The sequence below is a fragment of the Triturus cristatus genome, chromosome 6, assembly GCF_964204655.1.
Source record: "Triturus cristatus chromosome 6, aTriCri1.1, whole genome shotgun sequence".
NCBI classification, from domain to species: domain Eukaryota; kingdom Metazoa; phylum Chordata; class Amphibia; order Caudata; family Salamandridae; genus Triturus; species Triturus cristatus.
This window is the reverse complement of record NC_140589.1, coordinates 905,069,175-906,222,607: the sequence shown is the minus strand read 5'-3', so window position 1 is coordinate 906,222,607 and position 1,153,433 is coordinate 905,069,175. Positions and strand designations below refer to the sequence as shown.

At 43.8% G+C, this 1,153,433-nt stretch overlaps 1 protein-coding gene and 2 pseudogenes across 2 annotated transcripts; 1 reads left to right on the top strand and 2 right to left on the bottom strand.

The window, feature by feature from the left end:
• Window positions 1–242,048: 242,048 nt before the first annotated feature.
• On the bottom strand, window positions 242,049–1,003,498 carry MOXD1 (monooxygenase DBH like 1). Of its 2 annotated transcripts, XM_085609290.1 has the most exons (12): window positions 1,003,110–1,003,497; window positions 647,438–647,584; window positions 619,068–619,235; window positions 618,414–618,497; window positions 407,279–407,458; window positions 374,862–374,964; window positions 371,543–371,709; window positions 355,630–355,821; window positions 350,212–350,271; window positions 343,974–344,116; window positions 330,188–330,356; window positions 242,049–242,334 (listed from the first exon to the last, which is right to left on the bottom strand). In XM_085609290.1, the coding sequence occupies exons 1-12, from the start codon at window positions 1,003,398–1,003,400 to the stop codon at window positions 242,155–242,157; spliced, it is 1,884 nt and encodes a 627-aa protein (XP_085465416.1). In that variant the 5' UTR covers window positions 1,003,401–1,003,497; the 3' UTR covers window positions 242,049–242,154. The 2 variants fall into 2 exon arrangements, with proteins under 2 accessions (XP_085465416.1, XP_085465417.1); XM_085609291.1 differs by lacking the exon at window positions 350,212–350,271 and having other exon boundaries at window positions 1,003,110–1,003,498.
• On the top strand, window positions 726,653–728,368 carry LOC146820780 (18S ribosomal RNA; annotated as a pseudogene).
• Window positions 1,003,499–1,041,900: 38,402 nt separating the features above from the next.
• Window positions 1,041,901–1,042,170, bottom strand: LOC146820778 (small ubiquitin-related modifier 3 pseudogene; annotated as a pseudogene).
• Between the last annotated feature and the right edge of the window lie 111,263 nt (window positions 1,042,171–1,153,433).

Sequence of the window (1,153,433 nt, the reverse complement as noted above, 5' to 3'; positions counted from 1 at the left end):
AGAGCGGTAGCCCAGTCACCTCAAAGGCCACCAGGAGAGAAACTAAACGAAGTCTGTGGTTCTGCCCGCTACCGAGTCTCTTGAAGGTGATGGAAGCGCCCGACATGAAGATGATGGAAGCAACCGGACGTCCGAAGATCCACTACAAAAACCCAAAGACTGACCGAATGCACAGCTTAAAGACTATTGCACTTTTCATTACCCTTCTCTTTTGCCTTCTCCTCGTGGTCACCTTCTGGATCATGGAGGAGGGCACACCCGCTCATAAGATATTGCTGACCACCGTTCAACCTACCACCACGAAAGAACACCATCTGATCTCACTTTCACCCCAACTCCGAGAAAGGCGTTAGGAGTTCTGGAATAACTCTTTTGTGCAGTTGCTCCACCAACACAATCTTGCTGCCAACGCCACTAATTGCTGGATCTGTGGATTGCTACCACATGCCACTGGACACTCTATCCCTTTCATCCCTTCACCTTTTTCTGTCCATGGTTCCTGCCTCGCCTGGCTAATCCTCCTGCAAGAAAGCTACAAGGACAATGCCACTTCCGGCAGAACCATGTCACACTTCTACCATGGGTTCTGGCTGAACAAAACTGGAAGAACTTCTGCCCTCTTCTGCCCTCTGAGATCGAACACTTCCTTTCACATGGACATCCCTGCCAAAGAACGAGTTGAAATGCAAGTGTTCAACAACCCAGCCAGACCCACCTTCTCTTACCTCCGGAAACAGACGGCCGCCACCCTAACAGTGGCCCTGTCCGTCATCAACATCACTGGATTTGTGTGCCTCGAAGGCCTGGGGGCGCAGCTGGTGGGCCACAGCTCCTGCCTCATCACCCGAACATTGGACTCAGTTGACCCACCCTCCTTTGTTGCCTCCCCGAATATGTACTTCGTCTGTGGTACTAAGGCCTACACCTGGCTTCCGAAAGGTTGGGGAGGCACCTGCTACATCGCCTTTGTCCTTCCTCCGACATATGTGGCTCCAGCAAACCATCACCGACAGAAGCGGGCCAAAGACATTGTGCAAGCCGACTCCGCCGGAGCACAGTTCATGGACGCAGTGAAAGGCCTTGTTCCACTCTGGGGTCCAATGGCAAACAGCCGTGCCATCCGCCACTTAACCCAGGCAGTCGAAACGGCGATGAACATTACGGCTGGCGCCCTCGCCAACAACACCGCCGAGCTCCAGGCCGTCCGCTTAGTGGCCCTTCAGAACCGCCTCGTTCTAGATGTGGTTCTGGCTGATCGTGGAGGAGCATGCCGCATCATTGGGTCCAGCTGTTGTACCTACGTACCGGATAACTCACCCTCAGTCTACAAAGCAATTGAACACCTCCACAGACTGTCCGCAGAGGTCCATCAAGAGCAAGAAGAATGGTCACTGGGGAGTTGGTTTTGGGACACTATTAAAAGTTGGGGATGGAGGCTGTTTCCATTTATCCTCATACCAATTGTGATGCTATGTGGATGTTGCTTGGGGATTCAGTGTCTGCCACCTTTATGTTCGCTTTTTATGAACTGCATCTGCCCTAAGACTTTGGACTTTGAAACAGAGCGAATGAAAGCTCTGTATGAGGTGGAAGTTCGGAGTATTATGGGGATAGATCCGAACTAGACAAGCTGGCGAGATATGTTAAAAGGGAGGACTGTGGAAATTTAGCTTGTAACTGAACATTATCTGCGCCATCTTGCCTCTCCCCAGCGCCACGCACAGCGAATGCACGGCCGCCATTTTAGGCACCCCACTCTCTCCCCGCTCATTCTCGATCGCCAGCGCTTTCCCCTGGCGCTGCGAGCATCCCCCGCGCGCCGGCCACCCCCGCTCTCTCATACACGGGCCATAAACCCTCTCATTCAGCGCGACCCTGCCATGGGACCACATCCCACACCTGACCGACATCCCATACATGGTCATGCCCCTCTTTGATAAACCCCCTTCCTCTGCGCCCCATTGTCCGAACCGATCCCAGGCCATCACCTAGCCCTGCGGATGCAGTTTATTGCTCCTACTGTAAGGGAAACACCCCACATCAAAGGGATTACAGTGGATCAAAGCCCCTACCCCCTGAGACCCGGCCGGTTGCACACACCCCCGGGAATTGGCGGAATATCCAGCTGCGTGATAGCCATCTCCTACTGTGGGTGGGGTGGGGACTTCTACTGTAGATATGTGTGGGAACGAGCTTGAAGTGGGGGTTCCAAGGAATGTCTTTCCGTACATCAAAGCCTCAACAAGAATGTACCATATGTAATAAAGCAATAAACCTGTGTATAAGAGACCAGGTCTCAGAGATGCAGTTAGAGCACCTCGTGACGATACCTTGCTGTCTGATCTGATGTGTTCTGCTCCGACGGAATAAAACTTTGTTTCCTGCCTTCCAGTCTCCGGCGCCTGCCTCTTTCATTGGTAAATTATCGAGTGGTATGAGAGGCGATTACCGCCGGGCAATACTTGAAAGGTTATCGACTGAAACTGCCGTTACCATTTAACAGAGCTACCTCTGCGATATCATCAGTGTGAAGAAAATTGAAGTCAAGGGTACGTATGCATTTTGGGCTAAATGTGGGCGTGGTACAGCTCGATAGCGTTTGCACCACAGCCAAACCAAACGTCCGTGCTTGTTTTGATATTAACCGTGGTGGGCGTGATTGCCATCGCTGTTGCTACCATCACAGACGCAAATTATTTCAGTTTTTGGGACCAATGACATCATCAAAGTGTGACATAAATATGATGCGGCACAGCCCAACCCTGCAATGACGCTGTTTTGGAGCAGAGGCACCTTGTGCAAATATTGATATATCTGCCCCTCCCCCCAGAGATCTTTCTTATCCCCTCTACCCAAGCACGCGGAAATCATTTGTGAAACAGCTATTGTAATGTTCTCAGCACCATTAGTGAGATGTGCAGTGGCCCTAAGTACAGTACTGAAGCACCCACAATGGCCATATTTGCACCCTACCCTGCTGTACATCAGTCCTGACACACGTGCAGAGTTAGCAGACATAGGTGTAATATGAGAATTACACCTTTTTCTGCCTCATAATGAATTCGAGGGTCTCAGCACGGAGGCTCTCATGTTACTCTTCAACAACAAAGTCCAGCATGGAACTGTGCTAAGCCCTACCTACTCGTAAAATTGCTAATGGACTAAACATGTCTGAAGTTTGCTTTTACTCTCCAGTGAGTTAACACTTCCAAATACCGGAGGGGCTCACTCGGCCTTTCATTTTTCTGATGTCGACTACATTCGAACCACTTGGGAAAGTAATAATAACTTGGGCTTTCCTCTGCATTGATATAATTCACCTACAATTTTCATTTAGCATTAAAGTTGCTGTGTTGCATTGCATCAGGAAGCGAGTTGTCCAGGGGCATAGCTACTAAGGTATGGTCTTTTTTCTCTACCCCCATGAGCTGACACAGTTTTGGCTGCCTTGCACCATAGGGCAAGAGTGTCTGTGTGAGCTGTAGTATACTGGGCAGGTACTCTTTCAGTAAAATTATTATGTTTAGATATAGAGTTAAAATGTTTTCTAACTTGTATATGCGCTGCATATTACAGCACATATGCAAATTTAGAAAAAAGGTGAAAGAATAAAACTTTTCTCACACGTTACACCTGCCTCCAGGTAAATCCTTTTTTAGTATATAAGGTTTTGCATCAAACACCATGGGTGGTGGGTGCTGATGGGAATGTGCGCGTACCACTCATGGGGGCATATTTATAACGAGGCGATAAAAAATTATCGCCGTTTTCGGCCGAAAAGCGGCGATAATTTTATCGCTATATTAGCAAGGTCACGCTAACGCGTGAAACCTTGCTTTAGCGTGGGGATTTCTAACGCCCAGCTTTGCATCTCTAATGAGATGCAAAGTGGGCGTTCCTGACCTGACATGATAGGAGAAATGTCGCTAAGCGACATTTCTCCTATCATCAAGCCCCACGCTATGAAGCATAGCGTCAGGAAAAGTAGCGATAACACCTGTTATTGCTACTTTCCTAACACCTACTTCAGGACTGACTTAGCCATGATATCCTATGGAAGGAGGATATCATGGCTAAATTTGTGAGGCCCTATCAGCTATTGTGAGATTATCGCTGGGTTTCCAGCGATAATCTCACGTTAGCCAGTTAGCGTGAGGATTTTTATCGCTATTGAGATAAGCGTTGCTAATAGCACACTATCTCAGCGATAAAAATTCACGCTAGCCGGCGATAATTATCCTAGCGCTAAGTGCTCTTTGCGATAATTATCGCCGGTTGTTGTTGATAAGCCCCATGGTACCCGTCACTGACGCAAAGTAGTGTAAAGTAACGCATTGTGCTACTTTGCATTACTTAGGGCTACAGTAAGTAAGTACTAAAAGACCATTTTGCACCATTTTCTGTCTTTTTTTGGGATACAAACCTGGCGCAAAGTGTTAGCACATCTGAGCAGTGTCTCATCTCTCTCTCGCAAATGAGTGTGTTAATCAACTTTTATTTCAGACGTTTTTCCTTCCATATTGTTGGTACATTCACTGGTCATGTGGACGTATTAAAACTCAAAGTATAACAGCTAAATAACGTACAGTACAGAACACTGCAAACTCCACAAATACACGTTTATAATGAAAAACAATAGGATATATACGTGTCATTTTCAATGGAGAATTGGAGGTTCTCAATAATTTATAATTTTCGTGACAATGAGGGTTTCTAAAGCTCATTAGCACTGCTACATTGGTCTAGTCATGGTAGGATTTAAAGACCCTTTTATATGATGAATTGGGCCTCCTCTTCCCCACTTATTTATGAAGGTCACATAACAAATGGTTCCCTTAATTTCACAATATATCCATAACATTTCAAGCAGTTGGTAGGTTGCAAGACAACTTTGCCTGGTCACTGTTACCACACTTGGGGGCATAATATCAAGCCAGGCGATAAAATTATCGTTGCTTTGGCGGCTGAAATCTGCCGCTAAAACGGCGATAATGGGCTTGATAATATGCTCTATGGAATTCCAATTGAAGCCCATGTTAGATGTCCTTCACATCTAACATGGGCTTCAATTGGAATTCCATAGAGCATATTATCAAGCCCATTATCGCCGTTTTAGCGGCAGTTTTCTGCCGCTAAAGCAGCGATAATTTTATCGCCTGGCTTGATAATATACCCCATGGCCATTTTACAACATCCCCAAGTTAGCTCATATTAAAAAAAATCCACTTGCCAAATTTAGCACCATTTACAAGGTTTGCATAGCACCCAGCTATTGGCTGTTTCTCATAATGTACCAGCTACCACTTTGCAATGTCCATTGTTCTCCAGGTAGAAAACTTTGCAAAATGTTGCAATGTAAAACATATACTCACTTTGTGAATTCCATAAAACACAATCAGCATACAATCAAGTACCATAATGCCTTTCCCATTTTAAGTTCCATAATGCAATATTTAGCACAGTTTTCTACCAAAGCTTAATTTGTGCCGGGTTGCTGGTGTTCGGCAGTCGGCACAGGCACTTAATTCATACACTGGCATCTATGTGCAGCAGTCCACCACATGGTGGCACTGTCTGTCTATTTTTGAGCAGACCACACCAGATTAACAAATATGCATTAAAAAACATAACTAGTGCATCTAAGCCATTTGTACAGCTTTGGGTGATCTGGAATTGTCCAAACTCTCAAGCGTCTCATTTATGGGTTTTTTGCCAAAGGGCAGCACAGCAGGCCTTGCTTCTGCACTGCCCGATGGCACAAGAAAAGGGCAGGAATGCGCCGTATTTATTAGATATGGCGCATTCCTGTCCTGTTCCAATACGTCGGGGCAAAATGGGCTGCCGTGCTCCAAAGCAGGCACCTTTGCACCATGGTGCAAGGGTGCCTGCATTGCGGGGATGATTATTTTTGTGCAGAAAGGGAACCTTCCTGCACAAAAACAATCACAAGAGGCTTTTCCTCTTTCTATGTGGGCTGTTGAATGTAGCACACATAGAAAGAGGAAAATGAGGAGAAATAAAGATATTTATCCTCGTTGTGTCTCCCTGTGGAGGCGTAAGTTTTTGGCGCGTAAATCCGAAGCAGTGTCAAAAACCAATGTATGTTGCTGGAAATGCCCCCAGCAACACCCATAGAACACCCCTTTCATGCAGTTTTCTGTGTGATAGGGGCACATAGTTATAAGGCAATGAAAAGCAACGTAACATGGCTTTAAGTGGCTGTTGGACTTGGCCCTTTTTGCAGCAGGGTCATCCCTAAACTTTTTGCCTTTCTCCTAGCCTTTTTTCTGACATGGTGTTGGTGATTTTAGGACTCTGGGCACTTTAGCAATGCTGTTCAGTGTAAAGTGTGTATGCTCTCTGTGATAAAAATGGTAAGATTGGTCTACACCTGTTTGGCCTATTTAATTCACCTGTCAGTCCCTTGTAAAGTGGTATCTCATATACCACGGGCTGGTAAATTAAATGCTTCTGGTGGGCTTGCAGCGCTGATTGCGCCTCCCACCAAAGTAGCCTTTCAAACCTATCTCAGGCCTCTGCCATTGCAGGGCCTGTGCCCACAGTGTTACTGCCGCTGTGACGTGGCACCTAACGTGTGTGCCATGTCTGTGACCCCCCTTTTACTACATGTCAGTCACCCCTAAGGTAGGTCCTAGCTAGCCCTATGGGCAGGGCGCATTGTAGGTTAAAGATAGGACATGTACCTTAAGTGTGTGACATGTCCTGATAGTGACAAACAGCCATTTTGGTTTCTCACTACTGTGGGGCTGCCCTCCCATAGGAATGCTTTGGGGTTTCCCTGATAAGTGTTTCCGTGGTAATTCCTGACATGAAAGGAGCAGCGTGGTCAAGTTTAGTATATTTGGAATGGTAATAATAAATGCTGCGCAATGGTGTGCGCAGATTTATTATAACTATTTTAGAAATGCCACTTTTAGAAGTTGGTATTTCTGTGTGCTATGTGCCTGCCTGCCTGATGTGAATTGCATGTCTGGCTTCTGAGTGACAGGGGCTGGTGAGGTGTGTGTGGCTTCAGGAGGGGCAGGGTGAGTCAGCACTAGGCTGAATGGGACATCTGCATTTGGAGTAGTGGAGGAGCAGTCCCCTGTACCTGAATAGGTCTGTGCCTAGACTGTACAATGCTGGCTCCGCCCCCTTGTGGTGTGTCTGATGGCGAGCCCCCACCTGACAAAGGGGAAGAGGAGCCTGGTAAACAAAGTTCTCCAATTCGCCCCTGAACCCGTTTTTGCTGGTTCCCCCAAGCCCTGAGCCAGGGCAGACAAAGCCTAGATGTGATATAAATATAGGGGCTGTGACCCCTTGAATGGTGTGCTGTTCCTGTGCTGAGGGGGCCTCCTGCAGCTGGGCTCCAGGAGGAACTGCCACAAGTGTCTGCCTCCCTGCTGGAGGGCCCTGTAAGCTGGCCTGCCTGTGCCCAGCCTTGAGCCCCTGGAACTTTGCTGGTTGGAGCTTTGCTGGTTGGAGCTGTGGCTCCTAGCGCCTCGTGAGCGCTATATTTTAATTTGCCCAAAAGAAGAGCGTGGGATTCGCAGCGCGGAGCTACAGCCCTTTTAGAGGAAATCCCAACATGGGGATTCCCCTGCATTTGCTGTTTTCTTCGGCGGGAGCCCACTCCGCATTTTTCCAAGCCAAGCGGGAGCCTACCCCACTTTATGAATATTTTAGGGGCGGGCCCACCCCGTATTGTGATGCCTTTTGAGCGGGTGCCCACCCCACTTTATGCTTTTATTTTTAAGGGGGCTGCCCACCCCGCATTGCGGCCAATGAAAGAGCCGCAGGCCCAACCCGTAAGCCAGACAGAGTCTGCCTGACAAGGGGCGGGGCTTAAGGAGCCGTCCGTCGGAGCAGGGAGAGCAAGTCCCACCTGCCGCAGGAGCCGTCCGGACCCTCGCGGGCTCCCCTGCGAAGTCCCGTGTCTCAGGAGAGGGACCGGGTGAAGGCAAAGTGAAGGGGGAGCCTCGCGGAAGAGCGAGGCCACGACCAGAGGAGAGCCCAGAGAGTCAAGTGAATGAGGGCTTGGCTTTGTACCCTGTCGGTGCTTGATATCCTGAGGCCCGCAAGAGAGCGGGCCGCTCTAATGTTGGGGGGAAATTTTGTTAAGACAGCCCCAGAGCGGGGCCCCAGCGCACCACACCGTGTTTCCTGCGCAGCTGCACTGCCGAAGCAGGCAGCTGCACCAAAGGGGCACTTTTGTTGTCAGAGAGTCCCAGAGAGGGGCTCAGGTGGCACAGTGGTGTCAGTTCTGATTTATTTACCCACAGCTGCACCGCCATAGCAGGCAGCTGCAACGGTTGGCCTTATTTGTTGGTAGAGCCCCAGTGGAGGCCCAGAGCGCACAGTGAGTGCCAGTGCCCATAGTTACCTGCACAGCTGCTAGCTGCAGTGCAATTAGCGGCAGCTGCAACGTTTAGGTCAGAGCAGTTTGAGGAGTCCCAGTGGGGACCCAGGAGGTACAGTGGTGTCAACGCAATTGCGCACTTTGATTCTGCTGCAGTGGCAGCCAGCCCTGACATTTTGGACATAGGGCATTTGAGCCCTATGTCCAACTGTCTTTGACAGTTCACCCAAAGAAGAATTTGAGGCTGATCTACTTGGAACTAGTGCTGATGTTTTACATTCCAATCTCAGGCAGGGCAGGTTGTCTGCACAATTCTTACTAGTCAAACCCATCTCATATTTTGAACCTTACTTGGATGTTGTACAACCCCAGTTGGCAAAAACGTTTAACATGAAATTTCAATATGATATTCTCCAAATTAGATCTTACACATCGAGGTGGAAAAAAGAATGTCACTGGAGATAACTGGATAATATGCACCTTTAATACCAAACAAAATTTAGCTCCCATTTTAATGTTCTGCCCAACTAATGCCAATTTTGGAAGGAAATGGATTCACCCTATATATTCCAATATGGGGTTTAGGCAATACTTAGACTCATAAAGAGTTTTAAAAACTGATTCCTACCGGCATATAGTTTTCAGCTTAAGCAGGTATCTATTTGCAGTTGGGCTACGGCATAGGGAGAGTGTTCCAAAATTTTAAGGAGCATTGTATTTTTAGCGAGCGGTAGAAAATCATAGGGGCATATTTGCAAGAGCTTATCGCCACAGGTATGTCACTTTTTGTGATGTTCCTGTGCTGTTAAACTTTTTCCTTATTTACAAGGTTGCGTTATGTCACTTAACATGCCTTAACATCACCTTGTAAATAAGGCCCAAAGGAGCGGACAATGGGTGTTGCTATGGGCGTTGTGCCACAACACCCATTGATTTTTACTCTGCCCCTATTTACAAGGGTGGCATAAATATGGGTCAGCGCCACAATTAAGATCAGTGAAAACCAGGTCTTAACATGGCGAAATGAGGAGAAATGTTTGATTTCTCCTCGTTTTTGCTGTTTCTAAGTGTGCTGCATTGTGCAGCACACAAGAAACAGCAAATCGCCATGAATGAATTACACCCTAACTGAAGATGGATTTTTATTAGATTTATAATAGGGTAGTGTATACATGTTATGATGGACTTCTTTTAACCCTTTGGGTGCTCATGATGGAATGGTTCCGTCATGAGCACCAGTTCTCCTGTGCTCATGACGGAATCATTCCGTCATGATTACAGGCAAGGAAAATCACTCTGCTGCAGACAGCAGAGGGATTTTCCAATATTTTGTTTACTTTGGGAGGTGGGGAAAGCTTCCCCCACCTCCCGAGGCCTGTTAGGGGTTTTCTTTAGGTAATGGGCGGAGGACTGTGCCTTCTTAATGAGTGTCTTGTAGGTGGAATAATTTCCAAAGTTCATTGGCTGGTTTCAAATCCGACGTGTTTATTTTTTCACGCAGAGAACAAAAGACAGCCGACACGTGTTTCACCCATTTGGCACAACGTCTGGGGGCTTTTTCAAGGCTGATTGAGTACAGAGAAATCATAAAATCATAGGTTAAGGCAAGGGTTCAAGTGATCGGACAGTGAGAATATTTGGACAATAGTTAAAGTGTGAGGGGCAGTGAGAATATGTTACAACAAAGTAGTGGTAAGTGAAGGAAAAATAGGAGAGAAGAGGGAAGAATCCAGGAAGAGGAGAGAAAGGGGAAAGGTGGGAAATAAGTCAAAATACAAACAAAAACATGAGAAATAAAACAGGGAATTTTTCATGTTCCATAATTCCACATATTCCCTTAAACCCATAGGACCATAATGGTGTGTCGAGTTCCAGTCGCATCATCGTAATAAATACACATTCAAATATGCACTAGATGTAAGACATTTAGGGATACATTGCAGCTTAAAGGTACTAAAATTCATCATAGAACTCCAGGTGTTACTTTGCACGGAGAGAACAGAGCATTTAAACATCTAATAATAGACATATGAGACAAAAGACAGCCTGAAAGGTTAAAGTCACCTGATAGCGTAACATTATTACACAAACATCACAATAGCAACAAATGATATGTAGAAACAGGCATGTACGAAAGAAATTGTACATATGCTATAGCAGTAACAGCCAAAGATGGGGGAATCAATAGTGTAAAATAAGATTATGTTGCTATGTTATAAAGCACAGTGCTTACCAGAGGGGCGTGACTGGTAATCCAGTTCCTAGAACAAAAAACATGGCAAAGCAATAGTGAAATTCACATTATTTCGATCGATTAATCATATGTACGTGCTGCAGTCAGCGCTGGAATAGTATTGGTGGTGGGAACACAGGGGTGCACACATTAGGTCTCTGGTATTAAAAGAGGGGTACAACCGTTATGTCTCGAGTGTGTAAGGAAAAAGAAACCAATCTACGGCAGGCGGTGAGAAAATCCCTATCAGTCTTCAGTGATGTAGTAAAGCGGGGGTGCGGGTAATGACTACAAAGATTAACTTATCAGGGCAGCAAACGTTAAACAAACACGTCGCAAAGACATTACTTCTTGCAATGGCAGTTTTAGTCACGTCTGGGGAATAACAACTGGACTAAAGTAACATTGCGAGTGCTCGAAAGCAGGTTTAAATTACATGGCTGAAATGCGGTCTTACCTTGATTAAGCAGTACAGCGGTTGCTGCGTTCCCAGGAACAGAGTGAGTTCCGGAACGGGCCGCAGTCTGTTAGGGGTTTTCATTGTAATGATGATCGCGCGCATGGTGCGCTGTCGTTATTACAATGAAAACGAAACTGAAACTTAGTTTCAGTTTCATAGTTTCGGTGCTTGTGGGGCTATCTCAGCCCCCTGAGCACCGAAACACATGGGAGAGGTATTGTTCCCCTTTCCAATGGTACCCTTCCCTAGTGGTTCCCTGCTTGGGGACCACCCCAGGAGGGTGATCCCTAAGCAGGGATCCACCCACTAGCACCAGGTAGGGGGGAGCGGCCCCTTGGGCAAGGGTCTTTGCTCCCCAAATAGATTGTGGCTATATAGTCTTTCTCCCGCCCCTGGAGAGCAGATGGGAGCAGTAGCCCCCAATCTGCCCCCGGGGGCAGAAAGCACCCTAGACGCCAGGGATTCTTTTTTTATAGTCCAGGGGTGGGAGCTGCCCAGAATGGGCATCCCATTGCCCCAACCCTACCCCGCAAAGAAGGCAAAAGACTTTCTGCCACCCCAGGAGGCAGAAGGGGGCAATAGCCCCTGATATTTCCTGCCAGGGGGGGGCAGAAAGCCCACTAGGTACCAGGGATTTTTTGTTTTTTTTATACATAGGGGTGGGGGCTGCCCAGAATGGGCATGCCAATGCCCCCACCCCAAAACAAATGGTACAGTCTTTCTGCCACCAACCTGGGAGGCAGATGGAGCAATAGCCCCTTATCCGCCCCTTCCCAGGAGAATACAGGATGGGGTGACTTGTCTGGCTCGCACTAGGTTCTGTTACCCAGAATTCCTTGCAAACTTCAACCTTTGTGAAAAAAACTCATTTTCCTCACATTTCTGTGGTGGAAAGTTCTGGAATCTGCGTGGATCCACAAAATTCCACCCACCCCACATTTTTCCCAAAGTCTTCCAAGAAAATGGTACCTCACTTGTGTGGGTATGCCTAGTGCCCGCGACAGGAAACAGCCGAAATTGTAACGTGGACACACCACATTTTCACATTGAAAACTGACCCTTTTTTGCAAAGTGCCTAGCTGTGTAGATTTTGAACCCTAGCTCTGCCAGCACCTAGCAAGACTGAGGAAACCTATACAGTTTGGAGAACTAGACACCCAAGGGAATCCAGGATGGGGTGACTTCTCTGGCTCTCACCAGGTTCTGGTACACAAAGTCCCTCGCAAACCTCAAACTTTAAAAAAACAAACACATTTTCCTCACATTTTTATGATGGAAAGTTCTGGAATCGGCTTGGATACACAAATGTCATACTACCTTGAGTTTACCCAGGTTTCCCGATAGAAATTGTACCTTACTTGCATGTGTGGGTCAAGTAGCCGCGACAGACAAGGACCCAAAACATATTGTAAAAAGATCAAAATTACCTATCACAAAACAATCTGCTTTTGCAAGGGGGCTCACATGAGTTTTTGGTTCAGGGCTTCGCGGCCATCTTGGGAAACCCAACAAACCCACACATTTCTGAAAACTAGACACCCAGGGGAGTCCAGCGAGGTATAGCTTGCATGGATCCCCCAAAGTTTTCCTACCCAGAATCCCCTGCAAACCTCACATTTAGCTGAAAAAATAAGGATTGCTTTTAAGGGCATAATAATTTACCACATATTTCAGTAATTGGTGGGATTGAACAGGGAAGATTCTGCTCTCTTCAATAGCTTAGAAAGAAGCAATATCAATAACTTTATCTGATGTAATGTCGTTTTTTTAATAGTGGTTTCATTACTTCTCTTTTGTAATGAGGCAGCTATTTTTCTGGGGGAGCAAGAACTAGAGCTGTTTAGATCATTATTAGAGAAGGCATAGACCCACTTTGGGCTGTATTTCAAATAAGGCGTACTGTCCTTGTTTGCACCATGACACACTTTCAAATTGGTTCACTGGGCACAGTTGGGCCCAGTGTGCTCTATTACTAATAAAGGATGGGAACGAGGGGAAACCCAATATACCCTTGGAAGCTTGGGCAGTTAAGTCAACGAGTAAAAGGTGCCTACAAGGGATTTTGTTTAGAAATTATTACTTTTAGTGTAGTATACATATAATTACTTGGTGATTAGATGTATACATTCATGATCTGCAGGTTAATTTGTACATCCTCTTTCATGATGTTTTGCTGGATTAATTTCCTTTGATTGTACCCTTCCGAATTGTATTTATATAAAATGTTGTACTTTTTGAAATAAGATATTCCCGTGTTTTTTTAATATTCTTTTTCTATTCATTGAGTGTTCACATTTTCTCAATTCGACGTATGTTCTGATTGTTCAAAGGCTCAGGACCTAATTAGGCTGAATTACCAAGTAATTATGTGTATAGTACACTAAAAGTAATCATTTCTAAACAAAATCCCTTGTAGGCACCTCTTACTCACTATTACTGATAGGCACTGCCACCACAAGGGCTGCAAACTTATGCTTGCCCTGAGCGCAGCACATTAGTGAAAGAAAGAACACCTGCTTGAAACAGCCACTCCATCTTTCACTGTATTGGCAGCACCTCCCAGCACTTCAAAGTGGGGACAGAGTTTCCCTGGTAGGTGGTTGCAGTGAGTGACTGCGCATACATGCAGGGGGTGCCTTGGGGCCTGTGGGATCCCCTCCTACCTTCCAGGGGGCTGCCCTCAGCTAGTGCATTGACTGAGCACTACCTTTTTGTGGTGCATAGCCAGTGCACCTTCTTACAGCTTGTTTTCCTCCACAAAACACCGTACAGTACCAGAGGCAAAGTGTTCCCTCATTTGTGTGGGGCTGCACCACTATGAAAATCAGGAAACACTCTCTTAAGATAGCACCTGTGCTGTATGTGTGCTGGCACTGTCTGTATTAAAGAAAGTGCTGCACAAGCATTGGCGCCCCATTGTGTAATACTATTGTAACCCAGATAGACAAAACAATGGGTGCACATGCCTGTTGCACCTCTGGGAAACTGTATGCAACATTGCTCCAGGATGGTGAAAAGGATACCACCTCAGTAGTGGTAGGACGGGGTAGTGGGTAGGGTTGTATGACAGTAGCATGCATGACTGAACCGCACGTGCCTCTACAATGTGGTCCCAACCGCAAATGCCTCTTAACCACGCATTCTTTTACTATGCAAGCCTTTACCATGCATGCCTTTATCACGCTATTTTGTTTTATAAGGCATGATTGGCAAAGGGATATGTGTGGTAAAGATCATCATTACACCGACCCTGACTGCCCCGCCATAAGCCCTAAAATCCTACCAAAAACGACCCTGATCCAGCCCCCCCGAGCCTTAAAACTTACCCCTCCTTGCCCTTTAAACTACCCCTACCCCTTCCCCCACCCTGAGGCCTAAAACGCTGCACCCCTTTAAAACCAACCCCAATCCTAAAAACTTCCCCACAAACCCAGCCCAAGCCCTTAGAACTACCTGACCCCTTAACCCCACCTGATCCCTAAAAACCTGCCCCTTTTAAAAACTACCCTGACCCCCCCACCCTGAGCCCTAAAACCGCCCCCACCCCTAGAAACTACCCCCCACCCAAATGCAGCCCCACTAAACTGTCTGCGTCCGGAGCTTCCTGTTCCAATGCTTCTGCCTTCTCTCCCCACCCATCCGGATGCTAGATCGATATCTGCCTTAACCATACATATGCGTGGTTAAGGCATACGCGTGGTTCAAGCAATTGCTGTTACGCTTGCAGGAAAATGGCACGCGTGACTCAGCCCGCGTTGTAAAGGCTGTTTCCCAGTGGGTAACATGCCAGTGGAATGCTGGTGAGCTGAAAAGTAGGAATTGTAAAATTATGCATCTCTCTTCTTTCTGTCTCATTTTTCCTTGGAAATTTAGCCTATCAGCTATCCCCTGATTCCTCTGGATTTCTCAGAAATTTTAGTTGACCATCACAGGTGATTATGCTGTTGTGCTTTCAGGCACAAAGTTCATGGGGCAGATTTACTAAAATGTTGTGCAACGCAAAGCAACAACTTTGGCTGCGCAAAGGGAAAACACAGCACAGAGAGCTATCTGGCCATATTATAATTAACTTAGGAAAGGACACAAGACCTATTTCAGGTTTTCACTGCACATGGGATGTTCTTAAAATGAGTATGCAAAGGTTGCTTTGATGGCACAAATGGAAAACGCAAGGTGCTCTGGCTTCAAGAACAGCTATAGGAGACATTTTAAATAGATGCTGATTAAACATAAGCATTTAGGGAAAGGGTATGGAAATCCAAAGAATGTTAAAAACCACCATACTTACCCCATAAATGGACTTAATGCTGGGAGTTCGAACGAACATAACCCTTTAGTTTTTAGCCATACCACTGCGAATGCCTTCCAGGTAAGCTACCATTTTTGCATATGGCAGCTAAGCCCCTGGATGGCATTCAGCAGGGCAGTCTGGCCTACAGGAATGCTCCAGAGGAGGTCAATAGCCTCCTCATTCAGCGTACCTGAGGAGACGGGAGCAGGGAGTAGGTGCCTGCAGCAAAGGAGATCCCAGTCATTTAAGTGCCCCTGGGTGAGCCAACTGGGGGGGAGGGGCAAGAGGGAAGGTGGAGATGTTACTCTGGTGGCGAGCAAGGCTGCAGGTATAACTTGAGCAGTAGGGTCCACCACCAGCAGGGAGTGCTCGCTGAAAGAGGCCTTAGAAGAAGATGTAGTGTCACTGGTGGCCTCTGTCGTACTCCCCTCCCCCTCTAGGCCACTGTGTCCCTCGGTGTTGGTACCAGAACCATTGTGGCCACATGCTTCCCCACCTATGTTGGCACCTTCTCCTTCACCTTCCCCGGATGATGCTGAAAGACATATACAATGGTGTTATTGTATCTGTGTAAACATAACAGATCATTAACTTTCACCACAAAACAGTCACCAAGTTGTCAGATAAACCTGCTGCAAGCCTCTTATACTTCGGTTCTACATTAGCATAAGAACATGCATGTAGGCAAAATTTTAAGAAGACACTTGGTCACAGTTATGTCATTCCCCACGATAGCTCCTACATCATGTATGATGTTGTCTCTTATCCATTGTTATGTCTCGTCAGGATGGTTGGCTTTTCTTGTACAGATTAGTGAACTTATGTCACCAAAAAGGATATACACCAATAACACCTTTGTACTGAGTGTTCACTATGCCTTAAAATCTGCATACGTATCATCATCAATAAGTCAAATATGACTTAATGTTTACCAACATATTCTTTAATGTTGTACCAATATTGGCACAAACTGAAAGCAGGTTACAATTGTTTGGACATTTCATGATGGTAACTCTCACGTCAAGTCTGTGAAGTATATGTCAAGAAGGCCTGAGCTCATGGAGTTCTGCACTGCGGAATTCTTTGTAGCACCCAAAAAACTTGGCAAAACTCTGCAGAATTCCGTGAGCAGGTCAATTTGTGCTACATTTCTTACATTCTGCAATGCGACGCACGTTCTCGCACTCAAAATCGCACGCGAATGCCACCATGAGGAGAAATGCTGCTTGAGGATGCAACCGCAGTCACTAGCACTATCTCACGCTCATTGTCTTCAGAAAAAGGAAGCCAGGTATTGCAGGTGCAGCCTAAAGCTGTGCTAGCGGCCAACAAGTCTCACCGGCACTCGCGGGTGGCTGAAAAATCTCGCCGTCACACACAAGTGCTGGGCAAGACTCTTGGCGCTCTCCAGCATGCGTTGAAACCCAGCTCAAGCGTGCCTACCGAAAATAAATTCCGCTACGAGGCGAAATGTGGAATTTATCGTGACCTCTGCATTCTCCTCGGACTGCGGAGCTACTGAATTCCTCAAATTCCATGAGCAGAGCGGAATTTTATGCCCAGGCCTAATGTCAAGTGTCAACATTGTTTCATTAATTCTGTACTGCAGTAGCTTAACAATGTATTACATACTATCAAAATACCTATACTGTTGAAGACAGTCTGAAAGTAGTATTTGGGGGGATTGACAAATAACTACTGAAACATAATGAAATACATAGCCCTTGTAACATTTCTAATACACTTCAGTACAGAGCAAAAGCATCTTCACATTTGACTTCTAAATATCTGTAGGTATTTGAACCTTGTTGTATCTTTGTGAAATATTTCACTAAATCTGCTGGCTTTCACAGTTAAAAAATTGTATAACATCACACTAATCATTAGATACAATGAATCATATACGATATTTATGTCAAAGATTGAAATGTCAATCATAATAATGCATTTCAACATTTGCCTAATGAGTCATGAGTTTGGCCTGAATCTGAGATTTCCTGATGGAATACTCATACACATATGTTGTGGAAGCGGTGAGCTGCCATTTTGATTTTGATTGTTAGTGGTCGGAGGCTAGACTATTTAGCCAGCACGCCGCTGGCGCGCCAAAGGCGCGCTTGAGGCAAGCCCGTCTGCGCCCGTCCTGGCCATTTATCCTTGGATATCATGAGTTACACCAAAGAAGAGCTATGCAGACTGAATCCTGGTAAGGGAAGGCAGAGTTGCCCCTCTATCCCCTTAAAGGCAGCTGACAAAGGCATGGAAAGTATTTGCCCCAGATGCCGGCTACACCTCCCCCGCGTCCTTGACCTGCCAGCTTCTGGCCTAGGTGTCAGACCAGCCAAGAAGTCTAATGCTATCGATGCAGGTTCCTTAAAATGTATTTTACTAAATGCTAGATCCTTAATTAAACATAGCACAGAATGTGTGCTATTACTGGAGGAACTTGAGATAAAGTTGGCCTTTATCACAGAGTCATGTACAGATAGTGCATCTGGACCAGATCTAGTAAAGGCAACTCCCCCAGGTTTTCATTGTTACACACTGGATAGGCCACAGGGGGAAGGCTATCAGTCATCTACCATGACTCAGTGGAATCCAATTTTTTCGCTGCCTCCAACACTTCCTGCGAGGCGTTAGCTTTTAGTATTCATTCAGCATACTACTGGACCTTGAAAGGTATACTACTTTACCGCCCACCTGCCCTAAAAGTGGATTTCTGGATACAATAGGCACCATGCTTGAGGAAGGGCTATGCCTAGACTCTTATACAGTACTGGGTGACTTTAACTTTTATCTGGAATTCCCCCTGGATCCTAATACCGATTGACTGGGGAAAATTATGGGGGCTGGAGACCTCAAGCAGTTGGTGAAGGCCCCGACCCACGAAAAAGAACATACCCTGGATGGGATATATTCTAATAACCGCAACTTAGTTTGCACCTCATTTCTCCCGCTTTCGTAGTCCGATCACGGTGCTAATCAATTTGAAGTGAACAGTCACAGGGGCCACTTAGCCAGTATAAAACCAAACCAGGAGATTGCAACTAGGGCCTGGGGAAGACTGGACACTAAGAAACTTAAAAATTCTCTGAGGTGTTCAATGTGCCCTTTTCCGCTGGGAGTGGAAGAGGTCACAGTAGCCTATACTCAATCGCTAGGCACAACTTGCAACCATCTAGCCCCTGAAAAAAAGTGGACTCCTAAACGGGCTCAATCTTCAGCACCCTGATACTCTGATGAGCTTAGAGCTAAAAAACTGGCCTGTAAGCAATTGGAGCGGACATGGTGTAAAAGGTATGCAGATGCGGATAAGGAAAGTTATAAACACTGCATTCCCACTTATATGCAGCTTTTACTAGAAGCCCAAAAAATGTTTTTCACAACGCAAATAGCATTAGCCAAATCTAATTCGAAGGAACTTTTTAAAACCATTTAAAAATTGTCCACCCCAAATGCTCCTCAGAGTCAGGCCAATCCAGAATTTTGTGATAAACTTGCTGACTTTTTTAAACAAAAAGTAGAAATCATTTTCACCTCATTCACCCAAGCTAACAAAAAGGCACAGGTGCGCTCACATACTAATGGACTGGACAGTCCTTGCCCTTCACCGGTACTAGAACAATTCAAACCCCTAGGGATACCAGAAACGATTAATGTTCTGAATTCGATCTGCTCAGGAGCCCCTAACGATCTGTGCCCTGTGTGGGTTACTAAGCAAATTACAGAAGTGATCGGAACAGCACTTACACCCCTGCTGAATGCCATTTTCACTTCTGGCTTTTTCCCCAAAATATGGAAGAAGGCCTCTGTTCTTCCCCTGCTGAAGAAACAGCCTCTGGATCCTAAAGATCCTAACAACTACAGGCCAATCTCACGGCTCCCATTCCCTGCCAAAATTGTGGAAAAGGCCATGAACAACCAAGCAAAACCAAAGGAAATGATGGACGGAGTGTTGAACATTGCAAGCACTCACCCCCAGTCAACTTATCTGGGTTTAATCCATCACCGTTCTTTAGCCCACTCTGCCACCCCAGTTCAGACATGGCCATATGCAAATCAGTCTGACCCTGTGCCTCATGGGAACAGTCCAGCCCGAACTGCCAAGCCATGTCTTCCCTGGACCGGAAACAAGCTTCCTAGGACCGGTTTCTGGCATTTCAGCCGTCTTCAGCCAGGCTTGCTTGAATCCAGTGGCAAAGTGAGCAAGGGACTCACGTCTGAGCATACCCTGCCAACTTATGGCGAACAAAGCAAAACCAAAGGAAATGATGGACGGAGTGTTGAACATTGCAAGCACTGACCCCCAGTCAACTGATCTGGGTTTAATACATCACCGTTCTTTAGCCCACTCTGCCACCCCAGTTCAGACATGGCCATATGCAAATCAGTCTGACCCTGTGCCTCATGGGAACAGTCCAGCCCGAACTTGTGTTTTTTTGTTGTTTTTTTTGGCATTTTTTTTGGCATGAACAACCAACTCAGCGCATTTCTTCAGTCTAACAACTCTCTGAACCAATCACAATAAGGGTTTAGAGCAGACCACAGCACGGAGTTGGCCCTACTGAAATCCACGGAGGAGATTGGAGAGGCCGTAGACAAGGGAGGCAATGCCATACTGATCCTGCTGGATCTGTCTGCGGCCTTCGACACGGTCCATCACAAAGTGTTGATGAAACGGTTGTCTGATATTGGAGTCGAAGGTCAAGCATGGGAACTCATGAAATCAGTTTTATCTGCTAGGTCACAAACTGTGGATCTGGATGGTAATATATCCAAACCGTTTTCACTTCCATGTGGGGTGCCACAGGGCTTATCACTCAGCCCAACACTCTTCAATATCTATGTGGCACCCTTGGCAGGAGTCATTAGATCCTTTGGCTTCCAACTCACCTCCTACGCTGATGACACTCAAATAGTGTTGTCACTGACTGAGGGTGGGGAAAAGGAAACAGGGGCACGTTTCCATGACTGTATGGGTGCCATCTTGGGCTGGATGTCCTCCAACTGTCTAAAATTAAACTCTAGTAAGACCGAGGTCATGAAGTTTGGGAATAATCCTCGTGTGTGGACACCTGAATGGTGGCCGGAAGACCTTGGTTCTTGCCCCATACCCACAAGGAAAGCAAAAAACCTTGGGGTATGGGAAGACAATAAACTCACCATGGGTGACCAAATAAGTATGGTGATCTCAGCTTGCTTTGTGGTCCTAAAAATCATAAGAAAAATTAAGTTTTTCCAGAGCGAAAGCAGTCTCAAGACAGTGGTAACGGCCCTCATAGTGTCGCTCTTGGACTACTGCAATAGCCTATATCTTAATGCCCAAAAGCAACATATCAATTGGCTCCAACTAGCTCAAAATGCAGCTGCCAGATTGTTGTCAGGAACTTCGAAATTTGTCTCCGTAAAAGAGGAGCTCAGGCAATTGCACTGGCTCCCGGTTAAACAAAGAACACGCTATGCACCGTTTTTAAGGCCATTAATGGAGCAGGACCCGAGTTCCTTAGGCGTAAATTCCAATGGTATGTCCCTGGAAGATTGCTACGGTCCACTGGAGCTAAACAAGTTCAAGTTCCCACATTTAAAAGAGTCAATTGGGGAGGCAGGAGTTTTATCACTTGTGCCTCTAGGGTGTAGAACGAGCTATCTTTTCATCTCAGGAATGCCCCGGTTCTCCTCTCCTTCAGGAAGGGGTTGAAGACATGGCTCTTCTCCCAGTAGCATATGCTCTAGTTTTCCCAGTAGCCAGTGCTTAGCGCCAGGACACCCCAGGATAACCGTGTGCTCTACAAGTGCGATTAACATAACATAACATTCCAAAATACATTCAAGTTTCACATTTTACTCCATCATTGATTGTTCATCTGGATATGACAAAGAACATTGAGGAATGGTTTGGGGTATTTGGTACTCTATCACCATTGTGTACACATTCCTATATGTGTGTCATCAAAATTGTATGCCTATCTCAATTATTTGGCCAAAAGCAGACTGCCTTATACACAGTAGTAAGACATCATGCAAATCTGTCACTGTTTAACATGTATGAAACAGTACTTCTGATGCAGAACACATTCTGGATATGTCTTGATACCAACATGTGGCCATCATTTCTGCAGTCACTAGTCATGTTGGATCACATGCTCACTCTGGTTTGTGTAAAATCCCAACGTACCTATGTGACAGTTGGTGCTTCCACTGTATCATAAGCGTCTAGTATGCTATGTCACCTGAAATAGGGCTAACATGACATCATCCACATCAGTGAAGGAGCATCACACCTGCCAGTTGCCTGTTTTTTACATCTGTCCCTAATAATATCAAACAACATGATGTATATGTGTAGTTTAGGCAGTCAAGTTTCTGCTCAGAACAGTCCATTGGTCGGGGGCAGTAATTAGGTGGGATCATTATCCAAAAACAATAGACAAAACACATCATCATACACCTTGTACAAAACGTACACTTTCAAGAACTCTTCGTTGGACATGGATCACCCTCAATGTTGATGGCAAAAATCCTGGTTGTAACAAAAAATGGGTCATGTAACATGTGTAACTTACCCCCTTGTTGCTGCCATTGGGCCCTCAACTGCCCATCAAGCTCCGGATAGGCCACCGTAAGAATGCGGGCCATTAGGGATGTCAGGGTGCGGCGCACGCCCCTCACACATTGGGACCACTTCCTGAGCTGGACCTCTGTGATTTTCCCCGTCCAGCATCTTAGGACCTTCCAAATATTGTGGCAATGGAAGCTGCACCGCCTGTAGACCCTCAAAGTCCGCAACTTCCTGGTGATTGCCTTCCAAATGTTGTGCTTCTGATGGGCGTTAACCTGTATGGAAACATGAAAGGAAAGAACAAACAATGGTAGTGAGACTTTGTGTTTGTCTGTTTAACTGTCAGAGAATTGTCTACAGCTATCAGTAGCATAACCCATAACATATAACATGTGTATTGTCACAGGCTGACCTAAACCAATATCCTCATACACACTTCAATAGTGACCTGTTGCCCATCCTCAAGCCATGTCATGGTCTAAACACACAAATCCAGGCCTGTGACATCATCTAGCCCAGGGGCTGGTGCATATTCTGTGATGTGACCTACTTTTGATCAGTGCTAAAGATTGTGAACAACTGAAGGCTAAATATTAATGATAATGGCACAGTAAATAACAGCAACTGTGAATGTGGAGCCTGAAGTTTGGACATGACATTCTTTGAAAATGCGAGTCAATTGAAAAGAAGAGTTAACTCAAGAAGTCAGGGAACTCTCTCTTTCAACTGTAGCCCATTTAAAAGCATCCAGGGGCATATGTTAAGCACACCTCAAATTTTAACCTGAAAAGCATTTATGATCTTGACAGCTCTAACTCAGTGTATTAGTTGTATGACCCCGTGACTCAGACACAGCCTGGCCCATCATTCTAAATGAGCATTGCTCAATGACAGGCCTTGCTATCTGCAGCCTGATGATCATAATGTCAAAATAACACTGCCTTTCCTCAACTTTTACATTAAAAGACTAACCTTGTGCCTATCCAATACGGACCTCAAAGCTGTCTGCTACTCTGAAGGAGTCTGGGAGCTACTGGGAGCACCCAAACTACATTTTGGAGAGCCCTAATGTAGGCTGAGTGATTTGTGGGACTCTACACATAGCTACCATCATTTGCAATTGTTTCTACACAGCAAATACATATCTCCAGGTGTAAAGATTATATGATGTTTTACCATTTACTCTGATGTTATTTGGCAACTTATCACAAGTACATCAAACATATACATGCATAGCACTCTCCATACACACCAATTTGAATCTAGGGCTTTAAACACACAACACAAATTGATGGTTTTGTATATTTGATATTAGAGAGTGCATACAAACCCCTGATATCATTGTCCTATGTAAGGACCACATCATGTGACACTAAACATCAATCACTACACTTCACTCTGGGACTCAAATGGACATTGTAGCCTGTGCAAATGGTAAATAGCCAGTTAGACAGATTCACATATATATGTCAGACATGTACCTGCTCCTCTGGTAAGCCATAGAGATGGCCATGCAAGGAAAGGTCCTCCTATGTCAGCAACTTCACCTCCTTTGGTATGAAGACAGGGGCCCTCTCCCCTGCTGAACCTGACATGGTTGTTCCCAGAGGTCCAAAACAGCAGCAAAGAGGAGGAGGTCTTGTTAGCAGCAGCGTTAGGAGGCAAGTGAGCTTCTTTTCTAACAGCCCTATACATGTATGTGATGTACTTGATCATCATCAGAGATGGACACAGCCATCGACCTTCTACCATTACGTTCACCAAATTTAGCCAATGGATGTTTCCATTGTGGAGTTTATTGCCCGCTGTGCAGTCAACTACCGTCGTCGCTGTCTGATTTCAAATGCCACCTGCCATTTTAATACTTTAAACTACTGTGTTAGTGACTGTAAAGTGTGTTACCACCATTCCAAATGGGGGCTAGTTTGTTCAAATAATAACATTTGATGAACACTTATTTTTGGAAAATATACTTTTATGTGTAGTGTGTTACTGTGCCGAAACACAATATCAGCGCAGTGTTATGTACACCTCAGTTGATGGTATTTTCAGAGTAAAAAAGCAAAAATAAAATGAAAATGTGTAAATAATACATTTGTAGTGGATTTTTTACACATTTATTTTTCAGAGTCATATCAATAACATAAATGTCATATGTGATGTTTAAAGGACAAGAATCAAATGCTGCTTCTAAAACTACATAACTTTTGTGTTCCTCATCAAATATGTTGCTGTGAATAAGGAAAACACGTTTCACATATTTCTCCTATGCAGACATATGAACCCTGGGAGAGTCAGATGTCAGCCTCCTGTGTACCTCCCATTTCCAGACATTGCCACCATGGAAGAAAGGGAAATAATCAAGAAGTTCAGGTTGAATATGCAAACTATGCTGGATTTGTGTCATCAGCTGGAGCCAGATGTACTGCCTCACAGCAGAAATTTCACATCTATTACACCAATTGTCACAATCATGTCTGTACTTTATTTTGTGGACACAGGATCCTTCCAAAACACTGTGGTAGTATCTAGTAGTAGTTCACAACCAACTTTCAGTGATGTGCTACAAGAAGTTCTATCTTCAATGATGAAGCACATCAACAGCACATCCAGTTTCCACAGCAGCAGGGTTTAGCCAATGTGAATGGTGACTTCTATGGTTTGGGTCGCCTACCACATGTGGTTGGAGCAATTGATGGCACACACATTTTATTAGTGCCACCACATACCAGAAAACAGGTCTATCAGAATTGAAAGAACTTTCATTTAATCAATGTGCACATTGTTTGCTTACAAGCTCACAAGCATCTGTGCCCATTTCCCCGGCTCTGCCCATGATTCCTTTGTACTATGGAACAGCCCCATCCCCCCTACAAATGTCTCAACTTGAACCTGAGAGGGCCCGTGTTGTTGGTCAGTACAATCTTTCATAATATTGTTTGGGGTATTGCTAGTTGCAAAATCTGGAACTGTGTTGAATTCTTGTAAGCCTTTTTTGTCTTTAATCTAGGAGACTCGACTTATCCCAACTGACCATGGTTTTTGGGACCACTGAGGAATCCAAAAACTCCAGGGGAAGTCCGCTTCAACAAGGCTCATGGGTGAACATGGTGGCCAGTGGAGAGGGCTTTTGGGCTCCTAAAGGCCAGGTTTCATTGTCTGGATAAAAATGGGGGAGCACTCCTCTACTTACCCGGTAAGGTGTGCCAAATCACCGTGGCCTGCTGCATGCTCCATGACATCACCCTGCAACGGGACATCCCTTACATTGCATGAAGAGTCTCTGGTTGAGGATCCTGATATGCCAAATAAAGATGATAGTAGTGAAGAGGAAAAAATTGACTTACGTCTAGATGTCGTTGACAACTTCTTCTCATGAGTATAAGTATATCTTTACATGTCATGTCTTTCACTATTATACCAACTATTGATGCGGTGATGAGAGAAATATGTAGTGGTACTTTGTTGGGAGTGGCAAGTTCAGGGAAAATCAGGCCAAAGGTGTTTGCAGATCAAAGTGTATACATTTTGACTACTGTGTTCACTTACATTGGTTCTTCCTGATTGTTTTGAGAAACTATGTCCTCCAAAAGTTGCCTTTGTAATGTGGCCATCATGTTCTGTGAGATTAGTAATGTTTTTTTATTCATCTGTTTAGGTTCATTGACAATGTCATCTTCCTTTGGACATCTCAGATTTGTAACATTTGCAGGTATATGGTGCTGTTTCCAAGTACAAAGGGAACCTAGGTTGATCCTGAGAAAGACAGACACAGACTTTGGATGTATAAATCTTGAACCAAGGCAACTTGCACTGTGATCGAATGGGAGATTTGAAGATTACATTGGACTTGTTCTCTGTTGTGTATTGGCACTAAAGCAATATGTGTTACATAATTTGCTCAAAACACTTGTGGTAGTGGAGCCAAGTAATGATACTCTCTCTTCACATTGGTCAAATCCTCAATGTGTGTAAAGTGTATGTGGATGTTGCTGTGTCACATCATTGTAGGACATACTTCTTGAGTCAAACCACTGAAACATGGTTTTGACATTCCACCAGATACTGGAACAGTGGTTTGTAATGATCCTGTGTCTACAAAATGTAGTGCTGCTGTGGGTTTGTCTCTTGGTGTTATTGATGTGGGATTCCTTATTTGAGTCAGAAGATCTGGCTACAGCTGATGACATGAATCAATGATAATTTGCCTATGCTATCTTATTGTTTTGTACATATCCCCTTCTTCCATGTTGGCAAGGCCTTGAACTGGAAATGTGCAAACTGTCACTGAGTATTAGTGAAATGTATGGATTGTTATGTTAGTGCAAATGTTGACAGACAAGTATTGGTCAAATGGGATAAACAGGTAGTTCATGATTGATTGGTTTGACATATTTTGTGAGTCATATTTGGGAACTTGAAAGAAACTATACCCAAATTGTCTTTGTTGACACAATCCTTTGATGATTTTTTTATTGACAGGTTATGCTGCAATAAAACAAATGCATTGATAGAGTTGAAATATACAACACCAGTATATGACTTTTTGACTTATACATTTATGGTACCAAACATGAAGAAATTTAAGAGGGTGAACATATCGAAAGCAAAACAAAAAGTGAAGAAGTCAGTCATGGTGAAGGAGCCCAAAATACTACTTCCATCAGAAAGGCAAATGTGTTCAGAAATAATCCACAGAGTAAATGGTAGGCACACACTGAAGGAAATTAGGATTTAGGTTTTTTGCTGGTGGTGGCAGAGGTCTTGCCATCCTCACCTCCTAGTGATCTGCGGGGTTATCCCCTGCCGCAGGAGGGGACAGGGATCCACAGCTGCAAGGTATAGGGGGGCAGCAGGTAGTTCTTCCGGTGGCAGGGCCTCCCTTTCTGTGGCTGTGGCTGATGTAGATGGCTCAGATGTTATAGGACTGCATGAAGGGGTAGATGGTGCTGGGAAAGCTCTGCACATGTGGGTGTAAATGTCCTGCAACGCCCCAATCAGGGAGCCCATATTATAGTTATGGGCCATCATCTGGTGGTTGTGCTGCCTCTGCAGCTGTTTCATGTTCCACCGCTCTGTGAGTACCTGGCCCATCATGTCTTGGGACGGATGATAGGCTCCCAGGACTTGGTCTATGGTGGTCTGGGTGTCAGTGACCCCAGTGGACTCAGTATTCTGGCCCACAAACACCCTTTGACGACCCCTAATCCCACTACCATGTGTCCTTGGCCCAGTGTGCTTCATCCGACTGGGTCCTGGGTGAGCTGCAGGTGGTGTGGTCTCTACATCACCCGGGACTAGGGGACACACGATCGGTGTCACAATGGGAGGGACACAGGAAGTGGAGTCTTTAGGTTGCTGAGGTGTCAGAGCTGGGCTGGGAGGTCTCCGTATGGTTGCAGGGAGTGTCACTGCAGCTGTCTGTCCAGACTGAACAGATGTACCAGACTCCTGAAGTGCTTTCCTCACTGAAACCTTGATCCTGGGCTGGAGTGGAGGTTCCTTCAGTGGCTGGAACCTTCCCATGTGCCCGGCCAGTTTGACCTAGAGAGAAATGGTGAACATTCTAGTTAGTTAAAGTGTGTATTGTACATTCAATTATTTTGAGACAAACAATGTAGATACCTAAAAGACAAAATAGGTAGAGATTATTGTGATGATAGCTTCCAGTGGTATTGAACATAATACCTGAACGTTTATCAGTTTCAAATAGTACAACCTCTAATCAGCAGGTAATAAGATATCCTGAAATGTTCATGAAGTGATTAGGAAGTATACATGACATCTCCTGACCATTCAGTTGAACTCAATTGAGAGGTGAAATGTGTAATTGACAATTCTAAGGCCTAGCTGACAGCAAAACTGAAATTTCCACTACTTGGAAATATGTTTTGCATTAGTCATCATGTGAACAGTGCAGTGCCAATTTTTGCAAGTACCACTTATATTCAGCATAGTCATCTGCATACATAACACATTTTGTGTAAACACAGTTTTATTAGTGAAACTCATGACATCAATACAATTGGTTGAGTGGAACAGAACAACATTCATTATACAACACAACATATTTTCATTAGAGAGCATTGAATAGAGATTGATCACTACATTACAGTTTACCATGTGGTGAAATCTGTTAGGAAAGAGAGAATGAGCAACATGACATAGCAATAGTCTTTAGAGAAACATAAACAGAGAATCATGGTAGTTATAGTCACCATGACTGACAAATTTCCCTCAGTACAGTGTGGATTTTTGGGGCCTCGCATTGTGCATAAAATTAAACATAAGTTATTCATAACCACAAGGTGATAAAAGAAAGGGGATAAAGGGACAGGAGACAGGGAGAATGAAAAACAAAAAACCTAACTTCACTGGCAGAGCCTTTTGATCAAAAGTTGTTGTGGACCTAGAATGGCAAAGGATCGTGGTCTGAAATGGGGTGTGCTTTATAGTGTGTTGTGCAGGTGTTTTCATTTGGCCAATTGACATCAGGTGTGTTCCGGTAGCAACCATCCAATGGCCACAGTGATGGTGCATTTTTGAGCGCGTACCGTGAAGGACTCACTCCGCCTGGGAGCCGTAGCTAGTATAGCGCCAGCACAACTGTGAAAACTATATCGGCTCAGCAGGAAAACGCTGCCCTGACACCGCATTGGCAGCAGTGTCCTGCAACCGCAGCAGGAAACCGTCTGTCAACACGGACGGTGAGGCAGCCTGCATACATCCAAATTCGGCAGGTGAAAGACCGACGACTTGGCAGAGTACTAGGAACCGCCACCACGGCGGGACGGCAGTAAGACCTCCAAGATTAAGATCAGGCCCAAAGTTATTGGAGAGGCAATAATGACTCTGCTTCATATGTGACAGCCATAGAATATCACACTAAGGCCCTAATTATGATGTCGGTCAGAGTTGCCTCTGACCGACACCGTTTTGGTGAGGGACTGCCCGACTGTAGTTCGGGAGGTTCTGCACACCTGATTACAATGCAACCGCACTGTGTGTTTGGGAAAATCCCTGCACCGTGTATTGCCTGCCACACAGTGCAGGGATTTTCAGAGGACATCATAGGTGCCCCTGGGGCCCAGATTCAGAGGGCCAGGCGGGGGGGGGGGGGAGATGGCCCCTCTAGGGGGCTTTAATGTCACTTTCCGACAGCCTTTCCATGTCAGAAAGCTCAAAATGGAAAGGCTGTCGGAAACTGACATAATATGTACAACTAACATATCTTTGCACCATAGTGCAAGGGTGTGAACATGATGTCTAGCTTAGTTTTTGTAATGGAAGGCTATCCTTCCAGTTAAAAGTCAAATACTAAGTCAAACTTTAAAACATTTCTGACATTAAATGAGTGCTGTACAGTGCAGCACACATACAATGTGTGATATGTTAGGGGAAACAAATACACTTCTTCTACTCAACATGTGCCTCAAAGAGGTTATTTTCTTTACACAGACTAGTGCTGGGAATATTTCTAGATCTGGCTTTACATCAAAATCCATTGGTGGTGTGTTGTAACACCTAAATGCCATCCAAGGCATGCTCCTTGAGGCAAAGTAGCGCAAAGCACCACAAAACCTGGTTGTTTTTCATCCATCTAGCGCACTATATGTATGTATGCCGCACCCTTGTTCCCGGGTTTTTCAGAAACAGATTACGCCTGGCTGTCTTTCCATCTAGCTAGCATCACTTTCCCTGGTCTCCCGTCGCTAGCGCTGGGACGCCCCGATGTTGGGGTAGCCAAGCGATATATAAGCACAGCTAACATAACATACCAGAACAATGTCCTATTTGCCTTACTTTGAAGGCAAATTTCTGGGGCAAAACATGTTGCCTATACCTTGTGCCACTCTACGTCTCTTTGAGTGACTTTGCCTTGGTAGTAACTATTGATAAATCTGCTCCTTGGTATTTTCAAATTTGTGCAAATGCATATGTGGGGCAGTTAAAAAGGGCAAGAAATTGAGTTCATATGCTAACAATTCTGTGTGAGAAATCTACCCACCATTTCAGAGAACCTTGGGAGAACTGTGTTTTTGTAGGTATGTCAAGTTTTGTGCCAGTCCATCGATGTGGGTGGGGGTTAAAGTTAGAGGTTTAAGGGGCAATAAAATGTTCATTTGCTTAAAACTTTAGCATTGGACGATGAATCTGCATCAAATGTGGTAGCGAATGGCAGGTTAACCTCACCAACGGACAGGCCAAGTGTTATCATCCCTCCTAAGAGTTATGTACTGCCAGGAAAGGAAAGAGAGCTTGGCAGAACTGAATTAACTGCAGTTGTAGTGCGATTAAAATGCACACATTTGGAATGAGTAATATCATTAAAACGTCTATCCTATGAATGATAGCATTTGCCGTAGATTTTTGAAACTTGAAATTGAAATAGGGAGAAATCACTAGGATCTGTATAACATTCTAGAATGGTTCCTGGGGTGGGAAAACTCTGCAAAGGCCAATTTCTGTGGTGGGCTTTGGCTACCTAGCTTTAAGTGTATTCGGGATTGTGATGTATTCACGCAGTGGCACATGTGAACTTGAAAAATGAACAATTTGTGGTTTGAAGGCTGGTTTTAATTAAAGAGAACATCCCATTCATACAACCTCTGTTTTAACGTTGAACATGTCCACAATTTCAGTAAGAAACAACTCTTCTAATAATGTTTGGAGAGAAAACATCTTAAAAGTATGTGCAAACTAAAAAGGTTTTCTAAGCGAAACATTGAACTTTGAAACTTTGCCAATAAAAAGATATTATGAAGATGGCGGGCGAATGTTAGTGGGTGTATAAAAAACAATTATAATATAGAGAGTTTTCCAGAATGGGCGCTTTTGAATTCCTTAAATCTAAGCCAGTCAGTCAGTATTTCTTTATTCGATGAATAAAACATCATAAAAGCACATAAATACATAGTTAAAATACAATTAAATCATGTCGAAATCCTGACTGTTACAACACATTTAAAAGAGTAAAGAAACTCGTCAATACATTTCATTTACAATAATAAAATCGAATATACAATATCATAATACAAAAACTATAATAAAGACAAATATGCTTGAAATGTGGTAAGATCATACTACCCACTTTCCGATTTGTCTAGTGCCAATAGTATCAAATCTAGCCCAAAGGGCTATATTGTTAAGAGCCCTCTATCCTGTTGGGTAAGTTGGGACTTAAGTCTCCTTATTCGTATCAACCATGCTCTTCCAATGAATTTGGCTACGCAACATACCATCAAGGTGGAAGACGTATCAGTACAAAGGACCCGCAGCGCCATTACATGGCATCTGAGGCCCAATTGTTTACATAAGGGTTTTAACCAAATCCTCCTCGGCACCTTGTATGCTGGACAAGCAAACATAAGGTGTGCTACAGATTCTAAAGGAGCTGCACAGCACGGACAAGCCTTAGAAGAGCCACATGGGTTGTTCCACCCAGAGGTGAATGCATTTACTGGGAGGATCCCAAACCTAACTTTTAAATACAGTGATCTATCCAAGGGTTTCTCAATAAAATCAAGAAGTGGTTCAAGTACCCTAGACCATTTGAACTCTAGGAATCGCTCAGTAAGAGCACCCCCTGTACCTCTACTAGAGGTCTCCCGCTGCACCCAATCCCAATACAGCTTCTTAATAACTAGCTTGGGTGGAGGGGTTTGGCTCCTCCATAGATCACTCAAACTCAAAAGGCCAACCATCTGTCTCAGGTTACACAGCCACTTAATCCTATTACCTCTATCGAGTAGGATAAGATCATCTAGAGCGGCTGCATAATTTTGGAGCTCTTCAGTTCTTCTCAGTCGCACCCAGAAAAGTAAAGGGCGAAGGCGCACTAATTCTTTAAGGGGGCGCCTGCCCATGTCTAGACGTAAAGGGATTAATGGAGTGGAGACTGGTAATGCTACAAGATCCCTCAGGAACTTGTTTTCTGAAGTGGTTATCTCCGAGATGTTCTCAAACCGCCATAATTCAGAACCATAGAGTGCAGATGGCAAAACCTGTCCTTCATAAATTGCGAGGATAGGTGTCACTGGTTTGCTCATAGACGCCCTATGTTCTCGCAAAACCGCCCCAGCTACTCTTTTGAAGTTTAGTAGCATTTTAGCCAGATGGTCTTTCCAGGTCATCCGGCTATTCACCCTAACCCCCAAATACTCAAAACTATCCACCATCTCCAAGAGTTCACCATTTAACATGAGGGAGTTCTTAAATCTTTTGGGTGGCGCGAGGGCCATTAGCTTAGTTTTGGAGGTATTGATTGTGAGACCCCTATCCTTACAGAACTCACTAAAGCGATTCAAAAGCTTTTGGAGTCCTGCTGGGGTTTTCGAGATCAAGATGGTGTCATCCGCGAAGAGAAGAGTAGGGTTTTTTTCCCCGGCCAGGGATGGTGCATCCGCCGGCTCTTCCCTCAGATAATCCACCACACCATTCACAAATAGGGAAAATAGAGTCGGCGCCATAACACATCCCTGGCGAACTCCTCTCCTCACGGGCACCCTCTCCGTCAGTTGTCCCTGAGTGCCCCATCTGATCCTCGCATAATTACCCTCGTGGAGTCTCACAATGAAATCCAATAATGGGACCGGGAAGCCCATCTTTTCCAGGGTTTCCCACAACCTTGCTCGAGATACCAGGTCGAACGCCATCCTGAGGTCTATGAAAGCCAGATAAAGGCTACCTCGATTAATTGTCACCGACTTACAATAGATCGCAAGGAGGCGGAAGACCTGGTCCATCGTGCCCACTTTTTTCCGGAACCCGGCCTGGAAATGGGAAAGCACCTGTTCCTCCTCCATCCATGCGCCTACCCTCAAGACGATGACCCTGCCAACCACTTTCTGGATCACGTCAATCAGACTGATCGGTCTGTAGTTAGCAGGGTCATCTCTATCACCTTTTTTGTATACTGTGATCACCTCAGCACCCCTCCACGAGTCTGGGATGCGGTGCCCCCTGGCAATTAAATTAATTATCAATGCAATGACTGAAGCCCAGGTTGTGGGATCTTCCAAAAGGAGATCCCCAGGTATACCATCTTGACCGGCGGCCTTCCTCGGGGTCAGGTGTTTTATAGCCAATACTACTTCCGAAGGCAAGAACGGTTCCACTGGCGCCGTAATGGAAAAAGCCGGTCTGGCTGGATCAGAAGGGGAGGATCTGGTTGCCTCCAATCCGCCATATATATTTGAAAAATGGGAATACCATTGTTGGCTGGTAATATGATTCACAAGTACAGGTTGGTTACCCTGTCTAGCCTTGTTGATGAGATCCCAAAACAATGAGGCATTTTTCCTTTCGGAGGCACTTTTGAGATCCTGCCAATACTGTTCTTCCCAGTCTTTTTTTGCTCGTATTTGTTCTTTTGCATATTCCTTCCTTGCAACTCTAATTAGGGGTTGATTCTTTTTGCGCAGGGCTACAGTTAACTCACGTCTTTTAGCCCGGCACTTTACAGAGTACCAAGGGTTACTAGGTTTGGGGGTTATTTTTTTTCGAGCACGAGATTAAAAAATAGTTGCCCACTTCCTCGATAGCCTTTTTATACATCTGAGGAAGAAGCGACTCATGAGCATCCCCTGTTTCTGGGTCTAATCCCATCAATTCACAAGTCAGGTCTTCAATATGAGCCCTGATATTAACCAGTTTCTCTGGGTCGGAGCTAATCTTCTCTCATTTCAGCCTCCGATTTCCATTATATGGGACCACCTCGTTTGTTTGCCTCGGATGAGTTGGCTCAATACTACTTTTTAATTTGCTCCACCCTAACTTCAGACTCAGTGGGTTATGATCACTGTCCTGCGAAGGAACCACCTCCATATCCACTAAGTCACACCACATAGTGATGTCCAGTAAAATGTAATCAATTCGGGACGGGCCATTAAGTCTATTAAACGTCATGGCCCCATCCCGATCAGAGGATGATCTACCATTCAATGCTCTTAATTTGAAATCAACAGTAAGAGCATTAATCTGCAGAGCCTTAGTTGTCCATTTCCTGATTGGAGGTAGTGACAAGGTAGGGATAGACCAATTTGCATCCTCCTCCGCTGTGCCCAGAAGGTCATCCCTGCTTAGGGGTTCAAATGTACAATTGAAATCCCCACCCACAAGGAATTTAGATGATGGGGGGCAGTTACCTAAGGCCTGCTCTAAGAGCATAAAGGTTTTTGATGTTTTATCTCCCTGGATCCCTCTATCATAAACATTAAATAATTCCACTCGGCTGTCTTTTGTCTGGCCTACGATTGTTAGATGTTGGATGTCCTCACTTTCCAGATCATGAGCAGAAACCTTCCAATTTAATTCTACTTTTATCCATACATGTAATCCCCTGGCTGGTCTGCCCTTACCACCGCTGTGAGCGGGTAGCCAAAAGGTTACATACCCCGATTTAAAAACGGGGGATAAACTCCATGTTTCCTGGAACATGCATACGTCATATTTTTCAATAAAGTTGTGCCATTCTGGGAGGGCCAACTTTTTCCTCAGACCTGCTATGTTCCAAGAAACTAAATGTATGATCTTTTTATTGTTGGAGGGCAGGGTGATGGGGACTTCTTTGCTACCACCCACTTCTCGCGGTTCCAGGGCATTGGGAATTTGGAAGTTCACTGTAGGGATTAGGGAATAACCCCCTCCGTCCATACGGACCGAAGATGCACAATCCAGACCTGAAGGATCCGCAGGGGCCTTAATCCCATTAGGCAATTCTTTAGCCTTACCATGAGTCACCAGCCCTTTTCCCATTAGCCTGGATGCACTAGGGCTATCCCCCCATTCCTTCCCAATCCTTAAACATCAATCACAATCATCCATACCCGAGAACATATCGAACCTGTTCCTTGTCTCCAGGGGTGTAAAAGGCCTCAAGTACTCCTTTCGCTGATTATTATGCCTAGAATATCTAGGAGGGATCACGTTCCAACCTTGGGGGTCAGATAGCATATTCCTGCCATAGGGTATTGTCGGAATACTTAATTTTGCTTTACCCTTATTCATATGGTGGGATGGAGGGAAAACCAGGGATCTCGGGTAAAAATAAGTTAAAGCTCGAGGGCTGATACAACTGTCACTCACTCCCGGGGGCCAATTTATTATGTAGTCAACCACACCCGGGTCTCTAAAATTGATCAGGACGATATCTCCCTCAACATCTTTACATCTACCACCTATCCAGGGAAGGCGCCTAACGTGTAATATCTCCCCATTAAAATTGTTGTTTATTGGTCTATGTGTACTTAGCCAGTGTACAATTTTGTTTTTCAGCTGGTAAAAACCTTCTCTCTTATTTTCCGCTAACACGGGAACCCCCGTTAAGACCACCACCAGAGGCACTGCTTCAGGGGGTAAATCTACTTGTGGCCCGTGATTCCCCATACTACCATAATGTCTAGAACTTCCCTGCTCCTGCCTCATAGACTCCTTAGCAGCCATAGCATTCCCTTCCACTGACTCAGTAATAGACTTACTGATTGGATGTTTCCCTATCATAGGGGGCCCCTGTCTATGTAAATCAGGCAACGGCTGGTTTAAGTTCTGTAAGAGATTTATACCAGCTTGGGGGTGTTCCTTGGGAGCGTGGGTGGGGGGGGTCCTAGCATGAGTAGTGTTCCTATGTGCTTGGACCCTTTCCGGACTGGTCATTTTACTCAGGATAGACTCTATGCCCTCCAGCCTCTGCTCCAATTTCTTCAAACTATTGGTAATAGGTAAAATAAGGGTGCTAAACAGCTCTCCCAATTTGGTACACAGTGATGTAGATGAAGCGTCCGGCTCTGCTAGAACCTCGGAGGTCAGGTGGATTTCAGAGTCGGTCACGGCCAAATCAGAGTCCGCAAAAGGATGGAATGGACTCAGATTTGGTCTATTGACTGGTCCAGCCGCCGGCTTTGTAACAGCACTATTTGTAGCTGTAGTGTGGCGCCCAAAATCATAATGGGTGAGTTTTGTTGATTTAGCCTGGCCCAGCCGCTCCTTACGTCTTATTTTCCTCGGGGGCGGGCCATAGATTTTACCCTTATCCAATTTCTTATGCTTTTTCGCTATTAATTTACCACGAGTAGGCAACAGTTTTTTAGGTACCATAGGGCTAATTATAGCATTAGAGAGGGCAGTATCACTAATATCATATACTTCGGGGGCACAGTTTACAGGAGAACAATTACGTAATAGCAAGGGCACACTGTCCTGAGAGAAAGTAGCATCACTAACCCTGCTATTACCAACAGCGCCCAAAGGTTCTTCAATAATACTGACTTCTACAGTCCTACGCTTCATATTTTCAACGGAGCGACGGCGCTCAGTCCTACGCTCATCCAAAGAAAGGTCCCTCTTTTCCTCCCTGGCGACCTTCCTGAAATACATATCCAGAGGGCCATGAGGCAAACCCCCCGGCTTTTCCCCACTCACTTTGTCAGGGCTCTGGGCCATAGGTACGATAATATCCCACAATAAGGTAGGCAGCGTAACGCTTAACGGGCGTACATAACCAAGCCCTGCCCGGCCTCAATCGGTCTCAGAGGGCCTTAGAGGGCCCGCCCTTTGCCCGGGCTTAGCCCGGCGCCCGCCCGCGCGCGTCCCGCCACGCGGAGGGAGCAAGGGTCTTTTATGCGCCTCCGGGCGCGTAGGTCTCGTCGTGGGGCGCCGGGGCACTTGGGGGATATAGTTTTCACCGCCTCCGGGCCGCAGGATGTGATGGCGGCAGCGGGAAGTCAGAGCCCAGCGAGGGAGCACCAGCAAAACCTCCGGTAAGGGAGGAGGGCAATAGCAACAGCCCCGATCACACAGCAGGTCACAATGGCAGGTTTCTCGATTGCAAGCACAATCACACTGAAAGAGAAATATCACAGACTATGTGAAGGTTTGGAATCCAGTCACCTGTGAAGATCTCTCATTATAGAGAATAAACATTTGAACGTGGATGTTAAGAAGCAAAATTGTTTAGACTTTTTTTTAAATTCCAATGATGCCTAAATAGGATAGTAAAACAATTTTTACTCCCGAATGCCGGCAGCAGGTACTTTGTCCATATGGATGCTAAACTCTCATAGGCGGTGTGGTCTTTCAGACGGGCACTTGGGTTTTATGTCAGATATGCGAGAAAAAGGAGGCGAGGCCATTGTGTTTTTTTAAACACTAACAGGAAGAAGTTCATAAGGTTTGATTCTGTTGGTGGGCTGAATGATGACGCTTGAAATCTAAGCTCAAGGTATTGGTTATGGCCACACTAAAATCTGCCTAGTCCAACACATATAATTTTAGAAGTGGTGTATTGTGCAAAATTGTGCTTAATAAACAAGACAACCTTTAGCTAACTTTAATGAGCTATATGATCAAAATGTTCGAAAAGCTGTATTTTGTAAAGGCTTGCAAAATGGCTCCTTCTCGTAAATGCCTCGTGTTTAAAAATGTAGAATAAATATTTTGGTGTTAAGTCCTTCACTGTTAGTGCGTCTAAAATAAAAAAAAATCTATTTACTTGACTATTATAAAAATATTTCAATATACACTCTCTCTTCGTACTTTTTCTTCAGTACTAACATCTGCACTTCTAGAGAACATAAAATTAAAATAAAAAAAGAGCTTTAATACATTGGCTGTGTGAACGTCCATGGCATTACAGTGCCATGTGCCCGATAGACCACAACGTTCTCGCTAGGCTGCCAGGAAACATAATATTTCACAACAGGGTCTCTGATCTTCGAACACATAATGCCACACCACCTGAACATGTGCCACAAAGCACAGCTGTGCCCTAGGTGGAGAATAGGCTGTTACAGTTCACAGTTACTGGCCTGAAAATGAACTCTGGCAAGATCAAACACATTGGGCAGGCTGACCAGGCATTTCCTTTGATGTCATTGTTGTTGCTGGCGGGTTTACATATTTGCAAGAATTAGCCGAAAGGATAGGCGTGGAGCACAGTAGATTTCTGTGGGGAGAATTTAGAGGAAAGCAAATCTCATTGATCTGCTGTAGACTTTTTGTATTCATTAATGTTAAAAACACTGAAACATCATAATCTCTATTCCGTGTTTTATTAATCCTAAACAGATTTAGCAAACTTTGATCTTCGGATAATTTCCTTCACACAGAGGCCAGTGACATCATTTGAGCTTGTGTGCATGTGGATCAAAATCACTTTTAGCCCTTCAAGCAACTCTTTCAGCAGCCATGTCTTTTTTAATTGCAGTTTGAGAGGCCTCACGAGAAGGTAACCGTAACAGATTGAACTGTGTCACCTATTATAGCTTTATACCCCACTCTACCAGGCTAACATTAAAGGCCCGCTCCAGCGATAAAACCCAGAGTTTAAGGCGAGGGCCTATAATGAGGAAGCAGGCCTATAATGGCCAATAAAGTCCAGCTACAGTCGGCTATAAAGCTATTAGAACTTTCCACCCCATGAGGGTGGAACTTTCTAATTGTGAAAACAAAGACATCGGAGACAAAAGGGGATCGAAATCCCATGCTGCTCAAAAGTTTTTGCTTCACAGCTCTTTGTGAAAGTTCAACTGTTAACAGCCACACGCAGGGCCACAACTTTTAGTTATTGATCATTCACAGCAAGAGCTGTGAAAGCAGGATGTCAGAACTGACTCTGCCCGGCTCGGATAAACCGCTTATGTGTAGTTCAGCCAAGCCAGTGTTGGTGCCCGGAAGCGTGCGCTCTCTCTCTCTCTCTCTCCATTACCACTACTCTAACCACAATGGGCCCTCCTACGATTAGAGTAAACTCTTGACCATCTTCTTCTGATGCGTTCTCATGACTATCTAATCCTGAGATGACGGTCCTCCGATGGATCTTGTTCCGCTGCTAGGAGGGATGGAATTTAGGGTTCCCAGACACATCTGTCAGCTGCCCAATGAGAACCATTAATTGACAGTCAACTCACCAAAAAGTGCCATATTAAATCTTTCCCAATTGCATAGTTTCAAGAGACAATAAATAGGACACAGTACAAGTCTCAAGCAAGTAAAGTTTTGTTAGATGTTTGTAATAAAGGTTCAAAATTCATTATAAAGTGTACTCTCTTTATCAATTCCGTTAAAAATATCACAGCTTTAATTAAAGCACCCAGCGTTTGGGTAAGGATGTTTCTAGATCCACTTACAGAGTTACAAAGTCCTGCCACCCATAAGGCAGAAGGATGGTTCTCCAAACTAACAGAGTTGATCCTATCAGGCTAGGGGGATGTAAAAGTTAAAAGTATTTAAGGGCAAGTCCATTTAGCATTAAGCTATAAGCAATAAGAGAAAAGATCTGGTTCGGCAAGAAAGATCTCAGTCCATCTGCTACTGAATGTAGCATCCAAAGATAGTCCAAAACCAAAGCATGGTTTGATACCTCAAAATCAGTGAGAACAAAAAGTTTGTCAGCATCATACAAAGTCTGTGCCTCAAAGTTCCAGATAAAATGACTTGTTGTAAAAAAAAAAAAGGGGAAAAGAAACCAAAACAAATGCACTCAACAAGCAAAATAACGCAACTGGTGTTCATGTAAAGCGCTCTCAAACCCGATACCTTTAGGTCAAGTACGCGCTGTATAAAACTCCGTAAATAAATAAATAACTCATTGACTGTTTGTACAAGTCAATCTTGTTTATCTAATTGATGTTAATTTGATCACTATGATATTATATGAGTAGAACACTCTTTTGAGTGGCTTCAGGTAGTGCATGCAGAGTCTAAGACTCACGTCCTAGTTAATGTGTTACTTTTTGTAAAGGGGGTGGGCTGAACCCCCTCACTGGATGCACACCGCAACGATTACTGTGTAACAATTCATAACCGGTCGATTCTTTTGTACTAGTTTGAGTGCAATATTGGCTGTTTGCTTTCCTTTGTTTCACAATTTTCTAAAACTGGCATTTTCAAAATAGTGATTTAAAATCTAACTATAATAATTAGGTTGGCTTTTAAATTCCTATTACAATGAGTGCTTGAGTCATTTTTCTGCATAGTCCCAAACTAAAGGTATGACTTATACGGATTTTTAATGTAACCTACTGCTTTTCTATGGGAACACCAGCCTTGCTGTAGTTACAACAAGTTTGGAGGTTTTTCACTGCCTGGACATGTACGATGTAAGTTCATTTGTCCTACTTTTTAACTACCATGAACTCTATGCTGCTGTCTATGCTCTACAGCTGTTTTGTTTTATGCCATAGTGCACAGTTCATTATCATCATGATAGTGTTATTCTTGTATTGTCGTACAGGGGTTGAGCAATAGGTCACCTAGGTGCCGGATGCAATTGCACATCATTCAAGTAAGAGAACTTACACTCCATTTCCTCTTGTGTTATCTAGGCAGAGGTTTGTGCCAACTCTTTAGCATAGCCAAAGGTAACTCATTTCTTTACTTCCCTAACAGTACCAAAACCACTACAAGCGAACATGTTAGAGCTCTGATACAAGTATGCCAATGCAATTGTTTAGACTCGTGCTGATGTAATTTCCGTTTGCTAATGTGACAGATGTAGGTATAGTGCTGTACTTTTTTTTTGAGGACCTAAAGTGCTTTCCAGACAGTCAGCTGATTGGTTGGCCGAAACCAGTCCTAGGATGCTTGGTTCCAGTCCAGGGAGGACCTGGCTTGGCATTTCGGGCTGGACTGTTCCCATGAGGCACAGGGTCAAGACTGATTTGCATATGGCTGGGTTCAAACTGGAATGGCATGGTGAGCAAAAAAACGATGGATTTAGGCCCAGATCTCTGTACTGGGGTGAATGTATGACAATGTTCTGCATTCTGTCCATCAACTGTTGTTTTTGCAGCTGATTGGTTTATACATCTGTAGTCTTGGAGTAGCATAAGTGTATTGGTTGAAGTGTAGTTTATTATTCTTGAGTTTCGGTTTTATTCTTGATCTCCGGAAAGTGTGGTCCAGACTTGGCGCCTTTCTCCTAAACTGGAAGCCAGAAGTCTGCTGTATTTTAAATTCACCATGTGGTCAACTATTTATCATCATAATGGCTGTATGTACCTTAAGAGCAGGAATCTTTGGGGGAAATCTTTAGCGTATATTGCACCAAAGCCTTCGCATAATGGCTTATAATTGATTATTTTGAGGCGCTGAGCATGACGCAGCCTATTTGATGTGACTGCTATGTGTGGTACCTGACTATCATGTACAAAATAAAATTTGGCCATAATATTTTGGTCAAAATATTTGAACTGCAAAAATATTGAGGAACTTAATTTTCAAAGAAAGTATGTAATTTTATTTATTTTTGTCAATAATTTAGAACTTTAAATTATTGACTTCTAAACTATTGTGTTATTTTATATAGGTATATTTTTATTTAAATTTTTTAATTGTTTTCAATGAATACGATTGTTTTGATATATGTTATTGTTTCTTATTTGGTTAAGGGTATTTCCTTCTACATTTGTGTATTTGATTTGAAGAACAAATATTTTACTTTGTACAATAATTAGGGTGTGTTTTTATTAAAAGTATATATGTGAGCCACAAATATTAAAAATATATTTATTAAATACATTTTGTTTCAACAACAGCCTGCCTCTTTTCCAAAACGTATATCATTTCTGTTACCCTACTGTAAGAACAATAAGCCCCTCAACACTGAATGTATACATTTTTTCTCAATATTCATTGGATTAGAGAATAGTAAAAGGGGTCCCCATTTGATTAATGCACTTATCCTACACTTTTTCAGGTAGTATACTTACCTTCATTTAATTTGCACTTTCTGACAAATTTATAAGACTGAAGCATGAACGCTTAGGCTTACATTTACTAAGGCGTTGGGCCAGTAGTGATGGACTGCAAAGCAGCGCATGCTATTTATTATCTAATGCAAAATGTGCTTTGTGCTTGAATGGTGAACTTTTCACAGTGCAGATCCCACTTTATGCCCCCATGTGCCGCTTTGTGTTAATGGGACATTACTGGAGTGGATCAATGTAAGCACCATTAGGTTTTGACACAAATTCCATTCCTCTAAATCCTCACTTTGCATCGAAAACTAATGCCTACCTGAAGCACACACAAACAAGGGAAAATGTCATAATTTCTCCAAAAAAGAAACAAAGAAATGCAGGTACGCTGTAGTGCACAGCACGCATCCAGTACGAAGGAACCTTTTGAGCTTGCCTACACTTAGGAATTTATACTGGAATAACAAGCCACCAGTGCAGATCCTTGGCTTAACAGCACACACTCACCTGTGCACGAGGCACTAGGCCGGGCATTGTGCAAGGCAACCTGTTTGCATTCCACTGCAGGGGTTAGCACCAGCAGCAGGTCAATCTCCCTTGCCTAATGCAGCATACATACTTTTGGATGCCGTGCTGCATTGCATGCCAAATGATTAAATCTGGGCCTAAATCTCACCCAGTTTCTTTATGTACTTTGTCAAATTTTAGTTGGATTGGGGTAGAATAGGAAATCACACCCCTCTAATTTGATTCTGGGATAGCAACCCTCAGGCAGAATCCCTTATAATCAGCATTTTCTTGGCCACACATTACAGATTAAGGTACAATATACAATATACAAAATAATGCATGAACAAAACAAGCTTACATCTTCTATCCCATCTATTTTTAGTTCAGTGCGGTTGGTGATCTTTCAAAAGGTTGGATGTGAATACTGTGCTTAACTGCACTGAATGAGTGGGTGTATTGAGACAGCCTCACTCTCGCTTAAAGAGTTCAAAGAAAGTTACCAAAATCAAAGTGCATTATGCAGGGAAAAATTACCCAAATAAATGAGCAATTGCCAATTATATTTAATTAAGTACAGTAGAATCTCCCCTCTCGTCTACTTTCTCGTTTTCATATACTATATTTCTAAAATGGCAATCTACCACATGATACGGTTGTAAATTTACCTGCAACAGTGAGAAACTGTAATGTTTCACAGGTCTCACAATGTCGGCACTATACAGCAGAGCTATTACTCAGAGACATTTTATAAAAGCTTACACTAATTTATTGCTTTGGGCTACATAAAGATAATTAGGTCAAAAAAATTGCAATTTAGAATAAACCGAGTCTTGGTGTAACTGCCACAGTATTAAAAATATGATCTGTTCGAGCATGGACATAATGAAGCAGTACCATCAATAATGGCACTGAATCATCAGACACATATCATCCTAAATGTGTTGGAAAAACCAGTGATTTTGCCCCTGTATCTGTTTTTTCCTCTGAAGACCCATTTGTTATCCCCTAAAAATAACACTCATTAGTCACTGAAAATACACTCATTCGTTTTTTGAAACTTTATTTGTTAACACGAGCTTGCTTTGTTAATATACTTTTAAAGTGTTCTCAAACACTGGCTTTACATTTTTTTTTTATAGATAAACGAATTGTTCCCAAGTGTCATCTTGTCATATTCTGTACATACACTTGTTTGGTCCATAAATATCAGCTTTTTAATTGTATTATGGCACTCCATGTCAAGATACACACAAGTACCCATCATATATCAGTCATTGCCATCACGTGCTGCAGGTGCCCCTCTTACGGTTCTTCAGTTCCTTTTAGATACCAGTCATGCTATGATGTGTTCATTTCCCCAAATTCCATCCATGTCAAAATATGTCCCCACACTCATTATGCCCGCCACTGCATGACATGCCCCTTTTCTCCCATGAGCCAGCGTTTAAATGTAATTTAGATTTTTTCTTCTGTCAGCCATCCAGTAATGTGCCTATATTCCTCATATGCCATACATACTAAGATGCACCTATTTCCATCGTGTGTATCCCTTTTCCTTTCATATACCAGCATTTCCTGAAGTCGGATTTTCCCCACATGCCATCTGTGACATGATGCAATATTTTCTTCACCATGACAACCATGTAACAATGTGCCCTTGTTCCAATGCCCCTTACTTTAACAGCAGTCCCTTCTTGCTGGAAAATGGCTCTCTCTGAAGTGTCGCCCCAAACATTTTGACTTCCTGCGCCTCTTTTTCTGGCCTAATTTAGTTGGGTTTAGGACTCTGAGCATTTTACCACTGGTCACGGTGCTAAAGTGCATGTATTCTCTCCTCTAAACATGGTAATATTGTCTTATAACCAATTGGGATAATTTATTTACTTATAAATCCCTATTAAAGTGCACTACATGTGCCCAGGGCCTGTAAATTAAATGTGTCCATCATTCCCTTTGCGTCCATCATCCCCTTTGGTATCATTTTGTTTGCCCTTAGTTGGCAGGGTATGCGCAGACGTGGGTCCCTTGCTCACTTTGCCACTGGATTCAAGATAGCCTGGCTGATGAGGGTTATGAACCCAAAACCGGTCCCAGGATGCTTGTTTCTGGTCCAGGGAAGACATGGCTTGGCAGTTCGGGCTGGACTGTTCCCATGAGGCACAGGGTCAGACTGATTTGCCAATGGCCATGTCTGAACTGGGGTGGTGGAGTGAGCTAAAGAATGATGATGGATTAAACCCAGATCAGTTGACTGGGGGTGAGTGTTTGATTTGCTCAAGCGCTCCGTCCATCATCCCCTTTGGAATCGCTTTGTTCGCCCTTAGTTGGCAGGGTATGCCCAGACGTGGGTCCCTTGCTCACTTTGACACTGGATTCAGGATAGCCTGGCTGATGAGGGTTATGAACCCGAAACCGGTCCCAGGATGCTTGTTTCCGGTCCAGGGAAGAAATGGCTTGGCAGTTCGGGCTGGACTGTTCCCATGAGGCACAGGGTCAGACTGATTTGCATACGGCCATGTCTGAACTGGGGTGGTGGAGTGAGCTAAAGAATGATGATGGATTAAACCCAGATCAGTTGACCGGGTGTGAGTGTTTGATTTGCTCAAGTGCTCCGTCCATCATCCCCTTTGGTATCGCTTTGTTCGCCCTTAGTTGGCAGGGTATGCCCAGACGTGGGTCCCTTGCTCACTTAGCCACTGGATTCAAGATAGCCTGGCTGATGAGGGTTATGAACCCGAAACCGGTCCTAGGATGCTTGTTTCCGGTCCAGGGAAGACATGGCTTGGCAGTTCGGGCTGGACTGTTCCCAGGAGGCACAGGGTCAGACTGATTTGCATACGGCCATGTCTGAACTGGGGTGGTGGAGTGAGCTAAAGAATGATGATGGATTAAACTCAGAACAGTTGACTGGGGTGAGTGTTTGATTTGCTCAAGCGCTCCGTCCATCATACCCTTTGGTATCGCTTTGTTCACCCTTAGTTGGCAGGGTATGCCCAGACGTGGGTCCCTTGCTCACTTTGCCACTGGATTCAAGATAGCCTGGCTGATGAGGGTTATGAACCCGAAACCGGTCCCAGGATGCTTGTTTCCGGTCCAGGGAAGACATGGCTTGGCAGTTCGGGCTGGACTGTTCCCATGAGGCACAGGGTCAGACTGATTTGCATACGGCCATGTCTGAACTGGGGTGGTGGAGTGAGCTAAAGAATGGTGATGGATTAAACCCAGATCAGTTGACTGGGGGCGAGTGTTTGATTTGCTCAAGCGCTCCGTCCATCATCCCCTTTGGTATCGACTAGTGGGACTACGGCACTGATTGTGACACCCACTCAGGTAGCCCCTTAACCATGTCTCTGGCCTGCCACTGCAGAGCCTGTGTATGCAATTTTAAACTGTCATGTCGACTGGCAAGTTAAACCTCTTGCCTTGTCTAAACCTTCCTTTTTAATACATACAAGTCATCCCTAAGATAGGCTCTGAACAGCATGAGGGCAGTTTGCAGTGTATTTAAAAAGTAGGACAAGAGCTTTTAAGTTTGGTTTTCCTGGTAGTGAAAAACTCTTACATTTGTTTTTCACTACTGCAAGGCCTATCTCACCCATAGGATAACATTGGGATTACCTTATTACATCTTTTAAGTGTAATTCCCAATTGTGAATTGTGAAGAGATAGACTTTTCAAGTTAGGTGTCACTGGACTCACAATTTTAAATCACAACTTATGGTGAAGTTCGATTTTAAATTATAGTGTAGCAAATGGCACTTTTAGAGAGTTAGTATTTACTTACTTTAGCCATGTGGTGCCTGCTACCCGTCTCTGTTCAGTCTGGTTTGTGTATTCCTTCTAGTCATTCACACACAAAGGAAGCTTTGATGTGTCTAATGGATTTACCCGGTAGAATGGGAGGAAGTAGCTGACACAGCCTCACACTTCCACATAAATAGGCGGTACCCTGCCCACACACAAAGGGCTGCATATCTCCCATGTAGTAAGTCTGGAGGCAGGGCAAGATGGGAGACTTCCATGAACTTGAAAGGCATCTTTGAAGTCTCCCCCTCTTCAAAGGCACAGCTGGGTATAAGTGCTGGACCTCTGACACCATATCTTCAGTACACTTTTGGACCTATGACTACTCTACCAAGAAGAGGAACGGTTGTGCTGTTCAAAGAACTGACAATTTACTGTACTGCTGCTTTAATGGACTTCAGCCTTGCTGTGCTCTTGCCTTGTTGAGCTGCGTGCTGCCTGCTGTTCTTCTCTCTGGGTGAGAAGGACCGGACCTGCATCACTTGAATCCAGAGTAACTTGAGGGGTTGCTGGCTTGCCTCCTGTTCCAAGTCACATGATTAAAATACTTCAACTACCTGCATCTGGACTCTACAAACTGTGAGTCTGCCCTGCCAAGTGGTGCCACCCCAGACCTGGTCACTTGGATGTGAGGCGTAAAGTAATTCTAAACCAGAACCCATGCATCTCCTCCTTGGAACTGGCACATTTTCACCTTTGCATGATTTGGAGCCGGCGTAGCTTCACCTTTGCGTGGATCTGAATCTGTGCATCCTCGTCGAAGTATGGAATGGAGCTGGCGCATCACACTCAGTACCAGCAAATCTCCTTCAGAATCAATGCATCACCTGCAGCGTCAGAAGTAGCCACACATCACCTTCAAACTGATGCCTCGCACTTGAAACCAATGCATCGCCAATATGCAGGGTCTTAGACTAGCTGTACTTCAAGAGAGTCATGCCATGAGGGATGCCAAATAATATACATAAAGATTGACCATTTTCATCCATGAACTAATCTCAATTTAGCAGGATACTGTAAAGTGACTTCAGCCTTACTGGCAGCGAAATTAAAATAGTTTGTTTCCCAATGTAAGAATAATTCATGCTATACCTTATCTTGAAGAGTCCCTCTTCTGTATCTCGCCCACCACTGTTCATGGCTGAATAACAGACAGAATTTCCAGGCAATTCCATTACCCCCTGCAAAAAGACCTGAAAGGAGTAGTGCAGAGATATCAGCCAATAATTTGAAAACTGTGCACTCTTTATGAGTTTTTGATCCTTGCCAAGATATCATCAGCTTTAGAAATGGATCACGGAGATTCTGCTCCTATTCAACATTATGCAGACGTCATCTGCACATTCTGAAAACCCACTCTCACTGTGGCCCGTCCGACACAAGTAGGGTTATAGTCTGTACTTCCCAAATGCACTGAATGACAGTAATCAACAAACCAGTAAAAGGACTAATAGTGAACAAACACTGTGACAATAACTTTTGTATTATAAGAATAATTCAATTATTTAGGAGTAAATCAAATCAAAAAATCAAATCAAAAACGAGCTTTATTCGATTTTGGACATTAAAATTTTAAATGCAAACATATTAAAAAATACATCATCATATTTTACATTTATAGTTCATCGGCGCACTACTTTCCTGAATAGATTCGTATAAATTCATAATATGCATGTAAACATTCTGTGATTCCCTGGGTGGTCTAACTCACACTAATTAATTCCAACCCAATTACGTCTCTCGAGATTTAGTTATTGAGACCTTTCCTGGTCCTCAATACGCTCTTTAAAAAACCCACCATAGAGCCAGTACAGTAACAATTACCCAACATCTGTAAGTACACAAAGGCAGGGCGACATTGCCTCCATCCTCCCGGTCTTAAAAGTGGTACTGGCCATCTATGCCTTTCACTAGTGTAAAACTTACAGAATAAAACCACGTGCATTGTACTTTGTGACGAGATATTATCACAGGGACATTGGCAGAGTTCCCTTGACCAGTCGTTGGTGGCAAGGTAAGTAATCATGTGATGAAAGGTCCCAACCCTAAATCTTGTCAGAAGGTATCTATCATATCCTCCTGAGACGTATAACAAATATGGTTGGATAGTGCACGTACTATTAATTAGTTGGTGTTTAACCACCATAGGTTTGTTCAACTCCAGGGTTAACCTGTTTCTTTCTAGATGAGTCATGCATGATTTTTTAAACTCCTTCCTATTAATAAGATTCATACTGTCAGGTGAGATAAAATATTCTGGATGACCAATGTCCTGCATAAAATTTTCAACGTATTTCAGCCACATAAAATTTTGCGGGCATTGTCTAGTCTCATTGCGTCCCTTATTATTTCCCTATTAAGGTCCGTGCTATCTGTAGTCCAAATTCTATGCCATAGCAGTACCGGCTGGGCCTTAATGAGATCAGAGATGTATGCATCTCCTAGCTCAGAATAACAGTTAAAAACCGGTGCACTATTTGGGACGGCTAAAAGAAACCTTAAAAAAACATTTTCCATGCGTTGAATTGATGTGCAATCTTGAAATCCCCAAATGCCTGCCCCATAAATAACTATGCTCACGCACTTTGCTTGATAAATCCTTAGCAAGATTTCAGGTGGCCTTTTTCCTAACTTGTTTGTAAAATGTATGAGCCGCAATGGACTTCATAAAAAGTAAGGACCTAGCCTTAACAACTGAAGCCCAGGAGCCGGTTCTATCAAATAGGACACCCAGATAGCTAAATGAGGTGATAGATTCCACCTTGCTCCTGCCCGAAAGCTTCTATTCTTGTATTTCGCTTTCCCACATGACATCACAAAGCTTTTCTTTGCGTTCAGTTTTAAACCGAGCCTATCCATAAATGTGACGTAAAAGGAGAGGGCCCTTTGTAAACCACCTGAGTGCGGGCCATAAGCACCGCATCATCGGCGTAAAGGAGAGAGGCTATCGGGCGTGTGTATACAATTGGTGGATCCCTAGTGTGTGACAACAACTTCTGTTCAAAGGCTTTGGTATATAGAGAGAACAGGAGTGGTGCCAAAACAAAAACCTGCCTTACGCCCGGCTCTATTCTAAATGGGGCGGTACACTCACCCTCTATACCATAGCGAACCTTTGCAGTGGCTCCAAGATATAGCTGTCTTAAAAACTGAATTAAAACAGGATCAACTTTCAGTTCATTAGGAACACCCCACAGCTTATTATGTGCTACGCAATCAAAAGCAGCTGTGAGGTCGACGAAGGCCAAATAGAATTTCCAGTGGCAGAGTAAAATGAGAATGCAAGTGAAAAGAAAAGCTCCTATTTATGTGCTGAGTACAATCTTGGATTTGGAACGAATGTCAGGCTGACCAGTAGCATGCAGCAGCAGTGGTAATGTGGCACTAGCAAACATTTCCCCTTGCAGAGTATCACTGAGGTATGTGCTGGTGTGAGAAGCAATATCCACATCTTTGGGAATGATTCCATGTTTATCCGTTGCACCTCTTTTTATGAACATATTAATAAAATGTAGTCTTTTCGAACAAATTTATTACAGTGCCATTATTTAACACCTTTAATAACGTTTCATTATTTACCAAATTTGTAAATGAACGTGACAAATTTTAAGACTTTGATGGAATGCATGGCATTTTCTCAAGCTGTGATTACATACTCAAACACAAATATGTACACATATACGCACACATACGCACACACACACACGCACACACACACACAGACACACAGACATACACATGTTCCAATCCTTGTGGGGACACTGGGCCAGATTCACAAAGGTAAACTTAGCCCTTCGGTCTAAACTTACGACTTTGGGAATCCACAAGGGGCATTTACGATTTCTATCTTTATATCTGCATTGTGGCCGCTCCTATCCCCGTGTGCAGACATAAATATAGTACTCCTAAATGCCTTTGTGAATTCCCAAAGTCGGAATCTTAGATGTTCGGTCTAAGTTTACACCAAATGTCTAAGTTTACCTTTGTGAATCAGGTCCTATGTTTGGACACCTGCCGTGTGGGTTCTAATCTTTCCTAATGTTTTAAAAATATTCCAATTACAGAATAATGTTAAGAAAAAAAATCATAATAATCATAATACAAAATCCTGTGCCAAATGTGCAAATATGTTGTTATTTAATCATTCACACAGAACCATCCATGTGGGGACTTGAATGTGTGTTACCATCTTTGAGGGGACTTGCTGCAGTATATGCTATTCAGTATAGTCATAGGCATATGGATAAATGTATATTTTATCAGCAATATTTATTTAGTTGTCAAATTTTTTATAGCGCGAACATGACCCTATTGGGTATCAGAGCACTTTTAAGAGTATAATTGAGCATCTAACATGATCATCTATATAAATGGAAGTAAAATGCCTTGAGCATACATAATTTACTATGCTTATTCTCAAAGAAGGTCATCAAGAAAAGGCCAGGAAACATAAAAGTGTCACAGGTACACTCAGTATACATAAAGGAGATAGCTTAGGGTAAAAACGTGTTCATCAGAAATTATTTTACTTCTTTTTTGAATGACCCGGTAGATGAAATTAGGCGAACATCGTTGGCAGAGAGTTCTATATCTTTGGTGCTACACCCGAGAAAGCTCTGTATCCAGTTTTCTTTTTATGGAACCAATATTGTTTCAGTAGCAGGGATCTCGCACTTCGAGACTGTCTGCAACCCCTGATTTTTCTAGTTTTTGGGCCAAATATCTGGAGGTATTGAAATGTTGAAATGTAGGGCTTGTGTGTCATGCATGCTATCTTTAGTTGAATTTGTGCCGCATAAGGGAGCCAGTTCAGGGGTTTTAGGGTGGGGAAGATGTTTGTTTTGTTTGTACCGGAGTCAAGTCTGGTGGCAGCATTGGGGGAGGCTCTTAGAGGGGCCAGTTTGTATCTAGGTAGGCCACATAGAGGAGGAGAATTAAGTAGGAATTCGGTTTTGGTGGCGTTGAGCATGGGATGATTGTCGGTGAGCCAAAGATGAGTATTTTGTAGAATAGAGTTGAGGGATATGATGTCATCTGGGGAGGAGATTTTGAGATACAATCGCGTGTCATCAGCATACTTGTGATAATGAATGTTAGCAGATTTTAAGTAATCTGCTAGTGGTTCCAAGAATGTAGTGAAGAGAATAAGTAAGAGGGTGGATCCCTGTGGAACATCCAGTGTGACTAAGGAAGGTTTCGATAGTGATTGGTTCATCTTGACTCTTTGGGCTCTGTTGTGGAGGTATGATGCTAACCATGGCAATACAACCCCTGATATGCCCATCCTTCATTCAAGTAGACAATAAACTGTCATGTTTAACAGTGTCAAAGGCAGATGATAGGTCAAGTAGTATCAGAAGGCATGATTCATTTGAATCCAACATTTTTAGTATGTCATCCACCATATGAGTGAGTGCTGATTCAGTGCTGTGACCATGACAGAAGCCTGACTGGTGTTGGTCGAGGAGTAGGAAATTGTCTATATTGTTATAGACTTGGATCTGTACACATTTTTCCAGGGGTTTCGCCAGAGTGGGAATGTTGGAGATAGGATGGTAGTTTTGGGGATCTGAGCAATCAGCATTAGGTTTTTTTAAAGTGGGGATTACCTGACCTACTTTTAGACATTCAGGTATGGTGCCTTGACGTAGGAAGGTGTTTACAATCTTGGACCATAGTGGGAGGATCATGGATTTTATCTTTTTGAAGATAGTCAGAGGTAGAGGGTCAATGAAGTGATTAGAAGGATTTAAGGATGGAAGGATTTTGAAGTCATTAATTTATGTGAAATTATGTCAGGAGGCGTTGTTTTTGGGGAGCTGCCTGGGAGGATAACTCCGTTCACGAGTCTGGATGGAGCATGGAAAGATGAATGGAGTAGCCGGGAGTAGTACCTTTGCTGATTGGAGTTCATTCTTGATATTTGTAGTTTTCTTCAGGAAGAAGGCAGCCATTTCTTCACAATTTGGGAGAGGGATGGCTCCCGTATTAAGCGGATTTGATATATTGTGTAATTGTTGTTTGATGATTTCAAATTGTTTTTTGGGTCATTTTTTTGCTTGGTCAAGTTAAATTTTTAAAAAGTTAGCTTTAGCTTTTCTTATCCTTCTGTTGTATGTGTTCCTTGCTGATCTTAAGCTTTTTAGGAGTTCCAAGGAGGGAGAGGATCTCCAAGCTCGTTCAGCTGATCTTAGAATGCGTCTTTCTGAGTTCAAGTTGTCATTGAACCACGCTTGTAGACTTTAGTGGATGTATTCTTTTTTTGAGGGGTAGCGAACAAGTCAAGAGCTTCCACTATGGTAGTGTGGTAGAAATCTGTGTGGTCATGGATATCTTCCATGTCAGCCTGAGGGATCAAGGTGATGTTACAGTGGTTGGATAAGTCGTTAAGGTTTATGTCTCATAGATTTCTTTTCCATTGCTGTATTTTCTTCGGTTGTGCTGTCTTTGGGGTCACCCTTAAATCGCTGCGGAAAGTGATTCGGTAATGGTCGGTCCAATCACAGGGGCTAATGGATTCCAATGTGATGTTATCTGTCTTTGAAATGATAAGATCCAAAGTCTTGCCCTTGATGTGAGTCGGGCTGTCGCAGATTTGGGTCAGCTGAAGGTCTTATATAAAAGACCAAGCTGTTCACTGCCTGGTCCGTCGGGTCGTTCCAGTGTAGGTTAAAGTGTCCGAGGAAAATCTGGGAAACATGAGAGTTATTATTGGTTGGGATGGTCTCCATGATTTGTTCGATGAATGGCAGATTGTCACCGGGCGGGTGGTAGAAGGTGTGTAGCTTACAACTGAGCTTATTATTGCTAGTGATGTTGATGCCCAGATATTCACATTCAGACAGGATGATTGTTTCTGCATGAGACACTGCAAGAGTGTTGCGGTATATGCAAGCTATCCCCCCACTGGATTTCTTGGGTATATCTAGTCAAATGATCTTATGACTAGGGGGGACTAGTAGGTCTATGATAGGGTGAGATGAACTGTTTAACCAAGTTTCTGTGAGGATAGCAATGTCAAATTTGTGTGTAAGCATGATATCGTAAATATCGACCGTATGTTTCTTTGCTGATCTGCAATTGAGGAGCATACATTTCAGTTGGTTATTGGTATGTGGCGAGGCTTCCTGCAATAAGTTGATGCGCTTGAGGTTATCCTTGTTTACAGTTCTCTGTTTGTAGCTAGGTTCTCGGAAAGTGTTAGCCTGGGTGGTTTGAATTTGATCCATCGTGGCCTTGTTGGTATATTTTTTGGTGGGGTAGGTGAGGAGGAGGTCGTGGATATCCATGTCAGATAAATCTTTGCTCAACCCCACAGGTTGGGAGGAGGCAAGGGGAAAGGTTTTGTTTTCAGAACAAGATTGTGAGTGTGAGGAATGTGGTACGGTGGTGTATCTGTTTGGGGTTGGTCTGAGTCCTCGTGGTAGTATTGGGTCTATGAGTGAGCCATAGCTCAGAAGTGATGGATGTGAGTCTAAGTAGAGATTCCTTGAGATGGAGCAAGCGTCGAGGGATCTCGTTAAAGAGTGTCTCCCAATAGGTATGCATACAAGTATTTGTTGTAGGCTGGAAGGCGTGTTCCAAGTGTGATTGGCAGTCACTCTAGGGTTCCATGTGAGGGGAGAGACAATATGAGAGATCTGGTTGAATGTAGAGGCTATTGATGGGAGTCTGGGGTACTTGTAAATTGGGGTAGTTTTGTCAGAGGCCTGGCTGAGTATTAATGTGTTGCGCCGCGGCCAGGGCGACTGACTCCGGAATCTGGGGATCACGGTTCGATCCCCGGCGCCGGTGACAGATTAGCCCAGCACCATGTGACTCTGGGCAATAGCTTGCTTAATCTTCCTGACGGCCCCCAGCGCCTAGATACTCTTACGGGTGATTGTTCGCGCTTTACAAATGTGGATTATTAGGGGATGGGTTGTAGTCCGACTGATTAAGGGTTGGTCAGGGGACCTGGGGGACTCAGGTTAGATGAGTGAATGGATATAGGTTTCGTTAAATGGGTCACACAGATATAGAATGGAGTACATGTGGTTGCATCACTGGAGGGCACAGGAGAAGGAAGAGAGAGCTCATGTGAGGGAAAGGGTCGCATGTTGGTGGGACCTGTGCTTGCCCTAATAGTGGCAAGGGGGGCCAAAGCGATGGTTTTATACAAGTAACTTCATAATCTTCATAATTCAGTGGCTGCATGTATTCTATGGGTACAGAATAGATGGATTATTTTAATAATGTGCCAGAAAATATCATATATTTGGATTTCAGACAGGAATGTAAAACTTTATGTAACTCTTTGCTTAGCGCTCAAAGTTTTAGGAAATATGTAGTGGTGGGCATAACTTGTATAATTTGCTCTAGTGTAATTATGTGAGATTTTGTGGAGTTATGTCAGGATCGTATTTGAGTATTTAGCACAATTTTCTTAGTGCAAAACTCACCCTCACATCCAAAATGGACCTGAGGATATATTTTACACTAAGAAAATGCAATAGAACATGAACAGCAGCAGCCACTAGCCACTCAAACCAGCTAAATTCATTGTTCCTGTTCTCCTGCTGTAGGCTTTCTGAGCCATACTACCCATAAGTACGCCAACAGGCAAAATGGTGTGATTTTTGGTAATGCTGTGTCAAAAAAGTAGCACAAAATTACTCAGATTGCTCCACATAGTTACAAATGCACATGTGCCTAGAGATAATGGACTAACACATGGAAAAATTAAATGATGGAATCAATCAATGTGTTCTAGTAGAACTGAGTGTGATTAAATTACTTTATGTCAAAGTAGATATTAGTTCATATGTCCTAAGTAATAACATGATGATACCCACATAAGTCATATGTGATCATAGTAAGATCATAGACTCTTCAGAGACTTTGGGGCATATTCTCAAGAACGTGTGATAACCATTGCAAAAAACATAGCAGTCCATCGCTGGAATTTTACGCCGTGTTAACCAGGTATCCACAACATGGCGGTACCATGCAATAGTCACCAGATAACGCGTCAATTGAGCGCGATAAAATCAATGCCACGCCGCAAAAATGCGAAACGCGAATACAATAAGTCCTGCGATGAGGCCAATCGTTGTACAAAAAGCACCAAAAACCAGTGACTGGCCTGCAAATCCCACGTGTCTGTCTGAAAAATGCAACATAAAAGCAGAGTAAACAAACGGTGAGATGACAACCTGCGAGCACAACCCCACAGCTGTGACGCAGAACAAATGACCATTGTCCAAACCAGATAGGCATTACCCCACAAACAGCCACAATGCACATAGACATGTATCCAGTATGTAACCTGCGCCAATGCGGAAACAAACATGGTACATACTGTGAAACCGCATCTCCCCCTCACATTGCAGAGGGACATGCAACACCCCCTGCAAACTGGCTGGAGATCAGTAGGTTTTTATTTGAAGAGCGTAAGTCGCGGGAGGGAGCATACCACTGTATCTTTGTGGCAATGAAGGCCGGACCAGAACCCGAGAGGGCTTTGTAGATGGTGCAGCCCAACTTGAAGAGGCAGCGTTGGGCCACCGGGAGCCAATGGATGCTCTTCAATAAAGGTCTTACGTGATGGTGCTTAGGTTGACCATAAATAAGTCTGGCCGCTTGATTCTGAGCCAATTGAAGTCGACATAATTGGTATGCAGGAATACCAACATGCAAAGAGTTTGCGTAATCAATACGCGACATTACCAGTGCGAGGACAACTTGAATCAGAGCCTTAGTGGTCAAGAATCTGCAGATTTTCCGGATTCTCCACAGATGAAAGAAACAAACGGAGACCACTGAGCTGATCTAGGCCTTCATAGTGAGATCATCACTAATCATGATTCCCAAACTTTTGAACGAGCTCACAGGGCAAGGGGGACACCCTAGTAATGGAGGCCAAAAGTTAGAACTCCGAGGATTGGATAAGCCACCAGCAAGAATAAGCTCAGTTTTATCGGGATTTAATTTGAGCTGGTTGGCATTCATCCAATTACTAATAAAATTCATTGTGGATTGAAAACTAGCCATCGATGATGGGGAGGTATCGATCTTGAACACTAACTGAAGATCGTCAGCATAGTTGAAAGTTACAACCTCTCTCTCTCGGAGGGCCAGAATCAGGGGAAAAATGTACAAATTAAACAAGAGAGGTGAGAGGGAAGAGCCCTGTGGGACCCCGCAGGTCAGTATTCTCTTCTCAGCAGAAAAGTTGGCAAGACGGACTGCTTGGAACCGATTGCTGAGAAAAGAGGAGACCCACTTCAATGCCAGACCCTGGATCCTGGCATAGCCGACACGGCCGATCAGCAAGTGATGGTCGACCGTGTCAAAGGCGGCCGACAGATCCAGGAGCACCAGGGATTGAGTGGAGCCCTGGTCGGCCCCCCTCTTAATTCATCTAGGGCGGCCAAGATGACTGACTCAGTAGAGTGGGCCGGTCTAAATCCAGCTTGATGTGAATCAAAGTAGTGTGAATGCTCTATTAAAGAGCTAAAGCAATTAGCAACGTGGGCTTCCTCAGGTAAGGCAACAGAGATATGTGGCGGTAGTTGCTAGGTATCGAGGGATCAGCACTCGTTTTTTTCAGGATAGGAACAACTTCCGCGCTTTTGAATAAGTTGGGAACCACTCCTTGGGTAAGGGAATTGTTAAGAAGCTACAAAGGGGGATCTGGGCAGTGTAAAAAAACTTCTTGAAGAATATGGGGAGGACAGCTATCTGTAGGGGAACCGGATCTGACTTTTTTAAGTAAAGCAAAAAAGGCATCTTGGGTGATGTGAGGGATTTGGTCTAAATAAGTTGGGTTGGTCTGCGCGCATTGGGAATCCACAGGCATAGTGACCTTGGGAATGCTTGTTTTGATAGTGGCAATTTTATCAATAAAAAATGTATTAAGGGAATCACATAAGAATTGTGATGGGGTGGGTTTAGCAGTGACACGATCTGGTTTGACAAGTTCTTCTACTATAGAGAAGATGCCCTTAGCTTTGTTAGATGATTTAAGAATTTTTGAAGAAAAGTATTCTGCTTTGGTCAGGAGGATAGTGATTTTATAATCTCTAAGTGCAGATTCAAAAATGGCCTTTTTATCAGGACAATAGTTGCGTCTCCACTTGCGCTCAGTTTGACGCAGAGCCAGTTTCTTTGTCTTAAGCTCATCAGAAAACCAGCATTGAGCATCATGGAGTCTCTTACTTTTGATTTTCTTCAAAGGGGCTACGCTATCTCTGGCAGATTCTAGCCAGGCATTAATGCTTTCAGCCTGGATGTGGGGGGATTCCTCCCGAACGATAGGAGCTGAGGCGATTAGTGAGGAGCAGAATTCAGTGATGTCCACCCGACTCCAGTTTCTGCCCATAATATTACCCGAAGAAGGAATTATATTAGGGGAAGTATTAGGAATAAAAAAAGTGATGAAATGATGATCTGACGAAGTACAAGGGGAAATTAATAAATGGGAGATTTCCAGGTTGGATGTCCAAACCTGGTCTAAGGTGTGCCCCTTTATGTGAGTGGCTACCTTTACATGCTGGGTGCAATTCATTTCCATTAGAAGGTCGGTAAGTTCAACAGAACCTGGCTTTGCCATGCATCGTTGGGCAAGAAATTAAAATCTCCAATTATCAGAATTCTAGCATGGTTGACAAACAATTCGGCATTTGCATCACCCAGTAACTGTCGAAATGAAGACATGTGGAGTGGAGGTCTATAGGGTAGAACACATATAAAAGATGAGTGATGAGATTCAAATTTAAGTACGAGGCTATCAGCTGAGGAGATACCTAATGTAGCTAAAGAGGTGAATTTATGTTTCTGTGATATCACAGCTGCAACTCCTCCTCCAGCTTTGCCTGCAGGTCTATTAGCCTGGAGTATATAATGGTTGTCTGGGATTGCTGCAAGAATGTCTGGGCTGGATTCTGACGTTAGCCTTGTTTCGGATAGAAGAAATATATCTGGGTTGTCCACATCTAAGAGATAAAAGATCTCAAGCTGATGCTTCACCATTGAGCGGGTGTTAAGATAGAAAAATTGAGAGTCCCACCTGCACCTCATGTGTGGAGGTAATAGATGTTTGTAACTGCTCACCATTGTTAGAAAGTTCCTGGCTCGATGGTTTATGGGAAATTTCATGGTAAGAGTCTCAGTTGGACCGGATCCCGCACTTAACTAATTTACGCAAGGTAAGAGGATCAATATCCCAATTTCTCTGCAGCGGCTTTATTTCGGACGCCGAGTAGCATAAAAAATGGGCATAGTGTAAGGCCCCTGGTCCAGGTCGGGCGCGGATGGGCGCAGACGGGCTTGCCTTAGACGCGCCTTTGGCGCGCCTTTGTCACGCCCGCTGCGCGCGTTCGCTGCACGTCCGTTCCGTCATCCGGCTATGTAGGGGGTGCAGCGGGAAAGACTAGCCTGCTCACCACCCGGAAGTGCCTATCTTCCCAGGAAGTGAGTATAAGGGGTATAGTGCAGGGAAACGCTCTCCGTACAATCGCCACTTGCCGCGACGGACCGTGGTGGAAAGTAAAGTGCAGTATATTGCGGTGAGTGAGAGTACACGTGGCAATAGACAGTCAATAAAAACAAATCAATATTTAAAGATAAGAACACGTAGCAGCAATCAGTTTTTTAAATGACAGGTAGCAGCAATCAGTTTTTAAAAGAGTGCAACGCCTAACAGCACATAGCATTAAATTAAAACAATTCTCTGGCAGTCCACGCACATAGTGGTCCTACCGCTTCAGAACCATGATGAGTAGCTCCATGGCATCTGTTGTTCTTCAGGTGTGGCTGTGGGGTGGGCTCCCTTTTGTGGTGCCAGCTGCCGTCCGACTTTACACCATGTCAGAGCAGGTGTTAATTTCCTGCTGCTAACTCGCTTTATCGCTTGTTTCGCGATCTTATCGCCCATGTGGCTGGTCGTTGAGAATGTTACGAAGTGGTGTTGTCGCGGCTTTTTGCTCGGGAACGCCTACTCTGCATCTCATTAGCGCTAGTTGCCGGGGTCATCTGTGGTGATGTTTTTTGCGTATGCTATCGCAGGTAAACTGGTGCTATGGGCTGTTGGCACCAGCTTGTGAATTGGGTGATACATTTATCGCAACTTTGGCTGTGATAAAGTGCTGTTAACTCGGGGATAGCTCCTTGAGAATATGGCCCTGGGTTTACTACCAAGATGGAAGTCCCCCACAGAGGTAGAATGAATAGATAATGATGTTCAAGTCCTCACAGAGATAGTTTATGATTTTCAGAATGTTCATGTCCTAACAGAAATGGTGTACGAAAGTAATCTTGGTGAAGTTTCCACAGAGATACTGTGTGATTATATCAATATTCAAGTCCCCTCAGAGATGGTATGTAGTTATTGGGATATTTAAGTCCCCACAGAGATAGTGTGTGGTTACTGGATGTTCAGGTTCCCACAGAGATAGTGTGTCGTTACTGGGCCAGTGTTTGGCTATTGGGTTGTTCAAGACCTCACAGAGATGGTCTGTGAAGGTAAACATGTTTAAGTACCTTCCTAGTTAGTGTGTAAATATAATGTTTAAACCTCCACATAGATAGTGTGTGTGAACATAATAATGCACAAGTCTTCACTGAGTTATTGCATGATTATAGCCATATGTAAGCCTCCTCGTGGTGTCTGATTATAGTGATGTTCAAGTCCCTATCGAGCATACTGTGTGTGGAGATTATCATGGTCAAGCCCATACAGTATCTGTGTGTAAAGATAATAGTGTTAAGTCTCCACAGAGATAGCGTTACCTTATAGTGTTGTACAAGTCTCCACAGAGATATTATTTGATTATATTGATTTTCAAGCTCCCACAGTGATAGTGTGTGTTTAATGGGATGTCCCAGTCCCCACACCATGTTTAATTTCAGCAGGTAGTTGCAGGTGGGGGTCAACCGACACTCACTTTTGGGGACTGAAACTTATTTTTCCTAATTCAATGTGGAACCAGAGCAAGAATGTGTAAAACACAGGCGACGGAAAGAAGGAGGAAGAGAAAGGTGGAAAAACCATAACAGATGGAGAAAGCAGGGGTCCACAAAAGTGAGATAAGAAGGCATGGTGGTGGATTAAAGAGGCTTGATGTGGATACAAGACTACACCGCTTTCATATGTGGCACGCCGACATTCAGTAACGCTGGCTGCTGTACCCTCTTAGCAAAACTTTAGGCCTTTGCACTTATTCATTTACAAATTAAGAACTGACACAAATACACACACACGTTCCTCCCCACCACCACCATGCATTCTAAAAACCAGCACTCCTCCTGTATCTCTAATTTAGGTCAAACAAACTTTACAAGCCTAAGGTGGGCATTGGCTACCAGTTATTATTTGAAAAACTCACAAAATTACAAATGGTAATTAGACTAATCATCTTTACTGGAATATTTTTGGCAGTTTGATCTAAAACATTTTATTTGCATCTGGATACAAGGTACTTGAGGTGAACCAGGATAAATACTGAGGATCCCGTGTCAATAATTCACCATCAGTGGCTTAGCCATAAATAGTGCAGCAGGTGTGGTGTTCACCAGATCTCTGATGTGCGAGACACCTTCACTACCCCAACTAGGCTGTCCTTTACTAACTATCCAGGATCTAGAGGGTTACATTTTTGTTGCATTAGAGCAATGGTAACGATGGTCAGGAAATGTCATACACTTTCTGTTTTGTAAAATGAAAATGTTTTAGTTAAGTGAATTAGATCATTTGGGTATAAGCTATTTTTTGTGGGTCACATGAGTCTATCCTTTTCATTGTAGATTCCACCTTTTTTTAATCACAAAATTAGTTCATTCATGAAGGTCCTTGGGCCCAATTCACAGAACTAACTTAAGACAAAATCCTAAACTTACTACCATTTTGGTATTCACAGAAGGCACTTACTCATATTGGTATTCACAGAAGGCACTTACTCATTTCGGTATTCACAGAAGTTAGGAGTCCTAACTTTAGGACTCCTAAACTGAGAACAATTCTAACTTTAAGACTTTCGGTATTCACAGAAAGCATTTAGGAGTCCTAAAGTTAGGAGTCCTAACTTTACTACTCCTAAACTGAGAAAAATCCTAACTTTAAGACTTTCGGTATTCACAGAAGGCCTTTAGGAGTCCTAAAGTTAGGAGTCCTAACTTTACTACTCCTAAACTGAGAAAAATCCTAACTTTAAGACTTTCGGTATTCGCAGAAGGCATTTAGGAGTCCTAAAGTTAGAAGTCCTTACTTTAATACTCCTAAACTGAGAAAAATCCTAACTTTAAGACTTTCAGTATTCACAGAAGGCATTTAGGACTCCTAAAGTTAGGACTCCTAAATTCTGTGGATACCGAAATGACTAAGCGCCTTCTGTGAATACCAAAATGAGTAAGTACCTTCTGTGAATACCAAAATGGTAGTAAGTTTAGGATTTTGTCTTAAGTTAGTTCTGTGAATCGGCCCCCTTGTGTTTCTAAACAGTTACTAAACCTACATTGTGCAAGAGAAAGTCCTCGGTGACATAGTTAACAATGCTCAATTATGCTGCAACCACTAAGAATTATAAAGTGGACTTGCAAAATTAATTCTTTATTTCCATCGAAGATTCAGCACCTGGAATGACACTATGTCAGCCTGTTGAGGGATCAGGTGTAAGACTGGCAATGTGGCTTGAAGACAGAGCAGAATGAAGATTGTAGCCTAATCCTATACATATCAATTCACAGCATATATCACTACATTGGGAACGTACATAATGGAGCAACAGTGGTCAAATCATGGAAAGATATAGGAAGAAAGTCAGCTGCAGGTGCCGACTGCAGGGGCTTGAAGGAACATGGATCACCACCTGCACTCTCACCACTATGTTTTTATTCATGGACAAACTACCTTGGATGGCAATAGTTAACCTAGTTTTAGTTACACGTTGGACTGATGCCTCAAAATGCTGTAGAAAATTATTTGCTGAAGTACACAAAAAAGTGATGGATGGAATGCTTGAATTAAACTCTAATTATCTGGGCTGCATCCCAGCTCACTTTTATTTAGCACGCCATGCCACCTAAGCTTCGACCCAGTCATATGCAAATCAGTCTTGACTCCAATAAGAACAGTCCAATCTGAACGGCCAGGGCAGGTCCTCCCTGAACCAAAATGCAAGCAGATCAAGTGGATTTTGCCCTGATTGGAGCTCATCAGTTGTGTGGAGCTTGTTTCTAGTGCCGGTGAACATGGAGCTCACATCTGGACATACCCGTCTCATTTATGGTGTAATCTGTAGTATACAAAAAAGTGATGGATGGAATGCTTGCATTTATCTCTACCACTAGAAATTACTCAAGATACATCTAAGTCCACCATTATTTTGCACATGGTTTGGACCTACCCATATGCAAATCGATTTTGACTCTGCTCCAATAAGAACACTTTAGCCTGAACATCCAGGCCAGGTCCTCTCTGAATCAGAAGAGAAACAGCACAATAGTGGTATCCTCCTGATTGGGCTCAGCATTTGTGTGCAGCTTGATTCCAGTGACACTGTGAGCATCGTACCCACTCCTGGACAAACCCGTCTCACTTATGGCACTGAAATTAAGTATATAAAAAGGGATGGATGGACTGCTTAAATTAATGATTGACCAGTCCTCGCCCTCTAAAACCTTCGTTTGATAGAGGGCGGGCATACACTTGACGACAAGGATGCACTTTCTAAATGGTTAAGTGGGGGCCCGTGAGATTGTGAGTGAGGTTAAAAATCATTATAGTGGTCAAAAGTGATTTTAATGTGAATGACAACTATATGATATTAAAAATATGTGTGACGGTGTATAGGGTTTCAATGTCCCCTAACCGTCCTATGTGTGGTCAACATGTTTCTGCCATAATGGCCCTATCGGGTCCGCGGCATTCATCAGGACCAAAGTATGGGTGAGGGCTCCGTTCTTACCATATGTCGGTAAGATACTACCACCGCGTGAGTGTGGCATAGGCCACACTTCACTTCCTATGGTGCTTCCAAAGGTGAAGCCCTAATCGGTCGGACAACTTGTCCGCTCCGCTCCAGGCTCCCGGTAACCGGGAGCCTGGAGCGGACGCGTAGGATACTGGCATTTTCTGCCACTTGTTACAAGGTTAATTAACAGTGGATCTCCACAAGTCCCTCCTTCCCCCCTTGGGACAAGTTGTCCATCCCTTGCTGAGTGATTACGAATCCAGACCCCCACTGTCAAAGGAAGAAGGTGTCACTGGCAGGGAGACACCAAGAACTGGTTTGGACAGGGGTCAGTGCCTCCCTGAACACAAAGACTTCAAAGACATTTAAGGGTATAACTATGAGAGCTGAAACCCCTAGACTTTGGAATTGAACTGTTCAAGACTGTAAAGGATTGAAACTACTTTGTGGTCAAGAGAAACCTCTTCCAAGGAAGAAACAGCTGAAGAGACTGAAGGAAAGAACTGGCCCTTGTTGTGTGTTCTGGGACTGGCCTGCAGTTTGCTAATTTAACCAAGGAGAGGCTAGGGGACTTTGCTGTGTGCTGTGTCCCACTGCTTGAAAGGACTTTGCTGTGTGCTGTGTCCTGAAGTAACTTATCCCCAAGGGCCCAAGGAGAGTTGGCTCCCTGTTGTGGAAACTCAGGAACACAAAAGTTTTCAGGTGTGTCCCAGCGCTCTGTGTGCATGTGCTTTTTGCAGCCTGATACCCTCGTAAGAATTGCCCTGTGATCGTGGGCACCTGGAGTCCAAGCGAGTCTCAGCGACGCTGTGTGCGTGTGCTTTATGCAGCCTGAGCCCTTCGTGAGGATTGTCCTGTGATCGTGTGCACCTGGAGTCCAAGTGAATCTCAGCGACGCTGTATGCGTGTGCTTCGTGCAGCCTGAGACCTTTGTGAGGATTGTCCTGTGACCGTGCACACAAGAAGGTCAAGTGTGTCTCAGCGATGCTGTGTGCGTGTGCTTTTTGCAGCCTGAGACCCTCGTAAGAATTGCCCTGTGATCGTGGGTGCCAGGAGTCCAAGTGAGTGTCAGCGACCCTGTGTGCGTGGGCTTCGTGCAACCTGAGACCTTCGTGAGGGTTGCCCTGTGATCGTGTATACCCGGAACTCAAGTGAGTCTCAGCGACTCTGTGTGCATGTGCTTCTTGCAGCCTGAGACCTTCGTTAGGATTGCCCTGTGATCGTATGCACCCCGAACTCAAGTGAGTCTCATCGACGGTGTGTGCGTGTGCTTAGTGCAGCATGAGACCTTCGTGAGGATTGCCCTGTGACCCTGCACACCCGAAGCTCAAGGGAGTCTCAGCGACGCTGTGTGCTTGTGTCCTGTTGCAGCCTGAGATATTCGTTATCGCCATTGGCCCGGAATCAACCACGTCACATTGGAGGCCCATGTCGCGAGAGGCGGAGAGGAGAGCGAGGTCGCACCCCCTAGTAACATGTGTCGGCGCCTGAGGCGGGGTGCAGGCTCAGAGAGAGACGCTCTTGGCCTCTCCCCTTCTTGCAACGCGAGCCTCTGTTCCAGCTTGTATCGCGGCCCATACATACCCAGGAGTGGCAGTACTGGGGCCCGAGTGTGGAGCTGCACTGAGGTTTACACCATACCCATGTTGGGGGCATTTGTTGGCAGAAGCTGATAGCGAGTCAGTACGAGTGGCAGAGAGACCGTCTGAAGCACCGTGACCGGTGCCGAAGTGCCTTGCACATTACATTGTTTCTGCATTACGAACTGCCTGATTGTAGCCTTGTGCATTGCATTGTGTTTCTGCATAACAAAATGCCTGATTGTACCATTACACATTGCATTCGTTTGCATAACGAACTACCTGATTGTTGCATTACGCATTGCATTATTTCTGCATAACGAACTACCTGATTGTTGCATTACGTATTGCATTATTTTGGCATTACGAATTGCTTGATTGTTGCATAACGAACTGCATTATTTTTACATTGCTAAGTGCCTGATTCTTGCATTACGAACTGCAAAGCATTGCATTAGGACTGCATTGGATCATCTGGAATTGCTCATTAATACCGCCAGAGCCTACAAGGGCTGGCTGGCCTAATAACCGGCCAGGAGGAATATTACAGATACGCATTTATTGGATTTTTATCGTGTGGTCTCATCATATATCTTTTTATATAAACTTACACTTGTTTTCTATTAAACTCGTGTGGAGTCCTTTTGTGGTGTCATCATTGGGTCACTGCGAGCATGGTTGCAAATACTTTACATATTTGCCTTGAAGATAAGCCTGGCTGCTCGTGCCAAGCTAGCGAGGGGGTGAGCAGGGGCTATCTGAGAAGGTGTCGTTCCTTTCCCTGACGTGGAAGCGAGGGTCCCTACTTGGCCTAAGGTACCTACCTCAGCCAACTAGAGAATCCTGGTTCTAATAGTGTTTTAATAGAATTACTATTCATATCAGACAACATATATGGAAATTAGTGGACCTGACAATCTTGGCATGGTTTCCCCCAAACGTTTTCACTTCGTTCCTCCTGTTTTTGCTGCCCTTTAGACTCTGTGCACTTTATCACTGCTTTCAAATGCTAATGCGTTGGGATCTGTCCACAGAACATGGTAACATTGCGTTATATCAAATTTGCACAGTTAATTTACTTGTTAGCTCCTAGTAAAGTGGTACTACATGTATCCAGGGCCTGAAAACTAAATCTACTTGTGGGTCTGCAGCACTGATTGCGCCACTTACTTAAGTAAACTTTTAAACAGATCTCAGGCCTGCCATTGCAGCCTATGTATACAGTTTTAATCTGCCATTTGGATCTCGTAAAACAAAAAAATTGCCAAGCCTACCCCTCTATTTTTAATGCATATAGATCACCCCTAGGGTAGGACCTAAACTGCCCATAGGTCCGGGTGCAGTGTATTTAATAAGTTAGGAATGTACTTTTAAGCTTTACATGTCCTGGTAGCAAAAAACGTTTGAATTTGTTTTTCACTACTGCACGGCCTATCTCCCATAAGATAAAATTGACGTTACTTTATTACTTGAGAGCAAGTAAGAATGCCGAGTTTGGTGTCCGAATTGTAATTTAAAAGCTTATTTAATGGTTAAGTCGGATTTAAAATCACAATTCCGAAAACATCACTTTTAGAAAGTAGGCATTTTCTTGCCCCAATCATTTGGTGGCTGCAGACTGTGTATTGGGTCGCATGACTATGTGCAGCTGGCAGTTGGTCTTTGTGTATTGATCCCAGACAGTGAGACAACAGGGGAATAGGTGTTGGCAGGATGGGGCACCTTTTACTTGATTAGGGGGTGGAGAATTGCTCACCACTAAGTCTTGCACATCACAAAGCCTCTGCCTCAGCACACTCACAATGGGTTAAAACACAAGTCTTTTCTGCGCACAGACAAGCTGCGGCCATGGCTGAGAGGCAGGTATTTCCAAGCACCTCTGGGGTTGGAACCCTATAGACATGTTACCTACTTCAAAGCTGCCACCAAGGATAGATAGTGGACTCTCAGACTGAACTCTTCAGTACACCCCTGGAACTGAGGAAGACTCAAAGGACTGCAGTGCTGCTCTGCTGCAAGAAGAACTGCTATTCTGCTGCCCTGCTGACTGTGAAGGGAGACTGGAACTGCACTCCTCATCCCAGGCTGAAGTGAATCCAAGGGTCAGCTGACTGCGCTCCTGTTCAGACATACAGGGGCATTATAAGCTCCAGAACCCTCCATGCATCTGCTCAGCTAACCTGATGCCTGTACCTGCAACGGGACCTGACTGAACTCTGCTGAAGAGAGTTCCTGATCCCCAAGAGGTGCCCCTCAGGTCCTGGACCCTTGGTGTGGCATCAGTTGAGCTCCTTCTCCAAAAACAGCAGAAATCCTGACGTGTTTGGGCTTTTCACAGCCATGAGTGGGCCTGTTTGCACCACAATCTTGCTGCCTTTGTTGACCACCAACACAAAGCTCTGGTGAACCTGACTCTTCACGCCACAGTGATCACCAGCGAGGACCGGTAACATGAGAAGGACCCTTCACGCTACAGCTTGGACAGCCTGTGGTGACCGCCAACACGAATATCCAGCTATGACCATCCAGATGACAGGATCTACAGATCTACAGCTACAGCGATGACTGCCCGTGACACTCAGCCTTCTCTTCGTACTGCAGCAACAACCATCCACAACACTCTCTTTGCGATGGACTTCAAAACTCTTCTCGCTGGTCTCTAGAAGGTAACATTTTCAGCGGGACTAACCTGATATTTGTGTCGTTTTAGTGTTAAATAATTTATCACATTTTACTCTAATGTTCTAAACTGGTATGGGATTTTGCTTGTGTTGTGTTTGTACTTTGTTAGTGTTTGAAGTGCTGCATAAATACTATACACATTGGGCCATATGCATGAACTCATTTTCCCATAGACACAGAATGAGCAAAACCCTTTGATGCATCTGGCTCATTGCCTCTAAGTTAAGCCTGGCTGCTTTTGTGCCAAGCTACCAGAAGGTTAAGCAAAAGTTCATTTGGGGTGTGCTTGTTTTTCACCATAACAGAAATTGTGGTTGCTGCTTGAGCAGGGTTCCACCCCCCTTAACCAGTAACTCAATTCCCTACTGAAATCTAAAACACTTAAAAGAGTTCATTATGAAAACTGTTTTTGTGAATGACCAAAAATGAGAAACTATCAAATGGTTGGTCAGAAAGAATATGAAAAATGCACACAAAGGCTTCCAAAGAATACAAAAAAGAGCAGCTGTAACTAATTGTAGTTTTCAAAAATGGAAGTAATGAAAAGGAAATGTGTAATACACAGTTAACTGTCCCTTTGGCTTTTTTTAGGTCTGGGTTTTAACTGCACAGCAGTCAAATAGACCTATTGTTAACAGTTTACATAGAGTGGGCATTAGGTCTGCCTTTTTCAACTGTTGGCTTTCTTCAACCAACTTCTTTCAGACATCGGCTTGAGACTTTGTCAGTCAAGTCGTTACTCAGCCCAGTGGAATACTCATCTCTCACCTAATGAATCCTCCTGTTTTGACATATCCCCACCTTCACTCAAGTGCTCGCAATGAACTGCATGAGGGACTACTTGACTATGGTAGCCTTCTCTGTATGCTTCTGCTTGTTCCATCCTGTGTGTCTAATATGGAAAGTTTCAGGGTGTTAGCAAATGAAACCTAGACCTATTAACTTTGACAAAACTTATCTACCATGACCCTAACCAGAGACAAAAATGGATGTCAAAGAAGATAAAGAAGAAAACATGAAAGGGATAGGAACAGGGTGCAGAGAAATTAGTGCTTGAGAGAAAAATGAGGGAAAGGCCCACTCAGGAGTGGGTGCAGAGGTGCCCTTTAGTTGAAAAAAACAAGGGATTAGTAAAAGAGATTCGAAGTGATAAGAGGTTAAAAAGCAAAGCAAAATAGAGTTATGCTGGCGAACATAAAAGATGGGGCATTCATTCAAAGTCCTCAAACAAAAGATAAAAAGAGGAGGGGGGGACTAAAAAAAGAGGTGTGGGGAAAAAAGGGGTCCATAGGGTCTCTTTCTGAGGAATGGAAGAACTAAAGGCAAGTGACAGATTTTGATTTTTTCACTCTTCCTCCCCACCTACCCTTTGAGGTTAATGCGTTATGAACCAGCATTTTCCAAATAACCCAACAACTCAGAATTGTGCATCTAAATCACATCTGATACATAATCTGATGATTTCCATTCCTGTCTCTGGACAAATACATCCCCTGGTTGCACACAAAAAAAATACTCTGAAGGGTAAAATGTATCATTCTTTAGCTGGTAAATAGAATTATCTGAAATAAAATGTTGGGTTTTATCCAGCCATGTCTGTAACCATTCAATATGGAGAGAGACAGGGCTGTGAAGTGATTGCGCCAGCATTTATCTTAATGCATATTTCAGTCATTGGTTTGCCTTTTAGACTTAATTTAATCAAAACCTTTGCCAAAAGTTACCCATCCAACCTCTCTCTTCTGGAACAAGAACATTCAAAACGAGTAATCATGTTCTGCCCTCCGAAATAATTATAACTCAATACAACAGGCTCACTTCAATGAAACATAGTTTTGCCAAATTATAATTACTAGACCCCAGAAAAAACATGACTAATGTCTACTTCTCACAAATGATCATTCACAAAACTGCTTTTCCAGTAGCCACATCTGGTCTTCTGGCAACTGAATTCGGGAGAGGCTGCATACTGCTAGGGTGTGTTTCTGTAGAAACTAAACAACAAGTCGTGCTCTCGCTTGTGGCTTTAATTAATCTACGATATTGTTGAATCGAATTCAGACGTCTTAAGTAAAAGACGTAAGTAGTGCCAGACATCAAACTGAAGCAAAATCTGTATTGTGAGAGGTGCCAATTCAATAATGAAATACTGTATAGGACTGTACATTTCATATAGTGCTTCATACTCCTCCTGACAGTATCAAGGCGCTCGCTTCCATTTGCATCCGTATCCTGGGTTTCCTGAATCTGGTGCTGGGTTGAAACAATATGTATGCCTTCATCTTGCAACCTCAAGAAAATGGATGTACACAGTTACAAAGGCCCAGATTTACTTACATTTTTTGCCGTGGCAGTCTGATGCAAGCTGGTTTTTGAGCTTTACTTGTTTCAAACACGTTTTGTTCTAGCTCAAAGCCTGTTTCGCATTGGAAAGTGGCTTTGAAGCAATGGAAAGCATCTTTTTGTGTAGTTTGTGTCACCAGCAGGGACATGTTAAGGATTTCGAGGGCTCTGAGCTAATCCTATTTTGGGGGCCCATGTTCGAACCAGCTCTGTAAGTATGATTCAGTTTCAGCTCTGCCATGCTTTCTTTGCCCATTGCACAGGCACACTGGTCCAAATTATAAATCTGTTTACAACAGTTCACTAATATTATTGCATTTAATCTTTGTGACCCTCTCCTACCGCTCAAATGTGAGGCCCTGTTTTCAGCTTAACCAAGCTTTTTTTTACAGATGCTGCATGGTTTTGAAAAACAAAACATTTTTCTGCAAAATGACAGTAATAGACTCCCAAACAGCACTCACACTAAAAATAAATTAAAGGAAAATGGTATTTAAAACAATCTGTTTAAGAATTATTCAAGGTCATCAGGACAAGACTATCTACAAAACAATGCTAGCTCTATGGAGGGATGGCTGTGTGCCAGGGCCCACTTTACCCATGCCTTAAAACGTCTCTGGTCACTGGGCAGTTCCATGGATGATGTATGGGTGTTCCCATGCAACCACCCATGTGTTTTGAAGCAAATCTTTGTCTACTACCATTAGTAAACAGGGATTTGTGCCCCAAAATTACACCTCCCCAGAGCATGAGTAAAGTTGAAGCATAACCTAAATGTCTCCAGACTTTGGATGTGTATCCATTGTACAGCACACATACAAAGTGGGGAAAGTTGTAAAGTATGTCAAAGCATAGTGTTTTGTGATAGAAGGGCACCCTTCTAGTCGGGCCGGCTTTAGGGCAGTGCGTCCTATGTAGTCGAACTGAGCGCTGACCTGGAGGGGGCACTGACCTGAGGTGGGCGCGTTGTGTTTGGCAATAACTTACTTTAAAAGCAGCTGATGCACAGTTCCTTGTGCCTCCATATTTCAGGCACCAATTAAAATATCAAGATAACTCTTGTGATTAATGATCCTGCTGTAGAGAGAGGGATTGGAGTTTTGTCTAGTGGCAGTTTTGATTCACCATAAAGTAGTGCAGAGGGTTAATATGCCTGCTGCAAAGAACAAATCTGTATTTAATGTGGATAGCTCAGTGGATTCGTAAAGCCAGCCGTTACCAGAGCCTTAAAACAAATTTTGGGGCATATTATCAAGCACGGCGTTAAAATTATCGCCCCTGTAGCGGCAGAAAACTGCAGCTAAAGCGGCGATAATGGGCTTGATAATATGCCGCAGAGAATTCCAATAGAAGCCCAGGTTGACACCAGAACATGGGCTTCTATGGGAATTCTGAAGGGCATATTATCAAGCCCATTATCGGCGCTTTAGCGGCAGTTTTCTGCCGCTAAAGCGGCGATAATTTTAATGCCGTTTCTTGATAATATCCCCCGAAATGTGTGCGAGAGAGGGGCTGTGGAGGGATGAGGGAGGGTAGCGAGGCAGTGACGTAACGATGATTGAGGGGGCCCACCTCCAAGGGACGTGGAGGGGCCCCCTCCGGACTCTTTCTGGAGCTCCCAGGCCGAAGTGCAGTGCTGAGGGGGCCCCCTGGAGCTTGGCCCCCCCTCACTGCAGGGGGATGCGGGGGCCTGTGTTATGCCCCTGTAGCAAGGGTATCTGAGGAGGAGGTCATGGGGGTGTGTGATAAAAAAGAATGTTGCACCGGGCCCCACCGGCGCTAAAGCCAGCCTTGCTTCCAGTACAAAGCCTATGATATACATCACGCAAACACCCATGGGCTATGGAGCCAGGGCGTGGGAGAGGTGCAAGGAAGCTGAAAGTGTGGCAACACCACAGGAGAGAGCAACAGCACTATATTCTAGCAGATATGACTCTGTACTGCAGCCTCCCGTTAATGCAATGCACGCAGCAACTTTGGTTGCTGTGCTACATAGGGTTACTTTTTAGTACATTTATATCATAATTCCCACAAGTTGTGCAGCAACAGTGCAAACTCCACAAGAACCTGCAAGTTTGCCTTGAGCAACTAATCAAAGGATTGATTCAGTATTAAGATCATGCCGATGGGTGCCAGTGGGGGCCATTGGCACTGTTTTTTGCAACAAGACTTATTTTAAATCATATGCCATTGACCTAAAGCACGAGTGAGATAATTAGTATAGTGAGAAGGAAGACGGAAGATAGGAAAGCACTGACAAGGAACGGAAGAGATGAAAAACAACCTTAGAAAGTGAGATGAAGAGATAGGAAAGACAGGCTATTCAGGTTCATATTCTGCCACCACGGTCTTTGGCTGTGCCCACATAGGAGTCCTAAGAAAAGTTTGGGCCCCTGCAGTTATGTTATTTATTTCTTGATTTTTAATGAAGCACAGAATGCAATAGGTGAAACAAGTTATTTTGCAAATATGTTTTTAATGGCATTCAACATTTATTTGCTGCGTGTTGCTTTTAGTTAGAAGAATAATACTACAGTATTTTAATATTTGTCTTTATTATGGCTCATTTTCTGTACTTGTCCTATAGGTTCTACACGGCATTGCACATGCTATTTTTAGGCCTCGCTTACGCAGCGCGCATACGCTGCATAGGAGGAGACCGTTTGAAATCGATTCGCTTTTTCTGTCAAAAACGTGCACGCATTACATTGCTTTCAATGGCAACGTGTGCACGTTTGCCGATTCCCTTGCGGGAGCGAGCTTTGAAACCATCTGTTTGGTTTCCTATTTCAAAGGCCTTGTCACGTTCACATTGTGGCTGCGTGTGTCCTCCCCTCCACAAGAGTGCGCGTCGCTTTCACTTTCGCGCAGCCGCACTTCCACCGCTCGCTGCATCGAACCGTTTATCTGTGGCTCTGCTCCGTTTTCAGAAGCAGAGCCACGAACAGGGAACAAACTGCACAATTCCCCTGATAAAATAAATTTTACTATGTCAAAACCGAAAGCCTGCCCTGTGCGCTTGAATGGGCGGATATAGCCCCAACGCATTCGCGCCCGCCTTCGGTCAGACACCATCACGAATAGGTTACTGTGAACTTCCATGCGCCCTCTGCTTAAACCTCCGCCTGCTCTTCCACTGGGGTTGCAGCTAGGAGCATGCGGAGTCCGTGATGTTAGCATGTACCCCAGCAAACGCAGGTAAGTGCCATGGGAACAGAAATTAGGATGTTGCGCATGCTCAGTAAAAGCCGGCAAACAGTAGCACTGCTTTGTGAGGCAATAAAATCTGCCCATCTCTGCTACCTGAGATAGTGTCCATAAGGACATTTTAAAAGTGTGCGAGGGACATCTTAAAAGTGTGTGTGGGGTCTCTACAGTCTTTGATTGCCTGTTGACCGAGCATAGGGACATCTTAAAAGAGCGTGTGGGGCCTCCTTTACAGTCTTTGATATACTCATATAGAATGCACACATTTTAAGCAGTCTCCCTCGTGTAGTCTCTCCCCCACATTCCTATTGCCTGACTGCTTGTCCCTATCCCTGCCTCTCGCTCGCCTGTGTGCTTCTCTCCATTGCTTCCACTAGCCTCCACCTTTTGTGCTGCTTTCCCCATTTCTAGTGCTGCTTTCGCTCCTGCCACCCCCTGTTGCTTTTTACGCCCCAGCCTTTCCCGTTGCTTCTGCATGCCCACCTGCCCCCGTGTTGCTTCAGCGTTCGTCCTCTCCCTCATGCCCCCATGTTGCTTTGGCGTTTGCCCACTAATGTCCTCCATGTTGGTCTGATGTTCCCACCACCATCCGTGATGCTGCTTCCACTCCCTATGTCTGAAAACATGCGTTTGCTTGTTGTTATTTTCTTTTTAGTTACTAATTCAACTCGGATTAGAAGGGAAAAAGAAAAAAAAAGCACCTGTAACCTATTCTAGATGCGCATGCATGTTGTGGGCAACTGCATCAAAGGCTTTTTTTTTTTTACTTTTGTTGCGTGGTGGATGCTGTACAACTTGGCTAAAAACCATTGGCAAAGCCAACAGGTCACAAATGCGAGACCTATTGGCTTTGCCAATGCTTGTTTTAATTTTTGTGAAGAATCTAAAGCAAAAGTTTCCCAAATTCCCCTCCCCTGTCCTGCCGGACTATCCTCGTTGTTCAGTACTTTTCCCAGCTACTCAGCCTATTCCTGAAGAATTGCATAAACTAATTAGCTACACAAAACAGTTTTATTTGCGCCTAGAATTGTACAGAAGAATAGGATGTACAGTGTCGTCTTGTTACTCAAACAGTGTAGACAGAGCACCACCTTTCGTGACAGATTTCCGAAAGAGCACAAGTGTGCCAAAAAGTACAAGTTCTTTTTTCCTCATTCCCAGTTTTGATGTCCTGCTTTTGTACTAATTGAAAAATAGTTATTTTCAGAACCGCTGATACTGGTTTAAAAATAAAAAAATTAGATGTCTGCCGTGTGCATGTCTTTTATATTTCTATAGCACAATAGTATGCTACAGCAGTCTATTCTTAATAATAAAAAGTAAGTCTATTGTTGTAAGTAGAAATTAAACACTTGTAACAATAGATTTGCCTTACATTTATAAAGATTTTGTATTAGGTCTACATTATTTTTTTAATGCAGACCTTATAGAGAAATTACACTTCTACTTATAAACCAACAAAAAACATTTTTTCTGTTAGTTTAGGATGAATGATGATTCAATGCAACAGAATGCACTGTCTTGCATTGCTTTACATCAAGCGGGTGTTCCTTCGGTGTAGTAGGGGATTCCCAATCATCCACTAATCAATTTTGAAGACCTTTGCACAACGAAGGCTGTAGGAAGTAGAAGCTTGCCCACTTTATGGCGCTTGGGTGTAGTGAGTGACGGGCCTCTCTGTGAAGACTTCTGAACAGGGCAAAGGGTGTGTGTATAGTATAGGGGCTTGACCATGTAATGGGGCTTGGGTGTGGCGATGGAAGAGCTCTGTGCAGAGCAAAACGTGTTCGTAGTAGGGGTTTGCCCGTATAATGGGACTTCAGTGTGTTGAGGGACTGGCCTCTGCGTGATGAGCTCTGTATAGGGCAAAGGCTGTGCGTAGTAGGGCCTTGCCCACATAATAGTGAGTGACTGACATCTGTATGAAGAGCTCTGCGCAGGGTGAAAGTTGTGTCTAGTGGGGGTTTGGCCACCTAATTGGGCTTTAGTGTCATAAGTGACTTGTCTCTCCATGACCACCTTTGTACTGTGCAAAGACTGTCCATAGTAGAGGCTTGCTCATGATATGGGGCTTGAATGTTTTGAGGGACTTCCCTCTCCGTAAAGTGCTGTCCACATGCAAGTCTCAAAACATAGGCATTTGCCTATGTTAGGAGACTTGCATGTGGTGGAGACTGGCCACCCAGTGAAAAGATCTGGACTGGGGAAATGGTAAGCACAGTAAGTACTTCCCCACACAATGGGACCTAGTTGTGGTGAGGGACTGGCTTCTTTGTGAAAACCTCTGCACAGAGTAAAGGTTTTGCATAGTAAGAGTATGCCTGTGCAATGGACTTGGGTGTGATGAGAAACTTGCCTCTTCGTGAAGAGCTCTGTAGAGAGTGACGGGTTGCATAATAGGGGCTTAGTTAGTTAGTTAGTGGACTTGGGTGTGGTGATGGACTGGCCTCTCCACGAAGACCTCAGTGCAAGGTGAACGCTGTGTATTGTAGGGGCTTGCCCAACAGGGCAAAAGTTCTGCATAGTAGGGACCGCCCACATAATGGAAATGTAATGTGGTGAGGGCTAGCCTCTGTATGAAGAGCTCTGTACAGGGTGAAAGCTGTGCATAGTAAGGGCTTGGCCATGTAACAGGACTTGAGTGTACTGACATACTGGCTTTTGGGTGAAGAGATCTACAGGGTGAAGGCTCTGCATAGCAGAAGCTTAGCCACACAATGTACCTTGAGTGTGCCTCTCCGTGAAGAGCAAAGCCTGCACGTGGGGGAACTTTCCCTCATAATGGGGCTTTGGTGTGGTGAGGGTCAAGTTCTCTACAGGGAAATGGCTGGGCGTTGTAGGGCCTTGACCACATAACAGGGCTTTGGTGTGGTGAGGGACTGGACCCTGTGTGAAGAGTTCTGTAAAAGGCAAACGTTGTGTGTAGTAAGTGCTTGACCATGTAATGGGGCTTGGATGTGGTGAAGGACTGATGTCTGTGTGACAAGCTCAGTACAAGGCAAAGGCTGTTTGTAGTTGGAGCTTGCCCATTGGAGTTTGGATGTGCCAAGGGACTGCTCTCTGTGTGAAGATCTCTGTGCAGGGGGAAGACTGTTAATAGTCGGGGACTGCCCACTTACTGTGGAGGCTTCAATGTGGTGAGAGACTGGTCCCTGCATGACAACGTCAGTATAGGGAAAAGGCTGTGCATAGTAGGGCCTTGCCCGCATAATATGTATTGGGAGTGGTGAGGGACTGGCCTCTGCATGGAAAGCTCTTTATAGGGCAAAAGCTGTGCATCTTGGGGCTTGATCACTTAACGTGACCTGAGTGTGATGAGTGACAGGCGCATCATGTGCATAGTAGGGTCTTGACCGCGTAAACGGGCTTGGGTGTGGCAAGGAACTGCATAAAGAGCTCCGCCAAGGGTTGTATTGTATGGCATGGCCATCTAATTGGTTTTAAATTTCTTGAGCCGAACAGTGTGTACAGTTGGGGTTAGCAATATTCTGGCGGCGAGCGCGGTTCGTATGAGCACATAGGTTTTTTCTAAGTCTTTACTTTACTGTGTAGATTATTCGTTTTAGTTAAGCTGTACCGGCCCAACTGATGCCATGTAGCTTTCTCTTTATAGAGTCAATACAGCATTCACCTTTAGGAGATGGACTTTTTTTACTCAACATTTGAAGAGTCGCCCGTTTAAGTGCAACTCTTGGGAAGGACATAAATACACCGGGATAGGCGTCCTGCCTCATTTAATCAGGTATGTACATTTCTGGGTCCCCGTGTTTATGCATCCACAACATTATTTCCCCTCCTTTCAGGCACTAACATGGTCTCATTCGCTTTTTAGAAGACTGAGTACCGCTGTGATTTTTCTAACACGTGACATTTATCCTACCGGACACCTATTGTGAGGGCTCTAGGTAAGGCAGAATTAGTCCTTCCTTAGTATTATTTTTGTCATTTTCTCAGGCTCTCACTACTCACGGTCTTCTCTTTATCATCTCTCCTCTTCTAACAGAATATACATTATCATTAAAAGACACTGTTGAGTGTAGTGGCCCTCCCCATTGATATAACGCTTGCATCAATACAGTTTGTAAGTACCCTCCAGCAAACATCACATACTGATAAGTGGTACTCACTCATTGGCACAGGGTTATCGTATTGTGGCCTCTTTCTTCATTCTTTTGGTTTGGGGTCTTTCCTGGCCACACATTATGTAACAAGGTGATTGGTGCACTCGTCTTTCTTGCTGCTTTTTATTATTTTGTTAATACTATGGTTGTTATTTCTTAACAATATCTCTCATAGAAAGTATGGGGCGATTTACACTCTAGCTGGGTGACTGTCACATGGTCTGGTGTCTCTGGCTTTGGCTCTTTTTGACAGTCACTTTAGTGATTTTATATGTCTGTCTAGCATTAAGGTTCAATCGATCCAAATGTTCCAGTGTATGGGCTATTAATATACGCTTTTTTATACGTTTTAGGTATCCCCTGGGTTTACTGCGATTCTTTGGTATCTTCCTAGGTCCTGGGGAAGGTGGCTGTACTACCCCTTATAAGCCACCGAAACACGAGTCGACCTATATTGTTCAGATGCTGCTGAACACATCTATCTTACATGGTCGTGGAGACTTTGTAATCTACTGTCTCCCTTGTATACAGATATATTTGTTTGTAAATGTTGTATGAGTCTGTATGAGTTTGGATGGTTTTGTTTGTGTATGGATGAACATTTCTCTTTTGTAATGTTTCTCACTCAGCGGTTATTTGCTTAAAAATGTATTACATTTACTCTTAAATTTCATGTAGGAATCTTTGTTCATTTACATGTATATTTATATAAAATTCGTTTTTTTAAAAAAAGAAAAAGCAATGACATTTTTGATACATATATTCTCAATGTTAAAAAAGAAGTTAAACAACTATGATAAAATCAAATTTATCTCATTAATCTTGGTGATGCTATTATATTGTTGTTAAGCTCATGCTGAATGTTGTTCTATATTTATGAAAGTAATATAGGTCACGAGGGAGTTCTTTATTGCGTGCTTTGAATTTCCCCTCTTCTCCCTGACCTCAAATTATCTTCTCTAGAGGGGTCCCCCTTTCTTTGCATATACAGTTGGGGTTAGGTCACCTAATAGGGCTTGAGCAATAGATTGTCTTGTGAAGCATTATTGTAGTGTCCATGTCTAGTTTCAATCTAGATTATCAAAAATTATATTGCAGTTTTCTAAAAGTGTATGTTACTAATAGTCTATATATCAGAGGCAGGTTGCCCTTAGGAGTGCCAGGGCATTGACCCACTATGCACGGTGCAAAGGAGCTGTCACATATGTGAAAGTAGTCATTTATACTTTCACTTGCAACTTTAGACAGGTCACACTCGCTGGATGGTGGAGAAATGGGCTGCTCCAGGCATGATGATTGGCAGCCAACCTGCCTGTCACTGTGATGAAGTGCGCATGTCAAACTGGTGTTACTTTAGTCACAGACAACACAACATGAGTACTTCAGCTCTCCTAACTAGCGCGGTCAGTGAGCCAGGAGGCTTTGTGTGAGTGCTGAGTCTGCCTGCTCTAACCAATCCGGGTGCTGTTGTCATACTGTTCACTTATACCAACTTTATGAAAGCAGCATAGTAATTGGGTTAGATGACGGACTACATAGGGGCAGTGTGAAGGCCTTGGCAACACTGTTTTATACTGTGGAGCAGACAGACACAGACAGACACAGCCCCCGCGGGCCCTCTGCTCTCACAATTGCAACAGAGTGGAGCATGGATTTAAATGGGATGAGGAAAGTGTGCTAACACTGGCTCCCGCTTTGAAATAACAGACTTTCTCAGAAGCTGGGCCTGAAAAGGTAATGTGGTCCCCCTTTCTCCTTACAGGGTATGCTTTGCTGGTTTGGAGATTGTTAATATACACACCAGGCTTTTGACATGTGTCTGTCCATTCCATTAGGTAATCCACCTCTAGCACCAGTTAAGGTAATCCTCATAAATGGGACATCCGATTTAGGCTGCAATTATTCCTACTTTTAAGCAGGGTTACTTATTTCTCCTAAATACACACAAGATATTCCCAGATTCTGTGTTTCATTGTAATTCAGTTGCCTCTCTGTAGACTCTCTTGCTCTTCCGGCTGCATTGAAATGTCTTACTTCACTTCAGCTTCACAGTTAAGGGCTTGAGAAGCACTGTGGTGAAGTTATTTCCATTTTCGTTTCATTTGTTATTCTTTGTGACAGATTAAATGCTTTTTCTTCCTTTACATGTACGCCGCACAGGTGCATTGGCACCTCAGCTGCCAGGGCCATACTGGGAACAGAAACCAACCCTGGCAGATTGCTGCTCTATTGGTCCTGGGAGTGGGGGGGCAGCGAAAAGCACCCCTCCCGCTTTTGTTACAGGGGGGCGATGTTGCAGAATTGCTGCAAAACCCACCCCTCCGGCCCACCTGGGAATGCTCGGTACCCGCTACGGCCACTCCGGCCTTGTCATCTGCCCAGTGTCCACCCATGAATACACCGGCTTGCTTGTGTGAGAAATAGAGACTCAAATGCTGCCTACTTGCTTGCTTGACAGTATCTGTAACAGCTTAGAGGAATGCTAGCTATAGGTTAAGGGTGATGAGAATGCACTTCGAGATGGATAACACAACATCGCTACATTGCTCCATAGAGACAATTCAATAGATGAATGGCATTAATATTGCTGATACTGCCTCAACTGTTGAGGCATTGCCGCCTGCCTAGTGAACAAAGGTGTGTGATGAGACCCTTGAAATGTCCTGTGGGAAGTGTCAATCCTGAAATGAGCACATATTCACATGGAAGGAAACTGCCATGAAAAAGGGACGTAGGTGAGGAGGAAGAGAGAGTCACCACTAGCCCTGGGCAAAACAATTTCTGCAAACGCTGAAATACCGAAAAGTCAGAGGGGCACATTTACAAAAAAATGTCGGAGAGTGGAGCTCCGCCAAAATCAGCAGATTTTTTAAACGCTGGGATATACCGTATTCACAATAATACGGTGCACCCCTGTGTTTTCCCTAGTGCTGGTGAAAAAAAACTGCCTAGCGCCAACTCAGTCACCCTGTTGCCATGTTGCAAGGGTGCCTGCACTGCAGGGGCTATTGTTTATGTGCATGAACAATAATTCGTGGCAATTTGCACTTTCGATATGGAAAGAGCATAAAACAAGGAGAAATAATGATTTCTCCCTGTATCACCATTCTAACGCGGTGTAATCCATGATGTTATAATGGTGCTGTTTTTATCGCTGTCTCAGCTTTGTAAATCTGGGGCAGCGTGAAAAAGCAATTGGTTTTTGTAGTGGCACGCCCACAGCAACACCCATTGCATGCCTCTTTGCCACAGAGGACTGCAGAGGAAAAGGGCATATTTACCAGGTGGCATTAAGCCACGTTAAGTGGCTTAGTGCCACCTTGTAAATATTGAAAATGGCACTACACCACTGGAGCGTCAAAAAAAGTGATGCTCCGGTGGCGAAAAGGGCTTGTAAATATGCCCCAGAGTTTGTAAATTGTGGTGAAAGGGTTTGGTGGCGACAGATGGAAAGCGTGTGAGAGATATAGTAAGCAACAGCTGTATGTTCACTGCTGCTCTTGTCTGGATCTTTTCAGAGAAACCTGTGTCTGCATTTCAGGGCTTGTAAAAGAAGTGTTATTTATTACAAGCACCTGTGTCTGTCTAGCACTGCCATCGGAGGAGATTTAGTCTAACCTGCTGACTTTGGAACTTGGTGACCCAGTCTGATTCCTGCCCACAGCATTGCACCTCACATTCCTAGTGCTTAAGCGTTTGTTGCAAAAAACTGAGATTCAAAAGTAAAATTACAGCTTCCATTAATGCCTTAACACTTTCAAAAGTCACCAGTCGCCACTGCAACATATCAACTTATTGAAAATACCTGAAGAGGTTTTTGTGGTATTCTCAGACTGTTTTATTTCAAAGAGTAGATTTGGAAACTAATTATAAGAACCCATTCACGCTTAGAACATGCTATATTTCAAAGAAAATGTTGTCATCCTTGAACTATAGAAAAGATATTCATTTGGACTTAAGAACTCCCCAAATGATCTATGCATGCAGGGCAACAGCAGATATTTCACATAGCTATCTGTCATTCATTACTCTCTCTACGTTTACTAAACCTCTGATTTCTAAAATTAAATACGCTACGCGCTGGGGGTCCGCACCGTACCTACGGGGGTGGGGGTACGCGCCGTACATACATGGGTGGGGGTCCGCACCGTACCTACGGGGGTGGGGGTACGCGCCGTACATACACAGGTGGGGGTACGCGCCGTACCGACAGGGGGCTGGGGTGGTACGGCGTGTCCTTCCGCGGGGGGCTGGGGGGACGGTGCGTCCATCCGCGGGTGGGGCTGGGGGGGACGGCGCGTACCGGGCCCCCTATTCCGCTCGCATCGCGGCGTACTCCGCTTTTCCGGCACTTTTTGGGTGCCGTAAAAATATTGCCGTCTGGACTGCTGTCGGTACGAATCGTACTTGCTGGGAAGTTAAAACATGCCTAACTCCGTCCGGACGTCACGTCCGCGGTGTCCCGGATCACATTCGTATGTATTTTGCAGTCGGTCGGTGTTTTTTCCGACTCGTACGGAAATGGTGTTTCCGTGCGAATTGTACTTGTAAGTTTGTATGGTGTTTTTACCGGGTACGAGTCGGACGGAGAAAACGCTCCGACCGACGGTTCGTACCCGGTTTTTCCAGGATCGGAATCGGCCCCTCTATTGGGAATTTACAGAATTTTGTGTCACATCAATGCAAATGTCGACACTTTCACATGCATTACAGAATGAGACTCAAGTTTCTCTCTGCACATTGTAGTCAGAAGAGTTGACAGTGCTTTGGATAGGTTATCGGAGTTTTCATCAATTTTCTTAGTAAGCGGAGGTACGTGAAAAGGACATTTACAACTACATTACAATAACAGTTTCCTCCAGATAATGTTTGAAAATTGGGAGCCTACCATGTCCTTTACCCCTTCTGCTATTACCACTTTCTTCTGCTGTTGCTTAGTAACATTTCTCCTGTCCTCCGACGTTTGTTTGAAACAGATTACAAGTGTTTCATTAATTGGGTAATGACTCAGATGAGTGGTGCACATACTTCTCAAGCAACTGTACTCCAATACACGGCTGCATATATTTTCTTTGATCTCATCAAAATGTAGAAGGTACAGCCCTGAAAGTGACCTAACTCATGATAGTGAAACAAAAGTCATACCCTTTTCGAAACTTTATTGACCTATATTTATCATTGCTGCATCCAGACCTAATCCTTGTGTTTTGTGAATAAGGACAGGTTAGGCCAAACATAACATACCTAGTGATCTTTCACTAGTAGAAAACAGGTTCTGCACCTATGTGTATGTTTTGGTTGTTGTATATGGTAAAATATGACCAAAGCAGATTTATATTTCATAAGGTGCAATTATTAAACCCTCCTCAACATTCAAATTATGTTGAAAAATAGTTCCGCAATTATTGCTAAGGGTTAGAATTTTTTCTAAACCAGCTATACATGACAGATATTTCTCTGGTCTATCATCTTATTGGATTTGAGCGCAGCCTTTGACGCGGTCTTGCATTCCATTTTGGTGAATCATCTTGAAGCCTCAGGAATTGGAGGTGTGGCCTTGCAGGGCTGATCTCTTGTTTGGAGGATCGCTTCTTTCAAGTTTTTTCACACTCCTCGAAATCTAACTCAGTAGCCTTAACATCAGGAGTACCGCTGGGCTCGATCCTGAGTCCTCTACTTTTCATCTTTACGTTTGCCCTTTGGCGAACATTGCGGAAATATCTGGGTTGACCATCTTCTCTCACGCAGATGATAAGTTTAGGTGTGTCAAATTAGAAGCCAAACAGGGTCCCTGTTGGTTGATTGTCATTGATCCAGCAAATGTATACAGACAATTTAGCTAGAGTCAGGTGGGGCACAGGAGTGGAGACTGCTGGAGACATCCTAATTAAGGCGAGGTGTTTGCAAGAGATGTGTCCTGGCACCAACACTCTTGCCACTATTTATTAATGGGTGTATTTCCTATCTCTTGGACACTGAGAACGACTCCCCTAAAATGGCTGAGTCAAAAGTTCCGGGTCTGCTTTTTGCGGATGATACACTTTTCCTTTACAAAACTGTTAAAGTCTTGAATACCCTTTTGGGGAAGTTTAGTATCTTCTGCAGGAGCACTGCCTGGAAATAAACAATAGTTAAACCAATTAAATTGTCTTCAGCCATCGGAAGAAAGTTAGGGAAAACGTAGTCCTAGAAGGTGTCAGGTTGGAATGGGTTGCAGAATTTGAAAATCTAGGGGTGACATCTAATGATTACACAGCCTGCCCAGATTTCGAAAGGTACAATGATTGTAAAATTTAGAGCTGGGTCCATTGTCAGGTTTGCCAACAGGGCATCTTCGTATCCCATTTCACCAGCATTGGAAATATATTAGGCCCAAGCTTGTCGGGCAGCACTATACGTGACTAACCTCTGGGGCTATTGTAATCTTGACCCATCAGTGAGAATCTTTTAATCAAAACCTTTCTTAGACTCATAAAAAGTTTCCCTTTACTCCCTGTAGGAAGTTGGCTTTTTATATGGTATACCAAAAAGAGATATACAGTGCATAGAGTCCATGTATTCTCTCACTAGTTGACAGGGGCTGCTCTAGCAATCACAAGATGCTGTTCTACGGGGTAGGGTGGCAGAGCAGCCTTAGGCTTATCAGAGAAGAGTGTTAGTCATCCGCTGCACGCACACAGAAAATAAATGGTACAAACAACTCAATAAGGAGCTCCACATCGATTTATAAAAATACACCTAGCTTTATACCATTTTAGGCACCAAGATCATAAACATCAGGTAAGTACTTTTTAAAATAACAGGTTTGAAGAAAACAGGTTTTTGATACATTAAATCATAATTGAAGCACTTTGCGGCAATGCTAACATAGTAAGTAAACATGAGCTGCAGACAGTCACTTAACAATGACTTACATGACCCTTCCCCAGGACTTAAGGTGAGTATGGGGCAAGTTCCAAGGCAAAACCAACATGTCATTTCGGGAGGCACTGGAGTGTCCGGGGAGTGTCCAGGTGCCTTTTTCAGAGTCAGTTGATTTTGATTTCAAATTGTAATCGAAGAACTTCATGGTAACGTTAACCTCTAGAACAAAAACATGTATTGCATTTGGGTACTCAACAGCTACTTACAGGACCAATCTTCTGCACTTAAGGTGTGTATGGGGCAAGGTCCAAACCAGCACGAACAGTTTACTTCCAGCAGCACTGGGGCAGCCAGGTGGAGAGGTGACTTATAGCGTTGGGTACTCCATTCAAGTCTACGGAGATCGGTCCTTCAGAAAACAGGCTGCAGGCTCTGACTGGGGGACCAGTCAGGCTGAACCCACAAGGGGGCTTCGCAATGCTCAGGGATATGGGGACACCATTGGTCCTCTTCGCCAGGGGTGGTGGGTGAAGAGGTGTTTTTAGGCATTGGACTTTCGTCACTGGGAGCACTTGCAGTAGAGGGGGCCTGCAAACAGAGGTTGCAGACACAGTTGGAAGTCCACAGTGGGGAAGTCCAAGGTGGGCTTTGTCTCTGAGGGCCAGGGGACGACGCAGGTGCCATTGGCCCACTTCAGCTCAGGCTAGGAAGCACGGGTGCAGAGGTGCTTTGTGGCGTTGGTTTTGTTCGGTTTAGGTGTCTCACAGTCTTATTTGGGGTGCCTCCAAGATGCATTGAAGCAGCTCTGCTGCTCCACGGGGGTCACTGGTTCCTTGTTGAAGGCAGGCAGGCCTCCCAGGATTTGAAGACACAGCAGCTGAAGGACTAGACTACTTATGGCATACTCTGTTGGGAACAGCTGACAGGCTAGTGGGGCTGGGTTAGTTGCTTCTTCAACAGTCTGTGCTTTTGCAATTCTTCAATGTCCTTCTTCGTAGGTTGGCAGGAATCTGATTTCCTGGTGTCAGGACTCCCCTAAAACCTTAATTTAGGGGTGTTAGGGGAGTGAAGGGTCGTAGCCAATGGGTTGCTTACCCCTGGGTTGCTACGTCCCCTATATGATCACTTCCTGGGGGAAGTGGGCGTAACCCTGTCCCACAGATTCTAAATTTGTCATCACCAAGATGGTCACATCTGAAAAGTCGCATCCACTTCAGGCAGCCCAATTTAGGGGTAGTACTCGCCTGAGGGTGGACACACCTATCTTGCATAGCTAATTTTCCCACCTGTCCAGGTGCCAAAGGGCTCTGGACAAAGGGGGACAGTTTCCTCTGAAAGAAGCAAGATTTGCATTCCAAAGGCGGTAGGCCTCTCTGAAGCTCCTCGGACCTGGAATGCTATTCCACAGGTAATCTAATGGGTGTGGGTGCAAAGCACCCTCCCTCTTGAACTGACTTGGTTTATAGGCCAATGAGAGCAAATGTCCTCACCCTTGGGGGTCAGAATCCTGCCTCTAGTTACTGGTAGGCTTTCAGGGGGCACCTCTAAGGTGCCCTATGTGTGCACGTATTACTAAAACCAACACTGCCTTCAGTGTGGGTTTATGAATACAAGATGTTTGATACAAAAGATTCTTATTTTCAGTGAAGCCATCATGTAGCTAGGAAACTTGTTTTCGCATTGCCCAGCACATGCTTTGAAAATGGCTTCCCTTATCACTTGTACTGGCAGTAATGGAACTGACCAGCATGGGGGCATATCTGCTCTTGCAGTTATGCCCTCATATGTAGTATAATGCACCCTGCTGTAGGCTGGTAAGGTCTGCTGAAGGGGTGACTTACTCATACTGTGGCAGTGTCGGCAGGCAGGGCACACAGGCTGTGTGCCACATTGTTTTTTCACTTTTGTCTGCACCAAGAAATGCAGCCTGCAGTGACAGTTTACGTAAGTGTGGTGAGGGGTCCATTAGGGTGGCGCAATTTGAGCTGCAGCCATTGGGGACCCTCTTTGCTATTTCAGGCCCTAGCTACCAGGGGTACCATTTACAAGAGACTTACAGAGGGTACTGAAGGCATCACCAATTGGGGGAAACACTTGCACAGTTTTCAGAAAGAGACCTGGCACTGGGGACTTGGTTAGCAGGAAATCAGTGCACATCCAGTCGAAATCACATCACATACCAGGCAAAAAGTGTGGAGTGACCATGTCGAAAAGGGCACTTTCCTGCACTCCTGTTAAGGCTCGATCTAAATCTCAGACAGATTTCCGATGCAGCCTGTTTAAAACCTGTCCTTTATTGGGTCAGGTTGTGGACGACAGAGGACCTGACCCCATATAGATGTTGTTTTAACAAGATACTGGATAACCAGCTAGCACCAACAATCCCTTGGGTATATCATGTAAAAACCTGATTCACTAGGCTAGGATTGATCAAATATTGGCTGCACCCTGCATCAATTCCAGAAAGTGCTAGAGAAACCGTCAAATTAGGCTACTGGGAAGCTAACCTCAGCTCAAGAACTTAAGTTGTTCCAAACTGGCAGTCTTACAGATTCCTATCTGACCTTTAAAAGAAGTCCTCAGTTTGAAGATTGTTTGGTCTATGTAGATGTCCCACTGCCAAGAACTTTGTTTATTAAATTTAGGTTAGGGATTCTGCTAACTGCCTCTTTTACAAACTCTTGGAATAAGAAATATACATCCACCAATTTTTGTCCCATGGGTTGTGATGCTGTTGAAAGTAAACCTCTTTTATTCATTTTCTGTGTTTAAGCTAAGCAGCGTGCGTGCTAGATAGCCCATCTTTGCTGGCTTCTTGGGTTAGATGACTGCATAATACACTAAGATTATGCAAGTCAGATAATATTGGCATTATAGTATACTTAATTTCCAATTTTTTTCATTTTATTTGGCACATTCGAGCAAGGTCTGTGGGGAAAATATACAATCACAAGGGCTTTTATGTGTAGTTTTATGTTCTACAAGAATTCTATTCTATTTGCCTTTTTATTGCACTGTGCACTTTAACCTTACTTATGATAGCTATTAGTTTTCTTAGCCACCTTAAATGTGCTAGTAGCTTAGACTTTCCAGATTGTTATGCTATGGTGGATTTATACCGCGCACAAATACTCAAGAGTGTACTGGCGCGTGAAATAACCATGACCTGGTGAAGCGAAGAATTTACAACGGCTGCTTGAAGAGGAAGGTTTTAAGTTGCTTTTTAAAAAGTCTGAGGTCCTGAGTGTTCCGTAATTCCAGGGGCAGGGAGGCCCATGCCGTAGCTGCTTTAACGGAAAGGGACTGACCCCCCAGCCGCGTTCTGCAGAATCGTGGGATCGCCATCCGTCATTGGGTTGCAGAGCGCAACGATCTGTTGGGGACATAGAAAGCAAAGTGCTTCCTGATGTACATTGGTCCAAGACCGTGCAGAACTCTATACGCCAGGGTGAGGGCTTTAAATTGCATTCTCTGGGCCACAGGAAGCCAATGCAGATCTAGTAAATGCTATCTTATGCTAGATCTTCCAGAGATCTTAAACAGAAGTCTAGCCGCGGCATTCTGTATAGTCTGTAGTTTTTTTGCAGATATCCAGGAATAACATTATACAGAGCATTGGCATAATCTATGCAGGAGAGAATGAGAGCACGGGCGACCATTTCCTTGGCCGGCCTCGGAAGCAGGGAGAAGAACCTTCTTAATGACTTAAGAGTGCCAAAGCAAACTCCGGTGAGTTTCTTAATTTGCACCGAAAACCGCAGGTCTTCTCCAAACCAGACCCCCAAGTTCTTTGCTGGAGCACCCTCTCAGTTGGGTCGAGGGAAGTCTGGAGGCCACAAAGTTTCTCTGAAGGCAGACGGAATCTGACCATTCAGAAGGACCTCCAACTTGTCCTAGTTGCATTTCAGTTGGGCATGGGCCAACCACTTAAACACAGATGAGAGACAATTTCTGTCGACAGGTCGGAGTCCTTCCAGGTAAATAGGAGCTGGGTGTCATCAGCATAGGCAATTATTTTTGCAAATAGGCAATTATTGTTTAGTGGACCTTTTTGAAGCCAACAGCAAGGCATTCTCTTTAAGGTCTTTGCTTTTCTGTTTTTTCTCTCCAGTTTCAAGGTATCGTAATGGTAATGGATTCACTATGCTCTTAACTGATTCTATTTATTTGTACTGTTTGGATTTGCAATTTAAATATTATTTATCTTGTTCTTTATATGTACTTTAAAAATGATTTTGATGTGTACTTTAATGGTTCTATGAACCAAAATAAAGTTATTATTGATTCATTAATTGATTGATTAAGTTCTATATACCACAACAACATCTGCTTTGACAGGCCTGGTGTTTACTGTAGAGATGGAATCCATTCCACATCAAGGAATGTTCCAGTTCTACTGTCGAGATATATCTATAAGGGTGCACAAGGAACTATTAACACAAAGGCTTTTTTCAGAGCCACCCTATGACCCAATATTTTCTATATAATTGTATTAGTCCAGCAGGACCAAAGAGGGGGAAACACATTTTTATAGGTGTTCAGCTAGTCCCATAGGACTGATTTTACACACCAACATTTATTAATCCCCTACCTCACACTCAAAGGACAAAGCCTGTATGTGATAGGGCCTTCCCACACAATGGGAATTCGGTGTATTGAGGGAATGCCCTCTCTGTGAAGATCTCTCTACAGGGAGAAGAATCTGCAGAGCAGGGGCTTGGCCACCTGATTGGGTTGGATTTCTGGAGGGAGTGGGCTCTTCATCAAGACTTCTATACAAGTCAAAGGATATGTGTATTAGAGACTTGGCAGCCTAATGGTCTTGAATATCTGAAGGCAGTTGGCTCTCCACCAAGACTGCTGTACAGGGTGAAGGATACATATAGTAGAGGCATTCTCACCTAATAGGGCTTGAGTTTCTCGAAGGAGTAGGCTCTATGTTAAGACTTCTGCACAAGGAAAAGTGTGTGCATAGTAGGGGCCAGCTAAGAACGCCTGGGTTTGTGGAGGGAGTGCATTCTACATGAACAATTTAGTACAAGGCGCAGAGTGTGTGTAGTATGGGCTTGGCCACTTAATGTGACATGAGTTTCTGGAGGGACTGGGATCCAATGAACACTTTTGTACAATATCCAGATTGTGCATAGTAGGGGCTTGGTCACTCACATCTCATTGATTACACCTGAGAGATCACCAACCAACAAAAAAGTCTGGTACAGAGTGAGGAGTGTTTGCAGCAGGGGCTCGCCCATCTAATATGGGTATAGGTATAGTGAGGGAATGCGCTTTCTGTAAGAACTTCTGTAGAAAGCAAAGGTGTATGGCTGAACAAATTTACATCAAATCACAAATAGTACACTTTCCGGGTAAAGATCAAGCTTTCTGCCAAATGTGTTACTGTGTTCAGCTGTTTTTCTGTATTGCTGTTCCAGACTCCTTATGGAAATTGGCAAGAGAAAAAGTATTTTAGGCCTCCTACCCCCTTTTTTAGTTCTATATTTTAAAAGATAACACCGAAACTTTCCAGGATGGAACTGCAGTGGATTACCTTTTCTTTGTGAAGTTTTGTGAAGATTTATCAAACATCTCCAAAGTTATTGGTGAAAAAACTGAAAGTCTGACTAAACTATAGCTTTACAGTTGTGTTACACTTACATATCTAAATATTCACTTAAATAAACAATTATTAATGTGAAATAATAGTAAGGTGAAGATTTTAGTTAAAATGTTACTTTTCAAACTGAAAAAACACTGAAATTCACCACTTACAGTTAACTGAATTAACTAACCATGAACAGTGTTGACATCAATAATGTAATTTTTGATGTAATCAAATAGTGATGGATAGATTGCTTAAATGAATTTCAGCCACTGGTAAAATCTAGGGGTCATATCACAGCCCAGACTGCTCCACTATCATTACTTGCGCTTGCTTCCTGTAAGTGCTCCCAGGCCTTCTCTCTTAGATGTGATTTCCTTAAATTTACTACACGCTTTTATTCAGCTCTACATTTTTGAAAGTCTGTGGAGCTTCTTGGCAGTTTGTGTATTTCCTCCTTCAATCTTTTAAGTGCTTTAGAACACAGTGAATGCAACCCCCCCCCCCCTTCTCCTTCTGTTTAGCCTTCTTTCCGGCAACAAGAAGACCCTTCTTAATACACTGTGTCACTGGAACCAAGCTATAATGTGACGTCACGTGTACCAGCCATTTGCAAACTTGTCTCTCCATCACACACAACTTTAGGGTATACCACACCCTACCAACAGCCACTCTTTAGTACTCAAAGCATCCAGTTATGAAGTGCACCGACCAGAGAGCGCCCTCTTCAGCACTACACATATGCCACTTCTTATCCCATTCATCAAGTCTCTGCCACCATGTTTTTTTGGTCAGGGCTGAGGGCTGGACACTTGGACACCCCTATGGACAATGCTGGATACTTAAACAGCAGCATTACTTCTATAAATTATCATCATTGCTTGATGCCTTCCATCCATGTAAGCCGCATATTAATGAGAGGTGGGGCATGTAGCCTCGCTCTCTTGCATCCCTGCACTCCAGGCCAATACAGGCCACTGTGATTACCAGCGCATAGTGGATCACGAGCTGGCCTGGGCTGGGATTGCTCTTCCAGTGCTAGGTTGGCAGTGGTAGCATCTTGGTAACGGTTGGCCAACAATACTCCACCCGATGAGGAACTCCGCAGAATTTGGGGAGTTTTTCAGTCACTCCGCGGAATTTCTCGGAGTGAAACTCTGCGAGTTCCGCCCACCCCTGCTAACTATAACATCACTTCAACTTTATATTTTTTCCAGTGGATTTCTCAGGTTTTTTTTAATTATAAAATGAAATATTATAACCATACCTAACTATAACATACTTTTATTTATTTTTTTCTGAGAATTTCAGTTGGCATAGCTAACTAAGCCTATCCTGTGCTACGCATGGCTGGATGCAGGACTTGGCCTGCAGCCATGTCCTGTGCCCAACCCATGTGGGGGGCCGACCCCCTGCAGAACATGGTCTTTGGCTGTGTGCATTGTAGGTTGGCCATGCCTTCCCCTGTCACTCCACAGGCACATGACTTTGGGCCATAAGTAGAGTTGGGTTAGCTACAGGGTTAGGTCTGCGAACAGGCCTTGTGCCCAACTTCCTACAGGTGGGCAAGATCCTGTTGGTGTTATCTTTGTGAACTGCTCTGGTAACCGCTATACTACTGCGAGATAGCACAAGGGCCACACTGAGTGCTGCACTAGTGCAGCAGTACCAAAGTGCCATGAAAAACAAATATATATTTTATTTGACCCCATGGGATGTCCTTCTGAGCCCCTCAGCAACAAGGGCCAGGGGGTTTGCGTACCTTCCCTTGTCATCTAATTTCTTACTTTTATTTTTATTCTGTACAACATGGGGCCTGAGTCCTGAAGTCATAGAATGGCAGCCTCAAATTTCTCTTCTCATTGCATTCAGCCAATAATATTGAATGTTTTGAGCTCACAACACCACAGTACTTGGAGTTAGTTCCGCAGTTATACTCCGCAGTTATACTGCATCTCTATATTCATAAATATTGCACCTTCATTTTTCAAAAACTGCTAAATGGATTTACATCAAACACAAAATGTAGGCTTTTTTTGTAAAGATCTATCTTCCTTGACAAGTTTAGTGTAATTCTGTTTAACTCTTTTGATGCTGTTTAATCTTCCTATGGGAAATTGCATGGGGAAAATATATTTTGTGACCCCTCTTTGCTTGACTTCCCACTTGACAGATCACCCCAAAATATATCGCACAGCATCTGAGTTGGCTTCACCTGTTTGATGGAAAGATTCAAGAAAATTCATCAAATGGTGCCAAAGTTATTAGCAAACCAAAAAATCCGTATTCTCTGGAAACATGTTCCTAACTATACCTACACAGTGGCACAGTGGGATGAAAGCTGTGTGGCAGGTGCAGCAGAAGTACCTCAGGTCATGTGCAGTCAGAGAGTGGGCTACTATGGGGGGTTGTGAAAAGAGCCTGGCTGGAGCCTAGGCACTCAAACCAACCAGCCTCTCTGCAACATAGTGGGGTTGGGCCTATAGCCTGCTGAAGGACTGGCCCTGCATCCAACCCCTGCAAAGCATGGCTGAAAGACTGCACAGCAGAGAGTTGGTTAGTTGTGGTGGGTTTGGGACCACAACATTTTGTAATCTTTTGTTTCATAAAACTTTATTCGGCTATCAAAAACAGCCATAACATAGAATATCACAGTTAAAACTATTAAAATCTGTTTTGATATGATTCATACAATGATAATTATGAAATTCATTTGCTGTGCTATTATATAATACTTTTCATCACGTTGATAGATTTCAAAATAAATAGGGCAACATTATAACATACCTAAGGTTCATTTAGAGTCACCAGATATTTGATTGCTACTTTATGTGATCTAATATTCTGTGCAACAAGCATAGGTTTAGGATTAAAAAAACTAAAATTCTGATAACATTTACAGAACAATTGAAAGTGCAATGTGCTTTGTTTGCTTTGGTCGTCACAAGGGCAAATAGCCATATCGGTTGGACGGGACTTCATAGTTGGAAAAGCAACTAGATGGTGCAAAATGCCACAACTCATTCTTACCAACACAAAACAATGCTGACTATTAGTCACATATGATAAATAGCTATTTCCTCCCTCCTTCAAGTTCAGAGACTTGTAAAAGGCAACTGTTGATATGTTCCTATCGTTCATCGATCGTTGATCCAGTCTATACTGAAGAAAGTTTTCTTTAATTCTCCTCTTAGTTCGTGCTAATACCTTTATAGGATCTGACCAGATAAATACATTTAATAACCCAGCGAGGGAGGAGATAATAAACAGTAGAAAAGGGATACTTAGTGCATCATTCAAGGTTAAACAATCTGAAATAATTTTTACAGTAAAACCAGTTTCTTCCTTTGCCCATAATGAAGCCCACCATAACAGTGGTCTGGCTAATAGAAAATCCTCTTAACACTGTAGTCCGACCTCATGATGTAAGATAGTATTTGATACAGTGGAAGGTATGATTAATAAACATTTTAAAAAGCTGTTTTCTTCTACTTGCAGGGCTGTGCTATTTGCATAACCCCAGAGACCTGCCCAATATAGGGCTGTAGTCACTCCTAAATAGCTACGATTTTGTTAGTTGGTCGGTTCCCTAATTTTGAGGAGACATTAAAAATCCCTTGCGATGCCTTCCTCATTTTAGCTCTAATGTTTAAAACATGTTGTGAGCATGAGCAATTGACCGCAAATAAAATACCCAAATAACAAAACAAGTTCACTGAAACAATTTGGGTATTATCAATAAAAAATGATTGACAGGATTTATGCTTAATCCAACAGACCATGGTAAATGTATTAGATTTTTTAATTACCATTTTCTTTGGAGTCATAAAATCTGCGAAAACATAAATCAGTCTCTGGAGGCCAACTGGGATTTGTGCTATTAATACCGCATCATTGTCATATAACAATAGAGGTATTGGGTGACCAGCCGCCAGTGGGCCATCTGCCTGGACCGACTGCAGGTAATTATCCACCCCATTGATAAAAAGGGAAAATAATATTGGTGCTAGCACACACCCTTGCCAAATATACCTCACCCCACTTTAAATTTGGTCGAACATTCCCCCTGGGGGCCAAATAGGACTTGACTAGTTGGATTTTCATAAAGATGGGAGAGAAACCCAATGATTAGCCCGGGTGCACCCAGGGAGTTCAGAGTTGACCAAAGTAAGTTATGGTCGACCAGATCGAAGGCGCCACTTAAATCGGCAAAGCATAAATAAAGTGCGTCTGCCTTAGCCCTAGTATATTTACCAATTGATAGCTCTAAATTGAGACACTGTGCGTCACGTTTACGTTACAAATGTAACTAAAAGCTGGTACAAAGCATTAGTAAATCTGGGCTTATATTTGTATGTTGCACAACACTGTGCCAAAGAATGCTAAATTTGCAGATTAAAATATACTAACAGAATTTAACTTTAAAGACACTAACATAACAACCAACATAAATTTTTTCTCAATTTTTTTTAACCAAGACAGAAGGTTCATCTGAACTTCTGAACTTGGATCCAAAATGGCGAGCAACTACTAGTTCTTCCCAAACTCTGTAATTTTGCCCCCCCCCCCCCATGGCTATTATTCTGCAACACTTGGTGTAGCACATTCCAATAGGCCAAACAGAGGATTGACATACATCTTTGTTATCAGGACTTTTGGTGGTACAGAGTCTCCGTGTTGCACACAAGGTCAGTCACCTGAGGTAGAAGCCTTCTCCTCCTCTTCTTCACATCTTTGTTTGGCAGCCACGAGTTGACTTGTATGTCATGCTCTAGGATGTTTCATCATCCCTCAATCAATCAATCAATCAGGGAATTGTAAGCGCTCTGCTCACCCGTGAGGGTCTCAAGGCGCTGAGGGGGAGGTCCTAGATCAGTCTAGCCGAAGAGCCAGGTCTTGAGGGTCTTCCTGAAGGAGTTCAGGGAGGGGACTCGTTCTAGGTCTTGGCTGCAAGGTGGGAGAAGGGTTTTCTGCCTGCTCTGGCTCTGTGGATGCGCGTGGTATCGGCCAGTGCTAGGTTGAAGGTTTCTTTTGGGTACGTGGAAGTTGATTCTGTCGTTGAGGTGTTTGGGTCTGTTGTGGTGTAGGCATTTGTAGGCATTAGTGAGGATTTTGAAGGTGAATCTTTTCTCCATGGGGTAGGTACTGGGTGATGTGTTCATGCCGGGGGATTCCGAGGACGAGTCTGGTGGTGGTGTTCTGTATTGTCTAGAGTTTGCAGAGTAGGGAATTTTTGATGATGACGTAGAGTGCATTTCCGTAGTCCAGTCTGCTGGTGATGAGTGTGTGGGTGACTGTCTTCCTTGACTTAGGGGTGATCCACTTGAAGGTCTTGCGGAGGATGAGGAGGGTGTTGAAGCAGCTGGAGGTGACTGCGTTGATCTGGCGGGTCGTGGTGAGTGATGAGTTGAGTACGATGCCGAGGTTCTTGGGGTGGTCTGAGGGGGTATGTGGGCTTCCAAGGGCGGTCAGCCACCATGTGCTGTCCCATGCTGATGGGGTGGTGCCAAGGATGAGGACCTCTGTCTTCTTGGCATTGAGCTTTAGGCAGCTGTTGGTCATCCAGACTGCAATATCTTGCATTCCTTTCTGGAAGTTGAGTTTAGCGGTGGTGGGATCTCTGGTGAGGGAGAGGATGAGTTAGGTGTTGAGGCTGTGTTGTCGGATGATGGCTGCGAGGGGGGCCATGTAGATGTTGATGAGGGTCGAGCTCAGTGATGACCCCTGTGGGACTCCGCAGGTGAGTTTAGTGGGGTCGGAGAGGAAGGGTGGCAGCGTGATCCTTTGGCTTCTTCCGGTGATGAATGATCCGATCCAGTCCAGGGCTGTTCCTTGTATGCCTGCATCGTGTAGTCTGGTGGCTAGTGTGCGGTGGGAGACGGTGTCAAAGGCCGCTGATAGGTCGAGTAGGATGAGGGCTGCAGAGTGGCCTTGGTCCAGGAGGGTGCGGATGTCATTTGTAGCAGCGAGTAAGGCGGCCTCTGGGCTGTGTTGCTTCGGAATCCTGATTGGACGGGTCGAGGACAGTGTTCTCTTCGATGAATCGTGTTAGTTCCCTCTTGACTGTTTTCTCAGTGACTTTGGCAGCAAAGGGGAGGAGTGAGATGGGCCGATAGTTCTTGAGGTCGGTGGGGTCAGCCATGGGCTTCTTGAGCAGAGGCCTGACTTCTGCACGCTTCCAGTCATCTGGGAAGGTGCCTGTATTGAAGGTGATGTTGATGCTGCATTCTAGTTCGGGTGCATTGGCGGATGTGGTAGACTTTGGTAGGTGTGAGGGGGCAGGGGTCGGTGGGGGCCCTGAGTGGATGCCTTTCATGGTCAAGGCGGTGTCATCAGCCGTGATTGGTGTCCAGTTGGAGATGATGGGCTGGCTGGTGTCTCTGGGAGGCAGAGGGCCATCTGTGGCACCTGGTGGATGGTTGACAAAGTTGTCGTAGAGGTTTTTGATCTTGAGGTGGAAGTAGGTTCCAAGCTTGTCGCAGAGGTCTAGGGATGGGGTGATGTCTGTGGCTTTGCTGCATGGGTTGTTGAATTCTTGAATGACGCTAAAAAGTTCTTTGAGGTTGGTGGAGTTGGCGAGGATTTTGTTGTTGATGAAGTTCCTCTTGGTGGCTCTGATTTGGTTGTGGTAGTCTGTCATGGCGTCCTTGTTGGTGGTGTGGTTTTCGGCTGTCTTGGTGTTTCTCCAGTTCTTCTACAGGCGTCTGCAGGTGTGCCTAGCTTCTTGGAGGGCGTTGGTGAACCAGGCGGCTTTCCTGGGGTGGTGTCTGTCGGGGTTGCGTAGCGGGCAAGCTCGTCTGCGGAGTTGGTGATCCAGGTGTGGAGTTCTCTGGCTGCGTTGTTTGCATCAGATGACCAGGTGTGGTTGTCTCGGGTGAGGGTGGAGTTGAGTTGCTCGTCGGTAACCTTGCTCCAGTTCCTTTGTGGTGGGCGTGGGGCTGGTTTGGGTGACGAAGTGTACGTAGTAGTGGTCGGTCCGTGGTGGTTGCATTGTGTGGCTGAAATGGACATTGTTTCCTGCCGCGAAGATGGGATCGAGGGTGTGTCCTGCTCTGTGGGTCGGTGTGTTGACAAGTTGTTTAAGTCCGATGCTGGCGAGTTTGTCACGAAGGGTGGTGGTGTTGGGGTCATTGGGTTTGTCGAGATGGAAGTTCAGGCCTCCAATAAGTATGTAGTTTGTTGAGGCGATGGCGTAGGGTGCTATGAAGTTGGTGATGGTGGTGGGGAAGTGGGTCCGAGGGCCGGGGGTCTGTAGAAGATGGTTCCTCGGAGTGTGGGTTTGGGGGTGGTTTGGATTTGGAAGTGCAGATTTTCGGCAGAGGTGAAGGTATTGCTGGAGGTGTCGAGGCAGAGGGTGCGTCTGTGGACGATGGCGAGGCCCCCTCTGGGGTGGTTGGGGCGGTCTTGCCTCTGGATCTTGTATCTGTCTTGGAGGGCGGTATTGATGTTGGGGGCGGAGAATGCAGTGGTCCAGGTCTCTTTGAAGAAGGTGATGTTGGGTGAGAGGGAATCGAGTAGGTTCCAGATTTCCATGGCATGTTTGTGTACGGAGCGTACATTGAGGAGGATGCATTTAAGGGTGTCGCCGGTGTTGGAGGCCGGCGTGTCGGTAAGGGTCTGTCGGCAGTGGAGGCAGGAGAACTGGCCGTGGGTCGTGTTCGGCCTAAACGAATGCCAAACAAATGCTACTTGTAAGAACCTCAGCTGAAGTCCTTGACGCACAGGTTACCTTTACAGAAACTTACTTCTCACTAGCCGGTATTGTAAAGAATTGCCAGTGGTTTTAATCTGACATGGTTGTTGTGGGCTCCTCCTACGACTGAGACTTTTGACTGCATCTCTTCTCCAGAAGACATGTTTTTGTTTCGTTAAATATCCCCGAAAAAGGAAGGCCCTGACAAATAGCACAGGACAGGGCACAGAATTTTAAGCCTTCAAGTGCAAGTCAAAGATCAAGGGTTGGAAACTTCCGCAAACTGCATTAATATAGTCATTTCAACCAATAAGATGTGTAAGTTATTGGTACCATCTACAATGTTAGGTACAGTGGTACCGCTGCACTTAAAAATGCATAAATATTGCAAATGATTACTAGAGATCTTGATTATTTGTGCCTGTGCGGAAACCTTCTGCCTCAAACCTAAAATACAATGGGGCATATTCACGAGGAAGTGGCGGTGAGAGGCATTAGCCTCCTTGGCTTAACGCCTCTCACCGCCACTTCGGTAACGCCAGGCTGCACCCTATTCTCAAAAATGTGGCGCCAATGCAGGCACCCTTGCACCAGAGTGCAAGAGTGTCTGAGAGCAGGGAGATTTGTTTATGTACAGGAAGGTGTCCCTTCCTGCACATAAACAAACCTAAAATGCTGTTTAGTAACTTACATGTGTGCTGCTTCATGCACACAGGTAAGTTACAAAACAGCATTTTTTAAAAGGTCTGTTTATGTAAAGGAAGGAACACCTTCCTGTACATAAACAAACCATGGCATTTTGCTATTTCCATGTGTGCTGCACAAGGCAGCACACATGGAAATAGCAAAATTGAGGCGAAATTAAGCAGTTCTCCTCGTTTCGCCACCTTAAGACCGAGATTTTTCTGGTCTTAAGTTCGGCGCTGCCACCTATTATCGCCCCCCCCCTTGATAATAGGTCGCAGCGTTGAATTCAGTGAGTGTTGCAGTTCTACGCCCAACGCAACATCCACTGCATGCCCCCTTTCACGCTAGGTTTAGCGTGAAAGGGGCCCTATTCTCAAGGCAGCGTTAAGCCAAACTTGGCTTTAAGCCACATTAAGTAGGTTAATGCTACAGTACCGTAGCACCTTACGTGACATTAAAAAAAAATGAAAGCAAGCATTTAATTGGCCAGAAAGTAATAATTGTTAAAACTGGCTCACAGGCTGTAGAAAATAACTGGAAAAATGTCTTGCATACCATTTGCCATTGCTAATTGACACATGCAGCTGGAAAACTTTAGAATCCAGTCATCAGACCATCAAATTTAAACCAGCATCAAGCAGTGCGTGCACTGGTCCCGATTAACATCACCATCTAAGGATGTGGATGTAATTGTGGTGCCTCCAACATCCTCGGCACAACCATAGAATAGGGCCGAGAAAGATTCAATCATGTGGAAATGTTTTACCCATCCACCAGGATTTTTATTTTTATGTCCATTCTGTTACTTGTACCTTGTGCAGTCAGGTGCTGTATTGAGGAAAGTCAGGCATTAAAGTCAGGCACTATTCCATGGGGACAAATGGAATGTCGAAGCATCAACCAAACCACATGGCTCAGGCTGAGATGGAGAAGCAAAGAAAAGAAGATCATGAAGAAGAGGAAAATGCATCACCTGAGATTATACAGGAGGCAGAAGAAGAGGATGACCCTTTCATGCAGTACTACACACCATACTGCACTATGTGTAAAAATAAAACAAGAGCTTTTTCTAAAGCTCTACAACTGCATATGAAGGAAAAATACATGGACTTATGCAAATCTGTCCAAAAATAAAACAATACAAAAGCCAAAATTAAAATGTTTACATTTAAGGCAATGGTTTAAAAAAATGCAGATAAAAATGTTTACCAAGATAGGAAAAAAAATGATTGTCTATAGAGTGTGTCATTTATCAAATTCCGGATAAGAAAACAAATTACAAAATTGTTAAAGAAAAAAAAAATGAATGTCAACAGGCAAAGACCTGTGTAAACCTATATCTTCACAGAGCTAGTGGCACTATACAGAATGGGTATGGTTGATTGCCTGTAAAGAATTAGAAGCAGTTAGAGAAAGGAGCCCTGACTCTGTTTGCTAAGCTCAGTGCACATAGACTTGGGCTGTGCAGCATGGTAGTCGCCTACTTTACAATGCTTATACACATCTGAAAACAATCACTGAAAAAAGAAAGGTTAAAGCAATGTTATAGTTAGGTATAGAAATAGGAATAAGACATTAACTTACATTAAAAAAACAAAAAAAAAGTAATTCACTGGAAGAAAACAAACAAATGTTATAGTAATCTCACAGTTAGGTATGGTAAAAAGACTATGGGGCAGATTTATGACGACTGGCGCATCCCTGCATATCAGCAGGGATGCGCCAGTTATTATGCGCCACAGCTGCGCCACCATGGATGCGCCGCATTTATAATGCGGCGCGCACCATGGGGCAAAAACGGCACAGATGCGTGACGCATCTGTGCCGAAAAGTGGCGCATTGCTGGAGTTGCGTCGCAAGCGCGACGCAGCTCCAGCAATGAACCGGGGAGGCCCTATCTCTACAATGCTGCGTCAATCCTTACGCCTGCTTCAAGCAGGCGCAGGGTTTTGACGCAGCATGGGCCTAAAAGTGACTGAGTGAAATCTTGTAGATTTCACTCAGCCACTTTTAGGAGGCGTTCCTGCGCCGGAACGCCCCCACCTGCCCTGGAACGCCTACATGTGGCGCAGGGCTTTACAACGTGACGCATCTAGGAGATGCGTCACGTTTGTAAATACCCCGCACCATGGTGCAGGATTTGCGCCGCTGCTGCGTCACAAAAGTGACGCAACGGCGGCGTAAATGAGGCGCAAGTCAAACATAAATCTGCCCCAATATCTTTCAGGACAAAAACCCAGAGATTCATAAAAAAAAACAACAAAAAAGACCAAAGGTTAAAGAGGCATTATAGTTAGGTGGCGAAGTCACACAAGACATAATATATAAAAAACTAAAAACCATTGAAATTCATCGCTTATAGTTCAGTGAGCTAACTCTAACTTGTGCCCCTATCATGCACTGCATATGACCTCACATGTTACATCACTTATGATATTATAAATGACATCATGGATGATATCACTGATGGTATCTAAAATGTCGTCTTTGAGTGGAGTTGGAGAAATAAACCACGGAGGCACATCAAATTGTGTAAAAGAGAGAAGGTGATCGAGACAGTGTGCCTGGGGTATTGATTGGCACCCTAGAACCAATTCAAGTGTACTCATGTGCAAATAAAGGCATGTGGGTGCACTCATTCCTGTTAGGTGTCATTTATTTCACCCTACACATGGAATGCCTTGATCGAAGGGGAAATTACAAGTGTAGGTGTGTGATGTTTGCAGTATGACTGAATGTGTTAATGATGAGTGAGCCATGTGTTTGTAGATGAATATTACATTCAATTTGCAAATTTGGTTGTGGTATCAGGGTGGTGAACAGTGATGTCTCCAGATGGTATATGCTGATAATCTATTAGTACACCATTCATTATTGATTTGACACTGTCCAACCACTGTGCTGCAGTAATCAAAGTAACAGGTGGATTGTGAGGTTACTAGCTGGCCACACACCTGCAAACATAACACCTGAAAATTGGCCCACCAAGGAAACCTAGATAGTGTCATAGGGGTTTATTTACAGGCCCATTGCGCTGCGTCACTTTTTTTTAAGCATTGGCTACACAGTGTGCGTGCCAATATTTACAAGGCCACATAATGTCACCCTGTGTGCCTTTCCATGGCCTTGTAAATATGGGCCCCTTTCACGCATTACTCTGCGTGAAAGGACCGTTCCATGGGTGTTGCCATGGGTGTTCCTACGCAACATCCATGGAAATGGAACCTGACACATTCCCAGATTTAGAAAGTGTTGTAAACCTGGTAATGCGTCAGAATCCTTTGCTGAGTGGTGCAACGAGGAGAAATACATTTTTTCTTCTAATTTTTTGCTCTCTCTATGTGTGCTGCATTCTGCAAAAAATCAGCAAAACGCTATTAATGATTGTTTTTGCACAAGAAGGTGTCCCTTCCTCTCAACAACAATCCTCCCTGCAATGCAGGCACCCTTGCACCATGGCGCAAGTGTGTCTGCGTTGGCGCACGGCTGCTGTTTGTGAGCCTGCACAGGGGAGAAGGACAGGATTGCGCCACATCTTGTAGATACGGTGCATTCCTGCCCTTCTATTTTGACGCACAGCAGGAAGGCTTGCTGCGCTGCTGTGCGTCAAAATATAGTAAATGAGATCCACAGTTCATGAGTTATTTCAACCCGTAAACCCTGCCGGATGGCAATGTCACAACATGTAAACAACCTGCAATGATCTTGCAGCCTGCATCTGGGCAGCACTGTGTGTCTAGTCCTACAGGCTCCTAGCCATGCTGTGCGAAGTGATATACAGCACAGAACCCTGCACAGGAGTAAGGGAGCCTCCTTGAGAATGCACACTTTAAACTCTCCTCAGGGAAAAACATGTTTCTAATCGAGAACGCCCTTTCCCATATCCCCCAGCAAATGTAGGGTGATCCGTTTCCCTTTCCATCCTGGAAGGAGAGCTACTCCAGTCCTCGACTGAAATAAATCTCAGACCATTTCACTGGAACAGGTGAAAGACCCATTTGGGAATGCCCCAAACTCCAATGGAAACCATGCTTTGGATCTCCCCTTCCCACCCCTTGAGTGGGTTGGACCTTTTTCATGGCCTCAGCACTCATGACAGAGGGCACCACTGTATTTACACATGCCTGTAAGCCCTAGCTGAATCCTCAGCAGATGTAAAAAGGTGTTTTGGTTAAATGTGTACAGCTTGATTCACCTTTGTGAATGGCGCCCATATGCTTATGTGTCACGGGTTTTTATGATAAGCGAAGCTGCTATTTCTGTTCTTCAGCTCCATACTTTCTGGTTTGTGATAAACGCATTCATTGCCTAATGCTGACATCTTTACTATTCATTTTTAAGGATACATTTTGCCAAACGTTGTAAAATTGTTTGTTATCATTCATCCCATCCTTACACCAAGAATGTCTCATTGAAAACACAGTTATGTAAAGATAATCCTACACTGTCCCTCAGTGGTCGTATGTGGTAAGACAACTTGTATCATGCAATATAACTTAGTTGAAGGGTGATATATTATTGAATGGTAATATTTTGCTTTTAGTTTTACATATCTTATATCACAAAAGAAATTATGTTGACAGAAAACAATATTACATGGAATTTAAACATTATTGAATGTATTCATTAATTCTGTTGAGTTTTGATGAGGCCAAACATTTCCTGTAAAAAATAAACGCCCTCTCATAGGCTTTGTCGAACGTCACATTTTGAAGTTAAATAAACTCTGAAATCAGTTAGTACAAATTCAGCCTGACAGACAGGCAATTGCAAACGATCGGTGACCTCAATATTCAGCAGCACGGGCAGCCGGTTCCGAAAAATGTAATCCTTTATACTTATGTTTTTACAGCTTAATGTCTGTTCCCTGTTTATGCCTTTTTAGAAATGTTGCTGGTCGCACTACGGACATATTTATGACCCATTTTGTGTCGCGTTTGCACCACGCAGCGTGGTACATATGTTACGCAAACCTTAAGTGAGATTTATGAAGTCACACAAGGCCACTTTGCGTGGCCCTGAGCAGCTCCATAAATCTTGAGTAAAGCAACGCAGCACACATTGTTGCACTGCCTTACTCTGGCCTAGGAAAGGTATTCGATTGGCGTTGCATGGGTGTTCCCATGCTACTCCCATGTATTTAGATGCATTCTCAGATTTACCAGAATTGGTAAACCTGAGAATGTACCGAAAAGATACATCTCTCCAGGTGAGAAGTGACAAGGAGAAATATCTTTATTTCTGCTCATTACTTTTTCTGTATTCAGCAGCACACATAAAAAGAAGTAAATGCCTCAGGGGAATGTTTTGGTGCAGGAAGGTGCCCCTTCCTGCACAAAACAATACTGCTTGCAACAGAGGCACCCTAGGCGTTAGGCTGGCAAAAGGGTGCCAGAGCAGGGAAAAATGCAAGGCTGTGTCATATTGACCTAAATACTACACATTCCTGCCTTTTCTCTATCACACAGTGCAGCAAGGTGACTTGCTGTGCTGCATGACAATTTCATAAATATGTCCAGACATCTGTAAATAAGCATACTCTTTTCTAAATAGATTTAGGCAGAGATGCACCACTCCACAGTTACCACGCATGTTTGTGTCATTCCCCACATGCCTACCCTCTTTTTTCTTCCATGTGTGATAAATGCACACACAGAGTGAAGACTGTGCCAGGATATTGAAATGTTCACGTAAGCACCTCCTTCTTTCATTTCAGGCCAACCCTGGAAACCATCAAAACCCATCCTAGCGATGATGAAGATTACATCTATATCCCATTGCATGATGCCGAATAATGGTCTCCATTCCCTTGCAGATGAGAGCTGCGTGGGTTAAGTGGAAGGGAAAAACTAGCTATGGTGAGTGCTTTGGAACAGGGATCTGGTCCAGTATAGGTACATTGCTAAACAGCCAACCTGTGAAAGGGGTATGGCCGGGGGTTTAATAGGGGTTGCTGTACTCTTTAAGAAAGGAAATCATACACAAAAGCAAACTATGAAGCTCAATGTATACTGTACAGCCTCACCAGCCCACCATGGGTTCTGTGAAGTTACTTGTTCTAGAATAGAACTTTGAGAATGCACTGTGGAGGATGGTTCTGTTGGTGGCAGTTACAAACTAGACGTTGGTGGCTGAGTTTAAAAAAAGGCCTTCTCTGCTTAAACCTGCTCCGAGTTTGACTTTGCATTATCACACCAAGCCTTTACAATAATATGTTATGTTATGTGTATTTCTAAAGTGCACTGTCATCTGGGAGGGTATCCTGGCATTTAGTTGGGAGTGCCATCGAAGGAGGGTGCAGCAGTGCAGTCTCTTTCCCGATCCAAGATGTCGCACCCACAGATACCCTGATCCTGAGATGGCAAGGATTTTTTAACACACTTGCTTAGACAGAGCAAACTGTACAAAGTTTGAGGAATACTTCAGGCTGAAATTTGCCAAATTTACTAAACCCTTAATTGTGGCACATGGTTGTAGAAGACCATGTTTTGCGAAATAACGTTATCAAGTTATCAGTCACTGGAAATTGTATAGAAATATTTGGGAATTATCTCTGCTTGCGGCTTTACTAAGTACTCTGTTAGTGATAAACTACAACCTTGCACCACATTACAGTGGGGTATTATCACTGCTAAATGCCCGTTGCCAGAGCTACAATAAGTTTAAAGACATTTTGTGAGGTATGGTATGCTGCAATGGACTGTATTGAACATTAGACTCAATGATGACTGACTGTTGTGATGACAAATCTACTATGGAACTCCTGACACTGTAAATAACCTGAGTTTCACTTGTTCTTCATTTCAGCATTGGCTGGTTGTGATTGGATGAGTTACAACAGGAGGAATGCACAGCTAGGACTGTATTGTACAAAGAGGCCCTGGGGGCACAACTGGGGTGTGCCCCACTTCTTGCACACCACATAACACTTTGATATTACAGAAGAGGTTGCAGACTTGAGCAGTCATTTAAGGAAATATGGATAACATCGGCACAAATTTAGCACATCCACAAACCCTTGTGGTCTTGTCCCAGATTACATGTGGGCTTTACCCCATGCAGATAAAGAAATCCTTTGCTTCATCGCCATCTTACAGACATGGGTAGAGAGGAAAAGAGGCTACTAGGTGGTGCACTGACATAGAAGTGGTGCACAGTCTGTATACCCCACAAAAGTGCCCCTTGTGCTGGGTGTATGGGGGTGCCAGAGACCTCCCAACTTCTGCCTGCAGGTAGGTGCAGTCACTCATTCACTCACGGTCAAGGGAATCCCAGCCCTCCCACTCCCTTTGTCAGGTTAGGCCAGATGCCTTAGTGAAGAACAGACCAATGTCTTGTAAGAGCCAGTCAGCCTTTCACTAATGCATACGTTTGAACCTTAGCTCTGAACAATGCATTGGCTGTAATAGAGTGCACTGCATCCTTCTACATCTAGAGCACCCAGTTAATGGAGCACTGAGGTGCAGAGTGAGACAATAAACCCTGGGGCATATTTATTTAAAAAGTCACGCAGTGCAACACAGCAAGTCACCTTGCTGTGCTGCGCACTGTGACAGGGTAAGGCCAGGAATGTGCTGTATTCAATAGAATGCTGAAAGAGTGAATGTGTTGTATGCAAGATTGTTTTTGTGCAGTTAGGGGCCTCTTCCTGCACAACAACAATTGTGAGAGGCATGTCCCTCTTTCTATGTGTGCCTCAGAATACAGCACACATAGAAAGGGGAACTAACAAGGAGAAATTCATATATTTCTCCTCGTTACGCCTCCCCTGAGAAAGTGTACCTTTTTGGCGCATTACAGGGCGTATCACTTTTGGTAAACATGGGAATACATCAAAAACCATGGGAGTTGTGTGGGCCCACCTTCCCAGGGCAGAGTAAAGGCAACACAGCGATTTGCATTGTATTGCGTTACTTCAGATTTATGAAGCCACTCAGGGCCTCCAAGGTGGCCCTGCGTGGCTTCATAAATCACATTTTGGGCTTGTATCGTACTTGCACCACATTGTTTGGTGAAAGCACAATGCAACCTCTTTCATAAATATGCCCCCCTGTCTGTAACATGACCCCTGATGAAATTGCCAATCCGGCAGAATTGGCTATGGTTGGAGATGTAAGGGTGAGTGTCAATTTTACCTCTCCTTAACCTCGATCAAACTCTACTGTCCCTACCTTTTAGGAGGCTGAACAAGAGGGGAAAATGTCATACTCCAAGAGGAACCTTAGATCCTGTTGTCACACCAAGGAACATAGCCCACTGCATCGCCATGATCTTCGATGCACAACAAAGCATTCAATGTTTATGATAGTGGAGATGAGCCCCTCCTCTTGATATTCGCGAAGCATTTTTTTATCATGATTAAGCACAGCCTGAATTATGGGTCTTTACAAATTCCTTGAAATGTATCCTGTACATTGTCAAGCACACACTCAGGTACCACATTAACGTGTTTTTTCAGTGGCTTGGAAATTACAGGTATAGGAGGGCCCAAGAGGAGCAACCCATCCTCCCTGCACAGTGTTTCTACCAGACCTCCTCTCATCTGACCTGACTGTCAGTTCATCATACACCACAGCAAGGGGACCAGAACAGGCCAGTTAAATGCATGGGAGTCATTCTTATGTGAAGAATTCAAACTTCACAGCACAATTACATATAACAAGCACATACAACTCTGCGCCCTTGAACAATACACTTTCAAGGGGTAAACGTAGTTTGCCCTATACAAGTTGCATAACAAAAAGAGACACTTGAACACTAAGGTATGAGACCCTAAAAGCTTGGAAAGCTTCAAATGTAAAATGTAAAATATTACCCATTCTGGATGCTATATTGCAAAGGGCTATTTTTTGTTTCATGCAATTTCACGAAATAAGGTTAAATAAACAGAAATATTGTAAAATTCACAAATTTTATTAACGTTCCGTTTGTAACAAAAAAACTTGCCTTGCCCGAATACTACACCAAAAACTGAACAGAAAAGGATCAAACCATGCAATGGTCCATCCTCTCAGAAAAATACAGCATTTTAAAGAGAAATTCACATTTTAATAGCACTCAGTTGTGGAAATCCATCTCAAGACTTATAGCTGACAGATGGTAAAACAATAGAATAATAAGAATTTCAATAGGACTTTAAAGTGGGGATGTGAGAGTGAACGTTCTCGAATCAAGGGGGCTTATGTACAAGGGTCTGTGCCACCGGAGCGTCAATTTTTTTGGACACTCTGGTAGCCAAGCCTCTCAATTGGAGCTATGAGGCGACGCAAAGCCCACCCCTCCTTGATTTTGTTTGGCCTCATAGATATGGAAAGACACCACAAAGGTTTGCATTGCCTTACTAAGCATCAAGGAGGTGTTCCAGGGGCATTGCGGTGTGTGTTCCTATTCAACACCTATCGATTTTGTCGCTGATCCATATTCACAAAATCACGTAAACCTGAGGCAGAGGCAAAACCTTTCGTCTCCCCAGTTCAGGCGTAATGAGGACAAATATATTAATTTCTCCTTGTTTTGTCCATTGCATTCTGCAGCACACATAGAACGAGGAAAATTCCTCCATGGATAGTTTTTGTGCAAGATGTTTCACCTGCCTGCACTAAAACAATCTTGCCAACAATGCAGACACCCTTGCACCATGGTGCAAGAGTGACTGCATTGGTGCTAGGCACTAAATTGTGCACCGACCGACAATAATGCACTGTATCTCGTACATATGGTGCATTTCTGTCCTTTCAAATTGGTGTTGGGCAGTGCAGCAAAATGAGATGAATTGAGGCACTACACTACACCAATTCTTTGTAAATATGCCCCTAAATGCCATAGCAGTAAAACATCAGTATACCATTGTAACTATTTTAAAGGTACTGGTGGAATTTGTCACATTGATTTAGGATTTGTGATGTAAGCATGTTTTTGGTTTAAAATGTTAATTACATTTCTGACACAAGTCACAGAAGACGTTGCACACCAGGCATTAGCATTTACATTTAATGCAGAACTCAACCGTGAGCCAATGGCGAAACAACTGTGCCTCTATGACAAACCATGGACACCTTTCTCCAGAAATCAGCTGAACACATGCATTCTATCTTATTTGAAGTTTTTGAAGATCCTCCTTTTTCCTACCCATTTACAGGTGGCTCTCTTAGGGTCTTCTTTTCAGTTTGACAGTAATCTGCTCATCAGGGTGGTGGAGGGCACTCCCTTTGCCATCCTGATGGACCACTGTGAGTCAAAGTTTAAGATGACAGCACTCCCAGCGCTGATTTATGTACCTTGAAGGAAACGTTGTCATGGAAGTTTCCATTCAAAGTACAGTACAATAATTTTGGGGAGGGCCACCATCGGTTTTGGTAACCTTCCAACAAACCTTTAAACTTTTTTTGTTTAAAAAAAAAAATAATCAATCTTAAAGTGGGGTTTACTTTTGAAAAAACGAAAACCTAATGACCTGCGCAGCTTGTGAGCTTCCTAACAGAATGTTGGGTAGATTATTGTGTTTTTATTTTTCTCACCGCAAGGCAGTGATAGAAAGAAAAAAGGACATTATACCTTCCAACAAGGTAGGTGTATTACCTGGGTGGAAGCTTTCCGACAATGAGCTAATGAGCTAACGGGGGCTCAGTCAGCGGAAAATGTATGGTACGCCTGTATCAAAATGAGGTTGGTGGACCCAAAAGTTTGGCAGAGAGGGTACTCCCATCGCATTTGCAATGGACTACCATCTCCACAGAACTCTAAATAATGCCCTAAGTCTAGAAGGTAATTGACCATTGAACATACAGAGAGAAAATATAGATGTTACAACGTGTGGTAAAAACCACGCATACCATTACATCGCATGCGCTTTTACAATGCATGCGATGTAATGACTATCCACGTCGTTGTGAGGAAACTGAGGCTGTTTCCTCACAGCGACAGGGACTTCTGACGACGCAGGAAGCAGGAACCGGGAGCAGAGACGGCGACGCTGGAACCACGAGAAAAGAGGTAAGGCTGATTGTGCTTAGGGTAGGGGTAGTGGTTTAGGGTAGGGTAGTGTAGTGTATTGTAGGGGTTGGAGTAGTGTGGGTAGTGTAGTAGTGTTTTAGGGTTTAGGGTAGTGTAGGGGTGGGAGTAGTGTGGGTAGTGTTGTAGTGTTTTAGGGTTTAGGATAGTGTAAGAGTGGGAGTAGTGTGGGTAGTGTTGTAGTGTAGCAGTGTTTTAGGGTTTAGGGTAGTGTAGGGGTGGGAGTAGTGTGGGTAGTGTAGTAGTGTTTTAGGGTTTAGGGTAGTGTAGGGGTGGGAGTAGTGTGGGTAGTGTTGTAGTGTTTTAGGGTTTAGGATAGTGTAAGAGTGGGAGTAGTGTGGTTAGTGTTGTAGTGTAGCAGTGTTTTAGGGTTTAGGGTAGTGTAGGGGTGGGAGTAGTGTGGGTAGTGTAGTAGTGTTTTAGGGTTAGGAGTAGTGTAGGGGTAGGAGTAGTGTGTTGTGCAGGTGTAGGGGTAGGGTTGTCACTTACCTTGCATACTTTTACCACGAAAATAGCTTTACCACACATACCTTTGCGTTGTAACGGCATGCGTGGTAAAGGCATACTTGTGGTAAAAGTATGCAGTGTAATGACATGCGATGTCATTGACATCGCGTAGTAATACCCGCGTTGTAATGGCACGCGTGGTATTAGTATGCGATGTGATTACATACATCCGCACAGGCACCACCTCCATTGTAGGGAATTAGTGTTCGACCGCTGCTGCATGGGCGCCTTGAGCCTGCAGGAGGCAGCGGTCTTCCCCCGGACATAATCACTCTGACCGCAGGTATTGTAATCCGGCTTTCGGACTGATGCCCTGGATGTCAGATGGACCCCCACCGATGGCCTGTGAGTGGCGGTCCTTCCAACATCAAAATGAGAGCCTACGTTTGGACTGTAGCAGAAAAAAGATTAATGCTGGACATTTAACCCAACTTCTTGCTCCTTTATTCTTCAGACAAATGGCAAAGTCCTGTTGAATGAAGATTTTCTACTTAGGGCATGAGTTATGTACTGTCACACTTTCCTGTTCTTGCTGCAAGACACCCGAAAAGAACTTGGCTAAACAATGTGTTATTACTGTCTGCTTTGGGCCTATTCCTATTCTATATAGTTATAGGAGAGAAGTCAGCTAAGGAGTTAACACGCGCACTATTATCTATAGAGTCTTTGGTGATAGCAAACTCTGCTGCTGCATGAAGAAGCAGCTGAGGTAGTAAAGAAATATCATAACCTGCAGTATGCCCTGGGTCCTTCGCATGTGCAGTCCACACTGCAAATGAAGTTTATTTGATATTGTTGTGCTGTGTCTATGGGATTTTCTGTTGATTGGAACAGCAGCACAAGGACACTAGTCATCAAATGTTACCTTTTATGTGGGTGGACCTTTGTTTATTAGAAAGCAGTGTGGGGACTCTCTTCATCCTCATGACACTTTACCGGTGTGTTCTGTGCAGTGTGCAAAATCCAAGTGCATTTTCTGTCTTGGAGTAAAGAATGATCACAGCTCAATATGCTTCTAGTAAATGCTGTCAAAATGGTTTATTCGGGTGATGCTGTGTCAAACCTTTTTTGACACCAAATGTTTCAAGTTTCATTTTGACAGGGAGGAGGTAGTAAAGAATTTTGAACTAGGTGATTCTGAGGCTGACTCATGAACACAACTTACGTCAATGAGCAGGCTCAGAATGGGTCTAAACACTTGTTGTTCTTGAAATTCCACTGTCTTAATCACATACTACTAAACACAGAATGATTACCGTCTATTCATGTATATAAATTGTATTGTGTACAGCTCATACACTAACACATAGGGCTCGATTCACAAAAGTAACCTGAGACAAAATCCTAACTTTACGACTTTTGGTATTCACAAAGGGCATTTAGGAGTAGTAAAGTTAGGATTTTGTCTCAGTTAAACTTAAGTTTTGGTCTTAAGTTAAACTTAAGACCAAAACTTAAGTTTAACTGAGACAAAATCCTAACTTTACGACTTTCGCTATTCACAAAGGGCATTTAGGAGTAGTAAAGTTACGATTTTGTCTCAGTTAAACTTAAGTTTTACCTAAGTTAAACTTAAGACCAGAAATTAAGTTTAACTGAGACAATATTCCCAACTTTACTACTCCTAAATGCCCTTTGTGAATACCGAAAGTCGTAAAGTTAGGACTTTGTCTCAGATTATGTTTGTGAATCGGGCCCATACATTTTCTTAGTTAATGTAGGCTTTTAAAACATAACAGTGCGGTCACACCAAAACCAGTGCAAAGGCTCCTTCTGAGCTTGCACATGGGCACCACAGACGTTTAAGATATGATCCCTGATACTTTTACATAAGAAGATTCCGCTTCTACAAGGTAGGCTTTTTATGACATGACCATGTTAACCTAACAAAATCAGTTTTTGGGGCAATTTTTAAAGAGAGGACATTTATTTTGGAGACATCTATATGCACAGTGATTTGTGTCGCCACAATCCTGATAAATAAGCTTTCAGAAAGCAAAAATCTTGCTCAATAAATTAAGAAGTCATAATGGAGGTACATAAGCTCTACTTAGCACCTCTCTGGACCAAAATCTTAAACAGCTCCTTGAGTACCAGAGTCATACCTGACTGCCTCAAAGTTGACCATGTCACGCCATTACAAAAAAAACGGGCCTAGACACCAGTGATCTGAACAACTACAGACCCGTCCCCAATCTCCCTCTCCTTGCCAAAACCCTGAAAAGATGCATTCTCCTTCAACTGACTCAACACATGGAAAGCATCAACCTTCTGGACCTGAATCCAATCGGGTTTCAGAAAAGGTTGCCGCACTGAGACAGCGATCCTTAATGTCATAGATGATATACACAAGTGTCTCGATACAGACCAATGCTGCCTACTCATACTCCTAGACCTATCGGCAGGCTTCGACAGTGTGGACCACAAACTACTCATTAAAGTACTCCAAGAAAGGTTGGGAGTCGAAGAGGTGGTCTCACTCTGGTTCGCCTCCTTTCTCCAGAACCGCACCCAAAGAATCAAAATCAGAATCTTCTCGTTGGACCTTCAGCCAGTCAGCAGAGGATCAAGGATCAATTCTCTCCCAGCAACTTTTCAACATCTACATGGAACCTCTCACCACCAAATTAAAAAAATCCAACATCCACTTCCACCTCTATGCTGACAACACCCAGATCTATCTCGAAACCTCCTCTATTGATGACATTCAGAAACTCAACGACACTCTAACGGAAGTACAACACTGGCTTTCTCTAAATCACCTAAAACTCAACAAAGACAAAACGGAAATCCTCCTCATTTCCAACAAAAAGGAGAACCCCCAAGTCTTAGTAGGGCTAAAAGCAATCGATGCTCTGAAAGGCAATCTCACCTTGGCTGACTCTGTAAAATCACTGGGAATCACCCTGGACCCAAAATTAGACATAGTCAAAAACATCAAGAACACAGCAAAGAGCGCTTTCCTTAACCTGAAACTAATAAACAAAATAAAACCCTTCATCCCGCCGAACGACCTCAAACAATCTACTCAAGCTCTGGTGCTATCTAGACTAGAATACGGGAATGTAACCCTCTCAGGCACAGCAAAGTCACACTTAGCGCCCCTTAGATCAACCCTTAACGCAGGAGCAAGAATGGTCACAGGAATCAAGAAATTCGAACACATCCCGCCCGCACTCAGAGACCTAAAATGGCTCCCAGTGGAAATGCGTGCCAACTTCAGAACTGCCTGCCTCACGTACAAAGCCCTCCACACAGGGAAATCCACCTACCTGGCCTCCAAACTCGAGAAGGCTGGTCAGACAAGGAGCCTCAGGAGTACCAGCACTCTACTCCTCTTCCCTCAGAAAGCTCATAAACAAAAAAAACGCATGCCGATCCTTCTCCGGAAATGCACCCAAAATCTTGAACTCCATCCCAGTCCATATCAGGACCACCCCCTCCTTTCCAAAATTCAAAGGCAGCTCAAAGACCTCTTCCTCAATTGTTCTCTCCTAAAAGGATAGCTGCCGCCTAAACGCACAATGCTTGCACGCTGCAGCACACAGACACTTCGACATTAAGTCCTTTACCTCACTACACTCCCAACCCCTTCCCATCCCCCTCCCGTAGGAAGGAGGCATGGCTCGAGTCTCTGTGCACTCCACCACGAGAATATTTTGACTTCCTTGCTTCTACTGATGCACTAAGCGCAAAGACTTCCGATACGCCATGAATCATCTCGTTTACTATTGCTATAACGTATGATTTCACCGATTGCAAACTGTTGTAAGCCAGCGCTATATAAAACCCTGAAATAAATAAATAAATCTTGTGCTGGACTGTCAGGGATTACCACTATTAAAGCAAATTATACATGCTCAGATGTGCCATGCTCCATCACACATACATTTTGATATCTCCAGTGCAAGGTCAAATTTGCACCATAACTAAGAATACTTAGCTGCATGGAGGCAACAGTACCATTACTCAATAATTTTGAGTGTGTGATTTGTATTTGTACATGCTTGTTCAGATTTACCCCTTCCCTCATTCATCATCAGTTCATGCCTCATATTTGCACCAAGACTAACTAATCTTCAATACTTGCTCGGATTTGCAGTATCTCTAATAACCACTGATTGCTGATATGTGCATGGATGTAATAAGGTGAAAGTGACGCAAATGGGTTGAGTGTAAAAGGTAAAGAAAAACAGCACAAGGTGAAAATGTGGAGGTCTGGTCTCTGTGAAAGACTCGCAAATGACCTGTTTATGAAGCCACCCTTGTCGGCTTCTGGGACCAGAAAATTATCAATCATTCCAGTGCCCCTCCATGGAGTTCCATGCACTGCACAACAGCACTGAGTACATCATTCAGAAGCTTCCCCAAATGTTCTGTGTATTTCTCACTATTTTCAGTCCCTTAGTTCAGGTTGTCTGGCATCTCCAGCTCCCAGGATTGCAGCTCCACAAATAAAGCATGAAGTGCCAATGTGCTTGCACTGGGGCCATGCTTTCTGGAGCAGCAGGCACAGCTGCCTCTTGGTATGAAAACCTTCCTCATTGTAATAGGCTGCAGCAATAATGTCACAGCAGAGTGTCAATCTTAGATGAGAGGATTCCCATAAGTAGTACTCAGCAGATTTCTGGATGATATTTCTGGGGTTGTGGTGTGTGCATACAGTCTCCTCCAGGACTGCAGTACTCAGAGAATCTGGGGCCTATTTACGAAAAAGTCACACCGTGCAGCACAGCAAGTCACCTTGCTGTGCATCACTGCGTGACAGGGAAAGGGCAGGAATGCACCGTATTTAAGGCAGTAGGGCATGTTCCTGTTTTTTTCCCTTTTAGCAGCTTAGACCCAGCACAGGCTCTGTTGCACCATGGTGCAAGGGTACCTGCATTGCATGCTGTATTGTTTTTGTGCAAGAAGGGTCACCTTCCTGCACAAAAAACAATCATCAGAGGCATATTCCTCTGAGGATTGTGCTACAGAAGAAGAAGTAACGAGGAGAAATAAAGATATTTCTCCTCGATACGCCTTTATTGGGAAGATGTATTTTTTTGAAGAATTCCCAGGTCTACCAGTTCTGATAATTCTGGGAATGTGCCAAAACCAATGGAGTTGCATGGGAACATCCACACAACTCCCATTGAACACATTCCCAGGGCAGAGTAAGACAGCACAGCGAATATCTCTGCATTACCGCACTCCAGATGTATGGAGCCACTAAGGGCCATGAAACGCAGCTTTGCGTGGCGTCATCACGTGGGACAAACGCAATGCAAACCATCTCATAATTAGGCCCCTCAGTGCATAAAGCAAGGAATAAGGGTCACTTGCAGTGTGGCCAGGCCTTTCAAAGCAGCAGGGATGATCCTCAGCTGCGGTAGCGTGAGCGGGAATGATCCAGTTATTAAAGGCAATTAAATTCAGTGAGATATTCCCAGATGACTACTGCATCAGTTTCATGATGTGCTGGCGATCTTGAAATATGCCGGCTGGCTATGCCAGCCAGCAGGCAGGATAAATACAGAAAACAACAGTAGTATTCTAGCAGAACCCTGAGCCACTGAGCATGGATCCCACCTGCTGGCCTCTAGGGGCCCGATTCACAGAACTAACTTAAGACAAAATCCTAAACTTACTACCATTTATGTATTCACAAAAGGCACTTACTCATTTTGGTATTCACAGAAGGCACTTACTCATTTCGGTATTCACAGAAGTTAGGAGTCCTAACTTTAGGACTCCTAAATGCCTTCTGTGAATACCGAAAGTCTTAAAATTAGGATTTTTCTCAGTTTAGTAGTAGTAAAGTAAAGGCCCATATGTTTGAAAGCAGAAATTAGTCGCAAACGCTGCGAATCGCAAAAAGCAGCGTTTGCGACTGATTTTTCGCAATTCCACATGTATGACACACATATTTAGAGAAAACGTAGAAATCGCTAAATTAGCGATTTCTTAGGCTGCGAAACAAGATTTTAGCGAATTTCCTTGCGATTTCTTAAATTGCGATTTCGCAACCTAGCGAAATTCGCTAAAAGGATATCGCAAAATAAGAATTCGCTGACACATGTATGAAAAAATTGCAAATTGTGAATTCTCGAAATTCGCAAATTAAGAAATCGCTATTAACACCAATTGCATGCAGGTGGTAAACTGGTGCAAGGTACTTAAACCACCCCACAATGCAACAGACCCACCCACAATGGCAGCAATGTTCGTGATAGCCAGGAGGCTGCGTATTCGGGCTCTTGCACAGAGGAGAATGAGACAGGAATGTATATTCAGACTGCGCATCACTCTGTTCCAGCACACGGAAGAGGACATCTATGACAAGTACAGGCTGCACCCACAGACCATAATGGACCTGATTGAGGAGCTGAAACCCTACTTGGAACACCCTACACGCAGGACACAAACAATTCCCACACATGTGCAGGTCCTGTGCTCCCTGCCCCTCCTGGCGTCAGGGAGTTTCCAACGGGTAATAGCGGAGGTTGGTGGGGTGTCACAGAGTGCACTTTCGCGCTTTCTCCATGCCTTTCTAGATGCAATGCTACAGAGGCTATCACATCACATATACTTCCCCACCACCCAACAGGCATTACAGCAAACAAAACTGGACTTCTACCAGATTGCACGTTTCCCCCACGTCATTGGCTGCATCGATGGGACCCATTTGGCCATCACACCCCCATCAGCAACTGAATATGTCTACAGAAATCGGAAATGCTACCATTCCCTCAATATACAGATTGTGTGCAACACAAAGTATATCATCACAGACATCGTACCCAAATACCCCGGCAGTACACATGACTCTTTCATCTTCAGACACAGTGGAATACACAGACGTCTGAGTACTGGAGAGTTTGGGGAGGGGTACCTGCTAGGTAAATTCATGGCACACATCAAGACATCCACTACATCACTTGAGGGGGGGGGACATTGACTTACCTATTGTGTTTGTCCATGCAGGTGACAGTGCCTATGCAGTGCGCGACTTCATCCTGACCCCATATCTGGATCCTGCAAATGCAAGTGAGAGGAGCTACAACAGGGCACACAGATCTACACGCTGCGTCATTGAGCGTACCTTTGGAATCCTGAAGAGCCGCTTCAGGTGCCTGCATAAAAGTGGAGGCGCACTGCAATACAGCCCTGAGACCTGCTGTAAAATCGTGGCAAGCTGTGCAATGCTACATAACATGGCAATGAGGAAAGGCACCACAATTGATGTGACCGATACAGACACATCGGATGACGAGCGCCCTGCTCCCCCTGCCAGACCTGCAGCAGGAGTTCGGGCAGCTGCTGGACGCCAGAGATGGACAGAGATCACACAAAACTACTTCTAGGTGAGTAATGATGAAATGAGACAACAAAGCTTGATGATGTGTGAAGTGTTTATTCACACTTCACATTAAAGAAATAGTAGATGTCCCCAGCACATGTTGTGCACACAGTGCAGGTAAGGCACAAGTAACTGTGCAAACAGCATTGTAGGGTTCATTCACCCGTGTTGCAGTAAGTGTCACCGCACATGTTCACCTCCTTCGGTGACGTCCAGGCTGAGTGCCCCCCATGGTGTTCCCTTGTCCTGCGCCCTGTCTGCCACTGCGTCGTCTTTCCCCTGGCAAGGTGGGAGAGACGCTGCTCCGACTTGAGATGTCCTCACTGTCGGCAGAGGCCATGAGTGCGCTGCCACCAGCATTGGCCGTCTGCAGCGGCTCCACAGCAGTGGTAACCTGCGCAAGTCCTTGGGCTATGTCCTGGCAGCAGTGCGCCATCTCGACCTGCATAGTTACGCTTCTGCGTGTGAGGGTGCTGGTGGTGGTGCAGAGGCGGTTCATGGCCTTCGTGTAGTTGTGGAGGCGTGCATTGGCACGTCGGCCAGCCCTGTCATTTGGCGGCTTGGTTTTGCCTCAAAGTGTCACAGAGCTCACGGATCGCCCCTGCCATGGCCATGAAGCCCTCCCCCATGTTCTTCTGCTCATTGTGTATGCGGCATAGCTGCCTATTTATTGATCTCAGGGCTTTGCTTTGCAGGCGCTGTTCCTGCAGCATGCTCTGTTCCAGGCCTGAGAACACGGATCCTTCTGCTTCAGTCGCAGTGCTGCTCCTGGGCCTTGATCTGCATGTGTCCTGTGGTCTACTCCTTGGCCTTTGTGTGTCATGAATGGGCATGTGTGACACACCCTGACCCCTCTCTCCTGTCGGTGTCATCCCCTGTGGCAGGTAATTCGTCCTCAAATGGAGGCAGTGGGGGCACCTGTGCGCGCTTCCTGCACTGGATTGGCTGCTGCTCAGTGTCATCACTGGAGTCCGTAGGGTGTGCAGGCTCCTCTCCCTCTGCGCTGTCTTCTTGTGCCCTGGAATGTGCTGTGGATGTAAAGGGGACTACATGAGTTTGTGTTATTGTCTGCATGTGGCAATCAATAAAGTTCCTACAGTTTTTTTTGGCTAGCCTCTGACACTGTATCATTCACTTATCCCCAACCCACATGTTGCATTTTTGTCTCATGGACACACTGTCAGACACAGTACTACGAGTCCCATGATGCATTGCTGGGTGTGCTGTAAGACCTGGGCTGGAATGACATTTTGGGAGTTTACTATGCGCATTTGGGGAAGTGTGCGTGGGATGGGGAGGAGTGCAGATTGATTTTGCATGCATCTTACCTTGACTGCTGGATGCAGGGTCGGAGCTGTCTATGTCAGCCACACCACCAACGCTCTCAGGCAGGAGAGTAGACTCCACAAGCTCCTCATGGGGTGTTGGCTGCTCTGCAGTGGATGGTCCTCCTCCAGTCTGATTTGCGTCCTTCAGTCTGGCTGCCACCCTCTCCTTGGACCTCTGGCGCATGTCGTACCACCGCTTGCGCAGCTCTTCGATGGTACGTGTGGTGACTCCCACTGCATTCACCTTATTCTGTATTTCTAGCCAGATTTTCCTCTTCCTCGCCTCTGGGACACGCAGTGCCTTCTTGCCGAAGAGGAGCTCATGGCTGCAGCCCATCTCCTCAATGAGGACCTCCTGCTCCTTTTCTGAGAACTTATGCTTTCTCTTCCTTTTCTCTGCATCCTTGCCCTGCTGTTGTTTGGTGGAATCCATTGCTGGTTGCACTGTCCTGGGATGCCTCCTCACACTCCCCAAGCAGCCTCTGGGTGTGGCTCAGGTGAGCAGGTGCAGGAAATCACTCCAGTTTCCTGTTTGTGATGTCATCAGGCTGCACCTGGATTGCAGATTCCCGTTTTTGCGATTTCTTAATTAGCGAATGTTGCTATTAAGAAATCGCAAAACGGGTGTCTGAGAATAATTTGCGATTTTTAAGTAATCGCAATATATTTGCGATTAATTTTTTACATCCCGCTTAGCGAATCTCAATTTGCGAATTGCAAAATATCGCAAATTAGGATTCGCTAAAAGGGAGTTTGATACATATGCCCCAAGGACTCCTAATTTTAGGACTCCTAAATGCCTTCTGTGAATACCGAAAGTCTTAAAATTAGGATTTTTCGCTATTTAGTAGTAGTAAAGTTAGGACTCTTAACTTTAGGACTCCTAAATGCCTTCTGTGAATAATGAAAGTCTTAAAATTAGGATTTTTCTCAGTTTTGGAGTAGTAAAGTTAGGAGTCCTAACTTTACTACTACTACTAAACTGGGAAAAATCCTAATTTTAAGACTTTCGATATTAACAGGAGGCATTTAGGAGTCCTAAAGTTAGGAGTCCTAACTTTACTATTCCTAAACTGAGAAAAATCCTCATTTTAAGACTTTCGGTATTCACAGAAGGGATTTAGGAGTCCTAAAGTTGGGACTCCTAACTTCTGTGAATACCGAAATGAGTAAGTGCCTTCTGTGAATGCCAAAATGAGTAAGTGCCTTCTGTGAATACCAAAATGGTAGTAAGTTTAGGATTTTGTCTTAAGTTAGTTCTGTGAATCGGACCCTAGGTGTATCGTTCATCCATAAGCCTCTGTGGGTTCCCCAGTAGTGCCTGGCCAGTGGCAGTCATAAGCTAGAATGCTCGAGAGGGCCTCCTTAGTTCAATCACCACTGAAAAATGTAAACAAACAACAAATTTGCACCATCCACCACTTTTCCAACCACAGGGACCATTTCTAGTTCCTTAAAAAACAACTGGGAGGGAGCTTCATGACCCTTACCCCTAGGTCGACCTGAGTACAAACTTGGGCTTGGCATATATAGGTACCCAAATGCCATCAGGAATCTTTGCTTTGATGATGTGGACATTCAAATGCTCTCTGCGTTTCCCGGCCACTATCTTGTCAGCTATAAAAACACAGGCTCACTGTAACCTGGATTATCTGCTGTACCTCCTAGGAAAGCGTACGGAATTTCAACTTTTTTCTATATTTAACCCACTTCTCTTGCCCTGGGCAGTTGTTACTTTTGACATCTACAATTGCTGGGAGATATCAAATAATGCAGCAGCCACTGTTGCTCTTTTTAAATGGACAACGCTTTTCACTATAAATTACCCCAATTATTGTTCCACAAAATGAGCTGCCTCCCTGCAAAGCTTCTGATCAGTTTTACAGCATGCAGGTATGGGGCGCAGGATGAGGGGAATAAGGATTCCCACTTGCACTTACAATTTAACATATGATATTTTGAAGTACACGGGTTATAGTCTCGAAAAATAAAATGGATTAAAATGTGAATTAATTCATTGTTAGCAGGAACCTCTTATCAATATCAAATGTGCATTGTACAGGCGTTTGGGGACAAACCATTCACGTCCAGGGTACGGTTCTACTTTCATTGGTTATGACACCTTTACTAGTTTGGGTACATGAAATATATGTTGTGTAATCAGAGATGATTGCTTAACAAAAATCTCTAAAAGTTTCTGAGGAGTTACTGGAAATTCACATCTCTTTTAGTTAGCAGCTTCAGACAATTGATGTGAATGAAAGCTCCGTCTTGGACCATCATCCACCTTTTAAGTTGCCACAGCGTGCGCCCCAGCCCCAATGGCTTGTGTTGGATTCCACCACTGTCATCCTTAGGGTAGTCATTCCCCAACGTTTCGCCTGCTTACCTCCACTATTTGCTGTATCTTTTTATTGGCCTTAAGAGTCTGAGCACTTTACCACTGCTGACCAGTGCTAAAGGGCATATGCCTCTCCCCTAAAACATGTTGACATTGCTGTATACCTGATTGGCATATTTAGTTTTCTTATAAGTCCCTTATAAAGTGGTATACCATATACCCAGGGCAGTAATTTAAATGCAACTAGTGGGCCTGCAGCACTGATTGTGCTAACCAAACAAGTAGCCTTTCAAACCTGTCTCAGGCCTGCCATTGCAAGACCTGTGTGTGCAGTTTATTGCCATTACAACTTGGCATTTAAAAACACTTGCCAAGTCTTAAACTACCATTTTTATTATACATAGGTCACCCTAAGGTAGTCCCTAGGTAGCCCTATGGGCAGAGTGCTGTTTAACTAAAAGGTAGGACAAGCACTTTTAAATTGTACATGTCCTAGTACTGACAAACAGCTTAATTGTGTTTTTCACTGCTGTGAGGCCTAATCCTCTCATAGGCAGACATTTTAAGCTGTAATTCCTGACTAAAAAGGAGTAGCTATATTAAGCTTCATATCTTTGGAATGATCATGATAAATCCTCGTTAGTGGTAAAGTTGGATTTGACATTACTATTTTAGAAATACCACTTTTAGAAAGTGGACATTACTCTGCTCTAAACTGTGTTCTTTGTGCCTGCAGTATGTCTCCAATACAGATCTGGACTGGTTGACAGCTAGAATTTGTGCATTCCCTCTAGACAGCCACAAACTCAGGAAGGTGAGGCTCATCTGCATTCAGAGTACTCATCTGCATTCTGATGGGTCTTCCTTGGCAGGGAGGATTGAAATGGGCTGACACTTACACTTCAATAGGTAGTGACAAAGCACAATAAAGGGTAGGTGGTATATAGAGTAGCACATCAATTATCAAACAGTATGTTATTTCAAATTATATATTACCAACAATCAGTATAGGTGCCACTCAAGGTAATCACAAACAAAAACAACCCACTAGGTCACCACACACTTCAATGCTAATCTTAACAAAACAACTGTACCTTGGCACTCTCTAAGTTTTTTTGTCACAATTTCGAAAAGTATAATGAGTTTATAATTCATCAATATAGAAAAATTCCTGCAAAAAATCAATTTAATACCAGCCAACGCTGTTACATTCCAATTGTGGAGACTTAATCGTCAAGATGCAAGGCAGAGACAAATATGTTACATAGGTGTTAATTTTTGCTAATAGTCCCACGGAGGTCCTATTCGTATAACCTCCCAGTCGTCAACGATGGAAACAGCCGACACGTGTTTCGTTACGATTGTAATTTCTTCAAGGCTGCGAAAAATGCGAAATAGTACGATATTTGTAAAGAACAACAATTAAGCATACAAGTGTTACCATATATGAGATCATCCAAATGTGATCCGCCTTACTAGCCCACAAAGAAAATTCTACAAAACGTATAGAAACCAATCGTGTAGAGCCAGTCACCACAAAAGAATTACACACAGGTATTTAAAGGAAAGCCAGACATAGAATCCGTACCACCACCCAGTGACACGTCATGCCCACGTGTGGATTTTAAAACCTAGTCAAAGTGCAAAGAAAGTAAGAAGTGCGACAAAGTAGTGTGAAAGATACAGAAAACCACGCTAACAGAACTAGCAATAGATCAATAGAAAGGTCCATATAGACCAAAAAGTCTCAAATTAAATGAGGCTAAGTTAGGTAAAATTCCCAAGCTACTATATGTGCACCATCCCTAGCCATAATTACCTTATACGTCCGAAAAAGTTGTTCCAAATAATTTTGGATTGTCCCATATGCACAAAAATCCTGAAATTAGCGTAGCAGTAAAGGAGGAAGCTGAAAAACGAAAAAGTGAGGGAATAAGTGTAAACATACCTTAATTGTATAATAAAAGCCTAAAAAATTGTAAAAAGGAGGGACACCATGGCCCTAATTCTGAAACAGTAGGCCCCTTACATCTGTTTGGCGTCGATCACCAGCCAGTCGGATAGTAAATGCAAAGTAGAGAGCAGAAGGGTTATTTTTCAGCATTTGTCCTTCCCAAAGTAAGTATGTGCTACCTATCACTGCCAATGACAGAGAGAAAATTGAATTAAGACATGTAAAGAGTGCCCTATGAAAGCAAAAAACTACAACTCCATTATATTACTAGATATGTGTAGAATAGGCAATAGGATCATACCCTTTAACATAGTTGAAATAAAGAGAGAAAATTCCTTCCCATCCCCCTCCCGTAGGAAGGAGGCGCTGCTCGAGTCTCTGTGCACTCCACCACGAGAATATGTTGACTTCCTTGCTTCTAATGATGCACTATGCGCAAAGACTTCCGATACGCCATGAATCATCTCGTTTAATATTACTATACCGTATGATTTCACCATTTGCAAACTGTTGTAAAGCACTCCGATAACTTTGGGTCTGGCCAGCACTATATAAAACCCTGAAATAAATAAATAAATCTTGTGCTGGACTGTCAGGGATTACCACTATTAAAGCAAATTATACATGCTCAGATGTGCCATGCTCCATCACACATACATTTTGAATTCAAGCTTAGATTTACACCCTGATATCTCCAGTGCAAGGTCAAATTTGCACCATAACTAAGAATACTTAGCTGCATGGAGGCAACAGTACCATCACTCAATAATTTTGAGTGTGTGATTTGTATTTGTACATGCTTGTTCAGATTTACCCCTTCCCTCATTCATCATCAGTTCATGCCTCATATTTGCACCAAGACTAACTCATCTTCAATACTTGCCCGGATTTGCAGTATCTCTAATAACCACTGATTGCTGATATGTGCATGGATGTAATAAGGTGAAAGTGACGCAAAGGGGTTGAGTGTAAAAGGTAAAGAAAAACAGCACAAGGTGAAAATGAGGAGGTCTGGTCTCTGTGAAAGACTCGCAAATGACCTGTTTATGAAGCCACCCTTGTCGGCTTCTGGGACCAGAAAATTATCAATCATTCCAGTGCCCCTCCATGGAGTTCCATGCACTGCACAACAGCACTGAGTACATCATTCAGAAGCTTCCCCAAATGTTCTGTGTATTTCTCACTATTTTCAGTCCCGTAGTTCAGATTGTCTGGCATCTCCAGCTCCCAGGATTGCAGCTCCACAAATAAAGCATGAAATGCCAATGTGCTTGCATTGGGGCCATGCTTTCTGGACTAGTTAGGACTCTTAACTTTAGGACTCACAAATGCCTTCTGTGAATAATGAAAGTCTTAAAATTAGGATTTTCCTCAGTTTAGGAGTAGTAAAGTTAGGAGTCCTAACTTTACTACTACTAAACTGAGAAAAATCCTAATTTTAAGACTTTCAATATTCACAGAGGGGAACAACCTTTACAACGCAACTTTTACAACGCACTACCATTACAACGAAACTGTTACAACGCAAGTGGATTTACAACGCATGCCATTACAACGCAAGTCTTTACATCGACTTGCGCTAGATGGCGTGCTAACATTGCAAATAGTGTAGTTTACTATCCCAACACCCTCCCTACTGTTAAGTGGACTGGAGTTGGAATAGTAAATTACACTTTTCTAATGTTAGCACGCCATCTAGTGCAAGTCGATGTAAAGACTTGCGTTGTAATGGCATGCGTTGTAAATCCACTTGTGTTGTAACAGTTTTGTTGTAACAGCATGCGTTGTAACAGCACGCGTTCTAACGTCATACATCCATTCACAGAAGGCATTTAGGAGTCCTAAAGTTAGGAGTCCTAACTTTACTACTCCTAAACTGAGAAAAATCCTAATTTTAAGACGTTCGGTGTTCACAGAAGGGATTTAGGAGTCCTAAAGTTAGGACTCCTAACTTCTGTGAATACCGAAATGAGTAAGTGCCTTGTGTGAATACCAAAATGAGTAATTGCCTTCTGTGAATACCAAAATGGTAGTAAGTTTAGGATTTTGTCTTAAGTTAGTTCTGTGAATCGGGCCCTAGGTGTATCGTTCATCCATAAACCTGTGTGGTCCCCAGTAGTGCCTGGCCAGTGGCAGTCATAAGCTAGAATGCTAGAGAGGGCGTCCTTAGTTCAATCACCACTGAAAAATGTAAACAAACAAAAACTTTGCACCATCCACCACTTTTCCAACCCCAGGGACCATTTCTTGTTCCTTAAAAAACAACTGGGAGGGAGCTTCATGACCCTTACCCCTAGGTCGACCTGAGTACAAACTTGGGCTTGGCATATATAGGTACCCAAATGCCATCAGGAATCTTTGCTTGGATGATGTGGACATTCAAATGCTCTCTGTGTTTCCCGGCCACTATCTTGTCAGCTATAAAAACACAGGCTCACTGTAACCTGGATTATCTGCTGTACCTCCTAGGAAAGCGTACGGAATTTCAACTTTTTTCTATATTTAACCCACTTCTCTTGCCCTGGGCAGTTGTTACTTTTGACATCTACAATTGCTGGGAGATATCAAATAATGCTGCAGCCACTGTTTCTCTTTTTAAATGGACAACTCTTTTCACTATAAATTACCCCAATTATTGTTCTAAAAAATGAGCTGCCTCCCTGCAAAGCTTCTGATCAGTTTTACAGCATGCAGGTATGGGGCGCAGGATGAGAGGAATATGTATTCCCACTTGCACTTAAAATTTAACATATGAATTTTGAAGTACACGGGTTATGGTCTCGAAAAATAAAATGGATTAAAATGTGAATTAATTCATTGTTAGCAGGAACCTCTTATCAATATCAAATGTGCATTGTACAGGCGTTTGGGGACAAACCATTCACGTCCAGGGTACGGTTCTACTTTCATTGGTTATGACACCTTTACTAGTTTGGGTACATGAAATATATGTTGTGTAATCAGAGATGATTGCTTAACAAAAATCTCTAAAAGTTTCTGAGGAGTTACTGGAAATTCACATCTCTTTTAGTTAGCAGCTTCAGACAATTGATGTGAATGAAAGCTCCGTCTTGGACCATCATCCACCTTTTAAGTTGCCACAGCGTGCGCCCCAGCCCCAATGGCTTGTGTTGGATTCCACCACTGTCATCCTTAGGGTAGTCATTCCCCAACGTTTCGCCTGCTTACCGCCACTATTTGCTGTATCTTTTTATTGGCCTTAAGAGTCTGAGCACTTTACCACTGCTGACCAGTGCTAAAGTGCATGTGCCTCTCCCCTAAAACATGTTGACATTTCTGTATACCTGATTGGCATATTTAGTTTTCTTATAAGTCCCTTGTAAAGTGGTATACCATATACCCAGGGCAGTAATTTAAATGCAACTAGTGGGCCTGCAGCACTGATTGTGCTAACCAAACAAGTAGCCTTTCAAACCTGTCTCAGGCCTGCCATTGCAAGACCTGTGTGTGCAGTGTATTGCCATTACAACTTGGCATTTAAAAACACTTGCCAAGTCTTAAACTACCATTTTTATTATACATAGGTCACCCTAAGGTAGGCCCTAGGTAGCCCTATGGGAAGAGTACTGTTTAACTAAAAGGTAGGACAAGCACTTTAAATGTACATGTCCTAGTACTGACAAACAGCTTAATTGTGTTTTTCACTGCTGTGAGGCCTAATCCTCTCATAGGCAGACATTTTAAGCTGTAATTCCTGACTAAAAAGGAGTAGCTATATTATGCTTCATATCTTTGGAATGATAATGATAAATCCTCGTTAGTGGTAAAGTTGGATTTGACATTACTATTTTAGAAATACCACTTTTAGAAAGTGGACATTACTCTGCTCTAAACTGTGTTCTTTGTGCCTGCAGTCTGTCTCCAATACAGATCTGGACTGGTTGACAGCTAGAATTTGTGCATTCCCTCTAGACAGCCACAAACTCAGGAAGGTGAGGCTCATCTGCATTCAGAGCACTCATCTGCATTCTGATGGGTCTTCCTTGGCAGGGAGGATTGAAATGGGCTGACACTTACACTTCAATAGGTAGTGACAAAGCACAATAAAGGGTAGGTGGTATATAGAGTAGCACATCAATTATCAAACAGTATGTTATTTCAAATTATACATTACCAACAATCAGTATAGGTGCCACTCAAGGTAATCACAAACAAAAACAACCCACTACCAAGGGTGTCACCACACACTTCAATGCTAATCTTAACAAAACAACTGTACCTTGGCACTCTCTAAGTTTTTTTGTCGCAATTTCGAAAAGTATAATCAGTTTATAATTCAACAATATAGAAAAATTCCTGCAAAAAATCAATTTAATACCAGCTAACGCTGTTGCATTCCAATTGTGGAGACTTAATCGTCAAGATGCAAGGCAGAGACAAATATGTTACATAGGTGTTAATTTTTGCTAATAGCCCCACGGAGGTCCTATTCGTATAACCTCCCAGTTGTCAACGATGGAAACAGCCGACATGTGTTTAGTTACGATTGTAATTTCTTCAAGGCTGCGAAAAATGCGAAATAGTACAGATATTTGTAAAGAACAACAATTAAGCATACAAGTGTTACCATATATGAGATCATCCAAATATGATCCGCCTTACTAGCCCACAAAGAAAATTCTACAAAACGTATAGAAACCAATCGTGTAGAGCCAGTCACCACAAAAAAATTACACACAGGTATTTAAAGGAAAGCCAGACATAGAATCCGTACCACCACCCAGTGACAGGTCATGCCCACGTGTGGATTTCAAAACCTAGTCAAAGTGCAAAGAAAGTAAGAAGTGCGCCAAAGTAGTGTGAAAGATACAGAAAACCACGCTAACAGAACTAGCAATAGATCAATAGAAAGGTCTATATAGACCAAAAAGTCTCAAATTAAATTAGGCTAAGTTACGTAAAATTCCCAAGCTACTATATGTGCACCATCCCTAGCTATAATTACCTTATACGTCCGAAAAAGTTGTTCCAAATAATTTTGGATTGTCCCATATGCACAAAAATCCTAAAATTAGCGTAGCAGTAAAGGAGGAAGCTGAAAAACGAAAAACTGAGGGAATAAGTGTAAACATACCTTAATTGTATAATAAAAGCCTAAAAAATTCTAAAAAGGAGGGATACCATGGCCCTAATTCTGTAACAGTAGGCCCCTTACATCTGTTTGGCGTCGATCACCAGCCAGTCGAATAGTAAATGCAAAGTAGAGAGCAGAAGGGTTATTTTTCAGCATTTGTCCTTCCCAAAGTAAGTATGTGCTACCTATCACTGCCAATGACAGAGAGAAAATTGAATTAAGACATGTAAAGAGTGCCCTATGAAAGTAAAAAACTACAACTCCATTATATTACTAGATATGTGTAGAATAGGCAATAGGATCATACCCTTTAACATAGTTGAAATAAAGAGAGAAAATTCCTCTTGATACAGGCAAAGGGCCACATAAGCGTCAAAGTTGCATACGCTTATCCACACGTACCACTGTCCATTACAACGTGGTCAACAAAGAAAACACGCATAGTGTGTGTCCTATTCCATATAGTTGGCAAGGGTATCGCAAAATTCAATATTCATGTGATGGTCCTGAATAACAAAAAATAGGGAAGGTAGAATAACACAGGCAATCCAATAGTGTTAAGATTATGATTCAACGGGATTCAACGTGTCCCCAAATGTCACTACTTTCAGTAGAGATAATATTTAGTCTTAAAAGCATTATAAATACTGTCAGATAATTTTAATACATAGAATGTAGCTATAAAGGTCCTCAAAGTATCGAAAAGCAAAGAAAAAAGTAGAAAGTAGTAGCCAGAAGCACGAAATCTATAGACAAAATTGAGATGTTACAGGAAACATAGTTAGTCCTGTAATAGTACCTGTAGAAGAGTAGGATCTGCTTCACATGGTTACCCCCACTTTTTGCTGCTGTAACACTGTTTTTCGACTTTAGTCTGGCTGGGACCCTGTTATTCAGGGCCCCAGCCTAGCTGCTTCCTCTCTAAATTGATTCCATGTACTTTAGGTACACTCCAGATTGGATTCTGGGGTACCCTTGTGAGTCCCTAGTATATGGTAAACTATGAACCCGGGGCATAGGTACCCCAGGGGCCTACCAAGAGCTGAAGCATGTATTATTCCACCCCTGGAAAGCCCTCCAAAATGACACCACAGGTCTGCTACTGCAGCCTGGGTAAGGTGGTGCATGCACCCCTTACTGAGGTATAGGTGCACTATACCTCACCTATCACTGCACATAGAAACCTATCAGTCACCCCTATGGCAGGCCGTATCAATCCTGAAGGCAGGGTGCTTGGTTATATGTGAGAGGGTGCCCAGGCATGAGCTGAGCCCCTCTGCAGCCTTCAAAATCTCTTCTCCGGGGTTGTCAGTGGTGCAGCCTGACCATATACATTATAACCAAACGGTAAATGCTAACTTTGGACTGGCTGCATGGAAACATGTTGTGTTGGAATCATACCCCCACACCAGTAACTGGTGTGGGAGTTTGATCCCACCCTTCTAGAGGGAGACATGACAGCACCAGTATACCCGGTACCAACTTAAAAGAGCCCTGGATTCACAAAATGGATGCTGCTGCCACAGACACAGGTCTGGCCTCCTGCTGCTGACTGAAACTCTGGTAGGGGAGGCCTGGACAATAGGTTTCCTGTCACAGGGAGGACTAACCACCTCCCAGACAGGCTGGTGTGTATTGGGGCTGGGTGGGAGCACTCTCAGAGTGCTTTGAAGCCCTGCACTGGGGGCACATTTCCAGCCCCTGCTCTGGTGCGAAACTGGACAAAGGAAATGGGTGTAGCCACCCCGCTTTCCAAACCCTCCATAGGTGGGTCCCCTGAGTTAGTCCAACCCCTTTCTTAGGTATAAGTAAGGAACCCCTGGCAACAGGACTTTATATATCCCTGGACGAAACTCTGCAAATGAATCCTGGAACTTCGACGCTCTACTAATGACTAGAGGACTGAAGAAATCTCTCTTGGGGTCAAGGAGTGACTCCCCTGCTTTGCAGGCTTCAATGAACCATTTTGCCGGTCTGCATCTCTGAAGCTCCCGACGGACTACGAAGTATCTGCAGCCCAGGAAGAGGATTTCCAGACTTCTCAGAGGTCAACCCGAGTCCCCTGCAAAGCTGAGACCCTCAGCCCTCGTGTGTAATGTGGAACCGGAACTCCTGGTCACCATGCACATTTACAAGTGGATTGACTTCTCGACGTCTCTTGAAGTCGTACTTGGGGTTACTTGTAGCTCCTACCTCGAGCAGATAATCCACCAAAGATTGTTGGCCTAGTCACCCCTAGTGACCCGTGGGCTGCCATTTTGTGTTTCCTCTTGAAGTCCCTTTGCGATCCCTGGTCTGTCGACTGGTGGGTCCCTGCAAAGGCAACTCTGATTTTCCTTGGGCTACCCTGGTTGCTCCAAATGTGCCCTGAGTCCCCACCACGTGGTGAGTCCCTCAGACCTTGCTGGTCTCCACCGAAGCATCTTTCTCCTTTCTGCGTGGGTTGCTGTTGCCAAGGCTTGTTGTGTCCAATCCGGGCACCAACACTGCAGCACTCGACATCCTTTGTGGGATAGTTAGAATCCAGCTCCCGGTCATCCTCGATGCCTCCTGGTCCTCGTAGCTGAAGAGTCAAGCTTCACCTTCTTCACCTGAAACACCCGACATCAGTGGGCATTCGCCTATCGTGCTCCTGGTCACTGGCTAGTGACCCAGACTCTGTCCCCTCTGCTTTCAGGTTCTTCTTGACTTCGATCCAGGCTTGGATCTCTTTGGACACTTTGCATCTTCCCGGCAGCAGCACTTCTTTGACAGCTCCCATTGAAAACAACGACGCGACCTGACACCAATTGACACCTATGCACCCGGCTTCCCTGGGTGAGGTAACTCGAGTACTCCGGTGCTCCCGTGGGTGTTGACCCTAGAACTTCCTAAGTCCAAAAGGGTTTGGTCCTAAGTCATTTCTAAGTGTCCCTAATCTTTAAAAATCTAAACGTGACTTCGCCCATAGAAGCTAACGGGAGCTCGCGGCTGTGTTCTCACGCTGCACACGGCCCCGTGAGTCCCCTGTGTCACTAACTTGGGTGGTTCCTTGAGGTCCCAGTGATTCTACAGGCTCTAGGTCTTGTGTCTAGTTCAGTCGTGGTTCTTATACCACTATTTTAGTATATGGTTTGGCTCGCCCCTAGGGCCTGATGTGTATTTGTGCTATTCTACTGTACTATTTGAAGTGTAACTTATGTGTTTAGACCTCTAGCCTCATAAAGAGACTAGTAGGGTGTGTTTAGAAATAAATACATATATTTTATATATATATACCTGGTGTGGTTGTCTTTCATTTAGCCCTCAAGAGATTATAGACTGGTAAAACTATGGCTGCTCTCCATAGCTACCACTAGGATAGCTTTTAATAAAGGTTGTCTTTAACCTATCATCAATAAGGGGTTGTTTGGACTGGTGCAAGGTGCCCACTATAAGTAGTGGACAGCATATACCAGGCCAACTTCTCACAGTACCCCAATCTCCTACTATGTCGTGAAAAAGGTACATGTTGCAATAGTCAAAATATACGAAGGCCAGTATGAACATGACCTGTATTTCACTTCCGAATTGTCAAAGCGGAAAAAGTAAAAGATGGAGAGTACCTAAGTCCGTTATACTCAAAGCTCCGTTTTACGATAAGTGTAAAGCAAAGGATGCAAAAATCTGCCTGGCCATGTGAACAGTCATATACTTACTTCTCAGTCACGTGTGAACGACAGGGCTATGATATGTCCCTCTAGAAAGAAAAAACAGAATAGACAAGAGAAGCCGCCAGGATAGGTGAACCTAGAGCGGGAACTTGAACGAGTCCATATTATTATGTGAGCTATCTAACAATATAAATCTCTTTTCCCTTAACTGATCCCGGCGCAATCACCGTAGTCCGGCGGTAGTGTCCCCGGTTAGGCAAACAATCAGTGTGACGGCCAGTGCACTAAATATATATAGTTAAGTCTCCATGTTGGTAAATACCGGGGCGGGTTCGCGCCAAAAATGTGAGATCGACCCCTAACGGAAGAAGTACCGGGATAATGGCAAACCCATAGCTAAACTTGGAAGATGGGCTAATAGGTTCCGGGTAACGAGAAACGACGGCCATATTGGAATGGTAATGTTTTGCTACAGAAATAATAGGAAACAGAGAAACCCGTAAATATTTACCAAATCGCTAATTGTCATTATTTGAAAGGGCTAAAAATTCCATTATTGTGGAGAACCCTCAAGGTTCCAAAGTACATAGTCATTGTCACTAATAAGTTATAAAAATACTATGAAAGGAAAGCCTAATGGTTCTTAAATCGTCCGATACGGAAAAATAGTAAGTGCCACAATCATACAGAGCAATAGTGTGAAAGAAGACAGACACCCCATAGGTGAAAGGCCAGTTTTGCATTGAATGTCATACTTCAAAACATTCCTCATGCTCCATATCTCCAGTTAAAGCACAATATTCATAATAATAGTCAATGCAACTTTGAGACAATGTTTTAGGTGTACAGCATCAAATCATTATCCATATCTCACAGTTAGAGCACAATATTGATATTACTGGTCAATGCCACTTTGAAACAATGTTTTAGGTTTACAGCATCAAATAATGTACTTGCATGGGTAAAAGAACCAACATATTTTTTTATCCTCATAAGTCAGTTATAAAATTGGCCATACATAAATCTTTTTGTCTATAGCGCAGAGTTTTGTCACATCAGTGCCACTTTGAGACAATATTTTAGGTTTACAGCATCAAATCATGTACTCGCATGGATAAAAGCACCAGCATTTTTAACCTCCAAATGTCAGTTGTGAAATTGGACATGCTTGAATCCTCCTGTCCATAGTGCAGAGTTTATGTGTCACATCAGTCCATTTTAGATAACACAGATAAAAATCACAGGCAGAGTCAGAACATGAGAAACAGTTAACATGAAAAGAACTTCCTTAACAGTTGTCTAAGAACCTACTCAATTAGCAAGGAATACATGCAGCTCCCTATCAATATTCACGCCCATCTCTATTGCACAAAGACACAGAATCCACTGGGTTTCTGCTCTTCTGAGTGCCTGTGTCCTATCCCCACCCCTGGGATTATTGCGTACTTGAGCAATTCCATGAGAAGTTACACTTGCCAGATTTAAGTTCGGATGGCAAGTGTTGAAATGAACTGCTAGAGGATAGCTTGTATCAGTATTCCGTATAGCTTGCATATGGTCTTGTATCCTTTCCTTGTGAGGACGTATCGTGCTCTCAATATATACTAGTCCGCATTGGCAACAAATACAGTAAACTACATATTTAGTGGTACAGTTTATGAATTGTTGAATATGGTACATGGTGGTGGTATTGTATCTGAATTCCTTGATTCTGTTATATGCGAATGGACACATATTACACTGGGTGCAACTGTAAAAACCTCTTGGTTTGTCTGGTAGTCATGTACTCCTTTGTGGTTTGGGTGGAAGATAGCTGGAGCAAAGAATGTCTCTAAGGATCTTACCTCTCCTATGGACTATTCTCGGTTTTTGGGTGATGTGTTTCACCAAAGATCTATCCATGGTAAGGAGATGCCAATGTTTGAGTACAATTTTATAGATGGCATGACTATGAGTGTTATAGCCTGTTACAAAACTAAGTTTATCCTTATGTTTCTTCTGATCTCTGCTATTCTTCTTTTTCAATAACGTGTGTCTAGTCGTTTTCATATTCTGTTTTCCAGATCTGTTGAGGACTGATGATGTGTAACCTCTAGTCTTAAAACTTTCCTCTAGAATATCTAGTTCTGAAAGAAAAATACTATCCTCATTGCAATTCCTCCTTAATCGAGATATTTCGCCTAGCGGGATGGCATTGACCTGTGTATTGGGATGGGCACTGGAAGCATGTAATATTGAATTACATGCTGTAGGTTTCCTGTACAGTCCAGACATTATCTTATTATCCTCAATGTAGATCACCACATCCAGAAACTCTATTTCTGATTTACTGAAACTAGAAGTGAATCTAAGATTATAACTATTGTCATTAAGATAGTCAGTTAGGTTTGCAAACTCCGATTTATTACCTGCCCAAATGAAGAAAATATCATCATATAGCGGCCCCAATAGACAATCTGTCCTGTAATTTGCGGGGGACCATTAGGCCACATATGTTTCGCTTCAAATCTGCCCATGTACAAATTGGCAGACAATGGTGAAAATTTAGAGCCCATCGCTACACCCATCGATTGCTTATACCATGTGCCCTGATGTAAAAAGACATTATTCTCTTACACTATGCGGGTGAGATCTAGCACCATTTCTGTGTGTTCAAAAAGAGCAGCATCCATTAGAGATAGTGGGGTATATTCACAAGAACATGTGATATCTACCGCAAGAGTAGCGCAACGCAACTTTCAATATCGCAGCCCATCACTGGAAAATAACCCCTTGTCTACGTGGAATTCACAACAAGGCGGTAACATGCGATAGACACCAGATAACGCGTCAAATGACAGCATCAAAATCAACACCATGCCGCAAAAATGCGAAACGCGAACGCGGAAATTCATGTGATGAGGCCAATCGCGGCACAAAAAGTAGGGAAAACCAGCAACAGGCCTGCAAATCCCGCACGTCTTACGGGAAAATGCACCATAAAAACCACAGAAACAACACACCAGAAACAAGCCTAAGCACGGAACAACATGGATGCACCGTTACCCAGCGCAGAGGACAACGTGAACCCCACAACCCCCACAGACCAACGGGAACAGGGAAGGCCAACTAGAAAAGGGAGAGGAAGATGTGGTGCAGACCACAGGAAAACAAAACCCGCTTCACGGAGGTGACAGAACACATCCAGCAATTGACCCACAAGCAGACTACGATGAATGCAGCCGGGGTGTCGAGGAGGCCAACGGAGAAGGCCATGAGGCACCGGCAGAACGTGACTACCTAAACCAGGTACAAACCCCCTGCCAACAGGAAGGCAGCAACGGCGACAGGAGGTGGCAGTCCAGCGCCACAGGAGGAGCTGGAGGAAACCCAGGCCACAGTCATCAGTGTGGAGATGGTGCAAGGAGTAGGGAGTACGGACGCAGCTCGAGAGGACCTGGCAACATCAACAGGGAAAGTAATGGACAGGGACTGGGTGGCAGGGGGGAGATGGGCACAATGACACACATGCACAACGAGGCGTAGCACACTGCACACCCACAATTAACCAGGATCATGACCCACATCCCCTTGGCACACTGCAGCACACACACATAGCAAGAACAGCACACCCACATCGACAACAACGTGGTACAATGCACATAGCCGACATTGCAGAACAGATGACACAACTGGCTCCGCACATGCACAGAAACTTCCTACCACATCTGACAGAGCAGGAAACTGTGAAATGGAAATGTACGCGTACGATCTCACATCCGTCATGTAGTCCAAATTTACACTGTCCCGCAGAAGAATCCAGCACCTCACAAACAGTCACAATGTACATTGCCAAACAGTCTGCATGTAAGCCAGAACAATGCGCCAACATACATGTCAACACAATGTCAACATGCATCTCCCCTTCACATTGCAGAGGGGCACACAACTCCTCCAGCAGAGCCCAGAAAGCAACACTTCTGTGATGCTGGAGAGTACCATCACACCTTCGACACCGATGCCCTACAACAGCCTATGGATATCCCACGCAAACCACCACCAGGACCAGGGCAGACAAGCTACTTAGAGGAGAACACAGCCCCTGCAAAAGACCACACAGCAGGAAGCACACCCAAGCACAGCTGCTCCATGACACTTCACCCACCCACACATGGCACCCCAATTCTATGTGTCAGCATGCCAAAAGGAGGTGGCCGAACAGGTGTGGGTGGGGTCCCAATCCCAACCCATGGAAGGCAAACTAGATCACATATGTTGGTGTCTATTACCCTTCAGGGACCACCTTCACCCCACTAAGGAGACCCACACTGCCATAGACACATGCAGATGCACATTCACAGTACATAACCATGCCCAGGGGCACTCACATATCAGTCACACACCCATGTTGGTGTGGCGTACGACAGCCCTGGCTACTCCCCTTACGAATTGAGTGGGTGACGATATAGCTACCTGTCCAAGCTCCAACCCGCTGCCTTCGGTGACATGTCGGCATCCGATGTACACAGCACACTGTAATGTCCTAGGGCCCAGGGCCCTCATGCATACAACAAGACCCCAAGTACACACGTAGATATCATGTCGAACTGGCTAGGGGCACGTGCACCCGGCCCCTTTATTGGCAGGGCCACATTTACAGTGACGCCTCTGCTGGATGTGTGTGGGGTGAGTGTAAGCCAGTCCGCACAGAATGCTTGGTGCTGGCAACAACTTGAAAATTGGACACCAGTGCAATGGAAACAGAAAACACATGCATGTCAACTGCACAGCAACATGGTGGGAGCCGGAGTAAGGACAGAGGTCCCCCAATATTCAGTCAGGAGGTTCCGTGAGTTGCAGTGCACTGAGGTAGGGGCACTAGAGATGAGCGCGCTCATGTGTAGGAATTGCTAGGATTGTGTCCCTTCAGGTTAGTCCTGATGCAAATGTAGTGGGGTGTGTTACACCTGCATCAACTTCCTCATCACACCCCAGGTCTCCCACACTGCCTGAGGTGATAGTTGCGTCCGCAGTCCACAGCGCAATACCCAGTAATGGTTCCGGGTGTGTGGCTTGACTACCACCTCCAGTCTGCATACCTGCCTTGGGGATGTTGCCTCCTGTCCTCTCATTGTCTGTGCCATCTCCCGTACGCACACTTGACAAATCTTCCCCATCATATTCCCAGGTCTTCCCCACTGCATGAGGACATAGCTGCCCAAAATCTCCACAGTACAAAACTCAATGACTAACGGACAATGGCTTGCAGTGCACTGGTACCTGGAGTGCTGAGGAGGGTAGCAGGCCAATGATGGCATCCACAACAGGTCTGAGCAACTCCATAGGTCTGTCAGGACCACCGTATCAACTCTGGCAGATGGCGTTTGAAGGTGGCCCTTGCGGTGGTGGCGTGTGCCTCCTGCGGTGAGTAAAGGAAACAGTGGTTCTGTCGGGTATAAAAGCTATTTCTTATGTGAAAATTCAATTACAGATAGGTTAAAAGCATTCATATTTCACTTTAGTTCAAGGAACACACACAGGACAACAACGTAAAGGGTAATTATGGTATTTTTATATAAATTGCGTCATTTATAAATACCCAAAATTTATCAAAGCTGTCAAACACAAGGTGAAATACAAAGTGATACGTGACCAAGTAATATATAGTGCTCAGTGATAGAGTAAGTGCATGATATGGCTCTCCATCAACAAAAGAATCACGTTCAGGCTCCTCACACAAAGCACTCCACAACGCCGGACCCGAATACCTCAACAGACGCCTCACGTTCTACACTCCAACCCGACAGCTCCGCTCCGCCACCCCTGCCCTCGCCGCCATCCCACGGATCCGCAGAACCACCGCTGGAGGAAGATCGTTCTCCTACCTTGCTGCCAAGACATGGAACTCCCTCCCCGCCCACCTACGTCTGACCCAGGACCACATCACCTTCAGGAGACACCTCAAGACCTGGCTGTTCGAGCAGTAGCAGCACCGCCCTGCCTCCCCCCAGCGCCTTGAGACCCTCACGGGTGAGTAGCGCGCTCTATACATTTCTTGATTGATTGATTGATATGTACAGGGTGACTTAAATATGTACAAGGGAACAAAAGGCCAGACAGGATGGGAACAAATGACTTTGCCGCCTAAGCGAATTAGTTCTTGTGCGCAAAGCCTTGATCTGGACCAGAGAATGTCGTCGACGTTTCAACCCAAGAACAGCATTCAATATGCGGGCACCTCCGCACTCATGCGTCGTTCCTAGGCATTGGTCTTGATGGCGTGTAAACGTTGTGACTCAACACCGAGCCTCCACGTTGGCCTGCGGATATACCTGTCATTACATAATGGACGTGCGCGTGTGCGCAGCCTTCAGGGGAGCAGCAGTTTAATGCTAGCTCAGCTGGTCGCTAAGCAACCAACTTGTTGAATGATTCAGAATGCGTGGAATGTGTAAAGAACGTCTGGCTCATAGCTATTGGCAATTCGGGGTTCTTATAGTGATAGTGAATACATAATACTGGAACATGCACAGTTACACATAAAAAGTCTAAATCATTTACTGGCACATGCATCAAGCAAAAATCAACTCGCAAAAATACCGAATCGCTAAAATCAGCCATTAGCGAGTGGCAAAAAACGAATCCCAATGCATCAACACCAATAGCGAAAAAATAAAGAATCGCTAAATAATTGCCCGGTAAAATAAAGAATCGCAAAATAATTGCCCAGTAAAATAAAGAATCGCAAAATAAAAAATCAGAAATACCGAAATCACAAATAGCATCTGGCATTAGCTAATCACAAATAAAGAATCGCTAATGAATGCATCAAAAGTCGCAAATAATGAAAATCCCAAAAATCGCTATTTTGCATGAGCAGATTAAGGGGAATCAGAACCAGGAGGTAAAGTTGCAAAAAAAAATGTTTGAAAAAAAATCCCAAGTGTGCCACAGATGCAATCAATCAGAAAGCCATTGAAATTGGGCAAGGAAACCCTGTTTGCTTTCACAAAATGGCAGCCCTCTACGTGCTTGCAAGGAGGATGAAAATAAATGCAGCATCACAGCGATGGAGAAGGATCCAGGAGAGAGTATTCAGAGTGCGCATCACATTGCTTGGCCAAAATGAGGATGAGGTATACGACAAGTACCGTCTCAATCGTGCAATGATAATGCGCCTAATTGCAGACCTGGAACCACTACTGCAGCACCAGACACGTCGGACAAATGCCATTCCTGCGCACGTCCAGGTCCTATGCAGCCTGCACCTACTGGCGTCTGGACGTTTCCAGGGGGTCATAGCAGCAGCGGGAGGCGTATCACAAAGCGCACTATCACGCTTCTTCCGTAAATTCATTGATGCCATGCTGACAATGATACATACCCACATCAGCTTCCCCACAACCCCCCAGCAGTTGGACCACACCAAACAGGAATTCTACCCGGTGGCCCAATTCCCCCATGTCATTGGATGCTTTGACTGCATGCATGTCCCCATCTGTCCACCCTCAGCCAATGAGTACATCTTCCATAACCGGAAGTCCTATCACTCCATCAACGTGCAGGTCGTGTGCGATGCCAAGCACATCATCACGGACATAGTGGCACAATTTCCAGGGAGCACACACGACTCCTACATATTCAGACACAGTGGCATCCACAGGCGTCTGCTCAATGGAGAATTCGGAGAGGGACTCCTGCTTGGTACGTACACATACCTCTTTATAACATCAACATCACACATGTATCATCATGACTGACGCTAAGCCTTTGCTTCCATCCTGTAGGTGACAGTGCATATGCCCTGCGGGAATATATCCTCACCCCCTACATCAACCCAGCAACACCACAGGAGCAACGCTACAACGCGGCCCACATAAGCACCAGAAATGTGATTGAGAGGACATTCGGGATTCTGAAGAGTCGCTTCCGTATCTTACATTAGACTGGTGGTGCCTTGCAATATAAACCAGACACCTGCTGCAGGATTGTAGCAGTATGTGCCATGCTGCACAACATTGCAACCAGAAGGGGGATACCCATACAAGTGGACAGGAATGACAACTACCGGGATGACCAACCACCCGCACAACACTGACAGGCACACGTTCCAAACACAGCTGAGGGTCAAAGGAGGCGGACATACATCACACAGCATCATTTCTGAGCCAGGTAAGAATGAGCCATGACGATATCATTAGTAGTGCCACTGTTTAATTCACAGGAGCACTGATGTATGTAATGTCACACAGAAATGCTAATTAGACTTCCCCCACACATTGTGGCCAAAAACATGATCGTTGGAGTCACGGGAGCGCAAAAGCAAAGTCAAAGTGGGCCATGGTTACCCCACCATGGTCAGGGATGCAGGACAGAATGTCTAGTGGCGCTTCCCACGAACGCCCAGCCTCCTATCGCGTGTCTCCTCCACCTCACCATGCTGTGTCTCTTTGGCTGTGGAGCAGCGCGAACTGCGCCTCCTGGTGCAGGTCTCCATCACCGAGACGCTGCTTACACTTGAAGCAGCTTCACTGCCATCCTCCCCTCCCAAGTTGCTGCCACTGAATGTCCCTGACTGCAAATGTTCCACTGCAGTGGTCACCTGGCCTAAGGCCTTCGCCACGTCACCACAGTAATGTCCGAGGTCCACCTGCAGTGACACGGAGCAGCGGGACAACACAGCAGTGCTGTTGCAGAGCTTGGTGATGGCCCTGGTCGATGCTGTGGAACGGAGCAAGTTCTATCTATGCCTCCGGCGCTCGCTGTGTTGTCCTGCTCGGATGGCACTTGTGAGCTCCTGGAGGTTTTCACTTATTTCCTTATTGCCCTCTGCCACAACTGTGGTCATGTGCCGCACTGCGTCAGTCAGAATGCACATATGTTTTGCGAGACGTGAAATGCTGAGATTCATTGTCCCCATGTGTCTCCCCGGCAGGCGCTGAACACGCAGCATCTGAGCCTCGACTCCACCATAAATGTTCCTTGCCTGGTCAGCTCCCTCTGCAGTACTGCGCAGGGACCTGAGCCGCTGAGTGACTCTGCCACGTGCTGGTGGTGGTGCTGGCGGTGTGACACCTGTAGGACTTGGGCCAGTTGTGGTTGCAGGACTCGGGCATACATCCATCACCTGCATGGAGGGGACTTGTGCCCTGCGTCTTGTTGTTTTTGTCGCAGGTGTTGGTGGTGGTGGTGGTGGTGGTATTGTTGCTGGCGGATGTGGGGATTGACCCTCCTGCGGAGTGTCGCCATCGGAATCAGCCGGTGTTTCAGAGATGATGAGGCGCTCACTATCATCCGAATCCCCAGGAGATGCATCTGTGTATGAAACAGTGCATGGTTAGTTATTTTAGTGACTACATCTTTTGGTCATTCTGCATTTATGTTCTACAATGAATTACATTATTTGACTCTATGTTGGGCCTGTACTGCTGATCTATTTTTTTTGCTATTATGACTATACATGCACACTTTGCTGACATGACTACGACTCCCATGATGCAATACTGATGTGAGGGCATATGTGTTATGCACTTCTGCCTGCACACTGTGATTGAGCTGGGGGGATGGGGATGGGTATGCGATACGCAGAGTATGGGCGCAGGCATGCATCTTACCTTGTTCAGTGGTGGCTGCGCCGGAGGTGTCCATCTGCGTAACTCCCACAACCGCCTCTGGCTCAATGGTCCCCTCGACGAGCTCCTCCAGGGCAGTGTTTGCTGGTACTGTGGATGGCCCCCTCCTGTGCCAGCTGCCTCCTTGACCCTTTCTGAAATTCTCTCCTTGGCCCTCTTCCTGAGGTCATACCACCTCTTCTTTAGGTCATCGATGCTGCGGTGCGTCACTCCCACGGCATTCACCCTCTCCCTGATGCGAAGCCAAATTCTCCTCTTCTCTTCTTCGGGTACCTTGAGGGACAGCTTGCCAAACAGCTTGTCATGCTTGCTGCTCACCCCCTCAATCAAGTGCTCCAGTTCCCTGTCAGAGAACTTTCTTTTCCTCTTTCTGGGCGTGTCTGCAGTGCCTGGTGCATCCTTGTCCATCCTGGATGAGGGTAGGGTGGATGGTTTCAGAGAGGGGATTCTCTTGTCTCAGCCTGTGTGCTCTGCCTCCTCCTGTGTGCTCCTCAGGCCAGTGAATGAGGGTGGGGAAGCTTGACTTCCTGGTAGTGATGTCATCAGCCCGCTCCTGGAGCGACCCGTTTTTTGCGATTTCGCTATTAGCGAATTCGCTATTACCGAATTCGGTAATACCAAACTCGCTAATTGCTATTCGGTATTTACTGTACTCGCTATTGTGTAATCGGTAATTATTAGCGATTTTTAAGGAATCGCTGATAATTGCCGAATCTGTTCATGCATTCCGAAAAGCGATTCCTTATTACCGATTCTTTATTTCTCGCTAATAAGGATTCTCTTTTCGGGATGTTGATGCATGTGCACCTTAATTCCTAAAATGCTCATATGTTATGGAGACGGAAACAATAAAGATAAAACGGCTGTTTAAACCAGAAGTCATGCCTCTCAGTTGCACAGTTTGTCTGGGCAGAGCGTTCATGTAATTCTGTAGGTAAAGATAATCGGTGCTTATCCCAAAAGTGTCATACAACATTACACAGTTTACTGAAAATACATGTCTGATTTACATGCCGGGCACTTTAAAGTCATGCATATGTGGAACACCAGTGCCTTACCTACAGTGTCATGTGACAATATAGACTTAAAATACAAATTACATCATGATAGTACCTATCTGGTTGGGCCATATTGTACTGGTCTACATATCTGGTACTTATGTGACATGATGTTCTCTTTAGCGGACTGACCTAGTTGGAATTGTACAGACAACTGTATGGGAAACAAAACATGTAAGATCCAAGTTGCATGTGTTATGTGGCTGTACATGTCTGATTCAACCTAGTGGGAGTATGTTACAGTAGCTCTGCAAATTGAAGTCTCCTCAAGCTCATTAAGCCCCTCAACAACTGTATTGAGAGAATGGATCCATCTACATTCTTTGAGGTTGAGCGTCTTTGATAGGGACCCACCTCTTGGGTGTAGGCAGATTTTTTTGATCAGCCACCATCGTATACTGTCTGGGGGATGATTATGTGTCAAAAAGTGATCCACTAGAGGGGCCCCCTGCACCCGGCACCTTACCCTACTCATATGTTGAAGTATCCTTGTTTTTACTTTCTGGGTGGTCTGTCCCACATATCATTGACCTCAAGGGCAACGTATGGTGTATATCACGTTGGTGCTATTGCAATTCAAAAAATGTGGTAGCTTATATGTCTTGTTGTTATGTGTGAAAGTGGATCCTTCATCCGTCAAGGGGCACGCTTTACAATGGCCACATTTGTGATGTCCACTTATCGGTGGTAAGCCCAGATGGCTTCTGAGATCCAGTGGCTTGGGAGGTTCTAGGTATTCCCTTACCACATTGTCTTTGATGTTCCTGCCCCTTTTGAAAGCAAATATTGGATCTCGGTGGTGTTCAATTCACTCACAACCAGGTTCCAATACTTTTTTACAACCTTTTTAATCTCGTTGCTTTTGCTGTTGAATGTTGTAACACATACGAACACATACGATGTTATCTGTCTTGGTCGATTTTTGTTTCACCTGTAGTAGCTGATCACGAGGACAGTACCATGCACGTTTGCAGGCACGTTACAATAGTCCTGTTGGGTAACCTCTCTCTTTCAGACGATTCATCAGAGTTTCAGTTTCTTTAAAGAAGTCTATCCTTCGTGTGCAGTTCTTCCTCAGTCTGAGGTACTGGCCGTATGGTAAATTGTCTCTCAGACTACACGGGTGGTGTGATTCGTACTTGAGCAATGTGTTTCTTTCGGTGGATTTTCGATACAGGTCACAAAACAAGAGGCCTTCCTCTAGTCGGAATGTTAAGTCCAAGAAATCAATTGCCTTAATATTGCTGGTCATGGTGAACTGGATATCCTGCGGTGAGGCCACGTCCGGGCCGGTCAGGACTCGATTTGGTGTGTGAGCCCTGGTGGGACGCTGTTGGGCCCGGAGGCTGCGTACATCGCAGGGCCACGGAGAAATGGCGTTGATGACCCCAAGGCCAATGCTTCAGGTGCCAACCATTATCTCAGAAGAAGGGGTCCCGGACCTGACAAGTACTGAGTTAGTGGCCCCGGATGTACATCGGCCAGCACAGGCACCCAGCCACGGGACGGTGACTTGCGGTGCAGTTAGATGGGCTATCCGACCTGAGGGGTCACCATCAATGTCCGAGGTGTATGTTGCGGAGGGTTTCGGGGACAGTGGAAGGTGTCCTCCAGGGCGTGATGCCGAAAAGTTTGATTTTATCCGGAAGAAGCAAATGGAGAAGTGGAATGCGACTGCCTCGTTGCCACCACCAATTCTATATCAGCTACATGAGGATGAAAACTGACCCCTAGTCCATAGACTCAGACACCACCAAAGTTCAAACAGAGAGTGTCCATGATTGTCGGGGAACAGACTTAGTGGCACCGGGGCTGAGAGGGGATGCTGTTTGCGATTATGCCAGTACACTGATATGAACTCAGCCATTGCAAAATGAAGAGTCTGTTACCTACTGGACTGCAGTGTGGGCCGGAGGCAGCGGTCAGCAGCGGCCCACAGTCACGTGTCGTTGGCTGGCGAGGCACAGAGTTATTGACACAAGGGCAGTTGTCGGTAGTGTTCAATCACCTCCGTAACGATGATCTTGTTCCCTCCGGACTACAGCGCGTCATCCTCTTATGCCACTCCGTGCGCACGATGACATGTATTTTGCCTTTTGAATAACTGATGTTCAGTTCGAAATCTGTGACCCACTCATGCGCAGCATAGGCCGAGGGCAGTAGTCCGCGTAGGGCCACAGACACGTGTGGTTGTGATGCCATGCACAGACTTGTTGGCACCACATCGAAGTGAGTATAGTAACTTGTCCTATGCCTTAAATGGTGTTCACTGCCATGGTGTAATCAAGACTCAGTTCCAAATGTGTGACCTACCTGACCGTGGTGTAGGCCTGAGGCAGCAGTCAGCACGGGCTGTTCACCGAGTGTCGCCGGCATAGGTTGGATGGCCCCACCGACCTGCGTAGTTCAGGTTCAGTGGCACCACGTGTTGCAGGCTGGCGTTGAACAGGGTTAGTGGCACCAGGTGTCCCCGGCTGGCATTAAACAGGGTTAGTGGCACCAGGTGTTACCGGATGGCGTTGAACAGGGTTAGTGGCACCACGTGTCGCAAGAAGCCCATATGGAACTATGCCTCACTGATTGAGTGGGGCCTGCTGGTGTTGCCGCTTTCCCAGATTTGGGGTCACTGCCAATCATGACTCAGGAAAACAGTTTCACACATGGGACCTACTGGGCCGAGGAGTAGGCCTGAGGCGGCAGTAGAGTACGTCAACGAAAAAGGACTAAAGCAGGCCCATGTTGTGGAGGCCATGATGATCTGAGGAGGCTGCCATGGTTGTGGGACTCAGACCTGGAGCTTGCGCTGGAACGTGGTGGGCCCTCCTTGACACGCGCCGGTTTCGGCAGGTGATCAGTGAGGCCTGGCTGCGCAAGGGCAGGCCTGATGGGTTCGTGGTCCAGCGTGCCCGGGTCCAGCAGCCACACAGCTTCGCAGGCAACTACGCTCTAGAGGACGGTGTCAGCCTCATGGCAGGGTGACAGGTGCCGCCCTGGCAGATACGCTGGGCTTTCCAGAAGAGGACCACACCCAGGGCAACGTGCTTTTTATTCACACCCCTACGCTGGCGTGGCGTACGCCGGGCCATCCCACTCCGGTCACGCTTAGGGGGGTGTAACGGGCAAGATTTCCGTGAGGTTCCCCACTGGCTGTGGTGACATGGTTGCGTCCACTGCCCACTGCCCACTACACTCCATTCACCAGAGGTGTATGTCACCATTGATATGGGTGTGTGCTGTATACTGCGGTCTGTCCAGCACATCTCCGCCACTCTTGGCATTTTGTACTTTCCCAATCATGGTACTACTGCATCCTTCACACATGCCTGTTTGCCACCTCTCCCCACATTCGGATGTTGTGTGGCTGAGTTGCCATGCCATTGATGGCTCATGTTCACGGCTTGGCCAGGTAACCATTGTGAGTTGTTCTGTCGTGTCTGGTGGGTGGGCATGTTGTTGTGCATGTTGGTTGTGATTTTGTGACGTGTGCATTGCCAGAGTTGTGATTTGCATGTTTGTGGAGTTGAGGTGAGTGGGGTGTTCATTTGGAACTTGCCAAGGTGCTGTGCATTTCCCTTGGTGCCATCCTGGGGATGCTGGTTACTGATGGACTGTCGGAGGATGGAGGAATCATGCACACTGGCTGTGTATTTGAAAGCGACATTGTTGGAGGTTCCACGGTGTTCTATTGTTGCCTGCACATTGGGGTGGGACGTGTGCTTTCTGTTGCGGTGATTGTGAGCTGTGTCACCAGGGGGCACAGGTGGGACATGTGTGTTGTGGATTGCCCCCAACACGTGCATGCATCCTGCTATGGTGTATAGGCCTTGCTTGGTCTCCAGCATGACCTGTGCATTGTGTTGGACGTATGGGGACTGGGGTACCAGAGTGATGGTGATGTCCAGGACAGATGTGAGGGACTTGAATGTGGCTGGCAGTGAGACTCCTCCGACTCTGGCGGGTGTTGGTTGGGGGTTCCAGGGGCCAACAGGTGCAGCCAAGCCAGCAGCTTGGTGTCGGGTGGGATGTTGGTTGTCCTCTGTGTTGGTGCTGTAGGCCTGTTGGGCAATAATGGTCGGGATGCGTGGGATGGTTGTCCCTTTCAGCCTGTGGTGGACGGTGACATTGTCAGAGCTTGGGTCTGTGCGGCTGGTACGCTTCCTGGGGATCCTCTGTCTTTGTCTGTGCTGCGTCTGTGGTGGTCCGGGGGGTTTCCGGGTGTGGTTTGTGGTCCTGGGGTGGTGTTGGTGGATGTTGTGTCCCTCTTGGGTGTCCGGGCCGCATGATGGGTGGCTCCATGGCATCTGTTCCCTTCTGATGTGGCCCTGGGCTGTGCTCCCTTTTGTTGTGCAGGCAGCCGTCTGACTTTACACCAGGGCAGAGCAGGTGTAGATTTCCTGGTGCTAACGCGCCTTATCGCTTGTTTTGTGTTTTTATCGCAGTTCTGTCTGGTCATTGAGAATGTTGAGGTGTGATGTTGTCGTGGCTTTTGGCACGGGAACGCCCACTCTACATCTCATTAGCGATAGTTGCGGGGGGCCTCTGTGGCGATGTTTTTTGTGGCTGCTATCGCGGGTAAACTGGTGCTGTGGGTTGTTGACATCAGCTTGTGAATAGGACGATAGATTTATCGCAACTTTGGCTGCAAAAAAGTGCCATTGACTTGGCGATAGTTCCTTATGAATATGCCCCAGTGTGTCTTGCAAGGCCTGTAATCCTTGTTCTACAGGTATGCTAATGTAAAGGGAACACACATCTAATGTGGCAAAAGCAAGTTCCTCCGTCCACTCTATGTCTGCTAGTTTATTCAGAAGGTCATCCGTGTCCCTGAGGTACGATGGAAGATTAAGTACCAAGGGCTGTAAAAAGATGGCAATGTACTCTGACAAATGTTCCGTCGGTGACCCAATACCAGAGACTGTCGGTCTCCCGGGAGGAAACGTGCCTGTCTTATGGAGTGCTGAGGTACAGTTGTTTGGTTAAGATTAGCACAGGAGTTCTCTGGTACTTCTGTGTGGTGACACCCTTGGTAGTGGGGTGTTTTTGTTTGTGATTACCTTGAGTGGCACCTATACTGATTGTTGGTAATAGATAAATTACCGAGAGCACCATGTATTTATGTGCTCCCTAATATCGATAAGACAGGCTCCTTTCCTCCCGGGAGACCGATAGTCTCTGGTATTGGGTTACCGACGGGATGTTGGTTGTCCGCTGTGTTGGTGCCGTAGGCCTATTAGGCGATGATGTTCAGGATGCGTAGGATGGTTGTCCCTTTCAGCCTGTAGTGGACGGTGACATTATCAGATGTTGGGTCTGTGAGGCTGGTGCGTTTCCTGGGGGTCTGCTGTCTTTGTCTGCGCTGCCTCTGTGGTTGTCCGGGGGGGGGGAGGTCCGGGTGTGGGGTGGTGTTGTGGCCCTCTTGGGTGTCCGGGCCACATGATGAGTGGCTCCATTGCATCTGTTGCCCTTCCGATGTGGCCCTGGGCTGGTCTCCCTTTTGTGGTGCTGACTGCCATCCGACTTAACACCAGTTCAGAGCAGGTGTAGATTTCCTGTTGCTAATACCCCTTATCGCCGGTTTTGTGTTTTTATCACCGATCTGGCTGGTCCGTGAGAATGTTGAGGAGTGGCGTTGTCGCGGCTTTTGGCATTGGAACGCCTACTCAGCAACTCATTAGCGATAGTTGCGGGGATCCTCTGTGGCAATGATTTTTCCGGCTGCTATTGTGGGTGAACTGGTGCTGTGGGCTGTTAGCATCAGTAATTTATCACGACTTTGGCTGCAATAAAGTGCCGTTAATTCGCCGATAGCTCCTTGTGAATATGGCCCTAAGCTGTGAAAGATATTATAGCTATATGACAATGGGGCGACCCGAAACACTACTGTACCTGGGTAAAGTACCGTACAGTGAGAAAAGGTCACAGTAGAAGTATATTCTGTGAGACATAAAATTTGAATAATTCAAGCATCCAAGTGATGCTTGAATTATTCAAATTTTATATCTCGCAGAATATACTTCTACTGTGACCTTTTCTCACTGTACTGTGAAAGATATAAGCATGTTGAAGGACAGGCCATATAAAATTGCATATTGTGATATTTCTGCTTGTAAAGGTGTTAGCAATTTGTAGACAAAATGTGGTGAAAAGTCCACTGTTTCGCTACTATTTTTCAAAAATCCCTCGAGAGGGTAAGCCCCAATAACTCCTGGGGAAATTAAGACTTACGACTGCTAACACAAAACGATTGGGATATTTCACTGCTGTCCCTTCAGAACCTTTGGATTTTAAGTCAATTTTTTGTGAAATTTGTGCTTTAAAATGTACTATTTGGCCCTATTTTGTTTCAAACTTTTTCTGGAGGTAACTCCCTCCCCTACCCTGATGCAACCTATAAATTTGCACTCGCGAGCAAGGTCCTGTTTGAGGCAGGAAATGATTCTCCACCACATAAATAGTTCAGGAGTCATTGCTTTTGCCTTTGAGCTAGCACCTGTAACGGTGGGTGACATCCACGGGGTAGTGGGCAGTACCAGTGTTGGAAGTGGGCTGCCCCAGCATCCGCAGAGGTCGATGTCCTTCTAAGAAAATTTTGGGCAACATCTCTTGTTTTTTGTTACAATTCAAAACATTGACCTGCAGCCTCTCATTTCACTTTCCTTGATTTCTCCTGAATCTCTCTACCCAAAGGTACTTAAATGATCGTCCTACGAGTGTTTCGAAATGATAGTCTGATTACCAATTCTGTACACGTAACACTTATAAATAGAGCATACAGCAAGATATATTTGTGCTTGACTGTGGTGAATCTGTTTTTTTTTGTTTTTGGACTTTTACGATATGAAGAAAAAATAATATTTTTTTTTCGTTTTTGTCATTTCTGCATTTGTGGACATTTTAATGCTAGGGAATTTTTTTTTCCTGATAGAGTGTAAATTGACACTGTGAATTTATGTATTTTTTTCAGATCGAAAGTGGCAAGATGCACCTCTGTAGCTGAAGATATACATGGAAGAGGTGTGCACTATTTAGTTTAAAGTCACAAAATACCGTTTAAAAATCATTGCAAAAAGCAGCAGCACAGAAAAAACTATCTACTGTGTACTGTTAACTTCTCGTTCAGTTTTACTAGCCTATGTGAGGGACGCACGTACGGCTTCTGCTGCCTGGGCTGAACCTGTTTTGTGTGACTCAGGGCAAACCTGTACTGCGCTGTGTGAGCCTGGGGCGTGGTCAGATAAGTCACACTCACACAAACCTGCTACAGGCAGTCTTGTTCTTTAGTGCATGCAGGCAAGAGCTGGAATAAACAGTGCGAGTCCTGTCGATCAGCTGTGTTTACCCAGACAGAGGGGATACACACACCACGACCGAGGAAGCCGCAGCAGTTGCACTGGAATGGGCTCACAGTCTATAACAAACTGCCTGTGGGTCCCCCCGTGACGGGGGAATCCTGTTACACAGGATAGAGAAAGTCTAACGTTTGCATTTAGTACACAGATGCTAAAACAACTGACGTAGATCACAGTAGCTTGAAAACCTTGAACCTGACAGAGTGGTCTGGGCTATTCGCACCACAGCCTTGAAATCATCCAAAACACGGAAGTGTTCGTGTTCGTAGCCCCCAGCACTACATGTGCACTCGTCGTTTCCCATTCAGAAAAAAAAGTTTAAGGGAAGAAACGAGATGTGCCTTATGAAAGAAGTACAGGGCATATCATCAAGGGCCGGCGTTAAAATTATCGCCGCTTTTGCTTCCGTTTTTGGACGAAAAGGGGCGATAATTTTATCACCCTATCAGCATGGACACAATAACGCGTGAGTCCATGCTTCAGCGCCCTTTCTCTTTTTGCCTCGCCTCGCATCGCTAATGAGATGCGAGGTAGGCATTCCCGTGAGAAATACAGTGATAATGATCGCTAACTGAGGATTTCCCTATCACCAAGGGAAGTGCTAACCGGCCTAGCGACATTTAATGTAGCGCTAACTGGCAATATCGCCGGTTCCTTACGCCTGCTAATTTTTTGACTTAGGCGTGTGTAACATGGGAGGTGGATCGTCATGCTGAGTCCACATCTCCCTATCACTAATGTTTTTGCTTTCGCCTTTTTTTTATCGCAGGTAATCCTGTGATATTGTCCCTTATCGCCGCTATTGCCGGGATTTCTATCGCCTCGGCGATGCGGGTTGGTGATAGTGCGCTCACCGGGAGATAGAATACGGCGATAGGCGGCGTTATTTTTCTGCACGCTAAACACGCCAGCGATAATTATCGCTGGCCGTTGATATGTCCCTATATTTTCAGCATAATCACGTGTTTTCCGTTTGTATTAAAAGAGATAACAGCTTCTTGTTTAGCTTTCTGTTATCATCAACCCACATGCATGCTAATTTGTATTTCAAGAGCCATTTCAACATTATTTTACTATTTTAAAGGCATTCGCTCTCTACAGTGGTGAATAATTTGATACGCAGTAGTCCACACATATTGTCTTATGGACAAAAAATATAGCTTGCGGTATGAATTGCATTCATCTGGCCGTTGATATGTCCCTATATTTTCAGCATAATCACGTGTTTTCCGTTTGTATTAAAAGAGATAACAGCTTCTTGTTTAGCTTTCTGTTATCATCAACCCACATGCATGCTAATTTGTATTTCAAGAGCCATTTCAACATTATTTTACTATTTTAAAGGCATTCGCTCTCTACAGTGGTGAATAATTTGATACGCAGTAGTCCACACATATTGTCTTATGGACAAAAAATATAGCTTGCGGTATGAATTGCATTCATCATTTAGCAAGGTTTGCAACAGTTAATTTACCTTACAGCAAATAATTTACGTTCTGGTGTGATAAAAAGAGGACGAGGCCTGATATACAAAGTGATTTTCTGGTCGCAAAGGTCAACTTTGAGTGTCCACAAGAGGAAAATGTTGTTTTAAATGCACAACTTGCCAATTGTGATTTGGTACCCAGTTTGGGTTTCAGACTAAGAGGCCGAATATGATGCACCCCGTAAAGGCTCATTCAGGGCCGCACCGTAATGGTCTTCTCTGTTTCCTTCCCGACCGCCTCATTGTGATGGAGACGGTTGGAAAGGAAACCGGTCGATCATTATGGCTGCCTTTCGACGGGCTCGGGGAGCCCGTCCACCAGTTGGAACCCGGCTAGTAATCTCAAGGACGAGCCTTTCCACCCTTGAGGTTACAATGCACAGTTTCCGACATGGGGGCAGATTTACAATTCCTAGCGCATCCCTGCTGATTTGCAGGGATGCGCCAGGAAACTTGCGACACGCATTACAATCCTTACACCACCACGGATGCACCGCATTTACAATGCAGTGTGCCATGGTGCAAGGTAATGCAGATGTGTGTCGCATCTGCCGGCGTAAGGTTGGCACAGTGCTGGAGTTGTGTCGCGGCGCGACACAACTCCAGCACTGTTCCAACCCAGCCAATCTGCAACATGGTGCGTCAAGACTTACGCCTGCTTCAAGCAGACGTAAGGTTTTGACGCAGTGCCGTTGGAAAAGTGACTGAGTGAAATCTTGCAGATTTCACTCAGGCAGTTTTCTGAGGCAGTCCTGCAACGGAACGCCCACCCTGCGCCGGAACGCCCACATGAAACCTGACGCAGGTTTCATGTGGCGCAGGGCTTTACAACGTGACGCATCTCCCCAGATGCGTCACGTTGTAATTCCGTCACAGCATGGCGCTAGCTTCACACCGCCACTGCGTCACAGAAGTGACGCAACGGCGGCGCAACAGTGGCGCAAGGGGCTTATAAATCTGCCCCATGTTTTCCATGCCGCTCTGTCCGACATGAAAACCATGTCGGAAAGCGTGTTTGGGGGCCCCCGGCAGTGCCCCCTTTGGTGCACGAAAGCAAAAGACACACAGCTGATGGACGGAATGCAGAACAAATCAATCTTTACCCTGTGATTCATGGGAACAGTCCAGCCCAAACTGCCAAGCCAAGTCCCCCCTGGACCAGAAACAATGATCCTAGAACCAGTTTCGGGGTTTCACCTCTCATCAGCCAGGATAGCTTGAATTCAGTGGCACAGTGAGCCCGGAAACCACATCTAGGCATACCCAGCGCACTTAGGGCGAGAAAGCAAAAGATACACAGTTGATGGATGGAATGCAGAACAAATCAAAACCTTTACCCCCAGTCAAGAGATCTGGGTTAAATCCATCATTATTTTGCTCACCATGCCACCTCAGTTTAGACCTGACCATATGCAAATCAGTCTTGACCCTGTGCCTCATGGGAACAGTCCAGTCAGAACTGCCAAGCCAGGTACTCCCTGGACCAGCAGCAAGCATCCTAGGATTGGTTTCGGGGTTTCAACCCACATCAGCCAGGGAAGCTTGAATCCAGTGGCACAGTGAGCCTGGCACCCATGTCTGGGCATCCCTGGCGCACTTGGGGTGAGAAAGGAAAAGACACCCAGTTGATGGACGGAATGTAGACCAAATCAAAACACTCACGCTCAGTCAAGAGATCTTGGTTAAATCTATCATTCTTTTGCTCACCATGCCACACCAGTTTAGCCCTGGCCATATGTAAATCAGTCTTGATCCTGTGCCTCATGGGAACAGTCCCATGAGAGGACATTTGCAAAAGATTTAGGCCAAGATCTCTGTAATGGGGTGAATGTATGACATTGTTCTGCATTCTGTCCATCAACTGTTGTTTTTGCATTTGTCACAATGAGAGGACATTTGGCATCCTAAAGGACACTTCAAATGTCTGTACAAGAGTGGTGGAGCCCTCCAGTACCGTCCTCAAACACGTTCAAAATCATAGCTACAAGTGCAATGTTGTATAATCTTGCTAATATTAGGGGTCTACACAATCTGGAGATTAAATCAGATTCTGATCATGAGGATAGAATACCACAAATACACAACAAACAGGATGACTCTCATGCTGCTGAGGGTAAGGAACATCATACTGAGATCACTACTAATTATTTTTAAAGTAAGTCAAAAGGGAATATTGGAAATTAATCAATGCCACATTTGATGATGGTTTTGAATCAAAATGTTCCTTTTATTCAGGATTCATTTTCTTTTTGTGTTGAAAGATCGAGAAATATACATCAGGAACGACCTTTTTCACAATTCTTTTGTGTTTTTCATGAAGCAAACATGATAAGAAGTGAAATGCATATGAAATTACAGCAAACAGAGTAGTGTGTTCTTCTACCTCTGCTTGCAGTGCTTATCTCAGCAGTGCCTGGTTGTTCAGTATCACTATCATCTGTACTAGAAGTATGTTGGCATGAGCGACTAAGATTTGATACATCAGGCACAGAGAGACAACTTAAGCTTGATGCCTATACACTGGTTTGAATGTTTTGGAATCAGATGTAACCTGCACTAAGCCACAAGCTACATCACTACAGCAGTGACCCATCTGAGTTTCAATGTTAACAGTGCACCTAGATAAACTGCCAGTAGAATGTGCCAGTTGGTGGATCGGCTTAATGTACCAAACCTCACCATGTGCTGGTGATGACCACTCCTTTGTGTTGAGTGGTCCTGTTGCTTTGTTGTAACAAGTTTACCTATAGATTAGGTGAGTCTTGCAGAGTTGGTATTCATCATCATCTGATCATTGTCAACTGTTTTCCTAAAACTCTCTTGCCCATTGAGCAACTGTGACAGCACAGAGAGCTTGGAGGCCTCTTACAGTCCAAAGAATTGAGATGTTGCTGAATCATTTTCCTCAGCAAGGAGACTTGCATTATGAGAATTGCTGGGGCACGACAACACCTCTGCAAAAACCTTCAACACATCTGTCTGTCGCTCAAAGATGTTGCTGTGCTTCCTCTGGCTGGGGTTAGTTTATCTCTTAATTCTGGGAAATCAGGGAGTGGGGAAACTGTAGCTCTTCTGGTTGCTACTTTCCCTGTCTGTGTGGCAGGTATGTCTGTGGATTGCTCAATTTCACAAGGACTATCATCTGTGCCATCTTGCTTTGTTTCACGCTCTATCTGTTGTGATACATCTGAGAAAAATATATGGTTGCACTTTATTATACTTTTTTTTGTTTTACAAGAAAATAAAAGATTTTATGCAACTCTAATTTCACTTCTCTCATTGTTGACGACGTTTAATGACAATGTTTTTAAGAGCAAACTATTTTACATGTGTTTTTATTACTATTATTAAAGATTTTTAGCGCAAGCAGCTACCCACATGAGGTTACCTGGGACTTGGAGACCAATGGGGTGTGACCAGTGTCCATTAACTCAATACATCCAGATCTTCAACTGTTTCTCAAAAGAATTCAGTGAAGTACAGCTTTTCAAGATTTGCGATAGGTCATTCCATTGCTTAGGGCCCTGGTAGGCAAAGGACCGGCATCCCATACAAGTCCATTTGACTCTCGCAACTGTGCATAAGAGAGATTTCTGGAGAGTAGGCCACGAGCTGGTAGACAAAGGTCTCACCATTCCATGGAGTTATGAGGGGCCAGATCCTGATCTATCTCTTTGCACAAAGTGCAGGGCTTTAAATTGGATCTGTTTCTCCACCTTAAGCCAGTGCAACTCTTTCAGAAGAAAGGAGGCTGGCGCACTCTTTGGGAGTCTGTAGAGCAGCCTGGCTGCTGAGTTTTGGACTACTTGCAGCCTTTTTAAAGAGGCGTTGTCCGCTCCCAAATTGAGTACATTGCTGAAGTTCAATCTAGTTCGGATAAGTGCCTGAATGACTGTCTTTTGGGCTGAAGATGGAAGAATCCACTGGATCTTCCACATCCATTTCAGGATGGCAAAACAGGTTGTAGCCACCCTCACAGCCTGTGGCTTTATGGACAGCTTTTTGTCCAGCAGGAAGCCATGGTTCTCCACCTTTGTTCCGGGAAAGCTTCCAGGTATTGAGGCCAGTGCAGCAGGACCCATAGGGTGGATGGGCTCTTTCTCAGCACCAGTACCTCGGTGTTTTATCCATTAAGTTTAAGAGAATTTGTATTTATCCATGAGGCAACCCCTGACAGACAGGAATTCATGGCCTTGGAGTTATGGTCCTGAGCAGAAGACAAACATAAGATGAGTTGTGTGTCATTTATATATACATATAATATAAGGTCAGGCTGAAGTTCTTGACCAGGTTATCCAGAGGTCAGACATAGATATTGAATAAGGCCAGACTTAAGGATGGACCTTCAGGAACCCCTGACGTAAGGGCATATCATGTAGAGGAGGCATTCGCTGAGGAGTCTTGGACAGTTAGGTCACTCAGGAATATGTGTTTCTCTACATATGATAAATTATTGATTATTATCGTTACTGCAACTCCCATGATGCTTTTGAAAGCTCAAACAACCATTAAAATTGAGTGACTTTTCTGATAAACATTAATGAAATATCTGTATTTCTTATGCTATCATGATATAATGAAAATCTTACGAAATCTCACCTTTAAATGTAGATGGTGGATCGGAGGTATCTATGTTCGACAACCCAACAACACTTTCCGGCTGAATTGTTGCCTCAATCATGGTTCATATGGGTCTGGGTGATGGCTGCTGGGATGGTCCTCTGCCTGTCCCACATGCCTCTGCCAAATGATTTTCTACCTTCTCTATTGTACGCGACCTTAGGTCATACCATCATATCTCGATTTCTGGGATGGTATGTTGCGTCATACCAAAATAATTGAATTCCCCAAGATGTCATACCAGATTAGATTTTTTGGTGTTTCTGGCATAGGGAAAAAGCTCTCATCAAACAGCTCCTCGTTATGGCCAACACACTCCTCGGTGAGAATCTCCAGCTCCTTCTCTAAAAACTTACGCTTGCACTTGCTAGCTGCAAGGTCTTTATCTGCCTTTTCCTTGGACATATTTATAGTTGTTTGCAGCCAAAGATTTGTACTCCTACAACAGCACTCATGTCCTTTGTGTTACAGAACACTAGGAGGGGCATGCATTTTAACACTGTCTCATAGTGATGTCATAATAATGTTCTCAAAAAGTGACTTATACAGATTCACAGATTTTGATATTCCCTATTAGGAAATCACAAAATAGCGAATACAACTCTTACTGAATCACAAACTGTGGAAAGAGAACTTTCATACAGTGTCATTAGCGATTTCCTAATAGCACTTCAGATGGAATTGCTATTTGGAAATTGCTAAGCAAAACCTACGTACATCTGGCCCTATAAGAGCAATCCTGCTCTCCAAGGTCCAATTTACTAACACTTTGCACTGCGTTTCCAGCACAAAAGTGATGCAAACTCAGCTCAAAATGTTATGTTGGGATTTACTTTTCAATGCAATTCCTGATTTTTGTTGGAAAGTTACCTTAAGTAACTCAAAGTAGGACCATGGGCTGCTTTGCTCTACTTTGAATCAAGGTGATGTTCCATGGGTGGCACATGTGCGCTCCCATGCAACTACCCAGGGATTTCGATGCAAAGCCCTATCTACTAACATTGATGGGCATGGATTTGCATCAAAAACATTATGTCAAAAAATGAATCCTTTTTGAGGCAGACACAAATAAGTGGCAAGTTTTAAAACTCTCCAGATTTTTCCAACCTCACATGTGTGCTGCACTATACAGCACACATATAAAGTGGGAAAAGCATTTCTGTGCTTTGGAAAGGTACCCATCATCACTAAACAGCAGAAGCACAAAGGGATGGTAAAGGAGAGGGAACATCCCCACAACTGTGATAAGTAAAGGGAAAAGCTTTCTCCTCTGGAAATAGTGTTTTTTCATAGAGAAACAAAATAAAAGTGAAACAGTTGACGTGAATCTATCTTTTCTACATGTAAACAGTCAAGAGAATCTGATCTGTGACAGTTTGGGAATATGAGGAGAATACTTGCACGTCTTTGTGAATTCCAGGAAAGCCAGCTATGTGCACAAAATGTAAATATAGACTACATTTTTGACTCTTCTGCTGCAGCTTTGTGAATGACGGACACTTTTGATTAAAAGGACGTATGCTTGGGGTGACAGAGCAGAGCAATTCATTAACCATTCTTTAACAGGTAATGCTCAATGTAGAAGACACTGTATCAATTTCATTTTGATAGTGAACGATATTGGTGATTATGATCTACTGATATACAAGCAAGAGTTGACTGTAAGAGTATGAAGTTCAAGAGGCGGTTATGTATATTCAATTTTACTATAGCTAACCATAATGCCACTTTAACCTTTGTTTTTATCAGTAAATTACAGGTTTTTTATCATCATGTTCAGCCAACTCCCCCAGTGAGCACAGCTTTTGGTCAGGCACTCAGAAGTTGGGGGTGTTTGAAGCTGGGCCTGGCATCTGGTTATGTCCCACTCTCAACCCCACCACGGGCAACCATTCCTCATTGCCCATGGCTTTTGCCATTGTGCTGAGTGTAGGCCTCAGGGCCAGGTATCCTGCCTGGCCTCACAGCCAATCCCACTGCAGCAGCTAATGCCCCACTGAGCAAGACCTTTTGCTGTGTGCAGGTGGGAATGTCTGTAGGCCCTGGCCCTGGCCAGACCTGCAACCAACCCAAAGGGAGCCACCTAACCCTTGCTGTGCATGGCATTTGGTTGTGATTAGTGGGGGTTGGATGCAAGCCTTGACCTCTGGCCATTCTGTGAATATGACAAAAGGGTGACACAACTCAGTGCCATCTTATTCGAATAAAAGCTGAAAAACTTCAAATAAATAACAATAGGCAAACTATAGTAAATTTTTTTTTAAAATGGGTTTTATTTTTGGCGTAGAAATTATAGTTAGTGCTGTACAAAGCTGAAAAGTAGACACACTTTCTTTAAATTCCCAAATATCGTTCTCTTTAATGTCAGAATAAAACCTGATATGCTGAGTGGTACGTGGTTACATCAGTAGCAGCAGCCTGTCAGTTAAATCCCCAGTGTTCCTATGCAGCTTCACCACAGTGTTCTAATGAACAACTAGCACACTAAAATTCAGCATGAATGGCAAAAGTGTTTCACACCTTAATGTTATCTTGATAGAATCAAAGCAGTAAAACTGAATGTGTTTCCTACAGCGGATGCTGCAGTAATGAAGAAATGAGGGATTTCTTTTTCATGGAAATTATGGTTAGTGCTTTAGAAAGCTAAAATGAGGATACAATTTCTTTAAATTCTCAAATATCTTCTTCAACACAGTCAGAAAGAAAGTCTGGTGTGCTAATTGAAACATACTTGCGCCACCAGCAGCAGACGGTTCATTCCATGTGGTTCTACTGCAGCTTCTCCAAAATGTTCTAATGTGCAACCACAGTGCTAATATTCTGTATTTATGACAAAAGTGTGATAAAACTAAATATCATCTTGATGGACTCAAAACTGTAAAACTGAAAGCATTTCCTTTAGAAAGGAAAGAAATGAGGCCTCTCATTTGGTCACTGAAATTACGGTTAGTACTCTAGACTGGTAAAATAATTAAATATTTTCTATAACACCTCAAATATCTTCCTCATCAATGTCAGAATAAAAGTCTAGAACGCTGACTGAAACATGTACTTCCAACAGAAGCTGCAGGCTGTCATTTGATTCTATATCTGGACTGGAGGCTTCAGATTATGGATTCTCTACTTTGCTTTATTTAACAGCAGCCATGTAAAAACACATACAGTAAACCACAGAAATGTCCAGAAAAAACTACAAAGTCCAGTTCCTTCAATTAACACATATGTCATAGAAGAACGTCCCATAACCACTCAATCTGCACAGAAGCCAGGCTATAAACCGGTTAGGCATCATTCTTTGCTGCTCGGCAGCCATGTTAAGTACTTTCCTCATCTTTCCTCATATCTTTAACATATTTTCATGAATTGTGTGATTAAGGCTAGTTGGTGTTACTTGCCTGTATCCTAAACGTTTATGTTTCACAATGTTTAGCCCTTGCACCCATGTGGACTGCTCTCTGTGGTAACACTTTTGAGACCTCATTTAGGAGGAATTGGGGTGAGGCAGCACTGCAAGTCTTCTTGATACACTGCCCTACGTCAATGTGAAAGAGCAGGAATGCACCATATTTGTAAAATATGGTGCATTCCTGTCCTTTTCCCTGCACAGGTGCACAATTTGATGCGAGGTGCCAAAGTAGCCACCCTTGCAAATGTACCGCCGTTGTAGGCAGGATTGTTTTTGTGCAGGAAGAGGCACCTTCATGCTCAAAAACAATCCCAAGAGGCGTTTTCCTCTCCCTATGTGTGCTGCAGCATGCAGCACACATGGAAAGAGGAAACAACTAGGAGAAATTAAAATATTTCTCCTTGTTACGCCTGCTCTGGGGAAGCATAAGGTTTTAGCGCTGCCCCAGGTTTATATGATGCAGTAAATCTGGGGCAGGTAGGTAAAGGACTATAACAAGTAGATAAATATCCAAAGTGATATATATCCGATGTAAATCATACAATGTAACCACTTCAGTACTAATCATATAGACACAGACCTTAATTAGAAAAATACTTTTATTTCTTCATTAAATGATGTTTTTTATGTAATATTCATTATGGGTTTGATATAACGTGCAATACTAAATTATATATGACAATATATACAAAATGTGATAAAGTTAATCCAAAAGTATAGAGAGAAATATACACACTATGTATACATCACAGAACAACAACACAAAATAGACATATAAATCATAATAGACACAATGCGGTAGATGAGAATCTGGGGCAGGATCATAGGACTACAACATCCACATTGCCCCTTTTTATATATATATTTTTTTTACTATCACCGCTTAACCCCATTAATAAAGGGACAACTTGGGTAAGTTAGGGATTTTTATGTTAATGTAAAAAAAAAACTAACATTAAAAATAAATTGCATTCTAAATGCTCCCTGGAATATGGTCAAGCCCACTCTGAACTTTAAGAGTCAGAGTGAACCCAATGATGAAGCATGCCACTACTAGAGTGGGTGAGGGTCATAAAGAAAAAAAGAGATTTTTCCTTTTGCCACCTCTGCGTGCGGTGGAAGTACAAATTAACCTTTTCCTCTTACCTTGACCATTCCCCATTTGTTGAGAGGATACCCTTTTTGTATTAGAAGTTATGTGGCAATGCCCATTGGGAAGTCCATGGAATGCCACCTTGATGCAAAGTAAGGCAATGCAGCGACTCGGGCTACTATATCGTATTCCAAATCTATGAGGACATGAAAAGCCATGCAGGGTGGCTTTGCGTCACCTCATAGATATGATTGAGAGGCTTGCACTGCTGGAGCATCATAAAAAGTGATGTTTTGGTGGCACATGCTTCCCATAAATAAGACTCTGAGGGGCATATGTATGAGGAAGTGGTGGAGTGAGGCTTTAACGCCTCACTCCACCACTTCAGAAACGCAACGCCGCACCATATTAACAAGGATATGGTGCAGCCTTGCGTTTCATCCTGCGCTGGGGCTACACTTAGCAGCTTCCATGTGTGCTGCACAGGGCAGCACACATGGAAAAAGCAAAAATGAGGAGAAATAATGCATTTCTCCTCGTTTCACCAACTTAAGACCAGGTTTTACCTAGTCTTAATTTTGGCGTTGCCTCCCATGTAGGCTGCCCTTGTACATATGGGGCAGCGTCAAAACCAATGGGTGTTGGGGTGGAATGCCCACTGCAACACTCACTGCCCGCCCCTTTCACGCTAACCATAGCATGAAGGGGGGCCTTATTTACAAGGCAGGGTTAAGCCCCAAAAAAGTGGCTTAATGCTGCCTTGTAAATAAGGCTAAGCCCCTATCTCCCCCACGTCAGAAAAAGTGCAATTGTGGTGGCGATAAGGGCTTGTACATATATCCTCCAGAGTTTCATTTTATCCCTGGCTGGGATGCACGCTCCCGCCCATGCCACCGCCATATTGGGAGCTCCTGATATTGGCAGCAGACGAGTACACAGTTTCTCCACCTGTGGAAATGAGCCTTTTTAGGGGCCCACCGGTGCAGGGGTTCACCCTTATCTGTCCACTGGTTCTTTAAACCAACAAAGTAGAGATTGGCATGGAAGCTGGAATATCAAATAGCAAGTTTATTATTCTCTCATGTGTGGGACTACATCAATACAGCACCCTCAGGCACTGTAGGAGGTAGTCCATAGAATACAGAAACCAAGGGTCTTACATACCCTGTTTACAGCTGAGTAAGCATGGACACTCAAAGGGGAGGTACAGGCATACACAGGAATAGCTATTGACTAACATGGACAGAAAGAAACCACTTTATCAGCAGAGTGGGAGGAGAAACAGAACAGCTTACATCAGTTGGAATAGCCTGACAGTTACATTCTAAAACAGGTGCATTCTAGCAGCTACAGGCCTTTCTGAGCATAATTGCTCTTGCTCAATACTGAAGGAGTTAACTACAATTGATGACTCAAGCAGAATAGAAAGGCAAGCAACAGTGAAGGCGGGAGAAGCACTTGGCTAACACATGGCTAACAAAATGGACGCCACAACCAAAAATGGCTTCAGCTCATGCTAACAGATTATCTGCGATTTCCACACTCCTTCACCTCTCGCATTTAGAGGACAGCGGCTGCCCTAAATAATTCTCCTCTGCACTTCTTCATTTCACATCCCTCAGGAACTAGTGCTCTCTATTCCTGTCACCCCGCCCGAAACTCATCGAGAGTCCAACCCCCATTGAAGCCTGGCCCCACCTTCCATATTCCTGCTGGGCCGATCCTCGCCTGGAGGCTAACCTATTCCAGGTGAGATGCCCTCTTAAGGCTTTATATAATACCTTTAACCCTTGGACGCCCATGGGGCTGCAACAATTATTGATTCAGGCTTGACCTGTGGGTAGACTTCCTCACTTCTCTCCTCCCCTTCTTTTCAGGTGGTGCTCCATCCAGCCCTCTGGATCAAAATTGCAGAAACCTAAAGCCGATGGGCCCGATTCACAGAACTAACTTAAGACAAAATCCTAAACTTACTACCATTTTGGTATTCACAGAAGGCACTTACTCATTTTGGTATTCACAGAAGGCACTTACTCATTTCGGTATTCACAGAAGTTAGGAGTCCTAACTTTAGAACTCCTAAATGCCTTCTGTGAATACCGAAAGTCTTAAAATTAGGATTTTTCTCAGTTTAGTAGTAGTATAGTTAGGACTCCTAACTTTAGGACTCCTAAATGCCTTCTGTGAATACCGAAAGTCTTAAAATTAGGATTTTTCTCAATTTAGTAGTCCTAAGTTTAGGACTCCTAACTTTAGGACTCCTAAATGCCTTCTGTGAATACCGAAAGCCTTAAAATTAGGATTTTTCTCAGTTTAGTAGTAGTATAGTTAGGACTCCTAACTTTAGGACTCCTAAATGCCTTCTGTGAATACCGAAAGTCTTAAAATTAGGATTTTTCTCAATTTAGTAGTCCTAAATTTAGATTTAGGACTACTACATTGAGAAAAATCCTAATTTTAAGACTTTCGGTATTCACAGAAGGGATTTAGGAGTCCTAAAGTTAGGAGTCCTAACTATACTACTACTAAACTCAGAAAAATCCTAATTTTAAGACTTTCGGTATTCACAGAAGGCATTTAGGAGTCCTAAAGTTAGGACTCCTAACTTCTGTGAATACCGAAATGAGTAAGTGCCTTCTGTGAATACCAAAATGAGTAAGTGCCTTCTGTGAATACCAAAATGGTAGTAAGTTTAGGATTTTGTCTTAAGTTAGTTCTGTGAATCGGGCCCACATTGTTTAGTGCAGAGAATTCCAAACTTTTCAGTATGGAGGCCACATCATACATTTTCTAAATATTCATGAACCGAAGAAAACCTATTTTATAAACACGTTAATACATTTAAATGAATGATTAAAGATTTAGCCGCAGGGGTTATTATATTAGAAGCAACTCTTCCATAGGTCTTGTGCGGCCTCCTAGGTTATTTTCTATGATCTCTTTTGCACTGACATTTTACACTGCATGCACTCAAAATAATGACAGCAGCACAGAGTACTGAGCAAGAACAATGGTGGACAAAAATAAAGCCAAAAACAAAAGCCAGCAAAAAACATAGAAATAAATCAAAACTATCAAAGCAAGTGCTAGAAGATTATTACATGCTGTAGAAAAAGATGCCAAGGAGGGCTGGAAAAATAAAATCATTGAAAATGTAGCTACTGGTGTCTTTCATCCCTCTCATTGCACAACAGCCATGACTAAGCCATGCATTATCCCTGTCATCACTTCAGCATTCTCCTAAGTGGCCATTGCCTTTGGACAATCATCCATTACCATCTTTAGTGGTTTTCCAGCTTTGGCTGCTACTTAGTGGCCCCAACACTGAGCACACAAGCTTTTGTATGGGGGCAACAGCATATTATGACACCAAGATCATGGAACAATGGGGATGGTTTATCCTGCCAAAGTAGAGCTGTCAGTCCCTTTAGCAGGACCTTCAGTGATCACAAGATTCCCACCAACTCATTAGGGTCGTCGCTCCATCTCTGCTGATCGGCCATCCATGCAGGCTCCTGTTCCATACATGCCAACCCTCCCGATTCAGGCGAGAGACTACTGATTTCAAGGCTAGTCTCACGCCTCCTGATTCTTGCATCCAAACACCCGATTCCTCTGCAGGCTTCAGCTGACAGGAACTGGTATTGTGAGACTCTGAGTATGTACTGCCAGTTATCTGCTCCTGCAGGCGAGTGCACAACATTTTTGTCGCACTCTCTCTTTATGCCATAGTGCTACTGACAGGTAGGGTATGTTTTCATTTAAATTATCTGATCCTGCAGCAGCACACTTGCAAGTCCCATGCATGCCAAGAGACCTGATTCAGGCCTCAATAGAAGTCAATGGAGAAAATTACATTCTCCCGACTATTTTTTTTAACCTCCCTTTTCCCTTTTTTAAAATGTTGGCATGTATGTGTCTCCAGCTCTTACAAATGGATTCTGGATGTCACACTGACCTCCAGGAGCTGCAAGACAGACTTCATGTCCAGGACCCCCCTGACGAAGAGAGGCCACAGCATGAAGAGATTTTGGCCACAACTTAACCCTTCCCTCTTCTGACCCCATCTGGTGTCAGTGGGTAAAAGGCATATGAATACGGTCAAACTGGTCTCTAAAATACAGCCAGTGGGCCACATCAGGCCCGCAACAAGATTTTAACTGGCACGCAGCAACTTGAAATATTTTAAAATCTCTAGGCCCTAAACTCTAAAATATTTCTCAGGTGTTAATGAATAGTGATCCTGAAATACTATGTGGAAAATCATCCATTATACAACTATAAATTAAATTGTCAAAAATCACAAGAAGTTAAATCTATTGACAACCATCCTTAGTGGGTAAAGGTATTTATGAAAATGAAGTGTTAACCCCAAAGATTTGATGCCGCTGGAAAGCTGGCACCTCCATTGTTTTTACATGAAACAAAATCTTAGGTGCAGTACGTTGACTTCTAAGTCTGTAGTGGCACATACTGGGTAAACTATTAATGTGTATTTTTGAGTCCCTTTTTGTTCCTCTTTCAGTACTCAGTAAACTGATACCAAGAGAGGGTGTGCGAGTGCCAGAGCCCACCAGACTTGTACATGTCAATATTTTAGAAGAGAAAAGTGGAGGATTTTGAAACAATAATCGGGACACTGTATTTCTTCCATTGACTTCTTTTGAGGCATGAATCTGGTCAATTGGCTGATGAGTGGAACTTGCAAATGTGCTGCTGCAGGAACGTATACCAGAAATGTAAATATACTTTTTAGGTCTTGCCTTGCGTTGCAGCGCTTTGCGATGCATGCAGTATATACTGTAGTGTGGAAGCTTTGTGGAAGCTCCGCCCACTCTCTGCCCATTGGCTTTTGTCTTAAATGCTGCCTTCTGATTGGTTTGAGGCTTGTTAGTCCCTCCTCATTCATCATATGTATACTTCCACGGCTATTGGCCCCTTTACTCCTAACACTATGGAGCAGATTATCAAGCCAGGCGATAAAATTATCACCGCTTTAGCGGCAGAAAACTGGCGCTAAAGCGGCGATAATGAGCTTGATAATATGCTCTATGGAATTCCAATTGAAGCCCATGTTAGATGTGAAGGACATCTAACATGGGCTTCAATTGGAATTCCATAGAGCATATTATCAAGCCCATTATCGCCGTTTTAGCGGCAGTTTTCTGCCGCTAAAGCAGTGATCATTTTATCGCCTGGCTTAATAATATGCCCCTATTTTCTTCCCTGGCCATCTCTTGTTTTTCATGTTTAATTTGTTTAATCTTTTCATACTAGTTTGGCCTTGCCAGTGCTTTTTTGGCTTTGAAAATGTATTTTCGTTTTGTAGGAGTCCAAGCAGCTCCGACACGCTCCTACAAACTGCACGCTTCAGATTGCTTTCCGTCGTCAGGCAGCTGTTTCTTCATGGATATAGTATTCTTGTGACAGCGCATCGTAGAAGTCACAGTGTAGCTGGTATTTCTCTTTATCTCGGAAATACCATCTTTTTTACGATTATGTGTTCTAGTCCGAGCTGTTGTGTTTGTGTAGATGATCTGCCGATTTTTATTATGGAAAGAGGCGTTTCGTTTTACAATCATTCGATCCTGGGTAGATTGTTCTGTGTTAAAGGAAGTGCGTGCAACCAAAAATGTATTTTTTCTTTGGAGAGGCCCTGCACCTCCCGGCACGCTGATACCCACTGCTCGTTGTTACTGTGCGCCATGCTGCAGCGCTCACTATTGTAAGAAGGGATACACTTTATGCAAATAAATGAATAATCAAAAGCAGAATGATTTGCTCTGGAATTTCCGTAGCATAATTAGTAATTCTGAGGAAGGGCCCACTGACTTGGCGAAATATTTTGGCTATGAAAGTAAAATCTGAAAGTATATACATAAAAGAAGAGCTTATCTGCTCGTTTTAAATCAGATAAGCTGCAGAGATGAAAGCGATTTAAAACTGGAAGGAGAGGAGAGGAGATGTATTACTGCCATTGTCAGAATGACAAAGTCTTTAAAGATATTAAATTATCGTTCTGCTGCCCCTAAATTGGAAAAAAAAGTCTAGACTTGGGTTCTGCTTCCTACAAATTAATTACAACATGTTAGTGTTTTGTCACAGAGAGAGGAATGTATTGTCACTCCCAAGTTGAAGCCGCTTCGAGCTCTGTTTTGTGTGATGCATCATTTGCATAACAATGTTGATTTAACTACATGCTTGTAAAAGGTTCTCTATTGCGAGTGCCGGAATTCACACCAATGTCATCTTCTCTTATTGAGTCCCTCCCTACTCCCTGCCGGTGCTCTCTGCTCACGTTTCCTATCAGTGCAAATTTTCACCTTTCCCACCAGTACCAGCTTTTTAGGTCTCACCTGAGCCAGCGCATGTGCTGCACGACGAGGCTTCTAGTAGGGACTTCCAGCTAACACATCTTTTCCTTGTGTTTTTTTTTTCAGCCCACATTTGATTGGCCATTTGTGTAAGGCTTTCACAAAAAAAAGCACGCAAATGGCCAAAGGCTCGGGTATGTCCTCCTTATCTCTAAATGTCCCCTCCCATGGCCTAGGGGTCTGGGGATCGCACAGGGTGCTATCTGTTCTGGCACCTGCATTCCTTACAGCGCATACTCCCGGGCTTGTCTAATGAGCTTTCACTTGTTAGGTCTCGCCTGAGACGGCGCTTTAGCGCTGCTCTGGCGAGACTTATAGTAAGCGACTTTTGGAAGTGGAAACGAGTGCATTTCAGGCCGCCAACTACAGTGCATGTGCTCCAGGCGCGCGCACCATTTGGCAGCCTGAAAGCATTCGTTTTCTTTCACTTTCGCGGCCGCTTTGATGTTTGATCGCGATTGCGATCACTTTCACTTTCGCGGCCGCTTGTTCTTCTTAGATGTTATATTTTCCCTTGTACTCGGCTGCAGTTGATTTATTTTTTACATAGCGCCAAGAAACTACTGGGAAATTATTAAAACCGCCTGCCACTTTTGCCGGAGGAATGCTCGCAACTGCCATTATTTACCCCAGACCTCTCACTTCCGGGTGAAACGCTTCTCCGCTGATAGCTTAAAGCGCTTCATCCGTGCTCTGGTGCCGCTACAGTGCGCGTGTTGGTGTGCACACGGTTCACTTCATACGGCCAGTGCAGACCAGCCTGTGCTCTTGGTGTTGTGCAAAGAACCATCACCTTGCCCCTCCCCCGCCCCACAGCGCATCAGACAGCATTTTATGTGCCTGCGTATGCACAGCACGTCGTGTTTTTGTATAATACATTTTATTTATATAAGTACTGCAGATGACATTATGTGCAGTGCTTCGTGCCATTGACAACTTAACTTTCTTGTCTAAGGGGAGCACGTGCCAGTGGAGCGCGCATCTCACAGAGCGCCCGAGCTGGGCTCGGCTCTGCGGTTCACTAGGACACGCCCCAGATTTAGTATTTTATACTTGTATCCCTTATCAATAAATCTACGCAACTGTGGCTCGGAAGACACTGCTAGTGAACGGCCAGCAGTACAGTACTGCAACAGCTCTAAAAGTGCAACAAGGATGTGCACAAGAGCTGTGCAAACAACCGGACCAAACTGCTTGGAGGGCAGGTAAAAAGCGCTTCACCCAGGATGGTGCTGTGCAAGCGCACTCTGCCCTCACATCTTTTTTTGTGCACGGCATGCACTGCACGCCCTATGTGTCTGGACCTGCGATGAGTGTGCACAAGTATGAAAGTCACCTGGTTTAACTATAAGACCCGCACAATGTGTATAAGCACCCTCACAAACTAAATTACGACTTAACATCTTACCCATCAGTTATTATTATCCAGCTCAGTGTCGATCGTGCTCTCAGATGTGAGGCGCTTCATGTGCACTCGGCACTGTGCAGTGCGGTGCCCTCAGTGCATGAATGAGTTCACTTGCCGCTGCTCTGTGAGCTGAGGAAGTTGAAAGGAGAGAGTGCCCAAACCAACTCTCCCATTCCCCTCGGACCCCAGCGCCATCCCAAAAAAAAAACCAAGCATTTGCAATGCAATAGGTCTCGCAGTTACACGAGTTAAAGCTATTGGCATTGTAAATGCCAATGCCAATAGGCATTGTTATTTGCAATGTCAATAGCTCAAACTCGCGTAAATGCGAGACCTAATGCATTGCAAATGCTTGTTTTTAAATTGTTTCCTGCTCGTCGCCCCGTTCTTTGCAGTGACTCACAGTGGGTGACCTCTGAACTTTGAGTTGCCTCGTTTTATTAGACTGCAGACATTCTTTAACGTTGTCTCGGAATTCTGTCTGCTGTACCAATTTAAAAGGAGCATCTTTAAAGAATGTACCATGTAATTCTTTGAAATAGAATCGCTGTAGCCAATTTTAAAGAGTTACAGAATGGTGACGTAAGAGCTGGCACAGAGGGGACCAGCTTTGCTTAAGTCGTGGCTTTCATGCTGCTTTTTAGCTGTAAAAAGCTAAATGCAACAAACAAACAGCAAAGTAACGCCGCTCACTCACTAATAAACAGCACTGTGTTTGTTCACTAGGTGTGCCGATGTGGCAGACGTGTTTGCTGCTCCTCTTGTTCCGTGTTCAGTTGTGCAGGATTTCTTTTTCTGCTTTCTCCTTCTTAATCATTACTCACCACAAATGGCTTTGGAGCACCGTCTTTATGTTTGTCATGTGAACGTTTCATGCTCCAAACTCCGCTCCTTATTTGTTCATTTATCGCCTTGCCATTTGGTTTTGTTTATTTAGGGAGCCATTTTGTGTTTAATTTGCTTATAAGAACATGCATGTGGCATGCCTTTCGTATGTGATAATGTACGCTGACTGCTGCACTGGTGTTGTGATACAGTCCTTAGACCATATGACTTGTAGTAAGACGTTCCATAGTCCAAAACTCCAACACCTCCTCTGACGTTATGTGTTGTGGTGGCCAGACTATTATTCTTTCTGTGGTCCATTTGACACAACTTATACATTTTATTTTGTTCTTTTTTTCAACTGAGATTGTGGACCTGTTGCCAAATCGAAACTTCCCATCCCGGGGGGTTCACTCAGGCTTTCATCCTTTTGAAGTTGATAAGACTCAATGCAACATACACTCCAAATACCACTCAGTGCCACATAATTACACACCAGATAATTACACTCTACTGAATGCAACATACACTCCACACAAAACCACTCCGTGCCACATAATTATATGCTCTATAATTACACTGCACTCAATACAACATACACTCCAAATACCACTCAGTGCCACATAATTACCCACCACATAATTACACTTTACTGAATGCAACATACACTCCACACAATACCACTCAGTGCCACATAATTATTTGCTACATAATTACACTGCACTCAATGCAACATACACTCCACATACTACCACTCAGTGCCACATAATTACGCGCCACATAACTACACTTTACTAAATACAACATACACTCCCCATAATACCACTCAGTGCCACATAATTACATGCCACATAATTGCACTCTACTCAATGCAACATAAATGCACTCAGTACCACATAATTACATGTCACATAATTACACTCAATTCAATGCAACATAAATACACTCCACATAATACCACTCAGTGCCATATAATTAAACACCACATACTTACACTCTACTCAATGCAACATAAATACACTGCACATATTACCACACAGTGCCACATAATTATATGCTACATAATTACACTGCACTCAATGCAACATACACTCCAAAAAGCACTGTGTTTGTTTGCTAGGTGTGCCGGTGTGGCAGACGTGTTCGCGGCTCCTTTTGTTCCGTGTTCAGTTGTGCAGGATTTCTGTTTCTGCTTTTTCCTTCTTAATCATTACCCACCACAAATGACTTTGGCGCACCGATTTTATGTTTGTTATGTGAAAGTTTCATGCTCCAAACTCCGCTCCTTATTTGTTCATTTATCTGCTTGCCATTTGGTTTTGTTTATTTAGGGAGCTATTTTTGGGTTTAATTCGCTTATAAGAACATGTATGTAACATGTCTTTCTTATGTGATAATGTACGCTGACTGCTGCACTAGTGTTGTGATACAGTCCTTAGACCATAAGACTTGTAGTAAGACGTTCCATAGTCCAAAACTCCAACACCTCCTCTGACGTTATGTGATATGGTGGCCAGATTATTATTCTTTCTGTGGTCCATTTGGCACAATTTATACATTTTGTTGTTGTTCTTTTTTCCAACTGAGATTGGGGGCCTGTTGCCAAATCGAAAATTCCCATCCCGGGTGCGTCACTCAGCCTTTCATTCTTTTCAAATTGATAAGACTCAATATAATACCACTCAGTGCCACATAATTACACGGGGAACAGCCATTACAACGCGGTTTTTACCACGCACAGCTTTTACATCGCATGCGTTACAACGCATGCGATGTTACAATGCAATGCCATTACAATGCAAGTCTTTACATCGACTTGCGCTAGATGGCGTGCTAACATTACAAATAGTGTAGTTTACTATCCCAACACCTTCCCTACTGTTAAGTGGACTGGAGTTGGAATAGTAAATTACACTTTTCTAATGTTAGCACGCCATCTAGCGCAAGTCGATGTAAAGACTTGCGTTGTAATGGCATAGCGTTGTAACATCGCATGTGTTGTAACGCATGCGATGTAACTGCACGCGTTGTACTGACACTCGTTGTAATGTCATACATCCTAATTACACGTCACATAGTTACACTCTACTGAATACAACATACACTCCCCATAATACCACTCAGTGTCACATAATTACACGCCACATAATTACACTCTACTGAATACAGCATACACTCCCCATAATACCACTCAGTGCCATATAATTACATGCCACATAATTACACTCTACTCAATGCAACATGAATACACTCAACATAATACCACTCAGTGACACATAATTATGCCACATAATTACACTCTACTGAATACAACATACACTCCCCATAATACCACTCAGTGCCACATAATTGCACGCCACATACTTACACTCTACTCAATGCAACATAAATACTCTCCACTTAATACCACACAGTTCCACATAATTATATGCTACATAATTACACTACACTCAATGTAACATACACTGCAAATACCACCCAGTGCCACATAATTACCTGCGACATAATTGCACTCTACTTAATGCAACATACACTCCACACAATACCACTCAGTGCCACATAACTATTTACTACATAATTACACTGCACTCAATGCCATATACACTCCACAAAATACCACTCAGTGACACATTATTACACACCACATAATTACACGCTACTGAATACAACATACACTCCCCATAATACCACTCAGTGCCACATAATTACACACCACATAATTACACACTACTTAATGCAACACAAATACACTCCACATAGTACCACACAGTGCCACATAATTATATGCTACATAATTACACTGCACTCAATGCCACATACACTCCAAATACCACTCAGTGCCACATAATTACACACCCCATAATTACACTCTACTGAATGCAACATACACTCCACAAAATACCACTCAGTGCCACATAATTATATGCTGCATGATTACACTGCACTCAATGCAACATACACTCCAAATAATACCACTCAGTGCCACATAATTACACGCCACATATTTACACTCTACTGAACTGCAACATACACTCCACACAATACCACTCAGTGCCACATAATTCCACGCCACATATTTACACTTTACTCAATGTAACATAAATACACTCAACATAATACCACTCAGTGACACATTATTACACACCACACAATTACACACTACTGAATACAACATACACTCCCCATAATACCACTCAGTGCCACATAATTACATGCCTCATAATGACACACTACTCAATGCAACATAAATATACTCCACATAATACCACACAGTGCCACATAATTATATGCTACATAATTACACTGCACTCAATGCAACATACATACACTCCATATAATACCACTCAGTGCCACATAATTCCATGCCACATATTTACACTTTACTCAATGCAACATAAATACACTCAATATAATACCACTCAATACCACATAATTACACATCACATAATTACACTACATTCAATGCAACATAAATACACTCCACATAATACCACTCAGTGCCATATAATTACACGCCACATACTTACACTCTAGTCAGTACAACATAAATACACTCCACATAATACCACACAGTGCCACATAATTGTATGCTACATAATTACACTGCATTCAATGCAACATACACTCCAAATAATACCACACAGTGCCACATAATTACAGGCCACATAATTACACTCTACTGAATGCAACATACACTCCACACAATACCACTCCGTGCCACATAATTCTATGCTACATAATTATACTGCACTCAATGCAACATACACTCCAAATATTACCACTCAGTGCCACATAATTACATGCCACATAATTACACTCTACTCAATGTAACATACATACACTCCACATAATACCACTCAGTACCACATAATCATACGTCACAATTACACTCTATTCAATGCAACATAAATACACTCCACATAATACCCCTCAGTGCCACATAATTACACACCACATAATTACACACTACTCAATGCAACATAAATACACTCCACATAATACCACACAGTGCCACATAATTATATGCTACATAATTACACTGCACTCAATGCCACATACACTCCAAATACCTCTCAGTGCCACATAATTACACATCCCATAATTACACTCTACTGAATGCAACACACACTCCACAAAATACCACTCAGTGCCACATAATTATAAGCTACATAATTACACTGCACTCAATGCAACATACACTCCAAATATTACCGCTCAGTGCCACATAATTACACGCCACATATTTACACTCTACTGAACTGCAACATACACTCCACACAATACCACTCAGTGCCACATAATTCCACCCCACATATTTACACTTTACTCAATGCAACATAAATACACTCAACATAATACCACTCAGTGACACATTATTACACACCACATAATTACACGCTACTGAATACAACATACACTCCCCATAATACCACTCAGTGCCACATAATTACACTCTACTCAATGCAACATAAATACACTCCACATGCCAGTCAGTACCACATAATTATATGCCACAAAATTACACTCTACTCAATGCAACATAAATACACTCCACAAAATACCACTCAGCGCCACATATTAATACGCCACATAATTGCTCTTTACTCAATGCAACATAAATACACTCCACATAAATGCACTCTATGCCACATACCACCAATCAACATAATGCGCTCCACATCATGACACAATTTCACTATACATAATTTCACTCAACCACACACTCCAGGCCACACAGTCCAACTCCACACATTTCCAATACACACCACATAATTAATTACACACCAAACAACATATTTCAACTCCACCACTCCACAATCCACAACGAACCTCCAATCCACACAATATAGTGTCACCACCTGAACACCAAACATCATTCACCACCACAATTTTGCATCATCGCACCACCTAAGCATCACGTAAGTCTGCCCTTGGAATCTGGCATCTGTTGATTCTCCCCTAGTGTCCGTCCGCTGCTCGTGTTCTAATTAAATTACTGTTTTCCAACCTCCACTCCCCTGTTATTTTTGTCCCGCACCCCCATAAGAAAAAAAATTATAACAAACAAGCATGAGAACAGGCAGGAGGAAGTTGCCAGCAGTGCAAGTACAAAAAATCTAGAAGACATTTTTTATGTTAAAATCTTTTTTTTTTTTTTTTTTAAACATCTTTTTGTTTATTAAAGAAAGGGCAAAACAGATTCATACCTGTATACACATATTACAGTTGGTTGGTACAGTTTCTTATTATCATGGTACATGTCTCTGTTACAGTTATTACATGATGGCTCACACCTGACATCCCTCCTACGCGGCCGCCTCTTCTCCCCCTTTCAGCTCAGGTGTTCCTCACTCGGTACCTCCGGTGGTTCACAGATAAAACCCCTGTACTTATTCCAGGCTCCCCACACCCTCCCCCACTTCTGGGGACAGCCCCGGTTAACATATGCAGCCTTCTCCGCCACCATGGCCTCGTCCATGTCCCCACACCAGTCACCAATCGTTGGAAAGCATCTGGAGCACCACAGTCTAGCTATATTCCTCCTGGCAACCATCATACCCAAAGTCGCCCAGTTTTGTGCCGGGTGAGTTAAATCGTTAGGTTCCCATATATTTAACAAACATCTTTTAGGCTCTGGTGCCACCGACACCTCTCCCGTCTGCGAAATGGTCCTCATCACTGCCACCCAGTACGTCATGATCTTCGGACATTGCCATAGAGTGTGGTAAAACGTACCTTCCTCCCCGCACTCCCTCAGGCAATACGGATGGAGGGCATTCCCTATTCTATGCAAGGTTAATCTAGTGTAGTATACCCGGTGCAATATCTTCAATTGTATTAGTCTTAATCTCGAAGGTATTGCAACTTCCTGCGGTGATGAGAGTGCCGCCTGCCAGTCTGTGTTGTCGAGTTCCCCTAGTTCCACGGACCATTTGTCCTTCAGTGCCGGCGTTGGGTCCGGTAGGTTATTAACTAATTTACGGTAAGTAAAAGAGGTGGCCTTTTTCATCATGTAGTCAGTTAGAAGCCTATCTTCTAAGGGGGATGCCTCTGGTAATGTGGTGTTTGGCGGTATAACCGCGTGCAAAGCATTTCTAATCTGCATATACCTAAATCGTTCAGAGGGTGCGAGTTCATATTGTTCTTGTAGGCGCTCAAATGCAATCACCCCGCCCTTAACCCACAGGTCACCTACTGTTGAGATTCCTATTACATCCCAGTTATTGAATTCCTTGCTTTTTCTGAGTCTTCCCAGCCGCCGTGTATCCCAGAGTGGGGTAAGCTGTGTGATCACCCCCTGCCATCCCAATTTTTTCTGTGCCTAGTACCATATGTCCACTGTGTGTGCCGTCGGGCCAATCAGTGGGTTATCTCGTTTTCGATTGTATAAGGCCGCCATGACACCTCCGTCTCCTAGCACATATCTGTCCGCTTGAAACGCAGGGTCGGTCTGCGGGGCGTGAATCCATTGATTGATGATTTTCAACTGTGCAGCCCAGCAGTACCGTTGTATGTTGGGAAGTGCTATACCCCCATCATACCAGCTCTTAACCAGTTTGTCCATTGCAATACGCACTGGCTTGTTTCCCCATAGTAGACTAGATACCTCAGTCGCTATCATTTTAAAATAACTCGCCGGAACCGGAAATGGAGTGTTTTCCAAGGCATAGAGAAACCGTGGGAGCGCCATCATTTTAAAGAGTGCTGCCTTCCCAAGCAGCGTCAACGGCAATGTATGCCAGTGCTTTGTGTCCTGTTTTAGCCGGTCTAGGGGGGGCAGTAACATTTTTGTAAAGAATTCTTCAGACCTAGGCGTCACATAGATGCCCAAGTATTTGAAGCCCTCAGTCGTGACCAGGAGATCGCATTCTTTAGGAAGGCACGGTGGCGGCCCAGACAGCACAAACAAAACCGATTTAGAGCAATTAATAGTATAGCCAGACACTCTCCCATAATTTTCACAGACGTTCAGAAGCACCATAATGGAACGCCTCGGGGAGGCCAGATACAACAAAACGTCGTCTGCGTACAAGGAGATACGGTCCTCCCATCCCGTCGCCCACTTGAGTCCCCTGATGGTCGGTTCCCACCTGATCAATGCTGCCAGCGGCTCTAACACAAGGACAAACAACAAGGGGGACAAGGGGCATCCCTGGCGAGTACCGCGTCCTGGCTGGAAGTCCTCTGACATGTGACCATTAGCGGTAACATGTGCTAGTGGTTTCGAGTATAACAGGTGCACCCATGCACAAATTTAGGACCGAAGTCTAGATGCCAAAGGACCGCAAATAGGAAGGACCATTCCACCATATCAAATGCCATACGGGCATCCAATGTTAAATAACAGCTGCTTCTTGGATGTAGAGTATACAGGCTATCATCCCATGAAGGTGCCTCAGGTTAAGAGCCGTATTGCGACCTGGCATAAATCCCGATTGATCTGGGTGTATTAGGGCCGTCATATGCGGGGTCAGGCGAGTTGCCAAAAGTTTGGCGAGTATTTTAGCTTCCGCATTAATCAATGAGATTGGGCGATATGAGGCATAGTCCTCAGGAGGTTTCCCAGGTTTAGGAATAACCACTATGGTGGCCGTTATTTGGTCCTGCGGGAGCTCTCCTACATCTAAACTTTCCGTATACATTTTTAACAGGTGGGGGGAGAGTGTTCCCGCCATCCTCTTATAATGCTCGATAGGTATGCCGTTAGGCCCTATCGCCTTCCCCGTCTGCAAAGACTCAATTGCTAACTGTAGTTCTTCTGTCGTGAGGTCAGCTTCGAGCTTGCTGACCGCCTCTGGTGTTAATGTGGGCATTTTGATGTCTTTGAGATAGGCTTGTGCCTCCTCAATCGTGTTGATTGACGAAGATGTGTAAACCTGGGCAAAGTAACTGACCAGTCCGGCTACAATTTCTTGTGGGTCCGAGATCACTACCCCTTCTCTAGTTTTTATCAGAGCTATCCAGCTCCTTGCTTTTTCTTTTTTGTCGAGCCAGGCCAAGAGTTTACCTGCCTTATCCCCAATTTCGTATATTTTATGTTGTGTAGCCTTTAATTTGGACCTCGCCATCTTTTAAATACTCCCTGTACTCCTGCTGTTGAACACACAGGGACCGGGACGTTTCTTGCGTCGAGTGCTGTGTATAGCGTTCCTCAGCCTGATGCAAACTCGATTCTATGTCACATAATACCTGTCGCTTCTCGCGTTTATGACCTATTATGGATGCAATGGCTTGCCCGCGAATGACAGTCTTATATGCCTCCCTAAAATCTTTTTTTAATCAGGTTTTTCAGTTGTATATAATGTCGTCTTCTTTGTATAAAGGTAACAAAAATGCTTAACACTTTTTATTATAACTTTTCAACATAATGCACAGCAGCCACAATGCTCTCTACAACATAGCCAAAAGTTCTGGCTAAACACAAAAGTTCCCAAAGGCAAGACCTATTGGCTATGCCAATGCTTGTTACACTACTCACCAGGCCAGCTTCACACGTTGCCCATCAAAGTGAGCTCTTCAAACTGCCCAACAGTGCCTTCTCTTCACCACAGCATTAGGGTGAACTTCCCACATTGACTAGTTAACCAGTACCAGATCCTTACAACGTCTGCTTCTCATATAGAGCGTCTGCTTCTCACAATGAGCACCAGTGTCTATTTCTCGTACATCTCACTAGTGCAAGTTACCAACACTTCAAATCATTGCCAGCTCTTCACTCTCTGCGCACTGCCGCCGCTGTGCAATCTTCATGCAGTCAAGGGTGCCAGCTTCTCATACTGTCCACCTGTGCTAACTCCCTACACTGCTTACCAATGTGAATTTCTCACACTGCACCCTACTGTTTACACATCATAATGCCTCTCACTGCCAGCCCCTCAGGCTATTATTTATTTTATTTATTATGTTATCTATTTTTTATTATAAAGCATGTAATCACTCTTCTCTAAGCGCTTGATATCAGCAAACACAGCTACAGTTAAACATCCAAGATCACATTGAGTAAAAAGCTGGGTTTTAAGGGCATTATAAAATTGAAGTAGGTTTTGTTCTTTCTTTAAAGCAATTGGCAAAGAGTTTCGGAGATTAGGGGCAGGGCCATAGATTTAAAAAACTCTGCCTCCCCACTTCTGTACATTGAAACTGAGAATTGCAGAAGTAAGAGAACTCTGGCATATCACAGGGGCATATTATCAACAAACGGCGTTAAAATTATTGCCGCTTTAGCAGCAGAAAATTGCCGCTAAAGCGGCGATGATGGGCTTGATAATATGCCCTTGGGGATTTCAATAGAAGCCCATGTTCTGGTGTCAACATGGGCTTCTATTGGAATTCTCAAGGGCATATTATCAAGCCCATTATCAACGCTTTAGCTGCAGTTTTCAGCAGTTAAGCGGCGATAATTTTATCGCTGGGCTTGATAATATGCCCCTTAGTTCTTCTCGAGTTGGACAGTGTACCTTTATCTTTTTGTTAGAAAGGTGAGGAGGGAGCCGTGATATACTCTGAACATAAGACAAAACATTTTGAACTCAATCCTTGTTAGGTCGAGGCTAGAGCCAGCGTGCATGCGCTGCTCTGCGAGACTTGTAGGGAATAGAAGCCCCGGCCCCTCTCCGTCCATGTTTGCCATTAGCTTGTGTCATTGTCTGTCCTAAATGCTGGCTTCTGATTCGAAAATAGGCTTGTTAGTCCCTCCTTAGTACCGCCATGTCTTCATTTGTCACCTCCAATGGTGACTGGCCCTTTTACTTTAGTTGTTACACGGTACCTGTTATTTAGTCTTTAAGCATTTTTTTCTTCAACCAGTATCTCTTACTGCAGGCACGATGTGCTTTGGTGCCTTCTTTACAACCCCGCCCTCCCTCCTGTTGACGTGGCTTCTTTATACCCCCGCCCTTCCTCCCGTTGTCTGTGCCTTACCCCCCCACCTGTCCTCCCTCCCGCCCTCCGTCCCTCCCGTTATCCTTGATGCACCATTTGCAACGTAAAGGTCTCACATTGTCGCGAGTTTGAGCTATTGGCATTGTAAATGACAATGCCTTCTATTTATGTTTTTGTTTTTTAAACATAAATAAAACTCATTGTCATATACAATGCCAATAGCTTAAACTCACTTAAATGCGAGACCTATTGCATTGCAAGTGCCTGTTTTCCTTACCTGTCAGGAGCACAGATAAAACGCTATGACAGTCAGAGAGAGAGAGTGACAAAATGTTGTGTGCTGGTCTACAGCAGCAGGGTACTGGCAGTGCATACTCCGAGCCACATAAGTCTAGGCCCTATTGGCTGAAGCCTACTGAGGAATCGTGTTTTTAGGTCTCGGCTGCGAAGGCTGCGCTTGCGCAGTCTCGCTCCGAGATTTAATGACTTGGAGAAGAGGGGCTTGAACCCGCCCCTCTTCTCCCCTGTTCTCCATTGGCTGGCCTCTTGAATGCTGGCCAGCCATTGGAGAAGAGGTCAGTCATTCAGATTAGGCCCCGTCCTTTTCGGATCGGGGGGCGTGTTTTTTGCAAGAAGTCTCAAGGAGGAGACAACAGCAAAACACGCCCCCGAATCCGAAAACGACGCTGCCTTTCTCCGAGGCATTTCTGCTCTGCCTCGGAGAAAGGCGCACTGCTAGGGCCGCTTCGGAGTGACTCTTTGTGTTTTAATTTCCTAGGGGATCAACACCCCAGACTTCCATTCTAGTGATAACTTCTACGTCGCATACGTGACTCTTGTGACCGGACTATGTGTATTAAGTTTGAATTCTTGGGCGGCAGGAGAATGCTATCTACGATGTGGCTTCGCACTATATGATAACTAGTAAGTGGGGGGTTTTGTACTAGGGGTGAGCAATGGTTTGAGCTTGAACTATGACCAAGATGAACGTGCTACTCGGAGGAAAGGAGTTTGATTTTATTTATATTTTTTGTACAATATTGCCCATGCTCCCATTTTATTAATATGAGAAATTTATGTGTGCCATTACGAGTAAAATTGTTTGTTACTTTTTCCATTCGGGCACCTTATCATGGGTGGGGGGCCTTTTTTTTTTTTACCGATGGCGATCCCTTTGGACATGCGTTTGTGCTCTACATACTTATTTCGGAGTTTAAATTGACCGCGTAGGTATAATTTTTGTATCGTTTTTCCCGTGACATATAGACAAATGTCGGTACTAATAAAGACAGGGCATTTTTGGGCTATATATCTACCAATGTCTTTGTTAAAATGTCTCTGTTAAATGCAAAGTCACATCTTTATGTATAATGGCGCTCTTGCAAATGCGAAGGCTAAATCGAAATGAAACGCTCATTTTATCAGACCTATGCAGGCTAAGAGTAAATACGGGTGCTTCGTTATTTCCCCCCCAGAATATTATACAAACTTATAGATACAGGGGCAGATTTATGACGACTGGCGCATCCCTGCATATCAGCAGGGATGCGCCAGTTATTATGCGCCACAGCTGCGCCACCATGGATGCGCCGCATTTATAATGCGGCGCACCATGGGGCAAAAACGGCACAGATGTGTGACGCATCTGTGCCGAAAAGTGGCGCATTGCTGGAGTTGCGTCGCAAGCGCGACGCAGCTCCAGCAATGATCTGGGGGGCCCTATCTGTACAATGCTGCATCAATCCTTACGCCTGCTTCAAGCAGGCGCAGGGTTTTGACGCAGCATGGGCCTAAAAGTGACTGAGTGAAATCTTGTAGATTTCACTCAGCCACTTTTAGGAGGCGTTCCTGCGCCGGAACGCCCCCACCTGCCCTGGAACGCCTACATGTGGCGCAGGGCTTTACAACGTGACGCATCTGGGAGATGCGTCACGTTTGTAAATACCCCGCACCATGGCGCAGGATTTGCGCCGCTGCTGCGTCACAAAAGTGACGCAACGGCGGCGTAAATGAGGCGCAAGTGCAACATAAATCTGCCCCAGAGTATTTAATAATCTTGCATAAAAGGCAAAAATGGGACATATTTTCAATAGTATTTGACTGTGTTTTTTTTATCGATTTGAGTCCAAAGTCTTTTTTCCAATTGTGATATGTTTGAAGAATGCCATTTGCAAGATGGCTGCTTTATTCTTATGTAGTCTGAGGCGGAAGTCCACTTTCTGTCTCTTTAATTCTGATCAAAACAGATCATCGGAGCAGTCTTAAAACATGTTTTACATTATTACGCCAACGCTCGGGTACGAAAAACGCACCTCGAACAGTCAGCACAGTGTGAACGATTTTGCAGTGGTACTGACAATACCCTTAAAACAAGCATTTACAATGCAATGGTCTCGGCATTGGTAAAGTTAGAGCTATTGGCATTGCTCATGACAATGCTGTTTCTTTAAATTTTTTAAAAACAAAAACATAAACAAAAATAATGTCATGAGCAATGCCAATAGTTCTAACTTTACCAATGCCGAGACCATTGCATTGTAAATGCTTGTTGTATATAGAAAGAGGGAGACTGGAGACTAACCATGAAATCGATCGTCTCCCACCTAAATCGGGAGAGTTGGCATGTATGACTAGAGCCAAATTTCGGCGGGGGGGGGGGGGGTGGGCTGAAAAAGATTTCGGGGGTGGGGTGCTAAGTCTTCCAGCCATAGGCAGAGTGGCTGTAAGAAGGGGCGAAAACACAAAAATAGCCTCATTAACGAGTAAATGGTCTTTTAAAGACCTGTGAAGTACTCGGGTGCAGCTGCAATTAGACGGACGCCAGCCCGCGAGGCTGTCTCAGCCGGGCTGACACACATGACGGGGGGGGGGAGGCGGGGGGGGGCTGAAGCCCGGTCAGCCCAATGGGTGTTGCGCGCCTGCGATAGGCATATCTGTCTCTGGGTGAGGCTTGCTGTCATCTAATTTAGGACTGAGACAAGAACGACTGGAACTCAAAGCAACGAAGAGTACCAGTAAGTAATCATGACACGATCCTTCACAATTTACTGTTTTCCCACAAAAATTAGCTTGTACGAAGTGCAGCTTTGCTTGGGGAGGGACGCGATTGATATGTGGTGTGTCTCTGCCACCTAGTGGGCAATATTATTATAACAGAGCAAAAACTTGAACTGAATTTGCATGACGTTTGAAACATAGCATGGACATCAAGAAATACCACGACATTCAAATGGAAGTCCATACAAGTTTAGAAAGTCCATAGATTAAAGCTTCGTAGTACTGCTTCAATTGTATAGTTTTATTGATGAAAGGAAAGTTTTGTAATCTTCTGTACATTTCGTTTTGAAACAGACTGCCTTCAGTAGATTCGGTATTGGATAAGAGCAGACATGTGTTTAATCACGAAATGACTTTTTCAAGGCTGTAAAATCATATATGAATACATAACAATCAGAAATGTGAGGAAAACAGAGACAAACTTCATAAGTATACGTGCAACTCTATGGAAGCATGCTGTACCAGTGCTGAATAGGATGTATGTGATGACATGTTCTTGCATGAAACTCATCATAGAACATATGTTGTTGGTGATGAGGATAGAGATGCAATCCATCATGGGAAAATATCCAAAGTGCAAACCGTAAGATAAGAGGAAGAAAGTAATGAAAGAAATCAGAAAGGAGAGAGAGCAAAAGTTGTCTAAACTCCATGCTGAAACGCAGTACATGCCATCAAGTGAAAGATATAGTTATGTGATAAGTGTTAAGAGAGTGTTAGAAATTGACACAAACCAACCTAACAGTAGGTACAGTCCCTTGTCAACACAAAGTCTCCAATGAAAATAAACTTGTTGTAAGGGAACGTTTTTAAGGATGAGCCATTGTTGGAATAGAATTGCTTTAGCCGAATTCTCTATGCATTGTATGTCTTCAGTTAGCATTCGCGGCACCATTTTATATTCAGTCGCCATTTTAAGCTATGATCGAAACTGACTTCTGTCTCTCTCTCTGCGTCTGCTCTAGCTGAAAACGGCTGTGATAGTTTTTGTTTCTCCATGGTTGAGCTTCACTGTACTCATGAATACACTGTCTTTAGAAGTACATACCTTTCCCATTAGATAGGTCTGCTCCCACCCTTAGAGCGGCGGGTACAGGCAGAGTGACCTTGGTGCTGAGATAGCATGTACTCGGTCTCAGGACTTAGACCCCTCCTTCTGTACCTCCTTTGTTCAGCAGCTACCAACTGGAAATTTCCAGTGAGCGCCTGTCTTATTGGTTCTGAACTGTATATCATGTATCACTATGCTTGCTGAAGTTAGTCCCTCTGCAGCAATCCAAGGAGGCTTGTCAGACCAGACTCCACTCAAGTGTACCTGAAATAAAATCTCTTTGGTTTGTATTCTCTACTGTCTGATCGACTCTTCAATTGTGTGGAAGGCTGAAAGGTGGTCGGGAGTGACCCGGGTGACCCTAATTGGGTCACTTCCTTCACCATGCAGGAAAAATGCTGGTTTCAATATATCAATGCGAATCAAGTATCAACTGAAAAACAATTGATCATACCATATCGTTATATAGTCGAATTTTGTTCCCCAGAGTAGGGTCCAAGGAAATATAAGATATGACTAGCATGTGGTCCTTGAATCCGTGAGGCAATATTTGTCAGGCTCTGCAGCTCAAGGTGAGTCCATATCCCTATTGTAAGAGATCTAGAAGTAAAATATATGACTAGTAACAGATTCAAAATGTCAGTGTTTAGATAGCAGAAAAGAACAAATAACTAGTCAAAAAAGAAAAGTAGAACGACCCCAATTTTATTTTGTGACAAGTATAAATTCACTACAACATATAGGATAAGCCTGTCACCAAAAAATGCCTATCTAGGAGTGTAATCTTGAACAGAAAAGTTGTAGTAGCACAAATGAGTAACTATGTACATTTTCATCATAAGTTGAAGGAAAAGGAGGGAGAGAGGGCATAACGTTACAGCCATGCACTATGGTGAGACAGAACAAGCTGTCAAGTATGAAACCCTCAGTATTTACCTGAAATATGTCAGTTGGTAGCTGTATGGTAAAATCGTAAGAAAATGGCCAGTGAAGAAGCACAATATAGGTAGAACTACTCCAATTTTATTTTATGGCAAGTAAAAATTCACTACAACATATAGGATAAGCCTGTCACGAAAAAAATCCTATCCAGGATTTTAATCTTGAATAGAAATGTTGAATAGTACAAATGAGTAACTATCTAAATTTTCTTAAGTTTAGAAGAAAGTAGGGGCATATTAAAAAGTCGGCACTATAAAATTATTGCCGCTTTTGCGGCCGTTTTCCACTGAAAAGCGGCGATAATTTTATCGCTTTATCAGCAAGGTCACTCTATCACGTGAATCCTTGCCTTAGCACCCTTTCCCGTAACGCCCACCTTTGGATCTCTAATGAAATGAAAAGTGGGCGTTCATTCACAAAATAACTAGAGAAATGTCGCTAACCGACATTTCTCCAATTATCAATGGGCACGCTAACAAGCATAGCAATAAGAAAAGTAGCGCTAACCGCGGTTATCGCTACTTTCCTTACGCCTGCTTTTAGTTTGACTTAGCCATGATATCCAATGGAAGGTGGATATCATGCTTAAGTATGCCCTGCCCTATCAACAAGATATCGCCAAACCTTGTGCGATTATCGCTGGATTTCCAGCGATAATCGCTCATTTGGCAGCTTGCACCAGGAATTTTATCGCTTTTGAGATAAGCGTTGCTGATAGCACGCTATCTCAGTGATAAAATTCCGCGATAGCCGGCGATGATTATCGCCGGTTGTTGCTGATATGCCCCATAGAGAGAGAGGACATAGTGTTACAGTCGTCAGAATAACTTCTCCCTATTAGAGTTACCTGTATTAGGGTGAGACAGAACAAGTTATCAGGTATCAAACCCTCTTTATTTACCGACGATCTGTGAGTTAGTAGCTGGATGGTACAATCTTAAGAGAAAATGGCCAGTCAAGAAATAGAATATATAAAATCTATATAAGACCACTGATTACAAGTGAGCATGAGGTCTCTTACTGTAAGGACCGTGTGAAAAGTCATATGGCCTAGAACATACTGTGTCTGATAGATCGGGTGGGAACTGAGTATAGTTCCTTCTTACATGAATGAGTAATGAAATAGTGAGGTGAACTTGAATAAACTCATTTATTCATGGTAGTGATAAAAAGGAAGTACATTACCCAGAAGACCGTATACAGGTGTGAAGGTCGACGTGTCAATGGAAGTGTTAGTGTTAGGTAGAGACCATAATAAGCTCCTACCTATGATGTTAGAAATCTAAAAATTTGTAAAAATAGGAACTTAATTTTGTATCATACAATGTCCTACATGCACCCAATCATAGCCCCAGATGTAACTAATGGAAGTATGCCTTAGCATCTATGCGATTGGAATGGAGATGGAAAAGAACTGTTGTTTTACAGTGATCGTAAAACATAGGACTGTAACTTGACTTTATATATGCACAGATCCTATGTGTGCTCAATATAAGGTTCCGCAGATGTGCAAATTGGTTCTACAAAGGAAGTAGGGTAGCCACCATACACTTCTTTTATCAGGAATTTCCAGAGAACTCTCTCTACAGTTATCCTGAGCACCCACAGTTCAAAATTGTCCAGTGATAAACGTATCCATGATACACTGTAGTCATTTCTTTCTCCTTTTTCCCTTTTTTATTCAGTTCCAAGCACTTCTACACATATAATTATGCTTTTAGATGTAGCCTTCATACATAAGCATATTCACAGATGTAGCTAACATGTGTGTCGTCACTGTGGCAGGTTTGCCATCCTCAGGGCTACGTACACAGGCAAACATCATATATAACTATCCTATAAAGAGGAATGTGAATCCTTTTTCTAAATACATCATAAGCCCGAATTAAGTATATAACACCAGAGCCAATTCACAAATTAAAAACAATACATAAAGCCAAGTGCAGCCGTATTCAGTTTTCCTGGCGGTATGATCGGGAGTCTCAGGTTGTTAATAGGGAAGCTACAAAAGAAAGTGTAAACATGCACATATTAACCAAACTACTCCAAAATAATGAGTCCAAATCCAAAGGAACATGCATGTATCACTCATAGCACATGCATTATTTTATCCAAGTAGTCAAACACACAAAAATCACACAGATCCTTCACACCTATTTTAGATATGTACCCAATCAATGTGAGCCCTTGGGGCAATAATTCCCCATGGCACACAGCCATAGTAAATGTACCCAGAAATCTTTCCGTTTTTTAAATTTGCCATTGTTGTAATCTTCTTATGATAACTTTGTATACTACAAAATCTCTCTATTCTTAGTTTATTTTCATACCATATATACTCTTAGTTATGTTGCTGAGCCCTGTGTTTGGACAAATATCATGTATGTATTTTTCTGGAATCAATACTTCAAGATGGTCGAATGTTAAATATCTACGTTGCTGACGGTCTCTTACGGCAGTCCTTTCTCGCTTTCTATTAACGTACGACATTTTAAATGACTTCTTACATGGCACCTGTTTTATTTTTAGGGTTCAGCTGCACAGCGCTAACATTGTGCTTGTGAAATCTACTGTATTCAATATAAATATTAAAAGGGGCTTACATCCCACCCCCTTGCTTTTCATTGGTTCCTGTGCTTACCACTTACATTTCCTCCATTTTTATTTGATGCAGCATACTGTTTCCTGTTGTTCCATATGTTGTTCCTCCTGTGCTTCTCTTAGCAGTTTCCCATCGCCAAAGTACAGTTTCCATCTGCTTTTGAAGCACTTTTTTATGTTTTGCCTGTTCCTCCCATCCTCTGTTTCTTTGTGCCCTTTTTGTCACTGGCCCTTCCTCTGTCCCTCCCCCTCCCATCCACTAATCCTGCCTGTCCTCAATGGCCACGTCTCTCTCCCTCAGCCCCTACTCTCTCCCCTGTACCTCTGTAGACTGGGACATGCTAGCACCTGTCCGGCCCAGGCTGGCAGTGCCCCTCTGCCCCCTGCCACAGCCTGGCCTCTTCCTTCGAACAAACCTACAGCAGCGCAACACATTTCCTGGTTATTGTGTTCTGGTGAGGTAAGCGTCGGGCATGCAGGGGGAAGGATGGGGCAGGAGAGTTGCCAAAGTTCAGGCAGAGTCTGGCCCAGGATCGGAGGGAGGGCAGCGGGCAGTCTCTGCAGAGGTAGGTGATCGACTCTGGCGTGGAGTACTGCAGACTTTAAAGTATGGTATCGGCTGTGAGTGACCCGGTGCCCAAGGTGCATGTCTACACTGGAGTCTCGGTGTGCTGTGGAGTTGGATAGTCCACTCGTTTGTCATGAGCTGTGCTTTTTGTTCTTGGCTGAGGGGGCTTACTTTAACACTATTTGTGTTGGGTGTACTTGAATGATTCTTGTACGGTCATAGGACCAGATGTAGGTTGCTAAATAGCGAGCACTAACGCTGAAATTCGCAGAATTTTTGCATTTGCGACCGCTAATAAACCATGTGAAATGTAGAGGCAGACACACCGAATCGCTAATTAAGGAATCGCTAAAACAACGGAAAACAACTAACGATTCCTTATGTAGTGAAAATGCCACACCGACTCACTATTTAGCGATTAGAAAAATAAGGAATCACTAAAAAAATTCGCTAAGCAATGTACATAAACTCACTATTACCGAATCCTTAGAAAATCGCAAATTAAGAGTCGCAAATTACCACGAACTCAAAGCAGGTGGTAACCAGGTGCACAGCATATAAACAGCCCCAGAATGCATCAGCCTGAACACAATGGCGACCCTCTATGTCATTGCAAGGCGGTTACGGATACGAGCTGCAGCACAAAGGATCTGGAGACAACAGGAACGCGTATGAAGATTGCGCATCACCTTATTCCAACTCAAAGAGGCTGAAATCCATGAGAGTTACAGGCTTCACCCAAACACCATCCTGGACCTGATACGGGATCTGCACCCAATCCTGGAGCACCAGACACCAAGGGCGCACGCAACACCTCCACCTGTACAGGTACTCTGTTGCCTGCACCTACTGGCATCTGGCAGTTACCAGGGAGTAATAGCTGCGGCAGGTGGAGTCCCACAGAGTTGCCTGTCACGTTTCTTCAATACATTCCTGGATCCCAAATTCGCAAAGATATCCTGTTGGTCACTACCGAAGCAAGAGAACAGGGCTACATTACCAAGAAGGAATTCAAATTTCTTAATGATGACAACCCTAGGACCCCGGTTCTCTACACCATACCAAAAATACATAAGAGTACCACCAATCCCCCTGGCCGTCCTATACTGTCAGGTTGTGGTTCAGTGTTGGAGCCTATAGGCTCATATATAGATCATTTCATTAGAGACTTTGTCCCTTTACAAGACACATACGTGAAAGACACAATGTACATGATAAATCTAGTAGACGGCATGCCTTTTAAGCTAGGGAGTTTCCTACTAGCCACCCTGGACATAAGCTCACTTTAAACTAACATACCTCAGGTAGAGAGAATAGAGGTCATAGAGAGTCTCCTAGAGAAAAGACCCAGGCCAATACAGGTGCCAACCATTTTCATCATTAGTTTACTAGGCATCGCCCTATAGAGCAACTATTTCATTTCAGAAGGTCACTACTACCAACAGTGCTCTGGTACAAGTATGGGAGCAATTTTTTAGCCTAATCTGGCGAACATCTACATGGACCACGTTGATCATAAGTTCGCCCTCAAAGACAACAATATGTACCGCTCCAACATCAAATGTTGGAAGCGATACATCGACAACATCTTCGTTATTTGGACAGGCACTGACACAGATTTCAATAACTTTGTAACTCATCTGAACACTGTCCAGACGCATCTCATATTCACATCCACCACACATGAGTCTACCATAGCGTTTCTAGATCTTAACATTAATCATGAGAACGGGGCACTTTACACTTCCCTTCACAGAAAGATCACGGAAAGGAACACGTTGCTATCATACCGTAGCCACCATCCACGGGCGCTTAGAAACGGCCTGCCATTTGGGCAGTTTCTCAGAATCCGCCGCAACTGTACTCATAAAGCGGACTACATGAGGGAAGCAGAGATACTTAGAGTCAAAATAGTTAACAGAGGCTACCCTAACAGACTAGTAAAGAGATCACTCAAACGGGCCTGGTATTGTCCAAGGGAAGAACTACTGAAAGCCAAAGAGAAACCAGACATGGAGAAAATAGTATGCGTCGCAACTTTCGGAACGCACACAAACCAAGTACGCAACCTCATAACAAGAAACTGGAGCATTATCAGGAGTATAGACCCGACTTTTGAAACACCGCTCTTTGCCTATAAGAGAGGGAAAAACATAAAAGACCATCTCATAAGATCCGCTACTGACAAAAAAGTGAACTCAACCAATACTCTTACCAGCACATGGGGCCTACCCAGAATTAAAGGACACCATAAGTGTGGCAATTGCGTGTCCTGCGAGTTCACATTCAACACCTCTACTTTTGAACATGGCAACCTCAAACACACCCTAGAAAGCTTTTCTAATTGCAATACACAGAATGTCGTGTACTGCATTTGGTGCCCGTGTAACCTTCCGTACATAGGCCAGACTCAACAACCTGTCAAGGCTAGGATTAGCCAGCATCGCAGTCGCATTCGCAGATCTGTTCCAAATGCCCCCCTGGTATCTCACTATAATGAGAAAAACCACACTGCCGACGAACTAAAATGGCAAGTCATTGACATTGCCTCCCTACCAGAGAGAGGAGGTGACATAACAAATATACTGCAGCACACTGAATGCAGATGGATAGACAGGGTCAATTCGATTGAAGAGGGCCTCCATTCCGCAGAAGAATGGAGAGGCTATGTAACAACACTACATTAAGACACACGCACCATCTGTGCACCACCTGTCCGTTGTCTAACCCATGAACGTTTCTGTAACTTAGCACTCCCTCAGCAGCCATACACCACAACCTTGTGCACACTACCCACGCAACAGCTCATACTCCACTCACACGCTGTTCATCCGAGGCAAGTAATGTACCCACGTTGAATTCACTCTGATATCAGTTGCGGTGACACCTTTCGTACATTACACACGTTGGCGTGTGCCCTACTTCTCAAACTATGCATAACAACATTCTCATTTTAATGGATATGCTTGCTCCACGAAGAAGTGTCAATACATAGAATGTGAGCATGAATCATCCGAACAGGGGTTTATGACAGATGCAAAGTTTATAACTGATGTATATTATGTATAATGTGGAACATGTCGATATCTCACGATGTAACTACTATCCTGCCACATGTCGTTCTGTCATAAACACAATGATCTGCATCTAATGTCCCGTCAAAACAGGGCATAGGCAGGCACCGTATATACATTTACAACACACCCCTCAGGTGTATTCCTGAGATACCTGCATTACCCAATCATACGATGCTCTGCCGTAGTGTAACAACGGACTGGCAGCACATTACACAATTAAGCTCGGCATCACCCTTTCGCGTTCACTTCCGTTATACTATGTGCACACTAATCACGTATACATACACTGCACCCCCACCGGAGACAGATCAATTGTTCCCAAAGCAGACCTCCTCCGCTACGGAGGCAAATCTGCTTTCAGTATTCATGACATCAGTACACCGATCACCGGATCGCACGGTGAAACGGCGCTCTACACCACTTCCTGCCGTTAGGCAGGCAGGGAAGGCGGGAATCACTGTTTATAACTCAGTGCACAGTCAGCGCTCGGTGTCATCGCACCAGTAGTCCATTCCTAGACTGCAGCAGATCCAGGCAGCAGCAGCGCTATATGAAGAGATTCGTCCGCTTGTCTCTTCCCAAGTAAGTAGCTGCGCACACTGCTCGTTACTGCTATTCCCTCTCCCATACACTCCACCCACCCACCTACAATACCTGACAGAAACTCCTTCATTTTTGCAGTAATTCACTCGCGGTACTACCACATAGAGTACCCCTGAAAATACTGCTATATTGAACAAAGCTCCATTATGGGAAGCACTTCGCTACGGCTGTAGCAAGGCATTTGAAGAGCCCACCGGCCTATCCATATCCTTAAGAGCCGGCCTTCCTCACCGTGAGGTTATCTTCAAGTTTCAATCATCCTTCACCACTATGACTGTATCTAATAAGTTAGTGATTCGTCTTCACACATTCACGCAGCGCTAATAATCAACCATTGCTTTTCCTCCTTTTGAACCCACCATTGAAGAACCCGGTCGGGTCCTCACGTGAGTTCTCTTTTTTCACTTTTCACTGAGGCACTTCACGTTCACAAAGGCTGCGCCCTTTTCACAATCCAGGTAACTACCTTCAATTGAAGTCCTTTGCCATAGTTTCTCGCATCTGTGCCGGTATATGGGCCTTATGCTAACCTTCAATTAATTTATTTTAGATGTCCCTACATCGTTAGTCCTGAAGAGACCCAACATTCAAAGGTCAAAACGCCGTTGACAAGCACACAGAACAGACCATCACCCAGCTTGTATCACTGTATACCTAGGCTGTTGAAAAAAGTGTATTTGAATGGTCGTTTTTTACAACTTATGGAAACCCTTTACATAATAATTCACCTTGTACAGTCACTTTTTGGTTCCAACTTTCACTTGGGGACACTATGCACAAAGTTTTACGCTTTTGACTTAAAGAAGTGTATATACTGTTTGCTGTGTTTTTTATAAAATACTATATTGAGTAAACTGTGTAGAAATTTTATTTTGCCCTCTGACATTACCAGGTCCTTTACACACCTATTGCGATTGTGCATATTCATTGCTTAAATCATTTTCCTATTATTCACTGGAACCACTGTTTTCCGATATATTTGTTGCAAAGGATGCCACACTATATCCAATTCCCCAGCACACAGGCAGAACTGCATAAGACAAAGATGGACTTTTATCAGAAGGCCCAGTTCCCACATGTCATAGGGTGCATTGACGGGACACATATACCAATCTGCCCCCCCTCTGCAACTGAGTACATCTACCGCAACTGCAAATCCAGACATTCAATCAATGTACAGGTTATATGTGATGCTTCTCACATCATCACCAACGTAGTTGCAAAATTCCCAGGGAGCATGCATGATTCCTACATCTTCAGGAACAGTGGGATCTATACCCGTCTTGTTGGGGGTGAATTTGGAGAAGGCTACCTGCTAGGTAAATCCATGTGACACACCCTGAAGAATACATTTGATGCAACGATTGCTGACTGTGAATAATTTTCCTTTCTTTTACACTTAGGTGATAGCGCATATGCGGTGCGTGCTTTCATCCTGACTCCATAGCTCAACCCATCTACCCCAAGTGAAAGGAGATATAATGTGGCACATAAATCTACGCGCAATGTGGTGGAGCGTACATTTGGACTCCTCAAAAGCAGGTTCCACTGCCTCCACAAAAGTGGAGGTGCATGGCAGTACCAGCCCCTGATCTACTGCAAAATAATAGCTACATGTGCCATGCTGCATAACCTTGCCACAAAGAGGGGGACACCTGTGGAAATCAGTGAATCAGATGATGAGGATGAGGAATGTCCCCAGCCACAGCACAGCGCTGCAGGTGTCACAACTGCACCAGATGGGAGACAGAGACGGGCAGAGATCACACACAACTATTTCTGAGTAAGTAATGAGACAAAGCTAGTAACTGCAATTGTGTGACGGTATTCAATTGACCTTCAGTCAGGCAATTGGACAGCACACCGCAACTCTATGATGGCCTCACAGTGCCTGGTCAAGCCAAACATGGCATAGTCACTCCACCATGCAACATCCCTAGTCCCATCATTGTGTCAAATGGGTTACGTCACCCACCACACAATGGAATGTGATGGCAGTGCTTATCTTCTGCGCCCACGCGCAGCACTGCTGCGTTCAGCAGGCACACTGTCCTTTCCAGTGCTGTGTCCTGTGGCTCATCATTGCCTACCACTGCGCCTCCTGGTCTCCTGTAATGGGGGGGTGAAGCTGCTGCGGCTTGTTGCCTCCTCACTCTCATCCCCATCCCCCGATCCTGTGGCAGCAATTTGGTTGGTCTGAAGCACCTCCAAGGCACTGGTGACTGTTACCAACCCCTGAGTGACATTACGGCTGCACTTGGCCATCTCCAATTGCATGGGCACCGAGCGCCTGCTGAGGACATGGGAGGCATTGCACGGCCTGTTAACTGCCTTAGTGTACCCTTCCAGTCTATGTCTGTCCCTGCGCCTTGCACCACGGTCGCTATCAATCTTGCTGCATAGCAGCCTAACAGCATCAGGCATCTCCCTTATGCCCTCAGCCACGGTGTTGTTGAGGCAGTATATGGCCTCCTTCATGTCGTTAATGTTTTTATTGCTTGCCACCATCTGGCGTTGCATTGCCCTCATTGTTTTGCCTTGCAGGCGCTGCACTTTAAGCATCTTCCCCTCCAGACCAGAGAAGACACTGGACTCCTCTGCATCAGGACTGTGAGCCCTTTGTCGGCGTCTTCGTGCACCTGTGTTGCCAACCTCCATGGGGGACTGTGTTACAGATGTGTGCACATCATCATCCTGTGGGGTCTGTTGTGCTCCCTGGCTCTCATCCTCTGTGCCCTCCATCTCCTGGAGGCTACCCACTGTATACCTCCTGGCTCATGGTGGTGGTGGTGATGGTGGTGTGACTTCAGCAGGTGACTGATTGGACATCCTCCTCCAGTGTGTTTTGCTCCCTGGAAGCCTCTTCTGCAGCCTGTCGCGATGTTTTGCCTGTGGATACAGGATGTACTATTACTCACTTGTCTGGCAGCATTTGCCTACAAATAAATGTCATGACTGCCAATCTAGCTGTCTGTCCCCGCTTGCTTATCTATTTATGTGTGTGACATGCATATGCCTTTTGTGGACTGACTTATATGCTATTAGTTGATAGGGACTACATCTCCCATGATGCATTGCTGATTTTAGGCAAAACATGGTCTGGAGTGGGATTCATGCAGGTGGATTGGGGTTAGGGAGGGGGGCACAGCATGCTGTGCATGCATCTTACCTTGTCTGTTGGACCCTGTGGCAGAACTGTCCACACCTCCTATGCCACTGACGCTCTCCTGCTGGAGGGTGGACTCCACCATTTGTTCCAATGCATTCGGTGCAGGCGCTGTTGATGTCCCCCACCTGTCTTTCTTGCTTGTTTGAGCCGTTCGGCCGCCCTCTCCTTGGCACATTTCTGGAGATCGTACCAGCGCTTCTTGAGGTCCTCTGTTGAGTGATGGGTGACGCCGATGGCATTGATTTTCTGCTGGATCACTAGCCAAATCTTCCGTTTTTGTGACTCAGGGATGTGCAGGGATTTTTAACCGAAGAGCTGGTCGTGATCCTTCACCACCTCCTCTAATAGGACCTCCAACTCCCTCTCACTGAACTTGTGTTTACGCTTTCTATCTCCAGCATCCTTCCCCTTCTCCTGTGAATCCATGGTTCTGTATTGGTGTATCAGCTTGGTGGTAGCTGTGCAGCTCCTGTGCTTTCGCTCCTGCTCCCTGCCTCTCCAACAGCTTCAGGATCAGTGTAGCTGCATGGGTGAGGATTCGGTATTTTTAATAGCGAATTTTATCAAATCGCTAACTTTTAGCGATTTTTTATCTACATCGCATATAACGAGTTCTTAATAGCGAATCGGTAAATTTTGATTCTAAGAACTCGTTATTTCGATTTTACCTACATCGGGCCCATAATGTTTCGGGCATTGCCTGCAGCTGCAAGCAGTCTCTGCAAATTCTCTCTGGAAGAAGTCTCACTAGAATGTGCTTCGGAGTCACCACTTTCAGTGTCCTCATGCTCACCCCCTACTTGTGCATCACCAGTCATTCTATGTATTTCTTTCTCCCCTTCCCCAGAGAGCCGTTTTCCAAATGTAAGAAGAAAACGCTAATGGAAACAGTGAGTGTGGTGCGACTGGCAGCTCTTTGCAAATAAGGCCCATAGAACTGCTGTTTTGTGTCCTTCACACTCCCATCTGGCCTTTTGTTTTTTGGTGTTTAAATACAACTGCCTGATACTGCAAAGGACACTTTCAGAACAAGATGAGAGGAATTCTGTGACTATACTCAGTGCTCTTACACAGGGATCATATAGTGGTTAACAAAATCTTTAAGTGAAATTTCTGAGCCAAACTTGCAAGGTTGAATCGGTGGACTGTCTTCATTACTGACACGTAGAGGTGGCCGAGCCACTGAAAGCTCGAGCCTAAAGTCGGGCTCAGCTAGAGGTCCTGTTGAAACTTCTAGCCCATAACGAGCCAAGCTTTTATGTGGTTTCTGCCTGACACCCGCCATCTGTTCCTTTACTCAGGTTGTGGTGTTGGGGCCAGTTCTGCCAACTTTGAAAGTGGGGGAACCAGGTTTGTGTCTTGACGCTGGTACAAAATCCAGTGATTCTGGGCAAATTGACTAATCTCCCGATGCCTATAAGCTTTGGGAGTAATGTAACATCTGGCGCACATGTAAAGCCCTACCATGAGATGAGTTCACGCTATGTAAAAACTGCAAATTAATGCACAAAGATATAAAAAACAAATTCTTATCATAACGAAAGACAAAAAGATAATAATTTCCTAGCTGATTTGTACAAAGTGAAACCAAAACACCTGTTCATGGGTACATAAAAAACATAGTAGAACAATCTACTAACTGCTCTTGTCCATGTTTTTTAAAATGAAACTTAAAACCAATTTATTGAGTTCTTTAAACATTAGTACACAGTTTTCCACATTCTTGCCCATATTTACGAAGGGTTGCATACATCATCGTGTGGTGCTGCATCCACAAGCTTTTAGAATTGTAAGTAAATTGACACAATGTTTTATGTCATTTTGTTCCATGTGAAAAACTCAGCAAATATCCCCCTCGATTTCAAGCCAGATATTTGAATGTACTAGCATGAAAACGGTGTACAGAAAAAGAGTCTGAGTCTTGCACATACTCTGTGGCTGGTTTTATTATACATGCCTGCTGAGTAAACTACTTGGCAGTAGTGGTATTTTATTTGCAACTCTATATACAAATGTATATGTGGGTACAGTATAATATATAGAAAACCCTAGAAATATTTTGGATTGGTGCTCTATTGCAATCAAACACCCTATTACCCGAGTTGCAAAGTCATATCGAACCACTATGTTCTATGTGTACCAAAACTCAAAAGTTACCACAGCACTCAAATGGAAGGCCATACAAATTTAGAAAGTCCATAGATTAAAGATTTGTAGTCCTGCTTCAATTGTATATGTTTATTGAAGAAAGGTAAGTTCTGTAACATTCCGTACACTCAGTTTTGGAACACCCAATCGTATATTCAATATTGGATAACAACCAACACGTGTTTCGTCACAAAGTGACTTGTTCAAGGCTGTAAAATCATATATGAATACATACCAATCAGAAGCATGAGTAAAACAGAGGCAAACGTAATAAGAAAACACGTATCAAGACACGAAGCTTGCTAGACCAGTGCTGAATAGGAAGTATGTGATACCCAATATACAAAAGAGGGTCCCTATAAGGCGAATATGTAAGGGGAAAACCAGGGGAAAAACAACAAAATATACAACAATCAACCCCTTACCCAAATTATTAAAATCCTACATACATTGATAAAAAAGTGTGTCACAGAAAAGCAGTTGATTTTTTTGTTTTTAATTTTTTATTATCAAGCAGTTAATTTTTTTGTTTTTAATTTTTTATTATCAAATGATACAATTCTAATATCTATCTTTTACTTATTTTAGATAGAGATATGTTGTAAATCACATACATTGAATTCAATTTATACAGTATTGTTTGGAATTCATCTCAGACAATGGAGCCCCAATCTAATAGGGAGAGAACCAACACAATTCGGTACATGTCTCCAAAGCAAACATTAACAACTAAACAAAAGGAGAAAACATATAATAAAAAATAACAATATAACAGAAAACTAACAGAATTACAATACACTCAAACTAAGGGCAAAATAACAGTTCACACAACATATTTCAAATATACAATACACAACCAACATAATTGCGCAAGGAACCTGTTGTCAATCCCTCAATCCACCCCCACATACATTATCCATCAAGTAGTAGGCACTGGCTCTGTCTCTGACCTGATAGGTCTGGCCCCAGTGGAATGCTGGCTAACGATCTGGACCAATCCAGAATTGGTACTGAACCGAGAGATTGCCCAAAATTGGGTATCCTTGGAGAGGGCAAGCAGCATCCCGTGGCTACAATATGTAAACATTATTTTAAAGAAACTAGGGCACCCGAGCTCTTTGATTCTCCAGAAAACATTAGGAACGAGGATATTGCATGGGTTAAAAAAAAAATGTAACATGGTATTTTTAAAGAGAGAGGCAAGTGAGATAACGAAACCCATGGTGAGAGCATACCTCCTTTTAAAAACATCTCCAGAACCCTATCTAAAAATTGTCACTAAGCCTTATCATTGTTTTCTTTAAATCAGATTCCGTCTTAACTTTTTACATTGTCTACTGGCCAAACCGCAGGATTGGAGTAGTGTGAGCGATCTTGGCCCATGTACATGTGATAATTTCTCCACCCAGGACACTATGCACTTTACAATGTTTTCTGATCATTTTAGCGACATGGGTAGAAAGTATTTAGTACCTATTTAAATTGGAAAAGGCTTTACTCAGGTCAGACCAGCACTATTATACCTGCAGATGCTGTATGACCCCTGGGAGACTTTTAATATTGCAAGTTTTTTAGTTGTCGCTGCTAGGCAAAGGAACAGAAGGCACATTATGTTTAGTACTCCGGTTGCTTCTTTATGAACAGATGAACTTTGTTTTAATGCTTGCCTTTCTACCTGAGGGGTCTCACTGTACAACATGTATATTGCTAATGGTCGAAGCTCGTTTTAATTGTCTTTTTATAAACCTGGTGATGAAATGTTTTATGGTGCCTAAGATTATTCATGACATTTTTGTTGTTGTGGTATAAGTTGTACGCAGTGTACTTTTATGGTTTTTACTAACCAAATAAAGTGGTTTTGACTGACTGACTGACTACGAAACGAAATCTCCTTCTTCCTCAGTTTCTCATAAATATGTTTCAAAAACAAAATCCTTATCTTTCAGAAAATGGAGTGCTGGCAGTGCATGTATTGGGCAAATACAAAGGAACAACTATATGCTGTGTCCCTTCAGTCCAGCGGGTAGCTGTATAATTAGAGAAAATCTGTGGATTGCACATCTAGAAATAACAAATGGGTTTCTTTTTTCTTTTCGTTTATTTATTAGTTTTCCTTCACATAACATACATCTTTAATGGAAATGTATGTGTTTCATAATACTCCTTAAACAGCACTCTCTACTCACCTTCCTTGCTGCTTATCATTCTATATTTAATCTGAGAGGACTGTAAAACAGGGTTCTGAGCATCAGAGATAAGGTTGACACCTTTTTCTGAGAAAAATGGTGGCATTTGCTGATGTTTTTAACTAATGAAATGATGAATGTAAGAATTGGGTTAATGGTTGAAGGGAGTGGAAGGCTCAATCAGGAAGCAACCTCAATCCTTCTTAGGATGAACCACAAAAGTCACTAAATTAACCTGTGCTTAACCCTTTGACAGCCTGCACTAAACAGCCAGGCTTAACTTAATGTGTAAAGTATTTACGCAGTACACAAACAGAAATAAAGTGAAAACACAACAAATGACAAATCCCAAACCAATTTAGATAAATAGAGTACATTTTGATCAATAAAATGATACCAGAAAGACAAAAATTCAAAAACTAGAGCCAGAGATATTTTAATTGTAAAGTTGTAGGTGAAAATAATGGCTAAAAGCACAAAGAGCCACTCACAGTAATTTTTTTTTTAAACAGACTTTTATTGCATTTTAAGAAACATTCGCCTATATCTCATTGTTCACATTATAAGCATAAATGGATTCCCTTATATATCCAAACAGTTCGGAACATGTGAAACTCAGGATATTGAATCGCACACCATCTTCTGAACCTCTTAGCAGCAAAAGGAGAAATGTTCAGTCCAATCCCACATAGGCCCACAGTTCTTGTTGCAGCAAAGCCATGCGAATCATATAAATTGGAATAAATCTCCTCGACGTAGTATACTGCAGTTACTGCTTAACAAATAACCACCCTCATCCCCCCTAAGTTACCCCCTTCCAACCTTCATCCCTTTAAACTACCCCTCCCACCCCCAGGCATGTCGCTAATTCATCAAGTCTTATGTGCATAGATATTGGATAAACTAACAGCAGGTAATGTACTTCATATTAGCTAGGCCGCCCCGTCTGTAAAATTGCGTGTGATGCACATCATGTCAACCAGTTCAGGTACTCAGTCAGCAATCTGGACTAGTAGCGTTATTGAGTGGTCAAATCCTCAAGGGTTGGCCTACCCCATCTGGATCTGGAGTGTCATCATTAATAGGTTGTTTCAATAATTCTACTAGGGCCACCCATGCCCTTGCTGCTTCCAACGTCTTTTCATTCCCAGTCCTTTGGGACATTTGCAGTCGGAAGGTCCCTTCACATTCTGCCCATTTCACGAGTTCCCTCGTCCATCGTGATATGCTAGGGTCATTTTTCGCCTTCCAGTGACTAGTGAGTTCTCTCTTAGCGAGCACCAACCCCAAGTCTATGAACTTACTTGTGACTTTATTTCTAGGGCTGTGGGGAAACCAAGGCAGTAAACAACACCCTGGCATCATTGCTATGTCTCTCTCCATCGTGTCCACTTGGCCATTTATCACTCCCCTCTTCAGAACTCTCCCAAGTGCGGACAGTCCCAAAACCTGTGTAAAAACCCCGCTCCCATTAGGTTACATCTCGGACAGCTAGTATGGGCATCAAAATATTCGTTAATCCTACTCGGGGTAATATACGCCCTGGGCAGGACGTAAAATTTAATCAACTGGAATCGCACATTTCTAGTGCTCTTCCAGGCCCTTTTAACTAATTCTCCCCATGGTTTTTCATCTATGGTCTCTCCTAGGTTGTCCTCCCATTTAAGACGTAGAGCTGTTAGGGGTCGATGCACCTCTTGCGTGAGGCATCCATAAAGGCAAGTGACTGCCTTAAAAGTTCCAGCAGCCATCACTATATACTGATAACCCAGTGATTTCTGGGGTTCCACCATCCCCCCTCTCCAATGTTTTCTGATGGCTGCTGTCAGGGCGGCGTGCAATAGGAAGTCCCCTCTAGGGTGGTCTTACCACTCTAATAGATAATTAAAAGGGAGCAAGGTATTGTCCTTGTATAGATCCTCTATCGTGGAGATTCCCATTTCCCTCCATGTCTGCAGTCTATGCCAATCACCACCATGCGGTAGAGCTGTACATACTTCCAGTAGAATGTCTGGTGCATATGGGGATTTTATCTGTGCCCGTCTGAGTGATCTATTCCAACACTTGCCTACCATCCGTAAGTCTGAGGGGATTGTTCTATCTTTCAGGGGTAATCGTAGTAGTACCCGAGCTAGTAGCCGTAAGCTTGAGTCTGGCCTCTGGGTTCTTCTACATTTCGGAGATGCCCTGCCATCCATTTCTTAAACCATTGTAACTGTGCTGCATGATAATAGGCTTCAACATCTGGGACGGCAAATCCTCCCTCTGCTCTGGGTCTCATCAGTGTAGTAAGGGCCACTCGTCGCCGTCCAGTGCCCCATAAGTACCCCGTAACCATTGTATTAATTTAAGCAAAAGTTTTGTGTGGGATCCATGTGGGAAGAGTCCCAAAATAGAACAGTTTTGGCAGAGTAACCATTTTTAACAACGCTACTCTACCTGCTACAGAGAGAGGAAGGGATCCCCATAACTCCAGGTTGTTTTTAGTGCTGCATTTGGCGCGTCCTATGTTGCCCTCAAACAGATCTACAGGGTCATGATAGATCTGGACTCCTAGGTAAGGTAGACATCTATTCTCCCAGGATACTTCTTCCGTTGTCAGGGGTCCAACCCTCCCCGGGAGGGCCGGAAATAGGCACGACTTGGCCCAATTCACTCTAAGTCCCGCTATTCTTCCTAAGACACCCAGGAGGGCTTTGGCGCCTCGCAGGGCCTCACCTGAGTTGGCCAGGAACATCAGAGATCATCAGCGTATAGTGCTATATATTGAAGCTGCCCTGTCACCTCCGAGAGCCAATCACAGTCATATGGCCGCACTCGACAAGTCACAAATTTAGGCCAACCTCAATGGATCGTGGGGATGAGATAAAGGGAACAGATTAGCCCCACAGTGGTCACCTTCTCAAGTCTGGCACGAATAATTCATTTTGCATTGGAGGAGGCTGCGAGAAGGAGGTCGAGAGTCTCTGATGGTTGCTGCATAAGTGTGAAGGGCAGGTCAAGTGGCTTGACTGGCTATCACTGTAACACAATGAGCCGGTCAGGTGTTGTGGACGGTTGTTGCTGTAGCTTCGTATTAGTGGTCACCTTGGGCTATCGTTGCCATAGCGCAAAGTACAGCCTTCGTGTTGCTGGTCATCACTGGTGGTAGCTGTTGGTGTGAAAAGCAGGTCTCACCAGAGCTTCGAATTGGCAGTCATCACGGGTGACAGAGTCTTGGCGCAAACTGGCCTGTTAGCAGTGGCGAATAGTGCAAACTTCAAGATTTTCACCTTTACTTTCAGGACGAGCTTCCACTGATACTAGTATAGGGTCCAGGACTGGGGAAAGGCACCTCCTAGGGATCAGGACTCACTTCAGCAGAGGCATGCAGCTGGGCTCAGGCAGATCTAGTTGCAGGTCCATGCACGTCCAGATGCATGAAGTAAATTTTGCAGTTGCAGGGAGGCCTCAGAAGCTTGTTGTGTCCCTGTAGCTCACACAGAAGGTCAGGCAACTGACACCTGAAGTCATTCTGAGTAGCTTGGGAGGAAGGCAAGCAGTTTTAATCTCCCGGTTCAGACAGCAAGGTAGTACTTCCAACAGCAGGGCATTATCCTGGCAGCAAGGCAGTCCTTCCTCTGAATCTTCCATAGGCCCAGAAGTGTTTTAATTAGTGACTCTGGTGGTCCAATATTTATATCTCGTGCCAGCCTTTGTGTGGGGGATTCCCTCACCTACCCACAACACTGGTTCTTGAAAGTTCTTCCCCTTTTCCTGGTCAAGGTTGCAAACTCTCTGGGTTAAGGCAGGCTTGTTTTCAAGTTCCTTTGTGTGTGCTGTATCCTGGGTACAGTCCTTTTCTATTCGTGCTGTCAGGATGGCACATCCTATCCACAGCTAAGCCTCTTTTGTGTTACTGTCTGGAAGCGATACACAAACTTCAACAGCAGAGCTATTCACAGTCATGTTACTCAGGACAGTGACAGAAGGTGTAGTTTGGTCGAGACGTTGGGATCCAGAGACCGGCACGAGGCTTTTACACTCGTTGAGAGGGAAAGAAAAGAATCTCTTGATTGAAGTGAGATCGAGACATTGTCAGCAATCTATGGGACTGAAATAATTCTACCCCATCAGTTCCTTACCTGAAAGAGAAAACAGAAACGTTTCAATTTATAAAGATTCCAATTTCTCTAAACTTGACCCTAGCTAACACAGGATTACAGGCCGGCAGAATCATTGGTCAATTCCTATACGATCCCGCTGAATGACGTTTGTCCTGAGACACGAGTGTGCAAGGATCCTTTGAGCATCTACTGTTTTAGACGTACCACTCAACTTATAAGATTGCACGTATACTCCACGGGCGATTGTAATATTTGTCCTGAAGAAGGTGGTCCTTTATTTCGTGACTTCCACCGAAACGCGTCGACGCAAGTCTTAGAAGGCAGACTATAGATTGTAGTGACATCTGTTTTCCGAATAATTAAGTATCTGTATAATTGTCTGGGAGAATAGTTGATCCGGATATTATGTCTTCCTGTTCTAGTGGATAAGAAAACATCTTTCTTACATTTTCTCCCCACGTTTTTTACTGTTGAATATCTGTGGTATTGAACATCAATTTGTGTTTTTAACTTTTTTAACTTTGTTTTATAATTTTTGTTATTGTGTCAAAATATATTGCTATATTTTAATAAAATACATGGATTCTATTCATATGAATATCTGATTGGATCCAGACTCTGGTGTCTTGTTCTGGTGACTGATTGGTTCTATATGTGAAGTAGTGTTTGAAGTTTGTATGTGCCAAAAAGGGAGATTTTTCTCTTGACATGAAAATGCCAATTTTCTAAAAGTTCAATTTCAGAATTATAACTTAATATCTGACTTCACCATTAAAGAGGATTTTAAATTATAATCCATTTGAGTGCAAACAGCATATCTCAATCTGCTCCCAATCTGAATGTAGCATTTATTACATTTAATAAGGTAACCCGGTGTTAGTCAAGGGGAGAGATAGGACTTACAACAGTGAAAACGACTTTAGGAGCTTTTCACTGCCAAAATATGTAAAACTTAAGTACCCGTATCCCACTTTTTAAATTCAAAGCACCCTGCCCTATGAGTCTTTTGGACCTACCATAGGCTGACTTATAATTATTAAACAAGAAGGGTTGGAACTGGCAAAACATTTATTTGCCAGGTCAAAATGGCAGTTTAAAACTGTACTACAGGCTGCTGTGGCAGACTTGAGAGTTGTTTTAAATGTTAACTTTAGTGGCTACTTAAGTGCTTCTGCCCATTAGTAGCATTTAATTGAAAGGCCCTGGGTACATCTTGTACCATATACTAGGAATTTACAAGCAAATTAAATGTAGCAATCAAGGAGAAGCCAACTGTAACATGTTTTAGGGAGAGAGGACAAGAACTTTACCAATGGTTAGCAGGGAGACCGTGTGCAGAGTCTTAATGCCAACAATAATGGGTTCAGCAGAAGAAGGCTAGAAGCTGGGGTGACCCTGCATAATGGGCCAGGTTTAACACTGAACCTTGACGTGAGTATGGTCCTGGACTTGTCTTGGACCTGGTGGGTCATGTAAAGTTCCATCGCTACAAGCTACCCCAGATCCTTGCACTAACATCCCGGCCATGTGTGTATGAATGTGTGTGTCCTGATTTCTGCCAGGTGTTGATAAGGACATCACCTGACAGTAAGCTCTGGAGGAAAACCTGCCTTCCTCTCCTGCAACCCTTGAAGAATCTTCCCTTGAAAAGGAGGGAGGAGGTGATTACAAGTTGGGCAGGAGAAGTCAACCCCAGTGTGGTGAATCTGTCTAACAGAGAGTCTTGAGAGTGTGACTGGTGTGCTCCAGGTTCGCATACAGTCACTATTGCTGAAGCGAAGGATCTGCAGCACTCCCGAAGGGTGACCAAGTGGATAGCCCTATCAAGACCTGCTGTCACAGCATGACATTTACCCAAGTGTGCCCGAGTGGATTCTGCCTCTGCAGAATTCCGACTTGCCCCAAATATGCCCTAGTGGTTTGTGCAGTGAAAGAAGAGACTACGACCAAGCCTGTAACACTGCTAAAGTGTGCCTGAATTAACTGTGTAGGTTGCTGGACTGGAGCAAATGCACAACATGTACGTGGGTGGACTACGCCACTGTAAGGGAAGCTGCTGCCTTGAGGCACCAGCCCTGTGTGCCCATGAGATTGTACAGCTGCCCAAGCCACTGACTGGAAGTACACCAGATCAAACTACACAACTGCTCTGAACTTTGAATACTCTTGAAGAGGTTCAACTGTTGCCATCCAGACCGGAGATCATTAGCAGACAGCATTACCGCCTCTATGCCAGGAGTCTCAATGACATGAACTACAGACTTACTAAGTCATCCATGTGCAGGAGGCCTGACTGAGACCCATAAGACTCAGTCTGCAGCCAACACAATGTGCATAGAAGAGGACCACTGACCAAAGCCATCTGCACTCCTGACATTCGTGGACTCTGTCATGTGACCCTGTGTCTATTACCAGGACTTGAACTGAAGGCTGACTTGTACATGGCTAACATGTCTTCTCACCAGGAGGATGGAACACAACGGATTTTTGGTAAGCTGGGTCATAGCCTACCTGGAATCATCTACAGTGGTGTAACAATACTTGAGGGGGCCCAACTGAAAAGTAAATGAAGGGGCCCCCTTATAGACTCGCTCATGCCAGGGTACTGTGATGAATCCCCACACAGCAGGGGCTGTGGCGGCCTATGTTATGCCACTGATGGCATAACTGGTGGAGTGGTGTGGCTCACTGGTTAGAAGCGGCAGACCCGGAAGCAGAAGTCGGCCCGGGACCAGGGTTCGATTCCCGACACGGCAGGGTCTTGGACCAAGGTCTCTCGCCTTGGTGCCCACTCTAACCATGGATACCACTCAGCAACTCTGGGCAATAGCTTGCTTAATCTCCACTTACGGCCCCATCAGCGCCGGGGATGCTTGTCTTCACCTTGGAGATGCCCTGTAGGGACCATCTCACAGGGAAAGCCAGGATGGGTTCCCCAGCAGCACTCAGCGCCGGGACACTCTTGGGAGTAGCCGCGCGCTCAACAAATACCCAATAACATAACTGATCATCTATTTACTGAGCTATTAAGACTGAGTGCATGAGGGAAAGCTGAACCTGTGTCTGAAACCCACTTGAAGCTAAAGGTGGTGGAGGAGTAAGCTCACGGGGCATCCCCACCAAAGGACAGTGGCTTTGCACCAGAGACTCTCAGTACCCAAACTTTTGTAGTGTTTAGTATCGCGTTTTATCGTATATTCAGATACTTCTCTTTTATAAGATAAGCACTGGCTGGACAATCAAGTTATTATGCTGATGGGTATCTGTTGAGTGCTAATGTTATTGTAGTTGCACACTGAACTCCTTGGGAAGCTAGCGACTGTTTGCCTTCTCTATGACTAAAAGTCCAGAACTGAAGGGGTTGTACTTTGCCCAGTTGGCAAAGTCATTGAAGAATGGGTCCCAGTCCCTACGACTGTGATCCAGTAGCCCTTGCTTACCTCATTGACCTGTAAATGGCACTTGACCTTTAACCACAAACTATTTCAGGATATGATGTATGCTTCTGCACTTGGAAATATTACCAAAATCTGGAAATGTCAACATGGTCTAGCTGTACTCCCTCTTGCAGCTGCCAGCTGGCATGAGATGCAAGAGTCAAGTAAGGTAAAGGTAGCCTCCTTGTCATGTGAACTGGTGGCTTTGGGCACATCAGTATCATGAACTGTAGTCACAGTTTGTTATCTAAGTTACACCATGATTACGTCAGTTATGCTCTTTCTAGGCCTGAACTCCTCATCATAGTGAATCCATGCAAAACATCCAAGTGTTATACTGCCCATTCTTATCATGTCCATGTACATTACTCTCTGGTGACTAATCACAAATGATGATGGACTAGATGGGGAATGCCATTTAAGTGCCTATATTGATTGCCACTTTCGGGCACGTGCCAGCTCTGTCTCCTCAGCCTCGGAAGCCCTCCTTTCATCTGGTCTCTATATGCAACAACTTGTTAATGTCATTATTTTTATGTGCCTAGCGTTTTTCTTTGGTATCTTCAGTTTCTAGGGGGTCAGGTAACCCATATAAGATAGCTTGACTGTCCTGTCCATCTCTGACACTTTGTCGTTCGTATAATCCTCACTCCCTGCCTTTGCATTTGCCTTCACACTATCTCTTGCGTCCCTAACGGATGTAATTCTCCCTGTGCTGTATCCCGTCACCACTACCTTGTTCATTCTTGCTGCTTCAGAACCACTACCATCCCCTCTGTTTGAGCTGCCATTGGCATGGTGCGTCATTAAGTCCCAGACTCCCTTCAGCTCCTTGAAATCTGCCATGCTCTGCAACTGCATCCCAATCCTTCTTCCATTCACATATACCACACATTCTGCACAAGTGGCGCTTCTGGAGCCATAATCTTCGCCCTGATAAAGCAGGAACATTTCGCTTAAAATGTGTCATAATTTACACTAGACATTAACATGAAAATGCTTGAAAATGAAATATGGGGAAATGTGCCTTTTCTTAAACTTACACATTAACCTACATCATGATTTTATTCGTAGTAAGCACTCATTTCTATTGCAATTACATTTCTAGCTCAGACTAGGCTATATATACCTTTCATCTTTCTATCTTTCAGTTAAATATTTTCTTTAATAAACACATGTTTTTAGGAAATGTTGAACTATGCAAAACTATATTGATAAATGATTCACACTTTACTTGCTTAATCATGCCATCTCTGTAGAATGTTCTGAAATGTATTTCTTATTTTCCTAAGCTACATGTTCTCATCATATTTAATGATTCTAGCTGCCACATATTCACAATACTGAATACTGGCTAGTGTATTAAACAAAAATGCTTACATGAAAATGTGAATCTTATGACTTAATTTCGTAGGTTGCAACTAGAATATTTCTGCTTAGAATAGTTCATTGTTACACAGTGGAATACTGAATAGCTAATAGCTTAAAGTGCTGGGTTCTCGTGGGAACTCAGAGTGAGTCTAACGCACATGAATGTTTAGCAATTATGTTGACACTTGTAGATAGCCACTTGCCATCTTCTTACATTTATCGTGGGAATGAAGGAAGAAGCAGCATACCATCAGCCAACCCTTCCTCATTGGCTTAAGATGACCTAACACCAGCATGGATTGTTACATGTGTTTTTGTGTTTATAATATATATGTTCCTAATTAGATGTAGGAGAGTGCTAAGCCGACTGGTCCAGGCTATTCTTCTGGGGCCATGTTTACTTTTCCTTTGCACCTTTTGCCCTATTCACTGTGAGCTATTGGTGACGGTGAATTTGTTTGCCTACCATTTCATCGGTGTCTATGGGGCATATTTACAAGGAACAGGGAAAATTAACGCTAAGGGCGCTTAGCGTTAATTTTTTTAACGCACGTTATCGCTGGATAATATCGCCTGGTTATCGCGTTATCAACAACGCTAACCGCCGAGGTGATAAAAAATCCAGCGATAGCGGCATTTTGGGAGGTTATCGCTGGTAATGCAGTGATAAAACAACAAGGATAGGGATATCCTTGTTGATAGCCCATGGTGGATTTAGCCATGTAAGCCACCTCCCATTGGATTACATGGCTAAGTCTGAAAATTAGCAGACGTAAAAAAAGCAGCGTTAACCGTGTTTAGCGCTGCTTTTTTTTGTCTCTAACAGGGTTAGCGTGAAGCTTGATAATAGGAGAAATGTCGCTTAGCGACATTCCTCCTATTATTCTGCTCTGGAATGCCCACTTTGCATCTCATTAGAGATGCAAAGGGAAGCGTAATGAAAAAGGGTGCTAACATGCGATTTTGTATGTTAGCACCCTGTTGTTGATAGAGCAATATTATTATCTCCGCTTCTTTGACTTTTAAAGCCAAAAAAGCGGAGATAAAGCCCTTGTTAATATGCCCCTATGTTTTTATCCAGTGGTAATGGCTACTGCTGTCACTATTTTCTTAGCTTAATTTGAAAAGCTGTTACTGGGCTATTAGAGAGAAGAGACAGGGATGAGTTTCTAGAACTACTCGTCATGAGTAGTTTGACATCAATCTGATTCTATTTAAATGCTCCTTTAAATCTTGCTCTTTTCCAAAAAGACTCTTCATGGGTTCTGGTAGCTTAGGATCTGCTTGAGTAGAATGGGGACTTATTTTTCCTTTATGGAAGACACTGTTATTTTCTTGATTGACTCTAACCATGATTTTCTTGATATTTCTGTAAACTGATTCATCTGATTTAATAATTTAAATAAAGAGATATAGAATATACTAAACTTTTATTGATAAATTTCAAACATATCCAAAACTCTCATTATTGCACAAACTAAATAAGTAAATTGATGAGGTTTATTGAGATGTTTTAGATTTATGCTCCATTCTAAAATAGTGGCAAAGATCCATTTGCCTGGAGAAGAAAATGGTGCAGATTCGGAATCCACTCGTGTAAGGTAAGGGTTAAACAAATTAAATTAAAACGTTTTCGTACCAGCATCCCCATGCACCAATTGGCCTCATACTCATACTCTGAGTGTTCTCAAATCCACATTTGGCTCTTTGACCTCCAGTGTTGCTTATCCCCAACCGCTCAGCTCTCATCTGTTTACCCCACGGACAGCTACCACTTACCCGATGGTGACTCCTCATTGCTCCTCCACTGACTGGCACAAGTCACCCTCTGCCTTCCTTAGACCTCCATTGTGTATACAGAATCTGACTGCATTGGTTGAAGTTACGACCTTCTACTGTAGCCCAAAATTCTGACCTTCCTGTCCAGCCCGGACAGTGCATACCTCCTTTGTCGACCCATAGCAGTCTGTTTCATTATCTTCTAGACTACGAAGCCCATCCTCTTGCATCATAGACATACACATGCTGAATTGTGTGTGGATCTCCCTCTACAGTCCAAGCTAGTGACCCGTCTGTCGCAGGTCCTTGGCCCCATCCCTGTACCACCTCCACTGCTATTCAGAAATAATGCATGTGCTACACCATCCTGCAGGCACCCTGTTGGCCCAAAAACAGTCTATAATGCCCTGAGCATTGTGGACTTTTGCTGTTGCTCTTCTTGTGACAGGAGGAGGTGCCCTTTCCTCCTTCATCCTCTCTATCATCAACCAGTTACCTGTCCGTTACAGACCACCTCAAAACATTGCGTCAAGGCTATCCATCCAAGTAAATCTGCCCCTCTGGTCAGGGATCCTGGAGGGAATACCCCTTCAGTCTGCCCCTATGTTGTCTGCTGTGCATTGCATCTCACGTCACTCAACCTGGGATGCAGCTGAATTCGAGAACGCACCACTACCACTGCAGACCCTGTCCTGCCTTAGTATACTTGTCCAAGTTCTGCCATAGCCATGCTGCCTCGGCTCCCTAAGCACCCTTGTCACAAACCACCATAACCGGGTCAGTGTCAGGGGGATTCCATGTCCTCTTAGCTGTCACTCCTATGTGTAGCTACTCACTCCTCAGTGCTTTGCGCCCTTACCCTAAATGGGGTTCTGCTGGTAGCACAGATTCCTGTCTCTGGACTGCCATGAAATATTCCTATACGTACTTGGAACTCAGAGAACATGGCAGGACTGGCTGGGGAGACAGTGGTGCCAATTACGATCCGGTAAAAAAAATTCCCGTACGACTCGTATCCGGTCTTTTTACCGTACGAATCGTACAAGTGCCGTACAAACTGGTAATCACGATTCGCATGGTAAAAAGTCCATACGAACCGCCTTGGGAATTATTCCCCACACGTCCTCGGGTCGGAAAATGTGTCCGACACGTCCTCGGACGATTTACCGTACAAACGTGAAAAGCGAAGTCCGACCGGGGAATCACGATCCGTCCCGGGCGTCCGAATGTACAACCTTATGGTTAAAAGACCGTCCGCACCGAACTCCAATAGCAACCATGGAGACGTCCAAACAGGTGCCCGGTACGCGCCGTACCCCCCCCCCAGCCCCCGCATGTACGCGCCGTTCCCCCCCCAGCCCCCGCATGTACGTGCCGTACCCCCCCCACCCCCCGCATGTACGCGCCGTACCCCCCCGTGTATGTACACCCGAGTAGGTGTCGAACCCTCCCGTGTATGTACACCCGAGTACGTGTCGAACTGTACGTGTCGAACCCCCCGTGTATGTACACCCGAGTACGTGTCGAACCCCCCCGTGTATGTACACCCGAGTACGTGTCGAACTGTACGTGGGGGTACGCACCGTACATACACGGGTGGGGGTACGACTCGAACGTACACGGGTGTACATACACGGGGGGTTCGACACGTACTCGGGTGTACATACACGGGGGGGTTCGACACGTACTCGGGTGTACATACACGGGGGGTTCGACACGTACTCGGGTGTACATACACGGGGGGGTTCGACACGTACAGTTCGACACGTACTCGGGTGTACATACACGGGGGGGTTCGACACGTACTCGGGTGTACATACACGGGGGGTTCGACACGTACTCGGGTGTACATACACGGGGGGGTACGGCGTGTACATGCGGGGGCTGGGGGGGGTACGGCGCGTACATGCGGGGGCTTGGGGGGTACGGCGCGTACATGCGGGGGCTGGGGGGGGGTACGGCGCTTACCGGGCCACCTACTCTGGTCGTTTCGCGCCGTACTTCGCTTTTCCGGCACTTTTTGGGTGCCGTAAAAATATTGCCGTCCGGACTGCTGTCGGTTCGAATCGTAATTCCTGGGTCGTGAAACGCGGCCTGAGAGCGTCCCGACGTCACGTCGGCGCATTCCCCGGATCCCATTTGTATGTATCTTTTCATCGGTCAGTGTTTTGTACGACTCGTACGGAAATGGTGTTTCCGTGCGAATCGTACTTGCATGTTTGTAAAGTTTTACGACCGGGTACGAGTCGGACGGAAAAAAGCCTCCGTCCGACGGTTCGTACCCGGTTTTTGGCGGATCGTAATCGGCACCAGTGTCTCCACTACCTGAGTCGATTTGTGAACATTTGGCATATTATAAATTACCTCTTAAGTCTTCTACATTCACTTAGCTCTCCATAAACCAGTCTCTTCGTCTGATCTTTTCTCCTTCATTGTTTCTTTGCTGTCCTCATAGCTTTGACTTGGCAATCTCCTATTTTCTATATACTGTATCTCTTTAGCCTCTCTTATCTCCTCTTTTAACCTCTCATCACACCCATTCCATGGATTTCAAAAGGTTTAGAAATCGATTTTTACTTTCCTACCTTTATGCTTTAACTTCACAAATCTATCTTTCTTTGTCTTTCTGCTGTGCAACTACAGATGTTACTTATTTTCTACCTCCTTAACTCTATAAAAACACAAACTATCTTCTTTCCTCCGTTTGTATGTTTCATTCTCCAACTTCTATTAGATTCTCCCTTCATGTTAACTCTCTCCTCTCCCCACATCCTTGATGTGATATCCACTTCTTACATTTCACTCTCTAATCATTCTTCTTCCATTGCCCTCACATAAGACCTTCAATAAGTCTGAAGCCGTAAAGATCACTTCCTTCTCCTTTTCTTACCATCAATATGTTTTTACATCTTTTCAATCCTTGACAACTGATCATCCTTTTTGGTTGGTCTTCTGCCTACATTTGATACCAACTTCGGTATTTATTACATTGAGCAGTGCCAGCTCTAGGGCGGTGTGACCGGTGCCACTGCACCGGGCACTGACTTCAGGTGGGGCCACCCTGTTTGCAAGTAGAGCATGGCTTTAAAAGCACCTGTTACCGCTTTCCTTGCCTTCAGTAATTTTCAGGCGACAATAAAAATGTCAAGATAACTCCGGTGATTAACGTTCTTCCTGGAGAGAGCTCAGAGTTTTGTCTAGTGGAAGTTTTAACTCATCAGAGCAGAGGGTTAATATGCCTGCTGCCACGGACGTGTACCATGCAGATCACAAAGTGCATATAATGTAAATAGGTCTGTGGGTTACTTCTGGTATTCGAGAGATCCTTTTGTTGTTTGCAGTTTATAGGTTAAAATCCTAATATAGAACAGTGAGCTATTAACCAGCATCAAAGAGCTGCATGCAAACTGCAAGGAATAGTTTAGAGTGTTATGATTATTTCCCGTTTTTCATTATCCTATTGTTGCAAAAAGGGTTTATTTGGGTATAAATCAATTGTTATTAATAAAGAAAACCCTAAACCAAGGTGGTACGTTTTACATTCTGATTTTGTGCTTCTCCAGACCATGCACTCTTAAACTATACTGCAAACAAGTATGTATGACATGACTTTTCACCTCGTAGTCCTCTGTCTTATGTATGTCGTATGGTGTAAAGTGCTCTTACATGCTACACTGGTATAAGTGGTGCTATAAAACAAATTAAATGTATCTGAGAGAGAGTGGTTATGGAGAATTGAGGGGCACTGTTAAAGGGTGGTAGTGTGGACATCTGTGGCAGAGGTGGAGGACACCAACACACATTATCCCACTTGGCGCCACCAGTACTAAAGTCAGCCCTTACATTTAGCAACTGGGTTCTTTTCAGTAATCTTTCTATTGTTGATTTCTCCCCTGCTTTTCCATCCCCTCAACAGCTTCCTTTGTCTTTCTTCTCCTATGGACCATCAAATGCTCTTGCATGGCCTCTGCTCTGCTTTCCAATGTCTGTGAGTCGTTTCTCGCCCCCTGCCAGCCCCCCATGTTTTCAATTCTGTTCCTCCTATACCTACCACCCTCCACTTCTAAACTTTGGAACTCACATCCTTTTCATATTCACTGTGCTCAGTTGATGAATTTGCTATATAAATGTAATAATATTCAAAAATAAACATGCATTGACAGCGCCAGTAGTCCCAGCTTAAATAAGCAGCAGTCATCCATGACTGTATTTGCATCTTAGCTCACTAAAGCCAGAACTATTGGCTTTGGTCGTAACGGTGGTGGTGTTAATACTTCGATCTCATCAGAAGGATGAGGAACACCTTCACATATTGTTCTAGCTGATTCCTTCACTTACTATATCTTATTGTTTATCATTAATCCACTGTAAAGCAATTTATAAGAATATGGACATTTTGTCAATCGTGACAAAATAAATTTGAAGATTTACATTATGGTTCCATTCTTTATTCTATAAATCCTGAGGAGGAGGGAACTTCCTTTGAAGCATGTGTTGGCTGTGCTTATGAAACTTTTTTGAATAAAAAGATTTCTGAAAAAGATAAATCTATGGAATGCTGTGAATTTATGATAAACTTGGAGATATAATAAGTGGGGGAATGAACTAGGACAAGATTTGAAGGCGTACCTCTTTCTGATTAAATTAAAGTATTACTAAACCAGCGGGGACTGGTTTGGAGGGGACGGTGCCGGGCTACAGATCACTAATCATAACTCAGTGTCCCTGCAGTGGTAGTAACGTTGGTGATAATGATGTTGGTAATAGTGACGGCAATGGTGGTGATATGGTGGCAGTAATGCTAGTTATAGTGGTGGTGGCAATGCTGTTGGTGATAATGATGGACGAGGTGGTGGTAATAGTCATTGTATTGATTGTGCTGGTGGCAGTAGCGATGATGGTAATGCTGGTGGTTATGCTGGTGGTGCTGATTGTAAAGCTGGTGGTAATACTGATGGTGATAATAGTGTTGTATTTAATTTTGGTGAAGATGATGGTAATGTTGATGATGCAATGGTGGTGGTAGTGGTAATAATAGTGGTGGCATTAATAGAAGTAGGAGTAAGTGTGCTGAAAATGGTAGTGGTTGTGCTAATGGAGGTAATACTGTGTTATTGATGCCAATGATGCTGGTGGTAGCAATGATGTGAGTATGGTAGGATTGTTGGTAATGATGGTTGTAATGGTGGTGGTGGTGGTAATGGGGTGAAAATGGTGATCTTGGTAGTGGTGGTAGTGGTGGTGGTAATGGTAGTGGTGCAAGTGCCAGTAATGGAGATGAGAAAGGTTGTGGTGTTAGTGATGGTACTGGTAATTTTGATGGTAGCAGTTGTAATTATGTTGGGTGTTAACGATAATGGTAATAATGGACATGGTGGGTGGCGATGGCGGCGGTGGTAGTGGTAGTGGTTGTGCTTGCGGTAGGGGTGATATTAATGTGGTGGTAATGCCAATGGTGTTGTTCATGGTAGTAATGATGGTGATGTTGACAATGGTGAGAGTGGAAGTGGCGGTGATAATGGTGGTGTTAGTAGGGTGGTAATGTGAGTGTTAATGGTTGTGGTGTTAATGATGGTGAAAATGCAGTAATATCAGTGGTTATGGTGGAAGTGGTAATTGTGCTAGTGATAATGATATTAATTGCTCAATATGCAACAACAACACAGCTGCTGGCTGCACTGAAATTGATGGAGTGGCCCAAAAGCAGAAGAGCAACAGTAAGAATCCGAGTGGGATTCAGCTGGACCTGGGTGCACAATGCAGGAGCATCATGTGAGTTGCAGAAAGCGAGGAGGGGAGGAGTCATCATGCTTTGTACACAGGAGCCCAAAAAGACCTCGGTGGAGGAGAAGAATGTGACCCAAAGAAGCTGCCTGGCACCCTTAAAGGGTGCACAGTGGAATGACAGCAGACAGGCAGAATCATTGTAAGATTGAGCTGGAGCTATGATCTCATACGACAGCCTTTGTAGGGTAAGACTATTCTGAGCTGTGAAAAATAAAAACAATTAAGCCATTTTAACATCTGGCTCGCGTCCCAAGAAAAACATCAAAAAAGCATACAACTACTCTCACAACAATGGGAGGGAGTTCTAAGGGGCATGGCCAACTGCACAAGGGCAGGGTAGTAGCTCGTGGGAAATTTCAGCCAGGTGTTTAATAGGAACCTACTTGCAGGACAAATGCCGAACTGATTTGTGAATGGGTTGAGGAAAAGAAAAGAAAGTCTTGTGGGAATTATCAAGAGCAATCCAGGCAATATTGCATGTTGGAGAATGGCACTGCACTATGTACCAATGCAACAAGAGAAACCTGTTGAATTTGTGTGAACAGTGAACAAATGTGACAAGCAGGAGGAAGGTGATGACCAAGGCACTAACACTGCAAACAAAAGTTGACATAACTCACAGTTGCTTATTAACTTTTGAGAGAATGCAGAAAATTCAGAGATTCGGATGATGTATAGGTTATATCTTAGTGGTGGCCTGAACGATCTGGTGCTTAATTATGTGATTAAATCAAGGAATATCCCCACAGCAAGTCTTCCAGATGTAGGGTCTAATATAGATTTGGATCGAAAGGGAACATCCTCTAATTTCAGAAGGAAATATTAAATCTAGAAAATAATTCATCAGTTGGATTTCCTTCACCAGAAGTGTAGGATTAGAATTAGTAACACCAGCACTCCATCCAGAATTGTATTTATTTTCTATTAAAACTCAACTCTAACACCGGCCCATAAAGGTTGGCAGTGAATAGTGATAACACAAGTGGTTATGAGGGATTTGGTATAGTAAAATCTCAGAGAAACAGTTTCCCATATCTTATGAACTGGAAGGAGATAATTGGTATTTTAGATGGACTTTCATATTGACAATGAACACTTTAGGGGGGAGGAGAGCAGAGAAACTTCTGTTCGGGGGACATTATAAACATTATCACTAGGCACTTAATCACAGTTCATAAATAAGGTGAAGGAAATAAAAAGGGGTAATGTGCCCATTCTCTTTTGGACTCAAACAGTACCTCTTTGAGGAACCTAGGGGCATATTATCAAGCACGGCGTTAAACTTATCCCCGCTTTAGCGGCAGAAAACTACTGCTAAAGCGGCGATAATGGGCTTGATAATATGCCCTTGAGAATTCCCATAGAAGCCCATGTTGTGGTGTCAACATGGGCTTCTATTGGAATTCTCCAGGGCATATTATCAAGCCCATTATCGCCGCTTTAGCTGCAGTTTTCTGCCGCTAAAGCGGCGAAAATTTTAACGCCATGCTTGATAATATGCCCCCCAATACTTGCTGAAAGCAAGCTGTGATTTCATGTGAGAAAGTGACACACACACATATCCAAAACCACACACACACTATGACTTTAACGCATAGTCACCCTAATACTATTTGTAGAGAGAAGATATGTTTATTCACATTTAGTTTTACTATAACGCTTGTAGGATTTAATTTCAAAATGGGTTTCATCTTTATTTATGGATGTCAACATTTTATTTTTAGTGAAGTTTAAATGCTATTGAAAACTATGTTCTGTTTCCTTTTTTCCCATGTGAAGAAATGTTTTCATTTCTTTGTTATCATTGTTAAATGTTGTTTTTCGTGAATATCAAATTCAACAGACTCCTGCAGTATGCAAGCTAGTCCATGTATCTTGTTACATATAGTGTACGTTTGAAGGATGCAGAGAAGCAAATATTATGAGAAACTTAGAGAGCCTATTGAGTATGTAATTGTATCATTTTGCTTTAACAGGATTGGATAGTCTTTTGTGAGCTGTGTGTGGTTGTGTAATGTTAGAGATTGTGCTTTTAGAAAAGAACAGAAGATATTAGAGTACTCTCTCAAAGAGAGGACTGACTTTTCCTGTGTCCTTCCCTTTGAGGTGATCCCATGCTAGTTCGTCCTCTGCTTCATAAGATTTGATCTATTTTGATTGCTTATTAATGGAAGCATACACATTCTGATTATAAATTGCTGCTAACCTGTTTTATACCTTCTATAACCCATCAACAGTTAATAAATCTTCATGGTTTGACGCTAAAATGTACTCTGTCCGTTTTGTGAAGCCTAATGTGTGTAGGAAGGTGGAATCTGACTGCATGGTTACCTCCACTTTTTTCCTGGTGTTTTGCTTGTTTTTCACTTTAATCTGACTGGGATCCTGCTAATCGGGACCCCAGTATATCTGCTTTCTCCCTATATTGGTTTTTCATGTACTTTAGGTACACTCCAGATTGGATTCTGGGGTACCCTTATGAGACCATTCAAAATGACACAACAGGTCTGCTACAGCAGCCTGTGTAAGGTGGTGCATGCACCCCTTACTTAGTTATAGGTTCACTTTATCTACTCCATATCACTGCACATATAAACCTATCAGTCACCCCTATGGCAGGCCTTATCAATCCTGAAGGCAGGGTGCTGGTTTTTATGTGAGAGGGTGCTCCTGCATGAGGGGAGGTATGATTCCACCCTCCTAGAGGGAGAAATATGACAACACCGGTACACCCGGTGCCAGCTTTCTTGACCCTGTCATCACAAAATGGATGCTGCCAGCCACAGACATGAGTCTGCCCTCCTGCTGCTGGATGAAACTCCGGTGGGGGAAGGCTGTACAATAGGTTTCCTGTCACAGGGAGGTGCCACCACCTTTCAGACAGGATTTAGTGTATTGAGGCTGGGTGGGTGCACTTTGAGAGTGCCTTGATGTCTGCACTGGGGGCATATTTGGTGTCCCTGTGCATAGTCCAACTCAAACCGGTTGCAGGAGCCATTTGCTCCTGCTCTGGCATGAAACTGGACAAAAAACATGGGTTTAACCACCCCTCTGTCCTGACCCTCCCATAAGTGGGTCCCCAGAGTTTGTCCCTCCCCTTCCTTGGGTATAAAGTAGGAACCCCTGACTACAGGACTTGAGATTTACCTGGATGAAACTCTGCTACAGAAACCAAGTACTTCAACTATCTGCACTACGCTGGATGACTGAAGAATCTCCCTTGGAGTAAAGGAGTTACTCCCCTGCAAGGCAGGCACCTGAAATGCATCTGACCGGTTTGCATCTCCGAAGCTCCTGAGGACTCCGAAGATTTCTGCAACAGAGGAGGTGGGTTCCCTAGGTCTCTGAGGTTGATTTGTGCTCTCAGCAATTCTGAGGCCTGTATCCCTCATGGGGACCGTGCAACCCAAACCCCTGTGTACAGCATACATTTGCAGCAGCATATGCTTTTTGGCGACCCCTGAGGCTGTGCTTTGGGCTACTTGTAGTCCTGACCCGAGCAGTATTTTCACTGAAGAATTCCAGCCTACACTCCACGAGTGTTCGGTGGGCTTGTATTTTGTGATTCAGCTCAAGGTCCCTTTGCGATCCTTGGTCCGTCAACCTGTGGGTCCCTGTAAAGGTAACTTTGACTTTCCGTGGGCTTTACTGGTTTCTCCAGATGTGCCCCGACTCTCCATAGCTTGGAGAGTCCCCAGGACCTTGTTGGTCCTCATCAAAGCATCTTTCCTCTGACCGCATGGGTTACAGTTGCCAAGACTTGTTGGTGTTCAATCCGGACACTGACCCCCCCAGCACTGGACATCCTCCGTGGGACAGCTCATCTCTGGACTTTGGTCATCGTAGACGTCTCCTGGTCCCCTTGGCTGCAGAGTCAAGCTTCACCTGTTCTCACCTGAAACACCCAACATTGGTGGGCATTCGTCTATCGTTCCCCTGGTCACTGTGAAGTGACCCAGACTCTGTCCCCTCTGCTTTCGGGTTCTTCTCAGCTCCGATCCAGGATTGGATCACACTGGACACATTTTTTATCTTCCCGGCAGCAGCACTTCTTCGCATCACGCCATTGAAATCAACAAGCGTTTCTGACACCACCTGACCCCTATACACCCGGCTCCTCAGGGATAGGTAACACGGGTACCTCGGTACTCTCAAGGGTGCTGGCCTTAGAACCTTCTATGTTCCAAAGGATTTCTTGAAGTCCTCTCCTAAGTGTTCTTAATCTTTAAAATTCCAACCGCGACTTTCCCATAGAGTTGTACGGAGCTCGCGTCTGTGTTCTCACACTGCACCCGTCCTCCGCGGGTCCCCTGTGTCACTACCTTGGGTGGTTCCTTGGGGTTACAGTGATTCTACGTGCTCTAGGCACTGTGTCTAGTCAAGTCGTGGTTGTTATACCACTTTCTTAGTATATGGTTTGGTCTCCCCGAGGGGCCCGCTGTGTATTGTGCTATTTACTGTTGTTCTAGTGCTTTAATATTGTGTGCCTTGTTCTCTAATCTCATAAAGAGATAAGTAGAGAGTGTTTAGCGATAAATACATATATTTTATATATACCTTGTGTGGTTCTCCTTTCATATGGTCATTCAGGAGGTTATAATCTGGTAAACCAAGCTGCTTTACATTCCTTCGAGACTTAGCCTGAAGGCTGCTCTCCATAGTTACCACTAGGATAGCTTTCAATAAAGGTTGTCTTTAACCTAATCATCAATAAGGGTCGTTTGGACTGGTGCAAGGTGCCCACTTTAACTAGTGGACAGCATATACCAGGCCAACTTCTCACATTGGTGTGTAAGCGGTTGGGATTCAAGCTTGCTATTGTTTTACCAGATAATCTCATTGGGTGACTAACTGAAAACCACTAAAGGTACTAGGTACATATAAATCAAGACTAGAATAAAGTAAGCTCTACTGAACTTAGAGTTGGGTAAGTCAAGGGTCTAGCACACCCTTTCTCCAACTCAAGAGTTTAGTAGCTCCCACTAGGTTAGGTAGGTGCCTACACCACATAACACTAGTATGTCTTCTAGGCCAGGAGCCAATGGCTCCTTGCTAGCTAAGTATGACCATCTCTAATTTCAAGAATTGAGAAATATGTGTGCATCTAGAAAGTTGAGGATAGGGAGAATCCCAGGAACTCAACGCCTCATAGAGGCTTTGCTTGTAGATAACCTCAGAAAGACCCCAGGGTCTGACGAGGCAGGCAAGTTGGGTGGGACAGCAGAGTAGGAAAGGTCAGGAAGTGAAAACATCTATGACCTGGACTCTGATGCTGGCCAGGAGGATCAAAATGATTCTAACCTGGACAATCCAATTCTTCCTGAAGGTGAGTTAGAAGGCCTCAGTGGCCCCCTCTTTACTACCCCACCCAGAAGAGTTTACCAAGAAGATCAAGATCTCCTTCTCAGGAATCTAATCATTCTGGTACTTCTGTAGGGACCTCTGTTTCTCATAGGACCTTTGCTTCTCATAAAAGGGAGTCCTCTTATGAGAAGAAGTGCCAACTGCTTGAGTTTGAGAGAGCTAATCTCAGGATCAAGAGAGAACAATTGGCCTTAGATAGGGAATCCCTGGAGCTTCAGAGAGCTTTCAAAAAGTTGGGGCTAGAGCTCCATGGTGGCAGCAACAGTGTCCCTAGAGGTAGAGAACATACTCATGACCATAGGAACCTGAACAAGATTGTCCCTCCCTACCAGAGTGGGGATGACATCCACAAATGGATAACTGCACTGGAGAGGGCCTGTAAAGTACAGAGGGTCCCTCAGGAGCCGTGGGCAGCAATCTTTTGGCTCTCCTTTGCAGACAAAGATAGAGACAAGTTCCTCACTGTTAGAGAAGAAGATACTGATAATTACAAAGTTTTGTAGAGTACTCTGATTGATGGGTTTAGCTTAACCACTGAACAATACAGGATTAAGTTCAGAGATACCCAAAAGGCACAGACTCAAGACTGGGTTGACTTTGTAGATTGTGCTACTAAGGCTCTAGAAGGTTGGATACATGGCAGCAAGGTGTGTGACTTTTTAGGATTGTAGAATTTGCTTATGAGGGAGCAGATCCTTAATAATTGTCAAAACCAGTTTTTACACCAGTACCTGGTGGACTCTGATCTGACCTCACCCCAAGAAATGGGAAAGATGTCAGACAAATGGGTCAGAACCAGGGTAAAGCCAAAGAATCAGGGTGGTGACCAGAAGAAAGATTAGTCCAAGAACCAAGTGAAAGGTGGGGATAAATCAAAAGATAAATCACTACAGGTCCCTAAAAGTCCTCTTCTGGGGGTGGGTCCCAAACTCCTTCCTCCCCTGAAAAGAAACCTTATTGCCATTTTCCAAAGGGTTTGCTTGAAGTCCTCTCCTAAGTGTCTTTATGGTTTAAGTGTTTTATTGATTGCAATTCGAAAACAGAGCCACCTGGAAGTAGAGCTGGAGATCAGAGACTCCCAGCCCTCCGTCCTCCGGAGCAAGCGTCACTAGTGCCCGTCACATTCGTGGTTTCCGACCGTTCCAGATAAACTGGGCTAAGTCGGATTGCGTCTGACGAATCCATCCCGCAGGCGGCCGCAGAGGTATAGTGTGAAAAAGATAAAGGATCTGTGGTAGAATGGTCATTTTGACTGCTGCAATTTTGCCTAGCCATGATAGGGGGTAGTGTTTCCACTGGCCAAGCTCTTGGCGAATCTTCCGGCGCAGTATCGCATAATTAGTATTATCCACCGCAGGGAGGGAGGGAGCCAGCTGAATCCCCAGGTACGGGATTGTTTCCGTCACCCATTGGATGGGGAGCAGGGTTTGTAAATATTCCCGGGTGGGACGTGACAAAGATAGGTCTAGGGCCATGGATTTATCAGCATTCACCTTAAATCCAGCAGCCCGGGCAAAGGCGTCCAGCTCCGCTAAGCAAGCCGGCAGTGCGCCCCTCGGCCCTGCAAATGATATTAGCACATCATCTGCGTATAAGCTAATCGTATGGACATAGCCCCAAAATTTGATCCCCATGACCTCCGGATTCTGCCGCATTCGCTGAGCTAGAGGCTCCATATAGAGGGCAAAGAGAATGGGCGACAGCGGGCACCCCTGTCTCGTGCCTCTTTCAATATGGAATCGGGAGGATGTGTAGCCATTCACGCGGACCGTAGCTGTGGGAAATTTATAGCAGTTAAGTACATATGTGCGAAATCGTTCCCCCATCCCCACTCTGTCTAACACCTGCTCCAAATAGGGCCAGTGCACGCGGTCAAATGCATTTTCAGCATCTATGGCTAGCATCATGTATTCCCCCGGGACCCGGGTAGCCTTCTCGATAAGGTGTAAGATCCGTTTAGTATTATCCGATGTTTGCCGTTCAGGGATGAACTCGGCTTGGTCCGGGTCGATGAGTCTGGGCACATGGGGGCCAAGACGAGCAGCAAGAATCCCCGTGTACAATTTAAAATCTATATTGAGGAGGGATATTGGGCGATATGCTCCGCAGCGAGATCTATCCTTCCCGGGCTTGGGGATCACCGCTATAGAGGCCTCTAGGAGATCACCTGGTATCGCCCCCTGATCGGCAAAGGAGTTAAACAGCCTGGTGAGAATAGAAGCGAGAAAGGTGCAAAACTTTTTGTAAAAAATAGCGGAGAAGCCGTCCGGACCGGGGGCGTACATTTGCAGCAGCATATGCTTTTTGGCGACCCCTGAGGCTGTGCTTTGGGCTACTTGTAGTCCTGACCCGAGCAGTATTTTCACTGAAGAATTCCAGCCTACACTCCACGAGTGTTCCGTGGGCTTGTATTTTGTGATTCAGCTCAAGGTCCCTTTGCGATCCTTGGTCCGTCAACCTGTGGGTCCCTGTAAAGGTAACTTTGACTTTCCGTGGGCTTTACTGGTTTCTCCAGATGTGCCCCGACTCTCCATAGCTTGGAGAGTCCCCAGGACCTTGTTGGTCCTCATCAAAGCATCTTTCCTCTGACCGCATGGGTTACAGTTGCCAAGACTTGTTGGTGTTCAATCAACGTAGCCCCAAAATTTGATCCCCATGAGTGACCTCCGGATTCTGCCGCATTCGCTGAGCTAGAGGCTCCATATAGAGGGCAAAGAGAATGGGCGACAGCGGGCACCCCTGTCTCGTGCCTCTTTCAATATGGAATCGGGAGGATGTGTAGCCATTCACGCGGACCGTAGCTGTGGGAAATTTATAGCAGTTAAGTACATATGTGCGAAATCGTTCCCCCATCCCCACTCTGTCTAACACCTGCTCCAAATAGGGCCAGTGCACGCGGTCAAATGCATTTTCAGCATCTATGGCTAGCATCATGTATTCCCCCGGGACCCGGGTAGCCTTCTCGATAAGGTGTAAGATCCGTTTAGTATTATCCGATGTTTGCCGTTCAGGGATGAAATCGGCAAAGGAGTTAAACAGCCTGGTGAGAATAGAAGCGAGAAAGGTGCAAAACGTTTTGTAAAAAATAGCGGAGAAGCCGTCCGGACCGGGGGCTTTCCCCAGCTTGAGACGAGATGTAGCGGCTATGACCTCCTCCGTCTGAATGTCCCTGTCAAGGTGGTCAGCCTGAGCCTTTGTCAGAGCAGGCAGGGTAACAGAATACAGGAAGGCCGTCCCCTCAGAATTGTCTAACGAGGTCCCCGCGTAGAGAGTGGCATAAAAGTCGCAGAATGTTTCCGCTATAGCGCTATCTTCAGACACGCATGTGCCATCCGTACGGGTGATCTCCTTGACCCAGTGTTGGCGGACCTCCCTCAATTTATGTGCGAGGAGGCGCCCGCCTCTGTCCCCTCCAGCATAGTATGCATGCTTCAATCGCAGCACCACAAATTCCGCCCTATCTTGATCAAGCGCCACTAGCTGGTGGCGTGCGGCTTTAAGCTGTTGCCACACCCTCAGGGCTCCCATCCTCTGGTGCATCTGCTCCAGCTCTCGAGTCTGTTGTGTGAGCTCATCCCTTTTAAGCCTGCGCTCCCTATTGTCAGCCACCGAGACCGCGATGAACTCCCCCCTGATGACTGCTTTCAATGCCGCCCATTGTGTAGCAAGTGTGGTGTCCGGGTTTGCGTTGTGTGAAAGGTAGTCTTCAATGGCGTGCTGTATGCGCTTAACAACATCCTCTTGATGTAAGAGGGTGTCCCTGAGCCGCCATACCCTAGCCAGCCATGATAGGGGTGGAAGGGTGAGGGTGGCAAGTACTGGAGCGTGATCCGACAGGGAGGCCACCCCTATATCGACGGTTGTCGTGAGTACGCGCACTGGAGCAGATGCTAAGAAATGGTCCAGTCTAGCATAGGTCTTGTGTGCATTGGAGTAAAATGAGTATTCCCTGTCCAGGGGGTGAAAGCTACGCCAGAGGTCGCACAGCCCCAGGTCATGTAAACGCGTAAGCCCCTCGGCTGAGAGTGCCACCGATTGGTAAGTGCGTCGGCTGGATCTGTCCTTACTATTATCGAAGACCAGGTTCAAGTCGCCCCCTAGAATGATATTGCGGTCTGTCGTGGCAGTGGCTTCGGCTAGGGCAGAGTGCAGGAACCGTTCCTGGCCTTCATTCGGAGCGTACAAGGAACCAATAGTGAATGTCAGTCCTCCCAAGGCGAAGTGGTATGTCAAGAGCCTCCCCTTAATCTCAGCCACCTTATGCAGGACCTCCCCCCGAAACTTCTGAGCCACCAAGATCGCCACCCCAGCTGTTTTAGTAGGGCCAGAGGAGAAGAATTGAGTGGGGAATTTCCGGGATCGGAGACGGTGGCAATCTCTCGCCAGAAGGTGGGTTTCTTGTAGAAGGCAGAGATCTGCTTGTGAGTTTTCTAGACATGACAAAACTGCCCTGCGCTTCACTGGGTTATTGAGACCCCGTACATTAAGGGTTAGGATCCTAAGTGTGGTGGGAGGCATGTTTGTTATCTGGCAGAATCCAGAGCATCAAGGATGTGCCATGTATGGTGTCGCCAGCGGGCAGGGTGGTCAGCCGACCAAGGCTCGCGCGGGCGCAAGGGGTCATTCTAATCCTAGAGGAAAAGTGGACGTGGAGCACCGAATTCCCCCCCCCAAAACATCCCCAAAACAACCCCGCAGAAAGAACAGTCTCCCATAGTCCATCACTCGTCAGTGATCGGTAAAAAGGCATTGGGGTATGTCCACCAACGGTGAAAAGGAAGCCCCCCCTCCCGCCAACGATCTGGACATTAGTAAAACAGGCAATCGGTTATAGATAGCATCTGAAGTCATCCAGGGTTGGAGCTAGATAGTTCTGCGGAGACAGCCTCTTGAGCCGACCTCTGGCCTTTCGTGATTTCCGCAGCCGGGGGCTTCCTGGGACGACGCCTGCAGCCCTGCTGGCGCCAGCGGGGCCTGGAGTCATCAGTCTCTGCCTTGGGACCTTCCTCTCCACTCTCCGCGTCCGGGAGGTCCACACCCAATAGTTTGCAAGCCTCGGAAAAGGAGCGTAGCTGGTACAGTTTATTATCTTTGTGACAAACCAACCTAAATGGATGGCCCCAACTGTAGGGAATATTGTGCTGTTGGAGATGTAGAGTGACAGGCTTGAAGATTCGTCTCTTTTGCAATGTGAAAGCGGATAAGTCCTGATACAGCACTGGCGTCTGGTCACGAAACTTCAGAGGATGCATTTGAAGTGCTTTTTGGAGAATAGCTTCTTTGGTGCGATAGTCCTGGACACAGACAAAAATGTCTGATGGAGGAGCCATCGGTGCTCTAGGAGGGCCCACTCTATGCGCATGATCCACACGCAACTCAGTCTCCGGGGGCCTGCCCAAAATGTGATTAAAGGGTTCCCTCGTGTAGGTGAATAGGTCTTTCAAGGCGTCATCCACTTTTACACCTCTGATCCGGATATTATGCAACGGGAGCGGTTTTCCAAGTCCTCAAGGTGGGTTTGAAGGTCAACTTGTTGGTCATGGAGGATGATGATCTCTTGCTGTAGCGCCGAAATCTCCGTATCCCTCCGTCGCTCTTCCCCTTCAAGTCAGCGACCCGTTCTTCAATGCAATCCATGTCGCGCCGGACCTCCTTTAACTCTGAGGTGAACTCCTGTGTGAGTGTGTGGATATCTTTCCTAAGTGTCTTTAATCTTTAAAATTCCAACCGTGTCTTTACCATAGAGTTGTACGGAGCTCGCGTCTGTGTTCTCACACTGCACCCGTCCTCCGTGGGTCCCCTGTGTCACTACCTTGGGTGATTTCTTGGGGTCTCAGCGATTCTACGTGCTCTAGGCACTGTGTCTAGTCAAGTCATGGTTGTTATACCACTTTCTTAGTATATGGTTTGGTCTCCTTCTGGGGCCCACTGTGTATTGTGCTATTTACTGTTATTCTAGTTCTTTAATATTGTGTGCCTTGTTCTCTAATCTCATAAAGAGGTTAGTAGAGAGTGTTTAGTAATAAATACATATATTTTATATATACCTTGTGTGGTTCTCCTTTCATTTCGTCATTCAGGAGGTTATAATCTGGTAAACCAAGCTGCTTGACATTCCTTCGAGATTTGGCCTGAAGTCTGCTCTCCATAGCTACCACTAGGAGAGCTTTCAATAAAGGTTTTCTTTAACCTAATCATCAATAAGGGTCGTTTGGACTGGTGGAAGGTGCCCACTTTAACCAGTGGACAGCATATACCAGGACAACTTCTCACAATGTGCTCCATATATTATTTGATGTATTGAATTGCCGACCAGGCTCAAGTTTGGAGCACCAAATTCCTTAGGGGATTGACACAGCTCCTGTTTCATCTAGAGAAGTGCTTTGTATTTCTTGATTTGGCATAAGATTTACTAAGTTTCCATGCAATGCAGTGCAGTAACCAAAGTTGCTGTGCTGTGTTGCGTGAAAGAACGAGAGCAGAGGAGCATTATATTTACCAACATATAGTGCTATTGCTTGCTCCTTTAGACCTAGCGCACTTAAGGCTGCCTTTTACATACTTTGTTCCAATTTTACACCTGCCTCAAAGAATAGTAGTTATTTTAAACAAACCCATGCCTCCCAATGTTAGTAGATAGGGATGTGTACTGATATTGAATGGATTTGTGAGAAAAACACAAAGTTGGTTGCATGGGAATGCCAATGTACCACCCACGGCACAAACCTTGATGCAAAGTAGTGCAAAGTAGTGCCTAGCGCTAGTTTGCATTACTTTAGGGCTAGATTGTACTTGAAAGTAACTCCCAACACAATATATTGTGCTCTCTCATCAATTTGATGCAAATCTAGTTTGACATGGAGAGACTGCCTCAAACATGTCCACCTCTCTCCCTGTGCAGGTTGTATGCGTGCAGGCGCCCAAACTTGAACTGCACCATGTCAACTCAGAATGCATGCACTGACCTTCACTACACCCTCTAAGGATGTAAGGTTATGAAAGCATATTGATGCTAGCAATTTATGTAGCAGATAGGATTCCTGGGTGATAGTGAAGGATAGTCATGCTAGGCTGCAGACATTGAACACCATAAACTGCCTTGGGTTTAGCCATACTATCCCGAAAGCTCACAGATGCAGATGGCAGGAGCAGTCAGCAGCGATGCATGAGATTTAATGGTCTATACAGTTTAAAATCACCTAAGCATGTAAGACATTGAGCACTCCGACATGGATGATAGACGCAGTGTTGGAAGTGCAATTCCAGGGCCAGAAGCAATGGTAGAGAATAATGAAGCCAGGAATCTATATAATAATTAATAATCATAATTTCTATTTCTAAAGCGCGAGTATATCACCCCCTTAAGGGTTTCAAGACGATGGGGGCTGTCGGGGAGATTAAGTCAGCTATTGCCCAGAGTCACGTGGTTCTGAGCTGAGCTGCTACCGGTGCCACTGATCGAACCGCGAACCCTGCGCTCCCGAGTCAGCCGCTCTGGCCGTTGCACTGCTCCAGCATGGAGTGCAAAATCCCTCCCTCCGTCACAGACCAAAAATCTCACAAACATACACTATCCATACATTCGCTGGTGGGGCCCATAACACAAACATTCACTCACCATCAATCTGTGTTTCTTAGAAGGCGAATATCTTCCAAACGCTGGCATGAAAGGAAATACCACTTTTTACCCTAATGAGTGACAAATCTATTCAACCTTCTGATACTCATTAGGCCCTTAACTTCACCTTTAGTATTCCTCTCATAAATCAGGATGGATCAGTTAGTTGCAGGTTTAGATTGATTTCTAATTCTCTAATTAACCTTTTCGTTAACACATTTTCAATTAATAAACAACCCAACTCATTTCTGTAGTTATTCAATTTCAATCTTTATCTAAATAATGCAAATTAAATTGTTCATTTAATCAAGTTGCCATTCATATTTACCTATTCTGGCTAATTGTCGTCCTCTATGTCAAATCTGGCAGTCTCGCAAATCTATGCCAATCAAATTTAGTAAATTCAGTTCATCAGGAGTTTGGGCATTAATTCAGTCCGTCAAAGATTCAAGGAAACAGCTTTCCTGCAGTGTCACCGTCCTCTCCGTCAGCATAACGTCAGGAAATCGAGAAAGGCCAGAAACGAACCCGCACCAACCTCTCTATTCTACCATAATTTATAGTAAAATCATTGACAAATTGTAGCAAAAACGGGTCTTCAAATGTTCTGATTGGTCAATCAAAATCATCTGACAGGATTCCCACCAAAATAATGTCTCTGAGGTCATTATTCTTGCTTGTTCCGGTTATTAGAAGCACATTATTGTTTTTTCTGAAAAGCTGGCTTGCTTCTCGGGATAACCTTGAAGGGTACAGTCTGGTTAGGGTCATGACGAGGCCACTGTAGCTGGCATCAGCGCAGGCGCACTTCACCCAAGCCTCGTTCAGCGTCGACAGTCGGATTAAGTACCAGAGGCAGCCATTATGTGGCAGGCCCAAATGGTCAACTTAAGCAAAGGAAACACAAAACGTAATTAATACATAGAAATGACTAATTAATTGTTATTCCCTCACTAATACCCATTTGTGTGTGTATTTATCTAGCAATAAGCAACACTCAAGCGAGTTTATACTTACAAATCAAAGCACAAATCACGAATGCATCACAAAAGTGACATATATCATGCAATATTCTAATTGTCTATCATTAATATGCATACAGAATTTAGTATATGATTTAATAAAGTCATGCAAAGCAATCCCACGTGTAATTCAGTCATTAATAAGGTTGATTAGTTATTTCCACTTCAATCCATTAATTTGATTATAATTAATTAATTAATCTAATTAATAAACATGCAAATGGGGTGGGTATACACATTGTTTGCATTACCCGCTCCAGCAGCACCACACCTAGAAAGAAAGAGCACAAGGGACTCAAGTGAGAATAACCATGCCAATGAGTCGGCAGGCACATGACCTGCACAGCAAAAGTGAAAACAAAAGGGCACACTCTTCTTTTGGCGATTCTGCCTTGTCTTCCACTGAGTCTGCCAGCAGGGCTGCTTCATCAATAACCTCCAGTGATGTTATAGTACCGCCAGTGCAGACATTTACATCTCCTCCCATTCGCACATGCCTCTTACCTCCCCACACCAGCTCCTCCTTCGGCTGTTTCTGGTAGTGTGAGACCTCCTCACTCCTCTCCACTGACACCCCTTCTGTCCTTATGCAGGTTACATTGGACTTACGTGGGGCCAGTAAAACGCCTGTTCGTTTGAGAGTAAGCATGAGTTTTGTATGATTGGAGGTGGTAATCAAGACATTCTGAGGTAGGGTGACCAGAATTTGAAAGTCAAAAACCGTGACATTTCACAAAAATAGAAGAAGGACTACAATTTTACTTAAAGAGAGTGCACAGGATGATAGCTCCTCAGCAGAGATTGATAGAACAGGCAGTAAGAACATATATAGAATGCAATTTTTAAACCCAGTAGCTTGCCTGTTAATTAAATTGCTTTCTTGAAACAATTGCTAACTATCCCTGCTTTGTAAAACATAAAAAGCACCTCCTGCCGTTTTCAGTCGACCCCTCTCTAAAAACCGGGACATGAGCTAAATTTTCTGAAATCTGCCAGGACAGCTGGTGAAAACCTGACCGTCCAGGAAGCCTCGTCACCCTATTCTGAGGTGTCTCACTACTACCTTTATTCTTGACTGTATGTCGTATCCTTTCCACTATCCCCCGGACTCGTGAAAGCATTGGACAAGACCTTAGCCCATGCCTATGGGCTTAAGATACCGGGCGCGACCTTAAGGCTTGACTTGCTCTCACATCCCCTGTCTACACAGCAATGTCTTTTGGGTCTGGGTGAAGGACACTGCCTTCCTCCATATCGTCAGCCCACTGTACCTCCAGCAGATTCCGCGGACCATGGTTTCCAGCACAAAGCATGTTTTCCAATGGGCTCTTACAAAAGCGTGTGACCTTTGGCACATCCTGAGCCTAGAACTCAGCTCACTGGTCTGTGATTTTTTTTTTAAATTTCAGAAATGACTCCCTCGAGGTGTGAAGTGTTTTTGTAATACACCCAGTGGTCGAAGTGGGTGGGATCGGCAGGGCACGGCATGCCCCTACTTCTTTAAGGGCATATTATCAAGCCAGGCGATAAAATTATCGTCGCTTTAGCGGCAGAAAACTGCCACTAAAACGGCGATAATGGGCTTGGTAATATGCTCTATGGAATTCCCATAGAAGCCCATGTTAGATGTGAAGGACATCTAACATGGGCTTCAATTGGGATTCCATAGAGCATATTATCAAGCCCATTATCGCAGTTTTAGCGGAAGTTTTCTGCCGCTAAAGTGGCGATAATGTTATCGCCTGGCTTGATAATATGCCCCTTAATTTCATAGAGTGTGTTCCCCTACCTTCTTATTTTAAACATGCCTCCCTGACGGTAGACATCACCAAGACCGATAGTTAAGGCTCGGCTTTTGGGGACTGGAGGAACGGGCAGCGAAGGCAAAGGACTCTGTCTTTTCCTTCATGCCCAGTGAAGACAAGGACAGTGCCCAGTTCTCCTGCCGCTCTCTTTGTTCCCTCTCTTTGTGTCTCGCTCCTCCTCATTTAGTGAAAACCGAGACTTCAAGAAACAGGTATTATGTTCTCTTTGCTCCTTTCACTAATTTGCTCCACTGTGAAATGGATCCAAAACAGAAAAACACCTTTGCTGGAAACGAAGTCTTTTTCTGACATTTTTCAATTTCTGCATGCAGCCTCAGGGTGGAGAGAAAAAAAATATTCAAAATATAAAAATTAACTAACTAAAGCAAGACAGAGTGGTGGCAAGGTGGCTAGATTGTTTTATTCACAACTAAACACATTAGCACCACTTCACAGTGTTTGCCAGTGAAGCGCTGTTGGAAAACGAGGCAGTATCTCTGAGGCCTGCACAAATAACATGACTGCATTTGTCCTTCATTGGGAACCAAACACCCAATTGTAGCGCCTGGCTCTCAGAGGGTAGCGTTGCAGAGCAGTCTGAGGCTTACTCAAGGGAGGTGGTGTGGGCTAGTAATCGCCATTTGCAGGTGCGCAGAAATAACACTCAATAATTGATTGTCCAGTCTGTACTTTGCTTTATAAAAGTAAGAGTACATTTATTAAACACACACACTACTCAATACTATGCACCAATTTACAAATATACATAAGCTGTTGGAATTACTTTGTGACATTGCATAACATCTCCACCCCTCCCTCAGAGGGGTGGGGTCTAGTACCACCACTCCCATGTATGCACATCATCTTGTCCCCAAATGCAGGTAGTTGAACCTAACCTGGAGCGAGGGCCCTGCGTACTGGCATCATCCCAGCGGAGACCCACCCCGTTACCTCAACAAGCATTTAAAATAGGCAAACCTGCCCTGGTGACACACAACCCTGACTGAGCATTTCCTACTGACTATGAAGTATACACCTCTACATCTTAAGGGCTAGCAGTCTGGGTTCTTCACCAAAGCGCAGCAGCAAGAATACATGTTTAGGCATCACTTGAGAATGGCAGTACTCATCACATTTGTGGATCATTAGAATGCATTGCAATTACAGCCCCTAAAGGCATCACATATGAATCACAGGATTGCACATATACAGCCAGACACCCTAGCAGGAATGTCTGGCATCATAACCCGACTTTGCTTATGACATCACCTTACACAGATATTCCACATTACACATGTGACCTCCACTCCCTCGAAAAGAAATAACATTTGTAAATGCAGTTCTGGTGCAATTACACCTCTTCACTTCCAGGGGATGCCTTTCTTCATACATTTCCAACTCAACATTTCACTCCTTGAGACAGTCATTATAGCACTTCTCACTCCACTTCCAGCTGCAGAACAAAAGTTCCATCCCAAAAAGAGTTAACATGCTGGCTGAGCCCTTGAGAGGTTATCTCTTCAGTGTCCCCAGTGACTTAGGTGGGACTCCCATTTTCATGCTGGGGGGGAGACTGCGCTTCTCCAGCAGCTACCCCTGCACCTAGGCACTCACTTGGTGGCGACCCCATTCTCCTGGGACCACCACAAACAGAGAAACAGCAGTTTTTCCCTTGCAGGCTGGTTCAGACCTGCAAGGCATTATGGGCGATTCCTGGTTTTCAGTGAATATTATAACAACGGCTCTCCCGCTGCGTCGGGGAGAGCTGCGATTTGTACCTCTGGCCGCTGCTTCCCTCGTTGGAGGGTCCGGTCCCACCCGGACCCCTAGGTGAGTGTTTAGGCTCGGGGAGCCCACCCCCGGCCGCTCTTTCTGTTTTTCGGGGCCCGGTCCCAACCAGACCTCTCGCACCTCTTCTGTTCCTCTTGGGGGTCGCGGTCCCAGCTGGGACCCCCGCATGCCCTCACTTTGGAGGGCAGCCCGGGAGCTCACCCCCAGCTGCCCCCGCCGGCTCCCCATCTGGCCAGCACCCTTGTGTGCTGCCGCAGGAGCCAGCCATGCAGTTCTTGTGGCGGGCAGACGTGCAGACGTGCAGGTCTTTGCCGGCTCCTCCGGCCTTCGTTGGACATCGAGGGAGTGCGACGGCACTCCCCCCATGCCTGCCACCACCTCGGGGCCCAGAGATGGGGTCCCGGGCCCCCTCGCCAGCTTCACCGGGAGCGCACTAGCGCTCCCCGACTTACCTCATCTGCGGGGGCTAGGGTGGGCTCCTGGCACCCTGCGCAAACCTCCTTCTCTTCTTCGGGGCCCGGGGATGGGGTCCCGGGTCCCTTGGGCACATTTTTGCAGGGCGGCGCGGCGGCGCTTCCCTGACTTTCATCTTCGCGGGGCGGCGCGACAGCGCTCCCCCTCCTCCTTTCTCACACTAGGTCTGGAGTTGGGATCCCGGGACCCTCCCCCTGCAACTCTTCACGGGGAGCACACAGGCCTCCCCAGCTTCATTTTCGGCGGGGTCCAGGGTGGGCTCCTGGCACCCCGTGGGAGCACATTCTTCACGGGAAGCGCGACGGCACTCCCCGCCTTTACTTCTGTTGGGGACCACCCCCGGGATCTGACCCTCCCCGAGGGCACATCATGGACCGGCGGCAGAGCTCCAGTCGCTTCGTCGTCGGTCCTTCCAGAGGACAAAAGTCGCCTACCTTCTGGGGGGCATATCTCAGCCCCCAGGGGTCCGATCTTCGCGATCTTGGCCTCTTCTTGCGTCTGGTGGTGCTCCCCAGCCACTGGGAGCACTCTCTTTTGCCCTCTGGGTCTCTGAGAGGGGAATTCAGCAGGGAGCTATCTTCACTGGCTCCCTGCTCCAGCCTTTCGCCTAGCTCTCCTCCTGGGCCTCTCTTTTCCCTGCGCAGAGGCCCCTGCTTCTGCGCACTGGTCCTGGTCTCTTTTCCTGGCGCTGTTCAGGATCCTGGGACAGTCAGGGGGTTCCTCCTTCCAACTGCCCATCGCGCCAGGCTCCAGCACCTTCTGCCTCAGAGAGAGAGCTCCTCTTCCTGTGCAAGATGTTTTAAGGATTTGGGGAGGGGGCTGGCAGGAAGTCTCTGATTGCCCTATCACACAGCGACACATCACTTCTCTGCCCCTGCTCCCTCCTTCCTGCGCAGGGCTCTGGGTTGGTTCAAGATGGAGTTGTCCAGGGTCTCCTGCCACATGGTCTCTGAAAGCCCCTTTCCCCCTCGCTGCCTTCCCTCCAGAGCGGCCTGGTGCCTGGCACCAGGTGTCAGCTACTGATGGATGAACCTGTAGCTCCACCCATCTTCTCTACTTGGAGTGGAGGCCCTTGCCCTTGGAATGCTTGTTGTGCTGGGCTGGGCCTCTGAGGCCACGGCTTGCAGAGAAAGGTCATTAATTCAGCCTGGCAGGGTGAGCCCCCAGCCAGGCCTTGGTGATGAGCTGACTCAGAGAAATATACCATTTCTGAATGACCCAAAAGCAGTACAAATATGACTTTGGACTCTGCAGAATACTTCTTCTCACACCCGTTACAGTGGACTTTAGTGCGTGTCTGGAATTTGTAGGCCTTAGGAAAGTGACACTAGCCCAAGGGCTCCATTTCCCCATAGGGGAATAATGAAGTGAAAAACACAGTAAGACACACTGGGGCAGATTTATGTTGCACTTGCGCCTCATTTACGCCGCCGTTGCGTCACTTTTGTGATGCAGCAGCGGCGCAAATCCTGCGCCATGGTGCGGGGTATTTACAAACGTGATGCATCTCCCAGATGCGTCACGTTGTAAAGCCCTGCGCCACATGTAGGCGTTCCAGGGCAGGTGGGGGCGTTCCGGCGCAGGAACGCCTCCTAAAAGCGGCTGAGTGAAATCTACAAGATTTCACTCAGTCACTTTTAGGCCCATGCTGCGTCAAAACCCTGCGCCTGCTTGAAGCAGGCGTAAGGATTGACGCAGCATTGTACAGATAGGGCCCCCCAGATCATTGCTGGAGCTGCGTCGCGCTTGCGACGCAACTCCAGCAATGTGCCACTTTTCGGCACAGATGCGTCACGCATCTGTGCCGTTTTTGCCCCATGGTGCGCCGCATTATAAATGTGGCGCATCCATGGTGGCGCAGCTGTGGCGCATAATAACTGGCGCATCCCTGCTGATATGCAGGGATGCGCCAGTCGTCATAAATCTGCCCCACTGACTTTCCCTGGCATGTTTCTTCCCAGTGTATAAAGCCTATTCCATGTCACCACCCAATTCTGCATAAGTCCTGCCACACCAGCCTATCTGTACCTGCTCCTTGGCTGCGCACGCCAAGAATCTCCCCTGCGCAGCCCCTACCCATGTGCACACGCATGTACACATGTGTCTGCATGTAACCAGCCTGTGCCCCTTACTCCAGCTGCTGCGCAGCGGCCTAGTCAAGCTAGGGGGACACCAGTAAAATCCACATGCAGTCTCTTTCATCATGAGTTCACTGGGGGTGAGTCCCAACTTATGAGGCTCTCCCACAATGAAAGCTCAACAAATGGATCTCCAAAAAGCGGAAACTCCGGGAGACTCAGAGTGTCAGAACCACCCTCTAACACACGCCGTGCCCAGCTGATTCCTACAGGGAAGAAATAGCCACTCTACATGGGTATTCTTCCCACAGTCAGCGATAACTAGTTATAAGGGGTTCTGACCAGACCCCCCTTACTCACCAGTGATTCGCTTAGACCACCTACTACTCCCATCCATGAAATCTCCACCCATGACAGGGATCCCAGACTACCCTGAAAACCCTCTGGGCTCTAGATTAGATACTTCTAGGTCACTCATGGTCTACATGGACTCAGCCTAACTAGGCCCACCTTTTCCCTTGGGCATGCAACACTATGCCTACCACTTCTCTGGACAAGGGTACAGTGCCTCAGCACCGATGGAGTCTTCTGGGACAGGTCAACTCCCATCCACGGGGTCACCAGCTAGTCTCCCCTCCGGAGTTTGTTCCAATCAGTACCCTCTCTCCATTTGGTCCTTGCACCCCAAATATGCAACCTCTCTGGACTCTCACCCTCAGCCTGCCACTGGGGTTATTCTGCTGTCACCACCCTTTCGGGATGACTGTCTTCCCTGAAGAAAGCACAGCCACTCATGCTTTTCCCACACAGAAAAGCTCCATCGGACACTGGCCTGACTAGTACCTCAGACCAGCCTCACTACCACACTGGCGGTGCCAGGGAGGAACATTGAGGGTGCCTTGTCAGACATCCTACAGCTCATTCCCCCGTCAGTAGTTCCACATGGAAACTACCCCTGGAACCTAGACCCCTTTCTTGTTCTCCGCTGCGAGAACAGGGCCTTTGCACCCTTCCCACCGAGAGGCACGCTCTCCTCCCAGAGTACCCTTAGAGAGTCTGTGGGCCCAGAGTTAGCTACACCAAGGTCCACCTCTCATGGCTCTCCCCGGTCTCCCTGCAGCGCCTTGGAAATCCATCCAGGGACCCACATGATCCCTGGATGGCCGGCACTACCCCTTCTGAAGAGCAGGTTCCCTTCACTTAAGATAGGCCCCACCTGCCTTCAGGGTAGTACTACCACACTCAGCCAGGGACCCTAAAGATCCCGGCTAGGCCTGCACCTCCCTCCTCTGAAGAACAGGGTCCCTTCACTTAAGATAGGCCCCACCTGTCTTCAGGGCGGTACTACCTCCATCAGCCAGGGACCCTAAAGATCCCGGCTAGGCCTGCACCACCCCCTTGGAAAACACAGGGTCCCTTCACTTAAGATGGGCCCCACCTGTTCCATAGTGGTACTACCTTGCAGAAGTCCGCCTTCTGCCTCGAGCTGGGGAACACCCTCCTGCTTCCTGTCCTGGGAAAAAGTCCCCTAGGACCTACCTGACTGGTCACCAGCCAGGCATCGCCCCAGCCACTACCTCAGGTTCACCACACAAGCTCCCAGGTGACATCCTAGCTCGAGAAGTATCCCACCTTTGGGGTCACCCACCACCATGGGCCACCCCGGGGTAACCACCTACCGGACCCTGATACCTCAGGGTCCAACACTAACCCTTCATTTGGAATCTGGGAGCACATCACCCCCACTCAGATTTCCACTGTTTAGTTACCTAGCCCACCTAGTGTACCAAAGGGGTACCACTACACACCCTAGCTCAAGAACTACCCTGGGGTTTGGGGCCACTCCCTACCAGGGCCCACCCCTGGGTTGCTCACCTCCCCCACCAGATAACCTGGGGGGCCTGCTGGACCCACAATTCTACCACACCCTCCTCCCACCGTGGGAAAAGTTTCTTGGGGGTCCCCCACCATGGGAACCCCTGGGGTGTTACTACCCGGGGGAAAGAAACCTCCCCCCCACCCTTCCAGTGGTTTTGGCCTGCACCAATGGCAAGAAAACTTTCAGCGGGGGAAGGATATCTGGGTCCCCTTCTTTGGAAACCCTCCCTGTCCTTAACCAAGCACAGGAACCTCCCAGGACCCCTACCTCTCCTGTCCCCCCCTAAAGGTCAATCCACCCCTACACCCCCATCTGTGATGTAGGTATCAGTTGCTGTCTCTATCTCTTGAGGAGACACCCTCCTCTTGCAGGTGTAGTGTATTTAGGGTTAGGGTTCAAAGGTGTACAATATGGCTTAGAACATGTGTATGTTATCATTTCCTGGAAAGCACCATCCCGCCAGAACACGATAATCAACATAACTCAGTCATATCAATACAGTTTACATTTAAACCATAATATCTTCACATGAAATATATGTGCGCTGGGCTTTCCTTTCCCATACTTTTAGTTCACATAACCAAAACTTTGAGTCTTGCGCTCTTCCATTTGCTCATTACCGCATAGGTAATGTGTGGCAAAACGGGACTTATCAAATGCTATGAATGCGCACCAGAATGGGATACTATGTTTCTCGCCAGTAGACACCAATGTTGGAAAATGAGGCAGTATCTGTGAGGCCTGCACAAATAACATGACTACATTTGTCCTTCACTGGGAACCAAACACCCGATTGTAGTGCCTGACTCTCAGAGGGTAGCGTTGCAGAGCAGTCTGAGGCTTACTCAAGGGAGGTGGTGTGGGCTAGTAACCGCCATTTGCAGCTGTGCAGAAATAACACTCAATAATTGATTGTCCAGTCTGTACTTTGCTTTATAAAAGTAAGAGTACATTTATTAAACACAGACACTACTCAGTACTATGCACCAATTTACAAACATACATAAGCTGTTGGAAGTAATTTGTGACATTGCATAACATCTCCACCCCTCCCGCAGGGGGATGGGGTTTAGTACCACCACTCCCATGTATGCACATCATCTTCCCCCAAATGCAGGTAGTTGAACCTAACCTGGAGCAAGGCCCTGCGCACTGGCATCATCCCAGCGGCGACCCACCCCGTTACCTCAACAAGCATTTAAAATAGGTACACCTGCCCTGGTGACACACAAGTCTGACTGCGCATTTCCTACTGACCATGAAGTGTACACCTCTACATCTAAAGGGCTAGCAGTCTGGGTTCTTCACCTAAGCGCATCAGCAAGAATACATGTTTAGGCATCACTTGAGAATGGCAGTACTCATTTGTGGATCATTAGAATGCATTGCAATTACAGCCCCTAAAGGCATCACAAAGGAATCACAGGATTACGCAAATACAGGAAGACACCCTAGCAGGAATGTCTGGCATCATAACCCCACTTTGATTATGACATCACCTTACACAGGTACTCCACATTACAGCTGTGACATCCAGTCCCTCTAAAAGAAATAATGTTAGTAAATGCAGGTCTGGTGCAATTACACCTATTCACCACCAGGGTATGCCCTTCACCAGACATCTCCAACTCAGCAGCTGTAGAACAAAAGATCCAGACCAAGAAGAGTTAACGTGCCGGCTTAGCCCTTGAGGGGTTATCTCGTCAGTGTTCCCAGTGACTTAGGGGGGGGGACTTCCACTTTCGTGCTGGGGGAGTCTGCGCTTCTCCAGCAGCTCCCCCTGCATCTTGGCACTCACTTTGTGGTGACCCAGTTCTCCTGGGGCCACCACAAACAGAGAAACAGCGTTTTTTCCCTTGCAGGCCGGTTCAGACCTGCAAGTCATTATGGCCGATTCCTGGTTATCAGTGAATATTATAACAGTGGCTCTCCCGCTATGTCGGGGAGAGCCGCGATGTGTGCCTCCGGCCGCTGCTTCCCTCGATGGGGGGTCCGGTCCCACCCGGACCCCCAGGTGAGTGTTTAGGCTCAAGGAGCCCACCCCCGCCGCTCTTTCTGTTTTTTCCAGTCCCACCCGAGCCCCTCACACCTCTTCTGTTCCTTTTGGGGGTCACAGTCCCACCCGGGACCCCCGTATGCCCTCACATTGGAGGGCAGCCCTGGGAGCCCACCCCGGCTGTCCCCGCTGGCTCCCCGTCTGACAAGCACCCTTGTGTGCTGCCGGGGGAGCCTGCCACGCAGTTCTGGTCTGCCCGTTTAGGCGGGCAGACGCGCAGGTCTTCGCTGGCTCCTCCGGCCTTCGCTGGACATCGGGGTAGTGCGACGGCACTCCCTTCCACGCCTGCCATCATCTTGGGGCCTGGAGATGCGGTCCCGGGCCCCCTTGCCAGCTTCACGGGAAGCACTCCGGCGCTCCACGACTTGCCTCTTCTGCGGGGGCCAGGGTGGGCTCCTGGCATCCCGCGCGAACCTCCTCCTCTTCTTCGGGCCCGGCTTCTTCTGTTTTCTTGTCTTTCTTTGAACAACATTGTTTTCCCTGGGTGGGAAAGTTCACTAATCCTAGAGATACTGAAATACCTGCTTGATGGATGAATTGTAAAACAAAATGTGTACAGCGACTGTATGTTCACGAATGTGGTCTTTTTAAACTATACTGCTTACCTTTTGTAAGGATATAAGCAATGGGCACTGAAACGGGTCCGTTCTGGTCCATGTAGTCATGGCCTTAACCTTTCAGGCAAAAGCACTCACTAATTTCTGAATAACAAGTGTAAAAAGAAAAAGGTAACCACGTTGTTCCTGCTTACATTTCACATGCTTTACTTAATCTTGCATTACCTATGAGTGTTTGCTTTTACTAGGATGTTGTAAAAAAAATGTAGGCAGCATATTGCTCTTGTCTAGTGCGTAATTTGAATTGAGTCACATCCAAATGTTCATAGCGGGTCAGTGCAGTGCAAGTTTCTCTCAGTGGGGCAGTATGGTGTTAAGGGGGGGTGAGAATGAGGCACTATGGTCAGAGCTGCAGAATTTGGAACTGGGGAACCAGGTTAAGCCTTCATGATCAGTCCACCAGACCACTCCACCTGAGGGAGCACATTCCCATGCTAGACCTTAGAAGGCCCCAAAAGATCTTAAAAGCTCTGGTGTCTTAGCACCAGCAGGTGGACCCTAGCAGTGGAAAGTGTGGGTTAACCTTGAAGGCCTGTAGACCACAATTCATTCTGAAGTTCACCTCCAGTCTTGCAGGCAGGCCTATGAAGCAGCACACCATAGAGTGACAGTGACTCTGTCACTGAGGTCACAGGACCCTTGAGCAGGGTGGCTTTAGGGCAGTGCGACCGCACCAGGCGCTGACCAGCCGCAGTCTGTGCAGGTAACAGAGGTTGGGCAGAGTGGCCGGGTAAGGGGGATTTCGAGGGACGATGCGGAGGGAAAATTAAATAAATAATACATTTTCCATCGGGATCGTCCCGTGAAATCCCCCCTTACCTGGCCCCACTGCTGTTACCTGCACTGACCGCGGCTGGCGCTGACTTCAGGTGCGGTGCGTCATGTTTGCAAGTATAATATGGTTTTAAAAGCACTTGCTGCCTCCTTCCTGACCTCCAACAATTTTCGGCAACAATAAAAATGTCATGATAACTCCAGTGCTTAATGTTCTAAGGAGAGAGAGATGGTGTTTTATCTAGTGGACGTTTTGACTCATTGAAAGGAAGCGCAGAGGGTTAATGTGCCTGCTGCTAAAAACATATACCATGCAGATCACAAACTGCACATAATATAAATAGGTCAGTGGGTTACTGCTTTTGTCAGAGTGACCCTATTATTACTTGCAGTTAATAAGTTAAAATCCTAACATAGAACAGTGAGCTATTAACTGTCTTTCGTTGTGGATGGCATACGGGGCCCATGTTTCCGGAATTTTAAACAACATTGCGCGGGCTTATCATAGCCGGTGGCTAACTTTACTCACTATGGTGGAATTAAAGACCCCAACGAAAACTACTACTTAGAAGATAAAATGAAGATTATTACAACGGACAAATCTCTAAGACAACACAGTCGAGTGCCCTGGGCCGTATACACATTGGAAAAACGTTCAATCTTTGCTTAAATTTAGAATACTTGCTGGAGACACATTTTTCCAATACAAGTCTAGTTGATACAACTTCTATACAAACAGTTCTCATGAAATAGAGAGAACATGTCTACAATAAGCGGATAACGAATGCCGCACTTTCTGAATTTGTAGTGCTCTGTTGGAAAGGAAAGAAACAAAATACTATTGGGAAACACTAACGTCTGAACGGGATATAGAAATTCGAAATATGTGAACAAAGCCCTGAGGAAGTCACAAGATGTGACGAAACACGTGTCGGCTGTTACCCATTGGGACCAAGACCCTGAGATTACGAATCTTTATCTTATGAACTGTCGATCAGAAGTATATGTACTTAGGGAACCTTGATTTTCTCTTGGTCTTCTTTAGAATTGTGATTCTCTTTTGCAAAAAGTCTTTCTAAATTAAATTATTTTTGATACATATTTTTGTGAGAACCTCAATCTGCTTTGTAGCCAGTGTTATATTGATGACACATTATGTTTGTCTCTTTGGTTAATAACCAATATGAATAATAGCTGTTACGTTTGAGTGCCTGGATATTTCTATCTAATCTTGCTTATCACGGGGATTGCATTGCATGATCTGCATAATCTCGCACCTAGGTAGTAAGGTGCATTCCTATCCCGAGTGGCACCGTAATGATATGGTTGTTCCTGCTGTATTGAAAATATTATATGACAATTGTTACTGAATACCTAATCTGATCACATTAGCCTTGTTGAGGTGCGCCATACTTGACATTACTACCGTTTAATTTATTGAAGCTATTAACTGTCATGTAAGAGCTGCATGCAAGCTGCAAGGTATAAATTAGAGTGTCAGGTTTGTTCCCCAGTCTTTGATTATCCTAATGTTGCAAAAAAAAGGTTCATTTGGGTGGAAATCAATTCTGATTATTAAAGAGAACCCCCCACCATGGTATTACATTTTAAATTCTGAGTTTCTGTTTCTCCAGACCAATCACTATTAAACTATGCTGCCTACTAGAATGGTTGTCATGTGACTCCTACACCCTGTAGTCCTTTGTCTTATGTAACATTTCCTATACAGTGATTTACACACTTATGATTGATTGTCTCTGTGTAATATGTGTGATGTAAAGTGCTCTGACACCCTACACTGGTATTAGTGGTGCTGTACATTTTCTGATACTTTATTATTTTGACATTTTTACACATGCTAACAGTCTCTGCAAAAATGTTTTCTTATTAGTACCAGTGGAAGATACAACTGCAGCAGTGAGAAAGGTGACCAGTCAACCTTTGCAAAGGGCCCTCCCCTTCACAGCAGCACAAGTCAAATTTTTCGTAACTTTTGATCCGTTTGAGCTATAAAAAATGTATTAGTTAAAATCGTCAGATTATGAAGCAGATGATGTATTATGTGGCAAATATGGCAGAGCCATAATTATGTGGAAAACATTTGCAAACTAGGATATTTTGCCATTCATGTTTGAACTGCTCTTGTGGAAAAAGGGAGAAGTGCTAACTCCATGGCTGGGAGACAAATGGCTTGTGATTCCACTTTTAAGGATATTTAGGACATTCTGTGATTGAAAACGTATCCCACTTTGTGAATGTATTTTAATGTCAATAACTCATATTAAACCTCAGATAAATAAACATGTGTATCCATTGGTTAATTTAAATTAATTTAATAAGCTGTAACCGGATAGTGAAATGGCAAACAAATACTACAAATTGGGCTATTTTGGTCTTTCTGCCATGCCTCTGACTCCGCTCACTGACTAAATCCACAGGTTTTTCCCGCCCTCAGTTCCCCTACTTCGACTACTGAATACACCCAGCCCGTGACCTTCGTCTCCTGTGTCTCTGTCCTGTTATTTCTTGCCTCAGTTAAAGAACTGTAATGGGCTATTCTGTATTCACACATAAAATTACCAGGTTTAGAAGAGTGGCCAATTACTCATGGATCAGAATGTGGCCATCTGCCTTTAGGACAGGAAACTTGGTATGGTAATTGGTCTGTGACAAAAGCAGCTAGTGTAGAGCTGAATCATTTTTTATACAATAACTTGTTTTAGTCCAGCAAGTCATTTTTTTCGTTTATTAAAAATTATTTAAGAGCATCAGTGCAATCATATCACACACAACTTGCATGTAATAAAGAACACTCTGTCGCGAAATACATCATATTAATTACAGAAAGAGGAAATTCCACCCAATGGTAGTCACTGTGATGCATATAGTGAAAATCAGATGAACAGAGAGACTGTGACATGAACTGGAGGGCGAGGAGAGCGTTGATGAAGACGGGCACACTGCCGCTGCTTGTTCATAAGGCTTGACATCCGGAGGCGAAACCAGCATTCCTTGGATCTGCAAAGAAACGCATATTGATACCGTGAGATGGACAGTGTCTGTTCATTCATCTAGTCTGGCTCCGAGATACCAGACAGAAAACTGATTCATGGCTTAATATCCCGACGTGAGCAAATCGACTCACTCATTTTAGACTTGACAAGCAGATGAACTTCAAGTAGTGAAAAGAATGAGGCAGACACAACCCGAGACACTTTATGAGCCCCTTGCGCAACTTTTGCGTCACTTTTAATATGGGAAAAGTGACGCAAAAGTGGCGCAAGGGGCTCATAAATCTGTGAGGGCTTATTTACAAGCCCCTTGCGCCGCCTGCACGTCACTTTTTGCCATATTAAAAGTGACGCACCGGCGGCGCAAGGGGCTTGTAAATAAGCCCCTGTGACGGCTTGTTCTTCTCGGGGATTTCTGTGTTGCTCAGAGCAGCATATAAAATGAGCAGATCTACGTGTTTTACTTCGCACGTTGAGCACTTGAAATATTAATTAGTTTATCTATTTATTGATGTATTTTTTTTTCTTTTCTATTTTCATAAAGCGCTACTCTACCTGAAAGGTGTCAGTGGGCTGTAAAGAGAACAGCATAGAGATGTGTGGCATCACTTTTAGAGACCTGGCATATACACAATATAAGTACAGTGAAAAGCAAGTGATAACAGCTCATTGGCATCACCGGCCGCATCAAAGACTAGCGCATAAGACATGAATCAATAGGACTAGAAATGACCACAGCAGCCTGTCAGGGGTGGTTCCTCTGCTATGGCAGGAGAGTGTCGCTCCACTGCTGAAATGCAGCAGTGAGGAGAAAAATAAAATGACAAAATACTATTTTATTGTAATTTTATTTTTTCTTCTAGTTCGCCGAGCCGAGGGCGGAGCCAGGCCGCAGCATCACACAGCAGGGCGAGGAGGAGTGGTAGGCACTAAAAGTGTGCATGCCGGCATGCTGACATACGCACTTGAATATGTCCAGGCTGTTCCGTGGAGCTATCCTAGTGCTCAGGGGCCAGTAGCGGCCCGTGGTGGGAGTGCTGCTGGGCGCTGACGTGGGGCGGGGGAGGGGCAGGGTGGGGGGTAGTAAACTACAGATTATGGCTGATTAGAGGTAAGTATTCGTTTTATTTATTTATATGCTTACTTACCTCTAATCAGCCATAATCTGTAGTTTACTACCCCCGACCCTGCCCCTCCCCCGCCCCACGTCAGCGCCCAGCAGCACTCCCACCACGGGCTGCTACTGTTAGGGGCAGAGGCTCCCAGACCCTGCTGGATCACAAAACCGTCCCGCTCCGCCCATTCACAGCGCTTCTCTCATGCTGGGAGAAGCGCTGAGAATAGGTGGGGTCTGGGAAACTGTGTCCATGGGAATTATAGTGCCAGGATGGGAGCAGAGGAGCAGCGCGGGAGCAGAAGATACGGCAGCCGGTAGGAAAGGTGCATTTATATTTTTATTATTATATTTTTTTTTTAACCACCCCCCCCCCCTTGGATTGGCAGCCCTAAATTCGCAGAGTATGCCCAGACATGGGTCCCTTAATCACTTTGCCACTGGATTCAAGCTAGCCTGGCTGATGAGGGCTGTTAGCCCAAAACCGGTCTCAGGATGCTTGTTTCCGGTCCAGGGAAGACATGGCTTGGCAATTCGGGCTGGACTGTTCCCATGAGGCACAGGGTCAAGACTGCTTTGCATATAGCTGTGTCTGAACTAGGGTGGCGAAGTGAGCTAAAGTACGATGATGGATTCAACCCAGATCTGTGACTGGGGGTGAGTGCCTGAAAAGTTTCAGTGCTCCGTCCATCATCTCCTTGTGTTTGCTTTGCTCGCCCTAAGTTGGCAGAGTATGCCCAGGCGTGGGTCCCTTGCTCACTTTGGCACTGGACTCAAGATAGCTGTGTCTGAACTGGGGTGGCGAAATGAGCTAAAGAATGATGATGGATTCAACCCAGATTAGTGACTGGGGGTGAGTGTCTGGAAAGTTTCAGCGCTCCACCCATCATCTCCTTGTGTTTGTCTCTCTTTGATGCAGTGCAGTACAGAAAATGGGATTGATGTACTGTGTTGCATGAAAAAAAGTATGTTTGGTCTAGGGGTCAATCCCTATGTAGCCAAGATCAAAAACCTCACAACAGAGTTGAAAGGGAGCATCATGGCTATTTTTCTTCTGGAGCATGACTTTTTTCTATTCCAGAGGCCTATTTATTTTTGTGGCTTACATAGAGCTGATATGGCACAATGGCATTAGAGCAATGAACAGGAGATACACATGTTGTAAATTATTAATGCATTGAGCAAGAGACAAATTGGAGTTATATTGTCCCACAAGCTTCCTAAGACTGAGGGTGAAATTGAACTACTGGTGTTCACTTACACACTCCATATACATTAAATTGTCAGAAAATTCCTCATAGTGTGGTTCTCAAAGGGAAGGTGCTCACTCCACACCCACAGTACACCCTAAGGTGTAATATTACAACAACAAAAATTCCTTAAGCACACACAGAACATTTCCAAAAACAGTCCTCAAGATACAGAATTCAATGATGTCACTTGTCCCGTCTTTATTATCACAGTGGACACTGCTAATACGTGTTTCGTGATCGGGCATCTTGCCCCATGACTTCCTCTGGGCTAGAACAAAACAGAACCTCTATTTTATATGGACCACCTCATGTTTCTAACAAAATCTTAACACCCTGTGACTTGACAAATATATGTTTATTTAATGTGTTGTAATGATTCGTACAAACCCATGCTCCATTTCATAATGTTCAAGTTAAAAAAGACAATCGCTAATAAAATCAATATTCACTAAAGATACTAATACCACTAGAACATGTGAACTATACCATAACCAGTGTGATGTGCATCTCACTTATATCTCCACCATAACTCTTACCAAAGTAAATCTTGCTCATCAGACATTGGGTAAACTACCAAGAATTACATGCATTATTTGTGCCACATGCTCATTGCCCCTCCATCCAAGTCAAGTCTGTTAAGTGAGTAGCTCCTTTTCACCCCCAGTCATTTGAAGCTTGAGGACTATTTTTGGGAAGGACTCTATGTACTGCATGTGCTTAAGGATTGTTTGTTGGTGTAATGCCCGACAGTTTGTCAATCAATGGGAAACGTGTGCCCTTATACTAGAAATTCTAGTGTGGGTACTTTCTGAAGAGTAAGCAAGCACAGCCTCCACAGGTAAAAGCAGTGGGGCGATGCGGCGAGCGCAAGGTAAGTGGTTTTATGAATTCTTTTGTTTAATTTTACCTATCCCGTCGTCTGTCCACATCCCCCCAACCCCACCCCCCGCCCCACGTCTCTTATCTGTGCCAGCCGGGCCGGAGTGTAAGGGTTCACAAAAAGATCATGAGGGAAGAGGTTGGATGGACCCCTCTGAAGGTGTGCAAAGTGTGGAGTAGGGTCCAGACAGAATCAGATCTCAAGAGTACTCGGTAGGACTGCAGAAAGAGGAGAAGTATGTGGAAGATTGGATGAGCAGGATTGAGGTGCTGGGGTATGGATGGCAACCTGTTGACTCAGGTAGGTTGTGTGATGTCAGAAAATAAGTTGGGTGCGCAGACGAGGGCTGGGGTTAGATGAGTTTAGCAAAGAAGATAAATCTAGAAAGTTGGGGAGGGGTTGTAAAAGAGATGCTCAGTCATCAAATCGGTTTCATAGTCCGTATAGACAAAGAACAGACAAAGGGCCTGACTACAAGTAAACATTCTATTTATTGCACCTGATATATAATGATACCCTGGGGTTCATTATTTATTGGGTCCAATAAGTAGCACATATTACAAGTTTCTCACGGATGGGCCACATGTACAAAGTAGCGTGTTTGCAATTTCATAATAACAAATTTTAGCAATTCACTATTAGGAAATCGCAAACTGCAATGCACAATAGTGTGTTTGTCACTGTTAACAATTCACAGTGGCTGTCAAATAGACCTGCCTCATCAATATTCATGAGGCAGGTTGCAATTTGCAACCCGTTGTGAATACTACAATCACAGGGATGGAGGCCTGCTGGGGTCAGCAGCTCACCATGTCTGTGATTGCTTTTTAGGTCGAGCCTAGAGCCAGTGCGAGACTTATTGTGGAGGAGTAGGTGACTAGAAGCTCCACCCACTCTCTGCCCATATTTGCTATTGCCTTGTGTCATTATCTGTCCTAAATGCTAGCTTCTGATTCGTCAATAGGCTTGCTAGTCCCTTCTTAGTACCACCTTCTCTTCATTTGTCACCTCCCATGGCGAATGACCCCTTTACTTTGGTTGTTACATGGTAAATGTTATTTAGACTGTGAGCACTATTTTTTTAATGAGGTTCCCCTACTGCTTAGGTGCCTTCTTTACTCCCCCCTCCCTCTCGTTGTTGTTCCTTGCCCCGACCTCCCTCCTGTTGTCCATGCCTCATCCCTCCTGCCCTCACATTGTCCGTGCCATCTCCCCACCGCCCGCCCTCCCTCCCGTTGTTCCTGCCTTCTCCCCTCTGCCCACCCTCCCTCCCGTTGCCGTGATGCCTACCAGTTGCAATGCAATAGGTCTCGCGTAAATGCGAGACCTATTGCATTGCAAATGCTTGTTAAATTATAAAAAAAAGACATAACAACATAACAATGAAAAGCTACCTTTTCATTTTTTAAGAGTAGGCAGTGGTCCTTGAGACCACTGCCTGAGGACCACTGCCTGCTCTTAAAAATGTTAGCGCCCACATTGCCCTGGGAACCCTTCCCATTTGTGAGTGGTTTACCACCAACTTGAAGTTGGTGGTAACTGCTAATGTTTCGCAACCGCATTACCGGTCACAGAACTTTTCGACATGCCAGCGTGACTCACTATTAGGAAGGAATGCCCTTAACAGGCTCCTTCCTAAAAGCAACTCGCAAACACTAGTTTGCGAGTAAGTAATAGGTTACAGACTTGCAAAATAGGGTTGGTACATGGCAAAAAGCATTTTACCGGTCTCAATTGGCCTGATGGGTCATTTGTGAGTCGTATAATGCTTTGTATTTGGATTGGCCCCAAAATCAGAATGGAACGGTAAATACCTATGCTTTTCCCTGTTAAACTTCGGTAGGCTTGACCTACAGAAATTTAAGGAATGTTGCAGTATTTAATGCATCCGATGCTTAATAGATGAGTTAAATACCTTCAAACTCGTAATTCAGATCCATGCATAAACAGTGGTTTACATATAGGTCAGAATTTAGCGAGCAGCTTCTAATCAATGCCAAAGTTGAGGACACTCTTCCAGTGGCACAAATATACTTGCATAGACACCATCAGTAAGGAGAGGGCAAGATGCCCGAAAAAAACCTCTTAACATCTGTAGGCAGAAGCGCAGCAGATGTAGGTTGCAATCCATACACACCAGTAAAATTTTGTTTGCAGAAAAGATTAGAAGTACAGGAGAAATGGATCTATGCTCACCAGGGGCGGCTCCTCCGATAAGGAGGAGGAGCATCGCCCCACGGCTCTTTGAGCAGGAAAAATAAAATGATAATAACATAGTTATTATCATTTCATTTTTCGCAGGTTCGGGGCTGGGTTAGGGTGGGGCTGGAGGCACAAAGGAGATGAGTGGTTTGCACACTCCAAGTAAGCTTGACTGCTTGGCCGGCCTTCCTGGCCCGGTCAAACAGTCATGCACACTAAGCATGTTCCCTACCAGGCTGCATTACGCAGCCTGGTAGGGAACATGCCCAGGCCCTCAGTCCCCATCTGAGCGCCGAACCACGGCACTCAGACCAAACGTAGCACTGCAGTGCAGCGTTGTGATTGGCTATGGTGAGCTTTGGTGCTTCCTGGTTCAGGAGAAACGAAGGAGAGACGTGGCCGGGAGACGATGTAATTGGTATTTTTTTATTTTAATTGTATTTTGTTCCCCTGCACACCCCCTCCCCTCCCCTGCCTCTCCACCCTTATTCCCTAACAGCCGCTACTATGCTCATGCTTTCCTTTGATTACTCTGATAACTGCTCCACTCATACTGTGTAGTCGGTTAGAAAACATAGGGGAAATGTTAATTCTTGCTACCAGCAATAGCTTGGGTTTTCAGTGGTTCCCTGGTGGAATTTAAAACGTTGACGTGGTCTCTGACCACTAACTGAAGCATGAATTACAATATACCCATTGTTTTTGTGTGCAAACTGTGATTCAAGACAAATGTATCTGCCACCTGTGGCGCTGGTTTGATTCACAGCTTACCAGAGACCATTAAGCCTTTCCAGTTTAAAGCAAGAAAAAAAGTTAAAGAGCCAAAATGCCACGCTCACCCCTTTCTGACCCTTTAAAATAAAGAAATATACAGCTGTGGAAAGTATGGTACTCAAAACCTCTGGAGTATCCCGAGAGGACCAGTTCTCCTTTGTAGCCAAGTTCTGTAAATTATCATCGTGTATAAATCATAGATATTGATGCAGTGCTGAATTTGAGCTAGTAGTTGCCAGTGGCGGATATTGGCCCTCATATTTGCGGACCAGCACTTATTTTTTCTCATCAAACATTTCCTGAGAGCAAGACGGTAAGTAAGTAAGTAAGTAAAATGTTATTGTATGATTAATTAAAATCTTTCAATTAGAACACTCTTTAATACACACCCTTTAAAACATAGCAAATGAGTCTAAAATTCATAATAATCTATTCAAGCAGTTTCTTCAAATACTAACACAGAAAAATACATTATAAACATCAATACAGACCAGCGATTTACTAAAACGTTAAGAAAAACATACTATTTTTACTAGCCTTTAAAACTTTGTTACTTATGTGCAAATGTATCTGCATAGTGCAAAGATTTTTATCCCTAGCTATTTACTATTTCCAAATTTTACTGAACTTAACTCACAGCATCAAGTTTCTTTTTTACAAGTATCACACATTTGGTAAAATTAGAATTCATTATAATGTCCTTTGTCCGAAAACAAGCTACCATTGCATGTCTACATGTGCGAACACCTCTGACAATGAAACCATTTTTCAAATATCGCTTTCTTTCTGCCGCCATTACTGCAAACATGCAAACCAAATGAATAATGTTTTCCTCCCCTAAATTACATAATCTGCAGGGGGTTGGCGTAGAGGATCTCAGCCAAGGCATTGCATGTTCTAAGCCTGGCAAGTTGCCGAATCTTGCTTTCATAAATATATTTTGAGGTTGTGCCGACCATGGTATTTCTAGATATGGTTGCACTTTTAGACTCGTACATTCATTCACTGTCATCTATGCATGCGACCGCTTAATAAACAGTTCCTTGTCCTTCAAAAGAGATAGATGTTTTACTGATTTATTATTTTCTTAAAAGATACATGAGTTAGAGACATTTCCCAGATCTTAAGAATTGATAATTCTTTCAAAGCCATCTGGAGATATTTATAAAAGGATGACTTTTGATTCCCTTGCATCTCTTGCCACAGTAAACAGCACTTTGGATTATTAATTTTAGTTTTAATTTGTTTCCAGGTCTTTACATATTGACCCATCCTTGCAGAAGCCAAATTCCAGCCTGATCTGCACAGGCGATGAGTTGGGAGGGAAGTCGTAACAAATATTTAAAACATTTTGTGATAACATTTTTTAATAATGTAGAGTACATACCACAGAGAACTTCAGTTCCATAGGTGAGGCTGGGGAGTAATTTTGCTTTTATTACTTTTAGCAATGGGACATAAGTTTGACCACCCAAAGAGCTGTAAAGTAAACGAAAGGCCCCGTGTAAACTATTGCCTCTTTTTTTCATCTCTGTTTTCTGGTGTAAAAAAGATCCATTTTCATCAAACAATATTCCAAGGTATTTATAGCATTGCACCTTTTCCAGCTGTCGCTTTTGCAGATACCCTTTATATTTACTGTTCTTCATTACCTTATTGCTGACTTCCATTACTTTAGTTTTGGTTTCTTTAATTATCATTTTATTCTCAATTGAATATTTTGCTGTTTTGTTTATTAATCGCTGCAACCCTATCCTTGTTTGACTTCGTCGGCATATAATAAATTTGATATTTGTTTATCTGCCATCTTCGGAGAGTGTCCAACATTTCCGTGAGATCAGACGAAAATAAGTTAAATAAATACGGTGTTAAAACACAACCTTGCTTTGGACCTTGGGATGTATCGATTTTCCTAGAAAGCCTTGTGCCGTTGCCTAATCGAACCCGAGTCCAGGTCTCAGTATATAACAATTGAATTGCTTTGAAAAGGCCAGGGCTGATACCATAGTGATGCAATTTCCTCCATAAGATTTGCCTGTCCAATGTCCACAAAATCAATGGCGGATTTAAAATCCTCAAAACATAAATATAATGGCTGTTTTTTCGTTTTATATTTTTCCATTAGAGTACCCAGTATTAAAATGTTTATTGAGGTCCCTTGGCCTTGTACAAAACCTGATTGGTTCGGAGGAATTAAGAGCTTGTCTGTTGCCTAATCTATTAACTCTCTTTACGGAGAATTGATGCAAAAAGCTTAGCTTCTATAGCTTGTAGCGTAATTAGTTGGTTGGTAGTGACCAATCACCACTTTTATAAATAGGTGAAATTTTAGAACCCTTCCAGGACTCAGGTATGATCCTTAATTGGAAATCTTGGTTGAATACTGGTGTTAGATAACATGACCAATATAATGCTTTCACCTTATAAAACACGTCTGGAATCCCATTGGATCTCTGTTTCTCAATGAGATTGCATACCTGGCTTTCTGTTACAATTATATCAGCATTCTTATTTACCTCTGCATCGCATATGCTCTTAATAATGGTTGACGCGTACCAAATTAGTGAGGCCTAATAAGAGTTAGGCCTTTAGAGTGACATGTGTATTTTGCTCTGTCAAATCAGGAAGTGATTTTTATGGTCTTTTTATCTGTATATACTCCTTTTTTTAAAAATTCTATTTTTATATTGTCACATGCTGTATAATGATGGACTTTTATTGATTATTGATGAATTAATTATGTTCATACTTTTATGATATTTTTATATCGAATAAAGTGTGTTATACCAATAATGGACTTCATACCCGTACCTGGATTGTGATTTAAATGTGCATCTATAAATATCACCCATTCTGTTTCAGCAATTGTCGAGGAGGTAGATTTCCAACTAGCTCTATTTAGTTTATTAACTAGTACCTAGAAATCTCTTGTGTTACTCCTTTTACAAGTATATAAAGCTTTTGCCCATAGCTCTTGTTTTGCTTGCATTTTGTCTCTCCAGGTTAATTTCCTTACATCTGCATTCATCCTTTTAAGTTTTTCACGATAGATTCGATTGCCTGGGTGCTTCTTCACCAGTCTTAGGGTTCTATTGCGCTATGTTTTTAATAGATGACATTCAGCAGATATTTTGACCATTGCCAGTGGTTATTTTTCCTGTTGCCCTTTATTACCATCTTTTTTGGGTCTGAGTTGAGATTAGTTTCGTTGTAAAAAGGGACCATTTTTGAATAGCGTTGGAGAAGTCTCCTTCAAAATATGTCTCCGCATTGCTTGTGCACTGGTTACGAATGAATCTTTAGTATTTTCGGACCAATAACGTTTCTTGCAATTTACTGTTGTTGTGTCTCCCGGAAGTGCCCTGTATTTTTCATGTCTAATACCATTTAAGTTTAACTCTATTATTTGTTGATTGTGATCACTCCTGCCTGTTCCACCTATCTGATAAAAAAGATTTTTTTCAAATAAGTCCAATGATGCTATTGTGTAATCTAGCCTGGACTTGATATAGCCTGCTTGATACGTCCAGGCTGGTGGGGAGTCTTGCTGAAAACACCCGTTTAGCACCCTTACGCCTATGGTTTCTAAACTTTTTAAAGAAATTCTTACCAGATTTTTTTTTCTTTTCTTCCTTACTATCCATTATAGCTGGAAGGTTAGGGATTGACCAGAAATGGTTCTGTTGTTGTATTCCGTCATCTCTAGCATAAAACCGCAACAGGTTCATGTTAAAGTCACCCGTAATGATGATCTCAGGTTGAATATCATTATCCAATTGCTGGGGTATTACATCAAGGGGACAGAACAAAGAAGAGGATGATGGAAAAAATGTATGTGGGGAGAAAACAGGACCCTGCAAGCTGGGCCAAATTTAGGATGGTGCGACTGGTGCAGCTGCACCTGGTGATGAGTTCAGAGTGTTTGGAAAAATCTTATGGGTGTATAATCACCTGCTGAAGAGTACCTTGTGTGTCCAGCTATTTTAGGCAGCAATAAACATGTCAAGATAACTCCTGATGGAGTTAGATCAGAGTTTTGTTTAATGGCAGTTTTGACTCATCATAAAGTAGCGCAGAGACTTAATATGCCTGCTGTAAAGAACGTGTTCCATGCGAACTGTATTTTATGTGGATAGCTCAGTGGATTACTGCTTTTGTCACATATACCTTTTGTTTTAGAAATTCATAAATGACAATCCTGTGATTTATGAACTGGCGTCAAAGAGCTGCATGCAAACTGCATATTATCGGTTAGGACATTATTTGTCTCCCCATTCTTACATTATCTATTCCTAATGGGGCAAAAAAGGGTTTATTTGGGTAGATATACATTCTTATTACTAAAGCCAACCCTAACCAGCGCTTTTAAGAAAATTTCTGACCATCATCCACATAAGTGTCAACCATACCAAAACCCAAATCACATCCAAGCTTGCCCTCAATACAAGGTAGCAATAACTGGAACTGCACTGGAAGCTGCAATGTATCATGGCATTCACCACTCACATTGGTTTGCATGAATGCAAGTGTCTTAGTTTCTGGGCTTTCTTGGCCACAGAAATCTTTCAAATTGCTCTATGTGAAACCGCTGTGTTCGTGACAACTTTACAATGGTGGCAGTAGAAAATGTCAACTGCTCATCTCAAATAAGAGTACCCACATTTACAATGTCAATGTAACTAGAAACAATAGTAGTAAAAAAGGGTGCTACCTCATCCTGCACTCGGCTACCACCGAGTGCCTCCAGAGTGAGAGGAAGACCAACATTCATATAATGAACGAGATTCGTTGGAAGCACACCAAATGTTGGCGATGCATAAAAGCTGTGATTTATGGTAATTAATAGAGAATACCAGACAGTATTACAAACAGTTATGTTTATTGCATCAGAACAGGCATTCAGTAATCCTAGTAGATGTAATAATACAGTTCCATGAGTGGTTTCCAAATATTGTGAAAATCAATCGAACAAGCATCAACTACAGCCAACATGTGTTTCCTAACAGAGGACTTTTTCAAGGCTAATGGTACTGATAGAGGATAAAGTACAGTCCAAGAATGGTTGAAGAACAGTCGGAATATCACTGAATAGCCATTCATTGTAAGAAAGAGCCCTCTTTTTGCATGGTTGCCCCCACGTTTTGCTAAACTGCTGATGTACTTTGACTGAGTGTGCCCTGGGCTCCTGCCAGACAGGTACACAAGGCCTATGTTTTTCCCTAAACTGCATTAAAAACAAAATTCAATTGCCACTCTTTGGCCACAGGTCAGTCTCTTGTAAATGACACCACAGGTACCAAGGGCACTGGGGCCAGGAAAGGCCTCTAAAGCTGCAGCACTTATTGTGCCACCCTTAGGGGCCCTGTACCTTTACACACACACACTGCCTTTGCAGGCTGCATGTTGTAGTGCAGAACAAAGTGAAAAGTCAACATGGCACACATTCCTGGGTGCCATGCCTACAACCCACTGCCCTTGCATAGGTGAGCCACCCTTCTAGCTGGGTGTACTATACCAGTGATGAGGGTACAGGTGCATGAGCCCTGTACTCCTACAGTGTCTAAACCAATTCTTAGACATTATAAGTGCAGTAATGCCATTAAGAGTATATGGTGCTGAAAGTTTGTCATTACGAACTCCACAGCATTATAATGGCTTTACTGAAAACTGATGCTAGTGTGGGATTTAATGAAAAATGCGCTCCGAGGGCATCTTAGAGATGCCTCCTGAAAAAAGACCTAACACTAGTGTCCAGGCTGAGTGGCTGCTCGCCAGCTGCCACCACCAGACATGTTTCTGGACGCCTGTGTCGACAGCCTACTGCTCTCAGGGGTCTGGAACAATGCACATCCTGGGCCGAGGTGCCAAGCCTCCTCCCCAGGATGGGCAGTGTCCACAAAGGGGAAACTTCAAAGGCTTTCTGTCATTGTGATCTACCCCAGGCCTTTGCTGCTTCCAGCAACTAGCCCCAGCCGGTTCTGACCCCCCACTTTGGGTGGGAGAATCGGCGGGAAAACCAAGTGAGGAATGGAGGTGTGCCCACCTTTGCCAACCCCACCCCTCAGGTGGGGGAGGCGAGGTGAAGCACAACTCTCAGTCCTCACCATCTTGTAGATGGGGGGACCCAGCCAACCAGAATGAGGCATATGGCCCCCTCCCACTGGAGCGTGGCATAATAGGGGGTGTAGCCACCCTAAGGAAGAGACTCATTGGTCCCAACCTTTACCCACTTGTAATATCCCTAAATCTAGTATTTAGGGGCAACCCTGAACCTTGCCTCCTCAGACAAGAATCGACAAGAAGAAGAGAAGAAGAAGGACTGAAGAACTAAGAAGAGGAGGACGCTCACTGACTTGGCCCCAGCCCAACCAGCCGGTCCCCACCTCGAACCTGGTCCAGCGAAATCCCACTGTGTCCTGAAGACAGCAACCTCAAGAACCCGGAACAACTGCCCTGCCTTCCAAACCAAAGACTTTGTCTCCTTTGAGCACCGGATTTGCTCACCAACAGACTCAGGGCCCAGCCAAAACCATGAGTCTGCACCACTCTGCATCCGCTGTCTACTGCCCGAGTTTGAGTGGCCCAACACCACAAGGTGGTCTCCTCGGCGATCCTGACCTTAGGTTTGATGATCTCTGACCTGCCTCGACCCTCCATACGACACCTGCAGTTTCTTTCTGGAAGACCCCCACGATCGCGACCGGAGCTGGTAAGAAAACCTGACACCTAAGGACAATCCTGCACCTGAAGTCCCACAGCCTTGGGTGGCCCAACCAACGGTGTCCCAGCATCCCCAGGCATCCCACCTTACCTCTCCAACTGGTGGTCACCTCCAGAAGATCTTCATCTCGAGCCTGCAGTCTTTGCTGCAACCGGAGAATCCCCATGGAAAACCACAGGGCACCCAACGCCAAACTAGCACCCTGCACCCAGCGGCCACTGTGGTGTACTTTGGGTGCTAACTCAGATTCCTCTTTGCCCTGAGCCTAATACCAGGAGTGTTGCTCCCACAACCTCGTGGCCTGCTCGTGAGCAGCCACCAACCGGAGGCCCCCTATCCCCCATTGGATTATGTTGGGCCTCCGCACTCTGCACCCGGCCGCCCTAGTGCCGCTGAGGGTGCTTTGAGAGTGCATCCATGGCCCTGGGGGAACCCTGGTTCTAACATCAGAATACCAACTACCACAAACTCGTACTTACCTGCAAACCGTTAACTTCATTTTTCCCCATGGGAATACATTGACTGTTTTTCCTTGAAAACTGCCATGTGTGGAGTTGGTTTGTATGGAACATTCAAAAACTGTCTATGTACTAAAAGTGAATTACTTACCTTTTGTCTAGGGGATATCTCAGTGTGATATCTAGGCATATCACACTGATTAGAAAAAGTAATCTAAAAAGTAACGTACATAGTAATCTGAAAAGTAATTTTGAAACAGTGATCTACCTGTAATTTATTCAACTGCATTTGAACCTGCATTAGATTGTAAAGCATTGCATACGATTTTCCCAAGCATTTATTTCACTTAACTGCGCCAGGCTTGGCTTGGTTCTAAGATATGAAATAACTTCATTATATTTTTGATACAAACCAATTGGTCTGAGTTCACTCTTTGAGTGTGTGACATCATTTGCTGTCTGAGTGTGTACAACAAATGCTTAACACTATACTCTGATAAAACCTTACTGCTCTCCCACAGTACCACAATTAGAGAGTAAGGTGCTATTCACCTTTACCTCTGCCTACACCTTTGGGGTTCCACTGGGCTCTGTTTACACTATACCTCATTTTGGTATAGTATAGACACAGCCAGCTTCCTACACACATTGACTGTAGAGTGTGCGCATTTGCAAAAAAACAGTCCAATCACTTCAGCTTATGGTGAAGCAACTGATGTAAGGTAGGGTAGTGCAGGACATCAGTATGGTAGCCTCTGTCTAAAATACTTTTCAGTCAAATGTTTTTCATTTGACATCTGTGTCAGTGGGTGACTGGCAGCCATGCGGTTTCCCGTCCCATGAAGCCCATCATGCAATGTACAGAAGGAGGAAGGACCATGGAGTAACTAACTTCTTCCAAGTCTACATACTAAGGTATACAGTAGGCCTGGATGGTGAACCCCACTCCGTTCGCAGAGTTTCTGGAGTTTTCCACTTTCCACGGAGCACGTGGAGTTCTGAAAAACTCTGCGTCAATGCTAGATCACCTTCCAGCGAGATTTCTCAACACGAGCAGTTGCGGATAGTTGCTACTACTCGCATTGGGCAACCTTCAGTTCATGTTGAGGAAGCTGCCTCTCTAGTAGAACTTATATTTGAGCAACAGAAAGAAGCAGCACCCATTTGCGCTGCACATGGTGAAACTCGCACTGATTTTACATTGCGGGACAAACACCTGGTGCTAAAAACCAGCGTGAATGGCACGATGTAATTCACTCTGCCCCTTGCAGAACTCCGCGTAGTGAGGTAGAATTTTTTTGTCACTTAACTCTTCCTAAGCCTAGTTTCCAGCTTCCTTAGCCTGGTCAAGAGCAGCTTCTGGTTTATCCTGGAGTTGGCAAGCTTCCTCCACTCCAGAAGGACCACACCAACATAAGCACGCAAAGATGTTGGGAAGCAAAGCCTCACGGGTCTTGAGTGTCATCAAAGCTTGTTGAACACAGAGCAACAGCCTATTTCTAGTGCAGGCTGACACCAAACTTGTGAACCATACCAACCCAGTGGGTGTCCGTCAGTCCATAGATGTGCGCCTGGCACAACATTTGCTGTGGGAAATAACAGGGATGCTGGCACCACCATGGGATAGCTTTATTTCCAGATGGAATGGGGAGCTTTGTTAATTGCATTGGGTGGATAAGTATTTCACATTGTACATCACATTCTCCCTTTCCAGGGAACCAAAGACAAAACTGTAGATATTAATATTCAATTATGCATTATTGAAGCCCCCAGTACACTTCTATGCTGACATGACGCCTATCAAACAGAACTAACAGCGTAGTGGAGAGCAAGTAAACTACTTCTTCTGTAAGGAAGGTAGTAAGACCTTTCAGCACTTGCTAGGCCAGTTCTCTGGGTAGGCTCAACATCAAGTTGATGATTCATGTGATGAATATTGTCACTGTTTTGAGAAGCACAGGAACCATGTACTACTGCCAGGAAACAGAATTGGAAAGTACCCTTTCTTTACTCATTGACTTTCAGGAGGTAACAAAGAGATACCTTGAATAAGAGATAAAACTCACATTTATATTGAGACTATCTTAATAGAGAGATAGATTATATCTAAGTTTAAGAAATGTTATGTGCTTAATAAAATATCTGAATGCATAGCTAATTACTGTGTAAGTGAACTGTGCCAAGCAGGGGAAATGTGAGCATTTGACAAGAAATACAGTTCCAATTAACATGAGACTATAGTGAGCATAGCATCTCAGCTGCAGTGTTCTAAGAGTGCACAGTTCAATTACTGCTTCAGTGTTCAACAACCTGGGATTCTCAGCACTGCCAGACAAGTCAACATGTGCACTATCCGTAGTACCCCGGGGCGTAAAGAAGGGCAGTGACAATTTGGGGGATAGCAAGTCTTGGTGTGTGCATTGGCACATGACATTCACAAGTGCACCAGCACAGGGAGGAGAGAAACAAAAAGATACCATAGTTGATACATCATTGTTCTGCTCTCTCCCTTTCATGCAATGCACCCCAGCAACTTTTGTTGCTATGCAGCGTTGCGTGAAAACTTAGTAAATCTCCCCCTCCATGTCCTTTAATGTGGCCAATGGAATCTTAGGTGCGGAAAGATGATCGACTGAAACAGATCTTCAGAAACATCAGGAGACATAGGGGCATATTTACAATGAAATGTCGGAGCGTGGAGCTGCACCAAACTTGGCAGCACCAAGCTCCAACATTTCAAGAATGCACGGATGCGCCATATTTACAACAATACGGTGCACCCCTATGTTTTCCTTAGCACTGGCACTAAAATTAGCTGCCTAGCACCAACAGAGGCACCCTTGCACCATTGTGGAAGGGTGCCTGCATTGCAGGGAATTATTTTTTATGTGCAGGAAGGTGTCCCTTTAAACACAAAAACAATCAATAATGGTGGTTTGTGACTACTATGTGTGCTGCATTCTGCAGCACATATAGAAGTAGCAAATCAACATTATTTAAGGATTGTTTATATGCAGGAAAGGACACCTTACTGCACATAAACAATCATTAATGGCGTTTGCTCTTTCTATGTGTGCTGCAGAATGCAGCTAACATTGAAAGAGCAAAACGAGGAGAAATTAAAGTATTTCTCTTCATTTCAGCATTCTAAAGCCTGCTATTGCATGGCGTTAGTTTTTGGCAGGGCCTCAGATTTACAGATCCTTGGAAATCACTGGCAGCATGAAAAAGCAATGGATGTTACATTGGAACGTCCATAGCAACACCCATTGCGCTCCCCTTTCACACAAAGTGATGTGTGTAAAGTAACCCTGGATGGGTAACTCCGCTCTGCCAGCTGAGTTTGCAGAGATTTTCCAACTCCGCGCTCCGTGGCGAATGCGGAGTAGGCAAAAACTCTGCTTCTGTGGCGGAGCGGAGTTAACCACTCCCTCCCCCCTCCCAAAGACTTTAAAAATGTAAAAGAAGCCACTTACCTGTTGTCTGCGGCCTCCCCTGCCTGGCCACTCTCCATCCTGCTCCTCGCAGCCTTCTGTAATTAAAAAAACACTAGGTTGTACGTTTTACGCGCGTACACACGCACATCAGATGTACAACGTAGTGTTTTTATAATTACAGAAGGGAACGCGAGGACCGAGGAGCAGGATGAAGAACTGCCAGGCAGGGGAGGCGGCAGACAACAGGTAAGTAGCTACTTTTCCATTTTTAAAGACTTTGGGAGGGGGTAGGGAGCGTAGCGTATTTCCACTGAGTTTTTTTTAACCTCCAGGAAATACACATAAAGGCACTAAGCCCCCTATGCCTAGGGTTAGTGTAAAGGGGCTGGATTTACAAGGCGGTGTTCAGCCACAAAAAGGGGGAGAAGGGCATAGCACCACCAGAACGTCACTGAAAGTGACATTCTGGTGGTGCTGTCCCCTTATAAATATATCCCATATTAAGAAAAGCAACAGCACAGAAAATAAAGGCCAGTATTGGCTGGGGCTTTGTGATAAATGTGCAGTTGTTTAACTAGAAGGTTTCAAGAATGACAGTCAGTAAAAGGCCTAAGTTATCCTTAACCTCTTCCATGCTCATGACGTCTCCCGGCCGTCATGAGTCACGATGGGCGTGTGCGGACGACTGCCGGGAGACGTCATGACCATGCCCACGATTGGAATGTCAGCACTGCGGTAGCGCTGCGGCGGACTTTGCGCCGCAGCGAAGAGGTTAAATGTGTACAATGTGGGCTTCAAAATTCTGAATGAACTGGTTTTGAGTCTGGCGTATTTGGGAAGGCTGTAGTAGTGGATGCTTACTCAGTCTAACCTGGAAGATATCCAAGGAAGGGTAGCAGTTTATGACATGCAGATAAAATCAAACATAATATTTATCTCAGGGTTGTGTGTGCAAAGACAGCATGACAACATCAGTTTAGCTGCTTTACATTTCTAAGGCAATCCCTGGTTAAAAACGATCCCTAATTTTGGAGGACATATACAGAGGCAGAGCTCAGTTAGGGGTGATAGAGCAGAGATTTCATCTAATGAATTTTATGACAGATGTAATGATTAAGACAACTTTTACATTAATGATGACTAATGTGTGAGAAGAACTTTTTCCAATAAGGTGTGCGCATGCGCACGCGTGCACCTATGTTACCTGTAGCGCACAGAGCTCTGTGTGGAGCGTGCCCACACACAGCACATTCCGCAAGAGTGTTCGCTCCGCTGCTTTTAAAAAGTGAGCATATGGCCATGGCCATGTCTGAACTGGGGTGGTGTGGTGAGCAAAATAACGATGGATTAAACCCAGATCTGTGACTGGGGGTGAATGTTTTGCCAATGTGCAACATTCCGTCCATCATTTTCTGTGTTTTGCTGTTTGCCCTATGTGGGAAGGGTATGCCTAGACGTGGGTCCCATGCTCACTACGCCACTGGAGTCAAGCTATCCTGGCTGCAGAGGGGTGAAACCCCGAAACCGGTCCTAGGATGCTTGATTCTGGTCCAGGGAAGACATGGCTTGGCAGTTCGGGCTGGACTGATTTGCATATGGCCATGTCTGAACTGGGGTGGTGTGGTGACCAAAATAACGATGGATTAAACCCAGATCTGTGACTGGGGGTGAATGTTTTGCCAATGTGCAACATTCCGTCCATCATCTTGTGTGTTTTGCTGCTTAAAAACTGAGCGGCGTGAAAAATGGGTGTTTCCTGGGAGAGCGGCGGAATAGACTGCCTTCAATAGAAGACGAGGGAGCGGAAGGTAAGTCTTGGGCACTTGCTTTCTTCTTTTACATGTAGAGCCCAGCTGCAGCACATACCGTGTGCTTTTGTTTAAGTATTCATGTTAATTGCAGCACCGTCACGAGCTGCGATTAACATGAATAGTTTAAACAAAAGAACACAATCTGCCCACAGCCGCGCTTAGGTAACAAAAGAAATTCAGCAAGTCTACAAACAATGCGTGTAAAGCTCACGCCGTGTATGTAAACTTGCTGAATTTCCCTTCTTAAAAGAGCTGGGCTGCGGGGTGATTGTGTGACTTTGTTAAAGTTTTCAGGTTAATTGCAGCTCCACACGGGTGCTACGATTAAGCTGAACAATCACTCCGAAGCTGTGCTCTATTAAGAACAGAAATGCAGCAACTCTACAAACACGGCGTGTGAAGCACACTTTGTGTTTGTAGACTTGCTGAATTTCACTTCTTAATAGAGCGCAGCTGTGGGGTGATTTAACATTTTTAAACATTTCTGTGCTTGGCATAGTGTGCTACCCGACTTGTATTTTCCTGTTTCCGTCATTGCATCCAGATATATGATACAACAAGTAACATCATACCAAAAAAGACGGACTAATGGCTAAGTGGTTGCTAGTTGCATAAGATAAATATGCAGCAACTATGGCTTCTATAAATTAAATCCATCTGAATTTGAAAACAGCAAAACTATCCAGCCATCTTTCTAGTTGTGATGAGGCTGCCAATGACAGAGACTTGCTTGAGTGTCTGTTATGGTCACGCTGGTAGTACAGTTTTAACAACCCCTTTGGACAAAATGTGACATTTTAACAAGAAGCAGTTTGACTGTTAATGAGATTCCCTTTTTTATACTTGCATATATTAGGGCGTAAGGGGGGATCTTCTCTACAAAACTCAGCTCTGAAGTTCATCAGGTTAAGCAGACAGTGGCGTAACGAAAGTTTAAGGGGCCCCCCCTGCAATGTACACAGAGGGGCCCCTGCTCTGGACTTTATCCAGAGTGCTCAGACCCGAGAGCTGTGCTGAGGGGGCCCCCTGCAGCTGGGGGGCCTGGGGGCATGTGTTACACCCCTGTAAGCAGACTGTCTTGTGATAGGAGCTTGTCAGACATCTAGTAGTGTAGTTTCCGTACTGTGGTTGGGACAGAAAAGTGACTGATGGTAATTCAACAGTTGGCTTGCTTCTAAATATTGTTCAAATTGTAGGGTGATTATTCTTTCCAGGTTTAATGGGGTCAGAGGAAGGAAGAAAGGGGAAATGTATGTGGTATTTCTCTATTTTTTAATGTAGGTGCTCATTAAGGCAAGTCTGAAGAATAGACGAGATGAACCTAGACCCAGTGAGACACTGATGATGGTAACAGTAGTCTCGAACATTGGAGGAGCAGAGTGTTTTTTAGGGTTAATTCTTGTTCTATTATTGTCTTGAGAAACTGACATCTAGAAAGAGTGTGTTTTCTATGCATGATGAGCTGTGACCTGAGCATTCCACGGGACTAGGTGATGTACCAGTGCAGTGATGGTGCAGGTTTTCACAGATCTCTTGTCAGCGTTGTAACGTTGGTCTAAGTTTGTATTTTTTTCAAGAATTTGAAAGTTGCATAGCAGTTCAGTTATCACTTTCTCACCTATAAAAGCCTCTAAGTGCACTGCCCACTCTATGTCATCCAGTTTCACTTCATCTGAAAGTTTACTTGTTAATTGCAGCTCCAGACGGGCACTGTGATTAACCTGAAAACTATAACAAAGGCACACAATCACCTTGCAGCTGCGCACTATTAAGAAAAGAAATGCAGCAACTAAACAAACATGGCATGTAAAGCACAGGCCGGATTTGTAGACTTGCTGAATTTCTCTTCTTAAGAGAGCTGGGCTGCAGGGTGATTGTGTGACTTTGTAAACTTTTCTGTGCTTGGCATAGTGTGTCCCAGACATGTATTTTCCTTTTTCTGTCACTGCATCCAGATATATGATACAAGTAACATCATACCTACAAGTCAGACTATTGGCTTTGTCAGTGATTGTTAGTTGCATATGATAATTAAGCAGCAACTAAGGCTTGTTTATAATATTGAAAAAGTTTCCACTTAAAGCCCTGGTGACACCACAACAATGTTGCTGTCCTTGAGTTTCAAAAAGAGAAGGGAAGCAAGTGTTAGTGAAGGGAATACTCCTGACAAATGGATCAGCCATTTACACACTTGCAGCTGCCATCTGCTCAGACCTGCATCTTGGCAAGATTAAAAATCTTGGCAAGGTCTAACCAGCCTTCCACCCTTCTTATTTCATTCAGGTGAGCACAGTTACATAGAGCAAGCATTTAGAAATGACAAGATGGCAAAAAAAGCTCCTTATAGAACCCCCCAACGTCGATATGCAGAGACACTACTTCTGAAGCATTGTCATACGTCAGTGGCTGTCTTCTCTGACATATCTTTTGTCCTTTTTTCTTTCACTACCCAGCTGTTTTCGCCATCTCCTTCTCTTCTTTTTCTTCTTCCTCATATCAGTCCCGCTCCACGTTTACCCACTTTCCCCTTCTCCCCAATCCCATTCTTGTCTCCATTTCCCTCTCGCTGCCTGTTCTTTGTTCTCTCTCTTACTGGTTTTCCATTCTCCGTTCTCCCTCCCAGTTCTCCAAAGCCTCTGGCTGCCTTTCTCTTTCCATCCCTCTCTTACCAATTTCTCCATGACCCCCTTCTCCATTTCTCCTCTTTGTGCCCTGACTTTTTTCTACTTTGTTCCTCTCTCCCCCTTTCTCCGCCACTAAATCCTATTTCTCACTAATCTCTTCTCCTTTTCCTTCAGGCTGCTATGTTACAATTTTGAAAACACATACCACTATCCCTGAATATTAGATGGAAGCACATTTAGAATTTGGACCAGTGTGCCTCTGCAGTGTCGGTGATCTAGCCAAAAAGGACATGAAAAAGCTGAAATTGGATCATAAATCCAAAGCTGTTCTGATCATGGTCCCCAGAAATAAGTTTGGCCCAGGGCCCTCAAAATCCTTAAGATGGCCCTGTGCATTTGTTAAAGTTTTCGTGTTAATCGCAGCACTCATCAAGACCCACTCAATCACTAATGTCGTTCTCCAAGCAGAAATCCTAGTAAAATGCAGGTCGTATCGTCCCTTCTTGCCATGTACTAATAATATTGTAAATTAACTTGTCAAAACTCATAAATTACCAGACCGGAGGGGCCAACTCTACAAGTGAGCTCTTCCTTTCAGCTTGGCTCTGGAGGCTGTTCCATCTTTTTATATCCTGACTCTCTCTCTGTAGAGATTACTGTGCAACCTCCTCTGCTCTCCCAATAGTCATGCATGAGGGCAGGCAGTGGTGTGCAAATAAATATAATTGCTGCTATGCGTAACTAGTGAGTTCCTGTTGGCAAATGGACACATTCACATGACGCCAATGTCACATGATGCTGCCGGCTCGGGCTGCGTGACTCTCAGCAGCAATATGCAGGCAGCCCACGTCAAGCGGAGAAGGCAGATCGCAAGTTTTCTGGTACCACATTGTACAATTTAGTTCACCCACTAAGTGTACATGTCCTATTCATTGTTTGTAACTCTTAGAGCCCTTGCTAACAAACTTGTCTTCGAGTGCAGGTTTGCAGTCTGTATGGTATTTGAATTTGAATGGTCAGGGGTGAGTACCCACAAAGACAAGGAAATTCTGTTTACGTTCCTCATTGGATTGGGGGTTGCTGGGTAAATAGATTCACAATCTGCATCCCTTTTCTTTTGCAGGTTTGTATGACTGTACTACGAATACAATTGCACAGGCAGAACAAACAGGTAATTGTTCGGTAGAGTTAAAATGGTGCATCTTGTACATTGTAGTATAACAACATACCTTACCCATGATTTCTTCTGTTACAGGTTTCACAGACAGCACCACAATCATTTAAACGGGCATACATGAGTATAAGCAGAACAAACAGGTAATTGTTTGGTAGAGTTAAAATTGTGCATCTTGTACATTGTAGTATAACAACATACCTTACCCATGTTTTCTTCTGTTACTGGTTTCGCAGACAGCACCACAGACATTTAAACGGGCATACGTGAGTACAAGCAGGACAAGCAGGTAATTGTTTGGTAGAGTTAAACTGGTGCATCTTGTACGTTGTAGTATAACAACATACCTTACCCGTGTTTTCTTCCGTTTCAGGTTTCGCAGACAGCACCACACACATTTAAACAGGCATACGTGAGTACAAGCAGAACAAACAGGTAATTGTTTGGGAGAATTAAACTGGTGTATCTTGTACATTGTAGTATAACCACATACCTTACCCGTGTTTTTTTCTATTGCAGGTTTTGCAGACAGTGCCCCAATCATTTGAACGGGCATACGTGAGTACAAGCAGAAGAGGTAATTGTTTTAGGAGAGTTGCCTTATGGTGCACATGGTATATTGCTGTATCACAATGTGCTGTAACAATCTTTAATTCTATTGCAGGCTTTACAGACCGTGCAACATATATGTTTGGAAGAGCAGTGCAGAGAACAGAAAATTCCAGGTAATTACACTCTACGTTTTGCCGGTGATGCCTCAGTACTATGCGACAGATAGCATTGTTATGTTATGTTATGTTAGGTAATTTTATAGAGCGCACAACTGCCCCAGCAAAGGGACGTCCCAGCGCTAACAGCAACAAAAGGCAACTGACAGAAAAAGAAACCCATAATAACAAAGAATGAAGACTGATAAACTAAAAAAAATCAGTTGACAAACAAAACAGGAGAGAACTGCAAGAGAGGCCTATAGTGAAGGGAAAAGATGAGTCTTGAGAGCCTTATGGAAAGCCAGATAATTATCTATGCTTCTGATGGGCTCGGGGAGGGCGTTTCAGAGTTTAGCTGCCCGTGAGCGGAAAGAACGACCATCGGCGCGAACTCTCCTAACCTGGGAACAACCACCAGGTGATGGCCCATCGAGCGTAGATGGCGGGTGGGGTTGTAGGAAGAGTGCAGGCCGGCTAGCATGCCAGGGGAGGAAGAATTCAAGATCCTGAAATCAATACAAAGTAATCGGCGCATAGCACTAGAAGTAGAGCAGAATCTAGGCATGCCAAGAAGAGTTCTGGCAGCTGCATTTTGGACCCTCTGCAGTCTCATAATCTCTGACTTGTTAGCCCCCAAGTAGAGTGAGTTGGCATAGTCCAGTCTCAACAGGATGGATGCCTGGACAATCACCTGCCTGGTGGAAGGATAAGAAAACAACAGCAGAGGTTCGAGTCCGCGTAGAATGCCAAAAGACGTTGCCGCCACCTTCTTGGTTTGGGTCTGAAAGTTAAGAGCCGAATCGACCCAAACACCTAGGTTTTTCACCACCCGTTCGGTGGCGGGTGCACAACCCAAGGTAGCAGGCCACCAACGTTTGCTCCACAGCTCTGGATCTTTCCCTACCAGCATGACCTCAGACTTGCTGGCATTGAGCTGGAGGCAGTTAGCAGTCATCCACCCCGCGACCTCTGCAAGACCACTCCAAAACTTAACAGCGTCATGTAGACCGTCGTCGGAGAGTGCAGCTACCATCTGCGTATCATCTGCATTTGATACTATTGTCAGCCCACCGCTCTTGGCCACTGCAGCTAGAGGCTGAACATACAGATTAAAGAGCATTGGACTCAATGATGAGCCCTGCGGCACTCCCTGTTTTATAGCGTGGACTCTGGAGGTGAAAGGGGGGGCCAACACCTGGAAGGTCCTTTCCGAAAGAAAGGAAGCGAACCAGCCTCCTCCAACCTCTGCAATGCCAGCCTCCTCCAACCTCTGCAACAAGATCTGGTGAGAGACCGTATCAAACGCGGCACTGAGATCCAATAAGATCAGTGCCGAAGTACGTCCCTCATCCAGTGCTGCCCACAGATGTTCGGTCTCCGCTAAGAGCGAAGACTCTGTGCTAAGAACCGGGCGAAAACCGCACTGGGAGGAGTCAAGTATGTAATTCTCCTCCAGAAAGCCTGACAAGATGGAGTTTATATAGGCTTCGGAGATCTTAGTGGCCCATAGCAAAAGGGAAATAGGACGGAAATTCTCAGGTTTAGCTGAGTCAAGGGTGGGTTTCTTTAATAAAGAAACCACCCTGGCCTGCTTCCAAGTCCTAGGGACCGTAACCATAGACAGGGACATGTTAATAACCTGGCCCAGAGGTGTAAGAAGCACAGGTAGCAGTCTTATAAGTTGGTCAGGCTACATGGAAACTGTATGAGAGCTGGATTTAACATTGCTGCATAGTACACGCACCACATCCTCAGTGATTGGTGGGAAGGCGGTGAGCGTATCGGAGGAGGGGGGTGAACCCCCAGAGCCCGAGCCCATAGCCACCTGAGGAAAGGTCTTGTAGATGTTTTCCACCTTGTTGATAAAGAAAGAGACGAGAGCCTCACATTTCTCATTGGACTTGATAGAGGAAACACCGTGTGCCCCAGCCCTTTTAAGATCTTAAGTATAGAGAAGATTCTCTTGGTAGGGTTTTTGCTGTTCCTAATCTCTTCAGCATAGTAGGCTGCCCGTTCTTTCTGAACGGCCCTATGATATTTCTTCGTGGCTGACTGATAACATCGCTTCAAGATAGGGTCGAAATCTTGTCTCCACGCCCACTCCATCCTCTTAAAGGCTTTACGCATATTAGCGAGTTTGTCGTTGTACCAAGGATTGATTTCGCACTACGACACATAGCTCGTTTAACAGGGATAAGTTCGTCCAGAGGGCGAGATAGCCAATCTGATAACGCTTTGTCGGCAGCATCTTGGTCAGCCGGCAGGCTGGGCATGCTGGAGGAGAAGATGGTGCAAAGATGGTAAAAATGTAATTTGTGCCAGGGGTGTCGGAGTGAGAATTCATGAGCACAGGCATCAACTTTTGCCATGTTCTTTTATTTTGCAAGCTTTGTGGCACAGCAGGATAAAACCGGTTTGCATAAAAATGTTCAAGCGCAAAGCTGTAACTTCTGCAGAGTGCGGTGCTTCACCACAAAGGAAGAAATGTTGCCTTGTATTCAAGGAAGAGTGGATGAAAGAAATTGTGGAGGCACAGACATCACGAAGCAAGGTTTGCGTGCAACTTGGGGAACTATTTCATTACAGTCCAGAGGTGGGCTTGACTTGCAAAGCATGTGCCGAAGCCAAGATTGTTGGGGACTTTTCTACAGGGAAGAAATGGAGTGTTGGCTGGAAACTGGATTACATGAAACGCCATCTAATTAGCAAAGTTCACGAGTCTGCCTTGGTGATATTGAGAGACAGAAGTGTTGCTGCCAGGTTTGGTTTTGGAGTGCGGACAATGCTGACAGAAACTGCCACTGACAAAGCAAACAGAATGGAAGTGGTTGAATGACAAAGATCCCTGCCTGAGGAGATAAAGATTCTCATCAACAGCGTGTTGCTGGTAGGCAAGATGAATACTTCAATGTTGTCTGTCCAGGACATCCATGACCACCTAGCTTTGTATGTGAAGATACAAGACAGCTGGAGGAGTAAGAAGTATGCTTTTGAGTTCCATAAGGCCATCAATAGCGTGATACAATGTGAAGCTATGACAGAACTTTGTAACGCTTTGTATCACACATTGATAATTGATGAGAGCACAGATATTTCTGTTACAAAAATGCTCATCCTGTACAAGTTCTAACCTGTAACATCAGCAGAGCACAAAACACTGTTTGGGGGCATAGTGAAGCTGGTTAGTTGTAATGCTAAGGCTATCACTACTGCTGTGAAATAATTATATGCTGCCAATGAACTGGACCTTATGAAAATGGTGATGTACACATCCGATGGTGCGTCTGGGATGCTGGGTAAGAATAATGGTGATGCTACTCGCCTCAAACAATCCATTTCTCATCTATTTGAGAAGCATTGTGTCGTCCATCGAGAAGATTTGGGAGTTGATGATGCCTGGAAGAGGATTCCAATGATTAAAGTGATGGAGACATTATTGAGGACTGTCTAAACTGTGTTCTCCAGATCTCCTGCAAGGAATTCCAAGCTGGATGAAATCGCATCCGTCACTGAATGTGAAGTGGTCTCTTTTCGACCATTGAATGAAGTCCGATGACTTTCAAGGCATTTTGCAGTTGGTGCACTAATTCAGATTTACGAGGCTGTTCTAAAGTACTTTGAGCATGAGAAAGTTGAGGAGAATAATCCAGTTGTTAAATGTTGTTACAAAAAGCTATCGGACTCAAACTACCATATTTCCCTTGCAGTACTTAATGACATTCTGGGTGAATTTGCATCTTTGTGCAATCTGTTCCAAAAAAGTTCTTTGACTACTGTTGAAGCTGTACAGTATGCAAGAGCAAAGATTGGCCAAATTAAGGAACAGTATTTGGGCAACACTGTCTTTTGGAGCAGCACAGTGAGAGATCCGATGGTGTGGTACGAGGAAAGGCAAGAGTTTGACAGTGGGCTTGTTTTGTCTTTTGTTTCCCTTCTTTGTAAGCACATGCAAGAAAGGTTCCCGGAAGATGAACTGAAAGAATGGGCAAGTTTTTAATTCCAGGCAATTTCAACACAATCACATTTTGATTTTGGGACTGAGAATGTACAAAGACTTGTTGAAAAGTATAACAATATCTTGGCCGTGGGTGATTGTGAAACACCGGAAGATGTTGTTCGACAATATAAATATGTGGTGGAGGAACATGTAAAGGGTGGGTTATTTACCACCTTTCAAGACATGGTTAATTTCACTGTATGCAATGCTGCTCAGTATAGTGTGATGTCTCAGCTTGTTGATGTCTGCGCAACATTTCAAGCATCTAGAGCAGATTGTGAACGAGGATTCAGCCTCATGAACACCATCAAGAGTAAATCGAGAAATAGACTAGAGCAGAAGCATTTGGATATGCTGATGAGGACAAAGTCCTACCTCCTGAATGGGAAAGTTGATCTCGACAGAGTTTATCAGCACTGCAAAAATGGCAAGGATCGACGTGAGAAGCAACCATGTCACGCATCTAGGTATGGCACCTCTCCCACAGTTCATGTTTTCCTGGATGTCACATATTTCACAAACTATCTCTGACGGGATAGCCCAACATTAATAGTAGCTTGCGCATCAAATTGTAAATATGTTATGTAATTTTGTAACTTATTGTAATCTTGTATTGACTCTCAACATTTGGCCACCCAATGAACTGTGCTCCAGTTAAGAATCTTTAGTAAACTTTTATGATGGTACCATCGTTTGAGTCTTGTGCTTTTCGAAACCTGAAATGAACTTACCTGTGTAACCAATATATGTCATGGCGTGTGTATCCAAATTGCAAATCTGCCTTAAGCCCCTTAACATGGTGCTGTATGTGTGGAAATGCACCATCTTTTCAGTCTTTTAAGCAAATGTTTGGAGTGATATATGGCACTGCGCACATGCGCGGTCAGGTTCCTGGCGCACATAGCCATGGCTGCAGTGCACAGAGACTCTACACTGCTGCACACAGAGGAAAGAAATTAGAGGGAACATTGGTGATAAGTTCCATGTGATAGTCATGCTCACACACTATCCCTCACACACGTATTTAAACCTGCACATGTGTTCAAGCCAGTGGCATAAAACAAAATGGTGGCGCCCCCTTGCAGAATGTGATGAGGGGCTCCCGACTCTCCCATTTCTTCCAGCTATTCTTTGGCCTTGGGCTTTGAAGGGTTGGAGGCCCATGGAGGGTCAGGCCCTCCTGTGCTGCCGTGGCTGCACGGACCTGCGGCACGTCCCTGGCTCACGCAGATATTCCTAAATGCAGAAAAGCATTTAGTCAGGCATGCTACACACACACACTTAACATCCGTCTCTCCCAAATAGACAGCAGTATCAATGTTTTTTAAATTACTTCCTTAGACCCCTACTCTCACTTCCGATTATCTCATCACGCAGTAAATCTTCCAGTTCCACAGTTATTCTAACTCCAGAGACAGGAAAATAATTACATGCTGGAAAGATGGCTGCAGGCAGCACCAGTCATTTTGAACTAGCGACCTACATTGACCAATATTAGAATAAGTGAAGTTTCCACAGCATAATGTCTTTGTTTCAACTACGTGTTAATCGTATTGTGTTAATACAATTGTGCATTTAAGCGTAAACCCTATTTCAGTCCAAATGATAACCATTTGTGAGGCATACTCTAGAAATGGAAATGTATTAGCACTTTACTTTATTCCCACTCTGAGGGCATTTAATGTATAAATGTGCGAAGAATGACGTTTTCCAGGGATTTAAACATAATTCACACTGACCACATCCATATGTTTGCAACAGACACATAGCCTAGTGAACGATTCCTCAGGTTCGAACCATGTGGCTTGCAGGTTTCTCGAGGAACTTAATAATGACAGAAGAAACCTACTCAGACATCTAACTACAAATTGAACCTGTGACATACAGGTTACAGGATGCACTACACAGAAGACACGTTAGCATTGCTACTCCACTGTATGAATTTGGCAAACAATGGCATAAAAACAAGTGCAAATATGTGTATGGGCACAAATATGGGTATACTGTGTGTGTTTGGTCAAGGCTTGGAGCAAAAGTGGCCCACTAGTAGCTGCAGAGCAATGAAGGGCCTGTGGTGCTCGATGGATGCTGGTGCTTGGATGCTCACAGGTCAGTGAAGCAGAGAGGAGGGAGTCCAGGGCCTTGTGAGGACTGGCAGCGTGGCTCTTGAGGAAAAATAGAGGTTACATAGAAATGGGACTGGTGGTTTCATGAGTTGCACAGTGAGGCTCTGAAGGTTAACCGAGGTGTTTTGCATATATCTTATGTTTAGGGGAGAGTGTCTGAAAGCCATTTGAGGTACATTTCATGGCAAGGTGATAGGCTGTAAGAGCACAAGGAGGAGGTCTCAGGATTCTGGAGGCTGTGTAGGTGAGCCTTTGGCTGTCTCTATTTTAGACTATAATTGCTGACGTCTATTTGCGGATCTCTTAGGTTGGAAGATGGTCGCTATGGAGTGTCTAAGAGGCTATGAGGGGCAGATGAGTATGTATTGGAGCGAACTAAGGGAATGCAAGCCTACAGTCTGCAGTGGTAAATTGAGGGGTCTCTTGCAGCTGACTGAGGTGACTGAGTGCAGATTGTGGAACTCCGCGGGCCTGTAGATAAGAGGATAGATTACCTTTCAAGGGACTGTCGTGGCAGACAGGTTTTCTGGGAAAAGACAGGGACTTCTCCGGCAGGCTTGTGTCCCACATTCTGAGTCCAGTCCTGCCCCCACCTCCCTCCAGAATACACTGCCGGGTCTCAGATTAGACCACAGCACTTACACGCTCCTCGGCACACATTGTCATTGACAGACGGGCACTGATGCAGCAGTGAGGGTCTGTCCCCCACCTCACCCACCTGTATACCCTTTGGATAGAGAATGCGGCATTAGGCCCTAAATCCTAAACTGGCTTTTGTTTCCCTTACTATATGAATTTGGTTGGAGAGGTAAGAAAGCTTGTGATACTGGTTCTCGTTCATACAGTACCTGTTTTGCAAGTTGTTTCAATGCTATGGCAAACTTAGCTGCACCAGGTAATGTTAGGACGGTTAGAGTTGGATATGCGGCAATGAATATCAAATATCTTCTGCTCTTTATATCTCACAAAACACTCCTCTTTACCTGAAACGAAATGCCGACTGTATTCAAGGTTCACAGTTACACATTTTATCAGGTTTCTTGGTTTGAGGATGAGGGTAATTTCTATTTTGTTTTTTAACTCAAGTGTGCTCGGCATTAAAAAGATTGAGTGTTTGGTTCTTATTTTCTTCCAGGCTTGCATTTATCAAATTTACCAGTAGGAGGTGGTGTTAGCACTTTAAAACAATATTAAAATATATAAGACGTTACTTTCGGGTGGCGGAGTATGCCCCGATCGACTGGCCTCGCTCGGGCTGCATGGTATTAGACCTTGAGAAGGCCTTCGATTCACTGGCTTGGAATTTCCTCTTCTCCGTTCTGGCCCGTTTTGGAGTCGGACCCTACTTCCTTAGTTTGGTGCGACTGCTATACCACGATCCGTCAGTCCGGGTTTGAACGGGCCGTTTGTCTCAGATCCAATCCGGGTATTGCGTGGGACCCAGCAGTGGTGCCCGTTGTCCCCTCTTTTGTTCGCGTTGGCAGTGGAGCCGCTGGCGGTCCACATTTGCACTCACGTTGACATGGGGATTCCACTGGGAGATGGCACCCACACCATTTCGCTGTACGCAGATGACCTTCTGATATATGCTCGAGATCTTCATAACATCCCCTCCACACTTGACCAAGCCCTCAACCATTTTGCACGTGCTTCGGGACTGCGAGTCAATGCAGTGAAATCTATACTTTCGCCTTTTTTTGAAGGAGACTCCTGATCCGGGATATGTGCTGGGGGGGGACCCCCGTAGCCTGGTGCGTGGACCCTTTCCTCTATTTGGGGATCTGAGTTTATTGTACTAGAACTGACCTTTTCGATGGGAACATACTCTGGGTCACCACGGCGATTCGGTCACAGATGGGTTTCTGGAAGACACTTCCATTGGTGATCTCCGGGAGGATTGCCCTTATCAAAATGGTAGTCCTTCCCCACCTTCTCTACTTCTTTGCCGCTCTACTCCTTATCATCTCCCCCCCCCCATTCTCCAGGAAATGGGAAAAGGTTGTGCGAGAGTTTATATGGGGAGCATCACACCACAGAGTGTCTATGGGAAACCTTTACTTACCTACCGAATTGGGTGACCTAGCAGTACCTAACTTTGAGCATTACTACTTAGCTTCCTAGCTGCAATGGGTGGCCAGGTGGCTATCATCCCGTTATTTACCAGACACGGCTTCTTTACAGCCCACACTGACACAGGGTAGCCTTTTACAAATTTTTCATCCTTGCTCCAAGTCCAAACCCCCAACACACTTCTACTTAACGTAGCATACAGGTGCTTCCATAGGAGTCTTTTTCTTACTAGAACCACCGTCCCATACGCACCAGCTATCCCATTGTTGGGAACTCCACGAGGGGGCACCTACACGACTGTAGCTGAGTTACAACACTGGGCCTCGGAGGGAATACAGGACGTGGGAGACCTTTTCCAGGATGGCTCCCTCATCCCATACCAGGAACTCATGGTGGAGGGGAACCTGCGCCCTGGGCAGTTTCTACTACATAGAACAATTATAGCCTCGTTAGCGTCTAAATGAGGTACACTCACTCAGGATCCTCCCATACACCACACATTGCAATTCCTTCACGTGATGGGGACAGGAAGACACCTGACGCACTGGCTCGCATCTTCCATCAGACAACACACGTAGGCTGGCCTCACTCAGCTTTGGCATCATTGGGAGGGGGCCCTGGGGAGGGCAATCACGGAGAGAGAGTGGACTGTTGTTCGAAGCAGCCCGACATACATTCTGCGTAATCAGTGGTTCAAACAAATTAAATTCTTCGTGCTGCATTGGGCTTACCTTACCCCAGCTCAAATCAACAGGTACTTCCTCCGCGTAGACGCCGCCTGCCCATATGCTCTGGCATTGTTCAGTCTTAAAGGAGTACTGGAGCAATGTGACAGTCACCCTGACAACTTGCACCATCCGAGCCATTCCGCCAAGTTGGGAAGCCCATGTATTACACCTCTTTAGCAGAAACAAAAAATATAGAGCTGCCACACGATTTCTCTATCTGGGTCTAATAACAGCCAAACAATTGCTCACCAAGCGATGGAAATCCACTCTGTCGCCTCCCCCACTTGCCTGGCGCCGATCCCTGCTTAATTGGGCTAAGGCGGAGGGGGTGGCGCTACGTAGGGAGGACCTACTTGGCATCTGTAAATTCCCCCTAGCGCCTCAGTAGGGCACAATGGATTCCAAGCTCCAAAAATTGGTCACTAACACAGGGGACCCGAATACGTTATCTGGGGCTGGCACCCAGGGTGCATCCCCACTAGCGGGGGTGTTGAATACCACTGACCTCCAGACTGGCTTGACTCTCCTGTTTCAGAACTTCATTGCCACTGGGTCCTGACAGCCCTGGCTCCCCCTGCTACACTAGATGCGGCAGCAGGTCTCAAGCGACTCCCTTCCTTGACTTAAGTTGTCCTCATTTTGTTGTACCCTATGTCCCCAGTTTGGTTCGAACTGCACTCTATCTGAACTGTTTTCATGCCACTCGGTAGCGAGACTCATCAGTACTGACCCGCCTTGCCTATGGATGCTATCTCATGATTTCTTGTGGTCGTGGTGAGCTGCTCATCTCTCTCTCCCTTTGCTGTTGGGTATTGCACATTATGCTGTTTGCAATCACTTTCCTTTTCTTTCTTTCCCGATGCATGAGCACTGCTCTGACTGCATGCTTAAAATGTGCAAAAATGTTAATAAGAAGACTTAAACAAAAGAAAAGAACAATATTCAAATATATATCATGTGACCAGATTCACGTCTGGGCTACAAATGGAGTACATCTTTCTTTGAAATCACAAATTATGTATTGGTCCTTGCAATGCCTGAATGTGGTTCCTGTGCTCTCTACACCTCATTGCAGTTTATAGTGAGTGTAGACATCCAGAAAGCAATTTCTTTTGCACAAAGTAAAGCAGAGAAATGCTCTACAAATCAGAGAGTGGGGATTATTACAAAAGTGCAACACATTCTTAAAAGATAATAATGTAATACTGAGATGAACGCAAGCAAAATCATGAACCCCTAAAGACTGACTTATTTAGAACAACCTTCCAAAGTGTTCTGCATAAAGATAAAATACCTTAAAACTAAAGTACAACTAAAGTAAAGCGAAGATAAAACTTATCTAGCAGAAAACAACAAATCCTCCATTTTTGGGGTTGCAAGGTAGGAAAATGGATTTGCATCAGTAATGTGGGGTGGCGCCGCTGCATGGGCAAGATGGCGGCGGCGTTCTAGACCACTGTGAGATGCTCCTCTAACCAGCACTGATTATGATCGACTGAGGGGTGTATTCTCCGATTTTAGAAGAGAAATAAAATTGAAAATAGAACCATAAGCGCAATGAACTTTCTAAAAACTATGCTGAGACTTCCTAACTAGCCCTGAGGGGGAGAAACGCCGTGGGATTATCGCAAGCCTGATGGAGTGGGTCGGTTCGTCGGTTACAGCCCCACAAGACGAAAGCACCGCCCTGTTACTTCGCACTCGCACTCGCTCTCACCTGCGTGTCCTGGCGTCGTTGATCGGCTTTGTGGTGCTGAGAGCTATCGGACACTCGCAGCTGGTCAGAACCCGCACTGGAACCCCTGTCATTGCTGCCGATCTACAAGACGCTAAAGCGAGTGCACAGATCCTTCCCAGCTCTCTGGACACGGCGCGGGTGGATTACGGCAGCACAATGGCACCGAAGAACGCCGCAGCAGTGGCCGCCTCTAAAACTCGGGCAGCAAAGCAGGCTCTTAGAGATCGGGAGCTGGCGTTGAAGCGCGGCGAGCTCATCGACCCAGAAAGACCTGGCTGCTTGGATTCACCTCCCGTGAAACCGGCAAAATCATCTAAACAATTGCCGCTTACTCCTGGACCCGCCCCTCAGTGATGGAGCTTTTACAAAAAACGCCTGGTGCTCCCTCCCCCGCTCACTTACCTGCAACCACGGGAGTGATATCACTGGATCAGAGTGTGCTGCCTGGAGGTGGTGCTCTCGAGCAAACCCAGCGAGAGAAAGCTGCAGCGAAGTCAACCGAAGCAGAACCGGTAAGCTCTATACCGGGCAGTTTAGGGAGTGAGGGGAGCATCCATCTGCAAACGGGAGGACAAATGATTGAAAACCTTGAAGGTAGGGATGCACAAGGTTTATGTCTCTCATCAGTGGACACTGTATCTCCTGCTGTTTCTGCTGAATTTACAGATGCTGCGGTAGCCTCAACACAACCGCCAGTGACCTCCTCCTCCAATCAAGGGGGCACCACTGGCTTGCCTCTGACCGGTGTCGCACCAAACACTTCTAAAAATATTGTGCATCGGGTTCTGGGCCCTAGTGTGAAGGCTTGTAAGGCTAATGCCGCTTCTGACTCATTCGATACAGATAGAGACCCGTCGGATTTCTATTCAATATCTGAAGGTCTGAAAGACCGTAGATGGTCACAAGACTCAGACTTGGACTCAGAAGTCAACACTGGTTTTGACACTAGTGCAACTGAAAGTGATCATGACCCAGCTCAGGGACAGTCTAGGGAAAGCAGGAGATCTGTGCTGCGGAAAAAAAGGAGTCATCTCGGAGCTTCAGGGCTAGCACGGGATTATTCCCCAGCATCATTTTCAAACCCGCAGGATCATACCTCTATATCCCATCCTGATTTGTCCGTCACTGACCCGCAAAGCACTACATTATCTTCTGTGATGGACACAGTACTGCAGGCTATTGCCTCCCATCGGGAACAGACCTCCAGGGATGGTCGTAGAGCACAATTAGCCCTTCATACAGTTCAGGGTGTTGTCCGAAAACTTTCAAAAACAGTTGCAGCTTCCAATATGAGACTGACGGAGATCGAAGATCGAATAGTGACGAACGAAGCTGAAGTCACGGTGATTCAGGAAAAAGTGGAGGCTCACGGAGCTGAGTTGAAAGACGTTAGGTGGAAGCTGGAGGAAATGGAAAACCGCCTTCGTCGCAATAATCTCCGCGTACTTGGAATACCGGAAAAAATCGAGGGCGACGATATACGCTCCTTCATAATTCAACTATTCAAGGACACATTCCCCGAGCTTGCATCCTGGAATTGGGATTTGGAAGTTCAACGCGCTCACAGAATCCCACTTACTTTAAAGACCTCATCACAAGGGGGATACCCTCGTGCAGTTTTGGTTTTTTTTGGAAATTTTCTACTCCGTCAGGCTATTGCTGAGAAAGCAAGACCTGAAGCTCGGCGCAGCAGAGGTGCTATCTCTTACTTTGTGAGGCCTGATTTTTGCCACACTACTGTGGAGAGGAGATGGTGTCTCCGCCAATTGATCAAACCTTTTCAGGAAAAAAAAGCTCAGGTGTATCTCAACAATCCTGCTAAGCTTAAAGTCATCCATAATGGTCAGGCTAAATTTTTCTCCTCAAATATTAAAGCCAAGGAATTTTTAGATAGCCTGCCCTGAAGCTTTAAGCGTTTCTGTTCTCTTTTTTGCTTGTAATTGAATAATTATATATCAGTAAATGCTGAGCTTAGGAGTGTAGAATGGGTTAGGTTGCTTGTTTTTTTTTTTCTCCTCTCTTCTTTCATCTTTTTGCTCTTCTGCACTATGTTTGCACCTACTCGGCCTTAGTGGTCTTCATTTTTTATGTGTATCTTTGCTGGTGCTGGTTAGGGAATATCTCTCCATCACCACAGACTCCTCCGGAGTCTAAATGCCCTGGTGGTTGGTGTCTGGGGAGGGGGGGACCGGGGGGAGGGGAGGGAGGGAAAAGCATAAAAATTAGCAATTTCATGCAAATAAGTTAATCTCAAGTTTTTTGTATATTGAATATATAATACATTGTAGCTATAAGAGAGAACCAGATTATGAACTCTGTTCTGTTTCTTATATAGCTTTCTGTTTTTTGACATTCAGTTTGGGGAATTTTTTTTTTTTCCTGTTTTTTAGATGGGGAGAGTAAAACTTTGTAGTTGGAATATCGCGGGTCTTAATGACAGAAATAAAAGGGCACAATTATTTCAACTATTACGGCAGGACCCTGTTGCTATCCTATGCTTACAGGAGACGCACATTATAGACTGTGATAAAGAACTCTTAAATATTCCAGGGTATAATGTTATTATAGCCACCTCACAAACATCTAAAACACGAGGGGTTGCTATTCTTGCAAAGTTTATAATTGGCGATCCTAGTCGTACATTGGCCGATAAACATGGCAGATGGGCTATAGCTCAATTGAAATCCGGTCTTGTAATCTGCGCAATTTATGGCTCAAATCAGGATGATCCCCTACTTTTTAGAGATCTAGAGCTTGAACTGGCCTCTTGGTCTGGTTCTCTTATTTTATGCGGGGATTTTAACATTGCCGTAGGGAGGCGTTTTCATATTCAATCATCCGTAAATTATAAAGGACGTAAGCCTAGGGTATATAGGGCCTTATGCCAATTGATGGATAGTCATAATTTACTGGATGTTTGGGGGTTAAGGAAGGAAAATGATGATGGATTTACTTATTTCTCATATCCACACAACAAGTACGTCCGCATTGATTATATTATGTCATCACTAGAGGACTCGCTTTTGCTAGATATAATTAAATCCCCCAAAACGATTTCAGACCACAACGCACTTACCCTTATTTTTGATTTGCCAAGCTGTGAGAAGTCGAAAATGCAATGGTCCTTTGATAGAAAGCTACTAGTTAACCACCAATATATAGCCCATATAACATCATGGGCCCAGGAATTTTTCGACTGCAATCAGTTTAGCGCTTCTAGACTGATTGTATGGGACTGTTTTAAAGCAGCATTAAGGGGGGAGACTATTGCGTTTGTTGCTAATCGCAAAAAGGTAGAGGATAACATTAATATGAACCTAATGCGCGAATTGGCTAATCTCGAGACTTATCATGCAGCCCAGATACAACAGGGAGCTCCAACCCTTGATACTCTTCAAAAAATACTTGTATTAAAAGCTGAAATTAACAGTACTTTAATTTGAAAAGCCGTAGAAATATATGAAGCCAATAAAAGTAAATTATATGAATCTGGAGAGAATGTAGGCAGATATCTAGCCCTTCGAACACGACAAAAACAATCTCAAAATAATCAAGCGGATTGAGTATGAGGGCCAGGAATATTCCTCCTCACAGGATATTGTGGAGGTATTCCGAAAATACTATCAAAAACTATATCATAGCGATAATTCATTTCCTGATGGTGCCATAAAAACTTTTCTTAATAACTGGTTACCGGACCAAGATTTTAATTCCTCGGTTGACGAACTAGTCAAAGAAGATCTCGAAAGAGAAATTTCAATCTCAGAGCTGGAGATTCCACTCTCGGATCTTGCAAACGGCAAAGCAGTAGGCCCGGACAAAATTCCCCTCGATCTGTATAAGGTGTTAGGTAAACAAATACTCCCCTATTTACTGGACCTGTTTCTGGGGGTTCAGTATCATTCACTCCCTCCTGAATCCTGGAAACATACCAATATAGCTATCTTTGTGAAAAAAGGTAAACCCCCGCATCTCCCATCCTCTTACAGACCCATATCTCTAATAAACTCCGACTCAAAACTCTATGCCAAGATCCTAGCTAATCGGTTGAGTGGGATTGTCGAACGTCTTGTCTCCCCGTGGCAGCATGGTTTCATCCCTGGTAGGGGTACTACGGATCATACACGGAGAGCCATCACCCTATTTGACATCATGGGCAGCACGGGGGGGGGGAGATGTCGATGATCCTTCTCGATGCTGAGAAGGCTTTTGACCGTGTTTCATGGAGCTTTCTCTGGAGTTTCCTGGAATCTAATAACTTCGGGAATAAGTTTATTAGAGCTATAAAGACCTTATATATAGATCCTAAGGCAAAGGTCTCCATTTGTGGTCTTGAGTCGGAGTTTGTTGAGATACAGAGGGGTACGAGGCAGGGCTGTCCCTGCTCTCCTATATTATTTGCTTTATATATTAACCCCTTAATTCTCAAATTGCTTTCCTCACCCGGTATTCGGCCTGTTGATATTGGTGTGTTTTCAACGAAGGTTTTGGCGTATGCCGATGACGTGGCTGTCTTAACAACAAATCCTGCTGACGCAGTTCATGAAATCGAACTAATTACCCAGGCCTTTGGTATCTTTTCAGGTTACTCCCTTAATAGGGATAAAACAATGGTTCTCTGTACAAACAACACGGTTTTTGACAGCCCCCTTAGAGTGAAGCAAGCCACCTACTTAGGTGTCTGCCTCTCTTCTGATGTCAGGGAAATTGACCATCTTAATTATACCTCCCTGATTAATAAAATAAAGACTGACCTCAGGAGAGTAGATAATTTACATCTTTCTATAATTGGCAGGGCTAATTATCTAAAAATGAATATCTTTCCAAGGATACTCTACTTGTTTCGAGCAATTCCGATCTTGCCTGGAGGTAGTATTATTAAGATCATTGATTCCTCCATGTCCAAATTCATCTGGAGCTTCGGAAAGATCAGAAGAGCCCTACCTTTTTTAACTCTACCTCAGGAGAGGGGCGGGCTAGGCATCCCCAGCCTAACATTATACTTATGGGCAACACTTCTTCAACATATGGCCCCATTACTCAGTCATAAATCAACCACCTCACATATTATGGAATCTTTTATCCCTTCCATTTATGAGCTGAGTCTTGGGACTAAATGCCAAGGCCTATTCTTAAGGCAGGTTGAACCATTATACTATAAACAAATTAAGTTAAAGGTAGTCACGGATGCTTGGAAGGTATGGAAATCTGTATCTAAATATTTAGTAATTCCAAAATTCACAAAATATACCCCCTTATGGCGTAGCTCCATTATTTCTATTAGTCTTAATGATTCTACCGCCCGCAGGTGGGAATCCTTAGGTATTAATACAGTGGGCGACTTTCTCGGCCAGGATATTACTTCGTCTTTTGGATGGCTGCAGCAGAAATTTACTATCCCAACCACTGATTTTCTGAAATACCTTCAGGTGTCAACAAGCATTCATAAGTGTATTCCTAGAATTAAATTGGATAATATCAATTTGCTTTCTATTATTGGTAAACGCTCTACTAGAATCGGCACTCTTTATCAATTGTTGATCTAAAACACTGCAGATGATGTAGAGCGGGTCGAGCAGGCTTGGGCCACAAGGTTAATTAATCCAAATGTTGATATTGATCTCTGCCTGGCCCTTTCATCTAAACTTTTTATTGCATCAAATCTCAAAGCCCAATACTATAGAGTTCTTTATAACCTTTATTTCACGCCTGCAAAGTTATTTTCCTGGGGCTTACGGGCTGATGATAGCTGTCCGAGATGTAGCCAACCCCAAGCGAACTTAATCCATATGTTCGCGGATTGCCCCAAACTAGGTGTATTAAAGACTACGTTTATGGGATTCTGGGCTCAGGTATTTGGTCATGATATCCAAGACTCAGTAACTCTTTATTTAATGGGACATGATGACTCTCTTGGTCACAGTATTGAAGAACAAAGGATCCTTTTTTTGGGCACTGCTATTTTTCGTATTATTTTAGCTGCGCGGTGGAAGGACCCTGAATTACCTACCTTTCAGATGTGGCTTAGCCGTCTCTTGGCAACATATAAACAGGAGCTTTTAATATATAGCTCCAGAGGTACAAAAACTAGGCTTTTTTGGATTCAGATTTGGGCTCCTATTTCCAAATGGTATTTAAAACATAGGCTTAATGACATATTTCCCTCGAACTGAATGATGTATTCTATTCTTGTTTCCTTTTTTTTCTCTCTTTGTTTTTTTTTTTTTTTAGAACCAGTCAAAGTTAAGTATACCTGATGGGTTTTATATTGATGTAAATCGTATGTATGATTCTCTATATCAGATTTATCATTGTTTTTGTTTTGTATGAATTTTGCTCAATAAAAAAAAAAATAAAAAAAAAAAAAGGAAAATGGATTTGCAATGCAATAGGTCTCGCATTAGGTTAGGTTTGAGCTATCAGCGTTGCAAATAATAATGTTTGTTAGATTTATTTTTTGTTCAACCAGCAGTAGCATGAGTAAGAAAAGAAATTCCACAAAGCGAGGAAAGGGTGTAGTACCACAGGCTGTTACTTGGTGACCCTGTGGAGTTGTAAAGGGACCTTTATTAGCCACATAAGGTACTGCACCCTTGCCTTGCTTCGCGGAATGTATGTTATTACCTATGCTACTGCTGGAATATTTAAAAAAGTAAATAAATCTAACAAACATTTTCATTTGCAACACCAATAGCTCAAACTGTCACTAATATGTAAGACCTATTGAATTGAAAATGCTTGTTTTCTCCTTCCAGTGAGCACGGCTTCCAGGGAGAAGAGGAAGATAAATAGAGCAGAGTGGCCAGTCCCAGTGGAAGATAAAAGATAGGAATGTGTGGGGAGTGAACAGGGGCAGCCGGGAAGGAGGGAGAGGAAGTGGAGGGAGGCACTAGGGGGCAGATTTACAAGCCCCTTGCGCCTCTTTTACGCCACCGTTGTGTCACTTTTGTGCCGCAGCGGCGGCGCAAAACCAGCGCCATGCTGCGGGGTATTTACAACGTGACGCATCTGGGAGATACGTCACGTTGTAAAGCCCTGCACCAGAAGTAGGCGTTCCTGCGCAGGGGGGGCGTTCCGTCGCAGGAACGCCTCCTAAAAGTGGCTGAGTGAAATCTACAAGATTTCACTCAGTCTCTTTTGAGCCTATGCTGCGTCAAAACCTGTGCCTGCTTGAAGCAGGCGTAAGGATTGACGCAGCATTTCAAAGATAGGGCACCCCGGAGCCTTGCCGGAGCTGCGTTGAGCTTGCGACACAACTCCAGCAATGCGCCACCTTTACGGCACAGATGCGTCGCGCATCTGTCCGTTTTTGCCCCATGGTGCGCCGCATTGTAAATGCGGCGCATCCATGGTGGCGGAGCCGTGACGCACAATAAATGGCGCATCCCTGCTGAAATGCAGGGATGTGCCAGTTATTGTAAATCTGCCCCTGGGTGTTAACTGGGGCTGGGATGGGGAGCAGCACAAAGCAGTGGAGGTTAATCATTTATAGTGAGAGCAGGAGGGCTGGTGGTGAGCTAGGGGCTGGTTTAGTTATGTAAGGCAGACAGGGCGCCTGTCAGTGGCTTGATTGATCAAGGCGCACTGATGATTTTTCGAGTAAAGCCTGTTTGGGATAATTAGGTTAAGGGCTAGATTGGAGATAGATTGAGGCATGGTTTGGCTGTGGGGGCTGGTAGGTCTGTGGATTAGACTGGAAACGGGGATGCATGGTTGGCGAGATTAGGACACAATTAGGTTGTAAAGGGAGTGTTGTTTCAAAATGGGGCTAAATACTGTTCATAAATACTCTTACTTCCTTAAAATGGTGACATGGGGGAGTAATATTTATTTTTGGAAATAGCAGCAAGGGAAGAATGCTTGGGAAATGGGGTTATGGATGGAGAGACAGCTGACCCTTGGTCTGGTGGCAAAGCTTTGTTTTTAGAAGAATCTGCATTTTGCCATTCACTCGACCGTGCGGAGGAATTGAATGGGTGTAGGAAGAAGATTAAAGCGCTGCCTTGGGTAAATCTGCAGCAGCGGTGAGGCGCTAGACAGAAGTGTTTATATAAAGGCCTGTGGGTGCATTGTTTACATTACGAAGACAGGCAGGGACTGACCTTGTGAGCTCTGTGGTAGCTGGCTGACAGAACAGGGGTCAGTTCTAGGCTAAGATAGCTGTGTCTATATTTTTTCAACAAGAGCCAAAATGCAGCTGGACTCTCAGAACTGGAATTTTCACAAACGTAACTGCAAAGTTGAATGATAGAAACCCCGTGCAAATTTGGTGAAACCGTAATCGTGTCAAGTGAAAGATGAAGTAACACCCCGTGTTGTACTCCCAGGTTTCGCGGGTGGAGGTGACCGGTGTTATAGTGACTTCTAGGAGGGGAACATACCAGTAGTGTAGCCAGTGTATCATAGGTCCTCTCGAAAAGAAATAACTGCCCCTGGCTGATGTTTGAATTATAAATTACAGTCTTACTCAGAGTTCAGTGGGCACTTCAATAGGGTGACCAGATTCTCAAAACAAAAAACGGGGACAGGTCATAGACATAGAAGTAGGACTAAGGTTTGCCGTAACCATCGACATAAAAGTAGGACTATTTGACAGCTGTCATAGACATAGAAAAAGGACTACAAGGACAGCTCCCTCCGCAGACCGAGATGAAGCATTACAGACGATATTAGTTTTTGTCATACCTCATGTGGGCTACATAATGACAGAGATTGTCATCAGACTTGCAATTATACATCTTGGAAGATCATGAGGGGCCTAATTCAGAGTCCTGCGGTTAGGGTACTTCATCAGAAACTTGACTGACTACCTTGTCTGCAAAACCCTCTGCTTGCCCACTCTATTTTGATTAGGGTAGGCTGCCTGCGCTCCAATGGCATTGCCCCTTCAGGCTCTGCTCACGGAAATTTCACTTCGACCGCCCAGCAGAGTATGGGCAGTTAGAGTAAAGGCATCAGACGGTCTCAATTATTTCGAGTGAACAATATGATGTGCCCTTCTTTCCGTCCATCACTGCCCAATAGAAACTAGTGGTCACAAACAGAAAAACAAATAATCATACCCAACACCAAGATATAAAACACTCAGGGTGTGGGGGCATTTTTGTATTGTTTAGAATAATCTTCCACTTTAGAAGTTTGTTTTGAATAAACAAATATGTTTGGAGCGCGGTCATCAGAAACATGGCGGGCATGCACCAAACTTTTTGAGCAACAAAGATCACTGCAGGGCTGAAGGTGTTCTCTTGATAAGGTGTCAGGCCAGACTGATGGAGGCAATGACCGATGGCTGCCACGTCATGATGACATAGGTTACGCTGCGTGAACAAAGAGAAGGGAAATCCCGAGAGAAAATGTCTCTCTTCAAAGGATTTCCCTTCCTGCTACAGGGCTCACCAGGCGCACAACACCCATTGAACTCAAAGGGCTTCAGCCCCCCCCCCCCCCTCGTGTGTGGCAGCCCGGGATGAGACCGCTTCCCGGGCATGCCAGAGCACTTCACAGGTCTTTAAAAAGACCATTTGCATTTAATGAGGCCTCGCTGTTGTTTCACCCCTTCTAAGAGCCCCTGCAGCTCCACTCTGCCTAGATTCAGCCCCCCCACCCCCGAAATCAGCGCCACTCTGCCTACTGTTTAAAGATTCAGCCCCCCCCCCCAGAAATTTTTGCTTAGCCCCCCCCCCCCGAAATTTGGCTCTAGTTGCGCCTCTGGCGCTCACCACAGTGAAGTCACACGCAGTGAAAACAGAGCATGCGCGCGGAACAGTAAAAAACCGGGACATTTCTATGTTTAACCCGGACACTGTTCTAAAACGGGGACATTTGACTCACTTGGAGAGAAGTGTCGGGACACGGGGACACTTCTCTAAAAACGGGGACCGTCCGGGGAAAACCGGGACGTCTGGTCACCCTACACTTCAAGCCTGTGGGCCCCGGTGCCACTCTACCTGCTCCACTAGTGTCAAATACACCTCTGGAAACACCTGGATATCAGCGGACCCTAGTTGCAACTTTGCAATGCCGACACCTTGCAGCGCGACCACACAAGCGGCAATGAAAGTGAATGCAGCGCTGACACTCACAGTCCAGTGCATGCCTCCCTTTTTAGGCATGGCTGCAGCACAGTGGTGTGCAAACTCCGCCCCTGTTGTTCCCTCATGATGCCCCAGGGGCGGCCCACATAATGGATGGAGACCCGGGAATGCGTATGCACACACACTTTTAGGCTTCCGGTAAGTTTAGCACCTCATCTCACGCGCGCACAAACAGTAGCATTGCTCAACCAGAGATGGCCATCTGGTATTTCCGTTTGCTCATTGATATGTGAAACACTAAAATAAAACTGAGAATAAATTAAAACAAGCATTTGCAATGCAATCGGTCTCGCCTTTGGGACCTTATATGTATTTAGCTATGCAGCACATTAGCCTGGGTGCTGAAACATCTACTGTTCTTTAACATGGAGGGAAAGTGAGCACCAAACTGCGTGACATGCCAGGCATGGGAACACATGGAGAGAAATATTGCCTTTCAGCGGGAAATGGTATTCTAAAGCTCTGTTTTTAATATAAAATCAGGGCCTTCGCTGGTAATATCACTAAAAATACAAGATTTGAAAAAAATATTATTGTCTATGTGTGCTTGTGGAAGACAATTTCTATGGACTGAAATCTAGCGAATGCCAAAGTGATTCTGGTATTTTACTGACCTCTGCTGGTCGTTTTCTATCACGAAAGTTAAATAGAGGCAGTTGCCAGAAAAATTCAAAAAGAAAGTTCCTCAGCAGAAAGCAATTCTGGTATCTTACTGACCTCTGCTGGTCGTTTTCTATCAAGACAATTAAATAGAGGAATTGAACAGAAAAAAGTCCCTAAGCGGAAGCAGACAAGTCCTAGGGCTGATCTCCAGAGCACATAAAGTACATAAAGATATAAGTATATAATAAGTATATACTAAACTATATACTAGAGGTCTCGAATGCTCTACCTAAAAAGAGTCCCGTAAATAAGATAAACATTTTTTAACAATTACATGCGATGGATAGAAAATTGTATGCATGCATATTTTCATTATAGAAAATACTTGCATCAAATCCTTGTTCTAGTGTGTACGTGATAATAATGCGGTGGAGCCGTTATGCCCGAATGTGAAAGTCACTGTGCACTTGCAGGGGGTGATAAGTACCTAGTCTCTCCACGGAAATTCAAGCTCATTAAGCATAAAGTAACTCACAGTGGAGCTCTTCTGGAGAATGCATAGTGCAGGGAATGCTGACAATGCAGACATTCTCCCCCAGTCAAGAGATCTGGGTTAAATCCATCGTTCTTTTGCCCACTACGCCACCCCAGTTCAGACATGCAAATCAGTCTTGACCCTGTGCCACATGGGAGCATTCCGTCCATCATTTGTTTGTTGTAACGCTTTTCGCCCTAAGTAGGATGGGTATTCCCAGACGTGGGACCCGTGCTCACTACGCCACTGGAGTCAAGCTATCCTGGCTGATGACGGCTGATAGCCAGAAACCGGTCCTAGGATGCTTGATTCCGGTCCAGGGAAGACATGGCTTGGCAGTTCAGGCTGGACTGTTTCCATGAGGCACAGGGTCAAGACTGATTTGCATATGGCCATGTCTAAACTGGGGTGGTGTAGTGGGCAAAAGAACGATGGATTTAACCCAGATCTCTTGACTGGGGGAGAATGTCTGCATTGTCAGCATTCCGTCCATCAATTGTTTGTTGTAACGCTTTTCGCCCTAAGTGGGATGGGTATTCCCAGACGTGGGACCCGTGCTCACTACGCCACTGGAGTCAAGCTATCCTGGCTGATGACGGCTGATAGCCAGAAACCGGTCCTAGGATGCTTGATTCCGGTCCAGGGAAGACATGGATTGGCAGTTCGGGCTGGACTGTTCCCATGAGGCACAGGGTCAAGACTGATTTGCATATGGCCATGTCTAAACTGAGGTGGCGTAGTGGGCAAAAGAACGATGGATTTAACCCAGATCTCTTGACTGGGGGAGAATGTCTGCATTGTCAGCATTCCGTCCATCAATTGTTTGTTGTAACGGATTCATATCTGTGACATGGAGAGCACCAGAGCAGTGGATAAAGAAAGGGGTGGGAGATTCCATCAGAGAAGATGGCAGTTGTGCTCTGAGTACCCCTTCCTTTCCTCGTACTGTTTGTTTTCACTGATGGGTAATATAAGTACTATGATTGGTCTAACTTGTACATGTGATAAAGCATTTCATGACATTCCTCATTAGTCTTCAGTTCTATGCCAACCTGTAGTTTACCGCAAGCGTTGCCATGCGAGACGTCATTGTAAAAGTGAAGGTCGCACTTTTTTTTCCAAATGACGGAATTTTTCGAATATGGTGCTGTGGCGGGACCCAGCCAGTGGAAGCCAAACAGGTAGGAAAAAGCGGTGCCCTGTATCCCAAACCATCCCACATTGACGCACTGGGGACACAGCTCCCCAGGGGGCAGGATGGCGAGTGCCATTGGAGATGCTGGAACTCACAAACACTACCCTGAAGCCACACTGACCCATAATACACACTCATGCCCCCCTCTTTGCCCCATTAAACACCCAGGACACATTGCTAGCAAGAACCTACTACATGCACAGTGCACTGCAAAAAACTAACATTACAAGTGAACAAGGGTCGCCTGGGGCAAAGTAAACAAACACCGCAGTGAGACTTCCAGCTGCATATCTCAGCCCGGCTGTAACGAGAGTGTTAACCTTGAGCATCAGAGAAAATAAACATCACGTCCCCATTTTCTGGCCACACTGCACATTGGGACTGCGTGCGCGTCTCTGCTCCCAAGCACTCACTGGTCACACTACACGTAGGGAGGGACTGTGTGCGTGACGCTGCTTGCTCTCGCGCAATACTCCGTGGGAGTGAACTTCCCAGAAAGGGTGGGACATGCACCTACCAATAGCCATTTGCAGGCTACCATTTTAGAATGACGCACACCAAAGCCAATCCTAAGAGTGGGAGGAGTCAGATCTCCAAAGTATATATAACAGATCACCTACAGTGCAAGCACTGTTTAGGCTCGACCTGAAAAATGAATTTTAATAAATTAAAGTGTTTAAATTAAAATGTGTGCCACTTTCATAAACATTCCTCAGAGGAAGCTGCTTGCTGGTTACGTCTCCTTTGATATTGATCTTACAATTACATTTATTAATTATTTTTGGCAGTTTTCCCTTTTTTGTGTTATGTCTGCCTTGCACTCGTCCAAATTGTGTATCCAAAAGTTTGTACCTCCTTATTATATACTGAAAATCTGCTCCAAGCAGCTGGGAAATGTCAGCATGAGGAAGTGTGAATCGACTTGAGGAAAGGGATGGGGGCATCAATATGGGCATCTAGGTTGAGAGGAGCCCCAGGCCTGGCTTAGGGTAGAGTTGTCTGCTTCTCTCGTAGGCAGAGATGGGGCATTGGCCAAAATGTAGCTCTGTCCACTGCCCCAGCCCCTCTCCTGCCATGATTTTACCAGGTGTGGATCTGCATTTGGTAAAACTAGGTCTTCTATTTTCTGACATGGTATTTTCCAGCAGACTATTTATAGTAAAGCAAAGTGATCTTCTCAGGCAAATATAGCTTTACCGGGAATACCCATTTGCCATCAGTAGCACAGCTAGTGTGTTATAGCTCCTTGCACACGGAAGCAAATTGCTCCCCTGGTTGCTGTTTGAATTGCAAGATATACCAGTAATCAGGGTTCAGTGCGTGCCTCATGCCTCTGGGCCCCTGGTACCACTGCAACTGCTGCACCAATGAAAGGTATGTGCCTGTTTGTCATACTCATAATGAGAACGTTTGAGATTTTGGATGATAGTGTGGTGTGGGTGTAAGAAGAGCGTTTATTTGCATGCCCAACCGAGTACCAGAATACCTGTAATTAGAAAGAATTTGACTGGTATTGCTGAAAATGTTACCTTTTTTAAATGGTAAGCACTTAGATGAATAACATGCCTAGAGTCATAACAATAAGCAGCTGTTATGTGAAAACCGCAGCGATGCCCTGGAAGCATATGAACCTGCTGAAAGTTACTTTATGCCAGGAAACGGAGGGTGTGTTTGATGTCACACTCCAAGTGGCCAAGGGCATGTCCAGACGTGAGTCCTTTGCACACTGCGCTGCCGGAACCAGGCTGCACAAGACAGAAGAGGCGCATTCAGGCTTGAACTGGACTTGGGTTGCTTATGTTTTAGCTCAGAGAGGATCTGGTTTGGCAGTTCAGGCTAAACTGTTTCTATTGGAGCAGGAACAAGACTGATTTGCATATGGCTGGGTCTAATCTGAGGAGGCATGGTGGCCAAAAAATAAAATCGATGGATTGGAATCCTACCTGAGCAGTTGCTAGTAGTTAGACCTATTACAAGCCTTCCTCCTGTCACCTTTTGTGTGGTTGGTGTAATGCTCTAATTGGCCATGGGTCCTCCCAGACATGGGTCACTTGTTCACTGTGCCACTGGAGGCAAGCTACACCCAACTCAAAAAGCCCAATTAGGTTGAAACTTGTCTTAGTTTGTTTGCATTTGGAGAGGGCCTGGCTTGGTAGTTTTGGATGGACTGTTCCTTTTGGAGCAGGAAGAAGCCTGATTTGGTTAGGACTGCGTTTAGTCTGGGGTGACATGGTGGGGAAAAGAACGATGGGTTGGAATGCTGCCACAAGTGATCTCAAGTGGTTAGATTTATTGCAAGCATCCTCCAATCACCTTTGGTGTGTTTGATGTAACACCTTCTAGTGACCACCGTTCACTGAGATCAAGCTACACCCAACTGAAGAGCCCCAATAAGGGAAAAGCCGGTCTTGGGTTGCTTGTGTCTGGTTCAGAGAGGACCTGTCTTGGCATTTCAGGTTGGATTGTTCCCACTCGGACATAACCAAGACTGGTTTGCATATAGCTGAATCTAATCTGAGGCAGCATGGTGGATAACAGAATGATGGGTTGGAAGGCTGCCCTAAACTATTGCCATTCCCTCTGTCATCTTTTGTTTGTAAGAGGAAGAAATATGTCTAACAAATGTGCATTCAGAGCATTGCTAGACTCATTTGAGTTCTGAATCTTATATTAATCATACATATGTGAAAATGATTTGTGTGAATTTTAACAAACAATTGTAGAGCTGCTCAACAGTAACTAAATATGAGTCTGGTGTTGCTGACGGAATTGCTGGGGCTGGAATTACTGATTATGGGTAGTTAGTTTAGAATGGGGAATAACATGCAGACTGTGTTAAATAACATTCCTTTTCAGCTCTCATTTACCACCTGATTTGAGTAGTAGTGTCAAGTGGGAGAGGAGTAGTGCTTCATTTGAGCCAGTAGTTGCTGGTGGGGGCCACCAGCACTCATTTTTGGGCAATTACTTTTATCTTGTTAGACATATCCTGAAAGCAAGAGAGGGAAAAACACACATAGGTACAAAGGAGGGACAGAAAGATGGAATGAACATTACCAAGGGAGGAAGCAAGAACCTGCAAGAGAGAAATAAAGGGGAAGGCTGTATCTGGAAGTGGATTAAAGAGGCCTGAGGTGTATTTAGGACTACGCAGCCTTGGGTTTCAGGCACTGATATTTAATAGTGCCAGCCGGGGGCTTCTGAGCAGAGCTTTGGGCGCCGGCACTCATTATTTTACAAATACAGCACTGGAGAGGGGGATCGTTGCAGGTGGTTGGGGCAAGGAAGTCAAGGGCAAGGTAGGCTGGTGCCAGGAGGAGTGGCCCTTCCATACTCCCTCTGCACTATAGGAGAGAGTCAAGAGTGGGCCAGGCTGCAATTAGCACCTTCCTCATTTATATTCGATTTGACTTGATGACTTATATGACCAGTAAAATCGGACCTGGTTTTCCCACACCTGATAAATTCAGATGCAGAACAGCCCTCTGTATTTGAGAGGTAAGACACCCAGGGATACTGCTGGGTTTGACTCATAATTATGCCTTCAGTCTTATAGCTCAGCATTTGAAGAGCGATCCATAGTTTGCTCAGTGACACGCCTTATTTACTTCAAGGTTTTCCATCAATATAATTTTCACATGTTTTCCAGCAGTATCCAGCTCTTGGAGGAGATAACTATCTGGGTAAATATGAACAAGTTAATTCACACAACACCGCCCAAGTGCTTAATTTTTAGCTGGTGGTTTTCGGTGCCCGCACTTAATCATCAACACCATCGCTTTTCAGGAGAACCAGTTAAGGAAGTTTATTTGCGGGGAGATTTGGTGATTGGCCCGGAATCACAGGATGTTGAGCCGAGGCAGAGACTCTGGGCCATATTATCAAGAATGGCGATAACATTATCGCCGCTTTAGCGGCAGGAAACTGCCGCTAAAGCGGCATTAAGGGGCTTGATAATTTGCCTTAGAGAATTCCAATAGAAGCCCAGGTTCTGGTGGGAAAGACCACAAACCTGGGCTTCTATTGGAATTCTCTAGGGCATATTATCAAGCCCCTTATTGCCGCTTTAGCGGCAGTTTCATGCCGCTAAAGCGGTGATAATGTTATCGCCGTTGTTGATAATATGGCCCCCGAACTTCGGGGCATATTATCAAGCACGGCGTTAAAATTATCGCCGCTTTAGCGGCAGAAAACTACTGCTAAAGCGGCGATATTGGGCTTGATAATATGCCCTTGTGAATTCCAATAGAAGCCCATGTTGACACCAGAACATGGGCTTCTATGGGAATTCTCACGGGCATATTATCAAGCCCATTATTGCCGCTTTAGCGGCGATAATTTTAACGCTGTTTCTTGATAATATGCCCCTTCATTCTACAGCTCCGATGTCGACAACTCTGGCCGCTCTCCCCGCTTTCATGGTTGTTTGTTAGTTCTACTCAAGGCGGCGCTAAAAGGAGGAATGGGTTGATGCAAGCTGCATTTTTTTTTACAAATTAACCACTGACCGGCCTATAGTTCAAGCACATGATTGCTGGCTTTGAGATGAAGTAGGTCATGTTCTATACCCTGCGTAAATACAACATCAAGTAGGATTAAATTAAAAGCGGAGGATGTTGCAAATCATTTTAGTGTATTATTATGCCCCTACCCTTGTTAGGAAAGGCTTGTCATCTGCGAATACACACCTTGATAAACACATGATCAGAAATAATTACTGGCACAATACTCATTATAGAAATCCCACTTTCCAGGGCATTTTTTTCCGGTTCACAAAAACAATACTTAATTCGTTGTTGTGACATGCTTGCCTGAAAAGGTGAGGTGAAAGGGACTTTCCGAGGTGCTAATTAAAAAGGAAAACAATGCTATAGTCATGTTGAAAGCTCTCCACCGCAGTGAAATGTCACCTAAACCGAACACTCTTCGTAGCTGATGTTTATAGTTCATTTGATTTTCCTGGATAATTAAAAAAAAAGCGCGCCTTGAGTTTCACAATAGGCGCAGGTTTAGCTTTAACACATTTGTTTAGTATTTAGTGGTATTTCTATATACCTTAGTGATTTCGTGTGAGAAGCTGCATTATTGCAAAATTGTAAAATTATAACACTTTGGCATGACAGAAGATTGGCAGGAGTATGGCAGACAGTGTATATTGTCTTTGTACTTGTATTCACATCTCTTGTTTCAAGAGCATACATTTTTAGGTCGAGCCTACAGCGCTTTGTGGACAGGGCCGACTGGGAGCTAAAACCGGCCCTGGCAAAGTGCTCGGCCGGCCCCCTTCGGGGGTAGGGGGTGCGACCGAGCTGTTTGCCATGGCCGGTTTCGGGCTTTTTTGTTACAGGGCCGATATTGCAGCTATGCTGCAAAACCGTCCCTGAAACAAAAATGGCCCCCAGGGGCCCGAATCCGGCCCCCACCCTAGCGGCCCACGGGGAAACGCCTTGTGCACGCGACGGCCAGTCCAGTCCTGTTTGTGGAGTCTGACTTCTCCCATGCTTTGGATTGGCTTTTGTCTGTGTCATTTAAACATCGTAGCCTCCAAATGGCTAAAGGCTGGTGAATGTCCCACCTTTATTTTAAAGTTAATTCCGAGCAGCAGTACGTACGCTGCTTGCGTGCTTTCATCTTGTTATTTCAACATTGCCTTCTGTGCACCGATCTTGACTGCTGTGCTCGGTTCGCTGGCCTTGCGGTTGGCCCCACCCTCCAACCCTTCATGGGCTCTGCCACTTCCACAGGGAATGCCTGGGATTGCTTCTACGAACACAGGCTTTACTTTCCAATTCTATGACCGTTTCGGCAGTGGTGAAGTTGCTTGTTACAATCCTGCCTCTATTCACTGCTTGTGAGGTTACAGAGGAAGCCAAGGACAAAATATAATTTTATGACTTCATTTGTTCTCAAAATACAAAAGAAATATGGATAAATACCAATAAGATGGCCAAAAACGAAATATGGATAAATACAGATGGAAATGGTACAAAACAACAATAAAACTGGGACCCCTATTTATAACATTAGGGCATCACATGGAGTCTGTTGCATTAGGAATAAAATCCACAAATTAGCACATTTCCCTGTACATGAATCACCATAGGCATATTACTACAACCTCATCTCAGGTGATAGGGCACCTCACTCCTGTGCTCCTATTAAGTACTATTCAGTAGGTTTCCCAATATTTTGGTGAAAGGGACACCTGCACACCTATCACAGGAATTATAGTTATTTGTCTGGTGTTGAGGAAGCAACCATGTGTATCTTAATCCTGGCCCTTCAGGACCGGAAAGTCAGCGTCTCCTGGCCCCTCGGCGCCGCCTCCAGGTATTTACCAACTCAGGGCTGGGGGGCACACACTGCCAACTCAAGCTGGAGGCCCTGTTTGGACTTCTTAGTGCTGAGGGTCAGCCAAGGCAGCTTCCTGCATCCATGCGGTTCAGCTGCGACCCCAACACAATCAGGAGAATGCCCCAGGACAGGATGTGGGCACACCTACACTGCGAAACAAGCGGGGAGACCTTCCACGGTCTCCTGCCTGCCACTTAGAGCAATGTGCAGCTGCCCGCAAAGAAGCATGGGACACTCGCACCTCTCAGCAGCGGTGTTGGCTCCTGCGCTGGGGTTTCTGGGATTCCCGGTGGGCGAGGCAAGGCTGCGTGATGTCAGTGGCAGCTTCCCCAGGGGCCATGGCGACTCTCTCGGCCCCTCATGAAGCTCTATGCATTGGCAGCGGAGCCCTCTTCTCTGGTTTTAGCCCACCTGGTGGGGTTTCCATGACACTGCAGAGATCAGCATCCACTATATGCTGGACTCCTGTTGGGAAAACAAGCTCTCACCACGCGCTGGGTAAGATAAACTGCTCCTCCCACGCTTAAACATAAAAGGGGGAAGAACAGTCCAGTACTTCTCCTGCTCCAGACAGGAGCAGCTACCTCAGGCCATCCACCCCACACACATTAGGGGCAGCACTCCTCACACAGTTCTCCAACCCTCCTTTCAGGCAGGTTCCTTTTTGACCCAACAAGGATTTCTCCTGAAGTCTTTTATATCCCTGAGACTTCCAACAGGAGCTCAGCACAGAAGCCCTTGGAGGTTCTTCAAAAGCAGGATACCACAGTAAGGCAAAAAGAGCCAGACATTTCCCCCCTCCACAGACAGAAGCAGCAACTGCAGGCCAATGCACATCTCACATAGAAAAGGCAACGCTCCTCACACAGTCCTTCCACTTTTCTTCTTGGCAGGGTCCTCTTGTTTCCTGAAGTAATCTAAAGTCTTGGGGTTTTAGGTCCAATATTTATACCCCATTTTGTCATTGTTCTGTTTGTCATACGCAAACCCCCTTTGGCTAAACGCACATATAATAATCCACACATACACTAGGGGCCTTATGTCATCAATATGAAAACAATGAATATAGAAACCACTGGATCAAGTAATCAAATGGACAATACAGATTTATTCAATATACTTTTATATGGTATAATATACAGAATTTAGGTTAAAAACATGTGCAAAAATTCACAATCCCTTTCTGAATACATTTAATAATTACAATATTGCAAGACCTTAAAAAGGTTTTTTGTAACCTACTAACTTAAAAACACACAAATATCCCATAGCAGCAACAATACAGAATTGGAAGAACAGGCAGGAAAATGGTTCCTAGTCATAGAAAAGACCACTAACTCTTGCATGGATCAAAAACACAATTTTACTGTATATTGAGAGCTTTTTGTCTTATTGCATCCTCAATAATGATTGTCCACATAGATTTGTAGTGGGCCTTCTTTATCAGAGCATCAACGCGTTTCGGTGGGTGCTATATTTATGACCATCACCTTCTTCAGGAAAAACACAATAGCTCCCAGTAACACACATTGTTCTCTTTGTGTCAGCGTCTGTGAGCTCAGTCCAAACCAGGCCTGTCCTCCCTGGTCCAGTATGACCACAGGGGGTGGAGACAGCATTTTGCAAAGGAGCCACAGACTATTCAGATACTAGTGAAACTCCTCCTACCTCTCTAAATGCAGACAAGGCCTCTTCAGCCTAGCGATGAGTCACCCAGGCAAGGCAGGACACAACTCAACCACTCTGTGACTGTCAAGAGTGAATGAACATCCCCAGCTCCTGTCACTCCAAAACCAGGCGCTGAATACACAAACAGTCAGAGGCACACAGAATGGTAAAGGAAGAAAATGCCCACTTTCTAAAAGTGGCATATTCAAACAGACAATTTAAAAATCACCTTTACTAAAAGGTGCGCTAGTAAATTGAGTTCAGAGAGCATAAACTCAATTATTCCATCTTGTCCCTATTGAAAGCTAAAAAGACGGGTTTGACGGCATGCACTCCTGTTTATATTCTTTTTATCCTGAACTTTTATTCCATTTTGAAATAGATTGCGTGCTAGCCCGGAAATCGTGGTTTGCCCTGTGCCACGAAGGTAATGATATCTATCAGAAAGAGGGCGACGTCTCACCCCAACCGGACGCACAGCATACATGAAGCATAACGCTGATGCCAAAGTAACCATTATCACGATTTTTATTCGAATTTCTTCAAGCTTAGTCAATTTCATCCATAGTATTTCTCGTCACATGAGAGACATCTTATGTATTTAAATCCTTGTCAACTGCAAACATGCCAATCCTGGCCTTATTTTGTAGCGCGGTACATAAGTATTGCCCATTCATTAATCCAAATCACCCAATGCATTTCGGGCCTCCATTCGGCCCTTCGTCAGGGGTACTCTACAATTTAAAAAACATGATTATCAGAACGTGACTTTAAATCAATACACCGCATTTATATCTATGTTGAATTGTAGTACTTATACTCTGTACACATTAACGTTTTCCCGCTAAACGTAACCCTGAAGTTACCCCTGAATTGATGCCCACACCCACCTAAACACTACCCACATTCAAACCCTTCAATTTATATCCCCATATTCTAAATATGGAACTGTATAAGATTAACGTTTGGTGTCATCACAGGGTGGGCGAGGCAGCTAAGATTGATGTGTAGCACGGGAGAAGAGTAGATGAACGAGTCAGACAAACAATGCGCAGTTACACTTCAGGTGGGCAGTTACACTTCAGGTGGGCAGTAGCAAGGGATTGTGGGACATGTAGTCGATTAGTCTTCCGTCCTAACACAGAGGGAGACATAGGGTTAACGAAGAAAGCTACGAAAAGGAGGAGGGTCACAATCGAGCACAGGTGATAAAAACACAGATTCAGGGAAGCATGCAACACACGGAGGTTTGCGTTTGAACCGAGTGGCGTTCATGGAGGTTGATTCACAAGGTAAAAGCTTTGGGTGATTAGGCTTGCTTTTGAAGGGGTGTTTTGCGACTGGATGGGGATATAAATTGAAGGGTTTGAATGTGGGTAGTGTTTAGGTGGGTGTGGGCATCAATTCAGGGGTAACTTCAGGGTTACGTTTAGCGGGAAAACGTTAATGTGTACAGAGTATAAGTACTACAATTCAACATAGATATAAATGCGGTGTATTGATTTAAAGTCACGTTCTGATAATCATGTTTTTTAAATTGTAGAGTACCCCTGACGAAGGGCCGAATGGAGGCCCGAAATGTATTGGGTGATTTGGATTAATGAATGGGCAATACTTATGTACCGCGCTACAAAATAAGGCCAGGATTGGCATGTTTGCAGTTGACAAGGATTTAAATACATAAGATGTCTCTCATGTGACGAGAAATACTATGGATGAAATTGACTAAGCTTGAAGAAATTCGAATAAAAATCGTGATAATGGTTACTTTGGCATCAGCGTTATGCTTCATGTATGCTGTGCGTCCGGTTGGGGTGAGACGTCGCCCTCTTTCTGATAGATATCATTACCTTCGTGGCACAGGGCAAACCACGATTTCCGGGCTAGCACGCAATCTATTTCAAAATGGAATAAAAGTTCAGGATAAAAAGAATATAAACAGGAGTGCATGCCGTCAAACCCGTCTTTTTTGCAATTATTACTATTTGCCCTGCGACGAATTGCACCCATTACCAACAGATAAGAAGAAAATGAATTTTACGTCACAAGAGAGACTGGACAATAGATCTTGTTCCCAAACAGTGTTCCTTTGAACTGTGCAATTTTTAAGCTAAGTGAACTGTGTTTAAATTCAGTACGGACCGATTAATAATCATGTTGATGCGCGCACGATGTATGAGCACAATTGTTGATGCATATTCTAAATATGGAACTGTATAAGATTAACGTTTGGTGTCATCACAGGGTGGGCGGGGCAGCTAGGATTGATGTGTAGCACGGGAGAAGAGTAGATGAACGAGTCAGACAAACAATGCGCAGTTACACTTCAGGTGGGCAGTTACACTTCAGGTGGGCAGTAGCAAGGGATTGTGGGACATGTAGTCGATTAGTCTTCCGTCCTAACACAGAGGGAGACATAGGGTTAACGAAGAAAGCTACGAAAAGGAGGAGGGTCACAATCGAGCACAGGTGATAAAAACACAGATTCAGGGAAGCATGCAACACACGGAGGTTTGCGTTTGAACCGAGTGGCGTTCATGGAGGTTGATTCACAAGGTAAAAGCTTGGGGTGATTAGGCTTGCTTTTGAAGGGGTGTTTTGCGACTGGATGGGGATATAAATTGAAGGGTTTGAATGTGGGTAGTGTTTAGGTGGGTGTGGGCATCAATTCAGGGGTAACTTCAGGGTTACGTTTAGCGGGAAAACGTTAATGTGTACAGAGTATAAGTACTACAATTCAACATAGATATAAATGCGGTGTATTGATTTAAAGTCACGTTCTGATAATCATGTTTTTTAAATTGTAGAGTACCCCTGACGAAGGGCCGAATGGAGGCCCGAAATGCATTGGGTGATTTGGATTAATGAATGGGCAATACTTATGTACCACGCTACAAAATAAGGCCAGGATTGGCATGTTTGCAGTTGACAAGGATTTAAATACATAAGATGTCTCTCATGTGACGAGAAATACTATGGATGAAATTGACTAAGCTTGAAGAAATTCGAATAAAAATCGTGATAATGGTTACTTTGGCATCAGCGTTATGCTTCATGTATGCTGTGCGTCCGGTTGGGGTGAGACGTCGCCCTCTTTCTGATAGATACCTATTGAAAGCTACACATGTAAAATGTTAGAGTGCAGCCCCAATGATAGCCCAGGGAACAAACAGCCTTTCAATAGTGAAAAACGGAATACACAGTATTTCACTATCAGGACATGTCACTCACACCAGTACATGTCCTACATTTAAATACACTCTACCCTGCTCATGGGGGTACGTTGGGCCTACCATTGGGGTGCCTTACATGTAAGAAAAGAGAAGGAAGCGCCTGGCAAGTGGGTGCACTTGCTGGTTCAACATGGCAGTTTCTAACTGTGCACGCATACACTACAGGGGCAGGTCTGAGATACATTTACAGGACTCCTCATGTGGGTGGCACAACCAGTGCTGCTGCTTGTCCCCCAGGTTGCTTGCTGGTAGATCGGCCCACGCTATTCAGCTGTCCACTGGTTGAGACTGGCCACGGCACCAGCTTTCTTGCTGGGCGGAGAAATGGCCCCGCCGAAGACTGTGGCGAGAGGGACGTGCATGGCTCGCGGTCCTGTAAACCCTGGAGGAGGCTCGGTGGCGGTAGGAGCTGAGGAATCATCAATGGCAGCACAGAGGACGAACACTCCAAGAGGTGCCTCAAGAGAAGGTAAGTCACTGCTGAAGTTGCTGCAGTCTGGCAAAGCTGACGACTTGTTCACAGCCGGCGAGTTATCAGAGCAGTCAGAGGGGGATATAATTGTTGAAGTACTGCTGGAGGCCAGCGGGCCAAGTAAATTTTGGTGACAGACAAAATGAGTGCTACTATGTTGGGCCTACAGGTCCTGTGCGGGATCTAAACTGTCCGGGGTCAATAGGCTGTCTGCATAAAGCATAACAAACCAAGGATACAATGTATTCACTTGAATCGCTGCCTGAGATTGGGAACATTGTTGCATGCAAAACCGGCTGTAGTGGCTGTGAAGAATAGGAGGAAATTGGCACAGGGTATCGGTGGGAGAAGGCAGCATCTAAATAGTTTGTTGGATATGAAGGGGATAACGTGGATGCTGGTGCATTACTTCTAATACTAACTACTCAGCACAGTCGGCGCTGTAGGATTCACCTTAAATCAGTGAAGGGTCACAGGGGATATGAGGTGTATGTCAAACAACAAGGAGCTCCAGGGGGAAAGAAAAAGATTGGGCCGCCCCCCACTCAAATCATAATACAACACACAAGACCCAATCTATTGTACGGTCTTTTTATATATATTTTTACTTTGTGAGCAGGAATAAGAGAGCACTTTCTTCTTCACCAATCTCCCTTAATTAAACATGGGAGTATAGTCCCAACTCACAATGACCGTATACTTAAAACCAGAACCATACCCAAAGTTAACAGTCACTGGGTTCCCAAACAAGATTTTCAAAATACTCATGAACTCACAGGTGTATAGACCTACATCCCTGTGTTACCAAGTGAAAAAATAAGAAATGGAAAAAGTGCAGGTAACAAGGTAGCACCTCACGTGCGCAACACCAGAGCGAGCATGCTGGTTAAATTTCACCGGTTATGCCCATGTTTATCATCATAGGTTGCAACCTTGTAAAATAAAAATGTAAAATATAAACAAACAGGTGTCCAGAAAATAGTGAACTTGGTGAAAATATGTGAAACCATCACACACTTCAACCTCGCTTTATTTAAAATTGATATAGACCCACCGCAACCATTCTTTATTCACAGCTCAATGGAATATTCAAATTAAAAACATACTGCATGATAGCAGACCAATTAAAGTTGGGCCAACATACGAGGTGTATGCCAAATGAACAATAGCTCCGCATTAACCAATGCGACACACTCTAAGCTGGCTCCACCCCTGGTGACTGACAAACCAGGAACGGATGCCCTGTTGGGATCCAGTTTATCTAGTTTATCTTCAGTGAAAAAGAAAGGGAGACCTAAGCCGACAAAGGTTTGGAAGAAAACTTATGAATTGTATGGTACCCACCAACATAACGCAATTTCACAAAGTAAAGCTACTTCAGAGGTTAGACCTCTGCGCAAGTGGGTCCAATCGAAGAGGGAAGTAAAATCACTGATTACTCAGCTTTCAGGTGCAGGTCTGGCATGCAGCTCAGAAACAAGGCAGATAGTTGGCACCAGCCTGGATTCATCAGCGCCCACATAGGCTTGCCGTCGACATCCCCTCCATTTAGTGGGAGGGAGGAGGCTAATGAGAGACAGTGTTCTAAAAACACACTGGACGGTAATGAGCCATTGCTCTCCCTAATCTTTCAGGCCCTACAGCCTGGAAGCACAAGAACACTATGTGCAGGCTAGGGCAGATAATTTATGTATTCAGCAGGCACTAAATGAAGTAACGTGTAAGGTTGGTGCATTAACAAAGACATATCTGAATAACAACAAAGGGTCGCTGATACAGAAGAGACCACTATTCTAACAGCCAGACCGGTACACATGCATGATGCTCAGATACTTGCCATGCAGAGTAAGATAAAGGACTTGGAGAACCAGCAACACCATAATAATTTAAGGCTGCTTGGGGTCCCTGAAAGCAAGGAGGGATCTGATCCCCACGCAAATGTGGTCCAGTTATTTCTAAGGGCTAGGGGGGTTTTGGGAGGGGATGTAGAGGAATATGTCAACAGGGGCGCACACCAGCGCTCAGGTCGGATGGTAGTGAACTGTACTAGAGAATATAGTATTCAAAGTAGGATGAGTAGGTACATAGGTCATGATGGTAAATTGATTATTTTAGGCTCGATTTTTGGAGGCACAAAGCAACTCCTCCTATAGAGCTGATTAGATGTATGGCCTAGAATGTATCAGGCATAAACAACGGAGTTATGAGGCAACTAGTCTGGGAAGAATTTAAAATGTATAGACCTCAGATCGTTCTCCTTACAGAGACACATCTAGCCAACAAAGACTGTGGTCTTTTCAAACATCTGCAGTACCAAAAAATTGTATGTACAACTCAAAGTGCCTCCATAAGGGGAAGAGCTATATTAGCGGACCCGAAATTTGACTATAGAACTATCAAGGTCTCAGAAGATCAGCGAGGAAGATGGGCATTGGTGCAGCTTGAGATAAAGGGTATGAAATATCTGTTTTGCTCAAGATACGGCCCTAATGTTGATTATCCCACTGTTTTTGACTTCTTAAATTTAGAATTGTTAGATTGGCAGCGGGAGCGTTTGAGTATGGTGTACTTTATTTGTGTCGCAAATTATTCTATTGATTCAACGAGCCCAGCCGCCACTTCTAGAATGGGGAAGGTTAGGGCTGCAATTTTAAAAATGGGGAGGTTGCATTGCATAAGGGATGCTTGGCGGGTACTTCACCCAAAGATCCCAGGTTATATGTACTATTCTGCTCCACATAGGCAATATTTTAGAATTGACATGGCCTGTGTTTCGGATAATATAATGCTATCTGCGGATATGAAAGTGAGCCGCAGGATTACTTCTGACCATAACCCCATCTTATTGTCCTTTCACGTCGAAGCCGATCATAAGGCGGTTAGGCCTTTTTCATTTCCACGTTATTTACTTACGAACAGTAAGTACTTAGCAGTTATTAATAAAAGCCTAGAGGACTTCTTTACAGATAATGTTGGGACGGCCTCCTCTTTAATTGTTTAGGATGCAATGAATGCGTTCATAAGGGGGGTTACCCAACAGTATATCTGGCAGCAAAACAAAGAGAGGAATGCTTTATGCAGAGCTGCTCTCCAAGCACTTTTTGCTGTTGAATTACACCACGCAGATGCAGTCCGGTGAGGTGCTAACGACCAGAATCAGCTGTATATCTCCTTATTAGATGCAAGGATGGCCATGATTAGGTTGTTAAGGGAGAAAACAGCTGTGAGCTATAATAAGCACTGGTCCATACAATATGAATATGGAGATCAAATTGGGAGGGTGCTTGCCCATGAGGTAGCAGACAACAGAGCTAAAGCTCAGATAAAGGTATTTTGCATACACACCCGCAGGCAATAGTTGAGCAATTCTCTACTTTTTATCAAAAATTGTATGCGCAAACTACACTACCAGATGAGAAAGGTTTGCAGCAGTATCTCAAGGGCAGCTCCTACTTTTGAGGGAGGAAGACTCAGTCTTATTGGAATATGAACTTACGCACCACAAAATAACCAAGACAATACCTAGCCTACCCTCTAGTAAGGCTGCTGGTGAGGATTCCATACCAGCCAAGTTTTATAAAACTTTCAAGAGCATTATTTTCCCACCTCTGGTGGAGGTTATACAATATATAGGGTCTAGCAGGAGGGTCCCTGAATCTTGAAATATGACACATATAGTATTTTTCCCCAAAAAAGACAAGCCACCAGAGGAGTGCGGTTCTTATTGACCGATTTCTCTCATTAAGTAAGATGCTTAGATTTTTTACTAAAATTGTGGCTACTCGCCTGGCCCCAATAATGCCCGGATTGGTATCCAGTCAGCAGCATGGCTTCATCCAGGGTAGAGAGATTACTGCTCATGTCAATACTGCAGTTGTGGCTTTTGATCTAGCTTGGAAGTTAGCAGTGAGTCTGGGCATGGTCCTATTAGATGCCGAAAAGGCTTTTGACCAGGTTGCTTGGAACTATTTTTGGGCTACCCTTGCAGCATTTGGTTTGAGAAGGAGATTTAGCCAAGCTCTGTATAGTAAACCTCAAGCCAAACTACTCTATGCTAGCTTACAATCACCACCTTTTCCAATATTAAGTGGTACCAGGCAGGAATAAACCTTATTGAAGATGAAGCAAGTAAATTTGGCCTTTTTTCAGGCTACAAGTTAAATGTCAAAAAGACACAAGTGCTTCTCAACTTCCTGCCTGACAGAACTATAGTGGGTGTTTGCCCTGTAGTCACGTACCTAGGGGTGCGTATTTCGTCGCAGATAGAACGTGTACCTGCATTAAACTACGAACCCTTGGTGGAAGCTACAACTAAATGATTGAAAAGCTATCATAAGCTCCCAATTGGTATAGTGGAGAGGTGCAATATTATAAAAATGAAAGTACTCCCAAAGTTTCTATACTTATTCCGGTCGATCCCCCTTTGTGTGTTCCAACTTCTTTTTCAGGAAGCCAGAAGGGGTGTTACACGGCTTTATTTGGGGCTATAAAAAAGCACGACAGGCAATAGACTTATTAAACCTTCCATTTAATCAGGGCGGGTTAGATTTTCAGGATTTAAAAATGTATCAATGGGCAGCATTTGTGGGGCGTCTTTGCAGTCTCCTGGATCCTGAAACACAAATTTTTTGTCATTGCTTGGTCTTGGGGTCGGACTGTCCAATATTTCTATACAAAGCCAATTACCCTAATTATTTCAAACAGGTTCGGTTTAAGATCATCAGGGACAGCGTACACATATGGCGAGCAATTCTTACTAAATGTGCTTTATCACTTTTCCATGACAAACTTCCATTATGGGGCAATCCCATGCTTCCAGAGGTATTTCAGGATACAATTTGCAGATGGTGGGCTAGGTATGGAATTCATTGTCTGGGGCATTTGGATGATCACAGCGGCTTTAGTACATTTGAAAACCTACAGCTTCTTTTCAATCTCCCTGGTCATATCAGTCAGTCAGTCAAAAACACTTTATTCGATTAATTAAAATCATAAAAGTACAGAATTCATACATAATAAAAAGGCAGTCAAAGACATAAAATGTACCAGCATAATTACAACAAATCCACACAAATAGAGATACCATACCTAAGAACAGACGTTAGAAAGTTGCTCCAGGGTTGCACAGATTAGGATTTTTTTTTGATTTGCAGCGCATAGCTGCCACCAGGAAATTTGCCACACTAAATATAATACGAGTACTACTCAACTGCTGAAGAAATAGCAGGGCAGGTATAACTTGTAAAAAGCCGGCTTCCTTCAAAATTGAGAGCAGATATTTTTTCCGGCTTGCAGAATAGAACTTGCAAAACATAATAAATTGCAAAGTGTCTTGGGATGAAAAATCATCACAGTGGTATGGCCTACTACATTCAGGCCTACCCCAGGACGGATAGAAGCCAAGTGAGTAGTGGATCAAATTAAATCTAAATCTCAACAGTAAAAATCTATGGAATGGGTTGGAAACAGTACTCAAATAAGGTTCCAGCGAGGGAGATAAGAGGAGCATAAAATGCGCTCTAACCCTAGGTTTTAAGAGTTCTCTTTCTTCGCGATCCAATTTGACCCTATCTAAAAAACACTACTTGATCCAAGCTATGTCAGCCTTGACAATATGTGATGGAGACACAAAGAGCTCAGGGCGCCCAAGACGAGAGAGCTCCGCTCTGATGTACTCCAGCCAGGGTATTCTTTTAGCATAGTCCAAGGCTAGAATGTCGTTAAGAATCAGATGGTTAAGAGTGATTTCCTGATTTAACCAGGTTTTCACCCAACACAACAATGGGGCCATCTTCAGCTTATCCGTGACATAGCCCAGACCAACCTCCGCATGGATAGAAAAAACAGGGGTCGATTGGGGAATTGAGTGCAAATGTCTCAAGAATCTATTTTCAACTACTTGGATCATATCCTGCGTAGCATAACCCCACAAAGCCGCGCCATAAGTGGCGATAGCCAGGCTTTTCGAAGAATAGACTTTCAACAGGGCCTCCATTGGTCTTGCCCCCAATCTTTTAGCAAAACTCAGCAACGCAGATGTAGACCTAGCTACAGAGTTACGTTTGAGCTGGATTTGCGGGCCCCAGGTACCATTCTCGTCAAAGAGGACTCCCTGATAGCAGAACACCTTTACTCTAGTAATCTCTTCCCCGTTACAAAATAAAGATCTAGATTTAAGCTTTTTACTCTGTTTCCCCACCACCATAAAAAGGGATTTCTTTATGTTCACCTTAAGGTCTAAGGCAGCCATAAAGGCACCAAAGGCATCCAACAATCTCTGAAGCCCCACAGCTGTGCGGGCCAACAAGACAGCGTCATCCGCGTATAGAAGAACCGGTACAACTAGGTCCCCTACACGCGGCGCGTCTGCCCTCAGGACCCCCAGGGACCTTTCCAGGCCGTTAATATAAATAGTAAATAGGAGTGGGGCAAGGATACACCCCTGCCTCACTCCTCTCTCTGACCTAAAGTGCTTAGTGCATTTCCCCCTGGTCATATGTTTTTTAAATATCTTCATATTAGGGACTATTTTCTGAAACATCGAGCCTTAACAGCAGTCTAGCTCTGACATATGGAAGTGCTTGCATGGGGAGAAGCCGAAATCAGCAATTAGTATTATGTATCAATGCCTTGGCAAGTTTAGACAGAATGGTTGTGAAAAGCTAGCCTCACGATGGAGTAAGACCCTGGGGATAAATGTTACTCCTATAATCATTGATCAGGCACTATGAACTATACACTGATCAATCCATTCTGTTAATTTAAGATCACAGCAGTTCCGTACAATTTGTATGCTATAGTTCACCCCGGAGAAGATTGCTAGCTGGGCTCAGGGGGGTCAAGGAGGGGACTGGAATAAATGCCCAAAATGTGGGGTGTATGCTGCAAACATCGTACACAAGTTTGCCACTTGTCCAGAGCTAGAAACATTTTGGCAGAAGATAAGCCATGCTATGAGGCTACGCTTGGGGACAGAGTCCCCTCCTATAGTCATGGAAATTATGTTGGGCTATAAAGAAGAAAGCCATGGATTGAGACGTCTTATCACAATCTTATTGGTTGCTGCCTGACTTACTATAGCCAGGGCTTGGATTTCTCCTAAATCTCCTTCTATCATTGAATGGTACAGAGAAGGAAACTTATGAAATTGAGAAAGCCCTAGCTCAGGCAAGAGGTGCTCTCTCCCTGATGAAAATTGATGCTATATGGGGGAGCTTATTATTAGATATGTAAGATTGATAGACTAGATAGGGGGATTGAGTAGAATGTAATTGGAGAGGAGCCTTCTGGAATTTGGGATTTAGATGTAGCCTTAAGTTTATTATTATTATTTTCAATTTTATTGTCCTACTTATGTTTATATATGTGTTTGTGATGTACTTCTATTGAGTTTTTTTATATGTTATAAGACACTTTAAAAATAAGTTGTAATGAAGCTCCCTTGTTGGCAATAAAAAAAAAAATTAAAAAAAGAAACTGTATCTTTCTGTCTTCACTTGATTGGTTGGCTGCTTGATAAATTACACGTTACTGATAATGTTAGAATCCTGTTGTTTTAAGAATGTGTTAGCAGTGTTTAGATTCAGATTCCTTCAGACTCTCCCTCTCTCACACTAGAGATTCAGATTCCTTTCTGCCTGCCTTTAGATTAAGAATCCTTTCACTTCCTTTAGAATCAGATTCTCTAATTCCCTCCATTAGAAAAAATGCCTTGTACAGCCTTTCAGAGGCTTTCTGGCAGGATCACACTTTTATAATTTCTCTAACTTTTCCCTAGATTAGCAGTATAGGGAGTTCCCCTTTATGGGAAAATGGATTGGCTCCAGCCTATTTAAGACACCTTAATAATAGTTTGTCATTCCTCTTATGATTTGGAATGGTTTTGATTATATTTTGACTAATGCATTCATGTATTGGCTGTAGAATTACAGTTAATCCTGATGAATGAAGTTTGAAACTTTGCAAATCTTTTAATAAACCTTTATGATTTTGAACTTAAACATTTTGTCTTCCTTGTGGGTCGAAATGTGGTTTGTGTTATTGAAATGTACTGAATTTGATGTCAGCCTCAGTAGGAGCTAAAAACTAATCGAACGGCACTTATTGAAGCATAATTTGCATGGAGCAAAGTGATCTAACAGCCATCGGGTATCTTAAATGAGTTAGTTCTCCCTATACCAACATCATCAGGACAGGTCTTTCACTTCTGTTCAAACCTTCAAGGCTTTGGAAAGTAACTGTGCAATCTCATTAAAAATACCAGTAGATGTTTACAGTAAACAAAACACAAGGCATATTGGTGATAACTACGCTGCATTCCCTAGTAATCCAGTTTTATATGCCCCATTGGGGAGGCACATTAGAAACAGTTTTGTTATTCTTCTATGTTTGCTCCTTCCAGTATGGGAATTGAGAGCCAGTGGGAGCTGTATCTTCAACTTGTAGTCTCTGCTTCCATTGTAAAGACATGATAATTCATGTGTTATATGGTTGCCCGTTTATTTTTAGGGCAGCTAAGAATTCCTCAAGTCGCTGATGAAAAAATATAATATGTGTCATGCTTAGTGGTCAAGACTTGATAATGACCAGTAAGTGAGAAACATTTTTAGGCACTGTTTAAAAACTCTTAGTTGAGCCTACAATGACTACACTCTATTATTATTTGTAATATGCTTTTTACCTTTGGATTTCATAATTACAAGATTTTAGGATGTTTGTGAGTAAAGACTGTATTGCTCCTCATTTTTTTTTTCACCTTTGACAAGGTTTTATTAACCAATCAGTAAACCTTTTTTTTACCTTCGTAAAATACACTGAGTGGGGTCTTCAACAATTTTAATATACTTTGCATATTTACAGTTCCTAAGGTAGATATCACACTTGACCAACCACATTTCTCAAATTCAACATGTTGCATCTTATAAGTAAACTTTACAAAGCAATACTGAACTTGAAAGACTGGTTCCACTAATCAGGTTTTATGAACAATGTTCCTCACATTAGATAAGGGGAAATGTTTTTGTGGGTGATATAGTACCGTTCTGTCAAATTCAGTGTTGTGGACTGTTTGATCACATTGACAGGAATGCTGGAGAACTTTGTCTACATGACTAATCAAGGGCCCTGTCTTTCCCTTATAAACTCTATTTATTCCGAGCCAGTTCTCATCTCCAGGTATTTCACTCACCATTGGGGTTGATTAATACAAACTTTTACCCCCTGCATTAAGGATCGCTCATCCCCATGTTCTAGCAGTGGCGGCACATTCTCTATGGTGGAAGAGCGTGCCCCCCTCTCTGCCAACAGCTAAAAAAACAGCTTTATAATAATTTTTTTCTCCCGGGTGAGTCTTGGGGGCAGGGCCATAGGGGCGGGGGGAGATGGCAGTCACGGAGGGAGAGTGGTGAGCACTGTGATTCAGTGCGCATGACCGTTTGGCCAGCCGTCTCAGGCCAGCTAAAGTGCTATGCGCACTGAAAATCTCTGCAATTCCAGATGCATTGATGGGTTTTAGACAGCAGTTACAGGTTTCCAGTGTCCCTGGGTGCACAAATCAAGGGCGCTCAGTCCAATCCTGATGCTGCTCTCATGAACAAGAGCAGGGTCTGGATTGGCCTCAGGAATGTTAGGAGTCAGTGCTGGCGAGGAGGAGAAGGAGAAGAAAGGTGATGCGGCAGCGCAGCAGGACGAGCAGGTAAGTTATTTTTTATTTTTGAATTGTGTTTTGTTGTCATTAGTCGAGCCTGCCACTTAACGCGGACACCAGCCGCTACGGTATTCTTGGGTGACCTCTTATCGCTAGTTAATCAAGAGCCTAATCCAAATGCACGATTTCCAATCAAACTGTAGTAATTCTACTTAGGACTAAGAAGTATGTATCTCCTATCGACCACCCTTACATTATTGTTTGACAAATCCATGATAATTATAACAGGTATTTTACGCATGGCTGTCTGGCTGGATAATGATTCAAATTCTACATGTTTCCTTTGTGAGCTTCAATAAATACGGACAATAACCCTGCTGCTTTTGACAAATATTGGGTGGTGGGTGCAACTCCTAGATAGATTATCATAAGGGGCTATTCTCAGGTCTGATCATGGCAAGCCAGTTATCCACTATTGTGGGATGCAAGGCTGTTAGAACCTTTTGCAGGGCGTGGATCAACTTATTTTGCAGTATTAAAAAAGATCTTCCAGGGACAGAGAAAACAAAGCCGCTCCAGTATCCGGTGCCATGCAGTGATATGGCCTTCTTTAACTGCCTTTTCAGTTAGAAACAGTCATGCTTGCTTTTAAAACTTTGAATTAATTTTTCATGAGGATGAGAGGACTTGGAGAGTTGCAGGTCTTGGGGCAAATACCCCCCGCCTACCCATTAACACAGGCAACTAGAACACATAAAAAATGCAGTATTTTGTTTTTTCCAAACAAGGCAGATCATTGTATTGGCTGCTTATATCTGAAAGGATGAGGTTTAAAACAGACTGTGTTGTGTTCTAAGACATTAACATAGAAGCTTCCTAGACACATCCCCACACAGGATGTGTGCATATATATATATATTCCACCCTATATGATTATACCTCCAATTTCAACTGGTCACTGTGGGGGAGCTGCCACTGTGTACTTAACTGTAAACCAATGTGATGGACCTGGTATGAATTTATGTGGGGCTGTAATGCCACTGTATTAACTGCCTGATCCAATAGATCTACCAAATCCAATCACGCATTAAGATGAGTCTTATGACCTGGGTACCGAAGAGTTTAAGTGAAGTGTAAATAAAGCACAGTTGGGAAGTAAAAGACTAAAACAAGATGATGGATGAAGCTCTCTGTAGCATTCAACCTTCTTCCGCTTGGTGTGCAGATGGTAGGTGTTGTTCTCCCTCTTCTGCCTAAGATACAATTTTCACCTCACAATAAAGTAGTCTTTTGTGACTGTAGGAGGTCAAACTGAGAATGTCCTCTCTAAGTCCCAATTCAGTACTGGAAATGGACATGAATAGCTAGTGAGGGACAGCGCTGACTATGTACACAGTTACCTTCTCCCCAACTTCTCACATTGAACCTAACTCTACTAGAACATGAGTGCGATGTCAATGTGCTAGCACCGCTATCTCTTCTTCCATGATCATTTGAACCAACCACTGCTGCTTTAAAAAAATAGTTTTCCATTTCAGAAAACATTGAGGGAAGCGAACAGTTGTTCCCTGGAACACTGCCTACTCTCACCAAGACTGCTGGCAAACAATTCATTTTACAAATGAGTTACTCTATTCTCCAAGGTCAAGGTGTCTGTAATAGATCAATAGTTTGCAACTGCAATTAGGAATGCAAACCATTAATAAATATCACTGTGACCCGCAATTTGGAGAAGAGCCCCCTAACTGTCACCTAGAATAGATTGCAAAATCTATTTTGCGAGTTCCAACTTGGAAAACTGGTTTCGTTCATAGAAAACTCTTTTGCAGCTACAAACCCCGTGATTTTGTGCATTGCAGGATCTGCAACCACAAAACGGCTTAGTATATCAAGGCCTAAAAGTTCCAATAGCTGTTACTTGCCGACATTTTTGCAGACTATCCATTAAACAAGTTGTATATGTTTGGGTTTCTTAAATCAATTGCAACTAATGGAAGTAGCGTACTCATGGTATGATATACTGCCTTAACATTGATATTGTGGACTTTAAGGTATTAAGGAAGAAACTGTCATTTGCAAAGTGCTAATTCTGGCTTGTCCAACGTACCATCCTCGGGTCAGCAGTCCCTAGATGCACTTTATCCAGTCTATTGTCCCTTTACCATCTATTTTTATTTATATATATATTTTATGCGAGCTCAGACGGCCAAGCTGTGATCAGACAGCCAGAATGCACATACTACAATGTCTTTGGGAGTCTGTGTGCCCATCAGGGGTCGGAGGAAAAATAATTAACCATGTTCCCTCTGATTTAACCACTGCATTCAAACTTACAGATACAGTGCTCCAATGGTCACCTACCTGCTCGATAACGAAACGCACCTGCACAGAAGAGCTCACAGTCTCAAAAAGATTCTATAAGTATTTTACCCCAAAATGAACTTCTCACACGGCTGAGTTGCAGGACCACTCGCTGAGTTATTTTTATTGCAAAATGCAGCTATCAAATTGTTGCATGAGGGGCTGGAGCCTCTTTTGAATATTTGCATTGTTTTTCACATACCAATACAACTATCATGATACTTTCATATTCCCCCTTCCAAAAAAGTCATAAAGATGATCCATGTTCTTTATTGGTTTGTCAATCGATGGTTGTTTCTTGCCCCAAAAGACACACTGAAAGGGTTTCACAAGCTACTAGCCATCAAATGACTTCTGAGTCAAAACGATGAGATCATTAACTATTGTTTTGATGTTTGCAGAGACAACTGCTTCAAAATACAAGTGTTTGAGCTCCTTGTTGTTGGAGTCAGGAAACTTGTTTCTCTCTGAAACTTAAAAATAAGACTTCTTCAGCATTAAACCAGTCCGTAACATAATTCTTTCTCGGTCAGTACATTATCCCTTGAATAGATAAACTGGTCTAAACCTACAGTGATGTTCCCTGGTCTGTCTCCAAAACCAATCCCAGTGTATGATGTTAGGGCTTAATTTATATCATGGCATAATGAACACTGATCCTCATAACTGACAGGAACAGAACTTCTGCAGGTTTAGAATTGTTCCAGTAATGGCTAACTAAGCCTGCAGTTTATATCCTCATTAAAAGGTTTATTTCAGTGCCAGCTGGGAAAAGATCCTCTTTTGACATTTGATATTTCTGGAAATTCCACCAGATTTTGCAAAATCCACCAACAAAAACAACTATGTTGGCTGAGCTCACACCAGTATTTTGTCCACCTATCTGATTAAATGGAGATCCCCAAAAATGACAGCATCAACAAGTTCAAAACCCTCCTTGGAAAATTGTTTCCTCTGGATAGCTCTTGTTAAAATCTTTTATTTCATACAAACATCCGCAAAGTTAATCAAGATTGTCCGAGGCAGCTTTGAATTTGGAAAAGGTTACGCCGGTACTTGTTGGGCACGTGTAATGGTGAGATCTCCTGAGTATTCTGGCAATACATTTTTCTTTATAAAGGTCTCAATCCATTTCAACATTTGTGATCCCTCGCACCCTTTCCTACTAAGAGCAGGTTTGAATGATGAGAATAGTTTTCTAACTCTTCAATCTTATTTTCAAGTAATATATTTTGTTTCTCTGCTATAGGAGCTTGTTGCTGCATGGAACTCATCTGGTCCTCCAGATGTGAAATTCTTGACTCTGCCTCTTGTATTCTTGCTGGCATACTTCCCAATGCTTCCTCAATCTTAGACAAATACTCGTGAAGAGATGCTATTTCACTAGCTTGAGTCATCTTTAATTCTCTAATTTGTTCCAGTATGAGATTCAGCATCGTTTTGATATCCCACTGGACAATTCTCTCCTGCCCTTTCTGTTTTGTTTGTAGCATCTCTTTGAGATCCGCTTGCTCCAGCATGCTCTGTTCTTGCTGCTGTTGTGCAATCATAGCAATATTAGGAGGGTCCTCCCAAGACAGAGCTTCCATTGATGTTGAGGGCTGCACAATGTTGGGGTTTTCACTCAGTTGTACCATGTGTTTTGTACTTATCAAGGGGATCTGAGTTGTTATAATTTTCTTTAGCTCAGCAACTGCCAGGCTTTCCTGCAAGGCTTTAGTAGGAGTTTTTGCCTTAACAAAAAGCAGGAAATCTTTCATCCTATCCAGTCTGGCGGGGGCTTCTTTCATTATTTGTTCCTGAGCACTCACATGGAATTCCTCTTCCCCCTCACTGTTAGGGGTTGGGTTGTTCACCTAATTTGCAGCGTTGCCCCTTTGCTCCCCCAGTACCAGTGCTGCTTGCTCATCTATCAGCCCCCTAGGTGTCCCAACATCCGCATTGTTTTCAGGAATTTCCTCCTCGGAGCTTGGGGAGCCCTTTGCTGAGCTCTGTTGACTTTTTTAACTTCACTCTGCCCTTGCTACAGCTGGGGTTTTCAGTTGTGCTGTATGGGTTTTGGATTTCTGTGCCATATCCATATTTACCATAAACTTTGCTATTTTTGAGTTCTTCCCCATTTGTTTCCTTTCGTTTTCGTTTTTTCCTTTCCCTCTCTTCTCCCCCTTTTTCCTCTGGTTATTTAACTTATGAAAAAAGAAAAAATTACAGAATGGAGGAGAAGAAAAGCAACCAGCGACCTACACCTAGTCAGCTTTTATTTCCCCATTTCTATACCTTCATGCTGCATTTTTTCAGACTTGTCCACTGTGGCAGCACGGCGTACAAAGAAATTTGTAAAGCTACTCCTACTTTTTAAGGCACAGGGCTCACAGGCGGCTATAGCCCAACCGTCGAAATTAAGAGTCCTGATCAATGGAAAATGTCATATATTTTCTAGCTTAGATGAAGCTCAAGAGATGCTACAGACTATCACAAAGTAATTGAATTAGGACAGGACAGAAGGACTTACCAGATAACGTAAAAGGGCTTAGCTCTTTTCTTTTTTTTTGTTTTACAGGGGGCGGGTGGGGGGGTGTACTCGGCAGTCAACTGGGTGCAAAACCATGGCACCCCAAAAGGGTTGGTACCATCTTGAGAGGGGCATTGTGGGCCATTCCTCTCTCAATGGGGGAGATCAAGGTGGCTTCTTTAGGGGAGCATATTGTAAGAGGGTTTGGGGGATGGGGCACGGTGGAGGGTGGTGTTTTTTCACAAAAAAAGAAAATAAGCAGAATTTTAGCTAATAACAGAATACAGAAAATAAATTGTGAGAAGTCCTTTAAGACTCTGTGAGAAAATCAATATAAAAGATATGGGGTCTAAAATTATAGTATTATCCTGTAATGTCCATGGTGTAGCCAACAAACGAAAATATGGAGAATTGATTAGGTGGCTAACATCTTTCTCCCCACAGGTTGTAATGTTACAAGAGACTCACTTTAAATCTAACACGCCAAATCTTTTTGTCCCAAAATACTATCATGCGGCCAATTTTGCGTCTGCCCGACTCGCAGTGAGGGGGTAGCGATAAATTTGGGGAAAGGGATTGATCGGGAAGACACCCAAGTTAGAAGGGACACCAATGGCAGATGGATCTGGATAACCACTCAAGTTGATGCCAAGACGATCAACCTAGTGAGCTATTATGCCCTGGTAACTGACGATACAAAAGCAATTCTCCAGATAAGCGAGCTGGCCATGGGAACAATAGGACCCATAGTTATAGGTTGGGACTTTAACTTTATTTAACACTTGGCCAAAGATACTTCAAACAAAACAAAGAAACAATAAAAGCCTCACACAAAGAAAGTAATAGATTTACTGAAAAGAGAGTATCACGATTGATCCTTGGCATAGCATCAATTTTGAATCTTCCCAAAATACATGTTATTGACAGCAATTCAAATCCGCTGCACATATAGAATTCTTTTTATTCTCTCGTACGCTTAAGTGTCTGGGTTCTGAAACAAGGGCTAATGCCTTTTCTGACCATTCATTGGTTAGTATTGATATCAAAGTTGGGGTGAGTATGAGAGAGAGGCCCAGGTGGCTGATGGACCGTCTCTTCTTTCTAATCAGCAATGGGTATCAGATATACGCAAATTTATAGATAACTTTTTTCAGACTAACAAGGGCGCTGAATCTCTTTTTTTGTTTTGGGGAGCCTTTAATGCCACAATTTGGGGACAGATGAGAGCTTCTGTATCTCCTCACTTTAAAAAACGGCAGGCAGATATAGCTCAATTGCAGTCCACAGTTGACAACTTATTACAGCTTAGTAATGGAAGGATGGGATTACATAATATCAGCAGGTAATTAGAGAAAGCGAAATATGAGTTAAGAGAGTTTTTTATTTTAGAAGAAATCCAGAGTTCACGGTTACACCAACACCGGGTTTATGAGGAAAGCCAGTTGGTATTGAAGTTTCTTGCCCATTCAACTAGAATTAAACAGGAAAAAGCAACAATCAGGGAGTTGGTGGAACCACAGACAGGTGCGCTGGTCATGAATAAGGATAGGATAGCTAAGATTTTCTTGCAGCATTATAATTATTTATATGCGGCAAAATATACAGTCTCAAATGAGTCCATATCCTCTTATTTTCATTCTCTAAATCTTCCACAATTAACGACTGCACAAATTGAAGAGTTAGATGCAGATATAGCAGCAGCAGAAGTCAGCTTACCATTTCTACATTATCAAGTGGCAAGGCATCAAGAATTATGGCTTTCCAATAGAATTTTACAAAATCTTTATGAAGGAGTTAGCTCCCTTTTTGGTCCAGCTCTTCAACACAATAAAAAAAGGGGGAGATATTCCATTTGATTTTAAAGAGCCGACTATAGTTTAGAAAGGCAAGAACCCGAAAGATGTTAATGCGTACAGACCGATAAGCTTATTAAATGCGGGCTATAAAACCTAATGAAAATATGGGCGAGGCGTGTGTCACCTATAGCTCAGAGCCTAATACATAGGGACCAGACAGGTTTTATTGCCAACAGAATGATGTCTTCAACTACAACTTTTTTAATACATGCACTTAACAATTTTAAAATCAACCAGACATCTGCAGTCATAAGGATGGTAGACGCCGAAAAGGCATTTAACCTAGTTAATTGGGATGCTCTTTTTATGCCCTTACTAAGTTTGGATTTCCTTCGGAGTTTACTAACATGCTCTATAGAGTATATTATGGTGTCAAGTCTAGCAGGAGTTGTTAAAAAAAATAGAGGGACGCAGCAGGGGTGCCCCCGTCACTAATAATATTTACTTTTTTTATTGAAACTTTAGCTATTAGTATTAGGGCCAATAGGGGCGTGGAGCCACCAATTCTGGGAACGCCTGAATTAAAGCTATTTACGGATGATATAGTACTCTATCTCAGGCCAGAAAGAGAAAACCTTGAAGAATTATTGGTAGAATTTGATCATTTTCAAGCAATAGGGGATATAAAATCAATCATAGCAAGACAGACATGCTTGTATTTAATACCCAGCATAGCGTATTTCCTCTAAATCTTCAGCCACAGCCATTGCACATTCAACCAATTCGCTATCTAGGGGTTAGAGTGACAAACCCATATGAAGAACTTTATAGACTTCACAACGAACCAACATGGAGTAAAATCAAGGAATTGTTGGATAGATGGACATTTCTCCCTCTTACATTGATAGGACGTGTAGTATTGATCAAGATGTCTATTTTACCGTCATTGATTTTTCTCTTTTCTAATATTGCAATTAAAATTAACAGGGTATATTATAAGGAACTAGAAACACTTTTTAGGGGACGCTAGGTGGCGCACTAGCGAATGGTCGCCTTCGTGTAAGGCTCCCGCAGTCCGGCGACATTTATCCTTCATAAACTCCTTAAATGGCGACCCGGAGGGCTGCAATCACACCCATCGAATACCTGAGAGGTCCGGTGCTGGCTGTCCAAGTTATGGCTTGCTAGCCACTACAGTGGGGAAGATACGAGCTTCGGAAGCCCTGGCGACCTGTGCGGCTGGAGAACAAGAGACGGCCTGCTGGGGACGCCTACCAGGCGAGATCGGGGCTGCAATAACTGCCGCAGGCCGCAGACGGGCGAAGGGCGTGAAGCGGACTCCGAAGACCGGCGCTGGTGAGGAGAACGGCGCGAGCCCCCCCCCGTCAAAGGCATTACCAGAGAGACAGGCGGAGACCCTTCCCCCCCCCCCTCCATCGGAGACGTGGTAGCGGAAGACTAGCTGTGGGTGGCAGCTGAGGGCACCCCGGCTGACTGCGAGCTGCGGGGGGGAAGCAGACATTGGCAGAAGGACCGGGTGGGCTGAGAAGGGGCCCCACTCCGGCTCACCTCTCAGGCGGACCTGCAGCGATGCACAGAGGCCAAGACGGAGCACGAGTAGGCGGTGGAGGGTACCGCTGACGTCCGTATCGCTGCCGGGGGGGGTCAGGAGGCAGCGCTGGTCAACTAAGTGATGCCTCTACCCGGGCTGTACTGCCGGTAAGGGGGAGCCGCTCGCTGGGACAGGAGGGCTGTGGGTCCTTAGAGGCCGCCTGCACGGCGCTTCCCGCTGCATGAGACTACCTACCAGCTGGAGCTGGGTATTGGCGCGAAGGGGCACAGCAGTGGCGGATCACATACCCTGCCTCTGGAGAGGAGACTGCGCCACGCGCGAGGTCGCTGGTGGGGGCCACCGACTGGACCGGCCTGGGCACTGGAGTTGCTGCCGTCGGGGGAAAGCTGAGGCCTGACGCGGGGACACATCTGGGGGTTGGTTCCGGCACTGGCGAGGTGCCCCCGTCTCCCCCTTGCACGAGCCTTCTGATTGAAGCGGGCCTGAATCTGAGGCGGAGGCGACTGTCGAGCGGCCGGTGTGACGTCCTGTCCTGCCGGCAGATCGCGATGGGCAAGACGGACGCGAGACAGCCCAAGCTGTCGTTTGAAACCGGCAAAAAGGGGACTAAACCTTTGGAAGCGCCGCACGTCCTGAATGGAGCGAATGGAGCTGCGGGGGACTCCTCGGCTGCGTCGGCGGACCTGCAGGAGGTGCTGCGTGAGATGCGCCAGGGATTCGCGACGATCGCTGACAAAGTGGATAGGATATCGTCGAGAATGGATGCAGTGGTGCATAAATTAGATGCGCACGAGGAGCGACTGAAGGGTGCGGAACAACAGATATCGGACACAGAGGACACTGTTTCGCAGCACACCTCGCAGCTCATCAGAATGGATAACCTGCTGCGCATCATAGCGTCCAAGAACGAGGATTTGGAGGCGAGAAGCAGGCGCAACAACGTTCGCATCATAGGGATACCGGAGACGACCAATGTGGGCAAAATGGAGGAGTATGTGGAAAGGATGCTACGCACAGCGATTGGTTCGGATGTATTCTCTCCCCACTTTATAGTGGAGAGGGCACACCGCTCCCTGGGCCCTAGACCGAAACCGGGAGCGACTCCCAGGCCCATCATTGCCCGGTTACTGAACTACCGGGATCGGGATGCGGCTCTGAGAGCAGCGAGGGGCACACGGTCTCTCTCTTATGAGGGCAACTCATTCACAATGTTTCCGGATTTCACACCAATAGTCCAGGAGGAGCGCAGGAAATTCATGGCGGTGAAGGCCAAGCTGCGGACACTGCAACTGGACTACGCACTACTCTACCCAGCGAGACTGCGGGTCACATACCAAGGCCGCCAGCGGTTTTTCACGACTCCGCAGCAGGTGGAGGACTTCCTCAAACACTACAAACGTGCCCACAAACCGGGTGCGGAGGTGGACGATGAGCAGGTACCGCTACCAGGGGAGAGGCTGGATGGCGAACTGTAAGTAGAGCAGATGAACAATATACACTGTCCTCTGGGGCGAGTAAGTGAATTGTTAAACCACTTGATGCGGACACGGCATTGGACTGGGTACTCCGTATCCCTCTTCAGGGCTGCGGGGAGGGGAGACATGGGGGGACCGCGGAGAGGGTTGCAGTTTTGCACGAGATGTTTGTAGAGAATATAGATGTGTTTCCTCCATAAGTTGTGAATTGCGGTGGGGCTGGGTTAGCACTCTAGGGTTGCCAAAGCTTATAACGCCGGACACCCCCTCTGGGTCCTCGAGTCAGACTACCATATTGGTGGGAGACTGGAGTAGATGAGGGGGAATTAGTGGTGCCACCTAGACGGATTCCCCGAAGGGAAATACCCGAGAATTCATGGGGAGCTATGGGAACTGTTTTCGCCCTTGTTCGGGGGGTAATTGGGGGAGGGATGGGGAGGGGACATGGCTGGCAGGTTGGGGTTTGCTTCAGTGGGTGGGGGGAGGGAGTGGGGGGGGCGTTGGGGAGAGGTGTGTTCGGAGTTTGAGGTTGGGGGAGGGAGGATTGGAGGTGGAGGGGGTATTTCGTTCATGGAGAGTACTTGGGACGGAGTGGTTGAGGATGCCTGTGCTGCTTGCCCTTTTGGGGTTGCTGCTGGTGCTGCGGTGGTGTGACTGGCTGATTACACAAATGCATGTGAAGGAGCGGTGCTGGGAGTTGGGATGCTGCCAGGAGAGTGGGTGTGGGCCGAAAGATGACTGAGACGACCAGGAGAGAACGGATCACGGTGCTCTCGTGGAATGTTCGGGGCTTAAATGACGCTAGAAAATGCAGAAAAGTGTTGGCTTATCTAGAACAGCACCATGTACAGATCGCATTGTTGCAGGAGACACATCTAGCCCCCCGACCGCACTATACGCTGGCTGGTAGATGGGCGGTGGTCCGCAGTTTTTCGTCCTACTCAGGGTATGCTAGGGGGGTTGCGATTTGGATCAAAAAGACGGTACGTTTTGTGAAGCTTGGTGAGCGCGTGGACACGGAGGGAAGATTTGTGATGCTATGGGGCAGGCTGGGCACCGACACCATCACGATCATGAACTGTTACGGCCCTAATGTCGACTCGCCGACGTTTTTCACACAGTTATGGGGACAGATGCTCCACATTGGCTCTATGCACATTTTATGGGGAGGCGATTTTAATGTGGCGCTGGCCCCGGGATTAGACAGATCGGATGGCAGTTATCACTACAATAGGAAAGCGCGAGATGCGCTGGCAGGTATCTTGGAGGAAGGGAACTTAATAGATAGCTGGCGGTTCGTACACAGTGGGTTGCGGGAGGGCACGCATTTTACAGCGTTTGCTAACTCATGGGCTAGACTGGATTATTGTTTCGTGTCCCGGGGCATAGCGGTAGACTTGGGGAAGGTTGTGCACCTACCTCGGACGTACTTGGATCATTGCCCGGTCCTTGTCCAGATAGCACTCCCGGGGTATGGGGGGGTGGCCGCAAGATGGCGTATGCAGCCCACGGCCCTTTTGGACCCTCTATTTCAAGCAGAGCTGGGGGAGGAGATTGCAGAGTTTTTTCCCCGCAATAAAGATTCGGTGGATAGTGTGGAAACCATCTGGGAGGCATTTAAAGTGACGGTCAGGGGCTACTATATTGCGAAGAGCTTTGAGGTCTTGAAAGATATACGAAAAACGCTTGCGAAACTAGAAGAGGAACTTAAAGGGTTGGAGACCAGGATGAACCAGGGGCCAATGGCTCCCCTCCATGGGGAATTCAGGGAACGTCTTACACAGTATGAAAGAGAGGCGGATAGGGAGGCTCGATTCTGTGGCAAATATTGGCAGGCTCGCAGATTCTGCGAGGGGGAGCGACCAGGGCGCGCACTAGCGGAAGTTACTCGGCCGCCGCGTTACAAGACACACATATTGGAGATATGCACGTCGGAAGGGGTTACAAGTCGTGATACCAAGGGTATTTTGGAGCAATTCACTGCACATTATAAAGATCTTTACACGGCACGCAGCGTGGGCGAGGTGGATTTTGGGGGGTTTCTCGATGATGTTGCACTGTGCTGGTTGAGTGATGACCACAGACAGTTTCTAGGGGCACCGTTCGAATTGGATGAAAATGGGAAGCCATTATGTCTCTTAGCAACGGTAAGGCGTCGGGCCTGGACGGGCTGCCGGCGGAATTTTATAAAAGCTACATTGATATTATGGCCCCTGTACTCAAGGAGGTCTACGAGGAGTCTCTGGAAGTGGGAGTGTTGCCTGGGTCCATGAGAGAGGTGTTGATCACCTCGTTGTTGAAACCGGGCAAGGACCCTACTGACTGCGATGCGTATAGGCCGCTCTCACTGTTAAACTGCGACGCTAAAATATTGGCGAAGGTGCTCGCCAATAGATTATCGCTACTGATGCCCAAAATAGCCCTCCCAGACCAATCCGGGTTTATCCCGGGGCGATCCACGGCCAATAACTTGCGTACTCTTTTCTCCCTGATGCATACTATAGCGCCGGAGTTGCCTGTGGCTGCTATATTTCTCGATGCTACCAAAGCATTTGACTCCGTGGAGTGGAACTATCTATTTGCTATTCTGTATAGGATGGGGTTTCCGAAAATATTTGTTGCCTGGGTGCGATTGCTGTATACGGACCCGAAAGCGAGAGTCTTAATCAATGGGGAAATGTCGCGCCCGATTTCATTGACCAGAGGCACCAGACAGGGGTGCCCACTGTCCCCGTTGTTATTCGCTATTGCGATTGAGCCATTGGCCTACCGTATTCGACAACTACACAAGCAAAGCGCTTTTAAATGCATCCAACGTCAGATAGACGTGTCATTGTATGCTGATGACTTGACTTTGTATGTGGTGGATACGCTGGCGCATCTCAACCCATTGCTTCGGGAGTTCTTGGTTTTTGGCCGGATATCCGGGGTACAAATTAATTGGCAGAAGTCGCAGTTCTTTCCCCTGACCCCTGCGGTGCGCCGCTTCTCACTGGATTATCCACTCGATTGGTGTGATTCCGATTTGCGGTATTTGGGGATACAGATATCTAAGAATAGGGAGGAGACCCTGCGTTTAAATTATGGTACGACCATCGCTAAGCTAACAGATGATGTGACACGATGGATTTCCCTGCCTTTCACCATGGCTGGGAGGGCCTCACTTATTAAAATGGTAGTGTTGCCTCGGTTTTTATATTTGTTTCAGAATGTCCCTTACTATCCGGGTGCTTTTTTCTTCCGTACACTCCGCACGGAATTGATAAGATTGTTCCGGGCTGGAAAGCAGCCTCGATTAGCATGGTCCATTATTACCCAGCCCTATGGGAAAGGGGGATTTGATGTCCCTGACTTTTTGGCCTACTACATTAGCACTCAGGCCCACTTCGCGTAACACTGGTTTGCGCCTACGCCATTTATGCCGCAGCTGGCTGTGGAGGACTGGATTGTTCGGCCGCTGCCACTGATGGGCATTATCTACGGTCCAACCAAGGTGCTCGACACTCCAGCTGCAACGGTCACGTGCACGTTGGATGCGTGGCAGCGGATCCTCCGCAAAATTGCGCTCCCGTTTTTATACGCGCCAAAATTGCCACTAGCTTATCAACCAGATCTATCCCTGTTGCGGGAGAAGGGGTTCCAGGAGATGTGCGCTGGTCTGGGGGTTAGCTCCTGGGGAGACCTTTTCCTGGATGGGCGGTTTAAGACGAGGGAGCAGTGGTTCCATGGGGTTCAGCACACCCCGTTGGAGGTCTTTTATTATCTTCGGCTGAGGCAGGGACTGAGGGCCATCCTTCCGCACTTTCCAGAGGAGCCTGTAGTGGTGTTGCCTCTACAAGTGGTACTCACGTCAGAGGATGGCAAACATCTGGTCTCCCACTTGTACCGAAGTATTCGAGAGCATAGTGGTGGCGGGGAATGCAGAGCGCTCAGACAGTGGAGTGCGGATCTAGGGAGGGACATAACGGAAGCGCAGTGGGCGTACTGCTGCGGGATGACCTCACAGATAGCAGCTAGCTGCAGATTACGAATGATTCATTATAAGTTCCTGCAGCGAATGTACTACACGCCTGCGAGGAAGCTGCGGTTTCGCTTGGCAGAGGATGACAGGTGTGAGCGTTGTCGCATGGAGGGGGCGGATTTTTTACACTTGTCATGGCTGTGTCCGGCGGTGGCGGAATATTGGACACAGGTCCACAAGGCACTGACGGTCATGATAGGAGACACGGTTGACTGTGATCCGCTAATGATGCTGTTGGGCTATACCATGAGTCTGCCTAAGGCGCATCGGAAATTTGGGGATATCGCACTTTTGATGGCGAAACGGAGAGTTGCTTGTCGGTGGGGGAGGGGCCGTGCGCCGAAGTTTAAGGAGTGGATCGCCGACCTACTACACTGTCAGGAACAGAGTCTACTATACGCAGAAACACAACCAGCGCGTAATAGGGCCAAGGACATTTGGGACCCGTTCAGAGCATATTTAGCGGCTGAGGGCACTTCAGGGCTGGACGGAACTCGGGAGGCGGGCGGGGCGAGCCCGGGGACCGCTGTGTGCTGGGCGAGATAGTGTGGTTTGGATTCGATGGGATGACCGGCTTGGGTGGAGGACGACTGTTGACAGGGTGGGCTGTGCTTCTAGCGGAGGACCTTACAGCTGCGAGATGAGAGACACTGCTGCGGAGATGGCTTGGTGTGCTGACCAGTATGGAGACGCTCTAGGAGTGGAGGAGGGGAGGTCTCCTTACGCGGCTGTGGCAGGAGGAACGCTGGCATGATGGTCCGGTATGTGAGGGAGAATGGCTAGGTGGTGGTGATTGTGGACGCACGGCTGGCAGGGAGGCCTTTCCTTGCGACTCAATACTGGGGTCGCTGTGGCGGGAGCTGCGGAAGAGTGTATTGCCACAGGACATGTTCACTCGGACTAGGGGGAGAGCACTGCTATGTATCATGCATAACTATGACGAAGGTGCCTTCCAGGTGCCAGTAGACTATTGAACGGATTTCCATTAGACGGACTCTGCCGGCCCTGCACAGGGTAGACATGCGAGATTAAGCTAAGTGCACCTGTACGACCCCGAGCTTAGTAGGCACAGGACTGAACTGATGCAGGAGATGAGTTGTAGCTTCTCGTCACCGGGCCTCCGGGCTGTCGGACAAATGGCTGTGTACCTTACAGATGATGGCTAGAAATGTGATGGACAACAGCCGGCCCGAGGGGTTGTAGGCGTGAGGCTGTAATGTTGATGTACTCTCTCAAATAAAGGTTTTTGAAAATGTAAAAAAAAAAACAAAACAAAAAAAACTAGAAACACTTTTTAGGCGATTTATCTGGAATAAAAGAGCTCCTAGATTTAAATTTCCAATACTTTAAATGGATATAAGTCAGGGTGGATTGGCATTACCCAACATGTATTCTGATTTTGAAGCTGCCCTTTCAGCTAGAACAGTTTGGATCTCAGATGATGTGGGAACACATGATCATTTTTTTATTGAAAAGATGTTCCAGGAGTAGGGGAGTCCGCTACCGGCTTTTTTAAAGACTGCAAAGCTTCCAAAAAGACAAGATATAAGGTTCTCCAGGAATATTCCATCCGACTTCAACCATATTATGCCATATGGGGACAATTCTCAGGATATAGATATAGATTGTATTGTATTGTATGCGGAACTTATAGAGCGCAACTATCACCCAATGGGTATCTTGGCGCTAGTACGTAAATCCTCAACATGCGGTGGGGGGAAAGACAATATGGACTAGCAGCGACTCCTGAGTACCTTAAACTCTAGGAAACAACCATGTTTTGAACTTTTTCCTAAACTGTAGCAGATCAGTCATCTGTCTATATTCCAAAGGAATGCTGTTCCAGAGTTTGGCCGCAGCCGAGCTAAACGCTCTTCCTCCTGATCTAACTCTTTGAGTTCTCGGGACGTTCACCAAACAGGCAGGGGCTGATCGAAGGCACCTTGATGGTATGTACCATGTGAAGAACCCCTGAAGAGGTCTGGGTCCCAGGCCATGAAGGGCCTTAAAAACCAAACACAGGGACTTGAACTGAACCCGCTGCAGTATGGGTAGCCAATGAAGTCCTGCCAGTGCTAATGACCCAGACGAGCGGCGAGGTTTCATCAGTGCCAACTTAGCTGCCACAGTTTGGACTCTTTGGAGGCGCTCAATCAAAAATTTTGGGGCCTCAAATAATAGGGCATTACAATAATCAAGCCTACTAAGGATGATGCTACCAACGACCAGCGCCCTGGTCGTCTTTGGCAGTAACAGAAGAATTTTCCTTTAATCAGGGAAAAACAGTTTCCCACCACCTTATTAACCCACATTTCCATGGTCAGATGCGCATCCAGCATCACTTCCAAATTGCGTACTGTTCCAACTGGAATTTGAACAGATGTAGTTGGGGGAGGCCAAAAGTTATACGGAAAAGGAGGGGGGACCTTCCCCACACCACAGTATAAGACTTCCGTCTTATCTGAATTAAATTGGAGTTAATTATTTCTTAACCATTGGGCAGTATCCTGCATGCAGTCATGATAGGATGCCAAGGAGATCGACTGTTCTGTATACTGTTGGGTATCATCGGCATAGTTCACAACTGTCACACCATGCGCTTTCATGACTCCTATCAAAGGTCTCATGTAGATATTAAAAAGAATAGGGCTTATAGACGATCCCTGAGGGACGCCATGGTGGATATTAACATTTTTAGACTCGTACAGAGGAAGAAAAACTGCCTGACTTCTGTCAGAGAGATAAGATCGAAACCACTCCCGAACTACCCCTGACACCCCAACCTCTTCCAATCTAGTCAGCAAGATACAGTGATCCACTGTGTCTAATGCGGCAGACAGGTAAAGTAAAACTAAAATACCTGATTGTCCCCTGTCTGCCCGTAGTCGAAGATCGTCTAACACGGTCACTAGAGAAGTCTCAGTTCCATGGCCTGGTCTAAAGCCAAACTGAACATCATCCAGTCTAGAGTTAGATTTCAGGAACTGAGACAAGGAATTACTTGCCAGCTGTTCAATGATTTTGATCGGGTATGGTAGGAGAGAGGTAGGTCTATAATTCCCCATACATGCCGGATCCCGAGTCGTTTTTTTTAAGAGCGGTGTAACCATAGCCCGTTTCCAACAGGCTGGTACCAGACCATAAGTTAAGGAGTGGTTGCAGATCTGGCGCAGAATAGGAAAAAGCTCAGAACCCAACTTCTTCCAGATCTTATGAGGAAGAGGATCTAAAGGAGACCCTGAGGATACACTCATGGCAATTTTGTTGAATACTTCTTCCGAGGGGAGCTCAAAAGCACTCAGGGAGGACAAATGACCTACCTCTACCCTGGTGTCCCACCCTAAGTCACGTATCTTATTACATTCACGTGTGATTCCTTCTTTCTTGGAGACATTATTCCTATTCAGTCCATCAACGATGTTACTAATTTTCTCCATAAAGGAGGTTGCTAGACTATCACACAGAGCCTGACTTGGTGTAATTTTAGATTGAGTACACTCTGGGGCGGTCATATCTTTTACAGTTTTAAAGATTGCTCTAGAGTCATTCTTGGAGTGTAAAATAGTGTTGGCAAAATAATTAGATTTGGCCACATTAATTTCCTTCTTGTATTCTGCCATAGTGGCCTTCCAAGAGGCTCTGTCCTCATCCAGATAAGACTTCCTCCAATTCCGCTCAGCCTTTGGGCAGGTCAGTTTTAATCCTTTCAAGTGATCATTATACCAGCAAGCCGACTGCCTACCAGTCTTTTTACAATCTTTAATAGGAGCAATCAGGTCAAGCATACTTTGGATCTGATCGCAAAGATCCAAATAGATATGTTCTATCTATATCAAAGGCCTGATCCACAGAGAAGGTTAAGGAAAAATCAGTCTTCTTTTCAGATATCTCCAATTAGGTGAATGCCAGGCCTTTGGGTTACAAATTCCCAAAAATCATACGAGGTACTGGTATATGAATGGATTTGAAGAATTAGGACATTTTCTGATAGTAAGCAGTATTATTTCCTGGCAGAACATCCAAGGAAGATTCGGCAGTTGTTGCAAGCTGTTTTATTTTGGATTTCTGCAGATCGTGCATTTTATTAAAAAATGTAATATGCCAACGAGCTCCATCTCTTCACCAACACCAACTGCTCTTTTTAAGATGAGGATATCTGCAGATCGTACATTTTATTAAAAAATGTAATATGCCAACGAGCTCCATCTCTTCACCAACACCAACTGCTCTTTTTAAGATGAGAATTAAGGGAATAGGAAATGGGTATAGGCTATTAAGAAGTCAAACAGAATGTCTCCTGACAAATACATTTCTGGAGAAGATATCCTTGACTGCCCAGTGTACTTTTTCAGAAATAGAATGGCAGATGATTTCAAAATTAGGAAATTCAGCTTTAAGAGCTGCAAATTACAAGAGAATTTCTTTTTTAGCTCGCTTAATGGCATACTATACCCCTAGAGCCCTGTCAAAAACGTACCAGGAGGTGGAAGATCGTTGTTTTCGATGTAATCAGTTTGGGAGCGGAGACTCGCTCCATATTTTTCTTTACCTGCCCTGGGATTAAAAAAATTTGGGAACAAGTGTTTGAAGCCTTGAGCAGGGGGCTAAACATACAGATATAACCTGATGTAGGGGTAGCACTATTTGGGCTTAACACCCAGAGGCAATGCCAATTTATGAGAAAAGGCGCTGATGTATTTATAACTATAACGTCTTTAGTTGCTCGCTCCTTGATCCTCCAGGATTGGAGGACTAATAGAACAACAACTTATCAGGAATGGTATAATTAAGTAATTGAAACACAAAAGTTTGCGTAAGTATATACTAGCAGGGTGGGGGGCCTTAAAAGTTTTGCCGCTTTCTGGCAATTTATGATAAAGATCTGGAACTGCATGTCAGGACCTTCTCCCAAAACAATAAATATTATTTTCTCTAAAATGCGCACAAGCACATTATAGGATATAATCGTACAGAATTGATAGCTGCTAAATTTTCGATCTTTGCACTTTAAGTATTACATATTCTATAAATGCAGTTATGCACATTTGCACTTTAACTATAACATACTCAAGGGTGGGACTTATACATATATGCACTTTCTAGATATATTTAGGATTAGATGCATTATCGAAATTATAATGATGAAAAAGATTGTATCGGATTGCGTAATTTATTTACATGTTTTTATAACTTATAATACACAAGACACTAAAGGTAAGAGAGGTCTGATAAATGAATTGGAGGTCTATTTCTATTGTATTGCAATTCCAACTGGCTTATCTAATAGTGTATGTATACTCTGCTATTTTATTGAAATATTTGGATAAGCCTCTTTTTGAAGCTGAAATAACCATGACAAATTAGATGTATCTGTTTTATCTACTTATTTCAATAAAAAAAAAACAAGTTCAAAACCCAGTCGCAGGGTAAACTATATTTCACAAGCTAATATCTAAATCATAATGGCATGCTCCTGTCTCAAGGTACTGTTACATACCTCTTCTCATGAAATGAATAAAGACCCTTGTTTCTTTAAAATTCAGTATCTATCCAGATTAACTCATTAATTTAGTCCACTGATGAGAGAGAGATTTACAAACCTAACCAAGGACCACCTAATGCATTTCCTTTTCCGCCAGTTGTAATGCAAAAGTCTGTCTATTTGCCTGCTTCAAAACTTCCAGAAAACTCTCAGGACTTCCCACTAAACTTGTAGATGTTAGCAGTTTGTAAGGGAATCATTATTTTAATTCAGTGTTATTTGATGCAAAATAAAAAGCTTTCTTGTTAGAACACTGTCCAAACTCTCATGATTGTAAAGTTGCAATTAGGGCCTGATTAGAAGTTTGGTGGTCAATCCTGAGGTGGAGGTGGATTGGTGGTCAGGGACCATTCACCAGTGGTCCGACCGCCTTATTAAAAGTACGGCTGTTGGACCGTTTTGGAAGCGCAGCAACTCTCAGGGAACCGTGTTGCAGCATTCATTTATCCATTCAATTATTAGTTATAGAGGTCATGTACACAAACTAGCTTATTTTATGACTGAGGATATATTTAGTACATTTAATGTGTGACTGTCCGAATAAACGAACTTGAAAGTGTTATTTGAAGACGTACTGAAGTATTATGGTGTATGAATACTGTATTGGCTGAAGCCCTGGAATGACCATGTGGATCAGGACTAGGGAGTTTGCCTTACTGTAACCTACTATTGTGATGCAACAGATACCTTATGAATAACAGTAGGCAGCAGAATCAAAGTAAGATTTATAAAAAGCAAATATTACATCATAAAGTATAAAATGCAAGTTCGAAATCCTGGAATTAGAAATGCAAAAATGCTTCTTGTGAGTCTTATTGAACTTCTTACCCAAACTTTATTTTTTACATATGCAGTTATTCATAAGATCAGCATCCTAAGAGTATCACTTCAATGCCCTACTGATGCCAATGAGGACACTAGTATCTCTATTTTAAAATAAATCTGAATTGAATGCAGACTTACCGACCATTCTTCACTCTCATGCTTTGAGCATCTCACATTTACTGGCACACGGAGGATTCTCTCGTTAAATGACATTCCTTTCTTTTTAGTCCATTGGAAGGTGTTCATTGCCTCTACAAATGTTAGATTGTTATATCTTTTTGGACTCTTGATAAGAAAAGGCCACGTTCTAAATGGAAAGAAAATCAAGAAAGAAACATATGATGATTAAAAAAACAATATAGCCTTTCTTCTGTCCATCACTTAACCATACTGATGTATGTTTTGCTGTCAGATGTGGAGAAGTAATTCATGAATCTAGTGGAATACTGAAGGAGAGTTGTAGAGTCTAAATCTGAAACTGATAAAAATCTTTAGAGACACTACGTGTGGATTAGTGAAGAAATTGAACATCAGGTGAAGCGAATTTTGGCTTCCTAGACTTTAGATTGGCAACGTAAGAGAAAGCTGTGTATACACGTTGATCAGAGTAATTTGGACCAGTTATTTTTAGGGAAGAGCGAATGTGATCAGGGCCGGACTGACTGTAGTGGGCATTGGTCGTTTTCATGGTGGGACAGTTTTGGACCGGTGGGGACCGTTTTTGGTACAGGGGGGCGGTTTTGCAGCAGTGCTGCAATATCACCCCCTGTATCAAAAGCAGCAACGGTGTTTCCCAACAGCACCAGTCCCAAACCCCCCTCCCCCCATGGCTGGTCTGACTTAATTGCATGGCTGTTTTGCGTTCTAAGCCAGCCCTGAATGTGAACCTATTTTCGATGTGAGGGCGATGAATGATCTATTCTTGGAGGAACAGGGTCCTGTGATTCCTGGAGTGTACTTTATTTGTGGACAGAAAACATATTTTAAATTGGCCAATGGATGGCACGATACATGTTATCCTGGTATAGTTTTCCCGATGATTTACCATGTGGAACAATTTAATGATCCTGTATGGGAATCGAGACCTAGAATTACACGAGGTGCTAGTGCAGAGGAAGAAGAAGGACATATTTTTGGTGCCATAATCCCATCAGTAGGATGAATTCTGAATGGTCTGAATATTAGAAAGCTGCCTATCATTGTGGATAATTTGGCTACCAGTACTGCAAATTCTTTATTACTTTTAAATGCTGAGATGGTTATGACAAGGTCTATGGTTTTGCAAAACTGACTTGCGCTAGACCTTTTACCCACAAAAGAGGGTGGAGTCTGCAGGATGTTAAAGGCTCAACAATGCTGTACTTACATTCCATAAGAAAATAAGGATCTAGAGAAATATATTCGGAATATATTGGGGTTTATAAACGATTTGACAGTGTCAGAAGTTAAAGGTACTTAGGCAGCGATTGGAAGTATATTTGCTTTAATAGGCAAGTGGTTTGGAAGCTTGGGAAATGGAATTCTGGATGCAATTTTGAAATCTCTTTTGATAATTGCCGTTCTGTGATATTCCTACTTATGATCTTTAAAGGATACAAGTATGCAGAAGTTAGACAGAGAGTGAAGAGGAAGCGAGTGGATGTAGAGTTAGAGGAGAGTCAAAGTAAGTGTTATGATGGCAGGAAACACCTGGAATTCTCTAGACAAAAGATGCTCAAGGCCACAAGGTTTTAGATGGTCCATCTAATTTAATCTGACTGTAATTTGTGTTGGTTTGATTCGCCACCAGATGGGGGACTGGAACAGCATCATTTTGGCTGCACCCTTTCATGTTTGACCAGGCAGTACATACATGTACATAGATTTTCACACCTGACATCATGTTCTCATGTGATGTAAACTTTATTAATGTTATGTGTTGCACTAACAGTACAGAAAGTGCATTCACTGTGCAATCTCAACATATAGATGTGTGTGCATAAGTAATGTTTTCATTACATTAACATCGAATTGCAATCCTAATATATATCTGCACTTGAGTAGTTTGAATAACATTGTTAACTCCTACATCATCATGTATTCATTTGAACAGTACTCTGCATCTGTATTTTACTGTATACATATTTATAATCATGCATTTAAACATGTATTGAGATGCTTGCATGTTAACATGTCCAAAGACCCTAAGCATTTGGATTTCTTAACATTTAACCTTCAACGTGAATGTTTGCTTTGCATGCAATGCTTTTCCCTTCTCTGCAGCATGCAGTTGTGTGATTACGAATAGAAAAAGGAGCATTGTGTGAAAGAGATAGTGAGGTTTGGGAGGAGTACTTTTGGCAAGGACGAGAAGCCTTAACGAATAATGGGAGGGCTACTGTTTGTACAGAATTGGGAGCCAGGAGGAATCCAAGGATCTTCTGATGTGCCGACCAAAGAAAATGAGTTTCAAGAGTAGTTGCCCAGTTTTACTGTGTGAAGGTGGAAAATAATGAGACACAGGTTTCTTGAATGTTCTTTTGGGGGGTTAAATTGGAGATTACACTTTAGCTAGATTCAGATTCCCTTTTAGACTATGAGAGGCACAGCCCTCTTGGCAATATCTCTGTTGTGTGGCTTCATGCTATACAATATTCCTTTCTTTTTTAGAGAACTTCTAAAGACGTTCTGCTTTGCTGACACCTTTCTCTTTTCATGGATCTAATTCGGGTTACACCATTCAGTATTATTTAGAGTAGATTTAGATTAGGAGATTTAGATTTTCCTCATGCATAGGAAGAGGACCACAAATCATATACTGATCATCAAATCCTTCTTTCTGATACTATGGATCTTGATTACTGAATTTTTTGTATGTTTTATGTTGCTATGGCTAAACTTCATTCATCATTTTGGCTTGCCTGTAGTAATCTTGTATTTTTACAATATATTCCTCATACTTGTGAATATCAACCTGGTTTTAAATTTGCACTAAATCCATACTTAATCCCATCTTCAAAATCAGAATTTTACTGTGTAGCCAAATGGGTTACGCTGTAATTGTTAAATTGTAATTGATCCTAATTCTTGTAATGCCACAGGCACCTAGAAAGTTCTATTGCAAGGAGCAAGGAAGAAGGAGCCCAAATAATATGTGTTAGCCAAACTGTACTCTTGATAAAGTATTTTCTTTGGCAAGAAGCCAAAAGCATCAATACTGTGTTCGACCTCTGGGGAAGTATCATGATGCCTTTTTTGCACAGATCCCTACTGCGCCCGTGCGACAGCACAGCACATAAAACAGGGTCATGATACAGCCCCAGACCAGTCTGCTCAATAACTTTCACCTGGCAAATGTTAACCAAGAATCCAATCTCATCTGTCCATAATTTATGCAAAATGTGTACCACATCTTCCAGCAATCCGAACAATCTGAACATAACTGGTGATCATTTATGATTTGCATTTTATGTAATCCATATTTCATCTAACAGTTTACACATCAGAAAAGCTCAGCACAAGCACCTATTAACTCAAAAGGAAACATTCCATGGGAAGGCCATTTTTTTTAATTTTCTTGTGACCCAATCAGAATAGATTCACTTGTCAAATGCTAATCGATTTTGTTCTTTTTTTCATTCGTTGCTCTTCGTTTAATAAATGAATCAGCATAAGTGGCTCAAATGTGTTTTTTATGTAACAGCCATAGATGATTTTTGCACAATATAAAAAATCTATGACCCTGCCGTTTGGAATGTGTCAGTATGGCTGAGACAAAGATCTTCAGATAAACAGTCAGTTGATACTGTAGCTTCCAGGAAAAGAAATATATTATAGAAAAATGTCCTTCATGTTCTTGAAAAGACTTTGAAGCACTGAAATTGAGCGTCCAACATTCTTCCAGTAAAACAAGAAACATGCTTGAATTGAGTCACAATGAACAAGCTTGAATAATGCCTTTTAAAAACGACTGTCCTGCCTAGGGCAGAAGAAAAGCCAAGTGCATTGAAAACATTCCGGCCTGTCAGGGTAGAAAGAATTATTTAATAGAAAGAATTATTTAATTTAAGAATTCACTTATACTGCGGGATAAGGCAACTGTGACAGAAAAGTTAAGCAATAACTTTTGTTGCGTTCATCTTCTTTCTAACGCATGTATGTCATATAGCGTTTGAAGCTGAAGTTTTGCCCTTTCTTTGACCTGTAAATAATATCTGGTATTACTACACAACTCAAAAGTAGGGGCATATTTATGAGAGGCTTGCATCATGTTTGCACCATGCAAAGTGGTACATTCATGACACAAGCCTGTAAGTCAGATTTATGAAGCCACATTGCGTGGCTTTGAATGGTTTCCTAAATCTGGAGTGAGGCAATGCAGAGCAAATTTCTGCGTTACCTTACCCTGCGAAAAGGTGCCGTTCTTGGGGCATTGTGGTGGGTGTTCCCATGCAAATCATATGATTTTTGACGCAGTCCCAGATTCACCAAACTTGGTAAACCTGGAAATGTGGAAAAAATTGTGCCTCCCCAGGTGAGGAGTAAAAATGTGAAATATCTTTATTTCTCTTTGTTTTTCCTCTTTCTATGGGGCACATTTATGAATATAATGGCACAGGCCAGTGCAGCAAGTCACTTTGCAGCGCTGCCCTGTGTCACTGGGAAAGTTGCAGGAATGCACCTTATTTTGGCAAACAGTCTATTCCTGTTCTTTCCACCTGCATTGGTGCCATTTCGGCAGCCTAGCACCAATGTAGGCACCCTTGTACCATGACGCAAGGGTGCCTGTGTTGTAGGCAGGATTGTTTTTGTGCAGGAAGGTACAAGCCATAGAGGCATTTTATGCATTTTACTCTTTTTATATATGCTACAGAATGCAACACTGTCTACCGCCCTGCGTCACTATTTACAAAAATGTGCCCCATAATTTATCAACCTCACGCAAACATCAATTGCAAGGGCGTAACTCACTGAGCTATCCCACCAGATAGTACACCAAATGGGTTACTAAGAAACGAGGCATAGGGCATGGTGTTTGTGCTCCATTTAACACACCTGCCTCTAAGAAACACTGACTCCCTCCAGGGGCCTCAATACAGATTAACTATGCACTCTGACAGGAAAGTAGGAGATTTTAGAAAGAAAATCTGAGAATTTATTTACCCGTTGACTTCTTTTGAAGCAGAGGCAATTTCAGGCAGCAAACAGCTGAAGTAAACAGCTAAAATGAAGTGATTTTTAGCTTCAAAAGTTGGGTGTGAATCGGGTCTATGGACGTCATTAGGGGTCGCCAGGGGTCGCAGCTGCGACCCCTGGCTTGCCCCTTGCAACCCCTGACACTTCTTCTGTTACCCCTGGCATCAAAGGTGGAAAAATCAGTGCCAGGAACACAGTGGTAGCTCATCGTTATAGATGTTGGTTGGGGCTCTAATTCCTTTATTTTTCTCAAATTTTTATTGCTCCAATAGTAAATAATGAAACATTCAGTATTGGTGTAATAAGAATTGGAGTGCAATAAGTTGGAGTATGATCTTCCCTGGCAGTTGAGATATGAAAAATTATTTAAAAATGTATATTGTGTGAGAGCTTGCAGATGAGTGTGACTGGGTATGTATGTATAAGCTAGTCTGTGTGAGTAAAATTGAAGGTCAAAGGGCGAGTGATGTCACTTCCTCTACCCCAGTCTTTTTATTTTTTCAAAGCACATTTTATTAGATTTGCTGCCACGGTATGGCTCAGGGGGACCGGACTCATTTACAATACGTCTCTCAGTCATTGACATGGCAGTATTTCCTATGCTTTGACCAAGCAGTAATGCAATGAAAGAAGGAAAAATACAAATCAACAACTTCACTATATGCGCTTTAACCCTCCAGTGCCCCCCATGCCTACCCAGCCCACAGCCCACAGTCCGCCGTACACTTGAGTTATGAAGCAGCATGTGTGCCAGGCCATATTTTTGAATTTCAGACTCTATATGCATGTCCACAGAGGCAATAGGCTCAAGAGTCAAACTTCGGCTGTCTGCCCTCTGCTGACAGATTTTGGGATGTTTCTGTGGCATCCCCTTGCTTGAAATACAGGTACCTCTAGGTCCATACAGAAATCAATACCCTTCTTCCAAACTACCAACAAGGGCTGAGTCTCGGCCTTCCAAAGTCTTGCATGTCTCGCTTAGCAAATGTAAGACCGAGAAATAGCTAGTACCTTTGTATCTGTTGCCACCTAACCTTTCAGTGCTATGTAATAATAGTAGTTTTGGGGACACAGGAATATCCCAAGCCAGAACCTCGGCCAGACATGCCACAACCCCCCTCCAGAACCGAACAAGAGTTCTTCAGGCCCATACTGTATGTAAGAAGGTGTCATCTCCATCACCACACCGCAGACAAACGGGGGAATTAACAAGACCCATTCTACACTGCTTATGTCGGGTAAAGTAGACACAATGTAATTATTTAAATTTAATCAGTTGCAGGCAAGAGGATATTGCAGCCCCTCACAGGGACTCCACTGCCTCTGTCCAATCATCGTCATTGATTTCCTCCATATTCCTCTGCCACGCCTCCCGAAGGGCATCCAATGTGATGACCCTATTTGTGATTAGAGATTGGTAGATATTTGTTATTTGATGGCCACCAAGGACTTCCATTAGGAGTTTACCCTCTAACTGGCTAAAATCTGGAAGGGCTGACAGACTGTTGATATACGGGATTAAGGCGTGATGGAATTGTAGGTATTTATAAAATTGGCTGCGGGGCATTGAGAATTTGCATTGAAGTTCCTGGAACGATTTAGGGATAAGGCTGCGCATCATGTCTCCTAAAGAAGAAATTCCAATGTGATCCTATCCCTGAAAGTTCCGCAGACCCACCACTTGGGGAGGAAATCTGTTCTGCCACAACATCTCCCACGTAAGTTGACCCCACCATCCCATTCCTGCGAAAAGACTGCAACCATATCAGGATCACCACTCTTGCTGCCAGGTGGAGGGATCTCACATCTGATCTACTATATAGACACTCGTAAAGGGATAGATCTCCCATCAAGCAGCATTCAACTGCATATGCAGGGCCATTTCTGGGGCTTTACCACGATTTGTTAAGCATCTGTAGGTTTGAGGTCGCATGGCAAGACTAAAGGTCTGCTGCTGCAATGCCTCCACAGTATGTAGATTGAAAGTATGTTCGTAGAGCCACCCGGGAGGTTCCACACTAAGCCAGTATCGCACTGATCTGATAAAGGAGGCGGGGAAGGTATACCATCCTGAAGATGGCAGAGTGGCAATAGAGGGACATGGGCAAATAGGACCTCAATCTAACCTCAGGCCTCACACATTCTGTCAGAGGGTCCATATTGCGATCCCAGGAGATCGACTGACTCAACAAAAGACACCAAGGCACTGCAGACCATCCACTGCTAAGAACAAATCTGCCGGACCCGTGCTATCACCCGACGACCCCTGAAGCGGCCATAATAATGACTTGCCGATGTTCATATATAATCCCGATGTTTCCCCAAACACCTGCATTATTCGTAGGATCCTGAGGACTGATACAGCGCAATGCGGTCTCAGACTAAGGCATCAATTCTAACCCATGCAGCCAGTGGCTCCATGGCCACAGCTAATAAAAGAGGGGACAGGGGCATCTGATGGGGAAGGGGGGGGAGACTGAGTCCGCCACACACACAGAAGCCATGGGGTCCCTGCATAGCAAGTGAATGTATGAAAGAAAGTGAGGGCCCATATCATGTCGCCATAGAAGTGCAAATAGGTATGTCCAACTAACTGTGTCAAATGCCTTATCTATATCTGTTAAGAGTAAGGCTGCTTTACATCCCAGGCGATCCACGGTTGCTATAGCGTTTTGAGCCCGAAGGATGTTGTGATGCATAGCACGATGGGGCATAAAGCCGGCCTAAACAGGATGTACCAAGTCAGCCATGTGGGGCAACAATCTATTGGCTAGGGCGTTTGCCAACAGCTTGGCCTCTATATTTAAGAGGGAGATTGGATGATATGAGGAATGAAATTCTGGGGGGGCGACCTAGTTTAGGAAACACCACTATCTCAGCGTCTCGCCAGTCCGGGAGCATGTATGTTTCCAGGTAATGACTCATGTCCAGGTAATGACTACCCAGCAGCGGCATATATGCGCTAAAATAATTTGCTGGGAAACTCATTTGGGCCTGGGGCTTGTGCCAGGTGCAGCCCGGACACAGCTGTAGACAGGGCTTCGACTGTAAAGGAGGCCTCTAGCGACGCCCTAGCCACAGCTGACAAAGCCTTCGGGGTAGATCATCTAAAAAATTAGCGACGTCAAGACATCCCTATTTGCGTACAGGGCCTGATAAAAGCCTGCACAGCTTTTGGCCAACGCACTTGGTTTGGTGAACATCGTGGCATGATTGTCACAAATTGCAATGCCCTGAACTGGCATCAGATCGTTCTGAAACAAAGGGTGTAATATTTTCCCCAGACTTATCCCCAATTGATAGATCCTGCTATGAGAGGCTAGCCATGCACACTTAGCCTCTTCCAGCATAATCTTTTGCTACCGCTGTGAGCGTGGTCCTACTGTCGGCGTGCCTGTCCCTCTTCCTCCTCCCTCCCATGTCTCTCCACTTCCAAAATTTGGGTTTCAATACCCCTGGCATTTTGGGGAATTGACATCCATGTTGGTATGTATGGATTAACGGCGGCCCATTCCGGAGCATAGGTTCGCACTGCATGAGCGTACTCCTGCAATGCAGTACTACTGGTCAGGGCCTGAATGGCAATTTTACCCATTTCAAAGCGCTGGAAACATCGGAGACTGGTTTTTTAAACTAAACGGATGCCACTGAGTCCAGCTCCATATTTATGGCAGCAGGTATAATGCGAGCATAAGGAGCGAGAGGGAGCGAGAGAGAGAGAGAAAGAGAGAGACAGAAACGGAGCATGAGAATGAATTGAAGGAGAGCAGAAGGAAGTAGGGGCAGGTTTGGAAAATTTTACCAAGACTACTTTTGGTACCAGTTTGACCCTTACAGTGACAATCGTACAAAAATATAGTGGATATTTCGGTCTTTTAAGAGAGTGGTGTGTAAAGCTGAAAACTGTCAAAATGTGTGTACTCGTGACAATTTGTGCTATATATATCCTTTTTTCTCATAAAAATTGATTAGGCAATACTATGAAGAAAATGGCTAGTGTTCTTTGGCTTTGCAATACCATTGTGCGTAGAAAAGCTCTGTAAATTTGCAAAGAAAAACTATACACACATTTCCCATCACAGAACTGTATTGCAAACATACAGGTTCACTTCTCCAGTTCTCTAGGTTTGGCAAAGAAAGGACCATACTACACACATGAAAAAAAAACATTATGTGGCTGAGGGTGAACAAAACTGTGAATTGTTGCTAAATTTTGAACAGTGAAAATCGTGAATTTCACCAAACTAGACTAGTGGACGAAATATATATACAGAAGCCTATGATGTGATTCTGTGACTAGTGGACGAAATATATATACAGAAGCCTATGATGTGATTCTGTGATTTCCCATCTATCATTCCATGTATTACAGACTTCCTTTTATCGCTTCATGACCCACAAAATCGAAAATGATCCTCTGAAAAAATTGGCACAATTTTGCTGCTAGTGTACTGTGCCTCAGTTGCGGCTCGCATTACGTGGGTGGGGAGTTTGGTTGGGGTTGTCTTGCAGGGGTTCGCGCAGGGGGGATAAAAAAAATGTACCTTACTGGGTCCCACGCCGCCTCCACTCCTGGCAGGGTTGCTTGTTTTTCTGCTGCTTTCCTGCTCAGCATCAGAAAGCAGGCAGCCTCCCTCCCCTCCCCTAAGCCAATCGCAATGCTGCAATGGCAACGCTGTGAATGGTGGGGACAGGGCCCAGATGGCCATTTTCTCTATGCATGCAGCCTACATAGAGAAAATGCAGAGTGCGCATAACTAGTTTGGTCGGCCCCAGAGAGCCGACCAAACAGTCAGGGCCCACAGCATTGGGCAAGCCACTCCTTCCCGACCCGCCTGCCCTCAACCAGGCATACCCTTCTGCTTTCTCCCAGCGCGAGAGGCAGAAACATAAAATGGTATTTAAAATATAATTTTATGTTTCTTCTTCTCGCGCTGCGAGAAAGCAGTGGGTACCGCTCTGCACCCTGATGGAGGAGCCGCCCCTGCTCTGCATCAAATTGAAATTGCAACCAGTCGATATAACAGGAAGTGTTTTGCACCGGGCAAAAATGGAAGAACATATTTTAAAACCCTGTGCAAGAAACCCCAGTAAAAAGCAAAACAACATGATGTTGCTCTATTTTTAGGTCAAAGAATGATTATGTCTCAAACGCAGAACCAATTTTTTATGATATGAACAATAAAAAGTGTGAATGAATTTTATCATGGTGCAAACTGTTTGCTCTGTTTCCTTTTACGAAGCAAAAAAAGTGGTACAAATGGATTTGTCTTGTGTTTTTTGGTTGCATCAGTGCAAAGTTTCTTTGGCCCAAACTCTGGTTATTCTAAACGTGTTAACCTCTCTCTGCAGGATTGTGTTAACAATTTGAGTGACCACAAAGAAAAAAACACAACCCCTGCAGGCTAAGTCTCGTGCTGCACAATCTTGCCAGTTCCAACCTCAATCCCAACTTAGTACCTCATTACGATGTCGGGCGGGCATCTTTTCGGTGAGGGACCACCCGACCATAGGTGCCGTCACAACCTTCAATTTTTCAATGGGAGCTTATGCGGCAGGCCGAAACCACCTTCAGCACAAGCTCGCATTGAAAGAATTATGTTTTTGCACATCCCTGCACCATGTGGCAGGCACCGCAAGCTGCCGGCCACACTTTGCAGGTATGTGAAGGGAGGCACAGTAGCTGCCCCCCAGGGCTACAACCAGAGGCCCAGGGGGGCCCCCAAAGGCACTTTCCAACAGCAGTTTCATGTCGGAAAGGCCAACATGGAACTGCTGTCGGAAAGTGCCACTATAATTTCAATGGTGGAAACGCCGTTCGTTAGGGATTATAAGACCCTTCGACTGGCCGGTGGAACCCAGTCGGAATACCCAGCAGGTTTAAAGTCCAACCGCCATCTCCGTAATACAGCGGTCAGAGTTTAAACCTAAGATCTCGGTTGGAAAGGTCGGAGGCTTTCTAGCCAACATCTAAATAAGGCCTTAAATGTCTTTTTGTAGGCTGCAGGCATATCACCCTGTAATAAATATTTCCTGTTTTTCACTAAAATACCTACTGAGTCATTTAGCAGTGCAAGATGTATGATATAAACTTACAGCACACATGCTTCAAAGTATTTATCAAATCAAACATGTTTTTGGTTCTAATTTATGTTAGCTGGTTAGGCTGTAACGTGTATTTTCTTTACCTCTGATTCTTGCTCCCTGTTCTAGAATATTACTACCATAGATTCACACATGAAACAAGGATGCAAATGTAAAGGGCCAGTGTTGGGAATGAAAAGAAGGTTCCCTCTAATTGGGAATTTAGTGCAGGAGCAAAACTAGGCTGCAACATGAGGAGCAGAGTCAAAGAATTATGCCTAAGCAATATTGGTTATTTATAAACTGAAATAAAGAAATTGAAAATATCCCTGATTGTAAACCTCTCTGTACTACTTAATTGCTCACATACACGCTGTATTATCTGTTAATTTGGATGAGTAAGGCAACTCCCAAGACTAGGGCTAGGACAGAAAATAATAAAAGTAACTCCACCCGCTGCAAATTGGGTAAGGAAAGATATGGCACATAGTTGGAAAGCCCCCCTGTGGCTCATTCTGTATGCCGCCTGTGTGTGGGACTTCCACTCCAAAGGCATGAACATCCTATCTAGCCTATTAGCCACTACTAGTGTTTTGAGGGGTATTTGGCAATGAACATTGATTGATAGTGCATTTAGCACTCGCATGAACAGAAGAAGGACAGAGTTGGATAAATGTAACTTAGGGAAGGTACGTGTGCCAACGCTATTGAGGGTCAGGTGGTAGTTGAATTACTTTCAATAGTAGAACTCCACCATCTGTCACAACCCACCCAAAAGGGCAAGATACCACGTGACACACCCACCCCTTGCTGAATTGTGTGCTCAGTGCCACCTACCATCGACTGCACAGTGCTGTTTGCTACTGTATCCTTATATACAGATGCCCATAACAGAAGCTATATATTTGGCCCACCTTCCAGCCCTTACCTGGCTCCTCTTGTACAGAGCTATGTGTATCCAGCTTTTTCATGGTAAAAATATAGGACACCTCTGGGATTTAACACATTTGCTGGAGAGGTCTATTTGCCATCTCTGATGACTACTTTGACTCATCAAGCAGGAAGTTCAATTGGATAATGTAATATGTAGGTCACGTATTTGTTGCAGAATTCCTTAAGCTACTTGCAGGCCATAAATTGTAATCCTGGTACTATGTCTCAGTGAGTTATGTCTCCACTCCAAACAGGTACATGCAATCTGCAAGGCAAAATCTTAAAAATCTCCTAGTGTTTAACTCAGCCTCTCATTATTTTGAGTTTGCTAGTGGGTTATTTTAAAGTACCAATTCAGTTCTAATTGTGTGCTATACATTATTATTATTAGTGCAAGTACAAAGACAAACATACCTGGCATTCCATTTTAATATTCATAAGTAACATGATCTTACACAACTTTCAATGTTATACTCTGCCTTTCCTCCCTTATCTTCAACTATAATAGAATCTGACTAACCATCTTCGTGCCTGTTTTTCCTACACCATATCCAAGCTGAGCTCTTGTTTTAATTCACTTGCAGTGTGTAAAGTGAATTCATTTAACCCTGTATTTCTCTAAGTTAGAGCCTGATTTTAAAAAAATGTACATCGCTGATACAGCAGGGTTTGTCTGTTTCTGACTCTGAGCTGTGCTGTCTAAAAGAATGCCCCTACTCGGAGACATAGCGTGTTAAAGGAATTCACATCCTCATTTATGGGAATTTGGCGTAGGGCAACACAGCAAGGCACTGTGCTGCCCTACACCAAAGTAAAAGGCCTAAGAATGCACCTTATTTATACAAAACGATGCATTCCTGTCCCTTCTCCCTGCACTGGCGCCGTTTCGGCAGCCTAACGCAAACGTAGGCACACTTGTACCATGGTGCAAGGGTCTCTCCTTTGCATGCAGAATTGTTTTTGTGCAGGAAGGGACATCTTCCTGTAAAAAAGCAATCCTAAGAGGCGTGTTCCTCTTTCTATTTGTGCTGCAGAATTCAACACACAATGAAAGAGGAAATGACAAGGAGAAATAAACATTTTCCTCCTCGTTACGCCTCACCTCGGGAGGCAAACAGATTTGGTGCTTCTCCAGGTCTACATCATTTTGTAAATCTGGGGCAGTGTCAAAATCCATGGGTGTTGTGTGGGAAAACCCACCATAGGGCACATGGAGTAAGCTGACACAGCGATTTGCACTGCGTTGCCTTACTCAAGATTTATGAGACCACTCAAAGCCACGCAGCGTGGCTTGTGGTTTCATAAATCGATTGAGAGCCCTATGTCATGCATGTACCACTTTGCGCGGTGCAAGAGTGATTCCGGACTCTCATAAATAAGCCCCTTAGTTTACACGCTTCAGGTGTATAGAAACAAGTGCTCGTCTCTGCGCTGTGGCAGCGCAGTCTATCATGCTGTGAACCGCAGGTCTGCCAAATTTCTTACCGCTCTTAGAGCTGTATAGGGCTGCGCCTGTGCTCATTATTAAATGTTCTAAACCATTACATTGCACTAGCACGTTTCTCCATGCCGTTTGTCAATGTAGGCCTTTGTATTTGACAAACAAGCTTTGAGCCAAATCCATAATGCAAAAAAGCATACCAAGAAAGCCAGCTACTAGGAAAGCCAGCTACTGAAGACACAACTGCACTACATACATTTAAGCGTAATGCTTCATGCTTGTGTTACTTACACGACTGGTTTATATATTGTTTTCACTCCAATAAACTGGAGTTGTTCTGTTATCTCGGGGATACTTTCACAGCGTGCTAGGTTTATTCTTGGGTAATACATTAAGTAGGAGAGGCACATTTCATCTCTCGTGCTCAGTCCACCCTAGAAATGAGAAAATATTGTTGCTTAGAATCCATAAAATAGAAAACACTGTGCACATTATTGTCTTTAAACAGGCAAATATGTCACATTAATTCATGCAATTTGAAAATCAGTAAGGAAATTTAAAAAAAATGCTATACACCGGTAAAAAATCATAACGCCTGATTAAATACATTTTTTAAATTTGACTCATTACAATGTCAGGCGAAAAGCCACCTCCTGACATTCCGATTGACCTAGACCGTGTCGAAACCCTTCCAACCGACTCGGTCAGTTTACAATCTGACCAACCAATTACAATGTTTGCAGTCGGAGTGTAAACCGCACTGTCTTTCGGAATCGGTTCCGACCGGCTCTCAGAGAATTTGTGTCTGTCGGATTCGCATCATACAGCTCTACAGACTGTGTTTCCGACTGAGCTATTTCGATGTCGGTTTTTAACAGCCTTTCCAAGTCGGCCTGTCCGACATGAAAAGGCTGTTGGAAAGTGACTTTTGGGGCTCCTAGCAGGGCCCCCTTCATCCTGTGTCTTAAAGTTGTTGGCCGAGGGGGTACCTAAGGTACCGCCCTGTAAAGCCCTGCACTGTGTGGCAGGCACCATGGGGTGCCTGCTACAGGGTGCAGAGTTTTCTGCACATCCCCTATTTCCCCATAGGAGCCTGTGTTGTTGAGCGGAACATGGGCTCCCATTGGAGTCAATGGTAATCTGACCAAACAGTGTTCGGTCACATCGTAATCGGTTGGACGGAACTGCTGACTGTGAGTCGGTCGGTCCCAAATCCAAGTTGGTGTCAGGCGGAAACTTTCCGCCCAACATCGTAATGAGGCCCTTAGTTGAAATGTTTATATCATGAAGCTATGCATATCATTTAGGTGGTTACAAAATGAAGATATTGCTAGCTTGCAAGACATCCTACAATGGTTTAATTGGTCTGAGGGTGCATTCACAGTTTTCAAGAAAAGGAGAGTTCAGAAAAGGATGTTCTATATGATGAGAGGGAGTTGGCTGAGTCTAACCTTAGGCAAACATAAGGTGACTAGGAGATTTCCGTGAGAACAGATAGGTAGTAATTGGTTAAAAACTATGCTTTCAGCCTCTAGTTAATAAAGGTGTTAGCCTGAGGAGAGAGGATACACTCCTGTTGTGTGCAGTGACTGAGGTCCTTGAAGCTCCAAACCATCTGACTTATATAAGTGAACTGGTGCAACAACTAGGCAAAAACAATAGTGTTATAAATAAAGAACTTATAGCATCCGTAGTAGTTTTTAAATTTGCAAATCTACTCAATTCAGAGAAACATTAGATCACAAATAATTCATAGGAATGCTCTCCAAAAAACTTTGGACTGAGTCACCTTTTTGCTTCTCAAAACTTCCAGCAGAGCAAGGCTGGAATCTTTAGCGAGACAGGGCTCTGTGAGGGAGGATACCATGCTTGGAATGCTCTGTTTAACACATTTTCAGCACAGTAAAAAGCTGCAAACTGATTTCCTCACCCACCTTATTGTTACCCTTCCTGTTCAAGCCTCAGTGCCTTGTTCCAGTCCTCCAAAAATGACTAAGTTCCATTTTAATGTGAAGTGCTGAGACATTTCCTCCTGGTTTGTTCTACTGCACTCAGGCAGGCTTCTAGGCACTGGGTCTCTCTTCAGCCAGGGTGTCTGTTTCTCTCATCTTCTGAGCCTCTTTGAGTAACAAGCTTCTCTGCTCTTTTGTTTTGTTGGAACAGGCAATCATGAATACAGCCACCTGACCTTTAGAGAGCAGTTCCTGTCAGAGGGTGTCAGGAACATTCAGGGGATTCTAAGTCTTCTTTTGTCCAGTATGGCTTGTCTCTTCAGGTGCAGTCCTCTCATGTCCATGGATGCTCTTAGTGACTGGAGAATTTTCTCTGTCGAATCCTTTCTACTTTCTTAATCTATGCTCACCTCCTTTTACAGAATATCCATTATGTAAAGATTACCATATCTCCTAAATCCAAAATGACTTACCCTTTTTTTAATCAAAGTGTCTCTGGGACTCTCCTGAACCACTTTACTATTTGGATGAAGTCTCAGCCTTCTGTCAGGACCAACAACATTGTCCTATGGAGGGCAGGGTCACTAACTTCCAGAAAGTAAGGTGTATTGAGTAGCCAAACTAGTTCTAACCCAGTTTAGGCTCAGGTAGCACACTTTTATAAGTTGCTGTTTTTACTAAATTTTCAAAAAATAGTTTTCACCAATAATTTAGATTTTCAAATGCAAGCAGAAAATAACCTTAATTTATTTTGCTGCCATTTACCCATGCCAAGATATGTATTTTGATTATATCTGGACTTGTTCATGGGGGATGTAGCTGAAGCTATGCTCTACAGGATGCCCGTGGCACTGAATTGTCACTTTTTATGATGCTCTGGGTACACATGCCTGTCAATTTTATATATTATATATGTATATATATATTTCTGTTAGGGTCCTCAATCAATCCACCAATAACAGAAATAAGGAGCGGCACACCAGTAGACTGCACAAAAGATTTATTGTGCACCAAATTTAAGACGACGCGTTTCTGCGTATAGCCTTTTTCGAGTAACATTGATACAGCACATTCCCTTAGAAACAGAAAGCAATGCTCATGGAAACTAAAAAAAAAACTTCCATGTACATACTTCACGTTAGTGACCAGAAAACATTTTGGTATTATGTCGTTTCATGGATAAATTCAATACCTATGATTTCTTAAACAATGTGATCGCATCCAATATATTTACAAAACAATTTAAGAATCATTGCAGTAAACTTAATAATGTGGCATAAATAATTCACAGTTCTACAATAAAGTTGAGTAAAATTACGAAACATTACATAATTACCAAATGATAATTCAAGCGGGAATCCCTGAGCTACCGTAAATTAATGCTGCATGTAGAATGTAATGCGTTATGCCTAAATACGTGCACTTGATTTGTCATTTTGTGCACGATTGGATGCATGAATAGAGTTAATTCAAAAATTGTTTTCTGTTAATTTACTTCTAACAATATTCCATGTTGGCATCTCCCAGACTGAGATATAGTCATCTTATATGTCGACAATGATTGGAGGAACCTATGGGACCATGATTATCAAATCATTTAAAAGTAGTAAAATGACTTCTAGTGATGAAGGATAACTGGAAAATCCATTCAGTAATTCTAAAGCTAAAATCTCATCATCAACGAATCGTCAACAGACGGTATGGTCATCTACAACTATGTGTCGCATCCTCTCCTATTCAATATGACATAAGAAGCAATTTAATCTTATTGTCTGTCCCAAATGCCCACTATGTATTATCGACAGAGCAATAAACCCACAATCCTGAGTAATGTACTCTTATACCTGTGACTATAAGTGATAGTGTTCTAATTCAAGGGAAAAGGCCGAATATAGGTGCATTAAGTGAAAGTGAATGGGAAACTTTGTACAATGTGTGATAAGCCTGAGACCACGTTGACTACGGGGAAGTTTAAAAATAGTAATTACGGAGGAGTAGCGACCGTCTAAAGCATGAAATGAATGATTTTACCTGCTGTGGAGTGCGTCGCTGAAAGGCAGAGCAATTGGTATAAATAAGCAAACAGCGGCTTCAGTCGTAGTGGGCGCACCACCTAGTCAATGAGGAAGTAGCCATGGGAGAGAGGGCCGTGTGAACAGGAACCTTCCTAAGTTCATGGCACAGCAGGAAGCTGAATGGAAGGAAGCAATTCAATCCGGGGCTCACTGGAGAGCCTTATAGCGCACAGCAAATCGAAAAGGTCGCTGTGAATCCTCACACAGTAAGGTGACGAAATGCGGGACCCACTGAGGGTAATAAACTATTTTTAAACTTTCCCCGTATTCAACAATGATGCTACAAAGTAACTACAAATCCCAACAGGCAGAAGAAAAAGCAAACAGCTTTGAAACGCGTCGCCGAAAGGCAGTAATTACGGAGGAGTAGCGACCTTCAAAAGTATGAAATGAATGATTGGTATAAATATATATATATATATATATATATATATATATATATATATATATATATATATATATATATATATATATATATATATATATATATATATATATATATCACAAAATTCGAAATTCCTGCTACTTCCACTCGGCAGCGGCGAAGAAGGAAACTCGGACCCCGCTGGACATCAGGTCAGATGTTATTTATTATATATATATATATGTTTGTGCGTACCCAGTGGGTAGTTATAGTAAGGCCAGCATTTTCATAAAGGTGCTCTTTTGTGCCTAATTTCTGCATGGAAAGTTTTGAGGTGATGGTGCATTCACTTCCAATATACTAATTAATGCACAGCATCTAATATGACTACAAGATATTTGACATGTCCACAAAGTAATATAAGACAGGAGGATAATTTACGAGGGACAGAAGGGAGCCCATGCTCATATTGCACTGTCTCATGTGGAGATAATGACCCCAGTGCTTTCTTAATAAGAATAAATATTTGTTTAAGTCAAATAGGGCTCAATCCAGTTTAAAATACCTTTCAACACACCAGAAATCTCCTCATTTTAGCACCATTCCATAATTTATAGGTACACTTAAAGTTCCACATCAGTGTATCTCAGTGCCCAGGCTTAGAATCAGTTTGGACTAATGAGTCTCGATAGTGTTGCATAAAGTGATTAGCCATAAGGCCCACTTTGTTACAGTTTTTAATTGCTCTTATATGTTGCAGAATCTTATTACAAAAATGTTGATCGTTCTTCCAACATACAGCTTTCCACATTTGTACTCAGGTACAAATATTAAATAGTTTGGGCCCGATTCACAAAGTTAAAGTTAGGCCAAAATTCCAACTTTACTACTTTTTGGTATTCCGAAAGAGTAGTAACTAATAATAACTTTATGACTCGTAATGTGTAATTTTACTACTAGTTACTTACCTTTGTGAATACCAAAAAGTAGTAAACTTAGACTGAAGAAGTGAAGTTAAACATAAGTCTAAATGTACTTCTTTTTTGTATTCGTAAACGTAAGTTGCTACTTGTAACTTTACTACTAGTAATTTTACTAGTAGTAACATTACTACTGATAAATTTACTACTAGTAAAGTTACTAGTCGTAACTTACGTTTGTGAATACCGAAAAGTGGAAAAGTTCCACTTTTAGTCTTAGTTAGACTTTTGGTTTAATTTTAACCTTTGTTAATCGTGTCCTCTGTGTTACAAGTTATCTTGTAATATATGGTGATTGCCTGTCCCCTTAAAAGGTTTATAGCTTTTTCAATTTTGTCCATACTGGCAGGCTTTGCAAGTGTTACATTTGGTTACAAATTTCCACTTTCCATGCGTGAATCACTTCCAAATTCTGAATTTAAAAAACTTTGTGTTAAAATATTACCCAAGGATATTGTTTTTCAGAAAGTTATTCTTGGATTCAGGCCTAAATATTTCCGTCGATGTTGATCATGTTCCAAGATATGCCAGTTCTTTTCTAGGATCTTTCAAATGTTTGTTTGTGCTTGATTACAATTCAAGAATAATATGTGAGTGCGCATAGATAGCTAGATAGCTAGATAGATAGATATAGTACAAATATATTAGCTTTGTAACATGAATCTGCTTTAGAAACTTTAACATTATTTTATTGATCTAAAATTATTATATATATATTATACACACTTATGCACAATCCTAATGATTGCATGTTGGAGGTGATCCCACCAGTTTTATCTGTGACCACCTTGTGTGTCCCCAAAAAAATCCCTCCTAGAGACACTGAGGATACAAACAAATAAATTAAAACAACCCAGTTTTGGACAAACATGAAAAAGCAAACAAGGCTGATATCAGCCATGTTTTACTCCAGTTTTGGAAACTGCCTTTGTGATCTCTCAGGTTACGGGTTGCAAAGGCAGAGTCAGGAGTCACAAAGAGCAAGTCAGAGTTCACAGCTATGACACCTGGCAATACCTAAATAACATCCATGCAAGCATCCGTTTTCCTTTAGGGAGTAATTGTGTAAATGCTCCCAGGTGTGAAATCCTTGAAAAATGTATACATTGGAAAATGCAAAATGCCCATCATTTCTCGAAATAAATGTCTCAATCTTACCCATGTCATGGATGTTCGACCTTTAGTGTTGTATCGACATTCAGTTATTAGGTTGTCACCCTGCAAAGAAAATATAAAGACTATAAGTCAGGAAGCACATTAAGTATATCATTTTAATTTTAAATAAAATATATAGTTTTCTGATATTACCTCATACAGTAGGATCACTACAGCACTCGTTATGTGCTGGATGTTTGTATAGCACCTGTTTATCCCTGAGGTCATCTTGGTGCTGAATACCAGATGTTTATTACTACCTAACTCAGTGGTACTCATTTTATCAACCTTGGAAGGTTGAAAATCTGAGTGGACCCATCAGGATTAAAACCTGTGATGATGAGGTGAAACAAAGGTTCGAGGAGTGAAGGGTCGCAGGACCCATCATAAGACATGAAATGAGTTGGTAAATTTTCATTTTATTTCTAAGACATATGTTATTTGTTTACCTCAATGCAGTGTATGCCACTGTTGGTTAACCATCATTTCCCTTTTCTCGAGGAGTTAATATAGCCTTATAGCCTACCGTAGCGGGCTATATGGCAAATAAAGGCCCACTCGCTTGTTAAACGCCTGAGCTGAATGGGAGAGCCTTTAACAAAGAAGTGGGCCTTTAATGGCTGGAATAGCCCAACTATGATGGGCTATAAGGCGACTAGAACATACCGGCACTAGAGGGCAGAATGTTCTAACAAGTAAAACAAAGGCCTCAGTGAGCCAGCGGGGATTTAAATTCCCACGGGCTCCATAAGGCTTTTGTTCACAGCAACAGCTGTGAACGACAAACATTGGAATGTTGGCGCTCCAGGCTTTTACCAGCGATTAGAAGCCTGGTGCACTCCATTGCCTTCAATGGGGCTCCCAAAATTACAATGTTCTAATAGCTGTTAAATTCTTGTAACTGTATTTTAGACGTGGGCCTGAAACAGTTTTTGGGTGCATTGTGAGGTAAATTGGTAATAGCCATTTTCACTCAATAGCATGTCAGCCTAAAAGGTATTTACATTTTTCCTCCTAGTGCTACATCAACCTGTGTACATTTGAGCCAACTGTCACCGATTTCTTCATGTACCTTTGCCACATTTTCAGGAATCTTTGAAAGCAGACAAACAGCAGGAATGAATACCTACCCTACATGCCTTTTAGTTGTCTTAGTAAATATTACAATTTCCTAGAGGTTTGTTGACATTATGGGCAGCATGTCATAAACTTATGATGTATTTGTTTGTATCACCGTATGGTTATAGCACGTATATGCAGGCAGGGTTCTATTAGAATGTCACTGCTTGGCATCTCTCTAGGAGATATCTGGTAAGAGCATGAATCATATCTCAAATAAGGATGAAGGGGCATTCATTGCCCTTCTACATGCATGGAGTCTCCCTCCAGAAGGTAAGAATGCAGTTATTCAAATAATACATACGGCTGATAGAAAGGGCTTGCACCATGACACAAGAAAGAGGTCAGGCTAATGTATGTAAATAAAATAACATCCACGACCCATGACCATGATGAAACTTAACTGTGGTTAGGATCTCTTTTGAGAGTTATCATTCTCTTGTTGAAAATGTTATAATAGCTCCATTACCTTTCATTTATGAATGTTTTCCCTTTACCTTACATTTATAATATTCCCTTTTCTTCAATCTCATTTTTTTATGATTTGGGAGTCTCTTTAAACCTGGACCTTTAAATCAATTATGGTTATTACTCTTGATGTTCCATCATACTGCTTGATATCATCTAATAGAGATACACAGAGCAGCAGCATACATCAGTCGTTCTATGGCATGTAGGAAAGACATTATTAACCTCGCACAAACATTCTGTAATGTGTCAATTACTCATCACTAATATTCTTTCCTCTGAGTTCTCTTCTTCCTCATCATAGACCTTACTCTATATGGATAAATGTAGAGTAGCATGAAAGGCATTGCTTCTTGACCTTTAAAATATTTGCCCATCTACCTGACTTGGGTATGTTAAAAACTGATATCTCACCAAAGAAAGCTTGTTCAATAAATTCAAGCAGCATAAATAAAGAAGGAAGGCAATGGCAGCACAAGAGTGATGTGATGGAGAAATGCAATTTCTAAAAGGGGAAAAAGAGAGACTAAAGCAGTACCCTTTTGTATTGTCCTTGTTTCTGGCTACAGTCTTTAACTTGGGAGGCTATACCATAAAAGTGTATAATCTTCAACTAAAAAAACATGACAGTTAACCCACATGTAATGGAAAGAAGTGGCAACACTTAAGATTAACAGGCACATCAGATTCTAAATTCATTGAAATCTTCACCAGATCCATAGACCGCATCTCAGTGGTGAAAACAGCAAATCATATGGACCAAGTTGAAGTACATCATTGAAGCAATATGAAATCAGCATGTAGTCTGGCAGCAAAATGCAGGAGGGAATACAATGCACATCAGGATGACATATACTCCACCAGCGGTAATATCCTGCAGAGGTGATAATGATGGCTGTGATTTATATTTATATAGAGATCACTGCTATCTCTTCTGCCTCTGGTACTAGTTTGAGACTTACACTGACCAAACCAACACACTTTTCAGCTGTTTGAATGGCACAATAGCAGACATACAGCCAAAGTTAGGTTGATTCCAAAACCTAGTGGCATGAAAGGAGAAGGAACAGCCCCCAATAAAATATTTGTGAATTTAGGAGGTAATAAACAGATCAGAGTTTCCAGAAGGCAGGAATTGGGTGGGCTATAAGGAAACAGCCAATTTTACAGATACATATGGTGTTATTCACAAGGGTAACTTACACTTGCAAGGAATCAACACGTAAGTTTACTCTTATACTTTTCAGTAACTTTATAACTTTTGTCTATTCATTATTTAAAGTTACTAAAAAGTGTAGATTTAGATATCTCTGCTCCCTGAAACAGTTGGTGGAGCCATGAGTATAAGTTACTAATGCCAAAAAGGAGCAGTATTAAGTCCAGCACCACACATGGCCAGCCACTGGTAATGCAATATCCTCCCATAGAAAATAATGGAGACAGGGATTTAATATAGAACCACATTGAAAAAATACATTGATCTTACCATTGTCCTGGTGGTGGAGAAAGCTGCTTACAAAAGAAAAGTTAGTAACAGTAACTTTAATATATTAGCCTAATTTTGAATAAATATTTAATGAATTTAAATATTTTAAATTGAAATTAATTTTAAAAGTTTGAAAACAAATCCGACCTAAAGTAATATGTTTCTTTTTACTATTATGTTTTAAAAATAATAAAAGGTCATGCATAGAAATCATTTTAAAATACATTGAACTTCCTTCTTTAGTTACATTTATTTTTAAATTATAAAACGTTATTAAAATATTTGATCATAAATTAACATTTATTTTCATTTATATACAATTTTCTAACATAAGATTACATTTATATATTTTTTTTAAGTTCGGATAAACAAATTAATCTTAAACTTATTTGCTACAGGGTTTTTATTTTAAGTCCATGTGTGGCACTGGACGTAATCCAGGGTCATTTTTCTCCGTAGTAACTTTACACTCATAAGTCTGATTCAGGGGGTGCAGACAAGTAAGTTTATACTGTTAAGAAAATTTACACTCGGAAATGGTGAATAGCCAAAAGTAGTAAATAGACTACAAAGACCATGAGTGAATTTATATGTGTATATTTTTTCACATATAAATGTACTTTTGTAAATAGGCCCCATGAGAGGTGGAGATTTACACTCGTAGATTTGTGAATTGCATTTTGTAGTGAGTACAAATACTGTAGTACTATTTTATGTACTACAGAATGTAGTTTGCGAATAAGTGTGTTTCACAGCTTTTACAAAGATTGAGGTGTAAAACCATGGCAGTGATAGGAAACCAATGCAATGGGTACGTGTCTATACATCTGAATGTGAATATTCATTTACAAACAAAAGTGGCATATTCTAGTTTCCCAAAATGGTATGTGAAAGAAATTGAATTACTGGTTGTGGGAGTTGTAAGCCTACCCTCTCAAAGGGAGTGCCAATGAAAGGTAATGGGGCCAGGGGATCTTTCAACCTTTTCCTTGTCTTCCCACTGGCCAGGCAGGTGGGACAGGACCTACAGAATGCATCTGAGGCCATCTTTATTCTGGGCCAATAGAAGTGGGCAACATGCCTGATGAAGGGCTTGGCTTACTCGATGTCCTGCCAGGGGTATGACTTGAGCCAAACTCAGTAGAAAGGTTCTGTAACAGTGGGAGACCATCATCACATGGGCTGCCTGTGTGTGCAGTTTAAACTGCACACCTAGGCTCTGCAGTGGCAGACCTGAGACATGTTTAAAGGGCTACATAAGTGGGTGGCACAATCAGTGATGCAGGCCCACTCGTGGCTTTTAATTTACTGGGCCTGGGTACATGCAGTGCCACTTTACTAGGAACGTATAAGTAAATTATATATGCCAATTAGGGTTAAGCTAATATTGTTGTGCTTTAAAGAATGAGCACATGCACTTTAGCACTGGTTAGCTGTGGTAAAGTGCTCACAGTCTTAAGACCAGCTAAAACGAGATCAGTAAAAATGGAGGAGGAAGGCAGAAACGAGTGGCGGAAGACCACCCTAAGGCTGACAAGGCTTACAGTATGCTTTAAGCACACATATCTAAATAAGTTAAAATGCTTACATTTGCTCCGTAAGATTTAAGCTACAAAAAAAACGAAATACTTGTGTTTGAAGGGAATTTTGCAATCAAGCTTGTTAACCTTTATCCAATTTGCATGGTCTTTTGATCACACATGACCTTTGGAATAGTGCTGAGAGAATGCCTGGACAAAATAAATATCTTTGAGTACATGCTCAAAGTAAACCTCAGGGTGATTTTAAAGAGAATCCCTTCAACGTGTGTGCCAACTTGGCAGTAAACGAAAGTTGCAATCACCTAGCTTCAGGAGATAACTAAATCAAGAAGAAGGCTTATCTAATGTCTGCGCCTTTAAAAAAGTAGAAAAGACATTATCAAAAAGTTTTCACAAAACGTCTTGGGTTGAAATTGGTAACTGTTATATTGAAATCAGCGGTTGCTCATTCATTAAGGCAAGCTGGATTTCTCAAAAGGATCCTGAGATTTCTGACATAAGGGAAGGGAGGTAAATCGGTTTAGTAGCTGGGCCTGTTGGATTAGTGTGGTAATGCAGCCACTGCATGAATTTGCGTTTGACACTGTAGTCGCTTCAACTCGAAAAAATGATGAGAATGTTAGCATAACCCATCTTTTAAATTAAATTCCATGAATTATTTTTAAATAATTTTAAAAAGAATATTAATATAGATAGTTTGAAGTTCTTGAAGACTTCCTGAGCTCTATCAGAAATAAGAATTCGATCACTTTTAAAAAAATGAAGCGTCAGTTTTAGCGAAATTTGTAATTAAATAAAGATTCCTACAGGCAATATCGTCCGTTCCTCTCCTAGATGTTGGAACTCCTGGAAGTTGAAATCAAACTCGCTGTCGAAGGCAAGCATCTTTTGTTCTTCTCCGTTTCGAAAATGGCGCGTCATGATCGCTTCCCCTGCAAGGTGGGCATGCAGCAAAACAGCAAACACGTGGATCCCACTCGGCCTCTCGCTACCCAGGGCCTGTTTGAGAAAAGAAAATGATTAGCGAGTAATCACCCAGGTCCAAAGCAGAACTTTAGGGTCACTTGGAGCATCTTTCAACAAGAATAATGAATGTCCTTATAGTATATAGTAGGACCTTCAATAGTTAGATACAACCCTGCACTTTATTTACTATAAGAGCCGATTACTCATATCAAAACTATTCTCCTGAATCATTTTACTGACATCATAATACTTCTTTTAATCATTGTGGCACTCACTTATTACCTGCTACCTCCTCTGTTGTCCATTTTGGGTCTGGCTGACATGAAAAGGAAAGGGCAGGAGTTTGCGGTAATTAACATCATGGGGCATATTCCTGTTCTTTTCGAGCCCTGGCGCACTCTTGACTGCCTAGCACCAACACAACCACCCTAGCATCATGGTGGTAGCATGCCTGACTTTTAGGCAGGATTGTTTTGTGTAGGAAGGAACACCTTCCTGCATAAAAACAATCTTGAGAGGTATTTTCCTCTTCCGATGTGTGCTGCAGAATGCAGCACACGTATGGAGTGGAAATAATTAGGAGAAATTAAGATATTTCTCCTTGTTATGCCTCACCTGAGGAGGTGTAGCATTTCGAGACATTTCCAAGTCTACCACTAATGGTAAATCTGGGAATGCACCACAAATGCTTCACACAGGGAACCCCTCCCTGGGGTGGAGTAACGCAAGGCAGTGATTTTCACTGCCTTGCATTACTCTAGATATGTCGATCCATGTAGAACCATGCAACGTGGCCTTGCGTGGCTTGATAAATCTGTCTTACGTTTATGCCTCCCTTGTGCCCCCTTGCGTGGCTCATAGATGTCACAAAACATTAATAAATCTGGCCCTCAATGATTAACATCTTGATTTTGTGAATAAGAGTTAATTTAATTTTTAAAGATCAAGCTGCACTTATGAAGGCAGAAAATCTGCAACTTTTGTCTATTTTGCACCAAGTTTGGGTTTGGTGATGGGAAGAAAAAATTAAGGGAGAGGGCAAAATTCTTCTAATAATTTCAATGTGGGGGGGTGACAAGAAATTTTCTGCACCGAGTACCACCTGACCTTTCCACGCCACTGCTTTTATGTCCCTGTGCCTCAGATCAGGAGGCCGGCAGTCTATCCCTTTGAGTCATGCTGGGATCCTGGGTTCAAGATGAAGTTGCAGGTTCAGTTCTATTTCCTCAGGCAAGAGGGCAGCAGGTCCACGCAACAGGGCAGCAATTCATTTAGAGCAGCAGTCCAGCAGAGTGGCAGTCCTTGTAGCAGCACAGAAGTCTTCTTCCTGGCAGAATATCCACAGGTCCAGAACTGTTTTTATCCCCCAATCGTGCCTTCGAAGTAGGGTAGAAGTTTCTAGAGATTTCCTTTTGAAGTCCCCAGGCATCCTGCCTTCCCAGTCCTGGCTCCAGACTAACATAACTACGGGGGGTATGCAGCCCTCTGGGTAGAGGCAGGACATGCCATATTAAGTGTAAGTGGGGCTGGCCCCATCTCCTTCCTCCCATCCTGCCAGTGGTGGCCTATTCAGGCATACCTAAGCTCCCTATTGTGTGTGAGTGTCCAGGTGGAATACGCAAAGCCCAACTGTCAGATACATCCAGTTACGGGGCACTGGATCAGGCTACAAGCACAAAATGGCGAAGGCAGGAAAATACCAAGTTGGCATTACAATTTAAAATCTGACTTCACCATACGTTAGGATATTAAAATGTGATTCTAGAGACATCAAACAACATGAACTGATTTCCTATTCTATTTGGAAATTACACTTATAGAATGCAATAAGGTAACTCCAATGTTATCCTATGGGATAAGAAGGCCTTGTAGTTGTGAAAAACACATTTATGAGTCTTTCACTACCAGGACATGCAAAACTTAAAATTGCATGTCCTTCTTTTTAAGTACATTGCACCCTGCCCTCTGAGCTGTCCAGGGCCTACCCTACGGGTGGTTTAAATGCATTAAAAAGCAAGGTTTGAGCCTGGCAAAAGGTTTATTTTGCAGGTCAAACGGAAGCTTAAAACTGCACACACATGTACTACAATGGCAGGCCTGAGACATGTTTAAAGGGCTACTTAAGTGGGTGGCACAAACATTGCTGCAGCCCCACTAGTAGCATTTAATTTACAGGCCATGGGCACATGTAGTGCCACTTTACTAGGGACTTAGAAATAAATTAAATATGCCAATTGTCTATAAGCCAATGTTACAATGTTCAGAAGGGAGAACAAGCACTTTAATAATGGTTAGCAGTAGTAAAGTGCACAGAGTTCTAAGGCCAGGAAAATGGTCAGTGAAAATGATGAAGGAAGGCAAAAAGTTTGGAAGAACACCACCTTAAGGCTCTCAGGTCTAACACCTACCCATTGGGGAATTAATGCAAAAGGGGGAGGGGCAGTATCATATTTCATGTGGCATCCCCCTAACAATTTTATGACAGTTCCCAGTTTTTATCTGAAATGATCTCCTAAAGCCTTATTCTTATTCTTAATGCACTGTTACAGAAATATAAAAAAAAGTGTAGTGGCCTTAATGCCTTCATGCATCCAACAATGTACAACAGACATAAACCTGGTCCTGTGGATAGTTCATTTATGTGTTTTATGTTTGTAAATTATATGAAACTGATTTACTAAAGGTTTTACCAGGCTTAAAATGGTCAATAGATAATTTTTTGGTTGTAGTTCGTATGAAAAGAAAGGAAGCACCATATTTGAAAGCATAGAAAGATATATATTTATATGGATATATGAATAGCATTCCAAAGTCGGAGAAGATGCAGTGTCTACAGAGTTTTCTTTTAGCATTCTTCTATGGTAGATATCAGATAGTCTACACACATTTAAATATAGATCTCATGGAGTAGGAAAGTTCTATACTAATACCAATACTAAAATGAATTTTAATTATGATAGATATGTGTTTAAAGTTGTTTTAACGTGTACGTTTAGTATGCCACATTTTAAAACCTTCAGGTGTAGATCTTCATGGGAGACCGATCCCAAATAAATGTGTATTTGATCTGGCTCTTTCTGCATGATCACCCCAGATTTTTGCCTTCTTGTGCCTTCCTGTGCTGAAGCCATTTTTTTGTCTTTTGGGATTCTGTGCACTTTTTCCATGCTATTCAGTGGTAAAGTGCTTGTGCTCTCCCTTTTAAAACATGGTAACATTGGACTACAACTGACTGGTACATTTAATTTACTTGTAACTCCCCAGTATGTTGTATTACATGTACTCAGGGCCTGAAATTGAACGATGCTACTGGGCTGCAGCACTCATTGTTTCACCCATTACGGTAGCCTCTTAAAACAAGTCTCACCCCTGCCACTGCAGCCTGTAATGCGGTTTCATACTGTCATTTAGACCTGACAAGTACACTTTTAGCCAGGCCTAAACCTTCCTTCTTAATACTTATAAGTCACCCCTAAAGTAGGTCCTACAGTCTCACAGGCTCGGGTGCATGGTATTTAAAAGGTATGACATATGTGTTTAAATTATACATGTCCTGACAGTAAAAAATCTCTTTAAGAAGTATTCCATTGGTGTAAGGTGCTGTCTCTCCCTTGGACCAGTGTTCTCCACTGTCAGTCCTGGAGGGTTGGATCCATTCCAAATCTTTAGGATAGCAACATTTATCAAACTGTCTATATGCAAATATTCTGGCATGGATCAAGCCCTCCAGGATCGACATTGGAGAACTAACATTTGGTTACCTTGTTACACTTATTAATTGATAGCTTCAGTTTGAAACAGCTAGAGAAAAGGTTCTTCTACTCAAATGAATTGTAATTAAAATTCTCTTTAATGGCAAAGTCGAATTTAAAGTTAGAATTCCAAAAATGTCACTTTAAGAAAATTGACAGTTTGTTTGTGCAAACCAAATGTGTCTTTCTGCCTGCGTCAAGGGTCACATGACTGTTAACGGCTCTTCTGAGTGGACTGCTTCCAGACATAGCGACAAATGAAGACCAGGTGTGGAAGCAAAGGGTCTTCTTGACAGGATGCCCTGACTACACTTCAAGGGACCCTACCTGTAGCACACACAAAGGAACCTGACACCATGCCTGCCTTTGCTTTTTTCTCCTATACAGTTTGGTGGCAAGCCCTGAGGAAAGGGTAGAACTGACCAGAAGCATTATAGGGAGTAGGCCATGGAATGCCTTCACACAAAGGCTGATACCAGGTATAAAAGCGGTGAGTCTAAAAGTGGCAACTACAGTACCTCTCATCAGAACACTCCTCGACCTGTGGAAGATTCTGATGAAGGACTGCCCTTCTGTCTCCATGAAGAATTTTGGACCTGCTTGCCTTGAACCCCGGCCCTCAAGAAGTGACTCCAGGGGTCAGTTGGCTGTCCGTGAGCTACAGGGACACAACAAGCTTCCAGAGGACCTGTCTGAGCACCGCTGCTGGCCTTTGCTGGAGTGAGTCCTGATCTCCAAAATGTTCCTCCAAGGTACTGGGCCCTTGGCTGGCATCAGAGTGTACTTCTCCTGAAGAACAGATGAAGATATTGAACTTTTGGGCTCCTCCCAACCGCCCTGTGACCTCTTTGTGCTGAGAATCAGCCGCTTACAATGCCCGCTAGTGTAAAGCTTCAGAGAGACCTGCACTTTGCACCGACAGCACAGGACGAATCGACCGCGCGATTACTGCATACCTGAAGAGATCTCAGGACTGCATTAATTCCCAATTTTAGTAAAGAGGAAATCAAAATGTTGTAGTAGAAATACATTTTTGTTCTTTTTTGAACTCAGAGGGACATTCTACTTAGTTGAAAATATCAGTTAAAACATACCATTTTAAATTAACAAAACCATAGATATTCAACAGCTATCTTGAATAACTCCAACTTTTGCCCTAAAGTACAGCACAGTGCTGTCATCAATGATGTCATTTCAAATGGTGCATTGATGTTATAAATGATGTCATATAAGATGCATTGAGTTATGTAATATGTGAGGTAATAGCAGTGCATGGCACGGGCATAAGGTATAGTTAGTTTAGCGCAAAAGTTGGAGTTACTTGAGATAACTGTTGAGTTTTGTTAATTTTAAATGGTATATTTTAACTGACATTTTTACCTAAGTAGAAAGTCCCTTTGAGCTTTGGTTTTTTTTGGTGAAATTCTAAGATTTTTTTTTAATGTAAAGTAAGATATTATTGCAATTCCTATCTATAACATCACTTTAAGCGTTGTTTTTTTCAGTGAATTTCTATGTTTTTCACATGTAAGGTAAGATGTCCAATGATGCCCATGGCAAGTCCAGGCCTGCGGGTGCGCATGACTCACTATGTCTAGTAAAAAGCAGTGGGCCTTTTGACTTTATCAAGGGGCCAGCACATGAACAAATATAAAGTAGACATATTGGTTTGGTCAAAAGTCACCAATAACTATAATCAAATGTACATATTAAAATTCACAAAAGGCAATGTTTGATAATAAGGAGTCAAAATATTTTCAATAACAAAGAAACAATAAACAGATTTTTCAGTTTTTTGTAACAAAACATTCATGCCACAAAGTTCAGCTTTAGTACAAAGCTCAAGGGGTCTCTGCAATCCAGTTGAACAACATACAGCTCCAAGAGTGCTTTAAAAAACATATGGTAAGCTCATCTAGGGTCATAGATTCATCGACCCAGGAGACTTACTGTGTTCTTTTTTTAAATGCTGACATGGGGCTTTTGTGCTCCCTGCTGCCTTCCAGAATATTAAAGAAATGTTTGGTGGTACCCCTGCCCCTTCTAGGGGCACCACCAGGAGGACAGGAACAAAACATAGTAGTAAAAGCACTCATAGGCCATTATGTGGCATTCCTAGCCTGGATCAGTGAATAATAAGTGAGAGATCCTGCCACTAATTTGTTATTCTTGGCTTTGTTTTTTATTATGGCTCCCCAGCAAGTACACGTTGTGGGTGTTGGTGGGAGACGGACATTTAAATTTTACCATGTGTACCCCGCTGCCCACCCGGGGCATCCACACTTTTTAATTTTTTTAATTTAAGTTGCGGGCTGAGGGGGACCCTAAAGGGCCCCTGTAGCCCCTGCCAGCTCCCCAGCCAGCACCCATAGAGGGTGCAGGCAAAAGTCAGCAAATATTTTTCCTGTGGGTTCCCTGGTGCCCACCAGGGGCACCTGCAATCAAAAAATTGTTGGTTACGTCTCGGGGAGCACCAAGGACCCTACAGTCACTCATCCAGGTGCAAGCAGGCAGCATCTGGTGCTTTGCTCCCTTTGGACGGGATCAACTTTTTTCAAAAGGGATCTGTATCATATGGCTCTGCAGGGTATTGCGTACTTTCCATCTGATCCAATGAAGCTTTCAGTGCACAACTGGAGTCTGGGGTGCTCCGCATCACTCAGCGTCAAATCTAGTGAAGCTTTGTGTCGATCCAATGAAGGTTTCAGCTATGCAGTGAGGCTCAGCCTCACTTCACATTGGATCTGTTGGAACCTTCAGTTAGACACAGAGAAGTATTCTCTGACTACATCTAAATGTCCATGACCTTGAAGACAGCACTTGGGAGGCAGGACTCACTCTTACAGAATCCAGCAGAGGGGTCCAGTTGGGCCCGGTGAGCTGGCAAGCAGGAGAGGCCACTGGAAGCTTGTTGTGTCCCTGTAGCTCTAAGAAGAGGTAAGTCAGCTGACCACAGGAGTCACTTCCACGGTCCTGGATTCAAGGCAATCATGTCCAGTTTTCCTTCTTCTGATAATAGAGCAATCCTCCTTTTGAATCTTACAAAGTCCAGAAATGCTCTGATGAGAGGTTTAGGGGTTGCCACTTTTATGCCCTGCACCAACCTGTGGGTCAGGGATGTCTAACCCTAAAATTGGTGCTGGTTATTTCTTCTCTTTCCCCTGGGTTTGGCTGCAGTTTATCTAGTGGAGCAAAGGTCAGGCAGGTACAGGTGTGAGCTGCATGTGCCAGTGACAGTGCAAGTATGATCTGAAGTCAGGTAAGGCAGGGTACATCCCTCGGGCCTCTCTTTGAATCCAAGGAAGGAGCAAGGTATAGCCCAGAGGCTGTACTGCTTAGGAGAGGAACACAATTCCCCACACCCAAAGCCCTTTGTCAAATTTCTGAAAGAAATACACATGACTCAACAGGAGTACTGTTAACAGTCATGTGACTAGGTTTTAGGCAGGAAAATGTACACTTTCTAAATGTGGGATTTTTCAAAATATTAATTTCAAATCCAACTTCACCCTTAAACACCTTTTGAAATTACAACTAAATCAGTGGAGGAAGTATTTTTTCTAGCTAGGCTAGCCTTGCCACAGTGAAAAAAGACTTGGAGGGCTTCTCCACAATGGAACATGTAAAACGTAAGTGCACATGTTCTACTTTTTACATATCATGCACCCTGCCTATGAGATGTTAGGGAATACCTTAAGGGATACTATTTAAAAAGGAAGGTTTAGGCATGGCAAAAGGATTACCTTGCCAGGTGGGCATGGTAGCTTAAAACGGCACTACATGCTGCAGTGGCAGGCCTTCGTTAGATTTTACAATGCTAGTGGGTGCACAATGAGTGTGCAGCCCAGTTGTAGCATTTGATTTACAGGCCCCATACATATAATACCATTTATTATGGATTTATACATAAATTAAATGTGCTAAATAGCCGTATACCAATTTTAACATGTTTGGAAGAAAGAGTAGAAACAATATATCACTGGTTAGCAGGAGTAGATTGTGCAGAGCCTAAAGCAAACAGAGATGAGTTCAGTAAAAAAACAGTAAGTGAAGGCAAAAATCTTGGGGAATGCATACAAAAGTACAAAAGATAATTATTCATGTATATTATCGCAACTCCTCTGATAATCCAAAAGGACGTCAGGCGCTCAGAATGCGTGTAAATAAAGTTATGATTATCTCAGGACGTGTTTCGACAAAAAGTTGCCTTTGTCAACATAGTCGGTGCCTATTAGACCTGGCATTTCTTGGTGTGATTACCCCTGACCTTTTGCCTCTACCTCCTCTATTTTTGATGCTGTGATGGATTTCGTTTTACTGGCTTAGATGCTTTGGGCACTTTGCCACTGCTGATCAGTGTCAAAGTGCAAGTGCTCCCTGTGTAAAGTGTAATGGTAATTGGTTGTCCATGATTGGTATGTTTGCCTTACTAGTAAAGTCCCTAGTAAAGTGCCCTATGTATGCCAGGGCTAGTAATGCAAATGCTACTAGTGGGCCTGCAGCACTAATTGTGCCACCCACACAAGTAGCCCTAAAGAGAGAACTCAGGCCTGCCACTGCAATGCCTGCACTCAGTTTGTTAAACTGCCATGTTGTCCGGACAAGTGCACCCACTTGCCAGGCCTTACCCTTCCCTTTTTATGCACATCAGACACCCCTATGGTAGGTCCAAGGTACCCCCTGGGCAGGGTGCAGTGTATGTGAAAGGGAGGACATATACTGATGTGTGTACCATGTCCTGGCAGTGAAATACTCTCCATTTCGTTTTTCACTGTTGCAAGGCCATCTTGCCCATAGGACAGAATGGGGAGGCTGTGTAATATGTGTCCAGCCTATATTTCCATAGGCTTAAGATGGAGAGGTGAAGTTTAGTGTGCCTGAACTCACAATTTAATAACCCATCTTTTTGTGAAGGTGGTTTTGCATTGTGTGTTTAGAAACTACTCTTTTAGAAGTGGCTGGGGTTTTGTGTTCTAATATTTCTGTGTGTCTCTGCCTGGTTGTGGATTGACTGTCTGGATTTGAATGTGATAGGCTCTGGGGAATGTCTTGACCCAGGGGAGGAGGTGAGACAGCAAGAGGATGACCTGCATCTGTAGTGTAGGGGGGAGGAGTAGCCCCTGGAGGTGAAGAAGCCTGGGCTTCAGCCATAAAACAATGGCTCCAACCCCTGCTGAGTGATTAAGGATCCAGACCCCCACTTTCAAAGGAAGAAGGTGTCACTGGCAGGGCGACACCCAGAACTGGTTTGGACAGGGGTCAGTGCCCCCTGATCAAAAAAAAACTTCAAAGACATTTAGGGGTATGACTATGAGAGCTGAAACCCCTGAACGTTGGAATTGGACTGATCAAGACTGAAAAGGATTGAAACTACTTCGTGGTCAAGAGGAACCTCTGCCAAGGAAGAAACAGCTGAATAGACTGAAGGAAAGGACTGCCCCTTGCTGTGTGTTCTGGGGCTGGCCTGCAGTTTGCTGCTTTAACCAAGGAGAGGCTAAAGGGACTCTGTGCTGTGTCCCCCTGCTTGAAAGGACTTTGCTGTGCTGTGTCCTGATGTAACTTAACCCCAAGGGCCAGAGGAGAGCTGGCTCCCTGTGGCGGAAACTCAGGAACACAAAAGTTTCCAGAAGTGTCTCAGCGGCGCTGTGTGCGTGTGCTTTGTGCAGCCTGACACCTTCGTAAGTAGTGCCCTGTGATCGTGGGCACCTGGAGTCCAAGCGAGTCTCAGCGACGCTGTGTGCGTGGGCTTTTTGCAGCCTGAGGCCTTCGTGAGGATTGTCCTGTGATCGTGTGCATACGGAGTACAAGTGAATCTCAGCGACGCTGTGTGCCTGTGCTTCGTGCAGCCTGAGACCTTTATGAGGTTTGACCTGTGACTGTGCACACCAGAAGTTCAAGTGTGTCTCAGTGACGCTGTGTGCGTGTGCTTTTTGCAGCCTGATACCCTCGTAAGAATTGCCCTGTGATCGTGGGCACCAGGAGTCCAAGTGAGTCTCAGCGACGCTGTGTGCATGTGCTTCGTGCAACCTGAAACCTTCATGAGGATTGCCCTGTGATCGTTTGCACCCGGAACTCAAGTGAGTCTCAGCGGCGCTGTGTGGGTGTGCTTCGTGCAGCCTGAGACCTTCATGAGGATTGCCCTGTGATCGTGTGCACCCTGAACTCAAGTGAGTCTCAGCGACGCTGTGTGCATGTGCTTCTTGCAGCCTGAGACCTTCGTGAGGATTGCCCTGTGACTGTGCACACCCGAAGCTCAAGAGAGTCTCAGCGACGCTGTGTGCGTGTGCCCTGATGCAGCCTGAGATCTTCGTTATCGCCATTGGCCTGGAAGCAACCAACTCGCATTGGAGGCCCAAATTGTGAGAGGCGGAGAGGAGAGTGAGGTCGCATCCCCCCAGGTAACGTGTGTCGCCGCCTGGGGCGGGTTGTGGGCTCGGAGAGAGATGCTCTCAGCCTCACCCCTTCTTGCAGTGCGAGCCTCTGTTTCGGCTTGTATCACGGCCCGTACATGCCAAGGAGTGGTAGTACCGGGCCCGGAGTATGGAGCTGCACTGTGTTTACAACATACCCGTGTTGGGGACATATGTTGGTGAAGGCTGACAGCGAGGCAGTACGAGTGGCAGAGAGACCGTCTGAAGCACCGTGATCGGTGCCGAAGTGCCTTGCGCATTGCATTGTTTCTGCATTACGAACTGCCTGATTGTTGCCTTGCGCATTGCATTGTGTTTTCTGCATAACTAACTGCCGGATTGTTGCATTACGCATTGCATTATTTCTGCATATCGAACTGCCGGATTGTTGCATTACGTATTGCATTCGTTTGCATAACGAACTGCCTGATTGTTGCATTACGCATTGCATTAGATAGCATAACGAACTACCTTACTGTTGCATTACACATTGCATTATTTTGGCATTACGAATCGCTTGATTGTTGCATAACGAACTGCATTATTTTTACATTGCAAAGTGCCTGATTCTTGCATTACGAACTGCATAGCATTGCATTAGGACTGCATTGGATCATCTAGAATTACTTATTAATACCGCCAGAACCTACAAGGACTGGCTGGCCTGATACCGGCAAGGAGGAATATTACAGATACGCATATGTTGGATTTTTATTGTGTGGTCTCATCGTATATCTTTTTATATAAACTTATACTTGTTTTTCTATGAAACTTGAGTGGATTCCTTTTGTGGTGTCATCATTGGGTCACTGAGAGCGTGGTTGCAAATACTTTACACATTTGCCTTGAAGATAAGCCTGGCTGCTCGTGCCAAGCTACCGAGGGGGTGAGCAGGGGCTATCTGAGAAGGTATCCTTCCTTTCCCTGACGTGGAAGCGAGGGTAACTACTTGGCCTAAGGTACCTACATCAGCCAACTATGGAATCCCCGTTCTAACAGTGCCATTTTGCTTTCATGTTTTATAATCACATGTGATAAATGTCACCATAGACATAAAGATGGAATTATATACATTTGTCAAAAAGTACGTAGAAAATCATGATATAATAACATGTTGTCACAGTACATATGCTTAAATTCAGCATACCTTCATGTTGCGGGGCCTCGCATATGAGTATATGATGTTACAAAGCAAATAATTACAATGCATGCTTTTACAATGCGATTTTTACATCGCAACTACCATTACATCGCATGTTTTTACAACGCATGCCATTACCACGTATTTTTTAAAACTACCATTACAACCCATACCATTACAATGCACACCATTACAACGCATAATACTTTTACGGCAACAGTAGGGTAAGTGTTGGATAGTGTAGGGGTAAAAATTACTATTCCTACTCCAGTGAGTGCAACAGTAGGGTAAGTGTTGGATAGTGTAGGGGTAAAAATTGCTATTCCCACTCCAGTTAGTGCAACAGTAGAGAAAGTGTTGGATAGCGTAGGGTTAAAAATTACTATTCCCATCACCCCAAAACTCATACCCATCCTAAAACTAAAAAAATCTCCATTACTTAGCTGATAATGCGTTGTAATAGCATGCATGGTAATGGTATGCATTGTAATGGCATGCGTTGTAGTGACATGCGTTGTAATGGCATGTGTTGTTATGGCATGTGATGTAGAGGCAGTTGTGTTGTAACAGTTGCATTGTAAAAGCAGGGTGATGTAATGACTGCGTTGTAATGGATGTTTCCCCTCGCATACAGTTCTCAGTGTTCGGGAGGCTACCCACAAAACATAATGATATGGATGGATTCACGAGTTAGGCACATGTGTACTGGTGCTCCTGTAGGCTCATACATAGAAAGGTAAATGTCAATTTCAAGTATATATTTACGCACTGCATCGTAGTTGATTTCACGTGCCATGCATAGATGTATATACATTACCTAGTGGCGGTCGTCACTAGGTAGTTATAGTCAGGATTGTATTTCTATAGGAAAAGTGTTTTTTTTCTGCTGCTAATATCCTTGTCACAATTTGATGAATCTCCATGAAACTTTCCAAAAAGGTGCTAGTTTTAACTAGTTTGTGCATGGAAAGATGCGGGGTGACCATTAAGTGGGGGCTAAGTAAAAACAGGAGGTTGTAAAACACAAAATATCCATACAATTTCCATAGAAGACTTTAAGACAGACTACCGCAAAAACTACTGAATGGAATTACAGAAAATTTGGCATGAAGCTAGATCTTGGTCCGCAGATTGTGATGTTTGTAATTTGGTGTAAATTCATTCAGTAGTTTTTGATAAATTAAGGATCAAAAAAAATATATATATCTGGAGGGTTGGGACCACAAGAGGATCAAGTGACTTTTGCATGAGAGCCAATTTAGAAATGGAATATTCTGATTGGCCGAGGAAGCTTTATTTCCCTTAGGCCAGACTCCTGCATGAGTGAGTGCTCTGATTGCCTGCCAACATGAGAAAAATGTTACTGGCAGCCATTACAGGACTCAGAGACTTAATCCCCCTGTGCTGAACATGTTAATAAATATAGATATATAAGGGGACAGGATATGGTCACCCTGACACCCTAAATCCCATGGAAGGGACCCAGAGGGACCCTCCCCGGGGCTAAAAGCAAAGAAAATTTGGCAAAAATTGCTGCAATCCCACAGGACTCCCGTGAGATTCCCAAAAAACTTGCGGCAGAGAAGTATTTATTAGGTTTATACGCCTAAAGAGCCCATCCCTGGGGATGCATTCATAAAGGGGAGGGGGCTGCTTGGCCCCCATCCCCAAGCCATATGAGTCCAAAGGAAGACCAACCCCAGGGCTAAAATGTGCATATTTGGGAAAGGGGGTCTGCTGAGACTCCAGAGGTCCTGGGAAGCCCAATCTCCTAGTCCAATTTAATTTATACAGGGAGGGGACCACATGACCCCCCTTCTTGAGCATCCAGAGGCCCCAGTGAGCCCACGTCTGGGGTTGGAATTAGTTTACATGGGGAGGGGGGCTATGCGGCTCCCCCTTCCTGAGCCTCTAAAGACCCCAGGGAGCCCACATGCAGGGCTGACATTTTACAAAATGGGGATGGGGGCTGCCCTGACCACCTCCCTGAGCCATTAATTGGCCCTGGGGACCCCACCCTCCGGGCCAGCTCACAAGCATGTCCTGGAGAGCCCACCGCTGAGACATCGGGGTTTACCAGCCCACACCAGCATGGGCAGGAAACCTGTGTTTGCTTCCTCTTGGGGGGGAGCAATTTTGAAAATTCCCACCAAGTGGGAGCAAACAAAAAGCCTGATCTGAGATGTCATGAGCTCTGAAAATGCTCCCACCCACAGACATCAGATTTTTGATTAGTTTTTCTGCACGCACTGAATCACGCAGGGAAACAGATCAAAACATTGCTCCTGTTTGGAGAGAGCAGCATTAGCACCTGCTCCCTGTGGACAGGAGCAATGCTGGTTCCCACTGCATGCAGTGAGCCGGATGGGGCCACAGGGGCCTTGTGGCTCCCCCTGCAGCCCCAAATAAGTATATAGCTTGTGCCCTGGGTGGGCTCCAGGCCACCCACCTTCAAAAAATGTGTGCCCTGGGGGATGGGGCTGATAGTGGCTTGGTATAGGGGCTGTGCAACCCCAGCTCTCATTAATTTTTAGAAACAGCCCTAGGGGATGGGGTAGAAACAGCCCTAGCGGATGGGGGTCTTCAGGGCCTAAGAATGCTTCGGGAAGGGAGCTGTCCAGCTTCCCTCATCTTTATGTAAACGAGTAGCCCTGGAGGATGTGGTCCACAAGGCCTAACAAAGCTCAGGGGGGCACATGGCCCCCTCCCCTTTATTGAAATGAGTGGCCCTGGGGAAGAGGTCCCTAGGACCTAACACGGCTAATGGAGGGGGACAACGTGACTTCCTTCTCTTTATTTTTAGAATGGCCCTAGGGGATGTGGTTCTCAGTGCCTAACAAGGATTGGTGAGTGGGGATGCATAGGCTCCCTCTCCTTTATTGAAATCAGTGGCTCTGGGGGATGTGTTCCCTAGGGCTTAATAAGGCTCAAGGAGGGGAGCCGTATGGCTCCCTCCCCTTTATTTTTAGTAATGGCCCTGGGGTATGGGGGCTCAGGGAGAGGGGTCACACAGCCCCCATCCCCTTTAAAATATATATGGCCTTTGGGGATGGGATCCCCAGGGCCATAATAGGTTTGGGCAGGTGGGTCACACGTCACCCTCCCCTCTAAGAAAAAGGGCATGGGTGATGGAGTATCCGGTGCCAGGCCACGGCCGAAGGCCCTGCACAACTTGGGGATGGTTGCATGCGATCAATCCCTGCTACGCATGACGGAAGGCCCTTTGCAGTGTGAGGTTGGCTCCCTTTGCAGGGGTTGGCTGCCTTTACGGGGATTAGACGCAGGGTTGGTATTACATATGGTAATTAATAAAAAACCCTTGAAATTCACTGAAAAATTCAAAGGTTAAAGTAACATTATAGTTAGGTGTGATAAAAAGACCTGTTTTTGTTTAAAAGAAAACCTTAGAAATTCACTGAAAAAAAACAAAGCTTAAAGTAATGTTATAGTTAGGTGAATTTATCAGTGACAACATTAACATTTTGAACTAAAATAAAACACATAAATTCACAAGTTATAGTTAGCAGAGCTATCTATAACTTTTGCCCCTGCCATGCACTGCTTATGCCCTGACATATGACATCACTCATGACATGTTCTATCATATCATTTATGACATCACTTATGTGGATTTGTATTAGAATGCCCATCCCCAACGCCTCCTAAGACTTCCCTTAACCACAGTAATTTTCAGTGACTAGTCTCCATTTTAACACCACGCCCTAGGTCCCTCCCATATTTACTACAAAGTAGGACAATTATGTGTTTGGAGTTCTCCACCACTGTGGAAGAGAGCTCCAGAAAGAAAAGAAAAGAGAGGCAATGGGGAGGTCTCCTGCCATGAGTTAGTGAACAGCATTCTGTAGTACTTCTGTAGTACTACTTTATGCACTACAAAATGCACTTTGTGAATCAGGCCTCACATGCATGAAGCGCTTCTGGAGTTGCTGCATTACTTCCATTTGGAAGAGCTTGCTGAAGAAAGAGAGGATGCAAAATTCCCTGGTGTCAGCCATAATCTCTTTCAATGAAATGTTCGGAGTCCTTTATAACTGCTCAGATGACAAATGATGCACCGATGACTGACACATTGGTGGGAGCAAAGGAATAAATATATTTGCTGATGAGCCTCACATGACAAGCCTTAAGAAGAACTGACGATGACTAAAGCAAAGTAGCACTAAATTCAGAAAGATATTTTACAGCCATGCAGGAGGCACATTACATTTGTTTTGCCCTCATATTATTAAATTTCAGTCACTAAGAGTTCTGTAATGTTGAGATCTAGTTGAAGAATTATTTTCTTTGTTTGCTTTTTTGTTCTTTTAATCATTCGAACAAGGTGTACTTATTCAAACCAGCCATGAAACACACCCAGCCAGCTTTCACGTTTTCTTGCACACCCTGTACCAATCAAAAGTGAATCCATTGCTTTACATAGTTACTCCTACCTCTTCCAGGCACTCCATCGTGCAGTGACCTTCTGAGTGGAAGGAAGGCATGCCTGGCGGGATCATATGATGGAGGCTGACCCACACACCAGTCTCTATGACCCCTGCGTCGTGTTTTCTCAAGTGTGAGGTGTAAAACAATCGAAGTCCAGAGCTGTCAGTCAATCCTGTGAATAGAGAACACCATGACGTGCACAGACGTAAAACATACAGGACGCCAATAAAACTCAACCGGAAGGAGCTCATTAGACAAGTTTACACATTCAATGGGAGTGAGAGGCAGAGACCACACTGTGGCTGAGACAGCTGCTCCCTTTTCTGGAGCAGTAGCATATCAACTATACTGAAGTGAGGATCCCTGTGAGACAACAATATCAAACAGCCCAGTACATTTTGGTGGTGAGCCCCCCATCTCCTGGAGCCAAAACCCTGCTTTGATGAACGCCATTCATTTGTGTAGCAAATGACGCATCGCATTATCACTCCCACTGTTAGATGGGACTGCTGTAACTAAGCAGGGACCGTGCAGCAATTATTTCAGGTCAGCAAACACTCTGGGGCATATTTACATGCCCCTTGCGCCGCCAGTGTGTCACTTTTTGTGACGCACCGGCGGGGCAACCTTGTAATATTTACAAGGACAGGTAAAGACACCCTGCACGGCTTTTCATGTCCTTGTAAATATGGCCCCTACTCACGCAACACTTTGCGTGACAGGGGTGTGCATGGGTGTTGCTGTGGGTGTTTCCAAGCAACACCCATGTAGTCTGCTGCATTTCCAGATTTTCGAGAAATCGAAAACCTGGAAATGCGTCAGAATGTTACGCCACCCCAGGGGAGGCGTAGCGAGGTGCAACAAGGAGAAATGGTCACATTTCTCCTTGCTTTTTCCTCTTCCTATGCATGCTGCATTCCACAGCACAAATAGGAAGAGGAAAAGACCTCCTGTGATTGTTCTTGGGCAGGAAGGTGTTCCTTCTTGCACAAAAATATCTCCCTGCAATGCAGGCATCCTTGCATCATGGAGCAAAGGTGCCAACGTCAGTGCATGACATCCAACTGTGCGCCAGCGCAGGGGAAAGCACAGGGATGCATCATATTTTTGTAAATATGACACATCCCTGTGTTTTGAAATTGCTGCAGCACAGCATAAGGGCTTTCTTGTAAATAAGGCCCTCAGTCTCCCCTAGGTATGTCATCACATATTGATAACATCTACAAAAGTGCTTTCTTGATTCCTCCTTTCTCAGAATCTTCTTACAGCACTGCCCAAAGCTGCGGTTTCCATTCCCTTAGAAATCAAAAACAAATATGGATACACTTGATGCTAATGAATTACAGTTTAATCTCTAACCTTTCTTAACCAACCAGGGCACTGGTAAAACAACTGCAGGTATAAGTTGAGTCCACTGACATGTTGTACCTTTTGCAAGAGGGGTTCTGGTCTCAGTGAGGTGCTGAATTAGTTTTTGCAGCAATAATGCATGGCTACCATATACTGGTTGATAAAGACATTGTATCAGGGCTCTGGTCCTTTTGCCTCCATCAGCGCCTTTCAAGAACGTCCACAGTAACACTGTAGTGTCTACATGTGGGTACATTATGGTCTATTAAGGTCAGACAAATGGCATAGAGCAGAAGTTATCTATTTTTGTCGTGCACATTCAGAATGTCGCTCTAGTGACTCTTCGTTGAGATCCATTTCAAAAGCACGGCATAGTGTCAGACGTTTTGGCCTATCTCCACTTACTACTAGAGTTTATTTACACTCCTTGGTGGTTAATTTTTGTTTCACCCATATTGTTTTGGAAATTAAACAGTTGCTTATCCTCAGTTGCCCAGCTCCATTAAAGATTTCCTATTGTCCTTAGAGAGAATAACGGGTCAAAACATTCTCCAATTACAATCCAACAATGGTCGAGATGCTGGTCATAGGTAGGTTTGGGACACATATTCAAACTCTATGGTCATCATCCTTAGAGACCTGCTCTTAGGCAGCCCAAGTAGTCAAGGACCCCACTATGTCACCAATATCACGATGCCAATCAGTCAAAGGAACAGGGCTTGGGCATGTGCAGCATATACATGGGTGCGTACAGACTGACTACACATGGCTGTGAAGAACAGGTAATCAACATGCCGTCCTGCCAATGAGTGTCTGGCTTCCTGTTAATTAGGACTACAGCCAAGTCAGAAAGTTCCAGAGCTTTAACTTTGCAGTGGCAAGCTCGCCAGCATTCCCAGCTAATATCATGCTGTTGTACTTGACTGAACATCATGGAATTCATTCTCACAGTGAAACCTTCCACTTTAGGCTAAAATCTAGTAAATTGAGGCCACAAGTGTGGAATATTCAATAATGGAAGATTCATCACGTATGATGCTAGTTATTCTTAAATCAATTGAGTGCCCTTGTTTTTGGCTCAGAGTGTCTAAATTCTCTCTTCAAGGTCTATATGTTTTATAAGTAACTTTTAACCAGACTATTAAAGTGTTGTGTTCTAGGGGCAGGATTAGATGGATTGAGCCTGGTTGCCCTCTTGCATTTATATGTGTAAAAATGGGCAGGAGTTGCCCTTTGCATTTTATTATTAGAAGTGTCCTATGCGTCCATGCTAGTTAGCAAAGGCATATTTTGTGTAATCTACACTGAATAAGTACACTGTAATACCTATAGGGCCAGCAACATATTTTTACAACCCTTTGAGTATTTTGAGATCCGCAGTAACCCTCCACACCTGTGGTGTTCCAACTAGTGAATCCAACTGCTCTGGAATTGGGAGTGTAATTACCTGGTAAACCCTGAGGATCCCACTTGTAATCCTTGGTATCTCCACCTCCTCCAGAGTTACCAATGCCCATAGTATTGGCAACTCTGGGGGATGGATTTAAAGGGGGCATAATGGTGACGTCATAATGGACCTTCAGGGTACAAGACCTACAGTGAAGCACTTTGGCAGACAAAAACTATGCTTATACCAAACTACATTTTAACAAACTGTACCTTTCTTGTAAAAAAAAATCACATCCTTTCAGTAAGATGTGGGCAAAATATATTTATGCTATTAAATAAAGTCCAATTGTAGCACCGTACATAATATCGTCAAAAAGTGCACAAAAGGAGAGCTACATCGATCAATCTATGCAGCTGCTCAATATTTGGGTAACAGAGGTGGCAAGCACATTACCACCATGACAAAAATACTTATAGGTCTTTCATCTATTTTTAATTTTGTTTTTTAGAAGGACAGATTTCAGTTTTCAAGACCAAACATCAAGTTATGATACAATTATATATAGTTTCTGTAAATGCACTTACCTTCCTGAAATGTTGGATTATCGTAATGCACTTCCATAAGGACATACTTTGGGTCTGTTGATGAACCAATGGATAGACCAACATGTGGAGGATATGTAAAACCCTGGCAATGAGATATACAATTGTGCTTTAAAGATGTATTACTGCATTCAAGTTTGAGTTATTTTGTTGAAGAAGAATAATAACGTTGTTCAATTAATACCAACAGCAGTGTGCGAGTATAAAAAAATCATTTTTTGAATATTTCATTCTGAAGTTATTTATATTTGAAAATAATAGAAGAGAAAACTTCTATATGGTGAGAACCGAAGGCTTTGAATGTGAAGCCTCCATGATGGCATGAAAGCACTGCAGGGTTTCTTCATATTCCTGTAATTCTACCTCTGAAAATTGATCAGCAGATCCCTTATATTTCACAGTACCGTCTGCAGAAACTGATGAAGATCTATGCATTTTCGGAGACATATTTATATCAGTCTAACATTAACACATTGACGTTCATTCCCTAAAAAAGGAAATCATGTATATAGGAGATTCAAAATCCAATTATTAAATTTTAAAATCTAGGGAATGCGCATTGAAGTAAAAAGAAGAAAATACTTGTTAAAATCAGCTCTTACTCTGCAAATGTTGTCTGAACATTAGGTTTCTTGCTACAATCCTGTATGACAATTGTTTTCCCTTTCTTTGTTTTGTCGTGCTTTGTTTTTGAAAACCTAATAAAAACCTTTTGAACTAAAAAAACAGCTCTTACAGTTTTCAGGGTTTCTAGCCAAAAGAATGAATTTTGATATCAAGGAAGCAATAACTCAAATCTATAGGTATAGATGGTGCCAATCATCAAATGTTCAAAGGAACTCATTATGAGTCTGGCATAATGGAATTATTTCATGGAATTCTGCTCTACCTGATTTGAAGTAGGTTGGTTGTCCAACACACCCGGTTTGTCTAGATATGGGAAAACCATCTCTAATTTTACGCTGCAGTAATTCCTCAAGGTAAACTTGCATGAGACTTTGGTGCAACAGCAAGCACACCTCTTTTCCTTTTATTTTTTTCTTCTTCAAATAGTGCATACAATGTTCCCTGCTGGAAATCAGCCATACTTTACGACCTGTACTCCCCCCAACCCCCTTGCCCACACCCCCATCCCACTGAGAGGTCCCTGCGTACATTTACCACCTGCTCAGAGCAGGTATCAAATTTACAATATTAAAACCCATTGAATTGGAAATTCCTGTTTGTTTTATGACCCGAGTAATCAGTCCACAGAGTAATTCCTTATTCCATGGGGATTAACCTGTAACTTGGCACAGTACTGGGGTGAATTACCAGCATCTAATGGTAACATTGCATGTGCTTATACCATGGCCCCAGTACTGTGAAACTGGGAATGGGGCCAAAGCTCAATGTCGATGAGATGCTGGAAAACCTCCCCTAGAGACAACAAATTCGAAGGCACGAGAAAACACTCTGGGGCGCCCATCAGGAGGATTGTTCACTTTAGTATCAGCAATGATAGCGAGGGGTGTAAACCGCCGTGGCCCACACAGGTACGAGTTGTGTGTGTGGGGGGGGGGGGATTTCACCAGACTACAACGAGGGAAAAATAATTATTTATGTATTTTTCCCTCATGGTTTGTCGAAAGCTCCCCAACCCGGCCCCACCGCTCTTAGCTGCACGGGCCACTCCTGGGTGTAAAGCAACTCCCCTCAATATGTAGCTGGTTGCAGATATGCAAAGTAGATCTCTATCATGATTCGACCCAGACATACTATCTTATTGTGGTGAGTGTGTAAGTGCATGGAGGGAGGAGATCATATAATGAGTTTGAAGAGAATTGCCCTTTAGACGATATGCTAAATTGTATGTATGATAATTGCACTGAAATAATGTTGATAAGTGGAGAATTTAATGCAAGAATTGATCGAAATAATATCCTGTATAATTAACTACACTATGCCTATAATATCACAAAAGCAGTATATCCGGTCACTAGTTGCTCGAAGTTAGATATGTTATGGCTAAAGGTGATGCAAACTCTAGGATTTATGTGTATGTTCGGGCTTTTCCCAGCAGACGAACAATCAGCCCAAACCTTCCAGATAGGAGCACAAAAATGTCTGATTGATTACATATTTGTGCCAATATGGTATTTCTATTTAGTTGCCGGATTTCGAGTACTTATAGTTGATGGAAGTGAGCAGCGGCTCCTGGAATCATGTTTTCAGCAGAGGTCCGCTGGGAAAAGGGACAAGATCCTGATAGCAGATATTAGTTGTCTAAGAATGTTAACTATCAGAATAGAGGAATTAGATCTGGAACTGCTTGGAAAACTTCAAGTCAGTGGAAAGTGGAAGAACAGAAATCAAAGAGCTCAGAGGTTGTGAATTCTTATAATGGGCTACTTACTGAAGTTATCAAATGTATAACAACTGAATGTAGGAAGACTTCTACGATGACCATAAATGAATTCAAATGGCAATTAATTAAAAAAACGTGGTTAACTTGGAATGTCAAAAACTGTAGGGTAAGCTAAGGATGCTTGAGAGGCTAGGTAACTTGAGTTTAGGAAGAACACGTGGACAGGGAATTACATGGATTATGGATAGGTGATAAATACATGAAGAGAGAAAAAAGGGTTTATTATAACCTAAAATCGAAAAACACCGCCATGAAATAGATTTCATTGTATCAGAAGAAGCATGGATAAATCAACTAGAAGACACCTACGCAAATGGCTATACAGCATCTCCGTGAGGTACCTATGACGTGGATAAGGAGCTCTTAAAAGGTATAACCATTAAATCCACGAAGGTTGTCCCTCTCCAACAAGAATGGTAGCACTGGATAATCTTGGTTGGGGTTGGGGGGGGTGAGAGCCTTCATAGGCTATATAGAGGAATAACTTTAACAGATGTGATGCCTGAAAGATGGAAGGGTGCAATCTTTAAATCTATTCATAAAAAGAACCATCCTCAGACCCCAAGAATTATAGAATTATGCACTTTTCTGCACTTGGCTATTGGGGCCTTCTGTGCTTCTCTGTACATGCCATGCTGACTATGACTGAACTTTCCGTAAGGCCTTCACCTTCCTCGAAAGCCCTGTACTGGCCTGAGTGACACTTTGACTCCACATCCGGCAAATGTTGACTGCTTCACTTCAACTGAGGAAAGCGTGGCATGCACAAGTTGTTTGCTGGACCGCGGCAAACTCTGAGGGGGAGCACTCTTATTACTTCGGGTTGCAGAGTCTCTAAATTGTAGCCAGTTGTAGCGTCCTCCCCAGCCTGGTAGAATGCAAATGACCATGCCACACATGGATCTCTATAGTGCTCGTCTTTATTTTTCAGAGTGCAACAGTTAACTAACTAACGCATTGCGTCATTAAGTTCATTAACCCCTTTGCCGCAGCACGAATTCCGCTGCGGCGCTGGGGGTTTCGGGGTCAGCGCGGCGCCGCCATGCTCGTGACGGAACCACTCCGTCATGAGCCACGGGCGCGCTGTGCTCATGACGGAGTGGTTCCGTCACGACTCCGCCCACTTGCATTGATCGCCCGCACAGGCGGGGAATCAGTGCCGCGTGGGCGGAGCGGCCGCCAACGGCCACAGCATGACAGAACCACTCCGTCATGAGCACACGGCGCCCATGGCTCATGACGGAGTGGTTCCGTCATGAGCAGGGAAGGGGTTAACACAGCCAGACATACATATATGATTACGTCATTTCCACAGAGTCCATCAGGGAACAGAAGGGTCCAGCTATACACATGTACAATACAAAACACGGATGACCTTCTTAAACACTTCTACTGAGGGTACACTTTATGTTATCTGGTAGTATGCTGTAGATGCAGTGGTGGTCATGTGCATCCACAAAGTGAGAGGAATTTTACCTTACTTTGAGCTTTCATCAATATCTGCGTGCCACAGGACCATCCTGTATTTCACTTGGTGATAGTTCTAGTCCCACTTTCATGCCAGGTTGGAATTCCTGAATAATTAATTAGATGAACAGTGCATGTGTAATAATCTGCAGGTGAGAGACAGTCAGAAACTGGTCTTTATGAGAAAGTGTTTCCCTATGGAGCATTTATTTAATGATATAAATGGAGGGGATGTGGCCTAAGGGCTAATGCTACCAACTCTGTAATTTGGGAACCATGTTCAAGACCCGCTGTCTGTTTAACATCCTAGGATGCTGGGCAAATCACTTAATCTTCCTGCGCAGAAGATATGAATCTGCCCTTGTGTATAATAATCTGGTGCTCAAAAAAAGCACTTCAATTGGGCAGTGATCGTGCTATATAAAACTGCTAAAAAATGTGTGGCAGAGATGCCCTCACTCAGTTAACAACTTCCATTTGAAGAGCAGATAGTTTGATTGTGCTCCGCAAGTTTGTTTAGAGTATGCCAGAGCTTGAACCTTGTACCCCAAGGGATGTAACAATATAGTTTTACCATCTGAAGCGGTCCAAACACCCTGAAAAAGCAGACGGAAACAGCCTTTGAGGGCCGCAAGCAGGGACCCTGTTCTCTGTGGGCCACTGCTAAGTGGCCCTGGAGCACATGTATTGCCCCACCACACATACATGCACTGTGTCCCAGGCACTGCATGGTGCCTGGCACATGATGCATGGATGTGCACAACGTGCTTTCTTTCTATTGCAGCTTGAGCTGAGGCCCTTTCCTGGGCCGCAGCAAAGGCTGCAGCAGACAAAATCCACTCTCTGATCATCTGCACAGTGGACTTGTTAGAACCGGCGGTCTTTAGTTGGCAGAGGTATACACTTCTGACAAATAGGGACCCACCTTCTCTAGTCAGGGCAAGGGGATTACACACTCAGATAACCCCTGCTCACCCCCTTGGTAGCTTGGCAGAGCAGACAGGCTTATCTCAGAGGCAGTGTGTTAAGCATCTATGACCACATACAGTAATAAAGTGAATACACTACAAATGGACACAACCCAGGAGTTATTATAAAAATAGTATTTTTATATAAGGCTTAGCACAAGACCAAATAACGACAAAAATATACCACAATCTTAATAAATATTCTTTGGAAGGAAAAATAATAGTTCAGGTAAAGTTTCTTCTTAGGAAATAGTTCCTTAGCAACAAAAGTAAGTATTCTTCTGAAAACACAGTTCTTGGCAACAATGTGACCCCCACAGGAGTCACACGACGTTGAGTTTACGATATTCCCAAGGTTCGGTGTCGACCGCGAGGAGCGCTACGTCGAGCCTGGAGTTGCAACAGACCCCACAAACACAGTACCTTTGGAATGAAGAAAACGATGATCCATGGCATCGAGAGGTCGGCGTCGAGGGATCGGCGTTGATCGTGCCTCGGATTCGGGGTGATCCGCAGCGGCGTCGAGAGATGTCGGGCCGGAGCAGCGCTCACGGCGTCGAGAAGGGCGTCGCGTCGATGCGATCAGCAGCGGCGTCGAGACGGGGTCGCTTGGAGCTGGAGCCAAACTCACTACTCACTGGCTCACTGGCGTCGAGACAGGGTCACTTGCAGCTGGAGCCGAACTCACTACTCACTGGCGTCGCTACTGGCGTCGATCGGGCCCGGCGGCCGGCGTCGAAGGCTCGTAACACTGGAGCCGTTACTCACGATGTCGAGCTGGATTCGGCGGCGTCCGGCGACGTCGAGACTGCAGATTTCCCCTGTGTACTGGAAACAACACGTTCTAGCAACTAGTAATCCAGCAGAGGGTGAAGTCCTTTGGCCCTGTGACTTCAACAGGAGGCTGGCACTCTTACAGCCCTTGGAGATTTTCTTGCAAGCTTGAGAGTACACACCAAGTTCCTCTCTCCTTGCCCCTTGGTAAAAATAAAGAAGCAGCTTCAGGTTCCCCCCAGCAAACAGCACACTGGCAGAAGGGGGAGGCAAGTCCTTGCATCAGCAGGCTTCTTGTCCTTGGTAGAGGTTTCTTTGTCAGAAGTGATCTAAGTTCTTTGGTTCAGGGGTCCTTCTTTTATACCCCTTTTCTGCTTTGTTCCCTTTGTCCAAGCAGGGAAATTCCCCCATCCTAGGTTTGTTGTGGGTGTTGCCAGGCCGAGGCACCTGGCCTATTCACTGAGCAGGGCAGGGTCATCAGCCGCCCAGCAGGAGGTGGAGCCTGTATTGTCACTGGCAGGGGCAGGGCTATCAGTCGCCCGGCAGGAGGTGGAGCCAGCATTGTGTCAGGCAGGGCAGGCTATCACGGACTACTCTTCCCCCACTCTAAGTGTAGATGCCTCATTCACCCCACACTGACTCATTCAGACCTCTGGAGCCACCCAGCCCCTGACACACTCACCAAACCAGCAGAGACCGGTGGATAGTTGGACATGAAAATAGCCACTTTCTAAAAGTGCTATTTTCAAACACAGAATTTAAAAACCATCCATCCTAAAGGGTGTGTTATTAAATTCTGAGTTCAGGGATACTAAACTCGACCTGCCACCATGCTCCCTGAGTCAGATAGATTATAATGGAGTTAATAATCAGTCTGCCCATTCTGGCCTATGGGAGGCAGGTAGCCCTTCAATAGTGAAAAACGAAAATTGCTGTAATTCACTATTAGGTCATGCCACACACATCAGGGCATGACCTACCTTTTACCAACAATGAACCCAGCCCTAGGGCCTACCATAGAGGTGTCTGAAATGTGGCAAAGTGAAGGTTTTAGAGACTAGCAAGTAGGTTTCCTTGCCAAGTCGACATGGCAGTCAGGGACTGCATGCAGGCTCTGCGATGGCAGGCCTGGGACACATTTTATAAGCTGCTTCTGTGGGTGGCACAACCAGTGCTGCAAGCCCACCAGCAGCAGTTAACTTACATGCCCTTGGCACACGCGGTACACTAGACTAGGGTCTGAACAGTAAGTCAACCAAGCCAATCATGGTAACACCAATCAATGTATCAATTTAACATAGGGAGCACTTGCACTGTGGCACTGATCAGCAGTGGCACAGTGCCCATAGCAATATTCCAGCAAAAACATCGTAAACAGAGGAGGCCAACAGAAAAAAATGGAGGAGAGACTCATGCCAATGATGCCAGGTCTAACACGTGTCCCCTCCAGCTGAAATGTGGGGAGAACTACCCTTCACCCAGGGAGTCCTCATCACTAAGGCGGAAAAATCTGGACAGACCATCAGCATTGGCGTGATCTGTACCAGGGCGGTGTTCCACCGTAAAGTCCATCCCCTGTAGGGAAATGGACCACCTCAACAGCTTTGGGTTTTCACCCCTCATCTGCATTAACCATCTGAGGGGCCTGTGGTCTGTCTGAACCCGGAAGTGAGTCCCAAACAGGTAGGGTCTTAGCTTATTTAGCGCCCAGACCACAGCAAATGCCTCACGCTCTATTGCACTCCACCTCTGTTCCCTGGGAAGTAACCTCCGGCTGATGTAGGCTACAGGTAAGTCTCGGCCCTCCTCATTTATCTGTGCTAGAACAGCCCCCACACCATGCTCTGAAGTGTCCGTCTGGACAATGAACTCTTTGGAAAAGTTGGGCGCCTGGAGGACCGGTGCTGTACACATAGCAGTTTTCAGGGTGTCAAAGGCTTTCTGACAGGTGTCAGTCCAGATCACAAGTCTTGGCTGCTTCCTGGAAGTCAGCGAGGTCAAGGGGTGCACAATGTTGCCATACCCCTTGACAAACCTCCTGTAGTAACATGTGAGACCCAAGAAGGCTCTCACCGGAGTCTGGGTTTTGGGCGGTTCCCAAGCCAGGATGGTATCTATCTTGGGTTGCAGGGGGGCCACCTTGCCGCTCCCTACTTGGTGCCCCAAGTACACCACTGAACCCTGCCCAATCTGGCACTTACTGGCCTTGATTGTGAGGCCTGCTCTGCGCAGGGCCAACAACACTTCCTGGAGGTGGCGCAAGTGTTCCTCCCAGCTGGCGCTGAACACTGCTATGTCGTCCAGGTAGGCGGCGCTGAAATCCTCCAGTCCAGCCAATACCTGGTTGACCAACCTCTGGAATGTGGCAGGGGCATTCTTCATCCCAAAGGGCATAACCCGGAACTGGTAGTGCCCATCTGGTGTGGAGAATGCAGACCTCTCTTTTGCCCCATCGGTCAAGGCGATCTGCCAGTACCCAGACGTTAGATCAAACGTATTAAGGTACCGGGCAGCCCCCAACCGATCTATGAGCTCATCAGCTCTAGGGATGGGGTGCGCGTCAGTCTTGGTGACCGAATTGAGTCCTCGGTAATCCACACAGAACCAAAGTTCTGGTGAAGCACCAGGCACTGCAGCCTTTGGGACCAAGACCACTGGGCTGGCCCAAGGACTGCTAGAGGACTCAACCACCCCTAGGGCAAACATCTTGGACACCTCCTCCTTGATGTATGCTCTGACCTTGTCAGTCACCCTGTAGGCCTTGTGCCTCACAGGAGTGCTGTCCCCGGTGTCCACATCGTGGACACACCACTGAGTTACACCAGGGATTAAGGAGAACAGATCAGGGAATTGTCCCAGCAGATGGCGACAATCTTGCTGCTGCTCAGGGGTCAGTGTGTCAGAGAGGACAACACCATCCACTGACCCATCTTGCTCTTTTGCACACAGGAGTTCAGGAAGAGGCTCACTCTCCTCCTCCATTCCAGCATCTGTGGCTAGGAGCATGCCCACTTCGGACCTTTCTAAGTGGGGCTTTAACCGGTTGACATGCAGGACCCTCAAGGGGTTCCTGGGAGACTTCAAGTCCACCAAGTAGGTGACATCGCTCTTTTTCTCCACAACCTCAAATGGTCCAGTCCACCTGTCCTTGAGCGCACAAGGTTCTACAGGGGCCATGACCCAAACTTTCTGACCAGCTTGAAGCTCAACCAGAGTGGCATTCTGGTCGTACCACTGCTTCATCTCTTCCTGGCTGGCCTCCAGATTTGCCTGAGCAAGATCTCTGAAGCGCCGAGTCTGATTCCTAAAGGCCGGCATGTAACTGTATACATCCTGGGGAGGTTTCCTGGGAGATTGCTCCCAGCCTTCTTTGACCAGACTCAAAGGCCCTCTTACCAGGTGTCCATACAAAAGCTCAAAGGGACTGAACCCAAGAGACATTTGTGGCACCTCACGGTAAGCAAGCAGCAGGCATGGTAAGAGGACATCCCATTTACGCCTCATTGGTTCTTCAAGACCCATAATCATGCCTTTTAGGGTCCAGTTGAATCTCTCAACCAGCCCATTACCTTGAGGGTGGTAAGGAGTGGTAAACTTGTAGGTTACCCCACACTCCTTCCACAGAGACTTCATATAATTAGAAATGAAGTTGGTGCCCCGGTCTGACACCACCTCTCTGGGGAACCCCATGCGGGAGAAAACACCCATCAGTGCCCGTCCCACCACGGGGGACGTCACTGTGCGGAGAGGGATGGCTTCCGGGTACCGGGTGGCATGGTCCACCAAGACCAGGATAAACCTGTTGCCCATGACTGTCTTGGGGTCCAGTGGCCCCACAATGTCAATCCCCACTCGCTCAAAGGGGGTACTGACTACGGGAATAGGTTGGAGGGGAGCCTTCTGCTTCCGCCCACTTTTCCCACTTGCCTGGCAAGTTTGGCAGGTCCTACAATGGATGTCTGAATCCCTTCTCATCTGGGGCCAATAAAAATGGGTGACAAGCCTGTCATAGGTCTTGTCCTGCCCCAGATGTCCAGCTAATGGAAGGTCATGAGCCAACCCCAGTAGGAAGGCTCTGAAGCTCTGGGGTACCACCAGCACACGGGCTGACCCAGGCTCAGCAGCCTTAGGCTCGCTATACAGGAGGTCGTTCTCCCAGTAAATCCAATGTGATCCTGACTGATCACCTGTCGTTTGGGCTGAGGCCTGCTGCCTCATACCCACAAGAGAAGGGCACACTTTCTGTTCAGCACAAAATTCCCCCCTGGAGGGACCACCATCCTGCTGCCAATGGGTCAGCTCGGGCAGGTCTCCCAGTTCGGCCACTTGTTCCCCTGTAGGTTCCAGGGCATCCCCCTCAGGGTCTGCTCCCTCCTGGACCGTGGGAACGATGGGGGATGGTTTCCCGCGCCCCCTGCCTCTTCTCTTCATGGTTGGGTCCTGGGCCATACTTTCAGGCTCCAGGACCCCATCAACACCCTTACTAGCTGACATGGACCGTGTGGTCGCACACACCCACTCCGGCAGACCCAACATTTCCAGATGCGCTTTTCGCTCCACCTTAGCCCAAGGGGAGTCCTCCAAATCATTGCCCAGGAGACAATCAACAGGCATGGCGTGCCTCACAGCATCCTGAAGAGTACCTGAAACCCCCCCCACTCAAAAGGAACTTGAGCTACCTCACACTTACTCTGTGAGTTGTCAGCAGCTACAACGGGGTAGAATGCATGAGGGACCACCTGCTCTCTGGACACCAAGTGACACTTGACAGCTGTCACACTTGCTCCGGTGTCTCTGAGAGCTTCCACCCTATGGCCATTAATGGTCACCCACTGCCTATATTTCTTAGTGTTATTAGGCAGAGGGGTTGGAGGGACCATTTCCACGTCTCCTAAAGAGACCAGGGATATTTCTGCGGTACCCCACCCACCGGGGGCACCCATCTCGCTCCCTCCCAGGGCTACATTCGCTACCTGACGGGGGGGTGCACATGGTGGTGCATTCGAATCCTTCATGGGACACTGGGGATCATTATAACGGTGTCCCACCTGCTTACAAACGTAGCAGGTCATTGGGCCCCTGGGAACAGGTTTACCTGTCGGGACCTCTGGCTTCTTTACAGGGGGAGGCTGGGAACCCTTCCCTTGGTTCCCTTGGGGATTACTTTGGGGCCCTTTCTGAAACTCCCTCTGTTTACCCCTGTCCCCCCCACTCTTCTGCTGGGGACCCTGCCCACCTTTGGCTGAGTCTCCCACTGGACCCTTGTGGACCCTGGTACTGACCCAGCGGTCTGCCTCCTCAGAAAGTTTTCTAGGGTTAGATATCTTGCTATCAATAAGGTGCTGGCGTAGCTCTGGAAAACAGTTATCCCATGCAAACAAATCATAAAGAGCATCATAACTATCCACCTTGCTACCCTTTACCCAACCATCCATGGCTCGGCAAAAAAGGACACATATTCAACCCACGTAGTACAAGGAAACTTCTTACATTCTCTAAAGGCTTGTCGGTACTTTTCTGGAGTTAAGCCATACCTTAACATTAAAGTATCTTTCATATGAGTATAAGACATCCTTTCCTCAGCACGCATGTCCAACAAGGTATCTCTCCCTTCATTGACAAAGCGACCCCACAACCCTGCTCCCCAATCTTTCTCAGGGACCCGGTGGGCCAACAATGCTAACTCATATGCTTTGAACCATTGACCAATATCCTCATTTCTACTGTAATCTTTTATCACATCTTTGGGAAAATAAAACCTACTGTCTGCAGGCACAGATGGAGTGCTGCCACCAGAGGGATTCAACTCTAAACTCTTAGTTTTAAGCTCCATCTCCCTCAACATCTTCTCACGTTCAAACGCTAATTTCTCTCTTTCAAAATCTAATCTTTTGCTCTCCATTTCAGCTTCTCTCTTGCTTCTTGCATTCTCTAACTCCAACTGCCCTCCTAATTTAAGTTTTGCCATCTCTAACTTGTACTCCCTCTCCTTCTCCCTGTCTTCCAACTCTTCAGGAGAAAGGCTCTTAGAGGAAACACTGCTGCCGGGAGATGCCACGTGCCCATTCATGGCCTCTTCCTCTTCCGGTACCACCCCCGGATAAGAGGGATTTCTGGCCTCTAACCAGGCCTTCAGCACTTTAAGGAAGTCCTCTCTCACTCTGAGACCTGTGGTAGGGACTTTAAACTGCTTGCAAAATTGCTCTAGCTCCTTTTTCTTGTACTTATTTATCAATTTTTTATCAAATTCCTCCACAACAATAACAGCAGGGGTAGCAGCTCCGGCATCCTCTATGGTCAAAACTGGCAGTGTTTAAAAAATAAGCTCCAGGAAAGCGGAGAACAAAAATAGAAGATCCTACCAAAACAGATTGTGGCTGCGCTATGGTCTGCTTTCACTATGTAGCGTACACTAATCACTGCACATGAGTCATAAATGCAAAGTTCAATCCTCACCGCTAACCACCAAGGTTAGAACCAGCGGTCTCTAGTTGGCAGAGGTATACACTTCTGACAAATAGGGACCCACCTTCTCTAGTCAGGGCAAGGGGATTACACACTCAGATAACCCCTGCTCACCCCCTTGGTAGCTTGGCAGAGCAGACAGGCTTATCTCAGAGGCAGTGTGTTAAGCATCTATGACCACATACAGTAATAAAGGGAATACACTACAAATGGACACAACCCAGGAGTTATTATAAAAATAGTATTTTTATATAAGGCTTAGCACAAGACCAAATAACGACAAAAATATACCACAATCTTAATAAATACTCTTTGGAAGGAAAAATAATAGTTTCGTCTTAGGAAATAGTTCCTTAGCAACAAAAGTAAGTATTCTTCTGAAAACACAGTTTTTGGCAACAATGTGACCCCCACAGGAGTCACACGACATCGAGTTTACGATATTCCCAAGGTTCGGCGTCGACCGCGAGGAGCACTACGTCGAGCCTGGAGTTGCAACAGACCCCACAAACACAGTACCTTTGGAATGAAGAAAACGATGATCCATGGCGTCGAGAGGTCGGCGTCGAGGGATCGGCGTCGATCGTGCCTCGGATTCGGGGTGATCCGCAGCGGCGTCGAGAGGTGTCGGGCCGGAGCAGCGCTCACGGCGTCGAGAAGGGCGTCACGTCGATGCGATCAGCAGCGGCGTCGAGACGGGGTCGCTTGGAGCTGGAGCCAAACTCACTACTCACTGGCGTCGATACCGGCGTCGAGACGGGGTCACTTGCAGCTGGAGCCGAACTCACTACTCACTGGCGTCGCTACTGGCGTCGATCGGGCCCGGCGGCCGGCGTCGAAGGCTCGTAACACTGGAGCCGTTACTCACGAACACAGTACCTTTGGAATGAAGAGAACGATGATCCACGGCGTCGAGGGGTCGGCGTCGATCGTGCCTCGGATTCGGGGCGATCCGCAGTGGCGCCGAAAGGTGTCGGGCCGGAGCAGCGCTCACGGCGTCGAGAAGGGCGTCGCGTCGATGCGATCAGCAGCGGCGTCGAGACGGGGTCGCTTGGAGCTGGAGCCGAACTCACTACTCACTGGCGTCGATACCGGCGTCGAGACGGGGTCACTTGGAGCTGGAGCCGAACTCACTACTCACTGGCGTCGCTACTGGCGTTGATCGGGCCCGGCGGCCGGCGTCGAAGGCTCGTAACACTGGAGCCGTTACTCACGATGTCGAGCTGGATTCGGCGGCGTCCGGCGACGTCGAGACTGCAGATTTCCCCTGTGTACTGGAAACAACATGTTCCAGCAACTAGTAATCCAGCAGAGGGTGAAGTCCTTTGGCCCTGTGACTTCAACAGGAGGCTGGCACTCTTCCAGCCCTTGGAGATTTTCTTGCAAGCTTGAGAGTACACACCAAGTTCCTCTCTCCTTGTCCCTTGGCAAAAATAAAGAAGCAGCTTCAGGTTCCCCCCAGCAAACAGCACACTGGCAGAAGGGGGAGGCAAGTCCTTGGATCAGCAGGCTTCTTGTCCTTGGTAGAGGTTTCCTTGTCAGAAGTGATCTAAGTTCTTTGGTTCAGGGGTCCTTCTTTTATACCCCTTTTCTGCTTTGTTCCCTTTGTCCAAGCAGGGAAACTCCCCCCATCCTAGGTTTGTTGTGGGTGTTGCCAGGCCGAGGCACCTGGCCTATTCACTGAGCAGGGCAGGGTCATCAGTCACCCGGCAGGAAGTGGAGCCAGCATTGTGTCAGGCAGGGCAGGCTATCAGGGACTACTCTTCCCCCACACTGACTCATTCAGACCTCTGGAGCCACCCAGCCCCTGACACACACACCAAACCAGCAGAGACCGGTGGATAGTTGGACAAGAAAATAGCCACTTTCTAAAAGGGCTATTTTCAAACACAGAATTTAAAAACCATCCATCCTAAAGGGTGTGTTATTAAATTCTGAGTTCAGGGATACTAAACTCGACCTGCTACCATGCTCCCTGAGTCAGATAGATTATAATGGAGTTAATAATCAGTCTGCCCATTCTGGCCTATGGGAGGCAGGTAGCCCTTCAATAGTGAAAAACGAAAATGGCTGTAATTCACTATTAGGTCATGCCACACACATCAGGGCATGACCTACCTTTTACCAACAATACACCCAGCCCTAGGGCCTACCATAGCGGTGTCTGAAATGTGGCAAGTAGGTTTCCTTGCCAAGTCAACATGGCAGTCAGGGACTGCACGCAGGCTCTGCGATGGCAGGCCTGGGACACATTTTATAAGCTGCTTCTGTGGGTGGCACAACCAGTGCTGCAAGCCCACCAGCAGCAGTTAAATTACATGCCCTTGGCACACGCGGTGCACTAGACTAGGGTCTGAACAGTAAGTCAACCAAGCCAATCATGGTAACACCAATCAATGTATCAATTTAACATAGGGAGCACTTGCACTGTGGCACTGATCAGCAGTGGCACACTGCCCAAAGCAATATTCCAGCAACAACATCTTAAACAGAGGAGGCCAAAAGAAAAAAATGGAGGAGAGACTCATGCCAATGATCCCAGGTCTTACAGGACTCATCCTGATTCGGAAGATGGGACTGCGGACTCGTTGTCGGGTGGTCTCCTGCCTGCTGTGATGGCGGTCGGCTGTCTGACCAACCGCCAACGTAATGAGGGCCTTAGGGGCATATCAGCAACACCTGGCAATAATTATCGCTCAGCGCTCTTAGCGTGTGGATAATTATCGCTGGGTAACGTGGATTTTTATCGCTGAGATAGCGTGCTATTAGCAACGCTTATCTCCTCAACGATAAAAATCCTCACGTTAACTGCCTAACGTGAGATTATCGCTGGAAACTCAGCGATAATCTCACGTAGTTTATCGTTAGCTTGCTGATAGGGACTCACAAACTTAGCCATGATATCCACCTTCCATATGATATCATGGCTAAGTCAGTCCTGAAGCAGGCCTAAGGAAAGTAGCGATAACAGAGGTTATCCCCACTTCTCCTGACGCTATGCTTCATAGCGTGGGGCTTGACGATAGGAGAAATGTCGCCTAGCGACATTTCTCCTGTCATGTTAGGTCAGGAACGCCCACTTTGCATCTCATTAGAGATGCAAAGTGGGCGTTACAAATCCCTACGCTAAAGCAAGGTTTCACACGTTAGCGTGGCCTTGCTAATTAGGCGATAAAATTATCGCCGTTTTTCGGCCGAAAACGGCTGCAAAAGCGGCGATAATTTTTTATCGCCAGCTTGTAAATATGCCCCTTCGTTTTTTCTGCAGATCACTTTCTATCATTTTATCTCTTTTTCTTGTCTTTTCTTTTACACAATTTTTATCTCTGTGAGACATTTGCCTGTGAAATTATACGTAGTTTCCCAGTAGAAATGTACTGAGACAGTACATGTGGCATTTTTTTTGCCAATTTCGCCCTTGATGTTGTGATGTGTATATGAATAGAGTGAGTGCTTATTAGACCTATTTTAATTTAGTGAATCCCAATACAAAAAAGGAATTTTTTCACTCATAAACTGAAAGATTAATATGGGGACTAAGAATATATTTATGTGTGCTAAGTGAAATCACAGTGCTTTCCAATATTTCAGTCATCAAAGCATCTCTGCACTATCCCGGTTATTCTGTTAAATGTATTTAACTAATCAGATTAGTTTGCTCTTTCTCTCGGTGTTCACTTTGAGGCCCTAAATAAATTTAATTTGATGTATGTCTGATTTCACACATATAAGAACAACGGTGCACATTAAGAGACTGTGTAAGGGTTAGTAAGGACAGTGCCATGGGTTCTAAAGGGACTGCAAGGGGTGGTGAATTCTGCCACAACCAATCCGTAATTAACTTCCAAGCACATTGCCCCAGAACCCAAACTAAGCCCATAAAAACAATAAGTATGTCCTGCTACCACTCTGTCACAGAGAAGGCTAGACAGAATACTATAGATAGCCATTCAAATATGTATGTCAAAAAACAAGAATCCAGCATTCAGAGTGGGTCGCTGGCCAATCTTATTAACAGTGATAGATTCCATGTGGTGATCAAAATGAAACCAGATTTTTGTTTTTATTTTTATGATTGTATAGAGCTTTTGTATTGAATGGATAGATTTGCAATTCATACATTTCTGAAGGATCCTTACTGTTTTTTCGTTGACACCAGCAGAACCCTCAAAATATTTTAAATCAACTACCTTAATTTACCCCCATCTACTCAATATTACAGCCTATTTTGACACACTTTTTATTTTCTAGTATTTGAGTGCATTACCAAGCAGTTTACAGTAGGAACATGTTACTAATTCCCTAAATAATTAATATTAAAAGTAAAATTGTAAGCAATTGGGTTATTAGTTGAGAAGTATGAGAGAACTAAGCTCAGTTCTTGCCGGGTGAATCACAAAAGCCACTAAATAAACCTGTCCTTAACCCTCTAATAACTTGACACAAAAGCAGTCAGGCTTATTTTAGAGGAAATGTGTAAAGTATGTATGCAGCACACAAAAATTAGTAAGGTGAAAACAGCACACTAGTAAAATCTCAAAACAAAGTAGAAGAATAGTGTAAAATGTTATAAATAAAATGACAACAAAAAATCCTATAAGCGAAACCAAAGTTATGAGTTTCTATAATTTTCAGTGGAAATAGCACCAAAATCACAAAGAGGCACTCACAGGTAGCTAGTCACGCTGGACCAGATCAAAGTCATAAGTTCAGCCGAACGCGATGGATTGCAGGCCGGATACAGGAAGCAGGTGCATCCCAGTGAAGACTTTACCTTCCAAAAGTTCAAGTCCATATGAGGAGCCTCAGCTAGAGCTTTGATTTTGTGGGAACTCGAGAAGATCACTGCCGGTGCAGGGAGCAGGCCATTGCTGGAGCTTTGTGTTGGTGGAAGATGCAGTCAGTCGCTGTTTGGCGTGAAGAGCAGGCTGTCGTTGGAACCTTCACGTTGGAGGGAGATGCAGCAACAGTTGCTGATGTGAGAAGCCCATTCACAGGCATGAAGACCCTAAACTTCTGTATTTTTATCTGGAGCATGCTTTTGAAGCAGGAAGAGTGCACTCTTATATCAGTCAAAGGAGCAGGACATATGGGGCACATCTTGGGGATCAAGACTCACTCCAGCAGAGGCCAGCAGCAGGGCTTAGACAGGTCCAAATGCTTCTGGTCAGATTGGCAGTTGCAGGGAAATCCTATGGAAGCGTATTGTGTCCCTGTAGCTAAAACAGGAGGCTAGCGTACCCATAGAGTCATGTCTGGGGATCCTGATTTCAAGGCATGCAGGTCCAGACACCAGGGCACTCCTTCTTCCGAGCCGTATACAGGTCCAGGAGTGCTCTCATGAGAGGTTGTGGGGAGCCATTCTTATGCCCAGTGTCAGTCTGTGGGCAGAGGAGGTGATTCCTTTTTCTAACCTTCTTTTCCTGGGTTTGACTCCAATCTGTCTAGGGAGATAAAGGCAAGCAGGCCTAGATGTGAGCTGCATTTGTTAGTGGCAGGGCCGGCAGCTTCAGAAGTTAGGATGAGGGTGGGCACAACCCTTAGACTACCCTTTGAAGCTCAGGAAGGGTTGAGTACAACCTCCTAGGCCTTCTTGTTCAGGAGGGAATAACCCTGCCCTACATCCAAGGCCCTTTTGTTCCCATATCTGGGAGGAATATGCAACTACCTCAGGAACGCTATTCACAATCGTGTAACCCTGAATGGCAGAAAGCACATTTGGTTTAGGTAGGAAAATGGCAACTTTGTTGAAGTGGCATTTTCAGAATGGTAACTTAAAATCGGACTTTACAATTAAGGAGGATTTAAAATTACAATTCAAATCAGTGGAAGAAGTATTTCTCCATCAGCTCCAAAACGGAAGTTAGAACTTCTTAAGTACAATAAAGTAACCCAGTGCTATTCTATGTGATAGATAGACTTAATATAATGAAAATCCCGTACACGTTTTCTACTTTTAGATACCATGCACCCTGCCTAAGGAGTAACTTATAAGTATTAAAAACAAACTTTCATGCCTTGCAAAAGGTTTATTTTACCAGGCTGAAATGGCAGTACCGGCTCCAGTGACAGGTTTGAGACATGTTTTATAGTGCTGCTTTATTAGATGGCACAATGAGCACTGCAGCCCACTAGCATTTAATTTTCAGGCCCTGGGTACAAGTGGTACCATAAACTAATGTCTGATAGGTAGGTTAAATTTACCAATCTGGTGCATACCAATTTTTCAATGTTTTCAAGGGAGTGCACAAGCACTGAACCACTGATTAGCTTGGGTAAAGTGCATGAAGTCCTAAAAGCCAACAAAAACGGGGCCAGTAAAAAGAGGAAGAAATCTATGGTCCAACATTAATAATATTGGGGCCAGTCAGTATTTTCTTTTTTAAGAATTCCCTTTTTATGGTTTTTTAGAACTCATGATTAAAAAAGTTGTTTGGATCATTTTAAGGCTGCATGCTCAAATCCATATTGAGTATAAAACTCTAAAATAAGTATTAACGTGGATCTACATTTATGAAAGCTGTAGCTCATCAAATATTTATCTAATGTGGAGCCTGCCAGGATGAAGTCTAAATTTTTGTGGTCATGGACACAACATGTCCATAAATCAGATGGCGCATGAGTTTTCTAAATTATTACATTAGTCGAGTATTTGTAGAGAGATATTTTGCCTAACATCAAAATGTTATTCTAATAAGAGTCAGATATAATATGAATGTGTGGCTGTCCCTCATAACTCACTAAGGTTGTTAACCCTCTTATCCTTCCTTCGCCTCAACCTGTCTTGCAGTGCTTTACACCTTTGTTTCCTCCACAGGAGTTATTAGTTATGCAAATATTATTGCACGTAACCATTTCCTGGAAATAATAGCGTAATGGATTTTTTTCCATTGGCACAATTTAGTTTTTTACAATCTTAATGTGGCTTTTCATGATTGGAAAGTTAATGCACCTGGTTCAGCAACACATATGAATTTTTAAAATCCTATTATATTTTCTCCTAACCTAATCTAATAACTGAATGGATTCTTTTCCTGACCAGAATGGAAATGTTTGTGCTTTAAACTGCTTTTATTCCACATGATCTCAGTTTTTCAATTTCAAATATTTGGTTAAATCATTACTTTTATTCTTTTCTCATTTCAGTGACAAGTAGCATGTATAATAGGCACACGAATGACACATCTTCAAACAGTTATAAATGAGCTTACTCGTAGTGTCTGACAGAGTCCCCTTTTAGTAAGCATTCATTATTTTCACAGTAGAAAGGGGATTGTTAATCCTGCCCCATTCCAATTCTTTGCAATTAGCATGGTCAGGGAAGAACGATCAAACCTCAAATGTTGCCTCGCTTGCAATTTTCCCTGTGGTCCGTTTTTAAGATTTGGGTGAACACAAATCCTGCAAGGCCACAATACAAAAAACAGGCAGGGACAACCTAGTGTGTTCTCTCGCTTTCTTACACACCAGAAGGTATACTATGTAATGTCTACCACTTGTCCAACATGAGCCTCTCTACTGAGTGAACCTGAAGGGGGAAGCTTTGAATTATTTATAAAACTAATGAATGGATGTATTGTTTTTTAAATTGCATTACATTTTCAGATTTTAATCTTTCTGTTTAGGTAATGTATAATAATCATGTGCAGCTGTGTGCTTCTAATGAATGAAGCCTTTTACATAGTCTCGCAGGCCACCATGTGTTTTGGATCACATGTGTGTATTTTTCTTTTTTTTAATGCTTCACCCAACTGTACAACATATTGCATTTCTAGTTGTTCTGAGATATTCTTGATCTATTTTCCTTAATTGTCATAATTCCAAGAATATAGAGTGTAGAGTAGGTGCACTCTAGCACATACAACACAAAATAGAGTTACAATTCCTAAATCTTCGTACATATCGATCATAAATCTTTATTTCAGCGAGTTGCCGTAAATTAACATAATAAAAACACAGACTAAAGGCTCGAGTACAATGCAGTTTGGAAATCATTCCGACCGAATCGGTTTGGGAATGGTTCCTGACCGACCCAGGTCGGGAGAGTCCGACCGACCGATTCCGATGTCTCCGGATGTTTCCAGATACGATTCAGTCAGACTTTCATTGACTTCAATGGGAGCCTATGCTACGACTAGGCCTGGGCTAAAATTCTGTTCCGGTCGCGGAAATTGCGATATTTTGACATTTTCGCGTTCCGCGGAAAGCGCGAAAATGTCTAAATTTTCGCATTCCGCAGCTTAGCGATAATTTGTTTCTTGCTCGCGCTGTAAAATAATACATTCTCGCGTGCGCGCGATCGCCTTACCTGAATCCCCGCGTTTGCCGACAAGTTTTCCCGATCCGGTCGCGTTCTCCATGAGATGTTGGATTGTTGGTAGCCATTTGTGCTGTCTCGCGACAGTTCGCGCCCGCAGTGACGTCATTTGTCGCGCGATCACGTCTTTCTTCTCGCGATCATGCACCACGAGACAACTGAAAACAAGATGGCCGCGCCCGCGAGCAACCACATGGGTAAGTTGGCGAGCCGCGACCATGCAGAAAATATCGCGAACGGGCGGGAAAAGCACTTCCGCATCTTTGCGATATTTCCGCATGTTTGCGGAGATTTTTAACATTTTCGCGATAATTTGCAAAAGTGAATTTCGCAAATTCCGCCCACCCAAATGCATAGGCTCCCATTGAAGAAAGAGGTGGCTGAGGAAAATAGGGCACCCTGTGGCGGGCATCCACTGGTGCCTGCCACACTGTGCATGGCTGGTAAGGGGGGATCCATGGGTACCCACACAGGCCCGATTGGGAGGGCTCCAGGGGCAGGGGGGCCTGCTACATGCCCTTAAAGTCTGATTCCGACTGGTGATTCAAGTCGGACGGCGCGATTTGGAACAGCAGTCCGAATCCAGCATCGTAATCGGTCGTTCGGAAACGCGGCCCGTAGAGATGTATGAGTCTGCTTCCAACTGCTCGGTCATTCCGAATGCCATCGGGTTTGGATTAAGATATTACTAACGCCTAACTCACATTGTAATTGGTTGGTCGGAAGCCTTTTCGATTCGGTCTGAAAGATACGTTCCCTATCTGATTCGGATGGAGAAAATGCCGTTAGGAGGCCTTCCAAACCGCATCGTACTCTGGCCCTAAATTGATAAAATCTTTACAACAGGTAAAGCAAAAATACAATAAATATTTTTTAAATAAAACCATAAAATTCATACATTAAAAGTTTCATCTTGTTAAGACAAATATAAGATTTGTGCAGATTCCATTATAATGCTACTAGAATCTTGATTTGTACCCTCGTTCTAATAAAATGCGGTAATTCTTGATAAAATAAAATGTTTAGTGCACATGCATTACTTCAGTAGTGCCAGATTCTATTTGCTGGATCCTCAGCTTCCGCCTTTTTCTCCACATCATCAGCAAATACCGAGAGACTGCAAAGACAATGCATTGCCTGGTGTCAAATTTCAAAATTATTAATACCTTCTTATGTCACTTAACACCTAAGTTTCGGCACATTGGTATAATCCATTTTTTTCCTGCCTCTCGAATAGGCTGAGCAGAAAGATAAGGCATGTGGGCAGAAAGATAAGGCATGTCCAACTCTTTCCTTGGACACTCCACAGGAGGGACTGGGCCAGTCTGCTGTCCTAAAGTGGCGTGCCCGCGGAGCAGTAATTGATAGAAGTGGGAGGGTCCCATATCGAAATTGGAAAAAGAACTTCCTGGCAGCTACAGATTCAATCTTGTCTAAAAACCGCTCTTCTTTAAATTCATCCTTCATCATAATGAAGATGTCAGTTAGAGAACCTAATTTACACTGCCCCTGCATGAATCTCTTTTGTACTGCCAGTCATTACTCTTAATGGATAGTTTAGTGGTCACACAGACCTCCCTGGGGGCAGCCCATATTCTCTCACTCCTGATCATTATGAGTGGCTCTTTTACATACTTAATCCAGAGAATGTTACCTGATCACGAGTTGCGGAGAACTTCTTCTTGGACCTGTCGATAAGAGCATAACTCAAGGGTGGTCCAGATCCTTCTCCAATACAGGATAGGTCTCACTCTAATCCCATAGTAGATTGGTCTGAGACCCATGTCTAGCCTGAGAGGAGCAAGGTGGTAATAATAAGGAGATCTATCAGTTGGCACAGATATCGATTTTCAACTGCCACCAGGGCAGTCACATTCTGGTACAACCATAGCTCCGCACCATGTAGAGCTGTTCCTATGGCCTGATGGTTTAAAATTTGGAGTGCCAGGGAAATAGGGTGGAATTGATTTCCTCGATGCTTTTTCAACATTCCTCTGGTGGATTGTTCAAGTTTAATCCTATGCTGTACGATGTCAGTAAGCCAGTCGAGGTGCTCTGTTAATCTGATCCCTGGATATTAGAAGGTATGCACATGTACCAAAAGGGTCCCCTTCAATGTGGGATTAGATCTTGTGGAATGGTAGGGATTTAATACCATGTACTTAGTTTTCCCTACTTAATTTCCAAGCCCCTCTGTCTGCAGAAGCAATCAAAGTGATTTAGAGTTTTTTGCAACTTCATTGGTGATTTAGAGAGTAAAAACATATCATCTGCAATTATAAGTGCAGGGACCTTAGTGCTTGCCAGACTTGGGGCATTCTTCTCACATTGGTCCAGGTAGGCTACCAGGTTATTGGTAAATAATGTAAATAGAGCGGGGGCAAGAACACAGCCCTGACTATCCCATCTATTAACATGGAATGGGTCAGACAATTTGCTCTGTTGGCAACATCTGATCTGTGCAGAATTGTGTTTGTGAAGGCTAATAATAAGATCCATGAGATAGTTGTGAACCTTTACATCTGCTAGCACCTGCTAGAGTGTGGCTCTAGGCACTAGGTCAAATGCAGACCATAGCTCTACGAAGACAACATAGAGACGACCATCCCCTTGAACTACTGTTTTCCAAAATAAAAGTAGGAGTCGGAACACTTGATCTATAGTGGCAGTGCATTCTCGGGAAACCAGCTTGCAAGGGGGTCAATATCTCATTTAGAGTCAACCACTCTTGCAGCCTATTGAAAATACTTCTATTAAACAACTTTTGGGAGCTATCTATAAGGTTTATGGGCCTATAGTTTGTCGGGGCGAATAAGAAACCTTTTTGTAAATCGGTATTATTTCTGCCCCTGTCCAAGATACAGGGCTGCGTGCCCCTTTCATGATGGCATTTAAATACAACGTGAAGTAAAGGCTCCAAATATCAATCTCATCTACTTACAAGTCACTCGGGATCTTATCTAGCCCTGGTGCTTTATTAAGAGCGATCTTCTTAATTGCATTATTTATTTCCAGGGTTGAAATAAGGGGGATCACCGCACATTCACTCACACCAATCGTTTTTGCTGTTTTTGGGCCTAGTAGACCATTTTGACGGACGTTAAAATCTGCCATGTAGAATACAAGCTGGAAAAGAGTGAAACAGGGCTGCAGTATGATTCTTGATGGAGCAATACTCCTCTCGACTACCATTGGACACAATATTGCAAAAGGATCGAATGTCCCCACCTTTGGCCACGGCCAACAATACTTCCCATTTCCCACACTCTCAAGCTCTTTTTGCTTCTTTGACAGTGTTTTTGTACACCGCCCTCATGCCTATTATCAGCATAATATCTTGCTGCTTTATTTCATCAGTGAATGCAGCCCTGGTTGCATTCTTTATTATATCAGTTGATGGGACTTTTCCTACCTACGGCCTGTACATCTAATTATGTATGTTGCTAATCCTTTCTAAGGTTTCCATTTGGTCTAGTACCAGATCGAAGAGAAGCAAACCCCTAATGCTTTTGGCAACTTGTCTATTAATCGCCACAACTAGCTCTTTGGACTGAGTCATTACACTCCACTTAACTCTGCACCAAGTACTAGTCAGTCTAGCTCAATGCAGTTAGCTTGGCTAATGCGAGCAGAAATCCCAAGAGCAAAGATTAGAGCATTGTGATCCCTATCTTGTCGGAGTATTGCGGCCATGCTAATTAAGTTTGATGACATCCTTACATCCACCAGTATATAATCAATAAGGCTAGTACCTTGGATGCAGTTGGAGGTGTGATTTCCCTCCCTATTTGAAATAGTTCTGCAGTTACAGGCTCGTAGACCCTGATTAAGTGTTAGTGCATTTAATTCAAGTTCTGGGGGACCATTTCTTAATGGGGGTATTACCAATTCTGTTATTGACCACACTCTATATTCCTTATGGGTGACAGCTTCACTATTAGCATCAAGGGGTTCGAATTGACAATTAATGTCACCACCTATGACTTTTAATACCTCAAACGGTAGTGTTGCTAAGTGGGAGTTCAGTAACTCTAAAACTGGGGATTCAGCTTTATTCCTGGCAGATCTGCAATACACATTGTAAATGTTGGAAACTACATTCTGACGGAATGCCAAACTTGTACACAGAATATCAGGAGAACCCTTCTTCATCTCCTTAGCCACACAAGTAAACACGGTACTAACCCATATCGTAAGTCTCCCGAAGGGCCTGCCCTTTCCCGTTGTTAGAGCTTCCTGGTTGAAGTTAACAAAGCCTGTATGAAACACAGGTTTTAAAGACCGAGTCTATTGAAAGAGACAAAGGTCATACTTGCCTATAAATTGACACCAATATAGGGAGTTTAGTTTGCATACTAGCCCCGCTACGTTCCATGAACCTAGCTTAGTAGGGGTAGATATGTTACTTATGACAGGATGCCATAATTTCCTGGACAGGGTGGCATGCCCCAGTCCTCTATTGTTTTAACCACAGTGGGTATAGTAGCACTGTCCCTAGATGTCTATCCCCCATGCTGTTAGTGAGACCACATCGAGGCTTTGGTATTAAGTTGTGACTAGAATCTTCTCATTGATTTTGCTTTTCTGACCCTGTGGTGGCTATTTTCTGCTCATACCCAGACAACTCTATGGAGTGATTAGTGGCCCCTCAGACCACGCCAAGAACCTCGGCATCGTACTCGACTCATCACTCACCATGAACCGACAGGTCAACGCCGTCACCTCCAGCTGCTTCATCACCATCTGCATCCTCCGCAAGACCTTCAAGTGGATCCCCCATGAGTCAAGGAAGACAGTCACCCACGCACTCATCCCCAGCAGACTGGACTATCGAAACGCGCACTATGCCGGTATCAATAAGTCCCTACTCCGCAAACTCCAAACAATACAGAACACCACCGTCAGACTCGTCCTCTGCCTACCCCGACACGAACACATCAGCCAACACCTACGAAGTCTCCACTGGCTCCCCGTGGAGAAAAGAGTCACTTTCAAAATCCTTACTCACGCCTACAAATCCCTACACAACAACAGATCCAAATACCTCAACGACAGACCCAACTTCCACGTACCCAAAATAAACCTCCGATCTTCCAACCTCGCATTGGCCGAAACCCCGTGTATCCACAGAGCCAGAGCAGGCGGTAGATCCTTCTCTCACATTGCAGCCAAGACCTGGAACGAGCTACCGGCAGACATGAGACGCACACCCTCTCTGAACACCTTCAGGAAGACCCTCAAGACCTGGCTCTTCGGCTAAACAGATCTGCGGACCACCCTCTCAGTGCCTTGAGACCCTCACGGGTGAGTAGCACACTTGCAATTCCCTGATTGATTGATAGATTGTTAGTAGCCCTGCTTCTGCTCTTCTTGTGATACTAACATATTCAAGCCTAGTCCGGGACCTAATTGTTTGTGCACATTTTACTTTGCAAACACAATGATTAACATCAGTCTGCTGTACCTTCCCAACACCCTGATAAGAAGTACCTCCAATACCATTCTCCACTATGCTGACATTAAATGTGAAAATCTGGGAATCACAGATATCACAGGTGAGACAGTCCACACCTGCTAGAACACCGAAACAGTTGGAGATGGTGACTCTGTATACATCATGATTACTTAAGGGAGTGTGGTGACACAACAAGGTACAAATGGTAGACAGACTCTTTGTTTCTGCAAAGTAGAGTCCAGCCGGGAATAGTAGCTTGGTTTATAAAAATAGCCTAATGGCATTAAATTAGTACTTGGCACCGGCTATCCAATTGCTCAGTTCACCAAAGAGTAGGGTCTGCACTACCAGTGGTAGATCTAAAACTAATGATGACACAGTCACTTAAGTGGTCCACCTGCCCTGGTCCAATCCATCCCACCCTACGAGTCAGTAGGATCATATTTGCCAGAATAAAAGGAAAAGTCCTTATACCATGTGAGCAAGTTCAGTGTTTTATTGGTGAGTTCTTCATAAGATTCCCTCTGGTCCTCACGCAGAGAGGGGACTCAAGTTTATATTGTCAAATAAGGGCAAGATGCAGGTGGAAGATTGATCACAGGATGGATGTAACTTTGGGGAGGTCCCCTAGCTCCAGTATTTCCTAAGGAAGTAACTTTGCAACTTTTTGACCCCACATGATGGCTGACGTTTTTACCTTGAGGTGGACAGAGGTTACAGGCAGTTGCGACTCCGACTGAAAATGGATTAGATGGACTGGTTGATGGCTATCTAAATTGGTACTGGTAAGTACTGCAAACCTATGACAGATGGGGGACATCGACTAGGAATACGACCCTGGCTAGGCCAAGGGGCCACCCTTAAGACTTGAGTAGCTAGAGTCTGGAATTGCTTTACATCATTAAGTCCTTGATCAATGCTGTCAGGCAGTCTATAACAGGAGAAGCCTCTGCTAGTAGGATTTCCTTAATTTTAACAAGGCAATCCTCCAACAATTGTATAGCCCAAAGCGTTTTAGAAGTGGTCTCTCCTTCTTTGACCTTCTCAGGTAATAAAGATGACTGTACTAAGACAGTAGGCGTAGGGGGGAGATTGGTTTGGCTAGCAACCAGCATGGGACTGTTTCGTTCTGTCCGCCTGAACAGTTTAGCAATCATAGCTGGCTGTGGATAGTTTGCAGGAGAAAATGGATTAGCAACTTGGACCTGTCCAATATTCACTTGGGAAGAGGCAGTAGATGATGATCCCATCATGTTTGTTTATAAGGGGCTACATTTTATGCCAGATATCATGCCCGAACCAACAGACAGTCTCCTCTCTGTTAGTTCAAATTCGGTGGATATAACAGAACGTAACATCATTTCTATTGAGGCATTTTTAGGAGGAGGGGTTGAAATAGAGAACCCTCCTACAACTTTTCTCTTGCCCATTTGTATGCTAGAATGATTGAGGCACACAAATATACTTTAAAACATTACCTCCAAGATCTTAGGCCAAAGAGGGGATGCCCTGCCCAGCCTACTCCAGGCTCCAACAGGCACAGGCCTGCATGCATCCCACACAGCTGGAGTAAGCACAGCGCTTTGTAGCACCTTCCACTGTCAGGTACTACTCCCCTGCACATGGTGTTTCTAGGACCTTTGTTCCAACGTCCCCCAAAAAGTGGCAACAACAGGTGCAGTGTCCCGCACAGCGGGTGTGAGCCGGTGCTTTGTAGCACCTTCCGCTGTCAAACACTCCTCACTTGCATGAGGTGCTTCTGGGACCTGTGGCCCTAAGTTCCCCAAGGCTGCAGCGGTGGTGTGGTGTTGTGTGCAGTGAGAAGGAACGTGGTGCTGTGTAGCAACTTCTGCTAGGAAATACTCACCCCCTGCACAAGGTGCTTCTGGGACGTGCAGTCCTAAGTCTCCCAAGGCTGCAGCAACAGCAGGGGCAGTGTCCCTTTCCTAAGTCATTTAAAGGAATATATTAGGTGTGTTCACAGTATTAGTGATTATTTGGTCCGTCTCTTGACATATTGGCTAACCCATTTTAAGTATTAATCATAATGATCTTATCTGTTCAATATAAGTGTTTATGAACCACAATATATGCTTTCCTGATGACTTTTAGTGTGTGTGTTAATAGTGTTTCATAGGTTTTGTAATGTTACCTTATTTCAGGCATTTTCAATAAACTGATTACTTTGAATGCTATGACATACAGCACCTTATCAATCCGTTGATTCGCTCATGATTTTCACTATAAGAAATTGACCACTTACCTAATGGGCACTTTATCTGCTTAGTGCACTGTTTGCAGCGGTCCATTTTTGATGCATGAATAATATTATTTTGCTTGTTTTTTCTGATTTCAATGGCGAAATATATAATTTAAATCCTGGCCATTAGGAGAGTACACAGTGGTTTATTTCAGTGAACACCTCAGACACAGCTGTGCAACCATCCGAGACGTTCTCCTCAACTGACCCAGGCGCTTAATATAGAACGTCCTGGCATCAACATTCTAAATACATCACCAGGCCCGAAGACAAAGGGTGCTCTGGCCAAACCATTTAGAGAACAGAGAAAGGGGACAGGGAAAGGTAAGCGGAAGGGAAAGAAGAATGCAAGGAAGATACCACACATCCCCCTCCTTTAGAACTGAAAGCTCTCATCCTGTGAGAAAAAGTAAACCAAAGGAGTAGAGTGAGAAGACAGAAAGTCACAATATGAAAAATGCATACTCATTTGTAAAACAAAATTAACAGTAACAATTTAAGTAGTCGTTACCACAAAATCCTTAAGATAGCCTGGACGGCATATTTTCCTTCCACTTGACCTGAAAGAATTCTCAGCACCCCCTCGGTTGGTTGTGAGTGGGCTACTACCTCTCTCACAAGCTTCATTGCTGCAACTTTCCTGGGTGATCACTACTTTTTCAGGAATAGTACATTTAGCAACTCTTCCCATGTTCCAAATTCTCCCTTCGTCATTTTTTACAGCATTTTTAAAGAGTTTCACAATTCTCATAAGTTCAGTAAATTTCGACCAACTTGTTCTTCCAGTGGGAGCTTTGGCTCTAACTACATCACCTATTTTAAAATGTATCTCTTTAGCTCGCCCCTCTGTCCTAATTGTACCATGACTGCACCTAATCCTTTTGAACTGGCATCTGTTGTTATTACGGTGTGTCTGCCTGGTACGAATGCTTTCAAATTTGGGGCAGTAGCTAACGCAGTCTTGGTGTCCTCAAATTCTTCCTGACAGCTCTCACTCCCAAAAACTTGCACTCCATTCTTCATTAGAGCTCGAATGTGGTATGTGCATTTAGCAAAGTTCTGTACAAATTTGCTGTAAAATTCTAACATTCCTAAAAAAGACTTAACCTCCTCTTTATTTTTTGGAGTGGATAGATTCATGATGGAATTTTTAAGTTCTTCCTTGGGTAGAATGCCTTCCGCTGAAGTGTTAATCTCAAATTAAGTTTTTTATTGTTGTGAATACTCAGATATTCATTAAAAAGATTTTCACTTCCCTGAAGCACCTGAGGCATATAACTAAGAATCTCTGCAAGTATCGAAATAGGCTATACTGTTGTCAAAGTGATGGTGACTATGCTACCTGCTCTTCCAACTGACCAATAAAAGGTTAGAAAGGGTGGAGCAATATGATACCCATTACCTGCATCTACAGCCATAATTTCATATTGACTATAAAGTCTATATATGATATTGAGAATTCCACAATATCCAGTGATATCTAGTTATGGTAAAGGGTAAAGGGTATGCGATCTGCTTCCTTTGAAGTGTTAAAATGCAAATGGTCTCCCCTCACTCTTAATGTATATGTGAAAACCCATAACATGAACAGTTTCCCTTATATATATAGTTGTAGATGGGTAATTGTGAATAAGAGGGGTGTTTCTGGCTGAGGGGTTATGGGTTACATCAAACAGACAACAAGTGTATAGCTTGAGATGTCTCTGATGTCACTTAGTGCTCCAAGGTGAAAAACATCCCATTTATTCACAGTTACACATACACATTGTTTTGAGGAGTCATGGGGAACCACACTCAACATGACCTCACCATCATCAGCCACTAAATGCCATGTTTTATAAACATTGATAATTGGATCTGAAATCCTACCACACACCCGACCTACCCTCTTGCCCTCACTCCTCTTCCACAATTAAAACTTTCAAACTATAGCGAATGTCCAGTCAGACTTTCCCACCACCCTTTGCCTTACTCACCCCGTCTCTTCCTGACAATTTCAACATTAGGGTAGTATTTAGATTTTTGCAAACAGGGTACTCAGTCTACCCACTCTATTTAGAATGAGGTGCATCGCCATGTTTGCATTAGCGAAGTCTCCCTGACTTGCCAAATGACATTTAGAAATTGGTTAAAGTACCTTAGACTGTCAGCACTATAAAAGTCAGACATTCTTGTGAAATATATGATGCTACAACGCAAATAATTACAATGCATGCCTTTACAGCAAGGTTTTTACATCGCAACTACCTTTACAATGCATGATTTTACAGCGCATGCCATTACAACGCATTTTTAGAAACTACCTTCACAACGCATTCTATTACAACACATACCATTACAACGCATAATACTTTTAGGGTAACAGTGGGGTAAGTTTTGGATAGTGTAGGGGTAAAATTACTATTCCTACTTCAGTGAGTGCAACAGTAGGGTAAGTGTTGGATAGTGTAGGGGTAAAAATTACTATTACCACTCCAGTGAATGCAACAGTAGGGTAAGGGTTGGATAGTGTAGGGGTACAAATTACTATTCCCATGTACCCCCAAACCCATTCCCACCCTAAAACACTTACCTTATAATGTGTTGTAATAGCATGCGTTGTAATGGTAATGGTATGCTTTGTAATGGCATGCATTGTAGTGACATGCGTTGTAATGCCTGCGTTGTAATGGCATGCGATGTAAATGCAGTTGCGTTGTAATGACTGTGTTGTAAAGGAATTGTGTTGTAATGACTGCATTGTAATTGTTGTTTCCCATTCTGGTGTACTTTTTTTTCCTGTTTGGGGCTGCCAGGGAAAGCATGGCTGTCCCAAACAGGAAAGTAAAAGGTGAAAAGAGAAAATTCACAATAGACATCAATTTTTGATTTTCAAAAGAAAAAAAACCTTTAAGAAGTTTTTCTTTGAAGAACCATACACTTTGCAGAGTGGCCCCATTAAACGTGGTGGCCACTCAGCAAACTTCTGTGGTGGCTCTGCTGAAGGTATCTCCATTCCCCTGTTAAAAAAAATGCATTTCAAATTGTCAGGGTTAAGGTTTAGAAAGTTGAGTTGAGAAGATTGGAAAGGCAAGTTTTCAGAATGCAAACATCATCAAATAAGGCCACTCAGTGGTTCCATTTGGAAAGTAAGCAAAGTAGTAGCCACAATGTAACTTTTAGGAACACCACAAGGGATACTGGATCCGAAGTGAAAACACCCAGCCTCACAAGCTCTTTGTGGTTGATTTGCAAAGATTTGGAACAACTGAGAACATTTCCTTTGAAACCCACATGATTTTGCAGAGGGAGAATTAGCTTCTAAAAAACTGCATTTAGATCAACAAAAGCCACAACACAAGGCTTCAACTTTTTAAATGATGGCGTATCATCTTAACTTTTCAGCATTGCTGAAGCCCTTGCAAAAACCAGATTGATGTTAGGTTGTCTACAACTGTAATTACTTGATGTGAAACACACTTCTCTAACACTTTGCTTTACTAATACCCCTACAACTTTTTGGCCCAATGGGAATTAAATGGGAGTGGTAGTGCCAGCATAGAAAACATCCAATATCCAATATTTCTTTAACTGGGCCTACAAGGCATTATTGATAAATAACCTAATAGCACTGTTTCCCACCTTTAGTTTTGCTGTACATAGGAGTTGATAATGACAAGAAAATAAGTTTAGATTTTATTGGAATGGACCCAGTGTCTTGTATGATATGGAGCATTAGCATTAATGTATAAGGTTTTGCAGGGGTTTTGGAGAAGCTCATATCTAAAAGATATAATCCAAGACAATGTACGTAACCAAAAATATGCAATATGTAAAAGATTGCTTTGGAAAGAACACCTGCATGAACCATATCAATTGAAAGTTAACCTTCATTTTAGTTAGAACTGCATAAACTCATAAAATCGATTTAGATTCAGTGTGGCAAACAGTCGCTGGCGGTAAGAGCGCAGGGGTGCGGGGTGGGAAGTTAACAACCACAGAATAGGTCAAATACAATTTTAAAAAAGAAAAACACTTATCTTGTGCTTGCCACATTGCCGACTCTCAAGGTAAGTGTTTTTATTTTTTTATTTAATTTCCCTATTCTGTCATCTGTTGACTTCCCCCACCCGCCCCACCCTGGCCCAGCCCTACCGGCCCACTGCTCTTACCTGCACCAGATGCGGCTGGTGGCATCATGTAATTTCAGTTTTTTTTTTAAATAGTTGTGAAGTATTGATAGTTACACAAATGATAGTGCTGAACATACAACATCATTATTTTGAAATGAAACAGTTGAGTCCTACCTCTCCTCCAATGGCCCAGGCAAATAACACTGTTTCACAGTAAAGGAAGGCATCTGGCATATTTGGATGGTAGCACTCATGACCATAGTCCAGCAGTGTATCATTCAGGGTCTGACCGCACTCATACAGCAAAATATGGTGCACCAGATTTTCATGGCCTTGTTGTATTACTGGCTCTACCTAGTGAAAAAATAAAATTCAGACAGAGCTATAATGGCATAATATCAGCATATAATATTACAATAATTTGTAACAAGTAAGCCATATTGAAATAATACTACAACATTTTGGGCCAGATGTATGACCCTTCCTTTTTGTGAGTGACAAATTGCGTCGTTTTGTGATTTGCAATTTGTGACTCTCAAAATAGAATGTACAACAGTGTCTCAGACACTATTTGCAATTACTAATGTAGTCACAAATTACCTGCCTCAGCAATATTCATGAGGCAGGTCTCAATGTGCGACCCATTGGGAATGGTTAGCACTCGCAGGGACGGTGGCCTGCTGGGATCAGCAGACTACCACGTCTGTGACTGCTTTTTAAATAAAGCAGTCTTATTTTTAAATGCTGCCCATTTTTCTTAAAGGAAAACAGGGTGCATTTAAAAGAGAAAGAAGAAACGTTTCTGTTTCATTTTTTAGGAGCAGGCAGTGGTCCGGGGGACCACTGCCTGATCTTAAAAAATATTTTTGCATACATTCACAAAGGGTAATGGGTCCCCTCAGGACACCTTCATGGTTGTAACATACCATCTACTTGAACTAGGTGGTAAACCGCGAGTGATTTGCAACAGCAAATGCGGTCACAAAACAATGAAACATACCATTTAGACTCACTATTGGGAAGTGGCGCCCTTGGCACGTCTCCTCCTAATAGCGACTAACAAACGCTAATTTGCAAGTCACGACTTGCAAAATAGCGTTTGTGCTTTCCGCCACCGTTTTAGTGGTAGCAAATGAGCCGCTATCCCATTTGCGACCGCAAAAAACGGTCCTACGTCTGGCCCTTTGTGTGTTACCCATTGCATTGTAGGTTATATATCTAGCATCTGTGGGCCTGGTTCACAAAGGTAAACATATCCTTTTGTGTAAGTTTACTATTGTTGTGGTATTCACAAGCTACAAGTTTAATTTTACCAATAGTAATTTTATGATGGCAGAGAGTCCACAGTCAGGGTGGAGAACTCTGCACATAAAATATAGAGCAGACCTATCTTTTTATGAGTAGAGTCACTGCACAAAAGTGTAATTCCACCTTTGTGACTCAAGCCCTGTGTATTTTCTCCAGTTACATCATATCAGGATTTTTTTGTACAGTGACAGGAAAGGTGAACAACATGTGACAGACTGTCACACTGTGAATTAGTACAGGGGCTCAATCTACATCTCTTTTCAACGTTATGCACCAATTAGATTGCATTTATAACATTCTTGTGGCAACATGGTCAAAAGTTCCACTATTCGGTAAGGCCCAAAAACCTTGAAATAAACTTCTTTTCATGATTGATTTTTATCGAACTTTTTCAAAGCAGAAATGTTGGATCCTAATATTTATATTTCAATTGGCCAGTGTGTTTATGCACTAAATGTGCACATGAATTTCCACCCAAGGCTTGGCCTCAAAGGGTAAATAACCAGGTATGTGTACCTTTAATCTCCCTTGTTGTCACCCTCCACCATTGCCTCTCATCTCTCCATAGCCCCTCTCTCACATGTATTTCATTTGTTTTATAGCGCCTCTCACACCAGTGCAGGGTGTCTGAGCATGAATCATATTTGTGTACATCAGGGTATAGAACATTTTGCATAGAACAAACAGAACTACAAGGTGTAATATTCACATGTCATGCATATTGGTAGGCATTTTTTAAGAGTCCTTGGTCTGGGGAAGCACAAACTCAGGATTCAGAACGTAGCACAGTGGTTATGGTTGATTTTACTAATAAGAATTGATTTCTACCCAAACTAACCCTTCTTAGAAACAAATGAATAATGAAAGACTGGGGAAAAAACCTAAATTTCTAACCTCGATTGCAATTGTAACTTATGATCTGCACAGTCATAAAAGATTCTCTGTGACAAAAGCAGTAACCCACTGAGATACGCACATAAAATACTGTTATGAGATCTAAATAGTACACGCTCTTTGGCATATTAACCCTCTGTGCTACATTAGATGAGTCAAAACCGCCATTAGACAAACCTCAAATCTATTTTCCAGCAAGGAACATTAATCACCAGAATTATCCTGGCACTTTTATTGTTGTCTGAAAATTATTGGATATAAAAGGAACACTGCAGTGTTTTTAAAACTGTTGCACTTCTTCTAAACCGGCCCCCAGTAACAAAAGCACCAACACACTCTTCAAACCTCCTGGGGAAACACCCAATGGCTTGTACGGCCAGTCAGGCCTCGAATATATGACATTAAAATGATAGAGACCTAATTACAAGTCTGGCGGTAAAAGGAACACCAAACTCATGGTGGCACGGCAGTGGTCAACCACCACATTACGACTTGGGACCGTTGCGGCTGCCAGGAAACTGCCATTCCCTGGCATCGGAGTGGGGTTCTTGAGGCCGCAATATGCTTGGACAGACTACCGAAGTCCAGCCAAGCATATTATGAGTTTCCTCTCTGCCACGGTTTTCATGGCTATTGAACTGCCATGAAAACTGTGGCAGAGATGAAACAAAAGGGGGGCCTACAGGGCATGCTTGTGCCTCATACCATTTGAATGCACTTAGGAGGGCACAGCATGTGCCCCCCTGTGTGCATGCACCTCAGTTCATGCACAGCATGGACATTACAGTCCATGCCATGCAGGAACCTTGTGTAGCGTTCCCATTGCGGTGCCTTTTTTAAAGGTGCCACCGCCTTTGAAAGAGACACCGCTGTGGGATTGCCATGCCGCCGTCCCACCAGACCACTTTTGAGTCATAACTTGGCGTGCGGGTGGCAGTGAGACTCAGTGATGCAGGAGCATGGCATGGTGGCCTGCCGGCTCCCGCACCGCCGAAACTCATAATCAGGCCCTATGTCATGTAGTATGGACACAAGTAGCTTATCTGACAATGAGAGAAATTTGTTTTCCATGATGTGAGTTGTCATTATTTCAAAATGGAGAGGAAAATAAGTGGGCAAGATCTGCAATTTCCTCTTCAAAATTTAGAGTGGTTTACAGAAGGTATATTTTATGAACTCAATAAAAACCCAACCCCCTGGCACGCTCATTTTTAACACTGTAGTCAGATTGCAATAATGAAGTACCAACACAAGTATATTAAATAATAATTCCCTGTGAACAATTGAAAAATAAATAGTTTCTAGTCAAGCGTTAATTTGCTTCCACAAGAAATTGTTGTGGCTCCAAAATGTGCTAACTATGCTAGCTTCCAAGGTTAATTGCTGGATGAATAGTAACCTTCTTAAAATGAGAAAGAAGCGGGGGGGCTTTTGGACATAAGTGGATTTGTTCTAATGAGACAACAGGCCAATGGTTAGTTGGTGATGATGTTAGTAGCATAAGTGAAGTTGGTGATAGTAATGGTGGTGGTGATAATAGTGGTGATAGTGGTAATTGGGAAGATGCTGGTAGTGATAGTACTGGTAATCATAGTCTCATTGGTAAGAGTGTCAGTGGGGATGACAGTGGTATTATTGGGGATGGAGTGATAGTGGAGATGGTGATAGTGATGGAGGTAACAGACGTGGTGTATACTAATAGTGGATATGATGGTAATTGTGGTGGTGATGCTGTTGATAGTAGGGGTAAAAACAATAAGGTGATGGATGGAATGCTTGCCTTAATCTCAGCCACTGGCAATCGCTCAGGCTGCATTCCAATCCATCATTTTTCATGCACCGTGCTACCTCGGTTAGGACCCAGCCATATGCATAGCAGTCTTGACTCTGATTCTCATGGGAACAGTCCAGCCAGAACTGCCAGGCCAGCTCCTCCCTGAACCAGAATAAAAAACATCCTAGTGCTGGTTTCGTAGATATTAGGGCTCTTCAGCCAGGTGTAGCTTGGTTCCAGTGGCACGGTGAGCCTGGTAAGGGTAGCAGCAGCTGTGGTGGTGATAGAAGTGGTGGTAGAGGCGGTGGCTATGTTGATCATCACGGTTGTGGTGATAGTGTTGGTGGTGGGGATAATGACACCAATGGCAATGGTGTTGGTGCATTTGGTGATAGTGGAGGTGACAGTGTAGTTGTAGTGGTAATAGTGGTGACAAGTATTTGACGGTGGTAGTACATATGATAGCAATGAGAGTGGTGAAGATGGAGATAGTATTGAGAGGGATGTGGTAGTGATGTTGGTGATGTGGATAGTGGTGATTAGAGTGGTGATGATGGTAGTAATTGTAATAATAGTGTTGATGCTCACCGTTGGAAGAAATTAGAAGACTGGCAGACATATTTGAGGAGCTGCTGGGTGCTCAACATTGGAATAAAGACCGTATGCAAGCATATTGGATGAGCTTCTGGTTGTTGGTTGTGCACAGAAGTCAATGAGTCATGGTAACAAAAAGGGCAAGGCTGAGCAGGAGCCACTGTGAGCCAACTGAATCCCTAACAAGAAGTGCAGAGTAGATTGATGTAGACTTTTTTTCTTAGCAGTGACTGTTCCTACCAGATACAGGAGAAACTAAGGATTCACAATGCTATCACTCACACTGTCTGGCAAGCCACACATCTAATGGTTGTCCTTTAGGCTCACACAATCAAACCAACAGATGTCTGAATGTGGCTGATCCAGTTTCCCAGTTTATGACTCATGTGCTGTGGGCTAAACTAAAGTGTGAATGACGCTCCAACAGAGCAGTCGATGGAGTATGATGACCCAAACCCCATTCTGTATATAGTATAGCTAAAATGCACTCTTTTTGAGATGACAATAAGCTAGTGAAAAGCAAAAGCTGCCACAGGAAGACCTAAAAAGGCAAGATTCTAACTCCGCATAGCATAGCCTGTGATTTCCTCTAAAGATTTGTTGTGGCTCTACCATTACTGTGCCCCAAAATCTCTACAGTTCACCTTAGTTCTCTGAGAAGTGTATGTAAATTGTTCTGCAACAAATACAATACAGCTCAACAAGTATCTCTCAATCAATCCTTCAACCAGCAACGAAAATCACTTTCTATGAAATGTTCATCGTTCAAGAACAAACAGTTAAGAAACTTCTACCTTCTTTTAAAAACTAGCTCTCAATAGACACATTCAATGCAAATGCTATCAACTAAGGACTTGCCACCCCAGCATGTGCTATCACTAGCTTATCAGCAAGACTCTACTCATAGGGATTTTTCTCATAACTTTAAATCTGCTGTAATCTTTCTGAAAAGATGACTGCTAATTCTAATTGTCTGACTAACTAGAGACCCAATTACATTTTCGCATACAAAGCAAATTCGTTAAAATTCTATTGACCAGATGCTTCTATGCTCAACTGGAAAACATCTGATCTGAGTGAGTTTTAATACGGATTCTTTTTGTGCAGTCAAAAAAAGAATCTCTATTTAACACCCGAGAGGAGCTCCTCTAATGTGAAGACCAAGGCCAGGCCTAAATGCCATTTTCACTGGATCTGACATGAACATTTAGCAACATCAAACAAAAATTGTTGATTGAATAAATTTCAACTTTTATTGCCCTAATGGGGAGTGGCCTAGCCTGGTTCATAAACTCTCTCAAGAATTGCATACAACATTTTAAACTGTGCACTTTTTTCTCACAAACCTCCATCATCTGTGGTGTTCCCCAAAGATTGTCACTTTTCCTGATAGTCCTGAGAATGATCTCTCAGGCCAGCATTCTGGAAGCCCGCCATGATTTCCATGATTTCAATGTCTACCTGAAGCTGGACGAGGGTACGGGAAACCACTATAAAGTAGCTAAGTGCTTCATTCTGAAATGCACATGTATACAGATGCAAAATTTCCACACTAGAATTACCAATACCGTGGTGATTGTTATTTCTAAAAGCGAAGAAATAACTCATCATTCTGAGTTGTATCCTTCCTAAGAAGACTTTCTGGAATGGGGAATTACTTTGAGAATGTATGTTCACTTATTTTCTGCAGTAATTCCTCATTTTCAGATTATTATCAATCCTACCTGCCCCTTTCATCTGCTTTGAGCAAGTAAAAAATGTCTGGAAGAGCGATGGAACATCTGCAGTGCAGTTTAGTGTTAATGGTCCTTTAGTATTGGCTTTTAGCAGCCCAATCAGGATTTTCTCCCACAATTTAAAACAAAAGCCTTCTCATCTAAAATACATCTAGCCCCAGGTGTATGTCAATTGGCTATGCCCCAGTTGTCAGAAAACAAATACATTGTTCAGAGGTCCAGTGACGATTCACCATTTCTGTTCAATTGGTCCACTTCCATAGGATTTCGACTGGTACCAGTGATGTAGGTGCATAACCTAGAAATAAACATTGACTGTAAATTCGTTCTTAAATCAACCTTAGCAAACAATTCAATTTCTTAGACCGCAAGGAAAACTTTCTTTCTTCAAATCCCTTGCAGAATTGCCTTGACATTAGCAATTGTGATTTCTAGACTTGGCTATTGCAATTTCTTTTACACCAGACTCCCTAAAAAGGATCTTCCATATATCCTGAAAGTACAGAATCTGATAATTTTGTTCATAATTTTTTCAGAGAGGACATGACAGATCTGAAAATGATCCATCATCGCCTTGTCAAGGAACAATCAGAGTTCATCACCCACCAGGTGATTCATACCCACACAGAGAATACTTTGAAGGACTGCCACTCAAAACAAACAAATCATTCATGCAGTCAGAATTAAATATTTTAAAGACAAATAGAGATCCCTACATGTTGGCAGCTACCCATCAATGATGTTTGGCCACAAAAGGAAAAACACTCAATGAAAAATGTTTAAGTGCATCCATAAAAAGAACAAAGACGTTTCATAAATGTCCGAATATATTTTCAGCCTGACATGATTCCGGCCACAAAGCCGGCAGTATGCTTACCAGCAAACATGCTTAAAAGACCTTACTCAACAGAACAGCAGGTGGATAGATGAATATTTCCATCAGCAATTATGCTCCGGTCCACCTCCCACACTGCACCCTTGGCCATGAGTTCAAGCAAAGTCTAATTAAACATGATCATACTAGGGAGCCATCTTGACTCATGTAAATGATAAAAAAAAGTACTTTTGATTAAGATCTCTGGAAAGAAAAGGCAAGGACGAATTGTAGTCAAAGGGAGAGTCACTTGACATCAGTGGTCAATATCATTAGTACAATGAAAAAACAATGTCACATGAATAGTTAGAGAAGATTGATGTCCAGCCTACTTGTGGCAGGAGGACATCTGGTAACTTATAAAACACACTACATTAACAGCATGTAGACACGTACTCCTATTATTATTACCAGAGGCATATGACAACATTTTCATAGCTTGCATTTTGAGATGTCACCCTTGCCAAGCAATTTTTGAAAGGCTTCAATTAACAACCACTGATGAATCTGATAACCACTGTTAGTGCAATGTCAATATTTTTAAACATTGTGGTGGCTGGTGTACTTGCAGCCCACCGCAAAAACCAAAGGAAATGATGGACGGAGTGTTTAACATTGCAAGCACTTACCCCCAGTCAACTGATCTGGATTTAATCCATCACATTTCTTTAGCCCACTCTGCCACCCCAGTTCAGACATGGCCATATGCAAATCAGTTTGACCCTGTGCCTCATGAGAACAGTCCAGCCCGAACTGCCAAGCCATGTCTTCCCTGGACCAGAAACAAGCTTCCTAGGACCGGTTTCTGGCATTTCAGCCGTCTTCAGCCAGGCTTGCTTGAATCCAGTGGCAAAGTGAGCAAGGGACTCACGTCTGAGCATACCCTGCCCACTTATGACAAACAAAGCAAAAACCAACGGAAATGATGGACGGAGTGTTGAACATTGCAAGCACTTACCCCCAGTCAACTGATCTGGGTTTAATCCATCACATTTCTTTAGCCCACTCTGCCACCCCAGTTCAGACATGGCCATATGCAAATCAATCTGACCCTGTGCCTCATGAGAACAGTCCAGCCCGAACTGCCAAGCCATGTCTTCCCTGGACCGGAAACAAGCTTCCTAGGACCGGTTTCTGGCATTTCAGCCCTCTTCAGCCAGGCTTGCTTGAATCCAGTGGCAAAGTGAGCAAGGGACTCACGTCTGAGCATACCCTGCCAACTTAAGCGCAAACTAAGCAAAATCCAAAGGAAATGTTGGACGGAGTGTTTAACATTGCAAGCACTCACCCCCAGTCAACTGATTTGGGTTTAATCCATCACATTTCTTTAGCCCACTCTGCCACCCCAGTTCAGACATGGCCATATGCAAATCAGTCTGACCCTGTGCCTCATGGGAACAGTCCAACCCGAACTGCCAAGCCATGTTTTCCCTGGACCGGAAACAAGCTCCCTAGGACCGGTTTCTGGCATTTCAGCCATTTTCAGCCAGGCTTGCTTGAATCCAGTGCCAAAGTGAGCAAGGGACTCACGTCTGAGCATACCCTGCCAACTTATGGCGAACAAAGCAAAAACCAAAGGAAATGATGGACGGAGTGTTTAACATTGTAAGCACTCACCCCCAGTCAACTGATCTGGGTTTAATCCATCACATTTCTTTAGCCCACTCTGCCACCCCAGTTCAGACATGGCCATATACAAATCAGTCTGACCCTGTGCCTCATGGGAACAGTCCAGCCCGAACTGGCAAGCCATGTTTTCCCTGGACCGGAAACAAGCTTCCTAGGACCGGTTTCTGGCATTTCAGCCGTCTTCAGCCAGGCTTGCTTGAATCCAGTGGCAAAGTGAGCAAATGACTCACGTCTGAGCATACCCTGCCAATTTATGTCGAACAAAGCAAAACCAAAGGAAATGATTGACGGAGTGTTACCATTGCAAGCACTCACCCCCAGTCAACTTATCTGGGTTTAATCCATCATATTTCTTTAGCCCACTCTGCCACCCCAATTCAGACGTGGCCATATGCAAATCAGTCTGACCCTGTGCCTCATGGGAACAGTCCAGCCCGAACTGCCAAGCCATGTCTTCCCTGGATCGGAAACAAGCTTCCTAGGACCGGTTTCTGGCATTTCAGCCGTCTTCAGCCAGGCTTGCTTGAATCCAGTGGCAAAGTCATTTCCTTTGGTTTTTGCTTTGTTCGCCATAAGTTGGCAGGGTATGCTCAGACGTGAGTCCCTTGCTCGCTTTGCCACTGGATTCAAGCAAACCTGGCTGAAGACGGCTGAAATGCCAGAAACCGGTCCTAGGAAGCTTGTTTCCGGTCCAGGGAAGACATGGCTTAGCAGTTCGGGCTGGACTGTTCCCATGAGGCACAGGGTCAGACTGATTTGCATATGGCCATGTCTAAACTGGGGTGGCAGAGTGGGCTAAAGAACGGTGATGGATTAAACCCAGATCAGTTGACTGGGTGTGAGTGCTTGCAATGTTCAACACTCCGTCCATCATTTCCTTTGGTTTTTGGTTTGTTCGCCATAAGTTGGCAGGGTATGCTCAGACGTGAGTCCCTTGCTCGCTTTGCCACTGGATTCAAGCAAGCCTGGCTGAAGACGGCTGAAATGCCCGAAACCGGTCCTAGGAAGCTTGTTTCGGGTCCAGGGAAGACATGGCTTGGCAGTTCGGGCTGGACTGTTCTCATGAGGCACAGGGTCAGACTGATTTGCATATGGTCATGTCTGAACTGGGGTGGCAGAGTGGGCTAAAGAACGGTGATGGATTAAACCCAGATCAGTTGACTGGGGGTGAGTGCTTGCAATGTTCAACACTCCGTCCATCATTTCCTTTGGTTTTTGCTTTGTTTGTCATAAGTGGGCAGGGTATGCTCAGACGTGAGTCCCTTGCTTGCTTTGCCACTGGATTCAAGCAATCCTGGCTGAAGACGGCTGAAATGCCAGAAACCGGTCCTAGGAAGCTTGTTTCCGGTCCAGGGAAGACATGGCTTGGCAGTTCGGGCTGGACCGTTCCCATGAGGCACAGGGTCAGACTGATTTGCATATGGCCATGTCTGAACTGGGGTGGCAGAGTGAGCTAAAGAACGGTGATGGATTAAACCCAGATCAGTTGACTGGGGGTGAGTGCTTGCAATGTTCAACACTCCGTCCATCATTTCCTTTTGTTTTTGTACTTGCAGCCCACCACCAGCTGAACCACCACCTCCTTTGTGCTGACATACTCTATATCCTTGCTGAAGCCGCAGCCCCTACCAGTAAGTGAAGTGGATGTTCAAACTTTCTCTCTGCTAGTATTCACCATCCTCTCTCAATAGCTCCTCAAGTATGTCTCCCACAACCTTCTAAAAATATGTAAGGTATCAGCCCTGAAGGAAAGAGGACGGAAAGGCTGCCAGTGATTTTACAGCTCCTCTCTTCTGCCGAATCAATTGCCCAACAAGTCTGCTACTGCTTCTGACATACATATTTGAGGGGCCCTTTGTTTAAAGATCATCTTCTTTCAGTCGTAGTAAGTGGATCCCTTGCTCTGCGTAATACGGTTGAGTGTGGAGCCTGAGTCCTTGTTTGGAGGCATTGGGCAGGAAAACCAAGTATAGGTCCTTTTATGAGTTCTGCGTGAAGATAGGAGGGCAAAATAAAGTGCTTCAAAAGACACAATTGTGTGCCGCAAAATTTCCACTTTTGGTACTGCAAAATTTGCTAGTCCACAACGTAATATACGGGGGAGTCATTTGGGGCATAGGTGTAAACACATATCTATAAGCACACGGACAGATGGTTCTGGACATTAACGAGACTAAAATAAAAAGAGTTTTATAAGTTCATGGGAATCCTCTGTGCACACCACTAGACACGCTTCGGCCAGAAGATTTCCAAAAGCATGGCACGGAGAAAACTGTCAGATATGTGAATCAGCATAAAGAGTCATATAGAATGGCGAAATGAAATGGTCTCGGTGAAACATACCAGCACAGGCTAAAAAGGCAGCACATAAAGGAGGACAGTGATTTCAAGCGAGAGCCAGTGATTTCAATCTTGGAGAAATACACTGATTTGACATGGTTTCATGAAGAGGTGTTTATTCTTTGCTTACCTGCCCACACTCATGCCCTATGCAACTTTGGAGTATCCAACAGTAAAAGATATCTTAGGGAAAAGAAAAACTTTAAGGGGCATAGCTTCAGGGGGCGTTTCGGGTGAGACACTCCCCAAATACATCCATTCTGGGCTTGATAATTGAGTCTGGGGACCCTTGTCAGGTCTGTTATCTTAGTGTTGGTTTATCTCCACGTGAGCCAAGAATGGAAGACAAAACAGAGACTTTTTATGTAAATGTGAGAGAGAGAAAGAAAGAGATACCCATCTGGTGGCTGAATTTAAAAATGTAAAACCAGATAACCTGGTTTCCCTGCTTGCCCAAATTGTATGACCCTAGACAAATATTTTATTTCACAGAGCCGCTTTTTTATTTATTATCACATATGAGTGCACTTTTAAATACTTCAGGGTGTGGGATATGTAATCACCTCATATTTTATTTAATCAAATATAATGTTGCTCCAACTATAATAAGAATCTAGGCCACGTTTAGGGTATACGTGATTACTGACTTGCTTCTTAATTCACTAATAACATTGGGATGAGCCAACAACGTTTCTAAAAACTATCACTTTTCATAAATGTCTTTCAATGCAGTGATAGAAACTGATGTTCTAAGGTGAAATGCATTCATATGTTAAAGAAATACACTTTTTAAAAATGTTCTGATGAGATTGTATCATGCTTTTACATTATGGTTGCTGCACAATATAGATCCCAAATGCTTTCATTATTTGGCTGATTCATCGACTGCTGGAGCCAACCAGACCTATGGCTTAGATCTGGCTTAGCCTGCATTTTTAATTTGCCTTCGTGCCCTCTTCTATTTCCAACTCACTCTTAGTACATGGAGCAATCAGTCACTTGATAAAATGATTTGTAAAAGGTGAGATCTAGAAACATGGAGCCTTGCCCATATGCAGAGATTTGCAAATGTTACTATCAGTGGGGCATATTTTCTAGGACGGCGATAAATAAACGCAAAGCGCGCTTGTTTATTTATCGCCATCTATCGCAAGAATTTATCGCCCTGGTAACGCGTTATTAACAACGCGTTACTCCAGGGCGATAATATTCCAGGGAAATGGGCCAACATCGCTAGAAAACCAGTGATGTTGCACGCAAAATGGAGATAGCCTTGATGATACAACCCTGTGGTCGTATCACCATAACCCACCTCCCATGTTAGCTATGCCTTAGTCAGGAATTTAACAGACGTTAAATTCCTGCATTAAGGCATAGTTAACGGGATTTAAAATATCGCTACCCCTCGTTGATGATATCACGAATGTGGGGTAGCGATATTTTCCCATGGTGTTTTGTCAGGCACGCCTCCTTTGCATCTCATTAGAGATGCAAAGTGAGGCGTGAACAAAATGGGAGCTGAAGCAACGATACACGCGCTAGCGTGTCCTTGCAAATTATGCAGTAGAATTATCGCCGCTTTTCGGCCAAAAAAGCGGCGATAATTATGTCACCAGCCCTTGATGATATGCCCCAGGATCTCTTGTAGCAAAAATGAAGAATAGTGCACACAGTGAAAAAATATATAAAACAAGTGATCCCAAGGCAGTGACTCCGGGCCATCGTGTTGTATGTGACCATAGAGATGAATTGCCAGGGAGAACTACCAGTCCCAGGTAGGTTGGGCAGGTGCATAGCTTCGGCGGGTGTGGTTGGGATGTGACACCCTTCAAATGCATTCTTGTTTTGTTAGTTGAATCTGAGGGTCCTGACTTGGATCTGTTGTGTCGGTGTCAGTTTTGCTTGTCGCTCTCATTTCACTAAAAAGTTTTAACTTGTTAATTTTTTGTATCGCAAGCTTAAATGTATATTGTGACACGTTTACCCAACATGTACACCTATAGAAGTACTCATTGAATGGGTGCTAATGTACTATGTTTTGGAATTCACACACATTGGCAGTAATGGGCTTGACAGGTACACCAGTCTCAACTTTTCAGGCATACTACTGGCAATCAGACACTCAAAAATTGATAGGATTAAGGCTTGCAAATAATGTAACCTGTGGCAATTGCTCAGGTAGAATTCCAATGCATTGTTTTTTTCACCCACTGTGCCACTTTACACAGAAGCCCACTTAAGGCAATTCACTAGAGGCCCTGCTCATGGTGTAAACAGTCCATCCTGAATTCTGGTCATCTCATTACTCCACCCTGGAGCCCCTACATTTTTAAGTAGGGAAATCTGAGATTCACTTTGCCGGAATCTCACTAAACTATGCCCTGCATACATTTAATAACTGCAGAAGATTTACATATGAATACTCTAAAGCAATACCTGCGTGGAGCTCCATATTTTGCTGTGAATTAATCAAAAATGTAAATACATGTGGATTATCTAGAGATACGTGTTTGGATTTGCATGTGTTGCTGTACATTAATAAAAAATGTAAACAAATAAACTAATCCGATTAATGGGAATTAATGTTAGGTAAAAGATGGGCCTACTTTCAAAAGAAGAGGTGTTATCACACGAAACGGAGACAGGAATGGAAAATCAGACCCCCAGGGGACAGGAAATGCTGCTTGCTTGGATAGGCAAAGGAAGGCACTTAGGGGCATATCAACAACAACCGGCGATAATTATCGCTAAGCGCACTTAGCGCTAGGATAATTATCGCCGGCTAGGGTTGATTTTTATCGCTGAGATAGCGTGCTATTAGCAGCGCTTATCTCAATAGCGATAAAAATCCTCACGCTAAGTGGCTAACGTGAGATTATCGCTGGAAACCCGGCGATAATCTCACGTTAGCTTGTTGATAGGGACAGACAAATTTAGCCATGATATCCTCCTTCCATAGGATATCATGGCTAAGTCAGAAAAATACCAGACGTTAAAAAGCAGCGTTAACCACGGTTAGCGCTGCTTTTTTTGTCTCTAACAGGGTTAGCGATATTCTTGATAATAGGAGAAATGTCGCTTAGCGACATTTCTCCTATTATTTTACTCTGGAACGCCCCCTTGCATCTCATTAGAGATGCAAGGGGAAGCGTAGAGTAAATGGGTGCTAACATGCAAATTTGCATGTTAGCACCCTGTTGTTGATAGGGTGCTACTTTTATCTCTGCTTTTTTGGCTTTTAAAGCCAAAAAAGCAGAGATAAAGCCCTTGTTGATATGCCCCTCAGTGTGTCTGGAACAGATACACAAACTAGAGGGGAACTAGAGGAGAAGATTTATGACACTCATGCAGTAAATCAACTTTGCAGGGATGCAACAAAGTTACTTTTTAGCATGTATTATATTGCCTTCTGCCTGCATTTCTATTTGTAGCCACAAATACTGACAACTTTCATATTGTGGCATTTGTGGTTGGCTTTGAAACTTAAGGCTCTGGATTTTCTTTGTGGATTATCCAATTGTTACAGTCTCGGCATTCTAAATCCGCCTTTGGAAATGTTTTTGTTTCACAGGGGTTTAAGGAAATTGCTTGGTAAACCGAAAGAGCTGTTTAAATTAACTTAGTGATATAACCTCAACAGAAACAAATGCAAAATATCCTTCAACTCTTAGGGGGAGGAAGGGTGCTCTTTATATACCTGAATATCCAAGCCAGGGAATGTTTCCTTTGACAATCCTACAAAGATGTGCATAGTTCCTCTATACAATAAGGTCAACTCTAAATTATTCCTAATGAATCACGAGTAACTGAAATTTTAAAACTAATGCAAATTATTCTTTTGATACCGATTTGATAAAGATGAACTTTCAACAGGAAAGTTTAATAAATGGAAAAAAAGAGTTGAAGTCAGTACGAGCAATAACTCCTCACTAATTGTTTTTCATTATTTCCCTCATCATTTCAGCCACAAAGACATTTTTATTGTCTTTCCCTTGTGATTGATTGATTGAAAGAATCTTTATTTGATTATACATCATAATCATAAAAGATAAAAACATGGAAAGCCACATAAATACATTAAAAAACGTTAAAAGATACAAGTAACCATATTTACCTCAGATCATATATTCTAGCAGTTAAAAACAGAGCACCCTAAAACGAGGAAAATGCAATCTATAAAAAAAATGAGATTAGAATATACCAGATAGGATTATTAGGAATTCATAATTTTGTTCCAGAATAAAGCACCTTTAAATAAGAAGAGGCAGCCAACATCACAGCATAGTCTTGTAATAACTGTAGATGTAAAAAGGCTGCACGGAACTGCCGAAACACCCTGGTTTTTAGAAGTGGTTTTAGATACCTTTTGCGTAGAAAATGATAAAATCTGCATAATAAAATCAAGTGTATAAAGGTTTGAGGGGAACAACCATCGAAGGGGCATACCAGGATTGTATGGGGATCAAACTAGCCCAAGGGCCTTTTCTTTCTTTAAATTGAGTCATTCTTGCCCGCTCATCCCACCTCAACCTCCTCAACTTCCCCTGCTGCTCACTTACCTATATTACATTTTAAGTTTGGATTAATTCCATTCAGACTTATTGTAATGCCTTAGGGCCTCAGGATAATGAGAACAGTTGATCAACAGTAGGCAAGGGAAAACAAAGTACCCTTGCTATGTGCAAGCAGTCTTCGGCCGCAGCAGGGGTGTATATGTTTTGCAAAACATTTCAATCACGACAGTAGATGAGAGATCAGTTGTGGTGTCATGTTAGCTGTTCCCTATATTAAGGAGTGGATAATTTATTTCTGAGGATGTTATGATGTAATGGAATGTAAGAAGTATTATGATTTCAAGACGAACAGGATGAGAACATCTGTAAAGGTGGAATTTGTCTATGAGGCTGAGGCATCACATTATAAACTTCATCTTTTATATTTGGATTCATATTATCTGAAGAGCGCAATCTTGGCGAAGACTGGAGATGGATCTCAAGATGACCCAAGATCCTTTTAGTTCATTCAAAGTATTTTATTATATGACACCTAAACACTCATGTATTACTTTAGGCAGATAGCACTACAGGGAGCCTTGTCTCCTGCTGACATAGGCCTGTAAGATATCCAAACTTTGGAGAAAAATAGCTTATCCACAAATGCAATTTATGATTAAGTGTACTATGTTTTTGTGTGGATCCTCTTAAGGAAGCAGCTGAGGACCTAACTGTGCTTACGTTGAACTGCTTTTAAAGAAGCCTCTTTGTCTCTCTGCCACATGTTTATTCATGCAATAATCTAATAGGCACTCCTACAGCTGTTTGTTAATATTATTACACAGGTAGAGCATGTGGTGTTACCTAAACACTCTCAGACTTTGGTGCAAATTCATCATTTCTGAGGCATTCTTGGTCATGCTCAGAACATGCACACAGTGATGTCATATGCACAGGAGTGCATGATTTGAAATCAAGAGATGTCACCCCAGTACAGCTGCATTCAGAAGAGTGTGGAACTCGAACTCAAGCGACATCAAGCGTGAACAGGAGTGGTGAACTCAAAAAAGTTTGGGAACATAAAGCACTGGAAGGAAAACATGGGTATTTACCGTCTGAAGGTAGCTTCTGTGATGAGAGATAATACAAGCTATACCTCTTAAAATCTAAAATGTACAATCAGGAGTCATGCAGTTGGGTAGTTTGATGAAACTAGACCTTATGTTAATGAATTTGAGAGAAAATACTATTTCTGCTCCATTGTTCTTGAGAAACGTTCTTCCCATGTTGACTTATGTTCTCAAGTTATCACGCACATGTACAAATTGAATTAGATTATAATTTTTATAGCTTGGAAACAACTGCAAACTCAGGAAACTGCAGTCTATGATTCTTTAGAAAGATACAGGATGTACTTGTAACTGAGATGTCTGGAATTCAGCGGCGGCTCGCCGAGGGAGTGCTGCGGGGTGGCGAGTCGGGGGAGGGGTAGGGTGGGGGGTAGTAAACTCCGGCATACGGCCGAAAGGAGTTAAGTAAATAAATAGTCAAATAAAACAATTTACATCGCGGGCGCTGCATCGCAGATTTGGCTTTGCAGCACGCGCAATGTAAATTATTTTATTTAATGATTTATTTACTTAACACTGTTCGGCCGTATGCCGGAGTTTACTACCCCTCACCCTGCCCCTCTCCCGCCCGCCTCACCACCCTGCAGCACTCCCTCGGCGAGCCGCCACTGCTGGAATTACATTGGGTCAAGGAATCTAGAGTGGGGGAACAGACAGTTGAGAACAGCCTCGCACCTGGAAAGGAATAGGAGTTCGATGTAGATGTGGATGCTTGCCCTCTAGTAAACCACTTAATTTACTCAGCATGTGTCCTGTCATCTCTACAAGTTGGTGGCGAGTGGCTTACCTGCTTCGTGCTGTGTCCTCCTACTGTGTTCCACCAGTCATGGTTGGTTCTCTTGCATCTGGCAGATCAAAGTGGCCTACCTGTGGTTCTGGTGGTGATAGCAAACAGAGTCTGCAGAACTGCTGGATGTGACGGTTCAAGAACTGGGAGGTACTCCATTGACCTGAGCCTGCATGTGCTGTTTTCCCCATAAATCATAAGTTTCTATACAGGCTATGCACCACCTTGGGCCAGGAGCACAGAAAGTAAGCTCCTGTGACTGCATACATCCTTGCACTGTACTGGCTATGTGACACCTTGGTCCTCTAGCACCTCTCTAGAGCTCCTGTGACCGAGCACATCTGTTGCCATTTTGCGAATGCATTGGGACCTCTTGTGAGGTCACATGGCATGCTCTTATGTCTCAGTCTTCTTGGATTGGACCGCGACACAGTGATAAGCAAATCTTTATGAAGCGTATTACTTTGTGTAACACATGGGGCTCTTTTCCTTGATCAAAGTCTTGTGATACAAACACTTCCGTAAAGCTTCCCTTCTGTTTATTACAGTGACACCAAGTCTACCTGGTGAAGCATGTTAATTTCTGCATCCACACATCTTAATATTACTATTCCTGACTGGCTTAACTATAATCACTGCAATTGTTCTACTTATAGTGATGTGTGACCAAACCATTAATCTCACACTCCTGCTACCTTTTCTTCCATTTCCAGGTGAGCGGCAGATGAAACGGCCAGAATGGAAGGAGTACATCCTTAATTACATATCAACTATAGAAGAGGAAGGTACTGAGGACTTCATTCCATTGAAGAAAAATAACATTTTACTACATAGTCTTGGTCCAGACGTTTGCGCCTCTACAGCCAAATGGAAAAGAAAACTAGAACTGAGGGATAAATTGATGTTTTAAAACATGCTGGGGCAGACATGGACAATTAGTCTGAATGTGCAGCTATAGATAGGTGCAATTTTTCAGCAGAAACAAGGTAATTCTGATACTGTGGAGGACTCTATGTATCTGCTCCTAAGATGATAGCTATTTCATGTAAATTTGGAGCCTTACATGAGACCAGATCATTATGCACATAAAAAATCTTAACACTCAAGAGAGGCTACGTGTGACTGAAGATTCTTCACACAAAGAGGTTGTAGCTATAGTGAAAAAAGCAGTAATGTCAAAGTGATATGCCAAAGTAGTTATCAACAATTCTTCTTTCTGGGAAGGACTCTGGAATTGTTTGTAAGGTCTTAGGGGTCCCTTCTAAGAGTGGGAATTAGAATTGGAAACCAAAGGTTTCAACCGCACATGGTCAGAATAGTAAGTTGGGTAGCAACAAATGTCCTAATTGTTATAGAAATGGTAACAAGGAACACTTGGAAAGAAATAAAGACTGTCCTGCTAGTAGGTGGAAATGCTCTTATTGTAGAGTGATAGGCCGCTTTGATAAAGTGTGTAGGAAAAAAGGTACAAATCAAAATGTCAAGTATTTAACAGGAGAGCCTGGCTCTGAGCAGTCTGATGTAGCAATGGGAGATGAAGGAGATTTGAGCATTGATTTCCCCATACTACACTTAGACCGGAAATCTAAAGACAAACTTGCATGCCAGATGTATTTGTAGTGGATTCTGGATCACCTTATACTGTTGTTGACAAGATGGTTTTGGCAGACAAATTTGCTAATGTTTTAGGGGCTAATGTGTTTTCTTTAGACATTCATCCTCTGACATTCACAGGGGAAAGATTCCCGTGATAGAATATAGAACCTTGAGCTTTACACTTAAGCGTAGAAGAACAGTAGGAAAGTTGTGTGTGGCAGAAAGAGGACTTTCGATCTTAGGTTGAATAGACCAAAGAGCCTTGGGTATTACCTTGGATCTGAACAGTAAGGAACAGTCACTGTTGTTAACTGATTCGGAAACAGGAACCGAAGGAATTTCCTAATGTATTTTTGGGTGCATTGTGGAAACTCAAGGGATTCTCCCATCAAATCATACTTAAGGGGGATGTCAAATCAGTTAGTCACAAAAAAAGGAGTATACCGTTGAGTGTGAGAGAGAAAGTTGCTAATGAATAGTAGAAATTGGAGTGTAATGGAATCATTGCTGCAGTGGAGTGTGCAGAATAGCTGGTACGCCTCATAGTCACTATGAAAGCTAATGGACAAACAAGATTATGCATAGATCTGAGCGAACTGAACAAAAACATTGTGGTAGATAAGTTTCCTTTGTCAAACAATAATGGAATGCTGCATGAGACAAGGGCATGAAATGGGTTTCTGCAATCGATTTGACTTCTGAATATCATCAGATACCGCTCAATCCAGCTAGTAAGAATGCTACTGACTTTGTCACCCCATTTGGATGTTACAGATTTGTGAGCGTGCTGGTTGGCTTGACTTCAGTGGCAGCTGTTTTCCAAAAACTCATGCATAATTTGTTTAAGGATCTTAAGGAGATAACTTATTTTCAGGATGACATATTGGTCATGGGTAGAGATATGTTGGAGTGTGATCGACATTGAGAACTGTTTTGAGGAGGTTGGGTAATGAAGGGATGACTGCTGAATGGAGGAAATATAAATTTGTAATGAATTATGTTATGTACTTGGGACATGAAGTTAGTGAAGCCAGAATTTCTCCTTCTCCTGAAAAGGAAATTATTAAGCTCATAAGGGATGCCCATGCACCTACTTGGAAGAATGAAGTAAAATCCTTCATAGGTATGCTGGAGTTTTACTCCAAGTTTGTGAGGAACTTTGCAGAAAAGAGGTTTGGTTTAAGATAGGTATTCAAGATTAGGCCAAGGATTCATGTGGTACAAAAAGGGGGTGGTGATGGACGGAGCATCAGAACCAATCAAACACTCACACCCAGTCAACAGATATGGGTTTGATCCATCACCGTTCTTTAGCCCACTCTGCCACCCCAGTTCAGACATGGCCATATGCAAATCAGTCTGACCCTGTGCCTCATGGGAACAGTCCAGCAAGGATTCATGTGGAGCATGGATTTGCAGATGGATTTTGAGAGTATTAAAAGGAAGATTTGTACTTTTGTTTCTTTACAAGGTTCTGATTTATCTGCCTGAAGTATATTTACTATGGATGGGTGTAGGAAAGGTCCTGGGGAGGTTATACCACAGATTTCAGAAACTGGTTTAGAGTACACGTGTCATCCGCCTCTCGGTCTTTATCACCTAGAGAAGAGAAATATTCTGTGATAAAGAGTGAAATGCTGGCATGTGTCTGGGCTGTGGAGAAATGTAAACAGTACCTCCTATGGGGTACAAAATTCACATTGCGCATTTATCATAGTTCACTGATTAAAGTTTTGATTCCAGAAGGCACCATTAAGCCCACTCCCTACATTGCCAGTATGTCCTTAAAGCTTATAGACTACACTTATGACATTGAGGGGCAGATTTACAAGCCCCCTGCGACACTTTTGTGCCGCCATTGCGTCACTTTTGTGATGCAGCAGCGGTGTAAAAAATGTGCCCAATTTACAACGTGACGCATTTAGGGAGTTGTCACATTGTAAAGCCCTGCATCACATTATACCTGCGTCAGGTATAATGTATGCAGGGTAGACGTTCCCACACAGGAAAGCTTCGTAAAAGTGACGTAGTGAAATCTACAAGATTTCACTGCGTCACTTCCAGGATGCCACTGTGTGAAAACCTTTCGCCTGCTTGAAGCAGGTGTAAGGAATGACGCAATGTAATGGGAATAGGCCTCAGAATACATTGCTGGAGTTGCATCGTGCTTGTGACACGACTCCAGCAATGCATGACTTTTGCTCCAGCGGATGCGTCAGAATTTCTGACGCATCTGTCAATCCTTGCGGCATGGTGCGCCGTATTGTAAATACGGCGCATTCATGGTGGCGCAAGGGTATCGCAGGCTGGCGCAGAGAAAGTGATGCATCTCTACAGATGCATCACTTTCCTGTAAATCTGCCCCGGGTAATAAAAATAGTGCAGCAGCTTACCTGAGTAGGTCACAAGTGTCCTTACTGGAAGCTAGTTTAAGTGAATAGGACACATACTGTTTAGCGGTGGTGAATGATGATTATAATGCTATCGTCAAGGAAAACTGGAAAGCAGGATACAGAAGCGAGCGAGGTTGTTGTGGGGTGAAGATGTATGTCATACATGACTAGCCTAGAAAAAGTAAGCTAAAAGGCGAATGTAAGATGTTTTTCGAGATTAAGTATGAGCTATCTGATAAAGGATTTATCTTGAAGGAACATAGGGTAGTACCTCCTAACCTTCTTAGGTATACATTTCTGTGTAATAAGCATGAAAGACACATGGCCATAGTAAAATCGAAACAAGGGTGAAATCCTTGAATTTGTCGCCTGTGATAGATTCTGGTATGGAGAGATTGGTAAGATCTTGTGAGAAGTGCATTAATTCAAATAAATCTCTGTCAGTGTTAAAGGCTTCCATTGGGCCTTATGCAATGTCCTAATGATTCATGGGAGATGTTGGCTTTAGATATCCTTGGTCCTATTCTTGATTCCACGGGGATACCCGAGGTACAGTCTTTTCCTGCTGGACATGTATTTTAAATGGCATGACATTGATATTCAAACCAAGATTGATTTTGCAATGGTTGTTTCTTACCTTGAGAGAGAGTTCTTAACAGAAGGGACCGCCAAGTCACTATTAAGATATAATGGTCCTCCGTTCACAGCTGAACAAGTTCTTATAAGAAATAGAGTTAAACCTAAACACACTTCAATATTTCCCCCTGAGGTGAATGGTATTGTAGAGCACTTTAAGAGAGTGATAATGGGATTATTGAGGCTGCCAATATTGCTGTGAAGGAATGGGAATAGGAACTATACAAACTTATTTGGACTTACAGAATGACTCCAATCCTAACAGGTACAGTCCTTTCTGGATACAGAGTGCAAGAAAGCCATTCCCTAAGAACCTTAGAGTACATTGTCTCCTTCTGTAATGGGTAGCCCTGTGGAAGCGAAGAGGATTTATAAGGATTATTATGACAGGAAACTGAGTCTGAGTGAAGATGGGGCTCAAAACAAGCAAGGGATGTAGTAAATTTACAAAACTTTCGCAAATAATCAAAGTATATTCACGTTCTTCCAAACCTAGTGATGGTAAAGTGTGGCATTTTTGGTAGCTGTCTAGATTCAATAAAATACTGTCTTGGAATCAGGCTGGAAGGAATTATACTGTTCCAAACGAAAAATTGGTTGTGGGATGAGAGTGACATGGGGAAGTCCTGTTCCGATTTCGACTACTGGCAATGGAATAGTAAGGGAAAATGATGTGCCAAGTGATGGTGATGGTGTGGAGGAAGCAACTGATCAAAATTGGGAGTGTGCTGGAAACAAGTTCTGGTAAATCTATGAGCTTGATTCTTAACTCTGGAAGGGTAATTGTTCTGCCTGGGAAGCTGAAAGTACTATTGGCAGAGTGAATCTAATATAACCATTATTGAACATGAACTATAGTACTCCAATGTAATCATCAATGTATTTACACTGTATTGTTATTTATTTAGTTCTGTTAATTTATTGCATTTATTGTTGTAAGGGGCAAGAAAAGTGGTGTCTGGAATTCCAGTTGCCATGGGCGTGGGGATTCTGGAGTGGGCATAGACCGGCAGTTGTGAAGAAGCAGGAGTTGGATGTAGACGTGGATGCTTGCACTTCAGTGAGCCACTTCATTTACTCTACATGTCTCCTGTCATCTCTACAGGAACCTCTAGTTTACAAGTATTATAGGGTGCAGAGTTAAGCTGAGTTGGACAGGAGGCTTGTAGGGTCTTGTCAGACATCGGTAGCAAAGAGGTGTTATTTTCAGATAACTTTTGTACATCTGAGTTTTTTTTGTTTGTTAGCTACATGTCTTCTTGTGGTGATGTAATGGTGACATATACCAAGTGTTGAAAGTTGCTTTCTCGGGGTGCAAGTTAATTAAATCATAATATGCAGACTGTGACATCTCCACCGTTTTTCCTCACTTCGCTCAGAGAACCAACTCTAAAGTGGGCAAAGTGAATAAAAGGTTTCATGCCCCTCTATTTGAGACCTCTTTGAGTGCTGAGGAAAAAAAGTATTTTTTATTACAGTGTTTAGGCTCTCAGGGGCAAGGGGTCTTCGACCATCTCCCAGAATTAACAAGTGCAGAGGCTCATATGCTAAGTGAATATGATGTCTGCGTGAGGAAATTGGACTTACACTATCAATGATCCGCCTGTTTTGCCAAGGGGACAGTTTGTGGAAGTAGCCATGACAGTTGAAAACCGTTTGGCTGTGAGATTGAGATGTCATTTTCCTGGAGTATTTTGTGATCATCTAGGTTGCAGAGAAAGTTATGTGTACACATTTTGCTACAAGATCGATCAGTAGCGAAAGTATGAAGAGTTACTGGGATACCCATCACCGTGATGCAAGCAATGTCAACGAACCATACATAACTGCAGAGTATATAGAAGAGAAAGGTAAGTAGAGGGTAATCTTTACATATGACATAGTAGTATTTGTACTTTATGAGCACAAATACATAGGTATATCAACATTTATTTCAGGTCTTTCTGTGTTTCTGTCATCACTTAGCACCTCAACTGGTGAAGATCATAAAGAAATACTGGGGAAAAACACAAATAATTTGGATTGTGAAAATATTCATAAATACTGCACATGGCCAACTGTTTCCTCATCTAATCAATGATATTAATAAATGTCATGTAAAGAGTCATAATAATTCTAAGTAGATTCTTTCAAATACCATCAACCAGGCCACATAAGGATATAGGTACTGAATGATGTAACTGCTACTCTACAATACCTTTCTACCTTTCTTTAAAGGGTTGTAGTGGAAGACAACATTTAGTATGTAGAATTAGTAGGGTAAGAGCGTTGCAGAATTTTGGGCAGTCTGCGCTAAAATATGAGTTCCATCAAACATTCTGTCCACCCTGTGTTGTTTTTTAAATATATTGTGTTATAGCCTGAAACTGTGGTTTCTCCACGATGGAATATAATGGCACACCAATACAAGTTTGACTGGTAAATGACATTTGTGTAGCTGTGAAGTTAGAAATCAAGTTACTGATTTTCTAGTTATCATTACATTTTTGTTACCATAGCTAAACAAAGCGAAGACACTAATTGTGATCTACAGTTTGGACAAAAATCTGATTTGTAATCTGGGATTGGTAGATATAGAAATCTTTCAAATTCTGTTATTGTAGATGTTAAATACAAGAATTTTAAACATTCACGTTCCCAAAAGTAGCTTATACCAAAAATGTCAATATTAGGCTGAGTTTCAGTAGCAATTTTTTGTAGAACAACCATACAGAATGCCTGAGCATTTTGCTGTTGATTAATTGAGAACTGAACAGCACCTATGCACATCTTTAACACATTCTGAGTGGCATATGTGCTTGTGTGAGAGAATTAGGGCATGACGAGCAGTCAAGATGTTAGAGAGAGGAAGATGAGCCAGTTGGTATAGTTGTTCTTTCACAGATGGTAAGTACAGAAGTAGATTTACAATAACATTAATTAATAAACTGATATCCTGTTATTTTTATGTTATGAGGTTTTTGTTTTTTTCCTACCTTGCTTGTCACTCCTCAGTGGCATCCAGTTCCTGCTTGTTCCAACCTGATCCAGTTGCCACCTTTTGACCAAATGACACAGCTGCTGCCTGGGTTTTCCCACATAGTTTTATCCCACTTACTATACATCCCACCAACAGAAGCCCCGCTCACCCAAAGACCTACTTAATGCATGCCACAGCCCAATCACATTAATAGGCACCTGAGCGCCTACCTTGCCACTTGCCATTGGGCTCAAGTTCCTGCTTGTTCTAGCATGATCCAGTTGCCACCTTTTGACCAAGTGACACCTATGCTGCCTGTTTTTCTCCCACTCACCGTTTTTCCCACCAACAGAATCTGTGCCCAACCTAGGACCTACTTGATGCAGGCCGCAGTGTGACAGCACAGCAGTCTTGCGCAATGGGTGTGCCAAATGTGCTGCAAAGGCAAGCCTATCTATGCCCATTCACACTTGAACCATTCCCAGTACCAGGAACCCTGGTCCTACAACCATCCAATGCAACACCACAGCAGCAGCCACCACCAGAGCCACGGAAAGCCACCACTACTCCTCACCATCCTCCACCATCTCAACAAAACACCCCAGCACCTGTTGCAATTTCACCTGCGACACCTCACACACTGACACCACCAGGTCCAGACAACCGACGCACACCACCACCCCCCACACCAACTGTCTGTCATGCTCTTCAATGTCCAGTCCCTCGGGAAACACTCCACTGAATTCTGGGACCTCCTCAACAGCAACACAGCTGACCTTCTCTTTCTGACCAAAACATGGCTCAACCCAGCCTTCAACCCGGACATCACTGTAGCCATCCCGCCTGCCTACAAAATCATACACCAGGACCAAACCCACATACCAGGTGGAGGACTCATGATCATCTACAAAACACGATTGTCAGCAACACCTCCACAAACTTGGACACCAACCTCATGGAACCCCTCCACTTCAAAATACAAACAGACTACAATAATGCTACCCTTAAAGGGAAACCTTGTCTAACATCCCCCAGGTCTCCGAGTGGAATTCTGCAACCACATTGCAGAATTCATCTCTCCCCTCTTCATCAGATTGACCAACTACATCCTCTTCAGGGGCCTCAATGTTCACCTGGAAGACACCACAGACCCTAATTCCATGGCCCTCCTTGACGGCCTCAGCAACCTCAGACTCACCCAGCTCATCCATGGACCAACCCACAAAGGAGGCAACACCCTTGACTCTATTTTCTCCTCCAAACACAATCACCACCATTCACAAAACCCCACTCACATGGTCCGACCACTACATCATACATTTCAAGATATCCACCCATCAAGCCACTCCATCAGAAAAAACTCAAAGCATCATCAAGACACTGGGTCAAACTATCCAAAGAATACTGGACCAAGGCCCTAGAGGAATGCCCACCCAACCACTTTGGGAGCTGCGATGTTGACACCAAGCTATTCAATCAAGGGCTCACCGTCTGCATCAACCTCACCACTCTCACCAGAAACATGACCTACAAAAACAACAAACAACCCAGCTGCTACACAAATGACTCTAGGGAGTCCAAGCATCACTGCAAACAAAAATTGAGACTTGACAAAAACACCAACGCAAAATACACATACAAAGCCGTCCTCAACCTCTACGACCAACAACTATGAGATGCAAGAAAAGGCCCTAACTCTCAGGCTCGATGCCACCTCAAATAACAGCAAAGAACTCTTCACCATCGGCAAGGAGTTCTCTAATCCTGCAACTGCCAACAATGACATCATCCTAACACAAGCACTCTGCAATGACATCTTAAACTTCTTTGAACAGAAGATTGCCAAGATCTACAACACATTTGACCCACAGCATATCGATAGGGACTCCCCCAACCAGCTGGACACCTCTTTCATCTCCAAGCAACAGCTAAGCAACTGGAAGCCACTCTCAAACAAAGAAACCACCGCCCAGATGAATACCATCCACTGATCAGCTCTATCAATCCCATTACCCCCACTACATGTACAACATTGGAAGAATCATCCACACCCCCATGCTCACCGCTATCATCAACACTACCACCTTCCTGTCTTGCTAGAAAAATGCAGAAGTCAACATTTTATTGAAGAAACCAACAGCGGACCCCAACACCCTCAGCAACTACAGACTCATCTCCTCCTGCCATTTCCAGCTAACGTCATGGAGAAAGCCATCTCCCAGACCACCTAGAACTCCATCAGCTCCTAAACAGCTCTCAATCAGACTTTTGCACCAACCACAGCACAGAGATGGCTCTCACTGTGGCCACAAATAACATCAGAAGCATCCTCGGCCGAGGAGAAATGGCCACACTCATCCTCCTCACCCTTTCCGCTGCTTTCAATATGGTCTCCCACATGTCACTCATCAGAAAGCTTCAGCACTTGAGTATCGGTGGACCGGCCCTCAAGTGAATATCCTCCTTCCTCTTAGAGAGAACTCAATGGGTTAAACTTTGCCCCTACAACTCAGAACCCAATAAATGAATCTGCGGAGTCTCTCATGAATTGTCGGTCAGCCCAACACTTTTCAATATCTAGATGACTCCCCACAGGGACATCATCAGAGCCCACTGCATCAACATAGTATCCTACACTGAAGACACACAGCTCATCCTCTCCCCTACTGACTCAAACAGCACAGCCAGAGCAAACTTCACCAACTTCATGAGCAACAGTGTTGCTTGGATGAAAAACAACTGCGTCCAGCTCAACACAGAAAATTACAAAGTCATAATCTTCGGCAACCACAACTCCGCCCTGGATGCCTCTTGGTGGCCCGCCAAACATGTCCCCCCACCCACCCATGCAGTCCATACCAAGAACCTCAGGATCATTATGTACATGAACCTCTACATGAGCAGACTGATCAACACAGTCTTCTCATCATTCTTTCACATCCTGTGAATGCTACACAAGAGTTTCAAGCGGATCCCACTAAACAACAGATGAACGGTCACCCAGGCTCTTATCAAAAGTTGACTTAATTACGGAAATGTCCTTGGAATCCTAACCCATGTCTCCAGACCACCCAGAACACTGCCAGACTCATCCTGAGCATCCCATTAAATAACCACATCTCTCCACACCTCAACAATCTCCACTGGCTCCCAGTCCCAGGAAAGATATAAGTGCAGGCTACTCACACACACCTAGAAAGCTCTAAGCAGCCTTGTTCCAACTTAACCTCAACCTCCTCCTCAACTTTTACCAACCCACCAGACACCTTCAATCTATGTTTCAAGCAAGAGCACACCTCTCTCACATCAAGAATATCAGAAGTGGAGGATACTACTTCTCATCCCTCATAGCCAAGACCTGTAATAACCTCACAAAACACCTTTAAAAAAAACCCTCCCTCCCTCATAGACTTCTGGAGGAACCTCAAGACATAGCTATTCCAAACTAAGCAGGCATGATCTCCTCTTCCCCCCTCAGGCCTGCCCTACTCAGCACTCGAATACCCTCAGAGGTGATTAGCTGTGTGTCGCTTAACATAACAAGGTTCTTTATATGGGTTGATCTTCACACTATCCTCATATCCCAGTAGGAAATAAATGTGGATAACATCCGGCTTATAGAGTTTTTTTCCTAGATACTAACTGAATGCTCACTTGTGTGTCTCATTTTATAGAGTTCATAAGCATCACCCATCGCATCTCTAGAGCGTAGTGTGTGTATAGGTTAATGTTCATATAGTTGTTCACTATCTGATAAACACAAATAACATCTCTTTCTTCCACAATGAGAAAAATAGCTCATTTTCTCCATGCTACTCTGTCTTTATTTTGTGTTTTTTAAAGAAGATCAATTTTTGGGGGGATTTTTGGTAATGAATTCTTCTGCAGCAAATGCATATTTTATTTGGTATTTCCGAAATAGTTTCTTGAAATGCCAGAATATCCATTTTATAACTCTATAAGTTAAGTAATAGAATTTGTGATGGACTATGAGTGTAGACAACATCTGGGTAGTTATAATTTTCACAAACTGAATCAAAATATTTTGATTGTATGTAGTCTGTAATAGAGTTACCATCAATTGGATTTGAGCGAAGCAGAGCATAATTACGTTGTTCCAATTATATTGCTGGTCCTATGACAAGATGTAATGTGGGTAGAAGTTTTTTTCTTTTTTTTTTATAGTGGAATGATTTGTGGAGAGCATTTTATTATGATGGAAAGTTGAATTGCACATCTCATTTCTTGAAGGCTAGTAATGTCCATGAATACACAATTATCTACATTTTGTAGTATTTTTCATTTACTTTCGGATTTGTAATTGCTTATATACCATCAGAAATGTCCTCAGTTACTGAATAGAAATATTTTCAATGTTACACGTGGAAGTTTTTCATTGTTCTTTTGCCTTTAAAATCTTCTTCAGATAGACTTGTCATTAATTTAGTTTTTTCTTGGCCTACACAGTAGCCTGTAACACTTCATAACAACGTCCTTCGAATGCCACAGATAGGACCCAATTAGTGTATTGATGGTAAGTCTCTTGATGAAGAAATGGTTCCATGCTAGATTTCCTCTGAAAATATTGCAAAAGTTTATTGTTGTTAGTTGTTTGTCATGAAGCTTACGCATTTTATAGTTTCCAATTGAACATTCCTGGCTTTTGATGCGATTCATAATATAAATGAATAATTTTCTTTTTCCATGAAAGCTTTCTCAACAATGTGATGAACGTATTCTTTCTGTATGAGTTTGTATGTCTTTTTCCTTGCAAATGGACTTTCTCACACTAAATCAGCAAGTACATATATTTTACATTGTTTTGATATAATATTCCTAATTGTGTCCCTTCTTGTACAACTGTGTAATGTGATAAAATGCTCCTTTTGTATTTTGCAGTTATGATCAGCGGACATATATCTTGTGTTTAAAACCTTTTTGTCAGTAATATGCTTCTCATCAATAATATGGTAATCAGAAACAGGCAGACATTTTGCAAGAGGCTTACCCGTACTCTTTTTCTTTCATGCACATTCCATGCATATTTCCTTTTTTCTTTGTTATCTGTTTTTGCCTTATCTCTCTTGAGAAAAATTTCATTTTTATTTTTTCACGGTAATGTTTGGTAGGCGTTATCAGAATTTCTAGGAAACCTGTTGATGAAAAGAAATAGGAGTTTTGTTAATATTATTATTTTGAATTAAACACTCCCCTTGTTGTTGTAGTATAAATTAGCAATTTGACTTGCTACCACTACTATGTAGAATTATTTATCTCTAGTATTTCCAAATAATGTGCAGCAAATGTCAACTTTTTAATAGTTATTCCAATATTTATCTCTGGAAAGCCAGTTAGGGTGTATTCTAACAGTCACCACAGTGGTTATGGATATATTAGGGTCATTTAGTAGTATTGGGCTGTTTGTAGCCCACTTAGTCTTATACTCCAAATAGATTATGTGTTTCTTGTTTATTGTATTACTTGTCTATGTTTCTATTTGTCTTTGCTTTCATCTGATCACTGAATTTGTGTAATAGAGGTAACCCATGTTTGTGATGTAGTGAGATGAAATAAAGAATGCGAGAAATGTGTTGCATTTCACTCCTGTTTGTATTGGTTGGCATTATCATTTGACCAGAAATCTGTGTGTCAATGGTGTACTGTGTGATATATTATATATATATGCAGTATATTTTATTTCTTAGTATGTGTGCTTCTTTAGTTATTACTGGGCTATGTTAGCAGTCCTAAAAAAGGAAAAACAATTATTGTGTTTGTTTCAAATGTGTGAAATGTTATGTTGTATCCAATTGGTGAGTCGTCAACCCCAGGAGATATATATATATATCTGTTTCAAAGGTGAGTGTTTCATAAAGCTTTATGTGAGTGTGTAACAAATCTGGTTTGTGTTTGGGTTGTCAGAAACATTTTCGCTTTTCCAGCCTAGGAGTATGGTAAAAGACGAGGTTTTGAAACTGATTTTGGTTTAAAAGAAGTACATATCACATGGATTGGTGAAAGAGACATGAGATGTATTGACCTCCTGACTCTACCAATATCTGTTAGTGCTTGTGACCATCCGCAGTTGATGATCATCCATTGTGGAGGAAATTATATAGGCCACCTAACCGGTGTTACAATTGAAACAGAGATGAAAACCACTTTTGAGTGTTTAATAAGTATGCTTACAAAAACGCATTTTGGTTTTTCAAACAGTTGTCAGAGGCAAAAATGGAAGTACTCAACTATAAATGCTACAAAGTTAGAAAAACATCAAGATACGTGAACAGGACTATGCCAGCATTCCTTAAAGATCATGGAATGCCTTCAATTTAACACTTGAATATTCATTTTTCTAACCCACTACTGTATTGTGCCGATGGTTTCCGTTCACAGCCCATGGCAACAATATGTTTCTGTCCATCATTAAAAAAAATGGCTTTTACATATCTAACTGCACATTTTTCACATGAAACCAAAGCCTTTTTCAAGAACCATCGTAGAATATATGTAATTCATGAAGAATAATGTGTAAACTTTTTGTTTAATGGTTGTTATGGTATTGCTGTACCACCTATCTATTTCTGTGGTACTACCACGGTAGTCCTTGATGTATTTATTTTCTAACTACACATTTAAAAGGCCATAGCTCATCCACTAGTAATGTATCTAGGGCATATTTTTTGTAACAGAAAAGGAAGGTGCACCAGTAAGAAGTCCAAACTTGACAGGAAGTCCTTTAATTTTCTTTGATTCTTTTAAATTGTTTTAAAAATCAGCCAACGCGTTTCATTCTTAACACAAGAACTTATTCAGGGCTGAAACAAGCAACACACAAATAAATAGACATCACTACATATAAAAGGCACATATACAAATAACCTGGACATAACAACACACAAAACCTAAGCATTAAAAAAAATATATATATAAAGACACAACAGGCACAATATTTATATGGACAAAGAACAATAGAAGTATATACAAAACACACAACATATATAATTTTAATATAAAACCGGACAGAAGACAGTGCAATATCCATATTTATCAGAAATTTTAAAAAACAGATCTGGGAGCTTGGAATGTTGCAGAGCAGAGTGGCATAGAGTGGAATGGCGTACAGTAGAATAGTGTACAGTGGGGTGCCAAAAAGTGAAGAGCCATACAGTAGAGCAGAGTATGGTGGAATGGTGTACAGTAGAATAACGTTAAGTGTTACTGGTGTACACTCTAGTGACATTGAGTGGAATGGTATATAGTTGGAATAGCGCACAGTATAATGGTGTACAATGGAGTGTCATATAGTGGAATAGGGTGGAGTGTAATAGGGTAGAGTGGAGTGGCAAAGAATTGACTGATGTATAGTGTAATAGGAAACAGTGGATTGTCACAGAGTGGAGTGGCTTACAGTGCAGTGGCGTAGACTGGAGTGGCATAGATTAGAGTGGCATATAGTGGAGTGCGGTAGAGTTGAGTGGCATCAAGTGGAGCAGCATAGAGTGTAATAGCATGGAGTGTCTTACAATTGAGTTGAGTACAGTGGAATAGTATAGTGTAGTATCATACAATGAAGTGGCTTAGACTGGCATGTCATACAGTTGAGCAGTATGCATTGGAATAGTGTACAGTGGAGTGGTGTAAAGTGCACTGGCATACACTACGTATGTTACAGTAGAGTGGTGCACAGTGAAATAGCTTATAGTAGAATGGCGTACAGTAGAGTGGCATAGACTGGAGTGTTGCACAGTGTAGTACAGTACAGTGGAGTGGCGTACAGTGGAGGGGAGTAGAGTGAAACAGCGTACAGTGGAGTGTTGTAGAGTGGAGTGGCGTACTGTAGAATAGAGTATAGTGGAGTGGCAAATAGTGGAGTGTGGTAGAATGGAAGAGCTTACAGTGGAGTAGCATAGAGTGCAGTGGTGTAGAATGGAGTGGTGCACATTGGAGTGAGGTATAGTGTAGTGCCATTGTATAAAGTGGATTTTCATGGAGTGGAGTGGCACAGAATGCAAAAGTGTACAGTGGTGTGTCATACAGTAGAGTGTCGTAAAGTGTAGTGCGATAGATTGAAATTACATATACTGGAGAGGCATAGAATGGAATGACTTAGAGTGTAGTGGCGTAGAGTGGAATAGCGTGGAGGGAAGTGGCACAAATGGAGTTGCATGCAGTTGAATAGAATAGACTGGAATACCATAAATGGGATTAGGGTAGGGTGGAATAGCTTAGAGTATACTGGCTTAGAGCGGAGTGGCATAGACTGGAGTGGCATAGAGTACAGTAGAGTGGCGTAAAGTGGAGTGGGGTTACAGTAAGTTGGCTTATAGTGAAATGGCATATAGTTCATTGGGGTACAGTGAAGTGGCTTAGAGTAAAGTGGCATACAGTGGAGTGCTCTGGAACTGGCTGGTGGAGTATTGTAGGGTAGAATACCGTACAGTGAAGTGTTGTAGAGTGGAGCAGAGTAAAGTATAGTGGGGTAGACTGTAGTGGCGTACAGTGTAATAGCATGCTGTGGAGTGGTTAGAGTGGAGTGTTCTGAAGTGGAGTGGCATACAGTGGATTCGCATAGAGTGCAGTGGCATAGAGTGGAGAGGCATACAGTGGAGTAGAGTATAGTGGAGTGACTTAGAGTGGAATAACATTGAGTATTACTGGCGTACAGTCTAGTGATGTGGAGCGGAGTAGCATATGATGAAATAGCAAACAGTAGAGTGCCATACAATGGAGTGTCGTACAGTGGAATAGTGTAGAATGCATTACGGTATAGTGGATTGTCAAAGAATGGGTGGCATATACTGAAGTGGTGTACAGTGCATTGGCATAGACTGGAGTGGCATTGATTGGAGTGGCGTAGCGTTGCTTTGAGTGCAATGGCATAGAGTGGAGTGACATATAGTGGAGTGCATACAGTGGAATAGTGTATATTAGAGTGCTGTAGAGTGGGGTTATTATAGAGTGGAATGGCATAGAGTGGAGTGCCGTACAATGGTGTGGAGTAAAGTGAAATAATGTAGAGTGTGTTGGCGTATAATGTAGTAGTGCATAGTGGAGTGGTGTAGGCTGGAGTGTCGTACAGTTGAGCAGCATATAATAAAATAGCATACAGTGGAGTAAAGTGCAGTGGCATGAACTGGAGTGTGTTAGAGTGGAGTGCTGTAGAGTAGAATAACATAGAGTAGAGTGCCGTTCAGTGGAGTTGCACAGATTAGAGTGGCGTACAGTCGAGTGTTATATAGTGGAGTGGTGGTGAGTGCAGTGAGGTACACTGTAGTGGCATAGAGTAGAATTTCGCTATTCCATTTGAGGTTGAAATTGGCCCACAGGATTATAGTATGATCAAACCTAGGCCTCAGAAACGTAGAGACTGGAAGATGTTTACGCAGGAAAACTTTAAATCCGCTCTACTTAAAGAATCCCCGCTTCCCAGTGATACTTTGTTTAAAGCTTGGGCTGATTATGAAAAATGGATGTCTAGGGCTTTGGACATAGTAGCGCCATGGACACTCAAGTCCCCTGCCAGGAAAACTAAGACCGCTCCCTGGTTTTCTAAAGAACTTAAAGAAGCTAAAGCTAAATGTAAAAATACTGAACGTAATTGGAGGAAAAACTACAATTCTGAGGATAAGCTGAATTACAAAAGAGAACTAAAATCATATTACAAACTTGTAAGAGCAGCCAAAGGCGCTCATTTCAAAGAACGTATTGAATCGGCGAAAAATCCTACTAAGGAACTTTTCCAAAGAGCTTACGGTTCCTACTAGACTAGAGGCCCAAGATATCTACTCTAATGAATTATGTGATGATATCGCAGATTTTTTGGAAATAAAGTGGATTTAATACACGCCACCTTTACAGGTAGCATGCCGACTAAATATTCGGTAGTGAGAAATGATGCTGCTACCATGCCTCATCTGACATGCTTTAGAGTTCCTGAGAGGCTAGATTTGCTTACCATCGTTAATGGCATTCAGACCGGTTCTCCCCTTGATGTGATCTCTCCTAATCGCTGTAAGGGAATATTTGACTGCATGATTGAGCAGATTGAACACTTGACTTCCTTATCTTTTCAGGAATGCCATGTGCCTAACGCATGGAAAACGGCACAGGTTATACCCCTGAAAAAGAAATCCAATATTCACATTTCCCAGTTACAAAATCTTCGCCCTATTTCTCTCCTCCCCTTTTGTGGGAAAGTTGTGGAGAAGGTAGTAAACAGTCAACTCATGCAGTTCATTGAAGAGAACTCTCTTCTCCACTCCACACAGTCAGGGTTTAGAACAGGTCACTCTACAGAGTCGGCGGTTCTCTTCTCCACTGAATGTTTGAGACAACTTGCTGATGAGGGGCAGACGGCAGCGTTGGTTCTATTAGATCTTAGTGCAGCTTTTGACACCGTGCTGCACTCGATGCCGCTGTCTCGCCTCTCAGACTTGGGAGTTGAAGGACCAGCCCTGAAATGGGTAGAATCTTTTTTAGAAAACAGGAGTTTTCAGGTACACTGCCCTCCGTATAAATCGACTCTTCGCAAGTTGAGACATGGGGTGCCACAGGGCTCAAGTCTGAGCCCCATGCTGTTTAACCTTTACATGGAGCCCCTAGCACATATTGTGGATGCTTTTGGTGTGGATATCGTCACTTATGCTGACGATACCCAACTAATAATTAAACTTACCAACAATCAGGCAGAGGATGCCATAAACTTCTCCGACTGCAGGCGGTCCGTAGCAGAGTGGATGAACAACAACTGCCTACGCCTTAATGGCGATAAAACAGAACTGTTGGTGGTTGGAAAATCCCCCTCTGCCTGGTCCCAGGCTTGGTGGCCATCAGAATTAGGTGCGATCCCCGTCCAGGCAGACTCCGTTAGAAATCTAGGAATTTGGCTGGATGCGGAGCTTTCTTTCAAACAACAGATCAGTAAAATTACGGGAAAATGTTTTGGAATATTAAAAACACTTCGGAAAGTTCTCACGCTGCTCCCTATTAGTGCCAGGAAAACATTGATTCATGCCCTAGTCACTCCACACTTGGACTACGGTAATGCTCTTCTCCTAGGCCTAAGCAGTGCGTCCAAAATGCTGCCGCCCGCCTGGTACTCAATCTTCCTCGCAGGGCTTCTGGAAAAACGGCATTACGGAAACTTCACTGGCTCCCTATTGAAGAGCGCATCAAGTTTAAAGCACTTTGCTTGCCCATCGCATTGCCCAGGGAAAAGGTCCAGGTTACCTGCGAAATCTTCTTATTATCCATCGCCCTACTCGTAACCTGAGATCTGCTGGAGTGATGCTGTTCCAGCTTCCTCGCGTACGCAGGACCAGGATGGGAGGTAGCTCCTTTCGCCTTCTAGTGAGTAGGCACTGGAACAACCTCCCTCTTGACTTGCGCATGGAACCCTCCGAAACTAGATATAGACTTAAGCTAAAAACTTACCTTTTCCCATGTCAATAATTTTCTCTTTCTAGCCTAGGTTCTATTTTAGTTCCGGTCCTCAGCCTTTCAGGGAGGCATTAGCATTTCTTAGCGCGGGGACACACCATTTTGAGTGTAACCAGGTGCTCTATAAGTGGTTTTATTATTATTATTATTAGTGTGGACTGGAGTAGAGTACACTGTGGAGTGTTGCAGAGTGGATCCAGGTACTATGTAGTGAGAGTGGTATAGGGTAGAATAATGTTGACGGTTACTGGCATACAGTGTAGAGAAATAAAGTGTAGTGGCAAATAGTGCAATGGCATATAGTACAAAGCCATAGAATGAAGTGCTGTGAAGTAGAATAAGCTAGAGTGTAGTTGAGTAGAGTGGATTGGAGTGGAGTGGAGTGCTGGAGAGTGGAGTGGTGTAGAATGGAGTGATGTACAGTGTAATAGCATGCAGTGCATTGTCGTAGAGTAGAGTAGCATATAGTGGAGTGGAGTAGAATGTAATGGGAGTAGAGTGGCATAGAGTTCAGTGGTGCACAGTGGAGTGGCGTACATTGGAATAGTGTAAATTAAAGCGCTGTGGAGTGGCATAAAGTGTAATGGCATAGAGTGAAGTGTTGTACAGTGGAGTTGTGTACTGTGGAATAGTGTAGAACGTACTGGCATATAGTGTAGTAGTGTACAGCGAAGTAGCATAGACTGGAGTATCACACCGTTAAGTAGCAGTCAGTGGAATAACATTCAGTGGCGTGGTGTGCAGTGCAGTGTGGTACACTGGAGTGTGTTAGAGTAAAGTGGTAGACAGTGGAATAGTATAGAGGAGAGTGGCTTAATATGGAGTGGCCTACAGTGTAAGAGCATACACTGGAGTTGGGTAGAGTGGAGTGGCAATGAGTGCGGAGGTGTAGAGTGTTATAGCATAGAGAAGGGTGGCATAGAGTATGGTGGAGTACAGTGAAGTAGAACAGAGTAGAATGGAATACAGAGGAGTGAGATACAGTGGAGTGACAGTGGAATAGCATATGCTGGAGTGTTGTGGAGCGGAGTGGCATACAGTCTAATGGCGTAGAGTGGAGCGATGTAGAGTGGAGCATGGTACAGTGTAGGTGGGTAGGGTGTAGTAGGGCACAGTGTAATAGCGTACTGTGGAGTGAGGTAGAGTGGAGTGTTTTGGAGTGGAATGGTGTACAGTGATATAGCGTAGAATATAGTGGTGTAGAGTGGAGTGCCATACTGTCGAGTAGCATACAGAAGAGTGATATATATTGAAATAACAATTAGTGTTGTTGGACTACAGTGTAGTGACAAAGAGTGGAGTAGCATAAAGTGGAATAGCGTAGAGTGTATTACGGTAGAGTGGATAGTTATAGAGTAGGGTGGTGTAGAGTGTGGTGCAATGGAATGAAGTCATGTACAGTATAATGGTGTACAGTGGATTGTTATAAAGTGATGTGGTGTATAGTGGAGTACTGTACAGCGGAGTGGTGTGAAGTGCAGTGACATACAAAGGAATAGCATACAGGTCAGTGGAGTACACTGAAGTGGCATACAGTGGAGTGCCATAGAGAAGAAGAGCATAGAGTGTGGTGTCCTTGAGTGAAGTTGTGCAAAGTGGAATAGCATAGAGTAGAATTGCGTAAAGGTGATGGCATGCACTTGAGTGTCATAGAATGATTCAGAATGAGGAAAAGAGAATCCCAACTCATTATAAAGCTTGAAACCCTTCATCCTATGGGTCTGAAGCAGCACAAGGAACTCAGTATACACCTTCACAATGAATGATCAGGTTATTTTGCTACTCCGGTTGTTACTTGTGTTTTGTATTAGAAATCTTTCCTCTGCCTCTCTCTGTGATGGTGTACTTACATTCTTTAATGGGTTTTATCTTCTGTGTATTTCTCTTACAGGAGGAAAGTAAGGTGTACTCCTGGACATGCACACTACAGAACGTATGGGTTCCCCTTCCCCTACACTTTTCTTCATTACAAGTCACGGTGATGATGCACTTCAGATAAGAATATTACACTTTATTTGGTTAGGTTTATGTTTTGCACTTTGGGCGCCATTATTTGACAGCATCATTTGTGGACAATTTATGCCCTTGATTTAGCCTGGGGATATTTATTTACATTATTTTTATCATTACATATTGACCTCAATCTGCACAGTGACATTCTGTGGATTATATCCCTTTTCTTTAATGTGTGAAGAATTCTGGCACCCAACTGTACTGCGAGCACAGCTTCACTACTTATGTAGCCAACTCTGGCTTGATTCTTTCAGTTGTTAATGTCGAGTTTGAGCACACTGTGATGCAGACCACACAACATTGGAACTTCCACTATCCATTGCCCACTTGGGCATGATTAACTGTACTTTATGTTTTTGCTGATTAATTGACACATACTTTTTGTGAATATATGTTGACAGCACTGTGCGTTGTGTACCATTCTGTTAGAATGTTTATATCTGATATGTGTTGCCTTGATACCTTTGCCCATGGAGACTCTACAGCCTTTATGATCACAATTACATATAGTGCACTGCATTGCATTTAATTTAATTTTACTTTATTTTCTACGGCCCACTTAGGCAGGACCATGGTTCAGTTGTGCACTTTCTACTACCATGGTATTTATTTGTATCCATATGTTTCCCCTCTAGACCTACGATCATGGGTAGGAACTAATAAACCCCTTTGTGCATGTTTTTTACAGTTAACTCCTTCACACATTACTTATTCCATTGGCGCACTGATTTCTGGTCACGTGATAATGTCAACCAATAAAAACATATATTAAAAGTGAAATACAGTACTTAACACTTCTCTCATTCGTTAATTCTTCTAACTAAATCACAAACACAGGCCAGGTCTAATACACACATAGAGTGATAAAAAGACAAATAGGAACATAGATAAGTAAAACAAACAACACGTAACGCACAGTCTTATTGGAAAATAAGAATAAGTGGGCTAATAACACAACCCAATACTACTAAATACCTCTGGTGGCTCTTGGAATACAACCTAACTGGATTTCCAGACATACATTTTGAAAAAAACCTTAAAAATAGGCTTTGGCTACACATTATTTGGAAGTGTGAGAGGTAAATAATGCTACATAGTAGTGGTAGCAAGTCCAATTGCTAATTGCTAATTTATACTACAACAAGGGCAGTGTTTAATTCAAAATAATAATATCAATAATATCAACAATACTTTATCTTTCTTCTTTTCATCAATATATTTCCTAGAAATTTAGAATATGCCCACCAAACATTGTGAAAAATTAAAAATGAAATTATACTCAGGAGTGATAAGGCACAAACTGATCACACAGGAAAATAAAAATATGAACGGAAGAAAAAGAGTACTGTTAAGCCTATTACAACAAATCTGCCTGTTTCTGATGACAACATTATAAGAAGTATGTTAGTGACGAAAAGGTTCTCAACACAAGCTATATGGGTGCTAACCTTCTAGGCAAAACAAAAAAGGAAATATCATCACATTACACAGTTGAACATGAAGGGACACCATTAGGTATATTATACAAAAACAATTTAAATGTATGTACTTGCTTATTCAGTACGAAACAATACCTTTGAAAGGAAACAGACAGACAAACTCATACAGAAACAATATGTTCATCATATTGTTGAGAAAGCTTTCATTGTAAAAAGAAAATTGTTCATTGATATTATGACTCTCAGCAAAAGACTGGTGCATACTATTGAAAACAATAAAATACATAGGCTACGTAACAAACAACTAACATCAATAAACCATTGCAATATCTTTGAGGAAATTGGAGACATACATCCAGTACAGAACCATACTTTCATCAAGAGACTTACCATCAATACATTAATTGAGTTCTGGCTGTGACATATGAAGGACTTTATTACGTTCAAGAGACTTACCATCAATACATTAATTGAGTTCTGGCTGTGACATATGAAGGACTTTATTACAAAGTGTTACATGATACTGTAGTAGGCATAGAAGAAAAATATAATGACTATCTGAAGAAGGTTTTGAGAACAAAAGGAGAAAAAAAACTGTTTATTTGTGGAATTGCACTTCAGTGTGGAACATAAAAAATATTTCCATTCATAAACTGAGGATATTTCTGATATTTCAGCAATCAAAAATCCAAAAGAAATAAAAGCGACTACACAATTTAGACAATTACCCACTCAGGAGCATTACGGGCCTACAATGACATTCTTTCAGATGCCTTCAAAATGAGATGTATAATTTAACGTTCCCTCATATTAAAATGCTCTCCACACATCATTCCACTATAAGAAAACTGGTATGCACATTATACTCTGTGAGAGTATCAGTAATAGAATTGGAACAACTTAAGTATGCTCTACTTCACTCAAATCCAACTGAAATTCTATTACAGACTGAATATATTCGAAACTCTTGATGCATCTTGCGAAAATTATAACTGTTCAGATGTTGTCTACACTGACAGTCCATCACAAAATCTATTACTCAAATTACAGACTTATAAAATGGATATTCTGTAATTTCAAGAAACCATTTCTGAAATACTAAATAAAATATGCATTTGCAGCAGAAGAACCTATTATGAAGAAACACCCACAAAAGATTGATTTGTTTCAGAAAAACACAAAATGAAGACAGAGTAGTGATGAAAAATGTAACTATATTTTGAATTAGGAAAAAAGATTTGATGTTTCTAATTATCAGATGGTATGCACTTACTGCCTAGGAAAACTTCACCATAACTTCATGCTGTCATGTACAATTCATAACAATTTAGAAAATTCTCTAATACCATTAGAACTGAGGACACTTAATTTATATGAAAATATTTTAATCCAAACTGTACATCCTTTTCAAAACATTATTGGAATGCAAACATAATCTTGCAAATTTCAACCTCATGACTTAATACATTCACTGAAAGGAAAAGTGGTTTTCCTTCCATTGGATTTCCATAAAAACGCGAAGGCTTTTGTAGTAGAACACAAATTAGAAGAACCTTTACTTGTATTAGTCAACGGAGTGCCTACAGAAGAAAAAACAATTTGGCAAGAATTAATAAGTTTTGACAAAGTTCAAAAAGCAATATCATACCTTAATAAAAACAATATCACTATAAAAATGTAAAGGTTGGTTATTTTATCTCTTCTACTAACTTACGGTCTACACATAAAAAAATATTTGTGCAATTTGAAAAGATTAATATTGAATACCTTGAACAAATATATTAACATTACAGTATGAGTCCACTACATTCTAGAGGTATGATTGGTGATGCTTTAGAACTCTATCAAATGAGACAAGCTAGAGGACATCCAGTTATATCTGAATACAAACTCTGGGAGCCAGATGTTTACCACATTTATTTCCCACTGAAAAAGGAGGATGATATGATGATTGTCCTGTTCAAATTTCTTCTTCTAAATACCGAGTTACAAGATTTGATTCTGAGGACCCACACTTTAGCCAATATATTACTTACATAGTATTGTATGAATAGGAACTGGCTGTTACTTCTTATGCTATTGCTCATGTGATGCGAACTGGAACTGAGGTTACGAACATAATTACTAAATATTTTGTGAAAAGGTGCAAAGCAATGACAGAAATCTAAAACATACCTTGATCAATATTATGGCATGTCAGAGAGGAATCAATGAATATTGCTTTTGAAAAAATGTAGAATAGAATTTATGAACAGAAACGTTAACCTGTGCTGAATACCTCTGGGACAACTTATATACATTTCTACTTGAAGCAAATGCTAATCTTCCAAACATTTCCTGAAAGACAACAAGGGAATTATGTTCTTTAGATCCTGCAAATATTTGCAGATTTTTCAAACAGAAATTCTAAAATATGCTTAACTCCTTAACTACAAGAACAGAAATCCCCTCAGAGAAGAACCTGATTTCTTTTGGAGAAAAGAAGATCAAGCATTTGGACAAAAGAGTATCAAGCTAAATTTGCTCTTTATATTTATATGCTTTTATAGATTAAAGACGCACTTGAATTTTTATATGAATCTGATGAATCAGTTCTGCTTTTTTAACAATATGTCACTTGTGAGATCCTTAGTAAATCAAAATACTGTTTGAGCAAGTTGTAAAATTTTAGTCACCTAAATATGGAAAATACTGCATAAGAAAATTTTGAAACAGATCAAAACATTACTCTAAATGTTGTTTTGGGGTCCCAAGACCAATTTTACAAAGAGGGCAAGTCAACAAATATATGTCACCTTTTAGACATGCCGTTACAGGAATGTCTCCAAAAAATACATATAATCTGAAAAGATAACAAGCATTACAAGAGATCAATGACTGACTACAATCCTACATATTCAGAATGATAACATGGGAATACCATTTGTTGCTGAAAATTCTATAGCTGTAGCACATTATGTACTTCCTATATTAATAAGGCAGAGAAAAATGGTATGTAGGAAATATGGGAAGAAATATCTGCTGAACAATTTTTAACCAAAAGGCTATGCCAATTTAGCCTTCAAATGTGCTCTGATCGAGAGGCCAGTAGCTATGAAGTATGTGACCATTTTAACTCTTCATGTTTATACATTAAATCTCGTGGAATTAGTTGGTTTAGCCTAGGATTGACATTCACATAACAAAGAGTTCTGAGTAGGGTACCTGAAATTGAATATCTGGCAAATCTTGATCTGGTTAACAAATGCCATTGTAAAAACCAGTCCATTGGACACTTATTACTCAAATAGAAGCCCTTTGTTATAAGCTTTGGCCCTGATTCACAAAGGTAAAGTTAGACCAAAAGTCTAACTTAGACCAAAAGTCTAACTTTACTACTTTTCGGTATTCACAAATGTAAGTTACTATTGCTAAACATATTAGTAGTAAAGTTACTGGTAATAAAGTTAGTACTTGTAAAATTACTAGCAGCAAAGCTACTAGTAGTAACTTACCTTTGTGAATACCAATCAATCACTACGACTTTATTCGACAGTTCTGTCATAAAAGCTTGCAAAAAACATCTAGCACCAATTTTACAAACGAATATGATAAAAATGAGACAATAAATACAATTATTTACATAATAAAAAACTTGTAAAAAGATATTAAATGGAAGACTTTTGTCGAATAATACTTAAAACGGTCTGGGTACAAACCCTCAGACCAACACTGTTATATAAAATGCGATACATACTATGAAATACCTCCGCGTCCCCAAAATTCTCAACTGAAAACAGCTATCTCTTACAACATGGGTAGATGTTGCTTTAGGGCCTTGGCTCGAATGGACCATGCCCAACCTAAAAACGTAGCCAATGCTATAGCAATGTGGGGGAACGGGTCTGTTCGGAGAACTCTAAGTGCTTCCTCGTGCTTTCTGAAACCCAATGATCTACATATAGGGATAACCCATACCCTTCGAGGTCCAATATAGATGGGACAGAAGAACAGGAGATGACTTAAAGATTCCTTGATGTCTGGACACCATGGGCATTCTTCTTTTGGGGATCCGACCCAGCTACTTGTAAATGACCTTAAAGGGAGGGTGCTAGCCCTCAACTGGAAATATAATTTCCTATCGTGGGGTTTCGTGATCACATCCCAGTATTTTTCTAATGCCGGTCTTTGCTTAAATTCTAAAAATTGGCCTGTTAGGTATCTTGTTGATCTACTCGTGCAAGCCTCTGCCATTACCCAATCCCAATACATGTTCTTCAGGATTTTATTTGATGGGAAAACTGAATTTTGAGGATCATTCCACAATTCACTCAGACTCATCTTCACAAGAAGCGATCTAATCTCTTTTAACCAATAGATTTTGTGGAAGGTATCGGCCACCATTACATCCTTGAGACCATTGGTGTATTGTTCTAGCTCTTCTGTGCACCATAGTCTTCGCCAATATAATAGTGGCCGAAGTTTTGCAAAGTCGCTTACAGCCTTCCTACCCAAATCTAACCGAAGGGGGTGCATTGGGGTAGTCACTGGGACTCCAACCACTTTACGTAGAAATTAGTTCTCTACCGCGGTCAGTTGGTTCAAATTTGCGAATCCCCAAAGCTCTGCTCCATAAAGAACAGAGCTCAAAACCTTTAGCCCGTATATTTCTAACACCGGGGCAACGGGCTTTGTACTAGAGGTTTTAAATTTCCCCAGAAGCGCCCCCACCTGTTGTTTAAATTTAAGAGTAGTCAGACTGAGTACCAATAAGTAGGAAACTCAGACTTAAGGTTACTACTTCAGTCTAAGTTTACTACTTTTAGTATTCACAAAGGTATGTCAGTATGAGTTACATTACTATAAGTAAACTTACTACTAGTAATGTTGCTACTAATAAACTTACTACTAGAAACATTATTATTAGTAAAGTTACTAGTAGTAACTTCCCTTTGTGATAACCGAAAAAGTTAGACTTTTGTGCTGTTACACTTTTTATCTAGCTTTACCTTTGTGAATCAGGCCCTCCAGCTCTATATGAAGCTGCTCAATTCTATATTTATCTAAATAAAATAGCGGAAGATATCAATGCTGGAAATTTTAAAGTTCCAAGGACAAATGGATGTTTAAGACATCATTCAAAACCTACACTCATTAATCACTGAGTTGTGAGACTGGAGAAAACAATTATTCTACTACTTGGCACTTCTAGAGCTTTTAAGTCTTTGGAGTAAAGAAGAAGGACCCTTTAACTCCTATGAAACTGTTTTTCACGCATTTAAACATAACATTACACAACCACAATTTCATACATACTTAGAAATGCTGGAACAAGAGATATCAGAAGTGAGACAAATTAATGAAGAACTATTACTATATACTGCATCAAGTAATACCCGTTCCACTTTTATAACTGTAGACTCATTTGGACAACCAAGAACTGATAGTAAGGCTACTGCTGCGATGGATGAGGTTGAAATTACAATGGGTCAAGTTTAAAAGGATATAGAAAATATTGAAGATATAGGATCAAAATTAAATTCAGAGCAATTTCAAATATACAAACAAATTCAGCAGTCTCTAGATAATGGACTTCAACATGAACATGAATTATATCAATGTAGTCATTTTAAACTTACTTTACAAGCTGGAAGTTGCAAAAGGTTCCTTATCAAAGTAATAACTGCTTACATCCATAAACCTACAAATTAAAACTTATTCTGCATAGTTACTGCTCTAACTGGCCATAAATAATGGGGGGTTTGATCCAATAAGGCCTATCTGTTGGGAGGGATCTAGCTGAAATGGCACCACATTTATATCTCCCACATTGCCATCAATCCATTTCTAATCTTAAAACACAAAATCCACTTAAATCCAGTGTGTTAGGAATGAATCTAATTGTTTACTTTCCATTCATTTTTATCAAGAAACTTTTTTCATTTTGCCATTGGTAACTTCATCTGCAGTATATGTACATAATCAAATCTAATAAGTCAAACCACAATTATTTGAAAACCTTGTATACAAAACTGATATGCAAAAAAGGAAACGAGAAAAAGTCTTAACAATTACAGATGACGAGTTTAGCATGATCCAAAATTCTCGTGAGAAATGTGAAGATGTCCAGTGTTCAAATTATTTTAAGTTCACTACATCTCATGTGCTACCCCTCTGAGTTTTTAAACAGTTCACATTTCTGACGCAAATCCTTTCCTTTTACCATCCAAATGACTCTTTGATAATGTGGTTCTTTTTTGAAGGGGGTTCTCTGCATGGCAAATTCAAGCCTGATATATAACAGCTCACCCACGCGTCGGGAATGGGAACTGTCGAAAAACTCGTGTATGGTCAAGATTGACGTTTACACCCTGATGATGACCTCGACATAAAAGCGCATGTATCCCCGATCCTCACAGAGGTCAAAAACGTGTTGGCACGAGATCTGGGGAAGAATTTGGAGATCTTCCCCATTACATAAGTGCAATATATCACTTGTGGGTATAAAACAGAGATAAAATGCATTTAGAACAAAACAGAATTTATAACAAAAGAAGGAATCTGAAAAATGCTCTTTCATCCCCAGAGGGGAAACACATGAGGTGTAGTGAACTGAAAACTGTTGTTTCCCCAGTTTTTCATGGTAACTACAAAATGTTGATAATCTCCACCTGTTCAAGTATTAAGGGCCTGATTATGATGGCGGGGAGACTGCCACTGACAGGCTGTTGATGGTGGTCTGCCCACCATCGTAACCAACTTTACTGCCCGCCATACTATGATGGCGGGCAGATGTGTGGTGGTTGTAAAGACTGACCACCACGCATCCGATGGGCTCCTTGAGCCTGCCGGTGTGGCGGAGGGGCTCGTAGTCCCTACAATGTGGCACCGTCGTAGGGATTACGATATCCCTTTCCGCCTGACTCTTCATGCCAGTTAACCTGCCTTGAACAGGCAGGCAGAAAGGGAGTTTGGGGGCCAGTAGTTAGCATCCCCTTACCCACTGGCCCCCAGACACGGGACCCGGGGTCACCTATGGTCTGCCCTACATCTACCATAACAATATGGCAGGCACTGCATGGTGCCTGCCACGCAGTGCAGGGACATGTAAATTGTCCCTTTTTTTAATTGTGATAGGTGCTGCAGTTAGCAGCACCTGCCACAATGCAAAACATAGGCAATGCCACTGCTTAGGTGGCGGTCGCATTGTAATTCCTACTGTGGGACTGCCGCCTTGTAGGCAGGCGGTCCCAAATACAAAACAATGGCGGACGGACTTCAGTCCGTCCGCCAATGTAATCAGCCCCTAAGTGATGGCTTAAGTAATGTTTTGTTACTTCTGTCTGAGAAACACAGACACTCCCGAAATAAATGGTGATATACCTATATATTTGTCTTGATTATGTATAAATCCTAATATTTTAAATTTCAAACTTACCTTCCACTTACCTTTCTTTGCTATTTACTCTGCAGTGACATATGTAAGTTACCTGTGAAAGTTTATTATTGGTATCAGCTCTGTATTACTTGAAATATTTGGGTGGTTCCGAAAAGAACCATTTCTATTCTTCTTTTCTGATTCTTTAAATGTCTTTAAAATGTTTTCAACCAAACAAAATCACATTTGAAAGTAGCAAAAAACAAATGCAAGGGAGGGGGAAAAAACTAAGGATTTTGTGGAGGGCAGACGTGGCCAATAAAATGTTGCCTAACTCTATCACCCATTACTATCACTTTGTGGCATAGGAGACAGTAAGTTGCAGTATTTCCATACTGCTCCGGTATGTCCCTGTCTTGTTTCAACCTGTGCACGGGTATCGCACTACCAGCAGAAGGGACAGAACATACATCTAATGTAGTTGCTGAGGGTGCTGAAGCTGCTGAAGTGGAAGGTGCTGCTGAGGTGACCTGACTTCCCACAGATAAACTTTTCACAGCCAACTCTTCCAACAATTTTTGCCGCCTTCTTTGAGCATGCCCCCATCTTGAGGAGTGCATGGACACCAGATGCTTCTTCATTACAGTGGTCGCAAATGAATATTGATGCCTGGCACCTCTTGAAATTACCTTTGGCACAGGTTGCAAATAACCAGTTGAGCATTAACTTTCTTCTCCCCTAGTGGCAGTGCAAAAAAACTGCAAGACCACCAACTCACAAAGCCTCTTCCTCCTATTGTCCTGTTCATCATCTGCTGCCAGTACTTCAACCTCTTCTTCTCTCTCCTCCTGTCCCTCTTGATGCCCAGGATCCTACTGCTAAATGATCCCAAATAGCAAATGACAGGACACCTATGAAGATGTTAGAACTTCTCACGAATACACCATCACCTTACAGATTCTCACTTAATATGATGAGTAAGGGAAATAAACTTCCTGTTTACTCTGACTGGTTATGTTTCTAGCCAATCACTATCTTTTTTACAATTGATAATTACCACAGTTGTTCATCTGTAGATTCTAGGTTGTACTGCGGTACTGATTAAATATTTTTTTTAACTTGCATTCTTTTACAATTACTAGACACTGACATTGAAAGAGCACTATTACACACCTAAACTTCCAATATTACATTACATGCAGATATGAAACACACACCTTTAAAAAGAAAAGTGAACGTTTATTTGGGCTAGATATTTAGACCAAAAACGGACAAATTAATAGCACAATACCATATCAGCTGCCCAACTGATTAACATAACATTTTCAAAGTTACTTTCCATCACACTTTATAGTATAACATTGTGTCACTGTAGAAATCATATATATCAAACACTGTGATAACTTACTAAGGATTTCATATACAAAACACATTTAAAACCTATAGAAACCATCATTATATCTATAAAAAGCAATGAAATTCCATTAAAAAAAAGTATAGGAAAAGGTTATATTTAGGAGGCCATGTTTTATTCTTTCTATACAAGCCAACTTAAACTATACAAACAATTGCAATTCTAAAGGTATAGTTAGAACTAAAATTTACAAATTATGCACCACCTTAAAATTAATATAAATCATAAATCTAACTTACATGCATAATTCTGCACAGCCTTCAAACAACTAAACTTAGAGCTCCAACATACACAGTCTGCTGACCGCATTGCAGGGAGGCCCCCTCCAGTTTCATTACGCCAGTGGCTAAATAACTATAACTCGTCACTCTACCATGCACTGTGTCACACAAATTATGTCAAAGAATGTGTCATAGTGTTGCTATGAATGTTATGATATCACATATTATAAGTTATGTAATATCCAAGGCTATAACTAGTGCATGGAGAAGGCGTGAGTTATGGTTAATGTAGTCAGCTGAGTGAGGTCAGTAGACTGTGTACAGAGGCGGCCTACTTACAGTAATTTGAAGTTGGTGCATAAATTATAAATTTAAGTTATAACTTGGGTGTGTATAGAAAGAATAAAGTATGACATAATAACTATAACTTCTCCCTAACCTTTGTTTTTTTCATGGATATAGTTATATAGAGATATATAAAAATATACAGATATAGAAAAATAATGTATACATTATATACATATAAATTATATAATTGTTTATTTAATAATGTATATAAATATATTAAAATAAACATGTATATTTTTTAACAATATATTTGATATTTAATATATATGTTATATATAAATATGAATGTGTTTATTTATAATATATAGAAATATGAATATATATATATATATATATTATATATACAATTCTGTATTTGTATGTTATACTATATAATATATATATCACACATACATATATATATTATATATATATATATACATATATATACACCTTGATATAAATTGAGAAATTATCATGTCAAAGTATATATCTTTATATTTAAAAAAAACTATTTATTAATATGTCAATATATGCATGTATATGTTTTATGGGTGTAGATGTATTTATTAGTCATCATAACACACATTACATAAATAAATGATTATATATGTGTGTGTGTGTGTGTATATATATATATGTGTATATGTGATCAACTCCCCTGTGAGGGATTAAATGCGTCACGGCTGCTGCACTATTCTGGGAGTTTGAATAAACTGCAGTTGACGAGCCACGGTGGTTCACGCTCTTTCTTTCTGCCCTGTGAAGACTGGCTGAATGGGAAGGAGTCTATTTGGATATATAAATAGATATATATAGATATATATAGATATATAGATATAGATATATATATATAGATATATAGATTATCTACTGGCAGTCGCCAGTAGATAGTTATAGTTAGGACCTGTTTTCCATAGGAAATCCACAACATTCTATTGGGAATTTCTTTGGCGCCGATTGACGAATCTTCGCGAAATTCTCCAAACTTTTGGCCAGCTCCGCTCCGCTCCTACCCTAAAAGTTTTGTGGTGATTCGTCAAGCGGGAGCCGAGAAAAAAGGGGGGTCCCAAAACACGTTTTCCCCATGCAATTTCCCATAGGATCTGTTGTCGCAGCTACAGCCCGAACCGCTGAACGGAATGACACCAAATTTGGCAAAGAGGTAGTCCTCAGTTCGGACTCGTGCCTTTTGCATATTTGGTGTGAATCTGTTCAGTAGTTTCTGAGAAAATTAGGGTAAAAAAGTTAGCGATATCTATGGCCGCGGAGGATCCGCGAACCCTACCCGCACCGTACGCGAACCCTCCCCGAACCGAGTGCGCACCCTCCCGATCACGTGCTGAATGCTAATTGGCTGTCGAGCGTCTCTCTACATTCGAAACCTGGAACTGTTGGCGGCCATTTTCTGCCTCGGTAGAAGCGAGGCTGAAGAAGCAAGGGGAATAAGTACGTAAAACATATAAAGGGGGCAGAGTGGGAATACTCTGACCCTCTAGAGGTGCTTAGGGGGTCCCAGAAGGACCCCCTGGGGCCCCCCTTTTAAAAAAAAAAAAGCGGCGAAATGCGTGCACGGTGCGCGCATCCTATCGCGTTGGATGCACGGATTCTCTCGCGGTGGGTGCACGGATCCACGGCAACAATTTTTGAAAAACGACAAGAAATCATTGGTTGTATAACAACTTTCTACACTGAAAGGTAGGGTGTATATTTTTGTTTTTTGAAGGTATGATTGTTATTGGTTAACAAAAACAGATTGTAAGGAACATTATATATGATAAGCTGATATGTTGAAAAGTCAAGCACACTTCCTATCTTGTGTAGGAACATTGTGCGCTGAACTTGTGACCTATGAGCTCAGTGCAGTGTTCCATGACCTGTTTCTATGGTAACAGGCAGAAGGAAGATTGGGGGAAGGGTTGAAATGTATTTCAGTTGGAAAGGGTTGAAATGTTTAACCAATAGAAATGTGTGTTTGCTTTTGAGTTTATGTGCGAAGGATTGTGATTTGATGTTTACATGTATATGTGTGGAAAATGAAAGGAAACTTTTCCATTCTTTGCTTTTGCTGAGAGGTGCACAGTGCAGAGGATATGTAAAAGAAAATATGGTGAGTGATTGATATACTCCTTAATCTACAAAAGAACTTGAAAGATGAGTTATTTAATTGTGAGGGGATGTATGTGGACTATTTTGATTTTAATCAGACTAATGTATTTTTCCTGCTAAAGTTTAGGGAGTACTTTTTTTCTCTACAATGTGTGTGCATGTAGAAACCATTCTGTGATTGGCATTTGTGTTTTTCATGTGTTTGTAGACAGATAACTGTGCAGTTTTTATATTTTGGTAGAATTAGAAACCAGTCATTGTTTATGAATTTGTGAAATGAGTTATGTTATTTTTCTATACTAAAATGTAGTACTACTTCTAGATGAAGAAATGTGTTTTCATATAGTGCAAGGGATAGTGTTGTTTGTCTAGAATCACACAGTGAGTCTGTGTGCATTTGGGAACCACTGTGAGAGAAGCATTTGGTAATATCGTGTATTTGCTGAGAGAAAACTGTTTTAAAACCTGTCATGTTGTCAAGTATTAGTAGCATTAGAAGCCAGTCTTTGCTTATGTGTTGATTAAATGAGTCAGGCATTGACACTAAAGAGCAGTCGTGAAATATGTAGATTGTGTGCAGTTCCTTTATCACTTCCAGTGTTGTGAATGAGTTTTGGTAAACTCCTAGGGATACTGGTGCTTGTCTAGAATCACACTGTGAGTCTTTGTGCATTTGGGAACCACTGTGAAAGAAGCGTTTGGTAACATTGTGTATTTGCTTACAGAAAATTGTTTTAAAACTTGTCATGTTGTCAAGTTTTAGTAGCATTAGAAGCCAGTCATTGCTTATGCGTGGATTATCTATTGATTAAATGAGTCAGGCATTGACACTAAAGTGCAGTCGTGAAATATGTAGATTGTGTGCAGTTCCCTTATCACTTCCAGTGTAGTGAATGAGTTTTGGTAAACTCCTAGGAATACTGGTGCGTGTCTAGAATCACACTGTGAGTCTTTGTGCATTTGGGAACCACTGTGAGAGAAGCGTTTGGTAACATCGTGTATTTGCTGAGAGAAAACTGTTTTAAAACCTGTCATGTTGTCAAGTTTTAGTAGCATTAGAAGCCAGTCATTGCTTATGCATTGATTATGTGTTGATTAAATGAGTCAGGCATTGACACTAAAGTGCAGTCGTGAAATATGTAGATTGTGTGCAGTTCCCTTATCACTTCCAGTGTAGTGAATGAGTTTTGGTAAACTCCTAGGAATACTGGTGCGTGTCTAGAATCACACTGTGAGTCTTTGTGCATTTGGGAACCACTGTGAGAGAAGCGTTTGGTAACATCGTGTATTTGCTGAGAGAAAACTGTTTTAAAACCTCTCATGTTGTCAAGTTTTAGTAGCATTAGAAGCCAGTCTTTGCTTATGTGTTGATTAAATGAGTCAGGCATTGACACTAAAGAGCAGTTGTGAAATATGTAGATTGTGTGCAGTTCCCTTATCACTTCCAGTGTTGTGAATGAGTTTTGGTAAACTCCTAGGGATACTGGTGATTGTCTAGAATCACACTGTGAGTCTTTGTGCATTTGGGAACCACTGTGAAAGAAGCGTTTGGTAACATTGTGTATTTGGTGACAGAAAACTGTTTTAAAACTTGTCATGTTGTCAAGTTTTAGTAGCATTAGAAGCCAGTCTTTGCTTATGTGTTGATTAAATGAGTCAGGCATTGACACTAAAGAGCAGTCGTGAAATATGTAGATTGTGTGCAGTTCCCTTACCACTTCCACTGTAGTGAATGAGTTTTGGTAAACTCCTAGGAATACTGGTGCTTGTCTAGAATCACACTGTGAGTCTTTGTGCATTTGGGAACCACTGTGAGAGAAGCGTTTGGTAACATCGTGTATTTGCTGAGAGAAAACTGTTTTAAAACCTGTCATGTTGTCAAGTTTTAGTAGCATTAGAAGCCAGTCATTGCTTATGCATTGATTATGTGTTGATTAAATGAGTCAGGCATTGACACTAAAGTGCAGTCGTGAAATATGTAGATTGTGTGCAGTTCCCTTATCACTTCCAGTGTAGTGAATGAGTTTTGGTAAACTCCTAGGAATACTGGTGCTTGTCTAGAATCACACTGTGAGTCTTTGTGCATTTGGGAACCACTGTGAGAGAAGCGTTTGGTAACATCGTGTATTTGCTGAGAGAAAACTGTTTTAAAACCTGTCATGTTGTCAAGTTTTAGTAGCATTAGAAGCCAGTCTTTGCTTATGTGTTGATTAAATGAGTCAGGCATTGACACTAAAGAGCAGTCGTGAAATATGTAGATTGTGTGCAGTTCCCTTACCACTTCCACTGTAGTGAATGAGTTTTGGTAAGCTGCTAGGGATAGTGTTGTTTGTCTAGAATCCCACTGTGAGTCTGTGTGTATTTGGGAACCACTGTGAGAGAAGTGTTTGGTAACATCGTGTATTTGCTGACAGATAAGTGTTGTAAAACATTTCATGTTGTCAAGTTTTAGTAGCATTAGAAGACAGTTATGGCTTATGCTTTCATTATATGAGTCAGGCATTGACAGTAAATTGCAGTTGTGAAATATGTAGATTGCGTGCAGATTCCTTACCACTTGCACTGTAGTGAATGAGTTTTGGTAAGCTCATAGGGATAGTGGTGCTTGTCTAGAATCATACTGTGAGTTAGTGTGTATTTGGGATCACTGTGAGAGAATCATTTGGTAACATCGTGTATTTGCTGACAGATAACTGTTTTAAAATCTGTCATGTTGAGAAGTTTTAGTAGCATTAGAATCCACTCTTTGCTTATATGTTGATTAAATGAGTCATGCTTTGACACTGATGTGCTGTACTTAAATATGTAGATTGTGTGCAGTACCATTAACTATTCCAGACTAGTGAATGAGTTTTGGTAAACTCCTAGGATAGTGTTGCTTGTCTAAAATCACACTGTGAGTCTGTGTGCATTTGGGTAAGGATTGTGAGAGAAGCATTTGGTAATATTGTGTATTTGCTGACAGATAAGTGTTTTAAAACCAGTCAGGTTGTCAAGTTTTAGTAGCATTAGAAGCCAGTCTTTGCTTATGTGTTGATTAAATGAGTCAGGCATTGACACAAAAGTGCAGTCATGAAATATGAAGATTGTGTGCAGTTCGCTTTCCATTTCCACAGTAGTGAATGATTTTTGTTAAACTCCTAGGTATAGTGGTTGTTGTCTAGAATTACACTGTGAGTCTGTGTGCATTTGATAACCACTGTGAGAGAAGCATTTGGTAACATCGTGTATTTGCTGACAGATAACTAATTTAAAACCTCTCATGTTGTCAAGTTTTAGTAGCATTAGAAGCTAGTCTTTGCTTATGCATTGATAAAATGAGTCAGGATTTGACACTAAGGTGCAGTACCATGTACTATTCTGTTCACTGTGGCAGAACTGACAATTTAAAAGTTTTACCTAAGCACTGTCCTAGAAGTAGTCTGATTATTTAGTCAGTTTCTAAGTACCAAATAGATTGCTTCAAATAAAAGTGTTCTGACATACTATACACTTGTCTTTTACACCTTCAATTCCCTAGTCAGTATCCATACACTTCCAGGAAACATCCTGTCACTTCCTTTGCAGTCCTCTAGAGACCCATTCAACAGCATGTACTAATCCATTGACTGTGCCAAAACTCAAACACTTATAAATTCACCTAGACACTCTCTTTCCAGTACTCTAATGATTCAGTCACTGCCTAAGTATTCATGCACTGAGCCAGTTCTTAGCACATGGACTACGTCAAACCCATATCCACTATGCATGCAGTCCTCTAACCACCTACACACTTGTCTTTCACACCTTCAATTCCCAAGGCAGTATCCGTTCACTTGCAGCAAACACCCTGTCACTGCCGTTGCACTCCTCTAGTGACCCATTCAGCATCATGTACTAATCCATTCACAGCGCCAAATCCTAATAAATTCACCCAGGCACTCTCCTTGCAGTACTCTGATCATTCAGTCAGTACCCAAGTACTCATCCAGTGACCCAGGTCTTAGTATATGGACTGCTTCAAACCCTTATCCTCTATGTATGCAGTCCTCTAACCACCTACACAATTGTCTTTCACACCTTCAATTCCCTAGTCAGTATCCATACACTTCCAGGAAATACCCTGTGACTCTCTTTGCAGTCCTCTAGTGACCCATTCAGCACCATGTACAATCCATTCACTGTGCTAAAACCCAAATACTTATATTAAATTCACCAAGATACTATCTTTGCAGTACTCTAATAATTCAGTCAGTGCCTAAGTATTCATACACTGAGCCAGGCCTTAGCACATGGACTGCTTCAAACCCCTATGCACTATGCATGCAGTCTTCTAACCACCTAGACACTTGTCTTTCACGCTTTCAATTTCCTAGTCACTATCCATACAGTCCAGCACTTGTCACTGCCTTTGCACTCCTCTAGTGACCCATTCAGTACCAAGTACTAATCTATTCTCTGTGCGAAAAGCCTAGCACTTATAAATTCACCTAGGCACTCTCCTTGCTGTACGATAATCATTCAGTCAGTACCCAAGTAGTCATGCAGTGAGCCAGGCCTTAACACATGGACTGCTTTAAATGCCTATGCAGTATGGATGCAGTCCTCTAATCACCTACACAGTTGTGTTTCACACCTTCTATTCCCTGGTTAGTATTCATACTCTTCTAGCAAACACCCTGTGAGTCACCAAGTGTGTCTCCTTATACTACTGTAATCATTTAGTCAGTTAGCATTCAGGGCCTCATGTAGGTAGCGAAATACCGGTCGGTAACGGCCGATTTTCGGTAAATATGCCGTTACCGACCGGTATTCAGACAAGTGAGATGTAGGAGTCCAAAAACCACTTTTCGGTAAATATGAGGCGGTAAATACCGATTCATAGTTACCGAATTCTAAAATACCGATTCATATTTACCGAATACATTATTAACGAATCGGTAAATATGAAGTGGTAAATATGAAGTGGTAAAAATTTAAAATGACATGTAGGAGCAGTCGGTAATTAAGAAATCCAGGAAAATCGGTAAATAAGAGTCGGTAATTAACACGGATGGAAAGCAGGTGGTAACCATCAACAATGCACATAAGCAATCCCAAAATGCAACAGCGTGGACAACATGGCCGCCATGTACGTCATTGCAAGGCGCCTACGTCTACAGGCAGCAGGACTGAGGGTGTGGCGACGGGAGGAACAAATCTACAGACAGCGCATCACACTATTCCAGCTGACTGATGCAGAGATACATGAGAGGTACGGGCTACACCCCGAAACCATCATGGACCTGATAAGGGACCTGCACCCACTCCTGGACCAGCCAACAAGAAGGGCGCACGCCATACCACCACATGTGCAGGTGCCCTGCAGCCTACATCTACTGGCATCCGGCAGTTATCAGGTGGTGACAGCTGCGGTGGGTGGTGTATCCCAGAGTTGCCTGTCCCGTTTCTTCAGGAAGTTCCTGGATGCCATGATGCAGAGAATGCACCACTACATAAGCTTCCCAAACACACAGGCTGCACTGCAGAAAACAAAAACAGACTTTTATCACATGGCACAGTTCCCCCATGTCATCGGCTGTATTGATGGTACACACATCCCAATCTGTCCACCAGCTGATACAGAGCACATCTACAGGAACAGGAAGTCCACCCACTCCATCAATGTGCAGGTGATCTGTGATGCAGGGAACATCATCACAGATATTGTTGCAAAGTTTCCTGGGAGCACCCACGACTCTTACATCTTCCAGAATAGTGGGATCTACACACGACTGAGTGCCGGCGAATTCGGAGAGGGATACCTGCTGGGTAAGTAACAGTGACGCCCCTTGAAACCTGCAAATCAGAGTGTATAGAGGCATGTAACTGATGGTTCCCTTTTACTCATCCAGGCGACAGTGCATATGCATGCCGTTCATTCATCCTCACTCCCTACCTACACCCAGCAACCCAGAGTGAGAGACGATACAACGTGGCCCACAAATCTACACGCAATGTGGTGGAGCGCACGTTTGGACTACTGAAGAGCAGGTTCCGCTGCCTCCACAAGAGCGGAGGCGCACGCCAGTACAAACCCATCACCTGCTGCAAGATAATTGCCACTTGTGCAATGCTGCACAACCTTGCCACGAAAAAAGGTACAGATGTGGAACTAACATATTTTGAGGACAACGAGGATGAGTCAGGCCAGCCAGAGGGCAGCGCAGCTAGAGTGCCAACTGCAATCGATGGGAGAGAGAGACGGGCAGAGATCACATGCAACTATTTCTGAGTAAGTGAGGGGACACAGCGAGTTGTGAGAAGTCATGACGTAGTTTAATGTGGCACCACGCCATGAACACATGAACAGGCCAATCTGGCAATATGCCATCTATACAATGAGTATGTCCAGGGTTACGTCACCCAATGGCAAGTGGATAAGCAGGGCCACATCAATGTTTGCGCATACGCGCTGCAGTGGTGGATTGCACGGCCTGTGCATCCTCACTAGAGCCAACCCCAAGCCGCCTGCTGCTCCTGCGTGCTTCGGGGACGGGGGGTGTGATGCTTCTGCTGGTGTCGATGCTCTCCGCAGCATCCCCTGCAGCAGTTGTCGACGCCTGACTAGTCAATAGCACCCCTAGTGCACTTGTCACCTGCACCATCCCCCGAGACAGGTCGCTGCAGCACTGTGTTAGGCCCTCCTGCATCGTCACAGAGCGCCGGCAAAGTAGGGAAGTCGCAGTTGCCAGACGGTTGAGTGCCCTGCTGGTAGTGTCCCTTCTCTGGCGTTCCCGGCGCCGTGCTTCGATGTCAGCATCTAATTTGCTGCACAACTGCTGGATTGACTGGGACATGTCCCGAATGCCCGCAGCCATGCCGCCAATGTTTGTGTCCATGTTGACTAAGCTTGTCTTCATCACCCGCATGTGCCTCTGGACTGACATAACTGCCTTTGATTGCAGGCGCTGTTGCTTCAACATTTGGCCCTCGAGCCCCAAGAAGACACCATGGCCGTCAGTGGGTGCTGGTGGACTCTGGACACGCGACCTGCGGCGCCCTCTTGCTCCCGTCTGTGCTGCCTGTGAGGTGTGGGGCACAGTGGGATGGCTCCCTTCCTGGGGCCCGGTGCGGTCTTCTGGGCCCATGCTGTCGTCTGACGAGGTGTCTAAGGCTCGTAGCCTGGCTGCTGGACGCCTCCTCATTCTCACACCTGCAAGCGGAGATGTGGCCGGTGAATCGAACATGAGTGGCGATGCTGGCTCTGGTGGTGGTGATGCTGGCTCTCGGTGAGGTGATGCTGGCTCTGTGTGCGGCGAGGCTGGCTGCGTAGGTGGTGCGGCTGCAAGTGGGCCTGCTCCCTGGTCTGAACTCGTGCTGGCTAGAGGTGATTTTTGTGGCCGGTGTGCCGTCTCCCCTGCAGCATGCCCTGTACTGCATGATGTCACATCTGTGGACAGAAAAACAACATTGGCTCAGTGTCCCCGAAGGGCTGCATTGCAAGCGTCACAATAAATCATTTCACATTCCAATCTGTCCTCTGTCTCCTTGTGCCTCGAGTGCGTGACATGCCTTGTTGCCCTGTGACATTTACGTCATGGTTAGTGTTGCCCTGACTACATCTCCCGGAATGCATTGCCTGTCTGCACTGACACGTGTGGACTGCAGTGTGATTCTCGTTTCACAATGGGGGATGTGGGATAGGGGTAGGGGAGGCTACATTGCTGTGCTTTCGTCTTACCTTGCTGTGTTGCGGCTCTGGCAGAGCTGTCGGCGTCCCCAAGACCCACGACGCTCTCTTGCTCGAGTGTGGCCGCCACCAGCTCCTCCAGTTCGGTGAGGGCAGGTGCCCTGTTGGTTCCACCTCCGGTCTGGCTGGCCTCCTTCTGGATGTCGCCCATCTTCCTCTTGGTCACAATCCTCAGGTCATACCAGCGCTTTTTGAGGACCTCAATGTCCCTGTGGGTCACTCCCACAGCATTGACCTGCGCCTGGATGGCCAGCCATATGTTGCGCTTTTCGGCCTCAGGCACTTGCAGGGATTGCCTCCCAAACAGCTTCTGGTGCTGCTTCACCACCTCCTCCACCAGCACCTGGAGTTCCTTGGGGCTGAATTTGAGCTTCCTCCTCCTTTCCCCTCCGTCTTTCTGTGTTCTCTGGCTGGACATGCTGTTCGTTTCCCGCTCGCACATGCAACTGCTCCCTGCCTCTCCTCTGCACTCCGAGCCTCTCCAGGGTCGGCTAATTATGTACACCTGCCTGGGTGTGGCCACTTCGGCTAATTGTGTACACCTGCCTGGGTGTGGGCAGTTCCTGGTTGGGTGGGCTGTCGTTGCACAGGATTAGCTGTTTCGTCAAGTCATGTGATGTTATTTACCGAATCCGTACGTACCGATTCGGTATTTTCCGATTCGGTAGATACCACCTCGGTATTTTCCGATTCGGTGGATACCACCTCGGTATTTTCCGAATCGGTAATTATCACCTCGGTATTTACCGAATCGGTGAATTCCGATTCGTATTTACCGAATGTTACCGAATCGGTAACTGTTACCGAATTTTTACCTACATATAACTTACCGATTCTAATTTACCGATTCGGTACGGCTCGGTATTTAAGAACCGGTAAAATTTATTTACCTACATGAGGCCCTCAGTGTTTTAGTGAGGTAGGCTTTAGGGCATGAACTGCTTCAAAGTAGTATGCACTATGCATGTAGTGTTTTAATGATCGTCACACTTGTGGTTCAGGGCTATAGTTTTATAGTCAGTTTTTATATAAAATGTGTTTGTACAGTAATGGAATAGTATAAATTTGAAAGTTATTAATATACATTTATTTGTGAATCTTTTTTACAGATACAGAACAGGAGTGTTTCTCATCTATTTGCACTCTTCTCGTGCAAAATTGTTTGGATGAAGGGTCCTTAGGTGTTTTATCATACTTGCTGTGCCGCACGAGTATTTTTTGTTAGGATCTCCTCGTAACAGAACTCTTTGGCAAATCTTGCGAGTGACGAAGGTGGCATTGGTCTTTGTTTGCTCCTTGGAAAAAGTAAAAAATTTCCTCACCACTGAAGAAAAACGTTGTTTGTGTGGTGCCTTCTGCAAAACATTTTCTTCAGATTCGGTAAATATTTTAAAGCGGCAACATTTACAGTTTTTGTAAGTTAAACTTATAAAATTTTGTTAGCTGCATGCATTTTATATATCTGTGATTTGTTTCTTGTGGTATTTTGTTGAGAATACCATGTCGTTTTTTTTTTAACAATCGTTCTTATTTTCTAGGTCTGTCGTCGACATCCATTGTCCCCACAGTAGTGTTCCGCCGTGTTGTTTTTTATTATTGTTGTTACATTTTGTTTATTAGTTTATTGTTCATATATATGTTAATAAAAAAATAAAGTTTGAAAATAGTTTTTCGTTTATATATTTATTATTATAAAAAATAAAGTTTGGAAAAAAAAATAATAACGTTTTTGGTTGTTCTCTTAACTGCTGTGTGACTCTTTCTTGTTCTTATTATTGTTATTTGATGGAGTCCACCATGGTGTTAAATTTTGGGGGACTTATTGCTGGAATACTGGTGATATCTGCAATTTGCACTAACTTCTGAATAGTGTGTTAGATTTATCTCAACTTTACTTCCGTTAAAGTGCTGATAATGAAATGGAGAGTAGCCGTTCCCGTGCAAAAAGACACGAGGTGCACCTTTCCGATTTATTCTAAATGCTAAAATCCTGTATTGAATTGCACTGAGGTATTGGCTGCAGTTACAGTGTACACACAAAATCTATTAAGAAATCTCATTGTATTTATATTAATTGGGAATAGTGCGTCAGGTGCTGGATCTTGATGAGATACACTGCTCAGTTCGTATATTGTTCTGCACATGAAAAAAATCCCATCACAACTTTCACACCAATTGCAATGCGAAACAAATTCCGGCGATAAGACACGTTATCACCAGGGGTTTTACACCTGCTTTCTGCTGGTGTTAAGCAGTACAACTACCTGCAACATGAAAGGGAACACAGTCAAGAGCCACACCAGAACACCCACAGGTACCATAGAGTCAATGAGCATGATACAGGGATACCCATGAGGGACAGAAGACTCATCTCAACAACTCCAGGACTGCCAATGCCCCCCAAACCCACATCTTAGTAAGTGTGTCCCTGTGGTCATTGTCTTAGCATGATAGGCACAAGCCCTGCAACATCACAGTGTGCTGTCACCTCAGCATTGGCAGTGAGCCTGGATGTGAAGCTACGCACGCATCCTCCTGCATGCACAACTGGCGTGTGCTGGGCTGGGGTTCACAGCTCAGTGCAGGGGTGTGCCTATCCGGCAAGGGGAACGGGGTGTCTCGGACATGTCCGTGTACAGGAAGTGCAGTAAGTTTGTCTCTGTGTTCTGGTGTGGCCTGCTACAAGAGCCGCAGCAGTTGATGTTGTAAACTGGCATGCACCACCTCCAAACGGCACTGTGATGTTGTAGTTGGAATGTAGCAGGACATGTGCTAATAGGCATTACAATGGTGTGCTGTAAGAGTGCACGAGATACAACAGCGCACCGTACAAAAGTGTGGGGGCTCGTGGGAGGGAGGTGCAGCCGTTTGGCAACATAACACACAGTGAACTCGACCATGTGCCACATGCTGGGCATCTCATCCATGATGACCACAGTCGCAGACATCCCACAACACCAACGACTGGCCTTTGTACACATCCTGTATGAATGCAGCGTGGTTTTCACTTCTATGCTCGTTCAGTGGTGTGATGTTGGCGGGTTGTGTGACTTGTGCTGCTTGTTAGTGTGTTTCATTTTGGCCATTGTTAGTCTATATGTGTGTTGTACTTAATTGTGCATGTATGCCATTCTGCCCATCTCCCCCCCTCCCCCCACTCCCTGCTTCTTCCTCTTCCTACTGCTGTTGTGTCTATAATTTTGTTGCTGCACACATAAATACATGTAAAGAATAAATTAGAATAGTTCCTTGATTCTTTTAGGCTTCAAAACCTCTCAATTGGTTTCTTTTTAATGTTCCATATGAACCGTTTTTTAAATATTGAACAACACATAGAAGTCAGAAGTGCAACGTATTCTATCAACACACTTTCTAGAACATTCTACAACACGTGCAGGTTAAAAGTTCATAAATTTTTTAAAACTTAACGATATTTTTTTGTAACATTTTCTTGAATATTTAACGACACGTGCAGGTTAAAAGTTGACGATTGTTTTAAGTTCGAACAGTGCCTTTCAAATGCAAGTTGCAGGTGTGGTTGATCTGAGCAAATGTTATACTTTGATATGTACTCCACGTTGAAACTGCTTTTTCTTAACCAATCACAAAAATGCTTTTTCACAAAACTAATGTGCACCCTACTTTTAAAAAAGAATGCTTTTCATGATATCTTCAGAGATAAGTTATAGATAGGAATTAGCAGTGATATCATCAGTGATGTCACTGACCATGTCATGAGTGATGTAATATGTGACGTCATCAGCAGTGCATTGCGGGGGCGCGAGTTATAGTTAGCTGAACTAACTATAACAGGGGAATTTCTAGGGTTTTGTATGAGGGAAATGTCCAGCATACTATAATGCCCCTGAAACCTTTGGTTTTTTCAGTGAATTTCTAAGGTTTTGTAAATGCCAATTCCTAACAATAACGTCCCTGAAACCTATGGTTTTTTCAGTGAAAATATATATATATATAGATTTGTTTCACCACAGCGTCTCAGCTTGTCTCTTGGTTAGACATTCACGCACAAGTTCTTGCTGCAGAAAGATATTTTTATTAATGTCACCATAGTCCATTTCCATTTCGAAAAAGCCTTGATCACAACAAGGGATCCGCCATTTTCAAAATACTTAAAGAGTCTTTCAACATGATGTGATTGCTTAGTGTCACTACAACTGAAGAAATACTATGTCGCTTGTTGTTTTCTCTCATTTTGGAAATACATTTCTTATATTTTATTTTTACAATTGGCACATAGATTTTATAAATTAAAAGAATTATTGCATGATTTATCGCAAGTTTTATAAAAAGTCTTGTGATCTTTAAACATAGACAGTGTTGAATTAATTACAAATCACTGTTATCAACAGGCATACAAATCATGTTAGAGCATAATATTATTATAATATTTATTCCATGAATATTATTTTATATGTATATATAAAATTATCTGATTCCCTATCCAGCCTCGTTGCCTTCAATGAGAATTTTGTGTTGCAACTGTATTTTCCCAACTGTAATTTGCAAAATTGTACCCGAGTGGGCTATGAACAACAAAATAACTTTATTGAATTCAGTATTCCACTGAGCATATTAATGTATACTTAACAGAACCATGTAGCCAATGCTGCATGGACAGTGTAATACAATGTCTTTCTTATGCCCTTGTGACCACTTGCATGTTAATATAAAAATTCATATTCTTGATGTTTCACTCTTGTCTTTAAAATGCAGCCCGATTGATTTGTTTTTTAAAATGTAACATTTTATATATATTGTGACATATCTCAGTGGTTACACAAAAACAAAAGGCAAAGTATCTTCAGAAAGAGAGTGTTACATTAACATGCATGATTATAAGGTTAAAATCCCTAATGTCAACTTGGTGAGAAACCTGTTATATCAATTAGAGATGTGAATATAATTCCCCGTCTGTGTTCAAACCTGTCGGGGTCTTGCTATTAAACCTTAATATGTAACAGGATCGAAGTTTTCTCAAGGTTTTTTCACGGTCTCCTCTCTTTGTACCATAGCAATCACATAGAATTTAATTAGCCTGTTATTATTATTATGTGTTGCTAAGAAGTGACGAGCAACTGGATATGTGCTTTTCCTATTTTTTATGGCACTTATGAGCTGTAGCATACGTTTGTGCACTAGGAGTTTAGTGCTACCCATGTAGTGAATTCCACACAGACATTCCAAACCATATATAGCATGTTCTTTTTTACAGTTCAAAGCCTCTCTGATTTTGTGTGGCCAAGGTTCTAACAGTGTTGCATGATGTGTTTCATTGGTACCATTTTCACATGCCTTGCATCTACTGCACTTAAGGAAGCCTTGACTTCCCTTAAGCCTGTTTGCTGAGTCAGGTTCTGGTAGAGTGTCTCTTACTAGATCATCCGTCACTCTTTTGTAGGCATGCCTCATCTTTTTGGTACCTTGTTTCCAATAACTGGATCACTGCATATTAGATGCCAGTAATTATTAAGCATCTTTTGAATGGTGCAGTGCTGTCTGTGTGCCAAAATGTGTTGTAAATCTTATTTTGGCACTCTTACAATTTCTGCGTGGTTTGATTAGCACCGTTTTTTGTTTAAGGATCTTTGTCTTATGTATTGCTCTGTCTATAATTTGTTGAGAATATCCCTGTTATGTAAATCTTTTTTTGTGTTTTTATACACCTATATAGTTGGGGGTATACTTGGAAAGAGGTGACTGACAAACCAAAGTTTTTATAAGTATAAAAATTTCTTGTGGGCAATCAGGACTGAGTAAAATTGAAAAATTTCTAAATCAATAGGTGGGTTGAGGAAGTTGAACCCCCACTCTCAATCCTTTAAAAGGAAGTGGAATATGCCTCATTATAATCAGGTCTTTTGGTGTTTTTGCCATTTCAAATCTGTGTCATCACCGCAGTTTCCCAGAAGTCGTAACGCTTCACCATAAGGTATACTGCCTATCAAATGGGTAGGTTGAAAACTACCAGCATGTAATCTCATATTACTGGCAGTGTGTATTCTGTGCAATTTAGAATGCAGTTTATCACCATTTTCAAATATTAATAAATCTGGGAAGATCACTTCCTATTTACTGATTGTACCGGTGATATGCAGATTTAATTCATTATCATTGATATCTGAGATAAATTATCAAGCACTCTCTTCCGGCCTTTCCAAATGACAAATAAATCATCAATAAACCTAGACCATAGGAGCACATTATCATTCCAGTTGCTATGAAACTTTTGCCTGAGCACTTTCTCTTCTCACCAGCTCGTATGCAAAGTATCGTAACTGGGGGCGAAGCAGGAGCCCATAGCTGTTCCGTACATTTATTTGTACAGCTGGTTTTCAAGTAGAAAATATTTATTCTCAAGACACATCTCAGACATTTATAGAATTTCTTTTAGTATGGTTCATTAAAGTTAATGATTTTACACCAAGAAAATATTTCAGCACCTGTAGGCTGTCTTTATGACTGATGCTAGTGTAAAGAGATGTTACATCCATTGAGATTAATAGGAAATCATGTTCCCAGGATATATCAATTATCAATTTCAAGATATCGCCTGTATCCTAGATGTAGGATGGTACATTTTTTACATGCTCCTGAAAAAAACACATATTTGGAAGTACACTCCATCAGACTTCCTACCGCAGAAATTATAGAATGTCCATGCGGTTCAATGGGATTTTTATGTATCTTTGGAATTAAATACATAACAGGTGTTGTCAGATGTTAATTCCTCAAAAAGTTGTATTCTTCTTGCGACAGCAGACCCATTTCGTTCCATTCTTTGAGTCTTTGAAAATAACCTCTCTTGCATTAGATTTAAGTCTGGGGCATTCACCTTTTTGTAACAATTGATGTCATTTGGTTGTAGTTTTGCTTCTTTTATATACTGTTCTCTTGGCCATAAAACTATATTTGTAATAACCATCCATGAAAGAACTGCTACAACATGATCTCAACTTTTTTGCAACACTTTAACTACTCTTTCTGTCCTACTTCTCTCACACAAGCACATTTGCCACTCTACAAGTGCTGTTAGAGATGTGTTAGAGATGTGGCTGATATAGGTACTGTTTAATTTTCAACAAATCAACAGCAAGATGCTCAGGAATTCTGTGTGGGTGTTCTACAAATAATTGTTACTAAGACTCACTCTAATATTGACCTTTGTGTTGTAAGCTACTTTTGAGAACATAAATGTTTATCGGCACTGTGAACCACCACTTTGCAATCCTGTGTTAACCTCTTTATCAGATTGTTATAGGCTTGTCTATTGGGGTTCTGTTTGGTCCTTTTATATTGTAAAGCGATTCACAATTTCTTTAGTTCCTCTGTAACTAAATCAAAGAAAATGTACAAATTGTCTTTGTGTAGGTTGGGTATGAATTTTGAGGCCAGTTTAAAAGGGCTTGCTGCCTCACATCCACTTTTAAGCCCATATCTGCAAACACATCATCTTTTGTGTTTTTCACACTTGTTCCTTCTATTTGTGATTCTAGTTTTCTCATTTTCATGTTTGATATAGTTACATTTGGATCTGCCCTTGTTGGTATCATTGATAGTGTTTTCCATCTTACTTGTGTGGCATAGTATTTCTGGTGCTTTAATTTCTTGACAAATTTGTACAAGTCAACTCTGGTGGTGGCATCATTGAAATCTTTTCTGGGCAGAACATTAACCCTAAATTGAGTATTCTAATATCTTCATCACTCAAATTAATATCTTATTATTGACGGACCTTTTGTTGCTACTTGCAGTTGAATTTGCATTTTTCCGTTTATTGTAGTTGTGGTGCGCTTGATGAGGCACCTTTTTCTGTTCCTCCTTTTCTTTTCTGACTTTTTGTTCATGGCCTTAGATTTTGAAGTCTGTCGGCATGTAAAAAATTAAGCACACCGACAAAAAGGGAACATCATGTCTCCCACACAGCTCATAGTGATCTCTTTTAGCCTCCGAGATAACACATGGAGCTGGCTGCAGATGCTGATGTTAAATCGCTTTGCTTTCGTTCCTGACTTTGTTGGTTGCTTTCTGGGAATCTCTTTTGTCTTATTGTATCAAATCTTCAAGAAAAAGTAAATTTCTGTCCCCACTCATAATAATTTTTGTCGCACTTGAATTTCTGCTCCTTGTGATTCACTGTAATGCTCTCTTGTTTATCAATGCCTCTTACATTCCGGCTTTGAAAGTATTGATCTTATACTGTCCTGGTAACATAGCTAGTTGGGCATTGAATAAATCAATTTCTTGCATGATGCTTTGTCTGTCGATTTCTGCATTTTTGACAGGAATTTGTACCAGCTGTACTGATGCCTCCGTATTGCTTTGCGCCCATTCTGTAAGCATCTCTGGGTACAGATTTTCTCTGAGGCAGCAGAATGTTTAATCTTCTAGGTATTCTGCCTACTTATAAATATCTTTGGAGAGACTTGCTCTCCCACCATTCAGCTAACTCAATACAAGTCATTTTTTCCAGTTTCATTATTTTAGCTGCTAAATCTGTGCCTTGTCTTCCACTGTGAGCATTACTGCTTGAACTGGGATCTCCCACACTGTCCTCGTCTTTGAATGCCTTTCTCACTCACTCTTCTCTGCTGTGCATTGCCTCAGCCGACATATTAATGTATGCATTTTCTTATATTCAAATCTCTGGATACAAGACTCTCACTCGGTACTTCTTTCCAAGTGCACCTCTCCCACATCCACTTATTCTACCTGGAATGGTGTCCCAATAAACATGCATCCTCCGACACCTCAAACTGCAGCACCAAACCGGCAGGATCTGTCTCGCTGCGGGGGCTCCGGCGCTTTCCTGTTTCCAGAAAACTCACTCAAATTAGCCATTTAGCAAGTGAAATTGTAAATTGATACTTGTACAGCGCACTACTCACCCACAAGGGTCTCAAGGCGCTTGTACGAATACCGCTGTGGAACCCATCCTGGCTTTCCCTGTGAGGTGTCCACTCCTGGGCACCCCCAAGGTGGAGGCCAGGCATCCTTAGCGTTGTGGGGGCCGTTGTGGAGATTAAGCAAGCTATTGCCCAGAGTTGCAGAGTGGGACTCCATGATTGGAATAGGCACCGAGGCGAGAATTGTCAGGTCCGTGGAATTTTGAGCCCAAGACCCGCCGAGGCAAGGAATTGAACCCTGGTCCCGGGCCAGACCTCTGCATCAGGGTCTGCCGCTCTGGTGCTCCAACCAAGTGTGGGATGGATTTGTGGGTCCACACTCTCGGGCCGTCTGCAAAATATTTCACCACAGCGTCTCAACTTGTCTCTTAGTTAGACATCCATGCACAAGTTCTTGTTGCAGAAGGATATTTATTTTATGTGCCCATAGCGCGTTTCAGCTTCGAAAAAGCCTGGGTCATATAAAGGGAACTGTCATTTTCAAAATACTTATTGAGTCTTTTAACATCATGTGATTACCTAGTGCCACTACAACAGAAAACAAACTCTGTCACTAGTTGTTTTCTCTCCTTTTGGAAATACATTTCTTATAGTTTCACTTCACACTTGGTACATCGATTTTATAAATGAAAAGAATTAGTGCATGATTAATTGCAAGTCTGTTAACCTATTGTCCCAGCCTAGGAACTTAGTGGCTCCTTTCCATGCTTGTATCACTGCTTGTGAATACGGGGGCATTCGTTATTCGGTACGTTTCCTATGTGGCACTTCCCGGTATCCCCTCTGTCCCATCACTAAGTGATGCACACCTTGTATGCCATCTCATCTCTGTCCGCAAAGAGCCATTAAGTGTTACAATCTGTGAGGCCCCCATAATATTTTTAAATGTCTCGAACGGCCAGGCCTCCTTCATAAACACTTCTCTAGAGTTTAGTTTGCTATCTTTGAGCCTCCCCCATTCCAGAGGAGCCTCCTCAACTCACTATCCACTTCTCCCAAAAACTTGTCTGGTATCTTGCATGGGGTATTTTGTAGGACATATAGCATGCACAGCAGTGTCATCATTTTAAAGATGCCACTCTTCCAATCAAGGAGAACAGTAGGCTCCTCCAATGTGTCACATCTCTTTTCAGGCGCTCCAGTTGGGTCATCACATTTTCCTCTAGAGATTCTGATTCCATACGCATGATGAATTTATCTTTGGTTTGGAGTTTGATCTCCCTAGTCAGTGGTGGAAGAACCCCTTCTGTAAGTTCGAAATCCTATATGTATTTTTAAAGACTTAATCACTGTTTGTGATGCTATCATACTTTAAAAATGTATTAAATCACCCCGGAAATCTTGTTATCAAGATCCGTATAGGGTTGAAATGTGTCTGTGGCTTCTGCTTGATTAAAATCCTTGCTGCAGATTGTTTGGCTGGTGTGGCTCATTCCCTATCCTCAGGATTGAGCGTGGGGTGTCTTTTGAATTTTGCCACACTAGCCCCAACCCATAGAGGCCTGGTATTCTTTCCACCTGTTGGTTTCTTGAAACAATATATATTAAGACGCTGCTGCCTTTTTTCTTCTGCTCGCTGCTGTTTGGGTGCATTGCCTAGATACAACAAACTGTGGTGGGACTGTTGTCCCAGGGTGCACCATTACCAACTGCTGTCCGTATCGCCCTAAGCACAGAACACCCTGGTGGGGACTCCCAGCCCCAGGGTGCAATTCAGCCTCAACCCGGTGCCGCTAGAGAGGGGGGGGGCGCCAGAACCAACTTTGCGCATAAAGCGCTGCCTCACCTTGTGCGGCATGGGACGCGTGTAGGTCACACCCGGCAAAGCCCGGGCCAAGGGTGGGCCCATCCTTGCCCGTCATTGACAGGAAGAGGCAGGGCAGGGCTACCCCCTTTTCATTTGGCATTAGGATCAGGAGTCGACTTGGGTAAAGATGTTTAAACTTTACCCCTTAAGTCTAGAAGAAACTTTATGTGCCTTTTAGTAACCAAAAACAACTTTCTGGGACAATAATTATTCCGCTGAAAGTGTGAAGCAAGGCCCTTGGACAAGTATCAAACTGTGCCGTTCAGATATCCATTCTGTGTTGTGATAATGTTTTTGTTTTTATTAGGTTTGAGGTGATATGGTGGTCTATTGGTGTAAATTAACATACTGTAGATGCAACCTAGGATAGCTGAACAAAAAGTATTGGTACTTTTATTGTAAAGCAGTTCTTGTTCCTACTAGCGTCTTTGACTTACCTGGTAAATCTTGTCCTTGTATTAAGAATAAGCTAAATACAGAAGAAACATTTAAGAGCAGACGTTATTAGATCATTGGGAAAGGGCAAATCCTCAAAAATAAGAAAGAGTGCAGAAGAAAACTGCTCCATAGACGAAATGGATAATTTGATTGAAGAGGTCGAATCGATGCTAAATAGCAAATGTAAATCAATTAAAAAGAAAAAAGAAAAAATTGCTGCCTTTTACAATAAACGTTCAACAAATCCCCAGGCAGAGAGCACTATCACAAAGGGTCAGACAAAGTTTACAATTGCGCACCAACCCTGCATTTCAGACACTCTCACCCCACAAGAGGAGACTATCAGCCAGAGCCATCATACTTTTCACCAGGAGCCGAACAATTATTTGCTGGCTGAGATAAAAGAATCTGAGAAAGGTGTTGAGTCCCTGACATCAGTTGTGTGCTCAAACAGATACTCCCCGTTAGCCTCAGTACAAGGGTCAGATATTGAGATTGTTGACTTATTGCCATTATCTCCCAAGATAAACACGAAACCACAATACATTGATCATACATATGGAACATCTAGGGAACTGCAAGACTCTTTAAAAGGGCCGGTAATGCAGGCAAATAGTCATTTAATGAATCGAAGTTCACAATTAATAGAAGACCTTTTGGCTAGAGTAGAGTTGCTAACCAAAGAGGCCACCAACCTTAAGGTAATCATATGTAACTTAACTAGTCCCAATGATACCCGTAGGTTGGCTGCACTGTGCACCTTGTTCCATAGAAATAAATAAACAGAGACCCTATGACCCAATTAAGGTAGGGGGGAACTAGAAGAAGAAAGAACTGGCAAACAAAGAGAAGGCCCAAAACCTATCCTACCATGTAAGATTAATGGAGATGAACATGGTTGTGATAATAGATCGTTTCGCACTTTCAGAGGGGTTAGATTAGAGAACGCAACCACATGGAGGTCGGGCGACCAGAGGAATATCACCTATATAAATGAACACAGTAACAGCAATGGAGGAGGAGTTGCAAATTGGCAAGTATGGGTAGGATCAAAAGGTCTTGGGACCAGGATTACCAAGCTGCACCCCATATGAGCAACACATCCAGCAACCATGCGAAATAGAGGCCGACCAATACCACATATAGGAAAACTGGTTGGAGAGTGTTCATGACTAATATTCCAAAGCTTACCCTCTCCTCATATAGGGAGGATGAAGAGTCATTGAAAAACAAAGTTATACATTGGATTCATCATAAACGTGATTGTTTACAGGTAATACACTCAGAGCTACTGGAGGTGGAATGCTTATCTAGTAAAAACTCACCTTATGACAATATATTACTCACACTAAGAACAAAAGATATCGCTGATGGGTTAATTGTACTTGATCTGAGAACAGGACCACACCATTGCAGTCCAATGAGATTTAAATCACATAACCCTAGCGAAACACCAACAGGAAGCCACTATAACTTTTTCAATTGCATGCAACTTTCTAACTCTGAGGCCCCATATAAAAACTTGGAGGCAGTCGATTGACAGCCAATGCCGCCTCTCTAACTTAATCAAAATAAGGGAACCCCCTTCCTTTAATAGGGTAAATCCACCAACACCCCCTCTCAATACCATATATGTAGATAAGGGAGAAAGAGGGACTAACTTTGATCAAGGTAATACCCAGCCGCGGAGAGAACTGATACAGAATTCCCAATTACGATTGGTTTCCTAGAACATAGCGGGCCTGAAAAGGAAATTAAAAGATTTAGAATGGCAGGAGTATATTAACTCTAGTGAAATCTGCCTGTTACAAGAAACCTGGTAACTTGAAACCCCACATAAACTTGGGTATAAAACATTTACCACTTGTGCAACACCTTCAGTTAGAGGTAGACCTTCTGCTGGCCTTCTCACATGGATTAAAATCACTCTAGAAGTAGAAACGTCAGGGTTGGACATCCCTTCACAAGATATACTAGGGATAAAGGCATTAACCAAATACACAACAGAAATATACATATTAAACATCTATAACAGACCCAGTCCCTCTAGCAAGGAATCCCAAGTGATAGAGCAGATTGAAAAGTTTTTAAGCACAATAGGGGCCATAATAATCGTAGGCGGTGAATTTATTATAACATTTGAACCCATAGTAGGACTGGGTAATATCTTTGAAGAATATGTGTCCTCATGTAACGAAACTGGTGCTATGTAAAGCGCTCTGATACCCGTTACTTTTGGGTCTAGTTTGTGCTATATAAAACTCAACAAAAAAAAAAGAGGATATGGCAAATAATATACCATTGTTAGAGGTTGGATCTGCAGTGCCTTGCACTGTAGCCACCTCACAGCTCAACCGGGTAGTTGCTGGACAGGGTCAAAGGGCCTGCAATGGCAGGTTGCCATCTGACAGACCTAGTGCTTCTACATTCATCAGGAGATCTACTAAGAGTAGCATTGACTACATACTGGTATCAGTTAATTCCTGATACAACAAGGGGAACCCCTGTAACGAGAATGAGGGCAGAGATTCAGGGGAAAAGACAAAATGAATATAAAGAAAGGTTCTCTACCCTTGATTTTACCAACGTACAATGTATCGTTATTAAATAAATCAACACTAGGACTAAGGAAAAGGGGAACAAACAATAAAGTCAAAACATAATCCAAAAAAGCACAAATTAGATATGATAATATTTTTTAATTTTTTAAAAAAGTTTTTTTAATGAAATATAATAAATCAATTTCAGATGAATAAATTCAGTACATGATCAAATACATAATTAAAGCAAAAGAGATTTTTAGAATGACAATGAAAATACTGGACAGGGTCCCAGGCGTACTCAAAAACTCAACACACTTACACATTCATACCGGGATCATTCCACAAAATCAGCACTCAACATATACATTCACATATAAAAAGGATGCTCAAAAAAAGAGCATGACTCAGTATGTACACAGCATGAAATGAACATTCAAGACCGTATTATGCGACATATGTTCAATTTTGAGGAATAAGGACTTGGGTGTGCCACATATAGACGCTGACGCGCGTTTCGGTGAAAACACCGAAATGTAGGTGCCACCTTCCTCAGGGCGAAACAGAGTCTTGAGCTGAAAATAGTTACGTGCTGGGACCTATTTATTCATATACGAAATGAATACAGGATAATTAGAACGATGGTCATTCAACACTAGAGCTGGGGTGCTTCTAACGGTCCAAGAAGTGTTCCCGTGGTCAAGTACAGGAGCCTAAATAATGAAGTTCCGGGTGTGGCGAGGGGTTCAGGAGGATGAGTCAGTGCGAGGAGCAGGCGTGCAGGAAGGGCGCTGTTCGGGAGGATCAAACTGCTGCTGTGATAGAAGAACGGTACGAGGCGCGGGATCCAGAAGACTCCTGGCAAAAGGGCTCAGGTGGAGGACATCACTCCTCGCACTGACTCATCCTCCTGAACCCGCCACCTTTGCCTGGAGCATATCGTATCGATTACTTTCTGCAGCTATTTCAGCGCTACCGCCCATTCCTTTTTTATTGCACGGAGCTCTTCCGCGGCCTCCATTATGAAGACGCCTCTTCATCCACTCTAGGCACGTCCAATTGAATCTCTTCAGGATCGACTGATACCCCTCGCCACACCCGGAACTTCATTATTTAGGCTCCTGTACTTGACCACGGGAACACTTCTTGGACCGTTAGAAGCACCCCAGCTCTAGTGTTGAATGACCATCGTTCTAATTATCCTGTATTCATTTCGTATATGAATAAATAGGTCCCAGCACGTAACTATTTTCAGCTCAAGACTCTGTTTCGCCCTGAGGAAGGTGGCACCTACATTTCGGTGTTTTCACCGAAACGCGCGTCGGCGTCTATATGTGGCACACCCAAGTCCTTATTCCTCAAAATTGAACATATGTCGCATAATACGGTCTTGAATGTTCATTTCATGCTGTGTACATACTGAGTCATGCTCTTTTTTTGAGCATCCTTTTTGTATGTGAATGTATATGTTGAGTGCTGATTTTGTGGATTGATCCCGGTATGAATGTGTAAGTGTGTTGAGTTTTTGAGTACGCCTGGGACCCTGTCCAGTATTTTCATTGTCATTCTAAAAATCTCTTTTGCTTTAATTATGTATTTGATCATGTACTGAATTTATTCATCTGAAATTGATTTATTATATTTCATAAAAAAAACTTTTTTAAAAAATTAAAAAATATTATCATATCTAATTTGTGCTTTTTTGGATTATGTTTTGACTTTATTGTTTGTTCCCCTTTTCCTTAGTCCTAGTGTTGATTTATTTAATAACGATACATTGTACGTTGGTAAAATCAAGGGTAGAGAACCTTTCTTTATATTCATCAGTTAATTCCTGGTCCAGCACGTATGATATCAAAATTGAAGTTAGAAACAACAGTGACGATCTCCCGTTATGTCTAACAATAGAAGGTACTCTCTTTGAACCCTTAAGCAGGAGAAATAATACAAACGATTCATCTTCAAATCAACCCATAGTCATTAATAATCAAAGATCTCTGAAATGGCCATCAATAGTGGGCAAAGTTGAGACCATGACAAAAATATACAACACCTTTTCAGAGGCTATTCTTCCTTAGATTGAATTGCCCTTGGCAGAAATCCCCATAGTGAATATACATAAAATCATGATAGATAAATTAAAACTGATCTTGACAAAAGCACCCAGAGACAACAAGATGGGAAAGACAGAGATCACTACTTGCTCTAGCAGCAGTATAATAGTGAATGTCGTAAATCAAAGTCAGAGCTGTTATTAGCAGCAAAATCTAATAACACCGAGGCACTGAGAGATAAAAGGGCAAGGTATAAAAGGTTACTAAGCGATACCAAAGGGGATGATGGACGGAGCGCTTGAGCAAATCAAACACTCACCCCCAGTCAACTGATCTGGGTTTAATCCATCATCATTCTTTAGCTCACTCCACCACCCCAGTTTAGACATGGCTATATGCAAATCAGGCTGACCCTGTGACTCAAGGGAACAGCCCAGCCCGAACTGCCAAGCCATGTCTTCCCTGGACCGGAAACAAGCATCCTGGGACCGGTTTCGGGTTCATAACCCTCATCAGCCAGGCTATCTTGAATCCAGTGGCAAAGTGAGCAAGGGACCCACGTCTGGGCATACCCTGCCAACTTAGGGCGAACAAAGCGATACCAAAGGGGATGATGGACGGAGCGCTTGAGCAAATCAAACACTCACCCCCAGTCAACTGATCTGGGTTTAATTCATCATCATTCTTTAGCTCACTCCACCACCCCAGTTTATACATGGCCATATGCAAATCAGCCTGACCCTGTGCCTCATGGGAACAGCCCAGCCCGAACTGCCAAGCCATGTCTTCCCTGGACCGGAAACAAGTATCCTGGGACCGGTTTCGGGTTCATAACCCTCATCAGCCAGGCTACCTTGAATCCAGTGGCAAAGTGAGCAAGGGACCCACGTCTGGGCACACCCTGCCAACTTAGGGCGAACAAAGCGATACCAAAGGGGATGATAGACAGAGCGCTTGAGCAAATCAAACACTCACTTCCAGTCAACTGATCTGGGTTTAATCCATCATCATTCTTTAGCTCACTCCCCCATCCCAGTTTAGACATGGCCATATGCAAATCAGCCTGACCCTGTGCCTCATGGGAACAGCCCAGCCCGAACTGCCAAGCCATGTCTTCCCTGGACTGGAAACAAGCATCCTGGGACAGGTTTCGGGTTCATAAACTTCATCAGCCAGGCTATCTTGAATCCAGTGGCAAATTGAGCAAGGGACCCACGTCTGGGCATACCCTGCCAACTTAGGGAGAACAAAGCGATACCAAATGGGATGATGGCCGGAGCGCTTGAGCAAATCAAACACTCACCCCCAGTCAACTGATCTGGGTTTAATCCATCATCATTATTTAGCTCACTCCACCACCCCAGTTTAGACATGGCCATATGCAAATCAGCCTGACCCTGTGCCTCATGGGAACAGCCCAGCCCGAACTGCCAAGCCATGCCTTCCCAGGACCGGAGACAAGCATCCTGGGATCTGTTTCAGGTTCATAACCCTCATCAGCCAGGCTATCTTGAATCCAGTGGCAAAGTGAGCAAGGAACCCACGTCTGTGCATACGCTGCCAACTTAGGGCGAACAAAGCGATAGCAAAGGGGATGATGGATGGAGCGCTTGAGCAAATCAACCATCACCCCCAGTCAACTGATCTGGGTTAAATCCATCATCATTCTTTAGCTCACTCCACCACCCCAGTTTTGACATGGCCATATGCAAATCAGCCTGACCCTGTGCCTCATGGGAACAGCCCAGCCCGAACTGCCAAGCCATGTCTTCCCTGGACCGGAAACAAGCATCCTGGGACCGGTTTCGGGTTGATAACCCTCATCAGCCAGGCTACCTTCAATCCAGTGGCAAAGTGAGCAAGGGACCCACGTCTGGGCATACCCTGCCAACTTAGGGCGAACAAAGCGATACAAAAGGGGATGATGGACGGAGCGCTTGAGCAAATCAAACACCCCCAGTCAACTGATCTGGGTTTAATCCATCATCATTCTTTAGCTCACTCCACCACCCCAGTTTAGACATGGCCATATGCAAATCAGCCTGACCCTGTGCCTCATGGGAACAGCCCAGCCCGAACTGCCAAGTCATGTCTTCCCTTGACCTGAAACACACCAGCATAGCTCAAAAATCTGCCATGTGGCAGAGGATTGTCGATAAGGTGAATGCTGTTGCGCCCATCCGAAGGACCAGGCATGAATGCTAAGCCAGGTGGTACGATCTGCACAGGGCGGTCAAGAGGAAAATGAATGAAGAATATGCCCAGACTAACATCACTGGAGGTGAGCCGCCCCGCAGACCCGTACACTACCATCCCTGGGAGGAGAAGTTGATGGCCATGCTACCGCCGGTGGGTGTACACGGAGTCGAAAGAGTCGCAGAGCCTGGTGAGTACACAAACAACTCACGTAACATGGGGGGAATGGCATCCACACCCCAACTACAACAAATGCACGCACCTACCCCCAAGCACTCACCGCACACAACCACACTCAAAAACCACGGCCATGCCACTAACGTCTCCATGCACCCTTCACAAATCAAGGCAAGGCCATGTCCAAGGCTACAACAACCACAAACACAAGACTGGATGTCCGGGAGGCTGGGAGGGTGGGCCCCACACAACACGTTGTGGAAATGAGACACAGACAACAATGACCTCTGCCCATATGGCATAGGTACATACCCATGCACAATGCACAGGGACTGGCAAACTACTGACAAGGTAGCTGACACTGGGCCCTGCTGTATGCAGCACAAGGCCCTCCTGGGACCACTGTACACTCAAACACCAACTCCACAAGCACAGGTATCTAGCACAGGAACTCACACTCACTGTCATGCCAGCATGCACCATGAGGGGACAGACACATCACCTGGGAGACCCAATGACAACTCACACTACACACAACAGCACGCCCGGTCACACCCCCCCCCCCCCTAACACAAGCACACACCCCCGGAGCAGGCAACGGATTCACACACTCCCAAAATGGACATGTGACACAACAAGACCAAACCAGAGCCAAATAAGCATCAGAGCCCACAATCTACAGGTCAAACACTCAGGAGAACATCCCAATCTGTCCCCCGCAACATACCCATCTCCAAGTGGACACTGAGACGAATGCTAGGGACAGCCAACTACCTGGAGGAACTGTGTCAACTTGAATATGTATGAAACATGGATGTGGCATGAAACAGCAATAACATTGTCTCTCTCTCACACACAGGGCAACGTCATCGACCTCCCCCCAACAATGGGGGGGAACAATCACAGTCCCAGGCTCAGCGTGAAGATGATCCCACCGGCAGCGACGACTCTCACCACTCCGTGGATGACCCCGACCAACCTGGCCCCTCTGGTGCCCAAGCCCCTGCAACACCTGCGTCAGGTACATCTGTGCCAACCCCCACCCCCATTCCTGCCACATCCCAGGAGACACCCAGGAGCCCTGCTCGCAGTGAACAACAGAGCCAGTCTGACCAGGAGGGACAAGTTTCTCCGGGCACCCAGGAGGAGGCAGACAACCCCGCAAATGCCATCCCTCAGGGGTCCCATAGACCCGAAGTGCCCACAACGGCAGGCCAGGCTCGTGTGGGCAGGGGTGGTGGGAGTGGAGGCAGGCGGAGGCGCGAACCTGACCAGCCAGCTCAGGACACCGGTATGTCACACATACGCAACATCCTGGACTCCTACCGGCGTGACACCAGAGGCATCGACCAGGTCGTGTCCAGACTTTCCGGGATGCAGTGGACCCTCGATGAGATTAAGGACCTGCAGGTCGAGCATCATGCCAGTCATCAACAACACCAAGGACGGATGGAGGCAAGACTGGCTGAGCTCCTGGCGGTGTACAGGGACATGAGCGAATCACTCCGTCAGATCGCCCAAAGCCTGGAAAACCCTCCCTGTACCACCAGGCATAGACCAGCACCAGACACAGGGAGGGAGGAGGAAGAGGATTCATCTGACGGAGCGTCCCCAGCATCGTCAAGGCCTGCATCTGAGGGTCCCCGGAGGAAGGTGAGTCGTCCACGGAAAAGACCGTGAGAGTCAGCGGACCATCCCCATCTCCCAGGTCACCTGGCCTCGCACCTGGCCCTCTGGCGTAACAGCAGCACCTCATCCAATGACATTCTCTGCCACATGGACTTGCTGGTCACAGTCTGACCAATGATGACCAACACTGTGGTCTGGACTCTGATGACTCCAACTGACAAGGATGCCATCTCCCCCTGTGAACTTTGGATTCTATGTACCCGGTAGAGCACCTTAGCACATCTACCAAAAGACTCACCCCACCAAAAATACATTCTTATTGTTCTGCACATGAGATGTTCCTGTCATTTGGCATTATTCAACGACATGTGTGTGTGGAAATGTCTAACTATGCCTGAGTGTTGAACTAACTCCAGCCATCCATACCTTGGGATCTGAGTCTGGTACAGGACACACATGGGTCGCAAGGTATCATTCAATGTAGGCATGGAGCACAACATTCACCTGTGATGGCCTCTGGCTGCTGAGGGGGTGCTTGCTAAACTGTGCGGACAGACCTATTTGGGAGATTATCATCAAGGCGTAGAGGTCATGGCTCATGTGGAGGTACCCGGAGAGGGAGTCCCAGGTATGTGTGGCCAGGTGGGAGAACAAAGTCCTGTATGCTGGAGTACGGTGGATGTGAAGAACGGGGCCAGGGCAAGGTTGGATGCACGGAGATGGCCCAACGGGATCTAGGATGACAGACGTACAAGGTGGGTGTGGGGTCGGGTTTGTGGACTGCCTCCTGAGTGTGGGTGGGGAGTGTGGAGGTCATCCTGCAGCAGACAGTGATCCATTGCAGCTATCTATGCTGGACGGTGAGGTGGCTGGGGTGCAGGGTGTTGAAGCTGAGGTGTGCAGATGCCCCCTGGAAGTGGACCAGTTTCCTTGGAGTTTGGATGTACTTGCTCCGTAGAGGGCAGGGCAGTATATGAGACGGATGTTGCCATGGACCTGGGGGATGGCCTGTCGTAACTTGGAGTGGATCTATCTATGGATCATGTGCATAATGCAGAGGGCGTTGCAGCATGAGGTCCAGATGCTGTGGACTAGCATGGCATATGTGAGCGAGCCAAACATGATGCACACCATCTTGTGTGTGTGGCCACTGGGTGCTTGTGCAGGGCCCGCAGCAGCAGGTGCCATCTCCCTGCAAAATGCCCCATTTTGCACACAAAGACTAGGATGTCAGAAGGACAACTGCAACAGGCGCGTGTGTAAAGTAAGGAGTGTCCAGTGTCACATGGCACACCCAGAGACAATGCATGCATAATCACCAAAGAGCCATTACACCGGATCAGCAAAACTGAAGGGCGACTGTGCACAGGAGACACACCCTCAGCAGCTGTTGATGGCCCATTGTGTGGTCGACCTTGCTAAAAAACATACAGGACCATGTACTTCATGCCCAATAGGGAGCCTAATCCATGAGCAACTGCATGCATGTCGCTAAACTACACATGGACTCCTATGCATTATCTACAACAAGTATGCCAGAGATGCCGCATGCAAAGTGGCAAGAGACCTGCATTGACAGAGATGAGGCACCTTGGAGTGTGACGAACACCTTTATTACTCAGCCTCACACTAATGGAAATGCATCCATTGGAACAGACTCACAGGTCATTTGGCTGAACATGTGTGACCTACACTGGACACCCCCTTCAACACACAGATGTGGTAAATCCTACTGAGCTGGCACACAAGTGAAGGGGTTGAGCCTCACACCCCTTGCTGCACACCGAGAGGCTACAATTCCTCATTGAGGCTGTCATGGGGATGTCCCAAACCATGTCCACCATTAGCATCCCGTATGTTCCTGAGGGACGTTATACACACATTGATGCCTTCATCAGAATCCACAATCCATGACAGATGACTGTCAGGAAGGGTGACTATCAATTCATGGGAGCCATGCAACACGTCATGTGGCCCATGGTGAGTCGACATGTATGCATGGTAACACAACATGCACAGGAGAAGTCCCCACATATCACTAACACGTACCACCCACAAAACGCCTTGCTGCACTCCTTACCCAAAATGACTTTTCACCATGTCTGTGCATGTAACTCTGATCCAGCACACATTGCAATACTCATGAGGAATAGCAGGAGGGCAATGATGACATGAGCAGACGACAGCCGCAGGCACCTGGGGAGGACAGACACACAACAAGTCAGCGAAGACCTAGTAATCCGCAGACATGTACATGTACTCTACAGGAATGATGTTGTCACCATGCTATTAATGAATTTTGTGTTCCCGCAAAAATTTGTGGAATGACATCATTACTTGAATGTCACATCAGAACACACAGTCAGCTCGATACACACATTGCAACACATGCCACACAAGGCTCTAAGCGTGCACACTCAGACACAGGGACTCACCATCATGAGAAGAAGTTACGGATAAACTGACTCCGGATGTCCTCATCCTCATCCTCACTTGCCCCGTGCCCAAGCCCTTCATCCTCCACGGGTGGATGATCTTGTTCATCGGGATCCAGGATGAGTGGCACGGCCTTCTCCACTGCCATGTTGTGCAGCATGCAGCACAAAAGGAAGATTTTGCAGACCTTCACCGGGGCATATGGGAGGGCGCCGCCGGTCTTGTGGAGGCACCGGAATCTGCTCTTCAGGAGTCCAAACGTCCTCTCAATCACGCTCCTCATCTGCCCATGGGTGTCGTTGTACCGGTGTTCTACGGCTGTTCTGGGGTTGCGGAGAGGCGTCATCAGCCATGGCATGTTGGGATAGCCAGAGTCCCCTACATGGAAACATCATGTGAAGAAGTGGGTCAGGAGATGCCGTAAGATATTAAGATACTGCAAAATACAGGACTAACAGAGTATACCCACCAACAAGACATGCACGTTCGTTGCGCAGCTGCAGCATCATTTCAGGCACCCTGCTACGCCTCATGATGTAGGCATCGTGTGCTGATCCTGGAAAACGGGAACAGACATGGGATATCAGCATGTTAGCAAGACATACCACAAGGGCATTGATTGGGCAGTGTTAGGGGGAGATCGACGACGTTGCCCTGTGTGTGAGAGAGAGACAATGTTAATGATGTTTCATGCGTCATCCATGTTTCATACATATTCATGTTGGCACAGTTCCTGTGGGTAGTTGGATATGTCTAGCATTCCTCTCACAGTGCACTTGTGGATGGGTATGTTGCGGGGGACAGATTGATATGTACTCCTGGTTATTTGGCCTGTCTAATGAGTGTTGGGATGCTTATTGGTCTTGTTGTGTCACATATCCATTGTGGGAGTGCCAATTTGCGTTGGCTGCCCCGGGGGTGTGTGCTTGTGTAAGGGGGGGTGTGACCGGGCATGCTGTTGGGTGTGGTGTGATTTGTCATTGGGTCTACCAGGTGATGTGTCTATCCCCTCATGGTGCATGCTGGCATGACAGTGAATGTGAGTTCCTGTGGTAGGTAGGTGGCATGTGGAGTTGGTGTTTGAGTGTACAGTGGTCACAGGATTGCCTTGTGCTGTCTACAGCAGGGCCAAGTGTCATCTACCTTGTCTGTACTTGGCAAGTCCCTGTGCATTGTGCATGGTGCATGGGTATGCCCCTTGGCCACAGCTTTTAACACTTTTCCTATGTGTGACACACTCTTTGTTGTTGCATCATTTTTGAACGCAGTGAGCAGTGTAGCGAGCGTGCGTAGCGAGCGCTGCAGAACCGGCTTACGTGTTGCACTGTACATGGCCAAATGGTGCTTTTTCATATCTATTGGAGAATGCAGGTAGGTAACTTATGCATTTGTGACTGGGTTCTAACAAACACAGTGAGTGGGTATACTGGGTGTAAGGTTAGGTTTGTGCCTGCAGCAAGGATCTACTCGTGCACAGTTTGACACATGGCCCAGTGATTTCCAAACGAAAAAGGGGTGTTTCACGCACTGCCAGACCTTGTCAACATGCACACAGTCCACCTGCTGACGAGCGGACATGCGCACACCACCCAAGGGTGATTTTGTCTCCCTCTGTCTCCCTCTCTCCCTCCCTATGTCACCCTCCTCCCTCTGTCGCCCTCTGTCTCCCTCCCTCTCTCTCCCTCTCCCTCCCTCTGTCTGTCTCCCTCTGTCGCCCTCTGTCTCCCTCCCTCTCTCTCCCTCTCCCTCCGTCTGTCTGTCACCCTCTGTCACCTCAGCCCAGCTTCCTGGGCACACACACTTTGCAGGTCTTTCAAAGGACATTGGCTTGTTCATGTGGCTTTGTTTAGAATCTCCCGGCCCCCATTGGGCAGAGTGTCTCTGAGTCTGCGCTGCTGCGGCGGTGTGTGCTGACACTCTTTCACAGTGATGCCTCTTCATTAGCTGCAGTTATGTGCAAATTGGGCCTTCATACCCATGTCATCCTGCAACGCGGCCGCCATTTGCAGGCGACACAGTACAGTGTTGGGACACACTGTTTGTATAGCTCTGCCCTAGGCCATATGGGCTGAGGGCATTGGTGTCTGCTTTGAGTTGCACAATGTGATTTTGGAGGCCCACCCTCCCGGCATCACGGACCTCCTGTCTTGTGTTGGTGTTTTGTGTGGCCTGTGACTTGGCATGGCCTTTTTTGGTGCATGGGGCATGGAGCCGCTAGTGGCATGTGCGTGTTTTTGGAGTGTGGTTGTGTCCGGTGACTGCTTTGGGGTAGTTGCGTGCATTATTGTGAGTTGGGTTGTTGATGCGGTTCCCCCCATGTGGGGTGAGTTGTTTGTGTACTCACCAGGCTCGGCGACTCCTTCTACTCCGTGTACTCCCACCGGTGGCAGCGTGAGCATCACCTTCTCCTCCCAGGGATGGTAGTGTACCGGTCTGCGGGACGGGCCACCTCCAGTGATGTTCCCCTGGTTATATTCATCAGTCATTTTGTGGTGGACCGTCCACCGCAGATCGTACCACCTGGCTTGGCATTCATGCCTGGTCCTTCTGATGGGTGCAACAGCATTCACCCTCTCGATGATCCTCTGCCACATAACTGATTTTGCTGCTACGCTGGTCTGTCTGACCAATGTTCCAAAGAGCTGTGGCTCGACTCTGATGATTTCGTTGACAAGGATCTCCAGCTCCGCTGTTGTGAACTTTGGATTCCTGTCTGTGGGCATGGTTTGGGGTGTGGTTGTGGATGGTTGTGGGTGTGTGTGTGTGGTTGTGAAGGTGTGTGTGTGAATGTGATGAGGGGGTGTTTGTGAAGTTGGTTGTGTGAAGGTGTGCAAGTGTAAGGTGTAGTCAGGGTTCAAGTATGGTGCTGTGGGTTGTCTGTGGGGTCTGGCAGCAGTGGGTCTGTTGCAAAGGCTCATGGTTTGTGTGTGTGGGCCCTTTTTATTGGTCCATTTGTGGGTGTGGCTGTGTTTGAACGTTGGGTGGGTGTGTTATAAGGAGTGGTTGTGTTTTGGGCCTCTGTTTACCTGTTTGGCTGTTGCAGGTCAGTGTATTGGATGTATTTGGGCTTGTCGGACATGTTTTGTGGTGTTGTGCGATTCGAATTGACTATCCTTGTGGTGTTTTGCAGTGTCCTGATTCAGTATGTGTGTTTTTCACGTCTGTGAGGTGCGTACATCGGCCATGTTGTTGTACAGTGCTCACATTTGCTATGGCTTGGTACGACTTGTTCATGCGCAAGGCTGGGTGAGGGTGCTGGTGTAGGGGCCTGGGGTAGGGTGCATACAGGCACGGGCAGGGCAGGGTGTAGGGGCCTGGGGGTACATGCCGTACATACGTGAACCGAGGGTACGGCGCGTACATATGTGGGGGCTGGGGGGTACGGCGCGTACATAAGGGGTGCTGGGGGTACGGTGTGTACCCCCACCCCCGTATGGACGGTGCGTACCCCCACCTCCGTATGGACAGTGCGTACCCCCAGCCCCCGTATGTAGGCACTGTCCCCTGCACATACCCCCAGCCCCCCGTATGTACGCGCAGTACCCCCAGCCCCCGTATGTACGCGCCGTATCCCCAGCCCCCCGTATGGACGGTGCGTACCCCATCCCCCCGATGGACGGTGCATACCCCCACCCCCCTATGGACGGTGCGTACCCCCACCCCGTAGGTACGGAGCGTACCCCCACCCCCGTAGGTATGCTGCGGCCCCCCAGCGCTACACGCTGGGGGTCCGCACCGTACATACGGGGGTGGGGGTATGCTCCGTACCTACGGGGTGGGGTGGGGGTACGCCCCATACCTACGGGGGTGGGGTGGAAGTACGCTCCGTACCTACATGGGGTGGGGGTACGCTCCGTACCTACGGGGTGGGGGTGCGCTCCGTACCTACGGGGTTGGGGTGGGGATACGTTCCATACCTACAGGGTGGGGGTACGCTCCTTACCTACGGGGGTGGTGGTACGCTCCGTACCTACGGGGGTGGGGTGGGGGTACGCTCTGTACCTACGGGGGTGGTGGTACGCTCCGTACCTACGGGGGTGGGGGTACACTCCATACCTACGGGGGTGGGGTGGGGGTACGGCGCAGACATGGGGGGGTGCTGGGGTACCGCGCATACGTGGGGTATGGGCTGGGGGGGTGTTCGGCGCGTATGCAGGCACATGTTTGAACGTCTCCATGGTTGCCATGGGAGTTCGCTCCGAACGGTGTTTTTTCCATACGGTTGTGCATTCGGACGGACGGGACGAATCGTACTTGTGAGCTCGGACTTCAGTTTCCCGATTCGTACGTAAAACTGTCCGGGGACGTGTCGGACACTGTTTCCGACCCGAGGACATGTCGGGGAATTTTCCCAATGCGATTCGTATGGATTTTTTAACATACGAATCGTACTTGCCAGTTTGTACGGGACTTGTACGATTCGTACGTAAAAAAATCCGGATACGATTCATACGGGAAATATTTTTAACGGATCAGAATCGGCACCATAATGTGGCTAAAAAGAAAAAATCTTCTGGTAAGATCACAAAGCAATTTATTAAAAATGTTTGGAGGACCAGACAGAATGTACAGAATGCTGAAACCTCTGAGAATGCTTCAACTAGAAAAAATACTCAAAATAATAGGAAAAGCAAAAAAGCAAATGGACAGTCAAAGGACATGAAGTATGGTAAAAGAAGACAAAATCAGTATAAAGAAATACGCCAAAAATTATTTTACAAGAGAGTAGTACATAATTTGCTGAAAGATACGAAGAAATATAAAAAGAGAGCTTTATTTTATAAAAAGAAGAAGCATATTGAAACCATTGTTGAAAAGGCGTTTGAAGTAAAAAGGAAACTATTCATTTTAGCATTAAACAGAATTCGATCACTAGATAAACCAATCCATTTAATGAAGGCCAAAAGTAAGAGGAAAAGAGTAATTAATAGAACACATTTTTGTGATTTTTTTGGGTGAATGGAAACACAGTTCAAGTTCAGAGCCTTTCTTTAATGAAGAGAGTTATTTACAGAGCAATAATTTATTGCATGCAGTTGACACCAGTGGTCGAGGTTATGAGGTTAGAAATGGTTGTCCAATTGACAAAGAGAAAATGGTTCAAAGAAATGCAGAAGAAGTGATAGCTGATGAAGTTCTAGGGAGATGTCCTCAAGACCCTGTGTACACTTGGGATTGCAGTAGTATTTGTAGTGTACAACAAGAATCTATTGACATTTTATGCAATTTCTAATGCGCATATAGTAAAAAAAGTGTTAAACAAAAGATTAAGGTGTTGAAAGGACTAGACCCTTGCAGAGTGAGAAAAAATACTGGTTTGCAAGGTCATTCTCTGGCTCGTCTTTCTAGGAAAGTTTGTCAAAGTGTTTTTCACCATTTCAGGATGTTGGCAGTACATCATACTCAATTGCGGAAGTTAGTGAGAAGATTGTATTATGCAAAAAGTCCAGCACTAAAGTTAAATGAGTTGAACGGTGCTCTTTTGCGTGGGTCAGTATCAGATGTGAAGAAGGTTTGTGATGATATTGAGTTTTGTTACTTTGCTCCTCAGCAAGAGAGTGCAGAAACTGACACATTAATAGAACAAAATGTTGAAGACAATGTAGAACCCATGATTACAAAACATTTTGAAGATCAAATCACAAAGTTTAAGGTGATTTCAGGTGAAGGACCAATTTTTCTTGTATTTGTTGTCGGTGAACTCACTATAAAAATCAGACTAGGAGTGTCAATCTGTATTTAAAAAGTGAAACAGAAAATAATGATAAGTGGAAGGAATTTGCAACTTATTTGTTGGTAGAGGATTGTTTGATTTGGGTTCTGACCAGCGTATTTGCAAATATTGTTATAACAAATTAGATGAGAATAAAATGCCTGCTAGAGCTGTTCATAATAATCTAGAGTTGGTTGCTATTACTCCAGAGCTGATAGATGTAAATACCTATGAGTCTATTCTCATTCAATGTGTGCACCCGTTTCAGGCTATTGTTCCTATGGAGCCTAAAACAGGTAAATTGCCTCCATCAGATTTACAAAGAGGATTAAAAGGAAGAGTAGTGTATATACCGTTATATTTAAAGAAAAACATTGAAACTATTGGTGTAGACCGTGCAGAAAATGAACGACTAGTTATTCTAGTTAATGGTGTTCCTACTAAGAATAAGAAAATCTGGCAAGAGTTAGTGGATGTTAGAAAAGTGCAAAAGGCAACATTGTATCTGATAAAAAATAATGAGTACTGTAAAAAGGTGTTTGTAGGAGAAGAAGAAATAGATTTAGCAGAAGATACTGAAACGTCAAGTGGACAAATTGAAAAAGTGGACATGTCCAGATGTTTAGAAATCTATGAACATTACAGTGTACACCCAGTGATGGGGAATACGATTGAGTTATTCCAAATGAAAAAAGCAAAAAGAAGTCCGATGAGTGTATGGGAAGAGAGCTTGGAAGCTCGTTGTTTCCCGCATTTGTTTCCAACAGGAAATGGTGGACGATATGATGAACGTCCTGTGCAGATTCCTGCATCTGAATATCGGACAACAAGATTATATGCAGAAGATCCAAGATTTCGACAATGTATCCCTTATATGTTTCATCTTCTGTTTGAAAGTGACTTGTCTGGACTTTCATATGCAGTAAATCATATTTTAAAAACTGGAATGCATCTGCAAAATGTAACTGCAAAGGATTTTATGGCTAAAGTGCATCAGAGAGATGATCATTTAGAATCTCAGTTGATTAATCTGATGGCATGTCAGCGTGGGACTAATGAATATTGGTACCGTCATGGAGAACTGAAATGTATGCTACGAAACTTGGGGACTCCTACATGGTTCCTTACACTAAGCTGTGTTGAGTACGCTTGGGATGATTTACTTGAATTTCTTCGAGAGGCAAATTCCAATATAAAAATATTGAATACAAGACACCTGGAGAATTGTGCACTTTGGATCCTGTTGATGTATGCAGATATTTCAATCATAGATTTGAAGCTATGATGTCTTTCATCTGCAATAAAAAAGAATCCTCCTCTTGGAGAAGTTGTGGATTTCTTTTGGAGAAAGGAGTATCAAGCAAGAGGTGCTCCTCATATACATATGTTGTTATGGATCAAGGACACCCCCAAATTTGAACAGATTCAGATGATACTGTTTTGTCTTTCATTGAAGAATATGCCACATGTGACTTACCCAATAGCAGAGAAGATAAAAACTTAAAAAACAAGTCTTACGATTCCAAAGCCATAGATGTGGAAAATACTGTCGACGAAAGTACAAGTCTAAGGATAAGTTCTATACCAAATGTCGTTTTGCATTTCCACGTCCTGTATTATCCAAAGGAAGAGTGAACAGTTTTATGTCACCTATGCGACATACCATTACAAGAAAGTCTCTGAAAAATGCCTACAACTTAAGAAGAAGCGAAGAGTCAAAATACATAAATGACTACAATCCAGTTATTTTATCCATGTGGAACGCTAACATGGATATTCAGTATGTTGCGGACAATTCCATTGCTGTTGCTCGATATGTAACGTCCTACATTACTAAATCAGAAAAGACAGAATTGAAAGAAATGTGGGAAGCGATTTCTCACGAGAAGACACTAAGTAAGAAATTATACAGTTTCAGTTTGAAGATGTTATCGCATCGAGAAATTGGAGCATATGAATGCTCAGATCGGTAATCATCTGCAAGTCTATACTCCAAAAGTAGAAGAATCATTTGGGTGAATCTAGGTCTTGCAGCAATGCGAAATCAGGTACTGAAATCTGTTCAAGAAATTGAATATTTAGCTGAAAAAGAACCAGAAAGTACATGTATTTTGAAAACGAATATGTTGGACACATATTACCCAAACAGAAGTCATCATCTTGAGAACATGTGTCTCTATGAAGTGCTGCAAAACTACACTTTTAAACAGAATACTACAGAGAACATCAATGATGGAAAATATGAAGTCATTGGTTACGAAGGATGTTTGGTGAAACAAAGGAAAGGAAACTTGATTAATCACAGGAAGCTGAGTTGCGACACTGCTGAGAAAAGGGAATTTTACTATTTATGCCTTTTGCAAATGTTAAACTATGGCATTCAGAACTGGAATTACTTGGAGATTTTCAGAGCTATGAAGATTCATTTAATGCTTGTAAAGATAGCATACAATGCAATGCTTTTGCAAATTATGTGAAAATGTTGAATGATGAAATTGATCAAGAAGCTACAATTGCAGCTGAGATTGCTAGAGACAGTTCTCAAAACAGTCAAAGTTCTGCTGCACTAAGTCAAGATCCACTAGGACAACCAATTGTTGAAAATGAAGCAGCAATTGCCATGAATGAGGTAGAAACAGCAATGCATCAAGCTCAAGAAGATGTAATGGAGTTAGGAAACATGGAAGAACAACTAAGGGGCCGATTCCGATCCTGTAAAAATTTCCCCCGTACGAATTGTATCCGGATTTTTTTCCGTACGAATCGTACAAGTAGCGTACAAACTGCCAAGTACGATTCGCATGGGAAAAACTCCATATGAATCACATCGGGAAAATTTCCCCACACGTCCTCGGGTCGGAAAATGAGTCCGACACATCCCCGGACGATTTACCGTACGAATCGGAAAAATGAAGTCCGACCGCGCAAGTACGATCACTCCCGTCCTTTCGATTTTACAACTGTATGGAAAAAACACCGTACGGACCGAACTCCCATAGCAACCATGGAGACATGTGCCCGCATACGCGCCGAATACCCCACCACAGAGCCCGCATGTACGTGCAAAACGCCCCCCGGCTGTGGATGTACGTGCCAAACCCCCACCAGTGTATGTATGGAGCGTTCCCCCACCCGTGTATGCATGGAGCGTACCAACTCCCCACCCGTGTATGTACGGACCGTACCCACACCCCACCCATGTATGTACGGACCGTACCCCCACCCGTGTATGTATGGACCGTACCCCCACCCCACCAGTGTATGTACAGACCATACCCCCACCCCACCAGTGTATGTATGGACCGTACCCCCACCCCACCAGTGTATGTATGGACCGTACCCCCACCCTTGTATGTACGGACTGTACCCCCACCCATGTATGTACGGACCGTACCCCCACCCCACCAGTGTATGTATGGACCATACCCCCACCCCACCAGTGTATGTACGGACCGTACCCCCACCCCACCAGTGTATGTACGGACCGTACCCCCACCCGTGTATGTACGGACCGTACCCCCACCCGTGTATGCATGGAGCGTACCAACTCCCCACTCGTGTATGTACAGACCGTACCCACACCCCACCAGTGTATGTACAGACCGTACCCCCACCAGTGTATGTACGGACCGTACCCCCACCCGTGTATGTACGGACCGTACCCACACCCCACCAGTGTATGTATGGAGCGTACCGCCACCCGTGTATGTACGGACCGTACCCCCACCCCACCAGTGTATGTACGGACCGTACCCCCACCTGTGTATGTACGGACTGTACCCCCACCCGTGTATGCATGGAGCATACCAAGTCCCCACCCGTGTATGAATGGAGCGTACCTTCACCCGTGTATGTACGGACCGTACCCATACTCCACCCGTGTATGTACGGACCATACCCCCACCCGTGTATGTACGGACTGTACCCCCACTCCACCAGTGTATGTACGGACCGTACCCCCACCCCACCAGTGTATGTACGGACCGTACCCCCACCCGTGTATGTACGGACCGTACCCCCACCCCACCAGTGTATGTACAGACCGTACCCCCACCCGTGTATGTACGGACCGTACCCCCACCCGTGTATGCATGGAGCGTACCAACTCCCCACCCGTGTATGAATGGAGCATACCCCCACCCGTGTATGTACAGACCATACCCACATCCCACCAGTGTATGTATGGAGCGTACCCCCACCCATGTATGTACGGACCATACCCCCACCCGTGTATGTATGGACTGTACCCACACCCCACCAGTGTATGTACGGACCCTACACCCAGCCCCCCCTGTATGTACGGTGCGAAACACCACCACCGATGGACGGTGCAGACCAACACCCTGCCTGTGTTCGTATGCACCCTACCCCAGGCCCACACACCAGCACCCTCACCCAACATCGCACATGTACGAGTCGTACTAAGCCATAGCAAAGGACAGCACTGTACAACAACATGGCCCATGTACGCACCGTACAGATGCAAAAAACACTCGTACTGAACCAGGACAAACCAAAAAAACACAAGGAGAGTCAATTCGATGCACACAACACCACAAAACATATCCAACAAGGCCAAATACATCCTATACACTGACCTGCAACTGACAAACAGCTAAACAGAGGCCCAAACCACTACCACTCCTTATAACTTACCCACCCAAAGTTCAAACACAGCCACACCCACAAATGGACCAATAAAAAGGCCCAGCACACACAAACCATGGTCCTTTGCAACAGATCCCCTACTGCCAGACCACAGAGACAACGCACTGCACCACACTACATACATCAATACACCTTACACTTGCACTCCTTCACACAACCACCATCACAAACACACCCTCATCACATTCACACACACACACCTGCACAACCACACTTACACACCCACAACCATCCACACCCACACCCCCACAACCATCCACACCCACACCCCACACCATGCCCTCTAACAAGAATCCAAAGTTCACAAAGGAGGAGCTGGAGGTCCTTGTCGACGAAATCGTCAGAGTCGAGCCACAGCTCTTTGGAACATTGGTCAGACGGACCAGCATAGCCGAAAAATCTGCCATGTGGGAGAGGATAGTCAATTCCGTGAATGCTGTTGGGGCCACCAGAAGGACCAGGCATGAGTGCCAAGCCAGGTGGTACGATCTGCGGAGGACGGTCCGCCGCAAAATGACGGACGACCACAACCAGGCCAATATCACTGGAGGAGGTCCGTCCTGCAGACCGGTACACTACCATGCCTGGGAGGAGAAGGTGATGGCCACGCTGCCGCCGGTGGGAGTGGACGGACTAGAAGGAGTCCAAGAGCCTGGTGAGTACGCAAACAACTCACCTCACATGGGGGGAACACCATATACAATCCAAATACCAATCATGCACGCAACCCCCCCAAAGCCTGCACCGTACACAACCACACTCCAAAAACACACACATGCCACTAGCGCCTCCATGCCCCATGCCCCAAGCAAGGCCATGCCAAGTCACAGGCCACACAAAACACCAACACAAGACAGGATGTCCCCGATGCCGGGAGGGTGGGCCTCAAAACTAACATAGAGCAACTCTGAAGCACACAACAATGCCCTCAGCCCATATGGCTTAGGGCACAGCCATACAAACAGTGTGTCCCCACACAGTACTGTTTTGCCTGCTAATGGTGGCCGTGTTGCAGGACGACATGGGTATGAAGGCACACTTTGCACATAACAGCAGCTAATGAAGACGCATCACACTGAAAGAGTGTCAGCACACACCGCCACAGCAGCAGCGCAGACTCAGACACTCTGCCCAATGGGTGCCCGCAGAGAAGAAACAAACCCACATGAACAAGCCAATGGCCTTTGAAAGACCTGCAAACTGTGTGTGCCCAGGAAGCTGGGCTGAGGTGACAGAGGGTGACACACAGAGGGAGGGAGAGGGGCAGAGAGAGGGACAGAGACAGGTAGACACAGGGAGACAGACAGAGGGAGGGAGGAGGCTGACAGAGGGAGGGAGAAAGGGAGACGGACAGAGGGAGGAGGCTGACAGAGGGAGGGAGAAAGGGAGATGGACAGAGGGAGGAGGCTGACAGAGGGAGGGAGAAAGGGAGACGGACCGAGGGAGGAGACTGACAGAGGGAGGGAGAAAGGGAGACAGAGAGACACGGACAGTGGGAGGAGGCTGACAGAGGGAGGGAGAAAGGGAGACGGACAGAGGGAGGAGGCTGACAGAGGGAGGGAGAAAGGGAGACAGAGGGAGACGGACAGTGAGAGGAGGCTGACAGAGGGAGGGAGAAAGGGAGACGGACAGAGGGAGGAGGCTGACAAAGGGAGGGAGAAAGGGAGACAGAGGGAGACTGACAGAGGGAGGAGGCTGACAGAGGGAGGGAGAAAGGGAGACAGAGGGAGACGGACAGTGGGAGGAGGCTGACAGAGGGAGGGAGAAAGGGAGACGGACAGAGGGAGGAGGCTGACAGAGGGAGGGAGAAAGGGAGACGGACAGAGGGAGGAGGCTGACAGAGGGAGGGATAAAGGGAGACAGAGGGAGACGGACAGAGGGAGGAGGCTGACAGAGGGAGGGAGAAAGGGAGACAGAGGGAGACGGACAGTGGGAGGAGGCTGACAGAGGGAGGGAGAAAGGGAGACAGAGGGAGACGGACAGAGGGAGGAGGCTGACAGAGGAGGGAGAAAGGGAGACGGACAGAGGGAGGAGGCTGACAGAAGGAGGGAGAAAGGGAGACAGAGGGAGACGGACAGAGGGAGGAGGCTGACAGAGGGAGGGAGAAAGGGAGACAGAGGGAGACCAAATCACCCTTGGGTGGTGTGGCCATGTCCGCTCGTCAGCAGGTGGACTGTGTGCATGTAGACAAGGTTTGGCACTGCGTGAACCCCCCCTTCAACCTTTGATAAACACTGGGCCATGTGTCAATCTGTGCACGAGTACATCCGTGCTGCAGGCACAAACAGAACCTTACACCCAGTATACCCACCCACTGTGTTTGTCAAAACCCTGTCACAAATTGTTAAGTTACCTACCTGCATTCTCAAATTGCATGGAATAAACACCATTTGGCCACGTACAGTGCAACACGTAAGGCGGCTCTGCATGGCTTGCTACGCCCGCTCACTACACTGCTGACTGCGTTCACAAAAGATGCATCAACTAAGATTGTGTCACACATAGGTAAAGTGTCGAAAGCTGTGGCCAAGGGACACAAGTGCACTGTGATAGGAATGCTAGCCAAATCCAACCACCCAGAGGAACTGTGCCTAATAAAAAATGAATGAACATGGATGTCGCATGTAACACAATTAACACTGCCTCTCTCACACACAGGTCAACATCGTCAATCTCCCCCCAATACTGGGGGGGAAGACTCACAGGACCAGGCTCTGCGTGAAGAGGACCCCACCGGCAGCGACGACTCTCACCACTCCGTGGATGACCCAGACTAACCTGGCCCCTCTGGTGTCCAACCACCTGCAGCACCTGCGTCAGGTACAACTGTGCCAACCACCACCCCCATTCCTGCCACATCCCAGGAGACACCCAGGAGCCCTGCCCGCACACAACAACACAGCCAGTCTGTCCAGGAGGGACAAGGTGCTCCGGGCACCCAGGAGGAGGCAGGCGAAACCGCAAATGCCATCCCTCAGGGGTCCCGGAGACCCGATGTGCCCACAACGGCAGGCCAGGCGCAAGTGGGCAGGGGTGGTGGGAGTGGAGGACGGCGGAGGCGCGAACCTGACCAGTTGGCTCAGGAACCGGTAATGTCACACATCCACAACATCCTGGACACATACCGGCGTGACTCCAGAGGCATCGACCAGGTAGTGGAGACCCTCAATGAGATGAAGACCCTGCAGGTCGAGCATCATGCCAGTCATCTACAACACCATGGATGGATGGAGGCAAGACTGGCTGAGCTCCTGGCGGTGCACAGGGACGTGAGCCAATCACTCCATCAGATCGCCCAAAGCCTGGCAAACCCTCACTGTGCCACCAGGCGTAGACCAGCACCAGAAACAGGGAGGGAGGAGGAGGAGGATTCATCTGACGGAGCGTCCCTAGCATCGTCAAGGCCTGCTTCTGAGGGTCCCCGCAGGAAGGTGGGTCGTCCACGCAAAAGACCGTGAGAGTCAGCGGAACATCACCATCTCCCAGGTCACCTGACCTGGCACCTGGCCCTCTGGCCCAACAGCAGCGCAGCAGCAAATGACATTCTCTGCCACATGGCCTTGCTGGTCACTGTCTGACCAATGTTGACAAAGACTGTGGCACAGACTCTGATGACTTTCAATGGCAGGATACCAACTCCCCCTGTGAACTTTGGATTCTACACTCCCGCCAAGCACCTCTTGTCACCCCCCCAAACATGTACCCCAGCACTAATAAAATTCATCACAATCACAAGATGATGCCGTCATTTTGCATTATTCCACTACATGTGTGTGTTGTAAAGTCAAACCATGCCTGATTTCAGAAGTAACTCCAAACATCCATACCCTGGGGTCTGAGTCTGGCACAGGACACACATGGGTCACAATGTACCATCCAAGACAGACATGGAGCACCATACTCACCCGTGATGGACCCAACCAGCTGAGGGGGTGCCCGCACAACTGTGCCTACAGACCTATTTAGAAGAGCAACAGTCATGCGCAGAGGTCAGGGATCATGTGGAGTGTCCTGGGTGGGAGTCCCAGGTATGTGTAGACACGTGGCAGAACCATGTCCTGCATGCTTGAGGCAGGTGGATGTGGAGAATGGTGGGCCAGCCAAGGACGGATGCATGGAGATGGCACAATTGGGTGTTGGATCACAGTGCCACAAGGTTGTGGTGTGGTTGTGGGCTGCATCCTGAGTGTGTGCGTGGATTGAGAAGGTCATTCTGCAGCTGGCAGTGATCCACTCCCCCATCTCTGTTGGACGTTGATGTGGCCTGGTCGCCGGATGTAGTAGCAGACCTGTGCAGATGCACCCTGGATGTGGACAAGTATCATGGGATTTCTAACTCACATGTCCGTAGAGTGCAGGGTAGGATTAGACACAGATGTCGTAGTTGACCTGGGGGATGGTCTCCCTCTTGCCTTGAGGTTGATGGAACTGGGGATCTTGTGCATAATGCAGAGTGTGCTGCCGCATGACGCACAGATGCTGCTGATCAGCATAGCACATGTCAGCAAGCAATCCATGATGAACACCAGCTCGTTTGCGTGGACACTGGGTGCCCTTGCTGCAGGGCCTGCAGCAGCATGCGCCATGTCAAGAAAACAATGCCACAAGTAGCACACAAAGACAAGGATCTCAGGAAGGAACTATGCAAAAGGTGTATGTCAAGGAAGGAATGTCTGGTTCAACATGGCACACACACACACAATGGATTCACATGCAGCACAGTGGCCGTCGTGGAGACTGACATGCCACAATACCTACACAGCCATGGACATCATGCACAATACAGAATCTAATCCCTGACAAACAGCTTGCATCTTGCTACTCTACACCTAGACTCATATGCACCATCTCTGAGAACAATGCCAGACATGCCGCATGCACAGTGGCAACAGACCACCATTGACAGAGATGAGGCACCTTGGAGGCAGAGGGACAACTTTATTACTCATGTGTGTCGGAATGCTAATGCAACTCTGTCAACACATACACAGGTCATGTGGATGAACACGTGGGACCAACACTGGCACCCCCCTTACCACCACAGATGCTGGAAATCCATGGCACTGGCACACAAGTGACGGGTTATAGCTAAACACCCCCTGCTGCTCACGGAGAGGCTGCTATACACCATTGAGCCCCTAATGGGGAATTCACACACCATGTCAACCCGGTGCAACACGTATGTTTCCGAGGGCAGTGTTACACACATTGATGGCTCCATCACAATCCACAATCCCATTACAGATGACTGTCACCAAGTCTGACCATCAATTCAGGTGAATTCAGCTCCATGTCATGTGCCCCATGGTGATTCTACATGTATGTAAAGTATCCCAACATGAACAGGAGCAGTGCACACACATTCAAAACAAATACCACTCCCAAAAAGCCGTGCTGCATCCCTTACCCGAAGGAGATTTTCTAACTTGTCCGTGCATGTAACGCTGATTCAGCACATGTTGCTGTGTTCATGAGGAATAGCAGGAGCACAACAATGCCACCAGCAGACAGCATGCGCAAGTACCTGTGGATGGGAGACACACCAGAAGTCAGCCAAAAGAAGCACATCCGCATGCATGTGCATGTACTCGACACGTATAAGGTTGTCAACATGCTAGGTGACAATGATGACTCTGGAAAAACATTCTTCTATTGCACCATCACTCGAGTGACACATCCAAACACACCTCTGACTCACTTGGCAGACATGCAGATGGACACACACATTGCAACACATGCCACACACGGCCCAATGCGTGCACACTCAGACGCTGGAACTCACCACTAAGCAAAGAAGTTGCGTATGAGCCGACTCCGGATGTCCTCTACCGCCTCCTCCTCCTCCACATCACTTGCCTCGTGACCAAGCCCTTCATCCTCCACGGGTGGATGGTCCTGCTCATCTGGATCCAGGATGAGTGGCACAGCTTTCTCCACTGCCATGTTGTGCAGCATGCAGCACACAAGGAATATCTTGCAGACCTTCACCGGTGCATATGGGAGTGCGCCACCGGTCTTGTGGAGGCAACGGAATCGGCTCTTCAGGAGGCCAAACGTCCTCTCTATCACTCGCCTGGTCCGTCCATGGGCGTTGTTGTAGCAGTGATCGGCAGCCGTGCTGGGGTTGCGGAGAGGCGTGATCAGCCATGGCATGTTGGGATAGCCAGCGCCCCCTACATGGAAACATCATGGATAACAGTGGGTCAGGAGAAGCAGTAAGACAGGAAGATGACGTTAAATACAGGACTGCCAGAATATACCCACCAACAATACATGCTCGTTCGTTGCGCAGCAGCAGCATCATTTCAGGCACCCTGCTACGCCTCATGATGTAGACATCGTGTGCTGATCCTGGAAAACGAGCACAGACATGTGAAATCACCATGTTGGCAAGACACACCACAAGGGCATTAATGGAGTGGTAATGCTTGCAGTTCCTATACGCTACCTCCTGTGCCTGTGGTGGTACCAAAGCCACATGTGTTCCATCTATGGAGCCAATGACATAGGGCATCCCTCCCAGGGCATAGAACTCACGCTTGACACCTGTCAACTGCTCAGGAGTAGGGAATTTTATGAACTCATCCAGGTGATCCAACATGGCCTCTAAAAAATCATGCAGAACACGGCTGAACATGGTTTGGGACATGCCACCGACATGGGCAATGGTATGTTGAAAGGTACCCGTGGCAAAGAAATGTAGGGCTTCCATCACCTTCATCTTGGGTGTCAGTGCAGTAGGATACCTGTGTAGCGGTTGGGGGTGTGGTGCCAGCCGTGTCGTCAAGTCCTCAATCAAACGTTGGGGGAAGCGGTAGCAGCGTATACAGTCATGTTCCCTCAGGTCAGCCAAGTCTGGAATTGCTCGAGGGAGAGGCAGAGCCCTGCAGTGAATTAGAAGGGACAACGAAGAGTGAGTACAGTACACCACCAATGTCAATGTACTGAGCACATGCTCAAAAGGCAATACACATACACATTTTATATGCTACATACAGAGTCAGGTCTGTGCAATATGCCCTGGACACGTATGCCAGGCATGTGACACTCCTACCAAGAGCCAGCTACAAACGTTGAGTCTCAACCTCAATATGCCATGCCATGAAACTAGCTGTGGGCCAGTGTAAGTGAGCAGGCAGACGCATTACAGGAGTTACAGACATCCAAATATGTGCAGAAGAAGGATGTTTATTGTACAGACAGGTTGCGGAACACTAGAGGCACAGGTCACATGTCATAGAAAAAGTACAGGTTCTGATGCTCCGTCCATCACCACCCCCTTTTGTACCGCTTTGTTCGCCATAAGTTGGCAGGGTATGCTCAGACGTTGAGTCCCTTGCTCACTTTGCCACTGGATTTGAGCAAGCCTGGCTGAAGACGGCTGAAATGCCAGAAACCGGTCCTAGGAAGCTTGTTTCCGGTCCAGGGAAGACATGGCTTGGCAGTTCGGGCTGGACTGTTCCCATGAGGCACAGGGTCAGACTGATTTGCATATGGCCATGTCTGAACTGGGGTGGCAGAGTGGGCTAAAGAATGGTGATGGATCAAACCCAGATCTGTTGACTGGGTGTGAGTGTTTGATTGGTTCTGATGCTCCGTCCATCACCACCCCCTTTTGTACCACTTTGTTCGCCATAAGTTGGCAGGGTATGCTCAGACGTTGAGTCCATTGCTCACTTTGCCACTGGATTTGAGCAAGCCTGGCTGAAGACGGCTGCAATGCCAGAAACCGGTCCTAGGAAGCTTGTTTCCGGTCCAGGGAAGACATGGCTTGGCAGTTCGGGCTGGACTGTTCCCATGAGGCACAGGGTCAGACTGATTTGCATATGGCCATGCCTGAACTGGGGTGGCAGAGTGGGCTAAAGAATGGTGATGGATCAAACCCAGATCTGTTGACTGGGTGTGAGTGTTTGATTGGTTCTGATGCTCCGTCCATCACCACCCCCTTTTGTATAGAAAAAGTACAGACCACACACCTTGCCATGAAGGATTACATGTCAAGACTGATCACACATACATTGAGAGTATGCAGATATGTCCTTGTTTTGAAACTCTGTGTCGATGCATACATACACACCTTATGTCGGATTACACATGTGTGCTGGTGTGCGTAACAGTGTATTTACCACAAAAGAGCTGCTCCTAGTGTGATAACCCAAACAAGTTACAAGAACGTCGTGACTGTGGGCATCTCACAAAAAGTTACGGACTGGTCTCACACACCACCTGGTGTCATGCTTCATCATTGACCAGTCCTCACCCTCCAAAACCTTCGTTTGATGGAGGGCGTGCATACACTTGACGACAAGGATGCACTTCTAAGTGACTAAGTGGGGGCCCGTGAATATGTGAGTGGGGTTAAAAATCATTATAGTAGTCAGAGGCGTTTTTAATGTGAAATGAAAACTATATGATATTAAAATGTAAATGTGACGGTGATTGGGGTAGTTAGTGTCCCCTACCGTCTAGTGAATGGTCGACATGTTTCTGGCCAAACGGCCCAATCGGGTCCATGGCATTCATCAGGACCTAGTGATGAGAAAGGGGCTCCGTTCTTACCAAATGTTGGTAAGATGTTACCACTGTGTGAGTGTGGCGTTGGTCACACTTCACTGTTTTTAACTGCTTCCAAAGGTGAAGCCCTAATTAAATGGACAACTTGTCCTATGGGGGAAGGGGCGGAGGGAATCCACAGTTTGTGGATTCCCTCCCAGTCCTCCCTACATTCGGGAGGACCGGGAGCGGACGTACAGGATTCGGGACTCATCCATCACATGTCATAAGGAAACAAACTGTGGATTCCCTCCGCCCCTTCCCCCATGGGACAAGTTGTCCATTTAATTAGGGAATGCGTACGCCACAGTGATATGGACCGTACACGCGTGTGTACGGTCCCTATCACTATGGGAGTGCTGGCGTATGCGTACGCCGCAGTGATACGGACCGTACACGCGTGTGTAGGGTCCCTATCACTATGGGAGTGCTGGCGCATGCGTACGCCGCAGAGATACGGACCGTACACACGTGTGTAGGGTCCCTATCACTATGGGAGTGCTGGCGTATGCGTACGCCACAGTGATACGGAACGTACACGCGTGTGTAGGGTCGGTCCGTATCACTATGGCGTACGCATTCGCCAGCACTCCCATAGTGATAGGGACCCTACACACGCGTGTACGGTCCGTATCACTGTGGTGTACGCATTCGCCAGCACACCCATAGTGATAGGGACCCTACACACGCGTGTACGGTCCGTATCACTATGGCGCACGCATTCACCAGCACTCCCATAGTGATAGGGACCCTACACACGCGTGTACGGTCTGTATCACTATGGCGTACGCATTCGCCAGCACTCCCATAGTGATAGGGACCCTACACACGCGTGTACGGTCCGTATCACTGCATTTGGGGTGCCCTAGGGCCATGGAACAGACCGTACCTGTGTGTAAATCTTGAAATAACATAGGGGACACATGAGGGACAAGTATAAGGGCCTAAATGCATGCTGGTTGTCATGGAGACCGAGTTTAAAGTTTGAATTATTGCATCAGGTGGCCAGCAGAAGTCGGTTTGAAAAGATATACTTTGTTGCAAAGTGGTTGTTGACTTGACATCATGCTCAATTTTTAAACCATGCAAAGCCACTCACTGGGGTAGGTTTACAGGGATTGGAGGAAACATAGGATGCTAATGTGACTGACCAATCACTCTGTACTCCTGTGAATGAAACAGGCCAGCAAGGCAGATATAAGGCAGCCAGGTCCCATGAGAGAGCACTTGCCTGCACATCCTTTCATTCCACAACACTGCTGCTGCTCGTGATTCCTCTGGCACCATGTCCAGGTCTGTGGAGAGGGCCCAGCCATTCACCATGGAGGAGAACATTGCGTTGGTGGATGTGATCCTCCCACAGTACACCATGCAGTATGGTCGACCAGGGGAGCAGGTGAGTGCAGACTCCACTAGCTTAGACTGTGCCCCTGTTTTGTGACTGTGACTTCTGGCATTGTGTCCCTGTGTGAGAGACATGCAATGTTGTTTGGAATGGGTCACAGGGTGGGGAAGGCCTCATGTCTCCCATGCAGAGCATGCTGTGGTTCCTGTGTGCACTCCTCACTTGCATTGTGCTTAATGTGACAATCAATGCATGGTGCATGCCACATTCTGCCTGGCTACTCCTCCTGGGAATGTTGTTGCTACAGTCCTGATGTGATTCTGTGGTCCCCCCAGTGTGACAGGTGACAGTACCCATAGATGTGTTTTTGTTTAGTGTACCTGTGCTGTGAGTGTACAAATGATGTGTTCATCCCCTGGACATTGGTGTGTGTGTAAGTCCCCTGTCATGTGGGTGAGTGCATATGGGGAGTGTTGCACACCAGCTGCATGAGGGATGGATATACCCTGCCCATGTGATGTGAGCAGGGAGCAGTGCTGTGTGACTGCGGTGCTGAGCCAGCCCCACACCTGTGACACCCCCCAGTCTAGTGGCACATGGGCAGAGTGAGGTTTGTACCCGCAGTTGGCAATGCCAGGTGATTGTCCTGTGCCTGTGTGTGTCTGTGTACTCTGCTGAGGTAGCGTCAGTGGGCTGGGACATGTGACTGCTTTGAGGTGTTGTACATAATCCTTGTGTAGCTTGTGATGCACAGTGTGATCCAGGATCATTTATTGTGTGGCACCCCTCATGCCACCTGTGTACCTTCAATGCCACGTAGTGCATTTTGCCTTCCACAGTGGATTATGTCCCTATGACAAATGTGCAATGAGTTGCCTGCATACCATGGCCTGTTCAAAGAAGACAATTTGTTAATATGTGTGTCTCTGTGTCATTGCTCAGGTGAATTAAAGTATTCTCACTTTTGCATCCTCACAGGTAAGCGTCCATGCCAAGGGGGAGATATGGAAGCAAGCCGTCAGTGCCGTGAGGAATACGAAGGGTCGGAAGCGGCGCCTAGCCCAGGTGAGGAAACGCTGGCAGGCTATCCGGTGCTGGACGAGGAGGATTGTACGGGTCCTGCTAGGGGACTCACCTGAGAGCCGGAAGAACCGTGGGCGCCGGCGTCTGACCCACATCCAGAAGCGTGTGCTGGCGGTGGTCTTCCCCGACTTGGATAGGCGCTTACTGGAGAAGCAGCAGCAGGAAGGGGGTAGGTACATGTGTGTTTGTTGTGTGTCACCAGCTTTTGGAAGTGCGCAGTTGCATGGATACACTGCCAGGGTTTACATGTGCAGTGCATAACCAGTTCCCCAAAGTAAACCGGTGCTGTTCTTCCTCCCTTCCCCTCCTTGCCATGTGTTCCCTGGTCTGTGTGTAGTCACTCTTGCACAAGGTAATCTAGGCTGGCAGTAAATCCAAGTGCCCAATGCTTGCAGCATCATGTGTGGGGGTGGAGTGTGACAGGTTTTGGTACCTTGGCTGTGCCCTGGCCAGTTCAGTCATTGTGGGGTCCATGTCAGTTGGCACTCATGCTGAGGCCCAACATAGGAGTGTGTCTTTAAAGTGTACTGCCTTCCAGCATGCATGTCCAATGTTGTGCCCTCTGACATGATGTCCATGAGTGGGATTAATGCATAGTGCAGGGACGGTTGCTTCAGTTGCAGTCATATCCATCCAGGACCATGGAGGTGTGTGGCCACTACCGTGCCCTGGGGCACCTTTTCCTAGGTATCATGTGTGTCATCCAACTATGTTGACATTTTCTGTGTCTTCGGCATAGGTTGGGCTCTGTGGCATTGTACCCTGGCCTCATCTGTATTGACGTAAACTGTGCTACATGTGCCCACTGTACAGTGTGACCCAATGTTGCTTGTGCATACTCACCGTGGGCAGTGCCTGTGTGTCTTGGAACGACAATCTGATGATGGTTGATTGTCAATGATATATGTGGACAGGCGCACCAGGGGTAGTTTGTGTACAATCAGGATTTAGTGCAGGCCATGTGTTGTTATCCCAGAGTAAGAGGTGTAAGTACTTCCTCTGTCAGAATCACATTGTCTCAGGTAGGGGGTGCTTTGTGCGGGCAAGGCCTACATGTCCAAATCTGAAGTCTCCCTGCTAGGTCTGGCCTGTGTGTGATGTTTGTCTGGACATACACTCAAGGTGCAGTGACCCAGTCATGTTGTGCATGTTTTTATGTATTGGCTTTGCAGCATGTGCAAAAAGTTAATAGACATGGTTCCTGCTCATCCCTTTTTTGTCAACGCTGTGTGGTACAGATGCTGTGCACGATTGTCCCCAGAGCCTGGTTCCTCTGTCTTATTTGATAACAAGTAATTTGCTGTTGGGTCATGCTCTCCATTGTTTCTCAGTGGCATGGTGGGTCAACCAGCTGGGTGTTGCAGGGCCTGCATATGTACCTTGTGTTGTAGATGTTACTCATGTTGCTTTTCAGGCTATGCACTGTGACCTATGTCGATTTGACTCATGTGACATATGTATACAGGTGTCTGATCATTTCCTGTCTCTTCACCTTGCCCACAGCATCGTCGGGGGACTCCGAGGGAGACACTGGCACGGACCGTGAGGAGGGAGCAGGCACCAGTGGCAGCAGTGCTGTCTTGTCTGGCACATCGAGTGGTACGGAGGCCGAGGGGAGTGAGGCGGAGGACCTGTCCAGTTACGCCACCGACTATGACGCTGACGGGTCCGAGGCTGAGCTCCCAGAGGGGGCGGAGGCTGCTCCCACAGCTGACAGCAGCACTCGATCTCTACCCGCCCCCTCGATTCCCATCACCGGCCTCCCACTTGCTCTGGTCCCTTCCCGCCGTGCTAGGTCACCACGTGTCTCCTTCTTGCCAGGCACCGCACCCCCTGCCCCTGTCTCCACTGCTGCCACCAATGCCGAGTCTGTGGACATCCTGCGCCTGTTGCAGGTTGGTCAGACTGCGATACTTAATGTCCTCCATGGCCACACACGAGTGCTCACCCAGATGGAGGCATACATGGAGGGCATCTCAGCTGCGCAGTCTGACCAACGCCAGTTGCTGAGGTCCATTGACTCGACACTGACTGCAGCAGTGGGTCTCCTGCAGCGCTATGTCCCCCCCTACCCCTGCACCATCCACACTTCCCACTCCCATGCCTGTCCAAAGCACACCCAGACGTAGCCATGCACGCACCCCACCAGACACAGGCACCACACCACCAGGGAAGGCCAAGCGCACACCTCCTCTCACGCACACACAGGGGGAAGTAGGCACACCCACTGGGTCGGGGGGCAAACGGAAGACACGCAGCCACAGAGGGAGTCCACATTCATCCCAACCCACTACCTCCAAATCCACTCCCCTCAGCTCTCCTGGCCAGGATTCCACCAAAGACTCCTTCATGGCCGCTCTGTCCCTGAGCCCCAAAGTGACACCTCCCCGCAAACGGTCAAAGGAGTCCCCGGTCAGGGTGGTTGTGTCCCTCCTCCTGTCCACACCCTCCCCCAGTAGCACTGCGACCCATCCCTCCGACCCCCCCCCCCTCCTTGGGACCTGTGGTTCCTTCGGGTGCAGGGGAGACGCTGGGGGACCTTGCAACCGTGTGCAGCGCATGCATGCTGGGCAATGTCTCCACCTGCATCATTTGTGGCATCCTTGGTGGTCACTGTACTTGTGTGTGGAGTATATTGAAGTTACTTCATGTGGACATGTTCCCTTTTACACACTATGCATGTGTGTACTCCCAGCCTCGCACACATGTTACGTGTTCTGCAGGGTCTTTGAGCACCTGACTGACTATTGTGGGCATTGTATCTGTGGGTACTGCACCCTTTTTTTTCCATGGGCACTGCTGGGAGGACTCTGCACACACCCCTCCTGTGTCTGAGCACTGCTGGGAGTGATAGGCACACACCCCTCCTGTGTCTGGGCACTGCTGGGAGGACTCTGCACCCACCCCTCCTGCGTCTGGGCACTGCTGGGAGGACTCTGCACACACCCCTCCTGTGTCTGGGCACTGCTGGGAGTGATAGGCACCCACCCCTCCTGTGTCTGGGCACTGCTGGGAGGACTCTGCACACACCCCTCCTGTGTCTGGGCACTGCTGGGAGTGATAGGCACCCACCCCTCCTATGTCTGGGCACTGCTGGGAGGACTCTGCACACACACCTCCTGTGTCTGGGCACTGCTGGGAGGACTCTGCACCCACCCCTCCTGCGTCTGGGCACTGCTGGGAGTTATAGGCACACACCCCTCCTGTGTCTGGGCACTGCTGGGAGGACTCTGCACACACCCCTCCTGTGTCTGGGCACTGCTGAGAGGACTCTGCACCCACCCCTCCTGCGTCTGGGCACTGCTGGGAGGACTCTGCACCCACCCCTCCTGTGTCTGGGCACTGCTGGGAGGACTCTGCACACACCCCTCCTGTGTCTGGGCACTGCTGGGAGGACTCTGCACACACCCCTCCTGTGTCTGGGCACTGCTGGGAGGACTCTGCACACACCCCTCCTGTGTCTGGGCACTGCTGGGAGTGATAGGCACACACCCCTCCTGTGTCTGGGCACTGCTGGGAGGACTCTGCACACACCCCTCCTGTGTCTGGGCACTGCTGGGAGGACTCTGCACCCACCCCTCCTGCGTCTGGGCACTGCTGGGAGGACTCTGCACCCACCCCTCCTGCGTCTGGGCACTGCTGGGAGGACTCTGCACACACCCCTCCTGTGTCTGAGCACTGCTGAGAGTGATGGGCACCCACCCCTCCTGTGTCTGGGCACTGCTGGGAGGACTCTGCACCCACCCCTCCTGCGTCTGGGCACTGCTGGGAGGACTCTGCACACACCCCTCCTGTGTCTGGGCACTGCTGGGAGGACTCTGCACACACCCCTCCTATGTCTGGGCATGTACGGTCAGGACATACACGGGTGTGGGTACGCTCCGTACATACACTGGTGGGGTGTGGGTACGCTACATTCATACACGGGTGGGGGTATGCTCCATTCATACACGGGTGGGGGTACGCTCCATACATTCCCATACCCACGATTTGCAGGCCTGGGTACGTACCGTACCCAGCCCTTCAGAGCGTGGGTACGTGTCGTACCACGCCTACCACTACATCACCCCAACAATGGCGGTACGGCCCGTACCCACGTTCTAAAGGCCTGGGTACGGGCTGTACCAGCATTGTTGGGGTGATGTAGGGGTACGCGTGGTACGACCCTTATCCCACGCTCTGAAGGGCTGGGTACGGTGCGTACCCCTACGGCACCCCATTGGGGGTCTGCACCGTACCCAGGCCTTTGGAGCGTTGGTACGGGTCATACCACGCCACCCCTACGTCACCCCAACAATGGCGGTACGGCCCGTACCCACGTTCTTAAGGCCTGGGTACGGGCCATACCAGCATTGTTGGGGTGATGTAGGGGTACGCGTGGTACGACCCGTACCAACGCTCTGATGGCCTGGGTACGGTGCAGACCCCCAATGGGGTGCCGTAGGGGTACGCACCGTACCCAGGCCTTCAGAGCGTGGGTACGGGTCGTACCACGCGTACCCCTACATCACCCCAACAATGCTGGTACGTACCGTACCCAGGCCTTTAGAACGTGGGTACGGGCCGTACCGCCATTGTTGGGGTGACGTAGTGGTGGGCGTGGTACGACCCGTACACACGCTCTTAAGGTCTGGGTACGGTACGTACCGGTATTGTTGTGTTGCCGGTTCGCGTCAACATCCACTTCCGTTGTGCGGACGCTTGCGTTGCTTGACACGCCTCCACCCCCTCGAGGTGACCAGGTCCTGCAGGTCAGGTTTGTCCAGGGCATGTGTAATTTGTGACTTGGGTGGGGGTTATGTGTCCTTCCCCTGCCCCCCCCTTTGCCCCTGGGTGTTATTCTGACCTTCTGCGGCATCTGCGTCGGTGCCTGTAGAGCAGGTGGACTGCTATGAGGGCTGGGATGACACGTAGGTTCGGGTCCATGGCTGTCTGTCACGTACAGGTGCTCCTTGTGCGCGTCGTCCTGGTTTCCCGGCAGTTTTTGGCAGGCGGAGAATTTTATCCGTGCGGGGTGATGTCGGTGCGGATCGTACTTCCTGGTTCGTGAACCGCAGGCTGAATGCGTCCCGACGTCACGTCGGCGCTGTCTCGGATCACATTGGTATGTATTTTTTCGTCGGTCGGTGTTTTTTACGATTCGTACGGAAATGGTGTTTCCGTGGGAATCGTACTTGCATGTTTGTAATGTTTATTTCCCGGGTACGAGTCGGACGGAGAAAACGCTCCGACCGACGGTTCGTACCCGGTTTCTCCAGGATCCGAATCGGCACCTAAATGTTGAACAGAAACAAATATATCAGCAAGTGAGACAACAGATTGACCATGGATTACTTCATGAAAAGAAAGAGTGCTCATGCACACCATTTCAACCTATCCGAAAGTATGTGAGTGGACAATCTGGAACAGGAAAAAGTTTCTTAATTAAAGTAATTACAAGTTATCTACAGAAAACAACTGAGTCGCATTTGTCTTGTGTTGTCACTGCTCCAACTGGGTTGGCAGCACATAACATTAAAGGAATTACTTTACATCGTTTACTAATGCTACCAGTAGAGAATGAGAATAAATTGGAATACCACGAGCTATCTGGAGAAGCTTGTTGTGAAGTTTCAAGAGTCCTGAAGAAAATGAAACTTCTCATTATTGATGAGATAAGCATGGTCTCAAACATAATGATTGCCTTTGTGCATTTAAGAATGCAGCAAATTCTTAAAACAGAGTATGACGTGTCATTTGGAGGAAAACACGTCATAGTTTTGGAAGATCTACGGCAACTGACTCCTGTAAAAGGACAACCAGTATTTAAAACACTTGCGCATGAAGATACCAGAAAGTCTCTGGGTAGTGTTGGAAACGTGAACATTTGGTCATATTTTGAATACAAAGAACTGACGAAAAATATGCGACAGGCAAATGATGCTGAATATGGAAGTATTCTTCAAGATATAAGAATTGGACTTCTGACAGAACATGGCAAACAAGCTTTGCAGAGTCGATTACTTTCCAATTTGCTTCCAAATGAAAATGTAGTTCCTGAGTAAATATACATGAAAATTGCAGAAAATAAATCTGTAATCTGCTTAATGCCAACACTGCGCGAGTGTTCTATATTCAACGAAGAACTATTGAAACTGGAAAATGAAGAAATTATAAAAATGGAAGCCATCGATAAAATAGAGCATGAAGGAATCACTATTATTTTGACAGGAAAATTGAAAACAAAACTGGATTCTTTAGAAAATAAGATATCTAAAACAGCTGGTTTAGAAAAGAATCTATATGCATGTCAAGTCAAATCAAGTCATCAACACTTCTATAGCGCAAACATATCACTCCGAAGAGTCTCATGGCGCTTGCAGCGGCTGGAAGCAGAGAAAGAATTGGACAAGATTACTGATCAAATAACCAGGTCTTGAGCTTATTTCGAAAACACCCTAGAATGGGGGTGGATCGCAAGTCAGCAGGCAACTTGTTCCAGGAAAACGGAGCTAAGTAAGGAAAGGATCTACCACCATGCCTGGTGGTGTATATTCTGAAGGGGGTGAGCAGGGACTTAGTACTCGACCGCAGTGCCCTCTGAGGCTTATACCAGCAGAGTTTTCTGGACCAGTATTGTCGTTTGTTCCCATACAGATATTTATGGGTAAGGCATAAAACCTTAAAGAGAATGCGCTTTCTCACTGGAAGCCAGTGCAGAGCTCTAAGACATGGGGCAGAAGAGGTTCATTGAGGGAGATTCAAAATCATTTTGGCCTCAATGTTTTGCAACGTCTGAAGTTTATTCAGAAATGATACGTTTATGGACTGCAGGAGTGCATTACCGTAGTCCATTCGGTTAGTGATCAAACCCTGAATCAACGGTTTTCTCGCTTCCAGGGGGATCCATTTAAAAACTCTCCGCAGTGTACGCAATATACCGAAACAGGAGCTGACAACATGATTAACCTGGGCCCTCATGGACAATTGATTGTCCATGTAAAAACCCAGGTTGCGGACCACCTCCTTGGGAACAGGACAGGCACCAAGGTCAACGGGCCACCATTCTGAGGACCAGTATTCTAACGCTTATCCAATATGTATAAACTGTCGGGTAATTTTAAGGCGTAATTTGGATGTAGAAAAATGTTTAGTTAATGGAGCAATAAGTAAAGTTGTGGATTTTGTTAATTATTAGAAAAAAGATGGAATTTGATTTTTATAAATTAAATTTGATCAGATTGAAGAAGTTAAAGAAATTGGTCGTTGTTCAGTTCGTTTTTTGCTTGTTAAAGATTTATATGTTCGTAGGAAACAATTTCCATTTTCTCTGGCATACGCAGTGACTATTCATAAATCTCAAGGATTAAGTGTAGACAGTGCATTGGTGAATATTGGATCTACTGTGTTTAAAGAGGGTAGGGCATATGTTGCTTTGTCGCGAGTCAGAACATTATCTGGTTTGTTTTTGATTGATTTTGATGACACAAAGGTTAGTGCAGATGCAAACTGTGTAAAAGAGTATAATAGGTTAAGAAGAGCGTATGCTCCCAATTTAGGTCAATATCCTGTATTTGAAAAGCGTGTGGTTGGTCGAAAAAGAAGGTATGAGAATATCTGTATTGAAGGTGTAGAGAAGGGAAAAAAACAAGGTAATGTTGTCATTGCAAGCAAAAAGAAAAAGGACATTGTTGAAGAGATTGTTGGTTATCAGTTTGAAAATAGTTCAGGTGTCAACTGCTATGCTAATGTAGTGGTCGATGTTGTTTTTTATCTTGAAGGTTTTAACAACAAATTATGCAGAATCGGGAAAAAATATTTTGTTCCTTGTTGCATTCTGGTTATGGAAAATTGAGAACTGATACAAGTAAAATAAGAACTGTTTTGGATGTATGCTCTGGTTCTACACAATTTACGCAAAATGTCCAACAAGAATGCTCAGGAATTTCTAATGTATATGCTTACCGTTTTTGAAAATGAAGGTGTAGAAATAGAAAATATTTTTGGCCTTTGTTACAAATGGGAACATCATTGTGGAAACTGTATGTATACATCTAGCACTAATGTAGACACTGAAAGATTTCTATATTTAACATTACCGGACTGTAAATCAGTGTCTTTCAATAAATTAGTTAAAGCTGCAAATCAAAACATGGAGTGTAGCCAATGTAAATCAGAAATGTTATCAACATTATTGTTACAAAGATATGGACAATATATAATTTTAATGATGCAACGTTGTACAGCTGATGGAACAAAATTGGACACTTTAATAAAACATTTTGTAGCAACACAACTATCAATATCAGGAAGGACTTTTGTAGCAGTTGCAATAATTTTCCATGATGGTCCTTCCACAACATCTGGACATTACACTGCCTATCTAAAATGTGACAAAGGCAGGACACTTTGTAATGATGCCCAGTTGGTTTTCAAACAACGTTTGCCTAGTGAATTACCAAATTCAATCATTCTTCTTTGAGCATCTTTGCAGACAAAAGTCTGTGCTTACCTCCTATCATTCACAAGCAATTTTCCAAACACAAATATGTCACTTTTTGTAACATAGTTATAGCGCAAGACACTCATATTCATATTTACAAAGAGAGGAAAAGGCACTCTGTGTACCTTTTCTTCTCCATGTAAATACAACCTCATCATACACACCACTTTGCGTTGAAAGGACGTTCTATAAGTGTTGCTGTGCGTGATTGCACAGAATACTCATAGAACAAGACACATCTCCAGATTGATCAAAAATCATAAATCTGGACATGTGTGTGAATGCTGCACCATTCTCCAATTGGTGTAGCAAGGCACAACAAGGAGAATTGTTTTCATTTCTCCTCATTTTTTATCTTTCAATACATGCTCCAATGCTTAGCATACATTGAAGGAGAAAAATGCCTTTACCGATTGTTTTTGTGCAGGAAGGTGTGTCTTCCTGCACAAAAACAAACTCCACATGACACAGATATCCTTGCACCATGGTGCAAGGGTGCCTGTGTCACCACATGGCTGCAGTTTAAGCAGCCGTGCAGAGAGAAGCATAGACTTGCAACATATTTATGTACATATGTTTCATCCCTGTGTGATGCTGCAGCACTTCCTCATAGTTCTGCACTTATACATTCACCATACACTACTAATGCATTTGTTCATTCAATTATGCACTACACATACATTCATCTAAACTTTCACAAACTAACATACAAATATAGCTCTTTTTTTAAACCAGAAAAGTTAGTTCTGACAAGAACTTTTTTCTCTTCTTTTTTCTTTTATATTTTTTTTGATTTTCTGAACAATTTTTAAATTTTTTTGCTTTTTCTTGAAAAAAGGAAAAAACAGAACTGGAGGAACAAAACAATGAACTTCAGGGAAAAAAAAAATCTAACAACGATGGTTCTCTTGCAACCTGCAAATTAAATCAATAGATTGTTCTCTGTAGCATAGGATTTCATTACACTTCAAGCAGTGCACTTTGAGTGTTGCAAACTGGGGACGTATATCCAGGTGTTTTTCAGATGGATCCGTGTGAGAAGTACTTGGTTGTAAAGCTTGTGAACGTGCTGGAAGAACTCTCATTCTTCGGCACTCTTCACGTGCCAGATTTCCTGGATGCAAAGTTTTAAGATGTTTCTTCAAACTGGCTGTACCACATGAGTACTTCTTTGCTGGATCTCCATGGGACAGCACTCTCTGAAATATTTTGCATGTCACTTTGGTGGCATTTGTCTTTGTTTGTCCCTCTGGGAAAGTAAAAAATTTCCAGACAACAAATGAATATAATTCTGGGCGTTGTGGTTCAGCCAAAAATTCATCTTCTGATGAATGTTGAGATGCTGGTGATGCCTGCTGCCCTGAAGAAATTGTTTCTCACAAAAAGTTTGAACTAAGTGTCAACTTAGCCACAAAAAGTTCTTCTAAGCACAGAGATGCTCCTCCAAAGAAGGTCTATGAAGAATGATTGAAATGGGTGGGGTCTTTCAATAGTTAGAAAATATGCACAGAATTGGCTTCTAATGCTACTAAAACTTGACAACATGACCGGTTTTAAAACAGCTATCTGTCAGCAAATACACGATGTTACCAAATGCTTCTCTCAGAATCCTTACCCAAATGCACACAGACTCACAGTGTGATTTTAGACAAGCAACACTATCCTAGGAGTTTACCAAAACTCATTCACTAGTCTGGAAGAGTTAATGGTACTGCACACAATCGACATATTTAAGTACAGCACATCAGTGTCAAAGCATGACTCATTTAATCAACGCATAAGCAAAGACTGGATTCTAATGCTACTAAAACTTCACAGCATGACAGGTTTTAAAACAGTTGTCTGTCAGCAAATACATGATGTTACCAAATGCTTCTCTCGCAGTGATCCCAAATACACACTAACTCACAGTGTGATTCTAGACAACCACCACTATCCCTAGGAGTTTACCAAAACTCATTCACTACAGTGCAAGTGGTAAGGGAACTGCACACAATCTACATATTTCACGACTACAATTTACTGTCAATGCCTGACTCATTTAATTAAGGCATAAGCCATAACTGTCTTCTAATGCTACTAAAACTTTACAACATGACATGTTTTAAAACAGTTATCTGTCACCAAAAACAAGATTTTCCAAACACTTCTCTCACAGTGGTTCCCAAATGCACACAGACTCACAGTGTGATTCTAGACAAGCAACACTATCCTAGGAGTTTACCAAAACTCATTCACTACAGTGCAAGTGGTAAGGGAACTGCACACAATCTACATATTTCACGACTGCAATTTACTGTCAATGCCTGACTCATTTAATGAAAGCATAAGCCATAAGTGTCTTCTAATGCTATTAAAACTTGACAACATGACCGGTTTTAAAACAGTTATCTGTCAGCAAATACACGATGTTACCAAATGCTTCTCTCACAGTGATCCCAAATACACATTAACTCACAGTGTGATTCTAGACAAGCACCACTATCCCTAGGAGTTTACCAAAACTCATTCACTACAGTGCAAGTGGTAAGGGAACTGCACACAATCTACGTATTTCACGACTGCAATTTACTGTCAATGCCTGACTCTTTTAATGAAAGCATAAGCCATAACTGTCTGCTAATGCTACTAAAACTTGACAACATGACATGTTTTAAAACAGTTATCTGCCAGCAAATAAACAATGTTACCAAACACTTCTCTCACAGTGGTTCCCAAATGCACACAGACTCACAGTGTGATTCTAGACAAACAACACTATCCCTAGCAGCTTACCAAAACTCATTCACTACAGTGGAAGTGGTAAGGGAACTGCACACAATCTACATATTTCACGACTGCACTTTAGTGTCAATGCCTGACTCATTTAATCAACGCATAAGTAATGACTGGCTTCTAATGCTACTAAAACTTGACAACATGACAGGTTTTAAAATAGTTATCTGTCAGCAAATACACGATGTTACCAAATGCTTCTCTCACAGTGGTTCCCAAATGCACACAGACTCACAGTGTGATTCTAGACAACAACCACTATACCTAGGAGTTTACCAAAAATCATTTACTACTGTAGAAGGGTTAAGGGAACTGCACACAATCTTCATATTTCAGGACTACACTTTTGTGTCAAAGCCTCACTAATTTAATCAAAGCATAAACAAAGACTGGCTTCTAATGCTACTAAAACTTGACAACATGACCGGTTTTAAAACAGTTATCTGTCAGCAAATACATGATGTTACCAAATGCTTCTCTCACAGTGGTTCCCAAATGCACACAGACTCACAGTGTGATTCTAGACAACAACCACTATACCCAGGAGTTTACCAAAAATCATTCACTACTGTGGAAGTGGTAAGGGAACTGCACACAATCTTCATATTTCAGGACTGCACTTTTGTGACAAAGCCTGACTCATTTAATCAAACCATAAGCAAAGACTGGCTTCTAATGCTACTATAACTTGACAAAATGACCGGTTTGAAAACAGTTATCTGTCAGCAAATACACGATGTTACCAAATGCTTCTCTCACAATCCTTACCCAAATGCACACAGACTCACAGTGTGATTTTAAACAAGCAACACTATCCTAGGAGTTTACCAAAACTCATTCACTACAGTGCAAGTGGTAAGGGAACTGCACAAAATCTACATATTTCACGACTGCAATTTACTGTCAATGCCTGACTCATTTAATGAAAGCATAAGCCATAACTGTCTTCTAATGCTATTAAAACTTGACAACATGACCGGTTTTAAAACAGTTATCTGTCAGCAAATACACGATGTTACCAAATGCTTCTCTCACAGTGATCCCAAATGCACACAGACTCACAGTGTGATTCTAGACAAACAACACTATCCCTAGCAGCTTACCAAAACTCATTCACTACAGTGGAAGTGGTAAGGGAACTGCACACAATCTACATATTTCACGACTGCACTTTAGTGTCAATGCCTGACTCGTTTAATCAACGCATAAGCAATGACTAGCTTCTAATGCTACTAAACCTTGACAACATGACAGGTTTTGAAATAGTTATCTGTCAGCAAATACACAATGTTACCAAATGCGGCTCTCACAGTGGTTCCCAAATGCACAGAGACTCACAGTGTGATTCTAGACAACAACCACTATACCCAGGAGTTTACCAAAAATCATTCACTACTGTGGAAGTGGTAAGGGAACTGCACACAATCTTCATATTTCAGGACTGCACTTTTGTGTCAAAGCCTGACTCATTTAATCAAAGCATAAGCAAAGACTGGCTTCTAATGCTCCTAAAACTTGACAACATGACCGGTTTTAAAACAGTTATCTGTCAGCAAATACACGATGTTATCAAATGCTTCTCTCACAATCCTTACCCAAATGCACACAGACTCACGGTGTGATTTTAGACAAGCAACACCATCCTAGGAGTTTACCAAAACTCATTCACTAGTCTGGAAGAGTTAATGGTACTGCACACAATCGACATATTTAAGTACAGCACATCAGTGTCAAAGCATGACTCATTTTTTCAACGCATAAGCAAAGACTGGATTCTAATGCTACTAAAACTTCACAGCATAACAGGTTTTAAAACAGTTATCTGTCAGCAAATACATGATGTTACCAAATGCTTCTCTCACAGTGATCCCAAATAGACACTTACTCACAGTGTGATTCTAGACAACCACCACTATCCCTAGGAGTTTACCAAAACTCATTCACTACAGTGCAGGTGGTAAGGGAACTGCACACAATCTACATATTTCACGACTGCAATTTACTGCCAATGTCTGACTCATTTAATGAAAGCATAAGCCATAACTGTCTTCTAATGCTACTAAAACTTTACAACATGACATGTTTTAAAACAGTTATCTGTCACCAAAAACAAGATTTTCCAAACACTTCTCTCACAATGGTTCCCAAATGCACACAGACTCACAGTGTGATTCTAGACAAACAACACTATCCCTAGCAGCTTACCAACACTCATTCACTACAGTGCAAGTGGTAAGGGAACTGCACACAATCTACATATTTCACGACTGCACTTTAGTGTCAATGCCTGACTCATTTATTCAACGCATAAGTAATGACTGGCTTCTAATGCTACTAATACTTGACAACATGACAGGTTTTAAAATAGTTATCTGTCAGCAAATACACGATGTTACCAAATGCTTCTCTCACAGTGGTTCCCAAATGCACACAGACTCACAGTGTGATTCTAGACAACAACCACTATACCTAGGAGTTTACCAAAAATCATTTACTACTGTAGAAGGGTTAAGGGAACTGCACACAATCTTCATATTTCAGGACTAGACTTTTGTGTCAAAGCCTCACTAATTTAATCAAAGCATAAACAAAGACTGCCTTCTAATGCTACTAAAACTTGACAACATCACCGGTTTTAAAACAGTTATCTGTCAGCAAATACATGATGTTACCAAATGCTTCTCTCACAGTGGTTCCCAAATGCACACAGACTCACAGTGTGATTCTAGACAACAACCACTATACCCAGGAGTTTACCAAAAATCATTCACTACTGTGGAAGTGGTAAGGGAACTGCACACAATCTTCATATTTCAGGACTGCACTTTTGTGACAAAGCCTGACTAATTTAATCAAACCATAAGCAAAGACTGGCTTCTAATGCTACTATAACTTGACAAAATGACCGGTTTGAAAACAGTTATCTGTCAGCAAATACACGATGTTACCAAATACTTCTCTCACAATCCTTACCCAAATGCACACAGACTCATAGTGTGATTTTAGACAAGCAACACTATCCTAGGAGTTTACCAAAACTTATTCACTACAGTGCAAGTGGTAAGGGAACTGTACACAATCTACATATTTCACGACTGCAATTTACTGTCAATGCCTGACTCATTTAATGAAAGCATAAGCCATAACTGTCTTCTAATGCTATTAAAACTTGACAACATGACCGGTTTTAAAACAGTTATCTGTCAGCAAATGCACGATGTTACCAAATGCTTCTCTCACAGTGATCCCAAATGCACACAGACTCACGGTGTGATTCTAGACAAACAACACTATCCCTAGCAGCTTACCAAAACTCATTCACTACAGTGGAAGTGGTAAGGGAACTGCACACAATCTACATATTTCACGACTGCACTTTAGTGTCAATGCCTGACTCGTTTAATCAACGCATAAGCAATGACTAGCATCTAATGCTACTAAACCTTGACAACATGACAGGTTTTAAAATAGTTATCTGTCAGCAAATACACAATGTTACCAAATGCTTCTCTCACAGTGGTTCCCAAATGCACACAGACTCACAGTGTGATTCTAGACAACAATCACTATACCCAGGAGTTTACCAAAAATCATTCACTACTGTGGAAGTGGTAAGGGAACTGCACACAATCTTCATATTTCAGGACTGCACTTTTGTGACAAAGCCTGACTCATTTAATCAAACCATAAGCAAAGACTGGCTTCTAATGCTACTAAAACTTGACAACATGACCGGTTTTAAAACAGTTATCTGTCAGCAAATACACGATGTTACCAAATGCTTCTCTCACAATCCTTACCCAAATGCACACAGACTCACGGTGTGATTTTAGACAAGCAACACCATCCTAGGAGTTTACCAAAACTCATTCACTAGTCTGGAAGAGTTAATTGTACTGCACACAATCAACATATTTAAGTACAGCACATCAGTGTCAAAGCATGACTCATTTAATCAACGCATAAGCAAAGACTGGATTCTAATGCTACTAAAACTTCACAGCATGACAGGTTTTAAAACAGTTATCTGTCAGCAAATACATGATGTTACCAAATGCTTCTCTCTCAGTGATCCCAAATACACACTTACTCACAGTTTGATTCTAGACAACCACCACTATCCCTAGGAGTTTACCAAAACTCATTCACTACAGTGCAAGTGGTAAGGGAACTGCACACAATCTACATATTTCACGACTGCAATTTACTGCCAATGTCTGACTCATTTAATGAAAGCATAAGCCATAACTGTCTTCTAATGCTACTAAAACTTTACAACATGACATGTTTTAAAACAGTTATCTGTCACCAAAAACAAGATTTTCCAAACACTTCTCTCACAGTGGTTCCCAAATGCACACAGACTCACAGTGTGATTCTAGACAAACAACACTATCCCTAGCAGCTTACCAACACTCATTCACTACAGTGCAAGTGGTAAGGGAACTGCACACAATCTACATATTTCACGACTGCACTTTAGTGTCAATGCCTGACTCATTTATTCAACGCATAAGTAATGACTGGCTTCTAATGCTACTAATACTTGACAACATGACAGGTTTTAAAATAGTTATCTGTCAGCAAATACACGATGTTACCAAATGCTTCTCTCACAGTGGTTCCCAAATGCACACAGACTCACAGTGTGATTCTAGACAACAACCACTATACCTAGGAGTTTACCAAAAATCATTTACTACTGTAGAAGGGTTAAGGGAACTGCGCACAATCTTCATATTTCAGGACTACACTTTTGTGTCAAAGCCTCACTAATTTAATCAAAGCATAAACAAAGACTGCCTTCTAATGCTACTAAAACTTGACAACATCACCGGTTTTAAAACAGTTATCTGTCAGCAAATACATGATGTTACCAAATGCTTCTCTCACAGTGGTTCCCAAATGCACACAGACTCACAGTGTGATTCTAGACAACAACCACTATACCCAGGAGTTTACCAAAAATCATTCACTACTGTGGAAGTGGTAAGGGAACTGCACACAATCTTCATATTTCAGGACTGCACTTTTGTGACAAAGCCTGACTAATTTAATCAAACCATAAGCAAAGACTGGCTTCTAATGCTACTATAACTTGACAAAATGACCGGTTTGAAAACAGTTATCTGTCAGCAAATACACGATGTTACCAAATACTTCTCTCACAATCCTTACCCAAATGCACACAGACTCATAGTGTGATTTTAGACAAGCAACACTATCCTAGGAGTTTACCAAAACTTATTCACTACAGTGCAAGTGGTAAGGGAACTGTACACAATCTACATATTTCACGACTGCAATTTACTGTCAATGCCTGACTCATTTAATGAAAGCATAAGCCATAACTGTCTTCTAATGCTATTAAAACTTGACAACATGACCGGTTTTAAAACAGTTATCTGTCAGCAAATGCACGATGTTACCAAATGCTTCTCTCACAGTGATCCCAAATGCACACAGACTCACGGTGTGATTCTAGACAAACAACACTATCCCTAGCAGCTTACCAAAACTCATTCACTACAGTGGAAGTGGTAAGGGAACTGCACACAATCTACATATTTCACGACTGCACTTTAGTGTCAATGCCTGACTCGTTTAATCAACGCATAAGCAATGACTAGCATCTAATGCTACTAAACCTTGACAACATGACAGGTTTTAAAATAGTTATCTGTCAGCAAATACACAATGTTACCAAATGCTTCTCTCACAGTGGTTCCCAAATGCACACAGACTCACAGTGTGATTCTAGACAACAATCACTATACCCAGGAGTTTACCAAAAATCATTCACTACTGTGGAAGTGGTAAGGGAACTGCACACAATCTTCATATTTCAGGACTGCACTTTTGTGACAAAGCCTGACTCATTTAATCAAACCATAAGCAAAGACTGGCTTCTAATGCTACTAAAACTTGACAACATGACCGGTTTTAAAACAGTTATCTGTCAGCAAATACACGATGTTACCAAATGCTTCTCTCACAATCCTTACCCAAATGCACACAGACTCACGGTGTGATTTTAGACAAGCAACACCATCCTAGGAGTTTACCAAAACTCATTCACTAGTCTGGAAGAGTTAATTGTACTGCACACAATCAACATATTTAAGTACAGCACATCAGTGTCAAAGCATGACTCATTTAATCAACGCATAAGCAAAGACTGGATTCTAATGCTACTAAAACTTCACAGCATGACAGGTTTTAAAACAGTTATCTGTCAGCAAATACATGATGTTACCAAATGCTTCTCTCACAGTGATCCCAAATACACACTTACTCACAGTTTGATTCTAGACAACCACCACTATCCCTAGGAGTTTACCAAAACTCATTCACTACAGTGCAAGTGGTAAGGGAACTGCACACAATCTACATATTTCACGACTGCAATTTACTGCCAATGTCTGACTCATTTAATGAAAGCATAAGCCATAACTGTCTTCTAATGCTACTAAAACTTTACAACATGACATGTTTTAAAACAGTTATCTGTCACCAAAAACAAGATTTTCCAAACACTTCTCTCACAGTGGTTCCCAAATGCACACAGACTCACAGTGTGATTCTAGACAAACAACACTATCCCTAGCAGCTTACCAACACTCATTCACTACAGTGCAAGTGGTAAGGGAACTGCACACAATCTACATATTTCACGACTGCACTTTAGTGTCAATGCCTGACTCATTTATTCAACGCATAAGTAATGACTGGCTTCTAATGCTACTAAAACTTGACAACATGACAGGTTTTAAAATAGTTATCTGTCAGCAAATACACGATGTTACCAAATGCTTCTCTCACAGTGGTTCCCAAATGCACACAGACTCACAGTGTGATTCTAGACAACACCCACTATACCTAGGAGTTTACCAAAAATCATTTACTACTGTAGAAGGGTTAAGGGAACTGCACACAATCTTCATATTTCAGGACTACACTTTTGTGTCAAAGCCTCACTAATTTAATCAAAGCATAAACAAAGACTGCCTTCTAATGCTACTAAAACTTGACAACATCACCGGTTTTAAAACAGTTATCTGTCAGCAAATACATGATGTTACCAAATGCTTCTCTCACAGTGGTTCCCAAATGCACACAGACTCACAGTGTGATTCTAGACAACAACCACTATACCCAGGAGTTTACCAAAAATCATTCACTACTGTGGAATTGGTAAGGGAACTGCACACAATCTTCATATTTCAGGACTGCACTTTTGTGACAAAGCCTGACTAATTTAATCAAACCATAAGCAAAGACTGGCTTCTAATGCTACTATAACTTGACAAAATGACCGGTTTGAAAACAGTTATCTGTCAGCAAATACACGATGTTACCAAATACTTCTCTCACAATCCTTACCCAAATGCACACAGACTCATAGTGTGATTTTAGACAAGCAACACTATCCTAGGAGTTTACCAAAACTTATTCACTACAGTGCAAGTGGTAAGGGAACTGTACACAATCTACATATTTCACGACTGCAATTTACTGTCAATGCCTGACTCATTTAATGAAAGCATAAGCCATAACTGTCTTCTAATGCTATTAAAACTTGACAACATGACCGGTTTTAAAACAGTTATCTGTCAGCAAATGCACGATGTTACCAAATGCTTCTCTCACAGTGATCCCAAATGCACACAGACTCACGGTGTGATTCTAGACAAACAACACTATCCCTAGCAGCTTACCAAAACTCATTCACTACAGTGGAAGTGGTAAGGGAACTGCACACAATCTACATATTTCACGACTGCACTTTAGTGTCAATGCCTGACTCGTTTAATCAACGCATAAGCAATGACTAGCATCTAATGCTACTAAACCTTGACAACATGACAGGTTTTAAAATAGTTATCTGTCAGCAAATACACAATGTTACCAAATGCTTCTCTCACAGTGGTTCCCAAATGCACACAGACTCACAGTGTGATTCTAGACAACAATCACTATACCCAGGAGTTTACCAAAAATCATTCACTACTGTGGAAGTGGTAAGGGAACTGCACACAATCTTCATATTTCAGGACTGCACTTTTGTGACAAAGCCTGACTCATTTAATCAAACCATAAGCAAAGACTGGCTTCTAATGCTACTAAAACTTGACAACATGACCGGTTTTAAAACAGTTATCTGTCAGCAAATACACGATGTTACCAAATGCTTCTCTCACAATCCTTACCCAAATGCACACAGACTCACGGTGTGATTTTAGACAAGCAACACCATCCTAGGAGTTTACCAAAACTCATTCACTAGTCTGGAAGAGTTAATTGTACTGCACACAATCAACATATTTAAGTACAGCACATCAGTGTCAAAGCATGACTCATTTAATCAACGCATAAGCAAAGACTGGATTCTAATGCTACTAAAACTTCACAGCATGACAGGTTTTAAAACAGTTATCTGTCAGCAAATACATGATGTTACCAAATGCTTCTCTCACAGTGATCCCAAATACACACTTACTCACAGTTTGATTCTAGACAACCACCACTATCCCTAGGAGTTTACCAAAACTCATTCACTACAGTGCAAGTGGTAAGGGAACTGCACACAATCTACATATTTCACGACTGCAATTTACTGCCAATGTCTGACTCATTTAATGAAAGCATAAGCCATAACTGTCTTCTAATGCTACTAAAACTTTACAACATGACATGTTTTAAAACAGTTATCTGTCACCAAAAACAAGATTTTCCAAACACTTCTCTCACAGTGGTTCCCAAATGCACACAGACTCACAGTGTGATTCTAGACAAACAACACTATCCCTAGCAGCTTACCAACACTCATTCACTACAGTGCAAGTGGTAAGGGAACTGCACACAATCTACATATTTCACGACTGCACTTTAGTGTCAATGCCTGACTCATTTATTCAACGCATAAGTAATGACTGGCTTCTAATGCTACTAAAACTTGACAACATGACAGGTTTTAAAATAGTTATCTGTCAGCAAATACACGATGTTACCAAATGCTTCTCTCACAGTGGTTCCCAAATGCACACAGACTCACAGTGTGATTCTAGACAACACCCACTATACCTAGGAGTTTACCAAAAATCATTTACTACTGTAGAAGGGTTAAGGGAACTGCACACAATCTTCATATTTCAGGACTACACTTTTGTGTCAAAGCCTCACTAATTTAATCAAAGCATAAACAAAGACTGGCTTCTAATGCTACTAAAACTTGACTACATCACCGGTTTTAAAACAGTTATCTGTCAGCAAATACATGATGTTACCAAATGCTTCTCTCACAGTGGTTCCCAAATGCACACAGACTCACAGTGTGATTCTAGACAACAACCACTATACCCAGGAGTTTACCAAAAATCATTCACTACTGTGGAAGTGGTAAGGGAACTGCACACAATCTTCATATTTCAGGACTGCACTTTTGTGACAAAGCCTGACTAATTTAATCAAACCATAAGCAAAGACAGGCTTCTAATGCTACTATAACTTGACAAAATGACCGGTTTGAAAACAGTTATCTGTCAGCAAATACACGATGTTACCAAATACTTCTCTCACAATCCTTACCCAAATGCACACAGACTCATAGTGTGATTTTAGACAAGCAACACTATCCTAGGAGTTTACCAAAACTTATTCACTACAGTGCAAGTGGTAAGGGAACTGTACACAATCTACATATTTCACGACTGCAATTTACTGTCAATGCCTGACTCATTTAATGAAAGCATAAGCCATAACTGTCTGTCTTCTAATGCTATTAAAACTTGACAACATGACCGGTTTTAAAACAGTTATCTGTCAGCAAATGCACGATGTTACCAAATGCTTCTCTCACAGTGATCCCAAATGCACACAGACTCACGGTGTGATTCTAGACAAACAACACTATCCCTAGCAGCTTACCAAAACTCATTCACTACAGTGGAAGTGGTAAGGGAACTGCACACAATCTACATATTTCACGACTGCACTTTAGTGTCAATGCCTGACTCGTTTAATCAACGCATAAGCAATGACTAGCATCTAATGCTACTAAACCTTGACAACATGACAGGTTTTAAAATAGTTATCTGTCAGCAAATACACAATGTTACCAAATGCTTCTCTCACAGTGGTTCCCAAATGCACACAGACTCACAGTGTGATTCTAGACAACAACCACTATACCCAGGAGTTTACCAAAAATCATTCACTACTGTGGAAGTGGTAAGGGAACTGCACACAATCTTCATATTTCAGGACTGCACTTTTGTGACAAAGCCTGACTCATTTAATCAAACCATAAGCAAAGACTGGCTTCTAATGCTACTAAAACTTGACAACATGACCGGTTTTAAAACAGTTATCTGTCAGCAAATACACGATGTTACCAAATGCTTCTCTCACAATCCTTACCCAAATGCACACAGACTCACGGTGTGATTTTAGACAAGCAACACCATCCTAGGAGTTTACCAAAACTCATTCACTAGTCTGGAAGAGTTAATTGTACTGCACACAATCAACATATTTAAGTACAGCACATCAGTGTCAAAGCATGACTCATTTAATCAACGCATAAGCAAAGACTGGATTCTAATGCTACTAAAACTTCACAGCATGACAGGTTTTAAAACAGTTATCTGTCAGCAAATACATGATGTTACCAAATGCTTCTCTCACAGTGATCCCAAATACACACTTACTCACAGTTTGATTCTAGACAACCACCACTATCCCTAGGAGTTTACCAAAACTCATTCACTACAGTGCAAGTGGTAAGGGAACTGCACACAATCTACATATTTCACGACTGCAATTTACTGCCAATGTCTGACTCATTTAATGAAAGCATAAGCCATAACTGTCTTCTAATGCTACTAAAACTTTACAACATGACATGTTTTAAAACAGTTATCTGTCACCAAAAACAAGATTTTCCAAACACTTCTCTCACAGTGGTTCCCAAATGCACACAGACTCACAGTGTGATTCTAGACAAACAACACTATCCCTAGCAGCTTACCAACACTCATTCACTACAGTGCAAGTGGTAAGGGAACTGCACACAATCTACATATTTCACGACTGCACTTTAGTGTCAATGCCTGACTCATTTATTCAACGCATAAGTAATGACTGGCTTCTAATGCTACTAAAACTTGACAACATGACAGGTTTTAAAATAGTTATCTGTCAGCAAATACACGATGTTACCAAATGCTTCTCTCACAGTGGTTCCCAAATGCACACAGACTCACAGTGTGATTCTAGACAACACCCACTATACCTAGGAGTTTACCAAAAATCATTTACTACTGTAGAAGGGTTAAGGGAACTGCACACAATCTTCATATTTCAGGACTACACTTTTGTGTCAAAGCCTCACTAATTTAATCAAAGCATAAACAAAGACTGGCTTCTAATGCTACTAAAACTTGACTACATCACCGGTTTTAAAACAGTTATCTGTCAGCAAATACATGATGTTACCAAATGCTTCTCTCACAGTGGTTCCCAAATGCACACAGACTCACAGTGTGATTCTAGACAACAACCACTATACCCAGGAGTTTACCAAAAATCATTCACTACTGTGGAAGTGGTAAGGGAACTGCACACAATCTTCATATTTCAGGACTGCACTTTTGTGACAAAGCCTGACTAATTTAATCAAACCATAAGCAAAGACAGGCTTCTAATGCTACTATAACTTGACAAAATGACCGGTTTGAAAACAGTTATCTGTCAGCAAATACACGATGTTACCAAATACTTCTCTCACAATCCTTACCCAAATGCACACAGACTCATAGTGTGATTTTAGACAAGCAACACTATCCTAGGAGTTTACCAAAACTTATTCACTACAGTGCAAGTGGTAAGGGAACTGTACACAATCTACATATTTCACGACTGCAATTTACTGTCAATGCCTGACTCATTTAATGAAAGCATAAGCCATAACTGTCTGTCTTCTAATGCTATTAAAACTTGACAACATGACCGGTTTTAAAACAGTTATCTGTCAGCAAATGCACGATGTTACCAAATGCTTCTCTCACAGTGATCCCAAATGCACACAGACTCACGGTGTGATTCTAGACAAACAACACTATCCCTAGCAGCTTACCAAAACTCATTCACTACAGTGGAAGTGGTAAGGGAACTGCACACAATCTACATATTTCACGACTGCACTTTAGTGTCAATGCCTGACTCGTTTAATCAACGCATAAGCAATGACTAGCATCTAATGCTACTAAACCTTGACAACATGACAGGTTTTAAAATAGTTATCTGTCAGCAAATACACAATGTTACCAAATGCTTCTCTCACAGTGGTTCCCAAATGCACACAGACTCACAGTGTGATTCTAGACAACAACCACTATACCCAGGAGTTTACCAAAAATCATTCACTACTGTGGAAGTGGTAAGGGAACTGCACACAATCTTCATATTTCAGGACTGCACTTTTGTGACAAAGCCTGACTCATTTAATCAAACCATAAGCAAAGACTGGCTTCTAATGCTACTAAAACTTGACAACATGACCGGTTTTAAAACAGTTATCTGTCAGCAAATACACGATGTTACCAAATGCTTCTCTCACAATCCTTACCCAAATGCACACAGACTCACGGTGTGATTTTAGACAAGCAACACCATCCTAGGAGTTTACCAAAACTCATTCACTAGTCTGGAAGAGTTAATTGTACTGCACACAATCAACATATTTAAGTACAGCACATCAGTGTCAAAGCATGACTCATTTAATCAACGCATAAGCAAAGACTGGATTCTAATGCTACTAAAACTTCACAGCATGACAGGTTTTAAAACAGTTATCTGTCAGCAAATACATGATGTTACCAAATGCTTCTCTCACAGTGATCGCAAATACACACTTACTCACAGTTTGATTCTAGACAACCACCACTATCCCTAGGAGTTTACCAAAACTCATTCACTACAGTGCAAGTGGTAAGGGAACTGCACACAATCTACATATTTCACGACTGCAATTTACTGCCAATGTCTGACTCATTTAATGAAAGCATAAGCCATAACTGTCTTCTAATGCTACTAAAACTTTACAACATGACATGTTTTAAAACAGTTATCTGTCACCAAAAACAAGATTTTCCAAACACTTCTCTCACAGTGGTTCCCAAATGCACACAGACTCACAGTGTGATTCTAGACAAACAACACTATCCCTAGCAGCTTACCAACACTCATTCACTACAGTGCAAGTGGTAAGGGAACTGCACACAATCTACATATTTCACGACTGCACTTTAGTGTCAATGCCTGACTCATTTATTCAACGCATAAGTAATGACTGGCTTCTAATGCTACTAAAACTTGACAACATGACAGGTTTTAAAATAGTTATCTGTCAGCAAATACACGATGTTACCAAATGCTTCTCTCACAGTGGTTCCCAAATGCACACAGACTCACAGTGTGATTCTAGACAACACCCACTATACCTAGGAGTTTACCAAAAATCATTTACTACTGTAGAAGGGTTAAGGGAACTGCACACAATCTTCATATTTCAGGACTACACTTTTGTGTCAAAGCCTCACTAATTTAATCAAAGCATAAACAAAGACTGGCTTCTAATGCTACTAAAACTTGACTACATCACCGGTTTTAAAACAGTTATCTGTCAGCAAATACATGATGTTACCAAATGCTTCTCTCACAGTGGTTCCCAAATGCACACAGACTCACAGTGTGATTCTAGACAACAACCACTATACCCAGGAGTTTACCAAAAATCATTCACTACTGTGGAAGTGGTAAGGGAACTGCACACAATCTTCATATTTCAGGACTGCACTTTTGTGACAAAGCCTGACTAATTTAATCAAACCATAAGCAAAGACAGGCTTCTAATGCTACTATAACTTGACAAAATGACCGGTTTGAAAACAGTTATCTGTCAGCAAATACACGATGTTACCAAATACTTCTCTCACAATCCTTACCCAAATGCACACAGACTCATAGTGTGATTTTAGACAAGCAACACTACCCTAGGAGTTTACCAAAACTTATTCACTACAGTGCAAGTGGTAAGGGAACTGCACACAATCTACATATTTCACGACTGCAATTTACTGTCAATGCCTGACTCATTTAATGAAAGCATAAGCCATAACTGTCTTCTAATGCTATTAAAACTTGACAACATGACCGGTTTTAAAACAGTTATCTGTCAGCAAATGCACGATGTTACCAAATGCTTCTCTCACAGTGATCCCAAATGCACACAGACTCACGGTGTGATTCTAGACAACCAACACTATCCCTAGCAGCTTACCAAAACTCATTCACTACAGTGGAAGTGGTAAGGGAACTGCACACAATCTACATATTTCACGACTGCACTTTAGTGTCAATGCCTGACTCGTTTAATCAACGCATAAGCAATGACTAGCATCTAATGCTACTAAACCTTGACAACATGACAGGTTTTAAAATAGTTATCTGTCAGCAAATACACAATGTTACCAAATGCTTCTCTCACAGTGGTTCCCAAATGCACACAGACTCACAGTGTGATTCTAGACAACAACCACTATACCCAGGAGTTTACCAAAAATCATTCACTACTGTGGAAGTGGTAAGGGAACTGCACACAATCTTCATATTTTAGGACTGCACTTTTGTGACAAAGCCTGACTCATTTAATCAAACCATAAGCAAAGACTGGCTTCTAATGCTACTAAAACTTGACAACATGACCGGTTTTAAAACAGTTATCTGTCAGCAAATACACGATGTTACCAAATGCTTCTCTCACAATCCTTACCCAAATGCACACAGACTCACGGTGTGATTTTAGACAAGCAACACCATCCTAGGAGTTTACCAAAACTCATTCACTAGTCTGGAAGAGTTAATAGTACTGCACACAATCAACATATTTAAGTACAGCACATCAGTGTCAAAGCATGACTCATTTAATCAACGCATAAGCAAAGACTGGATTCTAATGCTACTAAAACTTCACAGCATGACAGGTTTTAAAACAGTTATCTGTCAGCAAATACATGATGTTACCAAATGCTTCTCTCACAGTGATCCCAAATACACACTTACTCACAGTGTGATTCTAGACAACCACCACTATCCCTAGGAGTTTACCAAAACTCATTCACTACACTGCAAGTGGTAAGGGAACTGCACACAATCTGCATATTTCACGACTGCAATTTACTGCCAATGTCTGACTCATTTAATGAAAGCATAAGCCATAACTGTCTTCTAATGCTACTAAAACTTTACAACATGACATGTTTTAAAACAGTTATCTGTCACCAAAAACAAGATTTTCCAAACACTTCTCTCACAGTCGTTCCCAAATGCACACAGACCCACAGTGTGATTCTAGACAAACAACACTATCCCTAGAAGCTTACCAAAACTCATTCACTACAGTGGCAGTGGTAAGGGAACTGCACACAATCTACATATTTCACGACTGCACTTTAGTGTCAATGCCTGACTCATTTAATTAACGCATAAGCAATGACTGGCTTCTAATACTACTAAAACTTGACAACATGACAGGTTTTAAAATAGTTATCTGTCAGCAAATACACGATGTTACCAAATGCTTCTCTCACAGTGGTTCCCAAATGCACACAGAGTCACAGTATGATCATAGACAACAACCACTATACCAAGGAGTTTACCAAAAATAATTTACTACTGTAGAAGGGTTAAGGGAACTGCACACAATCTTCATATTTCAGGACTACACTTTTGTGTCAAAGCCTCACTAATTTAATCAAAGCATAAACAAAGACTGGCTTCTAATGCTACTAAAACTTGACAACATGACCGGTTTTAAAACAGTTATCTGTCAGCAAATACATGATGTTACCAAATGCTTCTCTCACAGTGGTTCCCAAATGCACACAGACTCACAGTGTGATTCTAGACAACAACCACTATACCCAGGAGTTTACCAAAAATCATTCACTACTGTGGAAGTGGTAAGGGAACTGCCCACAATCTTCATATTTCAGGACTGCACTTTTCAGACAAAGCCTGACTCATTTAATCAAACCATAAGCAAAGACTGGCTTCTAATGCTACTATAACTTGACAAAATGACCGGTTTGAAAACAGTTATCTGTCAGCAAATACACGATGTTACCAAATGCTTCTCTCACAATCCTTACCCAAATGCACACAGACTCACAGTGTGATTTTAAACAAGCAACACTATCCTAGGAGTTTACCAAAACTCATTCACTACAGTGCAAGTGGTAAGGGAACTGCACACAATCTACATATTTCACGACTGCAATTTACTGTCAATGCCTGACTCATTTAATGAAAGCATAAGCCATAACTGTCTTCTAATGCTATTAAAACTTGACAACATGACCGGTTTTAAAACAGTTATCTGTCAGCAAATACACGATGTTACCAAATGCTTCTCTCACAGTGATCCCAAATGCACACAGACTCACAGTGTGATTCTAGACAAACAACACTATCCCTAGCGGCTTACCAAAACTCATTCACTACAGTGGAAGTGGTAAGGGAACTGCACACAATCTACATATTTCACGACTGCACTTTAGTGTCAATGCCTGACTCGTTTAATCAACGCATAAGCAATGACTAGCTTCTAATGCTACTAAACCTTGACAACATGACAGGTTTTAAAATAGTTATCTGTCAGCAAATACACAATGTTACCAAATGCTTCTCTCACAGTGGTTCCCAAATGCACACAGACTCACAGTGTGATTCTAGACAACAACCACTATACCCAGGAGTTTACCAAAAATCATTCACTACTGTGGAAGTGGTAAGGGAACTGCACACAATCTTTCAGGACTGCACTTTTGTGTCAAAGCCTGACTCATTTAATCAAAGCATAAGCAAAGACTGGCTTCTAATGCTACTAAAACTTGACAACATGACCGGTTTTAAAACAGTTATCTGTCAGCAAATACACGATGTTACCAAATGCTTCTCTCACAATCCTTACCCAAATGCTCACAGACTCACGGTGTGATTTTAGACAAGCAACACCATCCTAGGAGTTTACCAAAAATCATTCACTAGTCTGGAAGAGTTAATGGTACTGCACACAATCGACATATTTAAGTACAGCACATCAGTGTCAAAGCATGACTCATTTAATCAACGCATAAGCAAAGACTGGATTCTAATGCTGCTAAAACTTCACAGCATGACAGGTTTTAAAACAGTTATCTGTCAGCAAATACATGATGTTACCAAATGCTTCTCTCACAGTGATCCCAAATACACACTTACTCACAGTGTGATTCTAGACAACCAACACTATCCCTAGGAGTTTACCAACACTCATTCACTACAGTGCAAGTGGTAAGGGAACTGCACACAATCTACATATTTCACGACTGCAATTTACTGCCAATGTCTGACTCATTTAATGAAAGCATAAGCCATAACTGTCTTCTAATGCTACTAAAACTTTACAACATGACATGTTTTAAAACAGTTATCTGTCACCAAAAACAAGATTTTCCAAACACTTCTCTCACAGTGGTTCCCAAATGCACACAGACTCACAGTGTGATTCTAGACAAACAACACTATCCCTAGCAGCTTACCAACACTCATTCACTACAGTGCAAGTGGTAAGGGAACTGCACACAATCTACATATTTCACGACTGCACTTTAGTGTCAATGCCTGACTCATTTATTCAACGCATAAGTAATGACTGGCTTCTAATGCTACTAAAACTTGACAACATGACAGGTTTTAAAATAGTTATCTGTCAGCAAATACACGATGTTACCAAATGCTTCTCTCACAGTGGTTCCCAAATGCACACAGACTCACAGTGTGATTCTAGACAACACCCACTATACCTAGGAGTTTACCAAAAATCATTTACTACTGTAGAAGGGTTAAGGGAACTGCACACAATCTTCATATTTCAGGACTACACTTTTGTGTCAAAGCCTCACTAATTTAATCAAAGCATAAACAAAGACTGCCTTCTAATGCTACTAAAACTTGACAACATCACCGGTTTTAAAACAGTTATCTGTCAGCAAATACATGATGTTACCAAATGCTTCTCTCACAGTGGTTCCCAAATGCACACAGACTCACAGTGTGATTCTAGACAACAACCACTATACCCAGGAGTTTACCAAAAATCATTCACTACTGTGGAATTGGTAAGGGAACTGCACACAATCTTCATATTTCAGGACTGCACTTTTGTGACAAAGCCTGACTAATTTAATCAAACCATAAGCAAAGACTGGCTTCTAATGCTACTATAACTTGACAAAATGACCGGTTTGAAAACAGTTATCTGTCAGCAAATACACGATGTTACCAAATACTTCTCTCACAATCCTTACCCAAATGCACACAGACTCATAGTGTGATTTTAGACAAGCAACACTATCCTAGGAGTTTACCAAAACTTATTCACTACAGTGCAAGTGGTAAGGGAACTGTACACAATCTACATATTTCACGACTGCAATTTACTGTCAATGCCTGACTCATTTAATGAAAGCATAAGCCATAACTGTCTTCTAATGCTATTAAAACTTGACAACATGACCGGTTTTAAAACAGTTATCTGTCAGCAAATGCACGATGTTACCAAATGCTTCTCTCACAGTGATCCCAAATGCACACAGACTCACGGTGTGATTCTAGACAAACAACACTATCCCTAGCAGCTTACCAAAACTCATTCACTACAGTGGAAGTGGTAAGGGAACTGCACACAATCTACATATTTCACGACTGCACTTTAGTGTCAATGCCTGACTCGTTTAATCAACGCATAAGCAATGACTAGCATCTAATGCTACTAAACCTTGACAACATGACAGGTTTTAAAATAGTTATCTGTCAGCAAATACACAATGTTACCAAATGCTTCTCTCACAGTGGTTCCCAAATGCACACAGACTCACAGTGTGATTCTAGACAACAATCACTATACCCAGGAGTTTACCAAAAATCATTCACTACTGTGGAAGTGGTAAGGGAACTGCACACAATCTTCATATTTCAGGACTGCACTTTTGTGACAAAGCCTGACTCATTTAATCAAACCATAAGCAAAGACTGGCTTCTAATGCTACTAAAACTTGACAACATGACCGGTTTTAAAACAGTTATCTGTCAGCAAATACACGATGTTACCAAATGCTTCTCTCACAATCCTTACCCAAATGCACACAGACTCACGGTGTGATTTTAGACAAGCAACACCATCCTAGGAGTTTACCAAAACTCATTCACTAGTCTGGAAGAGTTAATTGTACTGCACACAATCAACATATTTAAGTACAGCACATCAGTGTCAAAGCATGACTCATTTAATCAACGCATAAGCAAAGACTGGATTCTAATGCTACTAAAACTTCACAGCATGACAGGTTTTAAAACAGTTATCTGTCAGCAAATACATGATGTTACCAAATGCTTCTCTCACAGTGATCCCAAATACACACTTACTCACAGTTTGATTCTAGACAACCACCACTATCCCTAGGAGTTTACCAAAACTCATTCACTACAGTGCAAGTGGTAAGGGAACTGCACACAATCTACATATTTCACGACTGCAATTTACTGCCAATGTCTGACTCATTTAATGAAAGCATAAGCCATAACTGTCTTCTAATGCTACTAAAACTTTACAACATGACATGTTTTAAAACAGTTATCTGTCACCAAAAACAAGATTTTCCAAACACTTCTCTCACAGTGGTTCCCAAATGCACACAGACTCACAGTGTGATTCTAGACAAACAACACTATCCCTAGCAGCTTACCAACACTCATTCACTACAGTGCAAGTGGTAAGGGAACTGCACACAATCTACATATTTCACGACTGCACTTTAGTGTCAATGCCTGACTCATTTATTCAACGCATAAGTAATGACTGGCTTCTAATGCTACTAAAACTTGACAACATGACAGGTTTTAAAATAGTTATCTGTCAGCAAATACACGATGTTACCAAATGCTTCTCTCACAGTGGTTCCCAAATGCACACAGACTCACAGTGTGATTCTAGACAACACCCACTATACCTAGGAGTTTACCAAAAATCATTTACTACTGTAGAAGGGTTAAGGGAACTGCACACAATCTTCATATTTCAGGACTACACTTTTGTGTCAAAGCCTCACTAATTTAATCAAAGCATAAACAAAGACTGGCTTCTAATGCTACTAAAACTTGACTACATCACCGGTTTTAAAACAGTTATCTGTCAGCAAATACATGATGTTACCAAATGCTTCTCTCACAGTGGTTCCCAAATGCACACAGACTCACAGTGTGATTCTAGACAACAACCACTATACCCAGGAGTTTACCAAAAATCATTCACTACTGTGGAAGTGGTAAGGGAACTGCACACAATCTTCATATTTCAGGACTGCACTTTTGTGACAAAGCCTGACTAATTTAATCAAACCATAAGCAAAGACAGGCTTCTAATGCTACTATAACTTGACAAAATGACCGGTTTGAAAACAGTTATCTGTCAGCAAATACACGATGTTACCAAATACTTCTCTCACAATCCTTACCCAAATGCACACAGACTCATAGTGTGATTTTAGACAAGCAACACTATCCTAGGAGTTTACCAAAACTTATTCACTACAGTGCAAGTGGTAAGGGAACTGTACACAATCTACATATTTCACGACTGCAATTTACTGTCAATGCCTGACTCATTTAATGAAAGCATAAGCCATAACTGTCTGTCTTCTAATGCTATTAAAACTTGACAACATGACCGGTTTTAAAACAGTTATCTGTCAGCAAATGCACGATGTTACCAAATGCTTCTCTCACAGTGATCCCAAATGCACACAGACTCACGGTGTGATTCTAGACAAACAACACTATCCCTAGCAGCTTACCAAAACTCATTCACTACAGTGGAAGTGGTAAGGGAACTGCACACAATCTACATATTTCACGACTGCACTTTAGTGTCAATGCCTGACTCGTTTAATCAACGCATAAGCAATGACTAGCATCTAATGCTACTAAACCTTGACAACATGACAGGTTTTAAAATAGTTATCTGTCAGCAAATACACAATGTTACCAAATGCTTCTCTCACAGTGGTTCCCAAATGCACACAGACTCACAGTGTGATTCTAGACAACAACCACTATACCCAGGAGTTTACCAAAAATCATTCACTACTGTGGAAGTGGTAAGGGAACTGCACACAATCTTCATATTTCAGGACTGCACTTTTGTGACAAAGCCTGACTCATTTAATCAAACCATAAGCAAAGACTGGCTTCTAATGCTACTAAAACTTGACAACATGACCGGTTTTAAAACAGTTATCTGTCAGCAAATACACGATGTTACCAAATGCTTCTCTCACAATCCTTACCCAAATGCACACAGACTCACGGTGTGATTTTAGACAAGCAACACCATCCTAGGAGTTTACCAAAACTCATTCACTAGTCTGGAAGAGTTAATTGTACTGCACACAATCAACATATTTAAGTACAGCACATCAGTGTCAAAGCATGACTCATTTAATCAACGCATAAGCAAAGACTGGATTCTAATGCTACTAAAACTTCACAGCATGACAGGTTTTAAAACAGTTATCTGTCAGCAAATACATGATGTTACCAAATGCTTCTCTCACAGTGATCGCAAATACACACTTACTCACAGTTTGATTCTAGACAACCACCACTATCCCTAGGAGTTTACCAAAACTCATTCACTACAGTGCAAGTGGTAAGGGAACTGCACACAATCTACATATTTCACGACTGCAATTTACTGCCAATGTCTGACTCATTTAATGAAAGCATAAGCCATAACTGTCTTCTAATGCTACTAAAACTTTACAACATGACATGTTTTAAAACAGTTATCTGTCACCAAAAACAAGATTTTCCAAACACTTCTCTCACAGTGGTTCCCAAATGCACACAGACTCACAGTGTGATTCTAGACAAACAACACTATCCCTAGCAGCTTACCAACACTCATTCACTACAGTGCAAGTGGTAAGGGAACTGCACACAATCTACATATTTCACGACTGCACTTTAGTGTCAATGCCTGACTCATTTATTCAACGCATAAGTAATGACTGGCTTCTAATGCTACTAAAACTTGACAACATGACAGGTTTTAAAATAGTTATCTGTCAGCAAATACACGATGTTACCAAATGCTTCTCTCACAGTGGTTCCCAAATGCACACAGACTCACAGTGTGATTCTAGACAACACCCACTATACCTAGGAGTTTACCAAAAATCATTTACTACTGTAGAAGGGTTAAGGGAACTGCACACAATCTTCATATTTCAGGACTACACTTTTGTGTCAAAGCCTCACTAATTTAATCAAAGCATAAACAAAGACTGGCTTCTAATGCTACTAAAACTTGACTACATCACCGGTTTTAAAACAGTTATCTGTCAGCAAATACATGATGTTACCAAATGCTTCTCTCACAGTGGTTCCCAAATGCACACAGACTCACAGTGTGATTCTAGACAACAACCACTATACCCAGGAGTTTACCAAAAATCATTCACTACTGTGGAAGTGGTAAGGGAACTGCACACAATCTTCATATTTCAGGACTGCACTTTTGTGACAAAGCCTGACTAATTTAATCAAACCATAAGCAAAGACAGGCTTCTAATGCTACTATAACTTGACAAAATGACCGGTTTGAAAACAGTTATCTGTCAGCAAATACACGATGTTACCAAATACTTCTCTCACAATCCTTACCCAAATGCACACAGACTCATAGTGTGATTTTAGACAAGCAACACTACCCTAGGAGTTTACCAAAACTTATTCACTACAGTGCAAGTGGTAAGGGAACTGCACACAATCTACATATTTCACGACTGCAATTTACTGTCAATGCCTGACTCATTTAATGAAAGCATAAGCCATAACTGTCTTCTAATGCTATTAAAACTTGACAACATGACCGGTTTTAAAACAGTTATCTGTCAGCAAATGCACGATGTTACCAAATGCTTCTCTCACAGTGATCCCAAATGCACACAGACTCACGGTGTGATTCTAGACAACCAACACTATCCCTAGCAGCTTACCAAAACTCATTCACTACAGTGGAAGTGGTAAGGGAACTGCACACAATCTACATATTTCACGACTGCACTTTAGTGTCAATGCCTGACTCGTTTAATCAACGCATAAGCAATGACTAGCATCTAATGCTACTAAACCTTGACAACATGACAGGTTTTAAAATAGTTATCTGTCAGCAAATACACAATGTTACCAAATGCTTCTCTCACAGTGGTTCCCAAATGCACACAGACTCACAGTGTGATTCTAGACAACAACCACTATACCCAGGAGTTTACCAAAAATCATTCACTACTGTGGAAGTGGTAAGGGAACTGCACACAATCTTCATATTTTAGGACTGCACTTTTGTGACAAAGCCTGACTCATTTAATCAAACCATAAGCAAAGACTGGCTTCTAATGCTACTAAAACTTGACAACATGACCGGTTTTAAAACAGTTATCTGTCAGCAAATACACGATGTTACCAAATGCTTCTCTCACAATCCTTACCCAAATGCACACAGACTCACGGTGTGATTTTAGACAAGCAACACCATCCTAGGAGTTTACCAAAACTCATTCACTAGTCTGGAAGAGTTAATAGTACTGCACACAATCAACATATTTAAGTACAGCACATCAGTGTCAAAGCATGACTCATTTAATCAACGCATAAGCAAAGACTGGATTCTAATGCTACTAAAACTTCACAGCATGACAGGTTTTAAAACAGTTATCTGTCAGCAAATACATGATGTTACCAAATGCTTCTCTCACAGTGATCCCAAATACACACTTACTCACAGTGTGATTCTAGACAACCACCACTATCCCTAGGAGTTTACCAAAACTCATTCACTACACTGCAAGTGGTAAGGGAACTGCACACAATCTACATATTTCACGACTGCAATTTACTGCCAATGTCTGACTCATTTAATGAAAGCATAAGCCATAACTGTCTTCTAATGCTACTAAAACTTTACAACATGACATGTTTTAAAACAGTTATCTGTCACCAAAAACAAGATTTTCCAAACACTTCTCTCACAGTCGTTCCCAAATGCACACAGACCCACAGTGTGATTCTAGACAAACAACACTATCCCTAGAAGCTTACCAAAACTCATTCACTACAGTGGCAGTGGTAAGGGAACTGCACACAATCTACATATTTCACGACTGCACTTTAGTGTCAATGCCTGACTCATTTAATTAACGCATAAGCAATGACTGGCTTCTAATACTACTAAAACTTGACAACATGACAGGTTTTAAAATAGTTATCTGTCAGCAAATACACGATGTTACCAAATGCTTCTCTCACAGTGGTTCCCAAATGCACACAGAGTCACAGTATGATCATAGACAACAACCACTATACCAAGGAGTTTACCAAAAATAATTTACTACTGTAGAAGGGTTAAGGGAACTGCACACAATCTTCATATTTCAGGACTACACTTTTGTGTCAAAGCCTCACTAATTTAATCAAAGCATAAACAAAGACTGGCTTCTAATGCTACTAAAACTTGACAACATGACCGGTTTTAAAACAGTTATCTGTCAGCAAATACATGATGTTACCAAATGCTTCTCTCACAGTGGTTCCCAAATGCACACAGACTCACAGTGTGATTCTAGACAACAACCACTATACCCAGGAGTTTACCAAAAATCATTCACTACTGTGGAAGTGGTAAGGGAACTGCCCACAATCTTCATATTTCAGGACTGCACTTTTCAGACAAAGCCTGACTCATTTAATCAAACCATAAGCAAAGACTGGCTTCTAATGCTACTATAACTTGACAAAATGACCGGTTTGAAAACAGTTATCTGTCAGCAAATACACGATGTTACCAAATGCTTCTCTCACAATCCTTACCCAAATGCACACAGACTCACAGTGTGATTTTAAACAAGCAACACTATCCTAGGAGTTTACCAAAACTCATTCACTACAGTGCAAGTGGTAAGGGAACTGCACACAATCTACATATTTCACGACTGCAATTTACTGTCAATGCCTGACTCATTTAATGAAAGCATAAGCCATAACTGTCTTCTAATGCTATTAAAACTTGACAACATGACCGGTTTTAAAACAGTTATCTGTCAGCAAATACACGATGTTACCAAATGCTTCTCTCACAGTGATCCCAAATGCACACAGACTCACAGTGTGATTCTAGACAAACAACACTATCCCTAGCGGCTTACCAAAACTCATTCACTACAGTGGAAGTGGTAAGGGAACTGCACACAATCTACATATTTCACGACTGCACTTTAGTGTCAATGCCTGACTCGTTTAATCAACGCATAAGCAATGACTAGCTTCTAATGCTACTAAACCTTGACAACATGACAGGTTTTAAAATAGTTATCTGTCAGCAAATACACAATGTTACCAAATGCTTCTCTCACAGTGGTTCCCAAATGCACACAGACTCACAGTGTGATTCTAGACAACAACCACTATACCCAGGAGTTTACCAAAAATCATTCACTACTGTGGAAGTGGTAAGGGAACTGCACACAATCTTTCAGGACTGCACTTTTGTGTCAAAGCCTGACTCATTTAATCAAAGCATAAGCAAAGACTGGCTTCTAATGCTACTAAAACTTGACAACATGACCGGTTTTAAAACAGTTATCTGTCAGCAAATACACGATGTTACCAAATGCTTCTCTCACAATCCTTACCCAAATGCTCACAGACTCACGGTGTGATTTTAGACAAGCAACACCATCCTAGGAGTTTACCAAAAATCATTCACTAGTCTGGAAGAGTTAATGGTACTGCACACAATCGACATATTTAAGTACAGCACATCAGTGTCAAAGCATGACTCATTTAATCAACGCATAAGCAAAGACTGGATTCTAATGCTGCTAAAACTTCACAGCATGACAGGTTTTAAAACAGTTATCTGTCAGCAAATACATGATGTTACCAAATGCTTCTCTCACAGTGATCCCAAATACACACTTACTCACAGTGTGATTCTAGACAACCAACACTATCCCTAGGAGTTTACCAACACTCATTCACTACAGTGCAAGTGGTAAGGGAACTGCACACAATCTACATATTTCACGACTGCAATTTACTGCCAATGTCTGACTCATTTAATGAAAGCATAGGCCATAAACTGTCTTCTAATGCTACTAAAACTTTACAACATGACATGTTTTAAAACAGTTATCTGTCACCAAAAACAAGATTTTCCAAACACTTCTCTGACAGTGGTTCCCAAATGCACACAGACTCACAGTGTGATTCTAGGCACACAACACTATCCCTAGCAGCTTACCAAAACTCATTCACTACAGTGGCAGTGGTAAGGGAACTGCACACAATCTACATATTTCACGACTGCACTTTAGTGTCAATGCCTGACTCATTTAATCAACGCATAAGCAATGACTGGCTTCTAATACTACTAAAACTTGACAACATGACAGGTTTTAAAATAGTTATCTGTCAGCAAATACACAATGTTACCAAATGCTTCTCTCACAGTGGTTCCCAAATGCACACAGACTCACAGTGTGATTCTAGACAACAACCACTATACCTAGGAGTTTACCAAAAATCATTTACTACTGTAGATGGGTGTCCTGCTCGATTTTCCCGGCCTTCTTGTGAGGAACAATAATGGAATGTGACTTCAGTCTCTGATCATTCAAGTCTAAGGGTTAGAGTAGTGAATGGAGCCTATTTACTAGGCACTTTGACATGATTCTGTGCTCTTCCCCATAGATCAGGGCTTGCACACATAGCCTAGGGGATAGATTCGTTAGTATTAGGGATAACCTGTCCTGTAGTGAGGGTATTTCACGGAGCTGTGCTGAATTCAGGCCTGGTAGGCCTCAAACGGGAGAGACTCCATCTTTCTTTCTGCTCCGGCAGCTTGGGATGCTTCTAGGTCAAACGTAATGTTTTAGTTATGAGGTGTTACTCGCTTGGAGAGAACCGGTTCAGGCCGGCCCTTATCGAAGGATTGTATTTTTCTTCATGCCGAAGACACTACATCAGGCCGGCCGGCTGGGAACGTGTCCTTGGTACGGGGAGGTACAAGAATTTGGTGGGCGGCAGGTTACGGGCCGGAATTTTCCATGAGGAAACGCACCTCTATATTAGTGAAAGTCTGAGGCAGTTACATGTTCAGTCCGTAGGCGGCATCTAGCCGTTAGCAGTAAAGCTATTACTTATTCCAGGGAAGACAGACGCCATCTTGAAGGCGGAGAAGAACCGAGAGACAGATGCTCTCCTAGCAGAATAGCCAGAGAGGAGAGAGTAGCCGATAAGGAAGAGGTCCCAGTGACTCGGAGAAGGGTGATTCCAGGCGAGCCGAGGCACAGACGAGAAGGGAACCTAGATGACCACTGAGTGCAGGCTACATACTACTAAGGTGATGTCGACCCTTTCTTATTAGAGTGTACAACTTAATCTTTCACTTTTCTTTGCAGGTTATGTGTTATATCGTAATGTTATGTGATTGTGTATGTAATGAGTAATAAAGTACCCAGTTTGTAGTGAACCAACATGTGCTGCGTGTTCTTGTATAAGAGGGTAGCCTATTCTTCTAGTCAGCTGCGGCTACATGAACAGATGTTAACCCTGATCAGGTAAGTGGTAACTGAATAAGGGAAAGAGGAGCCCCTCGAACCTGAGAACCGGCTAGGCTTGAACTGGCAATCCTTGTGTGATCTGATGAATAGTGAGACTGATTCCCTTTTTGTATGTTATGGTGATCATAGGATGAACTGTCGTATGAGACTGCCGTCTAGGTAGAGAGGTCTGGATTCGTATAGGATCGCGAGGCCGCCACTTGTGATACTGTCGTATGGGCAGAGAGGTCTGGATCCGTATGGGATCGCGAGGCCGCCGATTGTGCTGAGACTGCCGTCTGGGTAGAGAGGTCTGGATTCGTGTGGGATCGCGAGGCCGCCACTTGTGATACTGTCGTATGGGCAGAGAGGTCTGGATTCGTGTGGGATCACGAGGCCGCCACTTGTGATACTGTCGTATGGGCAGAGAGGTCTGGATCCGTATGGGATCGCGAGGCCGCCGATTGTGCTGAGACTGCCGTCTGGGTAGAGAGGTCTGGATTCGTGTGGGATCGCGAGGCCGCCACTTGTGATACTGTCGTATGGGCAGAGAGGTCTGGATTCGTGTGGGATCGCGAGGCCGCCACTTGTGATACTGTCGTATGGGCAGAGAGGTCTGGATCCGTATGGGATCGCGAGGCCGCCGATTGTGCTGAGACTGCCGTCTGGGTAGAGAGGTCTGGATTCGTGTGGGATCGCGAGGCCGCCACTTGTGATACTGTCGTATGGGCAGAGAGGTCTGGATTCGTGTGGGATCGCGAGGCCGCCACTTGTGATACTGTCGTATGGGCAGAGAGGTCTGGATCCGTATGGGATCGCGAGGCCGCCGATTGTGCTGAGACTGCCGCCTGGGTAGAGAGGTCTGGATTCGTGTGGGATCGCGAGGCCGCCACTTGTGATACTGTCGTATGGGCAGAGAGGTCTGGATTCGTGTGGGATCGCGAGGCCGCCACTTGTGATACTGTCGTATGGGCAGAGAGGTCTGGATCCGTATGGGATCGCGAGGTCGCCGATTATAAGAGGTCTTGGTATGTATAGTAGGAATCCCCTGTCCTTAGGTGGTAGATATATGTGGTTGCACTATTGTAAATAGGTTCTAGGGAGGGGGTAACGTTCTGGCTGGGTTAGTGAGGCTCTGATGAGCAGGTTCCATCTGATCCGAAAACCCAAGCAGAACATTTGGCGTCACGAACCGTTTAGGAAACCTGTGTGCGTTGTGGTTGTATCGTGTTTGCTTTCGGCGCGTGCGTGGTTTCGTCTGAATATTATTCGTATATAATTGTGTGTAGTTTTCTTTTCTCTTTCTTCTTTTTCTTTTTCTCTTTTTCTTTCTTTTCCGAGATGTTTTCTAGAAAGTCGAAATCTACTTTTAAGTTGCCCGTTGATATTCCCGGTTGGGATTCAACGCCTTATGAAGCCTTAGCCCGTGAGTGGGCTGATTCTACTGGTTTGAGTGAGAATTGGAATTCTTTTTTGGAGCTGGCGGAGCCGGCTAATGTGATTACTTGTTTACAGAAGGCGCCGGTATCTAAGGGTGATGAGCTTCCCATTTTGGGGCGCAGAGGTTGGATTGTTCTGTCTGCGTACAGAATTCTGCATGAGAGGTTGTTGAAGTTACAGAACTTGCATAAGGATTTGGAAGCGAACTTTGTTGAGATTCAGAATGCTCATACTTTGTTGCGGTGTCAAAATAAGTTGCTTGCTGACAAACTTGAGACGTACCAAACTATTGCCGAAAGGGCGGCTGTGCGAATTGCTCGTTATAAATACAAGAATCGGCGTGGTCGGGTTTCGACGCGAAAGGTGCGTCTGGTCGTGGCGAAAGCCGGACTGGATTGGAATCCTGATGAATGGGATGGTAATATCTGGAACTCGAGTGATTCTCCTTCCTCGGGTGAGGAGTCTGCCAAGCGCGAGTCCTCTCGCTCCGGCCGTGATTGTAAGTCTGCTTCTTGCGCCTCTGATGGTGCACCCCGTGATTGCGCTCGTCCTTCGAGCGGGGTCGATGCTTCTTCCACTGATTGTTCCTCTACGTGTACTGGTCGAGCTCCATGTGATGCTCGTCCCGCGGTCTCGGTGCATCCAGTTTTTCGGCGGAAGGTGCAGCAGGCTCCCGGTGCTCCGAATGGTATTGCTTTAGACTCTTTGGAGGATTTTACTCAACAAGAAATTAGTGATATTTTGCAGCGATTTCGGCAGCGAGCTGGAGAGACCTTACTCACATGGATGGTGCGCCTTTATGAACTGGGCGCTGCTGGCATTATGTTGGATGCTGGCGATTGTTTGAAGTTTTGTTCCTTGAGTTCGGATTCTACTGTACAGGATCATTTTCGTAACTTTAATGCTGGTGGTCAAATTTCTTTGCTTCAATTGGCGACTGAGGGTTGTAATCAAAAATATCCTACTGAGTCTGACTGGCCTGTGAATGACAAACCGTGGTATACTTTGCGCGATGCTGCACAACGTCTCAAAGAGGAGGTGAAGAAAACGGCAATTTTTCTAAATACTGCTGACAGGTTGCTTGATGGTTTCTTGACATCTTCTGTGCGGAATCGTAATATTCGTTCTTCCCTTGTTGCTTATAAGCAGGTCATGATGACTTTATTGATTAATCAGACTGGTAACATGTTATCTGTGGTGCTGGAATCGGTACGCCAACTCGGTGAGTTGGGTGAGTGGTTTAAACCTGAACGGCAGTCCCGGCCTGACACTCGTACTCCTGGTGACAATAAACTTACTAGACGTGATATGTTTTTTGGTCTTATGGCCGATGGTGTGCGGAAGGAGGACATTGATGGTGAGACTACTTCTCGTTTTGGGAAATGTTTCGCAAACGTGGCTTGGATCGAAAGGAGGGTGCCCGGCGTGTTCGGACTGAGTGTGATCGTGGTTTTTCTGACGGTAGCGGTGATGACGACCGCCGTGGGCGCTCTGATCGTCGTGATGATCGACGTTATGTACGTGATTTGTCCCCCCGTCGTGAGAGAGACAGGGAGAGAGAGGGGGAAAGAGAGAGGGGGAGAGATGATTATGTTAACAGCAGACGTAGAGATGATAGGGATAAATCCCCTGAGTTGAGAAGGAGAGAGGATCGACACATATTGGCCGATCGAAACCCGCAGTACAATGCAGAGAACAGGAATCCATTTCGTAATGGAGATGGATATGAACAGGAGGTATCGATACCTGGGAAACGTGAGAGTCTTTATCCTGATTTATCCTGGTACACAGAACGCAGTAAAGATGACTAGGAAATAGGTCAAGCTCCAGTACACAGATGGGCTCACAGAGATAATAGACCCTATGTAGATATTGATATTTATTGGAGACATCGTAATATCCAAAGGGCCCGAGCATTGGTAGATACAGGAGCGGAGGCCACTCTTATTCATGGAAAATCAAAGAAGTTTAAAGGTCAGCCTTTTACAATTACCGGATTAGGTGGAAAGGAAACTCCCGCAGTTCAAACTTTACTTGAAATGAGAATAGGTAGAATTCCTAGAAAAGAATACTCTGTATTAGTGGTGCCACTCTTAGAATTCATAATTGGAATTGATATTTTGAAAGGAATGACTTTGCACTTAGATGATGGATGTTACCAATTTGGAACTAAACATTATATATCGTCCAGGCCTGTACGGGTTGGTCGTTTAAGAATGCCCCCCATAAAAGTTCCCCAGGCGACAAAAGTGGTTCGTCAGAAGCAGTATCGTATTCCAGGTGGTCATGAAGAGATTAGTACCACTATTCAGGAGTTGGTGGATGCAGGAGTTATAACCCCAGTTACTTCTGCTTGGAATAATCCTGTTTGGCCTGTACGTAAGAGTGATAATTCTTGGCGCATGACTGTTGATTATCGAGAATTGAATAGACACACACCCTCTTTGACTGTTGCAGTACCGGATGTTATTACCCTAATTGAAAGAATCCAAAAACATCCAGGTACATGGTATGCGTCCATTGATATTGCTAATGCTTTCTTTTCGATTCCGATTGCCCCTGAGTGTCAGGAACAATTCAGTTTTACGTGGAACGGGCGTCAGATGACGTTTAGAAGTCTTCCCCAGGGCTATGTGCATAGTCCTACGATATGTCACCGGCTGGTGGCAGAGCATCTGGCTGAGGTACCGGTTCATCCGCAAATTCAGATATGTCACTATATTGATGATATTTTGATCCAAGGCGAATCACAAGAGGAAGTTCAGACCCAATTAGATAGAGTCATTGAGTGCTTGCGTGAGAAAGGTTGGGAAATCAACCCGGATAAATTACAAGGTCCGTCCCAGGCTGTGAAATTTTTGGGCATTAATTGGCATGAGGGGCACCGAGAAGTGATCCCTCAGGTTAAACAGAAAATTCTTGATTTTGCAATTCCGAGGAATAGGAAAGAAGCCCAAAGCTTCATTGGCTTGTTTGGTTTTTGGCGCCAGCATATTCCTCATTTAAGTCAAATATTGGCCCCTTTGTACCAGGTCACTCGTAAAAAGAATGCATTTGAATGGGATAAACCACAGCAAGATGCGTTCAGTCTGGCAAAAGAAGCAATTCAGCATGCTCTGGATTTATGGCCTGTATGTGATGGTGATGTGGATTTGATTGTGTCTGTACAAGGCCTTTATGCGAATTGGAGTTTGTGGCAGAAACAAGGCAGGAGTAGAGTACCGTTAGGTTTCTGGACCAAAAAGTTACCTGATGCTGGTGAGCGTTATACACCTTTTGAGAAACAGTTACTTGCATGTTATTGGGCTCTGGTGGATACCGAGCAATTGACTTTGGGACATGATATAGTTTTGCGACCTGAAATTCCTATCATGCAGTGGGTTATGAGTTCGCCGAAAACTCACCGAATTGGACACGCTCAAGAGGCGAGTGTGATTAAATGGAAATGGTATATACAAGACAGGGCACGTGTGGGACAAAAAGGAGTTGCATCTTTGCATGAGCAGGTGGCAAGGGCGCCATCAACTGAGACTGAGAGTGAATGTTCCGTACCTTTAGTACAGGAGTCTCCTGTTAAGTGGGGTAGACCTTTTGATGATTTGTCCGCAGAGGACAGAAACCATGTCTGGTTTACGGATGGTTCAGCAAGGTTCATAGGGACGAAACGGCATTGGAAGGCAGTGTCCTATAATCCGATCACACAAAAATTGCTGAGTACAACTGGTGAGGGTAAGAGCAGTCAATTTGCTGAACTCTATGCTGTTTATCAAGTTCTGAAACAAGAGTTACCTGGCACATGTCATATTTTTACCGATTCTTGGTCTACTGCCAATGGACTGGCAGTTTGGTTACCGACTTGGCATTCCCATAGTTGGAAAATCCATTCAAAAGAACTGTGGGGAAAAGAATTATGGCAGGAGATTTGGGAAATGCTCCCACAGAGTACTGTTACAATCTTCCATGTGGATGCTCATACCCCGATAGACTCTCTTGACAAATTCTTTCATAACATTGCAGATGAGAAATCTAAAATTGCTGAGGCAGTGGTGGACAGGCAAGATTCTGATATTGCGGGATTGGCGAAATGGGCCCACCAGAAAGCAGGACACTTTGGAGAGAAAGCCACTAGCAGGTGGGCTGCTGATCGAGGAATTTATATTCCCCTAGATTTAATTAAAAATGTTATTCTACATTGTCCCATTTGTCAGCATATCAGGCAGTCCAAAGTGCCCCAAATTGTTAAAGGTCATTTACATCGCGGGAAATTGCCCGCTCAAATTTGGCAGATTGATTACATTGGTCCACTTCCTATGAGTAGGAATTGTCAATATGTTTGCACTATTGTTGATACATACAGTGGCCTGTTGGTGGCCCTTCCCTGTAAGCAAGCTACCCAATTGAATACTATTAAAACATTGGAATTGATTATGATGTATTATGGTGTGCCATTCCAAATTCAATCTGATAATGCATCCCATTTTCGTGGAAGATTGGTACAGGAATTCTGTGTGGAAAACAATATTGAATGGGTGTTTCATATACCATATTATCCACAGGCCTCGGGTCTTGTGGAGAGGTTGAATGGCCTGCTGAAAGACCAATTGCGCAAATTAACAGATGACAAGTATAAGAATTGGCGAGACTTTTTGCCTCAAGCGTTATTGATTTTAAATAACCGTCCTTTTCTAAATGCTGAATCCCCACTTATGCGTTTGTTTCCTCCGAATGTTGATGCTAAGCCCAATGAAATCAGAGAGACTGTGATGTACTGGGAGATTACTCCCGGGGCTTTGGCTCCATGTAGAGCGACCCCAGGGTCGGCAGGTTTAGACTTGCATGCCATGGATGACACCGTTATAAAAAGTAAGGATCGAGTCATCATTGAAACTGGTGTTGGTGTTCATATACCAACTGGAAATTTCGGATTAATCGCCCCTAGATCGGGGCTGGCTGTAAAAGGCATTCAGGTGCTTGGAGGAATTATTGATAGTGATTATCAGGGAGAGATTAAGGTGCTCCTGCTGAATTGCAGTGAGGTTGACTTACTGATACATCAAACTGACCGAGTGGCTCAATTGCTAATAATGCCTGTTTTCAGTGGTGAGATCATAAAAGGCACTGCCCCAACGTTGCTAACTGTACGAGGCCAGAAAGGTTTTGGCTCCACAGATAATCCTGGGGCCAGAGTTTGGGTGCAGTCGCCTAAGAATCCCCCTGAACAAGCAGAAGTCATTGCAACCGGTCAAGACAACACCATTTTAGTTATGAGACCAGGGAAAGATAGCTGGGAAGCAGTCCCGGCTGACAAATGTTACTTACGAGAATGAATAATGCCTGTATTTGATTCTCTTTCAGATCATTCTTTGGACTGTTGCTGCAGGATGTGTCGGCGTTGGACTCCTTTTGGGCTGGTACGACGAGAGAGGAGGGATCCCATCAACCCGGGCTGAGTTGAGAACCCGAGTGTCGCGTTCCTTCGCTGCATGGGATTCGTCGTCGAACTTTTGGACTACGTTAGCAAGACGGGTGACTCAAGCCCCTCATTTCTGCTTGACACCGATGAGATCGGTGTCTGATATTCTAGCGACTTGTTTAGTTGCTGTCCCTGCTTCATTGGAGACTTTGACTCATATTTTCAATTTATCAAATGCTCGCCCCAATGTTCTTCTGGGCGATTTTGCCACCCACGAGTATTGCCCCTTGTGTACTGTACTGTCAGACCCGATACCCCCCACCCAGTCCCAAATAGTTACCTATAATATCACACATGGTGATTTGTGTTTTTTCCTTACTTGTGATCCTAGTGCGATTTCTGAATGTATGCGTTTAAAATTGAAAGGTGCCACTTCATTCACCGCTCATGAACGAACTTTGTGCCTTCAAAGGACACCGAAAACATGTACTTCTGTTCGGAATAACATGACTTGCAAGAGTTTGGTTGTTACCCCCAGTCATTATCGCACGATGTTACTACCTGCCGGATGGCTTTTCTCATGTGGTAATACTTCCTGGCCATATATCCCCGCAAATATTTCTGGAGGCCCTTGTGCCATTACTAGACTGAGCTTGCTAATGTTTTCGTCACATCCGAATGCCAACTCTCGTGTGATTCGAGATACAGTGAGGTTACAGGAGGATTGTGACTCATCTTTGCATTTATATTCCAAGTCTGAATACCTTAGCCTGGCTATTTCAATTGTTGGTGTTCCTGCTTTGGCAGTTTATAATGCCAAATCTATTGGGAAAATGGCCTGCTGGATGGTAAAATCCATCAATCATACTTCTACAGTCCTGTCTGACATGCTATTAGACGCCCAGGGTGAACGTAGGGCTATCTTGCAAAATCGAGCGGCCATTGATTATCTTTTGCTTAAACATGGACACGATTGTTCTGGTTTTGAGGGTCTTTGTTGTTTTAACTTGTCGGATCATACAAAATCCATTCAAGTTCACATTGATAAACGACATGACTTGACAGAAGAAGTTAGAAAACACATTGACCAGGGCTGGTTTGACTGGCTCTTTAATTGGTTACCTAATTTGCATATGTTACGTCAGATATTAGGAGGTATTCTGATTACTATCGGCATTTTGATTTCTATCTGTTGCTTTATTCAGTGTATTCCTTCACTACTTCAATTCTGCACACCTGGTACTAGACATAGATCAGTTAGTCTTGTTTCATATTATTCTTCCACAGATATTAGTTCTGTTTAATGAATGTATAATAGACTGAAGTCAAGGGTGAAATGTTCTGCTCGATTTTCCCGGCCTTCTTGTGAGGAACAATAATGGAATGTGACTTCAGTCTCTTATCATTCAAGTCTAAGGGTTAGAGTAGTGAATGGAGCCTATTTACTAGGCACTTTGACATGATTCTGTGCTCTTCCCCATAGATCAGGGCTTGCACACATAGCCTAGGGGATAGATTCGTTAGTATTAGGGATAACCTGTCCTGTAGTGAGGGTATTTCACGGAGCTGTGCTGAATTCAGGCCTGGTAGGCCTCAAACGGGAGAGACTCCATCTTTCTTTCTGCTCCGGCAGCTTGGGATGCTTCTAGGTCAAACGTAATGTTTTAGTTATGAGGTGTTATTCGCTTGGAGAGAACCGGTTCAGGCCGGCCCTTATCGAAGGATTGTATTTTTCTTCATGCCGAAGACACTACATCAGGCCGGCCGGCTGGGAACGTGTCCTTGGTACGGGGAGGTACAAGAATTTGGTGGGCGGCAGGTTACGGGCCGGAATTTTCCATGAGGAAACGCACCTCTATATTAGTGAAAGTCTGAGGCAGTTACATGTTCAGTCCGTAGGCGGCATCTAGCCGTTAGCAGTAAAGCTATTACTTATTCCAGGGAAGACAGACGCCATCTTGAAGGCGGAGAAGAACCGAGAGACAGATGCTCTCCTAGCAGAATAGCCAGAGAGGAGAGAGTAGCCGATAAGGAAGAGGTCCCAGTGACTCGGAGAAGGGTGATTCCAGGCGAGCCGAGGCACAGACGAGAAGGGAACCTAGATGACCACTGAGTGCAGGCTACATACTACTAAGGTGATGTCGACCCTTTCTTATTAGAGTGTACAACTTAATCTTTCACTTTTCTTTGCAGGTTATGTGTTATATCGTAATGTTATGTGATTGTGTATGTAATGAGTAATAAAGTACCCAGTTTGTAGTGAACCAACATGTGCTGCGTGTTCTTGTATGAGAGGGTAGCCTATTCTTCTAGTCAGCTGCGGCTACATGAACAGATGTTAACCCTAATCAGGTAAGTGGTAACTGAATAAGGGAAAGAGGAGCCCCTCGAACCTGAGAACCGGCTAGGCTTGAACTGGCAATCTTTGTGTGATCTGATGAATAGTGAGACTGATTCCCTTTTTGTATGTTATGGTGATCATAGGATGAACTGTCGTATGAGACTGCCGTCTAGGTAGAGAGGTCTGGATTCGTATAGGATCGTGAGGCTGCCACTTGTGATACTGTCGTATGGGCAGAGAGGTCTGGATCCGTATGGGATCGCGAGGCCGCCGATTGTGCTGAGACTGCCATCTGGGTAGAGAGGTCTGGATTCGTGTGGGATCGCGAGGCCGCCACTTGTGATACTGTCATATGGGCAGAGAGGTCTGGATTCGTGTGGGATCGCGAGGCCGCCACTTGTGATACTGTCGTATGGGCAGAGAGGTCTGGATCCGTATGGGATCGCGAGGCCGCCGATTGTGCTGAGACTGCCGTCTGGGTAGAGAGGTCTGGATTCGTGTGGGATCGCGAGGCCGCCACTTGTGATACTGTCGTATGGGCAGAGAGGTCTGGATTCGTGTGGGATCGCGAGGCCGCCACTTGTGATACTGTCGTATGGGCAGAGAGGTCTGGATCCGTATGGGATCGCGAGGCCGCCGATTGTGCTGAGACTGCCGTCTGGGTAGAGAGGTCTGGATTCGTGTGGGATCGCGAGGCCGCCACTTGTGATACTGTCGTATGGGCAGAGAGGTCTGGATTCGTGTGGGATCGCGAGGCCGCCACTTGTGATACTGTCGTATGGGCAGAGAGGTCTGGATCCGTATGGGATCGCGAGGCCGCCGATTGTGCTGAGACTGCCGTCTGGGTAGAGAGGTCTGGATTCGTGTGGGATCGCGAGGCCGCCACTTGTGATACTGTCGTATGGGCAGAGAGGTCTGGATTTGTGTGGGATCGCGAGGCCGCCACTTGTGATACTGTCGTATGGGCAGAGAGGTCTGGATCCGTATGGGATCGCGAGGCCGCCGATTATAAGAGGTCTTGGTATGTATAGTAGGAATCCCCTGTCCTTAGGTGGTAGATATATGTGGTTGCACTATTGTAAATAGGTTCTAGGGAGGGGGTAACGTTCTGGCTGGGTTAGTGAGGCTCTGATGAGCAGGTTCTATCTGATCCGAAAACCCAAGCAGAACAATGGGTTAAGGGAACTGCACACAATCTTCATATTTCAGGACTACACTTTTGTGTCAAAGCCTCACTAATTTAATCAAAGCATAAACAAAGACTGGCTTCTAATGCTAGTAAAACTTGACAACATGAACAGTTTTAAAACAGTTATCTGTCAGCAAATACATGATGTTACCAAATGCTTCTCTCACAGTGGTTCCCAAATGCACACAGACTCACAGTGTGATTCTAGACAACAACCACTATACCCAGGAGTTTACCAAAAATCATTCACTACTGTGGAAGTGGTAAGGGAACTGCACACAATCTTCATATTTCAGGACTGCACTTTTGTGACAAAGCCTGACTCATTTAATCAAACCATAAGCAAAGACTGGCTTCTAATGCTACTATAACTTGGCAAAATGACCGGTTTGAAAACCTTTATCTGTCAGCAAATACACGATGTTACCAAATGCTTCTCTCACAATCCTTACCCAAATGCACACAGACTCACAGTGTGATTTTAGACAAGCAACACTATCCTAGGAGTTTACCAAAACTCATTCACTACAGTGCAAGTGGTAAGGGAACTGCACACAATCTACATATTTCACGACTGCAATTTACTGTCAATGCCTGACTCATTTAATGAAAGCATAAGCCATAACTGTCTTCTAATGCTATTAAAACTTGACAACATGACCGGTTTTAAAACAGTTATCTGTCAGCAAATACACGATGTTACCAAATGCTTCTCTCACAGTGATCCCAAATGCACACAGACTCACAGTGTGATTCTAGACAAACAACACTATCCCTAGCAGCTTACCAAAACTCATTCACTACAGTGGAAGTGGTAAGGGAACTTCACACAATCTACATATTTCACGACTGCACTTTAGTGTCAATGCCTGACTCGTTTAATCAACGCATAAGCAATGACTAGCTTCTAATGCTACTAAACCTTGACAACATGACAGGTTTTAAAATAGTTATCTGTCAGCAAATACACAATGTTACCAAATGCTTCTCTCACAGTGGTTCCCAAATGCACACAGACTCACAGTGTGATTCTAGACAACAACCACTATACCCAGGAGTTTACCAAAAATCATTCACTACTGTGGAAGTGGTAAGGGAACTGCACACAATCTTCATATTTCAGGACTGCACTTTTGTGTCAAAGCCTCACTAATTTAATCAAAGCATAAACAAATACTGGCTTCTAATGCTGCTAAAACTTGGCAACATGACCGGTTTTAAAACAGTTATCTGTCAGCAAATACACGATGTTACCAAATGCTACTCTCACAGTGGTTCCCAAATGCACACAGACTCACAGTGTGATTCTAGACAAAAACCACTATACCCAGGAGTTTACCAAAAATCATTCACTACTGTGGAAGTGGTAAGGGAACTGCACACAATCTTCATATTTCAGGACTGCACTTTTGTGACAAAGCCTGACTCATTTAGTCAAACCATAAGCAAAGACTGGCTTCTAATGCTACTATAACTTGACAAAATGACCGGTTTTAAAACCGTTATCTGTCAGCAAATACACAATGTTACCAAATGCTTCTCTCACAATCCTTACCCAAATGCACACAGACTCACAGTGTGATTTTAGACAAGCAACACTATCCTAGGAGTTTTCCAAAACTCATTCACTACAGTGCAAGTGGTAAGGTAACTGCACACAATCTACATATTTCACGACTGCAATTTACTGTCAATGCCTGACTCATTTAATGAAAGCATAAGCCATAACTGTCTTCTAATGCTATTAAAACTTGACAACATGACCGGGTTTAAAACAGTTATCTGTCAGCAAATACACGATGTTACCAAATGCTTCTCTCACAGTGATCCCAAATACACACTAACTCACAGTGTGATTCTAGACAAGCACCACTATCCCTAGGAGTTTACCAACACTCATTTACTACAGTGCAAGTGGTAAGGGAACTGCACACAATCTACATATTTCACGATTGCAATTTACTGTCAATGCCTGACTCATTTAATGAAAGCATAAGCCATAACTGTCTTCTAATGCTACTAAAACTTGACAACATGACATGTTTTAAAACAGTTATCTGCCAGCCAATACACAATGTTACCAAACACTTCTCTCACAGTGGTTCCCAAATGCACACAGACTCACGGTGTGATTCTAGACAACAACCACTATACCTGGGAGTTTACCAAAAATCATTCACTACTGTGAAAGTGGTAAGGGAACTGCACACAATCTACATATTTCACGACTGCACTTTAGTATCAATGCCTGACTCATTTAATCAACGCATAAGCAATGACTGGCTTCTAATGCTACTAAAACTTGACAACATGGCAGGTTTTAAAATAGTTATCTTTCAGCAAATACACGATGTTACCAAATGCTTCTCTCAGAGTGGTTCCCAAATGCACACAGACTCACAGTGTGATTCTAGACAACAACCACTATACCTGGGAGTTTACCAAAAATCATTCACTACTGTGAAAGTGGTAAGGGAACTGCACACAATCTTCATATTTCAGGACTGCACTTTTCTGTCAAAGCCCGACTCATTTAATCAAATCATAAGCCATAACTCTCTTCGAATGCTACTAAAACTTCACAACATGACAATTTAAAACAGTTATCTGTCAGCAAATACACGATGTTACCGAATGCTTCTCTCACAGTGGTTTCCAAATGCACACAGACTCACTGTGTGATTCTAGATAAACAACACTATCCCTTGCACTATACCATTTTAGCATAGAAACATAACATAACTCATTTCACAAATTCATAAACAATGACTGGTTTCTAATTCTACCAAAATATAAAAACAACACAGTTATCTGTTTGCAAACACATGAAAAGCACAAATGCTTATCACAGAATGGTTTCTACATGCACACACACTGTCAATAAGATTGTAGAGAAAAAAAGTACTCCCTACACTTTAGAAGGAGAAATACATTAGTCTGATTAAAATCAAAATAGTCTACATACATCCCCTCGCAATTAAATAACTCATCTTTCAAGTTCTTTTGTATATTAAGAAGTATATCAGTCACTCACCATATTTTCTTTTACAGAATCTCTGCACTGTGCACCTCTCAGCAAAAACAAATAATGTAAAAGTTTCCCTTTCATTTTCCACACATATACATGTAAACATCAAATCACAATCCTTCACACATAAACTCAAAAGCAAACACACATTTCTATTGGTTAAACATTTCAACCCTTTCCAACTGAAATACATTTCAACCCTTCCCCCAATCTGCCTTCTGCCTGTTACCATAGAAACAGCTCATGGAACACTGCACTGAGCTCACAGGTCACAAGTTCAGCACACAATGTTACTAAACAAGACAGGAAGTGTGCTTGACTTTTCAACATATCAGCTTATCATATATAATGTTCCTTACAATCTGTTTTTGTTAACCAATAAGAATCATACCTTTAAAAACAGAAATATACACCCTACCTTTCAGTGTAGAAAGTAGTCGTACAACCAATGATTTCTTGTCTTTTTTCAAAAAACAGTGCCGTGGATCCACGCACACAACGCGTGAGAATCCGTGCACCCAACGCGATAGGATGCGCGCACCGTGCGTGCATTTCACTGTTTAAAAAAGAAAAAGGGTGCCCCAGGGGGTCCTTCTGGGACCCCCTAAGCATCTCCAGAGGGTCAGAGTATTTCCACTCTGCCCCCTTTATATCTTTTACACACTTATTCCCCTTGCTTCTTCAGCCTTGCTTCTACCGAGGCAGAAAATGGCCACCAACAGTTCCTGGTTTCGAATGTAGAGAGACACTCAACAGCCAATTAGCATTCAGCGCGCGATCGGGAGGGTGTGCGCTCAGTTCGGGGAGGGTGCGCTTACGGTGCGTGTACGGTCCGCGGATCCTCCGCGGCCATAGTTATTTATGTACTTTTAACTCTAATTTTCTCAGGAACTACTGAACGGATTCACACCATATATGCAAAAGGCACGAGTCCGAACTGAGGACTACCTCTTTGCCAAATTTGGTGTCATTCTGTTCAGCGGCCAAAATGTAGCCCAAATATCACCCAGATGTAGCCCAAGTATAGCCCAATGACAGAATGTCCCAGAGTGTTCTAACGAACAACTAGAGCGCTAACAGTCTTACCTATGACAAAAATATGGCACACCTGACGCCATCTTGAATGGAATAAAGTGGTAACACTTAAAACATTTAATTTACAAAGGAACAAAATGAGGGGGTTCATTTTGCCATTGAAATTATGATTAGTGCTGCAGAAAGAAAAATTAGGGCAAATTTTGACTTCTCAAATCCTCTTCTATTTCATTAAAAAATTCTGACATGCAGACTGAAACATGCACTTTGAATACCAGCAGCAGACTTCCCTGGTGAGCAGTAGCTTTACTACAGTGATCTAATGAGCAACTAGAGTGCTAACATTCAGAATTTATGGCAAATGTGTGACATATCTGAATACCTTCTTGATGGAATCAAAGTAAAAAACTGAAAGCATTTCCTACTCAGGAGACTGCAGTAAATGAGGAAATTAGGAAACTTCATAACAAATAAATCTCCCAAGATGGCCACCAGAGACAAAAGAACCCAAATGCAGCACAAATATCACCCAGATGTAGCCCACATGTAGCCCAATGACAGAAGTGTGCAAAACACTTACTTTTTGTGTATTTGCAGTTTTATATAGTGCAGACTTGTCAGGTATTGGAGTGCTTTACATGAGCATTGGTTACATCTCACAAGATCAAATTCATTTTGGTTGTAGACATGGGGAGATTAAGTGATTTGACCAGAATCACAAAATGTTGAGCTGAAGCAGAAACTCCAACCTGGTTCCCCAGTTGCAAAGTCTGCAGCTCTGGAAGTAACACCGCATCCTCTCCCCTAGGTGCAACATTTAATCAAGTGGTCACTGGATAAAAAAACATAAAGATTACAAATAATTTAAAAGTTCTTTGTCGCTATTTGAAAACTCAGAAAATATGTCCTCATTTAATTTTTTAGAGCACTAACCATAATTTTGATGCAAATAAGACCCTCTCATAAATGTTATTTCTAAAGGAAATACTCTAGGTATTACAGTTTTGATTACATCAAGATGACGTCAGGCGTTCCACACTTTTGTAATAAATATAGAATGTTAGCAATCTAGTTGTTCATTGGGATACTGTTGAGAGGCAGAGGCCAGGGGCACGGACTCTGAAAATTGAAGGCAGGTAGGAGAGTGCAGAGGCAACAATTTGACCACACTGGGCAGGCAGGAAGGGCAGTGGCAGCACAACAGACTATGGAGGGCAGTGGAAAGGGGGGCAGGGGCAACAAACCAACAATACAGGACAGGCAAAAGAGGCTCTGGCAATATAATAGACCATTGTGGGTAGAAGGAAGAGGCAGTGGTAGTACAACCATACATGCCAACAGACCCGTTTCAGCCAGGAAACGTCCAATGTTTTTAAGCTCAAATGGGCTTTCTTTGATGTGTCTCCTGTCTAAAATCTCATCTTTTTCAATGTAACTCAAAGGGGAAAATCAATACCCCAGTTTTTTTTTTCAAAATCTCCCTCTTACCATGTTCAAAATGTTCGCAAGTATGGTACATTGGATCATGGTAGGCAGGAGGAATTGTGGTAGGGACATGGACTCGGATAACAGAGGACAGGAGGGACATGGAGTGGTGCACCAAACTGACCCTACAGAGCAAGCATCAGGGTTTGCAGCAGCACAATACACCACACAGCGCATGCGGGACGGGAGTGCAGCACAACAGTCCATAGAAAGCAATAGGGAGGGGACAGGACCATGCACATGGACAACAGAGAACAGAGGGGAAAGAGGCAATGGTAGCTAGCTGACCATAATGGACAGACAGGAGAGAAAGCTGCAGCATAACAGACCATAAAGGGCATTAGGGATGGATCAGGGGCATTACAATGGAACAGACAAGCCAGGAGGGAGGGAATAGGGGTCTGCACATGGAAACAGAGGGCTGGGGGCAAGGGGGCAGGGCAGGAGCAGCAAGATGACCATGGAGGTCAGGCAGGATGGGCACTAGAAACAAGACACACCATGGAGAGCAACAATGAGACTATGATGGCATACACACAGACCATGGAGGAAAGGTGGGAGGGGGTCAGGGGCAGCTAGCTGACCACACAGGGAAGGTAGGAGGGGTCATGGCAGCACAGAAGACCATGCATGGCAAGTGGGAGGGTTAGTGGCAGCACAATGGCTATGATGGGCAAGAAGGAGGGTGCAGGGGCATGCACAAAGGACCATGGAGGATAGAAGGGAGGGTCAGGACCTGGGCACAGACAAGAGAGTTCAGGGAAAGGGGCCTCACAACAGACCGCGCAGGGCAATCAGGAGGAGCAGTTGCAGCACAACAGACCAGGGAGGGCAGAAGGGTGTGGCAGTAAAATTGACCATGGAGGATAGGATGAAGGGCATAGGGGCATGGCATGTGGACAGGCAGGGTGGAGGTAGCAGGGACAGGTTACAGTCATCTGACAATGCTAGGCAGGTGGGAGGGGAGTGGCAGCTCAACAGAACACTCAGAGTAGATAGGAGTGGCCGGTCCATGGAACATGGTGGGCAAAAAGGATGGAGCAGGGGCATGCACAAAGACATCGGAAGGCAGGGGGAAGGAGAATAGGGGCAGCAAGCTAAGCACAGAGGCTAAGCAGGAGGTCAATGATGGGCCATAGAATTGGGCAATGGAGGGCAGGAGGAGTGGACTGGAACATCATGCTAAAGGGAGGGCAGTGGTAGCACATCAGACCATGCATGGCAGGAGGGAGGAGGCTAGTCCATGGATTCAGACAACAGAGGATAGGGAGGAGGTAGATGGGGCAGCAAGCTAACTGTTCAGAGAAGGTGGGTATTAGGAACTTTATTGTTTTTAAAATGTGTGTCTGTGCGAACTACTTAAAATATGAACAAGTATGCACCATAATCTCACTTTTATTCAGGAAGAAGAGGGCGTTTGTGACTGTGACTCTGGGCTCACTTGGCAGAAACACCCCCTGACCCTCCACCCCATCACAAAATGTAATGCCTGTGAAAAGGGTAGGTGGACGCAGTGTTATATAGAACATAGTCCTGAGAGCACGATTGAAAATGAAAACTAGATATAGTATATGGTATAAACTATGCACCAAAAAGTGTGATATAAGATGAACCGGGCGTGAAATATAATATGCAATACATTGTGCGCAATGACAGATTCATTGGAGAGCGCAAATAGCACAGGCACTAGCGCGTGCTATGCGATATGCTCCTTGGAGTGTAATATGCACATGGCAGTGTTGTGTAACCTAACTAGTCTCTAAAATTGTAATATAAAATATGTGCTGGGGAGTTTAACGTTGCATATGTACTGTGACAAAGATATGGATCCCAGATTTTAATATGTATGGCATAGCACTGTGCGTTATAACATAGGCATCGAGGAAGGCACGTTAGATGGGGCAATATAACCCGTGCGAAGGCAAGTGTGGCATGACATATTCACGGGGTGGTGTTACAGCGCACATGGGCTAGAGAGTGTCATAGCATATGCACTAGCTGGTGGAATACAACACAGAGGTGTGAGGCACTCGGCGGGCACTGGTGGGTGTAACACAGCATTGGGCTCAGCCAGGAGCACGCTGTGACTCTCAAGTGAGGTTCGCCTCCCATTTCCAGAGAGTAAAAAAAAAGTATTACACATCCGACAATGGATGTGTGTTTTATTAGCCGTGAGGGGGGTTTCTTGCATAGTTTGGTTGAATTTTTGTCGAATCCCCTTTGAATGGCTTGGTGTGCGTGTATATTAAATGTGCCCGTCAATAGCTACCCATGTTTATATAAATAAACGACAAGGGTGTCTACTTGGAGAGTACCCACCGGCGGGGACGCCGGGATTAGGCACGGTAGGGCGTCAGACACGTCAGAGCTTCACTAGTGGTGTAAATACATTCCATGTGGATTAATTCTATGCATAGTCGCCTTTTAATGAATATCACGCAAATCGTCATGGTGATAGGTACATACGGTTTGTCCAGCATGTCCTAGGTGTTTCTATAAATATATATTTTTTTAAAATATAATAAAAAACAAAGGCCGGCCCCGGGGGATGGGGTCCCCGGGACCATAAGTGGCCTGAGGAGGGGGGCAACGCAGCCCCCTCCTAAAGAATAAAAAAAAAAAAAAAGTCCATGACCCAGGGGTTGGGGTCCCCGGGGCCGATTAAGGCCTTGGGAGGGCCAAATTAAGTTTTTTAAACAAAAAAAATTAGGGTGCAGGCCCTGGGGGATGGGGTCCACAGGGCCAGTAAATTAGAAAAAGAAGGGGGGCCACACAGCCCTCCTTCTTAAAAAATAAAATAAATAAAAGACCGGCATCGCACTGGAGGCCACGCCCCCTCCTTGCAGCACTCTGCAAACGCGCCCCCTGGCCAGTTGTAAGTTAGGGAATTAATTCCCCTTCAATACTGAGGGTCCCTAAGGGCAAACTAGCCCAACAGGTATCTCCAGTATGCACCAGGGAGCTGCGTTGCAGACAGGTGTTCTGAGGCCACGCCCCTTTTTACTACCTAGTGGGCTAGTTTGACCCTAGGGACCCTTAGGATTCAAGGGGACTTAATCTCTCCACTTAGAATGGCCACAGGGCGCGTTTACACAGTGGTGAAGGGAGGGGACGGGGCCTGAGGTGACGTGTGCAAACACGCCCTGTGGCACGTTTTTTAAGTTGGGGAAATAATTCCCTTTCAATCCTGAGGGACCCTGGGGGCCAACTAGCCCACCAGGTGCTTCTAGTAAGCGCCACTGCTCTGCGTTGCAGAGAGGTGGTGCAGGCCGTGCCCCTTTTTACACCTCTCTGCACTGGCACTTACTGGACATACCATGTGGGCTATTTTGCCCCTAGGGATCCTCAGGATTCAAGGGGACTTAATCTCCCAACTTAAAAAATAGCCACAGAGCGTGTTTACACAGTGAGGAAGGGAGGGGACGGGGCCTGAGGTGATGTGTGCAAACACGCCCTATGGCGCGTTTTAAGTTGGGGAAATAATTCCCCTTCAATCCTGAGGGCCCCTGGGGGCTAACTAGCCCACCAGGTGCTTCCAGTAAGCGCCACTGAGCTGCGTTGCAGAGAGATGGTCCAGGCCATGCCACTTTTTACAGCTCTCTGCAACGCAGCTCTGTGGCGCTTACTGGAGGTACCTAGTGGGCTAGTTGGACCCTAGGGACCCTCAGGATTCAAATGAACTTAATCTCCCAACTAAAAACGGCCACAGGGCGTGTTTACACAGTGGTGAAGGGAGGGGACGGGGCCTGAGTTATTGTGTGCAAACAAGCCCAGTGGCGCGTTTTAAGTTGGGGAAATAATTCCCCTTCAATCCTGAGGGCCCCTGGGGGCCAACTAGCCCACCAGGTGCTTCCAGTAAGCGCCACAGTGCTGCGTTGCAGAGAGGTGGTCTAGGCCGTGCCCCTTTTTACATCTCTCTGCAACGCAGCTCTGTGGTGCTTACTGGAGGTACCTAGTGATCTAGTTGGACCCTAGGGACCCTCAGGATTCAAATGAACTTAATCTCCCAACTAAAAACGGCCACAGGGTGTGTTTACACAGTGGTGAAGGGAGGGGACGGGGCCTGAGTTATTGTGTGCAAACAAGCCCAGTGGCGCGTTTTAAGTTCGGGAAATAATTCCCCTTCAATACTGAGGGACCCTGGGGGCCAACTAGCCCACCAGGTCCTTCCAGTAAGCGCCACAGCGCTGCGATGCAGAGAGGTGGTCTAGGCCATGCCCCTTTTTACATCTCTCTGCAACGCAGCTCTGTGGCGCTTACTGGAGGTACCTAGTGATCTAGTTGGACCCTAGGGACCCTCAGGATTCAAGGGGACTTAATCTCCCAACTTAAAATGGCCACAGGGCGTGTTTACACAGTGGGGAAGTGAGGGGACGGGGCCTGAGGTGACGTGTGCAAACACGCCCTGTGGCGCGTTTCAAGAGGTAGTTTTAATCCCCTGCCCTATTATATACTAGGGGCTTACAGAGGAGGTCATGCTGGTCACAGGGGGACTCCAATGCATAGTGTTCCCTAGTGTATGTAGGTGTTTTCACTGTATTCTGAGTGTCTTTTAACATAGCACTGGCTCTAGCACTTAGTCAGACTCAGTTACCACCAGTATCCGTCTGAAAAAGTTGAGGGTACAGGATGATTTTGCAACAAGGCTTCTTTCTGCTCTTCTGTTTGTTCTTTCTGCACGTTATCCTTCTTCCTGCACTTTTCTTCGTCTTTGAGGACTTCTGTTGCTTCTTTCTGCATTTCTTTTTTTCTTTCTGTGCGTTTTTTCTTCTTTCTTCACATGTTCTATCTCTGTAGGCATAGTTAGAAATTAGCATTTAAAAAAACCTTTGAAATTCACTGAAAAAACCATAGGTTTCAGGCACGTTATAGTTAGGAATTAGCATTTAAAAAACCTTAGAAATTCACTGAAAAAACCATCAGGGGCGTTATAGTTAGCTGGACTTTTCACTCGTACAAACCATTGAAATTCCCCCGTTATAGTTAGTTCAGCTAACTATAATTTGCGTGCCCGCAATGCACTGCTGATGACGTCACATATTACATCACTCATGACATGGTCAGTGACATCACTCATGACATCACTGATGACATCTCAAATGACATCACTGATGACATCATCCTTGTGATAGAGTGGCAGACCTCCTCTCCCCCTAATATTAACCTTTGATACACACATTCAAAAATAGAAACTAAAATTTTCAAAACAATGGACATACCAATATCAGTTACAACAACCTATTCATTAATTCTAAGATCCACATACACATCCACTCATTCACCAACAGTCCTATACAGTCACTCATACATGTTCCCACTCATCATATGTACTAATACACCGATACATCCTGTTACACAACGCCACTCATCCATAGAGTCACTCACACACATAGTCACTGATGCTAATAAAGAATCAAACATCCACTTACTTTCATATACAGTTATACACACACCACCACACTTACTTCTACAGAAACTTACACATACTTAGTCTTTTAAACAATCAGTTATAGAAACACATACTTATTCATACAGGAACTCTTTCAATCTCTCACTCTCACATATACTCACTTATTTACACCAATAGTCACATATACTAGTTTAAAACATATGTAGTTACTCATAAAGACACTTTTGAGACAGTCATTCACTCACTAACACACCCATGCACACACTCATCCACCCACTCAGTTCTGCACACATGCTGTCTTCAACACATACAAACAGTGAGTCACTCATTCATGCACCTATGCACTACGTAATACCCCCCACCGAACCATACAGACACTCAGACACTCATACTGATACTCAAAAAACCAACTAATAACCTATATAGACACTCATGTAGCTACTCACCAACCCATGCAGCCACTTATACACAAAGTGAGAGACTGATACAGATATTTACGTATTTATACAGTACTCACTAAGCCATGTATTCACTAAGATACACTTAATCAGTCAGTTATACAATCAATTTTTCAAAAACAAATCATCCATTTAGATACTTATATACCCATTTATTCTTCCATCGACCTTGAGATATACATATATAAAACATATGTAATTTTCAGAAAAACACACATTTACTGGATGATGTCATCAGTGATGTCATCAGTGATGTCATTTGAGATGTCATCAGTGATGTCATGAGTGATGTCACTGACCATGTCATGAGTGATGTAATATGTGACGTCATCAGCAGTGCATTGCGGGCGCGCGAGTTATAGTTAGCTGAACTAACTATAACAGGGGAATTTCAATGGTTTTGTATGAGTGAAAAGTCCAGCTAACTATAACGTGCCTGAAACCTATGCTTTTTTCAGTGAATATATATATATATATATATATATATATATATATATATATACACTTAAAAAACCATAGGTTTCACACATGTTATAGTTAGGTGGATATTTCACTCGTAAAAAACCAATGAAATACACCCGTTATAGTTAGTTCAGATAACTATAACTCGCGTGCCCGCAATCCTGCTCATGATTGTCACATATTACATCACTCATGACAAGGTCAGTGGCATCACTCATGACATCACTGATGACATCATCCTTGTGATAGAGTGGCGGTCGCGCGAGTTATAGTTATCTGAACTAACTATAATGGGGGAATTTCATTGGTTTTTTACGAGTGAAATATCCACCTAACTATAACATGTGTGAAACCTATGGTTTTTTAAGTGAATTTGCAAGGTTTTTTAAATGCTAATTCCTAACTATAACGTGTGTGAAACCTATGGTTTTTTCAGTGAATTTGTACGGTTTTTTAAATGCTAAGTTATGTTTGTATTATTATTTTTTTTATATATCTATTTAACAATAAACTACGTATTAAATTAGTTTTAATTGTTTTTCACAGTGCGCGCACCCCCGCGATTTAAAAAACAAAAAAAATGTAAATGTTTTTTTCTGCCTTCGGGGTCCTTCAGGTACCCCCTGACAAAGGCTAGGGGGTCAGGAACTCTCTACCCTGCCCCCTTTTCACGTTCGCCACCTTCCTTTTTCACTCTCGCACTGAAAACAAACAAAATGGCGGCCGACACTTCCTGATTTCGACCGATTCGAACGTTGACTGACATGTAACCACCAATCAGAATTACGCTCGCGCACGTTAGGGTGCGCGCAAGGTGCGCGCACGGTGCGCGGCTATAGATATATATGTGCTTTTAAATGCAATTTTCTCAGGAACTACTGAACAGATTGACTCCATATATACAAAAGGCACATCCCTGACCTGAGGACTACCTCTCTGCCAAATTTCAAGTAATTCTGTTCAGCCGTTCGGGCTGTACCTTCGACTAAAGGTCCTATGGGAAAATGCATGGGGAAAACGCGTTTTGGGACCCCCGTTTTTCTCGGCCCCCGCTTGACGAATCCCCCCGAGACTTTCAGGGTAGGGGCTGAGCGGAGTGCCCCATTAGTTTCGTCAACCGGCGCTAAAGTTATTCAAAATAGAATTTTGAGATTTCCTATGGAAACACGGTCCTAACTATAACTATCTACTGGCGACCGCCAGTAGATAATATATATATATATATATATCTTGCATTGCAGTCCTGATATGTAAAGTAAGTGCGTTCCAGTTTTTGATGGAGGTGAAGGAGAAAGCGTGCCCCCCGGTCTTGCTTCTGCGAATGCGGGTAATTTGTGGGAAAGAGAGAGAGGTGGAGCTTAGCTGTCTGGAATGTTGGTGGAGTTAGAGTTGGTTGTTGAGGTAAGCTAGTCCCTGTGTCATGGAGGGCTTTGTAGGCATGGATGAGCAGCTTGTATCTGATGCATAACCAGTATACCTGGGTGGATCTTGGGGAGTTTCACCACGTGAATTCTGCAAAGTTACAAAAAACCTCTGTGAGATTCTGCGGAATTGAGCAAATGGACAGAAATAGACACGCTGTGCTGCTCACATTATGATTTTGGCCTGTAGCTCTTTCCTCTCTGAAAAATAAGTACAAATGGTGCCACGTGGCTTGCCAGATGATGCAGCTTCTCGAATAGATTTTGCTGCCACTCTAGTAGATTTTCACTCGAGCAGCAGATTACAGACCGTGAAAATTCACGACCTGCTGCGTTGGAGAAATCTTGCCTGGTGTCCTCCTAGTGACCAAAAATCATACTATGGAACCCCAAATTTTGCTCGCACTCCCCAACTTACTATTTTCAAACTGTGTGCCAGAAGAAAACTCCATCACATAATGGCTGAGAGAATTTTTCCGGAACTCTGGGAACAAGCAAGATGCAGAGTGGTCGAAATTCTGTAAATTCCTCCAGTGGAGAGGAATATTGCACTCACCCTTTCTAACTAGTGGCTCTCCATAAAGTAGGGAGGGAAATGAGTGTATCTGGAGATTTCTAGGATGAGTCTGGCGATGGTGTTTTGGGTGGTTTGGAGCCTTTGCATGAGATGGTTGGAGATGTCAACGTAGAGTGCGTTGCCACAGTCGTGTATGCTGGTGAAACAGATCTAGGTGACTGTGTGTCATTTCTTTTTCTTCTAATTTTTGGTGTCTTCATAACATCTCCAATCAGTAATATGCACCATTCCGGATTCTGTAGGTCCACGAGCTCAAAATATTGGACTCTCTTCTTTAATCAAAATTACCGGGCTACCTCAGGCACTACTTACTTCCTAGCCCAACTGATTTAAGAAGATGTAATCGTTGGATGGGTCAATTTATTAAAAAACTAGAAAAAGACAACCAAACTTTTCGAAGCATGCCAAGAAGGTGGGGAGGCTTGAATCCATAATTTACATATTTCCCTTCTCACAATCAGAATGAAAATAGAACATCAGATTACTTTGTTTTAGGTATAGCGAAGAGTCCCCCAAAAGTTATGGTTAGTGTTCTGGATTGCAAAAATCATGGCACATTTTCCATGAATTCACAGTTATCTTCCTCGATCATGTCAGTATAATATTCTGAGATGCAGAATGAAACATGTACTTCGAGCGGCAGTCTCTCAGTTAATTCCCCAATGAGCAACTTCAGCTTTACCACAGAGCTCTAAAGAACAACCATAGTGCTAACAATTTGTAATTATGACAAAAGTGAGTCACATTTGAAAACATTTTGTTGGCATAGGAGCTATTGAATATGAAGCCTTTCATGAGGAGCAAACTGAAGTAAATAAGCATTGAGATGTTAATGCAGGTATAAAATTATAATTAACGGGTTAAAAATTAGAGCTGAGGTATGGGTTTTTATTAATTTGGGGCATATTGTATTTTTTAAAAGGACTAAAATAGTTAAAGAACAAGATGTCTTCAAAAGTACAGCATCCCCTTTCCACATATGTTTATCCACCTTTGCCATTTTCTGAGTCATTTAACAGCTCCCTAATGTTAAGAAAGTAACATTTTGGTATGCAAACTTTGTAGTGGGCAGCACTGCCAAATACGACTCATTAGAGCTTTTTATATTGCATTTTAATGCTCATGTCCGCAAGACCGCATTAAAGTGCTTAGTCATGCATAATTAAAGGTCATGCATGCTTCTGGTGTCAAAGCCATCATACTCAGCAGGTTTATTTAGCTCACAGTTACTAACCCATCCACTTCAGGAAGCAGGGGGAAGAGGAAAGACGACATTTGGAGACAGAAAACAGAAATAGTGGGCAGCAGAGAAGACGCAGTAAAAGACAAAAAGCTGGGAAAGCGTGGGAGAGCAGAAGACCAGACTGCACTGCAGATGGCCAATTTGAGACCTGCCAGCCTTAGGGTGGCCTTTCCTCAAAGGTTTAGGAGTCCTCTTCAATTATTGCTGATCTTGTTTTTACTGGCCTTAGGGCTGCTCTCTAGTGCTAAAGTGCATTGTCTCACTCCTTCAAACATGGTAACATTGGCTTATCTTCAATAGGCATATTTAATTTAGTTGTAAATCCCTATTAAAGTGGCACTAATTGTATCCAGGACCTGTATTTGTAATGCTATTTGTGGGCCTGCAGCACTCGATAATTCTCACTCCAGTGCATACTCGATTCATGGGTTCACACTCTGCGACTCTGGGCAATAGCTTGCTTAATCTCCACAATGGCCCCTCGCGGCGGGATGCCTGGCTTTCACCTTGTGGATGCCCTGCTGGGTTATCTCACAGGGGAATACCAGGACGGGTTCCCTAAGCAAGCGCTTAGAGACCGGTTGGTGATTTGCGCTATATAAATATCTGTACATTTACATTTACTTATTGTGCCACCCACTATGGTAGCCCTTTGCACATGTATCAGGTCTGCTATTACAGCCTGTGAGTGCAATTTGTTTTAAACTGCCATTTTGAGCTGGCAAAATAAAAGTTTTGCCAGTCCTAAACCTTCCTTTTTTAATACATATAAGTCACCTCTAGGGTAGGCCCTGGACAGCCCGGAGGGCACAGTGCAGTGTTTTTCAAAAGTAGGGCATGTAATTTTACATGTCATGGTAGTGAAAAACTCTTAAATTCATTTTTCGCTACTGGAAGGCTTACCTCTCCCATAGAATAATGTTGGAGTAACCTTATTACATTTAATAAGCTGTAATTTCCAAATAGGAAGAGGTAACCAATTCATGTTTTGTATCTTTGGAATAATAATGAAAAATCCTCTTATAGTAGTTGGATTTTAAATTACAATTTTAAAAATGCCACTTTGGCTTTTTCCTTCCTGTGCTATTTGGTGTCTGTAGCTTGCTAATGGGTCACATGCCTGGGTGTACCTCACAGTTGGTCTTTGTGTAGTCCTCCTAGACAACCTTGCAGAATAGAGAGCTTAGGTATGCCTGGATGGGCCATCACTGGCAGGAAGGGAGGGCGGAGCCTGGGACAGCCCTACTTACACTTGAATAGATTGTGTCCTGCCTCCAGACAAAGGGTTGCATACCCCCTGTAGTTAGTGTGGAGCCAGGGCAGGGAAGCAAGGGTGTCTGTGGATTTCAAAGGGAAACCTCCAGAAGCATTCCCCACTTCAATGACAGGACTAGATATAAATATTGGACCTCAAGCACCAACTCTTCGGTACACTTCTGGACCTGTGAATACTCTGAAAGAAAGAAAGACTGCTGTCTTGCTAAAAGGCTGCCACTCTGCTGGACTGCTACTCTGAAGGACTGCTGTCCTGACCTGTTACTTGCTGCCCTCTTGCCTGGGTGAGAAGGACTAGACCTGCCTCTGTTGAACTCAGGACCTCAAAGCGACTCTAAGGGCTAGTGGCTGATGTCCTAACTACAGCTTCTGGCACAGAAGACCCCAACAACCTTGTATCCAGCAGCTGAACTCTGCCCTCTGTGAGACCTACCCTGCCAAGTGGTGCCACCTAGTCCAGGACCCTTGGAAGTGGGCCTGATAATGCTCTGCCAGCCCATCTGTGGGCCCAGCAGAACAGACACATTGCCTCTGCTATGCAGCGCAATTCCGAGCAGAACAGCCACAGAGCCTCTGCTGCAAGGGTTTCTCCCAAGGCAAGGACTCCGAATTGACCCTGCAGCCTGCATTGGAACAGCCGCTGTGGGTAGCTTTAGTGATGCAGACCCTTGCATGGCAAATCTCTTGTCAATATTAGTCTTGACAACAACACAGGCTCTGGCATCACAGCCTCACACCTCTTCGGAGCCAAGGCATTGCCTCAACTGTGCGTCATATCCTTGACGCTGGACTTCGCATCATAAGTCCTCATCAGTCAATCAATCAATCATGTTTTATGAAGTGCAGCTAATCACCCAAAAGGGTATCCAGGTGCTTGCAGGTCCCAGAGGCTTTTTCAAACAGCCAGGTCTTGAGGGCCATTCGGAATTCCGAAAGTGAGTTGATGGTCCGGAGTTGCATGTAGAAGCGGTTCCAGGTCTTTGCTGCAATGTGTTGAGAAGGAGCATCCTCCACTCCTGCTTCAGTCGATGCGGGGAGTATGGGCAACTGAAAGGGAGGCGGAGTGTAGTCTTCTTGACAGTTGGTGAAAGTTCAGACAGTGGTTAATGTAGGTGGGTTCATGATTGTGTAGAGCCTTGTGTGCATAGGTCAGCAGCTTGAATTGGCATCTCTTCTATAAGGGGAGCCAGTGGAGTTGCCTGAGGTTGGGTTAGATGTGGGTTCTTTGAGGAAGGCTTAGGATGAGTCTGGCTGTAGCATTATGTAATGTCTGAAGTCTCCGTAGTAGGGAGTGGGTGTGCGTCCATGGTCTGATGGCCACTAGGAGTCATTCCATGTGTTTGCTGCTGTTGTCGAAGATCAGTACTTCCATCTTGTCTGTGTTCAGCTGAAGGCAGTTGTTCTTCATCCAGTCGGCCATGTTGATAGGATCCGCATCGATGATATAGGTCCTCGCATTGCAGCCTTGCAGCAATCTGAATAATGCAGCGCCATATCAATGCGATGCTTCCTATACGAGGATCCCTCATCGAGTTATGCAACCAGACTTTAAGGTACTCTTGGTCAGCGGGCCAACTGCTTCCCTGTAGCTGGCCTGAGCTTCATCGTGGTCAGCTTGAACTTGCGACTTGGTCCCAGTGTGACTAGACCAGATATTCACAGTTGGCACTTCATGCTTTTTCGTACTATTTTTATTGAAATCTTTAAAATTGTATACCACCGGGTATCCTGATTGGATGTTTGTAATTTTGGTCTTGTTTTATTTATTTAAATCTACTCTATTCTTCTAACCTGGTATGGGATCCTTTTTGTGGTGTGTTTTCATTTTGATACTGTTTGAAGTGGTGCACAAATATAAGCCTGATTGCTCTGAACTAAACCACCATGGAGCTGATTAATTTGGGGTTTACCTGTAACTTCGTTCTAACAAGGATTGTGGTTGTTGCTTCAGTAGGGTTTTCCCCCTACACCAGAAACCCAATTTCTTACAGTCAGTTGAAGGGGCACTTACAGAAAGTACAGGGCAGATTGCTGAAAATGTTGCTGATCACTGAGAGCAGATCAATAACTTTGTAGTAATATGCATTCCCTTCACGTCCCAGAAGTTACTGCAACTCCAGTCATGGAAAATAAAATCCAGTTCAGAGGACGACACCAAGATATGTTCTAAAGTTTTGGAGATAGTTTGTCTCTTACTGTGGCCCTGCCCAGACATGTGGCAATGCTCACCCTGCCTGGGATTTTCATGCACTCCAGTTCAGGTTGCTTGACTGCTGGTGATGCAGAGCACACTAAAGTAGCACTTGTATGTTAGTCTGCAAGGAATTATTTTCTTCCTGGTAGCCTCTCCTGGCCATACAATGGGGTTGGGTGTCATCCACTCACTTCAGAATTCAAGAATAAGTGGACATATGGGGTCACAGACTTTCCCACTAATACCTTTCCTCTTCAGTTAACATGCAGCTCTTTGATGCCCATTCATAACTCAGTGAGCTACATTTGATTATAACTTGTGACCTGCAGGTAACCCATGAATCTCTGAAGCAGAAGTTGTAATCTGCTTAGCTGAAAGCATAAAATACAAACCAGTGACCTATTGAACATTGCAAATAGCACATTACACCTCTATGCTATTTTAAGATGAGTCAAACCTGTGAGCAGATTGCGCTCCGACTTTTCCAGCAAGTACATTAACTACCATTTAATTTAGTGACCTTCCATTTTGGGGGTCTTGCATCAGTGTTAAGGCCTTGATAGAGCTTCCCATTTGTCAAAAAAGAGCAAATTAGGATATTTATGGCTTTATATGGACTTCATTGCTTGATTTTACTTTCAAGAAAATGTCACTCAAAATGTCATATATTTGGAAGCAGAATGTTACTCATAGGTAGACTAGAATCTTGGGAATGTCACACATCAACATTCTAAACACTTGGCAGCTATAAGCGGGTTGGGCACTGGGACAATTTAGGTTATGATCACGACACCTCGAATTTCACTAAAAAAACAAAGGTCAAAGTGATTTTATAGTTAGATATTGAAATGAGACCATTGTAAAGTTCAAAAATCCAAAAAATATGAAAATACGGCATGATAGTTTAGTCAACAATCTATAGCCTGTATCCCCATCATGCATTGTTTATGACCTCACATATTACATCACTCATGAAATGTTAAATGACATAACTGATGACATCGCAGGTTGGATTTAATGAACAGCATTCTTCAGATTATCAATAAAAATGGCAGTCCCCCAAAACAATTTAGAAAAAAAAAGGTTTGATAGGGATGGGGGATGAGCGTATGTGGCGGTTTGGGTAAGTATGTCTTGAGTGATGTAATATATGAGGTCATAAGCAGGGCAATATAGGGTGCAAGTTAACGTTAGTTGACTAAACTATAACTGTCATATTTCAGCATTTTTTGGGCTTTGTAAAGTTAGATCTTGTCTCATTTCAACACCTAGATATAACATCACTTCCATCATAATTTTTTTCAGTGAAATAAACCAAAGAGTAGCATTATTGTTGGGTGTTGAAATGAGTTAAAAACAAGCATTTAACAAACTAAAAAACCACTGTAAGTTGCCAGTTATGATTCAGTGGGCTAACTATCTCTTGCATTTCCACCACGCACTGCTTGTGACCTCACATATCACATCACACATGACATGTTAAATGACATAATTGAGGACATCTCTGATGACATCTCAAATGACATCATTGCTGACATCATACAAGCAGGAACCGAGGTGGATACACTGTTTTTGGAACATTAAATGAAGATTTGTCAAATGGCGTCCAAGTTATTATCAAAACCATAACACTCTTCCCGTGAAAAGTCTAACCTAACTGTATGTATAATGTGGTACAAAATTAGTCAACAGGGACAAAGTTATTTATGGCCAAAAATAGACTTGAGATGGTATGAACTGTGCAGCTCCTTATAAATCCTTTACACAACCTCAGACATATGCATACTGTTAGAAGGTGGTTCTGACCATCTGAGCTGCCCGGATTTTTTGCTTTTTGAACACCTATGTGTAGAGCTTTTACTGTGGGAGAGCCTCATAAGTTGGAACTCACCCACAGTGAACTCATGATGAAAGGGACTGCATGTGTATGTTACTGGTGTCCCCCTGACGCGACTAGGCTGCTGCGCTGCATCCGGAGTAAGGGGCACCGGGCTGGTTACATGCAGACACGTGTGTACATGCATGTGCACAAGAGTAAGGGCTGAGCAGGGGAGAGTCCTGGCTTGCGCAGCCCAGGAGCAGCTACAAAGTGAATGGTGTGGCAGGACTTATGCAGAGCTGGGTGGTGACATGGAATAGGCTTTATACAATGGGAAGAAACATGGAAGGGAAAGTCAGTGTGGTTTAATGCTTTCACTTAAAGACCGCTTCATTATTCCCCTAGGAGGATGGGGACCACATGGGATAGTTTCACTTTCCTAGAGCCTACAAATTCCAGACACACACTAAAGTCCACTGTAACTTAGGTGAGAAGTATTCTGCAGAGTCCAAAGTCATATCTGTACTGCTTTTGGGTCAACCCGAGATGTCATATTTCTCGGAGTCAGCTCATAACTAGAGCCTGGCTGGGGCTGACCCTGCCAGGCTGGATTAATGACCTTCCTCCCCAAGCTGTAGCATCGGAGGCCTAGCCACTCATGATAGATAAGCATTCCAAGGGTGAAGGCCTCCTCTCCAAGAAGAGAAGATGGGTGGAGCTACAGGTTAATCCATCAGCAGCTGTCACCTGGTGCCAGGCACCAAGCTGCTCTGGAGAGAAGGCAGCGAGGGGGGAAGGCGCTTTCAGAGACCATGTGGCATGGGAACCCTGGACAACGCCATTTTGAACTGACCCAGAGGCCTGGGAAGGAAGGAGGGAGCAGGGGCAGAGAAGTGATGTGTCGCTGTTTGATAGGGAAAACAGAGACTTCCTGCCAGCCCCCTCCCAATTCTTAAAAAGAGTTTGCACAGGAAGAGGAGCTCTCTCTGGGGTGTGGTCTACTGAGGACAACTCGTGCTGGAGCCTGGCACCGTGGGCATCTGGAAGGAAGAACCTCCAGACTGGCCCAGGACCGTGACTTGCGCCACAAGGGGAGACCAGAACCAGTGAGCAGGAGCCTGGGCCTCTGCGCAAGGAGAAGAGAGGCCCAAGAGGAGAGCCAGGCGAAAGGCTGGCGCAGGGAGCCAGTGAAGACAGCTCCCTGCTGAATCCACCCTCCGTGAGACCAGGAGGGCGAAGGAAAGTGCTCCCAGTGGCTGGGGTGTGCCGCCAGGAGCAGGAAGAGGCCGAAATCATGAAGATCGGTCCCCTGGGGGCTGAGATATGCCCCCCAGAAGGTAGGCGACCTTTGACCTCTGGCCGACAGACGACGAAGCACGTGGGGCTCTGCCCCCGGTCCAGGATATGCCCCCGGGGTGGGTCAGGTCCCAGGGGCTGCCACCAGCAGAAGATAAGTCGGGGAGCGCCGTCGCTCTCGCTGTGAAAAAAGGCCCCCAGTGGGGTGCCAGGAGCCCACCCTGGCCCCAGCCAAAACTGGAGACAGTGGAGAGCCATCGCGCCCCCCTGGGAATGGGGTGAGGGGCCCGGGATCCCAACTCCGGGCCTCGCTGAAGGGGGGGAGCACCGTCACGCCCCTGAAAAGATAGTAGTCGGGGAGCGCCATCGTGCTCCCCTTGAAGGTGCGCTGGGGGCCCGGAATCCCAACTCCGGGCCCCGATGATGGTGGCGCACCTCCCCTTGTGAGGAAGTCAAAGCCGAGGAGTGCTGTCGCACTCCCCGTGAAGATGGCCTCGGGCCCAGTACCACATCTCCGGGCCCCAATTTGAACGAGGAGGCGAGGGGAGTGCCGTCGCACTCCCCTGAGGCAGCGGGAAGGTGGTGGAGTGCCGTCGCACTCCCCCGAAGACCCACCGGGGAGGAGACCACCTCCGTGTCTGCGTGCCGGAGTGGGCAGACCGAACTAGGCGCTCTGGCTCCAGAGGGTGTGGGCCGAGCGGGGAGCCGACGGGAGCCACTGGGGGTGGCCCCCCAGGTGGCTCTCCAACCAGAGGTGCGGTTGGCCCAGGTGGGACCGGACACCCGAAGAACAGCCAGCGCAGCCGGGGGTGGGCTCCTCGAGCTGCCTAACTCACCTGGGGGTCCGGGTAGGATCGGGCCCCCCTTTGAGGCCTGAAAGCAGCGTGATGCAACCACAGGAGCAGCACGGTTCTCCCCAAGCATTGGGGAGACGCTGCTCTATTATTCACAGGGCTGGAGGAAGCAACCCATAATGCGTTGCAGGTCCGGGCATGACTGCAGGAAAATGCCTGTTTTTCTGCGTGTGGTGGCCCTAGGAGGACGGGGTCACCACGAGGTGTGTGCCAAGGTGCAGGGGGAGCTGCAGGAGCAACGCAGTCTCCCCAGGCACGAAGGAAGAAAGTCCCTCTCTAAGTTTCTGGGGACTTGCAAAGAATAACCCCTCAAGGGCACAGCCCAGGCGTCAACAGTATCCTTTGGCTGGAACTTTTGTTCTTCTGCTGGGGGTGCATTAAGGATTGCAGCAAGGAGTAAAATGTAAAGGGCTGAGTTTGGGGATGTCTGGAAGAGGGCATCCCCTGGAGATGAAGAGGTGTAATTGCACCAGAAATGCATTTACCCACATGATTTCTTTTTAGAGGGACTGAAAGTCGCATGTGTAATGTGAAGTACCTGTGTAAGGTGGAGTCATAAGTAAAGTGGGGTTATGTTGCTGGACACTCCTGCTAGTGTGTCTGTCTGTATCTGCTTAATCCTGTGATTGTAACTGTGATGCCTTTTGAGGGCTTTAATTGCAATGCATTATAATTGTTATCAGCTATGATGAGTACCTCATTTAAAGTGATGCCCAAACATGTATTCTTGCTACTGCGTTAGGGGAATAACATAACAACCCAGCCTGTTAGCCACTAAGATGTAGAGGTGTATACTGTATGAACAGTATGAGATGCTCAGTCAGGGTTATGTGTCCCCAGGGCAGGTGTCGCTAGTTTAATGCTTGTTGAGATGATGGGGTGGGTCGCCACTGGGATGGTGCCAGTTGGCAGGGCCATCGCTCCAGGTTGTGTCAAACCACTGCATTAGGGGGCAAAATTATGTGCATACAGGGAAGTGGTGGTACTAGACCCCTCACTCCCCTGCAGGAGGGGTGGGGATGTTATGAAATGTCACAAAGTAATTCCAACAGCTTATGTATATTTGTAAATTTGTGCATAGTACTAAGTAGTGTGTGTGTTTAGTAAATGTACTCTTACTTTTATAAAGCAAAGTACAGAATGGACAATGAATTATTGAGTGTTATTTCTAAGTACCTGTAATGGTGATTACTAGCCCACACCACCTCCCAGGTGTAAGCCTTAGACTGCTCTGTAACGCTACCCTCTGAGAGTCAAGCGCTACAATAGGGAGTTTGGTTCCCAGTGAAGGACAAATGTGACATGGTATTTGTTCCGGCCTCACAGATACTGCCTCGTTTTCCAATACATGCACAAACCCAAACTTGCGACGAGAAATGTGTCCATTCACAAATGAATTTCTCCTTCAAATAGGCAGACAAAGAGGTAGGTTTTGACAAAAGTAATTTATGCTAATATTTTTTCTGGTAGTTCTTCAGGTGTTTGAACAAATGTCGCCCTTAAACTGCCAAATACTTCATTGCTGCCACATTTTGTAAATCACACTGTCAAGCTTGGAGCTTAGAGAAAAGTGTTTTGTGACAGTTATAATGAGGTGTTTCATTCTTGTGTTTGTTGAGCTAGGAACTCTCTATAGGAAGCTACATAAATCTGTTTTTATTTCAAACCTGTATATAAGTCTGTTGTCTATTCTTAAGTGAGTTGATTTGTATCTAATTGGCATGACTTCAATTCTTAAGACCTCTGGTCCAGATTCACAAAGGTAAACATAGACCTGGGGCCCTATTACAGATGGTGCTCCGGGGGCGCCGGGCGTTTGTACCCGCGTAGCGCACCCCCAGGGCACATTGGTATTATAGAAGGGGACGCAGACCCTTGTGCATCCCCTTCTATACCGATAGCGCTGGCGCACCTAAAGCACCAGCGCTATCAACAGTGGGTGTTCCCTCATTTGCATATGGGCATGCCCTATGCAAATGAGGGAATTCCTTTGACTCTGCACCCACGCCATATTACAGACGTGGATGCAGAGTCAAAGAAGGCACACTGACAGTGCACCATTTAAAAGTTGGCGCACTGTCAGTGCGTCTCCTGACAGCAGCTCTATGCAGGTGTAAATGGGGTCCCGTAGACCCCCCAGACGTCCCCTTGCAAGGTGATCTCTAAACCCCTTTGAAACTGAAGGCGGGTGCACAAAGATAAATTTACACTTTCATGTAAAGTCACATAGGAATGTTACAATTGCCTATATGTTGATGTGTGCAGTCTCTGCTCCGCACTCATAAAGATACTACTCGTAAAGTTACTTTGTGAATTCCCCCCAAAAATAAACTTACTCTAAAGTGTACATTTACCTTTGTGAAACAGGCCCTGAGTTTAGATCTGAAGCCTCAGTTTAGACATGAAGTCTAAGGGCCCAATACATAAAGGTAAACTTTACCTTTGTGGATCGGTCCCTTTGTTTATGTATCATGCAAGATGGACGAATCAATGTATTTCCTATTGTCTCATTTATCAACAGTAACTGTGTGCTGCACTGCCGTTTATCTCTAAACATTTTTAACCAGCTGAAAGATGCACAGGAACGCATGGTTCATTAATGTGTAGATTGCCCTAGGCAAAGTGCTTGCTTGAAAAGTCTGAATATTCCCAACTGACCTTCTTCAGAGAGCAGTGAAGAGATAGAAAAAAACATACAAACGGTTTCTCAGAAAGTCAATGGTTCTAGAAGCTTCTTCAGATAAAAAAGAATTTTGGTGCTTGAATTAGTGAAGTGCAATGTTTTATTATTTTTTATGAAGGGCGTGACAGTGTCAACATGAATTTGAAAGGGGCTAATCTGACAAAAAAGTCATAATCTACACTATCTGGATGGAAATTTATCAGCAGCCAATTTCACTTAGAAAGACTTGATTCGAGGCAGAGAGTAAAAAACTAAAGGAAGACATAACATTATGGAAACCCTATAGTAATGACACTTACCGGCACGAGCTCCTTGAAAAAATCTATCAATCAATCACTCGGTCAGCATTTGTAGAGTGAAACACTGTCACCCCTGGGAATATCTGGGGTACACAAATAAAATGACACTGGCAGAAATCCATCTTCAACTTCCATACCCCAAACAATATAACACCCTTACGTCACAGGCAGCACCAAGTATAGCAGCAACATGAAAAAGTACTTCAACTACAAATTTAAGACTATTTGAACTCCTTCAGCCTATTACTCTGCAAAGCAGTTCCCATACCAGACATTATATCAAGCAAACCAATACCAAAACAAATCCCCTCAACATCAAAGAATTCCTATACCTGTGAGAAAGCTGCTACATTCACATTCTATTATGTATCAGTTGACAAAACAATTCAAAGTATCTAAACAACAGACCTCAAAACGTCATTAAAAGAAAATCACCTCCTACCTAGTTAGTGAAGAACTGTGTCCAGTCTCTGCAGTTCTATTTTTAGTTTTATCATGCCTCCTTCAAAACAAGCACTGCTCCTGTCTGTTAAATTGTATTGAATTAGTACCCCAATGAAGGAAGCAATCTCTAGATTTACTTGCAACACAATATCCATTTGGGAACATGGGCATGGAAAGCATACCAATTGGAGAAATGGAGATCACCCAAGATAACTCAGATAACTGCTAACAATGGCAAACAATCCTTAATACCCTCTCTAACCTTTCAATGCAACATAGAGAATTACAGGTACCCCCCCCCCCCCCAAGGCTACACAATGACAAAAACTCGGAATTCCTCCTAGGCTCCCACTATGAGTGGACCATAGAACTTAGACCCCGATACAAACATCTATTTGTGCAGGGCCGGACTAATAAATTATGCTTACTTTATTACACCCAGTAAAGTATGACACCTGAATTTATTTTTCTTCAAAATCTTTTTTTTAAAATATATACGGCACAATTATATTCTGATTCTTCACATCAAGTAATAAAGTAGTATCATACACAACACATTACGCACGCTAGGATCATCATAGCTTCACACATTTGTTACGGTTGTGGGCATGTTTGCATATCTTATAGTGTCTTTTACATTTAAGACAGTTCCGGTTCATGAGGCATCGTTGGTAGGTCTGTAGGTGTTTCAACCACCCCATAGTTTAATCAATTTTTTTGGACAACCCCTTCGCACATATACAGTTTGTTCTGCCACCATGGCCCTGTCCATATCTTTACACCAGTTTGCGTGTGTGGGTACAATTGCCCCTCCTCAATGCTGGGCGATGTTTCTCTTAGCCAGCATCATTCCCAGTGTTGCCCATGTTTGCGCCATAGAGGTAAGATCTGTTGCTTCCCAGCTATTCAAGATGCAGTGCTTGGGTTCAGGAGGGACTGGTTTCTCGCTAACTCTTGTAATGGTGTTCATGACAGACTTCCAATATGACTTTATTGCAGGGCATTCCCAGAGCGCATGGTAGAAGGTACCAATCGCCTCACACTGCCGTAGGCAAAGCTGGGTAGGACCTCTTCCTATTTTATGGAGCGTGGTTCTGGTATAATATATTCTGTGGAGTATTTTAAGTTGCACTAGTCGCAGCTTGGATGTAATCGCTACCTCTCTGGGCGAGGCAATCGCTTCCTGCCAGTCAGTGTCATCAAGTTCCCCTACCTCCTCCCCCCATTTGCGTCGGAGCCTTTGCATGGGGTCAGGCATGTTGTTGATTATCTTATGGCATGTCATGGAGATTGCTCTTGTTGTCATGTGGTCTGTTGGTAGTCTATCCTCCAGCGGAGAGGCCTCGGGTGGGGTAGTGCCAGGGGGAATCACTGCCTCTAGTGCATGTTTGATCTGGTGATAACGGAACTGTTCCGTAGGTGCCATCTCGTATTGCTTCTGAAGTTGTTCAAAGGGGATCATCTTTCCCCGCGTTCAGAGATCTCTAACCTTAGATATCCCTATGCTGTCCCAGTGATTGAAGCCTTTGCTTTTACCCAGCCTACCTAGTTTATTCGTGACCCAGAGGCGAGTTGCTTGTGTGATCCTATCATGCCATCCCAACTTTCTGCGCACCATATTCCACACTTGAAGTACGTGGTTCGTTGGGCTTATCCGGGCTCGCGTCTTGTTATAGAGTGCGTGGTATAGTCCCTCCTCGCCCAGCTCCAGTCTATCAAGGCCATAGGCTGGATCTGTCTGCACGACATGGAGGCAGTGATTGATAACAGTTAGCTGGGACGCCCAATAGTATACTTGGATACTTGGGAGTGCGATACTGCCATCGTACCATGTTCGGAATACCTTTGTCATAGCTATGCGTGCTGGTTTATTATTCCATAGGAGTTTTGTGACTTCTGATTCTATAGGTTGGAAGTAGGACAGCTACCTGACAATAAAGACACACTAAGATGTCTGCCTTGATTGTTTAAGGTCGGTCATTTATGCTAATATGGGCTACATACAGGGTAATGGCATTTTGATATGTAGGCAAACTCGGTATGTTTATGAGCTCCAATACACAGTTCAGCCCGATTTTTAGTGACCGATTTGTTATGTTGATATTGAGTTTGAAATGAGTATGTAGAAAATGAGCTGTTTGGTCTCGGATTATATTGCATAAAGATAAGGGCGAATAGTAACACTGTATAGATGCTATGAAGTAAAAACATTCGACAAATAGCCTAATTGTTGAAAGTCCCGTACTTTGTGGTAGGACAAGATGGCCGACTCTTCCCACAAAGACTTTGAATGATTTAGTTTTAACGAGATGGACGTAGTGGGTCACGTGTAGCGATGCGGGAGGTTTAAATTCGCCTGCTTGGGCGTTGTAAAAAGATTCCCGATAACGGAGGCGTTTGGCACCCCGTATGAGCTTTTAACATGTTAAAGAGGTAAGAAGAAGTACTCGCCTTTTGAAGTTTGGGATGTTATTAATAGTTAGATACTTTGAACGCGTTATTAATGGGAAGATTAGTCGGAAGGGGCGCTTCTTGATCACCAAGGTGCCGCACTTGAACTGCTCCACTAAATGAGGAGAGGGTCATGTACCATAGTTTGCGAGTGAGATTCATGGGAGATTTAGATAATTATGCAGTTGATATCGCGCTGTGGTGCCGTTTAGATGATTAGGCAGTTGGTACCGCGCTGTGGTGCCGTTTTCATAATGTTTTAGCGAAACAGAGAGAAGTAGATGAATTACATCTGAGAATGTACCCGATGGAAGTTTTACTCAATATATATTAAGTTGAGCCTCCTTGGGGTTTTTTAATAAGAACTAGGAAGGATATGCAATAGAACAGGCGGCCACTGAGGATTTTACATAGAAAAATAAAACTGCTAAGTCATGCCTTTACACGTTAGCTATATAATGCATAGAAGGAGTCAGGTGAGAATTTCTGAATAAGTTATGCTCAGGTCTCATATTATTATAGACATAAGGATGATGTTGATTCAACAGAGAGTAATTTTAGAGATACTACCTCATACCTAATGTTCATTTATTTTGCAGGTCATCTGTGATCTGTGATTATACCCAATAACCAAAAAGATATTTTTTCAAAAAGGGATTTCGTACCTATGCCTGTTTATTCTTCTTGTTCACACTATTAAAAAAGGTAATAAGACAAATAGAGTAATACCTACATGGCATTGCAAAATACCTTCAGAGCAATGGGACTAAAATTATAAATCTGTATATTTTTCCACAAATGTTTTTATTGGACAATATTCATTTTATCAGATGAAATAAAAGATGCAAGCGTGCGGGGTAATGTTCCTATGTTTTTTGCAATAATGGTAAAAACCCAAATGTAGTATTAATGACGAGCATTTAAACAAAAGGTTTTTTTTCTATTTTTCAGAAGAATTTTTATTGAGTACGATAGTTGTGGCTAATTCTGAGCAAGGTTCTTTAACCCCTCTGAATGTGGATATAGAAGCACTTCAGTCTAGAACTCTGGGATTGATTGCAGGTACTTCAAATTTGGTCCTTAGATACATGAGTGTCCATCATTGGAATTGATGCTTGTGGTGTGGATGGAAAAAACACTCTTTTAGATAATAAGAGGGATGGGTTTCCGACCCCCGTAATGTTATGGATTGTATGGTTCATCACCAACTTTGTATGTCAATATGATACTTGGGGTGTGGATGGTATACACACTTTTGAGGACAAAAGGAGGGTTAGGTGTCTGACCCCCTTGACATTATGTGTGGTATGAATGGATTGTGTGGTTCATCACCAGGATATAAATACTGTTCTAGCAAACGCCAATCAATGGTTAACTGTTTTTCTAAAAATATTTTTATTCCTTTGTATGTCTTTGTCCATGTGATTATGTATAGATTCGTATTGTGTTCTGGGAGATATCGTCCTTTGTCCTGAAGAAGGTGGTGTTTAAGCGACAATATCCACCGAAACGTGTCGACGCCATTTGATAACAGGCCTACTGTAGACTGTGGATGACATTTGCCAATGGTGTTAAGTTTATTGTATGACAATTAAGTATAATGCACACAAACCAAATGTCAGAAGAAAGAACTTGGTCTGATGTACTGGCCTCTTGAATTGATTAGAAACCATTTTTCTTGCAGGGTCTCCCAATACTGTATTAATTGTGTGCTTTTTAGACAATTTTGTGGGCATCATTTGCTTAGTTGTTTTTGTAAAACTTTTTAATGGTTTTTAACATTGAATAAAATATGTGTATATTTTCATAAGCAATTGGCCTTTGATGGTGGTGGTGTTATGTTCTGGTGATTTGAGTAAATGACTGAGTGTATGTGATTTGGTGTATCAGGATACCCAAAGGGGATTTCTGTCTTGACTGAGGTCCATTTGGTGCCCTACTCCTTTGGTGGTAAAGGGGCCCCTCTCCCTTTTTGCTAAGTAGGACTGGGGGACCAGGAAAGGGGTATTTTGAAGGGCATATAGAAACCTCGAAAGCGCCATCATCTTGAAAAGGGCCTCCTTTCCTAAAAGTGCCAGCGGGAGTGTTTGCCAGCATTTTGTGTCCCTTTGTAGCTGACGCAGTGGAGCTTGGAGGCTCAGAGTCATAAAGACCCCTGGGTCATGGGTGATGTGGATTCCTAAATATTTAAAAGTCTCTCTGGCTAGCTTTATAGGGCATCGATCTGATAGGACTGGCGGAGATCCCTGCAAGACGTACATCACCGATTTGGTCCAGTTGATTGTATACCCTGGGTGTCTGCCATATCTAGTACACACGTGAGTGAACGTTTGGGAGAGGCCAGGTAGAGGTGATCATCGTCAGCATATAGGTTTGCTCCTCGTAGGTCTACATCCAGCGGAGTCCGCGAATGACCGGGTCTTGTCGCACCCAGGCCGCCAGGGGCTCCAATATGAGGGCAAAAAGGAGCGGAGACAAAGGACAGCCCTGCCGGGTGCCTCGATGGAGCGGGAACTCTCTAGATATGTGTCCGTTAGCTACAACGTGTGAGAGGGGAGCAGTATAGAGCAACCTAACCCAGGCACAGAACTTAGGCCCGAACCCCATTTTCACAAGGACGGCAAATAGAAAAGGCCACTCGACGGTGTCGAAGGCCATACTGGCGTCTAGGGATAACACAATTGCGTCCTCTTGTATAGTGTGTTTGCGTCCCTGCATGCGATGGAGCCGTCTCAGATTAAGAGCTGTATTCCTACCTGGCATAAACCCCAACTGATCGGGGTGTATCAGTGTGGTTAGGTGCGGCATGAGTCGGTTGGCCAGGGATTTAGCCAAGATTTTGGCCTCGGCATTAATCAGAGATATGGGCCTGTAGGACGAACACTCTTGAGCCGGTTTGCCAGGCTTATGAATGGCAACAATTGTCACTATCCGCTGGTCACGTGGGAGTGTTCCTTCATCCAGAGCGGCTTCGTACATTGCCACGAGATGGGGTGCGAGTGTCATAGAGTTTCGTTTGTACCACTTTATTGGGGATACCGTTAGGGCCCAGGGCCTTCCCCGACTGGAGATTCCCAATCGCAGTCACTATCTCTTCCGTGGAGAGATCCGCCTCGAATAATTGAGACTCCGCGTCCGTGAGTTTGGGAAGTCGGATATCATGGAGGAATTCCTCCACTTCCACCTGCGTTATTGTAAGCGCCGAGGTGTAAACCTGTTCATAATGGTGCGCTTGGAAGTCTACTATGTCTTGAGGGTTGGTGACAACCTTGCCCGTGGAGAGTTGGAGTTCCGCGATCCACCTGTTTGTCTTATCCCTTTTATCAAGCCATGTCAAAAGTTTGCCGGCCTTATCGCCGACTTTGTATATAGTGTGCTGAGTCGCAGAGAGGCGCACCTTTGCATCCTCCCACAAGTAGTCCTTGTATTCCTGCTTTTTGAGAAGCAGCGAATGAGCGGTCACATCAGAAGGGTCTTGTTCGTGGGCCTTTTCCTGGTCGCCTACCTCCCGCTCGAGTGTCGTCACTGTCTGGGCTTTTTCCCTTTTATGATTTGCAATAAGAGAGATCGCTTGTCCGCCTAGCACAGTTTTGCAGTCTTCCCATATTGTTAGCGGGGAGGTGACCGAGGTTGTGTTTTCGCTAAAATAAAGCTTGGTAGCGTCAGCCCCTCCCCAATTTTTGAGTTCTTGAGGTATCCCGGGTAGATAGGGAATATTCGTCGCTGTGTTGTAGTGTGCCACGTATACAGAGCACTGACAGGGGAATGATCTGAGATGCCCTCCGGCAAATGCGTAATGTCAAGGAAGTTCCCGACTTTCCCCGCCGGTACCAATATGGACCGGCGGGGGAAGTCAGAGTCGCCAGATATCTACCAGACCCAGGGTGTCTAGAAAGTCTGCTAAATTAGTGGGTGCTTGATGCTGTTGTCGAGGGGGTGTGTGGTCTAGGGTATCATCCAGTGTTGCATTGAGGTCACCGCCTACAATTAGATTACCCTGCGGGAGCTGAAGCAGGAACGCGCCTAGCGCCAGGAATGCTAGTGAGTGGAGTGCGGGGGGATGTATACCGAAACTAGATTGAGAACCCGTCCTTCCCATTGGCGCAACAGGGCCGCGAAACGGCCATGATCGTCAGTGTATGTGTGGTTTATAATAATCTGGTGTTGTTTTTTTATGAGAATTCCCACCCCCCGGGAACCGGATGTAAACTCTGAATGCACCACCAGTTTGAAGCCCCATCTATCAAGAGCTTTATCGGTCGTTCCTGTCAAGTGAGTCTCTTGGAGCAGGGCTATCACTGGTGCCATGCGCTTTAAGTATTGGAGAACCAGTCCCCGCTTTAGCTTAATCCCGGAGGCCGTTGACATTCCAGGAGACTATAGGCAGTTGCTGTGAGCGTGTATTCGCAACAGTAGAGGGGACAGGCGGCCCTGTCATGGACTGCGTTGGGGCCGTGTGCTTTATGTCATGGAGATTCCCTACAATAATTACCTGAATCATGTGTGTGAGTCGAAAGTGTGCCATAAAACAAAGAACAACAAACATTCCAATTAAAACAAAAGTTACCCAAAGAAACCCTTACTTGCTCTCCTCTCCCTGCCTCCCTGCAAGATGGATTCAGAACTACCCGCCATCCCAACTTTGCAGAGCGCCTAAAACCCATGGCCCGGTACCTTTTTGGGGAGGAAAGAGAGCTTCCATGGTGGACCCCCGGGGCTATCTAGCAAATGTTTGTACCCACTCAGCCAGTATAGGGGCCGTAGGTCGGATGGCCACAATCAAGTCCACAAACCCCACTGCTACAGCAAGGCACTACATGGATCTGCAGGTCCATCCACCGAGTTTCCAGAACACAGCCGAATAAATCGCTACTTCACAATATGTCATGGTTAATGAATAGGCCCTCAGCATGCCATGGTAGGTGATTACTATATCTAGGAGGTCCAGTTACTCCCTGTGGTGCTGGGCTTCCGTCGCCGATGTCTGCTCCGGCGTTTCCGGAGATTGGGATCCCACCGTTCATCGGTTGACGTTGTGTCCCAGTTTGCCACAAGGTGGAGCTTGTCGCCAACCCTCAAGCCAGTCCTGTGCCTCCTCCAGTGTAGGAAAGAACCATGTCTTCCCGTTTGATCTAAGTGCTGTGTGTACAATACCATTTTAAAGCTAAAAACTCTTCGATTTGAATAACCATATGGTTTGCAACCGCAAAATAGAATTTTTATATACAATAAACCCCATTTTCAAAAGCCTTTCTTAATCATAAACAATGTTTTGTGTCTCATGAGTAATTGCAATTGAAGGAGGCATTACAATGGGCTTTAAAGGGGCTTCCCTGATGGCAATTCTCAATGAGATGTAATAATGGTTTGTAATCACAATTGTTGCAAATCATTGAAAAGTTACTAACACCTTTAAGGAGGTAGTAACTACTTTACAAGGGAGAATCGTCCTTGTTGGACAACTTCCCCTCTGAGAATGGTGTTGTACAGCCTCGGTTGGGGTAAGAAGACTATGGTCCAGGGGACCACTGCCTGCACCTCACTGTCTTCCCATAGGGGTAATGTTTTTTAAAGCAGCATTGGTACCGTTAATACCCACTAAGGAAGGCAAAGATAGTGGTCTGCTGTTCCTTGCAGGCCCCATCCCTGTGCTCATAGACAATTACAAGGGATTTTAAATAGCTAGCTGCCTAATTAATATTCATTAGGCAGGGCATTCTGTGATCAATTAGAGGATATTCAGCAAAGTGGCTTATTAGTGCTTTGGTTCCATTACAAAATTACAAACAGGTCACAAAAAAGTCGGGGCATAATTAGTACCCACTGTTTGTGATCCGTCTTTAGTACATCATGCCCTAAGTAACGCAACTATAAAATGTACCCAAGTTCAAAATACTGAATTTCCAAACAACATACATATTGTCATAGGGACTCTAGTGCCTGATAACTGACACAGTGAACTATCCTCCTCTTGCCCGTCAAGCCCTTTTGATAAACCAAAACTGGACTACTACAGCCTGCTGCATGTAGCACCACATTCAAGTCGATCACCTAAATTAAAAGGATCTAAATGAGTGTAGCAAAGAGGAGAACCTATACCAACCCTTTTCTAATCACCATCTAATTCATCACCATCACACACGCATCTATCAACAGATCCTACAGTCAACTTTACAGAATTCTCTAATTACCAATCTCTTCTACACACACCTTACATTTCCAAATCCTCTGGAGCAAGATGAGCATTTTAGAAGCAGGATCAGCCCCTGGAAGAAACTTGCTGAAAAGGTCACCAAAGAATCTAATCAGATAGCCTTCAGAAAACAACTCGGGGTTCAATCTTCTTACCAATGCGACATCTTAACAGAGTCCATGATCCTACACTAACAAACCCCTTTATTGCCCCAGTAGGGTATTGCTCATATACAAATGCAGATGACATAATAACTGAACACTATCGCACAGTTATTTTATTTTAAAACAGATTTTTATTGGCATTTGATATAGTAGCCATTAGACAAAAGTGCGGCATTGAACATGACACCATTTTGAGTACAGTGTAATATACTAATAAGAGGCACACACAGGCCAATTCATATACATCCAAACGTTCTAACACCTTTTGCCAAGGAACTAGTGACATGGTGCATAGGGTAATAGCAATATTCAGTGCCTGTAGAGCAACCAAAGTTAGTTGTAGCAATGCAATGCATTACTTAGTCTGTATGTATTTTATGACTTTTAAAATAATCTAACCCAGCCTGGGAAGGAGCCTCTGAAGGGATGCACCTATTTGATACATAACAAAAACAGCTATCCACTAATTTATGCAGGGTGGTCCAAGGATTGCAATAATCCAGAAATAGTCTGGGGCGCTCGGTGTATGGGGAGTGGGAGTCTGGGGTCCCTCCCCTCCAAGACACTGGCCTAGGGGCTATTTCATCTTTATCATATGTAAGCATAGAGGAGGCTAGGGGGCGGATACCGCTCACGCCCCGCTCAGATTCAGAGGTGCACCAATTCTCTGCCCCAGTATCTTCCCTGTTCTCAGGCTTCTCAGCATGGGCCATCCCTCATACTAGACTCCCCAACTGCAGGAATGCACTCCCCATTTGACTTGTTCCCGTCTTGACTCTCCTCCTCACCACTATGATCACGCCTTGGGTGTTCTCAGGCCTCCAGGACCTCCTTCCACTGCTCTGCGATGTGACGCCATCTCAGCCCCCTCAACTCCTCCTTATTCAAAACTTGTCCCTCTGCCCCAGCCCAATGAGTCACATCTTGTTTCCAGGTCCCCACCATGGGCCCACCAATGGACTTCTAGGCCATTGCTATCCTACTTCTGCCCAGGACCAAGGCGAAATCAATAAATCTGTTTCGCCCCTTCGTTTGGGCGGTAGGGGAAAAAACCCCAGCAGACAAACCTCGACCATGGAGTCAAATACACGCCTAAGTTGTACCCACCACTGCCAATACCTCATCCCAGAACCGGCGCAATTCGATGCAAGCTTAGGTCATGGTTACAAAGTCAGCATCGCTATATTTACACCTCGGGCAGCCACAAACTTCTCTGTCATAAGCGATTTGGAGTCTATGGGGTGTCATGTAGATCATGTGCAAATAATTTAACTGTGTGTATTTCAACCTTCTATTTCGCGAGACCTTCTTATGGTATGCTAGAATTCTGCTTCCTGTCTAACACTGTTTCCTACCATTTGCATAGCTTTAATAAAGGGTTGCGGGTCATCCCAGACAGTGAGCTATAGAACCTCTTCACCAAATTCTTCACCGTACCTAGGATGAAAAGAGAGTGTAACACTCCATGTAATGCAGGCTTCTCACTGTCCTTTTCCCCACATTCCCTTGAATGTATGGACCACGGCCTCATACCAGAGGAACTGGTAGGGTGGAAGGCCAAAGCCCTCAACAAGGTCCTCAAAAGGGGCAAGAGTGTTTTGCTGGTAGCAGTCCCCTACCATTTCCAGCCCCACCTCCGTCCAGGCCAACATTTTTTCAGCTGTGAATAACATTCATGTGTCCCCATGTGGTAGACCAATCAAAGGCAAGACTAGGGCATACAGGAGAATCTCTGCCGCTTTAGCCGCTTTCTAACACTGTAAAGCTGTGGTCAGTAATAGGGTTTGGTGAAGAATTACCAATGCCGTATTGAGCAGTTTGGCAAGCAATAAGGTGGGGCAAGTCCCGGACTTCACCAAACCACCTCTTCCAGTTCCAACCCCTCAAGCCACTGCACAACCCACTGTATGTGAGAGGCCGATAAGTATAGTTCGAAGTTTGGCACTCCCAGGTCGCCCTCCATCATGGGGAGTTGTAGTGTTTCTAAAGATACACTCCGCCGCCCCTTATCACATATAAGATCCCTCAGTAAAAAGTCTAATTGAAGAAACCAGCAGGCAGGCACTGTGTGGGAGGTTAATAAAAATTGTAGTAGATGTGGTATCATAGGCATCTTAGACAGTAAGATCCTAGCCATAATCTGCAGTCGTAAAGAACACCAGAAAATGACGCAGGATCTAAGGCACCTAGGACTCCTCCCGAGGTTACCCTTTCGCAGGTCCTCAAGGGAGCCAGTTAAGATCTGCAAAGAGGCCCGGGGGGGCGAGTTAGTACAGCAGACATGGGGGACAAATAGGTATTGTTTCTGTTAACCCTCAAACCCGATAGGTATTCAAATCTCCCTAAGAGGTGCAGTGGCGTAGCAGAACCCACCACAGCGTCCATTAAAAAGCAGGTGGTAGTCAGCTTATAAGGAGATGATAAGTTCATGTCCTCCCACAGTTAGACCCATACCTTCACCTCCCTCTCTAAACAACACGGCCAGAGGCTTGATCGCTAAAACGAACAAGAGCGGCGATATGTGTCTGGTGCCACATAAAATTCAGTATTGTGAGGACACCATTTTACCTGTTTTAACACGCACTGTGGGGTTTTCATAAAGCAATTTTCCCCACCTCACCCAACTATCTCCAAGACCATGATTCCCATGACCTCAAACAGGTAGTCCCACCTTATTGTGTCGAAAGCCTTTTTCAGATCTATCAACATAAAAGGCCGTCTGCGGAATAAGCTGCACCCCCTGGTGTCGAAAGCCTTTTCCAGATCTATCAACAAAAAAGGCCGTCTGCGGAAGAAGCTGCACCCCTGGTGGTCTAGCACAGAATATAATCTGCGCAGATTAAATGAGGTATTTCAGGACGGGATAAACCACTTCTAATCAGTATGAATTAGGGTACGCATGTATGGAAGCCGGCGAAGTGCCAGGATATTACTAAGTGGTTTAACATCCATGCTAAGCAGGAAGAATGGTTGGAAGTCCACTGTGCGGGTCCCCTGAGCACCTGTCTTGGGGTGCGGGCTCATGACCGCGTCCCGTGTAGACTCAGGGACCCACCCATGCCTCAAAGACTCAACATACAGAGTCTCCAGCCAGGGGGCCAGGCTCAAGGCATACGCAGAGTAGAACTCTGCAGGGAGGCCACCTGGCCCTGGGATTTTACCCATGGCCATGCTTTTAATAGCCACACGAATCTCCTGTACCATCACCAGTCCTCCCAGTGTCTCCCTTGCCTGACGATACAGCACCTGAAGCTGTAATTCACTCAAAACATGTCTCTGGACCACTGGTGTGGCAGGTGGTGGTGTGTTATATAGGTCCTTGTAATAGTCACGGAACAGAACATTAATTGCCTCCAGATTATAAACGGACTCACCAGCCCTAAATTTGACAAGTGTGATCGGGGACCTATGTGTCTACGGTCTAACCAGCCATACCAACAAATGACCAGGCCGCCCCTTCTCCTCTTGTACTTTTGTGAGATAATCTTTATAATCAGCCACTCGAGCTCTTCACTATAAAGTGTGCGCACTACCCGCAGGCTTTCAGAGTCAGCAGCTTCTGTTCCCTGTGCGATGTCTAGTCTGTTTAATCGATCTTCAAGTTCCCCCAATTCCTGATGTGCCAACTGCACTGCGGTGGGTCTGAGCCCCGGGTAGTAGGGGAAGTGAGCGTTCCAGGGTAACATTGACCATACAATTAAAATATCTCCCAAGCAACATGTCCACTGTTGTTGATTCACCCATGGGAGCTGAGAGACTATGGAGAAAGGGTATCTGGCCCTGGTTGGGGGTACACAAGCTGTGGGGTGTGATATCTCGACCAAACAGACTTCCGGTCAATAATAAATATCGACCTTCCTCATCTATCAACGTGTGCAAATGTTCACAGGGGACTCCTGCTCTTACCAAAATTAGCACACATCTGGCATATGCCGAAAAGGAGGTCGCAAATATCTGCCCCATCCACTTTCGAATCAGCTTCTCTACCTCACTTTGTAAAGGATGTGTCTCCTGCATCAGGGCTATCTGCACTCCCCGCTTTCTTAAATATCTGAGCTCAATATGCCGCATACAAAATGATGGGTTCAACTCAGATCTGTGACTGGCTGAAAAGTTTCAGTGCTCCATCCATCATCTCCATGTGTTTCTTTTCTTCACCCTCAGTTGGCAGGGTATGCTCAGATGTGGGTCCCTTGATCACTTTGCCACTGGATTCAAGCTAGCCTGGCTGATGAGAGGTGTTACCGAAACCGGTCCCAGGATGCTTGCTTCTGGCCCAGGGAAGACCAGGCTTGGCAGTTCGAGCCGGACTGTTCCCATGAGAAACTGTCTCGGAAAAGTTTCAGTGCCCAGTCCATCATCTCCTTGAGTTTGCTTTGTTCACCCTAAGTTGGAAGGGTATACTCAGACATGGGTCTCTTGCTCATTTTGCCACTGGATTCAAGCTAGCCTGGCAGATGAGGGGTGTTACCCCGAAACCAGTCCCAGGATGCTTGTGTCCTGTCCAGGGAAGACCTGACTTGGCAGTTCGGGCTGGACTGTTCCCATGAGGAACAGGGTCAAGACTGATTTGTATATGGCTGGGTCTGAACTGGGGTGGCGAAGTGAGCTCAAGAACAATGATGGATATAACCGAGATCCGTGACTGGGGGGGTGAATGTCTGGAAAGTTTCAGGGCTCTGTCCATCATCTCCTTGTGTTTGCTTTGCGCACCCTAAGTTGGCAGGGTATGCCAGGACGTGGGTCCCTTGCTCACTTTGCCACTGGATTCAAGCTAAACTGGCTGAAGAGGGGTGTCACCCAAGATCAGTCCCAGGATGCTTGTTTCCAGTCCAGTGAAGACCAGGCTTGGTATTTCGGGCTGGACTGTTCCCATGAGGAATAGGGTCAAGACTGATTTGCAAATGGCTGGGTCTGAACTGGGGTGGTGAAGTGAGCTAAAGAACGATTATGGATTCAACCCAGATCTGCAACTGGGGCTGAGTGTAAGAACTACCATCTGATAAGGCCTTTCTGCTCGCTCACACTTCCACAAATAGAGAGCAAGGTACTATTGACTTTTACCTCTCTCTGTACACAATATACCTTACTTTGGTATAGTATATACATAGCCAGCTTCCTACATTGGTATATCAGCGGTGGGATATACAACTTTGTATTTGTTCGACTGACTTGGTCAACACCTGATTACACAACAGAACTCTTAAATTGTCTTTAGAATTCTGATTTTTGGATTGACAATTTTTTTTCAAATTACTAAAAGTCTTGTGAGGGCCTTGATTAAGTCCATTTAGAGTTTTAGAAAAACAAAAGCTCACTATAGTTTGGGGTAAGATGGGTTGGATTTATTTTTCAGAATGTGCCCCAACAAGAACCTAAATGTTAGTGATGACAACACTGATGACATAGAAAATATGGCTGAGGAGCTCAACCTCACCCCTTATCTCCAGTTAACATTTAAGGAGCTAAGGTCTCCATGCAAACTTAAAAACATTGTGATGGGGTGCCATCCCTCCAACAAAGGATCTAGGAGCTGTTGGCAGGGTATGCTAAGGACCATCCCTCTGAGCAAGGTGAGGACCTCTCAGGTGGGGAAGAGGATGGAGGGGATGAGGATACCTTCCAACTCCCCTCATGTCCTAGGGAGAACAGGGTGCCTGTGCCCCTGACTCCAAAAATACAGCTCACAGTACCTAGATCCCTCACAGGTGGATCAGGTACTTCTGAGTCAATTGAGGACAGCCTCGATTAGGAGGCCAACCTCTTAGTAAGACTGACCAAAAGGTTTGATCTAAAGACCAGACTCCTGGCTCTGTAAGAAGAAAGAACAGAGATGGGCTTTGCTCCCGTCAATGGTGGCAGCAACATTCTAAATTGGGAAAAAGAGCAGTCTTATGATCACAAGATCCCCAAAGGTATTGTCCCCAAATTTGAGTATCGGAATGACATCAGCAAATGGTTTACAGCTTTTGAGCGGCTTGTGAAATGAGAAAAGTCACACTGGGGGACTCTCCTTTGGGAACTGTTCACTTGTAGCTGCAGGGACAGACTCCTGACTCTTACAGGGGCAGGTGCTGGGTCTTATGACCTCATGAAGAAAACTCTGATTGAGGGCTTTGGACTCACAACTGAGAAATATAGGATTATAATAAGGGGGGCTCACAAAACAAATCCTGGATTGACTTTGTTGACTATTTAGTTAAGACACTAGATGGATGGTTCACTGGAAACAATGTGCATGATTTCAATGGACTTTACAATCTTTTTATGAAAGAACATATTTTGAGTAATTGCATGCAGAAAAATTACATCAACATCTGGTAGACCTAGGTCTAATTTCTCCCCAAGAATTGGGAAAGAAGGCAGACCACTGGGTCAAGGCTAGGGTAATCAAAACAGCCAATGTGGGTGACAAAAAGAAAGGGGGTTACAAAACTTCCCCATGGGAAAGGGTGGAGAATCTCAAAGATAAAAAGACAGAGTCTTCACAAGGGCCCCAAAAACCTGCATAGGAGGGTAGGTCCCAAAACACTTCCCAGTCCAATAGTAGGTATAAAGGAAAGAACATTTATCCCCAAAAGGTCTAGTGTTACAACTGTAAGAAGTTGGGACACTTGACTGGAGTTGCTACTTGTCCTAGGAAGAAGTCCCACAGTCCTCCTCCAGTTAGTACTGGTGTAGCTAGTCTCCAGTTGGGATCAACAGTGTGCCCAGAGCAAATCGGGGTATACACTGAAGAAGTTCTAGTCACTGAGGGTGAAGTTGAGGTTGCCACTTTAACTTTGTGGTCACCCAACTTAAAGAAGTATTTACAATAGCCCTGGATAAATGGGACTAGGATAGAAGCCCTGAGGGAGACAAGTTCCAATTTCACTATGGTAAGAGACACACTGGTTTCCCCGGAGCAATGCCTTACTGGGAAATCTTATCCAGTCACCAATGCTGACAGTGTTACTACTAACCATTCCATGGCTATGGTGATATTAGACTGGGGGTGGGGGGTACTGGCCTGAAACAGATAGTGGTCTCTCCAAAGCTTCCAGCTGCCTGTATGCTTGGAAATGACTTGGAAACCTCAGCACGGGCTGAGGTCAAATTAAAAACCCATGGAGCAATGTTGGACATCCCTGAGATTGTGTGTGTCAAGACAAGAGCACAGAACCAAAAGCAGGATGAAAAAGAAGTGTTGGAGCCTGAAAGAATGTCCCAACCTTCCAAGAGAAAACATAAGAAGACTGGAAACCCAGCTTTTGAACAGCAAAAGACTCAAGACCCCTCTCCTCAGGGAGTGGACTTGGAAGTCCCAGAGGGAACTGAGCACATGGAACTTGACCCTTACCAGGTTGAGCTCTTAGGCCCAGGGAGACCCTCCAGGAAACAGCTTTGCCTTGGACAGCAGACCTGTCCAACTCTTGAAAGCCTGAGGCAGCAAGCTGCTGCACAGGAAAATGGAGATGTCAGTGGTACCAACCGAACCTATTATGAGGATGGACTCCTGTACACTAAGGCCAGAGACCCCAACCCTGCTACCACTAGGAGGGTGGTAGTGCCTCGAATGTATAGGGAGTTCTTATTCACTTTGGCTCATGACATCTCCCTAGCTGGGCATCTTGGTCAGACCAAAACTTGGGAAAGGTTAGTCAGCCACTTTTACTGGCCCCAGATGTCCTAGAAAGTAAAAGAGTTTGTCAGTTCCTGTCTCACCTGTCAAGCCAGTGGCAATACAGGTGGGCACCCAAAGGCCTCCTTAATTTTACTACAAGCGGTTGGGATCCCTTTCGAAAGGGTAGGAGTGGACATAGTGGGTCCACTAGAACCTCCCCCAGCATCAGGAAACACATTTATACTGGTAGTAATTGATCATGCCACCAGGTATCCTGAGGCAATTCCCCTTTGGACTACTACAGCTCCTGCAGTAGCCAAGGCCCTCATTGGTGTCCGTTCCAGGGTAGGGTGTCCTAAGGAGGTGGTGTCAGACAGAGGTTCAAATTTCACGTCCGCATACCTCAAACACATGTGGAAAGTGTGCAGTGCAGTATAAGTTTACTACACCATATCACCCACAAACTAATGGTCTTGTTGAAAAGAAATGGGATGTCCTCTTGCCATGCTTGCTTTTCGCCTACAGAGAGGTGCCTCAGAAGGGAGTAGGGTTTTCCCCCTTTGAACTTCTGTTTAGCCATCCTGTTAGGGGACCACTTTTTCTTGTCAAAGGAGGTTTAGAGAAGCCTCTCCAAGAACCCAAGCAGGTTACTTTGGACTATGTACTAGGCCTAAGGTCCAGAATGGCAGAGTACATGGACAAAGCTTCCAAAAATCTTGAGCCCAGTCAGGAGCTCCTGAAGCACTAGTATGACCATAAAGCTACACTGATGGAGTTCCAACCAGGGCAAAAGTGTGGGTTCTGGAGCCAGTGGCACCAAGGACTCTCCAAGACAAATGGAGTAGCCCTTACCCTATCTTAGAGAATAAAAGCAAGGTCACCTATTTGGTAGATCTGTGTACAAGCAGGACCCCCAAAAGGGTGATCCATGTGAACCACCTAAAGCTTTTCCATGACAGGGCTGACATAACCTGCTGATGGCTACTGATGAGGATCAGGAGACAGAGAGTTTACTTCTCCCTGACCTCCTCTCTTACAACCCCAAAGATGAGTCAGTGGATGGAGTTATCTACTCAGACACCCTCACTGCCCAACAGCAGGCCGACTGTAAGCAAGTCTTACACCAGTATGCTAGGCTCTTTTACTTGACCCCTGGTCAGAAAAAGTGGTGTACCCATGATGTGGACACTGGAGACAGTGTACCTGTCAAAAGCAAAATCTATCGGCAGTCTGATCAAGTCAAGGAAAGCATCAAAGCTGAAGTCAGCAAGATGCTGGAGATACGGTTTATTGAGCCCTCTGACAGCCTCCGGGCCAGCCCAGTGGTTCTAGTCCCCAAACCTCATCCCCAAGGTGGAAAGAGAGAAATTAGGTTTGCGTGGACTATAGAGGGCTCAACTCCGTCACTAAGACAGATGCTCACCCTATTCCAAAGGCTGTTGAATGGATAGATAAATTGAGTGCAGCCAAATTTGTAAATATTTTCAACTTAACTGCAGGGTACTAGCAAATTGCCATGGAACCTACAGCCAAAGAGAAAATAGTGTTATCCATACCTTATGGTCATTTAAAAGTTCACAGTTATGCCCTTTGGATTAGAGAATGCCCTTGCCACCTTCCAAAGGTGGCTGAACCAAGTCCTTGCTGGATTGGAGGCCTTTAGAGCAGCCTATCTTGATGATGTTGCTGTCTTTAGCTCAACCGGGCAAGATCACCTGATCGACCTGGGGGAGGTTCTAAAAGCCCTGAAAACTGCAGGCCTAACTATCAAGGCATCCAAATGCCAGAAAGGGCAGGAAACAGTTGTATACTAAGGCCACCTTGTTGGTTGAGGGCAAGTGCAACCTTTTCAACCCAAGATCCAGGCCATCCTAGACTGGGAGGCTCCAACAACCCAGGTCCAAGTCAGGGCATTCCTTGGCTTGACTGGGTACTACAGGAGGTTTGTGTAGGGGTTGGGATCCATTGTGGTACCCCTCACAGGACTCATCTCCAAGAAGAAGACCAAAAAGGTAAACTGGCCAGTTAGCTGTCAAAAGGCTTTTGACACCCTGAAAGAGGCAATGTGCTCAGCACCAATTCTCAAAGCTCCAGACTATACCAAGCAGTTCATTGTGCAGATGAATGTCTCTGAGCTAGGGATAGGAGCGGTCCTATCCCAGACCAGTGATGAAGGCCAAGACCAGCCTGTTGCTTTTATAAGCATGAGGTGAAAATCCCAAATTTTTGAGGTGGTCCATCTCCCTACAGGAAATGAACTTTACAGTGGAACACAGACCTGGGACTGCCCATGCCAATGCAGATAGACTTTCCATGTTCCTCTACTTAGACAATGAAGACTCTCTAGGGAAAGGTTAGTCTCATCCTCTTTCATTTGGGGGGGGCTGTTGTGTAGGAACGTGCCCTCTCTTTGCACGGTTGCCCCCACTGTTTGCCTAGTGTTGATGTGCTTTGACTGAGTGCGCCCTGGGTTCCTGCCAACCAGGTACCCAGAGCCTATGTTCTTTCCCTAAAATGTAATGTTGCAAAACCCAATTGGCAACTCTCTGTCTGCCATAAATGGTTCCAAAGCCATGCCCTTCTCCTATCGCACAGTTATAGTACCATCATTTTTCATAAATGCTAACCCAACAGATTAAGCAAAGATAAGAAAAGTGCCAGATTGATTCAATGTTTGATTGCTTCTGTGCCAGAGTTAATTAATGCCATTGTTTGCCATCAGTGACAATAAGTTAGCTTTAGAAAAAGGGAAATGCAGCCAGTAACCATATCAGACACCTAGAGGAAGTTCATTTACATTAAGTGTAACACTGATAATAATAATGATAATAATAATAATACATTTGTGACCTCGGTTGCCCTGACGAATTTGCCGCTAATATACCACAGGCAATGAAACATGTTGGCCGTCCTTGAAGTGGTTTACAACATGCCATGTTTTTAATATTTAGCAGACTTACATTTCGGATTAAAAAGTTACAAGTGTGTGTGTGAGTTTAGCTCAATTTTATTAGAGACTTCTTGTGTCTCATTTTTTTCAAGGGGTCTTTATTGTATGATTTTCTCTACACCTTTCCTGCACTGGACACAACCTTCTTTTTTGTTTGAGAAAGTTATCGATGATGACAAAAACGTGGGCAAGCTGGTGAGAACCTACCAGTAGCTTCTCTGGTGGTGCGCACGTAAGATACTTTCTCTTTTCTCTACACATTTGCCTTTGTAGTACACATACACTTAATTAGAGGGGGTATGCTGTATGTTGAGTGACTTGACTGACCACTTCTTTTCATCTCTGTTTTAAAATATTAATTAAGTAGGCACAGTGGATTAGGTCAGACTGTGCAGACGAACAGCTGGCTTAGGGTAAAGATAAGAATATCCCACCCATATCAATCCTTTATAAACAAAAATGTGATAAGTTGCCCGTTAGTGCCAGATCTTTGTTTGAATATATGATGATTGGAGGGTGATCTGGCATGTTTTGCCCTCTACAGCTCCTTATTGAAAGTATACCTCCCCAGGGCTAAACATATCAAATTAATGTGAGGGCCCACATGGCCCCCCACAGCCCTGGGGATCACTCCATCCCTGGGGCTGAAATAAATTAATTTAGGGTGTCAATCACAGACCTCCAGCCCTGGGGCCCACTACCTCCTAAGAGCTAAATTTCACGATGCAGGGGGGACGGGTGCCCCCCGAAGGATCCATATTTGGCCCTGGGGACCACTACTCCCCAGGGCCAACTCCTGCTACCTCCAGAGGTGCCCACCCTAAGAAGGAAGCTGTTTGCTTTCCTTGGTGGGGACTGACAGCTCTCATCAAGCAAAAGAAAACATAACTCTGCTTTCTGCAAGCCAGAGCTGTCAAACAACTCGGGCTTGCAGAAAGCAGAGTTTTCATCTGTTTCCCTGCATGCAAATGTGCGACAGGGAAACAAATGAAAACATTGCTCTGAGAGACAGGGAGCTGCCTTTCAGTAGTCCCCTCCATCTGAGGGAGCAATGTTGGCTCCCGCCTGAGGTGGGAAGCAGGCTGGGATCTTGAGACTCTCCCCACCTTCCCATTACCCACTGGGTGCCCTGGGGGCACCCAGGAGACATGACTGAGCCCCGGGGGATGGGATCCCCGGGGCTGAAATCAGCCCTGGGAGGGGACCGCGCGGCCACTCTTCCCTATAGAAATATAAGAGTTGAAAAAGGCAAAATAAAGCAAACAATGAGCAGAAAGAGACAAAAAAGAGATCAGAAACGAGCGGAAAGAGGTAAAATAAGGGTCAGAAACAAGCAGAAAGAGGCAAAATAGAGATCAGAACTGAGCAGAAAGAGGCAAAATTAACGCCAGCAGGGAGCAGAAAGAGGCACAATATAGATCAGAAACAGGCAAAATAAAGGTCATCAATAAGCAGAAGGAGGCTAGAAAAAGGTGAAAGAGAAACAGAAAGAGGCAGAAAAAAAGTCAAAATGAGCTGAAAGAGGCAAAATAGAGGCCAAAATAGAGCTGCAAAAGGCAGAAAAAAGGTCAGAAACAAGCAGAAGGAGGCCAAATAGAGATTAGAAACGAGCAGTAAGGGGCAAATTAAAAGTCAGAATGGAGCAGAAAGAGGCAAAATAAAGGTCAGAAACAAGCAGAAAGAAGCAAAACAAAGATAAGAAATTAGCAAAAAGAGGCAAAATAAAGGTCAGAAATAAGCAGCAAGAGGCAAATTATTGACCAGAAACGAGCAGAAAGAGACAAATTAGAGATCAGAAACGAGCAGAAAGAGGCAAATTGGAGACCAGAAAAGAGCAGAAAGAGGCAAAATAAAGGCCAGAAATGAGCAGATAAAGACAAAATAGAGATCAGCAAGGAGCAAAAAAAAGCAAAATAGAGGTCAAGAACCAGCAGGAAGAGGCAAAATAAAGGTCAGAAACTAACAGAAAGAGCCGAAATATAAGTTATAAATGAGCAAAAAGAGGCAAGATAAAGGTCAGACGCAAGCAGAAAGATGCAAAATAAAGGTTAGAAACAAGTAGAAACAGGCAAAATACAGCTACAAAACAACCAGAAACAGGTCAAATAAAGGTCAGCAATGAGCTGAAAGAGGCAAAATAAAGGTCAGAAGTGAGCAGAAAAGGCAGGAAACAAGCAGAAAATGAGCAGAACCCACTCAGGCACTCGTGCACCCACTTACAAAACTTCCAAGACACTCTCACAGCCACTTACAGACCATTCACTCATGCATCCACTCACAGATGAACTCAGACACCTACACCCACTCACAGACACAGTCAGGCACTCATACTCTTACAGAATCGATCATTCATTTCATAACTTTATTCGATCTAATTTATAACATAGATCATTAAAGTATACATTATTAAAAAGTAGTAAAAACAGTGACATTATTCACAGTACAATACAAAATTAGCCCTCCACAGCAGTAAAAATATAAAAAGGATCTGTGCAAATTCCGCAATTCAATGGCTGTTATTTATACAATAAATATAATAGGAAGACTATATGCTACACTACACATTCCCAGTTGTCCCATGAGGAAGTAATTAATATAACAGATCCTCCTCATCCTATGTTCACGAGAACAAATAAATTTAGGCTAAGCATTAGCATTGATCTCCAATTCTAATAAATGTCTACTGCTCTTACAAGTCCATAAAAATTAGCCTACGCAGAAATCATGGAGCTTCTTCAGATAGAACATGTCACACGGCACTGATTAAAACCATGGTGTATTAAAAGAGGTTTAATATATCTGGCTCTCTGATCCTTATATAAATAGTAAAAAAAGAAGAGGTGAATATGAGACTGAGGTGATAGGTTGTCGCAAGGGCAGGTTGTAAGATCACTATAAGCATACTGTTTATGAGGAAAACCCAGCATCAGTGGAATTAGATTCAAGCGGAACCCTACAAGGATAAATCTATGCTGTGGGTTCCTTACCGAATCCAAATAGGAGTATTCCCCCTCTTTCACTCATGGAATCAAGTGATATGTCTTTACAGTTGCTTTTACCTTTACAGAATCACTCATACTCTCTCTCACCCACACACAGATAAACTCAGAGACACACACACTGACTCACAGACCCTCTCAGAGACTCACACACCCAATCACAGATCCAGTCAGACACTCATAGACCAACTTACAGCCCCACACATACTCTCTCACATCCACTTACAAACCTACTCAGAAACTCATACACCCATTGAGACACTCATGCACTTGGTCATACATTCAGTGTCAAAGGTTAATGGTTACAGTTAGGAAATTAAATTTAAAAAATCTTACAAACTCACTTAAAAAGCAAAGGTTACAGGGATGTTATAGTTAGGAAATAGAATTTAAAAAGACATAGAAATCCACTGAAAAAACAAAGGTTACAGGGACATTATAGTTAGGAAATAGTATTTAAAAAAACTAGAAATTCGCTGGAAAACCCAAAGGTTACAGAGACGCTAGAGTTAGGCTCAGATTACACTCATACAAAACCAGTGAAATTCAGCAGTTATAGTTATCTGAGCTAACTATAGCTTACGAGTCACGACCCTGCAATGCACTGCTTATAAAATCAAATATATCAATCATGACATGGTCAGTCACATCACTGATGACATTTCAAATGAGCATCACCTACAGAAACACTCACACCCCATACAACCTCTTATACACCCAGTCACCCAGTCACCCACACACACAACCACTCACATACTCATTCACAGAATATACAAGTGCTTCCACAACCACTCACTTATCCATAGAGCCACCCACTCACCCACTCACTCACTTATACAACCAGTCACTCACCCAGACAGCCACTTACACAGCCATAAACTCACCCATAAAGCTACTGACACACCCAGTTATTCACCTATAGAGCTATTCACACATCCACTCACTTACCCTTACAGTCCCTCAACAGAGCCACTCACCCATACAAACACTCACACACTCCCTCACCCACCCACACAACCACTTACATACCCATTCACACATCCATACAACCACTTACACAGTCACTCACTCACCCATATAGCCAATCTGACAGACGCTCACTCTTACATACAGCCACTCACACATTAACTCACTAAGCCAAATACTCACTCAGATGGCCCCTCACTCACCCATTCAGCCAGTTACACACACATAGTCACTCATTCATACAGCCATTCAGACACTCACTCACTCACCCATGCAGGCACTGACACACCCACTCACCCACCCATATAGCCACTCCCACAGCCACTCACTCACCCACCCATGCAGCCACTGACACATCCTCTCACTCACCAATACAGCCACTCACACAGCCACTAACCTACCCACACAGCTACTCAGACACCCACTTATACACCCATATAGCCACTCACACACCCACTCACACACCTGTAGTCACTCAGACACCCACGTACACACAAATACACAAAGTCACACAGCGATTCACATAAACTATGTTAAAAAAAGGAATCACTCATTAGTAGTGCACAAAGTATACTAATTCAACTTTTGTGGTACCATAATATATACATTTAACACTCATAAACGTTTGGAAAACACTCGGGCATATTCTCAAGGACTTATCGCCAAGTTATCAGCACTTTATCACAGCCAAAGGTGGCAATAAGTTTATCACCTATTCACAGGCTGGTGCTAACAGCCCATATCGCTAGTTTTCCTGCGATAGCAGCCGTAAAAAACATTGCCACGGATGACACCGGCAACTAACGCTAATGAGATGCAGAGTAGGCATTCCCATGCAAAAACCCACAACAAAACCACTTCGCAATATTCCCAACGACCAGCCAGATCGGCGATAAGATCACAAAACATGTGTTAAGGCGCGTTAGCAGGAGGGATTTAACACCTACTCTTACCTGGTGTTAAGTCAGACGACAACCTTCACCAGAAAAGGGAGCCCAGCCCAGAGCCACACCTGAAGAACCACAGATGCCATGTAGCTGCCAATCAAGCAGTTCGGAGCCTCAAGAGGGCCACAACACCCCCCGCCACCACATCCAGACCCGCCACCCCTGGACACCCCCCACACTCTCCGGACTACCACAGAGGCAGCGCACACAAAGACAGCGGACCCTCAGAAAACGCACCAGCCTCACAGACTTAACAACAGAGGATGTCATTGCCCATTACAGGCTCAAAAGGACAACCATCCTACACATCCAGACCATCATTGCCCACATGCTGACGGTACCAACACAGCAGACCTGGGAGGATGATGAGGAAGATGATGCAGATGTAACACACCCCACTGCAGCTGCAGCAGCAATATCATGAAGGGACAGAATCCCAGAAAATGTCTTCACATGAGCACGCTCAGCTCTGGTGCCCCAACCTCAGTGCACTGCAACTCACGGACCCTTCTGATTGCATATTGGGTGACCTCTGTTCTTGCTCTGGCTACCACCATGATGCTTCGCAGTTGTTTGTGTTATGTTGGTGTTTTCTGTTTCCGCTTTAATAGTGATCACTGTTCAAGTTGTTGCCAGCACCAACCACTCCATGAGGGCTGGCTTACACTCACCCCACACCCATCCAGCACCAGCGTCACTGGACATGGGACCCTGGCAATAAAGGGGCCGGGCGCACATGCCCGTAGCCAGTTCCACAAACTATCTAAGTGTGTCCGTGTGGTCATTATGTATGCATGAGGGTCACCTGGGCTATGGGCGTGGTTAAGTTTTGGCCTTGCCAAGGTAGTAACTTATGCCTGTGTCTCTGTTGTAGTGTCGGCGCCACCGGTCCCGCAATGGACAATGTTGCAATGTAGCATGCCCCCGGAGTGCGGGCTTGGCCAAAGGGGTAAATGAGGGAGTGCAAGCACGCTCCGGGTCCGGGATAATACATGCCAACTGTTGTGAGTTTCACTGTAGCCGCAGCATAAGCCAAAGGTCTGCCCGAAACCGCAACGCGAGTTCAGCCAACCATGAACTCGGCATCTGTTTCTGCCCCATCCTTACCATAGGCCTACACACACATGGCCACCCACCTTCAACGCACAATATCACAGTGTTGTTTTCAGGCTTGTGGACATGCGCAGACAGGCATGACAATGGTGTGGTGTGGGAGTGCAAGTGATGCGACCGCACTGCGCACAATAGTGAATAGGCTCGGGGGGAGGGAGGAGCAGCAGTGAGGCTACGTATTACACATTGATGCTGCTCATTTGATACAAGCAGTACATGTCAAACAGGAATCCCTAAGTCACACATATCACACACCAATGAACCAGTGAGCCTGCCAACACATCATGCAGAACCAACTATTGACTCATGTCTCTCTGCACTGTCACAGGTGACCACGGATATGCACAATGCTCTTGGATAATGATACCCCTCCGAGCCCCGAACACACAGGCCCAGGGGCAGTACAATGCGGCCGAAAAACGCACCAGGGGCATCGTGACCTGCTCCTTAACGCATGTGGTCCACACTCAGCCACCTCAGTGTCATGGCGTTCACGATGTCATGATGATTGGCCTGCAGCCATGCTAATCGTCATGTAGTGTCACTTGCATTGTCAGTGTGGCTCACAAATGCGCATCTTTGCTGGATTTTGCACGTGTGCATGTGTTGGTGTTGAGATTGGTGATGTGTGGGGTGGGCCCCTTTGGGGACATGGGGTACGGGGGCCTACTTGGTGTTTGTATGGGTGCTGCAGTGTGCCACAGGGAGCAGGGACATAATCAGGAGTCATTGTGGTGGTGCAGTGTGCACTACTGAATTGTGCATGTGTGCCATTGTGCACATCTCCCCCCATGTCAGGTCATGTTGGGCAATGTCCGGATCCCCAACTCCTGGCACCGTATCCCGACTGATGACAGTGGCCACCATTTTCACAATGTCATCCAGCTCCTGGTGTGCATTGTCATCCGCACTCGGTCCGGGTGCAGTTTATAATATTTTTTTAGGTCTCGCTGAGCCCAGCGCATGCGCTGGCTCGGAGAGACATTTTGTATGTGAGTTTTCAAAGTGCTGCTGGCTGGCCTAGCGCTTGCATTCACACAACCGTGCACACGCGAACCGCTAGCCTTCAGCAGCACTTTGAAAACTCCTGCGTCATCGAGATCACTTTCGCTTTCAGCGCGATCGCGTTCGCAAAGAGGCAGGCTTTCAATGCTTGTTTTTCTTTACCTTCGGTGTAATCGCGGCACCCGTGCTTTACTTTTAATGTTATAATTAAAGCGCGGGTGCCGCGATTATACCAAAGATAAAGAAATAGATGTTTTTTTCTTTTTCTTTAACTTTGGTATAATTGTGGCACCCGCGCTTTACTTTTAATGTTATAAGTAAAGCGCGGGTGCCGCGATTATACCAAAAGTAAAGGAATAGAAAAAAAAACTATTTCTTTACTTTTGGTATAATTGCGGCACCCGCGCTTTACTCATAACATTAAAAGTAAAGCGCGGGTGCCGCGATTATACCAAAGGTAAAGAAATAGATTTTGACATGTATTTCTTACTTTTGGTATAATCGCGGCACCCACGCTTTACTTATAACATCAAAAGTAAAGCGCGGGTGCCACGATTATACCAAAGGTAAAGAAATAGATTTTTTTTCCTATTTCTTTACTTTTGCCGTTCCTGCTGCACCCAGGAGCCCGCCAGCGCGTACATGCGAACTTCGCTTTACTCTTAGCGTTTCTGTGAGAAATAACACCCACTCCACTCAGCATGGCGCTACACGGAGTAAAAGTGTTGGGATTCTTGGTAAGTGGTGACTTTTTCCATAGTTATTTCAAACTGTTGCTTTTAAGATTCTCTGTTCCGAGTTGACATTTAAAACAGCTACCAACCAAGATAAAGTTACTTATTAACTTCTGCCACAAGATAGTTATTTTTACACAAACCATTGCAAAATACGTTCATTTATTCCTGTTATTTACAGCGCTTAAAACAAGGTACAGTGTCATGCGCTATATAGAAAAAAGGGTTTGTTAATCGGAACATACCAATTTTACTCTGGCAAAAATATCATCTATTTTGTGTGTATTGTTAATCAGTGTCTGTTTGTGTTCAGCAGTAGAGAGTACGCATCACTTGCATTAGATTGCACCGTGCGTTGCTTAAATCCTCGGATATCCCGGGGGATCATGTTCACAATTTAAATATTACTCACTCTCTTTGTAGTGGATTATTAGCTCTTGAAAAGCTTCTGCGCAGTATTTACATTGTTTTTCCCTGAATGACAGTAAGTTTCATTCTCCAAAAGAGATTGTTTTAAATCTAAAGCCACAAAAGAAAAGAGAAGCGAGCCTCCGGCCGCAGGGCGCAATAGGTGCGCACATATTTCAATATTACGGTACGCTCGTCCCCTGGAGCTTCGGTTGATGCTTTAAGGTGAAGCTCGTATTCTGCTAGAACACACGCAGCACCTTCAATGCTTTCACTGTGAGGCTCTGCCTGGGAACGTCAGCTGTTGACATCTCCCTCTTAAAAGACATCCGGCTTTCTCTCTCACAAGTGTGAGATCAAAATAGACGATTTTATGGAGCACAAGATCACACAGGGCGCTCGCAAGACAACAGAGGTACCTGACGATTGGTTTCTGGTACTTAAATAAGGTAACAATATTCGGTACATTCAGCCTACCTCGTGAATAAACAGTCCGCGTGATACATTATGGTTTGTCTGAGATATCCTTTCTTTCTAATAGGGGCTTTGACCGGCACTGGCTGTCATCTCTCAGAGTTGTACAACAATCACAGACACATTGAATCTTTAGGATGATGGCAAATAAATCTAGGGTACATGAAGTCAAACTATACACCCACATTTTCTGATTCTGCTTGGATTTTAGGGAAAAATCAAGAGAAAATTGGCTGTTTGCAGATGAATTGCTGTGCAGTGAGTGGATGGTTTCAGACAGGTTTTCGTTCCTAGTGCACTCTGCCGTGGGTGAAATTTCTCTCACTTTTGACTCACTGCATTATTAACGAGGTTTGGGTTGAGGACATGGGTGAACAGATAAGTACCCAAAACAAAATGTTTAAAGAATGAAGTGTACCGCAGACCGTTGATAACATGGACAGGAGCAAGTATGGTACATGTTAGAGTATATTAAGGGCTTATATGATATACTATTGCGTATATGTTGTTTTATGGCATGTATGCCATGATAGGTTACAAAATGTTTTTGTTGCTATGGTAAGGTATTTTATAGAATGAATTTAATTTTTGTTTCATTACTTATGTTACACATTATAATTGCTATGTTAATGTATGCAATAGAACGCTATTTTATGTTATGTTTTGTTTGCAATGTTATGGCATGTCGAGTAACATATCTTGTTGTGGTATTTATTTCAATTATTAATGTTACATATGCTATGATTCTTATCTTAAGTTATTCAGAAGTATGCTATATTATGGTCTGTTTATAACACGGTATAGCATGCTAAGTTATAGTATGTTTTGGTAGTTATGTGTATTACAGAATGTTATGTTTTATCGTGGTATGTACGTTACATGCTAATGTACTGCATTGCACTGACATGCATCCTATGTTGTGTTATGTTCCACAGTGGGTTATTTCCAATTCCCTTCTTTCGCTCGAGAGGAGATGAGCTCAGTACCAGAGATAATCATGGAATCAATTGTTTTTTTATAAACTTTTTTTGGAACTGTGCATGCTAATCAGTCCACTAATCAACGGATTAACTACACACATTTACACAACTTTAACATTACTGATTCCTTTCGGATAGATATTAAACCCCATGTGTCTACATGAATTGTATTCATATATTTTATTTGTAGCTGTTCACTGTCTAGTGTAATGTTTGCACAAGCATTGGCATAGCCAATAGGTCTCACATTTGGAACCTTATAAGTATTTAGTTATGCAGCACAATATCCCTGGTGCAACAACATCAACTGTTGCATGTCTAAACACTTATAAGGTCCCAAAGGCGAGACCTATTGGCTATGCCAATGCTTGTTTTGTTTTTTTGTTCTGCTTTTATAGTACATTTTCCCATATGATGCGGGGGAATTGCAGGCCTGTCGCTGGTTATCGCAGATTTTTGTATCGCGATTGGCCACATCCCAACTTTTTTCGCGTTTGTGTTTCGCGTTTTTTCGGTGTCACGTTGGTTTTAACGCGGTCATTTGATGCGTTTTCGGGAGACTATCGCATGGTGCCGCCGGGTTGAGAATACTACTTTAACACGGCGTTGTTTCCCCGCGATAGACTGCAGTATGCAAAGTTGCGATAAGCTAATTTTGCGATAATTATCACACGTTCTTGAGAATATCCCCTTCAGAATTACTGGATGATGTCATAGGTGATGTCATCAGTGATGTAATTTGATATGTCATCAGTGATGTCACTAACTATGTCATTAGTGATGTAATATGTGAGGTCATAAGCAGTGCTTTGGGGGGTAAGTTATAGTTAGTTCAGATAACTGTAACTGCTGATTTTCACGGGTTTTGTATGAGTGAAATCACCTCAGCCTAATTATAACGTCCCTTTAACCTTTGTGTTTTTCAGTGAATATATATATATACATATATGTAGATATGTAGATGTGGCATTAAGTATAGAACAAATTAGACATACTTTTCTGATGATATTTTGGTCTTTGATATTCTAGTTACATTCAGAGAAAAAGGGGACTTTCTGTCTGCACCATGTGCTGAAAAGAGCTGTGAGTTTATGAGGCTCTGAGGGGCAGCTTCCTTTGTGACAAGTCATTGCTTAATCTGGAACAGGGGTTCTTTGTTTTGTCACACAGGGTCTTCGTGGCATCAAAGCATTCCAAAAGAAGGCTTACTAGCTTGTACTTCTTAAAAGACATTAAAGGAACGCAGCCTCCCTCCTATTTGAGATCTGTATTCATTTTTTTAATTAAGCTTTCTGCTTGGAAAGACAGCCTTTCTCAAGAGGGATTAATTATCAGAGGATCATAATAGGTTTTTGAAGCCTGGTTATAATTAAGAAACTGGATATTATAATTTTCAGAATGAGGTGTACCTTCCCTTTGCAGTCAGACAAAGGGATCTTTGGTGGCTGAAAAGTGTTTAGAACATATTTATTTCGCTGGCATGAGTAAATAATGAGCTATTACTCATCGTGTAAAATAGCCCAAATCAACAAAAAAGGATGTGTGATTTAGCTGGTCTCGTGCCTTGGTGGACTAATACGTCTATGCCATGGGATTCTGTTTGACTGTGTGGTCAGGGTAGAACTCAACCTTTCATCTTTCTGAGGTCAATAAATGTGACGTGTACATGTCACCATGCGTTGCCTTCACCAATTCTCAGGTCAATGGTGTCTAGGCCTTATGGTGACTTATTTGGCAAATTTGCTACAAAGTACAGCTTCATAGTTTAGAACAGGATAGTACTACTTGTATTTTGTGTTCGAGGTGAGGTTTTGAAGGAAGCCCTCATCTGCGCATCCACAGTGACTTTTCTTCTTTGTAACTATAGAAACACTGTTATCAGCAACAAAACTCTCAGTGAACGAGTTCTTTACAAAGTCTGTTCCATATTTTACTTAAACTCTCAAGTGACATCAATTGACATGCCACAGGTTTTCAATAAGAAATAGATGAAATCACAATTCCACCCACAAAAGTTTTCAAAGCTGACAAGGTGTGTAACTTAACAAAGTTGTGAAGTGCTTCACATTTACCAAACTTTAAGTACTGGTATGATATCGCCCAACAGAATTTTGTGACACTTTTGTTAATTCTTTATTATTTATTTTTGGATGTCTTGTGGAACAACAATATGTTTTGTGTTTCCTTTTTTCTAAAAAACCTATACTTAGCATGAGTTTTCATCTGTATTTTTTAATTTCTACAAGTTGTGAAGTTTTAAAATAAACGTAACAGTTTTTTAATTTGACATACACAAACTTTGCAAAGCCTAGTTCCTTCAAAACAAATAATGCAGTTGCTGCCCTTTACGTATTTCAGTGCTCATTCTTTGGAAAGTTCACAATTGATTAGCGGTTCAATGAAAATTAAACATTTTGTTAGCTATTCTGTGTTAGCCTTCTTTACAATAGCCTGAACGATGTGGGGTGCGCCCAGAAAAGAGTAATCTAATTTCTTGTTTGCCCCCTGCACTAGATCAAACAGAGAGTTATGCTGTATTATGTTATGCTATACTATGCTATGCTCTTGGCACTTTTGTAATCCTTTCAATCATTGTTATGGAACTATAGAGCTTTGCTCATTGAGAAGCCTTTTCATGTGGATGTAGATTAACCAGCATTTGATAAACTGTTATTTGTTGGTTGTGTGTAGTTAGTAGAGAGTTTTTTTTCACATTTTAGTTTTGCAAAGGTATACCTGAGTTGGCGTGGAAGTAAAATGAGTTGAGTCTTAGGGGCACATGCATCAAAATTGTAAACTACAATTGTGAGCTCCTGAGAATCGCAATTAGCTCATCGCAATTTACAGTGCATGGAAGTCACAGAGTTTCAGATTATGATTCCTAGGGGGGTCGCAAATCACTCTACCTCATAAATTTTAATGAGGTAGAACACAATTTGCGACCCCCTAGGAATCGCTAATATTACGGGGATGGTTGCCTGCTTTTAAATAAAGCAATCTTTTTTGTTGTAAAGAAGCCTGTTTTCCTTAAAGGAAAACAAGATGCTTTACAAAAAGTAAAATGAAAAGTTTTCTTTTCATTTTTAAAGACCACTGCCTGCTCTTATAAATTCTTTTTACAGCCATTCACAAAGGGGAAGGAGTCCCCATTTGCGAATGGGTTACTACCTACTTGAAGTAGGAGGTAATATGCAAATATTTTGGGACCACATTCATGGTCACAAAACATTCATCCATACAGTTAGGATTCGGTATTTGGAAGGGACGCCCTTAACACGCCCCTTCCAAATTCCAAATCGCAAACCCATTTTGCGATTCTGTAACAGGTTACCAAATCGCAAATTGGGGTATGCTGTATCTGAAAAGCATTTTTTGCATTCGCAAATGGACCGATATGCAGAGTCAGCCTGTTCGCGAAGGCAAAAATGCTTGATGCATGTGACCCTAGTCACTAATTGTGGCATTTCATGAGTATAGGTGTATGAATCAATGGACTTTTCCACTTTTTTTTTTTAATTAGGTGCTCTATTGTCCATTAGTCTGTGCTTGGTGTTTTCATTTATTCATCACCAGATTCATGAAAGCGGCTACTCTTCCTCATCACCAGCCCCCATATCTTTAATGCTCAGCTCTTTGACTGTTGGAAAACCAGCCTTTCGGGTTACATAACATAACCAAACAATGGCCACAATTTTATGGTGAATATTTGTATTTGCAAAAGAACCCTAGCACTAGTGGTTGCTCGCGGTAATGGAAATTCAAATACAAATAGATTTGTGCATTCATTGAACTTCATTCAAGTTCACGTGAGTTCTAACACACCCTTTTAGACCTACTTTGAGTTCTTCTTCATTAGTACTACAGCAAGGAATCTATGCATGTTACAGAAGTTTTCTTCTTTTTAAGTATAATTGTATTTGATTGCGCGAGAGAGCAAAAAGCAGCAGGCAGCCCATTATTTCATTTCAAAGGATTTAGATGAAGCATCTGCCGTTGGATACCTTTTATCTTTTGACTTTCAACTAACAAGGCACTTAACTTCGGTTATACAGCAACATTCCTGTCATGGCTTGTTTGTCAGGAAATGCTGCTTAAATCCATAGACAATTAGTTGCTTTACTGCCTCATGACAATCAGTTCATGCCACTTTTGTAGACGTCATAATTCTAATAAACTGCTTTAAACACTGTCTCCCATACCTTTACAACATGATGTTTTGTGTTCAGGGCAGGCATCTTGAACATCTGACACCAATATGTAGTGTCTTTGTATGGGATAGGCACCTGTCTTGAAGGAAATAAAAAAAGGCACAATTAAAATATTTTGGTGGATTTAGAAGGATTAGAAGACACATAAGTATTGCAATAGGTTTCAAATTAATAGCTGTTTTGCTTATATATACATAGATATACATATATATATATTGGTGAGCAAGCCTGTTGGGCAGGAGAAACGCGTACGATCAGCCGACAATAAAGCATTTATTTTGTCAGAACACGGCATCGTCATTCCTGGTTATACTAGGTGTCGTCAATTTAACCGGACCTAGCTTGGTTGGTCCGCCGTCGACGGCGCGCCCTCTGCTTTGGAGCTACGATGGGGAAAAGCATGCAACGAGTGTGCAATATATATATATTCAATGCTTAAGTTGTAATATATATTAGTTATAATGTGTTTTGTTAGAAAAATAAAAACAATCTCATAACTAGATAGTTGAGTTGGATCTGTGGTACAACCAAAAGGGAAAACACTTTACAGCTTCTTTAAGTTCTGACGTGTGGAAATGAGGCAAATTAAGTAAACAGAAGCAGAAAGACCTTACAATACATGAACATGGATAAATTGTAACTTACGTCATTATTTGTAAGGTTAAAATAAGGCATGTCTGATGAAACATAATTTGTATTCTCTGGGTTTAACAAACGGAGACTTTTCCTCCCACGATTTGATCCATGATATTTTGCACCTTCTGCACCAACGTCGTCTGAGTGATAGGCCCAAATCACTCTAATTGTGCTCTCCTACAAAAAAAAATATATACTATTTAGAGTTAACAAGTGAAACACTGCAATACTACATTATAAAATTTCGTTTTAGCACAATGTCATCTAAGAATAAGTTAGTCAAAACAAAATATTGCTAGAACATCATTCAGCTGGAGAAAAAGAGTTTCTTTATGCTCCAAATGGTTCTCTAAGGAAATTGCTAAACCAGGAAATATTTTAATGTGCAAAGATGAACAATACTTGCTTAGTAAATCTTCACTTTGCTTTAGAAAAACTTGAGTGCAGAGTTGATCTTCTCCAGGTATGTTTCTCTAGTACTTAAAATCATTCTTAAAAAATGACATTTCTAGAATTGGTTTTAAAATTGATAGTGAACACTGTTGGAACATTGTAATGTATATCTTTTAGCAATGTCATATTGTTTAAGCAGCTCAACTATACTTATCTTTTTCTTTAGAAAATAATGTAAGAAGCTTTTTGTTAACTTCTTACCACTGGCTGACTGCTTACCACTGAAAGCGTATGTAGGAAAATGGACAGTTCAGAGTAATAATCGTTTTCTGTGTGAAAATGCCATGGGGTACACAAGACTTATACCATGTACTCGTCATTTGCCCGGCTCTAGGACAACCTATGAGATTTTTAAAAATACATTATATGTTACAATTAATATAACAAGAAGGGAGAATGTTGTCAAATGTATTTGATTTCTACCAAATCAACGTGTCTGTTACATTCTATCTACATTTTGAGGAGTTTAGAGGTTATTTATATTGATGAATTGTACTGAAATTATAGACTGATTTAATTTTATTGTTGACATTAGTGAATGTCTCAATCAATTTGAATAAACTTGTAACTTGTAACTTGAGTTTCCATATGCATTTAGCTTAGAGAATGAATCATAAAAACTGATATTATATCAAAATCATGGAAAATAAATGCAAATCATAACATTGAGAAAATGGCAACATGTTGCTTTCAGATTATGTAGGCTGCAAAATGAGAAGATTGCTAATAAAATGTACACAGCATATTATCTATCTTTGCAGCACATTTCAAATGTGATATTTAATCAATGTTTTAAAATGATACTATTACATTAACATTTGTGTTTTATGTACAAGATGAATGGGGCACTCACCACTTAAATATTTACTAAAGAAAGAAGTTATTGCTTTGTTTTCATTTTATTTTATTTTTTATATCAGTTCACACAAACCATATAAATATTCCAATTAAATAATCTGTATCATTCAAGAACAATATCATAAATTTGAAACAAACCAATAAAATAGCATTATCCGAATTTAGAATTTTGGCATATGTGAAAACCAAATTAGCATTAATAATGAACAAATCACTAAAGCACTTTTGTTCTGATGTACTAAGATCCCATTTGCAGAAAGTGGTCGTAAATTGTGCATTAACTTTTTAAAAATGGAATCTGATTTTGCGAACCGACCTATTATCTAATAGTTCATAAAATAACAAATCAAAGGAGTTCACAGAATGACCTGCCTTATTAATATTCATTGGGCAGGTCACAATTTGCAGCCCCCTTGGACTGGCTGCAATCACATGGATGGTGGCCTGCAACGGACAGCAGACCATACCTGTGATTGCATTCTATAACTGAAAACTTTTTTGAAGCAGCCCATGTGCCCTAAAGGATCTAGTACTGCTTTAAAAAACGCTTTTAGGAGGATGAGTCAATTGTCCTGTAGACCATTGCCTGCTCGACCAGAGGTCGACACTCTGCTTCCCAAAGTGAAGGGATCCCAAGGGTGCCCCTCCCCCAATGCAGATTAGCTGTCACCTTGTTTGGGAAGTCCGTAACTTGTCAATGGTTTGTGACTGAAATTCCAGTTGCAAACCATTGTGGCAAACGATATCAAACAGCAATTACAGCCCTTTTACTAATTGCGATTTGGTATGGGCCTGAGAACCCGTTTTATGAATCAGAAAATGCTTTATGACTTGCAAAATGGTTTATGTACATTACTGAAATGGATTTTACAATAATAAAACCAGTGATCCTGTGAATCTCGGGGTTTGCAGTCACAACATCCTTTTGTACATCTGGTTCTTTAAGCTCAGGTGTGAAATCTTGTGGTAGTGACATAATAAATGTTCAGATGATTCAATTTCTATTTTACATAGTTTACATATGCAGTTTGTGGGAGGTATTCCCTGCCAAGCATCTTCAACTTCCAGGAAATAAATTTGTGTATATCTAATGTGCATAATTGTCTACATTTCTGGGGCAGTTTAGCAGTTTGCATTGCCTCAGGTTAAGTTTTTATCTATGTAAGTGCAAATAGTCATTGTGTATCCTATTCTTGCTTAGTATACTTAAGTAAGCCTTGTTTTGGAGTTGATTGATACAATCATGCACTACCCTTTTACACTACAGAAAATGTATAGCAGAGTCATAGAGCTGAGTATAAAGATCAAGTACCACTAGACAGTGGTCATGGAAGCAATTATAGTCATAGGATTGCCCTCTTTGGTCAATAGGGAATTCCCTATGTGCATAATAACTGAACTTATCGGGGCTAGTTCTGCTGACTGTGAATTTCCATTCTAAGCTTAGACCAAAAGCAAGGGGCATGGCCAGCCAGTGTGCAAGATGGTCATGTTTTAGAAACATCCTGAGCCACTGCCCATAATCCATATTGATCCTGGCACACTGGGGTGCTCTCGATAGATGCAACTACTTGCTTTGTGTACAGCAGAGTGGAACAAGCCCTAACCTGCTCCTGAAGTCTGCTGCCAAGAACGGAAGGGGGTCGTGGCTGCCGTGCTGGGCCTACTACTGGCGCTGACAAACGTTTGGCCCAGACTGGCATGATTCTGTGTGACGCAAAATGAAACACCAAAAACCTGGGGACCCTGGGTGAGTCCCTGTGAAACTGATGAGAGCCCTACTGAGAGGGGTGCAGCAGACACTGGGTAGCCCCTCCAAACATAGAGAAGCCGAGGCTGCATAGTGTGGCCAGCAGCTACAGTCTGGGTGGGCCACGTGATCATTTACTGGGCACGGTCACGCAATGAGCCCACAACTGTCCAGCACCACTGTGTGGGGCATGCAGAGAGCTGTTGCCTAAACCAAGCAGACCACTCCAACAACCTGTTAGGGCTGGAACCAGACCTTTCTGACCCCACTGCATGGGGGAGGACTTAGAAGTGCTGGGTACGTGGCATGGGTTCCCACCTCAGCAAAGCCACCCTCAACAAAGAAATGGTTGGCTCGTGTTTGACCATGGCGGATGCTGCAACCAACTTGAGTGACCTGCTGCTAGGCCACACTAGACACCAGCTCTGTGGACTACACGGCGGGGATGACACCGCTGCACTGAACCATCCCCGTTGTGCCTGTGCAAGTCCATCATGAAGCTGGTACCACCATGCTGGAGAGGGACACATGCCTGGCTTTCCCTGTGGCTTCCTTCTTGAGGACCTGCTCCCCTACTAAGGACAGGAGACTTAACCAACATCCGGGTACTGCCCTGCAATGTGAGGGAGATGGGAATACTACCAATCCTGGACACAGACCCCACCGGGTGCAGCAGTGGCCTGGAACCTGGGGAAAGCTTCAGGTAAGGCGGCAGGACTGGACAGTATCCCAATGGAAATCTATAAAGTTTTACAGACAGAATTAGCACCCCTTCTTCTGGACTTGTTCCTGGCTGTACAGCAGAAAGGAATCCCGCCTCAGTCCTGGCAAAAGACTAATATCGTTCTCCTCTTGAGGAAAGGGAAAATGGCAGAAGATCCATCCTCATCTAGACCTATCACCTTGATAAATGCCGAAGAAAAATCATATTCTAAAATCATCACACTCAGATTAGCTAGAATTATTACCCCTCTGGTAAGCCAGTGGCAACACGGCTTTATACCAGGGAGAGTGTAGGAGAGTAGGATCTGCTTCACATGGGTACCCCCACTTTTTGCTGGTGTTTCACTGTTTTTCGACCTTAGTCTGGCTGTGGCCCTGCAAATCAGGACCCCAGCCTAGCTGCTTCCTCTCTAAAATAGTTTCCATGTACATTAGGTACATCGCTAATTGGATTCTGGAGTGCCGTATTAGTCCCTAGTCTACGGTATACTATGTACCCAGGGCATAGGTACCTCAGAGGCCTACCAGGGCCTGCAGCATGTATTATGCCACCCCTGGGAAGCACTCCAAAATGACACCACAGGTCTGCTACTGCAGCCTGGGTAAGGTGGTACATACAGGCTACCTATATCACTACCATTGCACACACATATAAAACCTATAAGTCACTCCTATGGCAGGCCGTAACAATCCTGAAGGCAGAGTGCATGGTTTTTATGTGAGAGGGTGCCCTGCATGAGCAGAGCCCCTCTGCAGCGTTCGGAGTACCTCCTCTGATGCTGTTTGTGGTGCAGCCTGACCATATACTCTTAACTGCATTATAACCTCGCAGTAAATGCTAACTTTGGACTGACTGCACGGAAACATGTCATGTTTGGTGTCAAACACTTTGTAATACTACCCCCCCCACCAGTTCTGGCAGCGGGGGTAGCATTCCACCCTTCTACAGGGAGAGACATGTACCCACTGGTCTTACCGGTAAAGACTTTCTAGAGCCCTGGCATCACAAAATGCCACTGCCATAGACACGGGTCTGGCTTCCTGCTGCTGACCGAAACTCCGGCAGGGGAGGCCTGGACAATAGGTTTCCTGTCACAGGGAGGTGTAACCACCTCCCCAGACAGGCATTGTGTATTGGGGCTGGGCGGGAGCACTCTCTGGTGCTTTGTAGTCCTGCACTGGGGGCACACTTGGTGTCCCTGTGCATAGTCCAGTTCAAACCGGTTGCAGGGGCTACCTGCCCCTGCTCTGGCACGAAACTGGACAAAGGAAATGGGTGTAACCACCCCTCTTTCCAAACCCTCCCATAGGTGGGTCCCTAGAGTATGTCCAACCCTCAAACTTTGTATAAGTATGGGTCCCCAGTCCTTGAGACTTTGGATTACCCTGGACGAAACTCTGCAACATATATCCTGTACCTTCGACTTTCTATTTCGACTAGAAGACTGAAGAAATCTCCCTTGGGGTCAAGGAGTGGCTCCCCTGCTTGGCAGGCACCAAAGAAGCAACTGTCAGGTTTGCAACTCTGAAGCTCCTGCCAGACGCTAAAGTCTTTGCATCACCAGAGGTGGATTTCCAGACTTCCCCGAGGCTACCCTGAGTCCACAGCAAAGCTGAGACCCGTGGCCATCGTGGGTGACATGGAACCATGACCCCTGGACACTGTGAACTTTTGCCGGTACATCATCTTCCTGGTCTTTCTAGAAGTTGTGCTTTGTGCTCCGAGTAGCCCCAGCCTTGGGCACCTACTGCACCGAAGATCTCTGGCCTTCACTCCAGGAGTGACCCATGGGCCAGTTTCCAGTGCGATTGCTCGAGGCTCCTTCGCGAATGATAGCCCGTTGGCTAGTGGGTCCCCACGAAGGCAACTCCCTTTCTGATTGGGCTTTTACTGGTTGCTCGAGATGTGCCCTGACTTACCCTCGCTGGGTGAGTCCCCCAGACCTTGCTGGTCTGCACCGACGTCCTTCATCTATTTCCACTTGACTTGCTGTTGCCAAGGCTTGTTGGGTCCTTTCTAGTCGCCAACACCACAGCACTCAACAGACTTTGTAGGACAGCTCGAACCCAGCTCCTGTTTGTCGTCGACGCCTCCTGGACCTCATGACTGAAGAGTCAAGACACCCGTCAACTCACCTGAAGCACCCAACATCTGTGTGCATTGGACTATCGTGCCCCAGTCACTGGTAAGTGACCCAGACTCTGTCCCCTCTGCTTTCAGGTTCCTTCCATCCTCGATCCAGGCTTGGATCTCTTCGAACACTTCTCCTCTTCACGGCAGCAGCACTTCTTTGCCAGCTTCCATTGAAAACAACACCGCGACCCAACACCAAAAGACACCTATGCACCCGGCTTCCCTGGGTGAGGTAACTCGAGTACTCCGGTGCTCCCATGGGTGTTGGCCCTAGACACCTCTAAGTCCAAAAGGGTTTGCTTGTAGTCATCCTCTAAGTGTCCTTAACTTGTAATTTTCCAACCGCGACTTTCCCCATAGAAGTTAACGGCGATTCGCGTCTGTGTTCTAACACTACACGCGTCCCCCGTGGGTCCCCAACATCACTACCTTGGGTGGTTCCTTGGGGCCCAAGCACTTCTAAAGGCTCTAGGCCTCATGTCTAGTTCAGTCGTGGTTCTTATACCACCTTATTGGTATATGGTTTGGTACGCCCCTAGGGCCCAAACGTGAATTTGTGCTTTTACTGTTGAATACTGACTTGTAACTTAAGTACTTCGAACTCCAGCCTCATAAGGAGACTAGAGGGGTGTGTTTTATCTTAAATATATATATTTTAAATATATACCTAGTGTGGTTGTCCTTTCATTTGGTCATTCAAGAGATTATAGACTGGTAAAACAAGCTGCTTTACATTCCTTCAAGACTTAGCCTGAAGGCTGCTCTCCATAGCTACCACTAGGATAGCTTTCAATAAAGGTTGTCTTTAACCTATCACCATAAGGGGTTGTTTGGACTGGTACAAGGTGCCCACTTTAATTAGTGGACAGCATATACCAGGCCAACTTCTCACAGAGAGGGACTACGGACCATATCCGCCGGGCAATGTCATTGTTTGATATAGCGGAAGCCTCAGGGGAGCAGATGTCCCTAATCCTGCTCAACGCACAAAAAGCTTTTGATCAAGTGGAATGGGCATATCTTTGGGGCAACCTTTGAATTAAAGGTTTCGGACCACGTATATTAACGGCCCTAAGAGCTATGTATGTGCAATCCTCTGCAAGGATTCAATTGATGGGTATGGAAACAGAAAGGATCTCGATTGCCCGGGGTACAAGACAGGGCTGCCCTTGTTCCCCTATCCTTTTTGCATTATACATTGACCCATTTATAAGAGCAATACTACAAGATCAAGTAATCAAACCATTTGTGCTCAGGGGATTTAATACCAAGGTGTTAACATAAGCTGACGATATAGCTGTCATCATCCCTGACCCAATAGGTGCAATAGTAAGGATTCAAGTGTTGGCCTCCTGAATTTGGCAGGGAGTCTGGGTATGGTTTGAATACTGACAAGACCAGGATTGTGTGTACTAAAACCATCGCATGTCAGGACCCACGTAAGACTGAGGCCGCTACATATCTTGGGATAAATATTTCTGCTGAAGTTGTTTCTATATGGGATATGAATGCGGCTCCTCTTATAGAGAAGATAGGTAGAGATCTAAGAAGAATAGACAAATTACATCTGTCTATTATAGGGAGAAGAATTGTGATCAAAATGACAATGTTTCCTAAGGTTTTCTACCTACTCCGATGTATTCCGCTGGAACCAGCAAATGCTTTTTTAAAGAATTTAAATGGGATTTTTCCCAATTTATCTGGAATTACAGAAAGATTAGGAGATCCATGACATTCTTGACATCACTAAAAGATGGGGGGGGGGGGTAGTGGTAGTCCCTAACCTTTCTATATTGTTTAAATCCAAGGCAGAAACAACCCCGTGAGGACAGGATGAAATCCCTCCCACTATTTTCGAGTTGGCTACTGGTGGTGCAGCATCAGGGACTCTACTGACGCAGCTGGAGGGGAATTATTACAAAAAAACAAGCTTTAAGCCTCTTAGTGCAGCCTGGAACGTTTGGCACAAAGTGTGTAAGCACTAAGAAATCCCTAAAATCCAGAGACATCTATCATTGTGGCGTTCACCAGTTTTCCCTGCCCCATCATATGATTCAAAGTGTAAAAGAAGGGAACAGGCTGGAATTAATAGTATAGGAGACACACTTGATCTAAATGGAGTTATGTCATTTATAGAATTACAGGAGAGATATGGTGTGGACTCCAGATAGTTTTTTAAGTATGCCCAAATCAGGGAGACAATCAGACTTGTTGTCCCACAGATTATTAATTAGGGTAGAATACAGTTGTTAGAGTGTATGGTGTATAAACAGCTGCTTATTAAGGATTTATATTCCGTCCTGACTGGGGCCAACGTGGATGATATACCTAGAGTCAAAACTGTCTGGGCAGACAAACTAGGGAACCCAGATGTTGATTTAAGTAGATCATTATTATTGTCTAAGAAGGTGTTTTTATTTGCCAACTTAAAAGTCCAACACTTTAAAACAGTTCTTAGTTTATATTTTACACAGGCAAAATTATTTGCTTGGGGAAAATGGAAAACGACCACTGCCCAATGTGTGCACAGGGTCCCGCGGACATGGTTCATATGTTCTCCAAGTGTATTAAACTTAATGAATTAAAACAGGAGATTAAAACATTTCTGTATAAAAGTTTATCACGGGCGGTGTCCCTTTCTCCGACCATGATGCTACTTGGTTGTGATGAGACTTTACATCTGGAATCAACGCATGTTGGCTTGTTTTATGGTAACTTCAATAATTCGTATATTGATTGCATCAAAATGGAAGGATGTGGATCCTCCGACATATCAAGCTTGGTATGCCAGATTGTTTTATGTATTAAACTTTGAGATGGGTCTGTACCAATGTAAAGGCCGGAGGGCGAAGAAAAGGGCCATCCAAGTTTGGAGTTCGCTTATGGAACAATAAAAAAGTGATCTGTTATGTATTATGTATATGAATGTTTGTTTTAGCTATCTTTTGTTTTAGGATCACTGTAATCACTGCTTTTCTGAGAAGAAATAATCATTTTTTTAAAAAGGAACCTGTGTAAAGGGCCCTTCAGCCCCTCCGAATGCTGGTGAATATGGGCAGGAGCCACCCAATGAAAGGTGGGGCTAGCGTGTTAATTCAGGGAATGGTGGAGAGGACTCTGGGGAGCTGTACACGAATGATGAGGAGTAAGGAGCACCACACATGTCATTGAAGTATAAACGTAATCAATTTCTGACAGCAGTCAACTCCACAGAACACACCTTGGAGGCAAAATAGATAAGGTCTCCATTGATCTTGGACTGCTTTATGAGAAGCACAAGAAACTGTCAGACAAGGTCAAGTGTCATGAATAAACTTTGGAGGAAACACACCCACAGTGTTAACACTACAGTATCAGATGGAGATTCTTATGTGCAGGGTAGACCTACTGGACAAGAGAGCTGAAGACGCAGAGCACCGTAACAGGGGAAATAACATCAGGATAGTGGACTTGGCAGGGGTGGAAAGGACTGCCTTGATTATCTGGAGACGCGGTTATCCTCAGTGGTGACACCGCAGGATCTCTTCAAATTCTTTGCCTTGATATGCACCCACAGAGTACTGACTAGTGGCCCCCACGTGGTGGGCCAGCTCGAATGGTGTTAGATCGTTTACATCACTACAGGAAAAGGACCTGATCCTACAATAGGCCCGCACACCTGGACATCTGCAAGTGGACAACTCCAAGAAGCCATCTTCCCGGATTATAGGTTGGAAGTTTAGTGCAAGAAAGCGTCATTCCTGGTAGTCAAAAGGGAGCTATGTGGTTCTGGAATAAAATATATGCTGCTGTTCCCAGCCACTTCAAAGCTGATAGTGGATGGCAGAATGTTGTTCATTGATACTCTTGATGCTACGTGGGACTGGCTAGAAATGCATAGAGTGGGTGCGTATAGTGTAATTAGGTCCTAGTCACCAGCTCCTAAGAAACAGTGACAATGATAGCATGCCCCGAGAAGGCACATGAAGCAGCAGGTGGAGTGGGAAAGGGCTTCAGCAGTTGAAATCTTGAAGGCTTTGAGAACACTGGAGATACAAAACTCTATTTCACACACCTCCGAGAACTCACAAAGTGACTGTGACTCAAACAACCCAAGGGGCAGCCCAAGGATTCCCACAGCTGATGCTGAGAACAGCAGATGACTTATGAATGACGGCTCATCCTGTAATGAGATGGGGGCACGGACTGCTACACTGACAGTGAGCAAGTATTGATGTGACGCATACGCATATGGTGGGTGGACCAAGCCATTGTGCTATGGATATGGATCTGGGTGGTTAGCAGAGGGAACTACACTGTGTGCATGGCCTTCGCCTACCCTCCCCTTCCGTGTGTGAAGGCAATATGGTAGAAAAGACTCTTTATTCAGAAGAGCATAACTGTGAGAATGTCCATCGCCTTTCTGCACTAGGGAGAGGGAGTTGGAGATCATTGTTTTGTTTATGCCTGGCCCAAACAGTGTGGCAACTGTGACTCTATAGTGGCTGCTCATTGGGCAGCAAATCATTAAACTAACAGATAGATAACGGCACTATGCAAGAAGGGGGGGAGTGGGACTTCCCCACTGACCACGTGAAGGGCTAACATAATCTTTATAACATGGCTCACAGCACAAATAGCTACTTGTCTCATGTGGAATGAAAGGGTTTATGAATATGCTGTCCAAAAAGACATAAAATCCCAGCATACCTCAAACTGTGGATATTAATTGAGGCCTTCTTGCAGGAAACACATCTAGTTGGTCACAAAATTGCCAAATTGACAGGGACAGGTATATGCTGCAGGTTTCTCATTCTATGCCAGGGGCTCCTTAATCAGGATACGGGCTGGGATACTGTTTGATTCAACAACCACATATGTAGACAGGGAGGACTGTTATGTACTAGTGCAAGCATGACTGGATGTGATCCATGTACTTTTGGGCAGCATTTACGTACCAAACATAGAGCAATTAGTATGTCTTACCTCTCTAACACCGATTCTATCTGATAGGTTGCAACCAGCCACGGTCCATGCAGGTAACAGCGGTGGGGCGGTAGGGCCGTGTAAGGGGGGATTTCGAGGGACAATGCAGAGATAAAATTAAATAAATAATTATTTTTCCCTCTGCATCGTCCCTCGAAATCCCCCCTTAGATGGCCCCACCGCCCCATTGCTGTTACCTTCATGGACTGCGGCTGGTTGCAACTACCATGGGTACGTGTGGGGGAACTTAATTGTGTGGTGTACCTAGACTCTGACCAGTTCTCCCTGCCACTCCCACACTCAACTACAGCTCAACTGGCACATGACGTTGAGGCCTGGAATTCACACTGTGGAGTGGGTGATGCTTGGAGATTGCACAATGGGGACCGCCTGAACTACTCTTTTTATTCCCTTGTATGGCATGCATGTCTGACTCAATGAGATCCTGTGTTCCCATAGACTCACAGACATGATCAGCGATGCAGAATACCTCTGCCACACCCTGTCGAACCACGACCACTACTGTTGTCCCTGCTCTGGGGTTGCAGGATAAATTCAATACTGATGTGGAAATTACCGATGCAGTTTCTGCAGGACCCCGTATTTAGGAACCCATTTGGAGAAATGATCTATGAGTATTTCACTTGCAATGAGCACACCACAGACTTGTGGGGCACTGAGGGGCCTTCAAGGTGGTGGTCCGAGGTCACTGTATGGACAGACAGTGGGGGTATGGAAGTTGCTTGATTCAGAGAAAACTGCTGCAGGAAGAGTCATTTGAGCATTACAAGAGAGGGCACAGGTGTGGGAGCCCTCTTAGTATGCTGTATGTGTAGAAAGGTGCTGACACGCAGCTATTAAGGAGAGCCTTCACACTTACTCTTACTGGTAGTACACCACACTGACCCATGCAGAGGGTGGCAGGGTGGGTAGACAGTTCCTTTCTGAAAAGGCTGGCGCTGCCTACTATACAGGAAGCTGCCAGAGACACACTGGGTGGACCCACTACTGACAATGAAGTTAAGGCAGCGCTAAAGGTCCTAATCGGTAATAAGTAGCCAGGAATCAATGGAATGCCTTCTGATTTTTATCAATTGAATGCCCCAAACAGCCACTGCATGTATCAGGAGGCCTATTAACAAGACACCCTGCTGGTGACCACCAGGAAGGCACTAATACAATCTGTTCCTAACCCTGGGAAGGAGACACTGGGTGTCTCCTCCTACAGAAACCAGTCCATGCTTAATATCAAATACAAAATTCTCAGGGTGTCAATCAACTGATTTGGTCCCTACTTGCAGAACCTAATTCACCCTGATCATAATGGTTCATTCCTACTAGAAATACATCACTGAACATCAGACGATTATTTAGAATCGTTGATGAGGTAGACCAAGAGTGGCAAACAGACTCTGTAGTTATGTCGCTTGACCTACAGAAGGCATTCGATACAGCACAGTGGAACTATCTGATGGCGGTAATGCGACAAATGGCCCTAGGAGTACACTTGGAAAAATGAGTGTCGGATGAACAGCTGCATCTCAGCATCCTTTAGAGTCCACAGGGGGACAAGGCAGGGATGCCTGTTCTTCTCTATGTTATTTGCATTAGTGCTAGAGCCCTTCACTGGTATGGACAGTGGGACGCCGGGTAGAGGGTCTGATTGTGAGATGGAGAACATTGCATATCGCTTTATGCTGATGATATGCCACAGAATTTTCAGGAGGCAGCCACTAGCATACCTTGGAGTGTGGGACTCTTGGATGACCTGTGTAGAGTCTCAAGCACATACTGGGCCAAGCCCTGTGAGTTTCCGTTAACCCGCGCCAACAGCACATCCCACCACTAGTGTCCAGAGCAGGAATTAAATGGGAGACAGTCACTTTCAAATACCTCAGGCATGGATCTACCATCGGGAAGAAGACACACATGAAGGCAATTAGGAGGTATGCTGAGAGGCCTCTGGGGCAATGTAGAGCCTCTGCAGTTGCTTATAATGGCCAGAATCACCTTATCCAAAATGGTGATGATCCCACTCATGCTCTAACACTTTGTGAACCTGGTTAAAATGGGCTGACATATTGCTAAGGGACTTGATTTGGAATGGTGGCAGACATAGAGTATCCCTTACCACCCTGCAAGGGTTCACAGAGATGGATGGCCTTGGAGCCCCCAATTCTAAATTATATTAACTGGTGGGCAAGCTACAGAGGCTAGTTAGGTGGCTGGGTGGACTAGGACTGGCTGAACTGGGGCCAATGAATGACAGACAATGGGAAGGTGCACTAGTTGCCCTGCTAATGGAAGTTCAGACATTCCAAGAGATCAGTAGGTTTCTTCTAAGATAGGAAACCATACGGGTGCACCATATGATTACACTGTTTTAACCTTAGCATGGTATTATTCAATCAATGGCTGGAGAGAGTAGCCACTGGGAGACTGTTTTTATTAACTAGTAAATAATGTTTCTTTTAAGTGTGTTTAAATTAACACAACTAGGCAGCAATTCTAACTTATTGGGTTTCGGCCTGGTTGCAGTGAAATACATTTTAAAGTTGCTGAAGAAAATGTGACTTTTAAAATTTCATGAATAAGTTCCCATGTGCGCGTTTCACTTCTGTGTTTTTCCTTTTCATAAAAAGGCCAAAATGGGATTGACTTTACAGTGCTGTTTTCTTGTACTAAATAAAATGTATCAATTTGTGCTGCCTGAGAAGGGAGCCATTTACTGTGAGATGTGCCACACAATTAAAATTATTTGCAACTGCCCTGGCCACAAGTGTACTTCATTCAATTCTAAATAACGTATTGTTTGGTTTGCTGCAATAGTACAATGCAATTTGCATTCTCCGTATGTTGTGGTGCTCAAAGAATATTAACCCTTTTCGCCCTTTCCCCGCCCTGTGCCGGGCGTTGCATTAGCGGGCGGGGTTCATGACGAGCTGGACTCGTCATGGGCACAGCGCAACCGCGGCCCATGACGAGTCCAGCTCGTCATGGGCACAGAAGGGGTTAATGATCTAGCTATTTACTAGAGTATCCTATTTTATGCAGCACGATTTTTACAATGTTGATTAGTTCATGTCATGTGCCATTCTTATGCTTGTTTCCGGTGAGGACCTGGCTTGGCAGTTCGGGCTGGACTGTTCCCATGAGGCACAGGGTCAAGACTGATTTGCATAAGGCCAGGTCTAAACTGTGTGGCATGGTGAGTAAAAGAATTATGGATTTGACCCGGATCTCTTGACTGGGGTGAATGTTTTGATTTGTGCCATTCTTAGCACAGTTGCTTGATGCCACTTCATGCCAAGTCAAGTGTGTGGGTTTTCACTTGTTTGAAACTATAAAATGTGCCCTTTCTGGGATCTGTGCCAGACTGCTCATATTCACAAAGTAGTCTCTACAATAGTATGTTTATATGTCAGACTGTTCTCGGATTATACTTATTGGAGTATATTTAGACTCTTCCTTGAAGTAACCACTGAGTGAATTTCTAATAGTTGTGGCCTCAATCATGTGCACCAGTTCTTTACGTTTATTAGTGAAAAGTGCCGACACTTATTTCATTACATACATCCTAGTTTTCACTGATTGATGCTTATCATGATTTAATGGTCTTCATTGCAATTCTCTATCAAATATTAGGCACAAATAGTTCTTCATTCAGCTTTTTTAATTTCAAACTGGTTAGGTGCCAGTTGGCAAGGAACAATGTGACCTGAAGATTAGGGTTTTAGATTTATTTATATTTCCCTTTAATGCTCTGTTAAGGACATAAGCATTCAGAATGTCTAGGATACACTGTAGCGTACTGCAGTCATGTCCCACAGCTAAAGATTGTCAAATAATATGTGTAGCACATATTTAAAGCAATATTAGGATTTCTTTAAAATATATAAAAGAGCATTAGCACCAACAAGCTTTCCGGTGTCACTTCCGCAAGATTAAAGATTTAAGAGTAGAGGAGACTATCCTGGCATTCTGCGGGTAAGCCCAAGGTCCATATCTTGAGCAGCTGTGCTGGCTCAGCACTGAGCTGAGCATCTGCTTTATGTACTTGCACTGCTTGAAGTTTATTCAATTTACCCAGTATTTCTGCAAGTCAGAGCTTGATTTTCAGATAGCACTGCTCAGAAACAGTGAGCAAGGGTTGCCTCTATTTGTTTCCATAGTATGCTTTCTCAATGTATGTGCTAAATTGGAGAAATATTGATTTAAATTAATGCACTTTATACAGTGCAAGCACACAGAAACAGGCACTGTTTATGATATGTCCCCAAGCGTTTAAATAGAATTTCATTAAAATATTGATTCTACCTATGAAACTGTCAAATAGGTGTGATTTTTTCCCATAGTATATTGCCATCAATAAGATCAAAAACAAACGAGAAATCAGTGAACCCACAATCAAGTGCAGGTGAATTTTGGGCTTTTTTGCAGGCAGGTAAAGGCATGTTCCACCAGGAGTAAAAGTGAGGATTTTATGGAAACCTAGTTGAGTAATTGGCTTCTTTCCAGGATTCTAGCTCAATCACAATCATTTTTTCAAAACAGTTTAGCTGATGGACAAAGCACAGTCAACAGTTTGCACTTACCAGGGTTACATGAATCCCTTTTTTAGGTCTCGCCTGAGCCAGCGCTTTGGCGCTGCTCTGGCGAGAGCTTTAGTAAACGGGGGATTTGGAAGTGCAAACTAGTGCTGTTCAGGCCTCCAAATACAGTGCATGTGCGCCGGGCGTGCGCCCCATTTGTCAGCCTGCCGATTCACTTTCACGGCCGCTTTGATGTTCTCAGTGAGCCGCGCGGCCACTGAGAACATCAAAGCAGCCGCGAAAGTGCTCACCATTTGCCACCTCCTCCCTTGGCAGATTAGTAACAAACCAAACAAACTTCCTCAGAGCAAAGCTTCATACTAGAAGTTAGAGACAGTAATGGGATAAAGCGCTCACGAGAGGTAGCTAAAACTGTTGCTTTCAGGATTTCTATATGGACCTCTACAAGAGAAATCCTACAAGCCCAACTCATCGCAAACAATATTTACAGAAAGCAGCGCTCCCCACTTTACAACAGCAGACCAAAAGTAATGTGAACAACCCATCTCCAAAGAAGAGATCATGACAGCAATATCAGAGCTATGCCCATTTAGGGCCCCCAGCCCAGACGAGTTTACAGCAGTTTTTAGAAAATATTTTTTGCCTTCAACTACCTCCCATTTTAGCAAATGTCTTCCTCAAAATAAGGAGAAAACGTAACAACCACAAAGGCACAAACAAAGCTATATTCCTGCTGTTAACTACTGGCAAGACGGCTAAAAACTGTGTCTCCTGTAGGTTTATGTTTCCTAAATGCAGCTGTTAAAACTCTCATTAAAATTGCGTCAAACCACCTTTACTCAATCATTATATACCCTTACCAATATGTTTTGTCGCTGGACAGCAAACAGGTGACAACACCAAACAAGCATTGGCATAGCCAATAGGTCTCGCCTTTGGGACCTTATAAGTGTTTAGCCATGCAACAGTTGATGTTGTTGCACCAAGGATATTGTGCTGCATAACTAAACACTTATAAGGTCCCAAAGGCGAGACCTATTGACTATGCCAATGCTTGTTATAGATTGTGGCAGAAGCTGCTCCCCTCTATTGACTAGGTAGTTTGTTGCCTTTAAAAACAGAAGTGAGCACAGTGGCTAATATCGCTGCCCATCACCATAGATCAATTTTTTAGAATGTTAATTGATACCCCATCTTGACATTTAGCATTGGACAACTGCATTGAATGAAACAGCATGTAATTAGCTGTAATTTTAAGGATGCATGTGTTCCTTAGTGCAATTAATTAAACAATCTCAACAGTAGCAACTGATCTCCTTGCCAGGGAAATGAAGTAAGTAGACTAGCACGCACAATTACTCATAGGAGTTCTATTTTTGGCCCAATAAACTCCTTCATGCCAAGCCTCCAAAATTATTCCTTATTTTTGGATCTTACATATGTAATAGGTTCTTCCGGTTTCATCTTTCGAAGAAGGTTTCCTTGGCAAGCCAATCAATATTCTGGTGAGGTGGGCATACTGAAGTCAGGACCTTGAAGTTACCCCCTACGTCAAAGATTTTAATAACAAGTGACTGGGAAGGAGGTCTTAACATGGCAGGTCTTAAAGGTAAACCTACAAAATTCTGCTATGCTGATGGTATATGAGGATCTTACAGACTCTCAGAAAATTGCACACTTATGTACTAAGATGTTTTGGACTTGCAAATGAGCCAATTCTGCAAATCAGCCATTTGTGACTGCAGAAAAGCTTTTTAGAATGTATGAAATCCAACCTGTGATGCGGTAACACGATACCGAATCACAATTTGGGTTTGCGACCAAATACCGAGTTGGTATTTGGAAGGAGAGTCACTTTCAAATAAAGAAACAGACTGGTATGTATTAATGCTTTGCAACAAATTCAGCTCACAAAGCATTGGAGCCCACATGTGCTAAACAATTTTATGTTCTGTTAGATAAAACATTTTTAAATCAGAGACTTTTTGACTGCAAAATGACATTTTTTCTATTTTCATACCCCAAACACCGATTCAGTAAGATGTCAAAAGGTAAAACTTTCCACCGGAGCGAACATGGTCCCAGTATCCAACCTGCACTCTATTGCTGTTGGCTTATTTATTCACTTTGACCTTGTCTAGCACAACCAGATATCCGTGGTTGTAGCTTTGTGCTTTTTGGTGCTTGCAACATCTACAACCTTGAAAAATCATATCTCCGGTTCTCTACATCTTATTTTTGTCATTTTGGTGTCTATTTGCTCTTCATATTTTACTCTATTTCAATAAATTAGATTGGGATTTTTATTGTGTTTTGTTTCCTACTTATTATCTTTTTTGGTAGAGATAAAGTCTTTACACATTTCTCCTAAGCTAAGTCTATCTCCTCTGTGTTACAGCTACCAAGGGTTGAATTTATTGAGACCTGACGGGACCTAGCACGACATAGTGCTGTTATTACTTGAAGCAGGTTGCCACCCACTTTAACTAATTATGCACTTTCTCACACTTACTAAAAGTTCACCTCTAATGTGAAAAGCTGCTTCGGTCAAATTAAAAGTACAACAGTATTACTTACCAACAAACTAGTGGTATAGACCCCACAAGTGTGAAACAGTCTCTTTAAAAGGCACTTTTACAGTTCATTATCAGCAGATCACCCTTGCACTGGAGTGCTCCACTGTCTCACTAAAAGTGCTACATCCCCTTTCAGGGAGGGTGCTACAAACAAAATAAATGTACAACAACTCAACTGAGAAATACCGGTGGTATCTTTTACTTGGACTGTGGCACATTTCTAGGGCTGTGCCACTGCACCTACAACTTGGCTACATAGAAGTACAGGCACTGTTGCACTACAAGTGCAACAACCTGGCTGAAAAGTGATGGTGCTGCCCCTCCTAAGTAAAGATGTTCTTCCCAGAAGTGGCTAAGCTGATACGTTTTCAGTTTGCATATGTGTGACATTATGTGTGCCATTAGCATGTCTTATGTGTGACACTTTTTTCACAAGCTAAGCAAAGCAATTAGATCTATGCTTCACTGTTAATTTCACAAATAACACCATTTTTTCAAAGCAAAGTGTTCTCCCATTGCTAATATTTAAGTTTAAATCCGATTCCTGTGATTCCCAGGAATCCTATGTAGTCTCTCTTCCTTAACCTTTAGATAACCTCTCTCCTCCATTGCATGCAGGTGCATTCTCTTCTGCCTTGCCCTCGTGCTCTCTTTTCCATCCCATCTCAAGTGTCCCGTACTCCATTGCTGCTCAATATCTAGAAAAAATCTCTCTTCCATCCTCCAGGTTGGTCTGCGTCTACCTCCTCTCAGACTCTTTCTCACCTCTATTCCTACACAAACTGTCCTTGTTATTGCACTCTGGAACCATTATTTCTTCTCAGGTTTTCTCTTTGCAGTCTCAATATCACCCTCATTTACCTTCCATGCTACTCCAGCAGTAATTTGTTACCCCATGCCTAAGGAGATCCCTATTTCACTCCTGTATCCTCCACTAGCCCCACACAGTAACCTGATTTCTCTCATGTTATTTTCTACATCACGCTTTAAATCTCACTTACATTTTTCTTATGCACCCTTAATTCCCTTTTGGTACCTTCTGTACCCTTAAGCAACCAATGTTCCATTGACAAGAGTCCTTCCATCCATTCCACTAAGTTACCCTCCACCACTCCTCAATTCCAAAAAGGGTACACACCTATCTGAGCCAACCCCACCTCTGTACTCTGAATGCACAAATGCTTGCTCACCATTCACTTCAAAGCAAACAGCTTCATATTTTTCCAACCTTCATCCCACCATACGACACCCACTTCTCACAAACACAATACTCATATGTAGATTCTTTGTTGAAAATAGTTAACCATATGAAGATACACTAGGAGAATTATTTTATAAATGCACATCTAGCTTTTGCAAATGAACAGTGCAGAATCAGCTGTAAAGGCTGTTTTTTTGACAGTCTACAGATAAGGCAACTTTTTAGGTCTCGCTGAGCCCAGCGCATGAGCTGACTCGGAGAGACATTTTGTATGTGAGTTTTCAAAGTGCTGCTGGGTGGCGTAGCGCTTGCATTCACGCGACCGTGCACGTGCGAACCGCTAGCCTTCAGCAGCACTTTGAAAACTCGTGCCACATCGCGATCACTTTCGTTTTCAGAGCGATCGCGATGACGCACGCTTTCAATGCTTGTTTTGTTTACTTTTGGTATAATCGCGGCACCCGCGCTTTACTTTTGATGTTATAAGTAAAGCGCGGGTGCCGCGAATATACCAAAAATAAAGAAATAGAAAAAAACATCTATTTCTTTACATTTGCTATAATCTCGGCAGCCGCGCTTTACTTTTAATGTTAAAAGTAAAGTGCGGGTGCCACAATTATAGCAAATGTAAAGAAATAGATGTTTTTTTCTATTTCTTTACTTTTGGTATAATCTCTGCACCCGTGCTTTACTTATAACATCAAAAGTATAGCGCGGGTGCCATGATTATAGCGAAAGTAAAGAAATAGAAAAAAACATCTATTTCTTTACATTTGCTATAATCGCGTCACCCGCGTTTTACTTTTAACATTAAAAGTAAAGCGCGGGTGCCGCTTTACTGTTTTCTGTTCCTCTGCTGTGTGGCTGCTTCCATCAAGCTCAAACTACAGCACTTTGATCCTACCTATGAAGGGCACTTTGCTGCGTTTATGCACTGTTTGTATACATACGTGGGGGAGCTGGAGCTGCTTCAGGTTGTAGCAAGCGAGAACAACTGTTAGCAACTGCTACAGAGCTGTTCATATGAGAGTAGGTGTCTGTCAACATTAAGCAGCCTGGTGTAGGTGGCGGAGACTGTGTTCGTTCGCTGGTGGAACTTATGCATGGTGAGCCATTAAATACAACTGCTTATGCAAATGATTTTGGGGTCAGTGATCCTTGTGGGAGACTTGGTTGGTTGGGGTGTCCTGCCAATAGTCACTGGACAAGGGTTCTCAAAAGATAATAAATGAACAGCCTGGGTCATTAACACTCCCTACTTCCAATATATTGTCAGCCTCTTTGGAGAAAGCACACTGTCAAGGCTTACAAGTGGAGGAAGATGACGCCACTTAGTAATGAGTGTTGCTTCAAGAGTAGGACAATCCATCATTAAATATGTACACAGCTCATCTTCAGCTGTGGCAGCAACAAAACCCTGAGGGGGAACAGTTCATACCCCTATGAAGGAAAACCAAAACACTCTAAACACTGAGAGCACTCTGATATCCCTCACAGAGAAGCTGTCATTCCCAACAGCAAGCACACGTATACCTCTCACAGAGTATCAGCCACACAGTAGCAGAAGCATCCCTACACTCCTCACATACTAGCAGTCTTGTCCTTCAGACAGAGCTCACTCAATCATCAGAGTAGCAATCACACACTAAAAGATGTGTCATAGCCACACACTATTCCAACAGTATACCCATCCCTTACTGAGTAGCAGTCTGATACTACTGACAGTACTCTCACACCCATCATAGACTAGCAGCCAGACACAAACAGAAGCCCTCCTCTTTGTCAGACCTTGACAACAGTCTCACACCTCACACAAACTGGAAGGAATCAAGGCCATTTTTTTATGGCTGATAACTGAAAGTGCCTCTTTCTTGATCGATGAGTGTATATGGGTAGGTTGATGGGCCAGCTATTGAATGCAAAATGGGTCAATTGAGGGAGGGGGTGAATAGATACTTAAGTGCCAGGATAAGTGACTCAGTACATTTATCATGAGTGATTGGATGCATGGATGGAAGCATCTAGGTACTTTCACTTAAGAGCCAGATCTATGGGCTTTGACAAGACTTGTTTTATTTTTGCCTCATCTATGCTCACACAACCTGCAAGAAAATCATTGATTTACAGCAGCCAACATCACAGCACTCACACTGAAAAACTGTCCTTGTAGAAGCCGCCACAAAACACCTACCAAATTAAGGCTGTCACTGACATGACACCTACCCCTCTCAGGGACCCACTTACAGCTCCGACTCATAGAACCCATATTATATTACATACAACACACCTGATGTGCCTAGTATTCATCTAACATGGTCTGCAAATAATGCCTGCATTTCATCCACTGAAGCCAAATGACACCATGTACATCGACAACATTTCACATTCAACTCTACTTAGTTTCAACCAGACACATCTCATCCACCTCTCATATTCCACATCTCCCACTCGCATTGCACTTAACACATACACACCTGATATGCAAACACCACAACATACTGTCTGCCATCAGAGGGGTGCAACTTTTCAATTGTGAAGTAGGTGCAGATGCACCTGGGCCCAGGGCTTTAAGGGCCCCTCTGCTCCCCAATCATTTGAGTTTTTACTAACCAACAATGGGCCCATTTTCCATGCTCACGTTAGTGCCCATGGCTCCCATCCCATGCCACAGCGTCAACACAGCCATATCACAATACATTTCCACTTCATCTATATATACCACAAAGTATCCCAATCAGGTCACTGGTTTGCACACTCCTGCCACATCACTTGTAAGATCCTTAACTATACTTAAAATATCAAGACATCCTCCTGCAGAACACTCTGTGAACATATCTATTACCATTGGTAATGTTAGGTCATCATACTACATCATACCACTTAATCAATAAAACCCACGGCATCCACTAATTCAGCAGACACAACACTCTAGGCACCCACGAAAAACACATTGAGAAAATCCCCTCTTGTCAACTCATATAACCTCCTTTGTCACAATAAAAAGTAATGTAACAGACTTATAATCCAAGCAGCTCATATCACCACTCTCTACTACAGGGGACCTTCTAAAAAACATTTATCTCACACCTCCCAACGACATCCCATCTACAAACAATAGCACTCACATCACATCTCTCAAGGCAGCTATAGGAAATCTCACCCACTATTTACACGGTACCCCAATCACAACTACAAACACCAAGACAGCTCTAATATATGAACTACAACACCCACACCCACTTCATACCTCTTACAAATGAACTATGATCACATCACACCTTCAAGCAATGATACCAACATCACAACTTTCACATATGAACCACCCCACTAACATCACACCTGCACCTATAAATACCGACCAACACATCCACACCATACCTAGCTGCAGCAATATGAAATATCTACTCACCTTACAGCTTGCATTCATCATCACAACTGCAGACTCCGTCACACCTCTCACATAATTATCCACTAACACAACATCACAATTACAATCTTCACAATTGCAAACCACATCACCCACATAACTCTTAATACACAGTCATCATGCACCTCACAACTACCACCCACATTACACCTGATGCCTCATGTGCAACGCATATTCATGTTTACTGTTTCTAAAATGCTTATCTCACCCCAGGGCTATTATCCAAGCCTTAGTAATAAGAGATTCTCGAGGTTTGTATTTTTGGCCTTCGTCCCACATACCTGTGGTTGACATTAGTTGTTTTGTTTTTGCTGACGAACTAATTCTTCTGCCTGTTGTGGCCTCCTCTTCCTCTCTCTCTCTTCGTCTCACTCTACACCTGAATCCTCTTCTTTCATGCGCCAGGTTTGTTGTGTGTGTGTTTTTAGGTCTCGCCTGAGCCAGCGCATGCGCTGTCTCAAGCAAGACATTTCGTAAACTGGTTTTGGGAGTGCTACCCAGAGGCAGCCGGCCACCAGCTTGCAGTTACGCGCACAAGTGCGTGCAGCCGCCAGCTTTCAGCGCCCGAGGTGCCATCTGGACCCTGAATTACTTTCACTTTTGCCGCTCGCGTGTTTGCTGTCGCGCGCTCGCGCATCCTTGCTTTCACTTTTGCCTTCTTCTTATGAATGTGTGCGCCACGGATAATTCCATCTCTTTTTGGCCACAGTCAGTGGCATCTTTAAAGGGGATTACTATTTATAGGGCAAACAACGGGCAACACCTAAGTGGTGGGGGCACCAACAACTTAAAATCGTGATTATTATGTGCACATGAGAAATCAATATATTTCTTCTCACAAAAGCACGTATAGTCTTTTAAACTTTTGAAGCAGATTGTGAATTAAAACTTCCTGAGGTATGTGGAAGGAGTAGGGGATCATCCGATTGTCTCAGTCACCACACATTTTCTTCTGCAGTCTCTCGATCAGACACTTGGCTCTTTTTTCTTCAGATATCTTTCTTAATCCCTACATTTGCATAACTCACATCTGATCACTCTTCTTTTTGGCACACACTTTCACTCTCTCCTGCACACATGTTCTTGCAGCTCCTTCCCCATGCACAACTTACCAACTCACCTGTAAGTACCGTCTCTTTTTAAACTTTCGCTTTGTCAATATTTCGACAGATGCATACATTATTCACACCCTTTTGTATACCATCACGTTTACAATTGGCACAAATGACTATTGCGCTATGCACTCTGTAGAGGTGCCAATGATTGGATGAGCATTTATTTTGAACCCTTTATGACCCACTGATGTGCATTGTGAGAAGTTCACATTGAGAACTCACACAAACATCTAGAAACAACTCCTTTCACAGCGCACTATACTCGAACAACATGTTACATGAAAATCCTAGAGAAAGGCATCTTGGAAAAATCAAATACTTTTAAGGGAATTCAAGAGAAAATAAAATGTATAATGCAAACAAGAAGAACATCGCTTTACCCAGGATGAGAGAACAGTGTACGTTTTTGCGTGCCAAAGCTCTCACTTGGTTGTCTGGCACAAGGGGGTTGGGGGGCAGGGCAATTACAGCTGGGGCACTGGCCCCACCAGACCCCATCCACCCCTCCCAGTGCGGAGGCAATAGACTCGGTCATTATTTATAAATATAATCATTACTCACAAAAAATAGTATATTGTTTGCAGGAAAGTAGTGACGATGCTTCACACCTGTTTGTGGAAGACTCTTTTTTCAGAGCAGAGATGCAGGACATTGGGCTGAGAAGAAACTGCCCCTCTCTGCTTTCAGTTGCAAATTATATTTTTGGAGCGGTGGTCAACACCTAGAAATTGACACGACTGTAGGTGTATAAAGGACAGACGCTCATGAGCAACACTAGTAAGTGTGTGTATTTGTGTGTGTATGTGTGTGTGTGTGTGTGTATATATATATATATATGTAGGTATATATATATAATTTACAGATCACCACAGCAGCAGTTAATTACTAATTAAATATACTTTAAAAATGACTGTTATCTGCTGCCCCAGTCATTCTTATAGCTTTAGGGGCATGTAATAGTCTGATTGTCACACTTGTAAGAGCGTTATCGTTAGTAGCTGTGTTGTTACTATCCTTGGCAGCATGGCAGGGGCAATATGTGCTGCAAGCTGCAGTGGACACCTACCGAGAGCCCTGGTACTTATTCTTTTACAAATTATATTTCTAAGTGTATATGTATGTGTATATGTGTGTATGTATGTATATATGCAAGTGCAAGTATCATGGAAGGATGTGGGTGTTCCTTTTCCCCCTTTTGTGCCACAATTCCTGAAGTTTCGGAAGTACTATTGCGTCATCGATCTTTTGACCGCGAGGTGACGCAGAGCCACCTGAGAGCACAGGGATGGCATGTCAAAATCTCCCATAAATGCCACATGATTTGTATTTACTTCAAAATGCGTGCTGCTTTTATTTAAATAATGTTATTTGCTGCTGACGCTGATGGCGCCACATGTTCTTATGTATGCGAGTGCATTTTGTTCACAGTATGTATGTTGGCCGCTTGGCCCGTAAGAATACCCCTCTGAAATATGTTTTTTAATAAAGTGCTCCGAAGGTGGACTCAGGGTAGTTCTTGGGGTAGATGAAATAAATAGCACTTGGGTGTTAACATTAGTGGGGTGGGGGTGTGGTTGAGGTATGTGAGTTGATGCAGATGTTTATTGGGATTCTTCACGCTGATGTTTGGTGGGATTAATAAAATACAGATGAATGCAGATATTCTGAACGCTTTCCATGTTACAAGCAATAGGCAGTTCTTGGGCACAGCCTCCTTTTCCTAGCCTCATCGCAGCCCTTGGCCCTTTGTGCAGCAAACCACTCACTGGTGTTGTTTGAAGACCTAAACCTTTCCATCAAATAGAAAACAAGCATTGGCATAGCCAATAGGTCTCGCCTTTGGGACCTTATAAGTGTTTACTCATGCAACAGTTGATTTTGTTGCACCAAGGATATTGTGCTGCATAACTAAATACTTATAAGGTCCCAAAAGCGAGACCTTTTGGCTATGGCAATGCTTGTTTGAAGTAGGAGGGAAAAGATCACTGTTATGTCCTGTGAAAGATGGAGTTCCAGGTCTCCTTCAACTCAACTGCAATTTCATTTGAGACAACCTTAGCAAGTTGGGTTTTTTTTTGGAGGGGGAGTTTAAACTTTCTATGCAGGGATTTTAAAGCACATACACACTGGTTAAAGTGAAACCATAAGTCTCAGAATGAAATGCAGTGTAAGCTAAAAAAGGCTGAATTTGCTGAAAGTGTCACAGAACATGGAGAAATGTGGTAGACATCAGAACAGTATCATTTAGTTCCTGATGCAACCTGGGTCTAAATCTGAGCATTTTTTTAAAAGTTAGTATCCTTTCAATGTTAAACTCAAATTCCTGAGCAAGTTTGCTCCACTCCCAATCCACGCAGTTCACTTACCACTGTGGAAGGAAAGGAGAGGCTGTTGCACAAAACTCTTTCTTGAAGCAGAAATTAAGCAGGAAGGAGTGAAGATGTCATGTTGCACTGTCTTTCCATATTTACACTCTTTCAGGCCAGTTGTATCTTGGAGACACCCAGCCAACATGACTGAAACAATCTGAATACGTAGTGTTGGCAGGGTGTCTGCAAGATGAGACACAACTACCCGGAAAGCCCATGATTCTGACAACAAAAATGCTCCAAGAAACAGTTTTGGGCAGCCGTCCATTCTTTTCCAATGTGGAGTGAAATGTGTTGATTGTGATAAGGCATTTTGGGGTTCGTATGTCATAGGGAGGCTGACTGGCAAGTATCGAAAATGATTGTCTGTTCAGCAGTTATGTAGCCGCACAATGTATTCAATAAAGACCTCATCAAACTGTGAGCAGCAGACAGATCCAGCCGTCCCACTTCGGGCATCTAATATACTCCATATACAGGGCAATACTTCAACTGTGATGCAGGAGATATTTTTTTCTTGAATGAATTGAGCGGCTACATAACTGCTGAACCGACAATCATTTTCATTACTACAATCTTCTGCTATTTGCTTAGAGTTTGCTGAAGTTTTCCATCTCAACTAAGACTGACACATCTAAGGTTGAGAATCTTGGTAACTCCTGTTCTTATTTTGTCCTGATAATGACCCTGTTCTAAGTAATTGTGCCAAGGGGTCGAAACGTTGACAACAACATATTTGGACTGATTTTAAATTCTGGTTGAGCTTTTTGACACTCATAGTATAGGTGCTATGTACAACAACTAATCATTCCAAACAGTCACATGTGCATGTATTTATGTTTAGCACAAGAGCACTTATCACATTATTCACTTTTCACTGCGCTGTCGTTTTTCGGCTAATGTAAATAATGTATCATATTGTCATGAACTGTCTCTGCACTATTTGATTGTGATTGGCAAAAATAAAGGCATTTACTACATGACTAAGAAAACTTGCAGGAAAGTTTCTTTAGAATACTATTGCAGTGGAAGACAAAGGCCACACTTCCTTTATGGGGACCAGCTTTTTGATCATCATTAAAAGTACATCAGCACTGTGAAGACATGCAGGAGCCGCCCCACTAAAAGTGCAACAGCACAACTGAGGAGGTGTGGATGTTCTTTGGTTATTGTCACTGATGAGAAGCTCTCATAATGTCCCATTAAAGGTACTGTAGCTCTTCTACAACTGCTAACAGAACCCAACTAGAAGTACATCTTGCCTGATGGGGAATGCTGGTTCAGCTTGTTCCAAGTAATATCTATTCTGAGAAGTGCTGGCAATGTCCCACTAAATTTGCAAGAGCCAGGCAGAAAATTGCTGAAACTATGCAACTAAATGTATCACAACTATGCTCATATGTGAAACACTTTTCAACAAAATCAGCCATGCTGAATATTGTCAGTACAACAGTCCTGATAAGAAATGCTGCTGTTGACTCAATAGAAATACATCAACCTTTCTAAAATATTCTGGCACTGTCCCAATAAAAGCCTCGAAATAAAAGTTGGGTCTGGTGGCTCAGTGGACCTGTCTAGCTGATGTATATTTGTTCACCTGCAGAGTTACCATCTTGACTAGTTTTTCTTTTCTATTCTTTTAGGAAAAATCATTCCGTGATGGCCATGTGACATGTAGCAGCCATCTTTGAATGATTTTTTCTTACAATAAAATAATAAAAACATTCAAAGATGAATGCCTTACTTGCACACACAAAAGCAGCCATCTCGAAATGGTTTAAAATCCATTACAGATGGCCACCTGCTGATAAGCATGGAGAGCATGAGGGAGCTGGAGGAGACAAGTAGACATCGGGGATGGGGTCTAATAATGTATAAAGAGAGCAAAAGGGCCCCAGAAGACGGGAGAGTAGTTGGGAGAGACACAAAGAAGGAGAAAAAATAGTCTCTCATGAACTGCAAGTGAAAGGTTATGACATCAGCAGGGAAAGAAACAATTTCTAGAAATGAAAACATGTAGAGACCGAAATGTTTCTTGAGTAAGGCAAATACAAGAATTGGAAGAAAAGCCACTGAGAGATCAGCAACTTGCGGACAGAAAGGAGAAAGCCTGCTCCTAGTCTATAGGCTACAAAAGATATGTTTGTCAAGAGTATCCAGGGCCTAGAAACTGTCTGTTTACAAGTCAAATATATAGTAATACACTTGAAAAGGTCTTGTCAGACTTTGAACGTATGCATCTCAAGCACACTTACTGTTATCAGTTTATCATTTTTGTCACAGGTGTTCAGATCTCGGCTAAATGCAAGGACCGTGTGCGTGCTGTTCTCCGTGGCATACTCCAGCCGATAATCTTGGTGAGGGTCCCTCTTCACTTCTCGACTCCTGTGAGTGAAACAGTCCTGTCAAAATACAGACCAGTTAATGTCATCCATTCGCGTCTGTAAAATACATTCTTACATTTCATCCACTTAAGCAATGTAACTAATCGAATTACTTGCATGCTTTAAGCATCTGTCAAGAGATTATTAGCGTGTTTGCAAAAGGAACACGTTTTAAGAACAGGGCGGTATTCCAGGAAATATATGTGAGACCATTTATTAGTTGTAGGAATTCATCACGTTCCTTCTCAGGACTTTTTAAAATATTATAAATTGATATCCAGACACGATTATGGGGAAAGTCTGAGATTGACAGGACTTGAAGTTGAGAACTTAAACTTTGTTAGAATAATAAATATCATATTAACCTGATGGCCTCAACGTCTGTTACTTCTTGAAATCAACACTCTTCAAAACTGTTCCCCAGATTGCCCCTCCTCTCGCTCTATTCCTCTGGAATGCAATGAAGCATTTGTCAATGTGCACCTCAGGGCAGCCTTTCTTTGTTGCACTGTGTGGTCTTCAGTACCCGAACACAGAGGGCCTCATTTATGAAAAGTGTTGCATCGCTGCGGTAAAACAGATTTGCAACACTTTTCAGTGAGCCCTCCTTGAGAGACCATAGATGCGTCATATTTACTGTACGGCGCTCCATGTCGCAAGGAGAATATGGAACTCTCTCCCACTCGATGTTCCATGAACAGTTCAAAGAAAAATAAGCTAAGAGGATTTTACTACACAGATTCTTAACATAACACTAGTTTTTAACCTGGGTTCTAACCACAATCTCTTGAACCACCAGGTTTGGGGGGTTTCTCTGTATAGCGCTCTTATACCTTTGGGTCATGCTCGCACTTTAGAAAACTCTTAAAATAAACTCATTTTTAGGAATTCGCACCCCTAGCACTGACTGCTCCTGCTCTTAATGCCTTTGTTTACCCTAAATAAGTTGTGGTAATGATACTATGTTTACTGATGTCACAGAACACTTCTGCTGAATGCCCTCTGGGAAATTCACCCTAAGCCATTTTGTTCTGTTGTGTCTCCAAACGACTGTTTCCAATTATCATAAAGCTATGAAACGAGAAACATAATATCCTGTGTAGTTATCACATGATCTGACTTTCAAACAATTGGTCAGGATAACCTGAACCAATTACTTTAATGAACGCTTTGCGTCGGCCAAAAATCCTTTAAGAGAGGTCATCTCAATGTACCGTAAACTTGCTCGCGAAGATGCTGTCTCTACTTCTGTTATCCCTGTTCAGCAGCCATGCCCTGATCACTTTCAAGATAAAATTACACACTCAGGGGCATATTATCAAGAAACGGCTTTAAAATTATCGCTGCTTTAGCGGTAGAAAACTGCTGCTAAAGTGGCGGTAATGGGCTTGATAATATGCCCTTGAGAATTCCCATAGAAGCCCACGCTTTGGTGTCAACATGGACTTCTATGGGAATTCTCTGCGGCATATTATCAAGCCCATTATCGCCGCTTTAGCGGCAGTTTTCTGCCGCTAAAGTGGCGATAATTTTAATGCCGTGCTTGATAATATGCCCCCCAGTTCTGTGCCCTTGGACAAGACTGTCAAACTCTTTCCTTCCCTGACAATAAACTTACGTTTGAGCCTCCTATTAATACTCTCCTCAATGAGCATTTTATGCTAAAGGTGATCAGGAAATTCCTTCTACTGTTCCTTAAGGAAAACTCTGGTTCAAGCTAATCCAAGTAAGATTATTGTGATGATGAGCTCCTGGATCTGTCCAGCTACCTTTTCCACAAGCAGCAGCTCATCCAAAAAGCTCCAGCTTTGGCTTAGTAGGAAAGTAAGGGCCCTCATATACAAAGGCCATTGCGCCACTGGTGCGTCACTTTTTGTGATGCACTGGCGAGGCAGTGTGCCTGCCCATATTTACAAGGCCACGTAAAGTCACCCTGCGTGCCTCTTCATCCCTTGTAAATATGGTCCCCTTTCTTGCATTACTCTGCATTAAAGGGGCGTTTCATGGGTGTTGTTGTGGGTATTCCCACGCAACATCCATGGAACCTGACATATTCGCAGATATGCAAAGTTTTGTAAAGCTGGGAATACGTCAGAATTCTATGCCTCCACAGGGGAGATGTAGGAGTGGTGCAACGAGGAGAAACACATATTTCTCCTTACTTTTTTCTCCATCCATGCCTGCTGCCTTCTGCAGCATGCATAGAAAAAGGAAAATGCCATCAATTACTGTTTTTTGCAGGATGGTGTTCTTTCCTGCATAAAAACAATCATCTCCACAAAGCAGGCACGCTTTCAGCATGACACAAGGGTGCCTGCGTGGCGCATGGCAGCCAATTGTGCACCAGTGCAGGGAAAAGCATATGGATGCATGGTATTGTTGTTAGCACAACGCATCCCCGTGCTTTTAAAATGATGCATCTCAGTGCAGCAAAATGGATTGCACCGCATTGCTGCAGATTTGTTTTTTAAAATGAGGCCCCAAGTGTCTATGTCCATCGCTCTGTCATCTATTGCCCCCATGCGCAATGTCTTTTTAATTCCCTTTGTCTCTGTCATAAGGCTTTGCACAGCCTGCCTCCCAAAAGCTACTTGACCTTTCTTTCCTCCTTCTACACTCCGTGATGCTGTCTGCTCTACAAAACTTAGTACATTGTTAATATTCCCAAATTCTGGAAAGTTTGGATAGGTGGGCGCTTTTTTTTTGGTGGTCACCTCCCAGGCTAGGCATGCTCTCAAGTCAGCCACTCATGCACATAAGTGTGTTCTCTTGTCTCACAAGCTTTGCAAAGCTCATTTATTTTCTTCATAACTTTGTTACATGGCATTTCTTCAAATCCAAGGACGAGAAAGAATTTGGAAGAGAGTTCAGTTTAAATAATTTGAAGAGCTGGTTCTCCTTTTCATATATCAATTTACATGAAAAATACGTAATCAAGACAATATGGCACAGATTAAATGCAGCCGGATTGTCTGCCTTCTTGAGTGAGCAGTGGTTCCTAATCAGATTCTCATCAAATCCCCATTGAAAAAGCAAAATATCATGCAAGTGTCGATTTTCAGTTTACTTTTGTAGCTTTACTTTTTACCCTGAGTTCTTCATGAGTGTAGGAACTGGTTCCTTGTTCATACGAGTTTATATGCAAAATGATACACGTCATGCCGTCTCTGTATCCCATGCTCAGATCAGGAGTATGATATCAACACTTATAGTAGATTTAAAATACTGGCATAAGTAGATCCCGCCACGACCTGTGCAGGTAAAAGCGGTGTGGCCAGGAAGGGGGAGGGGGATTACGACAGATGATGATGAGGGTGAATTACTTATTTATTTAATTTCCCCTCCTGATTGTCTGTCGAATCCCCCCCAACCCATCCCCACCTCTCATATCTGTACAGGCTGATCCTGAGCAGATCTATCAGGAACTCCTCTTTCAGATTGATTTGATCTGCTCTGAGAATGCATTTAACCAATTCAAGTTTCTCTTAAGTAGTTCCCATTTGTACTTCTGATCCTTTCATATAAATCGAATGGCGGGGGAAAACATAAATAATTATTTTCAGATAAACACACTGGCCCATTGCAGAAAGATACATCTATGGGTGAAGAGCACTACATTGCACACAACAGCAACGAGGTCTTCAACATTGTGAAGGAGCTCTCCAACCCCAGCTCCAGTTCCAATGCCATTCCGCCGTCGCAAGACCTATGCGACTCCCTAGCCACCTTCTTCCACCGCAAGATCGCAGACATCCATGACAGCTTCAACATCCAGACCCTCCCCACAGCCACCGACACTGCAGACTCACCGCCCCCCAGCAACCACCTGCTCTCCTGGGCCCACGTCGGCGACGACAACACCATCAAGACCATGCACACCATCCACTCCGGCTCGCCATCCGACCCCTTCCCTCACCACATCTTTAACAAAGCTAACCGCATCATTGCACCCCAACTCCGGAATATAATCAACAGCTCCTTCGAGATCGCCACCTTCCTGGAGAGCTGGAAGCACGCTGAGATCAACGCCCTACTCAAGAAACCCACAGCGGACCCAAAGGACCTCAAGAATTTCCAACCCATCTCCCTTCTTCCCTTCCCGGCGAAAGTCATTGAAAAGATCATCATCAAGCAACTGTCCCACTTCCTTGAGGACACCAACATCTTGGACCCATCCCAATCAGGATTCTGCAGCAAGCATAGCACCGAAACTGCCCTCATCGCTGCCACCGATGACATCAGGACCATGCTGGACAGTGGCGAAACTGCGGCCCTCATCCTCCTGGACATCTCGGCCGCCTTCGACACCGTCTGCCACCACACCCTCCGCACACACCTCCACGACGCAGAAATCAGCGGCAAGGCCCTGGACTGGATCACCTCCTTCCTCACAATAAGGAAACCAGAGGGCCCGCCTCCCCCATTCCGCTCTGAAGCCACCAAGATCATCTGCGGTGTGCCCCAAGGATCATCCCTCAGCCCTACCCTTTTCAACGTCTACATGGCCCCACTCGCCAACATTGTTCGGTCGCACAACCTCTACATTGTTTCCTACGCTGACGACACCCAGCTGATCCTCTCACTCACCAAGGACCCCGCCACCGCCAAAACAAACCTCCATGAAGGACTGAAGGCCGCCGCCGACTGGATGGAAAACAGTTGCCTGAAACTGAACTCAGAAAAGACGGAGGACCTCATCCTCAGCCCCTCCCCCTATGCCTGGGACGACTCCTGGTGGCCAGCCGCGCTGGGAGCCGCTCCGGTGCCCACAGACCACGCACGCAACCTGGGGTTCATCCTGGACTCATCACTCTCAATGACCCAATAAGTCAACGCCATCTCCTCCACCTGCTTCAACACCCTATGCATGCTTCGCGAGATCTACAGATGGATCCCCACTGGAACCAGAAAGACGGTCACCCACGCCCTTATCAGCAGCAGGCTGGGCTACGGCAACGTCCTCTACGCTGGAACCATGGCAAAACTCCAGAAAAGACTTCAGCGTATACAGAACGCCTCCACACGCCTCGTCCTCGGCATCCCCTGCCACTGCCACATCACTGCCCACCTGAAGGGCCTGCACTGGCTCCCCGTCAATAAGAGGATCACCTTCAAGCTCCTCACCCACACTCACAAAGCACTCCACAACGCCAGACCAGAATACCTCAACAAGCGTCTCACCTTCTACACCCCAAATCGCCAGCTACGCACCGCCAACCTCGCCCTCGCCACCGTCCCACGCCTACACAGAACCACCACCAGAGGCAGATCCTTCTCCTACCTCGCTGCCAAGACGTGGAACACGCTCCCCACCCATCTGCGTCAGACCCAGGACCTTCTGACCTTCAGGAGACATCTCAAGACCTGGCTGTTCGAGCAGTAGCTGTTATCCCCCCCCCCCAGTGCCTTGAGACACTCACAGGTGAGTAGTGCGCTATACAAATGGATGATTGATTGATTGATTGAACTTAAATATACGCACAGGTGTATATATCTTGGAAATATCTTCCTAAATGTAATTCAGCCATTCGGGGCAGGGAGTTCTGCATCTCCTTTACAAGAGGTAGGGGGTGCACATATGACTGAAGAATATGACTGTAGTAACTTTAAAGGCATTTTTAGATGTTAATATGCAAAATATGGATCTAAGTAGAATTTGAAAAAGGAACAAGGAAGCAGACATTACCTGAGGAAATAATACACACCTGGCAATCATCACAATTGTAAGCATATCAATATAGCCGACTCTCTGGGCTCTGGAGCCAGTCATAAGCTACGGTTGTGCTAAGGTACATTCTATGTGTTTCTGTTTCTTAGACATAAAATATGTTATGATATATATTTGCATTTGTATAGACTAGTGCTAAATGAGATGACTGGTGGTTTTTTTTATAATTCATTAACAAGTTACATATTTGTAATTTGCTATGCATTTACAAATGTTATGTTTACACATCTACAGAGTAATTTAGTATGGGTGTTAGCAATGTTGAAAATGATATGACTATTTTTTCAAAATGTATTTCATTTAATTTAATTCTTAATTTCTGTTAACATTTTTACAATGTTTTTATGAGTGTCTGCAGTGTATAAAGCTATTTGTCTTTTTTTCTTTATTCTTTTTTTATTTTTTTTAACTGTAGGGCTCAATAGTAGTAGTGTTATTCCATTGCTCCGTTGATTTCTAGGTGATTCCTTGTAGCACCTTGATTGCTCATATTTGGTATGCAACTTACCTCAAGGCATGGCAGAAGTAGATATGAGCCTTTCAAGGGTGTAGTACTGCTGTTGTAGATGTAGGTTTAACTTTACTGTGTGGCAACCAAGTTGCCTGTTTGTACATGCATATTTGCATGCATATCCCTGTGCCCTCTCTTTCATTCTCCTTGCTTCCTTCCACTGATAATAAATATTCTCTATTTTCCAGCAACTCGTACTTACCACTCCCATATTTACATCTAAAATGTGTACATTGTTTGGAGTTCCAAGCACTTGAGAAGAAATCCACAGATAAAATGTAGGAATGGCATGGACAGCGATCTCCAGCTTCTCTCCACCTTAATTACAAAGATTAACATGTGTAGCAGTACAATGGTAGATCTACTGCACATAATCGCAAATTCCATTTGAATTGAAAGTTATGCTTGTAGTGGGCAGAACATATAAGCCAAAAATTGAGAGACTCTTTCTGTTTTTGTTTGAACAGTGACTGTTTAAGGAGGAAATTGGTTACAATTTTTCTAGCAATTCTTCAGCCAATTTCATAGGTGTCAAACTAAATCCTATATTTTGATGAAGATGTCACTCCAATGCCAATTTCTATCAACAAATGTACTTGTACCGGTATCAAAGAGGAACCTTAAAAACCCTACTGAGAAAGTTAAAATTTGATGAAGGACCACTTTTAAACAAGATCAAGTAACAGTGGAAATAGCAATGAGTGCACATTCACCCACTGCGCTCAGTATTACAGAACAACAGATCAATAAATGATATAAAAGTACACCGTATGGCCAAGAAATACTAGCAGAAAAGAGAAACCACGTATCTGGTAAAGAGAAGAGCAGTGCAACCAGCCACTATCCGTTTCAAGATTGAGTTTAAGCATAATGTCATCCTCAAAGTCAAGATTAAGCCTGTGTGTAATTTTTTTAAATTATGTGATTGCATTGTCGCACAGATGTCATTAGTGTTCTGCCCATAACTCATGGAATATCGGCATTTCCTTATGTTTGTCACCTATGTTAAAGCAAAAACCAAAGGAAATGATGGACGGAGTGTTGAACATTGCAAGCACTCCCCCCCAGTCAACTGATCTGGGTTTAATCCATCACCATTCTTTAGCCCACTCTGCCACCCCAGTTCAGACATGGCCATATGCAAATCAGTCTGACCCTGTGCCTCATGGGAACAGTCCAGCCCGAACTGCCAAGCCATGTCTTCCCTGGACTGGAAACAAGCTTCCTAGGACCAGTTTCTGGCATTTCAGGCGTCTTCAGCCAGGCTTGCTTGAATCCAGTGGCAAAGTGAGCAAGGGACTCACGTCTGAGCATACCCTGCCAACTTATGGCGAACAAAGCAAAAACCAAAGGAAATGATGGACGGAGTGTTGAACATTGCAAGCACTCATCCCCAGCTGAAATGCCAGAAACCGGTCCTAGGAAGCTTGTTTCCGGTCCAGGGAAGACATGGCTTGGCAGTTCGGGCTGGACTGTTCCCATGAGGCACAGGGTCAGACTGATTTGCATATGGCCATGTCTGAACTGGGGTGGCAGAGTGGGCTAAAGAACTGTGATGGATTAAACCCAGATCAGTTGACTGGGGTGAGTGCTTGCAATGTTCAACACTCCATCCATCATTTCCTTTGGTTTTTGCTTTGTTCGCCATAAGTTGGCGGGGTATGCTCAGACGTGAGTCCCTTGCTCACTTTGCCACTGGATTCAAGCAAGCCTGGCTGAAGACGGCTGAAATGCCAGAAACCGGTCCTAGGAAGCTTGTTTCCGGTCCAGGGAAGACATGGCTTGGCAGTTCGGGCTGGACTGTTCCCATGAGGCACAGGGTCAGACTGATTTGCATATGGCCATGTCTGAACTGGGGTGGCAGAGTGGGCTAAATAACTGTGATGGATTAAACCCAGATCAGTTGACTGGGGTGAGTGCTTGCAATGTTCAACACTCCATCCATCATTTCCTTTGGTTTTTGCTTTGTTCGCCATAAGTTGGCAGGGTATGCTCAGACGTGAGTCCCTTGCTCACTTTGCCACTGGATTCAAGCAAGCCTGGCTGAAGACGGCTGAAATGCCAGAAACCGGTCCTAGGAAGCTTGTTTCCGGTCCAGGGAAGACATGGCTTGGCAGTTCGGGCTGGACTGTTCCCATGAGGCACAGGGTCAGACTGATTTGCATATGGCCATGTCTGAACTGGGGTGGCAGAGTGGGCTAAAGAACTGGGATGGATTAAACCCAGATCAGTTGACTGGGGTGAGTGCTTGCAATGTTCAACACTCCATCCATCATTTCCTTTGGTTTTTGCTTTGTCACCTATGTTAACCTGTCCAGCCGCGGCCCGGGCAGGTAAGAGCGGTGGGGCAGTGTGGCCGGCTGGAGGGGATTTCGACGGCCGATGACGCGGGAAAATTAATTATTGTCATCCTCCGTTGAAATCGCCCCCCACCCAGCCCCACTGCTCCTACCTGCACGGCAGGGGCGTAACACTGGCCCCTGCATCCCCCGTGGTGTGGGGGGTCCTACAACCTCCAGGGGGGCCCCTCAGCACCGCACTTCGGCTGGAGAGCTTCAGATTAAGTTCAGAGGGGGCCCCTCCACTTACCCTGCAGGGGGGCCCCCTCAACTTTTGTTACGCACCTGCGGGCTGCAGCTGCCTGTAGCTCTCTGTGATGTGAGAGTTGTTACTGGAAGACGTCACCCAGTGCATTTGTATTATTGATTGAAATTCATTTTGAGTGTATTTTTTGGCCTGCAGCTCAGTCTGTTGATCCTTAATATTTGTGTTGTCTGGTGGAGGAGCGGACAGTGAAGTGTCGCCATGCAAAGCTCCATGTGATCAATTATGCTTATTAACGTAAGGTGACCATATGGATCTTGTGTTGAAAAAGTACTGCAACTCATACACAGCATGCATAAGACCTACTGGTCAAGCGGGACATATGCAACCTACATGAGAAAAAGCCTACGCAAATTTTCTATCCGTAGGCCAGAAGCATGGTAGGAGATACCTTGTAATTTTGGCATTTTAAAACAATATTTCTGATACCACCTGCACAGCACAATTCTGCTGTAAGTGTCCTACCTTACACTGACACTTTATTTGGATCTGTATTAACAGTAGATCATTTTTTAATATAATTAGATTTGTTAGAGGCTACGTTTTAAACTATAAAAAATAAAAGAAATGTAAAAAACACCTTCACAGAACAAATAGTGTGCAGGTGAAAATGGATGTGCAAGACAGACAAGCACCACATATCTCTTAGTCATATCACAAGTAATACTTTCAATCAACAAAGTACCCATGAAGTAGGACACAAAAAAGAAATAACGTAGAAGACGTTGCACATTTGTAAGCAAATGATCAGCATGTGCAACTACAATCTGCAAAAGAAGGAGGGTTGGAATGACAACAGGATCACAGTAGAGGCACACCTGCAAGCAGATTTTCTGTGAGTTACAACACAAACTTCCAGTTAGCAACCAAATGCAAACATCACTTTAGAACCTGAGACACCAGTGCATCAAAGAAAACTATCCACTGCACACGGTGTTCTGTGTATTTTAGAATATTCAGAGAAAGACCTTACATTTCCACTATGTCCCATATGTAAAGCATCAGGACCAGAATAGGGAGATAAAACATATACAACAAAAATATTCGGTGTGGTTGATAAATTCTGCTCTGCCGGCGTAGTTCTCGGAGTTTTGGCCAAACCATGTTAATCTTGTAATATAGAGTATTAGGCAAGCTCTGCCAACTGCTGCATGGCGGAGTTTTTTCTTGCACATGGCTCCCCAACCGTACTTTGGGGAGCGAGAATTGGCACCCCCTAGTGCCTTGTTCGGGCACTAGTGGGTGCCAATTGCAGTGAGAAAGCTGCCGCTCGTGTAGAATATGTACTTGAATGGGTGGACATGAAAAAGCTGTCCACTAGTAAAAATGAGTAACATCTGGATCACTGATGTACATATATGTTTTGATTGGTAAATTTTAAAGGGGAACAGTGATAAAGGGGTCAGCTGGCGACAGCATAACCAAATATTGAAGCAGCCATTACGTGACTGAAAGAGATAGTCCCCATGCCCTGAAAATGAAGTAAAGAAAACACAAGGCAGAGTCCAGGGTGATACAACTTGTTATGGCAGCCATTACAGGTCTCTATGACATTGTCATGAATCAAATACATTGTGATGAAAGCCTGTTTTTGAGGGACACAAAAAGGGACATAAATGAAGGGTTAGAACAGATTTTAGTCACAATGCAAATTATTTGCTAGTGATACCATAATAAATGTAGGAACTGTTGTGTGTTCTAAAGTGATTTTACACTGTCAAAAATGCTGATCCTCTGCTGGGATTTGATGACTTATGTTTGAGAGCAAACATTTTTCTCTCGGGATTTTCTCATAGAGTTTATAAAAGGTTCTGCAATAGCTAAAAAGAAAGCACATTTTCTTTAAGTTCACATTATGTTTCTCTGCCATTTTAAACACAGTCTCATATTGTGAGTATTCTGAGTAAAACATGTGTTTCCAATATCAGCAACAGACTGTCATTTGATTCCCCATTGTTGTACTTCAGCTTCACCACAGATTTCTAATGAAGAATTAGAGAACAAACATTCTGTATTTATGACAAATATGTGGCACATCTGACTGTCATCTTAATTGAATAAAAGCTGTAAAACTGAAAGCATTATCTACAGAGGATACTGCTATAAATTAACAAACTGGGGATTTTTCTTTTTGTCATAGAAATTATGTTTAGTGTTCTAGGATGCTAAAATGAGGACATATCTTTAAATTCTCAAACATCGTCTTTATCAATGTCAGGAAAAAAGTTTGGTATGCTGAGGGAAATATGTACTTCCAACACCAGCAAAAACCTGCCACTTGATTCCTCATCATTCAACTGCAGCTTCACTGTAGTGTTCTAATGAAAAACTCGAGTGCCAACATTCTGTATTTGTAAGAAAAGTGTGTCACATCTAAACATAATCTTGATGGAATCTAAGCTATGAAACTGAAAGAATTGCTTACAGAGGGTACTGCAGTTACCGAACAAAATGAGGGGTTCTTTAAATCTAAAGAATTTTGGTTTATGCTCTAGAAAGTTAAAATGAGGACACATGTTCTAAAAAGTCTAAATTAGTTTCCTCATCAATGTCAGAAAAAAAGGCAAGTATGCTGAGTGAAACATATAGTTCCAATATCAGCAGCAGCCTGTCAGTTGATTCTCCAGTTGTTAGACCTGACAGCCTTCGGGTGGTCTTCCCTCCAACTTTTTGTCTAACTCCTAATTTTTCTGATCTCGTTTTTGTTGGCTTTAGGATTTTGGACACTTTACTACTGCTACCCAGTGCTAAAGTGCTTGTGCTCTCTCCCTAAAACATGGAAACATTGATTCACACCCAATTGGCATATTTAATCTACTTATACGTCTCAAGCAAAGTGCATTACGTGTGTCCCGGGCACGTATATTAAATGCTACTAGTGGGCCTGCAGCCCTCATTGTGCCACCCACTTAAGTAGCCCTTTAACCATGACTCAGGCCTGCTATTGCAGAGCCTATGTGTGCAGTATACACTGCCATTTCAACATTGCCAAGCTTAATCCTTCCCTTTTCATACATACAAGTCACACCTAGCGTAGGTCCTACATAACCCAGAGGGCAGGGTGCAATGTGCCTAAAAAGGTAGGACGTGTCCTGGTAGTGAGAAACTCTCCAATTTATTGTTCACTACTGCAAGGCCTATCACTCCCATTGGTTAACATTGGGATTCTCTTATTACATGTATAAGTATAATTTCCAATTGGGACAATGTAGATATTCTGAATTTGGTGTCCTTAAAATCACAAATCATGATGAAGTAGTATTTTGAGTTGCATGTCTGAAAATGCCACTTTTAGACAGTAGGCATTTTCTCTAAACCGTTCTGTGCCTTCTGCCTGTCTCCAATACATGTGGGGATGGGTGACAGCTGGCCTTTGTGCATTCCCTCTAGACAGCCACACACAAAGGGAGCTTAGGTGTGCCTGATTGGCCATTCACTTCCTGATGGGCCATCGCCAAGCTGATGGGTCTTCCTGCGCTGGATAGGAGGGAGGAGTTGACAATTGTACCTGAAAGGGCTGTGCCTGTCCCCACACGAAGAGCTGCATACTCCTGTAGTAAGTCTGAAGCCAGGGCAGGAAAGGCAGGGACCTTGTGCCCGTCAAAGCTTTTCCTTGAAATCTCCCTCACTTCAAAGGCACAACTGGGTATAAGTAATGGACCCCTGACACCACCAACTCAATATTCTTCTGTACCTGTGACTACTCTTCCAGGAAGAAGGACTGCTGTGCTGGTAAAAGGACTGCACTCTGCCAGAGAGGTACTTCGCTGAATGCTGCCTTGCTGTGCTCTTGCCTTTCTGAGCTGCCCTGCTCGCTGCTGTTCCCTGCCTGGGTGAGAAGGACTGGACCTGCATCACTTGAACCTAGAGTGGGTTCAAGGGCTACCTGGCTTGCCTCCTGTTCCTAAGTCTTACAGACACAAAAGACTTAGAACCCTCCCGTTCCTAACCCTTGGGCTCATCTCATTGTGAATCTGTTGTGCGAAGTGGTGCCACCCCAGTCCTTCCTGTTCTGTGCCATGCTACCAGACGGTAAGCAAAGGATAATTAAGGGTGTGTTGTGACTGACCCTGACTAGTATTGTGGTCCCAACTTGGACAGGGTGCATACCTCTGCCAATTAGAGACCAAGGGGTATATTTGCAAGAAAATGCCTGAGCGTGGTGTTTCAGCAAATTTGGCAATGCCCCGCTCTGAAAATTTCAAAATGCTGGGGTGCGCCCTATTTACAAAAATGTGGCACACCCCTGAATTTCCCCTAGTGCTAAAAAAGCTGCCTTGCTCCAGTGCAGGCACCCTTCAGCTATGTTGCAAGGGTACCTGCGCTGCAGGGGCAATTGTTTATCTACAGGAAGGGACACCTTCCTGCATATAAACAATCAGTAATGCTGATTTGCTCTTTCTATGTGTGCTGCAGAAAGAGCAAAAAATGAGGAGAAATTAATAATTTCTCCTCGTATTGCCATCCTTAGATTAGGTATTATCTGGCCTCAGTGTTTGGTGCTGCCCCAATCTTGTAAATCTGGGGCAGAATCAAAAAGCAATAGGTGTTGCAGTGGAACACCCACAGCATCTCCCCTTGCCCACCCTTTGCCGCAGCAGACAGCTGTGGCATGGATCTTATTTATAAGGTGGCGTTAAGCCACATTAAGTAGCTTAGCGGCACCTTGTAAATATGACGAATGGTGCAACTCAACCAGAGAGGCAGAAAAAGTGATGGTCCGGTAGCGTTAGGGGCTTGTAATTATGCCCCCCAATTTCTAAAACCAGTGCTCTACTGTAGCTTCACCGCTAACACTAACATTCTATATTTATGACAAACAAGTGGCACACCTGAACACCATCTTATAGGAATTAAAGCTGGAAATCTGAAAGCATTTCCTACAGAGGATATTGCAGTTAAAGACCAAAATGAGAGGTTTCTTTTTGTCATCGAAATTATGGTTTTTGCTCTAGAAAGTTAACTATGGACACATTTTCTATTATTTCTCAAATATCTTTTATATCAATGTCAGAAACAAAGTCTGAGTGAAACGTACGTCCAACAATAGCAGCAGTTCTGTCAGTTGATTCCTAATTGTTATACTGCAGCTTCACCACAGAAATCTAATGGACAAGTATAGCATTACCATTCTGTATTTGTGACAAAAATGTGGCAAGCCTGAACACCATTTTGATTAAATTAAAGCTTAAATCCGAAAGCATTTCCTACAGAGGATACCGCAGTAAATGAAGAAATTAGGGATTTCCTTCTGTCATATAAATTAAGGTTGGTTTCAAATATCTTTCTCATCCATGTCAGTAAAACTGTCTGACATTATTATTATTATTAGTTAGCATTTGTACAGCGCCTAGCTACCCTAGGGCATCCCAGCGCTAGCGGATAGACATAGGATGCGGGTTTAATTTATAAAGCAGATTGCTGGAATAGCCAGGTCTTGAAAAGTTTCCGGAACGGAAGATAACGGGATTCAGCATGGAGGTGTAGGGGCATTGTGTTCCAGAGACGGCAACATTGTAGGAAAATGATCTGCCTGAGCTTCTTACCCTTCTAATTTTAGGTATAACTGCAAGATGGAGATTAGTCAAGCGGAGGCAGTTTCCGGGGCGGTAGGAGGTAATGAGAGGCCTTTTGATTGCAGGGCAGTTTCCCCATAAGGCCTTATGGGCTATGCACAGAGCCTTAAATGTAATTCTTTTGGAGACAGGTAGCCAATGAAGGGTCTTCAGGGCCGGTTTGGCCGACTCATTTTTTGGCACCCCCACCAATAGTATAGCAGCACAGTTCTGTGCAATTTGGAGTTTCCTTAAAGTTGCTTTGGGTCCTCCTAGGTAAAGTGAGTTTCCATAGTACAAGCGCGATAGGACCAAGGCCTGTATCAGGGTCCTCCTTGCGCTCATTGGTAGGAGGGAGAGTAACTTACGGAGTAGTCTGATACTCTTACTGCTTGGTCTTCGAACTTAAGGGAGCTGTCAAGCCAGACACCCAGGCTTTTTATCTTGGTCTTTGGCCTTGGATTTGGCACAGGCAGTTGGGCCAAATCTGTTTGAGGTCTATGCTAGATGTGTTACCCAAGACCATTAGCTCTGTTTTTCCACCATTTAGCTTGAGGCAAGAGTGCTCCATCCACAAGGCCACTTTCCCCAGACAGGTTTCAAAGTCATAGGGGGAGTTTTGTGGGCCATCGAGGGCGATTACCAGCTGTGTGTCATCTTCGTAGGTGACAATTTTTATGCCATATGGCAGGATGATGTCTGCCAGTGGCTGCATATACACAATAAATAATATAGCACTCAGGGAGGATCCATGTGGGACTCTGCAGCTGATCGCTAGGGTTCTAGAGGTCGACTCTCCTGGGAAGACCTGAAATGTTCTACTTTCTAGATAAGATTGGATCCAGTTAACTGCCTCACCTGATACACCTCTCCTCCTGAGTCTCTCCAATAGAATGTTCAAATTAACTGTATAGAGGGCTGAACTCAGATCGAGGAGGATGATGGCCAGTTCCCCCTCCTTGATCGAGGATCAGTTTAGATTCCTCCACCACTGCGAGCAGGTCAGTTTCAGTTTGAGGCCGGAAGCCTGTTTGCGAGGGATGTAAAAGGTTGTGGGTTTCCAGAAAGTCTGAGAGGGTCAAGTTCACATGCTTTTCCAGGGCCTTAATGATCACTGGAAGCAGGGATATATGGCGATAATTACCCAACTCATCAGGATCCAAGCTAGGTTTCTTTAATAGAGCCCTCACCATGGCATGTTTCCATGGTGCAGGGACTAAACTGGTAGCAATAGACTGATTTATCATTTCTGACATGCATAGTGAAACATACTTCCAACACCAGCAGCAGTCTGTCAGGTAACTCCCTACTGATCAACTGCAACTTCATCACAGAGATCTAAAAAACAACTACAGTGCTAATATTTTTTATTAAAGACAAAATTGGGGCACTCCTGAATGCCATTTTGTTGGAATTGGAGCTGTTTAATTTAAAGCCTTTCTTGAAGAGCAGGTTAAATAAATGAGCATTGAGATATCAATGCAGGAATGCAACCAGCAGATTAAAAATGTGAAGAGAGGTATGGGTTTTTAGTAATTTGAGGCTTACTATATATTTTTAATGGGTAATAATAAGTTAAGGAGGGAGAAGACTATATAAGTAAAGCATTACCTTTCCACATGTTAACTCATCCTACCTAATTTTTTGAGTTGCTTCACAGTCCCATAATTTTAAAATAATAAACATGTTGGTAAACAATCTTTGTGGAATGACACCCATGGAGGTTTGGGTGCAAGTCCAGAGGCAGATCACTGCTGTGCAAGGTCAGAGGCTGTGTGCAGCCAGTGTTGGTCATCCAACTGAGGTTTTGGCGAAGGGGCCGGCTTTGGGGTAGTCCATGCGGAAAATCGTGTTTCCTTTCAAATTCAGACATTTATAAACATGGCAAACTTGGGGCAGAGGGACTGCCCATAGCAGTTCCTTGGGTCTGGTGAAAAGGTGTGTCCTCATATTGAAAGAATTTTTCTGTGAGGTATAGTCTAGTCATTTAGTCCTTTAGTCATTGTCTCAGTTCAACACCTAATTAGTTTAACCTTTTTCTTTCATTCTTTTTAGTGAAGACACACACGGGTTAAAATTATGTTATCAAACAATACTTCTTTATCCATGTGACAGCACCATGCTCTAAGTGAAAAGCAATCCATCAAACTAAGAGACCATGTTAATTCATAATTTATGCACACAAATATTTCCTTTCATTGGCCACCACTCTTGTTCCAATGGTTGGGTCTGAGAGCAGAGATTTAGGCCCTATCTAATGTAAATTGTGTGCTCTCTTTCTTCAGTTTGGTAATCAGGCTATGTATGGTAAACAGAGGGTTTCTTTTCTAGGGCCTCCCAACTCTTCAGTTGGAAATGTAATTCTCTGAGTTGTTTGACTCATTGTTTTAACCAATGGGATTCCCTTGCTGTAACCCTAAAACTTAGAACATGATGTATCTGTTCAACAGGGGGAACTATAAAAAACACATATAGATATAACATGCAATTAATTTATAACACTGGTTATGTAAATGCTAACATGCCTTGGTTAATAATATTACTGGTCATATATTGAAATGAGTGAAGTATGGTATCCTCTGTGACACCTTTGCCCTATATATAGTCCCCACCACCCAGTTCCTCCAACTTTCTCCAAACATTCTGAGTTATTTAGCAATTCATAGTTAATGAAAAGTCACTACTTTTAAAAGTTAGTTATTTTAAAATAAAGGTGACAGTTCCTGTGGGTCCAGGAGTTGGAGTAAACATTGGGTCAAGAACACACAGGTGACATTAGGCGCCTCCAAATCTCGACTGGTAGGGACTTCACATTCTATTCACAACCTCACAACATGCTATCAAAAATAGACTACATTCTGACAAACAACGTACTGACTCCAGCTGCTGTTGCTTCAATCAAACCAATATTAATCACAGCTCACACTTGCATCTCAGTGGACTTACAAATCGATCACAAACCCCCTAGGAGGAATGAATGAAGATTCAACTAAGAGGTTCTCAAAGTTTAGTCACTTATTGACAAAATAAAAAACTCCATAGATAACTTTTTCCTTGAGAATGACTACAATAAAATCTCTAAAGAAACTATATGGGATGCTATGAATATTACCATCATGGGAGAACTCATTAACATCATGTCCAACATAAATAAATGCACTAACAAATGCATTAATGAAATAGAGCATTCAATTACATAACTAGAGAAGAAATTCTCTATTAAAAAAAATCAGGACATTCTACAACAACCTAAAACACTACAATATGACTATGACAAGATTTTATGTAGCATGGCACACACCTAGGTCCACCACAACAAACTTCAAAGATTCAAATATGGCAGGCAAACCACTAGCGAATTATTAACATTTTTAAAAAGAGCCTAAAATATATCCCACATATTAGAAATAAATCTGAAACAACTAACATTGACCCTACAGAAATAGCTAACATCTTTAGAGCATTCTATAACGACCATAACAATCCCAACAAAATTACAACAACAAACTCTCAGAATCTAACCACATTTCCCTCAACCAACCCTTCTCTCGCTTGGAGATTATGAAACCAATACATTCCCTTATGCTAGGCAAGGCACCAGGTCCAATTGGGTCAGCAGACAGCTTTTCCAAAACCTTCCAAAATGAACCAAATCCCTAATTCATTCACTTTGGAAAATCAGGTAAAATCACAGGCACAACCTCTGAAGCCAACATTACCGGAAATCACAAAGAGGGGAAGGATCCTCTAGAGGTCAAAAACAACCCATTTCTCTCCTAAACCTGGACTGTAAAATATATGCAAAAATCTCAGCAACCAGACTAGAAAGTACTCCCCCATCCCTTAATCATAGATCACAAACTGGCTTCATCAAAAGTAGACATGGCTCTGACAACGTTAGACTTTTCCGCCACATCACTGAAAAGCTAGATTATTAGCATCACCTGCAAAGGCCATAGCCCAGGTTGTAGCGAATGCCTTTTATAAGATCTCCTGGCCTTTCCAGCGGGCTGTCACAAGCAAAGTTAACATCGGAGATAGCTTAATTTGACAAACATTTGCTCTATATACCCAACCCTTGCCGCATATCAGAGCAAATGGGATCTGATCCAATAAAATATACTTGGCTCAAAGAACTAGAGTAGGTTGCCCCCTTTGCCACTTCTCTATCTGTTAGTCATCAAACCCCTCCGTGGCTCCATCAGAGCAAACACACTAATAAAAGGCATCTCTATTGGACACACTACCTACACAGTCTCCTCCAATGCTGACAATATACACATATTTTAACAACAAGCCCATACTGCTACCCTGGCTATCCTGTCTGAAATCAATTCCTACACTCAAGTTTCAGGCTGTTACCTAAATCTTGAGAAGACCGAAGTTTTCCTTTTGAATAACCTAACTCTCTCTTCCACTGTGAACAACACCAGACTACATTGGGAATCCTCGCAGATCAAACACCCAGGCCTCTACTTTAAAAGTAATCTAGAAGACACAAGTAAAACAAATGAGGACAATCTCCTAAAGAGAATCAAATATATTCTGACAGCATGGTCATCAAAATTTATGACATGATGGGGTCGAGTGGAAGGTATTAAAATGATGATTTCTCCTTAAATAAATTTTATCACGTCCATGCTCCCCTTAAAACTATCAAACACCTTCTTTAATAACATAGTGACCATATTTCCGAATTTCTCTGGAAAGGAAAAAAAGGTAGACACTACACAGAGCCTATTGGACTCCTGAAAAACTCTCCAAAGTAGGGTTTCTTGAATCAGATATTTTCTGGAACTGCCAAAACTCCCAAATCCCCTCACCCATATGCTATTCAATTGCGGTAAGCTCCACAATTTCTGGATCGAAATTCAGAACACCGTAAATGCAATGTTCAACATCGATATCGCCTCACATTTCCATACAGTCACGATTGGCCTCTGTGCCCATTCTGCTACCTTGAAACTAAACCAATCAGACATATGCCTTCTATTAATGATAGGAACTAAAAGCATCCTATGTGAATGGAAATTGATCCAAAACCTCTCATATCACATATGGTGGCACTAGGTCTGCTTAACGAGAAGCGTGGCTAACAAACGCGCTAACAATGTGTATTCTAGCCAGACATCTCAGAAACTAGGGAAAAGATTAGACATGCAAAAAATAAAACCTCCTTGAACTAAAATATTCCAACACTCAACGTTTGAGTTATCCCAACCCCCCAGCTTGCTTTTAGGCACTTAGCAACAACATCTACCATCACATCACCAATAGTTCTTCAATCTAGACATCTCTCTTGTTCTCTCTCTGTCTCTCTCTCTCTCTCTTAGGGAGCCACCAGGCACATGCATCAAGCCAAAATGTGCTCGCAAAATTAGCGATTAGCAATTTGCGAGCGCATTTTAGCCTTTCCCAATGCATCAACCAAATAACCAAAAATCGCAATAATACCGACTCGCTAATACCGGGAAATAAGAAATAGCGATTCCTTATCAGCGACAATAAGAAATGCGTGAGCAATTAAAGAATCGCAGAAAAAAATTCGCTAATCTATGCATCAAACATCGCAAATAGCGATTTTCTCGAAAATCGCTATTTAGCAAGTGCAGATTAAGGGGAATCAGAAGCAGGTGGTAAAAAAAAAAAAATTCACTACAGCTAATAAGCTGCTGAGGGCTATTTAAACTGACCAATGAGGCCATAGAGGCCGTACACAATGGCGGCACTATACGTGTTTGCGAGGAGGATGAGGATCCCTGCAGCAGGCCAGGCCAGAAGGAGAATCCAGGAGAGGATATTCCGCCTGCGCATCACTCTGTTGGGACTAACTGATGAGGACATATATGATAAGTACCGGATTAACGCTGCTATGATACTTTACCTCATAGCTGAATTAGAACCACACAGCGCCAGACACGTAGGACCCATGCTATCCCTACCCACGTCCAGGTGTTATGTTGCCTGCACCTACTTGCATCAGGAAGTTTCCAGGGGGTAGTGGCAGTAGCTGGAGGGGTATCACAAAGCTCCCTCTCACGTTTCTTCAGATCCTTCCTGGCTGCCATGATGACTCTGATCCACAACCACATCACCTTCCCCACAACCCAAAGGGAATTGAACCAAACAAAACTCGATTTATATCGATTAGCCCAGTTCCCTCATGTGATAGGATGCATAGATTGCACCCACGTAGCCATATGTCCACCAGCAGTCAATGAGTATATCTTCCGTAACCGGAAATCGTATCACTCCATCAATGTCCAAGCAGTGTGCAATGGGAAAAACATCATAACCGACATCGAAGCGCAATATCCTGGGAGCACCCATGATTCATACATCTTCCGACACAGTGGCATTCACACACGCCTGCTCAGGGGGGAATTTGGCGAAGGACACCTGCTAGGTAAGACAATATACTTATGAACACTAATTCATTCTGAAATGGCAATGCATACCTGATACTAACACAGTACATACTACCCTGTAGGTGACGGTGCATACGCCGTGAGGAACTATATCATGACTCCATACTTGAACCCATACTTGAACCCAGCCTCCCCACAAGAGCAGCGGTACAACGCAGCACACATCAGAACACGTAATGTGATCGAACGGACATTTGGATTGCTCAAAAGTCGCTTCCGCATCCTGCACAAAACTGGTGGAGCGATGCTGTACCAGCCGGAAACCTGCTGTAGGATAGCGGCAGCATGTGCAATGTTGCACAACATAGCTACCAGGAGAGGCATACCCATAGAGGCGTACGACACTGAGGACAACCAGCCCCCTGTACACCCACGACACCCGCATCCTGCAAGCTCAGCGGAAGGGCAGAGGAAACATGCAGACATCACCCAACATTACTTCAGAGGTACGTAATAATGAGACAAAAAACTAGCATTCTTGACCTGCACAGTTTTAATTAGCACGTGAGCAGGTACTGTTGTGTGGCTAAACATAGATGTAGCTTAAGGGTACATTCACTGCATGTACCAAGGCACAAATTAAATAAAGATTTGAACTTCATTCCCAGTCACTATGAATGTCTTGAACATGGTTACGCCACCATGGCAAATAGTCTGGAGGAATGTTTGTGCTCAGCGCTTCCTCACGTGCACACCGAGATGTCTTTCACCTGCATCGGCATCCCCACCCATGGGTGCAAGTGTAGGTGTTGAACGATGTGTACTACACCTCCTGCCAGTGCTGACTGGCGCTGACATGCTGCTCAGGCTGGATGCCCCCTCACTCCCCCCATCTCCTGTGACATTGCTGAGGCCACCAGCACCAGCCTGGAGCTGTTCAACAGCAGTGGTTACTTGGCCAAGGGCCCAGGCCACATCCCCACAACAATGCCCCATGTCAATTTGCATTGCCACCGACCTCCGTGACAGCAGTGCAGTAGCGTTGCACAACTTATTGATTGATCTGGTATAGCCAGCCAAGCGCGCCATGAATTGGCGATGCCTCCTCCTCTCGGTGTTGTGTCCCTCCTGCATCACACACACAAGCTCCTGTAATGTGGCGTTAGTGTGCCTGTTGCCTTCCACAACTGCTTGAGTCAGTTCACTCACGCGATCTGCCATGGCTGAAATGTTCTTGTTCATCTTCGTCATTTGCAGGTTGATGGTTCCCATGTGTCGTGCTTGCAGGCGCTGCACCCTCATCATCTGAGACTCCACACCTCCCCACACATTTGGAGTTGCTTTCTCCTGTGCTGCTATGTGGCCCCTTGACCTGCGTCTTCGCGTCATCTGGACCTGTGTCTGAGGTGTGGTGGTGGTGGTCCTCACACTAGGCTGGCTTGGTGCAGGTGCCCTTTCAGGATCCGGATTGCTCTCCATTGACTGAAGAGGAGGGACTGTGGGCCTGCGTCTTGGTGCCTGGGATGTGCTCGGAGGTGTGACAGGTATGGCAACGGCAGTCTCTGCAGTGGTCTGTGTGCTCTCCCTGCCTTCACTGTCATCAGTGTCTACTTCTTCTGCACCTGTGGTGTGAAACAGTGCAATATTAATTTTTGTTGGTGCTAATGTTTTGCCACATTAAAAATCGTTAGCTCTTAAGTTCTCACAGTCTGTAATCACTGTCTGGTTGGCATTTTTGGAACTATGGCCTCACAATGTGGTATTTGACTCACTATTTGGTTCAGGGGACTACAACTCCCATGATGCATTAGTATCTCTATGTGAAATGTGGCCTGGGGTTGATTTCAGCTGATTGGCTTTTTATTACAGTATGGGCACAATTAGTATTTACATAGATGGGTATATTATAGTGCCTCTTACCTTGTGTACTGCAGGCCGCGCCAGATGTATGCAGCTGCGTTACTCCCACAGCAGCTTCTGGCAGGACTGTGCCCTCCACCAGGTCCTCCAGGGCTGTGGTGTCTGGGACTGTTGAGGGTCCTCCTCCAGTGCTCTTCGCCTCCTTCAGCCTCTGTGCAATTCTCTCCTTGGCACGGCTCCGCAGGTCATACCACCTTTTTTTCAACTCTTCAATGCTGCGGTGTGTCACACCCACAGCCTTGACTTTGTTTTTGATCCGGTTCCAGATCCTTCTTTTTTCTGCCTCTGGAACTTTTAGTGAGAGCTTCCCAAAGAGCTTATCATGGCTCTTTACCACCTCTTCAATAAGTTACTCTAGTTCCCTCTCACTAAATTTGAGCTTTCGTTTTCTGGCCACTGCCCCCTCCTCTGCTGATGTGTGGGCCATTTCTGGTATTAGCAGTTGTCTGGATACAATGTATTCCATTGCACAGCTCTCCACAAGCACTCTGCTTCCTGGTCTCACTTCCTCTTAGCACAGACTGCAGCATGGGATGAGTTACTTCCTGGTTGTGAGGTCATCAGCCTGCTCCCAATGCGACTCGGTAAAATAGCGATCTCGCTAATTGCAATTTCGCTATTAGTGATCTCGCTAATTGCGATATCGCTATTTGTGTGTCTCCCGGGCTTTGCGATTTATTTGGGTTTTATCGCTATTATGTTTAGCGATTATTAGCGATTCGGTATTTAATCGCTATCTGCATCATGCATAGGTAATAGCGATTCCTTATTTGCGAGTCCCTAAAATTCGCAAATAAGGAATCGCTATTTCTAAGTTTGATGCATGTGCCTGCACATGTTTAAATAACCTTTATTTTCTTAGCTACTTCTGGTGGGGCACCTTGGGTGATTTTACCTAGAAAATCAGGTTGTTTCAGAACACATATAGGTGCATTATGCTGTGCAAATGAAAATACCGTCAGAAAGGCACTACTGGGTCCAAATTCAGTGATATATTCAGTAGTTGACTGACGAAATATATTAGGAAATGTATTATCCCATGCATGACTATAATAACCATGATGCTTCTGGACTTGAGCATATGGATTGTCAAGCCAATGAAAGAATGCAGTTGGGTTGTAGTAGATGAATTGCAAAATGTATCTACGAAGTCCACAGGGCAAAAAACATTCAGAAAAGGTGGAAAGGGCAATTGAAGCCATTAAACACCCCTTGTGGACAAATACTATTTTGTAGAAGTGCACCTGGAGTGAGTGTTTTGCAAAAGAATAAACTCAAGATCTTTTTTTATTATTATGTGTTAGTATTACCAAACTTAATGATACTGAATATAGTTATTAACGAAGAATGAAAGCCTGAATCACCTCTACCTGGATCTGCAGACATAACCTGCATGTAACACAGGACTGTCGGTAGATCGCATATGATACCCTGAGTTATCTCATCAAAAGACAGCAGAACAGTTCATACATTTTGATATTGTCCATTTGGTCCAAATTTCGATTTGTGTTTAAGGCTTTTAATAGTAGATACCAATATTAACACACTTAATGGAATACATTTTATTTCTGTCACATAGCTGAACCAATCTGTGAACAGGCTTCCCATATTCTAACCTTCAAACTGAGAACAACAAACCCATTGACATTCATATGGCCAGCTTTATCACTGGTGGCGCCCAGTGCGGAAATATTTTTTCGCGCCCCCCCCATGACCTCCTCCTCAGATTCCCTCACTACCAACCACGAAAAGGGCCCCTCATCGCTCCAAAACCCCTGTCTCACATACATTTAATTTGTTTTAAAGTGCTGGTAAAGTCTGGCTTTACTATTCCACTCAGCTATCCACTTTAAATACAGATCTGTTCTTTGCAGCAGGCATATTAACCCACTGCCCTACTTTATGACGAGTCAAAACTGCGACTTGACAAAACTCTGAACTCTCTCTCTCGAAGGAACGTTAACCACAAGAGTTATTTTGACATTCTTATTAGTGCCTGGAATCTCAACGCACATGGGGGCATATTATCAAGGTCCGGCGTTAAAATTATCGCCGCTTTATCGGCAGAAAACTGCCGCTAAAGCGGCGAAAATGGGCTTGTTAATATGCTCTAGAGAATTCCCATAGAAGCCCAGGTTATACGTCTAACCTGAGTTTCTATTGGAATTCTATAGTGCATATTATCAAGCCCCTTATCGCCACTTTAGCGGCGGTTTTCTGCCGATAAAGCGGCGATAATTTTATCGCCCGTCTTGATAATATGGCCCAAGGAACTTTGCATCAGCTGCTTTTAAATTGTAAGTTATTGCTAAACACAGCACTCCACCTGAGGTCAGTGCCCCCCGTGTACAGGTCAGCGCCCAGTGTGGCTGCACCGGTCGCACTGCCCTAAAGCCCGCCCTGCTTTTGGAACGAGTGATCACTTTTAGTTCAAAGATGTGGAGTCAATCAGTATTCCCTTTAAGAATCATTTGTTGGTGGTTGATGAAGTAATTTGTGAAATCAAAAGGGGGGATTTACCACGATTTTGCGCTGTGTTTGCATCACAAAAGTGACGCAAAATGGCGCAAAATCTTTTAATTTACTTTCCAGGGCTAAACTTGTTTTGTGCTGGAAATAACATAAAAGTAATGCGAAGCAGCGCATAGCGCTGCCTTGAATTACTTTGCACCAGGCGGGCATGCCAATGGTGGTGCATGGGCGTTCCCATGCAACCACCCAACGTTTCTCATGCTAAACCCAATTTACCAAATGCAGTAGATTGAGTTTAGCGTGAGAAAACTGCTCATTTTAAACTAGGGGCAAGGAAGGAGAAATGCTTTCATTTTTCCTTCCTTTTTCCCTCTTTGAATGCTTGCTGCACTGTGCAGCACGCAAACAAAGTGGGATAAGCTTTCCCTCATGTCTAGGCATAGTATTTTGTACAGGAAGGGTATCCTTCCCGTACAAAACCTATGCTGGACTCACACACACACACACCCTAGCGCTATGCCGCTAAGATGTGTTGGTGGCGCACGGCAGCAGTAATCAGCACCAGCGCAAGAGACAGGGGAGGAGAGAGCCATATCTCCTGCTCCCTCCCTGTTGCTGCGTTGCGTGGAGATTTGGTAAATCTCCCCCTGAGTTCTCAATGAGTTTTTGGGACTGTCCTATTTGTTTTAGTAGATACGCTATATTTCTAAATAGGTTGCCACCAATACCTGGTCCTGAGGAGGATCCTTTATAAATGATGCCATAGAGCGAACCTTCGATGGTTTTAGTCATGGGCACATATGTAGGACACACAGTATGCCCCTGATTTCAAAATGAGTCAGTGCAGATATAAGGATTTCTAGCTAAAGTGACCATTACATCTGCTTTTTTTTATTGGTGTGCGCATTTCGCTGTACCACTTAGCACCTCCACGGCGCCTTCACCCTAAGCACCTTTCTCTTCTTTAAAGCATATTTTCAAATTGGAATACCTTTATTCCGTTTAAAATAAGTTAAAAACATAAATCATTGCAATTCATCAATCTAAAAACACTATCTTCCTTAATCTAACAACACCGTTTGAAAAGCAAGCAACATCAAACAGATAATGACCTCGTCCAACAACTGCAAGTACAACAATGCTGGTCTGACGTGTCTCAAAATGTTAGTCCAACAATACAGGTATTAAAAAGCACTTACACAAATACATATAAAAGGAGCAGATCAAGTGCGGCGCATCCTTTATATATGAAAAATCCCATTGGCAGGGGCCACATCTCTCATCTGTTGACCAGCCCTTTGGCACGTGTAAAACATATTCAGTTTAAAACGAGTCAGATGAAATCGATGGGTATTAGACACGTGTTATAATAATAAGTATGGTTCAATTAGCGTGGTAGTCTTTACCATAATGGCGACCTGACGGTTGGTTTCAACTAAGCAGTTGTTTCTTGTTCTTCCCTCTTTAATACCATAAAAGTATTTTTGACCCAGTCTTTATTAGCTTGAATTATACCATCCGTGTTATAAAATAGATCAGGACGACGTAACTTTCAAAAACTTGTCAATACGTATCTGACGGCTGATCGAGTAACCGCGCGGAGGGTGTCGGAAAGTGATTGACCTATAAGCAACGAATGTGCTGACTGCAAGGGGAATAAAAGTATAAGTAATATACACCCGTGTGACCAAGTGAGAGCTGGTATGTGGGCCCATGGCTCTCACTAGTCACTCTTGATTTATATCTAGATGTCCAGGGAGGTGATTGCTCACCTCGGTTGCCCTGACGAATTTGCCGTTACTGTATAGTAGGCAATGAAACATGTTGGTCGTCCTTGAAGTGGTTCACAACATGCCGTGTTTTTAATAGTGAGCAGACTCACGTTTTGGATTAAAGGTTACAAGTATGTGTGTAAGTTTAGCTCATTTTTACTACAGACTTCTTGTGTCTCATTTTTCACGGGGACTTTTTTCTATATTTTGTCTCTACACCTTTCTCGCACTGGACACACACTTTTTTTCATATGAGAAAGTTATCGATGATGACACTTACATGGGCAAGCTGGTGAGAACCTGCCAGTAGCTCCTCCGGTAGTGCGCTCGTGAGATACTTTCTCATTTTTCACACTTTTTCTTTGTGGTATACATACACTCAGTCAGAGCGCTGTTTGCTGAGTGATTTGACTGACTACTGGTTTCTCTTTCTCTTGTTGTTTTTAAAATATTGATCAATTAGGCAGAAGGGATTAGGTCAGAGTGCATAAATTTTCATCTGAGTTTGGGTGAAGATAAGAATATCTCCTCATACCAATCCTATATAATAAGTTGATGAGAGTGCCCATCAGTGCCAGTTCTTTGATGTTTGATAATACGTATCTGAGCCAAGGTATTTGGGAAGCATGAATGAGATCCAAACAATCTTTAATGACCATCCTATTGGGATCTAACTCAGGTTTCAGCCAGAAAGATAACCACAACAATTAAGGTCTCAGCTGGATAGTATCGAAGACATAATCTTGCCCCAAGCCTTCGGTGACAATATACGTTGCTGTGCTTATGAGGAGTGATAGTAATTGTTTGAGGAACTTGTTCTCAATGAACTGAAGGTCAGTGACATTATCGTTCCGCCACACCTCATGCCCATACGCAGCTATAGCAGCACAATTTTGGGAGCAGCCCATGCAGGTGGGAGCGCTGGGGTGGAGTAGGGGGGACTTGACAGCCGACGAAGAGGGAAAATCAATTATTTAATTTTCCCTCGTCGTCGTCTGTCGAGCCCCCTACCTGCCCCACCGCTCTTACCTGCACGAGCTGCTCCTGCACAATTTGCCTCGTAAATCCCCATTATAGCTACGAAACCTTTACCCTCCAATCTTGTAGCAAAATCGATCATTGAAGTTATATTTCTAGCAAAATCATGCTTCAGAGCTCTAACCAAGGGCAACCCACTAAGAGAATAGGGTTCCTAAATACGGGAAAGTATTCACCCTATTGATAACACTTCCCGTGACCTATTTTGTTCAGCTCATATGAGCTCTAGGCCCTATTACCATGGTGTGTGACTTATTGATGTTAGTGCTCAGATCCTAACTATCCATGCCATTAAAAAAATTATCTTTCAGCTACTGCAAAGCTTGAGCTGTTCCAGAAACCAGAACAGCATTATCTGCAAAGAGGAATACCGGCTTGGATATTCCACCAATGATGAGTATATCTCATTCACCAACTATCAATATCTGCTTCAGTTTGTTAAAAACATAAAGTGAAGAAAAAAAGCAGCCAGGATTCAGCACTGTCTGACCCCCCCACCATGCCCCCGCCTCCCTCTTTAGTGGGAAGTGCTCATTGCATTCCCCTTTTTCCACGTATCTTATAGAAGCTGAAAGGTTGGAATGTAAATCCCTCAGGAAGAAAACAATGTTATTTTCTATTCCCATTTCCAGCATGATGGACAACAACTTGTATCTATTAACTGTATTGAATGCAGAGCTTAGGTCCATAAAGGCCAAATGTATTGCGCCTTCTTTGGCCAAAGTATATTGGGTAATTAAAATGTATACGTTTAAGCATTGTTCCAACATCCTTCTACCACTACGGACACCATACTGTGCTTCAGACAGAACTCTGTGTTCCCTAACCCATGATTTTAACCTTTCAGGAATCACATTTTCCAATTACATTCACAACAGAATTTATAATTGAAATAACACCATGGATCAGCTTGAGAGCCCTTATTATACACTGATATACTAAATGAGTTAGCCCACTCTGCTTGAATTCTATGGCCAATAGCTGCACCTATGTAATTAGAAACAAGGGGAGCCCAAAGTGGGATATTGGACTCCCAACGGGACCCCATCAGGGTCTGGGCTTTATTTTTGGAGAGCCCATCCACAGCATCACGAACCTCCTCACATCAAAAACTTAAGGTAGAAATAACAAGAAGGTGGCAATAAGGAGGAGTGACCATTTTCTGAAAGGCCTTTCCCCATGGTTTTATAGATAGCCTCAAAATGTCTAACCCAGACTTCAGATAAAATTTGCTGTGTTAGAAGATAACCTGGATCAGACTTGAATAGGGGACGATTGACATTTTCCCAAAATGTACTACTATAACTGCCATGACTTGCAATGGTCCGGTCTTCCCAAGCCTCCTCCTTCAAGGAGATTTCACATTGTGTAATAGATCAGTTGAAGGCAACACGACAAGATGCTACTCTTGCTCTATACCTAGAGGACTCTTTCAACTACGTATTATGTACCCGACGGGCCTTCGAACAAGGATGGTTAAGCCACCTATATGGTACAGATAATAATGTCCCCATAGCGGTAAGTAAGGCCCAAATTACCTGACTAACCTCCTTAGAGGAGCGGAATACATTTTTGTCTCTCTGTCATCAAGAAAAACCATTAAAGCATCAGAACAAGTATTAATCAGTTTTACATGAAAAGTTTCAGGGCAGATATTCTTCCATTTAAGTCTGACTTGTGGACATCATTCCTGCAATCGGATACACCACGGGTACCAAAGTATGTACCCAAGAAAATGTAGCAGTTAATGGGTTGGTACAAGTCTGGTAATCCCAAAGAACTTCATACTTTAAAATTAGTAATGTCCAGACTGAAGACACCAATATATAAACAATCACTGTGAACTGTCTTCTGCCTTTAAAGGTAGTTGGAGCCATTTTGGTGCCAGGGTCACTATAGGCCTTTTACAGCAGATAAGCAAATTGGGCGAAGCAGTGTCCAACTGTTGGAATTTATTATTAAGACTTATAGCAATCAGGACTTACAAACCTCTCTTGCATTTACCAATAAGAGGGCTACTTACTGGAACTGAAAAGCCACTACAACCATCCATGAGTAAGATGTTACAGACCTCCCATGTTTCTTGAAGACATATAATATAATTTAGGAAATTTAAGTTAACCAGCTATGGTCTCCTTTCTGAGTCCCCAGTCCTGCTATATTCTAATACAGAATCTATCAAGTTAAGGGTGGGGCAGCCTTACTACATCCCTCTCTCATGATAGTGCCCCTGTTAATGGACGATGAAGAGGACAGACATTCGTTAGCATCTAAATTGCTCACAGCTTTTAAGTTATTGCTAGCTGGGCCATTAAAGGTCACATTATTACGTTGAGTAGCGGTACGTAAGGTGTAACAGATTTTCTTTCTAAAAAATGACTGCAACAAAACCCAAAGTAAAGGCATAATACCAGAGAAATTACTCTGTTTAACACTGAATTCTACTAGCAAGTGACCAGTAACATGAGCGTTATTAAAGTTTATCATTACGCAGTTGCCCATTGTGGTTTAGGGGCCTTGCCAACCCAGGAAACTCTTATAACAATACTAATGCTTTTGTAGAAAAAAAGGGTATGTGATCCAGTAACCCTTCAATCCAGTTTATAACATTATTTTACAACTGGGAGAGAATCTCTGTAGATCCAAATTTCAAAGGTGGAGCTTTAGCTAATACAACAACATCTGGAGTTGCTGCAAGCAGTAGGTCAATGATCTCTTTCTGAACAGTCTTACTTCCTCCAAGAAACACACACAAGGTAATGAGAGACTGTTTGCAATAAGTTTAACCACTGGCAATTGCTCGGGCAGCACTCCAACCCATTGTTCTATTGCTCCCCATGTCACCTCAGTTTGGACCCAGCCGTATTCAAAACAGCCTTGACCCTGCTCCTCATGGGAACAGTCTAGCCCGAGCTGCCAAGCCTGGTCCTCTCTGAACCAGAACACAAGCAACCTAGGAGTGGTTTTCCCTAGTTATGTGCTAATCAGCAAGGTACAACTTCGTTTCAGTGACACAGTGGCACGGAACCACATCTGGGCATACCCATGCCACTTAGAGATGTACATGAAACACACAACAGGTGATGGGAGGCTGCTTGCAATAAGTCTAACCACTGGCAATCGCTTGGGGTAGCACTCCAACCCATCCAGAACACAAAGCCCTTCCCCTCTGGCTTTCTTTCAATCACCAAATGATGAAACTAACAAACCATTATTGTGTGAATTATCTCATTTTTCATGGGCAGTAGCACTCTACTCTTTGCCTTCCCTTTGAATAAACCTTGTGTACCCTGCAAAGTCACCCCCAGGGCAGGTCTTCTTAGCACTCACAACCCTACCTGGCTGTGAGGAACCCAGTAACAAGTATTGATCTGATATTTCCATCAATCTTGTTGTCGTTTGTTCCTCTGTGGTTGTTAATGGCCCCAAATGAGGGTGACAGGGAGTAGTTATTTGGGTAAAAATGTTTCCTATTTTGGCGACCATCTCATTATGTATAGCAAATCATTTAATAACAAATGTCCGCCCTTGGAGCGAGGAGGTCGACGGTGGGTGCGGGTCATTGCACTTCATGTTTGTTAGGGTATACTTTACAGATTACACCACAGGAACACAACATATAAAGCTGTGCATGCGTAGTGACCTTGGATTGGTTGCTGAAGGTTTTGTCACGTGTTTCGCCAGAAAAGATTTTCAGTGAGTGACTTTGCGTGTACTTTTCAGTAAGGAAGCTGGACGTCCTTGATAAGTCACGTGAGATATTTATACATCTGTAGCTGGAATTACTCCTGGGTGCTGCGTTTCGGGCGTTCTAAAGGGTAGGTGGGGCTGCATTGGCTAACGGTCGTGCGCAGCACCTGGAAGGTAGTAATGGGTTAAATGATGACAAACCTTTTGCCCACCCACTTAACATGCGTTTAAGCCGCTCCTCCATGCTCTAATCACAGCGGGTGCCTCAGGTCCCTCTCTCCTAAGGTCTTTCCTGCGTAAAATGTCCATCCCATAATACACCATGCAGTATGTCCCCGCAGTCTTTTATTTCAATAAACGGCAGCCTTGTTTCAATAGTCATGTTCTTATGATCATCAAGGCTCCTTGTATACTGACTGAGACAATGAACGACTCCGCAAGTACTTGGTACTAGGGAAGGGGGAGCAAGGGAGCCCGCTTTCATGTATCATTTTATTATTTGCTGTTACTGATTTATTATGAAGCAAATAAGGCTCTCTGGACATTTTAACAGCTACTGCACAACAAACTACCGCACTTAGCAAACTCCTTCACTTGCTAAACAAACTTTAATGTACTGCTCCTCTTTTTGCTTTCTTATTCTTCAGAACTGCATGAGAACAAATTGTCAGTCAATGAAACATTGAAAAATAGGATTCTCTGAGGTCTACAACTGAGCTAGAAGACACTTGCAAAGCCAATCGCTCTACCTAAACACCTATAAGGTCCCAAAGGCCAGACCTATTGGCTATGCCAATGCTTGTTTTTATTGAGTCCAAGAGAACCGTAGATGTCTTTGGATATATACCAAAATATTTTCAGCAGCAAGTGCATTAACGGCAGGCACAAGTAGAAGATGTCAGTTACACTGATGATTTATAAAGTTTATGCCTCAGAAAAGTGTACGTTGAGGCTTTATCAATAGTGTTAATGTATGCCAGCTCAATGGTGCTCATGTTATCACATTTGGAAAGATGAAACACTGAGTTGCTTATAATTTGATTTGAGCTGCGTTTGAGTTGTAACGCATACATTCCGACAGCAGGTGGAATAATCCTTAGCTATTCTAGTGCAGAATTTTTTATGCAATCTTATCTGGATAACATTTGTTAAAAAATGTGTTTTCCTCTTGCCCATTCCCAGTACCCAATAGCCCCAGTCACCATTCTGCCTTCCAAGGTCTCATTTGACCATTTTCAGCAAATGTCTACTCCAGTTCTAGAACTTCCCCTCTAGCGTGTCAAGGTTTAGGATAGTGTTTATATCGTGCTTACATTTCTTTAAAAAACTTAGGGTCACTCTGATATTTAGCAGAGACTGTCAGAAATATTCACCCCACCACAATAATAGAAATGCCTACTAAAAATAAGGACAAGGTACAGTAAGTCCTACGTGATGGGGTTAGGCAGCAGTCCCCATCGAAGGTGCAGGTTGTCAAGTCCTGCAGCTTTGAGATCTTATCCTATACAGATGACACCCAATTTATCATCTCACTGGGGAAAAACCCAGATAATGTGAACATCTGATTTATGGACTGCATGAGTAAAATAGCCACTTGGGTGACACACAACTATCTACAATGTAATGGAGACAAAACTGAGATTTTGTTCTTTGGGAAAGCTCAGACCTTCTGCTCAGCAGATTGGTGACCTCTTGAGCTGGGCCTTGCTCCCTGTCCCAGGAGGGCCGTTAAAAATCTCGGTTTCATGACTGATGACAATCTCTCCATGAAAGAACATGTTCCGTATGTCTGTGGTACATGTTTTGCTGTCATGCGTTTTCTCGAAAAGTGTTCCAATGCTTACCATTGAGATCCAGGAGAATTCTAATCCAAGCCCTGATTATGAGCCACCTGGACTATGGAAACGCCTTACTGGTAGCTGCCAATGAAGCCCTGCTTTCTAAAATGCAGGTGGTGCAAAATACAGCAGTGCATTCGGTCTCTAACCTCCCTTCGGTTACACCTTCGAGGCCCACTCTGAAGTCTCTTTCCTGACTACCGGTTAGGAAGCAGTCCTTGTTTAAGCTTCTCTGCCTGATTTATAAGTCCTTGACAGGCAAGGGCACGGGTTATCTGTGTGAAAAGCTTACTCTTCACTGCCCCAGCAGAAATCTCGGATCTAAAGACAAAGGGGCATATCAGCAACAACCGGCGATAATTATCGCTAAACACACTTAGCGCTAGGATAATTATCGACAGCTATCGCTGGTTGATATCGCCCAGATAGCGTGCTATCAGTAACGCTTATATCAATTACGATAAATAAACCAGCGATATTTGCAAAAAGGTGCGATTATCGCTGGAAATCCAGCAATAAACGCACAGGGACAGGGGTTCCTTTGTTTATAGGGTTGGGTGGTCTCAGCCCTATATTCCACCACCCATTGGCTAACATTGTTTAGTCAAAGGAAAAGCAGGCGTGAAGAAACCTGCGATGAGCGCGGTTAGCGCTCCTTTTATCATCGCTGCACTGGTTAGCGGGCAGGTTGATAATAGGAGTAATGTTGCTTAGCGACATTTTCCTAGAAATATCTCTGTCTTACGCCCACTTTGCATCACATTAGCGATGCAAAGCTGGGCGTTGTTGTAACGGGCGCTAAGTCAGCAAAACACGTGAAAGCGTTACTTTGCTGATAAGGCGATGAAATTATCGTCGCTTTTCACCCGAAAACAGATGCAAAAGCAGGAATAATTTCATAGCGCCGCTTTGATGATATGCCCCTCAGCTTTCTTTAAGTCCCTGTCGCATCCGTACCTGGAGATATGGTGGTCTGGCCTTTTCCTACCTGGCCCGTTTCATTGGAATAGGTTTCCTCTCTATATTTGATCTTCAAGTAACTTTGCCAGTTTTAAAAAACTGCTGAAGACTTAGCTATACCAAGTTTCTTTAACATAACATAACATAGCATAACGTAACATAACGTAATGTAACGTAACGCATCATAATGTGATAATATCGAAGATGAAAAGCATCACATTGATATTTTACCATTACTGCATCCATTGGTATGTTAGCAGTGGGAGAACCAATCATATTCCTTCGAGGTGCAGTCCGTAATTGTCTGCTCCGGCCCGCGGCCACCAAGTATTCAGCCTGTTCTAAGTCATTCTTACCATGAGATCACAAGCCTCTCTGGGGCTAAATGTAAAGAGATAACAACATGCACAACTCGGTGGTACAGCACCGATTTCTGCATGTAAATCTGTGATTTCTGGGCATATATAGCACTAAACTAAACATTGAAAAGGCTAGTAACTACTCAACCCAGACTACTTTAATTTACTTTGGCGTACGGTAGAGGGACTTTTTAGATTTCTGTTTTTTACTCTGCAAAAAGACACGTAAGTAAACTAGATTATGTTTCTCGTGTGCGTTTAAAACAAAAACATTTCTTTTCATTAGCAACAGGTAGTTATGGATCTTAAACTTCTCTGCATCTTTCAAAACTTTCCATCAAACATAGCTGTGGGGCCAGGGATGTCTCGCCTCCTTTCTTCTAGCATAGTGCGGCAGAGACTGGTGCTCCGGTATTGTTTTGCCGACACTGATACTTTTGCGCGGTATCCCACTGGCTTGGCGGATTCCCTATGGCGGGTTTCCTTACGCATCTGGCACAGCTGTTGTAGCATTTGTCTGGGAGAATTTCCGTGTCATACCTCCCCGCCCCCCTCCCATGTGTTTTCTTGGTTTCATATCCGAGTCCACAGCGGCTTGTTTCACTCGGCTCATATTTTTACAACCCCCCGGCTACCTCTGGCCTTTGTGGATTACGCCTCTTCACAGGAGGTTGTGAGACTCGAGGAATGCACCAACCATAACTGATTGAGTTTCTTCCCTGATCAGAGGCTCGCGTGAGTCGCGTCCTTCCTTGGGGTGGGGGTGCAGGGGAGCTCTGAAGGAGGAGGATTTGCGGCTCTTCTGGGGCATTAGTTTCAAGCTGCCGGTCGCAGAGTAGTCGAGGCATGCCAGAGCGACAGCACAAAGAAATGAAACTTGAACCGTATGGCTTGGATCTCACATTAACTGTGATCAGCACTCCACACGTTTCATACGTGCCCAGTCAAAGGCCTTGTTTTCGTGCACTTCATACAGTAGATTTGCTGTTCCGAAGCGCCATAAATAATAGGTGTTACTACCCAGTTTACTGAAGGGGAACTTTTTTCAGGGCCCAAACTGTAACAATGAGAGTCTTCATCACTGGCGTCCATGGGCATAGCATACTTTTAGACAGAAAAAGGAGCACTAAGTACTTGACCCTGAGGGCAGCAGGGTAGAATGGCCCAAAGCTTAGTTATAAAGGTGGAGTGGAGTAGAGAATGAGAACTCAAACAGGAAAATAACAACAGCTATACATCATTTCCAGGCCAGTGTTTCTATCTAAAAGGAAAACGTGTTTTAAACATAACAAATATCTAAATATAACTGTACATGAAATGCCACATAAAATGCAGCAGGCATAAACAATGCGTGCAACTATATATAGGATATTATGTGATTTACATTTCGATAGACGGGTTACCCGTGACCCTTGTTTTTTTTTTTTAATAATTTTATTACATTTTTTTATTGAATTTTAACACTTTAGATACAGTGAAACATGGAAAATGGTTCCAATCTCAAGGCACATGCATAGGCAGACAGAAATATTTTTGGCAGTCAGGTGTACATACGTAAATGCTGTCTCTCATAGCTGTCATAAGATATCAATACAATCCCAGCATTATACATAGGTTGAAGTTATCGGTGTGAGACTTATGGGTCCTGGGATATGGTTGCTAATCAAAATCTTTGTGACGGAGCTACGTCTGCCCATGGTTCTCATGGGAGCTTTGAGCCTCCTACTCTAGTCAATAATAGATAACAATCCCTGTCCCTCACCGGTGTTATCTGAGCAGCTGGTTTGTATCCTAAACTAACAAGCATTTGCAATGCAATAGGTCTCGCATTAGTAAAAGTTTGAGCTTTTGGCATTGCAAATAATAATGCAACAAAGCTGTAATTTTCAATAATGCGAGACCTAAGTATGCCACTATGGCGCAAAATGCACACACAGATGAAAGAACAATGGGAGTACGTATTTGGTAAACAAAAGATATGTGATGACGATGTCAGCTATAGAGACAACACATAAAAAAATAAAAAAACATAATAATAGAGGGTCGGAGTGTCCTTAATTATTAATCGGAATGTCAATACGCCAAAGGCTTCATCATGTTACTAATAGGAGCTCCCTTCACAAACAGTTACAGCAGTTCACAGTTAATTCGACAAACATGCCCCATACCCCTGGATGGTAGCAATTAAACATTTGTTATATAGACTATTAAATAACTACTTGCCAGTGAAAAATAGTCCTGCACACACCACCTACACTAATACTGCAGCTTCCGGAACACATACCAGAGAAATAGTACATTGCATATTGCACAACTACACGCTGGTAGTTTGATTGGAGTCAGGAAGGCGCAGTTACTAGGGGCAGTTATTGAGGGTATGGGGCAGAATCACCGAGGCAGGAAAAGCAGAGCAACAAGAGGTATGAGGGAGCGGTTACTAGGGCGGTGTTTGGGGGTAATAGGATTGAACCACCGGGGCAAAAGGGCAGTATCCCTGGAGTTAAGAGGGAGTAGTTTCTAGGTGTGGTTATTGGCGGTAGGGGGTAGAATCACAGATGCGAGAAGAGCAGAGTTAGTGGAGGGACGAGGGAGCAGTAGGGGTGGTGATTATGGGTAACAGGGCAGAACCACCGGGGCAAGAAGGGCTGGGCCACCCGAGGTATGAGGGAGCAATCACTAGGACCGGTGACTAGGGGCAATAATGTAGAAGAACCTAGGCAATAAGGTTAGCGTTGCATCAGTAGCGAGTAGGGCCGTTTATTGAGGGCAAGAGGGCAGTAGAGTAAGCGTCCCCGCAGTCGGTGGTACACACATCCCGTGGGACTTGCACATGCATGGATTATATGCTCTGGTGTTTAGAGTGAGGGCAGAGGCGCTGAAGCAGGTGGTGTGCGCACTGGTGGCACGCTTATGGGGCAGTGTAGTGGCTGCATATACGGGTGCATTGACACAGGGGCAGTGTGCACTGAGGCTGAGGGGGCGGACACTAATTCTGAGGCACAGATACTGGGGCATGAAGGGAAAGGGGCAGAGACACCGGGGCATGAGTGTGCACTGGGTGGGGACAGGCATACAGAGCCCGCAGTAGTAGTAGATTGTGTGTTGTGGCAGGGCGCAGCAATAGCAGGTAGGGGTGGGTAGAGTGTTATTGACAGGGCTACAGGCACCCGGGGCAGGAGTGGGCAGGAACACAAACACGGAGGACAGTAGTGGTTAGGGGGTAGGGGGGTACAGATATTGGTAGTGTTAAAGGGACACAGACATGAGGACAGGAGCGGGCATGGGGTTAGGGGCACATACATAGGGCACAGCTGGGTATGTGTTTATGGGCAGGGCTACAGGGACAGGCAGGGGGACAGGAGTGGATAGGGGCACAGACGAAGCAGCCAGGGACACAGACACGAGGACAGGAGCGGGCATGGGGTTAGGGGCACATACATAGGGCACAGCTGGGTATGTGTTTATGGGCAGGGCTACAGGGACAGGCAGGGGGACAGGAGTGGATAGGGGCACAGACGAAGCAGCCAGGGACACAGACACGAGGATAAGAGCGGGAAGGGTGATAGACAGGAGGAGAAGGGTGGCCAGTGAGTTAGGGACACAGACATGGGGAAGGCGGGTATGGGGTAGCAAATGGCAGCCCCGGGCAGCATGTTCACAGCATAAGAAGCAAGCAGTCGAGAAGGGAAGTAGCGCTGCGGTACTTACTAGGTCCTTGGAGGTGCCGAGGAGCTTCAGCTGGTCCAGGGGCATCAGCTGGTTGGAATCCTCCGCTACATGGCGGCACAGCAAAGCTGTTTCAGTGCTGTGCTGGGGTCTGAAACCCATTTGAGTAGGGTGCGGAATTTTGATGGACTCGAGGTAGGCGCAGAGATGTTTATTAACATGCTTTTCCAGGAGCTTTGACGGACCCAGTAACAAAGAAATCGGCCTAAAGTTAATTAAGCAAAGAGGGTTGAGGCCAGATTTTTATTTGAAGGGGCTTCACCAACGCATGCTTCCATTGTGGGGGAACCTGCCCTTTGGAGAGGGAAGAGTTCAACAGGTCCCTCAGTGTGGGGAATACTTTGAGACCATTGACGCAGACTATAGAGGGGAGCGCGGTCGAGGGGGGAGCCTGATTTTACTGTCCTTAAGAGATCTGTAAGAAGGTTCACCGTAAGGCATTTTAAATAAAGATATCCATGAAATATAGGTTGCACAAAAAGTCAGTTTCCACACACATAGCATACTAAAAATGGCTGTTTAGTTGCAAAGTTTTCCATCAAAAGTTGTGAAATGTGTGAATAAACCCCAACCTACACCACAAAAATGAGTGCATATTATTCCACAACACAGCCGAGCCACCCCCACCCATTGAGCACTGAAGCCTGCGCTGCTGATACTTACTTGGGCGCTTCACACTGGGCTTTGGCTAAAGTTATTTCTAAATTGGACCACAGAAATGATGCGACTCTGTCGCTTTTAACAGACTTGACACACTCTCAAACACTTAATGCATAATTTTCTGTTTTCAACAGGAAAATAAACGTCTTTCAGTTCTAAAGGCTCACGTTAATTTTATTTGTTGCATATTTATATAGCGCGAACTCGACCCGAAGGTATTGGAGCGCTTTACATGAGCACCTATTTACATTACACATTCAGGCACGGGGAGATTAAGTGATTTGCCCAGAATCACAGGATGTGGACGCGATCCCGAGGCTCAAACGCTGGTTTCCAGCACCAAAGTCGGCAGCGCAGCCGACGGACCACATCCTCTCCCAACTGAAGAAAGTGGCACCTTTAAGTCCTGCACAGGAAAAAAATTTCAAAGGTGTACTTGTCACTTTTCAGTCGCTGATATTCAGGAGTAAAACTAAATATAATTAGCAGAAACCTTTGCCCAGACGGTGTCAATGCGTCTTAAAAAAATACTGCCAAAACATGTCGCACTATTGCAAGGTTTTATCAGTGCTGCCACGTGCCAGTCTGCCATTGCTGAATCATTTCTGTGGCCCCGATGACAGGGCCAAGTGTTACATTAAGTTTTTGGGGGAGAACGTGTATCTGCTTACTTTTTCTTCTTCTTTCGGAGTACACATTTAGGACTGATACTCCCCGTTGCCGTACCAAATTCTGCCTCATCGAACTCAAAAATTCACCTCATCGCCAGCACTTTTCAGAAATAATAAAAATACTGCAATGGCTCACATCAAAACACAAATATTGCACAGGTTCACGCATACACTGACAGAAATACTTCAGAGGCTCACATTCCCACACTTGCCGAAATATTACACAGGCTTACACTCACACACAAATACTGCACAAGGCTCACGCGCACACACAAATACTGCACCGGCTCACGCGCACACACAAATACTGCGCCAGCTCACGCACACACACAAATACTGCACCGGCTCACGGGCACACAAATACTGCAAAGGCTCACACACAAAACAGAAATACAGCACAGGCTCACACACATACTGCACAGGCTCACGCGCACAGAGAGAAATACTGCACAGGCTCACGCGCACACACAAATACTGCACAAGCTCATGCACAAAACAGAAATACAGCACAGGCTCACACACACACAAATACTGCACAGGCTCACGTGCACACACATACTGCAATGGCTCACACGCACACAGAGAAATACTGTACAGGTTCACGCGCACACTTACAGAAATACTTCAGAGTCTTACAAGCACACATTTGAAGAAATAGTGCGCAGGCTCACTTGGATAGAAACAGGGCACAAGTCGGGGGCGTACGGAGTACCGCCACTATTTTTAGGAAGCAAACTCTGGTTCGCTTCTGCACAGGCAGAGAGATATTTGGAGTGTCCAAGCATGGCAGCTGGCTGCATTTGTAACAAGTTTTGTATAGTGATGTTCCACTCTATCGCTGAAATGCTGACCGCTCTAATTTTTTGCTCAAAGCTGTAGTTTCTGGTACTTTTCCACGACACCACCAAAGTTAAAGAAAACGCCTGAAATTTTGGATAAAGGATTCAATGCTTCTCATTAAATTTAGAGGCTGATGCTCACTGAAATGTGATTCTTTTATGGCAACACAGGGCTGGGATCCAGCTCTTTGAGCCAATATCTAAACGGAAGCCCTACTCACAGCATAAGAGAGTAGATGGTGCACAGCCACCCAAGTACAGTCTCACTCTCTGTGCTCCCAAAGCAGGCAGGAGTAGTTTACTCCACGCATTTGGTGCACAGTGAAAGCGGTGGGATTCAAGGGCGTAGAGTCGGGGGAGGGGGGAAATTTGGGGTGTCGCACCCCCAAATAAATGCATTTTTGGCTTGGTGGTTAGGCCCTGAGTCGGGGTCTGCTATGCCTGCGTTGGTTTTTCTTGTTGTCATAATTTCACTAAATTGTTTTTAACTTGTTAATTTTTGGGATTTGAAGATTAACTATATGTGGTGATCGGTTTATTGAAAAAGTAGAAAATCTGCACGCCCCCCCAACCCCCTATCACTGACTAAGCTATACCCCTGATGGAATTTGTGAGGGTTAAAGAAGCCCGGGGCGGAGGCCACGTTCACGAATCACGATGTACAGGGAGGGAGACGACCAGGAGAGTTTACTAAATGGGTGCACATCGACAGCTCGAGTGGCCGCGAGCTCGACGAATTCCGGAGATTCTAATGGCAGTCGGGAGCCTGTTCAGAGCCGCCATGAAAAGAGAGTGCAGCCTGACATTAGTACTTGATTAAAAATATTGTCAACAGCGAGTTTTATTACATGTGCGTACGGATATAAGAAAACAACAGCAATAAAAAAAAAAAAACTAATCACAAAGAAAGCTCTCCCAAATAATTTTCTAGCTATTATGTAGAGCGTGAAAGGCGCCAAACAGAACTCAGCCCTGCTTAAAAGTAAAGATCCCATATGCAGAGAGATTAAAATTGAGATTAAATTCTTCCATCAGACAGACAAACCGGACATTCAAGTACCCTTAAAGGAAGTAGATAGATAACAATTTGTTGCTTTTGGTAGATCTAACCTGTGCTACCGCCAGTTTTCTCCATATACATGCCAGTTGTTTGCTTAGTTTTTCAGAGCTCCCTTACTAGTCTTCAAGCCGGAAGTCAGGCGCCCATTGCCCGGGACGTGGGCGGGGCCTGCTCCGGCAAAAACAGAAACCAGCGTGCCGTGCTAACGCAGGGCTCCCATGTTGAAGGGAGAGCCCCGCGGTGGCGGCCGGAGTGAAGAGAAGCCCCGGGTCCCAGGAGGGGACCCGGGTGAAGAATGCGGCAGCCGAGGATGACGACAGCAGCGCGGGGCTCCCAGGAGTGCAGGGAAGCCCAGAAACAGAAGTGCTGCAGCCGCGAGGAGGAGTTCCCCCAGAAGAGCAGCCCAGTGAGTAAAGAAGGGCTGGGGGGGCTCCGTGTGGGCTATTGTTGCTCAGAATTGCAAAAGTACACTTTGCGCCAACAAAAGCCCACACGGAGCCTCCAACGGGGCTGGCATGTTATCGGAAGCGGGACAGGAGATGTGCACATCGCGTGTGTGCATGTGCGTGTTCACGTGCGCGTACACCGGCTCAAATCCGCCAAAAGCCTTGTGCGTGCCCATCTCCTGTTCCACTTCCGAGGAAAGTCAGCAACAATAGATCTCGCTGGCGGACAGCAGCGCTTCGCGCTGCGTTCGCAGGCGAGACCTAAAAACCGGGGTGCTGAACTGGGGTACTGATGCGGGATCAGCGGGGTGAAGGGGTGCGTGTGCAGACAGGAAGGAAGTCAATAGGTCCTCTGTTCCAGTGTATGGGGCTAGTCTGGCGACTGACGGTTATCGATGTGGGGGGGATTTCGGTTAATTTCTTTGTTAGGTTCTCAGGTTGTGCTCTACAGTGTGGGCTGTGAGGGAGTATCAGCAACAGGCGGGCGCTCTAGCTTGACATGCCTGCCAGCTGGTGTGGCTGGTGTGGCAGAAGTTGGTTGGGTATGGGGGGCCTCAGCTGGTTCTGCTCGCATGGTTTGCTGGCTGAACTGGAACAGGATTTGCGCCCATTCCATGGATATGTGGTGCTTGCGTGTTCCCTTAGTTTCCTCCTCTCGGATCACATCTTCTTCCGGAGCGCCACACTTTTTGACGGCTCCCACCCAAGCCTCCACCGGGGGCCCTCCCAGAGTCCTCCAGTGCATAGCTATGTCTCTTTCCCAGAAGTAATAGAAGGGATGCAAAGCGCCACTGTACTTTATCAGTTATTCGCTTGCGAAACACCCCTACTGCCAATGCCTCCCATGTATCAATCCCAGGGATATTGGCGGTTGCTCTGATCGTGTCATGGATGTAATGCCAGTATTGCTGCAATGTAGGGCAACTCCAGAACATGTGTTGGAAGTCCGCTGCAGGTGTTTGGCATCTGGGGCATAGAAACTGCGTGTCTGGGTAATAACGTTGTAAGCGATTGGGCGTTAAGTATGCCCTATGTAGGATGTTGAATTGTATGTTCTTGAATCGCGCATTTCTGGAGACTTGTTTGGGGTATTCTAGAGCCTGCGCCCACTCTTTGTCATGTAGTGTTCTGTTGAGGTCTTCCTCCCATGTCTGCCGTAGAGAGGTCAGTGGCTTTAATAACAATTCTCGGGTAGCTTTATACAGCCATGTGACGAGATGTCTGCCCGCCCCAATATGTAGTATGGTGTGTATTACTGGGTGCGTCGGTAATTCTCCTGCAAGCGGGTCCCAGAATGGGCGGCTACTAGCCAACTGTCGTCATTGTAGTAGGAATTGCCCAGGAGGGAGATTGTATTCTTCTACTAACTGTGCGTATGGTCGCTATTGGCCTCCCTCAAACAGGGATTCCCATTCCGTTAGTGAGCTGTCTGTCCATGTTTGTAGGGTTCGCGAAGTGTAGTGGTTCTCTCACTATGGGAACCCCACTAACGGGAGTAATGGGGAGTATGGTGGCTTCCCTCTAGACATGCGATGTATGCGCAACATACAGATTTGAGCCACCGTTACTTGTAGCAGGTATGTACGTTGAGGTTTCGTGCCCAGTAGTAGCAGACGTCGGATTAGTGGCAGAGAGATATGCTCCGTGTCGGAGGTTGTCTCACCCATGTGCGCTCTGTAGTCCAGTGCGAAAGCCACTGAAGTTGCGCCGCAAGGAAATAGGCTTTACAGGCTGGAGCTCCCAGCCATCCCTGGTCAATCGGAAGATACAACTTGGGTAGAGCTACTCTGTGCCGGCCAGTTCCCCAGATGAGAGAGGTGAGGAGGGTATCTAGTTCCCGAAAGAAGGGGCGAGGTGGAATGACTAGGATGTTGGCAAAGTGATATAGTAGCCGGGGGACAACAATCATTTTAGCCAGGACTACCTGCCCGATGGGGGCCGGGGGGAGCGTCTTCCAGAATGCTACAGCCGCCCATATGCCAGCCAGTGCTTTACGGTGATTACCTTCGTACATGTCCTGCGGGGAATGATACAGCCTAACTCCGATGTACCTAGGGGCAGCATGGCTCCATGCGATCCTCTGGGTCCCAATTGTAAGGTCCTGGGGGGCTAGATGTAGTCTAAGGGGGTAGACCGTGGATTTGCTCCAGTTGACTCTGAGGCCAGAAACCTCTGCAAACTCTTGTAGTGTTGTCTATATGGGGGTCAGATCAGCCGTTATGTCACGTATATATTTAAGCAGATCGTCCACGTACAATGACACGCTGTGGACTGTCAGTGATCGGGATGCCCAAGGTCTCTCCCTCCTGACGCATACGTATCGCTAAGGGCTCTATAGCCAAGGCAAATAACAGCGGGGAGCGGGGACACCCCTGGGGTGTACCCCTTGCTACCCTAATTGGGGCTGAGATATATTTTCCCAGTCAAACCCTTGTTGTGAGGTTCTTGTAGAGGAGTTGCGAGTATGCATTCAGGGTGGGGTCCACATTATTCTGCCAGAGAACGGCAAACAAATAGGGCCACAGAAGGGTATCGAAGGCCTTTTCTAGATCTAGAATTAGGCAAGCCGATCGTGGGAACTGGGGACCTGCTCTGTCTTGTATGTGGAAGAGCCTGCGTAAGTTCTGGGATGTGCCCACACTGATCCGGGTGGATCAGTGGAGGAAGGATCTGGGAATACCGATCCGCTAAAGGTCTTGCCAGTATTTTACAGTCTGCATTCAGTAGTGTTATGGGCCTGTACAAGGCTGGGAGTCTCCGATCACGGTCCGGCTTTGGGAATACCACCAGAACCGATTCTTTAAGGGAGCCTGGCAGTTCCCCTCTCTGCAGTGCGTCTTCAAAAATGCCTGTAATTTGAGGGACCAGTTGGCTTGAGAAGGTGTAGTATTCTAGTGGAAAGCCGTCCATGCCTGGGGTTTTATTGCATGCTAGGGCACGGATTGCATGGGAGACACTTACGGACCCTATCTTCTCGTCAATGACGTCCCTGTCTTCCTCTGGAATTCGCGGGATAGTCAAGGGGTGCAGGAAATGGGTGATTAAGTATGGTCTCTCCTGTGCGGGACCTCAGTAAGCTTCTGAGTAAAAGTCGTGGAAAATGTGTAGGATCTCTACCTTGGAGTGTCCGGGGATCCCCGTCCAATCCACTAGTTCTGTCATGGGTTTGATCTCCGTGTCTTGACAGGCCAACCATGCCAGGAGGGTCCCTGCTCTGTTCCCTTCTTTATGAGATCTGACCGCATGGGCTTTGAAGTTATATTTACGCAGGTCCCTTAACGTCTCCGCATACTCTGTTTTGGCCATTGCTATTTGCGCTGTCGTGGCATCGTTTACATCCACCTCCTTTGTTAATGCCGCTTATGTAGTCTCTGCGTGCAGGAGCGCTGCTTCTAGTGTTTTTCGGACCCCACTATTTGCTGTATACACTGTCCCCTTGTGACCACCTTAAAGGCATCCCATTCCAGTGATCTAGAGGTCGCTGTCTGGGCGTTTATCTGGAAATAACCTCGGATACTATTCTCCTGGTCATGTCTAAACACCTGATCAGTGAGGCATTCCCGGGGCAGTTTCCATGTTAGTACTGGGGGGTAAGGGGGCCGCCATCTGAGAGTCAGGATATGGGCATTGTGATTCCAGAGGACCCGGCCTAAGTAATCGGAATGTCGGACTTTAGGGATCATGGATACCGAGCAGGGGAACCTGTCTAGATGCACGCGTAGGTTATGAGGGACCGAGTGGAAGGAGTAGAGTCTAGTGTCTGGATTCCGGAACCGCCATACATCTGCTAGCTCCCAGTGTGTCACCCATGTTTGAAAGCGCTCCGCTTGTTAATGCACCGGGGAGTGTGCAGGGGGAGGGTGGGATCTATCTAGGTGAGGGTCTAGCGTGCAGTTATAATCACTCCCGAGAAGCCAGGGTGTGGATGTATATTGGGCTAGTAACCCATTTAGGTGTCCCCAAAATTTATCCTGCTCTATGTTGGGGGCATAGATATTCCCCAGAAGTATAGGCTGACCTTCTAGGAGCCCCTCCACAAGTGTGAAGCGGCCTTCCTTGTCAATCGTGAGTTTGAGTTCCTGGAAGGCAGTCCCTGGGCGGAGCCAGATTAAGGTGCCATGGGCAAAGGCAGAGTATGTCGTAGCATAGATGGTTCCCCGCCATTTCCGCCTCAGGTGGTCGGCTTCTGGGGCCGTTAAGTGTGTTTCCTGCAACACGGATATTTGTGCATGTTACCTTCTGATAAATGAGTATATGGCGTATCTTTTGCACGCTGTGTGCATGCCTCTAACCTTGATCGTTATGATTGTGATGTCTGTGTTAGGTAACTTGTTAGGCATGTGCTGTTGTGTGTGGGTGTTGCTGTCTCATTGTAGGGGTTAGACCGTCGCCTGGGGGCCCCCCGCATCATTGCCGGCCATCGAAGATCTGTGGGTCTGCCCGTCTGCACACTGTCTTGCTGAACATCTGGGGAAGTCTGTGGGGGGGAAGGGGTGTAACTATAATGCAGGGAAAATTCCCAACTAAAGGGACCTGTCGCTCGAGGCGACATGTCCAAACTAAAAGGCATGTTCATGCTCTAATACGGTATTGGAGGGTGCGTGGTCTCTTTGTGTCTCTAGTGGTGCTCTATGTGGTCCATTGCAGCATAAGTGTATAAACTGTGGTGCCGAACGGGTCCTTCTAAGTGGTATGCTCAATTAGGTATGGTGTGCCCCGGTTTCTCTTTTAGTAGATACTCCTTTGACTAGATAGCATAACAAAGGCTGGGATCATACTGGGGCCCGGGGGGCTATTCAGCTACAATGCAGCGCCCCATATTGTATGCATGTGTCCGCCATCTGCGGGGTCACCAGTGGTGGGGTGATCAAGCCCTCTCGGGATATGTTTCAGTCTCTAGCTTCTTCCTCTGGAGTGAATATGTGGGGGGCTTTTTCATCATCAGAGCTCTCTGCCACCGGGCCAATCCGTGCTGCCGCCCGTAGTGCTCTCCGACGTTCAGCTATGATTTGTTCTAGATCTGGGGAGCTCCGTGTGTTCGATTCAGGTCGTGAGTTCCATCGTTTCAAAGTGAGTTTTTTCTTCGGGCATCTCTGGTTTTTGGATGCCCGAGTCCCTTCTTGTAGATTGCCAGTTACGGTGGCCTGCAAGTGTTAGACTGCCCAGTCATATACTTCTTTGTGGTCTGAGAAGAAATGCGTACGGCCATCGTGCATAATTTTACGGTATGCTGGAAACAGAAGGGCATACTGGACCTGTTTGTGATGCAGCAGACGCTTAATCTCTAGGAATGATGAGCATTGTCGCTGGACTGAAACATGACCTGTTTATCTTCCACCCTGAGGGGTCCATGCTGTCTGGCTGCTCGGAGGACCTCATCCATGTAACGGTAATGTAGTAGTTTCAGTAGGAATGGTCTGGGTGGGGATCCCGGGGTGGCTTGCGGGCTGGGACGCGATGCGCCCTCTCCACCGAGAAGAATGGAGTCAGATCGGGTGCCGGGGTGAAAGTTTTGAACCATGCTTCAACGTAGGTTATGGGGTCCAGTCCTTCTACTCCCTCCGGCAGATTGAGGATGGGAATATTACTTCGCCGGGAGCGCCCTCCTAGGTCGTCTGCTTTGTCTTCGAGTATCTTCACCCTTGTTTGAAGGTTGCTTAGGGAGGTTTGTTGGGACTTCATTTGGGGTTCTAGCGTCTGCATGGTTTTCTCCTACTGCTTGACTTCATCCGCTAGCTTGCGGTGGTCATCCAGTAAGAGGTTCAGGTCTGTGGTCAGCGCCCCGAATCTGTCTTCCTTAGTGACCCTGGAGTGTTCTATGGCCGCCAGGACCTGATCTAGCTTGGCCAACATTGATGCCATTGGTCGGAGCTCTTCTAATGGCTGAGGAGAGTCTAGGGGAGGTTGTCTGGTTGAGCCCGGTTGTGGCCCAGCAGTGGCCGCACGCTGATGCCCCAAAGATGAGGTCAGGTTAGAAATGTTGCTAGCTGTAGATGGAATGCTCATGACTTGCTAGGCTCTGGGGAGGTCGTCCCGTAGGTGTCTCTCACCAGGCTCTGGTTCCCACGTCTTCTGTGGGAACTGGGTGCCTATGAGGGCCGTGAGCCGCTGTCAGGTAGGCCTGCTAAGTCTGTCGGTCCTACACCCCCATCATTGGGATGCATCCAGTGAGAGGTGTCCTCCAGACTATGTTGTCATGCCACAGGCCGCAATCCTTCCGTTGGCTTCCAGTTCCAGGGGTTCAGGCTTCTGGTGGAGGGTTCTTGCGGGGGAAACCCCTCAAGGGCGATTCAGCAATGAAGCTTCCCCTATGGTTTGGGGTACTGGCTAGCGTCAACCGCGGGAACCCCGCGTAGCAATGCAATTCCTCTGTGGACAGATCAGGTAGTTCGCATCCAAGGCCAGATGTTAGCTTTGGGATCACTTTAGGCCTCCCGCGTCTCACCCCCACCGCGCGCCTTGGGGCCCGGCGCCTTGTGGCCAGGGGGGCAGTTGTTGTAGCGAGCTGCGCTTGTTGACTATTGTTGGCCTGGCGTTTCCGCCTTGTCACTGTGCGTCCGTTCCTTCACCTTCCCATCGCGTGCCTCGAGGCTTGGCGCCATGCGGGGGGGCCCCAAGTGTGGCACGAGGGGGCAACAGCAGCAGCCAACAGGCCCCAAGATCATCACTGTTAGGGGGGCACCATGCGTACGTGAGAAGCACTCACCAGATTATGCCACTGTGTTATGGGCTGCGATCTGCCCCTCAGCCCCCGCCACGGGGGTCTGGGTTCCTGGGCATGCTAAACTCGTGGCTTTGCCGCAACTTCTGTCTCCTCTGAGGGCTGTCGTTTTGGCGTGTAATGGTCACCCCACGTAGCAGAGCCGAATTTCCAGGGCGGTGTACTTCGAGCCTGGGATCACTGTAGGCCTTCGGTTCTGGTCCCCCGCCTTGTGGGCAGGGGAAGATGATGTCAGGTCCAAGCGGTCGGAGGACTAACACTGCTCTCAACGCAAGCCCGCGGGGACCACTGTGATGAGGTGGCGGTTGCGCCTGGGGGGTAGGCCCCGGGCCAGGTCGCACTGTATTGCGGGGGTTGCTTCTGGGGTCCTTCGTCTGGCTATGCTCATTTCAACACATCTTATACCTGAACTCCTAAATATTCCTTCCATTTAACGATGGATCTGATTTAGTTGAGATGGGTGAGGTGATACAATTCTCTAATTCACATTTAAATTTCAAACTTTCTCTATGAATAAACAACTCAACTCATTTGTACGTAATCATTAATACATTTTATCTAATTAATGCAAACCTTTGATAAATCATTATTCAAATCACAGATCACCATATTTACCTAATCTGGCTAATTGTCGTCCTCTAAGTCAGTCGAGTCGTAAAAGATCTCTAATTCGTCAAAGTCAAGCCGCCATTCAGTCTTTCAAAGATTCAGGAAACAGCTGTCCTGCAGTGTCACCGTCCTCTCCGTCAGCATAACGTCAGGAAACAAAGAAGAGCGATTGCGATTGCCTCACTATTCTATCATCTTTTATAAGAAAATCACTGTCAAAAAGTAACAAATATTGGTTTTCGGCCATCCTGATTGGAGGATTTAGGGTCGTCCGGTAAAGTTCTCACATAGTTCAGTACATTAAGTCATCACACTTGCTGGTTCCGGTTTTTAAAGACAGTCGATTGTTCCAGGGCCCTGGCAACCTTCCCAGGATGTCCTTGGTGGGTGCAGTTTGGCTAGGGTCAAGACGAGGCCACTGTTGCTGGCGTTGGCGCAGGCGCACTTCACCCAAAACCTCCTGGAGTATCGTTGTGTCAACGGGGTGAAAGAGGCGGCCATTTTGTGGCAGGCCCAAATGGTCAACTTAAGCAAAACAAACACAAAACGTAATTAATACATAGAAATGTCTAATAAATTGTTAAACCCTCACTAATTTCCCTATGTGTATGTAATTATCTAGCATAATAGCAACATTCAAAGCGTTTATACTCACTATTTAATGCCACTTACAATTACGTCACAAAGGCAACATATAACATGCAATATTCTAATTTCTCTAATATTAGTATGCGTACATATTTTAGTTTACGCATTAATTAGGCCATGCAAATGCAAATCCCACGTGTAATTCATAAGTTAATAAGATTGATTAGATAATCACTTCAAACAATTAATACGGTTATAATTAATTGATTATTCTAATTAGTATGGACATGCAAATTGGGGAGGGTATACAAAATTTTGCATTACCCGCTCCAGCAATCCCCCCTTTGGTGATTTTATCACCACACCATCAAAATTTTGTATTTTCTTTTACGGAGATCTTAAAAATGTTTTCTTGCTCTTAATCACAATTCAGTTTCCCCTTATTCTTCTCTTTTTGCCGAATTATACATACTCTCCTTGAACTCTTCTAATTCTATCTCATCAAATTCCCTTTCTTGTTTCTTGTCTTTTCTCCTTAGATTTTCTCTTTTTAACCTTTTCTGCTTTTTATTCTTTTTACAACAAATACAACCTAGTCTTATCACTAATATTATGAAAATTACACATGTTAATGGAAATAATATTTTACCTATAAATGTACTACCTAACTTTACTAAGAAATTTTGAATAGCTGATATCTTCTTTCAAACTTTTTCCCAAACACCTTCAACCTCCAGTGGTGCAATTTCGTTGTGCAATTCTGTAATATTTTTAATTTAAATTTTCAGATCTTTGCTTTCATCAGGAATGTAAGAACAACAATGTTGAACTTTCAGCATTCCACAGACTCCACCCTCTTTTGCCAATAATATGTCAAGGGCAAGTCGATTTTGCATTACCATAGCATGCATGGCAACCATTTCAGTGTTTACCAATAAGAATCCTCCAGCGGTGCTTGTTGACAAGCGATCCACTACTGTTGAAAGTCTTCTAATTTTGTTTGCATTCAGATATATTCCCACTGCTGGTATCAATGCTCCAAAAATATCACCCAACATTTCTGTCCAAGATTCTCTCTTACTACGTACTAAATGATTACCTAAACTATGTACACCATCTTCTCCTCTATCCATATGAAAGATCTTCGGGAAAACCAGGCCTACGTAACATGTGCCATACCAATGGTCTGGCAAACGATAATATGCCCTATTCCCACAAATAAAATATAGTCCAGGGAAAACTGGATCTTTTCCACCTTTAAATCCCCATCCACCCATGATTCGGAATGTATCATGGCACTCACTATTACCTACAAAATAGTTATCATATGCAGTTTGATTCCTTCTAATGCACAATTTCCCTCTCTGAGGCCAATCTAAAGCCATAGTTGGACTAGCTTCACCTTTCAAGTGTTTTTCCATTTCTACATCCCAGACTGTCTTCTCCACCTTTCCTTCAGATGCCTTTCCTTTGCATTTTCAGTCTCCTTTCTTCAACCATGTCTAAGAATGTCTTTTCCTCTTTCTTCAAACTGCAAGTCAAATTGTTTCTAAATATATATTCTAATGTTAGTTCTTTAGTTTCTAAGAAAAATTCCCCTAATACCTTAGCATGTTTTACCTTGTTTAGTTTATTAATGGCAGGCACTTGCGCAAAAATGTTATCTACATCTGAAAAATAATATTCTAATTTTCCTGTCTGATAAAATAAACTAGCTATTACACTACATGTTATTCCATATGTTGCTGGAAGGTGATGATAAGTCACTCCTTCTGAAACAGAAGCCGGTAACTGCATGCATACGTAGCAGTCCCTTACATCCATTGTCTTTACATATTCATACAATAATTTTGAAAACACATTATTAGAAAAATCAGTTATAGACCTGTCTTTATGTATATCATTTGTATCTATTACAGTTGATACTACCTTTGGAATTTTCCCTACATTAGTTTTGTTTTCACTATGTCCTTCTAGTGTGTCTAAGGTAACCTTAAAAGAAATCAGAAGAGCAAGTATGCTCCACAGAAGCATCAATAATCCTGTACAACAAAAACACATTTTACACCATCTCTTCATGAATATACATCTACCTTTGCTACTATCTATGTATGCCATCTTTGCTAAAATGGACTGTGTCTTTTGACTTAGCCTCTTCTACTTCACAACTAGTTTTCTAACCCAAGGCTCTAAGCACCTACTTGGTTCTTCCAGTTTTTATCTTTTTGTCTTATTTTATTATTTCTTCATCAGCAGCTTTCTTGGTCTATTCAATTTGGCTTCTCATCGTCTTTCATTTCTTTACATGATCCAAATACAGAATTTCCTGAACTTAAGTTTCTTCTTCCCCAATGTCGGAAAAGAGAACTCTCAGGATTTCTGAATCTTCCTCTTCTTCTACCACTTTCAGTACAGTCTCCTCTGGATTTCCTTGACTATCTGCCTCTTCTCCTTTTTCAGGCAGAGCCACGTACGTCCATTCCGGTGACTTATACTTCTGGTTAGGTTTCCTTGTTCTTTTGTTTTCTTCAATCACGACTATTTCTCCTTCTTTTGATTTTTCCTGACTCGTCACTTCATTCACCTGCTCAGCCCTTGGTGAATTCTCTCGTGTCAGCCGATATCTCAATTTCTTTATTTTATTCGGCCAAACGTCATCTTTTGCAGCTCTTTTCAACTTACTTGCCTTGTCATTCTTTTCATTTCTCCAAGCTCTCTTTCTTAGAACTCAACCTTCAGGTATTTCATTTTCGCTTTCTTCAGACTCTGTCTCAACTTGCTTTTTCCTTTCAACTTTTTCCACCACTTGTGTTGTTTTCCCTACTTCTGTCCCTCCTCGAGTCTCCGACACACAATCTTCCTGCTGACTACTTGTCCCTTCACCTAACTGGATGTTGCTGTTCCCTACACCTCCTCGGGGGTCTTCTGCAGAAATCTGTCCCTCTCTCTGTACCTGTCCCTTGTTCACTTAAATTGGTTATTTCAGGTGGAATTTCTCTCAGTCTTTCATCTGGTACTTCCTGTTCATTAATTCCTTTTATTGTCTCTTCACGGTCTTTATCTCTGTTCTTTCCATGTTCTTTTCTGGAACATTGTGTTCCTTGTTCGTTTTCGGAATCTGAACTGGTATCAGAAATCTGCAATCTTCTTCTCAGAGAGCTACTTCTGGGGACTAATGTTAGACTTGGTTCTGTTTCCCCTCTTTCAGAGCTTTCTCTTGTTTTTGACTATTCGTCATCTGACTCAGTACTTGATTCTGATTCATCAAAATATTCTTTTTCTGTGCTGTCCACTGGATTTGGGATTCTCAAAGTATGACTTGCATGGATCCAGTTTTTCAGTCCAGCACACTTCACAGCTGTTGTCGTGGTCAGAATGACTTGTCTTGGTTTTCCCCACAGTGGAACCAAACAATTTCTTCTTCTGTGGACCTTTATCCTTACCCAGTTCCCTGGGCTCAGATCATGGGCTGGCTTCTTTTCAAGAGTGGTGGCATCCGCTCCAACCTGATGAAACACAGAATGAACTGCGTCAGCCAGGCTTTTACAGTATTCCAACACCATGTCATCAGTTATAGTCATCAGCTTTTGACTGGTATAAACACGTGTCGCATGGCGCGTCCCATGATGATTTCATGGGGGCTTAACCCTGTAGTTCTGTCTGGAATTGATCTAATAGTCATGAGTACCAGAGGCAAGACATCAGGCCATTTCATACATGTGGCTAAACACATTTTCCCTATTCTGTTTTTGATAGTACCATTCATCTGTTCCACCACACCAGAAGCCTCTAGTCGGTAGGCACAATGTAGTTTCTGTTGTACATTCAATGCTTCACAAATCAATTTTATGATCTCATTATGGAAATGTCCTCCTCTGTCTGATTCAATTGTCACTGGGAACCCAAATCTAGGGATGAACTCTCTCAAGAGTAGCTTTGCCACTGTCATCCCATCATTTCTTCTTGTTGGAAATGCTTCCACCCACCTAGAGAATAGGCAGACCATAACCAAAACATACCTCAGTCTGTTACAGGGAGGCATCTCAATGAAATCCACTTGCATTCAGGTAAAAGGCCCTCCTTCTCGGCCTATTGTTCCTAGACTCACTGCTGTCTTCCTCCCAGGATTGTATTGCTGACATATTAGGCATCTTTGACACAAACTCTCTGCTACAAGTCCGAACTTTGCATTGTACCAGGTCTGTTTAAATGACCTGATGATAGCATCTCTCCCTATGTGTCCCTGGCCATGATAGATCCGTGCCATGGTACACATCATGCTATCAGGCATAACTGGTCTTCCATCTCGATAAACCCACACATGATCTTTCTCTCTTGGTGCACATCCTGCTTTTATCCACTGTTTCATTTCCTCATCTCCTGCCTCTTCTTGCAATTGTCTTACTTCTTCCCATGTTCCCACAATGTTAGTGAACATCAAGGAGCAAGAAACCATTTCCCTTTCCTTAGCCCGATTGACCGAAATTCTGATTACTAATTTCTGGACGTAGACCATATACAAATCTGTATACAAAATGACTCAAATCCTTTTCACTCAGATTCTCATCTCCACTAAGCTGTTTAAAAGCTAGTATTAGCCTTTCATAATAGGCATGCACTGACTCTTTACTTTCTTGATGTGTTCGGTCAATTTTTACCCAGTCTGTCTCTTTAGGAGGTACCTTGTTTTTCAGAAATGCCATAACCTGTTCATATTTCTTCATTACCTCGGGGTCTGGAGCTCCTGTTTTAGGATCTCTAGGGTATTCCTGAGTTGGCCAATTAATCATAAGTTTGCACTCTGTCCATAAATCTGCTGGTACTATTATATCAAATAGACTATTCAGATCAATCCATAATACTTTAGACAATTTTATAAATCTATCCACCTGCCTGTACCACTCGACAGGCTTTTTGCGCAGTCGAGGGAAATCATTTGTAAAAGACAAAATACCCTGTCTTGTCCATGGGACATGTACGTATCCTCCTCCTGGAATCTCTCTCATGGGACATTCTGTCACTACCTTTTCTTTTTCTCTTACAGGAAATGCTGCAAATGTCTTATCTGAGGCATTATCTCGTTTTCTATACCACCTGCTTTTCCATTTTTCCACATCCCCCCATTTCCTCAATAAGACAATTATTTCTTAAATCTGACCTATCCGTCCTGTAGTATTCAAATTTTCGATATGTTTTTCAGTGAAATCGATTCGATATGGTTTTTGCAAAGCTTTTACCTTTTCAATGTCTATTCTCATTTCATTTGCTACTTCTTCTAACCTTTCATGTAGGTTTTTCTCTCTCCATGTCACACTTTTGCACAAAAATAGTAATTCCTCATCTTGGTAAGTTTTTAATTTCTCTGTGGGGATAGTTCCTACTATTAGTTCTTCCAGTACCATTTGTAACTTGGCCACATCTATTGATTGGGATTCTTTGTCTTTTCTCTGTAAACTTCTTAACCATTCACTTAGTTCTTCTGTAGATGGTCCTACTGGTTTCTCTATGCTACCTTGTTCTGAATTCTTTTGTGGTTCTAATAATGATTCTACTGTCATTCTACTCTTTTCAGGAAAATTCTGACTTATGAATGGATTGTTTGAAACATTTGGTTCGATCATACTTATCGTCTGTCTCCACGGATTCTCATTTTGGCTCAGTTCTCGTTTCTCAACCGGTTTATGGCTCTTATAAGGAACTGTTAAACAATGTTCGCTATCTTTTTGTTTATCGAAAATGGGCATTACCGGAGGAGGAGCCAAGATGGCGACTGGGATGGCAGCGTAGGCTCCCGGCTCCGTGAATCTCCGCATCCCGCACAGATATCCTGCATGAGATCCTCAGCCTGCGCTACGTGCCCGTGTTGGTGATTGAGAGCGGCAACCGATCGTGTGATCCTGAAGCTTCTAGCGGCGGTACCGCCCGAGAAATGTTCATTTGAAGTTTGCGGCCTGTGCGGCCCTGGAGCCGGGACCTCGGGTGGACAACATGGCCGGGCGGCAGTTCAACAACAGCGGCCATTGGTGACCGGGTGGAGTCGGAATACCGAAGCGGCGCGAATATTGGCCTGAATCTCGCTGTGGTCGCTCCTATCACCGAGAATAGCGTGACGGGTGCATACCCGGGGTGACGATTCCAGGGGTTATCGGCGATCGCCTGGACCCTCGCCAGTGAACTGATCGGACGCGGCCTGTGGCTCGTCCCGATTTGCGCGGGCTGCTCCCGGTTTTCGCAGACACTGGCCCAGGGGGAGAACGACTGTCACCTGTGACCACACACTGGATACACTTTTTGCCTGCCTCCGGACCCTTGTTTGCAGTGACATGGAACTTGATGTGCCTGAGACCCGGTCCCCATCTGGGGTGGCCCTGCCCTGCGGCCATCTTGATAGGATGGACTCTATCATCCTGTACACTGGGTCGCAGCAAGATTGGGAGTGTGTGGCGCAGAGGAGCGTAGCGGAGCGAGCGCGGGGGCCCGTGCTGGGGTACGGTGACCTTCTCGATGCTCTCGGAGCCCTTCATTCCACCCTGGTTCACGGCGCCCGGGTTTTTGGGAGGAAGCTTGATGGTATTGCGTCAGCGTCGGAACAATTGCGGTCGGCCTGTCCCCAGGTACATAAGGCTCTGTCTCACCTTCCACAGGAGGAAAGTACCGTGACCGCCTCTGTGAATAAGAGACAGATGGAAACTTTGGACACGGTGGCAGCGTGTGGTCGGCTGGCTGTGGGGTCGGTCTGTTCCGGAGGTTTTGGACTTGAGCGGAAGGTGGTGACTTTGTCCCACGCGCGGCCTCCGGCGATCCAGGCAATCTTCACGCAACAGTCGCCTGCTCTGGCTGATTCCTCCTTCCTGGACCTCGTGTGCGGCGCAGGCCCTGGGGCAGTACTGGGAAAGGTGATCTTCCATGACGATGACTGTGTTGGTGTTCCGAAACGTCCTCCCCACATGTGTGTGTCCCTTCCTGGTCTTCTTTGGACGCTCCTCTTCCTTGTAACCTTGGACATTATAATGGGTCGATGGATATGCATTGGTGGATTCGCAAAGAGTGGCCAAGGATAAGGCTGATCCTTCAGAGGTTGTCATTTAATAGGCGGGCGGGCTTGGGGGTTGTGTGCTTTCACGATGTAACTAATAGTGTAGTCGGTGAATAATGCTCCCCATTTCTCTTAGATATGGCCGAACTTTTGCTGTTTACTGTTTGCGTTGGGGAGGAAGATATTGTGCGGGAGGGAGAAGCCGGGGGCATGGTTGAAGGCCCTCCTCCAGTTTATTATTACTCTCTCCCCTTTTCTGTTAGGGGGGGTTTCCTCTCTTTCCCCTTTTTCTCTTTCTTCTATATTTCGGGTCTGGTTCTGGGGCGACAGGCACGCTGCGGGGGGGGGGGCCGTAGTCATCTGCAGAGGTGCAGGGTGGGGGGTTGGGGGAGGGGCTTCTATAGTCCTTTACTTTGTTTCTATGGCCTTCTTTTTCTTCTCTTATTCTTCTTTGTCTTTCTTTTCTGGGGTCAGTGCGGTAGGTTTCCTTCGTGGCCAATCATTGTTTTTCATTTGTGCCCCATTTCCGTGGGGTTTTATGGGTCCTAGGGCAGGAGACTGCAGGCGCAAACGGCTCGTGATATCCCTCCACATCCTGAACCTCCTGTTTCAGCGCCATTGACTTGATAGATTGCTATTTATTGTTGACGTTCACTATTCTGCCTGCCATTTTTCGCTGCTGAGAACTTGATTGGCACCTGATCCTTCTATCCTTTATTGTAAAATGAAAACTTTTTATATCCTGGTTTCCCTCTTGGGCTGTTCAGTGGATAAGAGAATACTAGCATGGAGAATCTGCTTCCCGAGGTGCTGCATGTGATTAGAATCTGCTTGCTGTTACTTTCACTGCTTAGCGGCCGGCCCCGAGGGTTGTAGGCCCATACTTGTCTTTATTTGCAATGTCAATAAAGGTTTTTCCAAAAAAAAAAAAAAAAAAAAGAAAATGGGCATTACCGGACCTATCGTTACTGGAACTGTTACTGCTTCCAGATTTTTAGTCAATTCTCTTATTTTCTCGGTTAGTTCCAGAGTGGTTTTTGTCAATTCTGCTGAAATTTCACCATTTGTTCTATTCTCCGACTTCTTTTCTACCTCTCTAATGGAGTTACTCTTTTCTAAGTCTTGCGACATAGGTTCTGTCTTCATAATTCGTAATGTTTCTTTCATTGGGGCACTTGGTGTTAATATTTCTGGTTCTGGTCGATACGGTGGTGGATTTTTATAAAACATGTCATCAAGAACATCATCTTCTGATTCATTCACTCCATACCCTCTTGATTCTACATTATGTCTTTTCTCTGTACATTTTCGTCCTCCATTATCCTCTGCAGTTCTTACAGGAAACAAACCTTCAGTCATACAAGCATTCCGCCGCCTTCTCATCTGATCATCATGACTTTCATGTCCATACTGTCGACCATACATGTACCTATATCTTCCACCATTTCTCTGTCTTTCTCGATCATGCATCTCATCTTCCCATTCTGTCAATGCCTCAAACTGTGTCGGTCTAGGTCTTGGTTCTAAATTCATCATTTTCTCTCTCAAATTTCTCAGAACTGCCAAATTAAATGAACCATGTTCTGGAAAAGCCAAAACTCCATCCTTTTCAGTATACTTGACCCAATTGTCTTACCAAATACAAGTATGATACCCATATTTTGCAACCATTAAGGATGCAGGGGTTTTCGGTGGAGGAAGTAACTGTCCTTCCCTTGTCACAATTGGTTTGTCCTTTTTAAACCACCTTTTAATTTTACCAAACCAAGACCTTTTCTCTTTTTCTGGTGGATCGTAATACATTTTCCTGTCTTCCGTGTATCGCTAGTCTCTCCTTACAACTGTACTGCTATTCTGTCCAATCGTAGTGCGACTCACACTAACGCACCAATCAGGAGCGTTTACGACTCCTCTGTGATTCTCTAATCCCAGCGCGACTCTCACTAACGCACCAATCCGGAGCGTCTACATCACCCTGTAATTCTCCAATCCTAGCGCGGCGCACACTAACGCACCAATCAGGAGTATCTACGTCACCCTGTAGTTCTCCAATCCTAGCGCGGCGTACACTAATGCACCAATCAGAAGTATCTACGCCTCTAGCTAACTGGCCAATCCCAGCGCGGTCTTTCTGACGTCAACAGCCGCTGCTCCTACTCCTGCTTCTATTGACCCCTTCTATACAAAATTTTCTCTGTAAGTTTCTCAAGCCTTTCAAATTTACAAATCTATTAGTAACTACATAAAAACACCACCATTGTCCGCTTCGCTAACCAAAGAATAGTAAAAAGACCTTCTTTACAAGAATTCCGTTTTTCCCGAGAGCAGCGCTTAACTCTGCCCTACTACGGAATCGTTACTTCCGTTGATAAAGTAGCACATCCCTCTACCTTACCCTTCTAACAAGCATTAGCTAACCGCTTCTCTAGAATTAAGACACTTAGTTGGAGACCCAATGCTCCTGAGAAATAAAACCAGAGTTTCGCAATTAACCGGAATGCCTCTTCATTCACGCACTTTCACACGGAAAAAATGTAGTACAATCACACAGAATTCTGCCTTTCCCGAGAACAGCGAACTGTCTGTCCTGCTACAGAATTATAACACTTGTTAACAAAGTAGCACTTCCCTCTACTCTAGCAAGCTCAGAGAACACCTGCTACCTTTTCAGTGATAAGCGTTATCAGAGTACCTTCTGGCCTCCTGGTACCTGAGACCAAAATTTCACAGGTAACCTTTGCTATCATACACACTTCTCTCATACAGGAAAATGTCTCTAATGGCAACACGCGACGATGCTACCGAATCGAACCCAGACAATGCGTCATGCAACTTCAATCGTGACACGTTTCCCCTGTGTACCTACAGGGCAACAACAATTCCGTCTTTCCCAAGAGCAGCGCTTACCTCTGCTCTACTACGGAACTGTTACAAACTTCTGACTTCCTACATCCCAGAAGCCGTGCAAACAACATAGAACTCGACGCGACTCTACAAAGAGTGTTAGTACATAAATCAATACCAATCAATAACCAATAAGCAATATACAAGCAATAATCACCTAATCAAACAATAAAAACCATCATCTTGCTACCAGAAAAACTTTTGCAGCGTGGAATCCAAATTTCTCTCTTCGTCATAGACCAAATAACTCACTACACATTTAATCAATACATTTACTGGTGGGGCCCATAACACCAACATTCACACATCATTGGTCTGCCCTTTCTGAGAGAAGAATGTTTCAAATGCTGACATGAAAGGAATATCTTCTGAACTAACGGAAGTTATATCTTACATAAATATTTCTCAAGTATTTTCATTTCAACACATCTTATACCTGAACTCCTAAATATTCCTTCCATTTAACGATGGATCTGATTTAGTTGAGATGGGTGAGGTGATACAATTCTCTAATTCACATTTAAATTTCAAACTTTCTCTATAAATAAACAACTCAACTCATTTGTATGTAATCATTAATACATTTTATCTAATTAATGCAAACCTTTAATAAATCATTATTCAAATCACAGATCACCATATTTATCTAATCTGGCTAATTGTCATCTTCTAAGTCAGTCAATTCGTAAAAGATCTCTAATTCGTCAAAGTCAAGCCACCATTCAGTCTTTCAAAGATTCAGAAAACAGCTGTCCTGCAGCGTCACCGTCCTCTCCATCAGTATAACGTCAGGAAACAAAGAAGAGCGATTGCCTCACTATTCTATCATCTTTAATAAGAAAATCACTGTCAGTAACAAATATTGGTTTTCGGCCATCCTGATTGGAGGATTTAGGGTCGTCCGGTAAAGTTCTCACATAGTTCAGACCATTAAGTCATCACACTTGCTGGTTCCGGTTTTTAAAGACAGTCCATTGTTCCAGGGTCCTGGCAACCTTCCCAGGATGTCCTTGGTGGGTACAGTTTGGCTAGGGTCAAGATGAGGCCACTGTTGCTGGCGTTGGCGCAGGCGCACTTCACACAAAACCTCGTGGAGTATCGTCGTGTCAACGGGGTGAAAGAGGCAGCCATTTTGTGACAGGCCCAAATGGTCAACGTAAGCAAAACAAACACAAAACGTAATTAATACATAGAAATGGCTAATAAATTGTTAAACCCTCACTAATTCCCCTATGTGTATGTAATTATCTAGCATAATAGCAACATTCAAAGCGTTTATACTTACTATTTAATGCCACTTACAATTACGTCACAAAGGCAACATATAACATGCAATATTCTAATTTCTCTAATATTAGTATGCGTACATATTTTAGTTTATGCATTAATTGGGCCATGCAAATGCAAATCCCACGTGTAATTCATACGTTAATAAGATTGATTAGATAATCACTTCAAACAATTAATACGGTTATAATTAATTGATTATTCTAATTAGTATGGACATGCAAACTGGGGAAGGTATACAAAATTTTGCATTACCCGCTCCAGCACCAGCAGTCTGCGACCTGCACCCCAGTCCCACGGTCCGGGCCTGGACGATATCAGTTCAGCACGGCAGAGATGTTCTCCACAAGAGCAAGTGTTCTGCTCCCTAGGTCTGTCACCAGCCCGGGGTCACTTGAGGTCTCCGGCCTCTATCCCCCACCACGTGCCTCGTGGCCTGGCACCGTGTGGGTGGGGGGAAGGGGGGAGACGGTGCCGGGTCGATGGGGTCGGAGGATTGGCACTCTGATCTCAATACATCTTGCGGGGGCTGCTGTGGTGATGGGGCCGCTATCTCGGGGGCTCAGGGTCCGCGCCGGGTCGTGCCGCCTCGCAGGAGACTGCCCCTAGGAACTTTTAAGGGGAAAATGCCCCTTCGGAGCTCACGCTCACCTGGGACCCCCGCGGGGGAGGGGTAGACATCACGGGTCACGGGCCTCCCTCCACCAGCTGCCGTAGTTGCAGGCGCTCACTGCCCGATAGGACCACCCCAGGTCGTGGCTGCGATGAAGAGGCCTTCAGTCACGAGGAGCCGCGGCCATGTTGCGAGCCAGTGCCTCGACCCCAGGCTCGCTCGCAGCAGGGTAATCAATTGTCTCCTGGCAATTTCCGGCTCATCGGGTGGAACCACGTGTCAGGGCTTCCGATTGTGTCTGGGCATGTAACCGGAGACTCCTTCGGCACCAATTCATGTCCGTGGAGCGGACCGCTGCTGGAGCCTCACAGGTACGCATTCACCATCTTGGCGTCCCTGGCCACGCCATTACCTATCACCCTTGTGATGGAGTAACCTGTCCACCGAAATCTAAACCAGGCCCTATGTTTCGGAGTAAGCCAATACTGACTTTGGATGGTCTGAGATTCTAATAGGCAAGGGTATCGTAGTAACACACTCGATGTGAAATGCAATATATAATCCTTTAGGTGACTGGTACATTTATCTAGGTCCATTGCTAACACAAATATGTATAAGAAGTGGTTTTATCAAAATTTCATTGGAAATTGTTCCAATGTCTGTTAGAGTCCCAGCAATGTCTCAATTGCACACTGTGCCTTTAAGAAGTCTTGGCCAAGGTGGCAGGCGAGTAAGACATACTCTGCTCTCCTTCATGCAGTGCAGGGCAAATAAGCATTCAACTGTGATCACGGAGGTCTGGACACCAGAGGGCATGCAGTTTCAGTGACTTGGAGAGCTTTGATAGGAAGGATTGAGGTATATGAAGCCACTGCCACTAAAAATACCTGGTGCAGCATAGGTGCAGGAGCAGAACAACCAGCAGAGAACCTAAGGCCACTGAGGATGGAGAGTCTTCCTGACACTGGGCCTGCTCCCATACGGCGTTGACCTACAACAAAGTGATGCCTGATTATGATGTTGAGACATGCATTTGAATATTTGAGGTAGGCCCCTGAGGGAAATGCTGACTGGAGGCTTGACTCACTCCATTTGGCCTGCAACATAATGTCCGGTTACTTACCGGAAATATTCATTACTCCGAGTCGTAGCCCTCTGTAGTAATGAAGACATACTGGTATGTTGTAATCCAAGTAGGTTTATTGAGGTAAGAAAACAGGTAGTATAAATCATCAGAAAGTCCTCATCAACAGCCCCACTAGGAGCAGCCTGCTAGCTGCTCAGCCCCATCCACCAACTGTCATTACTCATCCAGTCACACAGGCATTCCACTCATGCCCATTCACCAAACTTTCCACTCAGAACACTCACACAGGCTGAGCAGCTAGGGATAAGATAACATAGGAGATGACATAGAGAAAAACCATAACATCAGAATACTACACCCTCCCCGTCACAGTCCAAACCACAAAAGCATAGCTCCCTTTTCATTGAACTCAAAGTGTTGTCACCTCCCTCATGAATGGAACAATTGTCTTTAACAAGGGGGGCAGGATTACTCAAATCGAAAATATGATTATCATCACCAACATTTCCATTCTATTTGCCAAGGACCTGTTCATTATATGCTGCAAGTGGGCTTTAGAACTCATTGTGCCACCCACTAAAGCAGCACTGTAAAACATGTTTCAGGCCTGCCACAGCAGCCTGTAGTGTGGTCTAAAACTGCCATCACGACCTGTCAAAACAACCTTTTGCCAGGCTGAAACCTTCGTTTTTGTTACTTATGAGTCATGCAAAGTTAGGTACTAAAGGGTCATAGGGCAGGGGGCATGGTATTTAAAAAGTAGGGCATGTGTACTTGAGTTCTACATATCCTGATAGCGAAAACTCCTAAAGTCATGTCAAGGCTACCTCTCCCATAGACTAACAGTGGGTTACCTTATCACACCTAATAAGTGATAATTTCAGTTTGGGAGTAGATAGATACTTACTCAGCTTATCTGAATAGTAATTTGAAATCCTCTTTAATGGGAAAGTCAGATCGTAAGTTACTATTCTGAAAATGAAACTTTTAGAAAGTTGTAATTTTCCTGCATAAACCAAATGGGGCATTTTTCTTGTGGCCAGGTTCATATGTCTGTTAATGGCTCTCCTATGTTTTGAAGGGCGCTCCTTCCAAATATGGGGACAAAAGTTTCTTGGATGTGGAGAAGTGTGTTCCTCTTCTGAACAAGATGGTCTGGGGGTGTACTCAGCCCTTCATGAACTCTAAAGGGTAGCCAGAGGGGTCCTGATTTCTGAAGCTTCCTGCCCTGTCACAGGCAAATGCAGCTCACACTTGGGCCTGTCTGCTCTTCCCCCCCTAGACAGATTGGAGCCAAACAGAGGAAGGGGGAAAGGTTAGACACATAGGAGATATCCTACACACAAGATGTGGGTATAAAAGTGGCATCCTCAGAACCTCTCATCAGAACACTCCTGGACCTGAGAAGATTCAGTAGACGGACTGCTCTGCTGTCTTTAGAAGGAAGACTGGACCTTGAAGCCTGTACTCCGGAAGTGACTCCAAGGGTCAGCTAGATGACCTCCTGCTTGAGCTGCAGGGATACAACAAGCTCCCAAAGGCCTACCTGAAACTGCCCAGCTGCCCAGCACCAATTGGACCTGTCTGGGCTTGCCTGGGCCCTACTGCTGGTGTCGTCAGGAGTATGTTCTGACCACCCAAGAGTAGTCTCCCCAGGTCCTGGACCATTGATTGGGGTCAGAGTACACTCCTCCAACCTGAAAACGGCAAAAACTGGATTCCAGGTGAAAATCCAGAGGTTTTAGGCTCATTGCGCTGGAATAAAACCATCCTATGTCTCTTTGTGACTGCGAGCAGGTTTTTTGCATCAGCAATGTCTGCCCACATTTCCTGCCACCATGAAGCTCTAATGGGGACCTGCCATTTACATCAGGAAGTATTGCCCATGTCTCTTCTAAAGCAAAACTCAGACAGCAACCTGCTCTTCGCACCGACAAAGATGCCCTTGCGGCCCCTACCAACACAAAGTTCCAGCTGAGGATCCTCAAATGGAGTTTGACTAAGTGGAAGGTAAACTTTTCACCGTGACTAACCTGGTCTCGATTTCAGACCCTTCCTCCATCATGGTAAGCCGGAACTTCTGACTTTGACCCAATCCAGGGTGACCACAAAACAGCAATTGGCGCTTTGTGCTTCATGTGCTAAATTTACAGAAAACTTTAAAAATGTATAACTGGCTCTACTTATTGGATTTTTGAAATGTTGGTGTAATCTCGTTTATTATAATTTCTCCATTTTTTTAAATTGGTTTGGAATTTTTCTTGTGTTGTGTTTTCACTTTATTACTGTTTGAGTTCTGCATAAATAGTTTATACATTACCTTTAAGTTAAGCCTGACTGCTTTTGTGGCAAGCTACTAGAGGGTCAAACAAAGGTTTATTTTGTGACTTTTGTGATTCACCCTGACAAGGGTTGCATTTGTTACTTGAGTGGGGCTGTCAGCCCTCTCAACTAGCAACTCAATTTACCACAATATTCATAAGTCAGTTCATACATAGCTAATAATACCGCACTCCTACTCAAAGATCTTATAGGCTGCCAAACGTTTTGGACATGAGCTTCACATAAACAGTACTTAGTGATTACCATCACAGAAATCTGATGGTAATTAGTCTGCATCACATACAAATAGTATAGCTCATATAACAGTATTGGTCATAGGAACCCCGTGTTCTTTTGGCCTCTGTTTTTCAAAGAAATAATGGAACATATAGCAGTCAAGTGTAGAAAGACAGAATGTGCTATCTTAAAGCATACATAATAATATTTACCTTATAAAAAAAGGTGCTTAAAGTCATCAACTAACCATGCATACTAATAATGTCAAACAACAAAACTAATTAACATCATTAGGTGAATTGTGTATATGTGTAATATAAATTATCAATAACAGGAACTACAAAAAATGAACATTTCTATTGGTTTCCTGCATTTAATCCTTCTTTCATTAGCCTTTATCTCCAGTCAGATTGAGCAAGCAGTGCCATTTTTGTGAAAGTATATTTGCATAATCTCATAATCACCTGTCAAATCCTGACATTATATTGAAATTGAAGAAATGTCATGAAAGGCTGTGAATTTCAAAATAGCAGTGATTCGTACCGAGGGCCAGCCATTGCTCCTCGGACAGGCGTCATCCCAGATGTGAAGGGCTGAGACAAAATGCATTTATTGAGTATCATAATGGCAATACGTCTGACAGAGACCTGGCAGCTAAACATTGGAACCTATTTTCTCCCACACTACACTCTGTCAGCTCTTCCCAGGAATTAAAAAAGTAACTCAACACCTGGATTTTCAAAACAAAAATGTCATGTTCTTTTATGGTCTCTCCAGATAGACCAGTACTTTGATACCACCCCGTTATCCTTGTTTGGGTGGTAGCAGTAGCGCCCGTGGTGGGAGTGCTGCCGGTCGGGAGAGGGGCAGGGCGGGGGGCAGTAAACTACGGATTATGGCCGATTAGAGGTAAGTAAACATATAAATAAATAAAACAGATGTTGTTGCGTGCGCTGCATCGCCAAATGCGATGCAGCGTGCGCAACGAAATTTGTTTTATTAATGTATAGGTTAAGTTACCTCTAATCGGCTGTAATCTATAGTTTATTGCCCCCCAACCTGCCCCACGACCGCGCCCGGCAGCACTCCCACCACAGGCCACTACTGGATGGTACATCAGCAGTGGTCATTCAGGTAAGTGCGTTGGGGCGGGACGAGGGGATGTCGATAGACCACGGAATAGGATTTATTTATTTATTTATTTTTCCCTATTCCATCCTCCGTTTACTTCCCCCTCCTCCCACCCCATATAACCCCACCCCGCCCCTCCCCGCCCCACCGGTTTACCTGCACGGACAGCCGCTGCTTTAACAATCTCACTAACATAACATGACCAAGATAAAATTGTAGATAGAAGTTATGTTTCATGCCAAAATGGTATCTGAATGGACCAAAGAGGCTTTTTATGGCCTGTGTCTGAAGTGGCACGAGTTTCTATCTATTGCAACTTTTAAATATAGGATTGTGAACTGCCTAGTGCCTCTTGGTAGCTACGGAGCCCTTAAGAAAAGAAATAATAGAGAAATATTTTAAATAACGGAAAACAGGACGGAACTGGCCTGGAGTGGGGCACCGGGCTCGTCCCAAGGGTTGAGGTCTGGTGGCCCAGTGGACTAATGCATCCATGCCAGGGGCCTGTGTTCAACCTCATGGTCACAGGTTCAAATCCAGTGGGTCCACTCAGCCTCCCATCCTTTCTTAAGTCGATAAAATGAGTACCATTGAGTTGGATAACAATAAACATCTGTTATTCAGCGCCAAGATGCCCCTTTGGGCGTGAACGTGCGCTGTACAAATACACCTGTTAGGTGTGGGTGATTATGGACAAAGAAACAGCATGTCTGATAGAGGCTCTCAGCATTATAAAGAGACTTAGCTCTGCATTGCACATTTAAAAGTCAGATTGAGAAAGTAGTGCAATTTGCATGACAAGGCATTTAGTAAGTTCACGAAGCTAATTGCCTTATAATCACCAGTCACTTTCGGCATTTAGGGAAAATGAAATGCAAGGCTTTGAATTTCAAGGTGGCATTAACCAGCACAATATGTGCCCTGAATATGAGTGTTTTCAACACATTCTTATCCGCCAGATGAAGGTCAGATTTGAGCACTCTCTGTGGGCAACCATATTCTGTAGTAGTGGTTCGATATGATAATGTCACCTGTCAATCTCCGACCAACGTCTGGATAGGATCATTGTGGACTCTTGTCTTCAGCATGAGGATGAAATATAAAGAAAAGGCAACACATTGTTTTAAGGCTGACGGGGGTTTGAAGATGTTTTATATGCACATGCACGCTCCTAAATTCTGTGACACCTTAAAAGTGTCAATAGCACGGAGGGTTAATAGCTTGGCCATTCAAAACTCTTTTTTAACTAATTTTGAAGTTACATTTATTAATGCAGTATGACTTGTGGCGAGGTCAGTGGTAAAATAGAATTGATTTTGCAAAATAAATTAACCAAATTGCTATGCTAGTAAAAATTCAGTAACATATTTGTTCAGGTTGAATACAAAAATGATGTTGTAACTCTATTTTAGTTCTGAACAAGTGATGGAAAGATTGATTGATATTTACCTTTGTAGGTGGAACTTACAGAGAAAAGCATTAGCACATTTTCTAAAGACCTAAATGGATAAATAATGAAATCCCGCACCTGCAAAGGAGTGTAGTTACATTAGCGATAATAATACACACATAGGACTTGAAACATCCCGAAAAAATTAACATTCAGAAAAAATGATTATTCCCTGAAGAATGTGAAACAGTAGTTATTTCGAGATTAAAAACTACAATGTTGTGCGACGGTTTCACCTGTGGCTTAACGTAAAATGGATGGGCCCCTGCAGAATTCGAAGAGGGGCCTTTTAGTCTCCCATATCTCCCATATATTTATTTGCTGTAGGTAAAATAAGCCTCCCTTGAAGGGTTGAGGGGCCCCTAAAGCGTTGGGGCCCTGCCTTACTCCCTTGGGTCTCTCTGCCATCCCCTTCAAATGACAATCTGACACGCAGGATTATTTCTAAAACATATTAAAAGTGTTTTTAACATGTCGAACGTTTTCATAGTTTATTTTTAAGGACAGATGGTTGTGTAGTCATTGGTTTTATGCTAGCTTCATCCTGAAGGCACAGTCCCTTGTGGGTGTATTTTCACATTTGTATGGGTACCATGACCGTGAACACAATCTCATTCGGAGAGTGTCGCCCTCCAATCGAGTAATATCTCTATCAAAGTCTCCAGTGCAAACACCTGCCCTGGAAATCGTCCTCACCCTCCCAAAAATGTTTTGTTTCCATCAGTGGTGGCGGAGCAATTCCCAGAGAGGGGTGCTGCCATTAATGCTATATCACTGAAGTCCTAGGGACTGTGAAAAATCCAAGTCTCACACAAAAACGAAGTGCAGTAAATGTGTCACAACCAATCAGCAGGAGAGTGGTAAGGGTGTGGTATGGAGCTGGCTGTGCATTTTGGAGCACGATAACAGAACCTGTACACGAAACCTCAATTATATGGGATTAGTGGCTTTTTTACATGTCTTTTATTGTTTTATCAACTGGTGTGCATTCAGCTTAGTGAACAGCGATCGCTTTAATCGCAGACAACAATATCATTGTCCCTTTTTTTTTGGCCCTATGATTATGCCAACTGGACACTCCTAGGACCAAACTGGATATGCCCATGGTTTATGAGCATTGGGAGGGTCCACAGGGTCTTTTGAACAATCTGGAGTGATACCTAACCTCCCCAAATCAATCGATGGGAAGTGCTTTTTGTTCTGAAAACACACTCCTCCGGGCTTTGGGCTGATGGTATCGAGAGAATCCGAGGGAAGAGCCCACATCATCCTAGCCTATTGGTAAAGGGGAATGTACAGACGGTCAGCACGTTATGGGTATTGGTGAATAAGGACAAGATTTTTTTTTCTAAAAAACAATAAAAAAAACAATTAAAAAAAAATACCCAATATCATTGTCCGTGAAAGACTGTATTTCTGGTTCTAACTTTGGAAAGCCCTACTCTAGAGAGGACATAACTTGTTTGATAAGAAACCTACACTGGATCTCGTTAGAAGATAACACCCACCCTAGAGTCAACATTCCTCTTGGTCATTCATTGAGTTGGTATGAGTGGGAGTCCTTAAATGTTTAATGAGTAGATAGTCTTGTTTCATGTTTCATTTCAAAAAATTATTCTGCATTTCTATCTTCAACATCTGGTATGATGTGCTAATGGCAACAGATGATAAACAATAAGACAAAAGATTTTGTCATAAATTGACATATCCCATTAGAATAATTCAATAACTACTCCTGGATACATTCAATTATTGCAGGGTAGACTTGTTCCACAGATTATGTTATTGACAAACGTCAATAACATAATCTGTGGAACAAGTCTGTAGTTCTGTAGGCATGTAGATGAGATGGAAGGAGGTGCACAGAGTGGGAAATGGCATGTCAACATCACCGTGGTGTTGAGTGTTACTTGCTTGCGTAGGTTGCAGGACCAGTAGAACTTATGGATACAGCAATGTACCCTCCCTTCCCACATGATGGATGCTGTAGATTGTGGGAAGAAGAATGCCTCAGTTATGTGAGGATGTTGGGGTTAATCATGTGATAAAGAGGGTGTCATGCTTGTGATAGGTGATGGGACGTTGATGTCTGGTGCATGGAGTACTAGAGAGTGTTAATGATCATGAGTTGGAATGTGAGTTCTGTAGTTTGAGAGTGTGTGGTAGTTAGTGGGATGTGTACGAGGTTGGATTTATATGTAGTGCATATGCTAGGTGATTGCCTGAGTGATCTAGATCTGGATGTGGTTGTGGGGATTGGCAGTATGGGTGCTGAGGGAGGCATATGATTTGATCTTACCTTGTAAGCTTCAGTGGAACATGTGTTCTGGCACAAGGTGCTCTGTCAACTAACAAGCCCAAACTGGCAATGCCTTTGTCTGTGTCCACTACATATACTTTTCTCACCTCTTTCTCCTCGCTCTGTTCCCGCTCCAGTCTGCCACGGCATCCGTGCCGATTGAGCAGATGGCAGGACCTAGTCATCTTTCCTCACCTCCACCCACTTCCGGCAGTATTCTCTGTGCTCTAGTTGCTCCCGAGCCCTATAAATCTCACATGCTGCAGCGGACGCCCAGCGGGGCGCGCTACCGGTGCACCAAAGGCAAGCCCGCTGCACCTGTCCGTGCCCGATTGGGCCCAGGGGTGAAGGATTGATAGATTTGACATCGCTAATGCTGAAGGCCTCTAAACATACTATAGATGTTGAGAAAGGTACGTTGTCATGCAAGAAGTGTTATAGGAATTTGAAAATGCTTAATAACAACATACAGCAGAGGGATAGGCTGTCTCTAATCCTGCTGAACTGCCGGTCCCTAGTTAAACATACATTTGAAATTGCAGAAGTGTTGAGGGAAAAAAGGGCAGATGCCAAGTTGCTCACTGAAACATGGCTCGATGACAGTTCTACCCCTGACATACTTGACGCTCTCCCTGAAGGTTATGGGATAGAGAGACTGGTTCGAGAAGGGCAAAGAGGCGGAGGAATAGCAATAATCTACAAATTTCCAATGAAATGCTGTATTAATGAAGCCAACATTGAGCAATGCGAGGCGCTCTCTTTCACTCTCTCAATAACTAACAATGATACCATAGATGGTTTTCTGATCTATCGCCCACCTGGCCCAACAACACCGTTTATAGGGAGTCTGGGGGAAGAGTGATACACACAGCAATACGTCACAACAAATTCCTTATTTTAGGAGACCTTAATATACATCTAGCCAAAACTGAGAACGCTGATGCACAAACCGTCTGCAAAGATCTCATGATGTTTAACTTAGCGCAAAAAGTTTACACGCAAACACATCAAGCTGGCTACATCATAGACCCTATTTTCTCTAATATAATGGATCTCGAAGTTGATGTACCCATGCCAATCCCATGGTCGGACCATCACATAATCCCTTTCTTCATTCCTCCTTAAAGTCCCATGATCGAAAAGCCCAAAAAGACAGTTACCCGCAGGAAATGGGTAAATTTTAATGCAGATACCTTCACGCAGGCATTGCAAAAAAATTTACCTTTTATGAACACAGATATAAATGTAGTAAACGATCAAGTGGGAGCATGAATAACAGAAGCATTAAATGAGGTAGCACCATGGTCCACTACCAATACTAAGAGGGCTAAGGCTTTTGCACCTTGGTTTAATGAGACATTGAGGAAGGCTAAACAAAAGTGCAAGCAACTAGAACGTAGATGGCGGAATAATTACTGCCGTAAAATTAAGGAGGAGTATAAAATTGAACTCAAACCATACCATACTCTAATAAAAGAAGTACGCAGTGCTGTCTATACTGGAAAGATAGAAGATGCTAAAAACTCTTCCAAGAAAATGTTCGACATTTTAAAATCCCTACAGGCAGCTGAAAAACAAACCAAACCTTCTATTGCCACAGAAGAGTTCCGCAATAAAATTGCGGAATTCTTCACAGCGAAAGTAGCTAAGAGTTATGATACCTTCCCGATGGAGGCACAACAGGGCAGAAACAACTAATGCAATTTGGTCACAACATTCAAGGGTGAAACCATAGAGGAATTTAGAAGGCCAGAACTAGATGAATTGAGGAAGCTAGCCAATGGAATTAAATCTATTTCCCCGAGAGACCCAGCTCGACCATAATTTTTGATGCAGGGAGATAATTGCATTATGCCATCCATATCTGATCTGATTACTCGCTCTTTTCAATCTGGGGAAGTTCCCTATGAATGGAAACAAGTCATGGTCCGCTCCCTAAGGAAAAAAACGTATATTAACTTCTCAGTCCTAGAGAACCTGCGCCCTATCTCACTGTTACCTTTTTTTGCAAAAATAGCAGAAAAAGCAGTAAATATACAACTGACCAGTCACTTTGACAGAAATAGCCTAATGCATCCCTCACAATCAGGTTTCCGAGCCGCACATTCCATGGAGACAGCTCTCCTCCTGGCTACGGAAATCCTAAGAGAACATGCTAATGAGGGCCACACAGCTGCCCTGATCCTGTTAGACCTCAGTGCAGCTTTTGACACCATCTCCCATGGCCTCCTCCTTAAAATATTAGAGACGTGCGGTGTAAAGAGTATGTCCCTTCAATGGATGAGGTCTTTTCTGTCATAACGAGGATTTCAGGTCACACAAGATGCTCATACGTCCACGAGCTTTTCCTTGCTACAGGGTGTTCCCAAGGGCTCTATTCTAAGCCCTACACTGTTTAACCTATATATGGGACCACTTGCTACTATAGTAGAAGGTCACAAGGTGTCCATCGTGTCCTGTACTGACGATATGCAGCTTATTATCACACTGTCCCGAAACCCAGGACTCACTGCCCACCAATTTTCCTAATGTATGGAAGAGGTAACAGCTTGGATGGCTAATCATTGCCTGAAACTTAACGGCAGTAAAACGGAGGTGATGATAGTATGTAAAGCCCCTTCTATCTGGTCGTCAGCATGGTGGCCTGAGACACTGGAACAATCCCCTACTTCAAAAACCAAATTCAAAAATCTGGGAGTCTGGCTTGACTCCAACCTGACTTTTGAGAGCCAAATTTGGAAAATCACCAGTAAATGCTTTGGAACACTTAAGGTCCTGAGGAAGGTCCTGGACCTACTCCCAGTCAATGCCAGGAAAATCATAGTACATGCCGTGGTCACGACTCAGATTGACTACGGTAATGTCCTATATCTAGGCACAGCTAAAAAAAGAATAAGGAAGCTGCAATTGATTCAAAACGCAGCAGCCCGCCTAGTGCTGAATCTCCCTAAAATAAATTTTATATCAAAAGCACTAGCAAGATTGCACTGGCTTCTAGTCAAAAAGAGTATACTGTTCAAGGCAATGTGCCATTGCCACTGTATTATGGCAAACAAAGGTCCACGTTACCTTCAAACTATGATAGCGACATACACACCCAATAGAGACTTGCGATCCAAAGGTAAACCACTAGTAAGGATTCCAAGAATTAAGAAGGCTAAAATGGGGGGCCGATCCTATAGTTTCCTGGCAGCTAAACATTGGAATACGCTGCCAGCTGAAATAAGAACAGAGCCCGGCGAAATGACTTTCCGCAGGAAATTGAAGACATGGCTTTTTCTTTCCACCTAGTCAGCATATTATGCCAAGACCTTGGTGTAGTATTGAATTCTACCTGACCTGCGACCCCTACTGTTCGTTCATTTTTGGCTACTAGCGCGGGGACACACCGGCGGTGTAACCATGCACTCTATAAGTGGATAAATAAATATATAAAATAAAATATCTTACAAACAAACACCAGTTTCACTCAATGAACTATTTTATTGAAGCTTTCAGTAAGATCAATATTAATGCATAGGTTTGGGTCAGATTTAGATGATTTCTTGCCAATGGAATGTATTACCAATTATGACAATCCCTTGCCATGCCACTCATGGGTGTGATTTGTAACGGCACACATGCTATCACAAAGTCCACAGGATCAGGTCAAGGTGTATGTTAGCTTATTTGTTTAACATTCGTTACTGGTGGTAAATATCCCACCATGAGCAGAAATGGTAATTCATCTCAGCCCAAGGATCAGTTGTGACAATAGCAGTCACTGAGTTTGCAGCTCCATGGAACTTCTCACATCAATAATAAATGTAAAATTGGCATCAATCTTTTCAGGCAGGAAAACAGACAATATAGCATCCTCCAGAATGTAAATATAACTGCATTTATGTGGATTTTACCCCTGATGAGGCTCTAAAGTGTTTTGCAGCGAGTAGCATGTTTTTCCCTAATATAATGTTAGTATTTAATCCAGTGATTTTTGGTTATTGGGGTTAGCTTTGTGCTCTCAAGGAAGCCATTCCATGCATTTACTCCAGTCTGCCTTAAATTAATACGCATGGTAGTTCATCAGTTTTTCTATGAAATTGTTATTAAGTCCATGCATTATCTTGGCTTAACTAAGTCTTCTGAAATAAACTGAGAAGAAATTGAAAATAGGTTACCTATTCGGTGATCAATTTTGAGATGTTTAAGTGTGTCCAATGCTGGTTATGTTAGTAAGTCATGCTTTTCGTTTGACAACCAGATCATTGTACATTAATGTGTTCAACAGGCAGTTCCTCTGTCCTTGGTGTAAAATTGAAATAAAAAACTCGAAATTGTGGAAGAACCAGTGGCGGCTCCTTCGCTAAGGTGGAGGAAAGTTGCCCCACTGCTTTTAAGCAGTGTAAATAAAGGAAATATAAAATGATAACCACTCAAAGTTATTATCATTTTCTGTTTCTGTGTTGCTTTTCGGGTGGGCAGGGCTGCTCAGCTCTCAGAGCAGGGCAGGGAAGGGTGGTTTGCCCACTCCAAGTGCGAAATGACTGTTTGGCCGGCCCTCTGGGGCCAGCCTAAACAGTCATGCACACTTTGCATGTTCTCCATGCAGGCTGCATTACAACATGGGTGGAGAACAGGCCCAGGCTCCCAGGACCCATCTGAGCGCCGAACTACAGCACTCAGACCAATCGCAATGCTGCATTGTGATTGGTCAGGAGAGGCTGGGTGCTCACAAATCACAATGATGCATTGCTGCGTTGTGAGTGATCAGGGGTGCCTGGGCTCTTCCTGGTTCCTGTTCGGCAGAGTCCTGACATGGAGGAGTGAGGCGGCAGTGATGAAGGCCTTTTTGTTTTTTTTATTACATCCCCCCTTTCCCCCCCCCAACTCCCCCCCCCCCACCCCCCACTGGGAGGAACGCCCTGATATTTTTCAAACTGGTTGATAGTCTCCATCATTGCATTTATGCTCTTTTCCTGTTAATCACCTGTGAGATATGCAGTGTTAATCTTATGATCTGTATGTATTCGTAATGCTAGTATTACAATTATTGGCAAAGAACCTATCAGTTCTTGACTTATGGGTTTAAAAAAAATACATTTAACTAATTATGTTTTTATTGTTTCACATATTAAGTTCATTAAACAAGTATCTAAAGTTTTATTTTGATTTTTACTTGGCTGCACAGATTGTTCATTCATTTTCACACTGGCATCTTATTAAACAGCTGTCTCCTCTGTAAATCAGTGTCTGATGAAATACTCTCGTGTGTTATGGATAGTTTGTGATCATGCTCCATTGCAGCAGCTCATACGATGAAAGGAATGTGTTCTTTAACAATCAAAGGGTACTTAGAGTACATGTCTGTGCATAGTAATTTGTATCCTATTACAGATATTCAGCTTTTAAACTGTTCAGATTTCATTTAAGTGGTACATTTGTTATATAGCAATTAGTGTAGCGCAGGTGGCACTAAGTGACACACAACGTGCCCTTTGTTCTGGTTACACTTAAAGAAACTGGCATATATCATTGTGTACCAACTTTTAGCCTGTTACAAGAGCTGTGTAAAATTATAATTAGAGGTCATTTACTACGAATACATGGGTGTTGCAAAATGTGTCATGCCAATGTCACTGATGACTTTTTGTACTTTAAAATAAATGAACAAAACAAATGATTTGCTTCACCTGAGTCCCAGTGCGGGTTCATTTGAAGCATCAAGCCAATCAGGGCTCTAGGAGGCTAGATTCATTCTCTTGAATTTCCCCCTCTGTCACTCTGTGTGCATAGATTACATGAATGAATAGTGCTCTTGCAGGCCTAAGGGTAGGACCCCCAGACCTGGTGTCCATGCGCCAGTCAGCTGTGTTGCAAAGTGCCCGGGAAGGCATCCAACAAGCCTGGGAGAGCTCCCCTACTTAGCCAGGCGAACAAGCTCTGACTATGGCCCATAACAGAGCCTCAGCTGTCCCAGGGCTAGAAGCCTACATCCCGGGGTCCATTCTCTGAAACCCTGTGTTACAAAGTGTCCAGGATGGGGTCCTGCTTGGCGCGTTGGAGAAGCTCTGACCAGAGCCCCCTGGGGTGAAAGGCCACATCCTCGGCTCAATTATCTAGGCCCCATATATTACAAAGTGCCCAGGACAAGGGCCTGCAGGCCCAGGGAGGTCTCCCCTGTCTGCCCAGGTTAAGAAGCTCTGACCAGGTACTCCGTCAGAGCTCAGGCTGGCACCAGGGTGGGAGCTTCTCGGTCCCGGGCTCATTTTTCTGGCCCACTGTGTCACATGGAGATGGAACAGGGTCCTCCAGGGCCTCTTCTACATATCCGGGTTAAAAAGCTCCAACTGGGTCCCGGATCAAATGGTGGAAGCCCCTGGACCTGGGCTCGGTTCTCCAGAATGATGTGTCTCAAAGTGCCCTGACGGGCTCCTGCAGGCACCAGAAAGCCTCTTTTGCCTGCATGGGTTAATGAACTGTGATTGGGTCCTGGATCAGATCTCTGGCTGGCCAGTAGTTGGATGCCCCCAGCCCTGGGCTCCTTTCTCTAGCCTGATGTGTCTCAAAGTGCCTCGGACAGGGCTGGAAATGCCTCCCCTTCTTATTTTGGTTAAGAAGCTCCGACTGAGCCCTAGGTCAGAACCCTGGCAGTCCCTGGTGTGGAAATTCTGGGCTCATTCTCCAGTGCTCCAGGTCATAAAGTGCTCTGGAAGGGTTCATGCAATCCTGTGGATGTCTCTCCTACTTGTGCTGGTTAAGAAGCCCTGACCAGGACGGGTTCATTTGAAGCATCAAGCCAATCAGGGCTCTAGGAGGCTAGATTCATTCTCTTGAATTTCCCCCTCTGTCACTCTGTGTGCATAGATTACATGAATGAATAGTGCTCTTGCAGGCCTACGGGTAGGACCCCCAGACCTGGTGTCCATGCGCCAGTCAGCTGTGTTGCAAAGTGCCCGGGAAGGCATCCAACAAGCCTGGGAGAGCTCCCCTACTTAGCCAGGCGAACAAGCTCTGACTATGGCCCATAACAGAGCCTCAGCTGTCCCAGGGCTAGAAGCCTACATCCCGGGCTCCATTCTCTGAAACCCTGTGTTACAAAGTGTCCAGGATGGGGTCCTGCTTGGCGCGTTGGAGAAGCTCTGACCAGAGCCCCCTGGGGTGAAAGGCCACATCCTCGGCTCAATTATCTAGGCCCCATATATTACAAAGTGCCCAGGACAAGGGCCTGCAGGCCCAGGGAGGTCTCCCCTGTCTGCCCAGGTTAAGAAGCTCTGACCAGGTACTCCGTCAGAGCTCAGGCTGGCACCAGGGTGGGAGCTTCCCGGTCCCGGGCTCCTTTTTCTGGCCCACTGTGTCACATGGAGATGGAACAGGGTCCTCCAGGGCCTCTTCTACATATCCGGTTTAAAAAGCTCCAACTGGGTCCCGGATCAAATGGTGGAAGCCCCTGGACCTGGGCTCGGTTCTCCAGAATGATGTGTCTCAAAGTGCCCTGACGGGCTCCTGCAGGCACCAGAAAGCCTCTTTTGCCTGCATGGGTTAATGAACTGTGATTGGGTCCTGGATCAGATCTCTGGCTGGCCAGTAGTTGGATGCCCCCAGCCCTGGGCTTCTTTCTCTAGCCTGATGTGTCTCAAAGTGCCTCGGACAGGGCTGGAAATGCCTCCCCTTCTTATTTTGGTTAAGAAGCTCCGACTGAGCCCTAGGTCAGAGCCCTGGCAGTCCCTGGTGTGGAAATTCTGGGCTCATTCTCCAGTGCTCCAGGTCATAAAGTGCTCTGGAAGGGTTCATGCATACCTTGTGGATGTCTCTCCTACTTGTGCTGGTTAAGAAGCCCTGACCAGGACCTGGGTCAGAGCTCCTGCTGGCCTGCGGGTGGAAGGCCCTGGCCTCCATTCTCTGGCATACTGTGTAATCTGGAGCAGGTAAACTTTTCCTGGGTTAATAGGCTCAAAGTACTAGGGACCCCTCGCCATCCGGTTGTTGTCCCTGGGTGCTACAAGTACCCAGGCCATCCTGCCCCAGGGGCCTGGGTCCACATCTGCCTTCCAGCCCTGTCTGATAGACCTTTCCTCCAAGCCTGCTTTCCTAGACAACAGACAGGGGTGTAAACCTGACATTGTCATGCAGGGCGGCCTGCTTGAGGGGAGGCCTGCCCGCAACATACTCTGATTGACAGGGCACACTTGGTCCATTTAGGGATGGACTGTGTACCCAACCTCAGCTGTGGTGTCAAGCAGAGAGCTTCCACCCCGCCTGGGTCTGTCTGACTCAAGGGCTTGACTTTCACAGAGGCCCTCCATGCCCTGCAGAGTGAAGGCTAAGCAGCCTGGAAGCTTCACTCCCTACCAGTATCGGACCACTGGAGGGAAATGGGACCGGGTAGCTCTGGTACCTGATGTTGCCTGGTGGCAAAATCCCCCCATGCCATGTCATTGCCCTTTTCCACCCATCACATGTTCCACAACAGCTAGGAGTGCCTGTTCTGTGTGGTGTCCCACCACCCATGCCGGAAGCACTACACTTGCTCAGGCTGCACCACAGCCTGCCTTTCCCTAATGTCGGCGTCAGGCATGTGGATCCTCCTGTCCAACAGGTGCTGCTACCTGGTTGGTCCTGCAGGCAACATGCTGTTTCAAAGATTATGCCATGAACGTGTAAGTACATATGTTTGGTACAGCGAAACTTCAAATGGCTCATGAAATTAGTTATGGTTCTTTTGATTATGCTATCTGTTACTTGAATAACTGTGGTAATTCTAGAGCTAATAGCTGCCAACAAGCCCTGACCTCCAGAGAAGCATTCATTTCTCACACAAAGACCAATCTGGGCTTGCCCCGCTGGTATGGTGACTCTGGACAACCTCGAGCCAATCACACCTTTCTGTGATAGAGAGGATACAGTCTGCCCTATAAACTTTCCATGGTACTTTCTGTGCCTACCATTTTGACCATGGTTAAAGGGGAATCAAGTTTGATTCGGAAGGGAGCCTGAGAAATGGCTAACACAGCCAAGGAAGGAAGCAGGTACACCAATTATGCACTCCCAACCTGGGGAGGTAGAGGCAACAAAAACAATAGGACTCTTTTGAGGGTCTGTAATTGGAATGAGAATACTTGAAATCCATTAATGAGTATCCATTGGAGGGCAAAGTTTGGTGTAGTCACAATAATTCCAGCTCCAATAGGGTATAATAAAGTTGCTGCAGTTAAAAAGTTAGTAGTTGGAGCTTGGGATCGAGCTAGCAGTCTGTTGCGAGACGAATTAATGCCTGTCCCAGCCCTTGCCGCTTGGCTACCACCTTAATGCTAAGTGGGTTCATTTACTTTGAAATCATTAGAGTATTCAAAGCAGGACAGTTCTTGAATACTTCAGTTAGGATTAATGAAATAGGACTCCAGTTCTATTTTGATGGTTTTCCAAATTTCAAATCAATTAAGAGGGCTGAACAAGGGCATTTGTATTGTGCTGCTGGAGATGAAATTCTTGGACTGGCAAAAGATGAAGCAAGGTGTTAGCATTTGCCAAGAATGTTTTCATTAATCAAGAACAAAACTCAGAGGTTCTAAAATGATCAGATACTGTAGTAGGTCCGACCATAAATTAAGATGGCTAGAAATCTAGTGGCGTTATTCCCATGAACCGCCAAGCAGATTTTGGGAAACCAAAGTCTTTGGGTCCAGGGGGAGTATGGTTGCAAAGCTGAAACTTAAAGGAATTGACAGAAGGGCAAAATCAGGTGTGGAACCTGCAGCTTAATTTGATTTGACACAGCAAACCTGGCGAGGACACCGAAAGGGTTGACTGATTGATACTTCTTTCTCAATTCTGTGAGTGGTGTTGGATGGACATTCTTATTTGGTGAAGGGATTTCATTAATGCCGATAATGAACAACACTCTTCTATGATACCTAGTTAAGTGACCCCCTTTGTTCAGCGATCAACTTCTTAAAGGGACAAGTGACATTCAGCCACATGAGATCGAGCAATAAAAAGTCTGTGATGTCCATTGATCTCTGGGGCTCCATTTGCACCACATGCTCAAAACAGCATCTTGTATCTACCTGTTCATGATAGGGATTGGGAATTGCAATTATTTTCCATGAGCGAGGAATTACCAGCAAGTGCGGGTCACTGCCCTTTATACATACCGCCCATCGCTACTACCAAATGTACAGTTAAGTGAGGTTGTTGGATGAGCTCTACCAGGGTTGTCAATGCCCCTAACATGGTACTGAGAAGACGATCAACCTTGACTATCTAAAGGAAGTAAAAGTCATAACAAGTTTTCCGTAAGTGAACATACAGAAGGATCATTAATGGCAGAGCAGCCCGAGTGACTGCTGGTTTGAGTTTAAACCTTCAACTGCCATCCAAATGGAAACCAGGGCACAGAGACTTGCCCTTCCCTCGCGTACCCTGGCCAGCATAATGGCCAAGTACATGGGCGCTTGAGCAAGGACCAGCGATTGGAGCAGGCTCCTCCATCTGGGAGAGCCCGATCGGCACTTGAGGGACTAGGGCGAGTGACGCCACTGGATTCAAGCTAGCCTGGCTGATGAGGATTGTTTTCAGGTCCAGGGGGGACCAGGGCTGGCAGTTCGGGCTTGACTGTTCCCATAGGGCTCAGGGTCAAGACTGATTTTCATATGGCTAGGCCCAAACTGGAATGGCATGGCGAGCAAACAAAATGATGGATTTAGGCCCAAGTCTGTGACTGGATCGAATGTTTGACAATTTTCAGCATTTCGTCCATTATCTTTTTGTGTTGCAAGTGACCCTGGCACATCCAGGAGGGGGACGATGTGACAGTTAGCCCTCCAGAGATGGAACCCATGTTCACGCTGAATGACCGAATGACAGAGCCTCCCTGGACTGGTACCACTCAAAGGCCCTGCCTCCTGGTCTTCCCACAACCGATCCCGTTCAGCCAGATTCAGAGTGACAAAGAGTGGCCTGCCTCTGATGGCAGGGCAGCCTGTATGAGAATGAGAAGGAGCCAGAGCCACAAGGGAATACTGGCTCCTCATGTCCCCTAAAGCTAGTGCAAAATGCTTTGAAGGAAGGGAGTGGAAGTTGAACCCAGTCTCTTGGACTTCCACGTGGCACCAGAAGAGTGTAAGTTGCTTTGATGGCATGAGGGAACCTGGCTTTTTTCCCTTAGGTTTCTCCCATTAGGCAAGGGGGGCCACCAGCCTACTGTCATGGCTCAGGCTGCTGCCAAAGTGGGGATTCTCGATGTGGAAGAGTCAAGCCCTGGCTTCCACCGGCCAAAGTGGTTGAACATGGGTCAGTCAGTCACAAGAGAAGGGGGAGCACTGTTCATAAGGAACTGATAATACCGTCTTTTTCCCTCAGCTATTAGAAAGAAGGTAAGGTTTAAATTCTCAAACTGGGAGTGGCAGAGCCAGGCACTCTTGTGGCATCCAGCGCAGTAACACAAATGATCCTGGAGAATCCAGCTGTAGACACAGGCAGAGTTTATTTTTCTTTGTTGAAGGACAGTTAGCTCTGAAATGGGTGTGCCCCAAGAGAGGGACCTGAGCCTTGAAAGCCTGGCAGTTCCTAAGGATTCAGGTGTGCTCACACTGGTCCTTGAAAACCCAGGGGGGTTGAGTATATCTCGTGGAGAGGTGTACTCATTTCTGCAGCAGGCCTCCAAGGTGAATAGCCTCTTGCAATTTGGAATAATGTAGGTAAAGGCAGTCAGAAAGTCAGATCACTTACTACGAGATAAAAATTGGATCTAAGGGCTAGGTCTGTCAGTCAGGGACATAAGTAGGGCAGGGTGAGTCAGTCGGGATGGAGGCACGAAGCAGGGCTGGTTGCATGTTGCATCTGGAGGAGGCATCCCTCTCCGGGGTGGAACAGACACTGGTTGCATGCAGGGCCCTTGCTGTGTATCAATCCAGAAGGTATGGTCACCTCTCCCCATCCCCTTTCTCAGGACATGGGGGCAGAGTTTTGCATCAGCCAGTGTCTAGCAACTGACATAGAACTGGTGCAGACCACGTGCATCTGAATGTTTAATCAAAACAAAGCATCTTGATGTGAATTCTTCCCAGGGCTCTGAAGCTAAAAATGAAGAAATTCAATGAAATGTGGGTGCATGTCGTGAGTAACTATGACTCTCTTAATCTCTTCTTGGTCTATGTAGCCTTTATCTCTAAGTGGTCCCACTGGTAACTATTTCTATACCAGCAATCTCTTTGAGGAGATGTTTATAGAGCCAAACAAGGTATCTCTCATGGCCGTGACCATGATAGCAAGAAAGGGTGAAGTTAGCAATCCCAATTCCAGATGGGGTAGTTACTAGACAACAAACACCCTGTTAAGATGGCAAAATGAGGTGCTGTCTTTTCCATAAATTGTTAACTTCTTTTCTGATATTGCGAACTTTACACCCGACTCCAATAACACAATGAATAACAAGCATTTGCAATGCAATAGGTCTTACGAGAGTTTGAGCTATTGGCATTGTAAATGACATTGCCTATAATTTATTTGTTGGCTTTTAAAACATAAATAAAAGGCATTGTCATTTACCATGCCAAATGCGAGACCTATGCATTGCAATTGATTATTTAGCAAATGTTTGGTACAAACGCAGTAAGATCTTATTACAAACTGCTTGATGATCACTAATGAGCACAAGGAATACTCTGGATTCTTTGTACTGTTTTTCATTCATGCAGATTTATTTAGAGCTTAGAATGTGACATATACTCTGTGTTCTTGTACCTAATTTTATGATGTATGGTGCTCTGGCACTTCCTGATTGTGGCATTTTTCACATTGTATGTTTAATCGATTTTATCTTAACACAATTGGTTTTATCTTTGGAGATGAATGCATACTTATCATGGACATCACGACTGTACAGCAATCTCTAAAATCATGATTTCTGATGTACTGTAATTGTTTTTATATTCATGCCATATATGCATTTGTACTGTTTCTATGTATACTTAGATGGTTTTTTGACAGATGAATAAAGTATTTTACTACTACTATTCCTACACTACTAATAAGGCAAGCAAAGGCAAGGTTACCTTATTAAAAATACTCAACAAACGATTTTACAAAAAATGCATAATTAAGTACCAGTTCTCAGCCCTTCCAGAAGAATGTTAAACATAATATAACCAAATCACAGCAAACCTTTGCATTTCTGTCTTCCTCTGTGGCCTTATCAAGGCCCTTTTGGAATCCCACTCTGCAAGGTAGTCACTCCAGCTTGTGACTCTTGCTAGTATCCCAAAATTATTTTGGAAATCTATATTTTTCGTGTACATTTCAACAGCATGCTCCAATCTTGTCATGTTTATTTGTATATAAATACATCAAACATTACTCGCTGTGTTTAAATCTCTCCTGATTTAGGGTCAAATATAATCTGATTTTATTTGTTTTAGAAAAAGTACACCTGTAGCTCCCACCCTTGTATGTCCAAAAGCGTGTTGCTGAGTAGCATATTTTATTTGTATTTAATCGATAATGTATTTCAGTTTTATGTGTTGCACCAACTTTACCCAACCCCCATTGTTTTGTTTGTTGGCATTGATTCACTTATTTGTTTTTGATACATATGCACCCACCCCTCACCACACAAAAAAATATCCCTCGTGATTACGTTCTACTTTTGGTTTCTATTTTATGTTAATTGTGCTGACCAAAGGAAGAAGAGAGAGCAGCGAAGAAAGCCCACAGGCACAACTAATTACCCACTGCAAACTAGTCTAATCTTTTTTTTTCAATTAAAACTCTTTCCTTCCCCTTTTATGAAGGGTAGAGAAGAGGACAGAGATTGGAAGAGAAAAAAAAAGCAGGAAGGGATGGAAGAAGGAGGAGGGATGAGAGGGAGCACTGGATGCCGCTCTGGCTGACATGGAAAGCAGGGTTCACCTCTCTTGCTCCTCTAGCAGTGTATTGTTTATGTTTATGCCAGGCTGTGGTCAGTCTCCCTCGATGTGTTCACCCATGGGTGGGGAAACTGCAGCCAGGAGGAGGGGAATGAGAGAGAGACAGCCACAAACCAAAGACGGTCCATAGTACACTCGAGGGGGGTGGTCTCCCTAAACACATACACAGTTCCTTCAACTGTAGTTCTATTGTCAGGTCACAAAAGCCTCCTTTGTGTATCTGCAGGCTGGCTGGAGTGTGTGTGGAAACAGTGCCCTGCCCACAAAAAGGAAACGGCCGGACCGCACAACCGAGGCTCTGTTTTGCTCTAATTCACAGACACACACTGCAAACTACATCCTGCCCTCCTGCAGTAAGAGAAACTCATTAAAAAAATAGTTCATACAGACTAAAGAAGATGTACTGTGTCACAACCAAAGTAAAAGGGCCAATCCTCATGGGAGGTTACAAATGAAGTCAAGGCAGTACTAAGGAGGGACCAACAAGCCTAATAATGAAGCAGAAGCCAGCATTTACGAAGGACAATGAGACAAGCCAATGACAAATATTGGCAGAGAGGGGGTGGGGCCCCAAGTACATACTACAATACAGCATGGCTCACAGAGCAGCACAGGCGCTGCCCAGGCTCGACCTAAAAATTAATTGAATCACACTTTGATGCTGTGCTCAGCCACCTTACTAATTGATCATGAGATAATTGTCAACCTTTGTCAAAGCATCAAATTTGGAACTTTATCAGTTCAAAGGTTAACAGACACACCGAGACTTGAAAAGCTGCCAGATGTTTATGAGGTTACTGCAGTAGCGTCTCGCATAGGGCGTGCTGCGGGGTGGTGGGGCGGGGCAGGGGTGGGGCAGGGTGGGGGGTAGCAAACAGGGACATACAACGGAACGGAGGAACGTAATAATTACATTCCTCCGTTCCGTCGTATGTCTGTACGGTTCCACACTTCGATAATAAAAAAACAAACAGATTGCAGAGTAAAGACAGGCTATAAGAGAGAAAAGCAAGAGACTTTACAAGATATTCACACCAATGTAGCCAATAAAATAATTTTTCAACTCATGAAAAGCCTGAACGACTTTGAATGAACTCATGAAACATGAATGCAAATTATTACTAAATTCAAAGTTGCAATTGATTAATCTTGTTCTGACTAGAAAATACAATACCTGGTTAAGTAATACATAGTGAGTGCTGATCTATTTTTAGGTACACTTCAAAATGATATACATCACACATCTACTAGTATTGAAAATGACACTAATGATGAATGAGAAATATCAGAGAACAATAAAACAATAGCATGAAGACTTGATAAATAGAAAAAGAGTGCTTAAAATTACAAACTTTCAAGATTTAGATGAGAGAATATTACAAGTGCAAAAATATTCCAAAAATCCAAAGCATCACGAAGCTAGTATGAACTTGAAGGAAGTAACTGTGATTTATATCATAGAAAATACCAGTGATATCCATCTGAAACCAATCAATAAAACATCAAAGTGAAACAAAGAACAAAATTAGTGCTGAGCCTATGAATATTGTTCAAGATGAGAACTTAAATGTTTGAATCACATGTAACATACAGAGAAAGATAGGAAAAATAGAATGCTCAATAGAAATCATACCAGTAAATGAGCTGAACAAAATAAACAATTGGAGGTCAAAAACAATTTTTATAGCATTCATTAAGTTACTAGCAAAAATCCTGACCAAAAGACTCATTAGTTTCACAAATTTGAATAAAGGATAGAAAGGCTTCATGAAATTGAGAAGATGTCTCGAAATCATGATACTTCTAGAGAATATAAAAAAGGGGCATATGAGAATAAAAATTCCCTTGCAGTGGTATTCATAGCCATTTCGGTTTTTGAACAAAATGTTGAGTCCAAAATATAGTGTGGACAAAATATTGTGTCAAGAACTTGAGAAAATGAATATTGTGAAGCTAAGTTTCTACGATTAATCAAAGTTTTACTATACTTAACTCCACCTACTTTGATTATATATATATATAATAAAGCTAAGACACCGATTATCTACTTTCTGCCTAAAATACATAAAGGAGGAAAAACGCCACCAGGATGACCCATAATATCGGGTATTGGTAGCATGACTGAGCACATATCGGAATACATCGATATGTTTTTTATGCCATTTGTAAAAACTTTGGTGTCTTATATCAAAGACACCAAAGATTTTTTGTGTCAAGTTGAGAATATTGACTGGGAGAAGGGATACATTCTTGTGACTATGGACGTTAATAGTCTATACACAAGCATTAAACATGAAAAAGGAATTGAAGCGGTTAAATATTTTCTATACACGAAATCTGCCAGTTATTTAAAACATTCTAACATGATCTTAGATTTTTTGAATCTAGTTCTATCAAATAACTTCTTCTACTATAGAGATGACTTATACCATCAGAAAACCGGGACCGCTATGGGTGCTAAGTTTGCACCATCATATGCGAACCTTTTTATGGGTCACTATGAAAGGGAGCATGCTTGGAAATCCAGTAATACTTTTGATGACAACATTGTCTATTTGGGCAGATTCATAGACGATATTTTTATGATTTGGAACGGGAGTGAAGATAAATTGAAACTTTTTCATAGTCATTTGAATACCAACAATCACAATATAACTGTCACTCTTGAGTATAGTACGGAAAAAATAGTCTTTTTAGACGTTGAAATGTATGTCAGTAAGGGACATTTAGAGTCGAGACTCTATCGGAAACCCACATCTACAAACTCTATTTTACATGCCAGGTCAGGACATCTCAAAAGGCAGATTGATAATATTCCGTATGGGGAATTTTTAAGAGCCAAAAGAAACTGTAGCAATGAGAGAGAATATCTGAACATCAGTAAAGATATTACTGAAAGATTCCTCAAAAGAGGATATGAGAAAAAGATTGTAGATCGAGCTAGAAACAAAGCAGGTAAAGTAAAAAGAGACACATTACTATATGACAGACCTAGACTAGAAATGGACAAGAAAGAAGTGATCAGGTATATCACGACTTATAGTGATGGCAACAATAGAGTATTTAGATCACTCTGTAAACATTGGGAAGTACTAACGATCGATAAAGATATCTCTGATTTTTTGGGGGTCAAACCTAATATGGTGTATAAAAAAGCCCCCACACTAAGGAGCATTCTTAGTCCAAGCGATACGAGATCATATCCTGTACAAAACACTGATCATGATCAATGGTCACGAATTAGTCGACCAACACCAGGTTCATACAGATGCAGTCAGTGTATCTGTTGTAAACATGTCATAAATAAAAAGACAACCTTCAATGACTTTACTAACAAAAAAACGTATAAAATCAAATCCTTTCTTAATTGCAATACAAGCTATTGCGTATATGTTATGACTTGTGTATGTAAAAAGATATATGTAGGTTCGTCAACGAGAAAGCTTAAAACAAGATGGATGGAACATTTGAGAGCAATTAAAAATTGTGACCCAAAATATCCGATGGCAGTTCATTTTAAAGAAAAGCATGGACGAAATGAACTGAACAATATTGAGTTAATGGGAATTGAGCAAGTCACCATTGATCGGAGAGGAGGTGATTTAGAAGCGAAACTGAGATCCATGGAAACGTTTTGGATTAATAAACTACAAGCGGTTAAGTTTGGTCTTAACATTGATAGAGAGATTTATACCCTTCTGATATAATATGGACTTTAAATGTCCTGTGATTAAATCTTTTTCACATATAACTTTTTTGATTTTGATTTATAAACTGTTTATTGATCCCGTACCTCTTGTGCATCAATAATTAATGTGTTATATGAACGAACAATATTGAGGTATTCCTCTTTGATGGTGATCTCAAAACTTTATTATATTGGAATTATAACCCGGTCTTTTACTTCTTTTACTTTTTTACTTCTTTCCAAGAATTGTGTTGTATGATCTAACGTTTAATATGTTATCAATTTAATATGAAGTCAACCTATGAGATAGCTCACTTAACTAAAACCCCATACTATTGCATCTAGCAATACGGGGGTTCGAGTCCACCTCGAAGAGTCAAAAAAACATAGACTTTTGATATAATTTTTATTTACAAATAAACATATAGATGGATCGAGTGTTGATATAATGGTACAAATGGGGAATAGATATCCTTATTCTTTACATTTAAAATGTATAGATTGGGTAGCCACCATGTGCATTTCTTACTCTAATCATCGAGTAACAAATATTGGTAATAAATTCAAACAACCTATCCTTCTAATTACACATCTTGCTTACAAATAACATGATAGCTCACCTGGTCAGAAGATGTATACTCATGTGTTTACAGCGTTAGGAGTTCGAATCCCAATTTTAGATGCTAGGTATTGTTTTATTTTATTTTATTTTTCTTATAAATATTATGTTACCATTTATTTTGTATTGATAAAAACAAGGCATATATGGGTTCGACTGATTAATGTTTTACAATTAAAATTATTTTACGTATTTACCGGCAATCCTGATAATGTATTGAAGTGAGGTGGCACTTTAAATATTTTCCCGCCGTTTTTCCTATCTACCAATTAGAGGAGGAGTATAAATAGAAGTAGGGTAACACCGTTTGGTTCACTTGCTGAACAGACGGATCGAGTTCTGGATGCTAATCGATTGAGCGGTAAGAAGGAATCCATGCGTACCCGCATTTGAGTCTAACTGTGGGGATTTAAATATTGCTTGCTTAGATGAAGCTGTACTTTTGCTTGCTACTCTCAGAACTTATCTGATAGTAAATAGAAAGGTATTTGACCTGTGGTGATCTACATTCAGTACTATCTTCATTATTTGCGGTGTTGTTCTATTTAGATGAACACTGTACGCATAACGCCGTATTAATTGTGCATAGATGGTCCGTAGTGAACATTGATAGTAGAGTGGAACCCAGTAGACAGCTTGGTATTACTTTTGTAACACAGGAATTATATCTGCGAGTCCAGGGTAACAAATTCAAATAACCTATCCTTCTAATTACACATCTTGCTTACAAATAACATGATAGCTCACCTGGTTAGAAGATTTATACTCATGTGTTTACAGCGTTAGGAGTTCGAATCTCAATTTTAGATGCTAGGTATTGTTTTATTTGGAATTATATCTGCAAGTCCAGGGTGATCTAAAAGTTTGCTCTAAATTATTGTTTTTTAGATCTTATCATGGAGCGCTAAATATATAAATCTTCAATTTGACCGGATTCTAATTGACTAATATTGATTAGTGGAATTTGAACATAAATAAGGTGAGATTATTTTTTTTTAGTTTGGCATAAATAAACGTGGGTCTAATCAGACAAGTCATTGAACATTATATTAAATAATAGATTTATCCCGTAGGAACTGGTTTTAAAATAGGAAGCCTGATATAATTTGGAACAACATTGGAGCCACTCTAACAGAGATTACATAAGGAATCAAAAGGTACAATTTTTTCGTACATTAAACCGATTATTAGATCACATAGCTATTAAATACTCATATTTATAAAATTTCGAGCTTAGGCCAGTCCTCCATGAATCCCCCGAATGACTGAGTTACCCAATTACCCAATTATCACTTTTCTCTTTCTTTCTCTTTTCACTCCTTTTTCCAACTCCTTTCTGTATTGAGTTACGGGGTACTGTTAAAATGTATAATGATGGAGTTCCTCTTTAATTTAATTTGACTATATTGATCTATACAATGTATGTGTAATTTGTATACAAACAAGTATGTATATATGAATAATACAAAGATGGAGTTCCTCTTTATTTGAATATTGATTTTTTCAAAATGTGTGTAGTTTGTAAATGAAAAAGTATGTCCTTATGAGTTCTAAAGTATACTATTATTTTTTGTTTATGTGACAGCCCTGAAGAAGCGCAGTTGGCGCGAAACACGTGTTGGCACTTTGTGTGTTATTTTTGTGAACTTTGACTTCTGACGGAACAAGAATAAAAACGAATGAATAAGAAGACCTATCATCTGTTTCTGTTTTTGAATGTTAGACTCACATTGATCTCAGAAGAATCTGTGTTCAATATATATATATATATATCTTTCTTCAGTGTACTTAGATGTGGAGCTAAGAGTAGTAAATCTATATTTACCTATTTGCACTTACTTTCTCAATATTTTGATTCTCAATATTTTGACACAATATTCTGTCCACACAATATTTCTGTCCTCAATATTCTGTTAGAGACCAAGACATTTCAAAGCATTGTCAGTCAGCATCACATAATACGGAGTCTTGAAATACAGAGTTCTGTCATATCCAAGCTCTAATAAGAAACTTTTACACAGATTCATCTATGTACTTCAAGGTTAAAAACAATGAACCTACACCAGAAATAATAATGAAGTCTGGAGGTAGACAAAGTGACTCATTATCCAAACTATTGTTTAATATTCCCATGAACCCTCTAATATGAAAAATGGCATGGGTTTTACATTTGGCTCAGATAAACTTATTGAACAAAGAAGAGGAGAGGAGTTGGCCTAACGGCTAGGGCACTCTACCTCAGACCTGGGGAACTGGGTTCGAGTCTCAGTAATGCCGCTGAACATCCTGTGATTCTGGGCAAATCACTTAATATCCCCGTGCCTATAAAAAATAATGAATGTGTGTCCTCATGTAATGTAACTGGTGCTATGTAAAGCGCTCTGATACCTGATTCGATTCAGGTCAAGTTTGGGCTATATAAAAACTCTACAAAAGAAAATCACAACTTTTACCTTTGAGCATGACATAGCAGTACTCAGTAGCGCATGGGATGCCATTATTACTAATTTGAAGACCATTGAAAAAATTCAGTAAAAAAAGAAGCCTATAACTAAATTTCGAAAGGACACCAGTGTTTCATAACGTATGAGAAAGACAACATTCTGGTGAATAATTGCAAACCATGGTAATTTGAAAAACAGAGCATCAATAAAATACACCCAGGTGACAGTGAGATGTACCTTGTATTGATCTGTTGCACTCTAAAAGATCAGAAGGTGGCTTAGGTATACAAAGCTGTGTACAACTATAGGAATCAACAAAGAGATCAATTTATTGCGTCTCAGAGAAACACCAGAGTTATACATTGCTCATTCTGATATGCATGCAGGAGATATAATAAATGAAAAAAATTATCACATTATCAAAACTTAGAATTTAAAACTCAGACAGCAGATTCCTAGACTACTCTTCCCAACTATTAGCGTCTTATGACTGGGGAAATGGAGAATTTGAAAAATGGAAAAAACTCCCTGCACAAAGAGATTGTTTAAAATACTTCTAACTCAAATGTTTGGATTATCAAGCACATGAAACTAAAGAAAAATAAATGGGTATTCAGGACATTATGCTGAGAGTAAATGTCATGAACACTGGACAAACAATCACCAGAAGAAGAAATAGATCGTTCGCTACTTGTAGATATTGCAAACATTTATAAAACAATTACTCATGTGGCCGGTGCATGTCCTAAAACAAAGGGTATTACAATTAAAAGACTTAAAAAGATTCTAGAGCTACTCATTGATCAATCTAACAGATGCAGGGGCATATTAACAAGGGCTGGTGATAACATTATCGCCGCTTTAGCGCCCGTTTTCTGGTGAAAAGCAGCGATAATATTATCGCAATATCATCAAGGACTCGCTAGCGCGCGTTTCCTTGACTTAGCGCCCATTTCCAGCATGCCTAACTTCACATCTCTAATGAGATGCAAAGTGGGCGTTACTGGGAGTACCCAAGATGGACTACCTTGTAAAATATCGCGAAATGTACATTGCGATATTTACAAGGGTGCCCAGGCATTTTTGCTGACGTTAGTTTTTGATGAAAACCGCGGTTTTCGCCAAAAACTAACGTCTGCAGACTTAACTATACCTAACAATGGGGGTAGATTATGCTGATACGACCACAGGGTCGTATCAGCAAGGTTATCGCCGTTTTCCATGGAACATCGCTGGAAAACCAGCGATGTTCCATGGAAAACACAGCTATCGCTGGGAAAATATCGCCATTGCGCAATGCACTGTTAATACAGCGATAGCATGGCGATAATTGCCAGCGATAGCCGGCGATAAAAAAAATCTCTCTAAGAGCAGCCAGTGATAATTATCGATGCCGCTTGCTAATATACTCCGAAGTTGACTAACATACAGGCAGCCTTTTTTGAAGAATAGTCAAGGTGAACTAAGAAAATCCGATGCAGTGTTAACCACAGATGGGACTGCTGTAGTAACTGATGTTTCAATCTGTTACAAAAATTTAACCAATTCCTTTGAACAAGTGTGTTAAAGCAAAGTAAATTATTACAGTGAACTATCTGAAGAGATCAAATCCCTCACAAACTGTTAAACTGTGAAAGTTCAATGTATGGTTTCATAGTAGGTTGCAGGGGAATGTGGCTTCCATGTAATGATGCTGCTCCAACTGATCTAACCCCTTCAAGAGAATGTATGCTTTTCTACCATGATAGATAAACACTGTAAAAATGTGCCATGGACAACTACTAGATTACCAAAGCTCAATAATTGTTTACTGATTGATCTGTTTTGTTTCAACTGAACTGCTAAAGTTAGAAATATGAAAAATATTTTTAGAGGTGCAAGTTAGTGTAAATTTAGAGAATATCATATAGTATTAGGATTTAATCATTATATCCTCATGCTAGTCTTGTTGCTCAGTCCCCTGCTGATGTATGACTCTTTGCACTGGAGTATCTTTAATGAATTCATATTTTAAAATTGACACTCTGCACTTTACGTTGTTTTAATTTGTGCTCAACCTGCTGCATTTTTAAAACTGTGCTTACTATTGTCAATACCTGAATTTGAAACTGACTGTGTTGGCAGGAGGGTGGAAATCGAACTCTGCTCAGAGAGTTCCAACGTTGATGTGGAGCACTGCCATCTTGTTGGGTGAGCGCTCCAGTTGTTCAGCTTTGGCTGATGAAAAGCGTGGCACTGCGCGGACGCAGTTGGCCTCACGCTAGTCTTGTTCCTCAGTCCCCTGCTGGCAGGGAACTCTTTGCACTGCCGTATCTTTAATGAGTTCACCTTTTAAAATTGACACTCTACACTTTACGTTGTTTTAATTTGTGCTAACCTGTTGCATTTTTAAAACTGTGCTTACTATTGTCATTACCTGAATTTGAAACTGACTGTGTTGGCGGTAGGGTGGGAATCGAACTCTGCTCAGAGAGTTCAAACGCTGACACGGAGCACAGCCATCTTGTTGGGTGAGTGCTCCAGTTGCTCATCTCTGGCTGATAAAAGGTGTGGCGTGCCAAAGGCCCGTCTGTGCCCGTCAGCGTCCCTGAGGCTGTCAGTGCCGGCCATGCTTTCGGTTTTCTTGCATACCGGGGACAGCGCATAACTTACAGTAGACCCGTGCTACAAGACATTGGTAAGAAATCACGCTGCCACAACCATACTACTTATAACCCTGATAGAACCACTTTAAAGTGTATACACTGTAACTGGGCAGTTTCTAACACCAATGGTGGAACAAACTCAGGGAGGGAGGATAATGTAGACAGGGGTCACAGAACAGGCTCCCTGACTAGCCGAAGGTGGTCATTTCAAGGCACACTAACTCAACACACATTCTTTAAGAAAACACAAACTGCATGTTTCTGAGATGTTGCAAGAGTCCAGCTCAGACATATTGTTTCTGAGAGAAATGTGGTTGACGAGGTCTCTAACCATACCATTGCTACTGCCATTCCCACAGGTTATCATATCCTGAGGAAGGATCGTGCTGGGGGCAAGGGTGGTGAATTTGCAATTATTTTTAAAAAGGTCATATCTTGCAACATAGTCCATATAGGACAGTTGGACGGGGCTGAATGCTTAGGCTTCCAGTGTGTATTATCAGCACACCAATTCCTGGCCGGAGTCTAAATATATAGGCCCCCTGGGCCAGCCGGGAATTTCTTCAAGTCCTTCAGTGAGACAATCTCACCCCTAGTCCCGAAGTAAAAATACGTCCTGGTACTGGGTGACTTCAATATCCATCTGGACAAACCAACAGAGCAGGAGACCATCTCACTGATTGGGTCCCTGACCATCTTCAATCTGTCCCCATATGTCTGTCACCCCACCCATGATAAGGGTCACATACTCAATCAGATATTTTCTAACTCAAGCTCCAAATGGATGTGCCTTTACCTTTAGTATGGTCTGATCATTACCCGATTAGTTTTAAGGTGTGTAAGTTGGTAAGATACCCTCAATCTCACAGGAGGCATTGAACAACTACCTCAAGACACTTTCACCGAATTACTCCAGCAGCCCTGAGTGAAGCGCTTGTCCATCACCTGCTTTCACTCAGTGGCAATCCAGAGATGGATGCTCTCTGCTTGGAGAACTTGTTGCAGTAACACTCCATGGTGCCTGCACCTCCTTCCACCCGCCCTTTCAAGTCACTGAGAATTTCTGCCCCTTAGTTCAATGAAGTTCTCAGGCAGAGCAAAAGCACCTGCAAATGGCTGGAAAGAGTATGGCACAAACATTTTAACTTAGAGGACAAAGAAACCTATAAACATGCCTTAAACGTCCATCACAATAAAATCCACAAGGCAAAAAAATCCTTTTTCTCCTCCTTTCGAAGTCCATTAGGGAGAAGCTGGATAAAGGAGGTAAAGAGGCGTTAATCTTGCTGGACCGCTCCACGGCTTTTGATACCCTGCCACACGACTGACTCCTGCATAGATTACAGGAGTGCGGCTTGGGTGGCACGGTGCTTAAGTGGTTATCCTCCTTCTTGGAGGATAGATGCTAAGAGGTCTGGTCCCCTCCTTTTGCCGCCCCCTTTCCTCCTTTGAAGGTGAGTGTCCCTCAGGGCTCTATTTTGAGCCCAACACTTTTCAACATCTACATGTCCCCCCTTGCTTCCCTGGCTGAAGCTTAGGGTGCGACAATAATCTCCTTTGCTGACGACACACAGCTTTTGTTTACATGTCATAAAGGATGAGGACTTTGTAGGGGAGAGGATAAAAAAAATGCCTGACTGGGGTTTTCACATGGCCCAGAGAGAATCAACTGAAATGTAATCCAGAGAAATCGGAGATAATCTTCTTCGGCTCTCCATCTCGAGACGAGTGGAAACAATGGTGGCCATCAGCCATGTCACCTCCCCTTGCCTCAGTTAACATGGTCAAGAACCTCGGTGTTAAGTTGGATGACACCCTGTCCATGAAAGCCCAAATCAGTCAGTCGCAGGATCCTGATTTGGCCTCCTGCGGAGGCTCAAGAAATTTCTCCCCCTACTGCGTCTCACCCACAGGACGACGGTGGTCCAAGCCCTCATTGTCTCTAGGCTACACTATGCCAATGCCTTATACCCAGGCCTCCCGGAGTACCTACTGAACAGACTTCAGGTGGTCCAGAATGCGGTCGCCTGGACAGAGAGCCTGGAATTCGTCCCACCTGAAGGTATTGCATTGGCTTCCCATCTGTTTTAAAGCCCTGGTTTTAGCTTTGAAGGCTTTACAAGGTACGGGCTCACCCTATCTTAGAAGGAGAGTCACACACTATGTCCCCTGCAGAACCCTGAGGTCATCTTTTTGGCATCAGGCAGTTGTCTCCAAGATTTCCTGCACCCGTACTGGAGGCCGCTATTTCCAAGTTCAGGTTGCCCATGTTTGGAACATTCTGTCGGCGACACTTAGACAGGTATCAGACCTACTTACCTTTAGGAAGCTGCTGAAAACCTGTTTGTTCCAGCAACAACCTTAAGGATTTTTTTCTCCTCTTCAGGGACTGCAACAGTCTAGCTCCGAGGTTCATTAGCGCCGGGACACTCTTCTTGAGTAGCTGTGCGCTCTACAAATACCATTTGACATTTAACATTAACAAATATAGAGTGTGATGTTAAAATAATAATAGTATTAGTTCAATGTTCTTGTTATAGGTGGTCAGTTATATAGTTTGGTCTGCATTTTGGGTAGAATAGATAACATTGTACTCAACAACATAAGTCATATGCACACACATAATCAGTACAGGTCACATTATTGTATGCTAACCATATGTTAACCAAATCTTACTCTGTGAAGGTCATTTGTTATCAGTAGATCCCGAAGTGCGGTAGGAAATAGGCACTACTAACTGCTAGAGTAGTACAGGGGGGTGTACTGTGTGTATCCAATATGTAATTCATGTTTCTTTAAGGAAACCTTAAGCAGAATTGCACTTCTGGACAATCTTTCTGTTAGAAAGAACACCGATTTGACACTGATAAGCAGTAATAATAGCCTATAATGAGCAACTGCACTGTGGTAAAAGAATAGCTAAAGGTGTCGTTATCTAATGAGTGATGTGCATGAATGGATGAACGAGATTCCCAATGCCCCTTCTTACTATATAGCAAAACCACATCCAAGGTATCATCTTTGACAGAATTAGTGGGGCAGAAGATCCTGATGCACTTGTGGCAGATGGGTAGTTTGACTGGGGCAGTACCTGTAAACCGATACCACAGGTATCTTAATGTGAGCTTAGCATGCTTAGCTACCATCAACCCCAATGTCATCCAAGATTATTCCATATGAGTTAGATCCGATGTGTGCCAAATATGGAGTAGGCACCACTTTGCAGTAGCATCCATGCCACTACCATATAAATAATATAAATAATTCATGCAATTGACCACAGCTTCCCAGCAGTGTTGCATCGCAGGGCATCTCCATGTAATGGGAAAGAATGTGACAGAATGTCCTCAATGCCTGCGGCATTGTGCATCTGTTCTGCCCATTTTTACCAAGGTAGTGTTCGAGTAATATGACCTATTACTATTAATATGGACCGCATAGCCACTTCTCTAGGGGATGCCCAGACATGTAGCCACTTGTCATCCTCCAGGCCCTCTAGATGCCAATCCCATTGATCACGTAAGTGTAATAGGGTATTGGATGAAATTCAAATCATTTTTTGAAAGGTAACAGAGAATGCCTGATAGGAGTTACGGGTGTTAAGCAGTCTTTTTTCCAGAGGGGAGGCCTCGGGGAGCACCGTGCCTGCCGGAAGTGCCTTCTGCAGTGCATGCCATATCTGCAAATAACAATACGTTTCAGTGGGTGCTAGTTGATATACGTTTTGCAGTTCCATGAAAGGGATGACTCCCCCCCTAAACCCAGATGTTCCCTACCCTTGAGTGGCCAATGAGGTCCCACTTGTCAAAATCAGGCTGTGTCCCTAATGTACCTGTACTAGTTGTGTCCCATAGGGGAGTTGCCTGATTTATTTTGTCTCACCAGTCACATGCATGGAGGGACGTGTGCCAGATGTTGAGTGCGTCTGCTTTTTGGCTCTTGAAAGCTGTGTGGCATGATCCATCGTATATGGCCCTAAGATTGCCCCCTGGGTGCTTTGCAAATCTGTCCATCAGGTACGCAGGTTTTCTATTGGGAGGTATACATAGTGATTAATGGCAGTTAATTCGCTGCGCAATATTATTTTTGAATGTCCGGGAAGGCAATGCCGCCATCATACCAACCACTCATCATTTTTTTTTATGGCAGTCCATGGAGGAGCTTCATCCCAAAGCAGCGCACGTTTCATTTTCAATTTTTTTAAGTAGGGGGTGTGAACTAGGTATAGTGTATTGTGCGACATGTGGAGAAAATTAGGTAGTGCTATCATTTTTAAAAGGGCAGTCCTGCCAAGGTATGATAGGGGTGGAGTTCTCTAATGTTGGACATCACACCTGAGGTGTGTAAGCAATGTTAGTAGGTTGTTAGTATAAAACCTTTCGGGGTCAGTGGTAATGTATACTCCTAAATATCGGAACTCGTAACAGACCACTCTAGCTTCACAGTCTTGGGGTAAACGTGGTACATCCCCTTGGAGGATGTATGTTAGGGACTTCCTCCAGTTGATGGTGTATTCCAAGTACCTACGAAATTAGGTAAGTAGTTGCATGATAATGTCGAGCATAGAGACTGGGTTGGATATGTACAGCAGAATGTCATCTGCGTAATGGGAGATTTTATGATGGTCACTTTTTGATCCTTCGATGTCGGTCCTTACTATTATGGTAAAGCAGAATTCACCAAGCTTTGGCCTGTTCACCCACTAATACTTGGGTTTAGACCAATGTGAGACAGGTTAGTTTTACCCTACTGATGATGTGTTGTTGCCGGCTGGTGAGAAGGACAGGATGCAGGCCCCTGGGAGGCTGTTGCCACCATGTATCATATGGCACTGGGCCTCTTTCTCTTGCACTGCCCGCCGGGTGCAGGGATGGAGGCACAATCCCTGGCAGGTCAGCAGGGTGACCAGAAGGCTGGAAAAGGCATCAGCAGACTTGCCTGGCGGCAAGAAGACAGTGGGTGGCTCCAGGCAGGAGCCTCCTGACTGCTGGCCTCGTCATCAGCTGTCACTCTGGTCACCAGGTCAAGTCAGTCCGGGCCATCTGGTCACTAGGTTGGCTGACCAGGTGACCAGTCGGTGGCTGGTTGACCAGACAGATGTTCGGAGGACCAGTCTGCATAGCTGACTCTGACTTGTGTCTCCCCCCAGGTCCTGTAATTTCCCACTATGTGGGGACTTAACATAGAGGAAAAACAGCTCCCCAGGCAGGCTCAAGGGGGAGTATAGTTAGGGGGGTGGTTAAGCCTCCTTAGCTCCCCAGGCCTTGGGCCCCAGAAAGGTGGAAGGCATCGACCGGGAACCCTTAGTCAGGGACCGAGGTGACACCCCAGGCATGGCGGCTGCAGAGTGGGGAGGCCTCTTCTGTCCAATCAGGGCGTGGAGCGGAGAAGGGACCCATGAAGGCCCATATCCCAGGCAGATCCCACAGCAGTGTGGCATCAGACTAGGTAGGAGTCTGAGGCTTTGCAAGCTGAATACTTTCAGTAATCCCAAATAAGAAGCAGGCAAAGCCATGGCATTTGCATGAGTGGCCCTGCCCCCCAGGCTAGGTCTCTAGGCATCGGGCAGGAACACCTCCCTTACCCGGGGCAGGTAGTATCCGAGCACGGCGAAGTCTGGGTCTCCTGTGGGCTGATCAGTTCAAGTAATTTCCCCATGAGAGGTGGGTGAAGCCATGGCTTTCTCCTGGGAGACCCAGTCCCTGCAGGAAAGGGCTCTAGGCACCAGAAAGGGCCATCTTCTCAATGTCAAGATGTCTACCAGTTAGCTTGTCCGCTTCCTGTTGGCAAAAAACTCACAAGTGATGTTTCATTTTCAAGGCATGTCAAGCCAACGGACAAGTATAGGTGTGCCAACTCAGTGAACCATGTCACCAGCCAAGCAGACCTTATTTGAATTATGCTCTGGTCTACCTGTTGAGCTGTCAACAAGCCCTTTGCAATAATCCCTCACATCACCATGCTCACCATCACAGTGCATAGTAACGTAGTGCTCCTCTCATTTCACACACACTAGCTCATTGCTTACATTAGGCATTTGTATAGGAACTGCTATGGTATGTGTCTATTACCTTATCCTTCTGTTCCATTCATGTTATTATTATTGTTAATTGATATTTGCATAGTGCAAAATCTGCCTTTAATATGGCATTAGAGTGTCTTTTGGTTTTCTGTGCTGTGATTTTCCAAATGTTTCCATTGCAGACCGCTAGTGATTTCGTTTGGTGGAGAAGTGCGGTCATTTAAGTGTGCACATCAGTTTTAATGCGATGAGTTTGTACAGGAACATCAGCAATATTGTAACATTTTCAGTGTGCCTGCTATGCATGTGCATGCCCAACCATCAATGCAAGCACAACTCTTCTGTGCAATAGGAAGTCTACTATTTGTATTCTGGTAAACGTTGTAGACCAGTAGTCTTCACATTTTGTAATAATGAGCAAAGTATTCCATGTTAGATCCACCTTGAACTTTGAGGTGTAGAATGGAGCATTATATTTTAGGGAGCACAAATGGTATTGTACTGTGGCCAAGTGGGAACAGTACCTTGGCAAGAGAGGTACAGAACTGGGCTCTTACCCATTCCTTACTCTTTCTATATCTTAATATAGTCTCATTCCTCCTTTTCTCTCCAAGTAAAGCCCTTTGGTACCATATCCTTCTAATGTTCCATTTGTCATAATGGAACAGCTCTCGATCTGCCATCTGTGCCCCTTTCCTAATATGGCTAACCTCTTTCTTTCCCTTCTACTGCTTTAGTCATGCTCCCTTTCATCTGTTGGTGTGCAACTCTCTAGTCACTGCCACTATCTCTCATCACTTCCTTTATCTCCCTTTCCTGGCCATCTCTCCAGTCACCCTCACATCACTACCCGCCCATCGCTACCCAGATCTCTCCTCCATATTTTTTGTCTTGGCATCCACCTACTTTATCACTGTCACCTTTTTCTTTTTGCTCTTCTCTACCTTCACTGCCCCTCCCTCATTTTAATTCTCACCTTTACCATCACTGCTTCATTCTCCTATCACTACTTGCCTCTCCCTTCATTTCAACCTCTCCAATTAGTAGCTGCAGATAGTACTACCTCTCCAATATCTCCTGTCAAAACTCACCTCCTCATCATTGCCCTGCTCTCTTGTTGATGTTCACATTTACTACTGTTCGTTACTCCCCTGTTACTCCCCCTTCACCAGGGGTGTAACTAAGGCCCCCGCATCGCCCGTACTGCAGGGAGCCCCCATGCTTACCCATAATGAAGGGTACCCCCTAAACAGTGATGGCTCCTCCGCTAAGATAGAGAAGCGTCGCCGTACTGCCTTCAGGCAGGATAAGAAAGGTAAAAAATAAATGGTAATAACGTAATGTTATTATTATTTTATATCAGACTCCTGCTGCGGCAGCTTGCTTGAGCGGGCGGGGTGGGGCTGAAGAGCAAGGGAGGAGGGTACAACCCTCCTAAGTGAACAATGACTGTTTGGTCGGCCCTCTCGGGGTGCCCAAAAAAGTAATGCGCCCTTTCCCTGTTCTCCATGCAGGCTTCATTACAGTCTGCATGGAGAGCATGCCACCCCTACAGCCCCTGGCTGAGCGCCGTGTCACAGCATTCAGACAAATCACAATGCTGCATTGCAGCGTTGTGATTGTTCAGGGGAGCCTGTGTATCAAGTGCTTCCTGTTCCTGGAAGAGGAGAGCAGGAGCAGAGACGTCCGGGACCTGGTGTGAAGGTAAGTGTTTTTTTTTTTATTGTGACTCACGCCCCCCAACACCACGTGCCTGCACCTGCCTACACCCCCCGCACTGGCCCCGCCATCCATGAACCATGCCGGCTGCCACAGCCCCTCAGTCCCTACCTATGTGAGTGCAAGGGGCCCCCTTCAGCATATCTTGCAGGGGGGCCCCCTCATGTTTTTTTATGCCACTACTCTTCTCTTTTTCATTCCTTTCACTCATTACTGCCTCTCACAGATTGAGAGTTGGGGCAGAACTAGCCTAACATATTATTGACTCATTCCCAGCACTGCTACACTTCATGTGGCTGCTAAATGACTCTTCACCTTTCCGATGAGTTGTTCATTGTACAGTTGTTTTATAGGTGCTGCCCTCTCCTCTCCTCATCTGTTTCACACTGGAATCCGATGGGAGGGTATTAAGGGCATTTCTTGCAGTATAAGCACAAATGTGTTTGAAGAATAGTCCAGAACAAGATTAACCTACAAAATGACAGTGATGTACTTATGAGCATCTCTGCATGGTTTGGGATTAGTTTTGTCTTCCTTCCCAGGCAGTTGTTCTTATAGAAGAGGCCGCAAGTTTATTTTACTGTTGGTCTTGCTACTCCTGAGAATGTCCTGCATCTCCTACGGGACTTTACCCCACTGTTCAAATACCTTTATTACAGACACATTGCTGTTTGAACTACTACGGTGATCAGAAGTGAAGTGGTGCAGTGGTCTCCTCAGCATATTCTCAGTTAAGTTTTGGTGAATCCCTCCTGGTTCTTATCAAACTAGTGCATTGCTTGGTCATCTTTCCTGCTTCCACAATCCAAGTTTGCCAATATTTCACTCTGAAACATTTGGGAGAATGCCACCTATAGCATTGCTTTGAGCAGAAAGACGTCTTGTGTTTTATTAAACTTCCAGCATGTGTAATTGCAAACAATGTAGTGAATTGGTGACAATCATGGGAATGGCTGACTAGCAATCAGTGGTCTAATTCGGGGAGGAGGATTGGTATAGCCAGGGCCGGTATTAGCGCTGGTGGTACCCGGTGAAACTATAATTTTCAGCAACCCCATGACCTCCTTCTCTATGTATTCCATCACTACCAAACTCACACAGTGTCCCACATCTCTCCTTAGACCATCTCTCACATGCATTTCATTTGTTTTATAGCACTACTCATACCAGTGTAGGGTGTCTGAGCACTTTACATCACACACATTATAATGACACAGTGAACCATAGGTGTGAAAATCAGACTATGGGAAATGTTACCTAAAACAATGAAGATTACAAGGTGTAGTAATCACGTCACCCATAGTAGTAGGCAGCATATTTTAAGAGAACTTGGTCTGGAAAAGCACAAAGTCAGGATTAAAAATGTACCACAGTGGTTGGGGTTGGCTTTACTAATAAAGTATTTCCACCTAAAGAAACCCTTTTTAGCAACTTTAGGGTAATACAATACTGGGGAAAAAGACTAGGGCCTGCTTTAGATCTCAGGGGACAGGTTACTCTGTCACAAAGGTGACAGATATCCCTTCTGAAGAAATATGAATCGCATAGTGGGATTTATATTTCGGGCGACAAGATATTTGTCACCATTGTGACTGAGTAACCTGCCTGCTGAGATCTAAACCAATGTTCTAACCCATGCCATGCAGTTTGCATGCAACCCTCTCACGATAGTTCATAGGTCACTTTGAACTGCAAGTAACAAGAGGATCTCTGTGACAGAAGCAGTAAACCAGTGAGCTATGCACATAATATACAGTCCTGTGATCTGAATGGTACATGTTCTTTGCAGCAGGCATTTTTAACCATCTGCCCTACTTTATGTCGAGGCGAAATGGCCACTAGACAGAACTCTGATCTACCTGCAGTAGGAACATTAATCACCTGATTTATCTTGACAGTGTTATTGTCACTGGACACACAAGGAACTCTTCAGCAGGTACTCAAATGGTTCTTAATTTAAAATCCTCATTAATGGTAAAGTCAGATTAAGAGTCACAGTTCTTAAAATGCCACTTTTATAAAGTTGACATTTTCTTGATCTAAACATGTTTGCCTGTTGCCAGTATCCTGGGTCACTTAACTGTGAATTGCTCTGCTGTTTAGGTTGTGTATTCTTTCCAGACAGTGACACAAAAGGGACTATGTGTTGAATGGATGGGCCATTCTGCTGGGATGGCTGGGGTGGAGCTGTGCCTTGTCCCACTGGGGCTTCAAAAGGCTTGCATCCAGCACATGCCAAGGAATCTGACATCAGGCTTCCCCTGTCTTTTGTCATCCCAGACTTCTTGGAACCTTGACTGGGGAAGGGAAGAACCAGATGTGCAAGTAGTAAAGGAATTCTGCCCACTTCAAAGGCTAGTATGAAGTATAAATAACTGACTTCCAGAGCCACTCATCTGTACACTCCTGGAAACGTTGACATTATAGACAAGCATTGGCATAGCCAATAGGTCTCGCTTTTGGAACCTTGTAAGTGCTTAGCCATGCAACAGTTGATGTTGTTGCACCAAGGATATTGTGCTGCATAACTAAACACTTATTAGGTCCCAAAGGCGAGACCTATTGGCTATGCCAATGCTTGTTATTATTCTGTGACTGGCTCTGGTCACGCTGGTGTGCAATTGTCCATGCATAGTGTTATGTGGATGGGTTTTCTGTTTGATAATGTGTCCTCAGGTGCATGTTTGTGGTTTGTCTTTGAGATGGAACCTCTGGGAAGTTGCTGCATATTTTTTATCTTTGCAACGTCTTTATCACCCAGCTCTTTGCTCCGTGGCAGCATCCCAGCTTTTGGACAGGGACAGAAAACAAAATAACATCATAGGATTATATTTTGTGACTTTTTTCATCAGGCCCAATTTGTGAAGGATGGTCAAACTAGATTTCAAGATCACAGCACAATCAAATTGCGGAAGGTGATTAAAGGGTAGTCACGTTTAAATGCCAACTTTTGAATTGTCCTATGTTTAAATCCGGGCTGGTGCAATTACTTTTAGTGATGTAGACAGGTGAAATTTTGCTGGCCGTCTCCCCTAGAAATACAGGAATATTTGGAAATTGAACTGTCATGCTCGGTGCTTAGTTTGTAAAAGAATGAGTGCTGGGGCCAAAGCTCTGCTCCTAAACCCGCTATTAAATGTCAGCGTCCCGGATGAGTTTTTAATCCACTTCATGCCTCCTACATCCACTACTAGACACTCCTTGCCCATTTATCTCACTCTTGCAGGTTCCAGCTTTCTATCTTTGTGACGCTTTTTCAGTTTTCCCCCTCTTCCTCTTGGTAAACGCATGGAAAAATTAGAGCCGGTGCTAACTGATTGTCTGTTTTATGGTGTACAATTGCTTTGCTGCTGTGGTGACAGCTAGAAAGAGGGAGGGCAAGAAAAAATATCATGTCTTTGATTGTATGTCTTGCCACCTTCTTTTATTTTTAAGCGATCTGATGTTATCAGTTGATAAACTATATTTTGTATTTGTGTTTAACAGTGAATGAGTACATGAATTAATGATGGCTTGATTCTCGTGTTTAATTTATTTGATTTCATTTTGGTACTCTGTATTATTTATGATATGTAACTAGATCTTTTATTCTTTTGTGTTTTTCTTTTATGGTTCTTTTTTAACTGAATAAAGCTTTTGATGATTGATTGATTGCCGGTGGCCCCCACTAGCACAAAATTAAGTGCTGGACTCTGTTTTGATTATTCATCACTGCCCATTATTTCTGATTGCAGCCCTATTTGACGTCTAATTTTTTAATGGTGAAGTTACAAAAAAAAGGACTATTGATCTTATGTGCCTTTTTATCCAACTCCTGGACTTTAATTTTTGAGCAAACTGCACGCTTTAATTATCTATCAACCTGTTGTACGGATGCACCGCAAGCATGAAAACCTTTCCGTTTGCCATTGCTTCCTGGAAAGTTCACGATAAAAGTTTGAAACCTGCTCTTTGAAGGTTTTGCAGAAAACATGAAAAGGAATTAGAGATTACATTCTAACCTCTGGGATTCCAGAGCAGTGTTTAGGTTACATTTAGATTTTTGCATTTAATAATGAAAGATCCAGAACCGTCTAAAGCTCCCCTCACCATGGGAGGTAACTCCCATGGCTAAGAGGGCAGCATTTAAAAAAAAAAAAAAAAAAAAAAATCCTCCTTTGAAATTTACTTCTTGAAAAAAAATATCAGTTTGATGGACGGCTTCACCAGCCAAGACTCAAACTTAAATATGCATGACAGGAACTGTTGTGAGGGCAGTTCCTGCCAATGCTTTGCAACTGACAGCCTGCTTGGTTGTCATTTCTAATGTTGGCGGAAGGGGACTCCCCCAGGGCTACGGAGTGATTCATTCCGTCGACCTGAAAGAGTAAACTCCGTCCAACAATGTATACATGAGGCCTTAAGTCCCCCTGATGTAAGAGTTGTCAGGAGGTGGCTAGTAGTCCATTAAAATAACTTTTTCCAAACACTCTTGATTAGCACTTTAACTCAACTACTGCAGAACTGGAAGGGTTTTGTGACGGGATCATGCTTCTTTTTATTATTCTGTGACTGGATCTGGTCATGTTGGTGTGCGACTGTCCATGCATAGTGTTATGTGGATGGTTTTTCTGTTTGATGCTGTGTCCTCAGGTGCATGTTTGTGGTTTGTCTTTGAGGTGGAACCTCTGGGAAGTTGCTACATGTTTTTTTTAGGATAAGACCTTTAGGAATCGATTCACCTTTTCTGCCAAAAACGTGCATGGTTTGCATTGCTTTCAATGGCAACGCGTTCATGTTTGGCGATTCCCTTGCGGGAGCGAGCTTTGAAATCATCTGTTTGTAATTAACTTTCAAACAGATGGTTCCCTCTGCTCGCGCCGCAAGGGAAACAGGCGCAGGCCCCCTCCTCTCTCCCCTCCCCCTGCTGCCGCCTCCTCTCCTTGTTCTCGCCTCTTCCACCCCCTTACAATGTATTCGTTTGTTATTGAGGGGTGGGGGTGGGCAGTTTAGCGTTCGGCTCGGAGCAGTCTGCCTCCTAACAAGTAATCGTGCAGTTACAAAATTAAGCTTAACACAAACCATGTTGGTGCACGGCATATCAGCCGTGCAGTTTGAACCCTTGACTTCTAGTTGTTACACCGGCGGGTGATAGTTCATATGCTGCCAGTGCTGCTTTACAAGGTGCCCAGTAGGTGGCACTATTAATATGTAGCCCTGCGTTTGTACCCCCACCCTCCTTCCCAAACACACCCTATACATTCTGGCAGCGAAGTAGCATTGTTTAATTCAAACAGTGACCGTATTTATAGCGCCCACCAGAGTATAAATTGTCTGTCGGCGCTTGAACTCGGCACGCGTTTCATCGACCTCTGAGGGATGAAAGGTTGAGCGTGCCTTGTTTAGATGCGAGGCAGCGACCTGAAGATCTCAGTGCGCAAATCTGTCTGCGGCAGTGGGCCCTTTCTAGCAAAAAACAGTCGCTGCTAGACCAAGCACCCGCTGTCTAAGTTCCCCCAAAAAACAAGGACCTCTTTACAGAAAAAGTTAAATGCAAATGAGTTAGCACTGCTTTTTAACACCTAAAATGTTTTATCAAATGCCACTAAGCTGTCAGTGCTTTCAAACAGCTCCCACGCACATTTATTATTCCACGGAAAATAAGATCATTGTGATATTTTACCGGACATTGTAAAGAACTGCACACAATGTTAACACACTGTAATACACGTGCTATTCCACCATGCCCATCATAGTACAGCCCCACGACAAAATACTTAGAAAAATAATGGCAGCGCATTTTATAGTTAACTGTCCCGGTGCAATACGGTTGGATATTTTCCCCTCGCGCCCACCTTTGCCTCCCCCAAACACACCTCTGAAAAACGCTGCTCCCCCCTCTGTGTGTTGTGTCGAACTGGGGATAGTTAAATCAATACACGAAATACAGGGCATTTGTTAAAAGCTTTGTAGGTGAAAATCCGCGTCGCTCTGACTCCCAGCACAGCTAGAGGAAAAACCCTTCCCCGTTTAGATGCAGGGATTCATGGAACACGCACTCTGTGGCTTGTTGGGGCTGCCCTAGCATGGTGTAAAGCGCCGTGAAACCGCGAGCGCATAACAGCGCTTTATTTTTTTTTAAAAAGTAGTCTAATTATTGTTTGAAGCTGTCATATGGAGGTCAAATGGCTAGATTTACAGAATGGTTAGATCGGATAGGGTAGGCCAACCCGAAGCACCCAGAGCGACAACCCCGAATGTGGCTATATGACAATTACATCTGGTAACTTGTTGTGTGCCTTATGATGCTGTATAGCGCAGTGACACCTGTAGCTGATGATACCGCTATATTAAAAATATGTAAAAAATAAAAAAATAAGTCATGGCGTCTGGGCATCAATAAAATGTACCCATGTGTACAGGTCAAATTCGAGAATGGGAAAAAGCCGACTTAAATAAGTGTGCCACGGCTGTACAGTCGGAATGTAACATCTGTGAAATAAAAGAAACACACTGAGCAATTACATTTTTCACTATCGCCTATGTGCATGATGCAACCGTACATTTAAAATGCTCTGGAAAGACGAGTCAGGAAACAGAAAAAAAAGTAAATATATAGATGTATTTATCGCGTTCATCAGCATCTCTTACAAGATAAATTCAACATTATGGCGATTTAGCATGTTTTCTCCCGTTAAGGCTGAACTTCTAAGTACTTGCCTGTTCTCTCATTACTTGAAAATAAATGTGAGTGGGCAAAATAATGTGCAATTAAGTGTTAATGTTTTTGTGGGGGTGTAGAGCCAAAGTGTGCAGAGCCCTCCCAGTGAGTGGGCGCTTTTCACACTTGTGTGTCGGGGGACTGTGTCGCCAGGAATGTGGTGGTCGCCCCACTCTGGAAGGTGGGCTTAAAAGTGTGTCCACAAACCCGTTCCAAAAAAACCAAGCATTTGCCGCATGATCAGAAACGCGCGGCAGAGAAAGTAATCGTGTTCGTGATCAAGCGCGGCGAGCGATGCGCTTAATGAGCATGAGGAGGAAAGCCTCTGCTCGTAAGCGCGCGCCCGCGCTCATGCACTGTAGCTCTAGACCGGCCATGGCAGCATTTTTTTAAGCCCTCACAAAAAGTCTCGCCAGACCAGCGCATGCGCTGGGTCAGGCGAGACCTAAAAAAGAACTGCCTTGCCTCCCAGAGGACTGCCCTTCTGCTAACAAAGGTTTGCCCTGCTGCTTGAGAATTGCCTTGCACTCTGAGAAGGAAGGTTCAACCTGTTCATTTCATCCCAGGCTAGCCTGGGAGTCTTCAAGAGTCAGTTGGCTGATCTTCTGTGTGATCTACAGGGACACAGTAAAAATCAGAGGCCTCCTTGCAAATGTCCAGCTGACTTGCTGCACTTTACCCGCCTGGACCTGTAACTGGACCTGCCTGAGCTTTGCTGGCCTCTGGTGGAGTGAGTTCCTGATCCCAAAGAGGTTCACCCAAGGTCCTGGACCCTTGGCTGACTTCAGTTGAGCTCCTGCTGTGAAGAAAGGTAAAATCCTGAAGTTTTGGACCCTTTGTGCGCTCACGCCAAGACTCTGCCATGGGCCTCACATCCCCTTTAAAATAAATACAGTGCTGGGGGATGGAGCACCCAGGGCCCTTTGAGGCTCAGGGAGGAAGGTCACTCTGCCCCATACCCTTTAAAAAAAAATACGGTTCAGGGACCTTCAGGGGCCTGATAAGCTTGGAAAGGGGGCAACACAACCCCCCTCCCTCTTCCGACAATAAATGGCCACAGGTGATGGGGTCCTCAGACCATCTGAAGGATCGAGGAGAGGGGCAACACTGTCCTGCTCCCCTTTTTTATTGGTTTGTCCCAGGGGATGGAGTCCCCGGGGCCTAATAAGGCTAAGGGATGGGTGCTGAATGCCCCCATACCCTTAGAATTTGGCATTGGGGATGCGGTCCCCGGGCCCAAGAAGCCTTGAGGAGAGTGGCCACATGACTACCCTCACATTTTTTATAGTATTTGCCCCTGAGGGATGTAGTCCCCTGGGCCTATTACGGCTTGGTAAGGGAAGCTGTACACCCTCCTACCCTGTTAATTGTATTTGCCCCAAGGAGATGGGATCCCCGGGACAATGACGGGTTGGGAGGGGCTTCACACCCACCTCCCCTTAATATATAGGTGTTGGCCACAGGGGATGGGTTCCCTGGGACTCAGAGGCCAGTACTATGCTGCGCATCCCAAAAGCTGTGTGTGGTGTCGGGTTGGCAGCCTGCTGAGGATTTGAATGCAGGGCCTGAAAGTAGGCAAAACCCTGTGATTGACCCCCAGCTGTGCACAGCCAAAGGCTGTGAGCGGGGAGTTGCAAGCAGGTTCTGTCTGCAACACAGGCAATCTTGCCAACCCCACACTGCATGCGATGCAAAGCTGCGTGTAGCATGGGTTTGGCTGCCAATAGGGGGGTTGGCCATAGGCCAGGCCTGTGGCCAACCCCCTGCTGTGCACAGTCAAAGGCCATGCACATTGCAAGGTTGGTTGCCTGTTGGGGTTTGCCTGTGGACAGCCCTCAGCTGAATATGCACAAAATCCAATTCACAGTAGGGGGTTTGCTTTACATACAGTAATAAAATATTACTTTATGTTAAATAAAACCTGGAAGTTCACTGAAAAAACAAAGGTTAAAGTAACGTTATTGTTCAGTGTGGTAAAAAGACCTGTTTTTGTTTTTAAAAAAGGTAGGTGAATACATCAGAGACAACATTAAAATTTTGAACTAAACAAAACACAGAAATTCACCAGTTATAGTTAGCAGAGCTAACTATAACTTTCGTCATCACCATTCACGGCTTTGACCTCTCATATTACACAACTCATGACACATTCTATGACATCATTTATGACATCACTGATGACATCTCAAATTACATAATTGATGGCATCACTGATGAAATCATCCAAGCTTCTTTTTTACACCTTTCTCTATAAACTAGTATGGCATTAGAGGCCTGAAAGTAAGTACAAAGTAGTTCAGAATAATATGAAGCATTATTAATGCCATGACAGATACAACTCTTTTAAGTGTAGCAAGCCGGTGTTATGTGCAACATGGACCCTATACCATACACTTCATGCTTAGACTATTTCACATTGACAATTAACCACAGATATATGTGAAATCCTCATTGCACACAGTATTCAATATGTAGACAACTTCCCCAGGTAGTCAACGTCTGTTCCAAAATTAATCGCTTGCAACGGTAACAACAAAGTATTAAACAGCTCACAGTCACTGAACCTACATTGAGAAATGAAGTTGATATGAGTAGAAAAGTGGGCACTGTAAACAGTGTTTATTCTATGGGCAGAGCTTACTCTGTACAACACTGTTTGCAAGAGTGAAACTCTTGTGAGAATCACATCATAGAGTATTAAAAAGTATCTATTAAGAACAGTGTACACTGTATGCAACGCGTGTGAAATAAGATCCTATTTGCTTAAAATAACAATGGTCTGAAGGTGTTAGAGACTATACTAACTTCAGCCTTCATACTGTAGTGCAAGCTTTACAGATATCCCATCTTCTGAAGTCAAAATAAGCACATCTTCATAGGTTGGTACCTGGTGCACACAGTCTTCTATGTTATGTAGAAATTGTCATGATGAGACGTGTCTAATAACTCAAGGCTGTTTACAATACTAAGGGGTCAATTACGATGCCGTTTGGAATGCCCCTGAATCAGATTCGGGTTTTCCGAACCGGATTTGGAATGCTTGTTTCTGACCGATTCGGAAACCATTCTGAACGACCAATTACGATGTTTGGACTTTCCGAATTAGTTCCGAATCCGAACCAAACGGCATTTGGAAAGTCCGAGTTGTTCAGAGCCAAAACGTGTGTTTCTACAGGCCTTGTTTCCGAACGGCTCGGAAGCTTTCCAAATGAGCGATTACAATGACAGAATCAGACAGCCCTTTCAAATTGGTTGTTCCCACTAGGATCGGTTGTCAGAATCTTTCTTTGGGGGCTTGTAGCAGGCATCTTATCACCCTGATATGAATTAGGTGGTTTATCTGTGATCAGATTTTTTTTTATTTTATATTGTTTGTTGATTATTCCTTTGTATGTGCTTTTATGGTCATTATTTGTCCGAAATAAAGATGATTCTGGTTCTGGTTCTAGATTCATAGTTCCAGCATCAGTTAATTATAAGAGTTTGTGTGAGAGGCAAGATAGCAACATTACTCATGACCTTTCTTCAGCACACAACACAAAAACACCTACAGCTCTAGTGAAATCAAATGGATATGTATAGCTCCTACCAGATTGGCATCCTTCTAACCTTTGCCTCAAAGGCTGTCACATGGAATTGGCAAAACAATAATTTGAAAAAGACAACTTGCTGATGCAGTTGAGATTCCGTCATTCATTCGTATAATGGCGAGTGCTGATAGATCAACACAGAGTCTTTCAATAGCTGTAATTTTGTAATGAGTAGTTGCTGTTGCAATGTGCTGCTGCAGCATTCTGACTAACTGCCTTAATCATTGCCTTACCTTAATGTGGTTGTTTTGATATTTGTATGCACTGTATTGTCATTAAACAGTTCTCTCTGTCTTACGCCAATGTATTTTGGTTACTTGATACGTCATCTTACTTTTTACATTGAATATGGTAAATGAGTTAAAACATACAAAATATTTAGACACTTTCAAGTCAGGGTACTATTTAGCCTTATAACCATAAAATAAAAAAGCATAAGATGTAAAAAGGATTGTAGTGTTTATGTAAGAGTCAGATGGACCAAATCACAAAATAGCTGCAAAACTGCATAAGTGGATAGAAGTACTTCCATGTATAGGTGTAGATTTAGCGCATGCATATTCACAAATATTTCCTATAGTACGAGTGGGAAGCTGCATCAGTTTCAGGCTTCAAAGGGGGGAATTTACTAAGATTTTGCACTGTGTTTGCGTCACAAAAATGACGCAAATCAGCGCAAAATCTTTTTTTCCCTATTTACTTTCCCAAGTTTAGCGCTAGAAATAAAGGAAAAGTAATACACAGTAGCGCATAGCGCTGCTTCGCATTACTTTGCCCCATGGGGGATACATAGGGTGGAGCATGGGCGGTCCCATGCAACCACCCAAGGTGTCCCACGCTAAACCCAATTTACTAAGTAAAGTAGATTAGGTTTAGCGTGAGAAAACTGCGCCCTTTTCATGTAGGCTCACAGAAGGAGAAATGCTTTCATCTCTCCTTCCTTTTCCGACTTTGCATTCGAGATGCTCTGTGCAGCACTGATACAAAGTGGGGAAAACTGTACATTGTGTCCCGGCATCGGCTAGTCTAATGCACACACACTAGCGCAATAGCGCTAAGGTTTGTGCTTGGAGAACGGTAGCTGTAATCAGCACCAATGCAAGAGAAAGGGGAGGAGAGAGCCATATCTCTGAAGATATAGCGCTCTCCTTCTCCCTTCCTGTCGCGCAACGCAGCACAGCCTCGGTGTGGGGGTGGGGTGCTGCGCTGCACTGCGTGAATTCTTTTCAAAATCTCCCCCAAAGTGTTTTCCTTAATGTTGAATGGTTGCATCTTTTCTATTCTTGTTTTCCTCCAACCTTCCTTCAACCACACCCCCATGGTGTTTGGGGGCATTCTATTTCTCCTCGCGTCTGGAAGTCGATTTACTCCAGCCCTTGGCAGAAGCAACCCTCCAACTAGTCTCTCCTTGGAAACTGCAGTCCATGAATACCCACAAACTGATGTATTTGTGGACGTTCCCAATTTTTCAAAGTCTAACATGCTTGAGACACCTGCTCCTTGCATTAGATTTACTCCTGCATAAAATTATGCTAGTGTGGGTAGTATTCCACAGGAGTAAAATAATTTACAAGTTATTCTTCGTGAACAGGCTGCACTCATTTTCCCATGTTATATAGATGTATGACCACAAATGCCTTTAAGAGCCAGGCTCACTGTCAAGCCAAGTGCCTCAATTCCTTCTGAGCATCTTCAGCCTGCCCAAGGTTTTTACCCAACAGCACTTTCTACGAGCAGATAATTCATTCCACACTTCTAAACACTAATAAGTCCCAGAAAACACTAATAAGTCCCAGAAAGCAAAGTGCTGTTTTTTTTTTATAGTGCTAGACCAGTTCGAATGCGTCACACGCTATATGGAGCCCCTAGGCATCTATGTCAGAATTTCTCAGATTTGTAAAATTTTTCACTGTTTTGCGGGGCAGTCTGCCAAAGATTTTCACACCATCAAGGGGGAATATGAGGCAAAATGAAAGGAAGGTGAAGAAATGTATGCAACATTTGTAAAACACCGGTTATTGACGGTTATTGTCAAAGTTTACCATGGGTTTGCTGAAATTCTAAGCAGTGTTTCCATTGACTCGAATTGGCTTGTACAGTTGCAGCCGCTCTAATGAGAGCGTGCCTCCATTCATTAATGCACTGAGGACCCGTTTCAGTCATCGTGATTTAATGTTCTTCAGTGTAATACATGATGACAGGCCTTTTACACTGATTGGTTCAAGTAGCACAATCAATGTGATTGAATTTGTTGTATTTGCTGTTTAGTATTACTTCAATTCTCCTCACAATCTTGTTGCGTTTTAATATTATTGTAACTCATTTCCCTGGGTTCTTTTATGATTTCAACATCTATTTTACTTTAGCCTCCAAGACGCATTTTTGGCCATATCTAAAGTTTGTGTATATGTGGTTTGCCTAATGTTGTAAACTGAGGGGCATATTATCAAGCACGGCGTTAAAATTATCGCCTCTTTAGCGGCAGAAAACTGACGCTAAAGTGGCGATAATGGGCTTGATAATATGCCGCAGAGAATTCCAACAGAAGCGCATGTTGACACCAGAACATGGGCTTCTATGGGAATTCTCAAGGGCATATTATCAAGCCCATTATCGCCGCTTTAGTGGCAGTTTTCTGCCGCTAAAGCGGCGATAATTTTAACGCCATTTCTTGATAATATGCCCCTAAGTGATTTGTAAAAAGGTTAACATTCATATTTAGAGCTTGCCTGGTGGCCTGACATCTCTTCAGGTCAGCGGAGGCTAAGGACTGCCCGCCATGTTTAGCGATTACCAGGGTCGGACTGGGACAGCAAATAGGTCCGGACACCCAAATACAAGTGGCCCCCTTTACTGAAAAAGATAGCTAAAAAAGTGGCCCATGTTTGCACATTGGTGCAGTTTTGAACTTGTAAAGACACGCTGTACAAGTGTCGTGCAAGGTATGAAGAACAGGATGGGTTTGAGTTTGATACAGGCAATTTTTGTTTTACTATCAGGGAAATCAACAGTAGTAATCTACCACAGAGGCCAAAAAAATAAGGCCGCAAACAGCAAAAAACTGTCCCAAAAACTGACCTATCGCCTAGTGCCGCTGAATATTTAGCATTGGAACATAAGCAACGGTCTGCATGCAGCATACTCAGATGTCATAGTTCTGACCAAAGCATAAAGCATCATTTGTATGGTTAGCAGGGGCGGCTCCTCCACTTGGGCGGAGAAGCATCGACCCACTGCTTTCTCGCAGTGCGAGAAGCAGAAACATAAACTGGTAAAACTACCATTTTATGTTTCTGCTTCTCACACTGCAAGAAAGCAGGAGTGTTTATTTGGGAGCGGGTGGGTGGGCAGTCGTGCTCTAGGGCAGGGGAGGTGTGGCTTGCCCACTGCTTAGGGAGCTGACTGTGTGGTCGGCCCTCTGCCTTTTCTCCATGTAGGCTGCATGCAGCCTATATGGAGAAAATGGCCTCCCATAGGCACCTGGCTGGTCGGCGTCCCGACCAATCACAACGCTGCCATTGCAGCATTGTGATTGGCTTAGGGGAGGGAGGCTGCCTGCTTCCTGTTTAGAACAGAAGCAGGAGCCAAGAAAATGCGGAACCCAGCCGGCGAAGGTAAGTTAACTTTCTTAAAATGTTATTTTAAACTAACCCCCCCTCCCTGCGTGACCCCATACCTGTGTGACCACACGCCCCCCACACGTGAGCCATGCCGGCCGCGACTGATAGTTCACTTCTGGGACCTTTTGGGGATAAAAAGAATGAATAGGCAGGCACTACAACATTTCTCTGACAGAGGATCACCAGACATTTCCCAGCAGACAAATAGTGGTCCTTGGAAAGCTTTAGAGAATGTGGGCATCTCGCATTTTTATCTGTTTCAAAATGAACTTCTTCTGCAAAAGTGTTCAGGGACAATAAAAATATGCTCTAGTTACAGCCGCAGCTCCTCCACTAAGGTTGAGGAGCGTCACCCCACTGCTTTTCAGCAGTGCAAAAAAGGAAAAATAAAATGATTATATCACGATGTTATTATAATTTTTTTTTCCCTGTTGAAGTCAGTTTTGGGGCTGGGCGGGGCTTGGATGTCGTCACAGCCAGAAGGGGGAGAAGTGGTTGGTGCACCTAATTGCGCATGGCAGTTTGACCGGCTGTCTTGGAACGGCCAAACAGTCATGCGCACTTAGCATGTTCTCCACCCGGCTGTATTGCACAGCCTAGGTAGACATGCACAGGCTCCCACTTCTTGACTGTGCGCCGAACCAGGCCACTCACGATGCTGCTGTCATGCGGGTAATAGCAGCATTGTGATTGGCTAGGTAAGTGATATTTGCTTTTCTTTTTAAAACCCCCTCTCCACACCCACCACTACTGCCCAGGAGCAGCAGCCACTGTCTAGGTGAGACAGCTGGCCCAGTGATAATGACTAGCATTCTGGATGGCTGCTGAATAGCATATTTTAAATGGGCATGATCGCCATTTTGCATAGTAGCTCACTCTATGGGTTTTTCAAAATGTGTAATTAAACCAAACAAGGCAAAAGACAGTATTCCATTGGTATGTATAAAACATTTTGAAATGTGTTCTGAGATCCGGAATGCCTGACCGGGATATCCTGAACTGTATAAATATGAAGAAAGCTCTATCATAGCTTCTTCGTGCGTTAATAAACAGGTTATCTCAATTAATTGTAATACTTCTTTCCTGCTGTCACATGGGATGGATCAAGGTACTCCAATTTCAGTCTGAAACATAGTAAAACCTATTTTCAAAAATTGTCACGTTGACTTGTCCAACTTTTTGAAGTATTTTTTTTAACTGGCATTTTCATAAAGTTAGTAAACTGTAAAATGATATATAAACCATTTTGCAAAGCCAAGAAAAGGTGCAACAAATGCCTTTTCGAGATACGACCATGAGGGAAAATGTAATTTTCCCTAGCTGTCGCCTCTCAAAATCCCCCCTTAAATGGATGTCAGCAGTTCAAAGCCTTGGAAAACGAGTTGGAAAACCACTATTTACAGTGAATTTCAGCTGGTTTCTCTGCCACCGTGGGATATCGGCTCCTCACCGGGTGACCGTGTGATGGGAGCCAATATTGCATTTCACACTGTGGCACTGTGTGAGTTGGCAGGTATGCATCAGTCACCATAGCATTGTATGGCTACAAGCAAGAACTGTGCCTTCCAGAGCACTGATCCTGGAACCCTGAGTTATAGCCCACTTTTCACTTCCACAGCCTACAGCCACAGTTTACGAGTCCAGCTAGATAGGGCAATGAATACTGCATAGCCTGGGTGTGAGCTTGACCTGACCCATCCACCTTGCTCTCGGCCTTAAACTCCTACAAGTCCTGTTGATTCTACATCCCAGTGTTTATTAGAACCCTAATTAAACAGAAATTAGGTAAGATGCCATCAATAACGAAGCCCTGAGTCACCTCAGTCCATCCAATACCCTCTTCTGTCACCACTGCTCCATAGACACTATGTTAATTAACGCATAAAGATTATAGCACTACGAGGGAGGTGGGCTGGTCACAAAATACATGATAAGCAAACTGAGAAACTATAATTCCGCCATCAAGAGAAGGAAATGTGGAACCCATATTCAGGTTATGGGTAGCTCTAGGCAAGGTTTAAAAGGTGGAATCAGAACGCCATCAGCAGAAGTACTGTCACAGTAGTTAGCAGAGATTACAACATGTAGCAGAATAGCAGACACAACAACTAGCCCACTCGCCCAGACCAGTTTGAAATTGGCCTACCGCTGAGATGTAAGCATTAATAGTGGGAACACCAAAGGAATTTGCGGGAAAGCACAATGTAAATAAAAACAACTAGCAGATGAACTAAACAAAGTCTCTGGAATGATTGCTGGTGTTGATAGGACAAACACATTTGACCAACTCCTGAAGTGGTCAAATCCGAGTTCAAACACATTTACAGGGCCATCTATGCATATTGGGGCAAAATCCCAATCAGAGTAAAGAGTTTGCTTCCCATACCAATGCTACATTCATCCATCCTAAAAACATTCTCTCTTTTCTCATGATCTGGCTGGAGACATTTAAATTTATACCTAAGGCCAAATTTTCTAGCACTGCAAAAATAAATTACAAGCCACTACATGCATCTAAGTCACCAGTCTTACCCGATTGTCAGAATCATTACATGCAATGGCACAAAATAAACCAAAACATTTGAGCAAACAATAGCCGCCCTGCCTCAACACACACATAAAATGGAAGATCAAATTGAGCTTCTGCAAGCAATGGCTTTGGAAACCATTGAATTAGACAATAGAATTATAGTTTTGTCATGCACAACTAGCCACTGTGATGCAAGGAATCTGTCAACTCACACTGATTGCCTTTTCTTTCCTATCCTGTATAAACTTCAAACTCCACCACACTTACAGCAAACACTGAGAGATGATCTAAAACAAGAAGCTTTGCCAACTGCCCAATAATCAAATTGCCTCCTAAATTACAAATCAATGAAAATGTAAGTACAAAGAACAAACTTAAAACAACAAAGAACACAGCGACGACTATGACAACACTGATGTCAAATCCTCCATCTTACTATTTAAGCAATCTCCGAACAATTGGGGAAGGCTTCAACAAAAGTATCCCAAACCTACCAACTGCGCTATCATAATTGATGAAATAATAACAACTGTACCTCAAATCAAGACTTCTGTTACAGGCACCACTGACTCCCAAGCAATGAGCAAGATACAAGGTCAACAATCCAATGACATAAAGGCAATGCTAATGTGTACAAGTCATAAAAGTCCCTCTGGTTTTGAACCTGTGCTTTGAAATGAATGCAAAGAGCTTAAAAAATTAAACAAACAAGAAAAAAACACAAACTTTTTTTGCTAGACAGCATCAAATAAACCACACAAAACTGATGGGAACAATGTAAGAAATTAACTCCTAAGTCCAGTGCACAAAGTTTAAAAACTGCTCCCCTTGAATCTTCACTCACAACCATTCCCCCTAGTTCAATAACATCTCCTGACCTTCTATCTGACCTGCAAAGGCAAAAGCAATTAATAAGTAACAAGGAAGGTAGGAGTTCTGTCCCAACCTTGGTTTTAAATCTGAGATGCAAAGATTTAGGACCTTATTTAGATCTTTACGGGACTACTCCATCAACCTGACGGCAGTCTGCCCACTGTATTTAGATGTTGTGGCAATAAAAGTGAGACCGCCACTGCTGGCTAACAGTACTCCATCACCATCATGCCAGTGTAATAATGTGGAAAGAACTGTGGCTTTTACATCTACCAGTGGGTTTGCGCTATGTTGGCAGTGTAATGGCGGTGGAGTCCTGATAAAGTGAGGCCTTGGTGGTGTTGAGGCACCTTAGCATCACTTATTTTAATCACAATACACGTATATGTTGTGTATCTGTCAAGATGTATATGTAGGTAATGTATACAGCCCATATTTTCAACACATAGCATTGCACACCAACAACATACACCCACCATTAAATGTACACCCACATTCACCACAAAAGCCTACCATAGATCGCAGCGATGACCGGGTGGCTGAGCATCGTGGTCAAGTAGCACCAGCACAGCAAGTACCTGGACAATGGCGCATCAAGACAGAATCGGTGGTGGGAACCTTAAAAGTTGTGAATTTTCACCTATTGTTCTTCGATTCTGCCTACTCGAACTTGCAGGTTTCCCTGCGATAGTTGCCTTGACAGAAAGGCACATTGTAATCTGGACAGCAGGAATCTTAGCAGGGCTACCTCTGAAAGCCGTTTCTGCCTCTGAAGTCATCAACACAGGCGAAAGATCCTGGCAGATGCTGCAGGACTGCTGCAGTCTTATCCCTAATTACCAGCCAACATGTAAAAAGAAGCAGCCAGACCGCCAAATTGGAGGGCGGGAAGAACGTCAAAAAAATGACGGTGGGACCAGTTCCACCTAGATCTAAATCAGGCCCTGGATTTGCACATGCCTAGCAATGAGACTCCCAGCCCTAAAACTCACATGCAAAGGTTTTATTCTGTAACTCTAAAAAATAAAAGCGTCCAAAAAAGGGTGTAGCATTAATTGCTCCACCAGAATGTTAGATAAACCTCGAGCAGAGTCAAGCCACATGCCAAGCATTCACAAATACTGCAGTGGCTAAGAAAACTCAAGACACACTATCCCCTGAGATTATTATTCAGAAACTATGCAAATCACAGTCCATCATGTAACAGAGGAGATATAAAACCAAGACCATATCAAAGATATGGACAACTACTATAAACTGTAGAACATTTAAAGTTAGTGATTTCTTTCTAGCTACAATGAAAGGCTAATGGTTTACAGACAGAAAGTACCCAATCCTATGTGACGAGAAGTAAAAAAACGTATAATTTAGCATCAGTCATGTATACGATGTAAAGTGGCAAATGCACCTCTTGTGGATCATTATGTAAACTTGGCTCATGCCCCTAATGAAATAAAATAGTTTGTTTTGGAGATTGTAAGGGGATCAAGATGCAGGCAGTATGTGAATCTCTTACCTACAATCAAGGAAAATAAATGGATCTGGATGGCTAGAACAATGGAGAAAGGGTTAAATCAATACATTGAGTGGCAAACATTAGCCACACTTTGAGGGAATACCGATTGCTGGATTGTCTTGAGATACTAGGATTCTCATAATGTAATACAGTATAAGTTCTGTATTTTGGCTCTTTATGTTGAGCCATTCTGTGATTAAGAATGGATTTTGGCTTCGGTGAGATACTTTAAACCTTTGTTGAACATGATATCACCCGGCTGGGTTGATAGGTTATAAATGTTTTGTAGATTTTATACCATATATTGAATTTTATTGCATCAATACATGTCGAACGTTACCTGGAGTAGGACAATCTGATTTTGTATTCTGTATATACTACAAGTCAATGTGTAGATTCAGGCCACACACACATATATTTATGTAATCTTTTTGTGTAAATATGGACCGTCCGTAGGTATCCATACAATTCAATTAAAGTAAAAATTGTCTGGATGCTCACATGAGACGTGTGATAATCTTTTACTTAGGTCTTCTGTTATACTGATACGGTGGCAAGACAGTCTAATATGGGCAACACGATTTATGAATAGTCACGTGATCTGTAATACTCACGTGATCTGCTATGGGTGTGTTTTTCAGACGTGTGTTGTTCCTGCGTCTTTGTTGTGAAACCATTGGGAAGGATTGGAGTGTTTACCCGGATGCCTTGAAATGGAGTTCTAGTAAGTACTTCATCATAATAATATTATTCGGATACCAATCTGATACAGATATTTTCAGGGTGCTTATTTTGACTTTGGCACTTCTTTTGTAATATAGTTAGACCCCTATGACCAATTGGAAATGTCTTATGAGCACTTGCCCAGCTGAGGTTGAGCGTATTTCGTGATTGTTCCCCTATAAGTGACTGTTGCTCTGGTTTTTATTTTATTTTGTAGCACGTTCCATACAATAAAGCCACATTTTGTATGGAGTCATTGTGTTGTTAAAAGCCAGGTATTGTGGTAATAATTTTGGCTTGGTATTGCTTGTTTTGACATGGGGTGCATTTTATGTATCCATTTATTTATTTACTGGAACTGGTTTTTATAGTTACAGAGTTACGCACCTGGTCATGATTTTTTCACATTTAGTTTTTTTTGTGGATAGGCTGACTAGATATGTTGGTTCCATTATCATTGACTGATACGTATTTTCATGTCAGTACATACAAGATTGATTGTACATTCAACCCTGAGTCCTGAGGATGGTCTCCCAGACCTTGTTGGCCATTGGAGACCGAAACATTGATAAATAAATCCTTAGGGAACATTTATGTGATTTAACTAGTTTACCCAGTTTCGTAGGGAAGATTGGGTTTCCTTATGTTGTGATAGAACACTTTTTAAAAGTGGCATTTTTAAACACAGCTTCACTAAAAGATGTATTTTTAAATTATGAGTTCAGGAAACCCATACTCCAAATATCTATCCCTTCCCAATAAAAGGTTACACCTGAAAGATGTTACATGGCTGCTACAATGATAATCTATGGGAGAGAGAGAAACCTTACAATAGTGAAATACAACGTTGGTAGTATTTTGCCATCAGGACATGTAAACACCCCAGTATATGTCCTACCTTTCGCATACACTGTGCCCTGCCCAGGGGGCTACCATAGGCCTACCTTAGGGGTGCCTTACATGTAGAAAAATGGAAGGTTGGGCTTGATAAGTGGGCGCACTTGCCCGATCAGCATGGCAGTTTAAAACTGCACTCACAAACACTGCAGAGGCAGGCCTGAGAGATGTTTGCAGGACTACTCCTGTGGGTGGCACAATCAGTGCAACAGGCCCACTAGCATTTGATTTACAGGCCCTGGGCACACCCAGTGCACTTTACTAGGGACTTATCAGTAAATCAAATATGCCAATCATGGATAACCAATTCTAATCACAATTTACAGAGGGAGCACTTGCAATTTAGCACTGATTAGCAGAGGTAACGTGCCCAGGGTACACAAACCAGCAAAAACAAAGTCCAGAATACAGTAAAGAATACAGGAGGTAGAGGTAAAAAGGCTGGGGATACAACACCAAGGATGACAGGTCTAACAGAACCTATTTACTGGAAGCCCATGCAATGATGACATTGAAGTTCAAGATTCAGTCAAAGCATTCAGGTTTGCTTACCCTCAAATCAAAAGAATAAGTCAAAGCAAAGGATTTCAGAACGTCCAATACAATCCAGGAGTACACTGCACTAATGGAAGGCATCCCTCAGATAAACCAACCAATTTCACCAGAATCTCTATTCTTAGTGCAAACATGATAACTACCCCTCTGCAGGTCTCCCTCTAATAAAAAAATATAAACGGATTAAAGTAATGGAAAACTTTGACAGCAATCACTCCATTCAGAGCATAGAAATAACTAGCAACATACCTCATAATGGCAAAAAATAGATTTAGATTTCTGCAGGTATGTATAGAATATAAAGGGGTAAAATGGGAAATAGGTACTGCAAACATAGAGGTGTGGAGAAATGCTGCATCGACGAACAGATGGATACTTTGTATGGATTCAGCGCTTTTATACACTAGTGCAACAACACCGTCTGTATTTCAGGTAGGCACTCACTGCAACCATTTCTCAATATAGAGTGCAGTAAAATCATATATACTTGAGTACAATATCAGTAAAGTTCCTGAAATAGTTGGGAAAGGCAAACAAAAAAGCGATAAGATCTTGTTTTCCTGCAGCACTTCAAGTGTATGAAGAGAGAACTAAGCAAACTATGGGGTAACACAAAGAAAACCAACTAAAATCCCAAGACTTTAGAAGTCTATATAATTAAAGGGGATTACATTAAAAAAGAGATATAGGGGGCAAAGCGAGCTAAAAAACCAAGAATAGGTATCACTATTAGCCATCTAAGAATCTAGAGACTGCCGGAAATTCTGAACAAATATATATTCGATTGACTCTGCACACATAAGACCTTCGAGAAACACCATCTCAGCAATTATATGATGACCCAAGAGAAAAGACCTGTCAACCAATAGTAACAGCATCACGAAAGAGGCAACAATATCAGCACCTTGGTGCACGAGACAAGCAGTCGCTAATAGTTTCAGGAATACTAGAGCTGATAGAGCGGCCAGCCCAATTGGCATAGCAGCTAAATTATTTAAATTAGAAGTCAACTAGGGGACATAATGGCTTAATCCATTTTATAATGCCTGTTTCTCCACCAGGCTAATTCTGCCATTCTGGCATTGCTCAATACTGAGTCTCCTGCATAAAAAAGGTTCATGTATTTGCCCAGCCAATTGCAGTATGGTTGCCTTGTTGGATATAGATGCAAAACAGCATGCCAGCCTACTCCTTAATGATCTTAAAACCCGAGCAGATGAACAGGAGCTGATCTCACAGAACCAAACAGCCTTCAGAGACAATTATGGCACTTCTGAGAATATCACGATTCTATTAATGGCAGCCAGCAAGCAACAATTACTTTTTGTAGCAATTCTATATGTCTGGTATATTGACTTCCAAACTGCTTTTGGGAAATAGACCAAAATGTACTCTGGCTTAAACTTAAAAGATAGGGAATTGCCAATAAATTATTAAACACCATCCAAGCATTATACACAGTAATATGAGTCAAAGTGAAGCTGGACAACGACAAGTCACTGACAAAAATGACTCCAACAACTAGAGGCCTTCAATATGGCTGTCTTACCATCACTACCTTTTAAATTCTATGTCACCAATATCAGTGTAATGTCTTTGATATTATGCATGCTAGGACCCTCGCGGTTCTGGGCAGACTCAAAGCAGGAATTGCATAGTCTGCTGGCAGGTGTTACGGTGTGGTTATCAAAGTTATGAGGCAATGTTTACAGAGTGTGATCATATGTTGATGAAAAAAGATGTGTGTTACAGAGCTCCATGTGTGGTGCGTACATGCTGGGGAATTCTTTACAACTGGTGATGAGTAGGATATCTGACCCAAATAAACAAGGCTGCTCTCCCTGATAGATTGTAAAGGTACAACAAACTGCTTCTGTGTGTCATGTGTGCCCCACATCGATGGAAAGCAGTCTGCGGTTTGCATATGTGGAGTCAAAGCCCTGCTCCAGCTCATACACAGTCATCGAAGAAGTTGAAGGCCCTGCAGAGGAGGGCATTCAAAAATCCGACCAGAACCAACTGGTGAGGCTTAAAGAAGAGATACTGAATTGCGCCATAACACAGAGCCATCATCCATATGAAATAAATGCTAAAGGCAGTGACAACCAGGCACGAAAGAAACATACTTACCTGCACATGCGAGTTAAGTGCTATACGATCTTAAAAGTGGACAAGATGACCAGACCCAAGCTAAGGGGATGTTGCATGGAGAGGTTGCGGGTCTTGCTTTGCATGATCCCAATGGTGACAGAAGAGAGAGAAAAGTATGATGCGGCTACATTCCTAAAGCCATTATCCCCATTGGACACAGTGAAGAAACAGAACATCAGTGTCAGGTGGACTGCTTGGATTGAAACATTTGATGACTTCATAGATGGCCTATCAGAAGAGGAAGATGAGATATTTAATAAATATTTAAAAACCCTTGCTGATTATGGAGTGAAAGAAGTGCTAAACAAAATCTCACAAACTGATTCAATATCGTACCAAAAGATAATAGAAGCATTGGAAGCCAAGTTCATTTCGATGCTGAATGTCAACTATGAAAGGTATATCTATAACCAAGCATGACAACAGGCTGGTGAAACAGTGGATGAGTTTTTTGAGAGACTTGATGCACATATCAAACACTGTAAGATCTGCAACTTTAATGATGAAGAAGCCATGCGCCTCAGAGTCATTGATGGCTGTCTTTCAGATTCCTTTAGGAGACGCATGTTGAGAGAGACACTCAGTTCAGAGAAAATGCTAAAGGCTGCAAGGGCAGAAGAATCACCGATCAGTAAACTGCTGGTTTGGTAGCAGGAACAGCACATAAGGGAACAGCATTGATCATAAAAAGCAAGCATAAGCACAAAATAGATGTACACAGGTCGACGCACCTGGGGACCCCCTGACGTTCCACCTCCACCATGACTTGGATTGTACGACTGAAACCTCTTTTCTGCTACTTCTACAACTTTAGCTGCACTTCACCATCATCCCTGTTTCATGTACTGGCTCACTGAGCAAAGGTTTGGGTATGTGGTCCTTGGCAGAAGGCTCTGGTTTTGGTTAGGGTTTTGGTGTTTGTTACCTGTTGTTTTTATTCCCATTGCACAAGCGACATAAGATCCCCCTTCTTGTGAGCCAGATCATAAAAATGGTAAGGGTACCACCATCCCCTTTCCTTTCCAAACATATCTGATATTTCGCTTTGGCCACTAAATGCACAATATGATTTCTCACAATAAATGTAAAGGGGATACATTCAGCACACCGCCGTTACTCAGTGAATGCGCACTTTAAAAGTCAACAGGCATAGATTAATTTCCTGCAGGAAACACACTCCAGCACCTGAGTGAGCGATAGAGAGGTACAGTTCATGGTACAACATATTCCACATACACCCAGTTTTCACTGCTCTGGATACACCCAGGTATGCCTTTTCAAACCCAAAACGTAGTCATTGATAAGCAGGGCAGATACGTTTTTTGGAGGGCAATTGGATGGTGAGCCCGTCCTCTTAAGATTTATCTATGTAAAAAATTCAGAGGAATTTACATTCTGGACAACTCTATCAAGAGTCCTAACTCAATGGTTAGGTATCCCATAGATACTAGGTAGTGATTATACCAACCTACTGGATATTTCCCTTTCCCATTTCCACCCCCAAACTTCATTCCCCAGCTCATCAACACTCCAAGCAGTTCTCTGGATGGGCCCATAAGTGGTCCCTTCTCGGTGTGTGGAGAGCCCATAACCCCCACCTACGTCTTTATTCACATTATTCAGCCTCACATAATCTTCACGTCCACTTAGACCTCTTTATGTGTTCTCAGGACTTAGTACCACGCCTTCCCCACTCAGACTACCTGGGGCGTGTGAAATCAGACCATGTTGCACATATAGTGGACATCGAGGGGGACAGTCCTCACCCACCACTTCCTGTCTGGAGGTTATCCAAAGATACACTAGATGACCCAGTATTTTGTGATACCCATTTAACCCACATAGCCAAGTACTTTCAGGAAAATCATTGCACAGCCACCAGCTGTGCTGTCGAATGGTATTCCTTTAAAGTGGTTACTAGGGGCTTCTGAATTCAAAACATAGCTGGGGCTCACAGGGAATTGAACAGGGCCCAGTGAGATGTGAATGAGGCAGTGTCCGCATTGAATAACCACCCCTTCTTGATGAAAGGACGCGTCACACACTGATTGACGCCAAGAAACAACAAGCTGCTTTAGTAGAACGCCTCAACTGTTACAATTTCACAGAACACACAGCCCGCAGTCACGCTAAGGGCGACAAAACAAATGTCATATACTGGCATGGGTGACCTGACAGAAAATACATTTCCTCCATCATGGAAATTGTCCCTGCAGCAGGCCCAACTTTGAGATCCCAATCAGTTATATTGCAAGTATTTAGTTCATGCTATACTGAGAGACACAGGGCACCTCCTACGCCACTCTCCGACACAATAAGACGTTTCCTATCACCCCTACCCATGGCCACCCTTAATGCTTTGCTACGAGAGGAGCTAGACAAACTCATTACTGTGGCTAAGGTAAAGAAAGCAATACATGGCCTAGCTCCTAATAAGACCCCAGAGCTAGAAGATGGGTTTCCAACTGAATCCTATGATCGGTTCTCAGTCAGCCTCCCTCCACTTTTAGTCGTGGTGTACAATGAAGCTCTAACCACCGGCAAAATCCCAGCCTCTCTCCAGGAGTCTCTTCTTGTATCTGTGCTGAAGCCTGATAGGGCATCCACCCGCCTCTCCTGCTATCGCTTGGTAGCCATATCGGGCACTGACTATAAAATACTTGGCAGAATACTAGCAAATGAATTCTTGAGTGTACTTCCCGCCCTCCTTCATCCTGACCAAAATTGGTGTGTACGAGAATGCAACACGTCTAATAATATTAGACAACTCTCCATGTAATGGATAAAGCGTCGCTGCGTTACCCTCATTTTGGATTTTGAGCAGGCCTTTGAGTCTTTGTCATGGGAGCCTGTAAATGTCTAATTAGGATTTTCCAGCTCATGAGTAAAATCACCCCATAATTCCCCTTCAGGGCCTAGTGGGGTGCTTAGGTCCGCATACGTATGAGCAGCTGTCAGAATGGCACGCACACTTCTTAGAAAGGGTGGGAGACCTTTCAACTAGCTTTAATGGAGGAGATTGATCTTAAACCAAGCCATTTGCTAAACCCTTCATGCTTATCGATCAACTCCTCACTCCACAACTGCTGAGAGTCCTGCCACCATGTTATTTGGGAGAGACATTGGAACCAAACTACCACAATGTACATCGGACCAATTGATGAATGGCGATAAGGTTTGTGTCAAGGACAATTCTCAAAAGTGCAAAATGAAAACATATGCTGATCATCACCGACACACCAAGGAAATAGTCTTCAATAAAGAGGACTGCTTACTGATCAAACAGAAACGGAAGTAGAAAAAGGATACTCCATTAGCTGTCAACCCTTTGAGAGTTGTATCATGCAAGGGACACATGGTGACAGGACATCGTCCATCACACCTATCTCAATGTTCTTCAGCTCCTGAGATCACAAATCAAGGTGCACCTCAACTACCTCATACCACCCTCAAGGACTCATTAAGGAAATATGATGATAATGTTGGCTGCACTTATTATTTAGCATAGGGGGAGATGTAGTGTATTCGATATTATGCACAAACGTTAAACAGGAATTACGTAGCCTGGTTGGAGGTGTTAAGATGTGGTTATGAAAGTTATGATGCAAGTCATACAGAGCGTAATTGTGTGTTGAAGAATGAAGACGTCTGTTGCAGAGGTCCGTATGCTGCTTTTTCATTTGCATACTCCCCGGCTGGGGAGACACTATAATCAGAAAAAATCTGCTCAAAAAAGAGCCTGCCCTGCAAAAACTGAAGGGAGAACAATTCAGATAATAATATTTGTGGATGACACCATGCTTTTCGATCAGTCTGGCATTGGACTACACATTCACTTAAGCAATTGTAATCATATTGTTCCAAAAATCATCTAACGGTTAAGTATGAGAAATTGAAGGTCCTATACTTTGGAAGCCAAAAAATTTAAAAGAGTCGATGGTACATAAACAGCCAAATACTAACGATTGCTGATTCCTGTAAATACCTGGGCCTCTGGGTTAATAACAACAGATCTTTTTCAAAGCAAAAAGATAAAATGAAGAAAAAGGTCAAGCAATCTGACATGCACTCTGTTGAAACTAACAACCTAACAGGCCCATCATCACAGCCAAATTTATCCTGGTGTTATGATATGGCTGCTAAGTCCCCCCAGCACCACTGATTAGGATGCTTCAAACAGCGCTTGCAGCCTGTTCCAATGGCATTTTACTCTCCCCTCATTCTCATCCCAAACTTAAATCTGCTTGAAATTCAATCTAATGAATCAGAATGCATACCAAGTAGGTTGCATTTTTAGTTTCTAGCATAATTGAAAGATGACCCAGCAGAGCTCACTTAGGTCCTGTTAATGGGATAAAGTCTGATGTGGTTAACAATGAAAACAAACCCAAATTATAGCCATGACCAGGGGGGCACCTCCGCAGAGGCAGAGGGACGTCGCCCCACTGGTTCTGAGTAAGCAGGTGAAAAATAAAACTATTATCTAAATAATTGTATTTTTCACTTGCCGGCTCAGAGCCAGTGCATTTAGTGAGGGATGGGTCTGAGGCAAGGCAGGGGGGAGGAGGAGTGCTATGTGCACTCTCTAAGTGGGCATGGGTGTTTGGCCGGCCATCTCAGGCCGGCCAAACACATGTGCACTTCGGTTTCTCCAGCCCGGCTGCATTGAACAGCGGCTGCATTGAACAGCCGGGCTAGAGAAATCCACCAGACTCCCTGGTCTGAGCGAAGCGTCATTTCAGCCTGCTCATATCAATCCCCATGGTGCCCTCATAACATGAGAGCAGCACGGGAATTGCACAGGAAGTCTGACCCAAGTATGCTGATAACCTGGGACCACGAACAAAAACATGGAGGCGCGATGCGGAAGGCGGCCGTATCTCCAGGTAAGTGTTTTTTTTTATTAAACCCCTTGCACGCCCCTGTCCTGCGCTCCCCTTTTCCCCCTTCACCCACCCCACCACCTCTTCATTGTGTCAGCCGCCGATGGCCATAACTAAATCACTTGAACTCTTGAAGATGTCTTACATTCGGTACCTTGCAATTTCTAGCACTCACTTTATGACCAATGTGAGTAAACATTAGTTTCTTTGCTGTTTCACTCTAGACTACTCAACATGTTCTAGAATATAGCAAATTCTCACTTTACTGAACCCTTTCATTCCTTCCTTTTTCCTTTGTTTTTTAATTCTTTCTCTCATTCCTTCTTTCCTAGTTTCTTGCTTATTTTTCCTTTTTCTTTTTTTGTTTTTTTAATTTCATTTCTTCGTTTCTGCTTTTTGTTTCTTCTTTCCTGATTTCTGGTTTTTCTTTCATTCTTTCCTTCTTTTGTGCTTTAGTTTTTAATTCTTCCATTACTTCTTTCCATCTTTCTTGTTTTTTTCATCCATTTCTGCTTTCCTTCATTCTTGCTTTCTTTCTCTCTTGCCTTCTTTCTTTCTCTCTTGCCTTCTTTCTTTCTTCTTTTGTAATGTAATTCCTTCTTTCCTTCTTATATTTCTTCCTCCCTTTTCTCCTGACTTCTGTCTTTCTTTCCCTCTTTCACACCTTCTTCTTCTCTCTTTTGTTTTATTTCATTTCCTCTCTTTGTCTTTCTTTCTGACTTCCATTCCTTCTTTCCTTCTTTTTTCATTTCTGGCATTTTATCTTTCTTTCTTTCTTTCTTTCTTTCTTTCTTTCTTTCTTTCTTTCTTTCTTTCTTTCTTTCTTTCTTTCTCCAAATGCAAGAGTCTGCCAGCTGATGGCATACAGGTTGGCTTTTGTAGGTATGTGTTAGCCAAAATGACCTTTTGAATTTACTAAAACGATGTGTATGACATAGCTTACTTACTGTAATTTTCAGCCACCCTTCATCAATTTGTCTGTGGTTGTGCTGTTCACATTTTTCTCCAACCCACTTTACCAAGCATCAAGGGGCAACTCGTCATACCCTTCAGCCATTGCCTTACGTCACTACGAGTTAAGGCATGTTGCTCTTACACAAAGAGCACCTCCACACACAAAGTAGTTCCCATCAGTGCAAGGGAGCACTACGGTATTATGTGTTTTTTTAGACTTTGGTCAATGCTTTTTTTTTTTATATTGACAAATGCCCAGCAGTTTCCCAAGCAATAGAGTTTTGCAAAAGCTATACAAGACAAAACAATTGTGGACGACACCAGACCTATTGGCTTTGCAACTGCTTGTTTAACTGTTAGCTAAGAACTTTTGATTCTACTCAATAAATATGTATAATATACATACTTAAAGGGGCATTCAGCCTGCTCTCTTCATCCATGGGTCTTTTGTTGTGTCCTTCACATTTTGCCTCCATCCTCTACAGACTAGGGCAGCAGGTCAGCCTCCTTCAGCCACTAAGTGACTGCTTTTTGCTCTTTCATAACGAGCACATCCACAAGTTAATTCTTTCAGTGCCAGTGTTTTGGTTTCACTTTATTGTTCAGAGTTGCTTTTGTGTTTACAATGTGATGTGAGCAAAGGATGCTACCAGATGTGAGCATAAGTGTACATTTCAGCCTAATCAGTTCCTGTCTCCTGATAATGCTGTTGTAAATTCCTTTTTAGTGGCCTTTCTATATCTGACTTCTGATGTTCCACAGGATACCAGACTGTGCCCATTTGAAATTGTTCTTTATAAAGTACTCCTCTTTTTAATATGCATGCAATGAAGTGCATGTATAACTGCACACGTGTGTCATGCAGGTATGTATTTTAATTGAAAACTACAATTATACTTGTAAGCTAATTTAGCCAGCTTGTTATGCTTATATGTCTTTCTAGTTTGTTTACAGTGCTTTCATTTGCCTCACTTTTATAGACATTTAACTATTATATGACAAATTAAAGCTGTGTATCTGTCTACCTACATGTTTATCTATCTACCTGTTTGTCTGTTTGTCTATCTACCTGTCTATGAAGATGTTGGTCTGTCTACCTACCCAGCTATCTATCTAATTATCTGTCTACCCATCTATCTATCTATCTATCTATCTATCTATCTATCTATCTATCTATCTATCTATCTATCTATCTATCTATCTATCTATCTATCTATCTATCTATCTATCTATCTATCTCTCTCTCTCTCTCTCTCTCTCTCTCTCTCTCTCTCTCTATCTATCTATCTATCTATCTATCTATCTATCTATCTATCTATCTATCTATCTATCTATCTATCTATCTATCTATCTATCTATCTATCTATCTATCTATCTATCTATCTATTTGTTTTTCTTTGCAGCCCTACCTATCTGCCAGTTTATCTATATATCTGACTATCTTAGCAACCCTATATATATTTATCTTACCAAACCTATCTACCTCTAATTGATCTGTTCAGCTCTACCTATCTCTAATCTATCTTTTCAGCCCTATTTACTGTTTTGCAAATCTATCTATAGGCCTGATTACGATCATGGTGAATTGACTACCACGTCACAAATTTGACAGATATCCCGTACACCAAATCACAAGTTCCATAGGCTACAATAGAATTGTAATTTAGCAGACGGGATATCTGTCACCTTTGTGACGGGGTATCTCATCTGCGAAGATCATAATCAGGACCTATATCTGTTATTGCAAAGCTATTTATCTCACTTTGTGTCTGCCTTTGCACGTCTCTCTATCTGTCTTTCGTTGCAAGCTCTTTCTTTGGGGCCTCATTTATGAGGCCCCTGGCAGCACCAGAATGTCACTTTCTTGACTTTCCGGTGGCGTAATGTGCCCCGGCATATTTACAAGGCCACGGAAAGCCACATTACGTGGTTTTTCAGGGCCTGGTAAACATGTGCCCCTTTCATTCAGAACACTGCTTGAAAGGGGCGTTACATGGGTGTTGCTGTGGATGTTTCCAGCAACATCCATGGCTTTTGGACACTGCCCCAGACTTACGAGCAATCGTAACTCTGAGGCCGTGCCAAAAATGTACACCTCCCCAGGTTAGGCGTAAGGGAGGCACAATGAGGAGAAATATCTTTATTTCTCCTCGTTTTCCCTTTTTCTATGTGTGCTGTATTCTGAAGCACACATAGAGAGAGGAAAAACCCCCTTTATGATTGATTTTGTGAGGGAAGGTTTCCCTTCTTGCACAAAAATAATCATACCGGCAATGCAGGCACCCATGCACCATGGTGCAAGGGTCCCTGCATTGTTGCATGACAGCTAGGGGTGGGCGGAATTTGCGAAATTAACTTTCGCAAATTATCGCGAAAATGTTTAAAATTATCGCAAACAAGCGGAAATATCGCGAAGATGCAGAAGTTTTTTTCCGGCATGTTCGCGAGATTTTCTGCATGGTTGTGGGTCGCCAACTTACCCATGTGGTTGCTTGCGGGCGCGGCCATCTTGTTTTGAGTTTTCTCGCGGTGCATGATCGCGAGAAGAAAGACGTGATCGCGCGACGCATGACGTCACTGCGGGCGCGAACTGTCACGAGACAGCGCAAATGGCTAAAAACAATACAACATCTCATGGAGAACGCGACCGGATCAAGAAAACTTGTCGGCGAACGCAGGGATTCAGGTAAGGCGATCGCGCGCGCGCGAGAATGTATTATTTTATAGCGCGAGAAAGAAACAAATTATCGCCAAGCTGCGGAAACCGGAATTTTTGACATTTTCGCGCTCTCTGCGGAACGCGAAAATGTCAAATTATCGCAATTTCTGCGAACGGAACGAAATTTTCGCCCAGGCCTAATGACAGCTCATGGTGTGCCAGCTTGTGGAACTTGTGGTCTGCCCCCTCCTTCCAGCAATCACCGGCTCCTGCACTGTGGGGCCCGGCCGAGGATTAAATGCACCTCCACGAGCCAGCTAATTGCGGCGATGGCTGCAAAGACTGCAGGGGCTTGTGGTCTGCTCCCTCTTTCCAGCAATTACGGGCTTCCATGTACACTCATTGGCTTAATCAACTGATTCTGAACCAGCTTACTTATAAAATGGTCAATATATAGAGTAAAAAGAATAGGAGAGCAGCGAGAGACCTGCTGTGTACCCCCCAAAAACTGAATCCTGACAGATTCCTGGCCCATAACTTGAAATTGAGTGAATGGGTGAAGATACAGTGCTTTAACAGCTTTCACTAGAACTGGCCTGAAGCCCTTGCATCAGAACACTTCCCAGAGATACTCCTAAGGCACTCCATCGAATGCCTTTTTAGCATCAAAGAGGCTTATAGCTGGAGGGCTGCCCATGGTCTCTGTTATGTCAAATTATGTATTAGCCAAACTTACATGGTCTGCATTCCCACACCTGAGGTAAATCCATGTTACCATGGTGACACTACTATGGTTATGATCCTCCCCATATGAGTGGCTAAGATCTTTGAGTATAAATTGCCTCTAAGTTAATCAGGGATATCGTCTTCTATTAGCACTGGTTATTTGAAGGTTTTCCCTTTTTGTTTATTTTTTATTTCAATATTAGTACCCCCCCATGAAGTCAGTGGTATCCCATCCAGATGGACTCCCCAAAACACTTCTAGTAGATCCTTGTCTAGTTCTAAAAAAAATTACATACAATTTCAAGGGTAGCTTTTTCAGGCCTGCCGGTTTACCTGGAGCCAATTTGATTTTAAGGTGACAGAAACGTCCTCCAGGGTTATATCTGCATCTAATGCTACAAACTCTCCTGGGTCTAAGATGTCATTTTTAACTAGTTCAAGAACATCCTCTAACTGACCTGAAGAGGGATACTTATCTTCCGCATATAACCTATTATAGTAATTCACAAATACTTTGATTATAATATTCGGGGTAGTGGCCACACTCCCATTACGTCCATCAACCATGTCGATTCCACTATCTACCTCTTCAAGACAAATACAGAGAACCAGTAGTCTACCCGCCAACTCACAATAGTCATATGCCTCTGTTCTATGGTTCTGAACATTCTCCGCCAGGTTTCTTGGATAATAACTGTTGATCATAGCTTTCACTATCAACATTTTTTGATGGATCTCCCGGCCATTCTGACCTGCACGTATCATCCTCATATGCTGTACTTCCAAATTTGCTACTTCCTCATATAATTCCCTAATCTCCTAGGCCTGTCGTTTCGAATAGAATGATACAAAAATAACCGCCTTGCCCCTTACCCCTGCTTTGAGTGGACCTCATACAGTATCTCCATGCAATATCTATGTATTCCCATGAAGTCCACTATCCATTTTTTCATATGGTCTACACAAGTTGCATTTAGGAGCAGCTTTCTATTGAATGTCCTATTGCCAGGGGGGTTTACCTGCCCCCACTCTGAAAGTTCAAGAATTAAAGGGTTATGATCCAAATAGATCTTTGGGACTCTTTTTATGGCCTATTACCCCACCAAACCTGAAGATACCAAAAGTAATCCAAACATGCATATTTTTAGTGTGGGTACAAGAAATACATATAATCAGGATCAGGAGCGTTCATTTTATCCCAAATGTCAACCAACCCATTGCTTCTCTTAAACAGAGCCAGTGCCCTATAAACCCGTGGTATTCTCCCCTATACTTATTCGTCTGCTTTTTGTTGTCACCAACTTCAAGATGTAAATTAAAGTCTCCACACGCAATCAGGGGTAAAGGCCACAAAGCTGATTCCACCACCAGCTCCTCTAAAACTGCCGCCTTGTCCAAGTTCTAAGACCCATACATAGAAAAAATGGTAAACCTGCTACCTGCAATCTGGCACTCTAATATCACCCAGTGACCACTTTTGTCCACCAGCTTCCCCTTCAGTAAATCAAAAACCTTTTTTGACAGTATTGCTACCCTCTAGTTGAAGCCGTTTGTGACATGCATCCTAACAGGGAATAGCCCCTGACCTCCAGTATATCCCTCTTATCCCAATAGATATGACTCTCCTGCTCACATATGAAATCTGGTCCCCATGTTCCAAGTATTCAGCCACTTTTTGTTTTTACCCTTGTCGTTAAGCCCACAGACACTGACAGAACAAATACTCATTTTACCACCATGCAGCAAGTAAAATCTAGACCTAACTTTGCCATCCAATGACTGTACACACTCTCTCTAAACATCTCTGGTGATCCTTCGTGTTCCCTGAAACCATGGCCCGGACAAAAACCAGAGCCAAACTTTCACATGATTCCTCTTGCTTTTTGGTGATTTTCATGAATTCCCCCCCACTTCCAGCCCCCTACCCCACCATAGAATTACCCATCCTGACTCTCTCAACCCCTTCTGACTCCACACCCCTCCCACCCATGTGAAGCAGCCAAACCACACATAGGTCTGCTGGAGATGATTGAGTTCTCTCCATCCAACCCCAGAGCCACATACAGCAAAATAGGTTGTGAACTAAAACTAGTCCCCTTAGTAAACCCATCAAAACAGTAAGACCAACAAAAAAGCATGAGACCAACCAGTAAAGAAAATATAAGAAGAAGGAACAGAGAGGAAAAATAAAAAAGAGAAGGAAATATAAAAATGATCAGTACCGACAATGCCAAAAGCATCAGTTTGACTAAGCAGTCTAGATTACACTTATTCTCCAGGGCAACTGTACTCATTGAGAGTGAGACCCATTTCTTGGTTTGGAGGAATAGTTACAGATCAGGGTAAGGTCCCCTGTCTACTGGTTCTTGCCTTCCAAGAACTGTTTGGCTTTAATTTCAGACGTGAACACCCGTGTCTTATTGTGATAAATAATCTTTAGTTTCACCAAGTTTATCAAAAATGCCTGTGCACTCTTATCCTGAAGAGGCCTGATTAACGGCTGGAGACACCATCTCTGATCCACAGTCATGTGACAAAAGTCAGGCCAAACTAAAAAAGGAGCAATCATCTATAGTGTGCTTTGAATCCAGGAGCGCCTTTTCAAAAATTGCTTGTCTCAGCAAAAAGTTACCAATAGATACCAGCATTTCTCTGGGTTTACCCGCATTGTGATCCGCTTGACTCAGTACCATCGGGATTCTGTGAGTTCTCTGAATCTCATAAGTCCTGTTCCAGCTCTGGACTTGGAGAAGGCCCTCTGAAAAAGATGGCCTAAAAATTATCTTGCGTTATTTCCTTCCTTCCCCTCTGGGCCCCCTCTGGGACCCCTAGGACCTGTAGATTTTTTCTCCTTTGGCAATTTTCATGGTCTTCCAATTTAAATTGTATGTCTACTAGTTGGGCTTCGTGAGCCTGAGTAAGACCCTCGGCAGCAGCGATATCTGCTTTCAGAGCAAAGGCGTTTAGTTCCAGGTTAGCCATTCTTTCAGCTATTGAGGAGTATGTTTTAGCTATTTTGTGCAAGAAACCCTGTAGCTTTCAGGTTGCTGCCCAGCCTTTCCAGCTATCAGCATGCGTATTGTCCCTGTGTGACATAACAGTCTGATAGATGAGTTCCAAAGCCGTGGGTTTCAATTAAAAAAGTCTTGAGAATCCCCAGTGACATCACCAACTAAATGCCCTGTTGTGTTGGAATAGTCCCATTTTAAATCTTCTCCGGGCCCCTATTTGCCTTTTGCTCCTTCTGCAAGGCTTGTGAGATGTCAATGGGATATTACTGTCCTTGGAAACACTAAATGCACTCGGAATGCTACCTTTTGAGTCAGAGTCTGGACCTGAGACCTCCTCAGATCACTCTATTCCATCTAACAGTGAGAAAAAATACTCTGCTGCATCAGGTCCAGACCACCAGTTTTGGGGCAGGCCACCTCATTTTTGCTTTTCCTCTGTGGAATGGAGTGTTTATTGGGCGAGTTTGGCTATGACTAAAATGGTTTATTACTAGGAATCACTTCTGCCCAGCTTTCTCTGATTAATGAACCCAGAGTACTATCTACAGCCTGCTGATCTCCTTGTTCGCTAAATGGAGCATCAGTTTCTAGCATAACAAGAACATTAGACTGTATTACCTCTGAGTCTGAGGCCTTCTGCCTAAATGGTAGAGTTGTCACTGCGCCCATGCTGGGTGGAGATTTTGCCACACAGCCCTCTTGCTCAGATGTTGCAAAAGGCGCCATCTTCTTGAGCTCGGTCAACAGCCTGGCTTCCACTGGAGGCTTCCAGAGGAGATACGCAATTCAGGTACCAGACAAATGGAGGTGCATACTTTCCTCTCTTCACATGTATTTCCGTTTTTTAACCCATTTCATTTTGAGTCCAACTTTAGTCAATGTCTACTTAATGCCTCTCAATAATCTCATTGACACAATTTTACTTATATGCCCACAACACCCGGATTATTCTGCAGCTGCAATGCAGTCAGATGATCATTCAAGGCCAATTTAGACAGTAATTAACAACAGTAGCTCATTGGATGGATGCCAATTTATTGAGGCTAAATGCTGATACGACTGAAGTCGGATGGCCTGATTCCTAAATGGATTTACCTGTAGTAAAGTGACGCTTTTGTGAATCTTGCCCTAGGTATTTGGAACTCTTTCTATCTTGTCATCAAACTGGTGCCCGCAGTGTCTGGGTACCTGCCCAGCACCAGTGCTCGTCATCTGGGTGTTATTTTTTACACCAATGTATCTTTCGAGACCCATATCTATAATCTTACTGCCACCTGTTTCAGCATACTGACTCTGAGGAAAATCATTTCTTGTGTGCAGAGCTATTCAATGAAAATGCTGGTGCAGACATTAATTACTAGCAGAGTTTATCAATGCAATACACTGTTTATTGGTCTTCCTTTTTCCTTATACATCGACTTTAACTGATTAAGAATGCGTCAGTAAGATTTATACAAGGTCTTCCTAAATTTGCCAGCATTTCTGACCATTTGATTAATTTGCTCTGGCACCCAGTTCCAAAGTGCCTTATTTTCAAAGTCATCTGCTACTGTCATAGAGGGGTGCATGGGGTGGGTCTATCTTAGCATACCGCTGATCTCTTTATCAGCTACTACACAAATAGGCAGTGGCATTCCAGTTTAACGTTCCTTGTTTCCAGCCCTAAGTTCCATAGAATGCGCAGAAGAGGTTGAACATTTTTAGACACTTGAAATGGCCTGTCATTTGCTATTGGAATGGAGTCCAATCATAGGACATTTAACAAAGTTCTAAAAACACATCTCTTTCAACTCTATATTTTTTTGGTAAACTCGAAGCCTTTGATTAGTCTCAAAACACCGTTGGGTATTCGCGTAGTCTATAAAACTAAGGGGCATATTATCAAGGATGGCGTTAAAATTATCGCCGGTTTAGCGGCAGAAAACTGCCGCTAAAGCGGCGATAATGGGTAGGCCTGGGCTAAATTTCCGTTCCGCTCGCGGAAATTGCGATAATTTGACATTTTCGCGTTCTCCACGAGATGTTGGATTGTTGGTAGCCATTTGCGCTGTCTTGCGACAATTCGCGCCCACAGTAATGTCATTGGTCGCGCGATTCCGTCTTTCTTCTCGCGATCATGCACCGCGAGAAGAGTGAAAACAAGATGGCCGCGCCCGCGAGCAACCGCATGGGTAAGTTGGCGAGCCGCGACCACGCAGAAAATACCGCGAACGGGCGGGAAAAAAACTTCCGCATCTTCGCGATATTTCCGCGTGTTTGCGGAGATTTTTAAAATTTTCGCGATAATTTGCGAAAGTCACTTTCGCAAATTCCGCCCACCCCTAATAATGGGCTTGATAATATGCCGCAGAGAATTCCAATAGAAGCCCATGTTGATACCTGGCCTTCTATGGGAATTCTCAAGGGCATGTTATCAAGCCCATTATCGCCGCTTTAGTGGCAGCTTTCTGCCGCTAAACAGGTGATAATTTTTAACGCCGTCCTTGATACTATGCCCCTAAGAAACAAAGATCCAAAACATGATAAATCTATAACAGTATTATTTCATCATATCTATCAGATGTTATGAGCATCGTTTCCACATTGATTACGGTATTAAACCATTTTTTTTGTTTTTATTCAACATTAGGTGTCTGAATTTGGTGTCTATCTTTTATTTACTTGGGTTGTTTGCAGAAGTTTTGATAAGACTGAATGTCGATGGGCAGATTGTAATGATATTAACAAAAGTGTTCAGAAAAACAACAGCTAATAGTCTCGAGGCAGATATAATGAAAACCTGAGCCTATTATGCTGAAAAAAAAAATCCTGATTTTCAACATGTTTCTCCACTGAATGTAATTAAAAAGCATGAAACACTAGAGAGTGCTTCTTCTGCAGCGCTCCCACAATTATCTACAAAATACAACACCCAGATTACAATATTAGTTGACTGCGGAGGCTGTATCAAATTAAATGAGAAGACAAACTTAGCTCTGTGAATTCAAAAGCAAACATTCACAATGCCAATTATTATGACTTTTGCATATTTAAAAGGTTTTTTGCCAGATTCACTACCAGACGGCACAGACAGCGCCCAAGAGACAAAAACGCCCATTTTCCTCCCATACAGAACAACTACCTTAAGAGCAGGAACTGCATGTATTGCACCAGTGTATGTTTTCTTTAGCGTATGTTTGTGTACGATTGTGCATAACTTTGTGCATGTCTGTGGTATGTTAAGAGGTTATGCAGTAGTTGATGGTGTGTGGCATTGTGTACTGTTGTGAAGGGAGGGTGAGATAGATGAGGAGAGTGATGTGAAGACAGGAGATTGACATGGATAGAGGAGAATTAGGTATAGAAAGGAGGGTGGGATGGAGAAAGGAGGGGGCGTGTTGGCTTGGCCCTCTCTGCAGGATCACCCGCAAACATTGTGCCTTCACCCCTGCTGTTTTTCTGAATTGGTTTTTGCTGGCCTTTAAGACTCTGTGCGCTTTACCACTGCTAGCCAGTGCTAAAGTGCTGGTGCTCATTCCCTAAAACATGGTAAAATGTGCTTACATCTGATTGGCATATTTAATTGACTTATACCTCCCTATTAAAGTAGTATACCATATACTCAGGGCCTGAAAATTAAATGCTACTAGTGGGCCTGCGGCACTTAATGTGCCACCCACTTAAGCAGCCCTTTAAAACATGTCCTAGGTCTGCTATTGCAAACTGAATGCATCTTTAAACTGCCAAGTCTAATTGACTAGATAACCCCCTGGCCAAGCCTTAAACTCCCATTTTATTACATATAAGGCAGGCAGCCCATAGAGCAGGGTGCATTGTAAGTAAACAGTTGGACAGGTACTTTTAAGTTTTACATGGCTAGTAGTGAAATAATCACAAATTTGTTTTCATCACGGTGAGGTCAACCTCTCCCATGGGATAGCATTGGGTTACCTTATTTACAGTTAATAAATGCTTACTTTTGATTGGTAACAGGTAGGAAAGCCCTGCTTGGTGTCCGAGGACTTGTAATTTAAAATCATATCTTTTTGGAGGGGAATTTAGAGATTTATTTTTGTTGAAAGAAAAGAAAAGATTAAAAGACTATTGTATATGAATGTATAATGAAATTCATTGTGAGGACTAATTTAAAAATAGCAAAGAAAATCATAGAGTTCTACAGGGCAAACACATACACAAATGGACTATGCTATTCATGACATTAAACATGGAAGAAAAAGCTAATTTTCATAGTTTGGAGGCTAATGGAAAGGCAATCAAAAATGATAAAGTGCTACAGAGATAACAATTCCAAATTAGGATAAATGATTCATCACATTGGGCAGGGAATAAGAAGTTTATTTTCAATTTTCAGAGAAATATTTACTTACACGTTCATTTCTTTGGTGGCAAATTTCATGAACTTGAGAAAACAGTATGTCAGTTGGCCTGAATCGTCTTTTAGGCAAACATCCACTACATTTACACATGTTTTGCTAGACAGACAGCTGAACATTGGTTTCAGCCAGTATTTCCAAGCAGCTGCAAGGTAAGGGCAGATACAAATGACAAGAACTAGTGACTTGGAAGCCATCCAGCACAAATGGCATGAAAGTTCCGAGCCATATCCGAGTCTGCTGTACCAAAAGACTCAAGTGAAAGAGCCCAAAGTGGCATCTCATCAGAGCTAATATTCGTTGAAGTGACCAGGGCTGCTTCAAATAGTGAGGGGCCATCAAAGAGTCATAAAGAGAGAGAGCATACTTGGGGTAGTTTTTTTGCTCAGGGCCTCAGTGGAAAGGGTAGCACAATTCCTTCTGAGGGACATTTGGACAAAGCCACCCTACACTACACTACTGGAACAAACATAACAACAGCTCATACTAGAACACCTCTAACCCATCTAAAACCTAGAATACCAAAACAAACTAATGTACAAAATATTGCAATGCAAAGTCCAAATATTTACTAACAATCAGATTCCAAAGCGAGAGCATTATTCTAAAAAAAATCTGCATTAACAAACTAAACATAATATAACTTGCAACAACAAAGATTTATTTAAAAAATATATTTAGGCCTAAATATTAATAAAGCAATTTTACTAATGAGTCAAAAATATATACTTAACTTACAAAATCTAGTTAGACTAAAACATTGCTGAAATAAATATTTATAAATAAAAAATAGAAAAATAAATAAATAACCAGTACACCACACACACTAAATCTTTTAAAATAACCCTAAATGCAAAGAGCCAAAAAATAAACACAATGACTAAAACATTATAATATAACCTTCTAATACTTGGTGATAATATAATATGATGCAAGTTTGAATAAGAGATCCCACAAATGGCATCCCAGAATTCATTAGGTAGGTCACAACAGTCACATACTTTAGTGTCTTGCAAGCTGCCTAATAAATTCAGGAGATACAAATTTGGGCTGTAAATGAAAGCTAGTGTTGGAACATAAAAGTGACCTCTACAATTCCACTAGATATGTATTTCCTGCTAAAATAGAAAACAGAAATTAAGGAAATATAATTCAAAGTAAAGTATTACGTGCATATTGCCCTGATAAAACTTGTTTCTGCAAAACACATTTTGGTTGATGTCTGTGTTAATTTCAAACTAATAGAATGATAGAAAAAAATGATTAGATAAAAGAGCGAAGACGATACACAAGATTCGGATTAGCAGATTTGCTAACATGGATTTTTGCATATTTTGTTGTGAACTAGATTTGTGGAGGCTTTGTATTTGAAGCTGTATCATATTATATGAGTATACTTCCTCAAACAGTAGAGCCTTGTTATATGAGTAACATCAAGGGGTATTGATTTTGTTGAGAGTTTCAGCCCATGTCTCTATTTGAATGCCCAGATCTTGTTTCTAACATTATTGTATAATGTAATCACAGAAAGAACTTTAAAAAACATAAACATTTCACACGTATAAAAAATAAAATAAAATATAACCTAATTATTTTTAGCTACAGTCCATGAAGTTAAACTTACCCTAAAAAAATAACCCACAAAAACAGAGAAAATGAATCCCCACAAATTATAAAAAATTGAGGAAATTAAAAATAATATTGGTAATTGTATAACCAAACTTATTTCCTTTAAAGAAAAAAAAGTGTATTAAAAAGAGGGGAAAATCCAGGACCTCAATGAAACACATTTAAAAAAGCCACACAAAATACCCACCCACACAAATCAAATAACTGTATAACCTTGGCAAAATAAATAATGACAATTCTAAAAACATATTTAACTCTAAAACGGTGTACATATAGTACATGTAAAAAAAAATACATAAAAACATACACAATAAGATAAGAACTACCACACTAGACTACCACAACTAAAACAATAACCTAACGTTTTAGCTTTATCTCAGCAGGAATATGTCTAGGTAACAATTGATGTATTATTTTGTAAACTCGTTTTATTCACTTGATTTGCCATGATTTTTTATTTAAACAGTCTAGTTTGCATTTTTTTAATGTTTTTAATATTTGTGTTCTGCTCTTTTATGGTTCGATGACCCAAAATAAAGTTACTTGCTTGCTAATCAACAACCACAAAACACTAACCAATATTAACTAAACAAATCCTACATATATCCCCCCCCCCTTACTTAAGGCCCAAAAAGGACTTAGAAATAATCTTACATCATCTGGAGACCGTAACGGGTAACCATAACTACACAGAAGATTGAACAACTCAAAATGAAGTAGAAAGACTAAAAACATAAGACAGCAGAGTACAAAATGGGCACTAAATGAATATAAATAAACTAAAATTCCATTGAACATAAATAAAAAAACGTATAGTTAATATTTACCTTAGTGTAACTTACAAATGTTGTAAAATGCATAAAATTGCATTTTATGTTTATACAAAATGTATCCATTTAAAAAAGTTAAATGCTAGTTAGTATAATATAAAATCAAACATATAAGTGTAAATAGCCAAACTAAAAACATTTTTTGTTAAAAATGTCTCTCTGTATGAACAGACTGTATAAAAAATAAATTCTGTGAAAAATAAAAACATGTTAATGGAAAAATGGTAAAACATCTGAAACAATAATGTGATTTCAAAAATGTAAAACAAAATGTTTGTAACAATGAATAATTTTGGAAAAATGTAATAAAATGTGTTAAAAACACACCATGGAAATATGTATAAAAATATAAGACTTGTATTAAAAAAATGGCTTCTACTGTAATAACAAAACTTATGTTACCAAGCAATATGTCGTGATTTGAAATTAAATGAAATTACACATTTATTATTTCCATTTGAAACTAAACCCCATTGGTTATAGAGTTGGACTTCATGAGGGTTAGATTTATTATTCCCACTTCAACCCAAGCTATATTGGGGAAAGTGTTGACTTTGAGTGGGGTATACTAACTGTTCCCTCTCCAACCTAAGCTACATTGGGCAAAGTGATGGACTTTGAGGGGGTAGGTTTACTATTCCCACCGCAATCTAACACAAGTTTTGGAAAGTGTTGGTCTTTGGGAGGGGTAGGTTCATTATTCCCACTCAAAACTAAGAAACGTTTGGGAAAGTACTGGGCTTTTAGAGGAGTAGATTTACCATTTCCACTCCAATCTAAGCCAAAATTGAGAAATGGGACTAGAAACAATGACTTCCATTTTTAACAAATCCTAAAAAACATAAAGATTGTGATAATGATGTAGAAATATTAATTTATAATTTCAAACCAAATGTTATATGATTTAAAATTATATTCAAATTATATAATGTATGCAAAATATGAAACATAAAAACAAATATATAGGAGAGCTCTAAAGTGAAACACGAGAGGCCACCCAAGAGGAGATGGTGAAAGAGGGCAAGCAAAACCAGGAGAGGTGGACAAAGAAGGAAACAAAAGCCTAGTTGGAGTGCAAACAAAGGGCAGCAAGGACAGACAATGATAAATAATCTAATGGTAATTAATCCCTCCAATAGATGCTCAGCACAGCACGAGTTGGAGTTTTTGGGTTTAGGTCTATCTTTTTGCCCAAGTAAATGGAATGATTATACTGATGTAAGAATTGATTTATTTAAATATATTTGCAAATTGATATTAAGAAAGTATTTTCATTTGATGCAAGAAAGATCTAGAAAGACAGAAGATGTACCCAGATGTGGCAGAGAACCCTACACTACACTTACAGTAGGGGATGCTGACACTTAGACCACGTTAATTGAACTGTCCTGGGAGTCTGACGTTGACACTAGAGATCTCACTATTTGTAATGATTGTGATGTGGTTTTATATAGATGCAGTCAAAGTGGCTTTCAAGTAAAATCTACCTTTGTCCTTCCTTCCTCCACTAATGCAATTGATATCTTCCATGATGCAATGATTGGGGGTTGAAAAAATGATGCAGGAAATAATGTAGAGGGAACGGAAACATGAGCCGGACCCAATGGCAGAAATTGAGAGCATTGGACAATGACCACTGCATTGTGACACGTCCCTCTGACAAAGGTGGCAATGTTGCGGTGTTACCTAAGGACATGTATTTGAGAGAGGCCTATCATCAACTTTCTGACAAAGATTGGTACGTGGTTAGCACAAGGCAGCAGTATTTAGCTGCATGCAAGGGATACACTCAACTAATAGGAGAAAGGCGTAATCAAGGCTTTAGTGAACATGAGGAGTAATGGTTCCTGAAGGGTGATCACCCTACTCTTCCTATCCTTTACCTGTTGCCTAAAGGTCATAAGGATAGCATCTATCCACCTGGGAGATCGATAATTTAATCCAAAGGTTGTTTCTTAGGGAATACATCAAATTATGTGGACTTTTTCTTATAAACTTTTGTGCAGGAATTACCTTCATTTGCTAAGGATACTAGAGATTTTTGGGCACATAATAAAGGAATAGTGTGGAAAGAAACGTACTTTTTGACAACTATAGGTGTATGTACACTTTACACAAGCATTGATCACTCCATAGGTGACCAAGCAGGTAAGCATTTTTTACATTCTAGGTCTTTAGCATATACATTGCACACGGAGATACTGTTGTTTATGATTTCATTCTGCCTCCACAAAAACAATTTCTGTTTCATGATTAGAGATATATCTATGGAAATGGGACAGCTACGGGCACCTGCATCACCCATCACCTATACCAGTTCAGTGATGGTTTAGTGGGAGGATCAGGTGGTCTTGGGGACCAACATGGAGAAATACAATTCACACATTGTGACCTGGATAACATACACTGTTGATCTTTTTTCGTCTGAGAGAAGACAGAGCTTTGTAAACTGAGTTTGTCAGGGTTATAAATACCAATACTTATAATTTAAGGTTCACATGCAATATCAGAAGTGAATTTTCTTATTTCCTGGATTTGAATAACAGTGTCACAGGTGATACCTTAAATACCAGTCTGTTCTGTAAGGAAACTGCAGGCAATAGTGTTTTCCATGCATGGAGCAGCCATTCTGTGAAGCTCAAATACAACTATTGCACATTTAATCGAAATTGCAGAATTACTAAGGATTTTGAGCATGAACAACTGCAGATGAGCGATAGATTCCAAGCTAGAGTTTATTCCTTTTTGGTTCTTAGTAAGGCTAAGATTAAATTCGCCCTTAAGGATCGAAAGGAATTAATATATCCTTCCAACAGCTGTGGCAAGACCTAGGAAACACCAAGGTTTATCACTACAAATCAGTCAATCTAATGAAATACAACAAATAATGAACGGAAATTGGCACATACTGTTATCTGATAACTTTCTTTAGAAACGTATTGGCCTTAAACTGAGTATTACTTACAGAAGAAGAACTTCTTTGATGGACAAACTAGTGAAATAATATGTGACCAACAGTGCAGATCATTGGAGTCAAAATCAAATGTTTCCATATTTGTGATAATTGCAAAGCCTGCAAATATAGCAGCGATGTGGTCTTTTATAGTGTTTCATATTCAAATTACATAGTGAATATTGACCATTTTTACACATGTAAATTAGATTACCTGCTCTGTGTGATAGTGTGTACTTGTGAATTCAGTTATAATGGGAGCATTATCCATCAGTTTAGGGCAGGAGTATTGGAACACCTAGAGCCATACAAAACAGTAACTGTTTGTATCCAGTAGCACACAACTTCCATGAGAAACATAGTCACACAAGTCATCTGAGGTTTTTAGTTATAGGCTAGATGAGGAATAGAGTCAAGGTACATTATCAATCTGGAAATGAAAATCTCAAAGGGTTTGAAACAGGAAGAGGAATTGGTTATATAAGTGAGCAACATATCCTTATTGAAGTTATGGATAATATGAGCATGTAGTTTTAGGCTTTTTGGTTTATACCATGTCTTGTTGGCACCTTTATTCTTGGTTTTAGCTGTATATTTGTATAGTTTATATCCCTGTGGTTTTAAATGTGATTATTTTATAGGCACTTGCATGTTTTCGTAAAGGAGGGATTTTGAGATTATGAATATGTGTCAGATGCAGTGTCGCAGATCAGCAAGATTAGATTAGATTTATTTCACATTGTATTCTTTTTGGGTGTTACTTTATTGTAATTGACTATTTTGTGATTGTGAGGCCTATGCACAAGCCATTTCAGCTCCCTGTAATCTAGTAGCTATTCTTAGAATACTTGGGCTTAATGTTGTATTAGACATGATTTGTAATTACCAAGAAGGAGTGTTTTTAAATGTTTTCATAAAATGTAAATATACTAATACTTACATTTTAAAGATGAAAAACATCACAGTACACAAAAAATATTTAAAATAATTAAAATGCTTCTAAAATATTATTTTTGAAATAATTACATTTAAAAGTCAATCCAACCAAATATCACAAAATAAATGATAGAACTCTTCCTACTCATTTCTCCTGCAACCCCTACATCTCACATTAAAACAAATAAATTAGTTAAAAAGCTTACTGTTGCACATAACCAAAAAAAATCAATCTGCTAACTAAAAAAACACAGTGTTCACTTCATCCTTTTACTTGGTGAGTTTGCGTAGTTTTTCAGCAGTGTGTGACAACTTAAAAAATCATTCCTGGTCCAGGATTTCTTTTTCCAGTATTTCTCTCTGGGTTTGTGCCTGCAGTTTTTGGGCTGCTGAGCCTTGTATCATTAATCCCCTAATACAAGCTTTCGCAATGGTCCATAAACTCCAATTAAGAGTACTCATCTTTCAAGTGCTTGTTGTGGGGTAAGGACCTGGAGGTCCAGAAGCAATGTAATCGGTGGGCATTGTCGGGCAGTCTGGCCACCTCGATGCTGCTTCCCATTGTCTTTGGTATCAAAACAGTAGTCACAAGAAAGAAGTCAATCTGTGTTTCAGTTCTCTGTGGGCATGACAAGTAAGTGTAGTCCCTGGCTGGGGAATGGTTTAAACACCATGGGTCCAAGAGTGCATGATCAGACATTAAATCATGTGCCTATCCTACTTGTTGCTCAAATCAGGTCTCCCTACTATATCTAGGATTAGATAAGTGGAAATATTCTGATATTATCCAGTTAGGATTTGTGCATGGCCTATGTCCGTGCACATTCTACTGATCCTGGAAAGAAAGATGCATTTATATGAATTAGAGACATAGGCTCAGCCTACTGCCAGTATCTGGTTCTGAATGGAGAGTTTTATTTATCAGCATCAGACCAAGTACCCAACATCCTGATCTTCAAGTGTTTGTGAAGGAGTTTTGCCATTCCTTTTTTCCAATATTCAATAGAAGGTTCATCAGAGGATGGCGTTTTTAGGGATGGTCGTATGCTGAGAAAAAGACATTTACCACTCACTTCCTCTTCAATTTTTGGGATTCCAGAGTAGAAAGCTGGGTATCCTGCAAAAAGATGATGTCGGGCTTGTGTGAGGAAAGACAGGTCAGCACCATTTTAGGTTTAATGTATGAGGAAAGGCTGTTGACATTGAAAGACCAAATCCACAGCGGTTTGGTACGAGTCGTCATTCACTGAAGATACGTAGGAACTTCTTATCTCTTCAGGTACAGAGTACTTTCAGGGAGTATACCATGACTGATCTCTTAGCTATTTAGAACATCTGCAGATGAGCGATAGATTCCAAGCTAGAGTTTGTTCCTTTTTTACTCTTAGTAAGGCTAAGATTAGATTTGCTCTTAAGGATCGAAAGGAATTAATATATCCTTCCAACAGCTGTGGCTAGACATAGGAAACACCAAGGTTTATCACTACTACTCATAGTCAATCTAATGAAATACAACAAATAATGAAGAGAAATTGGCACATACTGTTATCTGATAACTTTCTTTAGAAATGTATTGGCCTTAAACCGAGTATTACTTACAGAAGAAGAACTTCTTTGATGGACTGACTAGTGAAATAATATGTGACCAACAGTGCAGATCATTGGAGTCAAAATCAAAGGTTTCCATATTTGTGATAATTGCAAAGCCTGCAAACATAGCAGCAATGTCGTCTTTTATAGTGTTTCATATTCAAATAAAATAGTGAATATTGACCATTTTTACACATGTAAATTAGATTACCTGCTCTGTGTGATAGTGTGTCCTTGTGAATTCAGTTATAATGGGAGCATTATCCATCAGTTTAGGGCAGGAGTATTGGAACACCTAGAGCCATACAAAACAGTAACTGTTTGTACCCAGTAGCACACAACTTTCATGAGAAACATAGTCACACAAGTCATCTGAGGTTTTTAGTTATAGGCTAGATGAGGAATAGAGTCAAGGTACATTATCAATCTGGAAATGAAAATCTCAAAGGGTTTGAAACAGGAAGAGGAATTGGTTATATAAGTGAGCAACAGATCCTTATTGAAGTTATGGATAATATGAGCATGTAGTTTTAGGCTTTTTGGTTTATACCATGTCTTGTTGGCACCTTTATTCTTGGTTTTAGCTGTATATTTGTATAGTTTATATCCCTGTGGTTTTAAATGTGATTATTTTATATGCACTTGCATGTTTTCATAAAGGAGGGATTTTGAGATTATGAATATGTGTCAGATGCAGTGTCGCAGATCAGCAAGATTAGATTAGATTTATTTCGCATTGTATTCTTTTTGGGTGTTACTTTATTGTAATTGACTATTTTGTGATTGTGAGGCCTATGCACAGCCATTTCAGCTCCCTGTAATCTAGTAGCTATTCTTAGAATACTTGGGCTTAATTTTGTATTAGACATGATTTGTAATTACCAAGAAGGAGTGTTTTTAAATGTTTTCATAAAATGTAAATATACTAATACTTACATTTTAAAGATGAAAAACATCACAGTACACAAAAAATATTTAAAATAATTAAAATGCTTCTAAAATATTATTTTTGAAATAATTACATTTAAAAGTCAATCCAACCAAATATCACAAAATAAATGATAGAACTCTTCCTACTCATTTCTCCTGCAACCCCTACATCTCACATTAAAACAAATAAATTAGTTAAAAAGCTTACTGTTGCACATAACCAAAAAAAATCAATCTGCTAACTAAAAAAACACAGTGTTCACTTCATCCTTTTACTTGGTGAGTTTGCGTAGTTTTTGCCAGATTCACTACCAGACGGCACAGACAGCGCCCAAGAGACAAAAACGCCCATTTTCCTCCCATACAGAACAACTACCTTAAGAGCAGGAACTGCATGTATTGCACCAGTGTATGTTTTCTTTAGCGTATGTTTGTGTACGATTGTGCATAACTTTGTGCATGTCTGTGGTATGTTAAGAGGTTATGCAGTAGTTGATGGTGTGTGGCATTGTGTACTGTTGTGAAGGGAGGGTGAGATAGATGAGGAGAGTGATGTGAAGACAGGAGATTGACATGGATAGAGGAGAATTAGGTATAGAAAGGAGGGTGGGATGGAGAAAGGAGGGGGCGTGTTGGCTTGGCCCTCTCTGCAGGATCACCCGCAAACATTGTGCCTTCACCCCTGCTGTTTTTCTGAATTGGTTTTTGCTGGCCTTTAAGACTCTGTGCGCTTTACCACTGCTAGCCAGTGCTAAAGTGCTGGTGCTCATTCCCTAAAACATGGTAAAATGTGCTTACATCTGATTGGCATATTTAATTGACTTATACCTCCCTATTAAAGTAGTATACCATATACTCAGGGCCTGAAAATTAAATGCTACTAGTGGGCCTGCGGCACTTAATGTGCCACCCACTTAAGCAGCCCTTTAAAACATGTCCTAGGTCTGCTATTGCAAACTGAATGCATCTTTAAACTGCCAAGTCTAATTGACTAGATAACCCCCTGGCCAAGCCTTAAACTCCCATTTTATTACATATAAGGCAGGCAGCCCATAGAGCAGGGTGCATTGTAAGTAAACAGTTGGACAGGTACTTTTAAGTTTTACATGGCTAGTAGTGAAATAATCACAAATTTGTTTTCATCACGGTGAGGTCAACCTCTCCCATGGGATAGCATTGGGTTACCTTATTTACAGTTAATAAATGCTTACTTTTGATTGGTAACAGGTAGGAAAGCCCTGCTTGGTGTCCGAGGACTTGTAATTTAAAATCATATCTTTTTGGAGGGGAATTTAGAGATTTATTTTTGTTGAAAGAAAAGAAAAGATTAAAAGACTATTGTATATGAATGTATAATGAAATTCATTGTGAGGACTAATTTAAAAATAGCAAAGAAAATCATAGAGTTCTACAGGGCAAACACATACACAAATGGACTATGCTATTCATGACATTAAACATGGAAGAAAAAGCTAATTTTCATAGTTTGGAGGCTAATGAAAAGGCAATCAAAAATGATAAAGTGCTACAGAGATAACAATTCCAAATTAGGATAAATGATTCATCACATTGGGCAGGGAATAAGAAGTTTATTTCAATTTTCAGAGAAATATTTACTTACACGTTCATTTCTTTGGTGGCAAATTTCATGAACTTGAGAAAACAGTATGTCAGTTGGCCTGAATCGTCTTTTAGGCAAACATCCACTACATTTACACATGTTTTGCTAGACAGACAGCTGAACATTGGTTTCAGCCAGTATTTCCAAGCAGCTGCAAGGTAAGGGCAGATACAAATGACAAGAACTAGTGACTTGGAAGCCATCCAGCACAAATGGCATGAAAGTTCCGAGCCATATCCGAGTCTGCTGTACCAAAAGACTCAAGTGAAAGAGCCCAAAGTGGCATCTCATCAGAGCTAATATTCGTTGAAGTGACCAGGGCTGCTTCAAATAGTGAGGGGCCATCAAAGAGTCATAAAGAGAGAGAGCATACTTGGGGTAGTTTTTTTGCTCAGGGCCTCAGTGGAAAGGGTAGCACAATTCCTTCTGAGGGACATTTGGACAAAGCCACCCTACACTACACTACTGGAACAAACATAACAACAGCTCATACTAGAACACCTCTAACCCATCTAAAACCTAGAATACCAAAACAAACTAAAGAAATGTACAAAATATTGCAATGCAAAGTCCAAATATTTACTAACAATCAGATTCCAAAGCGAGAGCATTATTCTAAAAAAAATCTGCATTAACAAACTAAACATAATATAACTTGCAACAACAAAGATTTATTTAAAAAATATATTTAGGCCTAAATATTAATAAAGCAATTTTACTAATGAGTCAAAAATATATACTTAACTTACAAAATCTAGTTAGACTAAAACATTGCTGAAATAAATATTTATAAATAAAAAATAGAAAAATAAATAAATAACCAGTACACCACACAAACTAAATCTTTTAAAATAACCCTAAATGCAAAGAGCCAAAAAATAAACACAATGACTAAAACATTATAATATAACCTTCTAATACTTGGTGATAATATAATATGATGCAAGTTTGAATAAGAGATCCCACAAATGGCATCCCAGAATTCATTAGGTAGGTCACAACAGTCACATACTTTAGTGTCTTGCAAGCTGCCTAATAAATTCAGGAGATACAAATTTGGGCTGTAAATGAAAGCTAGTGTTGGAACATAAAAGTGACCTCTACAATTCCACTAGATATGTATTTCCTGCTAAAATAGAAAACAGAAATTAAGGAAATATAATTCAAAGTAAAGTATTACGTGCATATTGCCCTGATAAAACTTGTTTCTGCAAAACACATTTTGGTTGATGTCTGTGTTAATTTCAAACTAATAGAATGATAGAAAAAAATGATTAGATAAAAGAGCGAAGACGATACACAAGATTCGGATTAGCAGATTTGCTAACATGGATTTTTGCATATTTTGTTGTGAACTAGATTTGTGGAGGCTTTGTATTTGAAGCTGTATCATATTATATGAGTATACTTCCTCAAACAGTAGAGCCTTGTTATATGAGTAACATCAAGGGGTATTGATTTTGTTGAGAGTTTCAGCCCATGTCTCTATTTGAATGCCCAGATCTTGTTTCTAACATTATTGTATAATGTAATCACAGAAAGAACTTTAAAAAACATAAACATTTCACACGTATAAAAAATAAAATAAAATATAACCTAATTATTTTTAGCTACAGTCCATGAAGTTAAACTTACCCTAAAAAAATAACCCACAAAAACAGAGAAAATGAATCCCCACAAATTATAAAAAATAGAGGAAATTAAAAATAATATTGGTAATTGTATAACCAAACTTATTTCCTTTAAAGAAAAAAAAGTGTATTAAAAAGAGGGGAAAATCCAGGACCTCAATGAAACACATTTAAAAAAGCCACACAAAATACCCACCCACACAAATCAAATAACTGTATAACCTTGGCAAAATAAATAATGACAATTCTAAAAACATATTTAACTCTAAAACGGTGTACATATAGTACATGTAAAAAAAAATACATAAAAACATACACAATAAGATAAGAACTACCACACTAGACTACCACAACTAAAACAATAACCTAACGTTTTAGCTTTATCTCAGCAGGAATATGTCTAGGTAACAATTGATGTATTATTTTGTAAACTCGTTTTATTCACTTGATTTGCCATGATTTTTTATTTAAACAGCCTAGTTTGCATTTTTTTAATGTTTTTAATATTTGTGTTCTGCTCTTTTATGGTTCGATGACCCAAAATAAAGTTACTTGCTTGCTAATCAACAACCACAAAACACTAACCAATATTAACTAAACAAATCCTACATATATCCCCCCCCCCCCTTACTTAAGGCCCAAAAAGGACTTAGAAATAATCTTACATCATCTGGAGACCGTAACGGGTAACCATAACTACACAGAAGATTGAACAACTCAAAATGAAGTAGAAAGACTAAAAACATAAGACAGCAGAGTACAAAATGGGCACTAAATGAATATAAATAAACTAAAATTCCATTGAACATAAATAAAAAAACGTATAGTTAATATTTACCTTAGTGTAACTTACAAATGTTGTAAAATGCATAAAATTGCATTTTATGTTTATACAAAATGTATCCATTTAAAAAAGTTAAATGCTAGTTAGTATAATATAAAATCAAACATATAAGTGTAAATAGCCAAACTAAAAACATTTTTTGTTAAAAATGTCTCTCTGTATGAACAGACTGTATAAAAAATAAATTCTGTGAAAAATAAAAACATGTTAATGGAAAAATGGTAAAACATCTGAAACAATAATGTGATTTCAAAAATGTAAAACAAAATGTTTGTAACAATGAATAATTTTGGAAAAATGTAATAAAATGTGTTAAAAACACACCATGGAAATATGTATAAAAATATAAGACTTGTATTAAAAAAATGGCTTCTACTGTAATAACAAAACTTATGTTACCAAGCAATATGTCGTGATTTGAAATTAAATGAAATTACACATTTATTATTTCCATTTGAAACTAAACCCCATTGGTTATAGAGTTGGACTTCATGAGGGTTAGATTTATTATTCCCACTTCAACCCAAGCTATATTGGGGAAAGTGTTGACTTTGAGTGGGGTATATTAACTGTTCCCTCTCCAACCTAAGCTACATTGGGCAAAGTGATGGACTTTGAGGGGGTAGGTTTACTATTCCCACCGCAATCTAACACAAGTTTTGGAAAGTGTTGGTCTTTGGGAGGGGTAGGTTCATTATTCCCACTCAAAACTAAGAAACGTTTGGGAAAGTACTGGGCTTTTAGAGGAGTAGATTTACCATTTCCACTCCAATCTAAGCCAAAATTGAGAAATGGGACTAGAAACAATGACTTCCATTTTTAACAAATCCTAAAAAACATAAAGATTGTGATAATGATGTAGAAATATTAATTTATAATTTCAAACCAAATGTTATATGATTTAAAATTATATTCAAATTATATAATGTATGCAAAATATGAAACATAAAAACAAATATATAGGAGAGCTCTAAAGTGAAACACGAGAGGCCACCCAAGAGGAGATGGTGAAAGAGGGCAAGCAAAACCAGGAGAGGTGGACAAAGAAGGAAACAAAAGCCTAGTTGGAGTGCAAACAAAGGGCAGCAAGGACAGACAATGATAAATAATCTAATGGTAATTAATCCCTCCAATAGATGCTCAGCACAGCACGAGTTGGAGTTTTTGGGTTTAGGTCTATCTTTTTGCCCAAGTAAATGGAATGATTATACTGATGTAAGAATTGATTTATTTAAATATATTTGCAAATTGATATTAAGAAAGTATTTTCATTTGATGCAAGAAAGATCTAGAAAGACAGAAGATGTACCCAGATGTGGCAGAGAACCCTACACTACACTTACAGTAGGGGATGCTGACACTTAGACCACGTTAATTGAACTGTCCTGGGAGTCTGACGTTGACACTAGAGATCTCACTATTTGTAATGATTGTGATGTGGTTTTATATAGATGCAGTCAAAGTGGCTTTCAAGTAAAATCTACCTTTGTCCTTCCTTCCTCCACTAATGCAATTGATATCTTCCATGATGCAATGATTGGGGGTTGAAAAAATGATGCAGGAAATAATGTAGAGGGAACGGAAACATGAGCCGGACCCAATGGCAGAAATTGAGAGCATTGGACAATGACCACTGCATTGTGACACGTCCCTCTGACAAAGGTGGCAATGTTGCGGTGTTACCTAAGGACATGTATTTGAGAGAGGCCTATCATCAACTTTCTGACAAAGATTGGTACGTGGTTAGCACAAGGCAGCAGTATTTAGCTGCATGCAAGGGATACACTCAACTAATAGGAGAAAGGCGTAATCAAGGCTTTAGTGAACATGAGGAGTAATGGTTCCTGAAGGGTGATCACCCTACTCTTCCTATCCTTTACCTGTTGCCTAAAGGTCATAAGGATAGCATCTATCCACCTGGGAGATCGATAATTTAATCCAAAGGTTGTTTCTTAGGGAATACATCAAATTATGTGGACTTTTTCTTATAAACTTTTGTGCAGGAATTACCTTCATTTGTTAAGGATACTAGAGATTTTTGGGCACATAATAAAGGAATAGTGTGGAAAGAAACGTACTTTTTGACAACTATAGGTGTATGTACACTTTACACAAGCATTGATCACTCCATAGGTGACCAAGCAGGTAAGCATTTTTTACATTCTAGGTCTTTAGCATATACATTGCACACGGAGATACTGTTGTTTATGATTTCATTCTGCCTCCACAAAAACAATTTCTGTTTCATGATTAGAGATATATCTATGGAAATGGGACAGCTACGGGCACCTGCATCACCCATCACCTATACCAGTTCAGTGATGGTTTAGTGGGAGGATCAGGTGGTCTTGGGGACCAACATGGAGAAATACAATTCACACATTGTGACCTGGATAACATACACTGTTGATCTTTTTTCGTCTGAGAGAAGACAGAGCTTTGTAAACTGAGTTTGTCAGGGTTATAAATACCAATACTTATAATTTAAGGTTCACATGCAATATCAGAAGTGAATTTTCTTATTTCCTGGATTTGAATAACAGTGTCACAGGTGATACCTTAAATACCAGTCTGTTCTGTAAGGAAACTGCAGGCAATAGTGTTTTCCATGCATGGAGCAGCCATTCTGTGAAGCTCAAATACAACTATTGCACATTTAATCGAAATTGCAGAATTACTAAGGATTTTGAGCATGAACAACTGCAGATGAGCGATAGATTCCAAGCTAGAGTTTATTCCTTTTTGGTTCTTAGTAAGGCTAAGATTAAATTCGCCCTTAAGGATCGAAAGGAATTAATATATCCTTCCAACAGCTGTGGCAAGACCTAGGAAACACCAAGGTTTATCACTACAAATCAGTCAATCTAATGAAATACAACAAATAATGAACGGAAATTGGCACATACTGTTATCTGATAACTTTCTTTAGAAACGTATTGGCCTTAAACTGAGTATTACTTACAGAAGAAGAACTTCTTTGATGGACAAACTAGTGAAATAATATGTGACCAACAGTGCAGATCATTGGAGTCAAAATCAAATGTTTCCATATTTGTGATAATTGCAAAGCCTGCAAATATAGCAGCGATGTGGTCTTTTATAGTGTTTCATATTCAAATTACATAGTGAATATTGACCATTTTTACACATGTAAATTAGATTACCTGCTCTGTGTGATAGTGTGTACTTGTGAATTCAGTTATAATGGGAGCATTATCCATCAGTTTAGGGCAGGAGTATTGGAACACCTAGAGCCATACAAAACAGTAACTGTTTGTATCCAGTAGCACACAACTTCCATGAGAAACATAGTCACACAAGTCATCTGAGGTTTTTAGTTATAGGCTAGATGAGGAATAGAGTCAAGGTACATTATCAATCTGGAAATGAAAATCTCAAAGGGTTTGAAACAGGAAGAGGAATTGGTTATATAAGTGAGCAACATATCCTTATTGAAGTTATGGATAATATGAGCATGTAGTTTTGGGCTTTTTGGTTTATACCATGTCTTGTTGGCACCTTTATTCTTGGTTTTAGCTGTATATTTGTATAGTTTATATCCCTGTGGTTTTAAATGTGATTATTTTATAGGCACTTGCATGTTTTCGTAAAGGAGGGATTTTGAGATTATGAATATGTGTCAGATGCAGTGTCGCAGATCAGCAAGATTAGATTAGATTTATTTCACATTGTATTCTTTTTGGGTGTTACTTTATTGTAATTGACTATTTTGTGATTGTGAGGCCTATGCACAAGCCATTTCAGCTCCCTGTAATCTAGTAGCTATTCTTAGAATACTTGGGCTTAATGTTGTATTAGACATGATTTGTAATTACCAAGAAGGAGTGTTTTTAAATGTTTTCATAAAATGTAAATATACTAATACTTACATTTTAAACATGAAAAACATCACAGTACACAAAAAATATTTAAAATAATTAAAATGCTTCTAAAATATTATTTTTGAAATAATTACATTTAAAAGTCAATCCAACCAAATATCACAAAATAAATGATAGAACTCTTCCTACTCATTTCTCCTGCAACCCCTACATCTCACATTAAAACAAATAAATTAGTTAAAAAGCTTACTGTTGCACATAACCAAAAAAAATCAATCTGCTAACTAAAAAAACACAGTGTTCACTTCATCCTTTTACTTGGTGAGTTTGCGTAGTTTTTCAGCAGTGTGTGACAACTTAAAAAATCATTCCTGGTCCAGGATTTCTTTTTCCAGTATTTCTCTCTGGGTTTGTGCCTGCAGTTTTTGGGCTGCTGAGCCTTGTATCATTAATCCCCTAATACAAGCTTTCGCAATGGTCCATAAACTCCAATTAAGAGTACTCATCTTTCAAGTGCTTGTTGTGGGGTAAGGACCTGGAGGTCCAGAAGCAATGTAATCGGTGGGCATTGTCGGGCAGTCTGGCCACCTCGATGCTGCTTCCCATTGTCTTTGGTATCAAAACAGTAGTCACAAGAAAGAAGTCAATCTGTGTTTCAGTTCTCTGTGGGCATGACAAGTAAGTGTAGTCCCTGGCTGGGGAATGGTTTAAACACCATGGGTCCAAGAGTGCATGATCAGACATTAAATCATGTGCCTATCCTACTTGTTGCTCAAATCAGGTCTCCCTACTATATCTAGGATTAGATAAGTGGAAATATTCTGATATTATCCAGTTAGGATTTGTGCATGGCCTATGTCCGTGCACATTCTACTGATCCTGGAAAGAAAGATGCATTTATATGAATTAGAGACATAGGCTCAGCCTACTGCCAGTATCTGGTTCTGAATGGAGAGTTTTATTTATCAGCATCAGACCAAGTACCCAACATCCTGATCTTCAAGTGTTTGTGAAGGAGTTTTGCCATTCCTTTTTTCCAATATTCAATAGAAGGTTCATCAGAGGATGGCGTTTTTAGGGATGGTCGTATGCTGAGAAAAAGACATTTACCACTCACTTCCTCTTCAATTTTTTGGATTCCAGAGTAGAAAGCTGGGTATCCTGCAAAAAGATGATGTCGGGCTTGTGTGAGGAAAGACAGGTCAGCACCATTTTAGGTTTAATGTATGAGGAAAGGCTGTTGACATTGAAAGACCAAATCCACAGCGGTTTGGTACGAGTCGTCATTCACTGAAGATACGTAGGAACTTCTTATCTCTTCAGGTACAGAGTACTTTCAGGGAGTATACCATGACTGATCTCTTAGCTATTTAGAACATCTGCAGATGAGCGATAGATTCCAAGCTAGAGTTTGTTCCTTTTTTACTCTTAGTAAGGCTAAGATTAGATTTGCTCTTAAGGATCGAAAGGAATTAATATATCCTTCCAACAGCTGTAGCTAGACATAGGAAACACCAAGGTTTATCACTACTACTCATAGTCAATCTAATGAAATACAACAAATAATGAAGAGAAATTGGCACATACTGTTATCTGATAACTTTCTTTAGAAATGTATTGGCCTTAAACCGAGTATTACTTACAGAAGAAGAACTTCTTTGATGGACTGACTAGTGAAATAATATGTGACCAACAGTGCAGATCATTGGAGTCAAAATCAAAGGTTTCCATATTTGTGATAATTGCAAAGCCTGCAAACATAGCAGCAATGTCGTCTTTTATAGTGTTTCATATTCAAATAAAATAGTGAATATTGACCATTTTTACACATGTAAATTAGATTACCTGCTCTGTGTGATAGTGTGTCCTTGTGAATTCAGTTATAATGGGAGCATTATCCATCAGTTTAGGGCAGGAGTATTGGAACACCTAGAGCCATACAAAACAGTAACTGTTTGTACCCAGTAGCACACAACTTTCATGAGAAACATAGTCACACAAGTCATCTGAGGTTTTTAGTTATAGGCTAGATGAGGAATAGAGTCAAGGTACATTATCAATCTGGAAATGAAAATCTCAAAGGGTTTGAAACAGGAAGAGGAATTGGTTATATAAGTGAGCAACAGATCCTTATTGAAGTTATGGATAATATGAGCATGTAGTTTTAGGCTTTTTGGTTTATACCATGTCTTGTTGGCACCTTTATTCTTGGTTTTAGCTGTATATTTGTATAGTTTATATCCCTGTGGTTTTAAATGTGATTATTTTATATGCACTTGCATGTTTTCATAAAGGAGGGATTTTGAGATTATGAATATGTGTCAGATGCAGTGTCGCAGATCAGCAAGATTAGATTAGATTTATTTCGCATTGTATTCTTTTTGGGTGTTACTTTATTGTAATTGACTATTTTGTGATTGTGAGGCCTATGCACAGCCATTTCAGCTCCCTGTAATCTAGTAGCTATTCTTAGAATACTTGGGCTTAATTTTGTATTAGACATGATTTGTAATTACCAAGAAGGAGTGTTTTTAAATGTTTTCATAAAATGTAAATATACTAATACTTACATTTTAAAGATGAAAAACATCACAGTACACAAAAAATATTTAAAATAATTAAAATGCTTCTAAAATATTATTTTTGAAATAATTACATTTAAAAGTCAATCCAACCAAATATCACAAAATAAATGATAGAACTCTTCCTACTCATTTCTCCTGCAACCCCTACATCTCACATTAAAACAAATAAATTAGTTAAAAAGCTTACTGTTGCACATAACCAAAAAAAATCAATCTGCTAACTAAAAAAACACAGTGTTCACTTCATCCTTTTACTTGGTGAGTTTGCGTAGTTTTTGCCAGATTCACTACCAGACGGCACAGACAGCGCCCAAGAGACAAAAACGCCCATTTTCCTCCCATACAGAACAACTACCTTAAGAGCAGGAACTGCATGTATTGCACCAGTGTATGTTTTCTTTAGCGTATGTTTGTGTACGATTGTGCATAACTTTGTGCATGTCTGTGGTATGTTAAGAGGTTATGCAGTAGTTGATGGTGTGTGGCATTGTGTACTGTTGTGAAGGGAGGGTGAGATAGATGAGGAGAGTGATGTGAAGACAGGAGATTGACATGGATAGAGGAGAATTAGGTATAGAAAGGAGGGTGGGATGGAGAAAGGAGGGGGCGTGTTGGCTTGGCCCTCTCTGCAGGATCACCCGCAAACATTGTGCCTTCACCCCTGCTGTTTTTCTGAATTGGTTTTTGCTGGCCTTTAAGACTCTGTGCGCTTTACCACTGCTAGCCAGTGCTAAAGTGCTGGTGCTCATTCCCTAAAACATGGTAAAATGTGCTTACATCTGATTGGCATATTTAATTGACTTATACCTCCCTATTAAAGTAGTATACCATATACTCAGGGCCTGAAAATTAAATGCTACTAGTGGGCCTGCGGCACTTAATGTGCCACCCACTTAAGCAGCCCTTTAAAACATGTCCTAGGTCTGCTATTGCAAACTGAATGCATCTTTAAACTGCCAAGTCTAATTGACTAGATAACCCCCTGGCCAAGCCTTAAACTCCCATTTTATTACATATAAGGCAGGCAGCCCATAGAGCAGGGTGCATTGTAAGTAAACAGTTGGACAGGTACTTTTAAGTTTTACATGGCTAGTAGTGAAATAATCACAAATTTGTTTTCATCACGGTGAGGTCAACCTCTCCCATGGGATAGCATTGGGTTACCTTATTTACAGTTAATAAATGCTTACTTTTGATTGGTAACAGGTAGGAAAGCCCTGCTTGGTGTCCGAGGACTTGTAATTTAAAATCATATCTTTTTGGAGGGGAATTTAGAGATTTATTTTTGTTGAAAGAAAAGAAAAGATTAAAAGACTATTGTATATGAATGTATAATGAAATTCATTGTGAGGACTAATTTAAAAATAGCAAAGAAAATCATAGAGTTCTACAGGGCAAACACATACACAAATGGACTATGCTATTCATGACATTAAACATGGAAGAAAAAGCTAATTTTCATAGTTTGGAGGCTAATGGAAAGGCAATCAAAAATGATAAAGTGCTACAGAGATAACAATTCCAAATTAGGATAAATGATTCATCACATTGGGCAGGGAATAAGAAGTTTATTTTCAATTTTCAGAGAAATATTTACTTACACGTTCATTTCTTTGGTGGCAAATTTCATGAACTTGAGAAAACAGTATGTCAGTTGGCCTGAATCGTCTTTTAGGCAAACATCCACTACATTTACACATGTTTTGCTAGACAGACAGCTGAACATTGGTTTCAGCCAGTATTTCCAAGCAGCTGCAAGGTAAGGGCAGATACAAATGACAAGAACTAGTGACTTGGAAGCCATCCAGCACAAATGGCATGAAAGTTCCGAGCCATATCCGAGTCTGCTGTACCAAAAGACTCAAGTGAAAGAGCCCAAAGTGGCATCTCATCAGAGCTAATATTCGTTGAAGTGACCAGGGCTGCTTCAAATAGTGAGGGGCCATCAAAGAGTCATAAAGAGAGAGAGCATACTTGGGGTAGTTTTTTTGCTCAGGGCCTCAGTGGAAAGGGTAGCACAATTCCTTCTGAGGGACATTTGGACAAAGCCACCCTACACTACACTACTGGAACAAACATAACAACAGCTCATACTAGAACACCTCTAACCCATCTAAAACCTAGAATACCAAAACAAACTAAAGAAATGTACAAAATATTGCAATGCAAAGTCCAAATATTTACTAACAATCAGATTCCAAAGCGAGAGCATTATTCTAAAAAAAATCTGCATTAACAAACTAAACATAATATAACTTGCAACAACAAAGATTTATTTAAAAAATATATTTAGGCCTAAATATTAATAAAGCAATTTTACTAATGAGTCAAAAATATATACTTAACTTACAAAATCTAGTTAGACTAAAACATTGCTGAAATAAATATTTATAAATAAAAAATAGAAAAATAAATAAATAACCAGTACACCACACAAACTAAATCTTTTAAAATAACCCTAAATGCAAAGAGCCAAAAAATAAACACAATGACTAAAACATTATAATATAACCTTCTAATACTTGGTGATAATATAATATGATGCAAGTTTGAATAAGAGATCCCACAAATGGCATCCCAGAATTCATTAGGTAGGTCACAACAGTCACATACTTTAGTGTCTTGCAAGCTGCCTAATAAATTCAGGAGATACAAATTTGGGCTGTAAATGAAAGCTAGTGTTGGAACATAAAAGTGACCTCTACAATTCCACTAGATATGTATTTCCTGCTAAAATAGAAAACAGAAATTAAGGAAATATAATTCAAAGTAAAGTATTACGTGCATATTGCCCTGATAAAACTTGTTTCTGCAAAACACATTTTGGTTGATGTCTGTGTTAATTTCAAACTAATAGAATGATAGAAAAAAATGATTAGATAAAAGAGCGAAGACGATACACAAGATTCGGATTAGCAGATTTGCTAACATGGATTTTTGCATATTTTGTTGTGAACTAGATTTGTGGAGGCTTTGTATTTGAAGCTGTATCATATTATATGAGTATACTTCCTCAAACAGTAGAGCCTTGTTATATGAGTAACATCAAGGGGTATTGATTTTGTTGAGAGTTTCAGCCCATGTCTCTATTTGAATGCCCAGATCTTGTTTCTAACATTATTGTATAATGTAATCACAGAAAGAACTTTAAAAAACATAAACATTTCACACGTATAAAAAATAAAATAAAATATAACCTAATTATTTTTAGCTACAGTCCATGAAGTTAAACTTACCCTAAAAAAATAACCCACAAAAACAGAGAAAATGAATCCCCACAAATTATAAAAAATTGAGGAAATTAAAAATAATATTGGTAATTGTATAACCAAACTTATTTCCTTTAAAGAAAAAAAAGTGTATTAAAAAGAGGGGAAAATCCAGGACCTCAATGAAACACATTTAAAAAAGCCACACAAAATACCCACCCACACAAATCAAATAACTGTATAACCTTGGCAAAATAAATAATGACAATTCTAAAAACATATTTAACTCTAAAACGGTGTACATATAGTACATGTAAAAAAAAATACATAAAAACATACACAATAAGATAAGAACTACCACACTAGACTACCACAACTAAAACAATAACCTAACGTTTTAGCTTTATCTCAGCAGGAATATGTCTAGGTAACAATTGATGTATTATTTTGTAAACTCGTTTTATTCACTTGATTTGCCATGATTTTTTATTTAAACAGCCTAGTTTGCATTTTTTTAATGTTTTTAATATTTGTGTTCTGCTCTTTTATGGTTCGATGACCCAAAATAAAGTTACTTGCTTGCTAATCAACAACCACAAAACACTAACCAATATTAACTAAACAAATCCTACATATATCCCCCCCCCCCTTACTTAAGGCCCAAAAAGGACTTAGAAATAATCTTACATCATCTGGAGACCGTAACGGGTAACCATAACTACACAGAAGATTGAACAACTCAAAATGAAGTAGAAAGACTAAAAACATAAGACAGCAGAGTACAAAATGGGCACTAAATGAATATAAATAAACTAAAATTCCATTGAACATAAATAAAAAAACGTATAGTTAATATTTACCTTAGTGTAACTTACAAATGTTGTAAAATGCATAAAATTGCATTTTATGTTTATACAAAATGTATCCATTTAAAAAAGTTAAATGCTAGTTAGTATAATATAAAATCAAACATATAAGTGTAAATAGCCAAACTAAAAACATTTTTTGTTAAAAATGTCTCTCTGTATGAACAGACTGTATAAAAAATAAATTCTGTGAAAAATAAAAACATGTTAATGGAAAAATGGTAAAACATCTGAAACAATAATGTGATTTCAAAAATGTAAAACAAAATGTTTGTAACAATGAATAATTTTGGAAAAATGTAATAAAATGTGTTAAAAACACACCATGGAAATATGTATGAAAATATAAGACTTGTATTAAAAAAATGGCTTCTACTGTAATAACAAAACTTATGTTACCAAGCAATATGTCGTGATTTGAAATTAAATGAAATTACACATTTATTATTTCCATTTGAAACTAAACCCCATTGGTTATAGAGTTGGACTTCATGAGGGTTAGGTTTATTATTCCCACTTCAACCCAAGCTATATTGGGGAAAGTGTTGACTTTGAGTGGGGTATATTAACTGTTCCCTCTCCAACCTAAGCTACATTGGGCAAAGTGATGGACTTTGAGGGGGTAGGTTTACTATTCCCACCGCAATCTAACACAAGTTTTGGAAAGTGTTGGTCTTTGGGAGGGGTAGGTTCATTATTCCCACTCAAAACTAAGAAACGTTTGGGAAAGTACTGGGCTTTTAGAGGAGTAGATTTACCATTTCCACTCCAATCTAAGCCAAAATTGAGAAATGGGACTAGAAACAATGACTTCCATTTTTAACAAATCCTAAAAAACATAAAGATTGTGATAATGATGTAGAAATATTAATTTATAATTTCAAACCAAATGTTATATGATTTAAAATTATATTCAAATTATATAATGTATGCAAAATATGAAACATAAAAACAAATATATAGGAGAGCTCTAAAGTGAAACACGAGAGGCCACCCAAGAGGAGATGGTGAAAGAGGGCAAGCAAAACCAGGAGAGGTGGACAAAGAAGGAAACAAAAGCCTAGTTGGAGTGCAAACAAAGGGCAGTAAGGACAGACAATGATAAATAATCTAATGGTAATTAATCCCTCCAATAGATGCTCAGCACAGCACGAGTTGGAGTTTTTGGGTTTAGGTCTATCTTTTTGCCCAAGTAAATGGAATGATTATACTGATGTAAGAATTGATTTATTTAAATATATTTGCAAATTGATATTAAGAAAGTATTTTCATTTGATGCAAGAAAGATCTAGAAAGACAGAAGATGTACCCAGATGTGGCAGAGAACCCTACACTACACTTACAGTAGGGGATGCTGACACTTAGACCACGTTAATTGAACTGTCCTGGGAGTCTGACGTTGACACTAGAGATCTCACTATTTGTAATGATTGTGATGTGGTTTTATATAGATGCAGTCAAAGTGGCTTTCAAGTAAAATCTACCTTTGTCCTTCCTTCCTCCACTAATGCAATTGATATCTTCCATGATGCAATGATTGGGGGTTGAAAAAATGATGCAGGAAATAATGTAGAGGGAACGGAAACATGAGCCGGACCCAATGGCAGAAATTGAGAGCATTGGACAATGACCACTGCATTGTGACACGTCCCTCTGACAAAGGTGGCAATGTTGCGGTGTTACCTAAGGACATGTATTTGAGAGAGGCCTATCATCAACTTTCTGACAAAGATTGGTACGTGGTTAGCACAAGGCAGCAGTATTTAGCTGCATGCAAGGGATACACTCAACTAATAGGAGAAAGGCGTAATCAAGGCTTTAGTGAACATGAGGAGTAATGGTTCCTGAAGGGTGATCACCCTACTCTTCCTATCCTTTACCTGTTGCCTAAAGGTCATAAGGATAGCATCTATCCACCTGGGAGATCGATAATTTAATCCAAAGGTTGTTTCTTAGGGAATACATCAAATTATGTGGACTTTTTCTTATAAACTTTTGTGCAGGAATTACCTTCATTTGCTAAGGATACTAGAGATTTTTGGGCACATAATAAAGGAATAGTGTGGAAAGAAACGTACTTTTTGACAACTATAGGTGTATGTACACTTTACACAAGCATTGATCACTCCATAGGTGACCAAGCAGGTAAGCATTTTTTACATTCTAGGTCTTTAGCATATACATTGCACACGGAGATACTGTTGTTTATGATTTCATTCTGCCTCCACAAAAACAATTTCTGTTTCATGATTAGAGATATATCTATGGAAATGGGACAGCTACGGGCACCTGCATCACCCATCACCTATACCAGTTCAGTGATGGTTTAGTGGGAGGATCAGGTGGTCTTGGGGACCAACATGGAGAAATACAATTCACACATTGTGACCTGGATAACATACACTGTTGATCTTTTTTCGTCTGAGAGAAGACAGAGCTTTGTAAACTGAGTTTGTCAGGGTTATAAATACCAATACTTATAATTTAAGGTTCACATGCAATATCAGAAGTGAATTTTCTTATTTCCTGGATTTGAATAACAGTGTCACAGGTGATACCTTAAATACCAGTCTGTTCTGTAAGGAAACTGCAGGCAATAGTGTTTTCCATGCATGGAGCAGCCATTCTGTGAAGCTCAAATACAACTATTGCACATTTAATCGAAATTGCAGAATTACTAAGGATTTTGAGCATGAACAACTGCAGATGAGCGATAGATTCCAAGCTAGAGTTTATTCCTTTTTGGTTCTTAGTAAGGCTAAGATTAAATTCGCCCTTAAGGATCGAAAGGAATTAATATATCCTTCCAACAGCTGTGGCAAGACCTAGGAAACACCAAGGTTTATCACTACAAATCAGTCAATCTAATGAAATACAACAAATAATGAACGGAAATTGGCACATACTGTTATCTGATAACTTTCTTTAGAAACGTATTGGCCTTAAACTGAGTATTACTTACAGAAGAAGAACTTCTTTGATGGACAAACTAGTGAAATAATATGTGACCAACAGTGCAGATCATTGGAGTCAAAATCAAATGTTTCCATATTTGTGATAATTGCAAAGCCTGCAAATATAGCAGCGATGTGGTCTTTTATAGTGTTTCATATTCAAATTACATAGTGAATATTGACCATTTTTACACATGTAAATTAGATTACCTGCTCTGTGTGATAGTGTGTACTTGTGAATTCAGTTATAATGGGAGCATTATCCATCAGTTTAGGGCAGGAGTATTGGAACACCTAGAGCCATACAAAACAGTAACTGTTTGTATCCAGTAGCACACAACTTCCATGAGAAACATAGTCACACAAGTCATCTGAGGTTTTTAGTTATAGGCTAGATGAGGAATAGAGTCAAGGTACATTATCAATCTGGAAATGAAAATCTCAAAGGGTTTGAAACAGGAAGAGGAATTGGTTATATAAGTGAGCAACATATCCTTATTGAAGTTATGGATAATATGAGCATGTAGTTTTAGGCTTTTTGGTTTATACCATGTCTTGTTGGCACCTTTATTCTTGGTTTTAGCTGTATATTTGTATAGTTTATATCCCTGTGGTTTTAAATGTGATTATTTTATAGGCACTTGCATGTTTTCGTAAAGGAGGGATTTTGAGATTATGAATATGTGTCAGATGCAGTGTCGCAGATCAGCAAGATTAGATTAGATTTATTTCACATTGTATTCTTTTTGGGTGTTACTTTATTGTAATTGACTATTTTGTGATTGTGAGGCCTATGCACAAGCCATTTCAGCTCCCTGTAATCTAGTAGCTATTCTTAGAATACTTGGGCTTAATGTTGTATTAGACATGATTTGTAATTACCAAGAAGGAGTGTTTTTAAATGTTTTCATAAAATGTAAATATACTAATACTTACATTTTAAAGATGAAAAACATCACAGTACACAAAAAATATTTAAAATAATTAAAATGCTTCTAAAATATTATTTTTGAAATAATTACATTTAAAAGTCAATCCAACCAAATATCACAAAATAAATGATAGAACTCTTCCTACTCATTTCTCCTGCAACCCCTACATCTCACATTAAAACAAATAAATTAGTTAAAAAGCTTACTGTTGCACATAACCAAAAAAAATCAATCTGCTAACTAAAAAAACACAGTGTTCACTTCATCCTTTTACTTGGTGAGTTTGCGTAGTTTTTCAGCAGTGTGTGACAACTTAAAAAATCATTCCTGGTCCAGGATTTCTTTTTCCAGTATTTCTCTCTGGGTTTGTGCCTGCAGTTTTTGGGCTGCTGAGCCTTGTATCATTAATCCCCTAATACAAGCTTTCGCAATGGTCCATAAACTCCAATTAAGAGTACTCATCTTTCAAGTGCTTGTTGTGGGGTAAGGACCTGGAGGTCCAGAAGCAATGTAATCGGTGGGCATTGTCGGGCAGTCTGGCCACCTCGATGCTGCTTCCCATTGTCTTTGGTATCAAAACAGTAGTCACAAGAAAGAAGTCAATCTGTGTTTCAGTTCTCTGTGGGCATGACAAGTAAGTGTAGTCCCTGGCTGGGGAATGGTTTAAACACCATGGGTCCAAGAGTGCATGATCAGACATTAAATCATGTGCCTATCCTACTTGTTGCTCAAATCAGGTCTCCCTACTATATCTAGGATTAGATAAGTGGAAATATTCTGATATTATCCAGTTAGGATTTGTGCATGGCCTATGTCCGTGCACATTCTACTGATCCTGGAAAGAAAGATGCATTTATATGAATTAGAGACATAGGCTCAGCCTACTGCCAGTATCTGGTTCTGAATGGAGAGTTTTATTTATCAGCATCAGACCAAGTACCCAACATCCTGATCTTCAAGTGTTTGTGAAGGAGTTTTGCCATTCCTTTTTTCCAATATTCAATAGAAGGTTCATCAGAGGATGGCGTTTTTAGGGATGGTCGTATGCTGAGAAAAAGACATTTACCACTCACTTCCTCTTCAATTTTTTGGATTCCAGAGTAGAAAGCTGGGTATCCTGCAAAAAGATGATGTCGGGCTTGTGTGAGGAAAGACAGGTCAGCACCATTTTAGGTTTAATGTATGAGGAAAGGCTGTTGACATTGAAAGACCAAATCCACAGCGGTTTGGTACGAGTCGTCATTCACTGAAGATACGTAGGAACTTCTTATCTCTTCAGGTACAGAGTACTTTCAGGGAGTATACCATGACTGATCTCTTAGCTATTTAGAACATCTGCAGATGAGCGATAGATTCCAAGCTAGAGTTTGTTCCTTTTTTACTCTTAGTAAGGCTAAGATTAGATTTGCTCTTAAGGATCGAAAGGAATTAATATATCCTTCCAACAGCTGTGGCTAGACATAGGAAACACCAAGGTTTATCACTACTACTCATAGTCAATCTAATGAAATACAACAAATAATGAAGAGAAATTGGCACATACTGTTATCTGATAACTTTCTTTAGAAATGTATTGGCCTTAAACCGAGTATTACTTACAGAAGAAGAACTTCTTTGATGGACTGACTAGTGAAATAATATGTGACCAACAGTGCAGATCATTGGAGTCAAAATCAAAGGTTTCCATATTTGTGATAATTGCAAAGCCTGCAAACATAGCAGCAATGTCGTCTTTTATAGTGTTTCATATTCAAATAAAATAGTGAATATTGACCATTTTTACACATGTAAATTAGATTACCTGCTCTGTGTGATAGTGTGTCCTTGTGAATTCAGTTATAATGGGAGCATTATCCATCAGTTTAGGGCAGGAGTATTGGAACACCTAGAGCCATACAAAACAGTAACTGTTTGTACCCAGTAGCACACAACTTTCATGAGAAACATAGTCACACAAGTCATCTGAGGTTTTTAGTTATAGGCTAGATGAGGAATAGAGTCAAGGTACATTATCAATCTGGAAATGAAAATCTCAAAGGGTTTGAAACAGGAAGAGGAATTGGTTATATAAGTGAGCAACAGATCCTTATTGAAGTTATGGATAATATGAGCATGTAGTTTTAGGCTTTTTGGTTTATACCATGTCTTGTTGGCACCTTTATTCTTGGTTTTAGCTGTATATTTGTATAGTTTATATCCCTGTGGTTTTAAATGTGATTATTTTATATGCACTTGCATGTTTTCATAAAGGAGGGATTTTGAGATTATGAATATGTGTCAGATGCAGTGTCGCAGATCAGCAAGATTAGATTAGATTTATTTCGCATTGTATTCTTTTTGGGTGTTACTTTATTGTAATTGACTATTTTGTGATTGTGAGGCCTATGCACAAGCCATTTCAGCTCCCTGTAATCTAGTAGCTATTCTTAGAATACTTGGGCTTAATTTTGTATTAGACATGATTTGTAATTACCAAGAAGGAGTGTTTTTAAATGTTTGCATAAAATGTAAATATACTAATACTTAAATTTTAAAGATGAAAAACATCACAGTACACAAAAAATATTTCAAATAATTAAAATGCTTCTAAAATAATATTTTTGAAATAATTACATTTAAAAGTCAATTCAACCAAATATCACAAAATAAATGATATAACTCTTCCTACCCATTTCTCCTGCAACCCCTACATCTCACATTAAAAACATAAATTAGTTAAAAAGCTTACTGTTACACATAACCAAAAAAAATCAATCTGCTAACTAAAAAAACACAGTGTTCACTTCATACTTTTTCTTGGTGAATTTGCGTAGTTTTTCAGCAGTGTGTGACAACTTATAAAATCATTTCTGGTCCAGGATATCTTTTTCCAGTATTTCTCACTGGGTTTGTGCCTGCAGTTTTTGGGCTGCTGAGCCTTTTATCATTAAGCCCCTAATACAAGCTTTCGCAATGGTCCATAAACTCCAATTAAGAGTATTCATCTTCCAAGTGCTTGTTGTGGGGTAAGGACCTGGAGGTCCAGAAGCAATGTAATCGGTGGGCATTGTCGGGCAGTCTGGCCACCTCGATGCTGCTTCCCATTGTCTTTGGTATCAAAACAGTAGTCACAAGAAAGAAGTCAATCTGTGTTTCAGTTCTCTGTGGGCATGACAAGTAAGTGTAGTCCCTGGCTGGGGAATGGTTTAAACACCATGGGTCCAAGAGTGCATGATCAGACATTAAATCATGTGCCTATCCTAATTGTTGCTCAAATCAGGTCTCCCTACTATATCTAGGATTAGATAAGTGGAAATATTCTGATATTATCCAGTTAGGAATTGTGCATGGCCAATGTCCGTGCACATTCTACTGATCCTGGAAAGAAAGATGCATTTATATGAATTAGAGACATAGGCTCAGCCTACTGCCAGTATTTGGTTCTGAATGGAGAGTTTTGTTTATCAGCATCAGACCAAGTACCCAACATCCTGATCTTCAAGTGTTTGTGAAGGAGTTTTGCCATTCCTTTTTTCCAATATTCAATAGAAGGTTCATCAGAGGATGGCGTTTTTAGGGATGGTCGTATGCTGAGAAAAAGACATTTACCACTCACTTCCTCTTCAATTTTTTGGATTCCAGAGTAGAAAGCTGGGTATCCTGCAAAAAGATGATGTCGGGCTTGTGTGAGGAAAGACAGGTCAGCACCATTTTAGGTTTAATGTATGAGGAAAGGCTGTTGACATTGAAAGACCAAATCCACAGCGGTCTGGTACGAGTCGTCATTCACTGAAGATACGTAGGAACTTCTTATCTGTTCAGGTACAGAGTACTTTCAGGGAGTATACCATGACTGATCTCTTAGCTATTTAGAACAAACTAGTACTTCAGTTTAAACATTAAGCTGGGGACCTATACCTCTTGGTAGAGCCCTACCGCTTGAAAAAAAAAGTTATGTAAGACATATCTCTCAGTATCAGCTAGTTGAATGATCAAGACCTGCACAATGAAGGAAATATGTCGCCAGATATCAAATAACTTTATCAGGTTTCAGTGGCGACCTTGATTTGTCCCTAGGTGGTCCAGCTGTAGTACTCAGTAGTCCATCCCATAGTGCCTCTCTGCGTGTAGAAGGGGATCAAGATGCATGTCTCGCCTAGGTCTGGTAAGTCCTGTATTTTGCAGCAAAGATGTTGAAGGTGGGTCCCTTTTTGGCCCTCCAGTGTCCATAGTTGATTCTTCCATATCTGTTAGAAATTGGACCAATTCACCAAGGTCCAAGAATTCTCTGATCTTACCATTGATTGTCAGTATCATAACTGCTGGATCCAAAAGTTCACATCGGATTTTAAGCACCTCAAGTCTAGGATGTAACACCAAGACTTTCTTTCTAGTAGGGTTGGTCTGGTAGAAATAATCAGCAGCAATACAAATAGTACGACCTTTGAAGCAAAACAGACCACTTCCGTAAGAGCCGGTGATGAACTGTCTGGCTTGTTGGTGCCTCAATAAACTGGCAATAAATGGTCTTTGGTCGTCTCATTGGAAGGACATTGAGATTTAAGTCTGTGTGCTCTCTGTAGTTTAAGGGGTGGGTGAAAACGAGGCCTGTTATGTGAAGTAAAAATTGAGGCAAGGATGCATTCTGCACTAAGAAAATAGTCACTCAATATTCTTACATACTCCTCAGTGATTACTTACTTTGTCTGTGCTAATCAAACCTACACCTGGCTACCCAAGGACTGGGGCTGATCATGTTATCCTGCTTACATCATCCCTGCCTTTGGATTGCTCCTGATAATTTCTGCATTGCATGATACTGTCTAGCTAAGTGTCCTAAACGTCCTGTTTCTTTCCCATCTTGTTCCCTGTGCATTAGATAGCTCATAGTTTAGTTAAGATTTGGAAGAAGTCACCAGTGACACTCCCGACACATTTGGGTTAATCTCCAATCAATTAAAAGCCCAAAGCTCTATACTGTTGCAAATCTGAAGGGCTATTGATTTTGTTCTGGCTCCCAAAACTTGAGTATATGCCTTGTTGGAACCAAATGCTGCTCATTCATACCTAATGTTTCTTTGAGTATACAACACATCCAGGTAAGCATTAAGGAGTTAGACAAAATTATTTTGATGGAATTATGGTCTTGGTTTAAGGGCATATTGATGGAGTTATGGTCTTGGTTAAAGGGCATATATGTTCGACTAGGAAAGAAATAATATAAACAGTTATGGCAGTTTTCATTTTTACTTAACTTGCTCTGTATATTCATTGGGGTGTCCAAGTGGTTATTAACATTTTTATTAGTAATGAAGATTCTTCCCCTTCCTTCCTCCTCACGTTGCCAGACCTTGACAGTGATATAGATGACAATGGTTCACTTAAATATCCTAGTAATAATGATGTGTCTCATGAAGCAAACTGACATATGCTGATTGATTTAATTATTGTGCTTTGAAAATTGCATTATAATTACTGCAAAAAAGAAGGGTTGCGTAATTTAAAAATATTGCCTCTGTGTAACTGTAGTGGCAGCAATCAAGTTCGAGCTCAGTGGAAAACTAATGCCATCAAGCTTTGCACGTCTCTGATATGAAAGTTAGTCAATAAAAAATAATACATATATATACATATATATATATATATATATATATATATTCACTGAAAAAACCATAGGTTTCACACATGTTATAGTTAGCTGGACATTTTACTGATAAAAAACCAATGAAATTCCCCTGTTATAGTTACTGTAGGCAACTATAACTCACGCGACCGCAATCCTCTGCTGATGCTAATACTGTATTTAGACACTTATTTGCCCATGTCTTCTTCCATTAAATTTTAGCTATACATATATTACAAATATTTTTTTTTCATAAAGACACATATGTCATCAGCAGAGGATTACGGTCGCGTGAGTTATAGTTGCCTACAGTAACTATAACGGGGGAATTTCATTGGTTTTTTATCAGTAAAATGTCCAGCTAACTATAACATGTGTGAAACCTATGGTTTTTTCAGTGAATTTGCAAGGTTTTTTAAATGCTAATTCCTAACTATAACGTGTGTGAAACCTATGGTTTTTTCAGTGAATTTGTACGGTTTTTTAAATGCTAAGTTACTTTACGCCATTCGTGGCGTGCGCGCCCACTTAACGCAGTTCGTTCCGTGCGCGCAAGGTGCGCTTCGCGCACCGCGCGCCCACTTTACTCAGTTAGTGCCGTGGATGGGCCATGTACGCACGATGCGCTTCGCGCACTGTGCGCACATGGAGGACATATTATGCGCTTCGCTGTGAAAGGTAAGTTTTTACATTTACTACATACGTATGTACGGTTTTTTAAATGCTAAGTTACTTTACGCCATTCGTGGCGTGCGTGCCCACTTAACACAGATCGTTCCGTGCGCGCACCGTGCGCTTCGCGCACCGTGCGCGCACAGTGAGCATGCGGTGCGCTTCGTGCACCGCGCGCCCACTTTACGCAGTTAGTGCCGTGGATAGGCCATGTACGCACGATGCGCTTCGCGCACCGTGCGCACATGGAGGACATATTATGCGCTTCGCTGTGAAAGGTAATTTTTTACATTTACAACTTACTAAAAATAATATGAATTTTTGAACTTGGGGTAATTGTGGGGACCCATTAGTCAAGGCTAGGTGGTAAGGAGCTGTCTAAACAGCCCCTTTACATGTTTTTTGCCTTTGTTTTTCCTCTCCGCTTAAGAGTGCGAGAGAGAAAATGGCGGCCGCCGCTTCCTGGTTTCGGACCATTCGAATGTTTACTAAGAACTAACAGCCAATCAGAATCGCGCACGCGCACGTCACCGTACGCGTACGGTAAGCGCACCGTAAGCGCACCGTAAGCTGGCTCAGATATATATATTGATTTAAAGGCTATTTTCTCAGAATCTACTGAACAGATTTACACCAAACCTACAAAAGGCACTTCCTTGAGTGAAATATCCACCTAACTATAACATGTGTGAAACCTATGGTTTTTTACGTGAATTTGCAAGGTTTTTTAAATGCTAATTCCTAACTATAACGTGTGTGAAACCTATGTTTTTTTCAGTGAATTTGTACGGTTTTTTAACTGCTAAGTTATGTATTTATAAATTTTTTTGTTTTCACCCCCGCGATTAAAAAAAAAAAAATTTAAATGTTTTTTTCTGCCTTCGGGGACCTTCAGGGACCCCCTGACAAAGGCTAGGGGGTCAGGAACTCTCTACCCTGTCCCCTTTTTACGTTCGCCACCTTCCTTTTTCACTCTCGCACTGAAAACAAACAAAATGGCAGCCGACACTTCCTGATTTCGACCGATTCGAACGTTGACTGACATGTAACCACCAATCAGAATTACGCTCGCGCACGTTAGGGTGCGCGGCTATAGATATTTATGTGCTTTAACTGCAATTTTCTCAGGAACTACTTAACAGATTGACTCCATATATGCAAAAGGCACATCCCTGACCTGAGGACTACCTCTCTTGCAAATTTCAAGTAATTCTGTTCAGCCGTTCGGGCTGTACCTTCGACTAAAGGTCCTATGGGAAAATGCATGGGGAAAACACGTTTTGGGACCCCCCTTTTTTCTCGGCCCCCGCTTGACGAATCCCCCCGAGACTTTCAGGGTAGGAGCTTAGCGGAGCGCCCCATCAGTTTTTAAAATTTCGCGAAGATTCATCAACCGCTGCCAAAGTTATTCAAAATAGAATTTTGAGATCTCCTATGGAAACACGGTCCTAACCATAACTATCTACTGGCGACCGCCAGTAGATAATATATATATATATATATATATATATATATATATATATATATATATATATATATATATAAATATATATATATATATATATATATATATAAATATATATATATATATATATAGAGAGAGATAAAGAGATATATATAGATATATATAGATATATATATAGAGATATATATAGATATATGTATATATAGATATCATAAATTTTCCAATATCAAAGAAAGGATGACGACGCCGTGTAATGCTGAAAATAACAATTTACTTGTCAGCTGCTAGACACATTTCGCCTGTCCCGCAGGCTTGTTCACCAACCATATGGATATATATATATATATATACTATTATTAGTAAAACCTAATTGAAATCGATACTTCATTATGGTGAGAGTTTATTTATCTATTTATTGATTATATTTAATTGTATAAACTATGTATATCAGGTTATCGTGCCTATATTGCGTAATATTTAAAGCTCATTTTGTGTATATATATCACATTATTTCTTGTTTCTTTTCTTCTTGCAATATTCTCTCCTGTTTCTTGACAGTATTGTTTGTGTTGAAGCTATTGGCTTAATGATTATATGATCACCAATGTTGTTAGTGTAGTTTGTTTTGTATAAATGTATCTTTTCTAAATCTATTGGGATTCCATACGGCAAAGATACATATATGCTGTGATGACGATTTTGTGTGTTTATATGTTCTGTCGAATATGGTATGTTCATTTATTTTTTTAATATTTTTTGGCTTAGGGTTTGGTGTCATCAATGTGATGTGATTTAAATGTTTGAGTATGTATAATTTTATGTTATATTTATGTGGACATTTATATGTTGTTTTATGTCACTTGCAGCCCTGATGAAGTTCCATTAAAAGGAACGAAACGCGTTGGCTGTTGTCCTGTGTGTTCCCATATTTTATATGAAGAAGAATTAAAAGGACTATTTATGAATAAGTTTACGTCTGTGGATTTGTGACTTCTTTCCTGGTGCCGCCTCCATTTTTCTTCAAAAAGTTTGTTCTTGGGTTTCCCAGTGAGATCTTTCCGCAGCAGGTCTTGGAGACGTTTGGCACAGGAGCATCAAACTTATGGGACTTTAACATGGATGTGCTCAACATTAGTCGGCTGTGGGATCTTTTGCTTATCATATATATATGTGTATATATATATGTGTATATATATATATATATTCACTTAAAAAACCATAGGTTTCACACATGTTATAGTTAGCTGGACATTTCCCTCGTAAAAAAACAATGAAATTCCCCCGTTATAGTTAGTGCAGGCAACTATAACTCACGCGACCGCAATCCTCTGCTGATGACGTCAGATATTAGATCACTGATGACATATGTGTCTTTATGAAAAATAAATATTTGTAATATATGTATAGCTAAAGATTAATGGAAGAAGACATGGGTAAATAAGTGTCTAAATACAGTGATGTAATATCTGACGTCATCAGCAGAGGATTGCGGTCGCGTGAGTTATAGTTGCCTGCACTAACTATAACGGGGGAATTTCATTGGTTTTTTACGTGGGAAATGTCCAGCTAACTATAACATGTGTGAAACCTATGGTTTTTTAAGTGAATTTGCAAGGTTTTTTAAATGCTAATTCCTAACTATAACGTGTGTGAAACCTATGGTTTTTGAAGTAAATTTGTAAGTTTTTTTAAATGCTAAGTTATATATTTATAAATTTTTTTGTTTTTCAGGTTTTTCACCATGCGCGCACCGTGAAAATTTTTTTTTTTTTAGTAATCGCGAGGTGCGCGCACCTTGCGCACGAGGTGCGCGCACGGTGCGCACACGGTCCGCATCGCGCACCGTGCGCGCGCTGTGGGCGCACGGTTAGCAGTGCGTGCCTTGCGCGCGCGGTGCGCGCACCTGGCGATTTAAAAAAAAAAAAATGTTTTTTTCTACCTTGGGGGTCCTTCTGTGACCCCCTGACCAAGGCTAGGGGGTCAGGAACTGTCCACTCTGCCCCCTTTTTACGTTCGCCACCTTCCTTTTTCACTCTCGCACTGAAAACAAACTAAATGGCGGCCGACACTTCCTGATTTCGACCGATTCGAACGTTGACTGACATGTAACCACCAATCAGAATTACGCTCGCGCACGTTAGGGTGCGCGGCTATAGATATTTATGTGCTTTAACTGCAATTTTCTCAGGAACTACTGAACAGATTGACTCCATATATGCAAAAGGCACATCCCTGACCTGAGGACTACCTCTCTGCCAAATTTCAAGTAATTCTGTTCAGCCGTTCGGGCTGTACCTTCGACTAAAGGTCCTATGGGAAAATGCATGGGGAAAACGCGTTTTGGGACCCCCCTTTTTTCTCGGCCCCCGCTTGACGAATCCCCCCGAGACTTTCAGGGTAGGAGCTGAGCGGAGCGCCCCATCAGTTTTTAAAATTTCGCGAAGATTCATCAACCGCTGCCAAAGTTATTCAAAATAGAATTTTGAGATCTCCTATGGAAACACGGTCCTAACTATAGCTATCTACTGGCGGTCGCCAGTAGATAATATATATATATATATATATATATATATATATATATAGATAGATATCAGAAATTTTCCAATATCAAAGAAAGGATGACGCCGCCGTGTAATGCTGAAAATACCAATTTACTTGTCAGCTGCTAGACACATTTCGCCTGTCCCGCAGGCTTGTTCACCAACCATATGGATATATATATATATATACTATTATTAGTAAAACCTAATTGAAATCGATACTTCATTATGGTGAGAGTTTATTTATCTATTTATTGATTATATTTAATTGTATAAACTATGTATATCAGGTTATCGTGCCTATATTGCGTATTATTTAAAGCTTATTTTGTGTATATATATCACATTATTTCTTGTTTCTTTTCTTCTTGCAATATTCTCTCCTGTTTCTTGACAGTATTGTTTGTGTTGAAGCTATTGGCTTAATGATTATATGATCACCAATGTTGTTAGTGTAGTTTGTTTTGTACAAATGTATCTTTTCTAAATCTATTGGGATTCCATACGACAAAGATACATATATGCTGTGATGACGATTTTGTGTGTTTATATGTTCTGTCGAATATGGTATGTTCATTTATTTTTTAAATATTTTTTGGCTTAGGGTTTGGTGTCATCAATGTGATGTGATTTAAATGTTTGAGTATGTCTAATTTTATGTTATATTCATGTGGACATTTATATGTTGTTTTATGTCACTTGCAGCCCTGATGAAGTTCCATTAAAAGGAACGAAACGCGTTGGCTGTTGTCCTGTGTGTTCCCATATTTTATATGAAGAAGAATTAAAAGGACTATTTATGAATAAGTTTACGTCTGTGGATTTGTGACTTCTTTCCTGGTGCCGCCTCCATTTTTCTTCAAAAAGTTTGTTCTTGGGTTTCCCAGTGAGATCTTTCTGCAGCAGGTCTTGGAGACGTTTGGCACAGGAGCATCAAACTTATGGGACTTTAACATGGATGTGCTCAACATTAGTCGGCTGTGGGATCTTTTGCTTATCATATATATATATATGTGTATATATATATATATATATATATATATATATATATATATATATATATATATATATATATATATATATATTCACTCAAAAAACCATAGGTTTCACACATGTCATAGTTAGCTGGACATTTCCCTCGTAAAAAAACAATGAAATTCCCCCGTTATAGCAATCCTCTGCTGATGACGTCAGATATTACATCACTGATGACATATGTGTCTTTATGAAAAATAAATATTTGTAATATATGTATAGCTAAAGATTAATGGAAGAAGACATGGGTAAATAAGTGTCTAAATACAGTGATGTAATATCTGACGTCATCAGCAGAGGATTGCGGTCACGTGAGTTATAGTTGCCTGCACTAACTATAACGGGGGAATTTCATTGGTTTTTTACGAGGGAAATGTCCAGCTAACTATAACATGTGTGAAACCTATGGTTTTTTAAGTGAATTTGCAAGGTTTTTTAAATGCTAATTCCTAACTATAACGTGTGTGAAACCTATGGTTTTTTAAGTGAATTTGTACGTTTTTTTAAATGCTAAGTTATGTATTTATAAATTTTTTTGTTTTTCAGGTTTTTCACCGTGCGTGCACCGTGCGCACCTTGCGCACGAGGTGCGTGCACGGTCCGCATCGCGCACCGTGCGCGCGCTGTGGGTGCACGGTGCGCTTCGCGCACCGAGCACCCACGGTTAGCAGTGCGTGCCTTACGCGCGCGGTGCGCGCACCTGGCAATTAAAAAAAAACATTTTTTTCTACCTTGGGGGTCCTTCTGTGACCCCCTGACCACGGCTAGGGGGTCAGGAACTGTCCACTCTGCCCCCTTTTCACGTTCTCCACCTTTTTTTTTCACCCCCTCAGACTGCGAGAGACAAAATGGCGGCCGACACTTCCTGGTTTCGACCGATTCGAATGTTTACCGACATCTAACAACCAATCAGAATTGCGCTCGCACACGGTGCGCGTGTATAGATATTGATATGCTTTTAAATGCTATTTTCTCAGGAAATACTGAACAGATTTACACCAGACCTGCAAAAGGCACTTCCTTGACCTTATGGCTACCTCTGCCAAATTTCACGTAATTCTGTTCAGCCGTTCGGGCTGTAGCTGCGACTAAAGGTCCTATGGAAAAATGCATGGGGAAAACGCGGTTTGGGACCCCCCCTTTTTCTCGGCCTCCGCTTGACTAATCACCCCGAGAATTTCAGGGTAGGAGCTGAGCGGAGCGCCCCATTAGTTTTGAAAATTTCGCGAGGATTCGTCAACCGGCGCCAAAGTTATTCAAAATAGAATTTGGAGATTTCCTATGGAAACTAGGTTGTAACTATAACTATCTACTGGCGATCGCCAGTAGATTATATATATATATATATATATATATATATATGTGTTCCAATGGCCCAAAGCTTTATGAGGAAGCACTCGACAGCAAATGAAAAACCAAAGGGTTTATTTTCACCAAGAAACCAGCATTTGCATTCCAGTTAGCATTCATAGCGCCTGACGCGTTTCAAGGCTCCTGCCTTTCCTCAGAGGCGACTTACAAGATGTGAATGTTTCCAGAGAGCTTTTTATTCACAGCTGCATGTAGTTTGTTAATTGCTTTGCTCAGTGCGTTTTTCTTTTCAGTGCATGCTGGAATGAGTAGTTCAGTGCAATGTTAATCACGTCCTTAGTAGGTTCTGTTTAACCATTCCAAAATAATGGATTTTAAAAGCGTGAATGGTTAAACAGAACCTACTAAGGACGTGATTAACATTGCACTGAACTACTCATTCCAGCATGCACTGAAAAGAAAAACGCACTGAGCAAAGCAATTAACAAACTACATGCAGCTGTGAATAAAAAGCTCTCTGGAAACATTCACATCTTATAAGTCGCCTCTGAGGAAAGGCAGGAGCCTTGAAACGCGTCAGGCGCTATGAATGTTAACTGGAATGCAAATGCTGGTTTCTTGGTGAAAATAAACCCTTTGGTTTTTCATTTGCTGTCGAGTGCTTCCTCATAAAGCTTTGGGCCATTGGAACATATATATATATATATATATATATATATATATATATATATATATATATATATATATATATATATATATATATATAAAACCTATTTTGCCAATATCTTTAGCGCCGTTTGACAAGTCCTCGCGAAATTTTCAAAACTAATGGTTCACTCAGGTCAGCTCCTGTCTTGAAAATTTCAGGGTGATTTGTCAAGCAGGGGCCAAGAAAAAAGGGGGTTCCCAAAAACGTTTTCCACATGTTAATTTCCATAAGAACTTTGGACACGGCTACAGCCCGAACTACTGAACGGAATTACACCAAATTTGGCAAAAAGGTAGCTCTTTGTCCAGAAAGCGACCTTTATTTTAAATGGTGTAAATCCGGTCAGTAGTTGCTGAGAAATTCGAAAAATAAAAATTCATATATCACTGAGGAGTTGCGAACTTCATTCTGATTGGCTGCCAACACTCCAAAGCAGAATGTATTGGAAGCCATCCTGTGACTTGGTAACTGAAAAATGGAAAATAAAGTGAAAAATTAAGAAAAGGGGACAGGGTAGAAACACCCTGACCACCTAGGCCTGATCAGGGGGTCCCATAGGGACCCCCAGACCACAGAAAAGCATTTTTTTAATTAAAAAAAATAGACAGAATTCGCACTGGGTGCACGAATCCTGCCGAGAAAATAAATTTAAAAAACTAAGCCCGCGCTCCCGCGCTTTGTTAACTGTAAGCCCCCTGGTGGGCCACGTTCCAGGGACAATGCCAAAATCATATAGCGGGGGCCCACGGGGCCCCCCAGCCCCGGGGACCACCACCTCCCCGGGGCTATGTTAATAATATGCAGGGCCACGCGGACCCCCCCCCCCCCCGCAGCCCCAGGGATCGCCACCTCCCCGGAGATTGTTTAATAAGATGTGGTGAGAAATCTGATATCTGTTATCCAAGAGAATAATTAATTCTTATTGATGTTACCAGCTGCTAACGCCCTCTTGTGCGCACACTGTCTCACATTTTAGAATCCAGGCAAACAACGTTACTTAACGTCTGATTCTAATCCAGTCCCCGCGCTCCACACAGTGCTAGCAATGGGCAGAAACATACGGGCTACCGTTAGGGAGGCCTTCTGCAAGCCACTAACTGTGTGTACAAGTGCACATGTGATGCTGTAAGGACACCTCCTGCTGGGCACTAACCTGGTGCATAAGCACCCAGTAGATGCTGTAAGGATGGTTCAAGCAGGGTGTGAACAATGCACACAAGCACACAGGTGATGCTGTAAAGACGGTTTCTGCAAGGCACTAACAAGGTGCACAAGTGCTCAGGCTATGCTGTAGGAACGCATCCTGCTGAGTACTAAAAATATGCACGCATGCATAGGCTACGCTGTAGGGATGTCTCCTGCAGGGCACTAACAGTGTACCCAAGTGCACAGGGGATGTTGTAAAGACTGTTCGTGTAGGGGGCTAGCAAGGTGCACATCTGCCCAGTATATGCTGTATGATTCTTTAAAGATGCCTGATACAGAGTGCCAGGACTCTGCACAAACGCAGAGGTGATGCTGTATGGACGTCTGATACAGCGCACTGTTAAGTCTGCACAAGCACGAAGTGCTGTAAGGACGCCTGATGCAGAGTGCCAGGTATCTACACAAGCACCTAGGTGTGCTGTAAGGACGGCTCATGCAGGACGCTAACAAAATGCACAAGGACACGTGTGATGCTGTAAAGACCCCTGAGCCAGATGGCAAAGTCTCTGCACAAGCGCATACGTGATGTCCTAAGGGCTTCTGAAACAGAGCGCTAAGTCGCTTCACAAGCGCCAAGGAGTGCTCAGCTGCAACTTAAGAATGGCTTGCGTAGGGCACTAACAATGTGCACAAGTGCACGCGAGATGCTGTAAGGATGCCTAAACTAGAACACTAAGCGGCATATTAACAAGGCGGCGATATGAAATTATCGTCGCTTTTGCGTCCGTTTTCGAGCGAAAAGCGGCGATAATTTCATCGCCTTATCAGCAAAGACACGCTATCGCGTGTCTTGCTGACTTAGCGCCCGTTTGCAGCACGCCTCTGATCGCATCGCTAATGAGATGCACAGGAGGCGTGCCTGACAAGACTCCCTTGCGAAAATATCGCAAAGGCAGCTTCGCGATATTAACAAGGGAGGGTAGCGATTTTTAAAATCGCGTTAAGTATGCCTTAACGCAGGAATTTAGCGTCTGTTAAATTCCTGACTAAGGCATACTTAGCATGGGGGGTGGATTTTGTGGCTAAGGCCACAGACCCTATCATCTAGGATATCGCCGTTTTCCACCATGGAAAACGGCGATATCCCAACTATCTCTGGAATTTTTATCGCCTCGGCGATGCACGTTGTTAATAATGCGCAAACCAGGCGATAAATTTCAGAGATGGCCGGCGATAAATATGCAAGCGCTAAGCACGCTTTGCGATATTTATCGCCGGCCCTTGTTAATATGCCCCCTAAGGGGCATATTATCAAGCCAGGCGATAAAATTATCGCCGCTTTAGCGGCAGAAAACTGCCGCTAAAACGGCGATAATGGGCTTGATAATATGCACTATGGAATTCCAATTGAAGCCCAGGTTAGATGTCCTTCAAATCTAACATGGGCTTCAATTGGAATTCCATAGAGCATATTATCAAGCCCATTAGCGTCGTTTTAGAGGCAGTTTTCTGCCGCTAAAGCGGCGATAATTTTATCGCCTGGCTTGGTAATATGACCCATGGTCTCTTCACAAGCACCAAGGAGTGCTCAGCTGCAAATTAAGAATGGCTTGCGCAGGGCACTAACCATGTGCACAAGCGCACGAGTGATGCTGTAAGGAGGTCTGAACCATAGCACCAAGTCTCTGCACAGTGCATAGTGATGCAGCAAAGGCGCCTGATAAAGAGCGCTCAGTCTCTGCACACGCGCACGCATTATGCTGTAAGGACGACTCAATCAGGGTGCTAACAATGTGCAGAAGTGCATACGTGATGCTGTAAGGCCGGTAACACAGGGCCGTAATGATGTGCAAAAGCGCACAGGTGATTCTGTAAGGATGGCTCCCTCAGGGCGCTAACAATGTGCACAAGCCCACTCGTGATGTTGAAAGGACTGCAATGTAGGCTAACAATGCACACAAGCGTACATGTTGCGCTTTAAAGATGGGAACGTATGATGACAATGTGCAATATCGCACACGTGTGGCTGTAATCCTGTAAGGCTGGTAACGCAGGGTGCTAACAATGTGTACAAGCACACACATGATGTTGTAAAGGCGCCTGCTGCTCTGCTCAAGAGTGATGGGATAATCAGGGCATAGGTTGTAAGACTCGAGTGCTCTTACTTCAGAAAATGTCTCTCAAGCCCTCACTTTCAGTTCTTGAAAACATGTTTATTATTTAAAGATGCAAGAAAGTATTTCTCCTGGTGATTGGCCACCTTTGCAGAGATCTTATCCCAGAATGTTTGATTAAGCAGAGTTTGTTTACACAGCTTGAGAACAGTTATCTTTAAGTTCATGAAGCCTCTTCTATTTCTCTGTCTTGTGTTAACTCTTTCCAGCCCTCCCTCACTGCCCAATATCCACAAGCTAGCTCCTAGAAGTCTTAAGTCATATTTGAATGTGCGGGTTAGTGGTGCAAACAATATCCATTGGAACAGTGCTTGTGCTTGCACGAGGTGAGAGGCAGCGAACACAGTGGGAAGCACCATGTTGTGCCAAATTACAAGAAGTGCCCAAAAACTCTTTATAAGGATAAGGAACGCTCCAATGGCAATATGCTATTTTGTCTGAGCGTCCAAAATGTCCCCATCCTTTCTGTACTGTGAGGTGCAAGCCGCATGTTCTCCTCCATCCAGGGCTCGCACACCGTGTGTGCCCCTTGCACTATTTTCAAATCAATCTGTACAAATTATTTCTTCTGTTTGTGTCTGCAGGGAGACAGGGCTACAGTGCCCCCTCTTTGATGACTGCATTGTTAATAACGCACATCTTGGTACCCCAATCCTCTCATTTCAAATAAACAATACTTAACACACCTATTTCTCTCTATTATAGGGCAACGTTTCTACCCCCAGAATGATCCTCCGTGCCCCAGAGGCTAAAGACGGATGAGCAGCAAGAGCAAACCATAGCGAGCCAACCCTCCAGGGGGGCCCTGGCCTTCAAATGAATACCTGTGAGATATGAGGACCACAGGGCCCCGTCTTCACAATCTGCAGGGGACCCCGCCATTTTGTGTTATGTTACAGCCCAGAAGGTGGGCCCACATTTCCTCACTGCTCGACAAGCAGCAGTTTTGCCCAGAAGGCACCCCCATGTGTATGTTGTTTCATCTCTGACCAGAAAACCCCAAGTTTGGACAAATGTGAGGAAATGGATTTACTGTAAGTCCTGAAAACGTGACTCCAGGAGTGAGTGTTGGACCTCAGTGAAATGGCTGCAGCACAAGAAGATGACCTGGACACTCAGAGACCACATGGAATGTTGGCAATATTTACTGGGGCGACCCATGACGTCAGCTAGCCAGAGCTGGAGGAAGCGCCTATGGGGGGTGGATTGACAAAGCACAATGACTGTTTACAGTCCGTCTCTTGGACAGTGGGGTTGTCTTCGAGGCACTTGGGCAGCCATTTTACAGATACACCTCACACACAAACAGTTCCACCTGGGTCCACAGCTTGGACCACTTTGCTTCCTCAGAAGGCTCTAGGCTATCAGCTTCTTGCTGATTGTCACGGCCAGAATAAATATATGTATATTCACTAAAAAAACATAGGTTTCAGAGATGTTATAGTTAGAAATTAGCATTTAAAAAAACCTTAGAAATTCACTGAAAAAACTAGGTTTCAGGGACGTTATAGTTAGAAATTTGCATTTAAAATACCTTGAAAATTCACTGAAAAACTATAGGTTTCAGGGACTTTATAGTTAGTTGGACATTTCACTCGTACAAAACCAGAGAAATTCAGCTGTTATAGTTAGTAGAGCTAAGTGTAACTCGCGCCCCTGCAATGCACTGCTGATGGCATCACATATTACATCTCTCATGACATCCCTCATGACATCACTGATGATCCCTGAAACCTATGTTTTTTTCAGTGAATTTCTAAGGTTTTTAAATGGTAATTTCTAACTATAACATAGCAGTCGCGTTTGCAGAGTGGTGGAGAAAGGTGAGCGTGTCCTCCGAACACCTCTTAGCAGCCCCACTGTGTGGGACTTACTGGAGGTAACAGGAGGGGTAGTTAGCCCCCAACATCAACCTTGGGGACCAACTAACCCTCCTATTACTTCCAGTAAGTCAAACACAGCAGGATTGCTAACTTCTTATACAAGACCACGCCCCCTTTCTCCACCACTCTGCAGACGTACTTCCTGACATGTTCTGGGTTGGGGATTAAGTCCCCTTGAATACTGAGGGTCCCTGGGAGCCAACTAACCCACCAGGTACCTCCAGGAAGCGCCACAGAGCTGGATTTCAGAAAGGTGGTCCAAGACCATGTCCCTTTTTACAGCACTCTGCAAATGCACCTCTTGGCGCACTGCTGGTGGCGTGATGAGGTCCTCTTGTGTCCTGAGGACCTAAGGACTCAAGTGGACATCATCCTCTGAGCAGCAGTGCACCAGGACCCGCGTTTGCAGAGTGGTGTAAAAAGGGTTGAGGCCTCGGACCACCTCTCTGCAATCCAGCTCTGTGGCACTTACTGGAGGTACCTGGTGGTGTAGTTGGCCCTCAGGGACCCTAAGTATTCAAGGGGAATTAATTCCCCAACTTACAACGCGCCAGGGGGCGCGTATGCAAAGTGGTGCAGGGAGGGGGCGGGGCCTCCGGTGAGTTGCTGGTTCCTTTTTTTTTTCTTTTATGGGAGGGAGGCTGCGTGGGCCCCCTTCCCTGGGCCATTTTTGGCCCCAGGGTCTCTCTCCCCCGGGACCTGACAGCCTTTCTTTGTATTTTTTTTATTTTGGGAGGGGGGCCATGTGCCAATTATGCCCCATGGACCCCATGCCCCAGGGCTGGCCTTTCCATTCTTTTTTATAAAATGTTTTACTTACAGGGGAGGGGGCCACATGGCCCCCCTCCCGGGCAAATTCTTGCCCCAGGGGCCCCAGCCCCCAGCCCCTGGGACCTGGACTCTCTGTTGGGGACCGTGTGGGGAGCCCCAATGCCCCCACGGTCCTGCCGGCTCGCCGCCTCCTGCGGGAGCCGGCATTGCTTTTGCACAAAGGGAGCTGCTGACATGCAGCTCCCTTTGTGCAAAAGCAATTTTGCTTTGGTTTTTGGAAGCGAGAGCAGGTTTCCTGCTCCCGCTTCCAAAAACCAAAGCAGGAGTTTGCTATGACAGGGTGGGAGCCGTGCTCCTGCCCTGCCATAGCAAACAGTAATGTCCTGGGGTGGGCACCCCGGGATATTTCAGGTACCGGCCCTGGGTGGTGGCGGTCCCCAGGGCCATCACGGGGTCCCGGAGGGGGGGCTGCGTGGCCCCCCTCCCTACATTTTGAAAGGTGGTGGTCCTCCGGGCCTGGGGTCTGCAACGGTCCCTACATTCAATTGATTAGTGCCCTGGGGAGGTGGTGGTCCCCGGGGCAGTGAGAGAGGGCAGGAGCCCCCCACACTTTCATTGTTTTAATTAAGACCCAGGAGGTGGCGGTCCCCAGGGCTTGGTGGAGCCCGTGAGGCCCCAACCCTAGAATAATAAAGCTCCGTCTCAATTGGTAAACTATTGCTTGCTTAAGAATGATACAGTGTTGCCTGTTAGTGCATATAATGGCGATAACATCTAACCATTTAATGATGGAACCTACAGGCGAGTAGGAACATTTCCTTCTTTCATGTCTATTTTTAATTAATGAAATGAGTTTAAAAATGGGCGCCGCCGCCATGTCAGTAACTCCGACGTAGGCGCATATGCCGAAACGCATTTGTTGTTAAGATAAATAAAATCTTTTCGCAATTGCCCCGCGAGTGCTGGCTTTTGTTCCGGGAAAAGAGGAGCATTGGAGCGTTTATATATATATACATATATATATGTATATATATATATATATTCACTTAAAAAACCATAGGTTTCACACATGTTATAGTTAGCTGGACATTTCTCTCGTAAAAAACCAATGAAATTCCCCCGTTATAGTTAGTGCAGGCAACTATAACTCACGCGACTGCAATCCTCTTCTGATGACGTCAGATATTACATCACTGTATTTAGACACCTATTTACCCATGTCTTCTTCCATTAATCTTTAGCTATACATATATTACAAATATTTATTTTTCAGAAAGACACATATGTAATCAGTGATGTAATATCTGACGTCATCAGCAGAGGATTGCGGTCGCGTGAGTTATAGTTGCCTGCACTAACTATAACAGGGGAATTTCATTGGTTTTTTACGAGGGAAATGTCCAGCTAACTATAACATGTGTGAAACCTATGGTTTTTTAAGTGAATGTGCAAGGTTTTTTAAATGCTAATTCCTAACTATAACGTGTGTGAAACCTATGGTTTTTTAAGTGAATTTGTACAGTTTTTTAAATGCTAAGTTATGTATTTATTAATATTTTTTTTTTTCAGGTTCTTCACCGTGCGCGCATCGTGCGCGCACCGTGCGCTTCGCGCACCATGCGCGCGCTGTGGGCGCACGGTGCGCTCCGCGCATCGAGCGCCCACGATGCGTTGTGTGTGCCGTGCGCGCACGGTGCGCGCACCCCGCACTTTTTCGTAAAAAACATAAATGTTTTTTTCACCCTTAGGGGTCCTTCAGTGACCCCCTGACAAAGGCTAGGGGCTCAGGAACTGTCCACCCTGCCCCCTTTTCACGTTCTCCACCTTTGTTTTTCACTGCCTCAGACTGCGAGAGACAAAATGGCGGCCGACACTTCCTGATTTCGGCCGATTAGAATGTTTACTGACATCTAACAACCAATCAGAATTGCGCTCCCGCACGTCACCGTGCGCGCACCGTGTGCGTACGGTGCGCGCTTATAGATATATAGGTACTTTTAACTGAAATTTTCTCAGGAACTACTGAACAGATTGACTCCAGATATTCAAAAGGCACATCCCTGACCTGAGGACTAACTCTGCCAAATTTCAAGTAATTCTGTTCAGCAGTTCGGGCTGTACCTTGGACTAAAGGTCCCTATGGAAAAATGCATGGGGAAAACGCGTTTTGGGACCCCCTTTTTTTCTCGGCCCCCGCTTGACTAATCACCCCGAGACTTTCAGGGTAGGAGCGGAGCGGAGCGCCCCACCTATTTTGAAAAATTCGAGAGGATTCGTCAACCGGCGCCAAAATTATTCAAAATAGAATTTTCAGATTTCCTATGGAAACACGGTCCTAACTATAACTATCTACTGGCGACCGCCAGTAGATAATATATATATAACGAGTCAGTACTTCATTTGAAAACAGCCCATGAAGAAGAGTCTGTGTGACTTGAAACGCGTTGGCAAAATGAAATGAAAACCGGGAAACTGGTGGCGAGTGCATAACAGAAGTCTGGAGGGACGGTGAGCTATGTGTTCCTTCCTAAAGCTTTCTGGCAATTTGGAGATTACATGACTACACGGCCGCCTGAGCCGTGGGGAAGAGAACCATCCCATGGGAGGCTGTGATCGGGAACTGTCTCCCGGTCAATTACAGTACAGAAAGCCAATGATAATCACGCACTTGCACTAAGTGACTGGACCTTACAATAAGGAGGAACAATTGTTTTTATATCAAATGAAGAGTACACCCACTTAGGGATAATTGAGACTCGTTTCCAGGACTACGTTTCCCAATATGCAAATCGGCCAAAACAGCGTGAGCCAGGCCTACTAGGGGGCCATATATCAAATAAAAGAGGCAAACAAACGGAAAACGAGTCAGTACTTCATTTGAAAACAGCCCATGAAGAAGAGTCTGTGTGATTTGAAACGCGTTGGAAAATGAAATGAAAACCGGGAAACTGGTGGCGAGTGCATAACAGAAGTCTGGAGGGACGGTGAGCTGTGTGTTCCTTCCTAAAGCTTTCTGGCAATTTGGAGATTACATGACTACACGGCCGCCTGAGCCGTGGGGAAGAGAACCATCCCATGGGAGGCTGTGATCGGGAACTGTCTCCCGGTCAATTACAGTACAGCAAGCCAATGATAATCACGCACTTGCACTAAGTGACTGGACCTTACAATAAGGAGGAACAATTGTTTTTATATCAAATGAAGAGTACACCCACTTAGGGATAATTGAGACTCGTTTCCAGGACTACGTTTCCCAATATGCAAATCGGCCAAAACAGCGTGAGCCAGGCCCACTAGGGGGCCATATATCAAATAAAAGAGGCAAACAAATGGAAAACGAGTCAGTACTTCATTTGAAATCAGCCCATGAAGAAGAGTCTGTGTGACTTGAAACGCGTTGGCAAAATTAAATGAAAACCGGGAAACTGGTGGCGAGTGCATAACAGAAGTCTGGAGGGACGGTGAGCTGTGTGTTCCTTCCTAAAGCTTTCTGGCAATTTGGAGATTACATATATATATATATATATATATATATATATATATATATATATATATATATATATATATATATATATATATATATATATATATATATATATATATATATTCCCAAACACCACGTCTCTGGAAAAAACGTCGCACTCAGGCTCAATCAAAAGAAATTGGCTTTATTAGTTCTTCTCCGTGAAGACTAACACACGCGTTCCGGCACCCTGGCCTTCGTCAGTGTTAGTTTGTCATGTTCAAAAAACACATATAAATAATAGATACAATCATTGGTCGACAGAGCTAGCAAGCGACATTGACAAGGGACTTCGCAAAAGGTTAACCACGATTCATCGTAACCTCAGCGGCCATATTGGAATTGCCACATAGACACGGAAAGCATATGTAATACATTGTGTCATGTCATTTGATCAAAATGCATAAATGCACAAATACAATACAATGATAATAACTATCCAAAGAATTGAATAGGTATAATTCCTGTGCAATATTGTCAACAAAATATAATTATGCCCATACGATAGTATGACTCGCTGTGTCAGTGGCAGAAAAAGCATAGCTCCATAAATAATGAAATACGAAATTACACCCACCGATGGGCGGAGCCACAGCTAAGATAAGCATTGTGCTGACCTAAATTGATTGACTAAAGGTCCCATCAATGGTGCTAAATCAAACTAAATGAAGAAAAAGAGAAATAAGAAAAAGTGAAGGGCATTCACTCAATCTACAAAAAATATACAAATATTGCTCAGCAATTCATAGAACGCAGAATTGAGCCCTCCAATGGGCATAATGCTTAGTCAAACTAAACGAGCAGGAAGTGAGAGGCATACACTCAATCTACAAACATTTCATATTGATATAACTACATATTGATGGTGTACAGTAAAATGGGAACTTAAAATAATGTGAGAAACTCAACCGATAAAGGACCATAATTCTTCCTCCATGTTAAGGCCCCCAGGGGTACGTGTCTGCAATTCGATAATGAAACGCGCCTCTAATTGGCGTAGCTCTCTTACCCTGTCTCCTCCTCTTTCAGTGACGGGGACATGGTCCAGACAAAAATAACTGAGTTTATCACTACGGGATTCATGCTTATCTGCAAAGTGCCTGGCTACAGGATAAGTTGTGTCATGATTAGTGATCGCCCGTGTGTGCTCCAATACACGTTTCTTAGCAGGATGAATAGTACTTCCAATGTATTGGAGACCACACGGGCACACCAGGCAGTAAACAACAAAACTGGTATTGCAGTTGAGGAATTTGTTAATGCTGCGTGTTCCATTTCTACCTGGAACAGTGTATTCTTTTACCTTTTTGCTATTTTTACATGCCTTGCAAGAGGCGCATGGGAAAAAACCTATCGGAGTGTTTTTGGGAACCTTATCGGTAAAGTGACTGCGTACCAGCAAGTCTTTTAACGACTTGCTTTTACGATAAGTCACCTCAGGCTTACATGGTGTATCTTGACCAATGATGTTGTCGGTCTGCAATATACTCCAATTCTTCTCTACTAGCCTCCTTATAATCCCGGCCTTGGTTGAAAAGCCTAGTATAAGTCGGGGACCATCCGGCTTATCTTCTACTTGGGTCAATTTGGATTGTTCCAAACCAAGGAGGGAATGTCTCTCAATTGATTGCACTTTGAGGGCAGTTTCACTCAGGAGAGTATTGGTGTAACCTCTTTGTCTAAACCTTCTAAGTGAATCACTTGCTGCCTGGGCATAATCTATGGGGAGTGTGCAATTCCTTTTAAGACGCAACAACTCCCCATAGGGAATGCTGTTAATAAGTGACCGTGGATGTTGACTAGTAAAATGTAAAACTGAATTCCCTGCGGTGGGTTTGCGGTAAAGCTTGGTACATATTTTCCCATCTGCTACAAAAACTAAGAGGTCTAGGAAGGGTACTTCAATCTTGCTAATCAGGCTGGTAAAGTGCAAATTCAGAGAGTTGGTATTCAGAATATTAATATATTCTGTAGCTTCGTGAGGTGTACCCTTCCACACGATGAACAAGTCATGGATGTAGCATGCCCATAGGGCAATTTTATCGACCCATGCCTCGTTGCCCTCCGACCAGGCCACGTGCTTCTCCCACCAGCCCACGAACAAGTTCGCATAGCTGGGGCGAAGCACGTGCCCATCGCGGTACCTTGGGTCTGCAGGTACAGCTGCCCACCAAACAAAAAAATATTATTGTGCAGACAGAATTCAGCAAATTCGAGAAGCATAGTGTTGTGCATCTGATATTTCAGAGGTCTGGCTTTGAGAAAATACTGGAGTGCCCCCAACCCGTCAGTATGTGCAATACAAGTATATAAACTTGTTATGTCCATGGTGATAAGCACGAAGTCCGGTTCCCACTGTATTTCCTGAATGCGTTTGATAAAATCTGTAGTGTCTTGGATGTAGGAACTCAAGTCTTTTACCAGAGGGAACAAGAAATGATCAACATAAATGGATACTTTTTCAAGCAGACTCTCTTTGCTAGAAACAATGGGATGTCCTGGAGGTCTAAGGGTATCCTTGTGGATTTTGGGTAAATGGTAAAATGTTGGTAATACCGGGCTGTCCACTTTAAGGAATTGAAATTCATCTTCCTCCAGGATGCCACTGTTCCTCCATTTATCAAGCAAATTGTAAAGTGCTAACACACTGGTGTTGTATCTCTCCCTTTGGATTTTCAGATAGCTAGATGGATCTCCTAAAAGACGTAATGCTTCCCCTCGGTAGAAATCCTTGGACATCACCACTACATTCCCGCCCTTGTCGGACTGTTTGATGACGATGCCAGTGTCCTCTCTAAGGGTCTTGACTGCTGTCCATTGGGCTTTGGATAAATTGAAGAAACGTTTGTTGGTGTATTGTCATGGTTTATCTTGCATGCGCAATGTATTTAGTTCCTTGATCATGGAATCGTGAAAGCAATCAATTTTGGTGTATTGTCATGGTTTATCTTGCATGCGCAATGTATTTAGTTCCTTGATCATGGAATCGTGAAAGCAATCAATTGCGTCAAAGGGCATTTTAGGGATAAACCTCGATTTCTTTTTAAATTTGCTTCTACCACTGGTCTGTCCAATCCCAAGGTGCGGGAGTTCATCCGGCTCCGTTGTTGTCATATCCATTTGTAAATCGTGTAAGGCTTGGAGTGCCTCTGAGTCATGTCCTGTAAGCTCATCCGTTGATAGATAAGCTGAGGTCGGAGAAGGCAAGGTTGGATGTAGTTTGAAGGTTTTCTGCAACTTCAATTTGCGTATAAAACAATATAAATCGATCCGTTTTTGCACGTAGTCCCATTCAGAAGTTGGGCAGAATGTGAGACCTTTCTCGAGAACTGAAATTTCATCCTTGGTCAGTGTTCTCGTGGAAAGATTAATTACTGTTTGCTTATTCATTTCCTGTTGATCCCACGTTTGCCTCTTGTTGTCCGGGGCGCTCCACCCCCTCTTCCGATTCTTGCCCCCTCTCCTGGTTTTCCGGTGCTTCGGTCTGGGGGTTTCACTCGTTGCGGATACCTTCTCCATGATTCTTTCATGATTTCGTATTCCCTGGGAAAATCCGGTTCCTTGTTGCCACTCGCACCTTGATCCGACGGAGTGATTTCTATTTCTGATTGTTCGATTTCAACCTCAGACTCCGATGTATCTCTTTGGTCCAATACTCTGTTTTTCGAGGTTGCTGACTGGAGAGTTTTTCTCGGTGCGTCATATTTCCTGGCAAACGTCAGAACTCTGCCTGATTCATAGTCGTGTTGGTCTCTTGCAAACTTACTTTGCTTGCGTCTTTTGATGTCATTCTCATATGAAATCAACCTGGTTTTCATTTGGCTTCTGAGATTTTCTACCTCCGAGTGTTCCCCCAGAGTGGCGATGTGTTGCTCTATCTCATTGATTTCATCCAGGAGTTTGGTTCTGTCACTTTTGGCATATGTGATTAGTATTTGTACCATTCCTTTGGAAGATGCCACCGTATGCTCTGCCCAGTCTTTTAGTAAATTAGGGTCCGGATTTTCATATGAGGGAATAGTGTAAATCCGAAGCCCCCGAGGTATACGACCTACATCCAGATACCTCTGTAGGGAAGTCGCCTCCCACCACTTCCTGATTTCTTTTTCGTAGGTGCGTTCCAACTTAGTGAACCACCCTTTCAAATTCTCTGGCCGTCTGTCAGTACTAGTGCCTGCATCCGAATCCAACCCAGATGCGGCGCCCTGAAAGACCAATTCAGCTGCTTCCAATCTTTCAGCATCACTGAACATCGTTCTTCATGGAAGCGAACGAAATTATGTAAATATACTATAACCACAGTGTCAGCAAAAATCGCCGGAGCCACTACGCACTTGCCGTGGATCACCGCTACTATCAAGCCACAGAGTTTGCCTGGAATGAGATGCGGCACCACCTGAGCCGCAAGAGGTGAACCGCTGCACTTGTGCAGTCCCGCTACTGCGTTAAGCGGCGTGGCAGCCTTGGGACAGGTGAAGCGGCTTGAGGGCATTATCAGTCGGTCTTCTACATCGGAAAGTGACTTTTGCAACCCACTGAGGATTTTATTATTTTTCAAGCGTTTGGAGTCACGGCGACTCACTGGAGTAAAATTCAAGCACTACTAAGACCTTCAGGCCACAGGGGTGGCCACGCCCACATGGGCGGGGAATAATTTGTTTCAGTAGGTGCCGAGAAAACCGCCAGTGTCTTCACTCAGCCAACATGCCCGCAGCCCATGAGGAAGTGCTTTGGTGGCACGAAACGCGTTGGGCAGGACTGTTACTTGAAGCGAGGCACGTCTGTTTGTGGAATTCTGCACCCTGTGAGCAATACATTTTGGGCAAAATCAAGTTTACCTGTGTGGTCCCTCTCATTCCAGGCAAACTCTGTGGCTTGATAGTAGCGGCACCGCCTGAGCCGCGAGAGGTGAACTGCTGCACTTGTGCAGTCCCGCTACTGCGTTAAGCGGCGTGGCAGCCTTGGGACAGGTGAAGCGGCTTGAGGGCATTATCAGTCGGTCTTCTACATCGGAAAGTGACTTTTGCAACCCACTGAGGATTTTATTATTTTTCAAGCGTTTGGAGTCACGGCGACTCACTGGAGAAAAATTCAAGCACTACTAAGACCATCAGGCCACAGGGGTGGCCACGCCCACATTGGCGGGGAATAATTTGTTTAAGTAGGTGCCGAAAAAACCGGCAGTGTCTTCACTCAGCCAACATTTTGTGGAATTCTGCGCCATGTGAGCAATACATTTTGGGCAAAATCAAGTTTACCTGTGTGGTCCCTCTCATTCCAGGCAAACTCTGTGGCTTGATAGTAGCGGCACCGCCTGAGCCGTGAGAGGTGAACCGCTGCACTTGTGCAGTCCCGCTACTGCGTTAAGCGGCGTGGCAGCCTTGGGACAGGTGAAGCGGCTTGAGGGCATTATCAGTCGGTCTTCTACATCGGAAAGTGACTTTTGCAACCCACTGAGGATTTTATTATTTTTCAAGCGTTTGGAGTCACGGCGACTCACTGGAGAAAAATTCAAGCACTACTAAGACCATCAGGCCACAGGGGTGGCCACGCCCACATGGGCGGGGAATAATTTGTTTAAGTAGGTGCCAAAAAAAACGCCAGTGTCTTCACTCAGCCAACATGCCCGCAGCCCATGAGGAAGTGATTTGGTGGCACGAAACGCGTTGGGCAGGACTGTTACTTGAAGCGAGGCACGTCTGTTTGTGGAATTCTGCGTCCTGGGAGCAATAAAATTTGGGCAAAATCAAGTTTACCTGTTTGGTCCCTCTCATTCCAGGCAAACTCTGTGGCTTGATAGTAGCGGCACCGCCTGAGCCGCGAGAGGTGAACCGCTGTACTTGTGCAGTCCCGCTACTGCGTTAAGCGGCGTGGCAGCCTTGGGACAGGTGAAGCGGCTTGAGGGCATTATCAGTCGGTCTTCTACATTGGAAAGTGACTTTTGCAACCCACTGAGGATTTTATTATTTTTCAAGCGTTTGGAGTCACGGCGACTCACTGGAGAAAAATTCAAGCACTACTAAGACCATCAGGCCACAGGGGTGGCCACGCCCACATGGGCGGGGAATAATTTGTTTAAGTAGGTGCCGAAAAAACCGCCAGTGTCTTCACTCAGCCAACATGCCCGCAGCCCATGAGGAAGTGCTTTGGTGGCACGAAACGCGTTGGGCAGGACTGTTACTTGAAGCAAGGCACGTCTGTTTGTGGAATTCTGCGCCCTGTGAGCAATACATTTTGGGCAAAATCAAGTTTACCTGTGTGGTCCCTCTCATTCCAGGCAAACTCTGTGGTTTGATATATATATATATATTCACTGAAAAAACCATAGGTTTCACACATGTTATAGTTAGCGGAAATTTTACTGATAAAAAACCTGTGAAATTGCCCCGTTATAGTTAGTGCTGGCAACTATAACTCACGCGACCGCAATCCTCTGCTGATGCTAATACTGTATTTAGACACTTATTTGCCCATGTCTTCTTCCATACATTTTTAGCTATACATATATTACAAATATTTTTTTTTCATAAAGACACATATGTCATCAGCAGAAGATTGCGGTCGCGTGAGTTATAGTTGCCAGCACTAACTATAACGGGGCAATTTCACAGGTTTTTTATCAGTAAAATTTCCGCTAACTATAACATGTGTGAAACCTATGGTTTTTTCAGTGAATTTGCAAGGTTTTTTAAATGCTAATTCCTAACTATAACGTGTGTGAAACCTATGGTTTTTTCAGTGAATTTGTACGGTTTTTTGAATGCTAAGTTACTTTACGCCATTCGAGGCGTGCGCGCCCACTTAACGCAGTTCGTTCCGTGCACGGTTTTTATCAACTTTAATAAGCCCTGTACATTTGGTGGCCTTCGGCCACCAAAAGCACAGGGGGTGGGGTCAATGTGGATAGTGTTTTTTTTATTTCGATTTTATAATTTCATGTTGTCAAAATTTAGTTTTTTTTACCTATTAATAAGCCCTGTACATTTGGTGGCCTACGGCCACCAAACCCACAGGGGGTGGGGTAAGTGTGGATGGTGTTTTTTTTATTTCGATTTTATAATTTCATGTTGCCAAAATTTAGTTTTTTTTACCTATTAATAAGCCCTGTACATTTGGTGGCCTACGGCCACCAAAAGCACAGGGGGTGGGGTAAGTGTGGATAGTGTTTTTTTTATTTTTATTTTTTTACCGTACGCTTACGGTAAGCGTACGGTAAGCGTACTCGGCGAAATTGCCGAAAAAAAAATAAACCCGTTTTTGCTCTTGGGGGATGTTTGGGGACTCCCTCAACATGACTATGTGGGAGGGAGTTGTCAACACAGCCCCGTAACATGTTTTTGGCCATCATGTTTGATAAACAACACTCAGTGCGAGAGACAAAATGGCGGACGCCGCTTCCTGGTTTCGGCCGATTCGAATGTTTACTAAGATCTAAGAGCCAATCAGAATCGCGCTCGCGCACGCCACCGTACGCTTACGGTAAGCGTACGGTAAGCGTACCGTAAGCGGGCTCAGATATATATATTGATTTAAAGGCTATTTTCTCAGAATCTACTGAACAGATTTACACCAAACCTACAAAAGGCACTTCCTTGACCTAGGGACTACCTCTCTGCCAAATTTCTAGTAATTCTGTTCAGCCGTTCGGGCTGTAGCTCGTTCTAAAGGTCCTATGGAAAAATGCATGGGAAAAACGCGTTTTGGGACCCCCCTTTTATCTCAGCCCCCGCTTGACGAATCCCCCCGAGACTTTCAGGGTAGGAGCGGAGCGTAGCGCCCCACCTATTTTGAGAAATTCGCGAGGATTCATCGACCGGCGCCAAAGTTATTCAAAATAGAATGTTGAGGTTTTCCTATGGAAAAGGGGTCCTAACTATAACTACCTACTGGCGACCGCCAGTAGGTAATATATATATATATATATATATATATATATATATATATATATATATATATATATATATATATATATATATATATATATATATATATATAATCTACTGGCGGTCGCCAGTAGATAGTTATAGTTAGGACCGTGTTTCCATAGGAAATCTGAAAATTCTATTTTGAATAACTTTGGCACCGGTTGACGAATCCTCGCGAAATTTTCAAAACTAATGAGGCGCTACGCTCCGCTCCTACCCTGAAAGTCTCGGGGTGATTCGTCAAGCGGGGGCTGAGTAAAAAGGGGGGTCCCAAAATGCGTTTTCCCCATGCATTTTTCCATAGGACCTTTAGACACAGCTACAGCCCGAACGGCTGAACAGAATTACTTGTAATTTGGCAGAGAGGTAGCCCTAAGGTCAAGGAAGTGCCTTTTGCAGGTCTGGTGTAAATCTGTTCAGTAGTTCCTGAGAAAATAGCATTTAAATTAATATATTTATCTGTAAGCGCGCTCCGTGCGCTTACGGTAAGCTTACCGTACGCGTACAGTGCTGTGCGCGAGCGCGATTCTGATTGGTTGTTAGATCAAAGTAAACATTCGAATCGGTCGAAACCAGGAAGTATCGGCCGCCATTTTCTGTCTCTCGCACTGAAAAAAAAAGGTTGATAACATGAAAAGGGGGCAACGAAGAGAGTTGCAGACCCCCTAGCGTTCGTCAGGGGGTTCACGAAGGACCAAAAAGTATGAAAAATAAATTTAATAATTTTTAAAGAAAATCGCGGGGTGCGCGTATGGTAAGCTTACCGTACGCGTACGGTAAAAAAAAAATAAAAAAAAATAAAAAGAATTAACAATCACATTTAATATATAAATCTAAGGACCCCCAAGAGAGAAAAAAACAATTGATATTTTGTAAAAAATGGCGAGGCGTGCACGGTACGAAATGCGCAACGTGGGCGCTCGGTGCGCGAAAATTAAAAATAAATACATAACTTAGCAATTAAAAAACCGTACAAATTCACTGAAAAAACCATAGGTTTCACACACGTTATAGTTAGGAATTAGCATTTAAAAAACCTTGCAAATTCACTGAAAAAACCATAGGTTTCACACATGTTATAGTTAGCTGTACATTTCACTCGTAAAAAACCAATGAAATTCCACGTTATAGTTAGATCAGGTAACTATAACTTGCGCGACCGCAATCCACAATGTGTCATTTGAGATGTCATCATTGATGTGATGAGTGATGTCACTGACCATGTCATGAGTGATGTAATATGTGACGTCATCAGCAGTGGATTGCGGTCGCGCAAGTTATAGTTACCTGATCTAACTATAACGTGGAATTTCATTGGTTTTTTACGAGTGAAATGTACAGCTAACTATAACATGTGTGAAACCTATGGTTTTTTCAGTGAATATATATATATATATATATATATATATATATATATATATATATATATAAGAAACCCAGAAGCTCAGTTCTCTTTTCAGATTCTGGTCTCATTTTATACCTATTACATTGTAGTTTCCTATAACCTGCCATGTAGGGGACTCAAAGGGAGCAATGGGTAGATGACCAGCCTGTCAGGAGACATTTAGATCTGGTGGTCCCTTGGCCCCTAACCACATATACTCTGAGAGCCTCATTTATTAGACACCTTGTGCCTCCGGAACGTCACTTTTAGTGACATTCCGTGGTGCAGAAGCCTGATTGATATTTATCAGGCAGCACTAAGCCACTTTGTATGGCCTAATTCTGCCTGATAAATATCAGTCCCTTTTTTTTTTTTGATAATCAAATGTATTGATTTTATGAGAAACCAACGAAAATAACGATACCAGCTGTACACACATTTAGGCGAACAATCCAAAACGAAGCGGACATTACACTATTGTACGTAGATTGATGGACATAGCAAAAGCAAAAACAGAGAGAGTCGGACCCATTCCAGTCCTCGGGCACACTCTGGGAGTATCAGTCATCCACCATCCCAACCCATATGCTCCACATTCTGCGAAATTTCTTTGGGCAACCCCTTGCCTCGTACAGGGGCCACTCCTGGGCGGCGCACCAGCCCACCCCCTGCGCCATCACGCCATGGTGGGGGGGCCAGTTCAGCCAATTGGCCGCGATGTCTCTTTTGGACACCATCAGCGCTGAATTCAGAAAGAGTTTTTTGGCTCTAGTCCCATCCATCCCCTCAGTAATACCCAACAGGACCTTCATGTGGTCGAGGGGAACCTCCCAACCCAGAACTTCAGTGAGCTCCCTGGTTACGGATTCCCATTAGCCTGTGATCTCGGTGCAAAGCCATACCATGTGATAGAAGTCAGCCAATGGGAAGCTGCAGCGGGGACAGGATGCATCAGGGTGGAGCCCAGCGCGAAGGAGACGCAGCGGTGTGAGATAGGCAGTGTGGAGGTAGTATACTTGGACCAGGTGGAGCCTTGCTGAGGCTGTTACTGTTTTGGGGGCCATCAATGCGTCTCCCCAATCCGCGTCATCCAAAAACCCGAGCCAGCCCTCCCATCTGTCCCTGAGGTGTAGCATTGTTTTGGGGGTGTTGTTGACAAGGGATCAGTAAATACAGGAGATCCCCCCCTTCCCCAGGTTACCGGTCATAGTCTGGGCTTCAGACGGGTTGTATTTGGATAGGTAGGTGCCATCTAAAATGTGTGTGCTGAGGGCATGTCATATCTGGAGGTATCAATAGAACTGGGAGGCATGGAGGGAATAGCGAGACTTCAGTTCCTGGAAGGTTCGAAAATGACTCCCACCCTGGAGGTCACCCAGTAAGGAGATACAAATAAGGTCCCAGGCTTAAAAGCCGGAGAGGTTGTCGACCTCCCGAAGCCATGTGCCGCACCACAGTGGGGTATGTTGGGTCAGTTTATTCGACAAGTGGGTGTGGCGCAACAAAGCTTGCCAGGCCAGAAGTACCCCGCGAGTGACTTTGAGCAAGGTTTGGGGGATGGTGTCTCCATATAACATCCCCTGAATGGCGGACAGGCCCAGGGTGTGCAACTCTAAGCGATATGCCGGGTCCGACCATCCACCATTAAACCAGTCGTGTATGGTAAGAAGCCGGTTCACTAGGTAGTAAAGGTAGAGATTAGTCATCCCAAAACCGCCATCAAAGGGCGGAATCCGGCATTGGGCAAGCGCCAGCCTAGGCCTCCGACTTCCCCACAGGAACTTGGTGGCCATACTGTCCAGCTCTAGGAACCATGGTCTAGAGAAGAAGAGGTGCGTATTCTGAAGCATGTAAAGAAATCTGGGGAGGATCATCATCTTAAAGAGGGCTATTCTGCCCATAGGGTTCACGGGCAGAGTCTGCCACCTGAGGAGGTCCGCCCGGGCCCTCTTCACCAATGTAGTGACATTAAGTGTCCAAGCAAAGTCGGGGAGGAGGGCCACCCAGATATTTGAAGGACTGCCGTTGAAGAGGTATAGTCGACTGCCAGTCAAAGCACTCTCTCGAAGGATGATGAGGGACCAAAACGGATTTAGTTGAGTTCAGCCGAAGGTCAGAGGTTTGCTCGAAGAGGTCCAAAGTTCCGAGGCATCGAGGTCCTGACTGAGCTGGATCCGCTAAGAATAGCAGAACGTCATCGGCATAGAGGACGATCTTGTCTTCCTCTAAGCTAGGCCATTTCCATCCCGTAAGGAGCCTGTCAGACCTCACCAGGCAGGCAAAGGGATCCATTGCCAATGCAAATAAGAGGGGTGAGAGGGGGCATCCCTGCCTTGTGCCTCTTCTGATGGGGAAGGGGTCTGATAAAGCTCAGTTGACTAGGACCTGGGCCCTGGGTTTGCAATACAGTGTCTTGACCAGGCCACGGAAGGGAGTGCCAAAGCCCACTTCAACTAGCACCGCCTCCAGGTATCGCCAGTCCACTGAGTCGAATGCTCTCTCGAAGTCCACGAGAGTGAGGGAGAGATAGGGGGTCAGCCTTTGCCGGTTTGCTAAGGCAAGGTGGAGGCACCTGAGGCAATGCCGAGTTCCCCGGGAGGGCATAAATGCACACTGGTCGGGGTGGACCAGTTTGGCCAAGTATGGCCGTATGCGATTGGACAGGACCGATGCGAATATTTTAAGCTCTGAATTAATGAGAGAGATGGGGCGATAGTCAGAGCAGTGCCTCGAGGGGGGCTGAGACTTAGGGATCACCACGATAGTGGCCAGGTCCGTCTCGGGACGGAATGAGCCTTGTTCCGATGCCTCTCGGTACAGTGCTAAAAGTTGAGGAATTAGGGTGTCTCGGTAGGACGCATAAAATTTCTGTGGGAATCCCTGGTGTCTTGCCTGCAGCCATACGGGATATATATCATCGCTAATCTCTTCCTGAGTAACTGGGAGGTCAAGCGCCTCAGCTTCAGACTCATCGAGGTGTGGGAGGGAAAACTGTTTGCCACGGAGGAGCTCCGGGAGCGAGAGTATAGGGGGTTGAGCAGAGTAAAGGGTAGCATAGTAAATATCAGTCCCTTTAACGCAATGTTCTGCGTTTAAGGGGCGTGCAATGGATGTTGCTGGGGGCATTCCCAGAAACATCCATGGCCTTTTGACACCGCCCCAGATTTATGAGAAATCGTAAATCTGAGGCAGTGCCAAAAGCTTACACCTCCCCAGGGGAGGTGTAAGGGAGGCACAATGAGGAGAAATATCTTTATTTCTCCTCGTTTTTCCTTTTTCTATGTGTGGTGCATTCTGCAGCACACATAGAAAGAGGAAAAGCCTATTGTGATTATTTTTGTACAGAAAGGTTTCCCCTCCTGTACAAAAATAATCATCCCCGCAACACAGGCACCCTTGCACCATGGTGCAAAGGTGTCTGCATTGGTGCACGGCAGCCCATTGTGCACCAGTGCAGGGGATAAGGACAGGAATCTTATAGATATGGCACATTCCTGCCCTTTTCTTTTGCGTAGGGAAGCGCAGCAGGAAGGCCTCATAAATGATAAATCATAAATCAGGCCCCAAGGATTTTGCCTCTGAATGTTTGCGGCTCCCTAATGTTTCCTGTACTTCCATTGTATGCCCCCATGAACTTCAAGACACGGCCCCCTTGCTGTGCAGGTACACTTGAGAATGTTGTTATGGTGAAGTGTGTACTACTGTCTGTAGTTCTTTTTAAGTGTTTGACCTTATCTGGGTTTGCAAATATCATTTCATAAAACTGAAGAAATACAAAATGTCCTGTGTTGGGAGTAAAAGTTACTATTTTGCATTCTGAAACAGGGTGACGATATTGGTGAATCTTTGCAAACATTAGCTCTTTCAGAATCTTATAATACTGTATTCATACTGCTTGCATTGCTTATATTCCTTTTCCATTCGAGGTATATCCAGGATTCACAGGCAACACGCCTTTAGGATCATTAGTACTGTTCACGAGAATAATAGACTGTTTAGCCTGTGGCTCTGGCTTCAGTACAGTACTTTATTTTGTATCTACTCTGATTATGTCCAATTACTTCACTCGAGATTGCCCTTTTCATATGTGGATAACTTGCACATTATATAAAACTATGTAACACTCGGTATTGTGTATATTATTGTGTGTAGAGCAGTGTTTTTACTTTCCATCTGATCTAATCTTGGTATTTCTGCAAATATTCAATAAAATATAGGAATTAGTGTTAAAAGTTTTGTGTTGACATACCTCTCGGCTATACTTTTGCACCTTCTTTATCCATTGAGATCTGTGTTGTGCAATATATGTGGGCTCATCTCACAAATCCACTCATGAGGTAAGACTTACAATGATAGCTCGTGTTTAACACAAAAGAGCTTTCTGTTGTGTGCTTGATACCTTGATTGCTGATCAGTAGGTACTCTGAGCTGCTCCCTCGTTTAGACAACTGTGGGTCCTGGATTACCCACAGCGAGCAAACTGGTTTGACATCATTCATTATTGTAGGAACTCAAAATACTAATATTACCAGGGTCGGACCGGGGAATAAAATAGGCCCAGGCACCAAAAAAAAAGTGGCCCTCATTAGTAAAGCAGATTGCTAAAAGAGGTTATAGCAGAGAAATCCATTGCTTAATTTGAGCCAGTGGTTTCCAGTGCACTTTGCGCCCTAAGTGGGATGGGTATGCCCAGACGTGGGTCCCTTGCTGTCTGTGCTACTGGATTCCAGCTTGCCTTGCTGATCAGGGGGTAATGCCCCGAAACCGGTCCCGGTTTAGGGGAGGACCTGGTTTGGCAGTTCAGGCTGAACTGCAGAGCAGGGTCAAGACTGATTAGCATATGGCTGGGTTTAAACTAGGGTGGCATGGAGAGTAAAAGAACAATGGATTTAACCCAGATCTCTTGACTGGATGTGAATGTATGATTTATTCAGCAATGCGTCCATCATTTGTTTGTGTAGCACTGGCACTTAATCATGAACACCGATGCTATACAGCACTTGACCCAAAGTTATTGGAGGGCAGACACATTCATTTTTGGTAGGTACAGGAGTCCTGTTTTAGGCGGCACTTACCAAATGGCCTGGTGCAAGCTGCCTCCTCACAAGAGCTCCGGCACTGTTTTTTTTGTTTTTAAATTAACCTCTGGGAAATCAACAGTCAATACAGGCCCACCTGACCATAACAAAAAAGGCCTACACACTAATCTGTCAGAACAGCCCATTCCTCACTGCCTGATTGCCCCAAAGGCCAGTCCGACTGTAGTCATTACTTCAGTCCTATATTCAATTTTCCTTGATGTGAAATTTCTGAACTACACTGAATAATCTGATGAACTATTTTATGTCTAGTATATTATCGAATTCTGCTTGATCCCCAGTGATGTGGCTATCTCATTATGGCAGAATTTTGCAAAAGATCTTGGTCATAGATTACTCCCTACTTCCAAACTAGCTTTCAGCTTCACAGCCTGCAAAGAAAGAAGGGGCATATCATCAAGCCCCAGAGATAAAATTATCGCTGCTTTAGCGTCCATTTTCGGACAGAAAGCGGCGATAATTGTATCGCCTAATCAGCAAGGTCACGCTATTGCGTGAATCCTTGCATTATCGCCGTTTCCCCCAACGCCCATCTTTGCATCTCTAATGAGATGCAAAGTGGGCGTTCCTGCCCTGACATAACTGGAGAAATGTCGCTAAGCGACATTTCTCCAATTATCAATGGGCACGCTAACCTGCAGAGCGACAAACAAAGTAGCGATAACCTCTGTTATCGCTACTTTCCTTACGCCTGCTTCAAAACTGACTTAGCCATGATATCCTATGGAAGGTGGATATCATGGCTAAGTATGCCTTGCCCTATCAGCAAGCTTTTGCCAAACCTTGTGCGATTATCGCTGTATTTCCAGCGATAATCGCACAATTGGCAGCTTGCACTCTGAATTTTATCGCTTTGGAGATAAGCGTTGCTGATTGCACGCTATCTCCGCGATAAAATTCAGAGTTGGCCGGCAATAATTATCCTCACACTAAGAGCGCTGAGCGATAATTATCACATGGCCTTGATGATATGCCCCGAAGGCTACGTATTGTTCCACCTATTCCGTGCTCCCCCTCCCAACTAACCCTCAGTCTGTTGCACACTTCTTTGTGGTACCAGGTTTATCCTATTTACATTCACATTTTGATAATATACATGGTGTACGTTTTATTTTGATTGCATATTTCTGCTGCTTATTGGAAAGCATGCAAAATTATAAGCTTTGCTTTTCTCAGAATGTGAGTCTGCAACGTGTCCTTTTATGTGCAATGCGGCTTGCGATTTTGAGATTTCCTCACCTTGATTACCACCTTCTAGGGAAGTTTTTAACTTTTCTGCTCATCACATTAGCAATCGGAAAAGTGTCAGGCTGGGATTGTGACATTCGGATTGGTATTATGAATTCAAGGAATGTATTATTTCATTATTAGAGAAGTAATTAATCAAAATTATGCAATACCAAATCAAGCAAGTTATTTTTAGTGCCATTTTGTAATAATGAAAAAAGGACCATAAGAATCACACATCAATCAAGGGCTCAAAATATGTCCTAGAAATAAGGCAGAAATGATGTGCAAGAGAAACCAAGGATTTACCACAGAAAAAACGTTCTCGTCAAACTTATTTGCTTCACACAATAATTGTATTATTACAAGTTAAAAATCTTTTTCTGGTCGTAAATAGTCATGGCGCTCCTGCAAATCGATTTTTCCACGAACTCAAGGAAAATTGCATGATGTTGTATAATGGTGCAATTTCCATTTAGCCTAACAAGGGGGCAGGATATGTCAAAATTTAAGTCATATTGCGCCAGCGTAAAGAAAATTTTACCCAGGCCTATAGTTAAGTCCACTGGGGCGGATTTACAAGCCCCTTGCAACACTTTTGCGCCGCCATTGCGTCACTTTTGTGACACAGCGGTGGCATAAAAAATGCGGCCAATTTACAATGTGACACATCTAGGAAGATGCATCACGTTGTAAAGCTCTGCGTCACATTATACCTGCGTCAGGTATAATGTATGCAGTGTGGGCGTTCCCACGCAAAAAGCCATGTAGAACTGACGCAGTGAAATTTACAATATTTCACTGCATCACTCTACGCCTTCACTGCCTCTAAATCCCTATGCTTGCTCAGACCAGGCATAAGGAATGACGCAGGGCTTTTTGAATGTGACTCATCTATCTGTTGTGGCTCATTGCTCGAGTTGGGTCACTTTCATGAGCAACTCCAGCACTGCGTCACTTTTGGGGCAACAGGTGTATCAAAATTTCTGACGCATCTGTTATTCCTTGCGTAATGGAGCACTTTATTGTAAATACAGCGCATCCATGCTGGCGGAAAGACATTTGGCGCTGGCGCAAGGAAACTGACGCATCTATGCAGATGCGCCAGTTCCTTGTAACTCTGCCCCTATGTGTTTATTTAATATTTATAAACATATATAATGATTTCATAATTCACGAATTTCCCAAAATATTTGTAAAGTCCTGCGAAGCCCTGTACTTATACATAGAGGCATATTTACAAGCCCCTATCGCCACCACAACGTCACTTTCAGTGACGTTGTGGTGGCGATAGGGGCTTTGCCTTATGTACATGGCAACACTAAGCTACTTAATGTGGCTTAACGCTGCCTTGTAAATAAGGCCCCCTTTCACGTTACACTTAGCGTGAAAGGGGGAGGCCATGGGTGTTGTGGTGGGTGTTCCACTGCAATACCCATTGTTTTTGACGCTGCCCCCTATTTACAAGAGCAGCATCAATAGGAGACAGCACCAAAATTAAGACCGGTGAAAACCTAGTCTTAAACAGGAGAAACGAGGAGAAATTCTTTATTTCTCCTCGCTTTTGCTGTTTCCATGTGTGGTGCATTGTGCAGCACACTCGAAACAGCAAAACGAAAATGATTGTTTATGTGCAGGAAGGTCTCCCTTCCTGCACATAAACAATCATTTAAAAAAAATGCTGTTTTGCAACTTCTATGTGTGCTACATCAAGTAGCACACTAGAAGTTACAAAACGGCATTTAAAGATTGTTTATGTGCAGGAAGTGGGACCTTCCTGCACATAAACAATCTTCCCCTCCACACAGACACATTATGGTGCAAGGGTGCCTGTGTTGGCGCTAGGCAGCTACATTTAGCACCAGGTTAGGGGGAAACGCAGGGTTGCACCATATTCTAGTAAATATGCTGCAACCCTGCGTTTCTAAAGTGACGAAGCGCGTCGTTAGCCTTTTTGGCTTGACGGCACGCTTTGCCACTTTATTGTAAATATGCCCCAGAGTTGCTGTGAAAAACTGAAACGCAAGCACATTCTCCAGTCATGGTGGTTTTGTTGTACCCTTGCTACCTTATTATGAAAAATGTCACCTCGCCATTGGCTGTAATAAGCTGAAAATCATCGCGTGCCTCTGTGTGTCTTCAGCCAAGCCTTCATGCAGGCATGAGCGCGCGCCGTCTCCTTTAGCTGCAGCACGTGGCCACAACCTGCCCCTGAGGACGGGCAGTGATAAACATCAGAGGTTTGCTCGCAGTGAGAGAGAGACGTCGCTTTACTTCCCGCCTCCTCCACACTGTGGGAATTGCTTCGAGGAGAGAGCGGAGCAAGGACGCCTTCCATGACTTTTTAATTATTTGTTCTCTTTTTATTGGTGCAGCATGTCGTGTTGAGCCACCGGGAAATGCAGCGCTGATAACATTAAGATTTTGTGCAGAAATCATCAGACTAGCACTCACAATGAAATCGTTTTAAAAGTATAACTCTTTTTCAAGTGTTCACAACCGAAAACATTTTCACTATTTCTTAATAAAAGAGAGCGCATTTTTCATTAGTAGAGTGTGGCTCAGTTTCTGTTATCGGCAAAAAGAGGAATTATTGAAGAAACTGGTACACTTGGTGTAGGTTAGCCTTCATTTGTGAAGCAAAGCTAAATATAAATTATGGATATGTCTGTATTTGAAAATGTTCATGATTGTAAAATTGGGACATAGGAATGGTCTATTAGAAGGTTCTCAAACAATTGCCTATATGAAGGAACCTACCAACAGTAGTGTGAATGTCTAGAATATTTATACAAATTTAAGACAGATCCTCATCCGCCAACCTATGTGTCATGCTTCATCATAGTGTCATCTCACTCGGCAGTTTGTTAGGGGGTGGATGGTTAGGTGGTCGTGATGCACCCACTTCTTGATGAGGTCAGAGATCTGTTTGCAAAACTAAAAATCCTCAATGATTTAATCAGGGATATTTTCCTTTGTGATGTTAAAAACAGAATACCAGGGACTATAGGGGTTGTCACTGCTTCCGAGTCCCTGGAATGGACCTGTTTTAGCCATTCTTATGGTCCTGTAGATGGTCCGCTGCTTTATTTGGGATGTCATTATTGTCATGCACGTCAAGTATGTGGCACTGGAAATAGCTGACATGCGCCTATGGTAAACACAGTGGAAAAGGAGGTGTTGTATACACTCTGCGTGCCAGAAGTATCATTTATGGAGAGAGCCAAGACGCATCTCTGATTTTAAATTACCATCAGTCTTGAATTTATGAATACTGAAACATAATACTAAATTCCAGTAAACAAAATGGAGAATCCACCTTCCAACCACACATTGTAGTGCTGTGTCTACACTTATTACTCCGGTGCTCGAGTATACCGATCCTAACTTTCCTTGTGGTCATTCCCATTTACCAGAGATTTCAAGAACATGACACCATGTAGATGACGTTAGCGGTATTATAATTACTGTGCTTTATTTATCTCACGATGTCCTGTTGTCACTAGATCTACATCTATGAGTGCCTGTATATATGGGCATATAGAGCATATTCTACAGGAGTAGTATCCCATTACTGGAGGTAGGTCCCATAGGGGATATCAGTGTGTTCTGGTGGTTTCTTCCTAGTGAGTCATGTATGTACCACCACCACTCCCAGAAACATCGAGGATATTAGGCAAGCCAGGAGGTCCTACAAGTTGGCCCTTGAAGCAAGGAGGCGGGAAATTAGAGAGAAGGCTTGGGGGGGTTTACTTGCTGCTGCAAAATTGAGGGATTCCAAAGCCTTTTGGAATGTTATAAATCACCCCTATTTCTTAGACGAAAATCTTTCTGGCCTCAGTACGCTGCACACTTTACCACTGCTAGCCACTGCTAACCAGTGCTAAAGTCTGTGTGCTCTCTTTCTTAAACATGGTAGAATTGGCTTACACTGATTTACATATTTAATTTACTTGTAAGTCCCTACCTGTACCGCTGGTCCATAAATTAAATGCTACTAGTGGACCTGTAGCACAAATTTTAGATAGCCTTCTAAACATGCCTCAGGCCTGCCATTGCAGTCTGTGTGTGTAGTTTTAAACTGCCATTTCAAGCTGACAAAATAAACCTTTTGCCAGGCCTAAACTTTCTTTTTTAACACATATAAGTCCCTCAGGATAGGCTCCAAACAGCCCATTGGGCAGGGTGCAGTGTAATTAAAAACGTTGGACATGCACTTTTAACTTTTACATGTCCTGGTAATGAAAAACTCTAAAACTCATTCTTCATGAATGCAAGGCCTAACACTCCCCTTGGATAACATTGGGTTATCTTGTTACATTTAATAATTAATAACTTTCAATTGGGAGCAAGTAGGAATATTGAGTTTGGTGGCTAAAGAATTGTAATCTAAAGCCCTCTTTAATTGTAACGTCAGATTTTAAGTCACAATTTTGAAAGAGCCAATTTTAGAAAGTTGTCATTTTCTTGTCCGAACCATTTGGTGGCTGCAGCCTGTATCGTGGGTCCCATGATTAGGTGTAGCTGGCAGTTGTTTTTTGTGTATTTCTCCCAGACAGTGAGACAAAAGAGGAATAGGTGTCAGCACAATGGGCTTTCTCTGACTTCATAGGGTGCCGGAGGTATCACCTACCACACTTGCACATCACAAAGACTCTGCCCCAGCACGCTTACAAAGAGTATCACACCAGTCTTTTGTGCCCTTAGACAAGCTGGGGACAGGGCAGGGAGGAAGGAAATTTCAAGTAGGTCTAGGGGTGGGAACCTCTAGAAATATTTCCTACTTCAATGCTGGCACCAATGCTAAATAATGGACCCTCAAACCCAACTATACAGTACACCTGTGAACCTGTGGATGAGTGCAGTGCTGCTCTGCTGCAAAAAGGACTATTACTCTGCTGAACTGCTACTCTGCCCAGCTGCCTATGCGAGAAGGAATGGACCTGCATCTTGAACCCAGGACCACCAGAGTGACTCCAAGGACTAGTTGGCTGTCCTCCTAATTAGAGCCTCAAGGACAGAAAAGGCTCCAACTCTCTTCAACCCTGCACCTGGACTCTGCCTGTTGTGAGTCCTAACCCCCAAGTGGTGGCCCTCCATTTCTGAAAACTTGGAAGTGGTGATAGAAGAGCCTTGCCATCCCAGCTGTGGTCTTCAACAAATCTGAAGTGATGTAAAGCCCCACAAAGGCTCGCCACACAGCTACAAGCTTAATTGGAAGGGACGCCAAGCAATGCGGAGCCCCTCATAACCTTGACACACAGTTGCCAGCCTAAACAAAATCAAAGCCAAGCAATGCAAAGCCTTGCCAAGCCTCGCCACTCAGCTGCCAGCTTCATCTGAACTGACACACCTTGACTTAAAGCCTTGCAAAGCCTTGCCACACAGCTTCATCAAAACCAACGTATCGTGACATGACCCATTGCAGGACCTCCCATCATGGCCGTTGCAGCCCTTCAGAGCGGACACCGGATGACATGAAGCCTCAAAGCAATTCCATGCATACCACACACAAGGATTTAAGCTACTGTGTCCAGCGAGCCAAACTTGGGCCCTGTAACCGGCCCTCACTTCATCACGGTCGGTCGGAACTTGTGAATTTGGCCCTGTCCAGCCGGACCAGATAACCACAGTTGGAGCTTTGTGATTTTTTGCACTATTTCTACTTAAATCTTTAACATTGCATATCTTTAGCTCAACTGACTGGATTTTTGTCATTTTTGGTATCAAATAATTTATTAATTTTCACTCTGTGTTTTCTAAATTGATGGGGGATTTGTCTTGTGTTGTGTTAGTACTTTATTACTATTTGAAGTGCTACACAAATACTTTACACATTGACTTTAAGTTAAGTCTGACTGCTGTGTGCCAAGATACCAGAGGGTTGAGCACTCAGCTCAGATTCCAAACCTTGACATTTTAAATGCGTGAGTTGCCAATCACATGTACTAAAGCATGGCAACTGGAGGTAGTTCTCCACCTCAGATCTACCTCAAGCTGTGGGAATAAAAGATTATGACCATCCACATGTCTGGAGTGAAAAACATTAAAGAATGTCTCGAGATGGGAGGAATGCATAGTGAGAGACATGAGAGTTCTAATGGAAGTACATGTATTTGTTAAAAGTTGACTTGGCTGAGAATCATCATGATTGTGGAGTGATCAATTTAATTTGTTACAAATATTGACAGTGATCCATGTATGTGATGTCACAGGGGCTAACAACACTCTAATGGCACTGATGACATATATTGAGATTCACAATCATAATGTATTGTAATCTTGATGAAGGGCTGAATCATCTGTCAAGTATGGCTAATGTTGCTATTTCTTAGGATCATGACATTGTGGTTTTATCGACAGCACTTAACACAGCAGCTAAGTATACACAGATCCACATCACACAACAATTCCACATAAATAGTGTGATTCATTTTATAGTTTCAGCACACTTGTCACTGCCTACATGAGGCACCGAGGTATAAATGAGTGCGGTCAACTGACCTGCTGCTGTAGCATAGATGTTTGCTTTGCTGGCGTTATCTGTGTGGGTGTCCAAGGGGACATGTATATGCTGCTCGCTCACTCTTTGCAAAGCATCCATCACTTTGCAGAGTACTTTGCTAAAGAATAACAGAGAAATTACGCTAACCAATTCTACTGTTAGAACATTCAGAAAAGGGGATGGCAGTGGATAACTATTTTGAGCTCCAGGATATCCATTGTGAAGAAAATGTGTTTTGTATGGTGCCCATATTGAGCCTGTGTATCCACTAAATCTCAAGCTGACTCTTGTTTATGGGTTCCAGCCTTACTTTGTCAATGATGGCTCATATTGAGTGTTGCTCCTCCATTTGCAATCATTGATTGGTGTATGTTTTTGATCCTCATTCTAAAGAGTTTGTTGGAGCAGAACATGGATGTGGCATAGCATGATATAGTGGCCTAGCTGTGTTGCAGTCATTGTGGTGGGCTGCAAAATGTAAGTGTGGGCTTCTGCAGCCAACCTGTGAAAGATTCACCTGTCCATGGCTGTTTTTGTAGGTCTGACACTGTGTGTAAATGTGTGTGAAATTCTACTTTCTTCAAAATGGTTTAGAGCTTTTATTTCATTCCCTACACTGTTAGGATTTTTTAAAACCTGCTTTGACTGGAGGTATTTTAAGGTGGTATTTTCCACTGGTTTTTAATGACCTCTCATACTTGTAATTGGGTGGTATTTGCCACATGCATAATATTTCACATTTGCGAAATATCACATGCAGTTTTTAGCTTGTGATCAGACGATTTGTCAAAGTCATGCACTGTTTACACTGGCATGTGCTAATTTCCTCTGCACCTAACTCATAAACCTTGGCCTTAGTGTTTCTCCTGGGAAGTTGAGAAATAGATTTATTTTGTGGCCAATTTAGCACATGTACAATTTCCAACAGTTCATTTAGGGACAGTGGCTCTTGCACAGTTGGAGAACCATTAATCAGGACAGAATGGGTGTTGGGATGTACAAGTCATCTGCATGGCTGTTAGAAATTGGGTTACTGGTTGACTGGGGGGGGGGTGAGTGCTGGTCAAGCAGCAACCCCAACCCTATTCGGTGTAAGGCACAAATAAGCCCCAAATAAATCTTTGCTCAACCTCCTGGTAGCCTTGCACAGAGCAGCCAGTCATAACTTAGGGGCAATGTGTAAAGTATTTGAAAAAACACTTCAAACAGTAAAAGAGTGAAAACACCATGATAAAAAGGATCCAAACCCAATTTAGAAAAATAGGGCTTTTTTAATAAATCAACACGACCAAACCAGCAAGAAACAAATCAGTAGAACTGAAGACTTTCAATTTTAAAGTTTTAGGTCAAAATATGGCCAGAAAAGTACAAAGTGCCAACTGTGGATATCTGGCCACACAGGTCTGGAAAAAAATATGTTCTGGCAGACCGTGATGAAGCATAGACCAGCTACAGGGACCCAGTTAGGCCTGATGAACAAAGACCCTTAAAATTGTGGTTGAGGGGTGAAGCGTGTATTCATGTCAAAGACGCATTGCGCAGCCGAGGCGATCCGTCTGTTCCTAGGTGTGGCGGGGCTTCAGTGTGAGGTCCTGTTGCAGCGACATTGAGGATCCTGTCAATGGTGCTTACAATGTGAAGTCCATATGGATATGGCATGCAGTTGGCGCAATGTGTCAGTTCCAAAGAGCTGCAAGGCAGCGATGTGGAGTCCGTCATCATCGTCAAGGTTGTCATCAATGAGAGATGTGAGGGCCTGCCCTGAAGATGAGTCATGCAGTGGCGGTTTTGAAGGCGATGCAAACTGTGGTGGTGGTGCAAATCTTTGCGGCTGGTCCAATCCACGAAGCAGAAGAAATACATCAGTTCTGCTGGATCCACAGAGGCTGGCGAAGCACCTTAAGCCCACTTCCAATGGTTCAGGACTGGGTGGCACCACTTCGCAGGGTAGACTCACAGATGGCAAAGTCCAGGTGTAGATGCAAGGTTGTTGGAAGCCTGTTATGTTCCTGAGGCTTCAGATCAGGAGGCCACCAGCTAGCCCATTGGCAACTCTGGGATTTGGGTTCAAGAGATGCAGGCCCAAACCTTATCACCCAGGCAAGAGGGCAGAAGACAGCAGGGCAGCAGTTCCTGTGGAGCAGCAGCCCAGCAGAGTGGCAGTCCTTTCAGCAGCATAGCAGTCCTTCTTCCTGGCAGAAAAGCCACAGGTTCAAACATGTACTGAAATGGTGGTGTCTGATGTCCATTTTTTATACCCTGTTGTCCCTTTGAAGTGGGGAGATACTTCTAGAGGCATGTCCTTGAAGTGGGTAGATGCCTTGCTTTCCCTGCCTTGGCTCTAGGCTAACTAAAGGGGGAATGCAGCCCCTTTGTGCGGATACAGGACACAGCCTATTCAAGAGTAGGTGAGGCTGGACCCAGCTTCTCCCTCCCATCCTGCCAGTGGTAAGCCATCTAGTCACACCTAAGCTCTCTTTGCGTGTGGCTGTCTAGGAGGAATACATAAAGCTCAACTGCCAACTACACCCAGTCATGTGACCAGAGACAAGCTACAGGCACCAAATGATTATGCAAGAAAATGCCAACTTTCTTTAAAGCGTCATCTTCCATATTCTCAATTCACTAGAATCAGGCGCATAACCTCTGATCCTGATCTTTGTTGAAAGACTCTTCATGAATACAAACAAAACGTTTTTGCTAGGGGTTACCCTTGTGAGGTAGTTGATCAAGCTGAGGCCAAGCACAGTCTTTAGATAGAAATGATTCATTAAAAAATACTCAAAAGAGGCAAACTATGCCTAGAGAGGTGTTTGTTTTGACTTACTCCACACATTCTCACTTGATTAAGAGAATAGTGTTGAACCGTTGGGATCTACTCCAATCCGAACCCGATTTCCATGGCTTGTTCTCTAATCCCCTTTTATTTGCGTATACACGTTCACGCAATTTAAAGGAGATTTGACACAACCTGCGGGAACTATCCAAGTTTCTCATAAAGGCATGACTAAATGTTTGAATTGTTCTCATTGCAATAATGTTATGTTGGGCAAGAGTATATCTCATCCACGATCTGGTAAAAATATTATGCTCAATTTCACGGCAAATTGCAATAGTCACCATGTCATTTATGTCATCAAATGCCCATGTGTCTTACACTATGTTGGAAAGACGGAGAGGTCTTTATGAACTCGGATCACCGAGCATAAGAGCAGAATAAGGACCAAGACCCTTAGCTCACCATTGTCGCAGCACTGGTTGGCACATAATCACACCATAGCCAAAATAAGATTTTGTGTTTTAGAATGGTCAATTTCCAACCAGAGAAAGAAATGTCTAAATTGTTATCTCAGTGTGAGACACATTGGATATGGTTTATGGAAACCCTTTCTTCTAAAGGGCTTAATGATAAATTTGAACTGTCTTGTTTCTTGTGGGTGGGTACTGTGGATACCTATCATTGTATTTATTTGCTCTCTTTTGTTTCACTTTTCAAATTTTCGATGTAACGATGTTCACATTCTCTTATTTTGCTGTAGAGCATGGAGTACAGGTCGCTATTGTTTCATGTTTTTGTTTTAACATTTGGGATATACACCATTGGATCGACTCCTGCTCCTTTTCATTATTGTTTGTTACTTCTACTTTTCTGTCGACCAGCATTGTATTAGTATAGACACTCATAATATGGTTTGGGTATACTTGTGTTTGTCAATCATTGTTTTTCTATTATGTTAGTTCCGTATTTTTTTGTAGGGATGATGCAACCGTTTCTACTCGACGCCATGTTATTCTATTTTTCATAGCAGTTTATGTTTTCAGTACAAGTCGTTTTGACTCATCACTTTTTGTTGGATTTAACATCTTCATTTGTTGTTTTTTTGTCGGGTTAACTTTATTAACTTTTTTCATCGAACACAACATTTCACGTTCAGTCCCATCTCTATAGCCACTACGCACGTCAGGCACATCTTGATTGTCATTTTTTAAACGTACACGGATTCACTCGCTTGGTGCGTTCTTCGCTTCTGAGCCCACAGTTTCTCAGCATCACGACAGCATGATTTTGCGACCCGGTAAGGCACGAGCAACTCTTATAAATTAATTCCTTGCACGATGACCCGCGTTGTCCCCACTCTTGATGATACATTTTTGTATTACAGCTGAGGGTTTTTACACCGTCTCTGTTGGCTTGACGCTTATCGTTAGAGGTACTCTGACTTATCATGCTCACTAGCATTTCACTATCCATTACACCATTGCATGTTCGTGAGTTGGTCTTGATGCACTTTGGTAGCACTTTTCGTTTAAGCATGTGATGGGGCAGAGGGTTCTTTTGCCTACAACCTTGATATCAGCTCCTTTCTCGTGCATTTAACTTCCCTTTTTCGTTGAGCACTTTGGTTATCTATGGCAATTCTTCTACTTTTTTCAACCTGTCTATATCAAGTACATTTGCCCTGCCCTCCAATGAGCTTCCTCATTCTTTACTCATCTTCTATACTATATGACTCATCAGCAGTTACTGTTATTGAGTTAAATGTTAATGTTTTTAGATTTCCCTGACCAAGGGCTAGTGAAACAGCCCGAAATGCATTGGGAGAAATCACTTTGTTGATCATCTTGCTGACATTTAAGCATTCTTTTAGTTTCCTTTGTGGATTTGATTTCATCTGCAACAAACGGAAATAAAGCAGATTGAACAACTCTTCACGTCTGATCTATTTCTGAAAAATTGGATACAGTGATTCATCTGTGGTTTACACATTTTAAGAACTTTTTCATTTGTAACTATTTGTTCATTTGGCGCGTTAACTTAATGTTCACTTATGGTTAAGTGACTTGCATGTAGTGCACTTAGTATTCTCAGATACACATCTGGGTTTGTTAGGGAACTTTCTCCTGAACCTTTACCATAAGTTAGTATTTTAAATTAGGATACAGAGACATCAAACATGAACCAGTTATCTCTTCCCATTTGTAAATCACACTTATAAAATATAATAAGGCAACTCCAATGTAATCATATGTGAGAGATAGCCCTTGCAGTAGTGAAAAATTACTGTAAGAGTTTTCCCTACCAAAACTTGTAAAACTTAAAAGTACATGTCCAACTTTGAAAACACACTGCACCCTGCCCTTCGGGCTGTCGAGGGCCTAACTTAGAGGTGGCATAAATGTATCAAAAAGGAAGGTTTTGGCCTGGCAAAATGTTTATTTTGCCAGGTCAACATGGCAGGATAAAACTGCACACACAGGCTCTCCAATGGCAGGCCTAAGACATGGTTAAAGGGCTACCTAAGTGGGTGGCACAATCAGTGCTGAAGGCCCACTATTACCATTTGATTTACCGGCCCTGGACATATGTAGAGTACTTTACTATGAACTTGTAAGTGAATTAAATCTGCCAAATATGGATTTGCCAATGTTACCATGTTTTAAGAAGAGGGCACAAGCAAAAACAGAAGGTCTGAAGGCAAAAGGTTAGGGGCAAACCACGGCAAGTATGCCAGGTCTAACAATGCGAATGGATGTGCACCCTTGCCCTGAGCACCCTACTGTACTGATTTCTTGGTACCTAATGCTGATTTTTACTGTCAAAGGCAAGCACAGATTGCCTGTGTGTCAGGACATTGGCCTATCTCTTAGATTGAAGTCTTCTTGGACCGGGAGGGCACCCAAAACTCCACCCTTATAGTGATCAAAGGCTACTGCCTTCACCAGAAGGTAAGCAGCACAGTGATGGCAGCATACCATGTTGTAATCCGTAGGAGTGAACAGGCCCTTTTTAACCTGTGTCACTAAAGTGAAACCTACAGACTCACTCATTTTAAAAACTTTGCTGCTGTATGCTTAAGTCACCATTGGACTACATCAGTTGGTTGTGATGTGCTGTGCAGCGTAGAAGTAGTGTGTCTGTGCTGGGTGTACGTTTTCCTGGTAAAATACAGAGATAATGCGGTGCTGTGCACTGTATGCATGGTGAAAGGATTTGCTGAATGTATGAGTGGTACTACACATGAAAGATGTAATGCTGTGCAGTGCATGCATGGTGAATGCATGTGCGGGATATGTGTGTGCCTATGAGTGGTACAGTCCATGAAGTATACAGTACTGTGCAGTGCATGCATGACGAATGCATGTGCTGGACGCATATGTGCCTAGGAGCAGTAGAGGACATGGCGGATACAGCATTGTGCAGTGTTTGGTTGACCGTATACATGCACTGGGTGTGTGTGCTTGTGTGTGTGTGTGTGTGTGTGCCTGTGAATGATGCAATGCATGAAGAGCCCTGGATTCCATTTTCGGAGAACCGGGCCTATATGGTGTCATCCACAGTCTTAAAGTGGCAAAGGCCATTGGTCCAGATAGATACTAAGTGAAATTTTACAAAGTCATTATGGACAAATTGATAACCCGACTCGAGACCTTCTGCTGCCACCATCATAGTTATTTCTAGGGAAGGGAAAGACCACTTAGACATTAAAAATGTCAGGCCTATATACATTCTCAATGTCGACTGCAAAATATATGAAAGAATCTTCACCTCCCCCTTGAGAAAGTCATGTAGAATCTTAGTCACGCAGCTGGAACTGGCTTTCTCAAATGGGAGACTGGCCACTGATAACATCAGAATATTCTGCCTCAAATTAGACAAAATTAAAACCCAGTAGCAGCTATGTCCCTCGATTTGGAGGTATTGTTCTTATGTGATGTTCTAGAGAAATATTGTCTGGATGTTGACTATATTTTTTTGACATCATTGTCTCGTTCATGCAATTGCTACAGATTAAGACTGCTATTACAATCTAATACAATGCCCGAATTGCCACGGGTGAGCTGCTTGCTGATCAGAGGGGGCTGCGAGTGTTCCTGTGCTCTTCCTGACACCCGCTAAACCTGGGGCGCGCTTGTTGGCTCCTTCACCAACTGCATCACGGACCCACACTCTGGTGGGACTTCCAGTCCCAGAGTGCAACACGTGGCCACAATCACCCACAGCTGGGAGGGAGGCGCTGCCTGAAGCCTCTTAAGCGCCGCTTGTATCCCGCGGTGTGGGACACACGTGGGCCAAGGACGGGCCCGTCTGCGCCCACCAGTGCCAGGAAGAGGCAGGGCGCATTCCCTTGGCTGTGTGTTTGGGTGCACAAAGGCTGGGAAGGCACGCTTGGACATTTAACAACAATTGGTATTGAATGTAAATGTAATGCTCGGTAATGTTCGGTACCTGTGTTCAATGTTAGCTGAGTCACTGAGTAAGGCTGACCGACCGGAGGAGGAATAGGGGAAAACAGGGGTCAATTGGGCAGCATTCAATTTTGTTCAGTATATTTCTAGCGCTGTACTCCTTTTCATTATATGAACAGAGCACCACATAACATAACTTAGAGTTAAAAGAGCTGCAGTTGAAGGGAAATGGGGAAGAGGAAGTGTCATGACAAGACCCCGGGTTCGGATAACTCCAAAAAGAAAAATAACTCGATGGGGGCAGCTTGTCGTGACACCATGGATCGCATTGAGTTAATTTTAACAGAATGTCAGGCAATTGTGGATCAGGATTCCCCACGCTCACAAACTAGCGAAAGTAATAACAATAATCCTGTTGAGTCACAGGATGAGAACAGTGGAGATTCTATAGCCTCTGTAGCCCTTATGTTAGTAAGCCTAGTGTTTCGCAAGGGGAGCCCCAAGTCAAACGCATCCCCCACATGTTTACCCAGAAGAAGAAAAGGAACAGAAGAGAGAGACTAAGTGGGCAGCTGACTGTAGAAGAGAACCAAGTTGCACAGGCCCAAAGCAGCCAGTTAAGAGAGAAGACGGTTCTTGCCGAGCAAATTATGGTAGAATGTCACAACAGGTATGATGTCCTTACTATGCATGACCCGGTGACTTCAGGGGAGATTGATACCACTCAGGAACAAGTACAGAATGTCTCTCTAGTCAAAATATTAGCATTAAAGCAAGCTATTGAGACTTTGAAAAATGAGGTAGTTGTACTCAGGAAAGATGTTTTCACTCTGACGAAGTTAGTATCATCTAAGACGGAGGAATACCATAGGCCATCAAGTATGGCCCTATTGCAGCCCCAATTGCCAATAGTAATCAGGTCAGCAGGGTCTCCCCCCAGAAATAGATTAGAGAACCAGTCTGTTGATACATCAACCTCAAATGTTAGACCAAACACTCAACATCAGAAAACAAGTTCTGTGTACTGCCCCCAGAGGCTCACCGATAAAGTAAACATTAGTAATACAGCTGCAGATTCTTGCACCGGGAAAAACTCATGGGGATTAGACAAAAACAAAGCAATATTTGATGGCAATCTTAATATGAGGTCGGTGAGGGACGGGGTATACAGGAAGCAGGGGGACCAGATTGTGGGGAATGGGATCTACCTCACGAATGTCCCTAAGCTGACTCGGGTTGGGGCAGAGGACCATGATTCATTGAAAAATAAGGTCATTCACTGGCTGAGATCCTCACGTCATTGTTTTTCCATAATAGGAGAAGATGTTTAAATATACGAAAAGAATCCCTCAACCGGGAGTAGCTAAAGCTATGATTGAAGTGTTTTTTTTTTACAAAGCCATGATTACAGGCCTACTTGCAATGGAGTCCCGTACCATTCCTATGGAAAACACAATCCAAATTAAATTTAGGCAACCCCAGGTCCCAGAGCCGCCACATCCAACAGTAAATTTGGGAGATACCAGCCCAGACCAAGACAGAGGTAACATTACTAATGATTTGAAGTGACTACAATTAACTGTAAGTGGTTTGCAAAAAGTAGAGCTTTCAGAAAACCCATCATTGCCCAAAACAGTAGATGTGGTCGAGAGAAGGGCGAGTGAGGCTAGCTTCCGAGTGGGAACAGATAATAATATTCCAAATCAAAATACACTGACTAAAGCTAAAGGGCCACTGTACCCCCGGGTCCTAGACAGCCATCTGGTCAGTGTGGTAGGTGACACGGCCAATGATCCGGAGTCAGAGGACAGGATAATCTCTGTCTCTGACTTTCGGATTTTGGTATGGAATGTGGCTGGGATCCAGAAATTACAATCAGACCCTGATTGGTGTAGCTTTGTGGATTTTTACGATCTTATCCTCATTCAGGAAACCTGGAGTCTGGCCACCCCCTATAGAAGTGGCTATTCAGTTTATGCAATCGACGGCAAAAGGAAAAAGCAGGGCAGACCATTTGGAGGCCTTGCAATTTGGGTGAAAACTACACTAGGGGCCAAAGTTAGATTGCTTAATGTGGATACACTGGACATTGTGGCCATTGAAGTGACCTTGTACTCAGGGTGGAAGGCTAGAATTTTTAATGTCTACAACAGAGTAGACAGTGCAAAGGAGGAAACAGACACAATACACAGGTTAGACGAAGCCCTGTTGAAATATTCAGATAATAGCCCTTCTATAGTGGCAGAAGATTTTAACTGCACCTTTGAACCCCTTATTTCTACTCCTCTTGATTTAACGGAGGATTGGTATCGTTTATGGTCTATTCCCCCTCTAGACCTTCCACCAGTAAGGTGGTCAAAGAGAGGTGCACAGGTTCTTGCATTTACTTTACAACACAAACTAAGAGCTACCAAAGGTAGGGCAAAGTCAGACCTGAAAGGGGAACATACGTAGAACAGGCCTGGTAAAACAAGTCGAATTGACTATTTTCTTATTATTGCAAATCTTTGGCTTTCTGTGGTCGATATGTCAGTGGTGAAAAGAACGGAAAGTGATCACCATGCTCTTGCCCTTACGATGACTATAGATGGTCCGCTGAAATCTAAAAATATGACACATGCGGAAATGGGCACACTTACTTGTGCTAATAACCAGAAAGCTTTGAAGTGGTCGTGGGTAGAGAGCCATCCGGAAGCCCTGGAAATGGTGAAAGAAAAAGCAAGGCATCTAATCAAGGATCTGAGCGTTCTTTTTTTTAACTATGCCGTCATGACAGTAGGGTCCACCCATGATCGGTTTTTTAATGAGATTAGAACTTTATTGAGTCAACCTAAAAACCCAAGCAGTAAAGGAGCCCAATGTGTTGGCAGAAATTGTGATACTAAGTGTCCCTGGTTTACCCAAGAATGCAGGGGGCGCTGATTGCTGCACTAAAGCAAGGATTCCATGTAGAAACTTCCGTCTGCAGAGTTGAAGATAAAAGGGCTATTGATTGAGCTAAAAAAGAGTGGGAGGGTTCTTTATGGACCCCTCTACACACTGCCCTAACAGATAGAGATCCTAAAGGGTTCTGGAGACAAGCTACACTCTGGTTGAGGGGGGAACGTCCTACTCTTGAATAAACGGTTCAAGACGAGGAGTGGGTTGCGCATTTTGGTTCCCTCTACGGAGAAGACCCCTGTATAGTTAGTGAGGTATCAGCAGGGATGGCTTTATACGGGGTGCATGAAGAGAGTAATCTGGTCATTACACCAGAAGAAACACTAACGGCAATAGTATCTTGCGTCCCGGCATGTGCCCCAGGAACCGACAGAATACCTAGTGATCTCTTTAGAGAAGACAGAATGCTATGGGGTGTGTATATAACATTGGTGACCAATTTGATATTGAAAGGTGCCCCTATTCCTCCCTCTTGGAGGATAGCTAAAATAGTACCTATTTTCAAGAAGGGGTATAGATATTCGCCACTGAGTTACAGGCCAATCCGCCTTATAGACTCACTGCAAAACAATTTTTGTAAACAGGTACTAGGAAGGGTCCAGAAATGGATAAAGGAGGCCAACACTCTGAGTGATTTTCAGGCAGGTTTCCGCCCTAAAGTTGGTACACTGGATCAGATGTTTTGCTTAATCTGTATCTACTGGAAAGAAGTCACTATAAAGGGTAGAAAGCTCTATGTGGCTTTTGTTGATCTGCGTAGAGCATTTGATCTAGTCCCACGTGAAAAACTCTGGAGGGTTCTCTATGATATGGCCATTCCAACAAATTTTTTAAACATTTTAATTCGCTTACACTCAGAGAATTTAGCACAGGTCAGGTGGGGTCCTAATAGCCAAGTAACAGAATCCTTCCCGGTCAAATGCGGAGTGAGACAGGGATGCGTGTTGGCACCGACCCTTTTTACTCTTTTTATAAATGGGGTTGTCCAGTTTCTAGATAGAGATGGTTGTGACGCCCCAAAGATAGGGCTAGGAAGAGTTCCGGCATTATTATTTGCTGATGATACCCTTTTAATTTCGAAGTCTCCGCTTGGGTTGCAGCAAATTGTAAATGAGTTTTTAAATTTGTGTAAGGAAAGAGGGCTTAGTCTAAACGAAACAAAGACCAAATTCATGATTTTTAATAGGGGTAGACGAGTAGTGAAGACTAGGTCAATGTGGGCGGGCAAAACTAAATTAGAACAAGTGGAGGCATTTGACTATTTGGGGATTCGGCTTAAACCGTCCATTAATTGGCACCCACAGGTAGAAAAATCTAAATTACATTTAATACACCAATGTGCACATATAAGTAAAATTCACAGGAAGACAGTTTCTAGGCATAATGGTACTGCCCTCGAGATTTATAAAACTAAGGTTTTGGGTGGGGCACTTTATGGTGCTGAGTTGTGGGGCACAACTGTCATAGCCTCTCTATCTACAGTAGAAAATCGATTTTTAAGATCACTGGTTGATCTCCCCGCCAGTACTCCCTTGGTGCCTCTTTACCCCAATATAGCACATAAACAATTAAAGCATAAAGTAAATAATAAAATGTTATCATTCTGGCATAGGCTGTGGACGGTGGCAGAGTTGGAAACATACCGAGATTCTTTGAAGGACCTCTTAAGATCTCCCCAAGTAGAGACTTTGAGATGGTTCTCTTGCTTATGCTTTACTTGGGAGGTTAAAGATGGACAGCTTTTGGCTTCGCCCTGATTCTAAGAGTGGTATTTCAAGGGAAGAGCTGAAAGGAATGTACTGGAAAAATATATTCCAACTAGAACTAACAGGATATTCCACAGGGCTATCAAAAGATTTTTTGCTGCATAAATCAATTCCACTGTTTGAAGCATCAATAGAAGAAATTACTCCTCCAGTGGCAAGAAAGCTCTTTTTACAGTTTAGATATAAGACCTTACCTACCAAGGCATTTTGCTCAGGATGGAGTGCGAGTCCTTTTGTAGATGATTTATGTCCTGCGTGCAAAGCCTGTACTGAATCTTTTGTCCACATACTCTTTTTCTGCGCTCACTATGCATTGTTAAGGAAAAAATGGATAACACCCCTGTGCCGATCCATTGGTCCAGGACATTATTTAGAAATCTTGAGATTATTATCAACAGATACACGTAGATTGATAGAATTTGGTATTTCTCGGTTTCTTTTTTGCCATGTGGATCAGGCGAGGGAAGTTAATGCAATGAATTTACTTTAGCCGTTTTTCTGTTAGTATAACTATGTCAACTTGATAATGAATTGCTGCTACTTGGGTAGTGAAGAATTTAGTTTGATTTACAACTTTTTAGGATTTTATGAATCTTAACCATGGGTTTTATGTATGCTGCTAACTCGAACATGAATTGTTGTATTAAGTGCAGTGGAACTTTGATGAAATTTGGTGTTTTATATTTTTGTACTGTTATGCACTTTCTTGGATCTCTGAGATCATAATAAAGTACTAAACTGAACTATATTCAGATATTTATGGCACTATTATCAAACTTGGAAGCGAAAGTGAGAGTCAATGGCCACCTCTCTCACTCATTTAAGCACTCACAGGGCACATGCCAGGGCTGTCCCCTATCACCCTTCCTTTTCTTACTGATGATAGAACCTCTACTCATAGGCATTTGATCTATTGTCAAGATTATATGCATTTGCTTTCCCAAAGGCAGACACCTAGTTGCAACTTATGCAAAGGATGTTTTAATATTTACCGAAGATGCTGACAGGCCATTCCGCTCATCCTGCAGGAAATTGAACAATGATGAGTAGTATTAGGCTGCATCATCAACAAGGATAAGACAGAAGTCTTTCCCTTGAACTATTACTGCTCCCTCAAGATTGTAGGCAAGTGGGGGATAAAATGGCAATCCTCTTTGACTAAATACTTGGGACATTAGTTCACTAATTACATGCAAGAGTCAATAACTGTAACGAAAATAAGCTACTATCTAATAAGAGAGCTATTCTGCTCTTGTGGTCACCCAAATTCATTATGTTGTGGAGCAGAGCTAAAGTAATGAAGATGATGATCGCTCCTTTGCTTAACTTTTTATCTAGTATGTTGACAGTCTTTCTCTCATCAAAAGTCTTTAAGACAGCTGACAAATATATCAAAAAATTCTTTTGGAAGGGCAAGAGAGCTAGAATAGACTATAATGCACTTAAAATTAAAAACCACAAAGGCGGCCTTAACTTACCAGGATTCTCTTGATATCGGAAGTCTTTTATATCTTGCCAAGCCTCTTGGTGGTTCTCAAACTACTGCCAAATTACTCCACTGTGGCTACAGGTAGACCCTCAATCACTTGATCCTATTCCTCCTAGTGCAACCCTCATGATACACCAAGCTTCACATCTTAACCTGCAACATTCACAAACCATATTTCTTGACACAAGTGCTAAAATACGTAGATAAAACACTGAAAAACAAAATGCATGCATCAATCCTGACATCGTTATGGCACAATAAAAAGATACAAATTTGAAACAAATCTCTATTTTGGGAGAACTGAGCAAGGGCTTGGATTCACTTTATCAGTGAATTAGGCTCATAGGAAGATCCCATACTCTACTCCACCAGGAGAGCGAAATTCTCTTTAAGGAACTTGGAGTTTTATAATTTTCGCAAACTTTAAGGAAACTCATCAAACCTTCTCTACTGGCAACTTTAGCAAGCGTGGTTATCCGGCCTCAGGAATATACACATTTTTGGAACCACCTAAATTGACACCTATTCAGCAATTGCAAACCAAATGGGAACCATACAGTGGTACCACACATATTAGCAATTTTATCGGTCCAATCTAGAAGGCGATCTGGAATGCTCCTTTCAATGCTAAAATCACCATAGCCTTGCTTCAATCTCGTTTCTGGATACTACACAAAACATACTGGACACCCTCACATCTACACAAACTGGCACTGACTAATTCAAACATCTGTTGGATATACAGTACAGATCAAGGCACCATAGATCATTTGTTATACTGGTCTAATACAATTCAACCTTTATGGTATAGAATTCAATCTCTGTTCCACACTCTCACAGGAGTGACTTTTGTGCTTGACTTCTTGACTGTTGCTTTGGGTATCAATGCTTATCCCTTTTTCCCTTACCATATAAAAAAGGTTTCATCCATAAGTGATTTGTTACAAACCTTGGGAATTAAGAATGGAAATTGATAATTGGTCTCTTTCAAGAAATGGTGGGCTTTACTTTGTACTTCTAGGAGCAATGGCAATATAGTATATGCTAAGTTCCACACTTGTCCCTGCTCCGGTAGGTAGTGGTAAAGCTGATAGTTTTGTATCATTCCTCCAAAAAGCCGAACCCCTCTGAACTTAAAGATACATTTCAAACAAACTGTTGCCACTCTTTGCATGAAAGAAAATATCTCAGTTGATGTGTTGGCTAACTATATGATTATCTTCAATCAATAAATTCAAATTCAAATGTATACTTTATTGTTTAAGTTAATAAAAACCATAACAATATCCTAAAAATGAGATTAAAGTAATTAACCAGCATTTAAATTATTTAAAAGACAATTTCATATCACATAAAACAAACTAAAATAGTAAGTATCATAAAAGTTGTCAGCAATATTGTCATCACATCAGTACTCAATTTAAAGTGCATTTGTACAGTTAGATTAAAGTTTTAAGTGCAGTCCAGGGATTCTTTGGGGCGCGCTGTGTTTTCATATAGTATCGAGAATTTCATCATCTTACAGTTCAATTGAGAATCTGTTGAGTCTAGACCTTTAATAATGGCTGATCTGCAAGTGTGAATGCCCCTGTCGTTGAAGGACTTCTTAAGTAACAGTTTTTTAATAGATTTAAAAAGAGGGCACACACAGATCAGATGGATAAAATCGTGCCTCTCTTCAGTCAATAGTGTGCACTACGAAACTTAACATATTGCAGTTCTGCACTGAGTCATATCAAAAGTATGCTTTATTGGCGAATGATGTGTACCAACTTGATAGCTGGGTTCCCTGTCCTTCCCTTCTCTTTTCCTATTCTTTTTGTTTCAGAATAATGAAACTAGAAGCAGTATGTGGTAGTTGTACCTGCTCTACCTTTGCAGACTGCAGACTTTGAGGCAGAATTAATAATGTCGATTATATCCAACATATCAGTTCTGCAATGGTCCTTTTCTTGGCAGTCTCTGTTGTTTCAACTGCTAATATTACAATATGTTGTCAATTTTATTTCCTGCTTTCATTATGATTCATTACTGCTGCTGATGCATACATTTTAAGCTGTGAGCCCCTTTTCACTATCTTGTATCCACACCTGTACCCCCCAGGAGGCCTTGAAATGCTTGACTATGTTATTACTTGGTCCCATTGCTCAGAATATATAACAAGTCGAGCCTCAACCTCCCTTGGTTGAGCCCACTAACCCTTGCTCGCCCGGAGGTCTTCTGAACGGAGTTCTGACAATGGGAATCATTGCAGTTTTGAGATTATATGCAATTATTAATTTATTACATTCATTTTTTAAGACCAGGACTTAGAGCCTGGTTTAGAGTTGGGCGGATGGATTACTGAGTGATACGTTTGACGGATATTCAGTCCACCATATTATAAGTGCATTATATCCAATTGAATTTGTAATACGGAGGGCGTCAAGTATGTGATGGAGTAACCTGTCCGTCAAACTCTAAATCAGGCCCTTATTTTTAATCATCAGCCCCTCCTCCACAACAAGTAAAAGGCAGAAAACGGATTTTAAAAAAAGGTAGGAGAACGATAGGACAGCTTAGGCAAAAGAACAGATAAAGCAGAGAATAAAATGAATTTGCAGGAGAAAGATAAAGAGACAGGAAGTGACGTATGGTGGAAGAACGGCATGAGCTGAATTTAAGGGTAGGCAGTTTTGGTATTTGGCAACTCTGGCATTCAGTAGAGTCAACAGTAGGAACCAAAAATAATGTGAGCCCCTGCATTTTTTATTTACAAATTAAACCCTGCTGAAGTGAATGAGTACGGCCGTCAATATAAACATCTAACATTAACAAGGAAGAATTTAACATGAGAAGGGTATGGATGTTGAATATATTATTTGCGTCGAGTATCCTAAGAAGACATGAAATCCCTATTACAAAGCTAGACTACCGTCCAGCTAGGTCAGCAGGTTTTTATTTTTTTTAAGCGGAGCCTCAAACCTATCAAAAGGCACAGATGTGAGCGCTCAGCCTTTATCGAGACTACTTTTAGAGTTATGACAGGAACGCATCGAACTCTATTAAGAGACAAACATAGATGAAAAAGTACGAAAAACAACTGAAGCTACTTTTTTCTCTACTCCAAAGGGGGGGGGGGGGAAAGCAAACGAGAAGCAAGTCTACCAGCCGCTATTTGGTGTATGCCATTCTTATGCTGGCCGCTATCCGGACCTCCCGCAAATGCGCAGCAGATTAGCCGGCCTTTTTTCCATCTGCTTCCGCACGGCTGCATTCCATTCCCTCCCTCCCTCGAGACTGCACGCGCGAGGTCGAAGAAATGATAATGTTGCTGCACTGTCAGGCACAAAAACACGTTTGGCCTTTACCCCCGGCTCAGAGTTACGCACTTCCAATTATTCCAGGGACCCCACTGCAATGTGCATTCGCTTCCACCATCCCGGACTCGCTATTTTTCTTATCGGCATTGTTTATGTAAATACATATTTATCATCGTTCGCGTGGCATCTAAAAATGTGTCTTGGTTCAGTGCACATCACTGGCACACCATTCATTTCCTGTAGGTTTTGAAGATTGTGCCGCCCTGACAGCTGCATGAACTCGGTGAATGCATACACTGCTAGTTTGCTCATGCACTCAGGGGCAGATTGATTCTACAGTGCAGATCGAGAATGGGCATGGTTTAAAATGTGACGAAGAGATGAGGAAATTGATATATTCTTAGGCAATGAAAAGTACCTTTAATAACGAGAAATTTGACTTTTTCAAAACTGTATATGACCTAAATGGCGCGTACCAGAGAGATCCAAATACGCGCGTCTTAGTGCTGTTTTCTGAGTAGTAATTACATATGAATTTTTATTTGCTCTGGGGGGATCTTCTGAATCATAACCTCTTTTTCTATGCTTTAAAAATTAATATACATCTTGCCTCAAGATGTGGCAGCCTAATGATACAAGCCAGGCACCGCCTGAATCATGGAAATGTGAATCCATGCAAGAACGGTACTGGGTCTTAACAGCATGTGTAGGGTGTGCAGATTTCGTAAAGCAAAAACCAGGACAGTCCACAAACATAGACGTAGGACTATAATTTTGCATCGACTTAAGCAGCATAGAAAGACTTAATTAACAGTACAGACAATCATAGGAAAGACAGACAGTAGCTACTAAAGGGAATTAAAAGCAACGTTTACACACAGTATTATCTGTGCTAACTACATTTCTTTCTTATAAGCGCTAATAATTAATCCTGCACCAAAATAGATGAAAACTTTCCTCCCTTAGTACTATCTACCCTCTCGGGACATGCCTGAAACATGCTGAGAAATTTCGTGAGAAAACAGGCCTGCCTCAGCAAATCCAGGATGCCAGTTCACAGCTAACTATATTGACTTCACTTATTGCCATGGAAGGACTACACTGGCTTGCTTTTCTTTTTAAAGGTGAGATAGCATTAAAGTTGTGCCCATGCCCCTAATCCAAACGAAAATAGTATAAACAGTGTTTTCATTAAATAGACCCTCTCCTTCATTCCCAGATGTTGTGATGAACTGAAGGAGACAGCGCAAAAGCTTGCGCGTCGACTAAGGGTCTTTTCAGATTCTGAAGTGCCCCTCTTTATATCCTGCTGTGCTGCTTCAATGTCACTGCAGAGCCCAAATGACAGGAGTGCACCCGTGCAGCCAGTTGAAATCTGGGTGATGAACGTATGTAAAAAGAACAATGTCTCAACAGGTGATATTCAATTAGGCTATAAGATAAGCATGCACATATAGTTGCAAAAATGACAGACAATGGAGACTCCAAGGTTAGAGGATGTGCCAGAGGCACTATGTATTTAAAGCAAGTGTCGTAAAACAGTTGTATCAGCACTGTTTACACTGACTGTAAGTGTAACCTGAAAACACTTTGGGGCATATTTACAAGCCCCTTGCCCCACTTTTGCGTCACTTTTCCCATGTTAAAAGTGACGCAAAAGTGGCGCGAGGGGCTTGTAAATCTGCCCCTTTGTGTACATAAGTGCTCATGACACACAAGGAGGACCGCGCGAGTAAGAAGTGACACAGCGATGAGCGGCACAGGGTGAAAGATCTTTAAGTGGATCCCCACTAAGTCCAGAAATGCACTCACCCACGCACTCATCAGCAGTAGACTCAACTGCAGAAGCACACTATAACTGGAATCAGCCAGAAAATCCTCAAGAAACTCCAGAACATTCAGAATGCCTCCGCTAGACTCATACCCAATATCGCCCTCCGCAGCCACATCATTGGCCAACTGAGAGACCTCCACTGGCTCCCAGTCAGCAAAATAATCAACCTCATGCCTACAAAGCCCTACACAACGCAGGACCTTTATACCTCAACGACTGTCTCTTTTTCCACGCTACTACTAGAGACCTCCGCTCCACCCAACTTGCCTTGGCCGCCGCCCCACATATCCGCAAGACCAAGGCAGGAGGAAAATTCTTCTCCTACCCCACAGCAAGGACCTGGAACACCCTGCCTCTCCACCTCAAGCAATCACTGTCACTGCCTCAATTCAGGAAGGACCTCAAGACCTGGCTCTTCGACTGAAACCACAGTGCTTTTTGACAGATCAGCAGTCCCCCCCATCCCCTGCCCCCCAGCACCTTGAGACCCTTATGGGTGAGTAGTCACACTTTACAAGTCACCTGATTGATTGATTCAAATAGAGTATACAACACCTTAAAGCACCCACGTCGACGTACAATCGCCTTGAGGCATTCAATAAATGTGGATGGTGAAATTGTAGATTTTTTTTGGTCACAAAATATTATATAAAATGTATTTCATTGGTCCTTTATGCGAAAATATTACGTACAAAGTCACATGGGATACTAGCGGCAGACTGGTTTGAGCAAAAAATCTCTTCTGGCTGTTTCACACTTATGTTGCACAATTTCAGTAAAATGTTTTGTGCTCGAGGAAGTCTTCTGTCTGTAAAAATTCAACAAAAAAGTGTCACCAGACAAGAAGAAAACAAAATAAGTGTAAACCCAAAATGGGAATCATGCAAAATTTGTAAATCTGAATGCTAAAAATTTCCCCAGGGCCTTGACAAGGTATGTTGCTCTCAGTCCAACTAGTTCTATGACAAACTGTACCTGTTTTACAGTTAACACTTTCTAAGCACCAACTATACAGAGCTATGAGACAAGCTGATATTACCTTACTACCAGTGATCTAACTAATCCAAAAAATTGACAAGGGTCCATAACTGATCACCCTCTTTCACCATAAATGTGCGCTATTTGGAAAGGCCCTGTCAATGAACTATTAATGCAAATTTAAAAATGTCTACATTGCTTGTCTCTTATGGATACAGAAGGCCTCATTACGATGTCGGTCGGAAAGCCTCCGATCGACAGTCGGATTCCCCTAAACCTTGTCGGAACCAATCCGCCTGACTCGGTCGGAAACAATTCCGGCCACCCTCTTATAATGCTCGCGGTTGAAAGAAGAATTCCGATTTTGTTCCAACCAGCATTAGGAAAATCCGAGTCTGTCAGAGCCGATTCATACAGATCAATGGCCAGCATTTCTGACTGACCGATTACAATGTCGGATTCCAACAGCCTTTCCAAATCAGTCTGTCCGACACGAAAAAGTCTGTCAGTAACTGAATTTGGGGGCCCCTAGCAGGCCTCCTTCATTCTGAGATCTCCGGTTTGGGTCGAGGGAGTACCCAAGAGACCCCCCTGTAGAACCATGCACAGTGTGGCAGGCACCATGGGGTGCCCACCACAGGGTGCAAGGTTTTCAGCAGACACCCATTTTCCCCATAGGAGCCTGTGTTGTTGGTCAGAACACAGGCTCAGATTGAAGGTAATTGGAGACCTTCCGAACGGTGTGCGGAAGCATCATAATCAGTCGGGCGAAACCGCCGACCACGAGTCGGGTGGAACCGAATCAGTCAAGGAGTCAGGCAGTTAAGTTTCCGACCAACATCGGAATGACGCTCAGAATGTCCATCTTTCAAATTTCTAACCTGTTCCTGGCCATTCAAAAAACACTAGTTCTATGTCAAACTGTTTACAGTTAACACTTTCTAAGCACCAACTATACAGAGCTCTGAGACAAGCTGATGTTGCATTACTACGGTAATTTAACTAGTCCACAAATTGACAAGGGTTCGTAACCGATCACCCTCTTACAACATACATATACGATATTTTACCATACATACTCACAATTTGGAAAGACCCAGTCAGTGTACTATTAATGCAGATTGAAAAAATGTCTACATTGCTTATCTCCTACAGGTGTAGAATGCCCATCTTCCAGATTTCCAACCTGTTCCTGGCCATGCAAAAACACAGTGGTCTACCTCACAATAAAATTCAGGTCAGCTCGGTATTGAGTGAATAATATGTGAGGTCATAAGCAGGGCAAGGCGGAGGTGCCAGCTATAGTTAGCTCAATAGACTATAACTGGTGACATTTCTGTGTTTTTTGTTTTTTTTAAACATTAGGTTTGACCTTATTTCAGCACCTACTTATACCATCACTTTAACCTTTCATTTTTCAGTGAATTTCTAGGTTTTAGTTACATAAGCTAAAATCTTATTACCATACCTAACAATAACATCTTTTTCAGCAAATTTATAGGATTTCTTTTTTTACATAAAGTAAAATGTTATTACAATACCTAACTATAACCTCACTGTGAGAAATGGAGATGCTGGTTTAGGAGAAGCAAGCTATTCTCAGGCAACAACCACAATCTTTGTCAGGGTGAACCACAACAGTCATAAAATTAATCTCTGTTTAACCCTCAGGTAGCTTCACACAAAAGAAGTCAGGCTTAACTTAAAGGCATTGAGAAATGTAACATGCAGCACTTAAACAGTAATACAGTGAAAACATAGCACAAGAAAAATTCCACACCAATTTAGAAAAATAGATTAAAATGTAATAAATTATTTGAAATCAAGGAGGCATGCCATTTCAAAGTGCTAAGGTAAATATAGAACCTAAAAGCACAAAGCGTCTGCTGTGGTTATCTGGTCAGGCTCGACTGGGACAAAGTCAGAAGTTCAGGCCAACCACGATGGAGTACGGGCGTATACAGGGACCAGGTTAGTCCTACTGAGAATTGTATCTTATGTCCTTAATGAGGAGCGTTGTGTCGCCCTACGTTACTCCGAATGAGGAGCTGCAAAAGCTGCAATGCGAGGTCCTGCGTAGAGTTGCATCGTGCTGCATCGGTTCCAATGAGGCTGCCAATGAGGGGATGTGAGGTGCTGCAATGCAAGGTCCTGTATCTTTACTGCCTAGAGTTGAGTCATGCTGCGTTGGTGCTGAGGAAAACCACAGGTGGGCCAGGAGGAGAACTCTCTGATGCCAGCCAAGGGGTCCAGGACTAGGAGAGTTGCACCACTTGGGGATAAGGACTCACTACAGCAGAGGCCAGCAGTAGGGCATAGTCAGGTCCATTTGAGTCTGGGCAGCTGAGCAGGTGCAGGACAGATCGAAGGAGCTTGTTTTGTTTCTATAGCTCGGAGCAGGAGGCCAGTCAGCTAGACCTTGGAGTCATTCTGGTGGTTCTGGCTTCAAGGAGCAGGTCCAGTCTTTCTTGTTCGGGAAACAGAGCAGCAGGGCAGTCCTTCTTGAAGCAGGGCAGTCCTTAGAGCAGCAGGGCAGCAAATCAGTCCTTCTTCTAGAGGTCTAGAAGTTATCAGAAGAGTGGGTCTGATGGTCAAATTCTTATACTTGGTGCTAACTTTGAAGTGGGAGAAGATTCTAGAGTTGTCCCACAACAGAGGTGCCTAGAATTTCCGGCAGTCACAACAGTCTAGTGTGAAGTTCTTGTGTGTGAGCTGAGGTAGTGTTTTTGAAGAGCAAGTGTGACAGATGTCAGTTTTACGCCTCTCGTTACGTCAGGATGGCCCATCCTGTCAACACCCAGGCCCTCTACTGGGTGGCAGTCTGGCAGGAATAAACACAGGCCAACTACACCCAGTTATGTCCCAAGGCCAACTGCCAACTACACCCAGTTATGTCTCAGGAAACAGGCTTCAGGCACCAAATGTTAGGACAAGAAAATGCCAACTGTCTAAAAGTTGTATTTTCAGAATTGTGACCTAAGTTACGACTTTACGATTAAAGAGAGTTTCAAATTATAATTCCTCAGACACCAAACATGACATTCCTCCCTTATCCTACACAAACATTATCACTTATATCATGCCATAAGGTAACCCAATGTTATCCTATTGGAGAGGTAGTTAAGTTTCAAGAAAGTGCTGACTCAAGCTCCAAGAGTAGTTCGGAAGCATTGTACTGCATGTATGTAGGCCACTATTGTAGAAGATAATAATGTGAGATTCCTCAGTTCATAATGTACTTTTTGGCTCCGTATCATTGCATTATCTGCCATGTTGGCCAGGACCTTACTCCAAGATTGATTGTATTGCTTCATGATAATGATTGACATAACCTCTTTCAATTCTTTGAGGAAAAAATGTATGTGGACCAGATCCCGTGCACTGTATGTTTTTGTTCCTGTTTCTCTGTAAAATCAATAAAATAGCATTTAAAAAAAGTGGCACCATATGTACCCAAGGTCTGTAAATTAAAGGCTACTATGGGGCCTGCAGCACATATTGTGCCATCCACTTAAGTATCCCTTTCAACATGTCTCAGGTCTGCCATTACAGCTGGTGTGTACAAGTTTTAACTGCCATTAAAGCCTGGCAAAATAACATTTCTGCCAGGCCTAAATCTTCCTTTTTAATACATATGTCACCGCTATGGTAAGCTCTATATAGCTAGAGGGCAAGGTGCAGTGTATTTAAAAAGTTGGAAATGTACTTTTAACTTTTACATGTCATGGCAGTGAAGAACTCTTACATTCGTTTTTCACAATTGCAAGGCCTACCTCTCCCTTGGGAGAACATTGGCTTAATCTATTACATTTAGTAAGTGGTAACTTTCAATTGGGAGCTAGTAGGAAGTTTGTGTCTAAAGAATTGTAATTAAAAAACCTCTTTAATGGTGATGTCGGATTTTAAGTCACAATTCTGAAAATGCCACTTTTAGAAAGTTGGCATTTTCTTGTCCTAACCATTTGGTGACTGAATCCTCTGTCACATGACTATGTGTAGCTGGCAGTTGATATGTGTGTATTGATCCCAGACAGTGAGACAAAGGGCTATAGGTGTTAGCAGGATGGGCCAGCTCTGATATGATGAGGGGGAGGAGCTGTCACATACCACACTTGCACATCACAAACGCTCTGCCCAGCACAGTCACACAGCCACAAGCTGGAGCCAGGGCGAGGAGGCTGGCATTTCCAAACACTTTGGTGGTGGAAACCTCCATAACCTTCCCCTACTTCAAAGGGGGCACCAAGAATTAATATTGGACCCTCAAACCCAACTCTTTAGTCTACATCTGGCAATGGGAAGGACACTGCAGGAGTGCTGTGCTGCTCTGTAAGAAGTACTGCTACTCTGCTGTCCTGCTGCCTGAGTGTGAACAAATGGACCTGTAAGCTGAATGCAGGACAACGAGAGTGGCCCCAAGGGCTAGTTAGCTGGTCTCATGTTCAGAGCCTCAGGGATAGAAAAGGTTTCAACCACCTTGAACCCTGCACATGACCTCTACCCGTTGTGATTCTTGACCCCCAAAGTTGTACCTCCCCTGTCCTGGACCTTTGAAAGTGAGCCTGAAGGTGCCACTTCCAGCCCAGTTGTGGTCCTGTGGGCAGAACCGATGCAGTGCAACCCATCCCCCATATCGCATCGCAGCCGGCAGTTTCCTCAGAACCGCTACTGCGTGACACATTCTTGATGTAATCTAATCCATTTTTAATTTTGCATGAGTGTGCCAACTCTACAAAGGGCTCATTCTGTATTTTTATTTAAAAAAGGATCATGTGAAATGCAGCACTATAGTCCTTTTATTGAGCATCTAGTATAAAGTAGTTTCATTGTACCTCTGTCAGAATGGTTTAGAATGCATTCAACAAGGTTATGATTATGGCAATGGTAAAGTGGTTTTATTACTTAAACATTTCATTTAATGCTTCACCCAAAAAGGTAACTTCAACAAAAAAAAGTTTATTACTGACGACGCAAAAAAGTAGAACTTAATCATGCTTTAATCGCAAGTTTGAGTTAACACCATAAGAAAAGCTATCTTGGCATACCTTTCAAATGTGACCACAGCAGCATGGTTTGAATTCAAAGTGCTGGGTTTTGGAAAGACAAACCCTTTGTTATATTGTAAACCACATTCCCTTATGAAATACAGGTGCTGGCTACACCCAATAAAATATGTTATGAAGAAATGTGTTTTAAATTTGTGTAGAGTTTAGATTGTATAGTAGCCTGCATGTCAATCACTACTTTTGTGGTTGTGTCCCCTGAATAGCAAATCCACATTTTGATGAAACACAATATTGAGAAATAAAACATTGATAAGTAAATATGTCTAGATTTTCTATACCTAACTCCATCACATATATACTCCAATGCTGTACATATATCTTAAAACAATGTAGATGTGGAGTTATGAATAGTAGATCTATACTTCTGTGTATGCACTTACCCTTTGATATTTTGTCCCTCTATATTATGTACTCAATTTTCTTGTACTATGATATTGTAGTGTCGCTATTGAGTAGTACAATCAGTACAATCACGTTCCTGGCCCTTTTTTGGTACTTGCCTAAACATGTCTTTGTCCAAAGCAATTGTAAGGGACTCAAACTAGACAGATGAGCCAAGATTCATCTGATATCAAATGTGAAAATATAGCAATATTTTCTTCCTTTGCCAGAAAATCCACTACTGAAAGTATATATTCAAAGAGATAAAAGATGTATGCCCATGATGCATGCTTAATAGACACTATTGGCTGTATTTGAGGATTCATTTGGAATAAATATTAACTTTTTGAAGCAGGATATTATTTAATGTGAACTCAGTATTGTGCCAATTCCTGGTAAATTCTTCCAGAGAAAAGGGAAGGAAAAAGAGTAATCAGTGGAAAAATAAGTATTGCTGCCCGAGTTATGAAATCCTATTGCCCTACACTCTGTCAGGGACTACATGAACATACATTCAACCCTAATTTCTGAAATGTAAAGTGTATACTGTAAAATAGACAGTGATGGTTGGTGCATAAAAGGGAGCAAATTAGTCCCATTACAGTGTTGTTCTTTATCCGGAATTGATGGACTCTGCAATGACTGTAGAGACAGTAAAAAAAAGTACCAACAAAGTTATATTAACTTTAGAAAGAAAGAACTGAAATGATTTTAGATTTAATTGAGTGATTGTTCACTTTTACTTTATTAAACCGACTTCACAGAAACTTAAGCACGATTAACTTCATGGTTTTTGGCCATAATATCTAAGTTGTAATACAGAAATACATACATGTTGAAAGTAAAACTCCCAAAATTAAGTCCCTAAAATATATTTAAAATGGAAAAATACAAAACCCCAAAATAAAATCCTTTAACCACAAAAAATAATAACATAAATAAACTATGGGCCTGATTTACTTACACTGGAGTAGGGTTAGGCAAGAATTACTATATTAATAGTCAAGTCAAAATAACTTTATACGGTTTAAGAAGAAAGCCATAAAACGTTATAAAACCAACATTACAAATTAATATTCCATTGACCTATTTACAAATCAGCATAGGAATAAATTCATACAATTTGATTATTTGAAAAAGACATCATCCTTAAAATGTAATCTTTTGATAAATATGCAATCCATGTTACAAAGCACTTAATACCACGGCGATGTATAACGCCCGCCTGAAAAAATACATCAATGCTTAGATTGTGTATGAGAAAATTACAGTGTTTGGGTTCATCTGTTATATCTAGTACCATTTCCTAATATCCATTGCAACTTTGATGCAGTTAGAAACCCTAATGCATATAGCATGAGTAGCCAAAGAGTGCAGATAATTAAAACCTTCAATATAAAAGCATGGCCTGATTTCTGTTAAAATCTGAACTAAAAAATGTCCTCTTGGCTCTTTATTGAGGTTGCAAAATAGCATACAGTGCAATGTGCTCTGAACTGCCAAATTAACACATGAGCAAGGTGCCAGTTTATCTGCCCATCTCGATTGTTCCGGGAAAGCCACTAAAAAATGCAGGGTAAGTAAACGAAATCTTGTTAAGTAAAATCGTGTTGTACATTTATGGTGAATGTTAGATAAAATTGCTGCTGGGCAGAATGTACAAGGAAAACCCGCCACCTCGGGTTGAGAGAGGTGTATATGCCCCCGTAAAATGTGCCTTTTTTATGATGTCTTTTGCATTTTCGTGGATACCAGCTGGGTTATCAAAGTAGTGCCCCAAACCTAGCTTGTAAAGGTTATCTCTTACAAATCGTAGCCAAGGGATAGAAAATGCTCCATCAAGATTGATACAGTCTTTAATGACCTCTCTTGAAAACACTAGCTTCTCAGACAACCAGATTTTAGCCCATAAAAGCAGGGGGGGCATATCTATTTGCTGCACTACAAAGTCAAGCCCCAGCTCACGGTGACAAAAGAGTGTGGGGGCACTATTTGGGATCATCAGTAACCTTTTTAAAAATGTATTTTCCATGATCTGTAAGTGGCGGCTGTTATGGTAACCCCACACATCGGCTCCGTATATTATAACAGGCACATATTTGGCTTTATAGAGTGTAGCCAGCTCATTCACTGGATTATGGCCCAATTTACAGGCAAAGCGAGAAAGTCCCTCAACAACCCTGCCCGCATGTTGCACCCTTGCACTAACAAGCGATTCCCAGTTCACCCTGTTGTTAAAAATATTCCCTAAGTAATTAAAATTATTCAATTTATCAATTCTCTTACCCCTTACAGCATATTTTTTAGTTCTGGTCATTTTAGGGCCACACACAATAATATATGATTAAATAAAATTGACTTTTAAATCATGTGCCAACATAAAATCTGTAAATGCGTTAAGTAAATTTTGGAGGCCATTTGCTGTCAAGGCCATTAACATGGTGTCATCCACACATTAAAGTGGCGGGACCGGTATGCTCCCAATGCGTGGACAGTCAATTCCCTTATCTTATAAAAAAGCCTATAGGCCATTGGTATAAATAAAAAAAAAGAAAGGGGGCTAAAATACATCCCTGCTGGACACCTTCTGTAGAAACTATGGGCCTGTTTTTTTTTCCTTGTGGGCCATATCTTATGGTAACAGAGGTGGCACCATGAAGCCTACGGAGAAGAGAAATCAATGCTTCCTCGACACCCATTTTCCCCATGAGTGCTCACAACTTCTCCTAGTTTACAGTGTCAAAAGCACTGGACAAGTCCATCAAGGCCAGGTAGATAGAGCCTTTCCTGGCTTTCATGTACTGGCCCATAATCAGGGACAAGTTGAGGCACTGTTCTGTTGCGCCAATCCCTCTCCTAAAGCCATACTGTGTTCTTGCCATCACCCCTGTATCAATCGCTCAGGTTTTGAGGCAGGCAAGGGCAACCCTCCCCAATAGCTTTACTGTGGGGTCAATAAGGGAAATTGGCCTGTAGCAGGCAGAGTCGCTCCTACTAACGTTTTTAAACACTGGAACCACGATGGCCTCCTGCTAAATTGCTGGGATGGGGCCAATCACCACTGCTTTAAAAACATTAGTCAATAAAGGATCCCACAGCTTGGGATTACTTTTAAATAGATCTAATGGCACTCCATCCGGGCTAGGAGCTTTCATGATAATTCCTTTTGCTATGGCTTCCTCAACCACGGCTACTGAGATTGATGCACTTAGATGAGAAGCCGAGATAATGTCCAATGGCAAATCCCCACTAATTGCCTCTGGCTGGAGGCCGTTCGGATTAAATATAACTGCAAAGTGAGTTTCCCAGGCATCGCCCAGGATCAAGGAATCCAACTGCATCGCCTCTTCGGTGAATAGAGGACGATTTATAATATTCCAGAAACTTTTGGGGGCATATCAACAAGAGCTTTATCTCTGTTTTTTTGGCTTTAAAAGCCAAAAAAGCAGAGATAAAACTAGCGCCCTATCAGCAACAGGGTGCTAACACGCAAATTTGCATGTTAGCACCCTTTTACTCTAATGAGATGCAAAGGGGGCGTTTCAGAGCAAAATAATAGGAGAAATGACGCTAAACGACATGTCTCCTATTATCAAGAATGTCGCTAACCCTGTTAGAGACAAAAAAAGCAGCGCTAACCGCGCTTAACGCTGCTTTTTTACGTCTGGTATTTTTCTGACTTAGCCATGATATCCTATGGAAGGAGGATATCATGGCTAAGTTTGCCTGTCCCTATCAACAAGGTAACGTGAGATTATCGCTGGGTTTCCAGCGATAATCTCACGTTAGCCAGTTAGCGTGAGGATTTTTATCGCTATTGAGATAAGCGTTGCTAATAGCACGCTATCTCAGCGATAAAAATTCACGCTAGCCGGCGATAATTATCCTCACGCTAAGAGCGCTGAGCGATAATTATCGCCGGGTGTTGTTGATATGCCCCTTAGAGTCTTTAAGAGAACTGGCTCTCTCCAAATCGTCTCAAGCTAAGCTCCTCATTTCTTCTTTCCTCTGCTTAACTGTGCTTTTATAAGGATTCCTAGCATTTTTAATTCGGATCCTGTCACGAGGGTTAGCATGGAGTCCCAATTTTCAGATCTATTGGGCTCTTGAGCATTCTGCACTGAACCACCTTGTCTCCGGGAGATCCCTGATCTTGATCGATTTGGTCAAATTTTTAGCTACATCTGAACAAATCAGTTTGAATTCACGAATTATCTCAGCTGGGGGTGATTCATGATGTAAATACCTCATGATTGAGTCATAGTTAGCTGTGACAGTTTTTACCTCAAATTGAGGGGGTCAGTTTTTTCCAATTTAGTCTTACCCCTTTATTGGGATTAAAATGAATCGAGCGACCATCACCTTTCCCTATCTTGGCTATCATGCTGAGGGACGCTATGAGGGTATTATGGTCGCTAGCACTATTTGATTCCACCTCAAACTCTCCAATGAGTGGCAAAAACATCAGTGAAATAAACAAAAAATCAATAAAACTTTCCCTACCACCTCCATCATAAGTAAAACACTGTGTTGTGGGGTTACTAGCTAAATCATTAATGAGGCCCAAATCATTCTAAATAATAATAGAATTTAGGGTCTCACCCTGTGAGGTGTGGATGAAGAGCGGCTGGGGCTGACCCTCTGCATTTAGCATCCCGTAAACTCGATTGGAGCTATGTGGGCAGGAAGAGCAATTAAAATCACCCACCCAAAGGATGCATAATGGTTGCCATTTCCCGGAGATGTTGTTAATTTCCACCTTTAGAGCCTCAATAACCTGACAACGATTTTGGTTAAAAATATTATTGTACCAGTTCACCACTAGTAGCTTAACCTGTAACATCTTAGTAATCATGACTAGTTGATGCCAAGGAGATGTATCAACAGAAGTTTTTATGGCCTCGCATTTGACTGAAATTAACAATACCAACCCTCCTTTTGATCTCCCTGCTAACGAGGGTGTTGCGTGGACCGTGTAGGAACAGTAACCGTCCAACATGATGTCTTCCTTATACCACGTCTCCTGGAGACAAATGATGTCAAAGACACTGATGGATTTTAACCATACCTTGTCTGTCAATTTGGGGTGAAATCCTGCTATGTTCCATGAAATAAATTTAAGTGGAGACTTGGTGCTACCCTGGTTCGCTAATCCCACAGATATATTATTTATGGCTTGCTAAACTAGAGTGGTTGGCAGACCCGGCTCCACCCTACCCAGGATATCGTTTGGAATTATGTTAAGACGCAAGGAACAATTTTCAGGTTTGTCTTGGCTCTTCCTCCTGATGTTTAATTTGGGCGAGGTGGTATCAGATGGATCCACAGGATCCCTATTACTAAGTTCATCTAAATAAGTTTCTCTCCCTTGAGCACAATTATGCAAACCCATTCTCCTCATGCCAACTGTTTGTCTAGAGCACCCACTTAGTCAACCAATTTCAGAGAACCCAGAGAGTGCATCAAAGCGATTAGGATGACTAAATGGAGAAGGCTGTGTAGGGGCATGTATACTTGGACCCAAACACGAGGACTGTTTTCTTGAAGCATATTCATGGTGTGGTGGATTAAAAAAAACAGCGGGCCAACCTTTATCAAATCGCCAGGCGAATCTCTAAAGTGCATTAGAGCAAAGTGTACGCAACAAGCATTACTAAAATTAAGCACAACACAGTCCCCTTCTGCACGTTTGGCCGTATTACCCAACCTACTCACCCCCTGGCCATAACATTCTTTTCAAAACCAATTTATCTTTAGATGGAATTTTCATAAAACACTAATGAGCTGATTTGACAAGGCTTTGATAGGTTTCTTGCTGGCCAAGGGCCAAAGGGGGAACCCCCTTCAAGATCATAGTATACGGTGTACATTCAGGGGGGAATTTTTAACACGTCTTTTGTACCCCACTCTTTGGATCAAATGCTGGACCAATTGTATTTACATTTCCTTGTGGTGCCCTACCCCTACCTATCATGCTTGATCTTGATTGATTTGACCCCCTGACCCGGCTTTTGACTGTACCTATGGAAATTCCTATCCAGCTTGCGACCCTGTGGTGTTGGGGCCAGGGAATTGTGGCTAACATTATTAAAAGTGTAATCTTTACGGGGGACCGGACCACTTACGGTAGGTATTGTGCTTAAAGGGGTTGTGCGATTCAACGGGACACTAGGAGGGACATCATCAAGAGGTACTTGGATGGGTAACCTTATTGTTCTGTTTGTCGGATGCCAACTTATTTCCTAGGCCCATCAACACTCGGGCCAGTTGCTCTTCAATGCAGACTAATCTAGATAACATAGGTGTTAAAGCCTCTTGTGCAATTTTACTGAATTTATCAACAGAGTTGTCCATTTCATTTGATGCGCTATTTCTCCCTCCTCTCATCCAAGTTCTGGATGTATTTCCAATTAAGTGGGTTTGCTTAGTTCTCTTGCCCCTCGGTGAGTGACCTCTCAATTTACAATCAAGCCCTGCCAGGCCAGTTCATTTCCTCTTCCCTCCAGTTACGGCTTGCGGTGCAGTAGTTTTCGTGGCTGGGCAAGGGATAGAGTCAACTCCTTCATTGGGAACATGCAGAACACCCTGACTCGAGATAATTACAGTGGGTGATAATGTAGGTTGCGGCCTCTGTTGGGGACAGGTGGGACCGGGCAAGGGGCTAATGAGAGTCTTCGCTCAGCGAGTTCTATCTCCTTAGTTATCGCCCTATCGCATTTTGGAGGTAACCATCCCGAGTTGTGTCCATTGTTTTTGGTATAGGAGTAGGTTTCTGTTTTCCCATAGTGCCATTTGCCTTAAGTAAAAAACGAGGGGGGAAAAAAATGTTTTACCTTCACGTTGCTTTGCATTGCTATGTCTTGAAACCAGATGCCCCTAGATCCGGGTGGAAAGAAACCAAGAGAGTCGTCCCAGCCCAGTCTCCTCCGGGCTCTGACGGTAGCTGACGGGCCCTGGTGGCTACTTGAGCACCTCCTGGTGCATTGCGGTGATGTTGGCGGCCACTTTGTGGGCTGGGACTGGTAGTCCGGTCCCCCCGCTGCAGGTGAGGCACAAGTGGCAGCAACAAGAATCAGCTGAAGTCATCAGATGACTTCAGAATGACTCCAGGATGATCTTCCTTTTTAACTATGGTTGTAGTGTCTCTGAACACAGATAGGGCACTTTGTTCGACTTGTCTTAGCGGACAGGTGTATGGGAAGTTCAGTATGTGTAGTTTGCCTCGTCAACACAAGTCCCTGTCTGATTTGTATAGTTCCACTAATGAGCGGCAGGGGAGCCAGGCTCTTCTGCCTGTGTTTTAATCCCAATCATTTTTTTATTATTATTATGTTTTGGGGTGGAACAGGGATGTTTAATGGGATGTTTAATGGACACTTCTGGGTGTCTTCATTGCCCTCTGAGGGATCCACAACTCTGATGACCTTTCAGGTGGGGGCTGCAGGATGCTGCCTGTGCCACCAATTGACCAGTGTCTTGTGAGGATCGTCTATCGCGCTGCAGCGGTGCTACAATGAATTGTGCAGCCTACTTGTGACTTCCTGTGATTGAGTGTAGGGTTCCTTGTAGCAGCAGGAGTGAAACCAACGCCAGGTTCCTGGATATTGCTGCTGGAGTTGGGTTAGGCTCTGGCTCCATTCATTGCTGTAGTGTAGAAGTGTGGAGGGACTCTCAGATGTCCCGTTCCCCGGCCTTGTTTTCTTTTTTGCAGATGCAGGCGCAGTGTGGCCCCCAGGGGAAGTGAGGTCGACAGACCAGTCTTCCCCTGGGGAGTTCGCGCGAGGCCAGGACAGGGAGGTTAGTTAGGGTCAAGGGGTGGGGTTACAGTTAGGTAGAAAAGGGGGCAGGAGAGGAAGTTCTTCCTCTTCCTGTCCCCAGCGCCTCAGGGGAAGGGTTCAGTTAGGTTCGTTGTCCACCCGCCCACCCTACGTTTTGAGGTGGGGGTAATGGGTGGTATATTATAAGCGTGCCAGTTTAGGGCGGGTTGAGGTGAGGCTGGCGGTGCTTGGGAGGGGGGGAGTCCATGACGGGCATACTCACCCTTCTGCGGAGGGGGATACAGGTGCAAGGTGGGGGTGTGTCATGCAGGAGTGCGATGGCTGGAGATGATGGAGGAGGTGGAAAGAGAATTGAGGAAGCGAATGGGATAAGTGAGGAGGTCGCTGGTTGCTGTGGGAGTGAATGATTGGAGTGTGGGAGTGAATGGAGGTATGAGAGAAATGTTGTTGGGGGGATTGTTGTTACGTTTATGGAGATTGTCATATGTTGTTCAACCCTGTCCTAATAAATGGCCTTTTATGCTAACTAAGCAGCGTGGAGTGGTGATTGCGTGAGCACTGGCAGTCCGCTCAGATAGTGTGTTTCATGTTTGAGAATGATATGAGTTCGTGCAGCCACCTTGGTTACACGTCCGCGCAGCCTCGCCTCTGTGCCAAGGCCTTCGAGACTCCGCGGCTTCCGGGACCGCCGAGCACCCTCACTGGAACCAGATCAGGCTCCAGTTCCACTTGTTACCGCTGCAAGGGAGTGCGGAGGTATGCTTTGGTGCTCTGCTGTTTTATTAGTTTGGCGTTAGTGCTGGTGATCTGCCCTGGGGGGAGCTATTCCCGTAAGGGCCAGTGGCGGTGTGTGGTTTCTCAGCAGGCATTGCTGTTCTTCCGCTCATCCGCATAACAGAGCAGGGCTGCTGTTACAACTATACTATACTAGTACTTCCGGCTTACTTATGAATTTCAGTGCACTTGTGTTACTCTGGGAATTCAGGATTAAATCATGAGTAAGTCACTGCAAACGTTTTCTGATTTTTGTTTCGCACTTAAAAGTAGAGTGAATCCATTTTTGCCTGCCCTGACTCTCGAACCACACTTTAACAGAGAATCCATACACCAAAAGCCAATAAAATAATAAAACAAAGCATTGCCTGGTTGGCCAATGGAAGAAGAATGGAGCATATTTGCAAGCCCCTATCGTCACAACAACGTCACTTTTCAGCACGTCGTAGTGGCGGTACGGGCTTCACCTTATTTACAAGGCAGCATTCAGCCACTAAAAACAGCTCAATGCTGCCTTGTAAATAAGGCCCCCTTTCACGCTACACTTAGCATGAAAGGGGTGGGCAATGGGTGTTGCGGTGGGCGTTCCATTAAACACCCATTGATTTTGATGCTTCCCCCTATGTACAAGGGTGGCATAAATAGGAGGCAGCGCCAAAATTAAGACCAGGGAAAACCTAGTCTTAACCTGGCGAAAAGAGGAGAAATGTTTAATTTATCCTTGTTTTTGCTGTTTCCATGTGAACCTTCCTGCACATAAACAATCTTCCCCTCAACGCAGACATCTTGGCACTATGGTGCAAGGGTGGATGTCTGTGTTGCCACTAGGCTGCTAAATTTAGCACCAGTGCAGGGGGAAACGCCAGGCTACACCATATTGTTGTTAATACGGTGCAGTCCTGCATTTCAGAAGTGGCGGAATGAGGCATAAAGCTGATGCTCTGTCACTTCTTAGTAAATATGCCCCAAAGTTTTCAGGGGGGAAGGTACACCACTGCCCCCTCCGATTATGTGAATGGGTGCAAATGATTACGTGAATGGGTGCAAGACATGTACTAATGTACCTGGAGAATGTACAGTTTAAAGTTCAATTGTTAAGGTCAAAATATTAGTATATAGTGTATTAACCATGACGTTCACATTACTCGCTTGATGAAGCACTTTACAACGCTGGTAGATTTCACTGTGAAGTCACAGAGAATGGTCTAGTAAAGTGCCTTTTATTCCAGATGATTGAGTTTATTCTGCTTCTTTTTTTACAACACAGAGAACATGTGAGGTGATGACTATAAATGGTTATTTTTATCCTGGTAACATTCTGTTACTATTATTTGATTTCCATTAGCACAGCTTGGATCTTCTGAGAGGCCCTTTTCAGAATACAGGGATAGAAAAGAGATGCAGTGAATGTCTCCTTTGTTTGCTGCCGGGTCCCATCGAGGACGTATACAAAAGTCTCCAGCATAAGCTCAACTTGAAAACTGACCCGAGAGGGAAACAACATATTTCCTTCACTCTGAATTATTTGCATTGGATTTGAAAGAGGAATAAATTATTCGGTCTTGCTCAAAAAGCCTTCCTCTACATTTTCATATCTTGAACCAGCCATGGAGTATCCTACTAGGGTTGCCCTTGGAACGAGCTTGCTCATGCATCTCTGTAACTAGCAGAAACATGCACGTTTTGCAATCACAAGCATGTATTGTCCAGTTTTTTTTAATAGTGCCAACTTGGCCCAGAGGCATTAGAGCGCTTTATAGCAAAACAAAACTATGTTACACTTTGAGGCAGAGGGAGATTTCGTGATTTGACCATAAACCGAGGATGCTGAGCCAAGGCCAAGATTCTAGGCTGGTTCCCTCTGTTCCAAAGTCAGTAGCTTTATCTGTTAGGCCACATCTCCTCCATAAGTGGCCTAAGGGCTAGAGCAGGTGACTTCGAAGCTCGGGAACCGGGTGTAAGTCTCGACAGGGACACTCAACATTCTGTGATCCTGGGCAAATCACTTAATCTCCCAGTGCCTAACAAAGTGAATGTGTCCATCTGTAAAGCAACTGGTGCTCATGTAAAGTGCTCTGATACCTCCGGGTCGATTTCGCACTATAGAAAGCTCCCCCCAAAAAGTGCTCCTATTTGCAAATTTCTCTTTTGTTCGATCTACAACGCCTTCACTGCCAACTATTTCTGACTCATCAATCACTCTATGTCTCCTTAACTGCACATATAAATCACTCAATTCACTCTTTAGTCCAGTGATTTCCCAATCTCCTAATCGAAAGGGTTTAGCCGAAACATTTACTCTTTAGCCTGGTGTAATTATAATTTCAGGCCTCCGTCTTTTGATGTGCCTCAGGCCTTAATCTCCCTGGAACCACTCCCTAACACTATTTTATCACTGATAGCTAAATCCTCCTTGTCCCTTCTCCCTCCTCACCATTATATAATGACTGACTATATTATCACTGTTCGATGTTGCACAGCAGCCTGCGCCTTAAGCATTGGACATAACAATCTTAAATGATTGAATGCATATAATCCACAGTACTTTAAAGCCTCAACCGTCCTATCCTATTCTTTCTAAGGGCCTAATTTAGATCTTGGCGGATGGGTTTCTCTGTCACAATGGTGACAGATATCCTGTCCGTCGAAATATAAATTCCATTATATCCTACTGGATTTATATTTTGGAAGAAGTGATATCCGCCACTGTTGTGACAGAGTAACCCATCTGCCAAGATCTAAATCATGCCCTAAGTCTTCTATCACCTCCATCTCATCAAGGAATGTGAGAATTTCATTTAACAGCTCCATGCTCTCTTTCAGCTTAGTCTCCTCAACTTCTTCCTCATCTCTAGTCACTTCTTCAGCATCTGCAAGATCTTTCCCTACCATACTTAGCTGTCAACTAAGATCTTCTCAGTGCTCAAATTCTTAGGATCGCAACTGCAGTACTGAAAAATCCTTATCATCGGCATCCCATATTATTCTCTACACTCTCTGTTCAACTTCCGTAGCTCCCTCGATACAGATAATAGTCTCCATTCAGATGGAAAGCTGTTTGTTTCACAGAATTGTCGATTTGATGTGTTTTCTGTAAAGTCAAACACTCAAGTTTGTGGTGCTACATAAATAATTTCTTAGACAGCTGGGTTAAGAGCAAGCACAGGACTCCAGTGTCCTCAGGAGTGCCAAGAGAGGTCGCTCCCACCAATCCTGGATCTGCTCTTATGGTGGTTAACAGTAGGAGAGCAGTGCAGTATTGATTAAGGGAGTTGCCTGTGGCCTGTGCTGGAGCTTGGTCAAGTGAAGAAGAGGACCAGACCCAGGAAGACATGTCATCGTGCAGCATTCAAGGTAAGTGGCATTTTATTTTATTTCACATCCCCTTGCATGTAGCGCGTGTATGCACCTTCCCACCACCCATTTGGCAACCCCATGGTTCTCAGAGTTGCCAGCCACCACTGTTCTAGCGGTTGGGGACTTAACTTCTGAAACATGTAGATCCTGGAGCCCCTTTCACACTCTGATCCCCATATGTTCCACCCCTGAGATTAACCTTGATTGATTCCATTTGATCAGCAGAATTGTACCCCCAGATACCAAAATGATGTCATGTGCTCTTTTAGAGTTCCCCTTATTCTCCACCTTGCCTCCTGCACTGCAACCCAGTCCCAGGTGTTGCTTCGGCTCGAGTAACAACACAAAATGGGCAGGTGATCTTTATAGAGTCATATTAGGTTGGTGATTTCGGAAACGGCAACCCTCAAGAGACTCACTTTGCCTTAAAATAAATGGTTTTTCCTTCATACAAAAATATTTTTGTCAGAACTATAATGCTTTCTATCCTATCCCCTAATCCCCATATCTCTACAGAGGCATTTTGCTTGTACATGCAATCTAAATAATTTCAATGTTTTCACTGACCATCCTGAGTCATCATTTTATAAAAGGGTTAATTGACAAACTAAAGCACATTATTGTCCCAGTGAGTGAATGCACCCATCTTGCAAACGTAAAAAGGGGGCGTTGCTGGGACCCCCAAACACCCTCCAAATATGGGTACTTACTGGATGCGCTGAATGTGTACCACTTTTATATGGGGCACATTCTTTGCTCTTTCTGATGGCCTCTTTGCCTCTGCACCTGCATCTGTAATATAGAGCGGGAACACAGACAAATGATTATCTCTTTCGCAAGGGCGAAGTACCCAATGCAAAAGAGGGAAAGTCACTTTCTTATCATGCTGGTGCACTTTGCAAAATATGGCTCCTGAATTTCTCACATGAAGCATCTAATTTTGGAACCACTGTGCCTAAGTCAAAAAGGCGGAAGACAAACCTTCTCATTTTTACATTTTAACAGATGTATTTAGTACCCTAATTCCATTAACTACTGTGGAATTAAAAAGGTTAATATACTGAATCAGAAAATTAGTCAGTTTTACATGCTGTCCAACAACACAAGAAAGAAAAGGCAGTTGCACTAGGATAGCACAAATATGAGTGAAAGGAGCACTTCTGTTCTCAGTAGAGCACTATTGCTCCTGCTTGGCAATGGGATGCCATGTTAAGCTCCCTCGGCTCACCAGGCAATTTCTAAAATGCACAGCTACAAGAGGAATAGGTTGGGTACAGGGCCAAGAAGTGTGACTGCTCTCTCTTCCAAGCCCAAAATGGGATCACTGCGGACTTCCTCAGCCTTTTCGGTGGAGTATACATGTCAACCCTTCCGATTCAGGTGGGAGACTACTCATTTCAAGGCTGGTCTCCCACCTCCTGATTCCTGAATGCAAAAACCAGTTTCCTCAGCAGGCTTCAGACTGCAAGGATTGGCCTTGCGGAACTCGGATTATGCACTGCTAGTATCCTGCTCCTGCAGGCAAGTGCACAACATTGTTGTCACACTCTCTCTTCCTGCCTGGTGGAACAACAGGCCATTGACCGACTTATAAATTGGTCTCTCAGTCAGGTGGTGGAGGCGGTCATTCAGTCAGTTAGGTATGGTGATCAGTATTACTTCCCTGTGTGAACAACATTAATGTCCCTGAGTCTCAGCTTGATGGATGGCCACTGTTATGATGTTATAATACATGGGATTCTGTAATCTTTGTATAAATGGCAGTCACATATTTCTTAATATTCAGCGACTTGTGATGCACCAAGTCACCGATTATAAAGAAAAGAAGTCAGAAGTCAACTATTATAAGGTTATTATAGTCGAGTTCAGACGTCACAATGCCTGCTGCCAGAGCCAGCAGCCAAGGTGAAAGGCAGGTTAGGTCATAGAGCATAATTTTATTTTTGATAACAACATTTTAGTCATTTTAGTATAAACACGGACAAGCAAATACACACATAGAGGGACCTCACAGTCACAGAGCATAAATAAAGCAGCTGTTTCAAGCAACAAATGGACATTGCTTTTCTTTGCTCTGCTCTATTTTAATAGCTTACAATGACTAGCAGAAAGAAAATGTTTATTTTTTGCACTCCTTAGATAGAGGAAAGCTAGAATCTTTCTTCATGTTTGTACAGGTTCGGAGCTACTGAGCTTTATTTTTAAAAAACAAAAACAAACCTGTTATTGGACTGCTTCTAATATCTGTTTGCAACAAATATCTAACAGGTTTTTGATGTGTTTATCTTTGTACTAGAGGTTTTATTCTTATTCATGTTTGCAAACATGCTCGCTCCTTCATATGAAAGAGGTATGCACCAAGGTTTTAAGTGATTTATGGGAAAGGTGATCGTGTGACCATCTATTATATGGGATAAAATGATAAAGATATTATAGGCCACCTCGGAGTACCACAATCTCATAAAGAAACTTGGCCTTTGACCTCGTTCCTCTATATGGTTATGGAACTTCTCAGTGACTTGCAATATGATGTATTCCAGGTGGTGCTTTATCCCATATATATTATACAAATATTGGTTTACGTATATCTGTATCAAAACTAACCACTAAGGGAATAGTCACATTGCCTTCAGGAGACAGAGTTATGCACGATTGTCTTAGATCTATTATTGAGGGCTGAACCATTCCTGCTTGCATACTCCAGTTTATATGCTTTGTTAAACAATTGAGCTGGCATGAACAGACAAGTTGAATGTGATGACAACAAAAGTATCAGAAATAGGTGAAACCACCACTGCCTCAACTCAGAATCATGTCAATGACCACGATAATTTATTGTTGAGAGCAGTTCTAAATGTCAACTAATCTTTGCCAAGTTCGAGCTCTCAGGATGGGCTTCACCATGACAGGATTTTATCTTGGAACATTTAGTGCATAACTCATGTACATTTGACATTCTGATATAAATAAAAAGAAATTGCAATGCTGCAAGAAACCTTACTCATGTCCTCTCTATAGCTGAACAATACATGCAGTGCACTTCAAAAGGAGACCAGAGTCGAGCATATGGTAACCCACCAGTAGCAGTCTCGCTTGGGCTGTTTACCTCTGGTACCAGACTTAGGGGCATATTATCAAGCACAGAATTAAAATTATCGCCGCTATAGCGGCAGAAAACTGCGTCTAAAGCGGCGATAATGGGCTTAATAATATGCCTTGGAGAATTCCCATAGAAGCCCAGGTTCTGATGTCAACATGGGCTTCTATTGGAATTCTCTGCAGCATATGATCAAGCCCATTATCGCCGCTTTAGCGGCAGTTTTCTGCCGCTAAAGTGGCGATAATTTTAACGCCGTTTCTTGCTAATATGCCCCTTACAGTGGAAAAAGAAGACTGTTCAGTCCTAGAAATCATTAACTTTGTCAGCCTTGAAGGACATATCTGTTTATTTTCAGCCAATATTTATTTCCCTCCATCCCAGAATAACAAAGTTATTCTTGAAAAATTGGAAAGTGTAATGAGTCTGTGAATGACTGAATTTCACAATCATATAATAATATTGAGTGGTGACTACAATGTCAAGATGATGGACTGCAAGCTGTCAGTGATAATGTAATTACTGTCAACAATAATATTCGGAACCAACATTGAGTTTTACAACATCTATGCTTGACAAGCATGGCAAATTAATTCTTAATTACCAGTTTTATTACTATATGAGAATGATACATGATGGCACAGGAAGAACTTTCAGCCACATAGATGTTAGCACTGTTAAAGGAGTGCACTGAACAACTGATCAGGGACGCCAAGCACAAATTATTAAGCTACTAACATGGGAAAGAAGCATCATGCTCTTTATAAACTGGGTCAACAGTCAATCAACTCAATAAAGACTCGAGGTAAGGGATCCATCAAAGGAAGCTGGCCCTGGTGGTTGGACCATAACTGGATTTTAAGTATTGACAAATGGTGGGTACTTGTCTGAGTAGGCTATTCTTGCTGTGACCAGACATGGATATATGATGAAACTCTATTAATGTAGGATTATTGTTCATTTTCAAAACGCGAGAGTGATGGTATCATCTTAAATCAACCGTAAGACTGGATGGCCACCATTTCTTTTACCTTGACACTAAATAGAAACAATCAGATCATTTGACCTCATTGGTTCTGCCTCTTTTTAATCCAACTAGGATTTTGTCCTATTTTTCTCCTAAATTTAGAGAAGATTTCTCCTTACTGGTCAAAAATAGCAGATCCTCAAGATCCTGAGCAGATATTCTTCCTGCTAAACTGCACCAGAGCCTCCTGTTCTTGCAACATAACAAGCCTGGGTTTCTTCATAGTGCTTCTTTATCAACTTAATAAGTTCCTAATGGTTGTAAACTGGTTTGTGTTACCCTTTTAATGAGAAAACACTTGCTGGACCCATGAAGATCTAGCTAAATATCGGCCTATTTCCCAACTCCTTTACCTGGCCAAGCCCTGGAAAAGGCAATGTTTATCATGCTGGCAAATCATGTTGAGTATAACAGTCTCCTACACTCTTTGTAGGCAGGCTTTCTTCCTGGTTGCAGTACAGAGTTGGTTTTGATGGCAGAATTGGACATATTCTATTGGTGCGACAATATTGACATCCCAGCTGCCTTGATTTTATTCTATTAATCCAAAGATTTCAGTAATGATTGAATGAATGAATTTTTATTGCATAATCACTCAAAATCGTTGCAAATTACACCTCAGTATCAAAAGATGACATTTACAAAACAGGCCTTACTCTTTTTCTGAACAATGGCTAAGTGCTAAAATTCAAGACTGAAAATTATGATTAAAAATTGCTGTGCACCTTTTATAAGCAATGAGTGAGTGCAAAGAGTTGGCATGATGTGCGGCAATGTGTTCTAAGGGAGAAGCCTTTGTGTTCATACACCGTCAAGCCAGCAATGTTACAGCTGTTGTTAGTTAGGTACTGCTGCCGCCATTCCTCTTACTGGGCAGGCTTTTGCCGTACTTGTCCCGCCTTTCATGAACTGAGTTTGTTCTGTTTCGGCAGTCCATGTTGCATCTGGTTTTGTTTCATTTAATTCCCTTCGCACAATGCTCATGAATTTGCTAAATTTGACCTGATCAGAAGGCACTGTGCAGAGTTCAGTACTGTTCACCACCAGATCCTGTTGTCCAGGCTTGATGCATTTTGTGTCAGAGAGAAATCTCATATGTGTTGGAGATTTCTCATGCAAAAGAATTCAATAACTCGTCTTTCATCCTGTAATTCTTCTGTCAGCTCTTTATCCTGTGGGGTCACGCAAGGAACATATTCCGTCTCCTCTTCTTTTTGATCTCTATACATTCTATGGGCCCACCTTATCCAGTCATTCAACTTTTGATATGGAAATTCTACATAAAACCTCGGATGATGTTTCTGTTACTAATTTGGTCTCAAATTTGCATAATATCTTGACCAGTGCTAAAACCTAGATATTTTTAAATCAGCTGATAATGTATGCTGAGAAGACTAGGATTCTAGGCAGAATAGGCCCTCCCCTTTCTGGGAATTGCTGTTCAGGCCCTCTTCCCCCTGCCAAAATCATGTCCCTGTCAATTTGGTTCTGTCCTTTTCATGGTTAGTCAAATCAACAATTTGGTCAGTTCTTGCTTCATCGTTGTACCTTAAGATGTATCCCTCATATTTCCATTTCCTCATATAATACAAACTCTGAAGTCCTTTATTGTTGGACAATTAGACTACGGTAAATTGGGTACCTGAATTTGCCTCAAGGTTGTGTGCGCAAGCTCCAATTGATGCAAAACTATGCTGCCAGATTGGAATGAGACTGAAAAACAGGGGGTCACAGTTCCTGTTCCTTGACCTCCTTTGACTGGCTTCCTGTTATGGAAAGGATTCTGTTTATTACTTCTGTTTAATACAAAAGTCTCTATATGTTAAAAGCCCTTCCATGTTATTTCAGCGTTTTTTTTTTTTAAAACAGATATTATTGGTCAATTTGCATATATGGCGCAGAGCCCTGCACTCCAGAGTCATCTGCCAAAGCAAACCAAAGACAAGCATTACAGCAAACGACTTTCCCCCCATGAACAACAATACAAAACATAATAGCATTTGATGATGTTGCCCTACACCCCAAACTCCCTCCGCCCATTCCCCCCCCGAAGGTCGCACTAATCCATATGCCCCCAACTGCAGCATCAAGGAAACAATCCACAGGTCCTAACCCAGGCTCGCCACCCCCCCTGCTCCTGCCCTCCTCTCCCCTTATGCTGGACTCCGGACTTAAACCGATATCGAAGGCTCCTCCATTACTGGAGGTTCCAGCCAGAGGCCCCGGTACTCCGCCCATCTCTTCCATATTTTATAATGTTTGCGCTGGCACCCCCTGGCCACAAAGATGGGCTGCTCCAGACCCATGCAGACGTCTAGGCCATTTTTCCAGGCCGCCACGGAGGGAGCCCTCGTCGCCTTCCATGCCTTGGTAATATCTTGTTTCGCCAAAGTTAGGCCGAGGAGCAGGAGGTGTCGTTTATATACATTTCCCCCCACCCCCTCCATAACATGCAGCAGCGCCAACTTTGGTGTGCGGATGAGCTCCCATCCCAGGACCTCTGAAAGACAGGAGAAGACCCCCCTCCAGAAGGGGTCTAACGCCGTGCAGTGCCAAACTGTGTGTATAAATGTACCCTCCGCCCGTCCACAGCGAAGACAGTCCGGAGATGCGATCATCCCCGCCCGCCACAATCGTGTCCTGGTGAAATAAACTCTGTGTAGGTATTTGAATTGGACTAGACGTAAGCGAGTTGCCATGGCCGACCCCCGTGGGGCCGCCAGGGCCTCCGTCCAATCCTCCTCCTCCAGCCCATTCACATATGCCTCCCAGTCCCCCCGAAGTTTCTGTAGTGTGGGGGAGCAGTGTATGACCAGGGACCGATAGATACGCGAAATCTTTTTGTCTAGTAAGTCCCCCATAAAAACTTTCGCTTCAACAGGGCTAAATTTGGGTATGGACTCCAGGCCCTGCAAACTAGGGGACAGCGCATGGTGCAGCTGCAGATAACGATAAAATTGAGCCTGAGGCATATGGAACTCCTCCTGAAGATCACAAAAGGATTTCAGAGTCGTGCCCCTCAGGACATCACCCAGGGTGGAAATGCCGATGGGATCCCATCCCCTAAACCCCGGAAGAGCCGCCAATTGGGGCAAACGCCCATTATCCCACAAAGGAGTCTCCCGGGTGAGGACGTTCCACCAGCACATGCGCCGCAGCGCCTGCCTCCAAACCATGAACACTACTCGAGTGGCTGGTGGCAGCTGACTCCGCAGCCGTGCCGAGTATAAGATTGTATGCAGGGTGTGGTTCCCCATGAGATAACGTTCCAGGGCTTATGCCATGTCACCCCTTTCCCCATACCACCACTCGTTAAGGATCAGCAGGTGCAAGGCCTGATAATACGAGAGGAGGTCCGGGGAAGCCAGTCCCCCAATATAGGTAGATAAGAAGCATGTTCGTATGGCCACTCACACCGTCCCCCCTCCCCACAGAAACTGTCCCAATACGGAATTCACCACCCGGAACCATTTAGGCGGAATCAGGTATGGGTGATTCGGTAGCTGATAAAGAAGTCGGGGGAGCGCCACCATCTTGAAGATTGCCGATCGACCAAACAGTGTCAGGGGCATGCGGGACCAGGACTTAAGGTCCGCCCGAACGTGATCCCACACAGGTGTCAAATTACGCTCCCAGGCCACCGCTGGTACATCCGACAGTACCACCACCAAATATTTCAAGCCACCTGCAGCCGACTGGACCTCGGTCGCCCACGAGCCCACCCCCGTCTGGCCTCCCTACACATACAGTGTGGATTTGCGGGGATTCATATATATAGACCCGACGTTTCCCCAAAGATCTGCATTATCTGCAAAAGCCATGCCCCGTCCTGTCTAGTGCCGTCAGGAAAAAGAGGACATCGTCTGCATATAGCGCTATTCTATCAGATAGGCCCGTGGCCCATTCAAATCCACTTACCTGGGCGTCTACCCGCACCCAGGCCGCCAAGGGCTCCATGGCGAGAGCAAACAGATAAGGCGAAAGGGGGCATCCTTGCCACATTCCTCTCTGAATAGTAAAGGTAGAGGAGGTGGTACCCGCAACCCGCACCGACGCCGTCAACCCCGTGTACAGGAGTTACACTTAGGAAAGAAAGCGTGGACCCAGATTGAGTCTAGGAAGCAGAGCAAATAGGTAAACCCAACTCAAGGAATCAAATGCCCTGTCCATGTCTGCCAAAAGTAGTGCCGCCGGTTCCCCCAACCGCTGGATTGCCGCAATCGCCACCTGCGCCCTTCTAATATTGTGCCGGGTGGCCCGCTGAGGCATGAACCCCGCCTGATCAGGGTGCACGAGTGATGTGATATGAGGCAATAGTCGATTGGCCAACGCCTTCGCCAGAACTTTGCCCTCCACATTTAAAAGAGATATGGGGCGGTAAGAGGCATGATGTTCCAGGGGACGCCCAGGCTTATGGAACACTACCACTTCTGCATGTCTCCAATCCGGAGAGAGCAATCCCCTGTCCCGAGCCTCCTCCACCACCGCGCGGTAATGTTGGGCCAACTGCACGTGGTACTGATGGAAAAACTCACTCAGAAACCCGTTAGGTCCGGGAGCCTTCCCAGGGTTAAGTTCCCCCAGGGCCGCTCCCAGTTCTTCGTCGGACAAGGGGGCCTCCAGCCTATCCCGCAGCTCGTCCGATATCGCCCTGGGAGGCAAATCTGTAATAAATTTCTCAACCATATCTGCCGACAGACATTCCCTGGGGGCATAAAGGTCAGCAAAATATGTAGCACAACCCTCTGCAATGGATGAAGGATCAGTAATCGGGTTCCCCTCAGTGTCTAAAATGCCCGGCAGGGCTTGAGTGTGGAAGGTGCCCTGGCACAGGCGATGCAACATCTTACTCGATTTGTCCCCCCATTGGTACACTCTGCTGCGTGTTGCCAGCCATATCTGCCGTGCCTCATCCATCAGCAGAGCTGCACACTCCTGTTGAGCCCACAGCAACCGTCGCACTCCCAGAGCACTCCCCGACTCTCAGTTTTGTCACTCAAGTATCTCTATGTTCGCCTCAGCGCGGGTCAGATTCTCCCTATGCTGCCTGCGAGCCGCTGCGCACCAAGAGATGTCCACCCCTCGCAGTGTGGGCTTCAACGCCTCCCATAAAGTGGCCGCACTAGAAATGGAACCCACATTTGCCGTCAGATACTGAGCTATGGCTTCGCCCATATGCGCTGCATATTCCGCTTTCTGGAGACTCCATACCGCCAGGCGCCAACGAAATAGCTGCCTTTCCCTGCCTGCCTCTAGTTGTATGAGCACTGGGGAGTGATCCGAGAGTCCCCGTGGCAGAATCGTCGCCACCGCCACCCTCCCAGCCATCGCCCGGGGAACAAAGATGTAGTACAATCTAGAGAAGGAATGGTGGACTGCTGATAAGTATGTATACTCCCGAACCGCGCCATGGGCCCGTCGCCATGTGTCCACCCAGTCCAGTCCCGTCACCAGAGAATGTAATTTAGTTGGGAGATCTCTCCCCCGACCCTCCACACCCCCTGTCCTGTCCACGCTTGTGTTCATAACATCATTCCAGTCCCCACCCACCCCAGACATGACATCCGGCCCTCAATGTTTGTAGCCGCTCAATTAAATTCCACTGCAATGGGGGAGGGGCATATGCACTACCTAAGAGCAAAGGATCCCCCCGACCCTACCCCGGATAAATAGGTAGCGACCCTGCCCATCAATCCACTGCTGTTCGTGCGTGTAGGGGACCCTGCGATGTATCAAAATAGCCACGCCACGAGACCCTCTCATGAAGCCTGCATGAAAGACCTGTTGGAACCCATAACGCTGCAAGCAAAGGGCCTTTGTGCCCATGAGATGGGCCTCCTGCAGCAGCAGAATATCTGCCTTCGCCCGCTTCGCATGATAGAGTATGGCCCCCCGCTTAACCTTGTCCAGGACCCCTCGTACGTTCCAAATCAGGATACAGAGACCACCCTGCGTCCCCTGCCCCCCACCAGCCATTTCAACCATGGGGGATGACATCACTATCCCATATTATCATGAAGCCTCGGAGGCATGTGTACAACCTGCATTGGACCTGTAGTGGACGTGCGACCTGAAACCAACAACAACCCTTCCCCAACAAACCCCCCAACCCATACCTCAAAAAAACCCTTGAAGTATCTGTCGCGGCGGGGCAGGCCCCCATCCCCCAATGGGGGATGTGAACCACCCCAACCAATGGATCCCCAAGTCACAGCCCATAACCTCCGGGCAGGGCTCCAGCCAGCTCACATCCGACGGTAGGTCAAGCCCAGTTCAGGTCATCCTGGTTATCAATAGTTGAAGTTTCACAGCGCAGCACCTGTGTCCTCCGTTAAGGATCCAATGTCTGTCCCCCAAGGGCTGGTCCCCCTCGGCCGACAGCGCTACCAGACCGCGAGCGCTGCCGGGACCTTGATCGTCTGTCCCCTTTCTGCCTCCGGCCACGGGGGCCCTCTCGCACTGCATCCCCCGAAGACGAGTCTGATTCCCTACCCGGCGGTGTGTGATGCCTTACCTGCACTGTTTCGTCCGTCCATCTGAAGACCTCTTCCAGGGTATCAAAGAAGTGTGCACGGGAACGAAAGACCACTCGAAGACGGGCCGGAAAGAGCAGAGCGTAGGGAAGTTTAAGCTCTCTCAGCCGGGCCTTGGCGGCCATAAAGGACTGACGTTGCTGCTGGACCTGTCGCATATAATCAGGGAATATCAGAATTCGTGAATTATTGAAAAGTAGGGGTGCTTTGGCCCTAGCCTGCTTCAGGATGGCATCTCTGTCCAAATAGTTCAAGAATTTGGCGATGACAGGTCGCGGGCGGGCCCCCACCGGGGGCTTCTGCAGGAGAGCCTGGTGAGCCCGCTCCACCACAAAGCATCTGGACATCACATCAGCCAGCCCTCCAGCCAAGTCGTGAGAAAGCGTTCCATGCTTCCCTCTTCACATCCCTCCGGAAATCCAACGAAGCGAAGATTGTTACATCGGGCCCGTCCTTCCGCATCTTCTGCTCGGAGCATGAGGCCCTTTTGGACGGTCTCCATCGCTGCCATCTTTCGTTTCAGCTCCACAACGTCATCCTCCACACCAGAGATACGTGTCTCAGCCTCCGTAATTCGGGACACCGCATTGCATAGATCTTGCCGCAGCAATGTAACGTCCGCTCCAACTGCCCCTATTTTCGCGTCCAGCATGTCTCTGGACTGGGTAATGGCGGCCATCAGGGCCGCGTTGTCAGGCATTGCTCCTGGTTGGCCCCCAGAGGCTCCCGCCACCGCCCCCGGACCGGTAAATTTGACGATAGGCCCCTGCCTGGTCGAGCCACCTCCGCCCTTGTCTCTGGTCATGTTGATGCCGTGTGTGTATAGGGCTGGCCCGCCTCCGCCCGAGCGATGTACAAACCCAGAGAATTTTGGATCCCGCGGCCCGATCCATCTGCCGAGCGTGCTCTGGTCGACCCTGGATTCTACTCCTCTGACCCTCCAAGCACCCCAGATGTGGGGGACCGCGGACCCCGCCTCACCAAATCCTGCAGCGACCAGACGCCAGGCGGAGCTCACCCACTCGCACCGGCTAGTATTTTTGCGTATGTGGCGACTGGCTCCCCCAGCAGTCCGTCCCTCACCCCTGCAGCTCAATCCAGATAGACACCCTGGGTAAGTCCTGAAGCGGGCGACGGGGTGCCGACATCCGCGACCCGATCCTCCGTCCCAGCCCCGCGACCCAATAGTGCCACCAAGTCCCGCTACTTATTCCCCTCCATGGGGTAACGTCATGGGGCGCAGGATCCTCCCTCTGGCTTCCACACCAACGCCACAGCAGGCCCAGGCGATCTCAACCGTTGGCAGTGGCAATTCTCTGGGGCCATTGGCCCCCGAAGCTGACCAGCTGCCCCTCCGCTCTCCCACTGTGGCTAGCTATGCAGAGGAGCGAGGGGTGTGCCACCACACTGCATATAGACCCCCAAGCGGATCCTCCCACATGGCCCAATCCAGCCGCCGGTCATCGTCTGCACTGCCGACAGGGGGGGGAGAACCAGGACTCAGCCACCGCTGCCACCCCAGAGCCAGAGGCAAAGCAGCCAACCAGACCCCCTGTAGCCCCCACGCGGCCCGACTGTGACGCCGGTCCCCCCACTACACCAGAGTTATGGGGCACTGCAACACATAGGCCCGCCACCCCTGTCGCCGGACGCCTCCGCCCTCGAGCGCCTCAGACCCCACAGAGGCCCAGGATCGTCCGCCTCTCCCAGCGCAGGCACTCCTCCTTACTGCCGCGGCCCGGTCCAGCCGCCGGATCACTCCTACTCCTCCTCTCAGGGCGCCACAGCTCAATCGGAGGGCAAGCCTCCCACCGCAGGACCAGTCCGCTCTCCGCCGCCGGGTGTGCCCGACAGCCAGGCCAAGCTCCCCCATCCGCCCTTCGCCCTCAGCAGGGACGCAGCACGCCGCCCCTGGGGCCTTCTGCGCTCGGCTAGGCCTCTCCCGTGTTGCGGCGAAATCACAGCGCTACCGCGGCTCCCCGCTCCCAGACTTCACCAAACAGGAGGGAACCGGGTACCGCGCCTCAGCCACGTCTATAGTTGCCTCACAGTATACCGGGATGCCAGGATTATCGTCGGATGTATGGCAGACTGACGGAGCCGGCCTAGAACACGTCTGCCATGTTGGCTTCCCCAGCCACGCCCCTCGTTTTTTCAGCATTTTAAGTGGTACAATTCTAGTCTCTCTTTGATATCTAGAGGTCAGTATCTCATTGAAGTTTTAAATTCTATTTTCAACCTCTAGTTGGTCGGGCCTTCTCCGTAGCGAATGTATGATGTTACAACGCAAACATTTTCAATGCATGCCTTTACTACGCAGTTTTTACATCGCAACATCCATTTCAACACATGATTTTACATCGCATGCCATCACAACGCATTTTTTGAAACTACACTTACAACGCATTTCATTACATTGCATTATACCATTACAACGCATACCATTACATTGCATTTAAGGTAAGTGTTGGATAGTGTAGGGGTAAAAATTACTATTCTCATTCCAGTGAGTGCAACAGTAGGGTAAGCGTTGGATAGTGTAGGAGTAAAAATTACTATTCCCACTCCAGTGAGTGCAACAGTGGGGTAAGTCTTGGATAGTGTAGGGGTAAAAATTACTATTCCCACTCCAGCGAGTGCAACAGTAGGGTAAGTGTTGGATATTGTAAGGGTAAAAACTATGCGTTGTAATGGTATGCGTTGTAATGGTATGCGTTGTATTGACGTGTTGGAATGATATGTGTTGTAGTGACATGCGATGTAATGGCTGCGTTGTAAAGGTTGTTTCCACTCTGTAGCAGATGCCTTAAATGAAAAATGTTTCTGCCTGCACTCTGCCTAAACTCAAACCAGCTGAAGTTCAGGAAGGCTTGAAACACTGGATTCTTCTGTTTCATCTGTTAGCTCTTTCTAGCTGGTTTGGTGTTTTTTCTGGCCATTGATTCTCTTTTATAGCTGTTGGAACATGGCCCTCTCTGAAGAGTCGCCCCAAACATTTGCCTTCCTCCTCCTATTTTTCTGACCTTCTTTTTGTTGGCCTTAGGACTTTGAGCACTTTCCCACTCCTGACCAGTGCTAAAGTGCATGTGCTTTGCCTCTAAACATGTTTACATTGGGTTATCCAAAATTGGGATGTTCAATTTGTATGTAGGTTCCTAGTGAAGGCACTTGGCATTTAAAACCCCTTGCCAAGACTTAAACTACCATTTTTTTTATACATAAGTGACCCCTAAAGTAGGTCCTAGATAGTCCATAGGGCAGGTTGGTGTGTAAGTAAAATTTAGAGCATGTGCTTTTAAGCTCTGCATTTCCTGGAAGTGAAAACCACCTAAATTCATGTTTCACTATTGTGAGGCCTTCTCCTCTCATAGGTTAAGATTGGGAATTTCTTATTACACTTTTAAGCTGTAATTCCTGATTGAGCTCTGTCATGTTTAATATCAGTGGAATTGTAATGATAAATAATTTCTGCTGAAGAATGTGAATGTAACATTACTGCTTTTGAATTGCTAATTTTAGAAAGATGGCATTTCTCTGCTCTTAAAGCTCTGTGTGCCTGCAATCTGTCTCCAATACACGCCTGGTTTGGGTGACAGCTGGACCTTGGGCATTCCCTTTAGATAGCCACACAAAGGAAGGGTAGATGTGACTGAGTGCCCATCTGCATCCTGGGCAAAATAGGAGGGAGGAGCTGGCACACCTGAATAGGCAGTGTCCTGTCCCCATACAAAGGGCTGATTACCCCCCTGTAGTGAGTCTGAAGCCAGGGCTAGGAAGAAAGGACTTCTATGGACTTCAAAGAGCCTTCTTTGAAGTCACCCCCATGCCAAAGGCATAACTGGGTATAAGTACTGGGTCTTTGACTCCACCAAATCAGACACTTCTGGACCTGTGAAGAAACTCTGTCAGAAAGAAGGACTGCTATACTGCTACAAGGACAGTCACACTGCTAGACTGTTGCTCTGGAAGAACTGCTTTTCTGTGGTGCTGCCCTGCTGCCGGCTTCCCTCTGACCCTGCTGAGAAAGAACTAGAGTCTGCTTGAACCCAGAGTGATCTACAAGTGCTAGTTGGCTAACCTACTGTTTTTGAGATTCTGGGATCTCAAAGTCTCACCGCCTTCTTCTGTTCCCGGTCGATTAGAAGTGAAACTAGTTGATTGCCCCAGTTGCACCGATGCATCTCCTAACTGCGTATAGCAGAACTGATGCATCATTGCAGTTGTAGGAGCAGAATTGGTGCATTGCACTCAGAACCAGTGCATCGCCTTAAAGAACCAACACAACGGAACCAACGCATCGCTGCAGTGTGGGAAGATCGATGCATTCCCTCATCTGCATGGAGAAAACTGGTGCATTGTCGAGGGAACCAAAGCCTCTCGGCTCAGTGCATCATCTTCGGAACTGGCGCATCACCAGCACTCCGTGAAGAGAACCAAAGCATCGCTCGGCTGCACCGCGCAACTCGCTGTTGCGGCCAGGATCAAGATACTGTGTTCAGCGGGCCTCGTGTGGCTCCTGTATCTGGCCTGCACTCCATTGTGGTCACCCTGAACTCTTGACTTTTTCCCAGTTCAGCATGACTAGATATCCCCAATAGATGCTTGTTGCTTTTAAGTGCTATTTTTACATTTAATCTTTCAAAATTAATATCTTGACTTCTACATATTGGACATTTTTTGTTTTGGTCTTATTTTATTTATAAAAATCATATCTATTTGTCTAACCTGACGTGGAGTCCTTTTGTGGTGTTTTTACTGTGTTACTGTTTGAAGTGATGCACAAATACTTCACACATTGCCTCTTAAGTTAAGTGTGAGCAGCTGTGCCAAGCGACCAGAGGGTGAGCACAGGTTAATTTATGGTGTGTATCTGACTTACCCTGACTAGGATTGTGGTGCCTGCTTGGACAGGGTGCATACATTACCAACCAGAAACCACATTTCCAACAATTGCCAAGACCCTTCTGGGTGAATGTGCGCGCATTACAAAAGTTTACCCTAACCTCACCTCACCTTGCCTAACATATAGCATATCATAACTTAACATAACATAGCACAACATAAAATAACATGTATCACAAAAAGGGTTTTAAACAAATATACCCAATAGATGTAAGCTCTTCTGGAGAATGTAGAAGTGTTGGAACCGGCAGTGTCTGGTTGGCTGAAGGGATGCCCCAGCCAGGTAGAACTACCACTCCCATCAAGGGCAGATGATTTCACTCACTGAATAATCTGTGCTTACCCTTGGATAGCTTGGCACTGAACAGTCAGGCTTACGGCAGAGACAATGTGTAAAGCAAAAGCATAGCATCCACTCACCATAAATACACTGAGCATCACAAAAAGGACTTCTCACAGGATGTATGTAAAAATGTTTATATTCAACACACATATTCAATCATTATAACATGACCATCACACACTTTGGGCATAAAACACACTTGGAAATACTGCTAGCAGTACTAGGCCCACTAGTATTGTTATGATCTCAATAGTATGAACACAGTGGACAATTCCTAATCTAACCCCGCCTCCAAATTGAGAGAGAGCACAATATCAACTTTTTGTACATACACAAAACATAGAACACTTTTTAGTAGCACCACGGACTTAAGCCACAGAGAAAAACCCAATGTCAAAAGTATTGTGCTTTTGGCAACAATCATCCTACAATGTGGCAATGTCGGTCAGTGTCATGAATCACAGGTGGTCCACACATGATCACTCCCACCCACACACACTCACTGTGCACCACTCTGCATTACGACCGGTATCAGCCAGTCCGTATGGCATGCTCTTACACAGTGGTAACCAGCAGGCCAATGGTTCACCCTCTGCAGACTCTGTGGCTCCAGCCTCCCTCCGCCCTCTAGTTCTCCCCGATTGTCCTATACGCCCAGATGTAGCAGTTTAATTAGGAGGTAGACGTAAACAAGGGAGAGGTTAGCAGCCACTCTGGAAGTTCACCCACAGGTCTCAAAACCCGAAGGAGTCACGCAGTCTCTTGACCAGCTTCTGACTTGTCTCAGAAGAGTTTCTTTAACCCAGTCAATCTCTCTTGTTACTACCTGGTGCCAAGATGTCTTTGGGAGGGGCTAGGTGTGGAGAGGGCAGTTGGTTTGCAGTGATGAGGGTGAACAAGGTAACAACAGATGAGTGGAGAGTAGCACAGGGGGGGGCCTCTCGATGGTACGAGGCACCCCGATCAGTACACGATAATCTGGTGTCGGGATGAGTCACACCAGCACTTTAGATTTCAAACACGATGAGTGGCAAATTCCGCACTTCCCTGGAAAGAAGGCACAAGGAGCGGTGCGCGTTGAGTCGGGTGGCACCAGGCATTTCCGGTCTCACACTGTAAAGAGTTGCAGTTCTGTAACTTACCCTGGAAATGAGGCACAATGTCTGGTGCAAAGTGATACAGGTTTCACCAAACCAGTCTAATCACACACAAACAGGTCCAAGTTCAGCAGAGCCACATGAAGTAGATTGAGGCACTACTCCGGAGAGACTCCCACCTCCGAGGATTGCACCCTTTGAAATGGGAACCGCACGCAAAGAGCATGCAGTTGGCGTGTCACACGGGAGAAATTTGGCATGATCGACGAAATGGCCATGCGGGGTCCAGCAACCAGTGAATCCGCTCATCACCACTAGAAGCTTATTAGTGTTGAGGTCTCCCAAGTAGAGGAACCATTCACCTTAGATGCTGGCAGGATTTCTGGGGCTCTGCATTAGGCAATTCTGTCTCCAGACACAAGCCTTAGGTCCACGCCCACACCATGCTGCCAGTTTGTATTTAGTAGCTAAGGTGGGCGCTTGAGAGGCCACCGCTCTCCAGATGTCACAGGTAGATGGTGTAGGTCCCTGAGATCTCCGAGAGAAGAGGAGGTCCACAGTCGGGCCTTTGGAGAGCGTACTTCAGGAAACCACACTTAAGCAGGTCCTTTGGCCAGGCCAGCCTCTATTCCGATAGTTATCCTCCATGTGCACAACAGAGTCCTCTGTCAATTTGCACCACGTAGTCAGTGCTCTCTGGTTCCAAGTTCCCACAAGCGCATCACGCCCTTTGCAGAAGGATGGCCCTGAGTTCAATTTATACATGCAACCTTTGGCAAAGATAGTGCAGGAATTTGGGTTATCTATTGTATCATACGCAGATGATACCCAGTTGGTACTATCAGTGACAGAGAGCCCACCAAGCACACCAAATTGGCCCCCTGCATAGTAACAGTAACAGAATGGATGAACAGGTGCAGTCTAAAATTGAATGGAGAAAAAACAGAACTTATGTTCCTGGGAAATAAGTCTGTTCCTAGAAACATCACCTGCTAGCCGCCAGAACTAGGCAACCCCCCTGTCCCAAAAAATTCTGTTAAAAATCTGGGAATATGGTTAGACCACAATCTTTCTATGGAGTCACAAGCCAAGAAACTGGCAGCCACATGTTTTGGAATAATCTGCATGTTCCGCAAGATCTTAACTCTAATCCCTGAACAAACCCGGATAACTGTTGTTCAGGCCATGGTGATATAATGGCTGGACAACGGTAACTCCCTCTATCCTGGCTCCTCCAAATATGCAGTGAACAGACTACAGCTGGTTCAGTAAGCCGCAGCCAGGATACTAGTAGGCATCCCCAGACAAAACTCAGCGAAAGCTGTGCTGGAAATACTGCACTGGTTCCCGATCCATGCCAGGATCAAATTTAAATCGCTTTGTATTGCCCACAAAGCCACGAACGACAAAAGACTGGCCCTAATAAGAAAGATTGTAGCTCCTTATGTTCCGGTTAGATTTCTAAGAACCTCATCAGATCTGTTCATGAAAAGGACAAGAATAAAGAGATCAAGATGGGGAGGAAGATCATTTGCACATCTGGCTTCGAACTCCCTACCTAAAGAAATAAGGTTGCTAAGAGATGAACTGGTATTTAGAAAATATCTAAAAACATGGCTCTTTCTCTGATAACTTCTTCGCCCTGACTGCACCTTCTCCTCAGTGCTGGGAAGCCTTTGGGCAGCAATGCGCTTTATAAATCCATAAACATACACATACACATAAACATAAACATTTACGCCGTCGAGATTATGATGGCACTTTCCGAAAGCAGTTCCATTTAGGCCTTTCCAACATGGAACTGCTGTCAGAAAGTGTATTTGGGGTGCCTAGGAGGGCCTCACTTCTAACCTGGCGCTCCTCTTCACATCCCAGCACTGTGTGGCAGGCAACGTGAGGTGCCTGCCACACAGTGCAGGGATGTTTGAAAACATACATTTTTCAATGGGAGCCTGTACTGTGGGCGGTTTCATCCTGCCGCATAAGCTCCCTGAGGTCTGTCAATTCCCCATCTGCAGCGATGTTGGTCAGAGGCAACTCCAACCGACATCGTAATCAGGGCCAAAGTATCTAGATGTGTATGTGCGGCATTTTCTAAACTTTCAAAAAGTTACAAATATTTTTAGAATTTTTAAATGTTCTTTCATAAACCAAATAAACAATTTTAAGGTAATTAAAAGCAATTGCAAAAACATGGACCATATGATGTGTTAGATAGGAGGACGCCTACTGATGATCCACAATCTTTAATGACATTTAATATACAAGGCAAAGCTTTCCAACGTTTGTCACTACCTCAACTAGGAATTCCCACAATACAAGAACTGAATGAACTCACCCACACAAATGCCAAATAATATTTGATGGTGTTTTCCCCAATAGGCAAACCCACCAAACGATGAATGCAATTGAGACTCAGAACAAAGTTAAGAGGGCAAATATATTGGGATTGTTGTTGAAACAGTGCATGACATAATTGGAAACCTTATCCAAAAGCCCACCATAAAGGTAAAAGTTGAAGCTGTGAAACATAAAGAATCTTAAAGAGTCTTAATGCTGACAAAACATCAGCTCATCATCCAAGTGCTGACAAATAAGTACCACTGAAAAGGAGAAGCTACTTTAAAAAGCTAGAGGTACCATAAATCAGTTCAAAGCTACAATTGGGGAGAAAGGCAGTGATATATGAATTTTTAAGAACTGTAACTTAAATGTTGCTTCTAAAATGCGTACAAGTATAACCCATTGTGTGAAGTAATGGTCCATGCTTAAACATTTTCATCTACTAATAGCTTTGGTGCTGTTTACTGTTTATTAAATCTGCATGAAATATGGCAGGCTAATAGCAGGGTAAGCAAAATGGAGAAATCTCAGGTGAGATACAGATTAAACACGGGGGGAATTCCATAAATCATTGTTTAGCTAAGAACTTTGGCACAATGTGAAAAAAATCACAATGCTTTGCAGACATTTAGCACATTTAGCTCAATCTTCTCTATTTACTGGTATCTTTGGCATGCTTTAATGAATCTAAATGAATTTTTGCACGCTGATAGCAGGTCAACACCATTGCATGGATTTCAGGTTTCAATGGCATCCGCTCAGCATGAGGCAAAGGTAAAGGGAGGAAGGGTCAAAGAATCTTTAGCTTGCTACTACACGTAGTGGCATTTTATGGGTCTTCCTGAAATTTGTCGCACTCTTGATATTTTAAAACATATTTCTGATATTTGGCGTTGCATGCAGCTCCTCAGGCAAGATCTTTACGAATGTTTACTAAAACATGACAACACTTATTTTAAAAACGTTCTTAAAATACATTCTACAACATTCAGAGATTTATGGTAACAGAAATGCAATAATCATTAACATTCATTCAACTTACGATTTCTTCTCAGGACATGAAATGAGGGTTCTACAGGCAAGGGTCCATAAAGTTATCCATACAGGAAATTCCAATAGGCCAATATTCATGACAAAAAAACGATAACCACATATTAAATATCATCCCAAACATATTACAAGAGGGGGCAGACACCTTCTGTTGGATCCTAAATATACAAGTACTGACCAAAAATAACACCTGGACCAGTGATACTCAAATTATGGCCCAGGGGCCGCTTGTGATCCTCATGACCTTTATATGCAGCCCCCTGGTGAACAGCAGCATGAGCTGCTGTTTAGTTACTGAGCACTAACATTCCGATTATTTTAAAAAAATAAACGGGCAAGCTTTTATTAACCTGCAAAAAAATGCTTGCCCATTTAGGTGCCTATTCCGATCATGGAGAAACCGGGTACGAACCGTCGGTCGGAGCGTTTTCTCCGTCCGACTCGTACCCGGGAAAAAAACCTTACAAACATGCAAGTACGAGTCGCACGGAAACACCATTTCCGTACGAATCGTAAAAAACACCGACCGATGAAAAAATACATACCAATGTGATCGGGGACAGCGCCGACGTGATGTCGGGACGCATTCAGGCTGCGTTTCACGAACCAGGAAGTACGATTCGAACCGACAGCAGTCCGGACGGCAATATTTTTACGGCACCCAAAAAGTGCCTGGAAAGCGAAGTACGCCGCGATGCGAGCGGAATTGGGGGACCGGTACGCGCCGTACCCCCCCCCGAGCCCCCCGTATGTACGCGCCGTCCCCCCAGCCCCCCCGCGGATGTATGCACCGTCCCCCCAGCCCCCCCGCGGATGTACGCACCGTCCCCCCAGCCCACCCCCGTATGTACGTGCCGTCCCCCCATCCCCCCTGCGGATGTACGCACTGTCCCCCCAGACCCCCCCGCGGATGTACGCGCCGTCCCCCCAGCCCACCCCCGTATGTACGCGCCGCCCCCCCATCCCCCCCGCAGATGTACGCACTGTCCCCCCAGACCCCCCCGTGGATGTACGCACCGTCCCCCCAGCCCCCCCACGGATGTACGGTGCGTCCCCCCACCCCCGTATGTACGGTGCGTACCCCCACCCCCATATGTACGGTGCATACCCCCACCCCCGTATGTACGGTGCGTTGGGGGTACGCACCGTACATACGGGGGTGGGGGTATGCACCTACATACGGGAGTGGGGGTATGCACCGTACATACGGGGGTGGGGGTATGCACCTACAGACGGGGGTGGGGCTACGCACCGTATATACGGGGGTGGGGGTACGCACCATACATACGGGGGTGGGGGGACGCACCGTACATCCGTGGGGGGGCTGGGGGGATGGTGCGTACATCCGCGGGGGGGACGGTGCATACATCCGCGGGGGGCTGGGGGGACGGTGCGTACATCCGCGGGGGGCTGGGGGGAGGGTGCGTACATCCACGGGGGTCTGGGGGGACGGCGCGTACATCCACAGGGGGGCTGGAGGGACAGCGCGTATGCAGGCACATGTCTCCATGGTTGCTCTTGAAGTTCGCTCCGTGCGGTGTTTTTTCCATACGGTTGTACAATCGGACGGACGGGATGGATCGTACTTGCGCGCTCGGACTTCAGTTTTCAGATTTGTACGTAAAATCGTCCGGGGACGTGTCGGACACTTTTTCCGACCCAAGGACGTGTGGGGGAATTTTCCCAATGTGATTCGTATGTATTTTTTCCCATGCGATTCGTATTTGCCAGTTTGTACGGTACTTGTACGATTCGGACGGAAAAAAATCCGGATACGATTCGTACGGGGAAAATTTTTCCAGGATCGGAATCAGCCCCTTAATTTTTTTTTAGATCTCCTTACACAATCCCTGACCTACCCAGGCCCCCTACCGCCACCCTGCTGGCATCAGTGCGGCCCTCGGTCACACCACAGACCGTACTTTGTGACCTCTGAGCAAATGTTTGCGAGTACCCATGTTCTAGACCAATCTTAAAAACCATAAAGATGCATCTGAGAAGGGAAACAGATGAAAGGGAAGTCCAACATTCAGCTTTTGATAACTTGGTACCTAAGCATGGACATGAATATAAGCATGAATTTTTCTAATTTGACATTCAATGTGGTGGTGTTTTTCGGATTCAAGGTTGCAATTATGGCCTGACTACATGTTTGAACTTTCACAATGTTAACTTCTTACAGTAGAAGCCGCCTGTGCTCTTCTAGTAACACGGGGCACAGGCAAATTGCATAAATTACTGTTTTGGCGGCCTTCCTGCATTACCTACAGAGAGGATTTGGAGGTCGCCTTTGCCACTTAAGGTAATAATTCAATGTTGTTAAGGCCCCATATGAAAGGCCATTAAACGGCTCTTAATATGTCTTGAAGAGTTCAATTCCAAGTACATTTGATATGCTACTAAGTAGTAAGATGCTAGTACCATCCAGGCGTGAGACCGCTGGGCCAAAGTTTCCTTGTCAAGAAGTCTACTAACAAGTCTGGTGTTGGTGCTGACCACTTTTTCAAATTCAGTTTGGCTGATTCCCAGAGACCATGCCTCTCAGATGTCTAGGTCATCCAGAAAAATCACTATGTACCAGGCATGGGCAGCCATACGTCCAGATTTCTTTAACTCATCCCATAATACTCCATCCAATAGGTTGGAATTTGTAGCTCCGAACTTGTGGCACAACTTAATATATGCACATTTCTTGGCCATGGATTGTTTAAAGAGACCACACTCTAGGCACATTTGAGCTGGTGAGGCGTAAATCAGTAACCAGAAAATACAATTATAGATTTTTATCTTCAAGGTGTCAAATATATTAGGATCAGAACTCAGCATGATTTCAGTACCGTGAGATAGAGTAGGAGTAACTTTGCCTGCAGAACCTGCAGGATTGGGTCTTACTAGTGCACCACAAAATTCTAGCCAAATTTCGAAAAGACCACCTTGAGGGCATTGGCCTTACTTTTGATGATAATTTGCTAATAACGTTTGCATCATTTGACAGATATGCACAAACATTGAAATACCAGAATTGGGCTTAACTTGTAAACTGCATGTGCAGCAGGAGTTTGGCCCCTTGGGATGTTGGCTGCCTCTAGCAGTCAGATCAAAGTCTGCGAGCAGTGGGATTGGCTGCCAAACAGATGGTTAGGTACCAGATCTGGCAAAAGACCAGGTCCTGAGAGAAAACCCCAGCTCAACTGAAGGCCATTCATAATGTCGGTTAGCAGCCTATGGATGGATATGTTTTTATAAAATATGGATGTAGTCATCTTTTAATATATTTTATGTAGCTTTCTTTACACCAACATATACAACCAATGATGACCTCATAGCAACATAGGTCTGTTACAGTTTATAGTTATGTAGTAGCAATCCAAAAGGGTGAAATTATCAATCCCACCATACTGTAAATAATCTGTGAGTTTTCAGATTCATCTGGTATTGTGTCATCAGTATTATTGCTTAAAATATTTGCCTCAATATCTCCCAAACCTACTGGAGATACAACATATTTACTAGTGCATTATAGTGGTTCTTAACATTTTGACATCTGTGGGCCCTCACTTAATCATTCCTGGAATCCGGGGACCCTGGACTGAACAATTCCGATTATTTGAATCGCAAAAACAATACACAAAAAATACAGAAACAAGCATTTATCAAACAAATACACAAATGCTAAAATATTTCATTCAATTTACAAAGAAATAAACAAAAAAAGTCAAAATTTAGATTTCAATGTGAAGATTGGAGCCTTTCTAAATTCAATTTAGGCCACTCAATTATCTATACTATAATCTGTTTAATGAACATGCACTATTCCCACAATTCAATCTGAGCATTCTAACTTAGGGCCTGATAAGGATGGTGGCCAGACCACCACCGACAGGGCATCAGTGGCGGTCCGACCGACAATCATCACATCGGTCTGACAGCTGCATTAGGATGCAGTTGGTCAGACAGCATCGGTCGTAGGGACTGACCGATGCTTGCAGCGGGTCCAAGGAGCCCCCTGGGAGAACGTCGGTTGAATTGTATTCCCTACAATTTTGGCGGTGCCTGCGTAGGCACCACCATAGGGATTACGATGTCCCTTTCCAACAACCTTTCCACGGCAATCCGACTGCCATGAAAAGGCTGTCCGAAAGAGACTTTATCGGCCCCTAGTAGGGCCCTCGTCCACCCTGAGCCTCTGCTATGAGAACCGGGGGGCACCTGTGGTGCACCCCCAAACATCTATGCCCCAAGTCCAGGTACAACATGGTGCCTGGCACACAGGGCAAAGATGATTCAAACATTCCCTTTGACACTGCAAAAGGGTCGCAGCACAAGACACAATGGAAAAGGGGATGTTTCTGACCACCTACATGGCGGTGGTATCTTAATTGGGCAGGTGCAACCACTGACTTCATTTCGGTCAGTTTCCAGGCCCCTAATTTTTAGCCTCCAATTTCAAATTCCTTCTCATTTACAGAATGTTTAGAATTTTTCAACTTTACATTTTGCTTCTTTATTTTCATACACTATTAATCTGTTAATAATATTTAATTTTCCAAGCAGCCGCTGATCCCTTGAGTCGGCTTTGCGGATTCCACAGCGGTCCCCGGACCACAGGTTCAGAACCATTGCACTATAGCATTTCTGAAGGGTGATTACATATTAGATGGGATGATGTAACCCAATAACAGTGGTAATTTCAGTTTTGTAAGAGCATCTCTCAATTCGATTATACTAAAAAAGTGCTTAGTGCCTACTTTTGGTTTTCATTGTTACCCAATATCATTGCTGTTGGTAGAGGGAAGAATCTGCCCTGTACTATCCATAGATCGGCATGCCTGTGATACCAACTCCCATACTCCTGTGTCCTCAAACTCAGTTTCACTTCCTCCTAACACTCTGTCCATTCAGTAATTCTTTAATCCAGCTTCATAGAGTAGGTCCATCTGTGGCTTTCCAGCTCATTCATAATTATCGACAAGCTAATATTAATGCCAAGCTTACAAATCTGTATGTGACCGTGTTTGCCTTAACCCTCAGAAAGAGGCCAAGGAGACAGGTCACTGGGGTTTTGGTGATAGTCCTGCCTGAGGATTCATTAACAAACTACAGCATTGTTTCGTACAATGCTATCAACGAAAGAGAACACCACACTATGTGATAAAAGTCAGCTCCCTCTTTGTCACACCTTGGGCATGCTGCATACTCATCAGGAAACATGATATTGATCCTTTTAGAGGTGACACGCTGTGTGGGTAATAGTACTGAATTAATTTAAACCTGGAATTCCTGGAAGTACGAGGGGTATATTTTAAAATGTTAACTTAACCCAAATCCCATCATTAAACGGTTATCCCATGTCCTCGGCCCAGTGATCACGCAGCCCGTCAACTCACACTTGGATTGCACAATCTATGCTTTGTAAAAATGGGCTATTGCTTTGTGCTTACCATCAATCGGGCACATGCCATTTAGGCAGCAGTGCAATGCGAGTTCTAGCATAACTCCCTTCCACCAACTATGCATTTTAACTGGTGGTGCCCAATGCAACAAGAAATGCTGTGAGGAGATCCCATATTTGTGATATTTCCTGGAACTCCCCTATTCGACCACTCTCAAACAGCACCCCCACCACAGTGGTCAGTCACTTCTCCCCCCATTCATGTAAACCCTTCCAGTTACCCTTACGCATAACGTCTTAATAAAGGCATAAGCAGAAGCTCATGCACATAAAGTAATTGTGCATGCATCCTCTGGCGGTTTCTGGCCCATACATTGTGGTGCGTCCTCATCAGGAGACCCTGACCTTGAAAATGCAATTCTCTGAATGGATTAAATGGATTAAGAAGCAGATTCAATAGGGTATCTTGAGAGAGTACATCCAGCACACCGTCTTCGGGTGCACCCCATCGAAAATTCCTCCATCTGACCGCTCACTGCAATGGTGCTGCAAGATAGTAGAGTTCTAAATGAGGAGCCATCAAACCCCCTGTGTCGGCCGGACATCTGATTTTGGTCAATGAATTCTGCATCTCTGTGATCCCCAAATTAAGTCAAGAAAGACACTCCTGTGTATCTCTACTGATAGAGTGGCTAAGAAATAACTTAGCTGCAGGAGTCATATCATTTTGAGTGGGCTGATCTCCCATTACAAGGAGAAGGAAGTTATGCCAGAACATATGATAGATTATGGTAAGGAGATTAGGGGTGTTTTAACATTTCCTTCTAACAGTTGGCCTTCAGTTCACTAAATGCATACCAATTGGTATTTAATAATACTTATTTCCCATCGGATATCATTACCTATTTGGGAGGTATGTTCTCCTCGATGGGAGCGGCTATCGGAAAAGCATTAGACTTGCGTCAGTTCACACTTATTCCTGGCAATCTGTCAAAGTGCTCAAGAGCCTAAAAGGCGCCTGCTACATCCGAGTCTTTTCAAAGTAAATATAACATGTCTTACATATATAATGATATATACAAGGGTGACTCATGAATTAGAAGACCGTGATCATCAAAGTCAGTGGTTCAACTGCTATAGCAAACAAGACTAGCAAAAGTGGGCAACACTTGTTTGTGCTCTGTCAATCAAGTGAATGTCCGAAATGACCCTCAAAGCCATAATGCGGGCTGTTGAGCTAGTGTATGACAATTGAGTCTAATTTAGGAAACCACTGCCTGGCCCCCTACTTCCCACAACCATATAGAGAAACTCCCATTGAAAGAGTCTAAGACCTTTTTGATATCTACGTAGAATGCTACGGCCTCACATGATCCATGAAATGAAAAGTTTCATACCTTCACTAGTCTTCATATGTGGGCACCGTACTACATGTAAGAACAAAATTTGATTAATCAGGATGGATCCAATCACAAATTTTAGGCTACAACTATTTACCAGAATTTTTCTGAGTACCTTGTAATCCACATTAAGTATAGACAATGGCCTATAAGGAGCCACCTCTTCCTCACCCTTGCGCTTTTTAAGTAATATAACAATCAATGCTTCCAACGTCGTTGGCAGTAGGCAGACCAATGTCCCAGCTTTATTATACAGCTTTGTTTGGGAGTCAACTTGTTTACATAGGCTACATAACATTCTATGGGTAGGTCATCCGACCCAGGCATCTTATCCCTAGTTTGTTGTTTATTGCACCTCGCTCTAGCTAACCCAGTATGTCACCACCCAACTTGGGGGCATATCATCATCGAGGTGATAAAAAATTATCGCCGCTTTTGCGTCCGTTGTCGGATGAAAAGCGGCGATAATTTTAACGCCCTATTAGCAAGGACACGGTAAAGCGTGAATCCATGCTTCTGCGCCCTTTCCTGTAACGCCCGGCTTTGCATCTCTAATGAGATGCAAAGTGGGCGTTCCTCCCCAGTACAACGGGAGAAATGTCGCTAAGCGACATTTCTCCTATTATCAAGCCTCATGCTAAGAAGCATAGCGACAAGAAAAGTAGCGATAACCTCTGTAATCGCTACTTTCCTTACGCCTGCTTTGAAACTGACTTAGCAAAACCAAAGGGGATGATGGACGGAGTGTGGAACATTGCAAGCACTCACCCCCAGTCAACTGATCTGGGTTTAAGCTGACTTAGCCATGATATCCTAAGGAAGGTGGATATCATGGCTAAGTATGTGTAGCCCTATCAGCAAGCATTCGCCAAAAGTTGTGCAATTATCGCTGGATTTCCAGTGATAATCGCACAGTTGGCAGCTTGCGCTCTGAATTTTATCGCTTTGAAGATAAGCGTTGCTAATAGCACGCTATCTCCGCTATAAAATTCAGAGTTGGCCGGCGATAATTATCCTCGCGCTAAGTGCGCTTAGCGATAATTATCGCCGGCCCTTGCTGATATGCCCCTTGGCTCCTTGTTCACAGGTCAATCTACGTGTCAAAGCAGCCACTACATATCCATGTAAATCCTAAATATCGTAAGTATGTTGTATAGTCCAGTCTTCCTTACCACCGTTTTGGCAAAGCTTTCCCCTTTCCCTTCATGAAGTGTTTCTTCTGGAGGAAAGCAACTTGTACCGTCCATCTTTTCATATATGCTTGCATGTTGCAGCTTTTACTGGGACAGCTGAGACTCTTTACATTCCATATGAGCACCCTAATATTATTGTTAATGTTCATATATACATCAGCCCTGTGCCTTAACCTTTGCACCCTAATCCCCCACCCTTCAACTCATTGTCACATAAAATAGTACTTACTGATCTCCATTATGAAACAACTGTGTTACACATAATCTAATAGCAGACATACCCCAACATACCCCTTCCAGGACTGTGGAGCCGAAATGCCTTGGCCAAATCATGTGTAAATAGTGTCTTCAGAATCCAAAGAACAGGGACCTTAGTTGTAAGTGCAATTTAGGGGAAATTTGGAAGTAGAGGTGAAAAGAAAGGAAAGAGAGGTTGTGAGTTGCCCTCCCAAGCTCCGGCCAGGAAACCACTCAGTAAAAAGGGATACCTTCAATGTCTGGTTGACAATTTGTTAATCACGATGGTATCATTCAGTGTGGGCAAGCAGCCTGGCATATATCATTTTTTCTGCTGTGGCAGGGTTATACTTGGTAATACAGCCCTGTCTTCAAATCCTACAACACTGTCCTCCCTGTTCTAGAGTCATCATTTTCCATGCTGTGTTCAACAGTGTCCACCGCCACAACTGCTTGTTCTTTTTCATTTCTTGTCTGTTGAGTTGATAGATGAGTATTTCTTCTGTGTCTTGTTCACCATTGTTTGCGATGTGGAGCGGTCATATTGTTCTAGCCACCCCAATATGTCAAACAGTCTAGTAAAAAAAGTGGGCTTGATCATCCATTTGTATACGTAGTTTGGCTAAGTAGATAACTGCATATTGAATGCCCAACTCATGCCACCTCTACCATGCTTGTCGTAAAATCTGACAATATTGAAATCTCCATGTTCTCTGCAATGAAGGAGTCCTTTGTAGGTGCCTCTTGGAGAATGAAGTCTCGATCCCTAAAAGGTAATAGAGAGGCCACTTCTGGGTGAGGGTGAGGATGGTCAACCCTGCCTTGGAGGGCACCATAGAACCATGTGTGCCCGTTCAAGAGCACAGAATTTGGAGAGGCCCTGGGATTCGAACACCTCTTGGATCCAGTCCTCAAGGAATGCAATCATGGAGGTGCCTTCAATATAGTCCAAAAGGCCAATCGCCTAAATGTTACTTCTTCTTCTGCGGCCCTCTCAGTCCATTATTCTAGGCTCTAGTGCTTGTATTCAGTCGCTGGCATCAGTGTATTGTTTTTTAGGTCCCCAGTGGTGGAAGTTAGGTGTGATACAGCTTTTTAAATTTTAAACTCTCGCTCTGACATTTGTTTGTGATTTTCCCATGGAAGCCGCAATTCAATGGTCAGTCTATTTTGAATTCCAAAATGTCTCTTGTGGCTCAAATGGCCACTTGTAAAGAATTCAGCTTGGGCAGCAGTTTCTGGCAACTACATGACCCATCTCTGCAACTGTTTTTTCCCACCTTAGTTGAGATTTAACCAGTGGAATCTTCTTTGCATCTTTGGCTTTTGCCCATCGTTACCGCGTAGGAGTTCATTGAACCCGCTGTTGTCTACAACTATGCACTAAGCTACCTACTCTTAGTACTGGGCAGTCGATTGGGAGGATCCAGCAGCACCCACCAGGTAACCAGTGCTGTCCATTAAACATGTGTGCAGTTTACCAAAACAGATTGTGCATTTTTGGACCACTTACACATTTGGATATTACACTTCAGCACCATGTGATTACCTGCTATGAGGACTCCTTGCTCCACATATCACTGATCATTTCAGTTGTGCTGCTTGGTAAATACTGCCCATGCCCCGATTATGTACCCGGTTTACCCCTGTGGTGAACAGCAGGTGGCAGGAGTTTAGCAATTGGACCCCAAGTGTGGTTTTCCGCTTGCCGCCGCACACACCATTTAAAAGTCAATTTGCTAGGCATGTCCTGCCCGTGGTCTTGGGCATCCACTTTGCTCTCCATGGTGCCCGACTGAGCCACCACACACAGAGATAAGTCGAGCCTTTTGCTGAGTTGTCCCAGTGTGAGAGGAAAAAGTGGGAGGGAGAGGAGGGGAACGCCATGTCCATACATTTTAGATGAATGAAAAACAGTTCCCCAACTTTTTGTAGAAAGACAACCATCCCGGGAAGGTTAAATTCGATAGTTTAAATGCTTCAGCTGGGGTGTCATTCAGTGACTCTCCAGTGCTTGTAATTATATAGAACAACAAAAAGACAAACAGCTGACTTAGGTCAAGCACTTAAAATTTCCATATTTCATCCATATAGGCATGCGAGTGCCACAACTTCCAGTATCCGCTGTTTAAAGATACTTATTTTACAACAAGTCCACAGAAAAAGGGAAGGTGCACTCTATCGCAAGTCATGCAAAAGACACTTGTAGTAGAAAATAGTTTCTTCTTTATTCGTAGTCTTGGTTAAAAGACAGGCACACAGCCAACGCGTTTCGTTCCCTTGTGCCTTGGGAACTTCGTCAGGGCGTACTACAGGTCTCTGGAGTATTCAAAAGGGACCTCAAATGAGGATGTCTAATCAGTGAATTATTCAAGAGTATAATCTTATGCAAGAAGCATCAGAACCTATGACCACGTGACATTTTAGCGCGTCCTTTTAATTTCGAATTAGGACGAGTTTTTCTCTTTTACGAAGACGGAACAGCTATCGTACTGATCATCTTTTAGATTGCCTCATATAAATATTTCACGTGGACTTCTACTTTTACTTTTACTTGAACTCTGCAATATTTACGCAGTGGTACACGGAATACTAAACTGATATATATTAAGAATCATACATTCTGATGCTTCTTGCATAAGATTATACTCTTGAATAATTCACTGATTAGACATTCTCATTTGAGGTCCCTTTTGAATACTCCAGAGACCTCTAGTACGCCCTGACGAAGTTCCCAAAGGCACAAGGGAACGAAACGCGTTGGCTGTGTGCCTGTCTTTTAACCAAGACTACGAATAAAGAAGAAACTATTTTCTACTGCAAATGTCTTTTACATGACTTGCGATAGAGTGCACCTTCCCTTTTTCTGTGGACTTGTAATTATATAGGGCTTACTACCCCTGACGAAGTGGGGAAGGGACAGTTATGTGAATAAAATTGCATTACGTACGTGGGTATTGCTAAAATCTATATTTTGGAAGCACCATCTTATCTTAAACCTTTTTGTGCATTTTGTAGCAGTATATCTTATCCTGTGTGCAATGCAAGTTTAAAATAATGACATACACATTCACAGTGCTTTCTGTCACGGGCTGTGTCCCCATAGCACTGAAAATACCCAAGTCACTAGTGTCCATTGCACCAACCAAGATTTTATTATTTGCCTTTCTGATTACACACAGACCTCTGCAATGCAAGAACTAATAGAGGTGTCATAATGTACTACAGTGCATTGACCATGGAGTAACAACTTTAAAAAAAATACATTTCATTCAAGCTCTGCATCATTTTATATGTAGCTTCCTGATGGTGAAAAAACAAAAAGAAACCTCACAGAATATTTAGTTTTTTCAGCCACACATTTGGCCCTGCCCCTACGCTCACTGACCTTGCCCCGTTGCATTTAGATTCACAGTCCCATACTTTCTTTTCAGTGGCAGCTTCTCTTCAATGGCAGAGGAGCATCGCCCCACTTGCTCAGAGCTAGCAGCTTACAAATAAAACAATATTTTAATATTGTTTCATTTCTCAGCTGCTGGCTGAGCCAGCGTGTGCAGAAAGGGGCGGGGTAAGGCCATGGGAGAGAAAGAAGCTAAGTGCGCATGCCAGTTTGGCTAGCTATCTTATGCCGACCAAACTGACATGCGCACTTAGGTTTCTCCAACCCAGCTGTATTCCACAGCCAAGATGGAGAAACAGCACAGACTCCCTGTGCCTGAGCAAGCGTTATTCCAGCCCTCTCAGGCCAATATCCACACTGCTCTCATGCTTGAGAGCAGTGCAGGGATTGGATGGGGAGTCGTGATGCTGTCCCAGGGACTGCTGAGATAAGGAACTGGCAGCAGAGGAGAGCGAGGTGGCCAGCAGCACCAGATAAGTGTTTTTTTAAAGTAAAAAATGTATTAAACCCCCCCTCATGTGCCCCCTGTGTTCTTCCCATCTTCTACCCCAGTGGTATTTATCTATGTCGGCGGCCACTGCTTTTTTAATGCATTTCGACCACTGAAAGGTTCTCAACTCACCTCCTGAGACCACACTCTCTCAGTGCATCCATTCAGCTCACAAGATACAAAGGAATGATAAGCACAGGCAAGAGTTGCTGCTCTTTGCTAGGACTTCCGTCACTTCTCCCTTCAATGGAGGTGCACCACGCTCCTCTGTTGCTGATTCATGTTGTTTTCTTCTCTGTTTGCGAACCTGTCCTGCTTTCTGAAGCGGACCAATCGAGCCCTCTGTTTTAACAAGCACAAATTACTGAAGTATGCACTGTTGGGCCCTTCCAGGCGTTAATATTCATCTATTTTTCCCAAGGCTCCACCCTTTAGAATTTGGATGTAGTATAGCGTAAGAAAAAGAAATTCACAGTGGCTAGCTTTGCTCATAATGGCTTAATATGTATTTAAAGGACCTCTGGACTGAAAGAAACCTCAAAAAACACTCCGCCAAACAGAGTTGCCACACCTGTTATACAACCCATAACTCGCACACTTAAATACAATGGTTATCACCTCACGTTTATGCCTGTAAATAAGCGCGCTTTACTTTCTTTTCAATGAAATGTGCTCTCCATCTTGCTGTCTCAATGTTAAAAATTAATCAAAAATTAATCAAAAAGAAACAATATTTTTATTGCTAGTGTTCAAAATAAACTAAAAATCACAAAATGAACTGAGAGGATGTATGGTCGATTAAGAGTCACATTGTGAAGTTAAGGGCCATAAAAATGGAAGACAGGCCATATTTTTTATTGCAATTAAATATTTCAATGTATAACTAAATGAAAGTAATCTCCATCCAAGTATGATGTTTGTGCGCCTTCTTTGCCTCAGAGCTGGATGTGAAGAGAATATCAGGGAGTGTAAAGGGAAACAAAGGTCTTTTGAAATATTTTTAGAGCAGACAGAAGGGTAGAGTTCAGAAGTGTACAGGAAATGGAGAGTGGAAAGAAGGGGGTAAGTAATGATGAGACAATCTAGGGTTTGTTAGCAAGTTACACAAAAGCATGAGCCAAAAATGAAGATCACAATCAAATGATTGTTAGATATTCGGGTGCAAGAGATCGGAGTACAGTACCAGTACAGAACCAGTAAACATTAAGTTGCATTGCCTGAAATAGAAGATATTCAATTAAGAAAGCAATGAGAAGATGTACATGCTGATAAAAGAGAGAATATATATATATATCCCCGAGAGGAAGGCATAATCTTTGGAAGATTCCTGCAGAGGGGGTACACATGGAAAGTGGTAGATGAGGCTAGGATAAAGGTGGGTGGTGTGGGGAGAGAAACCCTACTCAAACCCAGGCAGCAGAAGGAAACCAAACCTGTGATTAGACTGAGTACCACTTTTAATTCGGACTGTGCCAAGGTCCAGGCCATCATCAGGAGACACTGGCACTTAGTCAAACTGGACCCCATTATTGGCAAATTGGTCACCCCGAGCGCCAATATCACATACCGCAGAAGTAACTCTCTGAGGGATATGTTGGTCCACAGTTTAATGGAACCCAGTCAGAAACACAGCAGCACTTGGTTGAGGGAACTCCCAGGATTCCATAAATGTGGGAAGTGCAAGGCATGCGCCAATAGTACCAATGTCAAGACAGTACCCCTACCCAATGGCAAGCAACACAAAATTTGATCATGCATTAACTGCAACACGGAGTTTGTTGTTCATGTCCTGTTGTGTGTATGTGGTTTGAGGTATGTTGGGAGCACGATCTTTCCGGTGAAATAATGCATCTTGGAGCACTTAAGGACCATTAGGAATAATGATGTAACATATCCCATGGCCAGACACTGCAACACTGTACACAGCTCAACCAAACCTGAGAACTTAAAAATCTCATATTTTGGAATTGACAGGATTCCCGTGAAGAGTCGGGGAGGAGACAGGGAACAAGCACTAAGAAGACTCGAATCCAAATATATAATCAGCCTCAACACCAAATACCCAGGAGGTTTGAACCAGGACGAAGAGCTTCATGTTCATTTAGGATAATGCCATCTATCCCCGGATAGCCTGTCATTTACTGTCTTTCACTCCACCTCTAAGGTTTATGTGTGCTTTTTCTTGCAATGCTTTTATGACCTTCCAAACTACCTAAGCCCTTTCCTGTTTCCTCCAGCCGCTCTCCACCCTTTCTCTCTGTTTTTTTACCTGAGCCACTGGACTACCCAGGTCACTGGACCAGGTACTGTAATGAAATGAAATGTTCAATCATGAATTTTCTCTATCTCCTTCACCTAATGCCACCGGTTTTTCCAAGGTCACTGGACCAATGATCAATAATGGAAATTTAAATCATGACTCTTGAGGGGAGGTTTCCTTTCTGGGCATTAGAAGGGATTATGTATTGATCCGATCCACTTAGCACGAGTGCCAACACTCCAAACCAAAATGTCAATTGTGACTCAGGAGAACCGAGTCACAAGAAAACAGTAAAAAAAAAAGATAAAAAACAAGAAAAGGGGGCAGGGTAGAAACACCCTGACCCCCTACGCCTGCACAAGGACCTCCAGGGCCACAAATAGCGCCCAGCACAAAATCAGCTGAATTTTCTTTTTTAAATGAAGCACGGGCTCCCGTGCTTCTTTTCTTTGAGCCCCGGGCAGGCCAGGTCCCGGGGGCAATGAGGAAATTATATGCGGGGGCCCGCGGGGGCTCCCCACAGCCCAGGGACCGCCACCTCCCCAGGGCTTAGTTTATCAGATTTAGAGGGCACTCAGCCCCCACACAGCCCCCCTTCCTAAATGAAAAAATTAATTAAAAAGAAGGAGATAAAGTCCATGGGGATGGGGTCCCCGAGGCCAATAATGGCCTCAGGAGGGAGGTCGCGCAGCCCCCTCCTTAAGAATAATGAAACAAAAAAAAATTCAATATGTGGCCATGCTACAAAATCCGCCATGGGTGGGGGGGCCACATGGCCCCCTTCCCGTTTAAAAAAAAAAGGCTCAGGCTTGAAGGATGGGGGCCCCAGTGCCCAAAAATATTAAAGGGAAGGGGGAACACAGCCCCCCTTCCAAAAAGCAAATTAAAAAAAGCAGGCATGTCGCCGGAGGCCCCGCCCCCTCCCTGCACCAACGCTGCCTCCTGGTGAGTTCTGGATTGGGGGATTAAACCCCCTTGAATACTAAGGGTCCTTAGGGGCCAATTAGACCACCAGGTACCTCCAGTAATCATCACATAGTGGGATCACTGAGAGGTGGTCCGAGGCCATGCCCCTTATTACACCACTCTGCAAATGCACCTCTTGGCACACTGCTGGTGGGGCGATGAGGTCCTCTTGTGTCCTGATCACCTCAGGACTAAAGTGGACTTCATCCCTCGAGCAGCAGTGCACCAGGGGGCAGTTTGCAGAGTGGTATAAAAAGGGGGCATGGCCTCGAACCACTCTCAGCAATTCAGCTGTGTGGGGCTTACTAGAGATAACAGGAGGGACCCTCAGGAGGCAAGGGGGCTTTATCTCCCAAGAAAAAGCATGCCAGGAGGTGCGATTGCTGAGTGGTGGAGAAAGGGTGTGTGGCCCTTGTTCACCTCTCAGCAATCCCACTGTGTGGGGCTTACTGGAGTTAACAGGCAGGCTAGTTGGCCCCTAAGAACCCCCACAAGGGAAGGGGACTTCATCCCCCAGGAGGCACAATTGCAGAGTGGTGGGCAAAGGGGGCGTGGCCTGCTATGAGAATTTAGCAATCCTGTTGTGTGGGATTTACTGGAGATAATAGGAGGGGTAGTTGGCCCCCAAAGATGTCCTTGGGGCTGACTACCCCTCCTGTTACCTCCAGTAAGTCCCACACAGTGGGATTGCTAGGAGGTCTTAGGAGGCCATGCCCCCTTTCTCCACCACTCTGCAAATATGCCTCCTAGCACACTACGGGTTAGGGAAGAAGTCCACTTTACTCCTGAAGGATTTTGGGGGCGAAGAAGCTGACCTGGTTTCTCCTGTAAGTCCTATGCAGCGCAATTTCTGAATGCTGGTTGGAGGCCCAGCCCCCTTTCTGCACCACTCAACAAACGGAACTATTTCATTACAGTAATAAATTAGCATTTTAAAAACCTTAGAAATTCACATCATCTTTTTTAACACCTGTCAAACAATTTGATTCACATATCTGGGAGTTATAGCTCAAGACCCACCCCCATACTTACCCACTCACAGAACCCCACAGATACTCACACACCCACTCACAGACCCGCTCAGACACTCACATACCCACTCACATACCCACTGAGAGCATCATGCACTCAGTCACAGACCCACTCAAAGACTCACACACCCACTCATGGACCCACTCAGTGACTCACACATCTACTCATATACCCACTTAGATACTCAACCATCTACTCACAGACCCACTCAGAGACTCATGCACCTACTCACACACCCATTCACAGACCCACTCACAGACAAATGCACTCACTCACAGACCCACTTAGAAACCTGTGCATTCCCCCAAAGACCCACTCAGAGACTCATGCACCCACTAACAGACTGACACACACTCATAGAGGCACTCATGTATCCACTCAGACACTGACTCACACCTACTCACAGACCCACCCAGACACTAACTCAGACACTCATGTAACCCACTCAGAGCCCCACTCAGAGACTCACATACCCACTCACAGACCCATTCAGACACTCATGCACTCACTCACAGACTGCCTCACACACACATGGAGGCACTCCCAAACCCAATCACTCTCACACCCACTCACAGACCCACTTACTCAGGCACTCATGCACCAACTCAGACACCCATTCCGACACTCACACAAGTTCACAACTACTCACATACCCACTTAAACACCCACTCACATGCCCAATGAGACACTTATGCAGCTACTCCCAGGCCACCTCAGACACTCACACACCCATTCATATATCCATTGAGACACTCACACACTCACTCACACACCCACTGAGACATTTATGTACTCACTCACACACTCACTCTCAAAGTTTACAGGTTACAGTTAGTAAAGAAAATTAAAAAAAACCTTAGAAATTCACTGAAAAAAACAAAGGTTACAGGGATGTTATAGTTAGGCTCAGATTTCACTCGTACAAATCCAGTGAAATTCAGCAGTTATAGTTACTTGAGCTAACTATAACTGATGCCACCTCAATGCACTGCTTCTAACCTCACATATTGCATGACTCGTGACATGGTTAGTGACATTACTGATGATATCATCCAGTTATTGTGAGTGTTTTCTAAATGTTTATGAGTGTTAAAGACACTACATAAGTTATAGTAATATACTTTCTGTACTCCTGATTGATACTATTTCTAACATACGTTATCCGAGTGGCTGTGTGACTGTCTGAAGCAATGTTTGAGGTGCTCTATGGGTTTGTGAGTGGGTGTACATTTGGTTGTATGGTGAATAAGTGGGTGTATGAGTGCATGAGTAGCTGTATTGGGTGAGTGAGTGGATGTGTGAGTAACAGTATGGGTAGGGGAGTGGCTGTGTGATTGGTGCTGTATCAGTGACTAACTAGATGTGTGAGCTGCTCCATGGGTGAGTGAGTGAGTGTGTGAGTGGTTGTATTGGTGACTGAGTGACTGTATGAGTGGCTCTATGGATGAGTGAGTGGGTTTGTAAGTGGATGTATGAGTGAGTAAGAGGCTTTTTGAGTGCTTGTATGAGTGGCAGTATAGGTACTTGAGTGGGTGTGTGAGTGGCTGAATGGTAAACAGCCTTTACTACTTGGGCCGAACCATGCGTGCTATTTCCATTCAAACTAAACCACTTTTGCCTTAACCATGCATAAGCCCTAACCACGTATATATATGGTTAAGGCAGTGTGTGGTCTAGCTGTCCAGATGGGCGGGAAGACTGAGAGGACTAATCAGGAAAGGAAGCGTGGGAACAGGAAGCTCTGGACCAACAGGTAAGTGGGGCTGGGACCAGGTCAATTTCAAAGAGTTGGGGGTCAGTTTTAGGACTCTGAGTGGGGTCGAGGAGTCAGGGGATGTTTTGAGGGGGAGAGTTTTGGTTTTTAGGCTCAGGGTTTGGGGAGTGGGTTGGGGTAGTTCTAAGGGTGGGGGCTGAATTTGAAGGGGTTATGGGTGAGGGTAGGTTTTAGGGCTCAGGGTGAGGTGGTCATGGTAGTTTTAAGTGCTGGGGCTGGGTTTGGGGATATAGGGCTGAGGGTAGGTCTTAGGGTTCAGGGTGAGTCAGGTCAGGTTGTTTTTTAAAGGGGGAAGGACTCAGGGTGTGGGGAAGGAGTAGGGGTAGTTTAATAGGCAGCAGGGTAAGTTTTAGGCCTTAGGGTGGAGAGGGTCAGTAGTTTTATTAAGGGGCAGGGTTTTAAGACTCAGGGCGGGGAAGGGGAAGGAGTAGTTTTAAGGGCAGGACGGGGTAGGTTTTAGGCCTCAAGGTGGGGGGTGGGTGGACCCAGGGTGAGTGGTCCCAGGGTGGGTGGGCCCAGGTAAGGGGAATATAGTTTTAAAGCTTAGGCCAGGAGGGGGGTCTGGGTAGTGGTGAACGTATTCATGCATATCCTCTTACCAAACATGCCTTTACAGCAAAAGTGCATGGTAAAGGCATGCATGGTAAAGGAATGCACACATTCATGGTTCGGGCTGTGTTGTAGAGGTGCTCATGGATTAGACATGTCTGTCTCTGTCATACAAACTGGCTGTATGGATGTGTGAAGGGGTGTGTAAGTGGTTGTGTGTGTGAGTGAATAGGTGTGTGACTGGCTGTGTGACGGAGTGAATTTGTTAGTAGCTATATGGGTGAATAAGTGGCTCTGTGAGTGATGTATGGATGAGTGAGTCGGTGTCTGAGTGAGTGGGTGCATGAGTGGTGTGTGCATCTGTGAATGGATATATGAGTGGTTGTGTGGGCATGTGAGTGGGTGTATGAATGATTGTATGAGAGTGTGAGAGGTTGTGTGAGTGGTTCTGTTGATGATGTCATCAGTGATATCATCATTGATGTCATCAGTTGAGATGCCAATCAGATGTCAGTATGAGATCACAACAACCGGCGATAATTATCGCTAAGCGCTAGGATAATTATCGCTGGCTAGCGTGGATTTTTATCGCTGAGAGAGCGTGCTATTAGCAACGCTAATCTCAAAAGCGATAAAAATCCTAGCGCTAACTGCCAAACGTGAGATTATCGCTGGAAACCCAGCGATAATCCCACGAAGTTTGGCGATAGCTTGCTGATAGGGCCTCACATACTTAGTCATGACATTCACCTTCCATAGGATATCATGGCTAAGTCAGTTTCAAAGCAGGCGTAAGGAAAGTAGCGATAACAGAGGTTATCGCTACTTTTATTGTCGCTATGCTGCTTTGCGTGAGGCTTGATAATAAGCGACATTTCTCCCGTTATCCTGGGGAGGAACGACCACTTTGCATCTCATTAGAGATGCAAAGATGGGCGTTCAGAATTCAGGCACTAAGGCAAGGTTTCATGCAATAGCGTGACCTTGCTGATAGAGCAATAAAATTATCGCTACTTTTCAGCCGAAAACGGCCGCAAAAGCGGCAATAATTTTTTATCGTCGCCTTGTAGATATGCCCCTTGGATTTTCCGTAATATTTCGAAAACTATTGAACGAGTTTAGCCAATTTACAAAAAGGTCAGTTTCTGAACCAACAGCTACCTTTCTGCCAAATTTGTTGTCATTACGTTCAGCAGTTCGGGCTATAGTTGTGTCTTAAATCTCCATGGGAATTAACATGGAGAAAACACTTTTTAGGACCCTCTTTTTCCTTGGTCCCCGCTTGACAGATCGCCACAAAATTTTCAAGACATCGGCTGAAGTGAGCATCATTTCAGTTTTTAAATTGATGCAAGGTTTTGTCAAATTACGCCAAAGTTATTGGCAAAACAAAAAACGCTCTTCCTATAGAAACTAGTTCCTAACTATAACTACCAACCGGCCACTGCAAGTGGGTAAAATATGTATATAACCTTTGTTTTTTTCAGTGAATAAACATATATATATACATAGTCACATGTTTATTTAAATGTTAATGAGGCTTTGCCACCGTAGTCGTGATCAACGGAGTTTGTCCCAAAACGCATCGAGTTGGTCCATTGTTTGCTAAATAAACTGCTGCTTTGAAAAGCTTTCAAGTGTCCGCGGCTGCTGTTGATGTGACGAGGGAACAACAGCGTGTGTTGGTGTTTAGAGGCTCGCCTCCTCGCTGCGGACCGCCGTCGTAAGAGGAAGTGGAACGGCGACTACGGTGCACAGCACTGTAATGTGGTTTGGATATTGAACTAACCCCTTCCCGCTGATCGTATCACCGTGGTACAAGTCACTCACTAGGAGAGCTGGGATCGGAAGACTCCATTTCCCTTTTGACTAAGAAACTCTCCGGAAATGAGAAAGATGCAAGGTACCGCATTGTAAAGTTATTACATTCAGCAGATGGCTAGCGAGACTGTGTTTTTTAACAAGCACAGTCCCGCCACTTGAAGCAGTGGCGCGATCATCGCGTAGAATAAGAGAACCATTGATAATGGCTACAACCAGGAACGACAAGCATTCGGAAGCAGCTGGCAGAATGTTTGATAATTGCATGACTAATGAAACAATGGAAGGAAGTGTACCATCAAGCAGTGGGAACACTGCGCCTAACAGAAGGCAAATATGAGACCAGCTATGGAGAGTGTTAAAAACGGAGCAGAATAAGTGGTGGGAAGCGACGACCCTGCAAAAGTACATAGATGCCGGTAGAATACCTATAGGATTGTGTATCTTTATAACGCCGACATTCAATGACCCGGTCCCAGAATTGGTGAAAGACTGGGCCAGCAACAACCATCAGTGTTCCACCAACATGTTGAGAATGCTGGTCAAACATGCCTGAAAGGACGTTGAAAGACTGACTGGAACCATTGAAGATATTACACAACAATTGAAAACAATGTGTGGGCAAGAAGAGTTTCAAAAAGAAATGGACAGGATGGAAAGAAGTTTAGAGAAAATCAAAGAAGAAATTAAAGTTAAAAAACAACAAAATTTCAACATGACTTGGTTGACTATCAAAAAGGTCAGATCCTGACCTTTGCAAATATGTATGCCCAACTGCGTAGTGGGTCATCTGCAGTAGCTCCCAAAACTGTTAATCCTCAAGCGTCTGTGGGCAACTCTGAAGATTAGTCAAGCATAGAGAATCAGACAGACGGAAGCGTGACCAGTGGAAGTGATTTCTCAAACATCGTCGACAATGACGGAGTAAAAAACAGTATTTTAACGGAATTCAGCCTAGTTGCCAAAGGAAGACAATCGGGCAACAAACAGAGCGGATTTCACAGTCGCGGAAGAGGAAACAGAGGCGGAAGAAAAGGAAATACATCAGCACTAGGAGAGCTAGGAAGCCCAGTGGGAAGCTGAACAAGGGGCCAAACCAAGATGAAAAAACTATGATCAACCTGTCAGAACGAACACTAAGCGACGTAGAGGTAGAACTTTTATCTTTAGCTGTCATATTTTTGCCCATCCAATAATTTTAATTACACACAAAGTCGTATTGACTTGTTTTATTTTACACGGAAATTGCGTATTAAAAATTGGTATGCAACCAAGGTTTCAAGTAATTCTGGCACCAATATAGAATACCCCTGCAATGTGAGAATTACTGATGTTGAATTGCTTCATACCATGAATGTGTTAGCAGATGAAGGGGAAGTAGAAAATGATCCCTTCATTAATTTGATGCATGAAAATGTCTCCCTTGTTTTAGGCGTTCGAAGCAATTTTAAACCTAAGTCTATTTTTCTCCCCCAATTTAAGAACGAAGCCATTGATGTCTTTGAGAAAGGGGTCACTCAGGAATTGCTGAAACTGCCATACAAAAAATTGCAAGGGTGGAACAATGTCATGAAAGAGCAGAGTGAGGCAATTGAGAATCTGAGGAATGACAATACAATAGTCATTAAAAAAATCTGACAAAGGGGGCAATGTAGTGGTATTATCAAAATAGAAGTACATTGAGGAAGGAATGAGACAACTTTCAGAGAAGGATAATTACAACAGAATGAAATATGAACATTCCATTAGAATTTTCCAAATACAATTGGCGGAATAGAGAGAGAAGGGGTTATTGGAACAGGAAGAGTACAATTTTCGGATGTGTAAATTTCCCAAACTTCCGGCGTTAAACTTACTGCCTAAAATCCACAAAAACCAACAGAATCCCCCTGGCAGACCTATTGTTTCTTCCAGGGGGAGCTGTTTGGAAAATACCTCCAGGTATGTGGATTTCTTTTTGCAAACTTTTGTTAAGAGACTCCCATCCTATGTGAAGGATACAGGAGATTTCCTCAGGTATCTGTAGAACCTGCAATGGAAAAGTGAGTATTCACTATTATCCCTTGATGTTATGAGGTTGTATACCTGCATTCCTCATGATCTGGGTCTGAAAGCATGTCATTATTTTTTAAATGAAAGATCTATCTCGTATATTTTCCATATAGAGATGTTAATGGAAATGATGTCCATTTGTCTCAAACAAAAGGATTTCATCTTTGACAACAAAATCTTCAAACAGACCCTCAGAACATCTATGGGGACCTGCTTTGCTCCTTGCTTTGTGGGTCTCTACCTTGTGCACTGGGACGAGAAGGTAGTAAGAGAATCACACATCTTCAAAGACAAAGTAGCTATGTGAGTGCGCTACATAGATGATATTTTTCGTGTATGGAAAGGCAATGAGAGGGAGGCGAATGAGTTTGTGAGTATTCTTAATGAGAACAGTTTCAACTTACAGTTCACCAGTCATTGGTCGAGTGAAACACTAGAATTTCTAGATCTCACACTCACAGTTCACGGAAACCGTCTGCAAAGTTCACTATTTAGAAAAAGCCTTTTACATGCACGCAGCTGCCATCCCAATTCTTTGATCAGCAGTATACCTCTGGGTGAGCTGTTACGTGCTAAACGCAACTGTAGCACATCAGAGAGTTATGCCTCAGAAGAAAAAAAATAGGTCTGAGAGATTCCTTGAGAGAGGATATTCACGATCTGTCATTAATAAAGCTAAAACTGAACTGTACAAGAGAACTAGAGCCTCGCTGTTAGTTGAAAAAGAAAATGTAGAGGGAGAGTCAGAGGAGAAGATCAGGTTCATTACCGCCTTCAATAGACAGGCCCGAGATGTACGAAAAGGTCTTCACAAATTCTGGTCAGTGTTACAAACCGACAAAGATATAGCAGACAGTGTCGAAACTTTCCCACAGATTACGTTTAGGAAGGCAAAATCCCTAATGGACACATTATGTAGAGCTGTAGAGCCAGTTGAAACAAGGAATTTAGAAATACAGGGATTCTACCCATGTCCAAGCTGTAAAGCCTGTAAAAACAGCAAAAACAGAAAATAATGTAAACTATCCCCTGATTGCAAGCCATTCCAAATCTTAAAACACACGTCTTGCAACACAGAGTATGCAGTATATGCCCTGTTTTGCCCATGCCAGAAAGCATACATAGGCAGTACCATACATAAGGTCAAGAAAAGGGTGTTAGAACACCTGCGCGCAATAAAAAATAGAGACAAGTAGTATCCAGTGGCGCAACATTTTCAAAGCCACCATGGCCAGAATGGTAACCTCTTGAGCTTTTGCGTACTTAATACAGTGAAAGTGAATGAAAGTGGAGGTAATAGAATACTGGACCTACGACGTTCTGAGTCTAAATTAATCATCCAGTATAGAACTCTAGCACTGATAAGGCATAATTGCGATGAAGAACTTGCAGTACACCTAGGTTAGATGTAGGTCTTACACAATTGTGTTGCGTTTTTGGCTACTGTGTTTTCTTGACTATCACCCAATGCAAATATTGCACTTCAGAATGTTAAATTGTGTAAAATTATTGAGATTTAAAATTGACAATTGCATTCTGCTACTGTCGAAGAACAGCTTGTGTTTTGAAATCAATTGCACTGTGGAATTGAGGTGAGGGGTAACGTATTTGTGACATTAATTTTGTGTTATTTTGTTTTGTTTCAGAAGATGTACTGGCTGTTTCAATGAAGAATACCAAAGAGCGAAAATATCTTTCATGAGTTGGCCAGCCCACTTGGGCATGATTGTTAAGTCATATGAGATCCGGTCGGTTACTGACAGTTGGAGTATGTATACTTTTAAAAGTCAGTGCAATGACAGTAGTTTAAAAGAGACTTTTATTATGAACAGCATAGATGTTTCAACTGTGAAGCATTGATTCAACAGAAATGTTATAGCCACTGGGGCAAAGATAGAGTATCACCAGCATGATTGAGTATATATAGGTGTGGATTTTTTATTCAAACATGAGCTGTTCGATGGCCCACTTGGGCAAAATTGAGTAGATTCATAGAGACAACACTCATGTATAATATGTCCTGATTTTCTTAAGATTAGAAAAAAGCATGCATGGCTTTATATACTTGTTTCAACGATATAAGCTTATTTAATTAATTTGTGACGGTGATTGAAACGCAAATGGCCAAAGTTATATAGTCGATCTATATTTAATGAGCTCACCCCCAATGTATGTTTTCCATGATGTTATGCCGTTATACGCTAGAAGTTGAAATTCTCTCATCGTCTGACTTTAACTGACAGTTCTACGGTATTTCCGCTTTTCAAAAGTTGATTAATAATTACCAGATAAAATCGATGTGATATGCCAATACATTTTGTTTATTTAAGAGTGATTGAACTCTTGCCACCAAAGTCTGTTTTCACGTTCTATCAAGAACATAGTCACGTTTATTTAAATGTTAATGAGGCTTTGCCACAATACTCGTGATCAAGGGAGTTTGTCCCGAAACGCGTCGAGTTGGTCCATTGTTTGCTAAATAAACTACTGCTTTGAAAAGCTTTCATGTGTCCGCGGCTGCTGTTGATGTGACGAGGGAACAACAGCGTGTGTTGGTGTTTAGAGGCTCGCCTTCTTGCCATGGACCGCCGTCGTAAGAGGAAGGGAACGGCGACTACGGTGCATAGCAGTGTGCTGTGGTTTTTATATATATGGTCTTATGGCCACGACAGCTATATATGGAAGAAGCTGAATTACAACTCTCCGACATTGCATGTTACAGAAAGAGCAATATCCATATTGTTAAAACAGCATGGGATGATCATCATCGGAAACTTCTTTCTTGGAAAAGTGGGGGTTTGATAACAAATGAAGAGTACCGGTTCTTAAAAAAAGAACACCCAGTCATCCCCACATTTTATTTAATACCTAAGGTGCACAAAAACACTGCTAAACCACCTGGTAGGCCTATTATTTCGGCCATCAATAGCGCTATGGAGAACACTTCCAAATATGTGGACTTTTTTCTTCAGGAGTTGGTTAGGGGACTAACATCTTATGTACAAGACACATCGGATTTCTTACGAAAAATTGAACATGTAACTTGGGATGCAGACATTTTATTAATGACTCTCGATGTGACATCCCTTTATACCTCAATAAGACATTGTGATGGCTTGAAGGCAGTGGAACATTTTTTAGATCTGCGACCAATGACTTGTGTGTCTCATAACAAAATGCTATTACAAATGGTATCTGCATGTCTTGAGCAGAATTTTTTTCTTTTTAATAATCAGATCCACCATCAAGTTAGGGGCGTCGCTATGGGGGCCTGCTTCTCCCCCAGTTACTCATGTCTTCATATGGGACTGTGGGAGGAGCAGGTCCTGATGGGCGAGTTCAAGGATATCATGTTGGAACATGCTGTTATCTATTTAAGGTATATAGATGATTTGATTTTTATTTGGAAAGGCTTGGAGCAGAGTGCACAGGCATTTGTGGACAAACTTAACATTAACTGTTTGAATTTGCACTTCACATCGACTATAAGCAAGAAATTTGTATATTTTTTGGATGTGGAGTTATATGTTGACAACAGCACATTGGCTACAAGATTGTACAGAAAACCACTGCAGGGAATACAATCCTTCACGCCTCCAGCCACCATCCGCATCACTTAATACGCAGCATCCCGTATGGCGAGATGCTGCGTATAAGACGTATTTGTAGCTCAGATGCGGATTGTATTCATGCACAAGAGGCCAGTAAACTTCGTTTTTTGGCAAGGGGCTATTCATGTAATGTGATAGATAGCGCGATTAGGAAAACAAGAAGTTTACCTAGGTGTGAGGTTTTGGTTCCAAAAACAAAGCAAGTTCTTTACAGTGAGACCACTTCTAATACCCAATCCAGGATTATCCTAACCTATAGCAGGCAACATCAGGAGCTCAGGAAAATATACTACCGTAACTGGAACTTGGTGCAAGGAGAGTCTATCATTGGCGACCTAGTTGCAAACAAACCAGCATTAACTTTCAGAAAATCACCTTCCATGAGCAACAGGTTGGTTAGTAATAGCCCTGAAATGGCCACTCCAACAACTTGGATGGCACAAATCAAGGGTTTTAAGAAGTGTTTTACTTGTAAGGCGTGCAAATTTGGACACAATAAGACTCATTACAGTAGTCCCTTTAAATCTGAACCCGTCCTGATAAAGAAAAGATTGACATGCAAGACAGAATTTGCTGTATATGTGCTGGAGTGTCCATGTGGGCTGAGATATGTGGGTAGCACCAGGTTACCGGCCCACAAGAGGATACTCCAGCACATTAGGGCTATTGCAGGTAAGGATCAGGCATATCCAGTCGCTAGGCATTTTGAGCTGTCACATGATAGTAACCCTAATTTTCTCCACTATTATGTGATAGACACGGTCCCACCAATGAAACGCGGTGGCAATCGTGAAGGTAAATTACGCCTCTTGGAGACGCATTATATTTTGGAGCTCAATACAAAAAATCCGGCTGGATTGAATGCTAGCGAAGACTTTTTTACCTGCTTATAGTCTTTTCAACTTTAACTCTTATTAATGTGGGCTCACATTATGACTGATATGAGATACAGGACAGCTTTTCATATACATTGATAAAGGATGGGAGAAATGAGATCTGAGGAAGTAAAGTAACAACTATCAACAAACATGAATGACAAATAAGAATATAAATCCCACATATCATTGTAACTCTTTTAATGGGGAAACTATCTGGCATTTCCTCGAATCATATTGAAATGATGAAAAAATGATTTTCATATAGATGTTTAAATAATATTTTGCACTGTTTTGCACATAACTCTTTTAAGTGGTTACATTTTAAGGTTTAGTATTTAGGATAGTGGCTCAAAACAATGGCCCACTTGGGCATTATTCTACATTTAAAAAAGAGAATTAGTGATTATTACATTGTTTATGAAAGTGTTGGCAGCAATTTGACTTAAGACTTACTGAAAACAATGCGATGAATTTAGGAAATTCTACTTAGAAACCTAACATCTTCAGTATTTACCGATGTCGCAACATGCCTATATTTGTTATCACGCATAGGAATTATAAGATTGATAAACACAGAAAAACCTTTTTTATATATATTTAGGCTTTTTATATATTTATATATGTTTATATGTATTTATATATACTATATATTTATGCATTGATAGGTTTCTGTGCTGTTTTGAAACAAAAGGCAATGTATATACGATAATACGTTTCAGTATTTCTTCTCTGTCTATGCTGATGTCACAACACTTGAAGGCCATTTCCTGTAAACTACTTTAAATACCACTTCTTCCGTTAGCAATGTGTCATGTGATCAAGACCCGAGTGGGGGTCGAAACGCGTTATGGCGGACTGGCTGGGCAACTAAATAAAGCACCTTGATTGGCACAATGTTTCTGGGTCCGCTCTTCGTTTCTGTGTCTGAGTAAGGCACTGGCAGCGGCGACTTGCATCTATATATATATATATATATATATATATATATATATATATATATATATATATAAGACTGCTCCAGTTGCACCAAAAACGAGTCACTCGCGGTCGGGTGCTGTAAGTGCGGCGGTGCCTACCGCACAATATATATATATTTACTGCAATGTTAGTGAGCAAGCCTGCAGGACAGGCGAAACGCGTCTGACATTATCAGCTGACAATAAAGTGGATTAACTGTACGACACGGCGTCGACTCCCCTTTCGTGGGATTTCGTGGCATATTGGGACCGAGTCTCGGAGGTCCTGAACGCCGACGCGCCCTTCGGTCTGGAGGTGGTGGGTTTACCGAGGCACGAGTGGAGTATATATATATATATATATATATATATATATATATATATATATATATATATATATGAATTTCTTAGATACACAAATAAAGTGATCACTTGGAGGTCCACAAACACCAGAAGTTGATTTTATTCCAGGTTAAGCGTTTCGCTTGCACCAAGCTTGCTTGTGACCAAGCTTGCTGTGCAAGCGAAACGTGTAACCTGGAATAACATCAACTTCTGGTGTTTGTGATCGCTTTATTTTTGTATCTAAGAAATTCTTATGTTTGGCGCGCTCCGCCAACTATCAGCGATCCAGTGCAGAGAGCGGGGGAAGGCAGAAGGAGCAATAACCCAGGAATATATATATATATATATATATATATTTTTTTTTGATCCATCACGTCTCCACTACAGAAACAATGCTGCGCACTCCGGAGAGTTATTTGGAGAATTTATAAAGATATTCGTTCTCCATATATAATACCGGAACATTTATGACCACTCCAAATGATAAAATATGCACAAAACTTTATTGTAAACCAACTGCAGGGAATACAGGGAATACAGTCTTGCATTGTAAAAGTCAACACCCTCGAAGTTTAATCCACAGCATCCCTTATGGAGAGTTGTTGCGACTTAAAAGAAACTGCACGCTCTACAGTGACTACACACAAGCAGCAAGTGAATCCTTAGGGAGATTCAGGCAGAGAGGGTATAAAGGCCATTTGTTAAATGAGACAGGCTTGAGGGTACAAGCAATAGAAACACAGACACTCCTGGGATGTCAGAAAAGGACAGAAACCCAACAGAGTGATAATGCAGAAAGCATGAGACTGATTCTACGATGCTCTAATGAGTCAGGTACCATCAGAAGGCTGGTAGAGAGAAATTGGAAAGACAGATAGTATAATTGGCAAAATGGTACCAAATAGACCACAAATCACGTACAGGAAAAGTAAATCTTTAAAAGATCTCCTAGTACGCAGCCATTTTACAGAAACAACTCACAAAAAGACAGTGGTAGGTTTTTACCCATGCACTTCTTGTAAGGCGTGCAAGAACAGTGCTAAGGTAAAAGAATATTCGATCCCAGGAAGGGAGTGGAAGCGTAGTATTGACAAATTGATGAACTGCAACACGAGCTTTGTTGTTTATTGTTTGGTATGCCCGTGTGGTCTCCAATATGTTGTAAGTACCATCCATCCAGCCAAAAAGCGAATATTGGTGCACACACGGGCAATAACCAATTGTGATAGTGCCTATCTAGTGGCGAGGCACTTCGCGGAAGTGCATGAATCACGTAGTGATAGGCTACGATACTTTTGCCTGGATTATGTCCCAGTGGCAGAAAGGGGAGGAGATAGGTGTAATGTCAAACAAACTAACACTGACGAAGGCCAGGGTGCTGGAACGGGTGGGTTACTGATCTTCTTGGAAACAGAATAAAGAAATTCTGATATTAGAGCCAGAGTGTGCAGCATTGTTTCTGTGGTGGAGACGTGGTGGCTCAAATAATTTGTGTGTTGCCGTCTACACGAACTGCGCACCCGCACTGTGGAGACCAAGGGAATCGGGCGGCTCTGTGTCTTTCATATATATATATATATATATATATATTCACTGAAAAAAACATAGGTTTCAGGGGCGTTATAGTTAGCTGGACTTTTCACTCGTACAAAACCATTGAAATTCCCCCGTTATAGTTAGTTCAGCTAACTATAATTCACTCGTCCGCAATGCACTGCTGATGACGTCACATATTACATCACTCATGACATGGTCAGTGACATCACTGATGACATCTCAAATTACATCACTGATGACATCACTGATGAGATCATCTAGTGAATGTGTGTTTTTCTGAAAATTGAATATGTTTTATATATGTATATCTCAAGGTCGATGGAAGAAAAAATGGGTATATAAGTGTCTAAATGGATGATTTGTTTTTGAAAAATTGATTGTATAACTGACTGATTAAGTGTATCTTAGTGAATACATGGCTTAGTGAGTAATGTTTAAATATGTAAATATCTGTATCAGTCTCTCACTTTGGGTATAAGTGGCTGCATGGGTTGGTGAGTAGCTACATGAGTGTCTATATAGCTTATTAGTTGTTTTTTTGACTATCAGTATGAGTGTCTGAGTGTCTGTATGGTTCGGTGGGGGGTATTACGTAGTGCATAGGTGCATGAATGAGTGACTCACTGTTTGTATGTGTTGAAGACAGCATGTGTGCAGGACTGTATGGGTGGATGAGTGTGTGCATGGGTGTGTTAGTGAGTGTCTCAATGACTGTCTCAATAGTGTCTTTATGAGTAACTACATATGTTTTAAACTAGTATATGTGACTATTGGTGTATATAAGTGAGTATATGTGAGAGTGAGAGATTGGAAGAGTTCCTGTATGAATAAGTATGTGTTTCTATAAGTGATTGTTTAAAAGACTAAGTATGTGTAAGTTTCTGTAGAAGTAAGTGTGGTGGTGTATGTATAACTGTATATGCAAGTAAATGGATGTTTGATTCTTTATTAGCATCAGTGACTATGTGTGTGAGTAACTCTATGGATGGGTGGCTTTGTGTAACAGGATGTATAGGTGTATGAGTACATATGATGAGTGAGTACATGTATGAGTGACTGTATAGGACTGTTGGTGAATGAGTGAATGTGTATGTGGATCTTAGAATTAGTGAATAGGTTGTTGTAACTGGTATTGGTATGTCCATTGTTTTGAAAATGTTAGTTTCTATTTTTGAATGTGTGTATCAAAGGTTATATTAGGGTGAGAGGAGGTCTGCCACTCTATCACAAGGATGATGTCCTCAGTCATATCATCAGTGATGTAATTTGAGATGTCATCAGTGATGTCATGAGTGATGTCATTGACCATGTCATGAGTGATGTAATATGTGACGTCATCAGCAGTGCATTGCGGGCGCGCGAGTTATAGTTAGCTGAACTAACTATAACGGGGGAATTTCAATGGTTTTGTACGAGTGAAAAGTCCAGCTAACAATAGCGCCCCTGAAACCTACGTTTTTTTCAGTGAATTTCTAAGGTTTTTTAAATGCTAATTCCTAACTATAACGTGCCTGAAACCTATGGTTTTTTCAGTGAATTTCAAAGGTTTTTTAAATGCTAATTTCTAACTATGCCTACAGAGATAGGACATGCGAAGAAAGAAGAACAAACGCACAGAAAGAAAAAAAAAGAAATGCAGAAAGAAGCAACAGAAGTCCTCAAAGACGAAGAAAAGTGCAGGAAGAAGGATAAAGTGCAGAAAGAACAAACAGAAGAGCAGAAAGAAGCCTTGTTGCAAAATTATCCTGTACCCTCAACTTCTTCAGATGGATACTGGTGGTAACTGAGTCTGACTAACCAGTCCTAGAGCCAGTGCTATGTTAAATGACACTCAGAATACAGTGAAAGCACCTACATACACTAGGGAACACCATGCATTGGGGTCCCCCTGTATTTAGCATAACCTCCTCTGTAAGCCCCTAGTATATAATAGGGCAGGGGGATTAAAACTACCTCTTAAAATGCGCCACAGGGCGTGTTTGCACACGTCACCTCAGGCCCCGTCCCCTCCCTTCCCCACTGTGTAAACACACCCTGTGGCTGTTTGTAGTTGGGAGATTGAGTTCATTTGAATCCTGAGGGTCCCTAGGGTCCAACTAGCCCACTGGGTACCTCCAGTAAGCACCACAGAGCTGCGTTGCAGAGAGCTGTAAAAAGTAGCTCGGCCTGGACCACCTCTCTGTAACGCAGCTCAGTGGCGCTTACTGGAAGCACCTGGTGGGCTAGTTAGCCCCCAGGGGCCCTCAGGATTAAAGGGGAATTATTTCCCCAACTTAAAACGCGCCATAGGGCATGTTTGCACACGTCACCTCAGGCCCTGTTCCCTCCCTTCACCACTGTGTAAACGCACCCTGTGGCCGTTCTAAGTTGAGAGATTAAGTCCCCTTGAATCCTAAGGGTCTGTATGGTCAAACTAGCCCACTAGATACCTCCAGTAAGCGCCACAGAGCTGAGTTGCAGAGAGGTGTAAAAAGGGGAGTGGCCTCAGAACACCTGTCTGCAACTCAGCTCCCTGGCGCATACTGGAGATACCTGTTGGGCTAGTTGGTCCTCAGGGACCCTCAGTATTGAAGGGGAATTAATTCCCCAACTTACAACTGGCCAGGGGGCGCGTTTGCAGAGTGCTGCAAGGAGGGGGCTTGGCCTCCGGCGTGATGCCGGTCTTTTTTTTTCTTTTTTTTTTTAAGAAGGAGAGCTGTATGGCCCCCCTTCTTTTTCTAATTTATTGGGCCTGGGGACCCCATCACCCTGGGCCTGCCCCCTAATTTATTTATTTTTCTTAATTTGGAAGGGGCGGCGTGGCCCCCCCTCCCAAGGCCTTAATTGGCCCCGGGGACCCCAACCCCCGGGCCATGGCCTTTTTAAAAAAAAATATTCTTTAGGAGGGGGCTGCGTTGCCCCCCTCCTCAGGCCACTTATGGCCCCGGGGACTCCATCCCCCGGGGCCGGCCTTTGCTTTTTATTATTTTAAAAAAAAATATATTTATAGAAACACCTAGGACATGCTGGACAAATCGTATGTACCTATCACCATGACGATTTGCGTGATATTCATTAAAAGGCGACTATGCATACAATGAATCCACATGGAAGGTATTTACACTGCTAGTGAAGCACTGACGTGTCTGACGCCCTACCGTGCCTAATCCCGGTGCCCCCACCGGTGGGTACTCTCCAAGTAGACACCCTTGTCGTTTATTTATGCAAACATGGGTAGCTATTGACGGGCGCATTTAATACACACGCACACCAAGCCATTCAAATGGGATTCGACAAAAATTCGACCAAAACTATGCAAGAAACCCCCCTCACGGTTAATAAAACACACATCCGCCGCCAGATGTGTACTACTTTTTATTTTACTCTCTGGAAAGGAGACTTACCTCACTTGAGAGTCACAGCGCCCTCCTGGCTGAGCCCAATGCTGTGTTACACCCACCAGTGCCCGCCGAGTGCCACACACCTCTGTGTTGTATTCCACCAGCTAGTGCGTATGCTATGACACTCTCTAGCCCATGTGCACTGTAACACCACTCCGTGAATATGTCATGCCACACTTGCCTTCGCACGGGTTATATTGCCCCATCTAACGTGCCTTCCTCTATGCCTATGTTATAACGCACAGCGCTATGCCATACATATTACAATCTGGGATCCATATCTTTGTCACAGTGCATATGCAACGTTACACTCCCCAGCACATATTTTATATTACAACTTTAGAGACTAGTTAGGTTACACAACACTGCCCTGTGCATATTACACTCCAAGGCGCATATTGCATAGCACACACTAGTGCCTGTGCTATCTCGCGCTCTCCAATGAATCTGTAATTGTGCACAATATATTACATATTATATTTTACACCCCGGTTCATCTTATATCACACTTTTTGGTGCATAGTTTATACCATACACTATATCTAGTTTTCATTTTCAATCGTGCTCTCAGGACTATGTTCTATATAACACTGTGTTCACCTACCCTTTTCATGGGCATTACATTTTGCGATGGGGGGTGAAGGGTCAGGGGGTGTTTCTGCCAAGTGAGCCCAGAGGCACAGTCACAAACGTCCTCTTCTTCCTGAATAAAAGTGAGATTATGCTACATACTTGTTCATATTTTAAGTAGTTCGCACAGACACACATTTTAAAAACAATAAAGTTCCTAATACCCACCTTCTCTGAACAGTTAGCTTGCTGCCCCATCCACCTCCTCCCTATCCTCTGTTGTCTGAATCCATGGACTAGCCTCTACCCTCCTGCCATGCATGGTCTGATGTGCTGCCACTGCCCTCCATTTAGCATGATGTACCAGTCCACTCCTCCTGCCCTCCATTGCCCAATTCTATGCCCCATCATTGACCTCCTGCTTAGCCTCTGTGCTTAGCTTGCTGCCCCTATTCTCCTTCCCCCTTCCCCCTGTCTTTGTGCATGCCCCTGCTCCATCCTTTTTGCCCACCATGTTCCATGGACCTGCCACTCCTATCTACTCTGTGTGTCCTGTTGAGCTGCCACTCCCCTCCCACCTGCCTAGCATTGTCAGATGACTGTAACCTGTCCCTGCCACCTCTACCCTGCCTGTCCATATGCCATGCCCCTATCCCCTTCCTCCTATCCTCCATGGTCCATTTTACTGCCACACCCTTCTGCCCTCCCTGGTCTGTTGTGCTGCAACTGCTCCTCCTGCCTGCCCTGCGCGGTCTGATGTGAGGCCCCTTCCCCTGAGCTCTCTTGTCTGTGCCCAGGTCCTGACCCTTCCTTCTATCCTCCATGGTCCTTTGTGCATGCCCCTGCACCCTCCTTCTTGCCCATCATAGCCATTGTGCTGCCACTAACCCTCCCGCTTGCCATGCATGGTCTTCTGTGCTGCCATGGCCCCTCCCACCTTCCCTGTGTGGTCAGCTAGCTGCCCCTGACCCCCTCCCACCTTCCCTCCATGGGCTGTGTGTATGCCATCATAGTCTCACTGTTGCTCTCCATGGTGTGTCTTGTTTCTAGTGCCCATCCTGCCTGACCTCCATGGTCATCTTGCTCCTCCTGCCCTGCCCCCTTGCCCCCAGCCCTCTGTTTCCATGTGCAGACCCCTATTCCCTCCCTCCTGGCTTGTCTGTTCCATTGTAATGCACCTGATCCGTCTCTCCTGCCCTTTATGGTCTGTTATGCTGCAGCTTTCTCTCCTGTCTGTCCATTATGGTCAGCTAGCTACCATTGCCTCTTTCCCCTCTATTCTCTGTTGTCCATGTGCATGGTCCTGTTCCCTCCCTATGGCTTTCTATGGATTGTTGTGCTGCACTCCCGTCCTGCATGCCCTGTGTGGGGTATTGTGCTGCTGCAAACCCTGAAGCCTGCCCTGTAGGGTCAGTTTGGTGCACCTCTCCATGTCCCTCCTGTCCTCTGTTATCTGAGTCCATGTCCCTCCCCAAATTCCTCCTGCCTTCCATGATCCAATGTACCATACTCGCGAACATTTTTGAACTTGGTAAGAGGGAGATTTTGAAAAAAACTGGGGTATTGATTTTCCCCTTCGAGTTACATTGAAAAAGAGGAGATTGTAGACAGGGGACAGATCAAATAAAGCCCATTTGAGCTTAAAAACATTGGACGTTTCCTGGCTGAATCGGGTCTGTTGGCATGCATGGTTGTACTACCACTGCCTCTTCCTTCTGCCCACAATGGTCTATTATATTTCCACAGCCTCTCTTGCCAGTCCTGTATTTGTTGGTTTGTTGCCCCTGCCCCCCTTTCCACTGCCCTCCATAGTCTGCTGTGCTGCCACTGCCCTTCCTGCCTGCCCAGTGTGGTCAAATTGTTGCCTCTGCACCCTCCTACCTGACTTCAATTTTCAGAGTCCGTGCCCCTGGCCTCTGCCTCTCAACAGTATCCTAATGAACAACTAGATTTCTAACATTCTATATTTTTTACAAAAGTATGGAATGCCTGACGTCGTCTTGATGTAATCAAAACTGTATTACCTAGAGCATTTCCTCTAGAAATTACATATATGAGAGGGTCTTATTTGCATCAAAATTATGGTTAGTGCTCTAAAAAACTAAAATGAGGACATATTTTCTGAGTTTTCAAATAGCGACAAAGCACTTTTAAATTATTTGTTATCATTATGTTTTTTTATCCAGTTGACCACTTGATTAAATGTTGCACTTAGGGGAGAGGATGTGGTGTTACTTCCAGAGCTGCAGACTTTGCAACTGGGGAACCAGGTTGGAGTTTCTGCTTCAGCTCAACATTCTGTGATTCAGGTCAAATCACTTAATCTCCCCATGTCTACAACCAAAATGAATTTGATCTTGTGTGATGTAACCAATGCTCATGTAAAGCACTCCAATACCTGACAAGTCTGGACTATATAAAACTGCAAAAACATACAAAATAAGTGTTTTGCACACTTCTGTCATTGGGCTACATGTGGGCTACATCTGGGTGATATTTGTGCTGCATTTGGGCTCTTTTGTCTCTGGTGGCCATCTTGGGAGATGTATTTGTTAGGAAGTTTCCTATTTCCTCATTTACTGCAGTCTCCTCAGTAGGAAATGCTTTCAGTGTTTTACTTTGATTCCATCAAGAAGGCATTCAGATATGTCACACATTTGCCATACATTCTGAATGTTAGCACTCTAGTTGCTCATTAGATCACTGTAGTAAAGCTACTGCTCACCACGGAAGTCTATTGCTGTTATTAAAAGTGCATGTTTCAGTCTGCATGTCAGAATTTTTTAATGAAATAGAAGAGGATTTGAGAAGTCACTCAAAATGTGCCCACATTTTTCTTTCTTCAGCACTAATCATAATTTCTATGGCAAAATGAATCCCCTCATTGTGTTCCTTTTTAAATTAAATGTTTTAAGTATTACCAGTTTATTCCAATCAAGATGTCTTCAGGTGTGCCATACTTTTGTCATAAGTAAGACAGTAAGCGCTCTAGTTGTTCTTAAGAACACTCTGGGACATTCTGTCATTGGGCTATACTTGGGCTACATCTGGGTGATATTTGTGCTGCATTTGGGCTCTTTTGTCTCTGGTGGCCATCTTGGGAGATTTATTTGTTAGGAAGTTTCCTAATTTCCTCATTTACTGAAGTCTCCTCAATAGGAAATAAATTCAGTTTTTTACTTTGGTTCCATCAAGAAGGCATTCCGATGTGTCACACATTTGCCATAACTCCTGAAAGTTAGCACTCTATTTGCTCATTAGATCACTGTAGTAAAGCTACTGCTCACCAGGTAAGTCTGCTGCTGGTATTCAAAGTGCATGTTTCAGTCTGCATGTCAGAATTTTTTTATGAAATAGAAGAGGGTTTGAGAAGTCAAAATGTGCCCTAATTTTTCTTTCTGCAGCACTAATCATAATTTCTATGACAAAATGAACCCCCTCATTGTGTTCCTTTTTAAATTAAATGTTTTAAGTGTTGCCACTTTATTCCAATCAAGATGGCTTCCGGTGTGCCATACTTGTGTCATAAGTAAGACTGTTAGCGCTCTAGTTGTTCGTTAGAACACTCTGGGACATTCTGTCATTGGGCTATACTTGGGCTACATCTGGGTGATATTTGTGCTACATTTGGGCTCTTTTGTCTCTGGTGGCCATTTTGGGAGACTTATTTGTTATGAAGTTTCCTAATTTCCTCATTTACTACAGTCTCCTCAGTAGGAAATACTTTCAGTTTTTTACTTTGATTCCATCAAGAAGGCATTCAGATGTGTCACACATTTGCCATAAATTCAGAATGTTAGCACTCTAGTTGCTCATTAGATCACTGTAGTAAAGCTACTGCTCACCAGGGAAGTCTGCTGCTGGTATTGAAAGTGCATGTTTCAATCTGCATGTCAGAATCTTTTAATGAAATAGAAGAGGATTTGAGAAGTCACTCAAAATGTGCCCTAATTTTTCTTTCTGCAGCACTATTTATACTTTCCATGGCAAAATGAACCCCCTCATTTTGTTCCTTTTTAAATTAAATGTTTTAAGAGTTACCACTTTATTTCAATCAAGATGGCTTCAGGTGTGCAATACATTTGTCATAAGTAGGACTGTTAGCGCTCTAGTTGTTCTTTAGAACACTCTGGGAAGCTGCAGTAGAACACAAAGGAATCAACTGACAGTCTCTGCCCTTGTTGGATGTACATGTTTTACTGAGAATGTCAGACTTCATTCTCACATGACTGAGAAAGATAATGTTAATTTACAGAAAATATGCTCTCAGTTTAGCTTATAGATCATCTTCCAAACCTCCGTGGGAAAAGCATGAGAAAATAGTTTTCTCTCAAACATGATTCATGATATCACAGCAGAAGGCTTTTTCACATGGTAAAATCAACTTAGAACACACCACATTTCCTAAAATGAGTATGGTACCATCAACAAATGATTTATAATGTAATTAAAGTCTTGAAACCTTCTATTAACTGTAATGCTTTTTTATGAGGTGCTATGATGTATATTGGTCCCAAGATGGCTGCCAACACTTCTTGGATGAAGTACTGACAGCCAATCAGATCTCACGATGAGATGTGTGGTTAGGCTCCGCCCAGATATATATATATGTGATTTTGAATTTCTCAGGAACTACTGAACGGATTTACACCATTTAAGCAAAAGGCACGACTCTGAACCAAGGTCTACCTTTCTGCCAAATTTGGTGTAATTCCGTTCAGCAGTTCGAGCTGTAGCTACGGCTAAAGGTCCTATGGGAAATTGCATGGGAAAAACACGTTTTGGGACCCCCCTTTTTTCTCAGCCCCCGCTACACGAATCATCCCGAGACTTTCAGGATAGGAGCGGACCGGTGCTGGCCAAAAGTTTTGAACATTTCGCGAAGATTCGTCAACAGGCGCCAAAGTTATTCCAAATAGAATGTTGCGGATTTCCTATGAAAAATAGGTCCTAACTATAACTACCTACTGGCGACCGCCAGTAGCTAATATATATATATATATATCAATGCTCCAACTTCCTCCTGTCGCAAAGGAAACAGTAATTCAGTGTAGGGGCAGTGCCGTAAGCCAATATATGGCTAAATTGTGGTGCATATTACAAGCTACGCATTAGATAGAACGCGTGGGTGGCCTTAGTGGTTATTATCCATATGGAATCTAGACCCAGAGTATTCAAGTTGTGTGGTACCATCATGTAATATGAACATGTTTGAAGGAATGATCCACAACTGTAGGTTTGTTTGTTTATTTATGGTGGTTTTTTCGGAGCAATGTATTAATCCGCTTTTAGCGATGTTACCTGGATGCCGCAGCCAATACATGGCGTGAATTTTGTTAAATAGCCACAATGCGTGCAAATGTATACATAGGATATAACTTGTTTTCAGTTCTGTTTTATAATTCAGATTGGCATTAAGGATGATGAAATTGTGATTTGCCATGTATTCACTATCTGAACAAGTTACTATTGCAAATTTAGCAATGGCGGACGATGTATTTGTTGAATGTGCAAGTCCGCTTTCTATGTTGACTTATCGCCAAGATAGCCCATGCATGCATTTAAAATGGCGACCTCCTGGTGTGCGAGCAAACACCGAGGAAGGCAATTCGCCGAAACGCGTCTGTTTGTTACACCGGAATAAAATCTCTTCCAAGCATCTCCCGTGAGTGCCTATTTCCTTTGCGACAGGAGGAAGTTGGAGCGTTGATTATTTGTGGAGTGCATCGCCACATTCAGGGCACCCACCCGTGAGTGAATTCCCGATTCGAAAAGGTGCAACCAGAGCTGCTATATATATATAGATGTATATATATATATACATATTCACTGCTGATGACGTCACATATTACATCACTCATGACATGGTCAGTAACATCACTCATGACATCCCTGATGACATCTCAAATGACATCACTGATGACATCACTGATGACATCATCCAGTGAATAAGTGTCTTTCTGAAACATAAATATTTTTTATATATGTATATCTAAAGGTTAATGGAAGAATAAATGGGTAAATAAGTGTCTAAATGGATGTTTTATTTTGTAAAATTAATTGTATAACTGACTTATTATCAGTATCTTAGTGAATACAGTGATGTAATATGTGACATCATCAGCACTGGATTGTGGTCGCGCGAGTTATATTTAGCTGAACTAACTATAACGGGGGAATTTCAATGGTTTTTTACGAGTGAAATGTCCAGCTAACTATAACATGTGTGAAACCTATGGTTTTTTCAGTGAATTCGCAAGGTTTTTAAAATGCTAATTCCTAACTATAACGTGTGTGAAACCTATGTTTTTTTAAGTGAATTTGCAAGGTTTTTTAAATGCTAATTTCTAACTATAACGTGTGTGAAACCTATGGTTTTTTAGTGAATTTGTAAGGTTTTTTAAATGCTAACTTATGTATGTATTATTATAGTTTTTTATATATTTATTTTACAATAAACTACCTATGTATATAGTTATAGATTGACTGTACCCTGTAATATGGAATGGCTCGTTTAAAATGTTTTTTTTTTTTTTAAGGGTTTTTCACCGTGCGCGCACCCCGCGATTTTTTGAAAAAAAATGAAATGTTTTTTTCACCCTTCGGAGTCCTTCAGGGACCCCCTGACAAAGTTCTCCACCTTTGTTTTTCACTGCCACACACAAAATGGCGTCCGACACTTCCTGATTTCGACCGATTCGAATGTTGACTGACATCTGACCACCAATCAGAATTACGATCGCGCACGGCACGGTGCGCGCCTATAGACATTTATGTACTTTTAACTGCAATTTTCTCCGAAACTACTGAACAGATTGACACCATATATGCAAAAGGCACATCCCTGACCTGAGGACTACCTCTTTGCCAAATTTCAAGTAATTCTGTTCAGCCGTTCGGGCTGTACCTTCGACTAAAGGTCCTATGGGAAAATGCATTGGGAAAACGCGTTTTGGGACCCCCCTTTTTTCTCAACCCCCGCTTGACGAATCACCCCAAGACTTTCAGGGTCGGAGCTGAGCGGAGCGCCCCATTCGTTTTGAAAATTTCGCGAGGATTCGTCAACCGGCGCCAAAGTTATTCAAAATAGAAATTTCAGATTTTCTATGGGAACTCGGTCCTAACTATAACTATCTACTGGCGACCGCCAGTAGGTAATATATATATATATATATATATATATATATATATAACATAATATGGCTAGGTTAATGTCATGTAATTTGGAGCACTATGCCATGATTTTTGACAACCTGCATATATATTTATGTATTATTTTAAACATGATGTATTATGGTTAAGCTGGTATACTTTACGATTGTATTGGTCTGTTTTCACGGTCTATGCTTGTGTCTACAACTGATTGAAATGTATTCATCATGTGATTCTATTGTTGTTACTATATATACATTGCCATTGGTCCAGCGCGTCATGTGATCAAGACTGCCGTTGGGCAGTCGAAACGCGTCAGGCTGGGCACTTGCTATTGAATTATTTTGCACTAGCATCTTTTAAGCTGCACAATAAAAGAAAAAGATTTTTTCACCACGTTGGAGGTCCGTACCTGTTTTGTTGACCTTGGGATTTCGATCGTTGCAGGACTGTGGTTTCCATATATATATATGTATATATATATATAATTATTTTTTTTTCACAAGTTTCTCTAGATTAGAGACCGCACTACACAGCAGGAAGGTTGCTAACCTTTATTTCAGAAAGACAAATCAGGCATGCGGTATCCTTTCCTGGAGCCCACTAGAGGGCTGAGAACATTGTTGTCCCAAACTATGTGTGACAGACAAACCCACTGGAGGGTATGATTTGGGCTGAATTATCTACAATCCGCAGCGTGCATCATTAATGACTATTCACTATGAAGGCACACCGGAAGCCATTTCAAGTTGAGAAAAGCACGCTGAGGGGTGTGGAAAGCTGTAATTGACTGCCTGCTGACACGGCCTCTGACAAGAAGCACAAATGCTTCGAAACGCGAAAGGCCAGGGACCAGATTCGGGGAAGGGAAGCCGCATGTCTTTCTGAAATAAAGGTTAGCAACCTACCTGTTGTGGAGTGCGGACTCTAATCTGGGGAAACTTGTGCAAAAAAAATAATATATATTTATATATATATATATATATATATATATATATATATATATATATAACCCATGGAACGCTCCTGCTGGATTGCTCGACCCGAGGGAGGTGGCGCAAACGCCGGCGGAGCACGCCGGCTCGTAAATGTTTTCCACAAAGTTCAATACTGCGCTCTCAGTTACCAGTAATTGCCAGAAACCAAAATAATGTCCAAAGAGGTGTTTATTCCTCACAACAATGCGTTTCAACTCTATGCCAAGTCTTGATCACGTGATCAATACTCGGCATAGAGTTGAAACGCGTTGTTGTGAGGAATAAACACCTTTTGGACATTATTTTGGTTTCTGGCAATTACTGGTAACTGAGAGCGCAGTATTGAACTTTGTGGAAAACATATATATATATATATATATATATATATATATATATATATATATATATATATATATATATATATATATTACCTACTGGAGGTCGCCAGTAGGTAGATATAGTTAGGACCCTGTTTCCATAGGAAATCCGCAACATTCTATTTGGAATAACTTTGGCGCCGGTCGACGAATCCTCGTGAAATTTTCAAAATAGGTGGGGCGCTACCCTCCGCTCCTACCCTGAAAGTCTCGGGGGGATTCGTCAAGCAGGGGCCGAGAAAAAAGGGGGGTCCCAAAACGCGTTTTCCCCATGCATTTTTCCATAGGACCTTTAGACACAGCTACAGCCCGAACGGCTGAACAGAATTACTTGAAATTTGGCAGAGAGGTAGCCATAAGGTCAAGGAAGTGCCTTTTGCAGGTCTGGTGTAAATCTGTTCAGTATTTCCTGAGAAAATAGCATTTAAAAGCATATATATATGTGGGCGGAGCCTAACCACACATCTCATCCTGAGATCTGATTGGCTGTCAGCACTTCATCCAAGAAGTGTTGGCAGCCATCTTGGGACCAATATACATGATAGCACCTCATTAAAAAGCATTGCAGTTAATAGAAGGTTTTAAGACTTTAGTTACATTATAAATCATTTGTTGATGGTACCATACTCATTTTAGGAATTGTGGTATGTTCTAAGGTGATTTCACCATGTGAAAAAGCCTTCTGCTGGGATATCATGATTGAGAGAAAAATATTTTCTCATGCTTTTACCACAGAGGTTTGGAAGGTGATCTATAGGCTAAACTGAGAGCTTATTTTCTGTAAATTCACATTATCTTTCTCAGTCATGTGAGAATGAAGTCTGACATTCTCAGTAAAACATGTACATCCAACAAGGGCAGAGACTGTCAGTTGATTCCTTTGTGTTCTACTGCAGCTTCCCAGAGTGTTCCAAAGAACTACTAGAGCGCTAACAGTCCTACTTATGATAAACGTATGGCACACCTTAAGCCATCTTGCTTGGATTAAAGTGGTAACTCTTAAAACATTTAATTTAAAAAGGAACAAAATGAGGGGGTTCATTTTTCCATAAAAAGTATGATTAGTGCTGCAGAAAGAAAAATTAGGGCACATTTTGAGTGACTTCTCAAATCCTCTTCTATTTCATTAAAAAATTCTGACATGCAGACTGAAACATGCACTTTCAATACCAGCAGCAGTTTTCCCTGGTGAGCAGTAGCTTTACTACAGTGATCTAATGAGCAAAAAGAGTGCTAACATTCTGAATTTATGGCAAATGTGTGACACATCTGAATGCCTTCTTGATGGAATCAAAGTAAAAAACTGAAAGTATTTCCTACTGAGGAGACTGCAGTAAATGAGGAAATTAGGAAACTTCATAACAAATAAGTCTCCCAAGATGGCCACCAGAGACAAAAGAGCCCAAATGTAGCCCAAATATCACCCAGATGTAGCCCAAGTATAGCCCAATGACAGAATGTCCCAGAATGTTCTTAAAAACAACTAGAGCGCTTACTGTCTTCATTATGACAAAAGTAAGGCACACCTGAAGCCATCTTGATTGGAATAAACTGGTAACACTTAAAACATTTAATTTAAAAAGGAACACAATGAGGAGGTTCATTTTGCCATAGAAATTATGATTAATGCTGAAGAAAGAAAATGAGGGCACATTTTGAGTGACTTCTCAAATCCTCTTCTATTTCATTAAAAAATTCTGACATGCAGACTGAAACATGCACTTTTAATACCAGGAGCAGACTTCCATGGTGCAGTAGTTTTACTACAGTGATCTAATGAGCAACTAGAGTGCTAACATTCGGAATTTATGGCAAATGTGTGACATATCTGAATACCTTCATGATGGAATCAAAGTAAAAAACTGAAAGCATTTCCTACTGAGGAGACTGCAGTACATGAGGAAATTAGGAAACTTCATAACAAATAAATCTCCCAAGATGGCCACCGGAGACAAAAGAGCCCAAATGTAGCCCAAAATCACCCAGATGTAGCCCAAATATAGCCCAATGACAGAAGTGTGCAAAACACTTATTATTTTGTGTTTTTGCAGTGTTATATAGTGCAGACTTGTCAGGTATTGGAGTGCTTTACATGAGCATTGGTTACATCACACAAGAACAAATTCATTTTGGTTGTAGACATGGGGAGACTAAGTGATTTGACCAGAATCACAGAATGTCGAGCTGAAGCAGAAACTTCAACCTGGTTCCCCAGTTGCAAAGTCTGCAGTTCTGGAAGTAACACCACATCCTCTCCCCTAAGTGCAACATTTAATCAAGTGGTCAACTGGATAAAAAAACATAAAGATAACAAATAATTTAAAAGTGCTTTGTCGCTATTTGAAAACTCAGAAAATATGTCCTTATTTTAGTCTTTTAGAGCACTAACCATAATTTTGATGCCAATAAGACCCTCTCATATATGTAATTTCTAAAGGAAATGCTCTAGGTATTACAGTTTTGATTACATCAAGATGATGTCAGGCGTTCCACACTTTTGTAATAAATATAGAATGTTAGCAATCTAGTTGTTCATTAGGATACTGTTGAGAGGCAGAGGCCAGGGGCACGGACTCTGAAAATTGAAGGCAGGTAGGAGGGTGCAAAGGCAACAATTTAACCACACTGAGCAGGCAGGAAGGGCCGTGGAAGCACAACAGACTATGGAGGGCAGTGGAAAGGGGGGCAGGGGCAACAAACCAACAATACAGGACTTGCAAGAGAGGCTGTTGGAGGGAAGATCTATTACGGGTCAAGGAAGCTAGGGGCGGTCCCCAGATCCCCGGGAGCCACCACAGAACTGAGCAGGAGAGTGAGTCAGGGACAAAAGGGGCACCTTAATTTGAGCCGGGGTGCCTAGGAACGCTTGCTCCAAAAATGAAGAAAACAGACATATGAGACATGGAATTGGAGGCAGAATACAATGGCAGTTTAATGAGAAGATGCAACTTCAAAGAAACCGCAGAATAGAGACATAAAGTACAAAATACAGAATCCAGATAATCATACAGCTGTCATAATATTCTCTGTATCTCAATTAATGTACTGACAGAGAGAGAGAGAAAACACATCTATAAATGCATCATGAGAAACAAGTTACACCAAGGAAAATGTTACCTAGGAACACTCACGTTTACTCTTAGAGCAAGCATTCCTGCAATTACAATACAAAATCTTTTAAATGCAAAAGTAAAGAGAACAATGGTTAAACATAACATGACATTTCATATAGGTAAAATAGAATAAGATACTTCAAGCAAAGCAGAGCAAGACATTTTAAGCAAAGGAAGACAAGAGCTCCCAGCTCTTGGGGAAAACCTGCACTGCCTGTTAACCTACATACAGACGGCGAGGTAGTCCGTCGATATCTGTGGGTGCTCCCTTTTTATATCATTTTGTGGGCTCCTTTGCACGCTACATCTACCTACGTATGCTACCCAAAAGCTTCGTCTGCAGATTTTACCAGACATTTCGTCATTTACCCACTTAATGCTGACAATGGACTGGGTGAAAAGGTCAGTCTCTCAGGCCAATCGCTTATCGTAAGTTCCATAGAGCAAGCAGAAAATAATGGGTATTGTACGGGAATTCAATATATTCATGTATAAAATCTCCTCAGTTCTCCTAACTTGACGCTCTGCGGTTGCCACTTCCTTAAAAGAGGGAAACCTGCCCAGGAAGCAAGTACTAGTCCAGGATGCAGCCTACTGTATGTCGACAGCTTCAGGGGGATGTTGAACTTTGATACCGAGCACGGAGCACTCGGGTAGGGTGGGGGCTACTAGTTTGGATCAGAAGGCCTCGCAGACCTGCCTTCAGACTGCTATACACTAAAATTGCAGAGCTATGGTCAATTTAACAAAGAGGCCTACATATTGAACAGAAGGGCCTACACAGGGGTTTTATGCTGGCTGAGTGGTAAGGATGTCTCAGGATAATTATATAGCAACACAGGACCCGCTGGTCAATTTAATACGGCCTACAAATGCAGCTGGCAGGGCAAGGACAAGGGTCTCATACTTCAGGTGTGGACAGAACGGGCCAGGGGCCCCCTGTGATACAAAATCTACCCTCCTTCAAGGCTGTGGCAATGTAATAGACCATTGTGGGCAGAAGGAAGAGGCAATGGTAGTACAACCATACATGCCAACAGACCCGATTCAGCCAGGAAACGTCCAATGTTTTTAAGCTCAAATGGGCTTTATTTGATCTGTCTCCTGTCTACAATATCCTCTTTTTCAATGTAACTCAAAGGGGAAAATCAATACCCCAGTTTTTTTTCAAAATCTCCCTCTTACCAAGTTCAAAATGTTCGCAAGTATGGTACATTGGATCATGGAAGGAAATGGGATAGGGACATGGACTTGGATAACAGAGGACAGGAGGGACATGGAGAGGTGCACCAAACTGACCCTGCAGGGCGGGCATCAGGGTTTGCAGCAGCACAATACACCACTCAGGGCATGCAGGACGGGAGTGCAGCACAACAATCCATAGAAAGCAAGAGGGAGGGGACAGGACCATGCACATGGACAACAGAGAACAGAGGGGCAAGAGGCAATGGTAGCTAGCTGACCATAATGGACAGACAGGAGAGAAAGCTGCAGTATAACAGACCATAAAGGGCAGGAGGGACGGATCAGGGGCATTACAATGGAACAGACAAGCCAGGAGGGAGGGAGTAGGGCTGGGGGCAAGGGGGCAGGGCAGGAGCAGCAAGATAGCCATGGAGGTCAGGCAGGATGGGCACTAGAAGCAAGACACACCATGAAGAGCAACAGTGAGACTGTGATGGCATACACACAGACCATGGAGGGAAGGTGGGAGGGGGTCAGGGGCAGCTAACTGACCACACAGGGAAGGTGGGAGGGGCCATGGCAGCACAGAAGACCATGCATGGCAAGTGGGAGGGTTAGTGGCAGCACAATGGCTATGATGGGCAAGAAGGAGGGTGGAGGGGCATGCACAAAGGACGATGGAGGATAGAAGGAAGGTTCAGGACCTGTGCACAGACAAGAAAGTTCAGGGGAAGGGACCTCACAACAGACCACACGGGGCAGGCAGGAGGAGCAGTTGCAGCACAACAGACCAGGGAGGGCAGAAGGGTGTGGCAGTACAATGGACCATGTAGGACAGGAGGAAGAGGATAGGGGCATGGCATGTGGACAGGCAGGGTGGAGGTGGCAGGGACAGGTTACAGTCATCTGACAATGCTAGGCAGGTGGGAGGGGAGTGGCAGCTCAACAGAACACTCAGAGTAGATAGGAGTGGCAGGTCCATGGGACATGGTGGGCAAAAAGGATGGAGCAGGGGCATGCACAAAGACATCGGAGGGCAGGGGGAAGGAGAATAGGGGCAGCAAGCTAAGCACAGAGTTTAAGCAGGAGGTCAATGATGGGGCATAGAATTGGGCAATGGAGGGCAGGAGGAGTGGACTGGTACATCATACTAAATTGAGGGCAGTGGCAGCACATCAGACCATGCATGGCAGGAGGGAGGAGGCTAGTCCATGGATTCACACAACAGAGGATAGGGAGGAAGGGGATGGGGCAGCAAGCTAACTGTTCAGAGAAGGCGGGTATTAGGAACTTTATTGTTTTTAAAACATTGTGTCTGTGCGAACTACTTAAAATATGAACAAGTATGCAGCATAATCTCACTTTTATTCAGGAAGAAGAGGACGTTTGTGACTGTGACTCCGGGCTCACTTGGCAGAAACACCCCCTGACCCTCCACCCCCTATCGCAAAATGTAATGCCCGTGAAAAGGGTAGGTGAACACAGTGTTATATAGAACATAGTCCTGAGAGCACGATTGAAAATGAAAACTAGATATAGTGTATGGTATAAACTATGCACCAAAAAGTGTGATATAAGATGAACCGGGCGTGAAATATAATATGCAATACATTGTGCGCAATGACAGATTCATGGGAGAGTGCGAGATAGCACAGGCACTAGCGCGTGCTATGCGATATGCACCTTGGAGTGTAATATGCACAGGGCAGTGTTGTGTAACCTAACTAGTCTCTAAAGTTGTAATATAAAATATGTGCTGGGGAGTGTAACGTTGCATATGCACTGTGACAAAGATATGGATCCCAGATTGTAATATGTATGGCATAGCACTGTGCGTTATAACATAGGCATCGAGAAAGGCACGTTAGATGGGGCAATATAACCTGTGCGAAGACAAGTGTGGCATGACATATTCACGGGGTGGTGTTACAGTGCACATGGGCTAGAGAGTGTCATAGCATATGCACTAGCTAGTGGAATACAACACAGAGGTGTGTGGCACTCGGCAGGCAATGGTGGGTGTAACACAGCATTGGGCTCTGTCAGGAGCACGCTGTGACTCTCAAGTGATGTTCGTCCCCTTTCCAGAGAGTAAAAGAAAAAGTATTACACATCCGGCAGTGGATGTGTGTTTTATTAACCGTGAGGGGGGTTTCTTGCATAGTTTTGGTCGAATTTTTGTCGAATCCCCTTTGAATGGCTTGGTGTGCATGTGTATTAAATGTGCCCGTCAATAGCTACCCATGTTTGTATAAATAAACGACAAGGGTGTCTACCAGGATTAGGCACGGTAGGGCATCAGACATGTCAGAGCTTCACTAGTGGTGTAAATACATTCCACGTGGATTCATTGCATGCATAGTAGCCTTTTAATGAATATCACGCAAATCGTCATGGTGATAGGTACGTACGGTTTGTCCAGCATGTCCTAGGTGTGTCTATAAAGATATATTTTTTTAAAATAATAAAAAACAGTGGCCGGCCCTGGGGATTGGGGTCAAAAAAATATAATTAGGAGACTGGCCCTGGGGGATGGGGTCATCAGGGCCAATAAATTAGAATAAGAAGGGGAACCAAACAGCCCCCCTTCTTAAAAAACTAAAATAAATAAAAGACTGGCATCGTGCCGGAGGCCATGCCCCCTCCGTGCAGCACTCTGCAAACGCGCCCCCAACAGGCATCTCCAGTATGCGCCAGGGAGCTGCGCTGCAGCCAGGTGTTCTGAGGCCAAGCCCCTTTTTACACCTCTCTGCAACGCAGCTCTGTGGCGCTTACTGGAGGTACCTAGTGGTCTAGTTTGACCCTAGGGACCCTTAGGATTCAGGGGGACTTTATCTCTCAACTTAGAACAGCCACAGGGCGCGTTTACACAGTGGTGAAGGGAGGGGACGGGGCCTGAGGTGACGTGTGCAAACACGCACTATGGCACGTTTTAAATTGGGGATATAATTTCCCTTCAATACTGAGGGCCCCTGGGGGCTAACTAGCCCACCAAGTGCTTCCAGTAAGCGCCACTGAGCTGCATTGCAGAGAGGTGGTCCAGGCCGTGCCACTTTTTACACCTCTCTGCAACGCAGCTCTGTGGCACTTACTGGAGGTACCTAGTGGGCTAGTTGGACCCTAGGGACCCTCAGGATTCAAATGAACTTAATCTCCCAACTAAAAATGGACACAGGGCGTGTTTACACAGTGGTGAAGGGAGGGGACGAGGCCTGAGTTAACGTGTGCAAAAACGCCCTGTGGCCTGTTTTAAGAGGTAGTTTTAATCCCCATGCCCTATTATACACTAGGGGCTTACAGAGGAGGTCATGCTAATCACAGGGGGACCCCAACGCATAATGTTCCCTAGTGTATGTAGGTGTTTTCACTGTATTCTAAGTGTCTTTTAACATAGCACTGGCTCTAGGACTGGTTAGTCAGACTCAGTTACCACCAGTATCCGTCTGTAAAAGTTGAGGGTACAGGATGATTTTGCAACAAGGCTTCTTTCTGCTCTTCTTTTTGTTCTTTCTGCACGTTATCCTTCTTCCTGCACTTATCTTCGTATTTGAGGACTTCTGTTGCTTCTTTCTGCACTTCTTTTGTTTCTTTCTGTGCATTTTTTCTTCTTTCTTCACATGTCCTATCTCTGTAGGCATAGTTAGAAATTAGCATTTAAAAAACCTTTGAAATTCACAGAAAAAACCATAGGTTTCAGGCACGTTATAGTTAGGAATTAGCATTTAAAAAACCTCAGAAATTCACTGAAAAAACCATAGGTTTCAGGGGTGTTATAGTTAGCTGGACTTTTCACTTGTACAAAACCATTGAAATTCCCCCGTTATAGTTAGTTCAGCTAACTATAACTCGCACGCCCGCAATGCACTGCTGATGACGTCACATATTACATCACTCATGACATGGTCAGTGACATCACTCATGACATCACTGATGACATCTCAAATGACATCACTGATGACATCATCCTTGTGATAGAGTGGCAGACCTCCTCTTCCCCTAATATAACCTTTGATACACACATTCAAAAATAGAAATTAAAATTTTAAAAACAATGGACATACCAATACCAGTTACAACAACCTATACAGTAATTCTAAGATCCACATACACATCCACTCATTCACCAACAGTCCTATACAGTCACTCATACATGTACTCACTCATCATATGTACTCATACACCTATACATCCTGTTACACAATGCCACTCATCCATAGAGGTACTCACACACATAGTCACTCATGCTAATAAAGAATCAAACATACATTTACTTGCATATACAGTTATACACACACCACCACACTTACTTCTACGGAAACTTACACATACTTAGTCTTTTAAACAATCACTTATAGAAACACATACTTATTCATATAGGAACTCTTTCAATCTCTCACTGTCACATATACTCGCTTATATACACCAATAGTCACATATACTAGTTTAAAACATATGTAGTTACTCATAAAGACACTATTGAGACAGTCATTCACTCACTAACACACCCATACACTCACTCATCCACCCATAGAGTCCTGCACACATGCTGTCTTCAACACATACAAAGAGTGAGTCATTCATTCATGCACCTATGCACTACGTAATACCCCCACCGAACCATGCAGACACTCAGACTGATACTCATAAAACCAACTAATAACCTATATAAACACCCATGTAGCTACTCACCAACCCATGCAGCCACTTATACACAAAGTGAGAGACTGATACAGATATTTACATATTTAAACATTACTCACTAAGCCATGTATTCACTATGAAACACTTAATCAGTCAGTTACACAATCAATTTTTCAAAAACAAATCATCCATTTAGACACTTATATACCCATTTATTCTTCCATCGACCTTGAGATATACATATATAAAACATATTTAATTTTCAGAAACACACACATTCACTGGATGATGTCATCAGTGATGTCATTTGAGATGTCATCAGTGATGTCATGAGTGATGTCACTGACCATGTCATGAGTGATGTAATATGTGACGTCATCAGCAGTGCATTGCGGGCGTGCGAGTTATAGTTAGCTGAACTAACTATAACGGGGGAATTTCAATGGTTTTGTACAAGTGAAAAGTCCAGCTAACTATAACACCCCTGAAACCTATGGTTTTTTCAGTGAATATATATATATATATATATGTATTTATATTTTTGTTTTGTACTGGAGAAAATCAAGTAGCCAGTTGGTAATTATAGTCAGGCCTGGGTGTAGTTCGCAGAGTTTTCCTACGCGGAACTCCGCGAAGTGACAGAAAAACTCTGCGAAGTTCCACAAGGTGCGTAGTGCAGTGCGAACTGCTGTTCGTGCTGGTATTCCAGCCCCTTCAACCCGAGCGGCAGCTCGCACTTGCGAACTAGCCTTCTTGAGTGGGGAAAAAACTCTGCTGCACTACGCGGAGTGGAGTTTTCTGCACTTGGCGAGCTCCGCGGAGTGGAGAAAACTCTGCAAACAGAGCGGAGTTCAGCGCCCAGGCCTAGTTATAGTTAGGACCTAGTTTCTATAAGATGAGAGTCTTTTGTTTTGCCAATACCTTTGGGTGTCGGAAAAACAAGGATGAAAAAGTGTCTACAAAGATGAAAAAAAAGGCAGGGAGTGACTAGTGATGGATTAAAGAGGCATGAGGAGTAATCAAGACTATGCAGTCTTGGTATTAAGCTCCCCAATCGTAAATAGCATTATCCTGAACAAACCTTTAAGAACCAGCACTTATTCTTTGACAAATTAAGTACTTCACTGCGTGTAAGACAGAGTATGCACTTGAATCCCTGGCTTACCAGTGTGGACTGGTTTTGGTGCTGGAGATAGATGCTTGAGTGTATTGACTGACAGATGCCCACAGTGGTAGTTTAATGAAGTGAGGCACCAAAGAAATGCGGCCCAAGGTCGGTAGTTTGTACCCTAGGGCAGCAGTATCCTGAAGATGAGGATGTAGGAGACAACTGCTAGCCTGGGCTGAGAAATCTGTGAAGAAACAGGAGGGAGCATTAAAGCCCAGAAGGCGGCATAAGCTTGGGAGGCCCCGATATAGGATTGCGCCCGGAGGTTGTGTTTGAGGATTCAAAATCTATAGCCTGGTAAGGTGAGGCTACGGTGCCTTCTGGCCTCCTAGAGATGCAGGTGGAGGTGAAAATAAAAGTCTGCCGTGTGCAGTTCCTTGGTCCAAGAGGTGGGATTTATGTGAGAATAATAGCACCTCTATGGAACTTGGAATCTGCACCCTGCTGTTATTTATTTTACCTGGATTTGTTTGTCTTGAGTGGGGATATTATTTAGCTATTGGGCCAGTGAACCAATCTCCTGCTCGGCTTTTTTAACTTGCTTAACCTATTTCATGCTTGTGAGAAGAGGCCCAAATCTTTTGGGAGGGTTGCTTCTATGATCTGTATGCAGGGCGAGAGGGATTTTTTTAAATTACTTTTATGGCTTGGCAGAAAAAAATATGTGCTAAGATGCAATGGTGGGGGATTTGATTATTGGAAGGAAAGGGGAATTTAGACCATAACAGTGGCCACCCACCTACAGGTGTTATGCCTAAAGTTTTTAACTGTGACGTGAGGTATAAATATGTATTTCAAGAAACCTAGAGCCCTCTCATTCCGTAGGTCACAGGTTGGTGGAATGTCTTTTCTACACAAACCCCTTTTGTTTTCTAGAATGTGCTCATGTGGCAAAAATGGCTTATTTGTTCTTGGTCTTCCTCACATGCTTCCTTTTCTAGAGAGGTGGTCATCTGGACTAATAGTGGTATTCCATGTAGAGTATTAAAGGTGTCTCAGCACAAGATGCAAGACAGATCATGGTCTGCAGTGTTTTAGAAGGAGGGTAAGTGTATTTTCTTAAAATAGATGCAGCAACGTTGGTGGCTATATCCTTTTACATGACATTAGTTTGTGTTGGTTGATGGCGGTGTCACAATACCTGATTACCTCCTTGATACAGGCAGAGAATTTTAATGGTGTGCTGTCTGGTATGGTAGATAGAGCTATCTCCCAGGTAGGGTCCGAGCATAAAGTCTTACTATAATTATCTTCCTTGTTCAAAAAGCTGTCAATGTCTGGCGAGAATATTGCAGATAGGGATAGGTGTATTCCTTCTTTTCAGCACCACACGGCTCGTACAGTAGAATAGGCTGTTTTTTATCATTTGAGAAAATATGTGATGGATGTCAAGAAGTTACGTATCGATGAAGAATCATGCCCGACCAGCCTCCCATGGTCTTGAATTTTACCCAGCAAAGGAGTAAACCATGTATACCAAAATGGGCGATGGGTTTAGATTTTTTTTTTTACAAAAAAAGATAAATTCACATCAGGGTGACATATAATGATCAATGAATAAGTGATTGATGACATATAAACATCAATGAACAAGTGATTGACATTTTTGATTACGATCTACTATTACATCAATCGGGCTTACATGTAATATGAAAGTGGTATTTCAACGTATTCAGTATTCTTTGGCAAATTAATTTAAGACACAGGATTCACATTGTTATGCTGACTATTATTAGGCACAAAATGGCATCTGCCTTAATCAAGTGTTTTAAACCCTCCTTACAAATGGGCCATGTGAACTTGATTTTGACCTTAAATTACAGAAAATGATTTGTTTAAATGTAATATAAATGTAAGGGTCAATTTGTGCTAATGTTTGTAAGGGTACGTTTTCATAAGATGATAAAGGATCAGTACAACTTTAATAGCAAAATGATAATTTATGACAGGCCTTTCTGATCTTTCTCTTATCACCGATCTAGTAAGAAGCGACTTTCTACCAAGTATGATGGCACCAGTGAGACTAGTAAGCAACATTTAAATAACCTTTTAGGTCGGTTCATGTTCTTTTGAAGTGACTGACAATTGTTATATGTTTGCTGGTCCTTTACTATTTTATACACATATCAGAGTCAAGACCATAAGATTGCAGTTTGAATTATTATTTTTTTTTTTTTAAATGAGAATGTGAGCAAACACTGAGTTTTGTGGTTTTGGTTCATGCCCCAGAGAATGCAATGTAATTTCCTGAGGAGAGTTAGTATTTTATGAAATGTAAATGTGATGATTATTATTGAAAAATATGGTTCACCACACTGCATAGGTTGCATGTCACAGTGTTGTATAAGAAATACAGATCTCAATTATAAAAGGAATGTGTACATATACAATAATAGTTTATGCGGTGCATACTGTTTATAAAAGGAGGAGCCCCAAGTTGTGATGATATTTTGAGCTAACCACCAGTCACCCCCCGATTCAGCAGGAATGACAAGAGGGTTGTTTTAATGGCTAATGATAATATGAGAATATCATTTATTAATAGAATTTGAACAATAGTTGTATAACATATAGTTGATAAATATGGCAGTTAAATAAAACATTTTTTTTAATTGATACTGAATAAAAAAAAATGTTCATGGCAAAAATAAAGTTGAAATGCAGATAGGTATGGATGCCCTGAATAAGTCTCGATGTGAAAGGGACAACTCGTATTGGGTTATTCATGATGAGTTTTATTGTGATTGAATCTTACAATTGCCTTAAATAGGAAGAATTAAATGTGTCTGTTTCAAACAAACATTACATTAAAGCCTCTGAAAAGCCCACAGTAAAATTGTCTCACTTGATGAAATGGACTGCAACACAAGAATTGTAAATGGAATTTGTCATGGGAGTCAGAGGTATATTCACAAGAACGTGTGATAACTACCACAAGAGTAGCTTAATGCAACTCTCAACATCGCAGCCTATCGTGTGAAAATTACGCCGTGCCAAACAAGTATTCACAACGCGGTGGTAGCATGCGATAGTCACCAGCTAGCGCGTCAAGTGGCCACGGAAAAATAAATGCCAGACCGCACAAATGCGAAATACGAATGTCAAAAAAGCTGCGATGAGGCCAATCGCGATACAAAAAGCCGTGAAAACCAGCGAAGGCCAGCAAATCCCACGTGTCTGGCTGGAAAATGCACTATAAAAGCAACAAAAAGAACACACTAGAAAGAATCGAAAGTGCGTAGCAACATGGATGCACCCTGACCCAGCGCCGAGGCCAACGCGAACCCGACAAGCCCCACAGACCACCAGCAAGGAACAACGGGGAGGGGAAGGCCAAGGAGAAGAGGGAGAGGAAGACAGGGTGCAGACCGCAGGAAAACAAGACCAGCGTCACGGAGGTGACAGAACGCTACCAGCAACTGACCCACAAGCAGACTATATTGAATGCAGACGGAGTGTCGAGGAGGCCAATGGAGGAGGCCAAGAGGCGCTGGTATGACGTGGAAACCTAAACCAGGCACAAACCCGCTGCCAACAGGATGGCAGCAATGGCGACAGGAGGTGGGAGTCCTGCGCCACAGGAGGAGCTGGAGGAAATGGAGGCCAGTCATCAGTGTGCAAGGAGTTGGGAGTACGGACACAGCTCTATAGGACCTGACACAACAACAACAGGGTGAGGATCTAAAAAGGGACTGGGGGGATGGGGGGAGATGGGCACAATGGGACACATGCGCAATGATGTGTAGCACACTGCACAACCACAAATACCCAGGGACATGTCCCCATCCCCGTGGCACACTGCAGCACACACAGCAATCACAGCACATCCCATGACAATGTGGCACAAAGTGCAACACCGACACTGCAGAACAGGGGACACAACTGGGTCCGTCCATGTGCAGAAACAGGCAAATCACATTGGACAGAGCAGGGAACTGTGAGGTGCATATGTACGGGTACAACCTCACATCAGTCATGTAGTCCAAATGTCAACTATCACAACTGAAATTTCTAGCACCGACCAAACAGTTAGGATGTACATTGTCACACAGTCTGGATGTCTACAAGAACAATGCGCCAACATAAATGTCAACACAATGTAAACATGCATCTCTCCTTCACATTGCAGAGGGACAAGCAACACCTCCAGCAGGTCACACCAGACAACCCATCAGGGATGCCGGAGACGACCACCACACTTTCGACACCGATGCCCTACAACAGCCCATGGACATCCCACGCAACCCACCACCAGGACCCGGGCAGACAAGCCACTCAGAGGAGAACCCAGCCCCAGCAACAGACCACACAGCATGAAGCACCCACAATCACGGCTGGTACACAACACTTCACCGACCCACACATGGCACACCAATGCCAGGTGTCAGAACGCCAAAAGGAAGTGGCCCAACAGGTGCGGGTGTGGTCCGAACCCATGGAAGGCATAACAGAACACATACGTGGGTCTCCATTACCCTTCAGGGACCACCTACACCCCACAAAGGAGACCCACACTGCCATAGAGACACATGCAGATGCACATTTCCAGTACAGAACCACGCCCAGGGGCATGCACATATCAGTCACACACCAACGTTGGCTTTGCGTATGACGGCACAGTCCACTTCCCTTACGAATTGAGTGGGTGACGACAAAGCTACATGTCCAAGCTCTATCCCGCTGCCTGCGGTGACATGTCTGCATCTGCTATACACCGCACAATGTAATGTCGTAGGGCCCAGGGCCCTCATGCATACAACAAGACCACAGGGACACATCCAGATATCATGTCGAACAGGCTACGGGCATGTGCGCCCGGCCCATTTATGGCAGGGCCACATGTACACTGACACCTGTGCTGGATGTGTGTGGGGTGGTTGCAAGCCAGCCCTCAGGGAGTTGTTGGCACTGGCAACAAATACAACAGTTAACTCAATGAATACGGAAACAGACAACACCAGCATTACAGGGACAACTGCAGAGCATAATGGAGGTAGCCTGAGCAAGTCCAGAGGGCACACAATGAGCAAACAGAAGTATCCGTGATTTCAAGTGCGCTGAGTCTGGGGCACCAGAGCTGAGCACACTCCTGTGAAGAGAATGTCTAGGATTCTGTCCCTTCAGGACCTACATGATGCAGCTGCAGTAGGGAGGGTGTCGCACCTGCATCAATTTCCTCATCGTCGTCCCAGGTCTCCCAGACCGCCTGAGGTGACATTGCTGCGTGAACCCACCACAGTACATAACCAAGACAGTAATGAATGATGATTCGTGGTGCACTGAGTCAGTGGCACCTGGAGTGCTGAGCAGGGGATCAGGCAGAAGATGGCATCCATGACATGTGGAGGCAACTCCGTCAGTCTCACAGTATGACCATTTCAACACAGGCATTTTGCGGTTGGAGTTGGTCCTGGCGTTGGTGGCATGTTCCTCCTGCGGTGATGCGACGTCCATGCCGGTCAGGACTCGATTGGATGTGTGAGCCCTGGTGGGCAGTGACTTGCGGTGCAGTCAGATGGGCCATGCGACCTGAGCGGGTCCTCATCAATGTCAGAGGTGTATGTTGCAGAGGGTTGCGGGGGACAGTGGAAAGTGTCCTCCAGGGCATGATGCAGAGGGTGGAAGCTGTCGGGAAGCAGCATATGGAGGGGTGGAATGCCATGGCTTCATTTTTGCCACAAAGTCAGTATCACTTCCATGATGGCGATGACAACCCCAAGTCCATGGACTCAGTCGCCACCAAAGTCCAACCAGAAAGTGTCCATGGGCTCGGGGAATAGACATAGTGGCACCAGGGCTGAAAGGGGTTGCAGTCTGCGATGAGGCCTGTACGATGACATCAAGTCAGCCATAAATAAATCAATGTTGAATTCGAAATTGTGTGTGACCTATTCGACTGCAGTGTAGGCTGGGGCTACGGTCAGCAAGGGCCCACAGCCACGTGTCGTTGGGATGCAATGCACATGGTTGCTGCCACCTGACCGGAGAGAGTACAGTGAAGTAGAATCTTCATTATTGTGCGTACACGGACAATGTATGATCAAGACTGAGTTCCAAATGTGTGACCTACTTGTCCGTAGTGTAGGCCGAAGGCAGTAGTCAGCAGGGAACAACAGACGTGTCGTAAGAATGCCATGCACAAAGTTGGTGGTACCACATCAAAGGGAGTACACTGATATAAAATCTGCAATGAATATATGTACTCTGCCATCGTGTATTCAAGACTCAGTTCCAAATGTGTGACCTGCTTGACCATGGTGTAGGCCGGAGGCAGCAGTAGAGTACGTCAACGAGAAAGGACTAAAGCGGGCCTGTTTCGTGGAGGCCGTGATGGTCTGAAGAGGGTGCCAAGGTCGCGGGCCTTGAGCTTGGAGCTTGCGCAGGCACGTGGTGGGCCCTCCTTGACACACGCCGGTGTCGGAAGGTGATCAGTGTGGCCTGGCTGCACAGGTGCGAGCCTGACGGGTTTGGGGTGCAACGGGCTGGGGTATGGCTGGCGCACAGGATCGCAGGAAACTCCGCTCACGAGGATGGTGTCGGCGTCGTGGTGTGGTGAGAGGCACTGCCCTGGCAGAGACGTTGGGCTTTCTGGAAGAAGACCACGCCCACGGCTACGTGCTTTTTATTCACACCCCTACACTGGCCTGGCGTACACCGGGCCATCCCACTCCACTCACGCTTATGGGGGGGATGTAACAGGCAACATTTCCGTGAACTCCCCTACTGTCTGGGGTGACATGGTTGCATCCACTGTCCACTACACTCAATACACCAAAGGCGTATGTTGCCATGGATATGGGTGTGTTCTGCATACTGCGGTCTGTCCAGCACATCTCCGCCACTCTTGGCATTGTGTACTTTCCCAATCATGGTTCTCCTGCATTCTTCACACATGCCTGGTTGCCACCTCTCCCCACATTCAGCTAGTGTGTGGCTGAGGTGCCATGCCGTTGATGGCTCATGTTCACGGCTTGCCCAGGTTACCATTGTGAGTTGTTCTGTTGTGTCTGGTGGGTGGGCATGTTGTTTTGCATGTTGGTTGTGATTTTGTGACGTGTACATTGCCAGAGTTGTGAGTTGCATGGTTGTGGAGTTGAGGTAAGTGGGGTGTTCATTTGGAACTTGCCATGGGGCTGTGCATTTCCCTTGATGCCATCCTGGGAACGCTGGTTGCTGATGGACTGTTGTAGGATGAAGGAATCATGCACACTGGCTGGGTATTTGGAGGCGACATTGGTGGAGACTCCACGGTGTTCGGATGTTGCCTGCACATTGATGTGAGACGTGTGCTTTCTGTTGCCGTGATTGTGTGCTGTATCACCAGGGGGCACAGGTAGGACATGTGTGTTGTGGATTGCCCCCAACACGTGTGTGCATCCAGCTATGGCGTATGGTTCTTGCTTGGTCTCCAGTGGATTCTGCGCATTGTGTTGGATGTATAGGGACTGGGGTACCAGACTGATGGTGATGTCCAGGACAGGTGTGAGGGACTTGGATGTGGCTGGCTGTGAGACTCCTCCTACTCTGGCAGGTGTTGGTTGGGAGGTACCAGGGGCCAACAGGTGCAGCTCAGCCAGCAGCTTTGTGTGGGGTGGGATTTTGGTTGTCCGATGTGTTGGTGCCGATGGCCTGTTGGGCGATGATGGTCAGGGTGCGTAGGATGGTTGTCCTTTTGAGCCTGTAGTGGGCAATGACATTGTCAGGTGTTGGGTCTGTGAGGCTGGTGTGTTTCCTGGGGGTCTGCTGTCTTTGTTTGTGCTGCCTCTGTGGTGGTCTGGGGGGGTTCCGGGTGGGGGTTGGGGTCCTGGGGTGGTGGCGGTGGTTGATGTGGCCCTCTTGTGTGTTTTCGGGCCACATGACCAGTGGCTCCATGGCATCTGTTGCCCTTCCTATGTGGCTGTGGGCTTGGCTCCCTTTTGTGGTACAGGCTGTCATCCGACTTTGCACCAGGTCTGAGCATGTGTTAGTTTCCGGGTGCTAACACGCCTTATCACCTGTTTTGTGTTCTTATCCCTGATCTTGGCTGGCCTTTGAGAATGTTGAGGTGTGGTATTGTCGTGGCTTTTCGCACAGGAACGGCTACTCCGCATCTCATTAGCGATAGTTGCGGGGGTCATCTGTGGCGATGTTTTTTGCGGCTGCTATCGCGGGTATTCTGGTGATGTGGGCTGTTAATACCAGCTTGTGATTGGGGTGATAAATTTATCTCAACTTTGGCTGCGATAAAGTGCTGTTAACTCGGCGATAGATCCTTGTGAATATGCCCCTCAGTTGTTAAACTCCGAGTGGTGGAAAACATTAAGCTAGATTAAAATAGCTAATGGTGGTTTGTACTACAGTTGCGGAAAGGAAACAATTCCTTTTGTTATTTACTCTATCGTGCCCTTACGAAAGCCCCGGACCATTTTTTGGCCTCTACATTTTTGGGCTGAAACATGTTGGCAGTTTTGTAGGGTCTTAGGACCATAACCTCTGAAAAGACCCACTTTTATTACTGTTTACTATCCACTACATCCCCATTAATAAAGGGATACCTGGGGAGGTAGTAGGATTTTTATCTTTAAGTCCCCCTGGCCTACATCTCATAAGAGCTCTCTGAAAAATGGTCGAGCCCACTCAGACCTTTAGGAGTCTGGGTGAACCCGATGATGAAGCATGACACCAATAGGGTGTGTGAGGGTTAAATAACAAAATGAATTGTTTCCTTTCCGCAACTGCAGTACATACCACCATTAGAAGTTTTAGAGGCTTTAGGAGCCACCTTGGGTCTGGATACAATTTTTTGTGAAGATAAGTCTATACTTGGGAGGAGGTATCCATACTTCTACCTCTCTTACCCCCTGTGGTGTTAGTGGGGATATCCTCTTGCTTTCTTGAGAACAGCACGCAGCAGTCAATTTGGTGACACTTTCATCTCTTCATATCAGCCCCTCAGGATACAGATCCTCTCTACTGCAGTGATATCTTATATGATGTTCTACTTATTTCCTTGCTATTTGCTTGGATTACTGGAAGCACTAGCTACAAATAGCTAGAGGATTCTCTTTGCTCAACCTCGACAGTGTTTTCATATGCTAAGTGCCTTATCCGTTGTTGCTTGTTTCTGGTACATTATAATAGCATTGTCTTGGAGTTTGCTATTTGTTTTTTATGGGAAGAACAAAGATACCGTGCCCATCTTCTTCCAAACCAAAACGCATTTTCATAAAGAATTCAAAGATCTTTTCTGAATTTTCTAAATTGGAAGATTTTTTAGCCTCATCCTCTCAAAATTCAGATAATACAATGGAGCCTTCGTCTACAGCTTCAGGGAAATCCAACACTAAACTCTTAAAAAAAGATCCTCCGTCGCCGCCTAAATCATCATCGCCGGTGTCGATGGAGCTGTTGTTGGAGGAAATTAGAGCTTTGCGTCCTTTAATGGAAGAGACTAACACCAAACTACAAGTACTAACAGACAACTGGTCTCAAACTTGAAGCAAGGGGCTCGTCAGTTGAACATTCTGCTTCCTCCTTCAAAGAGACTTGTGTTACTGTTTCTCACCTTCATTCTCAAGTCTCTACACTACAGAAACAAGTCGAGGATTTGGAAAATCGCAGTAGACGTAATAACCTACGCATTTATGGCCTGGGGGAAGGTCTTGAGGAGAAAGACTCCCTTACTTTTTTCAAATCATTCATCCCTAAGTTGCTTCATATGCCGGAGGGAACGGTGCTCAATATTCAGCGAGCACATCGACTTGGCCGTCTTCAAGCTCACACTACGCCTTCATCAAGACCACGTGGAGTCATCTTATCCTTTCTCGAGTATACTGACTTGTTAAAGGTTCTGTCAGCGGTCAGAGCTTCTCCCAAAATCTCTTGGTCAGGCTCTTCCTAGTACTTTGCACAAGACTATGCTAAAGCTACAGCCAATCGTCGCAAAGCCTTTCTGAATATGCGAGCTGAATTACGTTCAATAGGTGCCAGATATGGACTTTTTCATCCGTGCCTCTTCAAAGTCACATACAATAACAGAACAACAACATATGAAGATCCTATACGTCTGCAAAGCTTCATTAACTCATGCAACCGTCATGGATTCTTCTGGTCCGGCATCTTCTTCTTAATGTTGGCCTTGGCTCTCCTGCGTAATGCCGCTTGAGCGTTTTATCCCTCATTTCGTTGCTTAGCAGTTTAATTGTTATTTTTTCCTCCCATTGGCATTTCTGAAGGTGTTGTCTCCTATGTTTTTCTTGATTGAGATTTTATTTCTCTGTGTTCTCAATTCTTACTGTTTGAATTTGCTCTAAACAGTTCAATCTGACTTTTCCTTTGCTTTATTGCTACAGATTCCTTATCCTTGTTTTCTGATGTCTTCCCGGCCCTCCGCCTCGCTGACCCCTGGATGTTTCGTCCATTTCATGTGGTTCCACCCCCATCCCGTCTTCGCCTGGTTGCCTCACCCCTCCCCCTTGTTCCTTTGGATCTCCTTCATGTAAGTATGTTTCCTATTCACACTTTCTTTTTGTGTCTTTCTTGTTGTTTTTTATTACTGTTTTCTCTTCCTCTCTTTTCTTTACCCTTTTTTCCCTTCTTTTCTTCCCCTTTGCACTTCCCTTATCCTACTCTCTTTTTTCTCTTTCCTTTTTATCTGATCATTCACAAATGTATACTCCTTGTTCACTGTTCTTTTCCCCTATTGAGCCTTTTAAAATTTTTGTCTTTAATCTTTTCCTCTTTTATCTTCTTGCCAGTACGTTCCTGAGTTCTCACTTATTTATTCCTTTTAATTTTATAACTGTTTATCGCATTGTATGTTCATGGTTTAATGACTTTATTCTTATCCAGTCAAGTTCAGAGTTACCACATGGAACATTAAGGGATTGAACAATCCTATTGAAAGACAATGAGTTTTATCCCATTTAGCTAGATTAAAAACTGATGTTGCTTTTCTTCAAGAAACCCATCTATCTGACGCTGAAGCGTCCAAATTAAAGAAATGTTGGGTGGGCAATGTGTTTTCTTCCCCAGCTTTGGGTAAGAAGAATGGTGTTCTCATTCTTTCTCATAAGAAGTTTAATGTCTCGGTGACTTCTCAAGAAACTGACTCTGAGGGTCGTTGGGTCATTGTTAAATTACTTATTGACAAAATACCATTGGTTTTCTTTAATGTTTATGCTCCAGTTTCAGTTGATAATGTTTTTTGGTTGCAAATTTCTGATAAGTTACTCTCACTTGAGGACGATTATATTGTATTTGGCGGTGACTGTAATCAAATTTGTGACCCCATTTTGGATAGGAATTCCCCAGTCAAATTTGTAAATAATAAAATGCACTCACAATTCACTTCTACCATTCATAAAAAATTTTTAGTTGACATTTGGAGACTGTGTCATCCTGATCTTCGGGAATACAGCTTTTTCTCCCCCCCACACAAATCACAATCTCGTATTGACTACCTCTTTTTAAGTAAATCTCTAACGCAACATGTACTCCACTCTGAAATTGGGTCCATTTTAATTTTGGATCATGCCCCGGTTTTTGTTGATTTTGACCTACTCCCTTATAGCCCATCTGCTGGACGTTGGCGTTTTAATAATTCATTGCTGGTGGATCCTAATTTTTCTAGCCAATTCAGTTCTTTCGCTTCAGAATTCTTCATCATAAACACAACTCCTGATTCCTCTCCTGCTATGATTTGGGATTATTTCAAGGCAGCTGCCAGAGGCTTCATTATCAATTTTGTCTCTCGGAAGAAAAAAAGTTTTGAGAAACACTCGGCTCAATTGCTTGCCCAAATTAAAAAACTAGAATATGCTTATTATCATTCTTATTATGAACCTTCCTTGAAAGAACTTATTACTGCTAAGATCACTTTTAATAAATTATCTACGGAAGCGGCTTCTTCTTATCTTCTGAAGAGTAGTGCTCGTTACTACGGGGGTCAGAATAACATGGGGAAATTATTGGCTAATTATCTAATAGCACGTCGAGATAGAATTAGGATAGACTCTCTGACTAACTTTAATGGTGACGTTCTTCTTAGGGATGAAGATATTTTAACTGAATTTGTCTCCACTTCACTCCTACCTATCTTCTTATATCCAATCCATCAGTCCCCCCCCTTCACAACACATCGATTTTGATTCACTACAGGTAGATATTACATTGACAGAAATTTCCCATGCTGTATCGGTCTTAAGACGAGGTAAGACCCCTGGTCCCGACAGATTCACCATTGAATTTTATGAGCACTTTTCGAAGCTTCTTCTCCCACAACTTCTTCTCTTATTCACCTCCTTTATTGAGAATGGTTTGTCTCAAGGCACCTTTCAAGATGCTATGATTTGCTTAATTCCTAAGGAAGGCAAGGACCCTTCTTTTTGTAAAAACTATCGCTCTATTTCTTTAGCTAACACAGACTACAACATTTTTGCTAAAATTCTTGCCTTACGTATTGATCCAGTCTTGCCTGAACTTCTTGGACCGGAGCAATCGGGCTTTGTAAAAGGTCGTTTATCTTCTGATAATTCTAGAGTCTTTTTTAATATTCTTAGCAAGGCCTCTTCCTTAGATTATCCGCTTGCTGCCATAGCTTTAGATGCTGAAAAAGCCTTTGATAGGATTGGCTGGGACTTTATGTTCCCTGCTCTCAAATGGATAGGGTTTCCTTCTAAATTAATTTCCTTGATTTCTCTCTTGTATTCTGGTCCCAAAGCATCTATTTTTACCAATGGTAAGGTATCCGAATATTTTTCTCTTTCTAGAGGTGTACGTCAGGGTTGCCCCCTATCCCCCCTATTATTTGTAGTTGCGTTAGAACCCTTCCTCACCAAAATTAGGCAGGATACCCAAATTACAGGGTTCCATTTGAGCTCTCACCAAGTCAAAATGTCTGTTTATGCAGATGATATTCTTTTATATTGTTCCAATCCAGACACTTCTCTTCCCCCTTTCCTCTCTCAGGTAGATGCGTTTCCAAAATTATCAGGGTACCGCCTAAATCGAGATAAGTGTGAAGTTCTGCCCCTTAATGTCTTGTGTCTCAAACACTATTTTGTTCACTCTGGTTTTTCCTGGCAATCCTCAAAAGTAAAATATTTAGGATTATGGTTTTCCCCAACTATATCAGAAACTTTAAAACAGAATTTTGATTACATTACTAAGAAATTAAATGATTCAATTACTAAATGGCACCCTCTTTTTCTCTCTTGGTAGGGTAGATTAGACTCTATTAAGATGATGCTTACTCCCATTTTTTTATACTCTCTTTCTATGATCCCTGTACATATCCCAGGCTATTATTTTAAGAGATTAGATCCCATTTTATTAAAATTTCTCTGGAAAGGTAAACCTCCTCCAATAGCTTTATCTACTCTTAAAAAAGATAAATCAAATGGCGGGCTTAAGTTTCCTAGCTTTAAATCTTATCACTATGCGTTTTCTCTAAAACAGGCCTCTTGCTGGCTTTCTTCTGACTCTCCTACCTATCCTCCGATTTGGTTACGCATAGAGAAATATTTCACTTCCTCCTTTGGCTTTCCAGAATCCCTTGCTTTCTCTGCTAACACCTCCTCTTTACGTCATTCTGTTATTTCTTGCACACACAAACTCTTAACTCCTCTTCTGCCGTCTTCCTATCCTTCGATTAATTCACTTTCTCAACAACCTATCTGGCACAATAAATTACTACGCATTAAAAATCGTGCTTTCTATTGGAAAGCATGGTATTCCAAGGGGCTGGTATGGATTTCTCAACTTTTGTCTGAAAATAAACCATTATCTTTTTCAGTCCTCAAATCTAACTTTGCTCTTCCTAATTCTTTCAGGAAACAATATGATCTTCTACTCCCTTCTCTCCACCAGTATCTTTCATTACTTCCACCTTCTCCTGATCTCCCTACAACATGTTCTACGTTGTTTCCATTATTAAACGCCTCCCCTTCTGCATCTTCCCTTTACAAATGTCTACTATCTTCTTCCGTAAGGTGCAAAACGAAGACTGAATTGGCATGGGAAAAGGACTTATTGCAATCCTGGTCTGTCTCTGTATGGGATAAATTATGGTTAAAGATCCACAAAACCTCACGGGCGGCCAACACTACTCAAACTCTTTATTTTGTGTATCAACGTTCATTATATTCACCTGCAAATTTAGCTTCCTTCTCCTCTAGCACCTTATCACAATGCTGGTCCTGTCCTTGCTCAAGGGCTGATTTAAAACACATGTTATTTGAATGCCCCAATATTGATAAATTTTGGCATTTAGTCTGGTCTCAAATTAACAAAATATTTAACACTAAGGTTTCCTTTTCCCTCCCAAATATTTTTCTAGGTTCTTTATCCCCTTCTTGGCCTCAGTCCCCATCACATTTTCAGCTAATTGATTTGTTACTTGCTATAGCCTTACACTTAATCACCTCAAATTGGAAACATGCGGATAAAGTTACTTACAGAGCCTGGTGGAACGCCCTCTGCTTTCATCATAGGCTTGATACCAATTATGTTACCCCTGTATCATTTGCAATTAAAAGAGATTTGCTATGGCTCCCTCTCACTACATATTTATTTACTTCCGCTTCTTCAAATACGTCACTTAATACTATTGTGAGAACATCAGATGATGTTCGTAAACCGCCCTGACTTTGTTTCGTTGTCTTTTTTATAGAACAATCTAATGCTGTTTTACATATTATATTTGTACAATTATATAATTATATCTTTTTTTAGAGTTTTAATCACATACAATGCTCCTTTTTTATTGTTACATTTTATTTTGAACTCTTTCTAATGACATTTATATTGCCTCCCCCCCCCTTTTTTCCTCCTTTTCTTTTTTATTCTAGGATATAGTGTTTATTGTAACCAGTATGCTTTTTATCCTTTATTGTATATATTACGATTACTTATGGTTTCTTAATGGTTTTTGATTGCATATTGTAATGTCTTTATGGTCTCAATAAACTCAAACTTTAAAAAAAAAAGAGTGAGAATAGATGAAAAAGTGAATAAGGATTTGAGAGACTGGATAAAAATGTATGAGAGACTATCAGAGGAAGATTCTGAACCTCTGTCAACCCTTCTTATATGATCAAGCATTGTTGGGACATATTGTGTGCCCTGCACCTGTTAATGACTCTGTTTTTTCTTTGGATGGAAAACATGGATACGTAACTTTTATATTTGCAACTCTAAAAGTTTTTGTCTGTTGGTTTAAACTTTTTTGTTGTTGTCTGGAAAATAAAAAAATAAGCAATTTTTGTGACTTAATTTTATTAGCTGAATAAATTATGTTTATATATTTTTCTGCTAATATTTTGCTGTTTGTATGTTTTCATCAGTTAATGTTAATGTCATAAACAGCCGTTTTTCAAACATCCCAGTAGTGTGACTTAATATGGAGAACTCATTTTTTATTTGCTTTGATGCCATGTTCCCTTGTTAGGGTTTGTGCGCTAACTCCTTTAGTGTTTATGCTGGTAAAGAACTTAGGCTCAGCAACAATTACCTGGTTAGCAGAAGAACTGTCTGTGTAAAAACACTAGCTACAGAAAGATGTTGAGATGGCCAATGTCAAAGAAAGAAGTCATTAAAAAAATTGTGGAAAAATTCCATTCTATGGGCCAGATGTGCAAACATTTTTGCATGCACAAGCGGGTTTGCGAATCCGTTTGCGCATGCAAAAACAGCATGGGGAATGTACGAACCCTATTTTGCGACTCGCAAAATAGGATTTTACGATTCACTATTAGGAAGGGGCATTCCCTACCTAATAGAGAGCGCAACCCTATGTAAGAATGTTTTGCATCCACAATTGCGTGCTCAAAACACTCGCAAATTACCACCCTTTTCATGAGGGTGGTACCCTTTTCATGAGGGTGGTAATGCACTCTCAGAAGGGAAGGGACCCCTTCCCTTTTGCAAATGCAGGAGAAAATATTTTTATGGGCAGGCAGTGGTCCCAGGGACCACTGCCTGCCCTTAAAAAATGAAATAAAAACGTTTCAAATGTTTTAAATGCATCCCATTTTCCGTTAAGGAAAACGGGGCGGCATTAATAAAAACTGCTTTATGTAAAAGCGGTCCCAGACATGGTGGTCTGCTGAGCCCAGCAGGTCACCATACCTGGGAGGGCCTGCCATTCCCAGTGGGGTTGCAAATTGCGAGAGGCTCATTAATATTCATGAGCCTCTCAATTTGCAACCCCATTGGGAATCGCGGACAGTGTGAAAGTACATTGGAAATAGTGCCTTGCAAATTGCGAGTCGCAAAAAACTCGCAATTTGAGAGGCGCTTTTTCCACGGTCGTTCATCTGGCCCTGAGAAACTTAACTGCAGTTGGACTAAGATTCACCTGACCCTTGATGGATCTCTGCCAAAAAATACACAGTTCCTTCCTGAGGGCCTGGTTGGATCCCTTCACCAGCAACTGACTTGGGTATGTATTCTGGCCAAGTGAGTTAGAAAGATTTGTTCAGCTAGACTTTCAGTGGAAGCTCTACACCAGGAGTCTCCAACATTTTGAGTAATGAGAACTACTTATGTTCAAAGAAAATCATACGGAGGACCTGATTATGATGCTGGTCGGACTGGCTTCTGCGGTCCTGTCAGAGGCGGTCCGACCACCACGGTCTCATCGGAAGTGATTGGTCTGACCGCTGGATTACAATGCATGCCTCCTGTACTCCAACTGACCGCTGAAAGACTGCTGACTCCGACAGCCTTTCTCTGACTGCCGAGGTGATGGTCGGAGAAGAATAACATCTATAGGGCAGTACAGGGATCTCCGACCGCCATCTGAATTACAATGTGGGTTTCCGACGACCCGACCATTGTGGTCTGACCACCTGCCTCAAGTCGTTGGTAATGATGGATGTGGGGTTCATATTCACCCAAATTAGCTTCTCCCCGACAGTCTATGGCATGGATCTCTTCGTCCAGGTCCCCCCTACAACACGGCAGCTGAACCCCGAAGACTACAACCCTGTGGGCACCAGAATGTAGGTGTGTCCATAGGTGGCATGAATTCCCATTGACTGGACTGTGCACAGATCGCCACACTCCAGCAATGGGGTACATGGTGCACATAGCTTACCTCACATATGTCATGCATGTGTGTACAATTCACATTTCATATGAGTTTGCATGCATTTGCAGCGAAATATTTGAGGGTCTGTGCACCACCATAGATGAGACCTCTACGGTAGCAGCAGTTGCTTCGTAATATGGCTGGGGAAACTTTCCCGGCCTTGGTGGTTGTAATCAGAACGCGGCGATGGCAATCAGATGGTAGGTCCGACCGGGATTGAAATCAAGCTCAGAGCTAGTAATACTTTTAGTTTGATAATAGCAATCACAACCAACAAGATTGCATTCCACCCCATGCAAGATTACCAGCAGTGATCATTTCTGTGTATCAGGCAGGGTTGCCATCAGTAATGTAAAAAAGAGTTTATCAATTTGGACTGCTTCTGCATGACTAATACATGGCAGCCATAGCTGTGATGCCCATTGCACCAAGGTAATAATATTTTTAATAAGTCTCCCCAATGTCTCATGATTTAACACCCACATATCAGCTTTAAACATATTATATATATTTTGGAAATCCAACCATTTTTCTCCAAACATCGTTCTTAAAAGATACACACACTTTTTAATTTTGAGATGCACATTTTTTTTCAACCAAGCAAAAGCTTATGATGTAGGAGGTTTGGCGGCATACAGGAGCGCTACTTACAGATAGCTGGAGAGCTACTTGTAGCTCATGAGCTACTCGTTGGAGATACCTGCTCTACACCCTCCTAGAAAAGGATTGCACCAGTGTTAGGAAGAATTGCTCTTCCCCACATGAGTCGGTGCCAGTCTCAAAGCAATGGGTGGGGTACGTTAGCTGAAATCTTGTGTGGAGAAAGAGGTAGCCTGCCCTGTCTGCTGAGCACCTGTCTTATTTACTCACAGAACCAAAGTCCAGTTAGTAGTATACTTCTGCAAGTACCAATGCCTGAAATGTGTAGCATTTCAGAGGCTCAATCTGCTGCCCAGTTCAACTAAAGACAACTGTTTCTGAAAGTGATAGCTCTCATCTAGATCTACCATAAGTAGAGAGAGAAAAGAGTTCTAGCCACTGTTGGAGCATTCCACTTTGTGACTCAGCTTTGCTGAGGTGCTCATTGTCCACCGGAGACCGGCATGAAACGTGTGCTAAGTGAAATGTGGGACTCTTTGGAGACCTTCTCTGCCAGCCCTGGGTAATGTTGCAACTCCGAAGACCTGTACTCTCGGTTTCCTCCCTTCTAGGGGCCTGATTCACAAAGTTAAACCTACACGTTTGTGTAAGTTCACAATTTGTTTGGAATTCACAAACTACAAGTTTATTTTACTGATAGTAATGTTTTGACTGCAGAGACACCAGAAATTAAAAGATAGGCCTGTCTTCTGCTTTTATGTGTGGAGTTCTCCACCCCTATTACAGAGTCTTTACTGTTAGTAACTTAAATACGTAGTTTGTGAATACCAAAAAAATAGTAATCTTACACTCTAACAGCCTTGACCTGTCTGCCTGCCATCTGCTGGCCATTGCTGTGGGAGATCTTTACATGCATTTGAAGCACAAACCAGCATGCAAAAAAAAAATTGCAGAGATGCACATCTACCTGAAAAGAACTATCAGAAACGTTCACAAGAATTCTCTTATTTTGCCCTGCAGACTACATATCGCACTGCACGACGCCCCTATATTTCGTAGGTCTGCTCTCTTAAGGTCAATGCATGCAGTGCCCAACCTTCTTACCATGGGAATCCAAACTGTCCACATTTTTACTGTCAAACCTTACTGTGCAGCATTATTTTACTGTGCAGGTGAACATTTATTGCCAAAAAGTTGTCCCAGGGACATCTTAAGGATTTTGGGGGCCCCGGCCCAAAGTTTTTTGGGGGGCCCCTGTTCAGAACAGCCTTGAGTTTATGATTCAATTTCAGCTCTTTCATACCCTCTTTGGCCAGGTTCCTGGTGGTGCTCAGGCCCTCTGTTCCAAATTCTAAATGTATTTACATCTAACTTTCAAGGATAGTGGATGTTGTAACACAGCAGCATCTCACTAATTTTACTGCAGATCATTTCTGTGACATCCTCCCATTTCTCATATGTGAGGTCTTGTTTTGATCTAAAAGGAACTTTTTTATGGATGTTGCATGAAACAAACACATTTTTCTGCATAACGCCTGTAATAGACTTTCACACATCAATAACATAACACTTAAGTTAAAGAAAACTGGTATTTAAAACAGTATATTTAAGAATTATTCAAGGTCATTAGGGCAAAAACAGACTTGTCTCTATCAGGGGGCCCCTTGAAAGGCTGGGGCCATGGGCCAGAGCCCACTTTGCCCATGCCTTAAAACGTCTCTGAGTTGTCCACCTTTTCAAAAGCCATAACACAGACTGGTCAATTTATTTGCTGTGCTTTATTCAAGCCTTTTCTACAACTGAATGACATCACCTTTGAAGACTACACCTTGACTGCTCCTCATTGTTATCCACTGAGATTCCAAATTTTGAAGGAGGTTATTGGCATTCAGTGATCTTACATTAATCTGACTCCTGACGTCCATGGAAGAACGGGCAATATTTGCTACACCGATTGACAAGATGATGCGACTTTCCTGCGCCATGGAGAAATGGCCGGATGCCCAGACTAGTACATTTTTTCCACTGCCTAGTATTTTACCTTCTGTAATGGGCTGTATTTACCCATTGGCTGTAACTACCGTATTATGGCTACCGGCCATCAGACTATTCTGTGATGGCTATCCAAGTTCCATAATCAGATAAACAAACTGTGCCTAGTCTAAGAAGTATTGTTGTCGGATGGCTGACGTTTGTTGAAAATAGTGAAGCTATGGAATTTTCCAATACTCAACAACGTAGAAAGGAAATGATATCTATATTAAGGTGTAGGAATCTACTACATTATCTGCACAATAGAATCTAACATGAAACTCTCACCTGTTCTCATTTAAACACCACATAGCAGTTTTATGCACCATGACATTAGCATAAAAACAACAAGTTTGGTTTTGCCAATGCCTTTTGAGTAAAAAAGAACCATTCATAGGATCTCTCCTGCCAGATAAACAGCCTGGAATCTCAATTTGCACTCATTTAATCTCTAGAATGTTTTGGGGCCCATTTCACAAAACAAATGTAAAAGTAGAGATGTTCCTCACTTAACATACTCTTTTTGGAATTCACAAACCTTTATAGGTGTACTTCTAGAAAAGTCATGTCACCTTTTAGGCACTGTTTTTTTGCCAATATGGAACTAAAAACGCGGAACAATTGTGCAGTAGGAAAACCCAGCAAGTGTGTATGTTTACATGCAAAAATGCCTTAAATATCGGACCCTTTGTCCCATAAGTGATTTTGCTATTTGTCACTAATGTAGGTCAGAGAGCTCATGGGAAGGGCATGTTTTGTTTTGCTAATAACTTTGGTGCAGTTTGATGAATTTTCAAGAAAGTTTTAAAAAAAAAGTTTATCCCTGTCAGCTCCTTTCTAGGATGTTTCAAGGTGATCTGACAAGCAGGGCCTAGGAAAAAGGAGGGGGTCCTAAAACACTTTTATCCCCATGTAATTTCTACAGGGAATTTTAGACAATGATACAGTAAAAACGGCAAAACAGACTTACACCAAATTTTGCAAATAGCTAGATTTTTACCCAGAGAGCGTACTTTTTGTGATTTGGTGTAAATCTGTTCAATTGTTTTTGAGAAATTATGGTTCAAAATTAGAAATACCTGGACAGTTGGTTCTGAAGTAGACCTGCGGAACCACATATTCAAATATAAAGCAATCTGATTGGTTACAAGGGCTTTTTTCCCTGAAAGTCATCTTGGTTCTGTGGAATCCAGTGGTCATGTGGTACCAAGGACTCTGATTGACTGCTAGAACATGAATAAAAAACGTTGCAGCGACCATTACAGGTCAAGGGGACTCAGCCCTTGTGTCCTAAAGCAATTTTTAAAATAACATAAAAAGGGGGAATGATAAGGTAACCCAAACTACCCTGCCTTTGTGGGGCACATTTTTTTGGGCTCACCGGTCCCACAGTAATATCCAAGGTTTTTTTTAATACAAGTAAAAAATCTCACTATCTTATTTATCTATAACTCTATTTTAACCTTTATTTTTTCAGTGCATATATATATTTACACAAATATGCATATACATATATACACACACACACACATCTATCTATCTATCTATCTATCTATCTATCTATCTATCTATCTATCTATCTATCTATCTATCTATCTATCTATCTATCTTTCTTTCTATCTATCTATATATATACATTAACTGAAAAAACCAAACGTTAAAGCAACAATATAGTTAAGTGAATATGTCCATGACAATATTAATGTTCTGAACTCAAAAAACCACAGAAATTCACCGCCCACCATGCACTGCTTATGACCTCATATTTTACATCCCTCATGACATATTCTATGACATCATTTATGATATCACTGATAATATCATTCATGACATCCATAGTCTTGCTAGACCGGGCTAAAGTTGAAAAATATGGCAGACCGTAGTAAAACACAACTCGGATACAAGAAGTGGATTGGGCCCTGTTGGCACTTTCTTTTGAACTTAGAATAAATGTTGTGAAAGAATGTCGGAGAAGGTAAAGTTAATCGGGGCAAGACGGCAGTCTTTGTCTGAGGAGGAGGCGTAGTTGTCAAACAGCCACTGGACCAAATCACTGTGAAGATTTCTACATTTGGACTTAGTCTCTTTTTCGTAAGTCAAAACTCTCCAATGGAAAGAATCCGCAAGCTGTAGCCGACAAGGACGCCACGAAGCCAGATACCCGTTCTGTGAAGGACAGCTGAACAGGATTTGCTGCTGCAGAGAAGAACGTAGTGGGAGCTGCCACGAAGTCTTGCCAACTGGCGATGCACATTTGGCGGATCGACGAGCAGGTTGGTCCTGGTATCCTCTCAGTTCATAGCACTTTTAATCAAAAAATGTCTAAGTCCCAAGTTTTAGATTTGGTTATCTGGGCACCGTTAGCACCACTTCTAAAGGTCCAGGACTGGAGAGGCACCACTTGAAGAGTTAGGACTTGCCCCAGGTGGGTCTAAATGCTAGTTGAAGATGGTTGCAGCCTTTTCTGTCTCTTAGGCTCTGATCAGGATGCCAGCAAACTAGCCCTTAGAGTCACTCTGGTAGTCATGGGTTCTTGAAGTGGAACAGGGCTCAAAACAGCAAGGCAGGCCTCTTGGTTCAAGGTATCCTCTGAAAGTCCTTTGGCAGGTCCAGAAAGTGAACTGAAGAGTGCTTCTGACAATCCCATTTTATACCTAATGCATTATTTGAAGTAGGAGTAGTTTCTAGAGATTTTCCTTTGAAGTGCTTGGGGTGTCCTGCCTCCTCTGCCCTGGCTCCAGCCTGACTATGGGCCCAATGTGGTAGTGTAAAATCCTTTTGTGTGAAGGCAGGGCACAGCTTATTAATTTGCAAGCAGAGTTGTGGCAAGCTCTGCCCCCCCCATTCCTGTCAGTGATGGCACACATAGTGACGGAACACTTAAACCCTCTATTGAGTGGCTGTCTCAGAGGAATATACAAAGTCTAACTGCCAACTACACCTAGTCATTTGACCCAGCAACGGGCCGAATGTGCAAAATAGCTAGGGCAGGAAAATGCTAACTTTCTAAAAGTGATGTTTTCAATGTTGTGACTTAAAATCCAACTTTACCATTAAAGAGTATTTTAAATTACAATTTCATAGACACCAAACATGACATTTCTACCTACTCCTAATCAGATGTTAGCATTTAATAAATGTAATAAGACAACGCAATGTTATCTTATGACAGAGCTAGGTCTCTCAGTGGTGAGAACCTGATTAAGGTGTTTTTCACTACCAGGGCATGTACAACTAATAAGTAAATGTCCAATCTTTGAATTGCAATGTACCCTGCTCTATGGGCTGCCTAGGGCCTACCTTAGGGGTGACATATTTGTAATAAAAGAGGAGTTTAAGGCTTGGTAAGGGGGGTTATATTACCAAGTCAAATTAACAGGTAGAAACTGCTAACAGGCAGCAATGGCAAACCTGACACATAAGGGGTTACGTAAGTGGGTGGCACATTAAGTGCTGAAGGCCCAATAGTGCCATATACTTACTGACCTGGGTACATGGTATACCACTTTTCTAGAGACTTTTAGGTAAATTAATTATGGGTATAAGCCAATTTTACCATGTTTAGGGAGGCAGCACAAGCAAGTTAGCAGTGGTAAAGGGTACAGAGGTCTAAGGACAGCAAAATCAAATTCAGAATAATAAGAAGTTGAAGGCAAAACATTTGGGGGAAGACCACCCAAAGGTTGACAGTTTTAACCCCCATAAATCTCTAACCAAGCTTTCTAAACCTTATTCACTTTTCATCTGTTCTCACAAGTATCATTAAGTGAAGTAGCAAGGGTGCCATTGGTCCTAATGCCAGTGAGGAATTGTCCCTCATCCCCACATTTTTAAGCCAAGAACAGAAATTGATTGGGATCAGGCGGGTCATCACCCATTTGGGGCCTGGTGCATTATACCTGCTGCTCTATTGATAGCTACATCAATTGCCAGTTTGTAATTCTTCTGCCCAGAGAATGTGGCGTTAAAAACAGAAATGCTGACTTTTGAACTGTTGACCAAGTTTGAGTCCCAGCATCGCTCAACAGCCTGTGATTCTGGGCAAAACACTTAATCTGTCCGTTCCTAAAAATTGAATCTGACCTTGTGTAATGTATTTGATGCTCATATAATGTGCTCTGATGCCCTTGGACCAATTTTGTGCTATATAAAACTGCAAAATTAAAAAACAAATGCTTCAAAGAGGGGGTGCCGTTCTGCAGGTAAAATGAGGCAATCCTTCAATTTGATAATAATATTGATAAAGACACAATTTTGTACTCCATAGTTCCTCTTTTTGGCTTGGGGTGCAGTGCCACTATGCAATGTTTCCATGTTTTCTGAACTATCCTTCACACTACATCACATAGCCAGGACACAACCATGTCTCAGGGCACTCTCACCACAGGCCACATCAAAATCATATGAAGAAAATCAATCCTCCTAGCCAAACTATCTGCATGATTGTGGTACACGTTTGAGTGTGTGAGGTAACTTCAGTGCAGAAATTTATAGTGTGCACATCTAAAACTGGCATTACTAGTTGCTACCTCAGGTGTCATTTTTGGCCGAATTCTCTTTTGCAAACAAAAATATTACAGTAAATTAGTCTGCAAATTTTGAGTCACAAAATGACAGTACCACAAACAGTAAAATACTGGTACAAATCTGATCACAAACCATCTTACCTACCCCACCCTGTCTGTACCATGACCGTCCCTACTTCACATCAAATGAAGAGCAATACCACATCCATACTGCAATTTCAACCTACGCATTACACTTATGAGTGTCCTCACCCATTGTGAATCACCTTTTATAGGAAATGAAGAAGAGGTCATGGGTGCAAGTGGTACTGTTATCCCTGATGCTGGGGGTGGATGGTGAAGGTATGAGTACTTTGTGCTGCATTTTCTTGCCATCTGACCAGCGGCGGCCGGTGAAGGTGAGGCGAGGGGAGTCGACAGACGACGACGAGGGCAAGGTAAGTGGTTTTCTTTTTTATTTTACCTTATTGTCATCTGCTGACTCCCTCCCCTGCCCACGGCTCTTACCTGCACTGACCGTCACTGCATCTGCCATTTTGTTACCTGCAGTGCAGAGCATAATTAAATAGTGCTGCAGTTAGAGGTGGAGAAATGTCCATAGCCAGAGGGGAGTGGGGACAACCTCCATAAAAAACAAGCATTGGCATAGCCAATAGTTCTCGCCTTTGGGACCTTATAAGTGTTTAGCCATGCAACACTTGATGTTGTTGCACCAAGGATATTGTGCTGGATAGCTAACACTTATAAAGTCCCAAAGGCGAGACCTATTGGCTATGCCAATGCTTGTTTTAGTAGTAACTAAAGTAGTAAAAGTACTCAAGGGTAAACGTATTTGAAAGTGTAAGTTAGCTTTGTGAATCAGGCTCACTGTCTTTTTAGATCCTGTAACCCTCTTCTCTTGGCAGCTTTCATCATAATTCCAAATGCAACCTGTGAGTAGATAGATTCCGAAACTGTTCTGATTCTAATGAGAGCACCTGTGCATGCAGGGCTGGATTAACCATTAAGCAAAATAAGCACGTGATTAGGGCATCAAAGGAAGGGGGCACCACAGAAACTTTCTATTGGCGGATTTACCATGGTGCAGCTGAACCAATAAATAAAGTGGAAGTGTACAAAAATAAACATTATTTTCCACTCTTACTGTAAGTTCTGTTTCATTATGAAAAATAACGTTTTATTTTACGGATGATTATGGTTTATATTTTGAAGTAGATATATGGGGGCACCAAAATCTTGTAAGTGCTTAAGGCCTCTAAAGGTCTTAATCCGGCACTTTGTGCATGCCTTTAGCGCTGTTTATGTAGCATTGATAATAGGGCATGCTGCAAAGTGACTTTTCCCAAAAATTACTTTGCTCTAATTGAGAATTGGAGACTCTTATAATTGTGCATTATTATAACTGGGACACTTGTATCTTTCTTGTCAGACTCATGCTTTCCAAAAAGTACATGCATACAGACCTAGAGGGCTTTTGGGCAGCCCTCCTCCTCCAATGGTGTGTTCAAGTGTCATTCACATTTTGCTTCAATACACGACAACATAAGAGCATGGGGCCACTGGGCAGCCCACTTCATTCTGTCTGAAGCTGCGAGTGGTGACATGAGGCCTGATCTCATGTGCACTGGCACAACACACGGATTGCACTTCAGTGTGAGTGAGGGCTGGTGTATATGAGCTGTTAGGTCGCTCCTTTGCTTTAATGTGCTTGCCACGTTTTTTGCATATACTTGCAAAATAAATAAATACAAAAAACATAGCACGCTTGCCAACACCGCATGCGTTGGCTTTACCACTGGTTGTTTTATTATAGAAAAACTGCAGATTTTTGCTCTGTTGCTAAACTCCGTGTGTAATATGCACTGCATCAATTCCTCATTGCCTCCTTTCATTTTACGAAAACGTAATTTTATCAATTTTTGCACGAGAGAAAAGCTTATGTGATCTGGCGCTTTGTATCATTTGCACGGTGAAAGGGTGTATACTTCCTGGCGGGCACGCATCCAAAATGTCAACACCTCCTGTTCCCAAGCAATTCCTCGGGCGTCCACAGTGCGTTCAGAATGTTGATGATTACGGTAAAGCAAAGCGCAGGCTTCCCACAGTGCTCAAGACTGCGACTTGTGCGTAAAGTCTGAGCTACTGAGGAGGTGGGGAATTGAGGGGGTGCTGGCGCGGAGCTGGTGGTGTTCCATTACCGTGGACCGAGCCTCAATAAAAATGATTGTCTCCCTTCGAATTAAAGATTACGAAAAAATACCGTGCGTTGTGGGGCTGTGTTTGCAATCTCTGGCAGGGACTCGAAAGCAGGCTTTTCCGAATTCGGAGCGCGTAAGACCCTAGGCATTGGTGCAGGCTGTGCTATATTAAACAGTTCCTCAAGCTTTCCACAGGCTCTGTTTGTCTTTAGCAACCCAAGCTCGGCGGTTCTTGCATCGGGTGTTTGTGGGGTGGTAGGAAACACGGCCCGAACTTTTTAGCATGAACTCAAATGTGCTGGTTAAAAGGTGCGTGGTAAAGCCGGAGGTATTACCGCAGTGTGGCAATAACATAACTGCTTTTAGGAGGCACTGTATTACGCCAGAATGTAGAGATACAGAGACAAGAATACAACAAAACCTGTTAGTCTTCGGGTGCACCTTCATTATCACACATTTTACTGCACTTTTAGCATTTCCGTTACCACAGTAACTAACGATAAAGGCCAACCTCACTCTCTTTCTCTGGGCAATATGTGGTGGGGGAGGGGGAGAAGCGGGAGTTGTGTGTGCACGTGCGTCATCGTGATCGCGATCGCTCTGAAAGCGAAAGTGATCGCGATCGCGATGACGCACGAGTTTTCAAAGTGCTGCTGGCGGGCGGATGCGCGCGTGCACGGTCGCGTGAACGCAAGCGTTAGGCCAGCCAGCAGCACTTTGAAAAGCCCACATACAAAATGTCTCTTCGAGCCAGCGCATGCGCTGGGCTCAGCGAGACCTAAAAACAGCAGTCACCAAAGGGCAAACCGGAGTCAACAGTTTGTTGGTGTTTGCCCCACAGTGAAATGTCCACAAATCACTGGTGAACAACGCATTTAGGGGCATATCAACAAGCCGAAAAGCGGCGATAATTTTATCGCCTAATTAGCAAGGTCACGCTAATGCGTGAAACCTTGCTTTAGCGTCAGGATTCGTAACGCCCAGCTTTGCATCTCTAATGAGATGCAAAGTGGGCGTTCCTGACCTGGCATGAGAGGAGAAATGTCGCTAAGCGACATTTCTCCTATCAGTAAGCCTAACGCTATGAAGCATAGCGTCAGGAAAAGTAGCGATAACCCGTTATCGCTGCTTTCCTTACGCCTGCTTCAGGACTGACTTAGCCATGATATCCTATGGAAGGTGGATATCATGGCTAAGTTTGTGAGTCCCTATCAACTAGCTAACGTGAGATTATCGCTGGGTTTCCAGCGATAATCTCACGTTAGCCAGTTAGCGCTAAGATTTTTATCGCTGATGAGGTAAGCGTTGCTAATAGCACGCTATCTCAGCGATAAAAAACAGCGCTAGCTGGCGATAATTATCCTAGCGCTAAGTGCGCTCAGCGATAATTATCGCCGGTTGTTGTTGATATGCCCCCAAGTAGCCACCTGGGAGTGTCTGGGTGAGTTTAAGTTGGGATTTATGACTGGGCATGAATGAGAGTTCTGGAGCTAAAGCTGAAGCCAGTGTGAGTTTCTCACAGTGCTGGTCAGTGGGCCTTAAAAATGTTTAGACACAAAAGCACATCCATTCCTTGGCTTCTCTGCAGAGTGCAAAGTGTGCAGGACACATATGTGCCAACTGAAATTGTGAATCAACAATAAAGTATGTGAAAGAAGTACACAGCTGTCAAAATATCGAATGCATCAAAGGAAAAGAAAATGCAATGTTTACAGGTGAGTGAGTGGGTCACAAGTGTGTGAGTGGCTGATTAGGAGGATGAGATGAAAGTAAGTATGTGCAAAAGAAGAGAGAGTGAAACGACAGTACTGAAGATCAAAGAGGCATGGAGAAGGAGAAATTCAGAATGATGGGACTACAAAAAGGGCGGGTCTAAGAGACCGAAAGACTGCAGAGGGAAGTGGTGTGGAAGGGAGAACATGAGTGATAAAATCACTCTGACTGTCACTGGCGTTTTCAGAAATGAAAACATTTTCAATCCTAATTATTAACAGCAAGGTTTTTGTTGTTACCACTAATAAGCATTGGCATAGGCCATAGGTCTTGCTTGTTTTAGGTGCATGCCCATTATTGTGTTCTCTCTGGATGCAATAACAGAAAACCCAAAGAGTGCCATTCGAACTCTGGTCAGGTGGCCTGTTGTGTGACTCACAGAATTTGTGTTTACATGTACTAAGTCACGCCCTGGATTACATGGGCTAAGCCTCTTTTGAAACTTCTAAGTTCTACTCAATTGCCACGCCCCCCTTTTAGAGACCCACGTCCCTCCTTTTTCAGCCCACTTAAGCGCTGGTAAAAGTACAGAGTGGCCGCAGTCCTTTTAGCAGTACTTATTGTAAATAAATATTTCCTTTAATACTCTCACTATATTAATCTTTTTGATGTTTTGGGGGCAATTGTAAGAAAGCATGTAAGAGTAAGTAAAAGGGTACTTCAAAATGCCGCTGAGACTAGGCTCCAGAGTATTTGGGGGCATATCATCAAGGCGGCGATATGAAATAATCGCCGCTTTTGCGTCCGTTTTCGGGCGAAAAGCGGCGATAATTTCATCGCCTTATCTTTGCTGACTTAGCGCCCGTCACAACAACGCCCAGCTTTGCATCTCTAATGAGATGCAAAGTGGGCGTTCCGTCCCAAAATAACTGGAGAAATGTCGCTAACCGACATTTCTCCAATTACCAATGGGCACGCTAACAAGCATAGCGATAAGAAAAGTAGCACTAACCGTGGTTATCGCCACTTTCCTTATGCTTGCTTTTAGGTTGACTTAGCCATGATAGCCAATGGAAGGTGGATTTCATGGTTAAGTCTGTCCTGCCCTATCAGCAAGCTATCGCCAAACGTTGTGCGATTATCGCTGGATTTCCAGCGATAATACCACATTTGGCAGCTTGCGCCTGGAATTTTATCGCTTTTGAGATAAGCGTTGCTGAAAGCACGCTATCTCAGCGATACAATTCAGCGCTAGCCGGCGATAATTATCCTCGCGCTAAGCGCGCTGAGCGATAATTATCGCCGGCCCTTGCTGATATGCCCCTTGATTCCTTTCCTTATAGGGTACAGCTTCAAGACAGGAGTGTAAGGCAGGCTACTGGAGCCCCTGATGAGCAGACAGCCGTCGGCCAAGGGGCCCCAACCCGTCAGGGAGTCCCATTCAGCCCAATGTAAATGAATGTGCCCTTGTGTAACGTAACTGGTGCCCATGCAAAGCGTTCCAATACCTTCCGTTCGAGATCGCGCTATTTAAAGCTACAAAAACAAAAAAATGTCTGTGAGATATGGGAGACTCGGACCCCTCGTCACATGCTAAAGGGGGCACCATCATTTTACATTACGTTACTGCTTTGAGATTCCCCCTGAAATGCTCAGAGACCCATCACACAGAGGTATTCATGTATTGAGAGACTAAGATAACGCTGCGACCAAAAAAGCGCCTTTTGTGAATTTCCGGGTACCACGCAGTTTCAGAAAGCAGGCGCGGGAGCGCCCAGCTTCCCACTCTCGCTTTCAGTGCCCACGCTTAGACAAATGCAACATTTTGAGAATCCAGAGATTATAGGGAGTAGGGACTGGTCTTCACCCGTGTTTTTTCCTTAAGGCAGCTCGCGCTGCATGCGCTCTTTGTTGCATCTGCACCGCTGCTTTAGCAGCGTGATAGTTTAGCGTTTTTTAAATTTGCTTTAATTTCAAAGTGCGTAATTGAACTAAAAGCATCCAACTCCTCTGTGGAACACAAGGACAGCTGCTGACTGCTGAAGCGGGTCTCTCTCCGGCTCTGTTTTGTGCCCTGGCACAAGAGGTCGCTACTGCAGTGCAGTGACAGCAGGCACATCGATGTGCGCGTGCTCCCACTGCTCACTTCTTACCAGGGGAGAAGTTACCGCTTGACGTCATGCCAGGAGTCATTTTCTCTCTGGATTGCCCTTCTCTTTATGAAACTCCAGAGCAGCAACATTATCATGGTGCCACCAGGGCTTTAAGTGGAGGCTTTTACAATATTATGTACAGGCCATAGTTGCTGCTTATCTAGCGTACGCAACTAACAACCATTGACAAACCCAATAGTCCTGACTTCTTGTTGGTATGATGTTACTTGTTATATCATATATCTGGATGCAATGACAGAAACAGCAAAATACCAGCGTGGTGGCACACTATGCTAAGCACAGATTTTTAGCATGTGTTTTTAAGCCACGCCCTCAATTGCATTGGCAACGCTCCTTTGAGAGACCCCCCCCACCCCCCATTTTTTCATCCCATTTAAAGCCCCCTGGGGGTAGGTTAGCGCTTCTAGAGAGATTCAGTGCTGCGAGACACGAAATTACAATACAATGCTCTAGAAATATCTGTTAAATTGTTCTTACAGTGTTCGTCTGGTTGACGCATGGTGCATTGGCATCTGTGGCAGAGCGACTCCGACAGATAGAGTCTAGACTCTAACGGCTGCAAACGCGCGATATCAAAACGTAAGAGAGGAAAGACACGACAAGACCCCTCGAAATGACGACACATGGTTTGTGATCCTTTGAAACGTTAATTGAACAGGAGGTCGCTGCTGGTGCTCTCGGGTTAGGTACGCGCTATAACAAAAAAAACACCCATGTATGACTGAAGGACAAACCGTGTGCAGGCGAACGTGTTTTGGGGGACTGGGGTGTATGCGAAGTGTGGCAACATCATATCCAGTGCTTGGAATAGAAAAATAGAAGTGCAGGTACTTTGTACTAGAGTACCTGCTACCTTCTGAGAAGTGCCGGTACTCCCCGATGAAAAGTATTATGAAAAGTAATACATCTCTCTTGAGAAGTGCCAGTACTGTCCCTCCCAAAATAAAAAAGTGCCGGTACTCCGTACCGGACAGTACCGGCCCTTTTAAAGCACTGAATATCTATCATGAACAAGCTCCAGTCACACCCCATTAATCGAAGGCCCGTTCTATGGTACATACCTACAATGTACGGTTGCTATTAGATGGATGGCACTCCGTTATGCGTGGGAGGCAATCTATGGCTTCAGGTTAACAATATATATATGTACAAAATTGAGAAGGCGCAACGTAGCTACATCAGGAGGCATCACGTCAGTATTCAATCAGGCGCCTCTATATGAAAAAGTGCACCCTCAGCAGCATTTGACAATAGTCATGTAATTCTCATTCTGAGAGTCCGACACTCATTGTTGTCTCTAAATCACCCACAAAAGTGTCACCCGCTTAAAAAATTAAATGAACACATCTCGCTGGGACTGGAGAAATAAGGCAATACCGGAAGGCCCAAGTCATATCTTTCCTGGATTTAGGACACATGCGCCCAGTAGTACCAGAGCAACAGAACTGTTCAGGAGAAGTAGGTAAACAAAGTTTATTTTCGGATGACCAGGACTGTAGCAATACACATGTCAACGGTGAAGAGTACAAGAAAGCTGGCGAATACCAACGTTATGGACTTAAAATAGGGAAGACTTTTTCCTAAATACACGACTGGCTGCAGATGATCCTCTGCTCAGCAAAGTTAGGTCTAGAGGTTCAGACGTTTCAGCAGGATGTGCTTTGAATCATGCAGCGGCAAGGGTGGCATGAGAGAAAATGCGTCCCCTGTGTGCTAAAAGACACTAAAAACACAGGAGGCATTCGTCCCGGTGTCTCTGCACCCCGTGCACGATTGATAGCTCCAGCGTACACGTGAAACCGGCAGGTCTCAATCTTGCTTGCCCAGAGGACGTCCTGTGATCTGCGCGCTTTGCAACGCGCGGAGTCAGCACTTGCTCTTACCTGCAGGTAGGGCTTGCCGTCGTGCCGCACACCTCCGATCACCAAGTCAGAAGAAGCCATGGCCCCTGTGGTAGACAGCCCAAAGCCCACATAGCCCAGGGTCTGCACCTCCAGCAGGAAGGAGATACGGTCCCCGTGCCGGCCCCAGCGCACCTGGAAGCGGCCCTGGGGGTCCAGCACTGCGCCGTGCCCGAGAGGTGCCAGCCCCTGGGCAGCCGGCCAGAACAGCGCGGCCAGGTAAAGGAGAGACAGCGCAGGTTGCGCCTGCAGCGGCGAGCCTGAAGCCGACATCCCGCGCTATGCAGCCTCCACAGTCCGCTCGCTCACTGTGAGGAGAGGACAGCTCTCTCCGCCCCTCTGGCAGGAGCACGGCGGGCGCGCGGGGCTGGGCGAGGGGCGTGTGCCAGGCGGCAGCCCTGCCCAAGGCTCTGGGACATAGATAGATTGATGATGGTGTCAGCTCTCATCGCGCACAAGGCTCAACTTAAGGAACATGCCAGAGCACGAACGCGGTGAGAGCATTACATTCTCGCCTCCAGTTAGCCTCCCCTTGCATCCGACTGCCAGCAGCACGCCCCACGCGGCGCTGTGGAGTGCCACGCTCCATCAGTGCCACCGCATAGCTCATTAGCCTCGTTTGGTGGATCCGGTCCAGGGACTTACACAGAAATGGAGAAGTGCGGCTGTTTCTTGGAGAGAAGTGCCAGTGCTTTCCCATTAAAGTATTCCCATCCTACTGACAAGTGTCTGTACTCCCCCTTTAAATAAGGACGTGCGGATACTCAGTAACTGATTGTATCTACCTCCTTCAAGCACTGATCTGTACTTATAGGACTTCATTTTCAGTCACGCCAGTTTTCAACCAAGTAAACTAGAGTAGTTGGCCAGTCTGCGGACACTTATGGGGTCAAATTCAGGCTGTAAGAGCAATTTTATCTCAGAGAATACTCGAACCAACTTTGACAGACTAAGACAGACAGCCGTGTAACTCGGCCAATATCGTTGTTTTGTGCCTTGTCATACGAGATCTTGTTCACATTGTAGGATTTTTTCCTTGCATGCAATTTTTTTAAACAGTTACATTTGGGCCAGGAGTTCGGCAACGCCTCATTTGTACATCCTTCTGGAGGGGTAACTAACACTTCACACACAGCAACCATGAAACCTCAAGTGCTTCCAGTTTTATTAGAATTGGAAATGTCCATCTTGTGTGTAGTATTCTCCCCAATGTTATGCCACATTTTTCTGAAACTGTTTTGCTGGCCATAACTCATGTAAATGTTGGATGCTTGGACCAACCTGTATTCTTAAGCGGTACTAAAGACAATGGTCATGGACAATGTTCCCTCTTTTTTTTTAAGTTTGAGTTTATTGAAGAAATAAGAAGGGAAGGAGAAGGGAGGGGAGAGGGGGTATAATCATCATGGTAAGCATATACAAAGAATAAGCATTTCAATAAAAATTCTCAATAAAAGCAAAAGTAACAAGCATGAGGTTTATATGAACAGAACCTACGTATAGGAATGAAAAATACTGTATAATGTAGTAGAACGCAATATCATAGTAAAAAGGCATTAAGGAAACAAGAAAATCATGGCGGCTTGCGTACCTCAACTGTGTCAGGGTCTGGAGAGGCATGTGCTGGAGCAAAGGAGGAGAGATAAGATACCAAAGGGAGCCAAATCAGATCGCGTTTAATTGCTAGGGAAACGGGAGATACGTAATTGGTGTCTAGGCGGTGATGGAAGCAGACTGCATTCCACCAAGATTGATAGGAAACATTTGCAGCCTGCTTCCAATTAGAAGTAATGGTATGGAAAGCCACAGCAACTAGGAGGTCAAGTAGTAAATAATGGGAAGGAGATTGCGGAAGAGACGGTGATAGGGAACCTAGAAAAACTTGTAAAGGGGAGAAGGGAATTTGAAGTTGGAATATTTTTTGTATTTGCGTCCAAACTAGGTACCAGAACTTGGAGATAGAAGGGCATTCAAACAACATGTGTTTGAGATCAGCAACGGGACAGGAACAGGACCAACAAATAGAGGTTGTGTCAGGCGAAAAACGGGATAAAGCATGTGGAGTACATAAAGTTCTGTTATAAATAAAATATAAGGTTTGGGTAGTATTAGCAGCTCTAGAGGTTTTATGAAGCTTAGTCCATATTTTGTCCCAGAAAGGTATTGGCCAATCCTGAGAAAGATCCAATTCCCATGCATTCTCGATTTTAGACTTTAGTCTGTCAGTGGTGTATCGGAAAGAGTTATATATAGCAGAGGCTGAGGGAGACGCACTCAATAATAGAGAAGTAGCTTTGCGGGCCAAAGGAATATCGGTAGAAGGTTCCAAGGAGCGAAGATATAGGAGCAGGACTGGGAGAAGGGTGTTGTATTGCATTCGAGCAGAAGCGGGCAGGGAGAAAGAGGATTGAAGTTCCTGGAATGAGAGAGGAATATCTTGGGAAATTAATTGAGAGATCCAACACAATCCTCGAGAATGCCATGTCTTCCAGAATATGGTACGATTACGAATTCTGAAAAGAGAATTATGCCATATCGGTTGTTCGTGAATAGAAAGAAGGGAGGGATAAGATGATATTAGGTAAGGGAGAAGGAGAGTACGGGAATGAGAAATAACAGGTGTGCGAAAGCGAATTAAAGAAGACGTGAAGGATAAGAATTCGCGAAAAGTAAAGGGGGACAGGAAGGAAGATTCCATACTTAGCCAGACAGGCGGATAGAGCGGAAGATCAGAAGAGAACCAACGGGTCGATTGTTTCAAAGAGAAAGCTCGGTGGTATTCTCTAAAATCCGGAAAGCGTACACCAGACTGGGCCTTATCTTTGCGCAATGAAGCCAGAGCTATCCGAGAACGCTTGTTATTCCATAAGAATTTCAGCAACAAGGAATCAATCCGTTTAAAGAAGGAAACTGGAATATGCACTGGAAGCATGGAAATAGTATAGAGAAGAAGAGGGGATAACATCATTTTTATAGAATTGAGCCGACCCCACCAGGACAGAAAGAGCGGGTGCCAACGTTGAATAGCTGTGTCCATTTTCTTGAAGACATAATCAAAATTAAATTTGAGCGTATCAGACAAGAGAGGAGCAAACCAAACACCCAAATATTTGATCTTAGACGGTTGCCATGAGAAACCCGTTTGGGAAAAAAGATGTTTTTGACAAATAGGGTTTAGAGGTAGAATCTCACATTTATCAGCATTTAGGCGATAACCAGAAACCGCAGAGAAGGAAGACACCTGTTGGAGAAAAGAGGGAATAGAGGAAACGGGATCAGAGCAGTAAAAAAGAATATCGTCAGCATAGACGGAGAGTTTAACCTGACGCGAACCAAATTTAAAACCAGAAATACTGTTGTCCAGACGAATTTTGGTAAGAAAGGGTTCCAAGGCTAAAACAAAAAGTAGGGGGGATAAAGGACAACCTTGTCGCACTCCTCTGTGCAGCGAGAAATAATCCGAGGTCAACCCGTTGACAAAAATGGAAGCCTGCGGATTAGAATAAAGTAAAGAAATAATAGAGATAAATTTGGAAGAAAAGCCGATCCAGCGTAAGGACTGAAACATAAAATCCCATCCAATCCTGTCGAATGCTTTCTCCGCGTCTAAAGAAATAGCCGCGAAGGGAAGTGACAGTGAGGGAGCCTTGCTAAGTATATTAAGAAAAACACGGGAGTTATCAGAAGAGAGACGGCCCTTAACAAAGCCTGATTGTTCAGGGCCAATGAGGTCGGGTAAAAGGGGATCCATGCGCAATGCCAGAATTTTAGCCAGAATTTTATAATCCGTATTGACCAGGGAAATTGGTCTGTAATTTTTGCACAACGAATGATCCTTATCTTCTTTGGGGATTAAACAGATTAGAGCCTGTTGGAAGGAGCCGCTGGAAGAACCCGCTGCAAGGAAGGATTGGAATAATAGTAACAGTTTAGGGAGAAGTAGAGAGGCAAAGTGGCTGTAGAATTCAATAGTGAACCCATCAGGGCCTGGGGACTTACCGTGTCGTAATTTAGAAACAGCATGGGAGATTTCAGAGAGCGAAATGTCCTGTTCTAGGGCAGCAAAATCAACGGAAGAGGCCGGGGGGGAGGGAAGCGAATGAAAATATGAAAGAAGATCCGTAGACTCCGGGATGTGCTCGGGGGTATAAAGATTATCATAAAATTTAACAAACTCAGAAAGAATGTCTTTATCTTTAAAGTAAGTGTTCCCAGTGGAAGTCTTAATGGACTCAATCTTTGTACGCTCCTTTCTTATCTTTAAGTAATTGGCCAAAAGTTTCCCCATTTTGTTTTTACCCCCATAATACCTGGAATTACATTTTAGCAAAAGGTTAGAAGCGGCATCAGTTGTAAACCTATTGAAGGAAATTTTTGCATCAATAAGCTTTTTAAGAGAAATCTCAGATTTAGAGGCGTGATAATCAAGCTCTAAATTCTTAATATTAGCTAAAATGCGTTCGGACTTGGCTACTCGAAGTTTCTTTTGTCGGGCTACAAAATTAATAATAAAACCCCTAGAGGCTGCTTTAAAAGAATCCCAAACAGTAACAAAAGAGGAATCAGGGGTATGATTGAGAAGGAAAAATTCAGTGGCAAAGGCAGTAAATTCAGAACAGAAAGTAGGTTCCAAAAGCAAAGCATTATTGAAACGCCATCTGCCAGAGTGAGGGGAAAAAGGAATTAGGTCAAGGTCCACATGAATCGGAGCATGGTCCGAGATTAGGATGGAACCAATATCAGAGCGTATGGCGTGCTGGGATAGGGATTTACTAAGGAAGATATGATCAATGCGGGATTGTGATTGATGCGGAGGAGAGTAAAAACTGTACTCCCGAAGATCAGGATTACACAATCTCCAGATATCTACCAAGGCATTATTTTGAAAGGTGTTAACAAATTGAGAGTGCATTCTAGAGGGGATAAATTTAACCTTGGAATGACGATCGAGGATGGGATCAACAACTTGGTTACAATCTCCCCCGAGAAGTATGTAATCTCCAGAAAAGGAGGACAGCTTATTGGAAATAGAGGGCCAAAATAACCTGTCAATTCCAGTTGGGGCATACACATTAAAAAGAGTGATAGGAATATTATCTATGAGCAGTGTAACAATAACCCATCGACCATCAACATCACATTCGTGAGAAATTGAGGAAACATTTAACTTTTTATGTAATAAAATCACAACACCATTTTTCTTGGAAACTGTGGGGGAGCAAAAAACATGACCCACCCAACAACGCTTGAGTTTTAGAGCCTCCGTTTCAGAGAGATGAGTCTCCTGAAGGAGGGCAACATCAGACTTAAGTCTCGCTAAATGTGATAAAACCCTTTGCCTTTTAATGGGATTGTTTAAACCCTTAACGTTCCACGATGTAACACGGAATGGAACAGCAAAGAAAAACAGCTAACAGCAACATGCTTAATACTGCAGAAAAAATAACTTGAGAAAACTGAGAGAATTGTAACGAATTGATGAAAGAAAGAGGGCAGAAGGAGAGAAAGCAAAGAAGAAGAAAAGGAAAGGAAAAAAAAGGAAGGAACCACTATGAATATAATACTGAATCCAAGGAAAGGAAGGAGCAAGAAGGGGAGATGGGAGGTGAAAGAAAGTGAAAAGAGAGAGGAAAGAGCAAAAGGTAAGAGATGAAGTGTAGGAAAAAGGACAGAAACAAAAACCAACAAGAAGACAGTACACGTTCGAAACGAACGACTGAAAAACATACTTACAGAACGAAAAACTCAAGAACGAGGAGGGGGTGATGGCGCCGGGAGACAACGGCGACGACAACATCCAGAGCAGATATCAAACCTCAACTACCATGGATCCAAAAACGCAGCATATAAAAAGTAGCATGGCACATCAGGGTAGGAGGGAGGAGGGAGATGTCTGTAGAAACAAGAGAGATATACAATTGAAGGGAAAGACGTGTCACAGGGGAACAGGAAACAATTGAACTACATAGGGGACACATGAGAGTGAAACGACTATCGGAAGAAGAGACAGTAGGGGATTCACAATATCAGCGATAATGGAGAGACAATAGAAGCATAACACAACTTGTTCCAAGAAGAGAGTAGCAGGTCTTGTCAACCAGGTCTGGATACATCCATAACATCTGGGCCTTGCCGTTGGAGAAACGCCTGCAAGGCTGCAGGGTCTTCATATGTGGTTGTTCTATCTTTATATGTGACCTTGAAGAGACAAGGATGTAGTAGTCCATATCTAGCATTCAGGGCCCGTAGTTGAGGTCGCATGTCCAAGAACTTCTTCCTTCGATCTGCAGTGGCCTTGGAGACATCTTGTGAAAGATAGAGGCGATGACCTTCCCACATAATTTGCTTCTTGAGCTTGGCAGCTGAAAGGACCTGTAGGAGGTCAGTGAATTGCAGGAATAACATAATGACACCTCTAGGCTTACTAGCGACCTTCGGTCCAAGGCGATGAGCCTTTTGGATGTTAATGGAAGTTAAGGCCGGAGCATCTAAGATCTTGGCAAGAAAGGATTGGAAGAAGACGGTGGGGTTTGACCCCTCTGTAAGTTCTGGAAGACCATATAGGCGTAGATTGTTCCTCCGATTCCTATTTTCTAAATCCTCCGTCTGACGTTTAAGTAGAAGTATCTCCGCCTCCATTGACGGAATATGGGAACAAGAGGATTGCAAAGAGTCTGTGGACGTTTCCAAAGTTTGAACACGGGACTCCAGAGACGACCATTTTTCCTGCATAGCCTGCATGTTTTTTGTGGTAGCTTCCATAAAGGGTTTGAACGCACGAAGTTCTTCCAAAATGAGATCCATGGAAGAGGATGAGGAGTTACTCCCTGGGGATGGTGGATCCTTCTTCAGGCGTTTAGAGGAAGCTAGAGAGGACGCCAGCTTTCCTTTGTTGCGCGCTTTTGGGATGGCTCCTCGTATTAAATCTGATTTTGGTGCCATGGCGTCTTCCATGTCTTGAGGAGGAGAATCCGAATCTGAGTCCACAGGTAATTGAGAAGAAGTAGCCAGCTTTAAATTCCGGAGTTTGCCCATGAAGAGTCTGAGAGTCAGTTGAACGAAAGCAATAGGTCAATGATGAAAATACAGGAAACCTGAGACCAAGGAAGACAGGCAAACATGAAAGACAGACTGAGGTCACCACAAGGCGAAGCAGTGCTGAGTCGCAGCGAAAGCAAGCATGGTTATGCAGAAATAGAATTAAATAACAAATGTATGAGAGGAAACACAGTTGTGGCCCTGTGAAACATCTCCCGGGTTGGCAAGTCCTGTCAGCGACCTCCCCTGTAAACTACAGGGCAGCAAACTCCATAAAAGGAAATGCGAGGCTCTTCAGCCGGCCGCCGTGAGGAGACGCAGCCGGCGGAGAAAATGGCGGGTAATTGCGCAGGAGCCAGAGCTGGTACCGCCGAGCAGCATGCAGGAAACGCCTCAGAACCAGGAAATAATGAGGTTCCAGCTCACCTCATGGTCCGAATCATGAAACACGCTGTCCGACAGGAAAAAGACGCGCTTTATTAAACAGTTCTATTGTGTTCCATGCATTTCAAAGGCACTCCAATTGTAGTTTGCTTCCATTAACTGCCAGAACACCATAACAGGTTGCCTGCCCATAAATACATCAGACAGGACCACGTTCTGCCAATCATTCAAATGAAGCTGGGCTAGGGCAGAATAATTATAACTTTGTAGAGCAACACTGTACCTGTATTCCAAGAGGCACAAATCCAGACAGCTGCTTTCTGTGAAAGCATCACCTTTAATTTCAGAGATGAGACATACCAGGTGTTCGGGGTAGTAGGCAAGTGTTTCAAAGAGTGAATTTCTGTCTGAGGAAGTCAGTGGTCAATAACCTTTCTTTACAATATTGCTGTTGCAAATGACTGAAGGGCCAGTTTGGTATAGCAGAAAGTCAAATGTTGTTATAAGTGGTTCACATAAATTACCTCATCAACATAGCCTCTGTGTTTAATGAGGTGTTAAATCATCAATACACAGTCTATTTATTTTTAAACTGTAGACTTCCACCATTATATAGAATGAAAGAAACTATCGTTTTACTCTGAAAGTCTCCACTGTTAATAAATTGTGGTAAAAGCTGCCAAAGAATTCCTGTCTTCAGTTGGAACCCTTCCCTTCACAAAAGGGTCAAATACAGGTCACTGGCATTCAATGTTGCAATTCAAGCAGAAGCTCTCCAGATTTTCCTCAGCTGACGCGAACCCTTGACCTGAGTAAATCACCTCATTAGCACAGTTCCCGGGCTTCACAAGGCAGCCTCGCACACAGAGTGTGAATTTTAGTAGCTTTAATTTAATAGCTTAAATTTAAGTTCAGCTGAAAGAGCTCTTCCTAAGGAAAGAGAAGCCACTGCCTCACCTTCCGGTCCTTCCACACGTCAGCCGCTCCGCAGTCCGTGAGGTGATTTCCTGTCAGCATTGGAGAAATTATTTACAAGGGCTGCAACAAGCAGCAGGTGCCTTCATTTGAGAAAAAAAAATAACACTGTCTCATCCGCTCTCTCTCCGCTGTCACAGAAGCAGTGAATAAATCATCTCTATGCCACCGAAGAGCTGCAGCTGCCGGTCCGGAGCTCCCCACAGCCGGAGCTCCGGTTCTAAGCGGCCATCTTCTTGCGTGGCCAGACCACGCCCCCCGGACAATGTTCCCTCTAATTTTTTTCCTCTGTGTGCGGCAGTGGAAGGTCTCTGTGCGCTGCAACCTTGGCTATGTGCGCCAGGAACCAGACCGCGCGCGTGTGCAGCTCAAATGTCACTCCAAACGTTTACTTTAAAAAGTGAAAAGATGGTGCATTTTTACACATACATCGCCACTTTAAGGGTCTTAAGGTCGGTTTGCCAATTGGATAAACACTCCATGACATGAATTGGTTACACAGGCAAGTACGCTTCAGGTTTAGAAAAGCACAAGACTCCAAGGGGCATATTATCAAGAACGGCGTTAAAATTATCGCCGCTTTAGCGGCAGGAAACTGCTGCCAAAGCGGCGATAATGGGCTTGATAATATGCCCTTGAGAATTCCAACAGAAGCCCATGTTCTGGTGTGAACCTGGGCTTCTATTGGAATGCTCAAGGGCATAATATCAAGCCCATTATCGCCCATTTAGCGGCAGGTTCCTGCTGCTAAAGCGGCGATAATTTTAACGCCATTCTTGATAATATGCCCCCAACGGTGGTACCATCATAAGATTTTACTAAAGATTCTTAACTGGAGCACTGTTCATTGGGTGGGGAAATGTTGCCCCTTTTTAGGTCTCGCCTGACCCAGCGCATGCGCTGGTCTGGCGAGACTTATTGAGAGGGCTCCAAAAAGTGCTACCAGGCCAGCCTAGAGCCACAGTGCATGTGCGCGGGCGCACGCACCGCGCTTGCCGCGATTAGTTTCACTTTTGCGCCCGCACGGCTGCTTTGATGTTTGATCGCGATCACTTGTTTTTCCTGTTTGTGTTTTTTTTAGCCTGGAAAGAGGGGAAATTGGTGTTTTTCCTAGAGCTCTAGCACTCCCTGCCATTCAAATAGAAAATGGTGATGGTTTACTTTCCCCCAGGAAAGGTCAGGATTTACTTGACTTTGCTAACTGTGCACACCCACTGCTCAAAACTTTGAGGCACTCGACATGCAAACACCCCCCAATCCGCACTGCACACATAACTGGAGTAAAGACTGTCCGACCGATTTTAACTAATATTAAAAACTAAGCTTGCCAAAGAACGCCTGGCTCACTGCTCCTTCCGTGCACATCCAGGCATTGTGTTATGCTCCTCGGTAGGGTTTGTGTGATTGGCACATGCGCTGTGAAAACACTCCAAGGCGCTTCCAAAACACCCCTTCATGAAAGTGGCATGGGGGACGTAGACCAGTAATTTCACATTTGTAGGACTTCTCCAGTCCCCCTGTTAAACAAAAAAAAATCCCCTGTCAGGCATGTTTGCCAAGGCAGTGGGCACTGCCCATCGTCCTGCCTCCTACTCACGGGGTCCAGAAGCCAAAATGTGGAGCCGGCCCAAAAAGTACACACCAGACTGACTACTCGCCCTGTTTATTCAGGAGACTTACGTTTCTTTTTTTAAATTTTTTTTTTTTTACGAACGAACAACGTTTTGATATGTGAACCCGTCTCCCTCCTAAAGTGTCCCTAAAGCCAAGGGTAGGGGATGGCTAAAGGCAGTGCTCTCTCGATTCTCCCCAAAAACAAGAACCCCTGGTGTTAGCTAATAGAGTTACCTAGTTATCGGCACGTTTCAGAAATATTTTGTTGTAGAAATAATATTAACCTGTTTTCTGAGGAGGATGTTTTAGCTTGAGAAAGTAAAAAAATAAAATAAGTATCAACATTTTACCTAACACGGGATTTCTATGTCCAATGCGGCAAGAGTTAACATATTTGAGAAACGTGAATACACACAGATAAATACATACTTAATAATACACAGAAAGCACAAACACTCACACATATTAAAACACGCATAGAAGCAAGTATAGAAGACACACAAAAAAAATTCACGCCTGCGAACAGAAGCTACACAATTATACACAATATATTTATATATACAATAAACACAGTCATGCAAACACGGAACATACAAGAAATCACACAAGCACGTATACGGACTCACGAGCATGCACAGGAGAACACAGGCACACATAAACACCCGCAGAGCGGCAGTAGAACACAGGTAAGCACACACACATGCTATCTGATTTACAGTATGGGCATATACATTTTCCCTGTGTCTCTTCAGCACCAGAGCTCACGCCACCCAGGCCAGTGCACTGCCTCTCCCTGCCCAGTGCTCTCTGTGCGCACCAGGGCTCGCACCATCCATGCACTTGCATTGTCTCTGTCCGGCGCTCTGGATGCACCAGGATGCACACCATCCTTAGTGCAGTGTCTCTCCTTGCCCAGCACTCTGGGTGTACCAGGAAGCACACCACCCAAGCAGTTTCAGTAGTAAATTCCTGTACTTACTCACTACCATTCTTATGTGAGTTTAGAATGTATCTGTCTGTATCTTTTATGTTATTCGTGTACCCTGAAGTCCTTATGTAATGGAACTGGTATTGTTGTATAGCACTCTGACACCTTCGGGTAAAGTTTGCGCTATAAAAAAACACATAATAAATAAAATCCCTGGGAGGCTACACCCCGTCCTCCTCCTCTCTGCTGTACACTGTATATTTACTGTTACCTATGTCCGTCTCTCGTCTGCCTCCTTCTCATACCAAGCATCTACAATACAATAGGTCTCACATTTGCGAAAGATTGAGCTATTAGCATCGAAAATAACAATGCCTTTTATTTACGTGTTGGTTTTCAAAACAGATACATAAAAGGCATCGTCATTTAAAATGGCAATAGCTTAAACTCTTGCAAATGCAAGACCTATTGCATTGCAAATGCTTGTGTTACTTGCAGTTTATAAGTTTAAATCCTAATATAGAACAGTAAGCTATTAACTATCAAAGAGCTGCATTTCCATTCATTGCAATGGCAGAAAACCTGCAACAGACCACCCGAGCGGAAGAGTAATATAGCTTTTGATTGTAAGAACGTAAGGGTGTTTTTGAACAGTAAATAGAAAAATTCAGCCTGAAATTTAAAAATTGGCATCAAGAGGAACAACCTTCAATCATGTTTTACTTGCAGATAAGTTTAAACAAAACACAAAACAAGGCACAGTAGGGCAGCCAATTCAAGGGAGTTCCTCAAATACTAAAATAGATGCCTAAATAACAGCCAACCTCTATACGTCCCAAACCACAAAGTGACTAGCTAGAATCCCACGATCTCTTCCTCAAATTCCCTCACTGCCACTCTCCAACAGTGCCCCTCATCTTTACGTAGCCCCTCTCTCATATGCATCTCATTTGTTATATAGCGCTACTCATATCAGTGTAGTGTGTGTCAGTACTTTACACCACGCACACATTATACAAAGACAATGAATCAGACAAGTATGTAAATCAGTCTACAGGGAATGTCACATAAACCAATGAGGATTACAAGGTGTAGGAATCACATGTCATCCATACTGGTGGGCAGTATATTTTAAGAGGGTTTGGTCTGGGGAAACACAACCTTAGGATTTAAAGAGTATTCCATGGGGGTCAGCTTTACTGATAAAAATGTATATCTGCCCAAACATACTCATTTTAGCAACATTAGAATAATGAAAGACTGGGGAAGTTCTAGCTATATCACAAAACAAAAAAAAGCCAAGTTCTAAGTATACCATTCATGTTTGTCTGCAGCTCTTTGATGACAGTTCATTGGTCACTGTCCTATGTTAGGATTGTAACTTCTGAACTGCAAGTAACACAAGGATTTCTGTGACAAAGGCAGTAACCCACTGAGCTATCCACATAAAATACAGTTCATCTGACAGACAAATGATTGCCCTCCAGCAGGATCACCAGTGTTATCTTGGCATTTTGTACTGTCTTGTTGTCCTGCATCATGCAATCATGATAATGATAAAAACTGTTTAAATGAAGCACACACTGTGCAGATTTTAAAAAGAAACAAAATGTAGTAACACATTCTCGTACCTACTCCATTTTTCAAACTTTGTGTCATAGCCTGATGTGATAAGCCGCTGCAGGGGTCAGGAAAGGTAAATAGGAATAAATAAACTTCTTCTCTCCATGCGCTGCATAGAAAAAGAAAAATCCACGCAGCAGAACAGTAGGCAAAGGTTACCAGTGCCAAAGAAAGGATTTGTCGCCTTTCGCCATGTGGAGATGAAGGGGTGAAAAAATAAACAAAGCCTTGTTACCATGTAAATGGTCTTTTAAAGACCTGTGAAGTACTCGGGTGCGGCTACGATAATCTCTAAAACTGTCTGTGTGCACCCGGGAAGCTGTCTCGTTCCGGGCTGACACACACGAGGGGGGTGTTGCAGCACTTTGAGCCCCATGGCGTTGCGCGCATGCCTTCAAGCCCTCACTGCGAGGGCCAAGGCTCCTATTTGTCTGGAACCGGGCCTGGTGGGGAAGAGTGTGGGCTTTTGTTTAAGTATTTATGTTAATCACAGCTCGTGAAGGGGCTGTGATTAACATGAATACTTAAAAGCCCACAATCTTCCCAGCAGGTGCCGACAGCTGCAAGCCCCCAAGCCCCAAAGCCCGCCTTAACTTCACTCCCGAATCGCGCCGCTGCTTTAAAAAAGCGAGCGGTGCGATTCACTCCTGGGCTGTCATGGGGGTGTGTGCACGCTGCACATCGGGCAGTGCGTGCTCACGTTAATAGAGGTGCGCGCGCGCGCGCACACCTTAACGGGAACAGTGGTCATGGACCTTTTCTTTTAAACGATATGTATCAAATCTGCACTTATTGTTAGAAGACAATTCTTGAGCATGCACAATGTTAGTTCGCAGTAATAAATACAGTAAAATAGACTGAAATGTAACAACCAAGAGATATTTGACCAAGGATTTATTCCAAAAACGAAAGGTGAACAGTAGAATACTTACTGAACCACCCAAGGGTAATGGGTGGGGGGAAAAGGAGAGAGGTTGCTCCAATGGAACGTGCGGAAAAAGGAAAGTGCTATGGTGTAGAAGCAGTGAAAAAGAATTTCATGTAGTGTCATAGAGAAAACTTAAAGACATTTATATGCTGGACTGATAGGTAAATCTCAGTCATTAGTAGCCTGGCCACATTTAAACAATAAAGGTTCCTTTACATTCAATTTCAATTACACAGATGTATCATTGTGCGGCATGTTAGATATGGGGCTTGTGATCCAGGCTGGTTTTGTGGGCGTCAACGTTTCGACCCGACTTGGGGCTCAGAGGGCAGTTTGGGGCCTCATCCTGCAGATCTTCCTCAGGACCGTGTGAGGCCACCTGGGTAGGTGTGATGTCCTTGTTGCACACCTACAGGATTAGAAAAGGGGGGGGTCAGGGTTGTGCATAAAAAAATAATAGATAGGGGTTCGTTTTGCTTAGGAAATAATCCCTTACCCACAGTCACTCATCAATACAGTACTATCATATTGACTCATACACCTATACAGACACTCACACAACACCACTCACCCATAAAGTTACTCACACACCTAGTCAGTCATGCAAAGAATCAATCACACTCCCATTTACTCACCTATACAGTTATGCACACACCACTTCACTTATTCACATAGATACTAACACATACTTAGTCTCTTCTCAATCACAGTCACTCACTCTCACATTTAGTCATTTATATACTCCAACACTCACATATACTACCTTTCACATATGTAGTTACTCACACATGTACCAATGAGACATCCATTCACTCACCAACACAGCAATACACAGACTCACCCACCCATATAGCCCCTCAAAGATACACTTGTGAACCCATTCACCCAGTGAATCACGCACTCACACATCCATACAGGGAGTCACACACACACCACCCACCCACACAGACTCTGAGACACCCATTTACGTGCTCAGACAACAAATCAAAAAGCCATATATAGATTCTCATATAGCTAATCACCAACCCAAGCATCCACTTACACACCAACTGACAGACTGATACAGACATTCACACAGATTAGCCAGTCACCCATGTATTAGTAAGACACGTTTAATCACTCACTTATACAGTCAGTCATGCACCTATTAAATCATTTATTCAGACACTCATATACCCACTCATTCTTCAATATACCTTGGCATATATATGTATAAAACATATTTAAACTCTTTAGAGACACTCAGTCACTGGATGATGTCATCAGTGATGTCTTCAGTTATGTCATTTGAGATATCGTCAGTGATGTCATTGACCGTGTCATGAGGTATGTAATATGTGACATCATCAGCAGTGCATTGCGGGGGCGCGAGTTATAGTTAGCTCAACTAACTATAACGGCTGAATTTCTCTGGTTTTGTATAAGTGAAATGTCCAACTAACTATAACGTCTCTGAAACCTATAGTTTTTAGTAAATATATTTGTGTGTGTGTGTGCAAGAAAGGAAGTAGGGAACTCTGGGTATTTCCCAAGTTTCAGGTAGATCATAGCTCTTTTGTATGGAACATTCTACAATACCACTGATATGCTAAAACTGCTCACCTCAAATGTCTGTTTGTCTAGCAGAGTTCCTATGAATGAGATTAGCATAGCGCCATCAATGCAGAGGAGGAAAGTGGCAAAGTCCTTGGCCAATTTTGCAGAAATGTCTCTAATCATATGGTTTATATATTATAAATATAATCACTCTATCAGTATGATATGCGTTGCCATAGGAAATGGCTTTTTTGGTTTGCTAATAATAACTTTGGTGCAGTTTGACAAATCTTCAAGAAACTTTCCAAAAAGTGCCTTTATTTACCTACTTTCTTCATGGAAAGTTTCGGGGTAATCCATCAAGCAGAGGCCGAAAAAAGGGGGTGTACTAAAAAGCAAAATCCCCATGCCTTTTCCATAAACCCTTTTAAGCAATGCTACGGCAACAGCTGCTCAAAAGAATGGCACCATATTTGGCAGCAAGCTTGATCTTGGTCGAGGAAGTTTTTTTATTTTGTAATTTATTGTGAATTTGTTCAGTAGCTTTTGATAAATTAAGGAACGCAATTATTTGTATATCTGGACTGTTGGGTTCAAGGGAATCTCCTGAAAGTCCCTCATAACCAATTAAAAAAATAGAGCATTCTGATTGGCCCATGGAACGTTTCCCTTGTGCCAACTCGCTTCTGCAGGATTAAGGCTCCTGCAGCAGTGAGAACTCTGATCAGACATCTACAACAGGAGAAAAATGGTGCAGGCAGTAATTAAAAGACTCAGGGTCTTAGTCCCCTTTCCTGAGAAGAAAAGTGGGCGGGGGACCAATACCCTCCCCATAGTTCTTGTGAAGGGGGGGCAAAAGAAAAAAATCCTCAATTATACAGGACTCCAGTGGGATCGTGGCATATAAAAAATCTCTGAAATGGCGCTGGGGGCCTCTGTGTATACTAAAGGGGAGTGGGCACATGGCCTCCTTCCTCGATCCTCATCAAGACACCTCCCCTGAAATGTAAGAATAAGAAAGTGAGGCTTGCGGCCCCCTCCCAGGGATATTCATGGCCCTGGGGATCCCGTCCTGGGTCAGACATGTAACTATAGGGTATGGGGGAATACGGACCCCTTCCAGAGCTACTGATGGCCCTGTGGATTCCATCCCTTGGGACCAGCACTAATGTGGTATTCTGGGGAGCACCGTTTCCCTGCCCGCAAGAGTGCAGATAGGTAACCTTGTGTGCTCCCATCTGGCTGGAGCTTTGAAAATACTCCTGCTGGGTGGGAGCAGACTTTTATATGGACGGTTGCAGGAAGTCAGCTCCCAGCATAGTGCTTTGCGGGTGCCCCGACTGGTCACCGGGGCACCCAGCTGAGGCCCTAGGGTATGGGGTCTGTGGGGACATAAAGGCTTGGTGGGGGGACGTGCACTCCCTCCCTTTAATTAAAAACAGAGCCGGGGATGGGATCCCGAGATACTTATGTTGCTCCGGGAGGGGTGACGTGCACCCTCCCATTAAAAAATAAGAACTACCCCACAGAATGAGGTCCAGGGATGCCAATGTGCTTTTGGAAGGGTGGCTGTGTGTTTTCTGTTCACTTCCTCACATTTTTCTTTGCTCCCTCTATGCATTTGCATTGTGAAGCTTCTCTTGTATTTTAAATATTTCTTTATTCAGGATAATTACCCCTTCCCTAGCTGTCTCTACTATCAACATCATCCAGTCCCTGGCACAATGGTTAGAAATGTGTGACCTTTTCTCCAGGAAATTCCTCATTTCCACACACATGGATGTTACATTTCTGTCAGTCCAGATGGATTCAATCCAGCTCTGATGCACTCCAACAAAAACCATGCATGTTACTCTGTTCTTTTAGACTTTTCCTTGCAATTTGCTAGTTTTACCCATTCACTGTTGTCTACATTAGTTAACACTACCATCTTATCTGAGGCAGATGACTTACCAGGAGAAAGGAGGCCGGTCTCCAGCTCGGAAGAAGTCCGTCCAGTTAACATTGCGTTTTGTTCATGGAATGTCTATGGTTTTAAAGATATGGGGCAGGACCACGAAACATTAACTTTTCTCACTCATCAAGATATTATCCTGCTCCAGGAAACCTGGAATATGTCACCAATTTCCATCCCAGGATTTATACAATTCCACATCCTGGCTGAAAGATTCTCAAGCTTTGGGCACCCAAGAGGGGGCCTTTCAACTTTCGTAACACAAAAACTGGATTGGTCAACAGAAGAATTGGATACGGGGACCGCATGGGTCCAAGTGACGACGTGGCAGACATTCACACGAAGAACGTAAGTGGCAATTTTTAGTAATTAATGTCTACATCCATCCCGAAAGGAAAAAGCAGAACGAAAAATATACAACACTAACGAATCTAATAAAAGCATTGCAGAAAACTCATCAGTACTGCCAAATGGTTATTTCTGGTGACTTCAATTGCAATCTAATAGCCAGTACTCTGCATGAAAGTAAATGGCAGGACAAACAGGGAGCTAGAATGCTAATGAAACAACTTGAATCTCTCGGTCTGACAATCCTGAATGGGAAAATTCCGGGCGACATCCCAGCGGCAGTCACATTTCTGGGTGGAAAAGTTTCTTCAATGATTGATTTTGTTATCTTAAGCAATAATTTGCTCTCGCAAGTCGACACCTTCAAAGTTACATCACGAGTCGAAAGCGATCATCTTCCTCTTATTGTAAGAATGAACATCAAAGTAAAGCTCGCCCAAAAAATCAAGTCCACAGCGCATTACGCAGAAAAGTTCAATCTTCGAAAACTTAAATGGCTGGGAGTGGCCCCACAAATTATGCAGGAGACAGCTAGGGAATTTTTGGGCAATCAGGTTACGCAAACAGAAGCCGGCTGCGTCAAAACCTGGGAACAGCTGGTCGAGTTATTAGTCCAAAGATTCCCAGCCACGAGGGGTTGCACCTCAAGGACAGTTATCAAAAGAGAGCCCTGGTTCAACTACGAGCTAAGAGAACAAAAAAAAGGGCTTGCACAAGAGGTGCGATCACAATTACGAGCAGTAAAAGCGGGTAGGAAAACAGAAAAACGGAAGCTGTGCCAACTGAGGAGCAACTACAGGAGGAACCTGAGGAGCACAAAATCAGCGCAAAAGAGGGGTATCTGGACACACTTATTGACCGCAAGCAAAAAGCCCAACAGCAGCGACTTCTGGGGCATTATAAATAAATTGTCATAGGGTCCAATATTACAGCAAGAAGCGGGAATCGGTCAAGATACATGGGTTCACCACGTGAAAACCCTGTACAGCAACACAGTAACACTCACCGCAGACGAGCCTAGTGGGCAGCATTTTGAACAAGAGGTATAACAATCGGCTCCCGACCCAGATCACGCAGAAGGCAGCGCAGTAAGTTCAGAGGTACTTAGCCATGAAGTAACCAACGCAAAGGAGTTAAGAGGTTTTATATTAAAACTCAAGACCGAGGGGGCGGCAGGTCCTAATGGCCTTCCAAACGCTATTTTTAAGAGAGATCCAGTCTTTTGGTCCTTCCACCTTACCCCTGTCTTCAATGAGATCTATATATGATCTAATGTCCCGGTTTCCTGGAAAGGGAACATTATCCACCCCATATTTAAAAAGGGTGACCACCGCAAACCAGGCAACTATAGATTGAACTCATTGATAGACGTGGAGGCCAAGCTTTATGCGTCTTGCCTGTTGGTCCAGCTTCAAGATTGGATGGAGGAGAAGAACAAAACCCCAAGTTCCAGACGGGTTTCAGGCAAGGGATGGGCACCTTAACCAACTTGACCATTCTAGCACTTTTAATTGAAAAAGCGCAAAAAAAGAAATCGCGATTATTCGCATGCTTTGTGGACATTAAATCCGCCTTTGATCGAGTAAACAGGAGTCATCTTTGGAAGAAACTCAAGGCTTGGGGTTTGCCAAGTATAATGCTTAATGCCATAACCACCCTATACTCGGATACCTGGGCCAGAGTTAAGTTGGGCGATGGATACAGCACAACCCCAAGTATCCACACGCAGCAAGGCCTGAAACAAGGATGCGTTCTAACTCCTAGTCTTTTTAATTTGTTTCTTTCAGACATCGCATCGCACCTTGAAAAAGCAGATTGCCATCCACCTAACATGGTCAATGAGTCAGTCGCCATTTTACAATACGCAGACGATATTGTATTTTTGAGCCAAACCCCAATTGGCTTACAGAGATCTATAAATAATCTAGCAACCTACTTGGAGCAGGAACAACTTGAGTTACATAAAGAAAAAACAAAAATCATTAGTTTAGTGGATCATAAAAAAACAAAATTCAAATGGTCGGCAAATGGGGCAATAGTGGAAGTACAGCGTTCATACAAATATCTCGGCGTAATAATCGGGCAAAAAGCCTCTTATAAAGATCATAAACTGGCACTCAAAGCTAAAGCCCAATCATTAATTTACGCGTATAGACTTCTACGTAAAAAAATTGACTGCCCGAACTACATTCATTTGCTAAAAATCATGGCCGCACAAATCCAGCCCAGTCTATCTTATGGTTTAGCCACCTGGTGTGGTAAGGAAGCGAACATACTAAACGAGCTCCAGTCAAGGATTTACAAGGCCATCTTCGAGTTGCCAAAATCTGCCCTCCCTCTCAGGTCCGTTTGGAATTCGTTCTTCAACACCAAAAATTCCGGGGAATGAGCGGCTTTGTCAAACTGTGTTATACATTTTGCTCTTCTAACCCAGACTCTATGAACAGATTATGCTGGGATGAAATTAGGGACCAGATGAACTCTGAAATACCGATCTCATGGAGCAGCTTCCTGAAAACATCTTTGGACGTCCTGGAATTACAAACTGCATGGGAAAACGGGGATGACAAAGAAAGTTTCAGCAAAGCTGCACATGCTGCAGCAAAAAGGAAATCTTTGCTGGCTGACAAAAAAGAACTCAGCAAGCGCCGGCACGGGTGGACTGTCATCAACTCATATAAAACCCTAAGGCCTCAAGCTTATTTATCCTCTCATTTCAGCTTGCAGCTAAAAAAGAGTTTTACAAACTTCAGAATGGGTGTGCACGACTCAAAGGACCTGTATCCAATCGGGAAAAAGCCTTTTCTATCCGAGAACTGTCGACTACGTGGTTATAAATCAGAATCTTTAATCCACTTACTATGTGCCTGCCCAGCAGTTCTGCCCCAGAGAAGACAGCACTTAAAATTTATTTTTAATGTCCTGAACATTCGCTCAAGCAGGCAAGCGGTGATATGCTGGCTGGAGGGCGCGTCCATTATCTTGGCCTGCCGGCGTGTCAAATATATGACAATGGTCAGAAGACTCTTACATCAATCTGACAGTGAGCAACTTGGATCGAAGTCACCTCCTTATAGTCAATCCATCATAAGAATTAAGCAGACAGCAAGCTAATCTACGTCCAGTTGCCGGCCGTAAATAGACAGCAAAGACCATCAAAGTATCAAAGTCTTGAATATTGGGGCAGCATCAATTTATTTCTCTCTTTCGAGGGGTCCCTATATTTTCATTCATGCCGTTTAATTTTAAACTGTACCCCCCACCGGAGTGTAATTCCGCTGCTAAATAGGCAGCCCGTTCTTTGTGCTTCATATCCAGAACTTTGGGAGAGTTTATACTAAATAAGTTATAGAATCAACAGAGTTTTAAGCTATGAGAATGTCTCTGTAAGTAGGAATTTCTGTAAATGAATTTTTTACGTAAAGCAACTGCAACTTTTTTTATAATAGTGGTATTGAGCGAAAACCAGGTGTATTTTATAATCGTAATGTAATTTCTATTATGATTTCTATGTACATTGGGGGGGGGGGGGGGAATTTGAATGATTTTAACTAATCAAGCAATAACATTGATTGAATACCTACCAGATCACTGAATTCCTCTTCAGTAAACTCAAATGTTTTAAGATCATCCATCTCTTCTTACCGTCGCACAAAGTGAAACCTATAAAAATGAAAACAAAAAATAAAAGTCCCAAGATAAAAAAGAATAAAGGAAAGCGCTCCTTCTAATGATCTGGTGGGCTTGGAGCACAAAGCCACAGTGAGTTAAAGCTCAAAAGCAGTCACTGACCTACAAGGATTACCTTAAATGTTTTATGTTATTATTCATACATTGTTATCAATTTGCATTGTTTGCATTTGTAACATTGTTGTTTTCAAAACTTTTCATTACTAAATTATTCTTATTCTCTTCATAATTGCAACAACAAATTCATTAATTCCACTAACAATGCAATAAAAACATTTAAATCAACATACTAGTAATAAAACTCACCACCCCACTTAAATTATCATCACTCATTCCCAATCACACTCATATGCACTCCATACACTTACATAGTTCCCAAGACCCCCAGACAAAATATTCTTGTATATCCCAACAAGGAGAACACTTTTCATTCAATCTTCGATTGTTGTGTCTTGATCCGGGATCACCAAATAGTAGTGGTCATGTATGGTTTAGTTGTCTTTAAAATAGAACACAACATATTATCCACATATTTCAAGAGGGGGTCCGTCACATAGTTAATGTTAGAAATAATAGGGTGGAGAAGAGGATCTCTTTTTATTCTTATGGTTCTTATGGACCCCATAAAAAGCAGGAATCAAGGGATTCACTTTATTTAGGTATTCAAAATCCTTCTTACATATCTATCCATCTTCCATAGCCCTAGATATTATATGATGGATATTCTTCTGCACCTTGGTAAATACTTCTCTTTTCACCTTCTTATAATGCTCCAGAACCGCCAACATCTTGGTCATTTTTTCAATATAATGTTTTGTATCCATCACCACAATCCCTCCTCCCTTATCACTAGGTTTTACTGTGATATTCGGATCTTCCGGCAGTATTTTTATTGAGGTTCTTTCACCTCTAGATAAATTAAACGGTATGGGAGGTATAAACTTAGTAATCCTCTTTGGGTCTTTGAGTATGCTTTCTCAAAAACTTCCACTTCTGACCCAAGCATATCGAGTGTGGGTGTAAATTTAGATGGAACCTTGCAAGTATAAATATTTCCTCTTCCTGTGTATCTGTAATGTTGTGCATAAAGATTTTTTAGTTAGTATTTCTCAAAAATATGTGTTTATCTTTATTCAGTTGAAAAATGTTACTCCTAACACTAGGGACAAACGAGAGGCATCTTGCTAAAAGTTGGTTCTCTTCTTGTCCAATATCAGCTGATCATAGATTGAATAGGGAGATGGTATTGATCAATGGCTTCCATTATCTGTCACATCTAGCTGCCCTACGGTGTCCAATATTCCTGATTGCATGTCTTCAAGTAATGAAATTATAGGTCCTGTTTGTAGAACCTACCTCTGTCTTGTCTATTGAATCAATTCTGTCCTCTTCCCCTACCAGGTGGTTCCAAAAAAGTAGAGGAATAGTGATAGTTATCCATATAGCTTTTTCTATTAGACCCTTGATTAGCTATCAGGGCATCTGAGTGTTGGTTCCCTGGGCTCTCCCCCTCAGAATCTGTTGAAAATGTATCTGAGAAAGTCAAAGTCATTTTATTATTCCGGTCACTTATATCCCCTGACATATTTAAATCATTCATATTATGATAGCAATTCACACAGGTATGGATAAACCTTTTCTTCTGAATACAGTTTAATATCATTCTCAGCTTTTCAGGTTTTTCTTCAATAAATATTTTTAAAAATGACAGAGTTCCAAATTTACTTCCTCACATTTTTCTTTGCTTCCTCTAAAGCATTTGCATTGTGAAGCTTCTCTTCTATTTTAAATATTTATTTATTCAGGATAACTATCCCTTCCCTAGCCGACTTTTCAAGCAACATCATCAAGTCCCTGGAACAATGGTTAGAAATGTGTGACCATTTCTCTAGGACATTCCTCATTTCCGCAAACATGGATGGTACCTTTCTAACTGTCAGTCCAGATGGAATCACCCCAGCTTTGAGGTACTCCAACAAAAATCGTGCATGTGACTGTTCTTTTAGCCTTTTACTTGTGATTTACTAGTTTTACCCATTCACCATTGTCTACATTAGTTAACACTACCGTCTTATCTGACGCAGATGACTTACCTATCAGATTACTGAATTCCTCATCAGTAAACTCAAATGTTTTAAGATCATCCATATCTTCTTACACTCTCACACAGTGAAATCTATAAAAATTAAAATAAAAGTTCGCAAGATAGAAAAGAATAAAGGAAAGCACTGCTTCTAATGATCTGGTGGGCTTGTAGCGCAAAGCCACAGTGGGGTAAAACCCTAATCCTACAGCTCAAAAGCAGTCGCTAAAGCTCTTCAGAAAAAAGGGCGTCCCCATGTAGATTTTTTTAGGTTTGGGAACATGGAGGAAACAAAGCATCAAACTTGAAGTAAACATTCCTTCTCAACCGTCTCCATTAATACATGGAATGAATCCAAAATAGTCACAGACCCACAAGGATTACCTCAAAAGTTCTATTTTATTATTCATACATTGTTATCAATATGCATTGTTTGCTTTTGTAACATTTTTACTTTCAAAACTCTTCATTATTAACTTCTTCTTACACTCCTCATAGTTGCAATAAACAAATTCACGAATTCCACTAACAATGCAATACATCAATATACTAGTATCAAAATTCACCACCTTGCTTGAAACAGCATCACTCCTTCCCAATCACACTCATGCTCTCTCCACCCTTTTTTGTAATGTGGGTAGTTTTAGATTTGGGGTTGTAGCCCAGTCAGCACCTAAGAAACCTTAGCGAACCTGAACATTTTTTAAAGCTAGACACCCAGGGTAATCTAGAGTGGGGGACTTGCCTAGCTCCCCCCAGGTTTTCCCACCCTGAAGCTTTTGCAAACTTCAAACTTTGGCAAAAAAAGTTCTCACATTTCTGTGAGAAAAACCTCTACTATCATTGGGAAGCCTCACAATTCCTACTGCCCAGCATTCCCCCAAGTCTCCAAATAAAACTGGTAACTCCCTTGTGTCGGTAGACCTAGTAGCAATATAGACACATCACATTTTTCCAATGGAAACTGACCCTTTCTTTGCAAAGTGTGTACATGTAGATTTTGGACCCTAGGCCATCCAGACACTAACAACTTCGCAAACCTGCACATTTTTTTCACACAAGACACCCAGGGAAATCCAGGGTGAGGAGACCTGTGTGATTCTCATTGTGTTTTCCCTACCCAGCGGTCCTTTGGAACCTCAAACTTTGAAATAAATACACATTTTCTACACATTTCTGTAAGAACAACTTCTGGAATCTATTGGAAGCCACAAATTTCCCACAAAACATTATTTCTCCAAGTCTCCCATTAAAAATGGAACCTCACTTGTGTAGGTAGGCCAAGTTCTTGCGACAAAAAAGGGCCCATAAAGCAACATGGACACATCACAATTTTCCACTGAAAACTGACCCTTTTTTGCAAAGTGGGTAGCTGTGGATTTTTGACCCTAGCTCAGCCAAACCTAGGGAAACCTAGCAAACTGGCACATCTTTGAAAACGACACCGTCGGTGAATATAAGGGTGGGGTGACTTGCATGGCTCTCACCAGGTTTTCCTACCCAGAAGCCCTTGCAAACCTCAAACTTTGTAAAAAACCCCACACATTTACCTTATATTTCTGTGAGTAGAACTTCTGGAATCTGCAGGGAGCCAGAAATGTCCTACCACTAGCATTCTTCCATATCTCTCTTCCAATGATGCTCTATGGTCAGCTTGCTGGCCTTGCCTATGCTTGCCTCCCCTCCTTGGTTAGCCTGCTGCCCATTCCACAGGGACCGTCCCCATTCTCCATTGGCAGGCCCCAGCCCCCACCCTCTCGCCCTTTGTGGTTCATTGTGCTGCCTCTATCAATGCCAACTTGGCCTGAATGGTCAGCTTGCTGTCTTCTGCTCTCTGTGGTCAGCCTGCCGTCCATGCTGCCTGCCTGCTGTGATCAGCTTGCTGCCCCTGCCCCCACCTTCCTCAAGCCTGACCACTGCGCTCCCCCCCTATGGGGCATATCATCAAGGACGACGTTAAAAGTATCGCCACTTTAGCGGCAGGAAACTGCCGCTAAAGCGGTGATAATGGGCTTGATAATATGCTGCAGAGAATTCCAATAGAAGCCCATGTTCACAACAGAACATGGGCTTCTATTGGAATTTTCAAGGGCATATTATCAAGCCCATTATCGCCGCTTTTAGCTGCAGTTTCCTGCCTCTAAAGCGGCGATCATTTGAACACCGTCCTTGATAATATGCCCTTATGTTCTCTATGTGTGTGCCCCAACCCCCACCCACTCTCCTTCTGTGGTCAGCTTTCTTCCCCTGCTAATGCCAGCCTGCACTCTGTGGTCAGCTGCCTCCCACCCATCCCCAGGCCCTCTGTTCTTCATGTCTGTCACCTCCTTCCTGCTCTCTGTGGTCCATTCTCCTGACCCTGTCCAATGTTTCTTAACCCTTTAACAGCTGAGCCATTAATCTCCAGTGCTGAAACGTTTTTGGGTTATTTGGGGTAGTTCATGCTTAGGGCTCCATAACTTTTCTTCCACATAAGGTATGCACGCAAAATGCTTGTCCTTTTTTTCCAGCATCCTGGGGATTCTTAAGGTATCCAGGGTTTGGGGTTTCCCCTGGAAAGTACAAAGAAAATAGGCAAAATCTGGCTACATTTTGAGTTTTGGGGCAAAATAGGAAAAAATTGCTCCAGATAAAAGTGTATGATTTTTTTCCTAAGAATGGCATAAATGAACAGTTTGTTGTGCTAAAGTCACCATCTTCCAAGCTTTCAGGAACATGCAGAGCTGAATGAACAAATACTTTTTTTTACCCCAGTTTTGGCATTTTTCAAAGAGGTAGTTCATTTTTCATATTTTTTGTGCTCTCAACCTACTTTCAGTTTGTGGTGAAAACTAGTGTGAAACCCATTGGTGATCCAGGAATGCTATAGATTTCTGGAACATAGACAACATTTCAAATTTAACAAGGGCTCATATGTGTAGCTCTCTGTGGTATCCTTGCCAATGAGGTTGGATGGAACCTGGTGGACAGAACTTTGACCCAGATTCTATACAACAACAGTTGGCCCCAGGCTTTCTATGGAGTAGTTGCTTATCTATATAACAGAAATAAGCCTAATGGCAACGATTGGAATTTAACTCAAGGAAAGCCTGCAGCACTGCCGGAATTCGGGGAGTTAAATCTGCGGCAGTCCATAGGGTGGCAATCGGCAGTTGTGGGTGCGCAGAGAGCTGCTGTTCACTTTCATTTGTTCCGGAGGACCACTGAGTGCAGAGAAGGAAGCCTCGGGGTCCGCTTGAGACTCAAGCCAAACTGTGAGTGTATTGCAGAAAGTTTGGGAAACGGAAGCAATCTGGCTGCGCACGCATGCGCAACCTCGCACTGTACAACGTGTCAACTGGCATTGCGCATGGTTGGAGGCCATTTTTCACCTGCCTGACATATCTAATGGACATCCAGGTACAACGGAACACGGCATACCAGCCTTGGATGTCGGCCTGAATGTTTAGCAGGGGCCATATTTTAATAGTTTAATAATTTGTTCACGGTGATTTGCACACCTGCGCGGACACTACAACATCACGGTTGCACAGTACGGTTGCACTCCAAGTCTATCACGTTGATCCTAAGCGGATACCAATGACATTGTAAATATACAACAAGGCACACCAGTTTTGAGAAATGGCCCGCAAATTCCATATTGATCATTTTGTGATGTTCATGTTAGTTTAATCTCAATTGTGAACTATTGGGCGATGTTGATTCGCACACTAGGAAAAGTATACAATAAACTTACATAAAGGAAAAAATAAGAAGGAACAAAAAAATTGTTTTTTATTTTAATTTTAATTACCTGGTCATGTACAATACAATAAATAACAGATTTATTAGGATGTATGTATAAATTCATACATTTATATATGAACAATTAATTTTAAACAGAACTAATTTGAAGGTAATATATACGCATTAGACAAGTTGTTGATGGTGGTGGGTTAAAACAACATTAAAAAGTTACTGTACTCAGCAACATCAATAGTATTGTGGCACCTCTATCTTTTCTTCCCAGTCCATGTGAGCCAGTTCTAGAGTGGAAACAATGGAGAGATGGTTTTGACGCTTATTTAGAAACTATGCGGGGTCTATATACTGATGAACGCAAATTAGTAATTAAAAAAAATTGTTTAGGTACTTGAGGGAGACGTGTTTTGAATCACTTACCACCCATTATTACGAATGAGAAGGATGACAATGAAAATGATGCTGATGTATATGAAATCACCATGTCACAGTTGGATATTTTGTACATTAAGAAAGTTAACAAGGTGGTTGCAAGACACACGTTCTTAATTAGGGGACAGTTACGCAATGAATCAACTGATTATTTTGTTAATAATTTAAGAATTTTGGTGGCCAAATGTAAATATGATGATTTTCCTGACCAGATGTTACAAGACCAATTGGGTTACAAAATAGATGATGCAAGGTTACAACAGAAATTTCTAGCTACAGAAGATTTAGCTTTTAGATTTAACAGATATCTATAGCTTTTAGAAAAAGCTATAGATGTCTGCAATAGATTTGAAGAGATGAAGTTGGGTATGAAGGAATTAGTTGCAAATTTTACCACTGAAGTCCAAACTGTAAAGAGAACTGAGGAAAATAAAATACCCAGTGAGAGTAGTAAAGGCAGAACTAGGTTAATAACACAAAATGTTGAACAAAAGAGTATGTGTGTTTTAAATGTGGTTTATCTGGTCATTTAGCAAATGATAGGTTGTGTCCACCTGTAGGACAAATCTGCAGAAATTGTGAAAGAAAAAAAAGCACTATGCTCGCAAGTGCAGGAACACAAATAAGTACAGGAATAGATATTTGTTTGCCCAGGTTAAAGAGGTCAATCAAGAATATGATGATATTCCTAAGGAATTTGTGCTTTATATCCATGAGATCAATGAAACAAATCGCAATGCTCCATTCTGTGTTATTAATATTGATGACAAGGAGGTCAGAGTTATGGCTGATTCCGGAGCTCAACACACATTAATTGAAGATCAATGGTTAAAGCAATTTCCAGACGTCCAATTGTTACCATCAAATATTAGACTAGTGTGTAATGGTAATATACCCATTAAAGTGTTAGGATATTTTTCAGCCAATATTAGTTTCAAAGGCAAGTCAATTGTAGCAAAAGTTTAAGTTGCCAAGGAGGGATCTTGTTTGTTCGGATGGCCGCAACAAAGGGATTTGTTGATCACTCTCAATCATCCTGAACAGGTCTTAGTTTATAGTGATCTTATATCACAGGTTACTGAAGATAAAGCTGTTGACTCGGAAAATGTATTCCCTAAAGTGTTCTCATCCAAGCTGGGATTATTGAAGGACTTTGTGCATAAGATTATATTAAAATGAGATGCTGTGCCAAAGGTGCACAAAGATAGAAACATTCCCTTATCCATGAGAGAAGTGTTAATAAAAAGAAGAGCCGGAGAGATTATGCACTTAAGATATAATTGAAGAGATTGAGTCGTCAGAGTGGTTGTCACCTGTGGTAGTGGTACATAAACCCAAAACCAATGAAAAACTGAGAGTTTGTGTCAATTAAAGAGATCTTAATAAATGTGTGTGGGTGGATCGCCACCCTTTATCCAACATTGGTGAAATGTTTTCAGCATGAAGGGGGACTACTGTGTTTTCAATATTGGACCAATTTAATGCTTAGCACAAGATTGCTTTGCATGAAGACGGCAAACCTCACACATCTTTTATTTTGCCTGAAGGGCATTTATATACAAAAGAATGCCTTTTGGACTGATTTCAGCCTCAGCGGTATTTCAGAGAGTCATGCACAAACTACTCAAGGATGTAAAAATACCCTTTATTTTCAAGATGACATTTCAGTTTTCGGTAATTCCAAACAAGATCATGCAGAAACCTTATATAATGTTCTGAGTATAATACCAAGCCTTGGCATTACCTTAACCAAAATGCAAATTTGAAGTTGAATCAGTGGACTTTTTGGACAACAACATTGGCAAACATGGTGTTTTACCGAAGCGATAGCGAATGCTCTGGATCCTCAAAACAACTCAGGTCTTTTTCAGGACTGACAGAATATTACGCCAAGTTAATTCTTCTGTAGATAAAACAAACAACATGAGGTGTCTAATCTAATAAAAAAAATCTGCAATTTATTTGGAGTAAAGAATGTGCTTCTGAATTCGTCAGTCTGAAAAACGAAATTGTTTCAGCTCTTGCTTTAGCAACTTTTGATACTTGTTACAACTCAGTCATAATCACTGATGCTAGCAATGCTGGTACTAGTGCTGTTCTAATGCAAAATCAAGAGGGCAAGTTGGTCACGATTGTATTCGCCTTAAGACTACTAAGGGATGCGGAATTCAAGTATTCCACTTTATTAATAGAAACATTGGCTTGTTGGTGGGGAATTGAATATTTTCTAAAATATGTGTATGGTACTTAGCTCAAGTTAAGATCAGATCATCGTCCATTGCAGATTGCTTGTCCAGACTGCCTATAAAAGAAGATGAAAACATTAGTGTTGTTGATGATGGTTTTGAAAAAGTTGTATCCATTTGTCAGGTGTCCAGTAGTTGCATTTAACAAGATCAATGGAAAGATGCATTTTGTCAGGATAAGGAAATCCAGGAAGTTAGAAAATAGAATAAGTCAGGTTGGCTGGAAAAGAAAGACTTGAACAAAGATGTATTTCCCTACTTTTACATTGCAAATGAATTTTAGTTATATGACCTTTTGTTTCCAGGTGAACAGTTTGTGGTGCCCCAGAGTTTAAGACAAGTGGTTATGGACATGGCTCATGAGGGTCATCCCAGCATCAGCAGCATGAAAAGAAAAATGTGCAGTGAATTATGGTGGCCAGCCATTGATAAATGCATTGTAGCCAAAGTTAGATCATGCATTGAATGTGTGATCAGTGACAAATATCAGAAGGGAAGCACTTATGATAAAGCTCCCAAGTCTAGACTCAAGAGAGTGTCGGAAAGAATTTCTATGGACATTGCAGGTCCCATGTCCATATTGAGTACACAAGTTTTTGCCATAGTTCTACTTGGACAGTTATCTCAATGGCCAGAGGTTCAATTAGTACATCAGGCTGACTCTCATACTGTAAGACTGTTTCTTAAGGCGGTATTTGAGAAGGAAGGGTTTCCCAAATGTCTAGTCACGGACAACGGGGTGCAGTTGAGGTCTTTGGAAATGAAAGAGTTCTTAGATGAACATGGCATCAGTCACATACGCACCTCTGTTTACAGTCTATAAAGTAATGGCAAAGTAAAAAGGTGGATAAGAGTATTGAAGGGTGGTTTACAATTGGCATTATTCAATGGGAAAAATTGTCATGAAGCTCTGAAGGATTTGTTGTGGTGTTACAGAGTTACACCCACATTGTTGGGGGATGTGTCTTCATTTGAGAAAATGAGAGGAAGAAAGGCCATTTGCAATTTAAAGCAGATGTGGATGATGGAAGTGAAGGCTGAAGTAAATCAAGGTTCAGCAAAAAAGTTGATTATAGATGGCGATTGGATGACAAGGTAGTGTTCAAAGTTGGACCAAGGGGTCATGTACAACAGTTCAGTATTGGTGAATGGGTCTGCGTGAAAAAAAGAAGGATGGTTAGATCTGGGGAGTCCAAGTTTTCTGCACCGATGAAGTTTATCAGAGTGGGACATCAGGTAGTAGAACTATCTAATGGAAATGTGTGGAGTATGAGTCAGGATGATAGAAGAACCAATGTGGTTGTGACCTAAAGGAAGCGATGACAATAGTACAACTTTAGAATCTGGCTACGATTCTGATGTACATCAGAAGGGAGATGTGTTGAATGGGAACTGAGGAAAAAGGATAAAAACAAAACCTGTGTGGGGCAAAGATTATGTCATGTTAGCTTCCTTTATTGCAATGCACTGTTGCATTGCATGTTCTCCTAGTTAATAATATAACATATGTATAATGCATGATTATTCTACAGATCGTACTGTGTATTGACTCTCTATTTTCAATGTTTATGGGAAGGGGTTATATTGTTAATTATTATTTATGATGGAGAATGTGTGGTATCCTGGCTAATGAGGTTGGATAAAATCTGGTGGACAGAACTGTGATCCAGATTCCATACAACGACAGTTGGCCCAGGCTTTCTACGGAGTAGCTGCTTATCTATATAATGGAAATAAACCTACCTTAAAACCACTCCTGGATGATGAGTTTTATTCATGTATGAAACATAATACTCTCTAAAGGTTTTCCCAAGTAAACTAATTGTTGAAATAAAGAAATATTGAAAATGAGTAGGAAGAAAAAGCCACTTATGACAACGCTTCCACCTGTACCTTTTTGTCACGATGGCTGATTTACATAAGCCATTTATCATTACGTCCGTTAGATCTTTCTGGTTACAGGGATATATTGGGTTGGTAGGTTTTCTAAGAACCCAAGGTACCCAGAGGCAACAACTGAGCTGCACCGTACAATGGGTTTTTATTGTGTACCAAGTATACACCAATTCATATGGTGAATAATGTAGAGTGAAACATGGGTATCAAGGAAACCTGTGCATTTCTAAAATGGGCATAAGATATGGAGTTTAGAAGCAGTGGTTATTTGTACATTTGTGAATTTGTTGGCATGAGTACTAGCATATGTTTTATAGGGTATTTTTCTAAATATCTTCCTTCTTATATACTGGCTTACAGTTCGAAGGCACATGCAGGCAAATCCAATTGGTAATAAAAAATGTTCTACTATTCTTTGCTCCCACAAGTCTTTTAAAAAAAATTGTACCTCACATGTGTTTTTAGGCCTAGTGTCCGAAACAGGAAATTTCTCAAATCTTAATATAAATGCATCACATTTTTCCACTGAAAACTGAATCTTTTTTCCTTGAGAGGAAACTAACTCAGTCTGCGGCTGCCAGGCCACCCCCAGAACACCAGACATCCCTACCGGGTACAGCCACTACCGCCATGTTCCTGCCATGATCCCGCTCTTCAAGCACTGCAGCCCCATGGCTCAGCTTCCCTGTAGTTCTCTGATGTTCCAGCTTAGCAGCCCCTCTGCACTCCTGGTTTCACCAGCTTACCTGGCGAGGATATAGCGACAGTTCCTGCGGCAGCCGTGAGCCAAGACCAGGGACAGCTGCAATCAGCGTGGCCATGACTGACCAGGGCGCCTGGTCCCAAACTCATGGCTCCTGTTACTGGTTAGTTAGGTGCCCGGTGACTGCAGGGAGGAACCTGCCGCAGTGTGTCTAGTGGTGTGTGCACTAGGATCTGCAGGAGAGTAGAGCATGGTGGAGTGCAGGAGTAGCCCTTTTAGCAGCACTTGCAGCTTGCAATCACCTAGCTCTTCCGTGCGCCCCCACCATGACCCCCGCCCCATCTTCTTGGGCCCGTAAACTTAGACCTGGATATTTCAGCACTGGATTGCATAGGACCTAAAGGATGGTAAAAGGTCAACATGAGGATTGTAACGAATCTCGATTTTAATCCCATGAAGCCACACCTCGGTTGTTCATTCACAGCAAACCCAAGATGAATTAGTTAGCACCACCTTTGCTCGCTACTTTGCTCGTTACTCATCCGGGTTTAATCAGGGGCCAGGGCTACAAGCCCCAGGCTTCCCAACCTATCTACAAAAACCAACAAGCACCAGGGCATTACTTAAGGCGCTTGTGGAACCCGGAACGTGTAACGAATGGCGTGAGGCCGGGGGAAAACCGGGCCCAAGTGGGTCAGTCTGCACCAATTCGTGCCAGGACAAGGTTGGGCTGTGCCCCCTCTCTTTCATTTGCACAAGAGGTTCTCGATTAAGCATCCTATCTTAGGTGAATGCTCAATAATTCACTATGGGCTAACATAAAGTGACTGTTCCTGCTACTGTGACTGCAGAGTTAACAACAATTGATAGCGTGCTGGAGAAGGTGGAGGAGGTCATAACTCGTGAAGTTGCCATGACTGAATGTCGTTTGTCACTTGACCAGGGGGTGAGTACTCGGGGGAGAAACAAGTACTGATTATGTTCCCATCACTGGTGCTTCAGCTAGTGCTGCAGAGGAGCAGTCAACTGCAGAAAATGTTGGCAATAATTACAACAGATTACTCAGTGCCATTAATAGTCCATCAGTTTCACCTAGTTTCAAAGCAATCCCGCAGTCAAGCCTAAAAATGAATATCTCATTTTTGCTCCCTACAAGCTGTAGATGGAGGCCACATCAACCCGGATCTTACACTTTTGAGCAATACTGTAGCAAATTCACAGAGATTGTACAGACGCAGCTTCACCCCCTCCTGGAAAAACTGAGCCACATCGAGTCACAGCTGGATAAATTGCAAATTGCTCAATCTAAAGCAAATCATTTTCCCCAAGCATTGAGCACCTGCAAGCATTGTAATTTAAATGCAACTACTTTGCCACCATGTTGCCAATACCTGAGAACTGTAGGATCAAAAATATAACAGCAGGTGCAACCTATGAACTTTTCCCTGTTACTAACTCAGCAGCTAAGGTCAACCCACCCAGAGAAGAAAACAATTTCTGGATTTCAACACACAGTTGCGTCAAAGGAAGTAACCATCAACATCAGAAAACAGCTATGTAGCTCAATATGGGCAACTCACTGCTCCCCAACAGGACGGGCATGAATCTGCCAACTTCCTCCTGCCCATATGGAGTGGTATTAGCAGGACTACCTCCCTTACAGCGGAACCAAATAGAGTCTTGGAACTAGCTGCGGAAATAGTATCCTACTGGCTAAGCATGCATAGAAAATTCAACTAGGCAGACTGTAATAAGGTCTTACAGTACGTACTGTGGGCTCCTAAAAAAAACATTGCTGGAGATTGCATTGTAGTTAATTTTCAAAACCCCATGTATGTGAAGAATTTACTGCAATACCAGGAAAGACGCGAATCTCACCCCACTGAAGTCGCCATTTTGCCTCTAGGTTTTTTTTATATGCCTGCAATGCTCTTTCCACTGCAAGGCACCAAGTAGCTTTGGAGGATAGTAAAACATATGCAGCCCTATCTGACCTGACTCCCTCTAAGTGAGCACACTAATTAGGAACCAGAAACTGAGCAGATTGACTACACACCTGCAAGCACAACACTGGTAATAAAATCCACCAACAATCCATCCAGTACTAGGGTCCTAAGTTGTAACATTGCAGGCTTTCGCGCCAAGTTGATTCTGACTGACTGACAATTATTTATTATTGACTTTGACATTAGGGGGCATATCTACAAGGCGGCGATAAAAAATTATCGCCGCTTTTGCGGCCGTTTTCGACCGAAAAGCGGCAATAAATTTATCGCTATATCAGCAAGGTCACGCTATCGCGTGAAACCTTGCCTTAGCGCCTGAATTCCGAACACCCATCTTTGCATCTCTAATGAGATGCAAAGTGGGCGTTCCTCCCCAGGTTAACGGCTAAGCGACATTTCTCCTATTATCAAGCCTCACGCAAAGCAGCATAGCGACAAGAAAAGTAGCGATAACCTCTGTTATCGCTACTTTCATTACACCTGCTTTGAAACTGACTTAGCCATGATATCCTATGGAAGGTGGATATCATGGCTAAGTATGTGAGGCCCTATCAGCAAGCTATCGCCAAACTTATTGGGATTATCGCTGGTTTTCAAGTGATAATCTCACGTTAGGCAGTTAGCGCTAGGATTTTTATCGCTTTTGAGATAAGCGTTGCTAATAGCACGCTATCTCAGCGATAAAAATCCACGCTAGCCGGCGATAATTATCCTAGCGCTAAGTGCGCTTAGCGATAATTATCGCTGGTTGTTGCTGATATGCCCCTATATTCTTTCAAGAACCCTCGGTGAGTGAACCAGTGTCCGACAGCGGCCATGAATGCTTCAGCAGGCCAGCTATACCCTCCAGTCAAGGGCATCCCTCTGAGGACGACCCATATGGATCTATTTGCATTTTTAAATTAAAGTCCAGGTCCTAGAAACACCTGGATGGGATTTTAAAGCTGTGACCCTAAAGGGAAATTTTAGTTTAAATGTACATTGCATTTTATTTTACTAGATGGTGACAGCACATTCAAGTACAGCAATGCTTACACTTCTGTTCTTAGTATTGTAATCTGCATATAGAGTCAACATAGCCTACAAGTTTAGCATATTTTCAGTAATCAAACAGATTTCACAACAGGTACTAAAACCAAAACGCATTACGCCCACTCCACAGGCATTCCCTCCTAAACTGGTGTAAAGATCTTAAAACCCACTACAGCAGAAATCAGTAGCGGCCCATGGAGGGAGTGCCGCGGTGCGCCGGGCAGGGGAGGGGCACGGTGGGGGGTAGTAAACTCCAGCTCACGGCCGACCGGAGTAATGTAAACAAATAAATAAATAAAACTAATTTCGTTGCGCTCGCTGAAACGACAAATGCGTTTCAACGAGTGCAATGAAATTCGTATTATTTATTTATTTGTTTACATTACTCCGGTCAGCCATGAGCCGGAGTTTACTACCCCCTACCCTGCCCCGCCCCGCCCACCGCTCCGCTGCACTCCCTCCACGGGCCGCTACTGACAGGAATGTATGTAGTTAATGACATTATTAGAAGACGCTGTAGTGGGCAGAAAGGAGTTCGATGAGCTACATGCTGGGGATAGGGGAGGAGAGGCGCCTGTTCAAAAACAACTGAGATAATTGGGCCACAAGTTAAAATATATATGACGGCTGAAAAATAACCTTTGTTTTGGCAATAGAAAAGAATTCCAAATGGTATGGTTTATGGTGTCAACTAATCCCTACAATGTGCAAATGGATACTGTACGCGAATGTGATCAAACATTTTGATATACTCCTCTAAAGTTTCAGAAATATTATGTATGATCACCATTTTTGTTTTACTATTTAATAACAAAATCAAGAACAGATGTGTAAGTGCGCAATAGATAAAGTTGAGTCCAATCATACACTTAACCGCAGTTCATGTGGTGGGGGTATTGCGGTTGTGGTCAAGTCTTGTTATACATGCCTCTGGACGCCCTTGGATATTGTTGGCTGTGAATGTGCTTATTTCCGCATTTCTGTCAGTCCACATTTTACTCTCTCAGGACTACTCATCTATCGGCCTCCTGGGCCTGATACGGCATTTAGATCTGCCCTGCCTGAAGTTGTTAGCGCCTTAGCTTTAAAGGCAGCTAACTTTAGCATAATTGGAGATTTAAATCTCCACTTTGATGCTACACACTCTCCTGCGGCAAATAGTGTTCATGCTGACTTGGAAGCCCTTCAGCTATCCCAGTTAATTAAACACAGCACTCATATTGGTGGGCATATTTTAGACCCTTTTTTCACTAATCTTTTGAAGGTGAAAGTGCTACCCCCCCAGGCCCATGCTTTGGACTGATCATTATTTAATAGAATTGCACCTTGTGATTGAGAAGTCTCCCCTGAGAACTGCTGTGCCTGCATCTTTTAAACGTCCTTGGAAAAAGCTAAAATTAGAGGATTTTCATCGGCTTCTTGATTCACATCCATTGGATTCTTTTATGGATGTTGAGGCCGGCTATGGTCACTTCTGTAACTGGTTGACAGGAGCTTTAGATAGTCTGATTCCTATGACTAAGAGTAAGCACCGCCGCGCCGAACCTAATCCCTGGTTTGATGACTCTCTCCGGCTCCTTAGAAAATCCTGCAAACAAGCAGAGAGAGCCTGGCGTAAGTTCTATCTGCTTGATAAAAAAGTTATGTATCATGCCAGGTTAAAAACTTACCATAAGGCGGTTTGTAAAGCTCGTGCAGCCTATTTTTCTCGTGCAATTAATATCAGTACCATTCCCACCAAACTAATTTTCAAGGTGCTTAAGGATTTGACAGCCAGTAAAACTCCAATTACGAACATTTGCTCAGCTTCTCATTGTGAAGGCTTGGCAACCTTTTTTGTAGAAAAGGTGGAGGCCATTTACCGTTCGTTCCCTGCTCCATCTATATCTTTGGAGAAATTGGATTCTGGCCGGAAAACTACTCTATCTCTATGCTCTTTGCCTGAGCTCTCGATGGAGGAATTCAATAAAATCGCAATGAAAGTTAAATCAGGTTCTCCCATGGATCCTTTACGTCCTTTTCAATTTAGAGAATCTGCGACTTTCTGCTTCCCCCCATTACGAGATTTGGTTAATCTATCTTTGAGGTCTGTCTCTGTTCCTGACAGTTGGAAACAAGCATTGGTGATTCCCATAATAAAAAAACCTGCACTAGACCCTCAGAAATTTGAGAACTATCGCCCCATCTCCCTTCTTCCTTGGGTGGCAAAATTAGCCGAGGTTCATGTTAACACTACTCTCTGTAACTTTATTCACTCTGCTAATATTTTAGACCCTACCCAGAATGGCTTTCGACCTGGCCATAGTACCGAGACTGCGCTCTTTTCTATGGTTGAGCACCTACGAACATTGGCGGACTCTGGCCAAACGGCAGCCCTTGTGCTCTTAGACCTCAGTGCCGCGTTCGACACCGTCTCCCACGCAATTCTACTACAGCGTTTGGTTGAGGTTGGTGTCGAGCACGCGGCACTTGAATGGTTTTGATCGTTTCTATCTGGTCTGGTTGCTACCCCGCCTTATCAGTCGAAACCCCATTCCATCACTCAGGGTGTTCCGCAGGGGTTGGCCCTGAGCCCCACACTTTTTAATATCTATGTCCAGCCGCTGGCTGTGGTTGTCAAGCGTTGTAACCTGACCATGGTGTCTTATGCTGACAACACTCAGCTAGCGGTTGCCATAAGTGGGGCTTCTGATATAGAGGCCACAAAGTTTCGTGAGGGAATCAGATCAGTGGCCTGTTGGTTGACTGAAAATTGTTTACAACTGAACGCTAAAAAAACGGAGGTGCTTATTATTGGTAAGCAGATCCATCTTTGGGGCGATCGCTGGTGGCCCTCTGAGCTTGGCCCGACCCCTCTTCCGGTCTCTGAGGTAAAGAACTTAGGCATTTGGCTGGATTCCAAACTCAGCTTCGTTCCCCACACCAAGAAAATCGCTGCCATCTGCTTTGGTACTCTTCGTAGGCTTAGACCTACTTTCAAATTTTTTGATGTCCCTACCAGACAGCTTATTGTACAGGCTACTATTCTGTCTCAGTTGGATTACGCGAGTTCTCTCTTACTTGGTGTCAATCAGGCTGAAATCTGTAGACTCCAGCGTGTCCAAAATGCGGCCACCAGGGCTCTGGTCGGCCTGCCGAGCTTTTGCTCGGCCAAAAAAACCATTTATGGACTTCATTGGCTTCCTGTATCCCAAAGGATCAAGTTTAAATCTCTTTGCCTCTCGTTAAAAATTTTGAAATACTCTTCTCCTCAGATTTTGGAACATCTTATTGTGCCGTATGTACCTTTGCGTACTTTAAGATCTTCTGGGCTCCATTTGGTCTCAGTCCGACGTTTTAATAAGGTTAGGGCTGGTGGCCACTCTTTTAGTGTGCTTGCCGCCAAGCTTTGGAATTCACTTCCTGTTCATATCCGGGCCTTAGATGACATTCTGATTTTCAGGAAGGCCATTAAGACCTTCCTGTTTTCTGTGAATGCTTAGCCTTGTCTTTGCCTGCCCATTGGGTTGCCTGTACGCCGATTTCTTGCTTTAAGCGCCGGGACGCCCCTTTGCTGGGGCAGCTGTGCGCTATACAAATCCGGCTAACATAACATAACATCTTGAAGACGAAAGGATTAACAAACTCCACCAGTCTGCTGTCGAAAAACATCAATAGTATCTTCATCTTCCATTTCCAGCTGTGCAGGCATATCGGTTTCATTAATCGGTTGACCATCAAATCGTAATCTAATCTGCCTCATCGGCAAGCCCTGTCGATCACAGTAGGCTTTCATTAGTTTATTTAGAGGTGCGTAGCGCTTAATTTTAAACTGGACCACTGATCCATCCTGACCTGCTACCTTATGGTTAATGTGGTCATTCTCAGTTTTCACTCCTTCCTGCATGGTTTTTGTATTTATTCGATCAATTTTTATAATAATAGTTTTTCAAATGCACCGAAATATAGGTAGCCAGCTTTATTTGATTTTTATTGATACTTTCAAGTCAGAGCATTGTAACTCAGGTCAAGAGAGGCATTAATGCAAGGCTAGGTGTTAGACATGGGGGTCGCTAGTTAGCTGAGCTAGGTACCTTAGGCCAAATAGGGACCCTTGCTTCCACGTCAGGGAAAGGAAGGACACCTTCTCAGATAGCCCCCCGCTCACACCCTCAGTAGCTTGGCACGAGCAGCCAGGCTTATCTTCAAGGCAAGTGTGTAAAGTATTTGCAACCACGCTCTCAGCAACCCAATGATGACACCACAAATGTACTCCACACGAGTTTCATAAAAACGAGTATAAATTTATATAAAAAGATATACGATGAGACCACACGATATAAATCCAACATATGCGTATTTGTAACATTTCTCCTGGCCGGTTGTTAGGCCAGCCAGCCCTTGTAAGTTCAGTCGATATTAATGAGCAATTCCAGACGATCCAATGCAGTCCTAATGCAATGCTATACAGTTCGTAATGCTAGAATCAGGCACTTTGCAATGTAAAAATAATGCAGTTCGTTATGCAACAATCAAACAGTTTGTAATGCCAAAATAATGCAATGCGTAATGCAACAATCAGGTAGTCCGTTATGCAGCCTAACGCAATGCGTAATGCAACAATCAGGTAGTTTGTTATGCAAAAATAGTGCAATGCGTAATGCAACAATCAGGCAGTTCGTAATGCAGAAATAATGCAAGGCGTAATATATTAATCAGGTAGTTCGCAATGCAGAAATAATGCAATGCATAATATGACAATCAGGTAGTTCGTAATGCAGAAATAATGCAACGCGTAATACACTCCAGCACCGATCACGGTGCCTTAGGTGGTCTCTCCGTCACTCGTACTGACTCGTGGTCAGCTTCTGTCAACAGATGCCCCCACATGGGTATGGTGTAAACCAAAGTGCAGCTCCACACTCCGGCCCCAGTACTGCCACTCCTTGGCAAGTACGGGCCGCGATACGAGCCGAAGCAGAGGCTCGCGCTGCAGTAATAGGAGAGGTCGAGAGCATCTCTCTCCGAGCCCGCATCCCGCCTCAGGCGGTGATATGTTACCTGGGGAGTGCGACCTCACTCTCCTCTCATCTTCCCATGACTTGGGCCTCCGATGCAATCTTTGTGCATTCCGGGCAGTGGAACTCGGGCCCTTCCTCGGCCGAGTTGGTTTGAGGTCCCGTTCTGGCAACGGCAGGCTCGGGCTGGCAGCTCAGCTCCTCTGGGGCTGCCTTGCAGGCCGGTGGTACTACGAAGATCTCATGCTGTGTTGCAGCGTGGAACATCAAATTCCCCCTTCATCGCAGACAAAATACCCCAATAGCAAATTCACTCAAATACATTCATTGGTGGGCCCATAACACCAACACTCATACTTCATTGATCTGCTTCCCTAGAGGAATAGGCTTCCAAACGCTGACATGAAAGGAATATCTTTACCTAACCCTAAATGCGTTGACTCCAACCTTGTGATATTCCCCTCATTGGGAGATGAATCATTTAGTTGTTTTGTAGTTTAGCGAAACCATTCATTTATCTAAACTCTACTCTTTATCCTAGTTTTCTTCTTCAAATAATCAACACAACACATTTATCAATTAATCAAATATCGTTTATCTAAGAAAATTGCAAATTGTTAGAAATCTTCATCAAAACCGCAGAACATCATATTTACCTAATCAGGCGAATAGTCGTCCTCTAAGTCAGTCAAGTCGTGGAAAAACCTTTAAAATTCATCAAAGTCAGGTCACAATTCAGTCTCTCAAAGATTCAAGATAACAGCTGTCCAGCAGTGTCACCGTCCTCTCCGTCAGCATAACGTCAGGAAATCGAGTTCATCAAAGAAGAAGAGTTTTTTTAGTTCATTTCCCTACCTACTTTTATAATGAAATTAATGTCAAAATGTATCAAGATTGGGGTTTTGGAAAGTTCTCATTGGTGGACTTGGGGTCATCCGGTAAAGTTCTCACATAGTCCGCAAAATGAAGTCATCGCACTTGCTGATTCCGGTTTTAAGACAGTTCTTTGTATTGTCGTTGGCGAAGCTCCCAGAGTGTCCTTGATAAGAACATCTTCTCCTGGGGTCAGGACTAGGCCATTGTTGCTGGGGGTGACGAATGCGCACTTCACCCAGAACCTCATGTGTCAGGAGCAGTCACGTTAAACGTCTCGTTCAGCCATCTTGGATTAGGCCAAAATGGTCAATTTAAGCAAAACAAACACAAAACGTAATTAAAACATGGAAATGGCTAATAAAATGTTAAACCCTCACTAATTCCCTTATGTGTAAGTAATTATCTAGCAGAATAGCAACATCCATAGCGTTTTATGCTCACTCAATGATGCGCAACTTACAATTACATCACAAAAGCAACATATATCATGCAATATTCTAATTTCCTACTATTAGTATGCATACATATGTTAGTTTACAATTAGTTTAGCCATGCAAAGTGCAATTCCCATGTGTAATTCTTTTGTTAATACAATTGGTAAGTCTTTCACTGCAAACAAATTAATAAGATTACTATTAGTTGATTATTCAGATTAATATAAACATGCAGAATGGGGGGGACTATACAAAATTTTGTACTACCCGCTCCAGCAGCTGCAACAGGGCACATGCACACAGCGTCGCTGAGACTCACTTGAGCTTCAGTTGTGCACAATCATAGGGCACTCCTCATGAAGGTCTCAGGATGCACGAAGCACACGCACACAGCGTCGCTGAGACTCACTTGAACTCCGGGTGCACAATAACAGGGCAATACTCACGAAGGTCTCAGGCTGCACAAAGCACACGCACACAGCTTCGCTGAGACTCACTTGGACTCCGGGTGCACGATAACAGGGCAATCCTCACGAAGGTCTCAGGCTGCACAAAGCAACGCACAGAGCGACGCTGAGACTCACTTGGACTCCGGAGCACACAATCACAGGACAATCCTCACAAAGGTCTCAGGCTGCAATAAGCACACAGCGTCACTGAGACTCGCTTGGACTCCAGGTGCCCACGATCACAGGGCAATTGTCACGAGGGTCTCAGGCTGCAAAAAGCACATGCACACAGCGTCATGCTGAGACTCTCCTGGACACTTTTGTGTTCCTGAGTTTCCACAACAGGGAGCCAGCTCACCTCGGGCCCCTGGGGATAAGTAACTTCCGGACACAGCATACAGCAAAGTCCTTTCAAACAGGGGGACACAGCACACAGCAAAGTCCCTTTAGCCTCTCGTTGGTTAAAGAAACAAACTGCAGACCAGTCCCAGAACACACAGCAAGGGTCAGTCCTTTCCTTCAGTCTCTTCAGCTGTTTCTTCCTTGGCAGAGGTTCCTCTTGACCACGAAGTAGGTTCAATCCTTGATCAATCCATTCCTCCAAAGTTCAGGGGCTTCAGCTCTCATAGTTATACCCCTAAATGTCTTTGAAGTCTTTGTGTTCAGGGGGGCACTGACCCCTGTTCAAACCAGTTCTGGGTGCCTCCCTGCCAGTGACACCTTCTTCTGCAAGTTTTAGGTTAATTTAGCGACTTCAAAATCCCATTCACTGTCTTTAATCATTAATCAAATGCAACAGAGCTGTCATTTTAAGTTGATTGGAAACAACAGGAGGGAATGACTTAGGGCCTGACTTAGATCTTGGTGGATCTGTCCCACTTTCAATTTTTTGTCAAATTCCCCACAGCCTACTAGGCTGCTGGCCCACATAATTTAGATGCTGGTCTAAATGGACGAATGATTGTCGGAGTGCCGCCGTCTCTGTCAGTATTTTCTACCCGCGTTGACGGTGACCTAGGCAAAAGTGACTGTTGGATGGAGTACAGCCAGCTTGTCCATTAGGCCAATCAAAATCTGCCTTTCCACAAACGCAACGGTGGCGGGGAAAACTCCACAACTGAGTTGGAGTATTGGATTGGATTTAAGTTTGAAACGTTCCTTCTTTCTGTTTCACACTTCATTTTCAATCATGGACCCAATTATCCAAGTCCTGCCTTTGCTGCTGCTGCTCCTCGACCACGAAGCAAATCAACCCCGTTGTCACCGGATTCAAAGATAGGCTTCTTTTTTATTTGTTACCCTTTGAATTAACTGTCAACATCAGTCTGCACTTGTGCATTTTTAAATCACTCTTACAAGCAATATTTTAAAAATGTGTAATGCATATGTGTGTAATGTGGCAGTTTATTAAATTTACAGAAACACACCTGTATAATTTTAATATTTTTTTTAAAGTTGATTCAAGCTGCCTTCAAGAAGATGAACAATTTCATTAAAATTTACATCAAACAAAATATCAAAAAGGGTCCATACAGGTGGGTTTAATTATTTTTCGTAAGCTATAACATTATAAACATATGTATTGCAAAGTATTGGAGAAAATTCAATTTAATATAATACAGAAATTGCACTAGACAAGGCAAAACATTTGTTTTCTAATAAATGTAATATCAATGTGGAGCAAGACCACTGACTTATTGTCAGTGAAATTGCTCTTAGACCCTCGCAGCTCCACATCAAGTGAGGCCCTCCTGAGCCCCTGCACTCTTGAGTGTTAGTGTTCAAGGTCTCCTTCCACCCGCAGGCCATACCTGCGTCTCATCCCTGATGGTCCAGTGGACCTCTCACTCTTTCTCTCGCTCCATTTTTCTGCTTGCATTTTCCTTTCACCTCTTTCCTTTCACCTTCGTTTTTCACCCTTTTACTGTCATTCTCTTTCTATCACTTTCCATCCCTTTTTTTCACTTTTACTCTGTTTTCACTCTACTCTTTATTCTGTGCACCTCACTCCATTTTTTTCCTGTCGCTGCCGCCCCGCGTCCATTCTCCCCCAGTGCGACCAGCCCAAGCCAGTTTCCCCTCCCCACCTCTCAGCTGTCCAGCCCTCCATGAACCCTACTTAATGGCGGCCGCTGCAGGGACAGGCAAGCAAGACTACTGACTGATTGTCAGTGAAATTGCTCTCCCACCCTCGCAGCTCCACCATCAAGTGAGGTCCTCCTAAGCCCCTGCACTCTCGAGTGTTGGTGTTTGAGGCCCTCCTCCACCCGCAGGCTATACCTGCGCCTCATCCCTGGTGGTCCAGTGGACCTCTCACTCTTCTGTTTCTATCACTTTCCATCCTCCTTTTCACTTTTACTCTGTTTTCACTCTACTCTTTATTCTGTACATATCTCTCCCATTTATTTCCCGCTGCCCCTGCAACCCCTTCCCCCCAGCGCGACCAGCCCAAGCCAGTTTCCCCTCCCCGCTCCCACCTCCTAGCCGTCCAGCCCTCCCCGACCCCTACTTAATTGCCCCCGCTGCACAGGCGCACCACTGGCATGCTGAAGGCGTGCCAAAGGCAAGCCCATTTGCGCCCGTCTGCGACTTGAACGCGACCAGCACCAGGAACCCTGGACCTCCGAAACACCAATGCTACAACCCAGCGGTACTCTACGTACTCAACCCAGGTCGCTACAACAACTGCAAGCTAGCAATACCAGCCGACACCCATGGACCCTTCAGCTGTTACTGCTGCCGCCACACCTGCAGCACCGCCAAGACCACAGATCCAGCACAACCCGCCGGCAACAATGCGACCGCACCAAAGACCCTGCAATGCATCCTCCTCAACATCTGATCCCTCCACAAACACGCCACTGAAATCTGGGACCTCCTCGACAGCACCACCCCGGACGTCGCATTCTTCACTGAAAACTGGACCAACACCACCTCGGGACCTGACATCGCCATCGCCATTCCCCAAGGATACAAGATCTCCTGGAAGGACCACCCCACCTGCCTGGGGGGGGGAATCGCCATCATGCACAAATCCACCCTCCGACTGAGCACACTTTCCGATGAGCTCACAGACCTGATGGAACACCTACACTTCAAGATACAGGCCAGCCCTACCAGCACTCTCCGGGGAACCCTCATCTACTGACCCCCCCCAGACCCCACGCACCATTCACCAACTCCATCATGAACAGCATCACCATGCAGGCCATCGCGTCCACCAACTACACCTTGCCGGAAGACCTCAACTTCCACCTTGACAACCAACAGGAGCCCAACACCACATCCCTCCTGGACAACCTCCACAACATAGGACTCCGCCAGATCGGGACTGAGCCCACGCACTCAGCAGGACACACCCTCGACCCCATCTTCACCACAGGAAACTCCATCACTTTCAGCCACACCACCAAACTCCAGTGGAGAGACCTAGCTCTCCCATGCTGTGGTCCCTTGCACCAGGAAGTCCAGATCGGGAGACTTCTCCTTCTCCTTCCTCGCGGCCAGAGCCAGAAACGCCCTCCCACTCCACCTCAGACAGACGACATCACTCCCCAACTACACGAGTGACCTCAAAACATGGCTCTTCAATAGACCTCCTCCTTGATGGACAGGACCCAGCGCCTCCCTCCCAGCGCCTTGAGACCCTTACTGGTGAGGAGTCACGCTCATCAAACCCATGATTGATTGATTGATTGATTGATGGTAGTTCTAAACTTAAAACATCTTATATACTCATATATACTTATATGTATAATTTCACATTTCTCCTTTTCTAGTTTATTTTCTGCATCTAAATGCATTTTAATATACTCTTAATTGTTGTAAGGTGTAATGTATATGTGTTTAATTTTTATCACTTATCAAGTTAAATAAACACACCTGTGTTAACACTGAAACAAATTTAAAAACTAATATTTGTTGGTGTAAGTGTTCATTGTCATGATGAATGCTTGAAACAACATTTCTATGTTCATTAAAATGTATTTATTACCACTAATGTTTGCACTGTACAAATATGTTATGTAAATAAGCCTATGTCTTTACTGTCACAAATGTAATTAAGAATATGTATCTCACATTTTCATAATTAACATTGTTGAATCAATGACTTGTAAATTAATAATAATGTCAGGACAAACTTAATAAGAATAATATTTTTTTATTAATAAACGAAATACTTCTCTCAAATATTTTATTTTGATTGAGTGTGCTGTTGAGGTGGTTGGTGTGGGTGCAGTGTGTGTGTATGTTGTTTTGGTGTTTGTGTATTTGTGTGTGTGATTGTGCCACTTGTGTTTATTGTAATGGGTGCCTGAGAAGAAGTGAATGTTCTTGAGAAAGGGATGGGACTTGGGATTTGGGATGAGGAAGGAACCTGAGTTGGGGCACAAGGTGGACTTGTTGGAAGGATGCGGTCAGTGAGGAGGCTATTTTAGCAAGTGATCTCTGCATGCCAGACATTGAAGTGTGAATGGCATCCAGAAATGCAACCATTTGTTGCATTTTACAACTAAGGCCCTGGATGCATTCACAATCACAATCTGGCATACAGAATAATGCTTAAGAGGTCAATAGCCTCCTCACTCAGCGCAGCAAGGGTGACAGGGGAAGAGGTGAGGTCCTTATGCCAAAGTAGACCTCAGTCTTTTTAGGGGTCAGGTGTAGCCAAATATGGGGGGCAAGAGGGAGGGGGGCGATGGGTCTCTGGGTGGCGGACAAGGGTGCAGTTGGCACATTTCCTGTTGGGTCCGCCACCACTAGGGACTGGTTGCTTGTGCAGGGCTCCCAACATGTTCTTCATCATCATCATCATCATATTTCCTTTATTTCAGCTCAAATACGGCCATAAAAGGACATTCATTCATGAAAAAATATGATATAAACAATAAATTTCAGAGTTAATAAAAGAGATATTACTTTAAAGAAATGTGAAAAAAAGGGACAAATTAGAAAGCAGGTTTAAAAAGTAGATGCCAATTCATTAAAACCCAACCGCTGTGGAATTGCTGCCAGTGCCGCCATCACCCACGGAAGGGAGAGGACTACGCCTCCCACATTGCCTTGCTGCCCGAGTGATCCCTGTTGCGGCCGGAGGCGCATAAATAACAGCGCGGCTCCCGCATCGCGGGAACCACTGTGGAATTGCCGCCAGTGTCGCCATCACCCACGGAAGGGAGAGGACTACGCCTGCCACATTGCCTTGCTGCCCGAGTGATCCCTGTTGCGGCCGGAGGCGCATAAATAACAGCGTGGCTCCCGCATCGCGGGAACCGCTGTGGAATTGCCGCCAGTGCCGCCATCACCCACGGAAGGGAGAGGACTACGCCTCTCACATTGCCTTGCTGCCCGAGTGATCCCTGTTGCGGCCGGAGGCGCATAAATACCTGCGCGGCTCCCGCATCGCGGGACGCGCGCGGGCGTGCGCCATGCGAAGCTCGGGCAAAGGGCGGGCCGTCTGTGGCGTCCGGGGCTGGCCGTGGCTGGGCTGGGCAACCCCTCTAACTTTTTATCCACCGATCATTTTGATATAGATAGGATATCTTGCCTATGTACTGTTGGTATTTGTTCTCACTGTAATATCTCTAGGTTAGTTACTGTGTTAGGATTATTATCCCTGTATCTAGGAATATGACTTCCCGTGTAAGTAGAGGCAGGAAATCAATGGTGGGTGGTCCAGTAAGGGGGACGCTGGATCAATTTATAACTAGAGCCGCATCAGCCCTTGAGCATGAGATAGCCATCACAGAACGGCGCCTTTCCTCCGAACTTCTCTATAAGAAACGCTCTTCTTTGGGTAACATTCAGAGGGCAATCACTCCATCCCCTAACAAAAGGAATGAAATAGATCTAATAGGTGATATCAGTATTCCCGTACAGCTGCAGGATCAAATTTCTTTAACCCAACGGAATACAGTTGATCCATATTTAAATTTATCACCCAAAGCTATCTCTGTTGAGCAACCATCAATTATATCCTCAGATGAGCCCCGTGGTCTAAAACCAAACAAAATACGGGTGGACTCCTCACAGAAAAATAATAAAAGGAAGCGAAAGGGGATTACCCAGAATGGGCGGTCCGCTAAAATATCAAAAATAAACTATTCCCCCTCAGCTACTTCTAAATATAAGCCAGGGAAGACCACATTAGAGGGTCTCTCTATTTCACCTAAATCTAATAGGTTCGATGGAATTATTAGTGAAATCTCTGATATTGCCCCTCCTAATGAGAGTCAAAAGATTGTCAGCTCAACTGGGGACTATGGAACATACTATTACAACCAATACAGATACGATTAGGGCCTTTACCCAAACCAGAAACCCAAAATCGATGGACGGCATACCGCCTCAAGAACGACTAGGTGAGAAATTACTAAACCAACACTCCTTAGTAGCGAAAGAAGCCGTCCTAACGATTCCCCAGCATCATAATAAGCCCCGTACTACTTCGAGAGAAGAGAGAGAGGCTGGTAAAAATAGTACTCCCACTGAACAGGAGAATTCATACAAACCTGTATCTAGTCCTAACCTAACTAATGATAGGATAAGGGGTAACCAGCAAATCATAGATCTCCCCCCGGAAGCGGCCCCTTCCGTGGTGGTATTGACGGGGGTACCGGAATTAAAAGACGGAAAGATTGAGGGACATCAGGAACTTAAGAACAAAGTGATCTATTGGCTAAGCCGCAATAGGCCTTTGCCGGCACATATTGATGGTGAAATTCTCCATGTCAGGAGACTATGGTGGTTGGGACGCAGACCTAAGGATATAAGAGGCGATCTTATTATCATTAATTTTAGAGACAGAAGAGTGGTTAGACACATGGGTGATTGGTTTAGTGAGAATGGAGGAGATGCAATTTCTACTCGGGATCTAACATATTTCTATCCTCACTCCATGTTGTCAAACCCCCCTAGACCCTGTGTTCGATCTGCGCGTATTAGAGAATTACCTGGCTTTAATGCTTCTACCTCAAACCGTTACTCCGCACTCTCCGGACTGGAAGGTGTGGATTGACGTTCTAACCAGGCCTGTGGGAAAACCCAGGATAGAAAACAAGCATTGTTAATAATCGAAACAGGTCTCCCTAACGCTAAATTTCCTACAGCTGAGCCTGACGGCAATCCGCGGCCAGTATTAACATGCATGAAAGATCCGATAGCTTGTTCCGAATTGCCCCATAAAATCTTAGGATCATTAGGAGTTATATCACCAAGCATTATAGGCAAAAATCCTATTATGCCTGGACCCACGGTAGTTCCACCAACAAACCAGCTCAAAACCCAGACCGGAAAAAATTCTCCTATACCAGGACCACCAATAACTCTACTCTTCTGGAATATAGCAGGCCTACACCCTAAAGTAGTAAATGGTACTGGCCCAACACTCTTCCATCAATCAAATATAATCTGTCTCCAAGAGAAATGGACTACTAATGTAATACATTTGGAAGGTTATAAAACCTACTTTTCACCTGCGGTCCCTACTGCTTTTGGTAGAGCAAAGGGCGGCTTAACCATTTATATAACAAACTTATTAGGAAATCTTCAAATAACTACAGTTATACTTGAGGTCTATTTCCAAATATTGAGTATTTGTTTTGGTAAAGGGGAGTTGGTACTTTTGGTTAACTTTTATAACAACTTAAAGGAGCCCAAACTGTTGGTGGTTCTGCGACAGATCTGTCTCAAGCTAACAACATTGACAAAGGCATCCTCTATGGGTGCTACCATCGTCTGGGGAGGGGATTTTAACCTGCACCCGTGCAAAATAAATAATGGGATTCTCTGTGGGCTAATAGATGAACAAGAGGAACCAATCTTTAATTTTTGAAATATTAATTGATATGGATCTTGTAATTGCCAATATCAGGAATCCTCAAACTCACTGGCCGGATGTGACATTTATAGGTAGAGATAGTCATTCTATTATTGAATTTATTCTAATATCGAATATGGCGGGTAATCGGGTAAAGGAATTCGATACGCATATCACCGTAATAAGTGACCATTGCGCCCTGACCATAACATTTACTCCCCTATATAAATATCTAAATTAAAACCTTATCAAGCGCATTAAGGCAAAATTCTCTCTACCTGGATAAACTTAATGGATATTCCTTGAAATGGGAAAAAGTGGATCCGGTAGAAATTTTATGTAGAATAATGATAGAGGTCCCTCATGCAATTGTAAAATGTTTAGATCTCCACACTACGGATCTTGAACTCCTCGTCCATTTTGGGGACATTTTGAAAGCAATTAACAACGTCTTGCTTGTCAAATAAAAAAAAACCCAGTCGAAAAAACTAGGATGGTTTAATCATAGATGTACAGCAGAACATTCCAAATTAAAAAAAGCATTGCAAAAAAGAGACAGGGTGCCGCAGGAAATACCAACTTTGAGGAGAGAATATAACTCACCCTTAAAAGATAGGAAGGCTGAACTTAAACTGGATCTATGGGAGCAACTCCAGAAAAGTAGTAAAAATAAAAACAGCTCTGCTTTTTGGACTGTAGTTAAATCCCCCTTTTTTCTGAATTCCAAAGACTCTCCTACTATTGAGGTGGCAATTGACGCGGGGGCTTGGGTAGAGCATTTTTCAAAGATTTTTGCAAACGTTCCTGGTGAAGGGGATATCCAAGATCCTCCAGGAACATCTTATCCCCTAAATATTCATATAACCATGGACGAGGTATTACTAGCATTAAAAGCTAGTAAAAATGGAAAGGCTCCGGGTCCCGATGGGGTTCCAATCGACCTATTTAAATCAAATTTAGGACTTTGGGCCCCAATTTTGACAAGGGTACTTAATGTGGCATGCGGGGTGGGACTAATAGATTCATGGTCCCAAATAATTATGGTCTCCATCTTTAAGAAAGGGGATCGTCAAGATGTAACATGTTATCGACCAATCTCACTATTGGATTCCTTGGGTAAAATGGTGGGGAGGATTATCCTAGATTATCCTAGAACGCCTTCAGGGCTGGGCTGAGGAAAGAGGAAAGAGAGATCCTATCGGATATCCAGTATGGGTTCCGGGAGGGTCGAGGGACAGTTGATCAGGCCTTAAACCTTACATTGTTGTTGGGAAAATATGTATCTGCAAAGGGAGGCAGTGTCTACATGGTATATGTGGACCTGTCTGCGGCCTTCGACTGTGTCAGCCACACGAAACTATGGTCCATCCTACAGGATATGGGTGTAGATGTATTTCTTCTAAATTTCCTACGTGAACTGTATTCCAATGCCTCAGCTAGGGTAAGGTTTGGGGTAAATGGAGAATTAACTGCGTCGTTCAAGGTGGAGAGAGGAGTTAGACAGGGTTGTGTCCTGGCCCCCTTTCTCTTTACACTCTATACTAATGGCTTGGAGAGAGCAATGTTGAAGGGGAGTCAGGACCTCCCATGCGTAAAAGATCGCCAGATTCCAGCTCTACTCTACGCAGACGACGCAGTGATATTGGCCAGAACTCTGATCGAGCTACAAAGGGCATTGAATAGATATTCCGATTTCATGGGTAACCTAGACCTACGAATAAATATTAAAAAAACCTTTGTTATGATTTCTGGCCCCGGTAAAAAAAGGATAAAGGAAATTTACCTGAATCAGGAGAAACTCGCCATTACAGCTCAATACCCATACTTGGGAATTATTATCGATCGTAAATTACATTGGAACGCAGCCATTGAATCTAGAAAGCTTCAGCTTGCAAGAACTACAGGGGCAATTGTCAATTTTGCTACTAAATTGGGAAAAAGACCCCCTGTAGAACTTCTAAAAATATACATAGCTAAATGTCAATCTGTAGCGCTATATGGGGCTGGAGTGTGGGGGCACATAAAAAAAAACTCCTTGCAAGTGATAGAGAACGTTTTTCTGAGATACCTCCTATCCCTCCCTAGGAGTGCATCAACTTTCTCATGTCACTTGGAATTGGGGATTCCTCACATATCAGATCTACCCGCAATTCAACCCCTTTTGCTCTGGCACCGCATTTGGTCCTCGGATAAGAACATATTCACACAGCAAATTATCCGAGACTGTATGGAGCTGGATTTTGTAACCAAGATCGGATGGTTAACCCACATAAAATCTCTCCTGACTGATCTAGGCATGGAAAAGTATTATCTGGTTCCAATCTCGATTCGATCGGTGTCTAGAAAAACATTGAAAACGGTGTCCCTTAGCCACCTTGAAGAATTACGGACTGCTAACGAAATCTCAAAATTAACTGTACAACAAAGTATGGCCGTGCAAACTACATTTGGCATTCAGCCATATCTAACCCATGATTTTACCACCTTTGAGAGATTTCTTCTGGTTAGATTTAGGTTGAATATGTTCCACCGTTTGGTAGCTTTTCCAACTAGCAACAACTGGGATAAGGTCTTACCTTGCTGTCCCTGTGATAATATCTCCAGACAGACAACAGTTCATACAGTCTTTTTTTGTGAATTCTATAGGGACCATAGAAAAACATGGCTAATACCGTCTTTAAAACTTCTGGACATTAGAAGGTGCCGTCCGGCATTATTGGCCCTACAGCAATTGGGAGAGGAATGGATAGCAAGGCTTATTGCTAAGTTTTTGAAATGCATTTTTCGACACCGATTGAACCTATAAAAAATTACATGGATATAGATTCTGGGTCCTGATTCTCTAAAAACTGAACTTGAATAGATAAACTTGTCTTTCCAAAACTAATGATTTGTAATATCACAGAGGTACCCAAGAGTATGATAACAGTATTTTACAATGTATTTTTATGCCTTTTAACGTTTTTAAATTAATAGTGGATATAAATGTATAACATGAGATGTATCTGCTTTCTTTTTATGTAACTGCTTTTATGGTTTTTATACTGACAAAAGCCGAATGAAGTAATTTTCTATTCTATTCTATTCATTAAAACCCATAGACACATCATAGGGCAACAGTCTTTGTCTGTATACAAGGCTTTTGATCTAATATACCATATTGCAGTTAAAAAATCTCAATTGAAAATACAACAGGACCCTTGGTATTAGTTTTGCATTCCCTCAAGGGAAAAGCAAAAGCAAAATAGCAATCCCTGACACCAATAAGTGGATGAGCCTCAATGCCGCTATATCAGAGATGGATCAGAGATTTAGATCCAGGCGAATTGGAAGGGTTGGAGCGCCTCAATGGATTTTTTAAAATAGCTCTATAAATGTATTCTCTCTTTCTCAAAATCGTCTAAATTGCAGTGCTCCCATATTTCCGCTCCGTACAAGTGGCCCCACAAGCTTGGATCTTGTATATTTTCATAGCGGGGGAAATGGAGAAGGTAGATGCCCGATTTGCAAACCGAGCAATAGACCCAGCTCTTTGCTTTAATGTCATAGTACACTTCTGCAGCTAAGCTGCTCATCTATGCGACTCCTCTAATCTGACTCCCAAATAGTCGCACTTGCAAACCCTTTCTTCCACCTCACCTTTTAAGGATATGCCTCTCTTTATTTATTTGTGAGCACCAAACACCATATATTTAGTCTTGAAGTTATTGATCACCAAACCATATTTGTTTTACAGAAAAGAGAAAATCTGTCTAGCAAAATTAATAAACCTGTAAGGCTTTTTGATAACAGCAAAGTACCATCTGCAAAGAGTTTACAGGGTGCTTTTGAGTCCTTAATCTTTGGATAGTCGTTGCAACAAAAAAGATAAGGGATACAGGAGTTGATGTACAGGAGGAAGAGAGTAGGGGCCAAAACACACCCTTGATGCACTCCATTTTTTATCAGAATTTCGTTTTTCAATTCCGTTGAGGGGGCCTCACCTTACTCTTGTGAACTTTTCTGTATACAACTCCTACATTAAAGTCAACAACCTCCAAGGTACGCTGATCCCGGATAAAGCCTCGGATAATTTAGCCGTTGGGACGAGATCAAAAGCGGATCGGCAATCCATGAATGCAATATATAATATCCCCTTGTCAATATCAACAGTCCTCCACTTAATAGTCTGGAACGGTATGATTTGAACCACTGTACTGATGTTTTGACTAAACCCCACCTGTAAGTGTGATAGCACCTTCGATTGAGTAATCCAGTCCCATAATCTAGTTATTATTTTTGTACTGAACACTTTCTGGATGTCATCGATTAGACTTATAGGCCTGTAATTACCCGGATTCGATCTCTCTCTCTCCCTTCTTATAAATCAGGATTATTGTGGAACCTTTCCAGGAGTTTGGAATCAGGGCTCCTGCTTTCAGATCATTAGACAATGAATTTATGTAAGGGCCTCAGATTTGAGGTTCACTGTGATAAAGGTCTACAGAGATTTTGTCAAAGCAGGGGGGCTTTTCCAGGTTTCTGTGCCTGGACTGCAGCAGTAATTTCCTCTAGAGAACCTTGTATATGATTTTCATCCTAAGGCTCTTAGGTGGTTGTTGTTAGCTGGCCTGACGTCACCATGACTAGATTTGTCTCGCCATAAAGGCCTAGGAAATGTGTGGTCAACTCATTGGGCTGAATATGGCAGTCTGGATGAGCTAAATGTCTGCTACCATTTTGAGAGACCAAGTGCCAAAAGCACCTGTTATCTTTACCTTTTACTACCTTTTACAGGTCATCCCAAACCCCCGCTCCCACTGAGCTTTACTGACCGTAATTGTGCTGGTATACTCCCATGTAACTACGGTAATCAATTATCTTTCATTGCGCTTTAAAGCTTTATTGATCTAACTTGCTGATGGTCCTTTTTCCCCTTGCAGTTCTTTACAAACCATTAGCCCAATTTATTATTATAAATCTTACTATGCACTAGCATTATATGCTCTGGTAACATTCCCTGATGCTCAAGAACATTTAATTCATCAAATATTAGTTTACAAAGCTTTGATACCAATCCTCTGAATTGGAGAGGGCCTCTCCTTTTACTGCATGCTTATTGTTGCTGGTTACCACTGAAATTGTGGAGTCATGTGTACCTAAATCCCCTTATTTTGCATCCTATCCCAGAGCAACACAATGGGGAAGTGGTCACTATTGAAGAGGCTGATGAGATGGTGGCCTCCATTTCAGTCCCTTCACTCTCTGTGCCACTGTGCTAAGCGGAGTCCATGGTCTCACCACCCGAAACACACTGGTCAGCTGCTTCACTGCCTTTCTGTCCAACGTCCCCTTCACCTACCCCTGAAGATGTTGAAATATTTTTATTGTATCTTTGTAAATAAAACTAATCATGAAGTTTTTTCTCAAAACCTTTTCCATATTTTCAGATTTCACCTGCTTCACGGCTTTCAAACTTTGGTTCATGTTTATCATTACCTCATACAAGAAGGGACCATCTTCAGAAACCATTTGGAAACAGTTTTGTTATTTCCCATTATTGCTCCTATATTATTTATGATCTTTTCTCTTAACTGTTTAAAATTCTCTACAGGAACTGTTTAACAGCTCTGAATGGTTCGGATGTTTTGCTTTGAATAGTGAACTTATGTCACAGAAAATAATATAAAGCAAACATACCTTTATAGAGTGAGTGTACAAGGTTACAAAAAGCTGAATTATATTTATTATTAGAATTTAAAATCTGAATCAATGTGTGTTAACAATTACTGAAATGTTGTACCAATATTTGTATAAACTGAAAGCCTGGTCCCTTTGTTTGGGCATTTCTAAAGGAAACACTTAAGGATTTTCCAAATGTTCATTTTTTCAATATGTATTCAGAACTGAAGTTGCCTATTAATGTATCATGCCCTATGTATTTAAATATGCTGGCGGAGAAATTAAGAAATAATTTTTGGTAGTATTACAAATGACTTCTACAGCATAAGTAAATACATAAGGCTTGATATATATAATTAATTAACTTTAGTACAGAGCAAAAATAAATTTACTTTTGACTCAAAAAATATCTTAAGTTATTTCCGGTTTGTTTTACCATTGTGAATTTTGTTTTAAATATGCTGGCTTTTACTTTAGGCAATAATTGGTACAACATCGCAGTAAACATTTCATACACTGATTCATATGTAAGTTTCCATCAAAAAATGATAATGCAAAGCACAATAAGCAACAGATTAAACCTTGATGCATTTCTACACTTTCCTAATGAGTCATGAGTTGTACCTGTGTTTGGGCCAGATGTATGCCCCATTTTGCGTGCGCAAACGGGTTTGCGACCCATTTGTGCCTGAAAAATGTGAATGAGCTATGTACAATTCCTAAACAGTGAGTCGCAATTTATTTGCGACTCGCTATTTAGGAATTGCAAGCCGCAATTAGGAAGGGGCATTCCCTTCCTAATTGCATCCGTAAATCAATGTACGAATGTTTTGTGTCCGCAATTGTGGTCGTAAAACACTTGCTAATTACCACCCTCTTCAAGAGGGTGGTAATGAGGTCGCAATTTGGAAGGGGTCCCCAAGGGACTCCTTCTACTTTGTGACTGTCCCTAAAAATATTTTTTACGGGCAGGCAGTGGTCCCAGGGACCACTACCTGCCCTTAAAAAATTAAATGAAATGTTTCATTTTAAAAAAAAAAATGCAGCCCGTTTTCCTTTAATTAAAACAGGCTGCATTTAAAAAAAAAACTGCTTTATTTAAAAGCAGTCCCAGACATGGTGGTCTGCTGAGCCCAGCAGGCCACCATACCTGGGAGGTCCTGTAATACCCAATGGGCTCGCAAATTGCAAGAGGCTCATTAATATTAATGAGCCTCGCAATTTACGACCCCATTGGGAATCGCAAACAGTGTAAAACACACTGTTGTACATGGCAAATTGCACCTCACAAATTGCAACTCGCAAATGAGTCACAATTTGCGAGGGGCAATTTTGCTGATTGTACATCTGGCCCTTTGAGTTTTCCAGATGGGATACTCCAATATACATGTGACAGAACATTTAATCAACAAAAGTCCCTTTAAGTATTCTATTTTTGTTCATTATTGATTTATTTTTTGGACATAATAAAGGACATTTAAAACAAGCATTAGCATAGCCAATAGGTCTCGCTTTTGGGACCTTATAAGTATTTAGTTATGCAGCACAATATCCTTTGTGCAACAACATCAACTGTTGCATGGCTAAGCACTTACAAGGTCCCAAAGGCGAGACCTATTGGCTATTCCAATGCTTGTTCTCTTTCTAGAGGAGAACAGTGTTTTCTCCAACACTCAAAGAGTGAACATACCTGATACATTCCAAGCCAGGGGATAGTGTCCCGACTGGCTCAGAAAAGGGACCCATCCAATCTAATGGTCCAGATGAAAGCCATCGACCTGTATGGGCGCAGGTAGGCTGAAACATGTTGACCTTATAAGTATGTTGATGTGAGACACCTTATATTTCCCTAAACATCTCCTCTCTTTTCAAACCTTATCCCTGCCTATGTTTTAAGAAATTCCTGTTGCATTGCGACAGGAGGTAATTTTAGATCACTACCTACTTGTTACGAATACCCTACTGTCGTTTTGCTTTGAGAAATGCCCTCCTGGTAGAGGGAAGACCCAATGATGATGCTACCAGTTACTAGTATATCAGTGGGGAACAAGCCCGAAAGTAGCTGTTCAGGGAACCAAAATGTATTTTTCAAAAAGACTCCTGTGCAAACTACCTGGTCCCACCCTTTTTGATACTTGACAAAATAGATTAGCCATGTCTTGGAGAACAGCCGGTGCAACTAGGATTGCCTGTTAGAAGGGCAAACTACTTGAGTGGGCAGAAGCAGAAAGCACAGAATGGAAGGAGGAGCGAGTTACATAACAGGATGCAATTATATACTCAAGAAACTTACGGGAGACAATGACAATTGGCCGCTCTGAGTAGTAGGTAAGGCCCTAAATCAGACATAACACACACAAAAAAAAACACAACAGGACAAGACACACTTCACAGACAACCAACATAAAAAAAGATGCACAGGGCTTCACCGAACTTGAACGAGATGTACTCACAAGTTATAATGTCATTCTGGGGATTGGAGCCAAAACAGGAAATCGTGAGAAATCGAAAGATGGAAACCCCAGAAAAGTTGGGCCGTTGGTGGGGGCGGCAATATATAAGAAAAGCATTCATCAAATGTCTCAATGACTGCAAGTTGACATCAAATTCATCATTAAAGTTACAAGGAAAAAGCAAAACGTTTATGATTACTGTATGCTTGTTTTCACATAAACATTGCTAGGCATTGGCACAGGTGCAATTTTTAGGGTGATTCATCCGTTGGGGAATGTCAAACAGATCTTTGTGTCCCCCTTTCACAGCAAAGTAAGTTTATCTATCATCTTAATAGTTTTTTTTTGGGGGGGGGGGGATACAGCGCTACACCCTACCTAATGTAGCCTCAGAGCACTACTAACAGATGACATCAGTATAAATCAGCAATTATAATGAATAGACGATAGTGAAGTTGTCAAATTCTTGAGAATCTGAAGCGCCACGAGTGTAGTTGCTGGTTTTTAGGCATCCAAACAATCCAAGCCTTAGTAAACACAAATGGCCACCTGCATGGAAGTGAACAATGGGTTTCACAAAAAAACTGGGTTTTTATGAGTTTCAGTAAGTAATTTTCCAGTCAAAGATGCACTGGGAGTGAGCTCCCATGGGATGATCCTGGTGTTTATGTGTAGGGTCCTGCCACCAAACTTCTTGAGGTGGTATGACTGAATTGAGAGCAAGCTGTGGTTCCTAGATCGAAGGATTCTAGCTAGATGATCTGGAAGAAACAGCTTCCACAAGTACTTAAGGGACCTGCCCTGTAGAACCTTATGGACAAGTCAGTGTTCTGAAAATTGCTCTGTCTCCTATAGGGGATGCGGGGGGGGGGGGCAGAGCAGAGGGCTTTGAGTGTTAGAGCGGACATATGATTGCAGCAATTTGTTCAGAATAAGATCATGTCAACGTTGTTTTGAAACCAGTGGAATTTGGTGACTGATCTAATGGACAGGACAATATACAAACTATTGCAGTAGTCAAATGCAAGAGAGACAATTGATGGGCGGAATGCTGGGCAATGCAAACATTCACCCCCAGTCACAAGGATCTGGGTTTAATCCATCATTGCAGTAGTCAAGACAGGAGATCACAACAGTGAAGAAAAAAAAACTACAACTATACCTGTCATTTGCAAAGGACAAGCCGAAGGTGAATAATAGAGTGGATGGAAATAAGGAAGACAGAAAAAGATGACCACAGTACATATTCCTCAACTCACCATTCCTCTCCCGTCCCCTAATCACCCACAAACAGTAGTATTTCACCCACTCTGGCCATAAGTCTAAGAGGTCCACCATAAACGGTGCTCGCATTGCCCGGGCGAACTCTTTCACACTCAGGTTGAGCATGATGACATGTCTGCCCAAGGTGAGAGTAACCCACCAGCATACTTAAGAGCCCGCACCACACTGTGACAGCCTTTATGCCACTAACGTGTGGGCTACAAAAATGAAATAAGGAGCTCCGGCGTGGCTTTCAGAAGTGAAGTCGAAGCCAGGTAACCTTGCCTGAAGGACCAGTGCGACCACACGGGGAAGAACGGGAAAAAAAGTGTGGTGGCACTGGGCCCTCAGTCATCCCTCTTAGTGTACTACGCCATCTTTAATCGAAGCAAACCCAAAATTCCAAGCAAAGCTCTGTGCATGTAGTAGAAAGCAACTATATTGCTTTGGCAGGGTGAGGTGGTGCACGAGGATGACGGTTGTGTGGCAGGCCCAGGCAGTGGAAGCAGGAACTGCAGTGAAGCGGGGAAATGGGACCCACAATGTGTGTACTGTCCTGTACGAGGTCAGTTGCCGAAGAAACATGCACCCACATTTTAAATGGTCTTGCCTTTTTCTTCAGCAAAATTCTCCTTACAAGCGTGGTGGACCACTATGCAATACAATCCTACTCTGCCATTAGCGAGACCAGTAAATTATAAGTACTGCATTGCAACTTTGTGTAACGCTTAATACCCCAAAATGTATTTGAATTTGAGACATAATTTGGACATCATCTTTTGAAAGAAATAAAGGAAGATTAAAGAGGGGGGAATGGGTTATGCCATGTAGTCGTAATTTCTTCATGATTGTCAGCACAACTTTTTTATGCAGCAGGCTGTGTTTTTGGCTATGGCATAGCGTACAGAGTCATCCTTCTATTTTGGAGAAGATGTGGCTAATACCTGAGAATAGGTAAATTCCAGATGGCCAAGTAGGGAAAGAATTAGCAGCAACCCTGTAAATGATGTACGGTGTTGTGAAATGCATGTTTCGCAGCTGCTGATGGAGTTGCTAAGGGATACGAAGTTAGTGGAGGCAAGGCTGGTCAAACCTCATTCATTTACATCATGTTGCTCAGATCTCAAAGGGGCTTGGCTTAAGAACATGTAAGCTAAAAACGTGCTTAGCATAGTGTGCCTGCCGCCTGACGAGTATTTTGCTGCTTCTGTCATTGCATCCTGAATATTTAACACGACAAGCGGCTCATTAAGTAGGATGAAAAAACTGGGGAGTCTCGCAAAGGGGCGTGGCCAATGTAATCAAGGCCATGGCTCAAACCATGTAAGCTAAAAATCTGTGCATAGCATAGTGTGCTGCTCCACTTGTATTTGGCTGTTTCTGTTATTGCAACAAGTACAACAAGTAACATCATACGTACAGAACTATTGGCTTTGTCAATGTTTGTTGGCTGCGTAAGATAAATAAGCAGCAACTATGGCTTGCATATAATATTGAACAAGCATTTACAATGCAATGGTCTCGGCATTGGTAAAGTTAGAGCTATTGGCATTGCTCATGACATTATTTTTGTTTATGTTTTTAAGACATTGAAAAAAACGCCATTGTTATTTACAATGTCAATAGCTTAATCACTCTCAAATGCGAGACCTATTTCATTTGCACCCACACACAGAGCCACCTACACACACACTGATTAAGCTATTGACATTGTAAATAACAATGACGTTTCTCTACATGTTTTAAAAACAAAAACATAAACAAAATCAATGTCATGAGCAAATGCCAATAGCTCTAACTTTAACAATCCCGAGACCGTTGCATTGTAAATGCTTGTTCTTTTTAAGGTAGGTTACTGCCTAGTGCTGAACAAATGCAGCCTATTACCAAGGAAGTGGAAAAGCTTGCGCCTGAGCAGTAACTAAGGGATTTTGCAACGTCCCAGATTCCACCTATTCTGCAGGGTTGAGGAAAGTAGAATTTTGAACGGGGGTTCATGTCCCACGTCCCAGTCTGGTTATGGCTCGGACCCAAGCCAGTCTGCCACCTTCCATATGCGAGGGCGAGCGTAAAGCACTTGGTAGTTGGTGCCCTGACAGTGCAAGAGTGAATCAGTCTGCCTCGTGTTTCCCTTATGTTCTCACACCTCCATGTCAGCCAAAAACTTTCTTTTAGATACCAGGGACCCTTTTGTTTTTTTGCTGAGTTTTTATATAGCGCGAACTTGACCCGAATCCAATCAGGTATCAGAGCGCCTTACATAGCACCTGTTACGTTACATTAGGACACACAATCATTCTTTGTTAGGCACGGGGAAGATTAAGTGATTTGCCCAGAATCACAGGCTGTTCAGCGTCATAGTGCCAATATCGGCAACCGTTATCATATCATACATCAGTACATAATCATAATAAAACACACGACACTGAATGTAAGTGGAGAAATATTGCTGCAGGTTTATTAGCATAATAAATATGCAAACACGGTGGGTTATCTTACGGGCGATCCCAGGGCAGGCCAGCCCCATGGCGCCTGCCCGTCTGATAAGCCTAGGGTCACCATGGCAGCGCCAATTGGTGACCACCAAATGTTGGGAGGGTCCACCCCTCCCATCCGTGGACCTCCAGTCCACATGCTTCACCACGCCCCCCCGTGATGGGTGGGCGGAGCATACATGGCAGCCCCCGGTTGCTCAGACCCACAACCGCCTGTCGGTAGCGGGGCGCCGTAGGTCTTCCAGTGGACACGCTAAAAGATCCCTGGGTATCCTGGCTTAGCACCACACGGTGCTGCTGCATGCTATACCCCTTGGTATGTGCAGACCCTGGATTGCCCTGTAACTCCTCCTGCAACACAAAAGTGAAAGTTGTTAGAAAAACCTTCCCCCCCCCTTCTTGTCCCTCCTGATGCCGGGTAAGCGGATGGGCGGGTAAGGCAAAACGAGCGGACAAGAGGGCGAGGAGGGGGCGGGGACCGAATATGTACCCCCCTCATGGCTCCTCCCCGCCGGAAGCAGCTACCTGACTGGGGTCTCCCTAGGTCAAGCCCAGGGACAAGACCTCCCACCCCTGTGCCTTCCTGTGGCACTAAGGCGGCCGCCCTCAAGGGGGCGGGCCGCTGCGCAACCCCCACCCCGGGCAGCCTTACATAGTGCCAATATCGGCAACCGTTATCATATCATACATCAGTACATAATCATAATAAAACACACGACACTGAATGTAAGTGGAGAAATATTGCTGCAGGTTTATTAGCATAATAAATATGCAAACACGGTGGGTTATCTTACGGGCGATCCCAGGGCAGGCCAGCCCCATGGCGCCTGCCCGTCTGATAAGCCTAGGGTCACCATGGCAGCGCCAATTGGTGACCACCAAATGTTGGGAGGGTCCACCCCTCCCATCCGTGGACCTCCAGTCCACATGCTTCACCACGCCCCCCCGTGATGGGTGGGCGGAGCATACATGGCAGCCCCCGGTTGCTCAGACCCACAACCGCCTGTCGGTAGCGGGGCGCCGTAGGTCTTCCAGTGGACACGCTAAAAGATCCCTGGGTATCCTGGCTTAGCACCACACGGTGCTGCTGCATGCTATACCCCTTGGTATGTGCAGACCCTGGATCGCCCTGTAACTCCTCCACAGCCTTGGGAGTGGCCACCGTCACTACCAGGGCCCCCCACCAAGGTAGACCTATGTACTTACAACCTGCTGCAGCCAAAGCTTCCCCTAGGTCCAGTCGGAAAACATCCATACCTAAACTAGAAAGGTGCACTTCCATCTCCCTCCAGGCACCCTGTGGACTTGGCGTGTATAAGACCATGCCTGATGAAGCCAAGACCTCTTTGCTCTGCGCCACTGCGCATGGCTCCCGGTAGGCCTTTATACCTACAGCATACCGGTACCGGGCTTCTCCCAGGTCCAGCCAAACAAGTCTACGCCCAACCGGGCCGGCGGCCAGCGTGTACCAACAGGACGAATTCCCCCGTCCTTTTAAACTTTCCCATGGATTTGTCTGAAATGACCTACACCAAACTAAGCGATGGTCCAAGGTTGCCTTTGCATGGCTATAGAACAATCCCTTTGACAAGACACTCCTGCCTGGCAGTGCCCATGCGGGAGGTGGTAAGAGATGACAAGCCCGCCTTGCTTCCTCTTTCACTCCGTTGGAGTACGCCCATCGCATTCCATCAGTCCCCATCAACTGTAAGCCTTGCCCTCCCAAAATTTGCTAGTATACCAGGGAGGAACAGGTCAGGGTGACCACAGAGGAGAGAAACTTGTAAAATGCTTCTCTAATTGAATACTGGGAAAGCCAAATGTTCTCCTGCGGAATAGAGCCCAAAAGTGTTACCCCGGTGTTTCCCTCGATCATATGGACCATACGCCCCTGTTGGAAGGCCACTTCCACAACCTGCATAGCTGCCAGCCAGTGCTGAAGGGCGGGAGAAGTTACCCGGTACTAATACTTGCATCAAAGGTACCTGTTTCATCGAACTCAAGGGAGGGCTACCAAGTGAGCAACCCGGCTCCGCCCTAGTATCCAGAGGTCCAACCCAAGCCCCTCCACGTTCTGCTGCTTCACCTGCCTGTTAACCGAATCCCAGGGCAGGCCCCCGGCCTATAACCCCTGCATGGCCATGCCTGAGCTAAAATACCTCTGAACAGCATGACAACAGGCTAACCACCAGCATTGCGTTCTGAATGTTTCTGACACTGCCAAGCAACATGCGCATAACTAGAGCAACTGGCACCATGCCATAAAAGTATCAATTCAGCCTTCTATGACACAAACGTGCCCTTGTGGCGATCCGAGTAGTGCTCCCTTCAAGCCAGCAGCCCTACCCAGGCAACCCGCACCCTCTTGGCACTGGCACACCCCCGCCCCAGCTGCCCTAGAGTGCCTGGTCGTGTGTAGCCACAACCTATGTTTCATCACTACCGTTATATCGGGGTATGATGACACATCTAACTCTACTGTTCAGTGCCCGTTGCACTATCACAAATATGCCTTTGCCTGCTCAGAGTCTGGCTGTAAAGTTGGAAGATATTGACACCCCAGCCCAGCGCGAAAATGGCAGCTCTACAGTAACTGGTGGTATAGACTGTCCCCGTACCCTGATGGAACAGAACGCAATTCCCTTGCTCCTGTTGCGCACGAACCCAAAACCAATTGCTCACCATGGTTCAATACCTTCCTGCTGCTAAACATTCCCTAGCCGGATGTAGACAAATCTAAGTTCTGCAAAGGCTCTACTTCGCAGCCTGTACCGTTCTGCCAGTGCCGAGAAGACCTTTGTCATGCTGCCTGGCCTAACCAATCTTGCCCTGTTCTAGAAGCGCCCGCCTCGGCCTTAGAGCAAAAAATTCGCCAGTAACCCCAACTGGCCCTGATGCGAGACAAACCGAGCCAAGGCACAACAGTGAGTGTACTAACTAATAGCAGGTCTAACAGCGTCAACAGGCATCCTCAGCTTACAATGGGTGTGATGGAGTAAGGGTGTCCATCGAGCATCAAGATGACAGCTCCCCTTCTGCCCGACCGTGGTGGGAACCACTCCTGATATTCTAGTACACATGGTCCCTGTTCACCTGTCACAGCCTGATGTACGTGACCTAGGTACATGGTCCCCTTGCATGGCGGCATGCCATTGAGACCAACATTCCTTCCCTGATAAGTGCCACTATCTGCCTACGCTACAATCTTGCCTGGCGTTCTATCATGCCCAGATATACCACAAGATGATTGCTCTCCTCCGTCACTTGACCCTACCACACCTAGAAGAACAAACACAGCAAGAGGAAGCAGCCTGTGATCTGCCCCAAACCTTCATCCCGCATCAAACCGACCCCCCTGTCTTGCAACCGTGTGCGACACATAGGGAGATTAACGGAAAGCTAACCCCAGTCAGACACAGAAAAACCCACCACGTGGCTGTGCCCAAAAAAAAAAAAAAAAAAAAGAAAAAAAAAACCACCATCCCGCATCAAACCGGCCCGATGGAAGGACAACAAGCACCTAACGCTCTACACCAGCGGAGACCCCGGAAATAACCCATCGTTTAACAATCAGGTAAATAACCACGGACATCCTTTCAGCATCTGAAGGCCTAGCCCTTCAGAAGTAACCTGGGAGCACAACGCCAGGCATCAGAACAGGCCTCGGCACCTGTGGCGTGTGTGATCTTTGCCCACTACCGTGTGAGCCAGGGCCCCCATAGCCTTCCTTTTTTTTTTTTTTTTTTTTTTTTTAACTGATTGCTGAAGCACACGTAAACCACCCTAGCTGTTCCTTGCCGGTAGGTCATCATACCCTCAGGAGCCCCAAAGAACGACCAGGTAACCAGAACTCAAGCAACGTCACCCAATCTCTAAGACAAGCAACGATGCCATTACCTGACAATGCATGGGAGGAAGGCAAATCAACCACCGCAAACCCAAACCGCAACCAGGGACATATGACCTGTCTTTGAATGCACAGCACACGTGATAAAACAAGTTGTAAAGGCATATTTATTGTCCATTCACCACCAGCACAATAATTTAGAAGAGAGGCACTGTAGACTTAAACAGTTCCTTAATTAAAGGAAAAGTGTTGAGACATAAAGTCAACGTTTAACCCCAAGAGCATCTGGCCATCTTCCACATGCAAATAGAAGAAGCTGTGCATCAAGTTTGCCAAGCGGTCAGGTGATTCACTAAAGGTCCCAAAAGAGAAGAGCGAGGCCATGTTTTGTATTAATGAAGTTCAACTCATGGCTCTTAGCAGCTCTTGCTGCATATAGACAAAGTTCTTCCCCTACTTCTTTCCTCACTCTCCCAGTATATAGGAATTTATGGAAGTTTGTACAAGGTTTCCTCTCCAAATATGTTGGATTCTCCCAGGGATCATAACAATGAGCTATTACACGAATGCTTTCCAACTCAAGCCCCTGCATATAGCTGCAGTTCACAGTTTGTGCTGCGTTGTGACTACATCAGTACCAAATTGTGTGATGCAGCCCCTATGTTTCATTAAGCCATATATCACATTACACCAAAAACAAGGCAATGTTAAACATGACCCCTACCTTCCTCCTAAAAGTCATTTCTACTTCGTGCCAATCAGAATATGTTGTCCCCTAAAGCCCTTTCCATATATTTCCTTGCCAGATGAAAATCATCTCACACACATGAAGCAGAGTTCTTAAATAGTGCCTAGTCAAAACTAAAGACTTAAGGCAGTCTACTCAACTATGCTCCTCTCCATAATAGGATGGTGATATCTAAACAGTCTTCAACCAAGCTAAACCATATCCTGCATTGTAATTACAAATAAACAATCTCTTTCAGGCGGGCTGAAGTCCAAATTACAACTGATGCAGGATTATTGCATTGGTCTATACACCCTGTGCACCAAATAACGCTACACCAAGGACACACTCATTTCTTTTTTGTCACGGGGAGATTAAGTGATTTGCCCAGAATCACTGCATATTGAGAATGCGCTGAGACTTCGGGCCTGGTTCTCTCCAGCATATCGTAATAGGCCATGCACTAGCTAGTTGTGCATGGAAAGCATAAGTTTCAGTAGGTAAATGTTTGAACTCTGTTATTTTCCGCCCAATAAACAAGTTTCATTGGGTATCCCTAGAAAATTATTATTAGTTGCCGGAAATCATGTGGTTTGTGTCCTGCGCTATGCTGATTAGGCTCAATGTAATTCCGCACCAATATCGACAGCGCGACTCGACCCTAAAGTAGGAGTGTTTACATGGGCACAGTTCATACATTGCACTTTCAGGCACGGGGAGATTAAGTGAGTTGCCCAGACTCACCGTATGTGAACGCAACCCCGAGGCTAGAACCCTGGTTCCAGTCCCAAATCGGCGGCGCAAACTCGCCCCAGAAGAGTGAAGCGCTTACCTGAGCACAGTATATACCTAACACATTCATGCAAGAGAGGAAAGTGAGATCCTCAGAATCACCGTCAGTGAACGGGACCCGAGGTTCGACCCTGGTTCCTGCACCAAAGTGGCCCATCTAGCTAACAGACTACCTCCTCTCTGGCCGTCTCGGGGGATAGGCCTGGCCCTTGCCGCAGACTCTCCCCCTCAGAGCGGAGGCAGCACCCGGGCGCCGAAGTGCAAACTGTCCAGGCGAGGAAAATTTTGCTACCCCGGATAGCATGAAAGAGACACAAGGCTTGGGCGCCTACGCCTGCCCGATGTAGGCTGCTGCACGTGAGCCCCGAAAACCTACCCTGTACCATCTGCTCCTGGTAAGTTAAAAGGTTGCCGGCCTGGGGAGGTGGTAGTGTAGCGGACGGAGCGCGGCCCCGCGGCACGACCCGGGGTGCCTGCCACCCAGTCGACCACTGAGCATGGCACACCACAGCCGAAAACGAGACGGGGGGGGAGGATTGCCCAGGCCACTGACGCAATGGAAGGTTATTCCAACTTTTATAAAGCATGTAGGATAGATGAAGACTTGCACATTATTATTTATCTAATATTGCAGAGTTTTACACAGTGCTAGCTTGCCAGAGTCCAATCAGGTATCAGGGCGCCTTACAAAGCACCAGTTGCATTACATGGGGACGCACATTATTTATTTATTTTGTCGGGCACAGGGAGATTGAGATTTGCCCAGAATCACAAGAAGTTAAGAAGTTCAGCGTCAAAAACGAACTTAAACCCAGGTCCGAGCTCGAGCGCCCTGTCCGTTGCCAACTCCTCTCCCCTAGTCGATCCGCGATCTACAAGTTCCTACACCCGACAGCAGGCTCGCTTCCGGCGGACCACCAACCCTCCCAGGACACATGCCACTGCCTCGAGGGGATTACGGGGGAAGGGGCCGCACAGACCCGGGTGCCCTGACTGCTCCCTTTCGCACCTAATCACTACCGACCCCCGACAAGCGTATAGAAACGCCCGGCATGCGCCAGCCAAAGCGCTCAAGTGGCGCCAATGTACCACTTGCCGAGTCCAAAATAATCCAATAAGAGGCTCGGACGAGGTCCGAACCCGTGATCTCTGGTTTACGAGATTATGAGATCGACGCCTTACCACTTGACCACCGAGAAATTAAAAGCCCGGACTCGAACCGTGATACCTCAGACCCAAGGACGGCAGCTCTGCCACAAAGCCACGAACGCGAACCATCACCCGTAAGGGTCTCTAGGCGAGGGGGGGGGGGGGGGGGGGACGGTAACGCGGGCCCGGGTGTCCCGGAGCAGGCACTACCAAAAGAGATCTACCTGAACAGAGTCTCAGACCTTAACTGAAACGCTTGTGCACCATGCACAGTCCTATCTATTATGCAGGGCAGCGTTTCATCCAGTACGTGCCCGACCGACTGCCGTGCCCATCCAAGGCTACTCCTACCACACTTGAAACCAAGAAACCACAGTCGAGGCAGCCCCACCACGGAACGCTCCCCCGTCTTCAGCCGAGCGCGACGGCCAATCCACGTCTTCCACGCATCCAAACCTCTGCAGTATACATGACAATCACAGAATCACAGGATGTAAATGAAACCTCGAGGCTCGAACCCTGGTCTCCTACACCAAAGTCGGCAGTTTAAGCTGGTGAACCACATCCTCTCCCGAGAGCCCGGCATAACATTAAATATTCCGGCACGAGGTGATTATTTGAATTGCCCCGAATACAACGATGTTAGTGAGCACCGGAGTCGGCAGAATAAGCCGACGGACCACACCCTCAGAGGAGATCTGAATAAAAGGATCAAAGGAAGGAAGCTGTAACCTCGAGACTAGGATTCTACGACCATGTGTATCTAGCGCTGAAACGACATGGAGATGGGAGCGCTGTGCATGAGCGCGTCACGGCATAAATGTTCGGGCACGGGAAGGTAACTGCAAATGGCCAGGATCGCATTAGCAAAATTGAAAGAATGAATGGGAAGAGGACTGTAGCCTCGAGACGGCGAGTCTCAGACCCAGTAATCTTGCACGGACGACGTGAGGGAGAGGATCGCTGGCATGAGCGCGGCATGGCATTTCATAATCAGACACGAGGGGCTAACTTGATAACAGATGTTTATTGCTGCCCAACGGTACTCATTTTATCGACCTCAGATGGATGAAATTCTGAGTGTAACCGCCGAGATTTGAACTTGTGCCCATGAGGTCAAACAGAGGCCCCTGCAGTTGACGCATTAGTCCACTGAGCCACCAGCGGAGGCCAATGGCCAGAGTCGCAGGGAGTGCGCTCGAGCCCGAGGCTCGCCCCTGGATTGCTGCACCACCGTCGGCAGTTTTAGGGCCATGCGGGCAACATCCTCAACACGACTCTGGTGGAATAGAAAACTGTAACCTAGAGTCACAGAGTCTCGGCCATAACCACTCAGGCCACAGTGACTCAGTAGATGTGAGGCCCAGGTCCCAGGAGGTAACAGCGGATAGCCGGCACTCAAACCGAGGTCCCCATTCAAGGGAGTCCGACCAACCCGCAGGCCCACTCCTATCCCACCGAGGCAAGGGACCCGCTCACCCGGGACAGCCCACGTGCTGTAGAGCGTCGTTACCCAAACTCGAACCCAGTTCCCCAGGTCCACGGACGTGCGCCCTGTATAAACTACGGTCCCCGCCGAGGAGGAGCCAGCGTCGGGTGTAGCAGGGTACAGTCGCTCCCACCCTTGAGACCAGGGTGGGGGGGAGGTAGGCCAGCTAACGAGGTCGCCAGGAGCCTTGCAGGAGGAAGCGGTCAGCTAGGCCCACTTTCCGAGAACAAGGCCCCACGGAGTGACGAGGTAACGCATGATCGACTAAACATAATAACACACCCCGTCGGTGGGAGGAAGAGCCGAGACTGCCCACACAGGCCACTTGCTCACCCCACAACAACGCAACACAGCCAGCCCTCCGCGCACTGCCCTCCCCCCGCCCGTGGTACACCGACCACAGGGCCCCGTCTCCTGGTACTGCCCAGGGACAGGGCCGGGGCGAGAGGAAGGTGACCGGCAAGACTCACCGCAAAGGCTGAAAGGAGGCTGAGTGCGCACTACGACGAATCCACGACGGCGGACTGCGACCTCGACCCAAGGCAAAACGAGCGGACAAGAGGGCGAGGAGGGGGCGGGGACCGAATATGTACCCCCCTCATGGCTCCTCCCCGCCGGAAGCAGCTACCTGACTGGGGTCTCCCTAGGTCAAGCCCAGGGACAAGACCTCCCACCCCTGTGCCTTCCTGTGGCACTAAGGCGGCCGCCCTCAAGGGGGCGGGCCGCTGCGCAACCCCCACCCCGGGCAGCCTTACACTGCCGAGACTCGAACCCCCCCAGGTCCGAGGTCGATCGCCTAAGCCGTTAGGCCAACTCCTCTTCCTGCCTCTTTATCTTGGCCTACCCCGGTCATTGCTGCAGATTTAAAGGCAGGCACTAATACTGCATTCTGCCGCAGAAGTACGGTCAGTGGTCTCCTAGTGGTAGGATACTAGAATAGTGGTTCGAGGCATACCTCGGGGGCTTTTGCTGAGCAGATACCTTGAGAAGATAAGAGTTGTGAAAGCTCCTGAAACATGCTGTTGGTGGACCCAGCCCCGATCTTTGCAGAGAAGGGACTGCACATTCCTAGTTTCTATGCTGGTCGAGCATGCAGTGTTCCACAACCACAAAAAGAACAGCTGAGGCAAAGTTATGCCAGCCTAGTGAGAGCTTTCCAGTCATGCAGGTAGGCCAGTCTCGAGGTGTTTGCCAGGGTAGTGGATAATTTGTCTTCGACTACGATTTCTGCTGCTCCATCCATTGACACTGGTTCAAACTGGTAGCAGCCGGTGCTGCCCGGTTCAGGAGACAGCACAATGCCCTACTCGCTGAAAGAAGCCAGGGGCGCGTGCTGTGCCTTTTTGCAGTTCGTGGGCCGGAAGCTCCGCCCTCTCTCAATCACGTTAGCTCGAGCGATGAAGCAACGCCAGTCACGTCACAGCAGGCCCATCGCTGCTCAAATTTCTGTATCTGTCCGGCCTGTGTTTTATTTAAGGCATTTCCTTCACTGCTCTTTAGAAGTTCATTCTGTGCAATAGAAAATTCCACCCCCGGCAGCCCTTTCCACCTTCCCTCCCCCCAACAAAAAAGCCCCTTCTCATGCAAGAAGATGCTGATGACGGCGGCAGGCCCTGCAGGACAATTTCACACCGCATTTCCAAGGGCGTTAACAGCTTCTAACCATGGCCCCCGCGGATATTTTGGTCAGTGAATGCCACAGGTGAATAGCGGCTGCAGGGTGTGATGTCCCGTGATTGCATAGTGCTTAAAGCGCTGCATTTCAATCCCGGTCGGCTGAACACTCAATGTGTGGGAGGGGTTTAAAATGGGGGCTCGCTTCACAGGGGGTGTACAATGGACCATTATTCCCCACAAATCAGCCCTCCTAGAAATAACAATTTAAAAGATTAGGAAATCCGTCTGCAAACTGATGTAGGCCTGCTTGGTGTAAACACGAGGAAACAAACAGTCCTCCCAAGGGACAATGGCTAAAACCGGATCACCAAATACACACGGTAACGGGACACTGCCGAGGAGAGGCCGCCCCCGGAGCGAGGCGGCAAAGCAAAGATGCGAACAATGCCGCGTCTCCCCGCGTCAGGGAATCGCACCTGAATGCGGACCTTACTATTGTAAGGGCTGACAAAAACCACCCAGTTCATTGATCTGTCTTCGGCCGCTCGTGGGATACAGATCGGTTGCTGCCACCGAAGCGGAGAGCGGAGGGCCCCGGAGAAGGGGCGAGGAGGGACAGGGAGATTGAGAGGGAGGGAGTTTTGCATTTACGGCTTACATAAAAGGCCCAATTATTCGCCCATCTTTGCGAAACCGTCAACATAATTAATCTTCTGTTCACAGCTCCAGTAACAAGTCCTAAACAAGGAGATCAGGTGAGGGAGCAACGCCGGGACACCACCGCCTTTCTCCGAGGCAGAGAAGATATGCCTCGGAGAAACGCAGCCTCGTTTTCGGATTCGGGGGTGTGTTTTGCTGTTGTCTCCTCCCTGAGACTTTTCGCCAAAAACACGCCCCCCGATCCGAAAAGGACGGGGCAGGATTAGAGTGACGGGACCTCTTCTCCAATGGCTGGCCAGCATTTACTAGGCCAGCCAATGGAGAACAGGGAAGAAGAGGGGCGGGTTCAAGCCCCTCTTCTCCCAAGTCATTATTTCTCGCGAGCGAGACTGCGCAAGCGCAGCCATCGCTAGCCGAGACCTAAAAAGCTTCCACTTAAAGCCCTGGTGACACCACGACAATGTTGCTGCTCTTGAGTTTCAAAAAGAGAAGGGAAAACCATAGAAAAAAATTTACTCTTTAAAGGATTTCCCTTCCCCTACCAGGCTCACCTGGCATGATGTAATGCCGTAACTTGTCAGCTAGTGAGAAGTGAGCAGATGCGCACATCAATGTGCCTGCTGTCACTGCAGTCCGGAAAAAAACGGACCGCCTGTGCCAGGGCACGAAACAGAGCCCACTAGAGCCCCGTTTCGAGGCCCCTTTTAAAAAACTGCAGGTGCTCAGCACCGGTGAGATCCGTCCCACTTAAAGCCCTGACAACAGGTAACATTACACCAACAACAAGCCAGGACTATTGGCTTTGCCAATGTATGTTAACTGCATAAGATAAATAAGCAACACCTATGGCTCCCCTGCATAGAATATTGAAAATGCTTCAGTTCTGAAATGATGAGGCTGTGAAAGAACTATAGCGATTCTGTTTGAAGTTACATCAAAGGCAGAGAAGGGTTGAACCGCTGTCGAGTAAAGATTTTTTTTTTCCACCCTGAATGGGAAGGGAAAATATAGAGAGCCCGATAAGGACCCGTCTCAACGGCTGCTTTTAAGAACTGCCGGTGCTGAGCACCGGCAGGACCCGGCCCACTTAAAGTTCCGAGCCAGAGTATGTTTACTGCTGCTCGAACAATGCACCTTTTGTCAGATAGATGAGAAGACAATTATGATCAATTATGTGAATGGCTACTGAGATCTAGGTGAACCTGAGTGACGGTTCCCTCCATCTATGACCTTGTGGAGGGAGGGCTGCTACTGAGTAAGAGAAGTCTGATATGGTGTTACAGTTGGAGATGCGAGCAGAACTATGGTGTAGCTTACTTCTACATAGGCTAGAATTAGTTCTGGGATTATTTAAATAGGTGTTTATCCGGGAAACGGGAAACAGATAACTTTAGAAATGTCTGGTTAATGCTGAGGTGGAGCAGAGAAGCCCGGGCTAATGTTTGCCCGTTGCCTTGCCTGGGTCACGCACCTCACAAGCAGCTCAGCGCCTGGCCTAAGAATGTGTCGAGTAGATATCTCCTCCAGAAATGAAAGAAGACAAGCAAGAGCGCATGTGCTAGCGCATGCTCTTGCAGGCTCGACCTAAAAATACTGAGCATAGAATACTTTGTGTCCTTTAAAGCTTTTTTTTGCCCTAGCCCTAACTTCCGAGCAGCAAACTGAAGGAAGTGAGACGTTACCGGAAGTACATGTGGTCCAATGGAGCGTGATGATGCAATTGCTGCAATCCCCTTCAATTTCGGTGACTCTAATTCCAGGCGAATGTAGTAAAATAATGCTGCACACTTTCACTGGAAAAACGAGGTCCTATAAAAAAGCTTTTGAAAATTCCTGCCCAAACAATGATTATTACATGAGAAATAGTTAAACACAGCTAAGGTGTACACTACAAGACTTTTAAAATAAGTCTGTTAAAAATGTGCACTTTGTTTGATTTTCATTAAAAAAAACACACAAAAAAAAACCAAGTCATTATTGCCTGTGAATTCTACTTGTGTGGAACAAAGCCAGCTTTTTGCGCCAATCATTTTTTTCAGATAATTCACATTCCAGAAGGTAGTTTCTTCTAAAACGTAAGTCATGAGCAACGATGTCATACTGTGACACCAATGGCAATATGATTTCGCATAGGATAGTAGGCTTGCATCGCCCATGAGCCAGGATGTATTCACATCACTTCCTGTACCTGGCACCCACATAGGAAACAACGTTTTCCGCTGTAAGTAACTTAGGCCTATTCCTACGTCTCAGCACCCCTTCCTAAGAAGTCTGAAACCCAATCGTGGAGAGAGATTTTTCACACTCTACACGCCTGGTCAAAGATGCTTTCTATCATGACTTGATCAATGTAAACATCAGATGTGGAGACAACGTTAAAAGAGTGAAGGATGGGTAAATGAAAACAATGAAACTGAAGTAGTATGAAAGCGCATATTTTTAAAGAAAAGGGACAACCAGCAATTTCCTGCCGTGCACCCCCTTAAAAAAATATTTTCAAAAATAGGTTCACGGGTATTGGGGATGGGAGGTTCGAAAGAGGAGCAGGTGGGGGAATCAAACAAACAAAGCTGGATTTGGGGGAGGCGGGGAAAAGCAGCTCACAAGAGAGCAACACAGAGTGCTGAGGGAGATAGACATGAGGAAAGAGCAGCATGGTACGAGGGGAGAGGCACACGAGGGAAAGAACAACATGAAGCACATGGCGTGCCAAGTAAGGGAGAAGCACATGAGAAAAGTAGCACACAAAGTAAACAAGCGACCGTGTAGCCGCGAAAGTGATCCCGATCGCGATCAAACTTCAAAGCGGCCCTGCGGCCGCGAAAGTGAAAGTAATCGCGTCAAGTGCGGCGCGTGTGCCCGCGCACATGCACTGTAGCTCTAGGCTGGCCTGGTAGCACTTTTTGGAGCCCTCTCAATAAGTCTCGCCAGACCAGCGCATGCGCTGGGTCAGGCGAGACCTAAAAAGATTTTGAGTATGTTTTACGATGTCACCAATGTGTATATATTCCTGTCTGTTTTCTCAAAAAATATATGCCTATCAAATTTTCTTTATAAAAAATAGACTGGCTGATATGCACATTTGTAAACGAGTAACACATCATGCAAATCTGTCACTTTTAACAGAAATTAAAACAGCTGTGGCTCGCTGTTATGGGCAAAAGGGCCACGACCCCTTTACTTTCCGCTTAATTATTTTAACAATACCTTTTGTAACATTCAGTTAAAAAAGACTATAAAGCTGGCTGGCTGTGTGAACTTGATCTGCTTCGTTCGCACTTCATTTGTTATCTGGAGCCTCTGAGCGGCCATCTCACCAGGCTGTCAATCAAAAACTGCCAGGCTGAGGAGCTCACAGACCTGAAGTCTGTGATATCATCAGCCCAATAAAGCAACAGCCATCAGCCCTGCACTCCTCCCACTGAAGACGAGCTCAAGAAGTCAATCCTGGGCGCTTCAGGTTTAAGCCCTGTAGCACCAGGGGCTACATGTCAGTCAGTAAATGAAGTCATGTCACTCCACCCTTTCACATGTCGTCACACTGTGACGACTTGTGAAGTGGTGAGGCGAAGGCTTCAGACGGGAAGCTGAAAACTGGCGCCGGCGCAGTGTGTACTGTTTTGGCGCAAGTTATTCTTCTCTGGCTGTCCATGCACCAGTTTTCAGGTTCATACATTTCCTTCTGTTCCAACAGCGTAACAGACTATGCATCTGCTTTTAATCTCACGTTATCAAGCTAAGCCATTTCTACAATATTTATGCGTAGGCCTTAGTGCAGGAGACTGGCCGCTGATGAGAGAGGTAGGAAAGGGAAAGGAGGCAAGAAAAGTAATCGAAAGGAAAGTACAATAATAAGAGATTTTTTCAATGTTATTTACTTTATTGATTTGTGTAGCTCACACCACCTTAAATGGATGCAAAGATGTTGAGGAGGAAAGTCGGAGAGGAAAACCAAGCACAGTGTGTGATTTGAACAATGGAGTTTTAAATAGAAAAGTCATAGGTTAGACAAGTGAGTAAATTGAAATTTGGATTCAGGAGGGGGAGACAGATGAAGCTTTGACCACATTAACTAGAAAGCTGTTAGCATGGCAGTTGTAGCAGGGTGGTGAATATTTTCTAGTGCCAGGAATATTGCTTCCATTTCCCAGATTTCACACTTGACCCCTTGTGTGACCCTGGCCAAGCTTTCCCTTGTGCCTGATCCTGCACAAGCGTCTCACTGTGTGTCAGTTTCTTTTAGACCTCAAATAATGAGTACAAAGAGAAATCCATGCACCTACATTTATACATGTTTGGCAGTATGTTATCAGGAAAGCATTCTGCTATTTAAAAAAAGTTTGACAGAGATCAAATTCATACATATAAGTAGTGTGCATTGTCAGAGCAGCACAATGAATATGTTTCATTGGAGAGAGCTTATATATCACGTTTTGCTTTCTTTTGCAGTGTGAACAATAACAAACTTTAATTTTTTTTAAAGCTAATTTCCCATGTTTTGCCCACTGACTGTGTTAATCGCAGGTCCTTCTGTGTGTCAGTTTTTATTATATTTACTTGCATATCAGTTTTAATAACGCTCAACGTGCATGGCTACAGATATGCAGCACCGAAGTGCTGCTAACATTCTAATATATTTCTGTTTTTTAACAGCCATGTGTAAGTTAAGGGTTGAGCTCATGGTTGCCATTTCCATGCTTCTACAGTTGAGATTCAACTGATGAAATAGTCCTGGGTTCATCTGTTGACTTGAGTTTGTATCAGAGTTGATTTATCAACATACTAAAATGCACCTTACCAGAATTTGCCAGTTTTTCAGAGTAACACCATACTTTGTGACCTTGATACTTATTATGTGGAGTACTGTAGAACACTTTTATGTTTGCCCAGTCTTTATCTGCAACTAGAGTTAAGCCACCTTATGGCTGCTGGTATCGACAGCACCCAAAAAACTGAGGGCCTGACTCATAAAGATAAACCTGAAGTCTAAGTGAAATCTAAATTATATCTTTAAACCAGAAGTCTAAACCTAGACTTCAGGTCTAAAGTTAGATTCAGGTCTAAATTTACCTTTGTGAATTGGTCCTGAGATAGAGCAGGTAATTGTTCAAATTTCCTCTGAAAAGATGTTCTGTGTCTTTGGCTAATTTTCAAACTCCTCCATATTTCATTTACAATGGGGCTGATGCTTTTAGTTGTCATACATTCCTTCAGTTAATGCTTTATACTTTTTTTAATTATATGTTTTATCTCAGCTTTATCTCATAGTTATATTTTATTATTTACCTCCTGTGGCAGTTTTCCTAATCTCATCAAGGAGCTGATTACGATCTTTTTAGGAAGGCCTCCTGATGGGTTCCGGAATGAACAAATCCGATTTGGAGCCTATGTTTCCGACCGAATCTTCCCCCTTTCCAAACGACCAAGTATGATGCGAAGATCTCGTCCGCGCCGACAAAATCATTTCCGAACCCAATCTTGTCAGTCCGACTTGTTCGGAGCTGATTCGTGCCGCGCAATGGAGCCGGCATCAAAACGAGCGAGTATTATGCGCGATTCGGACAGCTGTATCGACTCAGTCTCAGCGAGACACAATAGCTGTGGGAATCGGACTTCAGGGGGCTGTGCAAGCCCCCCTTCACCCAGGGCCCTCCGAATCGGTCCAGTGGGGGTACCCATGGGTCCCATCTTTCCAAGCATGAACAGTGTGGCAGGCACAATGGGGTGCCCACAAGAGGGTGTACGCTTTTCCCCAACCACCTTTGCCTGTGTAAGCATTCGATATACAGGCTCCCATAGAGTTCAAAGGGAGTCAGAGCGAACCAAGTCCAACACCATACGGGTGCATTGGAATCGGTCGTTCGGACTTGCGGAGCGCAATTTGCTAGAAAAGCCCTCTGGATCATATGGCGGGCTTTCCTAGCAAGATAGTAATTGGCCCCCAAATGTTAATTAACCTAAACAACAATTTATAGGTGGACCTTTTGGCATTTGTTAACCCTGATCTATGCCAGCTCTATGAAGCCACAGTGGGAACACCAAATTTCAATTTTCTACATGAAGGTCTCTTACTGCAGCACTGGGGCAGTCAGGCTTTATTGGCAAAACTTTAGAAATGCCTGTAAAACCCAATGCACTTTTATTACTTTATTAAATAAATTGTGCTTGGAAATCTGCCATTAACCCAATTATTTAAAAGAAATTCTTTGGGGGAGACTTTTCCACTCACTCAAAAAAATGTATGATTTTATCTTGCGTCACCGCTTTCAGACTTCACCAGCCACCACTGAAATACTATTTTTGATTCAAAACACAATTGTGAGATTTTTTTTTTTAAAGTAGCCATTTAATCTTTTGTTTCTAGTCATTTTGGCTCACATGCCTACTGTTGTTTGTTTATAATACCAACTCACCAATGTGACATTTGGAACATCCATTGTACCATAAGCGCATTCTATTCTATGTCTTCTGTAATAGGGCTAACGGAACATCCTTCACAACTGTGAGGGAGCATCACACCTGATACAATTATAACTTGTGGCCTGTATGGTACAACTGTCCCTTATAATATCAAACAACCTTGAGTATATCTGTTGTTTAGGCATACATGTGTCTCCTCAAAATGTCCTTTGGTTGTGATAAGAAATATAATTGCATATTCACAAGAAACTATCGCCGAGTCAACGGCACTTTATCGCAGCCAAAGTTGCGATAAAAATACCTCCCATTCACAAGCCAGTGTAAACAGCCCACAGCACCAGTTTACCCGCGATAGCAGCCGCAAAAAACATTGCCACAGAGGACCCGCACAACTATCGCTAATGAGATGCAGAGTGGGCGTTCCCGTGCCAAAATCCGCGACAACATCACACCACAACATTCCCAACGACTAGCCACATCGGCGATAAAAACACAAAAGAGGCGATAAGGCGCGTTAGCACCAGGAAATCTACACCTGCTCTGACCTGGTGTAACGTCGGACAGTCTGCACCACAAAAGGGAAACCAGCCCAGGGCCACACCGAAGGGCAACAGAAGCCATGGAGCCACCCATCACGCAGCCCGGACACCCAAGAGGGCCACAACACCCACCGACACCACCCCCAGGACCACCCCTCCCTGGCACCCCGTCGACCAAAGACATGCCACATCAGCCACATCCAAACATGCACAAAATAATCTGCCTGACGTCGCACAATCACAACTGGTGACATGCATGTGTCGACACAGAAAAGAGCAGCACACATTCACTTTCGAAGCATCAAATGAAACTTTATTAAAATGAACAGTGAAATGAAATGAAATTAAATGAAGACACATGGCCGCTCCCATCGGGACAATCCGTAGGTACCAGACCGCAAGGCAAAAATAATGATGAGAAGGTGTGTCCTGCACACATCAAAGGACAGAGAGAGAGAGAAGGGGAGAGAGAGGAAGAGAGGGGGAGAGAGAGAAGAAGAGAGGGGGGAGAGAGAGAAGAAGAGAGGGGGAGAGAGAGAGAGAAGAAGAGAGGGATAGAGAGAGAGAAGAAGAAGAGAGGGGAGAGAGAGAGAAGGAGATAGGGGGAGAGAGAAGAAGAGAGGGGGAGAGAGAGAAGAAGAGAGGGGGAGAGAGAGAAGAAGAGAGGGGGAGAGAGAGAGAGAAGAATAGAGGGGAGAGAGAAAAGAAGAGAGGGGGAGAGAGAGAAGAAGAGAGGGGGAGAGAGAGAGAGAGAAGAAGAGAGGGAGGAGAGAGAAAGAAGAAGATAGGGGGAGAGAGAGAAGAAGATAGGGGGAGAGAGAGAAGAAGAGAGGGGGAGAGAGAGAAGAAGAGAGGGGAGAGAGAGACAGCACTGCCCCTGTGCACCCAGGCCACACTGCTCACCTGCTGCCACCGGTGTGTCTCCAACCACTTGCCGGTATGTATAGCAGTTCACCAGATCACACATCCGAGTCAGAGCCTCCAGCTGAAACAGAGTCCAGATACATGACTGGCACAGTACACACACCTGCACAAGACAACAGTGCCTGCCTGCCCATGTACACCCAGGCAGAGGAAACCCAACCCCTCCTGCCACCCATCGGAGCATGCCCGCCCATGCACACACAGGCAGAGGCACCCCAACCCCTCCCGCCACCCATCAGAGCATGCCCGCCCATGCACATCCAGGCAGAGGCACCCCAACCCTTCCCGCCGCCCATCGGAGCATGCCAGCCCATGCACACCCAGGCCTCACTGTTCACCTTCGGGCACCAGCGCGTAGACGGGAGGTCCCACCACGTGCCGCTGCAAGCCACAAGCCCAGGGCCCACGGACATGGCACCCTCCACACCATGCAGCCACGCTCTGCAGGCCAACAGGTCTCACGCTTGGTGCTGGGTCTTGATTACTCCATGGCAGAGGACATAGCAGTGCACCCGGCACCATCGCAAGCTGCACACCCGCTCAGCCCAATGGGTGCCACTAACTCTGGGATCCCGGAAGCGAAGCCATGTGGCGGTAGGCCCGCACTGCCCGCTGGCTCTGGCCTACCTTGCAGGGTACAAAAAACCTGAGCTGTCCAGACCGCCGGGACGGGGCATCATTGCAGGCTGCACTCCCGCTCAGCAGCTTAAGGTACCACTGACTCAGTGCACCCAAAGTCACCGTCCTGTGGCGGGGTGCCTGTGCCGGCCGCAATGCTCCGGGTGCCACTAACCCTGTGCAACCCCAGTCAGCGCCACATGGTGGCAGGCCCGTGCCAGCCGCAAAGCCTCGGGTGCCACTAACCCTGTGCAACCCCAGTCAGCGCCACGTGGTGGCAGGCCCGTTCCGGCAGCAAGGTCTCGGGTGCCACTAACCCTGTGCAGCCCCAGTCTGCGCCACATGGCGGTAGGCCCGTGCCGTGCACCAGGCCTCAGGTGCCACCAACCCTGTGCACAACAACTCAAGGGCCCTTTATGAATGAGAAGAGCGCAGCGGCCGTCATCCAGTCACCACCGGAAGAGGGGAATGTAACGTCGTTGGCCCCTTATGTTGGCGGAGTCACATGGCCAGTGAAGCCTGTGTCGGATGGGTGTGGTGTGTGTGCAAACCTGCCCTCAGGGAGTGGCTGTGGCATGCTGACGACTAGACCAGTGACCTGCACACCACCAGCGAGTGGGCCTGCGATGGGTAGCGATGATGGCCTCCCTTGGTGAGTCATCAGAGTGGTCCGGCCTGGCGTATGCTGGACCAGCGCAGGGCTTGCCACAATGATTCGTGGGCTTGGGGCGTGGTCCAGTCCATGTCCGGACAAGGAGGTGACTGATGCATGTGTCCCTATTGTAGTGTTCACGGGACCAGGTACACAAAATGCAATGTCGCACCCTCTGACTCGCATCCCACAGGATGAACATCATGGACGCATGGGAAGGCACTGTCCCCACATTCATCCACACATCCATTCCTGAATGATGTAAGACATGACACAGCAGAGCGTCAATGGAATTTTATTTGCATATCCAGTGCAGTTATGCAGCTGGAGCGGTACAGGGCAATGCCGAGCACACTACACAATATGGGCCCATGGAGGGCCAGCCAGAGTCCATCCGGGGATGACATGTACTACGGAAGAGGAAGGGTACAGTACGCAGTCTGTCCGCCGTGTCATTGGTCGTCGAACAAGATGTGGCAGTCCATGTCGCTGTCCAAGGTAAGTGCATCGGAGTTTATCGGGGGTCAGTGGAAGGTCATGAGGCCATGTGCGGCACCAAGCAGAAACAGGCCAGGTGGCGGAAATAAATGCTAGTGCCTCCTGATCACAAACCCATCCACGTCCACATCGCGGATGTGTGCTCTGCCCCCCCGTGGGTGTTGCAGTCCCGGCTGCGGCAGTGTGTGCCACTGACACATCAGGGGCCTTTGTGGATACATCTGCCGAACTGTGAGGCACTGACACACCAGGGGACGGGGATGTGGATGGGTGGGGGCAGCAGCATTCATCAGCGCCACACCTTGTGGTGGCAATGCCATGATGGAGGTCTGCAGGGCTTGATAGATCCCAGCTACATTTCGATGATGTGCAGCGGTGGCTGCCACCCTTTCCGCTTCCATACGCACCATGTCCTCCATGAGCCTCGCAATGTGTGCCAGCTCACGGCCGGTATCGCTGGAGCCACTCTGACCGGACAGCTGTTCTACTCTCCGCGTCATGACTCCAGCGATGTCAGTCAGGGCTCGTTGGAGATCATGGGGCAGACATAGACACCCAAGGATAGCGTCCAGTTTGGCAGCCATGAGTTCGAACCCCACCCGCACCTGCTCAGCCGTCTCTCTCTGGCCCTCCAGCACACGGCGTTGGAAGGCCATTTGTTGTTCCTGAGGGACTTAGGAGGGTGCCGGGCTGTGGGTGCCTCCTGCTGGGTGGTTTGGGTGGTGGGTGGGGTCTCCTCGATTTAGCTGGGCTGCCCTGCTCCTGGAGGTGAGTCGCAAATGAGGTCAATGATGTTTAGGAGGGCTTGTGCGTCGATGCTGGTGTTGTCCTCCTCGTCATCAGTGAAGTGTGGCTGGGACTGCTCTGCAGGAGGTGTTGCTGATGCTCCTGCGATGTGAAGGGGAGATGGTGTATAACAATGTGTCCACATGTATGTAGCCTCATCGTACAGGTTGACATTCAGACAGCATGGCATTGTACATTGTGACAGTCTGCGGGTCTGTGTGAGGAGCCAGGGTCATTGTGGGTGTGTACTGTGCCCTGCTTGATTGTGCATGTTTGCCATCGTGGCCATCTCCACCCGTCCCCACAGTACCTGGTGGTCATTCTCCCTGTTATGGTTGTGTTGCATCCTGTCGAGCAGTGTCCGGTCCCCCGACTCCGGGTGCAGTATCCACACTGATGACTGTCAACACCAGCTCCTCTATGTCATCCAGCTGTGGAGCTGGGCCCCCACCTCCGGTCTGCATTGCTGCCTTCTGGTTGGTGGAGAGTTTCTCCTTTGTCTTCCGCTTGATGTCATTCCATCGCCTCTTGACCTCGTCCATTGTCCGCTTGTGCTCTCCGATGGCATTCACCTTGTCGACGATGTCCCGCCATATTGCAGTTTTGGTGCCCAATGACACTTTGGAGGTGACAAAGAGTTGTTGATGGTGTTCGATTACCTCCGTGACTATGATCCTGTTCGCCTGTGGACTGAACTTCATCTTCCTCGTCTTCTTGTCCTTGCCCTTCCCTGTCCCCGATGTCCCTGGCTGTTCATCCGGAGTGCTTGTGGGGTTGTGCTCGTCCTCTGCGCCTGCTCCCGCTGCCTCCATGATGCTTGGGTGTAGGTCAGTTTGTGTGTGGGTGTCTTTTCTACTTTTATGGTGTTTTTTTGGCCTTCCAGGTGTGTGTTGCAGGCCTGGCACTGCTTATTGCTGATTTCCTTATCATGCTTTGGCCCATCGCGTGTTTTTTGGTGTTGTGGTTTTTGTTTTTATCTCTGTCGTGGTGGTTGTATCACGGACATTGCGGTGTCGGCGGACTTTTGCATGGTACCGCCTTGTTGTGAATTCCACGTTGACACGGGGTTATTTTCCCATGATGGACTGCGATATTGAAAGTTTTGTTACGCTACTCTTGCGGTAGTTATCACACATTCTTGTGAGTATCCCCCATAGTGTTATCCTTTTCCACAAATTAATATACAAAATACATCATCATACGCCTTGTGCAAAACTTGCACCTTCAAGAACTGTTCTTGTGTGTTGGACATGAGTCAAGCTTTATGTCGATGTCATAAATTGCTGCTGTAACAAAAAATAGTTATTTAACAGGAAAAACTTCAAAAAGAACATACCCCCTGTTGGAGGATAGGTTATAGGTAGGGGTAAGTATGCACCTACCAGGAGCAATAAGGCCATACACGTAATATAAGGTCCAGACAAGGTCTCAATAAATTAGCTCCTGGCTAAACCATTGGTAGCTGGCTGCGAGTAGGCAGGCTTAACTCAAGAGAAAATAAAAAGACAGGTATGTAAATTATTTACATGCTCACTGTTGTTTGTTTATAATACCAACTCACCAATGTGATGTTTGGACCATCCATTGTATCATAAGCACATTTTATTCTGTGTGGTGCAGACAAGTGTTCTAGCAGGGCAGTCATTCTTCTTGTAGTTGCAGGCAGAAAATGTGAGTTGCTATGCAGCTCTCCCATATTTATTCAAAGATCTGGGGCGAATAGCATGGGAGCACACCTGTTCAATGAGGTGTCGAGTGCCATCCGAAAGCATGACAGCTTCCTCCAAAGTGTGGCTTATTATTGTTCCATAAAGCACTGCACTTTAAAAATCAAGATGGAGTATTTTCTCTCCTTTGGAGCTGACTAAACTAATCTATTACTGTGGGTCATTTCCATTAACACCTCCCCCCTCCACATCCTATACATTCTATCCCTGGGCCTGACATCTGGCTTGGTTTACAAGCAGGCCTGGCAGGCATTCCTTACTGTCCTGCTCTCTTTGAAGCCTAGTGTGATTTACCCAGGCCCAGCCTGTTTCTTGCAGCTGCAGAGTTCTTACCATCAGATAGCCTATTCAGGCCACTTAACACCTCATCATAGCAATAAAAAAATGGTGGTGATCAGGGCAAAAAGTATGACATTTTCACAAGGCCCCCTCCTAAATGAAATTTGATGGGTAACTAACCTGCTCCCTTGTAGCTCTCATCAGCTAAGTGGAAAAACCTAGAAAGTCCATCCGCATTGACATGGGAAGCCCCAGGTCTGTGCCCCACTGTAAAGTCTGCTGCCTGTAGAGAAATGGACCACCTCATTAGCGTTGGCTTATCCCCCCTCATCTGCATGAGCCGTCTGAGAGGCATGTGGTCAGTTAGAACATGGAAGTAAGTACCAAACAGGTATAGTCTTAGATTTTTCAGGGACCAAACAATAGCAAAGGCTTCCCTCTCAATGGTGCTCCACCTTTGCTCTCTAGGAATAAGTCACCTGTTAATATAGGAAACTGGCTGATCAAGGTCCTCCTCATTTACTTGTACCAACACTGCCGCAATTCCTTTTTCTGAAGAATCTGTCTGAAGACAAATTGCTTTGTGTAGTCAGGGGCAAAACTGGTGCTGAACACGTAGCACCTTTCAGAGTGTCAAAGGCTTCCTGACACTCTGGGATCCTCATTAATTTGTTTGGCTACTCTTTAGAATTGAGTTTTGTCAGGGAGGCCACAATGGTCCCATATTTCTGAACAGATCTGCTAAAATTCCCTGTCAGATCAAGGAATGCCTTGACCTGTGTCAGGGTTGAAGGAACTGTCCAATCCAAAATGGTTTGGAGTTTGGCCTGGAGAGGTTGTACATGGCCCCCACCTCTGAGTTGACGCAGGTTCACAACTGAACTCTTACCAATTTGGCACTTACTGGCTTTAATAGTCAGGCCTGCCTGCCGCAGGTCCTGAAGCACTTCCTTCAGGTGGCTTACGTGATCCTCCAAGGTGGAACTGTACGCAGTTATATCATCCAGCTAAGCAGCACTGAACTGCTCCAGCCTAGACAGGACCCTCTTCACCAACCTTTGGAAGGTGGCAGGGGCATTCTTTAAGTCAAAGGGCATTACTTTGAATTGGTAATGTCCCTCTGTTGTAGAAAATGCTGATCTCTTCTTTGCTTCTTCACTGATAGCGATCTGCCAGTAGCCTGAGGTAAAATCAAATGTTCTCAGGTACTAGGAAGCTGCCAACCTATCAATGAGCTTATCAGCTCTAAGTAAATGGGTGAGTGTCAGTCTTTGTGACTGCATTCAGTCCTCTGTAGTCCACGCAGAACCTCTACTCCTTCTTCCCCACCTGGGGGTTAGGTGTGGGTAACAGCACCACTGGCTGACCCATGGACTGTCAGAGGGCTCAATTACCCTCAATTCCAGCATCTGAACCACATCAGCCTTGATGGTGGCTCTGACCTGGCCAGTCAACCTGTACAACTTGCTTTTGACAGGTAGGCTGTCACCAATTTCAATGTCGTGGATACACCAGGTGGTGGTATCTGGGGTCAGAGAGAACAAAGGTCAGAGAGAACAAACCTGCAAACTGCTCCAGCACCTGCTTGCAGTCTCTGTGCTGTTGCTCTGTCATTTTGGGCGAGAGTACCAATCACTCCACTAAACCGTCTTGCACATTGGTGGAGAGGAGGTCTAGCACTGGCTCAGTCTCCTCCTCTCCTTCTTCATCTGTGACCATCTGCCCTGTCATGGTGGGGTTTCTATCTAGTGACAAGCATGACCTGGTGAGGGTTCCTGGGGGTGTTCAGGTCTACCCTTTCCCTCTAGGATTAGTTAGGGCCAGTCCATTTGCCCTGGAGAGCCCTAGGAGCCACAGGCTTCAACACCCACGACAATTGTCCTGGAGTGTACTCAGGCATGATAGCCTTTTCATCATAAAAGTGCTTCATGATCTCATGGCTGGCCTCCAGGTTTTTGCCCGCATTGTATATGTACTCTGCCATGCAAGAGCTCAGGCTTAGCACATAGTCCAGCATATTGTCCAGGGCATCTTTGAGATGCTTTAGAAAGACTCTCTCACCAGGCACAATGCCCCCCTTATAGGTTGCCCAAACAACTCCTCAAAGGGACTAAAGCCAAAACCTTTTTGTGAGACCTCCCTGTAGGCAAACAGTAGGTCTGGGAGGAGAACATCCCATCTCCTCCTGAGTTTGTCAGACATGCCATTGATCTTGCCCTTCAGGGTCTTATTGAACCTTTCCACCAGACCATTATTTTGGGGATGATATGGGGTGGTGAACTCTTCCCACTTTGCCTTCAGATAGCTGGACATGAAATTTGTGCCCCTATCTGAAACAACCTCTTATGGTAAACCCACTCTGGTGAACACACCAAGTAGGACCATAGCCACCGAAGGAGCAGTGGTGTTTCCCACCCATAACCCAGCCCACTTCCACCATGGCCATCTAATTGCAAATATCCTGATGATGAGGTCAGGCGCCTGTCATTTTAGATTGCGAAATAGTGTGTTTGTGAATGTTAAGTGAGTCATCACCAGTCAAAATGGTGGCTACTTCATTTACATATACAAAATGAAAATGTTGTTAATGTTCTTAAATGCAATGTACAGTTTTGTTTACATTTCCATTGATAGAACGTTCGATTACAAAAATAATAAAAATGTGTAAATAATACGTTCAATATTTTATATACACATTTAAAAATGTACACAGGTAAAAATATGTGATGTTAAAAAATATATATATTAATATTGTGTATAATTATGTTAAAACAATATATTTATTTAGAAAACCAGATGAAATGTGTGTTTTGGTTTAAAAATATGTTAGCAAAAATTTACAAAATTGTCATTATTTTAAATGCAGACATATGAACCCTGGGAGAGTGAGGAGATGCAGCCTCAAGTTTTCAGACCATTTCCAGACCTTGCATGCATGAAAGAATGGGATATCATCACAAAATTCTGATTGAATTGGCAAACAATTCTAATTTATGTCAGCAGCTGTAGACAGATCTTATGCTTCCCAATATAAATCCTACAGTAATAACACCATTACACAAAATTATGGCAGTACTTCAATTTCTGGCCACAGGCCCTCTCTAATACACTGTGGCAGTATCTGGTGGAATGTCACAATCAACTTTCAGTGGTGTGCTGCAAGACGTTCTTTCTACAATGATGAGATACATCAACAGCTTCATACAGTTTCCACGGAATGATGCTGTTGCCAATGTTAAGGGAGATTTTAATGCTTTGAGTCGCTTACCACATGTGGTTGGAGCAATTGATGGAACACATATTGCCTTAGTGCCACCATATGACAGAGAACAAGTCTACCGCAATCAGAAGAATTCCACTCTCTCAATGTGAAAGTTGTCTACTTACCAGATTTGTACATCACAAGCGTGTGTGCACATTTTCCAGGTTCAACCAATGATTCCTTTTTACTAGGGAACAGCACCATAAACCTGCAAATGTCACAACTTGGACTTGGCAGGGCCTGGTTTGTCGGTGAGTACAATCTGACAATATATTTTCTTGGTTAATTTCAAGGGCTCTTTTATATCTCATTTCATATGGGAGACTCAGCTTATCCTACCATGGTTGTTAGCACTGCTGAGGAATCCACCAATGCCAGGAGAAGTCTGCTTCAATGACAGCCATGGAAGAACACGGAGGCCAGTGAAGCGGGCTTTTGGGCTTCTAAAGGCTAGATTTTGACACCTGGACAAGACTGATGGAGCCCTCATCCACGTACCCGATGAGGGGGCATATTCATAAGGGAATGGAAAATTGTGGCGTTAAGCAAACTTTGCTAATGCCCCACTCCGCCATTCTGAAAATGCAGGGATGCAACGTATTCCCTGCGTTTCCCCTAGTACAGGCGCTAAATCTAGCTGCTAAGCACCAACGTAGGCACACTTGCACCATAGTGTAAAGGTGTCTGTGTTGGGGGGAATGATTGTTTATGTGCAGTAAGGTGTCCCTTTCTGCACACAAATAATCCAGAATAGCTCATTGTAACTTCTACGCGTGCTGCAATGTGCAGCACACATAGAAACAGAAAATACGTGGAGAAATTAAGCCTTCCTCCTCTTTTCGCCAAGTTAAGACCAGGTTTTCCCTGGACTTGATTTTGGCACTGCCAACTATTTACGCTAAATAGGGGGCAGCGTCAAAATCAATGGGTGTTGTGGCGGAACACCCACCGCAACACCCATTGCATGTCCCTTTCACGTTAAGTGTAGTGTGAAAGGGGGCCTTATTTACATGGCAGCATTAAGCCACGTTAAGTGGCTTAACTCCACCTTGTAAATAAGGTGAAGGGTTTATTGCCATAGGAACGTCATAAAAAGTGACATTCCTGTAGCTATAGGATCTTGTAAATATGTCCCAATGTGTGCAATCTCAATTCAATTCAAATATACTTTATTCGATTTTTCACATTAAAAATCATAAAAGTAGCATAGTTAAAAAGTGCTTTCAGGCATATACATACAAATAGTTCCATCTATACAGAGATCTCGATCCTATCAGTCTATAGGAAATAGAAGTAATAATGTATATTGACCAACTTCCTGTTTAGGCAGTTATACTATTCCTTTTTGTCAATACACTTTTCAGAAATCCAGCCATAACTCCCACACAGTAAACATTTTCCAACTTTTGTAAATATAAAAAAGTGGGATGACACTGCTTCCAACTCCCTCTCTTTAACACTGGTAAAATCCATCTTACTCTTTCACAGTAGTATAATTTACAACATAAAATCACATGTATTGTTGATTGGGTGGACATCTCATCTCATGGGCATTGACATAAATCTCTAGTCCAATTATTTACAATGGGGAAACTAACTAACCGATGAAAACTATAAAACCTAAATCTGGTAAGAACATACCTGTCGTACCTTCCTGTGCACCAAGCTAAATATGGTTGTATACTAGAAGTTGCCAGGGTTAGCTGGTGCTGAATCACAGTACTTTTCTTAATTTCCATTACTGTTCTCAAGGATTATAAGTGCGACAGGCATAACAATTTAAAGTCCTTCCTGTAAATGGAGCTCATAGTATTAAGATGAATATAATAATCAAGTCTATCCAAATCTGTTAAAAATCTTCTAATATAATGCAACCAGGAGATCTTATTTGCATAGCATAGACTTATGGCGTCTCCAATTATTTCCCTATTCAACCCTGAATTCTTGGACGTCCAGACTCTATGCCATAATAGTGCAAACTCACCAAGGCATGCTGCAGTTTACACAATAGAGCCCTGCGACTGAACATCCCATGCATTGCAGAGAAAACTGGTCATGATGAGTCACCAGGTGAGGATGTTGAAATGCCAAATGAAGATGATAGTGGTGAAGAGGAAGGAAATGACTTATGTAAAGATGTAATTGACAACTTCTTCACTAGCGTGAGTATATATTCACATAATATTACATTACATTTCAAAACAACTTTTAATCTAATGAGAATAGAAAGTCCGTGATAGAGATTTTTTTAAAAGGGCAAGTTAAGGTACATCCTTGGCAAAGATGTTTGTTGATCTAAGTTTTGACACAATGAGCATGGTGTTTATTTACATTCTTTATCTTTGATTATCATTAAAAAGTATGTCCTCAAAATTTCGCATTTGTAAATGTGTCTATTTTTTAAGGTCATTCAAATTAATATATATATTTGTTTTAATCTGTTTTTGGTTCCTTCATCTTGTCATCTTCATTTTCTAGATTTCAGCGTCATAACATTTGCAGTTATTTGCTGCTGTTGGGAAGTACAAAGGGAACATGGGTTGATTCTGTGAAAGACACACACACTTTGGATGTCCAAATCTTATACAAAGACAACTTGCATAGTTATTGGTATGTATTTCTTAAGATTGCATTAGACTTATTTTCTGTTGATTGTTGCCATCAAGGCAATATGTGCTGCTTAAATTGCTCTAACTACATATGGCGGGCCACCCAAAGCATACAAATCTCCCTTTACATAGGCTAAAACCATATTTTGTGTAAACTGTATGTAGCTGTTGGTGTGTGCCATCATTCATTGAAGGACGAACTTCTGGTAGCACGTCCCTTAAGGTTGGTTGTGACATTCCACCAGATACTGCAACAGTGTATTGGAATTACCCTGTGGCCACAAGTACTGCCATTATTTTCACTAATGATGTTATTAATGTGTGTTTCCTATTTTGAGGCAGAAGATCTGGCTGCAGCTGATGACATCCATTAATAAGCGTTTGCTTATGTAATCTCAATATGTTTATTATCTCCCCTCCTTCCATGGTCTGCAACTGTTAAACAAAATATGGCATGATTTTTTTTAATATGCATGGATAATAATGTATTAGGAAAATGTAAGAAACATGTCTTAATCCCAATTAAATCATATCCTAGTTTTTGACCTGTGTTTTTTGTTCTTTTTTGACATCTTGTAAAAAAAAGTTTACCTACATGGAATTTATTTATGTATAAACAATATTTTTTTATTTAGCGTTTTAAAATGTATGATGGAAGTTAAAAACAATACAAATCAAAACCATGAAAAATAAAACAAGATTAAAAGAAAAAGAGAAAACCGCAAATGTAATAATAGATCATGGTGAATGAAACTATTGTTGAAGAGCCAAAATTGTTTAAAATCCAATGTACAAATACACCTGGCATCAGAAAGGAAAACATGTCCTGAAAGTAGTCTACAGAGTGAATGGTAATCACACACTGGAGAAAACTAGGTCTGCGTATCTTGCTGGTTGTGGTGAAGGTCTTGTCATCCGCTCCTGGTAGTCTGGATGAATGTCCCTTCCGGTGGGTGACTGGTAGATCCATTTGGAGGGACTGAGGTGGGTGCAGCTGTTTCCTCTCCTGACAGGGCCTCCCTTTCTGTGGCTGAGGCAGATATAGTTGGCACAGATGTTGTTGGACCACAAAAAGGAGAAGATGTTGCTGGAAAAGCTCTGCCCATATGAGAAACAATTTCACACAACACCTAGAAGCCAACATTGGAGTTAAAATTCAGCATCTGTACATTGTGTTCCATCTGCAACTACTTCAAGAGTTTGGTCATGACCTAACCCATCATGTATTGGGAATGATGGAGGGATCCCAAGACTTGGTCAATGGGGACCTGGGTGACAGTGAACCCAGTGGTCTTACTTTGCTTTCCCACAGATTCCCTCCCACCACCCAGTGTGCCCACTCAGTCCTGTCTGAACTGGAGGTGGTGGTGGATCAACAGCAGCCAGGACTGGGGGACACAATATTGGGGTGATGTTGTTTTGGACACAGGAAGTAGAAGTATCCATAGGCTGAGGTGTAACAGCTGGGGTAGGAGGTGTAGGTGTGGGCCGAGTGAGACTCACTGGAGCGGTCTGTCCAGGCACACCAGATGAACCAGGCAGCTCCTCTTCATACAGACTTGCAGGAGTGGAGTACGCACTGAAGGCCTGTTCCTGGTCTGGAGTAAGGGTATCCTCAGTGGCAGATTGCTACCCATGTATTCTGGGTTTTGGACCTATTATGAATTGCAAAAAAAAAGTATTGTAAATGTCTAGATTACACATCAAATTAGTTTGAAGCTAAAAATGAAGCATGCTATAAAGTAAAAATGAAAAACAATATAAGGAATGTACCTTTCAGTTGTATAATACATTACACAAACAGTTCAAATTACAAACAAAACTGCTTCAAAAAAGCATGTAAAAAGATGTCCTGAAATGAAAAAAAAATGAAAGTATACATACACTATAGCAAAGATTCCACACAACATAGTAGAGAGGAGAAATGTGACAGAAACTATTCCAAGGCCTAGCAGGCTAGAAATCCGATCCGACAATTGCACAACTTAGGAGGATATATTGCGCTAGTAATCATATAAATATTGCAGAGTATAAATATATATATTTTTTCAAATACAATTATATTCAGCAAACATATTCACATACTTTCAAATTATTAAGTTAACAAACTTTGATTTGTGAAACAAATAAAATCAATTCAATAAAAGAACAAGGATATGACAACATACATCATCTCCTTGTGTTTGCTTTGTTCGCCGTAAGTTGGCAGGGTATGCCCAGACGTGGGTCCCTTGCTCACTTTGCCACTGGATTCAAGCTAGCCTGGCTGATTAAGGGTGTTACCCAGAAACCGGTTCCAGGATGCTTGTTTCTGGTTCAGGGAAGACCTGGCTTTGCAGTTCGGGCTGAACTGTTCCCATGAGGCACAGGGTCAAGTCTGATTTGCAAATAGCTGGGTCTGAATTGAGGTGGCGAAGTGAGCTAAAGAATGATGATGGAGTCAAACCAGATCTGTGACTGGGGGTGAGCGTCTGCAATGTTTCAGCACTCCGTCCATTATCTCCTACAAGCAATTCAGAATCAGGCTGCCCGTCTTATTCTTCATTTTCCTCGCACTCATCACATTTCCCCTGTACTTAAGTCCCTCCACTGGCTCCCTGTTCATCAGCGATCCCTTTTTAAGCTGGGTTGCTTGGTTTTCCTGGCTCTTGCTCTCTCATTTCTTCTTATAGTCCTGCCCGCCCTCTTCGTTCTTCCTCCTTGGCCCTCCTCAATGTTCCCCGGTTTCGCAAGTCCAGAACGGGAGGCACCCGATTCTCTGTTCTGGCCCCCCGCTTTTGGAACAGTCTTCCTATGTCTTTGCGTGCTATCCCTATCTACACTCATTTCCGCAAAGCTCTGAAAACCCTCTTGTTTTCTCAGGCTTACTCCTGTTAATCTCTCTGGGTTATTTCTGTGATTGCTGGCCGAAGCTCTCAGCGCCAGGAAGCCGCTTGGCCACAGTGCGCTTTATTAAATACTTTTTTCATTCATTCATTCATTCATTCACTCCTTGTATTTGCTTTGTTCGCCCTAAGTTGGCAGAGTATGCCCAGACGTCGGTACCTTGCTCACTTTGCCACTTGATTCAAGCTAGCCTGGCTGAGGAAGGGTGTTACCCAGAAACCGGTCCCAGGATGCTTGTTTCTGGTTCAGGGAAGACCTGGCTTGGCAGTTCGGGCTGGACTGTTCCCATGAGGCACAATGTCAAGACTGATTTGCATATAGTTGGGTCTGAACTGAGGTGGCAAAGTGAGCTAAAGAATGATGATGGATTCAACCCATATCTGTGACTGGGGGTGAGTGTCTGCAATGTTTCAGCGCTCCATCCATCATCTCCTTGTGTTTGCTTTGAACAAACAAGAATAAACACAATATACATTTCGAAACATAGCATGACATAGAGATTGATAAATACATAACTCTAACATATGTGAAAAAGCATGTTAGAAAATAGAGAATGAGCATGATTTAATTGCAATATTATTTTGACAAAACAAAACAAGGCATCATGATAGTTGTAGTCATTTCACTTGAACACTTGCAAAATTGTACGTTAAACATACCTAGTGGAAATATGCAGTAAAAAAGAACGGACATTTACAATATAAAAAACATATATAAAGGATGAGAATGTAGCCTTACGGCTAGAACCCCTGACCTTGGAGCTGGGGAACCATGTTCGAGCCTCGACATCGGCTCAGCACCCTGTGATTCTAGGCAAACCACTTAATCTCCCCGTGCCTACAAAAAATGAATGTGTCCTTGAGTAATGTAACTGGTGCTCATGTAAAGTGCTCCAATATCTTCGGATCGAGTTCATGCTACATAAATCTGCAAAAATAAATATCTATATGAAATATGTTCTTTGGTGTAAAAACACACAAGCACCATTACATCATATAAAGCGTCAGCACACCTGCCAAATCTAAATAGGCTTGGTACAATCTCACCACCTTGACGGTGACGTAGGAATGTTGCCAGCAGAGGAATCTGATGCGTTGACAGCAGTGAACTGTTTACGCAACCGGAAAGTAGTCTGTCAATGCATACCGTGGATCAGCCAGCCAACATCTAAATTTGACAGGCGGTAATCCATCAGATTGACAGACTAATCGTAAACTCTGCCAAGGAGGGACAATGGCAGTCCAGCCAAATTCTACATCAGGAACTTCTTTATTTGTTTATTTGATGCCCTTTGTAATTGTTTTACCCCTCAACTGCTGCAGCTTTTCCCTACCCCCAAGTGCTGAGCCCATTTTTTGGCAATTTGGGGTAGTTTGTGTTTAGGGCTCCATAACGTTTTCCACATGAGACATCTACACCAAATCTCCATCATTTTTTCCAACATCATGGGGATTCTATAGGTATCCAGGGTTTGTGGATTTCCCTGAAGGGGTCCGTGGAAATAAGTAAAATATAGCAGAATTCTGAGGATTTTTTTTTAGAAAAATAGGAATAAAATGCTCCAGATAAAAATGGTTGATTTTTTCATAAAAATGTCATTAACTAACAGATTGCGGTGCTAAATCCACCATCTTCCCAGCTTTCAGAACATTCTAATTTTGTACCAAAGTTTTGGCATTTGTCAAAGAGGTACTCAAATTTTCCTATTTTTTTCCTCTCAACTTACTTTCAGTTTGTGGTGGAAACCAGTGTGAAACCCATGGATGATCCACGAAAGCTATAGATTTCTGAAAGTAGACACAACTTCAAATTCAGATTCATTGGAGTTTTCCCACTGAAATTAGCTTTTGAAATAAAGAAATATTGAAAATGAGTAGGAAAAAAATGTCAATTTGTGAAAACATTTTCATCTGTAACTTTCTGTCATGATGACCGGTTTACAAAAGAAGCACACCATTACATCTGTTAGAGCCTTCTGATTGTAGGGTTTTATGGGGTTTGTAGGTTCTCTAAGAACCCAACGTACCCAGAGCCAACAACTGAGCTGCACTGTTCAAATGGGGAAATCTGTAGAACAAAAAATGGGTATCAAGGAAACCTATGTATTTCTGAAACAGGCACAAGATTTGGAGTTTTAGGAGCAGTGGTTATTGTACATCTCTGAATTTGTGGGTGCATGATTTAGAGTGTATTTTTCAAAATTTCTTCTTTCTTATATGCAGGCTTACATTTGAAAGGCACAAATGCAGTGAAATCCAATTGGAAATAAAAAAAATCTATGATTCTATGCGTCCACAAATCTTCCGATAAAAATGGTACCTCACTTGTGTGGTTGGGACTAGTGTCTGTGAAAGGAAATATAGAAAAACACAAAATGGTCGCACGACATTTTTCCACATAAAACTGACCTTTTTTTCCCAAAATGTGTAGCTGTGAATTTTGTGCCCTCACTTAGGGGGCACCTAGGAAAATCTAGCAAACTTGAACATTTTTTAAAACAAGACACCTGAGGGAATCCAGGTTGGGGTGACTTGCATGGCTCTCACCAGGTATTTTTACACATTATCCTTTGCAAACCCAAAACTTTGACAAAAAAAAACAAATTTTCCTCACATTTCTATGATAGAAAGTTCTAGAATCTGGGGGAACCCACAAACTTCCTACCACTCAGCATTCCCCCATGTCTCCTGAGAAAAATGGTACCTCACTTGTGTGGGTGGGCTTAGTGCCCGTGACAGAAAACAGCCCAAACGCATCATGAAACATCACATTTTCCCACTTGAAACTGCCCCATTTATGTTTTTTGCAATGTCAGTACATGTGGATTTTGGGTCATAGCCCAGCCGGCTGAAAGGTAAACATAGCAAGTTTTCACATTTTCGAAAACTAGACACCTCTGGAAATCCGCAGTTGGGTGACTCGCGTGTCTCTCACCAGGTTTCTTTACTTATAATCTCTTGCAAACCTGATGGAAAGTTCTGGAATCTGTTGGGAGCCACAAGCTTCCTTCCACTCTGCATTCCCCTAAGTCTTGTGATAAAAATGGTACCTCACTTGTGTGGGTAGGCCTAGTGCCCACGACAGGAAACGGTCCAAAACACAACATGGATACAACATATTTCCCGGTCAAAATTGACCCATTATTGCAAAATGGGTAGCTGCAGATTTTGAGCCTTAGCTCAGCCAGCACCTAGGGGAACATAGAAAACTGGCAATTTTTTAAAACTAGACACCTGGGGAAACCCAGGGTAGGGTGACTTGAATGGCTCTCAACAGTTTTTTTTTCACGTAGAATCCCTTGCAAATCTCAAATCTTGACTAAAACAACATGTTTTCCTCACATTTCTGTGATGGAAAATTCATAAATCTGCAGAGAGCCACAAAATCCCTTCCACCCAGAATCCCCCTGTATCACAATAAAAATGTAACCTCACTCGTATGGGTAAGCCTAGTGCCCAAAACAAGAAATGGCCCAAAACACAACATTGATATATCAAATTCTTTCACTCAAAATGGTTCCTTTTTTTCAAAGTGGGTAGCTGTGGGTTTTGTGCCTTAACTCAGCTAGCACCTGGGCAAACCTAGCAAACTTGCAAATTTTTTAAAACTAGGCCCCAGAGGGAATCCAGAGTGGGGAGACTTGCATGGCTCACATCAAGTCTTTTTACCCAGAATCCTTTTAAACTTCAAACTTTGATTAAAGAAACACAATTTCCTCACATTTTTGTGATGGAAAGTTCTGAAACCTGCAGGGAGCAGCAAACTTCCTTCAGCCCAGAAATCCCCCAAGTCACTCAATAAAAGTAAATTTTATTTGTTTTTTGAAAAAAGGAACAGAAAAGAACACTATGAAATAGTACATCAATTAAAATCCAGTCGTCAATAAATAGAATAAAAATGTCCATACAATATAAAAAGCATAAAAACAGTTCAAGATGAGCAGACACGACTATTACAGTACATCTTAAAATGAAATAACCACCTCAAATTTCGTTGGATGCATAGGCACAACTATTTCTCAACCTTCCTGCGACTTTCAGAAAACTAAGTACATTAAATAGGATATCTCCCAGGAGAAAATGCAGGTATATATGGACCTGTCGTATTTTAGAGAAATTTGTCCTTTTAAAAATAGGAATAATATATGCCTGCCTGGGCTTCGCATAAACATTGCAGTACATTGTAAAATGCAGGATATCCTGCAGAGTCCTATTGTCGAAGCCGCAGGATGTACGTTTGTGAGCCCTGTTCCTACCACAGGAAAAATGTAACAGAAAGGGCAGTAGATCCAGCCTGAACCTGGTTAACAAAAAATGATCATATCTACTTTTAACAAAAATGAGGTATGGTTCTGAAGTAGGCAAAGTTTTTAGCATGATATGTCGTTGAACAGTGGGCTTCAGTTGGGCATGGAGGCTCTGCCTAAAAAAGGGTTCCTTCACCCATTTGTGGTCAGATTTACATATCCCATCTAGAGTACTAAATAGGTCTCCTCTACCTAAACTCTAAAAGGAGTCCCTGATATACTTGAGACATGCAATATGATATGAGTAATCAAAGGACAAGCAATCCTTCAGTATCTCCTTACTTAGTTTTATCCCAGGCCCTAAGCATATATCCAACCAAAGAGAAACAAGGTGAAAAGATGTGACATCAGTTATGTAACCCACATCCAGTTCTTCACGCACCGAGAATGGAGAGCCACTTTGCGGGCCACACATGAGACGCCTTAAAAAAGAGTTTTCCACTATCTGCAACTTAACCTTTTTAACATATCCCCAAATGTCACTCACATAAACAACTTTGGAGAATCATTTGGCCCGCTGAATCTGCAATAGGGCCCCGGCAGGTCCACTACCCAATCTTGAGGCAAAATTAAAGACAGTAGCGTTTGCCTGAATGAAATCCTCCTTCTTCCTACTAATAAAGGATGCTGAATCAAACAGCAAGCCCGAGTATGAGAACACTGTAATCTAAGGAAGGGGTCAGGACCCAAGATTAGACACAGTAGATGTAGTAGAGCGAGGACCAATAACCATCACAAAGGATTTTGTTGTTAACTGGTAGGTCAAGCTCCTCCATAAAATTAGCAAAGGAGTTCAACAGATACTGAAGGCCCCTGGCTGTTTTGGCCATAAAAGCTGAGTCATCCGAGTATAATAACACCGGCAGACAACAGGACCCCACTTGCGGACAATCTGCTTTTGTGACAACCAGGGTCTGCTCCAGTTTATTACCGTATTAATAAAACAGAAATGGGGCCAAAATACAACACTGTCGTACTGCTATTCTGATATGGAAACAAAGCGTACATTTCAGATCTTTAGAATAGATACCAAGGCCACAGTGTCACTATAAATGTCTCTTAAAAACAGGACAATGTCCTGGTCCATACCCATGGACAACATATTCTGCCACAGTTTTGCAGATGTCATGAATGCTAAATGGATGGAACCAGGGCAGCCAACAGTATATTTACTTAGGACCAAGTACAGGTTCAAACACTGACCCACTGGTGGCCTACCTGAATTAAACTTGAACATACGGTCGGTAAATAACATTCCGTATACGGGCGCACAGCGTTGTTTACCTCGTAATTTTAAATCACGTATTTCAAAAGATTAATCCATGTACTCAAACGTTGTGATGAATTGATTTATTTCCAAACCAGGCACATGGTTTAAAAGCTAAGTAAGATCAGAAAGGTCAGGTGCCGTAATTAAAGCGAGAGCAGGTTGGCGTAAGCACACAGGAATGCGAAGGTACGAGCGAAGGAAGTCGCGCATTTTTGGGTTTTGGCATTTAAAACACAAACTGAGCGGGTTGATTACTTAGAGGGTTGGCATCATGAGATGGTAAGAGTAGAGGCGGGAACATGTAGGATGTCATTCAGGGGATCCAAAGGATATTCTCGAACACTCAGGGTTACGGTTATAGAGGAATAATGCTGCTTAAGGGCTAGTTGCAATTTATGGCATGGAATATTGAATGTTTGTTTAATTTGAACGTTCAGTGCTTGTTTAAACATCTTTTAGTTAGCAATTTATTGACATATGTTCTTTATTTATAGTGAAACCCCTGAAGAAGAGCTTTACAGTAGCTCGAAATGCATTGGGTACCATAAGATCCACTTCTGAAGATGTTTTATGTTTTTCGACGTGCCCAGAAAAAGGCTTGGATGAGCATATCTGAGGCATGAGAAGCAGTTTTAAAACATATTGTCTCACATGTGTATTACCATTGGGAATAAATCAATTCATCACAACGTTTGAGTACATGGATTAATGTTTTGAAATCCATGATTTAAAATTACGAGGTAAACAACGCTGTGCGCCCGTATACGGAATGTTATTTACGGACCGTATGTTCAAGTCACAATACAGACCGTGTAAGGGCGGATCACGGAATCGGGTTGCACGCTCAATAGAATAAGAAGACTCAACTACACAAAAAAACTTTTCAAAGAAAAGGTGTGCACAGTAAACTTTGATATATACTACCTGAATTAAAACCATACTGGACATCGGATAAAACTTTATTTTCATCAGCCCAAACAGAAAGTCTGTCCAAGAGGATGCACCCCACAACCTTGACTGCTGAATCAAGCATATAAATGGGCCTATAGCAGTGAGGCTGTCCCTGTCTCCCTATTAAAAAACATGTAAGATAATAGATGATGCCCATGACTGTGGGGGACCTGCTATCACTGCTGTATTAATAAGGATGGTCAAAACTGGAGCCCAAAACACAAGATAATTTACATAAAGATCGGGTGGGATTCCATCGGGGCCTGGGTTCTTCTTCTTGGATAGCCCTATAATACCCTTTTTGACTTCCTCATGAGAAACTGTCAAAACGGCAGTTCCTTTTACCTCGCCCTCTTCCCCACGATGTTTGGAGGGAGCTGAAGTGTAGGTTTCCTCAAAATAAGCCACCCAACAGTCTTAGATGATATGTGCCTCTAGAGGTGCAGCTGCTTCCGGTGCAAGTAGAGGACTGTTCCCCGAAGTCTCATGATAAAAATGGTCCTTCACTTGTGTGGGTAGGCTTAGTGCCCATGACAAGAAACGGCGCAAAATGCAAAATGGATACATCAAATTTTTCAACTCAAAAATGACCCTTTTTTTTTCAAAGTGGGTAGCTGTAGATTTTGGGCCTTAGCTCAGTCAAAACCTAGGTAAACCTAGCAAACTTGCATATTTTTGAAAACTAGACACCTAGGGGAATTCAGTGGTGCATGATTTGTGTAGCTCGCACCAGGATTTTTTACCCAGAACACCTTGCAAACCTCAAACTTTGACTTGAAAAACACATTTTCCTCACATTTCTGTGATGGAAAGTTCTGGAATCTGTAGGGAGCCACAGACTTCCTACCACCTAGCATTCCCCAAAATCTTCCAATAAAAATGGTACCTCAGTTGTGTGGGAGGCCTAGTGCCCGCAAGAGGAATTGGCTCAAAACACAACACATTTTTCCACTCAAAACTCTCCCTTTTTTGCAAGTGGGGAGCTGTGGATTCTGGGCCCTAGCTAAGATGTACCTAGGGAAACCCAGCAAAACTGCAAATTTTTTAAAACTAGACAACTAGGAGGTCTAGGGGTGCATGATTTGTGTGACTCTTACTAGGTATTTCTACTCGAAAGCATTTACAAAAGTCAATCTATAATAAAAAAAAAAATTCTCACATTTCTATGCTGGAAAATTTTGGAATCTGTGGGGTGGCAGACATTTCCTACATTCCTGAGTTCCCCCACATCCCCGAAAATAGACCACAGCACAGAAGCCCTACATTGATAGATAAGCAAAAGGGTAGCTGTGGTATTTGGGCCGTGCTGTGGCACCACATATGCAAACCTACAAACCACAGCCATTATTTAAAAGTTGACAATCAGGGGATTCCAGGTGGTGTGCTTTGTGTGGATCCCTTGAGGTTATTTTACCCACAATGCTCTGCAAACCTCAAATTTTTCTTAAAATGTTTTTTATTTATTGGGATTTCAGATTATTACATTCATATCAGCGTTAGCGAGTATTCACCAGCAATTATCTTATCAGCGCCAACTGTAACAGAACCAAAAGCCAGAAAAGAACCTAAGGGAGTGAGACAGTATGTCCATACAAATGTAGGGTACACAGAACGACTTATTGCAGAAAAATGAACAAGGTACATCAAAACATACAATTGATGCATGAAACAAATTGTACTCACAAAAGTACTGCGGCAGTGGCCTTTGTTTGGGGGCTGGCTAGCTATTCATACGTGCATTTTCATTACGTTTGTGTTATGGACACATCTGGAATCCCCAGGAATCTACTAAATTCCTGTTTTGTTTTTGGGGTAGGGACATGGCCATGCCTAAAGTGGGCAGCCCCACCCCTATCTTTCTTTTTAAATTTGTATTCCCTATTTCCCTAGTAGGCTTAATGCCCCCGGGGAGAGGTGGGGGTAGTTACCTCGTATGCCCGCAGGGAGGCAAAAAGATTGTCTGCTCTGTTTTAGATGTGGGAGCATGTCTACCCCAACATGGGCAGCACCGACCCCACACCATTGTTTTAAAAAAAAAGCTTTATGTGACATCTAGTGGACTTTCCAGAGGAGGGCAGAGTGGGTTAATTACCCCTATCTGCCCCCTCTCAGGGTGGGGCAGAAAGAGTGAAGCAGCATTTTGTTGCAGTGGGGGCATAGCCATGCCCATGTAAGGCAGCTTCCACACCTATGTATAAACAGGAATGCTTTCCCTGACATCTAGTGGGCTTTCTGCCTCCCAGTGGGCCAGATTGGGGGTATTCACCACATCTGCCTTCCATGGGGCAGAAAGACTGATGCCTCACTTAGTTGGGGTGGGGACATGGCCATGACTATGGTGGGCAGCCCTCACCACTATATTTTAAAAAATGCGTTCCCTGGTGCCTGATGGGCTTTGTGCTTCCTGGGGACCAGATTGGGGATTGTTACCCTCATGTTCCCCCCAGAGAGGGCAGAATGAGTGGTACCCCATTTAGTTGGAGCGGGGTATGGCTATGTCCATTGTGGGTAGCTCCCACCTGTAAAAAATAAATGCTTTCCTTGGTGTCTAGTGGACTTTCTGGTCCATAGGGAGAAGATTGTCTGTAAATGCCCTCTCCATCCCCCGGGAGGGGCAGAAAGACTGCTGGTCCATTTAAATGGGGAGGGTGCATGGGCAAGCCCAAGGAGGCAGCCCCCACTCCTATATTTAAAAATAATGCTTTCCTTGGCATTTAGTGGGCTTTCATCCCCCTGAGGGGCAGATCGGGGGTAATTACCCTAGCTGTCCCTTGGGGGCAGAAAGACTGATGCCCCATTTAAATGGGGTGGGGGCGTGACCATGACAATGTTAGGCAGCCCCACCCCTATATTTAAAAGAAATGTTTTCCCTGGTGTCTAGTAGGCTTTCTACCCTGTCTGGGGGCAGATTGGGAGTAATTAGCCCATTCACCCCCCCCCCCAGGGGGGCAGAAAGACACATTTTCTTAAATATGCTGTGGGGAGCACAAACCCTTGCCTAAGGGACCACTCCCTTCTTCCCTGTTATCTAGTGGGTGGATCCTTGCTTGGGGATTGCCTTGCTATGGCTATCTACAAGCAGGGATCCACTGGGGTGAGGTAGCAGTGGAAAAGGGAGATCAACCCCTTTCCAGCAATACCTCTCCGAAAAGAATCTGTGCTCAGCTGCGCTGAGATATGCTTCAGAGCAATGATTCAGTCAATGCAAAACTAGCCCATCGGCTTATGTTACTTTCACTATGCTGTAATGACATTAGCGCATTCTTCGCGCTGATCGTCAATAAAGTGAAGAAAAAAACAATCAGGCTATTCATGAAGCTCTTACCGAGCAGCCATTGCCTGACACCTGCACTTAAATGGTTAATAAATTTCATCTTACTCCTACTGCTGAAGTCCATAAACCACTGTGATATTCATCATTTTTATTACAGAATTCTAATTATTTAATGATATAATGGGATTCAGAAATATCTTAAATGTTTTAACATGCTCACAATAAGTTTCCGAAATTGCACATAATTGAGACACATTTTCTTTATATGCATGCAAGTTAATTTGTTCCATTTAATACATGTATATTTCTTTAAGTCTCTTTCCACTTCCTTCTTTTATCCTTTACTCCTACGATGAATTTCTCTTTATTTAACCTTTATTGCATTATGCCATAGTTGTTATAATATAATCTGATACACACTTTTATGATTTTAAATATATATACTCACATTTTATCTTGTGATTTTAAAATGTACTTCATTTATAGTTTTACATTGTGTAATGTAATTATTTTATGAAATATACAAAACAATGTTCAATAAAAACATTTCAATACAGCTTTATACTAAGAAAAAAGACAGTCTATGAAGATGCAGTTTGTGACTCAATGTCCACAGACGTTTGTCAGACCGCCGCAGGACCACCCGCAAGACTGGGAAAAAGCTCCTGATCTGGCAGGAAGTCACACCACAGGTTTGGCAGTCCCATAAGGATGGCGCATTGCACCGTCGGCTGTGGAAGCGCCAAACTTGTAATCAGGCCCTTAACTCTTCATTAAAGTGATTCAATGGGCATAAACTGATCAACATGCTTCTCTTGAAACAATGCAGGATTACTTTTCCTTCCCCGTTAAATTCTAGCATGAAAGCAAAGCTCTACGGGGCATATCAGCAACGAGGCGGTAAAAAATTATGACCGCTTTTGCGTCCGTTTTCGGGCGAAAAGCGGCGATAATTTTATCGCCTAATCAGCAAGGTCACGCTATCGCGTGAAACCTTGCATTAGTGCCTGAATTCTGAACGCCCAGCTTTGCATCTCTAATGAGATGCCAATTGGGCGTTCCTGCCCTGACATGACTGGAGAAATGTCGTTTAGCGGCATTTCTCCTATCATCAAGCCCCACGCTATGAAGCATAGCGACAAGAAAAGTAGCGATAGCCCCTGTTATCGCTACTTTCCTTACGCCTGCTTCAGGACTGACTTAGCCATGAGATCCTATGGAAGGTGGATATCATGGCTAAGTATGTGAGGCCCTATCATCAAGCTAACACCAAACTTCGTGAGATTATCGCTGGGTTTCCAGCGATAATCTCACATTTGGCAGTTAGCGCTAGGATTTTTATCGCTCTTGAGATAAGCGTTGCTAATAGCACGCTATCTCAGCGATAAAAATCCACGTTAGCCGGTGATAATTATCCTAGTGCTAAGTGCGCTTAGCGATAATTATCGCCGGTCCTTGATGATATGCCCCCATGTCCTTCTATTTTATTTCTTTTTTTGATTCCTTCCATGCATTATTTAGCGCTGTAGTGCCTATCATGTAGGAATCGCTAATCCTGAATAATTCGTTTGAATTTATTTACAAATTCCTACTTATCAGGCACCAGTGTGATACTCTATTTTTAAGTTTTGCACTGTGTTTCCACCGTCCTTTTAAAAACAAATCCTCAACGCGATAGCTTCAATTGATGTCAGTTCGTGCAGATTTGAGTTGACCAATCCTTGCAGTTAAAAATTTTACAGTTGCACTTTAATTCTTTAATTTCAAGTGATGCCTTTTCAGTTTATTTTTTTGTTGTTCATTATGGTGGTAGTAACAAAAAGATTTAAATGTTAAGAAATTGGCACAAATATTCACTAAAGAAAAAGCTTTCTTTCCCATCAATTGGCCGAGTATATACCATGCCTGAAAAGCTTTGGATATCTTTAGAATGTTGAATACTCCGAGGGGCTCATTACGATGTTGGTCGAAGTTGCCTCCAAACCGACATTGCCACGGTCTCGGGACCGAACAACCTACGGTGAGCGGTCCCGACACCGCAATTATGATGTGACTGCACATAGTGTGGTCGCAAGCTCCCATTTCTCGATGAGAGCTTGTGCTGTGGTCGGAACCTGATCACAGCACAAACTCCTATAGAGAAATGTGAGTTTATGTTAATCCCTACACCGCGTGGCAGGCACCTCATGGTGCCTCCCACACTGTGCAGGGATTAACAGGGCGGGCACCATAGGTGACCCCCAGGTCCCCAATCGGAGGCTGTGGAGACATGGGGACCCAGCTAGGGGTCCCCAAAGTCATTTTCCGACGGGCGATTCATGTCATAAAGCTCAACATGAAAAGCTGTTGGAAACCAACATCGTAATCCCGACGGCAAAGACGCTGTCCTTAAGGGATTACGTTGCGATTCTGACTGGCCGACAAGCTCCATCGGAAGCCAGCCGGAATGACCAGTCGGTTTACACTCCGACTGCTATCATAACATGGCCCTAAGTGTCCTGTAGTTCAATGTCTAATTAATTCATCATACTTCCCTAGAGGCAATCCTTCAGAATCAATTGTTTTCTTATGTTTATTTCTAACAAAAACTGTGTGTGTGTGTGTGTGTGTGTTTGTGTATCTCAATTGTGGTGTTATGTAGCCCACACCTAGATTTAAATGAATGGAGCTCTATACAGTAAAAGCGGGAGGCAGAGCAGGATCCAGATCATATACAGGGGCTTATTTGCAAGCCCATTGCGCCGCCAGTGCACCTTTTTTTTGGATGCACTGAAGGCACTGTGTGGCTGACATATCTGCAAGACCACGTAAAGCCACCGTGCATAGCTTTTTATGGCCTTGTAAATATGCACCCCTTTAACACATTACTCTGTGTGAAAGGGTCATTCCATGGGAGTTGCTGTGGGTGTTCCTACACAACATCCAAGGAACCTGATGCATTCCCAGATATACAAGGTTTCATAAACCTGGGAATGAGTCCGATTCCCAGGGGAGGTGTGAGGGAGGTGCAACAAAGGGATAACCTTTATTTCTCCTTGTTTTTCCTTTTTCTATGTGTGCTGCATGTATGGCCCTTCCTACAAAAAACAATCACCCCTAAAACTATGGTGCAAGGGTGTCTGCGTTGGCACATGGCAGCCCGTTGAGGACTGACACAAAGGAATAAAACATGAATGTGCCGTATCTTGTAGATATGGCACATTCCTGCCCTTTTTCTTCTGATGCATGGCAGTGCAGAAGGAAGGCTTGTTCTACTGAAATGCGTCAACATACTGTGAATGAGGCACATAGTGCCTCCAGGGCACAAACTGTGTGTTTGTGTGCCCATTTTCCTCATTCAGACTTAATTACTTTGTAGTCTTTGATTAACTTAACCGGATGTATGACGTTACAACGCACACTTTTACAACGCATGCACTTACAACGCATTTTTTACAACGCAAAATCCATTACAACGCACTACACTTACAACGCATGACACTACAACGCATTTTTAAAAACTACCTTTACAACGCATACCATTACAACGCATAATATTAAATTGCATTTAAGGTAAGTATTAGATAGTATAGGGGTAAAAATTACTATTCTAACTCCAGGGGGTGCAACAGTAGGGTAAGTGTTGGATAGTATAGGGGTAAAAATTACTATTCTAACTCCAGGGGGTGCAACAGTAGGGTAAGTGTTGGATAGTATAGGGGTAAAAATTGCTATTCTAACTCCAGGGGGTGCAACAGTAGGGTAAGTGTTGGATAGTATAGGGGTAAAAATTGCTATTCTAACTCCAGGGGGTGCAACAGTAGGGTAAGTGTTGGATAGTATAGGGGTAAAAATTGCTATTCTAACTCCAGGGGGTGCAACAGTAGGGTAAGTGTTGGATAGTATAGGGGTAAAAATTACTATTCTAACTCCAGGGGGTGCAACAGTAGGGTAAGTGTTGGATAGTATAGGGGTAAAAATTACTATTCTAACTACAGGGGGTGCAACAGTAGGGTAAGTGTTGGATAGTATAGGGGTAAAAATTACTATTCTAACTCCAGGGGGTGCAACAGTAGGGTAAGTGTTGGATAGTATAGGGGTAAAAATTACTATTCTAACTCCAGGGGGTGCAACAGTAGGGTAAGTGTTGGATAGTTTGGGGGTAAAAATTACTATTCTATCTCCAGGGGGTGCAACAGTAGGGTAAGTGTTGGATAGTGTAGTGTAATATTATGCGTTGTAATGGTAGGCGTTGTAATGGAATGCGTTGTAAAGGTAGTTTTTAAAAATGCGTTGTAGTGTCATGCGTTGTAAGTGTAGTGCGTTGTAATGGATTTTGCGTTGTAAAAAATGCGTTGTAAGTGTAGTGCGTTGTAAAAGTTGCGTTGTAAAGGTTGTTCCCCAACTTAACCATGCGGGTCGAAATTTTGCTTTACTTTTCTATTTTAAGGTAAGCTAATTATTTCAATAACTTATTTTATCAACAACTTTGATGACAAAGAGGAGACATCACTGCAGTTTTAGGGTTAGAAATGGGATTTCTGGGGAAGCGCTAGTAATCCCTCAGCATGTTGGCCACACACTAGTGAAGCTCCGCTGGTGGGCCATTCATCCGTCAAGAATCCTGAAAGAGGACTACAATTGATCACGCATGAAACGCTGTATATATAGTGCAAACACCTGAAAATGCAATAGCAACAAGTCACAGCGCATTTGGTGCGCTGGGACTGGAGTCTCGGCCAAGGTACGGACTGTGACAGAGAATTAGGGCGACTGCCACTTACTGCCTGTAAAATGGTGCCCTCTGATTGGACAGCGCCGATGTTGCAGAGAGTGGACTGAATACAATGGTGGCTTGCACTACATCCTCGGAGCCCTCGGCCATTCGCTGAGGCTCTGAGGGGGTGCTCGGCAGCGGGCGGATAGCGAGAGAAGGCCGCACTGGGCAGAGGAGGCTGAAGGCGGTGTGGATCATGGTGCCTAGATCCTGGCCTGCAGTGGTGGATCCTGGCTGTAGCTGAGTGGTTGCAGCACAGTGACGCTGGACTGCAGGAGAGGGTGGTTGAGTCGCGGGGCCCCGGCTGCTGCGGTGGATTCTGAGTTGGGCCCCGCTGTTAGAGCCCAGATGGAAGCTGTTTATGTTGGGAGGAAAATGGCATTGTGTGTGAGACCTGGACCACTGAGTGCTTCCTAACACACTGCAGCCTGAGCAGGATATGAGGAATGGAGCTGTGATAGCATGCCCCAATAAAGTACATGTACAGTGTGCAGAGAGCCACTCGGGCTCTCCACTACTTTGTAGCAACATCACACACGCATCCACACACCCCTGGGGCGGGCTCGCCCGAGGGGATAAATAAAGGTGGGCGAGACCGCACGTGGTCTTTACGGTGTAGCCCAGCAAATTATAACTTGCGTAGTGTCCTTTATTGATGCCCCAATAACTGCGACACTGGGCCTGCACTTCTACACTGGCGACGAGGGTCGTACCTGTGCGTGCGACGCTGCTGCGGGTGCCTGCGGAGCGAGCGGAGCTCTCCATCGCTGCTCGTGCTTCCTTCTCTTCGCTCTCGCTGCCTGAGATGCCCGCGTCTGCCTGCGGCCTGCCGTCGGCGGAGCCCACCCGCTTCCTGATTCCTGCTCGCCTGGAGCCGCTGCTGTCATCGTCTGAGAGGCCGGGTGAGTGGCAGGCATCGCGCGCTTCCCGGAGCTTCCCAACGGTCTGCTTGTAACAGGGGGCCTTGGCAGGCTGCCCTTCGTACTGCCTGCCTGAAATTTGCTCGTCCGGATACTCGCTCCTGTGTGGCGTCTCCCGAGGGGGGGGAGGAAGACGATTGTGAGCGCGAGGGGAAGACACCCAGGCTCCGGCTCACCACCATTGGCTGCTGCATCTCCAGGACGGGGAGACCACCAATCCAACAAGCATTGGCAGTGGCAAACCCAGGCCTGGGACTACCTCATTGGGGGAACAACCTTTACAACGCAACTTTTACAACGCACTACCATTACAACGAAACTGTTACAACGCAAGTGCATTGACAACGCAGGACATTACAATGCAAGTCTTTACATCGACTTGCACTAGATGGCGTGCTAACATTAAAAATAGTGTAGTTTACTATCCCAACACCTTCCCTACTGTTACGTGGACTGGAGTTGGAATAGTAAATTACACTTTTTTAATGTTAGCACGCAAGTTGATGTAAAGACTTGCGTTGTAATGTCCTGCGTTGTCAATGCACTCGTGTTGTAAAACTTTCGTTGTAACAGCATGCGTTGTAACAGCATGCGTTGTAACGTCATACATCCCCTCATTGTGTCCCTCTGCTCCCGTGGACCAAGAGAGAAGCATACTCACACCCCAGCGGTCCTTACGCTCTGGCACTAGCCTTCCTCTGACTGCCCCACGCCCCACCATGTCCACACCGCCGGTTACCAGCACTGGCACGTCGCAGGGGAGCGGACCCGCCGCGGTGGCGGTCAACCATCCGCCGCCGCCTTCGGTGGTCACCCACACTGCTGTAGCGCCGTTACCCCCCTTCAGTGAAGCATCGGACCCTGCTACCGCCGCCCCGCGCTGGAAAGCTTGGGTGGGTCGGTTGAGCCACTACTTCCGAGGGACCCGTGAGACGGACGGAGCAGTTAAGAGATCGCTACTCATTTACTACGGAGGGGCGGAAATCTACGAGCTATTTGACACGCTCCCGAACACCGGGGAGGATGACGACTACGACGCCGCCGTTGCGGCGCTGAACAAGCACTTCGATCCCCAACTGAACCCGGACTTCGAAAAATTAAAGTTCAGGAGGGCGTGTCAAACAGACGCAGAGTCAGTGGACATGTTCTACGCGCGGCTGCGCCGGCTGGCCAGCACGTGCCCGTTCGCCGATCAAAGGGCGGAGATCAGGGATCAAATCATTCTAGGTTGTCGCTCCAAGCTACTCCGGAAGCTGATCCTCCGGCAACCAGGAATCTCGCTAGATGACATCCTCATTCTGGCCCGGTCTCACGAACTATCCGACGCCTGGGCGGAAGAAATGGAAGCCGCCCCCCACACGCCCATGGCGGCGGGACCAGGGCTCAAGAGCGTGCCCATCAAGGAGGAAAGGGTTGAAGCGATACTGCGGCGGCCTCCCGCGCCCCGCGCGACGCCCAAACCCGCAACGTCGGGCCTGTGTGGCTACTGTGAGGAGGACCACCCGGCGACGGCGATCTGCGGAGCAAAAGGCAAGACGTGCTCTTGCTGTGGGAGGATGAACCACTACGCCCGGGTGTGCCGCGGCGGACGCTTCCGGCAGCAGTCTGCGAGGCCGAAGTGTGGACAACAACAGGTGCGCCAGATCGAACACGAGGATCCTCCGCCAACCGACCGATCCTACTGCCAGGCGCACGACCCGGTGTATGAGGACGAAGAGGACGAGGTATTCGTGGTATCGTTCGTCGGCAGGATAAGCTCCCGGCGGCGGCCGCTGCCCATGTGCTCGGTCTCCGTGGGCCGCGCAGAGATCCAGGCCCTCATCGACACCGGTGCGTCCGTGAACGTCATGGACTCGGACCAGTATGACCGGCTATCTCCAAAGCCCCCATTGGCGTCGTCGAAAGCAAGAATATACACATACGGCGGGACGGATCCACTTCCGCTCCGTGGCGTTATCACCACCACTGTCGCCAGCGGAGGATACTCCACGCAGACGCAGTTCTATGTCACGGAGGACAGGAAGGGAACGCTGCTCAGCTGCCACACCGCGGAGGACCTCGGCCTAGTCTTCTTTGCAAATCAAGTTCATGACTCCCACGCAGAGGCCATCCTTCAAGAGTTCCCGGCTCTCTTCACCGGCCTGGGCAAACTGAAGGGCAAAAGGTTCAAACTGCATATAGACTCCAACGTGAGGCCAGTAGCCTTGAGACACCGGAGGGTACCGTTCAGCCTGCGTCCGCAGGTGGAAGAGGAGCTGAGGAAACTTGAGGAACTGGATGTGATCGAGAAAGTGTCTGGCCCCACGCCCACATGTGTCCCCGCTGGTCGTGGCGCCCAAGCCTAAGCAACCCGGAGCCATTCGGCTGTGTGTCGACATGCGGCTGCCCAACACCGCGGTGAAGAGGGAAAGGCACATCACCCCCACAATGGACGATATAGTGGCTGATCTCAACAGGGCCAAGTAGTTCTCGAAGCTGGATCTCAATGCAGGATACCACCAGCTGGAACTGGACCCTGGCAGCCGCTACATACCGACTTTTTCCACCCACGTTGGTCTTCGCAGATACAAGAGGCTAAGTTTTGGCGTCTCCTCTGCGGCAGAAGTGTTCCAGAATGCCATTCGAGAGTCACTGTCAGGACTGCAAGGGGTGATCAACCCCAGTGACGACATCCTGGTCTACTCCACCACGCTGGAGGAGCACCATGCTCACCTGAGGGCCACGCTTCGACGGCTGGAGGAGTGCGGGTTGACTCTGCACAAAGCGAAATACTCGTTCTACCAAGACCGGGTAGACTTCTTCGGGTACACCTTCACGCGTGACGTGCTGCTGGTAGATCCGAAGAAAGCGGAAGCCATCCGCGCTGCGCCCACACCGCGGAGCCCGACAGAGGTTCGCAGCTTCCTGGGAATGGCGACGTACTGCGGACGGTTCATTCCCCGACTGGCCGCGCTGTCGGAGCCGCTGCGCGCCCTCACGCGCCAAGACCGCCCGTGGGAGTGGACCCCGGAAGCCCACAAAGCGTTCCAGGAAATCAAGGAAGGGCTCCTCGATAAGACCGTCATGGCATACTTCCACCCGCGATGGAAGACGGAACTGGTGGTGGACGCCAGCCCGGTGGGCCTGGGGGCCGTCCTCCTGCAGGAGCACAGCTCAGAAGTGTGGAAACCGGTGGCATATGCCAGCAAGGCGCTGACGGACACGGAGACGAGGTACGCCCAGATCGAGAGGGAGGCACTGGCAATCAAATGGGAGTGCCAGCACTTCCATTTGTATCTCTGCGGACAGGACTTCACCGTGGTCACCGATCACAAGCCTCTCATCGCCCTGTTCACGGGATCGACGAGGCTCGCCCCGCCCCGAATCGAAAGGTGGGCCGTCCAGCTGCAAGGGTACCGATTCAAGGTGGTATACCGGCCAGGGGCCCACAACCCCGCGGACTACCTGTCCAGACATCCGAAGCCAAGTCTCGAGGCTGGAGTACGAGAAGACACCGGCGACACGGAGGCGTTCGTGAAGATGGTGTCCCAAGTCGCCTGTCCGAAAGCCATGACCCTGGAGGAAATCAGCCTTGCCACACGGGAGGACCCCACTCTGACCAGAGTCCGCAAGGCGTTAGATCATGAAGGTTGGACTCACTTCCTCGACGGGATTCGGGCCTTGCGGCCGGAGGTCAGTCATGCTCGTCAGCAGCTGTGGCATATCCAGAGCGAGCTCAGCGTAGGGGACAAAGATGTCATCCTGAGGGGGCGGCTAATAGTGGTCCCCGAGAGCCTCCAGCAGAAGGTTCTAGCCCTCACGCTCGTGGGCCACCAAGGCACGGCCAAGACCAAAGCACGACTCCGAGACAAGGTATGGTTCCCAGCGATGGACACCAAAGTCGATGAGATGGTCAAACAGTGTCATGCCTGCACCATCACGGGAGGGGATCCAGCACCCGCCCCAGTAATCACTGAGGAAGCGAGCGCGTCGCCATGGACGCATCTCAGCATAGACTTTGGAAGCTTTCCGGATGGCCGGCATATGATGGTTCTGGTCGACTCCTTCTCCAAGTTCCCGGTAGTGGAAGTCATTGCGTCCACCGCGTTCCCCCACGTCAAGAGGGCCCTGGATCGCGTGTTCGCAACCCTGGGACTGCCCTAGGAGATCAAGTCGGACAACGGACCCCCATTCCAGGGGCGGGAGTTTCATGACTACCTGGCGAGTCAAGCCATCCGGCACCGGAAAATCACACCCCTGTGGCCACAAGCCAACGGGGAGGTGGAACGGCTGATGAGGACACTCAACCAGGCACTGCGGATCGCCGTGGAAGCCGGGGATGATCTGGAGGCAGCCCTAAGTCAGTTCCTGGGAGTATACCGTCAGACCCCCCATAGCACCACCAAATGTGCACCCGCGCATCTCTTGTTCAAGAGAGCCCCGAGGGACAGCATCCCGACGGATCCCGCCAGGACCCCCGTCGAGCGGGATGATGTCGCCATTCAGGTCAGGAGAGAGGTGACCAATCAAAAGGCGAGTGAAGCACGCCAAGCCCAGGACACCGGGCTCAAGGTCGGAGACAGCGTGGTCATCAAGGACCGGCACCCGGGTTGGAAGTTCCGAACACCCTATGAACCCGAGAAATGGACAGTGACGGGGGTGCAAGGGACCATGATCACGGCCCGTCGTGGCCAGCAGGCCATCACGAGAAATGTGTCCAGCTTCAAGGTGGTGCCGGAGACGGGCCGCGAGGCCGAAGATCCTGATCTGGCTCAGGGCGGAGCCCCGGCCAGAGATCCAACGTCTCTCACCCCAACAGCTTCCCCTGTGGCCGGTGCACGATCGTCCCAGTCAGGTGAGGAGGTTGACCCTGGGTCCGGGAGTCAGGACAGGGGGACGGGTGAGTCTGGGACTTTTGTGCAAGACAGATTACCCGAGTCTTACTCCAGATGCCCGAGGTACGGGCTGCGCCCCAATCCGGCGCCTAGCCAGAGACTAAGAGACTATGTATAGACTTGTTCCCAAATCACGGATGGTGTGTGGGCTGTATAGCTAAAACAAAGGAGGGATGTAGAGAGCCACTCGGGCTCTCCACTACTTTGTAGCAACATCACACACGCATCCACACACCCCTGGGGCGGGCTTGCCCGAGGGGATAAATAAAGGTGGGCGAGACCGCACGTGGTCTTTACGGTGTAGCCCAGCAAAGTATAACTTGCGTAGTGTCCTTTATTGATGCCGCAATAACTGCGACACTGGGCCTGCACTTCTACACAGTGAACACACGCAGAACATCAATAGCTGACCTTTGGGGGCCTGAGAGACTGCCCAGCTGGGTGCGGAGTACGGCCCGTTGTGAATGCTGGGACTGCATGTGGGAGCCTGGCGGATCATATTTTACAGTGATAGATGCACATAGACTGCACCGTGGACCCTCCCTCTCCTGCAGATCCTGTGCTGGGATTGGTGCAAACTCCTTGGGAGACTGACACAGCAGTGGAGAGATGGGTTGGCAGCGGATGCCCCACTGTGAAGTGCCTACCCGCAAGCTAAACACAAGCAGAGCCCGCTTGGACACCGCCAAAATGAGGAATGCTGACAAACAGCAATCGACCCTGTCATTTGAGACGCAACGCTCCACAAAAACACAGCCACACATGCAGTTTGATCCTGAGCAGGACATGGCAGAGGGCAGTAGGCCCACCCTGGAAAAATCACTACAGGCAATGCAGCAGAGCCTCCAGTCAGAGGCGCAACTAGAGCCAAATTTCGGGGGGGGGGGGGCTAAGAAAAAATTTCGGGGGGGGGGGCTGAATCTTTTAAGCCATAGGCAAGGTGGAACTGCAGGGGCTCTTAGAAGGGGTGAAACAACAGCGAGGCCTCATTAACATGCAAATGGTCTTTTAAAGACCTTTGAAGTGCTCGGGTGCGGCTGTGTGTGCGCCAGGAAGCTGTCTCATCCCGGGCTGCCAAACGCGACGGGGGGGGGGCTGAAGCCCTTAGAGTCCAATGGGTGTTGCGCGAATGTCTCCAGTCCACAGATGGCAAAATAGATGCGCTGACCCTGAGGATGAATCCTTTTCTGCGGTTACAGTTACATTGGTAATTCTTTGGTAAATTTGGGTTGCCAGTTGGTTGGGGTATGTACTTGTATTGCCATGAACAATGCCAATGATTACAAATGCTATTTGATCACGGACTTATGTTTGCATGACTTCATATCGCATGTGGACAATGCATAGGGAAGGCATCACATCAAAGGAACTGGTAGGGGGCACATCGTGGACCACATAGAATGTCAGGGGCCTAAACAACCCGAAAAAGACTAGTCAAGTGCTAGCGTATTTAGACCGCCAGATCGCACTTCTTCAGGAAATACATCTTACGGGGCACTCGGAAAAAAATATAGATGCGCGTTCGGCTGGGGTGAAAGTTCCCTCCTCTTACTCAAAATATTGCGAGGGGTTTCTTGATCTTCATAAAGCGACATGTGCCATTTACAGTCCCCGTATGATTATAGATGATCAGGGACAGTATATTTTATTGCAAGGGAAACTCCACAGTAAATTACTAACAATAGTGATTGTGTACGCCCTGACATATAAGACCCAGAGTTCTTCACAATTATATGGAATCACTTACATACGTTGCAGCCATCCACAGTTATATGGGGGGGAGACTTCAACGCTCCTCTACTTGTACATGATGATCACTCGGTGGGCCGGGTGGGTCTGGTGGACCAGCGGCAACTGTGCTTCGAGAGGGAATGTGTGAATACGGCCTTCTAGATTTTTGGAGGGTGAGAAACCCTGACGGCAGGGAGGGGACATATCACTCATATATACATAACCCTTGGTCAAGAATGGACTATTGTCTGGTTACTAAAGAAGTGAACACATGGGTACACAGTGTTAAACACCTTCCCAAATCGCTATCAGATCATGCGCCTGTCGAGCTTGCGATGGACGAACCCGAGCAGGCCCTACCACAGTTTCAATTGAGGCTGCAAGTATCATTCTTATTAGACCAGGTCTTCCAGGAGGGAGTTTGGGAAGCAATAGTTAACCTTATGTGAGGCTTTCAAAGTAACAATTTGGGGATATATGGGGCTCCAGGGTGGGGTTCTGAAAATATTTACATAATCATCTGAGAACAATTGAATCAACACTCTCAGATTTGGAAAGGTCGTAAAAGCAAATCCCTGATTCCGGCACATTGGTGCAAAAACATGACAGGATCACTGAATATAATGGTATGGCAGAGCAGGAAGTCAAAAACATGTCGCATAGATTGACGGCACGGGTTTAAGGCAAAGGGGGTAGCCCAGGCCGTGCGCTTGCCATAAACATAGCAGAGCCCTGGCCACTGACTCATAGTGAAAGTGACAACGGACGAGGGCACTTCTTTTAATGATACACCGAACATCTTTAATGCCTTTACCAAGTTATACGAAAATATGTATGCTGACCAAGCCTCCGCCACAGAAGCGGAAACTAATACCTACCTAGAGGATATCGCACTGGTATGGCTCTCCAAGGGGCAAAGAGAGTTCATGGGACAGCTGTTCACCATAGATGAAATAAAAGAGCAAATAAGCAAATTTCCAAATGGCAAAGTTTCTGGGAGTAAATTTTATAAAGAGTATACACATCTAATAGACCTGCAGCTACATGCAATGTATGAGGAATCATGCCACCAACGCTCTGAGAGGCCCTTATTGTCATGCTGCTGAAACCCGACAAGCAATCATACCGCCCACTATCCCTCATAAACACGGATGCTAAGATCCTTGTGAGAGCTCTAGCTACACGACTTCTGCTGCAGAACATGATCCTCCCGGATCAAGCTGGCTTCATGCTAGAGCGGTCCACTGCACATAACCTAGGTACCTTATTCGCAATACTAAACCAGCTGGACCCGGAACTACCTGCTGCAGTGGTCCTGTCAAACACTGCTAAAGTGTTTAATCCCATTTACTGGCGCTTCAGTTTTGCAATACTCCGGCATATGGAAGTCCCAACAGCCTTCACACGAAGAGTGCAACTGTTTTACTCTGGACCTGCTGCCCAAATATGCATGGATGGGCACACATCTGAAGCCTTTGCAATATGTAGAGGCAAAAGGCAGGGTTGCCCGCTGTCCCCTCTGCTATTTACCGTTGCATTAGAACCCCTGTCATGCATCCTGCAACAGTGACATGCGGCAGCCGCCCTGAGATTCTGCCAGCGCCCACTGGCTATTTCGCTCTACGCATATGATATGGTACTCTATGTGAGAGATCCCGGTGCTAATTTGGAAGACCTTATTGGAGAATATATCTGCTATGAAAAGCATTCAGGCTGGGACATCAATTGGTCGAAATCAAATATTTTTCCTTTAACTCAAGGCACGACACCACAGGCACAAGAATTCCTTTTAGAGTGGTGCGATCAGCGTATTAAGGGGCATATTATCAAGCCAGACGATAAAATTATCGCTGCTTTAGCGGCAGAAAACTGCCGCTAAAACGGCGATAATGGGCTTGATAATATGCTCTATGGAATTCCAATTGAAGCCCATGTTATATGTCCTTCACATCTAACATAGGCTTCAAATGGAATTCCATAGAGCAAATTATCAAGCCCATTATCGCCATTTTAGCTGCAGTTTTCTGTATCGCCTGGCTTGATAATATGCCCCAAGTACTTTGGAGTATGGGTACACAGGGAACCAAGCTTAGTTTTATAGTACAACTACGGTAGGGATGTCTCCCGTCCTGAGGAGCAGATATTGAGATGGATAAGACTTCTGCTGTTGCTGGCTGACAGTATAGCATTGATGAAGATGGTAATACTACAGAAATTTCTATACCTGTTCGCAAATATTCCCATATGCCTGCCACAAACATTCTTTGCAAAATTACACTCATATTTGAGTAGGTTGGCATAGGCAGGGAAGCAGTCCTGAATAAATGGGACACTCTGATGTTACTTTATGCTCAGGGAGGTTTTGCAGTACCAGACCAAAAACTTTACTATCTATGCGCACAGGCGCATTTCGCCCATTATTGGCAAAATGCTCCAAAATACCTTCCACGCGTAGCAGTTGAAGGGGACGCTGCATATCCCATAGCTCTTGTGGCCATGATCTCAAACGAGTGTAAGGAGGTTGCAAAAGAAGAGATAAACACTGTACACTGCACCACAAAAGCTTGAAAAGCACAGAGGAAATGAGCACACATAATGCCACCATATGCACTGGCTCTGCTGCTTGCACATCACCCAGAGACAACGTTGTCAAGAAAAGCAGGATCAATGGCTATTGATCCTGCGGCGTGGTTGCACACACTGGGGGATGCCTACTGTGAAGGGAAATGTATAAATCTGGCTGATCTACATTGCGAAGGCGACATGCCTCCCAGGCTCACTTTCCAAAACTGCAGGTTCAGAGCCACACTTTGTGACCTGTATCCACAGTTCCTGGCAGAACCAGACGCACTAGGAGCCTACAAGTTGATCCTCATGACTGGCACTCGAGAGCACCTAGTTACATGTTTGTATAATGTGTCACAAATTGATGCCCGCCGGAGTCAGATGACTCGTTAAGAAAATGGAATGAGGCTCTACCTCCTCCAATCACCATGGCAGATTGGCACGCATGGTACGCACTAACCAGCCAATTGACACCAAACTATAATCTGAGGATTATACGTTTTACATTTTTACTTCAAATGTATCATACCTCAATCCAGCTGTATGAATTTGGACTCAGGGATAATGCAGATTGTGCGAGGTGCTGAGCACTGGATGCCGATTTTATACATTTGGCATGGGGCGGCTTGATGATATATCAATATTGGGTGCTGGTCACACACACACACTTTCTAAAATGATGGGAGATATAGTGGAATGCTCTCCCAAGGTATGCCTACTTGGCCTGATTAAAGAAGTCCAACCCACTAACCGTAAACTTATGGCTATAACCCTGCTACTGGTCAAGAGGAGGGTAGCAATTCACTGGGGAGGAAAAAGGTGTCCTAAACATAAGCGCTGGCTGCTTGACATGGCATATTGCCAGGACCAGTTGGAATGTTACACTGAGGATCTTCTCACGCCTCAAAGACATTTGGGGGACTCTCACTACATACTTACAGACCCAGCAGAAAGACTAGAATATACGCTGAGTTTTAGCCAACCCAATAATGTGAAACAATCATCATCATCCCTGTATATTGGAGCTTTGGAATCTACAAAATGCTTGTGATAGGATGTTATGTTGGAGTGTATGGCATCTTGTTGTACAGTATTGTTTTTGAAAATGCATAAATACATTTAAAAAATAAAAAAGGATTGGGATTTCTGGTTGGCTAGGGTATGCACCAAAATCAGGCAGAACCCACTTTAGTCAGGGCAAAGGTGTTACACACACAAGTTAACCCCTGCTCACCTCCTTGGTAGCTTGGCAGAGGAGTCAGGCTCATCCCAGAGGCAATGTATAAAGCATTTGCGTAACACACACACACACCAGTGACAAACTAGGTACCTCACAAAAAGAGACTCCACACAAGGTTATATAAAAATATCCTTTTCATTATACATAAGATCAAGAATCACATAAATCACTGTGCCACTAGGGACTTGTCATCATAAAGCATATAAAACACATAGTACACATTTACATAAATCAATAATCACTTTGTCACTAGGCAATTACCACAACATCACATATGGTGCAGTAAAGCAAATACTTATAAGTGGCACATGTCATAAAAGAACATCATTACTGTACATATCAATGTAACTCCTGAATAACTGCAAGACAAGACCACCTATGCGCTAGCATCAGGGTATAAAAATGCAGCAGTTTATAAAATACCTGAATAACCACGTTAACCTAAATCCTGTACCTTGGTTGTAAAAGCACACAACCCCCCAGGAATCACCATATTACCATAAACCATGACATGCAGCCTGTACTGAAAAAAATAGCCACATGCAGCAATCCCCACAGGGGTCATGATTCTCCCCACAAGAGTATGGGGTGCAGCCCATATGCACTCCTGTTAACCCTTATACAGAACTGTCTGTTTGCCAAGCGGGGAGCAGAAGCAGCTGTGTGCCTGCAATAGTGACTACAGTAATTTCTGTGGAATTCTTCCTCACTCCAGGGACCTCTGTTGAGGTATACCCTGTGCCACTACCACCACGGCAGCATGGCGCCCCTGAGGTTCTGGACTTTTAAGAGTCCAGAGGTGGCAGGGAAACAACACCCAAAGACCCCTGAGTTCCTCCTGTCTCGGTGCACAAATAAACAGAGTCACGGGCTTCTCGATGGTGGCGTCAAAGACCAAGGTTTATTTACTGCAGGGACACAGAAGTCATAGGAACCACACAGAGGCAGAATCTACGAGACTGTTCGAATTGCATTAAGTGGGTTGTTCCTTAAATACACGGAAAATGTCTTTAGGCAACATTACACGAATATTTCTCATGCCCAACCCGGTATCCCAAACAAACAATAAATAGACATCAAACAATAATTAGTCGTAGGTTTTCGGTATTCAATCAGGTCCCCTTGTCAGTTTTCCATTCTTTGTCCGATCCTCCCCATCATAAAAATCGTAACCTCCCCATTGTAAAAGCCCAGAAGGAGAGGAGCAGAGCCAGGTGCAAAGGATTGAAAAGTAGGATAAGAGGTGTTTATGGATCATAAACGGGCATGGCTACCGTCTTCGGCTTTTCAGTAAGGACAACGGACACGAGAACCAGTATAGCAGGACTGGCCTCAGGCAAGGGAGGCAGCTTGATTCTGCCTAGTCATGCAGCGTCAGCCTTTCTCGGGGCTCGAGCTTACGTGTCCTTAACAAGGTGACTCTGCCGGGGTCATCGTCCGTTCATTGACTATGTGAGGGCAAGAAACAAAATGGATGCCGTAACTAAAATGGATGCCATGACTTTACAACAGAATGCCCTATTTCTTAGTGAATTCATGCTAGTTGCGTAGCGAAAACACTGTCATGTATGTAATGGATCATTTGCGGTTCATTGGTACCAAAATCGTGTCAGTACTACGATACCGATTTCACGGGTTCGGATCGCTACAGAACCTCAGACCGTCCTTTTGCCCTTACATAGGCAATAACTTACTCTATGTCAGAGTCCATTTCTATGTTCATCAGGTCACTGATATGTTGTTGAAGCATTACTCTATCCCGTGGCGTATCTCTAAAAACAGGTGGTCTTCTTACGCATGTTGAAATGCAGAGATTACATAAGGCAGGACCACACTGAACATTGAGACAGCACGAAAATAAAAATACCAACGCAACACCAGTGACTATCAGAACCTTCCATCCCCACGCAGACAACAGGCTCCAGAACCATCCCATTAATGACCAGTCACCTTCCTCTACATGAATAGAGTCAGAGATTTTGTGTAACTTAGAGATGGCCTTATATACTGTTGGCGCATTATCTGGGATAAAAACACAGCAACTCGATTGGATCATCTTACACACTCCACCTCGATCTGCAAGTAACACATCAAGAACCATACGGTTCTGTAACGTCATGAGGCGATCCGCTTGAAGCTCAGCTGTCAGGTTACTAAGGGCACCCGCAGTTTCGGTGATAGTGGATTCAACTACCCGTGTTAGTTGACGTAAGTTTCTACTGTTGGCCATAGGCCCCCAGAACGGAAGGAAACCTTTGAAGAAGTCTCCTGCTTCTTGGCCAGCAGTATCTTCTTTACTGAAAACACCTCTCACAACTCTAGTTTTGTGATAGTCCGGTGCAGCAGTGTATGTCGGAGGTAACAGTTGAGCGATATAACATGAGCCTGAGAAGTCAGCAGGCAGCCATGTGTATGCTCTGTCTTGGCAAACAAAATAGGTACCCTTAGCAGCTAAGAATGCAGGGGAAGACTGTGACGGGAAAACATATGTTTCGATACAGTCACTCTTCCCTAGTCGAGCTTTCGGATTCCTCCCATTTCCTTGCAAACAGACCTGACCTTGGTGGGGTACGACCCAGATCGGAGTTGAGCTTTTACGTTTGTTCTCACCCAGAGTAATGCCATATTCCGTAACATTCCAACCCATGTAAACTCGCAATTCATCCTTGGGAATGAACGGAGTGTTATTGACATCTCTAACCATGTCAGTGATTCCTTTTACCAAGGCTCTATTAGCAGAGTTATACCGAGTGGAACACGGAGGTCGCGGAGGATAGGTCTCTAGGGCATAAGCGAACATGGTCTGAAATGCCCAGAATGATCCATTATAACTAAAGGGCAGAACCAGATAAGGGATGCCCTTGTCCATGGTATGTGGTATCAAGCCACACACCCAGCAGTTTGTTGTGTTAACCACTAGTTGATGTTGGTGCAAGAGCTGAATGAAAGTGTTATTTATAAACTCAGAGCGTCGAGCTTGCTCGTGGGCAGGAAAAGGATGGAAAGAATGAAGAGAAACAACAGTCGGAGAAACAGGAACATGGGGAGATACTGTAGATGTAACAGGTGTAAAGATCAACTGAATACCAAAAATAATTCCGCCTACCAAAGTTATCAAAACAATCAGAAGTGTCAGAGTACATTGCATTAGAAAACATTTGCAATATAATATGTCATATAGTTTTGTCTTGTGCACATTTATGACATTAACCCGTCGCAGTTCAGGAAGCTCCATCTTCTACAACCGTTCGCAATGGATGGTTTGTACCTGTTAAAAAAACTTGCCTCTGTTTACCCTGGGAGTTCCCAAGATAGACAGAAGAAACCAACCTTGTGTCTGGTTCCCTGCAAATTAAAACAAGGCACACGTTACGACCCTACGGTAACCCAGACGGCAAGGTGAGAGAAACAACAAAAACAAAAAGATAAAACTTAGAGCAAACTTCCTGACTGAATGGAATGTAGTAAGATCAAAACAGTTTTCAAACAGAAAGGTAATTATGCAATGTCATTAGTTCATAACATGAGAACGTAGATTATATCTGTACTTTCCGGGTCTTGTCTGATCTTGAAATAGCTGGTCTACAGGTGCGGAAATGTTCGACTCCACAGGTGGCAAATGTTCACTTTGTACAATACTCGGTCCAGGATTCAAATAGCGGTTCCTGCTGAGGGGTCAAAGTTCTGTGTTTCAGTTCGTGGGTGGTCCGTTATATACTCTGCATCACTGAAAGGGATGTGCCTAGGAACAGGTTCTGTCTCGGATATGCCAAATCCCTGTCTAACCCAGTTATCATAGGGGAGTGGGAGAGGGACACGCTTCGTATGGCTAGCGTGCACCCAATTCTTCCTTCCAGCTAGGCGTACAGCAGTTCTTGTTGTGAGGAGTACCTGGAACGGACCCACGAATCTTGGCTGGAGGTTCCGAGTTCGTTCAAAGTTCCGTACTACAACTTGGTCACCTGGTTTCAACGTGTGGGCTGGACTCTCTGGCAGTTTAGGCAAGGATTCAAATACCTGTTGATGAATAAGGCTTAATTTAGCAGTAAGGTCATAAAGATAATAAATCAACATTGGGTATTCAATCTGTTTGAATTCCTTTGGCCTAGGGACTCCCCAAACATTAGCAGGACGACCGAACACAATCTCATATGGGCTAAGCCCTACTCGAGAGTGTACAGTCGCTCTGGTGGACAGTAGAGCTAAAGGCAGTGCATCTGGCCAAGATAGACCAGTGGAAGCTTGAATTTTATCAAGTTTCAGTTTCAGGGTGCCATTGTACCCTTCAACCAAACCCGCTGACTGTGGGTGATTCGCACTGTGAAATTTTTGGGTAATACCTAAACCCGTACACACACTCTTCATAACTTTCCCTACAAACTCACTTCCATTGTCCGACCAAACAATCCGTGGCATACCATACCTGGGGAAGTATTCTTTGAGGAGGATGTTGGCAGTGGACATAGCAGTGTTATCCTTTAACGGATATGCTTCAATCCATCTTGAAAAGGCACAGACTACCACTAGGACGTATTTAAGATTGTTACACCTATCCATGTGGATGAAATCCAACTGAATTACTTCAAAGGGACAAGAAGGGGGAGCAAAATGACCAGTTGGGGTTGGGGTTCCCTTGCCAGGATTATGCATCAGGCATATCATGCAGTTCTTCACCACTCTTTCCGCACACTTAGTAATTCCATCGTTCCTCCATACTGGAGCTAACATTTTACAGATCCCTTTCGAACTGATGTGCGCCGCTCCATGCGCCATCGTGACTACTGCGAGCACATACGCATCAGGTAACATCCAACGTTGCTGCTCAGACAAATCAACCCAACATCCACTTGAATCCTTTTTACCCGTTTTCTCCTTCCATTCATTCTTCTCATTTTCAGTTGCTTCATTCTGGATTGCTTTCACACTTTCAATCGTATTCTCACACATTCCTGATTCAGCAATCCATCTTGCAGACGTTGCAACGTACATTCGGCTCGTCATGTTCTTGGCTGTTTCTCTAGCGACCTCATCAGCAAACGCATTCCCACGGCCAACATCATCCGTAATCTTTCGATGTGCACTGCACTTCACAATCGCAACTTCATTCGGTAGGGTCAGAGATTCTAATAGATCGCTGACTAACTGTCCATGTTGGATCTTAGTCCCATGGGACGTGAGAAAACCTCTTTCTCTCCAGAGACGTCCGAAACTATGTGCTACGCCGAAGGCGTATTGGCTATCAGTAAACACATTCACTCTCTTTCCCTCAGCTAAAACACACGCTCTTGTTAATGCAATTAATTCTGCAGCTTGGGCAGAATTCTGACTTACTCTTGCAGTCTCAACAATCGTACTCAAAGTCGTAACTGCATACGCGGCCGTCACATCACCATTCTGTAGTTTAAAACACGACCCATCGACATATAAAGTGCCGTCTGGATCTAGTAACGGAGTGTCTTTCAAATCAATCCTACCTTTTGTCTCTTCCTCAGTTCTAAAACAGCAATCATGGGGCTCTGAATCACTCGATTCTTGAGTAGTCGGCAACAGCGTTGCTGGATTCAATATGTTGCATCGCTTAATCTGAATGTGGTTTGCCAAAAGCGTCAGCTCATAGCCTGATAGTCTAGCACTGGTGAGGTGCTGAGTTTTCATTCGATTCATGAGTGTATCCACAGCATGTGGAACCATGACTACTAACATGTTGTTCATGACTAGTCCAGCAGACTGTCGAATAGACACTGCAGCTGCTGCTGTAGCTCTCAAACAACTTGGCAATGCTCTGGCTACCGGATCTAATGTGGATGAAAAATATGCGCAAGGTCGCTGTTTGTCACCCAATTGTTGTGTTAAAACACTCAAAGCACAACCTTCTCTTTCATGGACATATAATGTAAACGGCTTACTGTAGTCAGGAGTACCCAACACAGGAGCTGAACACAGCGCATCACGTAAGTCGGAGAAGCTCTGTTGACATTCATCAGACCATGGCAAAGGGCTCGGAACACCTTTTCCAGTCAGGGCTACCAATGGTTTTGCCATGAGAGAAAAATTTGGGATCCATTGCCTACAGTATGACGTAATACCCAAAAACGCGCGTACTTCTCTCTGTGTGCTTGGTACAGTCATCTGCGAAATTGCTTTGATTCTCTCTGGGGTCAACCTTCTTCCCTCCTTTGACAAAAGATGACCTAAGTAGGTCACTTCTTGGCAACAATATTGCAGTTTAGAAGGTGACACCTTGTGATGTAAGTCTGACAAATGACGTAATAGAGAAATTGTAGCTGCTTTGCAAGTTTCTTTGTCATCAGCAGCCAGTAAAAGATCGTCTACGTACTGGATCAGAGCAACACCAGGAGGAAGTACAAGAGCATCTAATTGACTCTTCAATGCTTGACTGTAAATTGAAGTGCTCTCACAATAACCTTGTGGAGCGCGTTTGAATCTGAAACTGCGACCTCCTAAGGAGAAACCAAAAATGTCTCTACTTTCCTCGGCTATCGGAATGCTGAAAAAGGCATTTTTCAAGTCGATAACTGTAAAGCATGAGGCTGAGGCAGGAATCAACGTTAATAATGCAGTGATATCTGATACCACAGGAAACTGTGGAATCACTATTTTGTTAACTTCTCTGAGGTCAATCACAAACCTGTAGATTGGAGGTTTGGACGGGTCAGTGCGTTTCAAAATCGGTAGAACAGGACTATTGCAGACATTTCCTCTAGTTTCCTCAATCACATCTTTCTGTATTAAGTCTTTCACAATCAGCAAGAGTGCACGTTCACCTTCATTCGAAATCCGATACTGTGGGATTCGTGGGAATTTAACATTCGCTTTCAGACTTACCACATAAGGGGGAATTTCCAAGAGGCCTACATCGTTAGGACCAGTTGCCCAAAGAGTATCAGGGAGAGAACGCAGCTCCGGTGGGAGCTTATCCATCGACATATACATTGGAGAGATTACTCTTTTGCCTAATGTGAGCTGTACTCCCGAAGGAGAACAGTACAGTGTCGCATGTAGGCGTTTCAACAGATCTAAACCAAGCAGATTCTCATTACAACCGGTTGTTAGAATAAGGGGTGCTTCTAGTTCGCATGGCCCAACAGATATTGGCAAAGGACTAGAAACAGGATTGTGAACAGGGGCGCCTGAGAAACCTACTGAAGTGTTAATTAGGCCAGACAAAGGTGCGCCAGGGAGTTTCGCATGCATAATTGAACTTTTTGCTGCACCAGTATCCAACAGAAACGGTTCGACCACGCCTGATGTAACTACTGCGACATAAGGTCCACTCTGATCAACTGGAACTGATACTACTCCCTCTCTTTGCCTGTGGCTGTCCTAGTACTCGCTTCTCTGAATCTCTTCATTATGATCATAATAATCTTCAACATGATACTGTGGAGATCTACCTGCTTGCGCAGATTGTGCATTTCGCTGATCGAAATAATTCGATTGGCGATCAGCCTGTGGTGTCATTGTACCACGTCCTCTACCTCTAGGAGTTTGCATAAACCCAACAGTACCTCTGAGCCGGGACACCACTAGTCTGTGCGTGCAGTACCGGACACTCATTCTTATAATGGCCCTCCTTTTTACAATAGGCACACTGATTCCATGCTAACTGTTGTCGGGAAAAACCATAATTAAATCTTTGGGACGTTCCTTGCTGGAATTGTGGCTGTTGCTGAAACTGGGGTCGCTGCTGTGAATCTGACTGATTCGAGCGAGGCGGATACGCCTGTTGCAAAAGAACTTTAGTCTTTAAATCTTTCGTTTTCTTTTCTGACTTTTCCTTCTCTTCTTTCTCTCTATTCTCGTAATACTGAGCAGTTGCAAGTATCTGTGCTGTCGTCGACACTGCCCATGCACTTTCAGAATCCTTTAACTTGTTACTAAGCTCAGGTAGTAAATTAAACACGAACTTGTCGACAAACAATCTCTGGCCTCCCTCAGTACTCATATCTTGTCCACTGTGGTCTACGAAGGTCTCTTCAAATCTAGTGAAAAAGTCAGAGACGCTTTCGTCCTTCTTTTGCTTGCATGCCGATAGTTTATCCCAATTAACTCGTAACGCTGGCATCAGCGTTTTCATCAGATTAATTATTCTGCCAGGTAAGGCAGCAATCAGAGGTTCAGGTTTAGCACCGCCAACTTGTTGCGCATCTGCTGCTACAATAACTGGCCAATCACCTCCTAAGGCGACTGGGTGGTTCTCTTGCCGAATCTTGGCCCATATAGGCTGTGGCACTACATTACCAAATAGCATTTCAATGTCTGCCAAATTCATGACGCACGCCTGAACTGTCTGCGTTAACTGTTTGTAATAACCAGCAGGATTTTTACGTGGGTCTGGCAATGCTTGTTTTACTGCTAATACTTCAGCCCGTTTCCAAGGGATGTGTATCCATACTCTCTGGAATTGTGCCGGGGCAGCTGCAATACCATTAGCCGCATCAGCTTGAACTGCATCACGCCATATCGGTGGAACTTCCCTCATCGGATATTGACCTAGTTTTTTCCTAGTAGTAATCGGTGAACCATCAGGGTCCCTTGTCGCTCGAAGAGGGGAATCATCCCTATAGGCTAAAATCAGTTCTATCGCTCCCCTTACTCCTGAACCTATCACCATTCCTGCGGCGAACTTCTGTTGAATATTTATCAGATCAGAGGGGACAGAATCTAAGTCATCATCTTCCCATTCTTCACGCACAAGAGAACACATCACGTCAAAAACATAACGTTGAGTTGGTTCATTCCATTGCATAAAAGTATCTAACACTCTTTGTGCATCATACTTCACAGCTTTCGACATCCACCTAAGAGCTGTCGAATGTAACATGTCTCGTTCCTGAGGACCAGGAAGCTGGCTACGTCTCTGTATAGAGTCAGAAACGGGGGTCCCAATTAAAGACCTGTAGAGAGGAGTTAAGATATTAGTTACAGAGTCGGTTATTTTCCGACGAACGGAAAGCGGAGTCAGAATGTTCACAGGGTTCGGGGATAGGGCAGCTGGAGCAGATGAAATAGTAAGGGTGGGAGTAGCAGGTAAAGCAGTTTGCGAAACGACAGGCAAAGGCGGAACAGGCGACCCAGGAAGAGGGGTGCCGAAGGAACATTAACTACGGGAAGGACAGGAGCTGGAATCAAAGGAAGTGGAGCAACTATTCCAGGCTGACCAGCAGCTGGCTGTACAACAGGTAGTAACTGTGGTACTGTAATACCCTGTGCATACGGTGGAGGTGAATTCAACAGGTAAGACAACAGAGGATCCTTTTCATGATCCTCCATCGGCTTAGTAGGACAAGATGGCAGTACAGGGTAACATTTATCAATTGCCAAATTATATTTTCTATTCGCCATCTCCATTGCTTTCTCAGTCTCGTTGACATGCAGCTGCCTAGCAGACTCCATTAAAGTCAACCCTTTCTCTTTCTGTTCTTTCTTCGTCTTCCTAATTTCTCTCTGTTTGGCTTCTTTGCGCCATACGCGAAAAGAATCAAACATTGCCGGCCGGGCTTTTCTCTTAAACAACTTCATTTCTAGATTGTCTAGAATTTCAGTTTCGAAGCTACCATGCGGTGGCCAACTAAGGACACCATCTTTTCTGGTATAACGGACCCATACTTCATTATACGTAATAGGACCAACACCATGTTTACAATAGAGCTCATATGTAGGAGTTCCAATCGGAGGAACCGAACACGAATCCTCCAACCGGGAATCCCCGTTGCAACGTAACCAGGACAGGAAACAATTACTACTGGTAGTCATGACAAACAAAGACAAATTCCAACCAAAATGCGCAAAGAACTTAGGCCTACCAAAATGAACTATTACCAAAACAAAGATTATCTAAACAAGAGCAACCAATGATAATCTACGAATTAAACCAGAGCAACAAAGAACAACCAAACTGAGCGTAACCCACTTAATACTTAACTGAAATGTGGAAGACGTCACCAAGGAGAACCCGTCTACGTCTCGCCGTACTAAGGTCTGCACCTCGGGTCCAAGACAGGGCGACAGTCAGGGCAGCGGTCCTCTGTAGCCGTCTGGGAACGGGAACCCTCGTGGAAGAGATCGTAGGGCCACTTTTACGACATGCAGGGATCGATGAAGCGGGGTACCTCCCTCCGGAATCTTCACACGAAACTTCTCGAACTTTTCCGGCTTTGGACCGGTACCGGATGACGTCGCCCTACGTTGGGCGCCAATTTGAGGTTCTGGACTTTTAAGAGTCCAGAGGTGTCAGGGAAACAACACCCAAAGACCCCTGAGTTCCTCCTGTCTCGGTGCACAAATAAACAGAGACACGGGCTTCTCGATGGTGGCGTCAAAGACCAAGGTTTATTTACTGCAGGAACACAGAAGTCATAGGAACCACACAGAAGCAGAATCTACGAGACTGTTCGAATTGCATTAAGTGGGTTGTTCCTTAAATACACGGAAAATGTCTTTAGGCAACATTACACGAATATTTCTCATGCCCAACCCGGTATCCCAAACAAACAATAAATAGACATCAAACAATAATTAGTCGTAGGTTTTCGGTATTCGATCAGGTCCCCTTGTCAGTTTTCCATTCTTTGCCCGATCCTCCCCATCATAAAAATCGTAACCTCCCCATTGTAAAAGCCCAGAAGGAGAGGAGCAGAGCCAGGTGCAAAGGATTGAAAAGTAGGATAAGAGGTGTTTATGGATCATAAACGGGCATGGCTACCGTCTTCGGCCTTTCAGTAAGGACAACGGACACGAGAACCAGTATAGCAGGACTGGCCTCAGGCAAGGGAGGCAGCTTGATTCTGCCTAGTCATGCAGCGTCAGCCTTTCTCGGGGCTCGAGCTTACGTGTCCTTAACAAGGTGACTCTGCCGGGGTCATCTTCCGTTCATTGACTATGTGAGGGCAAGAAACAAAATGGATGCCGTAACTAAAATGGATGCCATGACTTTACAACAGAATGCCCTATTTCTTAGTGAATTCATGCTAGTTGCGTAGCGAAAACACTGTCATGTATGTAATGGATCATTTGCGGTTCATTGGTACCAAAATCGTGTCAGTACTACGATACCGATTTCACGGGTTCGGATCGCTACAGAACCTCACCCCCACAAGGTATGCACTAGCATGAAGGGGGCACACACTGTAGAAGAGGACAGGAGATCTCACTTGATCCCCCACACGTGAGAACTGCAACGTGTTCTGCCAGGGACCATGTGGAGCAGCTGCTGAACAAGGCGGCCTCAAAAACTATTGCGGGCAATGTTGCAGCATGTCTGTAGCCCTCCACTGAGGTCGAGCTGCCCGCCAAGCAAAGTGGGACAACAACGGAGTTCTTCCGCTTCCCTCACCTTATTGCTCCTGGCAAAACCCGCAGTGGACTCCCGGGCGCGTTCTTCCTGTTCTATGAGGTGGGAGTGGCTGATGGGGGCCCACAAGCTGTGACTAGTCCGGCAGGTGGGCCCTGCCTCCCTGGGGCATCAACATTGCACGGCAATGCGAGGACTCCGGTCGGAGTCTCCTATCAGCCACAGCAGTGAGGGCCCCTGAACTAGGGATGATGGCTGCTCAGCCTGGCTACCTCCTGTGAGGCTGAATGTCGTGGCCACATCCACCAGTTATCAGGGAGCAGGAGAGCACCTTTTTCCCCAGCAGCTCTCCTCTCACTCTGCCTCACACACCAGAGTCAGGGCAGCATTCCTTGGGCTTTCTCTTGCACAAGTGGAGAACCAGTGCTCACTAAGCGCTGGTTTGCAGACTTTAAAATAGACCAGTATAGTCCCCTCTCTCTCCAATAAAAGCAAGATTTTGTAAAACAAAGCAGAAGAACCAGGGCTCTTTGTAAAATAGGGCACATGAGCCAGAACTTTCCCAAAGCAAAGCGAAAGCACCCTATGGAAGACTTTGATGTCCCTGAGTCTTCCAAAAACAGGAGGCCAGCACACAAAAGCCCTTGGTGATTTCCTTCCCGAGCAGGAAACCACAGCAGGGCAAAAAGAGTCAGCCCTTTTTCTCCACCACAGACAGAAGCAGCAAATGGATTTCAACCCACCCCTCACTCATAAAAGACAGCCCTCCTTACACAGTCCTTCCGCTCTTCTTCTTGGCAGGGTCCTCTTGTTCCTGGAAGTAATATAAAGTCCTGGGATTTTAGGCGCAATACTTATACCCCATTTTGTCATTGTTCTCTTTGCTGTAAGGGTCTCTGAACTCAGTACAAACAAGTCCTGTTCTCCCTGGTGCAGCATGATCCCAGGGGGGGGAGACAGCATTCTGGAAAAGGAGACACAGCCTATTCAGGTGCAAGCGAAACTCCTTCCACTACTCTAAATGCAGACCAGGTCTATTCAGCCCTGTGATGAGTCACCCAAGCAAGACAGGGCACACCTCAAACCCCCCAGTGACTGTCTAGAGTGAATGCACATCCCAACTCCTGTCACTCGAACACCCGATGTTGAATACACAAACAGCCAGATGCACACAGAATGGTAAAGTAAAAAAATGCCTACTTTACAAAATTGTCATTTTCAAACACAGAATTTAAAAATGACCTTCACAAAAACATGCATGAATAAATTCTAAGTTCAGAGAGCCTAAACTCATTTTTTCTATCTTGTCCTTATGGAAAGCTACACATGTAAAAAATGTATAGTACAACCCCAATGATAAGCCCATGGGATAGATAGCCTTTCAATCGTGAAAAACTAAATACAGAGTATTTCAGTATCAGGACATATCTCACGAACCAGTACATGTCCTACCTTTCTCATGCACTGCACCCTGCCCATGGGGGTACCATTGGCCTACCTTAGGGGTGCCTTACATGTAAAGAAAGGAAAGGTTTGGGCTAGGCAAGTGGGTGCACTTGCCAGGACAACATGACAGATACAAACTGTGTGCACAGACACTACAGTGATAGGTCTGAGACACATTACAGGGCTACTCATGTGGGTGGCACAACCATGCTGCAAGCCCTTTAGTAGCATTTGATGTACAGACCCTGGCACATAACGTGCATTCATTAGGGACTTAGCAGTAAATCAAATATGGCAATCATGGATAACCAATCATATCATAATTTATACAGAGAGCATATGCACTTTAAGCACTGATCAGCAGTAGTAAAGTGCCCAGAATCCTATAGCCAACAAAAACAATGTCAGAAAAATTGAAGGTAAAAGGTATGGGGATGACCCTGCATAAAGGACCAATTCCAATATTTAGTATCATACAAAAAGCAAAAATAAAAACCAGAATATTATTTTTAAAATAAAAGTGAATGTTTAGTACTTGTAGCACATTTGTAGAATTATTACTACACCTATATTTAATTTGTTTTGTTCCCTTTTGATATGCCTGTAAAGGCAGAATTTATGCTATATCAATATTTTTCATAACCAAAAATTTAAGAAAATATTTATTTTTTAGAAATACACAACCTCAGATTGTATGCTCTCACATATCCCCCATCTAATGTTCACCCCTAAAACCTATGAATTTGATCTACCACCATGGATGCCAATTCAGCAAAATGACAGAAGTAACAGAAGTGACATCACATGCCTTTTGACTCATGGGATGTGACATTGCACATCCTTCGACCTGATGACATCACATGGATTACTATATGCGAGGGGGGTGGCTTGCAGGATGATGGAGGCAGACGCGTGAGCTCCGAGCTCCGCGCCGGCCCCTTGAGTTATCCGAGTTAACAGCCGTCCTATCCCCGGGAGGACGCCGCAGAATGCTCTCACAGTGGTGTGAAGCTCCGAGGAGGTGATCGCAGCCTCTGCCTGGCCAGATTGCGGTGTGTGGCTACAATGGCGGCCTTGAGGGTCTACAGACTGAGGAAGGCAAGATGGCGCTGGCCTGAGCATAGAACACGCACGGGCTGACCCACGGATCCAGCTTGGTACACCCTGGGAGTCTTGGGGACCAACAACTGGGAACTGAGTGCCCGAGAATACTACTACAGCGGCAGTGACAAGGTTTGGGACGATCTGTGACCCAGAACCGCTGTTCCCCGTTGAGGACACCTGGCGGGATGAGCCGAGAAGGGCGGCAGTGCTTGAGCTGAGAGACGCTGATAGTCACCGCCATACGGCGGAGTTTCCTGGCTTGGAGCGGCCAGCTTGCTGCAAGGGAGGCCCCCCGTTCGAGGCCCGACAATATCGAGCATCACAGAATGCTCTCACCGGAGTGCAAAGCCCCGAGGAGGTTATCGTGGCCCCTGCCTGGCCGGATTGAGGTGTGTGGCTGTGGCAGCGGCCCTGAGGGAATATAGGCCACGGCGGGCAAGGTGGCACCGGCCTGAGAGGAGGACACGCACGGACTGTCCCACGGATCGTGGATCCAGCTTGCGATGTTCTAGGAGTCTTGAGGGATAACAGCTGAGAATCGAGTGTCTGTAAATGCCCCTACAGCGGTAGTTGCGCAGCTTAAGACGGCCTGAACTCCTGATCCGCTGTTCCTCGTGGCGGACCCCCGATGAGATCGGTCGAGAGGGGCGGCTGTGGCTAGGTCGAGGGACGCCGACCGTCACCACCATATGGCGGAGGTTTCTGTTTTGGCTTGAGGTGGCCTCCTTGCTGCACGAGAAGCCCCCTGCCTGAGACCCGACAACATTGAGGGCGCTTTCGGGTGAGTGCTATCCAGCGCACCTTTTATTGAACTGTGCATTGGAGCTGGAGGGGGCCTCCCACACTATCTCTCCTGTGGACTGCCCACCGCAGTTACAGACATGGGGCCTCCACGGACCCGCGCTGGTTAATTGCGTGCAAGGCCCGGACTGCCTAAGAATACAGCGGGGAGCCCGGCAGCCCCCGGGTCATCTGGATTTAGATCTGAGCCACTGCCAGTTTGTTTGCTTGGATCAGCCTGCAAGATGAGGTTGCCGCTGAATTTCTAGTGAAGTGGGTGATCCAGGAACCCCTGCAGCTCAGTTACTGTGGACCCCATAGCGCATCGCTGGACATTGGCGGGGCGTTGGTGTGGGACTTGATGTGGAGAGAACAACGTTGCAAGTAGGGTGTGCCCTGGCCTGAAGAGACAACTCTGCTCCACGACTGCACGATGGGGAAGCCCAGAGGGAAGCATCAGGTGAGCCCGCCAGATCAGGAAGACTTGGGGCAGGAGGAGAAATGACCCGCTTCTCCAGAGGCGCCAGGTGATGCAGGGGTGCAACAACAATTGGCCCGTATACTCCAGGCTTTCACTGATACAAGGGAGGCCCTGCATCAGATCATTGCTACAGTGTCGGTGGGACTGGGGCTGTTGGGAGCCGAGCACGCCAAGTTGGCAGACAGAGTGGAGCAGGCCAAAACTGCCCTGGCGACTCTGGAGCCGGCGCAGAAGTCCATTGCTGACCAGGTAGGGGACGTCACCTGTAGACTCTTGGTGCTGGACAAAAGAGCTGAAAACGACGAGGGAAGGAATGGGACTAACAACATCCGCGTTTTGGGCCTTCCGGAGGGGGTGGAAGAGTCCAAAATGGTCCAGTATCTGGAGGACTGGCTCCGCGACAAAGTAGCACCAAAGGGGCTGGCACAGTTCTACACGCTGGAAAGGGTTCATCGAGTTCTATCCCGCCCGCTGGCGCCGGGTCGCCCTCCACGTCCGGTGGTGGCCAGGCTCCTCCACTACAAAGATAAGGACCACCTCCTGCAGACGGCGCACACAGCTGGGCCATATACAGTGGACAACAGCAAGGTTTCCATTCCAACGCCGCCGGGCGTCTTTCCTAGCTGTTAAAAGAGCCCTACGTGATGAGGGACTTCAATATTCTTTGATGTTTCCGGCCCGACTGCGGATTATTCTTGATGGTACAACGCACTTTTGGAAGGATCCGTCGGAAGCATGGGACTGGCTGGAAACCTACAAGACGGGCAAGAGGCCGGCTGGGGAAACTGGGGCTCCCATACACCCGGGACGATTACCTCAGCGACGGCGAACGCCATGACGATGCCCTGTCACCCTGAAGATACCCAGCTCTTCCCAGACGGAGAGGGAGAGAAACGAAGGTCTACGTGCAGTGTCAGAACTGCTCTGGGACCCTAAGAGGGAATCGAGGGCTGGCACAGAGAAGGATAAATCTACTGCGGGCACGGACACGGACGAGTCCCAGGCTAGTGGCCTGCAGATGCCACATGTCACCCCAGGCACTGCTGATGATATTGTTTGATATTGTTAATCATGTCTCATTGATTCATTTCCTTTGCAGGCCTACTGGACCAGTTGTGTACCTTCTTGATATTAGCACTATACATATTTTGTTTTTATTGTGATATTGATTGCAGGCTAAGGCGAGGTGGGAGTTTGTATACTTCTGCATGTGCGACGCCTTCCGGGGATGGGGGCGGAGTGCATTACGTGGGGCATAGGAGTGGTCGTTTCTTCATCCTCTTATTGTTGGTCATTGACATACTGAAACCACTTTTCCCCATTGTTCTTCTGTAGTTACTAGAGGGAAGTCAGTTTAGAGTAAATTTGGATGGGGACTAGTTTCTTAGTACCTGTCCTGGGGCGGGGTTGTTGGGATTGGTTTTTTTGGAGTAAGGGAATGTTGGGTGGGGATTTCAATCCTGTCACGGATGTCCTACTGGATAGATCTCACCCTCCCCTCCCAGACGCACCTCTCCATGCTCTTTCAAGGATTAGACGAGAATGGCAGCATAGATGGGGACTGATAGACACCTGGAGGGCGCATCACCCGACCACCCGGGATTATTCATTCTTTTCTGCTATGCACAACCTCCATGTTCGGCTTGATGCGATGCTTTGCTCTCCTGACATACATGCTGTAGTGCAGCACAGCGAATACCTCACTAGAACGCTTTCTGATCATAATCCATTATTATTACATGTGAATTTATTGCCTGATCGCCCCAAGATCCCGACTTGGCGCTTAAACACAGAATTGTTGGAGGATCAAGCATTTCGTGAGGTGGTGGGAACTGGCATTATTGATAATTTTTAGAATAACACTGGTACTGCCTCATCGCTGGTGGTGGAATGGGAAGCTTTTAAAAGTGTAATACGGGGGCATTGCATAGCGTATAAGCTGGGAGTGCGTAGAGTGTTATTGCAAGATTTAGAGAGGCCAGATCAACAATTGCGGGAAGCTGAAAGGGAGAGGCCTGAACATCCAGATCGCAAACAAGACTTACTAGCAGCAAGGGAAGAGGTCGCAGTGCAGGTGGAGCGGTTGCGCTGCTTTAATTATAAAAAATACGCTGCGCGGGCGCATGCAGAGCGCAATAAGTTGGGGGCGCTATTGGCATGGCTAGCTAATCCGGCGCTAAGAGGGACGGTCATTTTAGAACTCCATGTACCAGATGGCGAGGCCCACTATACACACCCGGGGATTAATGACCTGTTCTTTGCTTATTATAATGATCTATATCAAAGCAAGGTGACCCCTGGCATAGGGGCCATTCAGGAGTTTCTGGAGGCGGCAGATCTTCCAGCGCTAGATAGTGAGAGGGCGGAGCTGTTGGGTCAGGACATTTTCCTGGGAGAGGTCCGTGGTGCGATTAAGCATATTGCCCGGAGAAAGACCCCTGGTGTGGATGGCCTCCCGTTGGAATTTTATAGTGCGTATGTTGACTTGTTGGCCCCTAGATTGATGACACTGTAGAATACTGCGAGAAAGGAGCACCTCTTGCCTGCCACCACTCGAGAGGCGTTAATTATACCGTTGCTTAAACCGGGGAAGCCTCCCCGTGATAGGAATGCCTATCGCCCGTTTTCAATGCTGACCACGGATTATAAAATCTTAAGTCGGATTTTGGCGACCAGCCTGCTCCCATATATGGTCCAATTAATACACACGGATCAAGCGGGGTTTATACCAACACGGAATACAGCTCAGACTGTTTGGTGCCTCATTAATATTTTAGAGGCTGACACCTATCACAAAGCGTCTGCTGCTGTCTTGGCAATAGATATTGAGAAGGCCTTTGATAGCTTGGAGTGGCCCTATTTGTTCCAAGTCATGCGGCAATTTGGATTGGGAGATGGCTTTGTAGATTGGACATATCTTTTGTATAGTCAGGCCACAGCGCGGGTGAAGACGGGAGGGATAATATCAGAATCTTGCACTGTGGGTCGAGGGACGAGGCAGGGCTGCCCCCCTTCCCCTCTGCTGTTCGCCCTGGCCATGGAGCCGCTGGTGGCACGGGCTAGGACGGGCTTGCATTATTCAGGACTGAGAGTGCAAGAGCAACTCCATCATATCGCCTTATATGCTGATGATCTCCTTATGTTTTTGGCTGATGTAGAGGGTGCCCTTCGTGGTGTGAAGGCTTTCTTGGAGGACCTTGGCATGGTTGCCGGTCTAAAGGTAAATTGGACAAAGACTTGCCTGTTCCCTGCGGCGCCGCAGGCTGAGGGCCATGTATCTACGCAGGATGTACGATGGGAGCGACAATTTCTGACGTACCTTGATACTCGCATTTATCACACCCAAACTGATCTATTGGAGGGTAACATGGGCAGAACCATCAGAGCACTTAAGGGTTGTATTGAGTTTTGGGGTACGCTCCCACTTTTGGTGGCTGGACGAGTGGCCATTCTCAAGACGATAGCTCTCCCCAGGCTGCTGTACTATTTTAGGACGCTGCCGATCTGGATCCCAGCATCTGTTTTTAAGCAACTCCAGTTGATGGTGGGTGGGTTCCTCTGGGCTGGGGGACGACAGAGAGTGGCTCTTAATACACAAATGAGACCACGATCGGAGGGTGGACTGGCGGTCCCCAATTCTTAAAAATATTATTTAGCGGCGAAGCTACAGTGGCTTACTCAAGCGGTGGTACGGACGTTCCGCATAGCTGATGATGAGGAGAGGAATCAGATAGATAGGCAAACGCTTTCCAAACTGCTTTTGCAATTGCCACTCCCTGCCTCCTCTCTAACTCGAGAGTTGGAGACGTTTAAGCTCTGCTGGAACAGAAGTCAACCGTGCACAAATAGTGCGACCGTATGCCCCTGAGATCCCACTGGCAGTGTGTAGTGATCTACCGCACGGCAGTAACTGGGCGCCGCTGATTGACTGGGCAGAGAGGGGGTTGGCCACTATAGGGGACCTGTATGAAGATAGCTCTGTGATTCCTTATGAGGTATTACAAGACAGATATGAACTGGCTCAGGGGGACTACTTGTTGCACTTAGCGCTCATAACGGCCAGTCAGGCGCATTGGAAAATGGGACTCAGGGAACCACCCACCTCCATGGCCTGTCAGTATGTAGTCCTAGCTGCTGGCACCATCCAGGCTGTTACCTGTTTATATCATCGAATGACAAACGAGAGACTGACCCCACTAGTAAAGCTTCGGCTGCGGTGGGAAGTAGACCTAGGTGACGAAATTCCAGAGAAGGCATGGGCGGGACTGGTGGAACACGCATGGAAAAGCACTAGGAATGCGCGCTTTCAACTGGTGCATTTCTTTATTTTTCATCGAGCCTACCTTACACCTGAGATAATTAATAAATATTTTAACGTGACTTCGGCAATGTGCCCGCGCAGCAGTATGGTGTGAGCCGATTTGTGCCACATGCTGTGGAATTGTCCTCAACTTGGAACATTTTGGGAAGAGGTGGTCGCTCTTTTGCATGTTGTTACGGACAGGGACATAGAATCCACTATAGGTCTCTGTTTTCTGCACTGGTTCTCCCATACCTCTCAGAATAAGATAACGAGTAAGTTTATAGACTTGGGGCTTCTGTTGGCAAAGAGGGAGATTACAACCCACTGGAATGCCAAGAGGGCCCTAGTTTCCAGAGATGGCTAACTGAATTTGTTAAATGGGCGGAATGTGAGGGAATCACGAGGCTGCAGCTGGCAGCCCGCACGAAAAGCGATAGGGCGTTGGAGCTGGCAAGGGCCTGGGAGGCACTAGTACACTTATTGAAAACACCGCATACTGACTCTGGCGAAGACTTGAGCACATCAGGCTTGGAGACACCACCTCGAGGGATTACACCTCCCTACTACACTGCTTTCTCCCATGAAACTACCTCTGACAACACAGAACGACTTTCTTGTTTGCTGTATTATGCACATTTACTATCGACACAGCTATGACTTGCTATTATCATTGTTTACATGTATTTGTTACGCCATCGGGGAGGGGGGGAGATGTAAGAGGGAGGGAATGGGATTGCATTATGTGATATCAGATTTATGAGTGTATAGCTGTAGTTGTACGACACTGGCAGGGATGTTTATTCCCAGGGAATTCGATTGCCATTATGATGTTTTCAAAATATTATAGACTGTATTTTTCATTGCTGCATATGCATATTTGGATGGGTCAGGTATTCTCCGGGAATAATTTATTTTCTTAACCTGATGCTGAGTGTACAACTATCATTTGATATGGAATGCACTTGTCTTAATTGGAAAAAATAATACAAATATATTTCCCCCACGTATTATTTTTTCCAATTAAGACAAGTGCATTCCATATCAAATGATAGTTGTACACTCAGCATCAGGTTAAGAAAATAAATTATTCCCGGAGAATACCTGACCCATCCAAATATGCATATGCAGCAATGAAAAATACAGTCCATAATATTTTGTCAAACATAAAACATCATAATGGCAATCGAATTCCCTGGAAGGATTACTATATGCGACCTTTGTCCCTTTTGGCATCAGTACCTTGACAACATCGCCAGGTCCTGGTGTAAAAGTCTAGAAAGGGATCATATACCCAAATAGAAACTCAAGTGCCTTATTAGGACCTGGCATGCCCAACTGAACTTTCAACTGTCTGGGATTAACTCTCATATGCCCAGCTACAGCCTGCCCGATTGCTATCTCCAAATGCCAAACAATGCACAAATTGGTCAGATAAGGATCAAATGCCCAGAGTCAACTATCATATTCCCAGAAATCATGCATTTCTTTGGTAGTATTGAGACACATCACGCATTGCTTTGATAGTATTGAGACATTCATAAAACTGTTACAATTTACTGCTTTTTGAGCCTACCATTGAGAGATCAAGCAAGTTCTCACGAAGCACCTCATTCCTGACTTGAGTGATTCATTAGTTCCAGTGGCACCAAGACACCTACAGAACTAGCGCAAAGCACCCTTCTGAGTTTGCATTGTGCTTTTGATGATTTCTTACACCTAAACCACGACCCACACTATACATCTGTTGCAGAGCACTTGGGGGCATATCAACAACAACCGGCGATAATTATCTCTAAGCGCACTTAGCGCTAGGATAATTATCGCCGGCTAGCGTGAATTTTTATCGCTGAGATAGCGTGCTATTAGCAACGCTTATCTCAATAGCGATAAAAATCCTCACGCTAACAGGCTAACGTGAGATTATCGCTGGAAACCCAGCGATAATCTCACGTTACCTTGTTGATAGGGACAGGCAAATTTAGCCATGATATCCTCCTTCCATAGGATATCATGGCTAAGTCAGAAAAATACCAGACGTAAAAAAGAAGCGTTAACCGCGGTTAGCGCTGCTTTTTTTGTCTCTAACAGGGTTAGCGACATTCTTGATAATAGGAGAAATGTCGCTTAGCGACATTTCTCCTATTATTTTACTCTGGAACGCCCCCTTTGCATCTCATTAGAGATGCAAGGGGAAGCGTAGAGTAAAAGGGTGCTAACATGCAAATTTGCGTGTTAGCACCCTGTTGTTGATAGGGTGCTAGTTCTATCTCTGCTTTTTTGGCTTTTAAAGCCAAAAAAGCAGAGATAAAGCCCTTGTTGATATGCCCCATGGATCTTTTTAGAGCTCTCACAGTGCACCTGTAATCTGATTTGCAGTGCAACCTGGAATCACAGTACCAAAACATGCAGAGCAACACAATGTTGATTTGCACCATGCACTTATATATCAGTATTGAAAGATTCACAACGCTCTTATTGGACATATCTATCCTGAACCTTTTCAAAGCACTTTAAACTCAAGTTGTAGGATGCCCAATATGAAGTACTGACACATTCATCAAGCACTAATACGGCAAACAGTTTGTGTGTAACGTGTGGCACAGAGGCTGTAGCACCAGTAAGACTAGTGTGAGGGTTACTGCATTTGCTGCATTCAAGTGTTTGTGTTCGCACACTGCATACACACACATCTCAGCATTAAGCAGATTCACCTTGCAAGCTATTTCACATTTATTGGAGCTTCTGGCATGCAGGTTTCACAAAGAATGACCAGCACCTGAACTACTGTATTGGGTTTTAACATGTAAACTACAGGCGTACAGTTGTTCACAACAAGATCAGGTCACTTTTCTATTGCCAAGTTATTTTATGCTTGTGGTACTCAGTTATCAGTGTTTGGGGCAGGAAAGAGTAGAAGTGCACTCCCTAAACCTTTAATAATTGGGATATTAGTGCATGGTTGAAGACAAGTCTTGACTAAGGTTAAGTACTAAAAACAGATGAGAAACCACTGCCTCAAACATTCTGTCACATGCACATTCCAGCTTTCTTCTCCTTTGAGCCTGTCTCCTCACTTATCCCATGCCTTTGTATTTCACAGTTTTCCTTTCAACTTTGTTAAATTTGTTTAGTCGATTACTAATTTTCCTTTTTTATTAACTTGTTTCTCACTCTTTTGTTCAATTTCCCTTCCTATTTCTCCATTCATCCTGTATCTTTCGCCCATAACTCACTGCGTTAAAAGCCTTACTCTTCCTGCATACATCTCCCTGCATACCTCTCCCTCCTCCTCTGACTGCTCTCTCTTCTACTTTTCATCAGGTTCTTTTTACCATTCCCTTTTCTCTTACACACTTTATTATTAATGGACTTTTTCCATTTCCTTTGTTCATTGTATGTCACTTACTCTGTATTCATGCTTTGCTCTATCCTTTCCTTTTTCCATTCTTTCCTTTTCATGATTCGATTTTCTTCATTCTCCCTTTGCCACTATTGCTTCAATTATTTCTCTTTCATTGCTTTCTCTCTGTTACTTCCCCATTACTTTCTTTCTCACTTGCCTCTAAAGAAGACTTTTGTTCTATCGCCTGCCTTTTCTTTTTTGTATTGTCATTTCCTCCATTTCGTTCTCATTCTAGTCTTTTTCTTCCCCTTTCTCTCACTTTGTCTTTCCCTCTTCATTCTTCACTCCCTTTCATCTTTCCTTGTTTTCTATTTGCTATATTCTGTCCTTCTATTTCTTCCTCTGCCTCATCATTCCTCAAGGGTCTCATTTTCATCAGTAGTCGTTCACTGCCATCTTGGTGAGTTTTTTGCTTCCATTCAGTTCCTTCGCCTTACCACTTCAGTCCCTTTCTCAGGTTATTTATGCCCCTATCAAGGCAGATAGAATTGTTGAAGGGGGCCCAAACAAATCTTTGGCCATTGGCAACATAATGCAAAAGCGAAGGAACCAACACAGCAGGTTTCACATTTAGAGCATGAGCAGGGCTGGACTGGGAAATTAAAAGCAGCCCTGGCAAAAAAACTCAATCTAACCCTGCTCCCTTCTTCTCATTGCCCTATCTCTTGCTTTCCATCCAGCCATTCTCTTTTTCCCTCTCTTTTTCTTGTCTCTCTCTTCTCCTTCTCTGACTGCTTTCTCTCTTCTCCCCTCTGCCTCCTACTCTTTCATTATCTCCCCATGTCTGCTGTAATTAGTCTCAAGTGACAGGAAAATGACAGAGGCACCAGGAGTGGCCCTGGGCTTCCAGAATCGGCCTCCAAGGGCTCTGGCCCAGCAGGATAATGCCTGGTGGAATAATAGGACTGTCAGGACCTGGGAATAAGTATTACATTGGCAACAGTATTACATTGGCAACAGTAGTACAAACTTCACTCTTCCACACAGCATACATTGCACAGATAGTAGCACTCTAAGGGCTATATGTATCAAGCTAAATTGCAATCGTAAACGCTGAAATTAGCAGAATTTCAGCGTTTGCGATCACAATTTAGCAGTGTGCAATGTATCACACAAAAACCCACTCGCAAAATAATGAATTGCAAAATTTGTGATTCCCTATTTTGCGAATGCATTTAAGGAATCGCAAATTGCGATTCCTTAAATGCAATGTAAATGCAATGTAAGAAGCACAAAAAAGTGTGATTTGGCCTTAAGGAATCGCAAATTACCACCAACTTCAAGTTGGTGGTAATTTGCGGTTTTCTTTTAAAAAGCACTTTTTTGAGTTTTTTAAAAGTGCCATATGTCGCACATGCGCAAAATGTACACACATGCATATTTCAGGGGTGCAACAGGGTGTCCTCTTGGCACCCTTGCAACCTTAAAATTGCGTTCTCAATTTGCAATTCTCTAATTGCAAATTGAGAATGTCTTCCCACTCATTCCTATGGGCCTCCTAGCCCATAGGAATGAATTGGAAGGTATTTTAGCAAATCCTACATGCATTACATTTTGCGATTCTCTAATTGCGATTCGCTAAAAATCGCAATTAGAGAATCGCAAAACTCGTTTTTGATACATAAGCCCTAAGTTTCATATACACCCAAAACATACACAACACGGGCAGTTGTACAGGATTGACCCACAAAATGTACAGGTCACCACATGCATCAGTAATGCAAGCTTCTCTCTTAGACCCAGTACAGGTACAGCACAGGCTGTTGCAGTTCAAGAGATCCCCCACACAGAACAGGCTCAGGAGCAGCAGTGCAGGTTTCCATTACAGCGAACACGAACCAGCAGTGCACTCTTTTCAGACACAATGCACTGTACAATCAACACCTGCGCTCTCCTTCACAAACAAAATAAATGCGCGGTTAAGGAAGAACCAGTGCCCGCTTTTTAAACTCTGGAAAAAATTGTGGAATACATTTTTTTACACCAAAAGCGGTACAGTCTAGGAAACACCAGTGCTGGCATAGCTCTCACAAAACAGATACAGCATGAAAAACAGAGGCAAAGACCATCAAATAATATAAGTGCAGTATGGACAGGAAGCAGCACAAAAGAAACACAACCGAAGAAGCAGAAGTGCAAGGATCTGTCACAAAAGGTTACAAGAGTGCAGGCCTACATTGTTCAATACAGGTACAGCAAAGCAAGAAGTACAGGCCTCCCGTGCACAATTCAAGCACAGTAAAGACAGAAGTGGAGCATGCCCACATCACAAAACAGACAGAGCACAAGACACAGCTCTGTAGGTTTCTGTCTCACAAAGTGCAGGAAGCAGCACAGGTGGTCTACCTCACAAATGAGAAACAGCAACCAACAGATCGAGCCACCCTCACAAAACTGGTTCAAGGCTAAATGCATACAAGTGCTGTGTCCCACCATGTCATATGAGACACAGTACTGTGGCTTTTTGTTCAGCATCATTCTAATGCTGTGATTTTAAGTGCCTGGTCATAATGCTAAAACAATACAATGAGTCACAGATTCCAGAGTGCTGCTGGTAAACATCTAGGGTTGTCAGAAGGTGTCACAAATGCCATGGAGCTACTTGACAGCTGTTTCAGCAAATAAATGTATAAAACACTTTTCAGAGTTATGTTTAAATGAGATTAATAACCTGAAAAACTAGACGCCATTATTTTGAAAGTGGCAACAAGTGTAATTTGAGTATTATCATTAAAATGCCAGATTATGTATTCACATGAAATGAAACAAATGTAGGCAAGAGGCACGAGGGACCTGGACTGTAGAAAAAAGAAACAAAAGCCCTCATATTGCGAAGGACAATAAACATATGAGGTTCAGGAGGTTCTTCTACTGAGAAGCATTTGAAAAAAGAGGCATCATAATGCTCTTTACAGCACATTTTTTCAGATTAACTGACTAATCACCATAATCTTCGCAACGCAGAATATGATCTAACAGTTGATCATGATCAAAAGTGATGGTAATACAAAGAAGGTGTGACATGACCATATCATGAATATTAATCAGAAATAGTCCAATTACAAAAGCAGCTATTCAAAACATTGCAAACTGAAGGTGGCCTCCAGAGAGGGAAAGGGACCACTCACTGGGGAGCAAGAGGCAGAGGAGAGCTACAACTGCCTCCTGTTTGATGAATGGAGGAGCATCTTCCCATAGTCTGTAGTCTGCATCCAGCTCCTAGGACCAGTATTAAGAGAAAAACTACTGTTTATAAGTAGAAATAAAAGCAGTGAGCACAGAGAAAGATCACATTCTAACAACTATGGAAGAAAAGTAGTGTATGGGGGGCATTTTGAGCAACTCAGTTAGCCTGGTTTATGTGTAGGACACTTTATAATGAGCCAGTTGTGTGTAGGGCATTTTAATTCCTGGCACAAACTAATGGTTTCTGTATACAATGTAGGGTGGATGAGGAGTTGATATATCTGAGAGAGTAAGATTGCATTATGACATGTTCAGTCTTGGTTGCCATATGCCACTAACCAACAGTTTTGTGGCCACCTGTTTGTAAGTAGCATACACATAACTACTGAGCTCAGCCTCATTTTAGCTACAAGTACCTGGACAGCCAGAATATTTATCTTATATAGCCTTCAAAAGCAGGATGAGTTTAATTGTTCCAACAGGGCCCTCAAGTGGTGTGTGGCAATATTTCTGCATGCTGACTTATTGAAAAGTCACAGTTCAGTGTGAAAGGTAAAAAGAGTTTACGAAGCTGTAATAAAGGCATGCTTCTAATCGACATCCCTTCTACAGACTACCCTCAATTTAATTAGAACATTATGCTATCACTATTTGAAAAATAGAAGTGTCCATAACATAATAAATCGAATTGTGCAGAAAGAACCAACACTAAATAGTGTGGTGGTTGTGAAGGATGGATGTTGAGATCACTGAAAACTATGGATGAGGGAGGGTAAAAGGATCAAATGGAAGAATATATATGTCTGTTCTCTGTTAGCATAACCATACAGTAGCAAATGGATTCGGACACTCAATGTATTGTGGCTCTTGGGGTTAAGATATATGTTGCAGTGCAGTGAAATATGAACACTTGTGCTTTACATCACTGATTATATTTAAGCCTGCTCTGTCAATCATTTAACATTTTTCTCCTCTTTAAAGCACATCCTCCATTTAAATCAAGGGCCTTAAAAAACATTCTCCTCCTTCAGCGCAACTTTAGAGCACCAGACTTTTTCAGTGCACACCTTTCCCTTAAGCATTCAACTTTTTAAAGCACCTTTTCCCATTAGGGCACTGCCATTTTGAATGTACATCTCCTCTTCATGGCATATCTATGCTATTAAGTATCACCCTAGGGTGAAGCAGCTCTGTGTTCTAAAACACCCCTGGTTCAATGTGATACCTTAGGCAATTTGACCTGCGCTCTCAGCATGTATGCTGTGATCCAGAACCCCTTGCTGGGGGTAGAGGGTGATGGCGCTATTAATTTGTAGGGGTGCATCATAATCATGGGTGGTTCGCACCTATATATATAATCTTTTGTTGTGTTAACATTTGGTTATTAGAATGTGTAATGTAAAAACAAGTTAAGTGGAGTGATTGAGACATGTTGTGCAACATGGAGAAATTAACATTGTAACTGTGTTCTACATGATGAAGTTTAATGTTCGATTTTACACATGACTAATGAGAAATTAATTTGCTAATGTGTAACACACTGATTTAGACATGCATAGTAATAATGTTCATTTATGCGTCTGATTAATGAAGTCCATATTGATCCTATTGTAAGCCGATTCTGTAGGCCTCATGTGTATTTTTCCCTGGCTCTCTAAGACTGTGTTCATAATATTCATGTGTATGCAAAATCTTTTCTTTCTCATGTTTCTGTTGCAGGTGGAGAAATTCATCTTTGTCAGTTAGAAGAATGCTTTCGTTGTATGCGTTAGGCTTAGGGAGGAGAGGATACATTTGAACAAGCAACGCTGATAATGTGGGACGGTGTTCTTTCTCACTGGAGAAGGCCTGGGAATCAAGGTCTATGAGCCAGAGGCTGGGAGGATCGAAGCTGCCTGGAAAGTCACCTACGAGGAGGTGTCTAGCTGGATGGGACAATCGCGTGATGTGATGATGGGTGTGTCCAGCGATTTTGGTATTGGGGTTAGGGACTGTGCCCTGGGGTTCGGGATAGGAGAGGAGACCTGATGAAGAGAGAAGGAGCATATTAGAACGAGCTCCGTAGCTTTATGCTACTTGACCCATTCAACGTGAGTGAACTTCTTAGGAAGTCTACAAGTGCTGACACCTTTTCCTGAACTTTCCTGGGGAAATGCTAAGCAGGGATGTCACATTAGTGGTAGTGTAGGGACAGACTAATGCTTTTTACTTACGAACCTCCAATGAAGAAGACTCTTGATGTCGGCGCAGTTATCTTCTGCAACTTGATTCTGGAATTGGTTAGTCTTTGTGTGCTTCATAGACTACATTTCAGCCATAGATTTGGTTTTGTATTAGTTCTGATGAATTTCTACATCCTCATCTTGAGGTGCTTGTATGTTCAATTATTCTTGGCTTTGTAATAAATTAACTCAACTAAGAACCTGGAGTGAGTGATTCTTCGGAGTCATGGTTTATTGGGATTGTAAAATCTGATTAAACAAGATATTTCTCCCCTCTACACTTTTAAGCAGGAACCAACGATCCATCGACCAGGTGTTCCGAGTAAATTTAAAATGGGAAACACGGCCCCATCATTGGAAAACAACTCCATTGTTAAAATGTACCTACCTACAATCCTAAACAGTTTGTACGACCATAAAATCATTTAAGTGTACTGTTGTCAGCTTTGTATAATTGCTTTCGAGCAACATATTGTTTCTTGGTTAGTTAATCTAGAAGTAGTTTTCACCAAAATCCTGGTATAATACAAATTTTCTACAGCTTGCTTAATTTGCAACAAGAGGTTTACCTAGTTTACCTACAAACCATGAAGCACATTTTTGTGTTTCATTTTGAAGTAACATGCTTAGAAGATTAATCACATCTAGAAGACATTAGAAAATGAGGACTCCACCTAATTCAGTCTAAACCTTGGTGGATACCAACATTTCCAACTGCACAGTGAAGGCAGGAGCAGCCCCAGTTTACAATGGCATCACATTTATAGGCTCCAGTTGACACACAAAGTAGCATGTTATGCTAAGCCACTTGGTGCTAGAGACCTAAAAATTGATGAGTGGCTGAAGTAGAGGCCTAGTTAGATCTGATGTCAGAGTCATCGCTAATAGACAAGTTACTCTTTGCATGTTTTGGTTCAATTTAGAAATAAATCAACAGTTGTTCCTATAAATCTTTCATTAGGTATCGTGTCTCTGATGAGTAATGACAATTGAACTTTCATGTGTCCCAGTGGTTGGGAACTTTCCAAAACATGGCTATTGTATGAAATAGTCACAACTTATTTTATGAACAATATTGGATTTATAGGCAGAGCAAAATAAAACAAGTAAAATAATATACAAAGAACTGATTTAGCATGTACAATGTCGGAAAGAGCTGATCTTTACTGGGAAGTCTTCAAGCATGAAAAAATTACACATTTATACATCAGTGAGCATTTGTGGGAGTTAGGTAAGCCATTGGCATTACATTGAAGTATGAGGACCTCATATCTTCCCATGTTTCCTGGACATTCTTTAGCTTTATAGATCTGGGACTCCATCATCTAATCCTTCTCCCTCACCTTTATCCATTTCCGATTTTAGGAACAATAAATTGCAATGTAATGCTTGGCGAAAACATCCCCAGATTACAAACAATTTGTTGCATATCGAAAGCTCAAGGATGTTTGGCAACCCCTGAAGAGCCATTTTCAAGGTCAGGTTATTGTAAAAATTGATTTAGGCCTACCATTGTAGCCTGACTGCCGCATTTTAAAAACTGCAATTCGATTTGTGAAAATAAACCCTTTTGACTAAACCTTACTTTTAAATAGAAATAATTCACCTCTAATTAGGCCTTACAGCCCATGAGGCAGGGTGCTTGATATTTAAACTTAGGACATGTAGAAATGTAATGTTACACATGTTATTACAGTGGAAAAGCCCCAAAGGCTTTTTTCACTGAAGTAAGGTTCACTGTTCTCTAGGAAAACACTGGAATGGAATCTTACATGTAAATATGTTATCTCTGGGTTGAAGCACTTAGAAATTCCACTCTTTCATTCTTTGTGATGTTTATTAAATGCCAAATCATTGGTGAAGTCAGATTTTTAATAAATGTTAAGGAAAATATACTTTTAAAAAGCTACATTTCCTCTGCCCAAAGCCTCTGACGGTTCTTTTACATTAACCACCAGCTGCAGCCCTCTGAGTGCTTTTCCCTGAATGAGTTTTGAGCAGGAGAAAAAGACATGAGTATGTGAGGTGCTTCTGTTCCTCTGGCAGAATGGCCATATGGGCAGTACCTAGGAACTTGATTAACTTCAAAGAAGCTTCCTCTGTCACCAGCAAATGTTAGCTGAGACCAGAAGGAATGCACCGGCTGTTTTAATAAATATGAGGAGACCTAAAGCTCTGGATCTAATCTCACTTGCACCCAGGACAAAGAAGTGGACTCCAGGAATCTCTTTTCCTGAAGAGACCAGCTGAATGGTTCCAACTGCCGGATGAATCTGAGTCCCAAAAAAGTGACTATGCCAGAATGCATACATTTTGACTAAGTGAAGGCACCAAAAATATCCGGCTGGTGAGAGGACTTCCCTGGGGAGGAATTTTGAACATTCCTACTTTGAGTTTTTCCCACCTTAATCAATGGCTTCACCTGGACTTCATCCAACACCTATCCAACATTGTGTGGCCCTTCTCTGATATAGTATGTTGCTTTGCTCTATGAAAGACTATGACTTCCAGAAAAAAACCTTTGACCAGGTCACACCAAGTTGGTGTATCAAACCTGCACTCCATTGCAGTTGGCCTCAATTCGCGCCTATGTCCTGGTCTACCTTGACCAGTTGAACGCTTTTTGGTGCTATTAAATTAAAACATTACAAATTAAGATCTTTCCTTCCCCTTATTGGAATTTTGTTGTTTTGTTCGATAAATCATTCTCTATATGTTTTATTTGGATGGGGATTTATATTGTGCTTTCATGTTTTTAACTGTTTTTAACTGTTTTGGTACTACTAAATACTTTACACATTTTCATAAATTAAGCCTATCTGCTCTGTACTGTATCTAGCAGGGCTTGAGCTCAGGTTTAAATTACTGAAACCTTTATGGACATTAACAAGAAAGTGGCTTTTTTTTACTTGTAGGGGACTCCCATTCATTCCAAATAATAATCCACCTTCTCACACTTGTGTAGTAGATTCTTTGTAAATAAATAAACTGGGTTTGGTGTGGCTGTAAGGGTTTTTGGTCGAAGGTAGTGAGAACCCCTTTCAAGCAACAACAGAATCCTTGTCAGGGTGAACCAAAAAAGTCACTAAATGAAC

Coding starts and splice junctions, on each gene's coding strand:
- MOXD1 (XM_085609290.1), bottom strand. CDS start 1,003,400: ATGTCGGCTTCAGGCTCGCCGCTGCAGGCGCAACCTGCGCTGTCTCTC. Junction 374,965..407,278: donor CCTGGGCCATTGGAGGAGAG/GTAGGACTCAAC, acceptor TCTCATTGCCAG/GGTTTTACATATCCTCCACA. Junction 330,357..343,973: donor ACAATATATAAACCAGTCGT/GTAAGTAACACA, acceptor CTTTCCATTTAG/AACGTGGCCTTTTCTTATCA.